This window comes from Leptopilina boulardi, unplaced genomic scaffold (genome assembly GCF_019393585.1).
Source record: "Leptopilina boulardi isolate dan_hultmark-lab unplaced genomic scaffold, ZJU_Lbou_2.1 LbouV2_273, whole genome shotgun sequence".
Classification (NCBI taxonomy): domain Eukaryota; kingdom Metazoa; phylum Arthropoda; class Insecta; order Hymenoptera; family Figitidae; genus Leptopilina; species Leptopilina boulardi.
In genome coordinates, this window is record NW_026137833.1 from 2,584,030 (window position 1) to 3,426,949 (window position 842,920).

Genomic DNA, 842,920 nt, shown 5'->3' on the forward strand with positions numbered 1-842,920 from the left:
ATTTCTAGTGCAGTAAAACTTGAAAATTGTAAAGTCTCCAAGGTGGCGTTGATTGTGTTTCGGGTTGATTTCAAATGATTGTAAAAAAATTAAATCGGGGTTTGTATTCATTACACGGACGGAAAATTTTGAGGGTGATAACGCACAGTGAGGTAAAATGAAAAAACGGGGCACAAAATAGTGCTTACAGCCTACACTGAAAAAAAAAATTTATTTGGATCAAATAAAAAGTATTTGATCCAAATACATTATTTACTTGTCTATTATCCAATAAATATATGTATTTGAACCAAATACACATTTACTAAACCTAAGTATTTTATTTTATCGTATTAAATAAATATTTATTTGAATCAAATACAAAATATTCAAATCAAATAAATGGAATATTCAAAGCTAATAAATAATTATTTGAATCAATTATGAAAATTATTTCATTCAATACTGCATGTTTTTTGATTCAAATAAATATTTATTTGCATAAATAAAATATTTTTCTTGAAACAACCCAGGTGAAAAAATTAACGTTACTAACGTTACTAATGTTACTAACGTTAGTACCTATAAAAAAATTAAGAGTTTCTAAAATATATTTTCAGTGAAACTTTGCCACTACTTTCCCATTACCACTTTCACTTCCACTTAAACTTTTTATAATTTTCATTCCCATTTCTACTTCTACTTTTTCTAACTCTCATTCGCACTTCCATTCTCACTTCTACTCTTTCTAATTCTTATTCCTACTTCACTTCCACTTTTTCTAATTCTCCTTCCCACTTTCACTTCCACTTCCACTTGTTCCAATTTTCATTAGGGTCATTCCATTATATTTCACCTAAAGTCGTTGCGGCCTAATTTTTAAAAAACTTGGTACTTTCAGAAATGATTCTTTATAATATTTAGGAAACGAAATAAAAAGAATTAAGTTAAAATTTTTATTATTTATCTCAAAATATGTATTTAAAGTGGACAAGGTGCGGAAAAATGTCACCTTTTTAGCATTTAGAAACTTTTTTTAAAAACATAGAAAAATTGTTAAAAGTGTAAAAAAAATTATTTTTTCTTGTTTAGAATCGATTAATTATCTATTTTTTAATGATTAAAGTAGTAAATAAATTAAAATAATATATAAAATAAGTTTTCAAAGTTGGTCTGTCAAATAACCTAATTTTGGGATTTTTATTAATTAATTATTAAAAAGTGGAATTATTAAATAAAATAAAAACTCACTGAATGTAAAGTATTTGCGGTGAACTTTCAAATTTTCTTAGCACTTTTTACTTTTTCCATTTATAAATGTAAAAAATCTTGAGTCGAAAATTGGCACTTTGTTGATTTTTCCGATTTTTAATCGCTTGTAACTCTTTTGGTGCAAAATAAAAACTTTTGAAACCTGGCGGAATATTTAAGTTAAATCTAAATAAAAACTCACTGCAATTTTCGTGATGGATTTTGATCGAGATTAGAAGAAAATTTAATTCCAAAATTGTACGTATATTTCCAGGTTAATGTATGTAATTTTTCGTCTTTGAAGTAGTGGCCCAACTTCAAGTTTAAAAAAATTACATACATTAACCTGGAAATATACGTACAATTTTGGAATTAAATTTTCTCCTTATCTCGATCAAAATCCATCACAAAAATTTAAGTGAGTTTTTATTTAGATTTAACTTAAATATTCCGCCAGGTTTCAAAAGTTTTTATTTTGCACCAAAAGAGTTACAAGCGATTAAAAATCGGAAAAGTCAACAAAGTGCAAATTTTCGACTCAAGATTTTTTACATTTATAAATTTAAAAAGTACAAAGTGCTAAGAAAATTTGAAAGTTCACCACAAATACTTTACATTCGGTAAGTTTTTATTTTATTTAATAACTCCACTTTTTAGTAATCAATTAATAAAAATCCCAAAATTAGGTTATTTGACAGACCAACTTTGAAAACTTATTTTATATATTATTTTAATTTATTTACTACTTTAATCATTAAAAAATAGATAATTAATCGATTCTAAATAAGAAAAAATAATTTTTTTTACACTTTTAACAATTTTTCTATGCTTTTAAAAAAAGTTTCTAAATGCTAAAAAAGTGACATTTTTCCGCACCTTGTCCACTTTAAATACATATTTTGAGATAAATAATAAAAATTTTAACTTAATTCTTTTTATTTCGTTTCCTAAATATCATAAAAAATCATTTCTGAAAGTATCAATTTCTTTAAAAATTAGGCCGCAACGACTTTAGGTGAAATATAATGGAATGACCCATTACCATTTCATCTTCCACTTTTTTATTTTCATTACAACTTTTTTATATTTTCACTCCCATTTCCATTCCTATTTTTTAAATTTCCATTACCACTTTCACTTTTTCTAATTCCCATCCATTGTAATTAAAAAAAGTGGAAATGGTTGTGTAAATGGAAACTAGAAAGAGTTTTAGTCGAAATGGCAACAGCTAATGAAAATTAGAAGTGGAAAAAATGGGAGTAGAAATGGGAATGAAAATTAGAAAAAGGGAAGTAGGAATAAAAATTAGAAAAAGTGGAAGTGGAAGTGGTAATGAAAATAAAAAAGTGTAAATGGGAATGAAAATTAGAAAAATTGAAAGTGGAAGTGAAAGTGGAAATGAGGATTAGAAAGAGAGGAAGTGGGAATGGAAGTGCGAATGAGAATTAGAAAAAGTGGAAGTGGAAGTGGTAATGTAAATAAAAAGTGGAAGTGAAAATGGGAATGAGAATTAGAAAAAGTGAAAGTGGAAACGGTGATGAAAATAAAAAAGTGGAAGTGATAATAGGAATGAAAATTATAAAAAGTGCGGGTAAGAACATTAAATACTTCCTAGTGGTCGATTTTCGACAAGTTTCTGCAAAAATACAATTTAGAAACACATTCTTAATTTTCTTATAGGTACTAACGTTAGTAACATTAGTAATGTTAATTTTTCTACCTGGGAACTAAAAATTTTGTTGAATCAAATATTCGATTATTTGTCATATAAGTAATTGTTTTAATTCAAACTAAAACCTCTTTAATTGCGGCAATTATTATTTTATTTGATCCAAATACATAACACAGGCCTACAAAATTTTGGATTTTGTCAGACCCAGAAACCGGAATAGTCATTTTCGATGTAATTTGTCACGCTGAATCCAAAAATGACAAGGAAATTACTCTATCACGTCAGCATTTTGAGATATTCTAACCTAAAAGCGTGAAAAATGAAGTTTTTGGTAATATTTGACACTCTATAAAATCGACAAAAAATTTTTTTAATCATTGGTCCAAATTTCAAAAGAAAGTATTATATTTCTCCTTTCAAAATTTTCTAGGTACGATCTGATCCAATTTTTTTTCTCTGAGATACAACCATTTAAGTTGTACATTACATGAACTAAAATCCCTTTCAAAAAGAAAAATAAATTGCAAAATACTCATATCACTGAAACTTATTTCTCGGAGATTTTTGAGGTCGCTAATTACGAATCTGACGTCAGATTTTTGAATTTCAAAATGTCGGATCCCATATGGCGGACACTTTTTAAAAAATTTACCGAATTCGCTTGTCATTCATTACTTGGGAGTTTTTAGGGTCGCTGATTACGAATTGAATGTCAGATTTTTGAATCTGATATCACATTTGTAATTAGCGATTTTAAAACCCCCTGAGTAACAATTTTTAGTGCTATGAGTACTTCGCAATTTATTTTTCTTTTTTAAAGGGATTTTAGTTCATGCAATGTAAAACGCAAATGGCTGTATCTCAGAGAAAAAAAATTGGATCAGATCAAGCCAACAAAATTTTGAAAGGGGAAATATAATACTTTCTTTTGAAATTTGGACCAATGATTAAAAAAATTTTTTGTCGATTTTATAGAGTGTCAAATATTACCAATAACGGCATTTTTTACACTTTTAGGTTAGAATATCTCAAAATGCTGACGTGATAGAGCAATTTGCTTGTCATTTTTGGATTTAGCGTGATAAATTACATCGGAAATAACTATTCCGGTTTCTGGGTCTAAAATTTGTAGGCCTGTGTAATTTATTTGCATAAAATGTAAGAATTTTTTGATTCAAATAAATCAAAATTTCAATTGAATAAATAACATATTTATTTACTAATTCTTTCATTTCTAAATTAAATTCTTACTCAAATATAAATAATAATGATCGGATATTTTCATTTTTCAACTAATTCATACATAGAATTAATGATTAAACGCAAACCTGAGAAATAAATAAATCTAACGCATGGGGGGAATCGAACCTACGACCTACGGACTATGAGTCTAACGCTTTACCAACTAGGCTACGTGAAAACGAATGTTAACTTCTTGATGTCATTTAAACTTCCAAAAGACCTAACTCAGAAAAATGCTTAACGTCATTTAGTTAAAATTAAGATAGTAAATTATATTTTCCAATTAAATGCAATTAATAAAGTATAATTAATTATAATCTTCATGATTATTATCATCTTGAATCATCCCAGGTAAATTTTCAAAAAAAGTGTACTTAAATATTTTTTTATTAAAAACGCGTTTTTCGTTGTTTTTAATCATTGTAAACATTAATTTTTTATTGATGAAAAAATATTTGACTTTTGGGCATAGAATATTAAATAATAATATAAATAAATAAATAGTATCAAATGACTCATTATTTTCGTTTCAAATAAATATTTAATTTATTAAAATATTATTTTATTTGTCTTGATAAAATAGTGTATTAGAATTAAATAATGAATTATTTGTATTAAATAATTCAGTTTATTTGAATCAATTACATAAATTTATTGTGTCAAGTACTTTTTATTTGTATCAAATAAACGAAATATTTGAATGAAATAAATGAATAAATAGTTTTAAGTAACTCATTATTTATGTATTAAATAAATTCATTTATTTAATTCAATTAATTATTTAATTGAACCAAATACGATTTATTTAGTTCAAATAAATACGATTCAAATAATTCAAGTTATTTGAATCAAATACATATTTTTTCGATCCAAATAAAAAAAAGTATTTGAACCAATTAAATATTTCTCAAATAATTTGAAGTATTTGAATCAAATAAATTTTTTTTTTCAGTGTACAAATCTCAATGAATTACAGAATTTTTTTTTAAACACTCATTAATAAGTTTGCTTTAATTGTTTAAACAGTTTTCCATTAATAAATTAAAATATTTACCTTAATAACGAATTTTCAGCTTCAAGGAGATTCTTTCAAACTAAATAGCCCAAGGAGATCCCTACTTTCAAGTTAAATTTCCATTCAGAAAATGTGAAAAATAACCGTAAAAATAGACCGAGTTCTAAAAAGTCTGAATATAAAGAATTCTGTTTCCCCCTTTTTACTTTTGCCCTTATCTTTGAAGTACGTGACACCACAAGCCATCGAGGATAGAATCTGCAAAAAGAAAAATTAAAATACTGTCAGCGCTGTACTAACATTTAGTTAAATCTTTAACCGGTCAGTAATGTAGAAAGCTATAAAAAAATTCATTTCCATAAATTTGACAAAAATAAGTGTGGCATCGAGACTAAACCTAAAGTAATCGAAAAACACAAAAATCTAGAAAATATGACGATGATTACGAATCTGCAGTCAGATCTTCAAAATCCAAAATGGCGGATCCAATATGATGGACGATTTTTTAAAAATTTGATCAAATTTGCTTGGAACTCGTTATACTAGGAAAGTTTTGGGGTCGCTGATTACGAATCCGGTGTCAGTTTTTTAAAATTCGAAATAGCGAATCTAATACAGCAAAAAAATCTTAAATGTAGCCAAAATTTTATTTGTAAATCCGACTTCTTTTGGATGATGTTAATCTAAATATAAACACGAATTTTTCGGACTAATTCCGCAAGGTAGGCTTTATTCAGCAAAGTTATTCGGGTGAAACTATATACGTACTAGATTGATTGATAAATCATATACATCTCAAATAACTATAGTAAGGATTCGTGGTCACATATTTTTTTCTTGAATATCTTTAAATAAACAAGAAAAGTTTCCTATAAAATAGAAAGAAAAACTAAAAAACTGTTTATAATTTATCTAATGAATTTTATTTTTTACGTAAAAATCATGGTGACTTAACATGAATCACTACAAAAAGTTTTGTTTTTCTTCTTCTTGATTACTATTCGAAGATTTTGAAGAAACTAATATATAATGATGAATAATTCCAGTACATTGAACATAAATTGATTTCATATTTTGATTTTTTTTAACGTGTGATGATTTAATCAATTTGTTTACTATAAAAGATTTAATAAATACTATTGAAATATCAAAACCATTATTTTATTATAAAACAGTAGAAATTCCTTTTCATTTTCGCACAGAATTCAATACAGTGAAATATGACATTGATGTTTGAAGAACCTTTAAGTAATATCATTATAATTAAAGATAATTTTAATTAAATCATTCAGTAATTTATATAATTTTATAAAGTCAAAATTGGTATTTCGAATTTTATAATCATGTGAGTACAAATTTTTAGAATTTTTTTAATTTTCAATTTGTCATTTATAAATTGTCTTTCTTAAAAATAAAAAAGTTATAAGGAAAAATAAAATAACCTTTAAAAAATGATACCCTTTGTTTGCTGACCAGAAACGCAAGTGCCTGCGCTTGGGCTACGACAATTTAAAGGTCGAGAAAATTACGGTTATATAAAAGCATTTTCACTATTGAATTTATTGTTTATTTGTTAACCATATTGCTTTCTAATTAAAAAACTAATTTTCTTAACGTACTTAATTATATATACATATATAATAATAATAATTATTATTATTATTACATATTATTCTTCTTTAGATCCTTAATTTTTTGCATAAACAGTGAAAAATCTTGCAGGAATTACTAAGGTTTTAGTTGATTGTAAGTTATATATTGCGCTCTTATTAACTCTTGGAATAAAAAATTAATGATAAAAACCTTACCTCAATAAAAAATTTATATTTAATGGGTTTTAACTAATTAGCATTTGTTAAATAATAAAAAATTAAAAGTAAACAAAAAAATTAAATGTGATTCATTTTACTTACAATATTTTCTTAAATAATAAATTTTAATTTAGATTTCAAAATTTACGTTATCTTATGAACTCAATATATGAATTAAATTATTGTATTAACAAGTATTTTTTTAATAAACTATATGCAGGATAAAATATTTATTAGAGAAAATAGTACTTGTTATGTTAATAACATAAAATTCTATATTTACATTTTCTCTTTAAATTATAATTAAATTTCATATGCGCTTTATATTTTTTTACTGAGTTAATGTTTAATAAACTAAATTAGTGTAATATAGAACGCGTGTAAACTAGTCCGAAATCTGCAAAAACTTATGCTTTTAAAAAGTTTTTTTTCCATTTGCCAAAATAAATATTGTCTGCGTTCTGAAATTTTGTCAACAAGAATGCTTTCTGACTGAAATTCAGCATCAAATGATTTCTATTGAAAAATTGACTTTTTAATTTAAGGACTTCTAAATTAAAATAATCTTTTAATGCTGACCAAATACTTGAATATTCCTTCTATACAATACTTATGAGATAACTATCTAGTTGTATCAAGTTTTAAAATTATACTTGATTCACCTGAATAAAATTCTTTAATTTCAGTCAAATGAGCAACACGTTTTTCACTCCGAGAAAAATAAGTGGAAATCATTGATAATAATTGAGTTAAAAACGTGGAAAATGTTTATTGCAGTTGTCTTTCGTAATCAAATGTGACGAACGATAAATAAAATTTATTAAAATTGCATCTGGTACATCTTATTTTAATTTTGAAAAAAAAATTACAACCGACTATAACCCAGGTATTATCACATGGTTGCAATATTTTCTAATGGAATATTTTTTTGAATCAAATTGTACTTAAAAGAACTATAAATATTTTCTGATCTGCAGTCTTGAACATCAAGTTCTATTAAATCACACGAATCTGTTACAATTTTTTTTCCGGAGACAAATACTGAACCAAAACGCACAAAAGTTTTTCATCATTTTCATTATTTATTTTCGACGTCTCAGTTGCAATGCACGTTTTCAAAATTTCATTTGCAGCAAAAATTTGCACGATATGTTTCGTACAAAAGCAATTATTAATAATAATAAATTTTTTTGATGTTAAATTAATATTATATGAAGTGCAATATGCTTTCTTTGCTTTAGTTTTATTTGGTTGTAGCAATCTTTAAATCGCGAAGCTTTTAGCCATGCAATTTTCGTATCATTAAGCATTTTATATAAGTACCCTTTTTTTACCTATAAGAGTGTTGTCGTAGTACAAGCGGAGTTGTGTTTAGATACGGTCATTGCTACCAACAGTTTTATTTTTTTTTTTTTATTAAACTTTGCGTTTTTTATTGTCTTTTTGTCTATGTCAACTAATTTTATAAAACACATTTTAACAGTTCGTTGGATATGGATTCTATGTCAAGCAAAGCAAATAAATTTTATATTTTATTTTTAACGTTTTCATACCTTTTTGAAAAACTCTAATGAAATTATGAATATTTTGCCAACAATAAATGTAGTGGGTTCAGATCCTTTTCTCATTACTATGAGTAACAATTTTTTTGATTCAGTTGACAGATGGTACCAATCTGTATTGTATCTAATAAAATCAATGTTTAGTTTTATATATTAATTTTGCATCTTGCAAAACGACACATGAAAAAAATCGTTACTTATACAATGTATATATAAAGTTCATAACACTAAATTATTTTTTAACAAGTTGAGATGATATGTACATAGAGGTAGTTAGACTAAGGCTGTTATCCAGTAAATGCTGAGTTGGTAGAGTTAAAAAGAAAATATGTAACACTTGACTTATTGCGTAACCGCCAAACCTTATTCCTTCCCCAGAAGTCTTCACAGTCATCATATACTGAATCGCATATAAATATTAGAGTCTAGGTTAATATTATTTTTTAACAGTTATAGTTTATGGATGCAAAAACTTCTTTATTTACCTGGACAGCTGTAATGCTTAAATCTACTATAAAGAGTCCAAATACCAAAACATATGCAATTGAAAAAATATCTTGGATATCACTCACAAATCTCGCAAAGTAAAATATTTTAGTTAATATTTTAATAAATATTAATAGTAATAAATAAATATATCTACACGAAGAATTAAGATTTACGAATTAACAAATTAATGCACCTATCATTCTTCCACTTTTTCACACTTGTACATTGAATTGTCTAATGATTGAACGAAGAATTTAATTCTTCACAACATATTTTGCAAGGCATTCAATATAGTATAAATTTTACCAAAAACGAATCGTATACTTCTGTCAAAAAACTATGCCAATGATTCAAATTTCAATTTTTTTAATTACTTCGTTCAATCACGAGTTATACTCATATTCTGCATTTCACTATATAAATTTAATTAATTCCAAATAAAATTTCTGTTATACAAACAATAGAACTCTTCTATGCATTTCCACGCAAAGTTTAATTTCCCCTAGGAGCTTTTTTTGAGAAGTAACTTTATTATTAGAATCAATATTTTCTTTTATGGCAATAGTCAATTTATTCCTGTGAACAATTAAATACGTAGTAGACATTAAATAAAGAATTGCGACTCTATCTTATGTAATTTATTTTTTCAATAACTTCGCCCAAAGTAAGACTTTGAAGACTTGTTAATAGTAATGAATTTATTGACTCTTTAATTACTTTATCTTACAAAAACGAAAGTACTTTATCTTATAATTAACGTCGCACTTCTCACTCAATAGTTTACTAAGTTTTGTTTTTTTTAACTGACATGTTCTTAAATATTAAAATAATTTTCTCTTAACTAATACACCGTCCGACACGATTTTTCACACACGAAAAAATCAATGATTTTCAAAAACTAGGACCAAAAAAAAAGATACCCGTGTCTGGCCGTTTTGCTATATCAGGTCATTTTTTGCTTTTAGGGGTAAAAACAACCCTTAAATGAAAGGTGACAGGAAATCTTGTACAAAAAAATAATTTTTTATGAAACCTGGTATCTCGGAGTTTTCCGGGTCGCTGATTACGAATCTGATGTCAGATTTTCAAAATTCAAAATGGCGGATCGAATATGGCGGTTGAAATTTATAAAAATTCACCAATTTATTTGAAAGTTGTTACTTAGGGGTTTTTGGAGTCGCTGATTACGAATATGATGTCAGATTTTCAAAATTCAAAATGGCGGATTAAATATAGCGGTCGAAATTTATAAAAGTTCATCGAATTCACTTGAAACTTGTTACTTGAAGGTTTTTGGGGTCGCTGATAATAACATAATAATAATAATAATAATAATAATAATAATAACATAATAACATTTATAAATTTCGACCACCATATTGGATCCGCCATTTTGAATTTTGAAAAGCCGACATCAAATTCGTAATCAGCAACCCCAAAAACCTTCAAGTAACAAGTTTCAAGTGAATTCGACGAACTTTTATAAATTTTAAAGGCCATATTGAATCTTCCATTTTGAATTTTAAAAATCTGACTTCAGATTCGTACTCAGCGACCCCAAAAACCCATAGACACCAAGTTTTATAAAAAATAATTAATATTTATAAATTTCGACCGCCATATTGGATCCGCCATTTTGAATTTTGAAAATTTGACATCAGATTTGTAATCAGCGACCCGGAAAACCCCGACATACCAGGTTTCATAAAAAATTATTTATTTGTACAAGATTTCCTATCATTTTTCATTTAAGGGTTGTTTTTACCCCTAAAAGCAAAAAATGACCTGATCTAGCAAAATGGCCAGACACGGGTATCTTTTTTTTGGTCCTAGTTTCTGAAAATCATTGATTTTTTCGTGTGTGAAAAAAAAGTTGAATTTTGTCGGACGGTGATATCAGAGTTCCACTTTTATTGCAGTACACTGGAACCTTATTTCAGCATCGAGTTCTACAGTCTGGTGGTTAAAACCGATTCTGCCGACAACCCCAAAACAATGGTTCCAGTGTAATTGATAAAAGTATCTCTGTAACAAGGAAGGAGCGATGATTACGAGTTCAAAATTTTTAAATTACAACTTAAAATATGAAGTGAACTTAATACTTGTCAAACTCATTCACTTGTTGCACAGTATAATATTTCTAAATTTTTAATTATCCTAAATTGAATCGCATTTAACAAGCAAATCACCAAATACACAAAAAGTCTTCAGCAGGTAATAACTATTTAAATTTAAAACGAATCAAGCGTTCTTAACAATTTTCGTTAATATTTGGTGAATTGTATGCTAAAAATGAGATTTGGAGTTTTTAAAAAATATACTTATAAAAGTTATAATAATTAATTGAGTTTACCCTATAATGTCAAATATTCCACAAGCATGCTCAAGAAACATTACAAGAATTGTACCTCCATGTATAATTCCATAAGTACAAACGACACCAATTGTATAACTGTAAAGTAACAACAAACCATAATATTTTTTAGAATCTATACCGCACTCAAGAATGAACATATGCGGCTTTGGTTTATTACTATGTTTAATAACATTAATCAACAAAGGAATGCTGAATGCTGAATAGTAGAGTAAAACATTTCCAAATAATCCATCTGAAAAATGATAGTTTAAAAAAAGCTGAAAAGCAATGTTTCATTAAATAAGGACGGTAATAAAGTTATATTTTATAAAAAATAATTCTGAAGATTTTTATATAATTTTCTCAATATTTGAATTATTTTTATAATATCAAAATATATACAAGTGTATATCTTAGTATATGTCCTGCATTTTCTGCCATATTTATGTAGAATAGCAACTTCATCTTCAGATGTTAGTGTCTCCCAATGATTTCTGATTTTCCATAAAATAACGTTTATCTACAAAGAAATTATACTAGTATAAAGCTTCTCAAAAATTAATTCAAAGAATTTAAACTGATTACTTTTTTTACTTGCAGATTGCTATTTATATAGAGAATTGAACTCATTAAACCATAACATATTGGTGGAATGCACTCCAATACCAATTCAATATTACCAAATACTTTTATCATTCCTGCAATCTAATATTATTAATATTTATATAAAAACAATTGTAATTAAACAATAAATTACATAAGGATACAAAACTGTTTGACAACAAGTCAATGAAAAATTATTTATTTCGTCCATTGATGTCGCTATTTTATATATAGTTATAGGCGTCAAAACAAATAATAATTTTTTTCTAGACTTGTAAAACAATTTAATATCCTCCACAAGACGACACCTTAAAATCATTTCTAAATAATAAATATATTACCTGAGCACCTACAGACGAAAACAAAATAAAAAACATGAATGATTTTGACAAAAAATTAAACCACATAGAATGATGTTGACTTAATCCTAATAATATTACAGTATATCTGGTAATATTGTAGTATGACTTCTTTACTATGTCCATCTCTTCGATGCATATGCAATATTAGAAAAAAGTAATGTGTTTTAGTTCTTTTTGTGAGCATCCTATCTCTCCGTACAAAATCATTATTGTATAATTAAATATTTATATTGACGCTAAGGGTTTCCTTAGATCAGTTAGATGTACGTGCAATTAAAATTATTGAAATTTTTATATCTAAACTCGAAGAGTTGACAGTATTTAAATATTTATGATTTAACGTAAAGTGTTTCGCCGGAACGGCTTAACGTATCTATAATTATAATAATTGCCATTTCTATATTTTGACTGAAAGAGTAGACAGTGTCTGTAATTATAATAATAAGAGGTTGTAATGGTTATAGCACTGCATAAAAAAAGTAATCAATACTCTGGTTGCATTTTAGTGTCTATAGATTTTGTCGATAAAACTAAGCAAGGAATCAGTTATCTTTTTGTTTTCATAGACAAAACACTCTATACATGCGGGTATACATCACGTACGTTAGATTAAAGATGTAGTTTGTTTTTATAATTGCAATATACACTTCTTTTAACTAGGTAGAAATAAAGAAATATAAATATAAGTCTTTTGTGTAGGCCTTTGTTTTTTAAAATGTTTTGGTAGTACATAGTACAGTATTAGTGTCTTCTTTTTGTGCATTTTTACTAAAGCTTTGCTTTTGGTAAATAACACATTTTTTTAGAAAAATTTTGAACAGGACCCAGGAACAAGTGCAAAAAATGGCTAATAAAAAATTTTTTTTTTGGTTTTAAAGAATAACAGATGTTTTCTCAAAAAATGCCAAAATGTTGAGATAAGTTTGGAGTACTGAGAATTGTTTTTTTATGAAGAGACCCCATTATAGAATAGCTGTGGTGACGCCTATGGGAGGGTGCTGAGTGCCGGCTGAGAGTTTTAGCGCGCCTAAAAAAATCGTTTTTTTAGTTAGTATAGGAAATTTCAACAAAAAAAATTAGTCAAGTACGGTTTACACTCGCTCAGTAAGGGCTCGTTCACGATTTTTTGAAATATAAAGATAAAAAAAGAGGAATTATTATAGTGAACCGCATTAGGGTTAAAGTTAAGAGATAAGATACGATTTTTCAGGAAATTTTAGTTTATCTTTAAAAACGATTTTCAAATCAATTTTACTGTAGTATTTCTATTATATTTTTCCTGAAATCTACTGAAATAGATGATTAAGCTTTACAATTAATTTGTTAGAATTTTTATTTAACAGAATTTCATTATCTAGGGTGTCGATTATGTAATTTGATTTGACGTCAAAATCCAATTCATTTTAACTTCAATGTCAAATTTAATTCAACAAATTCATTGTTTTATTTAACTTAGAAGTTAAATTAAAATTTAATTTTTTATTTCAATTTAACGTCGCATTCAAATTTATTTTTTGATAGCAATTTGACGTATATTGCAATCAAAAAATAAATTTGACTTTGACGTCAAAGTCAAATCAAATTACATTAATCGACACCTAGAATTTACTTTTAGTCGAATTTTTATTTCTTTGAATTATTATTTAACAGAATTTCCAAATTACAGAATTGTTTCTTAAACAAATTTCTATTATACAGACTTTTTATTTATTCGAAATTAAATTTGTCAGAAATATTATATGCTTAAATTTTCATTAAATAAAATTTAGTCATTTGAAAGAATTTTTATTTTACAGAAATAATAATATAAGAATTCCTTTTTTAGGGTCTAACAAGGATTCAGAAAAAAATTCCCTGACTCCTCCCTGACATTTTTTGATTTTTCCCTGACATTTTAATAACCTTATTTCTCTTTTCTTTGGACAAAAATATTGTTACTGACATATTTAACAATAAATTAATTTCTAATGGTAGTATCAAATGGTAATAAAAACCATTCAAGTTTTTTTAGATTAAAAAATTTTTAAATTTACAAAAAATTTTAATTTAATTTACATAAATTTCCCTGACTTTGAATGAAATTTTCTGAAAATCCCTGACATTTTCCTGACCAACAAAATTCCCTGACTTTTTCCTGACCGTTAGACACCTTGTTTTTTAATTAGGTAGACTGAATTTTTTTGGTGCTGAAAATTTGTTTTGCGCAGAGTTGCCAAAGTCCCTATCTAAACGCAACTGCGCTTGCGCTACGATCACTCTCTCATACGTCGAAAAAAGCGCGCATATATAAAATGCTTAATAATAAACATTAAGAAAGCAATATAAAAACATTTTCACTATTCAATTTATTGTTTTTTTGTTAATTATATTGCTTTCTAATAAAAAAAAATATTTTCTTTACGTACTTGAGTATATAATAATGATAATAAATTATTATTATTACATTGACAACGATTTGTTTTTCATCGACTTTTAAAGTATGTTAACGAAAAATAAATTTGAATTTGTTTATAAAAACCAGCGATTTTTTATAAACAAATTAATTTTTTTTTAATTTAGGCTCAATTTTTTTTATTTTTACACACAAGAAAATAAGAAAACAATTTTGTAATAAGTTTTGAAGTGGGCATGATGATACTTTTGTTTATATAATTTGTTTTAAAAAAATTTCACTTTTTTTTCGTTTTTCTTATATTTTTCAAAATTAAAAAGTGTTCTTGGCACTAGGATCTTTTAGTAAACTCATAGAAAAGCAAATTAAAATACATTTTATTTTGAAAAATAAAAGAAAATCGAAAAAAAAGTAAATTTTTTTTAAACAAATTATATAAACAAGAGGATGTCCACTCCAAAATTTATTACAAAATTTTCTTCTTATTTTCATGTGTGTAAAAATAAAAAAAAAATCGGGCCTAAATTTAAAAAAATTTAATTTTTTATAAAAAATCGCTGGTTTAAAATTTATTTTTCTTCTTATTTTTATGTATATAAAAATAAAAAAAATAAGAAAATCGCGCCTAAATTTAAAAAAATTAAATTTTTTTATAAAAAAAATCGCTGGATTTTATAAACAAATTGAAATTTATTTTTCGTTAACATATTTTGAAAGTCGATGAAAAACAAACTTTTTTGTATGTTGGTCATAATTCCTAAATTCATTACTTTTAGAGTTACATGTCATTGAATAATAATATTCTTGACTCAATTCTTTTTCTGTTCTTGACGCAAGTAAAATATTTCGCTTGAAACAGTAAGATATATTTACTTGTATGAAACTCATATTTTCTTATTTCAAGAACATTGCTCAATGCTCAAAATTACTTGACTCAAGAAAATAAATTTCATCCAATAAGAAAATATCGTCTTGTTTCAAGTAAAGTACCTTAAGTAAATGCATTAACTTGATTCAATTAACTTTTTTTTCAGTGTATATGAAATAAATTTTCAACGCCGAAAAAATTCAGTCTGCCTGATTTGAAATGAATTCAGTTTTATAATTATTTCCTCAAAAGAGTAAACAAATTTTTTAAAATTTATTCAGATTGAACAAATATATATTCGTATACATATAAATTGATAAAAGTATAAAAAAGTGTAAAATATATTAAATATGTTTTCAAAATTCACAGCTATTAAATAAACCAAATATTTGCAATTTTTGTTAATTATAAAAAAGTATAATTATATTAAATTAAATAAATACTTACCAAAAATATAAAGCACTTGAGATGATGAACTTGTAGATTTTCCATTCACTTTTCTATAAAATTTCTAATAAACCGCAGTAAACTACAAGTACACAGAGTGTAAGCAAAACTTGCTGAAAATTTTACAAGTTAATTCGCGGTTGATAAGTCTTATAAAAAAGTTTTCTGTATAAAATTGTGTCACTTTGTTGATTTTCGCGATATTCGAACACGTTAGTAACTTTTTGGAAGATGAATAAATAAATAGATTTTGGGAATAATTATAATATAGTCACTAAATATACGCACAGAAAAAGTTTTTTTTTATTTTTGTTGAAAAATTATTGGGCAATAATAGAATGGGTTTTTTTTCGACGCGACCACATGGCTCTTTATATGAAAACGGTGCTCAATTCATTTTGATTTAAATACTTTTTTTTAATATTACAACAGATTACAATAAAGTAAATCAAACTGAATTGAGCACACGATTTATTGTTAGTGATCGAAATTATACCGAAAACACCTATCGTAAAACTTATAAAAAGTGTACAATGAAAAAATAAATCTTATCTAAAAATAGACAAAAATTACTGTTCCTTTCTAATACCCAAAAAGAAAAGTTCTATTTCATATATAATCATGTCAGATACGTTTATCAGAGAAATACATACAATATTTTCACACGCAATAATTCAATTTTTATAAAAAAAATCAGTTAAACACTAAAATTAATTGAAATAATTAAAATACCTTGGTTACAAAGAGATATAAGTGAAATCTAACCTTATTTTCAAGCTCCTGTTCAAGATGCTTTCTCCGAGGAAGTTCAACATGTCTGTACACTTTAGTCAACTTTTCTTTTAGCCTGATAATCGAAGCATCCGAAGAATACTTTTAAACTATTTCACTTGTTTTAATATTGCCTTATAAATGAATTAAACAACGTAACAAACGCCATATAAACGCTACAAAAATGTCCTTGTTGCCGGGGCGCGAAATCTTCGTTGAAATTTGCAAAGATAAGAAGAGAGCACAGCGCCATTCAAGACAACTAGTGATGACTGGCGCTTTGTATTGATAAATGTTTCGTAAATTGGCCACCTAAGAGAGGCGCTGCGGTCGCAATGATGAAATAATTATACTGAATGTTTAAAAATGTTATAATGTTGAAAATATTGATAATATTTCAATAAATATAATAATATTATATAATATAATAATAATATAATAATATATTTTATAAATTTTTATATTTATCACTCGGTAAAGGTTAAAAAGGAAATAGAATATTTTTATCAATCACTTTAACTCAAATAAATAAAAAAAGGAATTATTTTTATTTTATTTAGAAAGTTGAAATTATATGATAATATATTATTATATTAAAATATAATATATTTGTATATAGTAGCAAATATAATAATATGCAATAATTATAATGTAATAAGAATTGATAATAAAATATTTTTAAAATAAAATTAGATAAAATTATGTAATTTATAATAAAAAAATATAAAATATTATACATACAATAAAAAATATAACTATTATATATATGGGTTACATCGGTTAAATTTTAATTATGTAGAAAATATGTAAAATTTATTTTAAGCATCAAAATATACAAAATTAATTATACTTTTGTATTAATTAATAATCATAGCAAATTTAAGACTTTCTCATTATGAGTGTAAAAAAAATAATAAATAAATAAACAATAATACAGAATAGAATAGAAAATAGAAAAATAAATTGTAATAAAAATCAAATTTTGTGAAATTTTTTTTTATTAATAAAAATTTACCTCCTGTGCGATTCCAAGTGAGATTTTGACTTTTTCGGAGTAGGTTAACCGATTGCAATGAAACTTTGGAATTTTGTTATATATAGTAAGACTAATCTTTAACGTAAATTTCAGCCTAAAATATTTGTTAGTTTACGAGATTTGCAATAATAACAAAAAATTTAAAACTGCTATATCTTCCGTTCTAATAAACGGATTGAGGTCTACTTTTTTTTAAAATGTCAAGGAAAATGAGAGGAATAAATCTCTTTCAGAACATTTTTTTATAATTTTACAACTAAAAAAATTATTAAATAATAATTGAATAACTTTCGCGCGACTAAATAAAATTCAATCACTTAAACGCTAAAATGATCTTACCTGTGTTTTCTTTAATGTTCCAAAGGATTTTTATTGTAAATGTAAGTTTAACTTAAGAAATTTTATTAATTTATTAGTATAAACAATTGAGATTTCTGCTAGTTGACGTGCAGACGACATTGCGCACGCAGCATTCTCACATAGCCAATTTAGTCCACGAATCACGTCAGTTGGCTATGTGAGAATGCTGCGTGCGCAATGTCGTCTGCACGTCAACTAGCAGAAATCTCAATTGTTTATACTAATAAATTAATAAAATTTCTTAAGTTAAACTTACATTTACAATAAAAATCCTTTGGAACATTAAAGAAAACACAGGTAAGATCATTTTAGCGTTTAAGTGATTGAATTTTAGTTAGTCGCGCGAAAGTTATTCAATTATTATTTAATAATTTTTTTAGTTGTAAAATTATAAAAAAATGTTCTGAAAGAGATTTATTCCTCTCATTTTCCTTGACATTTTAAAAAAAAGTAGACCTCAATCCGTTTATTAGAACGGAAGATATAGCAGTTTTAAATTTTTTGTTATTATTGCAAATCTCGTAAACTAACAAATATTTTAGGCTGAAATTTACGTTAAAGATTAGTCTTACTATATATAACAAAATTCCAAAGTTTCATTGCAATCGGTTAACCTACTCCGAAAAAGTCAAAATCTCACTTGGAATCGCACTCCTAAGAATCAAATAAAAAATATTCAAACACATTTTTCGATTAAAGTCTCTTTTATTTATAGATGTTCTTATAATTTTCATATATATCACTTTTAGAACCCGATTAAATTTCACAAGAGATAAAAATTCTCAAAATTATATACAGCTCTTACTGTGATTATATTTCATGAATTTAATAATAATAATTGTAATTGTCTATACTTGAAAGAAAATTCTTTACTCAAAATTTTTGTGTCCCGGCGTAAATTTTATTAAATTTTCTTCTTTTTTCTCACACTTTATTTTTTGTCTCCTTTTTTCTTAAAGAGTTAATAAAATGTTTCTTTTTTTTCTTTCTCGATTAAAAAATGAGCACATTCACAATTATTTATAATATAATATCAGAAGACAAATATATCAAAGCCCAATAAATAGACAACATTTAATTTATCATCAATTTTTCAAATCATTCCAAAATGATAAATATGGAATGTTTTTTTTTCTGACTCCTTACATATATTTACAATTAATCGAACTTTAAATGAGTGAAACAAAATTGGCACACAAAATACAATAGTAAACTCTATTATTTGTCGACGCACGGGACTTAAAATATTGGAGACAACAAAATCTTGTTAAATTTATTTTTATTTGAAAAATTGACAATTCATCATTATATTTTAATAAAAGAAATTAAATAATAGAATAAAAAATTGATATTTTTTTCCTTCCTTTATTAGGTAGAGAAATTTTTTTTAATTTTCTACTCTTCCAGTAATGGAAAAAATTTATCTACAAAATAAAATTGATTTTAAATCGAAGGAATTTCAATTATTTTAATTTCTTTTCAATTCTTTTTTCTTCAAAAAAAATGTTTATATTAATTTTTTCCAACAAAAAATATATTTTAACTTTTTTTTTTTACTACATAAAAAGCGAGATTAGTAAATTTTTTTTATTTATTCATTAACAGGAAATATAAAAATTAAATTAATTTTTCGAGATGAAACATTTTGAAATTTTTAAATATTTCACGAATTGTCAACTTTTCGTTTCAAAAATTAATAAAATCGAAATTTCTAAAAAAAAAAAAATAAAAATTCGAAGAGACTTTTTTCAACTCTTATTATTAAGAGAGCTCGGATGGGCTTTAAAATCTACTTTTCTTAGTCTCCTTTTTTGCAAACAATAATTTTCAAAGAAAACATTCTTAGGATTATTTTGAATGTTTGTTTTTTTTATTTCTTCTTTTAAACTTAGCCTATCCTTAATCCCTTGAATTTTTCCCCCGATTTTTTTTTGCCTTTGACACGACAAAAATTAGCTGCCATTTATAATTCAGTTCTGCAACGTCTTGTGCACTATGTAAAGTTATTTTTTTTTTAATAAAGTGTCAAGAAAATCATCGTTCAATGATGAACCTCTGCAATAACTAGATTGTATTTTTTTTTTTTATCTAGAAATCTCGATAACTAGGAATCTACTAGAATTATTAGGTACAATGTTCGTCTACAAATTACGCGCCGCATTTTTCAAAATAAAAAAAAAAAAACTTACACTTCATTCCTTCGACAAATTTTCTCACGAATTTTTCATTTTTTCTTTTCTTTTCATATATAATAATATAATTCGCATACACTAAAAAAAGGTGCATGTATTATAACGTATCGACATTTATATTCGGTGCGTATACATTTTTCTTAATATTGGACTTCATCCAAATCTTAAAACCGAAATATGGACAGTTTCATTTAATTTCTAAGTCGATATCAATCGCTTTTTAAGTTTTATTTCTTTTTCTCACACATACACACATATTTTTTCTCTTTCTCTCACTAAATAATAAAATATTTACAAGATATTTACAATTAGATGTACACTGTGAAGATTGAGTTGTATTGTTAGTTAACAAACGAAATTTGAATTTTTTTTTTTTTTAGTTTCAAATTTCGTTAATAAAATAATTTATATTCTTTTTCGGTGAGAGATTTTTAAATTGTTTTGTTTTTAGACAAAATAATTTAGTTTACGAATTATTAATACATAATATATGTTATAATAAAATCTTTGATTAGAAGGAAAATAAAAGCTTAAATGACTATTAAAATTCTCATCAATCCTCAGTTCTTGAGTGACAGATTTCTTTTTTTTTTTTTTACAAACATTTCACTATTCTTTTAAAAAAATATCAAGTGAAGGCAATTAAAATAAAAATCATTTTCATTTCAATGAAAATGAATGAATGAAAATTAATAAAAAAAAAAAAAACATTTAACAAAATCACATTTCGGAAAATTTGTATTTCTCGAAATTTTGTTACTATTTTTTGTTACTTAAATTTTAGTAAAAGAAAATTTTATATCGGACATTTTTTAGCTTTTCATTTGCAAAATAAAAATAATTTCATATACAGTAAAAAATTGTTATCCATTGAGTGAATTGATAATAATAATTTTATAACAAAATTTAACAGTTTTTTTTTTTTTTTATACAACTTAGTTGTTTATGTATTCCTTTAGATACATACAACAAAAAATAAAAAAAGCAAGCGATTGCAATTAGTTTTTTTTAAAAGAAGTATATTAATTAAAATAAAGCATTGGGATTCTAGACTATTTTCAAGAAGTCTAAAGAAAAAAATTGCAAGTTGATCGTCTTTTGAAGATTATCAACTTGAATTAGAAGGCACGCTTGAAATAGGTAACGTTCATTTTTGAAAAAATATTTGTTCGTTACATTAAAAGAAAAAAAAAATTAAAAAAAAATAAAACAAAAAAAATATATATATTTTTTTTTTATAATTATTATATAGCTCAAACCTTCAGTCGTTCTCGCGTGTCACACAAAAACAACAATAAATACAAGCATCGCGAATATCTACTACATCTATACAATATACAATTTCTCGGAATATAATTCTCCTTAAGACTTGAGTTAATAATCCGAAACTACTACCGAATTTCCCTGATTATAAAAGTTGCATTATGGACTAGTAAAGTCCCATCTTTTCTTTTTTTTTTTTTTTTCATTCTCATATCTTTTACCCAGATGACTTTTCCTTTATTTTCAGCAATACGTCTCCATTTTTAATTGTCCCAGTTTCACCTTAACATCGTGAAAGGTGGGTCTCTTCTCTGGTTGCAAGTCCCAAGCCTAAATAAAATTTAACTCGTGTTAAGTTAATTTGTAAATTTGATAAACACTCTTTACAAATTTTAATTTATCAAAATTTCAGTTTAAAATCATTTGAACTTTAATTAATTCCAAAAATCTTAATTGTAACTTTTTCAAAATTCAATAATTTAAATTATCTTAAATTTTAAGTTATCAAATAAATTATTTTCAATAATTTTAATAGTTTTTTTTCAAAAATTCGATTATTTAAAAAATTTTTAATTAAAAATATTCTAAAATTCAATTATTGTCTGAAATTTGAAAAAAAAATCCTCAGATCGATTTGTAGTAAATTGTATGTTTTTACTTTTTTGTGTAGGTAACTTTGTAGTAATTCAAATTAAAATTTTTTTTAAAAAATGCAAAATTGCAAAACAAACTTTCTTCTATATAAAAATGTGTCATTTAATTAAATAATTAATTTATTTAAATATTTTTAAATTTAATCAAAATAAAACTTAAAATTAAATTCTTTTTTCAAGTTTAAAACAAGTTTAAAGAGTAAAATAATTTATAATTTTTCCAACAAAATGTAAAGCCTTGTTGTTTAAAGATTTTCTCTGTAATCTAAAAAGAGTCTCCTCAAAGCTATTTAAATATCTCGTTAATAAACTAAGCCAACCTGTCGCATTATCTCGTAAACTTCTGGCGGACATCCATCAGGTGGTTCCATTATGTGACCCTCTTCTACACTTTTAACAACGTCTGCCAACGGCTGCAAATTACTTTATTATTAATATTTTTCACAACAGAGTGCAAAAAATATAAAATTGAATTTTTTTTAATTTTTAGTACAAGCAAAAAAGAAGTGATGATAAATTTTCATAAAGTGAGAAAAAAGACAGAATAATTGAAATTTACTGTTTACTATTATAATTTATTTATTATGCACTAAAATCAGTATTTCAAAAATATTTTCAAAAACTATATTTTAGTTTCCTATTTGTTAAAGATTGAAAAAACAATGTAAATTGTTTATAATTTTATTTATTTGAATTTTTTCTATAATCTAATTTTCTATAATTTCTATATATATATTTAAATTGTTTTTATACTCACTATTCTGGGATAAGGTACTCGGCCAAAGGAATAAATTTCCCAAAGTAAAATTCCAAAACTCCACATGTCAGACTTATTAGAAAATTTCTAAAAAATAAATATATCGTTACGAACGAGAAAATATTTATAAACTATTTTATTTAATAATTATTAATTACTATATATAATAATTAGAGAAACTAAATTTGCTTTAAAAATTTATAGTTAAATTAATACAAAAAAATGATGCATATATATATATTGTAAAATAATTTTTAATCTACAGTGAAAATGAAAAGTTTTTATAAAGAAGAACATAAAGATAAAATTTATTTTTCTTATTCATGGAAAATAGTTTGTATGTAAATCACGGAGAAAAATATATGTGTTTGTGAAAAGAATGATTTAGTATAGGAAAAGAAGAAAGAAAAAAAAAAAAAGTCAAGTAACTCATTACGTTGTGTTTTAATGCCTCGGGTGCGGTCCATTTTATAGGCAACTTTCCACCATCGAGTGAAAAGTTTTCATCCCGCGCTAAACCAAAGTCCGAGACTTTTGCTGTTCCATCTTCCGCAACAAGAACATTTCTCGCGGCTAAATCTCGATGCACAACATGTCTAGATTCCAAGTATGCCATTCCAGCACAAGTATCGCTGAAAGAAAAAAAGAAATTATTACAAATATTTTTCTTTATTAATTCAATAAAAATAAAAATTTAACAAATTAATAAACAATTATCAAATTTTAACAATTAATTCTCTAATAATTAAATAGAAATTTCGTATGGATTTTGTATTCAATTATTAACAAATTTTTTAATAAAATTTTACGAAATTTTAATTATTTATCATTCATTTAATTTTTTTAAATATCTAGGAAAATTCAATCATTTTAAAAATTGTTATTCAAATTTTTCAGAATTTTGAATAAATTCTTATGAAAAGACTGAATTATTTTTAAAAAAATTTCATTTAAAATAATATCAAAATTTTCAATTTCAAATCTTTTAAAACTCAATTGTTTCTATAATATTATTATATAATTATGTTATTTACAAAAAATTTTAACTAAAATTATTTGTAAATTTTTACATATTTTAATAAATTTCTTCAATAATTTTATGAATTAAATAATTTTCAAATTTAAACAAAATTGCTTCTAAAATTTTTATTGCCAGAAAAGTTATGTATTTATAATAAATAAATTTTTATCTGAAATTTTTAGTCGAAGTGATTATTTTGAATACTTAATTGTAATAAAGTTTTTAGAAAATTCAATTATTTAAAACAATTTTTAATAAAATATTCTTAAAAACTCAATTGTAGTTTGTTGAATATTAATAAATGAATATTGAAGAATATTGAATATTTACTGATAAATAGAAACAACAAAAATAAATTTGAAAAAAAAAAAAATAAAAATAAAATAAAAATAAAATAAAAATAAATAAAATAAATTTTTAATATTTTTTTAATACAATTTTAACAATTTAATATTTATTTCTTGAATATTTATTAAATTATTAATTTTTTTTTTTATACAGAAAGCAGTATTTTAGAAATAAATTCTGAATTTACAGGGTGTCTAGCGCTGTTGCGAAATAAAATTCCAGATTTTCCAGATTAAAAATTTTTTTTCCAGGTATGTACTATAAGATTAAATTATTTTAAGTCTCTTTTTATAATAAACTAGTAATAAATAATTTTAATTTTTTGCATTTTCAGGCTTCGGATCGAATTTAAAGGAAGAAAAAGGTCGTTTTTATCAATTTACATTACAAGAAGACTCAAAAAAGACGCTTCTTTTATTTTTAAATAAATACAATTAGTAAATATTTTATTATTATCAACCAATTGTAATTAGAAATTAAATAAGTTTTATTAATTCCTTAATAAAAATGTTTCATAAGGATTTTTTCAAAAAATTTTGTTTACAAAATTTTAGAATTAAACTGAGACAAATTTTCAAAAATTCAATTTAGTATAGGACAAATTTTAAAAAATAATTTAAAATTATTCAAAAAAAAATGTTCCAAATATGATTTCTGCAAATTTTTCGAATTCAGAAGTTTAGAAAATGTTTTAAATAATTAAATTTTTGAAGAACTTCATTAAAATATTATTCAAAAAAAAGAATTTAGTAAAAATTTTAGAAAAAATTAATATTTGAAAAAGTTGCAGTTAAAATTTTTAGAAGTAAATAAATTTTTGAAGATTTAAAGTAACAAATTTTTTTTTAGAAATAATTGAATTTCAAGAAATTTAAAATTGAAACTCATAAATTTTAATTAATGAATTTTTTTTACATAGGTATTTTAGAAAATTGAATTTAAAAGGACTTTCAATTAATAAATATTTTAAATAATGGAATTTTTAAAGAACTTGATTAAAATTATTAAATATAATTAATTTTGCTAAGAATTCTAGTTAATATTCTTTTAAATAATTTAATTTTGGAAGATTTGAATTTTATTCATATAAAGTCGTATTTTCTTTAAAAAAAAAATGTTTCAGAAAAAGTCGGAAAAGTCGCATTTCATTAAATTAAGTTGAAAATAGTCTCATATATTGAAAAGAGTCGAAAAAGTCCTGATAAAAAATTCAAGAACTTTTCCAGGTTTTCAAGGTAAAAAAAAAAATTCAAGGACTTTTCCAGATCGCTAGACACCCTGATTTAAAGAAATTGTAAAAAAAAAAATTTCATTCTTTTGAACGTTCAGAATTTAAAGAACATTATTTTCCTTAAATAAATTGAAAAAAAAGTCATACAATCCGAAATCATAATTTAACAAATAAATAAAAGAAGAATAAAAATAACTTACAACGCAAAATTAATTTGATCCTTCTTAGAGACATGTAATCTTCCTCGTGATCTGAGATAATCGACAAGAGATCCATTACTCATATATTCAGTGACCAGGTACATATGTGGATTATTAAAAACAAGTCCAAGAAGTTTCACCAAATTATCATGAATCAATGAAGTCATTAAACTTGCTTCGGCTAAAAATCTTTGTGCCGCTTCACTATTGTCCTTTAACATTTTAACAGCAACTCTTTCGCCACGATAAACGCCAAGAAGAACATCGCCAAATTCACCTTTACCAATGCATTCGCGTAATTCTAATTCGTGTGTTTGTATAACCCAGCCAGCTTCAATAAATGCTTTTGGATCAACGCAAAAATCTTGTTTACCTTGTTTTGGCAATGATTTTGTTAATTGTGTACATAAACCATCGGCATCTTGCTCATAGTGCTCGACGAGGAGGGCGAGATTTTCAAAGAACTCCTCGTCGTCTATTGTTAATTGATTGTTTTTATATTTCACACGATAATGTTGAACGCGCCCTTGATAGCATACACATAATGTATAATCGCCTGGAAAGTTCGTCGACTCACGAACTAGAAATAGGCCATCTTCACGTGGTCGCAATAATCTTTCTGCTGTTTCCCTCGATATTTTACCATGAAACCATCTGTAAAAACATTTCAATTTTATTTATAGATTCTTTATCAGAGTATTGCCACATACAAAATTTTCATTATAATTTTCCCCTTAACATTTTCCTCAGTTCGAAACAATATTTTGTGTTTTCCACAGATATTTTCGAATTTTTTTTTCTTTTTTTTTATCAAATGTGAATTCTATTTTTAAAAAATGTGATAAATGAAAATTATTTTAAACAAAACTTTGTAAAAAGAACAATTCATTTAAATTCTTAAATAAAATTTCAAAAGCTTTAATAAAATAAAATATAGTCGAAAAATTCAATTATTTTCAAAAATATAATTTAAAAATTTTTAATTTTATCTTTTTCAAAAAATTCAATGAACTTCTTTAATAATTTAATTATTTAATCAATTAGCAAATTAAAATTAATTTTTTTTTAACACATTAATTTTAATTTACACAAAATTTATTTATTTGTACAAAAAATTATATTATAAATTTTTCAAATATTTATTTATTTATTTTATATTTAATTATATTATTAAAAACTTTTATTTTTAATTACAAATTCTCTAAAACTTAATTATTGTTAAAATTAAAAAAAAAATCTTTAGCAATTCAAATTTACAAAAAATTATAATTTCAGATCTTTTGAAATTCAATGAATTCTAAAAATGTGAATAGGAAATATTTTGAAAATTTAAGTATTTTCCGGAACCTCAATTATTGTGAAAATCTTATATTGAAATTTACTTTTTTTTTTTAAATTTTCACTTCCACAGAAGTCAAAATAAATAATTAAAAATTTTATTATTTTATTTTATTATAATAATGTAACATAGATATATATTATCTTTTTACATGAGGTTATATATATTCACTTAAACAGAAAGCTTTTAATTTTACTAAACCTTTATTTAATTAAAAATTAATTGTCAGTTAAATTTTAATATTAATTTAAAAAATTAAAAATATATTAAATTCCTAAATGGAATATTTTTATCCTTTTTCAATGTCAGTAAGAAATATTAAATTTGGAAATTATTAAAAATATAAGACACAGGAAACTAACAGAACTGACGATTATATGTTTCTCTTCTTTAATCACCTTTGTTACTTTTAATAATTGTTGGATACATTACAAGGCAGGAATTTGACAATTAATTATGTAGTCATTGTTATATAAAATTAACGTCGCTAACCACATGATTATTAACATACATTGATAACTAGACTCATATATATATATACAACATTAACAAGTTCAATTATTTTTTTTATATTATTATTATTATTAGCGTCGTTATTAAAACAAATTATTTTTTTTGGACCTTCTTAGCAAGGTGAAATTATTGTACAATTACAATTTATACAAAATTTTAAGCTTATTAACCAGGTATTTAATTAAATTTTTTTATTCTTAATAATTAATTTTTTTTTATTTTAATTGAATTAAATAATAAATTATCTTTATTGTGATAATTTTGTATTTAATTTAAAAAACTGAGGTCAGATAATGAATTTCAAACATTTTCAAATGTAAAGGGGGAAATCCCCTAATAAACTGACAACATTAAGTTGCGCGCGCACTCGTTCACAAATTCTTAAAGGTGCATTCACAGTTCTTTATTTAAAAACGAAAAGTCAAGTACACATGTTAATATAATTTTTTGGTGTTAAAATTAGGATTTACTGCAATTTACTGAATAATTATAATAAAGTTTTGTTAATGAGAGTAAAAAATGTGATTTTTTTAGTGTTTAAAAAGATATTTATAATAAATTTTAGTTATTTATTGAAATGGTTTTTGAGAGCACGAAAAAATCAGTTTTATAAGTACACATAAGTAATCATTTTATGCAGAAAATTATGAACGTTTACTTTTTCTTTTGTTCATTTTATAATATTCCGAAATGAAGGCATAATATTTGGCCTAAAAGTTGTATATTTTAACAAAATTTAAAGGTCTCATTACTAATTGCTTTCGTTGTACCGTTGTCAGTTTCGGTACTATAGTGATACACATAAATTACACAGCCCCACAAAAAAAAAAGTGTCATGTACTTTTGATCGGAATACCCTAACCCTATGTATTTTGACGCGCTGAACACGAAACCGAAGTCCGTTTTGCTCCATCACGTCAGGATTTTTTTCTAACCTCAAAAAACATGTCCGATTTTGAGAAGTAGGCGATTTTTTTAAAAATTGATGTATTAACTTCAAACTTAGTATCTGGGGGTTTTTTGTGTCGCTGATTACGAATCTGAAGTTAGATTTTCAAAATCCAAAATGGCGGATCCAATAAGCGGACGAATTTTGAAAAAATTTTAAGATTTACTTCAATCTTGGTATCTAGGGGTTTTTTTGGGTCGCTGATTACGAATCTGATGTCAGATTTCCGAAATTCGATATGTCTGATTAAATATTAAGAAATTATTTTTAAAAAATTGTCAGATTTTTATGAAATTTGGTATCTACAGGTTTTCTAAGTTGCTGACAAGTAACACTAGGGAAGTGCAGTACGCCGTTTTTTCTGAAACTTGGCAGTTTTGTAGTTTTTTTAAAACAATTTGACACGTATTTTTTTGTTTTTCCCCAAAAGTTGATTTAAGGCGGGAAACTACCTGTTGATTTTTTTTTTGGGAGAGGGACATTATTTTACGAAATTTTTTAAAAATTAATGTTCAATAGTGTATCTATAGGGGTTTTTTGGGTCGCAGATTACGAATCTGATGTCAGATTTCAAAAATTCAAAATGGCATATCCAACATGGACTTCTATCGGCCATATTAGATACGCCATTTTCAATTTTTGAAAACTGACATCAGATTCGTAATCAGCGACCCAAAAAACCCCCAGATACACTATTGCACATTAATTTTTAAAAAAATTTCGTAAAATAATGTCCCCCTACCAAAAAAAAATTCAAGGGGTATTTCCCCCCCATAAATCAGCTTTTGGGGAAAAACAAAACATACGTGTCAAATTGTTTTCAAAAAACTACAAAACTGCCAAGTTTCAGAAAAACCGACATAAGGCACTTCCCCAGTGTTACTTGTCAGCAACATAGAAAACCTGTAGATACCAAATTTCATAATAATCTGACAATTTTTTAAAAATAATTCCTTAATATTGAATCAGACATATCGAATTTCGAAAATCTGACGTCAGATTCGTAATCAGCGATCCAAAAAACCCTTAGATACCAAGTTTGAAGTAAATAAATTAATTTTTTAAAAAATTGCCTATCTCTCAAAATCTAATCAAAAAAAGGAAATAAATTTAAAAAAAAATACATACGGCATTGCATTGAGCTTCACTTCATGCCTAGGATTCGTTGGCAGGACGTTCGTATTGCCGCTATTTGTTGAATTTGAAGTGATAATGACTGGTGAGGGAAGTGCATTAATATGAGAGGTAACATTTTGCGATGTAATGTTTGAATGTGTTGTCATGATTGGGGATACTGGATGGGACGGAATAATGTTGGAAGTCGTGGTGAGATTGGAAGAATTTGAATGTTGTATTGTGTTATGAAGTAAGGAAAGATTTGTTATGGTTGATGGAATTGTGTGATGGTGATTTTGGTTGCTGTCGAGTTTTGCTTGACGGGCTGGTGCTGATAAATTTGGGTAGACACCGCCCGCATTGTGATACGTTGGCATTACTGCTGACGCCAGGGTAGGCAATAATCATCTGCAACAAATTTCAAATAATATAAAAATTATCCTGAATTTCATTTAATTAGAAAAAGAATAATAATTTCCTAATCTAAAAAGCGCAAAAATATTCTGTGGATGAAAATTTTCCATTATACATATATTTTATAGAATATTTGAGTACTTTATAAAAACAATGTTGTGTTTTAAATGTTTAATTTTTTTATATAAACATTAAATGTTTTTCTTCCTAATCGTATCGTTTTAATTAAACAAAGTATGATTCATTTAATATGAAACTTTTGGTAAAAAAAAAATCGTGAAAGCATAACTACTTTGAAGTAGAACTATTCATTAGCTTTAGTGGTGGGTAATTCGAATCCTAATTCATTGAGAGAGTTCATAGAACAATAGAATTGAGTGTCACCTTCTATGTGGGAAGTTCAGTTCGTCAAATCAGAGTTGACACGTCTTCTACATACAAGAGAAGAAAAAAAAAGGCGGTCATTTAAGAAGCTATTGTTTTAATGCATTTGCTATATAATCGTGCGACGTCTACGTGTTTTGATCGTCTCTTGGAAATTGTTTATATATACGCGAGAATATATATATGGTAAAAGAATGAGTCACACTTGCTTTATTTTCACGCAGTTGTTATGAAATAATTATACTGTCTGAATAGACATAACTTCATCACTCTTTTTTTTATTATTATTTAAAATTTTTAAAAAACGTAAATGAAAAAAATATTTTAATTTAAAATTTCAATTTCTTGTTTTTAATTATAATACGTAGACTTAAATCGGGACGCATGATCATGTTCTAAAAATCATTTTTTAGAATTTTCATTTTATGGAATTTCATTTTTGGCATAATTATTTTTGAGCCAAATTTTTGTTTGTTCGAATTAGTATTTTGTAGAAATTTCATCAAAACGATTTTTCAAACTACAGAATTTTTACTTAACCGAAATATCATTTAACAGAATTTCTAATTGATAGAATTTTCATTTGTCCGAAATTGCAAATGTCCGAACAAACAATAGATTTCGGCGCGATTTTTAAAATCAACCAATCACAATTTTATGGATAATTTTTGATTGGTTGATTTTAAAAATCGCGCCAAAATCGATTGTTGTTTCGGTCATTTGCAATTTCGGACAAATGAAAATTCTATCAATTAGAAATTCTGTTAAATGATTTTTCGGTTAAGTAAAAATTCTGTAGTTTGAAAAATCGGTTACATGGAAATTATATCAAATAATAATTGAAAATTCGGCTCAAAAATAATTATGGCAAATGAAATTCCATAAAATGAAAATTCTAATTACTGATTTTTAGAATATTGTTACGTCGGATGCATAACGCAAGTATAAATTTCAGAGAATATTCGGAAATATTCTCTTATTTTATGTTTCGAGTCTAGACTTGCGTCCACTAACTCGGGAACGATTCAAATTGATCAATATATGTAAATAGGGATTTTCGCGGGGAAATTAAAGGAATAATTACGCGATAAACGCATTAAAATCCTTAGGTAAGGTAATGAAAATTATGGTAAATACAAAAATACGACAAGGAAATTGAAGAAATAAGAACACGATTAACGCATTAATATTCTTCGGAATTATTTAGAGATGACAAGAAAAAGATTTAGATGAAAGTTAGACAGCAATTTAATATAAGACTTACTTTTATTTAAACAAATTGGCACTTGTAGACTCGGAAATTGGTTGAAAAAGTGTTGAATTTTTGGCTTGAATCGTGGAAATTTTTAATACAATTTAAATTTAACACTTGGAAAATTGTTAGAAAAAATGAAAATTAATTGAACTTGAACTTGAACTTGAAGAAGAATTTGAGGAAGAAGTAGTTTTTTTAGAATTCTTGTGACTGTTTTTTTGACTGGTTTTGTGACTGTTTTTTGTGACTGTTTTTTGTGACTGTTTTTTGTGACTGACTTCTCAACGGGGTTCGTATTTTTATATCATTGTCCCTACCTATTTTTAGGGATGGAACTATGTTTTAAAATAATGGGTCTCAAAGTGGAGGAAAAAGAGGTTGGGAAATTACAAGGATTGGATCCAAGGAAAGAAAATGGGGAAAAAACTGGTTAGGTCAGTGACGGTATTGGGCCCTTCAGGCCCAGCCTTGAGAGATAAGAAGTTGCGTGGGCGTACTTGAATTAGGGGAGTTTTCAAGTGGAAGGGGCTTAAAGTTTTGACCGTTTTCAAGAGATGGAGCCAAAATTCAGTTTTCCAACCAATTTCTGAGTTTTTCATAATTTTCACATTATTAATATTAAAAATTAATTTAAACATTATAAATATTAATATTATTAGTTAAAAAGTTATTAACAATAATTTTTAACAATAAAATATAATTAATTATTAAAGTTTTAAAATATAAAGAATTTTGTATACTTAAATTGTTAATTAATGATTAAAAATTAATTTGAATAATTAAAAATAATTAAAATTTATTTAAAATTGTTTAATTTGTTTGTTAATTTAATTTTTATTATAAAAGTATAGAATATTCTTTATATTTAATGAAATTATTCTAAAACGTTTGAAAAGTAATTTAAAATAATTGAATTAAAAATTAATAATAATCAAAAATGAGTAATAATAATTCAAATGTTCAAATAATATTTATAAACAATTATACACAATAATTTATCTGTGAAATAATTAATTTATAATAAAAACTTGAAATATTTTAAATAATTAAATCCAATTAAAGAAATCAAAATTAATTAAAGTTAATTAACAATAAAATTTAAACATTTAAACAATTATTATTCATTATTTATATTTAAATCACTCATTCTCATACTTTACATAAAAAATAGTTAGGTCTTGTTGTTTGCAAGAGTGCATCGGTGCTCGGGATATTTAGATAGTTACGCTAGATTATTCAACTATGCTGACTTTATTTACAGGAGATATCAGAATGATATCTTCAAAATACAATTCTTCTCTATTTTAATTTTCGGAACTGTTGATTTTGAGCTTAAGGTTTTGAGAATTTTAGACGTGTTTCAAATTTACCGGTAAACAAGTTTTTTTAGAAGTAATTGCATTTTGAAGAGAACATTCTGGTATCTTTTATTTAATTTAAGATTATTTACGCTTGTAGATAGTTTTGAAATAAATGTTCAAAACAGCGACGAAGTGTGGGAAACACTTATAATTCTAATTTTATCTAAACTAATCTTATTTAAACATTTATATACTTGAATTATACACGGGACGTTACACCCCAGCCGTAAAATGGTTACTTGAGGATGAAAGACGAAAAGTGACCAAACAAAAAAAAAATTGTACAGATATTTTATATTTGCGGATGAAAAGTTTTGAGGTAGGCTTTGTTGCTTGTGAATTAATCATGCCCTAAGCGAAACACAAAAATTTAATCATATGCATGTCGATTTGTTATAAACATAATATGAAATAGAAAATTTTAATCGAAAAAAATAAAAGGTTTAAAGTTTTAGTTGCTTGAGAATTGCTCATAAGATAAATAGCATTTTGTTATTTCAGAAAGAATTAATTGTTATTAAATGATGTTCGTAATCTTGATTATCCTTTGTTACTGTTGAAACTGTAGGCAATTGTTCGGTTAACGAATTTCTTCACACTTCTTTCAGAACAATTTAGTAGATAGTAGACATCTACAGTTGAAAATGATTCTTCTACAATTGATAGATAGAATTTTTAGCTGTTGATACTTCTGGTAAATTAACTCTTGGTTGAATACTTCTTAAACAATAATCCTTTTATTGTTTTCTTTGTAAGATGATATGATTAATGATGATTGTCACAGTTTATAAAGTTATTTGCTGAATTAAAATGTGGATTCATTCAGATGTCCGAATTTATATGCATTTCACAATAAATTAAGTTTTGCATATCTTGAAGTAGTGTTGAAGTATCATGTTGATAAATTTTGTTTCTTATAGTGATGATAACATATAGGATGTTCAATAATCGTAAAATTTATCTTCTCTTCATTTTTTTAGGTATGTTTCCTATTAATTTGTTGATACAACAGGAAAATTCTTAATTTCTTGAAATGAAACAATTTGGATCTTACTATTAACCAATACAAATTTAAAATATAAACAATTTCTCTTTCAACTGTAACTTGTTTGTTTTTACCCTTTTTTACAATTTCAAAATAGATACAATTTATTTCTGAATTATACCTAATATTTCCACAGTAATAAGTTAAATTTAAAATGAATATTAATATTAAAATATTAAATTCTTTTTTACAATTTATAGAAATATAGAAAATGTTAACAGTAATAAATATAAAAAAATTTTACATAATTTTAATGAATTTATACAATTTTGGTGATTGGTGATGTTGTATTCCTTTGTAGTGATGATGGTTGTCCTTTTAATCCTTACAAACATTTATATATATATTTTTTTGACTCTATACAATTTAAAATTTTTCCTCTGTATGAAACTGTAAGTAATGCGTAATTTTAGTTTGATTTGTTTTGTAAAAAAAAAAAAAAAAAAATTAATTTTTGAAAATAGTTTGATCTGTAACATAAAAAAAAATTATTATTTTACAAGTAATTGATCTTTTGAAAAATACAATAATTTACTCTTTTCTTTATAAAAAAAAGAAAAAAAAAAAAAAAATAAACGTTTGTCTTTTTTCTTTAATTCTCTTTTTTGATGTATCAATTATAAGCTCATATTATTACAATCCAATATATCTATTTTATAAGCTTTGAATATTTTTCCATTTCAATATTTTTGATTCAGAAAAAAAAAATGATTTTAAATTAAAGATTATATAAAAACAATCAATTTGCGATTTAAGTTGTGTATGAAAGTAGTCGAAACTTTATTTGTAAACGAATGCAACCTTGCCTCTGAAAGTAGTCGAAACTTTATTCGTGAACAAATGCAACCTAGCCTATGCACAAACTACACAATTAATTATTATACACAAAACAAATATCTTATTGAATTTGAAAATAAAAAAAAATAACAAAAAAAAAAAATAACAAAATAACCACAAGAATTGTTTAACAAACATTTCTTCGCGATAAGGAGGAAACGAACCTCAATTTATGAATACCAATATTTTAAAATGTTACAGGATTTACTTCCATAAATGCACCAAGCTACCACGGTGTTTGCATTTTCAATATCTACAATTATCTTGATTATATATTCATTATCTAATAAAATTTTATTTATATTCAATAAGTATGTTGCATTATCACTTTAGAAAGAAAATCAAATTATCGTCACAATCTCTAAATGAATTTCTTAATTTTTGTCTCAAAAAAAAAATAATTTTTTTACATTAAACGAATATTTTATTAATCGATAAATATATCAAATTTTATAGTTTATTTGTTTTACAAAATTTCACCTCTGTGTTTTGGATATAGAATTGGATTTGACCTAGAGCAGGGCGTACTCTTTACTCTGGCATTAATAATTTCTTTTTTTTAAGGATTAGAGTGTGAATTTGCAAATATCAAAAACCGCTATTAATCTAATAGATCCATCAAACAAATATTGTTAATATATATATCAAAAGTAAATAAATTTCAGATACAAAAAAAAAACTCTTTCTTTAGAAATTGGTATTAATAAAAAAAAATTATGAAATGGTTTTTATTATTAAATATTAGATTGTAACAAATAAAACACAAATTAATAATCTTAAAGTTAATAAAACAAAAAAAAAATTATTGTATTTCTTATGTTTATTTTAACATTTTATATATATATATATTTTTTTTTACTATGATCTTGTTCTTAAACATTTTTTTTATTTTATTTGACTTGAATTAAATGAAATCTAATTATTTTATCATTTTTTTTAAAACATAATTTTGAATTTTAGAATTAATGATTTGAACTTCGAAATTTTCATTTTAATTTGATATTTTTTAATTATGATTTTACTGATAAAAAAAAATTATAATTATAATTTAAAATTATTGATATGGAATTGAATTTTGTTTGTTTGATTTTAATTTTTGATTTGGAATTAAAAATCTTAAATATAAAATTATTTTTATATAAATTTTTGGATTTTCTTATTATAAGCATATACATGTTTTTTTTTAAATCAAATTTTTACATCTTGTTTTAGGATATTTAAAGGTTTAGGATTTGGAATTAACATGTATTGCAGGATTTGTCAATTGAATTTTTCTCAATGTTAAATTTATTTTTAAAGAATATATATATATTTTTTTTAAAGAAAACATTTTTAATTTTATTTATTATTTTTTTTTTTTTAAATATAAATTTTGGAATTGAGTTGTTTTATTCTAGAGGTTTTCATTAGAGAAGTTTTGAATTTTAATTATCTAATTAAATTACCCTTTTTTATAATTTGTTTCATTTTTGTTGAACTTTTAATTGTTAAATTTTCTTTGTTTTTGTTTGAAATTAATACTTTTTGACACATTTTGATAATTTTTATTAAATGGTTCATTTCTTAAAATTAAAATCAGAATTTTGTCTTAGATTTTGATTAAAAATTTCGACTTTGAATTAAAATTAGCTTTAAATTTTGTAAAATTTGTATTTAAAATTTCATTTAGGAATTCATTTTTAAAAATAGATTTTGATTTATATTTTTGATTTAGATTTAGGATTTAGAAAAATTTATTTTATATTTTAGAGTTAGAATTTTTAATTTTTTTGTTCAATTTTTTATTTAGTAACTTGAATTAAGAATTTTCTTTGTATTTTTAATTTATAATTTAAATTTAGAATATTTTGAATTTAGAAATTGTATTTTTTTTTTATTTAGAATATTTTGGATTTAGTATTTGTATAATTTTTTTATTTAAAATTTTTGATTTTGATTTAGAATTTGTTTGATTTTTGGATTTAGAATTTGGATTTTTTTAATTTTTGATTTATAACATTTGGATTTAGAATTTTTAGATTTAGAACATTTGGATTTAGAATTTTTGGATTTAGAATATTTGGATTTAGAATAATTGGATTTAGAATAATTGGATTTAGAATTTTTAATTTATAATTTTTGATTCATAACATTTGGATTTAGAACATTTGGATTTAGAATAATTGGATTTAGAACATTTGGATTTAGAATAATTGGATTTAGAATTTTTAATTTATAATTTTTGATTCATAACATTTGGATTTAGAACATTTGGATTTAGAACATTTGGATTTAGAATAATTGGATTTAGAATTTTTGGATTTAGAATTTTTGGATTTAGAATAATTGGATTTAGAATTTTTAATTTATAACATTTGGATTTAGAATTGTTTTAGATTTAGAATTTTTGGATTTAGAATATTTGGATTTAGAATAATTGGATTTAGAATTTTTAATTTATAACATTTGGATTTAGAATTTTTTTAGATTTAGAATTTTTGGATTTAGAATATTTGGATTTAGAATAATTGGATTTAGAATAATTGGATTTAGAATTTTTAATTTATAACATTTGGATTTAGAATTTTTAATTTATAACATTTGGATTTAGAATTGTTTTAGATTTATAATTTTTGGATTTAGAATATTTGGATTTAGAATAATTGGATTTAGAATAATTGGATTTAGAATTTTTAATTTATAACATTTGGATTTAGAATTTTTTTAGATTTAGAATTTTTGATTTAGTAATATCTTTTTTTTTTTAATTCATTAACAAGGTTATTATTAGGGATAATCATTTTATAATCAAAAAAAGAATAAGGGTAAAAAAAAAATTTTCAAAATCGCGATAATAGAAGAGAAGTTACAATATATAAGTTAAAATTCAAATTTTCTATTAAAAACCGCGAAAAACTTCGCGATCGCGAGATGAAGCGCGAGGTGGAGGGGGAATTCGCGGGGGGAGACCGCGAGAGGCGCGATGCAGCTTGGCGGGGCCCGCTGTCGTCGCGCGCAGTAGTAATGGCCGATGACCGACTTGCGTAGTCAGCCGTAGTGCGGTACTACTGTAAAGGCACGTACAGCGAGAGGCATGCTCTCGAGAGTAAGGGATCGATTCTGACAATCGATATATATATATCGATTGCGCCTATCGATTCGTTCGCCTGTCAAAGGGGTGCTTTAAATCGAAATCGCAACTGGATTTTTATGTATGTTAACAGTTTAATATGTTGCATACGCACATTTTAACACAAGTTTTAATTAATAAATGTGACATTTTATTAATTTATTTATAAATTTCAGTTTTTATTGAAAATGAAAATTTATTTAAGTTTTATTTTAAAACAAAGTTTTTTTAAAAAAAATTTAATTCTTAATTTTTAGAAAATGAAATTTTCTCTCTTTTTTTTTAAATAACAATTTGTTTGACAATTTTACACAAATTCTTTTAAATTTTGTTGATTTTTCATTCTTGTAATGGTAAATTCTAGATTTTGAGCATTTTAGTAATTTACGGAAACTTTCCAAATTAACCAATGTACATGAAATTTTTGAAATAGTGTTAATTTTTCAATTTATAATGACAAATTCTCATTTTAACATTCTAGCAATTTATAGGGAATTTTCAATTTTATTAAATTTCGGTAATTTTTATACGAATATACGAATATTTCACAATTAACATATTTATTAACGTAACGTTCATTTGTACTGAATTTTTAATAAATAAAATGATACTTTTTATATAAAAAAATTGAGATAATTAGAGAGAAAATAGATGAAAGAAGAAGATTTTTTTTATAAAGATCAATTTGAACTATCCCCCGGGGCCTCCAAAAATTTACCCTATGTTACGTCGGATGCATAACGCAAGTATAAATTTCAGAGAATATTCGGAAATATTCTCTTATTTTATGTTTCGAGTCTAGACTTGCGTCCACTAACTCGGGAACGATTCAAATTGATCAATATATGTAAATAGGGATTTTCGCGGGGAAATTAAAGGAATAATTACGCGATAAACGCATTAAAATCCTTAGGTAAGGTAATGAAAATTATGGTAAATACAAAAATACGACAAGGAAATTGAAGAAATAAGAACACGATTAACGCATTAATATTCTTCGGAATTATTTAGAGATGACAAGAAAAAGATTTAGATGAAAGTTAGACAGCAATTTAATATAAGACTTACTTTTATTTAAACAAATTGGCACTTGTAGACTCGGAAATTGGTTGAAAAAGTGTTGAATTTTTGGCTTGAATCGTGGAAATTTTTAATACAATTTAAATTTAACACTTGGAAAATTGTTAGAAAAAATGAAAATTAATTGAACTTGAACTTGAACTTGAAGAAGAATTTGAGGAAGAAGTAGTTTTTTTAGAATTCTTGTGACTGTTTTTTTGACTGGTTTTGTGACTGTTTTTTGTGACTGTTTTTTGTGACTGTTTTTTGTGACTGTTTTTTGTGACTGACTTCTCAACGGGGTTCGTATTTTTATATCATTGTCCCTACCTATTTTTAGGGATGGAACTATGTTTTAAAATAATGGGTCTCAAAGTGGAGGAAAAAGAGGTTGGGAAATTACAAGGATTGGATCCAAGGAAAGAAAATGGGGAAAAAACTGGTTAGGTCAGTGACGGTATTGGGCCCTTCAGGCCCAGCCTTGAGAGATAAGAAGTTGCGTGGGCGTACTTGAATTAGGGGAGTTTTCAAGTGGAAGGGGCTTAAAGTTTTGACCGTTTTCAAGAGATGGAGCCAAAATTCAGTTTTCCAACCAATTTCTGAGTTTTTCATAATTTTCACATTATTAATATTAAAAATTAATTTAAACATTATAAATATTAATATTATTAGTTAAAAAGTTATTAACAATAATTTTTAACAATAAAATATAATTAATTATTAAAGTTTTAAAATATAAAGAATTTTGTATACTTAAATTGTTAATTAATGATTAAAAATTAATTTGAATAATTAAAAATAATTAAAATTTATTTAAAATTGTTTAATTTGTTTGTTAATTTAATTTTTATTATAAAAGTATAGAATATTCTTTATATTTAATGAAATTATTCTAAAACGTTTGAAAAGTAATTTAAAATAATTGAATTAAAAATTAATAATAATCAAAAATGAGTAATAATAATTCAAATGTTCAAATAATATTTATAAACAATTATACACAATAATTTATCTGTGAAATAATTAATTTATAATAAAAACTTGAAATATTTTAAATAATTAAATCCAATTAAAGAAATCAAAATTAATTAAAGTTAATTAACAATAAAATTTAAACATTTAAACAATTATTATTCATTATTTATATTTAAATCACTCATTCTCATACTTTACATAAAAAATAGTTAGGTCTTGTTGTTTGCAAGAGTGCATCGGTGCTCGGGATATTTAGATAGTTACGCTAGATTATTCAACTATGCTGACTTTATTTACAGGAGATATCAGAATGATATCTTCAAAATACAATTCTTCTCTATTTTAATTTTCGGAACTGTTGATTTTGAGCTTAAGGTTTTGAGAATTTTAGACGTGTTTCAAATTTACCGGTAAACAAGTTTTTTTAGAAGTAATTGCATTTTGAAGAGAACATTCTGGTATCTTTTATTTAATTTAAGATTATTTACGCTTGTAGATAGTTTTGAAATAAATGTTCAAAACAGCGACGAAGTGTGGGAAACACTTATAATTCTAATTTTATCTAAACTAATCTTATTTAAACATTTATATACTTGAATTATACACGGGACGTTACAATATAATCATGCGTCCCTTTAAATCTTGGAATAAGATTTGGAAAATTATAAATAAAAATCGCTTATTTCGATACTTTTTTTTGTTAAATATATATAACAAAGTTGAGTCAATTATTATTATTATTACCATATACATTTGATCTTTTGATCAAAGAAAATTGCTTTTGACTTTATGTGAAATTGAATCTCCATCACAGAATACGGAGCCGAGAATCAAAGGAAGTTTTGCCCCTTTTGAGAATTACTTTCAAGACAAATTTTATAAAACTTCATTTCACTTTTAAATTATCTTTTCATTGATATAAAAATTTTTCCTTTTCAACTAAATTAATTATATCACTTTTTAAATAGAATAATTAATTCATTGATTAATTTTCACTTTAATTAAATTATAGTAAATCTAAGTTTTTAAATAGTTCAATAAAAATAATTGTATAAATTAAACACATTAAAAAAAATTGTTTGAAACAACCAAATGTTTATTTGGCTCAAATAATTTCTTAGAAAAATTTATTTTAAAAAATCAAACGTTTATTTAGATCAAATAAATATTTATTTGAATTAAACAAATTTTGTTTGAAATAACCAAAAAATTGTGTTAATACCAACAAGAAAAAAAAATGGTATAATTCAAATAAAACTTTTCTCTGAGTCAAGAGTTTTCATTTTAAAATATTGATTATGATTTTTGAAATCACCTTGAAGAAAAAAAAATTTCATATGAGGTAACCATATGACTATGATGTATGAACAATGCCGGTAATAGGTAAGAAGAAGCTGTGACTAACGTCATATGTCAAAATACGTCCTAATTAACATATAAATGACAAAAGTAAATATTGCTTAGTGCATGGCAAATATTTGAAACTCAAACATTTCCTTCACTGAAAGAAATGTCTCTTGACCTATGATATAAAAAAAAAAAATAAATTCTTTGCTAAGAACTTTTTCTTCTGAAAAATTGTGCGCAAAATTTTCTTTTTTCAAAATGAATATTTAATTAATTTGAGAAAAATTTAAAAACTTTTTTAACTAACAAGAAATGAAAAATAAATAATAAGAAAAAAGAAACAATTTTTAGTGTATTACAAGGGTTTAGAGAAATTTTAATCTCCCAAAAAAAAGGTTAAATGAAAATTTATTTAAATAAAAATTCTTTTAAAATAAAATTCAGTTAAATAACAATTCCATTAACTAAAAATAATTTAATGTAAGAAAAATTCATTCAAAACTCAAAAAAATAAAAAAATTTCACTACAAACAATAATTCGGTTAAATGAAAATTAAATAAACGCAAATTCTATTAACAATTTATAATTACATGAAAAAAAAATGGAAATTCAGTGAAAGGCAAATTTGGTTAAATTAAAATTTGGACAAATGTGAATTTAATTAAATAAAATTCCAATCAAATAACAATTTGGTTTTTCAAGTGTTGTAGAAATTCTAAAAAAAAAAAAAAAAAAATTTGTAGAAAATTTAAAGAAAATCAATTTTTCCAAAAGTAGTATTTAGAGAACGTCTTTAAATGTATTATATTTTCATTTTTATATTACAGAATATAAAAAGGAAATTTAATGAAGAGAACGATTCAATGTTAAGTGAAAATATTGAATAATTCAAGTAGAGTTTATCCTTGATGCGATGACTACGTTATGTCATGCAAAAAATGTGCTAACAATAAAGTCTATATAATTGTATATATATATCCTTCATATCTGAAATTTCGGATTTCAATTTTCAAAATGGGAAAATAACGTCAAATTTATACAAACAAAATTTTCATTTAACGCAAAATTTCTACTTTTTGTATACTAAATATTGACCAAATTTCTATTTATCAAAAATTATAATCAACCCATTTTTTTTTTATTTAAAATCAAAATTTTATTTTATTTAAAATTTATTATTTATTTAAAATAAAAAATTTTATATTTAATTTAAAATTAATAAATAAGCAATTTTTTATTTACTCAAATTTTTCAATGTCATAATTTCTATTTCACTTCAATTAAGAAGCAAGTTAATTAACAAAACCTGATAAATCCAGTTTTAAAAAATAATTTTTAAACATGATTTTTTATGAATAATATATTATGCACAGAAATTACGTTTGCAAACAAAAAATTTTTAATTTCTTTATAAAATAAAATTTTGAACTAAATATTTTGTTATTCAGCAAAATTTTCATTTTAATTTTACTTATTGAAAATTTGGTTTAAGATATTACAAAATTTCTATTTTCGAAATTCGAACTAATAATAAATTTCTATACGTCTAAAAATTTTTGTACAAATTTTTTTTTTTCTTACAATTATTTGTTAGACGTTGCATATAAAAATATATTTGAAAAGCATGTCAGTAAACATTTAAATTTCTGACAAGTGAGGCAAATAAAATCCCGAAAGAGATTCAGGTCATATATTCGAGAGAAAAAAAAGCGTAATGTAGACCACGAAATGTGCCAGCTTTTTCTCAAGTATATACATGTATATGTATGTATGTATTTTCAAACGAATAGCATAAAAAGGTGTCACGAAATGTTTCTCTAAAAAAAAAAAAATCCATGCAACACATACAGATTACTTTTGAACCCTAAAGGAAATTTTTTTTTATCACAACATACAAGCTTTGACTAACCCAACAATAAATTATTCAGTACATGAAAACGTTACATTCCAAAACATTCGTTCAACTTCTTTTTATTATTCTCATCGCATATAAATATATAATATATAAATATATGTGATGAGAGAAAATATTAGTCCGTTTTTATAATTTACTTTCTCTAATAATGCTTTTTTATTACTAAAATTTATTAATTCGAATTAAATAAAAAAAAAGTTAATTTTTAAATTTATTATTATTATTATTATTATTAATTTAATTATATTTGATAAAAAAAAATAGTGTGGTTTTGTAATTTATATAAAATTACAAATTTTTTGTTCAAAAAGAAAATATTACAGAAGACGTACCTACTTTGCTTATAGACTTATATATCCTGCAATGCGAACTTTACTCAAGAGACGTGGCTTGGATTTTAATTTAGTGCTATCCATAAAAAAATGTTCAACGAGAGAATTCTTTTTCATACGATGAATCCGATTCACTTCATGTAACAAATTGAAAGAGAATTTTTTTTTTTCCTCCTGAAGGTAAAACAAGGATCAAAAATCTTCAATATTTGCACAAAAAAAACTGTAAGAAAAATATTACTCTATTATATAAAATGAATAATTTTCTCTTCTGCTATTATATTTTTGGTTTAGAATTAAAAAAAATTAAAATATTAAACAAAAAAATTTTTAAAAGTAGCTGAATTTAAAAAAATTTATTAAATTCACCTGAAAATTTTTTTGAAATTGCTAATATTATAGAAATCTGAATTTATTTTTCAAATATAAATTCAAAATAGGGAATGAAATACAACGAACGAATTTTTAAGCGAAATTGTTGGGGTTTTGATATGCCCATTTGAATTCAGGGTGTCTAACAATTGATAGGAATAAAATTCCCTGACATTTCCCTGACCTAAATTACACTAAAAAATTTTTATTTTAATCAAATAAAATTGATTTTCATACAATTAAATCATTTACCTGTCTATTATCCACTAATTTCATATGCATTTGAACAAAATAATTAATGTTCCGTAAAAAATAAAAAATTTAAGTGAAATAAATAAACTAATTGGGGGGGCGTATAAATATTCTCAACATTTTAATTTAAAAGAATTTTTACGGCGTCAAATCTTAAATTATCAAATTTTTATTTAGTAAAATTATATAAACCAGATTTTCTAGTACATCGAATTTCAAATTAATACAATTTTTAATTTAATGGAATTTATATCAAGAAAAATTGCACAAAGAAAAATTTTTTTAACACAATTGTTATTTTAGTAAATTTCGATTTATCAAAATATTTACTTAATTAGAATTGTCATTGAATAAATTCACAATTAACAGAATTTCTATTTAACAAAATTCTTAATTAACAAAGTTTTTATTAAAGAAAATTTTAATTCCAACTAATTCTTATTTAACAGAATTCTCATTTAAGAAAAATTCTACTTAGTTCTCTTTTGTTATCAATTTTTATAGACACAAATTTTGTTAAATTGAAATTATATTAATTTAAAATTTTTAAAAAAGTATTAGAAAAAATGCTTTATAAGAGTTCTGCTAAATAGAAATTCTTTTAAATCGAATTTTAGTTAAATGTAAATTGAAAATTTTGCATAATATAAAATTCACTTTATACAATTTTACTAAATAGAAATTCGATAATTTAATATTCGACGTCGTAAAAATTTTTATAAATTAAATGTGGATATTAGCATTAAATTATAAATTATTCGTATTAATAAATAATTTACTTTATTTGAAGTTGAACCGATAAAATAAAATTCAGGCCTCGGATCGACTTTAAGGCACAAGAAAAGTCGTTTTAGTCGATTTATATTCGAAAAAAAGTCGAAAAAGTCAATTTTTTCAATTTAAACAAAAATTTAATTGGTTAATGAATATTTTACTTTAAATAACTAATGTTATTAAATATTAAATTCATTTTATAAATTCTATAATGAGAATAATTCTATATAAGAACATTATCAAGAATTATTAGAAATAATTGAATTTCAAAAGATTTTGTTAATTTGCAAAGAATAATTAAATTTTACAGAAATGAAAATAACTTATGTTTTGGAAAAAAATGATTTCACATAGTTAAATTTTCGAAAAATTGAATTTGAATTTTAATTGATTTGGAATTGAAAATTTTTAAAATAATTGAACTTTAATTGATTTTAGATTGAAATTTTTTAAAATAATTGAATTTAAGTTAATTTTAAATAGAAAATTTTGAAAATAATTGTATTATAATGGAAAATTTTCAAAATAAATTAATTTCAATTGAAATTTTTTGAAAATAGTTGAATTTCAAAAGATTGTGTTAAATTTCAGACAATAATAAATTATAATAAAAGAAATTTCTAGTGATTTCTGTTGATGAAGAATTTATTAGAAATCACATAAAAAAATTTAATTCCAAAAGTTTTTAATTGAAAAATTGCTTTCAGATAAATGAATTTTTGAACAATTAAATTTCAAGAGAATTTAAATTAAAAATTTTTGATAATTTTATTTGCTAATTTTTTTTTCTTTTTTGAAATTATAAACAATCATTAAATTTCATAAAAATTTGAATTGAAAAATATTTTAATGTAATTGAATTTGTGAAGAATTTCATTAAAATTATTAAAAATAATTAATTTAGTGATGAATTTTAGTTAAAATTTTGTTAAATAATTGAAATAAAGAAGATCTGAAGAAGATCTGTATTGTATACTAAAAAAATGTATTTTGTTTAAATTTTTTTTTAAATGTAAAAAAAAGGCGAAAAAGTCTCATTTTATTAAAATAAGTCGAAATATGTCGGAATAAGTCGGAAAAAGTCGTATAATTCGAGGCCTGAAAATTGTATCAAATAATTTTTATTTTTATTAAAAAACCAAATATGTCACTGAAAAAAATTAATGAATTGTTATCCAAGTTTAAAAAATCATTTATTAGATTCAATAAATAGTAGTAAATAATTATTGACTTAATGAATATAACATATATCACATGCTTAATAATTGAGTGTGAAGGACAATTTTTTAATTTGCATTTGCTTTGGGAAAAAAAGGAAAAATTTTTTTGAAACTAATTAGTTACTTTAATTTATTCATAAAAATTTCCAGAAAATTAAAGAAATTCCCTGACTTTTCCCTGTTTCAACCTGTGAATTTATAAAATCGAATGTTTATATAATAAGGTATTATATGATAAAATATGGTATAATATATAATTATATAATGCTATGATTTTTTTTATATTATAATAAACTTTTATATATAATCGTTACTTTTTATTAATTTTTTGATTTAACAGGAATTTATAATTGAATACAAAAATCGAAATTCCTCTATACATATCGATAAAATTATGAATGAAACATCCATGTTTCTTGGAATTAAAATAAATCCTGAAAAATTTCAGGTATTTTCTGACACTTGCCCATATCAGATCGAGAAAGTGTCAACTCCCGCTGACAGGTTGATAAGTGTGCGTATATATAAAGAATAAAAAAAAAAAACGCATACTCAAGAAAAGAACAAAATTTCTTTCGACTATTCTTCACGATATAAAAATCTAGCTTTTCGTTAAAATTATAAAATATTTTTTATATTTATTATTTCTCCAATTTTTTTATATTTAGAATAATATTTATGTTACTGTATTTTTGATTTATTAGAATTTCTATAAAGAAAATTTTCATTTAATAGATTTTCTATATAGTTACAAGTTTTTTTAAAAAAAATTATTAATTATTATTAAATTATTAATTTATTACCTTCTTAAATAAGAAATGAAAATTTCTTTGGAATAAAAATTCGATTAAATAAAAATTGTTCTTTGGTACGAAAATTTGGTTCAATATAAATATTTTGCTCTATAAAACGCGGTTAAATAAAAATTCAACTACAGATTTTTAAAACATGAAAAATTTGAAAATTAAACATTTAAAAATTTTTTTTTAAAATATTTTTTTAATATTTTCTTTTTAACAAATAATATTTTATAAAAAATAGAACAAATTATAACAAAAAAATTTCTATAAAATTTCACCAATACAAAAGAGGGAAAAAATTTTTCAATAAAAATAAATCAAAAACAAAAAAAAAATGTAATTAAACAAAAATTGAAAATTCTTGTTAGATTGAACAAAATTTTAATTTTTACAATTGATGTTTTTTCTTTTCTTATTTCAATTATTCATCCTGCTATTTTTTAAATTAAAAAAAAATTATTTTGTTTATTATTTTAAACATTCAATTGTTTTTTTTAGTTTACTATTTTTTACATAAAATTTTCAATGTTCAAAATAAGAAACAAAACAATTTTTGTAAAAACCATTTTTTTTTGTAAAAAAAAAAAAAGAAATTAAAGAAAAATTATAAATAATTAATATAACAAAAAGTAAAAACCTCGAATATTATAACAATATTTATGTTTTGTTTAATCTAACTGTTTTTTTTTAATTTTTGTAGTTTTGATACCGATTCGTTGTACTATAAAGAAAGATTGTAAACAAATTTGCATTGCGATTCGTCTAGGATTTCAATGCGAGGCTCAGACAAATATATTAAATGAGGCAAAATGATAGAGAGCGGATGTTTCATTTTCAGGCCAATTCTAGGGTCATATCGACTGAATGCTGTACGCGTGTCATATAGATGACATCATTCGTTCAAGGTTATTTGCCGGGACACAAGATCAAAGTGGAGCAGAAGATATATAGCTCTAACTTTATTTAAAAAAAAATAAAAAAATTCGCAGGATTTCTTCTATCCTTTATTTACGATTAAAATTTTATCACTACAAACAATTACTTTCAAATGACAATAAAAGAAAATTAATATAATAGAAACACTCATTAATTCAAAATAATTTCTAAATTAATTAATTATAATAATTTATAATTCCAAAACATAAATTGAGAAAAAAATTGTAAAATTTAAAAAAAGGGAATTTAAACATTTTTATTCATTTCAAAAATATTTGATGAATAAAATGATTATTAAAATCACTTTTTTTTTTAGTGAGAAAAAAAATTTTTTTTTTCTTTTTCTTCAAGATGACGACCTTGTGGGGGAAATTACTACGCCACATTCGTGATTCATCACATTCTTAAAATTATTAGAGATAGACGGTTTCGCGAGACATTAAGAGACATTGAAATTTATATACACAAATTTTTCCAACGATCGTGTAAACAAAATTATTTTCACCTTGGTGAGTAAATATTGAAATAATTGCAATTTTTTTTTTTTTAGGAAAGTAATTTTAAATTGAATTTTTAATTTAAATAGATTATTTAAATTAGAATTTACAATAATAATATTTAGAATTGTTAATTTTTTATTTAAATATTCAAATTTTCTTTTTCTTCGTCACTTTCGATTTTTATTAAATATTTCAAATTAGATTGTTACATATATAGTAAAATTTGCTACATTGTTTACAAAATAAATTTTTTTAGGCTCAAAAGAGAGAAAAAAGTGTTTTTTTAAAAAAACAAAATGAGTCATTTTTCTTTTAAAAAAAATCATATTTTCAATTTCGAAGGAAAATTAATATTTATTTTAAAAAGAAGGAAAAATCTATTATTATCTTTCAATAAAATTAAACTAAGATTTTTTAGTTTATTTTTTTTCACCTTTTTTTATTCATAAAAACAATTGAATTTAAATTTTCCGAGGAATTTTCTTCTATAGAAATTATAATTAATTTAGACAGTAAAAAAATAAAATGTTGAAGAATATTTCAATAAAAATATCTGATTATAAATATTTACATAATTATTTACATAATAGATAAGATTTTTTTACAAATAATTAAGCATATATAATTGAAATTATGTTAGATAACAATTTTTATTTTACATTTTATAAGTGAAAAAATTAATAGAGAATATCAATGTGAAAAAATACACAAAACATCAAAATAATATTAAATTTGCAGAGCTTAAAATGAATTAATATTATTTTCACATTGACAATTTTTATAAATAGCAAAAAGAGTAATATTTGCGGTAAAAGGTGAAATTTATTAAATTATTTGTTTTTTTTTAAAACAATATTGATTAACATAATCAAACTGGTTTAGCAATTTTTTTTGTTTAAATAAAATTACCGGTTAACTTTATTTCCCGATCAATAGACAATATCCTGTATTAATAAATTACTGTTTTTATGAAACAAACATTTCTTTTTTTTTCTTATTGCGCTGTTTTTTAAATACAAAAATTTCACAATTTTACAAAAAATATCACAATTTTTTTTTTTTTGAAATTAAAATTGACTCTCGTTTTTTTCTCTTTTGATCAGTGAAAACTTTTATAAATAAATATATCAAAATAAAAATTACTCTCTACTAAAGAAGAAAAATGTGGCAAATAAAAGATAAAAAAGAAAAAAAAATAAGAGTGCTATATATTTTTTGTGTCTGTCGTACTAACAGTACACGTAACTTGAGAATTACTGTATTCCACAATCTGCCGTTTTCCATCTGGCGTCATGCAAAGAATAAACAGTAGGTGGAGTATATATATATGTACACCTATATATATATATAACACACAGAGAATTCATTCAATGGGTTCTCGCATCAAATTCCCGAATGAACTTCCGCAGTATCCGAGCAACCATTCTATAACCATTGCAAAAATTATAACAAAAACCAGTTTTTTTCGAATTTCAAATGTTCTATTTAAAATTCTAAACATCAATTTTTTTTTTATTGTAAAAATTAAATTAATTTTTTGAGTTACAAATTTTTTCATATTACTGAAGTCTACAATATTTATGACCAAAGATTAAAAAACAATTTTTTTTTTTTTTAAGATGGAAAATTATAAAATTTGTTATAAAAATTATTTTTATCGAAAAAAAAAAATGTTTTCTATAATTTGTTGATCTGTAAACATTGCAGGAAATATTTGATAGAATTTTTCATTCAAAAAAAAAATATTTCTTTAAAAATCATTGATTACATAAAACGTTGTGATTTTTCTTTATTACTGAAATAAATATTAAAAAAAAAAATTTTTATTAATGAATTTTGAACAATTTACTCACCTACATAACAAATTTACCGCTCATCCTTCGAAAATCGATCATTCCTGAAAAAATTAAGAAATTTAAATATTATGAAATTAAATTTTCATTTTTTTTTTTTTCATTTAATTTTTAATCTGAACTTTAAAAATTTTTTCAAAATTAAATTTAGACTAAAGAAATTTCTGTTAAATAATTAAAAAAAATTAAGAACCCAATTTTTTTTTTCATTCCAACAAATTCTAATTTAACCAAATTTGCTGGTAACAGAAATTTGACTAAGACGAATTTTTAAATGAAACAATTTTCATTTCACCATCGAATTTTCATTTATCTAAATTTTTATTTGTACGAATTGTCATGATTGATAGAATTATTAAAACGATGAATTTTTATTTGACAAAAAAAGATAAATTAAAATTCTTTTAAATAAAAATTTAAGGATTAATATTTTGAGATCGAATTTTGTTTATTTTCTAATTTTAATGTATTTGGCTTAATGCCCATCAAATTGTTATTGTTTCAATTTATTATTGTTGCAGTTTCGGGTTCAGAGACCTCAAAAATAATAGAAAACCAAACATCATTAATATATTATCAACTTATTATCGATTATAAAAATGATTCACTAAATTAATCAAATTTGCAATAAAATTGAAAAAAAAAAATAGACCAAAATTATTTGTTTTACTTATGGCAATACTGGCAAAAATTTTTCAAGCACTAAACATATTATTTAATTAATTGAAACAATTAATAATGTCGACAGAATTTAAAAAAATGGTGAATTTAATTATTTAACATGGCTCACATCTCTGATAAGGAAACTCCGTTTTAAGGTCAAATTTATTAGAAAAGAACGAAGCGTGTGAGAAAATTTGTCCGTTATATGAGAAATTGTCCCAACGATATTAAAGAGAAAAAAAAGGCAAAAGTAATCAAAATTTGAATTTTGGAAATTCGACAAGAAAATTATCAAAAAATATTTTACATATTTTTTTTCGAATTTAACGCCTTAAACTTAAATTCAATATTCACTTTTACTTTCAATTATTGCAAATTATCGTTATTTTCAATATATATTATTATTTTTAAATAAAAGTACAATATAAAATTTTAATTTACCTTTATTTTGTTAATTTTTCAGAGAAACTTTTTGATTTTTCTTTAACAAAGCAGAAAAAAAGTTTAATTATTTAATATCCCTAAGGATTGAATTTTTTTTTATCTTTGAATTATAATTAAGTTGTTTTAAAAATTAATATTTTTGCAAATATAAAAATTTCTATCACAATTCGTTCTTGTTTTTATAGAAAAATGGAAAATATATCAAATACGTGACAGTGAGAGATAGAGAAGCTGCTAATGCATGCTCATTGGAAATGTAAATAACGTTGACTATATTCCTATGTTTATTTTGTGTATGACAAGCAATTATCATCTTTCGTATTAAATCTTAATGATTTGCACATGACAACCAACAAAATTAAATTTTAAAAACACAATTTTTTAATTGAAAAAAAATTAATTTTTTTTTCCTTACTAAAAATAAACTATTAGTTATTTAAAATTTTTTTTTATTAAAAATTTATTTAAAATATAGAGAAAAATAATAATTATTTATAATAATTATTATTAATAATAATTAATTTAAATTTTTCATTATAAATAAATTATAAATTAATTTTAATTATTTAATTTTTATTATTAATATTATTAATTATAATAATATTTTTTTTTACTATAAATAAATAAATAAGGTACTAATTTTTAGAAACGTAATTTAAAAGTTGTATACTTAGAATTTACATTTTGCGTTTGCAAATTATTGCAAAAAGAGAAAAAGACTATAGACGACTATTAGACGTTTTTTTTATTATTAATAATGGCTCAGCATAATTTTTTGCATTTTATGAAAGAAAGTGATAGTTGAGAAAATATATATTAAAACAAAAATTTTACGGGAGTCTATTAAAATTAATCTGAAGAGGCAAAAAAAAAAAATTTATGATAATTAATTTTCACTGTTTTTATTATTAGCAAATTGTGTGTAACACAAACTATTTCCAATAAAAGTAACTAAAAATGAAAAAAATTATTTCAATTGATAATAAAATTTTATTACTTATTTATTTAAACAAAAATTATATTTATAAATATTATTCAATTTATTTATTAATTTAAGAAATTAAAAATAAAAAAAGAAATAAATCAGGGTGTCTAACAACTGCAAGGAAAAAAATTCCGTGACTTTTCCCTTACCTAAATTACACTTAAAAATTTTTATTTTGATCAAATAAAATTTATTTTGATACAATTAAATCATTTACCTGTCTATTATCCACTAATTTCATATGTATTTGAACCAAATAAATAATGTTTCGTAAAAAATAAAATATTTAAGTGAAATAAATAAACTAATTGGGGTGCGTATAAATATTCTCAACATTTTAATTTAAAAGAATTTTTACGGCGTCAAATCTTAAATTATCAAATTTTTATTTAGTAAAATTATATAAAGCAGATTTTCTAGTACATCGAATTTCAAATTAATACAATTTTTAATTTACTGAAATTTTTATCAAGAAAAATTGCACAAAGAAAAATTTTTTTAACAGAATTGTTATTTTAGTAAATTTCGATTTATCAAAATATTTACTTAATTAGAATTGTCATTGAATAAATTCACAATTAACAAAAATTCTATTTAAAAAAATTCTTAATTAACAAAGTTTTTATTAAAGCAAATTTTAATTCCAACTAATTTTTATTTAACAGAATTCTCATTTAAGAAAAATTCTACTTAGTTCTCTTTTTTTGTCAATTTTTATAGACATAAATTTCGTTAAATTGAAATTATATTAATTTAAAATTTTTTAAAAAAGTATTAGAAAAAATGCTTTATAAGAGTTCTGCTAAATAGAAATTCTTTTAAATCGAATTTTAGTTAAATGTAAATTGAAAATTTTGCATAATATAAAATTCACATTATACAATTTTGCTAAATAGAAATTCGATAATTTAATATTCTACGCCGTAAAAATTTTTATAAATTAAATGTGGATATTAGCATTAAATAATAAATTATTCATATGAATAAATAATTTACTTTATTTGAAGTTGAACCGATAAAATAAAAATCAGGCCTCGGATCGACTTTAAGGCACAAGAAAAGTCGTTTTAGTCGATTTATATTCGAAAAAAGTCGAAAAAGTCGATTTTTTCAATTAAAAAAAAATTTAATTGGTTAATGAATATTTTACTTTAAATAACTAATGTTATTAGATATTAAATTCATTTTATTAATTCTGTAATGAGAATAATTCTATATAAGAACATTATCAAGAATTATTAGAAATAATTGAATTTCAAAAGATTTTGTTAATTTGCAAAGAATAATTAAATTTTACAGAAATGAAAATAATTTATTTTTTTGGGAAAAAAATGATTTCACATAGTTAAATTTTTGAAATATTGAATTTCAATTTTAATTTATTGCCATTAAAAATTTGCAAAATAATTTAATTTTTAGGATTTCTTTTGAAAATTTGGAAAATAATTGAATTTCAATTGAAACTTTGAAAAACAATTGAATTTTAGTTGATTTTGGATTTAAATTTTGAAAATAATTGATTTTTAGTTAATTTTAAATAGAAAATATTGAAAATAATTGAATTTTAATTGAAAATTTTCAAAATAAATTAAATTCAATTGAAATTTATGAAAATAATTGAATTTTAATTAATGCAAAATTTAAAATTTTGTAAATAATTGAATTTTAACTAATTCAGAATTTAAAATTTTGTAAATAATTGAATTTTAATTAATTTGGAATTGAAAATTTTGAAAATAATTGAATTTTAATTGATTTTAGATTGAAATTTTGTTTAAATAATTGAATTTAAGTTAATTTTAAATAGAAAATTTTGAAAATAATTGAATTTTAATTGAAAATTTTCAAAATAAATTAATTTCAATTGAAATTTTTGAAAATAATGGAATTTTAATTGATTTTGAATTGAAAATTTTCAAAATAATTGAATATTAATTGCATTTTATTTGAAATTTTTAGAAATAATTGAATTTCAAAAAATTTTAGATGAAAAATTGTAGAAATAATTAAATTTTAGAAGCTTTTAAATTGAAATTTTTGAAAATAATTGAATTTCAAAAGATTGTGTTAAATTTCAGACAATAATAAATTATAATAAAAGAAATTTCCTGTGATTTCTGTTGATGAAGAATTTATTAGAAATGACATAAAAAATGGAATTCCAATAGTTTTTAATTGAAAAATTGCTTTCAGATAAATGAATTTTTGAACAATTAAATTTCAAGTGATTTTAAATTAAAAATTTTTGATAATTTTATTTGCTAATTTTCTTTTTTTTTTAAATTATAAACAATCATTAAATTTCATAAAAATTTGAATTGAGAAATAGTTTAATGTAATTGAATTTGTGAAGAATTTCATTAAAATTATTAAAAATAATTAATTTAGTGAAGAATTTTAGTTAAAAGTTTGTTAAGTAATTAAAATAAAGAAGATCTGAAGAAGATCTGCATTGTATACTAAAAAAATGTATTTTGTTTAAAATTGTTTTTAAAAAATGTAAAAAAAAGTCGAAAAAGTCACATTTTATTAAAATAAGTCGAAATAAGTCGGAAAAAGTCGTATAATCTGAGGCCTGAAAATTGTATCAAATAATTTTCATTTTTATTAAAAAACCAAATATTTCAGTGAAAAAAATTAATGAATTGTTATCCAAATTTAAAAAATCATTTATTAGATTCAATAAATAGTATGGTAAATAATTATTTACTTAATGAATATAAGATATATCACATGCTCAATAATTGAGTGTGAAGGCCAACTTTTTAATTTGCATTTGCTTTGGGAAAAAAAGGAAAATTTTTTTGAAACTAAAAATTACTTTAATTTATTTATAAAAAATTCCAGAAAATTAAAGAAATTCCCTGATTTTTCCCTATTCATTTAAATTGCCTGACTTTCCCTGACCGTTATATACCCCCTAATAAATAAGAAATTAGTAAGTTAATAACGCGAGAAAATAAATTGTTGTCTTTTTTAAAAAAAAGTGTAATTTTTTCTTTATTAATTAAAAGCAAAAATTATAATTAACAAACTGGCAAATAATTTTAATTTTATTTTAATTTAAAGGCCGATTTAAATAATTGCAACCCTGTTTTCTAAAAAAAAAAAAAAAAAACTTATATATTCGTAATATTAATAAGTTTTCTATTTTTAAAACTTGCATATATATTTTACTTAGAAAGAAAATAACATGAAAACACACACAAAATTCCATTTAAGTTGGTAAAAAATGCAGTTTTATTTCTGGCTAGAGCAACTTACCGAGAAGTCCCGAATCAAATCTTTAGCTTGAACTTTCTTAGCTCGCCTTTAAATTTAGCGTGACGTTCTGAACATGTTAATAAGAGAAAAAACTAACTTAATTACAAAAAGATCTTTCTTTAAAGCTCTTAAGAACAGCTTAAAGACGAATATAAACCACTCTCCTCTTTCTCTCTCTCTCTCTTTTTTTTTCTTTCTCCGTCACAAAAAAATTCTCTTTCAATTTACAAATATTAAATTTACAAAATTGTTTTATTGAAAAATGATAAAAGACACAAAATTATTTACTACCCGTTAAAAAAATTTCTTTTGTTTACGTACACGCTTTCGATAAGAATTTAAATGAAGTCTGACACAAATGTGACATGTGTACACATTCCCGTATGGGTGAGATATAAAAGGTATGCTTTTCAATGTGTATTGAAACACACGTGTGTATTTTGTATTATATATATATATACATATATATGTAATTTTGACTGCAAGTATCGCCACTTCTGGACATATAGTGAAAGTCGGGCAATTTCTCTTACTTTTTAAACCGCAAGGGTCAATCACTGTCTAGGAATATTGCAAATAAGATTTTATTCTTATACTTTAAATGACACCTGGCAAGAAAATGAAAAAAAGTAAAAGGGGAAAAAAAAAAAAAATTGAGCCCTTGGACAAATTCCAGAATTGTAAATAATAAAAAAAAACAAAACATAAAAGGCAAAATGAAATAAGTTTCTATTGACAATTTTTTTTTCTTCTTTTTTTTGTCAATAATGTAAAAATAAAAAAAAAAGAAATGAAACGAAGCGGTGATAATAATTTAATCACATTCCAGGCGCAATCGCGTCTAAAATTTTTGTTACTCACCCTAACGACACAAGTAGAATGTTTTTAATCCGTAAATTCACTGGATAAACTATAAATAAACACTGTCACTTTATTATTATGTGCATTTGCACTGAAACAACTTGAATATAAATATTGACGACACAAACATAACACTTGTTTAAGTGTCACCGTGTGTCACACACATTTCGGCAGAGCGGCCATTTTACTTTGCACTGCCGTCGCTGGAATAAACCTTGGAGCAGCCCTAAAATTCAGGGTTGAGTAGTTATTTACACGAATCTCGGAATGAGAAACATTAGGGTTCATTCACAGTATTGCAAGATTGCTGAAGTTACATTTCTCTCAAAAATGTTTTTATTTTACAACTTCTTTTTTTCCATAATTATTTAAAAGAAATTAATTTAATTTACTGCAGGAGTGGGTATATAGCAAACCTTAGGTTACAATCTTTTATGTCCTTTTCTAACGCACGTGTTGTTAATGGCAAGACGTGTGTAAGAGAAGGATAGAAAAAGGAATAATTAACCCAACCTGTTAGTTTACAAACCCTGACATGATGCGCGCGCTACTGTTGCAACGTTCATGACAATGAATTGTATTGTAGAAAGATCTTTATGTTTCCAAGTTTTTGTTTGATATTATTATTTTTTTTTCAAAAACGACCTCGGATCTTTTGACTATTAAAGTGTATTATTAAAAATGATTACATACACAAACTTTGATTTTTATGTGTGCCAACAACGTTTGACATTTCTGTAAATTGTGTTTTTATATACGCGCATTGCTCATATAGTGCTTGCACATCAGCTGATTTTTTCAAGTGTGATCTCTCTCTCTCTGTCTCAAAGAGTTGTGTGTGCAAATTTTCAAAGTTGGAGTTTTATTTTTAGTGTTTGTGCGATACAATAATGGTGCGAGTGTCTATGTTAAATCGTCGCTTTATCGCGAAATATCGTTTGCCTTTTAATTTATTTTAATTCAAAGGATATTTGTTTGTTTTGTTTTTTTTTTTTTTGTCCCAAAAGGCCTTTCGCGAACGCATCGTCATTCTCTCAGAAGGAAATTTTTTTGGCATCTTTTTGCAGACTTTCTTCAGACAAAAAAAAAGAGAGAAAAAAAAATCAAGAACAATGCAAAGAACAAAAGCTAATATTTTTCATGATATTTATAATCAACCATACAATGATTGCTCGAAAGTAAAACTTTATTCGAGCACTAAAGGTGATTTTCGTACTAGATATACATATGATTTCTTTTTTTTTTTTTTATTTTAGAGGGGATTTATTTTTTAATTATGAATTTTTTTTTTTTTGTGTTTATTGACGAGGGGGAAAATTATTCTAAAATAATTTATTTTTACAGCAAGTCTTCAAATGATTCAACGTATGTCATTGTTGAAAAGATTAAAGGTACACGATGGTTGTGTCAATTCAATTTGTTGGAATAGTACCGGTGATTTAATTTTATCTGGAAGTGATGATCAACATTTGGTACTCACAAATGCATACACTTATCAGGTAGAATTTTTTTTTTAAATTTTAAATCTTCATAACAAAGAAATTATTTTATTTTCAACTGTTTTTTTTATTCTTTATTGATTTTTTAAATGTTTTAATAAGCGTCGAACATTGTTAAATTTCTAAAAAAATAATATTCATTTCCTTTTTTTTAAAAAATGTTTAAAATAGAATAGATTTCTATTTTTTTTTTTACAGTTTTCGAAATTTTTTCTACATTAAAGAAACAAGAGAAATAATATTGTTGGTCCTTGTTTTCTTCTCGATTTATCATCAACTTTTGATGATTTTTAATATAAAAGACAGTAATTTCTAATTATTGATTATTTTTCAAAATTCTCAAATCATTCTCTTTAAAGTTCTTTGTTTAATTTTTCTCTCAACCGGTTGATGAATCTTTTGAATATCACGTGAGACAGTTATTTTTATACCTTTGATGTTCAAGGATTTTACTCGTTAAAATAGTAGAGCAAAAATTCATGATTGGTCATGCCAAGTAGTTTGAATTAATCTTCAATTTTTAATCATGAACTTTAATTTAATGTCCTTTTTAATTATTTCATTTTTATAATATGAATAAGATAAATTAGGAATTAATTTATAAAGATGTGAAATTTAACAATTTTAATACATCATTTTTGATAATTAGCAATTTTTACAAAAATTTGTAAATTTAAATATAATTTTTTAATTACATTTTTTTTTTGAGGGGGAAATTTATTAATTCCAAATATTTTATTATATATATATATTGAATTTATAGGTATTTATATCAAAAGTAGAAAAAAAAATTACGAAAAGTTGGAGTCTATTTATGAAAATGATTTAAACTACATGTTTCAGTGAACCCTTTTTTTGTTTATTAACAATATTTCCGTTAATTTGCACTTACCAAGGTTTGACATTGGTATAATATAGAAATGCAATGTCTTTGCCAAAGAGATCAAAACCTTTGCACGTGTGTTCTGTCCGCTCTACTTTTACTGTTCTAATCTCTTAATCTTTAATTATTCATAAGTAGTAAACAAATTTTTAAAGAATTGAAATTATTTTTTTATTTAAAAAAAAAGGAAATTCTTTAATTATTACTATCATCGATGTTACGGAAATAATAAATCACATTAATTATTGCAACATTTAAACAAAATTGTTGAAATATCTTCTTTTATTATAAGATTAATAAATAGGGAAAAAAAGAACAGTGTCCGCTTTTTAAAAGTTATTATTAATCTTGGTAGTATTCAAGTTTTCTTATTTAAAATTTAATTTTCTTTAAATAATTAAAATATTTTTCTAAATATTTAAAATAAAAGTTATTTCTTTTCTTTTTTTATGCAGGTATTAACGGACTACAAAACTAGCCATAGAGCAAATATATTTAGTGCTAAGTTTTTGCCTAATAGTAACGATCATCGGATTGTATCGTGTAGTGGCGATGGAATTATTCTTTATACAGGTAATATTCGTTTTTTTGCGATTAAAATAGTTTTTTTTTGAAATGTAATAAATGTTTCGTCAATAAATTTTGTATTTAAAATTTTCTTTTTCTGTAATATCAAAATTGAAAGGCAAAATTTAATTAATATTTTGCTTTTTTAGATTTAATGAGGAGAACAGGAACATTTCAAAATCAATTTAATTGTCATAGCGGCACTACTTATGAAATTGCTACAATACATGGTGAACCACACAATTTTTTGAGTTGCGGTGAAGATGGAACTGTAAGATGGTTTGATCTTCGAATAAAAGACAAATGTCACGAGCCAAGATGTAAAGAGGTATATTTCCCCTTTTTTAAAAAAGATAAATTCTTATTTTATCAATTAATTTAATATAGAAAAAATTCAATTATTAAATTAGTCCCCAAAAAAAAATTTAATTATATAAAAATAATTTAAATTTTTGTGTCCATAATGGTTTAAATCAAAAGATTATTTACATATTTAAATCATATAATTTCAATTAGTCTTTAATATTTTAATTTAAAAAATATATTTTATTTTTAAATTAAGCAAATTAAATATTTATTGAAAGAACAAATTTTAAAATCAGTATTATTTGATCAATTCATTATATTTTGATCTAAAGTCGTCGGCGACTAATTGTAGAAAAATTACAATACTTTGGAGAAATGATATTAAAGGTATAAAGTTTAGGAAATAAAACAGAATTTTATTGACTTTATTTATCTTTTCTAGTAAATTCTTTATTTAGAAATGCTTTAAAAAAAATTTTGTTTCAAAACCATAAAAAAAATACCTTGAATTTTATTGATAAAATTTTAATGGATATGCTTTATAGATGACTATATAAAATTCATAAAAGAAATAAATTGAATTAGATAATCTATATCAAACTCCAAATTATGACACGGATTAAAAAAAAAAAAAATTTCGTCAGAAATTTAGAAAATTGAAAAAATTTACAGAATATGTCAATTATACACTTACATTATGCGTAAATTTTTTTTAACAATTTTATCCTCTTGAAGGGATCACAGGTTATTATTCACCTTTTTTCACCTATTTAAAATTTTTTCGTCTATTTCATCTGTTTTCTTAATTTGTCATCTTTTTCACCTTTTTCATGGTTTGATTAATTTACGAATATAAATAATTAAATCTACAATATACAGAAAATGTTCAAAATGTTAAAAAATAATTTATTAGTATGAAAAGAATTTTTTTTTAACATTCATTGAACTTATTAATTTAGAGAACACAAAAATTCAAATTTTCATCTTTTCTATAAACGATTCAATTGGTCAAAGATAGAAATTATTATAAAAAAAATGTTCATGGATAAAAAATTTCAATTCAATCTAAATTTTAATTTAAATTTCAAGTGATGTAACTTTCAATCAATTCTAATTTTTATTTGGTCAAAACAAATTTATTAATTAAAATTTAAATCAGGTGGAAGTTCAATGGATTGAAATTTACAATTAACGAAATTTCAATCTATATTTAAATATTAATTTATTTAATTTTCAAATTATTTAAATTTCAATTTGTTCAAATTTTAATTGACTTAAATTTTTTAAAATTATCCAAATTTTAATGTATTCAAATTTTCATTGATTTAAGTTTCAATTTATACAGATTTTAATTGATTTAAATTTGAATTTATCCAAAATTCAATTTGTCAGCTATTTTCGATAAATAATTCTCCTATTTAGCTATTTTTAAGAAAAAAAAAAAGTACTGTGATTCCTGTTTTAGTGAAATATTTCTTTTATATTATTAAAATTCATTAAAAATAAAGCAATTTTTTCTGGGAAAATTGTTTAATATAAGGGAAATTGAAAATTTTATTTATATAGCAATTCTGTATTAAGTAATAAAATATTTTAATAAAAACTAGTTTGCTAAATTAATTAAACAATAAAAATTGTATTTTAAAATATTTTTATTTATTTATATTTTTTTTATTTGCATAGGATGTTCTTATTTCTTGCCAACGGGCAGTAACTGCTTTATCAGTGAATCCTGTAATGCTTCATCAAATTGCAATTGGTTGTTCAGATAGTACGGTGAGAACCTTCGATAGAAGAATGCTTAGCACACATGCTACTGGTAAGTGATTTTCCTTTTTTTTATCTAAATCTTTCTTTTTTTTCCCATCGTAGATATAATCATTTTAAAAATTATAAATTATTTTCTCTATAGGTTCCACAGATAATGGACTAACATCGAGACCATTGAGCAGTTTTACTGTACCTGAATTTGATGGAAATTCTTATAGAATAACATCATTGAGTTACAGTCCTGATGGTCAAGATGTTCTTGTTAGTTATAGCAGTGATCATCTTTATTTATTCAGTATAAAGGTAAAAAATATTTCTCCAATTATTTCATACATATTTCAATTCTTGCTTATTTTTTCACAATTTTTTGTTTAAATTGTTTTTTTTTATTTATTATAATTATATAATTATAATAAATTAAAAAAAACAATTTAAACGAAAAATAAAAATTTAAATCAAAATTGAAAATTAAATTAATAAAAAAATATTAAAATAAAAATACTATTTAGGATCAAGGAAGTGTACATTTTAAGAAAAATATGTCCCACGGTAAAAGTAAAGGGAAAAAGCATCCTTTGAGATCACCACAGCCAGTTCGACGTTTAAGATTGCGTGGCGATTGGTCTGATACTGGACCAGATGCACGTCCTGAACGTGAAGGTGGACGACGTAATGGACCAGGTGGGAGATGATGAAGAATTGAGAGAATAAATTAGTTCAAAAGTGTTTTACTTTCTTCTTTTTTTTTCTCTCTCCTCAAGAAATAGCACAGGCGAGGCCCGTTCTTCATACATCTTTGATGCAGAGAATGACTGACGTTCTCAGTAGAATGCTAAACGATCCAGCAACAAGAGCTGCCTTAAGTGGAGGAGGAGAAGATAGTTTAGAAGGCGTTATGGAACAGCATGTTGAACAAAATCAAAATAGTACGGAAGCAAATGCAGAGCCAAACGTTAATAGAAGTAACGAAAGTGAAAATGTTGAACGTGAACAAAGTAATACATTAAGTAAGTTGACATTAATTTTCTTCACTATTTTTTAAATTTAAGTCTTGTTTTTTTTTATATTAAAATTTGATTGTTTTAAAGAAAACATTTTTTTAAAAATAACTATAAGTAATTTATTAATCTTATAGATATTACTACCGAACAAAGTGAAAATCTACCCGTCAATGAGAGTCAAATAAATGATGATTTAAGGATAGAACCAGTTCAAACTTCCGGTAAATTTATAAAAAAGAAAATTTTCTATATTAAATTTATATGGGGGAAAAAATGCATTAAATTGTTTTTATTTTTTTTTCTTTCTAGAAAATATTCAAACACAAATTGAAGCAAAACCAACGACGAGTAGTGCTTCAAGTAGCGATGTAAATTTAAGTGAAAAAATAAATAACAGCCGAGTTGAGGAGAAGCCAAAACAAGAGGAGAGTGCATCATCGAGTGCTGCCGAATCAGCTGAGAGTCGACTTAGTATTAATGAGACGGTTCCAATGGAAACTGAATCTAGTCAAGGCGTACAGGAACAACAATGTTGTCTTCAATCGTTCATATCAAATAAACGTCGAATGAATCAACTTTCAACATTAAGTGAACATAGTGCAGATGTTGGTACTAGTCATGAAGGAAGTATTATGGAAAATCTTCAAGATCGATTGACAACAATGAGAGATGGATTTCTTGAGAGGTAATAAAAATTAATATTTAATTATATTAAATACTTAATCAAATTTTTTTCAACTAAAAAAAGAAATGAAGTATTAATATAAACAAGACTTTAATAACAGGAAAGAAAAGAATACTTTTTTTTCAATTTTTATGCATTATTTTGTATTTCTAATGAAATTTGAAATTATGCAAAAATTGATGAAATTTTTAAAAGTTTCTGGAAATCAGGAAAAAAGACTAGAATTTTTAAAAGTTTCTTAATTTTTCAAGTTTAAATAATTTTTTTAAAATAAAAAATTAAATGTAAAAACTAATTTTGAATTTCTATTAAATTAAAGGCACGGCAGTGAACCTGCAGTGAGTTTAACATATTCTGATAAAAGTTCAACAAATGCGACAATTTCACTTGGAGTCGCAGACGAAGTGACTCGTGACTCTTATCATCCAGGTAAAAATTTGTATTACGAAAAAATCTCAAAAGAATGATAAAATTCATTATTATTCCAGTTTTTTTTTTTTTTTTTTTTTAATTTTTAATTTTGTTTTTCTCCACAGAACCATCAGCGAGCGGAAATAGTAGAGTGCAATTAACTGATGCTGGACCAAGTTGTTCGCGTGTCAATCAATCCAATTTTAGCGATATTCGAGAAAGTAAGCTCAATTTTTTTTCCTATTTTACTCTCTTGAAAAATCAAATAAAATTAATTTTGAAATAAATCAAAATAGTTAGTGAAAAAAAGTCGAAAATTACAATAATAATAATAATTTGATATTAACTATGTTTCTAGGAACAGATGAAGATGTTTACAATGACAGCGATGATGAAGAAATGGAATCGAAAAGAAGGTTCGTAATTAATATTATTAATATATATATATAATAATAATTATTATAAGAAATTAATAACTAATTAGTTAATTTTTTTTATCAGACTTGATAATGCAATTGAAGTCGAAATGGATGAAGCAATCGCGAATGCCCGCGCGTCTCAAGGTGAAGAACATTTTGATGAATCCTACATAACGGAACTTCATGTCAAGCAAAAATACATGGGACACCGTAATGCAAGGTATAAATTTACGTTTCCCCTTTCCCTCTTTTCTTTTTTTATATCTAATAACTTTGTTGGATTTTTCTGCCAAGACACAAAAAACTTTAGATAATTAGAGAAGAGATAACAAATTAGAGAAGACATCAAGTAGATGAAATTTATCGTTTCAAAATTTACTACAAATTTTTTCTGAACTTGTGTTTGTCCTGTTAACAATTTATTAGAGGAAAAAAAAATGATAGAAAAAATAATAAAAAGGGCCGTTTCATTTGAAAATAAATTTATATTTTTTTTCTTTCATATTTTTACAAATGAAACGTTTCTTAATTGAAATAATTTTCATTATTGTCATTTCTAAAAAAAAGGTTGACGCCCGAATCCTTCGATTTTAACAGCACTGGATTCAAATTTTGGTGGCAACAAATCATTTATAGTTTATAGTTTTGAAACAATGTTTTTTTTGCTATCTGCGACTGAACGCGACAATGTCAGCGAGATTCTTTTGTTTTGTCTCGAGAGAAAATACTGCTGCATAAAATGAAAAACAACTCACAAATACATACACATTAAAAAAAAAAAAGTCCCGAAAAAGCCTCCGAGCGGACTGGGCTAATAATTTAGCGTCAGTCCAACGAAATTTCTCATCTTTTGCCTTCCCCTCGTTTCACTCTAGTTTCTTTAGGACTATGATCAAGGAAGCAAATTTCTGGGGCGATGATTACGTCATGTCCGGCAGTGATTGTGGCCATGTTTTCGTCTGGGATAGAGAGACGGCAAAACTTTGTATGTTACTTGAAGCCGATCAACATGTTGTCAATTGTCTACAGCCACATCCTTTTCTTCCAATGCTCGCCACTTCGGGTATTGACTATGACGTCAAACTTTGGGCACCCATTAATGTTGAAACAAATTTTGATGAAACTTTTGCAGATGATGTAAGTTTATTAATTTCATTTTTTTTTCTTAAACAACTTTTAAATGTTTTATTTTTCAAAGGGAAAATAATTTTCTTTAATATAGAAAATCGTTTTGATGAAAATTCTGCAAAATACTAATTTGAATAAATAAAAATTCGGCTCAAAATTAATACTGACAAATGAAATTCCATAAAATGAAAATTCTATCTAATGATTTTTAGAACATAATCATGCGTCCCAATTTAAAGACAAATAAAGTAATAAAAGAGAAAAAATTTAAATAAAAGTAAAAGATAATAATAAACATTTAATGCAAAAATAAATTATATTTTGATGAAAAACTTAATAAATTATATATATTTTATTGGCATTAATAAATTGTCGATTACAATTTTAGTTGAAAAAAAGAAATGCTGTTATGTTGGAAGAAACCAAAGACACTATTACAGTTCCTGCTGTATTTATGATTAGAATGTTAGCGTGTCTAAATCAAATACGCAGAGGTAAGTTAATTATTTTTTTAATCGTTCCTTATTTTGATCTTTTTCGTGAATAATAATAAATTATTTTCTCTCGTTTTTCAAACAAATTTTGATTAAAGGCTCGTTTTCATATATTTATTATTTTTCATTTAGAATAAATTGTTAAATTTCAAAAACAAAGCCTTGAATTATTAAAAAAAATTTTTAATTATATTAAGGTATATTTTTTGAAATTTTATCTGACACCTAAGTTGAACCTGAATTCATATGATTCTAAATATTTAGAAAAATTTGTAAAAATAATTTAATTTTTCACTATTTACAGATTAGATTTTTTTTTTAGAAATAATTGAATTTCAGGAGATTTTAAACTGAAATTTTTCGTAAATTTGAATTGTTGAAGATTTTTTTTTTTCACAAATTACAAACAAAAATTGAATTTTAGAGAATTTTTCATTAAAATTTTTCGAAATAATTACATTTTTGAAAAAGTTTATTAAAGTTATTAAAAATAATTTATTTGTCACAAAATTTTAAAAACAAATCCTAATTACAAATAATTAAATTTTAGAAATTTTACAGTTAATATTTTTGTATAGAATTAATTAAATTTCAGGAAATTTTAAATTGAAATTTTGGTAAATTTGAATTGAATTTATTTTTACAATTTTATAACAGAAATAGAGTTTTGGAAAATTTTACAATACCTAATTAAATTTTCGAAGACTTTTTTTAAAACTTATTGAAAATAATTGATTTGGCAAAAAAAAAATTTATAATTGATTGAATTTTGGAAATGCAACATCTAAGATTTTTAGAATTAATATTGAATTTAAGGAGATATTTTTTAATTGAAATTTTGGTAAATTTGATTTGATTAAACATTGTTTACCAATTTTTTTATGCAATTGAGTTTTAAAGAATTTTAAATTAAAAATTGTTTTAAATAATTAAATTTTGAATAAAAATTCCATTAAAAATAATTGATTTGACAAAGAATTTGAGATAAAAATTTACAAATTCTTATAATTCAATTTAATTGAATTTCAAGAGATTTATATTATCATTATTAATATAATAGAAATAATTCAAATTTTAGAAGAGTTTGAAATTGAATTTAAAAATTTGTGTTTGAAAATTTTTGACATTATTTCAATTTTAAAAGATTTGGAATACAATTCTTTCTCCAATAATTCTGTTTTCGATGAATTTTTTTAAAATCCTGAAAAATTTAAATTAATAATAATACTAATAAAAAAAAATAATACAATTATTTATTTAGGAATATTCCATTTTTACAAAAATTACAAAAAATTTTTTATACAAATAACAAAAATTTATTCTAGAAAGTAATTGTTAAATTAAGATTTCAATTTTTGATGAAAATATTTCATTATTAACTCTAAAAGGAGTAACTGAATTTACTTACCCTCTAAGGGGTAACTTGCGAATAATATATATAGATATATACCTAAAACTTGAAACTTGTATAAAAAAGTCACGTAAAATAAATTATTAAAAATCAGAATAATTAGAAAACTGATCTTTTTTTCAAAAAGAAGGGAAAATTTATATCCCAGTTACTCCTTCTAGGATTAAATTATTTAATTCTTGTTAGAGATTTACAGCACCTCCGTTTTATCTGATATATTTGACCAAAAACAGGTTTTTTTTTTTTTTTTTTTTTTGAGTCTTTCGAACTGTTTTCCTCAAAATGTTGAAGTGGTGGAAAATTTAGTATGACCAGATGTTTGCTAGATTTTGCTAGAAAATTTATTTAATTAAGTACATTATAAAAAATTATTTCAGATTTTTTTTTTTCAATTTTACCAACTATCAAAATAACATTTTTTTGCTTTACAATTCGTAAATATTTTACAGGAAATCATTCTGTATATTTCTTGAAAACAAAATAAAAAAAATTGTATTAAAATTTTTATCATTGTAAAATATGAATTTTAAGTAGAAAAGATATTAAAAAAAAACTGTCAATTTTTTATCTAGTGGAGAACATGTAAAAAATGGGCATAGAATTAATCTTACAAAATTTAATTTTAAAAAATGAACTTTAATATAATTAACGTATTATTTTTGATAAACAATATGAATATTGTTTACAGGTCGAGGTCGCAGAAGCAGAAGTAGCGACGAGACAGATGAAATTGGAGCCGGTTAATGATTTCTACATTGAGAGAAACATTATTTGATATAACCATATACTATAATATTGACTCATTTGAAGGGCCCACTCATTAAAAAAAAAAAAAAAATCCTTTACTTTTCAAATGCTCAATAAGAATTTTTTAAGTCTTCGTGATGAACGCATAGTTTACATAGAAAAACGCCTATATTTTGTAATATCCATTCGAATGTGGAATTTAAATATTCAGCTTGGAATTGTTTTCATATCCATCAGAAGTAGAATAGATTTTTAGATGTTTTCTTTTTTCAATTACACACGCTAAAAAAAAACCAATATAGAAATTTCTTATACGAAAAACATATTTTTAAAGATAGAGCAGATGTTATGCTTCAAATAACAATATTTGCTATTTTTTTGTTTTCATATTTTTCAATATTAGTAAAACAATATTCAAGAAATGAGAATTTAAAAACAAATTTAAAAAAGTAAAATTTACTTATTCCCAGTGAGAATTCTAGTAGAAAAAAAAAATAGCATAAACAAAATTGTATTAAGTTATTATTAATTTTTATTAATTATTTTTTTCGCATAATATTATTTTCGTAAATATATATATATCACTTTTCGGTTCAGTTACCAAAAATGAAAAAATATTTCTAATTTCTTTTTTTTTCTTCCTTACAGAAAAAAAACTTGAATTTTTTTTTTTGTTCAAGTTTTGCGCATTTTTTTTTTTTAATCCCGATTTTTTTCAAAAATGATAAAATTATTCGACTGTTGAATATCAGATCTTCCTATTTGTAAAACTATATCCAATTTTAATACAAAGTACATATATATATATAATATAAAAATTATACATTTTTTTTCGTGCAATACCAAGCGATAGATTAAAAGGTTGTGAGATAATAAATGACGAATTTATTATTATTTTTTTTTTTTTGTAATTAATTCTTTAGAGGTGGATATACTAAAAATAATAATTGTCACACAGCTCTCTAAAAAAAAAAATTCGAGACGTCTTTTTTTTAATCACGTGTCGAAATGTGTGCCTTAAATTATATGTAAATCATTGTCAAAGTTTTGTGAAATCTTTGATAATTTAAGTAAAAGGCAAAAAAAAATGTTTAACTTTGCGTAACTATTCAAAAAAAAAAAAAAAAATCAATTACAACCCAGTGTAATAAGTGTATTTCACCTCTGAAGGATTTTTGAATTGACTGTAGATAGGCTAATTAGATTTTAAGCACAAGTTCCTTAAAAAGAAGAGTAACTTAAAATTTCGAATACATAAATTTAGGTTTTAGATAATAATAAGAGTGTTTTGCCAAGATGCTTTTCAAACGTACGTATATAAATATAATGTGGATACTTTTACAGAGCGAAAGTATATTGTAGGCATTTTGTTAATAATAACAGGCTTCGAAGTAAATTAAATTGTCTTATTTCTTATTGTCTATTTTTTTATTTTTTATTATTACATTTTTAGGAAAATATTTTTAGACTTTAAATTTTTTTGCTTTATCGTTTTCTCGAAATTAAAAGTAAAAAGAATTATTATCTGAATTAATGACAAAAATATGCCGCGTAATTTCAAAAGAATTTACATTTAATACACCAAAATTGGAAATATATAATAAAAAATATATTTATATTTTCCTCACGTTTTAAATATATAATAATAATTTCTGATTCTTTTTCTTTTGAATAATTTCATTTTCTTCTTTATTACAAGAAATATTTTAATTATAAACTTTTTTCATAGCCTTGAGAAATAATTTCTTCACTCGAAAAACGACAGTTTTCTTTGTTATTCATATGTTTTTTACTAAGAATTTTGATATTAAGAATTTTGTAGAAATTTATTTTTGGACAAATCTTTTAATTATAAAGACAATAAAATGACGAATTTGATTAAAAAAGACAATAGAAAATTATAAAAAGTTTATAATAAAATATAAATGTAATTTAATGAAATTTCATTGATAAATTTTTAGTTTAACTTGTCTTTAGGTGGCAACTTATTTCCGAAAAAGAACTTGAGATTTACATTTTTAACATCATAGAATTGTATAAAAATAGAAATATTTTTTTCTTTTTGAAAATGGCTCTTTTAAAAAGTTTGTTTTTCATCAATTTATTTTTAATATTAATAATATGTGTTTTGTCGGAAGGTAAAAGAAAATAAATTAAATTTTCTATTATTTACCTTTTTTAATTAATATTATTTTCTATGAAATAGCCCTTATATTTTTTTACCATTTTTATTTAAATATTTTTAATATTTTGATTTTTTTTTGTATTCTCTGATAAATAGTAATTACAATAATTTATAAAAAAAAGTAGATATAAAAAATATTTCTTTTCTATAAAAATTGTGAAAAAATATGTTAAATTTAGTTGAAAAACATTTTTTTAAATAAAAGTTCTAATTTTCTTAAAATTATTTTCTAAAAAAAAAAAATTCTATGGTGAGTATAGTTGAAATTTTTGTATTTTTAAAATTAATTCAATGAATTAAGTTTTATGTAATTTATTTTATTTAAAAAAATTTTAAAAAACAATTCTTCCTTTTATAACTATATGAATAAAAAATAATCTTTGATTTTTAATTTTTATTTTAGGATATTCTTGCAAGAACAAAAAATTATATATTCTTCATTGATTCATGGTGTTTATTGTAAGATCGGGAATTCAGAATATAGTGGTGAGTTTAATGATTTATGATAAATTTTCACTAAATGATATGGAATGGAAATTTTTTTTTAATTTTTATGATTGTTTTAGATAAAATATGTTTACAATCCACAACATTGGTATTTAGCATGACACTAAAATGCCACTTGTGTATACCAATATCAGAAAATAATTCAAGTTCTGATTGCAATTATATTTGTTCTTCTACAACAATTGATTTAATTGAGAAGTGCAAAAATTTATCACATTCTTCAAGTTCTTCTTCTTCTTCTTCTTCTTCTTCTTCATCTGATGATTCATCAGAGAGATTTCATCATAAAAAATGTAGGAAATATTTGGAAAAAAAATGTTTTTTCAAACATTATTCATCTTCTTCAAAATCTTTCTCTGAGACTTTTTCATCTAACGAAGAATTTGTGAGTTTTCTACATTTAAATAGTTTAAATAGTTTATAAATACATAATTTATTGTATTTTTGAATAATTTTATAAACTATTAATATTTGAAATGACTATTAAGTTTCGAAACCTTTTAAAACAAATTTTGCTAATTAAGTATTTATTTTATTATTTAACTTTTTTTTTTAAATTTTATCGAAAATTTTATTTAAAGTATATATATTTTTAAATTAAAAAAACAAAAACAAAATTGTTTTAGTGGGGCCAGAACTAAATAACGTATACTGAATCTTTATTATTTCCTTTTTTTTTTAAATATTTTGAAAGTTTCTGAATTAATATTTTTATTTCATGTTATAAATTAGTTTAAAAAAAATGATTAAAAAAAAGTTAAGTATGCGAAATTGTTTTGCCTGAAAAATGATAATTAATTTTGTAAAAAATTTTATTCTAACATGAAAAAATAGTCTTTATTCTAGAGATTATAAGAAAATTTATAATTATTATTCAAAATTAATATATAAATTAAATTGATCTATAAAAATAATTGCTAATTTTTTCCATCGTACTTTGTATTTTAATATTTTACTAATATATAGTATAATATATTAATAATAATAATAATAATAATAAAATGTTTAAATAATTAAAATTAATTAAATTTATAATTCAATAGTTGAGAATTAAATTTTTATTTAAAAAAAAATTAATATTTCCTAATATGAATATAATTTAATTTAATTTATTATACAAGAAATGTAAATTATAAGAATATTCAATTCTCATTCAATTTAATATTCTCACAAGGGAATATAGTGAACTGTTATTAAAAACCATAATTAATAATTTTTATGAATTAAAAAAAAAATTAAAATTCTAAATCTCAATTTTTTTTAGCTAAAAAACAAAAAGCATTGTCACTTTTTGAAAATTCAATGAATTAATTGTAATTTATTTAATTTATCAAAAATTTGTTTATGTAAACATTTTAATTTCTTTTCTTTTTAAGTACCGAATATAATAAACAAATTCATGACTCAAAAATGTTGAAAAAAATAAGCACTGTAATTATAAATATATTTTATCAAATAATACATTTAGTTTATAATTGTATAACTATAATTTTTTAAATATTATAATTATTCTACTCGCTCATTGTATTACAGAATAAATAATAAATAATTAAATTTTTTATAATTATCGTTATTTATTTAATTACATACAAAAAAAAAAAAAAATTTTGAAAAATAAGAATTAAAATCTACAAAAATGTATAGGAATTATTCTTAATTTTATAATAAAAGAAATAAACTAAAATTAATATTAAAAACCTTAAATTATAATAATAATTATAGTTATATGTGTATATTTATGTATATATAGATAAGAAATTTTGCGCAGGGCCACTGAGCAAGTGTGCGCGTTATATTATTGATTTGAATGCGCAAATGTTTTAACAGAAAATCTAGGTCTGATGCAGGTACCAATTGACATGTCAAACTAGTCTGTTTACCAACTTCCAAGTGCCACAGTTTATTTAAGCTTTATTATTAAAATTAAGGTCAAAATTATTTCCCACACAGTCAATCACCAAGCAGTCAAGATTTCAGTTAAAAAAATCAAATTCAAATCCATTGAAGTGGATCCCAGCAACACGGAGCTCTCGACGCTGAACAAGGTTTTTTATTTAAATAAATTTTATTATAATTGCATATAAAATTTAAAAAAAAAAAAAATTGAAATTTATAACATTAAAATAATTTTCATATTTTATCGAAAATTTAATTTCACCTTTTTTTTGTTTGTTTATAATTATAATTTTTTGTTAAATTAATAATTAATTTTAAAGAAAATAATTTTCTTCCTTTTTTCTTCAACTATTCGAAATGTTTTTTTTTGAAATTAATTTTGAATGAATTATTAATTGATTTTGTTTTTAAATTAGATATCGTGTAATTTTATTAAAAAATATAAATGATTTGAAATTTGTCGAAAATGATTAATTTTTTATATTTTTTTAGGTATATCCCATAAGCCCTGTAACAGGGCCGGGATCAGCAAGATCTGTATGGGAATTAAGTCCCGATCCCGACATGGTCGGGAATTTGCCAAACAATTTAATAACAGCCTCATCATTAAACAATCAGGATCAATCGAAAAATTCACGTACTCGACGACGAAATGGTCCTGATGATAATATTTATGCCGATGAAGCAACACCTGGTCAAACACCATCGGATGAAGCGAAACTTCTCTTTGAACTTCTCAGAGCGGGGTCAGTATAAAAAAAAACGGATATTATTTTTCATTTCAGTTAATAATAAATATAATTTTTCTAATTTTTTTATATTAATTAAATAATTTGAAACTAAAGTTAACTTATTTTAAATTAACAAGGTTGCCACAAATTAGGGAAAAGGCAGGAAAAATTTTTGTTTCTCTGTGAAAACATTTTTGTCAAGGAAATGAATGTTTTAGTGAACATAAAAGATTTTCATCTTTTTTTATAAATGATTCAATTGACCAAAGATTGAATTTATTAAAACAATTTCATTGATTTAAAAATTGCTTAGCCGGAAGTTAATTTATTGAAAATTTTAATTGATTTAAATTTCAATTTGTTCAAATTTTAATTGATTTAAGTTTTGAATTATCTGAATTTTAATTTATTCATAAACTTTTAATGCTTCAATTATTTATTAAAAAATTTAATTATTCCAAATTTTAATAAAAGATACAAATTCATTATTTTGCACGTTAATTGGTTTTAACTATAAATTTTTTATCACCTTTTTGTCACTTGTTTTCAGAAAATAATATTCACCTTTTTACCTATTTTTCAAAGAAAAAAGATACTGTAATTGCTGTTTTAGTGAAAATAATGAAATAATATAGAAGGAAACCGCGTTTTTCTAATTTTAAATTTTATTAGATTTATATTACAATTTATTTTAAAAAAGAAATGGTATTATCAAGGAAATGGCAGGAAATTAAAAAATTTATTTTTGTGGTAACTCTGATTAAATTTATTATTAAATAATAATTAGATAAATTATATTTAATTTCTAATATAAAATAAATAATTATAAACAAAAATTCAACACTATGAAAATTACAAAATTTAATGTAAATGTAATACAAATAAAATTTTTTTTTCATTTCATTTAGTGAATTACAAACGGTTGAAGAATTGGTAGAAAAAAATGGATCGTGTATCCTCAGTGCAAGAGATGAATGGGGATATACACCAGCTCATTGGGCAGCATTAGATGGAAATGTTGAGGTTTGTATTTTTGAAAATTGAAAATTTTCATAATAATATCATTAATGATTTGAAGATTAAAATATTTTTCAATTTTTCTATTTCAAGTTATTTTCATCATACTGAAACTAATATTATTATTGGATGTTTAAGTTAATATTTTTATATTTAATTTTTTATTTACTTATGGTTTTTTCAATTAATTAATACCTTAATTTATATTAATTATTATTAGATAATAATAAAATGCTTGGTCTGTCCTTCTGTTCTAACTTGAAGTTGGCCTTTTCTGATTTCACGTGTTTTTTTGAATAGTAATCTTATGACGTGTCAAATTTTGACAATTCTTTTTCTCATTTTTGCCAAAGTTGTATAATTGTGTTTCCAAATTTCGGAATAAGTTTCTTTAAAATTCCAAATTCGAAAATTCAATTCACGAAGCTGAAGTACACAACGTTTACCAACGAAATTTTTTTTAAAGTTGTATATTCATTCAAAAATTGTATACAAATACAAAAAATTTATGATGAGAAAAATGATGCGCCAGGAAATTTCGTACAAGATAGTAATTTGAAAAAAATTAATTTTTAAAAATTAATTTTTAAGGTACCAGGTGCCAACGAATACCTATTAAATATTAATTATAAAAATACAGGTCTCGAATTAACTTAAAGACACAAAAAGTCGTTTTAGTCGATTTATATTCCAAAAAAAAGTGGATTTGTTTTTTATTTTAACAAAAATATTTTACAGATTTTTAAATAAAAAAAATTTTTTTTAATAATAATCCTTTTCGAAGGGTTAAAGTTGAAATTTTTAGAAATAATTAAATTTCAAAAGATATTGTTTATTTTCAAACAATTATTAAATTTTACAGAACTAAAAATGATTTATCAAACAATTTTTGGGAAACATTTTTTAAATTTAATTGAATTTTCAAAGATTTAAAATTGAGATTTTTGTATTTAATTGAAACTTTAAGTGTTTTGTAATAAAAATTTTAGATGATTTCACTAAAAATTTATTAGAAAATGCGGACAAAATACAATAATTTGAAAATCATTTTTAATTGAAAAATGGTTTCAGATAGTTGAAATTTCAAAGAATATTATTAAAATAGTTAAAAATAATTGAATTTCCTTAGAGTTATAATTGAAATTATTAAATTTCAAAAAAAAAAATTTTGATGGAAAATTTTAGAAATAATTAAATTTTAGATGCTTTTAAATTCAATTTATTGAAAATTCAATTAATTTTGAATTCAAATTTTTGAGAATAAAGAAATTTTATTTGATTTTAAATTTGGAAAATAATTGAATTTCAGTTCATTTTGAATTGAAAATTTTGGAAAATAATTGAATTTTATTTCATTTTAAATTGAAAACTTGGTAAATAATTAAATTTTAAATTGAAAATTTTGGATAATTATTGGATTTTGAATTAAAATTTCGGGTAATAATTGGATTTTTTGTTTATTTTGAATTGAAAATTTTGGGAAATAATTGAATTTTAATTGAAATTTTGGATAATACTTTAATTTAAGTTCAATTTTTATTGAAAATTTAGATAATTATTTTTGAATAGAAATTTTAGAAAATAATTGAATTTTATTTCATTTTAAATTGAAAGCTTGGTAAATAATTAAATTTTAAATTGAAAATTTTGGATAATTATTGGATTTTTAATTGATTTTGAATTAAAATTTCGGATAATAATTGAATTTTAGTTTATTTTGAATTGAAATTTTGAAAAAATAATTCAATTTTATTGTGATATTTTTTTTTTAAATTATAAACAATTGTTAAATTTCATAAAAATTTTAATTGAAAAAATAATTTTGATATAATTGAATTTGTAATGTATTTCATTAAAATTATTAAAAATAATTATTTTTGTAAAGAATCATTTTAGTTCAAAATTTGTTAAATAATTGAATTGAAGAAGATCTGAAGAAGATCTGAAGAAGATCTGAATTTTATACTAAAAAATGTATTTTATTTACATTTTTTTTCAAATGTAAAAAAAAATGTCGCATTTTATTAAAATAAGTCGATAAAAGTCGTATTTTTGAAAAAAGTCGGAAAAAGTCGTTTAATCCGAGGCCTGTAAATATATAATTTTCATTATTATCATTTAATATGTAATAATATTCTACTAAATTAAATTGTTATTGATAATATTAATCTTTAATTTCTTTATAACAAACAATTAAATACTCAATTTGGCGCGCGTTTAATTTTGCTAGTTAATAATTAATTAATTATTAACAAACAGTTAATTAATAAACAGTATTTACTTAATTTGTTTCAACTAAGGAATTAATTTTTCATTTGCAAATAAAAATAAAATATAAATAATTTCATTTTGTTTAGGTGATGAGATATATTATTGAGAAAAATGGTCCAGTTGATTTGTCATGTCTTGGAACTCAAGGACCAAAACCAATTCATTGGGCATGTCGTAAAGGTCACAGTGCCATTGTTCAGCTTCTTTTAAAGGTACTTGAAGTTATATAATCAATTTTTAAATTTTATCTATTCAATGGAAATTTTTTTTAAAAAAAAGATAATACAAATTCGATGAACTATAGAATGTCTTCTTTACAAAATTTCGGATAAATTATAAATTCTACTAAATATATATTTGGTTAAATATAATTTCGGGGCGCATGATTGTGTTGTAAAAATCATTAGTTAGAATTTTCATTTTATGGAATTTGTCATAATTATTTTTGAGACAAATTTTTATTTGTTCGAATTAGAATTTTGCAGTATTTTCATTGAAACGATTTTTTCGGTTATATAAAAATTGTGTAATATAGAAAATTGTTTTGATGAAAATTCTGCAAAATTCTAATTCGAACAAATAAAAATTTGCCTCAAAAATAATTATGACAAATTCCATAAAATGAAAATTCTAACTAATGATTTTTAGAACATATGATTATGTTTGATTATGTTATGATTTTTAAAATTCTAACTAATGATTTTAGGAACATAATCATGCGTCCCGAAATAATCATTGAGCCCCTTAAATTTTGTCAAATAAAAATTCTAACAAATTAATTTTATTCTATTTATGCTTGTCGTTATTAATAGTAATAAAAAAAAATTTTTCCTTTTTTCAATAGGCGGGTGTTGCTGTAAATACAGCAGATTTCAAGGGTCTGACACCATTGATGACAGCATGTATGTTTGGCAAATATGCAACAGCAGCATATCTCTTGGGTTGTGATGCATCAGGTTATTTAATGGATATAAATGGTGATACAGCATTACATTGGGCGGCTTATAAGGGTCATCCGGAAATAATTAAACTTCTCATGTATAGTGGAGTTGATCTTGAGAAACCCGATCATTTTGGCTCAACACCCGTACATTTGGCATGTCTCTCGGGTAATGTGAATTGTGTGAAAATTCTCTGTGAAAAGAGTAAAATTGAATTGGAACCACGTGATAAAAATGGAAAAACACCATTGCAATTGGCCAAAAGTCATAATCATACTGAAATTGTTCAAATTCTACAAGCTGAGCAGAGAAGACGCGCCAGATGGATACCACCAATCAATGAACTCTGGTTGGTATTACAAAAAAAAAAAATTCTTTTTTTTATATCTTATTCATATATGGGGGATTCTTTCAAAAAAAAAAAAAAATACTCTATTTTGTGAGTTGGTAAAAAAAATTAATTTTTTTTTTATCTCAAAATATTGATCCATATTTAACTTTGAAAAATCACAGTTGGTTCACATTTTTTCCAAAAAACAAAATTACAAATATTTTCCTCTTTTTTCTTTTCTTCAATTTATTTTAATCAAATATATTTTTCGATATCCAATTAAGTATTTAGTTGACAAAATTTTTTTTTTAAACTAATTTTTACTTAACTTTATGAATTTTCATCTTGACATGCGCAAAAATGTAGTATTTTTGAGAGAATCATCCATATTTATTGTATTAAAAAAAAAAAAAAAAAAAAAAAAAATTGTATTATATTATAAAAATATATGAAGCTTTGAAATTCTGGAAATTCGGAGCTTTGGTTAAAATTCTAGCCTTCATATTGCAAGGATCGGTGCTCTCACCAAAAGTAAAAGCTTCAGGGCTCTGAAGCTTCGTAGCCGATGGAACTTTGTGGAAGAACCATATTCGAAACTTGAAGACTGAAGCTTACGAACTCCAGGGAGTGTTCGAGGCTTTTTAACAGTGCCAAAAAGGTCTGCCATTTTTGGGAATGTTTAGATTTTAACTTGGAGCCTTGAAATTTACCATTTTTTCAATTATATAATATAATAAATACTTTTTTTTTGAAATTCTCATCAAGACGCCTCAATTGTCTATTGATTTATTGAAGATGAAGCCAACTTCAAAATCAATATCAATTTTTTCCCTTCGTTTAAAATTCTTTTTGTGAAATTTTCACTCGTCTTTGACAATTTATTACTCTTATATTTTGTCTGAAATTTAATTTTTTTATTATAATGAGAATTAATTATTTTTTTATAAAAAATTGTGATTTATTGATGAAAGGATTAATGACAACTTATGCGTCTCTATTTTATGGTCAAGGCATCACGTTAGACGATGATTTGACTGTATATAGTATATGTAAATTATTAAAAAGTTCAAATTCGAAGCTTCAAGAATTATTATTATTATTATTATAAACGAAGCCTGTGAATCGATTCTACATTGGATTCGAACACTGAAGCTTGACATTTTCTGATGATGATGATGATGTTGCTATTGAAGACTGTTACTAGAAGACTCTCAAAACATCAACAAAATCCCATGAAGCTTCGAACACTGTTCAAAGTAGTTGTTCATTATATTGAAATGTATATTATATTGAAAAATTTTGATAGTAATATTGAATATTTGTTTTCTTTTTTTTTCTTCTTTTTTTTTAAAGGGCATTGCTGTTTGGCGGTGCAGGAAATAGTAAAGGACCTCTACTTTTATTCATGGGTTCAGTTATTTTTTGGGGCTATCCCATGTATTTCTTCAAATGTATTCCATTAACGTGGAATCTTCTACGAGGCAGCCACTACTGCTTTACTTATTGGAATATCGTTATGTGGATATCTTGGATTATTGCTAATAGAAAAGATCCTGGATATGTGCCACAAAATAGTGACGCCTACTACAGAGTGATAAGACAAGTATAAAATTTATTTTTTCATTTATTATTATAAATGTTTAGCGGTCCTTAAAAACTATTAAAATCGTTGAATTTTTTAAATAAAATTATAAATTAAAATATAAAATATAAAATTATAAATTGAAATAAAAATAAAATGAAATATTAAATTTTTAATTTTCAACAATAATTCAAATTTAAGGAATTAAATGCGATGTAAAAATTTTTTTTCGTCTACTAAATTCATTCAAATTTATAAAATTATTTTAATAATAAAATTAACTAATAATAACAAACAAATACCTATGTAAAAAAAAAAATTGAGAAAAATTTATAAAAGTAGATCAATTTTTCAAAATTTACAGTTTAGATTTTTAATTAATTGAACTTTAGGAGATTTGAAATTATAATTTTGTTATATTTAAATTGCTGAAAATTTTCTATTGAAAATTTTCTAAATAATTCGATTTTTTAAAAAATTTAGTAAAGTTATTGAAAATAATGAAAAAAAAACAAATTTTTAACAATAATTGAGTTTTTGACAATTTTTAAAGAATTGAATTTTTGAAGAATTTTATTAAACTTATTGAAAATAATTGATCTGACAAAAAAAATTTGAGATAAAACTTTATAAATAATTGAATTTTAGAGGAGCAACAATTAAGATTTTTACTAGAAATAATTGAATTTCAAAAAAATTTGTAATTGTTGAAGTTTATTTTCAAATGTTGAAAAAAATCTGAATTTTTGAGAATTTTTAATTGAATTTTTGAATAGTTTCTATTAAGATTTTTACGGCTTTCGGCCCGTTGAAGTGTAAATAAATAATTAAATAAATAAATAATTGACTTTGAGAAAATTATTAAATTTTTTTTTAAATAAATAAATTTAATTAAATTTTAATTTTAATTTTTAAATAAATAAACTTTGAAAAAAATTATTTTTGATCTTTAAAACCATTAATTTTTCTCAAAAAAAAATGGATGGACTTTTAATTTTGATAAATATTTCACCGCATATTTATTTACCTACAACTTTTATTAAGTAAAAAATTTTAATTTGAATGAATCTTCAAAATTTTTGTAAATATAAATTCTGTTGCCTACATGAAAATTCAACTAAATAAAAATTCTGTTCAATCAAAAATTGAATTAAATACATAATTTGCAAAATGAAAATTCATTTAAATAGAAATTCAGTTGGAAAAAAATTCTGTTAAATGAATAATAATCTATTTGATATAAAAATCTTGAATAAAGAAAATATTCTTTATTATTCTTTAAATAAATTCTGTTTAATAATAAAATTGAGAGTAAAATAAAAAAAAATTTTTTGAATGACAAAAAATTGATTTAATTTGTGAATAAATGAATTTTGTGTAATATATACGAATAAATAGAAATTATTACTCCTTTTAGATTCCGTACTTTGACAAATGGAAAAAGAGGAATGTTATTCTATCAAAACTTTGTCACAGTTGCCGATGCTTTAGACCGCTTAGAGCCAAGCACTGCCGAATTTGCAATCGTTGCGTCACTTATTTTGATCATCATTGTCCATTTATTTACAATTGCATTGGATTAAGAAACAGGCAAGTAAACGTATTTAGTTTTTTTTTAATTTTACAATTTTTTTTTACGTTATCAAATTCAAGATGGTAGCAAAATTTAATTTAAAAAAATCTTTTTAATATTTTATTTTCGAAATAATAATTTTTCAATAAATTTTAATTGTAAAATTTGGACATTTTAAAAAAAAAGTTTCTTTTATTAAAAAAAAATTTAATATTCTATTTTTCAATAATTGTAATTGTTTTTAATCAATAAATTTCTTCTAGTTATATAATTTGAAATAAATTAATTTTTATTAACTTGCAGAATTTGGTTCTTTTTCTTCGTGATGAGCGTGGCCATTAATTGCTCATTCACCGTTTATTTTGCCTGCTATTGTATGGCAATCGAGGGAATTCATTTGCTTTACATTTTAGGCCTAATAGAAGCACTCGTTTTTTGTGGACTCGGTTGGATTTTAACCTGTACTTTGGTAAGTCATTTTATTTTTTCTTAATAAGAAAAAAATTAAATTAACTAATTTTTTCGCTGAAGTAAATTTTTTTTTGATAATTAATCATCTTCCTTTAGGTCCTTCATGCCTGCATGAATTTAACAACGAATGAAATGTTCAATTACAAACGCTATCCATATTTAAGGGACAAAAAAGGACGATATTGGAATCCTTTTAGCAGAGGTCCAGTTTTGAATTTCATCGAATTTTTCCTCTGTCCGTCCGATCAATACGCATACAACCCCCAAAATTATCATATATTCTCTGATGAAGTAATGTAGACAATTTAATAATATGGCCTTTGAGCATATATTTTTTTTTTCGTTTTCCAATGATGAACAAAATATATATTCCACTCTTCGCACAGTCATGATGTTCAAAATAATACTGCGGCACAAAAAAAAACACTTAACGCTTAAAAACAAAAACTCATTTCAATACGCTTCTTCAGTCACTGGCGATAATGAATTTTTATTATATTTCCTCGAAACGTGACTTTTTTCTATTATTAAAATAATTTTTTTTTTGCATCTTAAAAACATTGTAAGATGGTAAATTTAATAAAAAAAAGAAGAAAACATTTTCTATTTTATCGAAAGCAGTGTATATAATTTTTTTTTCGTAACAATTAAGACTATTATATAATATACAAAACGTGAATACTGATAAAAAAAAAAAAATTCATTGTAGCATAAACACACGCACACACACACATACTTTAAAAAAGTTCTTTAGTAGAAAATTGATATATATATATATCAAGATAAAATTAATATCAAAAATTGCGCGCTTAGAAGATTTTTCAAATTAAAATTTTTAAAATCACTATATCCTAAATATGATCAGTAAAATTGTAAATATGTACATGAAAATTGTATACAAGAAAAAAAAAAAATCTTTGGTAAAAATTTACGTATGGAAAAAATTTCGCTCTTATAAATATTTCTTATCACCTAGAATTATAATTGTATAAGCGTTATATTAAAATTAGAAAATTTTAAAGTGTATAGAAAATGTCTGTTAATGACAATTATTTTTTTTTCTTATTTTTTTTATTCATAGCAGAAGTCGTAATTTGAAGGTGATTCTGGAATTGGTGGTGGATCCTGTGGTATATCAATTTCCTCTGTATCTAATAATCTCAATGTTATATCCATTGACAAAAGTGTTTCAAGATCTTTTTCTTTTTCCTTACTAATCATTTTGTTACCTGAAAAAAAAAATTATTCAGCTCAATTGAGACAATATACTAAATAAGCTACAATTTTTATACTATTAATATATATACAAAATATAAAAAAAAATTCAATTATTTTGTTCACTAACCAAGTAAAGCATTAATGCCATCGGTCCAATAATCGAAAATCTCTTCATCGGGCGCGACAAAATCTAAACTTGTAACATCAACTGAATCCAAAACAAGTGAAAATGCAAGTTGATGAGTTGTTTTTCGTCTTTGTAAATCTTTCATATGTGGACAATCACGTCCAATGAGAATACCTCGAATTTCGACGACTGCTAATTTTGTTGGTAGCTCATCTATTGTTGGAGCTGATTTTTCATCACAATCACCATAATGGAAGACTTTGTGATTTGGTGATAGGCGAACATACCAAAATTTGTCTTTGATCCTCTGTAAAGCGTTTTTATTATAATAAAAACATTTTTTTACAATCATCATATATATATATAATAATCTCGTCGTTTAAAAAAAATAATGTCAATAATATTATTGATAAGGTCAAAAAAAAAAAAAAAAAAAAAAATGTTAATTATACACTATATTAATTTTAGTGAGAATAATAAGACTTTACAATTTTAAACTTATTATAAGTTACAGAAATAAACGAAAAAAACAAACAATTATAATCTATATTGTAGAAACAAGCTTTTTAACATTGGCAATATTAAAATTAATTCTGCTTCAATAAAAAAAATGTCAGCGGAGAAAAAGAAAATTATTGATTTTTAATTTATAAAGTTTTCCTTGTCCTTCTTTATTTACAGAAAAAATATATAATTATTTAATTATTATTTAAATTTAAAAATTACAATTTTGTAAAGTATTTTATATTGTAGTAAAATTGCTTGGCTATAAATCACAACGAAAAATATTCATTGTTATCTTTATTGTTGTGATTCATAGTCTATATGTGTTCTAATAGATAAATTTACAGTATTTCATTATTTTCTCAGGGAAATGTCAGGGAATTTAAAAAAATCTGTTGAAAAAATAATGTATATCTAAATAACAAAAATTGTGTTAAAAAGTGTTAAAAATCAAAGTGTCCAGCGATAAACGGTTAAAATTCAATATTTAGAAGAAAAATTCAATCCAAAGAGTGATGTAAAAAAAATTGTTCTCGTCAAAATTCATTCATTCACACCTTACTAAATTTCTGATTTCCAACAACAAAATGACAAATTTTTTTTTACAATTATTAGCACACAAATGCGTACAAAATTTTTGAAAATGTATCAAAATAATTGAATTTTTAAAGATTAACGGGTTATATTTTTAGAAATAATTGATATTCAGACTTTTTCTTTTTTTTTGATATTCAGAATTTTTAAATTGAAATTTTTTGTAAATTCATACTCCTGAATTTTTTTAATACAAATTTCAAACAACAATTAAATTTTTTGAAAAACTATTTAAATTATTAAAAATTATTTATTTATATAAGAATTTTGAGAAAGGAATTTATAAATAATTAAATTTTCGAAAAGTTCCTATTAAGATTTTTCGAATTAATTGAATTTCAGAAGATTTTTTTTTAATTTTAATTTTTTTTAATTTTTAACAATAATTGAGTTTTAGAGAATTTTTAATTGAAAAATTTTGCAAATGATTGAAATTTTTTGTAAAAAAATTTTAATTATTTAAATTTTTTAAGTTTATCAGTTAAATTTTTTGTTAATAATTAAATTTTTTAAAATTTACAATTAAAAATTTGGGAAATATTTAAAAGTAGTTTCATACTACTTTTAAAACTATAAATTTTAATTTTTTAAATTTTTATATTTTTTTTATTTAAAATTTTTTTTGTAATTTCAGATAACTTTTTTTTATAAATAACATAATTATATGGATTTAATAGAGATAATTCAATATTGCAAGAGTTACAATTAAAAGTTTTTACTTTTTCTATTTTTAAAAGTTCTAATCTAAAAATTTTTAAAAATAATTCAATTATCAAAAAAATTTATTAAAAATTATGAAATAAATTAAGTTTTTTTTAAATAATAATATTTTAAATTATATTTTTGAAAATAATTTACTTTTCGAATATATTGAAATTAAAAGAATTGTAGGTAATTGAAATTTCGTAAAATTCTATTGAAATCTTTGAAAATATTTGAATTTTTAAAAAGAATTTCATTAAAATTTTGGAAAATATATAATTGGATTTTTTTTCATTATACAATGTTTGTTTAACATAATTTTCATTTGATTGAATTTTCATTTATTACAATTTTTTAAAAATAGATTTGTTAAAAATATATGGGACATTCTATGGGAAATTTTCATTGAAAATTTTTTTTTGTCCGAAACATTTTTTTTCGAAATCTATATGAAAAATAAGGAAATACGTATTTTTAAATTTTTTTATTTGATGAAAATGAAGGAAGTTATGATTTTTTGAAATTTAACGTCAACGAAGAAAGTGTGTTTTTGGAACATTTTTTAATCTATTACGAACTAAGAAATTAAAAATTATGCTATATATGAAATTTGTTAATTTTTTCTCAAATTTTTCAAATATGTGCTCAAAAATAACGTACCTATATAACAGAAACAACAAAAAAGTTGGAATTAAATTTATAAAATTAGTTTTCTCAAAAGAGACACTTTCGACTTTTAATTTTTTTTTGCATTACAATTTCTTAGTACAATAGATTAAAAAATGTTCCAAAAAGACACTTTCTTCGTTGACGTTAAATTTCAAAAAATCATAACTTTCTTCATTTTCATCAAATAAAAAAATAAAAAAATACGTATTTCCTTATTTTTCATATAGATTTCGAAAAAAAATGTTTTGGACAAAAAAAATTTTCAATGAAAATTTCCCATAAAATGCCCCATATTTGAGAATCCCAATTCAAATTAATTTAAAACAAATTAATTGAAAAATAATAATCTTAAAATTAAATTTTTGATACTAAAAATATAGAAATAAAAATACCCGTGTGGAAAAGTGATGTGGGCCCCCAGCGGGGGCCCTTATGGATCGCCCTCATGCCATGAGGGCCGCATATGGATGATCCATAGGGGCCCCTCATGGAAACGACATGCTCATCGATGAGGGCGCCCGCATGGGCGATCCATGAGGGTGCCCCTACGGGCGCCCTTATGGGCCCTCACGTTTGCCCTCATCTTGCCCTCAAGTTTGCCATAATGTTTTTTAATCAATAATATTAATAATAAAAGTTAATTAATAATAAATAAGCTTAAGTTATGAATAAATAACATATTTATTTAATAATTATTCAATTTTAAATTAAATTCTTACTCAAATTGAATTTATTAATTAACGTTCTAATTAATTAACTGTCGGATATAATTAAAAGTAATAATAAATTAATTAATTAAAAAATTAAAAAATATTTAATTTATGCATACTATTAACGGATATTTTCATTTTTCAATTAATTCATACATAGAATTAATGATTAAACGCAAACCTGAGAAATAAATAAATCTAACGCATGGGGGGAATCGAACCTACGACCTACGGACTATGAGTCTAACGCTTTACCAACTACGCTACGCACGCTACTTCAAAACGAATGCTAACTTCTTGATGCTATTTAAACTTCAAAAATACCTAACAAAGAAAAGTGCTTAACATCATTTAGTTAAAGTTAAGATATTAAATTATATTTTCCAATCAAATGCAATTTATAAAATATAATTAATTATATGCTTTATGATTATTATCATGAATCATCTCAGGTGAATTTTCAAAAAAGTGTAAATATATTTTTATTAAAAACGCGTTTTTCGTTGTTTTGAATCATTGGAAACATTCATTTTTTGTTGATAAAAAAATATTTGATTTTTGGACTTAGAAAATTTTGCTAATCGATCATGAGGGCGATCCATGCGGGCCCCTACGGTGGCCCTCATCTATTTTGCCATAAGTGTAAGTGTTATTTTCAAAAAAGTGTAAATATATTTTTATTAAAAACGCGTTTTTCGTTGTTCTGAATCATTATAAACATTAATTTTTTGGTGATAAAAAAATATTTGATTTTTGGACTTAGAAAATTTTGCTAATCGATCATGAGGGCGATCCATGCGGGCCCCTACGGTGGCCCTCATCTATTTTGCCATAAGTGTGAGTGTTATTTTCAAAAAAAGTGTAAATATATTTTTATTAAAAACGCGTTTTTCGTTGTTTTGAATCATTATAAACATTAATTTTTTGTTGATAAAAAAATATTTGATTTTTGGACTTAGAAAATTTTGCTAATCGATCATGAGGGCGATCCATGCGGGGCCCCTCATGGATTCGCCATATGGATCAGCCCTCATGGGCCCCCGCCGGGGGCCCCGAACTCTTGAGGGCAAGATCGTGGCTTTTTCCACACGGGTATTATGATTTTTAATTTACTTAACAATTCAAATAAATTAACAAAGCAACACATATTTCATGCGCGCGTATTAGTTTGGTAATATTTAATAATAAAATTATTTTATTACTAGAAATCGACGGTTTTGTTGGAAATCAATTTTTTTTTTTTTTTGACGTTAAGTCAACATTTCATAGACCAAGTCACATTTTTTATATAGAAAAAGAAAAGAGAAATTTCGAAACAATTAGAAGAAAAAGGGTAATAATTACCTGGCCTCTTGCACTGTATTTCGTGAATCGTGTCCCATCAACTAAAAATTGTAATCTCTGCTGTTGAATAATATCCAATATTTCAGGCGTTATTTGCTCTCTTAATTCAACAACTGGTCTCGCATGACTTTCCCATTCTTCTCTATTGGTTCTCTCCTGTTGCCAAAGTGTTGTGATTGTCGTATATGTTAATTGTTGAAGTGTACTTTTAAATTTATCAAAACCAGTTGGTTTACATTGCAATGCTCTTGTTATTTGTTCTCTCACAACGGAAAATACTTTAACAAAATCCTCCGTAGTTGCACGCATTTCTTTCCAAGTTTTATTAAGTAAAACAATACAGGCGCAATAAAATTCCTCAAATGGATGATCGTGAGTGAAAAACATTGGATGATAAGATTGTCCCTGTTCACTTGGCGCCTCTCTTATTCTCAGAACCTAAACATAAGATAAATTAATTTTTTAAATAATCAATAATTGTTAATTTAAAAAAATATATATTTCCAATAGTAAATTTTGTTTATTAAAAAAAAATTCGATATTTAAAAAAAATAGAAACAAACAAAAAATTTTCTAGGATAATTTTTTTTAAATGAAACAAAATTTACGTTTAGAAATATATATTTTTTGGTAATTAAAAAATTAATACTTACGTCACAGAGTAATTTAACAAGTTCGACACTCGTTCTTCCAAATGGACATTCGTGTTCATCGGCTCGGCATGAATTTTCCAAAACAACTTTGGTATAACTTTCGGTATGATTTCGTGCAAAATAAATCATACAATCAAGAGCGAGCATTCCCGGTGGTGTTTCAGTGAAATCAAGAGCAGGATTTATATCATATTTGAATCCTAATTTTTTATAATCTTTGGCAAAAAGTCCCTGTTTACGTGCTGCCATATCGCCAATTGATGAACCTTCTGTGTCAAAGGCAATTTTTCTTAATTCTTTTATTTTATCATGTGCATCCTGATCCTGTGGATCCATTTTCATCATCATTCGTTGTTCCAATAGACTCATCATTAATGTTTGTAGTACGTACAATTGATGTGCCATTTCTGTTCCAACCTGTGCTTGAAAATTTATCTCATGTATAGTCTCTTGCTAAAAATAACTATCTAACTATTCTAATCACTTTGGTAATTTCAAACACCGTGATATATAATTGACTTGGTTTAGTTTTGTTGATTTTTGTTTACTCTAACTGTTAAAACGTAACTATTTCTATATTTACGTATTATATGTAATTTATAAAGAATTTTTAGAAGAGAAAATTTATTTTTTGAAAAAATAAGGATATTGTAATTCCTTTTTTTTGAAAGTACAATTTTCAATTTTTTAAAATTTTAATTAGTTTAATAAGTCTAAAGATTTATTTATAAACTAAGTTGATATTAAATTCAGCTTTTAATTAATTTCTAGCTTTTAGTATTATAAATTGTTAATTTCAAATATATAAATGAAATAATATTCTTAAAAGTCCTTAAAAAGTGAAAATTTAGAAATCATTATTATTATAAAAGAAACAATTAAATTTTCAATAATTTTTGAAAACTTATTTTTGAGTTAAAAGTTTTTTTTTTTTTTTAATTTTATGAGTTCAAATCTTGAGAATTTCAATTTGATTAATTAAAATTATATTAAATAATTAAACATTTCAATGGATTTGGAATTGAAAATTTTGCAAATTTGAATTGCTGAAGACTTTTTTATAATAATTTTAGGCATTCATTGAATTTTAGAGAATTTTCAATTGAAAAATGTTTAAAATAATTGAATTTTTGAAGAATTTTATTAAAATTATTGAAAAAATATTCTCATTTCAATCTTTGATTTCACTTTTCTCAAAATAAGCTTTTCAGCAATTTTAACTTTTAAGTTCTCTAACTCCGCGGGTTTTTTTTTATCTAAAGGATTCTAAAACTTTTTAAATTTTCCAAATTTATCATAAAAATTCTACGATATAAATATAAGTTCAATAAATTTTAAATAAATTATAATGCTAAAATCCACAACGTTTAATGATCAAAAATTAGGAAATAAAATTTTAAGACGGGATATTATAAAACTTTGTATCTAAAAAATGTTTTTTTTTTTTAATATAATTTGTCGATTAATAATGATCACAAGAAAAAAAAATTCAGACGAAAATTCATAAAATTTTTCATTCAAAAAAGAAAAAAAAATATTTCTCTAAAATTCCATTGATCATAAACGTTGTGTATTTCAGCATAAATTTTCGAGAAATATGTTGAATTTTTTTTTTTTTACCTGATCAGTGGATTGAACGACATTAGTTAGAAAAACATTTCTGACTTGTTTCGATTGTAATGTCGCTGAGACTGCTCTTCTTTTTGAAACATCTGCTTTTAAAACAAGTGCATTTATTAATGCAATTGCATTTTGTTGAATTTGTGAACTATTATTTTGTAAATGCATCACTAAATTTGGAAATGTCACTTCTTTTTCGACCTGTGTATATTTTCCCGATGAATTCAAAACAATATTCTCCAAAATACTAAGTGAAGCTTTAACGACACTTGAATCTTGTGTTATCGATTGATTATTCACATAACTTGCAACTTTATTTATAAAAGGAGTTTCTAAAATATCCCACGATACAATACCATGATCCATTAATTCAACGAATGATTGCAATGTATAGGCGAGATCACTTCCTTTATATTTTCCTGATTCAATCTGTAAATGTGTGAATTAAAATTTAATAAAGATTTTAAAATTAATTTTTTCTTCAATTATTGAATTGCAAAAGATTTTAAATTTGAAAAAAATTTTCTGCAAATTTAAACTGCAGTAGGTTTTTTATTTTTAATTTCTAACAGCAATTCAATTTTAATTTTTATTTGAAACTTTTTAAAATAATTGAATTTTCTTAAAGAAATATTAAATTTTTTTAAAATAATTAAATTTTGGATGAGTTACAGTTAAAATTTTTAGAAATAATTGAATTTCAAATGATTTTTATTAAATTTCAGTCAATAATTAAATTTTACAGAATTGAAAAAAATTTATCAAATAATTTTAGATAACCTTTTTTTAAAGAATATTTGAATAAATTCGAAGATTTAAAATTTAGATTTTTGAAAATAATTGAACTTTAAGTTATTTTTTATTGAAATTTTTGGTAATTTCTGTTGCTGCAGAATTTTTTAGAAATTACATAAAAAAATTGAATTCCAAAAGTTTTTAATTGAAAAATTGCATAAATGAATTTTCAAAGAGTATTATAATAATTAAAAATATTTGAATTTCAGAAGAGTTATAATAGAAATTATTAAATTACAGAAAGTTTTAGATGAAAATTTTTGAAAATAATTATATTTTAGAAGGTTTTAAATTGAAATTTTTGAAAATAATTAAATTCCATGTGATTATGAATTGAAATTTTTGGTTATTTTATTTATTTTTTTTTTATTTTAAACAATTATTGAAAAATTATTAAAAATAATTAATTGAAAGAATTTTATGTATTTCAATAAATAAATAAATTTTAGTTAAAAATTTATTAAATAATTGAACAGGGTGTCTAACAACTGTTAGGAAAAAAATTCCCTGATTTTCCACTGACTTTTTTCTGACCTAAATTATACTAAAAAATTTTTATTTTGATCAAATAAAATTTATTTTGATACAATTAAATCATTTACCTGTCTATTATCCACTAATTTCATATGTATTTGAACCAAATAAATAATGTTTCGTAAAAAATAAAATATTTAAGAGAAATAAATAGGGTCAGTTGGGGTAATTGGGGACAGGGGGTAAATGGGGACAAGAAGTTTTAGAGCTTAATTTACAGTTTTAAAATTAAGTTCAACGTCAATATAACCTCCGATCACCTGCAAGAGGTTTTGAGTATTGCCAAGCTTTTATCTTGACAATTGGCAGCAAGATAAAAAAAGTTATCGCTCAATGCATAAAAACTTGAAAATCAAAGTCAAACTGTTTCAGTATTTTGTCTCGCATTTCAAAGAAAACAGACTTAAAAATCATACTAAATTTTTTTCTTATTCCTTATGACTCCCATAACAGAAATTCACTTGAATTTTTGATTTTTGTTAATTTGGTTAATAATGACAAGCTGTCCCCATTTACCCGGAGTTTTCAAGTTTTTGGGGTAAATGGGGACAAGCTCGTCATTATTAACCAAATTAACAAAAATCAAAAATTCAAGTGAATTTCTGTTATGGAAGTCATAAGGAATAAGAAAAAAATTTGGTATGATTTTTAAGTCTGTTTTTTTTTCAAATGCGAGACAAAATACTGAAATAAAAAAAATTTTTTAAATTTAAAAATTTCAATTAGTTCAACTATTATATATCTACTACAAATTTTTTTCAAATTTTTTCATCCCTTAATACAGTAATATACTTAAGGAAACTTTTTTCTTAAAACTTTCTTAGAAACTATGCTGTCCCCATTTACCCCAACTGACCCTAAACTAATTGTGGATGTATAAATATTCTTAAAATTTAATTTCAAAGAATTTTTACGTCGTCAAATCTTAAACAGGGTGTCGTAATAAGGATTGAGAAAAAAATTTCCTGATTTTTCCCTGACTCCTCCCTGATATTTTTTTATTTTTCCCAGACTTTTTAATAACCTTATTTCTGCTTTCTTTGGACAAAAATATGGTTACTGACATATTTAACAATAAATTAATTTCTAATGGTAGTAACAAATGGTAATAAAAAGCATTCAAGTTTTTTTAGATTAAAAAATTTTTAAATTCACAAAAAATTTTAATTTTTGTAGAAATTTACAGAAATATCCCTGACTTTGAATTAAATTTTCTAAAATTCCCTTACTTTTCCCTAACATTTCCCTGACCAACAAAATTCCCTGACTTCTCTGACCGTTAGACACCCTGTTAAATTATCAAATTTTTATTTAGTAAAATAATATAAAGTAGATTTTCTAGTACATCGAATTTACAAATTAATACAATTTCAATTTAACGGAATTTATGTCAAGAAAAATTGCATAAAGAAAAATTTTTTTAACAGAATTTTTATTGTAGTAAATTTTGATTTATCAAAATATTTACTTAACAGAATTGTCATTGAATAAATCCACAATTAACAGAAATTCTATTTAACAAAATTCTTAATTAACAAAGTTTTTATTAAAGAAAATTTTAATTCCAACTGATTCTTATTTAACAGAATTCTCATTTAAGAAAAATTCTACTTAGTTCTCATTTTTTGTAAATTTTTATAGACATAAATTTCGTTAAATTGAAATTAAATTAATTTAAAATTTTTAAAAAAGTATTAGAAAAAATGCTTTATAAGAGTTCTGCTAAATAGAAAGTCTTTTAAATCGAATTTTAGTTAAATGTAAATTGAAAATTTTGCATAATATAAATTTCACTTTATACAATTTTGCTAAATAGAAATTCGATAATTTAATATTCGACGCTGTAAAACTTTTTATAAGTTAAATGTGTGTATTAGCATTAAATAATAAAAATTATTCGTATTAATGAATAATTTACTTTATTTGAAGCTTAACCGATAAAATAAAATTGTATCAAATAATTTTTATTTATATTAAAAAACCAAATATTTCACTGGAAAAAATTAATTAATTGTTATCCAAGTTTAAAAAATCATTTGTTAGATTCAATAAATAGTATGGTAAATAATTATTTACTTAATGAATATAAGATATATCACATGCTTAATAATTGAGTGTGAAGGCTAACTTTTTAATTTGCATTTGCTTTGGGAAAAAAGTAAAAAAATTTTTGAAACTAATAGTTACTTTAATTTATTTATAAAAAATTCCCTGACTTTTCCCTGACCATTAGACACCCTGTTGAAATAAAGAAGATCCGAATTTTATACCAAAAAAGACGTATTTTGTTTAAAAACTATGTAAAACAAGTTGTAAATTCAGATGTTCATTACATGAACATTTTGCTTCCTCTTTACGATCAGCAAAAAAATTTGCTTCCTCGTGGAGAAAGCATTACATTAAAATAAACATACAAAAATAATATAATAATATAAACATTTGAGTACCTATACATTTGAGTTAAATTTAAAGAATTAATGGAAGTTAAAAAATCAAAAATTCATATTTTAACCGAAATTTCTAAATATTAACGAAAAATAATATATAATTTATAATTATTTACAATTATATCGATTCGTTTTAATGCAAGGAACACAATTATTTTATATTTAAACTTGAATTTAAATAAATATAAAATTTTTCAACTAAAATGTGTATTTTCTATTTTTTAACTTTCATTAATTTATTAAATTTACCTCAAATGTAAATTTTATATATACCAATCGATTCGTTTTCATGCAAGGAATACAATTATTTCATCTATAAACTTAAATTTAAATAATCACAAAATTTTATAGCCAAAATGTGAATTTTTGATTTTTTAACTTTCATTAATTCTTTAAATTTAAATTAAAACTATACTTTATATATACCGATCGATTTATCTTGACGTAAGGAATACGATTTTATTATATATAATCTTAAATTTTTCTATTTAAAAATTTTTTCGATTAAAAAAAAATTTTTGGAAAAAAGACGATAAAATTTTTTTTGAAAATTTTTACAAACTAAAGGACTACAAAGTTTCCTCCAAGAGGAAGCAAAATGTTTTAAAAAATCAGAAAAAGTTGAAAAAGTCGTATAATTCGGGGCTTAAATATCAAAAAAAAATTTCAGTTCTGAAAGATGAAAATTCTTTAATTTTCTCTTATTTTTTAAATTTTCTTTTCTTTTTTTTTTACTGATTTATTTTCTATGAATTCTTTTTAATTACCTGCGAAATCAACAATGCCAATCCTTGTTTATTAATAAATTCAAGTGCAAATGTCATATCAATACTGAGAACACCAAGTTTTTGAAGTGATTGCTCATCTGTATTATTACTATTGAGTTGAATAAGAATATCACTCGCTGTTTTTGATGGTGAATGCTCCAATCTAAGAACACTTCCATTTTTGACTTCATTGCGATTTTTTTCCGTTATATAATTTTGATTATTGTTTTCCGAGAACTGGAGAGCAAAAAATTCCGAGTCAGAAAGACTCCAGCCATTACAAAGTTCCTAAAACAAGACACGAGAAAACAATTTCACAGGGGAACAAAAAAAAGAAGAAACGACGAGAAAACAAAAATAATTATTTTTTATTTACGCGAAAATGTCGTGTTCCCCTGATAAAAAAAAATAAAAACTAAAAAATATTTTCTAATAAAAATGTGCGTGCAATAAAGAAAATAATTTGCGTTTTTATTTATATTTTAAAACAAAAGAAACAATGCTAATTAAAAATTTTGGAGGTTAGATTATTATTAAAAGCTGGAAAAACTATAATGTGATATGAAATTTTTTTTTACTTACTGTAATTATTCCAGTTAAGGGTTGCTTCTGATTAAATTCTATTAATTGTGGCACTTTATCTGTCATTTCGACAGCAATTTTAACAATGTTTGAATCTTTTTGTGTTGGTATTTTTGTTGTTTGTGTATACATGACAGAAAGTATAAAAATTCAATTGTTTTCGATTATTTTCTCTTTTGTTAAAAAAAGTTACTTTTATTACTATTTAATCAATTGTTACAAAAAGGGAAAAAGGAGTGTTGATGAAAACAATGTGACAGTCAATAATGTCAAACTGCGTTCAAAATCTACTGCTATTTCAAAAAACATCGGCTCATTTACAATTACAAGTAAAATTCATACTTTTACATAGAAATTTTAACTGGAAAATTTAAAATTTAAACACAAAATTAATAGTAGAATTTAATAACACAATATATATATATATATAGAATTCTTTTTTAAATAATTTTTCCAGCACTTTATTTATCAATAAAATTTGAATCTCCCGCGCTTCTAAAACATTTTCCACTCTAGAAAAAACACACTTGCAGTGAAAACCCTATTAACCCCTCCAAAGCGTTTCTAACCTCTTTTTTGTGTGTTTACAGTCTGATGTATTTTATCCTAAAAAAAAGTTTGCACATGGAATGCGACCGGTTTTTCTTAAACAATTTTTAATATAATATATGTTAATAAAGTTTTGGTATACAATTTATACATTATGAGCATCATTTTCAATATTTGCGTAAGATTTTTTTAAAAGGTAAAATAAAAAATTTCCTCTAAAGAAGACTGGGAAAAAAAAAAAATATTATTTCAAAATGAGATTGGTGAAACCAAGTTGGGTTTCTCACGATGGTAAGTATTTCATATTATTTTATTGATATTATTTTTTTAAAATTAAAAAGAGTTGCAATTGTTTATTATATATCGTTCTAACCTCAAATTAGATAATCCGATATTTTCGATCGATATTCATCCGGATGGAAAAAGATTCGCCACCGGCGGACAAGGTGAGTTTATTATTAATTTTCGTATTTGCTAAGAATTAACAAAAATTTTCTATTTGTAAATATAAAAAAAAAAGTATTTAAAAGTATTCAAATTTATGAATTTGAATATTTTTCACAATAAAAACATATATACGCAATATATGAAATTAAAAACTTAATTGAAATTTATTTTTTCGATTTTTTTTTTATTGATTGATAAGAATTTGATAACTTACAAAAAATTTGAAAATCCATTTATTTGCATTTTGTTACAAAAGAAATTTGTAAAAAGAAGAAATAATTTTCGAAAAGTTTTTTCTTATATAAACAAAAAAATATGTTGAAGTTCACAATATTTATTTATCAATAATTTTGAAAAAAATATATTACTATGTAAATTATTATAATTTGTTGTCTAAAAAATATCTTGAAACGTTTTTTTATTTTTAACAGTTTTTAAAAGAAAAATTTTGCAGGGAAAAATTTTCATTATATTATGCAAGTAATATTTCTTTTTTTCCAATATTGATCATAAACATTTTGAAGTTCAATGACGTCAAAAAATGAGGTTTTTTTTGCACATTTTCTTAAATTAGGAACAGAAAAAATTATTACAAAAAAAAAAAATTGCAAAGTTCTATTTTTATGTTAGCTATAGAAATTTAAAAAAAAAAAGTACAAAATGAAATTAAATTTAATGGATTGACTAAAACTAAAACTAGTTAAATTGCAAAAAAAAAAAAATTGTTACTTTTTTTTGAAAAAATTAATCCATGTTTGAGTCAATTTTTTGTAACTGAAGGTATAAACCCTCTTTGCCTGACGTAAAATAAACCCTATGATCTACTTTTACTGAACTTTCAGTTGATAAAGTTATGAAATACTTCGATATTAAATGAATTATTCCATATTTTGCAAGGGTTCGACCCTGATGAAATGCTGTAACGAAAAAAGAAAGAAAATTTTTAAATTAATAATTTCGAAGTTTTTCGTGATAACAGGGTGTCTAACGGTCAGGGAAGTCAGGAAAAAATTAGGGAATTTCTTTAATTTTCTGCAATTTTTTATGAATAAATTAAAATAACTATTAGGTTCAAAATTTTTTTTTACTTTTTTCCCAAAGCAAATGCAAATTAAAAAGTTAGCTTTCACACTCAATTATTAAACATGTGATATATCTTATATTCATTAAGTAAATAATTATTTACTACTATTTATTGAATATAATAAATGATTTTTTAAACTTGGATAACAATTAATTAAATTTTTCCAGTGAAATATTTGGTTTTTTAATAAAAAATAAAATATATTTGATACAATTTTATTTTATCGGTTCAACTTCAAATAAAGTAAATTATTCATTAATACAAATAATTTATTATTTAACTAGCAAAGTTAAACGCGCCAAATTGAGTATGTAATAGTTTGTTATAAAGAAATTAATATTAATATTATCAATAATAATTTAAATTTATTAGAAAATTATTACATATTAAATGATAATAATGAAAATTATTTATTATATAATTAATATTTAATAGAATTGAAACGAAGTTGAAGTACCTAACGTTTATCAACAAAAACATTTAAAAAAAAAAAATTACTAGTACGAAATTTCCTGGCACATTTTTTTTTCTTTTCATAAATTTTTTTGTATTTGTAACAGTTTTTGAGAAAAATGCAAAAAAAGTAAATTTTTCTAAAAATTACTTTTAATTAAAATTTTTATTTTAATTCGTTATAAAATGTAAAGTTCTGAATTCTTTTACATACAATTTACAGGATTTATAGTTTAAACTATCCTTTAAATGATCCTTAATAATAATTCATTTTTAATTTTATAAAAAAATTATTAATTTTTTTGTTGCTCAGTGCTGCAAGGCTTAATATTATTTAAAAGCTTCGTTTATGTAGGGATTTTTCTCTGAGGATAAACTTCCTCTGAATAAAATGTTCATTGATAATAAAAAAAAGTGTATTAAAATAAAACTTTACAGTAATCTTTATTGTGTATCAATAAAAATTTTATTCATAGGAATTAATAACTTTTTTTCTAATTAAAAAATGAAGAATTATTATATTAAGGATCATTTAAAGGATGGTTTAAACTATAACTCCTGTAAATTGTATTCAAAAATATTCAGAACTTTTCATTTTAGAACGAATTAAAGTAAAAATTTTAATTAAAAGTGATTTTTATGAAAAATTTAGATTTTTGCTTTTTTCTCAAAAACTGTTACAAAATACAAAAAAAAATTTATGATGAGAATAAAGATGCGCCAGAAAATTTCCTACAAGATATATATAATAATTTGAAAAAATTTATTTTTAAAAATTGATCTTTAAGGTACCAGGGGCCAACGAATACCGCTGTAGAAATTTTAATTATAAAATATCCGGTGGCTCATATTTAACATAGGCGGAATATTTATCTGAAAAATGCTTTAAATATTCCGCCAACAATAAATATATGTAATTTAGGGTCAATATATAACTTTAAACAAAAATTTCGTTGATAAACGTTGTGTACTTCAGCTTCGTGAATTGAATTTTTGAATTTGAATTTGGAATTTTAAAGAAACTAATTCCGAAATTTGGAAACTCAATTATACAACTTTGGCAAAAACGAGAAAAAGAATTGTCAAAATTTGACACAAATTTGACACGTCATAAAATTACAATTCAAAAAACTCGTGTAATCAGAAAAGACCAACTTCAAGTTAGGACAGAAGGACAGACCAAGCATTTTATTATTATATATATATAATAATAATATAATAATGTTAATACCCACATTTAACTTATAAAAGTTTTTACGGCGTCAAATATTAAATTATCGAATTTCTATTTAGCAAAATTGTATAATGTGAATTTTTTATTATGCAAAATTTTTAATTTACTTCTCTTAAAAAGCATTTTTTCTAATACTTTTTTAAAATTTTAAATTAATACAATTTCAATTTAATGAAATTTATATCTATAAAAATTGACAAAAAAAGAGAACTAAGTAGAATTTTTCTTAAATGAGAATTCTGTTAAATAAGAATTAGTTGGAATTAAAATTTTCTTTAATAAAAACTTTGTTAATTAAGAATTTTGTTAAATAGAATTTCTGTTAATTGTGGATTTATTCAATGACAATTCTGTTAAGTAAATATTTTGATAAATCGAAATTTACTAAAATAACAATTCTGTTGAAAAAATTTTTCTTTATGCAATTTTTCTTGATATAAATTCCATTAAATTGAAATTGTATTAATTTGAAATTCGATTAATAAATAAATTTAATAACTAATTGTAATTGTTGAAAATTAAAATTTTTTTTTTGAAAAATAATTTTTAACAATTATTAATTATACTTACCAGGACACATTCGTGGGCCAATGCCAAATGGCATATATGGTGGACCAGTTAAATTTTCTGATTTTTCAAAATTTTTTGGATCAAAAATTTCCGGATTTTTAAAATAATTTTTATCATAATGAAGACCCGTTAATGAAATCATTATGGGTGTATCTTTTTCAATTTTTAATCCCGTTTCTTGAATGATAAAATCTTTAGTTGCTGTTCTATCAATAGTGGGAACAGTTGGATGTAAGCGTAATGTTTCACAAATAACACTGTCCAAAAATCGTAACGACATTACCTGTGCAACAAGTAAAAATAAAAAAAAGAAATTGTAAAAAATTTGGAATTTATTTAAAACATTTATTATTTATGATTAATTATTTACTTCTTTTTATTGATAATTTAAAAAAAAATTACTTCCAAAGAAATTTTTAAAGTTATTATTTTTTTTTAATTTCTTCAGATATAATTATTACTTTTTAACCCTTTGAGTTTTTTATACAGATGTAAAGTAATTTCTTTTTTTTTTTATTTATTAGAAATTTTACGATTCAAAAAAAGAAAGTATCAGTTTAGAAAAATACAAATTTTTTAAACCCGTTTTTTCAAAAACTAATATTTTTTTTTTGTGAAAACCAGAGATTAAAATAGAAAAAAAATGTCGAAGATCAATTTTATAAAAACCAAAAAAAAAAAAATTGTAATTTAATTTGTAAAAAACTTTTCATACCATATCGTAAGTTATCACTCCATTCGTTTTCTTTAAATTTTCCTCTATTTCTTTTCTTAATTTTTTTTGGATTTCTATATTCGATGCCAATTCGAATAAAGTAAATGACATTAATGTAGATGTCGTATCGAATCCAGCGGTAAATAAAACAATTGCCTGTGCAATAATATCGTTCAATTCTAAAATAATAATAATTAATATTTTTATTATTATATTATTATTATTATTATTATTATTATTAAAGACGTAAGTTGTAGATTATGTGGTTCAAAAACGGAGGACATAGAGCATATGGGCAAATCCACAGAACCGGCCGATTTCATGTTACTCACATATTTTTCTATTTTAGAAGTATTATATTAATTATTTTCATACTTCAACCATTTTGTAATATCTCTGAGAACCTATTGAAATAAGAAAATTGAATAAATGTGAACCTTCTAGTCTTTTATAAAAAATAAAATCGAATTAAGTAACTTAAAAAATGAAATTTACGGTGTTACTCCAGGTATAAATTTTAATTCTTATAGGTATAACTTGTTCTGCATAGATCCGAACAATTCCAAACTGTGGTGAATTATAGTTTACTTATTGAAGAATGTTTTGAAAGTAATAAAAAATATGTGCTCTTAAATAAAAAGAAATGATAGTCGTTGAAAGTAGCGTTACTCATTATTTTATAATAATGAAATGTCTATACATTTTTGTAAATATCTTTTGCGGCGATTATTCTATTTGAATTTTTCAAATTGGAGCTTATTGCTTGTGAACAGACGAACAAATGTATGTATCATAGAATAGAGTGCAATCAGAATTAAAGAAAATATTCCAATAATTATCACTCTATGTTTAAGCGTGAACCATTTTCAACTTAGCCTTTTTTCAGTAGCACAACTACAGGATAAAATATGATGAGTTGAAAACATGTGTGATTATATAAAGACATTATTATAATTCTTGTATGCAAACGCCAAATTATATTTTCAATTTATAACGTCTAAAAATTAAAAATAAAAAAAAATTTATCGAAATTTAACTAGTTAATCGTGAAAAATGAATTATCCTTTCATTTGTTTTATTTTCAAAGTTATATCAAAATCGATGTCAATAATGTCAGTTTGTTGGTTAAAATAGTTAATATCAAAATTAGTAAGTAAACAATTTAATTTACAGAAATAAAAAATTAAATGCTAATAAATAAAATATATAATAAAATATGATAAAATATAAATAATTTATTTTTGATAATTAAAAAATTAATTATTTGTATTTTATCATATTTTATTATTCAAAATGTTTTGCACATATTTCAAATAATATATAAAAAAAACAAAGAAATGCCATTTTTAATTATAATTTCCAGAAGAAAAATAATATTTTCGTTTTTGGCTTTTAACTCAAACGGCATTAAAATAAAATGAATCACGCAAGAAGATAATTGTTCTTGAATATATTTTAAAGAAAGTAAACCATAAATAAAAGGTGTGCTTGCTATTTGGAAAATTTTCATCTTGATAAGTAAAAATCGGCCGGTTCTGTGGATTTGCCCATATCTGGGTATGTAAAAAAGCTAGAGAGTTGATAGAAAAAAAGTGGGTTGAGGAAGTGGATAAGTGGACCGATTGCGGCAGAAATGTTAATCAGCAAAAAGTTCGGGAAATTTTGTCTGATAGGCCGAGTATAGCTCTCTGCAGATACACAAGAGCTTTCGAGGAGATAGCTAAATGTAAATAAAGCGGTTTATAGTTTTAAATGTTATAAATAATTCTAATGTATTTTTAGTTAAGTTAATTGAAACTATTCATGTTTTTAATAATTTGCAAATAGGGTAAGAATTCCTGAAGTGGCCCCCTAATATTTTTTGTGTAATAGAAAAAAGTGATACTCACATATTTTGGTAGTCCATGATGTCACTAAAAAACCTCTGAAACGATTTTTCAAAATTCGAATTTTTTTAAAAGTTATAAACAATTAATCTTTTTTGCAACGTTTTGGAAAAAATTCTGTATCTTGAAATTGGCCGAACCGATTTTAATAAAAATTGGATTGGAGAAAGATTAAGATACGTACTTTTGATAAATAAATAAATTATGAATAAAAAGTATAATTTGTTTAAACAAATTATATTGTTAATTTTTAACTTTATAAATTAACAATGTTCTCAGTCGATTTTTCCAATTTTTTTTATAGAATCATAAAAAGGGTCTTTTCACGATTACATGACAAAAATAAAAAAGTGGGATTCTCAAAAACTTTAGAAGATACAGAATTTTTAGTCTTAACGCGCGCGAGTTTTCTGAGCAGCTCACGCATACGGCGCGGCATCTCCCGCGCGCCCCGCTCCAACCAAGACTCCATGAGAGTTCCCGATTATAATATTTTATTAACTCAATTAAACTAAATAGTTGTTTATATGTATTTTATAATTCATATCATTTTTGTTTATATTTAATAATTTTTATTGTTTCTAAAGTTTCTGTTTATAATAAGTTTCTGATTATTTAATTTTAATGATAAATTTTCAACGTTTTTTAATTGTTTTGTTTATGTATCAATGAATAATAAAATATATTATTGCGAATCCGTGTTTTATTTTTTTAGACCGCATTGTTTAACGTTTGCTGTCAAAATTTTAACAAATTTCACGTTTATGCGTACTGAATGAAAATTTGCGCGTTTTCACGTGAAAACAAAAGAATCGCGACAATCGTCTGGTCATTCACCTAACATGATAATTTCGTTTTTAGATCATAGTATTTTCTTTACGTATACATAAATGTAAGTCCGTGTTTGTTGTTTCGATTAGTATTTTTCACGTTGTATATTAAAAATTTTACTTTTTCGCGTATGTGCTATAAAAACAAATCTTAAAATATGCCAAAAGCAAATACTTGCTGCAACCCGTTGAAAAAAACGAACATAAAGCAGTTTATAAAAATCTTGTGAAAGTGCCTAATTCGTGGAATTATAGATTTAAAAATTTAATAGGACAGTTCATTTGTTTTTCGTGCAAAGCAGCCATCAACACATTTAACAAAAACAATTAAAAAACGTTGAAAATTTATCATTAAAATTAAATAATCAGAAACTTATTATAAACAGAAATTTTATAAATAATAAAAATTATTAAATATAAACAAAAATGATATGAATAATAAAATACATATAAACAACTGTTTAGTTTAATTGAGTTAATAAAATATTATAATCGGGAACTCTCATGGAGTCTTGGTTGGCGCGGGGCGCGCGGGAGATGCCGCGCCGTATGCGTGAGCTGCTCAGAAAACTCGCGCGCGTTAAGACTAAAAATTCTGTATCTTCTAAAGTTTTTGAGAATCCCACTTTTTTATTTTTGTCATGTAATCGTGAAAAGCCCCTTTTTATGATTCTATAAAAAAAATTGGAAAAATCGACTGAGAACATTGTTAATTTATAAAGTTAAAAATTAACAATATAATTTGTTTAAACAAATTATACTTTTTATTCATAATTTATTTATTTATCAAAAGTACGTATCTTAATCTTTCTCCGAACCAATTTTTATTAAAATCGGTTCGGCCAATTTCAAGAGACAGAATTTTTTCCAAAACGTTGCAAAAAAGTTTAATTGTTTATAACTTTTAAAAAAATGCGAATTTTGAAAAATCGTTTCAGAGGTTTTTTAGTGACATCATGGACTACCAAAATATGTGGGTATCACTTTTTTCTATTACACAAAAAATATTAGGGGGCCACTTCAGGAATTCTTACCCAAATATGAAAAAATATGTATATGGGAAATGTAAAAGGCCGAAAGGTCATACATATGAAATTAATAAATCTATCTAATCTATTATTATTATTATTATTAGTACTTTTATTATATAGACACGAAAATTTAAATTCAATGTTAAAATTTTTACTCACCTAAGCGTTCCTCATTTTTTATTTCAATTAAAATATCCAATAAATCATTTCTATTTATACCTGATTCTTCTCTACTTTCTATGATTTTTTTAAATTCTTTTGCAAAAAATTCACCACTTTTCTTTTCAAAAAAACGACAATCAAAAAAATCTTTTATATACGATGGAGTCAAATAAATTGCCGTCAATTCAAATGAACGCCAAAGTGTAAAATCTCCGAACATCATTTTTCCAAATTTTCGAAATTCTGCATCATCATTTTTTAGACTATTCAATTTTAATCCAAAACAAATTAATCCAATTATATCAGTTGTATATTTTGCACAAATTTCTTTTATATTGATTGTTTTTCCAATTTCTATATGAAAAAAAAACATTTAATTTTCTTTTAATAACCTTTTTTTTTTTAATTCAATAAAAATTAATAAATGCTTGAATTATAATAATTTTCTAAAAAAATTAATAATTAATAAAATACAAATAAAAGCAAAATGAATCTTACCTAAATTCAATGAGTCCAAATATTCGTCTAAATCATTTGTAACTTCAATTAAATAATTAAAATCGGCTCTTATTTTTTTTGGTGTAAATGCTGGACTTAATTTTTTTCTCAATTTATTCCATTCAAAATGAGATAAAAATGGCAAACTTCTATTACTCAATGGATCATGTTTACTTGATTTCATAAATTTATCAGAAAATTCATGAAAATTTGTCGCAAGAATTGATTTAATAATTTTTGGATCAATCAATAATAATGTGGGCTTATCCACAATATAAATACCCACATATGGTTTATTTTTGTATTGATTATAAAATTTTTTTACAATATCTCCCGGTGATTGACTTTTAAAAAAATAATCTGCAAAATTTCCAAAGAATGGATAAGGTGTTATTTGTGTGACACCTAATTTTCTCCAATAATAAAAATTTCGTGACATATATATCACTATTGTTAGTATAATAAAAAAAATTATTCCTATTAATGTCCACATTATTGTCATTTTAAAAAACAAAAACAAAAAAAAGAAAATTGAAAGAAATAATTTTTTTCTATGTGATGACAACGATTGATTTTGTTTGCGGATTCACTGTGTGACTGATGCGATGAACTCTTCAAACTCGGCGAGTTGAATGAAACCCCTTCCCAAATGAAACTGAAAATGAGTGTTGCTTTATAAAAATGATACAAGACATATAACTAAACGAAAACTTTAATTAATTTCATATCTTATCAAGGAAATATAAGATGCTACTTTAAAAAATATTTATTTATTTTAAATAATAATTGAAAAAAAAAATTAAATACTAATATTTTTTGTTGAAATATGTTCTAATAATACATATTTGACAATGATTTTCTAAAATTTTACTCAGAAATATTTTAAAAAATAAATTATATTTTTTTCTAGAAAAAAGAATTAATATACAATATATTTTTTGATTAAATTTTGTTTAAAATTTTCACGAAGCTGAAGTACGCAACGTTTATGATAAACAATTTTTAAAAGATATAATTTTTCGCCTAAAAAATATTTCTTGTAGTTTTCAAACAAATTATATAAAAAAATATTTTTCAGTCAAAAAAATTATAGAACTTTTCATTAAAAAAAAAAAATATTTCTTTAAAAATCATTTATCATAAACGTTGCATACTTCAGCTTCGTAAATTTTCCGTTTTTCTGGTGAGAAGATATGGTTATTTGGAAATTGTTCGAAATTTGTATAACTTCAAGATTTAAGCTAAAATATTTCATATTTAAAAAAAAAAAAAAATTAAAAATACTTAATTTTAAGCAAATTTTGTGTTTCAAAAATATTAATTTATTTTTTAGAAAAAAAAATTTCTAAAAAGAGTGTAAATTTGTTATTGTCAAATATGTAATATTAGAATATTTAAAATTATTTCTAAAAAAATATTAATCAATAATAAAATAAATTTTCAATATTTCAGAAATTTAAACTCAACTTTTGAAAAACATTTAAGGGTGATTCTCTCAAAAAGGACAAATTACGCTTTTAAGATATTTTGTTAAAAAATATGGAAATTAATTATTGAAATTATTTAAAATTCTGTCAGCCATACGTTAGGATTTAACAATTTTCAATCGGACCACTAAAGAAAATTTTAAAAAAAGGTAAAATAACTGAAATATTGAATAAAAACTGATGTTACGGAATGGAGTTTTAACACTAGTTTTCATCCAATAATTCAGTTGTTTGCCATTTTTTTGAAATTTTCTTTATTGATCCCATAAAAATTTGTTGAATTTTATCGTATGGCTGGGAGAATGTTTATTAATTGAAATTAATGTTATTATTTTTTAACAAAAACCTCGTCCAAAAATTGTGAACAAATAATTTGTTCTTTTTGAGAGAATCACCATTAAGCAATTTCTTTTTTTTAATGTATTGTATTAAAATTGTGTTAAGATAATGCAAATTAATCTTGAAATTTTAGATGTCTTATTTTACAGTTTACAGACAGATAAAAATTGTTGAAACAATTGAAAAAAGAGAAATCGATAAAAGTCTCAACTGACAATTTCAGTCATTATATTTTAATTATATAAATTAAATTAGTAATTTTATATAATTGAAAATTTATTATAATTCTCATTTATATTGAATATTCTCACAAAATATTGAAAGTAAAAACAAAATTAAAAATCAAAATTCCCCAAAAAATGGCAGTTTTTTAAAAAAAATTAATATTAATTGGTATTACTAATAATTGATATTATTTAATTAGCATTAATATTTCTAAGCAGTACAAAGATTTTCAAAGAATTTTTTCTTAAAAATACACATATAATTTCAAAAATGGGTGTGAAAATTTTTATATTCGTTATCATTAAATTTAACACAAATCAAGAATTTTTTGCCTGCGAATGTGGTTTAAAAAATTTCAAAATCAATTTAGAATCTATGTTTTTAATTGGAGAAAATATTTTAGCTTTCGTTTAATAAAAATCGTATCTTTAAAAAAAGTGAAATTTTCCGTTTTAAATAAGAATAATAAAAAATTTAAAAAAAAAATCTGATATCACTATTAGAAAATATAATAAAAAAAAGCATATTAGAAATATATTTTATTAATTTTTTTTTGTTTTATATAAATATTCTCAACATTAATAGAAATATGAATAAAATAGGTGCTGATTCAGGACGTGTTGTAATATGGAATATGGAACCAGTAAAGGATGAAGCTGCCGAATTAAATCAAAATATTCCGAAAATGTTGTGCCAAATAGACAATCACCTTGGTACGTTTAATTTCTTATTAATTTAATAATATAAAATTTTTAAATTAACTTAATTTCATAAGTGATAAAAAAATTATAATAATTTTAATGAATGAAAAAATTATTTTAAAATTTTTTTACCGAGCAATAGAATTTTAACTCACTGAAAATTTTAAATTATATTGCGTCCTTGCTCTCTTAAATTACTTTTCTAGTATACTTCGATCCAATAGGTAAAATCACAAGACTGTAAGAGTTCATAAGAATAAGATTGACCCCACTCCATCATCTGGGACTGAGTTGCATATAAAATGAAATAAGACCGCTATATGAATTTAAAAAGCAATTACAGATTGAATTTATATGGTTTTTAAAAGGATATAAATTCAAAAAGCAGATTGTAGATTATAAAAAGTAATTTATTTTGACTTTTAAAAAGCATTGTAATTTAACTTGATTAAATTTTTGAGAAAAAGGAACTGTAAACTTTTATTAAATATCAGTTTTATTGAATTCAAATCTGAAAATTGAATTAAAATTTATTTTTATTAAATAATTAGTGAAATTAATTAAATTATCAAATTTTAGTTTAAGACGTTATTAAATATTTAATAATATTAAAATATTTATTAACTAATTGAATACAATATAAAACGAAAAAATTTAGACGATTTTTGAATTTCACTCCAGCTGAATAAATTAATAGTAATTTTTTATGTAACGTCACAAAATTCAGTTTAAAATTACACTTTTATCCATTAAAATGTATTAGAAATTTTAAATTCTTAAAATATTAAAATTTTTAAATATTAAGTTAGTTATGACGTGACTGCTAGCTGAATATTGATGCTATTATTAAAATACGTTTCACATAATAAATATTTGCAATATTTATTTATTATGTCTATTATTTCAGTGTTCTTTGCCATCTTTATTTTATTAATAAGCTCAATTTTGATAATTATTGTTCGATTTCAATGCGAAATGTAATAACATTTAACTTTAATTTTTTCTTTCTAACACTGTTAGGTACTAGAGAGTTTTTTTTTAAAGTTGTAATTTTGTTTAATAACGGTTTATTTTATTAACAAAAAGGTTTTCTACAACTTTATCGTATTGAATTTTTAAAAAAGTTTACTATTTTTTTAAATATTGACATTTGTTTAGAAAAAAATTCAGAAAAAAAAAAATTGCAATGAGTTTTAATAAAAAATTTTTAAACATAATTATATGGATTTAATAGAAATAATTTAATATTGAAAGAGTTTCAATTAAAAGTTTTGACTTTTTCTATTTTTAAAAGATTATAAACTAAAAATTTCAAAAATAATTCAATTATCGAAGAATTTATTCAAAATTATGAAATAATTAAGTTTTTTTTTAAATATTTGAATTTTCAAATATATTGAATTAAAACAATTGTAAATGATTGAAATTTCAAAAAATTTTATTGAAAGCTTTGAAAATAATTGAATTTTTAAAAAGAATTTTATTAAAATTTTTGATAATATGTAATTGAATTTTTTTTTTATTTAATTTAAATCATTCTTTATACAATGTTTGTTTAACATAATTTGCATTGGATTGAATTTTTATTTATCACAATTTTTTAAAATAGAATTCACATTTGGTAAGAAAAAAAAAGAAAATTCGGAAATGTTATAAATAAATAAAAATTGCATATTTATTATGTAAAATGCATTTTAACAATAGCCACGTGACAAATACCTTAATTGGATGGTTAATATGAGATCTAGATAATTTTTAAGTTTAATCAAGATTAATTCGATGAGTAATAATCTAATCTTATTAATTCCGGTAAAACAAAAAGCTATCAGCTATGGTTAGTAACATAATAATCGACAATCATGTCGAACATGATAAATGTAATTAAATTTTAGATGTGATTCACTTCTTTATTATGTAACATAATCATTTAAAAATATTAAAAATATGAATCAGACTTATATTTAAAACGGTAGGTAATGGTATATTTCAATAAATAATAAATACTATATGAAATGGAAGTGTGGAAAAGATTAATTATTATATTCGTAGAACCCCATTGAATTAATTATCATAAACTTTTATTTTAAATTTTTGTTTAATCAACGGAATTTCGTTTTACAGTAGAAACTAGTTTATCCGGACTAATAGATGCAGAAAAAAAGTAATTTCATTCATTATTCGAATTCAGAATTTCGGAAAAAGTTTTAAATAATGAAATTTTCGAAGAATTTCATTAAAATAATATTGAAAAAAAATTGTTTTTAATGAAAATTTATGAAATAATTGAAATGTCAAGAGATTTTCAATTGAAAGTTGTATAAATTTGAATTATTATGGAATTTTTTCTCTATATTTCAGATAATAATTGAATGTTAGAGAATTTTCAACTGAAATATGTTCTAAATAAGTGAATTTTGATGGAGTTACAGTTAAGATTTTTAGAAATAATTGCATTTTTTGAGATGTAAAAGATTATAATTTTGTTGTAAATATAAACATTAATTGAAAAATTATTTAAATAATTGAATTTTTGAAAAATTGTATTATAACTTTTAAAATAATTAATTAAACAAAGAATTATATTAGATAAAAATTTGGGAAAAAATTGTCAATTGAATTAACATTCAATTAATTATTATTCCATTACTAATTGAATTTAAAATAGTTTGGGGAGTTAACATTTTTTTGAAATTAATTTATCGAAGAATTTTAAATAAAATTTTCAGAAATAATTGAATTGTAGAGAATTTTCAATTAAAAAATGTTTTAAAAAATTGAATTTTGATTTTTAAAATTTTTAATTAAAATTTTAATAAACTTGAATTATTAAAATTTTTTTAAAATTATTTAAAAAAAAAATTAATTTTAAAGAATTAATAATTAAAAAACGTTTTATGTAGGTACCTAATTGAAGTTTTGAAAAACTTGATTCAAATTATAATTCAAAAGGAAATTGAAGTTAAAAATTTTAGAAATAATTGATTTTTGTAAGGGCAATAGTTACAATATTTGAAACTAATTGGATTTTAAGAAGATTTTTAATTAAAATTTTCGTAAATTGAAATTTTTGTAGATATTTTATAAGCTTTAAATAATACAGGCCTCGGATTATACGACTGTTTCGACTATTTCCGACTTTTTTCGATTTATTTTAATAAAATGCGACTATTTCGACTTTTTTTTACATTTTTTAAACAAATTTTTAAATAAAATATATTTTTTTTAGTATAAAATGCAGATCTTCTTTAGATCTTCTTTATTTCAATTATTTAACAAATTTTTAACTAAAATTCTTCACTAACTTAATTATTTTTAATAATTTTAATGAAATTTATCACAAAATCAATTATTTCAAATTATTTTTCAATTAAAATTTTTATAAAAATTTAACAATTGTTTATAATTTAAAAAAATATATCAAATAAAATTACCAAAAATGTTTAATTCAAAATCATAAATCAATTCAAAATCAAATAAAATTCAATTATTTTCAAAAATTTCAATTCAAAATCTACTAAAATTCAATTATTACCCAAAAGTTCAATTCAAAATCAAAGAAAATTCAATTATTTTCAATATTTTCAATTCAAAATCTTTTAAAATTCAATTATTTCCAAAATTTTCAATCAAAAATCAACTAAAATTAAATTTAAATTCAAAATCAATTAAAATTCAATAATTATCCAAAATTTCAATTAAAAATTAATTATTATCAAAATTTTCAATCAAAAATCAACTAAAATTAAATTATTATCCAAAATTTCAATTCAAAATCAACTAAAATTCAATTATTTTCCAAATTTTCAATTTCAAATCAAATAAAATTTAATTCTTTTCAAAATTTTGAATTCAACATCATCTAAAATTCAATTATTCTTAAAAATTTCAATTCAAAATTAATTATTATCAAAATTTTTAATCAAAAATCAACTAAAATTGAATTATTATCCAAAATTTCAATTATAATTCAATTATTTTCAAAAATTTAAATTTAAAAACTTCTAAAATTTAATTATTTCTAAAATTTTTTGAAATTTAACAATTTCAATTATAAATCTAAGAAAATTTAATTATTTTTAACTATTTTTATAATATTCTTTGAAAATTCAACTATCTGAAACCATTTTTCAATTAAAAATGGTTTTCAAATTATTGTATTTTTGTCCGCAATTTCTAATAAATTTTTTAGCGGAATCATCAAAAATTGTTAATTAAAAATCACTTGAAGTTCAATTAATTTAAAAAATTTCAATTGTAAATCTTTGAAAATTCAATTACATTTAAAAAATGTTATCTGAAATTATTTTTCAGTTCTGTAAAATTTAATTATTGTCTGAAAATTAACATAATCTTTTAATATTCAATTATTTCTAAAAATTTTAACTTTAACCTTTCTAAAAGTATTATTATTTAAAAAAAAAATTTATTTAAAAATCTGTAATATTTTTTTGTTAAAATAAAAAAAATCGACTTTTTCGACTTTTTTTGGAATATAAATCGACTAAAACGACTTTTTTTGTCCGAGGCTTGTTTTTAAGAAGTTTTAGTTTTTTTTTTTTTTTTTTTTAAAATATTTGATGAAACTTATAGAATGTTGATTGAATTCTTTCAATAATATTTCATGACTATAAAAATTCTTCTGAAATTTTAAAATTAAAAAAAAATGAATTTCTATCTCAAACAGCTTGCGTAAATTGTGTACGATGGAGTAGTGAAGGCCTCTTGGCATCGGGTGGTGATGACAAGCTTATAATGATTTGGAGATTGTCAGGCGCAAATATCGGCGGAAGTTCCATATTTGGTGGAAAAGCAGGCGTTGAAACATGGCGTTGTATCGCAACATTAAGAGCGCACGAGGGTGATATTTTAGATATTGCTTGGGCACCACACAATCCATGGCTTGCGTCTGCATCAGTTGACAATAGTATTATCATTTGGGATGCTACAAAATTTCCATCAATTATTGCCGTTCTTAAAGGACACACGGGTCTTGTTAAGGGCGTCACATGGGATCCAGTTGGTAAATACATTGCCTCACAATCAGACGATAAGACACTACGTGTTTGGCGTACAACTGATTGGGGTGAGGCGACATTAATATCGGAACCATTTGATGAATGCGGTGGTACAACACACGTTCTACGACTCTCATGGAGTCCAGATGGACAATATTTAGTTTCTGCACATGCAATGAACGGCGGTGGACCAACGGCGCAAATTATTGAAAGAGATGGATGGACGACGGATAAGGATTTTGTTGGACATCGAAAAGCCGTTACTTGCGTTGTTTGTATTTTTTTTTTATTTTCACTTCGTAAATGATAATTCGAAAATTGGAATGATTTTGTTTTTTTTTTTTTGCAGAGATTCAATAGTAAAATTCTACAAACAAAACAACCGGGTTCTTCGAAACCAACGCAGTATTGTTGTGTGGCAATGGGATCGAGGGATCGTTCACTTTCCGTTTGGTTGACGTATTTGAAAAGACCTTTGGTTGCTATTCACGAGTTGTTTAAGGATTCGGTTCTTGACGCTAGTTGGTCACCGTGTGGAATGCGTTTGGCCGCATGTTCCTGGGATGGTTCTGTTGTTTTTATTGAATTCTCCGAAAAAGAAATTGGACAACCTTTAGATCATGTTGAACAAGTAGGAATTTAATAATTTTTCCTCTATTTTACTGTCAAAGAATTCCCTAAGATTTTTTTTTTTATTCGTTTCTTTTGTAGAGTAAAGTTCATGAACGTATGTATGGAAAACCTTTGATCCAAGGAGGAAGTGGTTGCACAGTAATGGAATCGGCAGAATTGTTGAATGTAAAACCTCCAACTCCAAAGAATCAGACACAATCGCCAAAAATGACAAATTCCGTACAGACTGTAACGTCATCAACGCCAGTCAAGGCACCTATTAATAAACAAATTGAAACGCGAACTTCAGATGGAAGAAGAAGAATTACTCCAATGTTTATTCCTCCTCCAGCTGACACAATGTATGTACTTTGTTAATTCAATTTTTTTTTCATAGTTATTAAATTAAATTTTTATTTTTAAAAGGGATATCACGACTGGAATTGGAGTTAGCGCTCCAACATTCTCGAGTACTTCACAAACGAAGAGTTCAATAATAATTGAAAAACGAGACGATATTGTCACTCCAAATGTTAGTACAACTGTGAATATAACAACGAATGCATCGGCGCCAACATTAACTTTAAAACGTCGTGAACAATCAACACCAAAACCACATCATCATTCGAGTCCACATAAAAAAATGAAATTTGCCTCCGAAAGAAGTGGATCGCAAATATTTTTACCAGCATTAAAAGCAGCGAGTTCTATTTCTCAACAAGCTGGTCATTATGCTGTTACTGTAACAAATAGTCAGGGATTAGCTAATTTACAAGTGTTTCGCGGTACTGATTCTGAACCATTGTGGAATCTTTATTTAGGTTATAATGCCGTTGCACTATCAGCATCACCTTCTATTATTGCATTGGGTCTAATTGATGGAAGTGTTCATACTTTTCATCCAGCTAAAGGAACTCGTCCTGTTCCACCATTGGCACCACCTGCGCCATTAGCACGACTTCATGCCGTTGGCAATGCAGTAAATATTAACACAAAATTTTTTATTTAAATATAAATTTTATATTTGTAAAATAATAAAAAATTTACTTTTTAAATTATTTTTGAAAAAAAATAGGTAATGGTGATATCAAGTTGTGGAGCAGTTCGAGTTTGGGAAATTGGAAATGTCTGTCGACTTATTGTTTCTACTTCGGCGGAACATTTGGCAGCGCCAGGAACTTCTTTATTGTCCTGCACATTGTATAATGGAATGCCACATCTTGCTTTTACGAATGCAAGAGCTTACATTTATCATAAAGAAATGGGTAAGATTTTTCATTGATAAAAGATAAATGATTAACAAAAAGGTAAGTAGAATAAAAATTCTTATAAATGGGGGATTTCATTTGAAATTAAAAGTTGGGATGATTTCACTTTCTCATATTTAGATACACAAGTTAAATTCTTATGAAAAATATTCTTTAAGGTGAAGAGAATTCACAAAATAAAATTTGAAAAAAGTGGGGTTTTTTGAGTAATTTCAATTTAATTTTTTTTTTTAAATGACCATCATTTTGTTATTTTTGAACATTTTTTAATTTTTCCAACGGATTTTTGTAAGAAAAATGAAAACTCTTTTAAATGCAAAAATAAAAAAAATGAGACATTTAAATTACACAGGGTGTCTAGCGACCTGGAACTTCTTGAAAACTTGGAAAAGTTCTTGAATTTTTTTTTTTACCTGGAAAACCTGGAAAAGTTCTTGAATTTTTCATCAGGTCCTGGAATTTTCATATTTCGGTGTAAGAATTTTTTTCCAACCGCGGTTTGGAAATACAAAATTCGTAAATGTTTTTTATGTACATATTCTTATGCAAAATTCAGGACTCGGATTGCAGGACTTTTTCGACTCTTTTCAATGTATGAGACTATTTTCAAGTTAATTTAATAAAATGTGACTTTTCCGACTTTTTCTAAAACATTTTTTAAAAAGAAAATACGACTTTATTAGAATAAAATTCAAATCTTCCAAAATTAAATTATTTAAGGGGGAGTGACACCTTTGACCCGAAACAAAATAGATTTTTTTTTTTTTTTTTGCTTAAACGATAGTTTATTATGTATAGAATAGAAATAAATTATACCATGAAAAGTGATTTCGAAGTTATTTTATGTGAAAAAAATCGAAATCTGCAGAAGGTGTCAAAGAGCTGCTTTAGAGTACGTAGCGGATTTTTTTTGGTTTGTTTATTTTTTTTTGCAAATAGATTTTTTGAAAAAATTTCACCCTAAAAATCGACTTTTTCCCCACTGATTTGCCCTGCAGAAAAAGGGGATCAACTTTGCCGTCCTCTATAGGCAACAAATTGAAACATTTTTTAAGTATAAATATATTTTCGTAAACTGAAAAAGTTAACAAATAAAGTCCTCAAAACCAAATTTTGTTTCCTGTGTCTTAAAAAAATTCATGAAAAACAGGTTCAAAAGAGACCTCAAAGGTGTCACTTTCCCTTAAAAGAAAAATTAATTATGTTTAATGATTTTAATTAAGCTCTTTAAAAATTCCATTTATTTATGTGTTTCAATTGTAAATTTCCTGAAGTTTAATTATTTCTAAAAATTTTTACTTGAAATCTCCAAAACTTCATTTACTTCTAAAAAATTTAACTGCAACTTTTTTTAAATTTCTTATTATTTCTAAAAATTTTTACTACATTTATTTTTTTGAATAATATTTTAATGAAGTTCTTTGAAAATTTAATTATTTAAAACATTTTCTAAACTTTTTAATTCGAACAATTTGCATAAATCATATTTCAAAAAAAAAATTTTTTTTTAATAATTTTAAATTATTTTTTAAAAAATTTGTCCTATACTAAATTGAATTATTGAAAATTTGTCTCAGTTTAATTTTGAATTATTGTAATTAAAATTTTTTTCAAAATATCCCTATGAAACATTTTTATTAAGTAATTAATAAAGCTTATGGGCGATTCCACGTGAGATTTACATATGACATTTTAAATTCGATAAATATATTTTTTTTCGATTTTTATAGAAAAAAAATGTTTACGTATTTTTTATAAGTGCTTAAATTTTCTCGAGTTATGAATTTTTAAAAATCTGATTTTTTCGAGTTTTTTTAAAATACACCTAATTTCAATGACATCTAACTCTAAAAGCATTGAATTTACGAATTATGACCAAGATACAAAAAAGTTTCAGTTTTTCATCGACTTTCAAAATATGTTAACGAAAAAAAAAATTTTGAATTTGTTTATAAAAAACAGCGATTATTTATAAACAAATTAAATTTTTTTAAATTAAGGGGCGATTTTTTTTTTATTTTATTTTTACACACATGAAAATAAGAGGAAAATTTTATAATAAGTTTTGGAGTGGGCCTGATGATCCTTTTTTTAATATAATTTGTTTAAAAAAAGTTTTTACTTTTTTCGTTTTTTTTTTTTATTTTTCGAAATGAAAAGTGTTTTGGGCACTAGGATCTTTTAGTAAACTCATAGAAAAGCAAATTAAAATACATTTTATTTTGAAAAATAAAAAAAAAACGAAAAAAAGTAAATTTTTTTTTAAAAACAAATTATATAAACAAAAGGATCATCAGGCCCACTCTAAAACTTATTACAAAATTTTCCTTTTATTTTCATGTATGTAAAAATAAAAAAAATTTTTTTTTTTAAATCGCCTCTAAATTTAAAAAAATTTAATTTGTTTATAAATAATCGCTGTTTTTTATAAACAAATTCAAAATTTTTTTTTTCGTTAACATATTTTGAAAGTCGATGAAAAACTGAAACTTTTTTTGTATCTTGGTCATAATTCGTTAATTCAATGCTTTTAGAGTTAGATGTCATTAAAATTAGGTGTATTTTATTTTTAAAAAACTCGAAAAAATCAGATTTTTAAAAATTCATTACTCGAAAATTTGAGCTCTTATTTAATTTCTAATTACAATTGTTTTATAATAATAATAATAATAATAATGAAATATTTACTAATTGTATTTATTTAAAAATAAATGAAAGGGACTGTTTTGATTTTTTTTGTTTAAAAATTTTTTTGTATAAAATTCAGGTGATTGTTAATAAAAATATAATTAAAAAGCATACATATATATATAATTATATGTTTATTTTGTTTCCTGTTCTATTAGGAACGTGGATGTTAATTGGCGATAATCAAGATCCCGTTTGGCGTTGGTCAGCTCATAATGCTTCAAGCACATCTGGAATACGTGTACCGAGAGGTCCTCTTTCTACATTACAAGAAGGACTTCATCGAACTGCAGGCAGCAGTCTGTCAAATCCTCGATTACCTCATAGTGCTCCATGCGTTGTTTCTTATTTAGAACAACAATTATTGGCTTCAAAAGCCCTTGGAAGTGCACAGGAATATATTCATTGGCTTATGGCTCTAGTTTCTTTTCTATTGACTCAAGGTTCGTTGAAAATTCAAATACCATTCTTTTTTTTTTCATCAAATTAACTGAAAAATCGAGATATTGTATATGTTTATTTTTTTGTTTCTTCTCTAGATGGTTTGGAAAAACGTCTGAGAATTATTCTTGATGACCTCATGGGACCGAGTCATAGTACGGCTGTCAAAAGTGTCTGGGAACCATCAATATTGGTATTGTAGTTTTCTTTTTTTCAAAACAATATTTCTGTTTGTTTTATTTTCAATTTAATGACACGAAGAATCGGATGAAATTTTATTTCTTAAATTGAAATTATAAATTGTTTTCTTTAAATTTCAGGGCATAAAGAAACATAAATTACTAGGAGACGTTCTAGTCGTACTAGGTGGACATCTTCGATGGCAGAGATTATATTTAGAATACCGTGAACAATTAACAACTATAAAAACTGCTGCTAACGTTTAAGAGTTTATTTTTCATTTTTTTTTTTATACTAAATATAAAATTTTGTATCTGTACATTGAAATTAGCTTAAGCTTAATGATTTCAATAGTTTTTTTTTATTTTATTTAATTTTTTTTTGTAAAAGATAATTTAAGTTGTATTTAAAAATGTGATTTATACGTGGAAAAAAAGTTTATTGTATATGTATGTACTTATTTTTTAAGAGAATTTAAAAGTTACTGAATTTTTCTCAGTAATTTCTTATCGCTGCTTCTTAAAGAAGCCCGCTATGTTCAGAATATAAAAATGTCACAAAAGAAAGGATGAATGGGAAATATATATATATATTTTTTTTTTTGATAATAAAAACAAATTTTCTAAACGATTGTATTGCATTTTACTTGTTCATAGGAATATATTATTGTTATAAATTGTAGTTTTACACCACCTTTTCTAAGCTCTGTTTTGTTTTTTATATAAAAATACATAGTAAAGCACAATGTGCAATAAAGCGAGAAATCTATAATTTTTTTTTTTTAAAGCAAAAATTACCCGAGGCTTTCAAGCTGAATAGTATAACAATTTTCTTAAATGTGCGTTATCAATATTCTTTTTAATGAAATAGCACCAGCGCTTTTTCATTTCAAATATACTTACGTCTCCAACATAAGTATAAAAAAATAACAATAGTCAATTCAATCTTTTTTTTTCTTTCCATAATTCATTCGATTTGCGAGGTTACAAAAAAATTTTCCTTACATCACTTTTCCATGCGTCTTTGAAATTCATTTGTACACATTTAATACACATTCATAATATACAAAAAAAAGAGACAAAAAAAAAATCTGAATTAAGGCTTGATCGTTTGCGATTGTTTTTTTTAAACTGATTGGTCCATTGTATTCAAGTTATATATGTACAAATTTGTGATTCCTGTAAAAAGTATATCACTGATATATTTTCTTTTTCTCACTTTAAAAATTCTCACTTCTGCAATATATCTGACTAGGGGGAAGTTTCCTTTTTTCTTTTTTTTTTTTTTTTGTTCAAGATCCAAAAAAGGTAAAAACATTACAAAGGTGGAGGTCCATTGGGATATTCGACTAGAGGTGTAAAGCTCCTTGCAAGATTATTAGAGAGCATACAACTATAATCTTCCTCGGCCGAAGGTACCAATGAGGCAGCTCCTAAAAGCAACAACATCAATCCTTGAATTGGAAGAGAAGCTCGTAGTACTCTTCCTAAAAATCGGCATCCACGGACAAGTTTTGTCTCGTTCTCTTCGTCACCACTGAAACATTTTTAAAAACAAAATTTTTCATTTATTTTTTTCATGTTGAGTGAGATTTTTTTTATGATATTGAAAATTAATAATAACTATTATTTGAAAAAAACAACTAAAAATCAGAGTGTCTAGCGTTTTTGCCAAATAAAATTTCAGGACTTTTCCAGGTTAAAAAATTTTTTTTTTTTAATAAATAATGACAAAAATACATTAAATGTACAAGATTAAATTATTTTAAGTCTCTTTTTATAATAACAGGCCTCAGATTATACGACTTTTTTTTTTAATTACGACTTTTTTCGACTTATTTTTAAAAAATGCGACTTTTTCGACTTTTTTTACATTTAAAAAAAAAATTTTAAACAAAATACCCTTTTTTTTAGTACACAATGTTAATATGCTAAAAGATTTTCTTTATTTCAATTATTTAAGAAATTTTTAATTAAAATTCTTCACTAAATTAATTATTTTTAATAATTTTAATGAAATTCTTCACAAATTCAATTATCTTAAACTATTTTTCAATTAAATTTTTTTATGAAATTTAATAATTCTTTATAATTTAAAAAAAAAGTATCAAATAAAATTACAAAAATTTTTAATTCAAAATCACTTGAAATTTAATTATTTTCAAAAATTTCAATTATAATATTCTTCGAAAATTAAATTATCTGAAAGCATTTTTCAATTAAAAACTTTCAAAATTCAATTTTTCTATGTGATTTCTAATAAATTCTTCATCAACAGAACTCACGAGAAATTTCTCTTATTATAATTATTGTCTGAAATTTAACACAATCTTTTGAAATTCAGTTATTTTCAAAAATTTCAATTTAAAAGCTTCCAAAGTTTAATTATTTCTAAAATTTTTCATGTAAAATTTTTTGAAATTTAATAATTTTAATTATAAATCTCCTGAAATTTAATTATTTTTAATGATTTTTATAATATTCTTCGAAAATTCAACTATCTGAAACCATTTTTCACTTAAAAAGTTTTCAAATTATTTTATTTTTGTCTGCAATTTCTAATAAATTTTTTAGTGAAATCATGAAAAATTTTAAATTAAAAATCACTTGAAGTTCAATTAATTTCAAAAATCTAAATTGTAAATCTTTGAAAATTCAATTACTTTTAAAAAATGTTATCTAAAATTATATATGATAAATTATTTGTAGTTCTGTAAAAATTTAATAATTATCTGAAAATTAACAAAATCTTTTGAAATTCAATGATTTCTAAAAATTTTAAATTTAACTCTTTCAAAATTATTATTGAAAAAAAATTTTTTATTTAAAAATCTGTAAAACTTGATGATGTATTATATGAAATTTTGTTGACCATAAAAAATAAAAACTATGACAAAACTTTTAATTCGAATAAATAGTTTAAATCAGACTTGAAAAAATTATAAAAATGAAAATTTAAGAATTTTTTTTTAGAAATTTGTCCTACTTAAATAAAATTTTGAAAATTTGTCTTACAATTTAGTTTGATTCTGAAATATTCAAAATAAATTTTCTTGATAATATTTTTATAGAATTATTCTCATTACGGAATTAATAAAATGAATTTAATATCTAATAACATTAGTTATTTAAAGTGAAATAAATATTAACCAATTGAATTTTGTTAAAATAAAAAAATCTACTAAACCCATTTTTTTTCTGTCTTAAAGTCGATCCAAGGCCTATAATAAACTAGTAATGAATAAATTTAATTTTTTGCATTTTTAGGCTTCGGATCGAATGTAGAGAAAGAAAAAAGTCGTTTTAGTCGATTTACATTATAAGAAAACTCAAAAAAGTCACTTTCTTTTATTTTTAAATAAATACAATTAGTTAGTAAATATTTTATAATAATAATAATAATAATTACTTATTATTATTATTATTATTATTATTTCCTATTATGTATTATTAAACAATTGTAATTAGAAATTAAATAAGTTTTATTAATTCTTTAATAAAAATGTTTCATGATATATTTTCAAAAAATTTTAATTACAATAATTCAGAATTAAACTGAGACAAATTTTTAATAATTAAATTTAGTACAGAACAAATTTTTTAAAAAATAATTTACAATTATTAAAGTAAAGAAAATGTTAGAAATATGATTTATGAAAATTGTTCGAATTCAGAAGTTTAGAAAATGTTTTAAATAATTAAATTTTCGAAGAACTGAATGAAAATACTATACAAAAAAATGAATTTAGTAAAAATTTCGAAAGTAATTGAAATTTAAAAAGTTTCAGTTAAAATTTTTAGAAGTAAATGAATTTTTGAAGACTTTAAGTAAAAAATTTTTAAATAATCGAATTTCAAGAAATTTTAAATTGAAACTCATAAATTTTAATTAATGAATTTTTTTTTACATAGATATTTTAAATAATTGAATTACAAAGGACTTTGAATTGAAAAATATTTTAAATAATGGAATTTTTAAAGAACTTGATTAAAATTATTAAATATAATTAATTTTTGCTAAAAAATTCTAGTTAATATTCTTTTAAATAATTCAATTTTGGAAGATTTGAATTTTATTCTAATAAAGTCGTATTTTCTTTTTAAAAAATGTTTTAGAAAAACTCAGAAAAGTCACATTTTATTAAATTAAGTTGAAAATAGTCTCATACATTGAAAAGAGTCGAAAAAGTCGTGCAATCTGAGGCCTGAGTTTTGCATAAGAATATTGTACATAAAAACATTTACGAATTTTGTATTTCAAAACCGCGGTTGGAAAACAATTCTTACACGAAATATATGAAAATTCCAGGACCTGTTGAAAAATTCAAGAATTTTTCCAGGTTTTCCAGGTAAAAAAAAAAAAAAAAATTCCACGATTTTTCTAGATTTTCAAGGAATTCCAGGTCGCTAGACACCCTGAAAAAGTGACCTGTCGCAAAATTTGAATTTTTTTTTTATGTGTGCAAAAAAAAAAAAGAACATTTAAAAGGAACAAGAGAAACAATAAGAGAAAAACATACTCTGTGGATGCTGTGTCGTGGAGTTGAGAAGTTCCAGAGGCGGCTTCATCGAGCAGCTACAATTAAACAAAAAGAGAAAACACAAACAATAAGAGATACTGTGCATTGTGAGTGATTTTCTAATAGGGTTTTAAAAAATTAGTTTAATTGTGTGCAACAATCTCTACGCAATAGCAAACAAATTGTGTTTACATATAAACAACTTAATTTTTTGAAACCTGAAAATTAGATTCAATTTCATGACTGATTGTGCAATTGTTTAATTTTATTTTGACTTTCATTTTGTTTTCGACTATAAATTTTTCAGAAAAATAAAAGTAAAAGTAAAAAATGAAAATCAAAGTCGAACTGGAAGTCAAGCTAAAATCACACAAAATTGCATTTCTGAGAGAGAAAAGCATGAAGAAAAATCTGAGAGGTCATATTTTACAAAATGATACATAATAATTTGAATTGTGAAAAAAGTTGAATAAAAATTTGTGACTTACATCTCGAGAAAGTGATGCCAATGAAGAAGTTGATGATATAAGGCCAACATCTCGAGGATCTAGACCAAGAGTTGCGCCAATTTTAACGACATAAACGCCTGTGAGTCTTCGCAATGACTGTAATTTAAGTTTTAATTCCTGAAGTTTTTGTCGCGATTCATTGTCCTCGTCTAATAAATGATCGGCTGATTCTTTTAGTGATAAAACGCGTGGTTCACATCTTTCCAAATCACTCTTTAATTCCCTGAAAGAATAGATAAATTTTTTATAGAAAAAAAAAATTATTTACTAATTTACAACTAATTTTAAAATTGACCAATCGTAATTTCCTTAATAATTTGTGATTGGTCAATTTTAAAATTAGCGCCAATATCTTTCTATCGATTTATTTGTTCGGTCATTTTCAATTTCGATCAAATGAAAAATTACTAACTTAAACTTTTGATATTTGAGTCGTAGATCAGAATCCTCAGCCAAATCAATTGGTTCACACGATCTTATTTCACTCTCTGTTTTTTCAATCCACAAAAGAAATTCCTCAATAATTTGATAAAATTGTGAATTTTCCATAAGTGTATTTTTCAATGCCAATTGCCATTTTTCAGCTGCCTTACAAACTTTGTCCCAATTTTTATTTGCCTTTGATAATCTTTTTTGTAATTCTTTTCTTCTTTTTTGTAATTCACTTTCTTCGGAATGATCATCATCGAGATGGGCACCAACAATATTTAAACTAATAACAATACTCTTGTGACTGTCAAGATCCAAAAGAAATTCCTTGTGATCTTGAATAATATCCTCCAATTGTTCAATATTAGTTGATGGCGAATGTTGTTCACTTTGTGTTCCTTCAGCGAATTCTAACCATTTTTCCAATCGCCACAAATCATTGTCCAATTGAGCCCAATTTCGACGCGAACAAATGGGACAAGTTAATCTTCCAGCATCACTATAAAAAAAAAAAAAAAATTAGTGATTAGCTATTGATAATTATGTTATAATTCTTTATTATCATTTCAATTATATATTATTTGTTCAGTGCAGATCTATTATAATACTATAATTAAATTTTGTTATTGTCGATAATTTCTCAAATTTTTGTATTTTAATTTTAGATTTTGATACTTTTTGGAAAAAATTTTTAAATTTTGTTGGGGCGAGTAGAAATTAGAATGGATAATTTGTTTTTGTTTAATTAGAGGCCGTTTTCACCGTGTGGATAAATTCAGGCCTCGGATTATACGACTTTTTCGAATTTTTCCAACTTTTCTTCAAAAATACAACTTTTTTCGACTTATTTTAATAAAATGTGACATTTTCGACTTTTTTTTACATTTTTTTCAAATTTTTAAACAAAATACGTTTTTTTAGTATACAATGCAGATCTTTTGAAATTCAATTATTTTCGAAAATTTCTATTTTAAAGCTTCTAAAATTTAATTATTTCTAAAATTTTTCATCTAAAGTTTTTTGAAATTCAATTATTTTAAAAAATTTCAATTCAAAATCAATTAAAATTCAATTATTTCCAAAAATTTCAATTAAAATTCAATTATTATCAAAATTTTCGATTTTTAATAAACTAAAATTCAATTATTTTAAAAAATTTAAATTTAAAATCATTTAAAATTCAATTATTTTCAAAATTTTTAATTCCAAATTAATTAAAATTCAATTATTTTCCAAATTTTCAATTCAAAATCAACCAAAATTCAATTGTTTTAAAAAATTTCAATTTAAAATCAACAAAAGTTTAATTATTTTAAAAAATTTCAATTCCAAATCAATTAAAATTCAATTATTTTCAAAATTTTCGATTTTTAATAAACTAAAATTCAATTATTTTAAAAAATTTAAATTTAAAATCATTTAAAATTCAATTATTTTCAAAATTTTTAATTCCAAATTTATTAAAATTCAATTATTTTCAAAATTTTCAATTCTTAATCAATTAAAATTCAATTATATTCATAGTTTTCAGATCAAAATTAATTATAATTCAATAATTTTGAAAAATTTCAATTCAAAATCAACTAAAATTCAATTATTTTCAAAATTTTCAATTCTTAATCAATTAAAATTTAATTATATTCATAGTTTTCAGTTCAAAATTAATTAAAATTCAATAATTTTGAAAAATTTCAATTCAAAATCAACTAAAATTCAATTATTTTCCAAATTTTCAATTCAAAATCAATTATTTTTCTAAATGTCGATTGACATTAAATTATTTTCAAAATAAACTAAAATTCAATTATTTTCAAAAATTTCAATTCCAAATTATTTAAAATTAAATTAATTCAAAATTTTCAATTGTAAATCGACTAAAATTCAATTATTTTCCAAAATTTCAATTGAAATTCATTCAATTATTTGAAACTATTTTTCAGTTAAAAAATTTTCAAATTATTGTATTTTTGTATGCAATTTCTAATAAATTTTTTAGTGAAATCATCAAAAATGCAAAATAATTAAAAATAACTTGATTTTCAATTAATTTCAAAAATAAAAATGGTAAATCATTGAAAATTCAATTACTTTTAAAAAATGTTATCTAAAATTATTTGATAAATTTTTTTTTAGTTCTATAAAATTTAATTATTATTTGAAAATTAACAAAATTTTTTGAAATTCGATTATTTCTAATAATTTTTGATAATGTTCTTATAGAATTATTCTCATTACAGAATAAATAAAATGAATTTAATATCTAATAACATTATTTATTCAAAGTAAAATATTCATTAACCAAATAAATTTTGTTAAAATTGAAAAAATTGATTCTTTCGATTTTTTTTCGAATATAAATCGACTAAAATATCTTTTTTTATGCCTTAAATTCGATTGGAGGCCCGTAAATTTAATCCTCCGTGAGGTTAAAGGCAGTAGATATATTCTACGTCTGCGCAGAAGCTATATACAAACATTCTGCGCAGGCGCAGAATATATCTTTTTGCCTTTAAACTCTCAGAGGATTAAATTTATCCATATGGTGAAAACGGAGTTATAGATCTAGAAATTAATTTATCAGAGTTGATAGAAGTTTTCTGTTATTATTTAATCTTATTTTATCTGTAATTAATTTGGATCTAAAGATGATGAAAAAGCTTTAGTGGAAGAAAACATAAAAATAGTTCCATATGTGATGGAATAGTTTACAGATGGTTTTTGTGAATAATGATTTTAACAGTAGCACGTGAATTAGAACAAAGCTTCTGATTGTCTAACAATACATTTTTTTAAAAATATAATTTATCAATAGCTTCTAATGGTTATCATCTCAGCAATTATGTTTGTAATTTATCTAGAATTCTAATAAATAATCATTCAATGATACAATTACAAATGGCAAAACAAAAATTCTAATACTTTGTTTTCTATATATTAACAGTGATCATTATCAGATGAAAATAAGTGATTTTGCCTATAATAATAATCAATGAAAGTGCAAAGGTGAAAATTGAATTATTAGTTTCTGAAAAGACTCACTGTGCAGAGAAAAGTATATATAATAATCTGCAGATGAAAAGATGATTACCAAGACGCTTTGGTACTTAGTACATGTCGATTTAAAATGTCTCTACTGAAACTGCGATATGATCCTATCATCACTGATGATCTTTATAAATATACAATAATGCTACATTTCTTATAGTCATATCATAATTATTAAATTATCTTTTTTTCTTAAACTTACTTCATCTCTCGAATTTGTTGTTCTCGTGCTCTTGCTTGTGAAAGAAGTCCCTCGTGTCTCGAAACAAGATCATCAATCTCTGTGACTTTTGCACATTCTCTATCAAATTGTCCATCATTTAAAAGTAAATTATTCAAATGCTTCGCCAAATCAATTGTAGATTGTGAACTTCCTATTAATTTTGCCTATGAAAATACAAAAAAACAAAATTTAATAAATTCATACTAATTTATTTAGAGAACCTAAAGAACTTACGATTGTTTTAGCAGCTGTTGTGAGACCAGATCCAGCTGTTGGTTCAGGAGTGACAGCATTTTCCAAAGAATTCAAAGCTAAACGACATTCATTAATCGCAGCTTCCAATTCAATAAGATAGGCATCACACGATGTCATTCTCACTAATTTCGGTAAAGTATCAACCTGAACAGCCGAGTCCTGCTCAAACTTTAATGTTTCAACCTGAACAGCTTCGTCGACTTCAATTCTCTCTTGATTCTCAATTTCAGATCGAAGCATTGCAACTCGATTCTTTATATCCCTCCAGAGTAATTGATATTCATCAACTAATTCCTGAAGTGTATTCACATCATCCGGATGACTTTCTCTCATTACCACTAAAGCTAATTCATCAGCTTTTTGCAATGTTGCATTCTGTGTCTCCAATTCATTTTCAATAGAAGCGAGTTGCTGTAATTTTTTCCGAGGTGTTGTTTGCTTTGGCGATGTCAAATGTTGTAATTCAGTAAGCCGCACATCTACCTGTGTGAGGCCAACCACCGCCGCACCATGAGCAGTGATAAATTCTCGATAAATCTTTTGCTCCTGTCTTAGTGCCGCTGTTATAACATTCACTCTATGACTCAATCCATGCCACCAATCAATTACATGACGAATGTTAATAGTCAATGATTTTAAATTCTCCGGCTCTAATCCACTTTTTGCCAAACGACTATAATTTTGTTCAAAAATTCTCAATGTAGAATCACGAGATTTAATCTCATCGGAAATTTTTTTCGCCTTAACTATTGCCTTTTCGGTATCTTCCTTGGAAATATCCTTAACAGCATTTTCCAATTCAAGAACACGACTTTCCATATCATTCAACCAATGTTCTTGATTCGATCTTCCAGCTTCTAAATCTTGTAGAAGTTTCCAAATTAGAATAATCTGCCTTTTACGATCAGCCGATCTGATACATGTTGCCTTCCATCGTTTCTCCAATCCCTCCATTCCAATTTTAATTGCATCCGTATTGAATGACGCTTTCCATGCATCACAATCGCTAAGTAAAATTTCACAAAGATTCAATACCTCACCAATATTTCCACTCTCGGTCTCTATCATTTTTTGCAATTGTTCATGATCCTCAAGTTTTTTATCAACTGCACTTTGACTCACTGAATCAATCATAAATGGTTCGGAGAGTTGACATTCTATACCACCAAGCCATGTTCTTATCTCGGCTATTCTCTTTTCAAGATTATTCATTGTTTGTACAAGATCTGTTAGTTTATTTGCTCTAGCTTTACCCGCTGTTAGTAAACGTGACCATCTCTCATTCATCTGTTCCAATGATAATTGTATTTTCCTTTTCTCCTTTTCCTCGGCAATTTCAATTAAATCTTGACCAGTATTGTGAAGCCACTCAAGTTCTCTTTGTTTTAATGCCATTTCAGCTTGTAATTCACATTCAATTCGTTTTAATGCTTCATCGGGCTCATCTAATACTCTTGTATCACAATTATTAATTCTTGCATCGGCATCATCCAACCACACTAACAATCTTCCTAATCTATTTTTCCATCTTGAATGTAAACCACATCTTTCACCTAATTTATAAACTAGTAATGCAAGCTGATGCTCGAGATCTCCATGCTGTTGCCATAGTAGGGAACTGTGTTGATTTAATGATTTCATGTCCGATGGACTAAGGCACTCGCGCAATTGTTCCGTGGTAACGCCAAGGCATTCGAGATCAGTCGTTGTACTTACGAGTTTACTTTTTAGATCTTGCAGTGAGTCCAATTGCTGTTGGGTTTGCACGAGATTGCATGGACCAGCGTGGAAGGCAGAACTCAAGGCTTGACTCACTTCTTGGAAGGTGGCAGTGATCTTGCTCGATTGCTCCACGTGTCGATCATTCAATCTGTAATTATATTTTTCATTAGTATAACTATATTGTCTTTACACATTCGCAGGGATCACTTTATTTTTACTTAGTCCTTTTTTTATCCATTATTTTTAAACTCAATTTTGGTTCAATATAAGCTCAAAGTGAACCCAACCCTGGTAAAAATTCTGGACTGTTTCCGGATTAAAATGGAATTAGTGCGAAACAGTCCGGAATTAGTTCGGCTAAATCCGAAATTTTCCCGATTTGTGTAACTAGGGAATCCGGAATTAATCAGGTCTAATCTGAAGTCAGTCAGATCAAATGTAACTAGTAAATACTGGAACGATGTAAATCGTTAATTATATTGGTTGGTATCTGTCTACGTTTTTGTCCCTCTCGATTAGTCATCTGTTTAGTTTTACGTGTCAGCGTGCCATGAAAATATGTTCTGGTAGTTGTTCCGCGTGAGGATTTGCGCATGTTTCTGCCGCCAAAAGACCCGATTGTCAGCATCGTTATCTAGGTTTTCCTGGGAGTTGCCGCCAAAATCGTTCAGAGAGAAGGATGCGGAGCGCTAGGGGTGATGAGAAAAAGGGAAAACGCGCCCTTCTTAACAGATTAGGAGATCTAGGGGAAGTTGGCGTCAATGGTCAGTCGATTTTGGATCGTATCGAAGAGAAGACCCTTTCGCGGGACTCATAATTGGGTATCGCGTTACACGCTTAATTATTCTGCTAAGTAATTTGTTGTATGGTTAAATAAAACTTTATTCTTTGTTAACTAAATGTGAGTTATTGTGTTTCTTATTTGTCGTTTGTTATTTGGATTTATCAGCGTTATTCAACGTCGCTTTAGTGTCGGCATTTCAACGCTGGTGAGTTGTTTCTTGGTTAATCTTGTTTTGGGATCATCAATGCAATGATGGTTTTCCCTGGTCGGAATCTTTCTTTGGTTATTTCAGCGTAATTTCAGTTAAGTATTTTGTGTTCGATTAACGTGGACAATGCACGCGGGTTTTTATTAACGCGCGAAAGTCTACCATTATAATGTAGATTCTAGATTTACTAATTACACAGGGTGGATTAATTTCGGATTCAATAGAAGTAATTTTGCATTTATTAGTTGTGTATAATCCAATTAATTTCGAATTAAACTGGAATTACCAGTCACACAAATAATACTAATTTCGGACTTAACCGGACTAATTCTGGATAATAGAAACCAGACTGTTTCGGATTATTTCTACATTCCGAAATATTAACCAAAATAGTGACTACTGGCCAGAAGGCAACATGTCTTTTACACCGACAGTGAACAGTTCTTATAGAACTTGAGACTCATCTCAATTGTGAGAGAACTACATCTATTGGCATGATTAGTAAATACAATAAAAGCAGCAAAACCTAACTAAATCCCAATTGTTGGGGACTAATTGCGGATTTAATACATACAGAATGTCGGATTGTACCAGGATTAGGATTTTTTTTACCAGATTGATTCAGGGTTATTGTGGACTAATACCAGATTTTCTACATAAAGATTTCAGATTACTACGGACTCATGTCGGATTCAGTTTTTTGGCAGTTCTTAATCCGGACAGTTGAGTACTGTTTGCGGATAGTTTACATATAAATTCTGGATTTTTCTGGACTCATTTTGGTTTGTTTTTTGATCTAACTAAAAACAAATTGTTGCGGGGTAATTGCGGATTTATTTCATGTCAATTTCGGAGTATTCCGAACTGAGCTCGGATTTATCTTATCATCCAGACTGATTGCTGATTAATAGTAATCATTTTCGGATTGTTTTCCTACAATGTCTGAACTAATTCGGAGTGATCTGTCTGTATTTAATCTGAAATCAGTCTGAAATTTTAACCAGGGAATGTAGATTCAAACTAGACGTATGTGCACGTCGAATGTAGGTTCTAAGTCTGAACAATGTTGGTCTAATGTTCGTTTAAACTAGGCTTCAATATAGGTTTATCCCGAATAATCCAAAACCAGTTAAACAAAAAGAATGGTTATGTGCGACAGCGAAAAGTAGGAGTACCTGCAGGGTAATACTTTGGTTAAATCTCTTATTGGTTCCGATTGCTAAGCTGCTGGCGTGGAGGTTATGACCAGTGGCCTGTGGATGCAGGAGGGCAATTTCGCTTTGAAAGTTCCGCCCTGGCGGATCGACGAAATCCGAAGTGCCATAAATCCATAGCACATTCGTCTCACATTCGCTAAATATTCAGTTTGAGTGAAAATATTGTGGAACATCAGTAGAAAATTGTCATTGAATTGAATAAGTGAACTATTTAGTGATTGATTTATGCCGTATTTGTGATAAATTGAAGGATACATGTTTTGAGTAAGCTTCGCAAGGAAATAAATCCAGACGTCATCCACACAAGAGTGGTAGCAGTGAGAGCTACGAAAAAAATCGACGTCCTGATTAAAATCGCAGACGACTCCAATAAGGAGATTTTCATTACGAAAATAACGAAGGTGGTCAGAAGCATATGTAGTCGATGGATCGAAGGGTCAGACTTAATAATTCGCTTGGATTGCTTTAACCAAGAAGAGCTGATCATAAGTTCACAGATAGTAAGAATTTGAAGACTTCGATTCTGCCTTGGAGAAAGCCAAGAAGACTCTCGCAATAAAAAATAGGCAAAGACATGATTGCGCTAGGATCCTTCACCTACAAAGATAAAAACCATACGACAGTTTCGTAGGTTAAAGATTAGTTCAGCCAAAGGTTGTGGTTTTTAGTGGATCGACCAGAACAAGAGAAATTATTCCCAAATAATCCCCGAGTTTAAATGAATTTTACGTTAACATTTGGTTACATAAAGTTTTACTAAATGGGAATTCGAAAAAATTTTTGCTTAAAATTCATGTAATATACTATTTCTTGATTTCTTTTTAATCTAAAATTGTACAAAAAGTCCAATGTGATCCCTGCGATAGGAAACAAATAACATTCTCAAATTATAAATCATACCTCTTTATCCTGGTTATGAAATCTCTCCACGTCTCCAAACTGGCTCTCAAATTAGTAATCCTCTGTACATTTGCAGCATGCTCCATTCTCACCGATACGGCTAAAGTTTCATCACAATTAATCAACAATTTCTCCTGTTGAAGCTGCAATGATTCTGTCTGAATTTCTCCATTCGGTATCCTATCCAATAAACTCTCTATCCTCTTCAAAATCTTATCGATTCTACTTAAATGAATAAATCTCAATTGTAATCTTCCCTTCTCTCTCTCAATTTCCTTTAACCACACCAAAAGTTTATTTTGATCAATTCGATATTTATCCCAAGCCGAAAGACGATCTCTAACAGCCGCGTGTCTCTCCATAATTCTCGCGAGTGTTTCATTATGAAGATTCGTGAGAGTATTAAATTGCTCTGATATCGAGAGATCACGACCTTCTCCGGCGCGAACCATTAGAATTAAATTTTGTTGATCAGTCAATAGATTTTTGTGAACTTCACAGAGATTTCGATGTTCCGAGAGTCCATTATAGTCTCCTGGAACGTCATTTGAGAGAAATTCTTGAACGTGAGTTAAGTATTCTTGCCATAGTCTCAAGGCAGTTGCAACATCTTGGGTTTTAACAAGACGTGCAGAAAGTCTATGATATTGTTGGAAGGTTTCACGGAAGACACGTTGCCACAATTGAAGAACATCTACGATTGTTGGTTCTTGAGTGGAAGCTTCCAAGGTTCGTTCCTTGATGGAATGCAGTTGAGGTTCAGTTCGTGTCAAGGCCAAAAGATGATTTCTGAGTAATTTTAACTGTTCATTTGATTCTCCATGTCCTACCGATGTTATACTCTGAAAAAAAAATTATTATTTTTTTACTAAAACAATTATTCATTCATGAGAATTTGGTTAATGAATCATCCGTTTTTTTGGGGGGGTAAAACATATAATTCAAATACAAATAAAATTCCTTTGGAAAGTCCATCCTGAATGGAATGTTTGAATTTAATGGTTTTCTTTGTTTGTCTCTCTTATCTTGAAATCGTAAATGAAGGCAATTGAGAGCCACGAGTTTACGTACAATAGCTGTATATATATTGGAAAATAATGTATTCAACTTAAAAGTTTTAGCCAAAGTAAAACTCTCGAGGTGGCCATTCAGCTGTTGAGGATATCGTGACTGATGTAATTGTTAGCGGAAAAGCCCTTCGACCTTGACATAACAAATTGTTTTGAAACTACAATTAAAATATAAGCGCGTGCCGCGATGATTGAGTTGTGCCAAGCACCGCAAGCACCTCTCTCATTCTAGATACAATACGTGGTGAATCAAGTGCGAATTCTGACACTGAATTTATAAATATTATATTATCACCACTCTCGCACTGCATTGAATTATGCAAAATATGTTTTCATTTCTATTCATGTTGGAGTGGAAGAGGATTCTTCAATATTTTTTTCTGATGTTCAAATTCTAACGCGATGACAATTATTATTGGATAAACTTGAGAATTTTATGAAAGGAAATAATAAATCTCATCCATAATCTTACACTTTGGTGTCCTTTTCTTTTTACTGTTTTTAAAACGGAAAAAACCAAAAGTAAACAATTCAAAATTTTGATTCAATGCTTCAAAATATTTCATTGACTACATGATTCATTAGATAGTAATTTAGAATACTTTAGGTACTTTAAGATAATTTGGAGTTCAAAAGGTTGTTCAGGATATTTTAACATACTTCAGATAATACAGAATACTTTAGATAATTCAAAGTACTTTAAGATAATTCAGGATATTTTAGGGTATTTCAGAATATTTTAAAATAATTTAGAAGACTTCAAAGTAATTTACCAAATTTTACATTATTTCAAAATATTTCAAAATATTTCAAAATAATTCAGATTAATTCAAGGCACTTCAGATAAGTCAGGATACTTCAAATAATTTTAAATACTTTAAGATAATTTAGGATATTTCAGAACATTTCAAGATAATTCAGAGTACTTCAAGATAATTCATTATATTTTAGAATAATAAAAGATAATTCAGATAATTCATGGTACTTTAAGGTACTTAAGGATATTTTAAGACACTTTAGATAATTCACGTTACTTCGGATAATTCAGAATGCTTCATATAGTTCAAAATACTTCAAGATAATTCGGAATATTCTAAAATTTTTAAAGATTATTCAAAGTACTTCAAGATAATTTAGTATATTTGACGATTACTTCAGATAATTCAGGATACTATAGAAAGTTTGAAAATAATTCATAATATTTTAAAATATTTCAAGATACTTCAGAGTACTTCAAGGTACTTTAGGATACTTTACGATACTGCAGATAATTGAGGATACTTTAGATAATTCAGGATATTTAAAAATCTTTAAAGCTACTTCAGAGTACTTTAAGGTATTTCGATTCGGAATATTTTAAGATAATTTAGAGTACTTCAGAGGACTTTATTCAATTTTAGATAATTCAAAAATTTTTTTTAATAATTTGGGAGATTTCAGAATAATTCTGATTAAACCAAGGTACATCAAGATACTTTAGATATAAGTCAGGATACTTGAAATAATTCTAAATACTTCAAGATACTTAAGGATATATGTTGATTACTTCAGGGATACTTTAGATAGTTTTAAGATAATTCATGATGTTTTTAAAAAATTTCAAGATAATTCAAAGTCCTTCAAGGTACTTTAGATTATTTGTCGATTAGTTCAGATAATATTAATATAATTTATGATGTTTCAAAATACTTCAGAGTACTTTAAGATACTTATAGATATTTTAAGATACTTTAGATAATTCACGATACTTCATACAATTGAAAATACTTTAAGATAATTCAAGTTATTCTAAAATCTTTTAAGATAATTAAAAGTTCTTAAAGATAATTCAATATATTTGAGCATTATTCCAGATAATTCAGGATAATTCATACAATTCAAAATATTTTAAGATAATTTTGAATATTCCAATAAATTCTTTTCAGATAATTCAAAGTACTTCAAGATAATTCAGGATACTTAATACAATTCAAAAAATTCTAAGATAATTTGGAATATTCCAAATTCTTTTCAGATAATTCAAAGTACTTGAAGATAATTCAATGTATTTGAGCGTTACTTCAGATAATTTAGAATACTTTAAATAGTTTTAAGATAATTCATGATGTTTCAAAAAATTTCAAGATTCAGAATACTTTGTACAATTAAAAGTACTTTAAGATAATTCAGTGTATTTTAAAATCTATCAAGATAATTTAAACCATTTCAAGGTACTTCAGGATATTTTACGTTTATTTCAGATAATTTAGAATACTGTAGATAGTTTTAAGATAATGCAGGATGTTTTAAAATTTTTTAAGATACTTTTGAGTTTGTAAAGGTATTTCACGATACTTCAGATAATTCACGTTACACTTGAGATAATACAGAATACTTTAGATAATTCTAAATACTTCCAAGATAATTAAGGATATTTCCAAATTTTTCAAGATAATTCAGAGTACTTGAAGATACTTCGTGATATTTCACTGTGTGGATGAATAATTTACATTACTTTAGGTAATTTAGGAGATTATTTTTTTTCTGTATTGTAAATTTTTCTAATGATGTAAATACCTGTTGAACAGAGTCTAGGAAATTTTTCGTTTGATAAATATCTTCTCGTGCAAGTTCTTGATTAATTGCTCTTGCATCGGCGTTATCAGCCAGTGATGATAGTGTTTCTCGCACATCTTCAAGACGTTTTCCCAGTGCCTCGACTTCACATTGAAGAGGTCCATTTGCATCCAAGCCAACGTCGGACGCAATTTGGGCCACCAGACCTCGAAGTTCAGCTACTCGCTCTTTATGTTCTGCTAATGTGTTTTCACAAACCTATAAAAAGAAAATGATGATGATTTAATTATCTCAAAAAAATTTAATTAAACTCATTAAAAATTTTTTTTTAGATATTTTATTAATCAATCTAATTAAGTAAGCATTTAGTAAATAATATAATTAATTAATAATCGATTATTAAATTACCTTAGTAATTGATTAATTTTACTAATGAATTTAATAAAATAATTAATTAATTTTTGAATATTATTTCAAACTGATTGATTAAATAAATATTAAAGGGAATAAAATCTTTATCTGGAACAGCGATATATGTTTCTCTAGAATAGCGAAAACTTTCGATGTTTTAGTGAAATATATCGTTATTCCAATGAAACTTATCGCTGTTCTAGGTGAAAATTTTTTTCCGTGTATAATGACAAAATTGAATTAAAAATAATAATTTAATAATTAATTAAAAATTAATAATTTAATAATTAATTAAAAATTAATAATATACTTAATTAATAAAAAAGTATTTTTAAATGTAAATAAAAAAAAGTACTAATGTATAAAGCAAGTAAAAACGTATAAAATATAGTAAAAAAAAATTTTTCGAAAAAATTAATTTAAAAATTCTGTTTTCTACAAGAAGGGAGTTTCATTCATAAAAGAGGCAAAAATTCATTAGACTGAAAATTTAAACCCTACAAAGAATTTACACATGTGCCAGGTCGATATTTATAGAATTTTCGAGACTAAGTTCCCTGAATCTTTCGAGAGGGTTTATAATTCCACATATATATAGTATAAATACCTACATATTTATTTCTATTTTTTTTTTTTAATGTTATTAATAATTTTTTTTCTTATAAATAAATTACAAAATAAGATAGTCATAATATTTTTAAATATAGAACAAAAGTATTCTCAATATAAAAGGATTCCTTCCTGTTGTTTTAATGTAATAATTCCTATGTTAAAAATGATCACAAAAGTGTTCTTCTCAAATTGAGATAATTTTTTTTTTAATATTTAATTTAAAATCTTATTAGTAAAAAAAAAAGTATATATTGAAGATATTCACACACGAAACATTAATTATATAAAAAAGATAATTAGTGATAATATCCAGGAACTTAATTGGTGTTAGAATTAACTACTTAAAAAGAGTCTTTACTTCCATGTTTAAAAACCTTAATTTACTAAATTATATGACAACATTCTTATAAAAATTCTTTCTTTTTCTAAGAAAAAAAAAATAATTTTATTGTGAGAAAAAGAAAACAATAATTATAAAAAATTTTAGAGAAAAATTTTTTTTTTTAATTAAAAAAAAAATAAATTTTTAACAGAAATAAATTTTAAATTATTTAATTTATAATTTTTATTTATAATTCTAATAAAATAATAATAATAATAATAATAATAATAATAATAATAATAATAATAATAGAAGTAAATTTTAATTAACTAATTAATTAAAGAACGTAAAGAAAAAATAATCAATACTAAACAATATTGTGCAATAAAAAACAAAAATAATTTTAAAAAAATTTAATTGTAAAAGTGAAATCTTACTCTGATTTCTTCCGGTGTGCACATAATTACAATTTTTCCCAATCACATTTTTCAAAATCTGCTTTATTATTAAATTCCTTATATTTAGACGAAAATTCTTTGAATATTTTCAGTTTGATGTCGCGCACATGGTCACAATGAAAATACCGGCATACCCCATGTGACCATCATGTATATACTATATATATATATATATGTTTTCCACTCGTTTCAAAAAAAATATTTTTCCGATTTATTCAACAATTTTTTTTATAAATTAATTGTTTACAAAAAAAACATACACTATATTATACATAATTATAAATATTTAAAAAATATATTAGACAATAAAAAAAAATTATAACTAAATTTTTTTTTTTATAATATGCAAAAATAAATTTTTTTCATTTATTAATTATTAAGAAAAATAATAATTAAAATTGAAGCATAAAAAAAAAAAATTTTTTTGCCGGTCTCTTACGCGGATTCGTTCACACACACAAAATTTTATATCTAAAGTAATTGAAGATAGCAAAGAAATGAAGAGAATTAAAAAATATCCATAAAGTTTAATTCTATCGTCATTGACTTTGATCTTTGTAACTCAATGATATTGTGTATGTATATATATGAAGAGATAAAAGGGTTAAAAAAGTCACACTTTAAAAGCACATGGAATGACGCGCGCGAGTACATCAACCAGCTTCTGGTTATGTTCTGGACCAGACTGGCGTCTCTGTCGTTTCTGTATATGTATATATGTATAAGGGGATCGATGAGAGAACGTCAGTGCGACTCCCTTTTCTCTCCCTTATCTCACGAACACACCCTCTCTTCAAACTTATAGGGGGGTAAAAGTCCTTTACTGAGTCATTGTAATAATTTTTTTTTCCAAATCCAGCAATTTTCATTATTCTACAATTTTCTAATTTAATCTCTTTCTCACTTTTCCCCACTTTTTAACAAATTATAAAATTTAATTTTTTTTTTCTAATAGCGAAAGCAAAATTTTGCATACTTTTTTAAATAGAAAAAAATATTCTCATTATGAGAGTATTTATGAGACGCATGGTTAGATACTAAAAATCATTAGTTAGAATTTTTTATTTTATGGAATTTCATTTGTCATAATTATTTTTTTTTATTTTTATTTTTTCGAATTAGTATTTTGCAGAATTTTCATCAAAACGATTTTCTATATAATTTTTATATTTAACCGAAAATTCACTTCACAGAATTTTTATTTCTTCGAATTTTTATTTGCTCGAATTTTCATTTAACATAATAGGCATATTGAAGAATTTTTATTGGGTAGAATTTCATTGCATAGGATCTCTTAAGGATATCCAAAAAATCGGCGGTTTGGATATCCTTTGGATATTCCATGGATATCTGAGGATATCCACAGGATATCTTCTGGATATCTCTATAGACTTTCATAAATGTCCTCCATATATCCCATAGATATCGCCAGGATATCCCATAGACATCATCAGGATATCCCATAGATATCGTCAGGATGTCTCACATATATTTTCAGGATATTCTCAGTATATCTTCTGGAGGTCAAGAAGATATTCTCAGGATACTGTTTTTAAAGTCATTATATGAGACTACGAGTGAGAATATTCTGTGAATTAAATTTTATATAAATAAAATAAAATGCAACTTGTTTTTCGAGAAAGTTGTTTAATTTGAAAAATTATTAACTAATTTTTTTCTCATTCGTGATTCATTTCTTTATTCATATGCTTAATATTGTCAGAAAATAAATTGGCTTTAAACAATATAAATTCTTCCCCGCAAATAACGAATAACTATATTAATATTAATTATACATTAAGTGCATGAGTTTATTTAAAAAATTTGAAAAATGCGTTTCAAATCTTCATTTAAAATAAATTAGAAGCTCATAAGATTTTTGTTTTTATTATATTATTATTCATTATATTAGCTTAACAATTTTAACCTTTAAAAATATATGTTGAGATATTAAATATCCCGTGAATATCCTAAGAATATCCCACAGACATCATGAGGATATCCCATGGATATCCTGCGATATAATATCCAATAGATATTTTGTGGATGTCTTAGGGATATCCTGTGGATATCCTATGGATGTCCTGTTGACGTCCCACAGACCGGCGGTTTGGATATCCTAGGGATATCCTATGGATATCCCAAGATATCCTGGGGACCATTCTAGGATATCGACCATTGATATGGATATCCTAGGGATATCCTTTTGTTATGAGGGGAACAAATGAAAATTCATCTGAATGAATAGAATGAAAATTCTATGCAATGAAATTCTACCCAATAAAAATTCTTTAAAATGACTATTATGTTAAATGAAAATTCGAGTAAATAAAAGTTCTGACAAATAAAAATTCTGTGAAGTGAATTTTCGGTTTTGATGAAAATTTTGCAAAATATTAATTCGATCAAATAAAAATTCGGCTCAAAAAGTAATAATAATATTATTTTCAAAATTTTGTTTTATTCACTCTAAATCTGAATCAGTGAAAATTTCTATTAATTCAAATCAGTGGCTCAGTTTTCTTTAATTCACCAGTGGAATTTCACTGGGAATCAGTAAAAACCACTGATTCTCAGTGAAATTCCACTGATGAATTAAAGAAAACTGAGCCACTGATTTGAATTCAGTGAAATTTTCACTGATTCAGATTTAGAGTGTTCTTAAACAAATTTTTTTTTATTAAATTTCATTTTTTCAAATGATTTTGAGGAAATTTGAAAATATTTTTTATATTCTTTGGAATTTACTATATAATTACAAAAATATGATCACATTTTTTGATTATAAAATTTATTTAAGAATGAGACATATTGTGTAAATACTTGAGTTTTTATCGAAATCTAATCTGAAGAGGACATTGTATTGTGTACGTGTGTATATATATATATATATATATATATATACAAAACGAAGGAGGGAAACTGCACTCGAAATGGTCTAAAGCTATGCCAGATGTTAAATAGTCATCAGACGTTTCTCATTAGCAATATAACATGAAGATTATCGACAACCAACAATTTCTTATCCTAACGTTAAAAAAATTCAGTTCTTTTTCTAACAATACATTATTATTATTATTACTATTAACGTTTTTTCAATTTCCTGATAATTTCATTTTTTTCATATTTTTTAAACCAAATAATTTTTTAAAAATGTATTTTAAATTTTTATAAAAATTGTTAACTTTTTTTTTTTATAAATTTAAAATAATTAGTCAAGACAAATGTGTTTTCCGCAGAATTATTTTATTTGTTAATAAAAATTTTTCTGATAAAAAAAAAATTATTAATTAAAATCCAATTAATTGAAATAAATATATTTAAATCATCAAAATTGTTATTGTTGGTTGGAGGTTTAGAACATAATTATATTTCTGAATATATGAAGGAAAATTGTTTTCTAAAGAAAATTGAAATTATGGTGCGCATTATTCATTATCTTTACTCACGAAACAAATAAAGTGCACACTAGATAATATGTGATTTAAGAATAAGGAATATGAGTAATTGCAATATGTGCTATATATATATGTAGTTTTTCAGAGTGGTTGAAAACGCGTTATAATAATTGATTATTTTAATGTATTAATTTAAATGATTGACAATTTTTTTTTCTAAAATTAAAAGTTTATTTTGAATTCCAAACTTTCTATAAAGAAATTTATTTCTTTTCTCAAATTATCCGTTTTTAATTATTTTTTTTTAATTATTATTTTATATTTTACAAAACGGTATTAATTAAGAAGGAAAAACTGAGGAAATGTAAATTTTACAGCTAGCTATAGTAAGTCATTAAAATTCTTTCTTTATATAGCTTTTTTGAATTTATTTTCAGATTGTTAAACGTCACTAATTGATTGAAATTATAATATATGCCGTTAACGCTAATGTTCTCAATACTGTTTTAATTATATGGATTAAAAAATCGTATGTGTCATAAAATAAAAAAAAATCACATTTTCAAAACTTAATATTTTATAAGGACGAATTTTAATTTAGCCGAATTTTTTGAGATAAATTTTTCATTAAACTTAATTTTCTTATATCTATAACTTTTCATTTCCTCTTTTCAAATAAACATAATTTTAATGTCACCGAATTTTAATTAAACAGAATTTCTATTCGACAGTAATTTTTTTCGATATCTTATCGCAATAATAATAATAATAATAATAATAATAATAATAATAATAAAAATAATAGTAATAAAATCAAACGAATCCTCGAGTCTCCAATCTATGAACTGTCGGTAATGTAGTTAATTAATTTTTGCGGGAAATTCAAATCGCTAACTATAACTACAGAACCAAGAATCATATATATATGGGAAGCTGCTCAAAAGATTCATTTACTATCTTTAAAATTGTCTTTTTTCTTTCTTTTAATAAAATATTCGTTGATCATTACCTTGACCTGCTTGAGAGCTTCTTCTGGTGGAAGATTAGCAACACTCCCCATTTGGGTGTCAACCCAATTTTTCACCGTTGAACTTGAATCACGATATTGTTGCCAAAGTTTAACAGCGTGTTGATATTTATTGCAAAGGGCATCCAACTCGGCCCTGGTGTCTTCCCAAGCCTGGACAGCTTCATTTACTGCAGCTTCAACTCTTTCGCTGACTTCAGCGGCACACGACTCACGCAGGGGTTCAGCCGCTGCTTCAAGTTCACCAATCAGCACTTCTCTGGATCCCAGATCACCATTTAATCCCTAGACAACAAAAAACAATGATTATTAATTAAAATCTACGTCGTATCATGTTTTTAGAAGAAATTATAAGATAAGATCACGGAATCCACGAAACAGGGTCGCGGAGTTGACGAAACTAGATCATTCTATCCGCGAAACTGAATCACCAAATCCGTGAAATTAAATAACAAAATCCGATAAATTAGCTAGCGGATTTGGCAAAAATTAGATCATGAGTTCCGCAAAACTAGATCTTGGATCTAGTATCGCGGATTCCGTGAAGTAGTTTTGCTTAATCCGCAATCTAGTTTCACTAAATCCGTGATCTAATTTCACGGATTCCGTGAAAATAGATAGCAGATTTAGCAAAATTAGATCATGGAATGCAAAACTGTGTCGCGAATTCCGTGAAACTTGATCACCAAACTCGTAAAATTAGATTACAGATTTAGTGAAACTAGATCGCGGATTTAGCAAAAATACATCGCTCACGGAGTCCGCAAAACTAGGTGATGGTATCCGCGAAATTAGATTAACGAATCCGTGAAATTAAATCACAAAATCCGCGAAACTGAAGTTTTAGATTTTGCAAAATCTGATAACGGATTTAGCGAATAACTAGATATCAAGTACTATAAATCCAAATACTATAAAATACTATACACGGAATCCTATAAATCAGGAAGCGGATTGGGCAAAATTAGATCATGGAATTTGCGAAAATAGGCAACATTTTTAGATCACCGAATCCGTCATATTAGATCACGAAATACGTGAAACTTATGCTGCCGATTGCGTGAAATCATATTGCGGATTTAGTAAACTAAATTTACGGAGTTGGTGATATCAGAACACGGATTCCACGAAACTAGATCACCGGATGCGTGACATTAGATCACGAAATCTATGAAATTAAATACGCTAATTTCGTGAAATTAGTTCTAGGATTTTGAAAAGTAAATCACGTATTTGTTGAAAACAGATCAGGAAATCCGCTAAACTAAATCGCAGATTTAGCAATATTAGAGCACAGTATCGATTAAATTAGATAATAGATTCCGCGAAAATAGCAGATTACCGAAACCATGAAATTAGATCACGGAAAATTCAAGAAACTTGATCACGGAATCCGCGAAATTAATTTGAGGATTTAGGAAAACTACATCAAGGAATCCGCGAAACTAGTTCGCGGATTCAGCAAAATTATTTCACGGAATCCGCGAAGCTCCGTCACGGATTTAACAAATCTACTTCATGGAGTCTTCGAAACTAGATCGCGGATTTAGCAAAACTACTTCACAGAATCCGCGATATTAAGTCATGGTTTTCGAGGAATTAGATCACGGATTTTGGCAAAGTAGATAGCAGATTTAGCAAAACTAGATCACGGAATCCGCGAAACTAGGTCGCGGATTTGGCAAAAATTCTTCACGGAATATGCAAAAGTGTGTCGCAAAATCCGTGAAACTTGATCACCAAAATCCGGAAAATTAGATCACGGAATTTTGTAAAACTAGATCGCGGATTTAGCAAAATTACTTCACGGAATCCTCAATACTAGATCCTGGTTTTCGAGGAATTAAATCACGGAATCCGCGAAACTAGTTCGCGGATTTAGCAAAACTATTTCACGGAATCCGCGAAGCTACGTCACGGATTTAACAAAACTATACTTCATGGAGTCTTCGAAACTAGGTCGCGGATTTAGCAAAACTACTTCACAGAATCCGCAATACTAAGCCATGGTTTTCGAGGAATTAGATCACGGATTTCGGCAAAATAGATAGCAGAATTAGCAAAACTAGATCACGGAATCCGCGAAGCTACGTCACGGATTTAACAAAACTACTTCATGGAGTCTTCGAAACTAGGTCGCGGATTTAGCAAAACTATTTCACGGAATCCGCGAAGCTACGTCGCGGATATAAAAAAATTACTTCATGGAGTCTTCGAAACTAGTTCGCGGATTTAGCAAAACTATTTCACGGAATCCGCGAAGCTACGTAACGGATTTAACAAAACTACTTCATGGAGTTTTCGAAACTAGGTCGCGGATTTAGCAAATCTACTTCACAGAATCCGCGATACTAAGTCATGGTTTTCGAGGAATTAGATCACGGATTTCGGCAAAATAGATAGCAGATTTAGCAAAACTAGATCACGGAATCCGCGAAACTAGGTTGCGGATTTGGCAAAAATACTTCACAGAATATGCAAAAGTGTGTCGCAAATTCCGTGAAACTTGATCACCAAAATCCGTAAAATTAGATCACGGAATTTTGTAAAACTAGATCGCGGATTTAGCAAAACTATTTCACAGAATCCGCAATACTAGATCCTGGTTTTCGAGGAATTAAATCACGGATTTCTCGGAAATAGATAACAGATTTACCAAAACTAGAACACGGAATCCGCGAAACAAAATTGCGGATTTAGCGAAATTATTTTCAAGGAATCCGCGAAAGTAGGTCGCGGATTTAGAAAGACTACTTCACGGAATATGCAAAAATGAGTTGTAAATTCCTTGAAACCTGATCACCAAATCCGTAAAATTAAATCACGGATTTAGTGAAACTAAGTCACGGAATCTGCGTGTCTAGATCACTCAATCCGTGAACTTGGATCACAGATGTAGGTTCAATATATAGGTTTAAAGCAGATTTATTGCTTAGAATTCTTTGTTAAATATATATTTGGATATATATTTATGCGAAATATTTTTTCGAGTATTTCTAAAATATTGCTTCTTAATACATTCCAATAATTCTTATAGAATATTTCAGGAATTAGTTCCATGGAATATTCGGATCAATCAAATTTAATTCTCATAAAATGATATAGTTAAAATCAATTTAGATTTACTTTCATCTGGCTGAAGGTAGTACTCATCTTAACTAGAATGAAAGTGAACTTGAAGTGTTTATTTGTATATTTGTATTGTACAGGCAAACTTTACTCTCAGTATGTATATATGTATAGCATCAAGTGGTCTATCGATTTCGCAGAAAACTAGGTAAGCTTATTATGTTATATATATATATATATATAGCGGTTACCCACTATAAGTATTAAATAGAGAAGTTCGGAAAATCAGTTTGGGTTAACGAACTCGCAGAGTCGTCGCAAAATTAGTCTCTACGAAACTCTGACCGAATTCATGAGCGACATGTCTGAAACATACATTCTCTCTCACAGAGTTCAAGTATTTATAGATGGCATTATAAATTCAATTAAACATTTGTCCCTTTCTTGCTATTCTTTTTTTCATTTTCCCTATTAATTTTGAGATAAAGGTGAAGAAAATAGTAAAAAAATTAAACTATTAAGTTCATTAAACTTTATAAATTGAATCAAATGTGAAATTAAATTAATTTCCAATTTAAAAGTATTAGTTGTACTTGAAATAAAATTGATGGCTTAAAAATTTTTAACAATTTTTTGTTCTTAAAGTAACAGACAAGTCACGTTGCTTTAATTGTGTATTTTATAACAATGCTGAAGTATACGTAACGTTTATGATCAACGATTAGAAATCAATTTTTATTTATCACGGAAAATTATAAAATTGTTTTTCTAAAAGAATATTTTTCTATAATTTGTTAATTAATAAAAACTAGAAATATTTTCCAGGCAAAAAATTATTTCTTTAAAAATCGTGTATCATAAACATTACGTACTTCAGCGTCGTTATTTTTATAAAATCCCACCGCTGTCACCAAACGTTAATACTTTAACAACCAGCGATTTTTCTCCAATTGAAATGTCAAATATCTAATAGCAAAATAACGTTATTTTGTGAAAAGAATTTAATTTTGGCTCCTACATTAAGAATAAAATTCAAAAGCTAATGTTGAAGTAATATTGTCTTCATTTTAAAAATGTAGTACATCTGCAAACATGTGAAATTGAAAGTGTATAACAAAAAAAAAAAAGGTTCTTATTGAACAATTGACTGGCAAACAATATACAATTATGTGCCTCCATCGTTCTCGGAAAGAATAGTTTATCATTACTTTGCTGAATAGATATTTGCGCCCTGAGTATATTAAAATATATGGAACAGTTGCGCGCTCATGAAGCCTGCAAAAGCGCCCGTTATTCTACTGACTTACATTTGAGATAAGAAAAAACTTTTTACACATATACAGAAAGTGAGTAATTTCACTTTGAAAAATATATAAAACATGAAATGAAATACATATATATATGTCAGTTGCGAGTAAAATTGAACAAACTTCGTAGAATTTCATTGATGATTTTACCCAGTTATGTATTTATTTTTTTTTTTTACTAAAAAAATGTGTTTACTACACTGAAAAAAAAATTTATTTGATTTAAATAATTGGATACTTAACTATTATCAAAATAAATATTTAATTGAACCAAATTTTTTTAGTTATTACTAAATATGAGATTACCTTCTCCTGAATGAATAGACGTTTTAAGAAATATGATTTAACGATGATAAATATAAATTAGAAAAAATTTAACTCCAATGGGATTCGAACGCACGACGTCTAGAATTTCCAACGCGCCTTAACGACTGCGACTAACTCACATTTAGAAGTGGAAAAAAATTATATTTTTAAAAAAAGTGGCAAATTTTCTCTAATATTTAGCTAATAATAAAAATTTATTTAAAATAATTAATTTCATTTTAATCTAAATAATAAATAATAGAAATAATAATATATAAAATAATTGACAAAACGATTATAATAATTAAAAATATTGTCAATACCACTCCCCTGCTATATGTATATAATTATAATTTAAATTGTACTTTCATCGAGTCTTGGTGTTCACAATGTTATTATATTATTATAAGAATGGCTAGAATGAATGGCAAGCGAAAAAAAAAATAGATTCGACGTGAGTTGGGTGTGTAATCGTGATAAAGTTTGTATAGTAACCGGAAGAGCAAAGCATCAGTTTGAAATGATCGTTTCGTTCGAATGAATATGAAAATTGCAAACATAGGGTTCTTTGCATCCTTTTAGGTACATATAAAAAAATTCTCGTTTTCGATTTACATTTAAAAAAAAAAATTCTATTCAAATGCCAAAATGTTAACGGGAGCAGTAAAAAAAATTCATAATAATATTGTCACTCTTTGTCAATTTTTTCGATTTCATTCATATCAAACGTTTTCACTCATCATCGGCTTACAGCAAAACGAGCGATGATACTAGTAGTCATAAAATTAGCCTTGCAAATTTAATGTTACAAACTTCCTTTCAAGAAACTATTCGACCCAATATATAAATATTGGATAATTTTTTTTTGACTTCTATTTTATTCAATGATTTTTTTCTTTTTGATGGATATACATTTTTTTTTGTAATTTTCTAATAAATATAAATAAAAAACGTTTATTGATAAACTAATTATTTACTTATTTATTAAAATATATTTGGGCATAATAAAAATTAAAAATGTTAAAAAATTATTATTATTAATTTACAACTAGTAATTTACGCTTAGAAATAAACATTTCCTTGTTTCAAATAAATATTTACTTGTTTCAAAAAAATATTTACTTGTTTCAAAAAAATATTTACTTGTTTCAAATAAATATTTACTTGTTTTTAAATAAATATTTTATTTTCGTCAAATAAATTTTTATTTGTGCCAAATAAATTTTTTTAAAATTTGAAACAGTTATTTATAATAGTTTTGAAACAAATATATTTTTATTCAATTCAAATGAATTATATATTTGATTCGAATAAAAAAATAATAGAATTAAAAAAAATTGGAGTATTAGAAAAATAAATAGGAAACGAATCGAGTGAAAATTTGATGAATAACCATTTGAAATTTTGAATTTATGTAACATGTGATTTACTGGAAATGCTAGAAATAAGAGGATTACATTTGAAACTTGGCGTGTTTCACCACGTGCCATAGTTTACATACCGTCAAGCCACGTCATCTTTCAAAATGTTTCTATTTTCTCTCTTTCTCTTTATTTTCATCTACTTACAATTGTATAATTATATCATTTAATTTTATTATCTGATTAAAGGTTATAGATTCGAGTCCAATGATCATATATAATTTTATATATTTATTTATTTTTAAATATTTTTGAAAATTCCTTTTTACTTTTATTTAACTACCCCATATATTTATTTTTTTATTTATTTAAATAAAAATTTTTTTTTACACTTTTTAATTTTTATCATTTTATACACTGAAAAAAAAATTATTTGCTTTCAGAACGTAAAAAATATTAATTAACGGAATTAAATTGTTTAAACAAAATTATATTTAAAAAAAAAAAAAAAAAATTACAATGTATGACTTTTGTGTCTCATAAAAACACAAAGTTTATCTGTATGCTTTTGCTATGCATTTCTATTCAAGGCTTCGAATCTTTTGTAAACTTGGAAACTTCGTTAATATAATAATGACTTTAAAAAAAAGTTATTATTTCTTATTATTGTTAATATTATTAAAATTAACGTAAAATGTTTTTTCCCTTCACCTGAGTTATTCAGTATTTTTTAAACAATTTTTCGCTACTACGAGTGTCAAATAAAATTTTTATTATTATTATTATTATTATTTATTAATATTATTCTACGTTTTTAACTTTTCAATTAAGAGAAATCATAAATAAATATTATATTAATATTAATAATTATTAATACTAGTAATTATTATTAATTATAATTAATAATAATACCTGACAATAATATTTACAATTAATAACAAATGGAGAAGAAAAATTATTTTAATTAATTTTTTTCCTATTATAATTTTTATAAACTTTTATAATTAAAAAAATTTACTTTTAATTTAAGTAAACTCACTATTCGGATAAATTGAAAAATTAAAAAATTTATGTAAAATATTATTATTATTATTATATTATTAATTTTAGTGTAAAGTAAACAATAAATAATAGACTTCTCAATTGTGAAATCTTTGCAGGTCTCATTATAATGAGCTTATGTATTATTCAGTTTTCCCATGTGTTAAATAACAATGAAATGCTAATTAGCCAGCTTTATTTATATATATTTTAAATTAACATACAAAATGAAAAAGTTGAAAAATTATAATAGAAAAAACTAACACATGAAAAAGAGGTCTCTTATTTTATCATGAAAAAAAAAATCAAATAGTTGACATTTAGTAATGAAAATGGCATTGAAAATAATTTTTTTTTTTTTTAATATGTAAAGTTTGCATATAATTTCACTTCTCTTATCGTCTTTTAAATTATACAGCATTTGTTCAACTTTTTCTTCAACTTTTCAAGATATTTATACAGTTTGGCATTATTTATAATATTATAAACTTAAAAATTTAATTATAAAATGTAATAAAAAATAAAGTATTCAAATTAATTTTTTTTTGTGATTTATTACTGTTTTTTGGAAATTAATTTTTGAATAATAAATTCTTGATATTATTTCTTTTTTGAGAATAATTAATTTTTATAGTCAGCAAGTTGAATAAAAATTTATTTGATTTAAAAAAACAACGGTTTTTTGTTTACAATGAAATAAATAATTATTAAAAAAATTATTATTTGAATCAATTAAATTTTGTTTGTTTCAAATATATAATAAATTATTGGTTCGAATAAAATTTTATTTGATATGAAAATGATTTGTTTCAAATATATGTTTAAACGAAATAATTTATATTTGGATAATATAAATATTTAAGTTATCGATTATTTTAATCATTTTTTTTTACCAGTGTAACAAATTTATTTTGTTGAAAACATATTTTTTTCTCTATATTACGAAGGGCGTTCGTGTTTAGCAAATTCTGTATTTTTTGACCCACATCTTTCGAGATAATATTTTCAATGTATATATTATTTACGAAGGAAGTGTGGTCATTCATATTACTGATAGGAATTTCTATTTTTACAAAAGAATATAATTTTAGCTTTTTATTTATCTATTGTTTTCAATACTGTGAGAAAAATCATTTTTTTTATCTACTCTCAAGTAAATATTTTTCTTTTTCAAAAACTTTCAATTTTTTTTTTTTATTTTTATTTCTGAACGAATTGTAATATGTAAATATATCTTAAAGCGATAAAACTGCTACTCCGATACATTCATCAATTCACTTTTGCAAAGCTGTGAAATCGAAAGCTTAAAATAAAAATGAGGGTAACTGTATGTATTTATAGACGAAGATTATTTTTCGATATTTTTGAATTTTTATTCACTTTTTTTATTTCACTTTCTTTATGCTCACACAAACGTAAACTTATTTTATGCAAAACTAAAAAAAAAAAATTTAATTTTATTTAATTTTTTTTATATATTATAAAAATTAAATAAATAAATAAACTAAATAACACTAATGAATAAAAAAATTACAATTGTTATAAAAGAAAACATTCTTTGAAATGATATTTTAAACAGAAAACAAAAGATTTTACTGAATTATGAAAATTAGGAAATTTTTGTTTTCAAATGTTGGATAAAAAAATATTTTTGTAATGACCTCAACAATTATGAGTGAACATTTTTTTTTTCAATATTTAAACATGAATTTTTATTATGTCAATAGGAACAAAAATTGTTGTCATAACAAATATTTTCCCTTGAAATTATTAAAATTTGAAGAAGACTTTTTTTTTATCCACGAAATTGTAATCTGCCTCTTACGAAAATGAAAAACAATTTGATTCTGAATTCGCGAATTTTTTCTCAAATGGAGATAAATATTTTCTTTGAACAAATATAAAAATCCAATTTCTTTAGAAGGTTTTTTTTTATGTTATTTTCATGTTTAATATTTAACCTTGAATTTATTCATAAAATTGGATTCGTCTTCAGCTATTTTTAGTGAATCAAAATAGTCGTCAAAATTTACTTTCAATTTTTTTTTTAATTTTTACTTGTTGACTCGATAATTTTATTTTTTATAATAAAATAATAATTTATTTCAATTTTCAAAAAACAGAATTAAAATTTTTCACTTTTTTCCAGTGAAAAAAATATATTTTTGTCACAGAATTCTAAAAAATTACATTTTTAATTATTTCATTTGATTTACATAAAAATTTTATTTGATTTTAATAAAAATTTTATTTGAAACAAATAGTTATTTACTTCTAGGACAATTATTTTTTTTATCTAATTTAAATAAATTATATTTGTTGAAAAAAATATCTCAAGCAGAATATTTTTTTTTTTCATTTTTTCGAAACCTGGCACAAAACTTAATATACAAATTTTATTTAAAAAGAAAATAAACGAAAAAAGTGTCTTATCTTATTAGCATGTAAAAATGTAGAAAGTTTCTAATGAAATTTTACAATAACTCTCTTAAAAATTTGAAACAATTTCCGTTAACGTATATTTTGTTGGCACACGCGACGTTAATTCGTGATTTAACGCAGAGCTTATTATAAACTTTTTGAAGCACAGAAAAAAAATCCCTAATTTACAAGAAAGAGTTTCAATTTTTTTTTTAGAAGAAAAAAAAATTAAAGAGAAAAAGAGCTTCGTTTGCAGTATAATGTAGTTACCTTGAAACTATATTTGATCCTCAGCTCATCTCCAAAGCAAAAAAAAAAAAATTTTTAAATATATGTGAATCCACTGAATTTTAAATTATCCATTTTTAAAAAGTGACATTAACATTATTCCAATACACACACTAAATATTTTACTATAAAAATAATTATTGTTACTAATTTTTTTTTTTTGTTAGTAATATTTATTTTTGTTATAAAAACAAAACACGTGAATTTTCCTCGAAAGAACTTTGAATTTTTGTATCACTATATATATATATATACTTGTACAACGGTTCGCGGCATACTGTTACTGAACTGATAGGCAATGTACGATAGCATTTCATATAAGTAGGTCTGAAAACGTTAAGCGCATGCGTTTACACTCTCAATAGTTTTATTTTATTAGATATTATTTCCTTGAGAGAATTTTAAAGAAAATGAAAATTGGACTCCCTCCAAAAAAAAATTTGTTTCCTTTTCATTTTTATACTTTCTATACAATTTATGAATGAAAGATAAATAAATGTTTATTATTATATTGAAACATATTAATAAATTGTAGTAAATTTAAAAATTTTTACCCTAAACAATATTAAAGAAATAATAAATTTTTAAAAAAGTAACATCCCAAGTAAAATAGTCGGCAGAAAGATTGGTAATTCAAGAAAAATATAGAAATGTTTTGATTTTTTTCTATTTTTGAATATTAAAACACTAACCACCAGACAACATAAAGAAAAGTAATTTTTATCCACCATAATGGATCCACCATTTAAAATTTTTTAAAAATAACCTCAGATTCGTAATCAGTGCCCTCGAAAACCTCCGAGAAATAATCTTCAAGCAAATCCAAAAGATTTTGAAATTTTTAATCGCCATATTAGTTTCTCCATTTTGAATTTTGTTTATTTGATGCCAGATTCGTAATCAGGGACCTAGAAAATCCCCGAGAAACAATTATTAAGCAAATCCAAATGATTTTTAATTTTTTCGACCGCCATAATAGATCAGCCATTTTGAATTTTGAAAACCTGATGTCAGATTCGTAATCAGCGACACTGAAAACCTCATAGAAACAATTTTCCTGCAAATCCAAATGATTTTGAAATTTTTCGACCACCATATTGGATCAGCCATTTTGAATTTTGAAAAACTGATCTCAAATTCGTAATCAGCGACCCAGAAAACTTTACAGAAACAATTTTCATGTAAATTCAAACGATTTTTAATTTTTTCGACCGCCATATTGGATCAGCCATTTAGAATTTTGAAAAACTGATCTCAAATTCGTAATCAGCGACTCTGAAAACTTTATAGAAACAATTTTCATGCAAATCCAAACGATTTTGAAATTTTTAACCGCCATTTTAGTTCAGCCATTTTTAATTTTGTCAATTTGATGTCAAATTCGTAATCAGCGACCCTGAAAACTTCATAGAAAAAATTTTCATGTAAATCCAAACGAATTTGAAATTTTTAACCGCCATATTGGATCAGCCATTTTGAATTTTGAAAAACTGATCTCAAATTCGTAATCAGCGACCCAGAAAACTTTACAGAAACAATTTTCATGTAAATTCAAACGATTTTTAATTTTTTCGACCGCCATATTGGATCAGCCAGTTTAAATTTTGTTTATTTAATGTCAGAATCTTTATCAACCATCCTCAAAACTCCTAAAAAATAATTTTCGAGTAAGTCCAAACAATTATTAAATTTTTGCGACCGCCATATGGAATCTGCCATGTTGAATTTTGAAAAACTGATCTCAGATTCACAATCTTCGACCCTGAGATCTATAAGGACTTCAGTTTTCATTTCGTAAATGTTTGGTTTCTAATGCGTATGTAAGGGTTCTGCAATTTTATCACTAATCGTAAGTTTTTATTTTTGATTCTACATATATATTGAATCTACTTTTTTTAGGTAGTTGATATTTTTACAGAAAAAAATTAAAGAGTGAAAGAGAGGAATTTTTTGATATTTAAAGTTACTGACTATAAAATGATCTCCTGATCAAAATCGGAGTTGCTATAAAATATCTCACCTACAAAGTTTACTGCTAAAAGATAATCTTCGAGATAACACTCCAGTATGATTAAATTCCATTTAAAAAGAAATTTTTAACTCTACAATCCACCAGAAAACAAATTCACTCACCTCCAAACGTTCAGTTGCCTTGATCAGCCTATCATAATCCACAGATCCTTGAACAGTCAGCAACTCCATCATATAATCAGCCTCCTGAACAGATTGTTGAACCATTTCAAGTTGTCTTTCAAATCGTCTCCACAAACCAAGTCTATTTTTCAGTAAAGCAAAAATTCTTGCACAACGTGATTCAAGTTCAGTGTGATCATCCTGAATATTAGAGATATCCCTCTCGACACCAACTGGCGATACAGAAACTCTCATTCCCATTGGCAATGTGTGTAGCACTTGACGCAAAGCCATTATATTTTGCCAGAGCATTGACAATTCTTCAGAAACTAATTGACATCTATCAACAGCACCGGCAACAATATCACTACCCTGTTTTTCACAACTTTCACATTGATCCAAAATTAAACTCTCTTTCTGATGTGCTCTTCGAACTCGTGTCAATCCACGTTCCAAAGCCTGAAGACGTTCACGAAGAAGTTGAGCAGCATCCAATTCTTCACTTATCAGAGCCTCTATTCTTCTCGCTGTTGACAATAGTATTCCCACTCGTTCACTTTCTGCTGCTGGTAAAAGTCCCAATCTTCCTAATTCCTCCTGCAATCAAAAAAATTCCAAATTAATATAACTTGGTGTATTTTAATTAAACTGCCATAAGGAATTATTAAAAAGAAATTAAAATCTTTTATAGCTGAAGGAAGTCTCACCTGAATAACACAAACGCGATCAAATAGTACAGACAATCTTTCAACATAGAGTTCCAATTCCTCTTCAGTCTTTAAAACTCCATGAAAACCTTCAATTGTCATTCTCAATTCATGTAATTCTCTCTCGAGAAGATTTAATTTCTCATTAACCGAAACCTCTTCCGATGATATATTTTTCCTCACTGCTGATTCTATCTCAACAATTCTGTTTGTCACTTGATTCCATCTTTCTTGAAGTTGTCCACGAAATTGTCTTTGCAACATCTCATCAGATAGAGGAATAATTCTCAAAGATTGCTCAAAACAATTATCAGCCTCCTTTCGCATATTATTATGAACCTCGTACTGAGCCTTCAGCTCCTAAAATTAAAAAAAAGCATTAAAAGAATTTTCACGAATTCTACTTTAAATAATTCTTTCTTAGAAGATGTAAATAAATCTTCCCGGAAAGTATTATTTGCATTTTTTTTATCTCCATTGGCATAAGGCCAAAAATAATTCTCCGAAACAAATATTTATTTTTAGCATCAAGAAAGAATTCAATACCCAGAATTGACGCATATTGCCACCGGAAGGATCGTGAATAGTGGCAAGTCCTCTTTCAGCAATCGACATCCAATGCTCTAAACGATCAAGTAATAATTCCTGAGTACTCCAACTTTCCTTGAAAGCCAATAAACGTCTTAATGAAGACTCAACATTCTCTTGGAGTTTAATAATCACATCTAAAGCCTCAGTGTATCGATCATCTGGATCCTCAACGTTTATCATTTCTTGAAGATTTTGCGATATCTTTAGAAGCTGAAGTAGACGCGCATGATGTGTTCCAACATCTGATGATAGAGACTAAAAATTTCAAAACATGTAGTCTCCGTTAAACAAAAAAAAAGGTTTTCAGAAATATTTCTAAAGGACCTTACCTGATAAAGCGAAATGTATTGATCATAATCAGAAGATGTGACTGTTTGCAAATCAGGCACTCTCTGATGAGCAACTTGCATCCAACCTCGCTCTTCTTTCATTCCTTGTTCAAGTACAATCCATCTAGAAGCTGCTAGAGACATTTGTTGACCCTTAAAACCCGCTTGATCCAATAGTGAAGTTGCTCGACCATGTAACTCTTCATGAAGACCCGAATATTTTGCCCTTGTTTCAGAATCCAAATTACCTTCCAAAGACTCTAAAATAGCTCGACAATGATTTAAATTAACGAAAAATTTTCTATGCTTCTGCATTTCTTCCTGAAGATGTTCAACGCTGATAACAGAAATTGGACTATCAACAAGTTCCTCAGCAATTTCGGTAATTTGTGCAAATTCCTGAAGTGTTTGTTCATATTCTTCAGCCAATGCTTCCAATTGCAAGAGACGTTCTCTTTCTACATTAATATTATGTTCTATAGTCGCTGTTGTCTCATGAGTTATATAAATATCTTCTGGAATTGTCTTTCCTGGATAGTCTTTTAGTAATCCTCGAGCTGTTATAAGAAGTTTTGATGCCTCCCACATGTGTGATTGATTTGTTGTTTCCAGTTTGTCCAATTCTTGTAGCTTCCATTTTGTCGAGGCATCACTGTCAATAATGTTGTCTAATTGTTTTTGTTGTTCTTCGACGAGTCTGGAAATTAACAAAAGTGATTTTACAAGTCAACATAAGGTTTTTAATATAAGGTATAATGCTTATTGTAGTTTCATCAACAGATGTGAGATAAAAAATTATTATTCCTCGAAAAGTTTACTTTTGTAGCCAAAACTTGGTGAAAATTTCGGTCTGATTTCCGATTAATTACAGAAAGATTAACCAGTTTCGTACAACTTGTACGAAAACAATTCGAAAATGATCCGAATTAATGAGGAATCAGTCTGGATGAATAGATAAATCGGAGATCAGTCTGAAATAGTTCAAAATTGACATGCAATAAATCCGCAATTAGACCACAACAATTTGATTTTAGTTAGATCAGAAAACAATCCAAAATGAGCCCAGAATTAATTCAGAATTTGTATGTAAATTATCCGCAAACAATATGCAACTATCTGAATTAGGTATCGTCAAAAAACTAAATTCGAGTTTTAGTCGGATGTTTCAGTTTCGCGAACTTCTCGCTAAGGTGCATCATAGTGGATCGTGTCAGTTTACCACGATGAAGCATATGTATTCAAGAAATTAAATGCTAAGGCCTGGTCAGGAGGATACCACATGTAGCGCTAGAGAAGGGATAGGACTAATTACATTAGAAATAATATGGGTAAGAAGAAGTAGTATTAAATTTGATAGTGAGGTGAAAGGTCGACCAGAGGAGCTCCTGAAGTGAAGTGGAAGGAAGAAGTCCAAGAGAGGACTAAGGTTCGCACCAGTGTCGACAATTTAAGTACAATTCATTTTTAATAAATTTTAAATAATACGGTACATGATCTGTGTATTTAAAGTGAAGGCAATCGCTGCCTTATTGTGATAAGGCATTGTGGGTCTTATTGATGGCGATAGGATTACTCCTGGTATTGTCATAAATAAAATAATTTGTATTTAAATAATATTAAGTTTCAACTTGTTATGTATGTAGTCTACATATGTTTATAAAAGTAAAGAAACCTAAAAGTATTCAGGACATTAATCATGTTTTGCATTTAATTAATAATTTAAAGTTTAATTTATTCTTTCTTCATCAATTAATTTTAATTTCATATGAAATTAAATTTTAGTGTCGGTTTTCTATTATTCGGAATTAGTCCGGTTAAGTCCAAAATTAGTATTATTTATATCACTAGTTAATCCAGTCTAATTCGAAATTAATTACTGCTACAAAAGCAAACTTTAAAACGCATACGGATATTTTTCTTTCATTTTGTTGGATTGTGGTATTTGTATTTGATGAAAAATGTTCGCAAAAGAGTAAATTTGTCCCGTTTATTATTAAATAAATAAATCTCAAATCATAATTCAATTATTGAAACTCACCTGTAAATGTTATTAACGCTGTTTAAAAATTGATCCCACCTTGATAGTTCTTCAGTCATAAAAATTTCACCATCATTTGTAATTTCTTCAATAGCTTTCACCTGATTTTCCAAAGCATTAACACATTCTTGAATTCTCTCTCGATCCTCGTCTGGATAATTTTGTTCAACATTTTTCCATATTTTATCAAGTTCCTTGATGCTATTGTCAGCGTGACTAACTTCATCTTTTAGTTGAAGATAATTTCGTTCGTCTCCATGTACTGGTCCATTTGGACATTCTCGTTTTAGAAAAACTCTATATTCTATTGTTTCCAACCATGTTGATATGGTCTCAACAATTGTAATTAAATTTTGTTCTGCCACATCGGCATCATGAACTTCAGTGGCAATCTTTAGATGACCCAATTTTTCCATTATATTGGCAGATCGTTGTTCGGGTGCCATCTCAATTGGAATTTGATTCAGCATTGCGATATGTAGACAATTGGATAAATAAGAAGTTTGCTTGGGACTTGGAGAACTCTTGATGCGTTTAGACATCATTTTTGATGCTTGTGTTCTTAAAACAATTGGATTTAACAATTTTTGGTGGATTGGTTTCTTCATCTCAGACAGTGTTTTTTTGACTGGTTCGATTTTATTTTCATCTAAAATTGATTCTGTTGGCGAAAGTTGTTCTTCACTTGTGTCCATTGGTTCAGCGACTATGTCAATGGAAATTTCTCTATGAACACCAAACATCTGTTCACGTTCTTCTGAAGATCTATTGGATCCTTTGGTGACGTCAGAGTATGAAAGTTTGACAATCTCTTGCTTTGGCGATGTTGATATCTCACCAAAATCTGGACCAGTTCTTTTAATTTCAACTGTTTTATTTCTTTTTTGCTTTTTTCGTTTCTTTACTATCTTGTCAGTTTCACTTTCCAATAGGGAGGAATCTTCATCGTCTTTACTGTCATGACGTCTAGATTTGCTGACGTTTACAGAAAGCTCTGGTGAATGTTTCTCGGACATTTTCAGAGTTGCTTGAAGTTGAATCTCAAAGGAATTGTCAGTTGACTCGGTTTCTGACATGGATGTAGATCTTCCAGTGGCTATTGATCTAAATTTATCCTCAGCGTCTTGAAGAGATTCATCCGTTTTTTGAGGTAAGGATGGACTTGATGCAACTCCTCCAATTAATGAAGGAGAAACTTCTTCGATTTCAATGTTTGTTTCTGTATCCTTGTCATCATCTTTTTCTGGTGTTTTATCGGGAGATTCTACAATAGGTTGCAAATCATCATTTGCTTCTTCTTCAATTTCTTCGGGTAATAAGGTTATGTCAATTGATTCAATTACTGTTTGCTGATGAACTGATGTTGATGGTCTAACTTCATCGGTAGTTTGAACACCACCTTCGACTGTGGGAATTAATTCTTCAGGTTTTGTTTGAATGAAAGTTGATGAAGTCTCTTTCTCAGGTTCTGGACTAGTTTGTGTTTCTTCTTGATTCATTGATATATCATCGGATTTTTTATACAAAGTCTCTTCTAATTCTGGACTAGTTTGTGAAACCACGTCTACTTCTTCTTTGGGAATTGTTTGAATTTCAGTTTCTTGAACGTCGACAACTCGAGGACTATCTTTTGGTGTTGTTTGAGTTTCGGAAGTTATAACAAGAACCTCATTAGTCTGGGTGTCGAAATCTTTTAGTTGCTTAATTTCCGGGGAAGGTGGTTTGCTAGTCTGTATGTCAATTTCCGTAGTTGGTGTAATTTCCGGAGTTTGGGTTTGCATTGCCGTTTCTTGCGTCGGAGGTTTTTCTGGAACTGGTTCTGGGGATGTTTGCTGCTCTACGTTTACGTCGGCTTTGGTCAAAGTTTGAATTTCCATTTCTGTTGTTGTTTTTGGAGAAGTTTGTATTTCCGTTGAGTCTACATCGACTTCAATTGTTTGGACATCAATTTCCTCTACTTGAATTGGTGATTGTGGTTCATTAACTGGAGTTGTTTGAACAACACTATCTTCAGTTTGAATCCCTTCTGGTGAGATTGTTTGCATTGAGGTAGTCTCCACTTGGGTTAATTTGGTCGGTGAGGTTTGTATGGCAATTTCCTGATCGAGTGGCGGTGATGTTTGCATTTCCGAATGAATTTCATCAATTTTCACAGTTTGAATTTCATGTTCATGGGTTTGTGGAGTTTCTTCAAGTGATGTTTGCATTGAAATATTGATATTTTCAGCTGCGTCTGATTCAGTTGGTCGGAATTGATCATCAGTTTCGGTAACAACATCGTCACTACTTTTCATTGGTATGTCTTCTTTCTTTCTTTTTCGTTTTCTTGATTTTTTATGTAGCTTGCCACTTTCTCCCTGTACGGGTACAATCTCATCGGTAAAATCAGCATCATCTGTTGTACTCTTTGGAAATTCGGTGACATCTTCCTCACGTGGTACTTTTACTTTTTGTTTCTTTTTCTTTTTTCTTTTTCTCTTTACTGCATCGTCGTCAATATCAGAAGCAATTGGAATTTCATCAACAGTTGTCCTGTCATCTGGCTCATAGCCAATATCCCTTTCAAAGGTTTCCTCTTGCAATGAGGCTGATTCAGATGTTTCGGTAATTTCTGCAACGTCCGGTTGTGGTGGATCAGTTTCGCGTATTGATGAATCCGAAACGGGAATATTGATGTCAACTGATTCGGCAATGGTTGTTGTTACACTTGTCGATTCTTCTCCGCTGTTCTTTGTTGAAATTTCGTCTTTAGGTGTTTTCTTACCTTCGCTAATACTGGTTGCTTTATCGGTCATGGAAAATTTAGGTGTTTTTGGTTTCCTTGATTCGACTTCGGTTTCAATTTCACTTGCAAGGAATGCAGTGGTTTGGACTATTTTATCATTACTGATTTTAACTTTTTCAGAGTCGATTGGTAATTCGATATCAACTGCTTCTTTAACTATCTGATAGCTTGAATCTTCGGGTTTTTCCACTCTAGTCTTTACTGATACAGACGGACCTTCATCGTCTTTTTGAACCGAGAGATCAATTTCGACTTTTTGGATTGATGTGTACTCGGGTTTTAGAGCAATCTCTTGATGATCTGCATCTTGTTTTTTCTTTGGCGTTGATGATAGGGTAAAAGATTCCGTGTATTTCATTCTGTCCCGTTGAGAATCATCTAATTCCTCTTTAGGTGTTTCTTCTAGTTGATTGTCTGATTTCACAGTTCCTGTCGTATGTTTTTCAGATTGTTTAGATTTTTCCAATTTTGGTTGTTCTAAGTCGTGAGTTAAAATCTCAGGATCTTTGGACTGCTGCTCTTTCGATTTTTCCAAATCCGGTTGAGAATCTCTTGATTCTCGTTTTGGTTCATCATCTTCTGATTTGTCATCAAGTTCTGATGATCGAGACTCTTGAGACTCTAAACTATCTGATTCTATGATTGATTGTTTTTCTAATGGAATGACAGTGGCTTTGTGATGATCATCAGAGTCTACTGTGCTATCGTCAATGTGCTCTTCTAACTCTACTGTGCCTGATTCTAAATCAATACTGTGTATCTCTGTTTCGACAGGTGCAACATCAGACTTACAACTCGTTCCAGGTGGAGGATCCACCACTGACTCCACGATAGGTTCGACCTTTTTCTTTATTTTGCTTTCTAATTCTTCTGTTGCGCTTAATTTCTTGGACGATTCAGATTTCGATTCTTGGGAAGACAATTTTGTGGGTTTAGAAGATTTCTTCTTTTTCGACTTCTTTTCTTTTTTTTCGACACCTTCGGATGTTGTTTCTTTAGCCTCGGTAGCAAAGAATGGTGGACTTTCAGATTCGGAAGTTCCTTTTGGAGTTTCAGTTTTAATTTTAGCAATTTCTGAAGTAGAGGCTTCTTCTTCCTTTGCTGGGAATGACTGCTTTCTTGATTCTTTTTCGGGAACATTTTCATCGACTTTAACGTCACTGCTGCGGTGATCTTCACTCTTGACAACATTAATGCTAATGTGTGGTATATCCTGTTCGTCGATTTGTACCTCTTCAGGTTCCTCGATCACCTCTTCGGTGACAGTTTCTTTGCCATCGATTATCGTCACTTTTCTGATGATTCTGCGGGTTTTGCGTATGACTCGTCTGGTGACTTGTTGAACAACAGCGTGAACAGTGGAAGTTTTGGTTTGGTAATCAATATTCTCATCAAGAGCCTCTTTTAGAGCTAGAGGTTGCTCGATATCTTGAATATTACCCTGAACAATGCTGTGCGTCATTTGGGGAACACTTTCGTATTCTTCAATGTTGACTTCCGTTCCTGGAGCACCGGTGGTGACTCTACCACCGAAACTTTGTTTAGTTGACATCTCTATGGTTCCATCGGGTTTTGTTGTTGAAACAGTGACTTGTTGACCTCTCATGGTTGCTTCGGAGAAGGCTTGTAGTACTGGTGGATTATCACCAATGGCTGCTGTCAATGATGAAACATGTTGCTGTGTGGTATGTCTACTTGTGACAAGTGTTCGTCTCAATTTTCTAACAATGATTCTCTTGGTTCCATCACTGTCAACAACAACTTCAGTGGTGACATCGTCAGGTTCAACAAGAACTGTTTCAAAAGATTGAGGAGCAGCATGCTGAATATTCAATTCCGATGTGACGCTATCTGGTTGTTGAGCATCTTGATATTTCATGTCAACCACTATATCATCAGGATTGATTCCCTGTTCACGTCTGATGAATTCTTGACTTGGAACATTTTTCGTGGCTATTTCGATAACATCATGATTACCGTCGGTGGTTTTTAGAACTTTTATTGACTCCTGAGTTTGGGCACTTTCAGTTGATGCTGCGGTGGTGACTGGTTCTGTCATTTGAGTTGTTGATGTTTGTTTAGAGAGCTGAATGGGTTTCTCTTGAATTGGTTGATCTTCGTATAAACTTTGACCCGTTTGGAGAGAGACATCTGCCAATGATGGTGAACTGGATCGTAATGATGGTGCTTGATCAAGTGTTGCGTCTTGATCTTCATCTTTAAGGGAATATGCGTCAGAATTTTCCTGTAAAATTAAAATGATGATTTTTTTTTAGGAAAGATAAAAATTTTTGTGATTCAAGCATTTGAAAGAAAAAAATTATTTGTTTCAAATAATTTATTACTTGAAAATTATCAAAATTAATATTTATTTGTATCGAATAATTATTATTTGAATCAATTATAAAAAAAAAAAAATGATGAAAAAATTTATTTTAAATACAGAAATTATTGATTCGAATAATTTGATTCAAGTAACAATTATTTGGTTCAAAAAAATATTTATTTGATAATAGATAAGTAAGGAATTATTTGAATCAAATACATTTTTTTCAGTGTGGATGTTGATGATATGTATGATGTGAAGGAATACGCTTAAAAAAAATCTTCGTACCAAATTTTTAGTTAACGAAAATTTAAAAAAAAATGCTTTATTTATAAATATTTTTTATTTTTAAAAATAGTTGTTAAATAGTTAATTTTTTAAATATACATAATTTAGTTAATTTTAGTTTTGTTTTACAAAAAAAAGCATGTTTTATCTTAACAGTAGATTATTTTGTCTCGTATATTTTAATTCTATCGTTAAAAAATAGTTTGCAAAAAAATAATAGTTTTTTAGTACACTGAAAAAAATTTTATTTGATTCAAAATAATCGGTTACTTAACTATTATCAAATAAATATTTACTTGAATTAAATAATTTTTATTTGAATTAATAATTTCTGTATTTAAAACAAATAACATTTAATTGACTCAAATAAAAATTATTTGGTTCAAGTAAATATTTATTTGAATCAAATAAATTTTTTTTCAATGTAGAATAATTATAGAAGAATGACAAAAAATTTCTTATTTAAATGGAAAAAATTTTTTTAATTAGTTTTTAAAATTAAAAATTATTTATTGAATTAATAGAAAAATTTTCTTGAAAACTTTGTTTCTACTTTCTATGAATATATTTTTTATTATTCTATTTTATTCTTAATTTTTTGGGAGTAAATTTTTATTTGATAATTATTATTTTTAAATTATACACTGAAAAAATTTATTTGTTTTAAATACAGAAATTATTGGTTCAAATACAGTTTATTAAATTCAAATAAAAATTATTTGGTTCATGTAAATATTTATTTCATAATAGTCAAGTAAACGATTATTCAAATAAAATAAATTTTTTTCAGTGTAACAGTATTTAAAAAGACAATAATTATTATAATTTATAATAACTAATTTTTTGAAATTAAAAAAAAAACAATAATTATGTAAATTTGTAATAAACAAAATTTTTTTTTAAATTAAAAACGACTATAATTATTTAAATTTGTAATAAAAAATTTTTGTTAAACTAAAAAAAATATAATTTCTATCATTTTTTCATTAAATATTCATATATTCGCAGACAGAAATTTGTTTTACTAATTAACACTTAATAATTAATTTTTAATAATTAATTAGTATATTACAAATTATAATCAATTTACTAAAAATACCTTAATATGAAGTTATTTTCTTTTAAAATATAATATTATTATATTAATCGAATTAAAAATGGTATAATTAAACAAAAATTGAATAAAACTACTTGCTAAATAAATAATAATTAATTACATGGTTAATTGTTTATTTATTAAACATAAATTAATGACTACTTTCTAAATTAATGAATTTTGGAAGATTATTATGATAAAATTATATACACAAATTAACAATAATTAAAAAAAATTACAAATAATTTAAAAAAATAAAAATTAGAAATTTTAAAGTAATGTAAAAAATAATATTAAAAATAATATTTAATTAAAAAGTGCTAAAAGTGTAAACCTTAAATTCTAATGTGGTGCGTGAAATAATGAACGAGAGAAAATAAAAGAATAGAATGTAAACTGATAATAATATTTTAATGATGCCAAAAATACAATAATAATAATAATAATAATAATTTAATAAACAATCCTTAAGTACATGCAAAAATTTTTTTTTACAACCGTCACCTTAATACAAAAGCACAACGATTAAAAGAAGTAACAAATAATGACGATGATGGGAGCAATGAAATAATACACAATGACATATGGAGTTAGAAAAAATGGTAAAAAGATGAGTGTGAACTAAAAAATAATAACAACGATGTTTACAAAAAAAAAAAGAAAAAAAAGATATGTATTATTAAAAATTGGTCGCTTTTTTCAAACAGAAACATCAAATATATTACATCAAAAATATTAAAAAAAAAAAAAAAAATTAATAATTCTGTAGATTAGTTTATTATTATATAATAATAATAATTAGTTACTAAAACAGTGATACAAATTATAAACATATATATAAACTTTTTAAATCCAATTTTATACAATTGTTTTCTTTTTTGTTTATTATAAAAATATTTTTTTATGACGTAGAATTCTGACTAGAAAAATTATTTCTTCGTTATAAATAAATATATATATATATATATATATACTATATATATATAATATAGTTTAAGTGGGATCACAATTTTCGTTTTTTTTTTTAAATTAATAAAAGCATACAATTCATGGTAAATATTTAGAATATTAAAAAAAAAATTAAAAAATAATACAAGAAAGAACAAAATAAGAATAAAAAATTATTAAAAATTTTGTTTAAATAAAATTTTTTCCTATAATTTGGTTTTTGAATAGCAGAGAAAAATAAATAAAATATGTTTCTAATGTCATGAATTGTTTTTTTTTTTTTTTTTTTGTTTAAAGAAAAAAAAAGAGTAATGTCAAATGAAATGATGGAACGTGAGATACAAGATTTTTTTTTAAGCACCCTTCACCGAAGCATAACGAGAATGAGATAAAATTAATCCTGAGTTCTGGTAAGAGGTGAGTACCTGCTGCTTTTGTTGAAGACGATTTGCAAGATCTTGTAAAGCTTCTTTTAATTCTCTCGCTAAATTATTTACTTCCGGAAGTTCTTCCAATTCAGAAACACGTTGTGTTCGATTCAATAATTCCGTCTGCAATTCCTGTGTGAATTTTTCAAAAAAAAAAAAAAAATTGTCAGTATATATTTTTAATTTTTTCTTCAAATTAAAAAAAAAATTTTTTTGAATAAAATTTTTTTTAATAAATACAATTTTTTATTTGGATTATTTTTATTTAAGTAAAAAACCCAATTTTTCTAAATTGAAACAAAATTGAAAAATGAAATTTGTAAAATTTTTCTAATAATTTTTGAAAAATATAGGAAATGGTTTTTTTTTGCACAAACCTCACAGTCTGAAGCTGAAAAATTGTTAATTGTTAAGACAGTGGTTTCCAGCCAATTGCTTGTTTCATCCAAAAATTCTTTATAGGCTTTTATTTCATTGTCCCTTTTTTCTTGAATTGTGCAAGCTTCCGCTAGAGCTGCGTGACTCTGTTCCGTTTGCGTAAGAAGAGTCACGATTTTTGTACGAATTCCAGCCAAAGAAGCGAGCAGTCTTTTAATTTCAAGATCCCCTGGAATTTCGCTAACGTCTCGATTCAATTTTTCTGCTTTTTCATTGTAAGACCGTAATTCCGTCAATATTGCCTGAGAAATTTCATAAAAAGTGTAAATAATATAAAAAATATCTCGAATATATTTTCGAAAAATAGAAAATTCATTTTGAACAATCGAAAAAATTTTTTTACATATTTTTAATGGGTAATAGATAATAATTAAAGTTAATAATAATTATTAATTTAATTATAAAATAAAATAATTTAATTTTTAAAAATAATAATTTTTTTATACTTATAAATTTAATTATAATGTAAAAAAAAATTTGCAAACAAATATTTTTAGTGGAAAATAATATTATAATTATTTTGTAATTATTAAATAAATAATTATAATTTTATTTTCCACTAAAAAAAATTTGCTATCAATTTTATTTTTCATTAATATTTCATTTATGAAAAATTGAATGATAAAGAATTATCTTACCGACAATGCGGTAAACATGGATTGTAAACTGTCTTTTGGTAGATTTCTTAAAGAATCACTTAGACCAGCAACAGCTTTTCGTAATTCGTCAACGCGCGATTCCATTGTTTCCTAAAACATTTTTTTTCATATTTTTTAAATTTATCATACATTTTTTTTATTAATCAGCATAATTTTTTTTTATCATGCTGAAAATTTGAAGAAACTGCAACAAATTTTTGTAATTGTTATTAATTTTTTTTTTTTTTGTTAGCTCCAAAAGAAAAAAATTCGCCAAAAATCTGTGTCAAAAACTGCAGGATACAAATTTTTATTAACAACCTTAAAAGAAATCCAATTTTCTTATTATAAATAACTTTTTATTTTGTTTATTTATTTTTTTATTTTATTTAATAATTTTATTTAGATTAAATAAATAAATAAAAAAAAAAATATAAAAAAAATTTTCCATATAGATTGAAAAATAATAATTTTTTTAATAATTTTGTCTATATAAATTGCATTTCTTAAATTGTTTATTTATTAGGTAATATTTATTAATTATTTATTTATTATTTATACTGTTGTTAAAAATAATTTATCAAAAAAAATTTCTCAAATTTTGTGCACAGAATAAACATTTTTCGTTGAAATTAATTTATTTTGAAATATGAAATAAAAAATAATTTCTTGTATAAATTTGATTTTTATTTAAGGTTATTAATTATTATTAATCTGCAATAAAAAACGTAATGGTAAATTTATAAAATTAGTTTTGCTTAAAATACATATAATGGACAGAGGCTGCAAGTAAAATCACAAAAAAATGGACGGACAACATTTTTATACAATCATACAAAGATCAATTTTTTTTTAATGGAAAAATTTCTACGATTATTATTTTTCAGTAACTTGCATTAAAATAGTTTAATTTCATTAAAAAAAAAAGTTTGTGGAATTTTTTTAGAATTTAAAAAGTAAGAGAAAAAATTTAAATAGAATTTTATTGAATTTAAATCAATATTAAAAATAATAATAAAATAATTTTCAAAAATAATAATAATATAAATTTAAATAATAATAATATATAATTTATTTGTTCTATGACTTATTAGTCAAAAAAAATATTATAAATATATAATAGAAAAAAAATGGTTTATCTTTTCCGCGGCGAGAATCGAACCCAGCTTATTTTTATCACAGGTAGAGCGCTCGCACCACTGAGCTACCACAAAGATTTGTGAACATAACACTTTTTTCAAAAATTCAAAACGATAAAAGAAAATTTTATAAAGCTTTCAGTGTAAAATTTACTATTAAACAATTTTCTTCATTATTCAACAAAAAATTACTCAAAAATAAAAAAAAAGAAAAATAATTAGTAATTATAATAATAATAATAATAATAATAATAATAATAATAATAATAATAATAATAAAAAGAAAAAAATCAATAACTGAAAATAAATTGAAACAAAAAATCAAAATTAAAAATTCTACAATTTTTTTCCACAAAGAGAAAAGCATTTGTTTTTAAAAAAAGGCGAGATAAAAATCCAAGCAATTTATTTTTTTTAGGAGCATCCCCTAAAATGTAACATGCAGGTGTCGTGAGACCCAAATAAAAAATCGAAGCGAAAACTCTTAGCGCTAGCAATAATATCAGGAAATAGGAAGAAAAATGAGAAGATATATTTATATAATGAGTAATAACAGAGCCAGAGACAAAGAACGAGATAAAAACTCAACCAACCAATAGAACAACATGGCCATATTATGGTAAACTGTTAAGAAAATATTGCATCTGTATATATATATAATAAATATATAAACAAGATCGAGCACTTTTTTTTGGCGAAAAAAGTCGCACCTTAATCCATTGGATGTTAATAACTTCAGTCTTCATTGTCACATCTCTCTCTCCCTCCAGTAAATTTGGCTGCTGCTTCCATCCGCTTTTCTCTTTACCTAAATTGAGCTGGTATTCAGGATTGGATTTAGGATTAATTTGTAATTTAGGATTAGGATTGGAAATGTCTTCTGCTGAGATTATTCCTTTGGATGATTCTAATATCAAAGTATCGACCATGGAAGATTCCAAACTGGAGGCATCACTTTTGGATGTTTCCAAACACGTGGCTTCTGCTTTGGAAATTTCCAAATTGGTGGATTCTTTATTAAAAGATTTCAACTTTGATGAGTTTACTTTGGATGAATCCAAATTGTCGAACTCAAAATTATTGGAAGATTGGGAATATGATTTTAAATTTGTCACATCATGATCCTCGGTCATCCTATCAACGATTGGATTCACATTTTGGTCCTGTTGATCGTTGATGATCTCATGGGATAAATAGGTACTATAATCGCTCCAGCTACAAATGCCACCCGGCAAATCCGCGACCAATCGTTCAGTATGGGGAACGTCACCGTGGGAATTTGTTTTACCACTAGAATTACGACCCCGACCACCAGAGGAGCCATCATTGGAATCATCATCATTGGGGGGATTTTGATTAAATTGTTTGTTTGAAGTTTGTTTTTTTGTTCTGGCCGCTAGTGTTTCGAATAATAATTTTTCAGCTTCATGATAGGGTCTTTTGTCAATCCAAAAACCTCCATCGAGAGATGCAAATTTAGGCCAAATACTTCCTGGTATGTAGGATTCTTGAACAAGTTTTACAAAATTCGCCTCCTTTTCCAAGTCTTTTTCCTTATGCTGAGGAATTACGAGGATTTCGTCGGCTATGTAAAATTTAACTCTCGACTTGGATTGTCCTTCGGAAATTGGTGACTCGATTGAATCTGATCGCATCGTTGGTAGGGATGCGGTTTTAGAGGGTGCTTCTATTGTTTCGGTGTAGAGAATTTTTTTAGGATCGGGAACTTTAGGAACGTCCTGATCGTTTTTTGATAGTGTTGGCGATTCCGTTTGTTTTGTGGTTTCAGTTGGTTGGCTTAGAGAAGATTTTAGATGTTTAACGTCTTCAACTTTTGTTATTTTTGTTTCTGTATTAGCAGCAGGTGATTTTGTCGATACAGGTGATGTGGGTTCTGATTCGGTGACACTTTCGACGACAAATACTTTTTTTAATCTTTCATGAGGAGGTTGCTTTTTAATTGGTGATTTATTGGCAATAGTTTGCTGATTAGTTTGTGGTTTTTCAGCAATGGGCTGAATTTTAGATTCTGGTTTTACAGCATCAGGTTGCTTTTTAGCTTCTGAATGTTTATCAACCATTAGTGTTATGTCCGGTGATTTTTTAGTATCAGGTTGACCTTTAGCTTCAGTTTTCTCAGGTTGGTCTTTTGATTTTAATTCATCAGAAAGTGTTTGTTTAGGTTCTGATTTTTTAGCAATCGGTTGCTTTGTAGATTTTGATTTTTCCGCAGCTGACTGTTTTGAATTGTCTAATTCGGTAACACCAGGTTGCTTTGTTGTTTCTTGTTCAACCATTTTTAGCATCACATCTGCTGACTTTCTAGAATCAGTTTGTTTAGGTTTCTCAGCAACCTGCTTTTCAGGTTCTGATTTTTCCGCAATTGGTTGTTTTTTAGCTTCTGATTGTTTAGAAACAGATTGTTTCTTAGATTCTGATTGGTTATCAACCATGTCAGCCACAAGATCTTTTTTAGCGTCCAATTCCACAGCATCAGACAGTTGCTTTGGTATTTGTTTCTCTTGCTTTTTTGATTTTGATTTTTGGACATCTGATGATTTTACAGTTTCTGATTCTGTGACACTAGGTTGTTTTGTTGCTTTTGTCTGTTCAACAATGGTAGATTTTTCTGCATCAGTTGCGGGTTTTCCTTCAGGTTTTTTAGCGACAGATTGCTTTTCAGATTTTGATTTTTCAGCATCAGATTGTTCTTTAGCTTCTGATTTTCTGGTTTTATCTTCTTGCTTATCAAGTTTCTGTAACCTATCCGTTGAGTTATCTGTTTCCGGTAGTTTTTTAACTTCGGATGGTTCAGCAGCAGGTTGCTGCTTAGTTTTTGATTTCTCAACAACAGATTGTTTCGTAGCTTCTGATTTTTCAGCAGTAGGATGCGTTTTAGATTTTTGTTGCTTATTAGATTCTGATTTCTCGACAGTTGGGGTCTGTTTGGTTTCTTTTGGTTTAGCATCAGGTTTGTCTGCTTTACCAGTTTCTGGTTTTTTAGGAGCATTTTGATTAGGATCGACTAATAATTCAGAACTCGAATCATCAACTTTCTTTATTATTTTCCCTTCGGTAATTGCTAATTTTTCAGGGAGTGTGATAGCTTTCATCGGTTCGTCTGTTTTTATTGCTTCAATTTTTTCAGGTTGCTTTGAATTCTTTAGAGACGCTTTGAATTTAGCTTTCTTATCTTGAACAGAGGAAGTTGTTTCTTCTAATAAAGCTTCAACTTTAGTTACTAAAACTGCTGTTTGGCAAATTATATTTTCCTCTGGTAATTTCTCTTTTTCTTCTTTTGGTAATGACTTCGTTTCAATTATTTTTGATATTGAGGATCTTTTTGGAATTTCCTCTTCTTTTTCTGATAGTTCATCGTCTTTTGATTTTTTCGACTTGGATTTTGATTTCTTTTTACTTGTTCCTGTCTCTTTTTCCTGCACTTGTTCAATCTTCTCAACAGTAGTAGGTTGAACTTCTTTTTTAGAATCGTCGGAAGAAACTTTTTTGCTATCTTTAGTTTTAGCTGAAGTTTCTGATTCTATTTTTGATGTTAGGATTTCAGATTCGGATTTATTATCCATTTTCTGCGGTGGTAATATCTGTTTTGGTACTTTTTTGTCCTCGGCTTTCGAAGTTTGTGCCTCCAATTCAGATTCTTGCTTCTGCTGTGATGATTTTTCATTTTTCTTCTTCTTCTTTTTAGTTTCAGCTCCTTTTAATGAGTCATCAACTTTTTCTATTGCTTTTAATTCTTTCTCACCTTTAGCCCTTTTTACATCATCAATTAGTTCTTCTTCAGTTGATTTTTTATCTTTCTCCATACCTTGTTCAGGTTTGATTTCCTCTTTTGATTTCACCTTTTCTTTATCATGAATTTCTTTTTCCTTCTGACTCTCTGCTTCTTTTACAACCTTTCCTTTTTTACCTTTTTTCGATTTTTTACCTTCACTGGATTTATCTCTACCTGATTCATCAGTTGCTTTTGTAATAGCATCATCGCCAATTGTATCAGTTTTAATTTTATCTCCAGCCTTTGATAAATCTTTACTCTTAACGTCAACATCCTTCTTTATCTTTTCTTCTTTTTCACTTTTGGATGATAATTTGGTATCTGCATTAGATTTTTTCGATGAGTTTGCTTCTTTTTGTGAGTCTTCAATATTTTCGATTGTTGAATTATCAGGAAGTTGTGATCTGTTTCTGGAACGAGACCTTGATCGACGGGATCGTAATTCTTTTCTATTGACATATTCCATAAAACCTTGATCATCTACTTGAACAAGATTTTCAATTGGTTCTACTTCTGGAGCCTCATCTAGGTGAATTTGTATTTGAGGTGTTGAACGTTGAATGGAAATAGTAACAGGAGGTGCAGGTTTTTCAAGTGTTTCCTCTTTTTTGTGCTTGGCTGCAACAGCAGCCCAACTACTTTCTGATTTTGGATCATTTTCAATTTTAGTGTCATCTGAAATTAGTGTCATTTGATCAGTAACTGGAAGTTCCTTTTCCACTTCGTCAGCCCAGAGAGGTTTAGTTGATGTGATAGTTTCATGAACAGATGATGATATGCTATCTTCAGTTGTTTTTTTATCATCACTCGGTTTTTTATCTTTAACATTTTTCTTATCTTTAACGGATTTTTTATCACCCTCCATTCGTTTATCTTTATCAGCTTTCTTAATTTGCATATCTTGTTGCACAGTGATTTCAGGTTTTGTTTTATCGTTTTGGGAAACAGCCTTTATTGGAATCGGTTTTAAAATATCGTGATCATCCTGATCGGGCTGTGGGGAAATTGATGCTGTAATTTGAGCGTAAGATTTGTTTGAATCTTTAGCAGATGTTTCCTGAAGAGAAATTTCTTCTGTATTCAAGGAATCATCAGGCTTCTCTACAATTTTCTTTTGTTTAGGTGTTGAATCCATGTGTTTATTCTTTTTATTCTTCTTCTGAGGTGGTTGCTTTTCTGTTTCTTGTTTTGTAGATGGGGATTTAATTTTTTCATCAATTTTAGCTTCTTCTTGAGAAAGAGTTTGATCAGTAGGACTGTCTGTTAGATCGGAAGTCGTGAGAGGAATTTTGATTAGAGGTTTATCTAATTCTTGAACTTGGGAATCTTTTACACCAACAACTGATGCCCAGGATTTGGTATTGGGAGTATTTTGCTCCTTTGATGTAGTACTATCGTTTTTCGCAATTTCTGAGGATTTTACAGATATAATTTCTTTGGATGAAATATGAGGCTTTACGGCAGATTCTTCTTTGCTTGCTTTTAGGGAACTAACTGAAGGTGTTTCGGAAATATGTTGATCTATTTTTTGATCATCATCACTTGAGTCTTTTTGTTTTGCAGATTTCTTGTGTTTCAATTTTTTCTTTGAAGATTTGGGTAATTTATATTCTTCAGAATCTGGCGGATGGGATTCGGAGACTAATTCCGTTTGAAGAACGTCTGTTGATGGATGGGGTTTAATTTCAGATTCCTCGGTTGATTTAGAATCAGACTTTTCTATAGTTTCTGAATTTTTAACTTTGTTTAATTCAGAAAGATTTTTGGAATCTGTTTTTTCTTTTGTTGCTGTGTCCATAGTTTGATCCTTGTGATGCTTTAAGTTTTTCTGATGCTTTTGATCCTTTTTATCTTTTTGGTTCTTTTGATCTGTCTGATCTTTTTGGTCTAGTACATCCTTTTTAGCACTTTGTTCAGTTTGTACTGACTTCTTATTTTCCGGTTTCGTAGATTTTATATCAACAGATTGATCAGTTTTTTTGGTTTCTTCGACAGATGAATTTGGTGAAAGTGGTTCAAACTCATCGAAATCATCATCAATAACTAAAGAATCGTCGTCTAAAATATCCATCCAGGAGTCATCAGATACTAGATGAACTGGTTTTACTGATGGAACTGACAACTCCTTTTCTGGAATTGGTAATTTTTCTTCTAATTTTTTTGACTTTGCTTCTTCTTTTTGTTTTGCTTCTCCTTCGGATTTTTCGGTTCCTTGAGCTTGAGACTTATCAGTTAATAGATCCTTAGATTTTTCAATCATTTCATCTTTCGATTCATTAGTGGAAATAAATTTAGATTTTTTAGTCGATTTATCTTTAGGGCTATCAATTGGTTGACCTTTAGACATTTCTGTTGGTTCAAGTTTCGATTTTTCAATTGGCTCACCTTTATATTTTCTTTTCATTTTTTCCCTACGTTCATCATTTGGTTTTAATTTAGAGTCGTCACTTGCTTGATTTTCAGGCTCATTCGTTGGTTGATCTTTAGGCTCATCAATCGACTGAGTTTTAGATTTTTCAATTACTTCATCTTTAGACTTCTTTAAAGATTTATCTCCAGATGAATGATCTTCGGATTTATTGGCTGATTGATTTTTAGATTTGTCAATTGATTGATCATCAGATTTATCAGTTGGCTCATCTTTGGATTTTGATTGTGATTTAGTAGTTTTATCAGTTGATTTGGATGTGGATTTATCATCTACTTGTTTCGATTTATCGAGTGGTTGATTTTTAGGTTTATCAGTTGGTTGATCTTTAGACACAGAAAGTGATTGACCTTTCGTTTTCTCAGTCGGTTGGTGTTTTGATTTATCAATTATGTCATCTTTAGGTTTCTTTGAAGATTTATCTCCAGTTGCATGATCTTCGGATTTATTGGCTGATTGATTTTTAGATTTGTCAATTGATTTACCAGTTGGCTCATCTTTGGATTTATGTTGTGGTTTATCAGTTGATTCGGGTGTAGATATATCATCTATTTGTTTCGATTTATCGGCTAGTTGATTTTTAGATTTATCAGTTGCTTGATCTTTAGACTTGGAAAGTAATTGATCTTTCGATTTATCAATCGGTTGGTCTTTTGATTTATCAATTATGTCATCTTTAGGTTTCTTTGAAGATTTATCTCCAGATGCATGATCTTCTGATTTATTGGCTGATTGATTTTTAGCTTTGTCAATTAATTTACCAGTTGGCTCATCTTTGGATTTATGTTGTGGTTTATCAGTTTTATCAGTTGATTCGGATGTAGATTTATCATCTACTTGTTTCGATTTATCGGCTAGTTGATTTTTAGATTTATCAGTTGCTTGATCTTTAGACTTGGAAAGTAATTGATCTTTCGATTTATCAATCGGTTGGTCTTTTGATTTATCGATTACTGGATCCTCAGACTTATTTGTCGGCTGATCATGCAATGTAGAAGCAAGTGCTTCTTTCTGCTTTTTACTTGACTCCATTTTTTTATCAGCAGCTTGATCCTTAGACTTATCGACTGTTTGATCTTTTAATTCTTCAGTTGACTTATCTTTAGATTTCTTTGTTGATTGTTTAGCAGATTTATTAGTTGTTTTATCAGATGTATCTGTTAATTTATCTTTAGATTTATCAGTTGGTTGATCTTTAGATTTATCAGTTGGTTGATCTCTAGGTTTATCAGTTGATTGATCTCTAGTTTTATCAGTTGATTGATCTCTAGTTTTATCAGTTGATTTATCTTTAGAATGATCAGTAGGTTTTTCATTAGGCTCAACAATTAGTGGATTTTTAGACTTATCCGTCAATTGTTCACGTGATATATCAGTTTCTTTCGTCTTCTTATCTGATTTGCCTTTAGGTTTATCAGGTGATTGATTACCAACTGCTTGATCTTTAGATTCATCAGCTGATGTATCTTTTGATTTCTTTGTTGATTGATCAGCAGATTTAGTGGTTGATTTATCAGAATTGTCTGTTAATTTATCTGTAGACTTAGTAGTTGGCTGAGCTTTAGGTATTTCACTTGGTTGATCTTTCGACTGATCAGTTTGGTGTTTTTGTTTATCGATTGGTTGATCCTTAGACTTAACCTCAGGTTGATCTTTAGTTACATCAGCCTCTTTCGACTTACCACCTGTTTGGTTTTTGGGTTTATCAATTACTTTACTTACAGATTTATCAGTAGGTTGCTCCAGCTCATCTGCAGGATGTTTTTTAGATTTACCGATCGATTGATCTTTGGATTTACCAACTAGTTTATCGGATGACTTATCGATTGATTTATCAGATGCCTTAGGTGTCAAATCATCTAGAGGTTTATCAGTTGATTTAGTCGATGATTTATCGGTTGGTTTATTTACTTCTTTAGATACAGAAACATCAGCTGGTTTAGTAGGTGCTTTCTCTATAGATTTGGATACCTTATTACATTTTAGATCACCTTCAACATTCTTCTCTATAACAGTTGTACGTTTAGATTCACCAGCCGATTCATCTTTAGATTTCTTCATCGATTCCGCATCCTCAACTTCGGAATGTTGTACTAACTTTGGTGATATTTTTATTTTTACATTCCCTTTTTGTTGAACATCCGGAGTTTTCATTCTCGATTCTTGTACCAATTTTTCGATATCCGTTGATCTGGGTTCAGTTGAGACTGGAGGATGTGGTTCTTCAATAATTTTTTCAACTCTATAAAATCTGTGAAAATCTACTTCTGCCTGAGCATAGGTGTGATAATCGAGCCAATAAGGTTTGATTAATTCTTGAAGATGTTGAAGATCTTTCTCTTTCTTATTGGAAATTATTGAAGACGCCTCTGGAGATTTTGTTTCTTTTTCTTTTTGGATCGTTTCTTCATTTACATCAGATTTTGGAACTGTAACGGAATGAGACGTTCTTCTGTCTTTAACACTGCCAAACAAATGTTCCTCGTCAATTTTTAAATTGAACTCATTTGTCTTCGAATCTTGATCTATAATTTCACTTATTTTTTCACCACCTACTATTGCGTATGTTGTCACAATACTAGCTTCAGCGGTTCCAGGTCGTAAACTGATAAATTCATTTTTGATTTTTGTTTCTGATAATGGGATGGTCTCAGACATTTCATGGGATTTAACTTCCTTTGATGAGGATTTTTTTGGTTCACTTGATATTTGTGGTTTTTGTTTGGAATTTTTATCAGTTTGATGTGATTTTATGCTTTTTTTATCTAAATCAATATCTTTAGATTTCTTATCTTTTTGTTCCTGTGGATTTTCTGTCGTTGCTATTTCTAGTGATTTTTCAATTGATGGTACAATTTCTTTGGGCTTCTCTGTTGCTTGTGAAGAAGTTTTAGCTTTCTTTTCGTTTAAATTCTTGGGATCTGAGAGACTTTTAGAAGATTTAGAATCAGGATTTGTAGAAACTTCAAAAATTTTAGTCTCCTTTGGAGGTTTAGAATCCTTTGGTTCATTAACATCCTTGGAAATTAGATTCTCAGAAAGTTGAGTCTTTTTGGAAGTTTGTGAATTCTTAGCAATATCGGTATCTTTAGAATCTTTTTCGTCTTTAGAAAATTTAGGAACTTCAGATTCCTTTTTCTTAGGTTTTTGAGAATTTTTCAATTTATTTTTTGGTTCAGTTACTTCAATTTTAGCTTTTTGTTTCCTATCATCAGAAATTGCTTGTGTTACTTTTGATAATTCCACTTTTTCAAGATCAGATATTTTATCTTCTTGTTTCTTGACTTTGGGTGGTAATTCCTTTTTACTGGTTGTAGATTCTTCTGATTTGGGTAATTCTACTTTTTCAAGTTCAGATATTTTTTCTTCTTGTTTTTTGGGTTTAGATGGTAATTCCTTTTTACTGATTGTAGATTCTTTTGCTTTGGGTAATTCTACTTTTTCAAGTACAGATATTTTTTCTTGTTTCTTGACTTTAGGTGGTAATACCTTTTTACTGGTTGTAGGTTCTTCTACTTTGGGTAATTCTACTTTTTCAAGTTCAGATATTTTTTCTTCTTGTTTTTTGGGTTTAGATGGTAATTCCTTTTTACTGATTGTAGATTCTTCTGCTTTGGGTAATTCTAGTTTTTTAATTTTTGAAATTTCTTTCTGTGATTTGGAATCTGAAGCTTCTTTTTCTGGTTTATTTTCAGTTTTTTCAGACTTTTTATCTTTTACTTCCGATTTAGTAGATTTCAAAGAATCAAGATTTTTATCCTGTTTCTTTTCATCATTATCGATTTTGTCTTCTTTAGATTTGACAATATTTTTGTGCTTACTTTTTTTGTCCATAATCTCAATTTCTTGAAGAGCTTTATCTATTTCGTCTACCGTGGATTTATCAGTCTTTTTCTTTTTCTGTTTTCGTTTCTTCTCTGATTCTTCAGACTTTTGGATCTCCGTTTCAGTTAAAATTTCCGTTTTCTGGTTGTCTATTTCATTCTTCTTTTTATCTAACGTTTTCTTATTCTCTTCTTTTTCTTCTTCCTTTACTTTTTCTTTATTTACATCTTTTTTCTTTTCCTTCGTTTCTTCTTTAACGTTTTCCTTCAATTCTTCCTTTTTCGTTGCTTTAATGTCTTCCTTCGCCTTGCTTTTAATTTCTTCTTTCTTCCCCTCTTTAGTTTCACGTTTTCTTTCTACTTTCACTTCATGTACCTTTTGATCTTTCTGTATTGCGGATTCTGGTTTAGATGATCCTTTCCTTTCTTTACTTTTTTCAACTTTTGAATCCTTTTTCTCAAAATCCGGTTTAGATTTATCTGCATATGGCTTTCTCTTTTCCATTTTTTTGCTCTGAGGAACTCTAGAACTTTCGGGTTCGCTTTTCTTTGTTATCTTCGACTCTTGTGGTGTCATTTCCCGTGATGTTGAACTCTCCTTAGAACTCGAAGCTCTATGAGCAACTGGAGGTGGAGTCACTCGTGGACTCAATCCCTGTGATAATATTTTAGCGTACGATATTGATGGACCTTTATTTTCCGCTCCATCACTTTCCACAATTTGTTGCGTTGATTGAAGGCTTTTTTCTTCTTCCTTGTCAGATTCAAGACTCATTGAAACTAGTTTAAGTTGTGATTCTACTGGAAGTTGTGCTAAAAATTGAGGTTGTTGAATATCAGCCTGTTGGATGGCATCATGTTGAATCATATCAGATTGTTGAATTGTATCAGTTTGTGAAATTATTTCGGATTGGGGAATTATTTCTTGAATCATGCCAGGCTGTTGTATCAAATTTGATTGATGAATCAAATCAGATTGAATAAATTCATTTAAAGATTGTTTCGCTAGAGGAACTTGAGATGGGGGATATAGATTAGCACCAGTTGGCAAATAATTGGCTTGCGAAACAAATTCTCCGGGATAATTGGAAGAATCTTCATAGGAACTGAGAATAATTGGTTCCATTTGTTGTTGATGAGTTGAAGCGTAAACATACGAAGGATAGGTTCCCAATTGGGTATTGATGAATCCTACCAATTCGGGTGTGGGATAAGTGTACAAATCCGTTTGGGGAACAACTGGCGTTTCATAAGGATTAACAGACCAGTCGGTGGTTTCACTTTCGGACCATTCCTTTTTTTCCGCTACAACGTTGAGATTATCTTTTGTTACATTTACAGGATTATTTCCCATTGATGCTTGATCTGTATTTACAGAGGTATCTTGTTTGGCTGATGCTGTGTCATCTTTTACTTCTGATCTACGATGTTGATGGGATTCAACAGGAAATTTAGTTATTGATTCTGTTTCTCGAGATTTGGATGTTTCTTTAGATAAATTTTCCTGCATACGACCTCTGAGAATATTGGCATACGAAGGGGATCCAGGACCCCAAATGGGACTTGGTGATCTCCCTTTTTTTAATTCCTGTGGAGCTAATCCTTTCATCTCTTTTTCCGTTGGTTCGTTAAATATTTCCTCACTAACGGATATTTTAATTTTAACAGATGTATCCTTCTCTTGTTTTCTTTCAGCTTTTCTTGTTGGTGAACGACCACGACGACTTTGATCAATCCTTTCAAAATCTATTCTCTCGGAGTCAATTTTTTTGGAATTAATTTTTCTAGCTGTAATTTTCGATTCTTCAGATGGTTCAGTAGCACTTGTTGAAGCCTGTTGATAGGCTTCGGCTTTGCTGGCCGTGAGTCGAAGGACCTGAGTGGTCAGGGAGGAAGGAGGAGGTTCATCGCGAGGGGTCCTGAAGGGACTATTGCATCGCGAATTTGAACGTGATCTTCCCGCAGCGATGTCTGCGTACGACACAATACCAGGGGCTCTGACAATCGTCTCACTGAGCGGGACATAGTTTGGATCCACTGCATGAATCTTATCCACCAGTGTTCTCGTGCGTTGCCTCCAACTATCCATTCGTGTCTGCAAGGTCTGCTCACAAATTGAGCAGCCAAAGAACACATATGTCAATTGGATTTTGATAACCAAATGATTGGGTTTAAAAAAAAGGGGGGGGGGAATAAATGATTTTGAATTTGAAAAAATGTACAACTTTTCTATAATGCTCTTTTTTTATTGTATAATAATAATAATAATTAAAATGGCTTTCGCGCGATACAACATTCGTATATATTTAATAATAAATCTCATTAACGCGATATTTTTTTTTCTCTTAATTATAAATATACAAGCGCTCGAATACAGATTTAAAATATTAAAACAAAAACACGATTTTTAGATCGAGAGGCTCCTTTTTCAAAGGAGTTTATTAGAACGCGATTAAATCAGATCGACGATCTTTCTTTTGGTCAGTGATGGAAATTTTTTTTTGTCTAAATTCCAACCACTTTTTTTCACATTCCCAGTGGATTTTCAACTTTCGATGAAAGTCGAAATTCCCTAAGGCTACGGATCTAATGGCTCGATATCCGGTGTTCCTCTTTGAACCAGAAGTTTTGAACGTTCCGAACGTGCTTGAATTTTACTCTGTAACGACTTGATTTTCTCCACATATATCTTTAAATTATTTAATTTTTTTTTACAAAAATTGAAAAATTCCGCGTGATAATATTGGATCACGTCGACAGAGTGGATTGAAATGAAAAAAAAAAATTTAAGATAAAGAGAGAAGAAAATGAAAAGACCCGCCACAATGATGGAAAAATTGAAAGAAAAAAAGGATCCCATGACGTGTTCCGTGTGCCAAGAGGATGACAAAGGATGACCAAGAATGACAATCGCGATTATCGAGCAAAAAATGACAGGTGTGTGTGTGTTTGTGTGTATGAGGTTTGGTAAGGGAGGAGGGAATGCAGCAAACAGAAGTCATAAATAAAATGCTAGTCAACAAAACGAGAATTACAAAAAAAAATAAATAAATTAAAAAAACATTTAAATCATTATTGCATTAACGAAAAATGTTTTTGTTCATTGCGCTTTTTTTGATGCGGTCTTCAGAACATATTTAACCTTTTTCAAAAAAAGAAAAACATTTTCACATGGAGGTCAATTGATTTCTGCAGCGTTTGTCGATTTTATTTTTTATAAATCCATTACCACAAATATTTATCAAAGCACTTTATGTTTATGTTCAAGGTGCAAAAGCAACTCAAGTGTATTGTGCTAATTGAATTATTTACAATAATTATTTTTAATTAACTAATAGAGAAATAATAATAATAATAATAATAATAGAACAAAGGAAGCAAAATCAAGTAATCCCCTTTTTGTCACATTAAAATTAAACTTTCTTAATAACTAAATAGGTGAGAACAATAAGGAAAAACGAAAATGTTAAGACCAAGATACCAACCAACACCCTGTGAATAAAGCACCACCATGATATACCAAAGAAACATTATCCCAGGAGGTTTATAAGGAATTGTGATGATAATTGTAATTATTGCGACAATATATTAGCAAGGATGTTTAGAAATGGAAAAAAGCAATTTTTAAAAGCTGAAAAAAATATTAAAAAGCTTTTTCAAAAGGAAATTATTTTTTTTTGAATTATTGGAATCAATTAAAAGCAATGGAAGAACAAAAGATTTAGCAGTAAATGAATAGCATTTTTAAAAAATGTAATCGAAAGCTGATAGTGATCATATTATCAATTATTTTTTTAAGGGGTTTGTAATTAGTCATCAAAAAAAAAAAATCCATCGACTTTTGTTAGGCCATGAAGATCGTCGATCGATGATCGACCTACAGGATTTTACGATCAGTTAGCAGGTAGTAAAATGGTATTAGAGGACTAAACACGGATTCCTCCCGAAAAAAATATAAAAATCGTTTTTTACAGCAAAATTTTTTTTTAGATTTTTTTAAGATCCTGGTGGTGGTCTTGAGTTGGTATCAATATTGTACATATATAAAAGATCAACGCTTGCTGCTTTAGTGCACGGTGCAAATATAGAGAGAAATAAATGTAAATTAAAAATTATTTAACATACCTGTTGTTCCTCTAGGGCTTTTTCTCTATCATTTGGCAGATAAGTTGGACTCAAAATTGCTCTCAATTGTTGTTCAGCTTGCACTATATGCTGTCTCAATTGTTGTATTTCCTGAAACAAGAAGAAGAGTTTAATTTTATTGATTAAATGGATCGTGAATTGGAATAGCTGTATTTTTCGTTAGAATGGGTCCAAAAAAAATTTACAAACATTGTTCAAAACAGCAATAAAATGATATCGAAATGTCATTGAATTTTAATTATTTTTTCCGACAAAAAAAATGAGCCTCTTTAAATGATCGAATGAATTTATTGAACCCAATTGGAATGAATTTAAAACTCACCTGTTGGTACTGATCAATTTGATGAAGACAAGCCTCCAAAGCGGCTGTTTGGTCCTTGACTGTATTCATGAGAAGATCCAGCTCCACAAGAAGTTCATCAGCTGCTTCACTGACTCGACTGTCACCACCGATTCCAGATCGGAAATGGACCTGTAACTTTTCAACGGACATGCTGATTTTTGTTTTTTGAATTGTTATGTCACTCAGCATCTTCTCTCTAATTGCATGCTGATCCCTCAATGGCTTCTTTTTGTTCTGTGGTGATTCGAGATTCTGTTGTGCTTTCTCAATCCAATTTTTCACGTCCTTCATTTTTTTCTCACATTGCTCCCATTCTTCGCTGGTCTCTTGCAACAGTGCATTCTAAAGGGAAATCAAGAGCATAAAAGGTAAATTAAAGAAGAAGAAGAAATTGCTTTAAGTGAAGTAAATTAAATAGGTTGATTAAATTGACATGGTAAGGAAAAACCAGATACTGCCTGAATTATGGATTCGTAAATTTTCGTTAATTATTGTTCAATAAAGTTTCAGGAGATCGACAAAATGGTAAAGTCTTCCGAAGTCCAGAAGTATGTCAACATGATTATTAAGGGCGGTTTTTAGACTCTTCAGGATTTAGTCAGTTATAGGCGAAGATAAAGCACGCCTTAGCAGATAATGGAGATAGCAACTTTGTTGGCACCGTAGGCAATGCGGAGGTGAACCGAGAAGAGCGAAACAGAAAAAGAGAGCGTATCCATGATAAGCAGCTTTGGCGCGTAGTCGTAGAGGCGCAGAAATGAACAAAAAACCTCTAGCAGTCCGGAAAGGACTGATGCTGAGGAAAAGAAGAAAAAGCAATAGGAGGAACCTCTTGTCGGAAAGATCTACAATGGTGATTAGAGTCGCAACAGGAACAACGTATGTCGACGTACTGAGCAAACTTCGGAACGAAGTGAATCCGGACGTCAGCCACTCGCATGTCGTGGGCGCAAGGTCTACAAGAAGGCAATATCTCCTGATAAAAATCTGAGGAGACACCAATAAGGAGGCATTCACCGCTGAGATCACCAAAGTGGTAGGAAGCATGGGGAAGGTGCAGATCGTGGATCGACAAGTCACACTAGAGATCCGCGACCTGAATTGCCTTACCCAGGAAGAAGTGGTCCAACAGATGTTGGCAGTAGTGCTCTAGAAGCTAGGAAGCAGGAAAGTGAGTTCCTATAACCCAACCGACGAGGAATGAAGCTCGCTGTTGTAGTCATTGACCTAGAGGATAGGACTTATACCAGAGTATAAACGGTACCCAGGGAATTCGGGGCCCGTGAAGATTAATCTTCATCCGGATCACTGGATTGGACTCTTGGTGGCAGTGATTAATAGCCCACATCGTTTGGGTTAGAGGCTGATGGGAGTGGACGATTCTTTGGGTGCTTTAGCGCCATCGGAGTCGTTCCACACTCTAGGTATCGATATGTGAGTTGCGACCTCAATTCAGGAAGCAGTATGCATAGTCGTTAGGGATTAGAAATATCCCGGCTAAAACCGAGGGTCAGCAAGGTCCTTACCAGCCTTGTAGGAATCGAAAGATGACACGAACATCAGGTTCATCAATGTTGGCTGAGCCTATCTCGGCCCCGCGACCACGGGATCCGTGTGGGTATACCTGTACAGAGAGATCTCGCACGTAAAACAACTAGGCTATGACCCAGAGGAGGCGGACAGGCTGGAGAAAATAGGACGCATAAGAATTGGCTTTATGTGTTTGCTCAATAAATAGAAGAGTAATGATCGCGATTGCGAGATTCCAGGGACCTTCACCTACGAAGTTTAAAGCTTGACGGCAGTTCCTTAGTGTGAGGATTAGTCCAGTCAAAGGGTGTGGTTTTTAGTAGAATGACCAGAACAAAAACGGTCATCCCCACACAACCTCGGAGCACCGGGCTCCAGGTATCTGCCTTGGATACCAAAGGTTATGCAGATTTTCCACTACCCTCGTAAAAAAGAAAAATTGATTTGAAAAAAAGTGAACAATTAAATCATAAAAATGGAGTAATTGCTGATAAAAAAACATAACTAACCCTCTCCAGAAGTTGACCCTCAACTTCAGCTTTTGCTTCTTCAACAGCAGTGAGTTTTTCCGGAAGATCACCGACATTAGTTACCTGACCGATGTTTTCCAATTCTTTGCCCATGTCGCTCAAATTCTTATTCACTTGTTTACAACTCTTCACTGCAGTCTGAAACAAAAAATGTTAATTGTGATTAACGGAATTGAACTTGGAAATTTTAATTGAAAGTAGGAGAAGAATTAGAAAAAGACTTACCGAATAGTCATGAAGCCTCTGCCTGGCTTGATTGAGACTACTCAATTTCAGCGGCTCGACGAGAAATACTTTCTTCTCACCAATCCAGGTCTTAACAGCTTCATGCAAAGCAAGAAATCTCTGCCAAGCATCGAGTACATCGCCAATCAATTGTTTCTTCTCATCCAACCAGGATTTCACCTGTCCCATTTGATCCGTCAAATTACCAATTGTACTAACAATAATCTCCTTCTCATTTTCATCTCTTGTATTCTCAACAATAATCTGTCCATTTCGTGTCAATCGTTCAAGTTTATCATTCATGGGACCAAGTTCATTTTGAATTTGACGAAGTTGTTCCATCAATTTCGACGGTTCAATTGAACGATTTTGAATTTTTAATTCAGCATCGCGAACCCATAATTGAACTTGTTCCACATCAGTCAAATAATCAGATCTTGTAGTTTTTGCACGTTTTTGTTCTCTCTGCTTTTCCTCCATGGCTTGACTGATGCCTTCGACTGGAAATTCCAAAGATGTGAGTTGTCGATCAATATCAATTGGTACCAGCTGCTGACTAGCTTGATACCGCGCCCTAGTGTTTGCTGAAAATTCACGTAACGATTCAACGAGTGTGTCAACGCGAGATTCTAATAATTTCAAATCAGTCTCGGTGGCCTCTTGATTTGCACTGAAGACATAGAAGGATGAAATTTGTTTCTCGAGTTCCTTAAGTTCAATGCTCAACCGTTTCTCCTCCTCTTGGAATTTTTCAATGTCCTTGAGGTCAGAGTTCGCCTTCTTGGATTTTTTCCGGATTGAATCGATAAGCCTGGGAAAGAATAAATTTTTTTTTGTTAATTACTGATTCGTAGCTAATGGAAATTTTGATTAGTTACAAGAATTATTAAAATTATTCCATTATTTTTAGTGATATTTGTTTCAGCAACTAGAAATTTAAAAATATATTTAAAGTACAGTTTCTTATGTCACTCGGGGGTTTTTAGGGGCGCTGATTACGAATCTGAACATAGTTTTTAATAATTCAAAATGGCTGATCAAATATGGCGGACAAATATTCAAAAAATTAATCGTATTCGTTTGAAAATTGTCACTCGGGGGTTTTTAGGGGCGCTGATTACGAATCTGAACATAGTTTTTAATAATTCATAATGGCTGATCAAATATGGCGGACAATTTTTTAAAAATTTGTTGGATTCACTTGAAACTTGATATTCTGGGGTTTTTGGGGTCGCTGATGACGGATTTGAAGTTAGTTTTCAAAATTTCAAAATGTCTGATACAATATGGCGGATAATTTTTCAAAAATTTACTGTATTCTTTTGAAAATTGTCACTTGGGGGTTTTGGGATCGCTGATTATGAATTTGAAATTAATATGGTGGACTATTTTTAAAAAATTTACGGGTTTGGTTTAAAAGTTGTCCATTGGAGGTTTATAGGGTGGCTGTTCACGAATCTAAATTTGGTTTTCAAAAATTTTAAATGTCAGAAAATTTAAAAAAAAATTAAGTTTCAGTTATATTAACAGCTTTAATAATTCCATTTGTGCATATATAATTTAAATTTTAATGTATTTGATAATAATTTATAGATAAAAAAATGTGTGTAAATTTTTTAATTTTAAAAAATCAACAAAATTTTCATCGTAATATTTTAATATTTGGTTTTAATTTATTTTTATATAATTAAAAAAAATTTAATCAAACATTCAAAATTTTATATTGTATTTTTTTTTTAAATTCAAACATTGTATTGTACAATTATAAATTGTATCTTGATCGATGAATATTTTTTCGTTCAAATTATTATTAAATATTATAATTTTGTTATTAATTGTTTTTGAAGAATTTTTTGGGGGTTGAAATTATGCGACAACTTAAAATGAGACCCAAAAACTTGGGTTTGCTTAGGACGGACGAATTTAGAATTGAAAATACGTGTCGCGTGCTCTATCTCTCTTAGTAGCCTATGGTGACTCTGGCTAAGATCCCAGCCATTTGTAGAGGCCTTGGCTAAAAGTAGATAAGCAAAGTATGTATGAATGTGTCTCTTTGGAGTATCTCAGTAGAGCAGGCAATGAAACTTTTCTCTCGAAACTTTAAATCTACGAAATTAAATCATTTTTTTTTGCATCAATATTGTATATTTATTAGAAATTATTTCTTATTTATCGTCTTTCTTCACTTAATGTCAAAAAAAAAAAAATTTCTAGAAAAGAAGTTTAAAAATTTTCTCCAAGAAAAATGCTTTTTGAAAAAACAATCAAAGTCAAGGGGAAAATACAGTTGCAAAATTGTTTTCAAATAATTCGAATTTTGAAAACTATTTTGTTTTAAATTTTGAAAATTTGCGAATATCATTTACATTGTAACTGATTTATTCGAGGAGGAAAAAACTGTGTGTAGCACAAATTCACAAAATTTTTTTTGATGGAGATTTTTTTCACATTCTGAGATCATCGTACTTATTTAGTCACTTGTGTAGCTAAAAGTAGACAATCCGTGAGGCTATCTTTGAGAATATTTTTTTTTTTTTGCTCGACAACCTCCACTTGTGAAAGTAACAGATGTCAACGTCGTTCAGACATTATTATTATTATTAAAGTTCACTAATAGATTTTTTTAAACGAAAATTTACATCATCAATGCGATTTGGGATTTATAAATTATTTGAAAAAAAAAAATTCTGTACCTCTTGCTACGCGAATTAAATTTCTTCAACTGGCGCGATTTTGCGCGAATTGTTTCACACAAGAATATTGTGAATCTCCACGTGATCGCGTTTCTCGGCAGAAACGAAAATAAATAATTCGAATATATTGAAAAATTTCACCACTTTTTTTTTTCCTTTAACGTCTTTGGGGGAAATTTTTATTTTTTTTTTATATTTAAATAATTTTGACACACAATGAAGATAGAAAATCAAAGAAAAATATTAATTTATTTTCGAAAAATTAAGTACAAAATATTTTTTAAAAATGGCAAATTTATGTGAAAAATTTTTTGTGATCAAATTTTTAATAGAAAAACAAATTTTTTTTACAAATTGAGGAAATTTTGTACCTTATAACGATAGCCTATAAAATCTTGTTTGTTCCGGTTTTAAAAATTCCTTTTTTAATCGACGTTGTGATGATTAGCGTTAATTTTGCTTTTTTTCTTCTTTCCAAAAAATTTTATAGGATAAATTTTTCTTTTTTTTTCTGAGAAAAAGAAAGATAATTTTTTTTTTTTTTTTTGGTATTTTTAAATAATAAAATAATAAATAAATAAAGTGGCGCGGCACAAATCAAGCCAAACAGCAGCGGTTCGTGGTTCGAAACGTATTGAAAAGAAGAAAAACAGCCGGTTAGGTTATTCTGGCACAACGTTTAGACGCATGCGGAATGATTTTCGAGTTCTCCAGTCACACAAGAGGCGTCGCAACGCTTGATGATATACAAGTACTCAAAAACAGAGTTACCTAAGAATAATTGAGGCGCCGGATGTAAGAACAAAATATAGAATTTTTTGACGAATTGTCTCAAAATACAAAAAAAAAAGTTACAAAAAAATTACTCTTGAGATCAAATATTAAAATCTCTTGCAGTTTAATATTTATTAGAATTAAAAAAAAAGAAACAAAAAAATAAAACAGTTTTTTTTTTGTAATACAATTTTTTAATTTAACACAAGAATTTATTATTTTTGGAATTTTTCGAAAAATAAAATATGAAATTAAACAATAGACTTTTAATTTAATTTTTAATAGATTTTATATATATTTTTATTTATTTTATTTTTACTTTTTTTTTATTTTTATATTTTTAGATTTAATTACTTAAATAAAATTTGAATTTTCAAACTTTGTATGAATTTAAGAATTCTATATATAATTCAAAAAAAATCTCATCATTCTCGCATCCGGTCCATCAGTTATAAACAAAGTTTACTTCTGGTCAGTTGAAAAAATATTATTAGAAAAAAATTAATTTACGATCAAAATTTTTGAATTAATCACATTTTCTTAAATTTGCATATTAAATTTTATAATTTTTAAAGTGATAACTCACAAGTAAATCGAGTTTTTCGAGATGTTTCAGTGAGGAAAAAGAAAAATGGAATTAATTTTCAATTTATAAAAAGTTTATAGCATCTTGTTGATGATAAATTTAAAAAATAATGAAGTTATAGTGATAAATGCAAATTTTTTCAAATTAATGTAACTATAAAAAATTACTTTTTTGTGTAACTAAGAACATTGTTATCTATAATAATTATGAAATAAAAATATTGTTATTTTCGTTTTGAAATTAGGACATATTTAAAAATAATTTAAAATTTTCAAATTCAAAAACTAAGAAAAAAAAAATTTTTTTTCTAAAACTAGGTCAGAAATGTTTAAGATTTTAAACATATTATGTTTAATTTTGAAAATAATAATAAAATTTTATATTTTATAAATAAAATTATTAAATAGATATATATATATAAATATTTTTAAATATTAAATTAATTATTGTATTTATAAAAATATTAAGTTACAAAAACAGTATAATTCTTTAATAAACAATTAGCTATCAAAGTAAAATGTTAATTAACAAAGATTACGAATAAGCTAAAAAAAATACTTTTATCTTCTCTTTGAAAAAAAAATAACTTTGTCAGTTTATGAATTATCTTATATAATTAAGTTATTTTAAAATTGTGAATTTAATTTAAAATGGAACAATTATTATTTTTATTTTACAAATTTGTAAACTTATTTTAATTTCAGGTATTTATTTATAATTTATTAATAATTATTTTAAAATAATTTATTAATAATTATAAATAAATAATTTAGTAATAATTATTTTTATTTAATAAAAAAATTAAAATTTTGCAAAATATTGTTAAACTTTTTCATTTTTCTATATGTATATATATATATATATATATAATGAAAAATAATATTTTTTTTTAAATAAACTATATTTTTAGCAGGATAAAAAAAAACAGTAAATGACCTTTAGAGAATGGGAAGCGAGTTCTTGCACTAATGAAATTCAGAAATGGAACATGTAGTTATTTTTATCTTCTTAGCTATAAATATACAGGCAATTGAATTGGCAGAAAATAATACTTTAATTTTAAACTAACTTAATTTAAAAAAAAATACAATTTTACAAATTTCTTTTTTTTGCAGCAAAATGTAGAAATCGGTTTTAGAAAAATGTGCTAGAAATGTAATTATAAAAAATTAATTATTAATTATTATATAACAATAACTGAAACTGGAAAATTTTAGTAAATTGTTAATTTCATTTAAATAAAAAAAAAATAAATAAAAACACGAACGTTATATTTCAGTTTATTTAAAACAAACTTATATTTGCAAAATTAAATAATAATTAAAAAATAAAATATTGTAAAAATCTATAAATAACATTTTAGAATCACATAACGTTTAAAAATATTTACCTTCAGTAACAATAATCTTTTTATCACATTATTGACGTGAAATGTGAGTAATAATATTCTTTTTTTTTTGAAGCAACCTGATAATTTTTAATAATTATAGATATATCATAAAATGTCCAAATGCGAATATAAATTTTATTTTATAAATTTTTTATAACTTTTTTTTGCATATATTTTAGGTTATTCATTACAAAAATAAATTGATAAATTTAAAACCTCAAAATAATCCTATTGTGTTCTTTAATTTTTAAGTTAATATTAATTTATCTTTTTATTAAATAAAAGTTTGCAATCATCTCTTCATCATTTAAAAACGAAGAAAAATTTTAAAATTAAATTAGATAATTTTGAAAATTTCAATTTGATTTCACCTTTCGAAACGTTTATAAAATAATTGCTACTTCTAAAGTTGAAATAATTTTTTAAATTGAAAAAAAGAATAAAATGCAAAATCAAATTCTTTTAAAAATATTAATTGAAAGATACATTTTATAAAAATTTAATTCTTTTATTTAAAAATTTAAAATTAATGTTAAAATTAAGATTCGTAACTAAAAAATTTAAAAAAAAAATTAAAAATATTCTTTATCATTATTTTTAAAAATAGATTTAAATTATAACAATAGAAATGCAAAACAAAAATTCAGAAATTTTAATTTGAAACACTTAACCTTTTTATAAAAAACAAAAAGTAAATTCTGTTTTTTTTTTTAAATTTAAATGTCAATTTTTTGACAAAATTACAAACTATTTGAAAAAAAAAATATAATTGGTTGAAAAAATAAATTTGTAGTGGTGTTTCAATAAATAAATAAATAAAATACCTTTTATGATCTTCATATCCACAAAAGTGTAAATTCATAATCTAAAATTTTAATCGCACAACATTTTTATTTTCATCACTCACAAATTCTTGTCATTTCTTTTTTTGAAAATAAAATGACAAAAAACACTTTATGCAAAAAAAAAAAAAAATTAGTCGCAATAAAACCGCGTTTTATTTATATCGCTAATTATAGATATATAAAATAAAAATATTGACAAATTCCAAACGTGACTTTCTCGTTATGAAACTAAAATAAAATAACAAGTCTTCTTCTGTTCAAATGAGAACAGGTGTATGCGGAATTTGTTCTATTGATCGAATTATCACTTGCGATTATTACGTTTGTTCACGTTACCGTGGTCAGTGATTCGACGCGCAATGTTTGATCGACATGAACTGACTAACAAAACGCCGGCCCCCGGAGAAAATTGGTTTGATGATAATGAAACGAGCGTCACATGGCCTTCATCATCACACCAAACATTCTCCTACTTTTTTTTATTCTTCTTCTTCATTTTCTATACCGCATAAAACTGTTTTATGTTTACGTTTCTTTACGTCATGGCTACGAATTCAATTATGACGTAGTCCCAATAAGAGTTTAATATATATATATAGATGATGTAAACTCCAATATGTTATAATCCGCATGTGTGTTAAAGCACGTGTGAGTATTTGCAATTCAGCTTGTTAAGAAATATATTTATATATGGGACGTTTCACGTCAACCGGCTCAGAGCTCTGCCCAAAATTCTAATTGATAAAAATAAACATGTAATACATCAAAATACTCGTAAACTAATACCCTATCAATTAAAGCGTGGCAGAATTGAAAATTCAAAATGGCGTCTTTGCTGTACCGATTTAAAGATGCTGTATTTTTGAAAAAGCGAATAAACATATTATTTTCTCCCTAAAAACAATGCATAAATGTCGGGCAAGGACATATTCTACTGTTAATTTGGTTGCTGATATCGATTCTGGAGTCCAATTTTCAAAATTCAAAATGGCGGATCCAATATGGCGGATGTTTTTTTGAAAATTCATTGAATTTTCTTGAAATTTGTTACTTGCGGGTTTTCGGGGTCGCTGATTACAAATCTGATGACAGATTTTTGAAATTCAAAATGGCGGATCCAATATGGCGGACAACTGTTTTAAAAATTCATCCAATTCACTTGAAATTCGTTACTCATGGGTGTTCGGGGTCGCTGATTACGAATCTGATGACACATTTTTGAAATTCAAAATGGCGGATCCAATATGGCGGACAACTGTTTTAAAAATTCATCCAATTCACTTGAAATTCGTTACTCATGGGTGTTCGGGGTCGCTGATTACGAATCTGATGACACATTTTTGAAATTCAAAATGGCGGATCCAATATGGCATTGAGAAAGGCCGATTAATGTAATGTAGCAATGTGCAACGATTGGGTGGCCTTGAAAAAGGCCGATTGATGTAATGTAGCAATGTGCAACGATTGAGTGGCATTGAAAAAGGCCGATTGATATGCTGTTGCAATGTGCACCTATTGGGTGGCCTTGAAAAAGGCCGATTGATGTAATGTAGCAATGTGCAACGATTGGGTGGCCTTGAAAATAAAAAAAATTAAAAATTGATTTTCCCACTCCTTCCCTTCTTGGAAACCATAAGAAAATCAATTTTTAAGTTTACTGATTTTAAACCATTGCTAAAAACTTAGAAACTATGGAAAAATTAATTTTTAATTTTACTGATTTTGGATTTTGTACATAAAAAACAAAACGTGGTTCACTGTTGACTACATTTTCCTATATTTAGATGATCATCAGTCCCATGCTGCCTCATTTTAGCAATGATCCTAAATCCGTTATATTAAAAGAAAAAATTTCCATGCGGTTTCTAAGATTTTAGCAATGTTCAAAAATTAGTAAAATTAAAAAATTGATATTCCCCATCGTTTCTAAGTTTTTAGCAATTGACCAAAATTAGTAAAATTAAGAAGGTAAAATTCAGTATTCTTAAGTATATTAAGTATATCTGTCATCAGATTCGTAATCAGCGACCCCGAAAACCCATGAGTAACGAATTTCAAGTGAATTGGATGAATTTTTAAAACAGTTGTCCGCCATATTGGATCCGCCATTTTGAATTTCAAAAATCTGTCATCAGATTTGTAATCAGCGACCCCGAAAACCCATGAGTAACGAATTTCAAGTGAATTGGATGAATTTTTAAAACAGTTGTCCGCCATATTGGATCCGCCATTTTGAATTTTGAAAATCGGACTTCAGATTCGTAATCAGCGACCCCGAAAACCCGCGAGTAACAAATTTCAAGAAAATTCAATGAATTTTCAAAAAAACATCCGCCATATTGGATCCGCCATTTTGAATTTTGAAAATTGGACTCCAGAATCGATATCAGCAACCAAATTAACAGTAGAATATGTCCTTGCCCGACATTTATGCATTGTTTTTAGGGAGAAAATAATATGTTTATTCGCTTTTTCACAAATACAGCATCTTTAAATCGGTACAGCAAAGAGGCCATTTTGAATTTTCAATTCTGCCACGCTTTAATTGATAGGGTATTAGTTTACGAGTATTTTGATGTATTACATGTTTATTTTTATCAATTAGAATTTTGGGCAGAGCTCTGAGCCGGTTGACGTGAAACGTCCCATATATATTTTTTTTTTTCATTCCTCTGCTTTAGATGATTTCTTAGAAAGAAGATGTCATCATCGCTTTAGAATACTTTCAATATATTATATATAGATACCAAGAACCAGTCAATAATGAAAGTATATTGTAAGAAATTCAATTTTCGCAAATGGTTTGATTACTTTTAAAGTAAGTATAAAAGAAAAACTTCATTTTATTTGTTTCAGTTTTACGAAAATTTACAGCAAAAACGACGCTGAATATTTATTTTTTCTCCAAATTTCTTTGGCGAATTAGCTCAATCAAACTCAAGGCAAATTTGATCAGGTTTCACTTAAGTTTGATTTAAAGGAAAATATTGCAACTAATTAGTGCAATATGATAACAAAAATTATAAATACTGGCTAAATTAGTCATTATTAAGGCCAGGTCCAAGTCGAGTCAGCTGTTCCTTTGAAGTTTCAATGGAACAGCTGACACGACTTGGACCTGGCCTTAAGTTCATTTGTGTAAGAATTATGTTAAATTAAACTTTAATAAAGTAATTTAATGAGACCATTAATTCTTTCACAAATCAACTAAATATTGTTATTAGAAATAACAAAAATAATATTTTTCAAAATAAAAAAAATGGGATTTACTGTGATAAACACAAGTAAAAAAAAAAAACACTTTAATATTCCTTTAATAGTTTCAAGTGAATGCGTTAAATTTTTTTAAAAATATCCGCCATATTGAATATGTTTAAATGGACATCATATTCGTATTAAGCGACCACGAAAACCGTCGAGCAACTAATTTTGAGGGAATCTTATAAATTTTTAAAATTTTTGCCACCATATTGAATCCACCATTTTGTATTTTCAAAAACGGACATTATATTTGTAATCAGCGACCCTGTAAACCCCCAAGTAAACAATTTTAAGCAAATCTGATAAATTTTTCAATTTTCGACCGCCATATTAAATCTGCCATTTTGGATCTGATGAGGAATTATTATTTAGATAATTAATTCAAACCTTAAAGAGTTTTTTCATATTAACGTTCAATAAAATTCTAGAAAACAATATTGCGGAACAATCACAAAAGGTAAAGCTGAAGTCTCTCTCTCTTTCTTTACTCAGGTAGCGATAAATAGAATTGCCTGCCTCACTCTATTTAAAAAAAAACAACATAAGATTCTCTTTGTCATCTAACGCGAAAATTTAACGCTTTTCTTTCTTCATCTATCACAAAGAAATAGTATACGAATATCTTCGTTTAACAACTTTTGTCTCTGAAACCAAAGGTATGTTTATCTGACAGTTTGCGTGGTGTTGGTGGAAATCTGGAAGGATACAAAATAGAAAAGAAATTGTTTGAGCGCGTCAGGTATTTAGGGAGAATGTTAAATGAACCCTAAAATGCTCCAATTTAAAAGACTGACGTTTCGGAAGTGACGCAAGCTTGTAGCGAATTTTTGAAAATGTAAAAAAAATCACCAACTTAAAATACTCGAGCGTGTCAGATTTTTATACAGATGGTTCAGCTCGATGCTGTAGTCATATATGATAGTTCAAAATCTGACGATTATTTTGAGGAGTATTGTTAATCTGACAGCTGTTTTGTGATCAGCTGTAATGGTGTCATGGCGACGGAGAGAAGTGTCAGGAATCGGGATTGTGCGACAGAGTCGGAAATAGGAATAAAGTGCTGTACTCCAGTAGCGCGCACTACTCTCCATAGACAATTTTCATTACTTTGCCTTTTGGAAATCGTCAGATTATATTTTATTCGTGATTCTTGTGTTATTTCCTTCAAATAAAAAAAAAATTTAACCGCGCTCGAGAATGTCAATACAACATTTTTTTTTGCAAATTTGTAACCATCCCGCTCCCTTGCGTTACGCTCAAATCGACAGATTTTTTAAATGTACATTTTTTAGCTAGTAATTAATCCACCTTATCTTAATCTGACGCGCTTCAATATCTCTAACCATTGATTTTTTTTACTAATCTGATGGAATACCCTAGACGCACGTCTTGATAAAAAGAGTTCATACTTGGAATAGGTACTCAACAATATGCAAGGTATCCCCCCTGTGTTCATCTACCGTGCTCGAGTTAATCCGAAAAAACACATTGGGCTCCCTTACGTCGAGAGGATTTGGGAGATATAGAGGTGAGTGAACAACAATTGTAATGGCTAATTGTAAGCTCACTACTATACAAACGAAATTCTACAAGACAAAGTTTCGATCAAATTAAATTTTTCGTCTTTCACGGCGCTCTTTGGCATATGACTCATTCCTCACTCCCTAAATATAAGAATGCTCCCTGCCGATAATTGTCTGGTAACAAGACTCTTGTAAATTTTTGATAGACCTTGTCGTGGTGGTGGGGCTTTTCGCTAAAGGACTTTTAAAAACCAAGATGTAAAGTAATGAGAAAATATATATGGAAAGCAAAGGATTGAATAAGGACGTTTACGGTGCAGGAGAGGGATACCCTAGTGCCGGCGCTGCTGATCGTAAGCAAGTTGACTTCCCAGCATCGAAATCTAGTGATAACAGTGCTGCAATATTGGACACCTTGGGTGCTGCAGCATTAAATGCAACAAGGAGGATGGACCATTGAGGCACCCAGTTTCTTAAGGTGTGCTTCATGCGTTTCGAGTGTCAGCAGCGGATGAAGTTTGATTCCATCAGACCTAGACAACGAGACAATTGAAGAAGATCGAGAAAAGTGTTTACAGTTTAGACAGGAGGAAGCTGAGTGTCTTCAGATGATCGAAGAGGGGATCTTCAAGATGGTAAAGTCTTGCGAAGTCCAGAAGAATGTCAACATGACTATTAAAGACGGTCTTAAGACTCTTCAGGATCTTGTCAGTGAGACGAAGACAAAGCACGCCCCAGCAGATAATGAAGATGGCAACCTTGGTGTAGGCATGCTGAGATGAATCGTGAAGAGCGAAACAGAAAAAAACTTATCCATGAGAAGCGGCTTCGGCACGGAGTCATAGAGACACAGAAACGAAGACAAAGCTGTGGCAGTCCGGAGAGGGCTAACGCCGCGGCAAAGAAGAGAAAGCAAGAGGAGGCGCCTCTTGTCAAAAAGATTGCGTAGGTGACGATAACATCGAATCCTAAGCAAACCAGTAAGAGAAAGCGACGAATGCATCTACAATAGTAATCCGAGTCGCAACTGGAACTACGTATACCGACGTACTGAGCAAACTTCGGAAGGAAGTGAATCCGGACGTCACCCACACGCAGGTTGTAGGCTCTAGGCCTACTAGAAAGAGAAATCTCCTGATTGAAATTAAAGAAGACTCCAACAATACTATTATTAAATTTAAATGTCCATCAAAATATTTTATGAGATAAGCTGTTAACCGACAAACGTTTGTTGGCTGAACGAAAAGTATTGCCCTGCTCAAAATCCCTGTACAAGAAAATTTACAGGTTCAGCAGCTGGAACAAGTTCCTGTACATACATATTCTTGTACAAGCTCTGCTACAAGAACTTCTAAATTCTTTTAGCAGAACTTGTACATTTTCTTCAGCATAATTGGTACAAGTTTAGTTGCTGAATTTGTATATTTTCTTTTTCAACATCTTGTACAGAAATTTCCAGTAGTGTATTCTGTTTCCCCAAGAGAGTTCTCTACAATATTGCAAATAATTATAATAGAATTACTTACGTTTCAACAGCATTTTGTAATTTTTCGATGCGTTCCTCAAGAGAACGTGCAGCATCCTCGGTAAACGCAGTTAAATACGCTAGAACAGGTTCAGCTAATGTTCTAATTTCCACCACAGAAGGTTTTAAACTTTCCACATCCGACAACATTTCCTTTAAGAAATAAATTTTTTTCCATTATTACTTTCATTAAAGTTCTTTAACAAAAATATTGTTGTACAGTAAAAAAAAATATTTACATTCAAAACACCAATGGTATCCAACAGATGTTCTCCAGATCTGACAATAGTTTGAGTAAATTTATTTCGTTCTTCAATTTCATTAAGTCGTGCTTCAACATTTGTCCATTGAGTTTCAAATTGTTCCCAATGTTCGTAAAGTGCCTCTAAAGTATTACGACGTCCTTCCAATCCAGAAACAAGATCACGCCAATCGGAGCTGATTTCCTCCATTTGATTTTCTATGGTCTTTCGATTTGTTTCATCAGCTTGTCGAAGAATTTCCTTTCCTCTCTCGTTCAAAAGGTCTAATTCAAAATGTTGATTCTAAAAATGAAGGAAAAAACACTTGTTAGCATTGTTATTATTATTGGGATTTTTTTTATATCATTTTCTTACTTTGTAAAAGTAGAATGGCAAGTTTATAAAGAAAAATACTTACTTGAATATTGTTAAGAGCGTGGACAATTTTCTGAATGTTAAACTGAAGTCCAGCAAGCGTTGTTACTGGTTCATCAGTGAATTTACTTCTTGCAATAACAGCTTTAACTCGTTCTAATGTTTGAGTGTAATCTCTCCAGGTTTCAGCTCCTTGTTCAAGTCGAGCTTTTTGGGATTTAGCAGTATTTAATGTATTCTTCAATAGTTGAGTGTGCTGTTGTTGTTCAGCACTCAATTCTTCTTGTTCTGCAGTGTTCAATGAAGGCCAAATTTTGTCAGCAGCTTGCTGAATTTGTTGAGAAACCAATTCCCTCATTGACGATTCACTGTTGAAGAAGATCTGCGGAAAGAAATCATTTGAAAATCTAATATTCTTTTTTTAAATTAAATTTAATGCAAAAATAAGAAACTAACCTTATACTCTTCTAGATCAGTCAAAATATTTTGAAAATCAAGTCCATCTTTGTCACTCTGAAGTCTGATCTCAGCTTCCTTTACCCAATTGTGTAATTTCTCGGTTAGAGCAGCATAATCAAGTCTCAGTTGTAAATTATTTTCCAAATACTTTCTTCTCTCATCCATTTCTCTGGGTAGTGAACTTAGAAGAGAAACGGCTTCACTTAGCATTTCTTTTAAAGAACCAGGCATATCGTCTTCATGTCTTACTGATTCTTTTAAATTTCTAATTCTCTCAAGGTATTCATTTACTTCATCACATAGCTCTTGGTGCTTTTTTAGTTCATCCTCTACATTTTGTGAGTCTCTTTGAAGTAAAGGACGAGTTTTTACTTCCTTTTCTCTAGATTCTAACCATTCTAATATATCAGATAATTCACTGGCAAGTCGTCTATGCTCAGCAGCAGTCAATTCATGTTGTTCTCGTTGTGACTCAACGGCACGTCTTAAGGTCTGAAGTTGTTGTTTGAGTGATTGAAGTTGTTCAGTTATATTATTTCTATCAGCAGTGGATCCTTCAGCTGCGATTTGTTGACCTTTATCGGTAGCACTAGCGAGTGTAGCTTCACATTCTTGAATTTTAGATATAACATCATCGTACTTTTTAATCTTCTCCTCAGTGGTTTGACCACCTTTTTCAATGTCTCGAACTATTTCCGTGTATTTGGCGATAAAAGTCATTATCTCGTTTATTAAAGTAATAAACTGTTGTCTAAGAAGAAGAAGTTGTCTTAATTTAGCAATTTGTGCTTCCAAAGAACTGATTAAATCATTCTGTTGAGTTATGACACCATGAAGATTGCCAAGGTTCACATTTTGAAGATCTGAGAGTTTTGCTTTGTTCTCTTTCAAATCACCTAGAATTTTTTCATATGCAGCCAGCATACTCTCAACGTCTTCGACTTTTGAACCAATTGGTTTATTAAGTTCTTGAATTTCTCGTTGAATGTCTGTCATGAATTGAACAGCTTCTACAACTCTTGCCGCCGCTTCTTCCATTTCATCGATACTCTTTTGAAGAGCTGCTGCTCGTTCATTGATGACATTAGCTACTCTTCCATGAGCCTCTTTCATATTTTTCAATTGCTCACTTAATTCCACTTTATCAAGATCACTCACAGTTGGTAGGATTGATTTTCCTTGTTGACATATTTTCTCTATATCATCGGCAAACTCTTTGGCTTCCTTTTTCAAACGATCATACTGAAAATTAAAAATTGTTAAAGATTCGTAAAAAACAAAAATAGAAAGATTTACGAAGAGAAGATTGCTTTACCTTCCCAAGTTGTTCTCGAAGAACATCAACACTGGATGTTCTGATTTCAGAAGATGTAGCGACTTCAGCTTCCTTGATCCATCGTTCGCACTTACTAATCTCATTCTCGAAAGCCTTACGTCCTTGAAGAAGATCTCTAAGCGCAGCTTGTTTCTCCTCAGCTTCTTTTTGTAGTTGTTCATATTCTTTACTCAAATCGTTTAACAAACCTTGCAGACGTGTTTTATCTTCTTCGCTACATTCCCTAAGAAGAATATCACCTTGTTTCAAAATATCCTTCAGATCCTTTTCATTAAAAGCCCTGATATCAGCTTCCAATCCATTATGTTGAGCTATATCTTGCTCAACTTTAAAAGCTTTTAGTGGCAAGTAACTGCTCAACTTTTTCAAATCGTTACTCTTCGATCTTATCCAGGCGTGAGCTTTCTCAAGATCATTTTCTAACTTTCTCCGAGCATCAGCAGCCGATGTTGCTGATGCAATTTCCTCCCTGAGAACTGAACAGAGATTCACCTGCTCACCTCGTAAAGCTCTTGTATCAGCTTCCAATTGTTTTTGCTCACTGGATTCTAATTCATTTTGAATATTACCTACCCGTTTCTCCAAAGCGTTAATTATCACCTGTTTGCCTTCCACTTCTTTGAGTGTTGCCTAAAGAAAATAAATTAATTAAAAAATAATATATTTTTTATGAAAATTAATTCCTCACCTTCAAAGCCAAAAGTTTTTCCTCTGCCACTTTACTTTCAAAACCAGCAGGTCCAGGAAAACCAGCAGCTTGAATATCGTGAATCCAATCTCGATTTTCTTGAATCTCCTTTCTGGTAGCTTCAATACCTTGAGCTGTCATATCAAGTACTTGTGATTTTCTTTGAAGTTTCTTGCCAATATCAGCATGTCTACGTTCAACAGATCTAATTTGTTCTTCAATTTGTTGAGAATCAAGATTACTAACAGAATCCATGACTTGATCGCCTAATTTTTTCACCTCATCTAATTTCTCTGGTCCTTGTTTTTCAAATTCTGATGCAATATCTTTAATATAGGAAATTTTCTGTCCAATCGTTAAACCTGATCCTTTCTCAATGTTGTCTATCTTATTTGAAAGTGTATCGAACCAAGTGTGAATATCCTGAACGTGATATCTGAATTTTTCAATTAAATCCTGAGATGCTTGCTTACCAGCAATTGCTTCAAGTAATTCAGCTTCTAATTTATTTAAACTTTCCTCAATATCATCATCTTGTTCTGGAATTAGTGACAATTCTGTTAAAGCAGCTGATCTTCGCTCACCAACATTTGAAAGTAAATCATTCATTGCTTGAAGTTCTGCTTGAGCAGCTTCACTTCTCAATTTTGCTGGTCTTGATTTCCATTCAGCACAAATTGCTCGTTGTTGATTGATCCAGGCACGTAGTGCATTCTTTTGACGATTTTGTTCTTCTAAATCATTAACTGATTTTGTCACATTCGATAAGTGTGTCTGCATCTAAGAGGAAGAATTGATCAAATTTTTTTTTATTAGTTACATTCCTTTCAAAATTCAACAAAAGTTATTGAACATAAAAGAAAAACAATGCAAACCTCACAACACAAGTGGTTAAGTTTCACTAAGAAGCCACTGCGCTCGATATTTTCTATCAATGCTTTTAGCCTGTGAGCTGAATCTCCATTATCCTTCTGCGCAAAATGTGAGCCAAATAATAATGTAAAGAAAATTAAAAAAAAGCGTGCGCTATAGGGTTACAAGACAAAGGGTGCATTCAATACAAAATCATGCTTCAAAATCATTTTTCACAATTTTTTTAGAGTATTCTTATTTTAATGAATGTTTTATTTTTTTTGTTAGAAAATCAAATATTTCTTTAGGAACATTTTGGTGGGAAGAAATAAAAATTTAGAGTTTGAATTTAAATTTTTAGACCACAATTTTGGACTTAATTTAAAAAAAAATTATTTCGATACAGAACTATAGAGATGGAATAAAAATTATAGTTTAAAAGTTAATTTAACACTGCTTTTTTATTTGAAAATGTCCCCAGAATGTTCTAAAAAATATTCTCGAAATGTCAAAAAAATTCGTAAAATGTTCTCGAAATGTTCTTAGAGTATCCTAAAAATGTTCCAACCATGTCCTGAGAATGTCCCAAATACGTACTGAGACTGTACCAAACACGTGCTGAAAATATCCAAGGAACCGCCTTTTAATACCTTCAACATATATGATCGTGGAAAGATGATGAGAGAAGAATTAGAAGAGGCAGTACATCTAGTCTCTTAAGTCTAAGCAGCATAAGTGCTGCTAACATTAGAGATAGACACGGAGGCGATTAATGAAGAGTGCCAAAGCTGTGTAAAGAATCAAAGAAGTCCTGAAGATGTTGAAGTCTTTAGATGATTAGAATAACGACAACGTGATGATAGAAGACGATTTGAAAATTCTTAAAACCATTAATACCGAGTAGGCGAATACTAAATATCTCTTAAACCTTTTGGAAAGTATCTCCAAGATCAGTGATCAGAGACGACTCCAAGAAGGTAACCTTCAGCGCGAAAGTTATCAGGATAGTCGGAGGCTTTAGTAAGATACAGTTGATGGATCAAGGTAACACTTGAGATATGCGACTTGGATTGCTTTATTTAGCTAGAAGAGGTCCAAGAAGTGCTAGAAAAATAATTCGATAAACTAAAAAGGTAAAAGTCCTAGAATCCAAACGACAAGGAATAAAACTCGCGGTTGTAGTCATCGACTCAGAGGAAACGGACAGGCTGGAGGAATTAAGACACATAAAATTTGGTTTTATTTTTTTGTCTACTTAGAAGAAGAGCGATGGTTGTTCACTGTCACCTATATTTTGGATACAGTCATATGGAAAACAACTGCAAGAAAGAGGACAAATCGGATGCGTTCTTTAAGTGCGGAGAAGTCTAACATAAATTATCAGATTGTAAGAAAAACACAAGTCGCAGACAGCAGAGGATTCGGAGTCTTCAAGTCAGTCTTTAAGGAGACAAAAAAGTCCCTTACAAGAACAAACACGAAAGGAAGGATTAACTTAATAATACAGTTCATGATACATTAAAACACACTGTAAAGGTAGGCATTTTCATTTTCAGTGCTTGTGGAACTGAGAATTTCTATGCGTGCATCGCACCTATCGGTGTTGACACAGTAAAATTCACTCATCATGCTTTGACAGACTGTTTTGCAGTGTAAGATTGTGCATTGTGCTTTTAAGTTAAACCTTTTTTCCATGATGAAAAAAAAGGTCAGAAAAAGAACTACACAGAAGAGTGAGAACCGAAATGTAGTTCCGTTGGTGAGGCAGTGCTGCCATGTAAAACAAGGGAAAGAATTTTTTTAGTGTAGTAAGAACAGACTGTTACAAACCCACAGTATTCAAATTGGGTCTCCATTAGATTTTTCAACTCCCACCCAAAAAATCATAATGTGTAAAAAAGTTTCGTTTATTTCATGCATTTTTAATTAAATTAATTATTAAAAATTATAAATTCTGACATTGATTAAAGAATCCGTTGGGAAAAGAGAGGAATAAAATACCTGATCGATGAGATCTTCGAGGCGATTTCTCACTTCAATTTCCTTTGCTGGAATTTGAACTGGTGGTGCATCAAGAGGACTTCCAGGTCTCGAAAGGCAAGCAGCTGCAGCTTCGCACGCTTCTACAGCCACAGCAAGTCTTCCTTTCTCAGCTTGAAGTTTATTGTGAAGAATTCTTGCTCTTTCTAAACTCTCCTCGGCTAATATTAAATTGTCAAGAGGTGCTTGAAGTTCTTGAGCAACTTCTGGCTCGTAGGCATCCAAATTGTTTGTAATACTCTCTAATGTATTCTCATATTCTTGGAATTTGGCGTAGGACTCGGCTAATCTGCTTTTAATTTGCAGAGCAGTATTCAAAAGAGAATTATAACTTTCTTGAACATTTTGAAGTTGAGTCTCAATGGTTTGTCTTATTGTCGGTTTAGCTGACTCGTAACGGTCAATTTGTCCATGTCCCTTGGCCTTGAGATCATCTAACACTGATTGATATTTTTGAATTTCTTCCAATAAATTTTCATGTTGCTTCATTTGTTCGATAGTTTGCTCTTTGTTAGTGATATATAGAGAGTTGTGCGACATCAATTGGAATGAAATTTGCAATAGCCATTTTTCTGTTTCCTGAAGAGCTGAATGATAGGCATTGTATTCTTGTACTTCGCTTTCGACTAATTTTTTCTGTTCCTCAACTCGATCTCCTAGATTTTGCCAACGATTTTCAAGTAATTGTGTTTGCTTTTGGCAGGTATCATCTTTGGACCATTTAGAGAGTTCATTAGCTTCGGTTAATAAATGATCCAAATCAGATCGCTTACTCTTGACTTCATCAGTTAAATGCTTACATTTTTCTAGTAATGTTTTCATTTCACCAAATTCACCTTTTGTATCAGGTAAGACTTGAAGATTTTCTTCAGTTTTTGATAGCCATCGTTCAAATCGATTATGAGCTTCGGTGTAATCATCCCAACGATTCAAAACAGATTTAATTTGAGCTTGAACCGTGTTGAGATCAATGCTTAATTGTTCCCAGCTTAATCTTAAGGCTGCCATGTCATTTCTGAGCTCATCTTGTTGTTCAGGCAAAGCTGTATTGATTGCCTTTGCAAAAGCATTTTGAAGAGTTGACAACAAGTGTTGGCCCTCTGTGATTCTCGTTGATACCAACTGAAAAGAATTAAGTTTTTAATTATGAATTATGATTGTCCCAGTAGGATTAATATTAGGATGAGGGAAGGATTTTCTGAGTGAAATTCCTAAGACAACGATATTGTAAAAGATATTTGATTGCATTGAAAAATATTTTGTTTTCATCTTACCTTTATTGTTTGTAGTTTATCCTTCGCCCAAGAAACATCTCCAACACCAACACAATCTTGAACAGATCCATGAGCTGTTTTTAGCCATTGTTCAAGCTCCTTTTTGGCCTTCAAGAATTCTGTATGATCTGATAAATTCTTTTCTACTTTAGATACCAAACCTTGAGCATCAGTCAAAAGACAAGTGTAGGCAGATTGAAGATGAACAGTGTTGTCCCTCGCCCAACTGCATGCACTTAATTCCATTAAATTTTCACACTTATCGTTCAAATCTTCAAGAACTGGTTTTTGATTTAAAGCTTCCTCAACAAGCTTTTTGCATCTAGCCAAATCTTCAGGAGTTTTATTTTCCTTTAATTGTTCTTCATTTATCTTTTTCTGAAATTGATCAATCCACTTTTTCATACCATCTAATGCGCTCGTAAATTGTGACCAAGATCCAAGACAGTTTGAAAGAATATTCTGAGTCTCATGACAATGAGATTGTAAACTATTCCAATCGGCTTGGAGTTGGCTCATGTCCTGATTAATTATATCTTGACCTTCGGGTCCAGTTGTTAAAACTACCGATTGACTGAGCTCGATGACTTTGGAAATTAGCGATTGACCTTTTGGTAATGATTGAATAATGTGATTAACTTTTTTTTCTCGATCTATGACTATTTCTTTTTCACCGTGAGTATCATTGTTGTGTTGTAATTCCAGTTTTGTTGTTCGAACCCAATCCGCTGCGTCATTGTAGGCTTGTTGATAATTTTCATGTTCCTTTACCTGAGCTTCGAGACTCTGCAATTGTAAATTAGTAAAATTTTAGTAAGCTATTTAAATTATTAGAAAAATTTAACTTACCTTGACTTTCTGAGCCACCAATTTTTGTAGATCCTCGTATTTGACAAGAGTTGCATCATAAGGAGTTCTCAGAATATTAGTGTCTTCAGCGAGTCTCGATTTTAATCGATCAATACTTTCCCCGTGAGCCTGAACATCTCTTTGAACAGTTTTGTATTTTTCGAGTAAAGCTCTCTTTTCGCTGAGATCGTTTCTGTGAACTTCTTCTAATTGAACCTTGCTTTCCACTTCCTCAATCCAATCAGTTATCAAGCGATGCATTTTGTTTAATTCTTCCAAGACAGCGGCTCTAGACGCAAGCTTTTGCCTCACTTCCTCAACATCGTACAATAATTTTTCAAAATCAGCTTTCAAATTCTCAGTGTTCTCTTGTATTTTTGCTGCTCCATTTTGTTCAGTGTTCATTATTACCTTTTCTTTCAATTCAAGTGCATAGCGAAGCTTATTTTGACCTTGTTCTAAAGTCTGACGAATAGCCTTACAGGTCTGTAATTTATTATTCACTTCGGTGAGGGTATTTGGCACTTCTTTACATTCAGCAAGTTTATCACGAGTTCTTTCAATCCAGTCTTGACATTCTTGATATAAAGTATTGTGTTGTTGATGCTCTTGATAGTGTAATTCGAGTCTTCTCATAATTTCCTTTGCAAGAGACAAAATAGCATTGTATTTTGTTGTCAATTGTGTAATTGCATTGGATATTCTTGTATCTGCACATGTTTCTAAAAGAACTTGTGCTTTCATATTTAGTCGATCTAATTCTCTCTGCCAGTCAAAGAGTGTTTGAAGATGAACCTGAAATTGTTCGAGAACATTTTTCTTTTCTTCCAAACTATCTTGAAGTTTATTAAATGACTGAACCAATTGTTCGGTTTGATTTAGCCACTCAACAGCTTCGGAATATTGATCCTCGTACTCGGTCCACTTTACAATTCCTACTTCCAACAAACTTTTTGTATTGTTCAATGAGTCTATATAATTATCATATTCTTCTTGAAGTAGAGCAACTTCCTCCTCAATTATTTCTTTATCATCGGCATCAGCTATTTGACATGCCAAATTTCCTTGTTCAAGTGCCTTTTCCAATTTTTTCTGACCCTCGGGTAATTCACTTTGAAGAACTTTTAGTTGTGTTATTTTACTGGCCAGAGATTCTTTATCACCAGTTGGTTCAGAACATTTTCCTAAACGTTCCTTAGCCACTCGGATCCATTGAATGAATTCATTTCCACTGTCTATAAATGCTTGATGTTGTTCGACAGTCTCCTTTTGTTTGGCATAAAGTTCCTGAGCTTGTTTACTAAGAGTTTCGTATTTAATGGAAATTTCCGTAGCTGGTGTAGCTTGCTGAAGATCCTCAGCTTTTGTCGTTACGGATTGTATCATTGGCTCGAAGGCTACAATATCTTGAACAATACTGTTGGTCTGACGAAGATTAGCCTTTCGTTCTCCAATTGCAAGAGAACTTAATCCAGCTAAACCTTTTCTGGCTTTTGAAACTTTTTGTTCACAAACTTGTTGTAGTTTTGCCTCACGATCATTAATCCATTGTTGGAGTTGCGAATAAGAAGAACTGTAATCAGCCCATTGAAGAAGACTTGTTTCCAAATGAACTTTTGTTGTGGAAATTTTCTTCACCAATCGTTCCCAATCATTTTGAATTTCTTTTAATTGAGCAGCAATTTCTTCACGTCCATCAGATCTCGTATTTCTCATTACTTTCTCACCACAATTAACAGTGAGATGAACAAGATTTTGTCCTTCTTCTCGTTTTCTCAAAAGTTCCTGAATTTGATCCAATCGACTTTGGAATTCCTCTCGACTACTAGTGGAAACAGCTTCTGTACCTTGGCGAATTATTTGTTTTGCATTCTCTATCCAGTCGCGAGCTTTGCCAAGATTCTTTTCATATTCTTTATGTTGAGCCAAATTTGTTTCAACTTTATTAAGCACATCTTTGGCAAGATTTACTTGAACTTGATAACGTGAATTCAAATGACGAAGTTGATTATTGATGTAAGTGTCCAATTGAGTTGTGAGAAGAGTGGAGGCAATTTTATTAAACTTGTCAATTTGATCCTGTCCTTTTGTAAGATCATTGAGAATATCTTTAACTTCTTGAACTTGTTTCTCTTTCTCTTGAACATTAGGTAGAAGAGCATTTTTCTGTGCCTTGATTAAAATATCAATTTGTTGTAACCAATCACTGATACGTTCGTATTCGTCCTTGTAATCTCGCCATTTACTCACTGTTGCTTCGAGTTGATCTTTTTGTTGTTTTATGTCTTTAAACAAATTTTCAAAACTTTCGGTTAGAGCTCGTATCTCGTTTTTGATAACTTCTTGACCTTGTGGACTGGTACTTGCGCAAACAACATTTCCAGTATGCTGAAGATGTTCAACCATAAGTTCGCCTTGTGCTTTTTTGTTTAATAAACCTTCAAGAGGAACGACTGCATTTTCAATAGCTAATTTATCACTTAAGGGACGTTGTTTCATTGAAGGTATTTTCTCCCTGGCTCGACTTAGCCAACCAATTAAATCATCATGAGCATCTTTATAAAGACGATGATCCTTGTATTGTTCTTCCCTTTCTGCCAATAGTGATTTAATCCTCTCTGATAAGGTATCAAATTTACCAAGAATCTCCTGAGCTTCAGATGTTGCTAAACTTTGTTGACCACTGGTAATCATTTCAGCGACTTTTGATTTTAAACTGTCAACTTCAATATTCTCACATCGAACCTTTTCCTCGAGGGCTTTCACTCTTTCCAATTGTGATCGTTTCTCTGTCATTGTCGTTTGGAATTGGGAGATGTCATCAACTGATGATTGCATATATTCAACAGTCTTATTAATCGATTGAATTTGTTCCAACAATCCAGCCCATTTATTGATCAAATCATCGAGATTTGTTTTGGTCTCTATCATCTTCAAGGCTAATGATCGCCATTGCTCTTGAACTTTCGCCAATGAATCATTGATTGCTTGATGTCCAGCCGGTGCTGTATTTGCCAAAACAACTTGAGCTAATTCAACAATACATTGCACCTTTGCAAAACCATCATCTTTATAAAGCAACATTTCCTGGATCATATCCAATTTCTTTTCTAATTCCTTTTGTGTTGATGTACTTAAATCTGAACAGTAGGCTAATTTATTTTTGACATCCTCAAGCCAAGCTGAACATTCAGAAAGTTTTGTTGCAAATTCTTGATGGCATGTGACATATTGCTGCCAACGATTATTTAATTCTTTCACCTTACAAGAGATTTGTTGATACTTGACACCTAATTCTGAGGTTTGTGAAGAACGAGAAGTTAAGTTTTTATGTAATACTTGTGCTCTTTCGGAAACAGCGTCAATTTCAAGTTCCTTGGCTCTCACTTCACCTTGCAGGACTCGCAAATTTTCCAGCTGATCCTTCTTCTCCGCTAGTGTTGATTTTAAATCAACTGCATGAAGTTTTGTGTCAGTTTCTCGTATCCAAATGAGACATTTTTCTCTTGAAAGTTCAAATTCATTCCACTGTTGTAGCTTTAGTTCTAGAGCTTCAAGTGTAGACTTAACAGCTGATACTAGACTTTGCCATTCTTGTTGTGATGAATCGATTTGTGATCTTATGTTCACTTGACCACTCTCCAATGTTCCGGGAATGACTTTCTCACCAAGATTACGAATCTGTCGAATTCTCGGTTCTTCCTCAGGCAGAGTTTGTAACAAATTTCGTAAACGATCCAAATTTGTGTGAAGAGAAACTCTTTCAATATCCGCGTCTCCCCAAAGATTGACGGCATTATGAGTAGCGTCCAACCACTCATGAGTGTCCAAAACAGCCTTGCTGTATTGTTGATGATCACTAACAATTGCCTCGTATCTGGAAAAAGAAGCAAAATATAAAATAAATTCAAAAAAATAAAAGACATTTAAAAAAAAAACTTCCGACTTACTTTTCTACAAATCCAGCAGCACGTTTCAAAACAGCTGCATGTCTTTCGCCTAATTCTTTCAAGATACTGTCAATTTTTTCCGTTCCATCTGGTAGATTGTCAGCTTTATCGCGAAGATTCAATAGATCTTGTTGATGAATTTGTGCATCATGCAAGAATGTTCTGTAGATTTGCAATTGTGCTCGCTTTTCATCGAGAGTATTTTTTAATTCCATTTCTGGTTTTAGATGAGTTTCTGTTGTTTTGAGCCATTTATCGAATGCCTCACTGCACTCATCAAATCCTGACCAGCAGAAAATTTTAGCTCTAATTTCACGTTCCGTTGATGTAACACCATCAAAAAGAGTTTCAAATGCCTGCTGAAGATCCAGTAATTGCTGACGAATAATTTCTCTTCCTTCCTTTCCAGTTGTTGGATAAATACGTTCACCAGCTTCAACAGTGGAATTTACAAGCAACGACAGTGAAGCTTGCCTTGCTAATAATTCATTGAGAGTTTCAAGAAGTAAAACCAATTCTTCACGTGTTCCCGAAAGATTTTCTCGTATTTCTTGATAACGTTGTTGAGCAGCTGATAAACGTTCCAAGCATTCTTTATATTTATCTAAATAAGCTGTATGATCTGAAGTAGCTTGATCGCATTTTTTCACTAATTCCTGTTAAACATAATTACGAAGTGGATTTATTTCTTTTTCAAAAGGGGTTTTCAGTTTGAGATTGAAATTTTTTTAAACTAGCATTTTAGTAGGAAAATAAATTACCTTAGCTGTTGTCTGAATCGATTGAAATCTGGATGTCACCTGTTGAACACTAGCAGAAAATCTCGTTTCTCCGCTGATTTGAACCAAATCGGATGAATCGTCACTCATTTTATCAAACTCAGCTTCATTTTGCCTCAGATTCACCAATAAAGACTGAAAAAATACACTATTTGTAATTTCATTTTGAAAAATCAAATCTACACAATAGCTCTCTGAGTAAAAGAAAAATGTGTAAATTGACTCATTTTAAATCTAAATTTGAAATAGAAAATAAAGAATTTTAAAGTGCTTTAAAAAGAGCAAAAATGCTGAAAAATGATGCATGATAAGATATACCCAGATCTTTCAACCAATGCGGAAAATTATTTCTATTTGGAAGCATAGAATAATTTAAATAGATTTTATATTTTTATTAAATCCCATTTTTATTAGAAAATCCCATTTAAATGAAAGCTATAAGATATATTCCCTGAAACCAATTTCATTCCAGCGATGAAGAAGCTTAAAGAAAATAACAAGCTTTTGTTCAAAGAAGTCTTGAATTGAAATTAATTTTTTCTTGTTAAAATTAAAAAAAAAATCAAACTGAAAAAAGAAATTGAAAAGAATGTCGAATTAAAAGAAATAAAATCAAATGCTGAAAGGCAAATGCAAATTAAATTTCTACATCCCAAGCTTTTAGGGATTCTGTCTGAGATCTTACTTGATCAAGGTGGTCACCAAGAGCAACCAATTCCATTGCATCAGTGTTCCGTACTTCCATTACCTTTAGCAGATCCTGAAGAATTTATCATCAGAATTTTTACCATTTTATTAAATTAAACCCCTTTTAACTTTTCTCAAAAAAAGTATTAAGAAATCTCAATTAAAAAAAAAAAAATTAGATATCGTACCTGATATTTTTCTAGCTGCTCCTGCTTTTCTTCAATCGTATTCTTTAAGCAGTAATTTTTCAATGAACATTCAGCTTCAGATAACCAGAGAAGCAAACGCTCCAATGAATTTTCATATTCACTCCACTGTTGAATTCTCTCTTCGATATTTCGAACAGCATCACTTACGGCATTTGCAAATTTCTTATTTTCGAGTTTTAAATTTGTCAAATCTCTCTCCATTGATTCTTGAGATCTCGGGGATAGGGTTTGAACATTTTGTGTGACATGTTTTTCTAATACGTTTAACTTTACTTCCCCTTCACTGAGATTGTCCTGAATCTCAATTATCTTCAGTAATCTGGCTTGTAATGCAGCTTTATTACCAGTGGAATCACTATAATTTCCCAAACTCTCCCATTGTTGTTTCTGATAAGCTTGATAGGATTTTTGCAAATCATAAAACTGTTGAAGGAAATCAAGAACTGATTCTAAATTTGATATACCTTTTTGAGAAGTCTCTACCAAATTTTTGTATCTTTGCAAAATTGAATCCACTTTTTGATGATCGATTCTTGCCTGTGACAATTGAGCTAGAGCATTAGCCTTCTCTGAAACACCCTCAATAATTCGCTTATGGGAAAGTATTTCCTGATGTATAGCTTTATTTTTCAACAATTTTGATCGAACTTCCTGCAATGAGGACCAACCAGTTCCAGAATCTTGTTTTAACGTTCTCTCCATTCCATTTAACCATGTTAAAATTTGTTGTAAATTTTCTTGATAATTGGTCCATTGTATACTTTGTGCATCTTGTTTCTTTTGTTGCTCGAGAATTCCTTCGTTTAAATTGTCCCATCTTTCTCTAGTTTTTCTTAGTTCTTGTCTAATTTGCTCACGACCTTGAGCTGAAGTATTTGGTAGAACTTTTTCACCAGCTGCAATCAATTTAGAAAGTCGATGTTCAGCTTGCTCTTTTTCAGCAAGAAGAACCTGTAATCTCGATCCTTTGGCATCCAAATTGCCGCCAATCTCTTCTTTTTTCAGAGTTTGAAGATTTTGCTCGAGAGGAGAGAGCCATGCTTCAGTGGCCTTTAATTCTTCATCGTATGCTTTATGCTCGTCTACAATATCTTGTCGTTCACTGATTACTTGTTTGCTACGAGCTAGCAATTGACGATACCTGCAAGAAATAAATTGTTTAATTAAATTTATGGCTGTAGCGTAATATTTTATTTAGTGACTTATTCGCGTTATTTAAAAATTTAGTGGTTTAGGTTTGATTTTTGGTAATGTCATCCCTGAGTGTTGCCATGGAAACAACGCATGTCGATTAGCATTTTGATGAACGAAGTTGACAGCGTGGAAAGAAATGACTCGACTCTTGTACTGATCATCATTGATCTTGTATTGATTTTATAAATTTTTATAGTGTATTATATGATAGTGTTCTGGATTGGAAATTATTAAAAGATTGATAAAGCATATCCTCTTGTTATTGTCGACAAAGGATTTATTATGTTTAAAAAATTTGATAAAGAATACAATTGTAGAGCAACAACCAAAGTGAGTAAAAGTAAATATTATATCTGAGTGCAATTAATTGGTTTAACCCCAACATAACCTGCTATTGAAATAGGAGAATTCTTTAATGTTCTTAAAGTAAAGTTTACGAAATTTTATTTGGCGACCGCGGCATTTTTTTGAAATATTATTTTATAAAATGTATACTCTTAGCGGATTTAAATCCGGCATATTTATTTATAGGCGGGACACACATCTTAGTATATAAATTCAGGACTACTTCCAGACTAATTTGGAATTAATCCGCAACAGTCTGGTTCTGACTAAAATCAGATTGTTGAGGACTAATTGCGGATTGATTTCATCCGTTTTGATTACTGACTAATACGAATTATTTTCAGATTGTGTAACAGGAAATATTATTATAAAATATTAAACAAAACTTTTTCTATAGTCGACTAAACAACGGTTAATCGGCAGCGTGACTTGGGACTAGTGCTGGATCCTGCTTTAAGCTATAACGATCACATTGATTTTGCGAAGGTACCTCATAGTTTAGATAGAGAATTTGACGACGTATACTGTAAGTAAATTTCCGATTATTAAAACCAATTGTCGAAAACGCTCAGTTTTATTATTTGGTTTATCACAGTGAAAATTACTCGTTTCAATAGTTTTCATCATGAACTTATCCACCGAAAAAGAATTATAAAATAACTATTTTTTGAAATACTGACCTATTATCAATGCTCAGAATTAGAGGCTGAATTCGTTCAACTCCACTCGAATTCAACAGACCATGGGACTTGTCAACAAATCCATCTATTTCCTTTTCTCGTTTGATGAGAATATCTCGTTTTTCTTTAAAGTCCTGAAGACGTTCTTCCTTGTCCTTTAAAGTCGGTTGCAACAGTTGATCTCTAAAAGCTGCTTCTAATGGACGTAACCAACTCGAATGAGCTTCTAGATGATCTTCAAAGTCTTGCCATTTCTTGAGTGCTCCGTTTTGTTTAGCTTTTGCTGATTCTAGATTAATTAAAGAATATCTTTAATAAACAGTACGCAAAAATTAACACTAATTCGATTAAACTGTACAAACCAATTTCTGCCTGATGATGTTTCAGCTTATCTTCTAACGTTAATAATTCCTTATTAACAGCTTCCTGTCCTTTAGGATCTGTACTTTTCGACACAGCAGTTACTAATTCCTTGATTTCTTGCAGCATATCGTTTCCTTGATTTTTTCTATCGGACAAAACAGCTAAAGTAGCTAATCTTCTCGAAATTTCACTCCTCTCTCCAGAAACATCGTTACATTCATTTAACATTTCAATCTCCATTGCTAACCAATCATTGAAACCAATACATTTGAGATTAAATCGATTATGCTTTTCGGCACAATCTTCTAAATTGTCAAGCAAATCACGTGATTTAGAGACGATATTTTGAAACAGTTGTTTTATTGATTGCAGATAGACGTTTAGAGAAGTATCCTTAGTTTGATCCACCAACTGTTGAGCTTTGTCACAAACTGACTCAACTAATGTTTGATGGGACATAATCTCCTGATGCATGATCTTGTGATTTTGAAGCTGTGCTCGTTTCTCCTCTAAAGTTGATTTGAGTTCTGTATGCTGATGCATTGCTCTTTCAACATCACGTAACCAGGCAGTTAATTGCTCTTGGGAGAGAGAAAATTCTGCAAATTGCATTAAACACTGATCGAGTTTTTGCGTTGCCGATTGAAGTTCTTCTGAAAATCCATCCCAGAGTGTTCTTAAATTTCTCAACTGTTGACGAACTATTTCACGACCCTCGGGTGAAGTGTGAGAATATAATTTTTCACCAAGATCAATTATCGATTCAAATCGAGTATTCTCTTTTGTTCTTGTATCACCGAGATTGCGAATACTTTTCTGACGATTTTGAAGAACTGAAAGATCACCAACAATTTCACTATGTTTCTTTAGTTCATCTTGAACTTCATTGATCCAGTTAATAAAGTGATTATACTTTTCATTGAATGCCTCGTGTTCTTTGACAAATTCTTCATAACGTGCAACAGCTTCTTTCACTTGATTTTTGATTGCTTGATACTTGGTGGATTGTCGTGAGATTCTATTCACCAGTTCGGATTCAGCTTCAACATTTTGACTTTTTTCTATCGCGGCATTTAATTCAGGACCCTTTGCTGCAATTTCCTCTTCAAGACTCTTTAATTTGTTTAAATGAGCTTTCTTTGCTTCTTGTGTACTTTTTAGACTTTGATCCTTAACTTGAGTCTCCATTTGTTTTGTCCAATTCTCTAGAGCTTCAATCATCTTTTGGAATTCAGACCACTGATTAAAGAGAGAATTTAATTTTTCACGTGATGCTTCGCATTTTGTTAAGAAATCGTGCCAAATCTTCTTTTGATCCTCGTAGGATTTTAAAAGAGCTGGATGACCAGCTATTGATGTTTGTTCAAGAATTATGTTTAATTGTTGATTACAGTCTTCAATTAGACGATCGCCTTCATTTCTCTGCTGAAGAGTGTTTTCTATTAAATTAATTTTAGCTTTTGCAGCGTCTCTTTCAATTGACAAATCATCCAACATTGGAGTTGACTCACTAACAATTATATTTATCCAATCTCTCATTTTATCAAACGTTTGAAGGTAGGCTTCATGATTTGATACATATTTCTCAGCGACATTCACTTTACCTTCAACATTTTCAGCGAGTTTATCATAAGCCTCAATGACATTAGTAAGCATATCGCTGGATTCATCATCATTATCATCATCAGGTACATTGCCCAAACGTTCTTCAAGTTGTTGTAAAATATTTTTATGAACACCCACATCTTGAGCAATTGTTTTATAAGAATGAAGAGCAATTTTTTTCTCTTGAAGAGTTGGTTGAAGATCTGGCATTTCACTTAATTTAGCTTGAGCGTCAACAACCCAACGTTTCACTTGAGTGTATTTGTCTTCAAATGATGATCTGTGCATCATATCACTTTCAATTTTTTTATAAGCGGCATTAGCACGATCAGTTAGTGCATCGACTCTATTTCTAAGATTTCTTAAATCAGCTCGAATGATTTCACGATGATTGGAATTAATTTTCGAGTATAAATTCTCACCAGCCTCAACTGTTCGATTTAATATTGCCTGACCCTCTTCTCTTTTTTTATTGAATGCTTTCAGTTCCTTTAGTTTATTTTGATAGAAGCTGATCGGTTTTGGTCCAGTGATTTCATCAAAGGTATTAAGCTGATTCTCCTTAGCTGTTAGCCAATCTTCCAATTCTTTGACACTACATTTATATTGATCCCTTGTATTTTGCAGCTCTTCCAATTTCTTTAAATGTTGATTCAAAAATTTTTGTATTGTTTGATATCTCGTGTTCAAATGACCCACGTATTGTCCAACTCTAGATTCTGGACTAACTTTCGTTATCTGATCTCCTAATGCAGTTAGATCTGATACTTCTTTTTGATATTCCATAACTGTATTTCGTAAACTGTTGATTTCTTTGATTTTATCTTCAATTTCTAATGGACCAATTAAGGAAGATCCCTCTGTTCTTATTCTGTTTTCCATTTCTTTTAGCCATGATCCAACATTTTCCGATTTTGCTTCATATTCTTGCCATAAAGCTATATTATTCTCTAAAATATTTTTGATCTTCTCATAATTAGTTTTAAGATTATCAAGATCATTTGCAACTTTTTCACGTTCACCGTGTAATGTTGACATTGTTTCAAAACTTTCCACAGTCTCAAGAAGTTTCATGAAATTGTCACTGTCTGCTTTTCTAGCTTCACAATCAGCAATTCCAGCGGCAATATCTTTTAATGATGACATTTTAACTTCAAGATTGTATTTATCACTGCTTTGTTCAGGTTCACACCAGGCAATTTTCTCCTTGTGAACAGTCACCATTCTTTGGAGAGCTCCAAATTTCTCATGATAGAGTTTTGTTAAAAATGCCACCAATGTTGCGTTTACTTTATCCGCGTGACTTGCTACACCATCTCTTCTGAGCTGAAGTGCTTGAAGTTCTTTTGGTAAACTTGATCTGGATATTGATGGATAGGCCGATGTCATTTCTGTAAGCCTTTCATTAATCTTTGATAGTGAATAATCACATTTTTCTAAATCTTGCTTTAATTCTTGACATTTGTTGATTCTATTGAGGATTTTTGTGTTCTCTCCAGTGAGATCATCGCATTTGATGATATCTTCTCTGATTTTGGAAATAAGATCACTTGAGTGCTTTAATTCTTGACGAATGCTTTTCTCTTTGTCACTAAGGGTGGTGGTTAGGGATTCCAGTTTTTCTGCTGATTCCTTGACGAATTTGAATTGATCATCGAGTAGTTGATTTAAGGAAGTTAGAGTTGGTATGTTAACGTTATTGTTGAGTTTGATTAATTGCTCGATCTTTGCAGCGATTCCTTGACGAATCATATGATAAGCTGGTAATTCCTCGTAGTATTTTGCTAATCTAGCTTGACCTGTTTCAGCATCGGATAGACGTTCAATAGCCGATGTGATTGCTTCATTAGTGTCACTCAACCATCTTGTTAGATCGTATTTTGCTTCGTCAAGTTGTTTCCAAATTGCAACTTGGGTTTCGAAAATTTGTGTTCTCTCAATGACATTCGAATAAATTTTCTGATAGTCTTGTCTGATTTTAGAAACATCAGATTCAATGGACTCAGTTTTGAATGATGGCATCAGGGATGCTTCTTTTAGTATTTGTTGAGTTTTCACTTCCATTTTTTCTAAGAACTGTTTACCTCTTTTTAAAGTCTCCAATTCTCTCTTGTATTTATCCAAGATTACGGTAGCTTGGGTAATGTCGTTTGGCACTTCTTTTGAAGATTGGCACAAATTTTTTGACTCTTCTAAAAGAATGTTTAATTTCTCTTTTGCTTCTTGATATTGTCGCCAATCGTTTTCCATATCCATGTATTTTTTTTTACTTTCGTAAAGAAGATCATTTACTTTCTCCCAATTAGAATCGACTGATGATAAAACAACTTGAATGTTGGTCATTGCTCTTTGATCTTCTTTTAAAAGTGTATCACCTTCTCGATGTAATTGATCTTTCTCGTTAACACACTGTTGATGTTGTTGAATGAGATCATTGATTCTCTCAATGGTAGGTGATAATTTTTCACAAGTATCAACATTTAAGGTAATTTCCTGAAGTGTTGTCTGAGTAGTGACAACTTGTTCATTAATTTTCTGTTGTAATTTTCGGAAAATGTCCCATCTGGCACCAAGACTCTGAAGCTTATCTCTTTTTGTTGCTAATTCTGTTCTTAGGGTCAGGGCTTGAGTCTCGAGATTGTTTACCAAATCTGATGCTGTTAGAGGTTTACCTTGTTTATCTTGAATTCGAACACCTAAGATATTGTCCATTAGTGGTACTTGCTCCTTCCAGAAGTTGATTTTCGATTGAATTGTTTGCAATTCCGAAGAGATGCTTTCCAAATCAGTGATAGTGGGTTTTCTCGCTTCTGATTGATACTTACAGTGACTTAATTGAGCACTTGCTTCATTTTGCCAGTTTAGGAGTTCTACCCATTTCTCTAGAGCTTTCTTTTTTCGCTGAAGATCATCCTCGAGAGTTTTGTACTTGTCAGCCAAGGTACTGTAAATATCGTCAAGAACAGCAGCTTCTTGAGGTGAACTGGAGGCTGTTAGATGTTTAACTTCATCATAAATTATTGTAAAATTGGGTTGTTTTTCAGAATGTTCTTGTAAAAGAGCATGAACTGCTTGTAAGCTAGTGTCTACATTATTGACGTCAACATTGTTAATTTCAGCAGTGTTTGATCTTAGTCTACTCATCCAATTTTCAAAATCGGTTATTTTTATTTGAAATTCTTGTCTTGCAAGCAGTGCATCTGATGCTTTATTTATTTGATGACGAACTGTATCTGCAAGTTTATTGACTCTAGTTTTTATTTCTGAAACTCTGCCTTTCAAATTTGTTGCACCTTCAAGGGATAATCCATGACTAATGTGATCTGAGACTTGTGTGAGAGAAATTAATTGTGCTTGATGATCGGAAATATCCTTATTAAAGTTTTTCATTCTTGAGAGTTCTTGCTCAAGTTTACTGATCTCTGGTGTTTGGACGTTTGGTTCGATCAGTGAAGCCTTCTCACTTTTTTGTAACCATTCATTAAATTGTTGAGCATCTTGTTCGAAAGTCTTCCAAGATGATACCAATTTATCTAATTTTGTTGTGGTTTGAACTGCGATATCGTGAACCGCATTCCAGCGAGTATTCACTGCATCGACTTCATCGGGTGCAGCACCTTTGCCAGCGATATTTTGACTCTTTTCAGTGAGTTCTTGAAGTTGAGGTAGATAGTGATCACACTTTCTTTCGAATTCCTTGGCGACTCTAAGCATTTCAGTGGCTTGAATTAAAGTCGATGGTTTTGATCCAATCATTGCTACTTTTGATTCAGCTTCTTCTATCCATGGTTTTAATTTTTGAATACCAATTTCATATTCTTTCCATGCTTGTAAATTTTGTGCTGCTAAATCACGTTGATCATCAATACTTTTGTTGAGTGTTTCAACTTGATTTCGTATCTTTTTTATATTCTCCTTGAGTTCAACAGCTTCTGGATGACGATCTTCAGTTGGAACAAGAATTTTGGATTCTTTTTCCAAAATTTTAAGTATCTCTATTTTCTCGTGGATATGCTTTTGTAAAATTTCTGTACGACGAACTCTCTCTTCAGGCGATGTTGATGAATCAATATTGGCAATTGATTGTGGAGCATTTTGATAAGTCCAAGTTTTAAGATCAGAAAGTTTTGTTTGAAATGTATTCCACTTGACATTGTACTCTTTAAGTTCAATGACTTTTTTCTCAACTCTCTCGAGAGTTATTTCTAATTTATTCGTTGTTTCTTGAACCTCTACCGTCAATTGTGGCTGTCTTTCTGGTGATGTTACTGAACAAAGACTCTCTTGAGTTTCTCGTAATTTTTTCAACATTTCAGCTGCGTCTTTTCTCAATGATAAACTCAATTTCTCTTGTCTCTGTAAATCGGTTTGAATTTTAGTTGAATCATAATAGCCAGCCATTCTAACGTTTCGTAAATCTTCTTCAGCTTGAGCGATAAGTTTCAATATTTCTCGTTTTTGCTCATCGTAAGCGTTCCATAATTTTTCAGATAATTTCAAATTCTTCAAGGCTTCCATACTGTGGCCATAGGCGTCATTCCAACTTGATTCCAATTGTTGTACTTCTGTTGAGATGAAGGTTGGAACATGTTGATCTTTTAGAAGATCCTTACCTCGTTGTAGCATACTGACAATATTTGCTCTCTGCTGTTCAAGTTGAGTGATGCGAGTCTCTTGATGTTTCACTGCATCTTTGACTTTTTCTGGACTCTCCACAGTAATGGGTACTGTGGATTGTTCACAAACTTTTCGTAGTAGAGTACAAACTTCACGAACCTCCTTTCGATAGGTATAACTTTTGGAGTAAATTTCAGTTTTTGTCATTGTAATCTCTATGGTTGGTATCAAATTTTTATAACGAGTTATCAATTGCTCCAAATGTTTTTGCTCTGTTATTGCCTCATGATCTGATCGATTTGACGTCAGGCTGTCTAGAGTTTGTACCAACCATTTCATTGCCTCTCGTTGATTGTCAGCTTCTCGGCAAACTTTCTGCAAAAAATATTTTAAAAAACTGTTGTACTTTATTATGACTTTATTTATTGTCAGTATAAAATTTTTTAAAAATGAATTACCGTCAATATTTGTAGCTATCCAATGAAGCAAAATGAAAATTTTGATAAGCTTTTAAAATTTTAATTATAGATATAAAATTTATTCAAAAATTTTCTTACCTGGAAAACTGTTTTTTCTTTTTCAAATTCTTCAACGGAAGTCACTTCTTGTAAAATTGATCTTAATGTACCGTCAACTTGATCCATCCAACAAACCATTTCCAAGAATTTTTGTCTATAAGCAGCCCATTGTTCGGGAACTTGACGAAGTTGTTGCTTAAGATGATCAACTCTTTGATTAACATCCTGCCATAATTTTTCAGCTCTATGTGTTGTTTCTTCCAAAAAATTATCATTTGGCTGCAATTGATTATATGCTGAACTAATTTTTCTCAACGATTCCAAACAATGTTCAACTTGTACAACAATACCACGATTAACAAAAAATTCTTTATTTCTCTGAAGAATACTTCCAATATCTTCATTTTTAATTAATGCCTGTTGTTCGGCATTTATTTCGATTTCAATTTCCTTTAAATATTGTGTAAAAGCTGTTTCATCGAGTCTAAATTCAAGTCTCATCAAATGTAATGGTGCAAATGATAAAACCTCCTTCCAACGTCTTTGAAGTGCATCAACAGCTTCAACAACAGGTGCCTGTTGATCAATGGGTAAAGAATTTCTCAAATCATGACCAGCATTAACGAGATCTTGAATCCATTTTTCATTGACTTTACCAAAGAAATTTTTGTGATATTCAACTGATTGACGATTATCGATATGTTTATCGTTAATCAATGTCTCAGCAGTTGAGAGCCATTCGGAAATTTGTCTTTCACATTCGCGAAATTTCGTCCAACAACGAACGGCTTCTTGAAGTTTTTGTTCCCAGACCTGAGCAGATTGGAAGACATTGGCAAATCGATCATTTAATTGTCTTAGGGCAATTCCACCTTCAGCATTATTAACATCGGCGTGTGCATCAACAGATTTGACAATACTGGAAAAAACTTTATTCTTTGATTCCAACATTGATTTATAGTATAAACTTCTTGAGAAAAAAGCCTTGTGACGATCGAGTTGTGCTAAGGCTGAATCTCTTCCACCTGAAAGATTATAACTTGACAATAAACGTTCGGCTTCATCTAACCATGATGAAATTTCTTTTTGTCCAGCTTCAAGTGATTCTTGTTGCACCAAAAGCTGATGATAAAGATGTAATTGCATTGGAATTAGTGCTCGAACTCTAACTAAAGTTTCTTTCTCCTTTTTCAAAGTGTTCATCATTTTATCCACCTCATCTCTAGAAAGATCTTGAATTAGTGTTTGAAATTTTTTACTGATATTCTTAAATAGCTCCTCAATGCCTTCAACTTCTTCATGAAGTACTTTTAAACGTTCACCATAGGCTTTGATCTTTTCAGTTGATGTTAATTGAGCTGTTGATAGATCAGCATCAGCTTTCTTTAACCATGTCTGTAATATTTCAACTCCAGCTCGATAGTCCTTTCTGTTTCGTAATAAATCTCCAGCATGCATATATTGCTTTGCATCTTGGAAAAGTCTTTCCCATCTTGAGGTCAAGTTCATGTATTTATCTTTAAGCCGCAATGCAACCTGATAAATGAAAATAAATTGAAGAATTGTATTTTAATAGAAAAAGATTTATAAATAAAATAGAATTAAAGAATAATAATAATAAAAAAATAATTAAATTATAGAATAATCAGAAGAACATTATGATTAACAAAATTTTTTTAAGAAGCTTAATAACAAGATATTGATAAGAAAGTAATACGCTTATTTGATAAAAATTATAATTTTTTGCTCCACTAATATAAATGAGAGTGGGATCTGCAATCTAGGTCGCATTTAATAATCTCATTTTGTTCAGAATCTTCTTCTTACAAACACATTAAACGTAAGTCTTACAATTTTTTTTAAACTAATTTGGGATTTTACTTTTATAGTAAATAAAATATTTCTGAGGATTATAAAATATTTTTTTTGGAAATTGAATTAATTAAAATTTATACCTGCTCATCAGATGTAGCAATTAAAAAGCTAACAGTGTCCGATAGCTGTTGATATTTATCTTTCCAAACACTGATGTCCTGAAAGAATTCCATTTTTTCTTCTTCGGGAAAATTGAGTGCTGGCTCAGCTTTTATCAACCAATTTTCAAATTCATCTGAAACTAATCTCCAACGACGCCAATAGGCAACCACTTCCTCAAGCATACTCTGCACGCAACGAAGATCCATAGATACATTCTTCCATTTCTCACCAGTTTCTCTCATAAAACGATCAATACAAAAACTTGCCTCACGATCTGAAAAAAAAATCATTTCATTTTTTTTTTTATGTATTCAAAAATTATTTCTCTAATAATTGTGCACGAATACATACCAACATCACCTTCACGTTTATATTCATCAACAACCTGTTGCATATCCAAATAGGCCTTTTGAAACTCTTGAAATATTCTATTTTTAGAAACAAAATTTCTATATTGTTCAAGCATATCGTGAACTTTTTCCTCGCTACCATATTTAATGCTCCAACTTTTGAGTTTTGTCTCGACAAGAAAGAGAAATGCAATTAGACAACATTTATGCTCTAAAAATTTGAGTCTTATCCTTCTCTTGGCAGCACGAGTTGGAAGACTATCAAATCTAAAAGCCATGTTCTCCAATTGTTCTGATGGCAATTGTCTTGCAAGAGGTGAAATTTTTGCACGATGAAATTTTTCCACTACCATTGGCAAATCAAGGAAAAATTTCTTATGATCTTCCAATTTCATGGAAATTATACTGGCTGTCTCTTCGGTCATATCCTCTGGTATATCATCATCTGAATTTAACATCATTTCACCGCGAGCAAGCCACCTACCCAATTCTCCAAATTCTCCCGGTAGAGCTGAATCCAGCAGCCATAGCCATCGTAACATCTGAAAGAAAAATTTGTCAAACATATGTCATTATAATATAAAATATTAACGTTTATAAAAATCACAGTGCTTCTGAAGCATCGATGGGTTCGAATGAAATGAATCCAAAAACTGTTTGAATTGGTTTTTAGAAGAGTATTCGTAGATTTAAAAAAACTGCTGTGCTTCAAATTGTAACTGATCGTTTTCTGGACAAATCTAAAAATTACCTCCATTTTAAAAATTGTCTGTTATTTTTAAATATCAATGGGCTATGCACATGGTTAATATCATTATCGACTCTTCTTATTCATTAAGACTTAAAAAAGAAATTGTAGAATTCTTATCACAGCCTATTTAACGAGAGAACGTCTTAAGTGGTGAGACCCTGACATTTTATGTAACGCTCCAATTATATCAGAAATTACTTGTCTGTAGATCTAGCGAAAATCTTACAAGAATAAGCAATGAAAACTGCGCCTGTTCGGATGAACGGTGAAGAAAGTGACTTTTCAGAAATATAAAAATTTATCTCTTTGTTTTAGATTGGCAGTACAATGACGAAAAGTTAGTCGTTGAATTTGAAATGAGGCGGTTTAAATACTACATATTTAAATTATACAACTTAAAAACCCTATATGTAAATCCCTAATAACACAAGATATCTTGGGATATATTGATAATATCCCGCAGATATCCTAAGAATGTCCTACGGTTATCAAAAGAATCTCTTAAGGATATCCAAAAAATCGGCGAATTGGATATCCTTTGGATATCCAATGGATATCTGAGGATATCCACAGGATATCTTCTGCATATCTCTATAGACTCTTATAAATGTCCTCCAGATATCCCATAGATATCGTCAGGATATCCCACAGATATTTTCAAGATATTCTCAGTATATCTTCTGGATGTCAAGAAGATATTCTCAGGATACTGTTTTTAAAGTCATTATGAGACGACGAGTGAGAATATTCTGTGAATTAAATTTTATATAAATAAAATAAAATGCAACTTGTTTTTCGAGAAAGTTGTTTAATTTGAAAAATTATTAACTAATTTTTTTCTCATTCGTGATTCATTCCTTTATTCATATGCTTAATATTGTCAGAAAATGAATTGGCTTTAAACAATATAAATTCTTCCCCGCAAATAACGAATTAATATTAATTATACATTAAGTGCATGAGTTTATTTAAAAACTTTGAAAAATGCGTTTCAAATCTTCATTTAAAATAAATTAGAAGCTCATAAAATTTTTGTTTTTATTATATTATTATTCATTATATTAGCTTAACAAATTTAACCTTTAAAAATATATGTTGAGATATTAAATATCCCGTGAATATCCTAAGAATATCCCACGGACATCCTGAGGATATCCCACGGACATCCTGAGGATATCCCACGGACATCCTGAGGATATCCCATGGATATCCTGCGATATAATATCCAATAGATATTTTGTGGATGTCTTAGGGATATCCTATGGATATCCCAAGATATCCTGGGGACCATTCTAGGATATCGACCATTGATATAGATATCCTAGGGATATCCTTTTGTTATGAGGGAATAATATTATTTATTACAAAATAAATTTGTTTAAAGTTATGGAATTTTAGATTTTTTTATTATATTTTTATATATTACACATAACACTATTTATGACTTATTTTTGTGTGTGTGTGTTTTTTTTTAATCAAAACGAACGAATGATTTTTTTTTTTTATCAGAGTGAAGAGAAGATATCAATATAGAAATTACTGTTTTTTTACTTTAATTTCTTGACAAGATGTCATGAATTTTTTTTGGTGTTCGTTTATAAAAAATATATAATTAAGATGAAAAAATGAATTGTAAGTAAACATGTAAATTTCTTATTTGACTTAAAAATAATTAAATTTTTTGAAATTTTTTTTTATTTGATAAAGATTTTTTTGTTTCCTCAACTACGATATTTTTAATATTCTCATTTAATTAAAATTAAAGTGAAATTATATTAATTGAATGAAAAACAAATTTTTATTAAAGATATTTTATTTGTTTCAAATAAATATTAAATGTTTTGAATCATAAAAATAAAAAAGACAATAAAAATGTCAGTAAAATAATTTTTTAACGAATTTGGTCATATTTTATTGAAAGATTTCAAATTAATTTAATAAAAATTATGAAAAATTAATTATTTTATAATAAAAATTATTTTTAAAAATCTTCAAATTCATTGACGAACTTCTCGTGATTGTACTAACAAAAAAAAGGCTCAGTCTTAATCGTTGATCTGAGTTGGCCACCTATATTCTAAAAAGCTCGGCTATATTGATTTTATAGACAAAATGTTGATAATGTCACTTTCTAAACTGTAATACATTGAAATTAATAAAAACATTTACATTTTTATAATTATTAAATAATAATCATTTTAAAATGCATAAAACTTATTATTGATTATAATAATTAAACTATCAATTTCATCATTTTTTACAGATTTTACACAAAATTTTAATTCCAACCTTATGTTCCACGAATGTTCCACGAATTTGGTCGAACATTTGCATCATGCAATCCACCAAGGAATTTCTTTTGTAAATTATTTTTGATGAAAAAAATATTTTTCTCTGCATCTAAAGCAAATACTTCATAGGACATAAATTAAAGTAGACTTAATTATGAGTAATAGTCAAAACAACTTTCTATTTGTAATAGGATCGAAGTTATTATATTTTGAAAATGATTTTTTTTTTTTGGAAAATTTTTAATTTCTTGTTTCTATAGGATATAAATTGGAAAAATCTCCTTATTAAAATGGTTTTATGTTGTATTTAAAATAAAAGAAAGTCCAACTAATTTTGTAATAGCAGATGGTAATTTTGAGACGTTTTAAGAAAACGATCAGTTACAATTTGAAACACAGCAATTTTTAGATGTAAAAATACTCTTCAAAGAACCTAACAGTTTTTGGATCCATTTTAGTCGAACTCATCAATGCTTGAGAAAGTACTTGTAAAAATTTTGAAATTCAATTTTGAAAATGTAAAATTAAAACCTAGATTTCAAAACATACCTGTAATTCTAGTTTGTTCCATAAAATTTGTATATGTCGCCAAGAATCTCGAGTAATGCTGATCATACTCGGTGTGTCAACTAAGCTTTGTAATTTTTTATAAACAGGCAATTTATCTTCAATTTCAGTCTGGAAGGTTGTGTATTCCTGAAAATGTAGTAATTCAATTTTAAAGTTTTAATTTCGATTTATAGATTTCTGTATTTTTTTCTTTTTTTTAATTATGTTTCATTTGAGGGACTAAGTCAACTTACGGAGTAATTTAATGGAAAAGAGTTGGTTCTATCAAAATGCTCTAAATATCTGGTTCTTTCGTTAAGCCAACCTAATAGGGAATCATATTCCTGTTGAATAGCAGCAAAAGAATCGGGTCCAGTTGATTTTGGTTCGGGATATTTGTGCAAAAATTGAGCCACATAAGTCATAATAGATTTTTCATCTGGCTGAGGAACATCAACGTCTTCAGGATCTAAAAGACGTGCAATTCCCAATTCTGTTTCGGCAACCTGAAAAGCTGTTTCTAGACGAATTCTGTTTGTAGCTGCTCTCAATTCAGCCAAATTCACCAAATTCGCTTTTATCGCATCAATTATGGCTAAAAAGGCAACTCCATCTCTCCAACTTGCTCCAAAGTCTTTTACTTGGATTCCCAAATCTCTGCAAAAGTAATATTCAATATTTTTAGGTCTCCTAATTTTAGTTCTGATGTTAGGTTTGAAGCGGTACTCATGTGTATTCGTGTTGCTTGTTATATCGCGATATAAGCCGATCGGAGTTTCGAGTAATTTCGTGATTTCGGGTCTGTGGTGAGGGTTATTTGTCGATGATACGAGTGTCGCTCGATAAACTTAATAAGTGATTAGTTATTCGATCGTCTACCTCGTCATTGATAGCAGATTTCGGCTACACTCTCACGTGCCGGCCCGGGACACGGAAGGTGGGCTTTGTTTTATATTTGCAGAATTGTGCTTTCGAGTGATATTTTGTTTATTTGTTTGTTTTTGTTAATTTCGCTTCTCTTACAATTATTCAGTGTGGCCGTTTATTCCAAATATGGATTTAATAAATTTCTAATATTGGAGGGATGAATCTGTTGGTGAATGAACTCCAATCGGCTTCCCATTAGGATTGATCACTTAACATACCGGATCCCCACGAGTCATGTTTGAAGTGGATTGACCTATGGATGATGGATCGATGTGCGAATCTATTCGAAAATTGATTTGATTCTCCCACCGTACTTCAAAGTCATTTGATAAGTACCGATTATATTTTTGTATTTTGTTATTTATATAAATTGGGCAAGACACCTAATTTTGAAACGTATTTTATTGACGAGGGATCAGGATCGAATCAACTTTCATAATTATTTTTATAATATTCTCCGAATCGCGACATTTTATATTTCATTCTTATTTTATATTTATAATTGTATTGACTCATTGTATTGTGTGCAAGAGTGTTATCCTGCGCAGGTATTACGTATTTGATTATTGAAATTCTTGACGTGCTAAATAATTTAAATTATCATTATGGACGGATTTTATAAATATATCATTATTTTTTGACTACTAATTATTGTATTGATTTATTGTTTGTGTGATTTATTCTTGATTCATTTTAAATCGTATAAATTCCTTTTTATGTAAAAGAAAATTTGTTACAGATTTAAAAAATTAAAAATGCGTGATAAATCTTAACGAAATAATCTGTTTGTGAACCCGTGTGTAAGATTAATTAAAAAAAATACTTACTTTGGAAGAGCATTGGTGACCCATTGAAGTAGAGTTTTTCGAGCTCCTTGTTTCCATTTCTCGCTGCTGATGCGTTTTCTTTCGCTCGCTGCTGAACTTTGAGTTCCAATACTTTCGAGACTGCTTTGGCTGCCCCAAGTTTGTCCCAGATACTCTAGGGCTCTGGTATTCTCCTCGATCTATGAAATCAGTATTTTTTTTAAAAAAACAACAAATTTGAAATTTTCTCTTTTTGAACATCTAGCGTGCTCACTATGTGTGACGCGCCTTTGAACATTGATTTTCATGCAGTGACATCAACATTACAAACTGAATTTAGTGATTTTTCAACCTCTTATTAAATTACTCACCCTTATTCGATCCTTTGATCGTAGCTTGTTTATACATTGGAATACATTTGGTTAGCACAAGGTAACATTAAATTTTTTTAATCTATTTAAACTAATCAGTAATGAAAAAATTTCATTTCCATTTTCAACAATATTTTTTTTACTCATTGCTGATAACTTTATAAAGATAATAATTAGAATGGATTTTTAACTACTATACATACGATTTTACATTAAAGTTGTAATTTTTTAAATAATTTTCAATTTTTTGAAAAGTGTAATTATTTTCGTGAATTCAAAGATGTTACAATTGTGGGATTATGAAACGCGTTAAAAATTCTTATTTATTAGCATCGTGGTGCAACTTTTTACATTTAAGGTGTTGATTCTTTTTTTTTTACGTAAGCAGCTACATTAACAAGACGCCCAATGTGCTTATAATTAGATTGAGTATTTTTTAAAAAATTTAAAAAGACAAATATTTTATGTACCTGGAAATAAAGAATTATGGTCCATATGAGTCCAAGGACTACTGGAGGTCGACCATCAACAAGATCTGATGAATTTATATTAACAAGTTTGATCTGAAATTTTACAAAATTTTTATGAATTTTACTATTGCAGTTTTATTAATTTATAATATTTTTTAATTTGAACCCCTTCGTTGGCAGAAGGAATTTGACAAAATAGGGTAACTGCACCAGTGGTGGATCATGCACCAGTGGTGGATCAACTGCGAGAAAAATGGTCATTTGTGTTTACACGTTTGTAAGTAAATGAACCGCAAGTGTCGGTAATTGTTTAGAAAGTTATACAGATCAATATTACAATTTAAAAAAATTTTTAAATTCATCGCGAAGAAAGCAGGACGACAATTACTAAAGTGGTGACAGAAAACAAGAGTTTTCCTTAACATGTAAGTTAAGAGTATATTTTGGAATAGAAAGCTTTGGAGCCATTTTAGGACAATTTTTAATTCTTTTCACAATAGGAGGCATTTCGTTTCATCCCCATAGAGCCCTGAGAACAATATTTACGTCTGTAAGTAGCGCGTGTCCATTGTTTTGGGGTGATCCACGACTGGAACCAAAAAAGTAACAAAATCTAGTGGTGGATCAGTCCTACTTTTCGCCTGTTGACGCATTGTTTTATTGAAAATTTTATGAGTTAAATTTTAGTTAACACTAATTCAAATGTTTATTAATTGGTAACACCTGGGGGTCGATTACGTAACTTTCCCACTTCCCACATCCCACATCTCACTTCCCACATTTTACATCCCACTTCCCAAATCCCACATCTCACTTCCTACATTTTACATCCCACATCCCATATTTCAGGAAGTGGGAAAGTTACGTAATCGACCCCCTGATTTCAAATTGTTAAATTTTTGTTGAATTAAAATACCCAGAATTAATAAATGTTATTTATCATTGAAACTGAAGCTTTAAGAGCTTCTATTTATTTATTACCAAAAATTCTAATAAAAAGATGATTAATTAATATTTAGTCACATTATGCCTATAGAAATGAAAGAGGAGGGGATATGGATAGGAAAGTGAATTTGAAAATCTGTCCGTAAAGCCTTATAAAAGTTGCAAAACGTCTCAGTCTCGTAATTTTGAAATGCAATGTTTTTTAGTATGATTTTTTAAGTGATCCACCACTGGAGCAATCTATAACCATGACTGGTGCAAACAGTGATCCAGAATAGGATCAGTGACAAATTATCTTTGATGGAGCATTAAAGTAAACGTAGGTGTCAAAATTAAGTCTAACCTTGAAGGAAATGTCTATTGGAACTATCTGGTCCATAATACTATAAAGAATAACCTCGAATTTGTCTAAAAACAACCTATACAGAACTTCAAAATCAAAATAAGAAAGTTAAGGGGCTTAACTGATCCACCACTGGTGCAGTTACCCTATATAGAAAAATTTTTTTCCTGAAAATTGGTATTCAGGGGCTTTTGAGGTCGTTGATTACGAATTCGATGTTAGTTTTTCAAAATTCAAAATGTCGGATCCAATATGGCGGACTTTTTTTCAAAAATTGTTTGGATTCACTTGAAACTTTCTACACGGAGGTTTGGAATTCTGACTACGAATTCGTAATCGGCTACCTTAAAAGTAAAAACCCATGACAACTAATTTTTAAGCGATTCCGAACGATTTTTGAAAAAAAGTCCGCCATATTCGATCCACCATTTTGAATTTTGAAAAACGAACATCGAATTCGTAATTAGCGACCCCAAAAACCCCCAATTATCAATTTTTAAACAAATTCAAGTAATTTTTCAAAATTTTGTTCGCCATAATGGATCCGCCATTTTGATTTTAAAAAATTAACATCGTTTTTATAAACAACGACCCCAAAAATTCTCGAATGGAAAGTAACGAAGCAAATCCTTACAGTGGGTTTCGCTGGAGCACGAAAGGGTATATGAAATGAATGCCAACGAAGGGATTAATATTTTTAATATTTTTAATTATCAAATTCAAATTTTTGTCACATAAAGTAATATTATTTCGAAATAATTATAAAAAATTATAAATATAAGCTCACTTTTTTGCTCTGTAAAAATTGAAGTGCAGTATTGGCATTGCTGAGAAAATGTGGTCTCTTTAAATTTCGTCCTTTTTCCAACGGCTGAAAAAGTTAAAAAAAAAAATGTGAGTTATCTAGTTTTTTTGCAAATAAATAAATTTTTTTTTTAAAATGTTACTTACTAATTTTTCGCCAGAAAGAACTTCCAATAAGGCAAGTAGACGAGTACCATCTTTCAAATCCTCAATCAAATCATCTATACGAAGAGGAGGAACACGCTAAAAATAATTCATAACAGCAAATATAATTTCATGACTCATAACCTATAAACGTTGAAAGTTGACATTGCGTCATTAATTTAGTTGAGAGAGCTAATTTAAAAAATTAAGAATTCAAAATTTTTTTTATTACAAAAATAATATACGATTTAATAAAAAAATTTTTATGTTTATATCCAGCTGCTAATTTTTTTTATTTAATTAAATTTTAATTACTATGATATTATATTGATAGTCAAAATTTTCACGACGAATATAAAAAAAGTTGACGTGAAAAAAAATGTGCAGCGATAAATTATAAAAGTTATTGATGTATATTGAGCAATATAAAACAAGAGATTTATTAATGTCGGTCAGGAGTTTCTTGTAAATCTATCAGAAGATCGATACGATGTTGCGCGATATGTATGAGAAGAAATAAGAACAAGAAGAAGAAGAAGAAGAAGAGGTATGGGGTGGAAAGGGAATTTAATAGTTTGGTGCTTTATGTGCCTGCATGTCACGACGATAAGTTCAGTTTTGAAGGAGCCGGAAGTAAGGAAATCGAGAGCCAGGCACGGTTGTTCTCCTACGGTTAACAAGTTTTGGAGCTTTCCTTCTCCATTGTTGAATATCACGTCACATTTATGACGTATAACGTTGCTTTTATCCCAATTTTAAATCATTATAATACATAACTATAAAAGTATATCTAGTCTTAAGGAACTTTTCATCAAAGTAGCCATGCAATTACATACATATAAACTTTTATCAGTAATTAAATTCTTTTATAAAAGTTCCTATTATTAAAACAAAAATCTTGCAACAGTTTATTTTGCCCTATAACTAAACAAAATCGTGACTATAGGTTCTGGTAACAATTATTTTCATAATAATTAATATATATACATACCTTCAGAAGAAAAGAATTAATCCAGTTTACAAAAGTTTTTTTCTGCACACGTTCCTGCTCGTCTGAAACATAAAAATACAATTTATTACTTTTTTAACCTTTAGTTATACCTAAAACTAAAAATAAAATTAAAAAATTTTTTTTTAAATTCTTAATTCTATATAAGTGAAGAGAGTTTGGTTTAAATTATTATTTGTCTTCTTAGATCACGATTATTAGAACTCATGTGAGAATAAAATTAGTTGAGAAACGAAAAAAAGAAACATTTTCACACATATACATATGTGTGTTTTAACACTGAGAATAATTTTGTATTATTGAATTTTTAAATTAACGCAAAATTTCGGTAAAGTAACATTGTTAAATAAACTTGTGAAACATTATCGTAAAATTATAAATATAAACAAATTTTTTCAAACAATTTTATGAGTAATTTCATAAAAGAGAAAATATTTACGCAATTGCGTAAGGATAAAAGTTTTATGACGCTGTAAAAATTTTTCACGCCCAAGTTCGAAAATAGAAAAAGACACATGGCTTGCATAAAATGGAACACCATATGTTGTGATTCAAAATTTAAAGAAATTTCATGTGACACATGTATTTTTTAGCATCATCTTCAAATTTTAAATATCAATGTACAAATTAAAGGGAGAAAAATGATTAACCATTCTTTCAAAGAATGGTGACGGACTTTGAAAAATTCAAACTGATTACAAATTAAATATAGACAAATCAGTCCGAATTAGCTAGAAATTGTACTAAAACAATTCGAAAATAATCCGTATTTGCCAGCAATAAGTCCGGATGAAAAAGTAAATCCGAGATCAGTCAGGAATTGACGTGAAATCAATCCGCAATTAGCCCGCAACAATTTGATTTTTGTTAGGTCAAAAAACAATCTGAAATGAGTCAAGAATAATTCCTGATATAATCTGATAAAAAATTCTAATACAAAATGAGAACGGAAAAATTCGAAATTAATATGTACAAAATCAGCAGTTGCAGACTGAACAAAAATCTTAATCAGAAAAGAGTTTGAATTAATTGGAAATGTGTATGTAATCCCGATTTGGTGAGGTCAAAATTTTAATTGAAAATATATATTTGTAAAAAAATTTGATATTAGTCTGTAACAATGATGATTTTGTACATATAAATTTCGGATTTTTTCTGATTTATTTCGGATTACAATGTTATACCAGATTAAGACTGGATTATTATCAGGAATTAGTCCGATCAAGTCCAAAATTAGTATTATTTGTGTGACTAGTAAATCTGTAATTAATCGGATCATACACAACTGTAGTAAATGCAAAATTACTTCTATTGAATCCGAAAGTAATTCAGCCTATTTAACTAGTAAATAGAGAATCTGCATTCAGTGTTTATGTTTGATCGGACTGACTTCGGATTATACCGTCAGCCAGATGGTATTAGAAATAGACACGAAGGCGATCAATGAAGATGAAGATCACAATCTGCTAAGTTAATAGCAGAGAAGGCAAAAATGCTAACCAAGATCAAGATAGAGATTTTCAAGATGAAAAAGTTTTTGGACTTTCAGAAGAACGATAAGGATGATCTGGTTGGTCATCTGAATCAAAGTTTCTCCAAGAAGTCCTCGAGGTGAGAGACAATGTGGTGGTCAAAGACGTTGAGTTTCAAATAATTTTTGAAGTTGGAAATATAAATATTCAATTGGTCGAAACCGTCTCAATATTCTTGGATTCGTCAAAGATACGCCAGTCACAAATGCAAAAAGGTTGCTCCGCACAATTGAAAGGTGAAATTAACGATGAACAAAAGGGAGACGCTATAAAAATTTATTTATTTTCCATAATTTATTAGGTGTGTTCAAAGTACTGTCCATCGGCAGTTACGATTTTCTCCCATCTTTCTGGCAGAGCTCGAATACAGCGTCGGAAAAACTCTTCGTCTTTTGAGGCTATCCACGAATCAAGCAATTTTTCGATGTCTTCGCATGAGTAAAATTGCTGAGCAGCCAGACCATGTGCCATGGAACGGAACAGGTGATAATCGGAAGGCGCAATATCTGGGGAATACGGCGGGTGTGGTAGGACTTTCCATTTAAGCGTTCCCAAGTAGGTCTTGACACATTTGACAACGTGAGGCCTAGCGTTTTCATGCTGTAAAATCTTAAGGGACCCAAGTCCCTTGTTTTTTGAATCATTCCTAACGCATGCAATCGCTTGGAAATGGCTTGACGAGTAACATTTAATGCTACAGCAAACTCTTACTGCGTTTGGCACGAATCCTCATCGAGTAATGCTTCCAATTCAGCATCTTCGAAGGTTTTTGGTCTTCCTTCACGAGGACGGTCCTCAACATCGAAATCACCGTCTTTAAAGCGGCGGAACCAATCACGGCATGTTGTTTCACTTAGAGCAGCATCTCCATAAATTTTTTTGAGCTCTCGGTATGCTTCAGCTGCCGTTTTCTTCGAATGAAAAAAGAAGATTAACACTTACCCGCAAATGACGATTATTTAGCACAAAATCAGACATTTTCGCACAACCAAAAGTATATAACGCCAAAACAAAATCACTAATATATCACCACAGTTTCTTTAGCATATGTCTAAGGTTTATTTATAGCGTTTTGGATATATCAAAATCGATCAACACTCACTGCTAACGTTATCTATTGACAAACAACGGGAACTTAGTTGCACACCTAATACTTTATATTACATTTATATCAATAACAATTTTTTAGACTATGATTTCTTATCTGAACAAACGGAGAATTTATATTTGATATCAATCAATTAACTCGTTTTGATAACAACTAAAAAATTTTCTTTTTGTCTTGAATGATTGAAATGTAATAATTAAATGACCAGTTCTCTCTTCGAGTCATCTATCATTCGCTTTATTCGTAATCGTGAAAGATCGCGATTTTAGAATTTCTACTATTAATAAGCACGCTCATTATCACTCACTTTTAATATATCAGATGACTAAACCACTACAGCAGACAGGCTGGAAGAATTGAGAGTTGCCTAATTAGAAGAAGAATGATGGTTGTTCAGTGTCACCGATATTTCGGATACGGTCATATGGAAGAGGACTGCAAAAACGAAGGACAAATCGGATGTGTATTTTAAGTGCAATGAAGCCGAATCATAAATTCGCAGATTGTAATGAAAAACCCAAGTCGCAGACAGCAGAGGATTTGGAGTGTTCGAGTCAGTCCTTAAGGAGGAGGAAGCAACTGATGAGGGATGAAGATATTGCGGTTGTAGTCACCGGATCCAGAGGAGGCGGACAGGCTGGAGAAATTGGGACGCATAAAAATTGTCTTTACTATTGCCGAATTAAGAAAAAAGTAATTTTCATTTTAAAAAAATAAAATTAATTCAAAAAGACTTTCTTCGAAATTAACAAAAATTAGAATTTGATAAACGGCTGCAAATTACAAATAAATATTGCATATTTACTTTTAAATACAAAATAATTGACATAAATATACATGAGACTGCAATTTATAAAAATAACATAATTAGACTTTGTTTTTGATTTATTTATAAATGTGCAATAAGAAATAAGACGTGTTTAAAATTGACGATCGCGTGTCCGATCATTTTTCTTATTCCTTCCGTCTCTCTTGGCTTTTCTCTCTCTCTCTCTCTCTTTGTTTAATCTTCCTTGCAAAAGTAAAGCAAGGATTTGTCGGTACCAAGGTACCGTTATATATTTTTTTTCCGGAAGACAATAACCATATAACGTGTTATATGTACATTTATTTGCGGCATGTAAATCACACGCGACATTGCATAAAATTGTAACTTTTTGTCATTTGACAAATATTGAAATTATCATTTTACAAGGTTGCAAACTGAACTAATAATAATAGTCAATCATTAATAAATTATACTTATAAGTGTTGGCACTTCTTATTCCTTGAGTATTTCAATTTGTAAATAATTTCTCAAGAGGCTGGAATATGTAATATATAAAACGTATCAAGATTTCGCAGTAGTGCTAATTTGTATTTACTCATAAGAACATGGTAGAGCATTAGCAGATGAAAAAGCTCATTCATATAGATAATATAAATTTTTGAATTAAAATTCTTTTCTCAAATAAAAAATATCCTCAAAAACATTTTTACGTGTACCTAGTTTATGTAAATGTTTATTTAATGTTAGTTATTAACATCATAATTATTTAATATAATTTATTTAATAGTTAAAATATTTAAAGTATCGGAGAATAAATATTCGAGAAAGTTGGACATAAAAAATGGATCAAGCAAAGGAATATTTGAAGCAATCTAATGGAGTTCAGACTGTAGTAATAACATCACTATTAGATGAATTCGAAGATGAAATTAAGAAAATGAAAGGAAAAATTATGGATATTGGTTGTGGACCTGGGAATCATACTAGAAATTTACTTTTACCAAAATTCCCCAAAGATACAATTGTTGTTGGTTAGTATTTTATTCAATATCCATAATTTTATTACCCTTCTATTATTAGAATTTTGAATTCTATGTTTCATGTGAGGAATTTTTAATACATTTTTCACTTATTAAAATAAAGGAATGGATGTGTCAAAAAATATGATTGACTGTGCACGAACAATAAATACTGGTGAAAAGCGATTAACTTTTGAGCTAATGAATATTGAGACAAATGATTTGCCTCAAGAAAATATTGAAAGATTTGATAATGGATTTTCATTTTTTTGCCTTCAATGGGTTCAGGATATGAAGTGAGATTAAACGCATTACTAAATTTCATAATTCAAAAATTATAAACTATTTTTTGATATTAATTATAAATGGAATTTATTTGATTTTAGACGTGGTTTTGGAAATATTTACAAAATGTTACGTCCTGGTGGAACCTTCATAAGTTCGCAAATTTTATCATTTGGCGTTTATCCAGCTTACTTGAGACTTTATCAAGATCCTCGATATAAAGAATATATGAAGGTAATTTTTTAATTGTTATAAATAATTCATTTCAATTTTGAGTTATATATAAAACTAGATGATTTTTCTCGATAACAATTGAAAATTTTTAAATATTATTTACTGACCAAAAATACCTTTCTTTTTAGGATGTTTTTAAAGTTATTAATCCACTCTATTTTGATAAAACTCCAAGAGCAACTTTTAAAAAAATACTACAAGAAATTGGATTTGAAGTGATTCATTGCAGTTTGAGGGAAAATGTATCGGGATATGATGTCCCCGAAGATAGGAGAGGTGAGAAAATTGAAAATTAATTAATAAATTAATAAGTCTCTATTTTTTTTCGTTTTAATTAGTTTTTTTTTATTTGCATATGTTTTTGTCAATACTCAACAGTGATTTAATAATTTTTTTAACATATTATTATTATAATTATAAATATAAGTTTAGTAACAAAAGTGCGTAAAGCAAAATACTAATGGTTTTCTATTTATAGAACTTTTCCAAAGTATAAACCAATTTGTAATACGGATGCCAAAAAGTATGCAAGAGGAATACATTGATAATATTTTAAAAGAGAGTTTAAAGGAAAAATCAGTTTTATTTAGACCCAGTGAAAACCCTAAAGAAAAAGATGAGGTGTTTGATGTTTATAATTTACTAATGCTTCACTTAAGAAAACCCTTAAGATAGTTTGTACATTCAAAAACAAAAAAAAAAAAAATACTAGCAAATTTGGCTACTTTTTAACTACCCTAATTCAGTAGGTCCTCAATTTAAGTATTGATTATCAGAAAGTAGTTAAAAAAAATTAAGAATGTAGTTGGTAGAATGATTTTTGTTAAATAAATGTTTTAAATCTATGTACAGCTCAAAGTACCCTAACAGCATCTGAATATTCAGGATATTCTGATGACATCATAAACCTTCAATTAAAACGATAAAAGTTGTTAAATACTTAGCAAAAAAATCACGGTTAATTAATAAGAATAATAGAATAGTTATTAGAATACTTTGCAAATGGTACGACACATATTATTATATAGTGTGTGTCTCAATCAGCCGCAGGTATTATGAAAATGTATCAACAAACAAACATTTAGAATTTTTTTATATAGAGTTTATTAAGGACCCAAGAAGCACGTAATATATCCTTAATATCAAGGTAATATTACACGTGAAATTCGTAATATAACGCTGTAATATTACAGTAATCTTACAGTGATCTTAAAATGTCCGCCTCAAGGTAATATTACCGGGAATATTACTGTAATATTAAAGGTAATATTACAGTAATATTACAGTAATATTACAGACTGATTTGAGTTATTCATAAAGCATAAAAAACGTAAATATATTATAAGTCAATTTGGCTTGTTGGTAAAACTCTGGACTCGTGTGCTTTGAGTTCGGGGTTCGATTCCCTGGATGGGTAGATTTTTTTCGTAAAGAAATGTTCCCATAATATTACTGTAATATGCTTTTGTAATATTACCTTAATATTACAGTATAATATTACTGCAATATTACTGTAATATTACCTTAATATTAGCGCGTAATATTACAGTAACATTACCGGTAATATTACCTTGAGGCGGACATTTTAAGATCACTGTAAGATTACTGTAATATTTCAACGTTATATTACGAATCTTACATGTAATATTACCATGATGTTGAGGTTATATATTACGTGCTTCTTAGGGAATTAATAACGCCTTATATATCTATATATCAATTTTTTTTCAAGTAATTATGAAACATTATTTTTCTTTAGCATCAATTTAATCATTTTCATCAAATTAAATCTTTTAAAATTACTTTTAAATTCTGAGATACAATAATAGTATAATTGAAACTTTATTTTCTATATATTTTCAAGGTCATTTCATGTTCTATATAAATCCTGTTTTTCGAATGTTTTTCCTGCAGTCTATTCATCAGGCAGTATCTAAATACTTAATACATCTACATCATAAAGGTTTTTTTTTTCATTTTTCTGAAAATCAATTTTTAGAAAATTATTTCCAAAAACAATTTCTGAAAATAAATAAAAACAAAATAAATCGAAACAATGGATCTAGCTAATGAATATTTGAAACATTCAACTGGCATTCAGTATGTGGTGATTACATCCTTATTGAATGAATTTGAGAACGATGTTAGTAAAATGAAGGGTACAGTTATGGATATTGGATGTGGTCCTGGTAACAATACGAAAAATTTAATCTTACCAAAAATATCTAATGATGCAGTAATTGTTGGTAAGCCATTAAATTCAATATTTATATGATTTTGAAATTAAAATTAATTATATATGATTAAATTACTATTTTTATTTTTATTCTTAAAATACATTATATAAAATTTTGGTGAAGCCACTTTAACTAATTTTCTCTTGTAGTAGTACATCAATTGAAGACTCGAATGAAATTTTAGTTCTTAATATTAAAAAATAGAAATTTTTTATTAAAAACATTCATTTCTAGTGTGGTTAAAAGTTAGAAAAAATTATTAAGAGCATTTGAACCTTCGTGACGTCACAAATCATGGCGCATGACACGCAAACTTCTCAGGTATGTGAAAAACACAATTTTGAATATTTTTTAAAAAAACCTTTTGGAAAATATTCAGAATATCACAGACTCTGTCTGTTATGTGCGAAAAATTCAAAATTTTGCGTTTAAAACGTTTTTTAAACAATGCCTACATATAAGCAATTCGTGTATTTTTCCTTACTTGTGACAACCAACTTAAACATTGTTTAAAAAACGTTTTATACACAAAATTTTGAATTTTTCGCACATAACAGACATAGTCTATGTTATTCTGAACATTTTCCAAAAGGTTTTTTTTTTAAAATATTCAAAATTGTGCTTTTCACATACCTGAGAAGTTTGCGTGTCATGCGCCATGATTTGTGACGTCACGAAGGTTCAAATGCTCTTAAGATTAAATTATTCCGCGCTTGATAAAAAATAGGATTTGACATCTCGAAGAATATGGTCGATAGTGCTCGGATTTTGAATTCTGATGAGAAACGGTTGACTTTCGAACAAATGAGTATTGAAACAACTGAATTGCCTTCGGAATACATTGAACGATTCGATCATGGAATTTCTTTCTTTTGTCTTCACTGGATTGCAGATTTAAAGTAATGCTCAGTTTATGCTTCTTTTATGTAAAAAAAAAATTATTTTTAAATTTATATTCTAACTGAATAATATTTATTTTGAAATTTTTTCCTTTAATTTAGATGTGCTTTTGAAAATATTTTCAAAATGTTAAAACCAGGAGGAACTTTCCTAAGTCAACATATTTTGTTATTTAACGGTTATAATGGTTATTTGAAACTTTCTGAAAATTCAAAATATAGAGAATATCTAAAGGTATATCTAATAATCATTTATAAAATAAAACGCATGCTATGAATTTTGTCAATTATTAAAATAATACTAAAAAAAAGTTATTTTATTTAAATAATCGATTATTTGACTATTATCAAATAAATATTTACTTGAACCAAATAATTTTTATTTGAATTAAATTAACTGTATTTGAAACAATAATTTCTTCATTTAAAACAAAAACCATTTAATTGGCTCAAATAATAATAATTTAATACATAAAATTCGTACATATTTAAATATCAATAAAATATAAAAAATAATTTCTTTCAGGATGCTAGGAGATTCATAACTCCTCTCTATTTTAGCAAAGATCCAAGAGGAACTTTAATAAAAATATTACAAGAAGTTGGTTTTCAAGTTTTACATTGCAGTGTAAGGGAAAAAATAACAGGATATAAATCTCAAAACGACAGAAAAGGTAAAGTTGAAAATATTTACTTCTAATATTATGTATCTAAATTTATTATTTCATTTGAATAGAAATAAATTTTAATCTTCAAAATTTTCAAAAATTAATTCTTCAATTTTTTTTTCATTTTGTTATATTATTTTAATATTTTTATTTATTTGCAGAATTGTTTGAGGCTGTTAATCCTTTTGTAACACGAATGCCAGACGATGTAAAAAATGATTTCATGGACAATTTAATTCAAGAAACATTTAAGGAAGAAACAGTTTTATTTAGAAAAAATGACAATCCATTAGAAGAGGATAAAATATTTGATTTATATAAATTAATTATGTTATATGTTAAGAAGCCGGAAAATTAATTTTAAAATTTCTAGATGTTATTGTTTGTATTTATATTTGTACGTGTTAAGAAGACGAAAAATTAATTTTAATAATTGCCACATATTTTATTTATATTTATATATATATTTACATTTTAAGAAGACGAAAATTTAATTTTAAAAACTTCCAATTGTTTTTATTTGATTTATATTATTTATATTATGTACTTTAATAAATAAAAGATTTCAAATCGAATTTTATTAATTTATTTACTGAATAAAAATGATGCTATAAAATTAACAATATAATATATTGTTATATATATGTATATATATAATGTAATGATAATTCCTTTCCACCAGCCTATCAAAAAATCAACATATTTTTTTTTTTTTTGACAGATTAGACTAAAAAAGTTGCTTCATAGTTGTTGTTCAATATCTAAAGAAAATCATAAAGAAATTATAATTATAAAATGTCTATATATAATATTGTTTATACATTTGTATAAGGCAAAAAATTACACGTGGCTTATAGTTATTTTTGGCATTCATATCCCTTGGATAGTATATTCAATCTAATCTATAAATTTTTATTACGATTTAGGTTTTAGGCAGTTTTTACGCAATATATTTTTCCTATATATATATATGATATCATCAAAAACAAATATAGATTTTATTTTTTTCTTATTCCGTGTGATGTAATTTTTTTTCATTTTTATATCATTCATACAGTCTTATGGTTTTCTATATAAGCCCTCATCTTTCGATGTTTTTCTTGTAGTCTATGCATTATAGGCGAAGTGTTTAAGTGTAACTTGCACCCTACTACATCGATAAAGGTGTAGAAAATTGTTTTAAATTTTCTTAAAAAAAAATAATTTTTAACTTAAAATAATTCATTAATTCAACATAATAATGGATTCAGCTAATGAATATTTGAAACATTCAAATGGTATTCAGTACGAGGTGATTACATCCTTGTTGAATGAATTTAACGATGAAGTTAGTAAAATGAAGGGTACAGTTATGGATATTGGATGTGGTCCTGGTAACAATACGAAAAATTTAATTTTACCAAAAGTATCTAATGATGTAGAAATGGTTGGTAAGTTATTAAATTCAATATTAAATTGTAAAAAATTTCGATATTTACTTATGACCTTTTTAAATTCGGAATGCCTGATTATATGTTCTAAATATTATTAGTTAGAATTTTCATTTTATGGAATTTCATTCGTCATAATTATTTTTGAGCTTAATTTTTATTTGTTCTAATTAGTATTTTGCAAGAATTTTCATCAAAACGATTTTCTATATTACAGAATTTTTATATAACCGAAAATTCACTTCACAGAATTTTTATTTGTTCAAATTTTTATTGTCTCGAATTTTCATTTAACATAATAGGACATTTTAAAGAATTTTTACGTACTTAATTATTTAACAAATTTGCGACAGCTTTTTTTTAATTAGAAAATAAAAATTGTTCTTTCTCTATGTGAAAATGGAAAACTCATATATAAAACTACAGCCTGACACCGTATTTGACTAATAATATGAATAATCTTCTATTATATTAAGTTAACATTTCAAATTTAACAATTGTCATTTCATCCTTCAATGATAATGATCAAAATTAAGATAAATTTTATACAATATTATTAATATATTAATTTAAAACATAAATTACATATATAATGTACATAAACTACAAAAAGTAAACAACAATAAGTACAACTATAACCGAGCGAGGAATACATCGCTAGTATTAATAATTATAATAAAATGAAAATTACACTGGATCAAGTAGTTTTATATATGAATTTTTCATTTTCACATAGAGAAAGAACAATTTTTATTTTCTATTTAAAAAACGGCTGTCGCAAATTTGTCATTAATTACGTACATTTTTTTGTTTGTTTACATTTGACGAGTTACACCTGGCCTTAAATGATTTTTCGGTTAAGTAAAAATTCCGTAGTATGAAAAATCGGTTATATGGAAATTATATCAAATAATAATTCGAACAAATGAAAATTTTATTCAATACAATGAAATTCTACCCAATAAAAATTATTTAAAATGTCTATTATGTTAAATGAAAATTTGAGCAAATAAAAATTCTGACAAATAAAAATTCGAACAAATAAAAATTCTATAAAGTTAATTTTTTGATTATATAAATATTCTGTAATATAGAAAACCGTTTTGATGAAAATTCTTTCAAAATACTAATTCGAAGAAATAAAAATTCAGCTCAAAAATAATTATGACAAATGAAATTCCATAAAATGAAAATTCTAAATAATGATTTTTAGAACATAATCATGCCTCCCATTTTTCTCTGTATTTTGATCAATGTCGTTGCAAACTAATTTTTTTTTCAAATTATGATATCTTGCAAAATAACGAAGTAAAAGAATTTTAATAAAATATTTATTATTTACAATTAATAATAACATATTAATTAGAAATAATTTTTATATCATAGAATTCAATTTATTATAGAAATTCCTACTTGTAATATTTAAAGGTTAATGTTACAAATTTTCAAAAAAAAAGTAACTCTTTGAATAATTTCTGAATTTGATACAAAATAGGACTTGACGTCTCAAAAAATATGGTCGACTGTGCTCGGATTTCATATGCTGATGACAAACGATTAACTTTCGAACAAATGAATATTGAAACAACTGATTTGCCTGAGGAATACATTGAACGATTTGATCATGGATTTTCTTTCTTTTGTCTTCACTGGATTGCAGATTTAAAGTAATGCGCATTTTTTACATTCTTGTTTATTTAACCCTTTCACATCCATGAAAAACTATTACGAATCTGATGCCACTATTTCAAAATTTTAAATGGTGGCCCTAATATGACGGTTGAAGAAATTTTAAAACCGTTTTTATTTGCTTTAGATATACCTTGGGATCTGTCATCAGATTGACAAAATTCAAAATGGCAGATCCAATACTACAAAAACCATCCTAAGTAACAAGTTTCAAAGGTTTTTAAACGATTACTAAAAATGGCCGCCATATTGGATCTGCCATTTTAAATTTAAGAAATATTAACTAACTAAACTGAATGCGCTAAAGTTAACTAAACAATATTTATTATTGTTATATCTAGAGATTTTTGTGTTATATATGCGCCATAATTGTGAAAGGGTTAAAAAAATTAATATTCTAACTAAATAAATTATTTATCAATTTTTTCCAATTAATTTAGATGTGCTTTTGAAAATATAATCAAAATGTTAAAACCAGGAGGAACTCTCATAAGTCAACATATTTTATTATTTAACGGTTACAATCCTTATATAAAACTTTCAAAAAGTACAAGATATAAGGAACATCTGAAGGTAAATTTTTATTTTTAATTAAAATGCATATATGCATTCAACATTTTTCCAATTGTTTCAATTAGATTTAAAAAAAAACATAAATAAAATATAAAAAATAATTTCTTTCAGGATGCTAGGAGATTCATAACTCCTCTCTATTTTAGCAAAGATCCAAGAGGAACTTTAATAAAAATATTGCAGGAAGTTGGTTTTCAAGTATTACACTGTAGCATAAGAGAAAAAATAACAGGATATAAATCTCAAAACGACAGAAAAGGTAAAGTTGAATATATTTACTTTATTATGTATCTAAATTCATTATTTTATTTGAATAGAAATAAATTTTAATCTTCAAAATTTTCAAAAAATTAATTCTTCAATTTTTTTTCTATTTGTCATATTATTTTTATTTATTTGCAGAACTGTTTGAGGCTGTTAATCCTTTTGTAACACGAATGCCAGACGATGTAAAAAATGATTTCATGGACAATTTAATTCAAGAAACATTTAAGGAAGAAACAGTTTTATTTAGAAAAAATGACAATCCATTAGAAGAGGATAAAATATTTGATTTATATAAATTAATTATGTTACATATTAAAAAGCCTTGCGTCCCATGAATATCTGAGAATATCCACAGGAAAGCTTCTGGATTTCTCTTTAGTGTTTCATAAATGTTTTCCAGATATCCCATAGATATCGTCAGGATATCCTACAAATATTTTCAGGATATTCTCAGTATATCTTCTGGATGTCAAGAAGATATTCTCAGGATACTGTTTTTAAAGTCATTATGAGACGACGAGTGAGAATATTCTGTGAATTAAATTTTATATAAATAAAATAAAATGCAACTTGTTTTTCGAGAAAGTTGTTTAATTTGAAAAATTATTAACTAATTTTTTTCTCATTCGTGATTCATTCCTTTATTCATATGCTTAATATTGTCAGAAAATAAATTGGCTTTAAACAATATAAATTCTTCCCCGCAAATAGCGAATAACTATTAATATTAATTATACATTAAGTGCATGAGTTTATTTAAAAACTTTGAAAAATGCGTTTCAAATCTTCATTTAAAATAAATTAGAAGCTCATAAGATTTTTATTTTTATTATATTATTATTCATTATATTAGCTTAACAATTTTAACCTTTAAAAATATATGTTGAGATATTAAATATCCCGTGAATATCCTAAGAATATCCCACGGACATCCTGAGGATATCCCATGGATATCCTGCGATATAATATCCAATAGATATTTTGCGGATGTCTTAGGGATATCCTGTGGATATTCTATGGATGTCCTGTTGATGTCCCACAGACCAGCGGTTTGGATATCCTAGGGATATCCTATGGATATCCCAAGATATCTTGAGGACCATTCTAGGATATCGACCATTGATATGGATATCCTATGGATATCCTTTTGTTATGATGGTGACGATTTGATAAATGATTGTAGCAAATCATTAATGATTATAAAAAAACGATTAGATATTTCTACACAAAATCCATAAATATTCGTTTTATTATACAACTTATATATGTATAATACTTTATGCAGTATAAAAATGTACGTTCATAGCAATTAAGAAGTGATTTTAATAAAGTTGTCAGTGCGATGAAGTGTAAATTGTAAAATTTTAACTCTCTAACAATTAGTTTTAATACACGGAAAAAACTTTGTGCAAGAATCATTCCTAAATTTGTTCAGGAACTGAGGATATGAGAATAATTTAAGAAATCTTATTTATATTTTCTTTGAAAAATTCTAAGCAATATTTCTATAAGAATTGTAGAGAAATTCAAGACAACTTCCTAAACTCACTACAGAAAGTCTTGAACTTGTTTTAGAATAAATTTTTACGTTTGCGAGAAAAAAAATTTACTTTGGGAGGACTCGATCCCACGTCCTCGAGAGTCCAAAAACTCCGCTTTACGCTTAGTGCTTGGTTACTGTACTGTGTCTTCACACTAAAAAAGAAATCTTGATTTCAGCCTATTTTTGAGGCTGAATTTAAGGTGTAAACGGACTCAGACCAATTAAAAAAGGACAGACTTATGCAAAACATATGGGCTTTATTTAAGGTGTAAACGGTTTAAGACTTTGTTTTTACTATGTTCTAAAACAGTTCAAAAAACTTTCAACGCCCAGTGACTGAGATATTCCGATCGCGGCATTAACAAGAAGTCTTCCAATGTCATAATAAAAATACAAGTATTTTCTTCAATGATTTTTGTATTTTTCTGTAAATTTTGCAAAATTTTTCTCATATCCTCCATTCCGAAACAAATTCAAGAATGATTCTTAAACAAAGTTTTTCCGTGTAATATTATAATTATTTAAAAATTTTATTTTATTATTTTTATTGCATTATTTTTAGTAAAATAAGTTAATAATCAATATTTTTACAAAACTTGGTATCTGAGAGTTTTCGGGGTCGCTAATTATTAATCTGATGTCAGATTTTCAAAATTCAAAATAGTGGATCCAATATGTCAGACAAAAATCCATCATTTTGAATTTTGAAGTGTTTTAATACACCTTTTACTGTATATTCACAATGATTGATATCATAATCTATAATGTTTGCCTATTATGTTTTAAAATTACAAAATTTAATCTGTTTATTTAAGTTGTTTTAAGATTTATGCCTCCTTTACTCAATCAGCACGAAAACTTGCAGGAAGTTTGTCGTGCAAGATTTGCAAGATTGCAGTGAAAACATGTAGCAAGTTTGGAGAGCATGGAACAAATTGTCCTCTTGTGGCAAGGTAGTTAAGCAAGTTTGCAGCAAACTTGCAAAAAGCTTGCTGCCAGCTTGTATACACTGAGAAAAAAATTTAGTGTTTGCAACAATATTGTTTGATTAGGCAATTTTGGTTTTTGTAACTAAATTTTTTGGTTGACTCAAACAAATAGTTTGGTTGCTTAAATACCAACAAAATTTTTTTGTTGGCCCAACCAAATTTTGGTTGCTCTGACTAAACATTTTTCTCAGTGTGACAAAGTGAGTTGGATTTATTTATACTGCATGGAAAATATGTGGAACTAAAAAATCTTTCAGTAACTATCAACTATCTAAATATTTTTAAACATAATTATACAATATTTTTCCTCTGATCTACATTTCCTATTTTTTGTATTTTCACTTAAAAAAAAAGAAAATTTTCAATTTTTAAAAAACACGTGTTTCCTAAATTATTAATTTCTACTATACAAGACAAAATATTACAAAAATCGGAGGAAAAATTTTATAGAGGGTTAAAAAATTTTAACATATATTAACCATCTCTTTGAGTAACAGTAATATTTTTTTAAATTAATGTCACTGTATTGTTTTTAAAGATGATGTTAAATAATAAATTTATATACTCTTATCCGCAAGAAAGAAAGGGTCTTAAAATTAATTTCTCTGAATGAAACTTTAGCTATTTATAGGAGCAAAAAAAGGAAATGTTAATTAATAAAAATACACTGCTTTTATATATATAAAGTAATGGGAAATTTATGCAAGTAGTGCAATAAAAGAAACTAGATAGACTAGTTGCGTATACATTACAAACACGATATATATAGTAGCTTTCAACTTCTTATAATCTTATTTTCTAGGTCATGTATTGAATTCATTGACGGCAGACAGATGATATCCGTAACAACTCTAATATTTCCTCGACCTTGTAAACGTCACAAGTACACACACTTTGTGATTATTAATTTCTCAATTTACTGTACACAATCGTATCTTCTAGTTATTATTAAAATTTTTAATCGGAAATAGAAACCAATAGTATTAAATATATTAATATTCAAAAATAAAAAAGAAAATGTAAATATTATATCAACGAATAGATAACTAATTAATAAATGTATCCAAAAAAATAATCTAACCAGTTTATAAATCTTACAGATCCACTAACCATTCTAATAATCTAAAAAATTGTAAAAGATATACGAAAATTATGTTTGTAAAATTCATTAAAATCTGCAAATTTAATACAGTAAATTATCCAAAACATATTATGATTTTGAACTAAAAATTTAATAGTATATTAATTTAACGTTGTTTAGTTTTTTAGAAATTAAGAATATAATTTTAGGATTAAAAAAACTATTTCTAAAGAAAACTTGTTATCAGTGACCTTGTAGAAGAAATAATTTACTTTTTATGGAGACTACTGCAAAATGTTTTGTAGCTACCTTAATCTTTTTAAGATAACAGGTTCCAATCACCAATAAAACATTTATCTTATATAATTTCACTGGTCAATGTTTTTTTGACATTTAATATTTTAATTTGTTATTAGCTAAATTTAAAATATTACATCTAATACATCTAACTAGATGAGTACAAAAGAAAATACTTTTCTAGGTTAAAAAATGTAAATATTATGCAGCAAACTATACGTTATATGTTTTTATAACTAACTATTAAAAAGAAAATATTATTATACAAAAAGAAGCAACCCACACAGCACATAAAATTTCCTGAATTTGTCCTGAATATTTCATTGAAAGATTCGAAATATTTCAATGAAAGGTCCATGAAATTTTGATGCAACAATGAAATGTCCGCCTATAAGAAATATTGCAGTTCCGATTGTACGAAAAATTTCAGCGAAATGTTGAGAAAATGTGAGGATGAAAAATTACTGACATATTATTTTTAATATTTGCAAAATAAAAAAATGAAATATGTTACAAATTTTTAAGTGAAATATTTTGAAAAGATTATTCATTAAAATTCTAGAAATATCGAAATGAAATATTTCTAAATTGTTAAAAATACATTTTTTTTCAGAAAGAGGCGTTACTAGTTCCTAAATATCTTGGGAAGTGAAAATGTAACAATTCGTAAACCTAACAAATAAGATTCGACGCCACTATTTTAGTGATGAACCCAAGAAATAACCTGACAAGCTAGAGGAATGATGACATACACTAGTTGATTACACGTGTTGACTAATTAGGAGAATATTAATGATCGTACAATGTCATCATATCATCATACGCCCATTGAAGAAGAGGTTACACGATGACTGATAGATTACCGATTTACTGCAAGTGCTGAAAGAACGTGGTATAATGATACACTTTGATTGGTGATAATGTAATCTCACATTCGATACTTCGAATTGTTACCCGAGTTGATCCTAAATCTAATTAGACTTTTTTGTCTCCTAAAGGTATCCATTATTACTTCTACAATCAAGTAGCAATATAAAATAATATATGTTTACGTTCAAATGAAAAGGGACCACTTTACTTTCATTCATAAAAGCGATATTCGCATTATTAATGTTCACGCAAAAGTAATCCTTATTGTAATCGACAAAGTGGTCCCTCTTCATGCGGATGTTCACATGTAACCATTTAATCATAGCAATTATAATGACTTTAAAATCTTTTTTAGAGAAACAAACTCAGATTGCGTACTAGTTTGAATACTGTAGGAGTCTGAAGGTCTGATTTTACAGGCGCCTATACCCCCCCCAAAACCCTATTTCACACTATTTCGTCCATGGAACTGCCGTCCAGCTTTATGAGGCCCCGTTTTTTTCCCTCACGCGATCTTCCTGTCAGATTTTTTCTTGCTTCGTGCGAGAGTCCCAGTAAAAAAAAAAGAATTGGTGGTAACTTAAACTGAATTCGGTTTGATGAAAAAACCGAATTGGAACGTTACGGTGAATTATTTTTTTCTTACTGTGAATTCTTTTCTTTTGAACATTTAAATTGACGTTTGTTTATTCGAGTTTACATTATAAATGAATAAAATAAATGTTTCGAAGTCTAAAAAAGCCGATTTGGAATAAGAAATATATAATTTTTTAAAAAGAAATAAAAGCGAAGTGTGACAGATTCACCGACAATTTTATCAAGTGAAGTGTTCATATGATAAATTTACCATATGAGTACTACTCACATGATAAAATTGTCGGTATATCTGTCACATTTCACTTTTATTTCTTTTAAAAAAATTATATATTTCTTATTCCAAATCGGCTTTTTTAGACTTCGAAACATTTATTTTATTCATTTATAATGCAAACTCGAATAAACAAACGTCAATTCAAATGTTCAAGAGAAAAGAATTCACAGTAAGAAAAAAATAATTCACCGTAACGTTCCAATTCGGTTTTTTCACCAAACCGAATTCAGCTTAAGTTACCACCAATTCTTTTCGCTTACTCCCAATTCTTTTTTTTTACTGGGGTATTCTTAGCTTCCTCAAGATCTGACACTGAATACTTCGCTTACTACGACGTGATTATACTCTCCTCTTGATCTTGCTGCAGAAAAAACCTACTTTTATAGACACCAATTTTTTTCTAGTCTCTTCGCTTCATCTAGGTTGGTGACAGCAACCGCAAGCTTCATTCCTCAATGGTATGGTCGCAGGACTGAAAAAACTGTTGAGCAGACGGATGCCTCATTGACAATAGTGCAGAGCCACTCAACGTTAGCCGCACAGCTCAGTCAAAATTGGGAGAGTTGTTCTCTTAAAACCTAGAGGAACAGTACTCTCAACTTCGATAAAGTAAGTAGCTGATCGCTACTTTTAAGTTCGCGGCTGCGGAACCAGAGTTTAGCTCCTACAGCCTTGTTAACCTCCGCGATGAAGGCCGCCTGTTTGGAATAAACTTTAAATTTAATTTTGCTGTTACCACTTTTGTCAAGCCACGGTAATGATAGTAAACTCTCGTAATGGTAATGGTAAAGGACGGTGATCTGTGTTATACTTGCAACTGTTATTGTCTAAGGAGGTTTGCTTTAGAGTTTTTCTGGCATCAATCTCGCCGCTGCCAACAATTAACAAACCTGTGTAACATTGGTCAATAAGCATCCCAAAATGCCGAATGGTTCAATCGTGATGTTCCAATAGGCTAATGGTAAAGGATGGTGGCATCGGCACGTGTTGCCGCTTGCCTTGACCTGAAGTAGTTCCGAGTTTTTCGGAAATCACTACCTTCCGGTTGGTCTTGCGGCATATATGTGGTGCATGTTTTCGTATTTAAACGGTAACCGACCGCCAGTATGGCCCCCGGTTCCCCGGATACTGGAAAGTGGTACTCATACCTGAGTAGAATGGTACCACGGGACGTGTCTGGAGCCCAGGAGACCTTCGGGTCTCCGCCAGGCATTGGTTATGGATTCGTGGTGGCAGTGGTTATAGCCCACATCGCTTGGGGTTAGCATGCGTTAGCACGTTGTGCACACGTCTTTCGCATTCGGTGTGTGAGTTGCATTAACTCAACTCGGGTGGAAATCTGCAGAGTTTCCAGGGATTGGTAAGGTCCCAGCTCTCACCAAGAGTGGCAAGCGTGACTTAGGTCGGTCGCATTGTCAATTGGCAGTTGACTGGAAGTCTTGCACGTTAAACATTTAGGCGATGTTACAACTTTTGTCTGACTGACGTCTGGGTTTATTTTCCTTAGAAGTTTGATCAAAACGTGTCAAGAACTTGTGTTCTGGCGATTTTACCGCGTAAACGAATTGCGTATGTGTGTCACCTAAAGGTCTGAATGTCAGCGTCGGTATCTAAATTTCCATGTGCAGATAAAATCGTCTAAGGAAAAAAAATGGATGCGATGCGTTTCCTTTGAATATACTTCCTCCTTTCTTTTGACCCTCCATAACGTCTGAAATAGAATATACTCTTTTCCTCCATAACTGCTATAGAGACTGAATACAATGCTTTCTCTCTAATTTTTTTGTTTATATTTCTTTCTTGTCTCCAGATGATGTAAAATGTTTAACTCCCCACATCCTCTTCTTTCAACTTATCGCATTTTTTACGTTCATTCCTGATGGTCTCTGCATCTATCTCCGAAGGTACAATACTAGTAGCACTCATGCTGCTGCAAATACTAAGAAGGCTCCATGCACTGCCTTTCCTTACCACGGTGGTCTGTAGTTCTTTAAAAACTACATCAACTTCATCCACAATAATGGATGATGGTCGGAACCAGAAAGGAATTAATCTGTAAGTCTGTCAGACTCGGAAACAATCTGGTTTCCCAGTTTATATTGTTTCACCTTTTTAATAGTGATCAGAGACCACAATTCTAATGATTCTTGATCTCTTGATATGTAAATCTGGTTTAGAATTGGATATCTATGTAAAGACACTATTCGGTATAACCTTCCATTTTAAAACTGGAACAATATCATCAGGTTAAATAGCTTATGGTTTTCTTAGATACCGCCATCATCATTTCTGACCTGCGCAACGAAAACAGTTTTTCTAAATATGAATAACAAATACATCTAATTAAAATAAATAGTTTTGTTCTTAATTTTTTTCAGAGCACTAATCTAGTAACATGAGAAGTATTCCATTAACCAACACAACCAAAGGTGTGACGTAATTATTTATTTTAGAATGTTATTTGCAATTTTCTATAAAAATATTCTAACTTTTTGCATGTGAAAAGCGCTGTTTCGCACAGGTGCTAATTAATGGTAATCCCATTAAACGTCTCTAAATAGGTTTTGACAATTTTCGGGTTAACTGGAGAGCAGCTACAATACGTATTATAACTCAGATGCCAACTCTTATTAAAGGGAACCCCAGATTAAGCTCCTCTCAGATTAGATTAGATAACACATCTAAATTTACTTCAATAACAAAAAAAAAGAATTACTTCTGGAATTTAACGAGATCACTGTGTATCAAATATATAGTTTGTACTATTATATTCACTTGGTATTAATAAAAGTAATTAATAAAAATTTTCATACAACTACATTAAATTTCTTATAATATTGAATATATTTTGTTAAAGGGCAACCTAGACTTTAATAATTAAGTGCCTTAATGACCTCGCGCATCCTACACAGCAGTATGAAGTCACTTGATGAAAGATTAGCAAATTTGCCCTTGACATTAGCCTTGCAGTGTATGTACATAAAATAAATGATTTTTCATACACTTTTCATACATATACTTTCCACAACAATAACAACATTGACTGGTAGCCAATAAAAAAATGCATTACATTTTTTTCTTAATTTCAATATAATGACTTTTCACTTTTAACAAAAATTATTCAAACTATTTTCAAGATTGAATCTTGTTAATGAAATGGAAAAAAAGAAAGAATATTATAAATATTTGTATAATTTCAATGGTTGTTTACTTGTGGATAATACTTGGTTAAGAAGCGCCCTATAACGGAAGTAATGGGTATATATATAGATATAGATGTATATATATATGTATACATATAGTAAATTGCGTTTAAGTCCATCTGTTCGTTTTACATAAAAGAGACAGCTTTCACACCCTTGCTCACTAGGTCGTCTATCATTCTCCATTAGAGCGGATCCACTGCTATTTGTACGCGAAATTGTTTGATAATTACTATGTAATTAGTATTGCATGGCAGATGAGGTAAGATCGCATGTGGTGCAGGCGCACGTGGACTTTCGCATCTGTGACAAGTCTGAAAATATACAACTCTCACGCAACATCTAATTGGCCGTTTATAATTTTACCAAAATAAGTTCAAAATATAGTTATAATTTTTTTTTTCCTAAAAATCGTTACTTATGTTTTGTGTTATAGTAAATAAATTATCAGGAAAAATATCATTAAGAAGTAGTGTATAAATTTAAAAATAAAGTTCTTTCTTTAATTTTGTGGTTTTGTATTGTCTAAAACAATCCTTATATATTATGTGAGAAAAATTTCGGTGCGTAAAGTGAATCACTTTACACACTGTTTTAAAAAGAGCTTCTTTACACACACTTTTTGGTGTGTAAAATTTAGCTTTAGAGGTTAGTGTTGCAAAAATTACAATCATATAAGTCTAGGCCTGAGACGACTTAAGGTTGGCTAAACTCAACAAATATTTTCTGTTTTACTTATGCTTTTGCCCTTAAAACAATTGTAACCGTACTATTACTTTTTGATCAACAATCGAATATGCGTTATCTAATTGGACAATTTAATTACTTGGTAAATCAGATGGTTGCAGTTTATAAGCACAAGATAAAATAATCTCCTGATTGGTCAAGTCTATAATTTTATGTCGTGCGACTCAGCCCTGCATAGTAGCGGTATAACGTATGCATTGGCCTGCTGACAGTGAACGACACCTGCTATTAAAAACGATAATAACTAAAAAAATAATAATTTTCAATTAAATATCACTAGTAAATTAATTAATATACGATATTTAGAAACTGATACAGTTGACAAAAAATTTTATATGTTTATATTTTCCTCAATATTTTACTTTCTAAAAAAATAACCTCAAAAAATTTGCATTATTGATTACAAATTTTATGAATATGAAGAAATTGTTAAATAATTATATATTTTTTAAAAGCAACTTTTTTTGTACATTAAATCTGAATAATAAAATTTGTGATAATATTAATCAATATTGTCATGTTACTTAAATAGTAGTTTAAATATTTTTTATTTTATTTAAGGGTGTCGTTTACAATTTTCATACCATACATTTTTAAATTAATATTATAAACTTTTATCAAAGTGTTTTTTAATTTTAAACTTATTTACTATAAATTTTAAACCAAATCTTTCATTTGAAATTTATTTTATAACAAAATCTTTAATAAATTCCGATAAAATGTCGTTGAAAGTATGTTCAGGGTATCTATGTTACTGTACCCGTTAACCTACAACGATTGGAAATTTAATGAAAATGTAATTTCAAAAAATGTGTAAACATACTGTGATTGTTGAAAATTTAATTCTTTTGTGTAATTTTATTACACGAAATATTTAAAAGTCAACTATAACATGAAAATTTAAACGTAATTTTCCGGTCTTTTTCTTCTGGACTTCTAACAAGTGTATGTGATGTATAGTGACATTTTTTCTAATCCAAAGGTATGTTAATTTAAGGCCAGGTCCAAGTGAGGCAGCGCCATCTACATTGATACTAAAATTTTGGAAAAGTTTCAACAGCCTTTTCTTGAAACAAGATCAATTATCTATAAAGGAAAAAGCATTTTACCATCTTGTTTTCAAGAAAAGGCTGTTGAAAATTTTCCAAAATTTTAGTATCAATGTAGATGGCGCTGCCTCACTTGGACCTGGCTTTAAACAATACATTTATTTTATTTCTACAAAATAATACAGAAATAATTTTATTTCATCAATCTCAAAATATGCTTGAAATCGTTCAAGGAAAAACGTAAATGAAATATATTTTAAGGTTATGTATCATAAATTTAAAAATTACTAAATATATATATAATTTGAATCATTTGAATTTTTTTAATATTATCGTTTTGTAAATGTTGTATAATTTTATTTAAACAGTTTGTGAAAGATTATCTAGTTATTTTCTAAAGTGTTTATTTTTTAAAAAAGATAAGTAATTAAATTAAATTTGGTATTAATAATAGCATATAAAATATTATTACGTGAATTTCTGTAACCTGACCTGTACAAATAAAAATATAAATTGTAATTTAAGGCTGCGTCTACAATAGATTAAAAAATGTGTAACGATCGTATAGTGTAGTGTAGTGTAAAGTCGTGACTTAGAATATTGCAAATTAACTGCTGCTAATAAACAAAAACATAACCTCAAATTCAGATTTTTAATATTGAAAATTAAAATTAATAATTAAATTAATATTAAAAATCTGAATTTGAGGTTATGTTTTTGTTTATTAACAGCAGTTAATTTGCAATATTCTAAGTCACGACTTTACACTACACGATCGTTACACATTTTTTAATCTATTGTAGACGCAGCCTAATCAATCATATATAAATTTAAAATTTGTAAATATAAACGTATAAAAAATTATTAGTGGACGAATTTTTACTAATTCTTTAGAAATTGTGGTAACCTTGAATTTTTTAAATTTATGTGACAAATATATAAGTTTATATATATTTATGAGTTATTGGTTATGGATTTATGAGTTTCTAACTTATACGATATAAACTTCTTGAAAAAATAAAGTTTTTAAAATTAGCTCTATTTCACGAACACTGAAGGAAGTGTTATAAAAAAAGATTTTTTCAAAGAACAACGTAAAATAATTCGATCTAAGGAGGAAAATGCTGAAAGGCATAATGTCAATATCGTTTTAATAAAAAACAAAAAACAAATAGAAATAATGCGTAAAATAATTCAGTCTAAAGAGGAAAAAAAGAATTTAAAGCATATTCAACGCAAGAGAAAAAAATATTTAAAGTATATATCATTATTTATATTGTTATTAAATTTTAATTTAACTTTTAATCATACTTATATATTTCTGTAATTGGCTTATGACTTTTATATTTAATTAAATGTAAATTAAATATATAAATTAAATAAAATTCAATAACATCAGTTTATATAAATAATTATTTTCCGAAAATGGTTTAGGTTTTTTACAATTATTATTATTTTATGTATATTAATAACTTTTTTTCGAGAAACTGTGTCAATACAATTTTAATAAATAAATTTCAAATATTCTTAAACTTCACAAGTGGTTTATATTTATGCATTTTTTATGCTTCTTCAAAATCTATAGTCAAATATTCGCAGAATGTCTCAAGTGTGTCATTGATTTTTATTTTATTTGGCATTCAATTTGAGAAGTTGAATTTCAATAATTACGAAATCGTTGCGTTTACACTATTAATTTACATTTTTTTTTTTTAGTATCTTCCGAAAACTTTTTTTTATTCAGAGTCTATTATTAGTTTTGTAAATAAACTTCAATCCCACATAAACGAAACTGACAAGTGAAATTAGAATGAATTTACATAATTTCAAAAACCATATTATTATCATATTAAAACTCTATAACGGTTCTTAAACTATTATTTATTATTATTATTATTATTATTAATTAAACTATTAATTAAACGTTAATAATAACTAAAAATTTTATTCTACTTGTGAAAATTTCTTAAATATAATTTTCTTTCAAATGTATACATATTGTATTTGAAGAAAAAAAATTGTAAACCGATTATAAGTAAAGCATATACCCAAATAATGTTCAAGTCGTAAAGTATTCATTCATTATCTGATAAGTGTCAACAAGCAATTGACCGTGAAATTGACGATAAAAGCATAAGGTGCGCCAGTCTTTTATTTTTTTTTTTTTAAAAATACCTATTTTTAAAAAAAAATAAAAGACCAATTTCCTTTCGTTCAAATAAAAACCAAAAAAGAAAAGAAAAAAAAATTTTTAATTTATCTTTCAGTCAATTTTATATAGTCACCGACAAAAATAAAATTTGATTAAAAAAGTGTGTTTACAAAAATGTTTTAACAACAATTTTTAATTAAAGAGAGGATAAACCTCGCTTAAATTTTTTTTTTTTTAAAAAGTAATTAAACGTATCATTTTATCATATTATCAAATACAATACTTGTTTAATTTTTCAATTATTTATTTATAATAAATGGTGTACCATTACTCTATATTTTATCGATTACATGAATGCGTTTTATATCATGAATACGATAAGTATAATTATTCTTTTTGTATAATGCGACTAGAAACGGAACCACGTAATCTCTCATCTGTTTAGGGTGGATTATATATTAATATATATGTATACATATACTCACACTATGAAACACTCATTAAATGGACATATAAAAATCGATTGACCCTTGCCTCAAAATTATACCGTGAATGAGTCATAAGTCCTTCCCTTTTCATTTTTCCCTTACTTTATATTTCCTCGATTTCGATATTTACTTTAAATAAGAATTTTATTTGACACAAATAAAATTTATACGAAATTATACGCTGTATTTTTGGGGAGACTTTTCACTGTAAACAAACAAAAAATTAAAAACGAATTTTATAAACGTATTTTCAATTCGTGGAAAATATACTAAAAAACATAATTTTCATATAAGAAATTCTAGTCTTTAAGAAAAACTTCTATAAACTTAATACAAGATTAATAAAATTTAGTATCATTTAGTAATGAATCAAATACGTTTTACCAAATTTTAATAGAACTATTGTAAATTTCATAAAAGTTTATTAAAGATTATAGTGTTTCTTATATAGAAATTTTTCTTCTTACCATATTTTTCACGATTTGAAAATACTTTCATAAAATTCGTTATTTATTTTTCTTCCGTGCAAATTTGAAATATTAAGAATTCGTTTCTATGTACTAACTTTTAGTCATTTTTCATTAAAACTTTTAAAAAAAATTTTACTAAGTAATATTTAATAATAACAATAATAATATTTTACTAAAAATTAGTGAAAATTTCTACTATAATTTGAATGGGACGCATTATTATGTTCTAAAAATCATATTAGTTAGAATTTTCATTTTATGGAATTTCATTTGTCATAATTATTTTTGAGCCAAATTTTTATTTGTTCGAATTAGTATTTTGCAAGAATTTTCATCAAAACGATTTTCTATATTACAGAATTTTTATATAACCGAAAATTCACTTCACAGAATTTTTGATTTCTTCGAATTTTTATTTGTCAGAATTTTTATTTTCTCAAATTTTCATTTAACATAATAGGCATTTTAAAGAATTTTTATTGGGAAGAATTTCATATAATTTCCAAATAATCGATTTTTTATACTACAAAATTTTTATTTAATCGAAAAATCATTTAACAGAATTTCTAATTGTTAGAATTTTCATTTGTCCGAAATTACAAATGACCGAACAAACAATATGGAATTCTGTAATATAGAAAATCGTTTCGTTGAAAATTCTGCAAGATACTAATTCGAACAAATAAAAATTTGGCTCAAAAATAATTATATGACGAATGAAATTCCATAAAATGAAAATTCTAACTAATGATTTTTAGAACACAATCATGCGTCCCATTTGAATTTGTGAACGAATTCTAATTATAATTCAAATTTAGAGAGTACATTTTAATTATTCAAATATTGACATTTTTAATTAAAAGCAAAATTATATATATATATATACAGTCTAAATGTATAATTATTCAAAATAAAAGAAACATAAATGTATAATAAATCAAGAAAAAAGATAAAATTATTAAAATTTACCCATTTATAAAACGCAGTGTATATATATTACTAGATATGATGTAACATGTACCATTTAAAATAATCGAAACAATAAACTAAAATTAGAAACTCGATAATGATTTGCAGTCGACAAAATTAATGAAAAATTTAAAAAAATATTTGAAAAAAAACTTACTATTGGGGATATTAAATTATTATTATTATTATTATTATTTTAATATATATTCTTTAAATAATTAAATTTAAATACAAGAAGAAATTAACAAAAAATAAATAAAATTATAACTACATACTATAATATTCTGCAAATTAATTTCTGTCAACATATATTGTTTATCAGTCAAATTATCACCTTCGCAAAATCGCATTGATTACGAAATGATTGTATCATCGATCGACAAAGATCAAAAGTCGTGCGGAGATGAAAGAGAAAGCGCAAGAGACTTTTATTAAAAGTCTGGCTTCCCATTCAAGGTTACCAACATCACTGCATAAAATACTCGAACATTTATAATAATCGATTACATTGAAATCATTTTTATATTCAACTCATATACAATATATAGTCATTAATATACATATCATTAAATAGATCAGAATTATCTACGGAGTAGAAAAACTTGAAAATGTTTTATTTCAATGAAGAGAAATTAAATTATTATAATATTTTCAAACGATCGGTAATTGTATATGAGTTACTATTGATTGTGGCTAACATATTTATCCAATCAAAAATTTACTAATGGCGCAGTACTGGCACCCAGTATTGGCACCAGAGTTGGCGTAACTTTGGGATGATAACATTTTACCAGTATTGGCTGTTAGAGTTGGCACCAGTACTGGTAACCACTATTGGTTCAGTACTGGCTGAGTACTGGTAGTTTTGTAATTTATTGTATACGAAAAGAAAGCTTTAACTGTAACAGAGATAAGTTTCACTGCAATAGTGAAATCTCTGCTCCAGGTAATACTTTTTTTTTAGGAAAAAGTGTGTGAAATTTTTAGTAACCCAACACAAATTAAATATTAATTAAATTAGTCAACTAACTAATTAATATTTTATTATATATAAAATCGAAAACACCAAGAATTTTTATTCCTTATTAAGTATAATATATATATATTGCAAATTATTATTTTAAAAAATCAAAAAATAAATAGAAAAATATGTTTATTATAAAACCAAAGTTTTTATAATATATAAAAACAATTCAGTAAAAATAAAAATGTTTATAAAATAATTATAATGTATATAATTATACAATTAGCTATTTAATTATTTTATTATTCACTTTAATTAATGCATCAAAATAAATTTTTGAAAAACTTTTTTAAGAAAATAAAACTTGTTTTTTAATTTTTAACAAGTGTTGTCAAGAAAATTTTTTAAAATTTTTATTTTAAAAATTATTAATTTTTTTATAAAAAATTTTATTTATTTTTAGTTTGATCGTTTAAAATTTTTTTTGGTTTATTGCATATCTGCAAACAATAAAAAAAAACTTGCAAAATGTTTTGGAATTAGTCTCACGAAACTTTTTGTTTAAATAATTTTACTTACAAAAAAGCAAAATAAAATACCTTTTAATTTTCAAAAATAAAATCAAAGTGAACAAATTTTTAAAAACAAAATATTTAAACAAAAAGATTTAGCGGGTTCACTCTAGAACTTTTTGTAAACTAGTATTAATCAAAAAGAAAATCTATTTGAGCCAGTACAGGCTCAATATCGGCTCAGTACTGGTTTGCCAGTACTGTGAGGGTGGTACTGCACCAGTACTGATACAATGAAAATACCAGTACTGGTTTAGTACAGACTGCCCAGCCTTGGCAGCCAATACTGAACCAGTACTGCGTCAGTAGTTAACTCTGGTATAATACTGAAATTTTTGGTTAGGTACTTATTAAAATTTATAACAGTTGACTGTAGCAACAAAATTTATTACAGAAGCTACTTTTGATTTAAGAATGAAAGATAACATTCATTGAAGCTATTATTTACTGAAGGTAACATTGATTGAGGCTATAATTTTTATTAAAATTATAAATAATTAAAGCTTAAATACTGAATTAAGATTCGAATTAAGACTCATTAAAGACATCTCAAAGACTTCCAAAAGTGGAAAATGAGGAAGTGGAAATGGAAGTGGGAGTGAAAATTGGAAATGAAAATTGGAAAAAGTGAAAGAGGAAATGGGAGTAAAAATAGAAAAAGTGGAATTGGAAATGGGAGTGAAAATTGGAAAAAGAGGAAGTGAAAATGGAAGTGAAAGTGGAAATTGAAAATTGAAAAAAATGGAAGAGGAAATGGATTTACATAATCGACCCCCCGAGTACGAACTCTCCGCCTTAAGGATCTTAACCATTCAAGACATAAAAACTTCAAGAAAGATTACGAATTTATTTATTTGTCAATGAAATGAATTGAATTAACATTTTCAAATATTTATCTTAAACGCAGTTTCCAAGTTTCTCATTGAATTTCTTTTTACAAACAAATTTTCTATTTTAAAATCTACTTAATACCATTAAATAGCAAAATTTTTAGGTTAGAAATGTTCTGAACTGAACAAACACATTAACAAATACAAGTACCAACATTGTAACACAAAACTATGAATAATGGCGCTAAATTTTAAATCGTAACTTATGAATTATTTAAGCATCTATTAAAAGACGAATAAAAGAATTATATTAAAATTAATTATAAATATATAAAGAATACCTATTAACAAATAATGCAATTATTTTGATAAATTTTGAGATAATACAACGTGTGAATTATATATGTTTGAGTGAGAGGAAGACTAAAAAAAAATATATATATACCCAAACAACTAAAAAGTCAGAAACAGCATAAGAAACAGAGAATGAAGTGAGAAACCTTGAACTGGCAGACTTATGTGACCATTAACTATTAACAGGAATGATAAAAGAAGAAAAATCCACCAACCAGACGAAATTTCGTTTCGGTATCTCGCCACAATATTCACGCTTTATAGCGTGAATTACTGAAATATCCGGTTTCCATTGCAATCCCACTTGTTTTATTACAATTTTTGTATTCTTTCAATTTATTTATGAATTTACTGCTTTCCTTCTTTGGCAACTGAATTTTTAATTTACATAGGTACATAATATAATAAGTTTATTATATACAATCTTGCTTAAGTAATAAACCAAATAATAATTTTTCTTTTATATACTTGCAAGCTTATCAGCGCTTCGAACTTTTATTTTATTAAATAAATAATAATAATAATAATTTAATGATAAATTTTAATAAATAATTTTTAGTACTCTTCTAAATTTGAATTAGTGAGAATTCGTTAATTAATTTAAATCAGTTAAACTTTTTACTAATTTTTTTCTTTTAAAGTGAACGAATTCTAACTAATTTTATAGAGAGTACTTTAATAAATAATAGCAATTTAATAAAATTAATAAGTTATAAATAGTTAGAAAAATAAATTACCTTCTACATAATAGAAGAATTTAATTAATAGTAGAATTATATTAATTTAGAAGAAAATGAATATATATGTTAATTAAAAATTAAAAATAATTTTTATTTTTAGTCAAAAATTTGTTTTGTATAAACATTAAAATGAAAAGTTGGAAAAAATTCTTTATCAAATATAGAGCACATATTTCTCGAAAGTATAATTACTCTCGACCTATTGGTTATTTCTGGATTTTGGCTTCTTTAGAAGTGTAGGTGTTAAAACTTTAAAGTTGTTTTGAAATTGTTCAATTACTTGATTTAACGTTATAGCATCTCAAAGGAATCGAAGATTTGAAATTTTAATAATTCTTGAATTATAAATACAAAAAGAAACCAACAGACCTGAATAATATTATAATATAATATAATATAATATAATATAATATAATATAATATAATATAATATAATATAATATAATATAATATAATATATATAGTTCTAAATCCAAAAAAAAATAAATATTTACTTAATGTGGCAAAAGATTGGGTATAATATTTGGTTATTCCATATATTTTTGTTGTTGCTTCTTTTTGTGTTGGAACATCACCAGGTGTTTTTATATTTCCCCCCATATAACCTATATATTCTCCCATTGCGTAAGGAGGACTAGGTTAACTGAATACCACACATGACGTCATACGTGGACGTCTTCGCTCTTGTGAATTGCATCTCAACTCACTCATTCCTGATTCACAAAGATTTTATCTTCTACGACGCACATTCATCTACATCAAAGTAGATTAGTTGACATTATCTCTATACAAGTCTGACGTCAAATCTTATTTTTTTTCATGTTTTTTTTTTAAAAAAACAAACATATTCCACATTGGGTCAGCAATATTGAAATTTTAAAAAATCTAATTTTAGTTTGCAAAAATTTTTAAAAAAGTTTACATATATTTTTTTATGAAAATAAAAATTTTTGAATTTCTCCAAAAAGCGTGTAACTTAAAAACAAAAATTTTTTTTTTTTTAGTTGAAATTTGGAGAAAATAAATTTTATAATAGAACTAAATTATTCCCCAAATATAAACCTGATTCATACGAAGGCACTTTTTCCATGCCTCTCCTGCTAGGGCCTTTATAAATTAAAATATTTACACCTAGTGGGATTCGAACTCGGGACCCTGAGTTTTAAAATCCAACACTCTAATCACTATGCTAAAGCTAATGTCACAGAGAAACAAATAGTTTTACTCCTTACATTACGTGAACCTTATTTTCCGTTTAAAATTAAAAAAAATAGGACAAACAGACGGACAGACAGTTGTGAATTTTTTTAACAATTGTTAGCCTAAAGAATATAGGAATATATTAAAATTATTAAAAACAGAAAAATTTTTATCAAAAATCTCCCAAGATTATATATCAATAATGATAATTATAAACCAAGTATTTATCCGCCGTCGAATTTTTATGTAATCTAATAAATTCTGATTTAAAAAAAAAAAAAAACAATTGTAATTATATCCCGTACCTTTGATCTCTGCAATATGTGCATCATATTCACTACGACTTCGTACGTATTCCATTCTTGATCCAATATTTTGGAAGCTCTGATTACGATATTCAGCGTACCATTCGGATGGTGGTTTTTCATCTAATGCACTTGATGGTCGTGGACTTGTTCCTCTTCTTGGAAAATTAAGACTTTCCTCCGAGGGAAATTTAGCAAATGACGTCACTGAACTTGATTTACTACATTGACTTTGTATTCCATGACTATGACTTTGATATGCTGAATCTTCAAATGCATGTTCTTCACTTGGTGTACTTGCTTCCGTTAACACTTGTCCTAATGTGGGATTATTTCCATTGGTTCCAATTCCACTTGTTAATGTCGATGCTGTTGTAATTTCACGAAAACTCTTTTTCACTGTGATCTTCTCGAATTTCACCACCTTTTGGTAAAATTTTGCAATCTCCAATTAAAATAATGATAATTATGGAATTATTTTTAAATTGGAGAGGTGATAAATTTTTAGGAAATTAATATCCCTGACGAATTCGGAATACTGCGTTTGAACCGAATTTGGTTAACTTTGGCTGAATGCAAAATTCTACTGATAAAACATGAAATATGATGGAAAAAAATTAATACAAATTATTAAGTTAGTTAATGTATACAAGAATTGAGTTAAATTCAGCTCTAATTAATTAGTAATTAATTCTTGTATACTTTAACTAACTTAATAATTTGTATCAATTTTTTTCCATCATATTTCATGGATTAGCGGCAAAATTCTTCTTTTAACAAAATTCGAACAGCATTCGGTTCAATGCCAATTTTCCGAATTCGACAAAAATATTAGAAGATAATCAATGGATTTTAAATTATAAATAAAGATGGATATTGCCTTTTAATCCCTTGCCCCCCCCCCCCATCTGTTTCTTGTTGCCATCGACACTGAAGAAAATAGTTTAATTAAAGGAATTGATATTCTAAGAAATTAATATTCTCAATTGCATAATAGATTGAATCTTTATATTCATATTGGATAAAAATATTTTTTTATTTCGTTAAGGAAAAAAATCCTACTGAACATTTATGTTCCAATGAATCGTTATATATGAGAAAAATATTTAGATTCAATTTTCTCATGAAAATTTTTTCATCAAGATTGTCCTTGAATAATAAATACTTAAATTTGATGAAAAAAAATGGCAATGAATAGTTTTTCATTTAAATTTCCTTTTGTGGAGTTTATATCATCGAGAATGAAAAACAGAAAACTTGGCTCAGGTGTTGGCACAAAGTGGAAAAAAATTAAATTGGCAAGATTGAAAAGAAATTCCCGTTTGATTAGAGATTGTAAAATCAATTTTTTCTGCATTATAATTTTCCTTTAATTAAATTTCTATATAGTTATATTTTTGTTAGAAATGAAAAATTGACTGCTTGTAGAAAATTCTCTTTTCTTTATTTTTTTCCCCTATAATTAGAATTTTAAAATCAATGAATTATACGACAGTATGTTAAATTTAATTGTTTCTAGTTTTCTTTTTATCATCTGCTATCTGTAAATTTGCAACTTATAAATTCTTGTCAATATGCAAACAAAAATATTTTATCTCTTTAACTCTTTCAAGGCAAATGGAATTGATGAAAAAAATACTTTTACTTTATAACCAATGTAACTTATCTTTATATTCATCTTTAAACATCAATTCATTCATAAAAATGATTCAAGAACTCTTTCTAGGCAATTAATCATTTAGACTTTGTACAAAATTGATTCAAGGATTCAGTTATTATTGTGGCTAATAATTTTACTCTGAATAAATTAGTAAAAAGATTAAAATAAATATGTCTCAATAATGATATATATATATATATATGATAATGATGTAATTTATAACACTGATAACAATTTCGCTACAATTGACAGATATTAAAATAAAAGCATCTTTATTAGTTACATTTATTTTTAAATATTTTCTAATCTCTATAGTTTGTTAGATTTAAAAATTCCCTTTTGCTTTCTTAATAGAAAAAGCTGCTGCAAAGATACTAAATTTTCATCTAAACATTTGCCTAATATTTTTCATGTTGTTTAATCATCATTAATAATACTCATAATCATATCCTACATCAATTATTTATAACCTTCTTTATCCGTATGTTCAACAATTATATAAATATTTGTCTTACACTTACATTTACCACACATGCTCTTAACTATATACTTTAGATCATTTTCAGATTCTACGAAGATTAAATATTTCGCTTTAAAGATTATTGAATTATGCCTACGGAGGTTTATAATTTTTTCCCTGAGGAAAAACAAGGAAAGAATTTAATTAACCATAAAGAATTGTTAATCTTAAGCAAGTTTATCTATATTCTTAATAATAGTTTAAAAAATTTGTAAATCACTTGATTTTTATTCCCCTTAATTATTAAATCAATATCCATCTTCATTTCTAAAACAATCATTAGGGATTAAGGAATTATAAGAATTATAAAAGATCAAAATTAGAAGTAATGCTAATGTGAATTTTTTTATTGAAAGGATCAAAAATTCTAAATCCCTTCAATACCTTTGCTCCATTTAATTCCCCCTCTTCAACGAGCCTTTCGAAGCTCTCTTCAAATGAGGAATTACTAGCCCTAGACGATGATCTAGGCATATTCACAGCCAAATTTGAGGTGCTTCTTCTTCTCCCCTGACCATCTATTTCATCCCTCTGAAGATCATCCATACTCGCTGATCGACTACTACCTCTCGACCACATTTGCTCAAAGAAGTTAACCCTCTCGCTGAGAGCACTACTGCCACGTGGTGTTTTCGGGCTGCCACTCGGGGTAGAATTCCCGGCACCACCCTTACCACCACAGGGCGGGGTTGATCGCGACATCCTTTGAGTTATACTTAAACTTTCATTATCATCACAATTACTGTCATAACATTTTTAATATCACATTTTTTCCTTCTCATTGCAATTATTTTATAAACAATTTTTCTTCACACAATCACTATTTTAATAAACAATATTTTCACTAAATTTTTTTTTAGAAAAATTGGCTGACAACTAATAGGTAGAAAAAAAATTCAAAGCACGTGGTTACGAGAGAAAGGTCTTGAATTGTGATATAGTATATATGGGAAGGTTAAATTCCGTTTAGGGAAACAACATACACACATATTATATATATAAGATACGTGGCGTAGGTTCAGACGCCGGTTCGATACTGGTTAGGTTGGCTCGTGGTGGAGAGTCAAGTTTTCTCCTTCCAGTGCCTTTCCATCGCCGACGATTGTTAGGCTATAGTGTGGATGCAGGTTGTATAAACCAACTGCTTTTAAACAGTTCTCCGCTACCATCAAAACCAACCCTCGCCTCGCTATATATCCGTATTTCAACCCCCTCTAACATTCTACAATCGTTACCACACATAGTTGCTTTGCCAGTTCCAATATACCCACTCGATCAATCTTTTATTCTTCCTTATTTTGAATTCAAGTATTTTGACTTCATTTATAACAGAGAGTTAAAGAAGACGTTTAAGAAACTATTTACTTTTCTATGGTACTGCCTATCAAATAGATGAATTTTAAAATTAATTTCCTTTCCAGCTAAACAGGAATTTAATGGTGACGCTGAATTGCACTTTTCTGACATATGATGAAAGATTGATGAAACGGAATTGAGGGGTTTTGTCAAAAAGGAAGTGCATACAATTGTAGTATATGCAAGTACCGATAACAAAAGATCTTCTTTAAATTCTTGTGCCATATATATTATTTGCCTAAAAAAGATTATAATATTACACAATTCAATTTTAGACGGATGAAAAACCGTGTCATTGAAATGCTGCTTCCTCGTAAATATAAATGACAAGAGGAAACTTTTTTACATCATTTTGATTTCTTTCAATGTATCGAATTTTTGCAATAACTAAACATTTTTAAGAAACAAACTTTTTTTTTTATTATTGGCAACTCGCACATAGCACGAAATTTTTCATCAAGTTTGTACTGCAAGTTTTCTATAAACTTGCACCATGTGTGTAAATATCCTTTCTCCTACAAGTTTATCATGATTTACTGCAACATTACCATGAAAACTTGCGGGAAGTTGAACATGAAAACTTACTGGAAGTTTACATAGAAAAATTGTTAAAAATTTACATAGTACTCTCTAAATCTGAATCAGTCATATTTTACTTATTAGCAGTAGAAATCTACTAATTGCCATAGCGAGAATTGAGCAACTGACAATTAGTAGAAATTTACTGATTCAATTAGTAAAATATCAATTACTGATTGAATCAGTAATATAAATATATGGCGGCGGCCACAAAATCTACTGATTTAATAGTTAATTTTAAAGGTTATGTTATATACAAATTACTGATTTACATAAGCTATTTTTTATTGCTTACATATTCACTAATTATATTAGTAAATTTCAAAAAATAACTGAAACTTCAGTTAAAATGAAAAGTACTGATTGAATTAGTAAAATTTCTACTGATTCAGATTTAGAGAATAATTGTACTGAAAATTTATATAGTAAACTTTCTGAAAACTTTAATATTAAATTTACTATAAACTGCCTAGATAAAGTTGCAGTAAACTTTTATTATGAATTTGCTAAAAGTGTCAAAGCAAACGTGCTGAAATTAATTAGAAAAAATTTACCGAAAACCATTAAAATAAAATTTTTAAAAATTTTTAATGTAATTATATTAAAATATTAAAAATGATAAATAATAATAATATACAATAATATAATGTTTATTTTTTATTAATCAACATAGACATGACGGTGATTAATACATTAATATACAATATGTAACAATTGTCATAAATAATATTATTTTTTTAAACAGAAAACAATACACTTTGGTAGTTAATGGCACAATCTGCTTGTAATATTCAATAATATTAATTTAATATGTAGTAGGATTTTATTTACACTTTTCCAGAAGATAGTTCCATTTTAAAAAAAGGAACTCTTTACACATAGGACCAATATGGGCCAATTTCTGAAATACCTACTTTAATAGACTTTTTTATCATGAACAACTTTTCATGTTTATCATGAACATTTTTTCCAAAAATTCAATCCTGAAGAAATATCCAATCGTTCGGGGACTTTTGATGAAAACTGTATGTATTTTATATGGACCTTTCTCCGTGAAATTTATCTATGACATTTTTTAATTTTGTAAATACTTTAAGAGGATATTTTATTTAATATCTCTGTGGATCCTTACTCTTTCAAAGGGAATACCAACCCACGCAGTGGAATAAAACAATTAAAATTTAAATACTGCCTTTATTTATAACAACTTTATTTCTCCGAATAAACCATTGAAAATAGTTAAGATTTTTACTTACCATACCATGAGTACAGCAATAGACGTCGATATCCTTGAAGAAGATTCTGGGTTTTATTTATTTTAATTTTAATTAAACTACCGGAACTATTTAGATCACGGGCAAAATCAAGAAGACACAAAGAGGACCGACCACGAGCACTTCAGTGGTTCTTAAAAGGTGGACAAAGTCCAGCAAGAACTTGAAAAGGGGCCCGTAAACAGAGACCTCGTTATTTTATCTTACTCTTGCCAGTTTAAAAAGATTACTCTTAAGGTGACACTCGAGGGCCTCAAGGATTGAAATTTGCCAAAATCATATCCCTACTTTGTAATTTTCTCCCTTCCAAAAATAGAATTTCCTCAAATCGCAATTAGCAATGGAAAAGAGGAGGAAAATCATGTAGAGGGTGGGGTTTAGATCCCAAAATGACTCATTACTGTGGGTCTAAGTTTATTACCGAGCATCTGCGTTACAGACCTCGGTCTTGTTATTTTTTTTAGAGTTTCGAGTGCACCTTTTTTTATGATAGGGTTTACCGCAATAAACTCTAGTAGATGAAAAATTGATAAATGAAAAATAAACGAGGACCCAGCTTAAGAAAGGCTCCAATTCAAAAGAAGTGACAAGATGGTCCATTCTCTAAATCGTCTCTTGGAATAATAAAGTTTATAATACGTAAATTCCCAAATTCTTAATAATCTTCTTCTAGGATTTTAAGTTTAGGGTTACATTTATGATTTAGAATTGTTGACTATACAATGCTAAAATATAGTTATATTAGGAGAAATATGGAATTATTATTTAAATATTGGTAAAAATATAAAATAAAGACAATTAAACTACTAACATATAACTTATATTAAACAATTTGTCATTTTATTCATTCATACGGTGAGCTCACACAATCAACATAGTCACACATGTTTATATATAATCATTATAAAATAATTATATATCATCATTGGTTTCCCTTTCTTAAATTTTAATAAAAACAAAGGTCGAACCGACACGTCCGGACGTAACAATATAATTAAAAAAGAAATTAATCAACGTTATTTTGCACCTAAAATATTTTTGTATTGTATAAAATGAATTTACCTATTTAGAAAAAATGAATTAATTTTTAACACTAACAAATAAAACTGAAAAAACTAGTAATAATTAAAAATAAACATAATCAATGAGAAATACGTATAAATCGAAGAGCAGAAAACGTCGTAATGAACTGTCAGTCAATGTACAATTAATATGACAACGTCGCAAGCATGGAATAATGCCTAGAAGTTTCCAATTTTTGATCTTCAGTTTGTTGTTATCAAAATCCCGTGAAAAAGAAAAGAAAATAGAGAAATGAATTTTGTTCAAATTTATTAGTGTCAATATTTTAATAAAGGACTTCTGCCATGAACATTAGGGTTATAACTGACACCTCTTAAGTCCGTTAAAACATCTCCATTTTGGACATGATCGTGATATGTCGCAACAGTATTAACAATTTGTTCCTGAGCTTGCAATTTCTTCGCATCAATTCCTCTTTTAATTTTCTGTCCTAGTTGCAATTGTCTAAGCTTTATTTCTGTATCGGCTTTCTCTTTTATTACATGTCCAATAAGTCTACCAGACAGATTTGAGTGTTTGTAGGTAATATAAGAAGCCATTGATGCAAGATTTTAATTGAAGTATTTCTGCCATAATTGTTTATAAGAATTAAGAACTTTGCACCGAATAATTTTTTACTGCTGTCTGACATCTGCAATTTTATTTTTTAAAAGAAGGCAACATGAAGTTGTTCCTGTCAGTGTAATGTATTTTGTTCAAAATTTTCGGACAAGAAATAAACATTATGAAATATAATTTTTTGGAAATTTTGATTTTGTGAAAATTTTAAAAAAAATGGTCATTGGTAACATTCTTTTTGGAAAATGTGACCCCCTACCGATTTGTAAGATTTTGAAATAACTAACGTATAAGATAAAATTCTAAAATATTTAGTTGTTTTGTATTGAATTTGAGAATTAAATTAATTAAAGTTTAGTAATTTTAGTAATTTAAAATATTTATTAGCGATTCCAGTAAAATTTAAAGATTAAGCTTAAGAATAATTATTGAAAATAACATAACGTTACAAGTCACATATACTTAAACTTAGACAAATATTAATCTGTATTATATCATCTAACAGTGTCACAACGGGAGATAAATTTCTCACGCAATAAGACTGTAAATCAAATCAAAATTTCAGAGTAGCAGATGTCTTGGCGAGACTATATGGATTCAAGCTCAATGAACGCTGTTCACAATATTAGGGTCACTATCAGTTTAATGTCTAAAGTGTATATTTTATGTAATTATCGAAAAAAAAATTCTTCTTCATACGCAAAGTTAATTTTAACCAAACAAATAAATTAGCAAAAAAAAATTTAGAATTAAAAATACTCAAATAGCACAAAATATGATCATAATAATTCATCAATATAAATATTGTACAGCAATATCAAAGATTTTTATACTATATTTTTTTTCCCCTCTCGCTAATAAACTCTAGTATATATTAGAGTATTAGAAAAAAATTCGTTAATACAATAAGCACACTTTGAGGCTCATCGCGGTCTTATTTTGGCGTGCGTGCGGACATGTACAAAATGTGCTTCCGAACACCTGCTTGACCTGCTTCCTTTGCCCAATACAACTAGCCAGTTCGTTGTTGCACACGTATGTGTACATTCGCTACATCATTAACAGCATTGATCCTGGAAAATAATAGGTCGCATTGCGAGGCGTAAATGCTGTCTTCAAAATCGTATAAACTCGTCACAATCGATTTCAGTTCATTCAAAACCTTATCATTTCCTCCTCTCACTATAATTAACCGTTCATTCACACCAGAAATATGGATTTGCAATAAAGCAGTCTTTCATCATATTTTTATAAAGTCAAATCAATAAATATATTCTATTATAGAATTACTTACAATATAATAATAATAATTATTATTTATTTATTTAAAAATACAAAAAATTGCGCACATTTTAAACAAAGACGTTAACAATCCTTATAACCAAAGGGTTGAATTACGGAAGCCTACAAAAAAAAATTTCCGTTGTTTGAGATCGACAAGTCATTTCCAGTAGTTTTTAGTACGCTGAATCCTGAATTTGGTATAACCAAAACCTCCCATCAAGTTAGGATTTTGAGAAAATTTTGGGGAAATCTCCCAAAAATCATGTTTTTGAAATTTTCTACCGGATAAATCCGACGTGCTAGAGACTTATCATAAAAGTCAAATTTAAGCTTAAACCTTGTACTTTTCGAAGGTGTAGTGATATTAACAACAACAAACTAAATTAGCTTCCAAAATTATTTTCTTGACAGTTGTCAAGCATAAAAATTGTCTATTAAATAAAATTAAACATTTAACAATTATATTCCCTCTCAAATAATAAAAACTAAATAAATTAACCTTAAAATTGAAATTAATGAACCAATGGAAGAAACAATATTTCATAAGTGGTATCCCTCTCACAAGTAACACTACCCAATTGTTACTCAACGATTGAGATCGGACTATGGGCATTTTGCACAGAATCGAAAAACATTTGAAACGTGTATTTTTGTTTTGGCAGACATGATGCTTTAAGGGTTGAAAATGAGGATTTAAATATTTGGATTTTTTATTACCACATATACAATAAAAATCACTATTACACAACAACACCATGAAAAAATCCCGAGTTGGACCTTTATCCTAAACCTTTATCCTAAAATTCTAACGACTTTAAAAAACTCGTGCGGCATATTGCATCCGACATTTTAAATTTTGAAAATTGGACTTTAAATTCGTAATCAGCGACCTCAAAAACCCCTAGATAATAAATTTCATTAAAATCTAACAATTTTTAAAAATTCGTCCGCCATATTGGATCCGCCATTATGTTCTTTGAAAATTTTAATTTTACCATATTGGATTTAAAGTTTTTAACTTCAGATTCGTAATCAGGGACCAAAAAAACATCCAGATACTAATGTAAAACCATTAAACTTTAAAAACATTCCGCTTACCCTTGAAATCCGTTATGTTTTTTGAGGTTAGGAAAAACTGCTGACGTGATGGAACAAATCTGACTCCAGATTCGTGTTCAGCGTATCAAAATACATAGGATAAAGGTCCAACTCGGGATTTTTTCATGGTGTTGTTGTGTAATAGTGATTTTTATTGTATATGTGGTAATAAAAAATCCAAATATTTAAATCCTCATTTTCAACCCTTAAAGCATCATGTCTGCCAAAATAAAAATACACGTGTCAAATGTTTTTCGATTCTGTGCAAAATGCCCATAGTCCGATCTCAATCGTTGAGTAACAATTGGGTAATGTTACTTGTCAGTCCTAAAAAATGTTGAGGAAAAAAAATTAAATTTACACCAATAAATATAATTAAAAATTTAACTTTTAATCATTTTGGATTTATTATAAACCCACAAATTAATGAATATGAAAAAATGAATCCCCCAATAATAGAAAATATAGCATCTATAGACAAAACATAATGAAAATGAGCAACTACGTAATATGTATCATGTATAACAATATTAATTGAAGAATTTGATAAAGTAATTCCAATTATCCCACCTAAAGAAAATAAAGAAATAAGAACAATAATAATATTAAAATCAATTTTTTTCTTACTATTTTAGCCAATCTACTAATTCCTATAGGAACTGCAATAATTATAGTTACTGATGTGTAATAAGCAAAAGTATCCACATCTATCCCAACTGTAAATATATATGTAATGCCCCCAAACAATAGAAACTATTGCATATATTATTCCTAAACTACCAAAAAGTCACTTTTTTATCACCTTCTGTAAAAATTATATGAGAAATTATTCCAAAATCCAGGTAAAATTAAAATATAAACTTCAGGATGTCCAAAAAATCAAAATAAATGTTGGTATAAAACAGGATCCCTCCACTTATAGGATCATAACATGAAGTATTTAAATTTCGATCAAAAATTAATATTCTAATACAAGTAATGACAATAATAATAAAATTGTTGTAAAAGAATTGATCAACAAAATAATATAATTTTATCTATTCTTATTAAATTTGGTCAAATATTTAAAATTGTAGAAATAAAATTAATTGAGCCTAAAAATTAAAGAAACTTCCCTTAAATGTAATGAAAAAATTACTAAATCTGTTGAAACCCCAGAGTGTCTTATACATTAATGATAATGGAGGATAAACTGTCAACCCTGTTCCAGCCTCTTGATCAATAAATATTCTTATAATTAATAAAATTAAAGAATAGAATAATAATCATAATCTTATATTATTAAGAGGAGAAAACGCTATATGAGATACAGTAATTATTAAAGGAATAAGATAATTCTCAAATCCCCTAACTATAATTGGTATAACTATAAAAAAATTAATACAAATGCATGAGTAGTAACAATAGAATTATAAATTTGATCATTTTGAATTCTTAAAAATTTTATTTCATATTCGTAATCATCGACCCCAAAAACCCCCGAATATATCTTATATATTGTGACGTTATTTTTTGTGATTGGCGTCACAATGGCACCAATGGTCATTGAGACTTTTGAATTCTTGTTCTTTGAATTTCGCTATAAATAACGATTTATTGTTTACCGCATTTTGAGAATTTCCTATACTTGACACAAGCCTAGTTGAAATACTTGCGCTCTATTTTTATTGAATTTTGCATTAATTTAGTTTAAGTTAGTTTTAGGTTGGCAGGCTTTGTTTAATTAACAAAGAAGCTATTTATTTCGGTTATTGACGGGTTCCAATGTTCAAGTTATTGCGAGCTTGACATTGGAAAAGACGCTTAGTTTGTATTAGTAATTCAGAATTTTGGGAGAAGTAAGGTAGAAAAATGATTCTGATTGGTGAAAATTAAAGAAAATCGTTGGGTCATCTAGTGTCAATTTTACTATGAATTAAGAATTTAGTTATCAAACTCTCTCTCTTGCCATTTAGCGCTCATCGAGTCAACATGTTTAGTTTTCAATAGTTTTTCAAGTATGTGTTTTAAGTTACAGTTTATGGTCACATCCATATTAATAAAATCTAATTTATATCCAATTACAATATTATTTAGTTCAATTATTATAAATTCAGTTTAATTTAAAGTTCAAATCAGTTTATAATAACTTGTTTTTCCGTCATTGGTATTTGATTTTTCTAAGATTTAAATTAAAGTAAAATTAAGTCCTAAATATCGATCCATTTTGATTGAATTTGAGATCCAATTTAGTCAAAGTTTAGTGATTTTAATAATATAAAATATTTGATAGTTATTATAGTAAAATATAAAGATTAAACTTAATAGTAATTACTTAGTGTAAAAATACGTTAGAATATATATAAAATTTTAAAGTAAATCTAGATTGTTTTTTCAAAATCATCTGATTTCATGAAATGGAGCAAATGAAATATCATAATTTAGCTTCTAGTTTGAAGCCATAGAATATACAAGTTCTGTGGATAACCCTAATATGATCGGACTTAAGTGACGTGCGTATATATGAAGTGTGCAGGTACATTATAAATGTACCTATTCATTTGCATATGCACGAAGGTTCAGTGCAAAATGTCAAGGATGTAGCAGAAAATTTATTTCGACAAAATTCTACATTCCAAATTATTTTTTAAAATAGACATATACAAATGATTATAGTCTTAAATCTCGAAAAAAAACACTTTTTTAAAATCAATTTCAATTTTGTTTGATTATTTTCTACAACGTTTGATTATTTAGTTATAAAACAAATTTCCTAAAATTTCCAATAGCAAAATCACCTTATTCTAAGAATAATTTTAATTTCAGAAAATTAGATATTTGTAAAATGAAATTGTCTACAATATTTCATTTGAAATTAATTTAAATCCTCTTTGAGTTAGAAAATTTTTTTAATAAAGTACTTAGTATTACAAACAATTTGATTAATAATTATCCGTAATAAGAATATAAAATTTGTATGATATAATTGAAAACAATAAATTATATTACCTCTAAAAAATGGGAAACTAAAAATATTTGTAATTAAAAACTGCAAAAATATCACTAAAATTCTTTTACACTGTCAGTTTTGCATATAAATATTTATAGAAATTAAGAAAACTGTAATTTTACAATTAAATATTTCCACATAACTATACACATATTTCACATTAATTTTCTCTTCTTTAGTGTAAGCAAATAATTGTAATTTATTTATACTATCAAATTTTCGATGTCACAATCATAAAATATTTTGAACCAATTAAATTACCACTTAGTTTAATTGAAAATTCCAATCTTTCAATTACTTCACTAGTCTCCATTTGATATTCAACAAAATAAATCGTTAAATCTAAACTTGATCTTTGTGAATGTCGATAATGTGGCTTATTTAATAATCGATTGTCATAACTAAAAGTATAATTTTGCATATTTTTTATTCCAATCATAAAAATTATTTTAAATGCAATTTTTTCTTTAATTTGTACATTATGCTTCAACACTTCCAAAATTTCAGATATTTTCCAATGTTGACGTAAATAATGTACCAATGAATGGAGCCATTTAGTTTGATAAATTTTCACATTTTCAGCAATAATTGACGTCACAAACAGAACGGTTACAATTAGAATAATTAAATTCAATTTCATTTGTGGTGCCTTCATTTAAAGTACCATTTTTTATATGTCAACATGATATTAAAAAAAACTTGGACGATTCACTTCTAAAATCTTTGTTGAAAATGACACAAGCAATACAACTAAACTTGGCCTTCTAAGGACGAAAAGCTATATATTTGCAGTATGTATTCCCATAGCAACATTATAAGCAAACAATGAAAATCGATAAAAAATGTATTTTTTTCTTATTTTAAAATAAAATATATTTTCATCCTAATTCCAGAAAATTTACACAGAATATATAACTGAGCTTTTGTTAAAACGAAGATGAACTTTCAATTTAATTTAGTGGAAATTTTACGGATTTAGATTAACCATAATGGACATTTTTGAGATTTTACTTAGACTAAAAATTATTATTGATTTGTTCAGTTCAGATAATGTACTTGATCATATAAAAAAGATGTTTTAAAATTTGGCAAAATTAAAATATTTCCTTTCTAAAATTATACCAATATGGAGCATTATAGCCACTACAGAATTTATAGTTTGCAATTTTTACCCACTATCTTCTGGTTAACATTTCACTGATTTCTTAATAAACCCTGAATTAGTGAAAAAATTTACCGAAAAGATTTCGAAAATAATTTGTCTGCAAAAGACGACTATAGACTGCAAGAGATCCCTAGCTGACTACACTAGCAATTGCTCACTGACAACGAGCGATTCTAAATGATCTGATGACGAGAGTTCATGCAAGCTATATGAAATTTTTTAATCTTTCTAAAATTGCATGAAATTTTCATTCAAATAAGATAATTTTTATTCAAGCAATTAAATAATTCGTAAAATCGCAAAGATGACTGGCGTTGACTGCAGAAAACAAGAGACGACTAAAGACTTTGCTAGAGAAATTGTAAACAACACAAACTTTCCTCCAAAAATATATTGTGATTTTAAATCGATTGCGTCGTCAAAAGATCTCAGGGATTTCCAAACTTCTGATAATTCTTCTAAAATTCCGGACTGAATCAGAATCAACCTAAAATAGTCTGCTTCTAGTCAGGGTTTTTAAATATGGAATTAGTCAAGAACAATCTGAATTTATTTCGGTTTGTGTAACCAGTGAATTTGAAATTCGCATTTACTAATTGCCTATGATTGCTTTGACTTATAAATAGACCTACTAATTTCGAATATACTAGACACCTAAGTTCTACTAATGCCAAATGAAAAATGTAAACATGTGCAGTGTATTTGACACATAACCTGCTTAGTTGTGAAAATAAATATGATTAAATGTTCCCTGCCGATGGTTGTCCACTGCCAAGAATCGTGTAAATTCTTGGTTAACGTTGACGTGGTGATGGGGCTTTTACTAAAGGACAACCAATACCCAGGGTGGTTCCCTGACCAAATAAGCCCGAACATCCCACCTCACGGGAAAAATACAATATGGAAATTTCAAATATTAATAAATTACTCCAAGGGGGTACCTTGGAAGAGGGTAATCCCGACACTGGTTCTGATCGGGTGAAAGCACCGGTAGCCGGTGCAGGCTCCACGGATTTTGGGGGGGGGCCAAAAACAAAGAAGGAACGAAGAGTTGTCGAGTAGCTTCGAAGTGAATGTTGCTGAACAGTTTCAGATCATTCCACAAGTCTTGGAGAGTATGCGCCAGGCTTGTAAGAAGCAAAAAAACATTAGTAAGGGCGTTCAAAAAGGAATGGCTGCTTTGGGGAAGGCGTTTGATATAATTCGCAATAACTTGCGTTTTATTCCCGAGCACTTCATAGTCCCGGAGCAGCGAAATTCCAATTCTGTAACGCCCGTACTGAAGGTCAGTGCAGCAAAGGATCTGCATGATCAAAGGGACGGTAAAAAAACGTCGCAGAGATGGAACTAGCCCAGATGCAAGTCCCCAGCCGGTGACAGCCGGTTAAGCGTAAGGAGGCTCCTGCGCAAACTCCTCAATTACTGGATGGAACTAATGAGGTGCAATTGGAGGTAGCTCCTAAACCAACATACGTTGATGTAGCCTCAGGTAAAGTCCCAGCGAAGGGTGACGACTTCAGGGTCGTCACAAATAAAAAAAAGGAGGCAAAAAAGAAAAAAGCTTCTAAAAAAAATAAAGAGCTTCAGGGTCGCCCTTCTAGGCTCAGGACCACGGAGGCAGTGAAGATATCGGCGAAGAACACAGAGTCCTACGCCGAAATCCTTACTATAATGAAAACTGCAGTGAAGCCAGAAGAGACTGGTACCGAAGTCCTGAGGATCAGAACAACTCTAAAGAAGGAGGTTCTTCTTGTAGTTATGAAAGGAGGAGAGACCTCCAAGTTTGCAGGAGCTCTGACCTCTGCTTTGCTGAGGTTACGGCTCTTGTCAATAGAAGGACCATCGAGATAAAGGATCTCGACGAATTCACGTCCGAGGATGACGTGTTTTCAGCCTTGAAAAAGGAGTTAGGCAAGTCCGACTTGGAAATGACGTGTCGACTCTTGCCACGTTTTAGTGGAACAAAGGTGGCACTGGTCCGTCTTGCTGCGGCGGATACTGATGCTCTTTTACAGATGGGAAAAGTACGAATTGGCTGGATAAACGCACCAATTCGTACGCATCTGGAAGTGACAAGGTGTCACAGGTGCCTTGTCTACGGACACGCAACCCGAACCTGCAAAGGCCGCGACAGGACTAATAACTGTCGAAAGTGCGGCGGGGAGGGCCATTTCGCGAAAAGCTGTCCGGTGCAACATCCCAAGTACTTGACATGTGCCGACTTGGAGAAGACCGAAACGGACCTTGCAAGTGGAAAAATTTCCTGCCCGGTTTACAGGGAGGAACTGGAGAGGCTTAAAAGGGCAAATCCTTAAAGCTTCTTCAGGTCAACCCGCATACAAATAAGGATGCACAGGTCCTTCTGATGCAAAAAAAACCAGGGACTTTCTTCTTCTGGACAGTTTCCCCATCTAAGAAGGAAACCCAAAACCTAAAATACGCTCTGTCGTAATTGTGCTTGTTAAACGCAAGCTGGCGTTTTAGGGAGAAAGAAATCCACACAACAAAGGACCCTTTTTAGGGCCACTTTTTTCTCAAAACGTAGAAAAAATTGTATATAAATATATTAACCCCAATTCATAAAAATTGACAGCATTTTCTTTACAGGTGCCTCATAGAGAGAAGAAAAAGCTAATTTTCTAAATCATCTAAAACGAAATATATTGAAATCTATAAATAAAATTTTTGACATAATTAGTCAATGTGGTTAAATTACATCTTATTTAAATCTAAAAAAAATAATTATTCAGAGTTTCAATAAAAAAAATTTGTAAAAATCAATCTTTGTAAATATCAATTCTCAACTTTGAGTAAATGTGTTGATCCTAAACTGACGGTTTTTCCTGTGTTTCAGTCAAGATATTCGGCTATATAGTAAAGTTATACTTCACACTGAATCGCGTGTCCGCTATAGTAAATTGCAAAATTTCTTTTTTAGATATCCCAGAGCGTAGCAACATATCTAATTCCTCACTGGACACTTGATGAATCATTACTACAGGGCTTCTATTTTTAGCAGAATCGGGTATCTTATATACGAAAAAAGCACCTCCGGGCTTCACGTTCAGCCTCCTAGAACCAGCGTATAAAATCTTAAATAAATAAGCTATTCGAAATTACCAATCTTCATATATATATATATATATATATATATATATATATACTGTATATATGTGGACCGCCAAATTCGCGTTGCATGATAGAAAGAGAATAAACCTACTTGGTCGATATTTACATGTCACTTGAAAATCTTTCTCTTCATTAAATACTTCAGACAAAATTCAAAGTCTATAAAATTTTCTCATTCATCATTTATCCTAAATACATACATGAATAAAGAAACGAAAGTTTTTTCTAAATAAACTCAATTGCCATTACAAAATATTCAATAATTTATTAGTATGCAATATTTTATAATAATAAATACCATTAATTTATATTTTCTAGTTGTTGAACAAACATTACTTAAGTGTTCAAAATATCTAGTTTCGAAATTATGTGTATTGGATTGATTAATATTTCAAAGCTATAGGTGAGTTAATGGAAAGTGCAATTTTAGCTTAAACTGTCATCACTAAAATATCATTGCGCACCCTTTCGCATTGACAGGCTATAGAGGAGGAAATTGTCTTGAAAATAAACAGCTGTCTGTTAAAACTATTTTTGTTTGTTAAAATTACTTCGTGTTCTTTTGGATCAAAGACAATGTATCTTAAGAATTTTTTTAGTATTAATTGGGATTAGATTATTATTGCTTTCTGAGATTAAAAACAGTATTTGATTGACTGATGTCACGTCAGTAATAAGGTTTTGCAGGTAAAATTATCACACTAAAAAAAAGTAGAATTTTTACCTCAAAATCGGTATAAAAATTAACTGCAACAAATTTTATCCTAGTTGGGGGCGCTATTGTCTATGTGAAATAGCATTGGTCAAAATTATCCGCAACAAAATTTATCTAGCGTTTTTTCTGTATTCAAGGTTTTTCTAATCTATTCTAGACGTCTCATTGACGTCTATTCAACGGCCATTCATAATATTGAGTTATTTTTTGTAATTACTTTTTCAATATTTTTAAAAAACCTGCAACTTTCTACATAATCATTATAATTAGGGTCAGCCGGGGTAAATCCGAACGCTAATTATTTCAGCTTAATTAAAATTTTAAAAAATAAGTTAGACATGAGAATTTTTACCTCAGATCCTCTTCAAGAGATTCTAAGTATTATCCCATTTTTCGTTTGTTAATTAGCAACAGCATAAACAAAGATAACAAGTATTGCAAAAAAGATTGAAAATCAAAGATCACATTTGCTTAAAATTTGTTACTCTGGAGGTTTTTAGGGTTGCTTAATCCAAATTTAATATCAGATTCGTAATTAAAGATCCAAAAAATCCCTTAGTAGTGAGTTTCGCAAAAAAATCCAATTTCCCAACTGAGAAAATCCGATTGAATTAGAAATTCATGTGGATATTTGAAACAATCCAGGCGGAAATCAAGTAAATATTTTCAGCTGGATTATTTTGAAAAATTCTTTCATTTTTTTGAAAATTTAATCACCGAATTTGTTTTTAAACGCGGAAATTAATTTATACATGTATTTTCAGAAAAAGATTGTTAATAAGAAAATAATTCCCTTATTTTTAATATTTATTAATTTTTTCAATGAAGCTTAAAAGTGATTAATGAACGATATTATTAATAAAGAAATAAAATATGACAAAAAGGTGATTTCTTTGAAGAGGAAGGAAGCGAATGTGAATGGCTGAAGCAGATGCTCGTCACGGCTATTTATAAACACATAGGCCGCTGTCTCGCGGATTTCTATTCTATTTCCCTGCATAGACAACTAAACGCAATGAGCGCGGGAATCATGTGATTATACGAGTCTAGTACATATTGTAACATGTGACGATGTACATATGACTATTACATTCATACGCGATCTAAACTTACGCAATTTACGGTCATGTATATATATATCCGTTTAGTAAATGTGTGTCAAAGACCACACTTAAGTACATATATTTTTTTTATTATTTTTTATTTATAACAACTTCTACCCTTCGGCATAATATAATATATATTTCTTCTCAGAAGAAGAAGAAGAATGTGGTTCAAGGAAGATTGTAATTTTTTTTAAATAGGAAGCCTCTGGGGTTTCCTTGATTTGGAAGATATAAAACAATCTCAATCCATTTTTATTCATTGTGAATTAATTTATAGAGAATCATTGTTTGCAAAATACTGTAAATAAAATGAGTTTGTCAATATAGTAAAACATTGCAAAAGTGAATAAATTTACTATAATTTTCTATACTGTCTAGAAGTAGTTACACTGTAAATTTGAATCGGTAATAAAAAGTCACTGATGTCAAATCAGTTGCTTTTCATTTAAATTAGTTTTCATTGAGAATTAGTGGTTTTTACTGAAGATCAGTGAAATTTTACAATTAAATATAACTGAAATTCACACTGAAAAAATTTTAGTAGTACAAATAAAAGCCAGTGGGAAAAAAAATTAAAAAGAACTAAATTAAAAGAAACTGTAATCATTTGGTGAGATATATAACGGATAAACAAACTAAATTCTCTCAAGTTCTTCCTTTTATGCAATTGGTTAGCGGTTCGGTGTTATTTACATGCTATTATTTCTGTGGAGCAAATACGATATTCATATATATATAAAAAACTGGTTTTTGTATAATGTATATAACAAAATTTGCATATTTAGTGTGTTGCAGTTTCACAAAAATGAATCGTTTCTTTTTTTTCATTTAAAATTTAAATTTTTACGATATTATGAAAGAGTTTTCGATTCCAATGCTTTTTTTTTATTATCATTTTTATGTTTTATGAAAATGATTAGCGTCATCTTACATTGATATAATTGGCTATATTATAAAATAGAGAAAAATAAACGAAACTTTGTATTTATAGTTGTATGGAGAAAAAAAGGTTATCCTGTTTTTAACTAAATCTAAATTTGTATTTGACTCAACTAAAAATTCTTTCCGATTAAATCTATTTTAGGTAATCCGAAAATGAATTTTAATTCTTTTAAATCCTGAAATTTTATTGCAAATCAATCCGAATGAATGAAATTTTAGAATTTAAAAGGATAAATCAAAAGTATTTTCAATTAGAGTAATTTAACTTGAAAATGTTTATTTCGGGGTTTCTAGGGTCGATGAATACAAATTATTGGTCAAAATTAAAAACTTCAAAATCTTAGATAAAAAAATTTATTAATTTAACTTATTTAACTAAAAATGCTTACTCAGGCTTTTTTGGGGTTTCTGAATCCAAAAAGTTGGTTAAAATTTAAAAATTCAAAATGTCAACTAAAAAAATTTGTTAATTTAATTAATTTGGCTAAACATGTTTACTTAGGAGTTTTTGTGGTAGTTAAATCAAAAAATTTAGTCTAAATTAAGAAAAACTTCAGTTGAGTTCAGCGACCTCAAAAACCTTAAAGTATAAGTATTTTCAGAAAGATTAGTTTAAATTAAAATTTTTTTACGTCGACATTTTTATCGTAATGAGTAAAGTAATATTTTTCAATGCTATTATAACGGTCATACAATTCGGTGGAACGAGTCTTTTTTATGCATCTATAGAGTTCGCAAATGGTCACGATAAATGGATTAAAATTTAGCTTCGGATTGATTTAGAATTAAATTTCAAAATATAAAAGAATTGAAATTTAGCTTCGAATTGATTGCATTCATTTTGAAGAAAATTTAAAAATTGCAAAGAATTAAAATTCAGCCTCGTAATGAAACGGATTGATTTGAAATGATCCCGGAAAGAATTTTTTCTTGAGTTAAATATATACCTACAAATTGAGATTCGGATAAACATTGATTGGCTTGGAAATAAATTTCGAAATGTCTCAGAATAATACTTATTAAAATTAATTGAACATCAATCAGGAACATTATATGTCAGGGTAATTTTGTGAATTGTAATAAAAATCAGCTTCGAGAAGTAAAGTTTTCTTAAATGTTTAACAAATACAAAACAAAAATAATAATTTATTGCCTCAAAAAAAAACATCCTTCAAATGAACTTGACTTTTTAAAACTTTTAACTTTGGCTTTTAACCTTTGAATGCCATTTATATATTCATTTTCATTATATTTCTTATGCATGTGATCCATTCCCCTATATTTTTGAAAGTATTTTTAACTTTATAATGAACTCTACTTCACTGTTTAGATGTTCAGAAAGCATTTTGTGACAGTTTTAACGTCTCCTAATGGTACTTTTAACACCTCTTGTTTTCAAAATAGATACATCACTTTTATTTTTGATTGTTCAAACCTTCTCACATGATACTTTTTTATAAATGATTCATATTCCTAGACTGGTTTATTCTTATTTTTATCTTCAAGCTTTGATAAAACAGTATTATAACAAATGTACACAATTTTCCTTATGAAAATAAAGGTTTAGAGATCGTATTTCTAGATGTGAGTTAAAAATAGCAAAAGGTTCACTTACCTTGTAATTGATGAATCGTCGCTTGATATTCGGCAAGCTTTTCGTCGACATAATCTTGACTTTGACTGGCAATAATTTCGGCGGTACTGGGTCCAGAATCATCTTCTTCTCCACCTTGATTAGGATCTAATGGAACACCAACATATTCATATTCCCCTGGTCTGTATGGGGCAATGAGGTATTCCGGTGGTCCACAAGGTATGGGAGATGTTGTTCCACTTCCCAGAGGACTCTATAGTGATATTTTATGGAAATTAAAGTGAAATTTATAATCAACAATATAATTATAATAGTTCAATAAAAAAAAGGTATAATGTTCCAATGACTTAAATCCTTAATAAGGTTTAAACAAAAAAAATCCATTTACAAAATAAAGTAATTCTAAATTTATTTGAAAGTACTATAATTATGTTTTATTCGATAATGCAACAGATATTACAAATATGTCAAGAGAAAATTATTTCATAAATGGAAAAAAAGAAAAACTATTGTTATGGGTTTTGGAACACATATCAACCGAAAATAGAAAAACACGAAAAGAATCGAGGTCAGCAGAGCTTAATTTTAAGCCCGTTTAAGTCCTTGTGCTTAACCTATCCCTAAGACTTATCTAATTTATAACCTAACATTCTATACCGAGGAGTATTTCAATGTCAATACAGTTGTAATCAAATAATTTTAAAACTCATCGGATTCACTCGAAAAGAGTTACTCGAGGGTTTTCAGGGTCGCTGATTACGAATCTAAAGTCGATTTTTAAAAATTCAAAATGGCGGATCCAATATGGCGGACGAAAAATTATAAATTCATCCGATTCACTCGAAAAGAGTTACTCGGGAGTTTTCGGGGTCGCTGATTACGAATCTGAAGTCGATTTTCAAAAATTCAATATGGCGGACGTCAATATTAAAAATTCATCAGATTCACTCGAAAATCGTTACTCGGGGTTTCTCTTTTCGAGTGAATCCGATGAATTTTTAATTTTTCGTCCGCCATATTAGATCCGCCATTTTGAATTTTTAAAAATCGACTTCAGATTCGTAATCAGCGACCCAGAAAACCCCCGAGTAACGATTTTCAAGTGAATCCGATGAGTTTTAAAATTATTTGACAATAGCTGCGTATTTGTTATTAAAATCTCAACTTTAATTAACAATATTATTTAGACATTTAGTTTTTTTTAAGTCTATGCTACCATGTTAAAGGTTGAACCTTTTTGGATGCGATATTTGTACCTCGGGAAGATATTTTAAAATGGTACATTGCCAAAAAAAATTCTTAAGTAAAAAAAAACCTTGAAAATTCATGTTTTTTTATAAATAATTATCTGCAATTTGTTTAATTTTAAATTTACGTTTTTTTTTAGATGCACCACTTGAAAGAGCGGTTCCTGGACCATAAGAAACGTATATTGCCAATTTTTTCTTAATGCATTTAGTTGGTTTAAAAAATTGCCAAACTTTAGGCAAAATTTTTGTACATTTGGTCCTTAAAGGGTTAATTAGGAACATCCTGAAATATCCGTTACTATTCCTAATCAAAGATTTTCTATTAGGGAAATTGACACCTAAGTTGTAAATTGTAACTCCAGCTAGCTCAAAAATCATAAACCTACTAATCAAACTGACATTTTCTAGAATCTCTTCAAATAGGCCGCTAATACATTTTGGATCAACAAACAACTAAGAATCAACTAAGAATTTCCAAAACCTCCAATTTCTGAGGCAGAAGCCATGAAACCTTTATAATAATTAATATAAAAGAAAACAATTGTGTTTTTTGTTAACTAAATCAAAAAAAAAATACATTCCTACTAATCATAAAAAATAACCAGTAATAAATTCATCAAATCTTATTTGAAAAAAAATAAATATTGTAAAATGATATATAATTACCTGTATTTGAGTTGGTATATAGGGCCTGGGCGCTGCGTTTCCTGACGAAATGGGCGAAGGCCATCGGGGTCTTGGACACTGAATGTAACTAGGTGATGGACAACCAAAAACCGGTGACATTCCCGGTGAAATGGGCATTCCAATGGGAACGGGACTCATTGGATGCATCGATCCCAAATATGTCACAGGGGACATTGGACGAGCATGAGTTGATGGACCACGTGGTCGTGATCCATGAGATTGAAATGGATTAGGTGAGGAGGATATTGGATTATAGGGCGATGCTGGCCGAAAAGGACTTGGGGCACTTGGTCTTGTATTCCAACTTCCAGGGGCTCCGTAACCCCCAGGTCCTCTTGGTGGATGTTGTGACATCTTTTATTATTCAGATATCCTCGCATCACCTCGATACTCAACTCTCATCACTGAAATCAGAAAACGTTGACAGAATTTATTAATACATATGAAAACTTTTTCAAAATTTTAAATAATGCACGTAATAATTAATTAATTCTAAATTCTTAATGTATTTTAGGTTTTTAAAGCTAAATCTAGAGTTATTAAATAGTAGAGTGGTAGAATTTTTTTGCTAAAGGGTTCACAGAAATTTCTACAAAAGGTCAAAAAAATTGACGTTTGAAACTTTCTTTAGAATTTAGTTCGCTGAAACTCTGTAGAGCCTCAATAAACTTTCTTAAGACTGTAATCCGATAAAACTTTCGCAGAGTTTTAGCAAACTTTCTTCAGGTTGTAATCCGCTAACAGTTTGCAGTGTATCAGTACCTATAGTTTCTTAAGACTCTAATTCGTTCAAAGTTTGCAGTCTTTTTTTTTCATTTAACTCCATTTTTATTTGCTCAATCTATTCTAATGAATAAATCAAATAACAAATTAACATAAATTGCAAAAACCTCACAGCAGAGATTTTGCTAAGCAGTAAATTTCTTTTTGCGAAAAAAATAATAACAATAATAACGGGTTAATTACAAACTGAAACAAATTATTCATTTACAACGGTATTTACAGGTGACGAAAATGTACAGGCGTACAGATAAATCCCGGAAGTCGTTTTCACACAACGATTGTCGGCGTCTATCGCGATACGTTACTTTACAATTCTTTACTATACATTACGTTACTTTACATCGCGATACATTATATTACAATTCGTTACTATACATTATTAACACATAAAACCGATATAATGTTCAACGGGTAAAACCCGACGAACGAGAGTGAAACTCTCTACAAAGATTTGCGGAGTAAAACTCCTAGTTAGGTGGGTAAGACCCACCCGGACTCCATGTAGCACAAGAGTGACGATCTTTGCTTTTGATCTCTAATAAATATTTAGGTTGATGCTTTAGCATCTTTACCCTTGATATCGAATATTGAAGAAAATTTGGATCCTTGAAGATGGTCTATTTAGAAATTATTGTAGACCCTCGTCAAGTATTTCTACTATGCGAGGGCGCCGGCGTCGAGGACGGCAGTCTTTAGGATTATATGTAAGTATGTTTTGAAGAATCTTGTTTTCATGATTTTCAACTTGATTAAACAGTTTTAGGGCCAAATCACGACCATATTTGCGTATGGTGGGAATTTTTAAATTTTTATGAAATTAAGCATTGGTAACAAACCAAGGAGCGTTTGTTATTAATCTTAGTAGTTTGTTTTGAATGTCTTGAATTTTATCAATGTGAGTATCAGCCGCAGAACCCCAGGTGCCGATGCAATAGGTTATTGCTGGTCGAATTATGGATAGAAGTAGAAGTCTCTTCGATTCTAGATTGAGTTTAGGATTTTTAATGAGTGGTCCTAACGAGTTTATGGAAGAGTGACGATCCTCAGCGAGAGCGAAGCTTATATAGCCGATCGCTATATGTGAGCTTTGGCGATGCGGCCCTCGCGGGGAAATCGGGTACTATGTCTTTGTGCTCCGCGGTCGGTAACATGTTTATCGACGCGCGATAATATTTAGTACAAATATTTACCGGCCGATTTCTAACTATCATTACACTGTCAACACTTACTGTCTTCTAGATCACGATGAATCCACTTTATTGGAAACATACTACGCAGCTTGTACAATCTTAATGTTTTAGATTGGAATCAATAAATAATGCTGTTAGCATTACTAGCAGTTCTCCATAGTTGAATTCCATAAATCCAAATTGGTTTCAATACACATTTTTTCAATAACAGTTTCCTTTCAAAAGAAAATTGAGATTTTGTTTCCAGCATTTAGTATAAATTTCGGAGTTTCAATTCAAATTGTATCGTCTGTAACTACAAAAACTGTTGCAGAGTCTTTAGACTTTCTTTAGACTAAAATCTGCTAAAAGTTGGAAGAGTCTAAACATTCTTTAGACCGTTATCTGTTAAAAGTTTGCAGAGTTTCATCAAACTTTCTTCAGACTGTAATCCGTTGAATGTTTTTGCAAAGTTTTATCTTCTTCAGATTGTAATCTGATAAAAGTTTGCAAAGTCTCAACAAACTTTCATTAGACTGCAATCCTCTAAAAGTTTTCAGCCTCAACAAATTTTCTTCAGTCTGCAACTTGCTGAAAGTCTACTGAGACACTGCGAAATATTTAACTTAGATTACGATCAAAATGATTTAATTTTTTCATTAACAAAAAGTAGCACTTACAATACATTAGAATAAGTGTATTTTTATTGACACCTGTTTTGTATTTAATGTGGTCCATACTAATCGGATATTTTCCCTTCACTAGACAAATGTTTGTAATGTGTATTTATTTTTATTTCTAGTGTAGACAAAAAGGGTGCGAGTAGTAAAAGTCAATTAGGTAGATTGTAACTCTGGGTCGCCTAATGACAGTGAATATATATATATATATATAAAATTCATTTGTGTGTGTCTGTGTGGCTTTAGGCCAAATTTTCTATATAGAAATAGGTGAATATATATCGCATATATGCGTACGTGTGTCCTGTGACATACGCATTCAATGTGACAAGTACACCTGATATTAAATTTAAACGAAAAATAAAAAAATCCGTAATTTAGTATTCAATGGAGAAATCTATAATTATTATTTCGAGCTATAAATTAAAAATCCATTTCTAGTGAAATTAACTTTCTCAATAAAAAAAAATAAATTATATATTCTATCATTAAAATTACCAATGTCATTTTTTGGATCACGAATTTTCAGTTCAAAAGAGTCCGACGCTCCCAAGCATTTTGGCCGGATACCGAGTGTAGGCCGTCTAAATTTAGTCTAATTTCTATTTTTATACAAGCGGCGCTATACACACACTCATATATTTATTGGTGTATAATGTACATATATATTCTCAATGTCCCCAAAGACGGATATTTCAGAAACTGACACGATTATTTATGGCCAAGAATTCTAAATGTCTTTTTGTGAACCTGTATTTTATAATATTACTTGTTTCAATTTTCACCATAAAATTTTTTTTTTTCATTAAAATAAGGTTTACGATGTATGGGAGAAAAAAAACTTTGATAAACGCGATAATAAATTATGAAATAATGATAATAAAAATGTATATTTATGCGATCGTTGGGGTTAAGCAACCCTGAGTGCATTTAACACTTGGATGGATGCAGTGTCCTTGACTTTCGCTGACCCTGACGTTTTCGTTGCGGATATTTTCTTTCATTTTTTTTTTTTTTTTTGAACATTTTTTTTATGTAGTTTTATAAAACAAAAAACACGGATACTTTAAATAATCATTTGGACATTCACTTTTTTGAATGAGTACATCAAAGAAATTCTTGAAATAAATAGAAAATTTCTGTTATTAAATTATTTAACAGCAAATGTTATTTTTTGACAATTTAACATCAGATTCGTCATCAGCGACCCAAAAAGCCTCTAGATACCAAGGTTTAAAAAAAATTTAATAACTTTATAAAATTTTGACCGCCATATTGAATCCGCCATTTTGAATTTTGAAAATCTGAAATCAGATTAATAATCAGCGACCCCGAAAACCTCCAGATACCAAGTTTTATAAAATATTAATAATTATTAAAAGATATCTTGTCACTTTTCATTTAGGGGTTCTTTTCACCCCTAAAAACCACAAACGACTTGATCTAGTAAAACGGCCAGACACGGGTATTTTTTTGGGTCCTAGTTTCCGAAAATGTTGGATTTTTTTGTGGGTCATAAAAAAGTTGAATTTTGTCGGACGGTGTTATAATATACTTTGGAAATTTTTAGAAATTATTTTTATTATTTTGTAGTTTGTATAATTTATAATTTTATTTACTTTTAAAATTATTTTATTATCATTATAAATATTTTATAAATTATTATAAAATACCTCACATTTTCTAAAAATTTACAAAGTATATTGTATAATAATTAATTCAACAAAATATCTCAGTTTTCGCACGTAACAGTAAATCCTCATTATATTTTAAATTTTTCTACAAAATCTCAAATGAAGCCATTCAATATTTTTAGAAGTAAAGTTCCTGGCAAAATTAACATTGTTAACTTAAAAATCCTTCTCCATTTAAAACAAAAATTTCTCACTTCGTTAAAATATCAAGAAGTAAATAATTTGGAAAATATTTTATAATAAAAAATTATTCTGCTAAATTTTTTAGTGAAATTCTTGGCACTTGAATGCAAAGTATATCGTTTAGAATATTATCATATAATAAACCTTTCATTCTAAGAATGTGAAAAATATTTAGTATTATGTTTCCTTTCGTTGTTTATCAATAACAATAATTTATATATGATGGCAATAAGTTTTCTTATATATCACTTGAATAAAACATATGGGCAATTCCACGTGAGATTTACCTATGACATTTTAAATTCGTCTAAATGTATTTTTTCTTATTTTTTGTAGAAAAAAAAGGTTTACGTATTTTTTTTATTTTTTTATAAGTGCTCAAATTTTAGAGTTATGAATTTTTCAAAATCTGATTTTATCAAGTTTTTTTGATATACACCTAATTTCAATGACATGTAACTCTAAAAGTATTGAATTTAGGAATTATGATTAACATACAAAAAAGTTTCAGTTTTTTATCGACTTTCAAAATATGTTAACGAAAAAAAAAATTTCAATTTGTTTATAAAAAACAGCGATTTTTCATAACAAATTAAATTTAGGCGCGATTTTTTAAAAAATTTTTCTCAATTTTTACACACATGAAAATAAAAAGAAAATTTTGTAATAAGTTTTGGAGTGAGCCTGATGATTCTTTTGTTTATATAATTTGTTTTAAAAAAAAATTTTACTTTTTTTCATTTTTCAAAATGAAAAGTATTTTTGACAGTAGGATCTACTAGTAAATTCATAGAAAAGCAAATTAAAATACATTTTATTTTGAAAATTAAAAAAAAACTAAAAAATTTTTTTAAAACAAATTATATAAACAAAAGGATTATCAGGACCACTCCAAAACTTATTACAAAATTTTCTTTTTATTTTCATGTGTGTAAAAATTAAAAAAAAATTTTTTAAAATCGCGCCTAAATTTAAAAAAAAATTTTATTTATTTATGAAAAATCGCTGTTTTTTATAAACAAATTCAAAATTTTTTTTTTTCGTTAACATATTTTGAAAGTCGATAAAAAACTGAAACTTTTTTGTATGTTAATCATAATTCCTAAATTCAATACTTTTAGAGTTACATGTCATTGAAATTAGGTGTATTTCAAAAAAAAACTTGAAAAAATCAGATTTTGAAAAATTCATAACTCAAAAATTTGAGCACTTATAAAAAAATAAAAAAATATGTAAACATTTTTTTTCTACAAAGAATAAGAAAAAATATATTTAGACGAATTTAAAAGGTCATAGGTAAATCTCACGTGGAATCGCCCATATATTTTTCAATTTATAAAATAAATACTTTTAAATTTGTATTTAACAAAATCATGAAAATATTAACTGGAAAATTCTGATCTATTTTTATTTTAGCATATTTTAAAAAAGTTGAGATTATTTTTGTGTTTTTTTTTTGGTTTTAAAAAAAGATAACTATATAGGGTCTTTTAATTTCTATGAAACTTGATAACAAAGTAGTATTATAAAATAAATGTCTCAAAGAAAAAGTTTTTTCAAAAATTATGAAAATTTTAAGATTTACCGGACAGTAAAGTTTAAGGTAGATTTTTTTTAGAAAATCTACTTCTTTTGGTCCAGGGGTGCAATTCTGTAACTTGACTTCACTTTCACTCGATTTTCACTTGACTTTCATTCCACTTTTACTTTATTCACTTCAAAGTGGAGTGAGTATCAAGTGAAAATCGAGTAAAGGTGAAGTGAAAGTGAAATGAAACTGGAGTGAAATTGAGTGAAAAAGAAGTGAAAGTAGAGTCAAAGTGGAGTGAAAAAGTAGTGAAAGTGAAGAGAACATGGAGGAAGAGTGAAAGTGAAGTTAAGTTACAGAATCGCACCCCAGAAAGTGAAATGAAAACTTTTTTCTTTTTTTTAAGCACATTAAAAAAAAATTCATATATGAATAATTCTTCAAAAATAAAATCATTTTATCAATCAAAACTATATTATTTTTAAAATAACTGGAAATTTGATCACAACAATCGATGTTATACGACAATTTAAATATATGTACAAAATCTATTCGTATATATTATTTTAAACAAACAAAAAAAAAAAAACTTGACAGTAAATTTTGTTTCTAAAATTTTTAACTTTTTATTAGTTTTTTTTTTATTGTTACTCGTATTAAAATACTATAAAATTAGAACGCGGCACGACAATCGATATTAATAACAATAGGCTGTTTTTAAATCAGTATAGAAGATAAATATGTGTTTTTTTTAGGGTTTCGTGACTCAGTGCGAAAAATTCAACAAGATTTTGGCGTCAGTCCATTCGTTACTATGGTAACGGTTTGTAATTAATATGATTTTTTGTATAGAAAACTTGGTTAGATAAACAAAAATTCTATTCCCGAAGGTATATTTTTTTTATTTCCAAAATTCGTAAATTTTAATACACTTTGAGGGCACAATTCTGTGAAGGTGACTAAATAATCACTTGAAAATTTTGGAATATTTTTTTGAATAAAAATCTTTACTTTTTATTTTCTTTCACGCATTTAAAAATCGTCTTTTATAATATTTATAAAAAATAATTTTCTAATTAAAAATTTAAGAAATATTTTCTACTGACATAAAAATTAAATTTTGTAATAGAAAAAAATTAATTTTTCAAATATTTTTTTTCTAATTTTAAAGTATTGAATGAAAAAATTTAAAAAAAAATATGAGATAATTTTAATTCTTTTTAATTCAAACCTTTTTAATTAAATTTTCATTAACACATTTTTTTTCTCAACCAATGTCAGTTGCAAACTAATTACTTTTTTGACAAAAACTTTAATTTTATAAAACATAAATATTGCTAAACTGCAAAATAAACTAATAATTAAAAAAGAAATTAAACTCACCTTTCTGGAATTGAAATCAATTGGATAATAATCAATATAAATCCAAGAAATTTTGAAAAATGATGAAAACAGTTTTTCTCGTTTCGTAAGTTCGTTATAATCAAAGGATTTTAAAAAAAAAAAAAGTCGAAGCACTACTTCGGTACTCGCGGCGGACGAAGAGAATTTATTTTCTCTTTTTTTTTTAATGAAGAAATGCCAAGAAAATGAAGTGTCAACGCACTATACACATAAAAATGAGTCTGATCAATGACCTATTAAATTTTTTTTTCACAATGAACCATCCCACAACGAAGAACACGAAGAGACTAACTTCTGGATCATTGGTCCAGGATGGGCGTCGTGACACGGGCGTCGGGACGCCACATTTATATTTAACTTTGGCATCACTCGACATTCGACTTCACGCACCTCTTTCTCCACCTCCAACCATCTTTTTAGTCTCTCCTTTCATGTTTTTCTTCAAAAAAAAAAAAAAAAATTTCCTCATCTTCTTTTCTCTCGCCCTTCCTTTTTATCTATTTTTCTTTCATCCCATTTGACTTTCTTGAAAAATGTTTACAAGCGCATATGCATAACACATCAAAGTAAACGTCCATTATATGTATATATCATCGATGAGGTAACGGCCTAAAAGACAAGAATACTGTCAACGCGTACTCATCGATAATTTTAATTTTTGGCCAAGAATTGCAAAAAGAGATGCAATTAAGGTCACGACCTTAATTGCATCATTTTGTGTTTACATCAAAAGGGGATTATTGTTCTTTGGTTTTTCTTTTCTTATCTTCATTCAAACGCACCGCAAGTTTGATATAAGGAAAATGTGAATTTTAAAATAGAAGATTTTATCACGTAGGTCCTATAAAAATGTCAAAATAAAGTTAAAAACAAAACTTGATAGAATTAAAAAGATACGAAAATAGAGACTAACAGAAGAGATTTGAAGGAATATATAATTCAGTTAAATGCAACACTGAAGAAAGGATTTGATTTTTGACTACAAAAGGTTTAGTTGGTTTGTATGCAAAAAAAAAATATTTTTTCTGTTGCGTCAACAAAATTTTGGTTGTCTCAGAAAAATTTAGTTAAGTCAACAAAAATCCCTTTTCTCTAATTTTGCCTTAATCAAAGTTTGATATATAATCAATCAAAATTTTATTGAGTCAACAAAAAAATTTTTGATTACTTAAATTACATAACCAAGTAACAACCAACCCCATTTTTCAGTGAAATGAAAATAATTTACAAAAATTATGATAATATGTAACTATAAGGTCATATTATTGTTGCACAATGTTAATTTATTGGACACTTTTCTCGTAAAATATTCTGAATGAGTATTTTACTTATTAAGTAAATGAGTATTTCATCACGAAGTTGAACCAACTTTGAATAAAGGATCATAGTACATCTTTATTACAGATAGTGTTTAAAAATTTTATTAATAAAGTAAAATAAAATAATAAATAAATCAATGACCTTGTCAAGTCGTTTTTGAAAAAAATCAATTCGAAAAAAAATGAGTTTCCTTTGAAAAATTTAATACACTATTGAATTACAAAATTTAAGGTTAGGACGCTGATTTTCGAAATTTTTTTGAAAGGGAGAAAATTATTCAAATGAAATATAAAAATAACCAGGGTGTCCAGCGACCTTGAATTCCTTGAAAAGTACTTGAATTTTATAGCAAAACCTTGAATTTTTTATATTTTCTAAAATAATAGCTTAATTTTTTAGTCTCAAATACATTTGGTCTAACCATGACTAGAAAAAAGCGCGAAACATAATAAACTTTTTGAAAAAAAAACATTCTTCTCGATTCTCTGAATCATAGAATCGATTTCAAAGAATCGATTTTTTATAGGAATCGGTTGTTGATATGCAGGTGTTAGTGTCATGTGTAATATGTCGTTGGTAGTTTTTATTTTTTGTATCAAAGTTTCATTACAGAATAATTAAAAATTAGTACAATTTAGACTAATTTGAATTGTTACATGACACTTTACTAATTATAATTTAGAGAGTCATAAGTAGTAAAATATTTTCAAAATTATTATGTTAAAAGTGTATCTTGAAAAAAATTATTTTGGGCCTTGAAAACCTTGAAAAGTCCTTGAATTATTTTTTCAAGAACCACTGGACACCCTGAATAACATTATGTTGTATATATATATATAGCTGTCTCTCATAATTTTTTAAGCATTTTTATTAAGGAGGCACTCGCAGTTGTAGCGTCAAAAAATAGACATTTTTCATGAATTTTTTTCTCGTAAACCATTAAATTTTTTCAAAATATCGATTTATTATTTAAAAGTACATAATTTAAACTTAAATTTAAAAAAACATATTAAATAGTTCCAAAGTTATGGTTCTGTCGAAGTGACTTCTTTCCGAAAAATATGGTTTGTGGTGACCAACACCATGGAAATCTGGTTCGACTGAAATCAAAAATTGAAATGGATTTACATTTATTGAAAGATTATCTAGTATTTAATCGAAGGATTTGAAAAGAAAAAAATATTTGACAAAATTCCCACTTGAAAAGATTCCCCGGAAAGTGCCCCCTGGAGGTTCTATCCAAATTCCGCCGGAACTTCCAACGTAATTCCGTGGGAATTCCATCGGAGTTCCAAAGAATTTCCGATGGGATTCCTATGGAGTTCCGGCGGAATTCTGACGTAATTCCGACTGAATTAGGACTCTAAAAATTTTGAAAAAAATTAATCGGAATTACGTTGGAAGTTCCGGCGGAATTCTAATAGAACCTCCAGGGGGCACTTTCCGGAGAATCTTTCCAAGTGGGTGTCGACCTGTCAATTTCGTTAAAAAAAAACGGTCGTTTTTCAGATGTAAAAAGAAAACTTTCAAATCAATCCTTTGATTAAAGACTAGATTATAATTTATTAAAAAAGTATGTTAAATTTCAAGACAATCGGTTCAGTAGTTTTCAACTAAGAGTGGTCTCTGACTTCAAAAATGTATTTTTGAAAAAAACGTGTTTAAAGTTTTAACTTTCATTTACGTAAAGATGAAATTTTTTTTTGAAAATGAGATAGAATCATCAATTTCGGGTCCATATAATAGTTTTTCCGCAGATGAAGCTGCTTCTAAAATCTCAATTCAAATATAAAGGTATAAAGACCCACACGGCCGTTAGTCAGTTCTCGACCGACCTGACGCGCCTCCCTTTCAGACTGTATATCTCATTCAATTTTCACCGAATCATCTTAAAATTTTGTAGACATATTTCTGCCAACATATACTCTAAGAAAATGCAAGAAAAAAAATTAATTTTTTGAAAGTTACAACTGCAAGTGCCCCTTTAAAAATATTCCAAATAAGCAGTTGAGCTACGGTGCGTCTGAGTTTATGATTGCTGTGCAGTGTGGAGTCCACAAATTTGATTTAAATGCAAAAAATTGAGATTCTTCACATTTAATACATAATTTATTATTAATTGAACTAACTTTTAAGTGGAAATAGTGAAAAATTGACAGTAGTTTGAAGTTAATGTTCGATTAGAATTTTATCAGAATTCAACGTGTTAACTGAATGTGTGAAATCTTCATTGTGCGCGTTGTCAGCTATCAGGTGTTTTGATCAAAATTATACTAATACATTTTATTAACACCCTTTATACAATTGCCGCTAGATGGCACCACCTGTATAAAAAACTAAAATCACAATCTCAGACATAAAATTAATTCCCTTCACATTAACTCCTTTTGCTTCAACTTCAAAAAGATGGGGAATTTATAGAGTTCCCCATTGCCAGTTAATATCTAATTCACTTTTTTTACAGTGTGAGAGTTCAATCTATTTGATTAGATTTGCTTGGAAATTTCGTTTTATTCCAAATCTGGCTGATGGCTTACATTTATTCTTTGCATTCTTTGACTGCCCTCTACTACTTTTGAACCATTTTTAAATTACTCACTATTTCTTTTGACAAGAATAACATTAATTTTGATCTTCTGTTTCCGGTAACATGTACGTATACCTTACACCCGCATCTTGTTTTAACTATATAATACAAGATCTCCACTAACATTGACATCAAAATAAATGACCTCGTTTTGCCGCACTATATAAACAAATTTATCAATAATATGAATAATAATTATTGAATTAAAAATTTCATAAGCATTGTTCAATTATTATTTGTATATAATATAGTGAAGGCGATCTAGGCCTTGTTGATGGCGACAGGATTATTCCTGGTATTTGCAGAAATAAAATAATTTTAATTTAAATAATATTGTTTTCAATTTGTTATGTATATACATGCGTTTATATATATATATATATATATATATATATAAAGTGTTTTAATAGTGTATATTGTGTACATTAGCGACCCCAAAAACTCAGAAATAATAAGTTTAAATGAAATCCTGTTAATTTTTATCATTTTTGGTCGCCATATTGGATTCGCCATTTTAAATTTTGGAAATCTAACATCGGATTCGTAATAAGCGATTCCAAAAACCCCCTAATAGAAATTTTCAAGCAAAGCCGATAATTAAACAAAAATCCGCTATTTTGAATTTTGAAAAAGTAACATCGTATTCATAATCAGCGACCCTAACAACTCACGTGTAACAACTTGTAACGGAATCCGGCTAAATTAAAAAATTTTTCTCTGGCATATTGGATTCATCATTTTTAATTTTTGAAATCTAATATCAGATTTGTTACTTCCGAGTAACAATTTTCAAGTGAATTCGAAACTTATTAAAAAATGTATCCTTCGTATGTAAAATTTTGAAAAAATTTTGGCTTTTAGGCACTATTTTAAATTCAAAATCAATAAATATCATAAGAAACAAATTTTTAAAGTTTAACTATCGGAAACACGTTTTTGGTATCTTAGATAACAGTAAAAAAATGATATCTCTGAAAAAACCCCAAATTCCAAAATCTTGTATTTTTTGAGTATTTTTGGAAATAAGAGGTAAATGTGATTTTTTGAAAAATATTGACCATGTCATTTGAAAAAACAGTCGTAAATGTTCTTTCAGAATTTTTCTTTTTTTAATACGATATTGAAATCCAAGTGAAAAATCAGCACATTTGATCATCATATAGGGTTAAAACATTTAATTTTATTTTTTTAATAAATCTTTTCATTAATTGTATAAGAATTGTCATTTGATTAATTGACATATTTATTTAGTTATATATATATATAATTTATAAATACATATTCTTTTGTTGGTCGAAATTTATAATTGACTTGTCCCTTTCGTCCGATGAATAAATCCAACGCAATGGTACTGACTTTATTATAGCAGACCAATGGTAACGATTAATCTGTAATTCTGTACTAAAGCGTTGTTCCAGAAGTCGTGTAGTCATACTTCAGTCCTAGCTGGATAATGTGAACGTACGGTCTCGCTATGATGAATCAAAATACATTTTCTTTTATCAGTGTAATTTTTTTCATTTTTTTCACCAGTTTCACATTAATTGATCATCATGTTTATGCCGCCGGATCTTCATGTGAGTGAGGGAAATGATAATCAAAATTCAATGCTTCAACATTATGGATAACTGAGTGTGAAAAGTGGATAAATATCTTTTTTTTCTAATAGCATATTCCATAAAAATTGATAGGCAGATATTATTTTTTGACACTTTTGTTATAAAAATTAAAAAGCATTTTGTCAATTTCATATTTTTCAATAGTACTTTATATGATGGAAAATGAATTTTTATACTATCCATGAAACAGTTATTATTTATATATGACATAAAATATATTAAGTAGAAAAAAAAGATTTGGTGTTTGCCGAAAAAAATAGTTTTTGATACCAGCCCAAAATTTTTTTTATTAGTGCTCTGCGGAGAGATTGAATATTTTTTAGTGGATTTATTAAAATATTAAAAATTGATAAGAATTATTTAGTAAAGTCAAGAAACTTTTCATCCTCAGAAATATTTTTAAACAAAACTTTTATATGTGCTAAAATTTCTCTGAAATTAGAACTTTGGGATTAAAACTACTTTTAATATCTGATAAGAATGATTTTAAATTGTATTTTTTTAGAATCTTCATATGAATATTAAAAATCATATCAAAACGATATTTTACGTCTTAATTTTAACATAGTGAAAATGACGTTTTTAATTGACTTGTACTAAACAAATGTTGTTGGATATTTAATTTCATCGAATTCAAATAGTTAATCAGGAACGAAGCTATAAGTGTCGATAATGTACAAAACTTCCGCACTAGTTTGTCTAGCCACGACCTCCATTCGTCTTTCGTCGTCATTATAACGCACGAGATAAATTCACCGGTATAGACTAAAGCTTCAGACTCGACTCTCGCAAAGTACTCCAGTTAGGTATGACCGTTTATCCACTTACGAACCCCATTCAAGTTTCAGCTTCTCGCATATACTCTTACATGTATCTTCTCTTCTATTGTCTTTTAGTTCCAATGATTATAGTGTAATCCAATATTTCGTTAATTTTCTTCAAACAACAATAAACGGATAAAATTGTTCTTCAGTTTCAATTTTTTGTAACAACTTTTTCTTGACTTCTATTTGTTATAATCTCATCAAGCAACAATGTTATTTTTATTTTAATTGTTTTTATCTATTTTAAAAATATTTTTTATTCTTTTAACACCGTTCAGTTGTTGATGAACTTCTGAAAAAAGTAGTTTCAAAGGATATTGATCGAAATATATTTTTTTATCCTCATTTCTACAAATTTCCTTCAGTAAGACTATATGATAAATATGAAGCCTTATATCATCTTCATAAGAATTCCATTATTATGTCCTAAATTTTTAATATTGTTAATTTTTCCTATGCTAGAACTTATAATTATCCCCTAATCTAATTCCTTAATTTAACTTAGTTAAATAAACTAAGTTGGGGAGAGCCCCGGGATGAAAAATGTAGGTATTCCAAAAGTAAACTTGAGTCACATAGTATTCGAATAAGTATTTCTCCATGCCAAAGGGTAGACTGTGGAATACTTTGACAAAAATTACTAAAGTAAACTGATGGTATACTAAGATCTACCACATAGAGAGGAGAGTATACCGTTCGTATACATTGGGATATTATATGAATTTTTCCAAATTATCTTGTAATGTTCTCCAAAGATAGAGTTCTAATGGTGTCTAATAGATGTCGCATTGTCATATAGACAAAAATTCTTCTTAATAATAAATGTGAATAAAAATAAATAATATTAAATGATAATTAATTTATTCATTAAATATTTTTTGATACATATAAACACCAAATATACACAAAAATTTTTTCTTAAATAACATAATTATACATAATATATAATACTTAATTATTTAATATACAAGTTAAATAAATAAATAGATAAACATAAGGAAAAATAACTATCTGAATTAAATATTTGAAGCGATAAGTAATATGGTATATCCTTTATAAAACTCATAATTCCGTACCTGAAAAAAATGTCAACTTTAAGTTGCATTCTCATCAATGATATATTTTAATGTTATTAAATTATTTTTTATAAAAAATTTTTTTGTTATAATATTTTATACAATAATTTATTAAATAAACTATTACAATTGGCAGTGAATACAAGGTTAACATTTATAATATTAATATGATATTACCATATAATATTTAATAAAATATAAATTTCTGGTTAAGTAAATAAAAAATATATGAAAAACTGATTTGTTTATAATTTTTTCACCATATGATTTCGTACCATTTGATGGGTAATTTGTCATTAATGAATTGTGTCACTTAGTGCAGGATTTTTTTAGTTAAAGAATTATCTTACACTTCAAATCATTTCGTTGAATAAAAAACTTTAAATATTACATTAAAATAATAATTAATAAATAAATTCTCAATAAATTCTTCACTTAAACTCACTTACTACCGACTGTAGGTTCCCCTTCGTTCCTGGCAAATGCTAGAAAGCAACTGAAAACTTGAAGGTCTGCCTTAGGAAAATTTTTGAAAAAATACTAAACATTTAAAAACATTTTCTTCGTCTCTTTGCATCTTCAAAATTCACACATTTTCTATCTAAATAAATCTATAAGAAAAAAACAGGTATCGAAAAACTCATAAAATACGACCTCTTGCATCGAGAAACCCTTGACGGGTCATCCTAATGCAAACCAACGTTGGTCTTTGAACGGCAGGGATCCTTGGTATATATGTTTTAGATTCCACTCCAGAAACTAAATTTTTGTTGAGTTGTTGAGTAATGATCGTAAACTTTTAATTGCCGAATTATCACACATTTAACTCACTGCTACTGCCGTATACACTTTTAACAGCGAACCGTGTATATTTTGTAACTGCGTTGATTTCTTCATTGATTTTGACTAATCTCAATGGAAAAGGTTTTCCTTTGTATGGAAAAATTTTTTGTGTAAATCTTTCGATGGTACCAGCTAGCCTAGGCAGATTTTTTCTAGGACGGTACCTCATCGATGTAAAAAGGATTGGTGACATTCTTCTCAATAGTGATGGCTCACGCATATAGTTCTTCTATTTGAAAACTATATTTAAACATTACATCTTTATTACATTCAATTAAATCATTATTATATTATTTAAAGCATACAATACAAATATGATATAATACAAAAATAATATTAAACCCAGATAAAAATTCCTGAACAGGATCCTTAAAGGATCCCTATAGGTTCCTACGTAGGATCCTACGCAGGGTCCGTTGCTGGATATTGGAACAGGAACATTACTTACTTTGGTTCCTCTGCAGGTTCCTTTGTTTGAAAGTTTAAACAAATTTTCAAATAAAAATTCCTGTATATGAACCTCTACAGGATCCCATGCAGGAATCTTTGTTCCTGAATGCTAACAACTTTACTTGTTGCGCTTTATTGTATTTAAAAAAATACACGCTGAATCCTGCGTGGGATCCTATTATGGTTCCTAAAAATACAAATGTTCCTGCACAGTTTCCTGTACAAGATCCCTATTCCAATATCCTGCAACGGATCCTATGTAGGAACATTTAGGGATCCTTTAAGGATCCTGTACAGGAATTTTTAGCTGGGAAAACATTATTAGTTTACATAATTGTTGGTTTAGATGCCTAATATTTATAAATAATTGTTTACTTACAAGTATTTATTTATTTACATACGTTAAACTAAGATTTCCTATACCTACTTCGTTTTTAAAATCGAAAAAACATTCGAATTAGGATTCAACGTGAACTGAATGTGTGAAATCTTCGTTGTACATTGGCAGAATCAGATGTTTTAATTAAAATCATACCAATACATTTTATTAACACCCTTTATACCATTGCTGCTGAATGGGACCACCAGGTTTAGCGATTTTTGATAATAAAAATATAGCCAAAATCATATCAAAAAATTTACTACTTTAGAAAGATTATATCTAGCAAATGATTTAAGATTTAATTTTATAAACTTTATCATATATAATTTACAGTTACACCATTTTGGAACGATACGTGGACTGATAAATTGAAACGAGATCTTCTTGTAAAATATGACAAATTCGCAAGACCTGCACATCATTTCAATTCAACTGTAGTCACTCTTGACATAGAAATCCATCATGTATCATTGGCAAGTTTAATTTTTTTTTATAAAGATAAGAAAGAATTTATTTGATATTATAAAAAGTAATTTTTTTTAAAGACAAAAACAAAGAACCTGGATTGAGATTATTTTTTAGAAACGTTTGGAAAATGTAAGAAAAAAATTATTTAGTGCACAACTATATTGTAGATTGAATAAAAATTAATCATATGCGGTCACGAACTTATCTACTTTCAGGATAACAAGAAATATTGAATTTCAGGACGATATGCAATCAGTTTTGTCCGTTCACTGCTTTCTGAGAATGGTAAGATAGGTTTTTTTAATAAAGAATTAAATTGTACATACATAGTAGTATTAAAGACATAAGTAAACTATTCTCAATTCTCAAAATTTCTGATACAATCAGGCTTGGAAGGACGAGAAATTAAAATGGAATGCTTCCGATTATGGAGGACTTAAACAGGCTCATTTGGGCATCCACGAAGTCTGGCAGCCCGATGTGGTTTTATATAACAGGTCAAATATTTAACAGAAATAATATTTATTAAAAGTACAAATATATTAAAGATCAAATCCTCTGAATATTTGTACACTAGATAATAATATTCAAAAAACTATAACTATTTTCTAGAAGAGTTAATTATTTTGATATAGTAAAAGATTTTATTTCAGTGTGGTCGTGAATGCAGTCGAACACTATGGAGACAGCCATTGCATTGTGGATGATGATGGAACGGTTTTTTGGGTTCCACCAGCTCAATTTCTTGCTTTCTGTGATTTGGATTTAAGATTATGGCCCTTTGACACTCAATCTTGCTCTCTTAAATTGGGATCATGGACATATTCAGGCGATCAAATCGATTTACATCTTTTTAAGAAGCCTATGAAGGTGGAAAGTTGCTTTCTTCAATTTATACTGCACCTCGTTTTAATGTATATCTTTTATGTATACCGCATGCTCCAAAAGACTTAAGAAAATTTTATAATACATATTTTCAATGCAAAATGTTGTACACTCTGTTTACAAGGGAAGTGGAAAATCTGCATAGTCTAAAATCTAAAATCCTTACTGTTAACATATGTGGGAATGACTGGACTTATTCTGGACGACTAACCATTAGTTTATTCTTTTGGTTAGGCCACTTTTTACTCAAATTTGTAACATAAGACTTCATGGATCCTCTTTTGCAATCGATTTCACTCTTTCTTTGGACTATTTTTTGTCTTAATGATATTTTGCTTCCTTGAGGACTGATTTGAAGACTCCACGCCTTACAAATTTTACAGAGTAATCAATTATATCTTTCTTATACCGCACCTAATATCTCCTAGAAGTTTTTCGAAATGTTCTGTTCATCCGCTGTTCTTGTAGTTTGTAGACTTCAGCTTAGTTAGAGCTTCTTCAATGAACTGGTTTGTTATTCCATAGCATAAATGCTCTTTCAATCTGCTGGACTTAATCCGAATTATCCAAATTGCAGATTTTATGCCTTGCCACGGTTCCTTTGATTAGGTTTTTCTAATAATGACGTAGACTATTCTTTACGGTCTGCTTGATAATTTGTCTTTGTCTCCTGCAGCTCTAGATCTCGCGAATAATCTGAAACCGGATTATCTAGATCAGAGGGTTTGTGAAATTCAACGGATCCTCCGATTAGGTCTTTCTGACTATTCCTTATGTCGCCGTGGCGTTCTAGGCTTTAGAATAGGTCACCTGCAGCCCACTGCATGTCGTAAAAGGCAACTAAAAGGGGCACGGTAGATCGTACCCTTCTAGCTAAGTACCGCTTCAACGGAGACTCTTCTGGAAGCAGGGTGAGATCAAGGTCTGAGACTGGAGTATGGAAACAGATACTCCGCGTGGTCTCCGCTGGAAGTACACGATTCTTGTCCTCCCTAACTCATGCCCACTCCTGTTGGGGTGTTATCGGGGTCAAGATGACTGTAACTATCTGCTTTGCCATTTCATTTGGCACTCTCTTCTTGCACTCTAGACATTGTCTAACTTGTAGGGAAAAAAAGAAGACATCACAAGAAATTCTAAGTCGTTATAAGCATTTTTTTATTCATAATGTACCTTATGGTCAAAGTAACTAGATAATTGACATAGTTTCATGTATCATCTGGAATTATAGTTCTATTGTTTTATGTTCTGCTTGAAGATTTATCTGACTTTATGCCATTACTCCTGCAGGTCTAGGTCTCGGAAATAAGCTGAAACCGGATTATCCAGATCAGAGGTTTTTTGTCATACGTTCAGTGTAATACCAAATTAATTTTTACTCTGTAGGTTTGATTTCCAAAAACTTCTGAAGGATTCCCAATGACTCTCATGTTTGATTTCCAGATTGAGAAGCCCCCTGAATACGACCAAATTAATCTAGAATTCATCTAAAAGCAGTACAAAAATCATTCAAAACAATTTAAAGTTAGTCTTCAGACAAAAACATACCCCAAACAGGAGAGTAGAATTTTCATAATGATTAATTAAATGAGAAGCAATGTAACATCAATTCTTATTGATTTGAAATCAGTTCTGTCGATAAAAAGAAATCTGAAAAATTCCTTAAACATTCTGCTATTTGTTTAATAATTTTATTGTAATAAATCAAATAAATTTTATAATCATGATCATTTATCATTCGGTAATATTTATTGTACATAAACTTCTTGAACGAATTTGAAATTTTAGCCAGACCTTCTAATTACGAATACAGAATGGAAATTGGAGGAAATGACCAGGGGACGTACTGTCGTTCACTATGAATGCTGTCCAGAACCATATGTGACCTTGGTCTTCAATTTGACATTGAAAAGAAATGCTTTGCTTTATTACAACATCATTTTCACGCCTACCATTCGTAAGTAATTTCACTCTAATAATAGATATTCGTTGAGAATTTGTAATTATTTTTAACTGTTCACGAATAATATAAATTCTTTTTTGCAAATTATAAAAATTTCTTTATAAAAGAAATTTTTTGTAGTATTCTATTTTATTAATATTTTACAATATTATTTTTTTCATTTTTTTTTAAATTTTGTTTCAATACAGCAATCGTTTTCCTCACACTCATTGCTTTTTGGTTGCCTCCTCAAAGCGAGGTAAGAATAGCAGTAGCTGGATGCACAGCTCTGATAATTTCGATATTTTTAATCTACTTTGGCTTTAAAATACCGCCGGTTGCTGAAAATTTGCCTCTCATTGGTAAGATGAATAAAAATTATTATTTAAATATATTGATTTTGCATTGCATTATAATTTAAATTGTTTCCTATTCAAAATATTTTCAGTAAGATTTTATAGCGGCAGTCTCTATCAGGTGACAATTTCTCTAATAATTTCAATAGTAGTTTTGAATTTATCAAAAAGAACAAATTGTACTCCAATCCCTCGGGGAATTAGGAATTTTCTTATGGGATGGCCAGGATTTTACTTAGGACTCTCAGATCACATTTATGCGGTATTTATTAAATATTTTTTTAAATACTTGTAATCCAGTAATAATAATTTTTTAAAATTATTTATTTTTTTGCAAAAGGCAGAATAATTCCCCGCTCTGCCTCAAAAACATCTTTGTAATGAAATGAATTTTGTGTAATTACAGTTTAACATTTTCTCACCTATAATAGGTCAATTTGTTTGTAAAGAAATACACTTTCATAAGGTTAAATTAGTTTTTAAGTTAAGAGGGCACTCGCAGTCGTAGAGCCAAAAAATTGATATTTTTCACGAATTTTTTTTCTCGTAAACCATTAAATTTTTTCAAAATATCCTTCCAAAATCCCAATTCAAATATATATAAAGGTATAAAGACCCACACGGCCGGAAGCCTGTTCTCGACCGATTTGACGCGCCTCCCTTTCAGTCTATATATTTCATTCAATTTTCATCGGATCATCTTAAAATTTTGTAGATATATTTCTGACTACATATACTCTAAGAAAATGCAAGAAAAAAATCGATTTTTTGAAAGTTACAACTGCAAGTGCCCCCCTTAAATTAAGATTTCTAATATCTACTTCGTTTTTAAAATCAAAAAAACATTCGAATCAGGGTTCAACGTAAACTGAATGTGTGAAATCTTCGTTGTGCGTTTGCAGAATCAGCTGTTTTGATTAAAATCATACCAATACATTTTATTAACACTCTTCATATCATTGCCACTAGATGGCACCACCAGGTTTAAAATATTACGAACTCACTGTTCTGCCCCATGTTCCTCTAATTTAATTTAATTCCTCATATTATGTTGCAAAAAAAATATTTATTCTCAGATCCAACAACATAGACCAAGTGGTTGTCAAGAATTACGAGAAAGTCACGTGGGAGATATTTCAGCCTCAAGTTTATCATCAAATGGCTTTGAAGACTGTGATCGAGAAAATATAATTACACCTGAAAAAAATGTCAATCAACTTGAGTGGATTTTATTAGCCACTGCACTTGATAGAATATCTTTTTTCGTCTTTTGTATTATATTCAGTATCATGGCATTAGCATGCATTGCATAAAATTTGTGCTGTGAGAAAATTATAATAAAAATACTAAAAAAAAAAAAATTCACAAGATCTCAAAAGCCAACATTAAAAAAGATTTGATAAATTTTTAAGTTTCTATATAATTTTATTTAATTTTTTTAAAAGAAAACACTAATTATCGTACCTTGAAAATTAAAAAAAATATATTTTAAAGTACATCAAATCTATTCACAATGTTGAGCTCGCCGTTAAAAATATAAATTTTAAACATTGACGTTAAAAATAAATTATTATTTAAAAATATATAATGTAAAATAATAAATATTTTTACCAGGGCGAAATACAATTAAAATTTCCTTATTCGTATAAAAACAAAATTTATTTATACTACTTTTCATTCTCTTATTATTACAATATTACTAATTCGATGAATTATCTTTTTTTTTAAAGAACAATATTCATTTCTCGAAATAAAGTCATTATTTTATAATATATCTATATTCTTCAATTCTTATTTTAAAAAATTTTATATTTCCTTTACAAAAAACGGTGTACAATTTTATTAATTATATTATAAAAAAATGATACATTAAGTTTGAAATTATTTCCATCTTCTTTAGTAGGAAAAAATATTAGCTTCTTATACTTTATGAAAAATAAAGAGAATTTCAGTCTTAAAAACAAAGCTAACAAAAATCAAATACAGAAATGGTATAAAGCTATAACAACAAAATGTAATTTCTCAAAATACCCTGAGAATCGTAGACGTAAATATAATAATGTAAGAAAAATAAAATTTTAAGAAAACCAAATGACATTTTTCTTAAAATTTAACCTTTAGAAAATTGTCAATTACATATTTTAATAAAGTAGAAATATTTTTAAAATTCATATAAAAAGAATATGCTATTTTTGCATATACCTAAACTGTCAACATTTTATTTGGAAAAAATTCTTAAATTTTTCCAAAAATTCAATTAAGATATCCTATTAATATTTTTTTATTGAGTGGAACAATTTTCTTGTTTAACATTTTGTTATACTTAACAATGAACCACTGATGGAAGAACGTGAATATAATATATTTCAAAAACAACTTTTATAAAATAAGACTATTTCTATAAAACAATATTTTAAACCCTTTAGTATACATTTTTTGGACGTAAGCGTTATTTTATTGTAAGCTTATAAGGCAAAGCTTTTCAGTTAATTTTTTTTTTCTTTGCTTTCACAATATTCTTTGAATAATGTCAATTCGAAATTATTGTCTAGTCATTATACTTAATAGCTAATTGATTTAAAACCAAATCTCCACTTATTCGAATAGTATCGACTATCGTTGGCAGCATTCGATGCTTAAATTCACCAATCATTTTACTTCCCAACCAAATTGTATAAGATTCAAATTCAACACGAATCCTTTAAATAAAAAGATATTTATTATTTTAAAATTTATTTCTTGATTATTAATTATTTTATTCAAAAATAAATGAAGGTATTTTGTAACAATTCAAAAAATACATTACGTGAGTAAAAATTCGCGTCCAGGACGCCATGAGAGATGTCCTTCATGTCTTTCTTCATGGGACCATTTTCCTTCTGTCCAACAATTCAAAACAACACAAGCAGGTGCATTGCCATAATGAAATCTTGGATTAATATGTAATGCAATTTCTGGATGAGGATATATCAAGTTTCCTTTCTGTAAATTCACGTAGAACCTATAAAAAATTATTGCAGGTTGTAAAATAAATAACTCAGGAAACCGTTTTGATTAAAATGTGGTAATTAATAAACGTTAGGCACACGAGAGTTGTAAGAGCAAGATCTATAAGAGTCCCTGCCGATGGTTGTCCGCTACCAAGAGTCTTGTGAATTCTGGGTAGACCTTATCGTGGTGGTGTGGCTTTTCACTAAAGGACTTTCAAAAACCAAGATGTATAGAGGGGAGAAATATATATATATATATATAGAATTCAAAGGATTTAATAAGGACGTTTCCCAACGTCTTTCCCCAAGGAAAGAAGAATCTAAGTTCCTTCTGAGGATCGAAGAGGGGGTCGTCAAGATGGTGAAATCTTGCGACATCCAGAAGACCGTTAATCGAACGATCAAGGATGGATTAAAGGTTCTTCAGGACCTTGTAAATTTGGCGAAGCAGAAGCACGAAGAAACTGATAAAGGGGATGTGAAATTGAACTCCACTTTAGGAAATGCAGTAAGTAACCGGGTGAACCGGACCAAGAAGAGAGAGCGTATCCATGAGAAACGTCTTCGACGGGCGAGCATGGAGGTGCAAAAGAAGAAACAAAGTACCTGCAGTCCGGAAGAGACAAATGCCGAAGTAAAAAAGAAATGGGAGGAAGCAACTCCATAGACGAAGGATGCCAAGGTGACGGAGGCAGCGAAGCCGAACCAGTCCATCAAGACGAAGGATTCGAGAGGATCAACAATGGTCGTCCGAGTCGCTTCAGGTAAGACGTATGCTGATATATTGGGAAAGCTCCGCAAGGAAGTTAATCCTGACATCAGCCACACGAGAGTCTTGGTGGCAAGGCCCACTAAAAAGGGAGACCTCTTGATCAGGGTCGAAGGTGACTCGGACAAGGTAGGTTTTATCGCCAAGGTGATCAAAGCTGTTGGCAGCATTGGCAAGGTGCAGATGGTGGATCGGAAGGTTACACTTGAGATCCGCGACCTAGATTTCCTTACCCATGAAGCAGAAGTTCAGGAAGCGTTGGAACGAGAACTCGGAATGGCAGGAAGCAGGAAGGTGACGGTCTTAGGACCCAACAAGCGACGGATGAAGCTGGCAGTTGTTGTCACCGACCAAGAAGAGGCTGCCGGACTGGAGGAATTGGGGCGCATAAAGATTGGCTTTATGTGCTGCCAAATAAGAAACAGAGTCATGGTCGTCCGGTGTCACCGATGTCTGGGTTACGGCCATCTAGCAAGAAGCTGCAAAGAAGCAGACAAATCGAGTGCGTGCTTTAAGTGCGGGGAAGCCGATCATAAGTTTGCAGATTGCAAGAGCAGCATCAGTTGCTTCTTGTGCAAAGCAGAATCTGGCGACAAGGTTCCTCTAAACCACGTCGCTGGAAGTGGGCATTCAGAGTCTTTAGGTCAACCCTCGAGGAAGCCAAGAAGACTCACAACAACCAAAGCCAAGTAAGCCAGTAAGATTGGCAACGGCAAGGATCGCGATACTTCCGTAGTGTAAGGATTAGTCCAGCCAAAGGGTGTGGTTTTTAGTCGGTTCACCAAAACAAGAACGGTTATCCCCACATAACTTTGGAGCACCGGGCTCCAGGTATCTGCCTTGGATACAAATCTTTATGCAGATCATGAAGATCAACAGTCATTATTAGAAAAAATTTATTAGAGGCGAGGGGAACTTCCAAAGGCACTATCTCTTAGAAAATTACTCCAATCGATTTGAAATATTTTGGGACAATATTCAGGACATATTGAACTATTTTTTAAGCCAAAAAACACGATTTTTTCAAAAGTTAAAACCCACTTAATCCCTTAAAGATTTCTGAATACTCACGAATAAGGAAGTAATTTTAATCTTCCTTGGATGAACAAACGAGATCCATTTTTTAGACCCTTCTTGATATTGATATTTACTGGCAATTCCTAATAAAGAAATAAAATTTATAACCGTCGATAAATTTAAACGTAATTTATGAATCATCACCGAAACTTACAAGATTGTCAGTGAGTAATTCCTCGTCCGTTAATTCAAGTGACCTTGTAGGTTTACATAATTTCGGATCAGGATAAATATTAACAATTGTTTGTCTTGCTTTGATGTCTTCAACATTTCCATCAACTTCTAAGCAGACTATTTCTGACAATGGCATTCTGTAGTGAAACGAACAAAAATGCTCTCCATTAACTGCTATCTGCAAAATTTCATTTTAATCATTCACTATATATTATAGTAGTGGCTATAAATTTTTTCAGAAACGTTACTAGAAATTCGTAAATGGAAAAAAAATTCTTTATAAGAAAAAACATTTTTACTAAATGGTACATTCTGGTCTACAAAAAGGGGAAAAGTATTTTACTGAAGATTACTAAAAGTGCAATACTTTTATAGAAAAAGTGATTCACAAATTAGATACTAAAAATCAAACAAACCTGGAAGTCATATGGTGCACAATAAATGATAAGATGAAAGTAAGCATTTCTTTTGAAAATATAACCGCCTGACAAACGTGGCGAACATGTTTCTTCATTTTGCCAATGACCCTTTACTTTTGTATTTCTAACAACATATCCACGATCCAGTCGTGGATTAAAATGCAATGCTATGTTTCCATTCGTTCTACATGTTAAATTAATAGAAAATCTGAAAATGAATAGTATGATTATAGCAAGAAAATACTATTAATTTTATAAATTGATCTAACACACCTAGATGAATTATGAGGAATATAACCAGTTATGATGATTGCAGTTGTAGGTTTAAGGTCATTTAATTTCAATGGTACTGACACATTCTGAAATTAAGTAATAATTAAGACTTTAATTTTTATTGGCTAACTGTTTATATTTACTCTGGGTCAAAATTTATTTACTCGAGGCGTTAAACTAGAATGATGCATTGTCAAAAACAGAAATATTTTATTTGTATTATAATGTGAAATAAATTTTCTTTTTTTGTAAAAAGATGTTTTGCATACATATAAAACTGTCAAAGTATTGATGACGATACCAGGCTTCATCTTTCATTGAATTACAAAGGTGTAATAATCTAATTTCAATTTTGTCACTCATGTTGTTTATGACAATTTAACTTTTTTGGTTAGCTTTGGAAATTTGCTTGATCCTTATGGAAATATATATATATATATCAGCCTTCAGTTTATTAAAAAATTACATTTTTATTTTATTATTACTCAAATTTTTGAACAATTTATTTAAAAATATGTTTTTTAAATTGAAAAAACATATTTTTAAATAAATTGTACAAAAATTAAATTTTGCAAAAGTTGTATTTATTTTTAATAATTAATAATACTTATAAAAAAAAGTTATTACAAAATACTAATTTAAAATTGATTGTATACTCATGGAAAATAAAAACACTTATATTTTATTCCGTTATACTTTTTAAAAAATAGTCTTAAAGAAAATAATGACATTAATTTATTGTAAGTAAACTGTAACTGTATTTTGATAGTGTGTATGATAAAGCTTCATATTGATCATTTTTAATAAATCTCTTAATAGTAGCATTTTTCCTACTGTTTGGAAGGGTACGAAGGTTTGTCTTGTTTATAAGAAAGGCAATAAATCAGAAATAACAAATTATAGACCAATATCTATTATTAACAAATTTTTCCGAAATATTTGAAAAGTGCATTTATGACTTTGTTCTTGATAAAATTTCTCCTAGTTTGTCTATACCTATATCAACATGGTTTTGTTTCAAAGAGATCAACATCTACAAATCTATTGGTATTCACGCAGGATATATTTAACCTATTAAATGATTATCCACAAGTTGATGTAATTTATACAGATCTATCAAAGGCTTTTGATAAAGTTGATCATACTTTGTTGCTAGATAAATTTCTTACTTTTGATTTGTCTGATAAATTATAGAGATTAATAGAATCATATTTACAAAATAGACCTAATCAGGTACAATAAATCATGGATATATTTCAGAACCTTTCTTCCCGTCATCTGGTGTTCCTCGAGGTTCTAATTTGGGTCCTCTTTTGTTTTCAATTTATATATGAATGATGTATCAATGTTCTTAGGTTGCCCACATCTTCTTTATGCAGATGATGTTAAATTATATATACAACTATTTCCAACTTGAATTCTTGTTTATCTCTTTAAGATGAACATTTTTAATAAATGGTGTTCTGATAATAAATTTGATCTAAATGCCAGTAAGTGTAAGGTTTACCAGAAATTCTTTAATTTTGGAACACCAGTACAAGATTAATGATACTGTACTTGAGAAGGTTTTTAGAATTAAGGACCTACGAGTTACAGTCTTACCTATAATTTATCTTTTAAAGACCATATTAGTGAAATTATTAACAGTGCTACTAAGACCTTGGGATTCTTAATTAGATCATGCAGACAGTTCAATAATAAGTCAACCTTAATTGTACTCTTCCAAACATTGGTTCTAACGATTATGTTAATATTATTTGGTTCTTTGGGTTTTAAAAATATATTGATGCAATTAATCAATGCCACAAGGAGTTTTTAAAATTCTTGGCTTAGAAAGAAGATAAAGTTTATCCTCCTAGAGGAACTGACTTTAAAGTAATACATAATAGGTTTGGAGTTTGGTCAATTGAGAATAGGCAAAAATTTTCAAATATTCTATTTATTTTGAAGCTTTTAAATGGTTTGATAGACTGTCCATATATAGCAACTCCCATTTAATATTTCACAATTTACTATACGTAATTATGCTCCTTTTTATCTACCATCAGTTCTCAATAATCAGTCACCAGTATATCGGATGTGTTCTCTTGGGAGTAATCTATATTTTTAAATGAATGATAACAATATTTACTTATTTTTTATGTCACTTAATGAATTTATAAATGCAGTCCGGAGCTATGTTAATTAAATTAATTTATCAGAGTAATTGCCGATAGTCTACGTTAATTTTATGTATTTTTTTTAGCCCTATAATGGTGTATACTGTTGGGCTTTGTTATTTTCAAATAAATAAAATGTATATATTATGTAGCTATTTCATGATTCAACATTTCGCGTTTATCTCGTGTTTACTCAAGAATCAAAAGTATATATATAAAAGAATTTTTGAAATTTTAGATAAAGTTCCATTAATAACGAAATTTTTTTAAGCGATAATTTTTACAAATTACTTCGTCATATAATTGTCAATAAAATTTCCCAATTAATCGATTATCTATTATTTTTGCAAACTTTAAAAATTACGCTTAGTTTATTATTAACTTTATTTTTAGTACCATTTTTTATTTGGTTTATAAACTCAAAGTATAGTTTATAAATAAATAGGTAAATAATTATAATTTATTAATTATTAATGTTCACTTTCTTTTATTTTTATTACATTATTACGTTCATTTTAATATCAAATTACAATATAATATACAGTATAAATTTTAACAAAATATTTCTTCCGAGTCAATCCGTTTCATTCTGAAGCTTTTTAATTATTTTCAATTTTGTTTTTTTTCTTTCCAAATCAATTCGTTTCATTCGGAAAGTAAATTTTAATCCTTTTGATTCCCAAAATTTCATTTCGAATCAATCCTATTATTGGCTTGAAAACCAATTGATTCAGATTTATTCGAAATTAAATTTCATAATTTAAAAAAATTAAAATTTAGCTTCGCATTGATTCAGAATAAAATTTTAAGATACAAAACGATTAAAATTAGGCTTTGAAATAAAACTTATTGATTCGGAATAATCCGGAAAGAATTTTTTCTTGAGTTACAGGTCAAATAGGAACAATTTTAAATATTTTTGAATTTAATTTAATTTCGCCTATTTTATATTATTCATGAAATATAACAAAATTTCAAGTCTTGAATTTAAAAAATTATTTCAAGTTATAATAAGTATTTTTTTTTAATAGAAAAATGTTTTAAATAACCTGGATTATAAATTATTCTTCAAATAACATTGAGAAGTCACATTCTTCATCATTGATACAATCTTCAACAATATTGTTAACAACACCTGTATATACCATGTATATTAATTGAAATACATATTGTGTGCATTTGTATAACGATATTATATTTTTCACATTAATTATGTTAATTATTAATTAATAAATAAATTAACTGTTCATTAATTAATAATAAATTAATAATAATTACCTATTAATTCAATTAATAATTCATTAATAATAATTACCAAATAATTAATTAATTAATTAATTATTAACGTTAATTATTAACATTATATTTTTTAATCACAAATTTTTTTAACTGTGCATTAAATAATTTAATTATATCTTTAATAATTTTCCACTCTTAAAAAAAAATTATAATTAATAGTAATTAATAATAATAATAATAAATAATTAATAATTGAAATAATATTAAATAAAATATAATAATTATATTTGATTTAATATTATTTCAATTATTTTGTTACTTTACTTGAATGGAACATGTTACACGAAATAGTCCGAAATAATCCGAGATTGTCCGAATTCTCAGTCTGTATAAAGATTGCACTTGAGTATGAAATATATCTTATTACATTTATAACCGCAGAAATACAAAACCTTTTTCACTTTCAAGACAAAAACTATAGTTAAATACATACTTTGTATACACAAAATTAGTATAGTGATTTACGTTAAAATTTTACCGGTAGGAAATAAAAATATTTACACACCAATGCCACTGTTTCCTTATCAAATAAACGAAATTCTTCTAAAGCTTTCTGTCGATTCGTGTACATATTTTGTGTCAAACAGTTTAGAGACATTTTCTGAACGTTTGCCTGTATGTCTATCCACACTGAGTTGCCTAACACTTCCTCTGATACTTCAAACCATTCCATATACCCGGTGATCTTTTAATATTAATGAATAATAATAAGTTCACTTTTTTTTAATTTATTATATATTAACTCGACAAAGCCAATATAAAAATGACTTATACTTACTTTTATATAAATCCTCAACATATATATATATATATATATAGCAAACTATAAACATTTTCATTGATAACGAAACAAATGAAAGTAGATAACAATAATTTTTTTTTCTAAGGAAAATGTAAACAATGTATAAATAAGTTTACTTGTTTTAATTAATTTAGTTAAGAATAATTTTTGAATTTATTTATTTATATATTTTATTAATCATATATTTTTCTATAAGCAAAGCCAAATTTATAAAAATAAGAACAAAATTTTATTTAATATCTGGGACGCATGATCATGTTCTAAAAATCATTTTTTAGAATTTTCATTTTATGGAATTTCATTTGTCATAATTATTTTTGAGCCGAATTTTTATTTGTTCGTATTAGTATTTTGTAGAATTTTCATCAAAACGATTTTCTATATTACAGAATTATTATATAACCGAAAATTTACTTCACCGAATTTTTTTTTGTTCGAATTTTTATTTGTCAGAATTTTTATTTGCTCGAATATTCATTTAACATAATAGGCATTTTAAAGAATTTTTATTGCGTAGAATTTCATTGCATAGAATTTTCTTTCAGATGAATTTTCATTTGATATAATTTCCATATAACCGATTTTTCATACTACAAAATTTTTATACTTAACCGAAAAATCATTTAACAGAATTTCTAATTGATAAAATTTTCATTTGTCCGAAATTGCAAATGGCCGAACAAACAATCGATTTTGGCGCGATTTTGAAAATCAACCAATCACAATTTTATGGTTAATTTTTGATTGGTTGATTTCAAAAATCGCGCCGAAATCGATTGTTGTTTCAGTGATTTGCAATTTCGGACAAATGAAAATTCTATCAATTAGAAATTCTGTTGAATGATTTTTCGATTAAGTAAACATTCTGTAGCATGAAAAATTGGTTATATGGAATTATATTAAATAATAATTCGAACAAATGAAAATTCATCTGAAAGAAAATTCTATGCAATGAAATTCTACACAATAAAAATTCCTTAAAATGACAATTATGTATGTTAAATGAAAATTCGAACAAATAAAAATTCTAGATGTAAAGTGAATTTTCGGTTATATGAAAATTGTGTAATATAGAAAATCGTTTTTATAAAATATTCTAAGTGGAAAATATGATAAAAAAAAAAACGAATTTTCCTTATATAAGAAATTTTAAAATTTCGAAAAACTTTTATTTAAACTTAATGAAGAATTTGATAAATTTTTGTATCATTTAGTAAGGAATCAAATATGTTTACCAAATTTTATAAAATATAACTACATTATAAATTTCATATTTGTATTTTTTTATATGAAAATTTCATATATAACATAATTTTTTATTTTTACCATATTTTCCACGACTTGTAAAATACTTTTATAAAATTTGATATTTATTTTCTTTCATTGTATTAAAAATTTCTTTACATTAATATAAATTTTAACATCAAAAATTTATTTTCATTTCAATAATTTTTGAATTTAGCGCCAGGTATCTATAGTTTTGTGTTACATGATTGGTATACTTGTACTTATACATCAATTACATGATCTCTAACCTCAAAATTCTACTAATTAATTTCATGAATGTAAATCAACTTCGAGAAGTAAAATTTTTTTTTAATTTTCGTTTATTTATGATAAAAAAGAATTAAAAATAAATGTAGTATTTCATTTTAAAACTAATTTTATTTAAAACTCAAAACGAAATAATGATGGAAATGGTATCATTTCTGCTACTACTGCTCAAAATTATAAGGTATTATTATTAATATTATATTGAAGGAAATCTAAAAAAAATTAACAACTTGACGATTAATAACAACGTTTTTATTTCACTAATTCGACATTATGTGCGATACACTAACAGTCAGTTTGATAATTTTGTAAAACCCATAAAGATTACGATTAAAGACTATATATTATAATTCCCTGAAATATTTTTTAAAAAAAATTCATTATTTATCTTTCTGTTAAAGTTATCCATCTTTCGAAGTCAATTCTGATAATTAAATATCAATACAAATATATATAATAACGACGTTTGAGCATTTTTATTCTCATGTAAACTTTAAAAAAATATGCTGCTAAATGTCTATTTACTTGATCTGAGTATATAGTATATAATATGTATTTATTAAGAATGGAGTTTTTAAATTTGGAAGACACTTCCAAATATATAAATTAAAATTATTCCCTCTTTTTACATATATGCAAAAAGAAGAAAAAATTTATTTCCTATTATTAAAATATATATATATATATGTGACGCTCCACGAGAGAAGGGACCTATCCCCGAAATAACATTAGGCTCAGTTTTCCGTGCACCGTACATGAAAACTAAGCCTAATATTATTTCGGAGATAGGTCCCTTCTCTCATGGAGCGTCACAATATATATATATAAAAAAAAAGATATTGATTATTTGAAAAAAAATCTTAAAAACGCATACACATTTAAAGAGTGGAATTTCCTCAGAAAATAATGAAAAAATTCGATGTAAACTATTTCGTTGAAATCTATGTATATAACAATATGTGTACGTCCGCATGAAAAGGGACCACTTTATCGATTACAATAAAGATTATTTTTGCGTGAATATTAATGCAAATATCGCCCTTATGAAAGAAACTAAAGTCGTCCCTTTTCATGCGGACGTACACATATTGTCTATTATTATTATTTTAATGCCAAATTTTCTATTTTTGATTAAGGCGACTAGACCGATTTTAAAGCATGTTTTCGTTATGACAATAAAATTGAGTTTATATATATAAAACAAAATAAACTCGTCAAACGATAATAAAACGGCAGTGGAGAATAATTTTTCTATTAAAAAAAAAAAAAAAATTATATATTATATACAGATTAAAAATAAAAATTGGTAACAAGCCTCTCAATAAAATAAAATGTGATTATTATATAGTAATGATTCCACTGAATCGCTATACCATTAAATCAGGCAGTTTCCTTTTTCATTTGAACGATATCTCAACGACGTCTCGACAATTATGAACAATATATTTTTTTTAAATTCTCTTCATTTAATATCAATCCATTAAACCCAGCGAAGCTTATATAGTGAATAAAATATATATATATTATATTATATGAGATTTCAAAAACGATTTGACTATTTCTATAAGAGAGCTTCGAAGCACAAAAAAATATTGTTGCGAGGTAGACGCAGTGGACGTTCTTTCTTTCTTTCTTCTTTTTCTTATTTTTATTATTATTATTATTATTATCATCAAAGATTCGAGAAAATATTTACATATCACGGGGTTCATGAGGATCGGGAAGTTTTTGCCAATTTGGTTCAACGCCCCAAATTTCACGAGCATACTCTGCAATCGTTCGATCTGATGAAAACTTTCCTGATGATGCAATATTGTGAATTGCCATCTCTACCCATTTTGTCTCGTCCTAAAAATAACAAAAAAAAAAACCATTATTAATATTAATAAAAACTATTCCTTTTTAATTTAAAACAAAAACTTTATAATTTTTTTCATAGAGCTTTTAAATTGATTTTTTTTTGTTTAATTATGTTTTCTAATATTAATTTTCTTAATGTACTTAAGTATATAATAATAATAAATTAATCCTAGACAGTACAACTGGGGTACAAAAATACCCCAGAGAAAATATAAATTACGGCCCTGGCTCTGTAAGCTCAACTGCCATGGCACCCTAACCTTAATTACGACGCTAATTGCGAAAAGTTTTATATGTCTATTGTTCATTTCAGAGAGTTTTCTCATGATTCCTTTTTATTATCACAATTCTTGTGAATCTGAAAGGAAAGTCACCCTAATCTACAACGATTAGATGGTCACTCTTTAATTAGGGTGGATAATGCAACCCACTTCTGGGAATTTGTCTTTCCTCTTTGTGAAAATCCCGTATAAAAGGTCCACATATGCCAGGAGAGACCAGTTCAGATTTTGGTGCACGTCGACTTCAAATACGAAATTTTTTAGAAGTATACTGTTACTCTACCCAATTTTATACTCAAGTTGAACTTAGAAGAATCTTTGTGTCAAGTGTTAAAAATATCTACGTCAAGAAGAACTCATCCAAGTATTCAAGGCTTTGACTTTCCCATAATATTTGGAAATCATCTTTTCATCCTTTTCTGGAAGAATTACATTGTTTGAGTTTTCGTTATCACCTGAACTCCGGACCTGCACTGAGAAAAATCTGTATTCAATTTAATATATTGTATATGAAGCAACAATGCAATACTAGAACTGAAATTTAATATACAGTTTCATTAAATTTAATATAGATTGACTTTAAATTTAATACACTTTATGTTACATTTTATGTAAATGTATATTAAATTTAATGAAACTGTACATTAAATTTCAGTTCTAGTATTGCGCATATCTGCTTCATATACAATATATTAAATTGAATACAGATTTTTCTATCAGTGTGTGATCATCACCAAGGACCGTCAACCTTCCTGTGAGCTCATAAGCATATCTAGTACCAAGCGTTCCTGGCTATATTTAAGAACACTGCAGTGGTCCTTTTTCATACATCTAAATTTTTAAGATAAGTCGTAATACTTTTTATCTAAATCCTTTCTAACTCCTTATAAAAATTTATAGTAACCTTTACATTCCCTGTTGCAGTGGAATGCTGACTTCCTTTATTTCCGAGAATGGTTTCTTCAGGATACTTTCTCTCAAAGACCAATTTTATAACTCTAAATATTTTTCTAAATAAACTTGTAACCTTGTCATTAAAAATCAATATTCTCTTTCTTACATGTACCCATAACGAAGAGCCTTCTGCTCTATAAATGAAACAGGAATAATTCACTGAATCACCAAGCGGATAAAAATAAATATAAAATATTATTTCTTCACTTATTTTCTCTATTTGAGACCTTATAATACCAAAAAAAAAAAAATAATTTTTATGATAAAACGAGTCAAGTGTCAATTTTTCGAAAAAAAATTAAGTAAACTATTTACTTGATAGATGAAAAAACCTCAATTTCAAAAATTAGACTTTTGACCCCTTTTTTCTTTGACAAAAAAAGTATTTTGCTTCCTACCTGATAAATTGCACTGACGCGATCCTGCATTTTGATATAGCTTTCATAATCAGCAAGAAGGAAGAATCTGTCCCACTTGAGAAGAACATCAGCGATATCTTTAAATTCATCAGGATTACTGGGACTAAAGAATCCACTTTGAATTTGATCAATGCACTGTTTCGCCTCAGGCAATTTATTATAATAATCATAAGCATTATAACCCCTCCTCTTCAGATCTTCAACTTCATCGACAGTCATACCAAAGATGAAAATATTATCATCACCCATTTCCTCGGCCATTTCAACATTGGCACCATCGAGAGTGCCAATAGTTAGTGCGCCGTTCAACATAAATTTCATATTACCAGTTCCCGAAGCTTCAGTACCAGCAGTGGAAATCTGTTCACTTAAATCGGCAGCTGGAATAATTTTCTCAGCCAATGTGACTCGATAATTTTCCAAAAAGATAAACTTTAATTTATCACCGACAATTGGATCATTATTAATAACATTAGCAACGCTGCAAATAAGTTTAATGATCTTTTTAGCTAAATGATAACCTGGAGCAGCTTTTCCTCCAATCATCACAGTTCTAGGAACAATTGGAGCCGATGGATCTCTTTTAATTCTATTATAAAGAGTTATGACGTGCAAACAATTAAGTAATTGTCTCTTGTATTCGTGAATACGTTTCACCTGTATAAAAAGAAAAAAAGATTCCCTTTAAGTACAAGTTTTTCTAGGCAATTTTTTTTTTTATAGAAAAATCAAATTATTTTATACATCACCTGAATATCAAAAATGGAAGCTGGATTGACCTTAACGCCATATTCCTTCTCGAGGAGTTCAACTAAACGAAGTTTATTCTCCTGTTTAATTTTAACGATGCTTCTTTGGAAAGCGGGATCTTTGGCCCATTGTTTTAGTTGCTCCAATTGATCTAAATGAACTGCCCACTCACTGCCAATTTTCTACAACATCAATTAAAAATTAAAATATCTAATCAATCGACTCGATGTTCAATTAATTAACACTAATTACCTCTTCAATGATATCGGACAAATTTGGATTGCAAAGCAAAAGCCATCTTCGGGGTGTAATTCCGTTTGTCTTATTTTGGAATTTCTCTGGATTCATCTCGTAAAAGTCACGGAATCTGAAACGATACATTAATTCGTAAGAGTTTTTCTTAAAAACTTATTGATCTTGAGACGGGAAAATATTTCTTGACGTTATTTCGAAAAATATAATGATCAAATATCCTAGAATAATGATCATAGGTCAATAGTTCGCCCCTGTGAACTTATTTCGATCATAGCGCTAATAGTTCGATATATTGTCGCATTATCAAAAACTCATCGGGTTTTACTTATTTCTTGTGTGAACAAAATTATTTTATAAAATTTCTTTGTTCAATAAATTAGTATTCCTGGAAGTCGCTTAATCTTTTATATTTTTGGGTTCACCAACTTCCCTCTCTGTAATGTCTTTTGTTAATTTTAATTAATGAATTAACTGGTGTCCGCGTGCAAATATATTTTTATTTTATCGTCAGAGACCCAGTAACTCTAAACCTTGGGTGTGGAATAGTTTTATTTATTTGTTCTTGTAAATTTTGATCATTTTATTCTTATTTAATTATTTTAAAACTGAAAATTATTCCGTCTTAAGATAAAACAAAAAAGAAAACTTACACGGAGTCTTTCAGGATTTCAGAATGAATTCTCGCGACACCATTAATGGCATGACTTCCAACAATAGACAAATGTGCCATATTGACTCTCTTCTCGCCTTCCTCCTCAACCAATGACATACGACGCATTCTATCTAAATCACCAGGCCACTTGGCAGCGACTTCCTGAAGATGAAGAAAGTTAATATGATAAATAATTTGCAAATGTCTGGGCAGAATGCACTCAAGCATTGAAGTCGGCCATCGTTCCAAAGCTTCTGGTAGTACAGTATGATTCGTATAGGCACAGGTTCTCACTGTAATTTTCCATGCCTGAAACGAAAGTTCAATACAATATTAATAGAATAGAGGGAATTGTATTTTACATCCTGAAAAAAAAAATGAAACAAACCTCATCCCAACTGAGACCCTCAATATCGATGAGAATTCTCATAAGTTCAGGAATTGCCAACGATGGATGAGTATCATTCAATTGAATAGCGACTTTGTCAGGGAATGCATTGAAATCAGTTCGATGATGTTCCCTGGATCCAAATTTACTTGATTTGTAACGACGAATAATATCCTGAAGTGTTGCAGCGCACATAAAATATTCTTGCTTCAATCGCAATTCTTTACCCTCGAAAAAGTTATCATTTGGATATAAAACTCGTGAGATATTCTCAGCCAAATTACGATCGATTACAGCCTGAATATAGTCTCCATCATTGACTAAAAATAGTTCAAAATATTCATTACTAACGAAAACTGATCCTAATAATAATTAAAGGACAAAAAAAAAGAAGAATTTAAAGTTTTAATAAACTTACAGAATTTCAAATTAAATTCAACTGGCGATTTGGCAGACCACAGTCTTAATGTATTGACAACATTATTTTTATATCCAGGAATTGGATTATCATAGGGCATGGCAAAAACGACCTGCGTGTTTACCCATTTTTTGCCTTCGGCAGTATCAATGACGTGACCATAAAAATTAACTGGAAGCATAAATTCAGGACGAGCTTTTTCCCATGGATTTCCATAACGAAGCCAATCATCAGGCTCTTCTACCTGTTCACCATTCTTTATTTTCTGAGCGAAAATTCCATACTCATAACGAATTCCATATCCGTATGCCGCGAGTCCTAAAGTCGCCATACTGTCTAAAAAGCAAGCAGCTAAACGACCCAAACCCCCATTTCCAAGACCAGCATCTTCTTCAAGTTCCTCCAATTCTTCAATATCGAGACCCATCTTTAAAATTTTAAATTAAAATCAGAAAAAAATTCTACTTAACTTAATGTTTAAATTCAATTTAATTAGAAGTTGTTGATAATATTTTCAATTCCTAGTGAGATTAATTAATTATTTAAATTCAATTAAATTTTGAAAATTAATTTCTACAAAATATTCATTACCTGATACATGGCTTCATCACAGGCTCCTTGAATTCCTAAATTAATCATTGTATTTTGAAGAGATCTTCCCATGTAGTATTCCAAGGAGAGATAATACACTCTCTAAAACAAAGGAAACATTTTTCAAAATATTTTCTTTTCAAAATTATCATTTTATTTATTCATTTTGACCATAGTGTGCTAAACTTATTGATTCTTTGTCAAAAAATTAATGTTATGATTACAGGAATAGACCATATTTTAGGAAGAATTTCAAAGGACAAATTGATTAAGTTGGGACGAAGGAAAAAAATGGTTTTTTTATTCTGATAACTTCATTAAAAATTATTTGTTTATTTTACATCCATTTCATTAATGTAAATTAAAATAAATCCACTTCGTACAAAAATATCTTCTTACATTAATCCGATCTATATTACAAAATTAAATTGCTAATTGAAACAATCTTTGAACAATAGTTCACATCACAAAAAATGTAACTTTTTGATTCTTAATTCCTTTTGGCAAGGAAATGAGAGATTTTTTTCAAAAAAAAAGCAAAAGTATTTCTTTAGTTGAATAACTTCATTAAATAAATTTTTAATTTCTCACAAAAAAGGAATTATTGGGACAAAAAATTTTAGATCTACATTTTATTTGAGTTTTAATTTGAAACAAAATTATTTTATTCGAGAACAATCATCAAAAACATGGGGATCTATTTTATTGACCCATAATATTGTTTTTATAAAAGAAATTTTTTATCCTAATTATATATAACTAAAGCAGATTATATAGATCCTAAATATTTTGTTCAATCTAAATAATTTCTGAAGTTTAGAAGCAAAATTTTAATTCATTAAAACGTAAGTTATTTAAGAAAATATGAAAGAGCTAATTCTATCCGAGATGGACGACATTGTAAATATTAGTACCAACTACAGTGGCGCCAATTCTTTTGATTATACATAGCCTTAAATTTCACACACAATATATGAACAAGAGTTTCTTTTTTGGACTGCAATCAAAAATTGTAATGCAATTTAGTTTTGCAAATATTATAGAAATATTATATATTAATATAAATATTATAGAAAAATTCCTTTAACGACATATAATAACATTTAAAATGATCACTAAAAGAAAACTTGAAAGTATATTCATCAAATTTTAGCACGAGCCAAGAATTTTGATGCTTTTAGGAAAGTTTCCAAAATAAAATTTTTTTTTTGGCTTTGCTACAAAAAAATATTCACATTTTTTTTTTAATTTTACAGTCCTTTATTTGAAAAATAAAATAATTATTATTTCATAATAATGGAAACATTTCATTTAGAATGGATTAAAAATTATTTGCTAAAAAATTCAAAAGTATATTAATAGGAAATGCATGATAAGGTTGGCTTTAAATGATAACAATAGATAATAACTAAGCGAAGGATTTTAAATATACAATTTAATCTTAATGACATAGAAAATGATGAATACAATAACAAGAATTCTAAACATTTTACTAATTATCATCTCAATGTATTAATTAATTGTTAAAACTTTGCCAAGAGGAAAACATGTACATTGCACTTTATATTATGTATTTGTTGTCAACAAAATTAATTTTTTATTTTAATTATTTTGATAATCATTGAATTATATTTTGTTAAAATTTATATGTATACAAAATATTAAAAACTACAAAACTTTTAATTAAATAACCAATCAATTTTACAAGAGAAGAAAAAAAGAGTAGAAATGAAATTTTTTAGAATTAAATAAATAAATTCAAATAAACAATTGTTCTTTATATTCTCTTTTTCTTCAGTGAATGAAAAAAATGAGATGTTGATCTATTTTTGCAAGAGTTTCAATAAAAAAAATCATCTAAAATAAATTCAACCCGGAAATGTAAGAGAGAGAAAGAAATAAAGCTCAAAAATAATCTCCATCTCTCAACAATAATTGCGTAATATAATTTGACACACGTTCGAATTGTATAACAGCCAATAATAATTAAAATTAAACTTTAACAATAAAATAAAAAAAATTAAGTATAATAATAAATATAATGAAAATAAAATATTATAAATGCATAATTAATATTTTACGCTAAATATATTGTTTATTCAAATTCCTTAAAAATTAAAAAAAAAATTTTGGTTTTAAATGAAAACAATAAATTTTTACCATATTAATATTTTAATATAATAAAATGTAGATGTATTATTTTAAACAAATCAACTTTTTTCACATATAAGAAAAAAAATTTGTATATTTAATAACAAAAAAAAAAAATTTCTTATTTATCATTTTATTGTTAACATCTTTCAAAGACACTTAGAAATTATCTATAACGCCTTCAAATGTGAACTTTGCATTTAACCTTTCACAATTATAACTATAAAAGCAAATAGACAATAAACAGACAATTTTATATTATTCTCGATCATTTCAAATGAACCCAGAATGATATTGACAAAACTTTATATCGTTTGAGTTTTCAAGCTGACATTTTTATTAAACATATATACATTTTGATATCAGTTATCATGAGTAAACTATTTCAAAAAAATTTTTTTTTTATCTCAAAATCTATATTTGTCGAAAATTTATTTAGTGTTCTATTATTTAATTCAGTTTTTATAAATTTACACAAAACTGACACCTAAAAAAAGAGTTTTTGTTAATTTAAAGAAATCAGTTTCTTTGACTTATTTTAAAATAAATTTTTCTTAACAACAAAAAAATGGTTTTTTAATTCAAAGAAAATTGTTCTATAAAATTAAAGAAATTCTAATATTGACAAAGGGTCAGAGAAAAAATTTTTTTTATTTAAAAATGAAATTTTTTTTTGAATAAAAAATATTTTTACAAAATTTCTTTGAATCAAAGAAAAATTATTTTTAAATCGAAGAAATGAGTCGAAAGAAAATGGTTTCTTTAAAGGAACAAAAACTTTTTGCTATAGATATACTATTTAGTACAATTCAGAAAATTAAATAGAAGAATTTTGAGGTTAGAAATTTAAATAATTTTCATGAAATTACAAAAGTAAAAGTGCTAACCACTTAACACAGTATTGTAGATAATGGCTCTAAATTTAAAAATTGTTGAAATGATTAAGTGTCTATTTATTTCTTTAAGCCTGTTTATTCCTATATTTGAATCAATAAATATGTTTTCTTGAAAGTAAAGAAATTTTAGTTTTAATTGAAAGAAAATTTTTTTTAATGACAAAAACTTCTTTTTTTATGTGATTTACTGTAATATTTTCTCGATTCTATCGGGATATCCGCTGGGGGCGTGGCTTAGCATATTATCCTACGTTCAGTAGTACCATTTATCACCACTATGTCTGAAAGTTACTCTGATTGGTTTAAACTGGACAAAAATTGACAAACATCCTACTTTCAAGGGTTAAAAATGTTTTCAACACACGGAAAAAAAGAAAAAGTAACTTTTACTACTTTAAAAGTAAAATTGGACCTGTCCGAAGTTTCTGCGCATCTCTCGCAACTTTTACTCCAAAAATAGTAAAATTTACTTCAGAAATTGTAAAAATTACTACGGAAACAGTAAAATTTACTACAGAAATAGTCAATTTTACTATTTTTCGAGTAAAAGTTGCCAGAGATGCGCAGAAACTTCGGACAGGTCCAATTTTACTTTTAAAGTAGTAAAAGTTACTTTATTCGTTTTTCCATTTTTCTCCGTGCAGAGAGCGCTTCACAGTAACGGACATCCCAATCAGTGACTGTGTATTATATTTTAAATTTCTAAATATAATTAAATATAGAAAGTAAAAAACTTTTTAAATTAGTGAAAGTTTTTTATTTCAATTCACTCAAAAAGCATACAAAATTGAAATAAAACATTAATTTCAAGTTTAGTTAAGGCCAAAGCAGAATAGCTTCGCGAAAGACGTTCGCGAACGTGAAACATGAGTTAAAAAAGGACAGAGATATATTTACATCCTTTTCTAACTCATGCATCTCGTTCGCGAACGACTTTCGCGAACCTATTCTGCGTTGGCCTTTAGAAAAAAAGTATGAACTTATTGGTATGCCTGCTGAGGGCGTGGCTTAGCATTTCACCCTACGTTCAATAGTACCATTTTTTGCCACCATTTATAAAAGTTACTCTGATTGATGGAAGCTGGATAAAAATCGTACTTTAAATAGTTTTAAAAAACCTTTAACAGAAAGCGTTTCACAGTAACGGGAATCCCAATAGGTTATATTTTACATTGTAATATTCTAATGTAATATAAAATAATACTAAATTCACCTACAGTTTAAGTAATAATTTTGACAATTATTTTAAAACATAATACAAAAAAATACTTTTAAAAACAGTTAATTTTTTTTTTAAATATTAAAAATTTCTTAACATTAATATAATCTATTATTAAATAATCACTTATTTGTTTCAAAAAATTTTTAAATTTAGCGCCATTTTATACAGTTTTGTGCTGCATGGTTGGCATCATGTTGAAGCTATATCATTTTTACTATACTGCAACATAAAATGAATATCGCCTGAAAATTATTACTCAGGGGTTTTTGGGGTCGCTGATTACGAATCAGGTGTTAGTTTTCAAAAATTCAAAATGGTGGATCAAATATGGCGGACAAAAAAAAATTAAAAAATCGTTTAGAGTCGCCTGAAACTTGTTACTCGGGGGTTTTTGGGGTCGCTGATTACGAATCCGATGTTAGTTTTCAAAAATTCAAAATTTCAGGCGACTCTAAACGATTTTTTAATTTTTATTCTCCATATTAAATCCGCCATTTTGAATTTTTGAAAACTAACTCCTAATTCGTAAGCAGCGGCCCCAAAAACTATAAGAACCGCACTTTAGTTTTCTTTTTTTCATTTCTCAGTTTGGCTTGGGTGTGAAAGGGTTAAAAAGTTTCATATATTTGGATTATTTAACAATAAAATTTATGAGCAAAAAAAGAGGAATAACTTAAATACATATTATGTCAATAATTTTCAAATTTTTATTGTTTTTCTCCATTTTCAAAAATTGAAAAACACAAGTTCATTGACACTTTCAAAAAAAGAAACTCGATTGGCAATCTTAGCCTAAAAGAATCACGTGCTAAATAGCAGTAACATTATCGTTTTAGACTTAGACAACATCCAGGGCAAGGTTGTGTACCCTTGATATGTGAAATAAAAGAGATGACCGATCCAAGTGCAAAAACAAACTATTTTTTTTTAATTTTATTTTTTTTTGATCGATCTATAAGATTTAAAATTTCAATTTATCGACATTTAATATATTTATTACAACTTGTTGTTCATATCTTACGAAATTATTAAACAATACAAGGTCAATATGGTCAATAAGAAATATTTATGTTTTATAAACAATACTTCAATAATTTGACAGTTCTCATAAGTCGGATAGAAAAAAAAAGTTAAAAAAAAAAAAAAATAAGATAAATTATATATTGGAATGAAAATTTATTGCTGATAGGAAGTTAAAATAAATACTTCCTCGAAATTCGATTTAAAAATTTTTTTTTTTTTTATCAGCTTGAAAGTGAAGAACTTGATATTCAATGGAACATTCTATTAATATGTACTTCTTGAAAATGAAAGTTTAGTCACATGTTTTTTTTTTTTGAATATATGCAGTTGAATTCGAAATTTGTTCCACTTTTACTTATTTTATTAAATTTTGTTTTAGAGAAAAAAAAATGGTATAGTCTTTAGTCTCAAAAATTTAGGCGACAATTAACAAACAACTTTTCTCTTCCTTGATACTTCTAAATTTAGATCGATGTCATATTGCACCGTGTCAAAGTATAACATCTCAAGACGGGAATTTTTTTTTCCCTAAAAAAAAAACCCTCATTTTCTTCCTTTAAATACAATTTTCAAAAATAAACTGTTTTCCCTTTTTAAAAAAATTAATTTCTGCCTTAAAATACAATTTTCAAAAATAAAACTGTTTTCTCTTTTAAAACATTTTGCTTCCTCATAAAGATTTTATATTTATTTACTCTCTAAATTTGAATCAGTGAAAGTCAAATCCGTTGCGAAATTCTAATGGGTTTTCACTAATAGTAGTGAAATTTCACTGATTCAAATAGTTAGAATTTAGCGACTGGTTGGACATTAGTGATTTATTTACTGATTCAAATGTAGAGAGTATGAATCATAAGTTTCATAATGATATCAATTAAACTAATTTAGAAAATTAAGTTCCTTATTTAAAAAATACATAAATCAAAGCATGTTTTAAAGCATTATATGTAACTCAGTGATGATATATTAAGAATTAAAACAAGAAATAAAAATTAAAACTATAACAAATTGCACTTCTTTAAAAATTTTGAAGTTTATATATATATATATATATATATATATATATATATATATATATATATACTGCTTTTTAATAATATTGTTTATTTTTCTGTTTTTCTTTATTGTTACATGGAGAAAAATGGAAAAACGAATAAAGTAACTTTTACTATACTTTAAAAGTAAAACTTGAACTGTCCGCAGTCTTTGCGCATTTCCGTCAATTTTTACTCCAGAAATAGTAAAATTTACTATTTCCAAAATAATTTTTACTATTTTTGGAGTAAATTTTACTATTTTACAATAAAGTAGTAAAAATTATTTCGGAAATAGTAAATTTTACTATTTCTGGAGTAAAAATTGACGGAAATGCGCAAAAACTGCGGACAGTTCAGGTTTTACTTTTAAAGTATAGTAAAAGTTACTTTATTCGTTTTTCCATTTTTCTCCGTGTATACTTAGCACGTCTTAAAATGTAACTATGGATATTTAGCGGTGTTAGATAAATTGTTGATATTGTAATTAATAACGTTATTAATTTTGCTCAGTATTAACTTTCTTGATTATTAATGTTATTTCTAAATATTATTTTATGTGAAATATTATAATATGCTCTCTAAATCTGAATTAGTAAAAATGTTTACTAATTTGAATTAGTGACTCATTTTTTGCTTCTGAATTAGTAAAATTTTACTAATTATTAGTAACTTTTACTAACAATTAGTAAAATTTAACTAATTCAGAAGCAAAAAGTGAGTCACTAATTCAAATTAGTAAACATTTTTACTAATTCAAATTTAGAGAGTGTACTGTTTCTTCGAGGGCTTTTTAGCACTAGAAACTTCAAATATTTAAATAAATAAATAAATAATTTAAGGTCGTAAATGATTCAAAAATAGGTCAATTTATGCGTTTTTAAATGTACTTTAATTGTATAATTTAAATAAAATGACAAAGATTTTTTAAATAAAAAAACTTTGAAAAGTAATTTTTTTTATTCCAAAATTTTTGATTTTTTTAAACGCTAATAAATCTGAATCAAATGAATATGTTAAAATGTTGAATTTAGAAAATTTTTGATATTACAATACTTCCTTCATGAGAAAGTAATATTTCCTCAAGGTGGACATAATCAATATTACAATAATATTACCCCAATAATGTGTATAAAAAAAATTAATAAATTGACCGAATCCTCTTATATTAAACAAAATTTGTTTATTAAAGTGATCCGGTAAAAAAAAAAACTAATTTTTTATCCTCCAAAGAGGAAAAAAATAAAAAAAAACTAAAATTAAAATTTTCCTTTTAAATCCAAAACTTATAGATCACCCTGTATATGATTTTCCTCTTTTTTTTTAAACACAACCGGCGTTTTAGTTATTATAATGAAAATAATATTAAATTACCTTTGGATCTTTTTCGTAATAATATTGTTGAGTACGAATCCATCTCGAGACAAGATTATCCTTAACACTGTGAGCTAGGGCAAAATAATAATCTCGAGATGTAGCGACATTACGATCCTTAACAAGGGTGTAATGTAGATGTCTGTTAAATGTCTTCTTAAAATTTCCAACATTTTCAACATCTACAATGCCCCGCACTGAGATTTGCTTCCTCTTCTCATGATCAACATCATTAGCAGACATTTTCTTTTTCTTTTTTTTTTTAAACACACTCAATCCGAGTTTTTAATTTAAAAAAAAAAAAAAACAACTTTATTCTCTGGAAAAATGATATATTTTATATATATTCACTATGAAATTTAACGTCGAGAAACGAACTCCACTGTAGTCCGTCCACGAATGAAATAGAAGTGAGATGAAATGTCACCTTGTCTCAAGGTTACAAGCATTACGATTGCGCACATAAATGCTTACTTTTCTATCATGTGTTTAAAGAAATGGCGCCAAAATCAATGTATTTGAACCACAACATAATTTGGGCACAATTCCAATATATACACTTTGGGATAATTTAAAAAAAAAAAATTTCTTTTTCATAATTTTATTTATTTTATATTTTTCTTTAGTTTTTTTTTAAATTTATAAATATTTGTAATTAATAAGAAAAAAAATAAATTTTTAACATTCTAAAATATCAATAATCTGTTTTCTTTTTAGTACTTTTAAAATTTATTTATTTTAACATTAAACATGCATATTTTACATAAAAATCTAAACTTACCTTTTTTTTTATTTCTTCTATTCGAAAAAACTAGTTGATTATTCCTTAAAAGTGTAATTACATTTAAAGAATAGAATAATAATTTTGATATTTATAAATGTAATATACAATATTTTTAAATTGAATTATTCATTTATTTTAAACTTTTAAAATAAAAGAAACACTGAACTGCGCATGCGTGGTAGTTGGGTAGCAGTATGCGCAGTTAACGTTTGCGCACAATAACTAAACTTCCTCTACTCAAATGAATTTTAAAAACAAATTACAATTTCTTTGAATTTACAGTTAATAATTTGTTTTATTGACTAAACAAATTATTAAAATATTTAGAATGATAAAAAATTCTTTTTAAATTTTTCCTTTAAGAATTAATATATTGTGCGTTTAATAAACATATATAAGGTTAAGGTAGATCAGTGTAGATCTTTGTTATGCATTTATGTTTATTGCGCACAGTGTTTACTCGTTGCGTTTAACTACGTTTCGTGAAAAATTCATTTCTAATTTTCAAAAAAAGTTTTTTTCATTATAAAATTTGTCTATTTTTACTGAATTAACGCAATTTTATAAAGTTTTATTCACAAAATACAATTTATCAATCAAAATGCAAGGGATGACTATTAAGTCACTTAAAAAACATTATTACGTGAGTAAATGCGTAAAAAAAATTTTTTGTTTTCAAAATCGTATTATTTCATTATTATATACATATAGTTTTTGAAATTTGTAAAATAAAATAAAAACGAAATTTATAAAATTGTTTATATCAAAAAATTGTTTTTCTAAAAATTTCATAATTTAAAAAGAATTTTTTTTTTTTATTCTAATTGTGCGTTTCATGTACCTAGTACATTTTAAATAAAATATAAATTTTATAATTTGGAAATTGCATTGCAAATAATTATTATGTAAAACTAATAATTTTTCTTGACTCTTCTTAAAAAATAAATGTATTATATTCTTTTTTTTACTCTTATAGTTCGAACATAATGTCCTTAAAAAGGGAATAATAATATAATAAATAATAATAATAATAAGGGGCCCCTAATAATAATATTTCTAAAATAAGAATAATAATTCTGAATATAAAAGTTATTTCATATTTTAACAATATATTTTTACTCTAATGTTTTTATTTTAAATTATTTATTCTACAGTTGAAGAATATAATATTCTTAAAATGAGAATAATATTTAAGATATTCTAACTGTACACCAACAAAACGAAATTCTAAATTTAAGAATATCTTTTTGGCGCCTATAGAATATTTACCATGAATTTTATTCTTACAGTTAGAATATATAATAAATTTAAAATAATAATATTCTTAAGAGAAGAATATTTTTTAATTTAATAATTATTTCTTACTTTAAAACTATTATATTCCAATTGTAAGAATAATAAAATAGATAGTAAATATTCTTAAATAGGAACAAAGAAGATATTCTTAAATTTAGAGTTTCGTTTTTTCAGAGTAAAGGTATATGTACTTTAGGTTGTAAGAATATACCATCTTTAGTAATTTAAAATTTAAGAGTTTTTTCTTGGCGTCTATTCAAAAATATTTCTCATGCATTTTATTCTTATAGAGTTAGAATATAATACTCTTAAAATAAGAATTACTTTTTAAAATAAGAAATTCTTTTTTAAATAAGAATTACTTTTTAAAATAAGAAATACTTTTTGAAATAAGAAATAGTTCTTAATTTAAGAATTATTTCTTGTTTTAAGACTATTATATATTCTAACTGTGAGAATAAAATGCATTGGAAAATATTCTTAAATAGGCGCCAAGAAGATATTCTTAAATTTAGAATTTTTAAATTTAAATAGGAGGACAAATTAAATGATATAAAAATAATTTATTTTTTTTTTTTTTGTAGTTGATTCCTCTTCACGGTTGCCTCAGTTTTGGAATATTAACCGCCATTGCCTCCCTTGTGAGATGTGCTATAAAGAATCCTGATATCTCATGGAATTTGAAAAAAAATCCAGAACCCTGGCAAGAATATAAAAATAAGAGATACAAGGTTATAATTGTGTCTATTTTCGCAATTAAATTTTGATCATTAAAATATTTTTTTACATTTTTTTTTTTATAATTTTTACATAGCTACTGGATCCTGCTGGTGCTAGAGGCTGGACAGATGCTCCTCAAAGGCCCGGTACCATTTGGGAATTGTACTTTTAGGTTTAATATTCTAAAACTTTAAGGTTTAATAAAATATTTTCTTAAAATAAAAGTATTTTTTAAAAATAGCAATAAAATTCTTAAATTGAGAATATTTCTTAACCTGTTTATGCCAATACGTATATAGCACTGAGGAAAAATTCAGTATATACTATTCTTAAAATAAGAATATATATACTTAAATTCAGTAAATATTATTCTTAAAATAAGAATAATATATTCTTAATTTCAGTTTACGGGTTTTTCTGTATGTGTAAACATGTGCAATAATGGGTTAATTTAAGAATATTTATTGAATTTAAATTTTTTATTTTAAGAATATTATATATTCTAGGTTTTAAGGATATTGAATTATATTTAAATTTAATAACGAGATATATTAATATATATAATTTATTACTATTATTATTAACCTGGTGTAATAATTAATGTATGTATGTAATTGTTGATATTATGCTTATAAAAAGGAATGCATTCATAAGAATAATAAAAATGTTTTCTTAAAAAAATTTCCTTATTCCTCGCATATAAAAATAACTAATAAATATTAATCATTTATAAAAATTTTATCAAATTAAATTTTAAGCAAATATTTTATCCATCAAGAAAAGTGCGTTATTTATCTTATTTGTTTTTATACAAAATAATTTTGAAAAGATAACATTTTTTTTTTCAATTTAATAGTTAAAAATTTTGAATATTGCGCACTGTGAACAAAGCATAAGTATTGTTTAGGCTGACCTTTTTAGCTGCGCAGTCGTCAAATGCGCATAATAATATCGGTCGTCGACTCTGTTTTTCGCAAATTTTAGCGAAATTTTTCTGTTTACACTTTTTGCAGGCAGCACCGGCTTGCTCGCTTATTTAGTGTAACAGAGATTTTTTGTATTAAAAAAAAAAAAACTGAAAATGCCTCCTATGCTAGGATTAACTGCGAAGAGTTTAAAAAAACATCCATCTGTAAGTAATTAAGACTTAAATTATTTTTTCATTTGATTAACAGATTTTAGTTTCTTTTTTTTTATCTGTCTTCACCTCCAAAATATAGTGACGCTCCATTTTGTGATAAATTTTTACGAATCGTCTAAAGCAAAGCATATGTAATTTTATTAAAAATAAATTCAAGGTCATATTAATAGTTATATATTTGGTAAATTAATTGATTAATTAAATTATTTATATAAAGTGCATTCACGTTCAAATTTTTCAATATGTAAATAAAGAATTCATGTTATATGGAAACATATTTTTAATAATTCTGATCATATCTTTGCGTTACAAACTTTCTATACTTGAATCTATTTTTAGATATACATGGTTATCATTATCTTGTTAAAAAAATAACTGTTGCTAGGACAATGATAGTTTTAATATAAATTGATGATCGTTAATCTTTTTTTTATTTATCTCAATTATAGTTTCTTTTAACTATATTTTTAAATTTTTATATTCTTCGGATAAAAAATATTTTAAAATGTATTAAAAATTTTTTTTGAAATAAAATAAGAATTAATAAGATAAGAATATTTTTTTTATTTAACTAATCATCTCAGGACTATTTTTCTTTCATTTCTTTAAATAAATACATTTTTAAAAACAACACTTTAGTTCTTTTTTCTTGTAGTAAGTGCATAAATTAAAGACTGTTCAAAATTTTAGATCTTAGGTATAATATTAGAAAAATTATAAATATTTCGTCACATAACTATTCCCAAACTGACAAGTAATTAAATTGAATTGATTAAAAAAAATGAATTTAGTAATATAATAAAAACAGGACCTCTAAAAAGTAAAAAAAAAAAATTCTTTGTTAGCTGATTCCTCTTTACTTTTGCCTCGGTGTGGGAGCAACAGCTGTTGTTGGTTACATGACAAGATGTGCTTTAAAAAATCCTGATGTCTCATGGAATTTGAAAACTAATCCTGAACCCTGGCAAAAATACGAGAACAAGAGATACCAGGTAATAATTGTACATTTGCAAAATTTATCATCTCTATATCAGAACTTCTTGAAATACTATGTGTACATTAAAAAAAAAAAAATTCTCAAAAATCCTTTTCTATAATTTTAAATTAGAATATATCCCCTTAAATTTGTTAATTTTTTTCTTTTGTAATTTTACGTCTCATTTAATTTAAAATTTCTAGTTTTTGGATCCTGTTGGTGCTAGAGGCTGGAAAGAACCTCCAAGGCTCAAGAGCATTTGGGATTAAAAAATTCAGAACTGGTCAACATTGATAAACACAAAAATTGCTATCATATTATACTTATAGAGTTAGCATTTTTTGAATTTGAATCTTATGGAACCATATATAGTCAATATGGATCGATATTATAATTAAAAAATACATCAATTTTTTTATGAACTTTGTTCATCGTATAAGGATTCAAGCAGAGAAATATGAAAAATAATACAATGTAATAAGTATACCACTGATTCCAATCAGCGTATATGCACTGATAAATTAGTGAAAATTCCCTGATTTTTCAGTGTATACACGCTAATTGGTAACAGTGGTATACTTATCGCTGATTCAAATTTAGAGAGTTCTTAAATTTATATAACATTTACAAAAACCCAAAAGAACATTTTTAATCATTCCGACACTTTTTTCTACATTTTTCAAAAGAATTTTTTATATTTTATAGCATTTAAATTTTTGATAAAAAATATTTAAATTCCATTTATACACACCTGGAACTTTACATATTTGTACGTTAATAAAAATTTCTACTATCAAGTTGTCGAATTTTTTACATCGTTAAGAAACGATATTTTTATTACCTATAACATTATTGAACTAAACAAGTAAAAATATTGAATTTTAACTAGATTGTTAAAAATTAAAAGTTAACAGAAAATTATTTTTCAAAAAAATTTATCATTTATTTACATTTTTTTCAAAAATAATAAGAGTTAATTAAAGAAATCATTCTAATAAACAAAAATTAACTCCAATCTCTTATCAATAAACAAAATAAGTAAACTAAGTTTTGTAAAATAAAAAATTTTTTAAATTAAAAAAAAAAAAGAAAGCCAACACTACGCGGTATTCCCAAGCGGTCACCCATCCAAGTACTAACCGCGCTCAATTGTGCTTAACTTTGGTGATCGGACGAGAACCAGTGAATTCACAGTGAAATGAGCGTTGGCTGAAATTATAGGTTTTACAAATTGTCCAAATAGTTAACTCTCAGGCAAGTTTATTCTAACATAACCTAAAAATGGCTTCCGCATGCCGTGCGCATGCCAAGTTTATGTGGGGTTGGTAAAAAAAAGAAGGAAAACAATTCTAAGATTTTTTACTTAAATATAAAATTCAATTATATTAATTTTAATAAAGTTAATATTTTATTCAATCTTTCATTCAATTTTCCAATTAAAAAAACTTTTTATTATGCTACCTTTGTACAATTAAAATATTGCAGCTATTTAAAAATTTTCATTGAGCAGACTAGACTTTTAATTAAATTTTAAAAGAGACCTTGTTTTAGATTTTTATTAATATTAATGATATGATTATCAATTCCAAATTTTTATAATTTATTTTGTAATAATTTTAGTATATTACTTAACTGGCGAACTACTGCCAGCCCCGACCCACTAAAACCCGTCAACCCCTCTTGGGAGCCCTTTATCCACCCTCGGAACTATCGGAAGACTCATGCAAACGCTTTTGTTTCTTTTAAAAGAGCCTCAAAATCCATTACATCGAATTGTCAAAACATTGAGTTTCATTACATCGACTCTCAAAAGCACCGACTTTTTATTACACCACCTTATCAAAACATCGACTCGTCAAAGCATGAACTTTTCAATACACCGATTTGCCAAAACATCGAATCTCCTCTCCAATGGCGTCGACAAGCTAATTTGGCTGTCAGTTCATCGAAATATTTCGAGTTCAAGATATGACGTCAGACGCCTGGAGGTACAACAAACAGACGACACAATGTTATTTTTATGGGGAAGAAAATTTGTTTCCACTTTCATCAATTTTATTCATATATTTTCAATTGCATTGATAGATTCTCTGAATTCGGGATAAAATATAAATTTTGAGGTTAGGGGTGTTTGTTTACTAACTTGAAATCTTTTACTGCACTGTAAAAAAACTTTTTGGAGATTCTACATTCACAATTTGTATTTGTGTTAAAATTTGTAAAATTACGATATTCAATAAGGTTATGTTACTACATTAAAAAAAGCACTTTTACAATTTCCTGTAAATTTACTACTTTCAAAGTGGGTAATAGGTGACGGATGCAACAACTAATTATGTTTCACCTATTACCCACTTTGAAAGTAGTAAATTTACAAGAAAATGAAAAAGTGCTTTTTTTAATGTAGTAACATAACCTTATTGAATATAGTAATTTTACAAATTTTAACACGAATACAAATTGTGAATGTACCTACAATCTCCAAAAAGATTTTTTACAGTGAATAACATTGTGTCGTCTGTTTGTTGTCCCTTCAGGCTTCTGACGTCATAAGTGACAGAGCCTAATATGCATCTATATATTTTTTTCAAGCGAGTTTCCTCTCTATGCTTTTAGTCGGTAAAGTAAATTTAAATTGTGCGGGAAATTTGAATTTACATGTAATTTTAAATTTCTCTCACAATTTAAATTTACTCTACCGACTAAAAGCATAGAGAGGAAATTCGATTGAAAAAAAATATCGATGCAATAACAATTCGATGCAGTGGCTTGTCGACGTTGTGGAGAGGTGATGCTTTGGGGCTTCAATATTTTGGTAAAACTGTGTATTGAAAAGTTGATGCTTTGGCGAGTCGACGTTTTTGGAGAATTGATGCATTGGAAAGACAATGTTTTGAAAAATCGACGTTTTGGAAAACCAGTGAATTGGAAAATAAATTATTTTGACAATTCATTGTTTTGGTACGATAATGCATTAGAAAGTCGATGTTCAGGTTGGGAGATATTTTCTGGTGTCGATGAATTGGAAAGACGATAATTTGACGAGTCGATGTTTTGTCAAGTCAATATTTTGATAAGGTGATGTATTAAAAAGTCGGTGCTTTGGAGAGTCGATGAAATGAAATCCGATACTTTGACAATTCAATGTAATGGATTTTGAGGCAAAGTAATGCGTCTGGTTTTCCATAAAGTTACTAAATTTTTACTAGAGCAGGTTGCGGTAGTTGATAAGAATTGTGATAAATGGAGATTTGGTCCAGTAGGGACAATGGAAACCAACCTTGCCTATACAAGAAAGGGGAGATCTTCTGATCAAAATTGGAGAAGACTGCAATAAGAAGGCACTCACTGCTGAGGTCACTAAAGCCGGTTGAAAGCATGTGGAAGGTGGATCACAAGGTTACACTGAAGATTTGCCATCTGGATTGCCTTACCGAGGCTTCTATGAAGAGGTCCAACTGGCGTTGGCGGAAGTACTCCAGAAAGCAGGTAAGTGACGGTCCTAGGACCCAACCAACGAGGAATGAAACTCGCGGTTGTAGTCACCAATCCAGAGGAAGCGGACAGGCTGGAGAAATTGAATCACATAAGGATTGGCTTTATATTATGTTGTCCAGTAAAAAAGAAGGGTGATTGTTGTTTAGTGCCACCAGTGCCTGGCGTACGGCCACATAGGAAGAGTTTGTATGGCAGCCAACAAAAGGACTACGTGCTTCAAGTGCGGTAAAGTCGATTATAAGTTTGCAAAATGCAGGAAAAGCCCAAGCTGCTTCCTACGTAGAGAAAAGTATGGCGATAAGACGATTGAAAAACCCTGTTTTTTAGCTTTAAAATGAAAAAAAAAACTTTTAAATCGGTGCAAAAATAAAAAAGTTACAAGGGTTTTAGTCATAAATATACGTGAAAACGGTTTTTTGGCTGTAAAATCAAAATTTGGGTGTGTTAGGGAAATTTTTTGTTATCTACAACCTCTAGTAGGTCCGATAAAAAGGGTTTTTGGCTGTAGCACAGCGTTAGCTATATCGCAGGCAGTGGAGGATGCGGAGTCCTCAGGACGGCCCTTGAGGAGTCTAAGATGATTCTCGCAAGAACGAAGAATATACAAGTCGGAAAAAACGGCATGGGTCGCGAAAGCGAGATCCCAAGGGAACTTCACCTACGAAGTTTAAAGCTTGACGGCATTTCCGCAATGTCAGGATTAGTTCAGCCAAAGGGTGTGGTTTTTAGTATGTCGACCAGAACAAGAACGGCCATTCCACATAATCTTAGAGCATCGGGCTCCAGGTTTTGGCCTTGGATACCAAGGGTTTTGCAGATTTTCCACTTTCCTTGTAAAAGAAAAAAATATTACAATTTTATTATAAAAATACATTAAACGAAGGAAAATTGGCGTAGATTTTGTAGTAAATTTAATGATCATTAAAAAAAAATTAATAAAGATTAATTTTAATTTAAAAAATTGAAAAACAAAATTTAATCAATTTTTCGTAACTTCAACTATTTTTTAAAATATTTAAAAATATCTTAAGCGACAGCACAGCGACAGCTTAAGTGCAGGTCTCATTTGGGTTAGTGACGTGAACTTCTAACCCCAATTCATCCTGTGATTTTATAAGCATCTAAATACTTTAATTATATATATATATATATATATATATATATATATATATATATATATATATATAAATAAAATAATGAAATAGATTTTTCAATGTAAAAAAAAAATTAAAGAATATATACAACGTTTGTCATTACATAATTGAAAATAACTAGAAAAAAATTTTTTAAAAAAGAATAGAGGTCTGAGAGACCGGGAAAAGCGCTAAAAGTAATTTTTTTAGCACTTAACAGTTTAAAGGTTAAAAATGGAGACATCTCCAACACAAATAAACATGGAGACTTTTCTTTCCATTGATCCTAAAGAACAATAAAAAAAATGTTGCCGGGTTTTCGAGTAATTAAAAAAAATAGTGCGAGCATGCATGGAAATAAAATCGAACGTCGATAATTTTTATTTATCGTCTCGCTGGTTTTATTCGTGGGCCAGGGCGTTAACAAAAAATTAATAAGTAGCCGCTGACTTGAGCACAATTTTTAACATATTATTCATAAATTTTTCTATGAAAATTTAACATTTCTATAACATGAAAAATATTATAAATGTGTTATAAATTAATTACCCATATCTTTATTAAACAAATGAAATAAAAATTATCGTTTTCATAATTAAAACTTTACAGAATATTATCGGAAATTGAATTTTACTTTTTTAAACTAAAATAATTATTAATTTTTTAAATTATCAATTATTAATTCAATTTCTGATAATACTCTGTAAAGTTTTCCAAATTAAAAATTTTAATTGTAAAAACAATAATTTTTATTTCATTTGTTTAATAAAGATATGGTAAATTAACATCTTACATATTTATAATATTTTTCGTATTAAATTTCATAGAAAAATGTACAAATAATATGTTAAAAATTATGCCCGGGTCAGCGTCTAATCATTAATTTTTTGTTAACGCCCTGGCCTAAGAACGAAACCAACGAGACGATAAATACGAACTATCGACGTTCGATTTTATTTCTATGTACTATTTTTTTAATTACTCGAAAACCCGGCAACATTTTTTATTCTTCTTGAGATCAATGGAAAGCATCGATTTCGGAAAAACTCATCCATATTACAAATATATAAGGTTTGACAAAAAAGAAAACGATAAATTGTTCTTAATGTCATTTATTTATAAATAAATCGTGCGAATGCAGATGCAATAATGAAAACGTCAAGAAGCGGTATTACAATTTTTTTCTGATTTCTTAACATTTTACCACCGTCTCGATAAAAACACGTGATTTGGTAATAATAGTTTAGATATTTAGGTTACAATATAATATAAAGTTGCATCTTCATCGTATATTTTCTCATTTACGACTCAACTTTCATATTTACCGATTAAATTTCTATGTATAATTCGACGTCGCTTTGTTTTTTTTATTATATATAATAATAATTAATAATAATAATAATTTATCATAGATGTATAATTGCAATAATTATTATTATAGAATATAATAGCAATATTTCGCAATCAACATCATTTTTAAGAGACATATACGACAATTTTTTCGTTTGTATATTCGCTTTATTTTTTATTTTTTTTTTTTGTATTTTTTGTATTTTTTTTTTAATTCTTTTCTTTCATCATATTAAATATCTATTTAAGTTAACAACTAAAACACGAGGGACCGCTGGACATTAGACGACATCTTAAGACCTAACAATAAAAAAGAAACAACCTCCGTCAAGCGCTTACTCCCTATCGTGTTCCGTTTAAAAATTTTTCTCAACTAATGTGTATCTCACTCTTTTATTTATTTATTTTTTTTTAAATCTTTTCTGACTATCCGACATTTTTTTTCTTGCGTTGGCCACAAAACGGAACACCTCGGCGTCCTACATTTAAAAAAAGGGGATGAATAATGGAATTGTTATTTATGTGAAATATCGCTAATTGAGAATTGATGATTTTTTTTTTTTGTTTTATTGATATAGGGCGCTTAATGGTCATTTGTTTAATATACCTTAAATATGCCTTTTTTCGATCGAGGATTTGAGTATCGTCGAAAGGAGGATGCTGGAGAAGGAATGAATTTTTCTCAAAAGAAACGATTTTGAATTAATAATAACAAAATCATTTCTTCTTCTCATTTAAACCGCACAAACAAATGGGAGGAGTTTCGCTCCATTGCAGACTCTTACAAGTTCACTACAAATATTTTACCGTTGCTTGTTGGCAAGCGGTTCTTTTTTTTGTTTAATTGTACGCTACATTTTTACTGATTTTTTTCCGTTTATTTCTTACTTAAGACATATTTATTATTTTGCAAATATTAGATATTTGATCAATAAATTGGATCTTAATTCTCTCACTTGAGTCGATGTCCTCGCAATTAAAAATGTTCATACGATGAGTTTAAAGAGTTTTTTTTTCTTGGATTGTTATACATATATTTTGTTACCTGTTTGTGAAAATTTTTTTCGCTGGGTTTTTATGTTTTATTCTTTCATTCGGTTTAAAAACTGCTCGCCGAAACCAACCGCGATGTCTCGTATTCGTTGCCTTCTTCAAACGCACTCTCAGCGACATTCTTAATTCGCTGCTAAAAAAGCCATCTTTTTCTCTCTCTAGAAACACTTTCATGCTCTTCATCCCTCTCTTCACTGTCGACTCTTGTATTTTTTTTTTTTTTTTCTTTTTTTTTTAATTTTAAATAAGCGTTACTTATTCCTCCTTCGTAGGCTCAGCCTTCTTGCCCAGAGGAATAGCGGCCTTTACTCTACAATAAAGAATTCATAGGGAAAAATTAAAATTAGATATATCGATTTAATTTGTAGTATTTTTATCCAAATCCTCATTTGACGAGTAGAAAGGTCATTTAAATGTGACGCGTTTTGAAGAAAGGGACCTAAGAAGCAAACAAATTTATAGGTTATGTTTACGAACAATTTTACTTTGATTGAAAGTTCCTTTTTAATTATGTACGATAAAAATCAGTTTTTATTGAATATTTTTTATGTAATGAAGATTTAGAAATCAAATACTTTTTATTAAGAGTTGATCCACTTTATGTATTTTCAGTTAAAAATTTTGAAACATAACCTACAATTTTTTGCTTCTTAGGTCCCTTTCTGCATATCGCGTCACAAATTAATTTCAATTTTTTTTTCAAATTTAAATGTAAATTGAATAGTTAATAGTTAGTCCGTTTTAGAACGCAAAAAATAGACACTTCTTTACTATTTTTTTTATCACTCATTTTTATTGTAAATTTAAAAAAACTTTTTACATTTAAAAATATAATATTTTAACTGGAGGGAAGAATTTTTGTTTTTCTTTTTTATTATTTATTGTTTCCAGAGGGTGACAAAGTCAGAGTGTAAAATTTGTAATTTTTTTTTTTTTTTTATTTTTTAAAAAAGCAAAACAAAAATTTGTTCCCTCTAGTTAAAATATTATATTTTTAAATGTAAAAAGTTTTTTTAAATTTACAATAAAAATGAGTAAAAAAAGTGTCTACTTTTTTGCGATCTAAAACAAACGTGTGTCTTGAAAAACAACAAATTTTTTTTTGAAAATTAACTACAATGTAGAAACTAAAAAATATAAACAATGATCTTACTTGGTTGTAATGTCGTTAATCTTTGTTTGAACTAAAGCTAAATTTTGGTCAATTTGTGCTTTATTCGTTTCGTACACTTTTGGTAGTGTAAACAAAGCCACAACTCCTGTAAAATAGAAAATAAACAAACATGAATTAAATATTAAATTTTTTTTTTTTTGAAAGACATAATTTTTTTATATTTGAAATAATATTTTCTATAAAACGTACCAATAATTACGAGAGTCATTCCATTGAACCATGATCCAAGATAAGTTAAACACCATAAAACACCACCAAATTTGAGTGTGTCGACCAAATCTTCAACCAAAAACAGCCTGCGAAGTTCACTAACGGCGGCATTTGCATTTGCAACTGCAACGTCAGCAACTTCATGTACCCTTTCAGCTGGTAATTTTAAATCCAAATCTAAAATGTTCCTAGAAAAAAAAAAGTAAAAAATTTGTTAATAAATCAGAAATGACAGTAACAAAATTTCTAAAAATATAAAAAATTTATTTAATATATTAATTTTAATTTTTCATTTTCTATATTTTTAGTTGTACCATTTTTAAATTTAGCGCCATTATCAATAGCCATTTTTATTAAATGGTTGGTACTAGTATAGGTATTTATTCTATCGTGATGTCGATAACGTGACGTCAAACTTAATAAAAAAAAATTTATGAAATTGGTCATTTTTAAGAAAAAAAATTCATTTTTAAACGAATATTGAAATAAATTAGAATGAAATTTGATACTTGATTAAAAAATCGCTAGATTTTCTTAAATTTTGATATCTAGGGATTTTTTGGGACACAGATAATGAATCTGTAAAAAGTTTTCAAAAATTCAAAATGGCGGATGCAATATGGCGAACGGAATTTTAGGAAATCTCTTGATTTTCCTAAGACTTGGTTTCTAGAAGTTTTTTGGAACGCTGATAATAAATTTGCAGAAAGTTTTCAAAAATCCAAAATGGCGTACGAAATTTTCCAAAATTACTAGATTTTTTTAAAAAATTGGTACACGGAGAGAAGAGGTACAGTGGTGGCTACAAAACGCGTTTAGTAGGCAAAAATATTGTTAGGATAATTTTACTGGCATTCGCTGTTACTAAACAGCGTTTAGTTCCTTGTAGTTGAATTTACTAAACGGTTCTTTTGACAACACTACCCCTTGATTAAATGCGACTGCTCAGTCTCCCCACTTCTTACCAGTTTTTATGTTATGAAAATGGCGGACACTTATATTGTTTGCGACACTTTGACACAAGTGAGTTGATTATATTCAAAATAGATAACTCATGAATATAGAAGATTTATTGTCTAACTGGGGCTCTTCCAGTTATGAGGAAAAATTCAAAGATAAGTTTATTCTATTAGTAAATTTAAAACAATATATATATATCATTTAGTTCTGTCACACAAAAAAATTTACCGACAGAATAAAAATGCACAAATCTGATTTGTTGTCCACAATTAACCAGATTGCGGACAACCAATCAGATTTCTACATTTCGTTTATGTCGGTAAATTTTTTTCTATCGATAATCGTGTAAATTTTTTTACTAAACAGTATCGTTCATTTAACTGACTGTTTAGTCCGTCCAAAATGGACGATACTGTTTAGTAGATTTAACTGAGCTTTATTATTTATTTTTACAAGAAACAGTAAATTTAAATCATTTTAATCACGTAGAGTAGGTTATGTTTAGCATATTCACAACAAAGGCGGCCATTTTAACTTTTTGACAGTTTTAACAGTTGGCACTACTCTACAGTTAATATGTCACAGCTACAAAACGGCTGTTTAGTAAATCCGACTGTTAAATTAGTTCAGTAATTTAATTAGTTTAGTTATCTACTAAACGGTATAGTCACCAGAAATGGCGCGACAGTCGCCATCACTGTAAATTTCTCTCCGTGATATCTAGGGTTTTTTTTTAACCGCTGATTATGAATCTGCACTTAGTTTTCAAAAATTGAAAATGGCGGATAAAATTTTAAGAAATCGCTAGATTTTTTTAAAACTTGGCATCTAGGGGTTTTTCCAAACACTAATTATGAATTTGCACTTAGATTTGAAAAATTAAAAATGGTTGATCGAATTTTGGCTAAAACATATTGATTCATATTTCTAAAATTTGAAAAATGAAATATAAAATAAAATATACAACTTACTTAAAGGGATGTCCGTCTGATGTTTTTTGGACTGCCTGCATCACAGCTTTGTAAATACGGAAAGCTACAGTGCCAGTGAGAGTGAGAAGTGATGTATATGCGAGGACGCTGATCAAACTGAAGTAGGCCAGCGATAGAAGCACTCCTAGAATTGCACCAAAGACGATTCCAGACTTTTTGGGATCACGCCAATAAATAAGAGCAGCCACTAAAAAATCAAAATAAATAATTGCTTCATTATAGAATCAGCTTCATCTTTTTTATACTCTATTAAAAAGACAAAAATTTTGCTTAAACAAATAACGAAAAAATTATTTTACCATAGAGGTTAAATATAAACATACAACAAATTTGTAATAGAAAAAAAAAATCATTTTTTAGAGTGAAAAAATATCAAAAGTGAATTAGAGTTCAATAATCAAAATGGTGGATCCAAAATGGCGAAAGCAGTGCCGTATTTAGTTTCTCTAAGACCCGGAACTATTATTGCAATTGTAAAATGTAAAAAAAATTTATTTTATTTATTTATTTATAAATGTTGCAAAAATTATTATTCATACGAAAATTTGAAAAATATTTTCATCGAAAGAAATTTATAAAAAAAAAAAATAATTTTTAGAGATGAAAATTAATGGAAAAAATTCAATCAATTATTGCTATACTAATGGTAAATAATTGGTTAGTCAGACACTTCCCACGTACAATATTGTATAACTACGCGTTAAAAAATATATATATATAAATTCCTCTATATTTGGAATCTTTGATGATCACTAATATCATCCTTTTTTATAAATATACAATCATATATGTATATGCATTTCTAGATGACATCATTCAATGAGAACGATACCTGTTTACAAAGTGCGCATGGCAGTGTAGGAAACGAAGGTAGATCAGACTACCATTTCACTTCCGGTATACACGTATGTAAAGCAGAAATATATATATATATATATATATATATATATATATATATATATATATATATATATATTGCAATCGATTATTATATTTTTAATTTAAAAAAAAATTCTTCAATGAAACATTTTTAATTATTATTTCGTAAATGTTGACAAAAATTAATAATTAAAAATAATTAAAATAAATAATAATAGTAATAATAATTAATAAAATAAAATTAATTGTATATTACCATATATTTTATTATATATTATAATTAATAATCAGTTGATATGGAAATCATCCAAAATTAATTTAATTTACTCGTAGATGTCCCTTTATTGAAATTTTATTCGAATAATTCTCTGATAAAAAGCATTCAGTGAATTATAATTAGATACATAAATCACAGTTGTATTCTGTATATATGCATAATAATATTCATTCTAGAGTCAAAATTTTTTAAAAATTACATATTTAATTTTTAAAATTTGCAAACAAAAATTAAAAAAAAATAAATATATTTTAAGGATAAATTTATCATATTCCCGTGAAAATAAAAATGAGCATAATGATATTAGTTATTTTTGACTTAATGATAATATGACTTGAGACCTGCTTTATCTTTGTATATATACTTGTCGCGAAAACGCAACGTCAGAATTAAATTTCTGACAAAAGAATTTAATAAACTTTTTTCTATCAAAACATCAGCGAAAATTTTAAATCTCAATTATCATTCACCATTTTTTTTTACACTAGTATATAGTGAATCTATTAATAATCACAAAATATATTTTCTCATTTATCATGAATGTAAAAAAAAAATTAATTACATTTGCAACCAAAATATAACAAATATTATTCATTTTTAATATTGAGGATTTATTTTTGAATAAAAATTTTAGAAAATTTCATTACTATTTTATTTTAGATTACAAAAATTAAAATATTTTTTCATTTCTTATTTTTGTGAAAAAAAAAAAATATTTCAAATCTTTTACAAGAAATCAAATTACAAAAATAAAAATGTAAAACAAATAAGATAAGTTCTGTTATAAATTAATTATCTTTATCAAATGATTGTATAAATTTTTAACGTTTCGAATGTAATCTTTTCACTGTTAATTCAGAAGCCTAATGTGTGTAAATTGTGACTTGTAAAATTCTTCAATAATTATTAAAATTTTTATTATTATTATTTTAAGAATAAAAAAATATATATATTAGAATTTTAAATATAATTAGTTCGAGGAAAATTTCCAGTGTATTAAAATGCTAATTTCATTATTAAAAGTCTGATAATTTGAAAAGTTTTAATTTTATTACGTAAAACAAATTTTGATTCACGAATAACTTTTAGAGAATACAAATTCATGTCTCTGTATAGGTATTTTTTAATTTGCAATAAATTTTATTTAATCTCAGAGAAATATTTTGTTTCAACCAAATACACCATTTTATTATATTAACACAATTTTTTATTTATATTTCAAACGTTTGATTCAAATAAATATTTATTTGATCTAAATAAACATTTGGTTTATTTTAACAAAAATTAGGTTTTATTTTTTTTCATAAGGGTCAATATATGAAAGAAAAAATAATTCCTTTATTTCAAATATTTCAGCATCTTTTGTAAACACGACAAAAAAAAAAAATATTAAAATAGAAAAAAAACACTTTTGAATGAACCTCATTGTTAAATTTAGTTTTTAAATATTTTCAACTATGGTTTTGTATTTGTTCAGTAAGTGAGAGTTAACACTGAACTACGAAAGAGACAAGGCCAGCCATCATCCTTGCACATTGCAAGAGGCAATGGGACACTCCTCAAGTGCATCTAGCTCTTTCTCTTTCTATACAAGAAAACATCTTCTATACCATTAAATTTCAAACGCTTTTACTGTCAATAACCTGTATTTGTTACAAAACTTGTTTTAAAATGCTTTTTCCATGTATCTAATGATAGTCTATTATTTCTCACTTTTAAATTTAAATATATTCACTTTTAACAAGTATATATATTTAAAATACGAAATATCAGTCAACCTTTATTAATCACTATCCAAAAAAAAAAAAAAAAAAAACATTCACTTTTTTCTAATTTTAATCATCTTTCTTAATTCATTAAAATTCTCCTCCTCTATAAAAAAAATATATTCAAATTGACATATTCAGACCGAATAATAATCATATAAAATTTCGAAAACTTTCTTTTTCGAAACCGTATATGAAAATAACTATAAGCTTTAAAGTAAATCGAAATAGAAAGTAAACACAGAAAATTATAAGGTATTAAAATAAGCTGCAACGCTCATTATTTTAATCCAATTTTGTTTATTTTAATACCAAAAGTGGATTAAAATAAGCAAAATTGGATTAAAATAATAAACGTGGCAGCTTATTTTAATGCCTTTTAATTTTCTGTGAAGTTTAAAAAAGTTTAAAAATTGTAAATAAAATATTTTCTTATATATGATTGGTCATATAGTATTCAGTGGAACATTTAACAGTGGGACAAGCAAAAATTTTTAATCTATACGTGGAAATTGGCAACTCTGATCGTATAGAATGTTGTCTGCTTGATTTTTTTTTAATTCGACCAATGAAATAACTTGAATTTTGCGCTCAAATTTGTTTTTAGGTTAGGACGTTATTATACCTATACTCTTTAAATTTGAATTAGTTAAAACTAAATTATCTGATAGCAAAAAGACAGTTACCGATTCAAATAGTAATATTTTTAATAATATTTTAATTTAATTTCTCTTTTAGATTATGTTAAAATAATCAAAATTTCTAGTAACTAATTCAATTAGTCAAATTGGACATTTTTTCAGTTATTTTTCCACTAAAAATTAGTTATTTTATTAGTAATAATTTTTTTTTTTATTACCATCGTAAGCAACTTTTGAACTTAAATTTTACAATTAACGAATAAAAAATTATCCAGAAAATTTTGATTGGTTTATTTTAAAATTCATTCCTAAATATTTCTGACCGTTTATTCAAAGAAATAAAAATTCTTTAATATAGAAAATTGATTTAATGCAAATTTTGTCAAAAAAAAAAATAATTCGAACAAATATAAATTCAACTAAAAGAAAATTCTATCCAATGAAATTCTATGGAATAAAAATTCCAACAAATTAATTTTAGACATTATCTCCTATATTTTATTGGGTACGTGTTAAGTAAAGTTTAATTCTACAAACTTTTAATTATTTTTCCAGAAAAATGTGGATAATATCCATTATTCAATGTGGTCTTACTCTGTTTTTACTTGTATAGTTAAATATCCTCCTATAAATACTGATTTTTGTTTTGTATATATATACAACCACGATCTCTCTATCAATATTCTATTTTGGTTCGCGCGCAGTATATCACACAGAAAAAAACTCAGTTCTTGTATAAGTTGAAACTCTTTTTTTTTCATTAATCATCATGTTATCTAATTATGTAAGACTTTTAAAATCCTCTATTTGTATTCATGCTTTTCCAAAGACGAAAATAAAAGAATAAAATAAAGTATGAAAAATAGTATTGGGAATCAAAAATTTTCTATATGCACTGTAAAACTAGAGGTATTAATTTAATACCAACTTTAGGTACTAAATTGCTTTTTGGTTCTATTTTAATACCTAAAATCGGTACTATTTTAGTACCTTCTTTATACAGTGTGCAATTCGTTCTGATCGATATACTAATACACAAAAACGTTACGCAAACGTATAAAATTACACTCTATATTCTTTCGCTCCAAACTTGAGTATTGTCTACATTTTGGTCACAGATATATACAAAACCTTTGTTCCACCTCAGGACCCTTTAGTAAATTATTTTCTTCTAAACCTTATAAACTAAATATTTAAAAAACTAATTTAAATAAATATTTATAACAAATCAAATAGATTAATAATTACATAAAAAACGATGTTTAAAAAATAGAAGTCTTTTTTAAGGGGTTTTATCCACGAAAATGCAAACCTCAAGAAATAAAGAATTAACCATTAAATAATAAAAATATTATTAATTGTACAATATTAATCCCTACCAAAAATTGACAGAGTTCAGTACTGGCGCGGTACTGGTACCAGTATTGCGTCGGTCGTCAATTTTTGATAGGGATATTAATAATAATATTATTTTTATTATTTAATTGTTAATTAATTATTTTTTTCCAGAGGTCTGCATTTCCGTGGATAAACGTTTTTAAAGAAAAAAAAAAAGAAAATCTTACCGAAATTTTAAAATAATTTGAATATAAAATTAAAAGAAAATTTATGTCTAATTGTAGACAATTCGTTTGCTATTATTATCATCTTTGATGATGGTTCCAGAATTAGATATACCAATCTATTATTACACATAAGGTCATACAGCATAAGAAAATAGCACATTTGGAACAATTTAGTTCCCTAAATTAAAGGATATCAATTTCTGTAAAAATCTAACATGTACCTTTAAAAAAAAAATGTTAACCATATTGAATATTTTTTATTTTTTTACAGTGGAAAGTAAAATTACTTCATATCTCAATAAAAAATAAACCCCTCTCATAAAATGTTGTAACAGATGCTCATAATCTATATAATGACCTCTTCGCCACTATCATAACAGATCATGGAATCATTAATTTATTTTTACTAATAATACTCATTTTGCTCTCATTTAGATCCCAAATAATGTATCACAAAATAAGATTCCTATATAAATAACTTCATATATCAACTTTCATCGAACTGCCGAAACTACATTCCATTACCTACATATATGGCCTATTAGCATAATATACATTGTACACGTATCACATAAATGATTCTCACATATGTAGGGTTTAAAAAAACTTATTTAAAAAAAAAAAAAAAATTAAATAAATCAAAATCAAAAAAATCTGTAAAATATTATTCATATTGAAAGAGAGAGAAATTTTATATATACATGTGCAATTTGAATGTTGTTGCTCACCACGTGTACATCCGTTAACCATATGTTCCACATGGAAGATTGGCATTGCCGTGTACAACGGTATAAAAAAAAAACATTAACTTAAAGGTATATCAATAAAAAAGGGAAAAAAAACCAATGAAAACTCACCAGGCCCTCTTTCTGGTAGTTCTTCGACAAAATGTCGTGAATTATTTCGGCGCACCATGATTTTTTTTTTTGAAAAAATTACTAAACAACTTGTCAATAGGTAAATGCTTCTCTATATAAATTTGAGATTGTGATCATACAGTTTGTCGTTGCTCTCGTGGAGTATAGGAACGCACGACTAACCTGACTGGTGAATTTAAGAGTGCCTCCAACTCCAACTATACATACTTTCCTCGAGGGCAGCTTTCGTGAGAAAATAAATATGTGTGAGTGCACAAATAAAATAGTATTGGTGCGAGTGGATTTAAAAGTACGTGGGTGTGCGTCACACTTGAGAAGAATAAAGAAAGAGAGAGAGAATATATATATATATATATATATATATATATTTGTTGCTGTGTGTGTATGTCGAAGAGAAGCCAAAAGAGAAAAGAAAAACTGGAGGGACCAGACATACACCGCAGCAGAGAGTAGTAAGCGTGGAAGAAATCTCGAAGAAAGGACATTTAAACTTATTCAAGGTGGCAGCACCGTACAGAAAACGTGTCCCAATATATATTATTAAATATATATATATATATATATATCTATTCAAATATAAATGAGAATGTCTACATGAAAAAGAACCACTGTCGATTTTATTTTCCAAGATAAATAAAATTTTCAAATTGTGGAGAAAAATTTTTATTACTGGAGTCATTATTTTTGAAAGGAGCCACACAAAACCTTTTTATTTTCTTTTTCGTTATAATATGGATTTTTTAAATAGTGTTTTATATAAAAAAATTTACAATACCAAAGGATTTTTATAAAAAAAAAATATTTTTTTTAATGTTATTAACAATTGAAAATCTTTTATGGTTTTTTATTAAAAAATTAATTTCTCGAAAACTTATTGATCGTTCAAGTCCTGAAATGAAATATAAGTGACATTTTTTCCTGATAAAAATATTGCATTTTTTAGTAAAAAAAAAAAAAAATCAAGTAATTGTTTATTTAGTTTAGAATTCCATTTAATGTTATTTCGTTAAAAATTCGGACAAATGAAGATTTAGTTTAATGAAAATTCTGGTAAATTTAAATTCTAATAAACATTAATTGGAAAAATATAAATTCGAACAAAGTTAAATTCTATCTAATAAAATTCCATAAAATAAAAATTCTAAATAATTCACAATATGGAATAATTATGCGCCCCAGAAAATTCTATACAATGAAATTCTGCACAAGTAGATATACAGTGCCGGTTTTACGCCAAGAAACCTGTAACCGACATTTACCGACACTAAAAAAAAGTGGTTCAAATCCGTTCTAAATGAGAAACAAATAAAAAAACAACACTGTAAAAAGAAAGGTATTAATTTAATACCGACTTCAGGTACTAAATTGTCATTTGGTTCTATTTTATTTAAAGGGCTATTGTATTATATACCTAAAGTTTGAATTTCATTAAAAAAAATTAGATTTTTAAAACTTCGAATGTTTATTTGATTAAATTTTCAAAATATTGAATTGTTAAAAGTTCAAAAGTTTGAATTACCAAAAGAACGAATTATTAAAAGAACGGATTTTTCAAAATTTCGAAATACCAAAAGATCGAGTTATTTAAAAAACATAAAATTGTCAAAAAACAGATTAGAAACACATTTTTGCTGAATTCTTTGGTTTTTAGAATCAATTTGTAATTCGGTGATTATCTCTTATGATTAAAAAAATATCGAAAAACGATATCTCGTTGTTTGTGAACTGAATTTTTTTGAATTTTGAAATGAAAGTATTGTCGATATTTTTATTCATATATTAGTTTCTCCCAGGTAGTATAACTTTTAAGACGTTTTGGTATAGTATCTTTTTAGTTATTTAAAGTGTCTTATTTTAAGATGTTATAATAGGAATAAAGGATCTAAATATTAAAATTAACATCATATTCTTAGATGTAAACGAATTCTATCTTAACATCTTGTTTTAAGATACTAAAAAGATACCTATTTTTGCAGTGTTCAAATAAAAAATTATTTGGTTCAAGTAAATATTTATTTGATAATAGTCAAGTAATCGAGTATTTTAATTAAATAAAGTTTCTTTGTATACTCAAGTATCTTATTATTCCGAAGGGGAATTTACTGAGGTAAATGTACACTTTTCCTGTAATACTCGTGTAATAACGTGTAATACCGTGTAATAATTCGTTATTATGGTGTTGTAATAACGCAAAAAACTCTGTAATACTCGTGTAATACTTAGTAATAACGGTAAGATGAGGTGTATAATACAGGTAGTCCACTGTACACGATTTTAACTATTAAATTCCCCCTCGTATTATCCGTATGTATGGACGAATTTTAGGTTATGTTTACGATAAGTTTTATTTAGATTAAAAGTTCCCTTTCTTCAGTACGCGTCACATATAATAAAAACATAAGTTTTTCTTATTGAATGCTGTTATTATACAAGGTTGAAAAATCCAATGACCTAAAATACATATATCTATATGTATATATATATATATAATTGTTACATAAAGCAAGTAGAATCATGAGAGGTAATGATTGATCTGTGAACTGTGATCAAGTGCCTATAGTTTTAAACTCAGGTGTAAATTATACTTCGTATAACTTAACCACATATATTATTCTTTTGATTTATAACATAAAATAATATTTTTATTCTCAATAAGGAAAGAAAAATTATTTTCAAACAAGAAAAAAAGTAAACTTTTATTTTGAAAATTCTTTGGGGGGTGAGGGTCCACTGTTATCAGTAACAGGAATGATAAAATTTGCCGCAATGCGGACATATATATTGTTCTAATAATATATTCCTTTAAAAAAAATTTTAAATATATTTATAAAAAAAAATATATTACACAATAAATAATACATAAAAAAAAGGAAACAATGAAAATTTGTCAAATTTCTCAATATAAGTATGATATATGTAATATATTTAAATTTAAAATAAGCCAAAAGTTTTGAATGTTCAAATAAAACAAAATTTGTTTTTGCAACTTCTTTAAGTACGAATTTTATTATAAAATATCGTTTTAAATATCTAAAAAGAAGTTATTAAAATTTAACCCATAACTGGCACAATTCCGCGTTCGAACGTAAATGGCACAACGGGTCTGCTGAACCCGACGTATTCAAACATGTATTGTACAGACAGTATTGAATATTTTTGCACAAAAATTTATTCTGAGGTAGCATATGATGTGTTTTTTAAAATTTCATTAGTTTTACAGGGATTCATTTATTTTAAGAGCATTTGAACCTTCGTGACGTCACAGATCATGGCGCATGACACGTAAAATTTCTCAGGTATGTGAAAAGCACAATTTTGAATATTTTTTAAAAAAACCTTTTGGAAAATGTTCAGAATAACATAGACTCTGTCTGTTATGTGCGGAAAATTCAAAATTTTGCGTTTAAAACGTTTTTTAAACAATGCCTACATATAAGCAATTCGTGTATTTTTCCTTACTTGTGACAACCAACTTAAACATTGTTTAAAAAACGTTTTAAATGCAAAATTTTGAATTTTCCGCACATAACAGACAGAGTCTATGTTATTCTGAACATTTTCCAAAAGGTTTTTTTAAAAAATATTCAAAATTGTGCTTTTCACATACCTGAGAAATTTTACGTGTCATGCGCCATGATCTGTGACGTCACGAAGGTTCAAATGCTCTTAAGTTAGTTAAAAAAAAATTGTGAAAAATAAAAACGAAAAATTGCGTGTTTTTACTTAAAAATTCATAAGTTATTTAAATTTCAATATAATTACTTAAAAATTTAAAGTTATGATGTATTATTCTTTAAGAAAAAAATAACCACAATAGCAGGAGTTGCAAAAAAAGGTATTTATTTTGCAGAATAAAATGTGACTTTTTAGGTTAAAATTAAAAATTTATAATTATTAATGTTTGAAGCTAATTTATTCTTTTGTATCGAATTAGTTTTATCAAAAAACATAGAAAATTACTAAGAATATGATAAATTAATATATTAAAATATAAAAAATATATCTAAAAGCTACACATTCAATTAATTTGAACTGGAAAAATTACTCGGGTCTACTGGATCCATGGTGCCAGTTAAGGGTTAATAATAATTATTTAATTTCTGTATTTGAAACAAATACCATTTAATAAACTCAAATAATAATTATTTGATACAAATAAATATTTATTTGATAATAGTCAAGTAATCGATTATTATTTAAATCAAATAAATTTTTTTTACAATGTGGTATATCTGAATTGGCGTGGAATATCTCATACTCTATAGACAAAATCGTTTTTTAAATTATATTGAGTAATAAACATGAAAAGTGTGAAAAATGTGTTTTTTTTACAAACATTATGTAAATAACAAATAAACGGACCTTGACTTATTGTAGTGTAAACTAAGTTTCACTTATATCGATTTTATTTGACCACGAAAGAGCCGCTCCCTATTGTGTGTTATATATATATGAGAAGTGTCAATTAACCTTGCTGTATAGTCATCAGAAGATGATGAGTTATAAAAGTTTAACTCTCAGTTCTTTTCTTGCATATTTAATTAGAATAATTTATTATATTATCTAATGCAACCTAATAATTATTATTTTTAATTCAAATCCGTTTAAAACTGAAAAAGGAAATCAGGTAAAGTGTATGGTGCAGTGCAAGTGCAGTGAATGCAAAAAAGTTTATACTGTTTGCAAAACATAACCTAAAAAAGTTTTTAACTCCAAACAGTGAGTTACCGACCGAGTATTTTATCGGTAACACTTCTTGGTCGGTCTTTTTTAAAACTTTAGATTTGGTAACTTTTTTTGCTTCAGACAAATATACATTTTTTAAATTCAAATACATTATTTTTGACTGGAATAAGAAATTTCTTTGAATGTAGTATATATATATATGCACTGATTAGAATATTATTAGTTGAATCACTGATTGAAATTTAAAGAGATATATAATGAAAAAAAAGTGTTGAATTAATAAATATTCTAAAAATATCTAGAAGCGATAGAAGCTTATTAATAAATACCCCTTTACTTTCTCTTAATTGATCAAAGTCCATCCTCTTAAAAGGAAGTATATACGTATAAGGGGAGTACAAAGTTCATTCATCTTTTCGGTATTTCGCATCATATAAGAGGGATTCACTTGGAAAATAAAAATTCCATAATTTTCATTTTCTTTAGTTTATAGTTATATGAAAAACATGATTTCCATTTTAAATAATCTTTGCTATATATTATAAAATAATTACACTCAGAAAAAAATTTGTTTAAAAAACCAAATTTTTGCTTAAATTAACCAAATACATTGCTATACAGTTAATTAAAAAAAATTTTTTTTGTTGAATCAACCAAACGTTTATTTGGTTTAATCAAATTCTTTCTTCAAACGAAAAATTTATTAAAATAAACCAAACGTTTATTTAAATCAAACAAATATTTATTTGAACCAAACAATTATTTATTTGAACCAAACAAATTTTGTTTGAATTTAAACAAATTTTGTTTTGAAATAACCAAAAAATTGTATTAATACAAAAAAATGGTACATTTGATTAAAACAAACCTTTTCTCTGAATGATATATTTTTATTATTTGAGATAATATTTTTTTAACATTCATTCTTTTTTTTTTCTTTGTCAAAATACAAATTATATTATTTTTGCAAAATCTCAATACTAATATTATTATTATTCAATCAAATGATTTTCACGCAACAATTGTGTAAACTTTGTGTTATAATTGCTAATAATAATCACGTTGAGAACACATGTTAACTACACGGTAAATTCAAGTGTTCACTTTATTGGCTTAAATCCAATTTGACATAACCGGTTACATACGTTCAGTGCCCGGAAGCTACTTTACATTAAAGGAAAAATTGATTGATGCAAAATTATATTGCCTATGTATATATATTGTTACACATTTGTTTAAATTATTCAGTTTTAAATATTATTACTAAATACGAAAAACAAATTTTTGGTAACATTTCAAGATATCGTATAGGTATATAGGCAAAAAGTATTTCTATACATGTTCTTTCTCCATTTTGTATATAAATATTATTTTATTTAAATAAAATTAAAAAATAGATAAATAATTTTACTGAAATAAAATTTAAAAAAATAAAAATAATTTATTTAAATAAAAAAAATGCATTTATATTTTTTATTTATAAAATTTTGTTTCAATTTAAATAATAATAAATTAAGATAAAAAAAACAATATTTCTTTAAAGCTGTAAATTTTACAGAAAAATTTAGCCCTCGGTACGAAAACGTCACGGTCAAGGAATTTGACCTGACTTCTAAAGTCACCTCCATTAAAATGACTCAAAATCTTAGAGAAGAATAGACAAAGTTTCACTTATTTCCACTAGTGTAAAGATAAGCAATCAAGTCATAAATTTCGAGTTTTGTTACCAGTTAGATGTTCGAGTAAGAAAAATTTTTTTTTTTTTGACCTTGCTGAAATAAGAATAAAAAATTTTTTCTACTCATCACTTCAATAATTGAAATTCGATAAAATAAATAGAAAAATATAATACCCAAATTAAAATATTAATTAATTATTAACTAATTTGTAGTAATTATTAAAATTAATATTTCAAATTACTCATTACTCATAGTCCATTTTTCTCAAAGTGAATAAAATTTATTTGATTTAAATAATCGGTTACTTGACTATTATCAAATAAATATTTACTCGAACCAATATAAAATTTTATTTCAATTAGTATATTAATTTTCTTTTTCCTTTTATATTTCTTTTTATATTACTGTTACTATATTATAATAATGTATTGCTCGCTCATGTTCAAGGGTTGTAATAAATAAATAAACAAATAGGAAAAAAAAATTTTATCATTCTGTCACATAATGTTTAGAAGAATTGGGAAATAAAAGACAGAGATTGTAGTATGCGTATCTCACAACAATGCGTAACATTAGGCAACACACTGCACGTAATAGCTTATTCAAAAAAAAAAAAAAATTTATTTTTTTTTTTTAATCTATTTAAAAACTTTCAATTTTAGTGCATTCACTACTGTCATTCAAAAGAGGACAATCCCTTTAACTGATCCAAATCCCGTTTTTCTGGGTCACATGCTTGCGCATTAAAGTTGGCCAAAAACTCTCAAAATAGTTAATCAAAGAAAAAAAAATTTTCTCTTTTTTTGGCCGGTACTCACGTTCTTCCCTCGTGATGGCCATTTTCTCTGATCAGCGCACACGCACAAAGGCGTCAGCAGCCGAGGAATGTGTGATTATCGCGTTTCGAGAACGAAATCAAAAAGGTCACGGATTTAAGAAGAAAGAAAAAAAATTATATATGACAAAATCCCCCCTGAGAAAAAAGTAAACCGAGAAGGTCAAATGAAAATAAATAAAAAAAAAAAAAAATGAGAAGGTGACAAGGGCCCGTTAAAAGCACCGACAGAGAAACGCGTGCCACTTGATAGCAAAAGGGAACTGCTCGTCTGAAAGCACAAAATCCCAAGGAGTTCTCTGGCAACCTACCAACGAGAACCTGGCTGGGCGTTATATTTAGTTGTCCGAGCCACGAATTCACGTATGGATAGACATTTATACAATCGCACATCTCTTTGCCTCCTCTTTCTCTATTTCTCTCTCTCTCTCTTTCCCTTTTTTTTATCTTTGCGAACACCTTCGCGGTCAATCATTAGATCGCACACTACGAACTGTTATTTATGTGGAAAAAAGAAAAACATAACTGCACCGTTTACCGGACAGTTAGTGTTAACAAGGTGAATATCAATTAATTTTTACAAAATTACACGTATTTTAATAAAAAGTATAATATATATGTATGAAGAATATTTATATTAGATTTTAAAAAATATTAAGATAAGTCTATTGCTCCAATTATCGAACACAGATAATAAGGACGCATGATTATACATTCTTGTTGGAGATACAACGATATTTATAAATATTTAAGGTTTTAAGTAAAATTCAGGTAAAACCAGGTACTTGAGGTACCTGAGTGCAATTCCGGGTTGAAGATTTTTGTCAGTCGTGCTGTTATAGTACTGCGGATAGCATTAAACTTTGTACGGCTCACTTAAAGAATTCAGTAAAGAATCTACATTAAAGTCAATTCTATGCTTGTCAAATTAACATTATAATTGTTCAATAAAGTCTTAATTTATCTGTTACAATTTCTTATCTTTCATCTTATACGTGTTTTACTTCCAAATAACCTAACCAGTTTCAACAATTCTAAAAATCATTAGCTAGAATTTTCATTTTATGGAATTTCATTTGTCCTAATTATTTCTGAGCTGAATTTTTAATTGTTCGCATTAGTATTTTGCAAGAATTTTCATCAAAACGAATTTTCTATATTTCATAATTTTTATATAACCGAAAATTCACTTCACAGAATTTTTTTTTCTTCCAATTTTTATTTAACATGATAGGCATTTTAAAGAATTTTTATTAGATAGAATTTCATTACATAGAATTACATGGAAATTATATCAAATAATAATTCGAACAAATGAAAATTCATCTGAAAGAAAATTCTATGCAATGAAATTCTACCTAATAAAAATTCTTTAAAGTGCCTATTATGTTAAATGAAAACTAGAGCAAATAAAAATCTAAATTAGTAAAAATGTTTACTAATTTAAATTAGTGACTAACTTTTTGCTTTAGAATTAGTTAAATTTTACTAATAATTAGTACAATTTTACTAATTGAGAAGCAAAAAGTGAGTTACTAATTCAAATTAGTAAACTTTTTTACTAATTCAGATTTAGAGAGAACATAATCATGCATCCCGTATAATATAGATTCGAGGCGCATGAATATTCCCCAATTGACATTTAAACGAAACGCACATAACAGAATTGTCATTTATCTAACCTGACATATGTAACAGAACTGTCATTCGACCAATCGCAATTTTAATGATAACTTTCAATTAGTCAATTTTGAAATTTGCGCCAAAACAGTCGGTCAAATGATAATTCTGTTACATATCAGTTCGGTCAAATGACAATTCTGTTGCATATCAGTTCGGTTATGTGACATTTCTATCAGGTCAGGTTGGTTATGTCACACGTCACCGTAACACTTGCTAAACTTTCCTGCTGCATTTTTGTAACAAAGCTTTCTTTTTCTTCCCTTTGTTTTGTATAAAATCAATACTATAGTCGCGACATTAGTCTGACTTACTAACTAGTTCTGTATTAACCAAAAGTATATATTAAATAAGGCGGAAGAACATTTATGATCTCATATAGATTGTCCCCTTATTTGCTTTCACGCCATTGTAATAGATAATGTTTTTACGCTAACCCTAGAATTGTATCGAATCTAAATAATAAAACCTATAAGGTCAGTTTTTCTGTAATTGAATTGTTCTTTGTATATCAAACATGGGTTTTTCTCCGAATTCAGAAAATAAACGCACTCTAAGTTCGCTTTATCGTACATTGTTTCATTAAGAGAGTATATTCCTTTTTATTACAACAATTCTTGTGAATCTGAAAGGGAAGTCACCCTAATGCACAACAATTAGATGGTCACTTTTTAATTAAGAGTGATAATGCAACTTGCTTTTGAGTCAAGCCTTGAGCCTAACGTGAGCCTCGAGCCAAACTTAAGCCTTGAGCCATATATGAGCCTCGAGCCAAACTTAAGCCGTGAGCCTCGAGACAAACTCAAGTCTTGATTCAAACTTAAGCCTTAAGCCAAAGCCAAGCCATTAGCCTAAAACTTAGTTTTTTTTGTCACTTTTTAAGCTTTCAACATGGTGTAGCTCAGAAGGACTTGATTCTTGGAGGTTTTGACCTGAATATTTTTTGTTCAGGAGGTGATAATCTACAAAACTGCAATGTTTAAAAAAATTTGACCGAAAATTTTTTGCCCCTATAGCGTGTGCGGGGTCCTTTAATATATTGCATATTTACTTCATATACAACATATTAAATTTAATACAGATTTTTCTAACAGTGCGTGTGGTCATCACCTAGACCGATCAACATTCCTGTGAGCTCATAAGCGATATCTGATACCAGCCGTTCCTTCTCATATTTAAAGACATCGCAGTGGTCCTTTTTCATACATCTTAGTTTAAAATTTTAAAGGTTAGTCGTAATACTTTTTATCTAAATCCTTCCTAACTCCTTATAAAAATTTGTAGTAGGTAACCTTTACATTCCCTGTTGCAGTGAAATGCTGACTTTCTTAATTTTCAAGAATGCGGTTGCTTCAGGATACTCTCTCTCAAAGATCAATTTTATAACTCTAAATGTTTGTCTAAATAAACTTGTAACTTTGTCATTGAAAATTAATATTCTTTTCTTTTCCCTGTACACGGTGCTCTTCGATGAGGTTTAACCCAAAAGTTCCCCCCCATCCAATTTTTCTCTCAAATCTCATTCTAGTATCAAAACTGAATAATTTCAGCCAAAAATGAAAATCTTTTATAGAAGGAATAAAAAGAAAACTCAATTTTTCGTAATTTTTTGTAAGTTATTTGTTATAGCTAGATCCAAAAGCACCCCACAGTTAAAATTTCTTTTGGAAATTAACGTATGTGTACCTTAAGCAACATTAATGCAGTTAAGAGAGTTAATTTAATGTTAACTCACTCTTGGAGTTGATTTTTAACTCTAAAAATGTTACTCCTAACTCCGGTTGCCATTAAATTTTGGGGATTTAATGGCAATTGAAGTTGGAAGTAAAATTTTTGAAGTTAAAAATCAACTCCAAAAATGAGTTAACATTAAATTAATTCCCTAAGTATCAACTGCAAAAGGATGGGGAATTAAAATATAACTCATTTTTGGAGTTGTACAGGAAAAAACTAAATTTTTACAGATTTTCAAAAAATTCGACTAGGATCGAATTTATATTATGTATTTTATTCGAAGTTCTTTCTTGGCATGTTAATTTTTCCAAGAAATTTCTCTCTGTATACAATTTAACTTTGTATAAACGGCTAACCTATATATTATACATTATTTAAATAAAAAATATTAGCTTATTTATGTAAAAGATTAAAAGCAGATAAGATTGCACTACATATATACATATCTACAATTCTTACAAATATATACAAGCCATACTACTTTTTTTGCGAGGAAAATTATTATTGAAACCACAAGAAAAAAAAACTGTTCACGTATACTTTTTTTTAAAAAGTGAAAGATTTAAAGTATCAATAATATTTTTCCTATTCTATTGAAAAAATACAATAAGATAAATATTATATATATTTAAGTTTAGAATCATACCTTTTGGATTCAGTCTTTCTGGGTTAAACCATGCATCTGTAAACAATATAAGCAATTGTAGATTTAATATTTTACATTCCATCACCGCAAGATTAGAAAATAGAAAAGTATATAAAGAGATATTATATATAAAGTCAGATTAAAAAGGAGGTTAGCAGTAGCATCAATTTGATTTGATTCTAAAGCGCATATAGTTCAATTAATTTCACACTGAAAAAAAATTTATTTGATTCAAATACCGGTGTATTTGGTTATTATCAAATAAATATTTATTTGAATCAAATATTTCTTATTTGAATAAAATATATAGTATTTGAATCAAATATTTATTTGATAATAACCAAATACACCAGTATTTGAATCAAATAAATTTTTTTTTCAGTGCATTGATATACTAAATTATAGCAAATAATTTTCAAATATTTTAATACAAAAAAACTCTTCAAATTTTTCTGTTTTTTTTTTAAAGTTAGCTTTAATTTTTTATTAATGATAATTAATTATACATCCTTTAAGACAAGACTGTCACAGAAAAAAAATGATTTGATTTCAAATAATCGGTTATTTGAATATTAACGAATAAATAAATTTTCAGAATCTTTGAACATTTACAAAAAACCGTTTAGTATCCATAGATAAATATATTATTTCTAATATTAAAAAATTATTTGCCAACAATTTTAATTAATATAAAAATTTCAATTAATATTATTGATACATTTAATTATCTGACGCTATAAGAGAAACAAACGAATATGCTACATTTAACTACCCTTTTCTCATGTATATAAAATATTATTTAAATGCATTAGATATATATTCATTGTGCAATATTAAAAGATTTGTACAATATAACACACTGCGCAAAATTTTTTTTTTTTTTTGCATTAATCAAACATTTTCAGAATTAAAGCATTTATAGAAAATTTTAGTATGGTTTTTCACAGAGAGAAAAGAATAAATTATTAATAGAAAATTTTATATAATAAACTTTCAATTATTATTAGAAAAAAATTCAGATGCTTCTTATAGCTAATATTATATTACATTATAGTTTTAGTTCTTGTCATACCTTTCTTAAATTCCTTGTGTTCAAGAATTAAATTTTTTTAAATCTCAATAATTTCTATAAAGTGTAATATATTTTTTTATTATTACAGGTATTATTATTACTGTTATTATTGTATCATAAAATATATATATAAATAACTTATATGATATGTTAATCTAAATTCTTAAAAATAACTATTAATTTAAAAGTGTGTTATATAATATTATAATAAAAATATTCATCAACTTTTTGGATAATTTGAATACATATTTATTTACCTCTGTATTTTAAAGAAATTTGACAATAGAATTAAAAAACATTTTTTAAATCGACATTATGAAATGTCTCACGTGAGTGCCCATTTGGACATGTAATACGCGCACTTGACACACAATATATAGGTATATACAATATGTATACTATAATGGCCCTGAATAAAGTGAAGATTAAATCTCTCACTTCTACAACTGCTAACTTAATTTTTCCACACTGGTTTATAATAAATTTTTTTTAATTTTGTTCCTACAAAAATAATATATAGTAAAAAATTTATAAATATTATATAAAAAAATTATTTTATTCAAATAAATCGATTACTTGCACAGAAAATTAAAAGACATTAAAATAAGCTGCAACGCTTGTTATTTTAATCCAATTTTGCTTATTTTAATCCATTTTGGTATTAAAATAAGCAAAATTGGATTAAAATAATAAGCGTTGCAGCTTATTTTAATGCCTTTTAATTTTCTGTATATAAACTATTATCAAATAAATATTTATTTGTATTAAATAATTTTTATTTGACTCAATTAAATGGTATTTATTTTAAATACAGAAATTTTTGGTCCAAATACAATTTATTTAATTCAAATAAAAATTATTTTTGTTTAAGTAAATATGTATTTGATAATAGTCAGGTAACCAATTATTTGAATCAAATAAATTTTTTTACATTACTAAATATAATAGTAGTATAAATTATGATGATAATATAAAGAATTAACAAGCAAACGAAGAAGATGAAAAAGAAAAGTGACAAGTAATTATTGTAACCATTAAAACAAAGAAAAGGGTTTGTAGATAATTATGATTATATTCACATATAACGAGGGCACTGACCTCAACATTGTTGACAATTGTTACTTTTGTTTTTACACTATCAAAATAATAATAATAATAATTACCACAATTACTTATTATTAATTATCAATAATTGTATATTCGCATTGATGAATATTTTTTAAAAACTAATTTTCTTGAAAAAAAAATTTAATAATTAAATTTCTAGATTTAATTACAGAAAGTTTGTTAATAAGTAGTTATTTTTATAGGCGCACTAAATTTTACAACCACTTTAAGGGGGTGGATTGCAATGAGGTCAGTTACCTACCACAAGAACTAGAGACTATTTGATCGATACCATTACGATATCACAAAACATATAAGAACTTTTCAGAACGTTTAAATTTCTTTCTTAAATATAACAGTTAACAATAAAAAAATCTGTGGACAAAATTCTTTTTTAATTGAGCAAACAAAAATGACCGATTAAAAATTTTTAATGTAAAAAATTTTATAATTATTATTATTATTATTATATATTTTTAAAATGACCACATAATAATAATCCTGAAATTCTTTCCTTCGTCCCCTAAAGGTCTTTTGTAATGTCGCGGTATTGTTTTAAAACTGATTACAAAACTTCTAAATATAGATTGTAATTAGTTCAATCTATGAACAAAAAAGTGCTAAAACATAATTAAATTCTCATTGTCTGATAGATAAAAATTAAAAAAAAAAAAAATGACTAACATAAAATTTCGATTAAGAATAAATAAAACTGCATTGATAAAATAAAAATAGTTTTTCATTAACACAAGACTAAATTTTTTTTTTTTTTTTTTTGATAGCAAAAAAAAATTATCGATATTTTCATTCATTATAACAAAATCGTAATTTAATATTCATTTGATTATTATTGAATATTCTTAGAAGAGAATAATAGATAGTACAATATACGTGTGTAAAAAGAATAAATATAACAAGTTTCTAAAAAACTGATCTAAAAACTTATATATTATCTATAAAAGATAAGAAAAAGCATTTAGTCTGAAAATAGAAAATAAATTAATTGTGACTTTTAAGACATTAATTACCGTTATAGTATGACTTGAAAACGCAGATATAGAAATAATGACTCAATAGAATATGATAAGTAGAAATTCATCTACAATTTTGTAATTTCAATTTTTTTTTTATTATTCACTTCGTATATAGTAATGGAAAATAATTGTCCAATTCTCGTTTATTTAAAATGACAATAAAATTTTTGAATAGCAAATAGTTATATAATATTTCGAAAATAAAAATTATTCGTTATCAAAAATTTTCTATTGAATTTAATAAAAGCAAAATTTTGAGATGCATGAATAAATCCTAAAATTAATTTATTAGAATTTTTAATTGACAGAATTTTATTATACCCAAAAATTTACTTTTAGCCGAATTTTTATTTCTTCGAATAGTCAATAGTCAATGAAAAGAATTTTTATTTTATAGAATTTTATTAGAATTATGTAATTTTTAGATGAATTTTCATTTTTCGAATTAACATTTGACAAAATAACTTTTTATACGAATTTTCATGTGATTCGAATTTTTAAATGACAGAAATTTCAATTCACCGAATTTTAATTTGTATATACAAATTTTTAATTGATAGAATTTCTAAAACACCTAATTTTCATTTGTCCGAAATTACAAATGGCCGAATAATCAATCTACAGAAAGATTTCGGCGCGATTTTTAAAATCAACCAATCACAATTTTATATAATATAATTTTTGATTGTTTGATTTTGAAAATTGCGCCAAAATCTTTCTGTCGATTGTTTGTTCGGACATTTTCAATTTCGGACAAATGAAAATTCGACGTCTTAGAAATTCTATCAATTAAAAATTTTCTGTCATTTAAAAATTTGAATCACATAAAATTCGATTGAATGAGAATTTTGTTAAATTAAAATTCTCTTAAATTGAATTTTTTTTTTTAAATAAAAAGTCATGTAAAAAGAAATGACTGTAAAATAAAAATTTTAACAAAAATTCGATAGCTAAAAATTTTGTTATGTAAAAATTCGTATAGAAAGAAAATCCTTTAAATTTCAATTCAAAAATTAAAAATTCGTCTAATAAATAATTATTTCTAATAGAATACTTTATAAAATTTCTAATAAATGATTTTTATGGAAAATTTATGGCGCCTTTACGAATTTTGTATAATATAGAAAATTGGTTAATAGAAATTCTGTCAAAAAATGATTCGAATATAAATTCGGCTAAAAGAAAAAATTATATCCAATGGAAGTCTATCAAATAAAAATTCAAACAAATTAATTTTAATCATTATTCATGCGTTTAAAAATTTTTTATAATTTTCCAATTTAAAAAATAATTTGCTCTTGCTAATCATTGATAATAAACATTGTGGAGAAAAATTTGTAAGAACAAAACAGTAGGTGAAATCGAAGCAAAATATCAAAACAAAAACTAAAGACACATATTTGTAGGTACAAAATAAAATTTTAGAATATTAAAAGCTTTATTATCTCTTTATAGGCAATCTCTCTCTCTCTCTCTCTCATTTTGAATTAAAATCAGAGGAGGTATTCAGAGTAGTCAGTGAAAAGCTCCCTCATGAGAAAAATTCCATTCAAAACAAGCAATTCTGTCATCACCAATATTCTCCAGTCTCCCAGTTCTCTTGTGAACGAAGAGAGCTGATCACAAGTGAATAAGAGAGAAAGAGAAAAAGAGAGAGATAGAGCACCGAGAGTTATGATTCTGACAGCTAGGTGGTTGCCCGACCTCGGTCAATTCTGCGCGACATTTCTACCCTGAATTGACCCTATTAACCCATTACAATAAAAAAAAAAAAAAAGAGCGAGGAAGAAAGAAACAAATGCAAAAATTAAGATAAAAAAATCTTACGAGGATCAAGAATATTCCAAAAACATGGAGTATTCCCATTGCAGACTTGATCCTTTTGCTGTGCCGGTGCAGTTTCCGAACCCATGTTTACTCCCCAAAGTATTAAAATTTTCTTCTTTTATTATTCCTGGTTGTGATTGTTGTTAATCCAATAATGAATTTTTCACTTTACACACCCTGTCAGTCAACCTTTTTTAAGGATGCTGACTTAAAGAGAATAACTACGCAATTAAGATAAAAATCAACAATAAAAAAAACAAATATCTGTGCGCAAGATTATTGATGATCAATCCTTTACACCAATACACAACTACGTCACTCGCGTCACGTGTATATATATATGTGAATCAGGCTAATAATTTCCTTAAAACCAACTTTTTGTTTATTATGGGATATACTTCCTTTATATATCCTCTTTCTCGCGAAAGAGAGAGAGAGAGATACGATATATATGTAGTAATTTGGAGTAGAGGGAAAAATATCAACGTGACGAGTTCACGTCGAAGAGAGAACTGAGGCTGTATCGACCCAATGAGAAGGCTCCCCACCAGAACAAACTACGCACGAGCAGAGTGCTGAAGACGAGTGAATAACTATATAGAAATATACCTATATATATATTTTTACGAACCAGCCATATTGCTTTGTGAATTTGTGATTTGACCGGCTCTTTAAAGTCTAGGATGGCGATAGTGGTGTGATATCTTCTATGATGAAGAGAATATCACAAATGACGACAGAAAATGTCAAGTTGAGTGACAATCAGAAGCCTTTTGTTGAACTTGAGTCACTTTAAAGAATAAGAGAAAAAAGTACTGGGGTAGTATTTTAAAAAAAAATTCCTTTCTACATCCATTTTGACACTTGTCCAAGCGCCATTTGCATTTTTAATTTTGGCTGATAGTTGGCATTTTTGATTTTGTAATTTGTCAAACATTAACTAGAAACATTTTTGCCATTCAGAGGAAAATAATGTGACAAAAATTAATGATTACAATAAACTATTAGGGAATTTAAAAGGAAAATAAATTTTAAGGTGGAGAGCGATAGTAGCGACACTATTGTAACAGAAATGAATATGCACTGAACAGAAAGTTTCTTGATTACTGCCGTAATGCGAAATTTAATTTTTTCCAGGTGTATCTAAAATAGTTTTAGGTGTTTCTTGTAGATTTTTTTGTGCTGAAAACGAATATATGACCTTCAAAATGCTCCATCACGTCAGAATTTTTAGCAAATGAAGCCTAAAAGGTCAAAAAATTTGTTACTTTCGATATTTTTTTTTTTAATTTTTGACAAGACGATCTTATTATAGTACTACTTTTTAGCTTTAAAAGCCTTTTTTTAAAAATTATTTTACGATTTTTTTTAAAAATTTTATGACATTTTGAAATTAACACTTTTAGTTATGCTAACATACACTTTATGGCCATATGTATAGCTACCTTAGAAAAAAAATACTAAACATAATTCAATTTGAGTGTCAATGGGTCACGGTGCGTCAGAAGGAGGTTTAAATAAAAATGAATTGGCACTTAAAAATTCTTTTTGATTATGGTTCTAAGATGAGTAAAAAACTTTTCTCAATAGGTTTTAAAATCAGCTTACGTGCCCAATTTAAAACAAATTGGGTTTTAAATATTTAAAAATAGTGTTTTATGAGGAACCAGAATTTATTTAATGTATACTTATATGCGTATAGATAATAGATGTTTTAAATTTGGGTTCATATAAATTTATTAACAATGAAGTTATTTTCTTGTTTCGTTTTTATATTTATGCATTAAGAGTGTCAAACGGTACCTGAAATTCTTTGGCAAAAAAAGAGCTTTAATTATCGCTCTGAACGTGAAATAGTATTGATTTTAAAATACTTTTTTTCTCGAAACACAAACACTTTTAACAAAATCAGCCAAAATCCTTATCTTATAAATTTCCTAAATCCAAAAGACTGTACGAATCCATAGAAAAACATGGTTGCAAAACAAAAAGTGGAAAAGTAATCTAATAACAGCTTCAACTTTGTGCTCCCTGCATGCTGCTGCCATCTGACGGCGGCAGGAGATAATGTACCTGTCATTATATTACTTTTCGTTTTGCAATCGTGTTTTTGTATGGATTCGTATAATCTTTAGGAGGTAAGAAATTTATATAAGATAAGGATCTCTAGCTGCTTTTGTAAAAAGTGTCCGTCTTTCGAGAAGAAAGTATTTTAAAATCAATGTTTATCATTTTCACGTTTAGTGCCGTTTTTATAGAGCGATAATTAAAGGTCTTTTCTTGCCAAAAAATTTCAGAGACCATTCGACTCTCTTAAATAAATTTTGTCACTCTTAAAATCGTTCTTTTAACATTATAATTTAATGTTTTAAAATTGGACACAAACACTACAGCAATATAATTATTTATATGTAAAATTGAAAATAAGTAATTATTTTATCATTTATTACAGTATTTATTAGATTAAATAAATTCTGATTTCCCATAAAACACTGTTTTTATATAAAAACTCAATTTTATTTAAATCGGGCACGTAAACTGATTTTAAAAACTATTGAGAAATGTTTGTTATTCATCTAAGAATCCTCTTAAAATTTTTTTTTGATTATAATCAAAAAAAATTTTTAAGTGCCAATTCATTTTTATTTAAACCACCTTCTGGCGCACCGTGGGGTATATTACGGTTTTTAAGGTCACTGAAAATGAATTTGATGTCAGATTTAAAAGATTTAAAATGGCAGACACAATATGGCGGTCAAAAATTTAAAAACTGACCAGATTTACTTGAAAATTGTTCCTTGGGGGTTTTTGGGATTGCTAAATTCAAAAAACCCCGCACCATATACATGAGATTTTGGGGTCCGGTGAAATTTGCTTGCAACTTTTTAATTTTGTAGTTTTTGACCTCCAGAACAAAAAATGAAAATGGCAAAATTCAAAAAAATGGACAGATTTTTTTATAATTAAGGATTAAGTATTTAAAAAAAAGTGTAAAAAGCATAAAAAATTCATAAATGAGTAAAACCAAAAAAAACTGAATAAACTTTCTTAAAACTTGTTACTCAGGGGTTTTCGGGGTCGCTGATTACGAATTCGATATCAATTTTTGAAAATCCAAAATGGCCGACCAATTTTTTTAAAATACATCGAATTCACTTGAATCTCATTACTTGGGGGTTTTCGGGGTCGCTGATTACGAATTCGATTACAATTTTTCAAAATCCAAAATACGATGCATTTAAAAAAAATTGGTCGGTCATTTTGGAAACCGCCATTTTGGATTTTCAAAAATTGACATCGAATTCGTAATCACCGACCCCAAGAACCCCCGAGTAACGTGATTCAAGTGAATTCGATGCAATTAAAAAAAACTGGTCAGCCATATTGGATCCGCCATTTTGGATTTTCAAAAATTGACATCGAATTCGAAATAAGCGACCCCGAAAACCCCCGAGTAATGAGTTTTAAGAAAGTTTATTTAGTTCTTTTGGTTTTACTCATTTTAAAATTTTTTTTTCACTTTTAACACTATTTTAGTATTTTTTGAACTTAAACTTCAATTTTTTTTCAATTTTGCCATTATTTATATTTTTTGTTCAGGAGGTCAAAAACTACAAAATTACAAAGTTGCAGAAAATTTCACCAGACCTCAAATTTCCATGTAAATAGTGCGGGGTTCTTTGAGGTCAGATTTAAGAAATTCAACATTTGAATTCAGCGACCCCGAAAACCCCTAAGAAACAATTTTCCAGTAAATTTGGTAAATTTTTAAATTGTTCGGCCCCCATATTGTGTCCGCCATTTTGAATTTTTTAAATCTAACATCAAATTCGTTTTCAGTGACCCCAAAAACCCTAATAAACCCATTGACACTCAAATTGAATTATGTTTAGTATTTTTTTTTCTAAGGTATCCACATATGGCCAAAGTATATGACGTACAGCATAACTAAAAGTGTTAAATTCAAAATGTCATAACTTTTTTTTTGAAAAAATCGTTAAATAATTTAAAAAATTGTCTTTTAAAGCTAAATAGTAGTACTATAAGATCGTTTTGTCGAAAATAAAAAAAAAAATTTCTTAAAAAAATTATCAAAAATGGCTAACCTGACATAACCTCTTTTTTATTTATTATAAAAGGTTGTTGACTATTGAATTTTATTAATAATTGTGTAGTAAATGGTTTATTAATAATAATCATAGTTTATAATAGACTGCTTCAGTAAAGAAACTAAAAAATGAATTATCGGTTTTTTTAATCAGTAGTAAGTGAAAAAATAAATGTATTGCTATACAGTTAACCAAACTTTTGGTTGAATCAACAAAAAGAATTTATTTAGTACAATCAAATTCAATTCATTGGAAAAAAAAGAGAGAGATTAGAGACAGCGCGCGCGAATACTCTTACAGAAAAAAACTCGATGTCAGGAAGAATCGAATCCGGGTCCTTACCGCTGAAAATCAAATAGAAACTCCACACGGCCGTACCACATAAAAGAACTTAAAATGCTAAATAAAATAAAATAAATTTCTTTAAACTCATTATACTGATTACAAACTATAATACTAGCTAAAATAATCGAATTCGCTTGAATTTTTTTTAACAAAATATCAAGCCCCTAACATTTTGATTTACATTTTACATATAGTTGGTATTTGAACTTATCAATTTACAAGATTTCTAACCTAAAAATTTTACTATTTCAATTGCCGTCTATATAATTATTTTTTATCGAATAATAACATGCATATGTATATGGTATAATATATTATATATTTTTCTAAAATTGCTTGTTTATTTCGCTTGAATAGTCACATGATATTTCCATGAAATACGTCATTACATTAGTATGGCTTTTTATCATAAATAACACAGTTTATTAATATAATATATTATTATATCATATTATAGATCGGATACGGTGTTAACTCCCTCTCATTGTTCTGACGTATTTATCCCCAATATATATATATATTTTTATTTCATTTAACAGATATTCATTAGATATTATTTTCATTGAGTTGAATTTTATTTGTTCGAATTTTTATTTATCAAAATTTTTATTTGCTCTAATTTTCATTTAACTTAATAGGCATTTTAAAGAATTTTTATTGGATAGAATTTCATTGCATAGAATTTTCATTTTATTCTTTCAGATGAATTTTCGAATTATTATTTGATATAATTTTCATATATAACCGATTTTTCATACCTTAGAATTTTTACTTAATCCAAAAATCATTTAACAGAATTTCTAATTAATAGAATTTACATTTGTCCGAAATTGCTAATGACCGAAACAACAATCGATTTTGGCGCGATTTTTAAAATCAACCAATCACAATTTTATGAATAATTTTTGATTGGTTGATTTTAAAAATTGCGACCGAAATCTATCTGTCGATAGTTTGTTCGGACATTTGCAATTTTGAATAAATGAAATTTCTAACAATTAGAAATTCTGTTAAATGATTTTTCGGTTAAGTAAAAATTCTGTAGTATAAAAAATCGGTTATATATGGAAATTTTATATCAAATAATAATTCGAACAAATAAAATTTGGCTCAATGAAAATTATATCTAATGATGAAACTCTGTTAAATGAAAATTATATCTAATAAAACTCTGTTAAATGAAAATTCTAACAATTGATTTTTAGAACTTTTTCATTCATATAAATTTAAATATTATAAAAAATTGTATATGATATATATATATATATATATATAATAAATAAAATTTTCATTTTTCAATCTCTTATTAAATTCAAATATATAGGGGTGAATTAGACTAAACCGAGAAGGCGGGACAAACCAGGTACCCTTATACGCATTTTAATAGCAGATGCTACCATAATGTTTTACTTAATTTATTAAACCGTAGAAATTAAAATATTTACTTTTAATAGGTATATATTACGACTAATTCTAAGAAAAACAATTTTATTTTGTGGTTTAACAATCTAGAAATTTGAATTACCAGAAAAATTCATGTGCTTGAAAGCAATTTTTTATAAAAAAATTTGAAATTAAAAATGTTAATTTTTTCATTCATTTTGAACATTTTGAAGTTCAGGCACATAGAAATTAATGAAAACTGTCCGAATTTTTCGGGGTTTTTTTACTGCTGGAAGGCCTTAATCGTATACATAAATACCTTAAAATTTTCTCAGAGCACTTCTTTTTCATTTTATATGTTCACAGAAAATTAAAAGGCATTAAAATAAGCTGTAACGCTTATTATTTTAATCTAATTTTGCTTATTTTAATCCATTTTGATATTAAAATAAGCAAAATTGGATTAAAATAATAAGCGTTGCAGCTTATTTTAATACCTTATAATTTTCTGTTTTTCATATATAAATGTTTCCTTGAAAACTTACCTAAAACAAATAAGAAATAATTTCAATTTAATTTCAAAGTAGAAAATACATTTACAATATTAAAAATTGAAAAAAAATATGAAAGAAAAAATAAATCCTAAGGAAAATAAATAAAGTTTAAAATTCTTTATAGAAAGAAAAACCAATTTTTCTCGTATCAAATTTTGTTATAATTTCTTAGAGTGAACCACAGTGACATGCACTTCTATAAGTGAACATGAAATTTTACATAACATCTTTGTTTTTAACCTTGACAAAATAAAAATATGAAAAATATATAAATGTAAAATCGATTCAACATATCTTTAACTATAATTTAACCATTTTCTTTTAAAAATCTTAAAACTATAAATAAAAAAGTAATTAATGAAATACGTTAACAAAATATATGTGTTTTTTAAATTTTTTCTTCTAAAAAATTATTTTTTAAATTAGTTTTAATTATTAAACTATTTTTAATTTTTAAAATTTTCTGGAATATCGCAATCAGTTCATATAATTAGAAATTTGCGCAGTCTAATTTAAGGTTAGTAATTATAACAGCTTTTACATTTATACTGGAAAAAAAAATATTGTACGTAGAATATATACTTGGGATCTATTTTAGAATATTTTATACTTAAATTCAGTATGTAATATTCTGATTTTAAGAAATATTACATATACTGAATTTAAGTATAAAATATTCTAAAATAGATCCCAATTATATATTTTAAATTTCAGAATGTTTTATTGAGAGTAATTTCTAGTTTTCTACTTTTATAATAGACATTCTGTATTTTTATAAATAAATAATTTTTAAATTATTTTCCGAATCCATTAAAAATTTTTAGAAATGAAATTTTAAAAAAATTTAGTTACAAAAAATTAATTAAAAAAAAAAAAGAAAAAAAAATATAACACAAGAAATATTCCTTTTTAGATATTTTTAAATTTTATTTTACGCGGGAAATTCGAGAACAGTGGAAAATATGACGAGAATTGTCATTGAAAGGGAGTGCATCAAAAGTTCGCGTGAAGTATCGAGCAGACTTTATGGCGCCCACGCAAGCGTGCTTCAACCCTGTACTTTCTATGTACACATATACATATAGTTGAACTAAGATTACCACCGCTACCTGTACAACATACATGAGATACATGTGCATTGATATATATATATATATATATATATATATATATATATATATATATATATATATATATAAAGAGCGAAATAAATGCACTTTGTTCATTTATATTTACGATACACGCGATTTCTATGTCCACCAATTTTGCCCGTGTGGCATGGCGAGACCTCGACGAAAAAATTATTTTATCGATTTGCTTATATTTCTCAACCCATTTTCTCAACTATATTGACATGAAACAAAAAAAAATATTTTAATTTAAATTACATTTCTTGTTAAGAAATGAGACGAATTATTTTTTGACAAAATTTCTATTAAACCAATTTTCTACATAGTGCCAGCATTTTTATATAACGAAAAATTCATTTAACATAATTTTTGTTTAATCGAATTTTTATTTGTCAAAACATTCATTTGTATTGTACAAATTAATTTTCATCAGAAACTTTTGGGCGCGAATTTCAAAATTATATATAACCAATTAGAAATTAGAAAGAAAATTTTGATTGGTTAATTTTGAAATTCGCGCCCAAAAAATTTCTGATAAAAATTAATTCGAACTACATGGACCTTACGCTACATCTATTGGCTGTCATTCAAGGTCATATGAAACGTTAGCCAATGAAGTAAGAGGAGCACCTCGTGTGGGCGTCTTTATACTCAAAGTGCAAAATAAAAAATTTTTTTTTTTTACCATTCAAAATATTTTAAATATATGTTTTAATAAAATACTTTTAACATTAAAATTTCTAATGTCAATTTTACATACCCTTAATTTTTTATCCACTTAAACTTATAATCCAATTAAACCTTAAATAATTATTTATCATTTTCCTTGAAATTGAAAACTCTCTCTTAAAAAAAAAAACCAAAACAGTTATAGAAACTAAATAACAGACCTTAAGGGTCCTTGGCGTTAAAAAAGCTTTTATCGATCTGTTTGTTAACCTTTGCTATATTATTCAGAATATAAAACAAGTTAGCCTTATAGAAAAAAAAATATTTGCATAAAATAAAAATATTCTTTTCTTTCATAGAGGCAAGAATTATGCTTCATTTTATTTATTTAAAAGCTAATTATTTAAAATAATTAATAATAATAATAATAATAATAATAACATTTTTATTTTATTTATAAATTTGACGGAAAAATTCTAAATAAAGTATTTTATACTACATATGTATGTAATTAACATCTGTAGAAAAGTCTATGTTTATGATAAAAGAGAGAGAAAAAAAAAAAACAATTTTCGCTTGAATACTCTCAACATAGACTGAATGATGGAAAAGCTTTTCTACCTTGCAGACTGTACTTAATTATTTATAGGATGGCGCGGCGTGGCGGCCGCATTTGAACGCACTATGGATCAAGAAATAAACATTTAAATAAAAAAAAAAAAAATTCCTTTAAATAGCTATTATGATAATGAATGTCACATAAGTAAAATAAAAATTGAAACTTTATGTAAAATTGTATCATTAAATACACAAATTTAATAAATTATCATTATTGTTGTTATTATTATTATATGTTTTATTGATATAATTTTTAATATTCAAAAATATGCAGCTAAAAAGAATGCAATTTTAAACAAAGAAAAGTTTATGTTCCTTTATTGCTGGCTTTAAGCCCAAAACAGAATAATGCAATCGACTGTATTAAATTGAATTTGGCGTCATTCCACTGACACCACAGAATAAGATATTGAGAAGCAGACACAATGAACTTAGGGACACTTTGAAATCTTAATTTTTTAACTAAGCGAGATTTTTTTTTTAATATAATGTAATTATTTTTTAAAACAATTAATTAATTTTTTTTTACAATGTAGGACATCGTAAAAGAATATTCTCAAATTGATAGGACTATTCTACTTTTGTATTTCTTTTGCATATTATTCTTATAAAATTAGAATATTTGTTTTTACAAAAAAAAAAAAAAAAAAAAAATAAGAAACATTCTACGTTAACACGGACAGAGCCCTAAATAAAAATTGCTTTGACGGATTTAAACGTTCTAGCGCTTAAAAAGATTTCAAAATTCGTGTACTTTAAGATGCCATTGGGCATTTTTCAAATGATTTTATTTTTGATGCCAATAGAGCTGTTAAAAGTCAAAAAATTTCAAAATACTTTTATGAATTAAAAGCTAAAAACGAGGTAAATAATTCTGAAACTCATTCTTTTTTTTCAAAAATTCAAAATGACGGATCCTATATGCCGGACGAAGAAATCTGAAATTGCTGACAACGAATCTGATGTCATTTTTCAGAAATTCAAAATGGCTGATCCAATATGGCGAAATCCGATAAATTTTAAAAATGTTCCTCCGCCATATTGGATCAGCCATTTTGAATTTCTGAAAACTGGCATCTAAGGTTCCTTTCTTCCAATTGTGTCACATATTGAATCCGATATTTTAAAAATTTTTAAAACTGACATCAGATTCGTTGTCAGACACCCCAAAAACCTCCAAGTAATAAATTTTCACCGAATCGGAAGAATTTAAAAAATTTTCGTCCTCCATTTTGGATCCGCCATTTTGAATTTCTAAATAAATAACTTCATATTCGTCATCAGCGACCTCAAATATAGTTTCGAATAATATTTTTCTTGCAAAAAAACAATTCTTTCAACTTTTTTGAAATTTTGTCCGCCATATTGGATCCGACATTTTTAAATTTTCGAAAAGAAACTTTAGATTTTATTTTGAATGAAAGAAAACAAGTGAAAAAAATTGGTTTCTTTAAATCAAAGAAATCTTTTCTCTGGGTGTATAATATTATCAACGTTCATTTAAATTGGTGATATATTTAATTGTCAAATAACTGAAAAAAGTATTTGATTCAAATAATCGATTATTTTACTATTATTATTTTTATTAAATATTTATTTGTATTATTATTAATAATATTATTATTATTATTTCACGTACACTTTTTAGTTTAGGTCTGTTTTTTTGCAAATTCAAAATGGCGGGTGAAATTTAAAAAATTTACCAGAGCATTTTGAATCTCATTACATTACTTAAGGAGTTTTCGAGAACGCTGATTATGAATGTAATATTAGATTTTAATAATTAAAAATGGCGGATCTAATACCACGACGAAAAAAATTTAATTAGTTTGGAATTTCTCGAAAGTTGTTATTTGAGGATTTTCGGCATTGCAAGTTTTCAAATAAAGTAAATATTTCTACCCGTTTAGGGAAGGTGTATAGGGGGCGGTCCACGCCATTCCAATATATCATTGACTTGGACATTTTTGATTTCCCTCAAATTTTTTTAACTTTTTTTACTCATTGAAAAAGAGCTTCCTGATTTTTTTCAAATTTTTTTATAAAGCCGTTTTCGAGATATAAATTTTTCAAAATTTTTGAAGAAAAATTTTTTTTTTTGAAAGCTCATAACTTTTTGATAAATGCACCAATTTTAATTTCTTTTTTTTCAAATTGTGTCTTTTCAAATGAACTTTTCAAAACTTTTATGCAAAAAATTAAAAAAAAATTATTAACCTTATTTTTTGTAATTTTAAGATAAAAATCTTATTTTTAAAAGTGTTTGTATATTTTTTGATTTTTTTTTTTAAATTTTCAAAAAAACTACTTCTTATAACACAAATTTTAAGCCTAGTCCGGTCGTGGGAAAATAATTTTTAATATTTTTTTTGCGAATTTTTCAAAATTTTTAAACATTTGTTTTTTACAAATAATAATAAAAAATTGTATTAAATTTTGCAAAATTTTAATTCTAAAATAAACTATTAAGTGGTGACATCTTCAAGTAAAAAACTGTAGTTGGTAATTTATCGACATGACTTTTAAATTCAAGTTACCGGTAAAGAAGAAATTGATAAACATATAGAATAAAATTTTTAAAAATCAATTTTTAACATTGCAAAATATTAATTTTCCGTTGAAAATTCAAATTAATTATAATTAAACACAATTTAAAAATAATGTTTTATTAATTCTATTAGAATCGTCAAAATTTTTTTAAAAATACGAATCAAGTTATTCCAATATTGAAAAAAAAAACATAATACCATTCTTGGGGAGATGAAAGTGCTCTTGATTTTATCAAAACTAATTTCACAAATGAGTTTTTATAATTGCAGTTATAAGTATATAATAACAAGTCTGGGTTTGTTGTGTTGTCAAAATAATGTAACAAAAGACGACTGAATAATTGAATTTTAAAAATTGGGTTTTTTTTTACTCAGATTGTAACAGATAATCAAATTAAAAATATCAAAATTCATTGAAATAAAAAGAATAATCTAATAAAAATAAATAAAAATATAAATACAAAAAATAATTATTCTATTATGTTAATAATAAAATCTATGATTTGTGTCTAAATAAATACTTAATTTTTGAGGTAAATTAAAATATACAAAACGTAAATGAATTAATGACATAAAATCAACAAAAAAAATTAATAAATCAAATTATAATTTGTTTAAAGAAAAATTTTTTCGAGAAAAAGTTTACCAAATATATCTACAAGAATACTGCAAAGACGCAAAGAAACAGCTGCATCGATCAATACTGACTTAACTAGATATTATTTTATTATTATAATATTTAAAAATAAAAAGATTATAGAAAAAAAAGTTTCAGAACGTGAAAAAAGTCTTTCAAAGTCGTATCATATGAAGCTCAAAATGAGTAGCGTACAGGGGTTATTATTTGAGTACAGATTTTTCTGTATTTTGAACAATTAATTTCTAGAAAATTTATTATTTTCAAAGAATTTCAATAATTTGAAGCGAACATTACTACATACATACTTTTAACATGCAATTTACAGAGAACAAAATTTTTTTCACATTAAATTTTATGACATATTATATGTTTTGTTTCGACTTTCGACCCGTCAAGTTCCGAAGGTTCAGGGACCTATTTATACAAGATAATACAAAAAATTATCAAGAAATGATGATAAAAAAATTATTTAACTCAAAATTAATGCATAGATATTATAATTTTTCAGTGATTACAAAAAATTACTAATTTTAATATTTCATAAGGTATACGAAATAGTACAAAAGTTCTATTTCGCTTTAAATTTTATATTTTAAATTAAAAATTTTTAAATAAAAAATTAATATCCTTGAAAAAAAAAGTTTCAGATTGATGTTCAAAATCAGTTTTAGTATAAGTATTATTCCGAGGCATTCCAAAATTTGTTTCCGAGCCAATCAGTTTTTATCTGAATTCTTACCGGATCATTCCAAATGAATTTGTTTCATTCCAAAGCCTAATTTTAATACTTTTGGATCCTGAAATCCATTCCAAAAATCAATCCAAAGCTAAATTTTAATCCTTTTAAATTATAAAATTTTATTTCGAATCAATCAGTTTCCAAGTCACAATAGAATTGATTCGGAATGTAAGAATTCAAAAGGATTAAAATTCAGTTTCGGAATGAAATGAATTGATTCGAAAAAGAAAAAATAGATTTGAATAGAATTAAAATTCAACTTCAGAATGAAACAAATTCACTCGAAATGATCTGGTAAGAATTTTTTGTTAAAAAAAAAATAAAACAATTGTTAAATGTTTGACGATAAGAAATTACAAATATATGACTGATTTTACAACAATGAAAAAGTAATTATTTTATTGAAGGCCAAAGAGATTAGACAATGTAACGGTTCTAAATTCTATATAATATTCTTGTAGATAAAAGGAAACTCGTTTCTTCAATTCAAACAACGTTTATAATCAACTATTTAAAAAAAAATTTTTTTTTTTAATAAACAATTCTATGAATTTCCGTCTTAACAATATGTTTTGCAATGATTATGAATTAATAAATTATAAAGAACGTATAAATAAATGAATCAATAAGGATCCTTTTTCATTAATGAGACCAACAAAACCACCATTAAATGCAATTATATACTATCACGGCATGCTAACCAAATTGATTATTAAATTAATATAGTCGTCACTATAAATAATACCTATATATACAATGAAAAAAAAATTATGAATACTCGATTACTTGACTATTATCAAATATAAATATTTATTTGTATCAAATAATTATATTATTTAAGATGGTATTTATTTTAAATACAGAAATTATTGTTTCAAATACAATTTATTTAATTCAAATAAAAATTATTTGCTTCAAGTAAATATTTATTTAATAATTAGTCAACTATGTATTTAAATCAAACAAATTTGTTTCAATGTATGATTTGAAAAATTATTTAAATCAAATAAATATTTATTAGGCTCCTGAGACAAATATATTACTTCTCTGGGTGGAAAAATTTATTCTTAGAATATAATATTCTTATAATAAGAAACAAGTTAAATTAAGAATTATTCTTACATTTTACGATTTAATAAAAAAAAAAAAATTATATATTCTTCAATTTAGAATATTTATTATTTTGTTGTCATATTCTATTAATTACACTGTCATGTAATATATGGATAAGAAGCAACATTCACTCTAACATTTTTGAACGTTCAGTACAGGCCTCGACTTCATTTAAACAGGTTCTTATAAGAATCCAGTTTTTACAAACTCTTCCAAAAACTTTAATCTCGTGTGTGTGTTTTTTTTTATTTACATATATATATGTATAAAGAAACAAATTTTTTTAAGACTTGTGATATCTTAAATTAATTTTTCATTAAAAAATTTATTCTAAATACAAAAAAATAGAATCGTCAAAACAAACCAAAAATTAGTAACTTAAAAATTGTAAATTGATATAATTAAATTTTCACAATTAGTTAAAATTTAAAAATTAAAAAAAAAATAATTTTTTTTCGCACGAAAAAAAGAAATTTTATAATATTATAAATTTTAAAATACTGACTAAAAAATAAGTTAGTAAAATGTAAATTTAACTGTCGATGCGCGCAAAAATAATAAATTTATGTGACATGAAATTTAATTGCAATAAAACAAGGAAATACAATGTTGAAAAAAATTTTGATGAAATAAAAGCCTTTATACGGGTAAGAAAATTATTGAAATACAATTTTCTTTGTAATTTTAACACTTAACAAGTTTAAAAATTTTTGTAAATTTAAACAAAATTTATTTTCTAATGTCACACACGTTGGATAAATAAAAATATTCATATGACTTCATGAATATATTTTCATACAATATTTATCTAAAAAGGAAGTAATTAAAAATATCTAGGTCATAAAATAACTTTTAAATATAATAAAAAAAAAGGGAAAGCTCAAGTGAAATAAAAAAATTTTAATAAATGTTATAAATAATCACAAAACTAAAAAAAACAAGTTACCTTCTAAATGTAAAGAAAAAATATATTTGTGTCTCAAAATAAATATTTATTTGTCTCAAATAAATTTTATTTGGTTGAAATAAAAAATATTATATATATTACTACTACTATATTACTAATATGTATTAGTAGCTCACTTTTCACTAATTCAAATTTAGAGAGCCTGACATTTTTTTTTAATTCCATTAATTTTGTTTAAAAAGCGGAAAAAAAATGGGAATAAAAAAAATTTTTTTAGGGGGTCCGGAACATAAAAATCACCCTGTATAAAGAATTTGTAATATTTAAAACTTGGAGAAATTTACTGACAAAACCTTGTTGTTTATTATATTTAGCAATCTATTTTGCATATTTAACTTTTCTTTTTGATCCGTGAAAAAAGAAAAAAAAAACTAATTAGGTGAATAAACGATATTTTGATATAGGTCAAGTACTGCGCCTGCGGGCGACTATATAACAAGCATTACTGTAATACTGGAAGCCTCTTTTAGAAAAAACAAATCCTAAACTCTTTCAACAATTATCACTTAATCGTTTTGGAAATATAAACAGTTAAAAATTGAAATATATACATATATATAATTACCATTCATATATTGTTAATATGCTTTTATTTTGTAGTACAAACTTTTATTTTCCTTTAATTATCTTTTATATTTTTATACTCAAGATATTATTATTATTATTATCATAGCATTTTATAATTTTAAAAAACTACGCATATATTACAAATATAGGAAGGTTCAAAAAAAAGTAAATATATATATATATACAACGATATTTTTCAACCTTTTTTTACCCCTAACATATACCCTAATTTTTCCTACATTAAAGTATACATATATAATATAATAATAGAGTATATATAGAAAAAGGGAATTCGTAAGCCATGAGTCACTCAGTTTTATTACTATAGTTTTATAAAATAATGTTTTCGTTTGCGATCAATTACGATTGTATTTTAAACTAGATATTTCTTATCAATATTGTATCATTAAAAAACGCAATGTCTCAAAGAAAATAAAGAAAATTTACTATACAATTAATAAATAATTAAATTGTTTCTTTTCACGATTGGGAACAATGAGTAGTCCATATATTTCTCATGTTGAATGAATTCTTATTCTATAGTATCAAAATTGAGTAAATTGAGCGAAAAATGAAAATCTTCTATGGAAGGAATAAAAAAAAAACTCAATTTTTCGTAATTTTTTGTAGATTAATATTGTTCTAGCTACATCCAAAACCACACCACGGTATGAGACAAAAGTTTTGAACGTTCAAATGAACGAAATTTTTTTTCAACTTTTTTAAGTACTAATTTTATTTGAAAATATTTATTTTAATTATCTAAAAAGAAGTTATTAATTTAATAATTGTTTAATTTATTGTTTTATTTTATATTTGCATTATAATTTTTAATAATTTATAGAATTGAAAAAAATATTTCGTTCATTTGAACGTTCAGAACTTTTGGCTCATACCACGGTTAAAATTTCAGCTTAAAATTTTTGTACGTTCACGTTAACCAACATTTATATAATTATGATGAAAAAAAAAGTAATTGTAAAATTATAATCCACAAAAACAGCAAAAAACAGCGTTTTTTGTTGATTTTTAAACCTAATCACTTTACCTATTATTTTAATTGCAAAGATTATAATATTCATTTGAAAGTTTATAAAATTCCCTACAAATTGGTCGTTTAATTAATCTTAACATTAAAAATACGTTTTCCTTGTAGTAATTGGGCCGCACAGTGGTTTGAAATCAAAAAGTAGGGTTCCAAACGGTCTAGAGCCTACAAATCGCAACCGATTTTTGAATTATTTTTTTTTTAAATAATCTTTAATAAAATTGTAAGAGATTCCTCGAGCCCGATTTTTGATTTTCAATTTGCATAAATATTTATATTAATATAAACAAATAAAAAAAAACATACTTTTTTACATATTACTCTTATTTTCAAAAAAATATGTAAAGTTTATATTGTTAAGTATTTAAATTTACTCCTCTGGATCTCTGAATTGTAGAATTATAGACCCATTAGTAAATTGTTATAAACAAATTATATAAACAAATTCTTAATTTGGGCAATGATTTCAATTAACTTAAATAAAACTGATTACTCGGGGGTTTTCAGTGGTCGCTGATCACGAATTCGATGTCAGATTTTCAAAATTCAAAATGGCGGATCCAAAATGGCGGACAAATTTTTAAAAATCGCTTAAATTCGATTGAATCTGGTTACTCGAGGGTTTTTGTGGTGGCTGATCACGAATTCGATGTCAGTTTTTCAAAATTCAAAAGGGCGGATCCAATATCACGAACAAATTTTTAAAAATTCATTGGGTTCGCTTACAAAAGTTTTCTTAGAAGACATTTAAAATTTTTAAAAAGAATGACGTATAATTTATATACAGTAACAAAAAGACCTAAATAACAATTTTCAATCGAATTTAATTTTTACAAAATTGTCTACCTTATTGGATATGCTATTCGATTTTGATTTTTTGAAAAACTGATATCGAATTCGTGGTCAGCAACCCCAAAAACCCCCGAATAACCAGATTCAAGCGAATTTAAGCAATTTTTAAAATTTTTGTCCGCCATATTGGATCCGCCATTTTGAATTTTGAAAATCTGACATCGAATTCGTGATCAGCGATCACGAAAACCCCCGAGTTATCAGTTTCATTTAAGTTAATTTAAATCATTGCCTAAATTAACAATTTGTTTATAACAATTTACTAATGGGTCTATAATTCTACAATTCAGAGATCCAGAGGAGTAAATTTAAATACCTAACAATAAAAACTTTACATATTTTTTTGAAAATAAGAGTAATATGTAAAAAAGTATGTTTTTTTTATTTGTTTATATTAATATAATTATTTATGCAAATTGAAAATCAAAAATCGGGCTCGAGGGATCTCTTACAATTTTATTAAAGATTATTTAAAAAAAAAAATTCAAAAATCGGTTGTGTATGACGATTTTAGGCAAACGAGAATCAGTCATGGATAATATCCTAATTACATAAAGAAAAGCCGCTTTAAAGACCTTAATTTCTTAATTCTCAGATTTAGTTAGATATATGACTAATTGAATTCTAAATTACATAATGTGCTGAAATCTTTAGAAAATAAAGTAGCTTTATACTTGTCTCGGCGACGAAAATTGCATTTAACAAAATTTTTTATTCAATTGAGATTAGCCTCGAAATATCACGTCAGATTTTTCTATACTCAACCTATAAATTTCATATTTTTGTGTTTTAATAGATATGGGCGATTCTCCAAAAAGAAAACATTTTTATGTCATTATGTTATATATCATCTGAAAATCTTATCATTGAATTATATTTACTTTACACAAGAATGTAATTTAAAGATGCCTTAACTATGATATCTTGTATAAAAAAAATCGAATTTCCAGTTACTTTAAAATATATTCCTCTCTCAAAAATGACCACTTTCTGGAGAATCGACCATATACTTATGAAGGTAGAAAATAAAAAAAATAATTCAAATTACCTAATTTAAGTTTATTTGAGAGTTTCTAAGAAATGCATTTCTTTTTTGTTTTATTTTAAATTAATATTTTATTTTTTAACATGGAATAATTTTTCACTTTTTTTATTTATGTATTTTATTTACCTTTTAGCAGCCAGATATTCTTTATCGGGAGCTTCTAACAGAAACTTTCGAACTTCTTCTAGCGTGAAAACTGTTGCTTTTAAAACCTTTAGATTTTGATTTCAGAATCGGTGTTAATTTTTTGTAAGTGAAATCGATTTCGATATCGACGAGATAGTCATTAGTTGCCGCGACCCCTCAGAGGAGGATACTCATTTCCCTTACTAGTGCGAGAAATGAGCATTTCCCTCACTATCATGTGATGCCCTGGGATGAAAAATGTAGGTATTCCAAAAGTAAACTTGAGTCACATAGTATTCAAATAAGTATTCCTCCGTGCCAAAAGGTAGACTGTGTAATACTTTGAGAAAGATTACTAAAGTAAACTAATGGTATACTAAGATCTACCACATAGAGAGGAGAGTATACCGTTCGTATACATTGGGATATTATATGAATTTTTCCAAATTATTTTGTAATTAACTCCAAAGATAGAGTTCTAATGGTGTCTAATAGATGTCGCATTGTCATATAGACAAAAATTTTTCTTAATAATAAATGTGAATATAAATAAATAATATTAAATGATAATTAATTTATTCATTGAATATTTTTTGATACATATAAACACCAAATATACACAAAATTTTTTTCTTAATAACATAATTATACATAATATGTAATACTTAATTAATATACAAGTTAAATAAATAGATAAACATAAAGAAAAATAACTATCTGAATTAAATATTTAAAGCGATAAGTAATATGGTATATCCTTTATAAAACTCAAATTCCGTACCTGAAAAAATGTCAACTTTAAGTTGCATTCTAATCAATGATATATTTAAATATTTTAATGTTATTAAATTATTTTTTATAAAAAATTTTTGTGTTATAATACTTTATACAATAATTTATTAAATAAACTATTACAATTGGCAGTGAATACAAGGTTAACATTTATAATATTAATATTATATTATAATATTTAATAAAATATAAATTTCTGGTTAATTAAATAAAAAATATATGAAAAACTTACTTGATTTGCTTATAATTTTTTCAGCATATGATTTCGTACCATTCGATGGGTAATTTGTCATTAATGAATTGTGTAACTTAGTGCAGGATTTTTTTAGTTAAAGAATTATCTTACACTTCAAATTATTTCGTTTAATAAAAAACTTTAAATATTACATTAAAATAATAATTAATAAATAAATTCTCAATAAATTCTTCACTTTAACTCACTAACTACCGACTGTAGGTTGCCCTTCGTTCCTGGCAAATGCTAGAAAGCAACTGAAAACTTGAAGGTCTGCTTTAGGAAAATTTTTGAAAAAATACTAAACATTTCAAAATATTTTTTTCGTCTCTTTGCATCTTTAAAATTCACACATTTTCTATCTAAATATATCTATAAGAAAAAAACAGGTACCGAAAAACTCATAAAATAGGACCTCTTGCATCGAGAAACCCTTGACTGGTCATCCTAATGCAAACCAGATGTGGCAAACCTTTAAAAACGAAAAAATACTCCAATCTCTGCTTTAGAGTAAAACTATTTTGCAGTATCAATAAAAAAAATTTCTTCTTGTTATCAGTTATGTTTAGTAGTTCTTACTCAAAATATAATACTAAAATTTAAATAAAATACTGTAAATCTCAGTTTATTATGTATTATCTTATTTATTTATTAGTGCCATTCTAATTTTTTACTTCTGCCATCTATTCTAAGTATTCTATATTCTAAGTATCCAAAAATTCAGGGACTGCAGTATTCATTTTATTTACTCCGGAAGATGTTCATACTTTTAAGAGACTTCTGAAGACCTTCGAGATTACTCTGAACACTTTGGTATACTTAGGAAACTAAGATGATCCATTTGAAGATTCAGCTTAGTTTACTCAGTGTACTGTTATATGCGTTTCGAATATTACGGAAGACGTTCATGTATACATTGGAGATTATGTATACAAGTTAGAATACTATTTGGTATACTCTATATACTTTCAATACCGTTTGGAATACTATTTCGAATATTCCGATTACTGCGTATACTTATTCGAATACTATTCATTTTATCCCGGAGCATCATGGGAATATCCTATTTCGGACTTATGCCATCATGCCCCCGAAATCGCATTTCCCATGCAGGTATTAAAGAAAAGTAGTTTATTAAAAAAACAATTAGAAATTAAAAACATGAATAATATTATATTAATAATAATAAAAATAGTAATAAGAAAGTAAAAATAAAAATGTAAATTATTATTGAAAAATTATACTAAAATAATATGAGAACGAGAAATTGACATTAAAATGTCCACTTTTTTTCTATATAGAGACTCGCTTCTAAGGTTTCAAGAGTACAATAATTAAACAAGCAAAAGGTTTTTTTTTTCTCCATGTCTGTGGGGGTTTTGTTTCCCTACAACATATGTATATGTGTATACTAAAAACGCACGTTAAGGGTTTTAAAAGGTGTCTCGTGCAACATACGGATCGATATAATTCTGCCAGAAGGGAAAGGATAGTTTCACCTCCAAGTTATATACAAGGTACACATTATTGCAAAAATTACATTATATTTATATATATATATATATATATATATATATATATATATATATATATATATATATATATATATATATAGGCACTTATATAACGTGTCCCACCAATTAGCGTCAAAAACTACATCAAGTATATAAACAAGAGAGTATAGAGAGACCAATTTTAACCTATATACAAAGATTAAAAAGTTTATACTGCGTACATTGAAAATTTGTCATCTTTACGATAATATATTATAATAATATTTTATGGGAAATAAAATAATTTAGGAACTGCGTATTACATATTAATTATTAAAACAATATATATTCAAAGTATTTGGTGTCAGCGGTGGGATTCGCATCAATTTTTTTTTAAATTTTACAAAAATTTACCGTATTTGGTTTATAGATTTTATCAACGTTTTCTGTTCGAATAAGATTTACTTTTTCTATGTGCTTTAGATTATAATAAACGCACCAATAAATAACACATAGAACTGTAACTAAATGCTGATAATTGATAAGATTAGATCATATATTAACTATCTTCTGTGTGTACATATATTTAAATGTAATATATCATTAGATTGTCTAGCCAATGAACTATATATGTATATATAGATATACGTTAACAAATTAGTAAAGTCAACAAACTTTATTCTTGCACGCGATCAACTATTTTTATACCTATATGTAAATGATTTTAGTCTTATTTCAAGGTGCATCTCTTTCTTTAAAACAATAATTATTAGATTGTTTTCTAATAAATAAGAAGCAACTTTAATTCTCTTCATTTAGAAAATTTTTAATTTTAATGTTTTATTTTGGTTGCACCATAATGTCCATATAATCATTAAGGGGTTAAACCACCCTAATTTTAATAATTTTTTTCAAGAAAAGTTTAAAAGTAATACAAAATATGTTTATAATATCTTTATTAGGTACACTTTAAAGAGAAAAAAAAATACTTTATAAATTTTTTTTAATTATCAAGTTTACAGGTACGTGATAGAAACCCTTTCTAAGGAGAATCACTTCGCGACCAAAAAGGGTTTTGCTACAATTTTCATCTTAGAACAAAAAAAAAATTTTTTTTCTTTTTTTACATCTCAAAAGCTGCAGAAAGACGTAGGAGATTTTTTTTTATCGATTTTTACAAAAATGGTGAACATTTTAAGGAAAAAGAGTTTTTTCCTAAAAAAAAAAAATTAAATTGTTTATAACTTTAAAAATATGCAACTTAAAAAAAATTCGTACGTCTTTCTCTAGATAATGTTATTAAGAAGCTAGAGTTAAATTTTTAGATAAATCGGTTGAGATTTGTGAAAATATTTCCGGTCATTTCAGAAAAAAAGTAGTTTTGAGAAAAACGCAATTTTTTTAAAATTCTAGAGTGGTTGAACCTCTTAAATAAATATAAAAATTGGTTAAGGTTCCGTTTATGATAGACATGAGTGAAGCCATAAAGGTTCACTCAAACAATTAATAAAAAAATTAATAAAAAGCAATTATGTAAATTAAAGAGAAATAAATGTTATACATTCAATGTTGTATCCAACCGGAAATGATACTTTCGATACGGTAGAGTAAAATTATTATTAACAGGATCCTGATTAGCGTTATACCAACTGCCACTTTTGGTTTAGGCTCGTTAAATGAATTAGACACGTGCGAATTCTTAAAGAGTATACCAAGTTTCATGCAGATGTCTTAATAACTCTTTTAAAAACATTCATCATTTTTTCAAATATGAAAGAGTTTCTTTTTAAAAACTTTTTTTAAACTAATAATAATTATTTATACAAAGTAAACTACATAAATATCCTAGATCTTATTAAAAGAGAACTTAATTAATCGGTACTTTTAAAAAGAAATTAAAGAAGTCGATTAATTATTATTTTATAAAATTTCTTTCTTTCTTCATTCATGTAAATAATAAATATATTAAATTATAGAGCAATTATATTAAATTTCTTTATATTAGTTTAATTTATTATTAAATAATCACTTATTTATTTCAAAATTTTTTTAAATATAGCGCCATTATTTAAAGTTTGGTGTTAAGGCACTCTCACACCTTTCTTGCTGCCTGCCTCCCTGCAGGTTACCATGACAACGCATGAGTGTGAGTGAGACAGAAAATTTGAATATTCAAAATTTTAAATCTTCTGTCGCACTCACTCGCATGCATTGCCATGGTAACCTGCTGGCAGCCAAAAAGGTGTGAGAGTGCCTTTACACAATTGGTACTTCTACTTATGTCAATTCACAAAATTCCTAACCTAAAAATTCGACTAATTTTGTAAATTGTTGTAAATCAATTTTGAAGAGTAAAGTCTTCTTCTGATTAGTCATGAATAATAATTATTTACTTTGATATTTTGTATATGTTCGTTTATCCCTTATAATTTATACTTCAACCTTGAACTTTAAAATAATTTTTTTCCCATTATTCAAACATTACACAATTCTATGTATAAAGTAGGTACTTCAAAAGTAAATAATAAATAATATTGAGCATTTTCGATTATCAATCAAAAAAATATTAGAAAAAAAAATTATTTTTTTTTATAGGAAAGTTGACAAAATAATTGTATCAATACTCGTGTGTTCTATAAATAGAGATTAACACCTACGTGGATTCATTGAAAGGTATGAAGCTCCATGAGTCACGCTATTCTTAATGCGATTGTTTTTTCGTCATAGCACACACGCGAGAGATCTGATACATTTTTCTGAGGCAAAAATTATTCGATTTATATTCTCGATTTTACTGTTCTATTTTTCAATTTAAAATTATCTTTTTCCTCAATCCAAATAACATCTTGAAAACTAAAAATAAAACCGATCGTTATAATTTAATAAACAATTGAAGCAATGAAGAAGAAACAAGTGCCCTACATAATTATACAATCATAATAAAAGAGATTATGTTTTAAATATAAAATTCTTTATAGAAAAAAATAAATTAATTTAATTCAATATGGGAATCTGACTTATTTTGATTTGAAATTTATTATATTTTTAGTGTAAATATGCATTACAAAGAAATAATTACTAATTTAATAAATATTAAGGAAATTTTTTTAATAAATTTACAATGTAATTAATTAAACATACACCATTAATTAAAATCATAATTATTCCCGTGGTTTAACATCTTGAAAAGATAATTATTAGAGCAATTATTTTCTTTTACCTAAAACTTGGTTATATTACTTTATTAAAATGTATTAAACATTACAAAATTACTGTGTACTCTCCGGAAACCGGTACAAGATTTAATGTTTCGAGTTTTTGAATATACATAATATAGATATTATTTTATATGAGCAGAATATGAATAATCCTAAGTAATATATATTAAAAATAATAATTATTATTCATGCAAGAAACACTTGACACACGTTATGCATAATAATACTACTATGTACATCTTATTTAAAGATGATTCATAAAATTACTTTCACTGAGTATAAAAAATATTTTTAACTCTAATAGGAAAATTTATTTTTTAAATTCAATTTTAATATGGAAAAAGAAAAATTTATTTGATTCAAATAATCGCTTACTTAACTATTATCAAAATAAATATTTACTTGAACCTAATAATTTTTTTATTTGAATTAAATAAAATGTATTTGAACCAACAATTTCTGTATTTAAAACAAATACCATCTCAAATAATAATTATTTGATATAAGTAAATTTGATAATTGTCATGTAACCGAATATTTAAATCAAATACATTTTTTTTCAGTACAAATTAATCTTTAGATTTACGGTAATAATTAACAGTTAATTTATTCATTTTTAGGTTATAAACAAAATAACTGAATTACTATAAGAATTTTGATTTATCTTTTAAAAAAGAAAAGAAAATAATAATTTTTTTCCATATACTCATTTGAAATGAGTCAATAATTTAAATTTAAATGCTAATAATTTTTTTGCCTGAAACTGCGTTCAAATATAATATACCAAATGGCTATTTTTAACGTCGAAATAAACGATTTTTGTAAACATTTAAATTGAAACGCAAAAAAGTTTCTTTATATGCTAAATTAAATATACAATATATATATATAGAAACGACTTTTTTTGTTCTTTAAAAGTGATTTTTTTTTAATTTGCCTTTTTATTTTTTGACGTTATATATGAAAAATTAAAAAAAAATAATTATTATCGAATTCAATAAGAAATAAAAGTAAAGGTCGTGAATACTGAGAGAAAATGGCAACGACCTGGTTAAGCTTCATGAAGCTTGAAGGTCGAGGGAAATGAAAGAAAATTAAACTGAGTAAAAAGCTTACATGTCATTTAGCACAGACAGGTTTCTGTGCTTTAGAAAATAATATAGTTATTTTAAGAATCGCGGATGAGTTAACGCAACAGAAATGCCGTCGTGCGTGCATGGCATTACTATAATATGTCTAAAATTTAAACATTTAGATAATATGCAAAAATTTAAAAAGACAAATATAAAATTAAAAATTATTTTTTTTTACTTCAACTTTTTAGAGTTTTTAATAATTTATTTTTTATCTCTTTCAGATGCAGAACCAAATTAATTATAATTTAAAAGTTTTGGTAAGTTTAATTTTCATTTAAACGAACTTTAATTTAACTAAATTTTCATTTACCTACCGATTACCTCTAACCTGAAAGGGTTCCTAATTACAATATTTAATTAAACTAACAATTACTGTTTATAATAAGTATTTTATTAAATAAATTAATAAAAAAAATTTAAATAACATGAATAGAAAACTGTTTTTACTAAGAATTATTATTTATTTTCATTTATTATCTTATTATTTTCACAATATATACCTATATATAGAAAATAAGTATTTATTGACTTTAACAATGAAATAAATCTTAGCAAACAAATTTTTGGGAATCTTTCGTTTTTCATACATAAAATTTTTTCAATTAAGTTAAGAGTAAAGGGGGCAACTGACTTCCCCCTGTAGTACCCCCCTTTCATTACTTTGAATGGAATTCAACTCTCTCCCTTATTTTGTACAGATACGGTTGCTGTTCCATAAAAATCTTTCAGTATTTTAATTAGTTTATAAATGAAGCTGAAGTACGCAACGTTTATGATAAACGATTTTTAAAGAAATAATTGTTTTAAATGAAAAATTCTATAATTTTTCGCCTAAAAAATATTTTTTTTGTAGTTTTTACTAATAAAGAAATTTTAAAAAATGTTTTTTTCAAATTAGGTTGAAAAACAACATGTTTTTAATTAACAAACGGAATAATTTATAAACTATTCATTCGATTGGGTTCGAAGTTTTTTCATTTTGTTCAGTATCGCGAGGGGCACATTTTCAGAAAGTTTCACTTCAATCGGATTATTATTAACAAAGTTATTAAACAATTTTAAAAAGTGCCATTTTTAATGGTTTAAATTCAATAAATTTTAAACAAATAATCCAATTTTAACTTTCGACCCGCCATTTTGTAGGTATTTTTAATACCTTTTCTTTTTAATAACAACTTTTTCCTCTAAAATGTAAAGGAAAGTAACGAGCAACAAAAATCACGTTTCACCAACTTTGACCATTGTTTAGAACAATTTTTGCAACCGGAATTCGAGAGCAAACTATGGGGCCTTTATACTACCCCCCCCCCCCCAAACTACCAAAATCCATTTAGAAAAATCTATACACAATTAGTGGCACTTTTTGTCTTTATTGACTGCCCTAAAACATTACAATTAGTACATGGAATTTTATAAACAACATTTACTTATTGTTCTTGTGGAATTTTAAAAATAATTAAAATTACATATAATTGAATTTATGAAGAATTATTCAAAAGTTCAAAATCATTTCCTTCGATTTTTTGCTAGACAAACTAATGTTCGTTTTGACAGATTTTCACATGAATATGACAACTTACGTTCTTTGGCAAACATATCCAGACTTGCATCTAGATTTGACTATTTTGATTTACTTTTCTTTTTTAAAATTTTAACTGGATACATTGATTGCCCTCCTCCACTATCACTCATTAAATTTTCTATTCCAATACGTTATTCCAGACATTATTATGTATACTGTTTCAAATACCATACCATCGTACAAATTACGGAATTAACTCTGTCATTAATAGATTATCTATAAAGGCGAATACGATTTCTAATGACATTGATTTCTTTAATATTAACTTAAATGCATTTAGTACAGCACTGCGTAATCTATTATTTAATAATTAGTTTCTTTCTTTTCTAAATAGTAGCGGTGCGATTCCAGGTGAGATTTTGACTTTTTTGGAGTAGGTTAACCAATTGCAATGAAACTTTGGAATTTTGTTATATATAGTAAGACTAATATTTAACGTAAATTTCAGCTTAAAATATTTGTTAGTTTACGAGATTTGCAATAATAACAAAAAATTTTAAACTGCTATATCTTCCATTCTAATAATCGGATTGAGGTCTTCTTTTTTTTAAAATGTCAAGGAAAATGAGAGGAATAAATCTCTTTCAGAACAATTTTTTATAATTTTACAACTAAAACAATTATTAAATAATAATTGAATAAATTTCACGTCAACTGGCAGTAATCGCTATTGTTTATATACTCGTAAATTATTAAAATTAAATAAGTTAAACTTGCATTTACAATTGGATTCCTTTGGAACATTAAAGAAAACACTAGTAAGATCATTTTAACGCTTAAGTGATTGAATTTTAGATTGTCGCTTGAAATTTATTCAATTATTATTTAATAACTGTTTTAGTTGTAAAATTATAAAACATTGTTCTGAAAGAGATTTATTCCTCTCATTTTTCTTGATATTTTAAAAAAAAGTAGACCTCAATCCGATTATTATAACGGAAGATATATAGCAGTTTAAAATTTTTTGTTATTGCAAATCTCGTAAACTAACAAATATTTTAAGCTGCAATTTATGTTAAAGATTAGTCTTACTATATATAACAAAATTCCAAAGTTTCATTGCAATCGGTTAACCTACTCCGAAAAAGTCAAAATCTCACCTGGAGAGAATTAAGAGAATTTTTCAATTATATGTCATATTCGCGATGAGCACGAACCATGCGAAACCTGGCGGTTTTTTGACGAAGCTCTGGAAGAAGTCTCTATTTATGTTTTGCACATGAATCTGTTTTATAAACAATATATTTAAGGAATAATAACTAGTGTCATTTAATAAATCCAGGTAAATTATTTAGAATTAATGTTAAAATTTCATAAATAATAAAAATTGAAACATTATCTGTCAATTAAATAATTAAAATTTAGATATGTTTAGAGTAATTTTTAGGTTATGTCACATTTCAACGCTTACATATTTAAATTTAAATATAAAAACAATTAAATATTATTGTCATTATTAATACTGTTTGCATCAAAATTTTAATACAAATAGTAGATAATTTATATATTGAGTTATAAATTTGTTTGTATAAAAATATCTGATTGACAAATTCATGACAAGTAAAAAAAAGTAGTTGTTAACTCTATATTTAAGATAAAATATAATTTTTAATTAAAATTGTTCAATTAATTATTTTAGATTTTAATACTTTATTAAAATAGTAAAATTCAAACAAATATTAAAAATACCTTACACAACATAACCTAAAAATAATCTCTCTTTTGATGTTTGTTAGGTTTCTTTTTATAAATTCACAAACTGTTAACATTAAAAATTAAAGAGAATTTGCGTATTACTTAAAATATCACAAACAATCAAGTATAAAATAAATAACAAAACATTTAACGACACTTATTAAATGTGACACATTGAAATATTTGAGAAGAGACTTCTTCCAGACCACGTGATCTCATCACATGTTCATGATTACAGCGCCTCTATAGGTCGTGCTCATCGCGAATATATTATATACAATTTGTATTTAAAGGGTACTTTATTTTTGAAGTCCCGTATATAAATAAATAAATTATAATTAAAACTAGCAAAATTAAACGCGCGCAAGCGCGCCAAATTGAGTATTTAATTATTTGTTATAAAGAAATTAAAGATTAATATTATCAATAATAATTTAATTTATTAGAATATTATTACATATTAAATGATAATAATGAAAATTATATGTTTACACTCCTCGGATTATACGACTTTTTCCGACACAGTGGCCAGGAACTTTAGATGTACAGAAAACCGAAAATCACAGAAACAAAATACATTTTGTGTTTAATTAAAGTCTTTTATTATAGGGTTATTTAAAGACTTTGATAATTTTTTCTAATAAAAAAAAATTAAAAATAATAATCACTTAGGTTTAATCCAGACGATTTTAAATTGAAAATTCTTTGTTAATAAAATTTTTTCATATATTCAAGAGTGACAAATCAATTTCTAAGGTCCTAAATTTGTTAAATCTGTATTTATCTCAATTTTTTGGAAAATGAATTTATCAACTTTTGAAAACTTGCTCCTCAATTAAAATTAGTTTTTTAAAGCTGTTTTTAAATTGCAAAAGCATTGTACACTTATTTGTCACTCTTGAAAATCTGTTACAAAGATGGATACATTTTATGCACTCAAAATATGACATGTATAAAATTCACTTTCATTTACATAAAAAACAATATTAATACCGAAATTAAATCATTAATGCAAACTGCGAAAAATAACATTATAGGATTCGTGACTAATCGTAAACTAAACAAACTTATCAGGTTATAAAACAAATAAATGTAATTTTTCTGAACAAAAATATAATGCATTGAATAAATAAGTAAATTCACATTGTTTTATCATAATGTATTTGTTAAGCTTTCAATAATATACGATAAATATCACAATAAAATTGAATTATTTTTTAAAAATTGCAATTCAAAATAAACTCAAACTTCAAATTTTAATTCAATATCAATTAAAAATCCAATAATTATCCAAAATTTTCAATTTAAAATTTAATTATTTACCAAGTTTTCAATTTAAAATGGAATAAAATTCAATTATTTTCTAAAATTTCTATTCAAAATTAATTATCCAAATTTTTAATCAAAAATGAACTTAAATTAAATTATTATCCAAAATTTTAAAATTCAATTATTTCCCTAAAAATTTTCAATTTAAAATCAAATAAAATTTCATTATTCTCAAAAATTTGAATTCAAAATTAATTGAATTTTCAATCATTTGAATTTAAAAGCATCTAAAATTTAATTACTTCTAAAATTTTCCATCGAAATTTTTTTTTTTTTGAAATTTAATCATTTCAATTATAACTCTAAGGAAATTCAATTATTTTTAACTATTTTAATAATATTCTTCGAAAATTCAACTATCTGAAACCATTTTTTAATTAAAAATGATTTTCAAATTATTGTATTTTGTCCGCATTTTCTAATAAATTTTTAGTGAAATCATCTAAAATTTTAATTAAAAATCACTTAAAGTTTCAATTAATTTCAAAAATCTCAATTTTAAATCTTTGAAAATTCAATTAAATTTAAAAAATGTTTTCCAAAAATTGTTTGATAAATTATTTTTAGTTCTGTAAAATTTAACAATTGTTTGAAAATTAACAATATCTTTTGAAATTTAATTATTTCTAAAAATTTCAACTTTAACCCTTCGAAAAGGATTATTATTACAAAAAAAAAATTTTTATTTAAAAATCTATAAAATATTTTTGTTAAAATAAAAAACAAATCCACTTTTTTTTGGAATATAAATCGACTAAAACGACTTTTTTGTGTCTTTAAGTTGATTCGAGGCCTGTATTTTTATAATTAATATTTAATAGGTATTCGTTGGTCCCTGGTACCTTAAAAATTAATTTTTAAAAATAAATTTTTTTCAAATTACTATCTTGTAGGAAATTTCCTGGCGCATCTTTTTTCTCATCATAAATTTTTTGTATTTGTATACAATTGTTGAATCAATATACAACTTTAAAAAAAATTTCATTGGTAAACGTTGTGTACTTCAGCTTCGTGAATTGAATTTTCGAATTTGGAATTTTAAAGAAACTTATTCCGAAATTTGGAAACACAATTATACAACTTTGGCAAAAATGAGAAAAAGAATTGTCAAAATTTGACACGTCATAAGATTACTATTCAAAAAAACACGTGAAATCAGAAAAGGCATTTTATTATTATATATAATTATTAAATTTCAAAAATTTTGTTAAATAATTAACTTTTAAAAGGGTTTTAAATTGAAATTTTTGGTAATTTTATTTGATTTTTTTTAAATTGAAAACAATTGTTAAATTTCATAAAATTTTTAATTGAAAAATAATTTAAAATAATTGAATTTGTGAAGAATTTCATTAAAATTATTATAAATAATTAATTTAGTGAAGAATATTTTAGTTAAAAATTTATTAAATAATTGAAATAAAGAAGTCGAAAAAAGTCATATAATTCGAGGCCTGTAATTTTAAAAATAACAATTATTAAGTAAAAAAGGAATAAAATGTTATTTAAAGAAATTTTTTTTCTTTTCAAAATACAAATAAAATTATTGTACTCACCAAGTCCCAAACTTCCAAAAATATCCCCAGGTGCAACAACTTCAATTTCTTTAATTTTTTTCTCATTAACACGTCTATAAATATCATCATTTTGACGTATCTCAGTCTTATTAACATTAGTCACATTTCTAATCGGCGATGGTTCCGGTTCCGATTCAAATTCTGAATCACCAGTTTCATTTCCACTTTGTTTTCCTTTATTTTTCATTGATTCGTCAATTAAAAATTCATTTGACATTTCATATTTATCATTATTATGGAAAGACGATTTATTATATGGATCAAAACTATCAAATTGTGGCACTGGTGGAAGTGGTTTAGTTGGTGCTTCATCAAATTTACTTTTACCAACCAAATTCCATGATTCATCAACGTCAACATCTTTTTTCATTGATTTTTCATCTAATGATTTCATAATATCAAAATCAATATCTTTCTCATCTGATACAATAATATCATCATGTTTCAAAATTTCAGGAATTTCTCTTGTTAAAAAATCATCTTTTTTCATAAAAAATTCATCTGGTTCATTAAAATTCATTGTTGATGATAAATCGGAAATTTTTGATTCTGATGATGTGAAATCAAATTTACCAAGTGGATCATCATCTTTAGTGATAAATATATCATCATTATCCTTGTCATTTGCCCTTTCGTTTGCCATAAATGCCAATGAAGCGGCTTTTGGATCAATTATTATTGGTATTTTTGTTGTTTCCTTTGATTGAAATGAATCGCTATTCATTTCATCGGAATTTGCCGATGGTGGCGGAGTCGCTGGAACTGGACGTAATTCAGGCTCAAATGCTGGAACACTTGTATCAAGAAGATTTCTCGTAGCAATGTCAGCCGCATTTTCTAAACGTTGTGAGATCGTTGAATTTGAATCAATCTCCAAGTTCGGTGGTCGGGACGATTCACGCATTGAAAATTCCTGTTCAAGATGTTCAAAATCATCAGTTGAATCTTGATCACGTTTCATTGGTCCTCTCACTGTTGATAGTGGTTGATCATCAAAATTCCCACCCAAAAGATCACCGACAACATCCTTACGAATTGTATCCGGATAAAAGTCACTTGCAAAATCATTCGACATGATTATTTTTTTTTAAAAAAAAAGGAAAAATTTCGCTTTTAATTCACTTCACTTTTTTTTTTTGGTAAATATTTCAATTTTTTGGTAAAATATTTGACTTAAATGATTCAACTTTTTCCTTGATTTGTAAATAAGAAATGTTAATAGAAAAAGGATTGTCCACTCGGTAGGACAATGCGCGATTGACAGATCGTCCTGGAGAGGAAAGGACGGATTTTAGCCTCCACCTACGCGTCCTCCTCCACCTCTTCCTCGTCTTCCGGCAATTTTCGGTCGACACTCGAGTACATTCGCTATTTTCTATATATTATTATGATTTTCTACTTTCTGTGTAAATGTGTGTGTGTTCGCGCACTATTTATTTGAAGTTTTTTTTTTTTATTTTATTTTAGAGTAGGGAGAAAAGAATCACGATGACGACCGTGTGTTACTGTGTTGTGAAAGCGATAATTTTCTCTAACTTTGTTCCAACAATCGGTCAGCTGTCAAATGCGGAATTCTGCTACTTTTTTTTTTTTTATAGCAAAATGCCGTGACGCGACCATAAACAATACGAAAGATATTGAGATGCACAACAATGCGACGCGCGCAACTTGAAATTTAAAGCCGGATTCACATGGTCAATAAATGCACTATTGAATTTAAAAAATTTTAAATGTGTCAAAATTTTTATTTTTTGGAAAATTATATAAAACTTCTTTTTGAAAAATATTAAATAACAAAAAAAATGTTACACTATTTCTTTCTGGAATATGAACATATTTTAAGAATTTCATCTTTTAGAATTTTTTTAATAAATAATAAAGGGACATTTTTAACAAAATTAAAAATCCATTATTTCTGTTTTACTTTCAGGAGTGGTTAAATTAATTTTCCTTTTTAATTTCTTTACAAACATAGGATGTATTCCACGCCAAAGTGTAAGTCCATCTGCAATTGCATTTCGTACTTTTATGTATTTTAATGCGCTGATTACGAAAATTATAGTAACAATACCGAAAAATTTGATTTTTATGGTAAAAACCATAAAATAAAGTCCCAAAATTTATGGCTTTTTTCGTTTATTGGGAAAAATATGCAAAATTAAAAAAAAAAGTGCATCAGATATAAAAAATGTATTTTAATAAAATCTATAACTTTTGTTTAAACATTTTTTTTAATTTTGCATATTTTACCCAGTAAACGAAAAAAAACATAAATTTTGGGACTTTTTTATGGTTTTCACCATAAAAATAAAATTTTTCGGTATTGCTACTATAATTTTTGTAATCAATGCATTAAAATACATAAAAGTACGTAGTATAAAAAAAAAACCAAAAATATTTTTAAAAAATTCAAAATTCAAAAATTTTTGAAAAATTTCGAAAATATTGTAAAAATTGTTTGCCCATTATCGGGCTAGTTTCGTAAAAAGAAGTAATTTTTTTGAAACAATTTTGAAAAAAATTGATCAGTATGTCAAATGATAAAAATGATTTGTTATCATTAAAACTCAAAAATTTTATAGTAATATCGTTAAAAAAAAATTTCGATTTTTTTGTTGAAAAGTACGTTTAAAAACACACATTTTGAAAAAAAAGACTTTTAAAATTTGTGCATTTTTAAGGAAGTAAAAAAAAAATTAAAAATCATGAAAATTCTCCAATTTTCGAAATTCTATAACTCGAAACGGCTTGCTAAAGAAATTTGAAAAAATTCATGGAAGCTAGTCTCAATTAGTACTAAAAAAAAAAAAATTTCAAAAAAATCGGAGATGTAATTGCAGATGGACTTACACTTTGGCGTGGAATACATCATAGGTAAATGACTTTTTCTCATATACGTATTAATACACATTCAATCGCCTTAATGGAGTCATAAAATTATTTATTGATTTCTATATATTGTGATCAATAAAAACTAAATTTTAGTAACAGTACTTAGGTGGAAAATTCGACCTGTTTATATTCTGTAAATAAATATTTTTTTTTTTTTTTGAAAAACAGTTAAAAATTTGTTTAAATGTTAATTATTTAAAATTTCACCTACTTTAATTTATTATTAATCAAAATTTTTATTTAACAGAATTTTCATTATTGAACAAATTCTTATTTAAGAAAATTTCCATTTTTTTTTGTAAATACCTAAACAAAATTTTTATTTCAACAAATTTTCACAAAGTAGAATTTTAATTTCAACTAATTTTTATTTAACAGAATTATAAGAATTTTCATTTAACAGAATTTTTATTTATACGAATTCTAATTTAACATATAATTTCTGTGTAACAAAATTTTTAAGAAATGTAATTTTTATTTTAACTAATTTTCATTTAGCAGAATTTTTAATTGACCGAATTTTTAATAAATAGAATTTTTATTTGCACAAATTTTCATTTAATATAGAATTTCTATTTAAAAAAAATTTCTAAAAGTAGAATTTTTATTTTAACTAATTAGGATTTAGCAGAATTTTCCGAAAAAAATATAATTTTATTTATTTATTTTTTTATATATAATTAGAAATTCTGCAAAATAAATTAAATAAAACAAGAATTTTTTTAAATAAAATTAATGTATTTTTAGTCACAATAATTGGGTTAAATGAAAATATTTTAAAAAGGAAATATTTTTAAAAATGAGAATTCTGTTAAATAAAAATTCTGTAAAATTGAAATTATATTTATTTATTTAAAAATATTTATATTATGTTTTTAACTAAATATAAATAAAACTGATCGATTGATTCATTAGAGAAATATTACAAAATTATTGACGTTTCAAAAAATCAAAACTTTTTCAAATTATGTTTTGATAAATTTAGTTTAAATTTTTTATGAATTTTAGTATATTATTCTTGAAAAAAAAAAATTCTGTATACTTATTTAAATTTTCAACGGCATAATAATATTACGAAATTATTATGACTTTTTTAAAATTAACAATTTTAAAAAACATGACTTGTTGCACAGTTTTAAGTTTTTTAATTTAAAAATATTATTTGCATTGATAAAAATATAAATATTTCGTGATGCTTGTATTATTTTAAATTTATTGTTCAAGTATTTATGAAAAAAAACAAACTACTAAGAAATAAACTTTTGAAAAGTTACAAAGTAACTAAAATAGAAATTTTATTTAAATAAAAAAAAATAGAAGTTTTTTTTAAATCACGATTTTTATCAGCTTTGATGAACATTCTATTAAAACAAAAAAAAAATTAATTTAATAAAAATATTAAACGGCTCTCTTAATCAGTAAATATTATAAATAAATAAAAATTATATTATAAATAGAAATGAAAATTTAGCTAAAGAGAAATTTTCTTAAATAAATTTATAAATATAAATGAAAAAAATCGATTAAATAAAAAATCTGATAAATATAAATTTGAACTTAAATACATTTATATCCATGAATGCAGACCTCCAGAAAAAAGTATTTAATTGACATTTAAAAAATTAAAATATTACTGGAAGAATAGATCTACAAATTTTCAAGAAAAAAACAGGCCTCGGATCGACTTTAAGGCACAAAAAAAGTCGAAAAAGTCAATTTTTTTTATTTTAACAATATTTAATTGATTAATGAATATTTTACTTGAAATAACTAATGTTATTAGATATTAAATTCGTTTTATTAATTCTGTAATGAGAATAATACTATAAGAATATTATCAAAAAAATTTATTTCGAATATTTCAGAATCGAACTAATATTGTAAGACAAATTTTCAAAATTTTATTTAAGTAGGACAAATTTCTAAAAAAAATTCTTAAAGTTACATTTTTATCATTTTTCAAGTCTGATTTAAGCAATTTATTCGAATTAAAGATTTTGTCATATTTTTCAGTTTTGATGGTCAAAAAAATTTCAGGCAATACTTCATCAAGTTTTACAGATTTTTAAATAAAATTTTTTTTTAAATAAAAATTTTTGAAGAGTTAAAGTCAAAATTTTTAGAAATAATTGTATTTTAAAAGATTTTGTTAATTTTCAGACCATTATAAAATTTTACAGAACTAAAAATAATTTATCAAATAGATTTAGATAACATTTTTTTTAAAAGTTTTTGAATTTTCAAAGATTTACAATTTAGATTTTTGAAATTAATTCAACTTCAAGTGATTTTTAATTTGAAATTTTTGATGATTTCTGCTATTAAAAAAATTTATTAGAAATTGCAGACAAAAATACAATAATTTGAAAACTTTTTAAGTGAAAAATGATTTCAGATAGGATAAATGCACTAATTACGGCGCGATTCGAGTCAAAACACCTTTGAAATAGAAAATTCGACATTTCTATTGCAGAAAGTTAATTTAAGACTTATTAAACTAAAAGCTAATGTTATTTAGATATTTAAAAAAATGTGAACTTTATAAAAATCGATTATTTAAATAAATATGAGAAATTAAAAATAATACCGTAATTTTCGATTAAGGCGAGTTTGTATCAGTTTCAGTGTGTCAATTACGGTGACAAAAATTACTTGTATTTTGAAGATACTTTGCCCGCACCGTAATTGAAGTCAATGAAAATCTTAAAAATGTTTCAATTACGACGAGGGAAAAAATTTGATCTCAAATAATTAAATTAATAATTGTTTAAATGTGCATTTTTATTAGTATAATTGTATCAAAATAAGATTAAAATAATTTTTGTTAACCAGTTTTCAACAGTTTTATTAAATATAATAGTAAAAAATATAGCTATTTTTTATGAAAGCGCCGTAATTGGTGCACTTATTCTACTTGAATTTTAGAAAAATATTATAAAAATCATTAAAAATAATTGAATTTCAGAAAAGTTATAATTGAAATTATTCAATTTCGAAAAAAATTTTAGATGGAAAATTTTAGAAATAATTAAATTTTAGAAGCTTTTAATTAAGATTTTTTTTTTTTAATGATTTCTGTTGATAAAGAATTTATTAGAAATCACATAAAAAAATTGAATTTCAAAAGTTTTTAATTAAAAAACTAATTGAAATTTTTGCAAATAATTAAATTTCAAGTGATATTGAATTAAAATTTTTTGGTAATTTTATTTACTAATTATTTTAAAACTATAAACAATTATTAAATTTCATAAAAATTTTAATACTGACTTTATTGTGAAGAATTTATAAGAAAACACAAAAAAAAATTGTTTTATTTGAAAAATGCTTTCAAATAATTGAATTTTCGAAGTATATTATAAAAATCATAAAAAAATAATTGAAATTTTTGCAAATAATTGAATTTTAAGTGATTTTGAATTAAAAAATTTTGGTAATTTTATTTGCTAATTTTTTTAAAACTATAAACAATTATTAAATTTCATAAAAATTTTAATATTGAATTTGTGAAGAATTTATTAGAAATCACAAAAAAAAATTAAGTTCCAAAAAGTTTTATTTGAAAAACGCTTTCAGATAATTGAATTTTTTAAAAATAATTAAAAATAATTGAAATTTTTGGAAAAAATAAAATTTTAAGTGATTTTGAATTAAAATTTTTTGGTAATTTTATTTGCTAATTTTTTTAAAACTATAAACAATTATTAAATTTCATAAAATTTTTAATAATATTAATTTTGTGAAGAATTTCATTAAAATGATTAAAAATAATTAATTTAGTGAAGAATTTTAGTTAAAAATTTGTTAAATAATTTCAATAAAGAAGATTTGAAGATGATCTGCATTGTATATTAAAAATAATGTACATTGTTTAAAAATTTTTTTAAAAAATGTAAAAAAAAAAGTCGAAAAAGTCGCATTTTATTAAAATAAATCGAAAGAAGTAGTATTTTTGAAAAAAAAAGTCGGAAAAAATCGTATAATTCGCCCTGTTTATGAGTAACTATACAACATTAAATGTTGTTAGAAATTAATTATTAATTAAATATATTTATTTTTGTTTTGTGCGAAGATACATTAAATATTTATTTACAATAAATAATTTTTGTAATTATTGTAATTTCTATCATCAGCAAAATCTATGAATAAATAATTATTTCTAAGTTTTTAATTTCATTCTTAAAAATTGTTATCTATTCTTCCAAAAGTTATTATTATTGATAATATTTTAATATATTTTCAAACATAAATAAAATAGTTATTTACTGGAGGTCTACATTCCCGCAGGTATAAACGTTTTTAAAGATAAAAAATTGTCATTTAAAAAAAAAAAAAAAAAAACAACATTTGTTAAACAGGTATTGGAAAATTTCTTTCCATATAGAATTCGGATAGGCGCTATAGTTGTAAATATTACACTACTACTTACTATCACTACAATATACAAGTGTCTGTGTGAAAAGGGAAGTTTACGAGGGGTACGGAAGGAGGAAAAAGTCAGGCGATTGGCGCGTACGCACAGGGCGCAGGCCTCATTTTTGCTGCAGACATCGCGTCGCACGACGGACGTCGTCGTCGTCGGTCTTCAATGTTAAAGTCGTTGAATGATAAAAAAAAAATCACTTTTTTTTTCTTTCACATTTGAATAGCGTGTGTGTGTGTGTGTGTGTTTTTCAAATTAATTTAAATTTTTTTTTTTTTTATTCTAATTTAAAATTAAATTTGAAATATGGCGAAGACAAAAGTTCAAATGACAATTAACACAGGAAAAGAGGATAATTCATTAAAACTTAAAAATGGATTAACCTCTAATAATTGTGATGACACTATCAACCGCAAAATCAACGGATTCGCTAAACTTCAAACAAACGGCCTCGTACAGGTAAGTGCACGTGCACCTAACTTGCACTCAACTTGATCCTCGTGTCCTGTTTTTTTTTCTTTTTATCACATAAAAGTCAATGTTCCATAACAAAACTATTTCCTTCCATTAAATTATAGATGAAAAAAAAACGTGTCTTTATTTCATGTGAATTAAAAAAATTACAAACTTGCTTAATTTTTCTTTTTTTTTTGGGGCAATTAATAAACAAAAAATCTTACCAATTTTTTGCTTGAATTTTACAATTAATTCCTGTTGATTATATTCCATTGCTTGATAGGTTTTATTATTTTTCGTCATATTTCCAGGAAATGATAAAGACTCGTGTGGATAATCTCCAGGAAATGATTTCATTCGTTTTTTTTTATCTTCGATTTTTATCTCACCTTATCTGAATAATTTTTTTTTTTTTTTGCTAATTTCTGCAAAGATAAAAATGATAATATTATAAAATAGTCAATTAATCGGATTTGTTTGGTTTTTGATTATTATTTTGATAAACAATTTTTTTTTTTTTTTATATATATTAAAATGTCTGTTGATATTTTTTGATTGATAACAGCGCTACCTGTCGTTTTTTCAAATTAATAAAAAATGACAATCGATTATCGATTTTTTCGCGGGATTTTTTGAATTTCGAATCGTTTTTTCTGGTTTAGTGGGGATGGGAAGTACATAAATTATCGAAGAAAATAATTTTTGATTTAATTTTTTTTTCGTCCTTTATCGGGAAAATGTTATTTTAATTTTAATTCTTTAATTTCAATATCTAGCTTGAGTTTAATTTAACTAAATTAATGTCCGAATGCCTACACATTAGGTCCAAAGACCTAGATATTCAATGTAAATTTAGTTTCCCTAATAAATTATTCCCGTAAATTAGTCTGTGATTGCTTTACACTCGGCATAAAGTTTTTTTTATAAATATATAAAATCAAGTTCTAAATTTATAATTTAATTATTTTTAAAATAAATAAAATTTTTATAATAAATAAAGAAAAAAAATAAAAAATTTTTAAAATTAAAAATTAGAAAAAAATATAAACTTCATATTTGAAAATAAATTGTATGTTAATTTTTGTTTTATATAATTAGATATACGTCAATAAATTAAAAAAAAAAAAAATTGACCAATAATATTAAAATTTAAATAATTTAAAATATCAATATGGAAGCTAATTTAAATGAAAAATAGAACAAAAAAAAATTTAAGCGCGCAAAAGCTATAAAAAGAAATGGAATTTTTATTATTGAAGTATATTCTGACGTCCTCTAAATTTACTGAAGGGAATTTAAAATGATTTAAGATGATTTAAGAACAATTCACGTAGATCATGACTTATTAAATTTTATTATATATATCAAAAAAAAATATTATTTATATTTAAATATTATTTATTCGATTTTTCATTTGAACATAATTTCAAATTGGGAAATTTTACTAATAATTAATGTAAATTCTGTTTAATTTATCCATTTAATTAAAAAATTTGGTTTATTACTATTTTTTATATAAAATATTTATAACAAACAAGATTTATTATTTAAATAATAATAATTATTATTATTATTTATTTAAGAAATATTATTAAATTACTTATAATGAAATAATTAATTATTGATTTAATAATTATTAAATACTTAATTTTTTAATTACTAATTATTTATTAATTATTATTGTAAATTAATGCTCAATAGTATTTTAAAAATAATTTTTTTTTTCAGCATCGGACTCTAAAGAAAAATGAAATACCAAAGTCGTCTGTACACAAGGAATCTTTTGAAAAAGTGCCATTTATTACAGCAGCTCTTACATATTTTGGATTTTATATTCTCATGTTTTTGGGCTTCGTTAATCAATTATTGTTTACTCCAAAAGTAGCTCAAGAAAAAAATAGAAAAGTAAGTATCGCTAATGGCTTTTTTTTTTGCTATTGCAATTTGTTTTTAAATTTTTTCATTTTCGAACAAACCCGCAATGAAACTGAATTTTTAAAACAAAATTAGTTGCATTTATTAATTTTTAATTCGAAACAAAATCATAAAAATATTTTATCAAAAAAAAAAAAAAAAAAAAAAAGAAGAAGAAAAAATTTTGTTTGTTTTATAATTTATTGACTTAATGAAAAAATTAATTCCATATTATTCGAAAAGTTTTTCTAAATAATTCTAATTATTTTAGAAAGAACTTAATTTACAAATTAGTAAAATTATTGCAAAACTATAATAATAATTATTATTGATTTCTAAAAAATAATTGATTTAAAAAAATAAATAAATTGACAAAAAATTGAATTTTTCAAAAACAACTTAAATTATAATATAATTTCATTTCTTTTTTAAATAAATATAAATTTTATTGTTAATAAATTACTAGAGCGTAAAATAATTTTTTCATTTTTTAAGAAACTGTATTAAATTCTTAAAAGAATTGAAATTTAAAAAAAAAAATTTTATTTTCCAAGCCCTAAAAACTTTATATTCAACAAATAAATAAATAATTAATGTAAATGATTTTAAGATGTAAAAACTATGTACATAGTATAAAAGAGAAAATAAATAAAAAAAATAAGACATTCTACTTCTTTTTTACAGGGTTACGCTCCACTTTACGAGAGTTTTGAGCGATTTTATTTACGCTATGTTTATCGTAGAATAAGGGATTGTTATAATCGTCCAATTTGTTCTGTGCCTGGAGCCATGGTCACGTTAAAAGACAGAATTACACGAGACTATTGCTGGACCTTTGAGTCAGTATTTTTTTTTTCATTCATAATTTTTTCCATAAAGAAAAATTTCTTTTCTTTTCAAAATATTTTCTATATGATATTCGTAAATTTGTTTCTTATTCATTATTTACAATTATTTTAACAATAATAATAATAATAATAATAATAATAATAATAATAATACGGATAAATTAAAAATAATAATAATAGCGATAATAATTAATTGATTATTTTCCGTTATTAAAATAATTAATTTTTAATTTAGATTTACCGGAACTGAAACTCCATGTTTGAATTTGGGTTCCTACAACTACCTCGGTTTTGCAGAGTCAACTGGACCTTGCGCGACAGAAAGTATAAAAACGCTTAAACAATTTGGCTGTGCAAGTTGTAGTCCTCGACTCGAATTAGGTATAACTAATGTTTCTTTTTTTTCATAGGGCAACTATTATTTTCAATTAAAAAAAAACAAAAAATTACTAATATTCAAATAATGAATTTATACCTAATAAGAAATTAAAAAAAAAAAATTCTAAAATAATTGTTTAAATAAAAATTAAGAATTTTCAAAATATAATTTCAAATAAAAAGAATTTAAAATTTCGAAAAAAAAAATTATTTTCAATTAAAAATCAGAAATTTTTTAAGTAAAATTAAATATTTAAACAAAAAATAATTGAAAATGGAAAAAAATAAGAATTTAAAAAACAACTGATCTCGACATTAATAAAAATGTAAAATTTAAAGTTAAATCAATTAAAAATTATTTTAATGCTTAAAATTAAATTGTATTTTGATTTATTTGCCGGAATAAAGGGAGTATGCCAATTCACGATGAATTAGAGAAATTGACTGCAAAATTTTTGGGCGTTGAGGATGCAATTGTTTTTGGTATGGGATTTGCGACAAATTCATTAAATATTCCCTCACTAGTCAGTAAAGGTTGTTTGGTAATGAGTGACGAAAAAAATCATGCCTCTCTCATTCTTGGCCTAAGACTTTCCGGAGCAACGACAAAGGTCTTCAAACATAACAGTGAGTTTTTAATATACAATAGTTTTCTCTTTTTTTTTTTTTTAATTATATATAAATTTTTTAATTTTAGAAAAATGTTAAATCAAAGTTTATAATTCAATTAATATTTTTTTTTATTCTTATTTTGATGTATAATTTTTTTTTTTAAATTTAAATTTAATTCACTAAATGGAAATCAATTTTCGCAACAGATGTAAAACATTTGGAGGAACTTTTGAAAAATGCAATAGTTTCTGGTCAACCGGGGAGTGGAAAACCGTGGAAAAAAATAGTAATAGTTGTCGAGGGGATTTATTCAATGGAAGGTTCCATCGTGCATCTTCCCGAAATAATAGCATTAAAAAAGAAGTATAAGGTAGGATAATATGAAAAATTAAATATTTGAAAAAATAACAATTTAATTTTTCTAAATGGAACGAAAAATAATTAGAAAATTCAAATTTAATTTTTTTTTTATCAATAAAATTAAATTTCTTGAAGTATTTTCTAATTTAATTTATTATTAATTCTAATCTATTAATTTCTAGTCTATTAATAAAATTTTTTTTTTTTTTTTAATAAATTATAATCAAAAATTTAATTTATTTTTATTTACTAACAACAAATAGCCGATAAATAATTTGTCTTTTTATTTTTTTTTAAGTCGATTGTTTTAATCTGAAATTTACAATTTCAAACATTTTTTTTTTTTTAATATTTATAACAAGAGACAAAAGATTGTTGGAACTATTTTCTGTATAATTTTTTATTTTGTAATGTCTGTTTTTTTTAGAAAACTATTAAAATATTGATACCAAGAAAAAAATTATAACTTTTATCTTTTTTTTAAATTTCAGGCCTATCTTTATCTAGATGAAGCTCACAGTACAGGTGCAATGGGTAAGAGAGGTCGGGGAATTGCTGATTATTATGAAATTGATCCTCGAGAAATCGATATTCTCATGGGAACTTTTACAAAAAGTTTTGGATCTGCTGGTGGATACATTGCAGGCACAAAGGTAATTAATTTTCTAATTTTTCTAATTACACTTTTTATTTTAATAATATTAATGCAAGGACATTTTTTATGAATTGAAATTATTTTTTTTAACAAATAATTTTGATATTAATAAAAACTAAAAATTATTATTGTTTTCGCAAAATTTATTTAAATTATAATTAAATTAAAAATTATATTTAAATGTAAATTATAAATAAAACAAGCTTTTTATATTTACATTATTCTACAAAATTAGAAATATTATATTTTTTCAAATTCAACAAAAATTTTAAATAAATTATTATTATTACACTAGGTATTGTAAATTTTGGTAAAAATTCTAATAAGATTGTATTTAATTAAATGTTTTCCTTTTTATTTTCAGGAGCTGATAAATCACATACGAATTTACAGTCACGCACAAACGTATGCTGTTGCAATGTCGCCACCAATTGCACAACAAATTATAACATCGATGAGAATTATTGCCGGCGAAGATGGAACTAATGAGGGAAAAAATAGAATCAAACAACTCGCTCGAAATACACGATATTTTAGAAAACGATTAAATCAAATTGGAGTTATTACTTATGGAAATGAAGATTCGCCAGTTGTTCCAATGCTTGTTTATCTCTTTTCAAAAATTGGGTATGTCTAGTAAAATTTTAGAAAATATGTTTTAAAAATTTTTTTTCTATTACTATTTTAATTTTTCAAATTTTAATTTAACATTTATATTTTTATAATTTTAATTTTATTAATTAAAAAAAAAAAAAAAACATTATTTCAGAGCTGTTGTTCGAACACTCACCACAAAAGGTATAGCTACAGTTGGTGTTGGATTTCCAGCAACTCCTATTATGGAGGGCAGAATTAGATTTTGTCTTTCAGCCGCTCATACAAAGGAACAATTGGATTATGTAAGTGGCAAGGCAAATTAATTTCATTTCTAATTAATAATAACAAATAATTTATAATTAGGATCAGACCATGATATCTATTTTCATCAAAGTCGTTGCGGTCTAATTAAAAAAAACAAAACTATTTTGTACCATCAATGAAAATAGTTTCTATTCTATTCTAAAAATAATAAACATTTATTTTCTCCTTTTTTCAGGCTTTAGCGAATATTCAAGAAATTTCCGACAAATTGGGACTCGCGTACTCAAAAAAACCACGGGACCCAAATCCAATAGAGTATTATTCAGACAGCGAAACAGAATGACAAAGTTTCACGGGAAATGAAAATTTATCCTGAAACTAATATAAATGTTTCAAAAAAGACAGCTGAGTTTCTCAGAACCAAAACAAGAAGAAGAAGAGGAAGAAAAAGAAAAAAAAAAAAAAGAAGAATCGTATGATAATTTCGCGCAGATAATTTACCTCTCTCGGAGGAACAAATATTCTGACGAAACGAATTATAGAATCGCTTTTTATAAACTAATTTAAGAAAAAAAAGAAGCTCTTAATGGCTTTTAGGAGTAGGCGATAAAAAAAAAAGTCATGCCTCTATCGAAGTAGGGTCCAGATAATTAATTAAGAAACTAATTATAATCTCACGAATTTTCGATTTTTGCAAAAAAAAAAAAAAGAAACAAAGGAGCATGTGTGATAAATTTCTTTTTTTATGGACAAACAAAAATAAGGATAAGGAAAAACATATTTTGAGAAAAAGAGAAACAATTACGCATATTAAATGTTAAAAATAACGTAACACAAAGAAAAGGAAATTTTAACGATTTATGACAATTCGCAAAAAAAAAAACAGAATAGTAGAATTTACGACAAAATTGAAAAGAAAATCGAAAAACTCATTATTGGAAATGATGAATTAATTTAAAATAAAATAAGTATTTTAAATTATTAAACAAAAAAAAATAGTTTTAAAAAATCATCAATTTCTACTGTATTTATAATTTTCATTGTTTTTAAATTATATTAATTTGAAAACAAAACGCGGTCATTCATCTAAGAATAATATACGTTAATTAAAAGTATTTAATAAAAAAGAGAAAAAATTATAAATTATAGAAAAAACGATCACAATGCATTTTGACGAATATAAAGTAAAAATACCGATATTTTTTGTTCAATAATATGTAATTTATTATTTACGATACATTAGAATTACAGAGAGAATTTTAAAAATTCAAAATGGCGAACGAAGTTTTTAAAAAAATGTTTAAACCCTTAAATACCAAATCTAAAAATTATTAAGAATTTTAAAAATATACGACAAAAAAAAAAAATTTTTTTTTCTTCTCAATAATTATTTTGAGAAGCGTTGTGATCGATTTTTTTTTTGTTCAGTAAGCGTTTTCGGATTTTGATTCTTAATTATTACTAATTACAATTATTTATTAAAAAGAAAGAAAAAATGCAAAATATAGTATAATTTGACAATTTAAACATATTGGAAAAAGAGTTTAAAGAAATAATTTTGCACCCTCTTAAAAAAAAGAAAAAAAAAAAAAAATTTTCCAAAATATTAATGCATAAATAAGCTTTAATAAAAAAAAAGAAAGAGAACAGAAAGAATGAGTTTTCTGTGAAAAATAAAATAGCTGTTAAATAGTTTAGTAAATTTATAGCAACTCGAAACTGCCTTGTTTTGATTGTTGAGATTTTCTATATATATATATTAATAATAAATCGATGATAATTTTTTTCTCATACAAATAAAAGTATTATTAACTAATTACTAGTAGAATCTAAAGAAAAGATTTCTCACACTTTTCAAAAAATATAAAAACTAAATTTTTTTTTTATTTAATTCTCAAAAAATATTTTATATAAAAAAAAGTGATCGACGATTTATTATTATAAATTTCTCAACCTTATTGTTCAAGTTTTTGTATAAATTAATTACATTATTTAAAAATGGTTACAACATTCATTCATTTTTTGAATGTGTTAAATATTTCGTGTGTCAATTTCGACGATCTCAATGTTATAAAATCAATTTTAATCATTACATTTCATTATGCACAACTTTTACTGTAACATGTACTTTTATTTATTTATTCTTTTTGTTTTAAAGTCAATCTCTAGTCGATAAAACAGTTATTTGTCCTTTTTAATTAATTAATATTATTAAACACATTTTTCATTATTGAAACAATCGAAAGAAAAATAAATGCTCATTTATGTGAAAATAACAAGAGGCTAAATAAATGAAAAATATATAGATATTTTTTCGGCGTTGCTGTTGAATAATCGAAATATTTTATTACATATTCGTTCAGAAGCAAATTATTAAATTGCAAACGAGACAAAAATTAAAAAAAAAAACAGAGAGAGGGATATTTAAATTAGATACACGAAATGAATTACTATTATAGTCAACATGTGGAGAAATATTCGAAATTTTCGATTTGAATTCAGAATTCGAAAACGTTGAGTTAATTCAAATTGAAATGAAATATACAAAAAATTTTATACGTCTTATAAAATTAATATCACTAATAATAATTAATATGATTATTAATTTTCGTTTGAAAAAAAACAATGTTCATCTTGAATCTCTCAAAGTTTTTAAATAAAAATTATCGACTAATTAAAAAATAATTTAAATATTTTTAGAGCTTGGTTATAAATAATAAGAAATTTACAAATATTAATATAAATAAAAATTAATCAATATATAGAAAAATATATCATTAAAAAAAAAATGGCACAAAAAATATCAAATGCGACCCAAAAACAAGAATGAATCAAAAAAAATATTTTTTATTTCTTGTCCAATTTTAGAATATATTAAATAAGTTTAAAATGAAAATAATTGTTCAATCATTTATATTTCGAACCTAATGTTCGTCACTGATTTTTAAAAAAATTATAAAAATTTTGCAGAAATAATTTTGAAGGTATTCAAATTTCGACGAATTTAGTAGAAAATTGACCCCTCAATTAATAAATTAATGTATTTAAATAATGAGAAACTAATAATTAATTATCAATGGGATAACTAATTATGAAAAAAAATAATTAAGTGGCAAATGATTTATTAATTAGAGTAAATAATTTATATATTTTCATTTATAGAATGTCTTGATTATTTTTTTGTTTTTAAATACACAATTCATAGCTCGCTTTTTTATGCCACAAATAAAAATATACAATCAATTTCTTTTTTCTTTTTTTTATTATTATTTTAAAACATCGATATGGCTGTATCTTCTCGCACAAGCGTTAATATTATATACATTCCTCACAATTTATTTTTGTAATAATTATCAAATAAGATTTAAACAAATTTACATAAAAATAAATTAATAATACTATTAGTAAATGAAATAGTGTCTTTTTTTAATTTCTATACAATTTATAATAAAACAAAAAAACATTCCTTGCGCATAAAAATAAATTTTCAGAAGAAAATTTCATTTTTCTTCTATGTCACTCAATTTATTTATTTATTAAAAAATAAATTTGAAATTATTGACATACCAACATGTAAATAATAATTATTAATTAAAAAAAAAAAAAAATTCGTTAAAAATTACTAAAATAATCAAATAATTTACATAAAATAAAATTACAGAAATTATATTTTGTTTTTCCTCATTGAATTTTTGAAAAATTTATATTTTTTTCAGTAATTTGAGCAAAACGTCTAGAATTTACTTTTTAAAAATTGATTTTTCGATTTAAAACAATTGTTTGAAAAAAAATTGACAATAATTTTAATTATAATAATAATAAAAAAAAAAAGATGACTAATACAAAAATGTTGAAAAACATTTAGAATTGAATTTAAATTACAAAAAAATACAATATGATTAACAGAATCACAAAATATAAACAAAATGAATTGAAAATTAATTGAATTTACACGCTTATTTAATAACGGCAGATAAAATTGTTTGTATTCTAATTAAAACGTTGCGATTATTGCAAACAAAATTTTCTAATTGATAAGGCGGTTTTATAGCGAGTACATCTTCTATTTGAATAATATCATTATCCTCAGTAAAGGGAACACGATTTTCATCGAGTAATTTTTTAATTGCATTTTTACGTTCAATTAAATTTTTTTCTGATAAATTTGTCATCGAAGGACAAAATAATTCTGGTATAATTGTCACAGGATCAGAAGACAATTCAATATTTTTAACAGCATGTCCCATAATTATTTTCATTCGATATGTTGTATCATCAGGTTGAATCAAAATTATACTACAAACAAACAAATTTTCTATATTTACACATTTTTTTTCTTAAAAAAAAAAAAACTATTTTTTTCAAAATTTTATATTTCTAATATCCGTGAATTACAAACTACATTTAAAAAAAAAAATAAAAATTAGAAAATTGGTTTATTGATAGTACGACGAAAATTATATGTAATTTTGTTAAAAATTAAACAAAATATAAATATAATTACTTTTAATATTTGATAATGTAATTATAACAATTTAAAATAATAGTTTTTATCACAAAACTCATTAGAAAGTAAAAAAAAAAAAATAATAAATAAAACCTAACCTCTCCGACACCGGGTCAATGGTGTAAACAATTCCGGTTTGTGAATTTCCATCCTCGGTTAATACAGTAATTTTTTTATTTATATAACTTTTAAAAAGAAGAGGATCATTTTGAAAAATATTATGTATAAATTGTTGATTTTCTGCCATAATTTAATAATAAAAGATATTAAAAAGATAACTGAAATGACCAGACAAAATATTAACGTCAGAAAGCAAAAGACAAATAAAAACTTACCGACAGAAAACCCGCGAAAATTTTTTAAATTTAAATTTATGTGCTTTAAAAATAATTAAATGGTAGTTTTATATAATTTAAACTTATTTATAAATTAATTTACTTACTTTTGAAAACAATGTAAATTAAAAACAAACAAAAAATTCTATAAGTAAATTATCAGTAACGAAAAATTAAAATTGTGAAAGGTATTATAGAAATATTAAAAATATGTACAAAATTGTAATTCTTTTGCAACATTTATTAGAATAAGTCATTGTTAACTATATGCACCTTTTTTTTTTTTATTTTTTTCAAGAAAAAAAAATGTTTATTTTACTCAATAACTTCTAGATAATTTTATTTTCAAAAAAAAAAAAAAAAAGAAAAAGAAAAACATATTAAATTTTCTTATATTGCCTCAAAATTATAATAATGGAGACAATTATTCTTAAATAATATATTACTGCTATATGAAAAAATACAAATCTAAATCATTACATTTACTATATATCTCTGTTACGATAATATATTTTATTTATTTATTTATTTACAATAAAAGTAAAAAGTATTTTTTCTTTTTTCTCTTAAAAACAATTTCTCTTATTTGTCCCAATGTGTAATATTTCAATAATATATTTTCTAATTTGATGAATATTAATTTGCAAACATTTTTTTCAAAACAGATATTTCGTAAGTGAAGCCTTGCAAATATTTAACTAAACTTTTCATAGAAAATTTTTCTTTTTTTTCAAAAAAAAAAATAAAAAAAGGAAATAAAAATACTTTTTTCACAATTTGTAAATAATTAAAAAAAAACATCATAAATTAAAATTGTATTTTTGTAAAAAAGAAATAACCTCTATTAAATAATAATTTTTTTTTTTATTGCAAGACTTCAATATCTACAAAATATTAATATTATTTTACATCTAGAAAATAGTTATGTGATTTATCACTATATGTAAATATATATGAAGAAAAAAAAGAATTTTTGCCCTAGAAAAACCATTTTACAAAATTTTTTATGAAATGCAAAAAAAAATATATATCAAGAGGTCGTACCTTCTTCTTCTTCCATTTTTTTTTTATTTTCTTATTTTTAAAACAACTTTTTTTCTCTTTTAGAGAAATACTTACAATTAAATAATTAAAATTCACGAGTGTATTTTTCAAGGGACAATATCACAAATTGACAAATACTTTTCATATTTTTTTTTTCTTTCTTTTTTTTCCATTCGGATCAGTTCTCGACAATCAATAACGATTAATTTAAGGTTCAACCTCTTTCCGAAAAAACTATTTACATGCACGTATATGAATCAAAAAGACACACAAATTCAATTTTGATATCATAATTATTTGAGTTAAGTGTATTTTACGCGATCATTTTGCTGATGGAGAATAATTCTCAGGCGTTATATAAAAAAAACGGTTAATGGGAAGAGGAAATATTCTCCCAATCTCCGTAAAAAAAAAAAAAAAAAAAAAAAAAAAACAATAATGCCTATATTCGAGAGTACAGAAATATTGCAGCCAAGTAAAACTCTATTTTTACTAAATATTTAAATATATACATATTATGTATATATAAATATTTTTTTCGTGCCTTAAGAATACTCTCGAAAGAAAATTATTCATTATTCTTTTGTTGTTTACATACGACAGCTGACAACAACTTCATGAGCAAGTCGTTTTATCAAGTCATATGGCAAATCAGAATCTAATAAATTTTTTAATTTCTCTATTCCACCTTCGGAAATAACTAGATCGCAATATTTGTGAGCTGAAAAATAATAAATTTATTAATTAATTATAAATTAAATATTAATTAATTTATTATTAATATATTAATAAGTAAAATTAATTACTTACGATAAACTCTTGTAAGATTTGCTAGCGCCCAAACTGCCCAATGTTGACATTGTGGAGTGTGATAAACATCCAATAATCGAAGAAGCGGTAAAAATGATCTGTAATTTATATTACGCTCGGAATCTAAATTCCAACTATTTATCGCTTTCACCATTAGACTGAGTATCTCATTTCTCGATGGATTTTCAATTGACCAAGCTTCAACGCCGTCTGATACCATGTGTGCCAAAATTCCCGCAGCATTATATGACACCTTCAATTTTATCAATATTTTAGAAAAAAAATAGTAAAACCCAAAATATTTATCTCAGGTGTCAATTTGTAATAATTTCAAACTAATAAAATTAAAGTAAAAAAAAAAAAAAAAATCATTAGCAATAAATGTGAAAATTCAAAAAAAAAAATAATACATACTTCAATTCCATCACTTTTTGAGCGTAACAAACGAGAAAAAACCACAACATATTTTTCCTGCATCAATTGAGAACGAAGACTTTCCACTTCGGCAACATTTCCCAATAATCCCATCATATTTCTCAATAGTTCTTCTTTACTTGGATATTGCTAGAACAGAAAAAATAAAATAGAAAATCATTCAAATTTTTAAATAAAAAGGGGCAACTTTTTTTTTAAATTGCAAAAATACATACAGGATGTCTAACAACTGCTAGGAAAAAAATTCCCTGACTTTTCACTTACCTAAATTATAATAAAAAATTTTTATTTTGATTAACTAAAATTTATTTTGATACAATTAAATCATTTACCTGTCTATTATCCACTAATTTCATATGTATTTAAACCAAATAAATAAGGTTTCGTAAAAAATAAAATATTTAATGTGAAATAAATAAACTAATTCGGGACGTATAAATATTTTCAACATTTAATTTAAAAGAATTTTTACGGCGTCAAATCTTAAATTATCAAATTTTTATTTAGTAAAATTATATAAAGCTGATTTTCTAGTACATCGAATTTCAAATTAATACAATTTCAATTTAACGAAATTTATGTCAAGAAAAATTGCATAAAGAAAAATTTTTTTAACAGAATTGTTATTTTAGTAAAATTTGATTTATCAAAATATTTACTTTTAACAGAATTGTCATTGAATAAATCCACAATTAATAGAATTTCTATTTAACAAAATTCTTAATTAACAAAGTTTTTATTAAAGATAATTTTAATTCCAACTAATTCTTATTTAACAGAATTCTCATTTAAGAAAAATTCTACTTAGTTCTCTTTTTTTGTCAATTTTTATAGACATAAATTTTGTTAAATTGAAATTATATTAATTTAAAATTTTTAAAAAAGTATTAGAAAAAATGCTTTATAAGAGTTCTGCTAAATAGAAATTCTTTTAAATCGAATTTTAGTTAAATCTAAATTGAAAATTTTGCATAATATAAAATTCACTTTATACAATTTTGCTAAATAGAAAATCGATAATTTAATATTCGACTCCGTAAAAATTTTTATAAGTTAAATGTGGATATTAGCATTAAATAATAAATTATTTGTATTAATGAATAATTTACTTTATTTGAAGTTGAACCGATAAAATAAAAATGTATCAAATAATTTTTATTTTTATTAAAAAACCAAATATTTCACTGCAAAAAAATTAATTAATTGTTATCCAAGTTTAAAAAATCATTTATTGGATTTAATAAATAGTAGTAAATTATTATTGACTTAATGAATATAAGATATATCACATGCTTAATAATTGAGTGTGAAGGCCAACTTTTTAATTTGCATTTGCTTTGGGAAAAAAGTAAAAAAAAATTTTGAAACTAATAGTTACTTTAATTTATTCATAAAAAATTTCAGAAAATTAAAGAAATTCCCTGACTTTTCCTAACCATTTAAATTCCCTGACTTCCCTAACTGTTAGACATCCTGGACATTTCTTAATTTGACAAAAAAATAAATAAATAAATGCCTACTTTTGCACATTCGAGGAATAAATCCATGCCCTGTGTATTTAAAAATCTCTGACAATTTATATCAGTTTCATCGGTCATATTCCACATTGTGGACCAAGCAACTTCCAAGACATCATCAAATATATTCGATGTCACTCTGTATTTAACCAAATGTAACATTGTTTCAACACAACCCAATTTTCCAAGTAGTCGCTTTTCTTTGCCTTCAACTTGACATGCCAGAGAATTTAATAAATATATTCCAATTCGTTGCACAAAACTTTCTGGCTCTGAATTTTTTGCAGAATGCAAGAGCAATCTCACTAAAGACTCGTAACCCCACATCTGTAATTCATTTAAAAAAATAAATAAATAAAAAGAAAACATTAAAATATGCGTTTCATAAATAGCTTTTTTTAAAAAATAAATATATAAAATTTATATTAATTAATAATAATGAGTATCCATTAAAATTCAACGTTTGATATTTGGAAATATTTCATAAAGAATCATTTCTGTTGCTTTCTGAAGCCAAAAGATGAAATTAAATATTTTTGATATATTTCTTTTTTTTCTCGTATATAAATAGGAATTAGAATGAATTAAATTAAGCAAGACGAACCACATCCTGAGGTATGCGAAATTGGCAAAGAGCCAAACAGCCATTACGCATCATTGTCTCTTCATCTTTATGAGCGCTCATACCCGCAAGTAACACGCCAATTATTCTTTTTTTCATACTGGCATTAACAGGATTTTCTCTTGAGCGGATAATATAAAAGAGCGTCGCACTGTTAAATAAAACACAAACATTTAATTACATTTCAAGAATCAGCGTAAAGATAATTCATAATTTCTTTTAATTTTAAAAGAAAATTCTTAAATATAGACAAAGTAAAAAATTAAATTAAATTAAATAATTAATTAAATTTATAATTAAAAATGTCACTGAATAAAAAATAAATAATTAAATAAACAATAAAATAAATTTTAAATTACCTATAAAATGTAATAAAAATTTTAGTAAAGAAAATAAAATTTTCCATTCGTTTTTTCTTATTAAATTGAATTTAATGTTTAAAATATTTAGTATAAAATATGATTCTTATATTGACGTTCAGAATTTTATTACACTGTGATTATAAAAAGAGATAAAAATTATTTTTTTTTTTTAAGAATGATGATCTCATTATTACCTTCCAGATATCTGAATGTGTTTCTCAGAAGGATGTTTCTCCATTGCTTCTAAAACTATACAGAGCGCTTGATCCATACGTTTGCAATTTTCAAATCTAAACACTTGATATAAATCATTTAAAATTTTTTGCAACAAATCTTCTTTGTTATTCATGCAAACTAATGCTGCCGCTAGAATTTGATCCTCATTAGCATCTCCAGCAATCTGTGAAAAAAAGAAGAAAATAAATAAAGTAAAAAAATTTGTGTAAATAAATAAATGAATATAGAACAAATCTTATTTTATTGCATTTATCACTAGAGACAATTTAAAAAAAATTATAATTGATTAAAATTAAATATTGATTGATAATTCTATTCATTATTATTATTTATTATTTAGGCTTTTTAGCCTGTTATATCAAATAAATAAATAAAAAAATAAAATTATTTATTATTTATTAGTAAGAAATGATAACCAAATTAATTTTTTTTTTAAATAAACAAGATGAACTTACTTTATGTATTTGTCAAATTATATCAAAATTATTTTAAAAATGTAACATTTTTAGAAAAAGAAATTGTTTTTTAAAAATAAATTTAACAAAATAAAAATTAAATTCTTTTTAATTGATTTTTTAAAGAAAAAAATAAATTTTTTTTTTTTTACTTTTCTCTTAAATAATTTTATTTACCTACAAGTTTTACTCTTTTTAAAGGAAAAAAAAATTATTAATTTGCAGACAATAATTAAATTTTACAGAACTAAAAATAATTTATCAATTGATTTTAGATAACATTTTTTAAAAGTAATTGAATTTTCATAGATTTACAATTTAGATTTTTGAAATTAATTCAACTTCAAGTGATTTATAATTTAAAATTTTTTATGATTTCTGTTACTAAAAAATTTATTAGAAATTTTCAATTAAAAATCGTTGGTAACTTTATTTGCTAATTTTTTTTAAATTATAAACAATTATTAAATTTCATAAAAATTTTAATTGAAAATTTATGATAATTGAATTTGTGAAGAATTTCATTAAATTTATTAAAAATAATTAATTTAGTAAAGAATTTTAGTTAAAAAATTTGTTTTAAATAATTGAAATAAAAAAAATTTGAAGAATATCTGCATTATATATACTAAAAAAATATATCTTGTTTAAAAATTTTGTAAAAAAATGTAAAAAAAAGTCGAAAAAGTCGCATTGTATTAAAATAAATAGAAAAATAATAACTAACTAATTAACTAAATTTGTCTTTAAAAAATTAGTTACAGGAGAATTGAAAAAAAATTTTAATTGTAACAAAAAAAAAAAAAAAATGTTTTCCTCTAAATCATTGATGATAAAACGTTGAAAAGTTCACCCGCGACGTATAAATAAGTCGCATTTCTTAAAAACAAAAAGTCAAGAAATTCTAATAATTATGAAATGTCAAAATTCACATTTAGAGAATACATGAATTAATAACAATTAACTTACCACTAGTGCAGGAATGTCGTGCCTTGAACAAGCTTGATGTGACGTTCCATATAAACCAAGAAATTGTAGGGGATTTTTAACTCGCGATGCAAGACCCGGAATATCACTGAGTTGATCAAAGAAATAATTCTTTTTATCAAGTGATCGTTGAATGACCCCTCGACCCGCGAGATTTGTACCACCAATATCCAATGAAATTAATTCCGGTAATCCCATAACTATTTCCGAAAGAATCGTATCAGGCATTTCGAATTCTCCATTTATTGGATTCGACTGCGAAATGTCCAAATACCTGAAAAGTAACATTTTTACACATAAACCTGGGAAAGAATAATTAACGATTATCTAAAATTTAAAAAAAAAAAAAACGTTGGAAAATCGATTAAATAAGCAGAGAACCAACGAAAAAATTCTTCAACGTTTTTAAAAACGTAAAATCAATAATTATAAAAAAATTTATAATTTAATATTAAATATTTAAAATAGTTGCAGCTTTTCCATTCAGTTATAATAATTGTAAAATTATTTATTCAGAATATTCTAAAATTACTTAACAATTAAATATTCATTTATATTACGAAAAAATTTACATGTAAATAAATAATTTTGCATAAAAAATTCATATAAATACCTCAATTTTTTTAAATGAGTCACATTTTTCACAAAGGCTGGCGCATCATGCGTTAAATTAACATTGTAAAGAACAAGAGAAACTAAATTTTCCACTAGACTGTAGAAATAAAAACTTTTAATATTTTCATTTTCCGATAAATCCAAATGACTCAAATTAGGGAGTGTCAGCAAAATAATTGTATATTCTGAATAAGGAATTGAAATATTTCCCAATGTTAAACGCTTCAAATTTGGAGCATTAAATACATAACCCCTCTTATAATATTTTTCATCCAATTTGCCATTTTCTGAAAATAAAAAGAAACATTATTATTGTAACGAAAAAAATTTTTTATTTACAATTACATGCAATTTTTCATTAAAAACAAAAAAAAAAAAAAAATAAAAAAAATTCCAAAATTAAAAATATAATTTAGAATTTTCTCTCCTGCACTCGAAATATCATCACTGCAAGGAAAAATGTACTAAAATATAATCAACGAGAAATAAGAAATCAAAACATTCGTCACAACACAAACATAGATTCTTAATCATCAAAATTATATTTCTGTAATGATAAACACACAAAATAATCTTAAAGTTAACGAAAAACATTCATACAAGAATCAATAAAAAAAATATATATAATTTTAAAATATTTTTAAATTCACAAAAAAAAGACAAAATATATACAATTAATAAATAGTAAACAATGTCTTACCGGTTCGAAATTTACTTATACATCCATGAAAAACGAGACTTTGTAAATTTTCCGAATTTTCATTTAAATATTCAATCGAGAGTTCCGTAATATTTGAACAATTATTAAATTCCAATTCCGTTATTTTATGAGCAACAATTGTAAGAACCGATGAATCTGTCAGGCTACAATTACTTATTTTCACACGTTTTAATTTAGTGACGAGAACATTTTTAAAAATTGAGAAAAAATAATCATTCTCCTCAATTGCCTCACTTTGTTGTGAATATAAAATAATTTTATCACAAATTTCACTAGGCAATATTAAACCTTTCTTGAGTGTACGATGACCGCGTTTTCCCTTCGTTGAAATAATATCCAAATTTTCACATATCACTTTAAAGCAAAGATTTGTTAAACTCTCAACACCCGAATATTGATTGACAACAAATAGATCGTCAAGATTCCACATGGTTTTCATCTTAATTTGAAATAGAAGGGTTAATGAGAGTGAGGGGTGTAAAAAAAAAAAAAATTAAAAAGAAGTAAATAAATAAATAAATACTACACAAAAAAAATTCACAGTTTTTCTTCTCCTTTTTTTAACTGATGTCAAATCTGTCAAACGAATCAGCTGGAAACTCGGTCATTATCATCATCATATATTCACTGACGCAGAAACCCTTATATTGTTCAGGTTTTTGCGTCACAAAAAAGACAATTTCGTCTCACTATATTTTATTCACTGTTTTAACACTTTAAAATACAAGACACTAAATTTATCCTTTATTCTCGATTAAATGACTTGTATAAACTATAATAATTTACCGAAAATTTATTAATACGACGCATAATGGATGGAGCAACTCACTTCACTATACTTCTATAACTGTCTAACACGCATGTTTTTTAACAATATTTGACTCACGTAGTTTTTTATGGTTTTTTCACGTTCCCTAACTTATCTCTTTTTTTGTGTTTTATAATTTGAAAAAAGTGTCACAATTTTGTTTAATTAAATTTTCTTTTTATAATTTTATGTAATATTCTATTTTTTTTACAATTTTGAAAAAATTTTAATAACGGGAAAATTTTAAATTGCGATTTTAATGTGTATTTTAAGGTTAGGGTGTAAATTATTCTCGAAATTCTAGAAACTACATATCTGTTCAATTCATAAATTTTATTGATTTTCAATAAATATCACAATTTTAATAAATAATTTATCTATGATTTTCTGATGAAAATAAGGTTATTTATATTATTCCGCTGGCATATGACATTAAAAATCAAAATAGTTTAGAAAGGGGAATAATAATTTTTAAGTTAATTTAATTTTAAATATTTTATTATTTTAGAATATAAATAAATTAATATACCTAGATAAACAAGTAGTTTTAATTATTTGCAATTTAAAAGCTCAAAATCTACAGTAGTATATATTTTTAGGTTTTTAGAATAAAAAAAGAACCAATCAGTATAAACATGCTATTGGAGCAGCCAATCACTGCGTACTCTAAACATGCTCACTTTCCAGAAAATACTTCTCATTTTAATTTTTATTAAAAGTATTATTATTATTATTTAAATATATTTTTATTCTTTTTTAAATATTTTTTAAACATAATATTTTTTAAGAAAATATAAATAAATTGTAAAATAATACTTGGTAATTTTAAATTATCCGCGCAATGTATCCAGCCAATCACGGCATACAGTTCATATATCGTGGAACGCCGGAAAATTTACTTGTAAAAAAAACTCAATTTACTTTAAATATAAAACATAAATATTATAAAATTCGTATTTCCTGTGAATATAAAATTATATATTAGTTGTATAATACCTAAATTTGTGTTAATATATAAGTTAATTCAATATATATAAAACAAAATAAACGTTAAATTTGAGGTTAAGTTAAAAAGTTAAAAATGTCAAAACATCTTTTTCTTTTTAGAAAAAATAAATAATTATCAATTGAGAAAATTATTATTACAATTTTTTATAAAATCGAAGAAAGTAGGTTTTTAAAAAAAATGATCTTGCGCATACTTGATAAAAAAAAATTTTCTATATCCGAAAATTTATTTTAAAAAATTAATCAAATTTGAGGCGCATGCCCAAGTATTTTGATTTCACGGCTCAAAATACCTAAAGTCTCTTCGCGGAATAGGAGTCGGCTCTTTCTCTCTCTCTCTCTCTTTCTCTAGTTAATAATCTAAATTTAGAATGATGTAATATACGAGATTAATGTGCACCTTGCGACGAGATGTCTCCTGGTGTCAGTGGCTCGAATGCACTTGTTTTCGGGTTGGGTCATCTCCCTCTTGTACCCATTAACCTCTCTCTCTCTCTTTTTTTTTTTATCTTCCAAGTATAATCATTCACATGATTAACGATCCGGAAATTAAGCCGACGTGGTCATAGTTCGATGCGTAATAATAAAAAAAAGACAAATTTTCGCAATTTTTTGAATTTTGACGCATTGTTTTCAAGTTGCTTTTTTTGTGAAAAAATAGATGTTATAAAAACGTGGAAACAGGCGACTGTCAATTTTACAAATGTGTGTGTGTGCGGCATGTGGTAGTGGACGCGTAAACATGGCAGCCGCGAGAAATTCTTGAAAGAGTGTACCTCCTGCGCGAATAAAAGTGTCAAATGATATGATTCCGGTTTTTGTGCATCATAATTCGAGGTGACAATGTTAATGTGTCATCGTGAAAAATGAGTGAAAGAAAATTTACAAGAGGCTTAGGAAAGCCTGGCATGGCTGCTCAACTCAGGGAAACTGTATCGCAAGTTGTTCGCGAGAGTACTGTGCAGGTGAATAAATTTTTTTTATTTTCTTCTATTTTTTACAAAAAAAAAATTACTTTTTGCAAATTTTATAAATTAAAATAGAAGTCGATATTTCTTTTTTAATCAAATATACATTTTATCAATTATAATTTATTTTATCTTTGCAATTATTTTTGAATGTATAGAAGATGTATTTTTTTTCGCATTTAGTGATTTATTTTATATTAAATGTCAAATTATTTCCTCTTTGACGAATTTGTTTTATGATCAATGTATTTATTACATTGAAAACAATTTCCAGCAATAGCTTTTTTAATTTATAATAGATTGAAATTTATTTTACCATAGGTAATTTAATTTAAAATTCTTTGGCTTATTATTATTTATTCTTTTTTAATATTTTTTTAAATATAGACTTTTAGTAAATAAATTGGGAAATATAAAATGATCGAATTAGGTCGATCTATTTTAACATTTTTCCTGTCTAAACATCAATGGATATTGTTTTGAAAAACATAGTGAATACGGATATTTTCTATATGTGTGTGTGTGTGTGTTTGTTAATATGAAAAAGAACAAAGTTCGAGGTCAATATAAACATAGATGATGTCAATGTTTAGATAGTAAATTATTACATTTTCCATTTTAATTGTCAATCTATATTTATTTGGTTTTTTTTAATGAAATAGTTTTATTTTCCATCTATTTTATTTATTTACTTTTTCCTTGTGAAGGTATTTTTTTTTATTAATTTACAGTACAATTCCCATAAGTTAATTGAAATTTTTATAGTTTTTATTCTAATGATCATTATTTTAATTAGGATAATTATGATATTTATGGTGATTAAGATAATTAATTTAATTATCTTAATTATATCTTTAATGAGAATTTATATACTGTATATTATAATAATAAGGGGAATTTGTCAGTGAATATTAATTTTACTATTTTAATAATAATATATTTTTTTTTTTTTGAAAATTTACGTTATTTTCAATTTTATTCAATATTTAACTTTGAAAATTTTTTTTTCTTTCAGAATAAACCGCATCTCGTTGAACCAATTGATTTTGAGAATTTTGTTTTAAAAAATAAAACATTATTACAAAATGATCCACAACGTGAATTGTTACTTTATCCACAAGATGATGTATCGGTAAGTTATATATTTTCTGCTTTTAATTTTCTTGAAAATATATCATATAAACAAAAATTGTTAACTCTTTGTGACTCAAATTTAAAGAAACAAAACAAAATTTGAAAAAAATTATTTATTTCTTTTAATCTTTTATTTCCTCAAAAACTAATAAAAAGATTTTTTTTTGGCTAAAAATCAATGTTTTGAATGGAAAGATTTATTTATGATTAAAACATAAAAAAAAAAATATCCTTAAGATTAATTTTAGAAATAATTCAATAATCTTTGGTTATCGTTCTTATAATAAAAAGAATTTTAATTTGATTTTGTTTTTTTATGGAATACAAATTTTATTAAATTAATAATTTAAATATTATTAAATTATTTTCTTCAATTTATTTTGCAGCAAGTTGTCTTGCCGAGAAGATATCGAACAATTGTACCCACTGTACAACGCATTTCCGATTCCGAGGAAGATCAAGAAAATCTCCTGACAAAAGAATGTAAACGCAGTTATGCATCGAATTGGAATTTAGTGCATTACAAATATTCCGTCTACAGTGGTTCTTATCTCGAATTGCCAAAGTATGACTCAATTTCAATATTTTTCAATGAAAAAAAAAAAAATCCGAAATCTTTTTTTAAATTAAAAGAAATTATTTTTTTTACATGTTTTTTTCAATATTTGTTTTAGAATATCAAAAGCAGATGATTTAAAGGACGAAGTTTATGAAATAGACACAGAGATCGACCAAGTTGATGAGGTAAAATTATTATTTCTTTTTTTTTTTCATATTGTCATGCGACTCTTATAACAACGAACTATGATAAAGTTTTATGACTCATTTGGATCAGGTGATCATTGATAAAATAGCAAACAGCGTTGAAAAAATATACTTTAAATATTTATACACAATATTACAGGGTGTTCAAATGACTTTTGAAAACCTTGAATTCATCTTGAAAGACTTGAAATCACCATAAAATTATTTATTTATTTATTTAATAATAAATAGGACAAAATTTCCAATTATAACAATTTTCTAAAATAATATTTATATTTTGAAATATTTTAAAAATTTCAATTTAACACAAACTGTTGAAATTAAAAACTTTTTTGAGAAAAAAATCCAAAAAATTTAATATGATGTAAAAAAATTGTTTATCGACAAAATTTATTCAAATTTATGAGAGATTACATTACTTAAATTTCTGATTTCCATTAACAAATTTACATATATATTAAACAATTATTAGCATAACACCAAATACGTTCAAAATATTTAGAAAATTTTCTAAAAAAAAAAATTTATTTAATTTTTCATGATTTACAATTTAGATGTTTTGAAATAATTGAATTTCAGAAGATTTTAAATTGAAATTTTTTTTGTAAAATTTGAATTACTGAAGATTTTTTTTTCTATAAATTTTTAACAATTCAGTTTTAGGGAATTTTTCCAATTTAATTAAAATTATTTAAAATAATTAAATTGTCGAAAAATTTTAGTTAAAAATTTCTTAAATAATTAAATTTTCTGAAAGATAAGCAGTTAAATTTTTTGAAAAAAATTAATTTAGATTTTTGGTAATAATTTACATTTTGAAGAGAGAGAGTTGCAATAATAAAAGTTTTTTTTTTTAATAATAATTAAATTTTCAAAAAATTTACCATATAATTTTTGTTTTAAATAAATAAGTTATTTAAAAATTGAAATAAATTTTCTAAAAGCCATACATCTATTTTTAATTCGAAAATTGTTTGAATAGTTAAATTATCGAAGAAGTTGAATAAAATTTTTGAAATTAATAAAATTTGCGATGAATTTTAATTAATTTATAAATTCAGTTTTCGAAGAATTTAATAAAAATTCTAAAAAAGGAATTAAGTTAATGAAAAATTTGAATTACAATTTCGAAAATAATTAAATTGTCAAAGATATGTAATTTAAAGAATTTTAATTAATTGAAATTTTTGAAATTTTGAAAATAATTGAAATTTTTTAAAGGATAAATAAAATTTCAAAATATATATTCACAGATTTTTGGAAATAATTGAATTTCAGAAGATTTTAAATTGGAATTTTTTGGAAAACTTAAATTTATGACATTTTTTTCTTACAAATTTTTAACAATAATTGAGTATTTGAGAATTTTGAAATAAAAATTTTCTTTTATAATTGATTTTCGAAACAATTTTTATTAAAATTTTGAAACTAATTAGTTTGATGACGAATTTTAATTAAATTTTTTTCATGTAAATAAATTTTGAATGATTATCAATTAAATTAAAATTTTTTTATTTTTAAAAATATTTTTGTCTAAAAAAACTTTATGCAAATTAATTTTTAGGAATTGTAAATTTGATTTTAAAAAAGCCACAGTCAAAAATTCGTTTAAATATATTTAATTAGAATTATAATTTATTAGAAATCTTATAAATGAAAATTGAATTTAATCTACTAATTTAATTATTTTTTATGTTTTATTTATATTCTCTAAATTTTGATTTATTTTTATTCTTTATTTTAAATATAATAGAAAACCTAGAGAAGTTCTTGATTTTTTTTTCGATAATTGCGATACACCCTGAACATTACACTTGCTTTTTATCAAAGAGATAAATTTGTTTTAAAAAAAAGAAAGAAATTAAAAAAATTTTCCATAAATTAAAAAAAATATATTTTGTTGTTGTCAGAGAAAAAGGCAAAATTTTAAAAATTAAATTTCGCAATTAAATTTGTCTATACAAATTGAAATTTCAAAAATTATTTTCAATTTCTTTTTTTTCTTCAGATAATTACAAAAAATGACAGTATTGCAAAACAAGGTTACCTAATGAAGGGACCAGAAATTGGAAGCAGTGATCGAATGTTTGCGCATATTGGATCAAAGTCATTTAAGCGTCGCTTCTGTCACTTGAGACAAGAAGTCGATGGTACTTATATTCTTGAGATGTTTAAAGATGAGAAAAAAGGCGAGGCAAAATTATCGATTGTCATGGATTTTTGTGCTGAGGTTGTGAGAAATCCAAAACGAGGTCGTTATTGTTTTGAATTAAGAATGAGTGCCGATCATAAATCATATACACTCGCCGCCGATAATGAAAATGAATTACAAGATTGGCTGACAAAATTAGTTTCCGTTTTACAACATTATAAACAACAGGAGGAAAAACGTGCCGCCTCATTGGAAAGAACATGTAATACACCACCGCCATCCCCTCAACCAATGCAAGTTTACGGCACTTTAAAGGGCCTTGAACAAAGTATGAATCCACAATTAATAAAATATGCCCGCGAAACTGATACAAGTATTGCATTGGCGAGACGTGAAAATCGTAAAAGAATATTGAGTCTCTATCCAAATGTGGCGCAGGCAAAATCGACAATTAATCATTCGAATAGTGAGACAAATGTCGATTCTTATAAAGAGCAATTTGGTCAGAGAATATTTGTTAAATGTGAAAGTTTAAAATTTCGTTTACAAGCACAAATTGATGAGAATGCATCACTTTGTCAAGTTGAACCATATTATACTACATTGTCTTTATTTGATGCGCGAAACGGAAGGAAATTAAGTGAGAATTTTCATTTTGAAATAAATCATGAAATTGTACGTGATTTTGTTAAGGAACTTAGTCCAACAAGTGTTATGACGGAGATATCGAAAAATATTCAATTACCCGATGATTTATCAACAATACCAAGCGATTGGGCAAGATTTGCAAAACAGGCTATTTTTAATATCAATAATCCACATCCAGAAATATTTCTTGTCGTTAGAATTGATAAGATTTTACAGGGGAGCATTTATCAAACATCTGAGCCATATTTGCGTGCCACTAAAGATCCACGTCTTGGTCTTAAGGTTCATAAACAAGTTAAAGCTTGTTGTCAAAGGTAATTTTCCTTTTTCCAGTTACTTTTTTAACTTTTATTAATTGTGTTCTAATTTGATTTATTGATGAATAATTTTGAATTTATATTTTTTGTTTTTTCCATTGTTCATTTAAAATAAGGGAAATAATATGTTTTTCTTTTTTTTTTTAGATTGGGTAATTACAGAATGCCATTTGCATGGTCAGCGCGACCTTTATTTAGATTATACAGTAATGAGTTGGATACATCGTCAGATTTTCCGGCAATTTATCGACAAGAAGGGAATAAAATCAGAGACGATGAATTGTTGAAATTACTCTCCGAGTACAGGAAGTAAGTAAAATTTTATTTCTCAAGAATATTTCCTGTTTTTTTTCTTTTTTATATTTTGACGGGTTAAAAAAACCAAAATTTCACCAAGAATTCAAAAAAAAAATTTTTTTTAACTTTTTCTTCTTGAAGAAATGAATTCTTATTTTCAAGACGTGAAAAATTATGATTTTAAAACAAAAATGATTAAAAAATATTTAGATTTGTAGTTCTTTTTTCTTTTAGAAAAAATAATTGCATTTCTGTTGAGATTTTTTTTAAAAATTCAATTATTTTCAAAAATAGATACATAAATAGTAATTGAATATAAGAACAATAATTTAATTGTCAAAATAATTGAACATAAAAAAAAAATGCAATTTCAAATAATTAAATTTATGAAATAATAAAACTTCAAAAAAAAAAGATTTGCAAGATTATTATTTTTTACAATAAATAAATATAAGAAATTACAATAAAAATGAGTGAATTTATAAAAATACAATTGAATTTCAAATATAATTTAGATTTAAAATTTTAATTGATTTTAAAAAATAATTAAATTGTGAGGAATTACAATTTTAATCTTGAGTTTTTAAATTTTTTTTGTTAAATTAATAATCTGAATTAATTTAAAAAAATTTTTAAGAATTTTTTAAATTTGGAATTATATGTAAAATGAAATTTTAAAATTATTAAATAAAAACAATTGGAATTTATAAAATTTAAATTTTTTAAATAAAAATCAATTTTTTTTTCTTTCTCCATTTGAAACATATATACGAATTATTTCAGACCGGAAAAACTCAACAAATTGACAGTAATTCCTGGATGGTTAAAAATAAAAATTGAAGCTCTGTCAGATATTCCTGAAAGTAAGTTTTATCATTATTTTAATGATGATTAATAAAAAAAAAATTATTTTCGAAATGCTTCGGTAATTTAAAAATAAATTTATTTTACAGACAGTTTAACGACTTCTTTAGCAATGTTAAAACAATTTCCTCTGCCTCCAACGTCTGAACCAACATTTGAAATTGCTGAATTTGAAAGTTCATTGGAAAAAGAAATTCATCCTTACACAACGTTTGTCAATCATCTTTATGTATATCCACAGAGTCTTTGTTTTGATTCACAAAAAATTTTCACAAGAGCCAGAAATATTGCCTGCATTGTTGAATTACGAGATGACGACAATGAAAATGCCGAGCCATTGAGAGTAAGTAAAGAAAAATTCTTTCTATATTAAAAAAAAAAAAAATTTTCTTTTTACTAAAAATTTAGATCTTATTTTCAATTAAATAAAAGTTAATGGATGAATTAAAAGAATTCGAAAATGTAGAAATTTCGCTTTATAAAAAAATACTAAAATATAGGTTTAATTTTTATTATTTATTTTATAAAATTTGGTTAAATATAAATTTTGCACTATCAAATTCTTTTCGCTGCAAATTGAAACTAATTAGTTTTAGGAAATATTTCTATTTTTTTCAATAATAATAATTATATTTTGTTTTTTTAAAAATAAATAGATAATAATATTGTAATATTAATGATTAATGATTTTAATTAATAACTATTTTAGTGTATTTATGGACGACCAGATGGACCTCTTTTGTGTTTGCGAGCATCGTGTGCAGTTTTACATCACAATTCCGTGCCTTCTTGGTATGAGGAAATAAAACTCAGATTACCTACAAAACTACACACGAAGCATCATCTTCTTTTTTCATTTTATCACATAAGTTGCGACATGAACAAAAAAAAGGAAAACGGCATTGAGAACTGCGTTGGATATTCTTGGCTTCCTTTACTTCATAAAGGAAGGTCAGTAACTTACACACAAAAAAATCCTCTTTATTTTTAAAAAAAAAAAACCTTATCTCTCTAACGTTATAAAATTTATTTTTATATATAAAATAATTATTAAAAATAAAATTCTAATTTTTATAATTTTGTAATTAGTAAATTATTTATTTTCGAATAGATTGAACGTCGATACTGAAAGTAATGCTCAACTTTTGCCAGTTGCAACACATTTGCCAGCCGGGTATCTTTCAATTCAACCCCTTGGTCTTGGAAAAGGGGTAAGAGTAAGATCCAATTGTTCTCTCTCGCACTAATAAAAAAAAAAAAACATTTTTTGTTTTTCAAGGTTCTACCTTATTTTTTCGGAATTACCATTTTCTTGTTTTTTATTCTTTAATTTTAATTATTATTCTCACTAGATATGATAAATTAAATAAATAAATGAAATAAAATACGATTCAATAATCGATTTATCTGCTTTAAATTAACTTTAAAATAAAATTTTTATTAACAAGTTCAAATATTGAATTTGTTCATAAAAGTATCAAATTTGAATTTCAGTTTAAAAATAATAATTGGAGGCAAATAAATCGGTGAGTGAATTTACCCGCGTTGAGTACAATAAACCTTTTTTACGGTATTCAATAAAATAAATTTCAATAAAAATACTTTTCCTTTTTTAAAAATCATTTTATTAGAAGAAAATTTTTTTTCTTTTTATTCTCTATAAAAACATATTCTTTGAATTAAAATATAACAAGGAGACTTGTGATTCTTCTTCTTCTTCTTAATTTTCATCTTACAGTGAGTTAATTATTTTTCATAATTTATATTACTTTGCATTATTCACAATAAAAATTCCATAATTTCACAAAGCATGCTGATTTGTAAATAAATTAATTTTTGCATGTTGTGAATATGAAAATCACACTGGTTTACAAAAATGGTCATGCACAAGTGGAATTAATAATTTCATAAAGTAAATAAATTTGGAATTTCTTTTTTCGGGTTTCTATAATTTACAATTAAAATGAGAAAATTATTCTTTTTATTTAATTTCACTTTTTTGGGTTCTAATTATTGTAAATGAAATTGAAAATTTTCTAATAAAAATTGTTTCTTTTTTTTCTTTAACATCTTAGAATGCTGGTCCAGAAATAACATGGATCGATTCGCAACGTCCAATTTTCACTGTTGGATTTCAATTGAATTCAACGGTTTTTACGAGAGATGCACATTTACATAATTTTTTTGCTCACGCGGAAAGAATTCTTGAAACTAAACCATCGGCATTGCCTTCGGATTCGGAGACATGTAAAATTTTGAAAGCAGCTCATGCAATGCAATTGGTCACTGTTATCACATTTTTGCCAACAATTTTAAATCAACTTTTCACTTTATTAACGTGTAATGTAAGCGATGAAATTGGACTATGCATCATACGACTTTTGGTTCATATTATAAATATGGTCCATGAAGCTGGTCGCAAGGAAATTTTACAAGCTTACGTTAAGGTATTTGCATTTTTTTAATTTATCGAATTTTTATTTTAAATTAAAAAGAATTGTAGAATTTTTTCAAATTATTATTTGATAATTGTGTTTTAGATAATTTTTAAATAAAAATATTTACTATAATTGATTTTTTAAAATTTTGAAAATAATTAGCTTAATTAGACAAAATTTTTTTGTTTGTTCAATTTACAGTTCGTTTTTGTCTCACCGGCGAAGGTAAATGGTAATCCAACTGTTCACGAACAATTGGGAAGACATCTGCCAACTTTACTGCAACCAAGCAACACGGATTTTCTTGTTGTCAATAAATTTTTACATCATTCTGGTTTCTTTTTTGAAATCATGGTTAAAAGTATGGCTCAACATTTACTTACCACCGAAAGAATAAAGGTAAGTCTCTTAAATTAAAACAAAAAAATTATTAAATTTAAATACATTTTTATAAAGTAGCAAATTACATAAAATCGTTGAGAATTTTTTAAAATTAATTTTTTTTTTCATTTTGTTTTATATATTTTTAATTATTTAAAAAATTAAAGCAAATTTTATTAACGATTTTTATTATTATTAATTACTATAATAAATTTTATGAATTGCTTTCAGATGCACAGAAATGAAAGATTCTCAAAAGAATATCACGAGAAAATTAAAACTCTTTTGGAAGTTGTTATGCCATATTTAATGAATAAATATAAAGAAATGCCTGTGGAAACTCACGAGTTGAACAAAAGTCTTGCCCACTTTTTGAAGGTATTAATGAAAATATTTTAAATAATTAATATGTACATCTAGAGAAACAAATTTAAGGAAAACAAAATTTTTATCATTGAAAATTATTTCTTTATTTTAAATTCATATAATAGTAGCTATATTGCAAATATTTCTTTTATTTATTTAATTATAAAAAAAATAATGAAAATTTGAAATTTAATAATTAATGAAATAATAATAATAATTCAATTCTTAAAAAATATATTTAATAAATTTATATAAATAAAAGTAAATTTTGAATAATTGATTAATATTAAATTAATTAATAATGAGAAATATTTTTTTGCAGAGATGTTTAACTTTTATGGACAGGGGTTTTGTATTTCGCCTTATAAATTCTTATATGGATAATTTTGCACCCGGTGATCCACGTACTCTACATGATTTTAAATTTTCATTTCTTCAAGTTATTTGTTCACATGAACATTTTGTTTCCTTCAATTTACCAATGATGCAATCGCGAATAACCTCTCGAGGTGAGTTTAAATCTTATTTCAATTATTTACCTATATTTATTTTTTTTTTCTCTCTTTTTGTTCATTTTTCAATTTTTGTGATGTGTGTATAAAACGTAATTAATTTTATGCCTGGCTCCGAAGAGACAGAGACAGAACCAGATTGTGATGGTATGTGAAATTAACGTTCATATACTCCCATACTTTATTGTGGTTTTTTTTTTTATTGTAAAAAATAGCCATAGTGAGTGGGAGTTTGTGCACATTTTTTTATTTTATTTTATTTCACACCACTATATTCCTTTTTAAATTCCTGCCTGAAAACTCCAATAAGTGGAATGTTTTCTTTTTTTAGTTTTAGTAAACAAATTTTACTTAAAAAAAATGTTTAATTCATGAATAATAATTTTTTTTTCGCATTTTTTGGAATGCGATTCTTTTGTCTTGAGATAAAATAGTATATTTTTTTTAACGATTTCGATTTTTTACCCTGTTCTTGTCTTGAATGAATTTGTTTTTTTTGTTTGAAAATTTTAGCTAATTCAAGAGGAGAAATAGTTTTTAGTGTACATCGCAAAATTTTGTTGCAAAAAAAAAAAAAAAATCACGAAGCACTTTTATTAAATTTTTTCTGTTATGCTCATTACATTGTTTTTTTTTCATTAAATCATATTATTATGCTTGTTGTTCATTTATATATTTATATTTATATATATATATATATATATATATATATATATAATGTTTTTTTGTCTTATTTTTAGAACATTTCGAGAAATTGTCAAATTTATTAATGAGATTATTTACTAAGGTTATTTTACAGATCTTCTGAATGAATATTGTCTGACGGAGGATTTTTGTAAACATCATTTCTTAGTTGGTCTATTACTTCAAGAAGTAAAGACATCCCTCTGCGAAGTTGTACAGGTTCGAAAAATTGCTATTGCCACATTAAGGGATTTATTAGCGAAACACGAATTGGACGATCGCTATCAAAATAAGGTACATTTAATTGAAATTTGAAATTAATTTTCTTATCTTTATTTTATTTATATTTATTTAAATTTACATATTTTTATTTATTTCTAATTTGTTAATTGAGAATTTAGAAATTTAATCGCATTATACTTTAAATTTAAATACAATTTAATTTGAATTTACTGAATCAGTTAGAATTTAATTAAAATTGTAATATAAGTTTAATTAATTTAAAATTGTAGCAAACTAATTATTTAAATTAATTTATTAATATGTCGTAAGAATTTTGATTTCTTTTTTTATATATGATTAATACTTTATTTTTTGGTTTTTTTTTCAGGGTCAATTGGGTAGAATTTCGTCACTTTACATTCCGTGGTTAAGCATTGTTTTGGAAAATCTCCATCGACTGGAATACAACGAAGAAAAATTGGATATTAAACAAAATTCGAATCGAGTTTCTATTAATAATTCCATCTCGACAAGTAAAGAAGCAAATAATGTGACTGCTGCCAGTACACCAAAATCAATACACAGGTATTTGGAAAATTTTCAATAATTAAGTGATAATTAAATTCTTTTGTAAATTCCAAATTAAAAAAAAAAAATTAATTTTTATCATTTAAAAACTAAAAATCAATTTATTTCACGTCACCTAATTTCTTTCTTTTTTTTCTGTAAAATATTCAATAGTTGAAAAAAATATTTTTCCCTTAGGCTCACAATGCATTTGGATTCACAATCACCAATAAGAGCGTCAATGCATTTAAGGGATTCGACATATTTTGCAGCAATTGCTGGACAAACAATGGTTAATGGATATTCATGTACAAGTATTGAATCTGATGTTTCAACAATGTCGGGTGCATCGCAATCAAATATTTCACAAGAGACAACAATAATTCGTGAACCATTGGAAAATGGTACCAAAGAACATAAATGTCACTCGAGATCATTAAGTGTCGTTCAATCGTCGAATAGATGTGATAAATTACAATCGTCCGAAGTAAAAGATGTTTTACTTGGTTTTCTATTTATTATTAAATATCTTGGCGATCATCAAATAATTGCCTGGTGGCAACAATGCAGCGATACGGAAATACTTAATTTCTTTACAATCATTGAGTAAGTGTTTTTTTTTTTTTTTTGTTTATTTTGTTTATTTAAAAATGTAATTTTATTGATTAATTTTTGAAAAAATTTGTTTAGAATGAGTCTTCAGCACTTTAGATATGTGGGCAAAAGGCAAATTGTCGCGAATGTCGCAAAAGAAGGCGGAAAGCCAAGAGCAGCAAAAGCAATGACATTGCCAGCGAGAATGGCGCCTCCTGATTTTTCAAATGACAGTCCAACAACTGGAACATTACAACCACATAATACAGTTGCACGTGAAAATTTAGTGGAAAATGATTCGGGAAAAAGTTATCACGCCTTACTTGAAGCGAATCTCGCGACTGAAGTTGGTCTCATTGCTTTAGATTGTCTAGGACTTTTTTGTATACATTTTAAAGTAAGTTGAATACAATTAATAAAGTAATAAATAATTTTTCATTAAGTGTTCGTTTTTTTTTTTAAATTTAATTTAATTTTTCGGTTTTACTTTATGAGATTGTAATCGTAATTTTTCAATTTCGGAGAAAAATCCTAAATTCAAAGATAAACATTTCGGTTTTAAATAATTAGATTTTTGAAAAATTTAATTAATATTAATTTTATAGGAAGTGTTACTTACCAATGATGGTGGGAATCCAGTGATGCAAAGGGTATTCAATATTTATTTAATGTTTCTTCAGCTTGGACAATCGGAAACACTTTTTCGACATGTGTTTGCTGGTCTTCGAGCATTTTTGAATAATTATTCAGTCGTTTTGTTTCGAGGTTTGATCTTTTTTCTTCTTTATTCATTAAAAAATTTTTTTTTATTTAATTATATTAATTTATTAAAATTAATTTAAATAATTTTTTAGTAAAATATTCAATTATTTTTAATTATCTTTAATTCTAGTTTATTTTATAATTTTTTGAAAAATTTCCATTGACAGGTAATGCAATATTGTGTGGAAGATTGTGTTACGAATTATTGAGATGCTGCAATAGTAAACTGAGTTCAATTAGACAAGAATCATGTGCCTTACTTTACTTGCTCATGAGAAGTAATTTTGAATTTACCAGTAGAAAAGGATTAATTCGAGTCCATTTGCAGGTATTTATTCAAAATTTCAACAACAACAACATCAATTTAACGCGAGTAAATATTTTCAAAAACTAATAATCAAAAATTATTAATGGATTAAACTTTGAAAGATCGAATTTCTATTTTATTGAATTTTATAAAGAATTAATTTTAAGTCAATTTGTCATGATTTATTATAGAATTTTCATTTAATTGGATTCTTATTATAGAATAGAATTTCTATGAAGTTGAATTTTTTAAATGACAATTTCTATTTCCCTTAATTTTCATTTGTTCAAACTTTTGTTATTTGACAGAATTCTTAAAGTATCCAATTTTCATATTTGTTAAAAACATTGTGTAGAAATATTTCAAAATGCATTTGAAAATTAAAAATTAATTTCAATAAAAAATCTCGTATCGTCAAGATTATAATTAAATAAGAAGTAAATAATTTTTTTCCCCCTTTTTTTTTGTCGTCAATAGGTAATTATTTCTGTGTCAAAAATGTTGGGAAACGTGATTGGCTTGAATAATTCAAGATTTCAAGAATCATTGTCCCTAATTAATAGCTATGCATCATCTGATAAAGTTATGAAGGGCACGGGTTTTCCAGTTGAGGTAAAAGACTTGAATAAGAGAATTAGAACAGTTTTAATGGCAACGGCACAAATGAGAGAACACAATAATGATCCAGAAATGTTGGTCGATTTACAACATAGTTTAGCGAATTCTTATGCCAGTACACCGGAGTTGAGACACACTTGGCTTGAAACAATGGCGAGAAATCATGCAAGAGATGGAAATTACTCAGAAGTATGTTTTTTTTATACTCAATTAATTGCAAAATTAATATAATTAATTTATTGAAATCAAATTTTAAGTAAATAACAGTATTAATAATTATAGTTGACTCTATTTATAAATTTATATAGTTCATAATAAATAACTTATTTTTAGGTAATGGAAATAAATTACTTTATTTATTACAAATTTTATTTATTTACTTCTAAATATTAGAAATTAAAAAAAAAAAATAAAAATTAACTTTAGAATGAAAAATATATTTTTGTCTATTTATATAAGTAAATTTTAATTATTATTTAATGTTTATATTAATTTTCAGGCGGCTTGTTGTCAATTGCACATCGCTGCTCTAATGGCAGAATATTTAAAATTGAAAAAAATTCACACATGGGGCGCCGAGGCTTTTGATACTATTTCGACGAATATTAGTCGTGATGAGCGAGGACTGAAGGTCGATGCTGGTGAGAGTTGTATGTCGTGAATGTTTATTTTTCCAGCTTTTATTTCATTCTCATTAACAATTTTTCCTTGATTTTTCTGAAACGTAGAAAATAGACATTTTTGTACCTTTAAAATTAATTTTTTTTTTAAATTTAATTCACAATTTATCCTTGATTTTTTTATATTGAATTTTTTGAAACGTAGAAAATAGACATTTTTGTGCTTTTAAAATTATTATTTTTTTAATTTCACTTTTTTTCTACCTGTAGATAATATTTTTTTTTTTTTTTTTTTTTTTGATGTGTGCTTTCCGTAAAATTTCATTGTGATATTCGTTTCATCTCGTGCTGTAATTATTGAATTTGGAATTGATTTTTATTAATAATATTTTTCTTTTTTTTCACCAGGTGTACAAGACATTCATTATAATGAGAGTTTGCTTTTGGAACAATTGGAAATGTGTGCCGAGATGTTGGAAAAAGCGGAGCGCTTCGAAGTTTTGGGACCTCTTTATCGACTTATTATTCCCATGTACGAGAGAAAACGAAATTACGAAGCTCTATCCAATTGTTATTCACATTTAACACAATCGTGCAATAAAGTCGTTGAGGTCACTCGAACTGGAAAAAGACTTTTGGGTCGATTTTATCGTGTTGCATTCTTTGGTTCTGTGAGTTTTTTTTTCTCCCAATAATTTATCAATTAATTTAATAAAACTAAAATTAAAATAATAATCATAAAATTAATTAATTATTAAAATAATAAAAAGAAATATTGACAATAAACTAATACATAAAAGTAATTAAAAAAAAAAATGAAAAATATGATTATAATACTATTATTATGTAATATTAATAAACTATAATTATTATATTTTTCGTTAATTTTAAATTTTGTATTTTTTTTTTTTTGCTCGTAATTTTTAGGCATACTTTGAGGAGGAAAATGCACAGGAATATATTTATAAGGAACCAAAAGTAACGTCACTTTCAGAAATTTCCGAACGACTTTATCATCTTTATTCGGAAAAATTTGCAGCTGAGAATGTGAAAATGATAATGGACTCGACGCCCGTCGATGTTACTGAATTGGATGCTAAAATGGCCTACATTCAAGTGACTCACGTGACTCCTTATTTTGAAAAAAATGAATTGGAAATACGTCCAACGGAATTTGAACAAAATCACGATGTTTCGTGTTTTATGTTTGAAACGCCATTCACAAAAGAGGGAAAAGCTAGAGGAAGTCCTGAAGAACAATGGAAACGAAGAAGCATCCTTACGAGTAAACTACTACTATTATTATTATTTATAATATTAAATTTATTCACATCAATCTAAATTTAAACATTTATTTTTTCTAAACTAAATTATTATTTATTATTATTAGTATTATTTATTGAAAATTTAGTTAAATTTGTGAATTAATTATTTTGACAGCTCACTATACATTCCCATATGTAAAGAAACGAATTCCCATTATTGAGAAACGAATTGTGGAGCTTAGTCCAATTGAAGTTGCCTTAGATGAAATGAGACAGAGAGTTCAAGAATTGGAGGATGTTGCATTAATTGTTCCAACTGATGCAAAAAAATTACAACTCAGGTTGCAGGGAAGTGTTTGTGTCACGGTTAACGCCGGACCATTGGCCTACGCTTCCGCCTTTTTAGATCCTGCCCTCTCTCCACAATATCCCGACGATAAAGTCGAAGAATTAAAAGACGTTTTTAGGTAAATAGTCAAATTTTTTACATTACTATTTTTAATTGGACTATATTTTTTATTATATTTTAATTTTTGTAGGCATTTTTAATATTTTCTCAGGGTGTCGAACAGTTAGGGAAAAGTCAGGGAATTTCTTTAATTTTCTGAAATTTTTTATGAATAAATTAAAGTAACTATTAGTTTCAAAATTTTTTTTTACTTTTTTCCCAAAGAAAATACAAATTAAACAGTTGGCCTTCACACTCAATTAATTAGCATATGATATATTTTATATTCATTAAGTAAATAATTATTTACTACTATTTATTGAATCTAATAAATGATTCTTTAAACTTTGATAACAATTCATTAATTTTTTTGCAGTGAAATATTTGGTTTTTTAATAAAAATAAAAATTATTTGATACAATTTTATTTTATCGGTTCAACTTCAAATAAAGTAAATTATTCATTAATACAAATAATTTATTATTTAATGCTAATAACCACATTTAACTTATAAAAATAAATAAATAACTTATATAAATAATTTTATCAAAATAAAAAATTTTTATTGTAATTTAGGTCAGTGAAAAGTCGGGGAATTTTTTTCCTAGCAGTTGTTAGACACCCTGTTTCTAATTTTAAAAAATATTTAAGAGAAAAGAATTTTTTTTTTTTATTTAGACAGATATATATTTTTTTTTGTTCCATTAATTTTTTTCATTGTTGTATATGTTTTTTTGTTTTAATAGGGAATTTGTGAAAATTTGCTACACAGCATTACAAATTAATGGTAAATTAATATCATCTGATCAACATGAATATCAAGAAGTTTTACGTGAAAATTATCAAAAGCTGTGCCAGAATTTATCATCTTTATTAGGTGAGCCAATATGGTCGGACGATCAAATTGGAAGCTTCAAACGTAACAGTGCAGCGTTATTTAGCGCAATAAGTGGCACAAATAGTCACACAAGCACCGCCTAATTTTTTGAGACTGAATCTTTGATACGCATCTGGATAAACTTTTTTATATATAATAATATTATACATAATAGGTATGTAGAAGCAGGTTTTTACATCAGCATACAAAAACAAAAAAAAATGTATTTTATTTCGAATCTATTTAAGCTTCTAGAATCTATAAGGGACAAAAAAAGAAATTCTTTTCTCTATCTCGATTAAAAGTATTTTTCACAATGTCGGCCAGTATATTCTCGGGAATAATGTGTTTTTAACTATTTTAAAACAAAAGTAGTGAATTATTGCTTTCTGTATTTTATGAATCTCGAAGAATTTTTACATTTTTCAAACGCTACAGATGGAGAAAAGAAAATTAAAGTCTTCCTTAATGTTAGTATTCTAATTTGTCTTCCAAAAAGGTCTTTTCAAATTTTTTTTTTTGAACTTCGTTTTTTTTTGTCTTATTCAAAAAAGTTTTTGATACAAAAATTAAAAATATCGTATAATTGATATGTTTGTTTTCGGATTTTTGCGAATTCGAATCAAAAATTATTTTTTCGTGAAATTTGTAAGACAATTAAAAATGGGGAGATGAAAACTGCCATATTAATTAGCATTTAAGAATTCTTTGACAGAATTCGATAAATGCAAAAGACGAAGTAGAATTTTGAAAAAATTTTATCTACATGACGTTTAGTCAAATTATTTGTATAATTTCTCAATGTTATGCAATTTTATTTTTAGTTATTTTTTTTATGTTATTTTTTTACTTCGATAATTTAGTATGCTCATCTTATTAAGCATTTATTTCACCGACTTTAATCAAAAATATTTTTTAATTGTTTTTTTTTTGATAAATTTTTAGTCATGAGTTATTTAATTAAAAATTATAAAACTGAATAATCGGTAATATTAATTACAAATATTGTAATTAAAAATAAATCAAATATAATGACGGTTTGCCCGAAAAAAGATATCATTATTAAAGTTAATTAAGGGAATGGGATGTTAGGAATATTATAAATAAAAAGATTGAAGTAATTTAAATATCAATTATTATTTAAATTAACTTATAATTGTTGTCAGCTAATCCAAATATATTTGGATAATATCTCATATGAGACATTATTGATAAATTTGCACTGCACTTAAACAGAAATAGTTTTTACAACTTTCTCTCATGAGAAATCAAAGGCAATAGAAAGAATAATTCATAATTATGAAAAAGCGCGCTACAAAATTTGAATTAAATATTACCGACTAAATATTAAAATTAAATAATTATATCTGCCGATAACTCTCTTTATTCGTTACTATATAGATATTATATGTATTGTGATATATATTTACAGGGTACAATTTATTTTTTTCTCGTCATTCAAACTTTAATTTAGTGCCCAAATTATTATTTGTATATATTGGCAATAATTTAATAATATTATTTTTTTTAAACTATAGTAGAACAATTCTGAATTTAAAATATATAGAACAGAGAATTTTAATATTTGAAAAAAGGCAAAATTTAAGCAGAAAAATTTAAAAAATTAATATTTGGAAAAAGTGAAAATTTAGGGGAAAAAAATTAACAAAAAAAATTAGTTATTTAAAAAATTAACATTTTGAAAAATTTCGAAAAAATTAATATTCTTTTATTTTATAACTTTTCTTTTTTTTTGTATAATTTTTGTCTCGTAGGGAAATTAATGAAAAACTTAATATGTACGTTATATATATATATTCTACTAACAGTTTTTTTTTTAAATTCATAGTTTACAATATCAAATTTTTCAATAAAATTCTATTTCATAATCCTAAAATCTAAATTGTTTTTGCAAATAACTAATAAAATTAGTCGGCGTCGAATTTAGTCAAAATAATATTAAATTGACCCAAAAATTATTATTTTCTAGAAAAAGTGATAATTTTTTTTTCTTTTTTTTGAATTTAAAATCTTTATTTTTTTTTGTAATATATAATTTTTGTCTCGAAGGGAAATTAATGAAAAAATTAATGTGTACGTTATATATGTATGTACCTTTTTTATTTTAAGCTACATTCAACGTCTGTATATTATTATTATTATTATTAATATAAATCTAGGCTAAAAAGATATAAAATGATTTTATAAATTTTGCGAAATATTATAATAGCGATGAAACATTTGTTGATTCATTGAAAGTTTTCGCAATTTCTTTGCAAATTGAATGTTGCGTGCGAAACTATAGAAAGTACTTTTGTGAGTGAATATTGTAAATGTCACTCGTAGAAAAATTTATTCGTTTTTTTTTTTTTTTCATAAATCTTATAATATATTATATTAATCAGTTGTGTCCTTTTATAATTTCATGTTTAGATATAGAAAAATAAAAATATATATTATATATGTATATTGTAAATGTACAGCTGACTTGGGACACGTCTGATTTGCTGAAAAATGCGCATTATAAATATAGCTATATATATAATAATAATAATTATAACAATAATAACTGTTTGTACGCGCATTCATCTATTGAATGGATTTTGGAAAATTTTACATTATAATTGATTGACAATTTTGAAAAATTTTATGTATAATATTTATATATAACTTTTTCAATCTGCGTGAAAAAAAAGTGGTCAGATTTTCTACATAATCATTACTTGCATTTAAGAGTTGTAATTATAATTTGACAGAATTTGTTTCAGAGTTTTATAGAATTTAAGTTTCCTTTTTTTTGTGTTCGTTTCATTGACATAATTTCAAACTAAAAATTCTGATTTTGAGATCAGAAAAAAAAAAATATTATTTAGCAGAATAATAAAATTAAATTATAATAAAAGTAAATTTTAATCTAAGAAAATAAAAAGTTTGTAGAATAACTTATATTAATAATTAATGAACTATTAATTAATAATTTTCATTTTAAATTTTTATATTCATTTTTCAAAATACAAAATTTAGTTTGCAATTATGTTAAGAATGACGAAAACTAATTTTTTGCGTGCATTTGTTTGTTTATTATTTTTTTAAGGGAGTAAAGTCATGACAAAATGTGATTGATGGGGAGTGAGGGACAAAAAAAAACTGAAACGAGATAAATAATTGAAAAAGTTGATGTTATTTACGTTCAATAAAATGTAAATGTAATTATTTTTTTTATATATATATATTATGAATTATTATCGGTTGCTTTATGTTTTTTGTTGAAATTAAGAAAATATTTCTTATTCATATACGAGTCAATTTATAATAAATAATAGAGAAGAGACAGGGAGAAAGATAAGAGAGAGAGAGAAATAAAATTTTGTTTCTCACATCCACTAGAAAAAAAAATTGTTTTTAAAACTCACAAATTACGAAATTTTTAATAAGCTTCTTATAAATTCTTTCATTTTTTTTTTTTTTTTTTTTTTTTTTTTTTTTTTTTTTTTTTTTTTTATTGAATTTCTTCTGTTGTAAAGTCAACTTTTTTCATTTGGAAAAAATGTAATTAAAATAATTCACTTAAAAATAGTTAATTACAATTTATAATTAATTAAATTATTTGTTTCGCAAATTTGAGAATGAATTTTATGCTCAGCTTTAGAAAAATTATTTAATAATAATAAATAGAAATTTTATTAACTCATCTCTCATATTTGGAAAAATAAATAATTATTATAATAATAATATAAATTTATTTATATTTGATGATAATTTTTTTAGCTGAGGGTCAAAAATAGACTGCATCTGATATTTGAAAACGATTCCGACCAAATGATGTTTATTATCGCACAAAAGTATTGTTAAAATGACTTTTATCTAAAACTGTGTAACTCTTTCACAATAAATACACTTTATGAAAATATTTAATTTTTACATTTTTTTTTTTTATAATTGACTAGAAAAAGAAGAATAAGTAAATTAATAAAAAAATTCTGATACTTTCTAAAATTATTCAACTTTAAAAATAATTACCATTGCAATTTGGGGAATAATATAGAATTTTAGAAAAAAAAAGTTTATAATAAATTATTAAGTACTTATATTTAAATGACTAGAATGAACAATTTGTACATTTTTGGAGTTTTTTGTTCTTCTCTGTTGATCCGTTTTGATCTTTCTTTAGAGCTAAAATAAATAAAATTTGTTATTAATATATAATAATAATTATTATTGTTGTGATTATTATAAAATAATATAATAAATGAAAAACATTAATTTAGGAAGAAAACAATTTAAAAAATAATTTAAATTTATAAAAATTATTTAAATTAATTATTAAAATGAAAAAAAAACCCAGAACTCACTTATTAATCCAAGTGATCCAATTGTTTTGGTATCTGTCTTGTAACTTTGAAGTTCCCTTAAAATGGAAGCATTAAATGAAAGAACTGCAATTCGAGAAAATAATTCATTGACACCATCGCCTGTTCTTGATGAAACAGCCCAAAATTCAGCTTTCATAAAATATGACACTGCCGTTGCTCTTTTCTCAATAATTTGATATACTTGATTCGACTAAAATTAAAAGAAAACAAAATAAATAAAAAAGCACGCAAACATTTATTTATAACAAAAGAAAATGAAAGAAATAATTAAATTGTTTACAAAAAAAGCAATTTTTTTTTGTAAATAATTTTTATCTACAAATTTTTTTAGATTATATTTTAAAAAAAAAACGCTATATTTTTCAAGAGTTAAAAAAATTTATTAAAAATAATTTTGAAAAAATTTATTAGAAATAATTTTGAAAATATTTATTAAAAATAATTTTGAAAAAAGGTTTTTATTTTGAAATACAATTTTTTAAGTGGAAAAAAAATATATTGAAAACAATTTTAATAAAAAGATATAATTAAATTTAAAAATAAGAATATTGAGACTTTTTTAAAAGTTATAGATAATACTTACCAATAAATCTCGTTTGGTACCAATTAGAAAAATATGATACGAATTTGTGTTACATTGACTGGCTTCTTTTAACCATTGTTTGCAATGAGATAGAGACATTAAATTTCCCAAATCGAAAACTATCATTATTACTGAAAATAAAAATAAAAAAATTTCGGCAAATGTATATTTAATTTTTTTGGGAAAAATTTATATATTTTTTTTTAAATTTATACCATTAGCTCCTCTATAATATGATGCTGCAATGCATTTAAATCTCTCTTGTCCAGCAGTATCCCATCTATATAAATCATTATTATTATTATTATTATTATTATTATTATTATCTTTTTATTTAGTTATTTTTATTAATTTACATTTTATTACAAAAAGGAATTATAAAATTGTTCAATATTTTTATTTACTTGAAAATAATTAATTTCTTTTTGTTATTTAAAAAAAAAATTTTTATTTTTGAAATTCAAATTAAATTCTTGTATAAATAGAATATAATTTATTTTATTATAAAATATTATAAAATTATGAGATTAAAAATATTTTTACTTACATTTGCATATTAAATGGAACTCCCAAAATATCAAATTTCTCCACTTCAAAATCAACTCCTATTGTTGCCTTATAATTATTGTTGAATGATTTGTGGCAAAAACTATAGTTAAAAAAATTAATTTCAATTTGAAATTATTTTAAGAACTATTTTAATTTTTTAAGCGAATTTCAGTTAATTTAATTTACATAAAAAAACAAAATTTTTTTGGAAAAAATTCTATAAATTAAGAGATGTTATTTAATTTAAAAAAAAAATTTTTTTTTGAAAAAAATTCTATAAATTAAGAAATGTTAATTAATTAAAAAAAAATAAATAAATAAACAAATAATGTTTGTTTTTAATTTTGAACAAAAAATTTTTACCGATTCACTAGAGATGTTTTTCCAACAGCAACGTCACCTAAAACAATGACTTTTGTCATTCTTGGAAAAATAGATTTTGTACAACAAAATCGACGAATTTGTTGAGAAAATTCTTTTTCTTTATATGGCGTTATATCTGAGGAGAAAGGCGGTTGCCACTTTTTAATCTGAAAATTATTTGGTAAAAATAATATTTTAAACATTTATTTAAATAATGAAAATAATAAAAATAAAATAATAATAATAATAATAATAATAATAATAATAATAATAAATAAATAAAAATAAAAAATTATTTTTTTGTCAATTTAGAAGAAAACAATTTTTTTTGTCAATTTAAAAAAAAAAAAATTAATTTAGGAGAAAACTGTTACCTATTAATTTATTATTTGAAATTTAATTTTTATTTATTACTTTTGTGATAGTGACAAAAAAAAATAATTATAGATTAATTACTAATTAATAAAACCAAATAATAATTTTTACCAAAATGATATAATAATTACAATAAATTATTAATTATTCATAATTATAATTATAGAATTATTTATTAATAATATATTAATTATTATACAATATTAAATTTATTATATGAATTATAAATTTAATTAAATTAATTTTGTAAAATAATTTTTTTTTTAAATAAATTTTATACTTAATTTACATATTAATTATATAATAAAAAAATACCTGTCTGTCTTCGTGAACTTCAGTTTTCATCATTTTAAATACTGCAGAACGTGTTTGTAGCATTTTTTAAAAATTTATTTATTATTTTTTTTTTACACATAAAAATTTATATATTCTAATGAAAACCTCATTAAGGGTGTAATTAACGTTTTTTTTTTTTTTTTTTACAAAAAATGGAAGGAAAATTGTTCCTAAATTTGTAGAAAATATATATTATGTATGTATCACTATATACTGATTGATTCCTAGTTTAAAATGAAAACACGCGTTGCTGAGGCAGGTGTTCCTATGTTTCTATTTTTTTGAAAGGAAGGGATCATGCGGGCATGTAATGACGAATGTTCAAAAATTATAAACGAACCCACTATTCCATTTTTAATCGATATCAAAAAAAAAAAAAAAAAAAAAAATGTGAAAAATTATTTATCCTTTTTTTGATATTTAATTAAATATTTTTAATAAAAAACAAATTTTTGACGAAAAAATTTTCAATTAAAATTTTTATATTTCAATTAAATCTTTTATTAAAATATTCAACTGGAGTTAATTTTTATTTTAATTAATTTTTGAAATAGTTTTTGTTTAAAAAGAATATTATTGTTATTGTTAATACAAAAAAATTGATTGAAAATTTGAATTTAGTTTAAAAAAAAAATTCTAAACCCGATGTACGAGTGATCAGGTAAAAAAGCTCTTTGCCAGGGGCTGGAGTTTGTATATACATTTCTCATTTATTTATTTAATTATTTATTATATACCATTGTAAATATTGTATGTTATAAGCTCTTACATTTAATTCAAATGCAATTTCTATAAAAAAAAGTTATAAATAAGAATAATTTTTTTAAATTTTGAATAAAAAACTGATTAACGTAGTCTATTTTCAATATTCAATATCCGCTTTTGATTTTAGTAGTTAGTGTTTCCGGTTGCCGTGATCGGACCTATCCTCCTTTTAGCTAAAAATGGCTCCCAAACCGAAACCTACGGAAAAAGCAGGTGAATATTTTTCTGATAAAATTCTTATTTCTATAATATATCTAGTGTTTATTAAAAATTTATAAATCATGTATGCTTTTTTTAATAAATAATTCACTAGCTTTTTTATTGAAAATACATTTTTAATAAAATAAACAGAATATCACATTTTGCCATGTGGTCATTCTGTTTCTTATTGTTGAACTGCTTTCAATTTCTATTGTCGTAAATATTGAGCTTTTTTTTTTTACTTACAATTATTTTATTATCATTATTTCTATTTATTTAGTAAGTGGAAAAATATAAAATGTTTATCGTAGACTTTTAACAATGACAAACCATGACAACTTAACCTCAAAAAAAATGTCTTGTGCTTTATGTTTTCGTGTCACAAAAGATATTGCGTATTTTCAAATCTTTTTTGTAATTAATCTAAATAACTAGTAACTACATAACTGATTAGCCCTGATTAATAAAAAAATTAATAACTTAAATAAACTTGCGTTTTAGTGTTTCACGTTTTTTTTGTACGGAAAAAAAGAATGATAGTCAAAAATGTGTGAACAACTTCATTTCAAATGAAATTTCGAAAAATTATTTTTCAAATTGAAAGAAATTAAATTTTTTTTTCAATTTATAGGCGCAAAGTCTGGGGACAAAAAGTCCGCAGAGAAAAAGACAGAAAAGAAGCCAGCAACCGCAGCTTCTTCGACATCGAAAGTAACGAAACCGGCAGCAAAACCTGCAGTTGCCAAAAAGCCTGCAGCCGCTAAACAAGCTCCGGCGAAGAAGCAAGCACCAGCAAAACCTGCGGCAGCGGCGAAAAAACCAGCAGCGGCTAAACCCGCGAAGAAAATTCCCAAGGGAGGAAAAGCTCCAACAACTGTACAAAAGGCTTTGAAAGCACAAAAGAAGGTATTTTATTTTCATTTTTTAAATAAATAAAATTTTAATAATTTAAATTCTATTTTTATTTTTATAACTTATTATAAATAATTTATACTATAAATTTATACAGGCCTCGGATTATACGACTTTTTCGACTTTTTTCGACTTATTTTAATAAAATGCGACTTTTTCGACTTTTTTTTTAAATTTAAAAAAATTTTCTTTTGAATAAAATACGTTTTTTTTAGTATAAAATGCAGATCTTCTTCAGATTTTTATTTCAATTATTTAACAAATTTTTAACTAAAACTTTTCACTAAATTAATTATTTTTAATAATTTTAATGGAATTTATCACAAATTCAATTATTTTAAACTATTTTTCAATTAAAATTTTTATGAAATTTAATAATTGTTTATAATTTAAAAAAAATTAACAAACTAAAATTACCAAAAAATTCTAATAAATTCTTCATCAACAGAAATTATTAGAAATTTCTTTTATTATAATAATTATTATCTGAAAATTAACACAATCTTTTGAAATTAAATTATTTTCCAAAATTTCAATTCAAAATCAATTATTTACGAAATTTTCAATTCAAACTCTTTTAAAATTCAGAAAATTTTCCAAAATTTCCATTCAAAATCAAATAAAATTCAATTATTTTCCAAAATTTCAATTCAAAATCAATTATTTTCAAAATTTTCAATTCAAAATCAACTAAAATTCAATTATTCTCAAAAATTTCAATTCAAAATTATTTATTATCAATATTTTCAATCTAAAATCAACTAAAATTCAATTATTATCCAAAATTTCAATTTTGAAAGCTTTTAAAATTTACCATCTAAAATTGTTTGAAATTTAATAATTTCAATTATAACTCTCTCCTGAAATTCAATTATCTTTAACTATTTTCATAATATTATTCGAAAATTCAATTATCTGAAACCATTTTTTAATTAAAAATCACTTGAAGTTCAATTAATTTCAAAAATCTCAATTCTAAATCGTTGAAAATTCAATTACTTTTAAAAAATGTTATCTGAAATTATTTAATAAATTATTTTTAATTCTGTAAAATTTAATTATTGTCTGAAAATTAACAAAATCTTTTGAAATTCAATTATTTCTAAAAATTTCAACTTTATAAGTCTTCTAAAATTATTATTTAAAAAAAAATTTTTTATTTGAAAATCTGTAAAACTATTTTTGTTAAAATAAAAAAAATCGACTTTTTCGACTTTCTTTGGAACATAAATCGACTAAAACGACTTTTTTTGTGCCTTTAAGTCGATCCGAGGCCTGAACTTTGATAACAATTAATTAATTTTTTTCAGTGAAATATTTGGTTTTTTAATAAAAATAAAAATTATTTGATACATTTTTATTTTATCGGTTCAACTTCAAATAAAGTAAATTATTCATTAATACAAATAATTTATTATTTATTGCTAATATCCACATTTAACTTATAAAAATTTTTACGGCGTCGAATATTAATTTATTGAATTTCTATTTAGCAAAATTGTATAAAGTGAATTTTATATTAAACAAAATTTGCAATTTACATTTAACTAAAATTCGATTTAAAAGAATTTCTATTTAGCAGAACTCTTATAAAACATTTTTTCTAAAACTTTTTAGAAATTTTAAATTAATATAATTTCAATTTAACGAAATTTATGTCTATAAAAATTGACAAAAAAAAAGAACTATGTAGAATTTTTCTTAAATGAGAATTCTATTAAATAAGAATTATTTGGAATTAAAATTTGTTTTAACAAAAACTTTGTTAATTAAGAATTTTGTTAAATAGAATTTCTGTTAATTGTGGATTTATTCAATCACAATTCTGTTAAGTAAATATTTTGATCAATCGAAATTTACTAAAATAACAATTCTGTTAAAAAGATTTTTTTTCATGCAATTTTTCTTGACATAAATTTTGTTAAATTAAAATTGTATTAATTTGAAGTTCGATGTACTAGAAAATCTGCTTTATATAATTTTACTAAATAAAAATTTGATAATTTAAGATTTGACGCCGCAAAAATTCTTTTAAATTAAAATGTTGAGAATATTTATACGCACCCCAATTAGTTTATTTATTTCTCTTAAATATTTTATTTTTTACGAAACATTATTTATTTGGTTCAAATACATATGAAATTAGTGGATAATAGACAGGTAAATGATTTAATTGTATCAAAATAAATTTTATTTGATCAAAATAAAAATCTTTTAGTCTAATTTAAGTCAGGGAAAATTTAGGAAAGTTTTTTCCTAGTAGTTGTTAGACACCCTGTTTGTTTTAAATTAAATTAAATTAATTTATAATCAACACTTTCTATTTTAATAATTTTTTATTTATTTCATATTTAAAATATTTTTTTAAAAAATTTTATTTCGCTTCAACAAAAGAGGCAAATGTCTCTTACATGATGATTTATGTGTGGGAATCTCTTTGAGAAACTCTGAAAACAAAACTTTAACGCAATACTGAAATTAAATTAAAAAATCTACTTTTGAAATATTTATTGATAGGGGAAAATTGAGAAAATTTTTTTCTTTTTGTAGATCCTAAAAGGAGTTCATGGATCACGTGTACGAAAGATTAGGACGTCAGTCCACTTTCATCGGCCAAAAACATTCAGACCGCCGAGAGATCCAAAATATCCCCGCAAAAGTGTCCCTAACAGGAATCGGTAAGTGAATTTAATTTCCAATTTTTATTTTTTCACAATTTACCTGAAATATTTCAATTAAAAATTCTCCTTTTAAAGAAACAAAAAAAAAATGATGATTTATGTGTGGGAATCTCTTTGAGAAACTCTGAAAACAAAACTTTAACGCAATACTGACAATAATTAAAAAAAATGATATATTTACTAATTGTTTATGAAATGAATAATAATTAAAATATTATTTTAAATTTTTAGCATGGACGCTTTTAACATTATTAAATATCCGTTGACAACGGAGGCGGCTATGAAGAAAATTGAGGATAATAACACTCTTGTATTTATTGTGCACACGCGTGCAAATAAATATCATATTAAGAGTTCAGTGAAGAAACTTTACGACATTGATGTTAGTAAAGTGAATACATTGATCAGGCCTGATGGCAAAAAGAAAGCCTATGTTCGTTTGGCAAGGGACTATGATGCTCTTGATGTAGCGAATAAAATTGGTATCATATAAATAATTTGTAAAATGATAAAACTGAAAAAAATTTATTAAAAAAAAAATACCTCCGGGAATAAACATCTTCACGGGTATATAATAATTGTTTTCTTTTCTTTCAAAAAAAAATATATATATAATCTTATCAAATTTTTACAGGATTTAGAGTCAATTTTTGATTTTAATAAATCATAAATTCAGACGATTAAAATTTAATATAATCGATAGAAATTTTTATCTATTCGGTTTTAAATTCATTGAAAATTCGATAAAGTGTAAATTTTTACAATTAAAATTTTAATAGATTTCAAACTGATTTTCTTTAAATTTCTTCTCCATAAAGAAAGTATTTTAATTGCTTTTATTTTTAATTCTAGATGAGTTCAAATTTAATTGATCTAAATTTTAAACTATCAGAATTTCAATTTATCGAATTTTAAATCAAAAATTTACCTTAAAGAAGGATAAGTAATAAGTCCTCATTTTTATTATTAAAAATTTATTAATATAGAAATTTTGTGTTCATAAAATTGATTTGAAAGAAATTTCTAATTTTCAATTAAGATAAATTTTAATAGAAATAATCTTAATTTTTCTTAATAAATTTTTGTTACCCCTTAGTGACGCAGTCGAAATTAAAAAAAAAAATTTAATTCCTCTGAATGAAAATTGAATTAAATATAAATTCTGCTAAAAGAAAGTTTGATCGAATATTTTTATTAAATAAGAATTCAGTTAAATAGAAATTCTGCTAAAAGTAAATTTGGTTGAATATAATTTCTATTAAAATAAAATTCCGTTAAATATAGAAATTCTTAAGAAACTTAAGCTAAATTTTACAAAATTTTTACAACAAAAAAATAAACAAATTTCGTTAACTCTTTTTATTATTTACGAAAAAATATTTATATATACAATTATATACAATTTTTAAAATTCACCTCAAAGATAATATCTATAAAATATTATCATATAAATATTTATTTGTTTATTATCTATATTTTTTTATCGTTGGTAAATCAAAAAAAAAAAAAAAAAATGCAAACAATTCAAAGAAAAAAAATAGGAAATTCAAAGTTTTTCAATTTAATTCTACTATCAGAAGACAAAAATACTGTGCTAAGGATCATTTTTATTAGTCAAATTCATAATCCCAATCGTCCACGACTTCTGTTTGATGCTGGAGTTCCAGGTTCCCATCGACCGGGAGTTAAGATTTCCTGTCTGTAAAAAGAAAATATTTTTCATTATAAATACATTCGTTTTCGAAAAGAGAAAATAAAAGTATATGATACTAAAAAAATGTATCATTAAATTAAAAAAATAGTAGTACAAAGTCGAACATTTAATAAATTTAATTAATTAATAAATATTTTTTTTATTATTAACTATTAAGTAATTTTCAATATATTTAAGGAAGAATCAGGCAAACAATTGAAACAAAAGTTAGTCCAACTTCATATTTTCAGATCTTTAAATAAAAAAAAAACAATTTTAAAGTTTAAATGTAAACTATAATTAATTTTTTACATTTTGAACCATTAAAAGTTTCATTTTAATAAAAATTACATACAATTTTTCAACAGTAGAAAACGATTTAGATAAGATAACTTAAAATTTGTCCATTGTTTCATGGAGTGAAATTTTTTTAATTTCTAACCAAATGCAAATTTTAATGATTCAAAATGTAAATAATAGAATTCCTCCCCTTTTTACTGAATTATTTTTACTCATTTTTTAATTCTAAACAATTTTTTTTTTATTGAAAATATGAAATTCGAATAATTTTTGTTTTGACTATCTAATTCTTTCTTAATAGGAACTTAGAAATATTTGCAAAAAAGTTTATTTAGAATAAAACAAAATTAAACTTGAAAAAAAACCCTTCAATTTAGTAAAAAAAAAGATTTACAAAAAAGATTTGCAATTTCATTTTAAATGAAAAAAAAAAATATATATATATATACAATAGAATTATTCCAATCAAATATCAATTTAATCAATTTGATTTTTATTCAATTCAAATTTTAAACTATCCAAATTTCAAGGCAATCTTTTTAATTTAAATTTCAAGTGATCTAATTTTCAATAATAATCAATTTTAATTTTTATTGAATAAAACAAATTTATTAATTAAAATTTTAATCAAATGCAAATTCATTCGATCGAAACTTAAAATTATCAAAATTTCAATCAATCTAAAAATTAATTGATTGTTTTAAATTATCTAAATTTTAATTGATTTAAATTTCAAATTATCCAAAATTCAATTAAGGGGGTAGTCTGGTGTTTCGATGCCTTTTTGGGAGCTTATTTCAAAATTTTTTTTTATTATAAAATAAAATATAATCACACCAAATCTTTTTACTTCGTTTTATTCTAATCATAAAGTGTTGAAAAAAATTATAATCTATTATTTTTTACTAGATTTTGTTATTTATATTTAATATTAATGTTTATAACAAAAAAATGCTGGCGCAGATGATTTACAAAAATCTATCCGACCGATTGCTCCAATTTTTTTACAGCTTATTCTACACAAGCATGGCTCTGGCCCGTACTAGAATAAAACATTTTTGTTAATAAATAACAAAATAGCGGACTATATAAGCAAAAAGATTCAAAAATTATCTCTTTTTTATTGACAAAAAGTTAAAAATAAAAAAAAGTTATCATTAAAATTGCGTAATTCTAGTACGGGCCACAGCCATACTTGTATAAAAATAAGTTAAAAAAAAATTGGAGCAATCGGTCGAACAGATTTTTGTAAATCACCTGCGCCAGCATTTGTTTGATATAAACATTAATATTAAATATAAATAACAATGTCTAGTAAAAAATAATCGATTATAATTTTTTTCAACACTTCATGATTAGAATAAAACGAAGTAAAAAGATTTGGTGTGATTATATTTTATTTTATAATAAAAATAAATTCTGAAATAAGCTCCTAAAAAAAGGCCTAAACACCAGACTACCCCCTTAACCCAAATTTTAAGCTATTTATTAATCATTGATGAAAAATTTAAATTAATAACCATTTCAATAGATAAAAATGAGGTATTTTGCACATTAATTGGTTTTAACTATCAGTTTTCTTATCATTATTTTCTTTTGATCACCTATTTTTGGTAAATAATTTATTTTTCTTTATCTATTTTCAAGAGAAAAAAAAAAAAAAAAAAAAAAAAAAAAAAAACTGTGATCTCTGTTTTAGTGAAAAAAATTAAGTTTTCACGATTGCTGTAAAGTTGAAACTCAAAAAAAAAGAAGAATAATTTTTGAAAAACTTACTTTCTAATCGACGCCTGCTCCTTCTCCAATTCCCTCTGCGCTCTCGCTTTCATTTCCTCCTCGGCCTGTTTCATTTGATCCTCCATTTCCGAAACATGTTCAGCGCGATGTTTCTTTGCCATATTACTCTTACCCGTTTCTTTGACGCTAAAAAACATGGGACCAAGTTCGGCCAACCAATGTCCATCGACGGCCGTCACACATTGCATATATTCCTTTGCCGTCATCACTAATTCATGATAAACAACATAATCGGGCGTAAAACCCATGCCAAATAATGCTGAAGTTGGATGCAAATGACATGGCATTCCCGTACGACAATTTACATATTCACCAATTCCCTTTAGACGTGCCGCTTGATGAAAATATGCTGAGCATATACATTTTCTCACCATATCCCATTCGGTGCCACAACTGATGACCTCCATTTTTTGTTGCTTTAAAATCTCCTCCAATTGTTGACGAACCTCACGTACTTTACGCATTGCTTTTGCATGTATAAAATGCTCATTGCACCACATTGCCGAATAATTGTTTTGTTTCCACAATTTATAGACGTGTAAATAAGTTAAATGATCAGATTCGGGAATTTGAAATTTCTCACGTGCCGAATCTGAGTCCTCTTCACGTCCCTTTGGACGATAAAATATTGAAGGCACCGACAGCATAGATACTGAGACAAAAAAATTATTGTTACAAAAAGGAAGATCTTAAATTTTTATTTATTTTTTTTTCTAAAACTTACCAATAATTAAAATTTCCTCCGTACATCCAAGTTGAGAAGCAACAATTAACATTTGACATTGCGGTGGATCCAATGGAAATTCAGCCATTTGACGACCCAGTGGCGTTAATTGTCCAGTATTATCCAATGCGCCCAAAATCCATAATTGATAAAGTGAATTTAAAATATTATCCTGCGGCGGTGGATCCATAAAATGAAATGCCAATAAATCCTGAACGCCCAATGATTTCAATAAAAGTACAGTATTCGCCAAATTTGTCCTCTGTATCTCAGGAACGCCAGTGAATAATAATTCATCTAAATATTGTCTCCTCGTATATAAACGAAAACAATGTCCTGGACCAGTTCTACCAGCTCTACCAGCACGTTGATCAGCATTGGCACGCGATACCGGATAAACTTGCAATGCATCCATACCAATACGTGGATTATAAACTTTTAATTTACAATAACCCGAATCAATGACAAATACAATTCCATTAACTGTCAATGATGATTCAGCAATATTTGTCGCAACAACACATTTTCTCATACCATCTTCGGATGATTGAAAAATTTTCGCCTGCAAATCAGATGGTAATTGTGAATAAATTGGTAGAATTGATAAATCAGGAGCCGTTTCAATTTCCATTAAACGATCCTTAAGCGTCTCACAAGTAACTTCAATATCCTCTTGTCCAGGCATAAAAACCAATATATCACCTTTTGGCGGTTGTAAATGTATCTGAAGAACTTGCTTAACTGAAGCTTCAACATAATCTTCAACTGGATTTTTTGAATAATTTATCTCAACCGGAAATGTACGACCAGGTATATGAAATGTTGCAGCATCGCCAAAAAATGCGGCAAATTTAGTTGAATCCATTGTTGCCGATGTGATTATTAATTTTAAATCATAACGACGTGTTATAATTTCTCTCAACAATCCAAATAATACATCAGTTGATAATGATCTCTCGTGCGCCTCATCCATTATAATAACACTATAACGATCTAAATCACCTTCACGTAAACTCTCTCTCAATAAAATACCATCGGTCATATATTTAATAACCGTATCTTTTGATGTACAATCCTCAAATCGAATTGCATAACCAACTTTTTCACCAAGCGTTGAACCCATTTCATCAGAAACACGTTTTGCCACTGACATTGCTGCAACACGCCTCGGCACAGTACAACCAATTATTCCATTATTACTGAAACCCTCCTCATGAAGATATTGTGTTAATTGTGTTGTTTTACCACTTCCCGTTTCACCGACAATAATTACTATACTATTCTCACGTATTATTGTCAATAATTCCTGACGAACGGCAAATATTGGCAATGTTCGTCTTTGTTTTTGTATATTGTGATATTTCTTTGTACCACTTGTTGTATCATCACTAATGTGTTTGGCAAATTTTTGTCCCGATTTAAAATCTGTTTCGGCAATTTGTTCATCTCTCAATTCTTCTTTTCTTTTGTCACGTATACCCATAATGTTGCCAATTTGTGTACCACCTAATTCCCAATGTTTCTTTTGTGCTTTACGACGTTCTTTTTGTTCGCGATAAACACGTACGAGAGGCGAACCCTTGCGTGCTGTTTGTGCCATTTCTGAAGTTGGATCACGTACAGGTACAACGGGTTCGGGTTGTTTTGTAAAAACAATACGTCCATCTAAAAATGGTGGCACAACATTGTGTACAAGAAGATGAACTCTTGCCTCTGCTTCATCATCGGGTTCATCGTCAACGTCAAGTGAACAAACAACACCTGATGTTAACATACGATTACGTTCCCATAATTCATTGTCTTTATTTATTTGACGTTGTTGTGCGGAAATACGCTTTTTACGACGTGCCTCTTGTTCTTGTTCTTTTTTTTGTGTATACTCCTCGGATACGCCACCAAAATGTTGTGCTTCACCATCGTCAAGCGAATACCATTCACGATCCAATCTGTTGAAAATTGTATAAAACTTATTGTTAATTTATGGAAATTATTGAAAATTTCAATTATTTCAAATTTTTGGAATTAAACTTTTTTCGAAAATTCTATTATTTTCGATTTAAATTGTAATTTTTTTTTTCAGAAATTTGTATAAATTTTTTCGTAGAGCAAAAAATATCAGTCCGATGATATTAACTTCAAAATACAGGATGACCAATTGAATATCAGAAAAAACTTTTTTTTAAAATTTTTTTCAAAAAATTCAATTATTATTATTGTTTTTTTTTAAACATTTATTGGTTATTGTCCAAAGACAGTGTCTAGAAATTTTTTTTTTAAATTCAATGACTTTTCAAGATTTTTCAAGGTCGAAAATAATTTTTTTCAAGGTCCACTTTCGATAAAGAAACTACTATTATTATAATAAATAAGAAACTGATTATTATTAAAAGTTTTATATATTTTCAAGCCTCGGATTATACGACTTTTTTCGACTTATTTTAATAAAATGCGACTTTTTCAACTTTTTTTTTTTACATTTTTTTTTTAAATGTTTGAACAAAATACGTTTTTTTTAGTATGCAATACAGATTTTCTTCAGATCTTCTTTATTTCAATTATTTAACAAATTTTTAGTTAAAATTCTTCACTACATTAATTATTTTCAATAATTTTAATGGAATTTATCACAAATTCAATTATTTTAAACTATTTTTCAATTAAATTCAAAATCATTAAAAAAATTTAATTATTTGCAAAAATTTCAATTATTTTTAATGATTTTTATAATATTCTTCGAAAATTCAATTATCTAAAAGCATTTTTCAATTAAAAACTTTTGGAATTCAATTTTTTTTTATGTGATTTCTAATAAAATTCTTCATCAACTGAAATTACTAAAAATTTCTCTTATTACAATTATTGTCTGAAATTTATGAGCCAAAAGTTTTGAACGTTCAAATGAACGAAATTTTTTTTGCAACTTCTTTAAGTACGAATTTTATTACAAAATATTATTTTAAATATCTAAAAAGAAGTTATTAATTTAATATTTGTTTAATTTACTGTTTTATATTACGTTGACATTATAATTTTTAATAATTTATAGATTGAAAAAATATTTTGTTCATTTGAACGTTCAGAACTTTTGGCTCATTGAAATTTAACAAAATCTTTTGAAATTCAATTATTTTCAAAAATTTCAATTTAAAAGCTTCTAAAATTTAATTATTTTTAAAATATTCCATCTAAAATTTTTTGAAATTTAATAATTTAAATAAATAATAACAGAAATCATTAAAAAATTTTAATTAAAAATCACTTTAAGTTCAATTAATTTCAAAAATCTTTGAAAAATTCAATTATTTTTAAAAAATGTTCTCTAAAATTATTTGATAAATGGAATTGGAATATACATCGACTAAAACGACTATTTTTGTGCCTTAAAGTCTATCCGAGGCCTGTATTTTTAAACTTGATAAATAAATTAGTTTGCATTTAACGGTTTAAGAATTGAAAAATTAAATAATAAATAAATTTTAATTTTAAGAAATCCTAAAATAAAAAGAGAATTTAAAGGAAAAATTTAAAATGCGAACCGTTTGAGTAAAACATTGGGAAAGAAAAAAACATGTCAATTTAAGAAAGGAAAATATAAAATTTAAGGAAAAAAAATGTTATAAAAATTTTTTTAAAGAAAATTAAAAAAATCTTCAACTAGAATTTATCAAAATTCCAATTTAAAATTTCATGAAATTTAATTAATTCCAAAAACAATTTTAACTCTGCGCTTTTCAAAATAGAATTATTTTATAAATTTTTATCTAAAATTCTTCGCCAAATGAAATTAATTTCAGTAATTTTAAAATTAAATTTTTCGAAAATATTTCAATTACCTACTGTAAATTCCTTACAGAATGAAAGTTGGATTTAAAAATTTTTTGATAAATAATACTGAAATACTAAAAGAACAATAATTGAATTTTCTTGCAAAACTCAATTGGTAGTTTATATTAAAGAAGAGTTAAAAAAAAATATTTTCATTATGGAAAAAAAGGTAAAAACTTTTTACTATCGTTTACTGTAATTTATATATATAGAAAAATGATAATTTTTACCTTTTTTGTTCTTCCTCCCAATATTCTTTGTCCTCATCATCAACTTTAGGCGTTACACCAGAATGTTTTTTATCTTTATTCCATGAATTGTATTTGTATGACGGTGTAAATTCACTTCTAACGCTATTTGATTCTTTGCTTCTAGAGCCATAAAGTTGAGGTGTTGGATGATCCCAAGTTGAACGACGAGGTTCATTATCATCATCGTCATCATCCCAATTACTTCTCGATGTTGTGTCCTGATATTAATAATAAACATTTTTTAAAAACCTACTACATTTTCATTTATTGAGCGGTCACAGCTCCATTACAATTAATTTTATAAGGTACGTGGCTTTTTTTAAATTAAATCAAACTTTTGAGAATTATTAAAACGCCGAATTTTTATATTACAGAAATTTTATTTATCTGGCAGAAAAATTTAAGCTGAAATTTTGAAATTGACCAGGGTGTCTAACAACTGATAGGAAAAAATTTTCCTGACTTTTCACTGACCTAAATTACACTAAAAAATTTTTATTTTGATCAAATAAAATTTATTTTTATACAATTCAATCATTTACTTGTCTATTATCCACTAATTTCATATGTATTTAAACCAAATAAATAAGTTTCGTAAAAAATAAAATATTTAATGTGAAATAAATAAACTAATTGGGGACGTATAAATATTCTCAACATTTAATTTAAAAGAATTATTACGGCGTCAAATCTTAAATTATCAAATTTTTATTTAGTAAAATTATATAAAACAGATTTTCTAGTACATCGAATTTTAAATTAATACAATTTCAATTTAACAAAATTTATGTCAAGAAAAATTGCATGAAAAAAAATCTTTTTAACAGAATTGTTATTTTAGTAAATTTCGATTTATCAAAATATTTACTTAACAGAATTGTCATTGAATAAATCCACAATTAACAGAATTTCTATTTAACAAAATTCTTAATTAACAAAGTTTTTGTTAAAACAAATTTTAATTCCAAATAATTCTTATTTAATAGAATTCTCATTTAAGAAAAATTCTACATAGTTCTTTTTTTTTGTCAATTTTTATAGACATAAATTTCGTTAAATTGAAATTATATTAATTAAAAATTTTAAAAAAGTATTAGAAAAAATGCTTTATAAGAGTTCTGCTAAATAGAAATTCTTTTAAATCGAATTTTAGTTAAATGTAAATTTAAAATTTTGTATAATATAAAATTCACTTTATACAATTTTGCTAAATAGAAAATTCGATAATTTAATATTCGACGCCGTAAAAATTTTTATAAGTTAAATGTGGATATTAGCATTAAATAATAAATTATTTGTATTAATGAATAATTTGCTTTATTTGAAGTTGAACCGATAAAATAAAAATGTATCAAATAATTTTTATTTTTATTAAAGAACCAAATATTTCAGTGCAAAAAAATTAATTAATTGTTATCCAAGTTTAAAAAATCATTTATTAGATTCAATAAATAGTAGTAAATAATTATTTTCTTAATGAATATATGATATATCACATTCTTAATAATTCAGTGTGAAGGCCAACTTTTTAATTTGCATTTGCTTTGGGAAAAAAAGTAAACAATTTTTCGAAAAAACTAATAGTTAGTTTAATTTATTCATAATAAATTCCAAAAAATTGAAGAAATTTCCATGACTTTTACCTGACCGTTTTACACCCTGATTGACTAATCAGAAGTTGAGAACAAAATTAAAATTGGTTAATTTTAAAATTCACGTCTAAATTTTTTGACCTGATATTAATTCGGACAAATAGAAGTATAAAATAAAAATTCGGCTGAAAATAAATACTTTATAAAGTTTGTACAATGAAAATTCATTTAAGTAACAATTCTGTAATATAGAATGTATTTCACGTCAAAGTGTAAGTCCATTTGCAATTGCATCTCCAATTTTTTTTTCTTCTTTTAGTACTAAATAATTTTTTTTTAAATAATAATACTTTTGGAAGGGTTAAAGTTGAAATTTTTAGAAATAATTGAATTTCAAAAGATTTTGTTAATTTTCAGACAATAATTAAATTTTACAGAACTAAAAATAATTTATCAAATAATTTTAGATAACATTTTTTAAATGTAATTAAATTTTCAAAGATTTACAATTGAGATTTTTGAAATTAATTCAACTTCAACTGATTTTTAATTAAAAAATTTTTTTTTTCACTAAAAAATTTATTAGAAACTGCAGACAAAAATACAATAATTTGAATTAGTTGAATAGTTGAATAGAATAATACAAATAGTTGAATTTTCAAAGAATAATTATAAAAATAGTTAAAAATAATTGAATTTCCTTAGAGTTATAATTGAAATAGTTAATTTTAAAAAAATTTAGAAATTTAGAATTTTAGAAGCTTTTAAATTCAAATTTTTGAAAATAATTGAATTATAATTGAAATTTTTGATAATAATTCAATTTTAGTTGATTTTTGATTGAAAATTTTAATAAAAAATAATTTTGAGTTGAAATTTTTGAGCATAATTGTATTTTAGTTGATTTTTAATTGAAAATTTTGAAAATAATTGCATTTTCTTTGATTTTGAATTGAAATTTTGGGAAATAATTGAATTTTAATTGAAATTTTTTATTGAAAATGTTGATAATAATTAATTTTGAATTGAAATTTTGGATAATTATTGAATTTTAATTGATTTTGAATTGAAATTTTGGGTAATAATTGAATTTGAATAATAAAATTATTAATATTTACACAATTTCAATGTTAATTTAAAAACATTTTTCCAAGGTTAATTGAAGTGCTTATTAGCTTAACGTTAAGTTTAAATAGCCCCATCAAATAAATTTTTTTTTTTTTTTTTTTTTTTTTTGCTAATGAAACTTGGAGAACATCTTCAGAAGGATGTTCAAAATTTATTTGAGCTGTTAACAAATTGGTTTTTAATTTTTTTTTTATTTCTGAAAAAATTTCGCTTTTTGTTTCACAATTTCACCTTCGATTTATATTTTGAATTGAAATGTAAACTTGTAAATGAATTATTTATATACCTTTGCCCTGTATTTTGGTGTTTGTGGTTCATCACGAAATCTTGGTGTTTGTCGTGAACTGTCTCTGCTACTGCTACTTCTACTGCTATAATTACGTCGACGATCTCTATCTCTGTCGTCACTTCGTTTTTTCTCCCTATTACGATCTCTGTCCTTGTATCTATCACCCTCGGGTGCATGTAATCTTTGTCGTTTTAATCTTGATTCCAAACGTTCTCTAGCTTCACGATTAACACCAGCAGTGTAAGTTGGCGTTTCCTCTTGAGGTGCACGATATTTTTTTTCTTTTTCATTGCGTATTTTTTGCGCTAATTTATCAAGACCCAATGCAGATGCTTGAGGCTTTTTAAATGTATGATCTGAAACTTTTTTACGAATAATTAAGCCACCAGTTTCATTTTGTGAGCCTTCTAACCTATAAACGTCTTCTGATGATTCTTCCATGATTTTTATTTAATATTTTTCACTTGATTGAGAAAAAAAAATTCACTATTACTATATAAGAAAAATGTGTTTTATTTAAGGTTATTTTAATTTTTTCTTTAAAAATATACAACGTATGCGTATTTATATAAACGATGAAAAATAATATTAAACGTCAAAATTCGTCAAATTATATATACACAAAATTTTGTATACACAATACTTTTTTCTGTATGTATGTGTGAGTTTAAAGGTGATTTTATAACGCGACCAGAGTTGGGAATGTAATATACGTGATTTTTTATGGAGCGTCTGTGACGTAGCGGAACGTGTTACACACGAATACGTGTTCTGCTAATTGTAGTTCAAATAATTTCCGCTATAGAAAAAAATATATTTTTCTAATATAACAAAATTTGATATTATTTTAAATTTAATGAAATAAAAATTACAAATTATGCAATTAATTTTTTTATTAATGTCTTTTTAAATGTATGTTTTTAAATAAAGTAGAAATTAAATTCAGTTCATATTTCGATCGTTTCTTTTGACAATTCCAAAAACTTGTTTCAGATTGTTAACTGATAGCCAATTAGATGATTTAATTTATTCATATTTAATTTCATTGGCTAGACAAAATCCCGCGGATACTTTAAACACTTTGCTAATATAAACATCAAAAAATACAATTTATTTTTTACTTTTATAAAAATTAAATAAACAGAAAAAATATATAAACGAGTAGATAATTTTCTTATGAATATAATATATTTAAAACACTGTATAAATTAATTCATAAATCTGATAACACAAATAATGTGCAAATACTAAAAAGCGTCTGCTAGTTGCATTTTTCATGCCGCGTGTATTCAGTTGTGTTTTTATAATTTCTTAAATTCTTTATCAATGAAAATATTTAATTTTTTAAAATAGGTATTTTACATCAAGAAGCTAAAATTTCTAGTTTTACAAAAAATTTAAAATAATCGTATTTGTAAATGCGCGCGGTTGTAATTTTGTAAAAAAAAAATGTGAGGTTAGGTTAAGTTTTCAAAACATTGGAAATAAAATTTAAATATCTAAAAACTATGTTAATAAATTATTATTTAAATTATTACTAATTATACAAAGTACGTTTCTTATTTTTTTTAAAATTGTTTTATTTACGTTAATTATTATTTTGTTAATAAAAAAAAACTAATGATCTTGACACATCAAGTTGAAAAATGGCAAGAGTAGTTAATATTTTAAAAACAGTAAGAAATAATTGGAAAAAGTCATTAGTTGGTGCAGCAGCATTTTCCTATGGTGTTAATTATGGGATAGATGCATATGAGTAAGTTTATTATTTTTTTATGATTATTGTAAATAAAATTAATTGTTTCGAAACATAACCTCAAAATTCGTTGCTCGGAAATTTCATTTCAAAATAATTATTATATATTTCATTATTATTGCTATAGTTTTATTCTTATTATTATTTATTTTTCTTATTATTACTATTGATATTATTCATTATATTTAAATTATTAAATGACAATTATAGGTAATTAATATAAATATAAAAAAAAATTTTAATCTCTGAAGAGATTATTATTATTATTATATTATTATTATTATTATTATTATTATTATTATTATTATTATTATTTAATATTTTTATTTTAGAACTCAAAAAATGATGAGAGAATTTTGCGAAGAAGCTGTAAAATATGGAGATATTCCGATTGCTCCAAAAGCTCAACCAACACATATGACAGTTATTTTAAATCCTGTTGCCAAAAAAAGGTTAAAATTTGTACAATATTTATATATTATTTTTTGCATAATTAAATAATGTATTAATATTTCAAATTAATTAATTTTACTGTTTAATTATTTATTTATTCAGTTCGAAGAATATTAATTTATCATTGAATTACTTTAAATCATAAATTAAAAAAAAAAAAATTATATATAATTAAAAATAAATAATTTGATTTACTAAAATTTTCAAATTAATTTACCGATAATGTTAATCATTGAAATAATTTATTAAAGGAAAGCAAAAAAATTATTTGAAAAATATTGCGAACCATTGTTACATTTGGCGGGGATTGCAATAACAATAATTCAAACTGAATCGGAAAATCAAGCGAGAACAATTGTCGCTAATTTAAATACACGAACTGATGGTATAATTGTTGCCGGAGGTGATGGAACATTGTCCGATGTTATTACAGGATTAATGAGAAAATATCAGATAAATGTCGGTTATGTTAGACAATGTCCCGTTGCTGTATTACCATTAGGTTTGACAAATAGAGTTGCTGATTCGTTGTTTAATCGAAATAATGAGACATCAGAAGTTCGAGCACTTGCTGAAGCAACAATGGCAATTGTCAGGGGAAATACAACATTATTTGATGTTATTGAAGTCACGACACTAGAGGTATAATTTTTTAAATTAAATTTTAGAATTAAAATTCTTTTTTTTGGAATTTAGTTTTTTTTTTAAATTAATTTTCTTCTAATTTTTTCTTTCTAAAATTAACTTTTTAATACTTGTTTTTTTTTTAATTAATTTTCTTTAAATTCCACTTTTTCTTTCTTTTTTTTTCTTTCCGTTTAGTTTTTTAAAATTATTAGTTTTTCAATTCTATTTTTTTTCAAATTAATTTTCTTTCAATTTAGTTTTTTTTTTTAAATTATTAGTTTTTCAATTGCATTTTTTTCAAATTAATTTTCTTTTAATATAGTTTTTATTTTTATTTTCGAAATAAATTTATTTTAAATTAAAACTTTTTTGATTATTTCTTTGGACCTAGAAAATATTTATTTATTTAGAAATAAACGGGTTAAAAAACCTAGAATAATTCTTTAAAGTTAAAAAAATAATTATTGGTATTTGTTTAGAATGATAAAATTTATTAATTTTTTATTTACATTTTTGAAAATTCATCTTTTTTTTAATTCAATTTTTACTCTTTAACATAGTTTTTAAAAAAATGCATTTCGATTGGGTAATTTATATTAATATTCTTCCAATTTGTTTTTTTAAATTTATTTTTTTTTAGAATAATGAGGAAAATTCTATAAAACCAGTTTATGCAGTTGGTGCCATTGAATGGGGAGCCTGGAGAGATGCGCTTTCTCGAGTCGATAAATATTGGTATTGGGGTTCCTTACGAAAGTAATAATTTTTTTTTTTATTTTAATTTTCAACTTCATTTATTTATGTACTAATTTAAGTATTTATTTATTTAAGAATTTTTTTTTAAGTATTTATTTAAGAAAATATAAATCTCAACTTAATATTTATTCGTTGAGAAAAATTGAAAAAAAATTTATAAAATAGAATTTTTTTTTCTCATATTTTAATAAAAGTTTTACATTCAAGTTTATTTATTATTTCTAATTACAGATATGTGACTTTTATTTTTAATGGACACAAGAATGATATAAATTGGAAATGCGATGGTTTAATTCGCTATTCAGATCCTTGTGATGGCTGTTCACGTTGCTATCAAGAACAAAATTCATCTGTTGAAACATCGTCACGAAGATGGTGGCATGCTTTTATTCCTCGACAAAAAACTGCACATTCTGGTGTTTATTATTTAGATTTTTAATGTTATTATTTAATTTTAATGATTTTTTAGATTTTCAATATTATTATTTAGATTTTTAATGTAATTATTTAAATTTTCAATATTATTATTTAGATTTTTAATGTAATTATTTAAATTTTCAATATTATTATTTAATTGGAATTATTAATTAAATGTTGATTTTTAATTTTATTTTCAAAGTTTTTCATTATTTCATATTTTCTCAATTTTGAAAAAAAAAAATTTTTTGCTACAGATCACAAACACATGGATTACAGTAAAGTGGATAATGAAAATTGTGGTGTCTTCAAAGAAATTCCAATTTCGTCAACGGAACTTTTTATAACAACAAAAAATGTTCGTCGAAAAAATGAAGATACTGATAATGGTGTGAAATTGGAACTTGGCCCACCTTCAGTAAATTATACTGATTTTGTAACAGAAGGTTGGCGACGAATCAGTGGAAAGAAACAATTGCCAGAAAAAGTTTTCAATGCAAAAGACATTGAACTTCATCCAGATAAAGATGATTCTTTCGTGAGTATTTCTTCAAATTTTATATAAATTTTATTTTCCTTTAATTCTTAATTTCTTCATTCTCTTTTATTTATTATATATTATTTTTTTCTTTAATTCCTTATAATTCGTATTTATTTTATTTATAATTTTTTAATTCCTGTTTTTATTTTACTTTAATTAGTATATTTTGTCTAATTCTTATTATCTTTTTATTTATTTTTTTTTTAATTTTAAAATTGTATATTTTTCTTGTTTTTAAATTATTAAAAAATTGTTCTTTTAAAAATTTACCCACAGGATGACAAAAGTCGAATGTTTTACATTGACAATGAAGAATTTGAGTTGAGACCAGTTAAAATTCGACTATTATTGCGTTCTATTAAAATGTTTTGTCCGCAAAATGGAAGTTGATAATATAAAAAATATATTTAATTTCAAGTAAGTAATTTTCACCTTCTTTTTATTTTATTAAAAAACAAAATATTTCCAAAAATTAATCAAATAAAAATAGAAAACAAAAAACATTTCCTAAAAAATATTAATAAAAAATAAAAATAAGAAAAAAATTTTAAAAATAAAGAAGTTTCAAAAAACTAAATTAAAGACATTTACTTAAAATTCCAACGATTTATATATAACTTTATTTTTTTTTTCGTTATAAAAATTTTTTTTTCACAAATATAAAATATTAAAATATAATTTATTACTTAGTGAACAGTTTTTTCAAGTTGTTTCTCATTTTTTTTTTTTTTTTTTTTTTTATACTTGAAATTTTCTTATTTCGTTCATGAATACAATTTTTATTCGTAAAATTTTTTTTCGAGTATTTCACGCTTATAAATGACATACATACAATCTTTTTCTTTTTTATTCACACAAGCACACTTTCATATAAAAAAAAGGAAAAAAAAATAAACCCTAAACATTTTACGTCATACAACCTTTTTTCTACAAAAATATTTTTTTTTTTTTTTTACTTATCGACAGAAGTTTTGCTAAAAAAAACATTAAAGAATAGGAGGCAAAAAAAAAGTCTTAAACAAATTTGTACATATAAATGCAACAAGACTAATAATTTTAGTCATGTTTTTGTCCTTTAATTTAAAAAAAAAAAAGAAAATACTGCTAATTATTGTCAAAAGCAAAAAAATTATTATTATTGCTTTGTCAATTTTTTTTTAACGGGTGTAGTGTCGTCGTCATTTTTATTTTGAACCATTTTTTCACACTCCTTATTCGCTGATGAACGGAAAAAATTCAATAATGGTCCAGCGGGACTTCGCGATGCTCTACGTGATTCCATGGATTTTGATCGACTTGAACGTCGAGCAGGTGTTACTTGTGTTTTTGGTGATGACGACGTTATTTTTTCAGCAGAGCCTTTGGCTTTTTGTTCTTTTTCTTTGCGAATTTTTGTCAACCAATCGAGATTCTCTTTATATTTACGTGGTGACGATTCATTTAAATGTGGCGCCGTTCCGTCAATGACGAAATTCGGTAGATTTGACGTTGGTGAAAATGGCATATCACAAATGTCAGCCTGTCTCGATGTACTTGGAGCTGGTTCATCGATTTCGGTATTTTTTGATGAATTTTTAGTCTCAGGACTAAATAAACGACGAGCACCACGTGTCTCGAGATGTGCACGTTTTGCCGTTGATTCACAATTTTCTAAAATTGGCGATAAAACAATTTTACCACCGTTCGTCATTTCTGTATGATTTCGTTTTTGTGAATTGCAGGGTTTATTCTCCTGCGATGAATCACAGCTTAGTGATAAACGATCCTCGGAGTTTGCTAATTTAAAATTATAAATTTAAATAAAATTTAATATTTTTTTTCAACTAAATTAGAATAATTTCCATGAAATGAAACTTGAAAAAAATTTCAAAAAAAGAAATAGATTTTTTTAATTAATTTAGAAACCAGTTTTTCAGGAAGTATTAAAAATTTTTTGATAGTACATACCACGACCATTTGTTGATGAAGGCGTTTTATCGCGATTCGATATTCGTCGTTTGCGAGTTGTTGGCGTTCTTTGCATAAACACAGCAGAGGCAGGCACTTTTTCCGCTTGACCATGAAGATCATGTCTCTTATCGTCCTCTCGATTTTCATAGCCTACTCTCCAAATTCTATGGCATCCATCGTCGGAGCATGTTACAAGCTAAAAAAAAAAAATTTACAAATTAAATTTTCAACTTTATTTCAACAAAAATAAAGTAATAATAAAGTTAATAACATGAAAATTGACTTTTAAAGTTAATAATTAATGTTTCTTTCGAGAAATTTTTTCAAAGAATATTGTTAAAAAAAATACTTTTGTTTCGCCAACGCTACACCAGTCGATACACGTCACTTCGGCAGCGTGTCCTGTGAGTCGAACCAAAGGACTTCCGGGCTTAGACGTTCGCCAGATATATGCATAAGTATCACTTGAACCACTTAATAAATATTTGCCATCTGGACTGAGGCAAATTTTCACGAAAAACGTTTTATTCTCGTAACCAAAATATTCGGCAGCTGCAAAAACGCAAAAAAAAAAACAAAAATAATCACACAAATTTGTATAAAAATTAATTTTGAAATTGGAAATTTTTAAATAATAAAATAAACGAAGCAAATTAAATACATTAACTAAAATAACAAAAATAATATGAAAATGATGAAATTAACGATCTTACTTGATTCTGGATTGTAGGAAGAAATATTGTAAGTATAAATAGTATTATCCTGACAACTGGCATAAAGTTTCATTCTCGAGGGACAAATTTTCAACGATGTGAATCCATTTAAAACACTACCGCCATTATATTTTAAAATATGTTTCGCTACTGGATCTTTTTTGTGAACTGTGTAATTTTTACGTAAATCCCACACTTTTATTAATCTGAAAAAACAATTTTTTAAATAAAAATAATATTTTAAATTATACGTATTATATTTTATAATTTTATTTTTATATGTTTGTGAATTTAAAAAAATTACCCATCGCCCGTTGAGCACGATATAAGAGAAGAATCATCCTGAAAAGCAAGACCAGTGATACTTTGATTTCGCGATCCAGGTGTAAAAGATTTTCGTCCCTTTGATGAGCCAGAACCCGTTGCGTGTGCATTCATAATTGAATTATCAGGTTTTGCATTTGTACCGTGATTTGCTCTGATATCCCAAATCATAATAACTCCATCTCGTGCTCCAGTTGCAAATACAGCTGTAATTTATCATTTTTGTTTATCGTCAATAAATTTAAAAAAAAATTCTTATAAATTACTATCGTCAACCAAAGAAATTGTGGAACGAAAATCCGTTTTTTTCATTTTTTTTTTTCACCAAAAATCTAAATTGTTTTTAACTATATTTAAATATAAATGTAAACTTACTTCTGAAGATTTTCTCTAAGTTTCATTAACAAAAAAAAAAAAAGTTTTTTTACTGAGCAATTTAAACTTAAATATTGTTCCATAATTTCCTCGCATTTGATGAGAAAACTTTTTATTTAGTACTACAATGTAAAATAATAAAATAAAAAAAAATTTTATAACTTTTATTGAATTTGAAGAAAATAATGGATTTTCGCTCTTTTTTGAAATAAACATTTCATTTTTTTCAAGTTTGACAATTTCAGGCCTCGAATCCACAAAAAAAGTAGTTTTAGTCAATTTATATTCCAACAAAAAGTCAATTTTTTTTATTTTAACAAAATTTAATTGCTTAATGAATTATTTTACTTTGATTAACTAATGTTATTAGATATTAAATTCATTTTATTAATTATGTAATGAGAATAATTGTATAAAAAATATTATCAAAAAAATTTATTTCGAATAGTATTTCAAAATTCAACTAATTGTAAGACAAATTTTCAAAATTTTATTTAAGTAGGATAAATTTCTCAAAAAAAAAAACCTTAAAGTTGGTTTCATTTTTATAATTTTTTCAAATCTGATTTAAGCAATTTATTCGAATTAAAAATTTTGTCATAGTTTTTAGTTTTGATGGTTAAAAAAATTTCAGGCAATACTTAATCAAGTTTTATAGATTTTTAAATAATTTTTTTTTTTTTAATTAATAATTTTGGAAGAGTTAAAGTTGAAATTTTTAGAAATAATTGAATTTCAAAAGATTTTGTTAATTTTCAGACAATAATTAAATTTTACGGAACTAAAAATAATTTATCAAATAATTTTAGATAACATTTTTTAAAAATATAATTGAATTTTCAAAAATTTACAATTTTGATTTTTGAAATTAATTCAACTTCAAGTGAGTTTTAATTTAAAATTTTTGATGATTTTTGTTACTAAATAATTTATAAGAAATAGCAGACAAAAATACAATAATTTAAAAAAATTTTAAGCAAAAAATGATTTTAGATAGTTGAATTTTCGAAGAATATTATAAAAATCATTAAAAATTATTGAATTTCAGGAGAGTTATAATTGAAATTATTCAATTAAAAAAAATTTTAGAAACTTTTAAATTGAAATTTTTGAAAATAATTGAATTTTAAAAGATTGTGTTAAATTTCAGACAATAATTTATAATAAGAGAAATTTTTAGTGATTTCTGTTGATGAAGAATTTATTAGAAATCACATAAAAAAATTGAATTGCAAAAGTTTTTAATTGAAAAATGCTTTCAGATAATGGAATTTTTGAAGAGTATTAGTATAAAAATCCAGAGTGTCTAACAAGGATTGAGAAAAAAATTCCCTAACTTTTCCCTGACTTTTAAATAATCTTATTTCTGCTTTCTTTGGACAAAAATATGGTCACTGACAAATTTAACAATAAATTAATTTCTAATGGTAGTAACAAATGGTAATAAAAACTAATCAAGTTTTTTTAGATTAAAAAATTTTTAAATTCACAAAAAATTTTAATTTTTGTAGAAATTTACAGAAATTTCCCTGAACAACAAAATTCCCTGACTTCCCTGACCGTTAGGGACACCCTGTAATTATTAAAAATAATTGAAATTTTCGTAAATAATTAAATTTCAAGTTGTTTTTGAATTAAAAATTTTTGATAATTTTATTTGCTAATTTTTTTTTTTTAAATTACAAACAATTATTAAATTTCATAAAAATTTTAATTCAAAAATAATTTAAGATAATTGAATTTTTGAAGAATTTTATTAAAATTATTGAAAATAATTAATTTAGTGAAGAATTTTAACTAAAAATTTGTTAAATAATTGAAATAAAGAAGATCTGCATTGTATATTAAAAAAACGTATTTTGTTAAATTTTTTTTTTGAAAAAATGTAAAAAAAAAAAAGTCGAAAAAGTCGCATTTTATTAAAATAAGTCGAAAAAAAGTCTTATAACCCGAGGCCTGTAATAATATTTTTGTCAATGTCGATTTAAAAAAAAAAAAATTTAATTAAATTTCTTTTCTTTCACATATATGTGAACAAATTATTTTAAATAATAATTCTACACCCAACTCACCATTATCTTCACTTCTGAAAACAACATTTTTTACACTACGTGTATGTCCAAGGAACGATTGAATTAATTTAAAATCCGTCGTCGAGACGTCCCATAATCGTGCTGAATGATCGCCTGAAGTTGTCACCAGCTTCAATTCATTTGGCATCCATGCCAAGTCAAAAATTGCATTTCGATGTGCCTAAAATAATATTTTTTATTTTATAAATTTTTATTAATTTAATTTAATAAATTAATGTTAATTTAATATTTAATAAATTAATTAATATTTATATGACGTGGAAATAATTGAATTCAAATTAATTAAACACACAATAATTTGAAAATCCTGAAATTCTTTCTTCTTTAAAAAAAAAAATTTATAATTTCATTATTTGCCTTCTCTAAAAATTTTTTTTTGATAAAATAAAAATTGAGTATTTTTTTTTTTTTTTTAAATTACCCCAAAGCCTTGTAATTGTTCGTGTGGTCGGCCTTTTTGCGTTGTGTCTTGAAGGGCAATATTTCCATCTTCATTGGCAAGAGCCAAAAAATGCTCATAACCAGTGACGGGACAAAATTGAGAGGCGCAAATTGGTGGCTCGGCAGTAAAATCAGGTGCATCTGGATTTGGTGTTACACCACGATAAACATCATCACTATAACATTTAAGACGTTGTAAAGCCACGTCATAATATGATGATCTCTCTGTAATAAAAAAAATTAAACATTTTAATTCTATAGCTATTTGGATCATTCAAAATTAAAAAAAAAAAAAAACTTTTAAATTATCATTATTTAAATAGAAAATTAATTAAATTTTTTACCATTCCTAAAGTGAATATTTTTAATTTCACCTGTTAATTTATTTAATTTTAATAATTATAATTTTATTTAAAATTAAAATTTTTTTATTTTTAATTTAAATATTTAAAAAATTTTTATTATAAAAACATTATCTATTATCGACAATCAAGAATCAATTAAAAAATAAAAGAAAAAAAGAGGAACTCATTATAAATTTTTGTACATAATTCGAAAAATCAATTTAATTAATTTTATTTAATTTTAATTATTTCAGTTATTATTATAGTAAAAACTATTCTTATAATTTTGTAAAAAAAAAAATATTTTCTTTACTGCATTAGTGTCCTCGTATTTATTTAGAATCATTTTCTACGCTTTTTATTGGCCAATAATTATTTAAATTTTTTAACATTCATTAAGAGGAAAATTTTCAATTTCATTTTTTTTTTATTTATTGATATTGTTGATTAATTTTGATTATATATGAAAACTCGATTTATACATGAAATATCAGATAATATAAAAGTAAAAATATTTTACAATACAGTTTATTATTATCATTAAACGTTATGAGTTTAAATTTTATGGGAAACATTGTTTTTATCTTTTTTTAATTTAAAAAGAAAAACATAATAATATATATAGTACAAAGGAAATTTGTTTGAACATAACCTCAAAGAACCGGGATCTAAAATAATTTAAGAAAATAGAGACATGCAATGTAAAATTAAATATTTTCATTACCCAAGCCCAATTGTCCTCTTACAATCGAGCTTAGAATGCTCATTGTCATCACTACATTTACTAAAACGTAAAAATAATGCAATTTGTTTCAATTTTGTTTACATCACAGTTTACGCGGGAAGTTTACAATTTTCATGTCGTCTGTCACTATTCAACAGAGTTGAGACGCTTGAGGTTTCAACTTTTTGAATCAATGTAAATGACGTAAGTATCAGACTATTGTGGAATTTAGTTCAGATAGTTTACTAGTGGTGGGCTGCAATCGATAGGTAGAATTCGAAAAAAAGAAAGTGTATACCTATATATATATATATTTTTCATTAAACTAGTCTATTAACCTTTCTTATTTTACAAGAGCTTTCAATTTAAAACTTAAATCTAATTAATAATAGTATATATGGAGGAAAATGAAAAGAAAGGAATTAGTAAACATAAAGGTTAATAATTATTGAAAAAAATGTTTTTTTTTTGCAGAACATTTAGGCTGCAGTCCCATGGCAGCGTTTTGCGTTGCGTTTTGACACTAGACCCTGAGTGTAAACATAGCAAACATATATCTGCATCTCTTTTACACTCATGGTCTAGTGACAAAATGCAACGCAAAACGCTGCCATGGGACTGCAGCCTAATGTTAAAAATCATTCAACAAAAAGATTGTTCTTTCAACACTTCTTGTAAATTTTTGTTTTAATTTTCCGCCAAAAGATAATTTTTCAATTCTTGCGCTAACCATGAAAACGCCCTTAAATAATGTTATGTTATGTTATGTTTTTTTTTATATTTCCCAACCCTGCTAAGTAGAACTGGCTAGGGCTAGCCTGTAACCGGTCAAAACTCAAACGGTGCCGGTCTCAGTTTTCTACGTTCTATGTGTTCAGAAAAGTCTTATTGTCAATTTTGTTGTCTCCTCAATTGCAAATATTTTTTGCAATTTATAATTTTCTAAAAAAAATAATCAACGTGTTAATTATCAATAACAGTGAGTATTTTACAATAAATGTATTTTTATTATAATTAACAAACCATTTCAAAATTCGACTTATTTAAATAAAATGTGACTTTTTCGACTTCTTTTACATTTTTTTTTTTTTTAATTTTTAAACAAAATACGTAAAACAAATAAAATTTTAAAGTCATCGATGGTCAATGAACTCAAAAAAAGAATTACGATGAATTCAGAGAAAATCAAAAATATACACGTGGTCAATAAAACTTAAAATGTAAACAGATATAATTAGATAGAGACAGAGAAACAACATTGAAAAGGTGACAGACAAGTGTATCAAGTATAAGAAGAATAAAAATATAATGTTGAGTCTATTTAAAAGAAAAATGCTAAATATCTTAAATTCAATTATATTTTTTAAAAATGTAATCTAAAATTATTTGATAAATTATTTTTAGTTCTGTAAAATTTAATTATTATCTGAAAATTAACAAAATATATCTTTTGAAATTCAATTATTTCTAAAAATTTCAACTTTAACTCTTCCTAAATTATAATTTAAAAATAGTTTTTATTTAAAAATCTGTGAAACTTGATTAAATATTGCCTGAAATTTTTTTTGACCATGAAAACTAAAAAACTATGACAAAATTTTTTTAATTCGAATAAATTATTTAAATTGGACAATCAAAAAATTTATAAAAATTGAACTTTAAGAATTTACGTTTATGTAGGTAAAAAAAATGAAACAAAAACTAATGGAGGAACTAAAAAAAATTCAGTGCCCTTTTACAACATGGGAATTGGATGAAATTAAAAATGTCATAATTAGTCAAGGTGAAGCAACTCATGACGATGAAGATTTTATTCCATTGTTAAAATGGATTCGTTCATTGGTGGAAGTTTATGAATTCGTGCAAAAAAAGACATTAAAAGATGCAAAAGAATCTCTTAAATTTGCTGAAGAAATTTGGAATTCCGTTAAAGAAAAGTATTAAAAAATTATCCTTTATTTTATTTTAAATAGTTTTTAATATATTAAAATTCTATTTTTCAACATTCTGTTACAGAAATATCAATTTTTTAAGTAATAATCAAATAATTCAAAAAATTTAGTAAATTACAATTATTAATTATTATTTAATTAATTTAAAATTAATTTTAACAATAAAACTAAAATTGAGAATTAAAAATTTACTTTATTTTAAATTGACGATTTTTAATTTAAATTTAATTTTTATTTATTTATTTAAGGGTTAAGTCCACGTCAGAAATATCAGAATCTGCAAGTGGTTCTTCGATTTTAATGATACTTGGTAAAATTATAGCTTTATATAAGAGCAATGTGTAAGTAAAAGGAATTTTTAAAATATCTAAAATTGTAGGAGTTATATCACTTTTAATTTTGATACTGCATTTTTTTCTTTCCTTTATATCTCCGTCAATTTTCAACCGATTTTGATGAATCAAAAACGATTTTTTTCAGAAAATTACGTATTTTCAGAAAATTTTAAAATAAAAATAAAATTTTGTTATTTAAATAGAAAAAAGTAAAAAACAAAATTTCTTTTAGATTTTTTTTCAATTTCGACCTCTTTTTTTTAATTTTTAATTTTTTAATAATATTCCTTTTTATTTTATCTTTAATTTAAAAAAAAATTCATCCTGGAGACTTTTTTAGATCTCGTGATATCGTTCTTTAAATATCCACATCTCAAGAAAACTAGGATCCAGATTTGTGTTTCTACTTTCATTTGTTTTATAATATTATTGTTACAAACTAGAAACTTTCGCGTAATAATGTTTTTATTTTTAAATTACTTGACTAAAACAAGTGAAAATTCAAGCAAATCAATATTTTATTAATAGATTTGAAGCAAAGTTTTTATTTTTTGTAATATTTATAATTTAAAATAAATTGTAATGAAACCTTAACAATGCAACCTGAAATTGTAGCTGAAGTTTTTAGCGCTTTCTTTTAGAGGATTCTAAAACAAATAGTTATTCATAACCATAAAAAATTTCAACAAACAAACGAAAGTAATGATAGAAGCAAGTCCTGCGGTTTTCATATTGATGAAGACTTATAATACTTAAAGGACGATATCACGAGATCTAAAAAAGTCTCCAGGATGAATTTTTTTTTAAATTAAAGATAAAATAAAAAGGAATATTATTAAAAAATTAAAAATTAAAAAAAAGAGGTCGAAATTGATAAAAAATCTAAAAGAAATTTTGTTTTTTACTTTTTTCTATTTAAATAACAAAATTTTATTTTTATTTTAAAATTTTCTGAAAATACGTAATTTTCTGAAAAAAATCGTTTTTGATTCATCAAAATCGGTTGAAAATTGACCGAGATAGAAAGGAAAGAAAAAAATGCAGTTTCAAAATTAAAAGTGATATAACTCCTACAATTTTAGATATTTTAAAAATTCCTTTTACTTACACATTGCTCTTATATAAAGCTATAATTTTACCAAGTAATTTTTTTGCATTTTTCGCTTAAAAAAAGCATAACTTTCGTAATTTTTAACCTTTTTTGTTGTTCCTGGGCTTATTTTTTTCATTTTTTTTACTCTTTTAAAAAAAATTGCTCCGAATGAAAAATATTAAAAAACAAGGATAAAAATGGAATTTTTCGAAAAAACAAAAAAAAATTTTTTCTCAAAAATTCCACCTTTTTTTCGCCCCAAATTTTCAGGATTTATTGGTACACATATGTACTACATACCATAAAAATTTCACTTGGTATTTTTTTGTTTCTTAGGAGAAAAAAAATATTTTCATTTTTTTGATTAAAAACTCTAAAAATCATCAAATTTAAAAGGTTTCTAACTGCTCCTTGATTCATTTTTTTACTTTTCAACATTATTTTCGAACATTGCGCAAAAAATAAAGAATGTTAATTTTGGTGATTTAAAAGCCTTTTAAATCACCAAAATATACTTAACGGTCACTAACTTCAAATAAAGAATGTTAATAATTTGCAAGAAAAATAACTTTGTTTTAGAAAAAAACGAAAGAAAAGATTTCAAAAATTTTTTTTTTTCAAAATTTTTTTTAGATTTTTTATGTATTGATCAATTCTAAAAGCAATATTTAGAAACAAAACAATTTCAACAATCCAATCAATCGATCGAATTATTTTCGAAAATTGCGTAAAAAATAAAGAATGTTAATAATTTTTAAAAATATCTAATTTTTTTAGAGAAAAAAAAACGAAACAAATAGGTTTCAAAAATATTTTTTTTATACGTACATTTTTTGTTTGTCAAATCGTTTTAAAAGAAAATATAAAAAGTAGTTTTATAGAACCCGACAAAATAACAAACAAAAAATGTACGCATAAAAAAAATTTTTAGAGTTTTTAATCAAAAAAATGAAAATATTTTTTTTCTCCTAAGAAACAAAAAAATACCAAGTGAAATTTTTATGGTATGTAGTACATATGTGTACCAATAAATCCTGAAAATTTGGGGCGAAAAAAAGGTGGCATTTTTGAGAAAAAATTTTTTTTTGTTTTTTCGAAAAATTCCATTTTTATCCTTGTTTTTTAATATTTTTCATTCCGAGCAATTTTTTTTAAAAGAGTAAAAAAAATGAAAAAAATAAGCCTAGGAACAACAAAAAAGGTTAAAAATTACGAAAGTTATGCTTTTTTTAAGGGAAAAATGCAAAAAAATTAATTTTCTTGAAAAATTCTTTAAAAAGTCGTAAAAACTACACACAAAATCGAATCAAAATATAAAAAAACACGTATTTCTTTATTTTTCAAGTAGAATAACGTACTTCATTTTGAAATTAATTCGCAATATATCATCGGACTGCCTGCATGATTTGACATGGATTCGGTCTCATATATATTTTTATTTTATAATTTTATATATAAATTACCATAAATAATTCGTTAATCTGAATTCTTTAAATTTTTAAATTATTTGTTGTCATTTTTTTTTCATATATTTTTATAGACATGAGAAAAATGTTTCTATACAAGTGTTGAAGAACATTTACAAGGGTACAAAATGTTTTTTGTTAATGGAAGAGGAGGAGTTTAATGAAATTGACAAAATTCTAAAAACCCTCAATAAAAATGTTGATTATGATAAAAATGAAATCGACAGAAGTACATTGAATGGTTGCAAAGGTGTTGCATGGTCAAAATTTAAAGACGCAGGCGATATGGGAACTAATAAAGCATTAGATTTTATTGATTTGGCAATTAAAGATAATTCAAATTGTGATGTTTGGCATTTTATGTCAGGAAAAAATTTACGACGTCAAAGACGTAATAAATATTTTTTTTCTGAACCCACTGAAAAAGAAATATTTGAATTAAAAAAAGCATATGAATTATCAGAAGATCCAACTTATGGAATTTATTTAGGGCAAATGTATAAGGAAGTAGGTAAAAAAAATGAAGCATTAAAAATATATAAAAAAATTCATGAAACTAAACCTGAAAGTGCAAATATTAATTTGCGATTGGCACTTGGTTTTATAAGAACACGGAATCTTCAATCAGCCAAAGAATGTTTGGATTTTGCAGAAAAAAAAGTGCCTGATGATTCAATGTTTTTACATTACAAGGGAATTTTTTTGGAAACATTAAAAGAATATCGAGTAAGAATTATTCTCTTCAAAATAAAATTTCATTTTTAATTTAATAATTTGTAATTTAAAAAAAAATTTTATATTAATTTTAATAAAAAACTAAAAAAAATATATTCTTATTTTTAAAGAAAGCTGCTGATTATTTTAAAAAAGCTTCAACTGGTCACAATTATGCGGCTGAATGTTCTTATTTAAAATGTAAAGCCAAATTTGGAGAAACTGATGATTTCGTGAATTATATAAAAAAAATGTTGATAACTTATGAAAATTATGAAAGTAGAACATTGGATCTCACTCTACAATTGGCTGCTTCTTATTATTTGTGTAATCATGATATTCCAAATGCAGCAAAATATTATTTGGAAGCACTTGAAAAGTCTCCCAATAGTAAGGAATTTAAGGTATGATTAAAATTTTTTTTTTATTTCAATTACAAGAATTTTAATTTAATAAAGAAAACTTGTTGCAACAGAATTTATAAAATTTGATATACACAAGTAAATTAATTTTTTCTTCCTACAGCGGCACGCTTGTTTTCTTCTCAGCGGTCAAATTGAAGTTTATAGATATCTTAAAACTGATTTTTTGTCGAAAGCTTTATCTAATCTTAATTTAGATAGTGAGACAAAAGAAACTTGTATGAGAATACAACAAATCTGTACAGATTATTATCAACAACGAAGGGAAAAGGCCGAATTGGATTTTGGTCAAATGAAACTTTCGTAAATTTATTTACATACTTCATTGTAATTGTTTTTTTCAAGTTTTTTTTATATAATTTTTATAAAAATATATTTTGATAACGAGTTTAACAAACTAAAATTAAGTTTAACATTATATACTAAATATTATGTTATAATATATTTTACTCTAAAAAGAGATAAAGAGATAAAGAGTTATATATTATATATTATATAAAAAATTATTTTGTGCAACATTTATGCAACGAAAAGATAAAAATTTATGTTTTTTTTTTATAAAAGTATAACTATAAAAGTTATAAAAGTATTTATAAGCTATACATACTGTATATTGTATAATGCCAAATAAAAACCATTTTCCTTATTATTTCATTTTGAATTTTGAAAAGGAGGAGGGCCTATAAGAACTGTTTTCCGCCCCCTTGAAATTTTCATTCAAGTAATTGAAACTAACAGGGTGTCTGCTAGTCCTGGAAGTCCTGGAATTTCCTGGAATTTTAATTTTTGTCCTTGAATTTTTTATATTTTGCTTTTAAATTTTCAAAAATTTATAATTTTGTCAATCAAGTTAAAAAAATTTAATTAAATAAGTAAAATGAAAATTTCCTTAAGTTACGTAATGTAATTTTTATGAATTTTTCTGTAATATTTATTAAAATTGTTTTTTAATTGAATTTCTGACAACAATAGTTGAACTAAAAATTATTCCTTAAGGTAGAAACAATCACTCAAAAATAAATAACAAAAATATTTTTAATTGTGAAGCAATTGGCTTAAAAATCGTTACTTGGGGGGGTTTTCGGGGGCCGCTGCATTACGAATCTGAAATTAGTTTTCCGAAATTCAAAACGGCGATCCCAATTAACGAAATTCAAGAGAATCCAATAATTTTAAAAATAACCCTTCTGCCATATTGGATCCGCCATTTTGAATTTTAAAAATTTGATATCGGATTCGTAATCAACGAACCCCGAAAACTTCCGAGTAACAATTTAGAAGCTATACAGTTCTTTCTACTTAATTATTGTTTTTTTTCACTGAGAAGAAACATTTTTTTGATTCAAAGAAATCAATTTCTTTGACAAATTCTTCTTTGATTCAAAGAAAATTTATTTGTTTCAATCAAATTATCTTTGATTAAAAAAAAATTATCTTCGTTGTAAAGAAATTTGTTATTTAATTCAAATAAATGTTTCTTTAACTTTATGTCAATGTTAGAATTTCTTCGATTTAATGCTCAAATTTCTTTCATTCAAAGAAAATTTTTTTGAATCAAAGAAATTTTCTTTGAAACTAAGAAGCTTTTTTTGTTTCTAAGAAAATTTTATTTAGAATCAAAGAAAACAAGTCAAAGAAACTGGTTTCTTTAAATCAAAGAAATCTTTTCTCTGGGTGTTTAATAAATTTTCTTAATACTCGTTCAATTTCTTATCATTTGGTTTTTATTATTAGTTTTTTTTCATTTTTTAGCCATTTCTTGTTTTCCTATAATAAACTATAATTTTTTTTTAAATTTTTTTTGCCATTAGTTTTTTTTCATTTATTTTTCAATTTTAAATTTGTATCAATTTAAATATTCGGGGATTTCCCTTGATTTATCCCTTGATTTCCCTTATGTATGCTACATGTTAAGTTAAGTTAAGTTGTGTTTGGCACTATACTGGCTTTGCGCCTGTATATCCGGCCATAACCTGGTGAATGAATGAGGCTTAAACTTGATATTGTGAACAAGGCAGTCCAACTTGTGACGTAGTGTGACGTCACTTTTTAAAATTTTAAATTAATTTTTGAACCCAAGTGTAATTGTAAAATATTTTTTATTTATCGAGATCTATTTTTTAAAAATAATAAAATCAAAAAATTAATTTTTATTATTTTACTTCTTCTAAAGGAAAATATAAAGATGTTTATAAAAAGCATGACGAATGTAAAATATTTCCTTTACGGTTTAATACTTCTCAAATTCTCGTTTGAGTATATCTCAATAATATAAACAGTTCTCAGAATTGTCGTAAATAAAGTAAAATAGAAAAGAAAATATAATTCTAAAACTTTCCTTCACTCTGAGATATAAAACCCTTAAAAGATCATAAAAAATATACCACTTGAAAACGTTATAAAACCTTTCTCCATGGGACACTAAACACATGTTGACCAGATATAGACATAACTCGCTAAATCGAGAAAAGTCACGTACTGGTCAAACAATAGATAAAATATCCGCTATGAAATACTTTTTACGTTACATTCTAAATTCACATAAACAATATTAGAATACAATCATCATCTACCAATATATAGTATTAAACAATATGTAATAATGTATGCGTATGTATGCTTGTATATGTGTAGAAATGTATATGTATGGCTTTTATATAATAATAATAATTAATCATATTCAATAATTAATTATTAATTATTATAGATTTTTTATAGTTGCTATTACGATACTCAAATATAATTTATAAATTATTATATAATTGATTCTTGTATTATAATGATAATATAAGTATGATAGTATGGTGTATATTATATATATATATATATAATAAAGAAGTATGATGTACGAATAGATATAGTACTGTGTACAGTGTAGAATATGGTATGTAAACATACCTAGTGAAGTGCAGTGTAGTGCATAGTCTCATAGATACAGCAGACTATAGTGAGACATGCGCAGACTTTTATGAACTTAGAGTAGAGACGTAGATCTCCACTCAACTAGAGTTAGTTCTAATCCAGATTCCGTTCCGAATAGGTTGCTTATACTTAAGCTTACTCCTATCGGACGTTTATGTATTTTTCTAAAGGTGCTTATATACCTCAAATTTTGATCAGATGAACATTATTTCTGGACCGTGAAAATGCGTGAAAAGTCATTTTCACAGCGGGTATTTTTGAATTGTTTTAAACAAAAAATGTTTTTTTAAGAAATATAATATTAAATAATTGTTTTAATATGTAAGAACACTTTAAAATAGTGATAGAGAGATGATTTGATTAAAAAATTTAGCAAATTTTGCTTTAAAACGTTTTCTGCTACAAGAAAGTGTAAAATGACGATGTTTGTGAAATGGTTTGTACAGTGCTTCTTCCTTGTGAGTGTCTCTCAGAGTTTTGTTTATGTTATGTCGTTTCTTTTTAACTTGTAATAAATAATGAGTGCTGAAAATAAATCGGTAAGTTGAAATGTTTATCAAATAAATTTAAATTCTACTAATTGTTTCGAATAACTGAAAGAAACATGTACACATGTACACTGTACAAACCATTTCACAAACATCGTCATTTTACACTTTCTTGTAGCAGAAAACGTTTTAAAGCGAAATTTGCTAAATTTTTTAATCAAATCATCTCTCTATCACTATTTTAAAGTGTTCTTACATATTAAAACAATTATTTAATATTATATTTCTTAAAAAAACATTTTTTGTTTAAAACAATTCAAAAATACCCGCCGTGAAAATGACTTTTCACGCATTTTCACGGTCCAGAAATAATGTTCATCTGATCAAAATTTGAGGTATATAAGCACCTTTAGACTTTTAATAAATTTAGTAAAGGTTTCCTCTCGAGATTAATTGATCAATAATTAGTTAATATCAATTAATCATTAATTGGTCTTTTATTCTCGTTAGGTTTTTCCTCCGTTTCAAACGGTAATTCAATTGTTTTTATTTAAACTTCCCGCTTTCTTCTTAAAGAATTTAACTGTAAGGTTGAATCCGCGAATCAAAGTGCGAAATTGACGCTTGCGCGCTAAATATGCAATTCAGCTCGTATAACAAAAACGCCCTTAATGTTATAGTTTTTTTTTATATTTCCCAACTCTGCTAGGTTGAACCGGCTGCCGCGGTCAGGGACTCAGTTCTCAGTCTTCTACGTTCTGTGTATCTTCTGTATTGCGAATATTTTTTGCAATTTATAATTTTCTAAGAAAATAATTAACGTGTTAATTATCAATAACAGTGAGTATTTTACAATAAATTTACTTTTATCATAATTAACAAACCATTTCAAAATTCTTATTTTTTCCATTTTAACAACATTAATATTTTCAGGCCTCAGATTATACGACTTTTTTCGACTTATTTTAATAAAATGCGACTTTTTTTTTTTTTTTAATTTTTAAACAAAATACGTTTTTTTTAGTATAAGAAGCAAATCTTCTTCAGATCTTCTTTATTTCAATTATTAAAAAAAAACTTAATTAATTTCTTCACTAAATTAATTATTTTTTATAATTGAGTGTCCTGATCAAATATCTCGACCGACGCTCGGACCCACGCTCTAATGGTAGTCGGGTAGCAGTGAGCCGCCCACAGGCTGTCACTGCTATTTGACTGGTAATAGAGCGTTCGTCCGAGCGTCGGTCGAGATATTTGATCGGGACACTCAATTTTAATCAAATTCTTTACAAATTCAATTATCTTAAACTATTTTTCAATTAAAATTTTTATGAAATTTAATAATTGTTTGTAATTTTTGGGGCGTGCACATAATACGTCACGCAATTTTTACCCCTTTTTTGACCCCCCCTCCCCCCATTTCACACTTGGTTCCATACATTAACGCCATTTTTTCTATATGGGTCGTCACAAATCTCTAGACCCCCACCTCCCCCTGTTCGCCTGACGTATTATGTGCACGACCCCATTTTAAAAAAATTAGCAAATAAAATTACCAAAAATTTTTAATTCAAAAACAACTTAAAATTTAATTTTTTACAAAAATTTCAATTATCTTTAATGATTATTATAATATTCTTCGAAAATTCAATTATCTGAAAGTATTTTTCAATTAAAAACTTTTGGAATTCAATTTTTTTATGTGATTTCTAATAAATTCTTCATCAACAGAAATCACTAAAAAATTTCTCTTATTATAATTATTGTCTGAAATTTAACACAATCTTTTAAAATTCAATTTTTTTCAAAAATTTCAATTTAAAAGCTTCTAAAATTTAATTATTTCTAAAATTATCCATCTAAATTTTTTTAAAATTTAATTATTTCAATTATAACTATCCCTAACATTCAAAAAATTTTAATAATTTTTATAATATTCTTCGAAAATTCAATTTCTGAAATAATTTTTCGCTAAAAAAAGTTTTCAAATTATTGTATTGTTATCTGCAATTTCAAATACATTTTTTATTAACGAAAATCATCAAAAATTTTAAATTCAAAATCACTTGAAGTTCAATTAATTTTCTAAAATCTAAATTGTAAATCTTTGAAAATTCAATTACAATTTAAAAAATGTAATCTAAAATTATTTGATAAATTATTTTTAGTACTTTAAAATTTAATTATTGTCTGAAAATTAACAAAATCTTTTGAAATTCAATTATTTCTAAATTATTTCAACTTTAACTCTTTCAAAATTATTATTAAAAAAAAAAAAAAATTTATTTAGAAATCTGTAAAACTTGATTAAGTATTGCCTGAAATTTTTTTGACCATCAAAACTAAAAACTATGACAAAATTTTTAATACGAATAAATTGTTTAAATCAGACTTGAAAAAATTATAAAAATGTAACTTTTAGGATTTTTTTTTAGAAATTTGTCCTACTTAAAAAAAATTTTGAAACTTTGTCTTACAATTAGTTCGATTCTGAAATATTCGAAATAAATTTTCTTGATAATATTCATTATAGAATTATTCCCATTACAGAATTAATAAAATGAATTTAATATCTAATAACATTAGTTATTTAGAGTAAAAATATTTATTAACCAATTAAATTTTGTTAAAATAAAAAAATCGACTAAAACGACTTTTTTTGTGCCTTAAAGTCGATCGAAGGCCTACCCTTTTTACCATTGAAATATATTTTAATATCGTTATTTTTATATTTATTTCGTTGTTAATAAAAGGTATCGCTCACCCGTTACCATACATGAATAATTTTTCTTTTTACATTTAAATAGATAAAAAAAAATGAAACAAAAACTAATGGAGGAACTAAAAAAAATTGAGTCCCCTTTTACAACATGGGAATTGGATGAAATTAAAAATGTCATAATTAGTCACGATGAAGCAAGAACTCATGATGACGAAGATTTTGTTCCATTGTTAAAATGGATTCGTTTTTTGGTGGAAGTTTATGAATTTGTACAAAAAAAAACATTAAAAGATGCAAAAGAATCTCTTAAATTTGCTGAAGAAATTTGGGATTCCGTTAAAGAAAAGTATTAAAAAATTATTATCATTAATTTCATTGGAAATAATTTTCAATATTAAAATTCTATTTTTCTACATTGTTTTAGAAAATCAATTTTTTAAGTAAAAAAGTAATCAATATAATTTTAATTATTTTTAATTTTCATTTCGTATTAGTTTAAAATTTATTTTCTATCTAAAATTGAGAATTTAAAATTTACTTTATTCCAAATTGACGAATTTCTATTTAAATTTAATTTTAAAAAAATTTGATACTTTTAAAATCATTTCTGTAAAATATAATTTTTTTATTAAAATTATTTAGCAATGACTTTAGTTGAAAAAAATACAATGGAATGACTGTGCTATAAATAGAAGTTTGATAATTTTGAGACGGAAATAATCTTTTAGTACGTGAATGTTCATGCGTTTCAGAAACTGATTAAAGAATTTTAGTGTTATGTGAAGGAGAATAATTTATGTTTGCGTGAATGCAGAGAAAATGAAGGTTTTGAGATTTATCATTATTTGTCTGTTTTTTTTCATATAATATATTTCTTTTTATAGACACAAGAAAAATGTTTCTATTGAAGTATTGGAGAACATTTACAAGGGTACAAAATGTTTTTTGTTAATGGAAGAGGAGGAGTTTAATGAAATTGACAAAATTTTAAAAACCCTCAATAAAAATGTTGATTATGATAAAAATGAAATCGACAGAAGTACATTGAATGGTTGCAAAGGTGTTGCATGGTCAAAATTTAAAGACGCAGGCGATATGGGAACTAATAAAGCATTAGATTTTATTGATTTGGCAATTAAAGATAATTCAAATTGTGATGTTTGGCATTTTATGTCAGGAAAAAATTTACGACGTCAAAGACGTAATAAATATTTTTTTTCTGAACCCACTGAAAAAGAAATATTTGAATTAAAAAAAGCATATGAATTATCAAAAGATCCAACTTATGGAATTTATTTAGGGCAAATGTATAAGGAAGCAGGTAGAAAACCTGAAGCAGTAAAAATATATATAGAAATTTATGAAACCAAACCTGAAAGTGCAAATATTAATTTGCGATTGGCACTTGGTTTTATAAGAACACGGAATCTTCAATCAGCCAAAGAATGTTTGGATTTTGCAGAAAAAAAAGTGCCTGATGATTCAATGTTTCTACATTACAAGGGAATTTTTTTGGAAAAATTAAAAGAATATCAAGTAAGAATTATTCTCTTAAAAATAAAATTTCATTTTTAATTTAATAATTTGTAATTTAAAAAAAAAAATTTATATTAATTTTAATAAAAAACTAAAAAAAAATTCTTATTTTTAAAGAAAGCTGCTGTCTATTTTAAAAAAGCTTCAACTGGTCACAATTATGCGGCTGAATGTTCTTATTTAAAATGTAAAGCCAAACTTGAAGAAACTGATGATTTCGTGAATGATATAAAAAAAATGTTGATAACTTATGAAAATTATGAAAGTAGAACATTGGATCTCACTCTACAATTGGCTGCTTCTTATTATTTGTGTAATCATGATATTCCAAATGCTGCAAAATATTATTTGGAAGCACTTGAAAAGTCTCCCAATAGTGCAGAATTTAAGGTACGATTAAAATTTTTTTTATTTCAATTACAAGAATTTAATTTAATAAAGAAAACTTCTTGCAACTGAATTTATAAAATTTGATATACACAAGTAAATTAATTTTTTCTTCCTACAGCGGCACGCTTGTTTTCTTCTCAGCGGTCAAATTGAAGTTTATAGATATCTTAAAACTGATTTTTTGCCGAAAGCTTTATCTAATCTCAATTTAGATAGTGAGACAAAAGAAACTTGTATGAAAATAAAACAAATCTGTACAGATTATTATCAACAACAAATGGAAAAGGCCAAATTGGGTTTTCGTCAATTGAAACTTTCGTAAATTTATTTACATACTTCATTGTAATTGTTTTTTTTCAAGTTTTTTTATATAATTTTTATAAAAAATGTATTTTGATTACGAGTTTAACAAACTAAAATTAAGTTTAACATTATATACTAAATATTATGTTATAATATATTTTACTCTAAAAAGAGATAAAGAGTTATATATTATATATTATATAAAAAATTATTTTGTGCAACATTATGCAACGAAAAGATAAAAATTTATGTTTTTTTTTATAAAAGTATAACTGTAAAAGTTATAAAAGTATTCATATGCTATACATACTGTATATTGTATAATGCCAAATAAAAACCATTTTCCTTATTATTTCATTTTGAATTTTGAAAAGGAGGAGGGCCTATAAGAACTGTTTTCCGCCACCTTGAAATTTTCATTCAAGTAATTGAAACTAACAGGGTGTCTGCTAGTCCTGGAATTTCCTGGAATTTTAATTTTTGTCCCTGAATTTTTTATATTTTGCTTTTAATTTTTCAAAAATTTATAATTTTGTCAATGAAGTTTAAAAAAAATTAATTAAACAAGTAAAATGAAAATTTCCTTAAGTTACGTAATGTAATTTTTATGAATGTTTCTGTAATATTTATTAAAATTGTTTTTTAATTAAATTTCTGACAACAATAGTTAAACAATCGCTCAAAAATAAATAACAAAATTATTTTTAATTGTGAAGCAATTGGCTTAAAAATCGTTACTTGTGGGGGGGGGGGGGGTTTCGGGGGCCGCTGCATTACGAATCTGAAGTTAGTTTTCCGAAATTCAAAATGGCGATCCCAATTAACGAAATTCAAGAGAATCCAATAATTTTAAAAATAACCCTTCTGCCAAATTGGAAACGCCATTTTGAATTTTGAAAATTTGATATCGGATTCGTAATCAACGAACCCCGAAAACTTTCGAGTAACAATTTAGAAGCTATATAGTTCTTTCTACTTAATTATTGTTTTTCTTCACTGAGAAAAAACATTTTTTTGACAAATTTTTCTTTGATTCAAAGAAAATTTATTTGTTTCAAACAAATTATGTTTGATTAAAAAAAAATTATCTTCGTTGTAAAGAAATTTGTTATTTAATTCAAATAAATGTTTCTTTGACCCTATATCAATGTTAGAATTTCTTCGATTCAATGCTTAAATTTCTTTCATTCAAAGAAAATTTTATTTTGAATCAAAGAAACTGGTTTCTTTAAATCAAAGAAACTGGTTTCTTTAAATCAAAGAAATCTTTTCTCTGGGTGTTTAATAAATTTTCTTAATACACATTCAATTTTTTATCATTTGGTTTTTATTATTAGTTTTTTTTCATTTTTTAGCCATTTCTTGTTTTCCTATAATAAACTATAATTTTTGTTTTTTTTTTTTTTAATTTTTTTTTTTGCTATTAGTTTTTTTTTCATTCATTTTTCAATTTTAAATTTGTTTCAATTAAAATATTCGGGGATTTCCCTTGATTTATTCGCGCCACATGGAGTATTTCATATAAAGCGCATGCGCGTATTTTAAAGAAAACATTGTGAATATGACTTAATACATTTACATCACGATGACATAACCTCACATTTTTTCACGTGGTTGTTGTCAAAATTGTGTTAGTATACACGATTTAAAGAGCTTGTGTAAAATTTTTATATTTCTTTCGAAAATATATAATAAATTTTTATTGTGAATGCACAGAATTATAGTTATTGAAAATAAGTGATATTTATCTTGTACGTAATATTGATTTAAACGAAATCAAGTGAAAATTTAATTGTTGTAAACATGGGGAAGTTAAATGTCACGATGTTAAGGTATTTAAATAAAGATGACTTTCGAGTATTAACAGCGGTAAGTTTATATTTAAATCATTTAATTATGAAAAAAAATTGAATATTTCTTTATGTAAATATTAAAATATTTGTATTTAATTAGAAACGATAGAATATATACATGCGCGCATATGCCAATTTTGAGGTTATTTAAAACTTTTTAACAATTTAAACAATTGTATAAATAATTGAATAATAATATTATTAACTGCGAGAATGTGGAATAAATTACCAAACAATGTTAGAGAATCTTCATCCCAATATACATTTAAAAGATTATTTTTTGATTTTCTACTTGAAACCAATGATGGGTTTTTCAATATTACATATTGGTAAAGTTTGTTAAATTGAATTGTTTTTGCTATAATTTCTATTTCTTTTTTTTCCCTATTTCAATTGAGGCTTTATTAATAACTAGGAGCTTGATTTCAATAAATAAATAATATTGTATTAAACTTGTAAGGAACAATTTATCTTTTCTTTAAAATTTCAACATTAAGCTAATCTTTTTTATTGTTATTTTAATACAAAAATTATTGCTTGTGAACTTTAAAAAATCATAAAAATAAGAATATTAACTAATTTTGTTAATGCAAATAAAAAAAATTGCAGTAAAATAACCAAAATTGCAATAAGATAAGAAAAATTATAATTAGTTTGTCTATAAATTATTTATTTTATTACTATATATTGTTAGTTCATTAATTGAGAATATTTTAAATTTAAAAAATCATTATAATAGTAATAAAATTTACTATTTTTTTTAAATAGAAATAAAATAACCAAAATTAGAAAAAGATAAGAAAAAATGTGATGAATTTGTTTATATAAATTAATTATACCTATCATTACCATATTTGTTATTTCATTAATTAAGAATATTTTTAATTTAAAAACAACTTTATAAAAATAACAAAATTAACTAATTTTTTAAAAGAAATTTAAAAAAAAATTGCATTAAGTAATATTTACTATAATAAGTATATTATAAGTATAACTACAATGAATTTTTAATGATTTAATGTAGATTGAAATGGGAATGAAGAATCACGAATTAGTGCCAGCTTCTCTTGCTGCACAAATTGCAAACTTACGCCATGGCGGTGTACACAAACTTTTGCAGGAACTTTGCAAACATCGTTTATTGAGTTACGAGCGAGGAAAACACTGTAAGTGTTAAATAATTTATTTGATTTATTAAAAAAAAAATTAAATAAACAACCCATTCCCTAATTTGTAATTTGTCACAAAATAAAATTAAATTCACAATTGTGAATTAAAATAATAAAAATACTAATAGAATTTTCAAATTACTTCTTAAATTAAAAAAAATTAATTGAATTAGGGTCAGTTGGGGTAAATGGGGACAAAATCGCTATTTTTCACAAATTACGTAAGTTTCTTCCTTTAAAAGGTAATATTTGCGGATTTATTTTTTTATGCAGCAGAAAAAAATTTAGATAAGCTTTAAACGAATGAAATTGACTGTTCTCATTTACCACAAAATTTAGAAAATTTCATAAAATTTGGGGTAAATGGGGACAGTATAGTTTCTAAGAAAGTTTTAAAAAAAAAGTTTCCTTAAGTATATTACTGTATTAAGGGATGAAAAAACTTGAAAGAAATTTGTAATAGATATATAATAGTTAAACCAATTGAAATTTTTTTATTTTTTTTTATTTCAGTATTTTGTCTCGCATTTGAAAAAAACAAACTTAAAAATCATACCAAATTTTTTTCTTATTCCTTATGTCTCCCATAACAGAAATTCACTTGAATTTTTGATTTTTGTTAATTTGGTTAATAATGACAAGCTGTCCCCATTTACCCCAAATATTTGAAAACTCAGGGTAAATGGAGACAGCTTGTCATTATTAACCAAATTGACAAAAATCAAAAATTCAAGTGAATTTCTGTTATAGGAGTCATAAGGAATAAGAAAAAAATTTGGTATGATTTTTAAGTTTGTTTTTTTTCAAATGCGAGACAAAATACTGAAACAGTTTGACTTTGATTTTCAAGTTTTTATGCATTGAGCGATAACTATTTTTATCTTGCAGCCAATTGTCAAGATAAAAGCTTGGCAATACTCAAAACCTCTTGCAGGTGATCTGATGTTAAAATATTGACGTTGAACTTAATTTTAAAACTGTAAATTAAGCTCCAAAACCTCTTGTCCCCATTTACCCCAACTGACCCTATTCTGAATTTTTCTTCGTTTTAATTCATACAATTTCTTATGTATAGTACTTTGTACGAATAGGTTCTACCCGTATACTTTCAATAAATGAATAAATAAATTATTCAATTACCCTTATTAGGACTTTTTATAATTATTATAATAAAAAACAGTTGTAAAAAAGCAAATATAAAATTAAAATATTTATTGAATAATTTATTATATTCTAATCACAAATAATTGTTTATTTTCTGCTGTAATGTTTTTTTTTTTTAATCACATTGAGAGAGAGATTTTTTTTTTCACAGATGATGGATATCGTTTGACAAACGCTGGTTATGATTATTTGGCATTAAAAGTTCTTACTGCGCGTGGTGTTGTTGCATCATTTGGCAGTCAAATTGGTGTTGGAAAGGAATCGAATATTTACGTTGTTGCCGATGACGATGGGAATCCATTGGTTTTAAAATTACATCGTCTTGGTAGAACGTGTTTCAGAAATATTAAAGGTAAACGTGATTATTTTCAACATAGACGATCGTCGTCGTGGCTTTATCTTTCACGAATATCGGCAACTCGAGAATTTGCTTATATGAAAGCACTGGAGGATAGAGATTTTCCCGTTGCTAAACCAATTGATTTTAATAGGCATTGCGTTATTATGGAATTAGTCGATGGTGGACCATTGTGAGTAATTTTTTTTTTGAAATTATATATATATATATAATAATTTATCAATTAATTCAATTTATTGTTTTTATATAACAAATTGATTAATGAACTTTGGGAAAATATTTTTTTATTTATTAATTCATTGCAGATGTAATGTACATGAAGTAGAAGATGTTGAAGCTTTATACGATGATTTAATGAACTTAATTGTGAGATTAGGAAATTATGGTGTGATACATGGAGATTTTAATGAGTTTAACATTATGATTACAAATGATGGAAAACCGATTGTTATTGATTTTCCTCAAATGGTGTCCACCGAGCATATTAATGCCGAACTCTATTTTGATCGTGATGTAAATTGTATAAGAGATTTTTTCAAAAGACGATTTGGCTACGAAAGCGAAATGTTTCCCACTTTTAATGATCTCACGTAAGTGTTTTACGAATTACATCTACATGTTGAAAAAAATGTTTAATTAATTAAAGTTAATTTAAAGTTTTAACCAACTGTAACGTTGAAAAATTTTTAAAAAACTTATTTTACAGTCGAGAAGATTGCATGGACGTGGAAATAAAAGCAAGTGGCCTTACGAGGCAAATGGAGAAGGATTTGCTTGTTGAAATGGGAATGGATAATGAAAAGTCCGTTAACAGTGATGATGATAATGATGATAATGAAGAGGAAAATAAAAACGATGATGATGATGATAAAGATGAAAAATTCGAAGACGCAGTATCAAACCAAGATACTGATGATATCGATCAACTGAGATTGGAAGTCGATAAATTATGTGAAGCAGGTTTTGCCACTAATTCTCAAAATAAAACCGATTCCACTTTAAAAGCAAATTGTTTTGAAACTAGCGAGAAGCAATTTTCTGAACTTTCAATTGAATCGAAAAAGAATGATGATATCGAAAATAATTCTAGTTCCGATGAGACGGACGATGTTCCTGAATTGGTGTCAGGAAATAAAATGATTCATCCTGATGAGGATGGTGATTTCAGTGAAAATAAAAGTGTAAGAAGTTACACATCAACATCGACAATTGATCCAAGTGTAATTAAAAGAAGAACAAAAGCTGCTTTAGAGAGAAAAAGTAAAAAAGGTTCTTGTCGAAGAGTATTGGTGAAAGGTGAAGCGAGTGCAACATCGAGAAGTCGACGAGAAAGCAGAGACACTATCAAACAGTCCACAGGAATTTGGGGCTGGGAATAAGTTATTTCTTCTATTTTTTTTTTTTTATTTCGTTTTGTTTTTTCTTTATTTTAGATTACGGGGAATATGTTATTATTAATTATTATTAATAAAAGAACGTTTTTTTTGAAAATAAATATTTTTTAATAATTAAATACACACCACCGTGGTAAGTAGAAAGAAATGGAAGAAGAGGCAGAGTACATTAAGCTTTCCGAGTGTGTTTAGTTGCAACAATGGAATTCTATTTTTTATTTCCAGAGAAATTTCTCTTTCGAAACAACTCAGTGCAAAAGTAATTTGATTTAATTAAATAGAAGAAATAATTATTTAAAAATTGTCTTATATTGTCAATTGTTTACTAGGGGTGTAATTTTCAAATGAAATGCCCTATATTTAAATAAAAAAAAATTAACAAATAAATTGTTAAAAATTTAAATAAATTACAAATTCATATATAGAAATTTATATATAAAAAATTTTAATTAAAAAATAAAATTAAAAAATTCTTAGTGGAATATTATTTACCTATAGAATATTTAAATTTTTAGTTTACTTTGAAATTTTTTTCTTTAATTAATTAGAATTACTTTAATTTAGTCAATTTAAAAAAAGTTTAAATATTTTTTTGATTATATTCAATAATTTTATTGACTATAGGGGTAATTTACCTCGTGTAGTCAAAGAGTAAATTCTTGTAATAACTAATATGCAATATCCGAAATATTGTTTTTCAATTCGTAATTAATTTGTAGTAATGAGTATTACCTCGTAATACCGTGTAATAATGCAATTATTAGTATAATAAGTCGAAAAAAAATTTTATATAATCAAAACAAAAGCTAAAAATCGAAAACCATTTCAAAAAAGCGCGGGAATCATGTAGGGTTGATGCTGTAGTAATTTCGCTACAGTTTTCAATCATACGTGCTTCTATAATAGTGGTAAACAATTTTATGAACAATTATTTCTTTATTACATACGGTAATTATAATTAATAATGCTAACTTGTTAATTTGAATTTAACTTTATTAGATCAACATTTTTTTAGTATATCTTTATTTTTTGTAGGTTAATTTACAAAGAGGTTTTGTTTTATGATGATATTGACATCAATATAAAATATTATTAATTAATAAAAACAGAATCTTCATACAAAATATAAATTATTGCTATAAATATACATTGCCTTTAAATAAATTTTTGTAATATATAATATTTTTCATTGAAATAAATGTTAATTTTCAAAAAACTAACCTCTTATTACGTATTTTTGTATATGTATATACGCATTTGTCAACAGTCATTTTGGTGTCAAATTAAATAAAAACAATAACAGTATCTTCCTGATACTGCAATTATTCTTTCTGATGAATGTTTTCACAAAAAGAACATTGATTTGGTCAAAAAAAAATTTAAGATTAAACAATTATCCAGATGAATTTATCAAAAAAAAAAACACGTCACTAAAAGAATTTTAGAAATTAAGAAAAAAAACTCATCAAAGAAAAAATAATAATGGCAATAATAATAATAATAATAATGATGACAATAACAATAAAGAAAAAAAATGTAGTATTTCCGTATTATGGTGAAATATTAGAAAACATAAAAAGATTACTTAAGAAATTCAATATTAAAACTATTTTTAATGTAAACTCAAAACTTGATTATTTTATTAAACTTGGTAAAGATAAACTTGAGGGACTAAATCAGTGTGATTGTGTTTATAAATTTGAGTGTAGTTGTAGTAAAACATATGTGGGTCAAACTAAAAGACCTTTAAAATATTCGTAGATTAGAATATATGAATAATATTAAATTAAATAAAAAATATCATAATGTTATTATAGTGATCATTTGACGAGTTGCAAAAATGTCTTCTTTTCACATTTTATAAAGTGGCATAAATTTGAGATTTTGCATGTTGAGCCAAATCTAAATAAACGATTATTTGATGAATTTTTTTTGTTTTTTTTTTTATTAAAAAAGAAGGATATTATAGTTTAAATAAAATGACAGATTTTGAAAATTTTTGATAAGTCGTATGAAATTTAAAATTTTATTTCTAACAATTTGAAATGATAAATTGCTCATTATCGTTATTCTCTATTTCTCGTATAATTGTTTTTGTTTTGTTGGATTTGCAAATTTATTGTAAGAAGTCGATAGTGTTTTGGAGTTCGCAGTTTCAAAATTTACGTTGCAAACAGCACACATATTTTATTTTACTTCTTATTGATTTTATTTTAATATGTTTTATTAATTATTGTTACTATTTATTTAATTATTTATAATTTTAATTATAAATATTTGATTATTAAAATTTTTAAAATTAATAATTTATTCTATTTAATAAATTTTATAGTAAATTTAATTTAAATTTTAAATTCAAACTCAATGTTTTTCGAACGTTAAGGTTGTTTTTATTTAATTTAACACCAAAATGACTGTTTAACTCTGACTTGACAAATGCAAACCATGATATTAGCATTTATTATTAAATTAAAATTTCTTTAATTTTTATAAATTTTATTATCTACAGGCAATGGATAATATATGGAATATTTTGGAGGAGGAAGCTATTTTTGTTCCTCAAGATTTAAAACTTATTTTAAAAGCAACAAAGTATGATAGTTTTTTTGCTCTTGAACGATTTACTCAATCTGATCAGAAGAAAATTGAAAAATTCATGCAAACCACATTACATGAAATAATCAAAGAAGATGAACGTGAAAAATATTATGGAATTTTTAAAAATCATCCGGAAAAATTTATATTTGTCGGTGGTCTTGAACAATCAATATTGGAAATAATTAATGTTGTGAAGAAAATTGCTATAAAAAATAAAAAAGCTAAAAATCTTGTTTCTGTTAGTGCCTCGGGTTCATCTACAACAACAGAAAATAATATAATTAATTTAAATACTGTATTAGAGAGGAATGTAAATAAATACATTCAAGAAAATTTTCCAGATCAAGTATTACCTCAAATTTCAGCCACTGTTATAGAAGATGGTCTTGGTTCTCATGTGGCTATTTTACAATGTCCATTTCCAAAGTGTGAAAAATTAACAAAAATCTCAAGAAATGGAACTAGATGGAATACATCAAATTTTTATAAGCATTTTAGTGTACATTCTGTGAAACAAGATGCTAATAAAAGTTTAACTATCACTGGTATTGATACAATGTTCATTAATAAGGTACAAGAAAAAAGAAATAATGAAGAGGAAGTGGATATAAAACCTAATTTTAAACGAAAAAAAGATTCAGACACATGTGATTCTTATTCAGATGATGATGATCAAATTAAAAGCGAGGAATTGAAAAGAATTGAAAATTTTAATTCTTTTGAATGGGTGACTTTTAAGAATGAATCAATTCCCTGATGAAGTGAGAAAACAAAAATCTATTTTTCTGAATTATTGACAAAAATTAAGTATTAAAAGGAGTGGAAATGTAAAATAAATTGGTAGTAATTTCTATTTCCTAGAATTGATTTATTGATAATATTTTGAAAAACTGATTGAAATGAGTAAGAAAAGTGAAACAAATGAGTAGCAAATGTTTTGGAGAGATAAAAGGGGGAATGGATGAGGAAAAAGGAGAATTAGGTGGATTTTGAATGAGAATATTTAGGGCAAGATGTGGATGAATGATTTAGAAATAATAAGGAAAGAAAGAATGATTTGTGTAATGTAATAAAAGTGATGGTTAATGGATGCGAAGTCAGAATGGGCAAAATGAATTGGAAACGGATTGTAAAGTTAATTTAAGTTAAATTAAATTTGTAAATTAAGATTTCAAGATTTTAATAAATATTAAATTTTTATTATTTATTTTAAATCTTGTATAATTATTTACATAAAAAAAAAGAAAGAAAAAATAGTTTAAGATCACTGATTTAGAAAATTTTGATAAATCTTATGAAATGATTTTAAATTTTTCCTCTAGTTAATTAATATGTATTTAGTTCTTCTTTATTTCAATTATTTAACAAATTTTTTAACTAAAATTCTTAACTAAATTAATTATTTTTAATAATTTTAATGAAATTCTTTACAAATTCGATTATCTTAAACTATTTTTCAATTTAAAAATTTAGGAAATTCAATAATTGTTTAAAATTTAAAAACAAAATTAGCAAATAAAAATAGCAATAATTTAGCTTTCTCATGGAGGAAGTACTTTTTTAAATTTAACTAACTAAATTTGAATTAATAATTAAAATAAATTATTAATTATTAATAAGTAATTAAATAATTATATTGACGTATTGTGAAACATGGTTATCTTAAAAATATTTAATGTGCGAGTAAAAATTAAAATGTATATATATATATATATATTATATTTAATATTAATATATTAATTTAAATAAAATAATAATTAATAATCAACTATTTAAAAATACTTCGAGAAAGAAATATATTGAACGATAGCTACAGTTGTCATTTAAATAAAACTTGTTTTTACCGTTAATTTAAATGCAAATTCTGTTACATGGAAATTAATTTATACAACATTTCTTGCGTATAAAAATTATGTTCAACATAAATTCTATTAAATATTTTGAATAATAAAAATAAAACAAAATAGAAATTTGATTTTAAAAAATTCTGAATTTATACCGCGGAAATTCGAAATTAGTTTTGTATTTAATTAATTATAGACCGAATCCATGTGAAATCATGCAGGCAGTCCGATGATATATTGCGAATTAATTTCAGAATGAAGTACGTTATTCTACTTGAAAAATAAAGAACTACATGTTTTTTATATTTTGATTCGATTTTGTGTGTAGTTTTTACGACTTTTTAAAGAATTTTTCAAGAAAATTAATTCTTTGCATTTTTCGCTTAAAAAAAGCATAACTTTCGTAATCTTTAACCTTTTTTGTTGTTCCTGGGCTTATTTTTTTCATTTTTTTTACTCTTTTAAAAAAAATTGCTCCGAATGAAAAATATTAAAGAACAAGGATAAAAATGGAATTTTTCGAAAAAACAAAAAAAAATTTTTTCTCAAAAATGCCACCTTTTTTTCGCCCCAAATTTTCAGGATTTATTGGTACACATATATACTACATACCATAAAAATTTCACTTGGTATTTTTTTGTTTCTTAGGAGAAAAAAAATATTTTCATTTTTTTGATTAAAAACTCTAAAAATCATCAAATTTAAAAGGTTTCTAACTGCTCCTTGATTCATTTTTTTACTTTTTAACATTATTTTCGAAAATTGCGCAAAAAATAAAGAATGTTAATAATTTGCAAGAAAAATAACTTTGTTTTAGAAAAAAACGAAAGAAAAGATTTCAAAAAATTTTTTTTTTCAAAATTTTTTTTTAGATTTTTTATGTATTGATCAATTCTAAAAGCAATATTTAGAAACAAAACAATTTCAACAATCCAATCAATCGATCGAATTATTTTCGAAAATTGCGTAAAAAATAAAGAATGTTAATAATTTTTAAAAATATCTAATTTTTTTAGAGAAAAAAAAACTAAACAAATAGGTTTCAAAAATATTTTTTTTATACGTACATTTTTTGTTTGTCAAATCGTTTTAAAAGAAAATATAAAAAGTAGTTTTATAGAACCCGAAAAAATAACAAACAAAAAATGTACGTATAAAAAAAATATTTTTGAAACCTATTTGTTTAGTTTTTTTTTCTCTAAAAAAATTAGATATTTTTAAAAATTATTAACATTCTTTATTTTTTACGCAATTTTCGAAAATAATTCGATCGATTGATTGGATTGTTTTGTTTCTAAATATTGCTTTTAGAATTGATCAATACATAAAAAATCTAAAAAAAAATTTTGAAAAAAAAAATTTTTTGAAATCTTTTCTTTCGTTTTTTTCTAAAACAAAGTTATTTTTCTTGCAAATTATTAACATTCTTTATTTTTTGCGCAATTTTCGAAAATAATGTTAAAAAGTAAAAAAATGAATCAAGGAGCAGTTAGAAACCTTTTAAATTTGATGATTTTTAGAGTTTTTAATCAAAAAAATGAAAATATTTTTTTTCTCCTAAGAAACAAAAAAATACCAAGTGAAATTTTTATGGTATGTAGTATATATGTGTACCAATAAATCCTGAAAATTTGGGGCGAAAAAAAGGTGGCATTTTTGAGAAAAATTTTTTTTTTGTTTTTTCGAAAAATTCCATTTTTATCCTTGTTCTTTAATATTTTTCATTCGGAGCAATTTTTTTTAAAAGAGTAAAAAAAATGAAAAAAATAAGCCCAGGAACAACAAAAAAGGTTAAAGATTACGAAAGTTATGCTTTTTTTAAGCGAAAAATGCAAAGAATTAATTTTCTTGAAAAATTCTTTAAAAAGTCGTAAAAACTACACACAAAATCGAATCAAAATATAAAAAACATGTAGTTCTTTATTTTTCAAGTAGAATAACGTACTTCATTCTGAAATTAATTCGCAATATATCATCGGACTGCCTGCATGATTTCACATGGATTCGGTCTATAAATTCTTTTTTTTTTCATTAAATTGAGTTTTGATTTTAAAAAAATTCTTGTATAGATTGTATAAATTATTTTTCTAGATAATATTGTAATTTGAAAAAATTGATTTAGTTTTTCGTTTGAAAAATAATTGATTTAATTTTTTCCATTGAAAATTATCGTTATTTTTTTGAAAATGATATTTTTGTTTTAATTTTTTTTTTATAAACAAATTTAAAAACTATTTTATACTGAAATTATAATGAAAAAATTAAAATGAATTATTTAATTCTTTTTTTTTGATGAAATTGCTCTATTTCTGGAGGCAAAGAAAAGTTAAAAAGTGTTTGATATAGAGATTGTGCTCGCGCACTCGTTTAAATATATATTGCTTGTGCCAAGAAAATGAAGTTCAGTTTAGTTCTCAGTGTTGTTGAAAATACATAGCAGAAGAGTATTCTACTTCAAAAAAAAAAAAAAAAAAACCGTGAAATCATGGCAAAAAATAATCTTACAGCAATTCTTTATGGAATCAATGACATTCGATTGGTCAGTACAAAATGTACTTATTTATAAATTTTACAATTTTTGTTCAAAAAGCGAAAAAGAAGATTTTTTAAACAAAATTTTTTTTTTTCATTTCAAAATGCATTTATAGATTTTTTAAAAATTAAATTTTAAAATATATGACTATTAAAAGTAAACATTTTTTTTAATTAAAAATAAGTGAAAAAAAAACTTTTATAAAATTTTTCTTCCAACCTTGAGCTTGACAGTGATAGTGGTTTAGATATGGAGATTATATTGATCGTGACACACGTGTTCAGAATAAATATATATAATATCAAAATGACCCTTTTCCGGGGTCCAATTAATCATGATACATTTTTATAATTTTTTTTTTTTTGGTTTTAAGATAATTTTAGTATTTATTTCTAATTATTATTAAATTAAAATCTTTCAATTAAATTATTTCTACTTTTTAAATAAAAATTAAAAATTTTTAACTAAATTTTTTTAATTCAAAAATCGGAATTTTTTTAAAAATTATTTTCTTTGTATATAGAAAATATTTTTACTTTAATTATTTATAATTTTTTGAAACTTATTTTTTAAAAAACTGTTTATTAAAATAAGATTTAAAAAAATTACTAACTTCAATAAAAATTAATTTATGAATTCAATTATGTTTCTTCTTTTCAATATTACATATGCGTGTTTTGATATTAAAAACGAATTTTCGTATTAACATTTTGATGCAGATTTTTTTCTATTCAATTTTTATATAATTATTTATATTTTTAGAAAATAATTAATTTTTTTTTTAAATGAGAAATAAAACTAGACAAAAGTTTGTACATGAAAAGAAGATGAGCGCGGTATTTAATTTGAAATAATTTTTTTTTTAATTGTATGTATATTATTTACAATTTTTCGTTTTTGTTGTAGGAACAAACACCAATTGAAGAACCAAATGAAGGCGGTAAGACAACGTGAAACGCATTGCAATTTACACGTATTTGTTTAAGCTTATGCAATATTATTGACCTTCACTACAGGTCTGTAGATAATATAGTGCAAAATAAAAAATAAAAACTCCATTAATAAAATTCACATTAATTGTCATTTTGAAGATTATTATAGACTTTAAGCATAGATCTCAATTTTTTAAATTATTTTATATTATTTATTATTTATTACTTATTATATTTTTTTTGTAATTTTTTATTGTTTTTAAAAATAATTATAAAATGAGATCAAAATAACTACTATTAGCTTTTTAATATTCTTAAAAAATTTTTTCGTTTTTGTTTTCGATTTTTTAAAATTTATAAATTTAAAATTCTTTTAAAAATCCAAAAAAAAAGCATAAAAGTTTCCATAACGATTTTTATTATTAAAATATAATTTTTTTTATTTTGCAAATGGAAAATTATTTAATTGAGTTGAATAAAATTTTTAATTTATATATAGTTTTATCTGAATGTAGTGATAGAAGAAGTATCGCAGTTTGTTATCTATTTTGTTCTTTTGGTAAACATCGCGAATAAAAGAAAAATTCATGTTTACCAGTATATTTTATCTCTTGAGACTTTCTTGGAATCAGCTAAATTAAAAGATACATACAGGATTTAAAAAAAAGAAAATAATTGTAAACTAAAAATAACAATTACAATCAAATTAAATTTCTATGAAAAAAAAAATTAGTATATCTGTAAAAGAAAATTATAATTAGTTTTAGTTTTTTAATATTAAACAAAATTTATATTAAACAAAATTTTTAAACGTTCTCTTAATTAACTAAAAATTAAATAATAAATTTTTTTTATAATATTTAATTAAATTATTATTTTTTTTTTAAATAAGATAACAAAAATAACATTTTTATAAAAAAGATTTCGAAAATTTGGTAGATTTTTTTCTAAATAGATGAGTAAAATATGTTTATAGAGGTTCTTCTTGAGATGGGTTGCGTTGGAATTTGTGGATCTGACGTTCATTATTTAGTGGAAGGAAGAATTGGCGATTTTATTGTTAAAGAGCCAATGATCATTGGTCATGAAGCTTCCGGTACAGTCGTTAAACTTGGAAAAAATGTGAAGAATCTTAAAGTAGGAAATTAATTTTTCCCTTAATTTTTATATGTGTGTAAATTTATTTACTAAATTCAGGCCTCGGATTATACGACTTTTTTCGACTTATTTTAATAAAATGCGATTATTTCGACTTTTTTTTACATTTTTAAAAAAATTTTTTTAATAAAATATATTTTTTTTAGTATAAAATGCAGATGATCTTGAGATCTTCTTTATTTCAATTATTTAACAAATTTTTAACGAAAATTCTTCACTAAATTAATTATTTTTAATAATTATAATGAAATTCATCACAAATTCAATTATTTCAAATTATTTTTCAATTAAAATTTTTATAAAATTTAACAATTGTTTATAATTTTAAAAAAATATCAAAAAAAAATTACCAAAAATTTTTAATTCAAAATCATAAATCAATTCAAAATCAAATAAAATTTAATTATTTTCAAAAATTTCAATTCAAAATCAACTAAAATTCAATTATTACCCAAAATTTCAATACAAAATCAAAGAAAATTTAATTATTTTTAAAATTTTCAATTCAAAATCTTTTAAAATTCAATTATTTTCCAAATTTTCAATTTAAAATCAAATAAAATTCAATTATTACCAAAAATTTCAATTCAAAATCAATTAAAATTCAATAATTATCAAAAATTTCAATTCAAAATTAAATTATTATCAAAATTTTCAATAAAAAATCAACTAAAATTGAATTATTATCCAAAATTTTAATTATAATTCAATTATTTTCAAAAATTTGAATTTAAAAGCTTCTAAAATTTAATTATTTCTAAAATTTTCCATCGAAAATTTTTTGATATTTAACAATTTCAATTATAACTCTAAGGAAATTAAATTATTTTTAACTATTTTTATAATATTCTTTGAAAATTCAACTATCTGAAACCATTTTTCAATTAAAAATGGTTTTCAAATTATTGTATTTTTGTCCGCAATTTATAATAAATTTTTTAGTGAAATCATCAAAAAATTTTAATTAAAAATCACTTAAAGTTCAATTAATTTTAAAAATCTCAATTGTAAATCTTTGAAAATTCAATTACAAAAATCGATTTTTTTGACTTTTTTTGTGCCTTTAAGTCGATCCGAGGCCTGTAAATTTATTTAATAAATTTATTTAGTAAATTTATTTAGTAAATTTATTTAGTAAATTTATTTATTAAATCAATTTAAAAAAAAGTTTATTTAAAAATTTCTTTCAGGTTGGAGATCGAGTAGCAATTGAACCAGGTGTTTCATGTAGAATGTGCTCGTATTGTAAAGAAGGACGATATAATTTATGTAAAGATATGATATTTTGTGCAACACCACCTTTTCATGGAAATCTTCGAAAATTTTACAAGCATGCTGCCGACTTTTGTTTCAAGTATAAATTATTTTTCTTATTCTTTTTTTTTTAATTTTTCTTTTTAATATAGAAAAAATAATTAATTTTCATAATTTATATATTATTTTGAAATGAATTTAAAAAATTTGTTTGAAAATAAAAAAAAAATTTCTTTTTTCGATAAAGTGATTGGGAAATTAATTTTGCTAATTTTAATTTTTATATTAATTATTAATTGAAAATTTCAAAAAAAGAAGGGAAATTCTTTTTTTCCACAGACTTCCAAATCACATGAGTTTGGAAGAAGGAGCTCTTTTGGAACCCTTATCATGTGGTGTTCACGCTTGTAAACGAGCCAATGTTGGAATTGGATCAAAAGTTTTGATTTTGGGAGCAGGACCTATTGGTCTTGTTACTTTACTTGTTGCCAAGGCCATGGGGGCCAGTAAAATTGTCATTACCGGTAATAATAAAAAAAAAATTATTATTTATTTTCAAATACATTTTTTTTTTGCAAAATTACAATAAAAAGTTGCTTTTTCGAAAATAAACTACAATTTTTTAATTTATTTAAAATAACAAGAAAAAAAGATAACTACAATTAAACACTCAAACAAAAGTTGAGAAATTTTAAAATTTCTAATTTGAGAAAAACGAAAAAAAACAATTTTTTTTTTTAGAAAAAATAAAAAATTAAAGGTAAAATTTAAACTTTTTTCATTATTTTTTTTTTTTATGATAAATTATAATTTTTTTTTCTGTTAGAAATTGAAATTTACTCGGCTATCGCATTTTAATGAAGCGTAATAATGTGAAAATAAAATAAAAAAAAAAAACAATCATCAATCCAGCGATATTAGAGTTATAATATATATATCTATATAATTATTTTGAAATAATTTCAGATTTAGTTCAGGAAAGATTGGATATGGCGAAAAAATTAGGAGCGGATGCAACAATGTTGATAAAGAAAGATGTATCGGAAAAAGATAATATTAAAAAAATTCACGAATTATTTGATGGTGAACCCGATAAAACAATTGATGCTTCAGGCGCTCAATCTTCTGTTCGTTTGGCAATTTTGGTAAATTATGTGAATAATATCCTAAAAAAAAAAAAAAAATTGATATAATTCCTTTCTCTAGATTTTTTCTTGTTTTCTTCCATTATTTTTTTTTTTTTTTTATTTATTTGAATACGAAAAATAAAACGTTTGCTTTATTTTTTAAAATTAATAACTAAAAATTTACAGATAAATAACTGATAGTTTAAATTTTTATAAAAATTTCAAGAAAACAAATTTTTATTGCACATTTTTTTAATTTAAAACTAAAAATTGAATTATAAAAAATAATTGAAGTAAGTTGAACATTAAATACAAAAAACAAAATTAAAACATTTATATATACAAAATTAAGAACAAAAAATTGAAAATATTAAAAACTCCAATAAAAATTTTTAAGTTTAAATAGGAAACTAATTATTGAATTGAAAAATGTTGAAAATTGAATAAGAAAATTTTTAAATTTATCGATTTTGTAATATATTTAAAAAAAAAATTTTCACAAATACGGATAAAAAAATTGCCCTTTTATAAATTGAAATTAATAAATTAAAATAAAGAAATAAATATTTAAAATGACACAATAAAAGCAAATATTAAAATATTTTTTAAAATATAAAAAATAATAGTATATTAAAAACAAGTGAAAAAATAATTCCCAGTGTTTTAACCCTTTCATGGCCAGTGGGACACATACGTCCCACCTACTTCAAAAAATCATAACTTTCTTAAAACTTAATCGATTAACTTCACTAAGATCTCATTTTGAAGGGGAGGGATAGAGTAACAAATGTAAATACATGTATTTTTTTAAAAAACTACCCTCTTTGAAATACACCCCTTCAAAAAACCCGAAAAATGAGAAAAATGAAAAAACAGGTATAAATTTCAGAAGAAATTTTTTTTTCAGGCTTTTATAGTAACATATGTTTAAAAATATTGCAACCTTTGTAAAAAAAAATTAATATTAAAAATCCAACCCGAGGGTGCAGAAAAATAACTAAAACTACCCCTAAAAACCAAAACCTTTAAAAATTAATAAATTCGCTTGAAAATTGTTACTTGGGGGTTTTCGGGGTCGCTGATTACGAATCCGATGTCCGTCTTTAAGAATTCAAAATGGCGGATCCAATATGGCGACCGATAAATATAAAAATTCACTAGATTCATTTGAAACTTGTCACTTGGGGGGTTTTCGGGGTCGCTGATTACGAATCCGATATCAGATTTAGAAAATTGAAAATGGCGGATCCAATATGGCGGACGAAATGATTAACTTTCATTAGATTCATCTGAAACTTATTACTCAGGGGTTTTCGGGGTCGATAATTACGAATATGATGTCAGTTTTTAAAATTGCAAAATAATGCTGGTGTCATTATTGCCTATTAATTTTGTAGGTTTTAGTGCCTGTTGTTAGGAGTTTAGTATGAAAATGAAAATTACAGACCCAGGCTCAATCGGTGAGGTAGTGGGAGAACGCTACACAGAGAAAACGAAACGACGCGCTGATTGCCTTATAACAGCAGTTCCACATGGGAGCTTCTTTGCTACTGTCGTACCCCCCCTTTCATTTACCCAATGCACTCCCCTCTACGCCATCGTGGAGGGGAGTGCATTGAGTATGTACTCAATGCATTACTCAATATGATAATAATCAGTGAAAATTATTTTTTTGATTGTTGAAAACTGAATTCAGTATCTTATAACTTATGAATTAGGGGTGGATTTCAAGGGTAGGGGGTGAGTTTATTATTATTATCCATATCTGTGAAACATTGAAATACTTTTTTACAATTCAGAAGCACTTAGAATCCATATAATTTTTTTTATTTATTTACAAAAACATTTATCATTAAGGGGTGGTTATTTGACTTAAGGGTTGTTTTTCAGGGGTTGTTTATATTCAGTATTAATACTTAGTTATCATAGAAAATTTTTTTTTTCATATTTTCGAAAATCAGTGAAAATTATTTTTTTGATTGTTCCAAACTGAGAATAGTTATGAATTAGGGGTGGGCTTCAAGGGTAGGGGGTGAGTTTATTATTATTATTATCTATGTCTGTGTAACTTTGAAATAATTGTTTATAATTTAGAAGCAATTAGAATCTATAGATTTTTTTTAATCATTTATAAAAACTTTCACCGTCAAGGGATGATTATTTGACTTTAAGGGTGTTTTCAAGGGGTTATTGATCCTTTTCAATTTTTAAGCAACCAGGCAATGTTTATAAATAAATAAAAAGTAGATAAGAGCTGAAAAATATTTAATTCATCAATTTGGTTAAATATCAGTTTTTTGGGGTAGTAATGTACCGTGGGGGTGGTTTTAAGGGGTGAGACATGTTAAAAAAAATTTTTTTCTCATACTGAATACTTTAGTAATTAAATCTAATATACATTATAAGTCTAAAGTAACGACAAAAAACTCGGCCATTAAAGGGTTAAAAGTATTAAATAATTTATTACTTATTTACCTCAATAAAATGTGAAAACAAAATAAATTAAATTAATTATAATTTAGAGGACAAAATAAAATTTGAATAATTTTTCTATTTCCATATTTATAAAGGCAACTAAATCTGGTGGTGTAGCAGTTTTAGTTGGAATGGGTGCACCTGAGATTCAAATTCCACTTATAGATGCACTAATTCGTGAAGTGGACATTAGAGGCAATTTTAGATATGCCAATGAGTAAGAAACTTTATATAAAATGCTTCAAAAAAAAAATAAAAATAAACAAACAATTTTTTTAAGTAATATTTTTTTTTTAATTAGAAAAAAAAATTAATAATTGAATTTTTTGTAAAATTTAAAATTTATGTTTCAGCTATAAAGATTCATTGGAACTTGTGGCATCCGGAAAAGTAAACGTAAAGCCATTAATAACTCACAATTTTAAAATTGAAGAAACAGAAAAAGCTTTTAAAACAGCAATGACACCCGAATGTAAATCAATTAAAGTTATGATTCATTGTAAATAGAAAAAAAATGTTTTATACAAAATGAAATGATACAAAAAAAATATGAAATTTATTTTAGAAATTTAAATGTAGAATTTTTTTTTAAAAACTTATTATAAAAAAATGCCAAGAAAAAAAATCGTAATGAAAAATATTTTCAGAATGATGAAGAATTCAATGTGATAATAAATAATTGTAAATTTAAAACACTGTATTTTGTATAAATAAAGATTATTTTTTAAAATTATTTAAAATTTTTTAAATTTAAAAAACTGTGCGTTCAAGTAATATATTCAGTTAAGAAAATTATTTAATTCAAATAATCGGTTATTTGAATATTATTAAATAATTTTTTTTTTTTTTTTGAATTAAATAAACTGTATTTGAAGAAAATATCATTTAATTGACTCAATAATTATTTAATTTAAATAAATATTTATTTAATAATAGTCAAGTAACCGATTATTTGAATCAAAATACATTTTTTTTTCACTTTAATTACAATACGTTATCAATAAAAATAATAAATTATAAAATATGCATATAAATTTATTTTTTAACATCAATTTTTCGAAATAAATAATTAATACGTTATAAATCTATATTAACTTTCGAATTTTCTATTGTAATTAATTTCAAATGTTAATAAAGAATTATTTAAATAAATGTATTTAGAACCTAATAATATTTAATTCTATTTTTTTTACGAAATTTGGCGCGCAAGTTCAAAACGTTAACAAATTACCGTGTCGATAAAATAGATATAATAAGTCAAATCATTTACCAAGAAGTTTTAATTTCAAAAAATACATTATTTAATAGAGAATATTAAAGTTAATAAATTTTAAAATATTAATAATAAAAAAAAGCGATTTATATAAAATTTTATTTTTACATAAAAACAAATTTCGAAATTTTGAAATTCCCACCATTTAAGGTTACTTTATATTTAACTTCAACATGTGAACTTGCCATTATATTCCAAGTAAACGCTAAAAGTGGGGATACAGTTTTGTATTTTGTTTAGTTTGCATCAATGTATATCTAACTTTGTTATCATTAACTAATAATCATTGACATATTTAACAAAATGATAATTTACTTTATTACTTTACAGGTAGATACGTTGCAGTGAATTATTGGAAAGTGAACAAAGTAGTAAAGATAAAGCATTTATTTGATGTCAGTGATGCTTTGTGTTCTTTGTATACAGAACATAAGTTTATAACAAAAAAAAAATATTAAATAATTATAAATGCAATCTGTAAAATTAAAAAAATCGTTCCTAATTGGATTTTATCTATTAACATTAGAGGTAAGTTTTATTATAATTTATTATACATGTTCTTCGTTTCTTTTTTTTTATTATTTTTTTTAATATATATATATGTATAAATGTCAAATTTTTAGGTTATGCGCGGTTTATGAATTGATGAAACGCGTTTGTAAACAAATCTCAGAATTGAATATTGTATACATTTTTTCTTCAGTATTTAACAAAAAGAACAATGGCACATTCCGAATTTCCAAAAACATTAGAAGAATTTGGCTATGGCTTTAATGAGAGTAAGTATAGTTTTTTTTTTTTTTATTTCTGTATACTACAAAGTTTATGGGCAAATCTCCAGAACAGGACAATAATTTAACGTTATAAATATGAAAATTTTTAAATTAAACGCACCCATTTGATTTATAGATATAAATGTTCGAAATATGTTTAGAAATAATAATTTTTTTTTTTGCGTGATCCATTTTCCTTTAGTGCTGAAATAATTATTTTTAAAAAACTAAATATTTTTTACGCTACAATCTATATTGTTCAAAACGAAAAACAAATGACGATTCTTCAGATCTTCTTTATTTCAATTATTTAAAATAAATTTTTTGAAAAAAATTCTTCATTCAATTAATTATTTTTAATAATTTTAATGAAATTCTTCACAAATTCAATTATCTTAAACTATTTTTTAAATTAAAATTTTTATGAAATTTAATAATTGTTTATAATTTAAAAAAAAAATTAGCAAATATAATTAACAAAAATTTTTAATTCAAAATCACTTGAAATTTAATTATTTGCGTAAATTTTCAATTATTTTTAATGATTTTTATAATATTCTTCGAAAATTCAATTATCTGAAGGAATTTGTCAATTAAAAACTTTTGTAATTCAATTTTTTTTATGTGATTTCTAATAAAATTCTTCATCAACTGAAATTACTAAAAATTTCTCTTATTATAATTATTGTTTGAAATTTAATACAATCTTTAGAAATTCAATTATTTTCAAAAATTTCAATTTAAAAGTTTCCAAAATTTAATTATTTTGAAAATTTTTTGAAATTTAATAATTTCAATTATAAATCTCTTGAAATTCAATTATTTTTAATGATTTTTATAATATTCTTCGAAAATTTAACTATTTGAAACCATTTTTGTCTGGAATTTCTAATAAATTTTTTAGTAACAGAAATTGTTAAAAACTTTTAATTAATAATCACTTGAAGTTCAATTAATTTCAAAAATCTGAATTATAAATCTTCGAAAATTCAATTACAATTTAAAAAATGTTATCTAAAATTATTTGATTTTAAATTAAAAAAAAATTTTAAAAATGTTATCTAAAATTATTTGATAAATTATTTTTAGTTCTTTAAAATTTAATTATTGTCTGAAAATTAATAAAATCTTTTGATATTAAATTATTTCTAAAAATTTCAACTTTAAGGGGGGAAACTCGTGTAAATGCACGTTTTTTTGGGATTTTTTTTTTGCAAGGACTGGTAAAGTTTATTGAATTAAAGTAAAGCATACCTTAAAGTACACAATAAAAGCTTTATGAAAAAAATTTTTTTATTAAAAAATATTACAAAATGTCGGCTTTACAGGCGTTTAAGTTGCATCTTTGATTTTGCGCCGTGCAGCCTACAAGTCACAAATCTCAACTAAAATTAAAAATCAAAATTTTTACCGTTAAAATACGCAAATACGCCTTGGATGACGAAGAGAAAACTAAAAAAAAATTTTTTTTGAAAATTTGGGACCATTTTGAAAAAAAATCACTTTTTTTATAAACAATTGTTAAAAAAATTTTTATTTAAAAAAGAAGCTCGTCTTGCAATAGCCAGTAAGATAAAGAAGATTTGTGCTAAGTTTGATTAAAATCGGTTAAAAATTGTCTGAGTTACATTGCACGGCGCGCGAAAAAACACGTTTCGAGAAAAACGCGTATAAAGTTTTCGATACATTAAAGTAGTGTTTTAACTATTGCCTTGAAGACGTTATGTATTCGAAAATAACTATTGCACAAAAACCAAGATTTACTATCACTTGCTTATGGTGCTTGCTGATGACAATTAATAAAATTATATTGACAAGAAACCGAAAGAATAGAGGGATCTCGTGCTCATAGTTAGCTACATTTGGTTGTATCTAAAGTGCTAAACATATGTTTACTATCGACATTCATACATATAATTATAGATTAGAAATATAGGATCATATTCTACAGATAGTAAACTAATTTTTAAAGCAAAAAAAAAAAAAATTGTAAAAAAAATATTTTTTACACGAGTTTTTCCCCTTTAACTCTTGTAAAATAATTATTTAAAAAAATTGTTATTTAAAAATCTGTAAAACTTGATTAAGTATTGCTTGAAATTTTTTTGACCATCAAAACTAAAAACTATAACAAAATTTTTAATTCGAATAAATTGTTTAAATCGGACTTCAAAAAATTATAAAAATAGAATTTTAAGAATTTTTTTTAGAAATTTGTCCTATTTATAATTTTGAAACTTTGTCTTACAATTAGTTCGAATCTGAAATATTCGAAATAAATTTTCTTGATAATATTCATTATAGAATTATTCTCATTATAGAATTAATAAAATGAATTTAATACCTAATAACATTAGTTATTTAAAATAAAATATTTATTAACCAATTCAATTTTGTTAAAATAAAAAAAATCGACTTTTTTTGGAATATAAATCGACTAAAATGACTTTTTTTGTGTCTCAAAGTCGATCCGAGGCCTGTAATAATTATTTCTACCGTTTAAGAATTTTTTTTTGTAATTATTTAGTCCACAATGTTAATATTGTTGGGAAATATTTTACTCTTGATATTATTAAATAAAAATTATCATTATAATATAATTTACTAATTTCAAAATGTATGTAAAGAAAAAATCCCGTAAAAAATTGTTGGATTTTCCCAAATCGTTAAACATACGTAATTAAAGAAAAAGAACTTTGCCTTTAATTAGCTATTAATAGTTCACATATAATTAATTAAATTAATTAATTTTAATTATTATTTATTATTAATTAAAAATGTTCCAGTAATTTTTTTTTAAAGATATTTTTTTAGACTTAGAAAATAAAATATTAATAATTATTAAAAAATTTTCATTTATAGATGGAAAACTTCGAAAACTTGACCCAGAAACGGGAGATACATCAAATAAACCTTTTGAATTTAATGTTTCTGATGATTCAGACTACAATCAAAAACATTATGAAGCTTTAGGTGAAGTACGTAATTTATAAATGTAAATAAATTGAAAAAAAAATTTTTTTTTTTTTAAAACAAATAATAATTTAATTTTAATATTTTAAGGTTATTAATCATTACGTGTATAGTCTTTTGGAAAAAGAAGGATTAAAAAGGTTGCCAGTTCCAAAGAACAGTAAAGATTCTGAAGAATTAAGGACATTTGTCTTTGCAAGTGATGATTATTTAGAAAATGAAAAATTAATAGTTTTAATTCACGGAAGTGGTGTTGTAAGAGCTGGACAATGGGCTAGACGTTTAATTATTAATGACAATCTTAATTCAGGCACACAAATACCTTATGTGAAGAAGGCCAGAGAATTAGGATACGCAGTGATTGTCTTAAATACAAATGATAATCATAGACTAGTGAAAGGAAAGCAGAAAGAAATTAAAGTAAATTTTTCCGAAATATATATATATATATATTATTTTACAAAAAAATTCTTGGCAGAATGAGACTAATAATTTTTTCTTTTAATACTTCAGGATAGTGAAAATCCGGAAAAACATATGGAAACTGTTTGGAAAGATTATATTAAACCTTCAAACGTTAAACATATTGCCATTATAGCTCACAGTTATGGAGGTGTTTGTACGGTCAAATTTGTAAGTTTAATTTTTTTTTACTGTGAATAAATTTTTCATCTTGATGTGAAAAAATAAAAAAAAAAAAATTCTTTTCTAGGGTATACGAAATCCAGAAGAAGTTACAAACAGAATTTTTGCCATTGCTTTGACTGATTCTGTTCATGTGATGCCTTCAAAAGGCGCTGACCACTTAATAAAGGTAAAGTTAATATTTTTACAGTGTGTAAATTAATAGATTTTTCAATTTATATAGGTGTATCTACAAATAGACTATGTGTTCCTTCATTCTGTTCATCTAAAAGTTGTGGAGATTTGAATAGTTTCGATGCTTCTAAACGAAAAATAGATTGACCAAGACGTCTTTAGAATGACTTTAGAACGTTCCAAAGTGTCCTAGGATATTGCATCAATGTTTCAAAGATATAAAAAAGATGACTTAAAGACGCCCAAAATATTTTCTAACTCTGCCTCAGAAACGTCTCTAGAACATCTTAAGAGTATCCTGAAATTGTTCCCAAAATGTTTTAAATACGTCTTCAGAAGGTCCCCAAACTGAAAAAATTTTAGTCCCGACAAATAAATTTTAAAATCATCAGCATATTTATGATATTTACAATGATTTACAATTTACGAAAGTATATTTATCCAAAATGATTCATGGCAATCACTAGACAGAATATCTGGGGGAAAAAAATATTCTGATGTCTTCATAACGAGGATAGACAGTCAGAAAGTGAGGCAGATCGTAATTGCTAGCATTGCAAAACAAACAGTTGTCGCGAGGTCTCAGAATGAAGAACATTTTATGTAACCGAATATAATTCGCATATTATATGCTATAGCCAAACAAAAAAGACACTGTCTTGGTTACCGAGAATCATTCATTTTATAAATTTTTTTTTAGCCAAGAAAGAGTTTTTCGGAAGATGATATAATCTAACGGGGAAGTTAGCCCAGTATTTATCCGTAAACAATTGGTTTTCCGCTTGTTAGTTTTTTACTTGAAAAATTTATTTAAATATTTTATTAGTTACAAAGTTAGCCTAGGTATTCATCTGTAAACAATGTAGAATGTTTTCAATTATTATTTTTTAAAAAGTTTTAAAGTTGACGTTGGGAACAGAACACCTAATATTTTATTTTATTTCATTTTATATTGTTTATTTATAGATTGTGTGATTTATTTATTTATTTATCATATGTTTTATTTATAATGTGTCTGTTCAGTTATTACTTGTTTTTAAAAAATGGACTGATTGATTTGAACTCCAAACTCTATGTTTTTCTCCAACGTTAAGGTGGTTTGTTTTTATTAATTTGACACCGCAATTGATCATTATTTCTATGACTTGACATATGTTTCTTATTTGACTCCCTGAGGAGGAAATCATTTAGATTTCGAAACGTTGGAGTAAACCTTTATTAAAACAACAATGGTCCGAATGTTATCGTTTTATTCATACGAAACCTTCTAATTATTATTTTTTCTTCTATAGAAAAATTTATTTAAATATTTTTTTACTTACAAAGTTAGTATAGCTAATTGATAAGTAGAATTATTTTTAAATTGTTTTCTTATAAATATTCTTCTTCTTAAAGGACTTGTGGTGTAGTCAAGTGTCAGAACCATCTTTTTTTTTTATAAATATATAAATTATTAAAATTAATTAAAAACTTTTTTTTAAAAAACATTTCGAATTTTATTTCATTAATTCTTGCATATATATAGTGTTAGAGTGTGTGACTAGTTCAAAATGTCAAACATAATTTCTCGATTCGCGATGGAAGACCTTTTGTCGCGACATATCGCCAGACGGATAAAGAATCATTGCAAAATTGGCCTCCCTTACACTTAAACGCCAAGTCGTATGTAGTAATTGATGGAATTGATGGGGGTTCTCCGTAGAGCGATTTGTCCATCTGTGGCATTGTCCTTTCTCAAATGACACGGCATGAGTTCTCTTATTAGCTGTCTATATTACCGAGTGGCACTTTACCACCTCGGGCAGTCTCCCATGTGCGACATATCAATGACACTCATAAAGTTTCCTATTTTTTCTCTCTCGTGATTTTCTATAATAGCAATTTGACTAAAATTTATAAAAAAAAACCAAAATATTTTTTTCAATCGTGATTAGTTTTCTAATTTATTAAAAGTTTTATGAATAAGGAAATATTTTTATAATTTTTATTTAGATCCACTTAGTATAAAGCCGTTCGTTTGTGAATTTTTTTTTTTTAAAAGATTATGCATCTGCTGGTATTGTTTGCTATACAATAAAACCGCGTGACTTCTTCTATTAGTCACTTGAGCAGTCAAGAGGTGATCCATGATATTTGACTAAATATCTACTGGAGCAAAGTCAATAAATACCTTGGAGTTTTTTTTTCTTTTTTTAAAAGAACTCCTTCGACAAGGCGGGTAATTATCGAATGTCAGTGGCTCATCATTCCGCGTCATCGAAGTCATATTTAGGGAGACAGTTTTTTCTCTCTCTCAAGGGAAATTAGTGCGTGCAGAAATATTCTCTTTACGATAGTTTTACCCATATATAAAAGCACCCTACATATATATATATATTTCAACGATGAAAGAAAGATTGGAAAGTATGTACGTTGCTCTTTTTCACAAAAAAATTGCGCAAAAAAAAAGTTATGCTCTGCTCGTTATTGATTTTCCTTTGAAGCAAATGGATATGAAGTCGTTCTGAATAGAAGAACTTTTTTTCGCCAAACGTTACTGATCAGAGTTTTCGACTGATGGAATTTCAAAAAAAAAAAAAAAGAAAATATGACGCATATTAAAATGTTGAAGTTTTTATATTCAGAATTTTAGATATTATATTTTGTTATATACGACTATTTCTGCTGGAGTAATTGCATAGGTTCCATTGATATTTTTTTGACTGTAAGTCAGTAATATTGTTGAACACAGGTATTCATGAAAAATGATAGAAATTGAATATGAAAACATTTTTTTGATGTTTCTTTTTCCCAAAAGTTAGAATAATAATAATAATAATTTAATAAAAAATTGGTATTAATTTTTTTCTGCATTTATATATGCGGTAGAAAAGATTAGGCCACCCTGTAGGAACCTGACTAAAGAAAAGTACAGGGGTATATCGGGGAGGATGAATGTCGTGCTCTGACAATAGCCGGTATATTCTCCTCTCAACTTTCGGGTTTGAGTGAAGTAGCTGCCGAGAGAAGTGGCTATCTGGTGTAGCATGCCAGGAACCTATATAACGCCCCTTGTATACCATCAACCTATTGCTGCGGGAGTCACTAATGTCTAATGGGATACTTCTTACCACTGAATTGTCTACGACTTTTAACGTTGAGGTACTTAACTCTGTAGGTCTAATCACAAGTCTCTGAAATATCTTTTCTGTGCAGTTATTAAACACTCAACAGAAGAGGCATTTCATTTTTATTTCGATTATATATATATAGAAGTTGTCCGGTTATACAATGAACAATTCTCAAGGAACCTCTACAAAAATTATGATCAATCAAAATTTGACAAGTGTTAAATTAATGAATTTTTTGTATTGTACAATTAGGATTCAGCATTAAAAACCAATATCTATACGTAAAAATTGATTTTGAAATTTGAATACAAAGTGAAATTTAATAATTAAAAATCATTCACTCAATTGCAGAAAATTGCCTACTATATGTTAGCCCAGTATTCTTCCATAAACAATTTTTAGAATATTTTCCATTTGTTACACAGGACAACAAAGGGAAATTGAGGTGGACATGTTCCAAGCGTAGGTGACCTTTATGTTTTTGGGGTCGCTGATTACGATGCCGCTGTCCGTATGACCTCATCACGTCAACATCATGGTCAACTGAAGGTCAAACACCCTAAATTCGAATATTTAATTTTTTTGACCCCGGAATCAGAAAGAGCGGAAAATTTTACGTCCAGATACGTTTTGACCTTTTTTTTAAACTAACATTTCAAGGTCATTTCTAGGTCAACTCAAGGTCAAACACCTTAATTTCGAAAATTTAATTTTTTTGACCCCGGAATCAGAAAGAGCGGAAAATTTTACGTCCAAATACGTTTTGACTTTTTTTTAAACTAACATTTCAAGGTCATCTAGAGGTCAAATTCTTCTTTTAATCTTTCGGCAGGAATTTTAGCCTGGATTTGGTCCTAGAACAGTTGCTTTTTATGTTTTTGGGGTCGCTGATTACGATGCTGGTGTCCGGCAGACAGATTAAAAGATGAATTTGACCTTGAGTTGACCTTGAAATAACCTTGAAATGTTAGTTTAAAAAAAGTTCAAAACGTATCTGGACGTAAAATTTTCCGCTCTTTCTGATTCCGGGGTCAAAAAAATTAAATATTCGAAATTTAGGTGTTTGACCTTGAGTTGACATTGATGCTTACGTGATGGGGTCATACGGACACCGGCATCGTAATCAGCGACACTAAAAACATAAAATGCAACTGTTCTAGGACCAAATCCATGCTAAAATTCCGGCCGAGAGATTAAAAGAAGAATTTGACCTCTAAATGACCTTGAAATGTTAGTCTAAAAAAAAAGGTCAAAATGTATCTGGACGTAAAATTTTCCGCTCTTTCTGATTCCGGGGTCAAAAAAATTAAATATTCGAATTTAGGGTGTTTGACCTTCAGTTGACCTTGATGCTGACGTGATGGGGTCATACGGACAACGGCATCGTAATCAGCGACCCTAAAAACATAAAAAGCAACTATTCTAGGACCAAATCCATGCTAAAATTCCGGCCGAGAGATTAAAAGTAGAATTTGACCTCTAAATGATCTTGAAATGACCTTGAAATGTTAGTTTAAAAAAAAGGTCAAAACTTATCTGGACGTAAAATTTTCCGCTCTTTCTGATTCCGGGGTCAAAAAAATTAAATATTCGAATTTAGGGTATTTGACCTTCAGTTGACCTTGATGCTGACGTGATGGGGTCATACGGACACCGGCATCGTAATCAGCGACCCCAAAAACATAAAGGTCAGCTACGCTTGGAACATGTCCACCTCAATTTCCCTTTGTGGTCCTGTGTTATTTTTGTCAGAAAAAAGTTTATTCAAATACTTTGTCACTTATACAGTTAGCCCAGTATTAATTCGTAAACAATTTGGAACGTTTCCCAAATGTTAGTTTTATTCTAGTTGTTTAGAATTATGATGGTGCAGGAAAAGAAATAAATTTGAAAAATAATTAAAATATTAACAAACTTAATTATTTATTGTGATATTTCTCAAAACTGATACAACCAGAGTTAAATTACAGGTACAGGAAAAGGCGCATATGATCTTGATGAAAAGCGTGGTATTCTAAAATTTACTTGACTCAAGAGATACGGACAATCAAATTAAGAGTTTATAATTTTGAATATAAAAAGTAAGACTAATATAATACATCTTTCTGCCAAAGTGAAGAAATTGAATCGTTGACATAATTATAGGTAGTCAGATTTTATAAATTAGTCAAAGATATTTTTATTAATAGACAATAATTATAGGCAAAATATTTCCATATTTCCATTTATATAAAATTTGTGGATTTAATAAGTTAACTGTAAAATTACTAATATTTTTATTAAAATTAGACAGTTTACTCAAATATGACATCCATTTTTCTAGTAATATTTTAGTAACATTTTTATCCTTTACCCTGTATCCTAACGACTTTTATCCTCTATCTTTACAACTTTTTATCCACCTTTTTTTCTGTGAATTTACAATTTCAAATTCTATTTATCATTATTCAATAAATAAACAATTTTATTTCAAATAAGAACCAAGGATAGACACAGGCTAAAACAACACATTATTCTTTCAAGTTTGTCGTAGTTTGCTTTTAAAAATGAGTTTTATGAAGAGGAACGATACAATCGTTACTTACGTAGTTGTTTTCTTATTTTGTACCGCATCAGATTGGTGTAAGAAGTGTCAAACTATAGGCTTTCTTTTAATGCGGGCACGACCCGATATCAATGAGTTGAATTTCCCATGTCTCATCTGGAAAAGTAGTGTCGAGTTGCAATTGATAATTAAGTACACATTTTACCAAATTTTTTCGTTCTTGTAACTTTCATAAGGTTATTTAATTCGTCATTCACTAAATTGAGTTCAAACTTTTACATTTGGATGATGTAAAATAGTCAATATAAATCACATCATGACGAAAGGACTATACTATACTTGTAAGATACGTGTTATTGCTTAAAGATCAAATTATGGATATTCTGTATAAATTGTTTCTTAATTAACTCAAATACGACACTAGTTTCACAGACTTCTTGCGATTGAAACTCATGCCTTTAACGTCTGCTTGATCACAATTGTTTTGAGAGAACTTTTGGAACAGCCGAATCTAGCGGATGGGCGACATCACGATACACCTTGTACCGAATTTACAATCGCAAAAAAGCTGCTGTACAAGGCGTGCTTCGGTTTTAATACATGAAATTTAGGACATTTGAAAGGGTATTTTGATGAGTTGAAAATTATTATGAGGAAAAGTATTTCTCAAAACATTTGTCAATCTCTGCTGTTTTATAGAACTTATTTGAGGCCATAAAATTTTACTTAATAAAGTAGGCTTAATATTGGTTATAGTTCCGAAAGAAGGTTTTGCAACCTTCAGTTTTCCATATGAAAACTTCAAGTCTTTTATTTTACCAACGAACTGCATTTTAAGTCATTGACGCAATATGAGTTCTTGCGGTTCTTGTTTTAGCTAATTTTTGTATACGTATGTAGTTTTAGCAACACAGAAAATTAAAAGGCATTAAAATAAGCTGCAACGCTTATTATTTTAATCCATTTTGGTATTAAAATAAGCAAAATTGGATTAAAATAATAAACGTTGCAGCTTATTTTAATGCCTTTTAATTTTCTGTGAATGCAGCATGTTAGATTCGACTTGCATTTTTTAATGATATTAATGAAAGTGAAAAACAAAAAATGCTTTATCAGCATTGTCACGCATTTAAGTTTTAAATACTAAACATTAAATAATATAAAAATTTATTTTTCTGAAGCGCGGATTGAATTAAAAATAAAACGACACCGTTTGGTTCGTTATATTTTATAAAAATGTAAGGAAATTCATTATCGTTTACAAAGTTAGTCCAGTGTTTATTTGCAAACAATTTGGAATATTTTCCATTTGTTATTTTTCTTCCAGAAAAAATTAATTAATTATACTTTGTCACATCTAAAGTTAGCTTAGTATTAATCCGAAAACATTTTGGAATGTCTCCCATATGTTATTTTTATTCTAACAAAATAAAATGCAATTTATTATATTGTTTACAAAGTTAGCACAGCATTCATCCGAATAATTCGGAATGTTTTTTATTTCCTTTTTTTTTGTTTAGTAAAATATAACGAAATTCGTTATCGCTTACAACGTTAGCAAATGTTGCGTATTAGAAATGTGGTGAAATACGACGTTTGAAATTTACCCATTTATAATTAATATCACTAATTTAACATTGATTCATATCACTGTACTGATCAATTAAAAAATTTATAATTCTTTTTCCAATTATCAATTATATACCATGTCTTTTCAAATTTTTAATATCTATAAAGTACATAATATAATGTTTGATTGAAGATAGGTGTGGCTCTTTACTTTTAGTATATATAAAGTTTTGCTTCTGTAAATTGGGTTCGAGAGCGTCGATAATTACATTATTGGAGGTAGGCAGGTAATTAATTAAAGTGCTGGTATACCATTTGTAAATAGTAGAGAAATACCCGGGACTATTTGGTTGTTCGAAAACTTGGCTAGTTCGTGTAAATATAATCGGGCGGCATTTCTCTTGGGAATGAATGATAACCACGAGAGAGAATGAGAGAGAGAGAGAATTCGCGCGCGCACACAGTTTGATAGATGCCAGATTTTCTTGTTTGATCAAGAGAGTATTTGTGTGCAATTTGATGTACTTCTACCGCGCGTTCAGGTATATTAGAGTAGAGGTTTGCGAGTTACTATATCACCATTTCACTCACATTCGCACAAAAGGAGAATAATGTAATCAACGGACACACGAATGTTTGTTTAGCTAGCGCTGCCCGTTTTGAGTCAACATTCAGACGAAATTGATGCGTTCACTCTGTACGTTTGTAAAGTGGCTGCATTTTGCGCGTTGATCGACGCAAAATCACGATTCAAGATCTGTTTTGATTTGCCTTCAATATTGATAGAGAGAAAGCAAGAGAGAGAGAGAGAGAGAGAGAGAGAGAGAGAGAGAGAGAGAGAGAGAGAGAGAGAGAGAGAGAGAGAGAGGATTTGTATATATACGTTTGCTATATGTACGATATCAATTGCCCTAGTGCCGTTGATCTACTATACTTGATCAGTTTTTGATAGTGCGATCAGAAATTTCAAATTTTGATTGAATTTTTAAAAAAAATTTGTTTAAGGAGGGAAATTTAAGTTAAAAGTTTTAAAATACAGTCACAGTTCTGCTTACAAAATTTTTGTAAAACTTGGATTTGTTAATCATTTGTAAATGATTGTTTATTTCAGAGAAGGAAACCACAAAAAACGTCCTTTGCCCACAAACCCTTAACAGGGTTTTCAAAGAAACCATTAAGTCAAGACTTATTAGATGGTTGATGAAATTTCTCGTTAAGAACGTTCTTATTAAGAATAATAATAATAATAATTGTTAAATGAATTTCTAAGATTTAATAAGAGAGGAAGAGTAAACCAGGTGTGGTATAGTTGAGGCAAAGTCAATTCTGTGGTTTTTGTGGTGAAAGGCGCACGTGCGCGCACGGATAGTTCGAATAATGCGGAAGGATATATATTTCGATATCGGAACAACCGGTATTATATTATATATGTAAGGATGTAGTGTCTTCTCTTTGTGGCTTTGTGGTTACAGGTGCTTAAAAATTGAGGATCCTATATACATATTATAATAATATTGAGAAGCCACTTAAGTTAAACAAGTTATAGCACCGTTGACTATATACAATGCAAGTTAAACGGATTCTTCAAAATGACATTTCGGTAAACCGAAATTTATTTCCGTTTTCTGTCTTTTTCTCCATCATAATATTTTTATCGAATAATATAAATTACAATTTTATGATACAGTATTTTCTAAATAAATTCTAAATTACTAAAATCACTAAAATTTGACTAAATTGGATCTCAAATTCAATACAAAATGGCTCGATATTTAGAACTTAATTTTACGTTAATTGAAATCTTAAAAAAAATCAAATACCAAAAATAAGCAGAACGTTACGATTCGACTTAACTTTTTATTCTTCTGATCGATCCCCTATGTATGAAAGGGCGCTAGACAACTTTTGTATCGCCTGTATATATTGTCAACCGGACTAAACTATAATCTAAATCTCAAATCTTACATCTCAAAACTTATAACTAATCAAAATACTAATTAAGATCGACCAATATGAATTATTAATTAAGTCTTTTGCACATACCAGTTCATGGTAACAATAAATAATTCGTGAACAATAAATTAACAATAAAAGAATATTATATTTTCAATAGAATAAACAAGTGATATTATAATATTTTCTTTATAAACTGTAAATTGACTTTATTCCGTTATTATTAACAGTAGCAAGAAGGTGAAACATTATTATTGATAATTATTAAAAATGACTGACGCAGTTATGCTCTGCATCGATGAATGGACTCATCATGGAAAAAAGAGTTATTATAAACTGTTTTGAACTTTAAATTAAACTGAATTTATAATAATTGAACTAAATAATATTGTAATTGGATATAAATTAGATTTTATTAATATGGCTGTAACCACAAACTGTAACTTGAAACACATACTTGAAAACTAAACTTGTTAACTCGATGAGGGCTGGATGGCAAGAGAGTGAGAGAGAGTGGAAACTAAATTTTTAATTCATACTAAAATTGGCACTAGATGACTAAACGATTTTCTTCAATTTTAACCAATCAGAAATATTTTCCTACCTTAATTCTCCTAGAATTCTGAATTACTAATACAATCTAAACGACTATTCCAATGTCAAGCTCGCGATAACTTAAACGTTGGAACCTGTTAATAACCGAAATAAATAGCATCTTTGTTAATTAAACAAAGCCTGCCAATCTAAAACTAACTTAAACTAAATTAATGCAAAATTCCTTAAAAATAGAACTCCAGTATTTCAATTGGACTTGTGTCAAGTATATAGAAAATTCTCAAAATGTGGTAAACATTAAATCGTTATTCATAGCGAAATTCAAAATACAAGGATTAGACATAGAATTCATGTCAATTTCCTAAAATATTTTATCTACGTAGCAAACAAATACAACATGAAGGTGGAATCAATTCTCTAACTTCATGTTTGACAACTGTTAGTTTCAAATAAAATAATTAACTAGTGACGAAATAAATTATACTTTAATATTGCAAATAACCTATTAATTTAATAAATAACAACTTTAAAAATAAATTATCTAGTTTAATGTTAAAATAATTTATAAAGGAAAACAAACATGTTTTTAATTTAATTTAATAAATAAAAATTAAGAAAATTAATCTTATTGCATTATTGCAAGAATTAAAAATAATAATTGCATGAGATTTAAAATTAGGATATTCTTTACCAGCCTAAATTTAAAAATTGAAAAATATTTTAAATCAAAATAATTATTTTTTAATTAAATTAATTTAAATTTTCATTTTTTGAAAAACTCTTTAACTCACAAAAAATGCCCTATACATTTTTTTAGTGAACCCTTGCGTGAGAACAAAAATTCTATTTCTGAGTTTATATCTTTAGAATTTTTTAAATTAAATTTTTTTCACATTTTAGACAATGTCTAATAGAAACTATTAATGTGTTACACTTGAAAAATTTGTTAGCCATTTAGATACTTCTTTAAATTGCTTCATTTCTTCATCGTGGGAAATCCTTATGAATTTTATGGGTCAGACCATTATATTTCGACCAAAGTCGTTGCGGCCTAATTTTAAAAAAAATTGATACTTGCAGTTCTGATTCTTTATGATATGCAGAGAACGAAATAAAAAGAATTATTACAAAAATTTCTTTATTTTTCTCAAAATATGAGTTTAAAGTGAAGAAGGTCCGGAAAACTGTCACTTTTTTAGCAATTATAAAATATATAAAAACACATATAATAATTGTTAAAAAGGTAAAAAGAATGATTGTTTCTTGTTTAGAATGAATTGATTTATTATTTTCTAATGATTAAATTAGTGAAAAAATTAAAATAATGGATAAAATATGTCTTTAAAGTTAGTTTGTCAAATAACCTAATTTTTCGATTTTTATCAGTTAATTACAATTAAGTGGAATTATTAAATTAAATTTGAACTTACCTAATATGAAGTATATGGATAGGACATTCAAATTTTCTTGGCACTTTCTATATTTTCATACTAAATATAAAAGAAATATTGAGTTGAAAGTTCGCAATTACTGCATTTTTCCGAAATTTGCAACTGAATATCTCCGTTAAAGAAAAATAAAAAAAAAATTGGCACTTGCACAGCAGCTAAATCGGATCGAAATCTACGCGCACCATAAATTCCGTTTTGGTCCCGAAACTATTTTAGGAGATATAGGCGATTAAAAATTGCACATTATTTTCAGGTTAAAACTGTACTTGCTTCTAACTTGAAGTTGGTCTACTCTCAGCGATCGTGTTCAATGTTTAGATTTTGAAATTGATATAACGACGAAAATTAAAATATTTTTCAGAATTAAAAAATAATTCGCAGTGCAATCGATAATTAACTATAATAATCTGCTAATATTATTAATAAAGCTGAATAGTTTCGGGACCAAAACGGAATTTATGGTGCGCGTAGATTTCGATCCGATTTAGCTGCTGTGCAAGTGACAATTTTTTTTAAAATTAGGCCGCAACGACTTTAGTCGAAATATAATGGTCTGACCCTTATATTTTTTTTACTTTTTTTACTATATACATTGTTTGTTAGTCGTCATATTTAATACAATTTAATTTAAAAAAAGGAACATTTATTTAAAAGGAAATTATATTTATTCATTTAATTTACTCTTTTGTTGTTAAATTATTTATATAATTATCAATTAACAATTATAAATAAAAATGGAATAACTTAATCTGGCCCCAGCTGGGATTTCCCAACCTTGGGAAATCTTTGGGATCAGCGTTACGCGCCCAGTTTGGGCGTTGTCTGGGTTGCCCACTTTGGACATTGGGAAACCCAGTTTGGCCCAGATTAGGACCCAGTCGACTTTTCCACACGGGTTGGTGTCATTGTGACGCCAATTACAAAAAATAACGTCACAATATATGTATATATATGAATTTAATAGTTTTGTTTGAAACTTTTTTTTCCCCATCAATAAGGCAAACATTTTTTCACAGATTGCTAAAAATTGGGTTTCTTCGGAAAAACCATTGGATACACCTGAACTATCTTTAAGTGGAGATATTGTACGAGTTTCGTCAGGTATAAATTTAACTATATAGGAAATTATTCACATTTTTTTTTTTTAGAAATAAAAGAGAAATTAACTGTTTTTTTTACAGGGCACAGTGTTCACGAAATGACGTCATGGTCTTGCATAGAGTCACTTTTCAATTATTTAAATGATCAATATAAACAAGCGTCTAGTACTAGAATGGAATTATAATTATTTACTATATATATATATATGTAACTTATTATTATCCTTTGATAAATGGATAATACGATTTTTATACACTTTTAGACGATCAATTTCTTTTCTATTACTATATAGTATATACTTTTAAATTATTCACATTTAAATATCTTCCATAAACTGAATTCATTGAGAATTTTCAACTTTCTTTTCTAATTTAAATATAGATATACGTATACGAAAAATTGTTTTTCGAACAATTTGTATTTTATTAAGAAATTAGGATTGAATTGTGTGGTTTTTTATAAATTTTTGCACTTTGAATATAGATTATATGTTTAATCTTATATGTATCACATTTATATTTTTTAATAATAAACTATTGTCACTGATAGATTTTATATTTTATGAATTTTTATTTTGAGCCTTTTTATAGTTTAATAATTTACTAATATTATGTCGATTGATTTTATATTTAATAATGAAATGACAAGTTTAGAAATAATTTATTATTTCTTTTTTAATTTAAGATAATTGTTTTTGTCATTAGCACACACACACACAATTGCTTTGTTTATCAGGAAATCTGTCCCAGAAATGTTTGTGTGTTCTTGTGACGAAAAGCAGGCCAAGCATGCGTCTGTAATCGTGTTACTGTAATTGCATTACGAGCATTCCCCTCCAAACAATAAGAGACACTAATATTATACAGATAATATCGCTATTATATAGATTGTCATTCATTAATATTTTTTCCTTAAATGAAATAAAATATACAATAAACATTCGTGAAATTAAAAAAGGTTAAAATTACTATGACTATTCTTTTTTAAATTAAATTTTAGTAAATTTGTAAAAATTATATATTTTTCTAAAGTGGTATTTTCATGATTCAAATTTGCGGTTTTTTTTTCAATATACTTGTCTTCTAATTAAAATTTTTAATGAAAGTCCAATAATGATATAGTTAAATTTATAAAGAGCATATTATAAATCGTCGTTCTTGTCTGTGAGCGCGGATATATTGCTTTATCAAAAAAAAAAAAAAAAAAGAGGAACTCTCAAAGGAAGCGACCCTCGGGAATTTCCCTTTCATATATAAGCTTAGGCCCGTTTATTGACAGAACGGATATAGTATATATGGATATAAAAAAGCCCCTTGAAAACTATTCACCAAAATGGCGCACAATTTCTTCTTATCAGAGAACCATAAAAATATTACTATGGTCAACGACCTGAATTTTTGCTGAAACTCGACACGAAGAAAAAGTATATTATATGGTCAAGTGTGTGGATAAGAATCTCGTTGGTTTTATAAATGATGAGCGCGCAAAGATCGCCAATGAAGTGCACATCGAGAGATAAATGGTCGCGATGTGAGAGAGTAAAATAAAAAAAAAAAAAAAAAAAAAGGATCCGATAAATAAAATTGCGAGGGTAGACTTCGCATTTTATCAAAAAGGATCAATTGAATTATTGAGGTAATAATTTTCCAAAAACACACTGTTTTGGATTTAAATTTCGCGCGCTTAATTCTCCCAACCTTATCGACAGAACATAGAAGGGAAACTCAGTTAAGAAAATTTTTTTATTAGCCATATGATAAGAATTTTGAAAAAGGAAATATAAAATCTACTTTAATATATGTTATTCTTGAAATTACTTGTCGGTAAAAACAATATTATGAATTTAGTTTTTTTTTTAGTGTAAAACAAAATTTAAAAAATAACATCCTCCTTTTATATTAAAGAAAAAGTGTGATTATCTTATTTTAGATGCAGAGCGAGATAAAAGAAGGGTGGTTACCTCGCGAGTTTGCGTGGAAGGTCATGAAAGGTTAGGGGTAGGTGAGTCGACCCTCGACCCTCAACCAATAGCAATCTTTGCTTGAAGGTTGACTGCCAATGAGCACCTAGTGGCGTGACCCCGTGCGCGAGCCTCCTCACACTTTGTCAGCGAAAGTCCTCCTTCGTCGCGACGAGGTCGTGTGATTTACCTTTAAATTAAGATGGAGTCAGCTCGTTATCACGTGTGACACGACTATTTAAGAATCATGAGAAAATTTTTTCTTTTTTAATAGTTGAAAAATTAAAATTGTAAAATTAAAATTTTACTAAAAAGACATTCAATTAACTAATTATTATTTTAATTCATCGAATTTTAAATTAATCTTCTATATTGTATTAGGTTAACAAATTTACAATAGCAATAACGACCTCGACAGCGGCCTTGGAAAATTTATTTTCACTTATTTTCAAATAAATCAAAATCCTTTGTCATATGCTTTTAGAAAATTTTACATATTTTACCGTTTTTACATGTTTTTGCAATTTTAACCCTAAATAAAGGGTTATTTTGCAATTTTTTCGAATTTTTGTATACTATATATACCTATAAAATTATTCTTTTTTTTAAAAAGTTACTCAAAAACATTTTTTTTAAATCCAAAATTTTTTTTCAATTTTTTAATGGTTTTTTTTTTTTTTTTGCTACTTAGGGTTGTTTTGAAGATTTTTGGTTAATACTTGTTTTTGTTATTTAATTGAAATTGTTAATTTATTCCCTTATGAAAATTCGCTTATAAGAAAATAATGTTAAAGGTGAAATGTTTTCAGTATAATGTTTTTTGTATAATATTTTCGCGATTATAGGTAATTTATTATAAGAAATTCATTATGAAATTTTTTTTCTCATATAATTATAAAAATATAATTATTAGAGACTCTGTAATGAAATCATTACAATTTTATAATTATGAAAATGTAATTATAGAAAATAAAATTTTTCACGTGCAAAAATGAAAATATTATAAAATTATAAAAAATTTAATTACAGAAATTAATTAATTTTGTATTTTACTGATAACTGTATATAGTTTTGTAATTTTGTATTTTACTGATAACTATATATAGTTATCAGTAAAATACAAAATTAATTAATTTCTGTAATTAAATTTTTATAATTTTAATTTTATGATATTTTAATTTTTGCACGTGAAAAATTTTATTTTCTATAATTACATTTTCATAATTATAAAATTGTAATGATTTCATTACAGAGTCTCTAATAATTATATTTTTATAATTATTTGAGAAAAAAAATTTTATAATGAATTTCTTATAATAAATTACCTATAATCGCGAAAATATTATACAAAAAACATTATACTGAAAATATTTCAGCTTTAACATTATTTTCTTATAAGCGAATTTTCATAAGGGTATTCTTATAATGAAAAGAAAACAATTAAAATCTTATTATTAATAATTAAAAATTGTTAATTAATATAATTAATAAATAGGTATATAGGGTCAGTTGGGGTAAATGGGGACAAAATCGTTATTTTTCACAAATTACGTAAGTTTCTTCCTTTAAAAGAAAAAAATTTAGATTAAGCTTTAAACGCATGAAACTGACTGTCCCCATTTACTACAAAATTTAGAAAATTTCATAAAATTTGGGGTAAATGGGGACAGCTTAGTTTCTAAGAAAGTTTTAAGAAAAAAGTTTCCTTAAGTATATTACTGTATTAAGGGATGAAAAAACTTGAAAAAAAAGTTTGTAGTAGATATATATATATAATAGTTGAAATTTTTTTATTTATTTTTTATTTCAGTATTTTGTCTCGCATTTGAAAAAAAACAGTAGACGTAAAAATCACACCAAATTTTTTTCTTATTCCTTATGACTCCTATAACAGAAATTCACTTGAATATTTGATTTTTGTCAATTTGGTTAATAATGACAAGCTGTCCCCATTTACCCCAAATATTTGAAAACTCAGGGTAAATGGAGACAGCTTGTTATTATTAACTAAATTGACAAAAGTCAAAAATTCAAGTGAATTTCTATTATGGGAGTCTTAAGGAATAAGAAAAAAATTTGGTTTGATTTTTAAGTCTGTTTTCTTTGAAATGCTCGACAAAATACTGAAACAGTTTGACTTTGATTTGCAAGTTTTTATGCATTGAGCGTTAACTTGAATTATCTTGCTGCCAATTGTCAAGATAAAAGCTTGGCAATACTCAAAACCTCTTGCAGGTGATCTGATCTCCAAAACCTCTTGTCCCCATTTACCCCCTGTCCCGATTTACCCCAACTGACCCTATTAATTTTTATTAATACATTTATTATCAATATATTATATCATTAATAAATGTAGTAATTGAATTAGTAATAATTTACTTATTATTTAATTTTAAAGAATTTAAAATTTCTTTAAATTGATGAATTTTCTTCGTCGATTAGTCACGAAATTGTCGAATAAATGTATAAATACGCCGACTTTGGTTATATATATATATATGTATATGCTTACTAAGAAATTGATCCTAGTAGATTTGTATCAACTCGGGTGGAATTCACGCGTGAATTATAAATGAGAATCGAGCTTTCGACAAACGTTAAATCCATTGTGAATTGCAATCGGAGTGAAATCGCATTAAGGATAACAGAGGCAACCTCTCTTAAATCCACGACCACAGAGATATATACGCCATCTATTCTAAAAGCAAGGGGTGTGTCTTGTAACGTAACGCGTTTATAAATCTCAAAAGACAAATTTTAAATCCTCTCTCAGAAATTCCTTATACTTATAACTTAACACCCAGTAATTCTTATAAAAATCACATCAACCCCATTTCTGTATACCCATTTTTCTCCTCTCAGTATAATATATGATTTTCCATTTTTGAAAATGTTAAGTATTTGTGTTATCTGTCTCCATTTGAATGAGGTAAAGAGGTGCGGGTAAAGTAAAATTACATAAAACCATATGGTAAGTTTTTAGTATGCGTGAATATGATCATCAGATTCTTTTGTTGAAAATTGTGGAAAAGATAATTTTGGTCTCTCCCTAATTGTTCTGTTGAATGAGGAGATGGGAAACACGAGTCTTTTGTAGAGAAAGAAAAAAGTAACTCGAATGTAGGTGGATCGTTGAGTTGCCATTATATAGTTGCACACGCATGTATATATATGAACGATATATGTGCGATAGCGTGCGTTATCGAGCGGGGGGTGGCTCAGTAATTACTTCCTTGGGGTTGAAGGCGTGCGCGCGCCCCATGGGGGTGGGTTCAGAGGTCATTCTGCCACCCCAATCACCCTTGGACAGCCAATCAACGAGGTACGCACTTCTCCTTATCAATGACTATTTCATGCTTTTTTTTTTTTTTTTTTTTTTTATAAAATATTCAATCATTTGTTTCTGTTTGAAAAAAATATTTTCAAATATTCCGAAATACAATATTAAGTATATATATCTATAATGTCGCTTATAGAGTTGATCAGATTAACTCTTAGTGGTTTTATTACCTATAGGAGGAATTATTTCTAATATACACCTTTTTTTTTGAAAATTATTTTTAATTTTATTCTAAAAATTTTTTAATCTACTTATTCATCTCTAAATTAAATTTAATTTAAATATCTACAAAATTTTATGAAACTTTCTAAAAACTTATTGGAACGTTCTGAAAATTTTTTGTAAAATAACTGGAAATTTCATATAGAAATTTTTAAAAACTTTATATAATTTTCTAAAAATTTAATAGAACCTTTTAGAAACTTTGATAGAGAAGTTGATTTGTAAGAAACTAATTTTTACTTAACAGATTTTTTAGGTGACGAATTTTTATTTGACTGAGTTTCTCTACAATAATCAACTTATTATTTAAAAAATTAATTTCACTGAATATTAATTTTAAATTAAATTCTTCTACAATGTCTCTCGGTATATTATTTTGAAAATCTAGATCGTCATTATTATGAAAAATTGGATTATCCGAATGCTGGTTGATAATGTCATTGTTCGCTTTTGCATCTTGAGTCTTAATATGTTTTTTCAAAGAATTAAATAATTTGAAACGCGTCTTTAAAAATATTTCGTAAGTTTTGAAATTATGAATTCAAAAGTTGAATTTTATAATAAGTTTAAATGACAACTGAAATTCAAATTCATGAAGTCGAAATGTAAAATAAATAAAAGTAATGATAAAAGTTTCACTATTTATAATTTTTATTTGTTTAACAATTTTATTAACATTTAATTTAACAAATGAAAAATATATATTTCTTATTAGCACTCATTTTTATAAACAAGATTTTACAAGTTTTAATAAAAATAAAGTTTCTATAAATTAAATACTAAAATATTAGAACAATTTTTTTAATCCAAAAATAGTAATATTTTTAATAAAATTTAATAAATGTTAAAAATCTTAAAGCAATAAAGAGGCAATTGTAAATAACTGAATGCTTGAAAGAAAATCGATTTGTCGAACAATAATAAAAAATTATCATTTAACAACTCTGAATACAAAAAATTTATTATTATTATTACTTTGAAAAATATTAAATTTTTTAAATATTAATTTTGCAGAAATTTAATTAAATCGATTATAATGTTGCATACATTTTATTTAGATGAAAATTAATTTGCCAAAAATTAAATTTGATTGAATCTCACTTTGTGCAAAATGAATATTCTTTCTAATATTTTTTCTGCAAAATATAATCGTTCTAATATTTTTTCTCCAAAAGTAATATTCTACGAGAAAATATTTCCCACAAAACCAAACAAAATACAAACCAACCGAAAATACAAAGGACTTTAATGTAATTTTATTTTTTTACATTTTAAACATTCTTTAAAGGAAAATGAAATAAAAAAATATTCTTTTCGATTACAACGTAAATAAAAAGTCAATGTAATTTCTAATAGTGAGTTAAAAATGAAAATTTTCGATTTTATCGCCCTCTTTCTATTATGAAAATATAAAGAAAGATACTTAACAATCCACATAAAATTTTGTACCAGAATCTTTTAGTTCTTTCAATTTTATCATTACCCGTTTCTGTTGCTCAAATATACTCAAGTTTTCATCATCATGAGTTACAATTATTCTTAAATCAATAGCATCAGGATCACCATAGGCGAAAAATGTTTTTTTTTCGAATATTGTCCTATTGTTAACAAATAATTTCGTATCTGGAAGCAGAACTGTTTCTTTTTCATAAGAGAAGTATGTTATATTGTCAATATTTGCACTCAAAAATGGGCTTGGAAAATGCATCTCGTAAAGTGTTGAAGTCATGTCAGTATTATTATCTCTCTCTTGTGCGTATTTAGCTGCTACGTAATCATCTAGTGATGTTGAAGTAAATCTTTTCAATCGTTCCGTTGTATTTTTAACATAACGTTTTTCATACCACGTATCAAGTTCGCTTTGTCCTCGATACAATATAGAATTATGATATTTATTTGGATCTTTAGATTGTACAATTGCTAATCTGTAAAAAGCATTCCTCATTTGTCTACCTTCATCCGTTTCAGCCATTATTCGTTCAAAGCCATGACTAGTGTAATGCATAATTGAAAAGCAATCTTCAAAACTTATTACAGCTGACAGATTATTGCGTTCATATTTAGCAGTTACTTCTTCATAAAGTATGTTAAAAAGTTCTTGACCTGTTTTCCTTGTATGACCTATTAGGAATAGTCCATTTAAAGCATTGAACACCCCTTTATGAGTACTGTTCATTTTCTCTAATCTATTTGAACAATTTTTAGAAAAATTTTCCGTGTGCATTAAGTCGTAAAACAATTCTGCCTCCACCATTCCTAAAGCAGTGAGACGTGCAATTTCTTCATTCCTCGAGTTTTGTTCCTCATTTAATGTAGAATTATTGCTGCAGGAGCACAACGTAATAAGAAAAATAATTTCCAAAAGAATTACATTCTTTGATACAGCCATGATTAGAATCTGAAAAATTGTATCAATTATTGCGTCATTTTAATTAATAAATATTTTAATAATATTGTTATTTTAAATAATTCGTAACTACACTGAAAAAAAATTCTAGTTAGAATAACCAGAATTCTGGTTAGGGTATATTTAACATTTTGATTCTGGTTAGGTTAACCAGAATTCTGGTTATTTTAACGAGAATTCTAGTTCATTCAACTAGAATTCTGGTTAACATAATTAGAAATTAATGTTAAATATAGCCTAACCAGAATTTTTTTTTCAGTGTAGGTTTAGAATAAAAATTTTAAATGTTGCCTAGTTTGTTGTGGAATTTTTATTTTATACATTTTTTTATGAAAATTTTTGACGTTTTAAAAAAAACTTTCTGACAAAAGTTATAGATTTTATTAAAATAAATTTTTTATAGTCTATGCAAAACATTATTCGATGTAAATTTTAAAATTAATAAATACAATTTTTTTGCGTGATTTCTGATTGGATAATTTTAAAATTAGCGACTAAAAATTTCTGACGGAAGTTAATTCGAATAGTTTTGTAAAATATTAAGCTAAAAAATTATAAATTTTACTATTGTAAAATGTTATTTTAAAGAAACATAAATTTGAAATTTAGAGATAGAAACAAATATGAATAAAAATAAATATAAAAAAATCAACAATACCAAGAAAAATAAAATAATATTTTCAATGTAAAATTCATGCGATTAAAATTTAACTGTCTTATATATCAATTAGCATGATCAATATCTCAATCTTCGTGTTTTTGTTTGTTTATACAAATATATTACTTAAACAAATGAACATTTCAGCAATATAATGATTTGTCCTTATTCTAGGATAGTTAATGTAATATTCCGATTTTTTAAAGCACTTTTTAAAGAGTGGGACACGAGTGACCCATGTTTACAATCAACGTAGATCAAAAACCACCTTACAGTTTAAGGGTTAAAAAAAATAATTATAAAATTTTAAAGCAATAAAGAGGCACTTGTAAAAAAATGAATACTTGAAAAATATCTGTTTGTCGAACAATAATAAAAAAATATTATATATCAACTTTAAATATAAAAAATTAATAAAATTTAGTTTGATAAGTGGGACGCATTTTATTGTAAAAGCACTTAAACAAATTTTTTAGAATTATGATTTAATGAAATCTTATTCTGTAGAATATTACTTTTGTATAGAACATTAAATTGTTAAAATATTAATTTTGCAGAATTTTCATTAAATCAAATATAAATGTTTTATAAATATTTAGACGAAAATTAATTTGACAGAAATTAAATTTGATCGAATCTCACTTTGTGCAAAATTAATATTCTTTCTAATCTTTTTTCTGCAAAATAATCATTCGTATTTTTTTTCCACGAAAGTAATATTCTACGAGATAATATTTCCCACAGAACCAAATCAAATTTTAATATAATATAATATTATAATAATAATTAAATATTTAATATTTTAATAATATTGTTATTTTAAATAATTCGTAACTAGGTTTAGAAAAAAATTTTAAATGTTGCCTACTCTCTAAATATGAATCAGTGAAAAAGTCACTGGTCTCAAATCAGTCTCTAAATTCTAGCTATTTGAATCAGTAAGATTGCTCAGTAAGCTTGCACATTAAGCTTGTAGCAAAGTTGGTGCAATGTTGCCAAATAACCTTACTTTGAACATGCAAAATTTTTTTTTTAATATTTCGTCTAATTTATATAATTTTATTATATCAATTGAACGAAACATTTTTTTAACAAAATTTTTTTAGGTTTAAAGCAAGACTATTAGTCAATCTTGCACCAACTTGCTATCTGGGAAGCGATAATTATTATGTTGAAACAATATTTAGGTAAAAAAAGTATAAGAAAGTATAAAACAAATTTTACCTTTTTAAAAGTAGGTTGTAATAATTTATTTGTGATGTATTTTCAATTTATACCTATTTGAGATGAATTCTGTCAATATATACACACAAGTGTAGTTCGCATTATTATTCCCCGAACTGACAAGAACATATGCTTAAATAAATAATTCACTGGAATTAATATTAATATTTCAATAATTCCGTGAAAAATATAACTATTCTATTATAATTTATTAAAAAAAATTGATAAACCGGGTACCTTTTTGGAATTCTCGGTTTACAAAGAATCTATCAACTAAATTAGTTCAAATCTCGTTGAAAATTCTTCCCTGAATATTAGATATGAGAAAATAAAGTCGATTGCATGAAAAAAAATTTTTTGATCAATTTAAACTAGGTTTTTCAGAAAAATGCAAAGTACCCGGTTTTGCCCCGATAATGGGGCAAAACCGGGTACTATCAAGAAAATATATAAATCATGGAATATTCTTTAATTTTTTGTTCAATTGTTATTATATATCACTTACATTATAGAAAATAATCAATATTCAATAATATTTAATCTAAATATATTATATTAATAATGAATAACAGTAGTTAAATCTTTTAAAACGAAATTTTTCCTATTTTTATTAATTTTTTATCGTTTATTTATCGATATGGTAAATAATTGATATATCGAAAGTTAAACATCGATTTCGAAACATACATGTCGATTATTTTGAAATAAAATTTAAATATGTGGGTCAGACCATTATATTTCGACCAAAGTCGTTGCGGCCTAATTTTAAAAAAAATTGATACTTGCAGTACTGATTCTTTATGATATGCAGAGAACGAAATAAAAAGAATTATTCCAAAAATTTCTTTATTTTTCTCAAAATATGAGTTTAAAGTGGAGAAGGTCCGGAAAACTGGCACTTTTTTAGCAATTATAAAATATATAAAAAAACATATAATAATTGTTAAAAAGGTAAAAAGAATGATTGTTTCTTGTTTAGAATGAATTGATTTATTATTTTCTAATGATTAAATTAGTGAAAAAATTAAAATAATGGATAAAATATGTCTTTAAAGTTAGTCTGTCAAATAACCTAATTTTTCGATTTTTATCAGTTAATTACAATTAAGTGGAATTATTAAATTAAATTTGAACTTACCTAATATGAAGTATATGGATAGGACATTCAAATTTTCTTGGCACTTTTTATATTTTCATACTAAATATAAAAGAAATATTGAGTCAAAAGTTCGCATTTTCTGCATTTTTGCGAACTTTACAACTGAATATCTCCGTTAAAGAAAAATAAAAAAAAATTGGCACTTGCACAGCAGCTAAATCGGATCGAAATCTACGCGCACCATAAATTCCGTTTTGGTCCCGAAACTATTTTAGGAGATATAGGCGATTAAAAATTGCACATTATTTTCAGGTTAAATCTGTACTTGCTTCTAACTTGAAGTTGGTCTACTCTCAGCGATCGCGTTCAATGTTTAGATTTTGAAATTGATATAACGGCGAAAATTAAAGTATTTTTCAGAATTAGAAAATAATTCTCAGTGCAATCGATAATTAACTATAATAATCTGCTAATATTATTAATAAAGCTGAATAGTTTCGGGACCAAAACGGAATTTATGGTGCGCGTAGATTTCGATCCGATTTAGCTGCTGTGCAAGTGCCAATTTTTTTTTATTTTTCTTTAACGGAGATATTCAGTTGCAAAGTTCGGAAAAATGCAGAAATTGCGAACTTTCAACTCAATATTTCTTTTATATTTAGTATGAAAATATAGAAAGTGCCAAGAAAATTTGAATGTCCTATCCATTTACTTCATATTAGGTAAGTTCAAATTTAATTTAATAATTCCACTTAATTGTAATTAACTGATAAAAATCGAAAAATTAGGTTATTTGACAGACTAACTTTAAAGACATATTTTATCCATTATTTTAATTTTTTCACTAATTTAATCATTAGAAAATAATAAATCAATTCATTTTAAACAAGAAACAATAATTCTTTTTACCTTTTTAACAATTATTATATGTTTTTTTATATATTTTATAATTGCTAAAAAAGTGCCAGTTTTCCGGACCTTCTCCACTTTAAACTCATATTTTGAGAAAAATAAAGAAATTTTTGTAATAATTCTTTTTATTTCGTTCTCTGCATATCATAAAGAATCAGAACTGCAAGTATCAATTTTTTTTAAAATTAGGCCGCAACGACTTTGGTCGAAATATAATGGTCTGACCCATGTATAGTATAATGCATTTAAATATACCCGGTTTGACCCGCCTACACGGTTTTGCCCCACTCTCCCCTAATCGGTGAATGTGCACATTGGTGACATTCACCAATGTCGTTGGTAAAAGTACGAAATCTTTGATTCAATAAAAAAATTTCGTACATTTACCATGTAAAATTGGTAAATGTGCACATTGATCAGCGTTAGTTGGTAAATGTTGATATTTTGTTAAACGTTTTTTGCTATTATTGTTATCATTGTCATTGATATTGACAAAGTATTTTAATTAAGTATTATTTATTTTTTCCATTTCTAATAAAAACAGCATCTCTTTTATATCAGTAGAAACTTGTTATTTAATATAAAAAATAAAATTATCGAAAAACAAAAAATTGTTATTTGTTTATAGACAAGGACCACTCCCATGACATTTGAAATTGCAGGACAGCTTTTGTGCTTTGCACATGAGCATCATGAATTACATCGAAAATATCTTCATTCGTTACAAAATATTGTACTTTATTGGTCTTCGAAAGTGTAGAAATTAATTTTTTTTTCTTTTCCTACTGAAATTACGTTAAACCGCTTGAGTCGCCGATAGTCGACACCTCTGTTTTGTTGTTTATTTTTCTTTTCGCATCTTTTGTAATACCCTACATTATTAGAAAAATTATTAGCTTTTGTTTAGAATGATTAAATTAATTATTTTTGATAGATCATAATTTATTGAAGATTAAATATAATAGAGAAATATATTTTTAAAGTTCGAATGTCAATTAACCAAATTTCGCGATTTTTATCAATTAATTCTAAAATGTAGAGTTATTAAAATAAATTTTAACTTATCAATCATGAGGTAATTGACATGAAGATTCAAAATTTCTTAGCACTTTTTAAAATTTTAATTAAATTATCAGGAGCGTAGCGAGGATAACAATAACGCGCGCATTTGAGATCGCACTTAGTGATTCTCCTATGGTGCATGCAAAAGCAGTATGCTGATGCGACCCATGTGCTTGCAGTCGCATTCATGCTAGCAAGAAGTTCTCTTTATGCCTTCACGTATGCGATCTCCTACAATGCATTTGAAATGCGCCTTCAATGAACTCACACAGTATGCGAATTACAATAAAAATTATTTAATTTAAATAGCTTAAAACATGCGCCCAGATAGCACGGAAACTTGCAGCAAGCTTGCGGCAATTTCACCGTGCAAGCTTGTCTGAGCTAGCGAAATGTCTTACCCAGGGCAAGCTTGCCGTGAAAGCTTGCTGTAAGCTTTCCAGGAAAGGTTGCTGCAAGCATACTAAGAATGATTGCTGCAAGCTTGCTTAGAAGAAGAAAAATATAAATATGTCTCTTCACTTTAATAAAAAACTAGAGTAGTAAAAAATGTTAACAGAAATATAATATTTATTGTATTGTACAACAAGTATTAAATGATCAATTGATGTTTCTAACCTCGAATGTACTAGTACAAGGATTGCATTTAACTCGCTTGAATGCGAACTCAAGTAAGAGACGCATAGGATCATCCATGAATGACGCATCAGCATGCAACTATGAGATCACTAAGTGTGAATTAATTAGCACATATGCGACTCCTTATGTTTGCACTATTCAAGCATTTTGTTATCTGGGGGGGGGTTTAGGTGTTCAAACCCCCCTTTCACGTGATACATATTTTAGGTATTTTGAACCCCCTTTCACCCCTGCGTGATACTTTTTCTATTGTTAAAAAATGAAAATTCTATGGACCATGATAGTTTGCATACCCTCTCCCACTCCTAAAGATATCATGTGATATGTGGATGACCTCTATTAGAAATTTTAACATAATTCTTTTTATTTTGCACTCCAGTTAGCTTACAGATTCATTTTTGATGGTATATCAAATTTTTTAAAAATTGTGCGCAACGACCTTAGTCGAAACATAAAGGTTTAACCCTATTCTATTACAGTTCATAGAATAGTTATATTTCATTATAATTTTTCAGAGAACTATAGAAATATAAATATTTGTAACAGATGTATACAATTATAGATAATACAGTCAATCAATTCTTATAAATTAGCCCTGACAATTTAAATGTTCAAATTTAAATTAATATCTATTGATATTTCAATATTTATCAATTTTTTAAAATAAATTATAAAAGAATAGTTATATTTTTCACGGAATTATTGAAATATTAATATTAATTCCAGTGAATTATTTATTTAAGCATATGTTCTTGTCACTTCGAGGAATAATAATGAACTACACTTGTGTGTACACTACCGTCGGAAATTGTCGGTACGATTGACGCAAGGTTGCCAAATAACCTTAAATTTTTTTACCTTGCCTTACCTTAAATTTTTTTTAGGTTTAAAGCAAGACTATTTGGCAATCTAGCACCAACTTGCTATCTGGGAAGCGATAATTATTATGTTGAAACAATATTTAGGTAAAAAAAGTATAAGAAAGTATAAAACAAATTTTACCTTTTTAAAAGTAGGTTGTAATAATTTATTTGTGATGTATTTTCAATTTATACCTATTTGAGATGAATTCTGTCAATATATATGTTACGGTAAAAGCCCGAAGTTGGTAAATGTGCACATTTACTGGTTAATGTGCACAATTACCAATGCAGTTGGTAAAAGTGGGAATTGTCTGTTTTAAATTAAAAATTTCGTACATTTACCAAGTAAACTGGTAATTGTGCACAATCTCCAACAGAAATTGGAAAATGTACGAAATGTCTAAATTGAATCAAAGATTTCTCACTCGTACCAACTACCTTGGTAAATGTAGATAGTTACCACAAAAAGGGGTAAATAGAAGTGCCGGACATATATTGAAGGTTTAAAATTTTGTCTGCTATTATTTATATTATAACTTTAATTGTTATTATTGACATTTACAAAAAAATAAATTGGAAAAGTTTTATTTATTTATTTATATTGTTATCACGTCATATCGACGCAAACGTCGAAAATCAGCACTCGTTTTCTTTTTTATTTTTAATTTCGCATCACACACTTCTTTCAACACCTTATTATACTCTACTTCCGACAAATAAACAGAATTATTTTTTTCCCTTCTATAATCTTTGTTGCAATTTCATAAAATTTTTTTTCACTTCGGAAATTACAATTTCTTCACTCATTTTTACAGGCAAAATTTAAAATATACTCGCAATTTCACTGTCGAAAGCGAACTAAACGAAATACTGAGGTTAGCAGAATAAACATTCTATTCTAATTATTCTGTTTCCTTTATAGGCATTTGATTACTATTTAATTGAAATATAAACAAAACAAACTATCTACATTTACCAAGGTAGTTGGTACGAGTGAGAAATCTTTGATTCAATTTAGACATTTCGTACATTTTCCAATTTCTGTTGGTGATTGTGCACAATTACCAATTTACTTGGTAAATGTACGAAATTTTTAATTTAAAACAGACATTTCTCACTTTTACCAACTGCATTGGTAATTGTGCACATTAACCAGTAAATGTGCACATTTACCAACTTCGGGCTTTTACCGTAACATATACACTACCATCGGAAATTGTCGGTACGATTGACGTGCGCGGGATGAAATGTTGATGTCGCACCTAAATTAAGATATTTTAAGTTTGAGAAAAGCTACACTGAGAAAAAAAGCACGCCGTTTCAGCGGTAAAGTCATGCAGTTTCTGCATTAGTGACACTGCAAACAGAAAACGGCTGTTTTGACATTGGAACACTGCAGTTTCTGCATTGGAATACACAGCAGTTTTTGGCAGTGCTGTACAAACTTAAAAATTAATTTTTAATTCTTTTAAAATACATTTCTTAAACATCTTATAGTTAATTACTATATAGTAATAACAAATGTTTTTATAATAATTATAATTTATTTCATAATAATATAACTTATTAATATATATTTAGGGTAAAATGTACAGTGACCGACACCCAGACAGTGAACGACACCTGCTATTAAAAACGATAATAACTATAAAAATAATAATATTGAATTAAATATCACTAGTAAATTAATTAATATACAATATTTAAAAACTTATACAGTTTATACAAAATTTTATATGTTTATATTTTCCTCAATATTTAATACTTTCTAGAAAACTAACCTCAAAAAATTTGCTTTATTGATTACAAATTTTATAAATATGAAAATATTGTTAAATAATTATATTTTAAAAGCAACTTTTTTTGTACATTAAATCTGAATAATAAAATTTATGATAATACTAATAAATATCATGTTACTTAAATAGAAGTTTAAATATTTGTTATTTTATTAAAGGGTGTCGTTCACTGTTTTCATATACCATACATTTTTAAATTAATATTATAAACTCTTATCAAGGTGTTTTTTAATTTTAAACTTGTGTACTATAAATTTTAACCCAAATCTTTTATTTAAAATTTATTTTATAACTAAATCTTTAATAAATTACGATAAAATGTCATTTAAAGTTGAAAGTATGCCCAGGGTGTCGGTCACTGTATCCCTTACCCTATGCACCAAAAAATTAAGTCAAATGACAAATATAGAAATTAATTTAATTAATAAAATAAATAAAAAATAATAATAATAATAAAATAATGAATAAATAAAAGAAAGTAGATAAATTTAAACGTAATTTAAGTTATAAGAATAATTTTTTGTAATTTAGTCAATTTTTATCAAGTAAATTTTTAAAATACAAAAGAGGTTAAAGTTAAGAAAGTAAAAATTAGAAATATAAAGAAAAAGTCTTTTACAGGAAAGAATTTTATTAACATATATAAGTTTACAAAATTAGGAGAAACAAAAATTATAATACATATTTGCGGACACGGTAGTTATAGCAGAAAACTCATGCAAAAACTGCAGTGTTCCCCACAGTCGTTTCAGCGTTCTTAAGCAAAGCTGAACCCACATGAGTGGATGGCGCTATTTTGGCATCGTTTTTTTCTCAGTGTAGAGACTTGAAACTTAGATCACCTGAAAGCTGATAAAATTCTGCTTCTGAATATATACCTAGAATTTTTTTTCGACTTTCTGGAGCGATTATAACACTGGAAAGATTTCGAAAAAAAACGTCTAATTTTCCCAATTTCGTACCCAGTTTATAATCTAGGAAAATGCAAGGAAAAATTTGTAACTCCTACAACATAATCTTTAAGATCTAACATTAAAAAAGAATCTTATTAAAGTTAATCTTATTTATTATTACTTATTTATTTATTACTTAATCTTATTAAAGATCTAACATCAATATTAATTATTAAATTTGTAACTCCTACAACATAATCTTTAAGATCTTAAGATCTAAGATCTTAAAGATCTTACACTACAATATTTCGGTAATACCATGCAAGCGTGGGTCTGCTAGGACATTTGAAGCTTGGAGTAAGCTTTCGGCAAGTTTACCATGCAAGGTTGGTAATATTGCGCGGCAAACTTGTGTGCTATCTGGGTTAGTATAAAATTTAAAAACATCCACAATATACTAAAATTAATTTAATAGCACGTTAAATATTTTTTTAAAAAATTTATAAAACAAAAATTCCACAACAAACTAGGCAACATTGAAAATTTTTTTCTAAACCTAGTAACGAATTATTTAAAATAACAATATTATTAAAATATTTATTAATTAAAATGACACAATTATTGATACAATTTTTCAGATTCTAATCATGGCTGTATCAAAGAATGTAATTCTTTTGGAAATTATTTTTCTTATTACGTTGTGCTCCTGCAGCAATAATTCTACATTAAATGAGGAACAAAACTCGAGGAATGAAGAAATTGCACGTCTCATTGCTTTAGGAATGGTGGAGGCAGAATTGTTTTACGACTTAATGTACACGGAAAATTTTTCTAAAAATTGTTCAAATAGATTAGAGAAAATGAACAGTACTCATAAAGGGGTGTTCAATGCTTTAAATGGACTATTCCTAATAGGTGATACATGGAAAACAGGTCAAGAACTTTTTAACATACTTTATAAAGAAGTAACTGCTAAATATGAACGCAATAATCTGTCAGCTGTAATAAGTTTTGAAGATTGCTTTTCAATTATGCATTACAGTAGTCATGGCTTTGAACGAATAATGGCTGAAACGGATGAAGGTAGACAAATGAGGAATGCTTTTTACAGATTAGCAATTGTACAATCTAAAGATCCAAATAAATATCATAATTCTATATTGTATCGAGGACAAAGCGAACTTGATACGTGGTATGAAAAACGTTATGTTAAAAATACAACGGAACGATTGAAAAGATTTACTTCAACATCACTAGATGATTACGTAGCAGCTAAATACGCACAAGAGAAAGATAATAATACTGACATGACTTCAACACTTTACGAGATGCATTTTCCAAGCCCATTTTTAAGTGCAAATATTGACAATATAACATACTTCTCTTCTGAAAAAGAAACAGTTCTGCTTCCAGATACGAAATTATTTGTTAACAATAGGACAATATTCGAAAAAAAAACAATTTTCGCCTATGGTGATCCTGATGCTGTTGATTTAAGAATAATTGTCACTCATGATGATAAAAACTTGAGTATATTTGAGCAACAGAAACGAGTAATGATAAAATTAAAAGAACTTAAAGATTCTGGTACGAAATTTTATGTGGACTGTTAATAAACCGGGAAACGAAAAAAAAAGGAAAAGCGGAAAATAAAATACCTAAAATGGTAAAAACAAAATTTTTATCAAATTGTGTGCTATGTAAGAAAACAATACGGAGAAAAATGAGTTTTCTATTATATGCGGATAGCGAATTTTTAGTTCTGGTAACTAATATTTAGCTTCCACATCAAAACATGTTAGCTATGGAAGTTAATTATTAGCTGTATTAGCTAACAATAATAATAAACAATAATTGTCAGTTATACATTAATATTAAATGTATTATTTGCTTTATAATATACTTGTAATGTGAAAAAACTTTCATATCTTAAACCGGGAAAAAACCGGGAATTTAAAGACTAAAAAATAGTACCTAAGTTAAGTATATCTTTCTTTATATTTTCAAAATAGAAAGAAGACGATAAAATCGAAAATTTTTATTTTTAATTTATTAGAAATTATATTGATTTTTTATTTACGTTGTAATCGGTAAGAAATGGTTTTCTTTCTTTTTCCTTTAAAGGATGCGTAAAAATAATAAAATTGCATTAAAGTCCTTTGTGTTTTCGGTTGGTTTAAATTTGATTTGGTTTTGTGGGAAATATTGTCTCGTAGAATATGATTTTCGTAGAAAAAAAATAGAATGATTATTTTGCAGAAAAAAGATTAGAAAGAATATTAATTTTGCACAAAGTGAGATTCGATCAAATTTAATTTCTGTCAAATTAATTTTCGTCTAAATATTTATAAAACATTTATATTTGATTTAATGAAAATTCTGCAAAATTAATATTTTAACAATTTAATATTCTATACAAAAGTAATATTCTACAGAATAAGATTCATGAAATCATAATTCTAAAAAATTTGTTTAAGTGCTTTTACATATATGCGTCCCACTTATCAAACTAAATTTTATTAATTTTTTATATTCAAAGTTGATAAATGATATTTCTTTATTATTGTTCGACAAACCGATATTTTTTCAAGTATTCATTTTTTTACACGTGCCTCTTTATTGCTTTAAAATTTTTAACATTTATTATTTTTATTTTAGATTTAAAAATTTGTTATAGTATATAATTTGGGTGTAGTATTAATTTATTAAATTGCATTTAAGTTTATATTTAAGCCTAAAGAAGATATTTATTAACTTTATATTTATAAATTAATATTATTATTATGCTTTTATTTGTTTATAATTATTTTTTTTAACCCTTAGACTGTAAGGTGGTTTTTGATCTACGTTGATTGTAAACATGGGTCACTCGTTTCCGACGCTTTAAAAAGTGCTTTAAAAAATCGGACAAAATTCATAATATTACATTAACTATCGTAGAATAAGGACAAATCATTATATTGCTGAAATGTTCATTTGTTTAAGTAATATATTTGTATAAACAAACAAAAACACGAAAAAAATTTTTTTTTTCAAAAAATTATAACTTTTAATAAAATCAATATTTTTTAAAATTTCGAAGCGGAACGTAAAGCTTAAGAGTGGTAGTGTAATTAAAAATATTAAAATATTAAATAATATTAAAACTTCAACTCGGGTTGTCAGCTGTAAATAAATTGTCGAAATAAAAATATCTAAAAACGTGACTTTTTAATGTTATTTGTACATTGATAAAAAATAAAAATTTAATTTACAATCATGACATAAATTAAAATATTGCAATACTATGTAGGTACTTGTGGTCAGCAGTATTTAAATTTTGAAAATAAAAATATGAAAAAACGTGACTTTTGATGTAATTTAGTTATTAAATTTTAATAGAGAGAAGATGTCTTTTTAAATTTTGTGGCCTATTGGCTTATATTTATTTAATTACATCAAAATTTAACGCGTTTCGACACAGTATTCTGTATCCTCATCAGAAAAAAACAAGACAAACAATCTCATTCAGATGTTTGCCATCCATTATTAAATCAGGGTGTCTACAAACCGGGAAATAGCCGGGAAACGAAAAAAACCGGGATAAACCGGGAAATAGCCGGGAAAAAAATGAAATTAATAAATTTTTTTATAAAATCATGTGATATGTAAGGAAACGATTAAACCACCGGTCGGTATATCGTATGCAAATCGTTTACGTGAAATGCATGAAATTGATTGGTTGACACCTTCTGAATGTTTCCAATCTCACTATATTGAAGAAACTGAACTCTTAAGGATATCCAAAAAATCGGCGGTTTGGATATCCTTTGGATATCTTCTGGATATCTCTATAGACTTTCATAAATGTCCTCCAGATATCTCATAGATATCGTCAGGATATCCCATAGATATCATCAGGATATCCCATAGATATCATCAGGATATCCCATAGATATTATCAGGATATCCCATAGATATCGTCAGGATGTCCCACAGATATTTTCAGGATATTTTCAGTATATCTTCTGGATGTCAAGAAGATATTCTCAGGATAGTATTTTTAAAGTGATTATGAGACTACGAGTGAGAATATTCTGTGAATTAAATTTTATATAAATAAAATAAAATGCAACTTGTTTTTTGAGAAAGTTGTTTAATTTGAAAATTTATTAACTTATTTTTTTCTCATTCGTGATTCATTCCTTTATTCATATGCTAAATATTGTCAGAAAATAAATTGGCTTTAAACAATATAAATTCTTCCCCGCAAATAACGAATAACTATTAATATTAATTATACATTAAGTGCATGAGTTTATTTAAAAACTTTGAAAAATGCATTTCAAATCTTCATTTAAAATAAATTAGAAGCTGATAAGATTTTTGTTTTTATTATATTATTATTTATTATATTAGCTTAACAATTTTAACCTTTAAAAATATATGTTGAGATATTAAATATCCCGTGAATATCCTAAGAATATCCCACGGACATCCTGAGGATATCCCATGGATATCCTGCGATATAATATCCAATAGATATTTTGTGGATGTTAATATCCTGTGGATATCCTATGGATGTCCTGGGGACCATTCTAGGATATCGACCATTGATATGGATATCCTATGGATATCCTAGGGATATCCTTTTGTTATGAGGGTAATAAATGAACATAAAAAATTTATATTTTAACTTGATAGCATTTTTTTTTATTATTTTACAGTGTTTCCGGCTGAAAAAACTTGTACAAGAAAATGTACAAGTTCTTGTACATGTTCATTAATGAACTTGTACATTTTCTTGTACATGTTCAAGTAATGTTCTTGAACAAGTTCAGCATCCGGAATTGAGACATGTTCTTGTACCAGAACTTGTTCAAGATCCTGGATAAGAAAATATACTTGTACATGGAAATGTACATGTTCTTGTACAAGTATACAATAAGCAGAAAATTTAATAAGAAACAACTGAAATACCCAGGAAAAATATTTTATAATGTTAAGCAATCAAAGAAATGTGTAAATATTCAAAATTTAAGATGGCGGATCCAATATGGCGTTGATTTTTTTATAAATTCATTCAATTCGCCTGAAATTGATACTTGGGAGTTTTTGGGATTGCTGAATATGAATTTACAACTATCACTATACCTAAATGCTACGCCAAATTGAATTTTACCTATGCACGTTTTGTATATAGATAATCGCAAAATATATTTAATAGGTATTTTTTTTATCGGCGTCGATAATGATTTAAGGATTGAAAATTGGGGTTGAAATGTTAATTTATTATTAAAATCTAATGTGACCTATAAAAGCAGAATAGTTCATATATATTAAGAAAATAAATATGAAAAGAAGTTTTAAATGAATTAGAAATGCAGAAATCAACAACTTTTGTGCTGCATTTACGTTAAAGTAAAGTAGCGCTATTTTGCAGGTGTTACACAAAATGTTTTGCAAAACATGAAATTTTTTTATAAAAATTTAATAAATAATTAATTAAATAAGTAGATATTTGATTCAGTCATGAGATAAAGAATTTTTTTTGCAACCACAAAGATAATATTTTGTGATAAGGATCAATATACTTTTATTATGAACGCAAAAAAGATTTAATGCAAATTTAATATTTTACAAAACATTTTAAGACACAGCTTTAACATACTTTTTGCCACTGAAAGGAATAAAATTATTAATTTTATTGAACTTTAAAATTTACAACAAATTATTTAAACAATTGATAAGTTATTAATTTTTAAAATTAATTATCGCCTTTTAGGGAAAATTAGAAAAAGTGGATGTGGAAGTGGAATTTACATAATCGATCCCCTGATTTTAAAGAATCTAGTGTCAGATTTCTTAGCAGTTATCAAAACAGCTACAAAATTAATATTTTTAAGCACAGTTTTTCAATTTTTGAATACTGAGTTCAAATTTGTTTTTAGCGACCCCAAAAATCTCTGAGTAACAAGTTTCGGGCGAATGGAATGAATTTTTAAAAAATTGCCGCCATATTAGATCCGCCATTTTGACTTTTGAATATTTACGCATTTATTTGATTGCTTAACATTATACAATATTTTTCCAGTGTGTTTAAGTTGTTTTTTATTGGAATCTTCTGCTCATTTTTATTTATATCGTATTCACAGACAATTTTGGCGGATATTATTAATTTGTACAGAAATGTGACGTGATAGCGGAAAACTGAGTTCTGATTCAAATCTGAACTCAGTTTTCGCGACCCAAAAAAAACATGTAAAAACATCGTTTGGTCAATATTTTCTATAATAAAATTTTGTGGTCCTTTTTAATTATTAATTAATTATATAATAAGTGAATAATGACAATAATTATTCTTTAATTATACAAATAATAATCAATAACAGTTTTTGAAAACTTTAAAGAAAAAAATGTTTTAAAAGTTATCTTGAAAAAATGTATAGGTATTTATTTTAAAGTATATGAAAAAATAGCTAAAAAGATAAGTGCAAACATGCAAAATAAAGTTAGAAAATTTATTTATATTATTACATATTTTAAATAACTTTTTGGTATTTTAAAAATAAAAATATTTTTTTGTAATAAATTTACGAAAATTGTTTTAAAAAATATGTTTCTTTGAAAAGAATAATAAATAAGAAATATAAGAAACTAATAAAAAAACTAATAAAATTTTGAGGAAAATTTTGAAATATTTTTTTTATGTAAAATGCATGCTAATTGATATATAAGACAGTTAAATTTTAATCGCATGAATTTTACATTGAAAATATTATTTTATTTTTCTTGGTATTGTTGATTTTTTTATATTTATTTTTATTCATATTTGTTTCTATCTCTAAATTTCAAATTTATGTTTTTTTTTAAAATAACATTTTACAATAGTAAAATTTATAATTTTTTGTCTTAATATTTTACAAAACTATTCGAATTAACTTCCGTCAGAAATTTTTAGTCGTTAATTTTAAAATTATCCAATCAAAAATCACGCAAAAAAATTGTATTTATTAATTTTAAAATTCACATCGAATAAATGAGGATCGCCCTCATGCCATGAGGGCCGCATATGGATGATCCATAGGGGCCCCTCATGGAAACGACATGCTCATCGATGAGGGCGCCCGCATGGGCGATCCATGAGGGTGCCCCTACGGGCGCCCTTATGGGCCCTCACGTTTGCCCTCATCTTGCCCTCAAGTTTGCCATAATGTTTTTTAATCAATAATATTAATAATAAAAGTTAATTAATAATAAATAAGCTTAAGTTATGAATAAATAACATATTTATTTAATAATTATTCAATTTTAAATTAAATTCTTACTCAAATTGAATTTATTAATTAACGTTCTAATTAATTAACTGTCGGATATAATTAAAAGTAATAATAAATTAATTAATTAAAAAATTAAAAAATATGTAATTTATGCATACTATTAACGGATATTTTCATTTTACAATTAATTCATACATAGAATTAATGATTAAACGCAAACCTGAGAAATAAATAAATCTAACGCATGGGAGGAATCGAACCTACGACCTACGAACTATGAGTCTAACGCTTTACCAACTACGCTAGGCACGCTACTTCAAAACGAATGCTAACTTCTTGATGCTATTTAAACTTCAAAAATACCTAACAAAGAAAAGTGCTTAACATCATTTAGTTAAAGTTAAGATATTAAATTATATTTTCCAATCAAATGCAATTTATAAAATATAATTAATTATATGCTTTATGATTATTATCATGAATCATCTCAGGTGAATTTTCAAAAAAGTGTAAATATATTTTTATTAAAAACGCGTTTTTCGTTGTTTTGAATCATTGGAAACATTCATTTTTTGTTGATAAAAAAATATTTGATTTTTGGACTTAGAAAATTTTGCTAATCGATCATGAGGGCGATCCATGTGGGCCCCTACGGTGGCCCTCATTTATTTTGCCATAAGTGTGAGTGTTATTTTCAAAAAAGTGTAAATATATTTTTATTAAAAACGCGTTTTTCGTTGTTCTGAATCATTATAAACATTAATTTTTTGGTGATAAAAAAATATTTGATTTTTGGACTTAGAAAATTTTGCTAATCGATCATGAGGGCGATCCATGCGGGGCCCCGAACTCTTGAGGGCAAGATCGTGGCTTTTTCTACACGGGATATTAATAATTTTTTCTATTATTTTAATTAAAAGGTTTCGTTTGAATAAAACGATAACATTCGGACCATTGTTGTTTTAATAAAAGTTTACTCCAACGTTTCGAAATCTAAATGATTTCCTCTTCAGGGAGTCTATCAAAATTACAATAAATTGTGAAATAAACAAATACAATAAATAATTAAAATAAATTAAACTCAAGATGAGTGAACAATAGAATAATAAATTTAATTTTAAATGATAATTTTTGTAATGAAAAGGCCTAAGTACGTTTTTTTTGGATATATATTTTTTTATTAGAAATCCCAACTAGTTTCGAACATTATAGTTCCTCTTTAGGGGATATTAGATTAGAAATTACATAGAGATCGTCCATTTATTGGACAGATTATTAGAAGATTTCAAAAAGGATAAAGAATTATATTTAAATTATCTGAAAAAAAATATTAGAAGGTTATGTTTTGAGGTTAGTTTTGAAAAATAAAGAAAACTTCTTTAGTCTTTTCATTACAAAAATTATTTAATAATTAATACGGTCAATTACACATAAAACAAATTAATTATTTATTGTTTTTATGTTTGTTTATTTATTACTTGTTTTTTAAAAATGTATTCATTTAATTGGTGCGTAATTTATAATTTAATTTAATTTATAATTTTAGACAAGAATAACAATAAAAAGACGATATGAAATATGTCAGTTGACAGGGTTGGGTAGTCAAGATAATGTTAAGCAGGATGCCTTAGGGCCAATGAACAATAGTTTTGCGAACGAGCTGCATGAGATAGAAAAGGAGATAAACATACTTTTGTTCTTTTCTAACTCATGCTTTACGTTTGCGAACGTCTTTCGCGAAGGTTTTCTACATTAACATTTAAGGCGCTTGTACACCTCACAAATTCTAAGTATACTCAGAATTTGTCAAAAGTTATACTAATTTTGATTGGCCTTGCTCATAAAGAATTTTCAAAAGATTGGAAAATTTCGAAATTCTCTATGAGCAAAGCCAATCAAAGTTAGTGAAATTTCTGGCGAATTCCGAATATACTCAGAAATTGTAATGTGTACAAGCGCCTTTATGTTAATTTACACAATAATTCGACTTCTGTCCAATGTTAGTATTACTAAGATAGATAATATATATATACATTGATTAGCAAAGAAACAATGGGTCTACGAGGGCAATTTATCTTTTTTGTGTATTTTTTTTTGTAGATCATAACATTTAGAATGATATTCATATTATAAATAATAATTAAAGAATTTTTTTACACTGAACCAAAAGGGTTAAAAGTAGGTATATCACTACTATAATATACAAATTGATTTTCATGTATATCCATATATATATATATATACTTATAACAAGATATGAGAGTTTATGATGGGTCATGATTGTAGTTGGCGACCGATGATAGATGACTAGATAGGTATCCATCTAATTAAAAATCTCGTTGGGGCTTGACGGCGGCAGCAGCAGCAACAACATAAAATATAACGCGAGTTAATCGGAATTGGGATTTTTTTTCACCGCAAAGATCATTTTGAGGTTTCATTAGCCTTATAATGTTCCACTCGCACCTTTGGCGAACCAAAGTCATATAGTGGACATGAGTCACATCATTCTCTTGCATCCAAAGTTAAGGGTTGGCGCGGGAAAGAGAGCGAGAGTGACTGATGAACTGACTGCTAATTACCTCCTTTTGTGCCTCATAATACGACCCTATTAATAACTCGCATTTATATATGTCCGTGAAAAATGGATATATATCTCGAGGGTACGTTATTGCACATGCACTTATTCTCAGAGAAATCGCTTTATACTTTATACTTATATACAAGTATAGGATATATTTCGACCTCGTATATACCTCTCTCATTATGTCTGCCAATTGAGGCCCTCCACACAAACGATGATATAAAGTCGCTGGATCATTTTCGTAATAGCCCAGATCAAGGTAATTTTTTCGTGTTATTATTGTTTTTTTTTTTAATTCGAGTGTATACTTTCTTCTTCACAATTCATTTTAGCGGCAAATTATTACATATAATTTTTTATAATTGATTAACTACTTTATTAGTAAACATGAATTTTAATTTAAAAATTAAAACAATTTGTATTTTAAAACTGGTTCAGAAAAGGTCTTGACATTTTACTCCTAGGCCCTTGAGACATGATGCACCCTTCTTGACATTAGATATTCTCTCTCCTTTGACATTATATATACACTCAAATCTCGCTATAACGAGAAGTTCGGGAGTTAAGTCTCCCTCTATTACGAGCACAAGAGGAGAAATAAAAAACCCCCACTTTGGAGATTCTTCATTCATTTTTTTAGTGCGTGAATGTGTGAGTGTATACAAAGTTATGTAATTTGCACGCGATTTAAACAACGTGAATACAGTCCATGGTTGGTTATGTGATATATCAAAATATGTAAACAAATTCATGAAATACATTTATTCTTTTTGAAATTAATGTATATAATAAAGTTTTATGCAAGATTTTAAATAGTGTTAAACTATGGCTTCTGCTTCTAAGAAAGTAAGTAATTTCATATTATTCATTAATTAATATTTAGAATTTATATAACGTCAAAATTAGAGACGTAACCTAGTTTAATTTAAGTTTTAACTTTTAACATACAGAAAATTTATAAACTAAAATTCTTATAAAAAATCCTAATTAAAATTTTTTTTTATTAATTAAGTTTTGGAAAAATTAATAAATATTGATGTTCTTTGCAGATAGCTAGACGTAAGTCTCTAAGTTTGAAAGAGAAGATAGAAATTATAAATAAAATTGAAAATGGAAACTCAAATCACAAACTGTGCAAGGAGTACGATGTCAACAGTTCGACCATCTCAACTATTTTAAAAATGAAAGAAAAACTTAAAACATATTATGCAGATATAAATGCTTTTGGTGGTAACGTGAAAAGAAAAAGAGCTAACAAACCCGAATATGAACTTCTAGAAAAGGTCGTATATGATTGGTTATGCCAGAAAAGAACCATCGGGGAACCAGTGAGTGGTCTAATTCTGCAGGAAAAAGCGAGGATTTTCTATTCAACCTTAAAACTTCATGAGAAAATATCAGACCAAGGACATGAGTTTAAGGCGAGTGATGGCTGGTTGTCCAGATTTAAAGACAGGTACAATCTTCGTACGCTTCAACCGAAAGGAGAGAAAGCCTCAGCTGATACCGTGGCGAGCGAGAACTTTGTCTCAGAATTCAACGAATTTCTAGAAAAGAATAATTACCAACTTGAAAATATTTATAATGCTGATGAGACTGGGTTGCAATACAGATCCTTGCCTGATAAGACCTTGGTATTGTCAAATGAAGAGGAAGTAGCTGGGCGTAAACCAATGAAAGAGCGCTTGACAATAATGGTGTGTGCCAATGCCACTGGATCACATCGTATACCACTTTTGGTCATTGGTAAATCTGCAAAGCCAAGGTGTTTTAAAAAAAATCAACAGTTGCCGTTAAACTATACCAATCAAAAGAAAGCATGGATGAACGCCCAGATTTTCAAACACTGGTTTATAGATATCTTTCTTAAAAACGTCCGGGAATTAAAACCTGATGCAAAGTACAGTATATAAATTTACATGATTTTTTAGTCTAAGTACCAGCTATTTAATATATATTGTAAACAATTTCAATTTTTAGAATCATTTTGCTGCTTGACAACGCTCCGACACACCCATCAGCCCAGGAGTTAAATTTAATTGACGAAAAATGTACCGTGATATATCTCCCTCCAAATGTCACGAGTCTTATTCAGCCCATGGATCAAGGGGTAATTTCTGCCATGAAAAGGCATTATAAAATGGGATTTTTACGTGAGACACTCGCATGTGAACATAGTACTAATTTTGATTTTGTTCAATTTGTGAAGAAATGGACCGTGCTGGATTGCATGAACGTTTTGAGAGAGGCTTGGATTTCATTAACGCCAAACACACTTCGAAATTCTTGGAAAAAACTAATAAATCCGGTAAAATTTGTAAATATCTGCGATAATTTAAAAATATTATCAAGGACTAATAATTGTAAACTTCATATTTAAAAGGATTTTTTATTCGAAGGGGAAAACAAGGAAATTTACTCAACTTTACCCTTCAAAATTTTATTTGAGAGAATAGACGTTAAATGGAATTTTTAGAACGTTAATATTTTATTTTGCAGAATTGTCATTTGGCCAAACAAATAGCTGGCAGAAATATTTCTGCGTTATTGTAAATAAATATATATAATATATATATCATATATATAATGAATAATATAAATAAACTTTGTGATTTGAAAATTACATTTAATAGAAATTTCTCTTTATAACAATTCTGAAATATCAAAATTTTGGTTAATGGAATTTCTGTTGGTTAAAAAATTTGTAAAATAGAGAATTTGATATTTTAAATTTTTTGGTTAATAAAAATGCTTTTAAATAAAAATTTGGTAAGATGCAAACTTTTTAGTATATAAATACTGTGCACTTAAAATTCGGCCTTAAGAAATTTGAAATAATACATTTTAAGGGATATTCATGCGTTCCAGTTAAATAACTCTATATAAAAATAGAATTTGAAATGTTTTCTAGGCTTCACTTCTCAACGGGATGACTCTTCAATCAAACACCGAATTAACGATTTCAAACAATGAACTTGTAAACCTGGTTAATCGCTTACCAGGAGGATCTGTATATTCGTCAGGAGATGTCACAAATTGGCTTGAAAAAGAGGATGAAGTAAATTTACCTCTCTTTAAAGTTATAAGTGATGAAGAACTTCTAAATAGACATGCTGATTTGAACTTGCCGATACCTATGGAAAATGAAACTCCAGATTCCTGTAATGAGGATGAAGAACTTGAAGAAACTATTGATGAATTAGCAACTCAACCTTCAATTCTTAATGCTGCTCAATGTATTGTTAACTGGACTCGAGGACTTTCAGAATTTACTGAAGAAGAACGCCTAATATTCATTAAAGCCCGAGATCTTGCCCTAAATGTTACACTCAATCAAGCTAAAAATGTTTGACAGAGTTGTATTTCTTAGATATATTTCACATTTTCAACAATAATGGATTGTGAAAAACGTATTTAAATTATTCATTTTAAAAGTTTAATTGGTTATTTAATTTTTATTTAAAAATATATTTAGTTTTTTAGTTCTATTTAAAAGTTTATTGATAAAAGAGTTGGCTAATTTGCAAATTAAATTAGTTATTTAGAAGTATATTGCCAAAAGAGTTATTATGTTTTATAAAAATTAATATTAATAAGTAATAATAAGTTTTTATTATAAAATTGTAACGTGCTCATATATATTATAAAATACTATTTTAGTATTTTAAAGATTTATTCATGTTGAAGTAATGAAAAATTTGTATGTAATAATTAACTGTGAATAATAATGCAATAATAAAATACTTATGTCACATTAAATTGTGTTTTTTAACATTCAACTAAAAATGTCAATTTTCCATGAAATCTTTAAAATATAAGTTAAATTTTACAAAAATTTAATTTCTCTAAGAAATTTTGTCAATGTTGTCTGTAATAATTTTAGAAATTACATAAATGATTAATACTTTCACTTTAATAATTGTTAATAATAATGTTTCTAATAACATATTATTGCTTATTAAGTTATTACGTAAAGTTTTTTTAAAATATGTAACAAAATATACTAATAAAAATTTATAAGTTAATTTAGAGCAACTTTTAAAATATAGTTTATTTATAAACATAAATAGGTTATAAATTATTGATTTAAATTTCAGTGCGCTTTATACGATTGTCACTTTAGGTGTGTGAGTGCGTTTGTTTATAAAATAGTGGGGGCAAACAGGAGAAAATTTCTCTCGCTATACCGAGAGACAGAGCCCTCGTTATAGTAAGCGCTCGTTATAGTGAAGGTCGTTATAGCGAGATTTGAGTGTATCTAAAAATTTTAATATATATGTACATATCAGTGTTGTAGCTTCAAATCTCTTTCCCCCGCAAAAACAGCTTCAGGTCCTTTAAAAAAGAGAATTTTCAATATTATAAGAGTTAAAAAAAAAGTTTGCGTTTAAAATGTATAAATAACAATTATTTTATTCATTTGAAATTTGTAATCAATAAACTAACCGCACCCTGCTTTACTGAAAATTTACTAACTTTATTGTTAAAATTAAAAGTTACTATAAAATTACTAAATTTTCACTAAAGTATAGGATGCAGTAGTTGACGAGAATTATGACCAATGGTGAGGCAACCTTCCTTTTATTTTATTTTGGCCTTAAGTTTCGTACGCACTCTTATATTCTCATAAATTCTCTTGGAGAATTTTGGTCGGTAATATTCTCGCTTTCGTTAAGGCCTGAGCAGAATAGAAACGTAACCGGAATCGTGTAACCGCAAAAGCAACCGGAATAATGAGTTGGAGAAGGACAAACAATATATCTATCCTTCTCTAACTCATTTTTTTGTTTGCGATTACGATTCCGGTTACGTTTCTATTCTGCTCAGGCCTTTACCGTTCGCCGGGTAATATTGCCTCTACTGTTTCATATCGGCGTAAAAGCATCGCTCGAAAACGGACATCATGTGAATGAAAGAAATAGACAGATATAACTATCTCTTTCACTCTCATGTTTTTCGTTTTTCGATGACGATTTTACGTCTCCATGTGATTTCACCTTAAGGTCTCTAAGATAGCATGGTCAGTGCACAGTGGGCCAGGAACATCAATTTTTGGCCAAAAGTTGAAAAAGTTAAAAAATTCATCTGAAAATCATCACTCAGAGGTTCTTGAGGTTGCTGATTACGAATTCAGCATCAAATATTCAAAATGTCGGACACTATTTTTAAAAAATAATCAGATTCGCATGAAAATCGTCACTCGGGGATTTTCAAGGTCGTTGATTATACGAATTTGCTGTTGGTTTTTAAAAATTCAAAATGGCGTGCGAAATATTAAAATTTTAACAAATTCGCTCCAAAATCGTTACTTGGGAGTTTTTGGGGTCGCTGATTACGAATATGGCATCAGATTTTGAAAATCCACTTTTGGCAAGAAATCGAAGTTCCTGGCCCACTGTAACAACACGCCACTGAATATATACACTGAGAGATGTTAGAAGTAAATATTAACCGCTTTTTTAATGTTCCATTTATTTCTGAACGAATTATTCTCTTTTGTTGTATGGAATAAAAAATGTCACATTAATGTGAAAATGCTTAAAAATTTTTAATTACTAACGACCTGGAATATCATTTTTTTTATCGTAGCGTCAAGGGTTGCGGAGAAAGACGAGGGGTTCAAAGGGGATAGAATGGAAGGAGGGTTGTGCTTTGAGCTCTCTCTCTCTCTCGCTCGTTCGCCGCAGCTTTGTGGGTGCCCCTGTGTGTCTGTGTTTAATATTGCGAAAGTGCTCGGGCAAAAACTGACTAAATTATGAATTATACACATTGCCGTTTGTGCGCAGGTATATACTCATCATCGGCCACACTGGACATATAACGATTTTTCAGTTCTCTTTTGTTACTCAACTTTTGTAATAATAAATATAGTCAACCCCCCCGGGGAATGATTGACTTTTATCAAATGGAACATTAATTTTTCATTTTCTTAATTTAGATTTTAGTGAACTTTTAAAGAATATTGTTGCGCTGTGATATTCAATATGCGGTGAAATATATATGGAAAAGAGAATCGTAACAAGTAGACAGTATGAACGTCTTCCATGACACAAAATACGACAGTAACATTCGCAATAACTTACCGCCAATGCTTGGCGAATGGAAGAGGCAGTAAATGTCCGTTTGCCTTCATAAAGTTCTGTGTGTTATAGGAAAAATAGCCTTCATAGTATAATCCGTTGTATGCGCATAGATTGTATTATCCTCTTTACTGTTAAAACTTCTACATCCAATTATCTGTAGAAGAAACATCTTTTCGAAAAATAATCAATATTTATGATACTTGTTTTTTTTTTTTGTAGTGGATGTTTTTTTTAAATGATTTTGTTAGAAGTATTTTAAAAATCGAATGCGCTTCTATTTTTATATACCTCTCTATATATAAGTTTGATGGTGAATTCCTTCAAGTTTTTATTTCATGTCGTTCTAGGAAGTTGAGAGACCGCAGCCACCTGAGTTCGTAAAGTCGAGTGACTCTATCGCCCCTAGATCCTCCCGTTCTCCTCTATACCTTCCGAGTGTGGTCGGAGAGGGTGAAATCAATACTCGGCTCTCTCGTCCACGAACTCTCTATCTTTCTCTTCAGACCGCCTTCCGTTCGCGTCCATACTTCCGTTCTTGCAAGTTTCCTTTCTTTTTTTTACTTTTACCTCCTCTCAAGTCCTCCTTCTCATCGTCCATCCGTCTCTCTACTTCAACACACAAAGTCTCCGCAAAGTTTCCCTCTCATAAAGTTTCCTTTTGACCGACGCAACCAAGTCCAGAAGTTCGCGTCCTGTTCTCCAATACTTATACTTGACTCGAAGTGGAGATTCGCTACTGCGCTTACAAAATATCCTCAATGGAAAGCTAAATAGTGATATTTTCAGAAACTTCAACTTTATGTCTACCAAAAGTTTTTTTTATTGCGAAACTCTTTTTTTTTTTTATTCGTATATTTTGTTTTTAATATTATTTTCTTATCGAGAAACTTTAACTTCTGTATAAATACGCTGTAATTATTTTGCTATTAATTGTTATAAAATTTTTCGATAAAAATACGTGGAAAGTTTAGATAAAGACACAGGTTTACAAGGTTTTGGACCCGAGCAACGAAAACCTGTTACAAAGATAAATTTTACATTGAATTTGAATCATCAGTCCGTTTTTTCATTATACGTTAAGTTTTTGAGATAATTGCGCATAATTTTTTGTTACTTTAAACAATTGTTATTGAAATTCGAAATATATGACTTAGAAAAAAATTGTAACTTGAAGGTTCTTGGGGTTGCTGATTACGAATTTGAAGTAAGATTTTTTTCGTCCGCTATATTGGATCCGCCATTTTGAATTTTTAAAGACTGACTACATATTCGTAATCAACGACCCCCCGAGTAACATGCTTTAAGCGAATACTATTGATTTTTAATTGTTCCCCGCCATATTGGATCCGCCATTTTTAAATTTGACGTGTTAGAGAAAAACTAACGTTAGATTTGAATTCTGCGTAAAAAAATACATTATGAAACGTGTTTACTTTTTCGGATCCAAAAATTGACCAGAATTTGTTTTCTTGTGTAATTAACAATTTTTATGAAACATTTATTTATATTTATTCAGCATCGAGTTCAGTATAAAAATAATGAAGGAGTAATATATATATATATGATTTTTCATGCTACTTGAGATGAAACTTGTTACTAATAAGTAATAAGTCCTAATAGGTGCGGTAAGGCGCCTCGAATGGTAGCGTGAGATATTATGAGCTTCATTAATCAGACCCAAGTAAATTGACAGGTCCCACAATGAGCGAAGCTTAAATGGGCGAGGGGAGGGGGAAAGTGGTAAAAGGCTGGAGTCGATTAATCTTTTTGTATATTATAAGTTCGCCTTTTTTGTTTTAAGAATAAAGCAATTTGAAAAAATTTAAAGGATAATTTAGAAATACACATTCTAAAAAAGTCTTTATATGCATCAAATAATATCGAAATAAATGAAATTTTATTATTAAAAAGAATAAAAAAAAGTCTCTGACACTGTTAAGGTTGGTTTCCATTGTCTCCGCACTTGTCATAATTCTCGTCAACTACCGCACCTTGCTCTAGTAAAAATTTAGTAACTTTTAATTTTAATAATAAAGTCACTAAATTTTTACTAGAGCAGGGTGCGGTAGTTGACGAGAATTATGACAAATGGGCCAACGCAGAATAAAATCTCTAATCGTAAATCTTAAGCTTTTACATGAGAGAGAAAAGGACTAAAGATATTTCTATCCTTTTCTCTCTCATGTAAAAGCTTAAGATTTACGATTAGAGATTTCATTCTGCTTAGGCGTAATGGCAAGTGGGGAAAATGGAAACCATAACCTTAAACTCACTGACATACAAATTTCAAGTAAAGTTCAACCGCCATATTGATCCGCCATTTTAAATTATTGAAATCTAAATCCGCGTATTTAGATTTAAAATATGTTTCCTACAAGAATATCATTTTGATATACTCAGCATATTTTTTATGTTCGTTTCAGAAGATCTTATTTAAAGAAGTAAAAAAGGGTATAATATATCTAAAATAATTTACAAAGAAGTAAATATAAACCCTAACACCCCTCTTATAGACGTAAAACTGAAAACCTGGAATTTCGTCATAATATGTTTGGAATAAAGGTGTATATATATAGTAACAATATAGCAGCTTATAATGTAGAATATGCACTCGTCGTGATTTTCAGATACAAAATCGTTGGTACAACAATGGTCTCGCGCGTTTTCTATCAGCGTGGATATATCGCTGGCGCCGAGATTTATCAATATACGGCCTGGTTTTGTTGTTGAATATACATATAGGTATATCAACCAAAACGCAACGGTCTGTCTATGGTTTTAGGCATTGCATGGATTCACCTGGCTTTGCGGAATCCAACAATGCGGAATGCATATAGGGTACGTCGAAAACAATGCGAACGCTTCCGAGTGACCACCTGGCCGCACCACCCTCCATGTACATATATACCAAAGCTCAACATTCCGGATATTAAACTTCAATGAATTCTCAAACGGAAGTAATTAGATTGCCCGGAAGCGTTGAGACGATGCGGCGCTTAATAATTTCGACTTTTTTTTTATTATTATTTAAGGGTGCTTCGATTTTGGTTTTAACGCCCATTTCATGCTGTGATTCTAGTAACATGTTGCTACAGTCATACCCTCTCCATATGTCGCAACCTTTGATTTTATCCTAAAGATATATATATATATATATATATATATATATATATATATTGTAACGCGGCATTTTGTCGCGTACAAATAAAAAAAAATAGTAAATTTAAATAAATTTTGTAAATAAACAACACCAAGGTGGGAATCCAGCCATAATGTCTGTAAAATTTTATAAATTTTAAAAATTGCTTTCTTATAAAAAACCAAATTGACAAAGTCGTCAGATTAATAGTCGAATTATAATAAATAAATTCGATTCTGATTTATCCTTTCGTTCTGTTATGAAAACTCTCGCGAGTCATTGAGGATTCTCGCCGGGCCACAAAGACGTTGAGGACATCACTATATCTATCACTGAAATTAGAAGTCATCAAGGGAAGAACTTCCTGATTGTATATATTTGGATGAGAGCCCGAATATTCAAGAACATCAGAAAGACGAAATTGCTGTTTAGTTGACGATCTGTCAAACAATTATTGGCAGTTAATTTTCTATGGACTTCTCGCATCAATCAATTTAACATCGGATAGTGTAGGGTCTGGGTTACCGACGACTGCGTATCGATAATCGGTCGCTGGTATTATATTATCGAATATTAATTGATCTCAATGACACCGAGAAGAGAGGCCGCTGTTTCGCGAAGCTTTCGAGTTTGACTCGTCGCAGCCATTTTACTCTCATTCTTATTCTGGTGTTCGTAGAGTCAAGTTGTGTTCTATTCTATTTCGTGTAAAATAATCAAAATTAAAAATTATAAAAATGAGGCGAGGTTTTATCGTCGTCGTCAAATGGACGGTGAGTTCCAATAAATTAATTAAGAGTCGTTTCCTTCAGAATCGATCTCATTATTATTAAAGTATAATTGAATAAATAAAATATAAATCTTGTTTTTCGGCTTTCTGTCATTATTTAACTTTTTCTAAAATTTGAAGTGAATATTAATAAATAATGTTATTATTATAAATTTTGTCTAATTAATGGTGTTAATCCTTATCCTATCCTCTCTGCGGTCTATATTGTTGCTGTAAAGTAACAATGCAATTCCTGAGCTGATTTTAGTTTTTCCTAATTAAAATTATAAAAATTATTTTTCGGGTTAATTAACTTTTTTTTTAGGTTTAGTTATTTTCTATAAAATAACTGGCATAATTAATAAATAAAAAGTATGTATATAACGTTGATTGTCTTGAAAATATAATAATAAAAAACCTAAATTTAAAATAAAAATCAGTAAATAAATTAAATTCAACGTTATAAAAAATATATATATATATATTAATATGTGTGTTATTTTTTGATAAAAAATTTATTTTATTCAAATAATTTCTGAATTTAAAACAAATACCATTGAATATTTAATTAATTCAAATAATAAGTATATATAATTGATACAAAAAAATATTTATTTAATAATAGTCAAGTAACCGTTTATTTGAATCAAATAAATTTTTTTTCAGTGTATAGAGCAAAGTAAATCAGGAATCTTGAGGATTTTTTTTTAAATTTATACCTGCACCTCGTTTTTATATATATGCAACTTAAAGAGAAGAGAAATCTCCTTCAACCGATAACTTTTTATCGCGAGCGACTTTTACGCAAGAAATATGAATTGTTAATAGAAGGTAAAAGCAATTTTATGTACTCTACATAACGCCATACCGATATATTCTTAGAGGCATATCTCTCTCTCTCTCTCTCTGAGAGAGAAAAAAACGCAAAAAAATATATATATTCCCCAAACCCTTAGTTTTGCCCTGCTATGTAAATTGTGCTGCTACCGGCCCTACTTTCCGCATATATTACTTTTTATCTGTTTCACTTTTTTATTCGAAGATAATTTTCATAAAATCTTGTCTCTCTCTCGCTCTTTCTCTCTTTTTTTATATTCCCCAGTGTGACGCGCTCGTTAAATATCTTATCGTGAGTGAATCTTAATTCTCAAGTCTTCGCTTCCTTATAATATGAGAGGTGTCAGTCAAAAGTGAATGAATTTGATTATTATTTTGTAAATTATCATTATTTACATAATTAAAATATCAATACAATTTCTTGGAAATTATATTTATTAATATTTATTGTAATGATTAATATTTTAGACACTATAAATAGTCGAATATATATAATTACAAATATTCAATAATAATTAATTAAAGAAACAATTAAATAAGAACACGGTGAAAATTATTACTTCATTCCATATATATATATATAATATTCGATATATAGAAATTTGATTTTGAAAATTGGGTGATCAGTCGTGGTCGATTTGATAATGTCAGTACTTGCCGTAGCGGGCAATGAAAAATTTAATAGAACCCATCCGATGATCGATGTAAGATAGTTCGATGGAGAATAGCAAAGATTATGAAGAGGGTTGGCTTCGTATACCGTCCAGAACGCTATTTCGAGATGAGCGATCGACCCCCCGAGACACCAAGTCTGATCACGTCATGGCTCCCCATTCATACTCTTGAGGTCGCAAACTACATTCGCTTTATCTTCACTTTTGTTATTCTTTTATATCTCTCTTTTTAAGTGTAGTTACTGTGTATAGTGACTGCAAAGTGTGGAAAACTATATTTATTAAAAAATTTTTTTTAAAAGCAGTAAAAAAGGGTATTTTTATATATGCGGGTGATTCTACAAACGAGGGAATTATGAGTGGTCAAGCTTATTTTCTATATTAATTTTGAAAAAAATAATTTTATTTTTCATGATAATTGTAAATCTAATTGATTTCTATTGTCGCACTAAAAAGAAGCCGATGAAAAAAAATTTTTTTTGCAAAAAACACACATCAAAGTGCTAAATTCTCATTCGTCTGGCATGTCCCGCAATGTAAATGACAGTTCATAATGTGAAAAAATATTATTTTTCAAGTGTTTAGCGGAAAATTCATACTGGATTAGTAATTTTGAATAGTTGTAGATTATTAATGTGGAAATAATTATGACATTACTCTATACCATATATTTATAAAATATCTTCTTGAATTTTGTCCCTGAATTTTGACATCATTCGTCTGACAGTTGAAAACACGTTAAAATTATTAAAAATCAACATTCTGATGAAGTTACAGTTCGTTATTTTTGTTAATTAAACTAAACTACATGTGATACCACGCGCGTTTTATTTAATCTGTTATTCTATTAACCAAGATTTCTTAATTTATGATTAAAATTGTGTTGTGACTAGACAAATTCTCATTCGTCTGGCATCCATTTTTTTGAAAAAAATATTATTTTTAGGTCCTTTTATAGGCGTATGTATTGCAAATTTGAATTCTCTAACGGATAGAATTGCTTATTTTTTTATTTAATGTTGTTTCTACCTTTTTTTTTTTTAAAACTGCCAAATTCTCATTCGTCTGGTTCTCATTCGTCTGGCACTTTTGAGACAGGATATACATTAAGCACTAAAAACAGCGTAAAACTAATAATTTTTTAACAATTTTTGATTTTCTTATCTTAAAATAATCCTCACTAAATTTTTAAGATATTGCTAAACCCCAATCTTTAATTTTCATTTTATATATATATAATTATATTAATACAAATATCAAATAAAAAGTACTTTTTTCCTGTGAATCGTATGAATATCACAATAAAATCGAAATATTTTTTATTAAGGGGGCGTTCATAAACTACGTAGCATGTTTAGGGGGAGGGGGGGGTTAAGCGAAATTCTACCTTAGTCTACGTGGGGGAGGGGGGGGGTGTCGACTCTAACTACGTAATATATGCTAAAATTAATTTCTTTGCTTTTTTAAAATTGCGCGGGAGTTCGAACTTCACAGAAAATTAAAAGGCATTAAAATAAGCTGCAACGCTTATTATTTTAATCCAATTTTACTTATTTTAATACATTTTGGTATTAAAATAAGCAAAATTGGATTAAAATAATAAGCGTTGCAGCTTATTTTAATGCCTTTTAATTTTCTGTGTTCTAATAAAAAAGACAGAAGGACTTACACGACTGGTTAGTTTCACCGTTTACCGAAGATCTCTAAAAAAAAATTTTAAGAAAATTTTAAAAAAATGTTATCTTCGTATTAAAAGATTGTTTGTATTTGTTGATTTTAAACATTTCTATATGTAAAGAATAAAATATTTTATTCAGATTATTTTACTGTTTTTAATTGACTTGTTTGTATAATATGCGAATATAATTAAATATGTAGTAAAAATGCATATTAAAAAAAAACTACGTGAAACACGGGGGGAGGGGGGGGGGGTTCATCAAAAGTCTACGTTAGTCTACGTGGGGGGAGGGGGGTGTCAAAAAGTCACAAAAATAGGTCTACGTAGTTTATGAACGCTCCCTTATTAGACACTTAAATTACTCTTACAATTTTTGGTTTGTAAAATTATGTTCTAGTAGTACACAAGTAATTTGTTAAACACAAATTACTAATTTAAGCGATACCTTTTATTGATCCTTGTAAAATTCGTTACTCGGGGGTTTTCGGGGTCGCTGATTACAAATACAACGTCAGTTTTTCAAAATTAAAAATGGAGGATCCAATATGGCGGACGACTTTTGAAAAATTTGATATATTTGTCTGAAAATAATTACTCGAGGGTTTTTGACGTCGCTGATTACGAATCCGAAGTCAATTTTTCAAAATTCAAAATAGCACATCCAATATGGCGAACGAATTTTGAAAAAACTTATTAATTTAAATTAACCTGTTTATCAAAATTATACGTGCAAAAAATGTTTCATTCCTTACTTTTCTTTTTAGAATTACCAGACTACGAGTTTCAAGACAGATTTTCAAAATTTAACTATTTTAAAGAAATATCTTAAAAATTGTGAAATTTTAAAAATTGGACTTTAGATTAGTTATCAATAATTTAAAAACTCCTCGATTTAAAATAAATCCGCCATTTTGAATTTTAAAAAACTAACATCGGATTCATTTTCAGCGACCCCAAAAACCCCCGAGTAGAGAATATCAAGAAAATCCGAATGATTTTTTAAAAAAAGTCCGCCATTTTGAATTTTGAAAAACTGACATCGGATTCGTAATCAGCGACCCTGAAAACCTCCGAATAATAAATTTTGTATAAATCCATTAATTATTTTTTGTGTTAATGTGAATTTTCTATACACGATCTTAATTTCCTGGATAAATTGTTTATATACAACCATAACTTTTGTAATTTTTAATATTTTGTCTGGCCACTTTCAGATATCTTTTTTAGTGTCATTAACTTGAAGTTAAAGTACTTTTCAGACTTTAAATGAGAAAAAAATGTTGTGTCCATATTTTCTTCATTTTCGTCCTTCGTTTGTAGAATCACCCATATATAGTATTAGATTACAAACCAAATAGCACTTTAATATTAGATAATCTTTTATATTATTAGTCATATTGGATCCGTCATTTTGAATTTTGAAATTCTGACTTCAAATTCGATTTCAGCGACTCAAAAAACTCCTACATATCCAGTTTTAAATAAAAATCAGCAATTTTTTTATATTGTCCTTCATATTGGATCCTCCGTTTTGAATCTTGAAATTCAGACTTTAAATTCGAGTTCAGAGATCCAAAAAAAACCCCTCTATATACAGTTTCAAACAAAAATTACCATTTTTTAAATTTTTCAGCCACATTGGACTCGCCATTTTGAATTATAATTTTTGTCACACGACATTCGAAAGGTTATTGTTTTAACATAAATTTTCTACCAATAAAAATTTTTTTTAATTAAAACCTGCTCTGGGCAAAGACGTGGCTCAATTGACATAGAATTAATTAAAATTAATTTTGTTTGATTAGTTATATATTTAAAAGAATTTTTTAAAGAATAATTCCTTCATAGTTGTACTTTAATAATTAAATTTTTAATGAAAAGAAAAATATATCGAGATATAGGTATATATATTATATGTATTGCCGTGGAGAAATATGTGCAGGTTGAAATAAAAAATTGGAAGCATTGTAAAAGCGATGAGCAGGTATTTACGAGCTGCTAGATCGCCAAGGGGTCGTCGTCGATAATCTCGATTTGCTGTCGACGGAGCAAAGCACCCGCAGCAGGTTTTTCCGAGAGAGGGTAGACAAGGATCGTGAGGGACGTAAAGAGAGGGAAGGGTGGATGTGAGTGTGTGTGTGTGGGTTTCGCGGCTGGTCACCCTCGAGTTTGGAATCAGTGTCTCCCTGAAGTAACCCCCGAGCGATTTCGATTACCGATAGCACTCGTTTTAAAACACCCTGTGTCGATTCGTCCTATTCGCGTCAAACCCCCTTCCCCCCCTTCTCAACCTCCAATTCCTGTTGGATGGTTCGTAGGATTTTTTTTTTTTTTTTATTTCACCTACTCGTTCCAACAATTGTCACATTGGGAATTTCCAGGCTCTCTGCCAAGGACGTTCAATTTTTATACATTTATTCGTTATACATTATACTATTTAGGATTCTTGCGTATAGGCAAAAGTCGTTAAAATTGTAATTTTTTAAATTAATTATTACACACTGTCATTGTTATGTTACATCGCTTTTTTTTACTTTTCTATAGCAGTTTGAAAAACTTTGAAATAAGTTTTGACTATGTTTAAAAGCAATTTCAAAATTAGTTTCAAATAGATTCAAATTTTGTTTAAAACTATTTAAAATATATGTTTCAAATAAATTCAGATATGTTTCATTTTGCAAAAGGTTTAACACTTTTAAAAGTAATTGGTCAATATGTATTTTAAACAGCTTTAAACAGGTTTTAAAAATTCAATCCACTATTATCCCATGTATAAATATCAAAACAGCTTGAAAAATATACATATTTTTTATAAAGTTATAGGTTTTATGTAAATTTTTACTGGGATATTACCTATAATGTTTCTCAAAGAAAATGAAAAATTCAGTTTTTTAACTTACAAAATCGATTTTTTCAAAATGGGCTCGATGAAAGAATTTAAATTTTTTTTTTTGCAAAATACTCAGAAAAATGTCCAGATTCAATAATATGAAAGAAATTTTACAGTGAAAGAATTTTTGGGTTAAAGTGTGGTAAGGACCACCGTGAACGACGTTTCGATGACTTGGTTCGCCATCATCTTCAGGTTCCGAACTTTTTTTTGGTCTCTGAATCATAAAATTTATTTTTATATTTTTTTTTCATTTTTAAAATTTCATTATTGAAATTTCGCTAAAAAACGAATAGATTCAATTTTCCAAATCAAAATAACAAAATTTATTTCAAAAAAATCTTGAAAAAATTTGTTTTTTATTTTATTAATGTATTTATATCTTAATTATTAATTATTAATCTTTATATGTAACATTTCTGAAAAACAACGTTTTTAGGGTTTCACGGCTCAGGACCTAAAGCCTTATAGTTTTGCATTGGCGTCCATCCGTCGTAGTCTCGTATAATTGCCATGGTAACAGTTATCATAGCAACCGTTTCCATAACAACCATTACTATGGCAACCGTTACCATGATAGTAAACGTTACCTTAAGGCATGAGCAGAAAAAGAAATGTAACCGTAATCGCAATCGTAAACGGAAGAATGAGTTAGAGAAGGATAGTCATATATTCTTGTTCTTCTCTTACTAATTCCTCTGTTTGCGATTACGATTTCGGTTACGTTTCTATTGTGCTTAAGCCTTTAGCAGGCCACGAAACCCTGCAATGGAGGCGCCATGCCGCTGCTTTTCTCATATTTTTTTTCTGTTATGATTCACGGTCCAATATTACAAAATTATCCCAATCAAACTCAGGATTCAATTCTGATCGATGTAATTCTACTACTGACTGTGCAAATGTTTTATTCTATTATTATTTTTATGCTCGTTTATACGTGTTTTTAATTAACCTTTGAATACTCCAATATAATTCGCAGGACAGTTTTTACAATTGAATTTATACACTATATACTCGTTTCATTACACTTATCTATATTGGATCCTTTTCTAATTTGATAATAGATAATTGAGTAATCGTTATTTTGTAGAATATTTTTAATTTTCGCTAAATTTTCATTGTGAAACGAATGGTGTGACAATAACATGACTCGGTCGATAAGGTTATATATACAATGTTTATTTTTTGCTGCAATTGATTATTCGAAAAGTAATTGATGAGCCTGACAGAAGAAGATGATTTTTGATACACTGTTATATGTAATTTTATTATTATTGATAATTATAGAAATATCTAGATAATTAATTTGATTATTATCTTGTAGTTGATAAATAAATTTTAATTTATGATAAGAATTAAAAAGCTTAATAACAGGGTTAATGTAATTTTTATGTATACGTAAAATAGTGTCATCAACATATCTAAAGTAAAAAATAGATTCACAATTATGTTCAGTTTTTAATTTTTTATGACAATCATTTTCCAAATCATCCATATAATAATGTCAGCAAAAAAACACAGAAATCGGAAAACCCATAGGAGTACCACACAGAAAAAAAGGTGGGTAAAAAGTTGTAAAGATAGAGGATAAAAGTCGTTAGGATACAGGGTAAAGGATAAATTTGTGATGGATAAAAATGTTACTAAAATATTACTAGAAAAATAAATGTCATATTTGAGTAAACTGTCTAATTTTAATAAAAATATTAGTAATTTTACACTTAACTTATTAAATCCACAAATTTTATATAAATAAGTAATTGCATGTGGAAATATTTTGCCTATAATTATTGTCTATTAATAAAGATATCATTGACTAATACAACTGACAGCTGACGACAGTGCGTAAATAATCAGAACTGGGAAATTACAACTCAACGTCTGTATTGTTGCACGAAAGCAGAGTTGGGTAGTAACTGAATTTTTTGTGCTTATTAGGCTGTGTCAGTTGATCGAGATATTTCGAGTTCAAGATATGACGTCAGAGGCCTGGAGGGACAACAAACAGACGACACAATGTTATTCTTATGGGGAAGAAAATTTATTTCCACTTTCATCAATTTTATTCATACTTTAAACATGGAAAACTCTTGTTGACATATAATAAAATTAAAATGTGTGTTGATAATTAATTTTGTTATATATTTGATTCAATTGCATTTTGATAAATTCTCTGAATTCGTGATAAAATATAAATTTTAAGGTTAGGGGTGTTTGTTTACTAATAACATTTTACATTTTAACAACATTATTAAACAATATCCAGTATGCATGTTATTAAAAAGATATAAAATATATATTTTAAGTGGGAATTACCACAGCAGTAAAAGATTTCAAATTAGTAAACAAACACCCCTAATCTCAAAATTTATATTTTATCACGAATTCAGAGAATCTATCAATGCAATTGAATCAAATATATATCAAAATTAATTATCAACACACATTTTAATTTTATTAGATGTCAACAAGCGTTTTCCATGTTTAAAGTATGAATAAAATTGATGAAAGTGGAAACAAATCTTCCCCGTAAGAATAACATTGTGTCGTCTGTTTGTTGTCTCTCCAGGCCTCTGACGTCATATCTTGAACTCGAAATATCTCGATGAACTGACACAGCCTAATATGCACAAAAAATTCAGTTACTACCCAACTCTGCTTTCGTGCAACAATACAGACGTTGAGTTGTAATTTCCCAGTTCTGATTATTTACGCATTGTCGTCAGCTGTCAGTTGTATTAGTCAAAGATATCTTTATTAATAGACAATAATTATAGGCAAAATATTTCCACATGCAATTACTTATTTATAAAAAATTTGTGGATTTAATAAGTTACGTGTAAAATTACTAATATTTTTATTAAAATTAGACAGTTTACTCAAATATGACATCCATTTTTCTAGTAATATTTTAGTAACATTTTTATCCATCACAAATTTATCCTTTACCCTGTATCCTAACGACTTTTATCCTCTATCTTTACAACTTTTTACCCACCTTTTTTTCTGTGGCATCAATCTGTTGATAATATTTTCCATCGAAGACAAAAAAAGTGTTTTTTTTTTATAAAGAAGTGTAAAATATCATTAAAAAGGAGTTTACAATTATTAATATTTGTAATTCTACGTTCAGGACTTTAAGTGACTCAAGTCGAGAGATACTTTGGTAATGTTATGGTTTCTAGTATTTAGATAGCTTCCATACAAGTTGAAATATATTCGAAACCATTACAAACATATTTCAAGCAAAATTAGAAGCGTTTGGATTATTGTTCGAAGTAGTTTAAAAAATGTTTTTAGTAGGTTCCAAAACGCATTTAAACTTTAAATATTTTTCATACAAGTTGAGATATTTTTTTATGAATAGTTTAAAATTTCAGTAATAATTAATTAATAATAATACAAATATTCTCATTAATTTCATCGAATCTGTTCTATTCATTTATATACATTTTAGTTCATTTATAAATTTTAATTAAATTGATGATTTTATAATAGTAGGTACTAAAATAATAATAATATTTGAAGCTAACAATGATTTAATTACTCAAATTATAATTCTATGTTTGTATATTTCTATATATTAACGAATGCCCTCATTTAATTCATGGTTCGAAAAATCTGGTAATTTTCAGAGAGAGAAAGAATGAGGGTGAATGAAAGCTACCCTATTTTTGATTTTAAAAGTCACACAGAGGTGATTAACGAATTTTTGACCGCACAATTACGAGAAGAGTAAAATAATACATGAAGCATGAAGCGTTGCATACAGGTGGGCGTGTATATATAGAAATATATATATATATATATATAATATCGAATTTTACAATCATTGGAGCTTAACTTTTGATGGACGTGTGAATAAAGTGAGGGACTTGTGAGACAGCTGTGATTTTTCACCTGCTCCTTGCAATTGTTTGTCACTCTAATCACTCTTTTATTATTACATACATTCTTTTGTTTAGCGCTTTTTACTATATGTTTCATTATATCCCGATGAAAGATATGATTAAATTCATCAACATAAAATTTTTACCTTTATAAAATATTATTTAATCAGATTTTTCCCACGATATCTATAATTATAGTATCTGGAAAATTATTTTCAATTTATAAATTATATGGAATTTATCGTTATTATCAGAAATATTCCAAATATATTTAGTTATAATTAATGTAGAGTTATTATTTTTGGTTAAACCATATTCGTAAAAAAAAAATTTAGACAAACAATGCAAGCAGTATATAGAAATTGAAATTAACGATAAGGAATTCTTATCTCTTAAGCTTTTTTTGTGTCCAAATTATGATGAATTTTCACTTGTGATTATACAAATGGGAGAACAGTGTGTAAAATGTATTCTGAAAAGAAACATTCTGAAGAAACATCTAAAGAAATAGAATCTCATTTTTTCCAATATATCTGTACTATTTGTGGTAAATTTAAAAAAAAAATATCTTTTAAATTTTAATTCTTCATTAATAATAATTGTTAAAAGTTACCAAAAAATTATTAAAATTTTCAGTTTCATTTTCAATAACTGGAGGTGGAACATTTGTTGTTTGGACCTCGTCAGCATTTATTTATTATGAAAGTCCAGATTCTAATATCAAAGTTACAATGTGGCAAGCATCATGGATATATTCGATATTTTTTCTTGGTGTAATTATTGGTTGTTTAGTGGTGCCATTTATAATTGATTGTTTAGGTCGTAAAAAAATGTATCTACTCTTTAGTTTATTTCAAGTAATTGGATGGATTTTAATTATATTTGCACAAGACTATATTATCATTTGTTTGGGAAGAATATGCCATGGATTTGCTGAAAGTGCACTATTTGACTTTATCTCAGTTTATATAGCTGAAATTGCAGAAAAGAGGATTAGAGGAAAACTTGGAACAATGCTAAAGGTAGCAGCATTTACGGGCATATTTTATGCAGGATGTCTTGGTGCTTTCGTATCCTATCAGACGATGAACCTTATGTGCCTTCTAATGCCACTGATATTCCTATCTACATTTCCTTTTATGCCAGAATCTCCCTACTTTTGTCTAATGAAGGGACAAAATGAAGAAGCCGTGAGAATCTTGATGAAACTAAGAGGAGTTAAGAAACCTGAATCTGTTCAATTTTATGTTGATAGTATGAAATTATCAATAGAGGAGAGTAGAAAATTTAAGAGAAATTCTTTCTTAGATATGTTTAGTACAAAAATAAATTGGAAATGTTTATTCATTTTATTTCTTGCAAAGGGAACAAAAACATTATCGGGTAATTCGGCAATGGGTGGTTATACACAAAATATTATGAAAGCATCTGGTTTTCAATTGGATCCAAAATATTCAACGGTGATAATTTATGGATTATTGTTGATTGCATCGATAATTGCCGTGGGATTTGTTGATAAAGTAAATAGAAGAAAACTATTTTTAATAACTGGAATTATTTGCACTGTGGCATTGGGAATTATTGGTTTCTATTTCTATTTTAAGGATGAAATTAATGTTAATGTTACATCTGTTTCTTGGATACCAATGACTGGTATTGTTTTATATTATTTCTCCTATTGCTCAGGAATTGGTCCCATATCGTATATAATTGCTGGCGAATTATTTCCCATTAATGTTAAGGGAATTGCTGTGAATATTGGAATTATAATGGAGAATTTGTGTGGTTTTATCGTTGGAATTGGATTTAATGCAGTTACTAATTTAGTTGGACATCATGGAACATTTGCGATATTTGCAATTTTTTGTATTATGGGATCGATTAGTATTTTTTATGTTATGCCAGAAACACGTGGTAAATCACTTGAGGAAATACAAATTGAACTTCGACGCAACAAAAAGTAAATTATTATTATTTTTTTTTAGAATCACACATGTGTGATGATAAAAAAAGGGAAAAATTCGACGTTTCCTCCGAGAAAAGGCGCTTTCGTTTTTTATTTATTTTTTTTTTTTTTGAGGGAGAGGAAATAATGTAGAGGTTAAATGTAGCGAGTGGTAGATAATAAACAACAATAATACACGTCCGAAATAAATAACAGCCATATCTCGCGGGGAAATAAAAGTTTTGTCCCCGCGCGATTCCGCGAGTCATTCGTCACTTCTAGTCTCTCATCGTGTGGTCGTTGAAACTTTTTGGTGAAATCAATAGGATCCTCCCCTGTGTATAAAGAAATTCTTTTCATGTCGATTTCAACAGGTTTTCAATATTATTACATATTACAAAGTTATATTAAAAAGAGTCTCATAAAAAAAAAAATTGTAATTTATTTCAAGATATGAAATAAAATAATTTTTAATTTGTCAACAATGCGAGATATTTGAAAATGAAAAAGATAAGAAAAATCGATTTTGTAATTATTTATAAATCACTTATCGATATATCGAGAAAAAAATCAAGAATACCTTTGTGTCTGTTGTAATTAAGATAAGATTTTTTGGATAATTATCCAAAAAATCTTATCTTATAATACATTATAATATGTATCTTTGGGGGGGATTGGGGACACGATGTGCAAAAACAAGTAAATACTTGACCTTTTTCTCTCAAAGAAGATGATGAGAAAATTTATGCTTGATGGTTATGTGTACTCTTAGATTGAGAGAGTTTGTGTAAAACATCATGCGGTCCTTGATCTGTCAACCGAATAAGGATGCTTCAGGTGATGCTGAAGATATACAAATATTCAAGAACTCAAGAGAGAAAGAGAGAGAGAGAGAGAGAGAGAAACGAATAAAAATTAGAAAATCTTTAAGGAGTGCCCGTTATTTCTAATCTAAGAGTTTAGATTTAATTGTAAACAATTATTGTTTAAACAATTGATAAATTATAATTTTTTAAAAATTAATTATCACCTTTTATTATTTTCTCCTTCACCATTTTCTTTTAATACTTCATTTCAAATTTATTTTCTTAATATATTAATTCTTGATTGCAAATGAAAACTAATTCAGTTGAATTAAAATGAATACACCCTGGGCTTCAGTGAATATATCCTGCTTAGCGACAAATTCGAATTGGAACTATGTTGCAATTCTCCTGAATTCGACAAAGCTGTATTCAACTTCCAAACACTCTATTCGTACTAATTCAATGAACAAACGTTTTAGATTTAATTTTTTTTAATTCGTCAGCATAAATTCAATAGACGAGTTGGTCATTTTGTTTTTTATTCTCAACCGATGAAAACTCATTGGTACGAATTGAATTGAATATACAAAGGGCTTCACTGAATCTTGCTTAGATACAAATACAAAGTGGACCTTGCCAAAAAAAGTTAATTCAGTTCAATTCATCTGAATTATTTTTTTTTTTTACTGGGTAATTTTATTTATATGTCACATTAGATTTTATTATAAATTAATATTTCAATCCTTAAATTATTACCGCTGCTATTATTACCAGTTCATTAAGAATTTGTAAAAAAGTTTATATTTATGTTATTTTTTTAGTATTATGTCTCAGCGAAAGAAGCTCAAGTTTAATTCAGATTTGCAAATCAAATACCCGGTATTTAAAAAAAAACAATGATGACAGTTGTATTGTATACGCTGTTTAATATGCAATACTGATATAAATATTGCAAACAAAAGAGCTAGCGATATCGAAGCTCACATTGCCAGAATTAAACATAAAATGAATTTACAAAATCAAAGTAAAGTTGTTCAATTGGCAAATTTCGTTAAAATTGGTATTCCAAAGTGTGAAAAATTTGCCCGAGCAGGAGAAGCAACATTAGCTTTTCATACAGTTCATCATCATAAGTCTTTTAAGTCTATACCGATTGTACAACAAATCTTCACAAATTAATTTACAAGAATTCCGTAATTGCTCAACAAATGTCTAATGCTATAGAACAAAAACACAGGCTATTGTCAATGGAGTTTTAGCACCAGAGTTCATTAGAATGATGAATAAAGATTTAATTGATATTCCTTATGTATAAGGATCGAATTATATGTTGATGTAAATGCAGAATATGCAAAACTGAAAATAATGAGAGTGAAAGAGATAGTGATATATCTCTATCCTTTTCACTCTCATTATTTTCGGTTTTGCATTCTGCATTTACATCAACATCTAAATCCATCCTAAGTGTCTCAACAAATGCAAATAATCATGGTGCAATAAAAATGTTTCTAGTTTGTTTGAATTATTTTGATTATCAAAACGGTTGAATTCAGATTAAAGTGATTAATCTTGAAAGTAAACCTAATGTGACATCTGATACCATTTCTTCAATGTTGTTGGAAGTATTGAAAACATTTGATTTAAAAGAATAATGCATTGCCTTTTCTGGTGACAAAAAAATCATAAGTAATTAATATATACTATATATATATATATAGGTGTAAGACATTTTTTTTCTGTCAGATTAGAAAAAATTAATTATTCCGATTAGTTGGTAATATTATCATTCCCTTGGAATAGGATTAGCCGTTGTCGCAAAAGGTGATGCGTATAAAATTTCACGCTTCCTAATATAAATCTCTTCTAAAACATATATTCTTTGAGTGCGCGGAAATTAATGTAAAGAAGAGGATTCGTTGTATATATATATATATATATAGGTATACTTGAAAAGCGATTCTTCAGTAAGTATATGTAGAAAGTGTGTGTCAGGGTACCAACCAGAATGATTTAGAGAAGAAATTGTAAGCCGAAAGACGTTGAGAGTTCTCCTATGTGTACTTATCTATGTACATGTAAATGGATACGACTGAAGAGTTGTAGAGGATGAAGTGGATGAGGTGAGGTGGGGGGAGGGGGGGGGTTCAATTTGTCGAGGTGTAAGCAAATAACGTTCTCTGCAGAGTTTGTTTGGGTAGAACCAGTGATGCGACGTCCTTTAATTTAAAGTCCTCCTCTCTGATATCAGAGCTGCTGCTGCTGCTACTACCACTACCTATAGCTCATGAAGTCGACAACATTCATCTCCACCTCTTCTCTCCACGCAAATGCTGCTTCGCCTCAGTCTCCAACTTTGTCCGGAGGATCCACCTCGTATGCTTTAGTAAAGCCTGTACAAATAGATGGGGTGCCCTTAAGCAAACAGTTATTGTTTGACACGTTGTGAATACCTTTATACACACATATATTCAGAAGATGTCCTGTGTCCAGATCTCAATTAGAAATTTACTCATTTAACACGCCTATCAATGACATGTATAATAAATTTGAATAATGTCGCATTTAACTCTTGGTTTAGAATTTAAATACGTCTTTTAAGATTTGTTGTAGTTCAATCGAATCAATGAGGTCGTTAATTAGATCTTTTGGAACAATTTTGAGATGATTCAAAGCAGAAGCACAATGTTGCCCTTTGCAGATAGTTACTGCAACTAGTAAGTGATGAATTAAATCATCCAAATATTTATTATAGATTTTAAGAATCATAATCAGATTTAAGATTGGGTTATCAAAATTGTCAATTGCTATTTAGACTATAGTCTTAAATTTAATCAAAAAATATTAATAATGGAAGACCATCGATATTCCAAATTTTGTTTTACGCGTTTGCAAAATGTATTTTACCAGCGAATAATCGAAGTCATAGTGGGATGTATAGAGGACAGACTAAATTGTGTGCTAAAGTAGGAGCACATCGAGTACAAAGGGAGATTTTTAAATGACGGTAAAACTGTGATCTCTCTTTTGTGTTTAAGTGTATGTGCGGTATCTTGGGTTCGAGAATCCAGCCTATAAACAAGAAGGCTTAAGCGTAAAATCCTCAAAATGACCGAAGGGTGTTCCGTAAGAAATCTTACATTCAAAATGCTCCGGATAAGACTATGAGGGTTTTTGAACGGGTGGACGAATATCAGTTGGGAGTTGTAGGTGTATGTATGTATGTATATATATATAAAAGTAAGGGTGGCAGAGTTGTAACATGCAAATTTGAACCTTAAGGGTTTTATGTCAAGCGATATCTTTGAATCATCTTCCCCAAAGCGCGCAAGAGCCACGACACTAGCCCTTAGGGATTCATCGTTGATCTTATCTGGATCAAAAAGTGTCTCCGTTTAAAAAAAAAGGGAAAATTTTTCTCTCTTTATATACATATATTGGCATGCGTAAATGCTCTTGACCCTTTTTAACTTTTTTTTTTTATCAAGGAACTTGACATTCTGTACCATTTTTCAATTTAATCCGCATGTGTGTTCTTATATGGAATTTCTAACATTTCAACTATTTTGATAATTGTAAACAATAATGCAAAATAATTTTATAATACAGATAATAAAAAATAAAATAAAGGAAAGAAATTTAAATTCAAATTTAATAAAAAAAAACCCTTTTGCATTTTTATTTTGTTCGTCATTAGTCTTTCTAAAATGTTTGACATGTACAATTTGGAACTGTTTTTAATTTTCCATTTTAAGTTATTGAATATAAAAAATTGCATAAAAGTTTATTTATTAATGAATAAATTAAATTAAAAAATTTTTAATTTCAAAAAGAAATAATTACTTTTTTACAAAAACAAAATTTGTCATTACACAAAAAGCTTGAAGATCAAAAGTTGTCGATTATATGAGTATTTGCGTAAATTTGACGCGAACTCGAACACTGTGTATAAATAATAGAAATACGACATTAAAATCAGATATAAAATGCGGTACTTTAAATGCACCACGTCATAATTCACGGTCGAGTTGAACACTGCGTGTATTTTTATTGGTTATATGCCGCGTCAATCGAGAGATTGAAATCTAAATTGAATCGTTCCGTGCGTATCGAAGTGTATATACCATTTTGTAAACACACGATTTTTTGTGTGAAATAAACGAAAAATTTTCAAAAAGCTTCTTTCACTGCATATGTTTAAAAATCATTGATATATAATTGGAGTTTGTTTTATTTATGCTATGGAACAATTCTCAACCATTTGAATTTAAATTAATGTCATTTTTGAACTTTCATGATTTTATTCCTTCGGTGATAATTCATCTGACATTTTTATTCTTTTTAATTCTTAACAAAAATTTAAAAAATTTTTGTTTTATGACGTAAATATTGATTACATTTTAATTTATTTTAATAAAAAATTATTGTTTAAACAAATTATTGAAAAAATAACTTTTTGTTAATTTTAAAAATAATATTATGAAATTTCAATCAAACCAACCTGTCGACAGTGGATTTTGTTCGCGAAGAAAAAAAACTTGTTGTAGAAGCAGCTTAAAGGTCTAAGCAAGTTGGTTTCCATTGTCCCCACTCACCAAATTATTGTCGTCAACTACCGCATCCTTGCTCTAGAGAAAATTTAGTGAATTTATTGTTAAAATTAAAAGTTACTATAAAGTTACTAAATTTATACTAGAGCAGGGTGCAGTAGTTGACAAAAATTCTGACAAATGGCGAGTAAAGTTTTTGGCGAGTGGGGACAATGGAAACCAACCAGCAGAACACTTTTGCGAAAGAGGCTCGCAAACCTAAAGCCATGAGTTAGAAAAACACAAAGATATGTTTATCTCCTTTTCTGTCTCATGCATCTCGTTCGCGAAGGTATTGTGCGATGGCCGTATGGAATCCTGCTGAAAATTATTTTCACTACCCAACCCTGTCAACTGAGCTACTGATATTGACAACCGTTATTGACAATATCAGGGACATTTCCTGTGACACGAGTATTTTTGATGAAAAGTAAATAAAGCAATCTTCCTAAATAAATACCGACAAAGTTCAAAAAGTGAAGAAATAAGTAAGATTAAAATCAAAAATTGACATAATTGATAATAATCGTCGGTAAATGGCAATTTAATAATTCGAAAATTTTTGTAAATTCATGCATCTTAATAACAGGCATTATAAAATTTTGTAGGTTAGAAATTATTTTTTCTTTTATTTCTTTTTAATTTAATGAATGTAATTTAATTGTGCTGTCAAAATATTACGTAAATAAATTTTAAAAATATATTCAAAAATAAATATCAAGGAAAATATAAGAATCAAAGTAAAATAAATTTTTTATCATTGAATAATGACTGAGGTGTTATAATTTACTCTTATGTTTTAACTTTTTTCTTTGGTATTTTAGCGAATGGTAATTTAATTCGAACCTTATTTACAGCTATTATTGTAAGTAATATAATGAAATTTATATTATAAATAAATAATTTTTATGCATAATTTTTAATAAAAATAGATAATAAAATATTAAATTAAGATAGATAATAAATTCAATTTTCAGTCATTATTTTCTTCTATTATTCTAAATCTAAAATAATTATTAAATATTAAAAATTATTAGTATTAAAAATATTGTTTATCAATTAATAAAACTTGACAGACTTATTAATTAAAGAATAAAGTCATTAAATTTTGGTTGGTTTACATTGTTTCCACTCGCCACACAGAAAAAACCTGAATTCAAATTGAGTATAGATTCTATACTCAATTTGATTCGCAACAAAAATGAAACTGGTTGTCTCATTTCGAGTTCTAAGGTAAAAGTATCAAAATGAAACAGGCAAGTTTCATTTTGAGAAAAAGAAAAATGGAAAAATATTGTGAAATAACGAATAATTTTGCACAAAAACATGAAATATAATAATTACAAAGAAGTAAATAACACGCTAGACTTAATATATTTGATTAAAAATTGCTTGTAATCGCGTAATAAAATAATAAAGGAAATATGTTTTTAGGTTAGAAAAATGAAAACATGTGTTTTGACAACAGGAACGGTACTGCCAACTTAAATAATAGCGGTAAATTTAAAAACTTATGAAATTAATTATTATCTACGTAAATAATAATAAATAATTTTTATTTAAAAACTTCTAAATATTCGTACTGGTCAAAATAATCTTTCTGGTGTTGTTGAAATATTAGAAACAATAATTGAAATACAAAATTACTCTGCTTATGATGCCAACTTAGAAATCTGAAATTCCAGCCAATATCATTTTGAATAACATGAAGTTTGTCCCATACTCATTTCGATACCCAAAAGAAAATGAGTTGCAACAAAAATGAGTCCAAGTTTTTTCTGTGCATTTGTCATAATTTTCGTCAACTATCGCACCCTGCTCTAGTAAAAATTTAGTGACTTTATTGTTAAAATTAAAAATTACTATAAAGTTACTAAATTTTTACTAGAGCAGGGTGGGGTAGTTGACGAGAGTTATGAGAAATGTCGAGTGGGGACAATGGAAACCAACCTTTTCAATAGAGCATGGTGCAGAAGTCTTCACTTTAAAGATAATAGTTTTTTTTTTCTTTAATGATTTAAAAAGTGTTGTAATGAATTAATTGAATTCTTTTTAAAGTATTTTGATGCTTTGCATCATAGTTTCTTAAGAATAAAAAAAGTAATAAAAAATTAATATGTTACTGTTATAACGATGTCATTTTTCCCATAATTCTCTACGATTTCATATATTCCAATCGTTGTAAATATATATAATACTATCACCATTATTAAACATACATTTGAAATTAATTTTTTTAAACTGTTATTTCCATAAAAAATATTATATTATTTGTTTTCAGTTAGATATATATTTCATTTTCATGCACCATTGGTGATTTTGTGGCTTGTTATTAATTTTTAGATGAAGTCGTCAAAACGTATAGTGTTAGAATGAGGGGTGTGTATAAGAGTTCAGGGAGATAGAAGAAAGGGCCCTTGGCAGATGGTACCCGGGGGATAGTCTTGCTGAGGATGGTTATGGCGACCACTATGTGCGGGGATATCGCATCGTCGTGGGTGAGTAAAGGGTAAACTGATTCTAATCACACGCCCTCCGTGTACCGCTCAGTATGATGAATGGGCAAAGTGCTCCCCGACTACAAACGCGCAGACACTGTCTAGAGATATTAAAATTGCCATGATTGATCTGCACTTTGCATTTTACAAGTCGGTCATAAGTGCTCTTTCCTTTATTATTTATTGACAAAAAAAAGTCACATGGAAAAGTTGGTTCTATAATGAGAATTTGCGCGCCACTTTCTCTGTAAATATACTCTAATACTTCAATAATTAGAATTATTAATATTTGGAAAATTTTTTTAAAAATTTTTTTGTAATGATTTTTTTTTATTTATATTTATTGTTTCCTTATAGAGGAAGTATTTGTTTTGTGATGTAATTATTTGTAGAGTATTAATAATAATAGAAAATTTATGATCGCATGTCTGAGAGTTAGTTCCGGGTAATGACTTTTTCCCCTTGATTTTCAAAAGTTCTTGAAAATCAGCAAAGTTCATTGGTCACGGTCGACTAGCAAGTGAATATCATGGGTATCGTGACCCGGACTCATAATATAACGTTGCTGGTAATACTGCATGGCCACTTTGCCCAGGACGTCGTAAAATCTATTATTTAATCCGCACCATAACAACTAGAGGGGGCAAAGAGTTTCTATTTAATAACGAAGGAGGTTTGAAAAAATGTGAACGAAATTATTCAAATAAATACCTGACACGAGAAGGTGTTTTTTTTTAAATATACATTTATTACAATTTTTTTAAGTAAATCGAATTTAAATTTTTTCTAATCTTATCAAATCTTAGAAAAAATAAATAATTTAAAACATTTACTCTAAATTCTAATCAATTCTATGATTTTATAAAAAAAAAATATATAATTTCACCAGAGAAGGATCGAACCCCAAGCGGAAAATCCCAACGTTCAATAGTTTACCGCTAGACCACTGGTAATACGAAAATACCAAATTGCAATTATTTCTTTAAGGTAATTTTAAACATAGTTAAAGTTTGTTATTATTAAAATAAAAATACAAATTATATTATTATTGTAAATTTTCAAATAGTCGAGATAAATTATACGTACAATGAATTTTTTTTGTGTTTTATTCAGTTTTTCTTATAAAAAGTGGTAATAAAAATATATTTTAAAAAACAATTCAACGATGAATGATTTTGCTCTGTATTTATCTCTATATATATATTCTTTCTTCAGTTTAAACAGTACTTTGCTCTTATTTATTACGACATGAATAAAACACGGGTCCGGGCAGGGCGGTTGGCGTATTAAATGCAGCATAATTTTCAAATTTCGGAAAATAAATAACGGGTAAACGATACGCGGACATGTGTGGAGGGAGAGGAGCACGAGGGAGTTTTCCTCTCCCACCCTCGGGCTGTACATAAATCCTGATGTACATTGCGCGGGGTTTGAGCTTCAGTATAAAGAGAGAAAGAGAGAAAATCCCAGTGAGAAAGTAGATGATGCTTGGAAAGTATTGTGTTGTAAAATTCGTATGGGAGAGAAGTTCGTTTAGTGACTTTATATCCTGTCGCAAATTGTTCAAAAAAAAAACTTTTTTTTTTTAAATAGTGGCTTACAATTATATTTCACGTATATGCTTTAAGTAAAACCTGTGTTTGAGGGATTAAATTCAAAGTGTGTTAATTAAAATAATGATAGAAAAATTACTAGACTTATGCCATATTAATCTTGTAACTATTCCATCAGGGTTGGGAAACAAAAAATTGGAAAATATTATTCAGCTTCTTATTGGTTTTTAGTGTTGCCGGAAATTTTTGTCAGCCAATCAGGAACGTGGAATAGATTTTTATGAATTTTTACTTTAGGAAGGTTGTCAAACATAACCTCAAGCTCAAAGGTGAAATGTCATTCAGCCAACGCACATTGAAATCCTAAATCGTAAACTAACATAAGGTAAGAAAGGATAGAAAATATATCTGTTATTTTCTTTCTTATTCACAAGCTACTTCTATAACAACTTTTTTTCATCTGTTTTCATCGCTATGGCTGGTTTCCATTGTGCCCACTCGCCATGTGTCATAATTCTCGTCAACTACCGCATCCTGCTCTATAGTTAAAACTTAGTGACTTTATTGTTAAAATTAAAAGTTACTAAATTTTCACTAGAGCAGGGTGCGGTAGTTGACGAGAATTATGACAAATGGCGAGTGGGGACAATGGCAATCAACAGTATTTTGTTCATGTCGATGAAAAAAAAGTTGTAGAATCAGCTTTACGTGATACGATTGACGACATACGATGTTAAGGCCTGAATAGAATAGAAACGTAACCGGAATCGTAACCGCAACTGGAATAATTAGTTGGAGAAGGATAAACAATATGTCTATCCTTCTCTAACTCATTCTTTAGGTTGCGTTTGCGATTACGATTCCGGTTACGTTTCTATTTTGCTCAGGCCTTTAATGTTCCCAATGTCATATGTTAAGAGGTGAACATAACCTCAAATTTCGAAGTTAAATTACAAGGTCATAGATCAAAGAACGAACATTGTTAAGTGAAATTCATAAGAGGAGCATAACCTTAAAATTTAGATTAGGTCAAAAGTTAAGGGGTTAAAAACAAAAATTAATATTTAAAGATAATACTTAGTTTAGTAAATATTGGACATATAAAGTAATAATCAAACAAGATTTTCTGAACATTTTGTTGCAAAATCGAGAGACACATTTCTGAATGCATCTTTAATTAGAGACATTAATCATGCGTAATTACGAAGCGCTTTGTAACGGGTCTAATGTTTCCCAGTTTCCTTGGCGAGGTTCGTCGTGTAACCCTTTGATGTCAGGAGCGTAGAGAATGGCTAAATTTCTAAGTTGTATGATCCTTGTAAGGAGTGTTTCTCGCATCCACGCCATTGAAGATTGACCCTAAGGAGCAGTAACCACCATCCGTGACTACAATTAGTACGTTTCACTAAGGGGTTTGGGACATTCCCCACGATAGCCATTATAGTCAGTTTGAACACTGGACCTAACGAACGGTTAACTACGTCTAAAGTGTCCAATGCAATAAAGGGAAAATCACAATCGACTGATTTCCATGACTAAATTGAACATATATATATACTTATAATATCATTTATAAATTGTAATTAATTTTATTTTTTATCATTTTATTTTTCAAATTAATAATTTTTTCACATAATTTTGTAGACATAAAAAATATTTACTCGCTTTTTTTTCTAGATTCTTAATATACTTTATTAATTAGTGAGAATATGATAAATTGTTTGAAAAATGGTTCATTATTCGAAAAAAGTTAATTAGTGTTAGTCTGATGATGACAGAAATTGTCATTATTTCATTAATTTTTACTGAATGCGAATACGATCGAGACACCCTGTACGGTAAAGAGTGGGTTGAGGTAAATTAAATATTTACGTACTTTCCATTAGCGCACGGGTTTATACTTATCGGGGATGAAGTTAAAGGGGTGTTTCGAAAAGCCATACTGGAGCCACGAGATAAAACGTTTTCTCTCAACTCTCTCTCGTTTTCGTTCACCTTTGTTTCGTCAAGTCAGAGAATTGGGCTAATAGTCACTGTACACTTTTGAAAACATAAAAAAAAATTTTTTTTTCATGTACTTATTATTATAGAAATATATGGGCTATAGAAAAAGTTACTAGAGTGATACACATTTTAGTAACATTATTTTTAATCGCTAGAAAAAAAAATTACTATAGTGTGACGATATTTTAGTACACCTTACTAGATATATTTTGTTCTTCTACATTGACGGCATTTTGATAAGTCGTGACACTTCTATAATAATTTTATCAGTTAGTGGCATATGGGTACGTTTCCATTGTCTCTACTCGCCATTTGTCATAATTCTTGTCAACTACCTAGTTAAAATTTAGTGACTTTATTGTTAAAATTAAAAGTAACTATAAAGTTACTAAATTTTTACTAGAACAGGGTGCGGTAGTTGACGAGAGTTATGACAAATGGCGAGTGGGGATAATGGAAACCAACCTATTCTGTATATATCAGGGAAGGGAAACTCCTTCAATTATTTGAGATTCAAAAAATTGGAGTTACAGTAATTTGGATTTCAATTGCATAATTATTTTGTGATTGATTGTGGTTTCATTAGTTATTTGTATTAAAAAAGTAATTCTAAATATTAAAAAATATTGGAATTGTAAACTGACCTTTAATATATATTTTGACAACCATCAAAATTGCCCTTGCAGCACCTAAAATTTTAGCAATATTGATAACATTACCTTAATATTGCCATTATTTTTGCAATGTTGCTGCAATATTAGAATATTGAGGCAATTTTGCGAATATTGCTTCAAGTTTAGATGCCATGGAAAGATGCAAATGTTCACACTGGTCTAAGTTCCCATTAGCCATTTTTCATTATTCTCGATCAACTATCGCACCCTGCTTTAGTGAAAATTTAGTAACTTTATAGTAATTTTTAGTTTTAACTAGAATGTCACTGAATTTTCACTAGAGCAGGGGGCGGTAGTTGACCGAGAATTATGACAAATGGGTGACAAAATTTTAGTAGCTTAAAGGTGCCCTCACATTGCGGTGGAAAGCGGAAACTGTGCGAGTGAAAGAAACACTTTACGTCGAAATAACGTCAACTTTAGAGGGGAATCACATGGAGGCGTAAAGCGTCAAATTTTGTAACTATATATATACTATGTGACCGAGAAGGATTAAATATCTTTATCTTTTTCACACTCAAGATCTAGTTACAAAAAGTGATGCTTTCCGCCCCCATGTAATTTAACCCTTACGAAAAGTTTTAGAAATAATAGAGTGACAAGACTCTAGTAATAGTTAAGTAATATGATTGGCGGTCTAGTGACCTTTACCTACTTCGTCAGACATTTTGGTTTTTATTTCTCTTTCTATCGTAGTAATTAAAGAAAGACGAAAAAGGAAAATGGTTGTCGGAAGTAGGTAAAAACCAGATGGCGTATTGAAGTTTAGCCAATCCCAAATGCTACTAGAATCATTTCACTCTAGTAACTTTTTCGTATGATTTTTTGGGTTAAATAATTTTCTTCAAGAAAGAAATGAAGAAAGATCTGTAGACTATTTTTTGTTAGACAAACATCAACCAAGTCGATCAATTAAATAGATTGTTGGAATACTTGTCTATCAAAAATAGTTACTGTATAGAATATATGGAGTTTTGTCTGTTGCCAAAGGGCATTTCAAGTGGAATCTGGACCGCAGCACGTATATACATATATACATAGTGTGTATATATATATATATATATATATATATATATATATATATACGCTCATCGCCACTGGCGGGTGTATAGCGGGTAATAGTTTAATTCATATGTAAATGGAGTTGCAGTCTCTATAGTGAGAAGTGCCAAAAGGGCAGGCAAAACGTTACTCGTATACTTGCATGAACGACTTCATAAATCTGCAATACGATATACTGTATAATTAGTAATGCTCTCCACGCAGCAGAGAGCCACCTGCATAAATCATCTGTGATCTTTTTTTTTTACCCTTTCGCATGTGTCCTCTTACATTGCTCGCAGATCTATTAAATTGACTTCAGAAATGGATTGTCAAAAAAATTAATAATTGTAAAAACAATAATTGGACTAAATTTCCAAAAAAGAAATAAAAATTTATTAATGACACAATGAGATATATATCTCTATGCGATTTAGTTTGTGGCGAAGACATGGTTTGAGTTAAGTGTCCTACTCTTATTCAATTGAAACAAATAGAGTCATCAGAGAAACTATAGCGAGTCTTGTAACGGGTCGCATTGGGGGTGCACCCTTTTCATGGGATTATTCGCTCGCGTAATGTATGGCAAACATAAATCACCGAGTGTGGGACTGTCGCTTGAACCTACATGAAATTCTCTACCGGAGATGATCCACTCGTGCTGTGCGGTTCGGCTAGACTAATTGGTTAGCAGGGTTGAGTTCGCGATGTCTCAATGGGGATACGACAATGTCACTGCGATTTCAACCCTTCCCTTATATATATATATATATATATATATATATATATATATATATATATATGCGCGTCCAACTGATGCAAACAAAGAATCGCGTCATAATCTTTTTCATTTTCCAATTTAAAAATTAAAATTTCGTTTACAAAATTACTGACAAATCATAATTTTCTTTATGCACTTTAGAAATTTAATTAGTCCCTTCGTAAAATTAATTTCTCCAAATCGGAAAATTGTCCCTAGTGTATAGGGAAATTTACATCGATACTGCAGGATCCTTTTCTTATCCTAGACGCTCGTTTTGATTTTACTGGAAGTATTAAAACTGCGTCCACTACCCGGGATAAAATGAACAGTATTCGAATAAGTATACGCAGTAATCAGAATATTCGAAATAGTATTCCAAACGCGGTATTGAAAGTATATTGGGATCTGAAATACTGCGATACGCCATCTGGTGAGAGCCATGTTGTGGTGGCCATGTTTTCATTCCGTGTTTCTCTAACATTTACAAAAGAAAGAGATAAAAAACCAAGATGGTTGTCACAAGAAGGCTCAGGGGTGGGTCAGTTTCGCGTGATTTCTGATCCCAATGGAGTATATCAAATAGTATTCTACGGCTGCAGTCCCATGGCAGCGTTTTGCGTTACGTTTTGTCACTAGACCCTGAGTGTAAACATAGCAAACATATATCTGCATCTCTTTTACACTCATGGTCTAGTGACAAAACGCAACGCAAAACGCTGCCATGGGACTGCAGACTAACTTGTATACATAATTTCCAATGTATACCTGAACGTCTTCCGTAATATTCGAAACGCATATGACAGTACACTAAGTAAATTAAGCTGAATCTTCAAATGGATCATTTTAGTTTCCTAAGTATACCAAAGTATTCAGAGTAATCTCGAAGGTCTTCAGAAGTCTCTAAAAAGTATGAACATCTTCCGGAGTAAATAAAATGAATACTGCAGTCTCTGAATTTTTGGATACTTAATTGGTGATACAACACATAGATGGCAGAAGTAAAAAATTAGAATGGCACTAATAAATAAATAAAATAATACATAATAAACTGAGATTTACAGTATTTTATTTAAATTTTAGTATTATATTTTGAGTAAGAACTACTAAACATAACTGATAACAAGAAGAAAGATTTTTTATTAATACTGCAAAATATTTTTACATTAAAGCAGAGATTGGAGTATTTTTTCGTTTTTAAAGGTTTGCCACATGTGGTTTGCATTAGGATGACCAGTCAAGGGTTTCTCGATGCAAGAGGTCCTATTTTATGAGTTTTTCGGTACCTGTTTTTTTCTTATAGATTTATTTAGATAGTAAATATGTGAATTTTGAAGATGCAAAGAGACGAAGGAAATGTTTTTAAATATTTAGTATTTTTTCAAAAATTTTCCTAAGGCAGACCTTCAAGTTTTCAGTTGCTTTCTAGCATTTGCCAGGAACGAAGGGGAACCTACAGTCGATAGTTAGTGAGTTAAAGTGGAGAATTTATTGAGAATTTATTCATTAATTATTATTTTAATGTAATATTTAAAGTTTTTTATTAAACGAAATAATTTGAAGTGTAAGATAATTCTTTAACTAAAAAAATCCTGCACTAAGTAACACAATTCATTAATGAGAAATTACCCATCGAATGGTACGAAATCATATGCTGAAAAAATTATAAGCAAATCAATTAAGTTTTTCATATATTTTTTATTTACTTAACCAGAAATTTATATTTTAATAAATATTATAATATAATATTATAAATGTTAACCTTGTATTCACTGCCAATTGTAATAGTTTATTTAATAATTTATTGTATAAAATATTATAACAAAAAAATTTTTTATAAAAAATAATTTAATAACATTAAAATATTTAAATATATCATTGATTAGAATGCAACTTAAAGTTGACATTTTTTTCAGGTATGGAATTATGAGTTTTATAAAGGATATACCATATTACTTATCGCCTCAAATATTTAATTCAGATAGTTATTTTTCTTTATGTTTCTCTATTTATTTATTTAACTTGTATATTAATTAATTAAGTATTACATATTATGTATAATTATGTTATTTAAGTAAAAAATTTTGTGTATATTTGGTGTTTATATGTATCAAAAAATATTCAACGAATAAATTAATTATCATTTAATATTATTTATTTTTATTCACATTTATTATTAAGAAGAATTTTTGTCTATATGACAATGCGACATCTATTAGACACCATTAGAACTCTATAGTTGGAGTTCATTACAAGATAATTTGGAAAAATTCATACCTTTTGGCACGGAGGAATACTTATTCGAATACTATGTGACTCAATTTTACTTTTGGAATACCTACATTTTTCATCCCGGGCTGTCGGCGTAAAATTATTAACTTGAATTACAGTGTATGCTTTTTTTATGATTAAAATAAAAAATTTGAATATTCATAAACCATGTGGGATATTGTAAACTTTTGACTGGTTTTCGATGTCACAAGAGCAGAGAGCTTATACGCGGACACGTAATGTAGTAATGTTATGGTAAACTTCTAAAATAGAGGAAGTTTCCAGTAACCATAGTGATGGAGACTCTGTCTCATCAATGTAACGGACAGTTGTTTGAGCTGTGGGTGCAGCGACACTTTAGTAACTAGTTGTCCTAGCGAACTCGATCGTAAGCTTGTAATTGATATCATTGAATGGAACTTGTTTGTTGCTTTGAAGGGATTTTGACGCTGCGCCATAAATAACGTCGCAGTATGAACAGAATCTAGTTCTCTTGACACGTCTGTAGATATGATTATGTGCTTTTGAAGAGCTGATATATATGCTAACATTGATCACATTAACAGTTGTCTGATGCGAGATCCTTGATTTGTTTCACTTCAAAGCGATTTCCTGCGATATACTGAGTATTATTATTAATGTCCATATTATTATCATTATATTCATGATTTAGATTTACAATTAGTTAAAAAGAAAGTGTTTCTTTTTTTGGTAGGAATCGGTAATCGGTAGGAATTGCATTATGTCGTTCTAAACTTGGACATGAATATTTCCTGTAAGTCCCCGTTTATATGTGCCATGGACACATCTAATTGATACGTTTCTTCAAAACTAATTCTAGATTGTTGATTAAATTCATTTTTAAATATTTAAAAAAAATAATAATTTTTAATGTCTAATAATTATTTTAGATTTAGAATAATAGCAGGAAAAATGACTGATACGTGAATTTATTATCTATCTTAATTTAATATTTTATCATCTCCCAAGCAGCACGGTAAATTCCCTGAATATCCCTTGAGTACCACAGTGGAATATTCTCATGATCTTCTAGGAAAATCAAAACATCCGCATCATGGGAATATTCCACAGTGACATTTAGGGTATATTCCAATGACATTGAGGGAATATTCCTCGGTGACATTCATGGAATATTCCAGTGACATTAAGGGGATATTCAGGTGATATTAAGGGAATATTCCAGTGATATTGAGAGAATATTCTACGGTTATATTGAATTTTTTTTTAAATGTGTTTTTAATATTCCTGCTTATTCAAATAATAATTTATAACACATTTCTATTATTTCAACACTTTAAAAAAAAATTCAATATAACCGTAGACTATTCCCTCAATATCACTGGAATATTCCTTTAATATTACCTTCAATGTTACTGGAATATTCTCTGACCTTAGACATTATTCAATGATAAAAAATCTATTTTACTCTGATTCTTATATTTTTCTTATTATTTATTTGCGAATATATATATTTTTTAAAATTAGATTCATTAACGTAAAAAGAAATAAAAGAAAGAATATTTTCTAACCTACAAAATTTTCTAATGCCTGGTATTAAGTTGCATGAATCTACAAAAATTTTCGAATTATAAAATTGCTATACTTAATGAAGTTGGAGATCCATTTTTTTTTGAAAATATAAAAATATTAAACAATCTTTCGTGAATAGAAAATATAATTACAAATTAATAATTACATAAAAATTGAATTGATTATTTAATATTTATAATATAATATATATTGTTCAAGTTGGAAATTATATTAGAAGGTAAATTATTATTTTCATTAATTAAAAAATTTGAAAATCAACTTATATTCAATATTTTGAAATTAAGAATGGAAGCAAGTCGACCGCGAAGCCATCGACGGAGGCGCTATAGTTAAATTATAATTGATAATTATTTCGAAGGAATAATACTTCTTATTATAACAACGCAGAATTGACCTAGATATAGGATAATCGATATACGAATTGGAACGCAATATCCTCAATCAATGCTAATCGTTGATTGGTCTCAAACGTCTTTGTCACTTGCCTGTTACAATTAATGGCGCGCATTTCATCTAAATTTAAATTTCTTACAATTAACATTAAAAAAAAACTAGCAATTTATTTGACATCTTCAATTATAAACATTCGTTCATGTTTTACCCTTAAAATAATTTTCCATCACCAAATAAAATCTAAAATTGAAAATAGCTTTAAAAAGAAATTCAATTTCAAAGCACACTTTATACGATTGAAAAACAGAGATGTTAAATTGATAAAAAAAAATGAGCTGACGCTTGTACATTAAATCCCATAAAGATAATAAAAAATTGTGAATCATAATAATTTCCTTTCTCGTTTTGAGAAGAAATGAACATTTATCCTGCAGTTTGTTGAAATTTGCTATCGAATGAAATTTGAATGAGTTTGTTATTATCGTTAGGTGAAAGAGAAAAAGAGAAAGAGGCTCATCCCCCTTTATGGTTCGCGTGTGGCGTGGGACCGTTAGACCCTAAATGGCTTTGTACTCGAAGGAAACAGTCATTTGTGCGATAAGGGCTCGTTTTCGCGTCTTGGATACTTGAAGAATCAGAGACGAAGAAGCAAACGAGAAAAGCAAGAAGGGGGGGGGGGGATTGGTCGAGATTGAAGAGAGGAGAACAAGACCGAAAGAGCAAAGGAGAGGCCGTATATATATATATACGATAGCGTTGAATAGCGGCATTACAATCAAAATAACGCGATTTAAAGTGAGGCAGACGTTTCCGAATACTATGTCTATGGGGCGTATCGTTTCAACGACGACAACGACGATACAAAGGGACATAACTTTGTAGTAAACGACGCGTGACGCTTTTATGTCTTATCATGTTAAAATAAATAAATATAGAATTGCGTTTCCGCGCGACAACGTTATAAATATTCTTGAAAGAATCATGAAATCACTCTACTAAATTCCGTGAGTTTTTGCTTTTGAACATCACACAGTTTATACCCATCCGCAATTCCCATGAAGCATGCGAGGGGAGAATACTTTTATACTTTATAAGTTATACGTGCGGTTGACTTTTGTGCACGGACGAACGAGCGATTACGACTATTTCTTAAAATATCTTTTCGAACCCTAAAGACGAAAGCAAACAAGAATGATTGCAATGTTTGTCATAAGGATGAAATTTTGTTTTTCAATTTTTTTTTGTAAAAATGAATTTAACTTTCTTTTCATCAAACGGCACCTGAACTACTTGCAGCAATATTATGTCAACTTCTGTATATTAGGCCTAATAAAATGAATTCCAAAAGTACAGTCACATGACTTTTGGAAAAACTATTCTTTTCTTTCTCTTTCCTATTGGGATCGGCTAAACTGCAATACGCCATCTGGTGGGGACCCATTCTCTCCCTCCATTTTCTTTCTTTGTCTCTCTTCAATTAATAGGTTAGAAAGAGTAGAAAAAACAAAATGAAGGGAGAGAATGGGTCAAAGTTACTAGATTGTTACTAGACCACCGTTCCCAATATGTCATAGGAGAGAGAAAGACAAGAATGGTTTTCCAAAAGTCGTGTGACCGTACCTTTAGGAATCCATTTTATTAAGCCTAATACACAGGAGTAGTAACTGGAAGCATTGGGTCGATGACACAGTTTTTGAATGAAACGCTATTTCCAAAAATGACCACCATGAGCGTAGCGATCGAAAAGAAGCTGCTATTAATAAAATTTAACTGCGAGGAGTTCATATACTTCTATAGTAATTTTATTAGTTCGTGGCGTATGGTGTATACATTAATTAATCATATGCCACGAATTAATAAAATTATTATAGAAGTATCACGACTTTACAAAATGCCATCAAACCAAATGAATAACATATATGCAGTTCGTTGGAATTAATTATTCTAATAATTTGACTTAAGTTATCATCATATGTTGAGATAATAGTAGTGAGACGAAGAAAAATTTGGTTTTTTCCATGAGAAACACCCAGTAGAGACAACTCTGCAACTTGTTTTTATGAAGCCAAAAGTCCTTTCTGATTCTTTTCCCTTCTGGAAAGTACTTGCAAAACCGTCTCAGGGATGATTGTCACCACTTCGAGGAAAGTGCACTGTGCTCTTATGGAAAGGGTCCTCTTTCTTGTTTCCATTCTTTCATTCTTCCGGTCTATCACTCTTCTTGTCCTCTATGGCATTCTCTGCTCCTCTCCAACTATATATATATATATAAAACTTATCTTTATTTTTCATGAAACAAAATTTCTAAATTTTAAAACTATGCTTCCTCTACATGTACACCGTAACTATATTTTCTTTTAAAAACATTTTCTTGTCGTATACCATATAATATAAGAAGTAGTAAATAATTTTTTTATTCTAAATTTTCAAAGTCAGAATTCAATATGGAGGAATTGAAAACAAATGTCTGTAGCGCTAAACAATGAGTATATATATAAATACCAGAAGCCGCAATCTGTTTTATTCGATTTGGGGTAAAAGGGGGCCCTTCACAGGTCAAGCACCGAGTTGGTCACAGTGTTTTTTAGGGACGAGGCGTTTCGACATTTCAGAGCACGTCACGTCCAGGCATTGTAGCCTCTTTCTAGAAATCAGTAAGATCGACGGTGCACTTTATCGGAGCCATAAAGACTAATATAATTCCGAGAGAAGGAGCGTGTTCGAAAGGCAATAGCTTGAGTGCCTAACACAAATGCAAGCACGTGTATATGTGCACATACTCACGTTTGGGGTGTTTTTTAGACGGAGTGCTTTTTGTGGACGACAGGACATTTAAGGGAATTGCTCCCTTGTGCCATGGGTTTCTCTCTCACTCTCTCTCTTTCTCTCTTTGTCCCTCATATACTCTTGGAGAGGAAATGACGCTATTTCTCCCACCTTAAGATTCCAAAAAATCATACCCTCTCTTTATTAAACAGTCGATTGATCTAGATGATATTGTGTGTGGCACATAAATTTTTTACTCTCCGATGTCAATCATTTCTTAATTTCTGATTTCTTTCTTTTTTTTTTTTTTTGAGGAAATATTTTTTTAATACACTAAAACGTCAATCGAGAACAGACGAATGTGTAGTGCCTTGCGCAACAATGTGAACTTTATATATCTAGGGAATTTTCACTAGAGGGGCACTGAATACACCTTAAATTTAAAAATCACAAGTACGACACTGGCGTCAGACATAACCTAAATTCTACCCGCTTCCCCTCAAGTGTTCCCAAGCACTGTTTTCGACTGACGTGTTCTCGATTGACGCTTTAGTGTAGACGATAAATATCAGAAATCAATTAATTCTTAATGTTAGAGAAAGACAATGACAAAGTTGTCATAATTGAGTTTATGTTATCCTTACAAATCAGCAGTTGTTTTTTCAGCAGTTTATCAAGAAACAAATTATATTGATTATGGAATATTTGCAATAGCATTAGCAACTACTTTAAACGTACATCCAACTGCATGTATGTTGTTCTTCCGGTTTGATGGTATTTTGTAAAATTGTGACAATTTATAATAATTTTATTTGTTCATGCCGTAGAGTGTAACTAGTGGAGCATTTTACACCTTCGGGAAAAAAATTTCTTCACTTTGCATTTTCCGAAATAAGCTTACCTGATTGGTTGTACAGAATCTAATTCATTGTGGTCAATCAATCAGGTAAGTGTATTTCGGAATATGCAAAGTGTAGAAATTTTTTTACCGAAGGTGTAAATGCTCCATAATGTGTATATTATATATAGTACGCAACAAACTAATAAAATTATTATAGAATTGTCACGACATTTCAAAATGTCGTCAAATCGGAAAGACAGTTAAGTCTTAAAAAAATTGATTTTCTAGGTTAAGTACTCTTTGCTGTTTTACTGAATTGTTAGCATCTACTTTTCGATAGCTACGCTCATGGTGGTCATTTTCGGAATCAGCATTTCGTTCAGCACCCTGCTTTAGTGAAAATTTAGTGATTTTATTGTTAAAATTAAAAGTTACTACATTTTCACTAGAGCAGGGTGCGGTAGTTTGTATGTATCACGTTCGCAAACCTGTGGTTGGTTTCCATTGTCCCCATACGCCAAAATCCCCACTCGCCATTTGTCAGAATTCTTGTCAACTACCGCATTCTGCTCTAATGAAAATTTAGTGACTTTACTGTTAAAAGTAAAAGTTACTATAATGTTACTAAATTTTCACATAGAGCAGAGTGCGGTAGTTGACGAGAATTATGACAAATGACGAGTGCGGGGACAATGGAAACCAACCTTGTGTGTTTAGAGAATAACCAATACACCATGTACTAATAAAATTATTATAGAAGTGTCACGACTTTGCAAAATGTCGTCAAACCGAAAGGACAGCATATACACATAGTTGAGTGTATACTGGAAAAAGAGACATTGTACCATAAAAGATGAGAGATAAAATATAAGGCTTTAAGAAATGAATAAACAGAAAAAACTTAATCGCGCGTCAAGAAACAGACACTGAATCTAAAGAGCGTAAAAATTAAATTTAAGCAAATAAATTATATCTTTAAGTATATACTATTACGAATAAAAATGCAAAACTTGATCAAATTGTCAATTATCGAAAACTGATTTAAATTACTAGGAAATTCATTAACATTTAATTAAATTAAGTGCAATAGAGAAAAAGCATTAAGAACGAATGTTTTATTATAGACTATCTCTGATACATGTATAGTTTCTTGCTGCTTTATTTATCGACAGACGGATGATTTTCTTTGATGATACCTCTATCTATATATATAGAGAGACTATAAGAATAAAAAAAATAGGCACAAGTAATAGCCAGTTTTACGTCTTTTGAACATCCGACACGATTGCAAGTGTCGCGTGTATATATGTGTGTGTAACGATGACAACTGTAAAATGCCATCGACTTATAAAATCCGATTGGATCGTTGTAAATTGAACGGTACGCGCGATATTTCCAATATTTGAAGCCACGACGGAAGTCGCAGTCGCTTCAGGAAATGAAACGTGTGTCTAATTTCCAACGGCCGATGGGCAATGACCGCGCCCCCTATTCCCACACTCAAATGTCACTCAATAGATTGACAACTGGTAAGCAATTTTCAAAATGTTATATATACGATTTTTATGATTTTACACACTTAAACCTCTAGTGGGGAATTATTATTTTAAAGTAATTAATATAATTAAAATTATTGTACATTTTTGTTTAGAGGAAGAAATAAAAAATTTTGTATTTAAATTATTCGACAATTTTTATATATTTCCTAACAATATGATATACTTTGTATACTTCATATAGCTCTTGATAAATTGGATCTCGATTTTATCACTTTCTTTTTTGTTGCACTGCATGCGTCGCTCTACTTTTTTTTTTTTATTGTTTTTCTCTAATTTTTGCCTTTTTTTTTGAAACTGATGCCTGCGCGTTTAAAATCAGAAGCATACAAGCGATAAGTACGATTATACATACCTGTATCAAATGTATTTTCCGACACGCCGGAACTCTCGACATTGCCGTTTTAATCCGAGCGTGGAAATTGAAAAAAGGCATCGAAATATATATGCGTCTTCCCAGTAGAAATGAAACGTATGAATGCTCATATATATATATGTACCCACCCCTGCCTGCTTCAACGTTCACCCGCTCGTCTCCACTATACAGTATTAGGTATGCGAAATGAATGTGTTCGGCCTGTATCGAAAAAATATGAATAAGCTTTCCAATTTCCGATATTCCATGACATTTTTCTATGAGGGCGGTTTCAATGAAATGTGAAACATACAAGGAAATGCCATCTGATATTCTGACGCGCACGTACGTGCGTCTTCTGTAGACGATTGTGTGCGCGGTGGGGATGTCTGGGTTGCATGGTGTAAGGGTTTCCTTGTCGCGAGAGTCGCGACGAGCTCTTTTTTTATTATTATTATTATTTTTTTTTTTTTTTTGATCCCAGCTAACTTTCTCATTCAGCCTTTGCAGAAAGCTGCAATTTTTCTCGACTGAGAGAGAAAGAGAAGGAGATGAACAGAAGTAGTGCAGAATTATACCTATATATAGAGGTAGAGTTTTAGTGAAAATTTTTTAGCTTTCATCTCTTTAATCGACTGTTTATTTTTTTTTTTTTTAACAATTCGTATGGTAATACTTTGTCAAAATGTGGGAATACGTGTAATTATATTGTAAACAATATACAAGAAGACAAAATAAAGAGTTAAAAGTATATAGCTTATTTTCTGATCATCTCTGTCTCCATTAATTGTTGAATTCATTTTCAATTAATTACAACACTATTTAAATATACCATTAAATGAAAAACTATTGTTATATTATTTCAAGCAGGGTTTTTTTTTGTTTACAAAATAATTCAGCTACCTTACCATGGAACAGAAGCGGAATTATTTTGTAAACATAAGGCATCTTGTTTAAGATTTCCTTGACTACCCATCCCTGTCGAATGACTTTTAAGGCAGAATGACTCCGGTTGGATGGTTTCCATTGTCCCTACTCGTCAAAATCCCCACTGGCCATTTATCATAATTTTCGTCAACTATCGCACCCAGTTCTATAGTAAAAATTTAGTAATTTTTAATTTTAACAATAAATTCACTAAATTTTTACTAGAGCAGGGTGCGGTAGTTGACGAGAATTATGACAAATGACGAGTGGGGACAATGGAAACATGAGATAGAAATGGACAGAGACTATATCTGTCCTTTTCTCTCTCATGCAAAAATTTTTTATTTGAATGAATTCTTATTTAATAGAATTTCTATTTATCCGAACTTTTATACAATAAATTGTGTAGTTTTATCAAATTTTCATTTAACACAATTTCCATTTAACAGAATTTATATTTAATCAGCAAAATATTTTATATGTAGATATAGTTATTTTGATTTTATAATTTTACAAAATTATAAACATTTTCCCCTTCTTTTTTTTTAGATAACTTGGTTTCCTGGGATTTTTCTCGATCCATATTATAAAGTTAATGTTTTTGTTCTCCTTTTTTCCACTTAGAATACAGAGTTTTCGAGATCTCGCTATAGGTTAATATCAAAACTTTTATGAAGAGCATAGAATAAAAGTTTGAAAATAATTTTGTAGGAAGACCAAAAACTAAAGTATTAAATGTCAGCATAAACTTTTTTTAAACTAGTATTACTTTAAAACACCCAACTAAAGTTTTTTTTTATGTTGACCGTTTTGTACATTTCGTGTGGACGGGAATCATTGTATATATAGGTAAACATACAAGATTTAGATTGCCGTCCGTTTTTATTTCAAAGTATCAACAATTTATGTTAACGAAAGTTTGAAATAATCAGTGACAGTGAAAAAGACAATCTGTGAATTGTGAGGATAAGAAGTGATTTTATTACTGGTGAGCAAAATTATTATTTTTAATGTGATGTCAAATTGTAGTTGGTAGCGAATTTTAGGTTAGATATATAGCGTCACTTTTACAAGTTTCCTATTTCTTTATTTATTTTTTGTCAGTTCTTAATGTTTATGTAAATATTATGAAATTTTTATTATTTTCAATATTTTTTGTTTTTTATGACGTTTTTCCTCTTTGATATTTTCTATCAAGTGTGAATTATATATTAAAAAAATTATGTTGAATGAAATTTCGATCAAATAAGAGTACGGTCACACTATCTCATGCATGCACTGTGCATGCATGCAGAAACATTTGGCCGGTCACACTTCAACAAAATCTAGTAAATGTATAGTAACTTTCTAGTTACAACCGAAATTTTTGGAAAATTACTAGAAAGTTACTAAACATTCACTAGATTTCGTTGAAGTGTGACCGGACAAATTTTTCTGCATGCATGTGATAGTGTGACCGTACCCTAAAAATCATGTTAAACTTATATATATATATATATATATATAGTTAAAAGCTTTTATAAAATTCTTTAAAAAATCAATTATTTTAAAAGTGCATTTAGTACTTCAAATTAAATAATAAAAATAATAATTTATTTCATAATACTAATTTTTATTATTGTATCATGTATATTGTAGGTTATGCAGGGAAATAAAAATCATAATAATTTTCGGAAAGTGTATGTATTTATATTGTGAATACCCCGTGTAGAAAAATTTCGGGGCGCTGGTAGGACGCTGGACAGACTGTCTAACGTCTCTATAGACCCAGGCCAGACGGTCTTGTCGAGCCCCCGATCAGAAATGGAACGAAAGTTCCATGCTACGGTCTAGAGTTAGACAAGCTGGCCAGGTCTTGATTCTCGCGTTCAATAATTCTTAATAATAATAGTAATAATAATAATAATCCTATTAATATTACGTATTATTATATTTATAGATAAAATTAAAACAACATTAGTATTCATTATTAATATGATTTTAATTTATTAATAATAAGGAGATAAGTTGTATTGGAATCTTATAAGTCAAAACAACTTATCTCCTCATTTAATTATTATTAGTAATTTCAAAAAAAATTTATTATTCTTTAATTAATTTAATCCGAAGTTTTTTACTATTTGTATATTATCACTTAAGATTAATTAACAACACCTGTGGAAATAACACCTAATCTAATTTGAAAAATCTCGCTCGCACTGGGCACCGAACCCACGACCTAACACTCGCAAACCTACTACGCTAACCACGGGGCCACGCTGGCTACTTGGCGACAATCTGTTAATACCGGTGATGTTTTCGGCGCGCCTTTATGCTAAATTCAAAATGTTTTTATCCTTAAATTTCATATATCTTTTTAATATAATTATAAAATTATTTCTATTTATATAAAAGCCATATCCATTGCCTTTATTGTTAATAATATTATAATATAATATATATATTAATTGTTTGGAATGCGAGTGTAAATTTTATATTTGAAATATGTCAGATTTGTACCGCGAGAGGGCTCGGCAGAGCTGGGGTCTTGGGGGGACTGGCGGAGGAATACAGTTTTTAGTTGGCGAGTGTTTTCGATGAAAAACGTCTCGAATTAGTGTACCTTTTATAATATCATTTTAATAAAATTATTCAATCTGTGTTTTTATGTTTAAATGTTGTGTATAATTACTTTCTCCTCAACGATTAGATTTAACATCTGGCGACCGTGACAGGACATTTGGGAGAGAGTAGAAATACGACAAGAAACGTGCGGTTGTGTATAACCTCAAAAATGGACGTCGCAAAAAAGGCTCGTAAGGTGCAACGCACGCTTTTTACCAGATGTTTGAACAGTTTCCAGGAGAAGTGCGAGAATGCGAATATTTCGTTGGCCGATCGTCACGTCGCATTACAGTTACTTGAGTCGCGATATTCAGATCTCGAATCAACAAGTAATAAGTACGTCGAGATGATTTTCGAGTCTGAGGCGAGTGAGGATGAAATAACGGCCGAAATAGAATCTCATGAAGAATACAAACTCAAGTTTTTACAAGCAAGATCGAGACTGTTTAGTGTAGTGCCGGGAAATGCTGCTTTTGCAGCGGCGGCGGCACCGATTCTTAATGAGCACGCGACTCCGCGAAACGATAAACCGTTCAAGCGTCCAACGTTAGAAATTCCGAAATTTGGTGGCAGTGTCGAAAAGTGGTTACAGTTTTGGTCGCATTTCCGAAAAATTCACGAGGACAGAGCCATTACTGATGAGGATAAATTAGAGTACTTGAAACAGTCGATGGAAAGGGGTTCTAAAGCTGAGAGCATCGTCAGTGGTTATCCGACAACAGCCGAAAATTATCAAAAGGCATTTGACAGTTTAAAAAGCCGGTTTGGTCGTGACGATTTGCTAATTGAATTTTATACACGTGAACTGCTTTCGTTAGTTTTAAATAACGCATCCAATCATGGCAAAAAAGTTGATGTGTCGTGTATTTACGACAAGCTTTCGGCCCATATTCGTGCATTGGAGACTCTAGGCGTTACAACGAATAATTGTGCGACGATGCTTTATCCTTTGGTAGAATCCTCATTACCTGAGGAAATTTTACGAACTTGGCAACGAAGTGAATCAAATAGTGAAAATGCAGCTGATGGAGAAGAGAGGATGGACCGACTTTCGAGGCTTCTACAATTTCTAAGGATAGAGGTAGAGAGTGAGGAGAGAATCAATATGGCCATGCATGGTTTTGCCATTAACGTCGAATCAGGGAAAAAGAAGACGTCGAAGGACGAGTCTAGAAGCAGGACATCAGTTCCAGAATTGGCAACAGGTAGCGTTTTATTTGCCAACGAGGATAAGCGTAAGAAATGTATTTTTTGTAATAATGTTCACGATAACGCGGCTTGCGAGAAAGCCAAGACATTTTCGTATGACACAATTTGTAGCATGATTCGCGAAAATAATTGTTGTTTTAGGTGTTTGAAAGTTGGTCATGCGGCGCGAAAATGTAGAGTAAGAATAAATTGTTCAAAGTGTGGTAAACACCACTCGGCTCTTGTTTGTCAAGGTGACACTCGTGGCGCGGATTCAATGAACACGAGTAAAAAAGCAGAATCATTAAACGTGACTAAGGAACAGAATCTTGCTAGTTTTTCTCGTTCGCCTGACGTATATATGCAAACAATACGTGTTGTTTTGTATTCTGACTCAAAAGAAAAGGAAGCTAGAGTGGTCATTGACAGTGGCTCGCACAGATCTTATATTCGCTCTGATGTAGCTAAGTTTTTAGGTTATAAGCCTATCGCAACTAAAGAAGTGACTCATTCCTTGTTCGGGGGTTTAAATACGGAAAGCCAGCAACATAACATTTTTTTAATTCGAATGAGAAATCGCGACAATCAATACGCATGCAATTTTGAGGTTATGGATCAGCAAACTATTTGTGAAAATATTCCTAGTGTAAAGAAAACGGGTTTTATTGAGGAATTAGAGAGAAATAATATTTTGCTTTCCGATTTAACACTAGAACATGGAAATTTAGATAACTCTATCGATGTATTGATTGGTGCGGATGTGGCAGGCAAACTTATGACGGGGAACAAATTTGAAATGAGCAACGGTCTTGCGGCATTTGAGACCAAATTAGGTTGGGTTCTCATGGGTAAAAATCCGGCGGCCGAGCGATCCGATGCAGCCACTGTCGCGATGTCGATGTTTGTAAAAGATGCAAAAATTGCTGATCTGTGGAGTCTTGATATTTTGGGTATTAAAGATCCAATTGAAAAAACAAGTCAAATAGAAAAAGAACAAATTGTTGAAAACCAGTTTTTAAAATCGGTAGTTTATACAGAAGAAAAAAGATATTCGGTTGATTTGCCTTGGAACGATAATCACGCACCTGTTTCTCAGAATTTCGAATTGTCTAAAAAGAGATTGAATAACACTGTTGCAAAATTAAAACGAGATGATTTGTTTTTTCAGTACGATCAAGTATTTAAGGAATGGCAAGACGAAGGAATTATTGAACCTGTAGTTGGTGAGTCGGGTTCCGCATGTCATTACCTACCTCATCGCCCGGTAGTTAAAGAGGAAAGCACAACAAAAATACGACCAGTATTTGACGCATCGGCAAATGTCGCTGGTTTTCCCTCTTTGAATCAATGCCTTGAAAAAGGTCCGAATTTAATTGAGTTGATTCCCGCGACTTTGTTAAGATTTCGAGAACACGAGATAGCTGTTTTGGCTGACATTCGCAAGGCATTCTTACAGATCGGAATAAATGAACAGGAGCGCAACTATTTGCGTTTTCTTTGGTTGGTTGACGATGAAATAAAAATTTTTCGGCATAGACGTGTAGTATTTGGTTTAAAGTGTAGTCCGTTTTTGTTGGGAGCCGTTTTAAAATTACACTTTTCGAATTTGTTGCAAGCAGCAAAAGACGGTAAGGGGTCATGGTCTTGTGAAATTATCGAAAAATTATCAAAATCCTTTTACGTGGACAATTGCACAACGAGTGTAGAATCGAAAGAAAAATTACAGGATTTTATAAAGTCGGCTAAAGAAATGATGGCACTCGGTAGTTTCGATCTGAGAGAATGGGAATACACACGAGATGACTCAGATAAAGAATCGACTTTAGTACTTGGTCTTTTGTTTAATAAGATACGCGACACGATTTCAGTAAACCCAGCTTTATTAAAAGATGAAGGTGACACGGTAGTCACTAAACGCTCTATTTTATCGGTCGCACACAAGGTTTTTGATCCAATTGGTTTCACTTCGCCTGTAACTTTGTTGCCAAAACTGTTGTTAAAAAATTTATGGAAGCAAAAACTTGATTGGGACGATCCGGTAGATAAGGACACGCAAAAGGCTTTTTTAAATTGGAAAGAACAATTGTCGTATTTGGAAAAAATTGAAGTAACGAGAAAATTTGGCACTGGGGATTTTTCGATTCACACTTTTTGTGACGCAAGCAAATCTGCTTATGCGACAGTTACTTTTTTACGCGTAAAAGATAGAGAAAGTGTGAATTTAATTTTTCTTGGTGCCAAAAGTCGAGTTGCCCCGGATGGCATGTCAATTCCGCGTTTGGAATTATTGGCCGCGTCTATAGGTGCTCGTCAAACTAAAGAGATAGTAGATGCTTTGGATTATTCTCATGTCCCCATTTTTTTTTGGTCAGATTCGACCACCGTTTTGGCTTGGGTGAAGAGAGATATCCAATGGGCCGTATTCGTATGGAATAGAGTAAAGGAAATCAGACTCATTACTTCATCAGCCACTTGGAAATACGTGCCGGGTGAGCTAAATCCTGCCGATTTACCGTCACGCGGGTGTCAGGCAAAACAGCTGTTAGACTCGCGTTGGTGGGAGGGGCCTGATTGGTTACGTCGCGAGGAAATCGACTGGCCTTGTTTGAGAGAAGAAGTGAATGAGGATGAGGTTCGTGTTGAGGTGCGGAAGTCGGCTCAAATTGCATTACTAAATGCAGATGATCAAATAAATTTTAGCATTGTTGATAAATTTTCATCCTATAATAAAATGATTCGATTTTTCGCGATAATGTTAAAGTTTAAAAATTATAAAATTAACGGCGAGCTCACAAACGGAAAAAAGTTGACGTTTAACGAGATTTATAAAACAGAAAAGCAATTTTTGAAAGTCTTACAGAACGATATGTTTTGTCACGAAAATAAATAAATAAAGTCCAATCGTACTTGATTCAAATAATCAAGTGGTCAAATTACTCATCCGAGAGACTCACGAAATCATGGGTCACGCGGGAGTTCAATCGGTCATGTGTCAACTCCGTGAAAAATTTTGGATTTTTTCTTCGCGTAAAGCGATACGTTCTATCATAAAGAAATGCGTTACCTGTAATAAATATAATTCGAAACCTATAGAGGTACATCCACCGCCTTTACCTATACATCGTGTCAAGGATGCGGCAGTATTTGAAGTAATTGGTGTTGATTTTGCGGGCCCAGTTTTTTTACGCGGCCAAAAGAAGGCGTGGATTTGTCTCTATACATGTGCCATTTATCGAGCAGTTCACCTTGAACTGGTGACATCTTTATCGACTAATGATTTTTTAGGAAGTCTTCGTAGATTTATCGGACGCCGAGGTAGACCTGCTATTGTTTACAGCGACAACGGTACAAATTTTGTCGGCGCCGAGAATGCTTTTGAAAATTTGAATTGGGACGTCATCGCTACTTACAGTCAGGCTCGACAAATTGATTGGCGATTCAATCCGCCAACTGCCTCATGGTGGGGAGGTTGGTGGGAGCGTTTAATCGGAATGATGAAAATTATTCTTCGAAAAGTCTTAGGAAAAGCGTGTCTCACCTACGAAGAATTGTACACCGTACTATGTGACTGCGAATTAACTTTAAATTCTAGACCTTTGACTTACGTGTCTGAGGAACCGTATGATCTTAAGCCTCTAACTCCTGCGATGTTTTTGCATGATCTCAGACAAAGCGAAATGCCCGATCTCGATATAATTGACAAACTCGATTTTAACTCTAGATTTAAACGTAAGCAGGAAATTATGGAACATTTACGAAATAGATTCCGAAAAGAATACTTAAGTCAACTAATATCTAGGTTTAATTCCAAAGAGATTCGAAAATTAAAAATCGGCGATGTTGTACTCGTAGGAGACGATACTCACAAGCGTAATGATTGGCCTCTGGCTCGTGTTGAAAAATTGATCAAGGGTAAAGATGGTACGCAACGCGTTGTCTATTTAAAAACGAAAAATGGATTTTTGAAGCGCCCAATACAACGTGTCTATCCATTGGAATTAAATTATTCTTGTGAAGACGAAATTGCGACTATGCGAAATAAAATTTCTGACAAACCTGCGAGTGAGTCTATTGTAACCGCGGAAGATTATAAATCTGTGACATCGAAGGAAACAGAATGCAAAACTCGTAGTGGTCGAGTTGTTAAGAAACCAAACTTTTTCAAAAATTGAGAATGATTGAGTCATACTGACTCATTGGTGGGAGGATGTTTGGAATGCGAGTGTAAATTTTATATTTGAAATATGTCAGATTTGTACCGCGAGAGGGCTCGGCAGAGCTGGGGTCTTGGGGGGACTGGCGGAGGAATACAGTTTTTAGTTGGCGAGTGTTTTCGATGAAAAACGTCTCGAATTAGTGTACCTTTTATAATATCATTTTAATAAAATTATTCAATCTGTGTTTTTATGTTTAAATGTTGTGTATAATTACTTTCTCCTCAACGATTAGATTTAACATTAATAATAATATTGTTTTTTACGTTATATTTATGATTTATCATCTCTATAATGTATCAAATAATAATTCTTTAATTATTACAATATTATAGGTATAATTATAATGAATAATATTGAAATAATCCATAATAAAGATGTTTCAATAGACGTAGTCGAGATCGTCTTATCTAGACCGTTTTTCAAGACTCAGGCCAGCGACTTTACAGCGCTACTTGACAAACGTATAGGTTATGGTCGTTTGCGGTTGTCAGTGTACTTTTATAGTTGTTGCACTTTTGTAAAATACTTTTGTGAAATACTTTTGCGAATTACTTTTGTAGTTGTGTACAAATATTTTTAAATAATATATTTTTTACAATTTTTACTAATAACAATTTAATATATTTTATAATTAGTAATTAATATTATTTAAATTAATATATATTGTACAATTGGATATATCGAATTTGGGTGTAATAAATTTTAAATATATTTTTAGTTTTGTTAAAAACTACTTTTTAGTTTGAGGTTATGTTAATGGATATATAATATAAAAATAAATAAATTCGTGACAAAGTTTTTTCTTCGATTAAAAAAATAAATTTCAAAAATCTATAAAAAAAACAAAAGAATATTTTTATTGAAATTAACAGCAATATATAAATATAATTTAAATAATATTAATTACTAATTATAAAATATCTTAAATTGTAATTAGTAAAAATTGTAAAAATATTTGTACACAATTACAAAAGTAATTCGCAAAAGTATTTCACAAAAATTTAAAAATATTTGTACACAATTACAAAAGTAATTCGCAAAAGTATTTCACAAAAGTATTTTACAAAAGTATTTTACAAAAGTGTTTTACAAAAGTATTTTACAAAAGTATTTTACAAAAGTATTTTACAAAAGTATTTTACAAAAGCATTTTACAAAAGTATTTTACAAAAAAAAGAATTTCACAAAAGTGCAACAACTATAAAAGTACACTGACAACCGCAAACGACCATAACCTATACGTTTGTCAAGTAGCGCTGTAAAGTCGCTGGCTTGAGTCTTGAAAAACGGTCTAGATAAGACGAACTCGACTACGTCTATTGAAACGCTTCTTAGCGAATAGCAAGACCGACTAGTTTAGACGGGCTTGCCTATGACTGGAAAGACTATTTCTAGACGCTAGACTTCCACAAGATTTTTCCACACGGGACAGCCTAAACAGTTAATACACTGATTTGTTATGGAGCATTTACACCTTTGGTAAAAAAATTTTTTTATTTTGATTTTCGGAAATGCAAAGATCTGATTGGTTGTCCATTATCAATCAGATTGTGAACAACCAATCAGGTTTGTGTATTTCGGAAAATTCAAAAATAAAAAATTTTTTTACCAAAGGTGTAAATGCTCCGTTATTCATGACCCACTGGTCATTTGTCATAATTATCGTCAACTACCGCACCGTGTTCTAGTGAAAATTTAGTGACTTTATTGTTAAAATTAAAAGTTACAAAATTTTCACTCGAGCAGAGTACGGTAGTTGACGAGAATTATGAAAAATGTCGAATGGGGATTTTGGCGAGTGGAGACAATGGTAACCAACCACATTTCGAAAACTATTATTGGACAGATTTTCAATCCTACCCAACTCTGCCTTAGGTGAACATATTTTGGGCTCTTGTTTCCCAAACATGTTGGTGGTTGGTTTCCATTGTCCCCACTTGTCATTTGTCATAATTTTCGTCAACTACCGCACTCTGCTCTAGTAGAAATTTAGTGACTTTATTGTTAAAATTAAAAGTTACTAAATTTTTCCTAGACCAGGGTGCGATAGTTGACGAGAATTATGAAAAAAATGGCGATTGGGGACAATGGAAACCAACATGGTTTACAAATGTCATCTGGCAATAAAATATTGCGTGACAGGAAATTATTAATTGCATCAATTGACAACGCATAAAAAATATTTATCAGGTGCAAAGTTTAAATTTTGTTCATTTATAATTAAATTAATAAATTATTGTTAATCATTTGAACAATAAAAATAATTAAAAATTTTCAAGTGTTGTGATTATAAACTGACATTAAATCTGCTGAGGCGATCATAAATAAAGGTTGTAGTGTATTTCACTTTATCTCCAAACCAAATATCCGATTGGTTGTTCTAAATTCATTTTAGCAATTATAACCTATAAGCTCTAAAAATGAATATCCTTAACAAATTTTCATAAGAATGATCATGCTTTTACATGTCACTTGAGAAAAATGTTGCGCGCATATATACCGTTGTGCTATGGCGTCTATCGGGAATAAATCCTTTTTTGCTATCGCATTTAATCTTCGACCATGTGAATACTCGTGTATTTATACAGATGGTTACGTGCAAGATACGTATGTGCAAGGCGAAGATTTATAGTCGGGTCTCTCTTTCTTTGCTGCTCTCTCTCTCTCGTCGCGAGATGAGAGATCTCGTTTTGACCAAGTGGAAGTAATCGCTTCCGCTTCTTATGCAAAGTCGAACACACACTGACTTTCGCATCTGGTTGCGCGCATTTCCAAGGAAATCTCTATAACTTATATATATATATATATGTCGCGATCACTATCACACCCGATTCTGTCAGCAAAATTATCATGCCAAGTATCATCGTGCACGCAGTAGTTTTATATCTGCGATAGCTAACAGGTTTCGTTGACATGTCTATCAAATTCTCAATAACATTTTGCGCGCAAATATACATGGGAAATAAAAATCATACTTTATATCTTTCATATATAAATATAGAAAGTGTAACTTTTCTATTTTTAAATAATCTTATCCACCGTGTATAATACGATTATAAACATAATATTTTATCTAATTACTTGTTTATATATCCTCATCATATTTCTTGAAATCTAGATTAGTACTCATTGTTTTATTTTCTTAACAAGTTTCACATATATATATGAAATTATATTAAAAACAAAATTTTATTTTTTGTATTCTTTAAATTTAATTTACAACTAGAGCTCAAAATAGAGTACGTTAAAAATTGAGATTTTTTTAAAATAAGATTTCGGTGAATTCGATTTAGTGGCAATTATCTCAAAAGTGTTGGACTATATAGATTTGAGGTGAAATATGATGTCTATGGATATAGTGCATAATCCTTCCTTCAGATGAGAAATCGAATTCGAATACTGTATACGACAGGGACGAGGGAACCTCGATCCATCAAGGGAAACACGCAAGCAGACGGGAGTGATGTATCTACTAGAGGTTGACCTCTGCGCCATGAACACTATAAAACCTCCCTTAAACATTGGCGCCCTAAAATGCGCGAGATTGCTCGCTGAATTGCTAAGTTCAATCCTAACATATGACTTTTGGATTTTTCCGTATCAAAAATTCCGTATTACTTGGAAAATAATATAAAAAGTATATAATTAACGTTTGTTTTTAGATAAATTTTTTTTATTGAATGAGTTTAAATAAGCGCGCGTTTTTATACGATTCATATAGGGTTGGTTTCCATTGTCTTACTCGACAAAATCCCTATTTTCAATTTTTCATAATTCTCGTCAACTACCGCACCTTGCTCTAGTAAACATTTTGTTACTTTTAATTTTCACAATAAAATTACTAAATTTTTACCTCTAGTAAACATTTTGTTACTTTTAATTTTCACAATAAAATTACTAAATTTTTACTAGAGCAGGGTGCGATAGTTGAGAATTATGATGAATGGGGACAATCATAACCGCAACCATAGGACTTCATCCATAGAATGAAATTACATGGGAGAGTAATGGCGTAAAATTTGAGACACGTTGAATGGGAGAAGGATAATCGCATATCTTTATCTCTTTCATACTCATTATCTAGTTACAAAACTTGACGCTTTACGCCTCTATGTGATTTCACCCTTACGTATAAATTCTTTGATTTTCTGGGAATTTTCAAAATTTCCGATGTAAAGAAAGTATTGTAGAAGAGCTTTAATGAGGGGCGCATTTGAGAAGTTGTGAAAGATTTCCATTGTCCCCACTCGTCATTTATCATAATTCTCGTCAACTACCGCACTCTGCTCTAGTGAAAATTTAGTGAATTTATAGTAAGTTTTAATTTTAACAATAAAGTCACTAAATTTTCACTAGAACACGGTGCGGTAGTTAACGAGAACTATGACAAATGGCGAGTGGGGACAATGACAACCTTCCATAAAATAATACTCTAAGGCTGTGTTCACAATGGACCAAAAATTCTATTCACCATTTGTCATAGTGCTCGGTCAACTACCCCACCCTGATCTAGTGAAAATATAGTGACAATCTAGTTAATTTAAAAATTACTATAAATTCACTTACTAGATCAAGGTGCTGTAGTTGACGAAGAATTATGACAAATGGCGAATGGAAACTTTGGTTAATGAGGACATTGGTATCATTTCCCATAATTCAACAATTTTTCTGCTCTATAATTAATTAAGGTCCATTCATAATAGTTCGAAAAATGGCCTCAGCACAATTATGTCGGATATGGATATGGGATATGTAAGTTAATTCCCGTACTTGACTTAATTACCCTTTATAAGTATGGGATTTAGAATTTTTCATTCAGCTTAGTCCACACTTACAGAGCTTTGCATTTAATTATATACATTAAGTTGAATAACTTTGCGAGAACTATTGTGGATTGACCTTAACTAATTGGCAAGAAAATTGTAGAAATTTCACCTTTCTGATTGGATGGTAAATTTTCAGAAAATATTACCAGCCAATCAGAGACCAAAAGTGTCAATTTATGAGTATGCAGTTACCCAACCCTGATTAATAGTGACGGAAGGTTATGCCATTGTCCCCACTCGCCATTTGTTATATAATTTTTGTCAACTACCGCACCCTGCTCTAGTGAAAATTAATTGACTTTAGGCCTAAGCAGAATCAAGTTGTTGACGAATACCCCGGGATAAAATGAATAGTATCCGAATAAGTATACGCAGTAATCGGAATATTCGAAATAGTATTTTAAACAGTATTGAAAGTATATAGAGTATACCAAATAGTATTCTAACTTGTATACATAATCTACAATGTATATCTGAACGTCTTCCGTAATATTCGAAACGCATATGACAGTACACTGAGTAAACTAAGCTGAATCTTCAAATGGATCATCTTAGTCTCCTAAGTATACCAAAGTATTCAGAGTAATCTCGAAGGTCTTCAGAAGTCTCTTAAAAGTATGAACATCTTCCGGAGTAAATAAAATGAATACTGCAGTCTCTGAATTTTTGGATACTTAATTGGTGATACAACAAATAGATGGCAGAAGTAAAAAATTAGAATGGCACTAATAAATAAATAAAATAATACATAATAAACTGAGATTTACAGTATTTTAATTAAATTTTAGTATTATATTTTGGGTAAGAACTACTAAACATAACTGATAACAAGAAGAAAGATTTTTTATTAATACTGCAAAATATTTTTACTCTAAAGCAGATATTGGAGTATTTTTTCGTTTTTAAAGATTTGCCACATCTGGTTTGCATTAGGATGACCAGTCAAGGGTTTCTCGATGCAAGAGGTCCTATTTTATGAGTTTTTCAGTACCTGTTTTCTTCTTATAGATTTATTTAGATAGAAAATGTGTGAATTTTGAAAATGCAAAGAGACGTTGAAAATGTTTTTAAATGTTTAGTATTTTTTCAAAAATTTTCCTAAGGCAGACCTTCAAGTTTTCAATTGCTTTCTAGCATTTGCCAGGAACGAAGGGGAACCTAAAGTCCATAGTTAGTGAGTTAAAGTGAAGAATTTATTGAGATTTTATTTATTAATTATTATTTTAATGTAATATTTAAAGTTTTTTATTAAACGAAATAATTTAAAGTGTAAGATAATTCTTTAACTAAAAAAATCCTGCACTAAGTAACACAATTCATTAATGAGAAATTACCCATCGAAAGGTACGAAATCATATGCTGAAAAAATTATAAGCAAATCAAGTAAGTTTTTCATATATTTTTTATTTACTTAACCAGAAATTTATATTTTATTAAATATTATAATATAATATTTATATTATAAATGTTAACCTTGTATTCACTGCCAATTGTAATAGTTTATTTAATGAATTATTGTATAAAATATTATAACAAAAAAATTAAAAAAAAAATAATTTAACCTTCGCTTGACAAGATGCCCACCCAGGGTGGGCCAGACAAATTGAAATTGCCATATCTTCTAAAGTTTTGCCTTAATTGAATCGCGATTTTAAGTCACTGAACAAAATCTTAAGAACTTTCAAAAAATGTAAAAACAAATTTTTAAAAAAAATTTCTTCTTGATTATTTATAACTTTTATCAATGTATGTACGGAGATAACCGGGATGATTCAGATATTTTTTTAATTCTATTTTACAAAAAGACTTAAAATCATGCAGACTTTTCACTGTGAGTGTTTTATGATGTCAAATAACTATATAAAAAATATTATATTGCATTTTTCATTTGTTTAAACAATTTATTGTTATTATTTATTAACTTTCTTTGTTCTGCACCTAGAAAGATGCAGTTTTTTTCTAATTTTGCAATTTATCAAGCGGAATATAAAAAAAGATAGATTTGATGTAAAATTATTAATTCAACAATTGTTTAAACAATTATTGTTATTATTTACTAACTTTTTTTGTTCTGCACCTAGAAAGATGCAGTTTTTTTCTAATTTTGCAATTTATCAAGCCGAATATAATAAAAGATAGATTTGATGTAAAATTATTAATTCAACAATTGTTTAAACAATTTATTGTTGTTATTTACTAACTTTTTTTGTACGGCACCTGGAAAGTTGCCGTTTTTTCTAATTTTGCAACTCATCAAGCCGAATATAATAAAAGATAGATTTGATGTAAAATTGTAAATTCAACAATTGTTTAAACAATTGTTAAATTAGTAAATTTATGTCAAATCTGTCTGGCTATATTATATTCGGTTTGATAAATTGCAAAATTAGGAAAAAACTGCATCTTTCTAGGTACACTACAAGAAAGTTAATAAATAACAACAATAAATTGTTTAAACAATCGTTTGAATACTAAATTCATATAAAATCTTCATGTTTATTATGTTGAGCTTGTTAAGTTGCAAAATTAGAAAAAAATTGCAACTTTCTTGGAACATTATAAAGAAAGTTAATAAATAGCAACAATTATTTGTTTAAACAATTGGTTAAATAGTAAATTCATATAAAATCTTTGTGTTATTATGTTGTGCTTGTTAAGTTGCAAAATTAGAAAAAAATTGCAATTTTCTAGGAATATTATGAAGAATGTTAATAAATAGCAACAATTATTTGTTTAAACAATTTATAATAATAGTTGTTGCAAATTGAATTATATATTTTATTTTATTTATAACCTTTGAATTAATAACTACGAAGAAAAGGTAACAAATTTATAAAATTCTTCTACTGTCGTATGTATATTTGAAAAAGTTATAAATTATTAATAATAAATTGTTTAAACAAATAAAAAATGAATAAAACATTAATAAAATATATTATTTGGTAACATATAACAATTTTGGAAAAAAACTGAATGATTCTAAGTTTTAATTGCAATATACAAAGAAGAAAACATTTGGCCCACCCTGGGTGGGATCTTGTCAACCGTGTATATAAAAAGTATCCAGTCCGGCGAAGGTTAATAACATTAAAATATACGAGGGGGAATTTACTCAGGTAGTCAAGTGTACACTCTTCCTGTAATACTTGTGTAATAACGTGTAATACCGTGTAATAATGCGTTATTACGGTGCTGTAATAACGCAAAAAAATCTGTAATATCTCTGTAATAATGTGTAATACTCTGTAATAACGTGTAATAAGTTAGTAATAAGGATAATATGAGGTGTAATACCGGTAGTCAAGTGTACACGTTTTTAACTATAGTAAATTCCCTTTCGAAAATATATCATTGATTAGAATGCAACTTAAAGTTGTCATTTTTTCAGGTACGGAATTATGAGTTTTATAAAGGATATACCATATTACTTATCGTTTCAAATATTTAATTCAGATAGTTATTTTTAATTATGTTTATCTATTTATCTATTTAACTTGTATATTAATTAATAAAGTATTACATATTATGTATAATTATGTTATTTAAGTAAAAAAATTTTGTGTATATTTGGTGTTTATATGTATTAAAAAATATTTAATGAATAAATTAATTATAATTTAATATTATTTATTTTTATTCACATTTATTATTAAGAAGAATTTTTGTCTATATGACAATGCGACATCTATTAGACACCATTAGAACTCTATAGTTGGAGTTCATTACAAGATAATTTGGAAAAATTCATATAATATCCCAATGTATACGAACGGTATACTCTCCTCTAGATGTGGTAGATCTTAGTATACCATCAGTTTACTTTAATAACTTTTCTCAAAGTATTCCACAGACTACCTTTTGGCACGGAGGAATACTTATTCGAATACTATGTGACTCAAGTTTACTTTTGGAATACCTACATTTTTCATCCCGGGACGAGTACGGGAAGAATGAAATTGAAAAGGACAGAAAGCCTCTGTCCTTTTCTATCTTATGCTTCCCGTATTCATATTCGTAAACGACTTGATTTTGTTGCTTTTATAACTATTTTGAGCTCTAGGTTTAAAGTAAATTGAAAGAATAAAAAAAAATTTTATTTGTAATAATTAATTGGAGCATAATTTTAAATTGCACATAACCTCAACTACTATCGAGACTACTATACATTATAGATATTAATTCATTTAGTTTTTTTCTATTTATTTTGATTTAAATGTTCAAAAGAATACAAAAATGATCAATTATACGTGCAAGAATGTGTTTGATCAGAAAGAATGACTTGCGATTTTAATGATAATGATTAGGCATGTCTAATATTTGACTATAATTTGTTAATATATAATATACCTTTCTACACGGAGATATTTTTTTTAAATATGAAACTAAATATATATATATATATAGTGTTTGGTCATGTTGACACTTTTGTTGAAAGGAAATATGATCGATGAATATTAGAAGTTTTATTTTTGCTGTATTAAATTCTGAGGCCTATAAATTAGTCCATACGAGTATCTCATTCATAACTTTAATGATTTTCTATTACTACTTCAATTACAATTATTATTATTATTTCAATTTTGTTAAATATTGTTAATAGCCAACATGTACAAAATTTCTAATCAAGTATAACGTATATATAATCATACAATAAATGGTATGATGTAAAATTTTGAAATGCGGATAAGCCCATATAGAGCTTTGTGACTTCTAAAGTCGAGATTTAATAATAATATAAATTCACTTTGACATATATATGGGAGGCTTTGTTACATAAGTAATAATATAACGTATAGCGCTTTAGTATATACCAATCGGAAATGCGTAATTCTCGGTTATGCGAATCAATTCACTGGAAGGAGAGCGATAATTATTTCGCTAATTATAGCGAATATATAGCTTCATAGCATTATAGTATAGCTAGCATATAATCGATACGCTCCGATTGACATGCAATATTTAAACGTCGTCTTGGTATAGAGGGATAAAAAAAAAAGTGAATATTCAAGGACGCCTGAAATGTGATTCGAGAATCGGCGCGACTGGCACGATATAACTAATAATAATATAAAAGCATTTGTCGCTAATGATTATTGATCGTTATTTTATTCGCGAAAACTGACTATATCCTTTCTTGCGTAAACTGGCCTTTTCCGTTCTATCGATTTATTTATATTTATTTTTCTATTATAACCAACAATTACCATCTCTCGACATAATTCCAAAACTTATCATTATCAGATTAACAAGAAATTACTAAAATTTACATTTGTAAAAATATAAAAAAAATTTAATTGATCGAGATCGAGTCTGCAAATGATGCGGTCGTGAGCTTGGTTAGGTCACGAAAAGGCAAGGGATGAAAAATGCAGAGTATATATATATATATAGAAGATGGAGGGCAAGAGCTGAAAGAGTATAAGATATGATGATAACAAGAGGAAGATGGGTGCATTAGCCGTGCAAGAAGTTGAAGTGAGGAACAAAAGTTGAGTGGAGTAAAAAAAAAAAAGGTTATATGCAAGCCGAGATTCAGAAGCTGTTTCTGAAGAAGTGGAGGAAGAAAGAAGTCGAGAAAAAGTGAATAGTGGGGTTTAGATGGGGGGGGCAAAAAAGAAGGGGAATTGTCACAAGTTCTCTTACATTAAAGCGGGAGTCACTATATAACTTCTTAGTTCTGAATTCCGTCGATACATCACGCCTCTGAAACTTGCTTTGCCCCGCCTTCGCCACCCCCACGCTCCGCCCAGCATCCGTAAAGTTTCTTCAGAAATATTTCTCTCTCTTGTCTCTCATCATCTCTCACTTGACAATCATCTCTCCCAAGTCTTCGTGTCAATAACAATGTGTATATAGTTTCAAAAGTCACACGATACTTAACAACTCGTTGTAACTATCATCATCATCATCCCTCTTTTTTTTTATATGAAACACAAAATCGAATTCTTTATAAAAAATAATTTTTTCCTTTTGAAGATCTTTGGTTTTTGAAAAAAATGGAAGAGAATGAGAGTAGCGCGCGTAAAACTGAAATTTTGTGGGGTTTTATAGAGAAAAGCCGTATAAAATATATATTCAGTGACAATGTTGCTAGCAACACGTTTGCTATTTTAAATTTATATAGTTATATGAAGAATATAAGCAAGAGAAGCAAGTTTGAGGAATCATAAAAAAAAGGAAGGAGAATGGAGAGAGAACTAGAAAAAGAAGAAAAAAATGAAACTACTGAGTGGACAAGAGGTACAGAGAAAGAGAGCTTTTCCTCGAGGCCTCTGATGGCTCCTTATCTCATCCTTTTCTTCACTGCTATATGTATATATATATCTTTCACAGACCCATACACCCTCTTCCAACCTTCATCTTTTTCCATCGTCATTTCACTATATGTATACTTCAATACTATTCTTTTTTTAGTAACTTATTTCTTTTGACCAAAAATTTTTTACCTACACTATAAATTGAATCTTAATGAGAAAATTAGATATAATTCGTCTTCAGCTCGAAGCTAATTAATTATTATTAATAAATTAATTTTTTATCACTTTACAATAAGGCATTTATTATTATTGTTGAAAATTCACCGATTATCGTCTATATTGTAGAACAGGTCTAATTGTCAAAATAGGAAACGGGGGTTCCTCAAATGAATTGAAAATGAAACAGAAGCCAAGGATGGGTAACAACGAGTCAAATGTTTCTGATTGGTTCGTATAATCTTTCCGTCAATATAGCAAACGATTGCTTTAATTTTTCTTGTGTAGTACAGAAATTTAAGAGAATTTATATATTTATTTATAATTTATATAATTTCAATAATATTAATTTATGATATATTTATTTCAAAACGATAATTCAAAATTTAGAAATAGATGGAAAATTAAATATACAAAATATTTTACTATAGAAAAAAACTGTAGTATATACCTAGTTTTTTGTAGTAAAATATTTTGTATATTTTATTATCCAGCTATTTCTAAATTTATGTTTTATTATAATTTTGAAAAACATGATTAAAAACAATTTTTTTAAATTTAAGGTTATGTTAAGATTATTGATAAAAAAAATCAACTGTAGAACTATAATTAATTCTCTTTGTTTATTTTTGATACAAAAATCACAAACATAAGCTAAAATGTTTTTACACCTCTATAAGGCCCCTTTTTCTCGTGGATAGTCACATATATATTTTCATTATTAAATCATTGTGATAAGTTGTGAGCATTAAGAGGGTTTTAAACTTGTCAATATAATAGACGAAAATTGATGAACATCTTTTTTTAGAGAAGACAGCTTTTTTTAAAAAAATTTTTTTTTATGATATAACGTTTCTCATTTATGCATTCTTTGATCTCTTATAGAATTAAAAATGTGTAACAAAATCTTAAAAAAAAACATATGTAATGTATATATATATATATTTAAAAGATGCTGGTAGCGTCTGTATATTCTTCAAGTCGATGTTCTTTTCAATAACATTTTATATATACATATATAATATACATGGCGCCAATATTATACGGGTAAATGGTTTGAACATTTATTGAATTTAGTTTCACAGGGTCGGTGACTCTTTTTTTATATGACATATCAAGTTCAATTTAATTGCAACGATATGCGGGATTGTCAACTGCGAGTGACTCTTGATTTTATTTAGGTCAAAGGGTGTAACGCCTAGCGCGAGACAAAATAATTCCATTTCATCAATTTCATTTCTTTGATTATAAAATATATATATATGGGTGATTCTCATAAAGACAGGTCACTTTTGAGGGGACATAATTTATTTTTTAAAATCACATGTAGAAAATCGTAAAAAATCTTAATACATGTGGAATATATATATATTTAAAAAGTCTAAATAATTTTATGGAAAAAAAAAATAATTAAAATTTTTTTTAAATTTAATTAAGTGATTTTAAAGTTACGTTTACGTTCCCAATTAAGGCCTGGGAGCAGAATAGAAACGTAAATCGAAATCGCAAACGCAATCGGAAGAATGAATTAGGGAAGAATATATATAGACATGCATGTAGTTTGTCCTTCTCTAACTCATTCTTCCGCTTGTGGTTGCGATTCGTGTTACGTTTCACTTCTGCGTTGGCCTTTAGGTTGGTTGCCATTGTCCCCACTCGCTAAAATCCTCACTCGCCATTTGTCATAATTCTCGTCAACTACCGCACCCTGCTCTATTGAAAATTTAGTGACTTTATAGTAAATTTTACTTTTAATAATAAAGGTTATGGTTTCCATTGTCCCCACTCGCCATTTGTCATAATTCTCGTCAACTACCGCACCCTGCTCTAGTGAAAATTTAGTGACTTTATAGTAACTTTTACTTTTAATAATAAAGGTTATGATTTCCATTGTCCCCACTCGCCATTTGTCATAATTTTCGTCAACTATACCGCACCCTGCTCTAGTGAAAATTTAGTGACTTTATAGTAACTTTTATTTTTAATAATAAAGGTTATGGTTTCCATTGTCCCCACTCGCCATTTGTCATAATTCTCGTCAACTACTGCACCCTGCTCTAGTGAAAATTTAGTGACTTTATAGTAACTTTTACTTTTAATAATAAAGGTTATGGTTTCCATTGTCCCCACTCGCCATTTGTCATAATTCTCGTCAACTACCGCACCCTGCTCTAGTGAAAATTTAGTAACTTTATTGTTAAAATTAAAAGTTACTATAAAGTTACTAAATTTTCACTAGAGCAGGGTGCGGTAGTTGACGAGAATTATGACAATTGGCACACCTAGAATCGAATTTGACGTCATAAGTAAAACAATAAAATTGGTTCTACCTTTAATCCTTGTTACATACTCATTATTCAACGCATTAAACTATATCAAATCAATAAAATATTTATGAAATATTTAGAAAATATGTGCACTTTGTGTTATATTCGTATTTATATAATTGAAATAAAATATAGACAACATATATATATATATAGATGATAAATATATTGTCATAGTGTCATCGTGATGAAAGCTTTTTACCACATCAGTAGAAATCGCAGGGTGAGGTATATATATAACTTAAATGTAACTTAGCCTTAGCGAGAATGAAAGAGAGAGAGAGAGAGAGAAAGCGTAACTTCAATTACAGAAGTTCGTCGTGTGCCATTGTCTAAGAACTCTCAGAAGCAAGAAAGTACGTCTCTTTACTATGGGCGTAAAAGTTTTCCGCATCTTAGAGAAGCCGCCCATCCGACAGATAGGATTGTCCTCAACCGTTGAATGCAAGCTTTCGTGTCTTCCGCTGAAAATTTCTCGAGAGAAAAATAAATGAGCGCGCCACGAGAAAGAGGGGTTGAAATGACAAATCACGCAGGTGAGATGGGAATTTTTCTTTTACCGCTTCTTTTGAAGATGACAAAGAAAAAACTTTTTTAAAAAAAAAAAATCACGAGACAAAGAAAATGAAAGTCAAGATTGACTTTCTTTACAATTCTTGACACACGCATTTATACTTTAAATCGTCCAGTGGAGATATTTAAAAGAAAGAATTGTTTTTAGACGCATTTAAAAAAATATCTCTTGATCTATATTATTTTATATATGTTGGGGTCATTATCCCGTTATGGCTAAAAATGACATTTTTGGATTAAGTATACATATGATGCAGTTTATATTAATAAAAGACGCCCTCGTAAGGGGGAACTTTTTTTTAATTAATGTTAATTACGCGGAAATCGTCGTACTCGAGGACACGGTTTAACGCGTTTGAATGAAGGAGTCCATATAGTATATATATATATATATAGTTGAATGAAGGCAATACATGGTGCATCCTACGCACCCTATATATATATAAAAAGTGCTGGCCTCACTCGAGTTGACATCAGCACGCGACCAGCAAAAAAACGGCGAGCCTTCTCGGTAAGCTTAATTATCTTGTTAGTGGGCCTGGTGCCGCTCTTAAACATAACTGACAACATCTCAGTGCACTTGTGGCTGATGGTGATCACTTCTTATATGCACTCTTGTTTGGATATATATATACTTTCATCGGTTTTTGTCCAATAAACGCTCATCTTCTCTCTAAATATAAACAAAATTCACAATTCCACTTGACTAATTATAATGAGCTCCATATCTTCATTTTATTAACAACTTCTAAATTAATTACCAGATTTAAAAACTTTTTTCTTTTTGTTTTTATAGTCGAGAATAATTAATACAGGAACGCACCAGGGTTGAGTTACAAGTCGAACATTTATTCTGATTGGCTATATAGTATAAAATATGAGCAAGATCTGGTTACTCAACCCTGCTTCCCTCTCTTAATATAATCTAATTAACGTTTTTCTTTATATCAATATTTATTTTTCTTCAATAGAAATTGATAATAATAATAATGTGTATAGTGAAAATTTTATTTGAGAAACAATAGCGAGCTATATGGGAATGTTACGGTTGGGATTCGGTGACACGCGGTCAATATATAGTCTGATGCATACCATTATTAATCGGTTAGCCCAATTTAAAGTCAAATTGGCAGACAAAGGCCTTAAGTCTCCTGCTTACTAACATGTAGACTGACCGTTTTAATTTAAGACCACCCAAATGGCCTCCTCTCTTGTGCATAAATATATATATATAGGATAACGATTCGTTGATTATATTGTCGATTCTAACCGAAAGGAAATGTCATTTATATGACTAAGCATTCAAATTTATTTAGCATCATGCATTTATTTCATATATACATTTTATATGTATATTAAAAACAGTCAATTCATCATGAAAATTTATGATCTAATAATTGTACAAATTTGTGTGACGTAAGAAAAAAAAATTTATACGTTAAAACAATACATATTGTTTTTTTTGTGATAACATTTTTAATTCATCGTTGATTGGCAATTATTAAATAAATATTTTATTTGAATTAAATAAAATATTAATTTGAATCAAATCAAATATTTATTTGAATCGAATAAAATTTTTTACATAGTGATGAGAAACAAAACGTTTGATGAAAATCACTATATATAAATAATCCCCGTTACATGCAGCTGTGGCTTCTTCTTCTTCTTCCTCTTCTTCTTCATATCAGGAAAAGTGCTATCGTTAATCTTGAAAGTTATGACAGGCGTCGATGACCTATCAAGAGAGCGATCGATTCATTAATCCCATGAGATTGAATTTGATCTCCCAGGTGCGCGCGCGTTTATGTGCACTTTCTTAAACTCTTGTGATAGTTATTCTTCCTATTGGTCAGCAAATTACTTGCAAGATTCTCTTTCTCTCTCTTTCTCTCATATATATATACGTTCAATGCCTTCTATAATATTAATTCTTGTTCCCTTAGAGATAAGATCTGTCTATCATTATTTACCATCAACAAGGACGTACTTATCTTGTTGCACTTTGCAAAATGAGATGTAAGTTTCTTCTCCTCACTGTGAAAACATTTGCCTCTTTTGTCGTATAAAGTTTGCACGTCAAAAGAACAGTTATGAAAAATAAACATAGAAAGAAAATGCAATTCCTATTGTAAAAAAAAACAAACAATGATATATTGTATAAATATAGTGAATGTTAATATACTATTTTTATGTATATATATGTAAGCTAAAACCTCTAAACGAATTTATATTGAATAATATTTATAACTGGAAAGTAATTAATTTTCATATGTTAATGCTATAATTATGAAGTGGAGCATTGCGTGTGTGACGTCACTGCCATGCAAAACTGATGAAGTCAAGTGAAGTACTATTTAAACATTTTAATAGTAACTATCACTGACTTCAGCAGTACACTGCACGTTCGTTACATTTCGTGTCGACACGAATCAGTGCGAAGTATTGTATGTAAACATACATGATTGCCGGCCTGTTTTTTTCAAAGCATTAAAAATTTGTGTTTTAAGAAAGTTTGAAATAATCAGTGACGCAGTGAAAAAGACAATTTGTGAATTGTGAGGATAATAAGTGATTTTATTACTGATGAGCAAAATTATTACTTTTAATGTGATGTCAAATTGTAGTTGGTAGCGAATTTTAGGTTAGATATATATAGCGTCATTTTTACAAGTTTCCTATTTCTTTATTTATTTTTTGTTAGTTCTTAATGTTCATGTAATTATTATGAAATTTTTATTATTTTCAATATTTTTTGCTTTTCTCTGACATTTTAATTCTTTGATTTTTTCTAACAAATGTGAATTATATTTTTAAAAAATTTTGTTTAATAAAATCACGAAGTAGTATAAGGAGACCCCACTTTATAAGCGAATTTAAAAAAACATGTAGTCGGTTTTCCAATTCTTTTTCAATATGTTATATTAGCGATACTAGCGCAGTCTTCAGGGAAAAGCGCCGCAACCACTGGAAATTGCAAATGGCTGACTGCATTATGCCACAGTTGTAGTTTTCCAAGTATTTATTAATAATCGTGTTTTTAATATTCTAAAGTTTTGTGATGGGTCACTGATAAAAAAGAAAGATAAAAGTTGTTAGTGTTATACAAGATAAATGGAAAATAATGTAAGTATTATTATAAAATACACTTTCTTGTGTAGATTTATATATAATCACCAACCTGCAACAAGTGTGATATATATTTCATATCTGTTTTGTAATAAATAAAAAAAATAAAACTGAAATATATATTTTATGAAAAATCATTCAAATTTTTTATTCCTCTTTTTTTGGTTTTCAGCTTTTGTAAATTGATTTTAACAACACTGTTAATGTTATTAATACTCTCTGGTATTTATGTCGCATAATATAGCAGACGTTCTCAGACGCGCAGCAGACGACAATTTTAGTGTTTCGACATTTTCACTATAGGTTCGCTAGTATCGCTAATATAATATTTCGAAAGAGAATTGGAAAATCGACTACATTTTTTAAAAAGAAGTGGGGTCTCCTTATACTACTTCGTGAATAAAATGAAAATAGCGACTTTATAGTAACTTTTAATTTTAACTAGAATGTGGTTGGTTGCCATTGTCCCCACTCGCCATTTGTCATAGTTCTCGTCAACTACCGCACCCTGCTTTAGTGAAATTTAGTAACTTTTAATTTTAACAGTAAAATTTTCACTAGAGCAGGGTGCGGTAGTTGACGAGAATTATGACAAATGGCGAGTAGGGACTAGGGTATCTTATTGTTAGTGGATTTGAATCCTTAATTAATGTTTTGAAATTGAATATTTTTGAAGAGAATTGTGACATCATACGTCCACGTATCCGTTCACGTTCAATGCAGAGTCAGCTTGAAGCGCAAAGTTTAAGCTTCTCTCACATTCGAATATGTTAAAAATCTATACACGCACTTCTTCTTAAAATGATTTAGCGTAGAACATCCAAAATGTGAAACTTTCAGAAAAGAGTAATTCCAATATAAAAAGATCATCCTCTAATTAAATATAATATTCAACGATATTAAATTTTAAAACATTCACTAAGGATCCAATTTTTCATAATACAGTTGCGATATAAAATGTAAAGGAACCTTTTTTGGTGAATAAATCGAATTAAGGTAACTTTTGCGCAGATAATCTTTGTACCCTGTGAAAATTGCCCGCGAGGCAAATAAGATAACAAAAAGGAGAGAGAGAGAGAGAGGGGGATGGCTAGGGAGCGAGGACTTATCGATTAGCTGTCGTTTCATTTGGGTAAAAAAAAAAGTAAAAAGAAAAGCGGGCTCCTGGGATCTTAACCATAGAAGGGAATGTGATCAAGGGCTAGGAGTGGCAGATACATGAGAACACTCCTAATCTTGATTTCTAAAAGTCCTCAAGAAATCCTTAGAGAATGTCTTTTTCAACTTTCAAATGTGTTTTTCTATCTATCTATTTATTATATAAAATTGTTGCCTCGTAAAAAATAGATTATAAAGTGAATTTTCATTAAACGACAAATTTTACATATATATTTCTAATGTTATTTTAATAAATGAGTGGTGTTTCATAATCGTGATATAATCTGTCGACATTAAATGCATACATGATGAATAATTATTAATATTGATTATTGACACGAATTGACAAATATTTATGTTTGATGAAACTGTCGGTTAAACGATTCTGAAAAGGGGTACTTGTATATGATTTAATGATTTCAAGTTTTTTATATATATATTTCTCTCTCTCTCTGTCTCTCTTGGTTTTAAGTAGATACACGTTCAGCTGCGTTAAATTAGTACTTTTTTTCTCGAACTGCCAAGATGATGGATGGTCTCTTTGCTCGTCAACAACGACAGGTTTAATTAATCCTCGCTAATCACACCAGTCCAATGTAATCTGTATAGTTTATCCCACAATCTTCTGCGCAACTCTACAGATTACGTTTAAAGATTCGACGCCTCTCCTTATATAAGCGAAATGTGCTCTACTATATATATATATATATACACGTTTCTTGGATTCGCGATTCACACCAACCGGTTGACAGTTATATAGACTCTTGGGGAATAAGGTTGAGTTGGAAGAGTTTCATTCAAGATTGTATCTTTATGTTTTTGTAGAACTAGATTTTTCACGTGTGCCTGTTATACAGAAATAAGAAACGGACAATAAACATATAAATGAAGACGCTTCTGGATCATGATTCTAGCACCCTAAGCGCTTTAACGATCATTTTCTTAGAAGAGGTCAGTTTTTTTTTTTGAAACAATCTTTCGCACATCTTGATAATAAAATTATGCGTCAGTGCGGCACCTCACAAAGAAGTTGGGCTGCACACTCTTTTTTTGGGCAGAATTTCTATACAACAACTGATTATTAGAACGTCAAAGAAGAGGTTGCTTTGATTTTTTATGACACCCCATAAAAGGTTTTTTTTTTGAATGGAGTAGAAGTGGCACTTAAGATAACGAGAAATGGAAATTTTTTTTCTAAAAAAAAAAAAACATTTGATTTATTAATTTGTCTCATATATTGGTTCGAGGATTAGAATCATATATGCGGTAAATTGGAACATTTGCATTTTAGAAGTTAAATAAAAAGAAGGCAAAATCGTTTAAGCAAGTATCAAGTCAGGTGGACAGGACACAACATGTTGAGAACACATATAGGCTCTAAAATAAACGCTTCCCACCCTCATTCTCTCTTATATATACATATATTGGATCACGCAGCTTGGCAGTCAAGTCCGTAAACGTGACGAGGGCCAAATCTGTTTTCTTAGACAAGCCAAAATAAACTCTCGAGTCGAAGAAAAGGCCTGCAAAAAAAAAGTCACTACCTCCACTTTTAAAATAAGTGGCCTATTGACCCTGGAATTACAACAATGATGCATTCAATTTGGCTCTTGAATGCAACTTACACTTAAAATAGAATCACGTTCTTTAGATTCTTCTCTCTTTCATCAATCTCAATAATGCATTTATTTTATTGTAAAAAAGAAAGAAATCTGCAACCGCATTTTTTTCCATAAATTAAATATCTTCATTATACAAAAATTCTAAATAAAAATTTCCATACTTATACTATTTTTATATAATTTAAAAAAGAAATAATTGTTGGAAATAATTAAAAAAGCAAATAAGAAAATTTATCCAAATATGATAGGTGTTATCGAGGTGAAACGTAAGTATTCTGAGGTTTTCATTGACGTGTGAATGCACACGCTGTCTGTGATGTCATACGACAGATGGGATATTGCAGTCTAGACTTCTTCTCGGTCACATGGAACTACCTTGCAAGTTCCCAGAGGAATTGGAAAATTCTTGGCATCACATATATACCTCGTGTTACATATATATATATATATATATACACTCGAATACGAAAACATTATCGTATTCTCCCCTGGTTCCCATCTTCAAGTTTTTCTCGCGTTTTCAAGCACTCGATCCTGAAATAGGGTAGAAATGATCCCCGCAGTGAATTTTCCACGACTTATATTATATAACTGTATATGTATATATAAATAGTATATCCCGGAAATCCTGAAAACATTACGTCTACATTTGTCTCTCAAATTCCATGACAAAAAATCTTCTTCCAATAGTTTTTTGTACTTTAGATTTTCCATAAATAGTCAAATGAAATTTAATATACACAGTTTTCTTGTGTGTATCAAATTGATACAAGAATTAAGATCAACTCATGCAACGTTTTGATTCGATATAAGGTATCAAATTGATCCAAATATTTGGATCATTTTCAAGAAATGATCCAGAATATGGGATTTTAAAACTTCTTGTTATATGTTGAAATTTCATTTCTATTGTTATGTATACTCATTTCTCTCAAACGTTATTTATGTTACACTATATTATAAGAAAAGAATGTTAGCAAAACGCGTGTATTTTCACAGAAAGACAAATTATTTCAAAGAGAGTGTGAATTTATTTAGAGATTTGCAAAATTTATCGGTCTTTTGTTTTTATTGACTTTAAGTCAGCATTTATATTATCAGAAAATTATTATAAAAATAACTTCCTGATTATTTTTAAAAAACAAATTTTTTGTTAAATTCGTTACATTAGTAAATATAGATTTTCTGGATAATACCAACAACCATAAAACAACTAATCAATAATAAATCTAATAATTGAAACGATTTTGCATTGAATATTTTTTGATACATATAAACACAAATATATACAAAATTTTTTTCTTAAATAACATAATTATACATAATATGTAATACTTAATTAACTACTATACAAGTTAAATAAATAAATAGATAAAAATAAAAAAATAACTATCTGAATTAAATATTTGAAGCGATTAAGTAATGTGGTATAACCTTTACAAAACTCATAATTCCGTACCTAAAAAAAATGTCAACTTTAAATTGTATTCTTTAATGATATATTTAAATATTTTAATGTTATTAAATTATTTTTGTTATAATTTTTTATACAATAATTTATTAAATAAACTATTATAATTGGCAGTTAATATAAGGTTAACATTTATAATATTAATATTATATTATGATATTTAATAAAATATAAATTTCTGGTTAAGTAAATAAAAAATATATGACAAACTTACTTGATTTCCTTATAAATTTTTCAGCATATGATTTCTTACCATTCGATGGGTAATTTGTCATTAATGCATTTTGTATCATTTAGTGCAGGATTCTTTTAGTTAAAGAATTATCTTACACTTCAAATTATTTCGTTTAATAAAAAACTTTAAATATTACATTAAAATAATAATTAATAAATAAATTCTCAATAAATTCTTCACTTTAACTCACTAACTACAGACTGTAGGTTCCCCTTCGTTCCTGGCAAATGCTAGAAAGCAACTGAAAACTTGAAGGTCTGCCTTAGGAAAATTTTTGAAAAAATACTAAACATTTAAAAATATTTCCTTCGTCTCTTTGCATCTTCAAAATTCACATATTTTCTATCTAAATAAATCTATAAGAAAAAAACAGGTACCGAAAAACTCATAAAATAGGACCTCATGCATCGAGAAACCCTTGACTGCGGTCATCCTAATGCAAACCAGATGTGTCAAACCTTTAAAAACGAAAAAATACTCCAATTTTTGCTTTAGAGTAAAAATATTTTGCAGTATTAATAAAAAATCTTTCTTTTTACTGTAAATCTCAGTTTATTATGTATTATTATATTTATCCCTACTGAAAATTCTCATATAGGATCTTATATAGGATCTCACATAAATTCATATATTAAAATCCACATAAAATCCTATGTGTCATGTAAGAAATTATATAGGATCTTATGAAAAATCATATAGGAAATTGAGACATGATTTGAAGTAGGATTCGATGTAAATTCTTATAAACGTATTCTTAAGTATTAAATTATGTAAATTCCTATGTGAAATCCTACAATTTTTTCTGGTCACATTTTTTCTTTCAATTTCTTATGTCAATTTCCTTCGTGTTTTCTCACTAAAAAACATACAAAAATTCATTGCTCAATCCTTAACCAGAAATTTTCCTATATCAAATCAAACATCAAATCTTTTTTCGATTCTTCACAGTAAAAACAAAATCTTCTTTTAAGCTTATAAGTTGTCTTTTTTCAAGATGTAAACGGAAGTAGATCATATTGACTGAAAATCAGTACTCAAAAAATGTTTAAAAAGAATACCCTTATCTTACTATAAGTAAGATGTCATACGAGCTGAAATTTAGCTCTAAGCTTGTTGAAGAACTGAAATTCAGTTAGGTTTTAGACTATCATTTAGTCTTATGTTAAAAGAGGGCTGAAATTAAGCTTCCTTACAGACTGTCTTTCAGCGTTAACCTGGTGTGATAATAATCCTAAATTATGACTTAAAAGCATATTAGAATTTTGATATATATATATATATATTTATATTACTTATAACAATTTTTTCTAATTTATAAATTTGCATTATTTAAATGAAAATGACGAGGAACTTTTATATTTAAAAAAATCTTGTCATTTTCATTTTCAATTCTGCAAACTAAATTTAAAAAATAACATTATACGTAATATATATATAAAGTTAGGAATTAACAGTTTAGAATAATTTAAGCTCTTCCAACAAGTTCCACACAGTTTTGTACTTTTGGTAATATTTAGCGACTTTTTTTCTAAATAGTATAGCTGAGACAAAGGTGAAAGATATGCGTGCTTTGCTGGAATATTCGATATTAAAAACCCAGTAAAAAAACCCATTCTTGTGAATTATAAATGAATAAAACCAAAATTAAAACACGAGAAAATCATTTCTCAACCACGCTTCACTGTACGCGTACGCTATGGCGTTTTCACAACAGACGTTTTGCCTGTGACGTCACAACTACCACTTTAAGACTCGGCGGACTGACACCCAGCTCAAGTAAAGACTTTTAAAAAGTCACTGTCGTCTTTTTTTTACTTAAGACCAGTGAATTAAAAATCAGTCGAATTATAAGCTTATTTATAGTAAGAGAACCACTAACTCTTATTTGAAGCTAATTTTCATTATTAAATAAAGTTTCTTGCTTAAAATAAGTTAAAAATTAAAGTAAGCTTACATTCGGTTTCAGATTTTGTTTTTACTGTGTTGAATAAAAAATTATTACAAAAAATCTGATATGAAATCATATTAAAAATCCTCACGTGGGATCATATATATGATTGATTTGAACGTAAGAAATTATATAGGATTTCATGTAGATTCTGAAATATCTATATCTAAGATTTCACATAGAATTATACAAAGGAAACAATATAGGATTTCATATAAGAATTTTCAGTTGGCAGACGGCAGTTTATAAAAATTAAAAATTATTTAATTAAAAATCAAATAATATTACTGTAATTCAGCTGAAAAGAAAAGAAATTGTGCTTTGCAATACACCTTCTGAGTTAGAGTCTCAGCTTTTATAGTATTCAAGACTGATCTCAACTGTGAGAAAAAAAAATTAGCATTATCTGGCGGCGTAAAAGTGGAACTATGATGATATACATCTATATTTGAATTTCCCATAAAATTTCTTACATAATATCCGACATAATTTCTTATATAATTTCCGACTTGGTATCTTAGATGTACAATTAAAACAATGAAATCCTCACATGACATCCCACATAAATTCCTATGTGATGAATTCTTACATGAAATCCAATAAAGGATCCTATATAGGATTTTAGATATGATCCTACATAAGATTTTACATCGATTTATATATATATTCTTTGTATGCAGTCGAGAAAGAAAGACAGAAAGTTATCAAACTCCTCTCTATTCGCCGCCAGGGTTTTGCAGTTGGTCGCTTAGAATTTCAATAAATCTAACCGCGCTCGGTGAAAAAGAAATGAACTCTTTTACGCATACTCGCAATCCTATACTAAAAGAAGCTTCTTGGCTTTAATCCAAACTACCCTATACAACAATATTATGGACACTTGAACCTTTTACAAAACTATTTAAATTTGTATATATGTTTAAAAAACCAAATTAAAATTTTGAACAAAACTATTGAGTTTACTAAATTTTGAGGTTATGTTTGGCCTTTAATTTGAAAATCAAAATTATAAGGTTATATCATAGAGTAGTATAAGGAGTCCGAACGACGTACATTGAAAGTGGACCAAATTTTGGTAACCACTTAGTGTCATTAAAATACGTAATGGAACACAAGCGCTCTCGTGGAAAGTATGTAAACAGTGGGAAAAATTAAAAGTACGTTGAACATAACCTTAAAATACATTGCTCCTTATTTATTTAAAACTTTTACAATGGCTGACTGTCCAGCTGAGTTTAACACAATCAGTGGCACTAGTGTTCCATTACGTATTTTCATGACACTAAGTGGTTACCAAAATTTGGTCCACACTTTTAACGCAGATTTAACATGGTCGTTCTGTCTCCTTATACTACTCCATGGGTTATATTAACAATTTAACCTATGATTTTGATCAAAGTTTTGAGGTTATGCTTACCTCCCACAATCTCAAACCTATAGCGATCTATTACCTCCTGTGGCATTCCCGTGAATTTCTTTTCAAAATATTAAAATTTAAAAAATTCTCATCCTTTTTTATCGTTTGTATTCTGTCAGTTTTCTAAAATTTTATAAATACTTTTTAAACAAAATTTTCCCCTGTTTTATTATAATAAAAATTAACAGTTAAAATAAAAAAATTTGTAAAAATAATAAATTACATATATATGATACTTAAGTTACAAATAATTACACTAATGAATTGACATTAAATTCGAATCCACGAAAAAATTATCTATATACATGCGCGAGTATGTATCGAGCGCGAATAAATGTGTCTTTTATTATATTAAATTAGACAAGCAAAAGCGTCTTGGAAATTAATTTACACACTGCAGTTAATAGTATTCGAATAAGCTATACCGCGCGCAGTAATAATGTTAAATACGAGGCAGCTGTGTACACGTTAGTGGTATATTTGATTATTTACACCAAGAAAAAAAAAAGAAAAGCAACATACATTATTTTGTAGATATTCGCATATAATCGACTAAAATTTACACTTAAATCTTAAATGAATACAATGTACGAAGTATCATCCTCTATTTATACTTTAATATCAATTGCACAAAGCAAAATCGACTGCTTAAAAACGACTTGGTACATATGACAAATGGCGTTCTTTGGCTTTAATTTAAACATTTTTTATTATTTCTAACAAATTACTGTTTTATTCATTTCAAATGTATAATTTTTTTAACTATAAAATATACATTAATAATGAGTCGATAACTTTTAGATTTTCATTATTTATGTAGGTACAGTGAAATCCATATAATTATTTATACTTCTGGGATCCAGTGTACATATTGTATGTACTATCATTTATATATAGAAAATGTTATCTGTGGCTTTAGACAAAAGTATCATCATTTTGTGATCACTTCAAAAAAATTTCATTCTCGAAAATAGCTCATATATACACTCAAAAAAAAAAAAAATTTCCTTTAAAATAAAGAAATCGTTTCTTTAAACTTACTTTTTGAATCAAAGATAAAATTTGTTTGAATTAAAAAAAGTTTTCTTTGCTTTTTACGTAAAACAAATTAGGAAGTGTTTTGAATCAACGAAATATTTTCTTTGAACGATTTTTTTAACCCAAAGAAAAATTTCTTTGAATGAAAGAAATATTTCTTCCAAACTTAAGTACCCTGATTTTGCGCAGACTACGTAAATTAGTAAACAGCTGTGTGTGCCTTATGGCAAATTTTAATCGGATTTATGGTCTAAACAGTTTTGTATTAATAGTTAAATTTTGTTTAAAATTTTTTTACAGTAAGTGATAAAGGAATGTGAATTGTTCGTATATCTTTGGGATTTATGCAATCACAGTGCATGCATGAGATAGTGTGACCGTACCCTTATTGTTAAAATTAAAAGTTGCTAAATTTTCACTAGAACAGGGTGCGGTAGTTGACGAGAATTATGACAAATAGCGAATGGAGACTATGAAAACCAACTATATGTTACCATGACAACCAAGGCAGGGTTGGGAAACATGTACAAGAAATAAAAATTAGGACAAATTCATATTAGGTCATTTTTCATTTATGCTACATTCATACTAGGATAACTGAAAGTTAGGTTAAATTCATAATCGTTCCTTTGAAAATTCAATCCAATTCGAATTCGAGACTATTAAATTTCGTAATTTTTTTGTTTAAGAATCCATTCTGCTTAGTTTAGACCTTTAGAGCTTGGCCGAATGGATTTAGAGAAAGAAAATTAGGATAGGAATAAATATTTATAATTGGCTATATTGAATAATGTTATCAGTCAGTTAGAAATGTTTCACACATTGTTATCCAACCCTGCTTTACAAACTATAGGAAGGTTGCCATTGTCCCCACTCGCCATTTGTCATAATTCTCGTCAACTACCGCACCCTGCTCTAGTGAAAATTTAGTAATTTTATAGTAACTTTTAATTTTAACACTAAATTTTCACTAGAGCAGGGTGCGGTAGTTGACGAGAATTATAACAAATGGCAAGTGGGGATTTTGGCTATAGTAGGGACAATGGAAACCAACCCTATTACCTATTAAAAATAATATAGATGTTTATATTTAAGGAGTTTCCTAAATTTTTTTGGTCAAAAAAATCGAATTTTTTTTTTCTATTTTTTGATAGGAAAGTATGTTAAGAATGTGTAGTTAAATCATTAGATCGTAATTCGCTCATAATATTAAGTTATTTAACAAAATACATATATATATATGCGTCTACAGATCGTATAATTAACCCTTTCGTGCCCACGATAAACCGAGCGAATGGATTTGCTTGAAATTCGTTACTCGGGGGTTATTGGGGTCTCTGTTTACGAATTTAATGTCAGATTTTAAAAATTCAAAATGGCGGATCCAATATGGCTGACAAGTTTTTTAAAAAGTGTTTAGATTGGCTCGATATGTCCTACTCTGGGGTTTATGGGGTCGCTGATTACGATTCCGGTGTCCATTTTTTAAATTTCAAAATGGCGGATCCAATATGGCGGACGAGTTTTTAAAAAATGCTTGGATTTGCTTGAAATTTACTACTTGGGGGTAACTCAAAATGGCGGATCCAAGATGGCGGACAGATTTTAAAAATGCTTGGATTGGCTCAAAATTCTTACTCAAAGGGTTTTGGTTTGCTGATAATAAACCTAACATGGTCATGGACCCAGTACGGACAATTCATCATATTCATATCATTTCATCATTTTCGAGCAAATCCGATTAGTTTTAAAATTTTCGTCCGCCATATTGGATCCGCCATTTTGAATTTTTAAATTCTGACATCATATTCGTAATCAGCGACCCCAAAAACCCCCGAGTACCAAGTTTCGAGTAAATGCAATTGATTTTTAACTTTCATGTCCGCCATATTGGATCCGCCATTTTGAATTTCTAAAATCTGACATCATATTCGTCATCAGCGACCCCAAAAACCCCTGAGTAAGAATTTTAAAGCTGATTTAGTTACTTCTGCTTGACTAATTATAACCTTTTGATATCAAAACTTTAAATTCTTTTTTCTCAAAACACTATATTTAAAAATGGTAACCAGTAGAACTCAAAAACCGTTTGACCGATTTTAAAAATTCAAGTTGCATTCGATTCAGTGGAAGTTTTTGCAGGTCCTAAACCTCTAATATATTTAAAATATTCAATAATCAGGTTTTTGTGAGTGATTGATTGTCAAAAAAATGGTGTTTTTTCAGTTTTATGGATTCCAAAGCTTGCCATTTTTTTAATTTTTGATTTTTTTTAATATCTCGAGGTTTAGGACCTGTATTAGGTCTTAAACTTTAAAATCACGTTTGATTTTTTTATTTTAGATGATTCTGCGATGAGCTACAGTGGTTACCGTAACACACTAAAAAAGAAATCTTGATTTCAGCCTATTTTTGAGGCTGAATTTAAGGTGTAAACGGAGTCAGACCAATTAAAAAAGGACAGACTTATGCAAAATATATGGGCTTAATTTAAGGTGTAAACGGTTTAAGACTTTGTTTTTACTGTGAAAGAACTTTGATTTTGACCAGTGTACATAGCGACCTCTGTAGAAGGAGCATAATAATATTTTTTAAGATCGCAATTTTTTTTTAAATAGTTCTTGACGTATATAGTAACATGTAAAAACTTTTGATCAATTATATTTTAAAACTTATGAGTACACGATCTTTTAAAAACCTTTTATTTTAGGGGAAAAAAATTTAGGAAACCCCTTAAAAAATATTTATATCAACTAAAGTAAGTATAAAATAAGAAGTACAAGTACAACCGAACGAAATAAACATGAAATATGTTTTGTAAAATAATATATTTCCAATCAATACGGTACATATATATATATAGTTGTTTTTTCTCCACCTATCTCACATTTTATAAAAAAATTTATTAAAATTCATAAATATACATCTATTTCATTTTCCAACTATTTTCCGGTTTGCAGATATCCTGTATAATATAAGACAATATAATAGTAATAGCATATATTACTGTACAGACTTTATCAATATATTATATACGGCTTTATATATATGTATATACGTAGTACTGTAAATTGTATACCTTCATATAATCTTTTCTTTATAAGCATCATTGTGCTGTGAAGAATCGCAACACATAATATCTTGAGAAACGATCGATCTCCTCGAACCAGTAGCACTCCAATCACGGCCCTGCAGCAGTCAGATAAATCAGAGCGTTGTGATGACGATGCAAATAGCTACTGGCAGCATTCGTGGTTCGTTCACTTCTGATCGTTTTCGCTCCAAGGAAACGATACATTGTTTCCATGAAACCTGCAATGAAGCAATTCAGATAAGAAGCGACAAAGGTGCAATTTACCTTTTTTTTATTTACTTTTTTAAATCCATACTTTACCGGAAAACATTTTTTTATATTAAAAAATTATTTTTCATTATTTTTAATATTATAAAACTTATAAAAATTAAAAACTAAAATTAAAGATTAAAAATTTATTGCAATTAAAAAAAGGTAAAGGTGTGTTTTCTTAAAGATGGCTGTTGTAACTCTTGAAAAATAATAAAAGGTACACTATATATATATATATACCGGAAAAGAGAAAAATTGAAACGAGGAAGAATGAGAAGCAGCTGTTATTTAGAAGTTTTAGCGAAATGTTACATCGTTGGAGGCGTGACGTCAAACGGTCAGCACGCGCGTATGCGAATGAATTGAAAACGACGTCTAAATGGTAAAATGCATACAATAAAACGACACCGTCGACACAATGGGGTCAATAACAATCTTTAATAAGCAAACGACAAGCACAAAACTGTGTATAGGAAAACTTTTACCGATGTTATGGGCGTGTATTGAGCGCGGCACATATTGTCAATTGACCACTGGTCAATGATTCAAGAAAATTAAACGTCTCATTTAAGATGTATTCGGGGTCCCTTTTTCGTTACGCCCAAAGCAGCCGTGACCACGATCCGCGTAATCGACTATTTTTTTTTTCTATAAAGAGAAGAAATAGAATTGAAGAAAGACGATCTTATATACAATTTATGTCAATCAAATTTTATTTATTATATGTTCTATAATCGTTAAATGACATTAAGTGAGTTAAATAAATTTGAACCGTAAAATTCATGTACGCAATATGCGGAGAATCGGAAGCATATAACCTACAGATGTATAAATCTAAACTCGCCTTAACGATTACACAGTTTTTCTAAAGGTATTATATTAATTTGGCTTGCAACGTTTTGATACCAAATGGTATCAAATGATCCGCATTATTTGGATAATTTTTAGAAATGATACGAAAATTGAGATTAATATAATTATTAATATCACAAAATAATTATGTAATTAAAATAACAATAGTATATAGAAATAATTATATTAAACTGCAGACGACATGCAGTTACCAGAGTTCGGAATGTAAATTACTGTTTGCAATTTAAAGCAGAGTACACACTTTACTAGTTTTCGGTATACCTAAAAAAATTATTATTTTAATTCCATAATTATTTTGTGATTAATTGTGGTTTCAATAATCATTTGGATTAAAAAAAAATTTTAAATACACAAAAATATGCGAATTGTAAATTCACCTTTAATATCTTGTGAAAACAATCAACACAAGTGTATTGTCCCCACTCGCCATTTGTCATAATTCTCGTCAACTACCACACCCTGCTTTAGTAAACATTTAGTGACTTTATTGTTAAAATTAAAAGTTGCTAAATTTTTACCAAAGCAGAGTGTGGTAGTTAATGAGAATTATAGCAAATGGCGAGTGTGGACAATGGCAACATTCTCTAGCCAATTATAAATATTTATTCCTAACCTAATTTTCTTTCTCTAAATCAATTCGGCCAAGCCTAAACTAAGCAGAATAGATTCTTAAGGTAGTATTACACTTTACACCGTCAAAAAAATCGATTTTTTATTACATTTTCCTGTTTCAAATCATCTTGGAAATATAATTCCAAAATATTAAATCAAAATTCGACGAAATAAAAAAGTTAAAGAATAAAATACAGCGCAGTGTATTCACGCACACAGCGCCAGTTTTGCGTTTTTTATTTAAAGAAACAAGTATATAATTTGTTTACTTAAAAGTTTACAAAATTTTCTTATTCGCCATTCGAAAGAGCGGTTCTTGGCACATAAAAAATGGCTATTGCAAACTTTTTTTTTATAGAGTCACAGTTTTCTGGTGTGTATCAAATTGATACAAAAATTAAGATCAACTCATGCAACGTTTTGATTCGATATAAGGTATCAAATTGATCCAAATATTTGGATCATTTTCAAGAAATGATCTAGAATATGGGATCATTTTTTGATACCTGAATTAGTATCAAAGTATAACTGTCATGGCTGACATGCTCTTATTGACAAGTTTATTAATTAATTTATTCACTGCACTGAATATTCAGATATTAAAAATACTTTTATTATGAATTTTAAGAAAGAGAGAAGCGAAAACTTATAAATTGCGAGCAATTAAATAAGAAAACATTTATTTCGAAATAAAATGAAATACACTAACCTTTATTTATATTTATCACATAAGATTTAAGTTAAGTTCACAATCACAACACTTGAAAATTTTTAATTATTTTTATGGTTCAAATAATTATCAATAATTTATTTATTATAAATGAACAAAATTTAAGCAATGCACGCTTGATAAATATTTCTAATGCGTTGTCAATTAATATGCAATTAATAATTTACTATTACACAATATCATAATCGACATATATATGACATTTGTAAACAAACAGGGTTGGGAAACAAGAACCCAAAATATATTCGTCCAAAGCGAATTTCAATCCTACCCAACTCTGCTTTGGACGAACATATTTTTGGCTCTTGTTTCCCAACCCTGTTTGTTTACAAATGTCATATATGTCGATTATGATATTGTGTAATAAAGAAATTATTAATTTCATATTAATTGACAACGCATTAGAAATATTTATTAAGCGTGCATTACTTAAATTTTGTTCATTTATAATAAATAAATTATTGATAATTATTTGAACCATAAAAATAATTTAAAATTTTCAAGTGTTGTGATTGTGAACTTAACTTAAATCTTATGTGATAAATATAAATAAAGGTTAGTGTATTTCATTTTATTTCGAAATAAATGTTTTCTTATTTAATTGCTCGCAATTTATAAGTTTTCGCTTCTCTCTTTCTTAAAATTCATAATAAAAGTATTTTTAATATCTGAATATTCAGTGCAGTGAATAAATTAATTAATAAACTTGTCAATAAGAGCATGCCAGCCATGACAGTTATACTTTGATACCAATTCAGGTATCAAAAAATGATCCCATATTCTGGATCATTTCTTGAAAATGATTCAAATATTTGGATCAATTTGATACCTTATATCGAATCAAAACGTTGCATTCCAAAATGATATCATTAAGTTTACAGTGGTTTAATTGCGAAAATACAGCGTCAAACTTTGATAAAAATTTGTTCATTTGGGAGTTAAAACTTTCAATACGTTTCTCTCGAAACGATATTTTTTAAACTGGCGGACAGCATAAGTCGGGTTCTATTTATCCAAATAAAAAAAGAAAAAAATATCATTTTCTTCGCAATTAAAGCCTGCAGGCATTATGCCTAAAACCGATTATCTATTCCTTTTTGGTTTTTAGCTACGGCCCAAAAACTGACCAAAACCCCCTCTTTTTGATGCTTCTAAAGTGTAATACTACCTTAAACAAAAAATGGGATGCATACTTTTTCCAAAATTGTAAAATAACCTTATGACAATGTGACCTAATTTACAAACATATAATAATTTAAACTTGTCCAATTTTGAAATTATAAATTTTATATTGAATGCAATTTAATAGTCTCGAATTCGAATTAGATTGAAATTTCAAAGAAACGATTATGAATTTAACCTTACTTTCAGTTATTCTAGTATGAATGTATAGCATAAATCAACAATGCCCTTATTTGAATTTGTCTTAATTTTTATTTCTTGTACAAGTTTCCCAACCCTGCCACGGTTGTCATGGTAACAAACGGTTGGTTTTCATTGTCCCCACTCGCCATTTGTCATAATTCTCGTCAACTATCGCACCCTGTTCTAGTGAAAATTTAGTAACTTTTAATTTTAACAAGAAAATCACTAAATTTTTACTAGAGCAGGGTGCGGTAGTTGACGAGAATTATGATAATAGTCCAGTTCACACATATATATATATATATATTGAAACGTTTATTGAAAGTGAGTTTCATTGAATTATCACGGTCTTGCGAGGTCTGAATAGTATATAGGGAATTTCACGCGGAAGTCTCATAACAATGTAGGACATGAGGGTGGTCGCCTAAAAGCCAAACGTCACAATTTGTCAGGCAGTTAGATAAAAGGTCCACGCGCGAGGGTTCTTTCTTGAAAGTGCGAAAAATTGTGTGTGGGTAAAAAACAATTTCTCAATGGATTAAATTTTATTTCGTGTAAAGTAAAAGCAAAAAAAAAAAAAACAGATAAAAAATTTTCTTTTTAACAAAATAAAATCAAAGTAATTTCTTTTAGTTTTTGCGTTAATCATTTTTTTTAATGTGATAAAATCGTGTTTATGACGCACGCACGTGCCGGTCAGTCTTTATTTTCTTGATGGGTATTTATGACCGAACGTGTACGCCTATTCGCGATATATTTATTACCATAACTGCCATTCAGCTTCTCCACTATGTCTCAGTAAGACGGTAGTATATCATTAAAACACCCGCTATCCTATTGCGATGTTTCGCACTGTATTTACAACTTACTAATGTAATCTATACAAAATGTAATTTCACGAAAACAGCTATCGTCAAAACTATATAATAAATAATAGTCTTTCTTTATAATTGATGTTTTGATTCGTTACTCTTGAGACAGAGATTGTAGGTTATGTTTCAAGTTTTTATGAATAGTCAATCGACTGCGTATTCTATTTGGAAAAAAATTCTTTTAGAAAATTAGAAAATCTTTTTGTACTAATAAATTAAACAAAGTAATAGAAATTATATGAAAAGAGAGAACTTAAAAAAAAATTTTTTTAAATAAATAAAATAAGCCACTGCAAATCAGCGTCTAAAGAAGATGAATGGTTATTTTCAATAAAAAAAAAACAAGATTGCATTAGAACCGACCAATCAAGTTTTGTATATAGTTTGCATGAAGAAGCTGTTAATGCACCTTGTGTCTGTCGCTTTATAACTCTAGCAGTACTTGACAACATCGGAACTTTTTGTGTTACACGAGTATTTTCGACAAAAAGTAAGAAAAGCAATCTTCCTAAATAAATATCGACCAAGTTCATAATTTTATAATTCAAAACTTTTTATAAATTCATGCATCTTAATGCATGGATTAGAAAACTTTGTAGGTTAGAAAATATTTTTTCTTTTTTTTATGTTTCAGATTACAAAATTCGATGGAGTCCAAAAAAAGTCAAAAGAATCTCGTCACGTAAATATTATTAAGATTTGCATAAAGGCTTAATGAAGTTCTCCTTTTAATAATAGGAGACCGGAAGAACAGAAGAAGAAGATTAATTTTTGGAAATTTTTCCAAATTTCCTCATACTAGATTATGAATAAATTTTTGCTTTTCGTTAAAATTTCTATCACTCTCTTACGAAGATGACAAGAAAAACATTTAACAGGAAAACAAGAAAAAATAATTAATTTTTTGAAATTTTACCAAATTTCCTCATACTAGATCATGAATAAATTTCTACCTTTTGCTGAAGGTTCTGCAATTCTCTGCGAGAATGACAATATTTGAAAAAAGTAAAAAAAAACAAATTTTATTTATCTGCAGTCTACATAGTCCGTGGTGATGAATGTTTCTTATCCTATGCAACATTTTGTCCGAAAAGAGAAAAATATTTGTATTTAGTATATATTTAAAGTAACTTGATTTTTTCTTATGTTTAAGATTGCAAAATCCGATGGAGGCCAAAAAAGTCAAAAGAATCTAGTCGCGTGAGTATTATAAAGATTTGAATTAAGGATTAATGAAGTTCTACTTTTAGCAATAGAAGACCGTAGAAGAAGAGAAGAAAAAGATTAATTTTTGGAAATTTTACCAAATTTCCTCATACTAGATCATGAATAACTAATAATTATAAGTATTAACTATTATTAATAATTAATTCTTTGTGAGTTGGATAAGTTAAAGTTTGTATATAATGGTTTTTTAATTCAATGAATGCAGTTTAATTGTGCTGTCAAAATATTACGTAAATAAATTTTAAAAATATATTCGTAAATAAATATTAAAGAAGATATAAGAATCAAAGTAAAATAGATTTTTTTATCATTGAATAATATGGTCTAATAATGAGGTATTGTGCTTTTCTCTTGGGTTTTAATTTTTTTCTCTGGTATTTTGGCGAATAGAAAATTTAATTCGAAGCTTATTTGTCTTTGACAAATAAGATATATTCTTTAAAATATTCATGATTGTATTACAGAAACGAAATTTTCTGAAATTTTTTTAAATTAATGTAGGTGTATTAAAATTTAGTTATACAACACTATATGTGTTTATATCATATACCTATAGACAATGTAATAAAAATTTTAATAAAGTCATAAAATTTACCAGCAATCAAATAATTTCCCGGTATTTGCAAATATAATAATCGTTGACAATTTTTTTTAATATATACATAGATATATAAGTAAAAGAACTTTGAAAATGAATATTTTTTATGACAACAGTAAATTACAATGTAGGAAATATAAAAGTATAATAAAGAAATATGCATATGTTGTAAATTTAATTTTGAAAAAGAAACAAATAAAAATTTTAATTAAAATTTATCCTGTAAATTATTTTTTATTAAATTAAGAATCAATTTAAACTTAGAATTGAACAAAGAAATATATTACCAGAAATAAAGCGTTCAAAAATAAGAGAGTACATGTTAAATAATATTTCAAAATTGTTGTAACATAATTTTTAAAATTTCGAAAAACTTAAACTTTTATATCTATATATATGTATTCTATTGAAGTTTTGATTTTACAATAGACATACCTTATCGTGACTTCTCAACCGCTTTTGTCCTCGTAAGACAGAACTTTGCCGTTTGTCTTACTTTCATGAAATTTTGTCAAAAATGTTTAAATTAAAATTAAAATTTTTAAATTTATTTAGCATAACATTAAGTATATTATAAGATTTTTAGATTAATTTTTAATATCTTAAAGTTGACAAATTGCTATAATCGTAAAATTTGAAAATAAGTTAATAAAAATTTCTACTATTTTTTTGCATATTTAAAATGCATTTTAATAAATTATATTTTTAATCACCGTTTAGAAAACTAAAGACAAGTTAAAATAACTAATTTTTGACACATAACTATACTCAGATGTATATATATATATATATATTCAAGCACTTCATCTTCTGCAGAAACTTGTTAATAAACACTGAAATATACAATCACTTTAAAGGTGAAAAAAATTCATTACGGTTAGGTGACCTTTAAACAGCAACAATGTATGCATAAAATATTCTATATATAAAAAAAATAAGAATTGTATTTTCCTAAAGTTTGTACCACATTACCCCATTACTCTTTGACGTGCTTTTTGTTTTCCTATAAGTATGAATTTTATGAATGAATATGAGATGCAAAATTCATCGCGACGCTAATAATCATAATATACGTAACTTGTGTATGCGCGAAGAATGAGGGGCGCAAAGTGCCAAACAAGAAAAATGAGAGAACAACTTTGAAAAAGGCCATAAATTCCATTTTAAAACCCTGATGGCTACTTGTTTGTGATTGACATCCTGATGGCGTTTGCTCGCTCACAAGTAGAAATTATGTATATATGTATATATATACATAATGGACCCACAATTAACGCTTACACGTAACTCACAGACGTTGCGCGATTTCTCGTTAGATTTTATGTTCGCCTATATACGCATTCAATGCAAATATGTCGCGCGAACCTCTGTTATTTTTACCGTCATCTATAATGACTCTAGTCTATATACTCTCTATAATACGCAGAAAGGTGACGCTTAAAAAAATTGTGTTTCCATCTTTGGTACGTGACAATGAACTGTTATTTTCTTGCATTTTTATTTTTGACAAGCAGAAAACCATGATAATCATTATAATTTCACATTTAAATGACTTCCTCATTTCAATTATTTATAAATAAATCGAAAATAAATCATTTTTTGCAAATATCGTACCAATAGGAAGTTGTAAACAATCATGAGACGCTTATTAAGAATCAGAAATATAAGTCGAAAAACATAGAGTGCGACTATTATTATTATATATATACACGATAGTTATCTTATTATCTAAATTTATTCTCGTTACCATATGGGCGTCAAATGTTAAACTTTGCAACATATGTATTATTATTCTATTCGATGAAAGCGTGTATTTAACTGTTCGATCCTGTGGATGAATATACTGACATAATGTCCCGTCTAATGCATCACGGATGAGAAGTATACTCTCTGCGCGCATACTTAGGACATAATGATTTTGCTCCGCGAGCAACAAACTTGAAGAGTAGCTTAAAGACCTAGGACATAAATATATATTTAAAATGCTCGTCTCTCTTGAAATGTCTTCATGAATAAGTCAGGAATCCATCAACCATGAGACAAAAATAAAATAACCCATAATTAAATATTCAATATATGAAATTGTCTTAAATAATATTACAAAAGATAATCGATTGCAAATTATGATAATAAAAATTTCTTTTTTTATATATATATATATATATTTTTTTTTTGTACTTTCTCTTTTGGTATTGAAATACAAATGGTTGCGTGAAAAATAAGGTTCTTGGCAAATGGACCGAATAAATCGATTTTACAAGAGACCTTTCGAAGGAAACACCATAACCTACTCAGTGCACAGGTACTGGACCAATATATGTATAGATATATAAAGCGTTCCAATCGCATATGGGGAATAGGTAATTCTTTATGGTCGCGTGTTCAGCCACTTGGTTATGCAGCATGTGTTTCGTGTCGCCCCTGGCTGAAACTACTATATATATATATACTGTTTCATCTTCTTCGTCATGCAGTAACAACTTGATTCCATATTCCTGGGGCGGTTGTCGCCCGTAAAGAATTGAATGAAATAAAATAAAGTTGTTGGATTCCTTGTGCTTTATCTTCAGGATTATTTTACCGCATTCGTTTCTCTCTTGTTTATGTGAGGTTCTTATATGATATATGTAATATTTTCTTAAAAGCAATAAACTAGCTTCTATTGCAACCAAATTTTCACTTTCACATTGTGTGTGTGTGTGTGTTATTAGTGTTATTAATTAACAGCGGATTTAAGAATCAATAATCACGATGGAGGCCAAAAAAGTCAAAAGAATCTCGTCACGTGAGTATTTTTAAGCTTTGCATTAAGGATTAATGAAGTTCTACTTTCAGCAATAGAAGACCATATAGAAGGAACAGAAGAAAAAGAATAATTTTTGGAAATTTTACCAAATTTCCTCATACTAGATCATGAATAAGTTTCTACGTTCTGCTAAAGTTTTTTTTTCAATTTTTTGCGAGAATGACAAGAAACTTTCAACAGAGAGACAAGAAGAAAAAGATTGATTTTTGGAAATTTTACTAAATTTCCTCATACTAGATCATGAATAACTATAATAATAATAATAACAACTGTTAACTATCATTAATAACTTATTCTCTGCGAGTTGGATAAGTTGGTTTTTTAATTTAATGAATGTAATTTAATTGTGCTGCCAAAATATTACGTAAATAAATTTCAAAAATATATTCGCAAATAAATATTAAGGAAAATATAAGAATCAAAAGTAAAATAGATTTTTTATCATTAAATAATGTGTAAAAGATGTTGTGTTCTTCTCTTGTGTTTTAACTTTTTTCTATGGTATTTTGACGAATGGAAATTTAATTAAAAGTTATTTGCAGCTATTATTGTAAGTAATATAATGAAATTTATATTACAATTAAATAATTTTTGTGTATAATTTTTAATAAAAATAGATAATGAAATATTAAATTAAGATAGATAATAAATTCACTTTTCAGTCTTTTTTTCCATATATTATTCTAAATCTAAAATCATGATTTAATATTAAAAATTATTAATATTAAAAATATTATTATTAAAAATATTATTTATCAAATAATAAAACTTGATAATATTTATAATTGTTATTATTGAATGAATTTAAATTTCCTGCTTTATTTGTCACTCAAAACTGCTAAAGTCAAGTATACGATTATTTTGCATTGAAAAATAAATTCAAGTACAATTAGAATCTTTTATTATAAAGTTTAAAATTTTTCAAAATACAATATAAAAATTTCATTAATTTACGAAATAAATATCTATAAATGAGATTCTGGATCTTAAAAAATATTCTCGAATTTGAATCACAATTTTTGGCCCCCAAATTTTAAATTTTGAAATTCCTATCAAATTTTAACAATTGATTTTTATCGTTAGAATATTATATTGAAAAATTTAAAAATCTTCACACCAAGAGCTTTGATGCAAATTCCAGAATATTTCAAGTTCCGAAGACACAATTCGCAAATATGAAATTTATAATAAAATTTCGCAGAAAAACAAATTTCATTATAACTTGTCGCGCTATTTTAATTTGAAAAAAATTATTTATGACTAAAGTATACATATCATATTTAGTATAGTTTATAGAAATATGACATTAATCTCTATAACATGTTTACATTTAGGAAATTTGAACTCATACATATATTTAGATTTCACTTTAACGAGATAATTAATTATTTTAAAAAATTCTCCACATAAATAATAATTTATACAAATATTGACTGATGCAAATATAACAATTTGTAAAATTGTTATTTTAACTAGAGCACTAACTTTTAAATTGTAATTTTCATTACATTTCACGCACTTTAAAAGATAATTCGAATAATAAAAGTATTATATATACACCATATATATATATATACGAGCTGGTGATTATATCCACGGTATTTTTAAACGTGTCGATGATTTTCTAAAGCAGCTACTGGGCAACTATACTTATATTTTGGAATTTGCTATAAAATAATCCAAATTTCCATAATATTAAACAAGATATAAATTCTTAAATCTCTAATCAGATGCTGTATAAACATGATATAGTGAATATAATTTACGAGTCTCGTAAATTACTTACTTACTTATCATATCCGTTTAAGCTTATTAATGCGTGAAACTTTTATTGTGATTGTCAATTGAATTTATGTAAATTTTCTCGTTAGAAATTAATTTTTTTCTGTTTTTTTTTGTTGAAAAAAGTGTTTTTATTGATAAACTCTAATAACTTTTGCTAAAAGAATTTCTATAACCGATGAAATTTTTATTTCTTGGTGCGCTCAAGTTTTCTTCCAATTAGTCATCTTTAATTAACATATTTAGTTATATAAACGCATGTCATAGTGTGTATTTATGGGTAAGTTTATGAAATTAAGACTGACGAGTTAAAAAAAAAAACAGAGAAAAAAAGAAAAATTGGAGGAATAATGATATAGATATGGTAATGGAAGAAAAGGGGGGAGAAAAAAAAGTGATGCCATAAAGCACTCAGCAGGGTGCGTGATCCGCTTACGAAAAGTCAGCAGTTTCCACATTACTGTTACTGAGTTTTCGCCTTACCATATATATATATATATAAATACAACTGTATAGTGCACTCTCCAAATATATACGCAGCACAACACTGTTTTACTTTCACGACAAAGCGAAAAAATTGCACATTTTTACATCATGGAAAACTTCTAAAATGCATGTGAATATTTTTTTTTTAAAATACGAATCATAAAAAATATGATGAAAATCCTTTCTCTGGATAATCTCTGAGAAATATTTTTTTTTAATAAAAATTGTTTAGTAATTTTTTATAAAAAATAGTTAAAGTTTAAAAAAATAGTTTTATTGTATATTTAAAATGTTTTTGTTTAGTTGTCTCATAGCTTGAAACACGTTACTTAAAGGATTTTGAAACTGACGTCAGATTTTCAAAATTCAAAATGGCGGAATTTTTTTTTAAATCCCTCTGATTCAGTTGAAGTTTTTTATACTTATAAATTTTTAAGGTTACTAATTACGAATCTGATATCAAATTTTCAAAAAATTCAACATGGCGGAACGAATATGGCGGCCCTTTAAAAAAGAGGCAATTTTAAAAAGTTGTTGAATTTTGGTTTCGTAATCAATGTCCTTTTTTCTTTTCTAATTTCTAAAAAAAAAAAATTTTAATCTATTTATTGGTCCTAACATTCTTTTTCCAAACGTAATATAAGCAATTTATAAAATTTTATAACCCTATTAATGTAAATGCTTGAAATATCAGTTTTTCATTATCACTGATGAAATAAACCAAGTATAACATATATATTTGATGAGGGTGAAAATTCAAAGTTGCAAACGTCCCCAACGATTCGTGATGTCGTCTATATATATATATATATACGAAACATGTTATTCGTGTTAACGCGAGCTCACAATTCGCTATGATGTCTCCTCAGTCCCCTGCTTTTATCACTCATTTATCATCGTTCTCTCACCTTCAAAAGCTCTTACAAGGAAGTTCTATTATAACATCTCGATTTAAATACAGAATATTGTTTATAACAAAAAAAAATAAATTGTAAAAAATATTTACAAATTTTAATTTCTATTACTTTACCCCATTTTTATTAATAAATAAAAATTAAAATACATATATGTGCACATTATCATTTCAGCCGTATTTATCTAAATTTTGAGGTTATGTTCGTTTCTTGCTTAGGAAAATTTGAAGTTATGTTCGTCGGATACAGTCTCAAATCCAAAGATTCCTTCATCTATGTCCTTGAATTTTTTAGGTTATGTTTGGTCTACGGTCTTGAATCCTTGAGGTCTAGGACCTTGAATTTTGAGGTTATGTTCGTTTTAATACTAATAAAGGTAGATATATGAATCAAAACATGTTAATTCCTCGCTGGGTTTGAGGTTAAAATCAGAACTAAAATACTAATAACCCATATGAAGACAACGGCGGAATATTTTTAAAATATAGAGAAATATATGGATTTTTTTTATAATTTCTTTTATTATCAACTTTTTCAAAGTTTCGGTTAATTAGCAATCCCAAGTTAGACTGAGCAGAAAATATTTATTCTTTTTTTTGGAATAATTTCTTATAAGAGAGTGTCGTCTCTCATAAATATAAATTGACTTTTTTAATTACTCTCGCAAAGATTCATATCGTCTTGTTCGGAAATGAAGATCATATTTCTGACAGAGAAAAGCCTATATATATATATATATATATATATATATATAGGAAGAAGTATAACTTTGCTAATAATTGGAAAATAATGGTAATATATAAAGGAGTGGTAAAAAAAGAGGATAGCGTAAGACATTCGCGGCTTTTCCCACTTACTACACACAGAGAGCTTTGTCGCAATAATGTCGTGGTTTTAGACAATCTCTTTTTGAACGCGCTTCTTATTGCAGGTATTACAGAATATTGTTCATGCATAAGGCACTCGACGAGACCCATAAATCTCAACGACTTTCGTGGCTAATAATTTATTGTCTCAATGAATATTCACACAGAAAACCACACGAACGTGGGATGCGCAATGTCATGTAATATTACTCTTTTCTCTTCAAGAGAGTAGCTACTGGAAGAATCATTTATACTCAATGCATTTTAATTCTCCATCAATTGTGAAAAGTTTTAATAAGTAACGAGAGAAGAGGAGGGATTCTTCTTCTTCTTCTTTTATCACCCAATAAACATTCATACTGGAAAAAAAGAGATATTTAACTCAAATTACATAAGAAAAACTTTTTAATTGTTCATGATTGTTTTATTTCAATCAAATTGTTTTTTTCAATTTTTCTTCTACTGATAAAAAAAACTGCGTTGTATTCTCATTAACGAACAATAATATAACTCATATAATAATAATTAGAATTAAAATATTGTTTTATTAATATTCGTGTTTATTTAAATTATTTTTTTAATTTTTCTTCTACTGATAAAAAAACTGCGTTGAATTCTTATATTGATGACTAAATAATGATTGGCTATAATTATAATTAAAGTATACTTTTTTATTTATTCATGTTTAACTACATTATTCTTTCCAATATTTCTTCAACTGATAAAAATACTACGTTCAATTCTTATTGATGGAAAAATCATGATTTGTCATATAATTAGAATTAATATATTTTTAAATTTGTATTTAATCAAATATTTTTTTAATTTTCTTTTACTGATCAAAAAACTGCGTTGAATTATCATTGATGAACTAATCCTAATAATATAATAATAATAATTGGAATTAAAACATTTTTTTTATTTATATTCGTGTTTATCCAAATTGTTATTTAAATTTTTCTTCTACTGATCAAAAAATTGCGTTGGATTATCTTTTATTGAGGTATTCATAGTGTCTGGTACAATTAGAATTTAAATATTGTTTTCTTTATATTCGTGTATAACTAAATATTGTTTTTATAAAATTTTTCTTCCACCGATTAAAAAACTGCATCGAATTCTCATTTAGGGAAAATCTTACTTTTTTATAATTATGTAATTAATATATTGATTCTTTATATTGTGTTATGGAGAAATTTATAGTGCTTGGTATAATTAGAATTAAAATATTGTTCCTTTCATATTCTTGTATAACCAAAACTTTTTTACAATTTTTCTTCTACTGATTACAAAACTGCGTTGAATTCTCATTTATGGTCAAATCAGGATCTGTTATAATTGGGATTGATTTATTGTTTCTTTATATTCGTGTTGTATCAGATAGTTTTTTTTTAATTTTTCTTCTATTGATCAAAAAACTGCGTTGAATTCTTATTAATTAACAAATCCTAAACTGGTACACTGAGAAAACTGTTTGGTATCATGTATCAAAGTTTGGTTGTCCCTACCAAATTTTTTATTTGATATATGTGCAACTAACCCGTTTGGTTGGGAGTACTAAATTTTTTTGTCCAACCGTTAAATTTCGCTCAATTGAATTATTTAGTAGGTGTAACCAAATAATTTAGTCTACGTAATAAATACATTTATTAGAATGAAAAAAAATGTTCTGTTGACGTAAATAAAATTTAGTTCTTTCAACTTACTGTTTTCGTTGATTAAAAAAATTTTTTTTGTAGAAATAACTAAATAATTTATTTTATATAAAATAGTTTATTTGGTCATTTTTACGATTTTGTATAAAAAAATAAGGTATTTTAATTCAAGAGAGATGAGATTAATAATATAACTTTATTAAATTCATTATGCTTAGACATTACAAAAATAATTTATCTTCCCGTAAGTACACAGTACGCGCGTTTCATGAAATATCTCAAAATGATATCGCATAAAATTGAGGAGCAAGTTTTCAAAAGTTGATACAGAATGCCACGAGGCATTCTAACCCCCATTCTCTTAGCAAACGTTTTGTCACTTCGTCAGCCATTCTTTCGAAATAAAAGAAACACTTTCAGTACACTTTTAAAAAATAAATATTTATAAAACTTTAATGACACTGCTACGATAATAGACCAGCCGAACAATAAAAACACATGACATAAATGATCGGATAAGCATAACGCGGAAGAGGTCCACGACTGACTAGGCCCTACGACCGACGCCACATTTTCGAGAACAGCGCGTGCGCAATTCTGCGTGCCAGCGATTTAGAACGGAGAACCAAACTGTTTAGTTCGTAGACATGAAACCTTCAAAAATATTTTTTGGTAGAGCAAACTAAATTTTTCTATTGATTGCCACTTTCTTTTCTGTTGTGCCAACCATACTTTAGTAAGGCCAACTAAAAATGCTTAACTAAATTATTTTCTTATTATTACGATATTATTTCTCTCAGTGTATAATTAAAATTAAAAAACTGTTTTCAAGGTAGTGTTTAACCATATTGGTTTTTTTAATTTTCTTCTACTCATCAAAAAACTGCGTTTAATTCTCATTAATAAGCAAATGTTGGCAAAATTAGAATTAAAATAAACATATTTACTGTAAAAAAATGAATTTATAAAATGGTTAAAAAAAAGAAAGTTTCTAACAGAAAATTTTGACGTAAGAAATAGATATCTACATTAGGTTATCTAGAAATTCGATTTTATGAAGAAAAAAATTATCTTTTTATATTTTCCTCAGAACATGTTATAGAAAAAAAAGAGCTGATAAGATTTCCCCTTGAGTATTTTCGTATTCTAAGCTGTGACACATCGTCACACTTGTATTTTATTGTAGCTGCACGGTGGCATAATATTCTTGAGGCGTGTCATCGGCCTTGTGTGATCAATCGTATATATATAAAAAGAGAAACCCAGAACTGAAAGATCGATAGGAACCGACCAAAAACTTCCCTGTATATACATATATACATTTTCTACCCTTCTTTCATGCATATGCTGATATCACTTGAGTTCTTGGCCGCCGCGCGCGTTCGGTCACCGCAATAGAACACGCTGTGGCATTTGGGTCCAGCATCGACAGATATATCCAGAGATTGAATTTATTATGTTGATTCGAAAGAAGATATCCCACGTGTGCGTCTATACTTTTTGCGCCCTTCTCCCCTCCTCTTAGCCCTAAACTGTAACTGGAACCGAGAACTTATAGCCTCTTTAGTTACGTAAAAGAAAAAAAAAATAAAATCCAACTGCCTAAAGTGCTGGTCAGGTTTTATATATAAAAAATTGTTATACATTTTTTTTCAATTAAAAAAATATAAAAATATTGCCAAAGCAATATATTCAATATATGTAAATTTTTAAAATCTAATTTTAGTTTTTTATTCACTGACTTCAAAGTTTTCAAGTGAATTTGAGAAATTTTTAAAAAATTGGTCTCTCATTATGAATTTTTTAGAAACTGAATTTAGATTCTTAATCTCAACGTATCAAAAAACTCCTGAGTGATGAGTTTTAAGATAATATTATCAAATTTTTTTGGTAATTCGACATTTTGGAAATTCGTTATTTAAAATTTTTAGAATTATGACTTCTAATTCGTAATCACCCGCGTGAAAAACGAACTATGGGAAAAAGCTATCAAAAGCTGGCAAAAGATGGGAGAAGATTTTCGCCATTGTTTTTAAGTTTTATCCCATACTTCAAAGAATTGCAAAAAGCTCACAAACCATTGCTTATGAGCCTTTCCCATACTTTTTTTTAATATCATATAACATTGCTAAAATCTTGCCAAAGTATTGCAAAAATATGGGAATAAAATAAAGTCAATTTTTTCTAACTTACTTCTTATTTTTCTCATTTTTTTTCTGAAAATCATTGCAAAACAATGGGAAAAAGATTAAGAAAGAAAAAATTTATTTTTCTCATTTTTTCATCTTTAAAAATTAGATTTTTAAAGTATTGCTAAAACCTGGCAAAAATATACGAACAAAATTAATCAATTTTTCTCGTTATTTTAGCTTTAAAAATCTGATTTTTGAAGTATTGCAAAAATATGGGAAAAAGATTTTGAAAGAAAAAATCAATTTTCCTCTATTTTTCAACTTTAAAAATTTGATTTTTAAAGTATTGCAAAAATATGGGAAAAAGATTTTGAAAGGAAAAATCAATTTTCCTCTATTTTTCAACTTTAAAAATTTGATTTTTAAAGTATTGCAAAAATATGGGAAAAAGATTGGTAGTGAAAAAATCAATTTTCCTTATTTTTTAAACTTTAAAACTTTGTTTTTTAAAGTATTGCGAAATCATTGGAAAAAGATTGGAAAGAAAAAATCAATCTTTCTCGATTTTTCAGCTTTAAAATTTTGATTTTTAAAGTATTGCAAAAATATGGGAAAAATATTTTGAAAGGAAAAATCAATTTTCCTCTAATTTTCAATTTTAAAAATTTGATTTTTAAAGTATTGCAAAAATATGGGAAAAAGATTTTGAAAGAAAAAATCAATTTTCCTCTATTTTTCAACTTTGAAAATTTGATTTTTAAAGTATTGCAAAAATATGGGAAAAAGATTTTGAAAGAAAAAATCAATTTTCCTCTAATTTTCAACTTTAAAAATTTGATTTTTAAAGTATTGCAAAAATATGGGAAAAAGATTTTGAAAGGAAAAAACAATTTTCCTCTATTTTTCAACTTTAAAAATTTGATTTTTAAAGTATTGCAAAAATATGGGAAAAAGATTGGTAGTGAAAAAATCAATTTTCCTTATTTTTTAAACTTTAAAACTTTGTTTTTTAAAGTATTGCGAAATCATTGGAAAAAGATTGGAAAGAAAAAATCAATCTTTCTCGATTTTTCAGCTTTAAAATTTTGATTTTTAAAGTATTGCAAAAATATGGGAAAAATATTTTGAAAGAAAAAATAAATTTCCTCTAATTTTCAACTTTAAAAAATTCATTTTTAAAGTATTGCAAAAATATGGGAAAAAGATTGGAAAGAAAAAATCAATTTTCCTCTAATTTACAATTTTAAAAATTTGATTTTTAAAGTATTATCCTCTATTTTTCAACTTTAAAAATTAAATTTTTAAAGTATTGCAAAAATATGGGAAAAAGATTTTGAAAGGAAAAATCAATTTTCCCATATTTTCAACTTTAAAAATTTGATTTTTAAAGTATTGCAAAAATATGGGAAAAAGATTGGAAAGAAAAAATCAATTTTCCTCTAATTTACAATTTTAAAAATTTGATTTTTAAAGTATTTTCCTCTATTTTTCAATTTTAAAAATTTAAGTTTTAAAGTATTGCAAAAATATGGGAAAAAGATTTTGAAAGAAAAAATCAATTTTCCTCTATTTTTCAACTTTAAAAATTTGATTTTTAAAGTATTGCAAAAATATGGGAAAAAGATTTTGAAAGGAAAAATCAATTTTCCTCTATTTTTCAACTTTAAAAATTTGATTTTTAAAGTATTGCAAAAATATGGGAAAAAGATTTTGAAAGGAAAAATCAATTTTCCTCTATTTTTCAACTTTAAAAATTTGATTTTTAAAGTATTGCAAAAATATGGGAAAAAGATTGGTAGTGAAAAAATCAATTTTCCTTATTTTTTAAACTTTAAAACTTTGTTTTTTAAAGTATTGCGAAATCATTGGAAAAAGATTGGAAAGAAAAAATCAATCTTTCTCGATTTTTCAGCTTTAAAATTTTGATTTTTAAAGTATTGCAAAAATATGGGAAAAATATTTTGAAAGGAAAAATCAATTTTCCTCTAATTTTTAATTTTAAAAATTTGATTTTTAAAGTATTGCAAAAATATGGGAAAAAGATTGGAAAGAAAAAATCAATTTTCCTCTAATTTACAATTTTAAAAATTTGATTTTTAAAGTATTTTCCTCTATTTTTCAATTTTAAAAATTTAAGTTTTAAAGTATTGCAAAAATATGGGAAAAAGATTTTGAAAGAAAAAATAAATTTCCTCTAATTTTCAACTTTAAAAATTTGATTTTTAAAGTATTGCAAAAATATGGGAAAAAGATTGGAAAGAAAAAATCAATTTTCCTCTAATTTACAATTTTAAAAATTTGATTTTTAAAGTATTTTCCTCTATTTTTCAATTTTAAAAATTTAAGTTTTAAAGTATTGCAAAAATATGGGAAAAAGATTTTGAAAGAAAAAATCAATTTTCCTCTATTTTTCAACTTTAAAAATTTGATTTTTAAAGTATTGCAAAAATATGGGAAAAAGATTTTGAAAGGAAAAATCAATTTTCCTCTATTTTTCAACTTTAAAAATTTGATTTTTAAAGTATTGCAAAAATATGGGAAAAAGATTGGTAGTGAAAAAATCAATTTTCCTTATTTTTTAAACTTTAAAACTTTGTTTTTTAAAGTATTGCGAAATCATTGGAAAAAGATTGGAAAGATAAAATCAATCTTTCTCGATTTTTCAGCTTTAAAATTTTGATTTTTAAAGTATTGCAAAAATATGGGAAAAATATTTTGAAAGGAAAAATCAATTTTCCTCTAATTTTCAATTTTAAAAATTTGATTTTTAAAGTATTTTCCTCTATTTTTCAATTTTAAAAATTTAAGTTTTAAAGTATTGCAAAAATATGGGAAAAAGATTTTGAAAGAAAAAATAAATTTCCTCTAATTTTCAACTTTAAAAATTTGATTTTTAAAGTATTGCAAAAATATGGGAAAAAGATTTTGAAAGAAAAAATCAATTTTCCTCTATTTTTCAACTTTGAAAATTTGATATTTAAAGTATTGCAAAAATATGGGAAAAAGATTTTGAAAGAAAAAATCAATTTTCCTCTATTTTTCAACTTTAAAAATTTGATTTTTAAAGTATTGCAAAAATATGGGAAAAAGATTTTGAAAGGAAAAATCAATTTTCCTCTATTTTTCAACTTTAAAAATTTGATTTTTAAAGTATTGCAAAAATATGGGAAAAAGATTGGTAGTGAAAAAATCAATTTTCCTTATTTTTTAAACTTTAAAACTTTGTTTTTTAAAGTATTGCGAAATCATTGGAAAAAGATTGGAAAGATAAAATCAATCTTTCTCGATTTTTCAGCTTTAAAATTTTGATTTTTAAAGTATTGCAAAAATATGGGAAAAATATTTTGAAAGGAAAAATCAATTTTCCTCTAATTTTCAATTTTAAAAATTTGATTTTTAAAGTATTTTCCTATATTTTTCAATTTTAAAAATTTGAGTTTTAAAGTATTGCAAAAATATGGGAAAATTGATTTTTCCTTTCAAAATCTTTTTCCCATATTTTTGCAATACTTTAAAAATTTAATTTTTAAAGTTGAAAAATAGAGGATAATACTTTAAAAATCAAATTTTTAAAATTGTAAATTAGAGGAAAATTGATTTTTTCTTTCCAATCTTTTTCCCATATTTTTGCAATACTTTAAAAATGAATTTTTTAAAGTTGAAAATTAGAGGAAATTTATTTTTTCTTTCAAAATATTTTTCCCATATTTTTGCAATACTTTAAAAATCAAAATTTTAAAGCTGAAAAATCGAGAAAGATTGATTTTTTCTTTCCAATCTTTTTCCAATGATTTCGCAATACTTTAAAAAACAAAGTTTTAAAGTTTAAAAAATAAGGAAAATTGATTTTTTCACTACCAATCTTTTTCCCATATTTTTGCAATACTTTAAAAATCAAATTTTTAAAGTTGAAAAATAGAGGAAAATTGTTTTTTCCTTTCAAAATCTTTTTCCCATATTTTTGCAATACTTTAAAAATCAAATTTTTAAAGTTGAAAATTAGAGGAAAATTGATTTTTTCTTTCAAAATCTTTTTCCCATATTTTTGCAATACTTTAAAAATCAAATTTTCAAAGTTGAAAAATAGAGGAAAATTGATTTTTTCTTTCAAAATCTTTTTCCCATATTTTTGCAATACTTTAAAAATCAAATTTTTAAAATTGAAAATTAGAGGAAAATTGATTTTTCCTTTCAAAATATTTTTCCCATATTTTTGCAATACTTTAAAAATCAAAATTTTAAAGCTGAAAAATCGAGAAAGATTGATTTTTTCTTTCCAATCTTTTTCCAATGATTTCGCAATACTTTAAAAAACAAAGTTTTAAAGTTTAAAAAATAAGGAAAATTGATTTTTTCACTACCAATCTTTTTCCCATATTTTTGCAATACTTTAAAAATCAAATTTTTAAAGTTGAAAAATAGAGGAAAATTGATTTTTCCTTTCAAAATCTTTTTCCCATATTTTTGCAATACTTTAAAAATCAAATTTTTAAAGTTGAAAAATAGAGGAAAATTGATTTTTTCTTTCAAAATCTTTTTCCCATATTTTTGCAATACTTTAAAAATCAAATTTTTAAAGTTGAAAAATAGAGGAAAATTGATTTTTCCTTTCAAAATCTTTTTCCCATATTTTTGCAATACTTTAAAAATCAAATTTTTAAAGTTGAAAAATAGAGGAAAATTGATTTTTTCTTTCAAAATCTTTTTCCCATATTTTTGCAATACTTCAAAAATCAGATTTTTAAAGCTAAAATAACGAGAAAAATTGATTAATTTTGTTCGTATATTTTTGCCAGGTTTTAGCAATACTTTAAAAATCTAATTTTTAAAGATGAAAAAATGAGAAAAATAAATTTTTTCTTTCTTAATCTTTTTCCCATTGTTTTGCAATGATTTTCAGAAAAAAAATGAGAAAAATAAGAAGTAAGTTAGAAAAAATTGACTTTATTTTATTCCCATATTTTTGCAATACTTTGGCAAGATTTTAGCAATGTTATATGATATTAAAAAAAAGTATGGGAAAGGCTCATAAGCAATGGTTTGTGAGCTTTTTGCAATTCTTTGAAGTATGGGATAAAACTTAAAAACAATGGCGAAAATCTTCTCCCATCTTTTGCCAGCTTTTGATAGCTTTTTCCCATAGTTCGTTTTTCACGCGGGCAGTAGTGGGACCCTAAAACACCTCGGAATAATAAGATTTAAATGAATTCGTATAATGTTTTTTATTTATCCTACATGATGTGTAGAAATCAATAATTATAATTGCAGAACACATTGGAAAAAATGTAATCCAATATGGAATTTCATCATTCTAAGGGAAGTCATTTAAAAACATTTTTTTTGGAACTATTTTTAAAAAATGCAAAAGAAAACTTTGAATAAAAAACTATTCCAAAAAAATAGTTTTGAAGCATTGAAAAGAATACAGGCAACACTGCAATGAAAGCACATCATCAAGATTTTAAGAAACATAATTTTGATTGCGCTCAGCTTATATCAAATTTACTGTCAGTGAAAAGTTTACTTAAATTATTTTCCACTTTCATCTTTCTGAAGAAATAAATATAATATTAATTGAAAAAATACTGAATTAAAGCAAATCAATGTGAAAATGAAAATTTAATTGCAGAACAAGACATCAATATTAACATAAATATAAAATTTTTATCTTAATGTTGACTTTTGAAATTTAAACGATCGACTACATCCCACAGGTCAGATTTTGTGCCAAAGTATTGGATTGTCCTAGAAAGCTAATTGACCATGTTTAGTATAATAATATTTTTCTTGGCTTTTATATAACTGTGACTCGAGCACTGGAATGATTAAAAATAAACTTCATTTATGAAGTAAATGTCGGAGAGTATGTATTTAGGAATATAAAAGTTGTATGTCCAAAAAGAGCAAAGCAGTATTTACCCAAGTCAATGTTGTATATGTACACCGAGACGAGGAGCATAAGTGTATATATATATATATAAATGTAAACTAATGTTTCATTAAGATGAGCAGCTGCGTCGCGTCACTTAACTTATTAGACAACATGGCCGCCCAATGCGCGACAGAAACAACGATGTTATTACTTGCCTCTCATCGCACACCCCAAGAATAATTATTTAATTGTTTCATCGTCACACTTCTCAGCGGGGCAATTCCCATTCTTGAATTCCTCCAATTCCACTCTTTCTCTTTCTCATTCTATCACTTGATTGCAGTCAAATTATTTCTTTTCAAATAAAAGAGGAGAGAGACTTTTACTATCTTAATATATGCTACATATCTATGTTATAATCCTTGGTTAACTACCGCACCCTGCTTTAGTGAAAATTTGTTGATATTCTAGTTAAAATTAAAAGTTACTATAAAGTTACTAAATTCTCACTAAAGCACGGTGCGGTAGCTAACCGAGAATTATGACAATTCCATTCCCCAAAATACCACGGAAAAAAGCTAAAACACAAGAGAAAATCACAACATCTTAGATATATATTATTTGAATGACAAATAATCTATTTTACTTTGATTCAATTTTCCTTAATATTTATTTGTGAATATATTTTTGAAATTTATTTACGTAATATTTTGACAGCATAATAAAATTACATTTATTAAATTAAAAAGAAATAAAAGAAAAAATATTTTCTAACCTACAAAATTTTCTAATGCATGCATTAAGGTGCTTTTATATACCTCAGGTATTTTAAACGAGTGAATCGACAGAATGGTTTTTCATGGCCGTGAAAATTCACATTACTGTATGTGATTGGCTGTACTAAAAACTCCGTGAAAATGGTACTTCTAATAGAGCCAATCACATTCAGTGGAATGAATTTTCACAGCCGTGAAAAACCATTCTGTCGATTCACTCGTCTAAAATACCGGAGGTATAAAAGCACCTTTAAGATACATATGATGAATTTAAAAAATTTTCGAATTATAAAATTTCTTACCGACGATTATCAATTTTCTCACTTTATGATTTTAATCACACTTATTCCTTTACTTTTTAAACTTCGCCGTATTTATTTAAAAAGATCGCTTTGTTTACTTTTCGTCGAAAGTACTCGTATGTCACACGAAATGTCCCGATATTGTTATGTACTACTGGATTCAAAAAGTGACCGTTAAAATTTAAAAAACTGTATAGCTTCACAACTCCAGCAGTTTTTGATTGGTTTCCAATGTCCCCACTCGCAAAAATCTCCACTTGCTATTTGCCATAATTCTCGTTAACTACCGCACCCTGCTTTAGTGACTTTATTTTTAAAATTAAAAGTTTCACTAGAGCAGGGTACGGTATAGTTGACGAGAAGTATGACAAAACGCGAGTGGGGACAATGGAAACCAACCTTTTCTAGTTAACATTGAAAGTTACTATAAAGTCACTAAATTTTAACTAGAGCAGGGTGAGGTAGCTGACAAATAATTATGACAAATGGTGAACGGGAACTTTGGTTAGTGTAGGGACACTTATATCTTTCCTATTAATTAAGGGATGGATACTCGTGTTTTACAAGATCAGTTAAGTACAGAGTTGGGTAGGTTTACATCGAAATTATGCAGACTTACTGCACTATATTTTCCTGTATCTTAGTACAATTTTTTATTTTGTAACAAATATAACAATTAATAATGAAATTCTTTCTGAAACTGATGTGATACTCTTTTTTTCATAATAATTTATTTATCTAAAATAAAAAGAAAAACTAAATTCATATGTTTAGTACAAGAATGTATGAATAGAGACAGATTCGAATGATATATGAGTATAAGAGAATCGAATATAAGTGTTTTAGAAGGTTGACGAAGAGAATCTCACAGCACTCTGCGTTTGGGTCGGGGGAGCGAGGTATTAGCATATTAATTTTGCGGAGACTGCGAAGCGCAGATAAAGCATCTTAGGTAGCGAACTTTAGTGATGAATCAAGCTCATACCCACTGGTAATTATTCACTAAGTTACCCCACTTCTCGTGCATTATTACCGTGGGCAAATCGGCGGAACAAAAATATTTTTCTTTCTAGCAGTCATATTATATATATATAGAGCACAGGACCCGCCACTGATTCAATTTACATAAAAAGGGATTCGGCTTTTCACAAAAGGTCTGTAACTGCACATCGAATAACATTTAAATATTTTTAATAGAAAATAGAAAAAGTTAATAGAAAAACAGACTTTAAAAAAGTGGGAATAAATCGAAAAATAGATATTTCATTGTCAGCAACTATATCAATTATTTCACCAGAACATTTATATCTGAAAAGAAATATCTGCGTCAAGTTGTTAATTTGTACAAAAACTAATAAATTAAGTGCCCCCTTTGCTCTTGGTGCGGGTCACATTGAAAAATCAAGGGAGAAACGAAAATATGACTTGAAATAAAATCATGAAGCAGAAACAATGTTAATCTATTTACTCTTGACTTGAGTTTTCTCTCTTTCTCACTCTTCTTCTTCTTCTTCATCTGAACCAAAAACTCCGGTTTCCTCCGGTTACGTCTGCCTTTATCAGGCTCGTATTTCATCACTGGCGTCCGTTTATGAGCAAGCAAGAAATTAACTTTTTCGCTAATTAACTCCCTAGAGCCGCTAACGAACTGTGGCCAACGTGGTGTGCTTCTTTTTTTTTCTTATCTTTATACGAAGGAGAAATAATATTGTTCTTAAAGTGAAATCTAGGATAGAATTCATCACTCAAACTAGAATTATAAATTTGGATATTTTTTTTTAATTTTCTAGATCAATAAAATTATAAATATATTTTTTATCTTTATGATCCAGTTGATAAACCAGTTGGATATAAGTAAAATCAATTTTTATTCATATTTATTGACATTGGAATGTTCGTATATTGGATGTGAAACCATATTTTTAGATTCGACTGCATATTTTCCTTCTGTTCATTATTTATACAAACAAGAGTGTAAATTACATGTTTCACATTATATATATATATAGAGAGAGAGAGATTTTATGAGTTTTATAAGTTTTATAGCGTCGTCGCTGTTAGTGCGAAATAGAAACCTAATCATTTCTATTCAGAAATATCATCGGCGCCTTCCTTGCCCTCAAATACTGATGACTTACAACTGGCCATTATCACGCATTTTATGCGAAATGAAACAACATAAAAGTCCAAGATTGGATTTTAAAATTATAAGAAAGTGTGTTTATTGCTATTTATGAATGTGGAATTATTAATTCTAAATCTTTTGATATTCCTTTCACAATACACATATATATTTATAAATATATTCAAAAATTCATATAGAATATAGTGACATTTTTCTCTTTTGTTTCTTTTTACAATTTAAAATAAAATTGAATCAAAAGAATTTTTTGTTTTTTCTCAAAAACACATTTCTTTTTATAAACTGTTGATATTGCTGTTTATTTAAAGTGTGTATATAGTTATCGCATGATCAAAATGAGTTTAAAAACATCCAAATTTTAATCCTAAAAAGATCTGTTATATGGACATTGTATATATATATATATATGTCTGAGTGTACAACAGATGGGTACGTTTTGATTCTGCAAGTGTAGGGAAACCACATTCTTTTGGACAACAAATGTGCACCCAGTTTTTATATATATCGCATCTTCCCATCTAACTAAGGCGAAGCTGTAAAACCACAATGTTCCAAAAGACTTCTAGGAATCTACTCCTACCTCCAAATGCTTCCGAATGACTTTTCATGTCATCGTCTTTTTACGAAAAATCTTCGAAGCATATTATTGTTTTTATTTCACAGTCCATTTTTTAATTATATATTAAATAGACATTAATAGGTGACTAAATTTTAAGAACTGCTATGTCTGAGCAATAGTTTTTTGTCCAAAGTTTGGAAATCTTTCATTAACTTTTTTCAAGATTCCACAAATTTTTTTTGTGCGCATGCGCAGACATTGATTGTCATGAAGATAGTGATGAACGTTTGTGAAATCTTGGAAAAAGTTATAATGAAAGATTTCCAAACTTTGGGACCGTTCAAAAGTGAAAAACTATTTTACAAAAGTTTCGCGAACTATTTTCTTCCGTGCCGGAATATATTTAACAAAAAATTATAATTCCATTGAAATTAAAAAAAAAAAATTTGTTGTAAAACATTGATCTCGCGGAAAAATTACTAGATCGGATACAAAAAAGTTACTGGAAAATAAATAAATAATCAGCAGTTTATTAATTAATTATTATTATTATTATTTATTTATTACTTTTAACAGTTTTTATTTAACTGTATTCAGACAGAGGTATGAACGTACCTTAATGCATCCTGCTTTAGATTATTTAAACTACTCAACCCTGTCGACTGACTTAATTAATGTCGTATCTTTTTGTTCATATAACAAATGTTTCTTTCATGTATTGACTTTAATAGTTGTGAAACCATTGGTGTTCCAAAAATTTGTTTATAAAATTTATTGTAAAAAGAACAATAGGCATAATCAATACAAAACTTTAAAGATATCTAAAAAAACTTTATGACGAAGTTTAGTATGTTGTCTAATTTTACGCCATTTTAACTTTACACATTTTAATACAAATGATTTAGGAATATTAGTAAAAAGAGATTTTGCATCTACTGAAATTAATCTGCAAAATGAGGTGTAATTTTTTTATTTTCAATTTGTTTAAAAATAATAATCAATTTTGATTTAATGGCATAAAGACAATAAGAGGATCAATACTGTGATGAATGGAGGTTATGTAGTGATTTTGGATTAAAATTCTTTTTGTTATTAGAAATTAGAATATATCTGTTCGTCGCTTGGAGTCAAAATGATGTCAATTCAGATTAGTTTCAAGAAACATGCCCGCGGGCATAAACGGTGGACGAAAAAATCAACAAAAATGTCCAGAGATGCAAAGGCAGGGAAACTAATAGATAACATTGTCTACTTCAGTGAAAATTTCTTCACTCTATAATTTAAAGAAGTTGTAATTAAATCATATTTTTATTATTTCTTTTTTAACAAAAAATATATATAGATTTCTTTATATTAATAAAATTTCATTAAATTCAATAATAAAAATAATTTTTTATTTCGCTTTATCTCGACAAAAATTTTAGGGAAATATTAATTATGATTTGGGAACTTCTATCAAAAATTAAGCAAATTTCATCAAAAAATCTTGGGAAATATTCACGATTAATAAGGTATTATTCAATAGTTTTCATAAAAATTAACTTAAAGATTTTTAGGAATATTTATTATTAATTGTGAATTTCCACTAAAATTTTAATAAAATTCACTAAAAAATCTTGGGAAATATTCATCAGTAATTGGGTAATTTCTATAAACATTTAAAGAGTATTCACCAAAATATCACGGGGAATATTCATTACACAGCCTCACAAAAAAAAGTGTCTTGCGCGGCAAACCAGACTAGTCATTTCCTATGTATTTTGACGCGCTGAACACGAATCCGAAGTCCGTTTTGCTTCATCACGTCAGGATTTTTTTCTAACCTACAAAAACCTGTCGGATTTTGAGAGGTAGGCTATTTTTTTAAAAAATTGATGGATTTACTTCAAACTTGGTATCTAGGGGTTTTTTGGGTCGCTAATGACGAATTTGAAGTTAGATTTTCAAATTTCAATATGACGGCTCCAATATGGCGGACGAATTTTGTAAAAATTGATGGATTTACTTCAAACTTGGTATCTAGGGGTTTTTTGGGTCGCTAATGACGAATTTGAAGTTAGATTTTCAAATTTCAATATGACGGCTCCAATATGGCGGACGAATTTTGTAAAAATTGATGGATTTACTTCAAACTTGGTATCTAGGGGTTTTTTGGGTCGCTAATGACGAATTTGAAGTTAGATTTTCAAATTTCAATATGGCGGCTCCAATATGGCGGACGAATTTTGTAAAAATTGATGGATGGATTTACTTCAAACTTTGTATCTAGGGGTTTTTTGGGTCGCTGATTACGAATCTAAAGTTAGATTTTCAAAACTAGAAATGGAAATTCTTATATACATAGGTAAGGTTTTCACGTCTTTTTATGGTAGCGCACACTTTTGTCCTCAAAGGATCTGTGTAATAGTTTTCTTTTCAAATTGGTGCCTCCAGGTACAATATCCCTTTTCAGCATCCAACAGTAGTCGGCCATCATATTTACATCCCATCTTTCTTGATAACGACGCTCAAATTCTTTCAGATCTTGATGGAATCGTTCTCCTTGTTCTTCACTGTAATCTCCCAAATTTTCAGGGAATTGATCCCGATGCGAGTCTAAGTAATGCAACTTTATGCTCATTAAGCATCCTAACTTACCAAAGTTTTTAATCATATCACTAACTATTTGCACCCAATTTTCACTCTTGTGATTACCCAGAAAATTTTCGACAACTGCTTTGAAACTAAGCCATGCGGCTTTCTCCTTTTTATTCATCTTGGTGATAAATTGCTCATTTTTTAACAATTTGCGATTACGTAGCCCGTCGAAAACACCTTCTTTTAGTTTCGCATCAGAGATTTCTGGAAACTTTTGTTCCAGGTATTTGAAACAGTTTCCTTTTTTATCTAAGGCTTTGACAAACTGTTTAATTGCTCCTAATTTCGTGTGTAAGGGCGGAATTATCACCTTTGAAGGGTCGATATCGTCCGCCATATTGGAGCCGCCATTTTAAATTTTGAAAATCTAACTTTAGATTCGTAATCAGCGACTCAAAAAACCCCTAGATACAAAGTTTGAAGTAAATCCATCAATTTTTACAAAATTCGTCCGCCATATTGGAGCCGCCATTTTGAATTTTGAAAATCTAACTTCAAATTCGTCATTAGCGACCCAAAAAACCCTTAGATATCAAGTTTGAAGTAAATCCATCAATTTTTTAAAAAAATAGCCTACCTCTCAAAATCCGACAGGTTTTTGGAGGTTAGAAAAAAATCCTGACGTGATGGAGCAAAACGGACTTCGGATTCGTGTTCAGCGCGTCAAAATACATAGGAAATGACTAGTCTTGTCTGCCGCGCACGACACTTTTTTTTGTGGGGCTATGATTATTAATTGGAAATTTCCACAAAAATTTAAGCGAAATTCACCAAAAAATCTTCGGGAGTATTCTTTGGTAATTAGGTAATATTAAGAAACTTTTAGTGAAAATTCACCAACAAATTGTGTGAAATATTCATTGTTGATTAGAAAATTTCACTAAAAATTCAGTAAAATTCACCACAAAATTTTAGGAAATATTCAATAGTAATTAGGTAATATTAAGAAACTTTTAGTGAAAATTCACCAAAAAATCGTAGGGAATAATCCACAAATTTTTTAGGAAAATTTTTTCCTAAAATTTTTTGATAATTTTCCATAAGTTTTTGAAAAAAATTTTGCCCAATAAATATTGGGGAATATTCCCAAAATGATTGGTGTATTTTACGTCACCAGCCTTTTTGGGCATTTTCGCAAAAAAATTTTTTACAGTGAATATAGTTACAACAGAAATCTGTATAATTATGATCTTAAATTATCTATTTAGGCTTCAACTTTATTTTCATCAACTATAATTAATTTCGTTAATCAACTTTTTGGTTTACATTTGTGAACCTAAAATATGAAAAAAATTTTGACATTTTAAATGGCATGTTTTTCACATCTTATTTGGAATGGCATGTTTCTTAAAACTAATCTGAATTGACATCATTTTGCTCCCAAGCGACGTGTTGGTATTATTTAGGAGTTTTTATAAAAGTTACTGAAGTTCAAATTAATAGTAAGTAAAGGGAAAATTATGAAAAGTTTAAGAAAATTATTCATATTGTAAATGAATTTTTGATCCATTTTAGTTGAATCACAATCATTAACTAACGAAGGCATAGAATTCATATGATGTGTAGAGGAAGGTTCGGTTAAGAATAAATTAGACGCAATTTTAGGTAATTTGACGTTATGATATACAAGGTTTTACAAAGGTTTGAATTTCTTTTTACGAAAAAGAATTTCTTTCAATTTGTTTAATAAATTAAAACTATTTTTAATATGACTTTCTGTTTTATTAATAACTTTTTGTATCGGAATACTATAATAAATTTAGATAAATTGTAAGTGGGAGACCTACAAAATGATGTTATAGGTCTCATGGGGCATAGTTCCTTATGTATTTTTGGTAATCCATAAAATTTAGGAGCTATTGAATTGTAAGAATGTAAATCCTTAGACCTACTTAGGACAATTTATATACAATTTTTAATTAAAAGATGTTGTTCTTTAGTATTTAACTCTCTTTGGATAACTTGAGTTTGATCTGATTTTAATTTTTTATAAACTTTAGTATTTTGTAATAATGCCAAGCATTTATATCCTTCATATTCTTTCTTATCTAAAACAATAGTAATATTGCCTTTGTCGGCTTTACAAATGACAATATTTTTATTTTGTTTAAGAAAATTATTAGCTTTAATACCAATATTATTAATCATGGAATTACTCAAAATAAAATCATACCACACAATTTAAATTATATGTTGAGTGTCATTCCCTTTTAGGAAAATGTTATATATATTTTTAATATAATTAATTAATTTTTTTATTTTGAAATTATTAAACGGAAGTGGAAATCCATATTGATGAGTTGAGGATATGTTTGTCAATTTAATTTAATTTTTATTTTTTGTAACATTATTTTAAAATAAAAATTTAATTTCAGTATTTACAGCTGATGAGGTTCGACGTTCTATTTTGAAATTATTGAATGGAAGTGGAAATCCATATTGATGAGTTTGAGGATATGTTTGTCAATTTAATTTAATTTTTTGTAACATTATTTAAAAATAAAAATTTAATTTCAGTATTTACATCTGATGAGGTTCGATGTTGACGGGCGAAAGCTCATATATTATTATGATTTTTAAAAATAAAATGTGGATTTAAACATAAAAGAACAATTAACATCTTTCTATAATTATTTTTATTTTGCACTCCAGATAGCTTACAGATTCATTTCTGATTGTGGTACGAAATTACGATCAAATAGAAAATTTTCATTTTTAACTCATTATTACAAATTATATATTGATTTTTTAATTCCATTCTAATCGGAAATTGTTTTTCTTTCTTTTTCCTTTAAAGTGATGTTTGAAATGTGAAAAAAATAAAATTGCATTAAAATCCTTTGTGTTTTTAATTATTGGTTTGTTTTTGCTTTGGTTTTAATTACATTTTAATATTTCATTTATAAAAACTTTATTTTTATCAAATACTTGTAAAAGTTATATATTTCATTATATATTATTCCTATTATGTAATATTTTTTTTTAATATGCGATAATTTCTATATGCGGATATATAGAATTATTTGATATCTCGGAAGGAAAATGTAATTTTATTCCCACGACTCACACAAGTTTATACGCGTTATATTCTAAGTAAGTGATACGAGTTATTAAACGTTTTCCGAATCTCTCTTTGCACCGCGCACGCATCACCGATTAGCGGTATATAACACGAACTATCGTGCCGACCAACACCAACTCTAAACAGTAAAGCACTCGGTAAAATCTTTTATTTGCCGATCGTTTACAAACGATTAGCGTGTTAGGTATATCAGGAGAAAATTAAATTCCCTTATAATCGTCAGATAAGAGTTCTTTGAGGCGTGGAAAGAAATGCATTGGGGTTGCATTAATGGAAATAAAATGCGGACATTTTTCATTATCTCATTTGTATATGTATATATATATATATATGTATATGTATCGTGATACTCTTCCGGGCCCAGATTTAATATTCCACGAGACACTAATGTGTTTTAAATCTGGACATTGGAATGAGTGCCTTTTTTTCCCCCTCATCCCTTTTGTAAAATATTTTTATATCATCACCTTGCGAATTCTCTCGATGAGTGTGCGCGGCATACCGTTAGAGCAGTGAAACGTGGAATCAAGAAGTTCATGGTAGATAAGAGAGGCAAATAAAACTCATCACTGGACTCATAAATGTCTCTCTCATCTAACAATTTTACACATGCGCGTCAAAAGTACATTTCTTCTATATACATATATATATATGCGTATATTTACTTGTATATATAATGATGTGTAAAACGAATTTTTATTACGGATGAGAAAGAATTCTTAACTTTGGACATTCTTTTTATTTAAAAGGCGGGGAATCCCTGCGAATATGTATATTGCTATAGCACCATCAATTTCTTTGGATTGAATTTGAAACACGAGGCGAATGTTGCTTATAAAAATTTTTAATGACTTTGAATGATTTCCTCTTTTGAGTATATATAACGGAGAAGTATTAAAAAGTGATCCTTCGTTGGATTTTAAAGTCTCTTAAAAAGTGAATTGTGGGAGTGATTATATATATGAGATTATTTCCAAAAACAAAATTTGAAAGCATAAGACCAGATTTTTTAATGTGTCTTTTTTCTTCCAATTGACTATCTCTTTTACTCTTATTCTTATGCCTATATATGCAAGTAACTGAGGTGTGAATGTACCATATAAGACCACCAAAGCTTTTTGACTTGTTATCGACCTATGATCAGCATTCTATTTGCGCAGCTCGCGCAGATTTAGTCGACTGTAGTTAGTTGTTCGACAAGAATCGTCAAAATTAATAATTGTTTTTTATGCAAAATAAAATATAAAAAAGGTCAATTATATTCAAACACCTATAGTGAAAATTAATATATAAAGAAACAGGGTATTGTACAAAATAAATTTTAAAAAGCGTCGATTGTGCTAAAATATCAATATGCCTAAAGTGAAAAGTACGATTTGTGTTAAGGAAACACAGGATATCCAACAAATTTCTAGACTCGCGTAACGAATTTAATTTTAAATACAAAATAGCAGTATGTTTAAAATATTTAATTTAAACAACTAAATTGTTTGAGAACACTTAAATTAAACGTTTTAAATAATTGTACACAAAGTTAGTTTTGATTAAATTAAATTAATGACGTAAGTTACGTTTCAATTCAAATTAGTTTTCGATTGAAATTTGGTTACACATTAAATTTTGAAATAGATAACGATTACATTTAAAATTAAATTCGACCGAGGATTAGATTAGTTTGATTTAGAGTTAAGAATTACAATTACAGATTTAGGGATAGATGTATAAGTTATATTGGATCAGTTTAAGATTAGATTTAGGATCAGATTTCAATTTTTAAAAAATTCCAGATTTTTAGGTTTACGACAATATTGGAATTACGATTTGGTTAGATTTATGATTTAGAATTACAATATTTATTTTTGAAATAGCAAATTAGAATTAAATTTAGATTGGATTTTAATTTACATTAGATTAATTTTTAATTAAATTATATTTAAAGTGTAATTAGATCCAGTATTAGATTTCGTATTAAATTAACTATTATATTAACTATTATAGATTTAGAATTAGAGTTAATTTGGGATTAGACTAGTTAGATTTTGGATTAAGAACTATAATTAAATTTAGAGTTAAATGTAAGTTAATATTATATTAACATTAGATGTGTATTTAAATTAAATTTCGGATCAGAATAGATATTAACATAGATTGGTTTAAGATATTTAAATAGCTTTAGGATTATATTGAGAAATAAATGTACATTAGATTTTTATTTCAAAAAAAATTATGAATTTTATTTCGGATCAGAAATTAACGATTTATATGGAATTATTTTGGATTTAGGATTGTTAGATTTAGGACTAAGTTTACTATTCGATTTAGGTATATATATTTGAAATTAATTTTATCTATAAATTAAATTTATAGTTAATAATTATATATTCAGGATTAGATTTCATATTAAATTACATATTGGATTCCACATTTGGAGTAGTTTAGTTTTAGATCATAAAATTAGCTTTAGAAGTAGTTGACTACTATTAGGATTAGATTAGTTAGATTTATGCTTTTATATTACAATTATATATTTAAATTTAGAATTAATTTTACATTGGGATTAGTGTTCTATTTAAATTATCTATATGATTAAATTATTACTTTAAATTAAGTTTAGAATTTAATTCAGATGAGATTTATTTTCAAATTGCCAAATTAATTTGCCCATATGCCTTTTGATGATAAGTATATATAAATATATAAAATTGAAATAAGGAAATTCATACAGTTATAATAGAAAGAGAGTGTCATTTAAGTATTTCGATATAAGAAGCTTGACCATTGAACATTAAATAAAGCGCACGCATTATTTTATAGTGTCTTTGAAGTTTCCTTCAAGAGCTCATATCATTTGAAATAATTAGCGGCAGCTGACTTCGTGTGGCATATCTGACTCATACATGTATATATATATATATATTCATTTGACACGGACGCTTGTAATTGCGCCCAGCATGCAATAAACTGTTACCAAGTCTTATATCATTGTTATTCCTGATGTTTCATTCTTTCTTTATTTCTCTCCTTATAGGCGCCAAGAAAGATCCCACTTCTCCGTCAAGCATATCAAAAGACACAAATGATATATTCTTAAAATAGAACAATTAAATTCATCAGCAAAATTTTTAAAATGGTGCAATTTAAAGTATGCCCCTTTAGAACACATATTATTGCTTTAATAAAGAAGACGTAAAATATTTTAATGAAATTGTAGACAAGATTAATAAGTAAATATAAATAAATAAAAGTAAAGTATGTAAAATAAATAAATATATTTTTTATTAAAATTAATTTCTTTTTATTATTAGGAATGCTTATACTATATATATATATATTTATGTCAGGAAGTCAATATGATAAGAAAATTGTAATTTTCCCTGTAATATAAAATGTATGTTTTACAACAGAATTTCGTGCTTGGAGAATTGTTGGAGAGTAGGAAGAAGATGAAGAAGAAGAAGAAAAAGGAATGCAGACATATAGGAATCGGCCCCCTTTTAGTGAAGGTAAGTCAATTTTAATAAATTAATGCTTTGTGGTCTACGTTCGGTGATTATGGAAAATGTAAATTACACAATTAAAGTTATTTACACTCATTGTCTTGTCCCTTAAACATTCTTCCTGTTATAGACGACTCACGCACACAAATCGTAATGAGTATTTAACACTCGCGTTCATATAATGCGCGGCATTCTTTCAATGTTATTTTACGATCATAAATGTGTATCTTGACAAAAAGGATATATTCGCTATTGATGGTTTCTAAGAAATAAAAAGTGGATAAAATTTTCTTCTTTTTATATAATAATGAGAGCATTTTTAATCTGGCTTGAAACATTACAGTGATGACAATAAGTGTCATTTTAAAAATTTAGTAGTATTAAAATCATTGCTTTAGCTAGATCAAAATTAGATTTACCATTGGCCTATACTGATGATGCGGTGTCAAACCAAGACACCGAAACGTTGCCAAACAAGTGATTTGGTGTTTTATTTCTCAATTCTAATAATCGAAAAAATCTCAATTTTTAATATCAAAATAATGAAAGGAAAAAGATATTTAAAATTAATAAAAGAAACAATTATAATATGAACTTGTCTATTCCACCTTTAGGATAACTCGACGACGTGTAATTTCGTAATGAACACCATGCGTCATTTGGATGCTTGCTGCGCTGTATAAATCACAGGACATGGATTGGGGTTCTTCTCATCCAGATGTGACCCAGTGCTTTCTGCTAATTTGCTGTCCGCACCCAATCTTCTCTACCCTGTGTCGTATCCCAAATGAATTTTGCAAAACCCATATATGAAGTCCTTTTTCTCAAATGACAAATTTCTCCATAATTACTATTTTACTTAACTTTCTTATATTTTAGAAAAAAAATATATTGTGTCGCATTAACTTATCGATTTCTTTTCTCCATTGAAAGCTAGTAAATGCACTTTTTCCACGCCCTTATTCTATTTTTATTTTATTTCCTTTATTCTCATTAGAAATCGTCCCATTGAATATGATCTTTCCTTTTTTCTGGGATTTTGCAAAAAAAAAAAAAAGAAAAATACCTGGAGAGAGGTGGGACTTGTGGCACGAGCCTGCTTTTTCAACAGCTGCAACCTAGTCGAAGGAGATAAATGAGTGCAATGTCAGTAATATACGTAACGCATGTTCCTAATCGAAGAGAGGAAAAAAAATAAGGGCACAGAAGAGGGCAAAAAGCATGGGCGTGTATATAGGCTCTTCCTCTCTGGGATTCAAGTTGCACAATGGAATTATGCTCTTACGTATATTGGTATATATATATATATATATTCTATATGGGGCCTCACGATATATATATAGTTATATGTATATATGGTGTACCCCATGGTATGTCGGATATGCCCGCTATGCTGGGGCCATGTTCTGGTTTTGATCCGTGCACAAGATAAGATCGCCTCCTCTTTGTTACCAAGACTCGTGTCTTCGGGTTCCAAGAGCCACATCAGAGAATCTTTTTCCTCCCCTAGATTATTCTTTTTTTTTTCTCTCTTCATTTCTTTTCCTTTCACAAATTTTAGTATTATTGTCAATTTCAATTCGCAAGATCGCTTATTCGAAAATTCTTCTATACTTTTCTATAAATGCTCTAAAAGCCTATTTTTTGACAATGATAAAACTTTTTTTTTTTATTTGCAATCATTTTTTTTATCCCTTATATTAACATTTCCAACTGATTCGAGATTAAATCCGTACTAGTAATTATATACAAAAACAATCAGAAAATTATGATCTTTGAATTAATCTAAACGAAAAAAAAATCCGAAATTACTACCGTTGAATTAGAAATTAATCCCACCTGTGAGTATAACTATAGTAAATCCATAATCTGCATTCACTGTAGTTAATCAAACTGACTTCGGATTAGACCTTAATTCCGGATTCACTAGTTTCAGAAATTGGGCTTTCGGACTTAACCAGACTAATTCCGGATGTGATAAAAACCTTGTCATAAACCAAAATATTTCGGATTGTAATTACAGATCAGTTCGGAAGCACTTTGAAATTTTAAATAATTCTCATCGATAACGCGACTTCGATAAATATTTTGGTATCACTTATTTCTTCTGATAAACCTAATAACTGTTTTCTATATATACGATATGCAATAACTGTATACATATATATGTATAGGGTTAAAGTATAAGGTAACCTGTAACACTTAAAAGAGACGATGGATTTATCTATATAAAGGTGTCTTATCAGAATGAAAGATAAATATCTTCACATTAATTTATCTTGTATATAGCGATTAAGATGTAATCGTTATTTTACCCAAAAAGCTGCAAATGTTGTTAATAGAGGTCTGGAAGGGAAGGGCGATTTTATAGGAAACTGAAAGGTATTTTACGATGAATATATATATATATATATATATATATATACGTGAGATCATTCCTTGTGCATAGCATGGTTAACGGTATCGGAAAGTACCTTTATACATTATAACGTGTTAGAGATTCCTCCCAAGGAAGAACCAATCGGCGAGTATAATGGAGAATCATGAGTGTAATACGAAATGCTGGTATAATATAGACGAAGATAGATGAGAGAAAAGATCAATAACATATACATATATAACTGTGCTCACTAATTTATAACGTCCTTATATAGTACTTATTTAAAATATACTATTTGTTGTACTCAATTTCTACGCTTGTCATCAATATTATATATTGTGATGAAAATAGAAAAGTTTCATTTTAACATTAATAACATGATGAACTTCATTATAAACTTGGTATATCATTAACTACATCAATGATATTATCAATACTATATATATTTTATAACTAGATATATCATCAAGTATACAAACTGATATAATTATTTTTTAACGGAAAAAAATTTCAAAAAGAAGATATATGATATCAAAAAAAGTCGCTAAAAATTATTTGCTATTGAAACAAATTTCAAAGTTTAATTAATTCTTAGTTTTGTGTATTGATGTTATAACAGTTTCTGTGAATAATGATCACTTGAAACTGCAATCGCTTAGGATGCAATGGTACGCAATGAATTGAGCTTGCAGAATGCATGTAAATCGGGTCTATCAACAAGAACGTTGATAGGGTACATATCCAGATAATGTGATACATTTACCTTATACATATATATATACAATACATGACATTTGACTAGATTGCAGCAAAGTGGTTAGCGAAAATGCCTTTTACTGCGCCATTAATAATAATTGATTATAGAATGATGAGACATTGAAATATAAAATTAATAAATGTTTAGGTGTATTTAAATAATAATTCTTCCATGTAATCTTAAGAAACACCTCTTGGGGAAAAAATGTTACAGAATCATATATTTTGGACTCTAATCCTGTTGCAAATTTAAATCTGAATCAAATTTTAATCTAATTTGAATGTAATCTTACTCTAATTCTGATCTATAATTATTATCTTAATGTAAATCTAATTTTATCTAATCTTATCTAATCTTAATCTAAATCTGAATCTAATCTTAATCTAAATCTGATATTAATCCAAATCTAATTTTAATCTACATCTAATTATAAATCTCAATATATTTGCAATACGAAAGCATAAATTTAAATACATAATTTAATCATCTTATGATAAAGCTAATCAATCTAAATCTAATCTAAAATTTAAACCAAAATCTAATAGTAAATCTATATCTAATAATAATAATATAATCTAAACCATAAACATAATCTAATCAAATTCTACATTTAATCCTAATTCTTTTACATCAAATTCTAAATCTAACGTAAACAATAGTGTAAATTTAATCTGATCCTATATAAATAGAATTCATAATCTAATTTCAATGTAATCCTAAATCTACGTATATTCTTATTTTAGAATTCTAATCCTAAATCTAAACTAAACTCTATAAGTTAATCTAAATCAATTCAATTTCATATATTCTATATCTAGAATTTAAATCCTAAATCTAAGTTAAAATCTAATTAATCTAAATCTAATCTGATCCTAAAAATATAATTCTTCATTCAATTTCAATGTAATTCTATTCCCGAATCTATATTCTTATCATAGAATTCTAATCCTAAATCAAATCGTAATATAAGTCTTATCCTAGAATTCTAATCTTAAATCTAAATATATTCTAAATCTATTCTAAATTAGACAACCTTATGTAATTTTTTTATGGTTCAAATAATTATCAATAATTTATTTATTATAAATGAACAAAATTTATGCAATGCACGTTTGATAAATATTTCTAATGCGTTGTCAATTAATGCAATTAATAATTTCCTATTACACAATATCATAATCGACATATATATGACATACATATGTAAACAAACAGGGTTGGAAAACAAGAGCCCAAAATATGTTCGTCCAAAGCGAATTTCAATCCTACCCAACTCTGCTTTGGACGAACATATTTTGGGCTCTTGTTTCCCAACCCTGTTTGTTTACATATGTCATATATGTCGATTATGATATTGTGTAATAGGAAATTATTAATTGCATTAATTGACAACGCATTAGAAATATTTATATCAAGCGTGCATTGCTTAAATTTTGTTCATTTATAATAAATAAATTATTGATAATTATTTGAACTATAAAAATAATTAAAAATTTTCAAGTGTTGTGATTGTGAACTTAACTTAAATCTTATGTGATAAACATAAATAAATGTTAGTGTATTTCATTTTATTTCGAAATAAATCTAATCTATATCGAATATATTCTACCTTTAAATCCAATCCCTAATCTAAATCTTACGTAAAACATAATTCATATTTAATCTAATTTTCAATATAATTCTAAATTTAATTTAAACAGAATTATATTCTTTAAGAGCATTTGAACCTTCGTGACGTCATAAATCATGGCGCATGACACGCAAACTTCTCAGGTATGTGAAAAGCACAATTTTGAATATTTTTTAAAAAAACCTTTTGGAAAATGTTCAGAGAAACATAGACTATGTCTGTTATGTGCGAAAAATTCAAAATTTTGCGTTTAAAACGTTTTTTAAACAATGCCTACATATAAGCAATTCGTGTATTTTTCCTTACTTGTGACAACCAACTTAAACATTGTTTAAAAAACGTTTTATACGCAAAATTTTGAATTTTTCGCACATAACAGACATAGTCTATGTTTCTCTGAACATTTTCCAAAAGGTTTTTTTAAAAAATATTCAAAATTGTGTTTTTCACATACCTGAGAAGTTTGCGTGTCATGCGCCATGATTTGTGACCTTAACATTGTTTAAAAAACGTTTTAAACGCAAAATTTTGAATTTTCCGCACATAACAGACAGAGTCTATGTTATTCTGAACATTTTCCAAAAGGTTTTTTTAAAAAATATTCAAAATTGTGCTTTTCACATACCTGAGAAGTTTGCGTGTCATGCGCCATGATTTGTGACGTCACGAAGGTTCAAATGCTCTTAATGTATATTCTTATAATTTAAAATTCTATTCCTAAATCGTAAATTTCCTGAAGCGGTTTCCGTATTTTTTTGCGGAAAATTTACTTATTTGTATTTCCAGAAATCATTCCACATGGATTCTACTTCTAAATTTAATACTAATCTAAGTCTAAACCTATGAATTTAATTTTAAATCTATTGCTGAATCTAATCGTTATCTAAATTGTATTCATAAATCTGAATTCTAAATCTAATTCATTCAGTTTGTTAACGAAAATAATTTATTTTTTTGTTATTTTATATACTCTTACATTAATAGCGTAGGTAATAAAATAATATTTAACGTGACTATATTCAGCGTAAATGAAAAAAAAAAAAAAAAAATTTCTGCGTTAACACGATGCAGGTTTCTGCACTCACACCTGTAACCACTCATATGTGCTTACACGTGTCCTTTGTTAGAAGCTCTGAAGCTTCATCTGCGTTATCACACAGAATTTATGTTTTCATATATACTCAAGAGCACGCAAGTTTAAGATCACGCACTTAAAAACAATGTTCAAAAAGTACCAGAGAGAGAGATAGAGAGACAGAGTGAGAGCAGCTGATAGATTAACAAAATTATAGCTATAAATGATAAAATAATTTTTAAAAATAGTTAAAGATTATTAACAAATATCCAATTCGAAATTGGGACCAATAATTTTTGTATTTGAAACAAATGACATATTTAATTAACTCAAATAATAATTATTTATTACTAATTAATATTTATTTGATAATAGTCAAGTAACCAATTATTTGAAATCAAATAAAATTTTTTTCACTGCATTTAGAAAATTGAAATGATATAAAAAAAATTGCCAAGTCAGCATCTCATGTATATGTATATATTAATTTCGACACCTAAACGCAAAAATTTATTTATCGGAAAACGAAAGGTGAAAGGATATTAAACTTGATTGTAATAATAATCAATCACCTATTGCATGTAAATGGGAGTGATTCGATCAAAAGATGAATGTATATAGTTACGTTATGTAGCCTACACATAATATAACAATCTCTTCTTGATTAAAACCGATAATATAAATAAATATATATATATGTATATAATAGATTAATGTAACGAGATAAAGGATATTTTGTGTATTTCACAGATAATCAATTTTTGCCTTTTTATTTACTGTACTACATGCAAATTCCAATTGATTTTAATTATTTTTTTCTTAAATTCTCATACCTTAAAAGGTAATATGGGTCGAAGGTGACTAACACTTTTATTAGCACTAGATAAGATAATATAACGCGACTAACATTCATAATGTTAATTCTATTATATACTTTATTTCTTAAACAATTGAAATATTTTTTTTGCAAAAAACATTTATTTTAAATTAGTATAAGTACTATTTCTCTTGTTTTGAAATAGCTGGAAATCACATTGTTAAATTACATTTTCTTTACAATATTTAACAATTTAATTTTTTACATTCTTATCATATATGAAATGGTATTTTATTGTATAATTAAATTTAACCAAGTAACACATAGGAAATTTAGAAATAAAAATAAAATCATAACTATATACACACTGAAACAATTATATTCTAATTTTAAGAATATCTTCTTGGCACCTATTTAAGAATATTTCCCATATGGAGAAAAATAAAAAATGAATAAAGTAACTTTTACTATACTTTAAAAGTAAAACTTGGAACTGTTCGCAGTTTCTGCTCATATTTCTGGCAATTTTTACTTCAGAAATAGTAAAATTTACTTCTGAAATAGTAAAAATTATTCCGGAAATAGTAAATTTTACTATTTCTGGAGTAAAAATTATCATAAATGCGCAGAAACTGCGGACAGTTCAGGAGTGCGATTACAAATAGCGACAGCGCTACGAAGATTTCGCTACGTAGCGATTCAAAGCTTCACTTTATAAAATTTTCTTGCTATCGGGTGACTAAAAAAAATGGTATCATTTTGATAGATTTAGGTTGGTATAATTGTTTTTCTGTGTATTTTTTTTTCTCATATTTGCTTTATTTTACAATTTAACAATTTTTTTTAGAATCAAGAATGTATCAAATTCATAAGGATTTCCCACGATGAAGAAATGAAGCAATTAAAAGAAGTATCTAAAAGGCTGATAAATTTTTCAAGTGTAACACTTCAAATCTCAAAAGTTATAAAAAGGCAATTCGAGGCAATGATAATTATTAATATTATTATATTAACACTTTTATTTCCAATTTCTAACCTTACAAAAAATCAAGAAACTAATTTAACTTTATCCAATAATAATAAACTATTTACTTTTCTTTTTTATATTAATAATTAAATATTTATTGCATTTATATTTATTATCTTTTTCATAGGATTAAAAGTTTCTATTAGACATTGTCTAAAATGGGGAAAAAATTTAATTTAAAAAATTTATCAAGTTTTAAATTTAGGCTGGTAAAGAATATCCTAATTTTAAATCTCATGCAATTATTATATTTAATTCTTGCAATAATATTAATTTTCTTAATTTTTATTTATTAAATTAAATTAAAAAAATGTATTTCCCTTTATAAATTATTTTAACATTAAACTAGATAATTTATTTTTAAAGTTGTTATTTATTAAATTAATAGGTTATTTACAATATTAAAGTATAATTTATTTCGTCACTAGTTAATTATTTTATTTGAAACTAACAGTTGGCAAACATGAAGTTAGAGAATTGATTTCACCTTCATGTTGTATTTGTTTGCTACGTAGATAAAATATTTTAGGAATTTGACATGAATTCTATGTCAATGTCCTTATTTAGAGGGTTCATGTTTATAGTTTCTTCTAAATTACCATCTTGCAGTTTAAGCTTTGAAGAAATTGTCAACGGTATTTTATTTTGGCCATGATTTGGAACAAATTTCACTAAAAATATGTATGTTTTCAATTCTAAATAACGAAAAGCGCTACATAGCGACTAGCGCTATTAGGGTGAATGTGGGTATTACTACGTGTTTTGAAATCGGTCATTTTCAAAGAAACATTTGAAGGTTTTAAAGTGAACGGTTATTAGTAATTATTTTTTTTATGATTACCTGAACTATCCTAGAACTTAAAAAATCTATAAATCATTAAAAAAAGTTAATGTTTATTTAAAAAAATAATTAATTAAAAAAAATGCACATGCGTGTAATACTACGAAAAGGCTCATATTACTACGCGCGTGCATTATTACGAATGTGTATAATACTACGCGTGCATTACTACGAACGTTTTTAATGCAACATATCATTATTAAAAATTAAATTATCTTATGAAATTAGAGATTTTTAATTTTTAATTATTTTTAATTATTTTTAACTTTGAATTTTTAAAGATACAAAATAAATTCTTTTATCTCCTTATTATATTAAACATTCATTACATGCGAACTTAAACTCAAAACTAAAACTTAAAATAAGATTACATGTACATCACAGTTGAAATGAATTATTAATATTATGCATATAACTTATGCACTCAGTTCGTCGCATATGGTAAATAAAACTAATTTGACTAAAACTACTGTAAAACCCTATCAGAAATTCGTCACATTATGCTCTTCGAACGCGATCTGTCAAGAACAATTTTAGGTTATGTCAGCTGTTTTCGACGACGTAGCAATAGACGCATACGTGAAAATTCCTGTGTGTATTTCTACGTTTAAAATTAAATAATGAAAATGGAAAAGTCATAATATTTAATTTATATTAATAAATTCTACGCTAACTACTTTATTTAAAAAAAATTTAACATAAAATATTTCATTATTAAATACATACGTATAATTATATTTCTAAAAGCACTTTCAACTCACTAAAGCAACTTTTTAGGCCTTCGACAGGAATAGCTATTTTCAAAGTTTAATAAAATGATTAAAGAATAATGTTTTTAGTATTTTTCAGTAATAATAGTAATCTTTATTATTTAAGGTTTTATTATGGATATTTTATTGTCCATTCTCTTTTAAATAACGCTTGTTTTTAGTAATTTAAATGAAATTCGTAGTAATGGGAGCGTTCGTGGTAATACCCACATTCACCCTAGTAATCCCACTGCAGATTTTACTTTTAAAGTATAGTAAAAGTAACTTTATTCGTTTTTCCATTTTTCTCCGTGAATGGGAAATATTCTTAAATAGACCATGCGTTTACTATACATTTTTTGGGTTTCTAAATACATATCCAAGACTCGTATTTAACCCCATCAGTTCAGGATTTTGTCATAAACTCAAAAAAAAGGTTTTTTGAGGTTATGGCAGAATTCTGAAGTAATAGCAGGGTTAAATAGGCCTCGAATTCTGATTCAGGAACCCTAAAAATTTATAGTAAATATGGTCAGACCTCTAAATTAAAAAAAAAATCTCTATAGTTGGATTCATATTTCAAATTTAGAGTTTTTTGAGGTTATGTCAAAATCCTGATCTGATAGGGTTAAACAGATCTTGGATTCGAATTCAGGGACCCTAAAAACATATGATAAAAGTAGTCAGATCCTCAGTTTAGCATTGCTTCCATTCATATTCTAGAGTTGTCACTTGTCTTTTCCAATATGATGAAAATTTTTTAAGTCGTGACAGTGATGCTTCATTTTCGTCTTTTACTTGCTCTCTTATGCTTATATTTTTTAATTCTCTTTTTATGTATTTTACAGTGTACATTATATATATATATATATAATAAGATTTTCTCAAGATAAGACAATATGAAAATGAGATTTTTGCAGATTAGGAAGGTATAATATAATGAGAGAAAGAGGTCGACGTAATTCTTGACAAAAGGTATGTGTGAGATATTAAGGGGCGTAGGTCCTGATAGCTTGAGACTTGGGGCCGGAGTACAAGAGCTACGGTTCTCTCTCTCTCTCTCTCTCTTTGAATCCAAGTATATCTCTTGGAAGTTCGTCTGGTCCTGGGGAGGCGAGTATAAAGGTACTCACTTCACCGGGATGGTTCGGTCAAGCCAGGCCAGGCCAGAGCATGGATCGGACAAAGGTCAGGTGGGTCGTTGCTCCCGCGGGCAGGGCATATCCTGCAGTGCCCTGCCATGCCTAGCCTTTCCCAACCGCGCAATGCCTGCCAGCAAAAGCCTTCAGCTATATACGTTTCTTATCCGCAAAGATTCTTTCAGTCACTACTGTCTTCCTTGTATCATAAACATTGCTGCCTCACTTCGTCCCCCCCCCCCTCTCTCTCTCTCCCTCAAATCCTTTCTAATAATTCTCCAACTCAAATCATATAAATTAAATCCTTGATCTATCCAAATTACCGTTTGAAAATCCCCCTTAATTCATATTATTTCATTAAATTTTTAGACAGTTAAAAATTAAATTTCAAATACCTTCAATGGATTTTGATTTAGCAAATAACATGTGAACATAAATTTTTTAACAAGAATAAAGTCGATCAAATAATTCCCAATGATACTTAAAATTTCACTATTTTCAGGTATACTTCAATAAAGTATTTAAACTCATTTAGGTTATGAAAGTTAATTTTCTGAAATGATGATAAAAAGTAATTAAAAGCCAATTGAGCTCGAGCACACGTGTAATCTCAAAGTGACAAAAAAAAAAAAATTTACAAAACGTCCATTAAAATTTGAATAAGGAAATGATTATAAAGAATAAAATTTTAATTTCTCGTAATGAGATAATAAGAAATTAGTAGTAAAAAATTATACTACGAAGAAGAAATTAATTTTAATCACAACAACAGTTCCCACGTAAAGTTGTGTATATGAAACGAGAAAGAGAGAGAGAGAGAGACGAACGTCTTGCAGAGGGCCTGAAGAGTCTGGGCCACCTCTCCAGGCGAAGTTTAATGACGCTATAAAAATCTGGAGGTCGTTAGATAAAGCTAACCCGGTCGAGGATTCACAATTTTTTTTTCTTTCTTTTAATTTTTTTTTTTGCTCCTTTTAGAGCACTGACCGTGCTCGCGATTGTTACGAGGCCTTAAGTCTTTTATTTTCTTTCCCTCGGGTGTAACTATTTTTAGAAGGTAGGTCCAAACTCGTTAAAATTAATTTTCAACCCTATTCCAAGAGTTTATTTCTTTTTCAAAGGGTTGAAATTTGCTTAAAGAGTATTCGATTATCTAAGATAAACTAAACTTCAATAGTTTATTTTGTAATTTCAATTGAATTCTCCAATGATTTTGTGACAAATTAACTTCTTCTATACAGTATACGCGCTCAAATCAACATAAATATATAATTACTGAGGAAGACTTCCTTCTTTCTGAAAACGATTCAATAAATAATATTATCATTTATCGGAGTCATGATATGCTATTAATATTATTACATGTGGTAATTAATAATATATCCTAAGATGCTGTTATATGGTCGCAATCTGAACTTTCATCCTGATATATTTATACTCTCATCTCAAAAGTTTTGTAGGTATTCCACTAATTGCATCATTAATAAACCTTTTGTAATAACTTAATAAGATAATTTACCACAACAAGTTTTTATGTGATTAATCATAAAAATAAAATTTTCTAACAACACCAAATTTTATTTACATAAAGTCATTGATTAATTTAGTTTTCGTTTGTTATAAATGTTTAAAATATATTTTTGGACATTTTTTCATTAATGAGGAAAACCTGAATATTATGATGAATAAAAGAAAAATACTTTGATTATAATCTGCCGCGGGTAAGAACATATTACAAAAGTGTATATTTTGACATTCGATCGATCATGCTTTTAATAATTTCTAATTCCCACAAAATAAGCGAGAGGCTTGAAGTGAGTTTTGCGAACTGCAGGTGGTGTGCATGCCGCGTGATGAAAACGACAGGTTACATCTTTAAGCTTCGAATCATCTGAACAAGTTGCTGACGCTTAACGCGTTAGTCAGGAATAACGGCGGTAAACCATTAGCAAAGTTACGACCTGAGATGGTTGAGTGCGAAGAGGAGAGAGAGAGAGAGAGAGAGAGAGAGAGAGAGAGAGAGAGAGAGAGAGAGAGAGAGAGAGAGAGAGAGAGAGAGAGAGAGAGAGAGAGAGAGAGAGAGAGAGAGAGAGGATACATTGAGCAGGATGAAAGGTCCCTTTTGCTTTCGACTCCCATGTATAATCCACCATCAGGGTGAAGCAATTGCCTTTCTCATCTCCGGCAACCCTTAAAGGCTTTAAAATACTTTAACATCTGGTTATTTAAAGAATTTAAATGTCTGACACTTTAAGTCTGAACGAATCATCTCTAAACTGCAAAAGCAATATATAGAACGAAACTTTAATACTTAAACGAAGAGGATGATCAATTTCTATACATTTTATTGTGATATAAAAAATATACGTTATTCTTTCAAAATGGGAATGAAACTGTTTCGTGAAAGTCGTCTACAAAAAGTTATGAAGAATAAGAAATTCTTTAGTTTGTTATATATATGCGTTTTGGTGAAAACTCTCGGAATGAAAACATTTTTTGCTAATTTAGTGTTTTTGGAATCAGTTTGCAAAAATAAATTACAGACAAATTCACTATAAACTTGATGCTATCATTTTGGAATGCAACGTTTTGATTCGATATAACCTTTATTTATGTTTATCACATAAGATTTAAGTTAAGTTCTCAATCACAACACTTGAAAATTTTTAATTATTTTTATGGTTCAAATAATTATCAATAATTTATTTATTATAAATGAACAAAATTTAAGCAATGCACGCTTGATAAATATTTCTAATGCGTTGTCAATTAATATGCAATTAATAATTTCCTATTACACAATATCATAATCGACATATATGAAATTTGTAAACAAACAGGGTTGGGAAACAAGAGCCCAAAATATGTTCGTCCAAAGCAGAGTTGGGTAGGATTGAAATTATGTCCACACGGAAAAAATGAATTCAGTAGATTTTACAGAACTATCACGGAGTAGCGGATACAGCTCTTTACGAAACTGAGTGTTGTAAAATGTCACCAAATATTCAGGATAAACTCCAGAAATATTCAGCATAAACAACGAAAGTTCTGTAGTTTATCCGAAAATATCCATCACATTTTACAAAACTCAGTTTCGTAAAGAGCTGTATCCGCTACTCCGTCACAGTTTTGTAAAATATACTGAATTAATTTTTTCCGTGCAACAATAATTTTCAGAAAGTGTATGCATTTTCCAAATTCTCGCTATGAGCGCTCAGTTTTCACGAAAAGGTTCTCAATTAAGAGGTGAACGTGAAACAGACTATAGTTTTTCATGTTTTTGATCAAGACAACGTTCGACACTCTTATCAGAATTTCTAATTAATAGAATTTTCATTTGTCTGAACAAAGATCTCAACATTTGCATTTTTTTCTTTATTTTTACAGTTCAAATTATTTTTAACAAAACTATTAAAAAATAATTAGTCAGTTTTTCCCTATTTCAAAATTACATGTGCGTTAACCTTAAACGTGAAACAGAATCCTACCCAACTCTGCTTTGGACGAACATATTTTGGGCTCTTGTTTCCCAACCCTGTTTGTTTACAAATGTCATATATGTCGATTATGATATTGTGTAATAGGAAATTATTAATTGCATTAATTGACAACGCATTAGAAATATTTATTAAGCGTGCATTGCTTAAATTTTGTTCATTTATAATAAATAAATTATTGACAATTATTTGAACCATAAAAATAATTAAAAATTTTCAAGTGTTGTGATTGTAAACTTAACTTAAATCTTATATGTGATAAACATAAATAAAGGTTAGTGTATTTCATTTTATTTCGAAATAAATTTTTTCTTATTTAATTGCTCGCAATTTATAAGTTTTCGCTTCTCTCTTTCTTAAAATTCATAATAAAAGTATTTTTAATATCTGATTATACAGTGCAGTGAATAAATTAATTAATAAACTTGTCAATAAGAGCATGCCAGCCATGACAGTTATACTTTGATACCAATTCAGGTATCAAAAAATGATCCCATATTCTGGATCATTTCTTGAAAATGATCCAAATATTTGGATCAATTTGATACCTTATATTGATTCAAAACGTTTCATGAGTTGATCTTAATTCTTGTATCAATGTGATACACACAAGAAAACTGTGATTCGGTAAAATACGGGGAATAAATAAAAAGTGAACAAATTTTCTCAGGTGAAAATCTGAGCTAAAAAATGTTAGGAAACATGTTTCTACGATATTAAAAAGTAAACAAATCTAAAATCAATAAGTGAACAAATTTTCTTGGGTGAAAAACTGAACTACACAAGATTAGGTTACAAGTTTCTGCGATAGAAAAAGTAAACAATTCTAAAATCAATGAGAAGTGAGCAAATATTCTTTGGTGAAAATCTGAGCTATAAATGAGGTTACAATTGTTTTAGTAAAATGAAGAGAAAGGTTTTAAATACTATTTTTGCTATTTATTATCAACAAGAATACAAGCTATTAACGTTCTTACATTTTTCTTTTCATGTCAGTTACTATTCACATGGCCCCGAATTTTTTTTATAACTACAGCAATAATGTAAATTTATGTATTAATCAACTCTTAAATTTTTTTAAAACTATTTCTTTAATCCAAGTGTTTAAAACTTTTTATTTTGAAAAACCATGCTATTTCCGGTAGAATTCTATAAGTAAACTAATGCTTCTAATTTTACATATATTTGCAGAGTATTATGTTGCATAATACCTGCTTTATTTTCACCACTGACCCCTCACTAATGGAGCACTTTAAACAACTGGCGTTATTTCGAACCGCAAATATTTGCATGAAAAGATAAATATCGATAACATCATACAAACAAAACTCGATCAATATTTAAATTTTAACAATTTTTTTTTTAAATCTCGATTCCATAATATGATTAATGAATGTGTTGTACTTATTTTCGTATTTTTTCACATTTATAAAAAAACGTGTAAAATGGATAATCTCTTAATCACTTTTTAAAAATAGCCGCGAACATAAATAATAATTTAACGGTTTATGAATGTAAATTTATAGTTTGTTATTATTTTCAAATAATCTTTATTACTATGATAAATAATATTAAAAACCGTAACAATAAAAAAAACAATAATAATAATAATAATAATTTACATGTAAATTTATAAATGTAAATTACATTGTTAAATAAATAATAATAATTCTAATAATAATTGGAAAAAAATCCATTATTCAAATATAATTAATAAAAAAAAAAATTACGGTAACGAATTACAAATGGCAGAAATAAACTGAAAAAAAAATTCTTTAAATTATTTTATATATTCATATATGTGTTTCTTTTTTTTGTTCATGTTATTTTTTTTTTCCTCAAGTAAAAACTGAACGTGGTCGAAAATGTATTGAGGTGTCGCCGTAAATAAGTCAGCGGTAGGAATTCTTTGGTCCTTTCAAAAAAAAAGTTTGCCACCGCACAGTGGCAACACTTTGCGGTCAGAAAAGATTACAGGATTGACTTTATTTTCAAAGCCCACGAAACGCAAATAAGCAAATTTTTTTTTTCTTCAAAAAACCTAATATGATTGATTATTACTTTATTAAAAGAAAATATTTAAAAGACGATAAATATTCACTTTTTTTCTTCTTTTTTGAAAAAAAATATTATACAAATCATGCAATAAATTAACTAAATATATATATATTCAACCAAAGAAAGGACTTCATATATGTACATGTATTTAAATACATAATTTGAAAAAAAAAAATTCTATTTGCCTCATTATTTATCTTAATAATTGTCCTAATTTTCTTGTTTAGTATATAGAATAGGCTCAAACTCGGTTCATCTACCCGTATCTTAATTTATTCTAATTCAACATCTACTTAATTTCGTCAGATCTGGTTTCATCTTTAAATTTCTTCTTTTAAATTTGACCTACTTTTTATATATTTTGTCACTGTTTATTACTGTTCACACGCTATGATTAAATCTTGTTTTGGTGAAAAGATATATTATTTTAAAATACAATTTTCTAAATGTTGGAAGGGAAAAAAATAATGGCTATACTAAATATATTTCATAAAAAAATTTTTTTTAAAATGCAATCTTATTCTTTTGACCATTTACGTGTTTGATTCTGTAAAAGGTGTGGTCTTTTGCTCTGCTTAAAATAAGAAGAAGGTATATCACTTTTATATATATATATGTACAATGTCGTAATGTTACGTTATCCACGTAGAAGACTTGACGTGATGCGTGCCACGTTCCACGTGTAAGTAACATATGTGCACACAAAGGCCCGGTTTTATGCTCAAACCAGAAGAAAGCGCAGGTTCTAGAAAATTATATCACACCGCATCTCTTGGTCTGCTACGTAATGTGCATACTTAATGAGCCGACGTACACATATACATATGTGATGTCCTCTCTTCTCTTACATTAACTTACACCAGGGTATACAATGTCTCGACAAAGATGAAACTCAAAAGAAAGGACTATAGCGCGTTTGTAACGTTTAAATTACAAAATTGCTTAATAGAGAAGAGTTCATGTGAAATAGGTCATTCAATCCAAATATGACAAAAAAAAATCCATTAGATTTGCATACGTTTGAAATTTAAACACGTTTCCCTGTGAAACCAACTTCTTATTCACTATATATATATAATTCACATCTTTTTGCAAATTTCACTCAAATTTTATATTTCTATTTTTCTAGTATATTGGGTAAAAAAAATAATTTTTTTTTATCTAAAAAGTTTAATTTGAAAATTATTCTTTATGGAGTTTTATAGGGCGGTTAAGGTGAATTACTACTTTCAGTTGATTAGTAATTAATTAATTGCTATTTGTTTTTTTGAAATCTTTTTTAGCTCAGATTTTCACCCAAGAAAATTTTTGTTTTCACTTTTACCACCTTAATATTTTGTAAAAATTATATATTAATAGAAATCAATCCTTATTTATAAGGAGGGTTGTTCTTTTATTTATTAAATTAATTTATAATAATGATTTATAATACGAATTTTATGATTATTCTTGTTATGTTTAATGAAAACTTTGTTTTTCATAAATATGAATAAGAAAAATTCAATTGGAATAGGCAAAAGAAAGGATTTTTAAAAAATAAATGAATAGACTTCATTAAATAATAAATTTTTAATATAAACAGAAAAGAATTAAATTTAATTGGAGGGGATTAATTATAATATATTAGTATATGGAATAAGAAAATTATTATAATAATATTATAAGGGTATTGTTTTTATAAATTATGTGTAAACATTTTTTTAATTATAATTTTAAAAACGAAACAATAAAACAATATGAAATTTATTTATTGAAGAGATATGTTACAATTAAAAAAAATGTAAAATACTATTTTTGGTTGATTAGTAGTTAATTGCTCTTTGTTTTCGTTTTAATATCAAAAATTTGAAATCTTTTTTAGCTCAGATTTTCACCTAAGAAAATATTTGTTTTCACTTTTACCGTCACTATCACAAAACTGTCAAATTAACTGGAAAATTACACTGTTATATTCGTAAGATTTTATTATTAACAAGACCGTTATAAACAGAAATAGTAGCACGTTACGTTCGGTTAAATTTTTTGAGAGGAAAAAAAAGAATCAGTGGAAAATTAAGAGGTGCACGTATTGAGATTTGCTAGTGATAGTGTCGCAGCTCCATGGAGAAATCAAAATGCAACAGGTTTATGGGGGGAAAAAGTTTTCTATAGACGCACATATATATATATATACACGACTTCTCGCGATGTTGGTGCAAAAGCCTCTCTCTCTCTCTCTTTCTCTCTCTATACTGTCAGTCAGGTTTAACGAGGATCGATTAATTAGCTTTCTTTCCGCTCGGCTGCGTGTCAATTAAAGGACCTTGAACGCGTCGTTGTCGCGTTAACAGTCTCGCGATGTTGAAGCTGGTATTATAAATAATTATGAAACGACCGGTAGCGGCTCTTGATTTATCGTTTTTCATTTTGCAACTATATGTATATACATATATACATGGCGTCCTGCCTCTCCTTTGATTAGTACTTTTGCTACGCTGTTATTATCGTATTAATTGACTATTTCTTTTTCACTTATCACTGACGTCATCCTGACAAATCGAAATTAATACTAAAATCTTTTTCTTTTATTTTCTTTTTTGTTTTATTATTCCCACGCATAATAATTCCAAAGGGCAAAATCAGTAGATTCGTTATACATAAAATTCAGAAAACCATATACATTGATATATAGAACAGTAACATAAATTAAAGTATGGTTATAGTTTACCTTTAGCGTCACTAGTTGCGCTACTGTTTCGTAAATATTATGATAGAAGATCTGTAATGTAACACAATTTAAAAGTGTGTTCACATGAAGCACATTAGGCTGTTTCGAGATATTTCGAGTTCGAGTATGGCGTTGAGGAAAAACAAACAGACGATTACACAGCCCCACAAAAAAAAAGTGTCATGTACTTTTGACCGGAATACCCTAACCCTATGTATTTTGACGCGCTGATTTGAACTTTGAACTTGGTATCTGGGGGTTTTTTGTGTCGCTGATTACGAATCTGAAGTTAGATTTTCAAAATCAAAAATGGCGGATCCAATATGGCGGACGAATTTTGAAAAAATTTTAAGATTTACTTCAAACTTGGGTATCTAGGGGTTTTTTGGGTCGGTGATTACGAATCTGATGTCAGATTTCCAAAATTCGAAATGTCTGATTCAATATTAAGGAATTATTTTTTAAAAATTGTCAGATTTTTATGAAATTTGGTATCTACAGGTTTTCTAAGTTGCTGACAAGTAACACTAGGGAAGTGCCATACGCCGATTTTTCTGAAACTTGGCAGTTTTGTAGTTTTTTGAAAACACTTTGACACGTATGTTTTGTTTTTCCCCAAAAGCTGATTTATGGGGGGGAAATACCCCTTGAATTTTTTTTTGGTAGGGGGACATTATTTTACGAAATTTTTCAAAAATTAATGTGCAATAGTGTATCTGGGGGTTTTTTGGGTCACTGATTACGAATCTGATGTCAGATTTCAAAAATTCAAAATGGCATATCCAACATGGACTTCTATCGGCCACATTAGATACGCCATTATCAATTTTTGAAAACTGACATCAGATTCGTAATCAGCGACCCAAAAAACCCCTAGATACCAAGTTTGAAGTAAATCTTAAAATTTTTTCAAAATTCGTCCGCCATATTGGATCCGCCATTTTTGATTTTGAAAATCTAACTTCAGATTCGTAATCAGCGACACAAAAAACCCCCAGATACCAAGTTTGAAGTTAATACATCAATTTTTAAAAAAATCGCCTACTTCTCAAAATCCGACATGTTTTTTGAGGTTAGAAAAAAATCCTGACGTGATGGAGCAAAACGGACTTCGGATTCGTGTTTAGCGCGTCAAAATACATAGGGTTAGGGTATTCCGGTCAAAAGTACATGACACTTTTTTTTTTGTGGGGCTGTGTTATTGTTATGGGGGGGAAAAAAAAATCTGTTTCCACTTTTATCAATTTTTGCATCATAATTTAAATACATGGAAAACAATTGTTGATATATAAAAATAAAATGTGTTTGATAATTAACTATGTTATATAACTGATTCAATATATTGCATTGGTAGATTCTTCGAATTCGTGATTAAATCCCTAACCTACAAAGTTATATTTAATTATACAAATTCAGAGATTTCACCAATACAATTGGATCTTATTGGCGAGAAAGAAATAAACATATCGTCTCTCTCTCTCTTTCTACTTCTCTTTCTATAGCCATAGTGATATAGTTGCATGTGATTAATGTAGTTGTCGCTAGTATCATCACCACATCTAGATGAATAATATCTTTCTTGTTTCTTATCTCTCGCATGTGGAAGTGTTTGTCCAATATCTTATATGAACTATATGTAAACCATAGTCTACGTAATGTGAAGTTAGTCAAAATGTCAACAACGCGCACATTAAAATCGCAAGACGTAAATCGTAAACATCATATGAGATAGAAAAGAATGAAAGATATTTGTCTTTTTCTATACTATACAGCTTTAAGATTTACTTCTTTTACGTTCTCAATTTAACAGAGAGCCAATAATCTTTTCAGTTATAATGCAAAAAATGTAATTTTTTTTCTATTAAACGTTGAAATAATAATAATAATAATAACAACAGTTTTATTAAAATGAATTAGTACAATTTTTTTAATATTCCTCCAATAAAAGAAATCACAATAATTTAAAAATTTTAAGGTATAGTAATATCTTTCAAAGAAAATGAGCTTGGGTTCTAAAGTTTTGTTTTAATGACGTAAATTTGCGACGTAATTGTCCCGTAGTAACGTCTTGAAAGTATATACGTACGCCATGTGCTGCATTGAAGTGTACCGGGTGTTACGCGGGGTAAATTTTGCAAAACCTTCAAGGCACATGGAAAAACAGATTTTATCTTTCTAATTCATAAACATACCAACATATACATATATTATGGAGTAGCTATTGTAAATTTTATACGGTTTATTTTATTGCAGGAAGAAAAAAAAATTTCCCTTTCAGTAAAAAAATTAAATTATTTTTATACAGAAATCAAAATTTTTTTGAAAATTTAAATTTAACTCAATTTTGAATATTTGAATAGCATGAATAAGTTAATGAAACTTTTTTTTTTTTATAGAATCAGTGATAATAAAAATATATTTATTTTTTTTTTTTTTTGCTTTTTGTCGTCAAGGAAATTATAAATGAAGATCTGAAGTGACCGATAATGGGAACTTTTGTGTATATGTATATATAGTTAAAGATGCTCTGATCAGAGGACAGGATATTCATGACGATTAGAAAGGCATTCCTAACGAGTCGATCCGGGTGCATTCTTCTACGTTGGTTGGATATATAATCGATTAGCTTCGACGAGTCCTTCTCCTTCTTCTTCTTCTTCTTGAGAGAGGTGTAGAGAGAACCGATAAGTCAAGAGCGATTCTTCAACACTTCTTTCTTGATTTTCCCAAGAAGATTTTCTCATTTCGTACATATATACAATATTCAGATAGTGTCATGAGAGAAGATAAATTTCACATTCATATATATACATATATTATATACAATAATATACATTCAAAATCAATTTCCTTATCTCCTGCGTGAATGAATTTGAATTATTTTGTGCAAAAGAGTTTAAATATGAAAAGAAAGCAACTTTCTCCTTAAATGTGCGCGCATTTCAGAAATCTTTATATATATACGGTTCATTTAATTCTCACGATTAGTTTCAATATAACAATATGTAGTTAAGGTTTGCTGAAAAAAAACCCCCCGCAGAAACAAGCTTCCAGTAGAAAATTTACTGTATTGTTCAATTTAAATTATTCTTTTCTTAAAATTTATGGAATTGGTTATAAAACAATATTTATGTTTGGTAAATGATATTTATTGAAAGTTCATGTAGTTTAAATTGCAATTGATAGCAATTACCGTTTTGCTCTATCGTGTCAGAATTTTTTCCTAACCTTAAAAAGCATAATGGATTTTATATGACATACGAAAATTCCATAAATATTGACGAATTTCACTATAATTTTCGTAAAAAAGGGGTTTTTTTTGGGTCACTGATTACGAATTTGAAGTCAGATTTTCAAAATTCAATATGTCAATCGAATTTTTAAAATATAATTGAATTTTTATTAAATTTGGTATATCTATAGAGATTTTTAGGGTTAGTGATTACGAGTCAAAAGACAGATTTTTGAAAAATAAAATCCTACAATTATTTTTAAAAAAAATTCCATCATATTGGATCGGACATTTTGAAAATCTGACTTGAAATTCGTAATCAGCGATCCCAAAAACCCCTTTAGGTACCAAGTTTTATAAAAATGCAATAATTTTTTAAAAATTCAACCGCCATTTTGGATTTTAAAAATCATACTCGTAATCAAGGACCCTTAAATCTTCTGGATAGAGAAATTGAAATAAATCCATTAATATTTCTAAAATTTTGTCTGTCACATAAAATCAGCTATGTTTTTTGAGATTAGAAAAAAATCCTGATGCAATGGAGCAAATTGGACCAAATTTTCATTTATCGTTGTTTCGTAACTTACATAATTTTTTTTTTCTAGGCAATTTTCAAAATTATTGTTACAAAGAAAGTTATTGTAGAACACCTTTAACAAATAACCAAAGTTCCCATTCGATATTTGTCACAATTCTCTGTTAACTACCGCACCTTGCTTAGCTAAAAATTTAGTGACTTTCCAGATAAAATTAAAAATTACTATAAAGTCACTCAATTTTCACTAAGGGTGCGGTAGTTGACGAGAATTATGGCAAATGGCGAGTAGAGACAATGACAACCTTCCATACAATAATATTAAACGGCTATGTTCACAATGGATCAAAGTTCCCATTCGCCATTTGTCATCATTCCTGATTAACTACCGCACCCTGCTCTAGTGAAAATTTAGTATCTTTATAGTAAATTTTAATTTTAACATGTATTTCTAGTGACTTTACAGTAATATTTCTACTGCAAATTTTTTAAACCAATGAAATTATTTTTACTTATTACAATTCGAAACTTTAAATCCCTTTAAATATGTATACATCAAAATTAATAAATATTACTACTGCGCATGAGCAGTTCCAAAATTTGAACACGAAAGTGTCTACAAACGCCCAGTGAACAGTTCGAGAATACAGTTTTCGACAAATTCATTCGAAAGTCTCTGATTTGTGCACAGAACTCATTTCAAGAATAGCACCCATCGATTGGTTGATTCGCACTCAGGGTTGGGTCAGTATGTCGCGTCAGCTTTCAACTCATGTCAATTTTTATAATTCAATTAATTCTTTTTAATACTTGTTTATTCAGAATTTTTTTTTTTTATTTCTTTTAAAATAAAATATAACATTTTGTAAGATAAAAATTCCTTATAATTTAATAATTTATAAATTATTATTTAGATACAATTTAAATGTGATTCTGATTCCTAAATAGCATATACGGGGTATTTATCGCTTTATTGGAGGTATATGGATACTTGGTTCTTTTCACAAAAGCGCAGCTTTTATATCACGTAGAGAGTAAACGTCACACTATAATGGCAATAATCGCACGTTATAGAAGAGCAGCTAATAAAGGACCCAGAAAAGAACAAGGTATAATGATAAAAGGGGGGTTTTCAGACATTACTTGTACTTATGGGGGCCCTGTTAAGTTGGTTCAAAGGCTCCAAAGTGAGCTGTTATGTATAGGCAAGGAGAGATCACTTTCTTAATAAACTTAAATTACTCTTTCATCGAACGCATTTCATATCCTCAAATCGTTATAGTTGTTAAACCCCTCCTTTTAATCAAAGTATATTACAGACAATGTATGAGATCGCATATAAAAATTAATCTTCAAAAAAACCAAACAATTGAAAAATAAATTTTTTTTAAATTCTATATAATGTTTTGTTATTTTATCGGATAATATATCTAAAACAGTTGATAAATTATTTTAAAAAATATTATTTTTTTCTGATATACTTTGTAGAAAAAATCAGTTGTTCAAAAAGGATATCTCCTTTGCGTAATTTAGTTGAACGCATATACTATATATATATATATATTTATAAACGCAAGGTAGGGACAAGTTTCGTATGTCGACGTCAAGTATGTGTATATAGAAGAAAACGGTAAACGCGCGCGGGATTCATGGGAAGATAAATGTGAGGGTCATCGAGGTACGAGAAGTGCGAAATCAACGACATTTACTGGTTACTGGTCACGTATGCGAGCTAATAAATTTCTCGCGTATGCGTTGTCGTAAGGGAAAACACACGAGAGTGTTTTCTCTGCAATGAAATCAGAGGCTTTGCGAAACTCGAATCTGCCGTAAAATCGCAATTCAAATAAATTCACAACAACGTTTATATATATATAGATACAGTAGGGAGTAACTGCTTTTGGTAAAAGTATCGAAAAAGGCCATTCAATATTCCAAAGAATATATATATATATATATTTTTTTTTTATTATGGCTTCTTTCACTTTCTTATTGAGATTCAATAAGAGTGAGAGAGGTGAATCATTTTTGTGATTAACGCATTTGTTACTGTGAAACTTGTGTTACTTAATCTTACTCCAAGCGAACATTGATCATTGTGTATGCTGTCAGAAGTGAATATAACTTGTAATCAAAGTTAGGAGAAAATGATTTTTCTTTGAATTCTATAAAAGATTAGAAGCATCGCGTCAATGTGTATGGTATTAACTTTATGTATATTGTAGACAGACCTTGATTGAGTGACAAGGAAGCAGGGTTGAGTAACTGCGGATGTCAGAAGCGCCACTCTATGTTTTTTTATTGAGTAATGTTTGCTGCAAATATTAATGGTTAATCAGAAATAAATAGCTCTTTTCGACCCAACCCTGCTTTCTTTTCCTTTACATCAAATTGTGGTTGGTTTCCATTGTCCCCACTCGTCATTTTTTATCATTCTCGTCAACTACCGCACCCTGCTCTAGTAAAAATTTAGTAACTTTTAATTTTAACAAGAAAGTTACTAAAATTTTACTAGAGCAGGGTGCGGTAGTTGACGAGAATTCAGAGTATTTTGAAAAATCACGACAGTTCTATAATAATTTTATTAGTTCATGGCACATACATTGCGGTAGCATACGTTATAAACTAATAAATTATTATAGAAGTGTGACGACTTTTCAAAATATCGTCAAACTAGAATGATAGCATTTATGCAATTGGGTGTATCAAAAAATAACTTTTTTTTAGCTCAGATTTTCACCCATAAATATTTTTGTAGTACTGGTTATTTGATCGTTATAAGATGAGTCACGATCATGATATGTATAATAGGGATAGTCTATTTTTTCTACTCCAGTTGCATCCTCCTCTTACTAATTTTTCTTTCTTTTTTTTTTTTTAATAAAAACGGACGTTTCTTGTAGCGTGATAATGTCCGCCGCGAGCGAGGAAAACCTGACTCGAGGTTGGCATGCGTCTCTCATACTCGGGAGCAATTGCTCAGAATGCTTGAGAAGAGTCACCGTGGCTTTTTACGCGAATTCTCTCACGATCCCGCGACCACTAAGCATTGTTATATACATTAGCGTTCGTATATCTTGACTACCTCATCGCATGCGTGTCGTTGTCCATGAGGTCTGAAAACATCCATGTAAATCATGAGAGAGAAAGAGAGTGAGCAGAACAGGACCTGAAGCAAAATAAGGTAAACTCTCAACGAGTTGCTTAATTAGGCGATATGAAATGGCAATTTTTGTCAGTCTCAAGAACGCAAAGTATTAAAAAAAGAAAAAAAAACATATTCCTTTAAAGGTGACAAAATTTTTATTCAACTTAACTTTTTTAACGAACTAGTTTAAAACTAATTGTTCCTTTTTTGAATAATTATCCGCGGATAATTATTATAGTAAGTCTTTAGATATAGGCAGACAAAGGATGATTGCGAATGTAATTTTTCTTTAAGGGAAAGTCAGAAAAATAGATATTAGGGCTAAAATGTAAGATCACCTGCTCGAAAACCCTCCCTAATTCCTAATACAACATCACACACTAAGGGAATTTACTTCCCCCCATCATGATGGGAGTTCCTGTCATGGGAAAGAGATCACTCTGCAAATGATTGTTACATATAACTCAAGGACCAGTGGTTTGTTGAAATTTGTCACGTCTCGGACTTCCGTAAAATAAAGCCAAATAGGAAAAATATGACCCCTGACTAAGTCACGTGTGAACCGATGAACCTTAAAGTTCGTAAAGATCAAGTATATTGTATAAACTATTCTCTAGTAAACGAATTATTGAAACAAACTTATGAGATTTTTGATATTGAGATTCTAATATAGTTTTTAGGATCGTTTAGGATTCATTAAGATTCTGAATAAATACCTCTTTTATATTACACTCAAAACGGTTAGGGAAGTTTTCTTTTCTTTAAACTTACGAATGCAATGTGTTTTTTGTTGTAAAATAAAAGAATAATTTACATATTGGTGAATTTATATATAGATGGTATAGAAGTGATATCTCACGGCGCCAAAGTATCCTTTTCTATCGCTTTAAGAAGGACCAACGCGAAGAAGGAAGAAATGAGTCGCGTGAGAGGGGAAAGAAAGGGCAAAGAGAGGAGAATAGATGTCAGGGGTAGATGGCGCGAAGATCGGACCATTGTTTGCCTTCTGACGCGGCGATAAGTTCACAATAAAGTTACATTCGCTTCCAAGTTCTTGTCCTCTCCTCTACCCTCGATGTGCCCTCTTGCCTGAGCACGTCCACATAGAAACCCCCTTGGAGTCGTGGTATATTCACTGGCGATAACCATAACTCTCTTTGCACCCGCACGCTTCTTCTTCTTCTTCTTCTTCTTATACTTTTTTAACCCTCTTTTTTATTTTTCCTTACCTCCTGCCCCTCTTATTTTCTTGTATGGCTATTCCACGATTGTTTTCAACTTGCCTTGCTCTTATTGCGGTATACGCATGCCATCGTGAATGCTCTTTGGAGCTCACGGAATTCATGAGACAAAATTGATGATTACGATGTTCCAACAAGAGGCCACAGAGCTACCTTCTGTTTCTTTTTCTCTTTTGATGGGAATATTGCTCTCTCTCTCTCTCTCTCTCGATTTACCAGAAAAGAAACTCCTTTCTCACTCTATTTCTCTATATACAAAGAATGTATCTTCTTTTTTTTTTTTTTTTTTTCCTTAACCAAATGGTATTTCGGCAGTCGTAAACAACGTCGGTTTATAAGTACCAGGCGCGTATGTATCCTGGAAATATTCTTTTCGGTTCTTTCCGATATCGCCTTTTTCCAAGGAGGTACATATAAGCTTCTACGAAGACTATACCGGCTACGCCTCCCCGTCGGGATAATGGTCTTTACTGCATGTCGTTTGTCACACTTCTGCGGCGAACCCTTCTTCTTTGATTCTTTTCATCGCAAAATAGTGTGCCTCCAAATACTGTCCTCTCAACTTCATCAAAAGCCACATATATGCAAATTAACTACAAAAATATATATATTAAAAAAAAAAGTTGTTTTTATATTATCTCCTATATGCTAATGACGACTCTAATCTACTGTAAAATTAACAACCTATAGATGAAAAATAGGATCTATTAAGGGACTTATTTACATAATTATATTAAAGAAACGATTTTGGTGCTTTTTTTAACATTATTATGTATAAAATTAATCTCAATGAATAGAAAATAAATTATTTTGAATAACAACGAAATTTGAATGTTAAGGAAAATTTTTTTTGACTATCGTAGAGGGAAATAGTAAGTGAATTTCACACTTTCTAACCAAGAATATGGTTCGTATTTTCAAACAGACCAAATCTCGATACTCGCGTATGCACATATAGAGATATATATATATATTCAATCCCCAATTTTGATCCAATAAAATCACTGAACATATATTCCCCTTAAAGCACACGAAGGAATATTTATATCGAATAGAGATAGATACGTTTCACGAGAGTCTCCTGATTGCGAATCTTGTTATGCCATCATACACTTGAATATTTCTCTACCATCCAATCAGGTATTTGCAACCTTGCATCGTTGAAGTAACTGCGAGAATATTGCGTGATCGTGTCTTCCTTGTGTCGATAAATTTTACTATATACATATATATATAAGTTTAATCTGGAGCTGAGAGTTAGACATGTAAATAATTCGTAAAAGCTTTATATGTATTCGCAGGAAATGGAACTTATTTTCCAATAAAAGATTCAATTTTTTTGCAATCGATTTAAATGTGAATAATCGAAATTCTTCTTTTATTAATGGTTAAGTTGATGGGGAAGCAAAGAATCGAGAAGTAAATCGAGAAGGGATAATATTTGTTTATAGGTTATAAGCGTAGTGAGGCGACAAACATTTCTAATTGGCTCGCAATATTTCCCGGAAATATTACGAACCAATCAGAGACGTTTGTCGTTTGCTACCCAACCTTGTTTTATCACTCATATCGTTTTCATTTTGATATGTAACTACCCAACCTTGCTTTCTTTCCATTTATGTAATTTAGCTCAGATTTTTTACCAAAAAAACATTTATATTATTTTAAAAATGCGAATATATAATGTGAGTTTTGTATGGATAATGTTTTTTTAGAGATTATATATATTCCTCGTGTTAGTAAGGGAAAAGATTGAAAACAGAAATGAAAAATTAACTATAAAGGAACCGCGACAAACGCTCGTGCCAGGCGTAAAATATGCTGTGATGCTTGACACCCAACGCGGAGCTCTCGTGCGAGTCTAATATCTGGCTATTAAGCTCAATTAAACAGACGGTCGATGTACATTCCGAGCATAGTGTTGTATATCCATAACGGCAATGGCATCAGCTGCTACTGACAATGTCACATTAAAACCAACTTCTCTCATTTTGCCACTTTATTCTCTCTCTCTCTCTCTCTTTCACTCTTCCCACAGACACCTCATCTCTTTATATAATAATAACATTTTTATTTATTTGAATTTTTCAACCAAACATTTTAACACGTGGTAATAATCATATGGTATTTTGTCATATATATTATATTATATTAATAATTAATAGCAAATTTAATTTATTTAACATCTAGAAAATTTCGATTCTACTTATGATAGACTTTTAAAATTATTATATAATTGATTTTTTTAATCTGTTTTTCGTAAAAAGAATTTCAAACCATTTTAAAGGCGCTCTCACACCTTTTTGGCTGCCTGCAGATTACAATGGCAACGCATGAGAGTGAGTGCGACAGAAAATTTAAAAATTTGAATATTGAAATTTTCTGTCGCACTCACTCTCATGCGTTGCCATGGTAACCTGCAGGCAGCCAAAAAGGTGTGAGAGCGACTTAAAACGTTGTATATCATAACGTCAAATTACGTAAAATTGCGTCGCGAGCATAATTCTTAACCCAACCCTTTTCCACACGTCTATGTCTTTGTCAGTTAATGATTGTGATTCAACTAAAACGGATCAAAAATTAATTTACAATAGGAATAATTTTTTTTAAACTTTCCATAATTCTTTCATTACTTACTATTATTAATTTGATCTTCAGTAACTTTTGTAAAAATTCAAAAACTCCTAAATAATACCAAAACAGGTATATTCTAATTTCTAATAACAAAAAGAATTTTAATTCAAAATCACTATACATAACCTCCATTCATTACAGAATTGATTCTCATATTGACTCACAACCATTCTCAAAATTTGACTTCTCATAATTAATTGATATGTATTTCCTTTTTTCAGATTTCTCGAATATTATAACCTTAAAAAACTTTAAATTGTAATATTACTTTTCTAGATGAAATAAATTCTGATGTGGGAATTTGTAACGATTCCTAAACGTTAAAGATGTTCGTTATAATATCTTTTAATTTGTCCTATAAAATGCCATTACACCAAAACTGATTATTAATAATTAATTGTTTTACAACAATTTTATTTAATTAAAAATTATAAAAGTTATCATTTATACATATATTCATATATTTTATTTCTTCATATGACCAAAACAAGGTAAAAATATGAACAAAATAATATTGTTATATAATTTAAATTATTACAAATAACAGTTGATTCTTAATTTCTTTACAGACTACATCAATTTTAAACATGTATATATATATATATATATATATATATATATATATATATATTCTTAAAATATTTCTGTAGGAAACATAAAATGTCAAAAAAACGTAGCAATTCTAAGCAACATTCACTTTAAAAAATGTTTTACCTATCGGGTGACTCAAAAAATGGTATCATTTTGATAGATTTAAGTTGGTACAATTGTTTTTCTGTGTATTTTTTTCTCATATTTGCTTTATTTTATAATTTAACAATTTTTTTTCGAATCAAGAATGTATCAAATTCATAAGGATTTCCCACGATGAAGAAATGAAGCAATTAAAAGAAATATCTAAAAGCTCGACAAATTTTTCAAGTGTAACACTTCAAATCTCAAAAGTTATAAAAAAGGCAATTCTAGGCAGCGATAATTATTATTAATATTATTATATTAACACTTTTATTTCTAAATTTAAACCTTAAATTTTTTTATAATTAATAATAATATAAACTAAATAAAACATAATAATAATAAAGAAAAAAGGAGACATTTATTTCCAATTTCTTTCTTTACAAAAAATCAAGAAAATAATTCAACTTTATCCAATAATAATAAACTATTTACTTTTCTTTTTTATATTAATAATTAAATATTTATTGCATTTATATTTATTATCTTTTTCATAGGATTAAAAGTTTCTATTAGACATTGTCTAAAATGGGAAAAAAAATTTAATTTAAAAAATTTTGAAGATATAACCTCGAAAATAGAATTTTTGTTCTCACACTGTAAAAAGACTTAATGGAATTTTACCACTTTGAAAGTGGGAAAGATTATTACCCACTATCAGAACGGCACCTTTACTGTCGATGGGAATAAAATTTTTAGGTTATGTAATTTTCCAGACGAGATGGGAAAATTGCCACGAACTGTACAGTTACACTTTCTGGTATTTTAAACGCAGGAGAAAGTAAATATACAGACATCAGTACTTTTCCGAAATTTTATAAAATATTAAATTTTTATGTTTAGAAAAAAATATAGGAATAATTTATACTTTTTATGCGATTACGATGAAGGTATTTACTTTTAAGTTATTAATATTCGCTAAAGAATTTTATAAAATAAAGAAAAAATAATTATAAACACAATTAGACTCTATATTTTATTCCTATATTTTTGCACAAGAAACATTAACATTTTTGTTTTTCATATTCAAGTTTAATTTAAATTATGAACAAAAACTTTTATGAATTGTCCTATATGTAAGGATAAAATAACTCGTGTCGTAAAATTTTACCATTTTTACGTCATCTTTACAATCAAAAAGACAATTGTCGATGAATGCCGACTGCTGCCAGGCATTAACGATTGCACACGGCGCATAAATCGTAAATGTGTGCGTATATTATGAATTTCAAAATTTGGGAATTTTCCAAAAATTGTTAATATTACTTTTAAAAAATGGTAATTTTACACGCTAATGTATTTTTCTAAAGAAACGGGAATATTACCAACACTTGTGATTATACTACATTAAAAACAGGAAAAATACTACAGTGTGGAATTGTCATTTTTGCTTTAGTAAGGTTACGTTCGCCAATGGTAATTTTCCCATCTAGTGCAGTTTCACAGCCTTCAGTCATTTCGTCCTTTTGAAAGTGGGTAACATTATTACCCACTTTAAAAGTAGGAATTTCGCCGAGGAATGGAAAATCCCAATATTCGAAATAGTAAAATTACTAAATATTGTATTTTCCATTTTGGACCCTGTATTATTTCTGCATTTAATATAGTATTTGTGCCATGGATTCTTAAAAGTAAAATTCCTATCTTTGGGAAAATTCTGTTTGGACTTTTTACAGTGCACGCAAGGGTTAACTAAAAAAATGTATACGGCATTTTTTGTGAGTTAAAAAGTTTTTCAAAAAATTAAAATTTAAATCAATTTAATTAAAAAATTATTAATTAATTTAATTAAAAAAATTTATGAATTTTTAAATTTAGGCTGGTAAAGAATATCCTAATTTTGAATCTCATGCGCAATTATTATTTTTAATTCTTGCAATAAGATTAATTTTTTTAATTTTTATTTATTAAATTAAATTAAAAAATTTAATTCCTTTATAAATTGTTTTAACATTAAACTAGATAATTTATTGTTAAAGTTGTTATTTATTAAATTAATAGGTTATTTACAATATTAAAGTATAATTTATTTCGTCACTAGTTAATTATTTTATTTGAAACTAACAGTTGGCAAACATGAAGTTAGAGAATTGATTCCACCTTCATATTGTATTTGTTTGCTACGTAGATAAAATATTTTAGGAAATTGACATGAATTCTATGTCAATGTCCTTATCTAGAGGGGTTATGTTTATATTTTCTTCTAAATTACCATCTTGCAATTTAAGCTTTGAAAAAACTGTCAACGATAATTTATTTTGGTCATGATTTGGAATAAATTTCACTAAAAATATGTAAGTTTTTAATTCTAAATAACGAAAAGCGCTACATAGCGACTAGCGCTATTAGTAATCCCACTGCTGGTATGTTAATAATTATTATTACTGTTAATATTAACAACAAATTTATACTCTTTTATAAAATCGATTTTGTATTATCCATTTTTAAAGAATTATATCTGATGAGGACACGAAAATGTGTTGAAACGCGTCATATTTTATACTGACTTTAAATTATTAAAAAGCCATTAGGCCAAACAAAAACTATCATCTTTTATTTGTAAATATAATAAATCTTTTCTTTTACCATATATAAAAGTAACGGAATCTTCTAAATATAAATAAAGTTCCCGTAATATTTTATAATAATTTTATAACATTCTCATCAAAAATTTTTTTTGCCATTTTCAATAAACCTAAAATTGTTAGCCAAACCTAAAAAAAATTTAATATTATTTGTGGTTTCGTGGAAAGTAGGATATTTTGTATATTAGTTGTTGAAATGAAAAATAGTTTCTTTGCTGAAAATAAAATATATATAACTAAGTTATAGAAGTGCTCGTATCGCGAATATTTATTACACTAATTAGCCTAAGAACAAAACAGAAACACATATACGCGAAAGAAGAGGGAGAAACACCTTTTTGTAGAGGCAAAGAAAAAAAATTCATTTTTTAAATAGAGAACTGCATAACATGGTTACGATTTTCTAAATTACTGTTATTATTAAAAAAAATTTTTGGTAAATTATTTTTCTATAGAATTACAAATGAAGTTTTCGTTATTCTCTGTGATTATCCTAATTGGTGTAACCTTCTTTTTTCTAATGGATAATGGTATAAAATAATTCACTATTTCTTTTACTAAATTAATAAATAGAGATTAAGAATATTTCAAAGAAATACACGGAAAAAAATCTTCACCTGGAACAACGATATATGTTTCACTATAAAATATGGAAAGTTTTCACTATTCTGGAGAAACATATCGCTGTTGCAGATAAAGATTTTTTCCGTGTAACAGTATATATGTCAGTAGAAAAATTTTAATTATCTAAAAAATACTTTCTTCTAAATCTGTTTCAGTTAATTCATTTTATGAATTTTGCCAGAATAATGCAACTGAACATTGCGTGAATGGAGCCAATTGTTCTTTGCTAAAAACACTTTTTAAATTTTGTTGGAGTTTAAGTAGTAAAGTTTGTTGTAAAAAAACATAAAAACAAAAGAAAAAAATATTTTACATTATTAATAAAAAATCAAATAAATATATATATGTGAATGTAAAGGAAATAATTTTTTTTTTTTAAATCAGGAAAAAACTAAAAGTTTATAACTAATTTGTAATTAGTGAGATTTACTAAAAAGATATGTCCTATTTGAAAGTGTGAAAAAAAACGGTTTCTTTTGACGATAAGGGAGAAAAAGCAGTGCAAGATTCGATAATTGGCTTTCAAGTTTAAATCCTCATCGAAGCCAGAAGCGTTTGCTGCTGCGTCGCCAGATTTCATTATATATATATATATATATATATATATATATATATGTTGAGAGTCGTAAAGGCACACGGGTGCAAAGAGATACGCTCGAACATCTTTCCACTTAAAACTTAAATGCCAAGAATCAGGCCGAGGGCCATGCGCAAACTGTGCATTCAGTTATGGCCGCGCTCATTGGAAGATCGTTAAGTTTTTTTCAGGACAATACCAGTACATCCAATGTCATGTCTCCGATAAAAGTATAATACTTCACTTAATTCGTTATAATGACAATTTCATTTATTTCCTATTTTGGCATTCTAAATCTCAGCCTCGCGGACAGAGTATTAATCTATTATAAATTAGACTATATACTAATGATAAAGAAGTGAATCAATCAACTAATCATTTTCACAAAATTTAAAAATTCTAATTTAATTTTTAAGCAAAGAATCTTATAAATATATATGATAGTAAAGCATCTGTTTTTGTATACTTCAATATCTGTACATATTAAAATGGTGGTGTGTTTATTTTTAGCTTAATATATTACTTAAAAAGCACAAAGTGGAACTCCTAATTGTTCTCGTTAACACTCATGCATCTGTCTGAACTTCGTGAACTTAAGATGCTCCTAAAGCATGACGTCACATTGGTCACCGCATGTATATAGAATTGTTGAAAAAAAGAGCGTTGAAAAACCCCGGGAAACAGATGCCTTGGAGATTTGCATAAACGAGGCTAAGCCGAAAGTTAATGTTGCGCGTAACGATCCTCTAGCGCCCGCAGTTTCATATGCCCTTACTTTATTGTTATTCATTGGGATCCTGACCCACGGCCCATGAAAATTAATTCCCCGTCGCGCGGCGCCTCACTACCAGATAACCCAACCGTGTCCACTTTTTCAATCTTGATTCTGCACACTTTTTGTTTTAAGATTTTCCATTTTTTACTTCAATTCAAAAAAAATTATTTGTATATGGTATACTATACTATTTTTTAAATTTATTTTTAAAAATCAAGTAATCTACAAGTGTCACATTTCGGAAGTTTCTCTACATTTCGCAAGTGCAACAGTTCTCAATAGTTTCCAATTTACTTTTTTATTTTTAAATTAAAGTAATTTACTAGTGTCACATTTCAGAGGTTTCTCTGCATTTCGCAAGTTTCACTTTTAGTTCTTGATAGTTCCCAATCCTGATATATCGAATCCTATTACTTTCTGGTTGGTTTCCATTGTCCCCACTCGTCATAATTCTCGTCAACTACCGCACCCTCCTCTAGTGAAAATTTAGTAATTTTATAGTAACTTTTGATTTTAACAATAAAGTCACTAAATTTTCACTAAAGCAGGGTGCGATAGTTGACGACAATTATGACAAATATCGAGTGGGGACAATTTCTAATTAATTAAATCCATTAAAATTATTATTATTATTTAAATATTTTCAAATTTTAATAAAAATTTTTAGTTATCATTTCTTTAAAAAGTATCAGCGATAAAATTTTTACATTTTAGCAGGTGAAAAAATGCAGGTGTCAAATTTAATATAGAAAAAAAATGAACTTCGGCCAAAGAGACAATTTTTTTTCTTGTTGACCCGTATCAAATACATGCAAATTTCATCAATGATGAAGAAAGGAGAAAAAAACAGATTCAATATATTTTACTTTTATTTAAAAAAAAACGTGGATTTAATTCACAATAAGAGAGAAAATGTAAATTGCAACGTTAGACGAAACATTGAAGTATTTATATATAAAGAGTCACCCTAACAAAAATCCTCGTTTTTCACCCCTAACGCAATGTACGACTACAGGAAAAACGCGCTATAACTTATGAATAAAACTCTGCTACTTTTCATATATATATACAAAAACACATATATATGTATATACGCGTCAAGAAGAAAAAAAACGGATTTTCTATTTACGATGACCATTTGGATTTTTGGTAAAGCAAAGGGAGGGATTCGCTGTGATTTTGTCAGCTTTATAGTAGATTTTGTGACATATAAAAGAATAACCCGGGGAACACCCCTCAAGTTTATACCATTATTATATATGCAAGTGTGGCTCGATTCTCTTGTCTGATGAATGGTAAAATATCTGGTTGCCCCAATGGTTTTTGGGGCATTAGTTGACCATTGAGAAATACCTGGGACCTTTCACTTATATATATATATATGATCCATGTAAACTTCTCAGGGTTGAATCACCCCTTGTATACAAAACCCAATCTGACAGTTTTTTTTTCCTTTTTAATAGGATGTATTATATATTTTTTTTGTCACGGGTCGAACTTGTTTTTTGACCCACAAGATTTGAGTTGCTATATCAATGAATATTTGAATTGACTAAATTAATTGGTTCTTTTATCAGTAATACAAAATCAATATCAATTTATTCTTTATCTATCCTTACGGCGAAAACTGCCTGTATGTATCTTTTATTTACAATAATTCATATAACTTTTGAATTTCACAATTTATTTTGTTTTAGATCCTATCGATTCAGAGCACTATCGATTGTTATGCGAAAATGACACTTACGCTTTTTGGAGCTGAGTCCTTTTCGAAATTCACAATTTAAATATATAAAAAATACCTTGAAAATTCACCGTTACTAAATTGTAAGTATATAAAAAGTTCCAGGAGTCATCAATAAAAAGAAAGTGTAATATAATTGATCACGTACTTATTACACTTTTTATTATTTTATTTATTATAAACATTTTATTACTTTATTTATTATTATTTTATTACTGAATTTTTTTACTTTTTTATTATTTGTAATTCGTAAAAGAAAGTGTAATATAATTGACCACGTACTACATTTATTTATATATACTTTTACAAATCTATTCTTCTTTGTCCTTAACCAATTTTATATTGTAAATATAGATTATAAAACATTTTAATTTTAAAAAAATCAAGATAGCCCACTAAATTGTAAAGAACCTTTCTTATAACCATAATCTTAAAATGTCAAAATATTTAAAATAAATATTAGTGTTGAAACAAGGTTGGGTAGCAAACTACAAACGTTTCTGATTGGTTCGTAATATTATCGGAAATATTGCGAGCCAATTAGAAACGTTTGACGCCTCACTACTCAACCTTGCTTATAACCTATAAGAGAAATCTTCAAGGAGTCATCAATGAAAGAAAGTGTAATATAATTGACCACGTATACTATTATACTATTACATATTTACGTTTACAATATCCTCCTCTGGCATTAACCGTTACTAAATTGTAAGTATAAAAACAGCTCAAGGAATCATCGGTAAAAGAAAGTGTAATATAGTTGACCACGTACTACAATTATATATTTACACGTTTATAAATCTATTCTTCTTTGACCTTAACCAATTCTAAATCCAGTTAAACCCATACTATAAGTTAAGAAATCTTTCTTATAAACATAACCTTAAAATTTCAAAATATTTTAAAGTAAATAAAATTATTTATTTTTCTATTTTACATCCAGAAGTAAATAAAAAACTAAAATATAATTTATAATTTTAAATCCTTTTTTTCAAAAATATCAATTTAATAAATTTTTTTTTCGCGTGTAGCTTAAAAATCACATTTTGTATATTTTTATTGTATACAATAAAAAGAAAAAGTTAATTATACGCTTTATTGTACATATATAAGTAAAGCCTCTTATTATCATAAAAAATTACCCAAAGAAAATATTTTCACGCTCCAAAAAAAGCTAATGTAGTCCCTTTTGGATTTTGTTTGAGAAGTACATATATATATATATATATATATATATATATATATATATATACAAAAGTGTCTGATGATCGGTGTGCGCCTTTTTTTCATTGTTATTTCGCCTCTTGACTCCCAAGGTAACAATAGCAAAACCCTGATTAATAATTATGCCAAAAGCGCACCTTACCGTGTACCCTTATTATTTTGTGTGGCATGGCGCGTACTGTGGCCTAATTTCTTTTGCCCCCAATATGATTCCCTTTTTTGCTCAGTGGCCCAAAAAAAAAAGATGTACCTGACCTCTTCCACTGCTATTCGCAGCTCAATGAATATAGCAACTACTTGTCATTGTATTTTGGGCGTGCGCTCACGTTGACATGTTCAACTCACTGAGAATTTGACCTTTTGGGTAGAAAAGAACCGTTTTTGACCAGCTGGACTTTATAAATAAGCAAAGTCGTAAAAAAATCTGTTTTTATTTTATATATATATATATAAACGACGGCATAGTTAAAACAAATCTTTATAATCAAATCTCAAAATCTTGTTCGACGAAAATTTTTCAGTTTATACTTTTTTTTCTTGTTCGATTAGAAATCTTGTATTGATTTTAGAGGATATTTGTCGTTACAAAAAAAAACATGAAAAGAAAAAGATGCGTAGATATTGATAATGTAAAACATTTAGTCTAATTGAAAAATTATCTAAAAACATTATGTCGATACAATCGATTTTGGACTTTGAAACAAACAGAAAATGCGTGTAATATAGGTGGTAGTTTAAAGAGAAGTCGATTTCCATAGATTGTATCTCGTTTCTCTTTTTTGTTTTAAATTGCAGATTAAATAGTTTAGGGCATTTTAAAGAAGGTTAAATTTAGAAAAAAGCATAAAGTAACTAATTTAAGATTTTTTTTTTGAATAATTAAATGTGATATATTGTTATTTTTTACATGCGGAAAAAAAAAATTAGCTATACAGATGCTAACGAATGTTTGCTGAAATTTTTTTTAAAAAGTTAGCAAGAAAACCAAAAAAAAAAATCGAGAATATAAACCCCACAGCAAATTTATTCGTTGTTTCTATGTTAACGAGCAAAATTTGTTGTGGTAGCAAAAAAGAATTCGCTGCCACAGCAAACTTTTTTTTATTCGTGTATAATATAATTATAAAAAGATGATGAGTTAAAAGTCAATATTTTTGTTGTCAAAGTACCGAAATCATAAACTTTTTTTTACATTTTTTTGTACTGAAATTAATTATTTCTTATTAGAATAATTACCAAAGTATTTGATGATTTATGCATTACATTTTCATTAACCTTATCGTGAATCATTTAATTTCCGTCTATATTTATAATTATATTGATACTGGTGTCACAAAAGTGTCACACACGCTATTTCTGGAATATAATAGTCAACATCAATGATACTAATGATACTAAAAATATTTGGCAGAATTTTTTTTTTTTATATAAAATAATTTTCACTAACACTAAAGTTGAAAACCTCAAATGGGGGAAAAAAAAATAAATTTGAATATAAAAAAAATGGCTCTAGTAATTTTTTTGTAAAATATCCTATATCTTTTGGGGAGAGTGGTCAACACTGGGTCACTTTCTTTCAAGAACACTTTTGGTCCGCGTCTAATGGGTAATTAAACCGGCCTAACCTAAAAAATGCCAATCATAGTATTCTATTATCAGTGTTGCCTATTAAATGTTTCTTGAACTTGAATTTTTCGGTTGACCCACTGTTGCCTGTTCCACTGTAAATCACAATCAATATATGTTATATAACCTCACATAAATTTAAAGATTGGTAGAGCTTTCATAAAATCATTTTCCATAAAATTGAAGTGTCCCACTGTTACCCACAGTATATTTCTAACGTGGTCAACAGTGGGTCACTGTTTTTACATATCAAAAAAATCAATTTATTAATTTCTTATTTATCGATATCTTCAAAAAAAATATGAAAAGAATAATGCGTAGAAAATTATATCTGAAAGTGAAGAAAAATAATGTGTCGTTATCAGAAACTTTTTTTTTTGATGAAGAAGATTGTTTCGCGCGCGTTTATATCGATATCGCGCGTCTTGATGAAATTGACACGTCCATCTATCACACTTCCTATGCATGGTAGGTATATGCATGGGAAAAGGACGAAGGCGCCGTATATACCGACTGACCATGCATAATTCACCGTATCTCTGTGTCGAACAGCCTGAAATCCTGAATAATAAGAGCCGCTCGGTCTTTCCGTTAAGTCGATCCTTTACAATGGGAGCGTTCCGGCGTGTCGAACCGTTTCGAATTTAGCGTCTCTCCATCGTTTTCCACTCTTCTTGATTCCGATCGTTGGCCCCGAAAGAGAAATATCTTCTTCTTTTTTTTTTTTAAAAAAAAGGGAAAAAAAGAATTCTCTCTTCCGTATTTTAGATAAATTGTTTACTAATAATTCTCTTAATATACACATAGCAATTCATTGAAAGTATATATGATCAAATTCAACATTGGATTTAGAAATTTATTTGTTTGAAATTATTATATAGCAAAAGAGGTCGATTATGTCCCAATGGGAAAAATACCATTGGCGTATTAATGGCCCAATAATGGGAGCCAGGGATGCCAATATAATTCCAATAATGGCACCCAATAATGGACCATTATTGGTAAAGTCATGGGCTGTCCACGCCGATGCCAATGATTGGCAACCATCATTGGCAAATTATTGGCAACCAATAATTAGCCAATATTAAAAATTTTAATAATAATTTAAAAAATCAATAATTTAAAAATAAAATTTTTATTTTTATTATTTTTTAATAGTTATTATTATTATTATTTTATTTTTAATAATTAAATTAAAATAAAAAAATGGTCATCAAAATATTAGTGAAACTATTTCTTCCAAAAAAGAGTTTGTCTCAAATCCAATTAATAGAAGAGACATCGGGCAGAAAAAAATTTCGACGAGAAAAAAATTTTAGATCACTGCTTATATACTAATCAAGTGGCATCTCAACTGCGAGAAACAGTGATGTTCGCCCTCCCTTTGCGGCGTTGAGTGAACTAAAGTCCAGAGCTGAGCCATCAGCGCAGCGCGGGAACATTTAAAAAATTTGATTTTATTAGATATTTTATTTTATAATAATTAACGAATTATTAAGTATGACATTATGTTATTAATAATTATTAATGACATTAATTATTTATTAAGTTAATTATTTGTCATATTTAAAATAAAATAAAATATCTAATAAAATCAAATTTTTCAAATGTTCCCGCGCTGCGCTGATGGCTCAGCTCTGGACTTTAGTTCATTGAACGCCGCAAAGGGAGGGCGAACATCACTGTTTCTCGCAGTTGAGATGCCACTTGATTGGTATATAAGCAGTGATCTAAAATTTTTTTCTCGTCGAAATTTTTTTCTGCCCGATGTCTCTTCTATTAATTGGATTTGAGACAAACTCTTTTTTGGAAGAAATAGTTTCACTAATACTTTGATGACCATTTTTTTATTTTAATTTAATTATTAAAAATAAAATAATAATAATAATAACTATTAAAAAATAATAAAAATAAAAATTTTATTTTTAAATTATTGATTTTTTAAATTATTATTAAAATTTTTAATATTGGCTAATTATTGGTTGCCAATAATTTGCCAATGATGGTTGCCAATCATTGGCATCGGCGTGGACAGCCCATGACTTTACCAATAATGGTCCGTTATTGGGTGCCAATGGTTTTTTCATTGGCTCCCAATCATTGGGCCAATTAATACGCCAATGGTTACTCGTGGCAGTTTCCCATTGGGGTAACAAATTTTTCTCTGAGTGAAAATGGAAATAAAAATAAAAAAATTATTAAAAGTGAAAATTGAATTCTATAAATATAAATGAATAAACTAAATATATGATATGAAATTTCTAGAAACATGACACAAGTGAGAATTTTTTTGATTTGTTTTTATTTTATTTCGTCAAAACGTTAGAACTCGTGATCGGTTATTCGTGGGTTTTTCATGTGAGAAAGCCGAAGTGCGCGCGGCATCCAATATGCAATAAACATACGGCTGTTTGACGTATTTAATAGTAACGCGCTCATATAATGCTTGACATGCATGGAAGCTTTTTATGCGAAGGGATGAGTATCTCACAGTCTCGAGAATATGCGGTTCTCATTATACGAAGAGTGAATTTTTGACGCATTCAATTCTTTTTAGAGGTTAACAAATGAAGGAAGAATTGAGAGTCTCTGCGCGAGGCCCTTAGGCGCATAGCCCGCGGTTAATTGCATGTCTGCTCCTTCGAGGCAGTCACGCTACTCCTGATATGCGCGCAGTGTATATAAACCCCCGTCACACACCATTCTCGCTTATTGGTGAAACACTAAAAAAAAAAAATCTGCACAAATACTATTATATATGTATTCACAAAATTTCTGATTTACGATTATACATATATATGACTTACAAAATAAGTCCAAAAATGTCATATAAACATAACCTTCAAATTTCAAAATATTTTAAATATATTTTTAAATAATTTATAATTTATTATTAATTATTTGCAGATTTCTGAAATATTTTAACATATGTATTATGTATTCTACAATTATAAAAAAAACTTTAAAAATTATCGGTTACAAAATTGTAAGTATAAAAAAAGTTCAAGGAGTCATCAGTAAGAACACGAAGTAATAATAAAGAGCTGGAACTCTATGGGCGATTGCCTGGCAAAAGCGTGCCGGTTTTTTAGGCATAGTACTTAGCAACTAGAATAAACGACAGTGGCGTTCCTTGCGGGTACTTGAAGAAGTTTAATGTTTCCAAGTTTGTTTGTCGTCTGCTTCACTGACAGCACGAAGGCTGACAAAATATAATTTAAACCGAAACATATAAAAGTGTGTTTTAAATATTTATTTTTAAGAAAGTTGTAAAAGTTTTATATATAATGAGTGTAGAAGAAGGGAAGAAATTCGTAGACGTAAGTATTTAATGTGATTACGTTTTGAATTAATGTAAACAAAGTTGTAATTAATGTTTTCTGCAATGTTTGTTGATAGTTTTTCATTAAAGTTGTTATTGCATTGGTGAAAATTTATTCTTTTAGTTTTCAGTGTTATAAATTTTAATAAAATGAAAACAGTGAAAATAAGTAAATGATGCCTGCAAATAATTTTTTTTTCGTTTGTAGGTTATGGTGCAGTGCTGTTTGGAAGAAAACCAAACTTTCGAGTTATTACAAGATAATTTGATGTCAGTATATCTTCCGTCAAAAAGCTGGGGTTATACAAGAGGAAATAAATTTTTTCTTGGTTTTGAGAAGGCTGAGAAAGAAGCATTGATTCGAAAAAGAATTGTGGTATTTCCCACTTTAAAAGTTAAATTTTTTTTGGATGACAAAGAAATGGTATTTTCACAGTTTATAAAATTAACGAGTATAGACAAATTAAATAGACTTTTGAAATGTATAGAAAACATTGAATTATAAATTAATAATTGAAACGAATTGTATATAATAATTACAATGTAGTGGTAAGAACATTAATGTACTAAGAATTTTCGACATTTATATTATTGTCCCACACAGCACAACATCTTACACCAGGCCTACAGCAGGCTTACATGTAAGGTTTGTAAGGTAACATCGTAAGCCCATAGTAGACTTACAGTAAACCTAAAATGTCCGCCTTACAGTAAGCTTACATGGTAGGGTCGAGGTAAGCTTACATGGTAGGGTCGAGGTAAGCTTACACGGTAAGGTCGAGGTAAGCTTACACGGTAAGGTCGAGGTAAGCTTACATGGTAGGGTCGAGGTAAGCTTACATGGTAGGGTCGAGGTAAGCTTACACGGTAAGGTCGAGGTAAGCTTACATGGTAGGGTCGAGGTAAGCTTACATGGTAGGGTCGAGGTAAGCTTACACGGTAAGGTCGAGGTAAGCTTATGAGTAAAGGCTGTGGTAAGGTTATTATTAAGTTGTAAGGTTGAGGTAAGGTTGTGGTAAGCTTACAAGGTAAGGCAAGTTATATTCAAATAATAATATTAATAATAAATAAATATTCAATAAAAAAATTTTTCTTTTGCCTTATTCTATTTTGGGAACCTATCATTTCGCAGAAAGTTTTGAAAACAAATTTGGGAGGAGTAGGATTCGAACCCGGGACCGAAGTATATACCTAACAACCTAACCAACTGAGCTAAACGGGGAACTGACAATGAGAAAAGTAATCTTACTTTTAAAGTGGAACCAAGAAGATAATCAACTCCTTAAAAGCAAGATTACTTTTCTCATTGTCAGTTCCCCGTTTAGCTCAGTTGGTTAGGTTGTTAGGTATATACTTCGGTCCCGGGTTCGAATCCTACTCCTCCCAAATTTATTTTCAAAACTTTCTGCGAAATGATAGGTTCCCAAAATAGAATAAGGCAAAAGAAAAATTTTTTTATTGAATATTTATTTATTATTAGTATTATTATTTGAATATAACTTGCCTTACCTTGTAAGCTTACCACAACCTTACCTCAACCTTACAACTTAATAATAACCTTACCACAGCCTTTACTCATAAGCTTACCTCGACCTTACCGTGTAAGCTTACCTCGACCTTACCGTGTAAGCTTACCTCGACCCTACCATGTAAGCTTACCTCGACCCTACCATGTAAGCTTACTGTAAGGCGGACATTTTAGGTTTACTGTAAGTCTACTATGGGCTTACGATGTTACCTTACAAACCTTACATGTAAGCCTGCTGTAGGCCTGGTGTAAGATGTTGTGCTGTGTGGGGTATATATGTTGAAAGAATGTGATTTTTACAAAAGAAATAAATTGTATATTATTTTTTAAGAATGTAGTTTATTTTAAATATTTTTAAATAAATATTCAATGTACTTTAAACATTTACGAAGATACAGTAATTTTAAATTATAATTTAAAATTGCAATTTAACATTTTTTTAAAAATAAACATTTAAGATAAGTTAAACATGTATATAAATCGAAATTTACTTTATAGTTAAGTCTTATTTTTTGAAATTTACATTTTCAGAAAATAAACTGCTAATGTTTGTGAGACATATATTACAATAAGAACATATGTTTTAAAACCTTTCTATTTCTTAGGAATAAGAATTTTAAAGTTAAATAGAACTCAGTAAGACCGGCAAACACCAAAAACAAACAAAATGGCGATAAACACATTTCACTATTGATCACGTGATCATCTGTGATTCCACAATTACCCGCAAGGATCGCCACTATCGCTTATTCTAGCTTCTAAGTACTTTACCAAGGGAATCGGCACGCATTTTGCCCACGAGTTCCAGCTCCTTATTATTACTTCATGAGTAAGAAAGTGTAATATAATTGACTACGTACTGTTATACTTTTATATATATTTACGTTCACAAATCTATTCTCTTTTGGCCTTAACCGATATTGAATTGTAAGTATAAAAAAAGTTCAAGAAGTCATCAGTAAAAGAAAGTGTCATATAATTGATCACGTACTTATTATACTTTTTATTATTTTATTTTCTGTTTTATCAATTATTATTTATTTTGATAATTTATTTTTTACTTTTTTTATTATTATTATACTTTTATATATTTACGTTTGCAAATCTATCCTCCTCTGGCATTAACCGTTACTAAATTGTAAGTATAAAAACAGCTCAAGGAATCAACAGTATAAGAAAGTGTAATATAATTGACCACGTACTATTATACTAATATATATTTACGTTTACAAATCTATTCTGCTCTTGCCTTAAACAATACTAAATAGTCAGTTTAAATTATAAAAAAGTTTAACTTAAAAAAATCTAGTTAAGCCCACTAAAATATAAGGAACCATTCTTATAAACATAACCTTAAAATAACAAAATATTTTAAATTCATTTCAAATAGCTTATAATTTGTTTTTAATTATTTGCAGATATCATTTCGAAACTTTTTTTTACATTTATTATGTATTCTATAATTATAAACAAAGACTGGAAAAAGGATTTGTATACTATTCAAAAGTAGTAGGAGGGAAAATAAATATATATTTTAATATTTCCAATTTTTTTTCAAATTTTTTAAATATTAGAATTAACATATTTTTTTAAAATGTTTTTTATATAATCCATTTAAACGCGATCTATATTTATACTATCAATTTGAACTGATTAAAATTTGAAGAGCATAACAATTATGTAAATTACTGTTTGTTTCTGCTTTTTGATGAAAAAATTTAAACGCACTCAGTTATTGAACATTAACTGATAATAATATGCTATATTCAAGAGTATATATAAGAAAATTGTGAAATTCACTTTAATGAGTTGTTACAGTTAATGACACATTGAGGGCATATTATTTATCAAAGCAATATTTCAGTGGTGAATTAAAATTGAAATAGATTGAAAAATGTGAGCAAAAGAGAAATAAAATTAGATTCTATATAAAACGTTTGAAATTGCAATTACTTGCTTGTCTTAAGAGAGCATTTGATTTTTGTTTCTAAAATATATATATATATATATATATATATATATATGTATAACGGATAGCATTTAATTAATTGGCCTATAATTATGCCAGTTGCGAAGAATTTATTCTCGAGAAACCCTTTTCCTTGCACAATCTCGACAACCCTTTTACGAGACTTCCGCGTCAGCTTGTTCAAATAATAAAATTACACAGAGAGTGAACGAGGGAACGGGTTACACATACCTCGCGTGGACCTTTTCCTTTCTTGATTTTCTTGTTTTAATCTCTTTGACATCCTTTTAACGATTCTTAATTAACATCGTGTGGTTATATCGATTTCCTGCAATTTGTCTCTGTTATAGTTCCTCTTGTATATATTTATATAGGCTATAGATATACAGAAAGACCGACAAACTCTTTGAATAAACGGAAATGGATGCATATATAGCAAAAACTGGAGTAAATTTTTAAAACATGTTTTACGAATTGTAAATTAGATTATTAATTGGACTATTACACAGTCTTTTCTTTATATCATTTATTGAAAGGAAACAATATATAGTTCTCACGCAGTATACTGAAAAAAAAATTTCATATATATTTAATAAGAAATTTTCTTACTATATATTTTATAACAAAACCTGTTAAGATTCGAATCGTTTAGAGACATTTTATTGTAAATTTAATTGACTGCAAAAAACAGTCACAAAAAACAGTCACGATTTTATTAATATATCTTCCTTTTTTGAAATAGTCTCATATTGAAAAATAAATTTCTTTTTTTTTTAGTTTTAATAAAATAAATTTTATTTCTGTATTTATATAAATAATACAGTATGTCGACGAACGTCTTGATAGTTATGAATATATCGAATATAATTATAATTCACAAGTGATGTTTATTAATTACAACAGTAAGTGATTCTAGATTTGCTTCCGCCGGCATATTTCGTTTTGCGTTAGCGTGAGAATTTCTGAGCTTAAGTAAAGTAAGCCGAGTATGACTAGACTGAAGCTCATTAACCGTTAAATGCTGGGTAGCTTCAGGCGGCATAAACCGCATTATTGCTTCTTGTCTCTCCTTTTGGCTTGACGCGTGTTTAATTTTCAATGTCCTCGCTTCAACATAAGCACCTGGGTTTCTGAACGAGCAATTTAGTTTCAGATAATTAGAAATTAATTTTTCATTCTCACACACAAGACAATTTTATTTTTATATATATACATATATATTCTAAGAGTATAATTCGCAAGTTTATAACTGAAAATATATTTAATGAGGCCCCATTTCAACTATACACGATATTATTATATATATAAATTATTTTCAAATTAACTTTATCTATAGTTAATATTTTTTAAAAATAAGTAATCAATAATAATTTATATTAACAATTTTTTAAATTTACCACCTTTATCGATAGTGGCGCCATTGAATTGTTGTTTTCGACGTCGAGCAACAAAATTACGTTCCAGTTAAATCATAAGATGCAAAAGAATAATTTTAGCTCAGATTTTTTACAAAAAAAAACCATTTTTATACCTTACTGTTTCTGTTTGATCATCAATTTCTATTTCTAAACTCTATTATATGTTATAATATATATATATTTCTTTATTTCTATTTTTAAAAATCAGGAATTTTTATCAGTAAAAAATTTTTACATTTTAGACGTTCTATTGTATAAAATTTATATACGTTTCTTTATCTATATTAAAATTTTTGTCCTTCAACTATATATATATATATTTAAAAAATTATATTCATTTTTTTAAATGATATATAGTGCGCTAATGTCCAGTAGAGTTATATTGTAAATACCAAAAAAAGAGAGTGGACTCCAGAGATGAGAAGAGATGAAAAGAAAGAAAAGTGAGTGTGGATGGGGTAGAAAGCTAAGAGTAAAAACACGGAAGACAACAAATCCATCATCTCCCGCTAGAGAACTGAAAGGAGTTTGCCATCGTCGCGCACTCTGTGTAATTATTGCCCCGGCTCCTGGGGCCCAACTCGAAAAACACCCCGTTTATTACGAGGTTTTACAGTCGCTTAAAATATAACCCTCGCGAGAATGAACGAGAGAAAGAGAGCCGAGGACAAGGGTGAAAAATAGCTAAAGAATGGTGAAGTAAAGAGAAAAAGAGAGAGAGATAGAGAGATAGGGAGAGAGTATAGAAAAAGAGGAAGATCTATCGGTGTTGTGTCGCGGTAGTGGAGCATTGTTCATCTACCGCAATTACACACACAGACATATACATATGGCGCCATTACAAGAACAGAGGACAATATGCCATGCACGCGCACCCGTTAAAGGAATACGTATGTGCGTTAGCGCGATGACACTGTCCATTGAAAACACGACTCCAAGAGCAAACAAATGCTGCTGAATGTAAAAGAAGTGTCTCTGAATGACTGGTGCCCACGAAAGAACTATGGAGTTTTCTCCATTATTAGCATCCACTCTCTATTCGACGTGTAACATTGTGCTTGATGTATATATATATGTACTGAAAACAGAGTTGGAAAAAGGACCGATTCGGGAAAAAAAGAGAAAGTTGATATAAACGGTCATTATGGAGATTGGAACGCGTTAATGGTTAGAGGTAATAACTGACGAAATTGATATAGTAAAACAAGAAATATTATGTTTGATGCTCTATACTCTGGATGATGATTAGTGGGAATACATAAATGTTTAACTAAATTAGTCAGAAATGTAAGGATTGTTTAACAGTAGAAAACAGGCGTTGGTCACTATACTCATCAACCGGGAATGAAAACGAAAATAGAAGAAGGAGCTATAGTGAAGGATGGCATATATATTTTTTTTGCAGATTCTTCCGTTTACGTTTAGAAATCTTTTCTGCTTTGGCATTAACCGTGTGACTAAATAGTAAATTAAAAAAAGTTCAAGGAGTCATTAATGAAAGAAAGTGTAATATAATTGACCACGTATACCTATTATAGTATTAAATATTTACGTTTACAATATCCTGCTTTCGCATCAACCCTTTATTATATTGTAAGTATAAAAAAAATTTAAGGACACATCAATAAAAGAAAGTGTAATAAAATTGACCACGTAGTATTATTATACTTTTATATTAAGTGATTTTTATGTTTTGGACCCCCTAACATTTTTTTTTATTTTCATTTTTTTCAAAAATGAAAAATAATGTAAGATAAATAAATTTAGGGGGTCCAGAACATGAATATTACCCTGTATATTTACGTTTACAAATCTTTAGCTTTTGGCCTTAACCGATACTAAATCCTAAGTATACAAAAAGTTCCAGGACTCATCAATAAAAGAAAGTGTAATATAATTGACCACGTACTAATTATACTTTTAAATACTTACGTTTACAAATCAATTCTCTTTTAGCCTAAATCTAAACCGATACTAAATTGCAAGTATACAAATAGTTTAAAGAGTCATCAATAAAATAAAGTGTAATATAATTGACCACGTACTATTCCTCTCACAGCAAAGGATATTTCAGAATATCCTATGAACGTCCTGCGGATATTATTTGGTCAGGCGAAATTAAGATATTCCTAGGATAAACCCATAGTAATGTCCGTGGACGTTTTACGGAAATTCTAAGAAAATTCAAATTTCGCGAAAAAAATGATATCTCTAGGACGTCAGTAGGACATCCTAAATATCTGGATATTATTAAGAACAATAACATATTTATGTTTACAATCATATTCTGCTTTAGCCTAAACATATACTAAATTGCAAATATAAAAAAAGTTCAAGAAGTCATCAATAGAAGAAAGTGTAATATAGTTGATCACGTACTATTAAACTATTGTGTATTTACGTTTACAATATCCTTTTTTGGCATTAATCGTTTCTAAATTGTAAGTATAAAATTAGTTTAAGGAGGCATTAATAGAAGAAAGTGTAATATCCCGTGTAGAAATTTCCCTACCAGGGCTCTGGCAGTGAATAATAATCTGGTACCAATCAGGGACAGTTCAGAGCTAGATCAGGACCACAAAAAAATGTGGACTTCCTAATCAGGGGCACATCAGGCGTAGCGTCACACTCCTGTCCGATCCGGCCCCAATTCGAGCTATAGCAAAATTTCTACACGGGATAATTGACCACGAACTATTATACCAATTTCTTACTACTGTCTATAAACATTAAAATCATTCACAAAATAAAAGAATGACGATTCTTTTTCATTCTAAAATCTTCACATCCTTCTAGTAATTTGAGTAGTAGACTTATTTCGAGAAGCTTATTCATTGTACTTTTGGAATTGGTATATCCAAAAATATTCGTTTAGAATTTACGATACAGGCGATATATTTTATTACGTTCGACAGAGTGAGAATCAACCGGGTCGAAATTTATGTGACTAAGGAAAGAAAAGAGCGAAAAAAAATGTTCAAACCCAGTAGAAAAAAGGAAGTAGAATAGAGAAAAAGGATAATCTGTGTGTGTGTGTGTGTAGCTTAGGTGGTAGAGTTAAAAGGAGGTTTTTTTCGGGGGAAGTGCAGTCTGGACGTTCGCGTTCTCTAGCTTGAAAAAGTAGTAAAAAAAGGGGATCTCTGCGAAGAGAAGGAGTGTAAGCCGCATGGAATGAACTAAAGCGAAGCAACAATCGACGAACGAATACCATACCGACACACGACGCGTCGTCCTCACCAACGGTTATTGCGAGGTAGGATCGTAAACTTTTTTAAATATGTCGGCCGAAGCCTCGCGACATACGAAGAGACGCGTTTGTTAGTTAACGTATATATTTGTGTGTGTGTGTGTGCACGTGCTCTCTGCGCGAAACTCCATTATATGGCTTTGCCTAAAATAAAATAAATGGCATTCTTTTATTTTTTTCCTGATGAGGAACGCTTTATCCTAATTTCAGATTTAATTCGCGCCTTCAAAAAGCATTATTCAAATTCCTAAAATAGTCGAGGTATTTAAAACTCAATGACTGTTTTTGATATGGAATAAGATTTATGGAATGTTTTAGATGCAACAATCGAGAGTAACTTATTTCTTAAGTACACCTTAATTCTGATTAAGGTTCGCTATTTTAAACAAGGTCAATATCAAAACAAATTATAAATCTATTCATAAACTACATTGCAAAGAAGATAAAATAGAATCTAAGTTTGAGAAATCGATTTATCAACAATCGGTTGTAATTTAAACGTAAGGTCGCCATGTGTCGTATATAACAAGCATATATATATATACAAAGTGCAAACCGGGCGTTAAGGGTCATTAGCTGATTACACGAAGGCATAGAAGCAGTTTGTAAGAGTTGAGCCGTGATGGCTTTTGCCCGATGATGCTGGTGCGAGGTACAAAGGTCAGCCTAGGAAGAGATACACCGGGCTAGCATATATTGAAAGGAGAGAAGAAGAGAGAGAGAGAGAGAAAAAGAGAAAGACCCCTATGCCAGAGGTCCAGGTCCCCGATTAAGAGGTTCTTCCTTATAGTCGCGTGGTCTACTGTGTGCGGTGTGAGTAGTAGACAAGTTGCTCGCAGACAGCGTGGCTGCAAAACCGAGATACGAATGACTGTGTCGGGCCATCGCATCGCCCGTGGGTGGCATAAGGCTATCGGTCTCTCTCATATATGGGGTTGGGACCTCTATGCTCCATTGGGGGACCCTTCGAACTCATACAGGACCTCAACTTCTCGATTCTCAAGTTCATGATTACAAGTATCATTTCTCGCATTTAATTTAAATTACAATTTTTTTCCAATTATAAAATAATCATTGTTTCCTGTCCGAATTCTGTAATTCTTTTTTCATTTTAAAACCAAATCTTGAGAGTTTTATAAAATAGGTATCTTCTTTGGCAATTCTGTCGTACCGATCGTATTACCTAGATAAGTTACAACATTGGCAAAAAAAAGGGGCATATCAGCTCCCTGAAAAGAAGGAGGTAGCCGCGGTCTGGTCTGCGGCTATTTCTGAATCTTTAGTCGGTTTACAAGTAGCGGGTTCAAGGGGCGCCCCATAAAGAAGCATGACTTACATTGCCTGCTATGTGGGCGCACCGCATAAGAAAGTCTGCCATCTATCTCCATGTGGGCCCAACTCCCGTCTATATGGGTATACACCATGAGAGGATCCTCTCTCTCCGCCCTAACCCATCCACCCTTCTTCTCATTCTTCGGCCATGAATACTGCTTCTCTTGGCTCTTACGATTCTTTACGCGCGTTCTTTTGCAATCTACACTCTTCGTTGAAAGGTCGGTATGCACCTTCGTCGTGGGATCGTACCATTGAGGGAAGGGGGAATGAATTTCTTTTATTTTTGTAACTCCGAAAGAGAGAGAAAGAGAGAGTCGTAAATCACTTGTCTTCTCTATATATATATACGTGTAAATAGATTTTTCGGGATGCGTTCCCTTCATTCGAAACTCGTGTATTCGAAGTCACTTGTAATCCCCGCGCGCGTTAGAGTATGGCGAAAATAAATTATTTCCAGGATTCAAAGCGCGCGCTTGCTCGCTCTTTAAATCAGGGTGGTGAGCGCAAGAAATGTCACTATATGTGCAGTCAATAAATTCTTAAACCGCCTCTCAACTATCAGTACCACCTTTTATAGCACTCTATACGATCATTGATATCTTTGTTTTTCACAATTCATTTCTTGTTCTTTAGTCACACACACCTTTTGTTTTATTATTGACAAGCAATACGTCTTCAAAAGGTAAAGATATATATATCTTTTAGCGCTATAATACAAATACAAAACATGTCTTTAGATTCTGAAATTGTATTTCAAACTATTTATCAGAAGTAGAAATATTTTTAAATACTTTAAAAAAAATGTTATTTATTTTCTGCGTGTACTAATAACTCGTAACAATTTATGACTCAGAATTAATATTTTAAAAACTCATGAAGTTTAGCCTTCCTTAAAGTGTGAACACCTTAGAGAGACTAGTAAGTGTGTTTTGCATATATACATGTTTCGTCAAGATATGATGACATTTGATGTGTTTTGTTGAATGATCAGACTCGTTAGACGCGAGGATCATTATATACATCAGAAGCTATAAGGTACATCTGTCGATAGTCATGTCTGAAGTTGTCTGTATGTATATATATATGTACATGCCTGGAATATTCCATACTGTATAGCTATATTGCTCTTACCATGATGCCGATGTACGATCAATCATACCTTATAGAAATAGCACGAATCGCTCTATTCGACGTTATTTATCGTATAAGTGTACCGCTAGGTGCCGGAAAGACGGAGAGGAGAAAATTTTCCAACGTCGTGCAGGTTACCAACCGAACACGTATACAATAATATACATGCTGAGTGAAGTGCCAGGATAAATCATTGTTCACACTTGTTCTGACATTCCTCCACTTGCAATCTCTTTTTTCCTTCTATAATATAACTTTCTCAATAAAATATAGTTCACAAAATAAATTCTTATGTCCATAGATTTTAATTATCTAAATACTTTATTTAAGGAAATACATAAAAGAATTTGAGATGCTATTCTATAAATGTGATTATCTCTGGTAATAATCTAGATGCACTTTATAATATCCAAAGTGATCATCAGCTCTTGAATAAGAGATCGCGTGCAAAATGAAGAGCCCTCTTATCGATAAAGCCAGGTGAGCATCAAAAGGTCCATTGTCTTGATTCGCGTCATCAGCAGGTTCAAGGGGACTTGTCTCTTTGTACCTCCTGGTGTCACATCGAAGCAAACCGCACGTCTATCGTATCAAGTATCAAATCATCCGAATCCCGTCTCTATATATAGCTCTTTTGCCTGCTATATAGGTATATATATATATATGTAAACGTGACATGAAACTATATATATCTGCATCTGCCTTTTGAAATTTTGCGGTTCAAACCCTTTGATATATTCCACTAATGGAACAAAGCTACAAAATTAATGACAACCAGCATGAGTGATTTATTCAATAATACCGCACACTAAATTAATTAGAAGAATTGATTTTGCAACATCATTGAATTACACAATGCGTAATGGATCAACTCTAAAAATAAATTGTTCGCATTAAAATTATTTCAATGAGAATGTTATTGGAAAAAATTTAATTATTTTGCAGTGTTTAAAATTATTTTTACGTTTACAAATATTTGTTATCTTTTAGACTTGAGTGATATTAAATTGTAAGTATATACAAAAACTTTCAGGAGTCTTCTAAATAATAGTTCCAGGATTCATCTATAAAAGAAAGTGTAATATAATTGACCACGTACTATTATACTTTTATATATATTTACGTTTACAAATCTATTCTTTTTTAGCCTTAACCGATACTAAATTGTATATAAGTATATATACAAAAAGTTCTAGAAGTCTTCAAAAAAAGAAAGTGTAATATACTTGACCACGTACTATTATATTATTATACTATTATATATTTAAGTTTACAAACTAATCTTTCTTTGGCATTAACCCTTACTAAATTGCAAGTATAAAAAAAAGTTCAGTGAGTCATCAATAAAAGAAAGTGTAATAAAGTTGACCACGTAGTCCTGTTTATTATACTTTTATACATTTACTCTTACAACTCTATTCCCTTCCAGCCTGTGATATTGCAAAAATGTTGCAAGTCATAAATTTATATTTGAATTAATTTTTACCTTTTAATATAAAAAAATTTATTAATTTAGTCCCTTTTTACTCTATAGATATGGAAGTTTCACGAATTTTCCAACAATGCGCAATACTTATTATTAAATTATTTAACAACTAATTTTGCGAAATTTTTTCTATTTCGAGTAAATTTAGAATCATCTGGAAAATCTGAAACCTGCCTAAATCCTGTCTATACTTTCTCTTGTTATTCTGGGTCAAGATCCAATCAACTAATATTTTTCTAATCAAACCTTGAAAATTATTTCATTTCTTGATTGATAACTTTGTGGATTTTGCCATTTTCTGCCTTTAGTTTTGATTAATCTCTGAAGATTCAAAGAAAAATTTTATTGTTTCGAGAAGGTTTATTGTCAATCTTTGGCTTCTCTAATTGTAAGCGAAGACTTCTATAGCTCCGGCCCTTAAATTATCGTTAAATATTTTTGGTTCTAGAATTGGAAATATCTAGTAGTCATCTTCTTTTTAAGATATTTTTGGAGACGAAAGACAATAATTTAACATCTTTTGGACCGAATTGATAAAAGTCTTTCATCAATTCAGAACAATTAATTTGAATTTTTAATTTGGAAAATTGTATCATTTGTTATTTGAAGCTATATTCAGTTTCTTTAATCACCTCCTGAAAAATCTATTAAAAAATAATTGAAAATTAACAATTTTTGGTATCTAAGAAAATTACATTCATTTCATTAAAATAATCAACAAATCTTGGTTGCTAAGGAAAATCTATAAAACGCTTATGAAAACAGGTTTCGACATCTTTCGTTTGGTGCGGCTTTCAGAGAAGAATTGTGCTAAAAAGTTTAATTTTATTTAAATTATTTCCTTGTTAATTAAAAGTAAAATTTGTAAATTTGTGATATATTAATTGTGAATTAGAAGTTTATTATTTTGTGTATATTCAGATGAGACAAATTTAGTATTTATTTTTATTTATTTATTGCCTTTCTTATTGTTTATTTGAATTTTCTCCAATTTAATAATTTTTGTATAATTTTGAAATCTATTCATAATGTGATTCAATATTGGGATTTATTTAGTCCTCTTCGAATTCAGACTCATTATTTTCTTGGAAAATTCGGTTAAAGGGATATCCCTAATTTCTTTCTGAATTCCCTCTTAGTTCATATTTTAATTGTAATTTCCCTATATTTCAAATTGTAATTTAAATTTTCAAATAATTATTATTTAAAATATAGGTATTAAATTTTTAATTCGGTATATTATTTTAGTTGGTCTAATTAAAAAATTTCTTTCAGTCAAACTCCAACCTCTGTCTTAACCAAATTGGAACTGAGTTAGCCAATCGATTATTTGTAATATACAAAAAGTTCTAGGACTCATAAATAATTTTATTTTAACTAATCTTAAAATTATTAGGTATTATTATTTTTTTTTTGCAGATGAAGTAAATGAAAACGATTGTATATAATAAAATTATACAATTAATTGGAACGATTTTAAGGGAAAGTGTGTTGGATATAGTGTTGGTTTGGACAAGAAACAAAACCCACGCGAAACTCGATACTGTGATTACATCGTGAGACTATATCTTGTTCTCATCTGTATATAAGCGTGCGCGTCCTCGCAGTATTCTTGATGTACGGTTTGCTCTTTCACTCGACCATTTGCTTTGACTATATATGTGATCGCCCTGCAGATAGAATAGGTGTGTGCAACAAACACGAGGGTGGTGTTTAGACAATAACTATATACGTATATATCTGAGAGTCACAGTGCGAGCATTAATGTTCCTCTATATAATCTGCCTCGGTGACATATGTGCGTTCCGTACACGTATATATATATATACATATATGGTAAGAAATAATTCATGAATAAGTCGGGAATTTAGTTCGAATAAGTCTTGGGATATATGAATCCCATCAGAGATGGTAGGAAATTCAAATTTGTCCTTTTTGGATATAAATTGTGACGCGTTATTTTTTTGGTGACTATACCGTCGCAAAATAGCACTAATCTGTATATTGAAACTTGATTTTTAATTATTTATCTAAGAATTCATTCAGTCGGAAGTGGATTTGGACTAATTCTGGATTGTATTAATTCCCGGATGTTGGGAAATAAGATTAATTTGAGTTTTAGATTTTATTATCTGAGTAACTCAGTTTCTCCTAGACGTTCCAAATAATTCAGTACAATTTTTTGATGAACTCATATATATTAGAGCCATTGTATCGAAAAGACTAAAATTAATTCCTGCGATTTTCTTATAATTTATTTTTCTACATAATCTATAAAAATATGAGCGCATATATGATATATACATCGTAAATTCACTCGATCTTTCACTACTACATTCAAACGACTTGAGAAACATCTTTAAAAAGAGAAAATCACTTCCTTCTCTCTAACTTGTTTCTCTTTATTAAACACTTTCCTCGCGAGAAATTGATAAATTGTCTCCGTTCCATATATATATACAAATGAATGAGTGGAAAAATTTAATCAGTCTTTATATATTTGGACTCTGCTTTCTTTTTATTTATCCTCTGCTGATTTGGGTTAAAATTTAATTGCGGTGGCAAAATTCAATAATTATTATATGTTTACACAGATTTACTTAGTCGTTTTTTTTCCCCAGCAGCCGATTATTTCAATAATCATCCAATGCGTATGATATTATAATTGTAAACATATTTTATAATGCTGTAAACATAATGCAAAAAAAATATCTTAATAAAACCACATTCTTTCCGTTAAAGAGTGTGCTATTAATCATTTCGATATATAAGTTTCCTTTTGGTATATATGTATATTATCGCAGCTTATCGTGTTTTTAACTTATGATCGTTTTTTTTTCTTCTCAACAATTTGAAGATGCGCGAAATCTCGTAAATATATAAAAAAGCAGTGAGAAAGAAATTTTAAATGGCAAAAACTAATGGGGTATGGAAAATATAATATGTGTTAATGTTCCTAACGGTGTCATCATAATAGTATTCCTTGGATACACTCTACATTTATACACGCAAGGGGATTAAATATCTATTTATATTATTGATCCTATGGGTATATATTTATTATATTCCCAGAAAAGAACATTGAATTAACATTAAAATTGTACTCTTGCTTATACTTTCAACAAATAATTAACAATATTTATGACAAAATTATATATATACGTGCGGTGAATGAAATTGTTTATTAAAAGTTATCCGCGTGTGGATTCAGCATCAGTAAATGCTAATAATCTCAGGTCTGATTAAGTGTATAAGATAATAATCCGAGTGTCAGATACGTTATAAATTTTCCAAAGGTGTTGGCTCGAAGCACTTCTTTATGATTGTAACTTATAATTTCTAAACTTTTACTTGACACTCTCTCACTATCACTGTTTCTTTTGCTCTAACAACACCTCAAGAGTATATGTATATTGAAATTTATTATGCTAATATTAAGTATGTCCTTGTGCGTTGTGCCAGTTGTATTAAGAAAAACACATATGCGATTCAGTGAACGCGAGTACTTGAAGAAGACGTGCAAATGTCAAATTTTTTTTCCCCCTTTTTTAAAGACAAGTGTCTAAACTATATATATGTGTGTATTTGTAAAAACTTGTCGACAAGAGTGGTTGTGTCTTGTTATTCTATGAGCATATGTGAGGTATAGTCAATGATTAACTACTTCTTCATTCAAATAACAAATAACTGTATTTATAACTTAAGTATTCGCTTTGATTAGATTTTAGTGATGAGGATATAATGTATAATTAGAGCATTTTGTTTCTAATGTTTATTGTTTTTTTATTTTTTCGAATTATTATTAACAAATACAAGATATAAAATCAAATATTCAAATTTAAAAAAGTTGATGTATTATGTGAAGGTTCATGACGAAATCCTTGAAATTAAATAACGGATTTCGCAAAATTAGATCACGGATTATGCGAAACTAGATTGAGGAATTCGCAAAATTAGATTACCGATTATGGGAAATTATAGGTCGTCGATTTCTCGAAATTAGATTACAAATTTTGCGAAACTAGGTCGCGGATTTCCTGAAATTAGATTATGGATTTTTGAAAAATCAGATGACGGATTCCGTGAAACTAGTTCGCGGATTATGTGAAACAAGATAATGAAATTCCCGAAATTAGATCATAGACTAAGAGAATTTAGGTCGTTTAATTACCAAAATTAGATTACAAATTACGCGAAATAAGATCACAGATTTGACGAAAATATAGATCACGGAATTAATAAAAGTAATCCGCAAATTTCGCGAAAAATGATTACGAATGGCATGAATGTAGATCGCGGATTTCCCATAATTTGATAACGGACTATGAGAAACATTGTGTAGTTCATTTCCAAAAATTATATATCAAATTACGCGAAGTGAGATCACGGATTCTACAAAACTAATTCATGGAATTCATGAATTACGCGAAATTAGATCAGGGATTCGATAAACATATATATGACGGATTCCACAAAAATAATTCGCCGATTTTTTGAATTTAGATCCCGGATTATACGAAACAAGGTCCTAGATTTCCTGCAATTAGATTACAGATTATGTGAATCTATGTCGTTTAATTCACAAAACTAGAGCACGTATTACGCGAAATTAGATCAGGAATTTGATGAAAATATATATCAGGTATTCCACAAAACTAATTCACGGATTGTCTAAAATTAGATCCCGGATTATGCGAAACAAGATCATGGATTTCTCATATATTACATCACGAACTATGTAAATCTTGATAGTTTAATTCCCAAAATTAGAACACGGATTCGATGAAAATATATATTACGGATTCCACAAAACTAATTCGCTGATTTCTTGAAATTAGATTCCGATTATGCGAAACTAAGTCATGAATGTCCCGCAAATAGATCACAACTTATGTGAAATTAGATCACGGATTCTACAAAACTAATTCGCGGATTTCGTAAAAATAAATCACGGATTAAACAAAACTAGTTCACCAATATCGGGAAATAAAATCATGAATTACGCGCAATTAGATCACGGATTCCACAAAACTAGGTTGACGATTTCGAAATTTGATATCACGAAATTAGGTCGTCAATTTCCGGAAAATAGATCATGAATTTCGTGAAACTAAGTCATGGATTTACGGAAATGAGATCAGCAAGGGACTTCGCAAAATTAGATCACCAATTCTACGAAACTAGATTCGGGATTTTCTACTTCATTTTGCATTTAACACTTAAAAATAAAAACCGTGCTGTCCATGAGTAAGACGCGTTTGTACTTTTTCAACTTTTTTTTTTTTTTTTTTGTCGAATTTAATCCTCCATTTTATTTATGTGGATTTGGACTAATAATTATTTTCCCAGGATGAAAAATGTAGGTATTCCAAAAGTAAACTTGAGTCACATAGTATTCGAATAAATATTCCTCCGTGCCAAAAGAATACTTTGAGAAAAGTTACTAAAGTAAACTGATGGTATACTAAGATCTACCACATAGAGAGGAGAGTATACCGTTCGTATACATTGGGATATTATATGAATTTTTCCAAATTATCTTGTAATGAACTCCAACTATAGAGTTCTAATGGTGTCTAATAGATGTCGCATTGTCATATAGACAAAAATTCTTCTTAATAATAAATGTGAATAAAAATAAATAATATTAAATGATAATTAATTTATTCATTGAATATTTTTTGATACATATAAACACCAAATATACACAAAAATTTTTCATAAATAACATAATTATACCTAATATGTAATACTTAATTAATCAATATACAAGTTAAATAAATAAATAGATAAACATAAAGAAAAATAACTATCTGAATTAAATATTTGAAGCGATAAGTAATATAGTATATCCTTTATAAAACTCATAATTCCGTACCTGAAAAAAATGTCAACTTTAAGTTGTATTCTTTAATGATATATTTAAATATTTTAATGTTATTAAATTATTTTTTATAAAAAATTTTTTTGTTATAATATTTTATACAATAATTTATTAAATAAACTATTACAATTGGCAGTGAACACAAGCTTAACATTTATAATATTAATATTATATTATAATATTTAATAAAATATAAATTTCTAGTTAAGTAAATAAAAAATATATGAAAAACTTACTTGATTTGTTTATAATTTTTTCAGCATATGATTTCGTAGCATCCGATGGGTAATTTGTCATTAATGAATTGTGTCACTTAGTGCAGGATTTTTTTAGTTAAAGAATTATCTTACACTTCAAATTATTTCGTTTAATAAAAATCTTTAAATATTACATTAAAATAATAATTAATAAATAAATTCTTCACTTTAACTCACTAACTACCGACTGTATAGGTTCCTCTTCGTTTCTGGCAAATGCTAGAAAGCAACTGAAAACTTGAAGGTCTGCCTTAGGAAAATTTTTGAAAAAAAACTAAACTTTCTTCGTCTCTTTGCATCTTCAAAATTCACACATTTTCTATTTAAATAAATCTATAAGAAAAAAACAGGTACCGAAAAACTCATAAAATATGACCTCTTGCATCGAGAAACCCTTGACTGGTCATCCTAATATACTGTAAATCTCAGTTTATTATGTATTAGTTTATTTATTTATTAGTGCCATTCTAATTTTTTACTTTTGCCATCTATGTGTTGTATCACCAATTAAGTATCCAAAAATTCAGGGACTGCAGTATTCATTTTATTTACTCCGGAAGATGTTCATACTTTTAAGAGACTTCTGAAGACCTTCGAGATTACTCTGAATACTTTGGTATACTTATAGGAAACTAAGATGATCCATTTGAAGATTCAGCTTTGTTTACTTAGTGTACTGTCATATCCGTTTCGAATATTACGGAAGACGTTCAGGTATACATTGGAGATTATGTATACAAGTTAGAATACTATTTGGTATACTTTATATACTTTTAATACCGTTTGGAATACTATTTCGAATATTCCGATTACTGCGTATACTTATTCGAATACTATTCATTTTACCCCGGGTTATTTTTCCAAAAAGTAAGTAATGTAAGGTATAAACTATAGTGAAAGTTCTATAGGTATCCTATGCATAAAGGTTTAAAAAAACTAATACTACTACTAGAAAATACTAATACTAATCCTCTTTAAGAGACCAGTGAAGAGTCACTATAAAAGAATTTCTAGTAGGGTCACCTCCAATTGCAAAAATATAATACCTAAAATAGGACAATGCATGATGTATATATACAAATACAGGAACATATGTAAAAGAAATGGATTTAAAAATGTGTACAATAAAAAAAAAGTAATGGTGAATCTATGGTAAGTACATTTAGTGGCGTATATATGGATGTACAAGAGATGACGAACCAGGAAGAGACGCATAGATACTTGAGCGTTAAAAGCACAGTGCATAAGGTTCCGGTGAACGGGTGGAGTTTAGTCGACATCGAGAAATGAGTGGGTGCCTCGAGAAAGCATCGCGGAGTGCATATATATATACTTCTTTATTTTCCTTCTTTTTTATACTTTTATATACCTTCCGTGTATAATTCAGCATCTCGATGGATATCATCTGTGCTCATCACTAGTATACAGAAAAAAAATCCGTACTGATGATACAATGGTGATTTGAATTCCACTAAATATCATAGTTCCAGATGAGTTGCAACAAAAATGAATCCTAATTTTTTTTATGTATATATTTTTAAATTCCATCAAATACATTAATTCAACAAAAGAACAACCAGAGTCGAAATTTGGACACCATTTTCAAAATTTTCAATATATTAAACAATTTATATAAATTTTAAATAAATTTAAATAAATACTTTGAATCCAAAAGTGGAAAAAAGGAAAATTTGCTCACATTGATAGCAGCTAAAGAGAGTCTGTTTAACCCTACTTTACTCCTAGCAATTCTCCTTAAATTTTGCCTCGAGAATTCTCTCCTATAATATAGCAATTGGCTGTACTTTTTTTCGCAAAGTATATGTAAAATAAATACATTTAATTGAATTGTCTTTCAATGTTAAAATCGAATGTAAATTTAATTATACTTTTTAATGCATATACAGATATATCATTGCACGATCAATAATTTCTTTTTTTCGCTTATCTCTATAGTTTCAATTTTTAAATTCATTATCGACAAAAATGCTGTCTGTTGAAAATTCATTCAAATATATGTAAAATGCTTTTTGAGTGTAGTGAACATTTTTATTTTTTTTTTTTTTTACTTTTTATGAACTCGAGGTGAACAAAAATTAATGAATATTTCATATTTTTCTTTAAACTTAATCGCAGAAATTCGGCCTCGATGTCAATAAAAAGAATGCCTCTGTGCAACGAGACAGAAAGAGAAACAATTTTTTGGGTATTCGAAATTGAAGAGAGAAATTTTTCGTATGGAATATTAATTTTTCGATACTGGAAACTAAATATCGATTATTGGATATATTGAAAGAAGAAAGATGATTTTTTTTTGATATTGGATATTGGAAATTTAAGAGTGAGAGGTGAGGGAGGTCTAGAGATAACAAGAAAGTCTATCCATTATGATTGTTGATGCCAAATAGGGGTACATATTATATCGTATAACGCTAAAGAGGCAATTACCAGAGACTCGCGGAGGAAGACGCTCGTAAAAGTTAGAGCGAAAGAGCGAATAAGAAATAAGGTTCATCACTTTAGTGAAGGGATATGTATATATATATATATATAGGTTTGTGTATATGTGAGGGTGTATAGAGGTGATCGTCAAGATTTTTGGCCTGAGGCAGCGTGTCATCGGTTCGCTCTTCTCTTCGCTAAAACCGTGCCGAATTTGCAGATGTGAGTCTGACACAGCTCGCTCTGTTACTTCAAGAACGAGATTGCCTTCAAGGAGTGACGAGATTCTTTTCCATCCTTCAGAGCCGTGTACAACAACATTTTTGCCAAGAAAAAAAATTTAGGTCTTCAAAAAAAAAACTGACAATTATGATAAAATGCCGTCTTTTATATATATATCCATCTTTTATCTTTTTAATTTTTCATCTTTACTTTTAACTTAATGAAACAAATACTACTATACTATTTAAAAAATAAAGTATATTTTTTAATTCATTATTTGTTTTATTTACACAATATATCATCTTATAAGATTATTAATTTCAATATTAGTTTGCCATTGGTATTTTATACACGGTTGCTAGAGTGCTTGAACTGCGCATGCGCAGTAGACCTATATTCAATTTAGAAATGCGCAGTAGATCTTTATGCAATTTTAACATTCGTAGTAGATCTAAAAACTGTTTAAACACGCGCAGCAGATGTTAATGCGATAGTATAGATCTCTAAACTTGTTAAACATGCGCAGTAGATCTTAAGGCAATTTTGACATAAATAGTATAGATCTTTAAACTTTTTTAATGCAATTTTGACTTGCGTAGTTCATCTCTAAGCTTTTGAAATATACGCAGTTGAGCTGTATATGTAAATTAGACCTATGTTAAAAACAATTTTTCTTCTTAGCGAATTGGCTAATTCAAAAATTCAACTTTCTGGTAAAATTTTGAATATGTTAAAGTGTACTAAATTTAATAAGAATATTTTTGGAGCAATTCTATATATATACAGTCTCACTATTAAATTCAATAGTTCTATTAAACACAAGTTCATTCATTACTAATTTTAAATCAGAATAATAATGAAATTGAATGAAATGGAAGCAAACATCCATGGCGAGATGTGATACAACAAATTTTAATAATTTAAGCAACGTGCCAAAGAGGAAAAAGAGAAATTGGATCCATTGAAATTCTAAGTTTCTTGGGAAAAATCTCTTGGGCGGAATATATCCGACGCCCCTTTTGCTGTCGATAATCCAACGTTGCCGGACTTTGAGAAGATTTGGTCCAAGTACGGAGCAAGGGTGGTTGGTTGAATTGATCCACGGTCATCCTGTGGCTTGTGCTCCCCGAACTTTCTGTATCCATGTCTGGCATCTCTACCCCATCTCCCTTTCCTCTCTCTCTCTCTCTCTCTCTCTTCTTCCCATTTTCAGTCTCTTTACTTCTCTGGACTATACTCTCATCTCGGGGGGATATATATTTTACTGCGGTAACCATCCTGTGGTGTGCTGTGGTCCACCCACTTCATTACAAGCCTGTGACGACCCCCGCAGCTTTCATCTCTATCTCACTTGAGTTTCACTCTCTCTCTCTCTCTCTTTTACTCTTACCCCTCTTAAGTGAAATCCCGGCATCAATCTCTCTAACGACTCAGGATTAACGCTAATTTGTCGCCAGTTTCAACGATATTGCCGAATTGCTGGAATATCTTTGCTTCCCTTCAATTTGTATTCTTCTTTATTATCAAAGAAGAGAAAATTGCTTCAGATCCACTCTCTCCAGTGTTTTGGATTAAAATATTGAGCTATATTCATTGTGTAATATTTATACATGTTAATTAAATAAATGGGGTAATATGTCACTATACATTTTTTTAGAGACATAATAATTAAAAATTACTATTTTAATTTTTAAATTATAATTTCTTAAACTATATAATATATTAGTTGCAAAATGAAATGGAACAAAAAATGTTGAAGCGTGCCAAAAAACCAGTTTCTTTATTATATGTGTATATATATATATGTGTTGTCGAGATTCCAAGGAATAAGTGAGCGACCAAGCCACCGACATCGCGGCTCGACTCTCATGTCACAATTATTTGGGGATCGTTGGTATCCAAGTCTGATGGCGGTTTATTACCGCTAATTAATGGACATCGAGGCGCCGTTTCAAAGTGCCGCGCTTATACATCGTCGCGCTATAAGTTGCTCCATATTTGTCACGGACCTATATATGCACAGTTAAACATACATATATATATATGTGTGTGTGGGTACATTCACACGTATATATAACTGCTGGCATGATTATTGTCATCAATGTGAACGTGTCTTAGAGGGGAATTGATTCGTCTTGAGCCAATGCCTGTCATGAGTAAAATACTCGAGTAAATTGTCTCAACAATCATCCCACATTAATGACGCTCTCGATAGCCTCCTCTTACTATATTTTATAATATATTATCTAATATATACAAGAAATATTTCACGTAATTCTTTATGAAAAATAAAAAATTTTATTTCAATTTATTAAAATAGATATATGACTTTTAATCGTGTAAATATTTGTATATCAATTCTCACGGTTATATAAATTTTTCTTTGATAAAATATATTAATTTATAAATGATTTTTTTTTATTTACAATATATGATATATGAATATTTTTCTTTTTCAGTAATATCTTCATCTCTTTTTGAATAATGGTAAGTAAAATTGTGTTTTTTGGTAAAACATCTGAGCTAAAATATATTTCCAAATCAAATTCTTCAAGACTGCAATAGACGCTATATAGTTAAGAAAGAGATCTCAGAAGCAAACGAATTATAGATTATGTTTACGAGAGTTTTACCTTGTTAAAAATTTCCTTTTATTTATGTGAAATTAAAATCAGTTTTTATTGAATATTTTGAATGTAATGAAGACTTAAATATTAATAATGTGTATTGAGAGTTGATCCACTTTTTGTATTTTCAGTTCAAATTTTCAAAAACATAACCTAAAATTTTTGCCTGCAAGGTACCTTTCCTCGATGCGCGTTCTATATTATATTATATTAAATTATATTATAATATATTATACTAAGGAACCTACGCCCCTATTATTTATTTCACTTTAATGTTTAATTTTTTAAAGACTTGCAAGTATTAAAATTTTATCTAAATTTTGAGGTTATGTTTGAATTAAGGCCTTGAATCTTGGAAACATTTGCCATTGAATTTTGAGGTTATGTTTGACTTATGACCTTGAATTTTGAGGTTATATTTTATCTATGACTTTGAATCCTGGAGACCTGGGACCTTGAATTTTGAGGTTATGTTCGTTTTAATACTAATATAGGTAGATATATAGGTCATTCCACGTCAATTCGCCGCTGGGTTTGAGGTTAAAATAAGAACTAAAATACTTAAGACTTATATTGTACTATATATTACCATGTCAAAAACATAGGTGCTTGCTCGACATTGGAAAAATTAATAATTAATTAATAGAATTGTTATAAGAAATTTTTGTTTGATTTTAATGTTTTTATTTTATATAATAGTTTCTGAACAGAAATATTTAATACTTAAAGAAATATATATATATATATATTCACACACACTAAACAGCTTCCTTGGCTTGATAGTTTTTCTCGGACTTATCGACGAACCATGAAGAATATATAGGGTGCGCATTGCCCAAATTCAACACATTTACTACGAAGAAGCATAACGAAAAACTTCGAAACGAAAAAAGCAGTTAAATTATACTAAGAAGTAACATAAACTTATTTTTATACCTATTTAGTCAAAATATCAATTCTTTTTGGAATAAAATACAATATAGAAATTCCAAAAAAATATTTTTAAAGTTAATTATAATATCAATTTAAAACAATTTTATATATTTTCCCCTAAATTTTTCATTTGAAATTATTATTAAATTTGTATTTTTCATAATAAATTTAAAAGTAAGTCATTAAATAATTTTTAAATTATTATAAGAACAATAATTAGTAAATTTTTGTAACAGAATGTAAAATATTACATAAATAGGAACTTATTATCTCTGTTACGTAGATTCAGAGTAGCTATTCTAATTCAGGTTGAGTGTGCTGCGCGCGCAGCATGAATGGAGGGAGAACAACCAATCACTGTACATCTCCCCACTACTTGCATGCTGCGCGCGCACTGTTCTCAACTTGAATTTATATTAAATGTGTAATCACAGTTCGGGCTTTATTTGGAAGTATTTACAAATAATAAAAAATAATGTATAACAATTAAAATTAATAGAAGATTTTTTTTTCAAAAATTCAACGATTCTTCTTTAAATTTCCATTACTAAAAAAAAAAAGAATCATTTTTTTCAACTTTTTGAAAAACTTTTAATATTCCATTCCCATCATCAAAAAAAAAACGTTAGTTTACATTTAATTAGCCCATTCAAAGAAAGTTAAAAGTGCTATTTTGCATTTTCTCACTGGATGAATCGATTAAAAATGTTTTCTAGTTTCATCTTTCAAACTGTAATGGAATATATTAACAGCTCTCGAGTGTCTCGATCGTGTAGTTCTCAGGGCATTCGTGAATATTCAATTGTGTTGATTTGAATGGACATATATAGTCGTTCGTTCTTTCTAGTTCTCTATTACGTATATATATGTATAAATACATTGATGTCCTGCGACAATAAACTGTGCGCCTTTTTCTCCCATATATATATATATATATATATATGTATGTATATACCAAGGGTTCGCCTTTGTCCCCAGACTGTCGTCCTCGTTGCCGCGTATAGAATTACGATTCTCCGATAATCTGTCTCGATAAGCGATACATTCGGTTTGTGCGCGGGTATTTAATCGCGCTCGAGATATTAAAGGGCGAATATGCAAAGCATCTCTCTCTCTCTCTCTCTCTTTTTTTTCAGTCGCATCTTTCGAGAAAACGACTCTATACTTGGAATCAGTTTACGAGGCTCGTTAAAATATTATTCCAACGTAAACTTCTTGGTGACACGCGGCGCACTTTCGCAACGAGACGCGTCCCTATGCAAAATAATCGCTTCTTAATTGCAAAGTAATTGCGAATTCGAAGGGCGCATCATCACAACCACCAGATTTTACTCTCTCTTTCCTTCTCTCTCTCTCTCTCTCTCTCTCTCTCTCTCTCTCTCATTCTCGACGACTGACGCTCGTATTATATATCCTCGCGGACACAAACTTAACCCTCCTGCTCTAAAACCTTGCATTTTCTACGAATTTCTTTTCTTCAAAAGTTTTCCCAATGCAAAATTCTGGGTTTCTACAGTTTGACTAAATTTAAATTACGTAACATTAGAAAGGAGGTTGTAATTTTGTTATGATCTGTTTTTTAAGGGTGGGGGGGGGAGTATTTTTTTTAAGGTTATGTAACATTTTTAATATAAAGATTTAATTAAATTATATATGCGGTTTTTTTTGCAAGCCATGAATGAGGTTCAGAAAATTACCAAAGCAGTGTTGGATAGGTGTCGAGTTTTGTTTTAAAGCAAATTTAAATTAGAATTTACAAAATTTTATATTTTTTACTCATAGAGGATTATTTTTATAAATAAAATATTAAAAATATTTGTAAAATAAGTAAATAATGATGGTGCCATAAGTATTAAGTTTTAGTTGTTTGAATCTATATACATATATATAACACACCCGAATGATTCTAGCGGCGAATATAATCGGAGTGCCATGCTCATCCGCAGGAACTTCTCTGTGCAACAAACGGGCCGACGTTGGTCCTATCTCAAGACTCTTTAATGTGTTTAACCCGGTGAAGATAGTGAAAATTTATTACTCTCTATTTTAGCCAAAGCACTGCGACCTACACTTCTCTCGATAGATTCAAAGTCACACACACACACACACAGACATTACATACAGCAAAAAGTGAAAATAAAATAAAATTCTTTTAAAGAAAAATTTGTCTACAATCAAATAAGAATTACGTTTATATTTTTTTGTAATTATAAAATAAATTTCTTTTCTTTATTTTTTGTTTTTTTATTTTAATAAATTATTTTGACTCAAATCAATTGGAAATTATAATTAATATTTTATAGCTCAGATTTTTACCCAAGAAAACTTTGTAGTTACTATTTGTTTTATTTTTGGATTAAAATGTTTATAATAAGTTATGATGAGCACAAGTGTTTTTTTTTTGTATAATTAAATCAATAAGAGATGTCGCAGGTAATAAGTGAAACGTAAAACTGAATTATCGAAAAAGTTTATGCTGTCACTGATTGAGTTCGCCTCCCTACATAATCTAATAATTAAGGAATGATTAACATAAGCGGTCTTATGTATAGTTTTACATGAAAGAGAGGAGAATATCTCGAAGATCTTTTGTTGGAACATAAAAATTTATCATTGATAATAAGGCAGAACAACTAATAAATCCATTTAACAATTTAAACAAAAAGACCATATCAGTGAAAAGAAATCTATATATAATAATAATTATAATAATAAAATATGTTAATATTAATATAGAATAATAATAAAATCAAAACCCGAGAGTTATTAAAATTGAGAACAATGCGAGAGTATAAAAGTGGGTAATTCCCCTTTTTTATGCATACAGAAAACAAATTTTGTCAATACACCTGTCCATCCCTGAGACGCTGGCGCACGCATTGTCCTCAACTTTAATTTTTAAAGCCGCCAATTTTAACCGTGTTTTTAATCTGGATTGTTATAATAAATTTATTGCTTCCCTATGAAAACTACACAAAAAATTTTTAATATTAACACTTTAAAACAAAAATAATAAAGAAATGTTAAATTACTATATTCAGTGAATTTTGAAAATTATTTTTGAAAAAAAATAAAAGAGTTTCTTTGAAATTTGTATTCCAAGTTTTGGAAAAGTGACAACAGATGGTTTTCTTTAAGAGAAGGCCGGGTCAACGGAATAATGTTGAAAACTTACTCAAGTCATGATAAGTAAAGAACACGTGACTAGAGAACATATTTCCCACAGATTTGACCCTTGAAATTTGAGACTTCGTTTGGTGTTCATATATATATATATATATAGTCTTCGTCACTAAATTTCGAAATGTTTTCCAAGAAAATATGTATATGTAACATTTTTTTTTAGAGATTATTTTTTTCAAAAAAAGAAAATATGCGAAAAATTCGATAAAATTTCAATTTATTACACCCTAGAATTTTTCTTTAGTAATAAATTTACATTTATCTATAATAGGTATATAATTTGATAAAATCCGAGGTCAAAGAGGAACAACATAGTCACAGAGAACATGACAATACACTTATTTATGTGTATATATAATAGAGTTGTTCAATTATGTCATATAGGTATAGACATTTATGTCCTCAATTATCAACTTGGAAGATGATAGTTTTTCATAAAGCAAAAAAAAAAAAAAAAAAAACAAAAATAGCAGAAGACAAGGGTCAGATGCTACTAGGATCGTAAACACGAGCCAACTCACCAGGTCTGAAATTGACACCTGCGCTTAGATATCTCATGTGGCGCCATATAACGCAACGATCTCTATGCGCGCAACATCAAAGATATAACTTACGGATCAAGAAGGTCGGTGTAGTTCATGCCCGAACAAACACTTTTTTTTCCTACCCTCAAACATTAGTCACTATATTGTTGACACAACAGATATATTTAAAAATCAGTGTAAAATCTAGGTCTATGCACTATACTTTCTAAATGGTGTGCGACTATAACGAGGTTAAAGTTTAATTGTTGAGAATTTTTTTTTTTTTTTTTTTTTTTTTTGAAAAAGAAAAACAATCACGAGTGTGTTTTATGATGTGCAATATTGGTTTTGTATTTTTAACAAAATTATTTCTTGAATAATTAAAGAAGGAATTTTTTTTATATATGATTTATTGAAAATGTTGAAAGAATAACAATGAAAATGAAATTTTTATAAAAACAAATACTTGAAGTAAATTTTATATAATAATGAAGAATTTTAATAAAACTTACATCATTTGTACTGGCCAGATATGTCCTTTTCTAACGCACGTGTTGTCATGACAACATGTGCATAAGACAAGGATAAAAAAGTGTAAAAAATATTTAAATACATAACCTAAAAAATTCCGAACAAGACAAGAAGAGATATAAAGCAGGTTAGTCAACAAGGTTGGGTAGTTAAGATTATCTTAATCATACAGGATCCCTTATGTTTACAAAATAATTAAGCTACCGTTTTATGATAACTTTTAAACTACACAACTTTACAATAGTGCTACATATCATATTATGGAAAGCAGAATTATTTTCTAAACATAAATGATAAATTAATTAAAAAAACAACAATAGCAGTGGATTTTTGATTAGTAAATGAAAATTAATTAAATTTCAACATCTGCTTTCTAAAAAGAAAAAAAATTTCTCTCATCCTAATATGAGATTTTAATGAGGAAATAAGTACGCATGTGTGTTTCTATGCTAATTTGCATGGTGAGTGGCCACTTTAACGCGCGACAATAAGCGCCACGTCTGGATTGGCTTGGCAGGTAATGGCGTGCACTTTGACCCGCTCGTAAAAATCATCGAGTTACAGTCCCGTTGATGCAGCTGTATGCTAATGTTGCACCTCCTGATATACATATATATATACATAGCTTGAATGTCATCAAAGCTCATAATCTTGATTCCAAGTCCTGCAGTGCACCCCGGGATTATATTGACCAACGGTTGCGGCGCCGTGCCTGGCGCTTGATGCCGGGAGTCGTCGCAAGCGCTGCGACCGATTCGTATAGCAATTAGCGAGCGAGAACAAGTCGCGATGTATTCGCACGACTTATCTTCGATGATCTTACTCCAACCTTTCGTTGGGAATGTAAATCGAGACTTTTAAGAGTCTCATTTTCAATGTCTGTGTGTGTGTATATATATATGTTGTACTGCAGGTGCGAATCTTCAAGTCATCTATTTGCACTACACAAATCACATTAATTTAAAATAATGACGAGAAACATTAATTGCAAATAAATTTTAATAAGAAATACGGTGTAGAAGAATGTAATAATTTTTTTTTTGGTAAAAAATCTGAGCTATGAAAAAATTAAATTACAAAATTGGAAACAAGGTTGGGCAGCCATCAAAAAGTTTTTATTTCTGATTGATCGGTAACATTACCGGAAATACTGACCAATAAAAAAGCATGGTAAGTGAAAATTTTAAATTAAAATAAAATTTCCCTGGGTGAAATTCTGAATTATAAAAGAATAAAAAGCGTCGAGAAGCAAGGTAAGTGAAAATTATTTAAATAAAATATTCTTTGGTGAAATTCTGAGCTAAGAATAAAGATTATACTGTTTTCTGATGGGAAAAACAAATTACAAAATTTTGCATGAAATTATATTTTCCTTAAGACTTGTAAATATTTAAAATGAATTATAAGAAGAAATCATTATAGAAATAAATGTATATTTGCATGTATATATATAGTTTTTGCGACTATTCCAGTTTTTAATATCATATGTCGCAGATATATCTCGAAAATGGTAAACTATATATACATTTATGTGTGAAATGTCAACTAGCAATGTTTGTAATTACCTTAGTTAGTTGACACTGTACAGGATACATTTATTGTAATTATTTATGATACAGAGAAAGGACTGCGCATTCATTAATAAGTGGAGCATATTGATAGCCTTTAAATAACAGTATAGACAACTTGATATTTTTAAGATATATATATATACGTGAAAGCATATTTAGTTTCCGCCCCATTTGCACCTTTCTAAAGGAAATATTATTTTTTTCTCTTAATTTACACCATTATTATACAAATTAATTTTATCTCCAATTATTAAAGTTTCAAAATGTTTCATAACATTTCTTAACACATATTAATTTAGTACTGTTTATGTTTACAGTAATAAAAAATCGAGGAAGTATAAGAAAGGTTGGCTAACAAGGTGTTAAATCTTTTTGATTGGCTCGTAATATTTCCGGAAAAATAGCGAGCCAATCAAATACGTTCGACGTGTCGTTATCCAGCCCTCAGCTATCTGGAATATTTTCTTCGTTTTAACCACAACAATTTTCTATGTATAGAATATATGTATATGAAAAGAAATGACAATTTTTTAGTACAGCCTTTGGAATATTTTTTATACAAAATTTATAGTTTATTGTGAAGGGGAAAATTCTAAAGAGGGTGAAAATTTGTTGTTGAGACTGTTTCGAACCTAACAAACAAATAAAATCGTTATCTTAGACGACCCTTTAGCCTTGACGTTCAACGAGAGGTCTCGAGCTCAGCGGGAGGACTCGAGCTCATTTAAATCTCAATGAGCCGTACGGGTGCACCGCTAATTCAGGGACGCGATTGAAGATAAGCCGTCAATCCGATACCCTTGATATGCCCGAGGCCTAAAGCCAAAACCAGAACCACCAAAAGACCGAAATCAACCCTCGGTTACCCATTCATCGCATATATCACAATGTTCTCACTCCCCAAACCTCCCTCGGCTTCTCTTCTCTTTCTCTCTCTCTCTCTTACTAAAATTTCATTTTTTTGCCCGTGCTGCTGTTTCTTTTCTGCTCTCCATTCTACATTTGTTTCGTCTAACCACGTGTTTGGTTTCATATGGCAAAAAAAAAAAATGCTCCTAATTCCCCATTTATCAGTTATGAACAAAATGGAAATATGATTCATAAAATATGTCGAATGTTTCAATTACCAATTCATTTGATGAGACGCTAAAAGTTTTATACTAGAATATGTTCGCATTAATTTTGGGGATTTTTTTGAAAAGTGAAAAAGAACGTTAGCTTTTAATGTTTGACAATTCTAAAGAAACAAAACAGCGGATACAAAATAAGGGTAAAAATTTAAACTCCTAAAAATCTCTATGGTATTCATAATTTTATCATCATGGTTGAAACTTTTTAGTTTGGTACATCGATTTATATATCAATCTTGACATAACCCTTTTATATGAACTTTGTTCTCAATTCTAAGCTAAACAATTCAAAGCGAAAGTATATATATAGTTTCGCTTTGGCGTCCGTCCCACATACACTCGTATGGTTACCATAGCAACCGTTTCCATAGCAACTGCTTCCATAACAACCGTTCCCATAGCAACCGCCCGGGATAAAATGAATAGTATTCGAATAAGTATACACAGTAATCGGAATATTCGAAATAGTATTCCAAACGGTATTCAAAGTATACAGAGTATACCAAATAGTATTCCAACTTGTATACATAATCTCCAATGTATACCTGAACGTCTTCCGTAATATTCGAAACGCATATGACAGTACACTGAGTAAACAAAGCTGAATTTTTAAATGGATCATTTTAGTTTCCTAAGTATACCAAAGTATTCAGAGTAATCTCGAAGGTCTTCAGAAGTCTCTTAAAAGTATGAACATCTTCCGGAGTAAATAAAATGAATACTGCAGTCTTTGAATTTTTGAATACTTAATTGGTGATACAACACATAGATGGCAGAAGTAAAAAATTAGAATGGCACTAATAAATAAATAAAATAATACATAATAGAATGAGATTTACAGTATTTTATTTAAATTTTAGTAATTAATTTTTGGAGTAAGAACTACTAAACATAACTGATAACAAGAAGAAAGATTTTTTTATTAATACTGCAAAATATTTTTACTCTAAAGCATAGATTGGAGTATTTTTTCGTTTTTAAAGGATTGCCACATCTGGTTTGCATTAGGATGACCAGTCAAGGGTTTCTCGATGCAAGAGGGCCAATTTTATGAGTTTTTCGGTACCTGTTTTTTTCTTATAGATTTATTTAGATAGAAAATGTGTGAATTTTGAAGATGCAAAGAAACGAAGAAGATGTTTTTAAATGTTTAGTTGTTTTTCAAAAATTTTCCTAAGGAAGACCTTCAAGTTTTCAGTTGCTTTCTAGCATTTACCTGGAACGAAGGGGAACCTACAGTCGGTAGTTAGTGAGTTAAAGTGAAGAATTTATTGAGAATTTATTTATTAATTATTATTTTAATGTAATATTTAAAAATTTTTATTAAACGAAATAATTTGAAGTGTAAGATAATTCTTTAACTAAAAAACTCCTGCACTAAGTGACACAATTCGTTAATGACAAATTACCCATCGAATGGTACAAAATCATATGCTGAAAAAATTATAAGCAAATCAAGTAAGTTTTTCATATATTTTTTATTTACTTAATCAGAAATTTATATTTTATTAAATATTATAATATAATATTAATATTATAAATGTTAAGCTTGTGTTCACTGCCAATTGTAATAGTTTATTTAATAAATTATTGTATAAAATATTATAACAAAAAAATTTTTTATAAAAAATAATTTAATATCATTAAAATATTTAAATATATCATTAAAGAATACAACTTAAAGTTGACATTTTTTCAGGTACGGAATTATGAGTTTTATAAAGGATATACTATATTACTTATCGCTTCAAATATTTAATTCAGATAGTTATTTTTCTTTATGTTTATCTATTTATTTATTTAACTTGTATATTGATTAATTAAGTATTACATATTAGGTATAATTATGTTATTTATGAAAAATTTTTGTGTATATTTAGTGTTTATATGTATTAAAAAATATTCAACGAATAAATTAATTATCATTTAATATTATTTATTTTAATTCACATTTATTATTAAGAAGAATTATTGTCTATATGACAATGTGACATCTATTAGACACCATTGGAACTCTATAGTTGGAGTTCATTACAAGATAATTTGGAAAAATTCATATAATATCCCAATGTATACGAACGGTATACTCTCCTCTCTATGTGGTAGATCTTAGTATACCATCAGTTTACTTTAGTAACTTTTCTCAAAGTATTCCACAGTCTACCTTTTGGCACGGAGGAATACTTATTCGAATACTATGTGACTCAAGTTTACTTTTGGAATACCTACATTTTTCATCCCGGGCGTTACTATGACAACCGTTTCCATAAAAACCGTTACCATAGCAATTTCTAAATATTGAAATATAAGCCATTAGGCCAAATAGCAATTCAACATCTTTTATTGTATTACCATAATTATTATTACTTATAATAATTACTTAAAAAATTCCATATTCAATATATTGGATCAATAATCACTTTAATAATTGAAGTTATTTTTTCAGCATTGTCAAAAGTGTTTATATATGAATTTGAATGGAAAAAATGAAAACATTATAACAAACAGATTGAAAAGTTTGTGAGCATAATTGAACGTACGTAATTAATATCGACAGAATTTATATATATACATACATATATACACGCGACACGTGACTTGGGTCTGATTAAAATGTTAATCAGTGGTGCAATTTTTTTTTCTCCTCCGATACCCTTTCAATAACTGAACGAGTTTTGTAGCTATATGAAAGAACTTTCCTGGTACTAGGCCCCTGTGCGCCCATACTCGTCTCCAGTTACCTCTGCGGATTAATTATGGGGTAGATCAAAAGAGCATGCGGCCTCAAAGCGAATAATATAACGGGTGGTCTCTAACGTGAAAAATATGTTTCCATGTTTGGACCACTAGCACGTGTGTGCATCACTATGATGGTATACATATGTATATATATACATTGTCACGGGCTTTCACCAACAGTTTATATTTTACAACTAAAAAAAATTATATAAACTCACTTCATTTGACAAATCATTGCTTTTAATTTTTGAAATTTTCATCAGACTTATTTTTATTAACATTTATTTAAAGTTTTTTTTTTTTTTTTTTGATAAACAATTTTAATCAATTCTCTTTTTTATAAAAGAGGTTTTTATGTATAAATATTCAGAACGGAAAAGGAAATTGATGTTAAAATTTTGTGTACAGTTTATATAATTTAATAAATTTATTTGTGCAAATAATTTTACATTAATTTGTAATTTAGTATAGATATTCTTTTTTAATTTAACTTAAAAATGCTGTTTGTATTCTAACCTCAAAATCATCACGTTATAACTGTTAAACCTTATATAACGGCATTTGATTATTCAGGATATGCTAAAACTTATTAATTTAAACATTTTTTTATAACAATATTATTTTTCATTTTATTTTGTGGAAAATAATAAATTATTGAGCGCAATTGTGAGAAAAGAAAGGTTAGGTAGCAAAGTTTCTTATTGGCTCGTAATATTACAGGGAATATTACAAACCATTTAAAAACATTCAACTCTTATTGTTAGTTACCGAACCCTGACATACATATCTCGAAGAATAATTCTTAACTATTTTTACTTTATTTTTTTATTAAAAATGTCATTTTTATGTAAAGGTAAATATTACTTTTCATTCTTGTATTGCAGAAAATACGGAAAGTAAAAAATTATTGATAACAATTGTGAAAAAAGTAATATTAAGGTTAGATAATAGTTTCTTATTGACTCGTAATATTTCCAGAAAATATTACTAACCAATTTGGAAACATTTAACTGTTACTCAACCCTGATTTCCCTCTCTTAAAATTAACATCAACTATTTTAACCCTACCTCCAGTTGATTCTCACAATTTTTCTCACAGCTATTTATAAATATTTATAAATAAAAAAATAGATAATTTAAAGTTACATTAATTTAAAAAATTTATTGAATTAAATTTCTTATTCTTTTTCAAGGTTCGAAGAAAAATACTTATCAATTTTTATTGAAATGTACATAAATCCTATGCGATTTTACCTTGTTAACTAGATATATATATATTGATTATATGTGTGAAAATTGCATTTGTTTATCATAAATTATAGTTATACCGTTACAATTTCAAATTGCAAAAGAAAATATAATCTAATTAACTTTTTGTTAATTTTTTGACATTGTGCGTGTCAATCGTTAATTACATTTGAAGCAAAGAAAATTAATATGTAAGATGTTTCGTGTTTTATGGCGAAACAGACAGCGTAGACTTGATATGCAAATCAGTGTCCTTGACTTTTGGGTTATCGAGTCAGGTCAAAAAGGTCGCCTCGCGTCAACCAGGGAGGAACGAAAAATGATAGGAAATACTTTATTTTCATATATGTATACACATTTGTGTAGAAACGCACTCAATCAGAAATATTCTTTTCTTTATTTGTAAAATGCAAATCTTGCATAATCGATTATACTCAGTACATTTACTCTACATTTTTTTTTTGTTTTTCCTTTAGAAAACATGCAATTATTATATATGCATATCTCAATTATAGATCCAAGATTTTATCATTCATTTCACGGTTATTTATATTTTTTTCTAAAACTATTATTGTGTTTATACAGCAATATTTAGGAGCAAAAAAAAATTGTAAGACAAAAAGTAATATATTTATTTATAGAATTTATTTATTATTTTGCACTTAAATTTTTTTCACAAAAAAAAAGAATGTGCGGTTGGGGTTTTTTTTTGCTAACGACTCGTTTAAATAAATTTTAAAAGCACTGTACGTAAAAGTGCATATAGGAACACATTACAGTCTTCTTTTAAAATTCGAAAAAAGTTACCAACAAACTAATATACAGAGTCGCTTTTTCGCTTTATTCCAATCCTTTCTAGGATTTCTAGTTCTTTTTTTTTTGGTTGCCGCGGATTACGTTCGTATTTTTATTTCTCACGCCAACCATATTTTTGTAGTGACGTTGTTTTTCGTTTGTTCGTTGAGAGAAATTCGACGGATTTTATATTTCGTTGGATTTAGAACATTTTTCACGTCAAGGTAGTTTGTTGCCCTGCAAAAAATTTTTTTTATACATTTTAAAGTATTATAAATAGCTTCACTGAAATTGCAATTTAGAGTATTAATAACAATATAGTGTAAACATACTTTTGTTTTACACAAATCAATTGGAAATTGTCATTAATTAATATTCTTTAGCTCAGATTTTCACCCAAGAAAACTTTGTATATACTTACTATTTACTTCATTGTTGGATTAAAATATATTTAAAATGCTCAGATTTTTACCCAAGACAACTTTTGTAGTCACTGTTTACTTCATTGTTGGATTAAAATATATTTATAAGCTCAGATTTTTTATCAGAAAACAATTTTAATACCGAAGGCCATAGCAGAATACCTTCACAAAAGCGAACCATAAGTTAAAAAAGAACATAAATATAACTAGTCCTTTTCTAACACATGCATTTTTTTCGCTAAATAACCCGGGATGAAAAATGTAGGTATTCCAAAAGTAAACTTGAGTCACATAGTATTCGAATAAGTATTCCTCCGTGCCAAAAGGTAGACTGTGAAATACTTTGAGAAAAGTTACTAAAGTATAGTAAGATCTACCACATAAAGAGGAGAGAGTATACCGTTCGTATACATTGGGATATTCTATGAATTTTTCTAAATTATCTCGTAATGAACTCCAACCAAAGAGTTTTAATGGTGTCTAATAGATGTCGCATTGTCATATAGGCAATAATTCTTTTTAATAATAAATGATATATATTTAAATATTTTAATGTTATTAAATTATTATTTTTTAAAATTTTTTATACAATAATTTATTAAATAAACTATTACAATTGGCAGTGAATACAAGGTTAACATTTATAATATTAATATTATGATATTCAATAAAATATAAATTTCTGGTTAAGTAAATAAAAAATATATGAAAAACTTACTTGATTTCCTTATAATTTTTTTAGCATAAGATTTCGTACTATTCGATGGGTAATTTGTCATTAATGCATTGTATCATTTGGTGCAGGATTCTTTTAGTTAAAGAATTATCTTACACTTCAAATTTTTAATAAAAAACTTTAAATATTATATTAAAATAATAATTAATAAATAAATTCTCAATAAATTCTTCACTTTAACTCACTAACTACAGACTGTAGGTTCCCCTTCGTTTCTGGCAAATGCTACAAAGCAACTGAAAACTTGAAGGTCTGCCTTAGAAAATTTTTTGAAAAAATACTAAACATTTATAAACAGTTCCTTCGTCTCCTTGTATCTTCAAAATTCACATATTTTCTATCCAAATAAATCTATAAGAAAAAAACTGGTACCGAAAAACTCATAAAATAGGACCTCTTGCATCGAGAAACCCTTGACTGGTCATCCTAATGCAAACCAGATGTGGCAAACCTTTAAAAACGAAAAAATAGTCCAATCTTTGCTTTAGAGTAAAAATGTTTTGCAGTATCAATAAAAAATCTTTGTTCTACTTGGAGAAGTGCACCAGTTTCTAACTATCTGACTTTTATACTCCATCTTTCGTTCTAAATCAGAATCAAGTCAACGTAAATGCGATCATACATGACGTGATTTTTCAAAAGGAAACTCTTAGCGATTTCCGCTCAAAACACTATAGTCGTCATTCAAAAAATGAAACTTTTAGAAACGGAGATATATGTAAAGGAGTAATATGGAAGGAAAGAAAGAGGGGGTGAATGTGCCTCGAGGTATATTTATGAATTCATATCGCAGATGCGCATAATGACGCTGATTCATGACATTTGATTAGAGCATTGTCGCGCGATTCACCCCACATTCACCCCAATAGCAAACTGCGGTATTTTACGAAAGGAGCAGGACACACTGCTCTGGTGAACCACCGCAACCCTTGTAATAGTCAGTTACTTTTTATAAAGTATACGACACAACCCCCACAAGAGTACTATTTTTTTTATTTTTGACTCGTGCCCTTTTCTTCCCTTTTGTCGCTGTTACGCGTTCAGTCTCTCTAGTATATAAAGTAATTATTTCTTGATCCACCATACCATGTAATTTACTCCTCATGTGTTCCACACACTCATTCTCTTTCTGACAGGGTCAAATGTCGACCTTTATAGTTTAACAAGAGATGGCATCTTGCTATATATAAACGTTACACTAATTCTTTAGTGACTTTTTTTAAAATTATTATTTAATACTTTTTTTATTATTGTTATTTAGAAATTCCTTTTTTGCTTAGAGGTTAAAAAATAGAGCTTATAAATATTTGTTCGAAATATTGCCAGCCAATTAGAAACTATCGATTACGCGTTGTTTCCCATCAATAATTTTCTAATTATAATTTTTATTTATTCTTTTTCAGTTTGTGAGATTTTAACTTTGTGGTTGGCAAAAGTTTTGTACATTATTGATGTTGGAAAGTTTTGGAACTGAAATACGTTGCTCGAATGGCATTATGAATTGGCAATTCTGTGGCCACTTATAGTAGAGGGCCAATTCTCGTGTTGATTAGTAATATTGTGGCCTGATGAACCGAGGACCCAAGTTAGAGTAGAAGATGAGTCCTTAATCTCGTTACGAACCCAGCAATGACTACCCCAACTATAACACGTCATATACGGCGACATAACATCTTCCTCGAGACTATGGTATATATATATAGATATAATATTGAGCTATACGATGAGGGATCGGAATCACTGAATTAATAACAACTGCTTTCTCTCGCACTTGGAAGACCCGCTGCGGGTTATAACTAATAAGTGAAAATTTCTAACTTTGAAGGGCAAAATTTGTTAATTTATTCAAAGATATATATTATCATTTATATAAGTTAAAAACACATTTTTTTATTTACAGTATGTTATTAAAGTTAAATTTTTGTTTTTCAGTATTATCATCTCTTTTTTGGATAATGGTAAGGAATATAAATTATTTTTTGGTAAAAATCTGAGCTATGAAAAAGTTAAATTACAAGATTGGAAGAAGCGAAACTTAGTTCTAAAATTCGTCACTGGACAAATGCTACATTCAACTGAAATTTATTAAGGCTATTCTACAATGCTTTCTTTACATCGGTAATTTTGAAAATTCGCCAAATAATAATAATAATAATCACGTATGCTACGAAACGACAATAAATGAATATTTGGTAAATTTATCCAGTGGCATATTTAGGAAATTTCTGATGTGGCAAATGCGTAGTTTCTGAAGGTTGCCATTGTCCTCACTCGACATTTGTCATAATTTTCATCAACTACCGCACCCTGCTCTAGTAAAAATTTAGTGACTTTATAGTAACTTTTAATTTTAACAACTAAATTTTCACTAGAGCAGGGTGCGGTAGTTGAAAAGAATTATGAAAAATGGCGAGTGGGGACAATGTCAATCTTCCATTACCAAAAGTAAGCAGGGTTGGGCAGCAACAGATAAGAGTTTATTTTTGATCAACTAGTAATGTTACAGGAAATTTTGCAGACCAATCAGAAACGTCGAGAAGAAAATAAAAGAAAAGTATAGTTAATATTGAAACAAATAGTAGTTAAATGGTTTTTTGGTAAAAAATCTGAGCTAAAATAATATTCCAATGTCACAATCTTTGCTAAGGTAAATTCTGTATTACACAAGATAGAAAGAAACGGAAGATTTTACTATCCTTTTCCATCTCATTTTTAATCCTTAGAATTTACGTCTTACCATATCAATATGTTTCTGCATATATTTATAAATTTTAAAATAATTCTCTGCAAAATAAATACTGCGCTATAAGGATTATTATCAAGTGTGGTGGCGTATACAATGTTATACGTTGGTAAGTTGTTATTTAACGAGATGTCATATATGGATTATAGTAAAGGAATAATATAATATAAAAAAAAAGATTTAAATCTCCGCAGAGGAAAAATATATAACATACAGTTCTAATATTTTCTATAAGAAATATATATATATAATATTTACATTAGAGAGAAGCTAAGGGATTTTTATCATCGCCGTAAATATGAAGCGTGAAGTATTTCGCAGAATAACGAAATGGTTTTAAAATCCTTGAAGCTCCTCAAAGTCGTAAATTAAGGACATGCTTGCGTCTCCAATAGTGAGATGAGTGTATCGCAGTAACTATGGGGATAATACACCAGTCTACGATGTCTACGTTGTCGTTGGCCGAATACGACGCCGTAAATTTTATCCTCAGAGAGGTAGTTTAACTAAAGACACGTAAAATGTATACTACCAACTTTTTTTTTCTCGTTTTAGTAAACTGTACGATTACCAATCAGTATAACATTTCACACTTTAATAAAAAAAAAACAAATGAAACATAACCTCAAAATATTTATCAATTTTAATTAAATAGAATTAATTCTTTCTATTAATTTTTTTTTATCAATAATAATAGAAATAGAGAAAAATATTCTAAATCTGTTTTAAGTTTAAATTGACTTCAATGTTTTATGGAGTACGAAAAAAAAACTGCGAGCTGGTGATTCTGAAAAGGTCGACTTTTCTGTATTTGCAATTGCCGCGCGTGGCTTATCGAAATCGAAACCCACATTAGCATCGAGTGGAGACGATCCATTTGTACCCGAAGAAATCTCCTCTTCGTATCTATGCACCCACGTAGCATTGAGTTAATGAATTACCACCAAGGGGATCGTTAGGGGTAAATAGATGGATATCCGTCCCATTCAACAATCTGATTGTGCGACGCCTAATTATAACGCATCGTGGCACTAATTAATGATCGACTTAGAAATTTCTCAGTTGTATATATATGTATATACTACTCCTTCACGACATTATATCATATATTATACGCACGCATATATCCTAATAAATTTATCAACACGATAATATAATCAATTTTATATACACATTAAAAGTACATGATAGAGCAAAAGTTTCCGATTGGTTCGTAATATTTCCGGAGAAAAATTATTAATTGCCAGCATATAAGGATGGTTTCCATTGTCCCCACTCGCCATTTTTCATAATTCTTCTCAACTACCGCACCCTGCTCTAGTGAAAATTAGTAACTTTTAATTTTAACAGTCACTAAATTTTTACTAGAGCAGGGTGTGGTAGTTGAGGAGAATTATGAAAAATAGCGAGTGGGGACAATGGAAACCAACCATAATTGAAAACTTTCCATGTGTCGTTGATCCAACCCTGCCTTCCCCTTCTTAACATATTAGGGCTCTGTCACATGGAGCAGATTAGCAGAATAGATTTTATCCAATCAAACTTTAATTTCTTGCGGCAAGGTAAGAGACTCCATTTTGATTGGTTAAAATCTATTCTGCTAATCTGCTCCATATGACAGAATCCGCTTAAGTTACGCCGAATTTTACTACAAAGAAACTAATTGAAACATTTCAGGTTTTATGTGCATTGACAAAGGAAACGTAAATTTTCTCTATTATAAAAAAATTTAAATTTTGAGACAAAATTTGTAAAATATAATCATTTTGGGAAATTGTGTTCTAACACATATGGGTTATGGTCCATAGTGACGTGTGTTCCATAACAAAAACGAAGTTTAATATATTCTTGAGGGTTGAAGAAAAATCTGGACCTTATATGTATAGGGTCAGTCTATATCTCCTAATGACTGGTTATTAATATTGGACACTCCTTCTTTGCAACATTGGCGCTAATGTATTTATGACTCGTCATTTGTATGCCATGCGATGTTACATTTTGCGACTACAAAAGCATACCGCTAATGGTATAGCCATATATACATATATATATAAACTTTTCATTCATTTATTATTATTATATTTTTGTTATTAAAATAATAAATTAATTTTAATATTTCAATAATAAAATAATTATTTTTGTTCAGTATTAAAATATAATTTCAAGAGAGAAACAATATTTAGGTTAAGTTCATTAAAATTGATTAATACAAGCACGACTTCGTTATAGCGAAGCTATATAGTTAATAATTTTTTTTTTTTTGATGCTTTATAAAAAGAAAATAACTTTTTTATCGATATAATAATTTTTTGATAATAGATTATTATTATTGTCTTAAAATTTATCGATTAAATTACAAGTGAAGCGGAATTTATTAGATGTTAATGTGATTGTTATATTTTAGTTCAATATAACGTGATCATGATTCATCAATGGGACCCCATAGTGTTTAAATTGAAGACCCGCAGTGCAACACCCCTGATATATCAGTTAAACTCGATGAAATTATGATTCACATACATTTATTGGCTTATAAAGTTGAAGAGTAAAAGTCTATATTTTTTCAAATTCGCATATATATGTTTCTTATTTTATTTATTTAATATTGAATAATTTTGTTATTTTTAAAAATATTTTTCATCTGGTAAAAATTTTTAAAAAAATTGTTATTTTTTTATTATTATTTTAATAATAGTGATTGGTTTTGTATATATATACATTAAATGCAATGTGTATACATGATAAGTTTGAAATTATTATTATCGTTAAACAACTGATGGTGAGCGTGCGTATAAAGATTATAAAATTGATTATTATTTATACTCCTTTCACCTGAAAACTGCAGTAGCTTCTTCGTCTATTAAAGACGACGAGCACTAAATTTATTTTATTTTTTTTATTTTTATGTCATGTCATTATTCATACACACAACGCACGCTGATTGCCGAGGTTAGTTAAATGCTAAGGAAACTAATCAACTTGACGCCACGACTTGGAACCGTGATCTTGCGCATGTAAGCTTTATCTTCTTTTTTTTTTTATTTCTCCCTCTGACTCATAAAAGCGACATATAACTAATAATATCGAAAAATTTTTATAACCAAACTATTTTTTTCAATTCATTTTTTTTTTTAATTTTACGATAATAAATAATTTTTAAAAAAATAAATATTACTAGGGAATAATAATAATATAAAAATTTGTTTTAATAGGATGCACACACAAACATATGTTTTGTAATAATTTTTTGAAAATGGTTTCCATTGTCCCCACTCGCTATTTGTCATAATTCTCGTCAACTACCGCACCCTGCTCTAGTAAAAATTTAGTGACTTTATTGTCAAAATTAAAAGTTACTATAAAGTTACTAAATTTTCACTTGAGCAGGGTGCGGTAGTTGACGAGAATTATTACAAATGGCGAGTGGGAACAATAGAAACCAACCATGCTAATTATAAATATCAAGTAAAGCTTGGTTCATATGTGCGCAACTTTAGACCTAAAGGTTGATCTACACGAGTGAAATTAGGCTGTATCAGTTGATTTAATGAAATAATATATTTAATTTAAACTAAAATTATGGTTGATTTTAAATTATTCACGTATTTTTATTCTTCTTTTTTTCTCATAATTATTAATTACGTAATAGAAATTCCTAACCTAAAAATTTTAAAATAACCTTCCAACATCTATACGTATTATTTTAAAAATATTTTTTTCTCATTTTTTTCTTCTTTTTTTAATTAAATTATTTAATGCAGTGTAAATTAAATTGGTGTCTTGCGGTTATTACACTATATTTAAGATTTGAAATAACTGAACTCTAAATTTTACACCAATAATCGATTCTGAATGATGAGATCAATTAAATGCGCCATAGGCAACGAGACGATATTGTTAAATATGATTTACGCTTTGCTATAATAAAATTAACGCGCTTTTTTTTATGGATCTCGTTGACTACTTTGCCCGTTAACCATTTTTTAAATTAGGTTTTCACGTCCGCAAGCGTAGGAACCGTTCGATTGGATAGCATATTTCAACCTGATGTTGTAGACTGTGTCCGTGTAATCGAACTAAATTGAATAATGCATATATTTCGAATACTAAAATTATTGTTGGGAGTTGTTTATAAAAATTTTTCGAACGATACAATTTTTTTATATAAATGAAGAGTATTTATAATAATTATAAAAATTAATTACTAAATAATGGCACTATATCACTATTTTTTTTCCCTTATAAAAAAAAATAAATATTAGTGAACACTGTTGCAAATAGTATTACATTTATTTGAAAATTATTCATAAATATTTATAAATAAATTAATAATAATTTCTTGTGTAAAAACTCGAATAATTACATCTTAAAGTTGATATTAAAATAAAACTAGTTAAGAAACTTTTAAACTATTTGTAAAACCAATTGAAGTTATGAACTCAAAAGTTTATAAAACTTATTACTAATGGATATGTATATTAATTAAGAAAACAATTACCCTGGTATAATTAGAATTTATATACTCAAACAAAATATTGAATTTAGTTTAGATCGAATTACTCGTATATATACATATACTTGTTATACACGTTCGGAAGTCATTCATATTCACATATATATGAAATATTAACAGACGGCCTATAATTTACGATCATTTTGTAAATAACCAGCTTTAAAAACAAGTTTTAATTAATATTTAGAAAAAAAGATGAATTTAAAAAAAAAATTTACTATATCCTCTCTTGAGGAAAGTATATATAATATGGAAAATATATATATATATATATTGAATATTAACATAAACAGAATTTACTCGTTTAGGTGATGATATAGATTGTAGACAGTATCACCTTAGCTTCCGGTTATTTACTATATCATCGAGTAATATTATCTTTACGATACTGAGTACTGGCTCATTATAAGAACGAGAGAAGATGAGATAGTTCTTTGAGTTATGTTATATGATAAACTCAACGACAACGCTCACACACGTATATGTTTCTGATGTTATAGAGAGAAAGCGTTCTCTCAGTGATTCCCTAAGGCGCTCAAAACTTGACATTGATAATGCTCTCGTGAACATTTTTATATGCAAAGAAAAAAAAATGATTAAAGAATCTCTTATCTCTTATTAGAAAAAAAAAAACAAATGAAGATAAAAATATAAGTACATCCTATACATTAGAAATCATTAAACTAACAACTTATATATATACATATATATAGCGTGAGAAGTATATCTATCAGTTCTTCGGATAATTTTTTAGAAATCATGATCCTGGAATATCTTTGGGTAAAATTCTAAGCAATAGTATTTAATTAAATTAGAAAAAATTATAATTTGAATATATCGAAAAATATTTTACTTATTTCTTTTAGAAAATGTCCACGCACAAATATTTTTTATTTACAATATGTTACTGAACTTATATTTTTTTCTTTTTCAGTAATATCTTCATTTTTTTTTTTTTTTTTGATAATGGTAAGTAATGAAAATGGTTTTCTAGTAAAAAATATGAGCTAAAAAATTTCCCAATCAAATTCTGCAAGACTGCAACATATTTTTTACAGTAATATTTTATTTTCATTTATTTATTTGAATAATTGTGTAAGTAATATAAATTTATTTTTTGATAAAAAATCTGAGCTTAAATATTTCCTTATCAAATTCATCTGCAAGACTATACAAAAAATACAGGTATTTATAGTTTTTGTGAATAATATTTTTATCTTTTTTTTTAGATAATGGTAAGTAATACAAATTGTTGGTTGGGAAAAAAATCTGAGCTATAATAATTCCCCCATCAAATTCTTAAAGACTGCAAGATATATTTTTTTTCAGTTATATTTTCAACTCTTTGGATATTGGTAAGTAATAAAAATGGTTTTCTATTAAAAAATCTGAGCTAAAAAATTCCCCCATCAAATTCTTGAAGACTGCAAGATATATTTTTTTCAGTTATATTTTCAACTCTTTGGATATTGGTAAGTAATAAAAATGGTTTTCTAGTAAAAAATCTGAGCTAAAAAATTCCCCCATCAAATTCTTGAAGACTGCAAGATATATTTTTTTCAGTTATATTTTCAACTCTTTGGATATTGGTAAGTAATAAAAATGGTTTTCTAGTAAAAAATCTGAGCTAAAAAATTCCCCCATCAAATTCTTGAAGACTGCAAGATATATTTTTTTTCAGTTATATTTTCAACTCTTTGGATATTGGTAAGTAACAAAAATGGTTTTCTAGTAAAAAATCTGAGCTAAAAAATTCCCCCATCAAATTCTTGATGACTGCAAGATATATTTTTTTTCAGTTATATTTTCAACTCTTTGGATATTGGTAAGTAATAAAAATGGTTTTCTAGTAAAAAATCCGAGCTAAAAAATTCCCCCATCAAATTCTGCAAGAGGTAACTGACCCAATTATTGGCAATGTGTATGCTATGGTTATTGGCACCCAGCCTTATTGTTTTCTTTAAAATACACGAAATTTTGAATATTTACCTTGTTTTGCGTATTTTTATGCAATTCTGCTAAAATTTCTGCATTGTGTAATATTTAATTTATTAATCGTAAGTAAATATTTAATTTGTAAATAATTAATAAACTTTTATCCAGTGACAATAACTGGTGCAAGTATAGGTGATTCTTAACCTCTACGAAAAAAGTAAGGTTAGGTTTTGAAAATTTAATGTTATTAATAAATGTGGTGCCAATAACTATGGAATAGATCGAATACAGAAGAAATTTCTGTTAATTAGAATGTTTTACGCATATTTTTAATCAAAAGTGATAATTTTTGTGAATTTTGGATTAAATTTTGAATCAATATAATATATGATAAATGACAGATTCTTTTATCTTTCACATGCTAATTTAATTCATAAAGTCAAAAATTATGCTTAATGTGCCAATAACTCGGTCAGTTACCTTGTATTTATTTTTCAGTAATATCTTCATCCCTTGTTGGATAATGGTAGGTAATAAAAATGATTTTCTAGTAAAAAATCTGAGCTAAAAATTTTCCCAATCAAATTTTGCAAGATTGCAACAGGTATATATACATATATATATATTCATAATATACGAACTCACGAGGCGGTCTATGTCCTCTGTATTAAATTACGGATAATCCAGAACGAGAATGACGTTGTTCCACTATATACCCCTTGTGAGGTAATTAATGTACTTCACCCCGGGGATTCGCCGGTAGGCTTATATAGTATATATAAGAAGTGGAAACACAAGGAAAAGAAGAGGAAGAAGAAGTAGTAGATGGAGAGAAGAGGAAAAAGGAAAGAATAGGGTCCTCGAATATCCTAGCTGACGGACGATTGGTTTTCTCACAGTGGACTCATATATACCCAAAGACCGGACATCTGGACACGGGGACAGCTGTGCAACTCGCTTATATTGCGTCTACACTTTTGGTGGGTTTTACTCGCTAGAAATGATCCAATGAGGACCCTATATATATATATATAAAGGTATATATAAGCAAATCTCGTCACCGGATCTTTTACATATTTTTGGTTCACGATTATATATATACAAAAATATATAAGTATATATATATACATATATGACCCATCGTATTTTTCAAATTCGATACATACCTGCCCGATTGTCTGTCCATTGTCCATGGTAAATATCAATCGATATTTGTCGATTATACCGAAGGCTTTAAGCCGAGGGTTGAAGAAATATCGTATCGTCCGCGAAATACCCGTGCGACCGAAAACGAGGGATCACAAATTTTATATATATATGTATATGCGTATATAACAAGGGATAATTCAATAATACAAAGATCTCTTCATCGTTTCAAGTCAGTTGAAGGAATTTCGCGTTTTATGCAAACCGGCGACCCTAAAGAATTATTCATCTGTGAATAATGAAATTGACACCATTGCAATGAACTTTCAAAATGGGAGGGTCAATGTGGGGTTCGTTTTTATATATTATATATATATAGGTTTATAGGGAAATCAGTGCAAGATTTTCGAATCTATATAGTTGAATACGATTATTTTTTTTTTATCTTACATCTAATCATTTACATATTATTATGAACTTTATTTTGTTAGAAGGAAAATTTTTCTAAAGCCATTGTTAATCTATGAACAAAATAAAAAAATTTTCTCAATGAATTGAAAATTATTTAAAATTTTGAATAATGGAACCTAAACCCAGAAGCAACAATAACTTTCCTTTAGGGGGATTATAAATTTAGCTAAGTCACTATACAAGTAGCACATTTTTCTATTTAAAGTTACCAAGTTTTGCACAACTTTTAGCGAAATTTTTTTGCACATAACATAACAATAAATATTGTTGGCACCTATTTCAAAATTCAAAGAAAAATTTTATAAATAGCGGTACTTAAGTCGGTGTTTATATATAGGTATAAGTAATGAGTATATGAATATACTATAAGCTTAGTTGGATGGAGTCAAATTTATAATCTATAATTTTTACCAAAGTTTGAGATAATTTGAACGAAAGGGATTTTTAATGTATTTTGTGAACAATTATATAGTTTTTTCTAAAATAATTCAGAAGTTTCTTAACATGAAAATTCTGTTATTTAATTTTAAACATTTACATTTAAACAAATTTTTTGTGTACTATACCAGTGTAGTTTTATTGTGACGCTCCACGTAAGAAGGGACCATACGTCAAAAAAAATTTTAGGTTATGTTTAGTGATAGTTTTATCTTGTTAACAAGTTTCTTTTTAATTAGGTAAAATAAAAATTAGTTATTATTGGATATCTTCAACTTAAACATATAAGTATAGTTTGTATTAAGATTTGATCCTCTGTGAGTATTTTCACTTTAAAAATAAAAAATATAACCTTAAATTTTTTTTGACGTTAGGTCCCTTTTCTCGTGGAGCGTCACAAATAAAGAAAATAATGACATTAAAAGTTAACTTGATTATTTTCGAATTGAGAAATAAAAATTGAAAAGGAATATTTAAGATTATTGAAGATTATTCGGTATATAAATATATATATATATATATATATATATATATATATATATATATGGTTTGACGCTTTAAAAGGTGCCCTTCAGCTTAAGGTTCAGACAAGCCACCCACTTTGATCGTTCCCCACAGTCTGACCATTCGACTCAACTGACACTTGTCCACCCACATGAGCAGCAAGGCGCCCTTTTTACGCCCCTTTTGCTACCTGCTGTAGCTTCTAGTATTATTATTTTATAAATTTAACCAAAATTACAATGTTTTATTGAATCCGAAACAATTTTTTTTTTTACCCACGAAGGTATAATTATTAATACCACAAAGTTTTTTTTTATTTTCTCTATACTGTATATATGTGCAACTTACTACACCCAGAAAAAAATTTCTTTGATAAAGTTTTTTTTTTTGATATAAAGAAAATTTATTTGTTTATTATCTTTGATTCAAAAATTATTACACCGTCCGACACGATTTTTCACACACGAAAAAATCAATAATTTTCAGAAACTAGGACAAAAAAAAAGATACCCGTGTCTGGCCGTTTTGCTAGATCAGGTCATTTTTTGCTTTTAGGGGTAAAAACAACCCTTAAATGAAAGGTGATAGGAAATCTTGTACAAATTAATAATTTTTTTATGAAACCTGGTATCTCGGGGTTTTCCGGGTCGCTGATTACGAATCTGATGTCAGATTTTCAAAATTCAAAATGGCGGATCTAATATGGCGGTCGAAATTTATAAATATGAATTATTTTTTATAAAACTTCGTATCTAGGGGTTTTTGGGGTCGCTGAGTACGAATCTGAAGTCAGATTTTTAAAATTCAAAATAGATCTAATAATATGGAAGATTAGAAAACAATATATAAAAAATAAAAATTTCCACATATGTGTTTTTTGTATATTGGACACTTTTTTAATGACAAAACAGGCTTTGTAGTAAGTAAGAATATGTTTATTAGATAACAGTAATAAGCTCAAGTTAGATGAATTTAAAGATGTGAAGTGATTGTTTAAAACTGCTGTGCAAAGAAAAAAAGTCTGCAATTGTTATTTGTTTTATGTACTATTTTCCGTAACTATGCAACTTAAAACGAACATATAAACAACTGTCTAATCTTCCACATTATTAGATATATTTTGAATTTTAAAAATCTGACTTCAGATTCGTACTCAGCGACCCCAAAAACCCCTAGATACAAAGTTTTATAAAAAATAATTAATATTTATAAATTTCGACCGCCATATAGGTTGTTTTTACCCCTAAAAGCAAAAAATGACCTGATCTAGCAAAACGGACAGACGCGGGTATCTTTTTTTTGGTCCTAGTTTCTGAAAATCATTGATTTTTTCATGTGTGAAAAAAAAAGTTGAATTTTGTCGGACGGTGTTATATTTTCGTTTCAAAGAAATTTTTTATTTAATTCAAATAAATGTTTCTTTGACTGTATATATCAATGTTAGAATTTCTTTGATTTAAAGCACAATTTTCTTTCATTTAAAGAAAATTTTATTTTAAATGAAAAAAAAAAACAAGTCAAACAAATTTGTTTCTTTAAATCCAAGAAATCTTTTCCCTGGGTGTAGAGTTCAAGAAAACGTCCATAAATTATATGTAACATTAAACAGGGGTGAGTGGGTTGTATAATTTTGTTATGATCAGTTACGTGGTGAGGGAGGGGGATATTTATTTTAAGGTTATGTAACATTTTTAATACATATATTAAACTATAGATTGCCATTGTCCCCTTGCCATTTGTCATAATTCTCGTCAACTACCGCACCCTACTCTAGTTAAAATTTAGTGACTTTATTGTTAAAATTAAAAGTTACTATAAAGTAACTAAATTTTCACTAGAGCAGAGTGCGGTAGTTGACGAGAATTATAACAAATGCCGTGTGGGGACAATATCAATCAACCTTCCAGATAAGCATAGCAGTGCTGGATAGGTGTCGAGTTTTTTTTAAAGCCCATAGTTCACATGTATCTAGTATCGATAATAATCGATATCGAACGAATTCACGAAGTCTACGCAAACGCAGTTGTAGTAATTTATCGTATAGTTAAGTTTAAAAGAAATATTTATTTGATTCAAAGAAATTATTTTTTAAATTAAAAAATATCATTGAAAGAAAAAATTTCTTTAAATTAAAAATTTTTTATTTGTAAAAGCAAAGAAATTTTATTTAATTTATACTTTTTTCATCTTTGATTGCAAAAAGTGATTCTAATGAAACGATTTCTTTATTTTAAAGAAACCTATTGGATTTTGATGGATGCAACATTGTAACGAAAGGATGAAAGTATAAATATTTTTTATACACACTTATTATATATGGACACTATAGAAATATGTTTAGACGATAGGTAAACAATTTTACGATATTGTCGACTATACATATATATATGTATAGTCGACGATTACGATTACGATTTTATTGATTGCACAAAACAGGTATGTTATTAGCCGCCATGTTTAGTTATATATATACACAATGTTTTTGTACGCGCTTTTCTATTATAAAAGCAAAAGAGAGACAGACATTACAACAAACAACTCTGGCCTACTAGCGCATAACCATCAAGAGGAAAACACACGTGAAATGGTAAAAGTCAAAGGGAAATTTATTACCCTTAGGGGAATTTATAGCAGCGGGTCACTTTCTTATGACTTGTATAGTAATTCGAAAGACGAGGTACGTCGCGACGGCACTTTTTCTTCAGCGCGTAAAGTCGACATTAATGAGATACGTCACAACAGATGGTTTTAAAAAATATTACATATGATTTAAAAGTGAATTTACCGTCGACTTGTTTCGCGACGCTCGCACACACCTCGAAAAAAGCAAAAAAAAAAAAAAAAAAAGAAAGAAGTCACAAGCAAGAAGGTCCTCTCTTTTTTTGACCATCAAGGATTTATTGAATATTATATTTTTTGGTGGTTGGTCGCGCACGTAACCAGTTTTTTTTTTTTGTCCGAACTGGACATTAAATATATGTTCAATTTCCACAGGACCTTGGCGGCCCATCAGGGAAATCCAGAAGTATATATATATATAAGTAAGAAGTGTCCCGTTGATGAGAAACAAGTTTGAGCCGCGCGGGACGTCCTGTGGGAGCTCAAGAAATCCTGGGATAGAAAACTTGATTTAGTGAATTTTGATTATTAAAAAGGGAAAAAAAGGAATGAAAAAACAAACCCGATCAAGACAACTACCAGTACATAGAGGAACGTGTGTAACGTGTTTCGTGTTACGGGTCGTTTAAGAAGTCCCAGGACCCCGTTAAAGGGCATGGCTTAGGTCACAAACGGTCAGTTCTTTTTTTGAAGCAGTTTGTCGTCTTCGGTTAAGCGTGTACGTCACGGGCGTCTGTCCATTTCTCCTCCCTCTCTCTCTCTCACTTCTGTTCCGAGAAAAATTGACTGTAAAACGAAACCGCTATCTTCAAGTTGAGCCTCATCATGATCGTGCTTCCTAAATTTATCGGTTTTTTTCAGTTACCAAATACCGAATGAAATTCGAACAATCATCTTTAGATGGAAAAAAAAATTAGTTTCTGAAATTTTCATTGCGATTTGTTATTTACTTTTGGATATTAAAGAGAAATGATTTAAAAGGTAAAATGGGAATTAAAGTATATTTGCACAATGTCCCATCAGCAGTTTTCAGTTTTTTTTGACAAATTTTTATTTATTATTTCGTAAATTACGTATTTTTATTTTGTAGAGAATTTTCAAAGTTACCGATATAAAGAAAATATTGTAGAACAGGTTTAACAAATTCTAATAGAGTGGGGAATTTCTATAGTGGAAAAGTTAGGGCCAACACACAATAGTTTCGTGAAGAAGGTGCATGTGATAGAAAGGAACACAAATATATTACTGTCCTTTTCTAACTCATGGTTCACTTTCGCGAAGGTATTCTGCTTTGGCCTTAAATATTAAAATTATTTTCTGATAAAAAATCTGAGCCTATAAATATTTTAATCCAACAATGAAGCAAATAGTAACTATAAAGTTTTCTTGAGTGAAAATCTGAGCTAAAAAAATATTAATTAATGATAATTTACAATTAATTTGAATAAAAGAAATATGTTTACACTATTTTTATTAATATTCTATTCTACTTTAGCCGTAAGTGTTTTAACTGTTTTCTGATAAAATTTTGAGCTTATAAATATTTTAATTTATTTAAAAAATTTATTTCAGTCAAATATATCATTTCCCACTTGGAAAGATTCCCCGGAAAGTGCCCCCTGGAGGTTCTATCAGAATTCCGCCGGAACTTCCAACGTAATTCCGTCGGAATTCCATCGGAGTTCCAAAAAATTTCCGATAGGATTCCGACGGAATTCCGATTAATTTTTTTCAAAATTCTTCACGAATTACGATGGAAGTTCCGGCGTAATTTTGATAGAACCTCCAGGGGGCACTTTCCGGGGAATCTTTCCAAGTGGGTTATCTGGGTGAATAAAGCAAATAGTAACTAGAAAGTTTTCTTGGGTGAAAATCTGAGCTAAAAATATTTAATAATGATAATTTCCAATTGATTTGTGTAAAAAAATATGTTTACACTATTGTCATTAATTTTTTTTTTTTTTTTGCTGAAAAATATTTGGAAAACAAATAAATTAAAAAAATAGTATAACAATCCAACGATCAGAGTCGATGGAATAAGTGATGGGCATGAAACAATCAATTACAATAGAGTGGAATGCGCATGACAAAAAAATCTTAAGCCGCATTCACATTCAGTCAGAATTTACATATAAATTCAATCGGAAATTTGATTGGATACAATTTTTTAAATCATACAAAATATGTTATATTTACAAAAAAATGACAGACTAATAAATCTTTTTCAAAATTAATTTAAAATAAAATTATTAATTAGGTTTAATTTACTTACAATTAGTCATTCTATTTCCTGTTTTCAAAAATATTTGTCAATATTTAAGTATCAAAAAGACTATATTAAGAAATATAAAAATTCTTCATTCCGAACGCAGCTTTTAGAAGATTCTCTAGTGTATAAAAATTAAAAAGAAAAATTGAGATGAAATCATCGTCACATGGAAAATAAAATGATTAATTGTAAGATTAATAATCATCACTTTTGGTTGAAAATAAAAGATAACCGAGAAACTCTTATATATATATAGTATGCATGTGAGAACTTTGATACCGAACTTTAAGAAACTAATATGTGTGTCAACAAGTGCTTTTGATTGTCGCGCTGACGATGATAATGTGAATTCATTATTCATACTGATAAATAATTAATGATCATCATCCACAAAAATCCATTGATACGTCTTTTTATAAACACTCATTCGTTATATAATAAATTGTGGAAAATACTATTTAAAAAAAAAATCACTAACAAATATACTCTATACTACAAATATTTAATTTTTATATTTAACATATTTTTTTGCAATAAATTTTACGATATAAAATTTCGATTCAATAAATAAGTAAAAAGCAATTTTCTATAAAAAAAATTCGTTTGTTTTTATGTTTTTCGTAAATTTATAAATCTTACAAATTAATGAGAAATGGTTAAATAGTGGTTATGTTTATATTGTAACAGCTGTTATTCTCGATAATTATATCGACTTATATCGAATCAGTGGAACACTATTGGTTGGTTCTGATACATTAAGAATTAGTTATCGTTTAAGAAAAAAGTTCCTGTACACAAAAAAGTAATTCTTTAAACAAGGAATTTAATTTTTAAAAATTGAATAAATAAAGATTCATAAGAAAAAATTCCGGGAAAATTTGAATAATAATATACTTTTTGATGAAAAATGAAAATTGATTTTAAATTATAGACTATTTCTCCTCACTGTATACCAAAATAGAAAATTCGTCTTTCTTCACATAAATCTATGCGAAAGAAAAAAATATTCGTCAAATTGACCCTAAATTTGATTCTTTTCTAAAATATTAGTACAAAATTGTGCCTAATGTTGCGCGGAGTAGAATGAATAGAATAAGGGTGCCTTTTTGAGTATATATATATATATATATATATATATATATATATATATAAAAGAAAAGCACAAGCTCTTGACTGACTTGTGGGAGTGCATTGCTTTCTCTTTAATAGTGTGATACAATTTTTGATGTGGGGGTCCTTTTTTTCTCCCCCAACTTTATTATATATGTATTGTCCACTGCTAGAGGAGCAACATAGTCTTTTCTCTTGTCCAAAGTTATTTGTACTCTCTTCAATATAATATATTTGACCTCTCTGAAAAGAATAGAACTTCATGTTTATTTGCTGGCTTGTTCCGTTGTCACAACACACACCCACTACAAAACTTTGTGCGGGGCGTCAAGTACTCACCCTCTGTTCTATTATCTTCAACTAAAGGTTTTCCCCTAAATGCAGAAACCTCGCCGGAAGGAACTTAAATATAATTTTCTTTTCGTTTAGAAAAGAATTTATCATCCATCTTTTATAAAGAAGCAAAAAAAATGTGAAACAAAAACATAGTTCTTTTCTTCTAGAGTCAAAATTGTAAATGTATATTATATACATACATTTACAATATTAGGTTATGTTTGAGACAGTTTTATTTTAATTACAAGTTTCTTTTTGATTATTTAAAATCAATTTTTATTGAATATTTTAGATGTAATAAAGATTTAAACATCAATTGTTTGTATTGAAAATTGGTTTTCTTTGTGTAATTCCACTTTAAAAATTAACATTTAAACATAACCTACAAATTTTTGCTTCTTTGATACCTTTCTTCAGGTTAAGGTTTTGTTAACTTATTAGGTAATAACAAAGTCCTGCGATATTCGACTTTTTTTTATTTCTGATATCGTAGTAATTTCCAATGTATTTTTGTCCGCTGAACACGATTCCGGCTACCAAAATTGTTTAGTATGTCCGGATTTTGAAAAAAGTGGGGGTAAAAGCCCAAAAACCATTTTTTTTGTTATTCTCAACATCGGAGTGGTTTTCAATGTATTTTTATCCCCTGAACACGATTCTGGGCTCCAAAATTGTCTAGCATGTCCGAATTTTGAAAAAAGTGGGGGTAAATACCCCAAAAAAATTTTTTTTGTTATTTTTGACATCGGAATTGTTATTCTCAATATCGGAGTTGTTTTCAATGTATTTTTATCCGCTGAACACGATTGTGGGCTCCAAAATTGTCTAGCACGTCCGGATTTTGAAAAAAGTGGGGGTAAAGAGAAAATAACCAAAAAATTATAAAAGCCAGTGTAATAATTATTCTTTTTTCGGTGACATAAAAAAAATTTTAAATCGTTATATATAATTTTGTTAACATATCAAAACCATTAAGAAGCATCTCTATAAATTATAGTACAGTATATCTATCTTTAAGACAATGAATAATTTTATTTAATTCAAATAAATCATATATTTGATTTGAAAAAAAAATATTCTAGATGGAATTAATTAGGAAGTTGAATTGAATTTAAGATTCTCGTGAGAGGGAACGATGGAATTTTTATATTTTCCGCATCGGAAGAAGATTTACCGACATAAGTGACAGGATATGGGAATTTCGACTTTCTGTGGTCCGGCTGCGTAAACTTTAAGGGGGTCCTTGAGGGGTAGAATAGTAGCCCTTGGCCGCATGTTTCCGTAAGAATTTGTGAAATGGAAAAGAGAAAGAAAGACACACACATATATATATATATACTGAGAGAGTGAACACAACCCCTCGGACATGGTTCATAAACGTTTTAAAGGAGAATAAAATTTTTGGGAAAAAAAATCTGAATTTCAACCCTGAATGATCGCATATTATATATGTATATATTATATATATATATAAAGATGAACGAAATGGAGAGAGAAGAGTGCGCAAGCACACTTGCACGGTTATAAATAATAATAATATATAAGAGGAGATACCGCGCGCGAGAGAGCGACCTCACGGTGGTCCCTCTCGACCGCATGTGGTCATATCGTTGGGACACATAACAAGATTCATTCGTTCGTGCATTATATCGGCATTTGCACATGTGGGAAAACGTTTCTTCGATATATTATTATTATTATTTTATTCTTATAATGCGCCCTTCCAGTATATTATTGGACATTGTCCACTTCCGCGACAGATGTTTTGTGTTACAGGTTTATGATTGTTGCGCATGGTGCGCCGCGCGTCTCATCAAACTCTACTGGTTTTTTTTTTTTCGATTTCACCTCACACACTTCTGCAAACAGGTTGCCGTTTGTGATTTCAAAGGGACTTTATTATTCCAATACTTTAATTTTAAATTAAAAAATTACAACCAGATTAATGGTATATTTGTCTCACAGTCTAATATAAATATTTATTTGATTCAAATCAATTTTTATCTGATTTAAATAAAAACATTTTATTTACGCCAAATAAATGGGCTCCCACTTGGAAAGATTCCTCGGAAAGTGACCCCTGGAGGTTCTATTGGAATTCCGCCGGAACTTCCAACGTAATTCCGTCGGAATTCTATCGGAGTTCCAAAGAATTTCCGATGGAATTTCGACGGAATTCCGACGGAAGTAGGACTCTAAAAATTTTGAAAAAAATTAATCGGAATTCCGTCGGAAATTCTTTGCGGAACTCCGATGGAATTCCGACGGAATTACGTTGGAAGTTCCGGCGGAATTCTGATAGAACTCCCAGGGGGCACTTTCCGGGGAATCTTTCTAAGTGGGCTGGTATAGGCTCAGAGACAAATATACGTTTATTTAACTCAAACACAGAAAACTAAAAGGTATTAAAATAAGCTGCAACACTTCTTATTTTAATCAAATGTTTCTTATTTTAATCCATTTTGGTATTAAAATAAGTAAAAATGGACTAAAATAAGAAGCGTTGCAGCTTATTTTAATACCTTTCAATTTTCTGTGAATATATTATATATTTGGTTCAAATAAAACATTTCTCTGAGTGTATTGTAGCGAATAATTAATTTTTATTAAAAAGAAAATAAAAAGTGAATTTATCAGAAAATAATTTAATTAGAAATACTGTGTTTCAATATTGCGGTACTTAATAATCGGAATGTATATGTATTTTGCAGAAAACAGTAAAACCACCTGTGAATATCAAGAGCGCGCGTGGGCATATCGTATAATGTCCGCGGAGCACAGACAGGTTCGTCTGTTGCTTATAGTTGTGTATATATATATATATATATATATATATATATATATATATATATATACTCTTTCCAACCCACGCATAAATCGGGATAAGAAGTCTTAGGCAGCACGATGTAAATGCTACTATATACTATATAACGATGAAATGTTAGTGGGATGTTAAACCACTTACAGAAGGCAAATTGACTCTAACCAGTGACTTGTTCGATTGGCGAGAAATCGATTATGCATTTCATTTTATTGACCATATTATATAACAAAAGACCCGCGCGATATACGGTGAAGAAATAAATACAATCAATTTTTAAATTCTTGATCACCCAACACCTATCAATTTTATAGAAAATTAAAATTTAGAATCTATTTCACCAAATAAATATTTTAAACCTTTTAATTGAATTGTGAAATTTTCCCTGAAATGAAATAATATTATAAAATATGATTTTGTATATATATATAAGCGCACACAACTCAAGAGAATATCTATTCCCCGGAAGTCGGATATAAATTTATAAAACAATACGCGAGATTATTGAATTGGTCGTCTCTCTTGAGCAGAAATGAGAGGAATATCAATTCAAGAAATCGTAAGGAATACCATCAGTCCCTTTGAATAAATTATACGTTATTTTCTCTCTCTTTCTCTCGATGGCAATCACAAGTCTTATTCAACGGAATGCGACACGATTGAATTATTCTTATTACTCCATCGTTTGACTTGTTTTCTTACGATATTCCAACTCAAAACTGATTTTCGCCTTTGGGAAATAAATTTAATAAAATAGTTTATATATATATATTTTATATAGAAGAGCGATGTGAATTTTAATAAAATGCATTTAGTTATGTGTGTGTTATATATATATATTCAGTCTGCACGGTCAACTTCATCCGAGAATCGAGTCCCCATAGCATCTAATGATTTCAAAGCCCGACGCACTTGTAACCAAACCAAAGAGTGCTCACGTTATAAATAACTCTCGAACGCCCATAAATGCGTTAAAAATCCACGAACCGTAACGTTATTTAATGTGTTTTCGAAGGGAGCTTTAAAAAAAATGGGAAACAAGACACCGCACCCTATATATATATATACAAATGGAAAATCTCAACTTCTGGAACTGATGTCGTAAAGTTCAGTTGAAAAACTTTTTTAACGATCACTGTATGATTGGTGATAGTTTCACATATTATATATTTAATGGCATCAATTTTTCTTTAAGAAAAATACTAAATTTTTTGTTTTCTTTCTAGAAAATGTATTTTTTTTTTACATAAATAGCTAAGAATAATCCATTATAGCCTACGTTACGGAATTATTTTAACAATAACTGATGCATCTACTTATCACTTCCTTTCATTCAATGAATTTTAATTTCTTTTGAATTAAATATATTACGATTTAGTTTTCAAAAAATCTATAACAAACATTCCTCATGGAATGGATTTAATTTTTATAAGTAGCATTTTCCGTGAAAGATCATCTCCTGAAACAGAAAAAGATTATAGAATTAAAATTTTTCTTTGCCCTTTATGCAAAACATATATTTAAGTAAGAATTTTTTAAAATCATTTTCAGTAAAATTAAAGTGTATCATTGATGTTAACTCTCCCCTATATGTAATCTGATTGTGTTATAATAAATATATATATCTTTCTATATTAAAAAAAAATTTCGCCGCAGCCGCTGCTGTTTCAGAAATTTTGACCTAGGAGGTGGGGAGTCCCCCCCTCCTAAATTTTGAGGTTATGTTCGTTTCTAGACTCTGAATATAGCCGCAAGTCCCCTTCTCTCCCCCGCCAGAAATGACCTAAATTTTGAGGTTATATTCGTTTCAAGGCTCTGAATATAGCCGCAAGTCCCCCTCCCTCCTCTCATTTCCCCTCCTCCGCCAAAATGGCCTAAATTTTGAGGTTATGTTCGCTTCCAGTCTCTGAATATAGCCGCAAGTCCCCTCCCCTCCCCGCCTGAAATGAAATAAATTTTGAGGTTATGTTCGTTTCAAGGCTCTGAATATAGCCGCAAGCCCCCCTCCCTGCTCTCATTTCCCCTCCTCCGCCAAAAATGACCTTAATTTTGAGGTTAACGTTTGTTTTAAGACAAATAAATAAAATTTGATAATAAAGCAGTAAGTCCTTCCCCCTTCCCTCATCTCTCTCCGTATTTCCCGCCAAAAATGACATAAATTTTGAGGTTATGAAAATTTCAAGACTTTCAATATAGCCGCAAGTGGAGGTGGAGTTACCGCCAAAAATGACTTGAATTAAAAGGTTATGTTCGTTTCAAGACTTTTTAATAATTTATTGCGGTTTTTAGGCAATTTCATTGAAATTATTTTTAAAAATAATTTCTTAATGTCGATTTTAATTTATTTAATTATTTATTTATTATTAATTCAATTAATTTATTAATTAAAATTTAATAATTTTAATTTTAATAATATTTATTTAGATTTCAATGAATTTGTAATAATAATTCTTTGAAATAGGTGGTTCATTTGGAAAAATAAGATCAATGGAAAATTAAAAAAAAATGATTAAAACAGGGGGGTTGGAGCCCCCCTAGTATATATATATACCGGATTGATGTATCAATAAATGTTTTCAGTGGATCATTGACAAAGAAAACGTATTGCAGAATTTAAGGGATTATATGAAAAGAACTTTATATAATTTATTTTCAGATATGATTCAGGGTTTTATGAAGAAATAAGATATAAGACAATATATGCATAAATGCACAGAATACCTATTGAATTGTGTTATATATGCACATTATAGAGTATCTATAGAGGAAATTGTGTATACATATATACTTATTCTGAATCTAATGGGGAAGGTGAGGTTGCATATGGTTTAGTCTTGGTCCTTGTTTATCTCTCTTTCTCTCCTTTTCTTATAGTCTTCTTCATCATCTTTTTGAGATGCTCAAGTCACTGACGGACAGCACAGTAAGGTATATCCCGGTATGGCATATGCCATATGGCTAATGGCTTCCGCGTTGCTAACCGTCATTGATAGCACCCATAGGCAAACCCGTGCCGCGCGCGGCAATGTGCGATGTCAGGGATCGCATTCGTGCCCCTCATTACTACAAGTTGCGTCCATGTTTTGACAATTTTAACTTTCATATATAGGAAAGAAAGAGATTGCAATGAAGAAAAAAAATTACATCTCCTACTTTATACTAAAATACATAAGTATATCTTTATTAAATTTTACTGTTTTAAATTAGTTCAACTCTAACTTAGTTAATTTATAACACTGTAAAAAGAAAGTTCTAAAATAATACCAATTTTAGATATAAAAATTGACAATTTAGTACCTAAAGTCGGTATTACATTAATCATCTCCGTTAGATTAATTTCTCTTCCTAACATTCTTGAATAACTGGAACTTACATCCGATTATATGTACCAGAAAGCATTTCCAATGATGACTTGTGAAGAAGCCTCTGTTAGTGTTAAAACTGTTCTTTCTTCACTGATTTAACAAAAGCATCACCACACTTGAAATTAATAACAACAAACCGAATCAAACAAAGAAGATAACAGTTTTATTGTACGTAGCAGATACCCAAATTCGGATCAACTGCGATGCAAAATTTTGATTCAATTTAAAGTACAAAATTTGATCCAAATATTGTGATCACTTTTCTAAAAATCATTCCGAAATTTGGTATCATTTTTTGATGACTAAATTGATAGCAAAAAATAATTCCAATATTTTGGATAAAGATCCAATATATATCGAATCAAAACGTTGCATTGCATAATACCATTAAATTAACAGATATATTAAAGAGAATAATTAATAAAATTTCAATACCACACTTTTATTAAATGCCTCCTGAGTTTTAATCTGTGAACTTTTAATTCGCTTCTGCGAATTTGAAAAGCTTGAGGCACTGTGACAGCGTGCGGATTAGTATATATATATATATATATTAAACATATATATGTATATACGAGCATGGGGAAAATCTTGGCGACTTTCATTAGCCCACATTAGGCGGCGTACTCACCGCAAAGGCGTTAATCTGGCAGAATTAATCTGACTCAGTTGGATGCTTTCCCTCAATATGCTGGCTATGTCGACAACTACGAGAACTCCCTCTTTCTCTCTGTATACACCCTTCATTCGACGTCATCGTCCCTCTTTCCCTTTTGAGCTCAATCTCTCTCTTATGCTCCCGCACCTTCCCTCTATATTACCATCTCACTCCCTCAATTTTCCTTTCTCTTCTCGCACCGCTCATTTGTACCGAGGCTTCCAAGTGAGTTTACCCGATCTCGCTTGGTCGCTTCACGATCATGTCAGCCACTTTAGACGCACAACCTACAGGATCATATAGCAAGATTCCATTCTGTCAACCACCCAACACACCCACCCACTGGTTGTATAGCCTCTCAGCACATCAGTAATGGTTACGGTTGCCACGGAGATGAGCCTTGGCGCATTTAACCATTCCAAAACCGCACATTCATACAATTTGAACCAAGTTCGCATTATTAAAATTAAATCAATTTTAGAATATTACTTTTGAAAATAGATGTTGAATTTTTTTCTATACAAAAGTGTTTAATATATATATATATATATATATATATATGTAAAATGGTGTCATCCCTTATGGATATCTGTGAGGGCAATATGCAATTTCGAGCATAATACACTGAAAAAAAACTAGTAGGTTTTACTACTTTATAACTACTCTGAGTAGTACAATAGTAGGTCCTCAACTGAATTTACACGGTTCTATTAACTATATAAAAATAGTTAAACCAATTAAAAATGTAATTGGTATAATGACATTTTGTGATTGTATTAACTCAATTTAAAAATGTTAAAACAACTCAAGATGTAAGTAGTCGATTTTACTACTTAAAGTGGTTCAATAGGCTTTAAGGAGGTTCCATCCCTTCACTGAACTAGTCAAAGCAATAACCATTTTTGTCTGATTTGACTTGATCGGTATTTTGAAACGTCTGGCAACACTGCAACTCACGTTATGTACGTTGTCAACAACTGTTGTTTTTGAAATAACGCGCGCATAACCTCAAAACTTTGACAAGCGCACGCGCACGGTGGAAACCGTGAAGACGCGAAATGCCGTGTTGCCAGATGTTTCAAGTTATCTTTTCTGTATCACAAAAAGTGGAAAAAAAATTTATAAATGAACTATTTTGAACTCTCACAGGAACCTATTGTCCTTTTTTAAATACAATACCGGTTCATTGCATATCTGTCTTTAACTATACAAACTTTGATCAACATCTGTTTGTTTAATATTTCATAGTATGAAAATATATGTGACAAAGTAATGAATTCCCATAAGAATCAATGTTAAACAGTGAAAAAATAAATCGATCAGAACTTTTTTCTCCGGAACCTACAGGTCTCAAAAATTTAACTACAGAATTTTAGAAGCTTTATTTAGTAGTGTATCAAGTTTTACCAAAAACTGCTTGTTTATTCGATAATAGGTGGTACCTCCTTAAGAACATTTTCTTGGTACATTTAATAAATATTTTGCAATTGAAACTACTACTTTAAGTAGTAAATTTTGCTACTGAAAGTGGTTCAATAGGCTTTCAGAACATTTTTTTTGTAGAATTAATAAATCTTTTGCAATTAAAACTACTACTTTAAGTATATAGTAGATTTAACTACTTAAAATAGGAAACAAAAATTATTTTTTATTTATAATTGTTTATTATCAGTATTTAACTTTTTCTCCTCTCTCCTATACTGACGCTTATTTTATGCCCTAATGATTATGTACCTAACAGAGAAAATTTCTAACCGACGGGAATTGAACCCTCGACCCTAACGCTCGCTATCCGATACCTTAACCGACTAACCACGCACGCTCGCTACGACAGTCTGCAAACTACTCAAAGACTACTTTCTGCTTGTCCAATTGGTAATTTAACTATTTAAAGTAGTCATTTTTACTACTTTTATTAGTTGCTATAACTATCCTTTTTAAGTTTTGACTTGTAAATTTTTCATCTTTTAATTATATTATATAAGTTGTTTAATTGCATAGTGCAGTAAAATCTACTACTTAAAATGATAGTTTTAATTGCAAAGGATTTTTTAATTCTACAACCTAAATGTTCTTAAAGCCTATTGAACCACTTTAAGTTGTAAAAGCTACTACTGAAAGTAGTAGTTTTAATTGGAAACGATTTGTAAATTTTACATCAAAAACGTTTTTCAAGCTTATTGAATTAATTAAAATAGTAAAAAATTACTACTTAAAGTAGTAGTTTTAATCACAAAGGATTTGTTAATTCTACAACAAAAATGTTCTTAAAGCCTATTGTACCACTTTGAGTAGTAAAATCTACTACTTAAAGTAGTAGTTTTAACTGGAAACGATTTGTAAATTCTACATCAAAAATCTTCGTTAAGTTTATCGAATTAATTAAAATAGTAAAAATCTATTACTTAAAGTAGTAGTTTTAATTATAGAGGACTTGTTAATTCTACAACAAGAATTTTATTGAAGCATATAAAATCATAGAAATTAATAAAAAATTTACTACTCAAAAAGCAGTTATATTAATTACAGAAAATAATTCCTTTTACTATATTTCATATAACTGGTGAATAGTAGTTGGATTTACTACTCTTCAAATTTTGAGTTGACTACAATTCTACTTGTTTTTACTACCTTAAGAAAGTTAATTTTACTACTAACCTGTAGTTGTACTTTAACTACATATTTACGTAAAATCAACTATTACTTATTAACTTCTTAAAAATAGTTACATTAACCACATGAACATGATTAGATTAACTAAAAAAGTATAGTTATTTTAACTACTTTCTAGTCAACTACCCAATGGTAGTTGAATTTCTCGGCAACATTTTTTTCAGTGTAGTAGCTTGTTTGGACGGGGGGAATGTGCAACACTTTTTTGTAATGATGTGCAATACTCACTTTTCGATAATTTATCGCTATCCCGTGTAGAAATTGCCCTAGTAGGGAATTAAACGCCATTCCTGATTAGGGCTAAATCAAGGTGACCAGAAAATGTGTATTTCCTAATCAGGGCCACATCATGCGCGGCGTTTCATTCCATAATAGGGCAATTTGATACGGCCCCGATCTGGACCCTGACAAAATTTCTACACCGGATTTTATGATTAAATTTGTGTAGAAGAAAAAGATAAATAAATAAAAAATCAAATAAAAAAAAGATTTTCTTGGGATGGAATTTTTATTTGAAAAGCTGGACGATTTTAAAAATTCGAAAAAACTATATATATATACATACATATATATACATATATATATATATATATATATATATATATATATATATATATACATATATATATATATATATATATATATATAATTCAATGTAAAGAATGTGTCATAGGTGAAAGATGTTTATATGTATATAAAAAAGGATGGAATTTTGTAATGTCATTAATTTTCTCCTTTAAATGAAACAAAATCATGAAAGTACCAATTATTGTAGAACAATAAATGCAGGACGATAATTTTGTCGTAAGGAAGCACTATAATTATACATATACTCTGTGAATGAAGCACATATATATAATATATATATATATATATATATATATATATATATATGAATAGAAGTAAAAAATGAAAAAAAATAATAATGAAAAATCTAATGAAAATATAAAGTCTAATTTTTTTCATACTCTCATTTGAAGTAACCATAATTAAGTGATAATCTACCAGGACATATATAAACATGTTTTAAATAACATTAATAAATTTTAACGAATTTACATAAATTTTTGTTTCCTAAACGTTTTTGAATTTATTTTGAGAAATAAAAGAAAAATAGATCTGGGGTCTATTGGACCTACAGTGACAAATAATGGTTATAATCTAATTTACTATTCTACATGTGAAAACTAAATCCATTGCGGTTTATTTTTTTTATAATAAAACATGAATTAAAATATCTGATGTATATTACATAATGATATATGAAGACGCGACTATATATATTTTTGTGTAATTTAAGCTATATATTAAAATTACATGATGAAAAAGAAAAGGTAAATGTTCTTCGATTGTTGATTATATTCTACTGTACAAAAAAAGTCTTTCGTCATATATTATTATATATATATTCTATCATATCATAAATTACCATTATTTTGTCATTATAGATTGTTTTCGCAAGAACCAAAAATCACTGATTCTCTGACGTCAAAAAACAATTTTTTTTTTTAAAGAAACTTTTTTTGTATAAATAAGGATTCATTGAAATCGAGATAAATTACACCAAATGCGTAAATTTAATGTATACACCGATAGTCATCAATAAGATTCCATTTATAATGAAAATTTCGCCTTGTCATTATGTAAAAAAGGCCTAATAATAAAACATTTAAGAAATAGAATCAACTAGATATATAGATATACCTATGAGATTTTAAAATAAAATAAAAATTTTAATTTTCATGTTAAAATAACATTTTTTTTTTTTTTTTTTTTTTTGGTAATTTTCTTTAATTTTCAAATTGATTTTCACGATCTATAGATATCGGCTTCAAAGTAACCGTCGTCGTCGTCAAGTGACAACTGATCGTTTCCTGCTATAAATATTCAACGCGTGTCAACCAAAGGTCAACGCCGGCTTCCTCGATGGCCGAACGATTCCCCGCGTGTATTTGTGCGTATGTGCATATGTTAATCTTTCACAATAGAGAGCCTCTACAATGGCCTTTGTCCGTTGCACGGCAAAAGAAATGATCGACCGACTCCCGATCAACTTAGGAGGGGTTATCCCAATGATGAAAAAAAAGAGGGTACAAGTGCGAATATCGCACATAAATACATTTACCTTGAGAAAAAAAAATAATTTCAATAAATATATAGGTGAATGACTTTGAGCGCTCAAAAATTCTAGATTTTCTTTTTTTACAATTTTAAGGAGGAATAATAACATAATCTCAAAACTGAGAAATTGTTTTTTTTAACAATTTAATACAAAATTATGATTAAAATTAATTGCAACCAATTTTAGAAGATCTTGTTATGTATTTTGTTTGCGTTAAATTGTTGAAAAAACAATTTCTCAGTTTTGAGGTTATGTTAACGTGAACCATAAGGGTGCGGTTACAGCTCAGCTATCTAAATAGGGTCGTCATGGTAACGTATAAGAGTGAGAGAAATAAAGAACATTCTTTATTTCTCTCACTCTTATGCGTTACCATGACGACCCTATTTAGATAGCTGAGCTGTGGCCGCACCCTAAGAAAATGATAAAAATAAACAATTTAGAGGGGGGAAGAATTTTCTTTGTCAATTAAAAAAATTTCTCAAAAATTGCAATTAGAAAATAGAAGATTCAAACTGTTTCACAGAAAAAAAGGTGGGTAAAAAGTTGTAAAGATAGAGGATAAAAGTCGTTAGGATACAGGGTAAAGGATAAATTTGTGATGGATAAAAATGTTACTAAAATATTACTAGAAAAATGGATGTCATATTTGAGTAAACTGTCTAATTTTAATAAAAACATTAGTAATTTTACACTTAACTTATTAAATCCACAAATTTTATATAAATTGTTAGGGACGGAATTTCCGTCACTTTATAATTTTTTTATATAATTATAAATTATTAATTTTTCTTAGTATTTATTATATTATAAAACACAACACACATTATTATTCTCATTGTTAATATTTCAATTATTGTTTCGAAATTATTTAATAATTATGCAAAAGGTCTCTTCATATACTTTATTTATAATGAATCGTTAAATTGAAATATGTTACAAGATAATAACATATTCTAAATTCTTATTATATCATTTAAATGTGGGTCTTCAATATATAACAATTACTTAATCCTTTTGGGAAGATTAAGTAATATTAATGAAAATTATAAGTAGAGTAGGTGATTGAATGTATCACTGCCCCAGTTAAAAATGCAACGTTGTTGAAATTGCATGAAAATAAGGAGAAGTCAGTTGCAAAATCAACTCTCCTTCTACATGATTCGGGAGTGATCATTGTCACCATTCTGATTGTTAAAAAGAGTTTAAATAGTGATCGAAGGATCAGTAAGAGTTAGCAAGTGTTCAGTTTCATTCCCGCAGAGCGGATGTATTGTTGATTCCCGCAAAAGGCGGATGATTATATTATTGAAGTCCCACAAAAAGTGGTTGATAGAATTGAATATTCCCCAAGTCAGGGTTGATCTTCGTGATTAATATTAAAAGTGCAAGTGCCTTAAGAATATAACAAGTTAAATAAATAGCATCGAGAAATTCATATTAAATAAAAGTATATAAGAGAAGACTTCCGCATTCAGGCATCAAGTGACAAACACGAGTATTTAAGTAATACGATACTTTATTTCTGGTCTGATTATAATTATTATTTTGGTGAGTCTTTTAACAATTGCCTTTTTTTCTTTTTAAAAAAGAATTTAAACATACATTACACAAACACACAAACAATTTTCATAACAAAATAGAAGTTGTATTTTGAAAATAGAATCGTTATTGCTGTTATTTGTGAGACTTGACGTAAGTCAAGTAGCTTAATTATTGAATTTTGTAATAAACTTTCTTTGCATGTATAAAACAAATACCTTGAGAATAATTTGTAATAAATTGAGTGTTAATTTAATTTGTCTCTATTTATTTATTTTTCACATTGAATTACTTTGTCTCATATTTCTTTTAAACATTTTCTCTGAAATACCGTCTATCCGGGTTTATTGAATTGATAATTTACTGAGAGGTAGTCCACTACCTTTTTCTATCTTGTGTAGCGAAGAGCAATTACGCTTACCGAATAAGCGGGTTGTTAATAATAAAGATTAGTGTAGTTTCTAACTTATTATTTTTCTTCAAAATTTATTTTACTTTATTTATTTTTTTTGTTAATCAACATCCGTCTTTAACAAAATGGTGGCAGCGGTGGGATTTATCGCTCATATTTTTGAAAAAATGTTTTAAAAAAAAAAGAAAAAGTTGAGACTTTAGTAAAGAGTGAAAAATAAATTTTCTGTCTGAAAACACACATGAATTAAAACACTCACAAATACACAGTAATTATTTGAAGTAAATTGAGATAAAAAAATGATGAAACTGAATTGATGTTGAAATATTTTTTTTATGGTTTCCATGTTTTAATGTATTATTTTTTTCAGACAAAATTTTTTGTTTGGGTTTTTTTTTCAAGTGCGCGAGTAGAATTTTTGTTATTTTTATTTTGGTTCGCTAACGTCGAACTGAGACACAGTAACTACCCTTGCATTCGGCAAGCTCTGGTTTCTCTAAAAATTCGGTAAAAATTCCTCGACTTAACCTTGCCGGAAGTGTGTAGCCACTTGGGCAAGTGAGAGGCTTAAAATCACGAAAAGTATACAAAACAGGAATTAGATTTTTATTATTTCAATATAAAATTTCAAATGTATAATTATTCTAAATGCGAAGAAAATAAATTAGAAAGACAACGTAAACTTCGTGCACACATTTTAGCTAGAAGAAATATTAGTCCAGAAAGATTTGATGCGGTAAAAAGACAATTATTCGTCGGAAAAGAAAAAGTTAAAGATACGCGTTCAGAAAACAATTACAGCTCACTAGCACAATCATTGCAAAATTTGAGCATGACAGGTAATTAAAAGTTTGATTAATTAAAAGAAATAAACGACCTTGCTATAGATACGTTACAGGGTTAGTGCGTTAATCATATTTCAAAACATTGCGAGCACCAAGTCACAGTAAGAGTGCTGAGTTGACAAAGTATACAGTTGAAAGAACTTAAAGTAATAAGATAAATAAAATAAAAGCATAATGTGTTAATAAAAGAATTTAAAAAAAAAAATTATCGAGAATATTTTTTTCTTTTTATTTTACAATTGATTTAAATAAAAAGAATCTAATAATTTAGTACAAAGTTTTTTTAATCGTTTGAGTGAGATTTCTTTGCGATAGAAGAGTAGAGAAAATATGCAATAAGAAACCGGGTCTTATTACAGAGTTATACGAGTATTTAAAAGACATTTATTTTAAAATAATAAATTGGGAATTTACGATTATTTTATTTCACGAGTGTTATGAAAATAAACGAATTTTAAAAGTTTTAAAATAAATATCTGTGATTTTTGCCAGATATAATCAATAAAAAGAATTGATTTTTTTTTTATGTTGAGATTTTTTTTTTGAGAGATAATCATGACGGATCGGGAAGGAAACGGTGAACGGCGTCAATCCGGTAATGAAAATCAAGGACATATTGACAATCCTTTCGCGGAAAACAGACGCGAAAATTTCAATGCAACAAATGTAGCTGAATTATATAGGGACAGGACAGATTTAGGTTTCCAATCAATTTTACCTCTGCAGCGACCATTTGTCGCAAATGATGAAGAAAATGCAGGTATCGCGGCGGCTCGCTCTATTGCTGATAGCTTAACAATACAAAATGCCCTAATGGAAATAAAGGTTTATGATGGAAAGAACATGTCGGTCAAGGATTTTATTCAAGATGTAGTGGTAGCTGCTTCGAAATTTCCCCCCGAATATGAAGGAACGTTAATTACTTCGGTTTTAGGAAAATTAACAGGTCCAGCGAGAGACTGTACAGACAACAAGCAATTTGCTAGATTGACCGATATAATAGAGCTTTTAAAAGAAAGATTTGCACCAGGACAAGCGTTTGAAGTGTATTATGCAGAAATTATGAATTTAAAAATGTACAGGAATGAAAATTTACCTGAACTTTATGATAGGTTATTGAGATTACTTAGCGGGGCAAGTTCAGCCCTACGTGCCACTTTCGACGCAAACACAGCGACAGCGACGACAAACGTTGTGAAACATACAACATTAAAAACATTTGTTAGAGCATTGCCAGATGATATTGCGAACGCAGTAGATGCACGTGCGCCTAGAAATTTAGAGGAAGCATACAAATACGCAAAAGCGGCGCAAGAGAGAAAAATGCAACCGATTACAGGGGGTTATTCTTCTTATATTACTAATTATAATGATAATAGACAAGGAGCCATGAAACAAAATGATTTTAGGGGATACAAAAATTATGAGGAAAGAAGAGATAAAAATAGATATAATGGCGGAAATAGGTCTAGAAGGGGAGGATTCCAAGATTCAGAATATTATCAACCAAGATACAATCCAAGAGAAGATAGAAACTATGGTAGAAATAATTATGTCGAAAATCAGTATAATAATGCAGGACGTAGCAACGATTATAATGATGCTAGACTTTACAAACCTAATTCCGGCAGAAATGATTGGGGTAATAGGTATCAAAGCCCAAATAAATATGCAACTGAAAGTAGATATAATACAAACGGACCTAAAGAAAATTGGGAAAACAGATACCCCACAGATTATAATAGGGAAGTTACAAGGAATTACGAAAATAATAGAGCAGCATCAGTTGAAAGAAATAATAGTAATGTGTCTTTAAACTGGGAACTAGCTCGTCGAGAAGACGCGACGATGAGCTCGAACAGGCAAATGCGTCCATCAGCTGTGAGATTTCAGGAAAACCCGTCGTCTTTAAGATAAGCGATGTAGTAACTGAGTCACCGGCAGTAAAATTACCAGGAAATTATTTAGTAGGGGGTAAAGCAAGTTTTTTTGTAGACTCAGGGGCAGACATTAATATTATAAAATCAGATGCATTAACACCTGATGCTCCAGTTAAAACTTCAGAAGCTTCTTACATGACAGGTGTGACGAAAAATAAAGTATATACTTTAGGCACAGTAGAAATTATGATATTCGACAAACAATATACTTTTCATGTGGTAAAGCCAAATTTCGGGGTAAAGACAGAAGGCATAATAGGTAGACCTTATTTAAGGGAAGAGAGGGCTAATATAAATTTCTTTTATAATTCTCTAATAACTGCGTCTAGGCCGGTTCAACCTATTCCATTCATAGATCAAGAGTCGCAAGATGCTAGACATAGTTTGAGAAAAGAAGTTAAGCCAATACCACGACTCTTCCGAATAAAAGCCAGAACTAGGCAAGTAATAGATATTCCAGTTACTAATCAGGACCTAAAAGAAGGATATTTACCTAGGATAGAAGCACCAGATGGCCTAATGTTAGGAGAAGCTTTAGTCAAACAAAGAAAAGGTAAATGTAAAATTATGGCAATTAATACGACGGAAAAAGATATTGAAGTAGCCATAAATCCTCAACAACTTTACCCTTTCGATTATGTTGACAACGAAGATGAAATATTTAACAATCAACAGGAAAATTTTGAAGATATTAAAGAGCAAAGAATTAAAGGCATACTTGAGAAAATGGAATTAGAACAATTAAATGAAGAAGAGGTTAAATACGTAAAAAAATGGGTACGATTAGGACAAGATAGATTTTTAATGCCTGGTGATAAACTACCAGTCACACCATTAGTAAAACATTACATTCCATTATCAGATGATAGGCCTATAAAATGTAGACAATATAGGCAACCTCCTGAATATGAAAAAGCCGGGACTGAATTATTAGCAAAAATGTATGGAGATGATTTGATTATAAATTCTAATTCAAGTTATAACTCACCTGTTCTAATAGTGCCCAAAAAGGCAGATAAAGAGGGTAACAAGAAATACAGATTAGTAATCGATTTTCGCGCCTTGAATGACAAGATGGAGGGGGACAGCTACCCAATGCCCCTGATTAGCACAATATTACAATATTACACAATATTACAAAGAATTTCCTCGATAACCTCGGTGTCAGGTACAGTGCATTGGGCAGGGTGAACAAACGAGGATGGAGCCCAATAATGGCACGAAGCATATTTCTTTTGGCCCCAAGACCAGCGATACTCTTGAACCCACGCAGGGTCACCAACATCGCTTTTGACTGATTTCTCCATGCTGGCGAAATCTAAAGGCCACCTCGAAAAATTAGACTCGCGGGAAACGGCATCAGTCCAATCGGGTATCAAAACTTGCAATCTAAATAAAAAAAAAAAAAAAAAAACAAAAAAAAAGAAGGGGAAAACAATGTAGTTTGCTGTCAATTTTTTTTTAAAACATTTTCTCTGAAATACCGTCTATCCGGGTTTATTGAATTGATAATTTACTGAGAGGTAGTCCACTACCTTTTTCTATCTTGTGTAGCGAAGAGCAATTACGCTTACCGAATAAGCGGGTTGTTAATAATAAAGATTAGTGTAGTTTCTAACTTATTATTTTTCTTCAAAATTTATTTTACTTTATTTATTTTTTTTGTTAATCAACATCCGTCTTTAACAAAATGGTGGCAGCGGTGGGATTCGAACCCACGTTAGAAGTTTAAGTTGTACTTACTATTGGTAAATGTTAACGCCAAGCACACCCCGAATTTCCTCGATAACCTCGGTGTCAGGTACAGTGCATTGGGCAGGGTGAACAAACGAGGATGGAGCCCAATAATGGCACGAAGCATATTTCTTTTGGCCCCAAGACCAGCGATACTCTTGAACCCACGCAGGGTCACCAACATCGCTTTTGACTGATTTCTCCATGCTGGCGAAATCTAAAGGCCACCTCGAAAAATTAGACTCGCGGGAAACGGCATCAGTCCAATCGGGTATCAAAACTTGCAATCTAAATAAAAAAAAAAAAAAAAAAACAAAAAAAAAGAAGGGGAAAACAATGTAGTTTGCTGTCAATTTTTTTTTTTTATAGCATTTATTTTATTTATTTTACAATTATTTATAGATTTAGTAAAATTTTTATCAAAGAAAGCAATAAAATAAACAACTTACCCGCGTCGACCACCAAAAATCTTGTCCACCTGTAGTTTTTCTATTTGAAAGCGCTTCCAAATCAAAAAACTCGTAGTGTCATTAACACCACTCCGCGCTAATTCCAAAGCGAGCATATAACTATTATAATCCAAAATGCTACCGGACATTTTTTTTTAAATGATATTTTTTTATTTTAATTAAACACTGATATTTTCTATTTTTTTTAAAGAAAAAGAAGAACGCGATAAGTATAGAAAGAGAATCGCGAAACGAATGACAGAATTATTAAATTCAATAAATACAAAAACACAATATGTGCAACTATACAAAAAATAATAACGCAATAAATAAGAAACAAAGAGAGTGTAAAAATGAAATAAATTCCATAAAGGGTATCGAACTTTAGAAATAATATACATATCAACTTTAAATAAAAAGCTGTCAGGGGACGACAGCAAGAAAAAAAAAGGGTCAGGGGTTGGAGAATTTTTTTTTTTTTAATATTTAGTCTCCAACATATTTTTTTATTATTATTTTATATTAAATATATTCATAGACTGTGTATTAAAAGTTAAATATATAAAAATTAATGCCACTTTAAGTTGGTCAATAATTGTAATCTATAAATCGTGAAAATGTAACCATTTTTTTTGTAAACATTATTTTATTATATGCACATTAATAAAATTGGATATATAAGGAGATACATATATAACACATTTTTCTTTCTTTATTATTTTATTTGTATTCTTTACAATTGCTACGTAAGCAAAGTGTTCCAGATCTCCATTTATTTCTTATTAGTTTATTATATATCCTTGTATTCAAATTTGGTCTCATTTTTTTTTATCAAAAAAAAATTACAACATTTTTTTTTTCTCTTACATATGAAAACTAATTTATCCTTTTCATAAAAATCTTCCTAAAACAAAAAAAAGAGGAAACGACTATTTACTATTTAAAAAAAAATATATATATATATATAAAAAAAAGGAAAAATCAGTTTTCGTTCTAACATTTATTTCAGCTACTAAACAAACTACACCACTTTCATGAACCAGGAAAAATTGTAAACATTTTAAAATGTATATCTACGAAAGGAATTTTGTAAAAAAAAATTATATTCGATGACATCACACCTGCATAGGCTGCCAAGGGACGTCAGCCAGAAAGAAGGGGGGTATTTGTTAGGGACGGAATTTCCGTCACTTTATAATTTTTTTATATAATTATAAATTATTAATTTTTCTTAGTATTTATTATATTATAAAACACAACACACATTATTATTCTCATTGTTAATATTTCAATTATTGTTTCGAAATTATTTAATAATTATGCAAAAGGTCTCTTCATATACTTTATTTATAATGAATCGTTAAATTGAAATATGTTACAAGATAATAACATATTCTAAATTCTTATTATATCATTTAAATGTGGGTCTTCAATATATAACAATTACTTAATCCTTTTGGGAAGATTAAGTAATATTAATGAAAATTATAAGTAGAGTAGGTGATTGAATGTATCACTGCCCCAGTTAAAAATGCAACGTTGTTGAAATTGCATGAAAATAAGGAGAAGTCAGTTGCAAAATCAACTCTCCTTCTACATGATTCGGGAGTGATCATTGTCACCATTCTGATTGTTAAAAAGAGTTTAAATAGTGATCGAAGGATCAGTAAGAGTTAGCAAGTGTTCAGTTTCATTCCCGCAGAGCGGATGTATTGTTGATTCCCGCAAAAGGCGGATGATTATATTATTGAAGTCCCACAAAAAGTGGTTGATAGAATTGAATATTCCCCAAGTCAGGGTTGATCTTCGTGATTAATATTAAAAGTGCAAGTGCCTTAAGAATATAACAAGTTAAATAAATAGCATCGAGAAATTCATATTAAATAAAAGTATATAAGAGAAGACTTCCGCATTCAGGCATCAAGTGACAAACACGAGTATTTAAGTAATACGATACTTTATTTCTGGTCTGATTATAATTATTATTTTGGTGAGTCTTTTAACAATTGCCTTTTTTTCTTTTTAAAAAAGAATTTAAACATACATTACACAAACACACAAACAATTTTCATAACAAAATAGAAGTTGTATTTTGAAAATAGAATCGTTATTGCTGTTATTTGTGAGACTTGACGTAAGTCAAGTAGCTTAATTATTGAATTTTGTAATAAACTTTCTTTGCATGTATAAAACAAATACCTTGAGAATAATTTGTAATAAATTGAGTGTTAATTTAATTTGTCTCTATTTATTTATTTTTCACATTGAATTACTTTGTCTCATATTTCTTTTAAACATTTTCTCTGAAATACCGTCTATCCGGGTTTATTGAATTGATAATTTACTGAGAGGTAGTCCACTACCTTTTTCTATCTTGTGTAGCGAAGAGCAATTACGCTTACCGAATAAGCGGGTTGTTAATAATAAAGATTAGTGTAGTTTCTAACTTATTATTTTTCTTCAAAATTTATTTTACTTTATTTATTTTTTTTGTTAATCAACATCCGTCTTTAACATAAATAACTAATTGCACGTGGAAATATTTTGCCTATAATTATTGTCTATTAATAAAAATATCTTTGACTAATATAACTGACAGCTGACGACACTGCGTAAATAATCAGAACTGGGAAATTACAACTCAACGTCTGTATTGTTGCACGAAAGCAGAGTTGGGTAGTAACTGAATTTTTTGTGCATATTAGGCTGTGTCAGTTCATCGAGATATTTCGAGTTCAAGATATGACGTCAGAGGCCTGGAGAGACAACAAACAGACGACACAATGTTAATCTTACGGGGAAGAAAATTTGTTTCCACTTTCATCTGAATTCGTGATAAAATATAAATTTTGAGGTTAGGGGTGTTTGTTTACAAACTTGAAATCTTTTACTGCTGCGGTAATTCCCACTTAAAATATATATTTTATATCTTTTTTAATACAATGCATACTGGATATTGTTTAATAATGTTAAAATGTAAAATGTGATTAGTAAACAAACTTTTCTAACCTCAATATTTATATTTTATCACGAATTGAGAGAATCTATCAATGCAAATGAATCAAATATATAACAAAATTAATTATCAACACACATTTTAATTTTATTATATGTCAACAAGCGTTTTCCGTGTTTAAAGTACGAATAAAATTGATGAAAGTGGAAACAAATTTTCTTCCCCGTAAGAATAACATTGTGTCGTCTGTTTGTTGTCTCTCCAGGCCTCTGACGTCATATCTTGAACTCGAAATATCTCGATGAACTGACACAGCCTAATATGCACAAAAAATTCAGTTACTACCCAACTCTGCTTTCGTGCAACAATACAGACGTTGAGTTGTAATTTCCCAGTTCTGATTATTTACGCACTGTCGTCAGCTGTCTGTTATATTAGTCAAAGATATTTTTATTAATAGACAATAATTATAGGCAAAATATTTCCACGTGCAATTAGTTATTTATATAAAATTTGTGGATTTAATAAGTTAAGTGTAAAATTACTAATGTTTTTATTAAAATTAGACAGTTTACTCAAATATGACATCCATTTTTCTAGTAATATTTTAATAACATTTTTATCCATCACAAATTTATCCTTTACCCTGTATCCTAACGACTTTTATCCTCTATCTTTACAACTTTTTACCCACCTTTTTTTCTGTGTTTTCATATTGTAAATTCACAAAAATTATAAATATTGAAAATATTTTTTTATTAACAAAAAAGAGAGAGAGAATGAAGTGAAGCGATAAAATGTATATAGAAGTTTCATGACGATAAAACATGAAACGGAATCCATAACACTTGAATATAGCAGGATGAAATAAACTTTAATGTTCTATCATTAATCTGTGTCCCAATTAATTATCTTCGCTTTTTGCGGTGCTTTCCTAATTAGGTGTGTTGGACAGACTCGCGCTCCGGTGTCGAAATTTTGCACCGTCGTCGCGACATCTCGCCAATTTGTAAACGCGAAACTGGGAAAACAGGGATCTGGAATTAATAGCAGAGGATGGTTTCACCGCGTCTCCCTTCGCGACGGAGACAGTAGTGCTTTGCATCGACTTTCAAGATCGCCAATTAAACAGTGTCGCGCGCTCGCTTGTTAATGATATTGCGTGGTTTTACAAGAAAAATATTATCCTCTTATAAGTGAATTTGAATATTTCAGTTTAAAAACAAAAAAAAATTCGATAGTCTGATCACAAAAATCGAAACCTATATTTGAACTAATTCCAATAAAAAATTTAATTATTTGATAATTCAAAATAAGTGTTTTTTCCCAAAAATGGAAATTTTTGAAGCAAAATTGAATTTTCGTACAGAAAAAATGCTATGGACTTATTTTTATTTTGTTGTGCTCAGTTTTTTTCAGTCAAGAAAGATCGATGTTTCTCATAAAGGAGTCCAACGATTATTTTAATTTCTATTTCAAAACCATCTATTTACACTCTAGATAATCAAAATCAAGAAGAAAATCCCAGGTGCAATGACCTTTAGGTTAAATCAGTTTTAAGTAATTCATGTCTTTTTCTCTTTCTTCAGTGATACGATTTACGTTTTCAATGTGCGTTGGCATTTACACTAATACACGCCACGATAAAAAATTTATTACAAAATTCACCGTCAAAAGTGTATAGTTATATCAAGTTCAAGCTGTTTTATTTGATTCAACAATTCTACAAATACATTTTCCTAAAAGGTTATTACATTAACCTTTAGAAAGTTGCCACTTGTCTTTTTTTCACTTTCTTTCGTTTTTATTTATTTATTTTTTTTTTTGCTTGGAGAGATTTGGAGTTAACGAGAATATTAAAAAGAAAAGGGGCTTTTAGTAAAGGACACACAACAGCAAACGAATCGTCCAAAACCTTGTGGCCGGTTCTTCTTATAGGCCGCGCGAGGATCGAATTCATTCACTGGGTCTGTGCATGGCTCGTACATCAACCTGTCATAATTAATGGCACCTTTTTGTGCCCAAGTCTCCCTTGGATCTTAACACTTTGTCTTATGTGCGCACGATGCACATATAACGTATATACCAGAAGGGCTCTTTATACCTATTATATGATGCAGGCCGCATAAAAGTCACGCACCAACAAACGGTGGGAATGAAGGAATGTTGAGTCATATTAGTATGTCTTTCAGCATCCCATACCATTTTGCTAACCCAACATTACCTTATCATTTGACTTCAAATGTTGTACACTATTATTTTAATTACATCAATTTATATTATTTTTAAGAGAAAATTCTCTGATTCACATATATATTAGGTCTTTTATATATAATGTATATATACACTAGGAATCCAAAAAGACAGGGGGGGTGAAACGCAATGTAAAAGTGAAGACAGAGCACTATACGAGTCGTTGAATAACTACAAAAATAATCGTACACTTGACTTTAGCAGTTTTGATAATATTAAATCATTAATATTATATTAATATTTTGCATAAGAGAAATGTAACGGATGATTTTGAAAGGTTAAGAAATAATATAATTAATTAAAATACAAATAAAAAAATTGTACTTAATTAAATAAATTAAAATTATAATCAATATCAACTTGTTAATTAATTTATTATTATTTATGATAAAGGGTATTAATCAGATTATAATTTGTATTAACTATTTTTTTATTATCCTATAATTGTATTATCCAGTTTTCTCAGTGTTTCATTAATATTTATTTGCGAATATATTTTAGAAATTTATTTATGCAATATTTTGACACCACAATTAAATTACATTCATTAAATTAAAAAGAAATAAAGGAAAAAATATTTTCTAACCTACAAAATTTTGTAGAGCCTAATACTAAGATGCATGAATTTACAAAAATTTTCGAATTATAAAATTGCTACTTAATGACATTTATTATCAATTTTGTCACTTTTTGATTTTAATCTCACTTATTCCTTCACTTTTTGAACTTCGTCGGTATTTATTTAGAAAGATTGCTTTGTTTACTTTTTGTCGAAAATACTGGTGTCACACGAAATGTGTCCCGATGTTGTCAAGTACTGCTGGAGTCATAAACCTACCATTATAATAAAGGCCAATGCACAATAGCTTCAGAAACGGAGTTAAGGCGTAAGCAGAATAGTTTCGCAATAGCGTTCGCAAACGTGAAACATGAGTTAGAAAAGAACAGAAATATATTCGTATACTTTTCTATCTCATGCATCTCGTTCGCGAATCTATTGTGCGTTGTCCTTTAGAAAACGTGCTGCGCACGTAGGATAGGAAGGAACACACATATATCTCTATCCTTTTTTGTTTCATGCTCAATATTTAAGAAATTAAGGTCAACGCACAATAGATTAGCGAAAGTCGTTTGCAAACGTGATGCATGATATAGAAAAGTAAACTAATATATATCTGTCCTTTTCTAACTCATGTTTCACGTTCGCGTTAAGCTGATTCCACAACTTTTTTTCATTAACATAAACAAAACGCACTGCTACAGTTTAAAACTTAAATTTTATATTATTATTTAACTATTTAGAAATTATTTTTTATTAATTTAGAAAATAATTCATCTAACCTAATAGTTAAAATTTTTTTAATTGAACATTCGTTATTAATTTCTTTGAAATAAAAATTCATTGCAAAAACAAATAAGCCGTTAATTGTTTTTGTTTACAATATCAAAAACTTATTTACAAATAAAACACCAAGTTCGAAACACTTATTTCGTGAACAGATTTTCTACCGTGTACATTGTCCATGATCTGATAATCGGGGACTTTCTTTTGTTTCGCGAGAGGATGTGGTATTTATGGTAATCCAGTCGATGCGTTTTATCGACAATGGCACGACTGTACCGCAAGTATTAAAAGCCTTCTATGTCAACCCTTTCTTCGAGCCCTCGCAATTCCCGAGGGATGCACCCTATCATCGGGTATACACACACTCTCTCTCTCTCTCTCTCTCTCTCTTGGTCCTTCCCCAGGGGAGACAATGATGCTCTCTCCCTCTCCTGTACTTTTGGATCTCAATCGCTCGCAAAAAATCTCATTTATCTATTGTGTCCCGCATTGCCGGCTGAAGAGTGAGGGAGAAAGATTCGGAGATGAAATGAGAGAGAGAGAAAAATAGAGACAGAGAGAGAACGGAAGCAGGATTCTTCATCTGGGCGCTTTGGCTCGTGCAGGTTATGCACTCCGTTGATGTTGTAAGACGTGTTTATTAAGAGTTTTTTTTTGCCGACAATCTATTCTACTCTATTCTGTTTGGATCAAAGGTCGAGGGATGATTTCACACCGCGGAAGGGTCCACAGGTCCTGGTAAAGATGACTTGCATGCGCTTTATATTCTACATTAAAAAAAAAAAAATAAGAAAGGGTGTCTTGTTAGAAAGAATGAAGATTTTCTTTAGCTTCTATATTTGCTCACCTGCGACTCAATTTTTTTTTCTTGTTTTTTGTAGTGACAAACTTTGCACCTTTTAAGTTTAATGAGAATTTTTTTTTCTATTTCTTTCTTTAAAAAAAAAAAATAAATGCTTGTTTTTTGATGTAACAGCCGTAAGTTGGTTTTTTTAAAAAATATGTTAGCGCTCAAACTAATTAATACAAAGAGTCTTTACGAATGTAAAAATAATAAAAAAAATTGTTGACAAACACTGGTCAAAGTTCCAATTCTCTGTCATAATTTTGATCAACTACCGCACCATGCTGTTGTGAAAATTTAGTGACTGGTTAGTTTCCATTGTCCCCACTCGCCAAAATCCCTAGTTGCCATGCCATTTGTCATAATTCTCATCAACTACCGCACCCTGCCCTAGTAAAAATTTAGTTACTTTATAGTAACTTTTAATTTTAACAATAAAGGCAATAAATTTGTACTAGAGCAGGGTGCGGTAGTTGACGAGAATTATGACAAATGGCAATTTTGGATTTTTGCGAGTGGGGACAATGGAAACCAACCGACTAGGTAAAATTAATAGTTACTATAAAATCACTAAATTTTCAATAGAGCAGGGAGCGGTAGTTGATTTGAGAATTGTGGCGAACGAGGGATAAACATAAAGCTGCTTCTACGCAATTATGTAAACACTGCCTCAAAGTTATACGCTTATAGGCCTCAGCAGAATAGAAACGTAACTGAAATCGTATCGCAAACGCAACCGGAAGAATGAGTTAGAGAAGAATAGTAACTAAATCGTTTCTCTTTGGTAACAAAGAAGTTTCTGATTGACTCGCAATATTTCAGGAAATATTACAAGCCAATCAGAAACTTTCAACCCGTTGTAACCCAAACCTTGCTTCACCTATCTTTAATACAATACTCTCAGTTGATTTTCACTTGTTTTAAAGGAACAATTATTAACTATATTGAATAAATTATAACATAAATGAATTAAAAATTTAATAATTACCATAAGAAGAGTGTCGCAATATTTATTAAAAGTTAAAACGAATAAAATTGAAAAGTAATACGAGACTTGAATATATATATATATATATATATATATATATATATATATATATATATATATATATATATATATATATAGTGTAGGTGGATAGAACGCGTGAATAAATCATAATAGAACAGTTAAAAGAGGCAAAGTGATGCAAAAGAAAGAGCTTTCGAAACACGGGGTACAAGCCTGGAAACCACTCGCTCATTCACTTGCAACACAGTCGGTTGAAAGTTGCAGGGATGCGAATGAATGGATTAAGGGATGATCCTCTTCTATATATATATATATGGAAGGGCGCTTCAACCAGTGGCGCTAACAGGATTGACGATTATAACATGTGTAGGTGGTTAGTATACATCTATATACATGAATGTAACTTTTCAATGTGTCCCAATGGTGCAAGAAAATCTCTCCCATGAACATGTCGATGGCTTCTAATTCAATTGCAAGTCTAAAAGCAGAAGGATCAAACTTTTGAAATCGCTTTAATCGCACTTAAACGCGCATTTTCATTGATATATACCTTCCGTACTTGTATATATGATTAAAAAATATTTTAAATTTATTTTTATTATTTAGATTAGTGTATTTTTTTAAAATAATTTTAACACATCATTAATGTAATTCATTGTCTACAAGACGTTGTAGGTATAATAATCTTGGGATTTAACTGCGACTATATAGACCTCGAAGTATCAGTTACAGCACTGCCATCAGGAAAGGGCCTCACTGGGTTTTGTTTCTCACGCAGGACAAGGGGCTCCGCTCACCATTGTTTGCACATAGGATGAAGTAATTACCTTTCAGGGCATCACCATCCTCAAGTCCCCTTTTTTTTACCGACCTTCTATACCTCCACGTATATATATATATGGACCTTCGCGTGTGTTTTGATTTATGAGTCGCGACGCTATCAACGGCTTTGCCTCAAACAAGGTTGTCTTGACAAAAAAAAACACATTATATACACACGGCAGCTCTTTAATAAACATAAAAATAATAAATTAGCTCGAAAAAAATTTTTTTTTATGCAGATGAATTTAGTTGTAAATTTTTTTAATGAAAACTAAGTCGTAATCACATTTCCACAGAATCGTTTTGTAAGAAAGGGGAAAATATGATTAAATTAAATCGTAACTATTTTAATTTTTTAAGAAGCAGTCAAATAGAATAAATAATAATTTAAATATAAATAAAACTGATGTAAACTTTTTGAATTGAAATTGTCTAGGCGATAATTGTTGGAGAGGGTCTCTCGCGGTCAGCCGAGGTATCTATTCACGTGCGGCGATCCGGCCTTTCACAGATATCAGGTTGCCCATTAGTTCAGAGAAGAGGCTGTCCAGTAATTACAGCTTAATTAATCCTCCCGGCCTCTTGCCTGGTCGACTGATTAGAGCAGCCCTCCAAAAGCACTACGCGGGGGTATCAACGTCGCGAAGTACTGTATATACATATACGCATATATATATCTATATATATATATATAACCTCAAACTGCTATATATACCTTTTAAAATGAAAATTTCCCGTTTTCAATGCTAACCGCGTTCTTGTTACCAATATGTATATATGTATATATTATATCTGCAAGTTAGTTTTGAATGCAACCCACCATTCGTGGATAACATCTGTGACACGATTAGCCTTCCAATATGGAGTCCTTAATATCAATGTGTAACATCATCTCTTTAGATATTGGGAACGGTGGTCTAGTAACAATCTAGTAACTTTGACCCATTCTCTCCCTCCATTTTGTTTTTTCTACTCTTTCTAACCTATTAATTGAAGAGAGACAAAGAAAGAAAATGGAGGGAGAGAATGGGTCCCCACCAGATGGCGTATTGCAGTTTAGCCGATCCCAATAAGGCTGCAGTCCCATGGCAGCGTTTTGCGTTTTGTCACTAGACCATGAGTGTAAAAGAGATGCAGATATATGTTTGCTATGTTTACACTCAGGGTCTAGTGACAAAACGCAACGCAAAACGCTGCCATGGGACTGCAGCCTAAGACCCGTGTAGAAATTGGCATATTTTGTCCAAAATTATCTATCTAGCCCTGTGCTTGTGATTGACCATGGGGGTGTAACGCAATGTAAAAGTGAAGGTAGAGCACTATATCGTTGAGTACAAAAATAATCGACTTCAGCCGTATTTAAAGTCATTTAAATTTAGTTTTATTAGTAAAACACTGTAAATTATATTGGGATCTGAAATACTGCGATACGCCATCTGGTGTCGACCCACTTGCGGTAGCCATTTTTTATTTTGTCTCTGTCGAACATATGTATAAAGAAAGAGACAAAACAACAAGATGGTTGCCACAAGTGGGTTCAGAGTTGAGTAGTTACACAAGATTTCGGATCCCAATACATAAAAATTATTTATTTATAATATAAATTTCATTATATTACTTACAATAATAGTTGCAAATAAGCTTCGAATTAAATTTCCATTCGCCAAAATACCACAGAAAAAAGATAAAGCACACAAGAGTAAATTAATGATAAAAAAAATCTATTTTACTTTGATTCTTATATTTTCCTTAATATTTATTTGCGAATATATTTTTGAAATTTATTTATGTGATATTTTGACAGCACAATTAAATTATATTCATTAAATTAAAAAGAAATAAAAGAAAAAATATTTTCTAACCTATAAAATTTTATAATGCATGAATTTACAAAAATTTTCGAATTATAAAATTGCTACTTAATGACGATTATTATCAATTTTGTCACTTTTTGATTTTAATCTTACTTATTCCTTCACTTTTTGAACTTCGTCGGTATTTATTTAGAAAGATTGCTTTGTTTACTTTTTGTCGAAAATACTATAGTGTCACACGAAATGTCCCGATGTTGTCAAGTACTGCTGGAGTCAAAAAGCGAACATTAAAATTTAGAAAATATAGTAGCTTCACAAATCTCCGTGTGAGTGCCGGCCAATTTTATTTCATAGAATTAAAAATTTGTATTTACAAAACTTTAAAATAACTAGTGACAATGAAAAAGACAATCTGTGAATTGTGAGAATAACTTTAGTGATTTTAATACTGATGAGCAAAATTATTACTTTTAATGTGATATTAATATTTGTTGTTAATCCCTGAAATTTTGTCATATTACTAATTTTTATTATTGTATCATGAATATTGTAGGTTAAGTAGCGAAATAAAAACTTAGAACGAAACGATGCGCACGCATCTATTGCCAACTGTATTTTTCAATTGTTTATAAAATATGTACTAAAAGTTAAAAAAAAATTAAATTTTACCTAAGAGAATAAAAAATTATTATTTTCTTTAACAAAACAATTTTTTTATAATTTCAATAATATTAACAAGCTAAAATTGTAGTATTAGTGAAATATACGTGAAATATAAATTGTTTGTCGACAGTTGGCAATGGATGCGCGCGCATCGAGGTAAACGTTTAAAAGACAAAATGCGATTTAGCTATTGTGGAAGTAGCTTTTTACAAACTAGGGTTGGCTTCCATTGTCCCCACTCGCTATTTCTCATAAATCTCGTTAACTACTGCACCCTGCTCTAGTAAAAGTTTAGTGACTTTATAGTTAGAAATAAAAGTTACTATAAAATTACTAAATTTTTACTAGAGTAGGGTACGGTACTTGATGAGAATTATAACAAATAGAAAGTGGGGACAATGGATGTTTAATTGATAAAAAATATAAAATGTAGAAAAAATATGACACAATTATTATTATTAAAAACAACAACAGAGTAACAGAAAAAGGCTAAAAATTTGAATTAATTTTAGTTATATTCAAATATCAGTAATAAAGAAATCAAGAAAGCATATATATATATATACATATATATATAGTATATATATATATACATAAATCATGTGCAAAGACGAAAAAAAATGTTAAAGAAAATGATCAACCTCGATTGACATACGAGGCGTGTAATTGCAGCAATTAATATTATTCGTCGTGTTATCTAATTAGATGCAACAACCATCATGTGAACCGTCTCGGGATGATGCAGATTGAATATATATTCCCTCTTGTACGAGTGCGCATATAAAACCATATGTCTCATAAATTTCCACGTTCCTATTGTTAACTAAAATATGTTGAGGTTTTAATAGCTTATTTTCTTGAGGGACCTCTATGAGCGTATTATATACATCGATGTTGAAGATTTGCGTCGTCGAACGCAAATTGCGTACCATCGACATCTTGATGATACGAATCGTCTGAACAATGGAATACCAACGAGATAACCTGATACGCACCTACAGTACTCTCAAACATATAACAATGGACAATATATACGCCTTCTTCGTTTGAATGTTTTAAGTCCATCTATTGCACGACCTCCCTTTATTGTTTCTAAATATGATATTGTTATTTCAGTTTACGGGGGGGGGGGGGAATTATATTTTTTGCATTTGTAATTTTTAATAAAATTAAAATTACAAACACATAAATCCAATAAAGATTAATTTCTATTTTTTTCACTGAAAATTATTATTAATGTATATTTATTGTATATAGTATAAGGAGATCCCATTTTTCGTAGAAAATAATGACGATTTTTCGTTTCTGTTTTTTTTTTAATTTATTAATTTTACATGTTCGCCATTTGCAATAATTCATCTCTCACCTGAGTTGCAACCGTTTCCCCGCAAGAGAGCGCTAGTATCGCTAACTAGAATTGAACAGAAAAAAATGTTTGGAATATACACCCATAGAGTGGAAGCTTCTTATACTACTTTGTGGCATAATTATTAAAACTCAAGAATTACAAAATTGGAAATTTTATTCATTTTTTTTTTTAAAGTCAAGTGATTGTTATTTGTTAAGGAATATAGGGAATGTGTCAATTTCATATGCAAAAATTAATCCTAATACAAATTATACAAGTTCGCACTGCTTCTTTCGCTTTTTGTCTGTATAAACTAACCTCCGGCGCCGGATGACGTTAACGATCCATATTAATGTGAATAGGATTTATTGCCTTGGAGCCACAATATTTTTTTATCCAATCAGTCAAGTTCAATTTTCCCAAGATTTTTTCACTTATTTTCTTCCTGTCATATGCTTATACACTATTATTATTTTAATAACAAAATATCTTTGATTCATTAGACACTCTTCTTCTATTGACATAAAAATGTTTAACAAATAAGGTTTTAATTTAAAATTCATCTTCTTTAAAAAATTTTCAGTAGCATCAAGTGAAATTTTTTATTTTTAGAAAATATTTTTTATCTATTAGAAAAATTTTAACATCATCATCCCTAAAAAATTAACGTTTCATTAGAAAGTTGAGATTTTTTTCAATAAAATTTTCCAAATAGCACGTAAGCTTACAGCAACCTTGTGGCAAGCTTCAAATGTCCCACCTGACCGAAAGCTTGCACTTTATTACAATTTTAGGATCGTTGATAATAATTATCAAGGTTCTACGCAAGTATAAAAAAAAAATTTTAACTCACCCTGGTAAAAAGAATACATTTTTTTTATTCTAAAATGTAATTTAAATTCTATTGTATAACGAAATATATTTCGTAAATTTTCTAATTTTCAAATTAAATGGAGAATATACATTGCGCGTATTATATGTAAATCTCCCACTCTAATTTTTCTCTTTCGAAATGCCAATCACTCTGTGGCATTTTTGCTAGGAGTGGGGGAAGCGTCTATTCCCCCACCCCTTATGCTTCACGTAACATGATTTTCTCACCATACACATTTATTTCATTCAACCGAATATAAATAGTAGAAAAATATTTCACATTCGATATAACAGCATTTGTTAGATTTTTTTTTTAAAGTATAACCATATAAAATTATGCGAAAGAAAAAATTGTCTTTCATTATATTGAAACGATCGTAAAATCTATGATTTTCGATATTGAACGTGCGTCTACGTTATGACACTTGAAACATCGGTGATAAACGGCAATCTGTCCTCCCTATATATGATCGTGATTATGATTGAGAATGATTGGATGTAACGACGAGGAATACTGAATCCTCTCGATGAATATTTACATCAGAGAAAGTAGCAATAGTCGCGCGAGTATAGAAACGATGATCTCTCCCATCTACGTGCATCATTAGTTTTGTTGACACCCCACCACTATTAATTAGCGATGCATCAGCATCGAGTGTTTCGATATATATATATATATATAGACTCCTGGCTCGTCACTTTTGTGCCATTAAAAAAAAATACTCTCTCATCAACTATAGTCGAGTCATTCTTATGTCCGTTAGAACGAACGTCCTTTCGCGGAAATCACGCGAGATGCCTCTCGAACTCGTTTCTAAACTATAAATGAGATTCTGCCAATCTTTCTCTCTTTTTCTTTCATCTTTTATTAACGTACGCAGATTGATTTCATTAGCAGGCCTCATTGAATTCAACTTTACACATCGTGTTGCTAATGCCATTACTCATTACACAAATTGCTGAATATTATATTGTGTGAGATTAAAATTAATCTTCTCCAACACCTGTTAGAGACTCTGACGTCACAAGTGACACACAGCCTAAAGGCGCACTCACATGTTTTTGGCTGCTTGTAAGTTATCATGGCAACGCATAAGAGTGAGTGCGACAGGAAATTTGAATATTCAAATTTTTTTGTCTCACTCACACTCGTGCGTTGTCATGACAACCTGCAAGTATAGGTAGGCAGCCAAAAAGGTGTGAGTGCGCCTTAAAACTCTGTGAAAAGAAAAATGGTTCTTCTTCAAAATTTAAAACAACACGTATCATTGTGAATTGATTTATATTGTAATTACATTGTAAAATTGGCCTAAATAGTTGAGCGTTAAGGTCTATTCACAATGCAAATGTATGAATGCAAGATGTTAGATTTGCATCTTTATCTTCAAGTTTTAGACTCAAGTAATTGATTCTTATAAACAGGAACGCAATCATAAACGTAAAACTGCTTCTACAATAACTTTTTTTCAAACCACATGAACAAAATTTCACTGTCAAAACAATAGGCGCGCATCTTTTGAACAGTGAATTTTGTTCATGTCAACAACAAGTCGATGCAATCAGATTAAAAAAAAAAAAAAAGTTATTGTAGAAGCAGCTTGAACACAAGAATGAGTTAGGGAAGGATAGGCGTATATATTATTGTCCTTTTCTATAACTCATTCTTCCATTTACATTTCGGATTGCGTGCGTTCCCGTTTAAGAATAAATTCAGCTTAGGCTTCATTTATTCATAATAAATTTATTAAAACTTAGTTCAAAATTTTTTTTTTTTTTTTGCAAAACACATGTGACGCGCTCTGAAGAAAGGGATTTAAAAAGCAAAAAAAAATTACATCCAAAATATTTAATAAAATCTGCTTTTGATTTTGCATATATAAATAAAAAGGAACTTTTAATCAAGGTCAAACTAGCGTAAACATAACCTATAATTCGTTTACTTCTTATAGGTTTTTTTTTTGAGCGCGTTACACATACACATACACGCACACACGAGAGGGATTTTAAGGCGATGGAATGGGTTTTTAATCAGTGTATTCCTGGACAATAGAGGTCCCCGTGGGGCACCAGCCAACCCTCGGTACCTTCTTCTTTGGCCGTGAATGTGCGTGTGTGTCCTTACCCCTCGACGTTCTGCCCTTAATATATATAGAGCACCCCCATTCTTGCTGAAAGCATCAATATATATATATATATATAATACTATACACATAGTCGACATTGCTTAGTCTAGTTTTGCCCTATGCTGTATATATATATGCAAGGTTGCATCGACCGGACGTGCACTAATTCAAATGGGGAAAATACCACGGGTCGTGGTTAATTCTGTACAAGAGGCGGGAGTGGGGGATAAAATCAGAGGGTGGTTGAAAGTGAAACCGCACTGCAATCAACAGTGGCCATATGTCACGCTAACATTAGCGCGTATACTATAGCGTCAATTGAGGGGAAAAAACTATCACTTATTTTTACTCCTTTTTTGCGTAAACACTCTATTCCTCCTCTCTCACTCTTTCTTTATTTCTTTTTTCTCTCACATTCACTATATCATTTATCAAGAATCAAATAGAAAATTTTTCGAATATAACCTCAAAATTGGCTAGAGAATAGTCTCATAAATCAAGATTAAGAGATTGGGAGGCTGTTTCGCTTAAGCTTTGCTGAATTATACAGTTCAAACACGTGCAGCACGAAAAAAAATTTATTTAATTCAAATAATCGGTTACTTGATTATTATCAAATAAATATTAATCTGAAACAAATAATTTTTATTTGCTTCAATTAAATGGTATTTGTTTCAAATACAAAAATTATTGATTCAAATACAGTTTATTTAATTTAAATAAAAATTATTTAATTTAAATAAATATTTATTTGATAATAGTCAAGTAACCGATTATTCGAATTAAATTAATTTTTTTTTTTCAGTGAGTGTCGCAGATATTAATACTTAACTAATATAGTGTGTAATAAATGATTTTGTTTAAATATTTAGAAAATTAATATTTAAATAAATTTGTGTGTTCCTTTTTTTAACTAAGAAAGTAAAGAATAATTAAAGTAACATATAACCTCACTTTTTTTTTGAAGATGTTACCATTTTAACACAGTAAGTCAAATTACAAAGTAATGGTTTCTGTTTTGACTAGTTCAGTCATACGATAGAACGTTGAAAATTTTAGGTATTAGGGTACGGTCACACTATCTCATGTATGCACTGTGCATGCATGCAGAAACATTTGGCCGGTCACACTTCAACGAAATCTAGTAAATGTTCAGTAACTTTCAAGTAATTTTCTAAAAATTTCGGTTGTAACTAGAAAGTTACTAAACATTCACTAGATTTCGTTGAAGTGTGACCGGCCAATTGTTTCTGCATGCATGCACAGTGCATACATGAGATAGTGTGACCGTATCCTTAATTAATGGTGCACTCACACCTTTTTGGCTGCCTGCCTGTCTGCCTGCAGGTTACCATGGCAACGTACGAGTGTGAGTGAGACAGAAAATTTGAATATTTAAATTTTTCTGTCGCACTCACTCTCATGAGTTGCCATGGTAACCTTCAGGCATCCAAAAAGGTATGAGAGCGCCTTAATACTAAAATTAAAATTTGAATGACCAATCTAACTGACATGATTATTAGTAAAAATTTCTTTTTATTCAAGCTATTGTCCTAATACGTAAATTAACAATTAATATATAGTTTAAATATTAATATTTTTTTCCTTTTCATATCAAAATTTTAAAAATTCATAAATTGAAAGAAAATTTAAAAGAAAAAAAATCGCACGATTTTAAAATGAAATAATTTGAGATTTTACATAATACTTTGTCATAGCAAAAACTATAACATTATTTATGAGTTTGTTTCATGATAAAAAAAAAAATAAAAAAAATTATTGCAAAGCCATTAAACTGGGTCTAGTATAAATAGAGCAGTCCGAGTCAATCATATTTACTAGTACGGTACATTTAATGCATTTGAGAATAAAATTATTTCGCTAATTCTTTGCTATTTTAAAGAAATAAATCTTTTGATAAATATTTTTGTGAAATTACAAAAAAACGTAATTTGAATCCACCATGAAAATTATCATTTGTATAATTTTATTCGTTGTATCTGTTCAATCTACTCATTATTCTGAAGGTAGTATAAGTATTCTTCATGATATATTATGATAAGAAAATTTCATTTTCATGGAAAATCAGGAATTTTTTTTTTTTTAGAAAATTCTGTAAAACTCCTAGAATTTTTCTTTAAAGACAGGAAATTAAATATAAAAATTTTGCTACTTTCAAAAATAATAAAAAATTAATAAAATTAAAATATTTCTTAGTTATATAGGAAGAAAGTAATATTAGACAGGAAAATGTCACAAGAATTTTTTTAAATTAAATTATTTGATTTCTTTTTTTTTTATTATTTTTGTAGAAAATGCTTTTCTTTTGTAAATTTATTGAAATTTGGAAAACAGTAATTTCAATCATCTTAAAATATCATGAAAATTATGATTTATTTATTTTATTAGTTTTATGTGTTTAAATTGATGATTATCAATTCTTTTCAGATGAAAGTGAAAGAAGTTATCTTGAAGAAAGATATGATACTAGAGATGATGCTGCACGTAAGTTTTGTTTCTTGCAACTTATATTATTTAAAAATTACTAAATTAAAATTGTTATAGATTTGAAATTAATTAAATAAATATATTAAAATTATTTAAACAATTATATAGAACTCAACAACTGCATCATATCGGTTTATAAAAAAAAATTTTTTGGAAAAGGTTCTCAAGTTTATACTTGTAAACACAGACAAGAACATTATAGTGACCTAAATAAAGCAAGAAGTGAGTAACAATCTGTTTCAAATTTTTTTTACATACCAAGTAATAGTAGATTAACGTTAAATTATTATTTATCTTTCTTTTTTTTTTAAATTGCAGATAAATGTATCATTAGACGTGATGATGGCTATTTCTACTGCAGACTAAAATCAACACGTAATAATTGAGTTCTTCAGGGTAATATAACTAAAAAAACAAAATGTTTTTTTTTTTAAAACTTTATATTGTTTAAACATTCATAAATTTCACTCTGTATCAATATGAATAAATAAAAAATTGTTATCAATTATTTTGTATTATTTGTAAACAAATTTTCCCTGTTATTTAGTTTGTAAACTAACAAAATCAAAATGATAAAAAATATAATATTTATTTATTTATTTAATCATAATGTACGGACTTAGAAGAATATTTACATATGGATCAATCCATTAGATTTTGAGGTTATCTTCGTCTCTTGATTCATCTTTTTCGACCTACTTTCGAGGTTATATTAACTAATTAATTCTTATGACTGATATGTTCGAAATTTAAGGTTATGTTCAAAAAAAGAACTAAAGAAATCGCCCCTCTCTTTCTTTAACACCTTCTGAGAATATAACCTTAAAATTAGGTCAAAGGTCAAGGTTAAGTGACACACAGAAACACAAAATTCAAGGTCAGAGGTAAAGGGTCTGGGTTTGAACTTGGATTGAAGTTAAAATCGGATAAGCATAACCTCAAAATGTCAATTTGTCAATTGACAAACGAACTTAACCTCAAAAATCACGGTCATATTTTAATGATTTATAGATAAAAAGGTAAATAAAAGAAGTAATGAATATCTGTAGTCTGTCGTTTGTAGGTCAATATGAAAAACGTTAAGTTTTCTTTTTTATTCATTATTTAAACAAACTAAATAAACATGCAAAATAATACTAAATGAAATAAATATAAAATAAATAAATAAATATTATAAAATACAATTAAATAAATAAAATATTGTTAATTAAAATTAAATATTTTATAAATAACAGCTCATGAAATTCTATTAAATAAAAATTTAACAAATTGATTTTGAACATTATTTCAGACGCTCCTCGACAATAGGTATACTTAAGCTCCTAAAAATGTTAGGTTCTGTTTAGTGATAGTTTTAGCTCAATAAATTTTTTTTCTTTTAATTAGGCAAAATAAAAAATAGATTTTATTTAATATTTTGGATGTAATAAAGACTGAAACATCAATGGTTTTTATAAATAGTTGATCCTCTTCTTGTATTTACACTTTAAAAATCAAAAACATAAACTAAAGTTTTACATTTATACGTCTCAATTTGAGACACATTTTTGTTTTTTTTTTAATACGTATATTTAGGTATTTTAATGCACTGATTACTAAAATCATATAGTAAAAATACACGTAAATTTGATAAATTAAATATAATCTATAGGAAAAAATAAAACTCTTATCACGACAATTCGCGTAAAAGCAACATTTTTTTTTAATCTATGCAGTAACATAAAAATAAAAAAATAAAAAGTTTTATTATTTTAAAACTCGACAAATATATGATGTATTCCAAGCCAAAGTGTAAGACCATCTGCAATTACATCTCCGATTTTTTTGAGGTTTTTTTTTTTTTAGTACTAATTGAGACTAGCTTCCATGAATTTTTTCAAATTTTTTTAGCTAGCCGTTTTCGAGTTATGGAATTTTGAAGATTGGAAAATTTTCATGACTTTTAATTTTTGAATGCTCATAACTTCCTTAAAAATGCATTAATTTTAAAAGTCTTTCTTTTCAAAATGTGTGTTTTTAAACGCTACTTTTCAACAAAAAAATCGAATTTTTTTTTAAACGATATTACTATCAAATTTTTGAATTTTAATGATAAAAAGTCAATTTTCTCATTTGACGTACTGATTGATTTTTTTCAAAATTTTTTAAAAATAACTACTTCTTCTTACGAAACTTTTAAGCCTAAGGCCGATAATGGGCAAACAATTTTTACAATATTTTCGAAATTTTTCAAAAAGTTTTGAATTTTTTAAAAATAATATTGGTTTTTTTATACTAAGTACTTTTATGTATTTTGATGCGCTAATTACGAAAATCATAGTGACAATACCCAAAAATTTGATTTTTTTGGTGAAAACCATAAAATAATCCCAAAATTTATGGTTTTTTTCGTTTATTGGATAAAATATGCAAAACTAAAAAAAAAACTTTCAAACAAAAGTTATATATCTTATTAAAATACATTTTTTATATCTAATGCATTTTTTTTAATTTTGCATATTTTACCCAATAAACGAAAAAAACCATAAATTTTGGGACTTTTTTTATGATATGCACCATAAAAATAAAATTTTTGGGTATTATCACTATGATTTTCGTAAACAGCTCATCAAAATACATAAAAGTACGTAGTTCAAAAAAAAAAAAATCGAAATTATTTTTAAAAAAATCAAAATTCCAAAATTTTTGAAAAATTCCGAAAATATTGAAAAAATTGTTTCCCCATTTTCGGCCTAGGCTTAAAAGTTTCGTAATAAGAAGTAGTTTTGTATTTGAAAAAATTTTGAAAACAATAGATCAATACGTCAAATGAGAAAAATAAATTTTTATCATTAAAATTCAAAAATTTGATAGTAATATTGTTTTAAAAAAAAAATCAATTTTTTTTATTGAAAAGTACGTTTAAAAATACACATTTTGAAAAAAAAGACTTTTAAAATTAATGCATTTTTAAGGAAGTTATGAGCATTCAAAAATTAAAAGTCATGAAAATTTTCCAATTTTCAAAATTCCATAACTCGAAAACGGCTTGCTAAAAAAAATTTGAAAAAATTCATGGAAGCTAGTCTCAATTAGTACTAAAAGAAAAAGAAATCTCAAAAAAATCGTAGATGCAATTGCAGATTGACTTACACTTTGGCGTGGAATACATCATATACAATAGTATGAAAATTTTTTTTTATTTTCTTGAATTTTAATATCAATTAAAATGTAATCTAAAAAAATATTATACTACTGCTGAGAGTTTAAAAAAAAAATGTGTAAAAGAAACTTTTATTAACTCGTGACTTGAAAATAAATTACTTCAGTAATTCTATATTGTTTTAAAGGAAAGAACTTTTGTTTTCATATTTTTGTGAAATTACAAAGAAAAGTAATTTGAATTCATCATGAATGTTAATAACATTTTCATATTATTCATTTTATCTGTTGTAATTAATAATTATCAATTAATTACTGCCCAACCTGATGATGATGATATCGAAAAAAAATATGATCCAGGGAGTAAGTTTTATTTCATTTTTTTGTAACTTACGTTTTGTATTAAACATTAGAAAATAAAAAATTTCAACAAATACATAAAATAAATATATTAAAAAATTAGAATTAAATTTAATTTTTGAAAACTTTTTAAAGAAAAAAAAAAGTGAATAGGGTCAGTTGGGATAAATGGGGACACAATCCCTATTTTTAACAAATTACGTATAAGTTTCTTCCTTTAAAAGGTTTCAAATTTTTGGGTGTAAATGGGGACAGCTTGTTATTATTAACCAAATTGACAAAAATAAAAAATTCAAGTGAATTTCTATTATCGGAGTCATAAGGAATAGGAAAAAATTTTTGTATGATTTTTAAGTCTGTTGTCTTTGAAATGCGAGATAAAATATTGAAACAGCCCTCACAGCACCGAAACTTTCCTAAAGATTTCCTAAAGATTTATTTGAAATGTTCGAAATATTTAATTGCAATGTTTAGTGAAAATTGTGTAAAGATTTAAATGTCCCACTTGAATAAATGTTTAGCACGAAACTTTCCTGAACATTTAAATGAAATTTTCGCTTAGTTATAATTATAATTATAATTAGGCGAAAATTAAAAAAAAAATGTTTTTTTAATTTTAAAACTGTAAATTAAGCTCCAACATCTGTTGTCCCCATTTACCCCAACTGACCCTATAGAGGTTTATTATAAGGTTTCATTGTAAATCTAATTTAGAATTTTTGAGGTTATGTTCACATTTTAGCTTTGAGTTTTGACAAAATTTTGAGGTTATGTTTTAACCATAAATAGCGATCTCTTGACTTTAATGACCTGATAATATTTGCATGGCTAAAAATACTACCAAACCCAAAAATATAATCTCAAAAGGTCTCCGTGTTTGAGATTATAAAATCAGGGCCAAAATACTATAACAATAAACCTAAAAAAAAGTAAATTGTTTTAGTATTTAAACATGAAATTGTGTAAAAAATTTTGAAAAATCAAATAAATATAATAAAATAATATAATAATTTTTTTAGGCCATTGCATCAGAAAGGAAAAAATTAAAAAACCATCAACTGAATCATCTGAAGTAAATCAGGACGTGTATGTTGATTATTATTTCTGTCATGGTAAATATCATGGATATTTGGAAGAAGAGATGGCAAAAAGTAAGTATAAAAGCTATTCAAAACAGTGTTATACATAATAATTAATTATAGAAATTAATGTTATATTTATTTTAATTTTACATTTTTCTCAAATTGCAGAATATTGTATTGATAAAAATAATAAAAGAGCTGATGGTTCATATATGTGCAGAACGCATCCATTTATTTGGAATGGTAAATCTCATAGTAGAAATATCGATTATAAAAATGATGATCATTCAAAGTCATTTTTGAAGGCGTTGAAAGAAATGAGACATTTTAAAAAGTCGAGCGGAAAAAATCCTGACGATGTTGAGTTCACAGGTTACGATATTAAAGATGAGGCTATAGGTATATGTTCTATATTTTTTTCAATAAATAGTACAACTTCAATCGAGCGAGCATTATAAAGCGAGGAATATACCGCTATAGTATATATAATTGAGATTTTATAAATTGTTTAAATATAAAGATTAACAAAAAATTGTTTAAATAATAAATCTTATAATATATTCATATAATTATTTCAGACAAATGTATAAGTAAGAAAAAAGTAAATGTAAATTTTGGTTCTCTATTACCAAGTCTAGAAGTTATATATTCTTTCTGTTATGGCAATAAACATATTTATCGATCGCAAAATGATGCATTAAGTAAGTAAAAATCTGCTTATAATAATGTTATAAAATAATTAATAGTAACTATAATAATAATTTTATTTGTTTTTAAATTGCAGAATTATGTATTAACCAGTTTTCTAATAATAAATATAAATGTAAAATACATCCAGATTCTTAAATATAATAAGAATATTTTTTTCTCATGTTATTCAAATAACATTTAAATTGTATACAATTCATAAACAAATGAATTTACTACTGTTAAATTTTACGACTTAACTTGATAAATAAAGATAACAGTACATAAAAAAATATATGTATCTTCTGAAATTTATTTTTATCTCAAAAAAAAATTTTTTTTTTTTAATATAATCGCATTTGATAAAAAAATTGATGTTCTTTTTGAAAATAAATTTTTCCTCGTTTTTTCAAACAAAAGATTAATTTAACGATGTTAGCCGTTTTTCAAGATAGGGTCAAATTTTCAAAATATTCTCCATTTTATTCTTTTTGGTCATTTTCAAAATACAACATTTTTCCCAATCAAAAAGCATGAAATTGACTTGAAACTCGTTACTCGGGGGAGGGGGGGGGGGTTTATGGGGTTTGCTGATTACGAATCCGGTGTCAGTTTTTCAAAATTCAAAATTGCGGATCCAAAATGGTGGAATTTTTTGCTTCCTCATGGAGGAAGCTTTGTAGTCCTTTCGTTTATAAAATTTTTCAAAGTGGCGGAAACAAATTTTTTCTTTATAGAAACATGTTATATGAGATCCTGATCAATTGTCCGGATGTATATGTGTGTGTGTGTGTGTGTGTGTGTGGATCCCTTTTTTGTTTAGAAGATAACTTCAACAGGTTTTAATAGATTTAGATAAAATTTGGTAGGCTTATTTATCATATTAATATCTGAAAACTGACCAAAGGATTTTAAAAAATACCCAAAAAAATAAATTTTATCGTCTTTTTTTCAAAAAATTTTTTTTAATCGAAAAAATTTTTAAATAGAAAAATTTAAGGTTATATATAATAAAATCGTATTCCTTACGTTAAGACAAATCGAACGACCCATGTGCGAAAACCAACATGGGCCAATATTGGCCCAGCATTGTCAAATCGGGCACCAAGTCTTGGCAGACAATATTGGGCCAACTCTTGTGGTGTTAACTGCGGTTGGCCGTCGGCAGCCAAGTATCAGACGTCATTACTGGGCCAATCTTGGCTGCCATTAGTGGCCCAGTATTGTCAAAGTTTAAAAAAGTTAAAAAAATTATAATAATTAATTAATTAACTCATTAATTCATTATACATTTATAATTCAAGTCCTGACAGAAAGGACAATTGTTTAAACATTTGAAAATTTGTAACGCTCGCGGGAATCGAACTCGCAACCTAACGCACCGAAGTCTATACACTATACGCGGATATGGGAATCTTAACACAAAAATGTTTTGATAAGCTGCATTTGAGGAACATTTCAGCCGTTAATGCGCCATTACTGGGACAAAATTCGTTACAACTTTGGAAAAAATGACTTGTCAAAAAAAATTCAACATTTCAACCGTCAATGAGCCAATAATGACCCAGTAATGGGACAGAGTTCGTCTCAATTATGGAAAAGTAGAATTACCAAGTATTGGTGCCAATATTGGCCCAGTAGTGTGACGGAGTTCGGCCCAATTATGGAAAATTGGAGTAACTGATACGCAGTGCCAATATTGGCCCAGTAATGGGACAGAGAAGGCCCAATAATGGCAAATTAGAGTAACCGAGAATTGATGCCAATATTGTCCCAATAATGGGACGGAGTTCGGCCTAATTATGGCAAATTGGAGTAACTGAGACGCATTGCCAATATTGGTCCAGTAATGGGACAGAGTTCGGCCTAATAAATGTCAAATTAGAGTAACCGAGAATTAGTGCCAATATTCGCCCACACGGAAAGAAATTTAGTAGCAATATTTGATAAATCTAATAGGAAATTTTAGTATTCTCTTTTTCAAACGCGGAACATTTGGGTTTGATAACGAAAATCGGTATATTTTTACCAATAGTCTTTTTAGTAAATATATTCCAGAAATTGAAATTATTATTTCGTAAATTGATAAATTTATACGAAAAACCAGAAGTAAGTTAAACCGACGCGCACTTCGTTATTTACTAAATTTATATGAAAATTTGGAAAGATTATTTCGAAATTTGTTAAAACTATACTAAAAATTCGAAGTGGTTCAGTCGTGACAGATGACAACAGAAGCACCAACAGATTCTACGCCAAAGTTTTATCTCTTTCTCATCTCGAGGATAGACGAGGATATGAACTTTTAAATGCACAAACACACATACACCGCATTGTTTTACATCGATTGGCTTATTTTTATTCCTAACCTATACTAACGATAATACGTATAACATTCGCAGAATAACGCTTCATATACAAATTTACGCTCATGTGAAAAACTGATGTGACCATTCTTATATACTAACCAGACATATTTTTCACCGCTTATGAGAAAGGTGAAATTATATCAAAACATGTTTAAAAATATAAATAAAAATCATTATTTATTGGGAAATAATTAAATATTTTATTATTTTTTGAAGAACAATTTTTTTTACTGATTTATTGTAAAATCTTCGAAATTAATTATATAAAAGAAATTCAGGTCTGTATCAAGATATTGGTAAAAAGGGGCTTGTCTAAAGAGCTTCGTCAGTCTTCGTTACCACTCGGTGAGGATCGTGCAATTCCGAACATTCAACTTCGGCAAATTTCGTCGAATCTCATTAACTTTGATATTTTTTTTTCAATTTTCATATCAAATATATCAAAATCTGAAATAATTATATCATTTTATAGAATTCTAATTACGAAATTTGAAATATTTGGTTAGAAAAATTGATAAAGAGTTTATTAAAATTTGACATTTTTGTGTTTCAATAAAAAGATTTCAGATTTCGTAAATATTATATCAAATTTTCTTTCCAACTATATTAAATATTCTTATTTTAATCTCAATCATTCTTAAAAATAGTATCGAAAATCTTTATCATGCCAAAATGTTCCGTAATTGTAACCAAATATACTAAAAAGTAACACCATAATATCAAATATTGCTACAAACTTTCTTTCCGTGCAATAATGGAACGAATTGATCGCCAGTACTGGTCCAGTAACGTTTGCCATACTTCGGCAGACATTGCTGGGCCAATGTTGGGCCGTATTGTCAGTCTTGGCATTTCGCACATGGGGATATATATAAAGCTCGATATAAAGTATACATTTGAGGTAATTTTAAAGAATTAATGAAAGTTAAAAAATCAAAATCACATTTTGGCAATAAAATTTTGCTTTCTCCACGAGGAAGCAAATTTTTTTGCTGATCGTAAAGAGGAAGCAAAATGTTTATGTAATGAACATCTGAATGTACAACTTGTTTTTAAAATTGGTCAAGTGCGAGTTACAATCACTTACCTAGGGTTCCGTTCACGATTATTGAAATGTTTATATACACTGAGAGACATTTTGCACCGTAACAGACTTTCGACAGACGGCTGCGGAGCATTCTAGCGGTCAGCTATGAAACTACGTTTTTGGTCTGCAGCCGTACAATTTTTGGAGCGTAGCTGTCCAAAAAATTGACGGCCGAAAGGTTCATTTTCATTTTTGGGCAGTCACGATACAAAATTTAGAATGCAGCGCACCAAAACCTTTAGAGATATATTTGATATTGAGATTTGAGATGGTTGGCTAAAAAATTGTTAAAGTTAAGATAAAAAGGAATTTTGAGCTTTTTTCAGGAATTTTTAATTTTTGTAGCGAAGCAATATTTAAGTCAATTTCAAAAGGGTTAGCTATATTTTTCGTGAAATTAAATGTGTCCCAAGTTTAAGCTTCTTAGCTCAAAAACTGTAAAAATTAAGACGGGAGGACACGCTTTTTTCAAAAAATTTTAAGTTTTTCGAATATAACTACTTTCTAAATCTGAATTAGTAGAAATGTTTCCTAATTTGAATTAGTGACTCACTTTTTGCTTTAGAATTAGTTAAATTTTATTAATTGTTAGTAAAAGTTACTAATAATTAGTAAAATCTTACTAATTGAGAAGCAAAAAGTGAGTCACTAATTCAAATTAGTAAACATATTTACTAATTTAGATTTAGAGAGTATGTGCAATCCAATTCCACACAGAAAAAAACTGAACTCAGAATGAGCCGCGTGTAGGCGGCAACAAAAATGAACCAGGTTGGTGGCGCCACTGTTTATGTCATTTAGCATTGGCTCATTTTGATTTGCAACAAAAATGAGACTAGGTTCTTTCTGTGGCAATCGGATTCGCTATAAATTTTGTTTAATCTACTCGCGAAAATACGTATGTATATCAAGTTTGATTTCAATTGCTTGAAATGGCTATAGGTTTTAGAGGGGGGGACATGATTTTGTGGATGGTCATGAGTGAAACCATAAGGGTTCCACATTTCGATTCACTGAGTGAACGGAACCCTAAAAATCACATAATTTTAAAATGAAATAATTTAATATTATATATATATGAGGCAAAATTCCTGAAATGTCCGAACAAAAAATTAAAAGTTCTCGAATTTAATCCATACTTTTCTAAAATGTTGTTATTGTTGGTGAAAGTCTAAAAATCAATTATTATTGAATTTAATAAAATAGTTTTTGAATTACAACGTTTTTAATTTTTAACTTTTGAAAAAAAATTTTTTTTTCAATGTACAATATTTATAAGTAGAATGCATAAAAGTTAACATATATATATAATGATTTTTAAAGCTTTTTTGACGGGCTACACGCTGTTAATAAAATTTTTTTTTTTTAAATAACATTTGACCTTGAAATTCAAGGTCAAAATGTTAATTTACGTTTATCTCAAAATCGGATTTTTTAAAATTATTTTTAACTATCTCAATGGAAAGCTTGACTAATTTCCTACAAAACATGTAATTTTCAGAGTGGGATCTTTTAAAGTTTTTGAGATATTAATTAATTAATTAATTAATGTTTATAACAAATGAAATATTTTACAAACGAATAAAGTTACCGTAATTCTGAAGTTAGCAATTGAAACTTAACGTGATTCCGCATCCAACGAGCCCTGTATGAAGTATTTTGGATAAGTAGATTGTTAATAAACAATTAGTTAACATTGCAATTGTTTATTACCAATCTACTTATCCAAAATACTTCATATAGGGCTCGTTGGATGCGGAATTAGCTTAACTTTCAATTGGTTAATTTAGATTTACGATAACTTTATTTGTTTGTAAGATATTTCATTTTTTATTGTTATTTAACTAAAATTGAACAAAAATACTTCATATAGGGCTTTTGGATGCTTGTTGTTAGTAAAAAATAAAATATTTTACAAACAAATAAAGTTATGGTAATTCTGAACTTACCAATTGAAAGTTTTTTTAAATTACAGGGAAATGTATCCTTCAAAAGAATGGCTTTTTCTATTGTAGATTTAAGCCAAAAAATATGAACAATATAAAACGTTTCAGATTGAAGATGATGAAAAAATATTAAATGCAAGCAAGAAGAGAATGACGTAGTAGACCTCATTATACCATGTCAAATCAATCTATCTAATCGTTCATTTTGGTCGAACTAAATATAATCAGTTAAATGGCCTATTCTGTTTAGTAAAATGTAAAGATTCAATTAAATGTTTATCGAAAGAAAAAAAAATTACTAACAGAAATGAAATGCACAAATCTATTGGTTTTTCCGCAATCTGCTTAATTATGTTGATAACCAATCAGATTTGTACATTTATTTTCTGTCGGTAGATTTCTTTTTGTGACAGAACTATTAAACATGTTTAATAAACACAAACATCTCCTTTTTTTATGTATGTAATTAAACATAATAAATTATATTCTTTAAACATTTAAAACATTGTTATCAATTATTTTTTGTTATTTATAAACAAATTATCCCTGTTATTTAGTTTATAAACTAACAAAATCAAAATGATAAAAAAAATAATATATTTATTTATTTATTTAATCATAATGTACGGGCTTAGAAGAATATTTACATATGGATCAATCCATTAGATTTTGAGGTTATCTTCGTCTCTTGATTCATCTTTTTCGACCTACTTTCGAGGTTATATTAACTAATTAATTCTTATGACTGATATGTTCGAAATTTAAGGTTATGTTAAAAAATAACTAAAGAAATCGCCCCTCTCTTTCTTTAACACCTTCTGAGAATATAACCTTAAAATTAGGTCAAAGGTCAAGGTTAAGTGAAACACAGAAACACAAAATTCAAAGTAAGAGGTAAAGGGTCTGGGTTTGAATTTGGATTGAAGTTAAAATCGGAAAAGCATAACCTCAAAATGTCAATTTGTCGATTGACAAACGAACTTAACCTCAAAAATTACGGTCATATTTTAATGATTTATAGATAAAAAGGTAAATAAAAGAAGTAATGGATACCTGTAGTCTGTCGTTTGTAGTTCAATATGAAAAACGTTAAGTTTTCTTTTTTATTCATTATTTAAACAAACTAAATAAACATGCAAAATAATACTAAATGAAATAAATATAAAATAAATAAATATTATAAAATACAATTAAATAAATAAAATATTGTTAATTAAAATTAAATATTTTATAAATAACAGCTCATGAAATTCTATTAAATAAAAATTTAACAAATTGATTTTGAACATTATTTCAGACGCTCCTCGACAATAGGTATACATATATACCTAAGCTCCTAAAAATGTTAGGTTCTGTTTAGTGATAGTTTTAGCTCAATAAATTTTTTTCTTTTAATTAGGCAAAATTAAAAATAGATTTTATTTAATATTTTGGATGTAATAAAGACTGAAACATCAATGGTTTTTATAAATAGTTGATCCTCTTCTTGTATTTACACTTTAAAAATCAAAAACATAAACTAAAGTTTTATATTTATACGTCTCAACTTGAGACACATTTTTGTTTTTTTTTTAATACGTATATTTAGGTATTTTAATGCACTGACTACTATAATAAAATAGTAAAAATACTTGTAAATTTTATCAATTTAATATAATATATAGGAAAAAATAAAACTTATCACGACAATTCGTAAAAGCAACATTTTTTTTTAATCTATGCAGTAACATAAAAATGAAAAAATAAAAAGTTTTATTATTTTCAAACTCGACAAATGTGTAAAAAAAAATGTGTAAAAGAAACTTTTTTTAACTCGTGACTTGAAAATAAATTACTTCAGTAATTCTATATTGTTTTAAAGGAAAGAACTTTTGTTTTCATATTTTCGTGAAATTACAAAGAAAAGTAATTTGAATTCATCATGAATGTTAATAACATTTTCATATTATTCATTTTATCTGTTGTAATTAATAATTATCAATTAATTACTGCTCAACCTGATGATGATGATATCGAAAAAAAATATGATCCTGGGAGTAAGTTTTATTTCATTTTTTTTGTAACTTACGTTTTGTATTGAACAATAGAAAATAAAAAATTTCAATAAATATATGAAAAAAATTTATGAATTAAGTTTCATTTTAAAAACTTTTTTTTTTAAAAAAAAAGTAAATAAAAGTTTATTATAAGGTTTCGTTATAAATCTAATTTTGAATTTTTGAGGCTAAGTTCGCATTTTAACATCAGTTTTGACATAATTTTGAGGTTATGTTTTAACCTCAAATAGCGATCTCTTATACCTTATGACCTGACAATTTTCATGGCCAAAATACTATAACAAACCTAAAAAAAAAATAAATTGTTTTAGTATTTAAACATGCAATTGTGTAAAATTTTTTTGAAAAATCGAATAAATATAATAAAATAATAAAATAATTTTTCTAGTCCACTGCATCGGAAAGGATAAAATAAAAATACTATTCACTGAATCATCTGAAGTAAGTCATGAACAGGTCAAACATGTTAATGTCGATTATTATTTCTGTCCTGGTAAATATCATGGATATTTGAAAGAAAGAATGGCAAAAAGTATGTATAAAAGCTATTCAAAACAATGTTATACATAATAAATTGATTGTAGAAATTAATGTTATAGGGTAAGTTGGGGGTAAATGGGGACAGAGGGTATATGGGGACAAAAGGTGTTGGAGCTTAATTTACAGTTTTAAAATAAAGTTCAAAGACAATATGTTAACCTCAGATCAACTACAAGAGATTCTGAGTATTGCCAAGTTTTTATCTTGACAATTGGCAGCAAGATCCCACCTACAGCACCCAAAATTTCCTAAAACTTGACAGAGCCTCACACGGCAAGGTTAGGAAACTTCAGTGGCAAGGTTCATACAAGTTTGTGTCGATGTTTAAATGTCCGCATGAAAAGAATATTTACACGAAACTATGAGGAAATATTACACTATAAATATTCACATGCAATGTTCAGTCAATGTTGTGTCAATATTCACCTATATTTATTATATTAGTAAATGAAATTTTTATAACTAGGCGAAAATGTAATTTCAATATTGATACAACATTGACTGAACATTGCACGTGAATATTTATATGTGTAATATTTCCTCAAAGTTTCGTGTGAATATTCTTTTCATGTGGACATTTAAATATCGACAAAAACTTGTATAAACCTTGCCACGAAAGTTTCCTAACCTCGCCATGTGAGATACTGTCAAGTTTCAGGGAATTTTGGGTGCTATGTATGGGATAATAATTCATGTTATCGCTCAATGCATAAAAACTTGAAAATCAAAGACAAACTGTTTCAATAAATTATCTCGCATTTCAAAGAAAACAGACTTAAAAATAATACAAAAATTTTTTTCTTATTCCTTATGACTCCTATAACAGAAATTCAATTGAATTTTTGACTTTTGTCAATTTGGTCAAACTGTCCCCATTTTCCCTGAGTTTTCAAATTTTTGGGGGTAAAGTATACAGTAATATACTTAAGGAAACATTTTTCTTAAACCTTTCATAGAAACTATGCTGTATCCCCATTTACCCCAAATTTTATGAAATTTTTTAAATTTTGTAATAAATGGGGACAGTCAGTTTTATGCGTTTAAAGCTTATCTAAATTTTTTTTTGATGCATAAAATTAATCCTGGAAATGTAAATAATAACTTAAAAAAAAATAAACCCGCAAATGGAAGAAACTTACGTAATTTATGAAAAAAGCGATTTTGTCCCCATTTACCCCAACTGACCCCATTTAATTTAATTTTACATTTTTCTCAAATTGCAGAATATTGTATTGATAAAAATAATAGAAACGATAATGGTTCATATATGTGTAGACCGTATCCATTTATTTGGAATCGTAAACCTTCTACTAAAAATTTTTTTAATCAAAATGATCATCATTCGATGTCATGTTTGAAGGTGTTGAAAAAAAAGACACATTTTAAAAAGTCGAGCGAGAAAAATCCTGACGATGTTGATTTCACAGGTTACTATTTTAAAGATGAGGCTATAGGTATGTTCTATTTTTTTCAACTTAATATTAGACAATAAAAAAATGAAATTTTAAACATTTAAGTAATTATAGAATTAATGATTTTAAAAATATTTTAAATAATAATAAATTAAATATATATATATATATATATATGTTGAATAAACTACAATACATAAAGAATAAAAAGTACAACTTTAACCAAGCGAGCGATTGCAAACGAGGAATATATCGCTATAGTATATAATTATAATTGAGATTTTAGAAATTGTTTAAATCTAAAGATTGAAATACAAAAAATTATTTAAAAACGGAATAATAAATCATATAATATATTAATATAATTATTTTAGCCAAATGCATAAGTACGCGAAAAGTATATGTACATTTTTATTATTCAGTACAAACAGCAATGACATTTTATTTCTGTTATGGCAATAAACATATTTATCGATGGAAAAATGATGCATTACGTAAGTAAAAATCATGCTTAATGTAGCGTTACAAAATAATTAATAGTAACTATAATAGTAATTTTATTTGTTTTTAAATTGCAGAATTATGTATTAACCATTTTTCTAATAATAAATATAAATGTAAAATACATCCAGGTTCTTAAATATAATACGAATATTTTTTTCTCATGTTATTCAAATAACATTTAAATTGTATACAATTCATAAACAAATGAATTTACTACTGTTAAATTTTACGACTTTACTTGATAAATAAAGATAACAGTACATAAAAATAATATATGTATCTTCTAAAATTTATTTTTGTCTTAAATAAAAATGGTTTTTTTTTTAATTAATATATAATCGCATTTGATAAAAAAAATTATGTTCTTTGTGAAAATAAATTTTTCCTCGTTTTTTCAAACAAAAGTTTAACTTAACGATGTTAGCCGTTTTTCAAGATCGACATTGATACTCGTTGCTCGGGGGTTTTTGGGGTTTGCTGATGACGTATCCGATGTCAGTTTTTCAAAATTCAAAATGGCGAACTATTTTTTATAAAATTATTCGAATTGGCTTCAAACTCTCTAATTGGGGGTTTTCGGGGTCGCTGATTTTGAATCCGATGTCAGTTTTTTAAAATTCAAAATGGCGGTTCCAATATTGCTGATAAGTAACGAGTTTTAAGTATATGATATCGATGTATTGTAAAAAATTCATTTACAATATTAAATTAAAAATTTTGCTTCCTCGTGGAGGAAGCTTTCGTTTATAAAAATTTTCAAAGTGTCGGAAACAAATTTTTCACTATATAGAAACATGTTATATGAGATCCTGATCAATTGTCCGGATGTATGTATGTGTGTGTGTGTGGATCCCTTTTTTGGTTAGAAGATAACTTTAACAGGTTTTAATAGATTTAGATAACATTTGGTAGGCTTATTTATCATATTAATATCTGAAAACTGACCAAAGGATTTTAAAAAATACCCAAAAAAATAAATTTTATCGTCTTTTTTCCAAAAAATTTTTTTTAATCGAAAAAATTTTTAAATAGAAAAATTTAAGGTTATATATGGGGCATTCTATGGGAAATTTTCATTAAAAATTTTTTTTTGTCCGAAACATTTTTTTTCGAAATCTATATGAAAAATAAGGAAATACATAGTTTTTAATTTTTTTATTTGATGAAAATGAAGGAAGTTATGATTTTTTGAAATTTAACGTCAACGAAGAAAGTGTGTTTTTGGAACATTTTTTAATCTATTGTACTAAGAAATTAAAAATTATGCTATATATGAAATTTGATCATTTTTGCTCAAATTTTTCAAATATGTGCTAAAAAATAACGTACCTATAACAGAAACAACAAAAAAGTTGAAATTAAACTTATGAAGAGAGTTTTCTCAAAAGAGACACTTTCGATTTTTAATTTTTTTTTTTGCATTATAATCTCTGATGATTGAAGAATTTTTTCCCCTATCTGCGAAAGTGGTATTTGGTTATTTGGCAAAATTGCACCAACTTTGCTACAAGCTTAATGTGCAAGCTTACTGAGCAATCTTACTGATTCAAATAGCTAGAATTTAGCGACTGATTTGAGAGCAGTGACTTTTTCACTGTTTCATATTTAGAGAGTAGGCAACATTTAAATTTTTTTTCTAAACCTAGTTACGAATTATTTAAAATAACAATATTATCAAAATATTAAATATTTAATTATTATTATAATTATTATTATAATATTATATTATATTAAAATTTGATTTGGTTCTGTGGGAAATATTGTCTCGTAGAATATTACTTTCGTGGAAAAAAAATCTGAATGATTATTTTGCAGAAAAAAGATTAGAAAGAATATTAATTTTGCACAAAGTGAGATTCAATCAAATTTAATTTCTGGCAAATTAATTTTCATCTAAATAAAATTTATGCAACATTTATAATCGATTTTATTAAATTTCTGCAAAATTAATATTTAAAAAATTTAATATTTTTCAAAGTAATAATAATAATAATAAATTTTTTGCAATCAGAGTTGTTAAATGATAATTTTTTATTATTGTTCGACAAATCGATATTCTTTTAAGCATTCAGTTATTTACAATTGCCTCTTTATTGCTTTAAAATTTTTAACATTTATTAAATTTTATTAAAAATATTACTATTTTTGGATTAAAAAAATTGTTCTAATATATTTTAGTATTTAATTTTTAGAAACTTTATTTTTATTAAAACTTGTAAAAATCTAGTTTATAAAAATGAGTGCTAATAAGAAATATATATTTTTCATTTGTTAAATTAAATGTTAATAAAATTGTTAAACAAATAAAAATTATAAATAGTGAAACTTTTATCATTACTTTTATTTATTTTAAATTTCGACTTCATGAATTTGAATTTCAGGTGTCATTTAAACTTATTATAAAATTCAACTTTTGAGTTCATAATTTCAAAACTTACGAATTATTTTTAAAGACGCGTTTCAAATGATTTAATTCTTTGAAATTACATATTAAGACTCAAGATGCAAAAGCGAACAATGACATTATCAACCAGCATTCGGATAATCCAATTTTTCATAATAATGACGATCTAGATTTTCAAAATAATATACCGAGAGACATTGTAGAAGAATTTAATTTAAAATTAATATTCAGTGAAATTAATTTTTTAAATAATAAGTTGATTATTGTAGAGAAACTCAGTCAAATAAAAATTCGTCACCTAAAAAATCTGTTAAGTAAAAATTAGTTTCTTACAAATCAACTTCTCTATCAAAGTATCTAAAAGGTTCTATTAAATTTTTAGAAAATTCTATAAAGTTTTTAAAAGATTCTATATAAAATTTCCAGTTATTTTACAAAAAATTTTCAGAACGTTCCAATAAGTTTTTAGAAAGTTTCATAAAATTTTGTAGATATTTAAATTAAATTTAATTTAGAGATGAATAAATAGATTAAAAAATTTTTAGAATAAAATTAAAAATAATTTTCAAAAAAAAAAAAAAGGTGTATATTAGAAATAATTCCTCCTATAGCTAATAAAACCACTAAGAGTTAATCTGATCAACTCTATAAGTGACATTATAGATATGGGGCATTCTATGGGAAATTTTCATTGGAAATTTTTTTTTGTCCGAAACATTTTTTTTCGAAATCTATATGAAAAATAAGGAAATACATATTTTTTAATTTTTTTATTTGATGAAAATGAAGGAAGTTATGATTTTTTGAAATTTAACGTCAACGAAGAAAGTGTGTTTTTGGAACATTTTTTAATCTATTGTACTAAGAAATTAAAAATTATGCTATATATGAAATTTGTTAATTTTTGCTCAAATTTTTCAAATATGTGCTAAAAAATAACGTACCTATAAGAGAAACAACAAAAATGTTGAAATTAAACTTATGAAGTGAGTTTTCTCAAAAGAGACACTTTCGATTTTTAATTTTTTTTTGCATTACAATCTCTGATGACTGAAGAATTTTTTCCCCTATCTGCGAAAGTGGTATTTTTAGTTTTTAAATTAGTATTTATAATTTTTTTAGTACGGCTCACAGAATTTAAACATTTTTTCTACAAATATAACCTTTTTCCATTAACATTCATTTGTTTTTTTTTAATTTTCCTAAAAACATACTAAAAATCGTTGCGTCAAGCTGAAAAGTTGTAAATAGTAATTTAAAAACTAAAATCACGACTTTCGCAGATAGGGGAAAAAATTCTTCAGTCATCAGAGATTGTAATGCAAAAAAAAAATTAAAAATCGAAAGTGTCTCTTTTGAGAAAACTCACTTCATAAGTTTAATTTCAACTTTTTTGTTGTTTCTGTTATAGGTACGTTATTTTTTAGCACATATTTGAAAAATTTGAGAAAAAATGAACAAATTTCATATATAGCATAATTTTTAATTTCTTAGTACAATAGATTAAAAAATGTTCCAAAAACACACTTTCTTCGTTGACGTTAAATTTCAAAAAATCATAACTTCCTTCATTTTCATCAAATAAAAAAATTTTAAACTATGTATTTCCTTATTTTTCATATAGATTTCGAAAAAAAATGTTTCGGACAAAAAAAAATTTCCAATGAAAATTTCCCATAGAATGCCCCATATAATAAAATCGTATTCCTTACGTCAAGACTAATCGATTGGTATCTATAAATTACACAGCCACACAAAAAAAAAGTGTCTTGTACTTTTGACCGGAATACCCTAACCCTATGTATTTTGACGCGCTGAACACGAATCCGAAGTCCGTTTTGCTCCATCACGTCAGGATTTTTTTCTAACCTCAAAAAACATGTCGGATTTTGAGAAGTAGGCGATTTTTTTAAAAATTGATGTATTAACTTCAAACTTGGTATGTGGGGGTTTTTTGTGTCGCTGATTACGAATCTGAAGTTAGATTTTCAAAATCAAAAATGGCGGATCCAATATGGCGGACGAATTTTGAAAAAATTTTCAGATTTACTTCAAACTTGGTATCTAGGGGTTTTTTGGGTCGCTGATTACGAATCTGATGTCAGTTTTCAAAAATTGATAATGGCGTATCTAATGTGGCCGATAGAAGTCCATGTTGGATATGCCATTTTGAATTTTTGAAATCTGACATCAGATTCGTAATCAGTGACCCAAAAAAACCCCCAGATACACTATTGCACATTAATTTTTGAAAAATTTCGTAAAATAATGTCCCCCTACCAAAAAAAAAATTCAAGGGGTATTTCCCCCCCCATAAATCAGCTTTTGGGGAAAAACAAAACATACGTGTCAAATTGTTTTCAAAAAACTACAAAACTGCCAAGTTTCAGAAAAATCGGCGTATGGCACTTCCCTAGTGTTACTTGTCAGCAACTTAGAAAACCTGTAGATACCAAATTTCATAATCATCTGACAATTTTTTAAAAATAATTCCTTAATATTGAATCAGACATATCGAATTTCGGAAATCTGACATCAGATTCGTAATCAGCGACCCAAAAAACCCCTAGATACCAAGTTTGAAGTAAATCTTAAAATTTTTTCAAAATTCGTCCGCCATATTGGATCCGCCATTTTGGATTTTGAAAATCTAACTTCAGATTCGTAATCAGCGACACAAAAAACCCCCACATACCAAGTTTGAAGTTAATACATCAATTTTTAAAAAAATCGCCTACTTCTCAAAATCCGACATGTTTTTTGAGGTTAGAAAAAAATCCTGACGTGATGGAGCAAAACGGACTTCGGATTCGTATTCAGCGCGTCAAAAAACATAGGGTTAGGATATTCCGGTTAAAAGTACATGACACTTTTTTTTTTGTGGGGCTGTGTTATAGTTTTAATTTAAATTATATTTAGAAATTTTGTCTAAAATGTGAATTTTTGATTTTTTAACTTCCATTAATTGTTTAAATTTAACTCAAATCTATTATAGGTACTCAAATGTTTATATTATTATATTATTTTTGTATGTTTATTTTAATGTTAATGCTTTCTCCACGAGGAAGCAAATTTTTTTTGCTGATCGTAAAGAGGAAGCAAAATATGTTCATATAATGAACATCTGAATTTACAACTTGTTTTAAACTGATGACTTAAGGAAAATGTATACAAGACCATTGATAAAGCAATAAAATCAGAACGATTTTTTTAAAAAAAATTCCGTCATATTGGATTCGACATTTTGAATTTTGAAAAACTGTCACCGGATTCGTAATCGCAGCCAATCCCAAAAACCTCCCGAGTAACGAGTTTTAAGTAATTCTCTTGTTTCAAGTATAAAATTTAATGCATATATGAATTCAAAAAGAGGGATTTTCCTTTCAAAACAAGAATATTTTTTTGTGTATAATTTACAGCTTAAATCGCAAGGTTAAAAAAAACAAATTATTAAACAATATGAATTTAACCATGAAAAATAGTAAATTGTTTGCGTCAAAAAAAAGAAGAAATTCATCATCCTGCGGAAGACAAATGAAGATTAATTATTTTTGAATGTTATATATTTAGTAAAGCAGAAAATAAGCAACGTTTTGGGGGTATTGAATTTTTTCTTTTTGATGCCAGGGAGCACAAAGAGGTCACTATATATATATATATAGAAAAGGATCATTAATGATTTGGATTTTAAATCGGTGATGTGTTCGCGAAATGGACTAGAAACGAGCCGAAGAAAAGGGCATATATATATATATACAGTGGAGGGATTTTGAAAAAGGGCGAGAGATTGAGAATGACCGCTAATGGTCTTATATCAAATATCGACTGACCGTTTAAGACGCGAAATATTCCATCATCAATCTTTCGTAAAATTTTCTCGTGTGTAAATAAACTCATTTTACTTGTGGAACAAATAAAATATCAAATTTTCGTTAAATTTTCAAAAATAGAAATTTTCGATACATCATGGATATAATGAGCGTATTAATAGTTTCCAGATGCCAGTTGCAGGTGAGAGACTATATATATACAGTAAGAAAAGTACCATGGTAGTCATAGGAAAGCATGCGTTACGCATAAGTTTGTCTCACTCGCACTCATGGGCTGTGATTACCATGGTACTTTTCTTACTGTATATATTAGAAATTCTTTACTTCCGTATAATATGTAACATATAGAAAATTTGTTTTCTATATATTGCGAAAATAAATTGATCTGTTCAGTTAAAATGTTTTCAAAAAAAAATTTATTTATATCAATTTGAACAAAAATATTAATTTTTTTCATTAACAAAGACATTTTTTTGAATTATATTTAAAAAAAAAAATAAATAAATAAATAAAAATCGATTTTTGAAAAAAATGTCCGTTACAAAATACAATTTTCGTCACACGGAAAAAAAAACATGTTCCGAAATATAATTAAAGCAATGCATGCATAAACAAAACGCATCTCCTATAAGCTTCTCCTAAGAAGTTTCCCAAGGAATTTCATTAGCATTTAAAGAAAGGTCTTAAAATCGATACGAGTTTTTTTCTTCATATACATAATATTATATATGGTTACAAATTTGGTAAAAAATATTTTAAAATACACATTTAAATATATATATATATATATATATATATATGTATAATGACATATATTATAAATACATCGTTAAATTAGTTCATTATATGAAAAATTTAATTCTCCTTTGGTAAATCATGAAATTGTTTTTCATAATAAATTGTGATATGTCTGTTATTATCAAGTGGCTACTGGACATGATGGCATTGTATAAATGTCTCTAAACGTGAAACGGTTGACCATAAATAATTTCATAAGACTACTGCTTCACGTTTGGGCGCAACGATTTGAATTTTTGCGTGAGAGCCATTTGGAAGGACACAACCCTGAAAACCATTAATTTATCGTAAACTTGTATACACATATATATATATATATATAGGAAAAGGGGGTTTTGGGACTACCCCCACCCCTCTCTCTATCTCTCTTAGTCGCAATCTTGACCCCGGCTAATCGCAGGGCAGGTGAGCCACGAAGCTTGACTACTGACCGGTCAAGAAAGACCAGGGGTCAGTCTCCCCTATGCAAATCCAATGGGCCTTCCCTGAGGGGTTCGCTTGTCGGAAGATTCACTGATTTATTGCTCAATCCCGGAAAAAAGATAAAGGATTTTCGTTCTCAATTCACCTTTATTCAGGAAAAAGTATATACGCACGAGGACAAGGATCATATTTATAATATAGGCGTGCGAACTTTGACCTAAAAAGTCCGTTGGACAATAATATATAAAATTCAAGTTGTATATACTTCAATATAAATATTATTAATTATTATTACTTAGGACTAAATTGTTAAGTATTTTCGAATTTTTTTTATGCTTTTCTTGACAGGATATGATTCACAAAAAAAGGAATAAAAAATTTGACACTGAAGAAAATCTACATTGACTCTATATACATTAAACCAACTTGGAATAATTTAATAATTAACTCTACTTTCAATCTTCATTGCACTTACTCAAAAAGTTAAATAACAATGTATTAAAACTACGCTTTCACTGTACCTTAAATATAATTTAACTCCGCATTGAACCTACACTGAACCTTTCTAATTAAACCTACCTACGATAAACCTACTTTGATTCTACATTAAATCTAAATAGATCCTATATTGCAACTAGTTTGACTCTACATTAAACCTTCTCCATCGCTCTTATTATGAATCTTATATATTTTCAAGGAATATTGAACCTAATTTGTCATACTATATATTAACACTACATTAAACCTTCTTTGACTATATGATAAACCTACTTAGACTCTACATTGAACTTAATTTTAAAAATTTAACCCTAAATTAAACTTTTTTTGACCCTTTTTTGACCTACTTAGACTCTACATTGAACTTACTTTAATTCTAATTTAATCCTACATTAAACCTACATTGATTTTACATCAGGCATAGTATACTCTAATCCTTCATTGAACATACTTTAACCTTAGTTATACATTAACCGGATAATAAACATACTTTAACTCTATACACCAAAGAAACTTAAACCCTACATTACACCTGTTTTAACCCTACATTATCCTGACATTAAACATACTTTGAACCTTTATTAAACCTATCTTTATACCATATATTATGAATTTACTTTAACCTTTTAATAACCCGAAATTAAATCTACCTTTGACTCTACAGACAGTCTACTTACAATTAGAACCTATACGTTAAAAGAATAACTTTAACTTCATATTTACCTTAAATTAACCCTTATTAACTTTACATTAGAATTACTTATAGACACTACATTAAACTGAATTTAACTCTTCACTAACCCGTCATTGAACCTAATTTGATTCTATGGTAAGCCTACTTTATTCATTAAGTTTATTTAGACCCTACATTGAAGTTATTTTTAGCTACTTTTACTCTACATTAAGCCTCTATATTGAATAGCATTACATTAAACCTATTTTGTTCTTATATTAACCCTACATTAAATCTACTTTAACTCTATACGTTAAGCCTACTTTGACTCTACATTAAGTCCACTTTGACTCTACATTAAGTCCACTTTGACTCTACATTTAGCTTACTTTGACTCTACATTAAACCTACTTTGACTCTACAATTAAGCCTACTTTGACTCTACATTAAGTCCACTTTGACTCTACATTTAGCTTACTTTGACTCCACATTAAGCCTACTTTGACTCTACATTAAACCTACTTTGACTCTACATTAAACCTACTTTGACTCTACAATTAAGCCTACTTTGACTCTACATTAAGTCCACTTTGACTCTACATTTAGCCTACTTTGACTCTACATTAAACCTACTTTGACTCTACAATTAAGCCTACTTTTATTCTACATTAAACCTACTTTGACTCTAAAATTAAGCCTACTTTGATTCTACATTAAACCTACTTTGACTCTACATTAATCCTACTTTGACTCTACATTTGGCTTACTTTGCCTCTACATTAAGCCTACTTAAACCTAACATTGAACTTTATCCTATATAAAACCGGCTTTGAACTATTATATCTTCTGTGACCCAACCTTGAACTCTACTTAAATTTAAATAGATCCTACATTGCAATTACTTTTACCCTACATTAAACCTACTATGTCGCCCTTACCATGTACCTAATTCCAAGCAACATTAAACTCCTTTTCAAAAAAAAATTTCGATTTTTTTTTTGATAAGTACATTTAAAAACACACATTTTTTAAAAAAAAAGACTTTTAAAATTAATTCATTTTTAAGGAAGTTATGAGCATTCAAAACTTAAAAGTCATGAAAATTCTCCAATTTTAAAAATTCTATAACTCGAAAACGGCTTGCTAAAAAAATTTTTAAAAATTCATGGAATCTAGTCTCAATTAGTACTAAAAGAAAAAAAAAATCTCAAAAAAATCGGAGATGCAATTCCAGATGGACTTACACTTTGCCGTGGAATACATCATATATATATAGAGAGAGAGAGAAAGTGAATGATACGCGAAACATTTTTTATCTTCTTTTTTTTTTTAATTAATCGCAACTAGAGGGAAATTAATTGAAACAATTCTCTCTTACCCTTTTTTGTGTGGATTTTTATCAGTTCAACAATAAAAATTCATTTCGCCTTGAAACTACCTTGTAATTGTTTCTCTCCTATCCCTCTGTGTTTTCTGTTCACGGTCACTTTACTAAAAGTTTATAATTTATTCCCATTCTTTCATTGAGATAACGATGATGATGATAATGAGATATACTTAGAAATATAATAAGAGAGAAAATTTATAACAAAAGGGGTCGTCCGTTATTATTATTTTTTTCAAAAATTTTGTGTCTTTTTTCCTATTTGAACTAATATATATATATATATATATATATTATAAAAATATTTCGCCGCTGTTCTCCAGTATGGGTCATTCCATGTCAAGTGTACCCAATCCATGTTTTTGACAAGGTTAGGTTTGGTTGGTTACTCTTGATATGGAATGACCCATATATATTATGACTACAATATCCCATATATCTACTTATATATATTAGTATTAAAACAAACATAACCTCAAAATTTAAGGTCCTAGGTCTCCAAGATTCAAGGTCATATGGATCAAACATATAACCTTAAAATTCAAGGACATGGGTCAAGGGACCGTTAAGTTTGAGGTTATGTCTGCAAAATATAACTTCAAATTTCCCTAACCAAAAAACGAACATAATCTTAAAATTTAGATAAAATTTTAATAATTTTAATACCTGGAAGCCTTTAAAAAATTAATTATTAAAGTGGAAAATGATGGGTAGCCCCCCTAGTATATATATATATATATATATATATATATATATATATATATATATATATATATATATATATATATATTTATTTATAGATATACATAGATATGAAACTTACACATAGATGATATGAGGATATAGGATGCGTGAACCTAGCGAGAGACAAATTCACGATATTCTGTCTAAGGTTCATAAATAAATTAATTAAGACTGATAATGTTAAAATAATACCTAGGCCAGGACAATGGGGGCGGCGCGGCAGTGGTGGCTCACCCCTATAAGAATTGTATGCGCCGTGTATATATACATAGCGATGGAGTTCTTAAACTCGCTCTCGCGGAGTTAATTTCGCGGCATTAACAGTCGAAAGAGTGCGAACAAAAGGGCTCTGGGGAGAAAGCAGATAAGGGAAGGAAGGAGGCAACACAGGAAATATGAACACACTCATAATATAGGCTCTCCACTTCCATTCTCTCTTTCTCTCTCTCTCTCTCTCTCTCTCTCTCTCTCTATCTGCCGTACTGTATATACTCCTCCACCTTCACCAACAATACTTGGCTCTTCTTTCATCTTATACCCTTTCCATTTACTTCAGTTACTTTTTCATTTAAGTTAATAAACTTCCTTTTATAGCTGACAAAGAATTGAGATATAAAATATAAAGTTAAAAACAATTGTTAATCATTTGGATATAATTTATAGCTTTAGGGTCTTTTATATATATATATGATTTTTGGCAAGAGAAATCTAGTTTTAAATTAAAAAAAAAAATTTATTACAATATTGAACATATACATTGAAACTACTTTGAATCTGCTTTAAAATTAAGTGTAATCTGTATAATTAAACTCTATTTTGAACCTATATTGAACCTACTTTAACCTATATTGAACCTACTTCAAAACTAAATTAAATTTACTATATAGGTACAAAAAGATATAAACTTACATTGAACCTATACTTTTAAACTAACTTAAAACTACACTGAGCCTATTTTGCGATATTACATTAAAATTAATTTTAAACTAATTTAAAACTACAGTGAACTAAGTTTAAAGCTAACTTAAAACTAAATTTAAACTATATACTTTCACAGAAAATTAAAAGGCATTAAAATAAGCTGCAACGCTTCTTATTTTAATCCAATTTTTCTTATTTTAATACCAAAATGGATTAAAATAAGCAAAATTGGATTATAATAAGAAGCGTTGCAGCTTATTTTAATGCCTTTTAATTTTCTGTGTTAAACTATATATGTTAGACCTTCATTGAACCTGCTTTAAAACTAACTTAAAATTACATTGAACCGATATGTTAAACATATACATATTGGAACTACTTTAAACCTATATTGAATCTATTTTGAATTATACGTTAAACCTAATTTATAAAATGTGAATTTTTAGGTTAAAATTAAAAATTTATAATAATTAATGTTTGAAGCCAATTTATT

General features: G+C 27.2%; 39 protein-coding genes, 1 long non-coding RNA gene and 1 other non-coding gene across 82 annotated transcripts; 26 read left to right on the forward strand and 15 right to left on the reverse strand.

The window, feature by feature from the left end:
- Window positions 1-6,347: 6,347 nt before the first annotated feature.
- LOC127281643 (odorant receptor 49b-like) lies at window positions 6,348-9,107 on the reverse strand. Its single transcript, XM_051305459.1, has 4 exons — window positions 9,018-9,107; window positions 8,796-8,932; window positions 8,524-8,656; window positions 6,348-6,401 (listed from the first exon to the last, which is right to left on the reverse strand). The coding sequence occupies exons 2-4, from the start codon at window positions 8,927-8,929 to the stop codon at window positions 6,348-6,350; spliced, it is 321 nt and encodes a 106-aa protein (XP_051161416.1). The 5' UTR covers window positions 8,930-8,932; window positions 9,018-9,107.
- An 11,112-nt stretch (window positions 9,108-20,219) lies between these two features.
- On the reverse strand, window positions 20,220-56,968 carry LOC127281629 (tyrosine-protein kinase CSK). Of its 4 annotated transcripts, none has more exons than XM_051305432.1 (9): window positions 56,757-56,968; window positions 50,540-50,583; window positions 43,837-44,055; window positions 29,811-30,206; window positions 25,882-26,535; window positions 23,518-23,713; window positions 23,082-23,168; window positions 22,645-22,737; window positions 20,220-22,001 (listed from the first exon to the last, which is right to left on the reverse strand). In XM_051305432.1, exons 4-9 carry the CDS (start codon window positions 30,173-30,175, stop codon window positions 21,915-21,917), a joined length of 1,482 nt encoding a protein of 493 aa, XP_051161389.1. In that variant the 5' UTR covers window positions 30,176-30,206; window positions 43,837-44,055; window positions 50,540-50,583; window positions 56,757-56,968; the 3' UTR covers window positions 20,220-21,914. The 4 variants fall into 4 exon arrangements, with proteins under 4 accessions (XP_051161389.1, XP_051161388.1, XP_051161390.1 ...); XM_051305431.1 differs by having other exon boundaries at window positions 43,833-44,055; XM_051305433.1 differs by lacking the exon at window positions 43,837-44,055 and having other exon boundaries at window positions 50,544-50,583.
- Window positions 56,969-57,337: 369 nt separating this feature from the next.
- On the forward strand, window positions 57,338-69,488 carry LOC127281558 (DDB1- and CUL4-associated factor 6-like). 2 transcript variants are annotated; one of them, XM_051305299.1, is made up of 17 exons: window positions 57,338-57,959; window positions 58,101-58,255; window positions 59,594-59,711; window positions 59,855-60,033; window positions 61,695-61,830; window positions 61,924-62,084; window positions 62,291-62,462; window positions 62,543-62,788; window positions 62,917-63,003; window positions 63,092-63,467; window positions 63,787-63,896; window positions 64,004-64,099; window positions 64,237-64,294; window positions 64,380-64,517; window positions 65,173-65,434; window positions 65,814-65,919; window positions 68,019-69,488. In XM_051305299.1, exons 1-17 carry the CDS (start codon window positions 57,869-57,871, stop codon window positions 68,072-68,074), a joined length of 2,547 nt encoding a protein of 848 aa, XP_051161256.1. In that variant the 5' UTR covers window positions 57,338-57,868; the 3' UTR covers window positions 68,075-69,488. The 2 variants fall into 2 exon arrangements, with proteins under 2 accessions (XP_051161256.1, XP_051161257.1); XM_051305300.1 differs by having other exon boundaries at window positions 57,340-57,959; window positions 65,182-65,434.
- A 3,090-nt stretch (window positions 69,489-72,578) lies between these two features.
- LOC127281563 (uncharacterized) lies at window positions 72,579-82,030 on the forward strand. The gene is made up of 9 exons (XM_051305313.1): window positions 72,579-72,814; window positions 73,158-73,411; window positions 74,305-74,419; window positions 76,771-76,896; window positions 77,529-77,974; window positions 79,310-79,559; window positions 80,956-81,128; window positions 81,415-81,580; window positions 81,679-82,030. The coding sequence occupies exons 2-9, from the start codon at window positions 73,230-73,232 to the stop codon at window positions 81,880-81,882; spliced, it is 1,662 nt and encodes a 553-aa protein (XP_051161270.1). The 5' UTR covers window positions 72,579-72,814; window positions 73,158-73,229; the 3' UTR covers window positions 81,883-82,030.
- LOC127281562 (engulfment and cell motility protein 1) lies at window positions 81,887-95,175 on the reverse strand. 2 transcript variants are annotated; one of them, XM_051305311.1, is made up of 7 exons: window positions 94,849-95,175; window positions 94,267-94,503; window positions 89,724-90,152; window positions 88,104-88,520; window positions 87,451-87,888; window positions 82,928-83,234; window positions 81,887-82,811 (listed from the first exon to the last, which is right to left on the reverse strand). In XM_051305311.1, exons 1-7 carry the CDS (start codon window positions 94,978-94,980, stop codon window positions 82,654-82,656), a joined length of 2,118 nt encoding a protein of 705 aa, XP_051161268.1. In that variant the 5' UTR covers window positions 94,981-95,175; the 3' UTR covers window positions 81,887-82,653. The 2 variants fall into 2 exon arrangements, with proteins under 2 accessions (XP_051161268.1, XP_051161267.1); XM_051305310.1 differs by having other exon boundaries at window positions 94,267-94,554; window positions 94,849-95,173.
- Window positions 95,176-95,415: 240 nt separating this feature from the next.
- LOC127281561 (protein HIRA homolog) lies at window positions 95,416-118,552 on the forward strand. The gene is made up of 11 exons (XM_051305309.1): window positions 95,416-95,688; window positions 95,781-95,843; window positions 106,961-107,071; window positions 111,744-112,345; window positions 112,424-112,705; window positions 112,786-113,048; window positions 113,113-113,665; window positions 113,762-113,951; window positions 116,801-117,085; window positions 117,182-117,276; window positions 117,404-118,552. The coding sequence occupies exons 1-11, from the start codon at window positions 95,652-95,654 to the stop codon at window positions 117,527-117,529; spliced, it is 2,607 nt and encodes an 868-aa protein (XP_051161266.1). The 5' UTR covers window positions 95,416-95,651; the 3' UTR covers window positions 117,530-118,552.
- LOC127281564 (cytochrome P450 6k1-like) lies at window positions 96,304-107,517 on the reverse strand. 3 transcript variants are annotated; one of them, XM_051305315.1, is made up of 6 exons: window positions 107,215-107,517; window positions 104,308-104,667; window positions 103,807-104,163; window positions 99,901-100,079; window positions 99,186-99,468; window positions 96,304-96,761 (listed from the first exon to the last, which is right to left on the reverse strand). In XM_051305315.1, the coding sequence occupies exons 2-6, from the start codon at window positions 104,489-104,491 to the stop codon at window positions 96,589-96,591; spliced, it is 1,176 nt and encodes a 391-aa protein (XP_051161272.1). In that variant the 5' UTR covers window positions 104,492-104,667; window positions 107,215-107,517; the 3' UTR covers window positions 96,304-96,588. The 3 variants fall into 3 exon arrangements, with proteins under 3 accessions (XP_051161272.1, XP_051161271.1, XP_051161273.1); XM_051305314.1 differs by having other exon boundaries at window positions 104,308-104,962; window positions 107,215-107,336; XM_051305316.1 differs by having other exon boundaries at window positions 107,192-107,327.
- On the reverse strand, window positions 118,380-293,924 carry LOC127281559 (muscle-specific protein 300 kDa). Of its 8 annotated transcripts, XM_051305304.1 has the most exons (51): window positions 293,634-293,924; window positions 286,193-286,617; window positions 284,298-284,529; window positions 230,803-230,864; window positions 229,815-229,910; window positions 229,651-229,734; window positions 227,576-227,668; window positions 226,756-226,934; window positions 225,256-225,658; window positions 225,002-225,148; window positions 221,412-221,952; window positions 221,039-221,334; window positions 219,123-220,619; window positions 212,343-218,940; window positions 211,981-212,269; window positions 209,741-210,902; window positions 209,551-209,625; window positions 208,848-209,000; window positions 208,087-208,742; window positions 204,137-208,013; window positions 203,288-204,073; window positions 201,975-203,135; window positions 199,997-200,092; window positions 199,122-199,901; window positions 198,413-199,063; window positions 197,095-198,339; window positions 196,682-197,020; window positions 196,261-196,566; window positions 196,023-196,174; window positions 183,425-184,235; window positions 183,179-183,337; window positions 181,119-181,481; window positions 180,776-180,886; window positions 167,316-178,754; window positions 165,467-165,577; window positions 164,768-165,070; window positions 164,388-164,522; window positions 156,520-161,549; window positions 154,482-155,178; window positions 154,108-154,407; window positions 153,562-153,921; window positions 152,855-153,451; window positions 140,911-141,213; window positions 134,701-134,958; window positions 131,075-131,916; window positions 126,223-128,113; window positions 125,968-126,152; window positions 122,704-123,219; window positions 122,271-122,514; window positions 121,783-121,838; window positions 118,380-118,799 (listed from the first exon to the last, which is right to left on the reverse strand). In XM_051305304.1, exons 2-51 carry the CDS (start codon window positions 286,565-286,567, stop codon window positions 118,580-118,582), a joined length of 47,262 nt encoding a protein of 15,753 aa, XP_051161261.1. In that variant the 5' UTR covers window positions 286,568-286,617; window positions 293,634-293,924; the 3' UTR covers window positions 118,380-118,579. The 8 variants fall into 8 exon arrangements, with proteins under 8 accessions (XP_051161261.1, XP_051161262.1, XP_051161258.1 ...); XM_051305305.1 differs by lacking the exon at window positions 209,551-209,625; XM_051305301.1 differs by lacking the exons at window positions 284,298-284,529; window positions 286,193-286,617; window positions 293,634-293,924 and adding exons at window positions 263,225-263,648; window positions 265,789-266,414.
- On the forward strand, window positions 220,832-236,612 carry LOC127281567 (juvenile hormone acid O-methyltransferase-like). 4 transcript variants are annotated; one of them, XM_051305322.1, is made up of 6 exons: window positions 220,832-220,923; window positions 235,032-235,260; window positions 235,373-235,544; window positions 235,635-235,767; window positions 235,896-236,043; window positions 236,246-236,612. In XM_051305322.1, the coding sequence occupies exons 2-6, from the start codon at window positions 235,071-235,073 to the stop codon at window positions 236,440-236,442; spliced, it is 840 nt and encodes a 279-aa protein (XP_051161279.1). In that variant the 5' UTR covers window positions 220,832-220,923; window positions 235,032-235,070; the 3' UTR covers window positions 236,443-236,612. The 4 variants fall into 4 exon arrangements, with proteins under 4 accessions (XP_051161279.1, XP_051161278.1, XP_051161277.1 ...); XM_051305321.1 differs by having other exon boundaries at window positions 220,850-220,923; window positions 235,017-235,260; XM_051305320.1 differs by lacking the exon at window positions 220,832-220,923 and adding an exon at window positions 233,658-234,153 and having other exon boundaries at window positions 235,017-235,260.
- Window positions 237,578-244,884, forward strand: LOC127281566 (juvenile hormone acid O-methyltransferase-like). 3 transcript variants are annotated; one of them, XM_051305319.1, is made up of 5 exons: window positions 237,578-238,013; window positions 238,732-238,903; window positions 239,006-239,138; window positions 239,430-239,577; window positions 239,733-240,011. In XM_051305319.1, exons 1-5 carry the CDS (start codon window positions 237,824-237,826, stop codon window positions 239,927-239,929), a joined length of 840 nt encoding a protein of 279 aa, XP_051161276.1. In that variant the 5' UTR covers window positions 237,578-237,823; the 3' UTR covers window positions 239,930-240,011. The 3 variants fall into 3 exon arrangements, with proteins under 3 accessions (XP_051161276.1, XP_051161275.1, XP_051161274.1); XM_051305318.1 differs by lacking the exon at window positions 239,733-240,011 and adding an exon at window positions 243,666-244,884 and having other exon boundaries at window positions 237,707-238,013; XM_051305317.1 differs by lacking the exons at window positions 237,578-238,013; window positions 238,732-238,903; window positions 239,006-239,138; window positions 239,430-239,577; window positions 239,733-240,011 and adding exons at window positions 240,658-241,001; window positions 242,497-242,668; window positions 243,131-243,263; window positions 243,375-243,522; window positions 243,666-244,136.
- A 5,047-nt stretch (window positions 293,925-298,971) lies between the features above and the next one.
- On the forward strand, window positions 298,972-307,768 carry LOC127281692 (acetylcholine receptor subunit alpha-like 1). Of its 2 annotated transcripts, none has more exons than XM_051305547.1 (9): window positions 298,972-299,138; window positions 303,089-303,228; window positions 303,464-303,508; window positions 303,611-303,720; window positions 303,877-304,100; window positions 305,901-306,065; window positions 306,260-306,412; window positions 306,499-306,668; window positions 307,483-307,768. In XM_051305547.1, the coding sequence occupies exons 1-9, from the start codon at window positions 299,036-299,038 to the stop codon at window positions 307,717-307,719; spliced, it is 1,347 nt and encodes a 448-aa protein (XP_051161504.1). In that variant the 5' UTR covers window positions 298,972-299,035; the 3' UTR covers window positions 307,720-307,768. The 2 variants fall into 2 exon arrangements, with proteins under 2 accessions (XP_051161504.1, XP_051161505.1); XM_051305548.1 differs by having other exon boundaries at window positions 303,877-304,093; window positions 305,897-306,065.
- Window positions 307,769-308,947: 1,179 nt separating this feature from the next.
- On the reverse strand, window positions 308,948-316,346 carry LOC127281693 (galectin-9-like). The gene is made up of 7 exons (XM_051305549.1): window positions 316,072-316,346; window positions 312,109-312,194; window positions 311,833-312,043; window positions 311,397-311,594; window positions 311,237-311,325; window positions 309,213-309,407; window positions 308,948-309,105 (listed from the first exon to the last, which is right to left on the reverse strand). Exons 1-7 carry the CDS (start codon window positions 316,237-316,239, stop codon window positions 308,955-308,957), a joined length of 1,098 nt encoding a protein of 365 aa, XP_051161506.1. The 5' UTR covers window positions 316,240-316,346; the 3' UTR covers window positions 308,948-308,954.
- LOC127281694 (uncharacterized) lies at window positions 310,122-311,224 on the forward strand. The gene has a single exon (XM_051305550.1). The coding sequence runs from the start codon at window positions 310,139-310,141 to the stop codon at window positions 310,856-310,858; it is 720 nt and encodes a 239-aa protein (XP_051161507.1). The 5' UTR covers window positions 310,122-310,138; the 3' UTR covers window positions 310,859-311,224.
- A 1,812-nt stretch (window positions 316,347-318,158) lies between the features above and the next one.
- On the reverse strand, window positions 318,159-332,607 carry LOC127281695 (glycogen phosphorylase). Its single transcript, XM_051305551.1, has 9 exons — window positions 332,191-332,607; window positions 324,491-324,592; window positions 323,900-324,326; window positions 323,482-323,801; window positions 323,092-323,402; window positions 322,439-322,553; window positions 322,186-322,368; window positions 321,416-322,093; window positions 318,159-319,770 (listed from the first exon to the last, which is right to left on the reverse strand). Exons 1-9 carry the CDS (start codon window positions 332,431-332,433, stop codon window positions 319,615-319,617), a joined length of 2,535 nt encoding a protein of 844 aa, XP_051161508.1. The 5' UTR covers window positions 332,434-332,607; the 3' UTR covers window positions 318,159-319,614.
- An 811-nt stretch (window positions 332,608-333,418) lies between these two features.
- On the forward strand, window positions 333,419-335,633 carry LOC127281516 (cytochrome c oxidase subunit NDUFA4-like). Its single transcript, XM_051305241.1, has 3 exons — window positions 333,419-333,617; window positions 334,855-335,001; window positions 335,085-335,633. Exons 1-3 carry the CDS (start codon window positions 333,576-333,578, stop codon window positions 335,160-335,162), a joined length of 267 nt encoding a protein of 88 aa, XP_051161198.1. The 5' UTR covers window positions 333,419-333,575; the 3' UTR covers window positions 335,163-335,633.
- Window positions 335,634-335,917: 284 nt separating this feature from the next.
- Window positions 335,918-337,904, forward strand: LOC127281547 (cytochrome c oxidase subunit NDUFA4-like). The gene is made up of 3 exons (XM_051305273.1): window positions 335,918-336,122; window positions 336,977-337,123; window positions 337,311-337,904. The coding sequence occupies exons 1-3, from the start codon at window positions 336,072-336,074 to the stop codon at window positions 337,374-337,376; spliced, it is 264 nt and encodes an 87-aa protein (XP_051161230.1). The 5' UTR covers window positions 335,918-336,071; the 3' UTR covers window positions 337,377-337,904.
- A 294-nt stretch (window positions 337,905-338,198) lies between these two features.
- LOC127281697 (5S ribosomal RNA) lies at window positions 338,199-338,317 on the reverse strand. The gene has a single exon (XR_007843073.1). It is a non-coding gene; the product is annotated as a 5S ribosomal RNA (ribosomal RNA).
- Window positions 338,318-342,834: 4,517 nt separating this feature from the next.
- On the reverse strand, window positions 342,835-409,416 carry LOC127281630 (reticulon-1-A). 9 transcript variants are annotated; one of them, XM_051305437.1, is made up of 7 exons: window positions 401,868-402,914; window positions 401,274-401,774; window positions 364,744-364,779; window positions 347,457-347,664; window positions 345,505-345,713; window positions 345,295-345,400; window positions 342,835-344,451 (listed from the first exon to the last, which is right to left on the reverse strand). In XM_051305437.1, the coding sequence occupies exons 1-7, from the start codon at window positions 402,367-402,369 to the stop codon at window positions 344,397-344,399; spliced, it is 1,617 nt and encodes a 538-aa protein (XP_051161394.1). In that variant the 5' UTR covers window positions 402,370-402,914; the 3' UTR covers window positions 342,835-344,396. The 9 variants fall into 9 exon arrangements, with proteins under 9 accessions (XP_051161394.1, XP_051161393.1, XP_051161395.1 ...); XM_051305436.1 differs by having other exon boundaries at window positions 401,274-401,795; XM_051305438.1 differs by lacking the exons at window positions 401,274-401,774; window positions 401,868-402,914 and adding an exon at window positions 409,290-409,416.
- Window positions 383,786-395,426, forward strand: LOC127281635 (uncharacterized). The gene is made up of 3 exons (XR_007843068.1): window positions 383,786-384,279; window positions 390,566-390,781; window positions 395,333-395,426. It is a non-coding gene; the product is annotated as an uncharacterized LOC127281635 (long non-coding RNA).
- Window positions 408,700-415,410, forward strand: LOC127281633 (serine palmitoyltransferase 2). The gene is made up of 10 exons (XM_051305444.1): window positions 408,700-409,068; window positions 410,794-410,970; window positions 411,664-411,818; window positions 412,063-412,208; window positions 412,614-412,832; window positions 413,024-413,187; window positions 413,669-413,830; window positions 414,197-414,459; window positions 414,602-414,731; window positions 414,929-415,410. The coding sequence occupies exons 1-10, from the start codon at window positions 408,916-408,918 to the stop codon at window positions 415,034-415,036; spliced, it is 1,677 nt and encodes a 558-aa protein (XP_051161401.1). The 5' UTR covers window positions 408,700-408,915; the 3' UTR covers window positions 415,037-415,410.
- A 2,388-nt stretch (window positions 415,411-417,798) lies between these two features.
- On the reverse strand, window positions 417,799-419,541 carry LOC127281634 (uncharacterized). The gene is made up of 2 exons (XM_051305445.1): window positions 419,299-419,541; window positions 417,799-418,989 (listed from the first exon to the last, which is right to left on the reverse strand). Exons 1-2 carry the CDS (start codon window positions 419,445-419,447, stop codon window positions 418,650-418,652), a joined length of 489 nt encoding a protein of 162 aa, XP_051161402.1. The 5' UTR covers window positions 419,448-419,541; the 3' UTR covers window positions 417,799-418,649.
- Window positions 419,542-419,755: 214 nt separating this feature from the next.
- On the reverse strand, window positions 419,756-428,192 carry LOC127281636 (protein zer-1 homolog). The gene is made up of 9 exons (XM_051305446.1): window positions 427,320-428,192; window positions 426,618-426,906; window positions 425,987-426,278; window positions 424,520-424,725; window positions 423,946-424,114; window positions 423,345-423,668; window positions 421,804-421,953; window positions 421,390-421,642; window positions 419,756-421,300 (listed from the first exon to the last, which is right to left on the reverse strand). Exons 1-9 carry the CDS (start codon window positions 427,777-427,779, stop codon window positions 421,170-421,172), a joined length of 2,274 nt encoding a protein of 757 aa, XP_051161403.1. The 5' UTR covers window positions 427,780-428,192; the 3' UTR covers window positions 419,756-421,169.
- Window positions 428,193-429,356: 1,164 nt separating this feature from the next.
- LOC127281637 (dedicator of cytokinesis protein 9) lies at window positions 429,357-450,469 on the forward strand. 7 transcript variants are annotated; one of them, XM_051305447.1, is made up of 27 exons: window positions 429,357-430,121; window positions 431,140-431,256; window positions 431,645-431,823; window positions 431,933-432,002; window positions 434,032-435,137; window positions 435,288-435,449; window positions 436,221-436,300; window positions 436,391-436,644; window positions 437,011-437,252; window positions 437,413-437,518; window positions 438,377-438,748; window positions 438,941-439,138; window positions 439,352-439,498; window positions 439,809-439,995; window positions 440,119-440,145; window positions 440,798-440,976; window positions 441,293-441,489; window positions 441,670-442,077; window positions 442,162-442,462; window positions 442,671-442,830; window positions 442,995-443,155; window positions 443,612-443,941; window positions 444,252-444,402; window positions 444,781-445,043; window positions 445,300-445,657; window positions 445,813-446,104; window positions 446,832-450,469. In XM_051305447.1, the coding sequence occupies exons 1-27, from the start codon at window positions 430,023-430,025 to the stop codon at window positions 447,064-447,066; spliced, it is 6,381 nt and encodes a 2,126-aa protein (XP_051161404.1). In that variant the 5' UTR covers window positions 429,357-430,022; the 3' UTR covers window positions 447,067-450,469. The 7 variants fall into 7 exon arrangements, with proteins under 7 accessions (XP_051161404.1, XP_051161406.1, XP_051161405.1 ...); XM_051305449.1 differs by having other exon boundaries at window positions 429,358-430,121; window positions 444,252-444,393; XM_051305448.1 differs by having other exon boundaries at window positions 429,358-430,121; window positions 437,413-437,512.
- On the reverse strand, window positions 450,409-453,788 carry LOC127281638 (ras-related protein Rab-34-like). Its single transcript, XM_051305454.1, has 7 exons — window positions 453,521-453,788; window positions 452,831-452,997; window positions 452,466-452,567; window positions 452,134-452,198; window positions 451,919-452,049; window positions 451,315-451,525; window positions 450,409-451,135 (listed from the first exon to the last, which is right to left on the reverse strand). Exons 1-7 carry the CDS (start codon window positions 453,581-453,583, stop codon window positions 451,062-451,064), a joined length of 813 nt encoding a protein of 270 aa, XP_051161411.1. The 5' UTR covers window positions 453,584-453,788; the 3' UTR covers window positions 450,409-451,061.
- Window positions 453,789-454,408: 620 nt separating this feature from the next.
- On the forward strand, window positions 454,409-458,678 carry LOC127281541 (60S ribosomal protein L23a). The gene is made up of 4 exons (XM_051305266.1): window positions 454,409-454,519; window positions 455,139-455,413; window positions 457,970-458,097; window positions 458,332-458,678. Exons 1-4 carry the CDS (start codon window positions 454,486-454,488, stop codon window positions 458,591-458,593), a joined length of 699 nt encoding a protein of 232 aa, XP_051161223.1. The 5' UTR covers window positions 454,409-454,485; the 3' UTR covers window positions 458,594-458,678.
- Window positions 458,679-459,444: 766 nt separating this feature from the next.
- On the reverse strand, window positions 459,445-470,339 carry LOC127281528 (pre-mRNA-splicing factor ATP-dependent RNA helicase PRP16). The gene is made up of 5 exons (XM_051305251.1): window positions 469,697-470,339; window positions 466,670-466,908; window positions 462,615-464,560; window positions 461,870-462,542; window positions 459,445-459,799 (listed from the first exon to the last, which is right to left on the reverse strand). The coding sequence occupies exons 1-5, from the start codon at window positions 470,138-470,140 to the stop codon at window positions 459,721-459,723; spliced, it is 3,381 nt and encodes a 1,126-aa protein (XP_051161208.1). The 5' UTR covers window positions 470,141-470,339; the 3' UTR covers window positions 459,445-459,720.
- A 619-nt stretch (window positions 470,340-470,958) lies between these two features.
- On the forward strand, window positions 470,959-474,674 carry LOC127281592 (acylglycerol kinase, mitochondrial). Its single transcript, XM_051305364.1, has 7 exons — window positions 470,959-471,455; window positions 471,788-471,907; window positions 472,160-472,550; window positions 473,176-473,291; window positions 473,523-473,707; window positions 473,966-474,246; window positions 474,526-474,674. Exons 1-7 carry the CDS (start codon window positions 471,346-471,348, stop codon window positions 474,637-474,639), a joined length of 1,317 nt encoding a protein of 438 aa, XP_051161321.1. The 5' UTR covers window positions 470,959-471,345; the 3' UTR covers window positions 474,640-474,674.
- Window positions 474,675-474,851: 177 nt separating this feature from the next.
- On the reverse strand, window positions 474,852-481,379 carry LOC127281585 (protein lethal(2)denticleless). Its single transcript, XM_051305353.1, has 8 exons — window positions 481,214-481,379; window positions 480,126-480,370; window positions 479,684-479,864; window positions 477,217-477,442; window positions 476,913-477,118; window positions 476,549-476,751; window positions 476,197-476,395; window positions 474,852-476,025 (listed from the first exon to the last, which is right to left on the reverse strand). The coding sequence occupies exons 1-8, from the start codon at window positions 481,260-481,262 to the stop codon at window positions 475,385-475,387; spliced, it is 1,950 nt and encodes a 649-aa protein (XP_051161310.1). The 5' UTR covers window positions 481,263-481,379; the 3' UTR covers window positions 474,852-475,384.
- Window positions 481,380-482,025: 646 nt separating this feature from the next.
- On the forward strand, window positions 482,026-487,610 carry LOC127281589 (uncharacterized). The gene is made up of 5 exons (XM_051305361.1): window positions 482,026-482,192; window positions 482,894-483,150; window positions 486,134-486,785; window positions 486,905-487,177; window positions 487,299-487,610. The coding sequence occupies exons 2-5, from the start codon at window positions 482,903-482,905 to the stop codon at window positions 487,500-487,502; spliced, it is 1,377 nt and encodes a 458-aa protein (XP_051161318.1). The 5' UTR covers window positions 482,026-482,192; window positions 482,894-482,902; the 3' UTR covers window positions 487,503-487,610.
- Window positions 487,611-490,148: 2,538 nt separating this feature from the next.
- Window positions 490,149-495,905, forward strand: LOC127281588 (uncharacterized). 3 transcript variants are annotated; one of them, XM_051305358.1, is made up of 7 exons: window positions 490,225-490,287; window positions 491,036-491,136; window positions 491,315-491,445; window positions 493,413-493,673; window positions 494,212-494,863; window positions 494,981-495,253; window positions 495,372-495,905. In XM_051305358.1, exons 4-7 carry the CDS (start codon window positions 493,423-493,425, stop codon window positions 495,573-495,575), a joined length of 1,380 nt encoding a protein of 459 aa, XP_051161315.1. In that variant the 5' UTR covers window positions 490,225-490,287; window positions 491,036-491,136; window positions 491,315-491,445; window positions 493,413-493,422; the 3' UTR covers window positions 495,576-495,905. The 3 variants fall into 3 exon arrangements, with proteins under 3 accessions (XP_051161316.1, XP_051161315.1, XP_051161317.1); XM_051305359.1 differs by lacking the exon at window positions 491,036-491,136 and having other exon boundaries at window positions 490,149-490,287; XM_051305360.1 differs by lacking the exon at window positions 490,225-490,287 and having other exon boundaries at window positions 491,029-491,136.
- Window positions 495,906-497,143: 1,238 nt separating this feature from the next.
- Window positions 497,144-501,595, forward strand: LOC127281587 (uncharacterized). Its single transcript, XM_051305356.1, has 5 exons — window positions 497,144-497,425; window positions 498,434-498,575; window positions 499,894-500,272; window positions 500,406-500,690; window positions 500,807-501,595. Exons 1-5 carry the CDS (start codon window positions 497,360-497,362, stop codon window positions 501,477-501,479), a joined length of 1,545 nt encoding a protein of 514 aa, XP_051161313.1. The 5' UTR covers window positions 497,144-497,359; the 3' UTR covers window positions 501,480-501,595.
- Window positions 501,596-502,290: 695 nt separating this feature from the next.
- Window positions 502,291-505,306, forward strand: LOC127281598 (uncharacterized). The gene is made up of 2 exons (XM_051305375.1): window positions 502,291-502,442; window positions 504,004-505,306. Exon 2 carries the CDS (start codon window positions 504,007-504,009, stop codon window positions 504,847-504,849), a length of 843 nt encoding a protein of 280 aa, XP_051161332.1. The 5' UTR covers window positions 502,291-502,442; window positions 504,004-504,006; the 3' UTR covers window positions 504,850-505,306.
- Window positions 505,307-508,403: 3,097 nt separating this feature from the next.
- LOC127281593 (sorbitol dehydrogenase-like) lies at window positions 508,404-516,148 on the forward strand. The gene is made up of 8 exons (XM_051305366.1): window positions 508,404-508,475; window positions 509,376-509,409; window positions 510,378-510,538; window positions 511,750-511,913; window positions 512,153-512,337; window positions 512,780-512,958; window positions 515,511-515,632; window positions 515,769-516,148. The coding sequence occupies exons 1-8, from the start codon at window positions 508,422-508,424 to the stop codon at window positions 515,920-515,922; spliced, it is 1,053 nt and encodes a 350-aa protein (XP_051161323.1). The 5' UTR covers window positions 508,404-508,421; the 3' UTR covers window positions 515,923-516,148.
- A 729-nt stretch (window positions 516,149-516,877) lies between these two features.
- Window positions 516,878-534,094, forward strand: LOC127281594 (FAM172 family protein homolog CG10038). 2 transcript variants are annotated; one of them, XM_051305367.1, is made up of 9 exons: window positions 516,878-516,939; window positions 517,019-517,216; window positions 517,392-517,467; window positions 520,324-520,439; window positions 520,525-520,854; window positions 520,948-521,067; window positions 521,147-521,248; window positions 533,453-533,537; window positions 533,618-534,094. In XM_051305367.1, exons 2-9 carry the CDS (start codon window positions 517,157-517,159, stop codon window positions 533,719-533,721), a joined length of 993 nt encoding a protein of 330 aa, XP_051161324.1. In that variant the 5' UTR covers window positions 516,878-516,939; window positions 517,019-517,156; the 3' UTR covers window positions 533,722-534,094. The 2 variants fall into 2 exon arrangements, with proteins under 2 accessions (XP_051161324.1, XP_051161325.1); XM_051305368.1 differs by lacking the exon at window positions 516,878-516,939 and having other exon boundaries at window positions 516,946-517,216; window positions 517,312-517,467.
- Window positions 534,095-540,100: 6,006 nt separating this feature from the next.
- On the reverse strand, window positions 540,101-548,140 carry LOC127281596 (uncharacterized). Of its 2 annotated transcripts, none has more exons than XM_051305374.1 (2): window positions 548,063-548,140; window positions 540,101-541,457 (listed from the first exon to the last, which is right to left on the reverse strand). In XM_051305374.1, the coding sequence occupies exon 2, from the start codon at window positions 541,446-541,448 to the stop codon at window positions 540,483-540,485; it is 966 nt and encodes a 321-aa protein (XP_051161331.1). In that variant the 5' UTR covers window positions 541,449-541,457; window positions 548,063-548,140; the 3' UTR covers window positions 540,101-540,482. The 2 variants fall into 2 exon arrangements, with proteins under 2 accessions (XP_051161331.1, XP_051161330.1); XM_051305373.1 differs by lacking the exon at window positions 548,063-548,140 and adding an exon at window positions 543,349-543,490.
- Window positions 548,141-560,961: 12,821 nt separating this feature from the next.
- Window positions 560,962-564,087, forward strand: LOC127281586 (jerky protein homolog-like). Of its 2 annotated transcripts, XM_051305355.1 has the most exons (5): window positions 560,962-561,304; window positions 561,508-562,358; window positions 562,439-562,568; window positions 562,668-562,766; window positions 563,370-564,087. In XM_051305355.1, the coding sequence occupies exons 1-5, from the start codon at window positions 561,284-561,286 to the stop codon at window positions 563,808-563,810; spliced, it is 1,542 nt and encodes a 513-aa protein (XP_051161312.1). In that variant the 5' UTR covers window positions 560,962-561,283; the 3' UTR covers window positions 563,811-564,087. The 2 variants fall into 2 exon arrangements, with proteins under 2 accessions (XP_051161312.1, XP_051161311.1); XM_051305354.1 differs by having other exon boundaries at window positions 562,439-562,766.
- A 17,161-nt stretch (window positions 564,088-581,248) lies between these two features.
- On the forward strand, window positions 581,249-582,382 carry LOC127281644 (facilitated trehalose transporter Tret1-like). Its single transcript, XM_051305460.1, has one exon. The coding sequence runs from the start codon at window positions 581,249-581,251 to the stop codon at window positions 582,380-582,382; it is 1,134 nt and encodes a 377-aa protein (XP_051161417.1).
- Window positions 582,383-609,739: 27,357 nt separating this feature from the next.
- LOC127281645 (uncharacterized) lies at window positions 609,740-613,648 on the forward strand. Its single transcript, XM_051305461.1, has one exon. It carries the CDS (start codon window positions 609,740-609,742, stop codon window positions 613,646-613,648), a length of 3,909 nt encoding a protein of 1,302 aa, XP_051161418.1.
- Window positions 613,649-722,790: 109,142 nt separating this feature from the next.
- LOC127281602 (uncharacterized) lies at window positions 722,791-723,564 on the forward strand. The gene is made up of 2 exons (XM_051305382.1): window positions 722,791-723,004; window positions 723,215-723,564. The coding sequence occupies exons 1-2, from the start codon at window positions 722,972-722,974 to the stop codon at window positions 723,509-723,511; spliced, it is 330 nt and encodes a 109-aa protein (XP_051161339.1). The 5' UTR covers window positions 722,791-722,971; the 3' UTR covers window positions 723,512-723,564.
- A 91,312-nt stretch (window positions 723,565-814,876) lies between these two features.
- LOC127281603 (uncharacterized) lies at window positions 814,877-816,072 on the forward strand. The gene is made up of 4 exons (XM_051305383.1): window positions 814,877-815,086; window positions 815,508-815,564; window positions 815,676-815,789; window positions 815,886-816,072. The coding sequence occupies exons 1-4, from the start codon at window positions 815,023-815,025 to the stop codon at window positions 815,951-815,953; spliced, it is 303 nt and encodes a 100-aa protein (XP_051161340.1). The 5' UTR covers window positions 814,877-815,022; the 3' UTR covers window positions 815,954-816,072.
- A 2,774-nt stretch (window positions 816,073-818,846) lies between these two features.
- On the forward strand, window positions 818,847-831,023 carry LOC127281599 (uncharacterized). Of its 3 annotated transcripts, none has more exons than XM_051305378.1 (5): window positions 818,847-819,071; window positions 820,088-820,219; window positions 820,319-820,549; window positions 820,729-820,851; window positions 830,827-831,023. In XM_051305378.1, the coding sequence occupies exons 1-5, from the start codon at window positions 818,957-818,959 to the stop codon at window positions 830,886-830,888; spliced, it is 663 nt and encodes a 220-aa protein (XP_051161335.1). In that variant the 5' UTR covers window positions 818,847-818,956; the 3' UTR covers window positions 830,889-831,023. The 3 variants fall into 3 exon arrangements, with proteins under 3 accessions (XP_051161335.1, XP_051161334.1, XP_051161333.1); XM_051305377.1 differs by lacking the exon at window positions 830,827-831,023 and adding an exon at window positions 820,935-821,134 and having other exon boundaries at window positions 818,848-819,071; XM_051305376.1 differs by lacking the exons at window positions 818,847-819,071; window positions 820,088-820,219; window positions 820,319-820,549; window positions 820,729-820,851 and adding exons at window positions 828,036-828,275; window positions 828,685-828,828; window positions 830,060-830,290; window positions 830,623-830,742.
- Window positions 831,024-842,920: the final 11,897 nt, after the last annotated feature.

Excerpts from the sequence above, each read along its gene's own strand:
- LOC127281559 (XM_051305301.1), bottom strand. The coding sequence starts at position 266,106 with ATGTCGCGATCAACCCCGCCCTGTGGTGGTAAGGGTGGTGCCGGGAAT. Across the intron at positions 198,340-198,412 it reads TTCGAGAACAACTTGGGAAG|TATGATCGTTTGAAAAAGGA; the intron begins GTAAAGCAATCT and ends TTTAATTTTCAG. Across the intron at positions 153,452-153,561 it reads ATCGCGTTTGTGTTATTCAG|GAGGAATTAGGAAGATTGGG; the intron begins GTGAGACTTCCT and ends TTTTGATTGCAG.
- LOC127281637 (XM_051305447.1), top strand. The coding sequence starts at position 430,023 with ATGAGTGAAAGAAAATTTACAAGAGGCTTAGGAAAGCCTGGCATGGCT. Across the intron at positions 431,824-431,932 it reads TCTTATCTCGAATTGCCAAA|AATATCAAAAGCAGATGATT; the intron begins GTATGACTCAAT and ends TATTTGTTTTAG. Across the intron at positions 442,831-442,994 it reads TTCAGTCGTTTTGTTTCGAG|GTAATGCAATATTGTGTGGA; the intron begins GTTTGATCTTTT and ends TTCCATTGACAG.
- LOC127281598 (XM_051305375.1), top strand. The coding sequence starts at position 504,007 with ATGGATAATATATGGAATATTTTGGAGGAGGAAGCTATTTTTGTTCCT.
- LOC127281564 (XM_051305314.1), bottom strand. The coding sequence starts at position 104,809 with ATGACAATAATGTGGACATTAATAGGAATAATTTTTTTTATTATACTA. Across the intron at positions 100,080-103,806 it reads AAAAAATGAGGAACGCTTAG|AATTGAACGATATTATTGCA; the intron begins GTGAGTAAAAAT and ends TTATTATTTTAG. Across the intron at positions 99,469-99,900 it reads GAGTGATAACTTACGATATG|GTAATGTCGTTACGATTTTT; the intron begins GTATGAAAAGTT and ends CTTGTTGCACAG.
- LOC127281633 (XM_051305444.1), top strand. The coding sequence starts at position 408,916 with ATGGCGAAGACAAAAGTTCAAATGACAATTAACACAGGAAAAGAGGAT. Across the intron at positions 409,069-410,793 it reads AAACAAACGGCCTCGTACAG|CATCGGACTCTAAAGAAAAA; the intron begins GTAAGTGCACGT and ends TTTTTTTTTCAG. Across the intron at positions 414,460-414,601 it reads TATCTCTTTTCAAAAATTGG|AGCTGTTGTTCGAACACTCA; the intron begins GTATGTCTAGTA and ends ACATTATTTCAG.
- LOC127281563 (XM_051305313.1), top strand. The coding sequence starts at position 73,230 with ATGGTCGGGAATTTGCCAAACAATTTAATAACAGCCTCATCATTAAAC. Across the intron at positions 76,897-77,528 it reads TTGTTCAGCTTCTTTTAAAG|GCGGGTGTTGCTGTAAATAC; the intron begins GTACTTGAAGTT and ends TTTTTTCAATAG. Across the intron at positions 77,975-79,309 it reads CCACCAATCAATGAACTCTG|GGCATTGCTGTTTGGCGGTG; the intron begins GTTGGTATTACA and ends TTTTTTTTAAAG.
- LOC127281561 (XM_051305309.1), top strand. The coding sequence starts at position 95,652 with ATGAGATTGGTGAAACCAAGTTGGGTTTCTCACGATG. Across the intron at positions 112,346-112,423 it reads GAAAAGCCGTTACTTGCGTT|AGATTCAATAGTAAAATTCT; the intron begins GTTTGTATTTTT and ends TTTTTTTTGCAG. Across the intron at positions 113,049-113,112 it reads CCTCCTCCAGCTGACACAAT|GGATATCACGACTGGAATTG; the intron begins GTATGTACTTTG and ends TATTTTTAAAAG.
- LOC127281630 (XM_051305434.1), bottom strand. The coding sequence starts at position 402,369 with ATGTCGAATGATTTTGCAAGTGACTTTTATCCGGATACAATTCGTAAG. Across the intron at positions 347,665-364,743 it reads AGAAAGACTGAATCCAAAAG|TGGCTGCTCTTATTTATTGG; the intron begins GTATGATTCTAA and ends TTGATTTTTTAG. Across the intron at positions 344,452-345,294 it reads ATTAACGACATTACAACCAA|AGTAAAGGCCGCTATTCCTC; the intron begins GTAAGATCATTG and ends TCTTTATTGTAG.
- LOC127281602 (XM_051305382.1), top strand. The coding sequence starts at position 722,972 with ATGAGTGTAGAAGAAGGGAAGAAATTCGTAGAC. Across the intron at positions 723,005-723,214 it reads AAGGGAAGAAATTCGTAGAC|GTTATGGTGCAGTGCTGTTT; the intron begins GTAAGTATTTAA and ends TTTCGTTTGTAG.
- LOC127281586 (XM_051305354.1), top strand. The coding sequence starts at position 561,284 with ATGGCTTCTGCTTCTAAGAAA. Across the intron at positions 561,305-561,507 it reads TGGCTTCTGCTTCTAAGAAA|ATAGCTAGACGTAAGTCTCT; the intron begins GTAAGTAATTTC and ends TGTTCTTTGCAG. Across the intron at positions 562,359-562,438 it reads GAATTAAAACCTGATGCAAA|AATCATTTTGCTGCTTGACA; the intron begins GTACAGTATATA and ends TTCAATTTTTAG.
- LOC127281528 (XM_051305251.1), bottom strand. The coding sequence starts at position 470,140 with ATGGAAGAATCATCAGAAGACGTTTATAGGTTAGAAGGCTCACAAAAT. Across the intron at positions 466,909-469,696 it reads CACCAAAATACAGGGCAAAG|GACACAACATCGAGAAGTAA; the intron begins GTATATAAATAA and ends TATTAATATCAG. Across the intron at positions 464,561-466,669 it reads TGGGAGGAAGAACAAAAAAG|ATTGGATCGTGAATGGTATT; the intron begins GTAAAAATTATC and ends AATTTTCAACAG.
- LOC127281594 (XM_051305367.1), top strand. The coding sequence starts at position 517,157 with ATGCAATCTGTAAAATTAAAAAAATCGTTCCTAATTGGATTTTATCTA. Across the intron at positions 517,468-520,323 it reads TGGCTATGGCTTTAATGAGA|ATGGAAAACTTCGAAAACTT; the intron begins GTAAGTATAGTT and ends TTTCATTTATAG. Across the intron at positions 521,068-521,146 it reads GTGTTTGTACGGTCAAATTT|GGTATACGAAATCCAGAAGA; the intron begins GTAAGTTTAATT and ends ATTCTTTTCTAG.
- LOC127281596 (XM_051305374.1), bottom strand. The coding sequence starts at position 541,448 with ATGGCTGTATCAAAGAATGTAATTCTTTTGGAAATTATTTTTCTTATT.
- LOC127281694 (XM_051305550.1), top strand. The coding sequence starts at position 310,139 with ATGGTCGTCCGAGTCGCTTCAGGTAAGACGTATGCTGATATATTGGGA.
- LOC127281693 (XM_051305549.1), bottom strand. The coding sequence starts at position 316,239 with ATGGAATGGTTTGAAGTATCAGAGGAAGTGTTAGGCAACTCAGTGTGG. Across the intron at positions 312,195-316,071 it reads ATAAGGAAACAGTGGCATTG|AATGTGTCAGTACCATTGAA; the intron begins GTGTGTAAATAT and ends ACTTAATTTCAG. Across the intron at positions 311,595-311,832 it reads GTGCACCATATGACTTCCAG|ATAGCAGTTAATGGAGAGCA; the intron begins GTTTGTTTGATT and ends GAAATTTTGCAG.
- LOC127281645 (XM_051305461.1), top strand. The coding sequence starts at position 609,740 with ATGGACGTCGCAAAAAAGGCTCGTAAGGTGCAACGCACGCTTTTTACC.
- LOC127281629 (XM_051305433.1), bottom strand. The coding sequence starts at position 30,175 with ATGCCAACGTATCACAATGCGGGCGGTGTCTACCCAAATTTATCAGCA. Across the intron at positions 23,169-23,517 it reads CCGAGGCATTAAAACACAAC|AAATTTTCTAATAAGTCTGA; the intron begins GTAATGAGTTAC and ends TTTATTTTTTAG. Across the intron at positions 22,738-23,081 it reads GAGTACCTTATCCCAGAATA|CCGTTGGCAGACGTTGTTAA; the intron begins GTGAGTATAAAA and ends AGTAATTTGCAG.
- LOC127281643 (XM_051305459.1), bottom strand. The coding sequence starts at position 8,929 with ATGATGACTGTGAAGACTTCTGGGGAAGGAATAAGGTTTGGCGGTTAC. Across the intron at positions 8,657-8,795 it reads CTTAGTCTAACTACCTCTAT|ATACAATACAGATTGGTACC; the intron begins GTACATATCATC and ends TGATTTTATTAG. Across the intron at positions 6,402-8,523 it reads CATTAGAGTTTTTCAAAAAG|GTTCTTCAAACATCAATGTC; the intron begins GTATGAAAACGT and ends TATTACTTAAAG.
- LOC127281566 (XM_051305318.1), top strand. The coding sequence starts at position 237,824 with ATGGATCTAGCTAATGAATATTTGAAACATTCAACTGGCATTCAGTAT. Across the intron at positions 238,014-238,731 it reads TAATGATGCAGTAATTGTTG|GATTTGACATCTCGAAGAAT; the intron begins GTAAGCCATTAA and ends GATAAAAAATAG. Across the intron at positions 239,139-239,429 it reads AATATAGAGAATATCTAAAG|GATGCTAGGAGATTCATAAC; the intron begins GTATATCTAATA and ends AATTTCTTTCAG.
- LOC127281588 (XM_051305359.1), top strand. The coding sequence starts at position 493,423 with ATGAAACAAAAACTAATGGAGGAACTAAAAAAAATTGAGTCCCCTTTT. Across the intron at positions 493,674-494,211 it reads TGGGATTCCGTTAAAGAAAA|ACACAAGAAAAATGTTTCTA; the intron begins GTATTAAAAAAT and ends TTCTTTTTATAG. Across the intron at positions 495,254-495,371 it reads CCAATAGTGCAGAATTTAAG|CGGCACGCTTGTTTTCTTCT; the intron begins GTACGATTAAAA and ends TTCTTCCTACAG.
- LOC127281634 (XM_051305445.1), bottom strand. The coding sequence starts at position 419,447 with ATGGCAGAAAATCAACAATTTATACATAATATTTTTCAAAATGATCCT. Across the intron at positions 418,990-419,298 it reads ATTGACCCGGTGTCGGAGAG|TATAATTTTGATTCAACCTG; the intron begins GTTAGGTTTTAT and ends GTTTGTTTGTAG.
- LOC127281516 (XM_051305241.1), top strand. The coding sequence starts at position 333,576 with ATGCAAGGGATGACTATTAAGTCACTTAAAAAACATTATTAC. Across the intron at positions 333,618-334,854 it reads CACTTAAAAAACATTATTAC|TTGATTCCTCTTCACGGTTG; the intron begins GTGAGTAAATGC and ends TTTTTTTTGTAG. Across the intron at positions 335,002-335,084 it reads ATAAAAATAAGAGATACAAG|CTACTGGATCCTGCTGGTGC; the intron begins GTTATAATTGTG and ends ATTTTTACATAG.
- LOC127281567 (XM_051305322.1), top strand. The coding sequence starts at position 235,071 with ATGGATCAAGCAAAGGAATATTTGAAGCAATCTAATGGAGTTCAGACT. Across the intron at positions 235,768-235,895 it reads GATATAAAGAATATATGAAG|GATGTTTTTAAAGTTATTAA; the intron begins GTAATTTTTTAA and ends CTTTCTTTTTAG. Across the intron at positions 236,044-236,245 it reads TGTCCCCGAAGATAGGAGAG|AACTTTTCCAAAGTATAAAC; the intron begins GTGAGAAAATTG and ends TTCTATTTATAG.
- LOC127281599 (XM_051305376.1), top strand. The coding sequence starts at position 828,161 with ATGAATGTTAATAACATTTTCATATTATTCATTTTATCTGTTGTAATT. Across the intron at positions 830,291-830,622 it reads TTTTAAAGATGAGGCTATAG|CCAAATGCATAAGTACGCGA; the intron begins GTATGTTCTATT and ends TAATTATTTTAG. Across the intron at positions 830,743-830,826 it reads ATGGAAAAATGATGCATTAC|AATTATGTATTAACCATTTT; the intron begins GTAAGTAAAAAT and ends TTTAAATTGCAG.
- LOC127281692 (XM_051305547.1), top strand. The coding sequence starts at position 299,036 with ATGATGAATCAAAATACATTTTCTTTTATCAGTGTAATTTTTTTCATT. Across the intron at positions 303,721-303,876 it reads GATGTGGTTTTATATAACAG|TGTGGTCGTGAATGCAGTCG; the intron begins GTCAAATATTTA and ends ATTTTATTTCAG. Across the intron at positions 306,413-306,498 it reads TGAAAATTTGCCTCTCATTG|TAAGATTTTATAGCGGCAGT; the intron begins GTAAGATGAATA and ends AAATATTTTCAG.
- LOC127281562 (XM_051305310.1), bottom strand. The coding sequence starts at position 94,980 with ATGTATACACAAACAACAAAAATACCAACACAAAAAGATTCAAACATT. Across the intron at positions 90,153-94,266 it reads TGGCATTGTTGATTTCGCAG|ATTGAATCAGGAAAATATAA; the intron begins GTAATTAAAAAG and ends ACACATTTACAG. Across the intron at positions 87,889-88,103 it reads TTGTTAAATTACTCTGTGAC|GTTCTGAGAATAAGAGAGGC; the intron begins GTAAGTATTAAT and ends TCTTATGTTTAG.
- LOC127281603 (XM_051305383.1), top strand. The coding sequence starts at position 815,023 with ATGAAAATTATCATTTGTATAATTTTATTCGTTGTATCTGTTCAATCT. Across the intron at positions 815,087-815,507 it reads ATCTACTCATTATTCTGAAG|ATGAAAGTGAAAGAAGTTAT; the intron begins GTAGTATAAGTA and ends AATTCTTTTCAG. Across the intron at positions 815,565-815,675 it reads TACTAGAGATGATGCTGCAC|AACTCAACAACTGCATCATA; the intron begins GTAAGTTTTGTT and ends ACAATTATATAG.
- LOC127281644 (XM_051305460.1), top strand. The coding sequence starts at position 581,249 with ATGTATCTACTCTTTAGTTTATTTCAAGTAATTGGATGGATTTTAATT.
- LOC127281589 (XM_051305361.1), top strand. The coding sequence starts at position 482,903 with ATGAAACAAAAACTAATGGAGGAACTAAAAAAAATTCAGTGCCCTTTT. Across the intron at positions 483,151-486,133 it reads TGGAATTCCGTTAAAGAAAA|ACATGAGAAAAATGTTTCTA; the intron begins GTATTAAAAAAT and ends ATATTTTTATAG. Across the intron at positions 486,786-486,904 it reads AAACATTAAAAGAATATCGA|AAAGCTGCTGATTATTTTAA; the intron begins GTAAGAATTATT and ends TTATTTTTAAAG.
- LOC127281541 (XM_051305266.1), top strand. The coding sequence starts at position 454,486 with ATGGCTCCCAAACCGAAACCTACGGAAAAAGCAG. Across the intron at positions 454,520-455,138 it reads GAAACCTACGGAAAAAGCAG|GCGCAAAGTCTGGGGACAAA; the intron begins GTGAATATTTTT and ends TTCAATTTATAG. Across the intron at positions 455,414-457,969 it reads CTTTGAAAGCACAAAAGAAG|ATCCTAAAAGGAGTTCATGG; the intron begins GTATTTTATTTT and ends TTCTTTTTGTAG.
- LOC127281547 (XM_051305273.1), top strand. The coding sequence starts at position 336,072 with ATGCCTCCTATGCTAGGATTAACTGCGAAGAGTTTAAAAAAACATCCA. Across the intron at positions 336,123-336,976 it reads GTTTAAAAAAACATCCATCT|CTGATTCCTCTTTACTTTTG; the intron begins GTAAGTAATTAA and ends ATTCTTTGTTAG. Across the intron at positions 337,124-337,310 it reads ACGAGAACAAGAGATACCAG|TTTTTGGATCCTGTTGGTGC; the intron begins GTAATAATTGTA and ends TAAAATTTCTAG.
- LOC127281587 (XM_051305356.1), top strand. The coding sequence starts at position 497,360 with ATGGGGAAGTTAAATGTCACGATGTTAAGGTATTTAAATAAAGATGAC. Across the intron at positions 497,426-498,433 it reads ACTTTCGAGTATTAACAGCG|ATTGAAATGGGAATGAAGAA; the intron begins GTAAGTTTATAT and ends GATTTAATGTAG. Across the intron at positions 500,273-500,405 it reads TTAGTCGATGGTGGACCATT|ATGTAATGTACATGAAGTAG; the intron begins GTGAGTAATTTT and ends AATTCATTGCAG.
- LOC127281593 (XM_051305366.1), top strand. The coding sequence starts at position 508,422 with ATGGCAAAAAATAATCTTACAGCAATTCTTTATGGAATCAATGACATT. Across the intron at positions 510,539-511,749 it reads AAAATGTGAAGAATCTTAAA|GTTGGAGATCGAGTAGCAAT; the intron begins GTAGGAAATTAA and ends AATTTCTTTCAG. Across the intron at positions 512,959-515,510 it reads CTGTTCGTTTGGCAATTTTG|GCAACTAAATCTGGTGGTGT; the intron begins GTAAATTATGTG and ends ATATTTATAAAG.
- LOC127281558 (XM_051305299.1), top strand. The coding sequence starts at position 57,869 with ATGCAAAGAACAAAAGCTAATATTTTTCATGATATTTATAATCAACCA. Across the intron at positions 62,463-62,542 it reads TGGACGACGTAATGGACCAG|AAATAGCACAGGCGAGGCCC; the intron begins GTGGGAGATGAT and ends TCTCTCCTCAAG. Across the intron at positions 63,468-63,786 it reads AGAGATGGATTTCTTGAGAG|GCACGGCAGTGAACCTGCAG; the intron begins GTAATAAAAATT and ends ATTAAATTAAAG.
- LOC127281636 (XM_051305446.1), bottom strand. The coding sequence starts at position 427,779 with ATGAAAACCATGTGGAATCTTGACGATCTATTTGTTGTCAATCAATAT. Across the intron at positions 424,726-425,986 it reads ACGACATTCCTGCACTAGTG|ATTGCTGGAGATGCTAATGA; the intron begins GTAAGTTAATTG and ends TTTTTTTCACAG. Across the intron at positions 423,669-423,945 it reads TTCGCATACCTCAGGATGTG|ATGTGGGGTTACGAGTCTTT; the intron begins GTTCGTCTTGCT and ends AATGAATTACAG.
- LOC127281638 (XM_051305454.1), bottom strand. The coding sequence starts at position 453,583 with ATGCTACAAACACGTTCTGCAGTATTTAAAATGATGAAAACTGAAGTT. Across the intron at positions 452,998-453,520 it reads AAGTTCACGAAGACAGACAG|ATTAAAAAGTGGCAACCGCC; the intron begins GTATTTTTTTAT and ends AATAATTTTCAG. Across the intron at positions 452,199-452,465 it reads GTTCCATTTAATATGCAAAT|ATGGGATACTGCTGGACAAG; the intron begins GTAAGTAAAAAT and ends TGATTTATATAG.
- LOC127281592 (XM_051305364.1), top strand. The coding sequence starts at position 471,346 with ATGGCAAGAGTAGTTAATATTTTAAAAACAGTAAGAAATAATTGGAAA. Across the intron at positions 471,456-471,787 it reads TATGGGATAGATGCATATGA|AACTCAAAAAATGATGAGAG; the intron begins GTAAGTTTATTA and ends TTTTTATTTTAG. Across the intron at positions 474,247-474,525 it reads CAGATAAAGATGATTCTTTC|GATGACAAAAGTCGAATGTT; the intron begins GTGAGTATTTCT and ends ATTTACCCACAG.
- LOC127281585 (XM_051305353.1), bottom strand. The coding sequence starts at position 481,262 with ATGACAATGAGCATTCTAAGCTCGATTGTAAGAGGACAATTGGGCTTG. Across the intron at positions 477,443-479,683 it reads TTTCAGAAGTGAAGATAATG|CTGTATTTGCAACTGGAGCA; the intron begins GTGAGTTGGGTG and ends GATAAATTACAG. Across the intron at positions 477,119-477,216 it reads TCGTGCTCAACGGGCGATGG|ATTAATAAAAGTGTGGGATT; the intron begins GTAATTTTTTTA and ends TTGTTTTTTCAG.
- LOC127281695 (XM_051305551.1), bottom strand. The coding sequence starts at position 332,433 with ATGTCTGCTAATGATGTTGATCATGAGAAGAGGAAGCAAATCTCAGTG. Across the intron at positions 324,327-324,490 it reads GTGATGAAGCCATGTATCAG|ATGGGTCTCGATATTGAAGA; the intron begins GTAATGAATATT and ends AAAATTTTAAAG. Across the intron at positions 322,554-323,091 it reads GAAATCCTGAAAGACTCCGT|ATTCCGTGACTTTTACGAGA; the intron begins GTAAGTTTTCTT and ends GTATCGTTTCAG.